Source organism: Puma concolor, chromosome A1 (assembly GCF_028749965.1).
Source record: "Puma concolor isolate L17-30 chromosome A1, mPumCon1.1.hap2, whole genome shotgun sequence".
Classification (NCBI taxonomy): Eukaryota; Metazoa; Chordata; class Mammalia; order Carnivora; family Felidae; genus Puma; species Puma concolor.
Genome location: NC_141667.1, coordinates 168,348,214 through 169,228,783, shown reverse-complemented (window position 1 = coordinate 169,228,783; position 880,570 = coordinate 168,348,214). Strand labels below are relative to the sequence as shown.

The window sequence follows — 880,570 nt, the reverse complement described above, 5'->3', positions numbered from 1 at the left end:
TATTATCCTGAATGGTAGTTTGGGTATCACTTAAGCAACTTTAGGATATCCCGATGCAACTAAAACTTATTTAGTAGCATCTGGGGAGCAATCTTGTGAATTCTACACTGTCAGGATCTTACAAGTTGAATTGTAGCACTATGCTGCGATTCCAGAGGCAAACGATATGATAAGATAATGTGGGGTGACTGTAGGAAGGGTGAAGAAAATAAACTTAATAAAATCTGGCAGACTGAGAGAACTCCAGCAGCACAGCTTTGTGTTAATTGTTGAAAAGCAACAGCAGCTGAGGTCAGCCTTACGTTTCACATACAAGACACAGAGGAAATGGCTCATCTTGAGCAAAAGGTGTCACGAAGTCCACCTGGGAGAGCTGGGTACAGAGACAAAGACAAGCCAACCAGTGATCTGATTACTTGCTTACCCTGGGAAGGTAGTTCTGTGAAAACGTTGCTATGTCATGGAGAATAAGGCTGGCCTCAGCAGCATCTTCAACAAAAAGAAAACATGTGTGACTGCTAAGAAGGACAATGAAGTTGTCTTAGCATCACACTTATTTAATTCCTCTTGGTTCCTCCAACCCCAAAGGGAAAATGGAGAGGAGGCAGTACAGCTGTAGAGCAGGACAAAGCTGGGACTAGATGAGTGACTAGAGCCAATGGCTTTACTTTTCCAGGCCTCAGTTTTCCCATTTGTGGAATGGAAATAATCTGTTGTGTTCATATTTACCAAGCCATGGGTGTAATGGATCTTTGTAACTAAATTTGTGGACTCGAGCAATGGTTATCAAAAGACTTCCCAAAATCCAGTGACCAAGCCATGGGTGTAATGGATCTTTGTAACTAAATTTGTGGGCTCAAGCAATGGTTATCAAAAGACTTCCCAAAATCCAGTGATCCAAGAGTGTATCCATTTTTCCAAATAAGTCATCAGAAATCATCTTCTTTGATTCAAATCTGTTTCTTCTCATAGTGGATATAAAATGGTTGCTCAACATGAATTCTGCCATGCATTTGTGTATATGCCTATATATTATTATTATTGTGTGTATATGATTTTTTTTAATGTACAGAGGCATTTGCTGAAGTTAGCCTAATCTACTTTTTCTCCAAATTAAGTAATTCATTTCTTCTTGATCAATCATTCAATATGGAACCACAATTCTTAAATCACTGGAAATGACTATTCTTATTGGTCCATAAACAATTGAATAACAGTAACTGTTTATGGTTTAAACTAATATATTCCACATAAAGTTAGGTGCTACATGTAGTGCACAGAAAATATATATGTTATTTTAGTTTGAATTTCTCAGAAGCAGACACAGGAATGAATATTTATGTGCCATTAATTTTAAAACAAGTGCTCCCAGAGGAAATTAACTTGGAAGTAGAGGAAGCAGGACAGGGAGAGGAAGAAGATACAGGCAACTGTGTAATTTTAGACACAAGACCCACAGAGAATAAGGTTTATCATGATTATGCAGAGGAATGCAGGATTTTAACTTTTGCCTCACTGTTGTCTAAATCTAGGCAAATTTGCTGGGCTTTCACCCAACAGTCAATCAACAGATTGTTTAATGGTTTCAGGAAGGTAAGCAAGGTTGTGGCAAGGGACATGCTCAGGGAATGAAACTAAACATCCACGCCCTTCTGACTGTCTGCACCTGTTGACAAGGTGGCTCCAACAGTCTGACAAGGTGGCCAGAAGAAGATATGCAAGTGCTGGTCTTTGAAAGTACACTAAATGGGCTCCATCCACCCAAAGAGAAATTTTGAATCTGAGGGGACCTAGGCAGGGAAGGTCTGCTACCTATGGTAGCCACCTTTAAGATGTTGAGAAAATACAACCAACGTATATAAGACGGTTAAAGTACAATGTAAAAATTAGTTCAATAACTGTCACTATTTTTTACATGGGCTGAAGGAGACTGAACAGACTTGTTTATAGAAGGCATTGAACGCAAGTGTAGGTTTCCTAAAAGGGAGAAGATTTAACTGCATGGAGGAGAAGAGAGGGCCTTTTCAAGTGGATGTAAAAGCAAAATTTTGCAGATTAGAAAGCACATGGTGAGAAGGCAGGCAAAGTACAGAAGTTTTTGGGGGGAGTAACACCTGGGAAAAGGGAAGGCAGGAAGCCATCAGACTACTCTGTTGACCTGACATTGCTCCGTGCTCGTCCATAGGAAGCTCTTGTGTAGTGATTGCCCCCCGGAGCAGACTGTGAGGGGCAGAAATAGCTGGGCTTCATAATCTGGCCTTATCCAGTCAGTGATGGGATATTCCAACAAAAGCATGACCTTCGCTAGAAAGCTGAGGTCATCTCTGAAGAGGCCAACAGCTGGTGGCTTTCAGCTGACCATACTCCTCCCAGTGGGTTAACTAGTCCTTCCTTGAAGAGAGTTCTAAGCAACATTTCTGCATTTCTGCACTCATGACTAAATGCAAAGTGTGAGAAATTATGGAGGTCTGTGACACAATGTCCTTGACTGTAGGAATGGAATAGGAACCGCTTTTGTAATCATGCAAAATATTAGAAATTGTGAGAAATATTCCTTGGGTCTGTCCTCCTTGTGGATACATGCTCTTGTATCTCAACCCTGGTTTCATTCTTGTGCACTTATTAGATGCACACTTTATGTTTTTTAAATGAACAACTGAATGATTGCAAGCAGTAAATGTTGCTAAAACAAGGGTATGGAATGATCTAATGTTCAAGGTGGATCAAAGAATACTGAGTTACCTATGGACAAGTGGCAGGGAAAGAGGAGTAGCTGAAATGGAGAATGGAGGACTATGGGACAAATCTCACCTTCTTCGTCATTTGACCTAAGACCAATTCTGTTCCAAAAGAAGCAACTGACTTTATGCACATATTCCTTATCCATCATTTACTAACATTATCATCTTGGTTTATTTGCCTGACTTTTGTGAGCAACATGTTTCTACCTCATGAAGTTGTTGTAAGAATTAAGTAAGATAAAATATCAATCTTGTCAATTCTCAGAGGCAAAAGTTTTTTTCACATTAAAAAGAAAATCTGAAATCAGATCAATGGTAACTGACGGAATCTTGCAATTGATGTTGGCCAAGACAATCATGATGATGCATGCATGTTCAAAGCTCTAATCTCAAAGTTTGCAAATGTGGTGTCAGCCTCTTGGAATAAAATCCCAGAGATAGTAGCAGAGCAATCTTGGAAACCAGATGGGTGTGGTGACCAGGTGTAGACCATGGGGATTCAGATGAGCTTAGCAAGATTCTAGACGTTGCAACCAAAATTTGGCTAGCTGTACAAATATGCTAATAACTCAGCACCAAAGGGGTTTGATTTCTTTTATAGATTGTTTTAAGTAGAACTGCATAGTCAACACTTAATGACACAGAGGATGATATGGTATGAAAAATAGTCATAAAATTCTAAGTTGAATAGTGAATAGTTAGATTTTGCAGAGAAGTTTTAGGAATAAATATCTCAACCAATTTGTTTCACTTGTGTTTTCCCTTTTATTTATAGAATACAGAGATATGATAAAAATAAATGCACTTCTACATAATCCTAAAAGATCTCTTTCAATAAGTATAAAATAAAACAGCTAACTGATAAGAACACATGTCACAGTATAGTTGGCCATATTTTTTTCTTTCTGAATTGCACATGAAACAATGATGAATCCTAAATGGATGGCATAAAACGTGATTGATACATCATAGGCTCTCAGTGCAAGTGAGCGGACTTGAGATTTCAATTATTTGTTACGTCGCCAATCTTAAAGAACTTAGTTTTTTAAGCCATTGCAATAATGCTTTGGAAGAACCAACACAATGAAAAATACACAAGCCAAATCATTTAATTAAGACTTTCTTGCTCCATTTTATAGTTTTATCATTAACTGAAAGAAGTCTATGCTACCTCTCTTTCTATCCACAGTTATACCCAATCAATAGTAAATAGTCTTAGGAAGAGAGTTAATTAATAATATGATAATTATAAAACCATGAACTCAATTTTCCCATTGTGTTCAATATTCTTTCAGTACACCAGAAACTATTAAAGACATCTAGGTTTTCAGTTGTTGAATATCAAGCTTCATTTGACTGTACAATGCCAAAGCAACTGATGTAGGGGCAGAATTAACTAAAGGAATAAGTTGCTTGACCATTTCAGCCAGAGCTTGAAAGGCAAGTGTAATTTATAGTGTTGCTGTAGACAAGGGGAAAGCAGAAAGTGGGAGGAAAAATGGTAACTGAGTTACTCAGACAAGATAATGAGCTGCTCTCTTTTCAAAAACTGCCTTTATCGTTCTAGTTCTTACTCAGCTGCTCAGTTTTTCTTCTTTTTAGTTACTGGCCTCATTTACCCCCTCTCCTTTTTCCTGAAGCAATTTAATTGGTATTTACAGGAATTTATCTGCATTGATTACCAGGCTTATATCAAATGAAATGTATAATATTGAAATTCTTCATTGTTCATGAGACTACAAAGTTTTGCTGACAATTGTCTTCACAATGAGAAAATGTTTGCAAGTTTCTTAGTCAAACAAATTACATCCGAGTCCACATAGTGCTTTTTTGACCCCTATAATTTCAGTTTATAAGTTGCATGTTATTGGGGGAAAATACTCAGCTCTGGTATGGGATCTTGTATCGCTGTTATAATTGCCACAGTGCTTATCATTCTCTCAGATGATACACTCAAGACAAGACTTTCTACCCAGCCTCCAGCATGCAACCAGCCAGGCATCTCTCTCCACCTAGATAATCTCCTCGATGATGTCCCTTCAGTCTGTTTATTTTTTCTGGATTTATGTAGAATGGGTCCTACTGATGTTGGAATGATAGTGCAAATAATGGAAGCAGTAGTATAATAAAATTAAAAAAAATTTTTTTTAACCATTTATTTATTTTTGAGAAACAGAGGAAGACAGAGCATGAACAGGGGAGGGGCAGAGAGAGAGGGAGGCACAAAATCCAAAACAGGTTCCAGGCTCAGAGCTGTCAGCACAGAGCCCGACACGGGGCTTGAACTCACAAACCAAGAGATCATGACCTGAGCCAAAGTAGGACTGTTAACCGACTGAGCCACCCATGCGTCCCTGGATAAAAATTTTAAAACGGGGCAACCTGTGGTATACACTGCAGAAAACCCCTGAGTAGTTCTGCAGCGAGGAGGAAACCGGGTGGTTCTCGCTACTGAGCAGCTTTGTAAAACAGTCCACGGAGTGCAAAAAGTCTCTGGTACAGAGTGCAAATAAAACTACACATAAATGAACTACTTTTAACTTCTGGAAACTTATGCTGTATAAACCAGCTCTATATAAAACCCCATTTACCAGAAAACTAAGTACTAATTTCCATCATTTCCATCTCTAAGATATGTATATATGTAAGCAGATATATAAATATAATGTATAAATATTCATATAATACTATGCAGAATTTGTATTATTTATATTTTATTTATAGAATATATTATTATATTATGTAAATATAAAATTTATATAATAACATATATTTGCTTATATGTATATATACATACATACATATCCCTAGTCCTCTTTATACCTGGAAGGTTTTGGACAAATATAGAAAGAAAATACAGTCACAGAAATTTAGAATTGAAGAAAACCAACATTCCCTTCAACCATGACATTTTGGAAACTGAAATTCACCTGGCTAAGGAAACCAGCCAAGATCAGGAACCTTTGGATGAAAATGTCAGCATCAGAAACCTTCTCTGAACAAAATAGTCCAGTGTTCTACTTGTCCACTCCCGATTATAACCTTCTAGTTATTATTAATTGATTAACAGCTAAGCATGGCTTGAAGAATTAAGAGTTTATTCATTGGGATTAAATACTATTGAAGAGAGAAATCCCTTTTCCCCTGAAGTCAATGAAAACAACTTTCTAGATGTTTATCTTTCCCCTGAAATTTCCCTTCAGCATCAACTAGAACTGCAAAAATACTCAGAAGACTGAAAGATTATTTCTTATCCCAAAGTTTCCTAATATTTCCAGGTGTTTTTACTACGTGGGAGGAAAAAAAAAATGCCTCTGGTTCTGCACTAATGTCTGGAAAAGATGTTAACTAAACACCTTTTTGTTCCACAGCTCTGCCCTGGCTGAAAAGTTCTTTTTTCTTGGAAATTTAAACTTATTTTTATTGCTGCCCGGGAATACTTAGCCTTCCTGAAAGCTCTGGTGTGCCTTTTACCATTCGAAAACCTGGAAGACTCCTTTTGGCTGAAAACACTATCCAAGTGGGTTTTGAGTAAAAATAATTATTTTTCACTTCAAATTTGACTCTAAGGGATTGAACTATTAGCTTGCCACACATGTATGGAGAGCTCAGTAGGAGCTGTTCATTTTCTGACTCTAGATTAGCATTCTTGATTTTTTTCATGACACATATAATTTTCTTGCTGATTTTTATATTTTAGTTGCCTAAACTCATCTCTTAACATATTAATTCTTTCCTTTCGTTAAACTTGAAATTCTCTCCTTTAGTTCAAATTGTTGAATTTAATCAAGGTGTATTAAACTTTTAAAACTCACTAATTCATGGGGTGACTGGGTGGCTCGGTTAGGCATCCAATTCTTGATTTCAGCTCAGATCATGATCTCACGGTTCATGAGTTCAAGCCCCACATGGAGCTCTGCACTGACATTGTGGAGCCTTCTTGGGATTCTCTCTCTCCCTCTCTCTCTGCCCCTCCCCAGTTTGTGCTCTTTCTCTCTCTCTCAAAATAAATAAATAACTCTAAAATAATAAAATAAAATATAAAATAAAATAAAATAAAATGAAATAAAACAAAACTTATTCATTCATTCAATCATTTTCTAAGCAAATATTTGTTAAGATTCTACTCTGTACCAGGAACTGGAGTTATAGCAAAGGACAAGAGAGCAAAGATCCTCATTCTTATGGAAATTGCATTTAAACAAGGAGCAGTAGGGGTGCCTGGGTGGCTCAGTTAGTTAAGCATCTGACTTTGGATCAGGTCACAATCTCACGGTTCATGGGTTCAAGCCCCACGTGGGAATCTTTGCTGACAGCTCAGAGCCTGGAGCTTGCTTCAGATTATATATCTCTCTCTCTGCCCCTCCCCTGCTCACACACACTCTCTCTCACAAAAATAAATAAACATTAAAAAAAGTTTTAATGGGGGTGTAGTAGCTTTTACATGGTGGATAAATAAATGGAAAAGCATAATGTTAGACTCTGCCAAGAAAATAAAACAGAACAGAGTGCTTGGTCAGGGAGAGCAGGTGTAAGGGTACCAAGATTGTTGCAAGTGGGAATTAGGAGACTGTCTTGTATCTGAGTGATCAGCCTGAGTGAAGGCTGTTCCGGAAGCATCCGGCAACTCCCAGTGAGGGGGGCAGCTGTGAACTATCAGCTGAGGATACTGAATCAGCGAGGGATGGGTGCATGGATCCTGGAGAGGGCATCTGGGTTGAGCATCCACTATGGAGATAGTCAGAGTCCAAACATAAAGTGTCTTGTGTGAAATTATTGAGTGCTTAAGCTTTGTGCTGTAAACAATGGAGAACCATTGAAATATTTTTCAATAAGAAATAGAGGTGATAAAATTTTTATGTTAGAAGAATCTCCTAAGGGCATTGGCTAAGGGTAGACACAAAAGGATGAGACTGGAGAGGCCAGCTGGGAGGCTATGGCCACGTTATACAAGATAAAAGCAAAAATAAAGGTAAAGATGTTGAAGGAGGAGGTTAGATTACTAAGAAGCAGAATCAACACGATTCAGGGGCTTACTGGATAATCCACATGAATTGTAGAGAGGAATCAAAGTAACTCTCTGAACTATGGCTATAGGAATTAGGTAAAAACTGGTATAATTAATAAACCTAGGCACATATGAAAAGGACCTGGTGTTATTCAGATTCATGTTGTACCTGTCTGATGGCAGGAGTTCACAAATGTCATCTGACAGCTGATCCAGAGTCCACTATATCCCCAGCATCATTGCTGACTCATAGATCTAGTTCACATATTTTGCGTCTTTTAATTTGTGTATACCTCCCATAGGTATTGAGTGTATAACATGTCTTGGGCACAGTTTTCGGTGCTGGCAGAAAAGGTATGGAAAACCCCAGTTTTCCCTAGTAAACTAACTGATGGGATCTGTCATAATATTTTTGTGAACAAAACAAAGACATGGGCTGATTCCAGACAACTCAGTACAGTAACAAGAGGTTAGATTGCCTGTCCAAATATATGTCAGTTAGGGCACTGCTATCGTCTTGAAGAAAGGTCTCACCTACGTTTGGTCCTTCACCCATTTTTTTCAACTACGTTAGTAATTATGTGGATGAAGATGGGGGAAGTATGCTCATCATACTTACTTTTAAAAGGGTGAGAGAAATATGAAAACAGCAGCCATAATGACTTTGGATAAAATCTCCATGAAAGAGCTAAGCCCAGGTAAAATTTAATAAAGTAAACATCAACTTATATTTGGAAGAAAATACACTTATACAAGCACATGATTGGAATGATGAGATAGTGAAGAAGTTAATCTTCAGTTCATTAGTAGAAATATAGCATATGAAGTAAGGATGTTGAAAGCACCAATCTGTTCCTGTTGGAAAAGGTCATGGAGAGGACATGACTGCCGGTAGACCCACAAGCTGGGTGCATAAAATCAAATGCTTGTCACCCCCTCTCCTGTCCTTGGAATGTACGTTTTGTCCACTGTTCCCACAGTAGGAATCGTTTTCAAGGACACAGACTCGAGAGAGCAATGTGTTGGTGAGACCATCTGGATGGCATACGTGACTGAACACAGTTAAGGCCTCTGTATAAACACTTAAGATTGTGGCAGGTGGGTGTGGAGTTCTACTTGTCCCATGGCTCCCCAAGATAAGCCTTGAAAGTAAGTTCTTTTGCTTATCACACTTGCCACCTGCCAACATGGAGTGGCCTTCTTCTCTGTCGGTCTCTCCTTGCTCTCTGTGTTTGGGGGCCGTTTTATGAAACAGAAGTTCCGTACACGTCAGACTACACCTACTTTATGGTCACACTTTACAGAAGCATCCACACCAGATACAGTAAAAGCACTCAGGAAATCAGGCTATGGAGGGTTTGAAGTTGTAACATGCGAGCAAGAGGTGAATGGAAGTGAGAATGTTGATCTTGAGAAGGGTAGAATTATTTGGGGTGTATGTAGATAGGTGGTGGGACTTCAGAACACACACATTAGATCTTAAACTGTTTTGTAGCAAGGCTTATGGCCAGGATGTTATTTTGTAGAAAAATTTTTAATGTTTATGTATTTTTGAAAGAGACAGAGCATTAGCAGGCGTGGGGGGAGCTGGCAGAGAGAGAGAGGGAGACACAGAATCTGAAACAGGCTCCAGGCTCTAAGCTGTCAGCACAGAGCCCAACTTGGGGCTCAAACCCACAAACCGTGAGCTCATGACCCGAGCCAAACTCAGACGCTTAACAGACCGAGCCATATAGGCACCCCCAGGATATTATTTTAAATGACCTCTTGGAGTAGATTTGAAAGCAAAGGTTGAGAACTTCAGAGCTGAAATCAGAGGGAGATGCGTTCTCTTTAACTTCTGTTTTCTTCTGAGTCTATCCAATCATTTGCCACGTGTTGTACATCATCAAAAAATTAATTTTGAACCATCCTGTCTTCAAAAAAAATGCTTGAACCCTGAGATTCTATGATTTTGTGACCTGAGGACTCAAGGACTCTGTTCAAAAACTAATACATTTTCAGTCCCTTTGCAATGGGTTCCAGGTGCAGGGAGTTCTCCTCCCAGCATCCAACTCAGGCACCCTCCACTGTGCATCCAAACCACTGCTTTTCCCCTAGCACTGCCCCAAGGTCTGCAAGGTCAGAGAGAAACTCAAGGCGCTGCAGGCAGGAATTGGGCAATACATCTGCCCTCATTAGGATGAATGTTGTTGAGGTTTCTGCAAACAGGGAGAAGGGAGAAGTAGACATTTCCAAGGCATTTATAACTTCAGCAGAAAAAAAAACACAAGTTTACTAGAGGGAGAAATTTTTAAGTTATTCTTTTTATTTTGCCAGAGTTTCTGTGGGCCCAAGGCTTTCTACTGAGTCACTAAGGCAGCCACGATGCAACTATTTCAACTTGCTGGGAGTATTATTTCTGAGTCACAGTAATATAATGATCTGAACATGTAAATGCTTTCTGTCACCTAGCACCTCCGATCTTCATGGCTGCACACTCTTAAGGATGATATTCCTCACTGCATACCACACTGTATGAAAATACCACAGGGTAAAAGAATTGCCCTAATTCATGAACGAAATGTTCAAACATCAGGTCCGTATTTCACAGTGATTCTTCTTTTCCCTCTCAGAAAAGACGCAGAAAGTAACACATGACTCATTTGTTACAAGTTCCATGTTTTCCCTGCAAATTCCTAGTCAGGCTTTGGAATTGATGCTTCTCTTCTACTCTTCCCATATTCTCTGAGTCACCAAGGTTTTTAGATGTTGGCAGGAGAGCCTGTTCCTACATCCTCTTAGTGTTCCACGTGGCTGAGAGGGGATACAGTTCTGGAAGTGGAACCAGGAGTGAGTGTAAATCCACCCTTAGATCTAGGCATCCGTGGCCCCAGCCCTGGGCCCTGAGCTTTGCAAGCCTTCTCAGATAAATTTCTCAGAATATTTTTAAAGGCACCCTGTGATCCAGTAGGTCTGGGGTTGGGCCTGAGAACTTGCATTTCTAACAAGTTCCCAGGTGCTGCCGATGCTGCTGGTTCACAGATCATACTTTGAGAATGGCTTGTTTAGTGACTCCTTCCAAAGGAAGGATTTTAGTGTCTCTTGTTTAGTGTCTCTCCTCCAAATGCAACCCTTCACCCCCCACCCCCAGGATGAGTAGTTCATGTGACCCAGGGAACTTACCAACCTATAGCCTATGTCACTCCCTCTCAACCACACTCTTAGTACCCAGGACTCCAGAATTCCCTGTCTAGACCACTTTCTGACCCATGTACACCCTTCCGCAGTGCGTCCTCCTGATGGCAGATCCCCTCACCAGTGTGCACGTGCCTGGGCTTAAGGGTTGACAAAGGGTCAGCCATTTGGAGAAGGCTTAGCTGTGTGGGTTACTGTTGTGGCCCAGACCCCTCCTGGTGAGAGAGAGATTGGGGAGACAGGAGAAAAGGGGTAAGCTCTCAATGGAGGAACTTCTTTGCCTTCTTGCCTCAGAAAGCAAATGCTGGGGGTAGTCTTATGTCTGTTCATGTAAATAACAGGGAGATATCCCATCCTGTTACAGCTTATCTGGATGTTGAGGCCACACAACAGTAGCTTGGATGGTTCTAGTTTGTGAGGAGCCACTGCCTCTGAAGTGCTCTGCTTAGACCTAAGAAAGAACATTTTCTACCCTTTCATGCCACCCTCCACTACATTCCCCAGGTGACCACACAGTGTAGAGGACAGTGTATGGGCTTTGAGTTCCCAGATTTCAGCTGGAGCCCCCACTATAACTTCCTTCAGGAATCTGAGCAAGTCAGTCACTTTTGAGCAAGGGGTCATTTTTTGCTCTCGGTTTCTTGAGCTTGATTATGGTGATAAGAACGCTTCTCCCCCTCTTCCACCCCTTCCCCATTCCCACCCAATTTTCTTCTCTTCAGCCCTCATCTTTTAGCTCAAATGCCACCATCTTGATTAGGTCAGGCACCTCCAGCCACTCGGGAGAGAACTGCACTCTTTTTTCATTGCACTTTGTCTTTTATATTTGCTTTTGTTTGATTAATGTCCACTGGCCCACTGGATTCCAAGCACAGGGATCATGCCTCTTTAATTCTCTAGTTGTGTCCGTTCCATCTGGCACGGAGCCTGGTACCTGATAGATGCTGAACCTGGGCTTGCCAAATGAATATACCAATGAGTGGTTATTGTTGACATTGGAGATAAAATATACTAAGGGACTGGCACACAGTAGGTGCTTCATAAGTGACACTGATGATATTTCAGTGCAGTTGATGCCAGAATCTCACATTTTATTTTGTTTCTTCCTACTTGGTGCAAGGGGGGGGGGGAAATGGGGTGAATTTGGGACGACTAAGATCTGAACCGTCCAAGACAAGAAAAAATGTGGTGTGATAAGCTACTGGCCCAAACACCCAGAATCATGACATACTTGTTAAAGGCTTAAGAAATGAAAAACCCATCACTTAAAACAAAGAGTAAAAAGTACAAGAAAAAGTTATATTCGTCCATTGCGCTGACCCCCTAGAACTCATACCCCAAATAACACACCTTCTGAAAAAGCCCTTGGGGGAAATAATTCCCTACTAAGTGCTCACGCTGACGTCACTAGCCCTCCCCTTCCCCCCTTTCACATCTAAGGGACTATTTTATCTGTCCCTTGAATACCAACCAGCCCAAATACTCCGCATCTCTGGGGCCTGCACTGAAGAAAGAAATGATTTTCCTAAATCTGTGAACAGGACAGTTTTTTTTTTTTTTAATGTCAAAATAAACCATCTGCTTGTACAACTGTTTCTAATTACTCCTCTGCCTAGACTCCGCACTTGAGGGGTTTGGTACCAGCACCCCGCCCAGAGCGGTGCCGCTGCCCAAATCCTCACAGGCAGGCAGCTCATCAAGGCACTCGCCCCTCCTGGTAGAGGCCCGACCCGCGCGTCCCGGTGTCTGGTGTCTGTGTGTCCGTCTACGGGACGGTCTGCGCCGGTGGCACCTCTCCCCACCCCCCGCCCCGAGCGCCCCCCCCCCCCCAACCCCCCACACACCGGGAGCCCCACCCTGCAGGAGCGCAGCTCGCCCCGCACAGCCCCGGAGCTCAGCATGCGTCCTGCAGCCATCAGGAACTTCTTGCTGCTGGCCTCCTCCCTTCTCTTCGCGGGGCTGTCAGCTGTTCCTCAGAGCTTCTCGCCATCTCTGAGGTAAGTTTGGTTTGTTGTTCTTTGAGACCGACCTGCCTTGCTTTGTGTGGCAGGGCTTCGAGTTTGCAGGATGGCTGCCCAAAGCCAAGAGCAGTTAGAAAGTTGGCCACGGGGTAAACTCTTTCCAACCTGTTCTTATTCCTTATATGTCTGCACTGTGTGTTGCTTCGCGTCTGTCCTTTTACTTTTCCTTCGGAAAAATACAGTGAATAAATATAGATATATAATCTCCTCCTAGTTTAATACATAGCAGGAGGAACTTCTGCCATGAGATTGAGGAAATCCTGTGTACCTACCTGTGTGTGCTAGCTATAGCCTATAAGGCAGAATTATTTCACAGGGTCTGCATTACATTATTGTATTGCCTTTTGAAAGAGTCTTTGAGGCACATGATAATAACTAAACTTTTTTAAAGTTTATAAGCACTGCTTAATGCAACTAGGAAAATATTATGTCCTACACTATCATAACATCTATAGCTCTTCCTACATATCCCTCTCTTCTTTTTCATAAAAGGCTGCTCCTGGCCATCAGATAGCAATGGGACTTTTTCTTTTATTTATTTATTACAATTTCTTTTAATGTTTATGTATTTTTGAGAGAGAGAGAGAGAGAGAGAGAGCAAGTGGGGAGGGGCAGAGAGAGCCAGAGACACAGAATCTGAAGCCGGCTCCAGGCTCTGAACTGTCAGCACAGAGCTGGGCGAGGGTTCCAACCCACAAGCGGTGAGATCATGACCTGAGCTGAAGTCTGACACTTAACCCACTGCGCCACCCAGGTGTCCCAGCAATGGGACTTTTTAAAGTGTACTGAAAAGTCAGCCAAATGTCATGCTTTGCATTCATTTGCATTTAATCAAAATGTGCATATAAGATTCTGTGCCAAGCCATCAAGAGGCAGGGCTGGACCACCTCTGTCCACTTGGAAGGCGGTCGGTCCTATTCCTAGGTGTGCAGGTTACCCCTCAACGTTTGGGTCATTCTCTTGTGATGGCCCATGGCTGGGGCTCGCTTGGCCCCGGAGAAATGTGGAACCTCAGACTTCCTTTCTGTGAAGTTGAACTTCGCCAAAAGGGTGGTTGGCGGGAACGTGGGCTCAGAGCAGAAGGGGCTGTGTCTGCTCTTGACCATGGCCCTGCTGTGGTTTGTCGCCCTTGCAGAATTGGGCCGGGTGCCGCGTGCAGGCTGTCCCGGGCCGAATCGGAGCGCCGGTGCCGCGCGCCCGGGCAGCCCCCAGGGGGCGCTCTGTGCCATGGCCGCGGCCGGTGCGACTGCGGGGTCTGCATCTGTCACGTGAGCGAGCCCGGCGTGTTCTTCGGGCCCCTTTGCGAGTGCCACGAGTGGGTGTGCGAGACGTACGACGGGAGCACTTGCGCAGGTAAGGGGGGGGGGGGCTTACCTCGGGCGCCGGGGGCGCACTCCCCGCAGGGGTTTCTGCCACTTTTCGGGGAGAGCCGGCGGGAGGGGGCCCTTAAGACAGCTCTCCAGGAGGTGACTGACTTCGCGCGCGGGTCCGCCTAATGCTCCTCCACTCTGGAATCACGTGTCCCAATACTTTCCTCCGCCTCAGGGTCCAAAATTAAGTAGAACTAATATTGGTAAGATTCACTCACTTGATTATAACTCTAGCTTGCCTCTATTTTAGTTCCTTATTACACACTTAAATCTCCAAACTTCCTCACCAACGGAGTTAAGCTGGTGGGTTCCTCTACCCCAATCGCGTATGTTAATCATATTTGCAGAACATAAACCGGTATTTTATTTTTACCAAGGAAACGCAGGGGGAATATTACCTTCCTAAAATCCAGCCGCGGTAGGTTGTGTCTTTGAACTCCGATTTGCCTTCTTCCTCTTAGGGTATAGTTCCCAGAGGGAAGTGCATATCAGAAGACTGTAACAAGGGAAAAAATAAGCAGACCCAAATCTACTTAAAAGCGATTGCTTTTGTGTTGTTTTAGCCGCTTGGGTTTTTCAGCTGCAGTGAAGCTTGGTATTTTGGAAGGAGTGGAGTCAAAATAAATTCATTGCTCTTGTACATTTTTAAGGAGTGATTCAGGTTGTGATATTGGAATGGGTCAAGCTATCTCTTCATAGAGAACCCCCCCCCCACCCCCCCAGCCTATACCACTTTCACATTTACTTAGGGCCATTCGTTGACTTAGGACCAGAACTTCTGTTGGGTGGCTGTGAATGATACAGATGCTCCTCTGTTAGTAAAAGGACAACACAATGGATTCTAACCAGGGTTTGGCAAGTTTGTGGGGGAAAAAAATCACAACGTATTTTACCCACAATGTAGTGAAGAGTCCAACACTAACAGTGATGAAGAGTGAGTTTATAGCAAAATGGTTTTTTTGCTTGGCACCTGGGCCCTGAAGTGCATAGTGAGAATACTTAAGACGCACAATGGAAAAGTAGTCATGTAAGTCATTTGGAGGGGAACAGGTGCTTCTATGTGGCTTTGTTTACCCTGTGAAGGCTGTGGCTCAGCCCTTCAAAGGTACTGAATGCCACAGGTTGTTACTCTAACTTTGTCAGTTCCACAAGCTGCTGTATTACTGAGGACAGCCCTTTGGAATGAAAGCTAAGTATTGTCTAATATTTCGTTCCAATTCCACTGTTACCTGACTTCTCTGGCTTGTATTGCCTCTGGCAAGGCCTCTTCAATATCACGGGTTCTGAACACATTTTTTCATTGGAAATGTAAGAAGAAAGATGCAGTCTTGAACGGGTGAAACTAGTTACAGGTGTCGTCAGATAAAAGTTCCCTATTGAAGAAGCTTATCTGGGTCCTTTCTGCAAAACTATGCAGAGGGAATGCTATGGTATGTAGTGTTCTTGTTGATCTCCCGTGGAAAGTGATGTGTTGTTTCCTTATAACATCTCACTGCATTCTTTCCTCCCTGATAGGAACAGCACTGAATCATGCGTGGTTTTGTTTGCATACGTGTGTGTTCCCCTGGAGGCAAAATGCTTCTCTTTATTTCAAGGCTGAATGAGATAACTGTGTTCATTTGCAGTTCTCACCTTTGTGACTGATGCCCATTGAGGCCTGCTCTCCTGGGCCTGGTGAGAATCTGTGCCCACAAATGCTCTGAATACATCTCCCAGGCGAATGAGATCTTTACACACAGCACCTTCGAGGTGCTCACCAGCTTGCGTCCCTTGTTCTGTGCTTCAAATTGAGCTTTTCAATTCCGTCTTCAAGAACAAGTTCCTATATTATAGCGAGTAAGATAGAAACATAGCAAGTTGCCTTTTATGTTTTTATGTGCACCTGGGCCTTTACCTCTATGGTGCTTTCCAGAAATAGAGTAGCTTTCAGAGACCTCCCCCAACCCCTTTGAAGAAAAGAAAATCCTGCTCCTGGTAGTGTATCACTGAGTCATTAATACTCTGGGCTCTGGGGGAAAGAGTTCAGGAGGCCGATCCCAGCCCCACCACTTAATAGCTGTGTGAACTTTGGCAATTCCTTACACTTTCTGAGCTTTGATTTCTTCATCTGCGAAATGAGAGTGATAACATTACCTATTTTACAGGATTGTTGTGAGCATTAACACATGTAAAATACTTAGAATAGTGTTTTGCACAAAGTGCTCAGTACATATAAATGTGTGTGGATGTCTATAACGTAATATTATTATAGTGACGCACAACATGTGAACTCGTATGGATAGATAGATGCATAGGTAGATGGGTAGCTAGATAGCCTGGCTTTGTCTTTGTTGGACATTTGATGCAGTGAGAGCAGTTTGGTTTTTGTCATGTAGCCTGGGCCTGTTATTGATCCAAAGCTCAAAAGGTCAAGCAAGGATAGCTATTTTGGCCAAGCCTCAGAGCAGCTGTATTAGATACACCATGCCCTTTGAAAGTGAAGTCCTTTGGGATTTTTATACTGTGAATCATAAGAAAGATACTTATTTTAGTTTGAGCCTGCTTGAAAGTGATTATGTGTATACTGTCATAAGTGGTTTATTTCTTCCAGTTTCCACTTGTTCGTGGCCCATGAATCTTCCTTGGACTTCTGTAGTGTAAAGGTCTGGCTCAGAAGTTGTTCCTGTGTGTGTCACAGTCAAATGAGAAGTAAACTAATTTGGGTGGGCTATTTCTTTGAGAAGAGTAAAATGTTTGATTTTATAAAAACAAACTTTCAGCTAGTATTTGAGAGCATCTCTGAATAATCCCCTGAACAAGTATGATTACACTTAAATAAAATATTGTTTTTTTTTTAAGTTTATTTATTTATTTTGAGAGAGAGAGAGAGAGAGAGAGAGAGAGCAAGCAGGGGAGGGGCAGAGAGAGAGGGAAAGGGAGAATCTCAAGCAGGCTCTGTGCTGTCTGTATGGAGCTCAGTCTCAGGAACTATAAGATCATGACCTGTGCCCAAATCAGGAGTTGGAAGCTTAACCAACTGAGCCACCCAGACAGACCTAAAATATTGTTGTTGGTTTTTTTTAATCTATTCGAATCATTTTTTGAAATGTATCACTTAAATGAGTTTCAGTTTTAGTAACTGGGAAGAACTAATTGAACTGAATTTAGCAAATACTTATGGAGTGCTGTATATTTACTAGATCCTCTGCTGTTGAAGGGGGTATAAAGATGTGGAAAAGAGGGGCTCGGTTGGTTAAGCGTCTGACTTTGGCTCAAGTCATGATCTCGCAGTCTGTGAGTTGGAGCCCCGCATTGGGCTCTGTGCTGACAGCTCAGAGCTGGAGCTGCTTCGGATTCGGTGTCTCCCTCTCTCTCTCTGCCCCTCCCCCAGTCACACTGTGTCTGTCTCTTAAAAATAAATAAACATTAAAAAAAAAGTTGACACAAATGCTTAGAACAGCGTTATTTATCGTAGCAAAAAAAAAAAAAAAAAGATGTGGAAAATATGACAACTTCCCATTGAATAGGGAGGTGAAAAGAAATACCAAATACCTGTAATGCAATGCAGAATATACTTTCTATAAATTTCTGTGAGAGTTCTATTGAGACAGGAATTAAATATTGTGGTTAAAACACTTGAGAAAGAGGTAGCTTTTGACATAAATCTTTGTGTACAGGGAGGTTTTTAGTCCAAAAGGTGGACTATTGGAATTCTTGGGGAAGAAAAATTCAAGCAGTGGTTTAGAGGCATAAAAGCATGTGGGTGTGCTTGGGAACTAGTGAGGTATCTAGGTTTGGCTTTGGCTGGATATTAGGGCTGTGGGGAAACTACTGGAAGATATTTTGAGTTACACTAGGACATACTGTTTGAGAGCTCTGAACCTGAATGTGAAGTCTGTGCTTAATTAAGCTGCATATAGGAGCCATGATGTGGTTTGAACATGGGAGCAATGGTTAGTACTCTGACCCATGAAAATTAACAGGCTGTCTGAGGGCACGGCAAGTTGGGGTAGACACTTGATGGGGAGGAACTCCATTTAGATACTGTTTAAACTGTAGCCCAAAGGAGTGAGAATAAGAACTATGATGATTTTTAAAAAATTTTTCTTATTAAATTAAAAAAAATTTTTTTTAACCTTTATTTATTATTGAAAGACAGAGAGAGACAGAGAGTGAGCAGGGGAGGGGCAAAGAGAGAGGGAGACACAGAATCTGAAGCAGGCTCCAGGCTCTGAGCTGTCAGCACAGAGCCCGACGCGGGGCTTGAACTCACAAACTGCGAGATCATGATCTAAGCCGAAGTCGAATGCTTCACTGACCGAGCCACCCAGATGCCCCAAAACTATGATGAATTTTAAAGACTATTGAAGGTACAGTCAACATGCTTTAGTACCCACGGATGAGTAAAATGATAAATCAGTGACTGGAAGTGTGATAGAACTGGTCAGGAAAAAGAACCAGATGACTCCTAATCAATAGCTAAAAATCTTTATTAGAGAAAAAACACTTCTTTGAAATCTGAAATTGCTGTAAAAATGAAGAATTATAGCTAGCCGAATGAATTTGGACTTTATTGGTGGTGGAGCTAGAACTAGATGGATCATGTCTGAATTGTTAACTTAGGTTAAATTGTTTGTATCCTTAACCTTGAGCCAGCCATCTGATTTCTCTGAAATTTAGATTCTTTTTTTGGAACATCTTTATGGATATAAAGAACCTTGCATCCTGCATTGTATTATTCAGAATAATTTTTATATTTATGTATAAATATATTTAATACCCACATAATTATGCATTTATACACTAATTCATACTATGTATAAAACATTCTTATAAACATTGATTCATGTATATAAACTGAATATAAAAGTAATTAAAATACATGGAAATACCCCTATTATATAAATAGTAGCATTTTTTTTCTCGCAGATATTTCTTTTACATTGCTAAATAAATGGTATGAGATTTTTTTTTAGTTGATTTATTTATTTTGGGAGAGAGACAGAAAGAGAGAACAAGCATCTCAGGCAGGCTTTGCACTGTCTGGGGCTCGAACTCATGAGCTGTGAGATCATGACCTGAGCCGAAATCAAGAGTCAGACACTCAACCGACTGAGCCACCCGAGTGCCCCAAATAGTGTGAGAATTGTATATGATTATTCATGAGAACTGGACTTCCTGGCTCTTTAGAGTCAGTCTTAGGACTCTTTGATCTGCTTTTCCTCACAGTTGTGTTTTTCTTGGATAGTTGTGTAATTCCCTCCAAGCCTATTTTGTGGAATAGGCTCTTTGGTTTTTCCTTTCTTAGTCATTTTCCATTTTCCACCTTCTCTTCCTTTCTTCAAACCACATTCTGTCTTCCTTGCCCACTCCTTTGACTGTGTCTGCGTCTCCACCTTGGTATTTGCCATCATGGTTGCTTCTTTATATTCCCTCTGTGCCCCCGCATGGGGCACCAAGCGCGTAAGACCATTGCCTCTTCTTTACCACCCCATTGAGTAAACGATTGTGTTGAACAGACAGACCCCACTTTCCGCATCACTTCCTTTCTTGTGTTTTCATCATGGTCTTAACATGTCCTTAGTTTTGGAGAACACATTCAGGAGTTCCCCACCACTAGCTCACTCCATGCAAGCCTCTTGGTTTTTTTTAGTTCTACTCTCTTAGGTTCATCCATGTTGGATAAGTACATCCTGTCTTGCCTCAAGAGACACATAAAAATGAAAGATTTTCATCTTCACTTTCTCCCATCTGTACTGCTTTATTTGTAGAGTACTCTGCAATTCAATGATAGAGACTGAAATACCTTGTCGTGGGACCAGGTCATCCCCACACCTTGATAATCTAGAAGAGTGTATTTATGACATGATGGTGTTTAGATCAAGTAGTGTCAATGTGAGAAGTTCCATGGCTATTTTTCAAGTAGAATTTCCCCAGAAAGAGAAGGGGACATACGGGAGTGAGTTTATTTATATTACAAAATTTAAATTTTCAAAGTAAAAACCTCCTTCATAGGGTTCTCATAAGCCTCCCATATACTTTGAGACATGATGCTAAAATGGACAGCTCATGTCTCTTAATATCTTAATCCCTAAAGCTTCTCAGCTCTCTGGGACTCAGACATAGATTGTCGAATCTGACCTTGTGATTCCTGATGCTCAAGGTTTGGAGGCACGTGATTAATTCCACAGCAGCAGAGATTTTGGATAGTGTTCTCTGTCCTAAGAATTTTGAGGAGTTATGAAGTAAGACATTTTCCTCAATTCCATCTCCTGCCATTGTATTCATTTTCTGTTGCCCTTATAACAAATTACCACAAACCTTGTGGCTTAAACGACACACACGTATTTTCTTATAGTTTTGTATGTCAGAAGTCCTACAGGGTCTCCAGGGCTAAGTTGGTGGCAAGTCTGTTACCCTCTGGAGACTCTTAGAAAGAATCCATTTCTTGGTCATTTGACATTGAAAGAGTTTAGTTTTATGTGGTTGTAGGACTGAGGTTGCGTCTCTTTGCTGGCTGTCAGCTGGGGGTCTTTCTGAACTCCTAGAGGCCTCTCTTGGGTCTTTGCATGTACACTTCTACATCTCAGAACCAGCAACGAGGTGTCAGATCCTTCTCGTGATGTCGTCTTTCTGAGTTTCTTCCATTGTCACATCCTCAAGATCCATAATTTTAATCACATTGGCAAGATCCTTTTTGCCATGTAAGCTATTGAGGGGTTCCAGCAACAAGGATGTGAGCATCTCTGGGGGTCCTGGGACGTGCACGAGGAGGAATGCTGTAATGTGTGGATGGCAAGAGAGAGAAGTTCCAACTCCATTAGTACCTGGCTGTTCTTGTGCTGCATCTAGGATGCCAGTGCTGCATCTTTTCCTTCCTTTCAGTGCTTATCTTCATGATTTAATTTCCCTGGCCCCAGTCTTTCCCACACCACTGCTGATAAGAAACACCACGCTTCTGGTCCAGATCATAAAAAGTGACTTATAGCTCAGCAATTACCTACATTCGATGCCTGACACTATCACTTGCCAACTGTGGGCAAGTTACTCAAACGTTTGCAACTTCTGTTTCCTTATCTAGAAACGGGGACAATAATATTATCAATGGGGGATAATAATATTATTTGCCTAGCTAAATGCAGGAGTGATTAGTGAGTCAATGGAGTTAGGATGCTTACTTATGTCAGATGTCCCTCTTCTACCCTCGCTTGATACTCAAACGGTATTGACTCCCAAAGAAGTGATTTTCCTCCCATGTTGTATCTTCTTCCAGATTTAAGTCTATGTTCACCTTTCCTCCTTTGACTGTCAGTGAGTTTTTGGAACTATCTCAGCTCAGTCAGCATGCCTTCTCCATCGTGTCCAGGCTAGGTTGAGCACTCAGCCCTGGCCATCTCCAGCCTGAGACTTACTGGGTAACATTCCAGCTCACTGGATGTCTAAGTTTTTGACCCTGGTTTCTATCTTTGTCCCAGGAGGTTGACTTTTGTGTTCCTGTCCCTGCAAACTTCACCCTGATTTATGGTTCTGGAACTTTCCTGTCCCTGCAGTCTTCACCCTGATTTATGGTTCTAGAGCCATGCCCTAAATAGTGTATGGTTAGTCTTTGAATCTGGAATTTTTTTTTTTTTTGTCATTTTCTTTACTGGAAACCCTAAGATTTCTGCAAATTTGCAGAGTTTACACTCAGTGCATTGCTGCTTCTGACCCTCACCTCCACTGAGATTTCTGAGTTTCCTGGCCGTTCCTTCATCTCCTCTGAAGCATTGATCTCAGGTGGGTTGAACCCAGAACCCATTCCTTTATCTTACAAAAATGGGAGAAACAACACAATACAAAACAAAGTCAAAACAACTTACTTTCACAGAGTTTTTGAGTATTTAGTGAACATCGCTGAATGTTCTGGAGACACTGGAGCTGGGCTTGTTGAATCCGAGGAACATAAATAACTTAAGATTCAATAGTAATCACTCTGGTTCTTAAAACTTCCACTTTTTCAACGAATCCCCTTTCTGAAAGCTAAGTGTGGATGTGTGATGGAATTCTGGTCGAAGAGATGTAAACAGAGACGTTGTGGGGGCTCCCAAAGGGAGCCGACTTGCAGGGAGGTGTTTGTTTTGCTCATATACCCTCCTTCCTGCCTCGAATGCACCTAGTCGCAGTGGCCCCCTTGCATCGAGAGATGAATATGGCGGCCACCTATGAGGATGGCTCACCCCCAAGATAGGAGTCCTGACTTTTGGAGACAATGTGGAGCTGCCACACTAGTCCTGAACTGCCTGCCTCTGCACTGTGTTTTACACATAAAAATAATTAATTTTGTTTCAGCCCCTGTCATTTTGGGGTTTTCTGGCAGCTAAAAAATATGATCCTATCAGAAGCAGTGGTTTTATTCAAAAAGCTCAAGACTGTTAAAACAGGGCCATGGGGGCATTTGTATAGTGGTTGAGAACTTGTACTGGTGACAATGGTAGGGCTGGGTTCCACCCCAGTTTACCTGCTGTGTGGATTCCAGAAGTTTGGGTGAATTCTGTAAGACTCAGTTTGCTCATCTCTGAAATGGGATATTGTTAATACTCTGTGGAGAGTTATTGCAAAATTTAAGTGAGAAAATACACATGAAGTATCTAATAAAACAGCTGATGTAATTGTCATTCTAAATGGGAGCTATTATTATCATTATTAAACCTAGAATCTCTAAGGAGATTATGCTAAGGCAAAAGGGAGTATGTCTTTGCTTTAAGTGTATTTACTAGTAATCGAGTGGCCAGTTATGAATGTATATTCCCTGTACCTGTTTATATATTCAATATATACTGCTTTTTTTGCCTAGCTATTTTTATGGGGTTATTATTTCTATGCAAAGATGTAATTTTTCAAAATCTGGTTGCCAGAAATTAAATTACCAGAGAGAATACAAGCATTGTTTATGTATTTAAATGTTTTTTTAAGTTTCCCATCTATTTAGTTATCTCTGTATTTAAAATTGATTAAAACACAACACATGTCTGCTACAAAAAGTCAAACAATACATAAATGCATGGATAAAACTCAGTGCAGTGGGGTTGAATTTTATTCAGGGAACAGATTCTACATCAGCACAAAATCAGACAGTTGAAGTTTAAACATTCCCCTGACAAATCTCCAAGGAAGGCCCTGTGTTTGAGTTGATTACACCGTCTCTCAGTCTAGCACAGTAAACACTAGTAAATGAGTGTTTACTCCATGGCTGTTTCTGTGTTTACTCCATTTTTGGTTTCTGGCTGGATATCAGAGGAGTATTAGCTGGATTGTTCATTTGGGGACCCTTAGCTGGGTGGGATGCTCACAGTAGAGACATATACCAAGGACATCAGCCCAGGGAAACACCATCTCTTTCACACTCCCCTCTTGTCCCCACTTGGGACCTCCACTCACTGGATGGAATAACAGAATCTCTATACTATTTAAGTTATGATTTCACTTTCCTTTACTGCCAAGTATTTACCTCAACACTGAAACACATACAACTGATGTCAGGTAAGCTAAATATGTGTGTGTTGTGACTCCTCTTTAGTCTGTTCTTCAGCATAACCTCTGGCGTTAATCAGTATTAAATTTAGGGCATATACTTCCCTGTTTTCCCATGCTTATATACACGCCCATGTTATAAATGTGCATACACACTCACAGCCCTGTTTCTCTCCCTCTCTCTTGTTTTTTTCTCCTTAAGAATATATCACAGCTCTGATTCTAGCTTAATAATATATGTGGTGGAGAATTGGAGTGCCTGGCGTGCCTGGGTGGCTCCGTGGGTTAAGTGTCTGACTCTTGATTTCAGCACAGGTCATAATCTCATGGTTTGTGGGATCAAGCCCCATGTTGGACTCTGAGCTGAGCATGGAGCTTGCTTGGGATTCTCTCTCTCTCCCTCTCTCTCTGCCCCTCTTCCCCCTGCCTCTCTCTCAAATTAAAAAAAAAGAATTTTAATAGGTGTATAATATCCTATGGTAGGGATATATTGCTTTATTAATAAACAATTTGCCTATTAGTGAAAATTCTGGTTGCTTCTAGTTTTTGTTATTGTTTTATTCGTTGATGTAGGAAGATGTTTTATTTGTTGATGTTTTATTTGTTGATGTATGTACACATACGTGCGCACAGCTCCCTAGCTCCCTTATTCTTGCATGTACACACAGACATTTCCACCAGGATGACTGAGTCCCAAGACACATGTGAGGGAGTGGTCAGCCAAGAGAACTGTTAATGGAAGTGTCTTCACACATTGCTGATCTTGGCGGAGGGGAACTTCAAATCAGGTGGAACTAGGAGATCCGAAACCTTTGTCCTGAGGGAAATTTAGATTCCAAGCCTGGTGTGGGATTCAAGGTCAAGAGACATATCTGAAGGGGAGAAATATCATACAGCAGTGACCGAGAGTACCAGGGGGATTTACCAGGGCATTTTTAGGCCCCCTGCATGGGTACATTCTCAAGCTATTTCCCATTAACTCTTAAATTGGTAAAGACAGAGAGCTGCAAGGTGGTTGCAAATCTCATTTTCTTTGGAAAAGGTGCTTTGTCTTTTCAAGGATCACATTTCCTGGCAAATAAGAAACTATATTTTGTAATAAAACTCATTCTTCTGTCTACTCTAAATCATCTTACTTAAGGCTGGGTGGAAGAATGATAGCTTTATAAAGGGAAAAGAAAAATAAGACCTTTAGAAGGATGCTCATTGGCTTGACCTTGAGTCACCTCACTGCTGACTTATGCCGGAAGACAAGTTTCTCTGCCAAGAGCCCTAGCCTCCTAATTGTATATAGTCACTAGTTCAAGCATCAAATTATTCCAAGTGAATAGTAACCCACTCCAGTTTTGTGTTTTACTATTTTATCTGGATACTTTCTGATGAAGGCAGGCCAAAAAAAGTTGTTGTTGTTGTTGTTGTTTTTTAAAGAGGTCGATGAGTTTTGGTATTGCTTAGAAACTTCTCCTATGGCAGGGCCTTAACGGCAAATTTATGATTTAGTCAATGGGAGAGAGTAAGGAGGCAAAATCAGAAAATCAAAACATGGTAAATGTATTTCCTAATTGGCCATTACTGCTCTTTGAAAGCTATCATTTTCTGCTGTGCAAAATACTTAGACGAAACTAGTTATTTTTCTAAACAAAATGACTTGGCCACTTAAGCCTTTTCCTCTCCAAAATACAAAAGGCAAGTTATGGACTTTTTTTTTCTTTCTTGGTCAACATCATTAGTTATATAAGCTCCAAGAGTCGTCCTGACATGAAATAATTCATTTGTTTTAAGAAGAAAAATATTTGATTTCTAGCTGTGTCCTGGATAGACTTCAATTGCCTGCTTGGATGGGTTTGAGCCTTAAAATTAATGCTGTGTTAGTAATACAAAGGAGTAATGGGAAAATATCTATTTCTATTTGAGTATGCTTTGCTGGAAAATATTTTCATACATTTGAACTCTCATTCAATTCTCATATAACTTTTAAGAGGTAGTCAAAATTGTTGTTTTCCTGCTATCATATTAAGGAACCCTAAGAAAAATTTGCCCCCCAAATCCATAGGTGGCTTCTTGAACATACTACAGTTGTTCTGAAACCACATATTTAGGGTAAATATTTTCATGAACTTGGAGTCCTGAAATAACATAATTTTGAAGTACCTCATTTTTGTATTTAAAAATATATCTTCTGTTGATTTTTTTTTCTTGGAAGAGCAGATTTTCATTCTCATTTCTGTCTTATGCCAGAGGTAGCAGGTGTAAAAGTTCCAATACTGGGCAGAAGAACACCTTATTCATTTAGTATCAAAAGAAGTCTGGGTAGCAGAAAGCATTGGGACTAAATGTCACACCAACAAAGAGCATTTCTCTCAGCTGTAATTGATATTCTCAGAGAGATTGCGTTTAGCACCGACTCTTATCAAAATAAAGGTTCTCCAGAATCAGCAACGAGAGAAACTTTTCTATAACCTTTGATTTTCAGGGTCTATAAGACTGAAAGAAAACATAGGAGAGTTGAATATATATTTGTTACTTTCATGGACATTAACTAGTTTTATTTTGACTAAGAAGAATAAATCACATTCGAGAGAATCTTTTGCTCTTATAAAATTATTCATAATGTGAAATCCAGATATTAAAATACATGCCATTTTTTTTTTTTTTTAATTTTTTTTTTTTCAACATTTATTTATTTTTGGGACAGAGAGAGACAGAGCATGAACGGGGGAGGGGCAGAGAGAGAGGGAGACACAGAATCGGAAACAGGCTCCAGGCTCTGAGCCATCAGCCCAGAGCCCGACGCGGGGCTCGAACTCACGGACCGCGAGATCGTGACCTGGCTGAAGTCGGACGCTTAACCGACTGCGCCACCCAGGCGCCCCAATACATGCCATTTTTAATATATGTATAGCCTTTTTGAGAACAAAGCAATGGGAATCAGCAGAAATGCACAGTGAGAGAAGATAAGTGTCTATAGAAAAGTGAACAATTTTGACTGGGTCATCATGAGGGTGTACTTTACTCTTTGGAGGTGGGTATGTCACTCCTCAAACTGCCTAGGATTCTTGAAATTCTAATCCTTCTATATTTCATCCCTGCTAATATGCCAGGTATAGAATTTTAAGAGTTAGGAGTGGCAGTGCACTAATCTGTTGTTAATATAGTCTCTAGTGAAGTTAGTAATCTTTCCTTTGGGAAAGCTAAGGGAGCAGGTTTGGATAGGATGGAAATGTAGAAGCACACTGCTCTGGAAAGTGCCTGCGAATTGGAATTAAAAAGCAAAACAAACAGTTCGTTTTCCACTCTTGTTACTTCCTGTGTGACCTTGCTTGAGTCACTTGCTTTCTCTCAGCTTCAGTTAGGTTAAATTCAACAAGCATTTATTAAACACCTACAAAGAGGTGACTAGCAGAGGACAGAACATGGGTGGGTGGGAGATTGGAGCCATCAGAAAGCAGCAGGTGCTGAAATCCAGTGACCGCTGGTTCAGGAAAGGGGTGGAAAGATTTTCATGTCGGACAGTTGACCACTGCAGAGAGAAGGCCTATTGCCTTCAGCTTGCCTTGAAAGCTTTACTTTCTGAGAATTTTTAGAATTCTCATAATTTAATAGTTAATGAGTGCCCAATGGCATACCTGCATGGCATTCTACTACAGACATTAACATTCTATAAAGTAGACTTGGCATTTGTTAAATTCCCAACTGTCAGCACACAGCCTATGAGAATACAATAAAAGAATATCTGTGCACATCTTGAAATTTGCCCACAAAATAGATATCAAAAGCCATATCAGAATCATAATAGTCACATCAAAAACCACAACAGCCTCTGCTGCCCTCTACATGGAAGAGAACTAGTCAACCTGGGGAGAGTGCCTAGCATGAGTTAGAAGAACATGCGGTGAGTGATGTGTGCGGGATTATTTGCAGGAAATAGCGACAGTATAGCAAACAATTCCTTTCAAAAAGGGCAACGTTTTATGGGATACACTCTAGAGAGGGAGAGACAGGGAGGGAAGGAGAGTCCCAAGCAGGCTCCATGCTATCAGCACAGAGCCGGATGCAGGGCTTGATCTCATGAACCTGTGAGGTCATGCATGACCTGAGCTGAAATCAAGAGTCAGATGCTTAACCGATCAAGCCACCCAGCCACCTCTGTATGGGATATACTTTAAAAAACATCTGTTTAATTATAATAACGTATCTTACAGTGTTATTATGGAATTGAAATAAGGTAATGATGATAGTTAATATTTATTTAGGATTTGCTCTATGCCTCTTGTGTTAAATTCTCACAGTAAACCTACTGGGTGGGTCATCTTGCCATTCTAAAGAGAAAGAGCTGGGCCTGAGAAAGATTAAATGGAATGTTCAAGATCATATTTCATCTGACACCAAAAGCTGTGCAGTCACTCTTGTGTTGACTTACCCTGTTTTACATAATGCCACCAGGTAACAGATGCCCAAGAATGTTTAAATTCCTTTTATGCAATTTCCAGGGCAGGAGTAAATGTTCTCTAACATTCTCTCTTAGGACTTTATTGCTATTGCTTCAAGAATTGCTGCAGGGGTGCCTGGGTGGCTCAGTTGGTTAAGCATCTGGCTCTTGACTTTGGCTCAGGTCATGATCTCATGGTTTGTGAATTCGGGCCGTACATTGGGCTCTGCGCTGACAGCATGGAGCCTGCTTGGGATTCTCTCTCTCCCTCCCTCTCTCTCTGCCCCTCCCCTGCTCCTTCTGTCTCTCTCTCTCTCTCTCTCTCTCTCAAAATAAGTAAATAAACATTAAAAACAAAAGAATTGCTGCATTAAAAACTACCCCAAAATTCAGTGGCTTACCAAAAACCACCAAAAACAAATCTATTTCCCACTCTTGGGTGGGTAGTTCAGCCATGACTCAGCTGCGCCGGACTGGATTCCGGAGAGTGGGCTGAGCTCCCTGTCGGGGTGTGCTTTTGTCATGGTGGGTCACAGGAGGGCTAGAGGGTAAGAGGAAATGCTCAGTGGTCCTTAACGCTTTGAGTCACCTGCCCATCGTGTCCACGTACTGTTGGGCAAAAAGAGTCACATGGTCAAGCCCCATATCTGTGCTCTGCTTTCTCCTCCACATGGCAATGTGACATGGCAGGAGAGAGCCGAGCTGTTGACAGCAATTATTCTATCAGCCACAAGATTTAACATAGGTATTCCAATATCGTGGCTCCTCAGTGAAATTAGTTGATTGATGTGATTATAAATATCTGATATTTAAATTTAATTTGGAGGTAAATATGTTTCAGCTTTAAATGTAACCATATTAATTATACAGTAAATTATATTGATTTTTATGAAGGGGTAAGAAAATTAAAAAGAGAAGAGCAAAAATATATACAGAAGCTAGTATTTGATGAGGGAATTCATCCCAATCTCATAAAAATGCGTTCTCTAAATATAGACTTAATGTCCTGTGAGTCAAAGGGGAAGTGTTTCTTTCCACTGTACCTAAATATACCCAGTCTGTCATTTTTCTGACATCTTTCAATGGGTCTTTGCAGAAATGCGTGCTCCAAATGCTATAAAATACGGTGGTTTGATGAAAACCAGAATACTGACATATGTCATGAGGCAGATTCAATGGTTGTCTGTTTTCATGTGCACATTTAGTACGCCATTGATCTACTTTTTGCTAAATTACACGTTTTAATTTTCACACATTTTCCACCTCAAAAGAATATTTTATGTAGGATAATGTGTTAGGTGACTTGAATTAGCTATTTTTGGAATTTTTTTTATCTTCTGAGAACTTCAAAAAGGCAATGGAATCAGTCAACATATTTGGTAGTATTTAGATTTCTCATTTTCAGATTTTAAACAACAGCAGAATTCAATTTATTTAAGACTCAAGAACTGGGGTACCTGGGTGGCTCCGTCAGTTGGGCGTCTGGCTTCGGCTCAGGTCATGATCTCCCAGTTTGTGGGTTCGGGCCCTGCGTTGGCCTCTGTGCTGCAGCTTAGAGCCTGGAGCCTGCTTCGGATTCTGTGTCTCCCTCTCTCTCTCTCTGCCCTTCCCCCGCTCATGCTCTGTCTCTTTCTCAAAAATAAATGAACATTAAAGAAAAAAAAAAGGACTCAAGAACCTAAACAGTTTTAAATTGTGTGAGCTGTCCCACAACCATTGATTGGTCAGGCAGACGTTGTAAACTGCAACACTGTTAGGTAGGTCATTAACTTAATAGAGAACGTATTTCTTATTTCTAATGAGGAGCCGTAGGTCCCTTAGGGACTAATTTTCCATAAACCTTGATTTTGAAACTCAAATTACTTAGAGTTTTATTGGAAGTCCATATGAGTACAAATGTTTTTGAGGAAAATATGTGTGTAATTATGAAAAACTGTGCCCGTGTAAGTTAATCACTATCTTTAAGAGTTGAAACTCTGAAAATGGACTGCTTTATCATATATAAAGATCCAAGAATTTATATAAAGATAGATATAAAACAGAAGAAATACATATTGGTGTTGTATGTATATAATTATCAGATGTTTTTTAAGCAACTACTATGAATTAGACTCTACATTGGTAGCTGTATGGGGCTATAAAGATTAAAAGATATGAGTCTTGGGGCAGCCTGAATGGCTCAGTTGGTTGAGTGTCTGACTCCTGACTTTGGCTCCGGTCGTGATCCCAGGATCCTGAGATCCAGCCCAGTCTCAGGCTCCGTGCTGAGTGTGGAGCCTGCTTAAGAGTCTCTCTCTCTCCTTGCCCCTCCCCCACTCACATGCTCGCTCTGTCTCTCTCTCTCTCTCTCAAAAATAAATAAAAAAGATATGATTCTTTTTTCTTAGGAAATGTAGTGGTAGGTTTGAAATATAGGACAATGCAGTATTAATTGCAAAGTGCCTTGCATAGGAGGAGTTTGAGCTGTTTTGAAAATAAGTAAGAGATTAACTAGTGGGTATGTAAGGAACTGGGTTCTAGCCGGAGGGAGGAAATAAGCAAAATCTGGAGATGGGACATCATGGACACTAGTCCTGCTCTCTGAGGTCAGTGGGTGCTTTCCGAGGGGTTCTCAGGGAGAAGTCTGCAGAGAACTGTGAGCAGCTCATAGGCAGTCTTTCAATACCAAAAAGAAAGGAAAAAGGACTGTGGACAGCCCTTGGCAGGCAATGGTGAGCAGAGAATTGGATTTTCCAGATAGAAATTTCGGGACGTAGATCTTGGGATAAATGGAAAGAGAAAAGCCTTTAAATGGACAGAACAATGAGAAAGCTATTTTAACAGCCAATAGTGAAAACTAACACTATTCTGAGTGTGGTGGTGGCCATGGAAAGAAAAGGGAAAGGAGGATGCTGGGTACATTGTTATATGCATGATGGAATTGGCAGGAATCAAGGATGGGGCTGGGGAGGTAGGGGCCAGACTTATTTGCTAAATATAAATTGTTGTGGTCACACTGGTTTTTAGATACTCCAAGTCCTGGAATCTCCAGGGACACCTGGCCTCTTCATAATTGGAAATTAAAGGCTTAAGTCTCTGCCAACTAGGGAACGACTGCCTGGCTTTGGTGCTAAGCAGTGGTACTTCTTCCTCCTTGCTGGTTAGATACCTTACCTATATGCCACCTGGGAGGGTAGAAGGGGCGACTTTGGGGCCGTAAACAGGAAGTTGAGAAGATAATGGTTTTGAGGGCAAAGGGAGCAGGATCCATTGTTCCTAAAACAGCCATCTGAGGGTGGTGAGTGGTGGCCAAGGGACACATTGGCTCCCAAAGACTGCAGTTCATCCCATAATGAATGGGTACCAGAACCGAGACGACTAAAAATTCAGTGACTCCTGCACAAAATGTCACATCCAGATAAGTTTCTAAAAAATTTTTTTAACGTTTATTCATTTTTGAGAGATGGAGATAGTGCACAAGCAGGGGAGGGGCAGGGAGAGAGGGAGACACAGATCCGAAGCAGACTCCAGGCTCTGAGCTGTCAGCACAGAGCCCAATGCTGGGCTCGAACTCACGAACCGCAAGATCATGACCTGAGCCAAAGTTGGATGCTTAACTGGACTGAGCCACCCAGGCGCCCCTATAAGTTTCTAGTTACTTAAACACGTATTTTTATTTTGGGTGTCTGGGGCACTTTGACTCTTTAGAAATAGATAACTATTTCTCATTAGAATTGCCAAAGATGAAGGAGAAATGAAACTACAGGTTGTATGTTAAACACTAGTTGCGACTCTTAAGTATAGTGTTTTTTACTATATCCAAAGTAAAACAAGATCTGTGTTGGTAATTACATTCATTATGTAAAAATAGCTTCAATTTCAGTCCATCGAAATAAAATTCCATGTGAAAATATCAGAAACTTTCTGCTATACAGAAAAGAAGTCTAAGTATTAATTTTTTGTGTGTGTACCTCTAGTATTTGATTACAAGATGCTGAAATTTAACTGAAGTAGGTAAAACCCTTAAATATACTATGAAATGTATGTTATTCTGTGTAATAATTGCCTCGTGAGTTTCCTTCATATGCTTTTCATGTATGAACTCCAACATGGAATAATTCAGGCTTATTTGGGGGCCAGCTGTCTTCCATATACTCATAGGTATTTCAGGTAGGACATCTTTTTGGGGTCCAAGTAATTGAAAACCCAACCCAAACATGCATAAGAAAAAAATTACAGGGGTATCTAGGTGGCTCAGGTGGTTAAGCGTCCGATTCTTGGTTTCAGCTCAGGTCGTGATCTCACGGTTTTGTGAGTTCAAGTCCTGCATTAGGCTCCCTGCTGACAGTGCAGAGCCTTCTTGGAATTCTTGGTCTCTATCTCTCTTTCTGCCCCTCTCCTACTTGTGCTGTCTCTTCTCTTTCGAAATAAATAAATAAACTTAATTTTTAAAATTACAATTTATCAGCCCACTTAAATGAAATACTTAGGACAGTGTTTCTCAAGGTGTGTTCTTGAGAACAGCATCAACTAGGTACTTTTTAGAAATGTGAATTCTGAGTCCCCCTCCCCTACAGTTTACTGAATCAGAAACTCTCGAAGGATACCACCAGGATCTACCTGTGGGCTTTGCCTCCCCTGGGACCCATTTCCAGACTCCACATTGTGGCCAGTAACAGCTTTAACTACCAATCATCACAACACCTTGTCCAGTAGACAAGAGAAATGGTTTCACCTCGAACTGAGTCTTTAATACCAGATAGAAATCTGGATAGTAACTACATGGATCAATATATATGGTATATTTTTATTTTATTCAGATCTCTTTAAAAGAGATAGTCAGAGGGGTAAGCATTTGACTACAGAGAATACCAGACAAAAAGGGACGAGACATTAGAGAAAAGCAGGAGATTAGGTGACTGGGATGATAAAGACTATGTGAGAAATGAGAGAAAATGGTAAATAGTATATAGATCGGCAACATGGGTTTTAATATTTTAAAAATCTAGACCCCTTGCAGCTTTAAAACTTCATAAGCTATTTAAATATCATGTTTAATATCATAATCGTAATCATTCATGCTAATTGCTGTTCTCTATGGCTATATTACTGTTCATTTATTTAATCAGTGCATGTGTAGCACTGTAAGGGACATACGCACATAGCCAGTATTCACATCTTATTTTGGTGAATTTTACACAAAAAATGGTCAGCTTTTTAGTTTTTTTTTAATGCTTTTTAAATTGCATCAACCAAAAGGGGAAGACTATATAAAAATACATAAAGAACTACCTAAATGCATTCTTAAGGTCAATATTTTACAAGAAAATACTCTTTATAATATCTTTTCATAATATTTCTTGCTTCAAGGTACTCCCACTGATTTTGGTAACCCATCTTATTTTTTGTGACTGTATCGACTATATCATTAATAGATAAAAATGTGCAGGTTTACCTGAACACATTAAATTTCAAAAGAGAAATGTGTAGTTATAGCTCGAGGGCAGGTGTTGTGATCCTGTCAGATTGCTCAAGCTAATTTTGAGCCATGTCAGGTCAGTTGCTGGGAGACGTTTGAGGAGCACAGGAAATTATATGGAGCCTGTTGATAACAGCTTGTCCTTATACTGTGACCTAAAATAATACCAAACCTGCCACATTACCAACACTTTTGTTAAAACAGAAGTCCCGTATTGGTGGTTTGCACCAACCTCACTAAAAAAAGAGGAAACTAGAAGGATTTAAAAATACGGTTGCAATTGTTGACATGTTGACAGGGAAAATAAAGTTGGCAATTATCATTATGTTGGCAAGAAATTCCTTTAAAAATATACTTGATGTATAGTTAAATGATTTCAGTTGTGTTTTCCAAGCTTGGGTGACCCTAAGTATTCGCTGTGGTGTTTTTCTGTTGTCGGTTCCTAAATCCTTCTTCTGGAGAAGTGCATTTCGTAAATGTGTCTGTCTAGCCAGTGTTCCAAGTAACGGTCATGCTCAGATGTAGCCGCAAAGCACTGGCCTAAAGTATGGGATTTGTATAGTTTTCAAGGAAGTGAATGTGGGGAACTTTTAGAAATATTTCCAACCTCAGCTTATATGTTTTATTTCCTTCCAGTTCATTCCGTTTGGAAAGAAGGGTTAACCTCCCTAACTCAAATGGTGCCTGGGAAGAAAGAGGAGTGGTCAGCTCGGTTTATGGTCTGTGTGCAGTTGACGTAGGAGGGGCCGCATATAGCCACGCAGAAAGCTGGAGGCCAAGGAGGTGGTGACAATAGACCTCTTGGGTTTGGCTGGGATAGGAGAGGGTTTACCGAGGAGGAAATTGGTGGGGGTCCCCAGTAAATGGAGATACTGATATTTTCCAAAGGATGTTTGGGTGACACAAGCCAGGTCTGTCAGACCTGGGAGCCAGCCTTGCGTTTAACACTCAGGGGAGTGTGTAATTCCAAATGAGGCTGAAGTCAAACGAGCAATAGCTTTCTGTATTAGAAGGCATGGTCTTTTCAGAGCAATCTGCTCTCTCTCTCTCTCTCTTTTTTTTTTTTTTTTTTGGTAATTTTAAAAGGAGTATAGGTTTTAGTCTGATATATACTCAACAGACTCTATATCTTAATTTAAAAGAGCAGATGGCATTTCAGAGTTCATCCCTTTACTTTAAGTGGGTTAAGGACATATACCTGCTTAGTTTTCCCATGTCCGTTGTAAAATTGAGATGCCTTCAGGAACTGACACTGAAAATTCCAGGTTATAGGCTTTGTAACCAGGAAGACTTAAGTTGACTCTTACCTCTACCTTGTAAGAGCTGTGTCAGGATGTAAAAGTTTCTGAACCTGCCCCATGGCTGTCCTTGTCTTTAGAAGAGTAGGAAATTTTTTAAAATGTTTATTTATTTTTGAGAGAGAGAGAGAGAGAGAGAGTGTGCAAGTGAGTGTGTGTGGGGGAGGGGCAGAGAGAGAGGGAGACACAATCTGCAGCAGGGTCCAGGCTCTGAGCTGTTAGCCCAGAGCCTGACACAGGGCTCGAACTCACGAATTGCGAGGTCATGACCTGAGCTGAAGTCAGACACTTAACCAGCTGAGCCACCCAGACACGCTGAGTAGGACTTTTTTTTTTACTAAAATTTTTAAAATTTATTTATTTATTCTGAGAGAGACAGAGACAGCATGAGTGGGGCAAGGGGCAGAGAGAGGAAGAAAGAGAGAATTCCAAGCAGGCTCAGCCACAAAGTCTAGTGTGGGGCTCGAACCCACAAACCATGAGATCATGATCTGAGCCGAAAGCAGGAGTCAACACTTAACCAACTGAGCCACCCAGGCGCCATAAGGCATTTTTGAAAAAAAAAAATTTTTTTTTTTTTTTGAGAGAGGAGTATGAGCAGGGGAGGGGCAGAGAGAGAGAGGGGGACAAAGGATTGGAAGCGGGCTCCTAACTGATAGCAGCGAGCCCAGAGGGGGCTGGAACTCACAAACTATGAGATTCTGACCTGAGCTGAAGTTGAACGCTCAACCAATTGAGCCACCCAGGCGCCTGAAGAATAGGACATTTAAAATTTTTTTTTTCAACGTTTATTTATTTTTGGGACAGAGAGAGACAGAGCATGAACGGGGGAGGGGCAGAGAGAGAGGGAGACACAGAATCGGAAACAGGCTCCAGGCTGTGAGCCATCAGCCCAGAGCCCGACGCGGGGCTCGAACTCACGGACCGCGAGATCGTGACCTGGCTGAAGTCGGACGCTTAACCGACTGCGCCACCCAGGCGCCCCAAGAAGAGGACATTTTAATTGAAAGTGCTATTCACTGAGCATATACCGTGTGCCCAGACATCATGCTGGGCATCCTATATACTGTTCATGAAACTCCCAGTCAGCCTTGTGAGAGAAGCATTCTTGTGTCCTGACAACAGCAATAACAGTATTCCTTACAGGATTTTTGGCAATCATTAATGTCACTAACGCAAACAAACAAAAATCACGGTCCAAAAAAGGGATCAAATTCTACTTCTTTTTGACATAAACTGTGTACAGCTTTGAAATGACAGGGCTTCTCCCGCCCCAACTTCCACCCATTAAATTTTTATGGAACTGTTCCTCATCTATTAACACATGGCATATAAGAGGTGCTCAGTATATTTCAGTCCCCTTTCGATGTTTTGGTGTGTGACTTGGAAAACCCAGATGGTGTCGTTGAATATTTATGGGCTTCAGGGTTAGAAGAATACTGGGTACATAGAATCTTATCGATCTTGGATTGGCTGGGCGACACTGAGGGGTTCTTTTACCTCTTGTAAGCCTATTTCTCTTGGGAAGAATGGAAATCATCTCACAGTGTCCTTAGGAAGATTCAGTGAAATAATGTAAGCTCACCTATCACAGGGATTGACAAATAATGGATAATATTTTAAATGTAATACACTTGAATGACAACGTGCAGAATAATTGTTTATAAATGCAAGTCTACATCCTGTAGCAGGAAGATTAGTTTTCTGAAAGGTGTGAATGTAAATAATGTTAGAGGACTATGCTTTTGAGTGATATTTGGTAAGATCCATTTTTTAAATGTTTATTTATTTATTTTTGAGAGTGAAAGAGAAAGAGATCGTGAGGGAGGGAGGGGCAGAGAGAGAAGGAGACAGAGAATCACATGCATGTTCTGCATTGTCAGCACAGAGTCCGATGCGGGGCTTGACCTCATGACCTCGAGATCATGACCTGAGCTGAAATCAAGGGTCAAACACTCAACCGATTGAGCCACCCAGGAGCCCCTGGTAAGATCCAATTTGAACCGAGGGAGCTGGTGAAGTTTTGTTTTATTTTTTCACACTAAAGGAAGAAAGCCTGACTGTACTGCTGGGACTGAGGTCAGTGGCATGAAAGAACACTGAAATACTGATGCACACTGCTAAAATAACATTCAGTTTGTCTGACTCTGGTGAAGAAAGAGAAACCAGTGAGAGGTAGACTAAAGATCTTGGTGTATGGATTGCTAGCTTTTAGAACAGGTGAAAAACCAATGTTTTCATTTTTGATTTTTGTCTCAAGCCCTTATTTAAGGTGATACCAGCATTTAATGAGGTAACTGTGTCTCATTCAATTTAGTTAGCTTTCTGTTATGGCTTGAAAGTTTGAAATTCATGTTGAAACCCTAACCCCCTGTATGATGGTATTAGGAGGTGAGGCCTTTGGAAGGTGAGTAGGTGATGAGGGGGCATCCCCCATGATGGCATTGGTGTTCTTGTAAGAAGGGGAAGAGATGCCAGAGCTCTCTTTCTCTACCATCTGAGGATATGGTGAGAAGTGAGTTATTGCCAAGCCAGGAAGAGGCCCTTCCCTAAAAGCCAAAGCTGCCAAATCCTTGATCTTGGACTTGCCAGCCTCTGAACTGTGGGAAATAAATTTCTTTTGTTTAAGCTGCCCAGGCTATCATATTTTGGTATACCAGCCCAAGCTGACTAAGACACACTTAAGGAGCTGCTGTTAGGCACAGAGTCCTCTTACGCAAGAGGCAACAGTCCAACCTTAAAGCTGGTGAAACCAAGATGGATTAAAATGATGCTGTAAATAGAGGTGTGAGGAATTTGCTGTTCATGTATTGATTCTGCCTGGGATTATCGTGCAAGAGTACCATTTGGGTAGATCTTGAAGAATGAGAGGGATTTGTATCTCTGGGATGTGATAGCTTCAGAGGGGTAGGAACTTGCAAATGAGTGCAGAGAAGAGGCTCCCCTACAAACAAATGCATTGACAAAACACGACGAACCTAGAACTGTAGGGCAAGTCAAATGCCGTAGCTCTGGCTCTGTATTATCTTCTTGCTTCAGCTTTTAGTCTGACAGATTTACAGAGAAAGGAAGCAGCGTTTCTCGGTCATCAGAGAAATCATCGAATAACATGTTTTTGTGTTGATAAGCCGGAATCCCCTAGTGTTCCCAGCATCAGCATTGCCCAAAAGCCAAAGACATTTATTGACATTTAGTAAAGACCTTTCTAGTTTCTTTTCATACTGACTCCATTGTTCGTATGTGGTATAGTAGCATATCGCACGTGTAGGATCTTTCTCGGTTTGGGGCTGAAAAGTCTGTAGGAATGATTTTTTCTAAAGTTCTAATGACTTTTCTTGCTCATTTGTATGCGCTCATATATCTTCAACTTCCAACTATGTAAATCGCTGTGAGTTAAATGTGTTTGCATTTTGTCGTTAATAAATCTCTGTCTGATTCTCTGTCTTTAATGAAACAATGTAAATAAAACGCACTGGGCTCCTTCACAGCCTTCTCCTCTTCCAGGAGAGCAGGATGGTGGAGGTCTTTGGGGCCAACTTGAGCATCATCTCTCGTCTTCTTAGACCATTTTACCTTCCTTGTCACAGCAACTACTTACCTTATAAAGCTGAGAGTCCAATTGACTCACTCTTTGTTTTGTTTTTGCTTTTTCATCATGAGGAGTTTTATATAAGCAGATTATAAACTGTGAAGTTTTGTTCAGATCGTTGCATTTGAAGGGATCTTAACCTTAGACAAACTAGTAGGGGGTCCTGTCTGGACACTCATTCTAACTTCCCCCCATTGTCCATTGCCATTTCCTTAGGCCACATGTGCCTTTGATGCTTTTCAGTATTTCACTTTGTTTTACACTGATTTATAAGATGACAAATTCTGAGTCACCTGAATGAATGGTTTTCTTATAGAAGAATCTGGAATGTATACATTGCCTTCTTTTTGAAGCTCAGCTGCTTCAAGTGCATGACTGTATTTGTGGTCATGCCTAGCAGTTATTCATTTAGGAGATGATTTTGCTATTTTTGGAGCAAAGGGAAATGGAATAAATGGAGTTGCTTGGAAAGTCTAGAAATCCACTTGACTTGATGGAGCTGACACACTTTACTGCAGTTTTTAGGGCCTCTTTGTAATTTACAGTGGATACTAATTTTCTTGCTCAGGTTTCCTTCAGCAGTGTCTGCTGAGTCTGAGAGGAGACTGGCAGGTTTATGTGGAACAACATCCTGAGAAGGGTGCTCAGGATTTGCTCTGTGGTTCTACTTCCTCTACCTTCCCTTCTCTGGTCTCCCTTTTCTGTGCCTTTCTTTTCCCAGAATTCCTCAGAGCTTGAAAGGATGAGATTGTCTTTTACTTCCCCTTCCTGTGCTTCTGGGAAATCCATTATCTAAAACACTAGGATTAAATCACCAGCCTTAGACGTTGATAGGTTAAAAAGTGACCACCAAGAGAATGTAGAAAATTCTTCAGAGCTCGGCTCTCAAGTATGTTGTCTAACCATGTAGTTTTCTTTTGAATTCCGGAAGCTAAATATTAATTCCTTCTTTTCTCTTCTCTAATAATCCTAAAATTCCTTACTTTCACCCTCCAAATTCAAATGTAGAAGCCTTAGGCTGCCTAATGATAAATGCAATGATGAAGAAAACAATAATGCCTCTCTACACAGGCCTTCGCTGGGAGTAAATCCCAGGGTTTCTGGGAGTAAAACCTTTGTTAAGCACATAGTAGGTGACCTATAAAGTTTATTGCACAAATAAGTGGATAAATAAATATGTGAATGAATGAGTGGTGGGAGAGGTGGAAATGATGGATTTTGTGGAATGAACAGGTTTCAAACCGTCCTTGGAATTTTCAAAATTTGGCTCACAGGAGTTGATATTGTGAGCTAAGAAAACAACTAGTGGTTTTTAAATAAAGGGCCATTTGAATTCTCTTCCTTACCGGGTAAAAATGGAGCTCCTGCCATTTGATATTTTTCCCACTGTCCAATGATTTGATAAAGGGTGGTGAACCTAATGAAGGCTGGGAAACTTTAAGAAGATGCCGAGTTTCACCTCCTTTTTGGGAAAAACAACAAAAAAACCAAAACTTTAAGTTATATCCCATTAAATCATTTGACTACACCTTGTGTCATGTGCTCTGTCATGATTCCTGACGCTGCAGTCAGTTGTGTTTGGAGAGTGACTAAAACTTCCATTTTGCGTTCGCTTATGTAGTGTGGAGTGGTTCTGACGTGGGTGGGGATGTGACGTCAGCCGCCCTCCTCTGTCCAGGACAGGCTTCAACTGCACAGCACTCTTGCTGAGTGATATGTGAGCTGGGCCTTCATCACCTACTTCTCCTGCCAATATATTTTCCACTTCTGTCCTCTTAGTCACTTGAAGATTTATACTACATGCCTGATGGCAAAATGTCCTTGCACCTGGGGGACAGAAACCCGTAGAACATCGATCTCATCTTCTTCCTTTGACACAAGTCCATTAGCGTCATCTGTCTTGAGGACAATCCCGGCTCAGAGCCTATCTGATTTTACTTCTTTGGGGACCTTTCAAAATTTCAAGGTTATAGAGAAATTGGCTTTGTGTGAAGCATGTTGCCATCTGTTGCTGGTTTCTAATCTCAGATCCATTTAAGAGATTTGCCAGGCTCGATTTATATAGATGTTTTAACTAATTATGTTTCTTTCTATTTAACCCAAGAGCACATATTTAGATTTGTCTTTTCAGTATCATTTACCTAGATATATCACCATTCAGCTCTTTTGGGAGGGGGGATGCAGTGTTTATGTGCCATTTGTGGTGAGAAGATGTAACATACAACCTGTGTGTATTTGGTAGTTATAAAATAAGAATGCACATGAATAGAGAGCCAGAAAGCAAACAGGGGATTTAGAGATTCCTCTTTCATTTTGTTTGGCTTGTTCTGTTTCAAATGAGAAAATTGAAACCCAGAGATCTTATGTGGCTTCCCATCAAAGTCTTACATGAAGTTTGCCTTCAATTTCTAAATCAGCTATAGCACTGTAGTGTTGGTGACTGTTCATTTATTCCTCAAATTTTGTATATTCCTTGATGTATTCCTTATGTATGTATTCCTTGGTGTATAAGTGATTATTTAAAAAGTTGTGAACATTATTTTTTAGTAAAGAGGGGCCAAAATATAATGCTGTAGTCAGAATGTATAACTATGTAATTATGTAACTGTATAACCATATAACTATATAACTATAACTCTCCATATTCACATCTCTATATAGATATACACATGCCACTATACAAATAAATATATTTACATGTTTGTATTTTGCTTTGTGTTATTATATTATATATGCTTCATATATACTGTCCCACATACAAAGTTCTAACCTTAGAGCCAAACAAAACAAAACAAAACAAAACAAAACACAACAAAAAACCACCTCTCTTCTGGGAATTTATCCTAAGGAAATAATCCAGAGGAGGGAAAATGCTGATACATGAAGACACTTAATGAATCGATGCCTATAATAGTGAAAGTTGTGGGCAAATTGTTTATCCAATAATATAAAATAAATTATAGCAATTACCTTAGTGTGATAATTTATAGTCATTAAAATGATATGTGTAAGATTTTGTATGTGTACATATGAAATCAAGTTTAAAAAACTCAAACCACTATTGTAAATCCACTCTGCTCTCAACTATGGGAAAGGTATGTATGCATACATACAAATGTAGAAAGTTCTGTGAAATACTAACTGGATGGGGTTGGTCAAATTATAAGTGGCTTCTTGCTACTTTTAAATTTTTCTGCAACTTAATATTGGTTTATAATGAAGCACGATTACAACAGTATGATGCGTACCCTCAGGAAATGGGAACATGTTCGTTGAAGAGGGATAACAATGACAGAAGACAAGTGCTGTACTTCTCTAGCATCCATGACAACATTCCTAGCTGGTCAGGGAGGGTTTTGAACCCTCAGTTGAGCCTTTGGGTCCATACATTGATCAAGGAAGCATGGAAGGTTCTGACTATTTTAAATTCTCAACTATATATTTGAAATATATTAAGTTTTTAGGAAGACTGTTGACTTTAAAGGGACTCCAAAATATGTAAGTAGCAGGAATGATGGCTGAGATAAAACCCCCTGCTGGTGTCCATTCCCTAGAAGTGTGTGATATTGAAGTGATGGGCCTGGTGGGGACTGAGTAAACTATCGGCATCACCGTGGAATAGCCCACATTTGTTTCTAGTCCCCACACAGGTAATGCCCTATGTCTATGCTCAGAGAGGCGAGTACCAGAGGGAAGATCTTTTTCAAGCAAATGACTTTTACTACTTCTCACATCAGGGAGGTGGAAGAGGCTTAGAAGGGTCTTTACTTGGAGTTACCAGAGATTGTGGGACTTCATGGTCTCTTTTGGGACATGATTGGGAAGAAGATTTCCTATTGGGGTAGTAAAACTTATATAGTTTCCATAACTGGCATAATTTTCCTTTATCTTTAGACAGTGACTCTAGGTAAAACGAATTCATTGAGCTAACGGTTAATATACTTTATCTTACAGTGTGTATTTTGTAACAGAGGAGGACATTTTCAAAAGCTTTATTTTTTTTATGGTGTTTTTCTTAATGCTCTTTAATTTTCCCACCAGACTGTTTCCCGAACTTACCTACATGCAGATACCCTTGTCCTAAATCTATTATTTCCCAGTCTGTATTACTCCAGAGTTACTATTTCTCCCAGAACATTTCTACTGGAATGATTTACTAATATCTGAAAATTAACGTGTTGGAGTCAGGGGTCAAAACCTATTTCTGTTACGAAATAACAGTACTCGTTATGAAATTACACACTCTCAACAAATCCCATTTGCTTCAAAGGTAGGGTGGTGGCCAACATGGGATGGATTTTAGGCCGGGGTTCCTTCTGCCTGAGCACTGCTATAGGAGCCAGCAAATCATTTAACCCTTCACACTTCAAACTCCCTGTCTGGGAAAGGAGTGGCTTGACCTATGTGATGTCAAAAGCTTCTTCACGCTTAAAAATCATGTTTCTATGATTTTAATATTGAACAATACACATAATTGTGCTTATGCTGCATGATAATTAGCCATGAATGATAATCACCATGAATGGCGATGATTAGTTATAACCTACAGAGTGGAAATGTACTTTTAAGTCTCTCCTTTTCTTATTTTATTGGGTTTTCCAATGTCAATAATCAGTGTCAGTGTCAATTTCCCTTGACATCTTACATCCTCAACTTCTTTCCCTCCATCGTTTTCTGAGTCTATGTTAGGCGGTCCTCTCCTATGCCCTTACTCCCCTCCCATGAAGATACTTTAGTGGAAGCTTCCTGCCCTGTCCTGAACAAAGGTTTCCTTAAAAAACTGGAGAGGAACATGGAGGAATTAAGGAAACAGGATCTATGCAATGAGAGTGGACACTCTCAGGGGGTTGGAGCCTTGAGCATGTGGGTCACATGGCCACAGGGGTCCAGAAAGCCGAGGCAGCCTCCAGCAGCATGACAGAAGGTAACGGCCACAGTAGGAAAGAGTCTGGAACCTGCCTTCCCAATGGGAGTTCTGATGCAGTGGGAAAAGAGAGGAAAACAGCCTTATAGGATAGAAGAATCTAGGAGTGAGGCCATCAACAGTAAATTTACCTGACAAGATCATATTCATTATTATAACTAACATTAATTGGCCACCACAAAGATGCAGGGGACTAAGGTAAGTACGTTAAAGGATTATTTTATTTCTCACAGTATTCCTTTTAGGTAAAGTCTTTTTAAAAATTTTTTTTGATGTTTATTTATTTGTGAGGGAGAGAGAGACAGAGTGCAAGCAGGTGAGGTGCAGAGAGAGAGAGGGAGACACAGAATCTGAAGCAGGATCCAGGCTCTAAGCTGTCAGCACAGAGCTCGACTTGGGGTTCAAACCCACAAACCACGAGATCATGATCTGAGCCAAAGTTGGATGCCCAACCAACTGAGCCACCCAGGTGTCCCTTAGGTAAAGTCTTTTTTAACTCCTGAATCGTAGGTCAAGAATCTAAGGACTAGAGTGTTTAGGAAACTAAGTTATGGGCTCCTAGGTAGCAGGTGACAGAGCCAGCTTTAGGAAATGCATGTTTTTGGCACAAGGAGAAGACAGTTTGTTTCCCCTTCTGCTTTCCTCACATTACCTACTCCATCCCCAAAGGGTATAACTGCCATGTCAATTTTTCCTAATGAGGTGGGCCAGAACCTTAAACCAGGAAGGCACTGAGACTCTGAAAGTTCTGTGTAGTTGAGAAAACTAGTCCTAGAGCGAAGCTGGAAATGAAAGAAAAGCTTTGATTCTGCTTGGTGCATTTTCAGTGAAATTGGCCACATGGAAGTCCTGTGCAAAGGTACTCTGTGTGCCACATGGCCGTGCCTTTGTCTTCCTGAGCTGGGAGCACGCCATGTCCCTGTTTACCCTTGTGACCATGTAGCTCCCCTTAAGGGCAGTCCCTCGGATGATGACTGAGTGGTCTCTAAAGAAATTATCTGGAAATTGATTCTGATGTTAAGGAGTCCTTGAGAGAAATAGCGTTCCTCTCTTTTTTCAAAGTAATTCAGCTGAGATGGATTTTCCTTTCAGGCTGCTGCAAAATTCCACGCCATTGGCCCCAGAGATGAGGGTTCCTGATGTAGGGTTTAATACTTGGACAGTTTCGGTAGAGATGGGGGCAATTTTGATGCCAACCTCAGATTGGAATGTTTTTCCAACAGTAGCATCTGGTTCTGTTGTAGGATTTCTCATCCGTAAGGTTTTCCGTTTAGTCATACGATCTGGTACTGCTGATATTCACATCCTAATTTAATTTATCGGACCCATCGCTTAAAATTTTTGTTGTACTTCTTGTCATTTAGTACCAAAAGAAAAACGTTCTCTACCTGAAACCTCATATGACTTCTATTGGGAACGGTCTCCACTTTCAACTTAAATTTCCTTTGAAATTCCACTGGCTGGCCTTAGTTTCCACATGTGCCGATGAGAATTCTCTTGTATAAAGGTGGCATTATATTTGCTTTGCAGATGTAAGCATGCTTTTTTTTTTTTTTTAAAATTTTTTTTTCAACGTTTATTTATTTTTGGGACAGAGAGAGACAGAGCATGAACGGGGGAGGGGCAGAGAGAGAGGGAGACACAGAATCGGAAACAGGCTCCAGGCTCCGAGCCATCAGCCCGGAGCCCGACGCGGGGCTCGAACTCACGGACCGCGAGATCGTGACCTGGCTGAAGTCGGACGCTCAACCGACTGCGCCACCCAGGCGCCCCATAAGCGTGCTTTTTTTAAACGTCTCAAATAGGATGCATAGCCAAAACTGTTAAAATATGATGTAAAGTGTGTCTTAGGGTGGAAATATAGGGTATATCTTTATATAAAGATAAACATTACAGCTATTCTTTTGCATATCATGTAAGACTTGTGAAATGCTTTACTACATTGGTTTGCTTCCCCAGGACATTTGGGATGTGGTACTATTTGTGTTGGTTTATGTCTAGAGATCTGCAGTGAAGTATTCAGTGAGATTCATTTAGGATTCAAGTAATTTGGTTCACTAAGAATTTAGGATTTTACAAAACTAAAGAAATGAATTAAGAAGAGGTGAAACGTCATCCTCTTTAGAAATATACAGGTGATCTAAAATATTCATATGTGTACATGTCTGCATGGCTATGATATATGAGTCAGCTTTCTAAACTACCAATCCTACCTCCTTGAGCCCCAGATGGGGGTTCGCCTAGGTTCCCAAATGTCCATTGCTGGCTATGGCACCTTTGGTTCCTACTGTTTTCTTAACCCTCTCCCATGTCTTTACATCAGCAATTACACAGAGGCACCTGATGCAAAATTTATTGTACCGACAGCATAGATGGGGCCATAATAAGTGCTTTACAGTGGAAGGCTGCCCAGTGTTTTTGTTTTGTTTTGTTTTGTTTTTTGTTTTATCTGGGGAAAGAAAGAAGACTGTTTACTAGCACTGAAATATTCTTCTCTTTATGTTCTTTATGTTCCTATTTTCCCCTTTGCTTTCATTATAGAATGCTTTGACCAAATTTTGGAATTAAATCAGAGGGAACAAGGGCAGTCATCTAGAGTTGCCACTCCTGGCTTGGACAGGAGATTTCTGATGTTGTCCCCATCCCCTTAATGTGAATCATACATAAATGAACAGTCTTTGGTAGTTGATTTTTCTGCTTATAATCAGATGCTCCCATAGGGATCATTAATGGATGATCCTAAAAAAAAAACTCTGTGTGCTTGGAATTTTTCATAAGAGTGATTGGGGAAAAGAGAGGTGGATCAGGGTTTGGGTGTCTGTGTTTTAATTTGCTTCTCAGATGGAGCTTTGTGCCTGGTACACACTCCCACTTTCTGCTGTTTCAGCCATTGTCTCTGAGACCTCCTTCCCCTCACTTTGGCTATCCCAGTGACCTCCTTGTCACTACTCTCTACCCCTGATGCCATCTCTGGGCTACAGCAGCACCCAATTTCACTCAGCAGAAGTGACCCACTAGGCACTCAAATTCTCTGTGGTCTCTCAGGATATAACCAGTAGGATAAAGACAGTAGTAAATTCAAAATAGCCTTTATTTGATTTGTCATGGTTAGCATAATTTTTCACCATTGCCTGCAGGCTTGCACTGACTAGCATAAAGTTCAATAAAATGTATCATGAAGTATCTCTTTATAAATTGTTTCCTTGAATAGTTATGAACAGAGCTCTTTGGATTCTTATTTATAACAGTGTGTTTAATGTAGCAAATTTCCTGCTGACCAATATTGGAAATGAAAGTTTCACTTATAAGGATGCAATTAAATAAAACATTGCCAAGTTAAAAATGTCACGTTGCTCTTTGTCAATCAGATTCATTATGCTGTATTATTATATTTGTATGAATCCTTTCTTCTAGGGACCTTAATGTTCCCTGAATATTAATTGCCATGAAATTCTTGTGAGGTTATTATTATTCCAGATTACATAAAATTTACAAATCATTTACTAATTAATCCTTCGGCATCTCTCACAAGTAGAGAGAACTCAAGCAGATTTACCCACTGGAAAAGGAGGTCCCCTTTCCAATGTTGAGTTAGACAGAACCTCCCCCACACTTACCTTTCATTTCAATCAGTTGTAGATGCAGAAGAGGCGTCCTGATGGGGAATAGCATTTTACAGTCTTAAACAGCCTTTTCCAAACAAATAATAATCAGAACTACTTGGGCACATGTATATAGGTTGTCTAAGAGAGGGATTTGAATAGACTCCAATATCTAGCCTGGAAATGCCTTAGAATTGTTTAAGATAAAAGCAAATAAAGCTTGGAATCCTACCCCAGGTCATTACCCAGTTGAAATCCCTCACAATTTAACTTAATTGCTCTTCCTGCTTCCTTTTGACAGTAAGTTATTTTTAAACACCAAAGTGGTATATACCTCAGTGGTTATACTGTGATTATTACCAGGTGCCTCTGGTTCTGTTTCATGGAAGAGATGGAGTTTGGTTTGACTTGAGTTCACCTCTTGGCTCCTGCCATTTGGCTTGATGTCTTCAGCCTGTCCTGCCTCGCTTACATGGTAAGTCCTGGAATCTGTTCCAGGCAGGATTCAAGTAGCCTGGATCCGATTACTCTTCTGGAGGGAAAGTGGGTGAAACAGGGAGATGGTAGGAAGTCCTTCCAGAATGCCTGGTCTTTTGTGGCAGCCCAGCCTTCTGTAAACTCCTTCATGCATTTCTTTACTGAGCACTCACAGCAGGGGTTGACCATGGTGTAGTGAGTGGTCAGGCTGCCCCTGCCATCTACTGTTAGCCCTGCCAACTATACTTGGCCACCTCACCCTTTGGATCTCAGGGTCCTGATGGATGTGACTCTGTGGCATGCAGTGCCCTTCCATTCTTCTAGTGACTTAGTTTCTAGGCAGAACCAAGGAAGAGCTTTCCCACTGGGGGTCCAGCTGTCTGACAGTGACAATCTCACTTGAAATACATTGATCTTAGGAGACTAAAATGAAATCTTGTGCAAAGACAAATGACAGATACTACCTAGCAATAAAACCACATTGGTACGGAGAATCGTAACACCCCACAATGGCCCCTAAAGTCATTCCCCACTTAGTTTCTGGTTGAAAGATCTGTAAGTGCTGTATGTCCTTAGGCCCTACCTTCCAGTGGGATCTGTTCCATTCATAAAATATGTTGTACTGTTCACTGTTGGGCCTCCATGAGGTCAAGATTTCTCCAGGGTCTGTCCCATGGACAAGTTTTTGGGCCAGTGGTCAGCGGACTGCAGCTCAAGGAGATGTATATTGCCTAATCAGCTTCCCGAAGTGGCTCATGATCTAATTTTTGGAAATCCTTTATCATAAAGATGAAAAAACTGAGGACCTAGGATCACATATAAACCAGTTACATTCTGCTTACTCTGCATATATCCCTTTTCTCAAGGGCTCCAGTGATCTGCCTGAACAGAAAGGACTACTTGGATTAGTCCCATTAGTGGAATCAAGTGGATGAGGGCAAAATAAAGTGACATTGTGGACTGGGCCCCAAGAGGACACCTTAATGTAAGGATTGATTGGATTTCATAAATACACACTTAAAAAACATCGCTGCTCTTTGACAGATGGCCTTATGTAAAATAAGTACTTAAAGCTTTTAACAGTCTTTAATTTTTATGTAAATTAGTATTTTTATTCTCCAATTTAAAACATTGTGTTGTTAAATAAAACAAAGATTAAGAAAATCACAAAAAACCATGTATGACATAATGCGATATCAGAAGATTCAACTCTTGGAGCATCCAGGTGGCTCAGGTGGTTAAGTGTCTGACTCTTGGTTTCAGCTTAGGTCATGATCCCACAGTTTGTGAGTTCAAGCCCTGTGTCAGGCTCTGTGCTGACAGCATGGAGCCTGCTTGGGACTCTCTCTCGCTCTCTCTCACTCTTGCTCTCTCTCTCTGGCCCTCCCCCATTCACTCTCTCTCTCTCTCTCTCAAAATAAGTAAACTTGCAAAAAAAAATAGTATAAAGCTAAAAAGAAGGTTCAACTCTTAGGCTAAGAAAATGAAGTCTGAAGCCACACCAGAAGCTATGTGCCCCATCCCAAATTTGACCTCATGCTCTTGCTTCAAAAGTAATCAATGTCTTGGTAGCCCATTCCTTCATTCATTTATTCATGATCTGGCAAGCATTTGTAGGGTACCTGGCATTCATCAGCTTTTTATCTTCCATTTGAAACATTTGGAATGGCATTTTAGGTTTCCAAGACGTAGTTGTAAATATATTTGATTCTCCTGACCTAGAAACTCCTTCTTAAGAACTGCTACTTATTATTCTGGCATAGATAGGGTAGTTAATATATTTACTAATTAAATATATTTTTATTGGTAACTTTTAATATTCAATGCCTTGTGTTGGCATTTATGAGGGACAAATATGAATAAATCAAATTTTTTCCCCACAGTACTTATACTGTAAGGCCAGAAGACATAATGCAAAGGGAATGTTACTAGTAAAAATGTCACAGGCTTTTTCCCCCCCAAATTCTCATATGCATGGTTATAGCATTTGAGACAGAAGGAAAAACAAAAATGATTTGGGATGTTTCTTTTCTCCACCAGCCATTCCCTGGGAGAGAAGAGAGAATGAGGTAAAATGAATTGGATTGTTCCTCAGTCTTTTTCCATTATACCTCTCCATCTACAGATTATATTCTTTAACAATTTCCTTCCTCTGATTTAAATGCAGTGCTCCTGGGAACTTATTTTATGTGTACCCAATAAAACAGCATTAATCTGATAGTAGTTTGTTCAAACTGGCACAAAATTTGCAGCAAGTGCTATTTTCAATGTGCCAGATGTCATATTTGGTCAAAGAAATATGGGAGAGTCAATTTTAAAGTCTCTAGGGTTTGACTATATTGTAAAATTTAGGGAAGTAAAAATCAGGATACAGGCAGAAGGATCCAGAACACCAGAGGAAATAAAGTAGTGTTCTTAATGGAGCTAAGAGCACTTTTCCCCCCTAAATACGTGAACCCACTATTTTTAGGACTTTGTAGTGAGGGTTGGGGGGTAGGCTTTCATCTGTATGACCACTTCAGACACTGGGATATAATAGCGATTCACCAGCTACCTGCTTCCTAGAAGGGGCTCTTGGACCTGTGAGAAAATGGTGACAGGAATTTGAGCTGAGAGGCTACCCTCAAGGGATGGGAAGTAATATTCTGAAATAATGAAGGGAAATAAACCATGTTCGTACCATGGGGTCTGGGACCAAGAAAAAACTCAAAGTGAGTTGGGAACCCACCCTTTACCTGGATGGAGGCACCATGTCTATTCATGATGAGCAGAGAGCATGTCTTTGTGACACAGTTGGGCAGCTCTGAAATGACTTCTAACATGGCCCCAGGGGGATGCACCTCAAATTTACCAAAATTTGAGGAACCACTAGAAACAGAGAACTGGTATCTTTTGGGGTGCTTAGTTCCTGGTGGGGAAAAGTCTTCCCTTACCTTATATAGCTAAAACCATGGGAAGGTGACCAATGACAGTGCTGAGACTTTTGCTGTTAAAGGTGACAGAATAGAGTCTTTGGGTATCAGAACAACCAGTAATTAAAAAGCAGCACGTGGTGGATGGTCACTGGGAAGAGGGAGAAGTATTCAAGTCTGGCTCTCTGTAAATCTTGAACTTATTGTTCTAACCTTGATGGCCATCTTAGCCTCATGTGACATGGAAAAGCAAGGATTTTGTGAAGAAACTTAGATTGTAGCTAAAATATGGGCATGCCTTCAATCTTTAAAAGATACAGCCAATTAAAAAAATTATTGTAAAAGAAAACATTCTTTGACGAATGTTGGAATAATCCTTAAAAATATTTTGCTTTATAAATACGTATTCCCAGGACAGCTGTCAAAAGCACTATGGTTAGGATAGATCCATTAAAAAAATGAAAAGATCTATTTTTGTTATAAAACTTTTCATCCCTTCAGTACTTGACGTGAGCTGCTGGAGACATAAAGCAGATGGAAAGGAATCATTGCTTCTCATAGAGTAAGTCAAATCTCAGTGAGGGGTTTGAACGTGACAGTCTGACTCCCAAGCCCAGTCTCTTAACTACTATTTTTATATTAAGTCTCAGGGTTGTTTCAAGATTAAATAAGGTAACAAGAGTGCATTGTAACGTCATACGCAAGTAAAATACCATGAACTAATAAAGTGAATGTTTTGTGCATTTCCTTGAAAAGTATATTAAAGTATTCATCCAGAACATCAGACTGCTAATCACTAGTGTTTACAAATCAACATTTTCACAAATTTGTTTTAGAAATGCAAATCTCAGCATGTCCTGCATATACATTTTACGTGAGAGGAGAGTTTTAACAAAACACTGAAATCACAAATGGTGCTTGATCATTCCACCTTTGCCAGAAGCCTCTTCTACCTATTTTGCAGGAAGAGAATTTGAAGAAGCCCAAGTGGTATATGGCAAATAAGAGCTGGCTGGCTGACTCATTGCTTTAACTTGTTTGGTACGTGCTGCTCCTATCTTGTCTGTGTTTAAGGGGAAAATATACCCAGCACATTGCTCTAATGTGCACTTTGCTATACTTGTAGAAAATCACATATTCACAAAATGTCAAAGAGAAAACAGCATCACACAGCATTTTTGTACAATTAGGGATAATTCCACGTAAGTGGAAGAAGGTGAGGGCAAAACAGAACGTTCAGCGGGGCACCTCTCCATGCAGTGTTTAATACTGAGACATTCTGGGTTTCCATGCTGTGCCTTACGCTGTTACCAACTCGCAAGCCTGCCTACTTATTTATTATAAACATTCAGAGCTGAGACCTTCACAAAAGGCCACAATTAACAGTGAGTGCATTCACACAAAGAAAATGTATTTGAATGAGATGTCTCTACTGTTAGATAGACTGTCGGTAGAATTGTCTAAAAGCGTATTTATACTTCCTTCCCCAGTCATTTGTCTTTGACAGTCAAGAACATGAAGATTCCTGTGGTGGAAACATGCACATAAATGGCATTTTTATCAGTTTAGTGAATAATTTTTGAGTGCCTACTATGTACTAAGTGTGTATGTCTTTGAAGAGCTCATAGTCTAGCAGAAGATATAAACAAGAGAACAGATGTTTAGGGTACAATGTGATGAAACATTTGAGAGAAAGAAATACTCTTTGGGCCTTGGGGACCTTATGTGAGTTGTAGCTAACTCTGCCTGGAGGATTTAGAGGAATAATAATGATTAAAATAATGCATATTAAAAATATTCTAATATCATTATTTTATTCAGTCTTTACTGAGTGCTTTACTATATGTCAGGCACTGTATTTAGTACTGGAAACACACTGGTGACAAATGTAACAGTGTCAAGAATGGAAAGGACCTGAGGTTTTTGCTTCCTTGAAAGTTAACAAGTTAGCCTGGCAGTGTCATGGGTGCTGACAGAAGATAGGAGTTTCCTGGGTCTGAGACAAAGGATTTTTTTTTTAATAAGAAATTTATTGTCAAATTGGTTTCCATACAACACACAGTGCTCATCCCCAAAAGTGCCCTCCTCAATACCCATCACCCACCCTCCCCTCCCTCCCATCCCCCATCAACCCTCAGTCTGTTCTCAGTTTTTAAGAGTCTCTTATGCTTGAGACAAAGGATTTTTATTATTACTTATGTCAAAGCAGGCAGGCATAAATTCCATGTTGATATAAGTTCCTCTTGCTCCCCAGATCTTATGGGGAATTGCAGTGTGGGTCCAGGTTGATACTGAGCACGCTCAAGTATGAATTCAGTATTTTCTGCTTCCTAAGTAAATCCTATGAATTTATACTTTATCTCAAAATTACTTGTTACATTGAAATATTCAAATTGCATTACCACTGAATTACTGTATAGCTCTTTATTACCAGTAAAAATGTTTTGATCTGCATTTACTTTTTTCTTTTCAACAATAATTTTATTTCATATGATCTTAGTTGTTTTTTCATCATAAATATCTGAGTCTTACTTTTCCTTTGGTTAGATTTTAAATAACATGTTATTGAACGTATTGATAAATTTTACTAACTTTAACCAACTTATTTTCTTTCTATTTATATTTTCTTCTGCTTTTATTAAGCCTTTGTGTTATCTTTTTATTTTAAAATTTAGAGCTTAGTTGTTTCTATTCTTTTAATTCATAATTGTTTAACACCACGGATCTCATTATATACTGATTTGTTAGCATGTATATTAGGCCACAAGGTTTATATAAAACATCTTGCAGACATTTATGTACTCAAATAGAGACATATAAACCTCTGAGTGCTTAGAATGGCATTTCTGTCTTGCCTTTTGCCCTGATGAGTAGGCTTTTGTGATCAGGGAAATGGCCTGTTTCTTTGGATATAATAAATTGAAAAATATGTACCGAATGAAATAAATTTATTTTTGTACAGATCTTCCTCAACTTATGATGGAGTTACGTCCTGATAAATCCATCATAAGTTGAAAATTCATTTAATACCAAACATCATAGCTGAGTCTGGCCTACCTCACAGCAGACAGGCATAAATTTCAGTTTCTCTTGCTCCCCAGATCTTATGGGGAATTGCAGTGTAAGTCCAGGTTGATTCTGAGCACACACAACTATGAATTCAATGTTACATATTAAATGCATTTAATACCAGACATCATAGCTGAGCCTACCTCAGAAGGTCTGAAGAACTGTCCTAGCTAGCTTTACCATCCTCTCCCTGCTTGCTGACACTCGAAGAAGCCAGGATACCACTGTTCTGTTCCACAGCGGAGCATGTGGACAAGGGCACTTTCAGGAGGCAGCAGTTCAGTTCTTCAGAAATGATTAAATTGATGGCAGAAGAAACTGGGCTTGCTGAGACTCGGTCTGCTGATTTCAAAGTTGTTTCTGTGGGCCAGTGTCTGAGTTCCCTTCCCTGGCTGCTGCCAGCCCCAGGATGACAGTACAGCAGGAACATGAGAGAGATATGTTGCCAAAAGGCTCAGTGACTTCTGAAGAGGTGGGTTTTCCTACCAAGTGAATATTCTTTTGATGATGGGCCTACTGCAATGTGCTCGATGTGGAACTAACCAAAGGACATCTGAGAATACTTCAGATGTCCTGAAATGTGATAATGCACTGCTGAGCTAAACAAGACATTCCTGATGTGTTGCATTCTACTCCTCAGTTTGGTTCAGGACAAAATAACAGGAGGCATGTCTTTCTACTTTTATATAACGTCTGTGACATTGAAGATAGAAAAAAAAAGTTGATTGTTAAAGACAAACTAAAAAAGGTCGACTACAATGCCCTATTTTCTTCATTTTGCTTATTTTGGGATAAATTTCTGGAGTTATATGTGTCCGAATAGCAATGAGATTTTCATGGTAGGCCTTTTTTACCATAGCAACTGTGAAGGACCACAGGCAGCAGGGTATTGCTATACTTGGAAGATGTGCCAAATATTCAGAGTGAAGTAGCAGGTGCGTAAGCAGGCAAACAGGGCACATTCACATAGGCAGTGCTGATGTGTCCCTGTTCCATCTCCACTGTCTGTCTCAGGCTTCACAGAACATCTCCAAACCAGAAAACACAAGACACTCTTTTACTATGACACAGTTTGCCTCGGGTTCAAGGTCTCCTTTTTTTTGGCCTATGACTTGCTTTTGGTTTCTGATTCCCTTTGACTTGTGTGACATGTAGGATTCTTGTCTCCTGAGACCTCTCATGACTCTGAACTGATCACCTGTGTGACATGAAAAAACCAAGGACTGTGGATTTTAAAGAGAGTCGTTGGTTTGCTCGGTAGACATCATGGGTTTGAACGTGTAACTGGGAGAACGAAGCTTTTCTTTATGAGGAAAGGAAGTATAAAAACAGTGGAGGAGGTCTGGGAGAGGAAAGGACTGCCTGGTTTGGAGAAGAGGGAGTGAAGGAAGCCTGGTGGCTAAAGAAGACATTTGAAGTCTCTGCCCTCTTTGTACCCTGGTTGGCTTTCCACATAGTGGACAGAGTAAACCCTTCTCCTCCTCCTGATTTCATGAAATCTTTAGGAAGACACTGGTTTCTCATCAATCTGATATGAAGTCAGGGCTATTTGTTTTCTGCTGGCCCCACCAGAAGTTCAACGAAGGGAGGCCAGTTTATTCTGGTCTCTGCTTCAACCCCAACACCAAGCACTGTGCTTGGCACAGAGTGGACACCCAGAAAATACTTGTTGAACAAATAAATGACTTATTTATTTAGAACTGTAGTTATTTATATGATCATATGGAACAGATAAACTATTTTTTTCCTGATTTATCATCCCACTTCAAATAATATGTTTCTAGTACATGCACTTTTCAAGCCTTTGCTTAGGATAAAAAATATAAAAATCCTTTAATATTTTTAAAATACAGAAAAAAATGTGAGGCAGGGAAAGCACAATTTACATCTTGGGAAACCACTAGTTCTTTGGCCTGTGTCTTTCTAGTCATCTTTGTGTATGTTTTTATACAGATGATGTTAACTATAGCATCATTCTCACACTTAACTCCAGTGCTTTAAGCAGATATGGATATAGAAAGCTCACAGAAGCATTGACACAACTAAGCTTTCAGAAGAAAGCTTCCTCTTGATCCTATTGTTTTTCTAATCTGCTTCATAACAGGTTCATGTGTGAAGCATTGCTTGCAAGGGAGTCTGGGAAGTGTAGTTTTTAACACACCAAACTCTTACCTGTCTATTGGTCCTTGTAATTCTATTTCATTTGTCTAAAACACTCTTCCTACTACTATTCACAAAACTGACCCATATTGACATATTTCAAGTCTTGGTTCAAAATCACCCTTACAGAGAGACCTCATCTGCCCAGTGAATCAATCACATGGGATCCCACCACCCAGTTCATTTTCTTTGTAGCATTTCTGACAATCTAATTATTCACTTGTGTCTCTTGGCTTTCTCCTCCAACAGAATGTGATCTTTGTGAGGGCAGGGACTTTGTTTCATTCATTATTGTATCCACAGTACCTAGCACTCTGTCAGGGTTTTAACACATTAAAAAAATTTTTTTGGGGGGGGCGCCTGGGTGGCTCAGTCGGTTAAGCGTCCGACTTCGGCTCAGGTCATGATCTCGCGGTCCGTGGGTTCAAGCCCCGCGTCGGGCTCTGTACTGACAGCTCAGAGCCTGGAGCCTGTTTCAGATTCTGTGTCTCCCTCTTCTCTGACCCTCCCCTGTTCATGCTCTCTCTCTCTCTCTCTCTCTCTGTCTCAAAAATAAACATTAAAAATTTTTTTTTAACAAAAAAAATTTTTAATGTTTATTTATTTTTGAGAAAAAGAGAGAGAGGGGGAGGGAGAGAGGAGTGGGGAAGGTGTGGGGCAGGACATAAAATCCGAAGCAGGCTCCAGGCTCTGAGATGTCAGTGCAGAGCCTGATGTGGGGCTCAAACCCACAAACTGTGAGATCATGACCTGAGCCGAAGTCAGATGCTTAACTGACTGAGCCCTCCAGGTGCCCCAGGGCTTTAACATATTTTATATGTCTATTATATTATATAACATATTATATATATATACTATAAATTATGTAATATATAATATACATTATATATTATATAATAAAACAATATATAATATATAACTTATAATTTATATATTATATATATTATTATGTTAACATTTTATATGTCTATTACATAACATTTGTTATGTAATAGATTCACCCAAAGTTGTACCTTTAGTTTCTTTCCAGTTTACTACCATATGAACTGCAATGATACATGTCTTTGCACAAAACCTTTGTCTAGCTTTCTGACAATTTTCTTGGGTCAATTAATAAAAAGGAGAGATAGGATGGTCAAGTCTGGAACATTGTACATTTGCCAAACTACTTTATAGGAGTACTAGTTCAGTTCACTTTCCGGTCAACGATGTGTAAGAACTTGCATTTTATCACATCACCACTGGAGCTGGGTATTTTCATGTTTAAACCTTTTCTAGTCTTTTACCACTGAATTTTAGAGTTTTTTTCCTTATAACTATTTATCAAGTCTTAGTATATTTTGGATATTCCTTATTGGTCATATTTTTTGTAATAAAATTTACATTGTTGTATTCTATGCTAGAGGTTTTTAATGTCTGTGTAGTTGAACTGATTGATTCTTTAGTGATTTCTTCCATTGTTACAGTTTTTGTCCAGAGACAGGATGAACATTTCTATTTTTAATTCATTGATGTCTTCAATATTTCAATTCTTTCCGATACTTCCTTTTTTTTTTTTTTTTTTTTACAAACTACATTTTGGGGGCTTTTAAAATTATCTTCTTTATCAAATTTGAAAGTGACTCATATTAGTAGGTAAGAGAAAACATTACAGGCAAAAAGAAAGACCATTAAATATGGTTATTATCTTATGTATTTATCTATTTTTGTACCTGTAGAAAACAAGTACAAAAATCACATTCAAGTACTCATCTCTTGTTTTAACTCTGTTCACATATATAATTGTGCTCTTGTTTTAAATGGAATGATGCCATCAAACCTGGTTTGTTTAGCACGATGTTGTGATTTTTTTCAATATTAATTATTATTAAATAATAATATTATTATCGGTTGGTAAAGTTTGTACATGGACCTGATTGTAGGTTTGAAACTGATCATTTGACTTCCCATAAGCTAGGAGGGATGGAGGGGAATTTGATTTTCATGATGCAGGAAGCCAGTCGTCCTTAGTGTCTGACTGACTCCAGAGTGGATAGAAGTAACATGCAGTTCTGTATTTCCTTCAAAATACAAACATATCCCTTAGCTGAAGCCCTTAGACTAATCTCTTTGAAAAGTACTCTTCTCAAATTTCCTGTTCAGGTGACAATTAAATGACCAATGTTTTGTAACTGTGATTTGTTACTATAATAATTGAATTTAACAATATGCCTGCCTAGACATAGATGATGCAGTGACCTGGAAAGAACAAAGAATACTAGAGAAATTGAATCTGCCCTATTCTGATTTCTTAGTCTTCCTCATTTTTTGCCCCTTCCTTTTTTTTTTTAATAGTCATTCTCTTCTACTTTAATTTGAAAAACAACAACAACAACAAACAAAAAACAAAACAAAACTCCAGGAATACAATGAATGGGAGATTATTTTAATTTTCAGAAACTATGGGTTTACATCTTTGGGTATTACAAATGAGAACTCTGGAGGAAAGTGTAAAGGAAGAGTAAGTGAGTGTAAAGTAGTGTGGCAGACAAACCCTGAGGGATCCTGATGATTCACACCTTTGCACAATCCATTTCCCTTGAATGGAGCCTGGGAGTTGCCTTTAACTGGTAGAATATTGCAAAGGTGATGTCACTTTAATGATTATGTTAATGTATGTGGCAAAGATTCTGTTGATGTATTTGTTCCCATTCTGTTGTCTTTGAGATTGTACTAAGGAAGATTGTACTAAATAGAACTGAATTAATCAAGTTAGTCCTTTAAAAGAAGGTCCAGGCCTTCTAGGAAGTTAGAGTTTTGAAGCAGCAAAACTTTCCTCCTCCTTTGCTGGCTTTGAAGAAGCAGCTGTTATAAATCCAACAGCCACAGTAGAATAAATTTCACCAACAACCTGAGGGAGCTTGAGGGTGGACTCTTCCCTATCTGAGTCACCAGATGAGAACACAGCCTTCTTGCCAGCCTTCTGAAATTGGAATAGGAGAATTCCGCTTAGCTCCCTCCACTCTGATCTATAGAAACTGGAGAAATGGGTGTTGTGGGTTTTTTTTTTAATGTTTATTTATTTTGAGAGGGAGAGCAGGGGAGGGGCAAGGAGTGGGGGAGAGAAAGAGAATCCCAAGCAGGCCCTGTGCTGGCAGCACAGAGCCTGATTCAGGGGTTGAACTCACAAACTGTGAGATCATCACCTGAGCTGACATCAAGAGTCAGATGCTTAACTGTTGGAGCCACCCAGGCTCCCCGAAATGGGTGTTGTTTTAAGTCTCTCTGTGCAAATTTGTTATGCTGTAACAGAAAATTAAGGCAAAGAGACTCCTTGATGGCATTAGCCAAAGGAAGGAGAATTCCTTCTCTCAGACACAAAAATGGGCAATTCCTGTCTCAGTTTGCAGGTTAATTTGAAATTTTGTCCATGCCTGAAGAACTGGTCTGGTACTACTTCTTTCTTTGTAGACTCTTTTTTATTAAGGGATGCTGATGAAAACACCAAAGAGTATTCTTGACTTAATCCCCCTCTGATTAATGCCAGCACTTATTCCTCTGAGTTTTGAGTTTCCCTACAGTTTAATTTAATTTAATTTTGAACTAGATGACTTTTAAGCCCTTGAGCCCTGAGGTTCTATGATTTTGTGACCTCAGATTCAAGGACCTACATTTAAGGATGAAGATGTTTTCAGTTTTGTGCTCAACGAGTGATTCTGCATCTCCCCACTTCTCCCCACTTCTACCTGGTCAGCATGGTCATTTCAGCCACCCTGTGTTCCTCTTTCCATTCCTGTTCTGGATCCACTCCAGATCTCTGTGTCTTCCCTATGCCACTCAACATCCAAGACATTTTTGTCTCTTTTTCTCCTTAAGATTTACCTCCATTTAAGAATTTCTATTTTCTGCTTGACAGGTTTCAAATTTGTAAATGTGGAGCTAGGCCCATTCCTTTGTGAAATTCATGGTTTCCTGTTTATTTTCCTCGAGAAGAGGTGAACAAATGCGCACGCAGCTTTGAGTGACTGTGAAGTTTGCCTCCTTATTGGATGTGGATCTTGGAAACATCCTGCCTGAGCTCTAGAACTGTGGGACAATTATTCAAAGGCTGTGAGTGAGCGGGAAGACCATTCCTAGTGGATGTGCCATCTTTTAAGAGCCACCAGCATTGCAGGGAGAGGTGGTTATTCTTTGACCAGAGGACATCTGCTATAGACTGAATGTCTGTGTCCCCCCCAGATTCACATGTTGAAAGCCTAAACCCCAACATGATAGTATTTGGAGGGAGGGCCCTTGGGAGGTGATTATGTCATGAGGGTAGAGCCCCCATGATGGGGTTAGTGCCCCTAAAAGAGATCCTGGAGGGGCGCCTGGGTGGCTCAGTTGGTTAAGCATCTGACTTCGGCTCAATCATGATCTCATGTTCTGTGAGTTTGAGCCCCATGTTGGGCTCTGTGCTGACAGCTCAGAGCCTGGAGCCTGCTTTGGATTCTGTGTCTCCCTCTCTCTCTGCCTCTCCCCAGTTTGTGCTCTCTCTCTCTCTCAAAAAGTAAATAAACATTAAAAAATTAAAAAATGAAAGTGATCCCAGAAGGCAAGCTTGCTCTGTCTACCACATGAGGACACAGCAAAATGACAGCCATGTATGAACCAGGAAGTGGGCCCTTATTAGATACCAAATATGCTGGCACATTGATCTCAGAATTTCCAACCTCTAGAACTAAAAAAAATAAAAAAAATAATTAATTTTTGTTATTTATAAGCTACTCAGTCTGTAGCTACTCAGTGGTATTCTGTTATAGCAGCCTAAATAGACTAAGACAACCTCCTTTCTGCTGCGAATGCTCTGGATATGTGGCTTCTCATCTATGATGACCTTCCCTTAAGTTGATCTGCATGCCAAGGTCTCTCCTAGTCCCCGCATCTGTGCCTCATTGTCTGAAGCTAAGATTCAGAATATATTATAACTGAATATATTATAAGAATTGCTTGGGTGTTTCCTGCACCAGGATATAGCAGTGGCTTGGTGCTCTGCCCATTGGTGTGGCAGGAAATACTTTCATTTGTGCTGGTGAATTCATTTTGTCTGGGATTTCTTCCTTCACTAAAAATCTTGCATTCTTTGACTTAACAAACAAGTAGTGAGTAATTACAGTATTCCAGGGAGTGTTCAGAGGGCTATGGAAGGTATAAAGATTAAAAAGAGCTGCCTTTCTCCTGCCAGCTGTAACAAATGTGAAATATATTGGGAAGGTGACACTGATGTCTGGTGGGTATACATCTGCTGCGGCAGAAGGCTGGTGCATTGTAAGACTCGCTAAATGAGAGCTTCTGGGTATGGAGTCTGGAGACCCCAAAAGCCTCCAGTGTGATTCTTGTGTATACTAAATTGTAAGACCCTTATTACCTGGTATCCAAATAATGTCATTGTTGATGATGATAAGATAAAATACCAAAAAGTCCCCCAAGTTTTTATTATGTCTTTAAGAAAATATTATCATTTCAATTAAAGGGACATCATATACTTCTTAAAATTATTTTTATTAACCAAAATTAACATTTGGTTGAGGGCTAGAATTCCTGTGTCTTTCTAATTCTCTTGTACTTGTAAGCCTAAGGCTTTTAAAATGGTCTTTCACAATTATACTTCAGCTTAATGGAGAACCATTGACCCTGTGAAATCAAGTTCTGAAATTGACCTACAAGTAATGAATTTTTATCAGGATATATTATTCACATCTGCAGTAATTATTTTGGACTAATAATATTCTAGATTAAAATTATCTTGGAAAATGTCTCACATGCGATACTTCCTGATCTCAAAGCACAACTTTCTAATGAATAATGTACAGTTACCTTTATTTTCCTGCAGTGCCTGGGGATGAGGTACTGCTCTGAGCATATGTAGAAGTACATTTTCAACATTCATTTGTTTGTTTGAATTGAATCAAATGAAATTAATACCCTAAACTGTAATACTGTCTGCATCATTACTTATTGCTCTGTATCATGAGATTTTAAACATGTCTAATGCTTAATAGATGTCCTGTGTTTTCATGTGCTGGTATATAAAAGAGGACCCTTCTAAAATTAGAAGCAAAATAGCCTGTATCTAAATTTTCCTTCCTACATACCTCCATCTTTCTGCATTATATACAGCAACGTGCTGATTGCTTTATGTAAGTTTAATAATTAAGTATACATTTATTTCTGGATTGAAGATAGAGGGAAATATGTGCATCTGAAGGTGGCCAAAACATTGTTGACATCTCTTAAAAACTTGCTAAGTTTCATCATTGAAATGACTTAATATGCTCCAGTGTATAAACGTCTCCTCTGGAAAAAAGTAATCACTTTTGGAAGTGCATTAATTCTTCCAGGTCACCAAGGTGCTTCTTATTGAATCACCTCTAATCATTAGTATTATCTTTTTAGTTATGAGCCATTTTTAAGAGTTAATTTCTTAAAGACTCTCATTTCTTCTTTTGGTGTCATTTGTGCAGTGAGAGATAAATATTTACAAGTTATGATAAATATAAATTAATTATAACTATTAATATTATGATATCCTCAATTTTTTCTTTGTAGCTGTCATCGAAATCACCTGCATTCAATATTTGAAGTTCAGTTTTTCCGATATCCTTTTCATATGAAAGTCTAACTCTGAGTCTGAAACAACCACTGAAAATACTGTCTTCAAAACATGAAGATGTGAGCACACTCTTACTTACCTGAACTTGGGTGACTTCAGTTCCTTGCACCCAACTTTGCTCCAAATGCCCCAGGCTAGAGGAATCTGGGTTGTACTAAGGAGCCCATTAATATTGGCCACCAGAGGGCTCCCATATTCCTTCCAAGTATAAAAATACAAAATGCAACTAACATAAAGTTCATCATCAAATAAAAAGTCTTGCAGGAATTTGTGATATAGTATCTATAGAGGAGAAATGTCCCCAAACCACTGTGTACTTATGCAAAATTATGCTAATGAGCAAACTTGAGAAACTAAGCACTTTCTGTAGAACAAAGTGATTAAATTGTGTGGTTGATGTTGGTTTTGTTTCTGGAGACCGTGGTGCAGACTTAAAATACTTAATATTGACAATAGGAAAATTGGGTACAAACCTATTATGTGTTTATGAATGATGTAAAGTGTAGCTGATTCTAGTTACCGGAGTACAGTTTTTGATCACACACTAGCTATATAGATTATCCTGTTTTTTGTTAGCCCAGTTTTTGACATTACACAAAACTTTATAGAACCAATGGTTGGGTTTTTTTGGGTGGGCATTGGTGGTAAGAGGAATAATGTCATGAACTATGGACATTTCCACTGGGGAGGGAGAAAAGGATTGCTTCTCCTGAGGGCTCTTCCACTAGTTCTTGTTGAGTTGTGTCAGCTGAGAACCAGTCCCGGGAGCTGAAGCTCCACAGGATAAGTCTCTGGGTTTCTGGAAGCAGCAGAAGCATTTGTCGTGTGTCTCTTTTGCTATGGTCGTTTCTGGCTCTGACAACCCAGGTGTTGTCCATAGAGTTTATGCAGGCAGGTGCATTGCTGCATTAAATACAGAGTAGAGTGAGCAGTTAATGGCAAAGTTATAATCCACAGCAGAACAAACTTTGAAAACAGCATCTTTAGGAACTCTTTGAATGCCGCTGAAGCACTTCAAATGAGTCATCAGATTGGTCTTCTCTGTGATGTTTTTAAACCACAATTCATTTATCATCAGTAGCTGAAGATGCTGTTTAGCCATATTCTACCTCTTTCAATTCCTTTTTTTTCTAGAATACATTAGTTACTGCTGCACTTAAATGTGCATCAAAGAGAATAGCAACGTGGAAGGCCTGATTAGCTCAATTATACACCCACACCTAGATGCTGTCTTTTTGACTGTAAGACTGAAATATTGTTGCAGAAGAAAATAAAACAATCTGTTCCCCCCTTTATTTTCCATTATGTTCTTCTGGTCTAAGAATTATTTTGTGTTTTCTTTAGAGAAAGAGAATTAAAAAATAGAGCTAATTTTGGTTTATCTTGTATTTCTTGAAATAGTTTAGAGCAGTTTTATGAATTCTGTTTCAATCTGGGATTTTTGATGCTATTTCTCCAAGCAAGCTTTCGCTGAATCCCCCTCTCTTATCCGTTGCTTTCCCTCCATAAGACCATGGTGATTAAAAAAAAACCACTCTACTCCTCAGGCTTAGATTACCATGTCTAAATGAGACATAGATATGAAATTATCAGAGTGTAGAGTCTATTTTAGAAATTCAAGTGGAGTTGGTGTTATTTACAACCACGTAGTAACCAATCTAGTCCAGCACTTCTCCGTGATTCACCGGATTTGGATTTGACTCCATTTATGTTCCAGGAAACCCACAATATTGCAGCTGGTAATTAACTTCATTTTAAGACCATTGCTAATCTTGAAGATCAGTTGCTAAGTTCAGACTATGCATGAGCAAAAGAAAAGATGAAATTTTTTTTGATAGTGACTGGGTATCACAATAACCCATGAGCTAATTATACTATATTTCATGTTTGTCATGGAAGTCTTTGAATTAAAAATCAAGGACATTTTTCTGGGTCAGATACATAGATTTTGTTCAGTAAGGTCTTTGCTAATTGCCATACTACTTCTAAGTTTCTATTTTTTTAGGAATAAAAATATCTGGAAACATTTTAATTAAAATGTCTAAACTATTTCACATACATCAACTGGTTCCTAGGTTTCTTGAATAACCACTTAAATTATGAAATTCAGCATGTATAGATACTACTCCAATTATAGGTATTTACCTTTTAGAAAGAGAGTTTGTTCCTATCTAGACTTTGTGAAGTCGAATTGGCATAAAATGAACTTTGGCTCAAAAGCTTCTCCTGACATTTATTTGCAAAAGTTTCTATGGCCAGTATTCCTGTAGCTGAGGTGACATTAAGCCTTGTTGGTCACCAGGGAGGAATGTGGCTTTTCTCTTCACTCATTCTGGGTGTGAGAAGAAAGGAACTACTAGTGGATATGCCAATCTCGATATGCCTCTTTCTGCCCCTAGCAATACTTGATATTTACATTTCAGGCAAAAGATGAGAAAACTGAATTCCCAGCATAGGGACACAGTGATCAGAGAGAGAACCTGCCTTGCCCAGCTCTTAAAACCTGCATAAGCAGCTCTTTTTAAAGCCACTAATGATACCTAGAGGCCTTCTAATCTCAAGATGTTGATATATGTACTTATTTTCCCAAGATTTGGTGATGTCTTTAACAAAAAAAAAAAAATATATAAACATTACCTTAAGACACTGGTGCTCAGTCTTGTCTGCTCATGACAGTCATCTGGGAGTGCTTCTAATTCCTAAGGCTCAGGCTGCATCACAGACCAGCTAAATGATAATGTCTGTGGTTAGAACGAGGCATCAAGTTTGTAAACCTTCCCCAGGTGACTACAGTATGGAGCCAAGTTCGAGAATCACTGCCTTACAAACCAGTATCCCTAAATGATATTGTAATCGTACATCTGAACATGTGTAGTGGACAAGGATCTCAGTCTCCAAGCTCAGATGTTCCAGAAACACTCATTATTTTCTTACAGCCTAATTGAATTTTGATTATGAGTTGCATGCCAACTTCTATAATTCAACCAGTGTGGTGGAGGATTGATATTGGCCCATTTAGGATTCTTTCTTTCCCTGGGATTGCAAGTGGCTTACATGGTACTGAAATGCTTGTGGGCAGGACTGGAGAGGGCTGTGTTCTGCATTGCTACTGAAACGCACACCAGCACTGTCCCACAGTGGATCGGTGGTCCACCAAGTTTCCACAGCATGGCCCCTCCACCCTGTTCCAACCCTTTCCTTCTCCCGTGTCACATCCTGGTGTGAGGCACTGAGGTGAGCTGACTCCAGTCTGCCTTAAAACACCATCAACACTTTCTCCTTCCCCATCTCCCCACCCTTGGGGAAAAGGCTAAGCATTTGCTGTTTCTAAGAGACTGAGTGTGATGTTGAGGGAAGATGTTAAGAAAGGAACCAGTATTAAACTGCAGCTTCTGGTCGACAAAACCAGTGTCTCCTCTTCTTTAGGCAAAAGCCTATAAATTTCTTTTTAGTTTATCAAGAACCATGAAATGATGCTTCTTGTCTTGAAGCAACTTTTTAAACATGGATTGTTTGGTTAAAAATTATCATTAACAAGTATATTCACATAAACATTCAACTCCAAGTTATTTTGCCAGATAAATCTAATTTGTCTCTGTCTTCCTCAGGTAATTTTGTCATCTGTCTACACAGTATGAATCACCTTTAAAATTGTATCAATTGGTGCCACCGCCCTAGCACAGGGCAAACTTGTCTTAATCCTATCAGTGCTACCTCTCTTGTCATTCAGAACCTCTCCTTAATTATTGGTTTATATTAATTACTTCAATGTACTGAACACTTGAAGCCAATTCAAGGGGAGAAGGACAGGTTATTGATGGGTACATGACTGAGTACATATTCTCAGTTTGTCTGATTTAGGAAACCTCCAGATGTGTATCACCTTGGTCCTAAGAAAATATGATTCTTGGAGTGCCTGGGTGGCTCAATGGGTTAAGTATCTGACTCTTGTTTTTGGCTCAGCTTATGATCTTGCAGTTCCTGAGATAGAGTCCCACATCGGGCTCTGTGCTGACAGAATCCCCCTTCTTGGGATTCTGTCTTCATCTCTCTTGGTCTCTCCCCTTCCTCAAAATAAATAAATAAACTTAAAAAAAAAAAGAAAATATGATTGTCCCTTACAAAGTCCAAGTCAAATACTCATAGATAGAATTTGTATTACCATCACTATAACGACAACATCCATACCATGTTTATACCTAATAGAAATTGTCTTGTCTAATTTGACAGTCTTCATTTTACAGATTAGGAAACTGCTCAACCCACTTGTTCAGGTTCACTCAGCTAGTTAATTGTAGTTATGACTTGCTTCATTCACCCTCTTAACAAGTATACTTAGACATACAAATTGAAGACAATTCTTTTTTTTTTAGCTTTTAAGTATTAATTCCAGTATAGTCAACATAGAGTGTTATAGTAGTTTCAGTTGTACAATATAGTGATTCAGCAATTCTATACATTATGAAGACAGTTCTTGGTGTCCAGAACTGACTATTATAGTCTCCTCTCTCATGCACATATGATAAAACACTCCTTTTTCCTAGAAGGTAATAAACTTAGAAAATAAAATTAGTGACATCCACTAAAAATAAATATGTTCAAATTCATGATGGAATATCAGGAGAAGCTTGGAAATATTTTGGGAGTAAACCTTTCGAAGGGAATATGATAGATGCTATCCAGGCCACCACAAAAGTATCTTGATACCCGCATATCAGATAGAGGGTACTGTCCTCAGGGGACCGTGGCCTAACCCAATGCTGCCTAATAAAAAATATATGCAGTGATGGTTATTTATTAGCACTGTCCAATATGGTATCCAGTTAACCTCTCTCTCTCTTTCACGCTTTTCTTTCTTTTTATTTCCTTTCTTCTCTTCTCTTCTCTTCTTTTCTTTTTTTCCTTCCTTCCTTCCTTCTTTCAAATAAAGGGAATAAACACAAGCTTTGGAGTAGACAAATGAAAGTTTAATTTCTAGTAAGAATATGAGCAAATAACTGATTCTTTCCTTCCTAAGTATGCACAGTAAGTAATAGCATTTACTAATATGGTTATTTTATGATTAATGGGATGATCCATGTAAAGTTTCTAATGGTGATCCTGTTGTAAATCATCTCTTAATGATTTGGTTATGATGATGGTCGTACTGATGCTAATAGTGTGTCCATTTAGCAAAAGGGATGAAAGTGTCATCTGTGTCTCTTGTGCTACGCTGTATATTTCCTCATTAATATAGGAATATCTCACGTGCTGTTAATAATGTCATGTGTGTAAACAGTGGCTTGTGAACATGGAGGAGTTTGTCATCCATCAACATGTACATGTGCATTTTGAGGTAAGAGTTGAAATATTACGCATATTAGCAAGAGAAGGATTTGCTGCAGATCACATGGGACCTGCTCTCAAATTTCCATCTTCTGTTTTCATCTGCTTTCCTCTCTGCATTATCATATTGCCTCTTAACACATAATATGGAAGAGTCTAATGCTCACTGAAAAATAGAAATGTTTGTGGGACTTCACTAAAACTCTCTGATATGAAAGAAGGGCAATAATTTGTTAGAATCAGTGCTTCAGTGTGATCAAAAATTTCAGATGAAGTGATTTTTCAGAAACATCTTCTGTGTTTTGAACAGACCATTAGCAGTGTTTTTCAGAGGGAAGCTTTATTTTGTTTTGATCTTACAATTGGAAAGTTTCAGGCCAAGCCCTTGAAATGAGCAAAATAGTGGCAAATGGTAGAGAAAACCCAGTGTTCTTCAGGGATAAAAATTAAAGACGCAGTCTTTGGGCCAGGAAACACGCCAAGTCACGGGTCCACTTCCATCTTGCACCATTGTCATAGCTCCGTGGATGAGACAGTGTCTAATCGTGTTCTTAAAGGGTAATCACTGTCCTGTTCAGGATGTCCTGCTGACTCCATGGGGATGCTAGCAGGATGTGAGAGACATCACAAGGCTGACTCACTGAAACCGAGGGATTTAGCAAATGCAGGAAAGGAAAGCAAGTTTAAGCTGAGAATGTAAGTGATTTGTTGAGAAGCCAGAGCAACAGAGAAAACCTTTCTTCACAAGGGTGCCCGGCGCATTTAAAACAGCTCTAGCTATTAGAATTTTTTTTTCTTTTATTAAGCTGAAATATGTTCATGTGGCAGGGCTCTTAGGTGGTTCACTGATGGGGGTTTATTCGGTCAGCAAATATTGAGTGTCTACTCTGTGCTAGTATCTACTGTATCCTGTCTGCACAGTTCTGGGTCTCAGGAGCAAGTCGGGGGTCTTTGTGCTCATGATAGTTACATTTAGTGAAAATAACAAAAAAAGTCAGATTTGAGAAGCTTTAAATTTTTTTTTTCAACGTTTTTTATTTATTTTTGGGACAGAGAGAGACAGAGCATGTACGGGGGAGGGGCAGAGAGAGAGGGAAACACAGAATCGGAAACAGGCTCCAGGCTCCGAGCCATCAGCCCAGAGCCTGACGCGGGGCTCGAACTCACGGACCGCGAGATCGTGACCCGGCTGAAGTCGGACGCTTAACCAACTGTGACACCCAGGTGCCCCTAATTTGAGAAGCTTTAAATGCAGACACAGGAAGACATTGTTTGATCTAGGCAGACAGGTGGCAAAGAACAGAAGCAAAGAGGAGCAGGAACATAAGGTCTTAGGAAAATGAAGCAACATCTTCAAAGGAAAAGAAAGCATTTGGTTGTCCAGCTGCAGGCAAAATAATGCTAATGGACAGACATCTCGATACACGTTCATTTCTCATCCAAAGATTTCATGCAGAGCTTCCCCCCCACTTTTGTGTAAACTAAATGGAAATAATGCTGCTTTATGAAAATCGACTCTTTAACTACCTTTCCCAGAGCATAACTGTTCTGTGAAACAAAAGCAATTGCTCACCCTAGATCCTTTGTCTTTGAAATAAATATTTGGTCCTACATCCAAGATTTTTTAGGAAATTGATTTAAGTGCTGGAACTGTTTCAGTAATCTGTGAATGACCCTAAATTACCTATTCATAGGAAGAGAAGGCCAGGGCTGGATGGCAAACAAAGTAGTCTTTTCATTCCTCCCATGACTTCCTTTCCTTGGCAAACCATCCCATTCTCTTCGCAGGAGCCCGGCTCCCTGCCTCTCTGGCCCACGACGCTGGTTCAGAAGATGGCCTGGAGCGCATGGCATGCCACCCACTATATTGGAAGCTGAAAGTGTTTTTGCTAGCTGAATGTCAAATTAATGAGGTTTTACTATCTAGATAGCATGTATTGACAAAAATACCATGTACCTTTACTGACAGTGAACCTCCTGTTCTGGATTAATGCTAATCCAAGGTTGCTTGTTTTTCATATTAGAAAACCATGGCCTTGTCATTAGCGCAGGTGACTTCTCAAATGTCAGAAATGAAACGCTTTGCTTATTCACGGAAGGAGTGTGCGTTGTTCATGTTCAGGGTCACTTATTTTTATTTTCTTAACGGCACTTTGAACTTAAAACAGATGTGCACCAGGCAGCTCTTAGAGCATCTGTGGCTGTAAAAGAAAATAATGCCATGCGCTCCTGGGTTGCTCCATTATAGAGATCCTCAGTTTTGTCCCTGCACCCGTCTGTGTCACTCGCAGTGATTCAGGACCAGCTTGTGGGAGGGACAGCCATTCCACACTGCCGTGAGCAATTGCTGCAGACTATGATGGCTTTCCCCAGAGCTTTCTTCACTGCTTCTCAGACTGGTCTGCGTGGTGGAGGCAAAACTCGAGGGCTGAGAATTACAGACTGTGGCCAAATGAGTTGTCACTCCCTGGTCCAATGTGGGCGAGAGCGGGGAGAAGGTGACAGAACCATTTTTACTGCAGTTAAGTGTGATTAATCGATGCCTTTCTAATGAGATTAAGGGGGGAAAATCTTTTTTTCTTTCTTTCTTTCTTTTTTTTTTTTTTTTTGCCAGCTCTCCTCTACTCTGGGAGTTAATTTAATTCATTCAGCAGAAGCTATATGGCAGGGAACAATTGCTCCCTTGCTGGAAATTCTCCCAATTAAGCATAGACTATCTTAAACAACAACAACAACAACAATACTATTGATGATATGCTTTAAATCATATATAAATATGATCATTTCACATTGCCTCATCATGATTTACTTTTTTAAAGAGGAAATAATTCCATTTTTTTATTGGTGAGAGACTGAGATAGATTGTAAGAGTCAGTGTTTTCTCATTCATTCCTTTTGTAATTATTGTTCAATCAAAACTTAAAATATGACACTAGAGCTTGATACCCAGAGTAGGGAATGTCAAAAAAATGAAGACATCTCATGTCTGGGAAAGATATTGATGGTCGTTAGACAAACTGATTATTTGTATAGTTATCACCATTGATGTAATTTTACATGTGTTTGTGTAATTACTTGATTGCTAATTGTCTTCTCTAGTAAAGTATGAGGTCTATGAAGACAGGACTCATAGATGTATGGGCTCATCACCTCTTTCAGAGCATCGAACACAGCCCTTGGTATAGAGTTGGCACTCTGCTTTAATGTCTGTTGAATTAAAAGAATGAATGAATGAACCTAATACCTATGATTAGAGTTTTACAGAGTTTCTTTTAAAAATGCTTGTCTAGGGGCGCCTGGGTGGCGCAGTCGGTTAAGCCTCCGACTTCAGCCAGGTCACGATCTCGCGGTCTCCGGGAGTTCGAGCCCCGCGTCGGGCTCTGGGCTGATGGCTCAGAGCCTGGAGCCTGTTTCCAATTCTGTGTCTCCCTCTCTCTCTGCTCCTCCCCCGTTCATGCTCTGTCTCTCTCTGTCCCTAAAATAAATAAATGTTGAAAAAAAAAATTAAAAAAAAAAAAATGCTTGTCTAAACTTTTTTGAACACCTCTAGCAACAGAGAAGACCTTTGTTCACAAGGGGACCCAATGCATTTTAAACAGTTTTGGCTGTTAGAAAGTTTTTTTCTTTGGTTAAACTGAAATATATTCATGTATAGACTTTACTATTTAAAAGTAGAATCTGATATTGTGTAGAGTAGCATGAGTAGTCATCAGAGACCATCTTCTTTATGTCATTTATGTCCAGATCCATTTGCTTTTACTGTTTGTTATTCCTTCACGTCATTTAAGCACTGTTCACAAAGCTCGTTTAGTTATTAATTACAATTAGCTAAAACTGTTTTTTTAATTTTTTTTTTACATTTTATTTATTTTTGATACACAGAGAGACAGAGGACAAGTGGGGGAGGGGCAGAGAGAGACAGAGACACAGAATCCGAAGCAGGCTCCAGGCCTGAGCTGTCAGCACAGAGCCCAACGCCGGACTTGAACTCACAAACCGTGAAATCATGACCCGAGCCGGATGCTCAACCGACTGAGCCATCCAGACGACCCAGCTAAAACTGTTTTAAGACAGGATTTTGTTGGGGAAAAAATATGGGTACTATATGAAAGTCATTCGTAATTAAAATGAAATTGGCTCAAAGCTACGTTTTCTTAAGCTCTTTTTCCTACCTGTTTTCCTGGCCACCTTATTTTGTCCATAGGCTACTCTGCCAATACAGTGGTTCCTATTTTAATATCTGGGAAAAAATTAGGTCTCTTACTCTTCCATCATTCCAAGTGTATTTAAGTTCTGTTTTATTTTCAAAGCATTAAGTATTCTGAAGAATATATGTCAGTTCTTTAGAAGGCAGAAATGGCTGCAATTTTATTATTTCTGTTTGCTGTTTATTAAGACAGGTGATATGTGCACATATGAAAACATTCTCACTATCTGACATTAAAACTTTACAGATAAAGCTAAAGACCTCTTTAAACAGTAATACCTCATTCTGTTTTCCATCCCAGAAATAAACTAGTATCAATTTCATGTTTAGTCTTCCAGTTATTTATATATAATTTACGTATATAATTTATAGAAATTAAAGATGTTATATATAAATTATAAATGACATATAAATTATATAAATATAGTATATAAAATATATATACTATATAATTGATTTATGGATTATTTTATATTATATATATATTTCACATGCATACATGCCCACACATATACATATGTACATATATACACACAAACACACGCACACCTACTTGTAAGCAATAGAAACCAACTCTTGTTTTCTTTTAATTTTTTTAAAATCTTTTTATTTTTGAGAGATGGAGAGGGAGAGACAGAGTATGAGCAGGGGAGGAATAGAGAGAGAGGGAGACACAGAATCTGAAGCAGGCTTCAGGCTGTCATCACAGAGCCTGATGCGGGGCTCAAACTCATGAACTGTGAGATCATGACCTGAGCCAAAATTGGACACTTAACTGACTGAGCCACTCAGGTGCCCCAGAAACCAACTTTTTCTAATGAAATTCACTAATCAACTAAATTTATTCAGGCATATCATGTACTAGGCACTGTTGTAGGGACAAGAATATGGCAATGAATCAAGTGCCTGCTCTCATCAAGCTTATATTTTAGATTAGGAAGGCAAAGACATAAGCAAATAAAGTAATTTCAGAGAATGACTCTTCAGAGAGTGATACCTATGAGAAATTTCACGACAGAGATGTGACCGTGGCAAGAAGAGCTACTTCCGAGTGGCTGATCAGGGCAGGTTTCTCTGAAGTGACACTATTTTTATTGGGAAGTAAATTGTGACAATGAGCTGGGCCTGCTAATGTCTGTGGAAGGAATAGTTCAGGCAAAAAGAACAGCAAAATAGGAGACCCTGATGCACGCATAACTTGGGATGCTGAAGGCATAGAAAGGACAGTAGGACAGGAGCAAAGGAGAGTTAGGATAGGGAATCAGAGAATCCATCAGAGTCTGTTTGCCTCCATCTAGACAGGAAATTTTTGTCACAAGAGTAATGGGAGGCTATTAAAGGATTTTAAGCAAGAGTGTGTTGTTACAGGATCTGATTTGCTTTAAATTTATCACTCTGGCTTTAGTGTAGAGATAAGAATGAATTTTTCTTGCTTATTTGTCAGAAATCAATTGACCATGTATTTGTGGGTTTATTTCAGGACTTTATTCTCTTCCACTGATCTGTGTTTCTTTCTTTTTGCCAACCCCACACTGTTTTGGTTAAGGTAACTTTATAGTAAACACTGAAATTATATTATGTAATTTCTCCTGGTGGTATTTTGCAATTTTTACTGTACATGCATTTAGTATTTGGATACTATTCTAAATGGATTGTATTATTGATTTCATTTTTCAGTACATTGTTGGTAGTATATGGAAATATATTCAATTTCTGTGCATTGGCCATTATCCTGCATATGTGCTACATTCACTTAGTTTTAGGAGCTTTTTTTTTTTTTTTTGAATTGAAGATTCCTTAGGCTGTGACAACCTGAACAATCACGTTGTTTGCAGAAAAACAGTTTTCATTTTTACTTTCTTATCTGGATGCTTTTTAATCCTTTTTCTTGCCTCATTACATTGGCTAGGACCCCAGCATAATGTTGAACTGAAGTGGTGAATAGATATCCTTGCCTTGTTCTCTATCTTAGGAACTCTTCACCATGATGCATAATGTTAGCTTCAGGTTTTTGTAGGTGACCTTTATCAGGTTTAGGAAGTTCCCTTCTGTTACTGTGACCTTGAGAGTTTTTGTCATGATTAAGTGTTGAATTTTTGTCAAATGATCTTTCTGCATGTTTTGTGTTGGTATGTGGCTTCTTTATTCTGACAACTTGGTAAATTATCTAGTTTTATTTTTGAATTTTAAGGCCAGTTGAATTCCTGGGATAAACCTCAGTTTATCATGATGTATTATTCTTTAAAAATATGTATGGATTCAATCTGGTAATCTTTTTTCATGAAAAATCAGTCTGCAGTTTTTTGTTCTTGTATCTTTGGTATTTTTATCAGTGTTGCTGGCCTCATGAAATCAGTTGGTAAGTATATCTTCCTTCTCTATAAATCAGAGAGTTTACATAGGAGTCATATTTCTTAAACTTTTGATAGAATTCACCAGTGAAGCCATTTGGTCTGGTGTTTTCTTCATGCAAAATACTTCATTATAAATTTGTGTTTTTACCAGGGCTATTAAGATTTTTCCTCTTTTGTCAGATTTTGTTGTTTCTATCTTTCAATGAACTTATCCATTTCATCTGCTTTTTAATTTATTGACATCAAGCTGTTCATAATATTGTCTTATTTTCCTTTTTGGTATTCAAAGAATCTCTAATCGTGTCCACTCTAATTCCTGAGATTCTAATTTGGGTATTCTTTGTGGTTTTTTTTTTCTTAATGTTTATTAATTTTTAGAGAGAGAGAGAGAAAGAGACAGAAAGTGAGTGGGGAGGGGCAGAGAGAGAGAGGATGACAGAGGATCTGAAGCAGTGTCCAGGCTCTGAGCTGTCGGCCCCGATGTGGGGCTCAAACCCATGAACTGTGAGATCATGACCAAAGCTGAAACCAAAACCATGACCAAGCTTAACCATCTGAGACACCAGGTACCTCTTCTTCAAGTTGTTAACAGTGTACATTGTTACTTAACTTCATTGATCTTTCCAAAAAACTCACTTTTGGTTTCATTAATTTTCCCTATAGTTTTTTATTTCATTTATTTTAGTTCTTATATTTATTAATTTCTCTGTGCTACTTTGCACTCTTCCTAGCTTCCTAAGGGAAACATCTATTATATCATTGATTTTAGAATTTTCTTATTCTGTTTTGTTATTATTATTTTACTTCATATATTTCTAATTTGGTTTCTTTAGAATGCTTATTTTCTAGATATTAAATTTATATCATGAACATTTTCTGATATCATTAAGTAGTTTTTAAAATGAAAACCACAGGGGCGCCTGGGTGGCGCAGTCGGTTAAGCGTCCGACTTCAGCCAGGTCACGATCTCGCGGTCCGGGAGTTCGAGCCCCGCGTCGGGCTCTGGGCTGATGGCTCAGAGCCTGGAGCCTGTTTCCGATTCTGTGTCTCCCTCTCTCTCTGCCCCTCGCCCGTTCATGCTCTGTCTCTCTCTGTCCCAAAAATAAATAAACGTTGAAAAAAAAATTAAAAAAAAAATAAATAAAATGAAAACCACAGAAGAGGGATCTCTGTGAAGGTAGCAAAGATATTCTGAACTTAAAAGTTATGTAAAGAGTAATTTTCTATTAAAATTGAGACCGAATTTCCTCATAAGATATTGTAGGACAAAGGAGAATAAAGAGAAAAATAACATCCTTAGATGTAATTAAGAACAGGTCAGTTGGACCAGACAAAAATTGTAACTTTGTATTTCAAGGTTAAGACATTAAGAAAATAATGCAAGACATGGAATGACATCATAAAACAATTAGGAAACCAAGAAATTAGGTACTAGGACATGGAAAAATAGAAATGAAAAAATATATTTCAGAAATGAAGACTAAGTTAGTAGTACCACAGGAGCAAATAAAAACTTAGACAATGCCTTAAGAGAAACTGAAGGTGAAAATTAGGAAAATTTTGAAAATGAGAAATAAATGAAGAGAGATAGAAGAATTTGAGAGAAAGTAATATGTACTGAATAAAGGTAAATAAGTTCTGAAATATGGGTAACAGGAATCCCTAAAGAAGAAAATGAAAGCAAAGGACAGAACAGATTGTAAAAAGTATAATTTGAGGAGAAGTTCCTGCATTGAAAAAAAGAAAGAAAAGATTTAAAATACATATTGAAAGAACATACCAAGTATCTGAGATTATTGAACCAAATGAACCAAGACCAAGATATGTTTTAATATAATTACTGAACTGCTGAAGAAAAAGAAACTTCTTTGGGTGTCTAGGAAAAACAGTGACATAAGGAAATGAAAATATGATTATCATCAGGATTTTGACAGCTGTGTCTTATTCTAGAAGAGAATAAGGTAATATATTAAGATAATCAAAAAGAGAACATGTCAACCAAGAATTTTATACTTAGCAAAACTGACTTTCAAATATCAAAGACACAAATTGTTCTTTATATGCGAGAACACAGAGAATAATGTTCTCATGAATACTTCTTGAGTAATCTAATAAAGAATGAATCTCAGGGGCGCCTGGGTGGTGCAGTCGGTTGAGCCTCCGACTTCAGCCAGGTCACGATCTCGCGGTCCGTGAGTTCGAGCCCCGCGTCGGGCTCTGGGCTGATGGCTCAGAGCCTGGAGCCTGTTTCCGATTCTGTGTCTCCCTCTCTCTCTGCCCCTCCCCCGTTCATGCTCTGTCTCTCTCTGTCCCAAAAATAAATAAACGTTGAAAAAAAAAATTAAAAAAAAAAAAAAAGAATGAATCTCAGACAACCAAAATGACAAGAAAGAAAATTGATAGGTGGTAAGCTTTAAATTTATTGTTACCTATGTTGAATAAGTCTTATTGCCATACTAAGACTAGATTAGAATGAGCCCTAGTATAGAAGTATGAATAAATGAGGTTCGAAGGAAAAGGGTATGGTGTGTAATGGCTATATATTTATACAATGCATTACTAGAGAATCAAATGACATTTGTAATTCCTTTTGTGTATGTGTTTGTGTGTGTGTGTGTGTGTGTGTGTGTGTGTGTGTGTGTAATATTATATAGTAATGACTACAAGTAGATCTTATACTTCTTAAAGAGCAATTTCAACGATACTGGTAATTATATTCTTGCTTTTGCTTTTTGGAATTACCTTCCAAGCATAAAGGAATTCCAGGTATCAGGGTGATCTTTCTTTCCACATCCCTATTTCTGCACAGGTTTTCATTTAGATAGTTTCTCCCCTAAGATTGTTTTTGCCATTATTTCTTAGCTCCAAGAACCTTCCCTTTTGATGGTGGACCTCCAAAACCAGCCTGAAAGTAAAATTTGTTTATACTAGTGTGTATTCCTAGGGCCTTTTCATTGTAATAGAAATTAATATTATTTTTGTTTCACATGCTGATATTTTTAATATTTTATCTAACATTGTTTGTATATGTTTGGTAATTTCATATATAGCTCTCAGTTTCCAAAAAGTTAACACAAGAATGGAATCTAATTTACTTTCTAAATTTCATATAATCTGTAACTCAGCATATATGGTGGATATTCATGACAAACTGGATGATTTCACTAATGCTGTTGAGCAGTTCTTCAGAAAGTTAGGCATGGATCTGTGGAATATACTGATGAGATTTTGACCCATTATGGTGGTTATTGATCTAAAAACACATTTCTGGGACATGTTGTATGTGAGTAACAATAGTTTCCAGTGAGCTGGTTTTGGGCTGACCATCTGTTCCAAGTTCTTACAGGGCAAACCACACATATGGTGGTGTTTGGTTGGGCCTGGGCTCATGTCAAAATAATGACTAAGAAAAGTCAAATCGCATGTTTGAAAGCATCCTGAAGATTGTTTTTTCCCTTCCCTCTCTCTCACTCTTTCTTTGTCTCATTTTTTTTCAGTATTGAAACTGCTAGAGGAGTTCCAATTCATTCTATAAAGATATATTATAGGAAAATTATGTTGATTTTCAAAACTTTTGGATGTATATGAGATAAAATATAAATGATAGCCAAGTTCATGAAATTCAACTGAAATATCTAAATTATATACTTAGCTTCAATTGTTAATTAAAAAAAATCTTATAGTAGTTTGTTTAAATCAGAGCTCTTCAATATTACTTCATATCATTAAAAATTGACTAAAAACCTCAGTATCACTTCATGAAATTAAAAAGTGACTAAAAGAGTTTAGAAAACAAATAATTGTTTACATGGTAAGACTTCAGGGCTTGCTATTTCTACTAGGCCACTACTGGACTGAAATTCCTTCTTGTATCTTACTTTCAGTGTTAGCTTTCCACAGTAATTACCTGTTCATTCACTTATTCAGTTGCCAAGTATGTATCCAGGTCTTCCTATTTTTGGGGGGGTAGATACCATGTTTCTTTTTTCATTTTATTGAGCTATAATTGACATATAATGTGATTATCAGTTTCAGGTGTGAAACGTGATTCAGTATATGTATATATTGAAAAATGATGTCCATAATCAGTTTAGTTAACAGATACTGTGCTGTTTTAAAGTATATTGAAAGGGATAAACATTAACCATCAACATTATCTTGGGAAGGCAAGCTCCTCGGGTGGGTTTGCACGGAATTGGAAGGGTGATGTGTACTGAAAACAGGGATCGTTGGTGTCTGCAATTTACTTCATAGTTTTGTTGAGAATGTACCTTAATATATTAAGTAATTTAGGCACTTCATTAGTGATTTGGACTTTTCTTGAAAGTTTTATACTTTTTAATTTGCTCTCAAAGATTCAAGACATGTAAAGTGTACATCTGAAAATAAGGTATACACCTCTATTTAAAGAACTAATCTTTTCAAATTATCCCCTGGAAGTAAGCTGTTTATTTGAAGAGATGTTAATTTTTAAAAAAGGATTTGAGTACCGTTAAGTACAGTTTTAAAAACCAAAGGTAAATAAGTACAAAAAATCACTTGCAATAATTCTCTACTTATCTAAGAAGCTAATTTCTATTTTAAGAACATACAGAGTAAATATTCCATGTGTTATTTGACAAGTGGTGTGTTTATTCATGGCAAATTAAAAATCATCAAGTTCACAATTGTTCTGCTTAATAGATACTTAAGTATATTTTAACAGATTCCAAATATAGGTTAATGTACATTTTTGGAATTCTGTGTCAGTATATTTTATGCTAATTGCATATTAACCTTCCTTTCTTTCTAAATTGTCAGCTCCATAGATTACAGACAGCATTCCTGTTGCAGATTTTCTAACTAGTGTTCTCCTTAGAAAGTCCTCTTCACTCCCTGGCACTTAAGATTGGAAAGAGGAAAAGAAAGTTGTTGAATGTATGAAATTCTTCCCTGAATATGAAGTTATAAAGTGAGAATGTATTGATGCAGAACAATTTTAAACTGTTACCTTGCAAAATGCTTTGTTTTCTATCACACTGTTTTAATAAGGTGGAAAGATTGATCAAAGTAATGAATCTAAAATAATAGTGTTATCATAAAGATGATTATAGTTATTGGTGGGAATCTAGAAATATTAGGTCCTAACTCCTAGCATTAGGTCCAATTTTTATTGCATGGTTATTTGAAGACATATAATTAAAATAACCTACAATAATTTGGAACAGAAAATAATAAAAAAAAAACTCCTCTTAAAAGCAGTGTTAACAATACAAAATTGAGGTACCATATTCAATGGATATGTGTTACTGTCAACATTCAGCTGAGTTTAACCCAAAGTTGAATACCGTCATCACTGAACAAGCTTCTAGAATGACAAGAATCAATCTGAAAATTGACTAATTAAAATCAAAATGATATTAATTTTAATTATTAAAAGTTTTAGTGGTCAAATTTGAAAAGACTTCCTGTTCACATTAGTTTAGTTTGAACTTTTAGCCCCTTTCCAAACATCCTTGAACCCCTATGAAAATCATGACTGGAGAAAGTTTTCTCTACTTCTTTGACTGCCAGAATCTAGGCTAACTCAGTGTGTGTCTCTGTGGAAACCATTTACACTCTGTCTGGGTCTAGACTCATTCCTTAAGGATATGACAGTTCTCCTGAGTACATGAGATCTATCCAGAACTAAAACAAGTTGACACACATTGCCATAATCTTCACAAACAACAGCAACTACAACAACAATAAAAACAAAATATGTCTCAGGATGTCCTTAATCTCTTTGGAGACAATTTGGTTTCTCAAAACTTAAGTAGAGAGAATTACAAAAACATTTTCCTTGCAACATTTCTCAATTCAAAGCCCTTCTTCACAATCATGCTACTAAAAGTTCAAGCTGAATCGTTTTATATGAGTCTTAGGAGCTATAAATCAAATATCGACAGTAGGCATAATTTGTGTTGGGACAGAGTTTCTGGAGTATGTTTTTCCTGGTGAGTTCTGTGTTTTAGCTTCTTGACATAGATTTTGCATTTGGCCTTCAGTTTATTCCCTTGTAGTTAAATGTGGATACCTGGGGAAGGTTGGTGATCCTAAATTTATAAAGATTCTGCCTTAGCAAATAATTGGAAGATAAAGCTATAATTTTTTCCTCTAAGTTCAATGTTAACTGCCCTTCTTTTCCCAAAGTCAGGATTACTACTAGAACAAGGTTGCATTTTTTTTAAATATCTAGAACCATGCAGTTTCCAGAAAAAGAAATACATAAAATGATGTCCATTTTCTCTAAAAAAGCAATCAAGGTAAGATTAAATAAAACAATTTCTCAACAGACATAATTTTAAGTACCCAGCCATGGCAGTGTGTGCATTCCTGAAAGTTATGTTGGAAAGAGACAAAATTGATAGTGATTGTTGAAGGAAGTGTGGTAGGAAAGACAAGATAATGGATATTGGGTTTGAATCAAATTTTATGAGTTGAGACAAGCCATTTGCTCTCCCTGAGCCTGCATGTTTGCGTTCTCTTTCTCAACTCATAAGGTTGTAAATAATTCATTGTGCTGACCAATGGGTAGGATCTAGTATAGCCCCTGGCATATAATAGGTACTCAGTGAAAGTTAGCTTCCTCCTTTCTTCCTTTCTTACCCTTGTTTTTTTTACCTTATCTGCCTCATGAAAATTTCTAAATAAATTGATGGAAGCCCTGTATTATTTTCCTATATGGTCATTCACTAGCTAATATCATCTTAAACACAGAGGGTGATTTCTGGTCAAATTAACTTATTTTAATCCCTTGTTAATCATTGTTCCCTGAAAAACGTTTAGGACAGATGATATTTGTGCATAGTCAAGAAACGAATGACACTTAATAAACTTGTAATATATAAGCCTTTCTTTATTTATTGCTACCACCTATGAACATAAGTGGATATTGTTATCTATGATTCACATAATCTGCATTTTCAATAAATTATTTCCTAAACCTATTCTAGTATCCAGTGTTTCTCTCCCTAACTGTGATCATACATATTACTAGGGTGGTGTGTATATAGAGGTAACAATGTTAAAGTGGTACCTCCTTGTTGCATTCCATGATCAGTTTCCTGAAACATGTGACATTCGTAATATTCTTTTTTTTTTTTTTTTTAATTTATTTTTGGGACAGAGAGAGACAGAGCATGAATGGGGGAGGGGCAGAGAGAGAGGGAGACACAGAATCGGAAACAGGCTCCAGGCTCTGAGCCATCAGCCCAGAGCCCGACGCGGGGCTCGAACTCACGGACCGCAAGATCATGACCTGGCTGAACTCGGACGCTCAACCGACTGCGCCACCCAGGTGCCCCAACATTCGTAATATTCTAATAAACTTGACTACAAACAGCCCTGACTATAGAAAAATTGTATCAGCTCTGACCATTGGAAAGCACATTTTGGAAGTCAAAGACTTGCTATCTGGGATATTCTATTTGAAAACAATAAGAATTAAAATTTTGGCAAAGTAACTTAGCTAATATTTAAAATATTTAAAACCAGGAATAGAACTATATTAGATTAAAATAATTTTGTATACAACTTAGTCTTTGGAGATCTATAACATTTCAAAGAAAAGCTTTGAGTTCAACCATTAGGACTAACAATATATGGCAGTTTGGGGTGTTGTTGCCCATGGTGTGACTTTGGCAAAAATTATGTTGAAATGGAAGTATAAATTTTGACAACTGGGCAGTTTACTTCATTCAACATGCAGTAATATGATAATCTCACTGAATTTCCTGGATTCAAGGTTGATTCAATGATACTAATTAGATAGTAAAATTAAATTTTACTCATATTTATCTATAGTTGCCTAGTTGGCTAGATAAAACTATTGATTTTAAAATACTCATAACTTTTCATATAAAGCAGTAACATTCTTCTGCTTTCTGAGAGAATTAAAGTTGTCCTATGGATCACCAACTATTAACTTAGTATAACCAATCCCAGGCATTTTATCATAGAATTGACTCTAAATGTAGTCTGTATCTTCATTTGAAGAAGAAATAAGAGGTTCTATAAGATTGTTTGCATGAGGAGCAATTGAATTTTACTCAAAATTATCTAGACTTGGCTAGTTGCAGCTTAATCAAAAAAGAATTATGCAGTACTTTCTCGAGGGTTTATTAATTCCATGTCAAACTTTGGTTACACAGGTAGAAACTATATTTGAACCAAGCTGTAAAATCTCATAAATTAAAGCTTATTATTAATATCTATGCAAACCATATACCATAATTTTATCAGTGTTTGGATGAATAAGGGTCATTTGCAAGAGTCATGTGAAAGATAATTATGCTTTCAAGTATGTAAAACAGATTTTGACCTAGACTCGCGTCCTTTAATTTCTATTGATATAACGTAGGAAAGTTATAGTGAAAAAGAACATGATTTGTATGGGAAAAACTGGATTCAGATTCTACTTTTACTGTTTACAAGTGGTGTGAACCTGGACAGTAATTTTATGCAACCTTTGCCATTTATGTATTTATCAAGTATTTTGTAGGGGCAATTACTATATTCCAGAAAATTGGGTGGGAACCAAGGATATAAAATTAAGATGACAGAGTCCAAGTTCTAAAGAAGATAATAGTTTAGTGGGGAGAGAGCCACGTAAAGAGATAATTATGGGTTAGTGAAGTAATAGATATGTAGTTGGTATAATGGGAGCCTGGAACAGGTTCCTCTCCCACTTGAGATTCACAGATCTTTTCCAGCAGAAGGAAACCATGCACAATGCAGGGCAAGAAGAAACACTGAGTTAGAACTGTTGGCAGAAACAAAAGTCATGTACACCATTTTAGAAAACATGGCCATATCTATTCAACTTACATATTCACGTAACATCTAGTTCATCAAATTTATCTTTAGAAATTAATAATCAAATATTTACACACAGGTGCAAAGAAATATTCATAGAAAAAGTTCACTTATCCGGTTCCTTTCCACATTATCCTTCCAAAAATGAATGTTCCAGAAGAAATCTCTCTCAGTGATGAATAATAATTGAGAAATGAGCATGAGAATTGTGAAAAAGATAATGCAAGAAAGAAATACAGAACATGAATATAACAAACAAAACAGATAGTCAATACCTGAAAGATGATCATACTATGGAGCTGATAAAAAATATGAACAATTTTCATGTTATGAAATTAAAAAGAAAGAGTTCTGTATAAAAGTAGCTAATGTCTATATTGCTTCTAGGCAACAGGAGCTCAGAGGGAAGATGCAAGTATTCAAGGATAAAATTACAATAAAACAGAGAATTGTAAGGATTTAACAAATACTCATATAGTGTTTTATTATGTGACAGGCACTGTCTTTAGCACTTTACAATTGTCTACCGAGTTATTCTGTATAATAACCCTATGTGGCAATTATTGTTATTGTTCCCATTTTACAGCTGAATATTCTGAGATACATGGAAAGATTTAGTAACTGGTTCAAGTTCACACAGTAGTTACTTGTACACCAGCAATACAATTACAGAGTTTGTGACTTTAAGTTTTCTGCCCTGCTACCTCTGAAGAAGTAAAAGGAGCTGATGGTGTGTGTATGTGGGAGGATACAGGAAGAAGAAACAACACAGGAAGGAATACAGAGAAAAAAAGAAGAGACGCTTTTCAGGCCAATCAGGAACAAAGAAAATTAAGAAAAAAATGAAAAATAACCAAGTATTATACCAATGATCAGAGAGGAAATAGCATATTAAAAGGGTGAAAGGGGATCCAGCATAATTGATGTACCTATAGAAGAGAAAAAACATGAAATTGAATGATTTTCAATAATATAATTCAGGATTACTTTGTTGAGACTATGGGTGTGCATGTTAATCTGAGGTAAGAGAACAACATATCCTAGAAAGAAATACAGATCAACCAGCAGCAAAATATAATATTGGTGAAGTTGTTGAGTTGAAAGATAAAGAATCCTGGGGGAGAACCAGGCTAAATACAAATAAGCAAACAAAAATCAACTTGTTCAGGGACATTTATGTAATCAAAATTGTTCAGATATGTATACAAAAGACAGATATTTTCAAACACGTAAGAAATGAGAGAATATATGCTCATAGCATTTTTTGAAGAAACCATCAGAGGGAAAAATTCTGTCAAGGAGTAGACAAGAATCTTTAAGAAACACCTTTCCTCAGCACTGTAGATACAGCAGTGAACAAGATAAAACTTTCTTGGTTTTCATTGAGCCACCATTTTAGTATATGATGGTATAGAGAAAAATAATCAAAGAAGAGGAATTCTACAGTATATTCAAGAATGTTTGTAGTCAGGGCGATATTCAACTAATCCGTGCTGATGAGATTATAACAATTGTTAATATTGAAATACTTCTCTAGCAGTTGATAAAAAGATGTGGCCCCGAGTTTCCTAAAATCCTCTGCCTTTTTGTCCACTGCAGGCCTTCCCCTGGAATTTCTCTATGATCTCAGATCTGTCTGTGCTCCAACAACTGAGGTGTTAAGGCAGAAGCTAGCAGGGAGCTTTTGGGTTGGCCTGTGTTCTGATGGGTTATTCTAGTGGTTAAAAATTTCAAATATTTCACCTGTTTTAGTCACATTATTGGGATTGACAACCACTGGAAACAAACCCAAAGTCCAAAAGCATATGAAAGCATAATTTAAAAAATAATCATGTAATGAAGTATATTAAATGAAAAGAGTGAAACACAGTCACATATGACAACATGGATGACTCTTACAAACATAATATTGAGTAAAAAGTATGTTATAAAATTAAATATAACATTAAGTGACAAAATTGATACAGTATTCTTTTATAAAAATCAGAAAATATTTGAAGTTAAACCCTTGTTTATGCATGTATACAATGCAATAAAATTACAAAGAAAAGCAATCATAAACAAAATTCAAAGTAGTTGGTGCAATTGTAGTAGGGCATAAGAGGTTCAGTACTCACTATCATCTTATTCTTCTTTATCTGGGTGGTGGGTAAAAAACTTTTATTTCATTGATAGATGTTAAACCCTATGTAAGTCTTATACCCTTTTTTGTTTATGAGATTGCTTAACAAAACCATTCACATAGCAAAAAATGAAACCAACAGAAACAAGCTGAGAACATTTTAAGTGCCCAAAGTTAAAGTAAGAAATACAACAAAAGAATAAAATAAAAAAAGCAAAAGAAAAAGGTAATGAAATAGAAAACAAAAATAGAATAAGGGTGCCTGGGTAGCTCAGTTGGTTAAGCATCCAACTCTTGATACCTGGTCAGGTCACTATCCCGCAGGTTCGTGGGTGTGAGCCCTGCATTAGGCTCTACACTGACAGTATGGAGCCTGCTTGGGATTCTCTCTCTCCCTGTCTCTTTGCCCCTCCCCTCTTGCATGCATGCCCATGTGTGCTCTCTCTCTCTCCCTCTCAAAATAAATAAATAAACTTAAGAAATTAAAAAAAAATAGTAGAATAAAGAAAGCCCAATATTAAGTTTTTGAAACTAGACAATCCTTTTTTTTAAAGTTTATTTATTTATTTTGAGAGACAGATCATGAATAGGGTAGGGGCAGAGAGAGAGGGAGAAAGAATTTCAAGCAGGCTCTGTGCTGTCAGTGCAGAGCCTGATGCAGGGCCTGAACTCAGGAACCGTGTGATCATGACCTGAGCTGGTATCAACAGTTGGACACTTAACAGACTGAGCCTTCCAGGTACCCTGAAAACTAGACAGTCTTACTTATTGCACACCTGATCAGGGAAAAAAAAAAAGCCGAACTAGTAACGAAACAAACAAAATGAAAAACAACAAAGAAACAAAACACAAAAAAGAAAAATATGTTATGGATGAAAATGCATACGTTAAGTATAGAATTAACATAGTTTTAAAAACATAGTGAACAATGTTTTTCCAGTAAGATTGCAAATTTAGATGAATCTATCAATTTCTAGAAATAAAGTTTATCAATCTGATTAAAAAAAATAGGAAATTGATCTCTATCAGGAATGAGAGGAGGATGTTCACAACATAACTCTAATCAGTATTTTAAGGTGCCAGCAAGTGATATAAAAAAAATAGTATTCAAATTTGAAACGGGGCACCTGGGCGGCTCAGTCAATTAAACGTTCTACACTTGATTTCAACTCAGGTCATTATCTCATGCTTGTGAGATTGAGCCCTGCTTTAGACTCTGCACTAGTGTGGAGCCTGCTTGGGATTCTCTCTCTCCCTGTCTGCCCCTCACCCGCTCGTGCTCCCTCTCTCAAAATAAAGAAATAAACTTAAAAAATTTTTGAAAGAAAAATAATTCAGAAATATTATAGTCAGTTCTCTATAATTTTAAAAATAAAAATCAATCTAAAGCAAATAAAACACAAAGCAAGACCTTACTGACTATAAGTGCTAAAAATCTCTCTTGAAAATTTTTCAAAACAGGAAAATAAACCCAAACTTTAGACTACCAAGACTAATAATCAAAATACTCAACATTAGAATTTTGCATATATATAACCTATCTATGTATCTTTTATGTACTAATTCAGTGATTTATTTACTTTTCTCAGAATTTGTTGCTAATTTTTCCTTTTTCCTTATGTATTTTGTGAGCATCTATCTTGCATATTTTTGTATTTATCATGATGGCTAATGGCTTTGCCTTTTTACCAGCTATTAATTAGCTCACTTGTTTGTGTGACTATTTTCTAATTTATTAATTCTGCTTTCGTCTTAATGGTCCCTTCCTTATTCTTTCCTAAGGATTGTTATTTTATGACTTACTTTTTTTTTCAACGTTTTTTTTTTTTTTTATTTTTATTTTTGGGACAGAGAGAGACAGAGCATGAACGGGGGAGGGGCAGAGAGAGAGGGAGACACAGAATCGGAAACAGGTTCCAGGCTCTGAGCCATCAGCCCAGAGCCTGACGCGGGGCTCGAACCCACGGACCGCGAGATCGTGACCTGGTTGAAGTCGGACGCTTAACCGACTGCGCCACCCAGGCGCCCCGTGACTTACTTTTTAAAGTAAAAGCTTGATTTGTTTGTGTTTTTTGTTGCTTAGTATTAAAGATATTCAAGGAGTTAAGTTTCCCCCTTAACATTTCTTTACATATATACAAAAGGATCTGATAATGTAAAACAAAATAATATCTGTCCATATAAATTTTAAAGCCTAGATGAACAAAATAACTAAATACATGAAAAATAGTTATTTTTATTTAATTTAATTCAAATCTTATATATCTAAAACAAAACAAGACAAAATAACCATCTGAAAAAAATAATTCTTGTAAGTAATGAGTAATAATAAGTAATCAATTACCTGAAATTGGCATTCCTTTTTTATATTATATATTAGTGTATATCTGTGAATTTATCCTAAGTTGACCTTAAGTGTAATTAGCTCCTCTCTCCAAAAAAATAATTTTGTTTATAAAAAAAAATAATTTATAAACCAACAAAAAGGTTGAACTTCATCCACAGTTAACACATACCAACAAAAATGTCCATTATAATTTTTAATGCTCAGATTGATACAGGTTATTTGATAATATTCTGTGTTATGTGTTGGCAAGTGTATCCTCACACATTGTTAGTGATAATGTATTTAATATAGTTTGGAAACAAATCTTTCCATATCTATTAAAATTTTAATGGTATGCAATACTATTTCATCTATAAACTCCACCTATAATGATTTATCCTATGATATATTCATACTTCTGCACAAAGATACATGCGTAAGGAAAAATGCTTATGATGACTTTGTTTATAGTGCCAAATGATCAAAACTAGCTGAATGCACACCAATAAAGGATAGCTAAATTATTGTGGCTACATACAATCGAACATTATGCAAAGAGTAAAGAGTTAGAAAGAGTAAAGTAGATTTATATGGGCTAAGATACTAATATCAATAGCTGTTGGGAGATAATTCTCCATGGATCTCTTCTATTTCTGTACTTTTTAGCAACAGAGGCACGGATTATTTTTATTATAAAGTGTCTTTTCATGGATATTTGTACAGAGAGCAGGCTTGGAAGATAGACTTAGTGTCTCCCTCTGGAGCAAAGAAAACTTTGTAGCTTAGTATAATAAAATAATGTCTCCTTCTGGGGCAAGTTCAGGTGTACTTATGGCCCATTATAAAAGAGTCATGGTCCCTGTGTCTTCCATTGTTCGCCTCCTGTAACAGAACCCACTGAATGTGCAAGCATCATATGACCCTCACTGTGTTGTCCTGTGGGAACTGGCATTTGATAAGTGACTCAAACTGATATTTAAGTTACTGCTATTGATGTGAGTAATAAAGTCCTTTGACTCTGACCCAAGAGTCTCATGTCTTCTGCCAGAAACTGTGAAACTCTAGGAGGTTAATTTGTTAGTTTCAAATAGAGTAAAATTGAATCTAGCCCCACTTCAAATTTCTTGACAGAAATTCTCCAAGATGTGTTTTAGACTTAAAAAGAATTAAGACTTAGAACAATGTAAATGTTTTATTGCTAATTTTAAGAAAACTGATAAGTGTGTATATGTGGCGGATTTAACTTTACACTATTTATCTTGCACCTTGGGTATATGGATATGCAAAAGAAATATTGCTTGTAATTCCTTTTTAATTTTCTCTGTTATTCCTTATGAGCCTTCCTCCTATTTTCCAACTGCTCCCTGAATGACAGGGAAAAAAAAATAAAACATAGTTCAAGCTTGCTTAAAACCTAGTATGATTCAGAAATGTAAAGACTATCAGGTTTAATGAAGTCTTTTCAGAATAAATGTGCCAGAGTTTTTTATTCCTCTTATTTACCTTATCTTTTCTCAGATGCATTGGGGAATATGGATTTTACTGATGCTATATCTTTAGGCATGATGGAGGGGGACAAGGAGGCAGAGAAGGACATGGCAAAGAATACATCAAAGAATAGAGAAGGAACAGATAAGATAAAGACTTAAATGTCAATTGATTTAAGGAATAAAAAGCTTAGTAGTCATCTTAGACAAATGTCAGTGTGATGGTGGGATTGAAATCTGATTGTGGAGAAAAAGTGAGACTGGGAGAGAAAACTACCTTTTTGGAGATTGGAATCAGAAAGGAAAAATGAACAGGAATAGAGATTAAAATTAGAGACACACGTTTAATAGAGGCAGTCTTGATTACATTTTGTAAAGAAAGAATAGGACACACTTGCTCAGTTTTATGGTATAAAGGGAAGGCGCTAATTAATGAAGCTGAGGCTGAAATAAAGGAGAGAGAGGAACTATGCCTCCAAAGAACCAGAAGGCAAAGCAGTCAAGGCTTCTTGAAAGGAATGGACAGACCTTAATGTGGCCTCCGGGGCTGGAGAGAAGGAGACGAAGTGGATGAGGCAGGTGGGAGGAGGGAGGACAGGAAGTCTGGGGATTTCACTCTTGCTCCTGAGTCTCAGGGTACATGAGCTGAGTGGGAGACTTGAATGCTCATTAAAAATTTGGAGGAATCATTTACAGACATGAACCAAAGATTTCCTCTTCTGTAAGTGAGGTTGGTAATACTTGTTTTCTATTTTTTCATGCCATTTTGATAATCAAATAAAATAATATGAAGTAAAGTGATATGTCACTCAGGAGTTTAGTATATATTTGTTATTTTATGCGTCATAGTATACTTTGGTAAAGCTATTTTCCAAAGTAAATAAATATCTGTTTGCCAGTCCCAAAAGGAAGACGAGACACATTATCTAGAATGATTAAAAAGGAGACACTTTGTAAATTTAATGATAGGTGAAGCTTATCTATCATACATTATGATAGCTGTAGACTTTCAGAATGGGGAATGACATAGCTCATGAGTCAAGAACAGGGAGGGCATTCTGGACTGGAGTAGGTCAGTTTTGAACTGATCATATTTTCACATGAAGATATTCCCTTTGTTTGGAGCCATGGCCACCACTGTTGTCACACTGTTTTTCTACTTCTCCAGATGGTTTGGCTTTAAAGGTTTCAAAATAAACTGAGTGAACTGGCTGTTATAGCTACCTTGCCTTTCCTTTTGATCACCAAAATGCACACCTCAGTACAATCTGCCTTTCCTCCTCCAGGATACATGATTTCTAGAAGAGTTCTACTTGTCAGATGAGCTATGTCTAGTTTTTACTCCTAAGGAAATGAGGTAGGGGTATCCCAACAGAGCAACAGAGTATAATATCCTAAAAAATAAAAAAAAAAATTCTTACCCACTGGCTTTATTCACAAATTAATTTTTTTGTCTACTGATCTAGATTTTTAAAAAATTTTTTAAAGGAAATGTAAAATGACAACTCATTTTTAAGTATTCGTACCTTGTCCATCAATTGCTTTTTAAATTTTATAAAATACTTCTTGAGTTACTGAAGAGTTTTAAAAATGAATAGTAATGAGCTCAATTTAGTCTCCATGCCAGCTACTGATAAATATTTTTCTGGTGACTGATCTTTATATTGTAGAAAATGCATGATTTAATGTCCTTTACCTGCTTGAAGAGAAAGTTTTCGTTTTTTTTCCCAATCAAGTCAACCAAATTGTCAACAACTTTTATTAACTACCTACTTTATAACAGCTTAGAGCAGAGGTATTGTACCCTAGGGAGTTACTGAGTTAATAGAAAAGGAAATCATTGCAATTAGCAGATTTATAATAAAGTTAACTGAACATACAATGTTTGTTAATTTTTGAACTGAGAAGGAAATAAAAAAATAAATTGTTGCCATCTGCTCCTTTTTAGTTGTATGAGGAAAAAATAACATTCCAGAGAATTGCTTGATCATAACATTTGAGGATTATGAGGTGATCATAGATAATCTGTGATTTTAGCCCTGGCACTGACTTATTTAAGGAGCAATAAAAGAGTTCTTTATTAAAAAATAGATTTTATAAAAAGTAGACTTTACAAAAACTCTTTATAAAAGTTCAGACTTTTTATAAAAAGTCTACTTCTTGGGCATAGCTTGGAACCTTTATATGGGGGACAGTTTGCACAGCCCACAGGAATTTAGTAATGCAGTTGGGCCAGAAGGAGAGGTGTGGTATTCTTTTCACGTGAAGGAAGTGGTTTTATTTTCTAGGAAACATGATTTGGGGAATGGAGGAATTTTAAGTAGAATGAACAGAGATATACACCATAAAGAATCATTTGGCCTGTTTCTCAGTGATTGCCTAGGGAGTGTGTTTCATTAGAGGGGGGATTTCTACTAAATTGTTTTCCTATCTCCTTTGGACACAAGTTAATGGAGAGCAATATATACTGTTGTTCAGAGATTTTTGCCTGGAAGGTTCAGAGATGGCCTTGGCCTCAGCCATTATTTATGGAGTCATCTCTGAAGCATATGGATTAAAATTACTTTTCCAAGCCACAAACTCAGACGTGTAAAATGATAAGCCTTTATTTTTCTGTAATTCTTTGAAATCATTCCTTGAGCTCTCCTATATTACTCTGTTAGGACTGCTATAACCAAGTACCAAAACCAGATGGTTTAAATTACAGACATTTTTGTCCCTCATTTCTGGGGGCTAAAAGTCTCAGATCAAGGTATCAGCAGGGTTATGTTATGAAGGAAATTTTGTTTTATGTCTCTCTCCTGGGCTTCTGGTGGTTTGTGGTGAGCACTGAGGTCTAGAGAAGTTAGGTGACTAGGGCCTGAATTCTTTTATCTACCAACTTTAGCATTATCTAATTTTAAAGAGTAAAGTCTGATAACCTTACTGTTAGGACTTCTTTCATCAAGGATTATCAATAATCCAGTTTGGGGCCTGTGAGTTCCAAAAGGAAACGGCAATAAGTAGACCAGTGCTGTCAAGCCACCAATCCATGGCTTTTACGGACACCACCTTTGCTAGAACAAAAAGGGTCCTTTCAAGTCTGTTGCGATGAAACTAAACAGATAATGTTGGCTGTAATGGAAAAAACACAGCTTTTCAGCTTGTAAACTATGTGACCTTCAGCAAGCCAATTATACTTTAGTCCTCTTCTTTGTAAAACTGGGAAACAAAATCTCACTGGCTCCTTATGAAAATAAAGCAGACTAGCCTGTATAAAGTACTTATGGTACCTGGAAGCTAATAATTACTGTTGTTCTTTTCCTCTCTTCTAATTTCCTGATCAGGGTCACGTGTCTGATTAATGTCAAGGCAGGACTAGAGCCCAGGCCTTTTATTTTCTAGGGCAAAACTCTCTGTTACACAGAATTTTTCCCTTGTTCTCTGGAATGGGAAGCAGAAGTATCTAAGAAGTCATGTTTTGTTGGCCTGAGAAGCAAGTCAGGGACTGGTGCCCCTGTCCTGAAAAGGGTCAAGATTCTATCGCAAACCATGAAATAATTATAATATTCGATAAGGGATCCTTTCACAATCTTTTGTTAAATTCTAGGTGTGGCATAGTAAGTTCTTTTGTTTCTTATACCTAGAGAAGGCTGGGGAACGTATAGTGGCTCCGAAAGAATAGAAGAAAATTTGAGCCTATTAAGTGAGCTTGTTTGAATATTCTGGAAAGTAGGACACAGTGCAGGTCATGGGAATTTGCCTATTTGACCAACACAAATAGATTTGCAGGGCCAACTGAGTGCCTAAATTAAGATAATCTCTTTTGAGGTTACCATGAGGTTCTAGAGTGGTATACCTAGCTTATTTGACCCCCAGAGAGAGTCAGTTTTTAACATCTAAATGTTAAAATCTAAATGATAAAGTTTTTGTTAGTAGTATTCATGAGATAATAATTAATAATCAGGATTTTCCCAGTTTTGTTGCAATGTAATTGATAGGTGACACTGTGCAAGTTTCAGGTGCATGATGACATGACTTACGCGGGTTGGGAAATGATGACCACAGCAAATGTAATTAACATCCATCGTCTCATACAGGTACACAGACAATGCTTCCTTGTATCCTAGTCCTCGTGTTGTACATTGTATACCGAGTACTCCTTCTAACTAAATTGGTACCTTTTGACCACCTTCCTCCAACTTTCCTCCCTGACCCCCTGCCTCTGGAAACCACACACCAGATCTCTTTTTTCCATGTGCTTGGGTTTTCTTGCTTGTTGGTTGGTTGGTTGGGTTTTTGTTTTTTGTTTTTTGCTTTTTTTAGATTTCTCCATATAAGTGAGATCATACAGTGATTGTCTTTCTCTTTTGGATTTAGCATAATGCCCTCAAGAACCATGCTTGTTGTCCTAAACAATAGGATGTCCTTCTTTCCCATGACTGAGTAACATTTCATGTATGTATTTTTATCCATTCATCTTATACCTATACCTACCTATATGTACATCGATGTATGTATGTATCATCTATCTATCTATCTATCTATCTATCTATCTATCTATCTATTTTTCCCCTTTTGAGACTTGAAACCAGACATATGGCTAATCTGATAGGCACATTAGTTTCAGCAGTTTATTTTTACCCAAAATATCAGTAGACTTGAAAGAGAGTTCATTGCTATCTTCTTTGTCTCTATTATTATTTTTTAATTTGGAAAAGGTAGGTACAATTCTTTTTCATTGGTATATACAAATGGCTAATAGATTTTTTTTTTAAGTTCTTCAATCCTGGCAAAGTCTTTATTTCCATTTGCAGTTTGTTTTAATTTAAAAATCAAAAGCAACCACTTCTGCATTGCTCACTAATGTAACCAATTCGTCACCACTGCCCCTGGCATAAGTTAGGCTTCCCAAGGTAAAAGTGATCCAGAAGTAATGGTGGAGCTGCTGATGCGTGTTAGAGAATCACAAAAACAACTTTATTCTGTCTTTGCTGGGGTGGTTTCCTTTATCAGTGGAGATCAAGGCAAGGCTCACCTCAGGGAAGCACTGGAGAAAGCAGGCCAGGCCTCCACATTCTTACCCGAATACGATGCTAAACTACTGGATTTTACCTTCCACTATGGCTTGTCTGTCCTTTCCAGCAACTGGCTACTCGACTGCCAACCTGGAAACAGCAAGAATGGCCTTTTACTTTTTCTTCCTTGTTACTTTGGCAGGAGCTGTTTTGGCATTTCTGTGACATACTTGTTTTGTGTGCGTGTTTTCTCCTGACTCCTTGGGAACTTATTTGAAGGGCAACATACATACTGCCAAGCATCTTGGATTGTTCATTTTAAGACCACATTTTCTAAGGGTTCTCTGGAGAAGAAACAGACCTGGAGAGGCCTACACAGCCAGAACGGTGAATGCTCTGGTGGTTAGGATTTCAGATGGCTGGCAAAGACCACTCTTCAACCTTGGACAATAGGAGCCCTCTTCTGGGCCTTAAGATACAGGGGTTTTTCTTTGGTTCTCCTGGGCCATCATTCCCAGCGGATAAATTATTTTGAAAAATGGAATGTTTTTGAAGCCATATTGTTGATGCTGTAATGGAGATGACCTATAATATAAGTACAATAAGATAGCAACCCTATTCCCTGGGGTCTGCTCAAGAAATTATTAACCAGAGAGAAAGAGTAAAAATGGTCTGAAGATTTTCTGTCTTAAAGAAATTATATATTTACCTCCAAATTAGGTCATGCAGGGTATTACTTGATAATTCTCGACAGTGAAAAAAATTGATTTCTACTCACTTTCCTAAAAAGGAAAAAGTGAATCAAGGACACCTTTACTGGGTATAAAGTTTAGAAACAATATAAAGGCATATGACCCTGTCCTACATTGACTATCTTCTTCACCTCTGATCAGATGCTAAATGAAAAGTTGAAAGCACATTATCTAATAGAGTGTTGCTCTAAGTGTGGTCTAGGAAATTTATGTGCTTTATGAGAAAAAGAGGCATCTTAGTAAAAAAATATTATGTACTCTGAGTGAAAGTTAAATAGCTTTTTTATGACAGGACATTAAGAAGCTTCAGTGTGCTGATTTATATCATGATACACTAAATATATAGTGGGACTCTTTCCCATGTTTATTTTATCACAGAACCTTTTATGGAAGAAATTTCTGAACCTGGGCCTCCATGAGCTAACTTTGGGGTGTAAGCACCCTAGAATATTGCTCCCCCTAATGCTTCTTTGGGTCAGTTTGAGATGGAGGGTCCTTTCCTATCATCTGTACATTTTCCTTAGTTTCCCTATATTTTTAAAATCTCCCACCTTTAAAAAATCTGTAACCTTTGGCCTACCCACCACCACCCATCTCTATACCATTGGTTAGGATCTGAAATGTCCCATCCCAAAGAAACATTGAGTATTCTTTTATTCCAGATTCAGCAAATCATTGCTACTGCATTTCATTATCTTCTAAATCATTTCTATTTTCTTTGCTGTTTAGATAAAGCCGTTTTATTGAGATGAACCATTAGAAATAGCTGGTATTAAACTAATAATAGTGGTGATCTCATGTGGTTCAACCTAATACGCTAATATTATAAAAGAGTAATTACAGTTACCGAGATACTTCTTTGCAAAAAGAGACTTAGCCACTTCAAGAATTTGGCTTAATACTTTTATAAATAGACTGGATGGTTGGCAGGAGAGATCACTTATGCTTGTAAATGATACCAAGTTGGCCGAGATTGACAATATCGTGTAGGGCCAGACAGGAATGCAAAATGATACAATCAATTTGACAGTAATGTGCACTGGATAAAATGAATTACAATTAGGGTGCATGCAAGGTTTTGTTTGCAAAATAGAATAATTAATTTGAAAAATGCAACAGGAATAGAAACATTTACATGGACTGGGCAACATTCAGAGGAGTTTTAAAGTCACAACCAATCATAGATTCAGGCTCTGCTGAACATGCCCAAATGGGACACCTCCGAGTCATTCATTCTGACTGGCCATCTGGACCTCATCATGTGGATTTTGGCTGCCACACTGAATGACTGCTGGCACTAGATCAATGATTCCATTCCACTCTGGTATATGAATTTCAGGCATTGGGACATAGCATTATTATTTTGAGTAATGTAAGAATATTCTCCCTGCAGTCCATTCAAACTCTGCTCACCTTTCAAGGCTCATTTAAAGGTCAAGGAAGTTCACAGAATCTCTCTCCTGTTATTTCTATAGGAGACTATATTGCTCAACTTAACACAAGGTCTGACGAATATTTCTGGCTGAAGATAACCCCATCTTTGGTTTTTTTTTTTTAAGTTACTCTTTAAGTTACTTGAGGACAAGAGCCACGTATTGTACATGTATTACACTTGGATCTGACTAGTGTGTAGTCAATATAAACATTGGTAGGATTCATTAACCAAGACTTAATAAAGTTAATTATCATAAGAATAAAAATAGCACAATGTTGACTCAAGAACATGAAAAGTTGAGAAACTTCTGTGGAGGTAGATGACTATGGCTCTTAACCCTTTTGATTCTTGAACCATATTTTCTTATTAAGAAACAAAGTATGTGCTTCTTTTTCATGTCAGTCTTATCCCAAGGTGGTATTTAATATGTCCATTAAACTTTATTACATGCTAAATGCCAATAAATCAAAGGCCAGTGTTTAGTTTAGTGGAGTTTCATGTAAGACTTGTTACTCAGAGTGGTGGCTTTAAGTGTTATAAAATGCAGTTAAATGGAAATAATTTTTATTGGGCTTTTTTGTCTTAAATGTGGAGGTACTAGATGTATCTTTGTTTTTTAGTGTTAAATTTTCTGACAGAAATTATACACTAGAAGTGTATAATTAAACTTCTAGTTTATGATCTAGTGTCTCTACAAATTAATTAATGGTTTAAGAGTGATTTCTCAACTTTGGTTATTGAAATAAAATCCACATATTCCATTATACTGTATGCATTAGCATTACCCCTCGGCCTCCATAATGTACATGTTTTTGAATTCATTGTAACTCAGTCTTGAACCAACATCACCCTTAAGACTTTCAGTTACAATAATGGGTTTCTCTGAAAAACAATTTGAGTCTGACTGGATGTTGTTAAATCCTCAGGCCATGGTAAGTGTGACTGTGGCAAGTGCAAATGTGACGAAGGATGGTTTGGGGATGCCTGCCAATACCCAGCTCACTGTGACCTGACAAAGAAAAAGAGTAACCAAATGTGCAAGAATTCTCAAGATGTCATCTGCTCTAACGCAGGTAAGAAATCTATGAAAATCCTTAAATAATCAAATTTGGGTTTTAATGGAAATATGTAGGCGTCAAGAAATGTGGAACCTCTGAGAGAGAATGCTTTTGAGTATATATTTTTGAAATGAAATTCAGATAAATCAATAGGGAAAAATGTCATCTTGCTGAGACTGGCAAGTTTGATGCTCTCCAGCTGTTCCAAATGCCTTCTTCAAGCAGGATATTCACAGGAAACAACACCCCAACAACATTTTATGTAAATTGTGAGCTATGATTTTGAATGCTGGATTAAATCTTTTTAAAAGGATTTATATAAACTGATTTAATTATTTTCTATTACAGGTCAAGAGTGCTTTGAATTTATACCTTAGTATCAAATAGAAGCAAATCTTTTTAATTTGATAGAAGCTTTAGATGCACATAGAAGGATAGAGTGACGTCATGATTTTACATTTGGCTAAAATATTTTTGCATCTCACAGAAGTCATTTAAAAACAGTTTTTAGAAAGTAATAGTGAAGCTGTTAAAATTAATTACGAAAACCATATAAAACAAAACAACTGGTTTTGGTTTCAAGAATACTAGGATGGTATTACTATAATTTAATACTCTTTTCATACTTGGGCGCATGGAGCCTCAAAAGTCAGCTTTTCTCAAAGCTGGCTGAACTTGAGAATGCTCCCTTACAATGCTAGAGGCTTTATTTCAGTTGTTTTGGTGGGTATGGTCCGGCCTGAGGTGGGTTTTTAAAGCTCTCCAGGTAATTCTTATGGAGATCAATGGGCATGAGCCATTGTTTTGTGTGCTAAAGACAAGTATTTGACTAGAGAATCTTCCCTCCTGAAGTTCCTCCCCTTGTTGGTAGAGTCCTTCTATATTCAGAGCTAGAATCTTTCTACAGTCTTAGATTGCAGTGAATTGCTCTGTGTAGATTAAATGCAGTAAGAGGGTTTTGCTAGTAGAAATCAAGGCCATACCCAAAGCAAGGTGTGAGTGGATCAGTCAAGGACCATGATTAATGTCCTTAACAGTCAGGTCACTTTTTGTGTTCACTGATATTCTCCTTCTCTCCAGCACATCAGTCTTTTCTGTCTTCTCAGGAGGATTTTTCTACCTCCAGTTCCTAACATCCACCCCTCCCAACACACACACACACTTACCACGGAACCTCTTCATTTGAAAACGTCCAGCTTTCCAAACTTCTTTCAGTAGTAAGACTTGAATTCTGTTTGTCCTTTATTTTTGGATTTATTTATTTTTTATTGTTTATTTTTCAAATAAAATCTAGGTTTTTTTCTTTGTGATAATACATTATAACTGAATAGGGGTTAGACTAGGAATCCCAGTGTTTCAACATTATGGGAAAAAACATGTGATTTGCTACATTAGCATACCTTACAGGAGAAAATTTACAGAATTGTTTCAGTAGATGATCAAACATATTTGGTAAGATATAGAATGCAGTTTTAAGATATCTGAGTCTATCTTTTTTTTTTTTTTTTTGTAAAAGTGATGAAATTCTTTTATGTAATCTACCGTCCATATTCCAGTTTCGTTTATTGTCCCAACAATGTCCTTTACAGCATTTCCCTGCCTCTGTAGGATCCAGTCTAGGGCAGAGTTATCTTTAGCTGTTATCTCTTGTTAGCCTCCTTTAATCTGGACCATTTCCACAGACGATGGTATTATAGCATTGAAAATTTTGAAGAAAATTGTCTCCATCCTTTTTTTTTTTTTTTAAAAGAATGTTACTCATTTTGGCTTTGTCTGATGTGTCCTCATGATTAGATTCATGTCATACATTCTTAGCTGAATTGAAAGATAGATTATTTTGTGTTCTCAGGATGTGTCATCTGGAAATCTATGTTACCCATCTGCTCTCAGTGGTGAGGTTAATTTTGATCACCCGGTCAAGGTGTTGTCTGATGTCTCAGCTCTGTAATTACTGATTTTGCCTTTGTAACAAATTAGCAGTCTGTGGGGAAACACTTAGAAATTATAAGATATCACATCCTTGTCAAAATTACCCCTGATTTACCATCCATTGATGACTTTCACCTAACCCAGTATTTACACTGGTGATTGAAATATGATGATTGCCAAACTCCAACATTCCTTCCATATTTACCAGTTGGTACTGAACATTCTACCACAATTAAGAGTCTTCTCTCATCAACCAGTTATTTGGTATTTCATTTACTTAGTGATTTATTATCACTCCAGTATCATAATTCCCAGTATTTCAATGGTTTATTATTCATTATTGCACTCAATTATTCTGGTGCTCAGATTGTCTCAGATTAGGCAATTGGAACCCCTTCAAGATAGCTTCTCAGTCTTTGTGATGTGCCTCCGTTGTTGTGTTTTATTTTGTTTCAGCAAATCTTTCCTTTCTGACATAACAAGATATTCCAGAATCATATTGTATCTGGCTTGCCACAGCTTTGGAATCAACCATTTCTCTAAAGAACCTTGGTTTCTTTAGGTTAAGAATGGTATTAGAATAAAAATTGTGAGCACTAGGGTGTTTATTTCTACTGGGGTGAATTTGCTTGTTGGCCCTTTCTGCAAACAGGCTAGTAAACATGCATGAACATATATATATATATATATATATATATATATATATATATATGTGTGTGTGTGTGTGTGTACACATTCATATGTACATGCACATGTATATGCATATACATACACATACATATTTTAGAAATCATGAATTCACACCAATACATCCAACTTCAGTCCACCCCCCAACAGGGTTACTTCCTATTTTTTCCCCTTCCATATTTGCATGTCTCATTTTTCATGGTGAGAGGACTCTGGCTTCCAACATCATGGCTATATTTGGTCATTTGTTCAGTCTTATGCTACACCTAAAATTGTTTTTAAAATTGCTTCATGCATACCACTGTACAAAGCAAATCTACAAAAAATTTTAGGATTTGTTGGCAATTGATCTCCTCTCACACCTCCACCCCACGCCAGTCATGCTCCAGATTGGGATACTTAGTTAATTGCTGTGTTCATAAGGTACTTGGATTTCTTTCTTTTTCTCTCCCTTTAGTGTAGTGATTGTACTCGTTTGAAATACATTGAGCTTGTTTACTTCAGATGGCTTTCAGTTTTAGAGTTTTTCCCCCTTCCTTCCGTCCTCACTGATTTTGTTTTGCGATATGTAGAAGATGAACATGCTTCCAAAAGTCAAAACTATATTTAAAAAGCCTTCTTGGGGCGCCTGGGTGGCGCAGTTGGTTAAGCGTCCGACTTCAGCCAGGTCACGATCTCGCGCTCCGTGAGTTCGAGCCCCGCGTCGGGCTCTGTGCTGATGGCTCGGAGCCTGGAGCCTGTTTCCGATTCTGTGTCTCCCTCTCTCTCTGCCCCTCCCCCGTTCATGCTCTGTCTCTCTCTGTCCCAAAAATAAATAAAAACGTTGAAAAAAAAATTAAAAAAAAATAAATAAATAAAAAGCCTTCTTAATTAATCATCACTCTCTTGCTAAACCTTCCCTCCTGCTTATTTTCGTACCTGATAGGTAACCAGCTTTACTGTGTTCTGCTTTATCTGTGTATGTGTTTATTTTTTCTAAAGATAAATAGATGTATTTGTTATTATATTTTTAGTTTTTCATTCATTCTCTACACAAAAAAATAGCATGCCATATATGTTCTTTTGCACTCTGGCTTTGCCACTCAGCATCTCCTAGAATTCACTCCACATCAGTACACAGAAATCTTCCTCATTCTTTTTTTGGATGTATAGGACTCAGCTCTATACAGGTGACATAATTTATTCACTCAATCTCCTATGGTTGGGCATTTAGACACTTTCCAATATATTGAAATTACAAATATTAATGCAGAGAATAAATTGGTATGTGTGTGTTTTCATATTTTTAGAGGCATACCTTCAGGATAAACAACTAGATGTGAGATTCTACACCAAAAGGTTATTCATATTCAGTGTTACATTTAATCTTTTCTCTCTTACTGTCTATTCAGTATAGAAGCCTTTCAAGTTGACTTTAGCAGCCTGTGTCGTACATGGCTTCTTTTTTTAATGTCTATTTCTACCAGCCTAGTTCTGGACCACTCCCCTACAACTGCATTAGGCTCTGAGTTCTCTCTACTAATATTTTCCCTTATATTATGATGTGGTTTCTGGAAGCAGCTTGGAGCAGAAGGGGAAGAGGAGGCACCTGACTGGCTGGAAGACTGCAGGGCAGGATGAGATGGAACTGGGTCTAAAGGCATTCCAGAAGCTGACTCTATAGGGGTGTGGAAGGCAAGGCACAGTCTGCAAAGTGGGGCTCCAGCACCATCGCACAGGAGTATGGATGGTGGTCAAGAGAGGGAAGTCCTCCTAGAGAGAGTTCAGCTGTATTAGTCAGAATAGTCAGAATGAAAAGTCAGAGCGAAAATAATCTAGCATAAATCAGAAGACCAATCCCAGAGCCCGAGCTCACTGGCAACCAAGAAAAAGAAGCAGTATGACATAACATGAACACAGGAGTCTGTCACTTTTGCCTGGGCTTCCATATGCCATATCTTGGAGCCTCAGTTGTGAATTCTACTTGGTGGGTGAGAGAGGAAGTCTCTGAGCTGTTGTAAACGTCCCACATTAGCCAGGAATGGTTCAGATGTGTGGATGGGAGGGAGTCTGCCTGTTGGGGTGTCAGTGAGATATAGAATTCAGAGGTAGAGGCTGTTCCTTCCTGTCTTTCCTGAAAACAGCTTACTGTGTACGCTGTCCTGACAAGGTCACACCTTGCTCCCAAACCATGAGGGGCTCCTGGTATTCCAACAGAGAAATTCTAAAATCCTTAGCCAATATTCTTGATCCTCTACTCTCTGCCTTAAACTGACCCTCTTCTCCAAACTCAAGCCAGACTCTGCCCTGTTCTTAAATTCCACATCCTTTTTCCTTAGCCGAGCCTCCTTCCTCAATATCACAAGCCGTTTCTCCATCTCCACGTGTTGAAATTCTATCCATACATCAAGTGTCAACTCAAGAACTTGCTCCTTTACTGTGCCTTTCCTCCTTTGCAGAGCCAGACTGAGGTTTATACTTTCTATATAGCATCTGTCACAAATCTGTTGCAAAGGCCCTTGTGTCATCTGGTCCCATATGTATGTGTAAAAATTATTGGTCTTCTAATTCTATCTTCCTGCTCTATGATTTACTTAGTTTCAACTTTATGCATCTTAATATCTCCTATAGCACCTGGTACTTTGCTAACAATATAATCGGCTGCAAGAAAATTTAATGAATGGATATGTGGATGGTTGAAAGATAGGATGAATAAACGTGAAAATGAAAAGGAAGGGTGATAATTAGAGAGAAAATGCGATGAGACAATATCATGCATTACAGAATTTGATTTGAAATGAACTCTTATAAATTAGTTTTCAGGGAAAAAAACCAAAGAAAGTGAAATTTAATAAATGTAAAATTCATATGAGTATTCTCGGGGAAGAAAAATAATTAGCTCAAATTCTGCAAAATCACTGTTTCTATGTAGCTGTGAGAGAAAAATCTCTTAAATATAATATCTAATTGCAAGTGACCCAGGTGACAGAATCATGCAGAGCATATGGAGACAGGACGTTGTGGGGCCCATCAATATAAAGTGAGTCTGGAGGAAATGTTTGGGAACACGACTCTTATACTCAGTATCTTCATGGAAGAAGATGAAGATCTCAAAGTTTTCTGGAAGCCCATGGCATAACTGGACACAATATTGTTTTCAGAAAGATGGCTGGGTGATTCAGTTACCACTGGGTTCTCATAACTGCTCTATGGAGCAGATGTTATTTGCAGATAAGGAATTTGAGAGTTAAAGATGAACATAACAGCCTCAGAAATGTATACCTATTGATTATTAAAACCTGGATTTGGATACAAATCCCCCTTATCCATGTGTTTTGGGTCACACCACATACAGACTTGCGAATACCCAGTAGCTCAGTTCAAATATCAGCATCGTCTTTGGTTCCTCCTGATTCTTCACCACATACACTCAATCACTGAGTCATCTGTTCTTTCCCCTGAAGATACCTGCAAGAGTATTTGCCTCTTTCTAACTCACTGCTGTCACCCTCTTCTGCCTCTGTCTTCTTTCCTGCAGACAAATGTAATAACATGTCCTCATGTCCACTGTGCCTCATTTCAGTTCATTCCTCATGTATTAACTAGAGTAATCTGGTAAAAATGCATGCCTGATCACATGACCCCCTGGTAGAGAATATTTCTGTGGCTTCTCATTCTTCCTGGATTAAGGTTGGAAATCTTTAACATGACCTTATAATAAGACTTCCATAAATGGCACCTTTAGTCACCTTATTCATTTTATGCTTCTTTCCACATCATTTTCTATGTTCCAGCCATCTTTGACTTTTTCTTCTTATTTCCTCTTTTATCACAGAGCCTTTGCTATAGTCTCTTGTGGGAAGTGGGCCTCTCCACCATCTCACTTCTCTTGCCTACTGAGAACTTTGCTCTCAGTTCCTTATTTAGGAGCTACTTGCCCAGGGACTCTGTCTGACCACCATGTCAGTCAAATCCCCTGCTAAGCTCTTCTGCAACATTTTGCACTTTTCCATTTATTTTATCATATTGGTTTACTCATATAAAACTCTGAGAGGAGGATTATGACTGAGTTGGTCTCCCATTGCATTTCCAAAGTCTAGGAGACTATCTGGTGAGTGGTCAGGTCTCAATGCATGTATGTTGATGGCTATGATTATAAATTACAGATGGAAAAATAAGTATTAAAAAGGAAGTTCCTTAAATGGAAATTCTATTTTTCAATATCATTTTAATGCTGTTTTACTGTCAGTGAAATCACTCTCGAGGGTTGTAGTCAAATCCACATACACACACACACCACACACACACACACACACACACACATATGGCATATATATATATATATATATATATATATATATATATATATGATAAGCGGTAGACCAGATGATTCCAGAGCCTCTGTGTCATCCTGAGCTGCCCTGAGGTTTTGGTGAGGTTCCAGAACTCTATACCTACGAAAACTTGCCCTGGTCCTATTGTCATAAGGATGTATGTATCAGTTTTAACACTGTGCAAGTGAAATTACTAGGAGATTCTAAGTTTTTAATTTATGCATTTGTTAATGAATTCCACAAATATTTATTAATAAATGTTATGCTCAAATATTGTGCAAAGCATTGAATAAATACTGGTGAGGAAGATAAGCGATGCTACTTCCCTTACAATGCTTAGAATTTTCTGCTTTAGTTCACTTCAGACCCAGGTGTAATCAGAAGATAGTCATTCATGCATTGATTGGATGGCCATGTATAAAGTAGCTCTGCACTTGGGAAGGTCATATTTACATTAATGAATAAATACATCATACATTAATGAAACTATTAGAGGTCAATCATAATAGTTATGTGTCATAAAATATAATTGCTGTACTATAATCACCAAGAAAGAACTTTGTTATCTATCTCATCATAACCACAGTAATACACAATTGAAAATTAAATTGATTTGAATTGTCTCTGTCTTTGAAAGAGATAGATTAAAAAAAAAACCATTGGTTATCAGGGTGCCTGGGTGGCTCAGTGTGTTGAACATACGACTCCTGATCTCAGCTCAGGTCTTGATCCCAGGATCATGAGTTCAAGCCCCGCGTTGGGCTCGGCACTGGGCGTGAAGCCTACTTAAAAAAAATTCATTATCATTTATATGCACCTAACAAATAACTTTTGTTTTGTTTTCATGGTTTAGGTACATGTCACTGTGGCAGGTGTAAGTGTGATAATCCAGATGGAAATGGCCTTGTTTATGGTAAATTTTGTGAGTGTGATGATAGAGAATGCATAGATGATGAAACGGAAGAAATATGTGGAGGTAGGTACACTATGCAGAAATTAGTAAAAGTAACTTGATTTTTGATCTGTTTTCTTATACTTTTATCTCTCTATAAAGGTTCTGCACTAAGTTTACTCATTTAATCTGAATTTGTGTTTATTTGGAAAACACTTCATATGAGGCATTTAGGGTAGACTAGTACTTCATAAATGCAAAATCAGACTGCTTCCAGGGGAGAGCCAGATCATTATGACAATAGGCAACTGTGTGGTCCTGAAGTGGTCCTACTGGTACTTTATCTTCTCTGCTTACCACGGCCACTTTTATTCTGTCTCTGCTCTCCCAGTCTCTCAATTGTGTGTTTTAACTTCATTCCATTTCCCTTTCTAAATCATCAGCCTTTGAGTAGTCTCATGTCCTATTGGAGACATTGGAGGCCAATAGAATTATTAGCCTAGAATCTCTCCCTCCCCACCACATACCTAGATAATATTTTTCATGATCTTTTCTATGTTCCTATGGCATTTCTACGAACAGCACTCAATCCAGTTTTCTGTTGTACCAGTTATTATATGTGCCACGCTTGCTAGTGCCCAGCACTGTAATAAGCTCTTCCCATTCACTAGGTAAGGTACCTAGGGTCATTCCAGCAATTGTATAGACTCTTATGTGTCTGATACCGAAGACTGTGCTCTTGACCCCTCCCCATGGAGAATTGCATCAGGGCCCTGGAGTTTGGAGCTCCATGAGAAGAGCCCCTCCTTATCACCCAAAGTGTCTTCTGCTTACCTGTCTGCCTGCCTGTTCCCAGAGTTTACATTTGCAACTATGGGTAGCACAGGAGAGGAGAGGAGAGAGCAATGAGCATCCCTTCAGTTTACATAAACTCATCTCTGCTGTTTGTTAAAAGTTTTAGCCTGGTTACCCCTGGCCTCATCTCTTCATTAATAAGCAATTATTTATTTCATTTATCTCTGGCAAGATTCCAATCCATGGCATCCTATTCTGTCTACAGAATGAGTGATTTCAGAAGAGCATTTTCTGTGGAAGGATCAGGGGCCAGTGGGGCAGGGGGAACTAGAGAGCCATAGGGAAAGTGTCACTGACTTAGGACAAGCCGTCCCTCTGTGTGTAAAAAAAAAAATGCAGCTTCAATTCTTGTGATCATTCAGATATTCTTATTTTAGGTCTGTTTGGCTCTCTCTGGCTTCCTTGCTGTACAACCCACCAAAATAAAACAGACAAACACAAAAATTTACATTTTTCAAGGCAGTGACCTAAGCTAGGTGCTGCTCAGACAATTCTGCTAATGGACTCAATCCAAAATAATTAGAACAATTAGGTAAATCCACCCACAAATATTATGCATTTATCCTCCTCCTGATGTTTCATTTCCAATTATTATGGACCAAAAACAAAGAGGAAGGGAACATGCTTGGGGCCATTGTGTTCTGATACACATCACCAGAGCAAAGTCTATTTGCATGTGTAAATATAAACATTTAACATGAAGTCACGCAACAGGAAATGTTTAACTCCCAACCTTGCCATTTACTATTTCCATTTGTTTGAGGCTTAAGCAATTTCATGGCGCAAAGTTTCAGACCATAGACACCAGCACTTCGGTAAATATCCTCTGGGAGTGACTTTGACTGGGATTGTAGATCTTTCCACATGTCATTCATTCGCATGAAACCAATCTGTTAAGAGGTGATTCTACAGCCCATCGGTAAAACAATTTAAAAGGAGATTTTCTTGCTCCATCAGTTTACAGAAAGCAAAGAATGATATTTATTGTCAGGAATGTGTGTTGCCCAAAGCTTGTATTTTATCTCCATTATCCAAATGTGTCCTGTTAACAGTATTTTCATTTGGGTTGTGAGGATATCTGCTTAATTTTTCTGATCTACATCCAAGTGTAATTTCACATGATTCTTCTCTCCTTATTCACCTATATCTCAATGATTTTTTAGTAAGACCCTGATTCAATTATGAATTTTATAAATATACAAATAATTTGGATGTAAAGAACATAGATTTGGGATTATTTGTTAATGTCATGGTAATCCTTACATATGTGGCACCTTATATAAATTTCCTGAAATTACAGAGGAAATAAATTCTAGTTTAAGAGTTAATCAAGTCTTGGGGCGCCTGGGTGGCGCAGTCGGTTAAGCGTCCGACTTCAGCCAGGTCACGATCTCGCGGTCCGGGAGTTCGAGCCCCGCGTCGGGCTCTGGGCTGATGGCTCGGAGCCTGGAGCCTGTTTCCGATTCTGTGTCTCCCTCTCTCTCTGCCCCTCCCCCGTTCATGCTCTGTCTCTCTCTGTCCCAAAAATAAATAAACGTTGGAAAAAAAAAAAAAAGAGTTAATCAAGTCTTGAAAAAACCAACTTATAGAAAAGCTTTTAGCACACAGTTGTCTTGCTGTTTTCCAGTGTAATCTTCAAGTTCCTGAGGACATAGCACTGGGATGTGATATTTTGTGTGGGTACCTGAGAGATAGATACTGTTGAGTTCATAAATAAAAGGTATAGCTTTTATATTTTATCACTGATGAAATAATTTAATATCCTTTACATTTGCTTAAGTGAACAAATTAAAATTTGTTGTAGAAATGATCATTGACTATTCAGTTAATAAGAGGTTTTCCATGGACATCCAAATTACAGCTCACTTAGGTAGAAAACATGGCATCGTGTGCTTGGTTCCCCGTGTCTTTCTTATATCTCACTGTAGCACTCTTTCTCTCGCTCTCTCCCTTTGTCTCTCTGATGTGTGTCTGCTTTTTTTCATCGACAAGAATAGGGTAAGAGACAAGAATATTCTATTGTACATTCCCCTTTCTTATGTGAGTTCTGCAGGCCCTACTGACACTTTTGCCATGAGCCAGAAATGTCATAGTGTTTAGGAAGAAAAAATAGCCTCACGTTCAGTTTCCCATGGGCCCTGTGAAATTATGGCTGCAGGAGAAGAGAGAGGGAAGAACGATGACTTTAGCTACAGACTCTGATAAAACATAATTCTATGAAATGGAAAAAATAGACTAAGCAAAATCCAGCGTGACCCTCGTTTTCATCATATTTACAAGAACAAACACACATTCATGGTTGGGTGAATACATAACTATACTCCTAGGAATTTATATAACCACAAAAAGGGAGGATCTAAGAAGTAACTTGAGGTAAATAGAATTACCATCTTTTGGGAACTTGTAGGATTGCTAGATATGGATGCAGAAAGTGAAGATGTGACAGTTCAATAGGGGTTGCTTGGATGTAAGGACAAACAAGCCGGGTAAAATTTAAAACAAGGCAGGAGTTGAAGGGATGTGGTGGCATCAGAACAGAAAATGATGGGTCATCCTGTCCCCTTGACGAATAGTAGGGGCTTTGATTGTGAGGCCAGGGGTCCATGCTATTTTATTGGCCTAAAGGAGTAATAAACACTGGTTTAACTGAAAACCTCTTTTCTACGTGGTGGAACACAACAGCTTGTGGGACACAGTTGAACGAAAAGGTGAAATATCTCCTCTGGTTTAGGAAGCGTTCAGTCATTAATGATGTGCTTCCAAGTAAATATGTACCACTGGTTTCTCAATGGTTGATTTCAAATGAAATCCTTGGATGACTAATTCAAGAAATGCCCTTAGCATGAATGCTTACATACATTTGACTCTGATGCGTGCATTTGAGACTGGAGGGTAGTAGACCAGCCTGTCTCGTTCTTTCATGTCATTTCTTCAAATTTCTTTCATTTTCACCAGCTACCTGGCTAGGACAAGTTACAAGACACTTGCTCTTGCTTTTTGTGTACGATTATGGAGGTACATGCACAACCATGGTGTGCGGGGGACAGATCTATAACTTGATTGTTTTAAGCAGGGATTGTAGAGCTGGTATATTATTTCAAAAGGCAAAAATGATCACAAAGAGGTAGAAAGTTAATTTTGCTTTTAAAAGTTGCTCCCCCCCCCTCACTCTATAAAATTCATTTTGGGTAAAGGCCATGGAAAGTGTTACTGTGGAAACTGTTACTGCGAGGCTGGTTGGCATGGCGATAAATGTGAATTCCAGTGTGATATCACCCCCTGGGAGAGCAAGCGAAGATGCACATCTCCAGATGGCCAAATCTGCAGTAACAGAGGTGGGTCATTCATCCACATTACTATGAATTGGGATGAAAACAAAGCTCCTCATCATTAACCCTCCTTTTCCTTGTATTTCCTTGGGTGTGGGGGTAGGTTGTCTTTTATAGTGTTTGACTTCGATGTAAGTCAACATTTACAATGCCAACAGTCTTCTCTTTCTTATTTTTTATTGAGTAACAAAGCAGAAAGATAAGAAAGTTGCTGTAGTTATTTAAGCTTCACTGAACAAATAGTTAACATAGGGACTGTAATTTCTTTGGCGGCCATCCAGAAATAGCATAGTACAGCTAAAAGGCAATTCTTGTAGATACTTCTGTTAAATGTCTCTTGACTAACAGAACCATCTACAGCATGAGCATCTAATTATCTAGAGAACATTCAAGAAACCCTTTTGTCTTAATTATGAGTAAATCGAAGGCTTGGTTGTAATACTGAATTGATCTGGAGTCACTTTTATCTGCAATAATAAAAATGATATAGAACAGGTATAGAAACTATGTGTCAGACAACCAGATAAAATTTAGATTGACTTTCGATATGAATTTTAAGAATATGTTGGTATTGCTAAAATGTCCCTTAAAGTGAGTTAACTAACTGTTGATATCAAATCAAATTAGTTTTATTTAAATGCTTTTTAAAACTCCTTGAAAACACATGGGGTCTGGGTGACTCAGTTAGTTAAGCATCTGACTCTTGATTTTGGCTCAGGTCATGAGCTCACAGTTCATGGGTTTGAGCCCCACGTCGGGCTCTGCACTGACAGCATGAAGCCTTCTTGGGAGTCTTTCTCTCCCTGTCTCTCTCTGCCCCTCCTCTGCTCTCTCTTTCAAAAATAAATAAATAAACATTTTTTTTTTTTTTTAGAAATCCTTGAAATTACTTGTCATTTTCCCCTTATTAGCTGTACTGGCAGATAAAAGAGAACTATGCTGGACCATTTGTTGCCTGCCTGAAGGTATATATAAGTGACCATATTTCCTTCTTCTTTTTTTTTTAATTTTTTTTTTTTAGTGTTTTTATTTATTTTTGAAGGAGAGAGAGAGAGAGAGAGAGAGCGAGCATGAGCAGGGGAGGAGCAGAGAGAGGGAGACACAGAATTGGAAGCAGGCTCCAGGCTCTGAGCTGTCAGCACAGAGCCCGACGCGAGGCTCGAACTCACAAACTGTGAGATCGTGATCTGAGCCGAAGCCGGATGCTCAACTGACTGAGCCACCCAGGCGCCCCCATATTTCCTTCTTTTAATATTACAAAAGTCTGGAAAGTTGGAAAATTATATTTTTTAATTTCTGTAGATGAATGGTGCTTTTTATCAGGTCATGCTTATGTGGGAAACCTTAACATACAACCAATTTTCCCTTTTCAAAAAATGGCGTAAGAAATTAATGCAGAAGAGTAAAGTGGGCCAAATTTCTATACATAGGGAAAGGAAAGCAAAAGGCCTGAAGTTGGAAGAAAAATTATAAAGAAAAGTCCTCTTTTTAATGTATGCACAATAGGTCTGACTCTATAGCTCACTAATTCATGTTATGTTTTCCTTTTCTATGTAAGGACATGTTTCTGTCCGCGTCCTTCTTATTCAGTAGGTCCAGTCATCACTGTCATGATGTCAGTATAGGAATCTTGGGCTGTGTTCCCGTGAGATGTTGAAAGGAAAGAGGAGAAAAATGGCAATGATTGGGCTGTGGATCAGGGCCGGTTCTGCAGCAGGGATGTGTGGGCTCTGAGAGAGACACACACTACTCGCCAACCCCTGAGGTCTCACCTTCTGCCTGTCCTTTCCTGCACTTGGAGCTGTCTGATTTGGAGATCTGGCAGAGCAGACTGGGAGGCAGCATGCTCAAATGAGGCTGGGTAGCAGTGAGATTTCGGGGGTTCCTGAAGGCAAGTCTGGAGGAGGCACAGCAATATGTCTTTTTTTTTTTCTCAGAAGGAACCATCCGCGTCTCCCCTGGCACTCTTCCTCATTATTGTTTCCGGGGTGGGGGGATGGTGGGGGGCGGGAGAGAGACACCAATCCCTGCACAGGCTTACCTCCTTTTCCTTGTTAGCCCATCTCCAAGGACCAGAAAACCTTTGTTGTAGACACAGCTAATCAGGGATAGAACAAGTGTCCTGTATCGCCTAAATCGTTTATTCAGTGTCAGGTTGGACTCACCTTAGCATATACCTATCCTTATCCCCTGCACCCACATCAGCTATACTATTATGAAAGCCAAGGGTATTCATTTTTTAAAACATAGATACAGATATTTATTTATTTTTATTTTTTTAAATGTTTATTTTATTTTTGAGAGAAAGAGAGAGTATTTGAGCATGGGAGGAGCAGAGAGAGGGAGACAAAGGGTCTGAAGCAGGCTTTGCACTGACAGCAGAGAGCCCGATGCAGGGCTCAAGCTCATGAACTGTGAGATTGCGACCTGAGCCGAAGTCAGACGTTCCACCAACTGAGCCACCCAGGTGCCCCCAGATACAGATACTTTAAAAATCCAGGCACAACCACCTTTTACATTTTAGTACATGACCCTACAGTCATCCAGTAGCTTTCTTTTGTCAGATAGGTTGCAGATTTCTTGAGGGCTGGGATTCTAACTCGTATTCATTGTTTTGATGCTGTTTTGGAAAGAAACCACTACTGTGCTAAGGGCACATCCCACAACCCACTCAATAATAGACACAGAAAATAACTTCTATTAAAGAATCTCTGCTGTCCACATTAGCTGGTGTTTTTCCTTTGTAGAATGTTTTTATCCAATGTATGTATTTTCCAAATACACAGTAAACAAAAGATTTTAAAAAGCAACATGCAAGATGCTTTCTTTCATGGTGTTTCTTCGCTAAAACCGTATACAATTGTTTTCTCATCTAGGGACTTGTGTGTGTGGTGAATGTTCTTGCCACGATGTTGACCCAACTGGAGACTGGGGAGATATTCACGGGGACACCTGTGAGTGTGACGAAAGGGACTGTAGGGCCGTCTATGACAGATACTCTGATGACTTCTGTTCAGGTATGTGCTCTCCTCGCTCCCTTTTTTAAATTAAAAAAAAATTCATTTCCCTATTTTCAAGCTTCTTTCTGATTCTCACAGAAACTGTAAGAGAACTGAATCTGTGCATGGAGAGCGTTTGATATTCACAGTGCTCCTATTGGTGCCTTGGAAAGTCTTCAGAGAATTTACACATTGGGCCAAGACAAGGGATGAAAGGGCTCACTTTCCTAAAATTAGTCTAACTCCTCCCCCCAAGGAGAACCATCTGCCACAGATATGGGTTGCTCATCTCTAGGCCTACGAAACCAGCAGTCCAGGTGACAGTGTCCAGGATGGAGACCATGAGAACAGCTACAGTCATATATTACAAAACTTCAGATAATATGGTTCTCATGGGTATTTTATTTTATTTTTTAATGTTTATTTATTTTTGAGAGAGAGACAGACAGAGTGTGAGTGCGGGAGGGCAGAGAGAGAGGGAGACACAAAATCTGAAGCAGGCTCCAGGCTCTGAGCTGTCAGCACAGAGCCCGATGCAGGGCTTGAACCCATGAACCATGAGATCATGACCTGAGCCGAAGTCGGACACTCCACCGATGGAGCCACCCAGGCGCCCCTCTCAAGGATATTTTAATGAATTAATTCCTTAGTATAATTTATATATTAAAATTATTCCGCAGATTAGTGTAGGATTAAATATCAATAATTGGATTCCAAAATTTTATTCTATAAACATTTATAGAGCAGACACTGTTTACCAGGGTCTGGACTGCATCTGGGCTCCTGGCTCTGGCAGTGAAGGAGACAAACATGACCTCTGACTTTACAGAGCTTGCAGCCTGAGTGCAAAGGCCAAAACACACTCTGCCAGAACTTCTAACGGTGCAAAGGAAAAAAAGAAAGCGGTTGGATTTGTTTGAAAAAGTGTCACTGAGCAAAAATGGGAGTTATGGATTTTCAGTCCGGTCATATTTGACAATCCAGAAGACAGAGACATATATACATACATCTTTTTAAGCCTGACTGCTTGATTGGTGTGTAAGTAGATAGGAAACTCCACTGTCTCCTGAAAGTTTGCCAGCAAAAGGGAAATGAAAGAGCTGCCCTATTTAATCACGATTCCACAGCCGCAGAGGCTTGTCTGGCCTGGCTGAGGGGAGCCTGCTGCTAACACTGTGCTCCCAGAAGGGTTTCCCTGTTCTGATGATCCCTGATGCTCGGGAGAGTCTCCTGAACATTTTGTCAACACTATTCTTTGGGGCAAATGCCCTTTTCAGATTTTTCTGTTATTCATTGTATACGAGTGTTCTTTATTATCCCCATCATCTGCACGATGGAAATGAGACAGCTGGCATCTCTTGGGTAGGTCTCTATGCCAGACACTGTGCTAAGCACTTTCCAGGTCGTTGCACTTATTTTTCTTAAAAGTCGATGAGGTGGGGATATTTTCTCATTTTACTATTGGGGTTATGGAGGTTCGAGGAAGTTCCATAACTTGCGGAAGGCCTCACAGTTAAGAGACAGAATCAAAATGTTAAAGAGGTCTGTGAATCTGAAGAAATGTAAAGGTTCTTTCCTTACTGAAAAAAGTCTTCGTTTAAACTTGAATTTAATATGACAAACATTTATGGAGAGCCAACTATGCTGGAGGCACTATGTGAGATATTATGGTACAAAAATGCAAACACAAAAAATCGTAGCTTCTACCTTCAAGAAATTTACTGTTTAGCAAAATACGAAGCAAAAAAAAAATAAACAATAATGACACGGGGTGCCTGGGTGGCTCAGTCGGTTAAGGATCCAACTTCGGCTCAGGTCATGATCTCATGGTTCATGGGTTCAAGCCCCACGTCAGGCTCTGTGCCGACAGCTCAGAGCCTGGAGCCTGCTTTGGATTCTGTGTCTCCCCCTCTCTCTGTCTCTCCCCCACTCACGCTCTGTCTCTCTCTCAAAAATAAACATTAAAATTTTTTAAAAAAATAATAATGACAAAACTGCCACATAAACATGTAATTTAATACATGGTGCTATGGGAGATTTGCTTAGGCATGCATTTGTTACTCATTTGGCCATAATGCTGGGGATATAGCAACAAACACAACTGATAAAATCCCCCCTCTCATGGAATTTACATCCCAGTGGGCTGGAGATGCAAGAAATAAACTGAATAAGTGAGATATGTAGAGAAAGTTGGGCGTGGGCTTATTTGACACTTTACTTAGGGTGATGAGGCTCTTCGCAGAGGTGGTGACATATGACTCATGCGTTGCTGACATTTTTGTATCCCCATGCACATGTCTACCCCTACCCTACCTCAAAGGTAAGCTTGCAGGTAAAAAGAAATGAGAGAAACATGTCCTAGGCAAAGAGAGTAGAGGTGTGTGATCTGTGCAGGGGACTAGAATCATTTTATTTACTCCCAGAATGCCCAAGTGACAGAAGGGAAAGCTGGCGAGACACAGAACTGGTGGTCTTTTTACCTTGCTGTGGAACTGGACCCTATTCCAAAGGAAGTTTGGGACTTTCTGATAGAATGTTTTTGTTTTTGTTTTTGCATAGGGGACGTTCATCCTTGATCAACCCATGAGCTTGCTTTTGGAGTGGGGTTGAAAAATTCAGAATTGCTACATTATAGTGACTGCTCAGGGTCCCATGTGCTGTTCTGTTTCACTGTGAGGGAGGGGGCTCACAAGGTGAAGATGGACAATGACACTTCAGTGGACACTTCAGTCCTTTTATAAAAGCACGATTCCCTACTGCGTGTCATTTGGGCTCAGTTACTCCAGTAGGTTGGGCAGGTGAAGGTCATCAAGAGGCCTCCTTGGAACCTGAAATTTTCCCCTTCGTTTCTTCCTTCCCTCCTTATTCTGCCCGATTTTCCTCTTTCTCACATTTTCCAATCCTCCCTATCCGTGGAGATTTCAGGGACAGTGAAGCAGTTGGGCAGTGATGGCTGTGGTTGGTCAGGTTTGTCATGGGAGGAGCTGAGGAGGAGTGCTTAGCCCTTTACACTTTACACGGGGTCTCCATGCTGCAGGGGTAGACCCCTGGGTGTGGGAAGGGGGGCTGGTTCAGACATCAGTCTGCAATCGTGACTTTATCATTCTTTTGTTGAAGTGAACTGAGCATGGCCAATGCCCACAGCCAGCCTCCCACATTTAAAAGGAGGAATTTGGATGGGGTGCCTGGGTGGCTCAGTCAGTTGGGTGTCTGAAGTCGGTTGACTTCGAGCTCTGCGTTGGGCTCTGTGCTGACAGCTCAGAGCCTGGAGCCTGCTTCACATTCTGTCTCCATCTCTCTGCCCTTCCCCTGCTCACGCTCTGTCTCTCTCTCTCTCTCTCAAATAAAAAAAAAAAAAAAAAAAAAAAAAAACTTTAAAAAATTTTAAAAAACAAAGGAGGAATTTGGGGCTCCTGGATGACTCAGTGGGTTGAGCATCTGACTCTTGCTCTCGGTTGGTGAGGTGGAGCCCCGAGTCTGGCTCAGCGCTGATAGCGTGGAGTCTTCTTGGGATTCTCTCTCTCCACACCTCCCCCTGCCCCTCCCCCATTCTTGCTCACTCTCCCTCTCTCTCAAAATAAATAAATAAACGTTTTTGTAAAAAAGGAATTTAGGGAAGAAGAAATTTGCTTTGAGACTCCACACTTTTAGTACATTTCACACACCTTATTCCATTTTACCTTCACCCTAATTCAGAGGGGGAGACATTGTTATCTGCATTTTAACAGGAGAGGAAACAGGTTCAGAAAGATTAACTTGACAGAGTTCATGTGGCCATTAAGTGTCATCGGGAAACACATTCAGAGCCTAAGTATTCATGTAATTTAATCTCCAAGTGATGCAAACAAAATTCTTCAATTTTACTCCTGATGCTCAAATTCTTATAAAACTAAGCTTCTCTGCATGTCATTATGATGTGAGGCAGGTATCCACCCCCAGTATTTTTTCATTCTCATTAAATCTGTTGAATTCTGTACATTCTGTTTAGCGAATTATTAGTCTCCACAATTTTCCTAATTGCCCGTCTGAGTTGCACCACAGGAAGGGTGCCACGTTGGTGCCTCTGTGTTAGGAGACAGAAGTAACCCAACTATGTCAATGTTCTCTAGTGATTTATGTAAGGCTGGAAGGTAATAAGGCTCAGCTGAAATGCAGCTTTATTTTTAGCTCCCATTGTTACCATCCTGACAGTGTTCGTCTTATTTAAGTCCCAGGGATTCTCCTGGTGGGTTGCTCTTTTAATTGACATTCTCATTGTATTCATTCATTTCCACCTGTCCATTCATCTATTCAGTAATACAATGAAATGTGAATATTTTGTGCCTACTACATCTGCTACATCATGGATACAGAAGATAGTATTTTAAAACCTGCTCCCTGCTCCAAATAAATCAGTTTTATTTATTTCTTCTTTCTGTCTTTCTTTTTTAATGCGTATTTATTCTTGACGGTTATGGGGTGGGACAGAATCCAAGGCAGGCTCCAGGCTCTGAGCTGTCAGCACAGAGCCTGATGCAGGGCTCAAACCCATGAACTGCAAGATCATGACCTGAGTCAAAGTTGGACGCTTAACCCACTGAGCCACCCAGGCGCCCCTCTTCTTTCATTCCTATTTGTTGCTCATCATCCACATAGTGTGTGTGTGTGTGTGTGTGTGTGTGTGTGTGTGTACGTGTGTGTGTGTGTGTACCAATTCCTTCATACACAGATATAATTCATGCACACACTCGTGTACACACACATCCACAACAACTCAAAGATGTTACTGTTAACAGGATTTGAGTGTCACTAAAATGACCAGGGCATGACCAGCCATCCTGAAGTGTGCCAACAGTTTATTTTGTTAGTTATATAAGCTGCTGCCCCCCGGAATTTACTTCCTGATTCTGAAATAACTTTTATTCCCAATAGCTGTTTACACTCTGGTCTATTTCCCCAAATCCCATAATTGTTAAAATATGTTGCTGTGTGACCTTAAACTTGATCTTTCAACTTGTCTTCTCTACCCGAAAAAGTGCTGGCTTAGAGTTCCATTAATTTGGAAAGTGGAATCATTTGAAAGAACTGTATTATGTGAGGAAATTTATCATTGTGGATTACCAAAGCATTATGGAAAGAAACTGAAGGAAATGATTAAGTATATTCAGTTTGCATTATCTTGAAAGAAAAATCAAATATATCAAATGTAGCAAGTACTAGTTAGATCTAATTTATTCCCCCAAACTTTTCCGATTGATGGTCCTCATATTGCTTTGTAAGAAGCTACTTGAAAAAGTCAGATTCCAGTTCACGAGCAGTCTTGATCATTATAAAAGAAAGAAATGTCCTGTACAGCAAAAGAACATTTGTCTGGAATGGATGCAACTACATTTGCCGTGGATTGATATTTCTGAAATGGCTTCACTCAAAAGAGCACAGTGATTACAAAGGAAAAAACAAGTTTCAGTGTCAACACCCTCTCCTGTAATGGCCTGAGAGCCTTTCCAGCTCCTACACGCTCAACGTGGCCATGGTGCCACGTAGCGTCTAGCCATGCTGCCCACTGCCTGACCATGTGGTACAGATGGGGCTACCATCCCATTTACCAATGCTAGGCACCGTGTTGTTCTTCCATTGCTGTGTGTGTGTGTGTGTGTGTGTGTGTGTGTGTGTGTGTGTGTTTAATGCAGGTCATAGGTCTTCTGAGAGCTATTCCCTAATGTGAATTCTTCACATGTTTTGTATCAAGGATAAACAACAACATTCTGTATTTGTTGATCCTCTGTTTACAGAGTTTCAGAGTTTAGAGGAATATTGTTTAGAAGCCATGAAATTAACTCCTGGAAGCCATATCTATCTACCTATCGATCGATCAATCAACCTATATATTTAAAAAACTAACACAGAAGTATGAAATTTCAGTTTGGTAAAATTCACTTCTAATTTTTTCATTTGAAAGATAAAAGGAGATAAGGGCCAGGAGGTGGACTAGTGACATATTTAGATTAAAAACACAGATATAATTTTTTCTTTTATGCATCTTTTACTATTTATTTAGAAAAGATTTGTTGTATATATTATGGCAGTCTAAAGGATTTTCATGCTAAACAAATAATCATTTCTAAACTCTTTTTTATATGTCAAAACCAAGCATTTTCATCTTTTTCATTTTTATCCTATAAAATAATTCATTCTCTCCATCTTTGGCATAAGTTTTTTTTTTTTTTTTCCAACGTTTATTTTATTTTTGGGATAGAGAGAGACAGAGCATGAACGGGGGAGGGGCAGAGAGAGAGGGAGACACAGAATCGGAAACAGGCTCCAGGCTGTGAGCCATCAGCCCAGAGCCTGACGCGGGGCTCGAACTCACGGACCGCGAGATCGTGACCTGGCTGAAGTCGGACGCTTAACCGACTGCGCCACCCAGGCGCCCCTGGCATAAGTTTTATACTGCACTTGAGAAACTAGTAACTCCAGGAGAGAAATTACTATTTCATTTTACAATTTCCTGTCTCCTCTGAAAGGCTCAATACCGGCTTCAGAATCTGATATCAATACCATGCATTTTTAAGTGATTTCCTAATTCCACTGATGAAATATCATAAAGGATTTTATAGAAAAGGTACAATTTCATTTAAAGTGAGATCCATAATATTCTGAAATATATTTGGACAGCACATGATTTGGAATTGTTGAAAGATGTAGGACATAATCTTCATTACTGTGAAAGTAAAAGTTAGGTTGATGCTTTAACTTAATCACTAATAAACATTTAGATTCACAATACTGCTGTCAATACTATTTTTCATCATATTAGACTAGAATTATTTAAACCTTGCTTTATTACTTCCACATTTGCTTCTCTGTGATCCTCACTGGGATATTTGATTTAGGTGTTTCTACTTTCCCCAAACAATGGAAACTTTAAGAAACGGTCTATATCCCTGCTATCACCATTTAGAGCCATTGCCGTACATTTTCTGACTCTCAGTAATTTCATTCATTATGGATGGTTGAAATATGAAAAATATTTAAATATGAAATATGATTCATATTTTAATAATTCTTATTTCCTCAGCCCAAACTTGTTCAATTGATATTGACTTCAGATGGCATAGTGTAGAGAAGACTCATAAGTGGGTGATTTGGGGAGGAGCTATGGCCATCCTGAACTGGATAATATTCCCCACTGTGATACTTTCCTATTTAAAGGCAAAAGCTTTCCGTCTGCAACCAATCACAGTAGTGATACTGTCTCATTAATTCATTCCAGTGCATAAGCAATAGACTACAGCGGGGTTCCTGAGGGTCAATAACCCTCAATAACACTCGATGACTGGGTGAAGGCTGAGGCTGGGGAAGCCTCCAGAAGTTAGGTAGGGCTCATCACACAAGTGGCAAAAGTGAGGACACATTGTATGTGTTCTTCCCAGTTTTGCTTGGAGTTGGTGATGCCTGGGGGTGATGCATAAATTTATAGGACTCATTCTTGAGAATGTTCATGATGCTGCTTTAAATGCACAGGAAATAGAGATATAGGACCACATAGGCTGCTCACCCACCCACCCCCACCCCCACCCCCAGTAATTGTATTAGAGCACAGAGATAGCAAAGGGATAGAAAAATCGCATAACATTAGGGAGGAAAGTGTAGAGATTAAACACTGAGTGAGGAAAACAATACGAGAACAAAAGTGAATTTGGAGCATAAAGGTGAAAGAGTTTCAGAGATTTCGTCTTCTAGGTCTAGAGCAGCCGTGTTGTTTGTTTTTTTTTTTTTTTTCAAACTGTGTCACTGCATTCATAGTTCATCTGACTTCTTTTGATCTTCATTGGACCAGATCTTAACTCTAAAAACCTCTTATTCATAACTTCTGACCGTCTTCATGAATTTTTTATTCCGCCACCAATTTTGTTTGAAATGTTGACATGTGAACAAACCTGAGATAGAAAACAGTGGCTGCTCTGAAGGCTGTATTCCAGCTACAGAACTTGAGAAGGGTCTGTCCTCGGTCACTGCTTTCCCTCCACACAGGCTCCTGCTTCGTTCCACGCCTGGGGACCAGGCCTGCCCACCAGGTGTGTGAGGGCATTCTCCTGGGTAGTTAGGGATTGCCTGGCATCCTTGCCTACTGGGTGTTTTTTTCTAACATTCCCAGCTACTTCAGACTTTTAAGAGTAAAGCTTTTTTCCCCTTTCACCATAACCCTGTTGTTCACTGTTATTGTTAAAGTGTCAGCTCGTCTCTCACAAATGGCAGCGTGTTCTGTTCTTTGTTCAATATCCTCATGACAGATCTGACTGTCCTCAAAATGAGACCTCTTGTCTCCAAGAATTTGGCTTCTATAAAAAGCAGGATTTGTTGTACTTCAAATGTTGAAATCTGTTTTAACATTGTTATTTATCTATGTTTTTGCAATGTGGCTCTGTTTAGAAATTTGGCTTTAAATTACATGAGGGTTGTTGGGGCGCCTGGGTGGCGCAGTCAGTTAAGCGTCCGACTTCAGCCAGGTCACGGTCTCACGGTCCGTGAGTTCGAGCCCCGCGTCAGGCTCTGGGCTGATGGCTCAGAGCCTGGAGCCTGTTTCTGATTCTGTGTCTCCCTCTGTCTCTGCCCCTCCCCCATTCATGCTCTGTGTCTCTCTGTCCCAAAAAATAAATAAACGTTGAAAAAAAAATTTTTTTAAAAATTACATGAGGGTTGAGAAGAAGGGTAAGGACTTCTAGGATAATAACAAAGAGCCACAAAGTCCAACAACCTCTGGAATATAACTGCCAATAAGTTAAACTAATACAATAGAAACTCTGATATTTGAAGGTTTAAGTGATCCCATTGACATGTGATACATATTTATTAGCAATCTTAATTTTCGTTTCCTTTAAAATGATGATCTCAAAGGCAGAGTACTAAGGACAACAGCAATTTGTTGTTTAGAGTCTGTTACATAGTGAGTGATCAATAAATGTATGTTGAATTGGATGTAGCATTGAATGCAAAATTTGGATTCAGTGATCCCTAAGATCTCATTCCACTTTGACCTATGATTTTATGATTCGTTCCATGACGAACCAGGTTAATAGGTGGTGAAAAGCTTCCAGATATGTGGATTGTCCAATTCTTCCAACTCAAATGATAGATATCTGCCCACACACCTCACAGACTATTGAGAAAACACACTAGTCTTCACTGAAGGGCAGTTTCCTTATTGTATGGTTTATATTAATATCAGATGCCAAAAACGAAAGAGCATGGAATTTCATTCATTAGTATTATCTTTGATTTACTTAAAAAAAAGTACAATTCCACTTCCTTTAAAATCTTTCATGCATTTTTTGCAGCAATTATAGAAATCCACAGTGTTCTGCATCTGTAATAATGAATATCTGAATGCTGATTAGGAGTTAAGGAAAGCTCAACTCTGTTGCTTTCCTTTCTATTCCTACTTGTTTACATATGTGGACTCAAATGAATAAAAATAACAATAGCTCATTTTTATGTAGCATTTTAGGATATACTATGTACTTCCTGATAAATGTGGATAATGTATTATTATCTTCTTTAAAAATGAAGAAACTAGGGTCGCCTCGGCAGCTCCATTGGTTAAGAGTCCAGTTTCGGCTCAGGTTATGATCTCACACACGATTCATGAGTTTGAGCCCTGCAGTGCAGAGCCTGCCTAGAATTCTCTCTTTGCCTTTCCTCTGCTCATGCGCAGTCTCTCAACATAAATAAATAAACTTCAAAAAAATATGAAGAAGCTAAATGTCAGAGAAGTTGACATTTGACCAGCCCTACTCTATAGATAGCAGGACCAGGATTTAGATCCACTTATTTGATTGATAACGTAGGCCATTTTTTGTTTGTTTGTTTTTTTGCTTTACCACGCCACTGCTCATCACAATTCTTTACAGGCTCTGTGACCGTGTGTAAAGAACTTTAATATCTTTCCTGACCTCTTTTGTGTATACTACATTGATCTTCAGGGAATGTGAACTCCACAGACGTTACTTGTTTTAGACTAAGCGTCTCTAGGCTAAGCATGTCGTGTATAGAAAAATGGTAATGAAAATAAAGTGTGGGGGCCTCTACAAGATAAGACCTATTTCAAAAGCAAATTGTTTTCAATTTCCAATGGCTCTCCTCCACATGAATTAATTACCAAATCCATCACATACTCCATTTAGGCCCCAGCAGACCAATGCAATCGCAAGCACCTGGATTTTGATGGATTCAAGTTTATGGCCCTACAAACCCATCTATCTTATAGGGAATTGTTGCTTTTCTTTACTCCTCATGATCAATCAATGTAAACCAGGTATTAAAGAACTTGAGAAAAATGTGCCTTTGCTTTAATGTTTAATATGGTGTTAACGAAGATCCTGGCTATTTGTGATATTTACTGTTGAAAAGAAACCATTCATTTCTGACTTCTGACTTCATTGTCTATTTTTTCTTATTTTTTATACTCTCATTGTGAAGGTCACGGACAGTGTAATTGTGGAAGATGTGACTGCAAAGTAGGCTGGTATGGGAAAAAGTGTGAGCACCCACGTTCCTGCCCACTGTCAGCAGAGGAGAGCATCAGAAGGTGCCAAGGAAGCTCGGATCTACCTTGCTCTGGAAGGGGTAAGTGAGGGCTCTCAGGCCTGTTACCACCTCCTATGAGTCAAATGCACTCAATTCATATATATCTTATTTAAGAGATAGCTGAGATCCCTGAATATGGAAAGGTTAGTCTTTTCAGAACTAATAATACATCCAGTTTTCATGACTGAAAGTACATGGAGAAATATAATCTCTCTCTTTTTCCCTCTCTGTTGTATGCGTGCAGGTGTACACACATGCCCACACCTACGTGCTCTTACATGATCAGTTTAGCTTTGAGGTCTGTTCAATTTCAGTTCAGTTTAGTTCAATGCTACATTAAAAACAACAACAACAACGACAATAACAAAAAACCAGTTTTTCCCAGGAAACAAAACAAGCAAAACAGAAAAGTAACCTACTGAAAGGAAGAGGAAGAAGATATTTGCAAATGATCTATCCATGAGTATCCTTAGTATCCAAAGTATATAAAGAACTTGCACTCTCAACACCAAAAAAAAAAAAAAAAAAAAACCAAACAAATAATTTGACTTGAAAATGGCCAGAGTATCTGAACAGACATTTTTCCAAAAAGACATACAGATGGCCAACAGACACATGAAAAGATGTTCAACATCCCTCGTCATCAGGGAAATACAAATCAAAACCACAATGAGATATCATCTCACACCTAGCTGAATGGCTACAATAAAAAAGACAAGAAATAACAAGTGTAGGTGAGAATGTGGGAAAAAAAGGGAACCTTTGTGCACTGTTGATGGGAATGCAGATTGGTACAGCCACTGTGGAAAATAGAAATTTAATTAAAAATGTAAAAAATTAAAAATGAAATTATCATATGATACAGTATTTCCATTACTGTATATTTACCCAAAGGAAATGAAAACTCTAATTCAAAAAGATATATGCACCACTGTGTTTATTGTGGCATTATTTACAATAGCCAACAACCTATCAATGGATGAATGGATAAAGAAATGGTATATATGTATGTATGTATGTATGTATGTATATAATGGAATTTTACTCAGCCATAAAAAAGAATGAGATCTTGCCATTTGCAACAACAGGGATGGACCTATAGAGTATTATACTAAATGAAATAAGGCAGACAGATAAAGACAAATAGCATATGATTTCACTCATGTGGAATTTAAGAAACAAAACAAATGAGCAAATTAAAAAAGAGAGAGAGAGAGAGAGAGAGAGAAATACTAACTCTTACAGAGAATAAACTGATGATTGCCAGAGGGGTGGGGTCAGGGATGAGCAAAATAGATAAACGAGATTAAGAGTACACTTCCTAAAAAAAAAAGTTTGGATATTTGCTCAAAACTTTCTGAATGAGACATTTAATTGTCCACTGACATTTCTGAAACTCATTAACATTACACTGAGGAAGTTGTTGACTTTTGAGAAAGCATTGTGTAAATAGATGGCTGAATAAGCTGATGCTGTTTTAGAAGGCACGTAGCCTCAGGTGTGGTCTTGGTTCCAGATCGGGGCACACTGGAAGAGGAGAAAAGCAGCTAGAGGAAAGCTGGTTCCATTATTTTCATTTATCAAAATAAGAAATAACAATTTCACCTCTCACATGAACATGGCAAAGTTAATATGCAATATGCCTTTGGAGGAACTAGTCATTGAGATTATTACAGATTTTATTCATGAAAGAGGAAAATGAGAAATACTTTCTTTTACCTGAACGCTAGACCAGAAATTTCATTTTGTTTTGCAGTTTTGTTTTTGGAGAAATGAATTTTTTTATTGAGATATAATTCAAATACCATAAAATCCACTCTTTTAAAGCATACAACTTAGTGGGTTTTAGTATATTTGTTTATTTATTTTAAGTTTGTTTATTTTGAGAGAGAGAGAGAGAGAGCCAGTAATCCTGAGCAGAAACCAAGGGTTGGCCGCTTAACCAACTGAGCCCCCCAGGTACCCCTGTTTTCAGTATATTTATAAAATTATGCAATCCTCACCACTACCTCGTTCCAGAGCATTTTCATCACCACTAAAAGAAATCCCGTCCTGTGCCTCCTCACCAGTCACTCCCCATTCTCCTTTTGTTCAATCCCTAGAAACCAGGGATCTACTTCCTGTCCCGAGGGATTTGCCTAATCTGGGTATTTCAAAATATGTGATCTGTTTGTCTTTGGTTTTCTTTGACTTAGCATAATGTTGTCAGGGTTTATCCATGTACGTCATTTCTTTTGCTGGCTGGATAATATTCATTTGCGTGGATTTCCACGTTTATTTATCCATCCATCTCTTAGTGGACATTTGGGTCATTTCTACTTTTTGACCATCACGAATACTGTTCTATGAACATTCACAAATAAATTTTTGTGCGGGTATGTGTTTAAATTTCTCTTGGACATACAGGTCAAAGTGGAATTGCTGAGTCATATGGTAGCTCTGTTTAACTTTTTGAGGTACAGCTAAACTGTCTTTCAAGTGGTGACACCATTTTACATTTCCACCAGCAGTGCCTGAGGGTTGCAGTTTCCTTACATCCTTCCCATTCTTTATAATCGTTTGTCTTTTTGACTACTTAGAGTTTTCTTTATGTAGAAGACAAAGTCCTTAAGATTATTTGCTCTGTAGGTATTTTCCCATACTCTGATATGTATCCCTAACGGTTATAAGTAGAAGGTTAGGGCATGGGTAGAAGGAAATTTTCATTTCAGAGATTTTATTTCTGACTTGCCCCATTTTCACCAGTAACCCCAGAGGGGAACTACTGTTCTGTCTGCATTAATAAAATATTATCAGGGTGCCTGAGTGACTCAGTTGATTGAGCATCCAGACTCTTGATGTCAGCTTGGGTCATGATCTAACGGTTCATGGGTTCAAGCCCTACATTGGGCTCTGTGCTGACAGTGCAGAGCCTGCTTGGGATTCTCTCTCTTTCCCTCTCTCTCTGCCCTCCCCCACACTCTCTCTCTTTCTCACAAAACAACAACAACAACAACAACAACAACACACTTTAAAATATTGTCATTAGAAAGCTTGAGGAAGCCTGTCATGCTTTTAAAGGAACAACGATTAAAAATTAATGTCCCTCACACTACTGTCATCCATTCATTCATTGTTAAAAGTAACAAATTATATGATAGAAAAATAAGAAAAGCATATAAGGTATATCTCAAACATAGAACATCACTTGTTTTTCATTTGTCTCTAAATTTTTTAATGCAGTGTTAGTGCAAGAAAAGTCCTGTGGATTTTAATTATTGTGGATGTCAGTCTTCGATAACTCTGACAAACATGTATTTGTCTCTTACCTTCCTAGACAGTCACTAATGTATCAGTTACATATTTATAGCACATATTTAAAGTTTATTTTATTAAAAAGGAGTTGAATAAATGTATAGAATTATGATACTTTTTATTTCATTTAAGCTTTTTAGAGTACTTTAGAGATCAATAATAAGCTTCCCTAGTGTCCTTGCAGGGAAAAGAAGGTATTGATGAGTGGAGTGATTTCCCAGGGAACCATCACAAAATATGAGGATTCTGAGAATGAAGACCAAGGATTTAGGAGAGCCAGTCCAATGCTCAGACCAGTGATCAGAGACCCTTCTTTTCTCACAGCTGCATCTGCAAACTCATTGGCATTGGATGCTGTAAAGCAAATGGCCAATCTGAAAACTTTTAAAGGATTAGTTTTGCCATTTATGAATGACAACTGCAGCTGTGGTTACATGAGTGAAGAAAGCAATTACAGGGCCCAGCAGTTCTCAAGACGGAGAGCCTCAGCAGCTTGCTTGCTGGGGCCAAGGAAAAAAAAATTCTCCCAGCAGAATGTATTGATGCTCCTCAGTGTAGTCCACCTGAGGGGCTAGGTGAAGGCATTTGTGCACCAGAAATTAAATTAGATCACTTGCTTCTGCTGGGGATGACTAAGTGTGATCATTACATCTTGAAAATAGGGGAATAATTTAGATAATCTCTTAAACTCTCTATTAATCCTGTTACTCCTTGATTGCTTTTTTTAAAGTGTATTTATTTTTGAGAGAGACAGAGTGCAAGCGGGGGAGGGGCAGAGAGGGAGGGAAAGAGACAATCCCAGGCAGACTCCGCAGAGCCAGATGTGAGATCATGACCTGAGCTGAAATGAAGAGTCAGACACTCAACTGACTGAGCCACCCAGGCACCCTTATTACTCCTTGATTTCGATTCCTTATTGCCTATATATATCTTTGTTTAGAGGACTCTCATCTAGTCGATTTGGATACACAGTTACTCATCCTAATTTCTGCTCCCAGGGACTGGAGCTAGGAGATAACTTTCTCTAGTCTTCTACCAGTGTTCTGCTCAAAAACTTGAAATGGCTTCTGATAGGCTACACATTACTTTTAAATTCTCCTTGACCTAAGAATAAATTTTTATTTTTATTGAGGTTCTCCTTCTGAGTAGGTGTCTGGCTTTGGCCAAAACGTGTGAGCAAAATTGATGTGTGTCACTCCAGAGCAGAAGTTTGAGAGGCAGTGAGAGATTTGCCATCCCTCCTGTCCCCGTGTGGGGACTTGCAGTGTTTGAGATGGTCGCTGATCCAGGAGGTGGGGTCTCTGAATGAGGATTGAAGAGACCTCTGCTGACCCCTGAAGAACTGTACCACAAATGCTGTCTTAAGCAGCTGAGATATTACAGTTTTTTGTTACTGCAACAGAACTCCTGACTCATACTCTTGCACATCCAAAATTTAGCGAATGAAGTTAAAACAAACAAGCAAACACAAAAAATCATGCTTAAACTCCAAGAGATCAGGAGAAAAAACAGTTGAGGTTTATAACCATAGGCATATCTTATCACTATCAATATTCATGTGTATATTTTACAAATGATGTATTTATGCTATTCTGTGAACAGCATTTATGTGTACTTCTTCAACAGGGAAAATGGTAAGAACATTGAATATATTGTCATTTGTTAATATCCCCCAAACACAATGAAGTAGGATGTATAATTATTCTTCTTTTTACAGAAAAAGAAACTGGAAATTTGAATAGTTTGCCATCTTACATAGTAAGTGCTAGAGTTGCAAGTTTTTATACAAACTTTTATTACAAGCCGTCCAACTCCAGAACTGTTGTTTTAGATCATGTATTCGTTCTTTTAACATGCCAATTGGTTGAGCAATATGTAATGACTACATTTCCTTGTTGAAAACATTTTTATGCAAAATCGTTGATGTTGCTGCATCGTATTCCCTAGCATAGTTGTAGTATAGTATCTATAGCATAGTATAAGATAGGATAGTATATAGTAGTAATATAGTATAGCATTTATACTATAGATTTATACTATAGATTCCCTAATATAGTTTAGTGTAGTATCTGTAGTATAGTATCTACAGTATAGATACCCTAGTATAGTTGTGGTATATATAGTATATATATATAGTATATAGTATATATAGTATCGTATAGTATAATCAATTCCTTAGTATAGTTGCAGTATAGTAGCTATAGCATATTATACTATGGTATCTACAGTATAGTATAGTATCGTATGCTATCTATAGATTCTCTAGTATAGTACAAGTATAGTATCTACAGCATAGTAAAATATAATATAGTATAGTATAGATTCCCTTGTATAGTTGTAGTATAGTATCTATAGCATAGTAAGATATAGTATAGTACAGTATAGCATAGCATAGTATAGTATAGTATACTATCTATAGTATAGATTCCCTAGTATAGTTGTAGTATAGTACCTATAGCATAGTATGGTATAGAATAGTATAGCAGTATAATATAGTATAGTGTAGTATTTATAGTATAGATTACCTAGTATAGTTCCCTAGTATAGTTGTAGTATAGTATCTATGGTATAGTAAGGTATGGTCTGGTCTGGTATGGTCTGGTATGGTATGGTATGGTATAGTATCTATAGTATAGATTGCCTAGTATAGTTGTAGCAAACAAATCTAATCATTCCTCCTCTATTAGATAATCTAAATCATCTCTTACTTTGTTCAAGTTCTAAATGCTGTAATTTACATTCTTGTAGCAGAAAATTTGCACAATTTTTTCTTAGATGTAGAATGTACATCTAAATGTATACCAATATAATAAATATTTTCAATAAAAAAATTACCCAAACAAATAATTTTCTCTAGAAAAAGTGGACTAGTATACCCTCCTACCAGGAACATAGCAAAGGTTCCCTTCACTCACCAATGGTGACAACTGCAATACTAAGCTGTTCTTGATACATTTTGCTCTTAGTTTTATGAGCCCACCATTTATTAAACTCCTTTCATTGACTTCTGTAATCATCAAACAAATGATGTATCTACAGACATTATTATTCAGAAGCTTGTGTTTGCTGTATTTGCCTTTTTGGATCGTCATTTGTCCTTGTGTCTAAGTCATCTTTTTGTTTGGTCTGTTCTCACATGTTTTTACTTGTCCTCTCTGCCCTTTGGTTTTCTTTCATCAGACTTGTTCTAAGAGGTTTTGCGTATGTTTTAGTCCTTAAACACACATAAGCATTTACTCCCACAAGGGAAAGTGGGAAGTGGAGGAAGAATGATAAATTAAAGCTAATTATTTAATATTGTAGCTTTTAGAAAATAGAAACTATGTCCTCATTTTTATCAATTAGTACATTTTAATTAATGAATTAAGCAAGTTGGTTCAATTCCCTTAGCTAGAAACATACTTTCAAAGAATAATAGCATGCCAAATTCCCACCATCTGGAGATTTTTCAATTTGAGAGATAATTTATCTCTTTTACTGGCAAAAGACATCTTTAAATTTTCTTTTTATTTTTTCAGAGAAGTTTCCCTTTAGGCATGTATTTTTTTTAACCTATGTGATTTTTACTCTGATTTTTTGACAACTGAATCATAATTTTTCTCATTCATGTGCGCAGAGATGTTTTTTGGAACAGACAAGGAAAGTCCTCCAACGAATGTATTTTAAAGACTTTGTTTGGGAGGGTGGATCTTTGTAATTTTTACTAAATTATTTTGTAGATTTATTGAAGTATAAATGATAAACCAAAAGATAGCACATATTTTATGTAAACAATTTATTGAGTTTGGACGTATGTATACACCCATGATGTCATCACCACAATCAAGGTCATAAATATATCTATGCCTCCAAATACAGTAAAACCTTGGTTTGTGAGCATAATTCGTTCTGGAAACATGCTTTTAATCCAAATCACTTATATATCAAAATGAATTCCAAGAACTATTGGCTCAGTTGTGATCATGTGATGTTGGGCATCACATACTACTGGTATTTGCAAGTCATCGCTCGTTGGTCAAGTTAAAATTTATGAGAAATGTTTGTTCATCTTGTGGAATACTCACAGATTAAATTGCTCACAATCCAAGATTATGTCCTTGTGTCCCTTTGTATTTGTGTATTTGTATTGTGGGTACATGCTTGTGTGTGTGTGTGTGTGTGTGTGTGTGTGTGTGTGTGTGCATTCGGGATACTTAACATGAGAGAGATGTCTACAATAGTCAAACTTATAGGAGCAGAAAATAGAGTGGTTGTTGCCAGAGGGGGAAATGGGGACTTGTTTAATGGGTATAAAATTACAGCAACACAAGACGAGTAAGTTCTAGAGATTTGCTGTACTGCATAGTGCCTATAGCAAACAATACAGTATTATGGACTTACAAATTTGTTAAGAGAGTAGACCTCCAAACATTTAAAATTTTTTTTTTTCAACATTTATTTATTTTTGGGACAGAGAGAGACAGAGCATGAATGGGGGAGGGGCAGAGAGAGAGGGAGACACAGAATCGGAAACAGGCTCCAGGCTCTGAGCCATCAGCCCAGAGCCCGACGCGGGGCTCGAACTCACGGACCGCGAGATCGTGACCTGGCTGAAGTCGGACGCTTAACCGACTGCGCCACCCAGGCGCCCCATCCAAACATTTAAATTAAGCACCACACCACCTATTGTGATTTTTGATTCTATTTTAAAAATTCTCAGTGGCGTAATTAAGTACCTTATTATAAGTTAGCTGCAGTGAGAAATGCCCGGTTTTCAAGAGACAAGGGAACCCAGTGTGTTCTTCCCCTAGTATTTCAAGACAGCATGCAGGATTCAGATTTACTCTAAGTGTTTAGATGGATTGATCACTACATCATCTGGTGCTCGAGGAATAGTCATGGTAAATTATAGCATTTCAAACATAGTTGTTAAGGACCGCAGCCAAAGGAGAAGAAGAAATAACCCTGTAACATTAACGTCTTACTCTTTCTTATCCAGAAGGAAAGGAGCTGCTTTTAGAGATGTACCAAATGGGGAAAATATCAGTGAATTGGTAAATCATGCCAGAAACAAGGCTGTATTTTGTCATATTAAATGATGACAAATCATTCTGTGGATCCTCAGGCAGTCTTCCGTGGATCTCTGAGCACGTTGTGCTGTCTACTATGGCTTTTAGTTCTATTGTCATGGAATGACCCATAATAGTAGGATGGTACCTAGGAGGAGAAAAGCATGTTTATTATTTGCTTTTTTTGTACTTAGGCACACTTACTGGAATGTCTGAAATTGTATATGCATCCTATATTTCACAAAACCTCAGGAATGTAAATGTTATTTATATGACTTTTTATAAGATAGTGCAGAGACAGAAAGTTTGGGATACAGAGAGAAGTAACAATGATGCTTCCAGCATTCTTTCTCTGTGTTCCCATGAGGTGCCGGGACTTCTGTGTGTTGGGTCATTTTCTATCCTCAAGGAGGCCAAAGATGCAGGTGACCAGAACTGGTGGCTTCCTGAAAGGCCCTGATTAAATCTAGTGTTAAATCTCTCATTTATATGAAAAAGCAGTGTTCACTAAAGGCATAATTTGCATATATTGAAGTGAATTGCTAAAAAGAATTTAAAAGAACCAAATTGCATAGAAATGACAATCTCATACAAGGTGATTGTTTAAGGACTCCTTTTTCCAGTGGGTAAATAATTATCCTTGTTCCTTATTCCCCCTTCTTTATTTTATTGCCTTTCTTCTTGCTATTGTTATATTCAACATAACCTAGAGGAGAGGAAGAAATTCAGAAGTTGAAGTTAATAATTTTGAGTTTTTAAAAGATGGTAGAAGATATTTCAATGGAAAATTACATAGTATTTTTTTACTTACCTGAGATTTTTCTAATCTGTAGTCCAGAATACTGTATCACTTCCAAGATAGAATGAATATTTTTTGTGTGTTCCAGTCAACGATCTTGTTTAAATGTTTTATCTATGGCAACAGAGCATATTGTGTCAAAGATAGGAATCGATCCAAATAAATAGACAATTTTTATTACATTTTGCATAATTTTTATGTGATAAATTGAAAACCAGTGAAATTCTTTGGCAAAGAAAACTTCCTCATAAGGCCTGCAACAAATATTGTCAAAATCTATTTGAAATGAAAATAGAAAATTGAACATGAATTCAATCCCAATTTCTTTAAGTGAGCTTGAAATGTGTGACAACTATGACTATTTTGTTACTACAGTTATTTATTTGTTTCTATTAAAACACTAAACACATAGTGAAAGAGGTAGTGTGGTGCTCTAGCAATTATTTACTTAATTTTATTCAATATAAAAATGCAAACCAGATAGTTTTAATAAGAAACAATCTGGTCTGGCTATCAGCCATAATCTTCACGGAACCATATACTCTACAGATTTTCTTTTTAAATGTTTTTTTTAATGTTTATTTTTGAGAGAGAGAGAGAGAGACAGAGAATGAGCGGGGGAGGGCCAGAGAGTGAGAGAGACACAGAATCTGAAACAAGCTCAAGGCTCTAAGCTGTCAGCACAGAGTCCGACGTGGGGCTCGAACTCACGAACTGCGATATCATGACCTGAGCCGAAGTCGGATGCTTAGCCGAGTGAGCCACCCAGGTGCCCCTAGATTTTCTTTTTAATAGAAAGCCAATGAGCCAGAATTTCATCATTTTGTCTAGGCTTTAAGATCATATAGCTGATCAGAACCCTATGATTTTCCTCTTGGACACATAAGATATTATTAAAAATTGATAGGACTGGCCCTTGTGCAATATTTGCATAATGGATGTATTCAATATATAATCATATGATAGCACATAGCTAACCCATGCATCCTATTTTCATTAGTGATGTTGTTTACAAGATTTAATCAACCTGATTTTTACTGACCACCCTACATTGTATTTCTATGCTAACCCAGAGGTCAGGAAACTAGGACCAGGAGGCCTACATTCTGTGTTTACAGATAAAGTTTTATTAGAACACAGACAAGCTCATTTGTATGCATATGGCTGCTTTCTTGTTACAATGGCAGAGTTAAATAGCTGCCACAGAGAATGTATGGCACACATAGCCTAAAATGTTCACTATTTAGCCCTTTGTAGAAAAAGTTTGCTGCTCCCTACACCAAGTATTTGTGGTAAACGTGACAAAATGTGGTGGGAAAGGGGATTGAGTATCTTGAGAGTAAGAGGAGGAAGATACTCTTTTCTAAATAAATTTGGGTGCAGATATGGTTCATGAAGTGAGTGAAGCTGGAATTGAGTCTGTAGGGATGAGTAGCCTTAGACAGATAATGATTTTGAAAAAAGTGTGTCCCAGGTAGAGGGAACCACATGAAGAGAAACACTGAAACACTGAGTTAGCAAGACAGTAAATTTTGCAGGGAACAAGAAGAAAATTCACTTTTGATGATAAATAAAGAAAAAGAAAATAGTGGGTGACAGCCTTGGGGCAAATGTCATCCTCCCTCCCCCACTTCTCCCCATGTTGTGATAGGTTTGAGACAGAAAAATCAACTTCTTTGCAGAGCTCTTGTTCTCATAATTTTCTTAGGAGGTTAACTGTTAGTAAGAAAGACACACATTGTAAACACAGATTGTAAATATGCTAAAATGATGTCATAGAAATGCCAGGTTAACCTTGCTTAGTGCCCACTCCACCGTGTCATTGCTGAAATGCCAAGTTTAACATAACTACAGTTACCAAGATTCGGATCTTTCCGTGAATGAGACAAATATGTTAGTGTCTCTCATGTATCTTTCTCTCTCCTTCCTGCCTCTCAAATCAGGTTTACTTATTTACTGACAGAATAGGAAAACACAAGCACAAATCAAAAGTGGATGTTTTATTAAAAGTCATTCATGATAGCAAAGTAGTAACATGACAGGATTTTAGCGACCAGATTAGTATCTTGAGGGACACATTACCTGTACTGGATATTTATACACATACCCATGTGTTTTATTTTTAAAATATTTTTTTCTTGAGTTTTTATTTAAATTCCAGTTAGTTAACATACAGTATAATATTAGTTTCAGGTGTAGAGCTTAGTGATTCCACACTTGCATGCAACACCCAGTGCTCATCAGGACAAGTTCACTCCTTAATCCCCATCACATATTCCACCCATCTTCCCTTCCTCTCCCCTCTGATAACCATCAGTGTGTTCTCTATAGTTCTCTCTGAGTCTGTTGTCTCTCGGCGTCTTTGTTTTTTTCCCCCATGCTTGTTTATTTTGTTTCTTAAATTCCACGTATGAGTGAAATCATATGGTATTTGTCTTTCTCTGACTGACTTATTTTGCTTAGCATAATACCTTCTAGTTCCATCCACGTTGTTGCAAATGGTGATATATCATTCTTTTTTATGGCTAAGTAATATTCCATTGGAGATAGCTATATATAGGAGATATCTATCTATCTATCTATCATCTATCTAGATATATCACATCTTCTTTAGCTATTCGTCACACCCATGTGTTTTAAATGGCAAAGGGTCATCATGTCATGAAGCAAGATAGTAGGTTATTGGTATGGAGGTAGGTGACTCTAAGTGTGGGCCCTGCCACCAGCTAGGTATCTGAGCTAGCAAGTCACAGGCTAAAGTGGCAGCAAAACCCTGATGGTGACTGTGGACTTAACTTCTTTAGGCTACTTTCCCTCTCCTTTCTTTTCTGTCCACAGTAAGTGAACTTGACTGTCTTCTGACTCATTTGGATGCTTACATTTTCTGTCTGTTCTCATGGGCTCCATGCCTTTATTTTCTGAATCACCTTCACAACAGACTCTCTGGTTTTGCATAGCTAACTGGATAGACAGAGCTGACTATTCCTCACGAGAATCAGGTGACTAGCCAAGTATTCTTCTAGGCTCTGCTTTCTGCAGAGTGACTGTTTGGGGTACAAAGTAATGTATTCTTCACTTATGGCATCCTTTCATTTGGAATATAACAGTTAAGATGGATTAGGGGCGCCTGGGTGGCGCAGTCGGTTAAGCGTCCGACTTCAGCCAGGTCACGATCTCGCAGTCCGTGAGTTCGAGCCCCGCGTCAGGCTCTGGGCTGATGGCTCGGAGCCTGGAGCCTGTTTCCGATTCTGTGTCTCCCTCTCTCTCTGCCCCTCCCCCGTTCATGCTCTGTCTCTCTCTGTCCCAAAAATATAAATAAACGTTGAAAAAAAAAATTTTTTTTAAAAAAAAAGATGGATGAGATATTGGTTCTCCATAAATATTTTTTTCTCATGTGATGCCTTTTATTTGGATAAAGGAGGAAAGGCGAGATTCTTTGGCTTCTTATTTAAGTTTCTAAATAATTCTGGCCTCTATGCTGCTGAAAATATCCATGCCATGTGGATGCTTGTAAATAGTACCAAATGGTCTGGCATAGTACAGTTGTGAGCCATTTAAGGTTTGAATGGTCTCAAGGATGAAATAGCAAATATTTGAGGTCATATGTAAAGTGCTTTTTAAGGACATTAAATTCTTTGCTAGGATGTATTTCTCTGGATTTCTTCCTAAGGCCCTATATTGTACAATAGTTAACCGAAGGAGTTTAAAAGAAATATGAGTTATATATATACATATATATATATATATATATATGTATGAGTCACATATATATGAGTCATATATATACATATTACATATATGTATATGTAATATGTATATATAACAGACTCTTAGCTTAAAAAATGCAAGCAGATATGAAGTATATGGTGACTGGAAAGTCTCTTATACTGCTTCATTTGATTAATTTGCCAGAAGTCTGGGTATGATTAATGTTACTATTCAATTATAGTCACAGTGGTGAGACAGACTTGCATAACTTTATGCTCTTGAGTGTAGTTTAATTATGAAAGAGTCAGTAGCAAAACCCAAGTGGCATAATTCATGTTTGAGTCTAGATGCACTCTTCTGGATGCTCCTACTACATAAAGAGAAAAATCCAGAGGGATCGCTGGTAAATGAGATCTTAGTTTTGCTGGGAAGCCTGAGGTCTTGTGACTACACAAGGGTGGGAAGAGGGTTGCTACAAGCTGACATTGTTCCACCCTGTTCCCAAACGTTACTAGGAACAGGCATCGGTTTCTACTTGTTTGGGTAGAGAGGCTCACACACACTGCCACCGTTGTGCTTCCTCTCTGTATCTATAACCTTACGCAGCCGGCCACCTTCCTTGTGAGGACATGTGCCTCTGTAGGGGCAACAATTAGGGAGATGGCCTTCTGGCTCATGATACCTTCACAGTGAAGATGTGTTTGTGCCATTTGTTGTTTGTATGCCCCTGGAACATTTTTTTTATAGCTTTATGGACGCTCAGTTATGTTAGCTATAAAATTAGTGTTATAACTTCTCTGTTTCCTCTAAAATGTTGTTGCGAGGAGCAATTAAGATAGTGCATATGAGATTGTTTTGTTAACTTTAATATGCCATTGTAAGGGATTACAAGGGTTTAACTAGACATAGTAGATGAACTCAAGGACACAGAATTTAATAGAGAAAACAAGATCAATATTTACTCACTCATTCATTCATTAATTCATTCACGCATTCAACATATACTTATTGGCATCCTGTTATGTGCCTAGAACCAGTCTAGGTGCTGAGGAAAGAATAATAAATAAGACAATTAATGTCAGGGCCCTCAGCATTTCCAGTGAGTTTGGCTGGAGAAGTTAAATAAGAAAACAATTTCCATTAGAGCCAGAAGAAGGAAGTCAAGATAATACATTGAGTATCTGATGTAGAGTTTGGGATAAGGTGGTCAGGGACCTTCTCTGAGGGGGTCCTATGTGGCCAGATCTGAGTATTGAAAGGGAGCCAAATGAGAACAGAGGGAAGGTGGCCGGAAAACAGGAAAACAATGGTTTATACAACATTTCAGATGCCGATGATGGTCTCCTGGAAGAGATCCAAGTCAGGTGGGCTTTGTCCTTAAAGAATCCACAGAAGAGACTGAGAGCTTGTTGAAGAAGAATTTTTAAAATGCCACTGCGAGCTCCTACCTAATTTAATTTGTTCGTGATGTACCCCAGACATCAGGGATTTTAAAAGCTCCCTGGTGATTCTACTATGCAGTCACATTAAGAATCGCAGTTCTGCAGAGTGTATAATGGACAGTCCTGCAGCAAAGGATGGGCTCTTTTGCTTTTGCCCTACTTCCCACAGAGCAAACAGGGCTTCAGGGAGTGCTAGGAATTGCAGAAAAATTACTGTCATGTGTGGTCTTTTCCTGATTTCTGTTGAATAGGTGGGAAGGCAATGAGGCAGAGGTAGAGGGGTATGCTCTCGGAGAAGGGGGGAAAATACTGGAAATCACCTCAGGAGGCACAGAAAGATGAAAGAATATGGTATGTTTGTTCAAGGACTTGCTCCATCCCAGATTTTGAATATCTGCATTTTTAAATAGATCTCCAGTGTAATTTTGAAGCACTTGGGTATGAATGCTGGGTTATATCTTTTTTCACAAAAATGTCCTTCTGTGGTCCTCAATTACTCAGAACCCTTAGAGCTGCTTTCAAACTTCATAGATTGTTTTCTGAGAACTAATCTGTGGTGCTTCCCTGACCTGAATAATTTGTATTGTGATGAAGGATTTTTGCAATTCTCTATCAAGGGATTCTTAAGCTGGGATTCATGCAACTCTGGAGGTTTATGGCTGAGTATCAGGGCAATACGAACCTCTTAAAATAACACAAATATGTTGTGTGTACCTTTTTATATTTTTATGAAGAGAGGGTCCACAGTTTCTTTTACCAGATTCTAGACGGACTGCCTACTGTCAGTAAGGGTGGCAGTGATTTAGAAACCACTGGGTACAACCAAACAAACCCTTTTAGAGAGAGATCACAGATTATTGAGGAACATATTTTGAGCTGGCTGTGCCTTAGCTATACACTTATAGCTTAATAATTAAATCAGTAAATTATATTTCTAGCAATCAAATATAGAAATGCTTTGTGGTATCTAGTTGTATATGGAACTTATGATTTGTCTTATTTAAAAAAATGTGTTCATAAGATTTAAATTTGGAATAAAAAGTGGACCAAACCCAAAACCATTTTATTCTACGTCATGAGAATTTATCCACTGAAGCTTCTCATTAGGATAACTGGGAACACAGCCAGAAGTTCAAGCAGAGAAAAAAAACTTCCATTGCTGTTTTTCTCTCAGAACAGAATGTCATTGCTTCGATAATGCTTTAGATTTTAATCTCTACCCATGAGAGATGCCCATTCTGATTAGTAAATGTTTTAAGTATTGGATGCTTATAAGAGTACAACCTGGCATTCTAGGAATAACAGGAGTATGTGAATAAGAACAGAAGGAAATTTAATTTATATGCTAATCAGTTTCATTAGGAATTGTTTTATGGAGACCCATCTCATTATGTAAAAATAAAGTCTTTTATTAACAAATATAAAAATTTAATAAAGAAATATAATTGGTGTTTTCCTACATGACTCCAAAGGAAGACTTAATGAGTCTATAAACTTATTTCCAGTTAACATTCAGCCATATTATTATTGCTTTAACTTCGGCTAGTTAATGTGTATGAATGTCTGTGAATCTTGGGAACGTGCAGGATAGAGCTAAATTATCAGAGAAAATTCCAAGCAGTGTGACAGAGCATATAACCTGAGGAAAGAGTAGAGCAGACAGATGGATAGGTCATAAAACAGCAAGAACCATTGGTTGTTAATATTGAATGATCCAGGGCTTACTTCCTGGGCTTATAACTATTCATCTTATATCCATTCATATATTCATTTATTCATTCAATGCGCTTAATTACAGTGGCAATATAAAATGACAAGGAAGGTTTCCCTAATATTTACCTTGATGACGTAATTTGGGTAGCTGTCATTTTACTTCTAATGTTGCTTTTAGCTTCTGGTTGAATCCGAAGGCTTTATTTTTATGTTATAAACTGGCTACACTAGGGAAAAGATGTTTAATGAGAATATTTGCTGTTTGTTTAATGTAAGCGATAAATGTGGAAGGTGTTCAAGAAACTGTAGCTGATACCGTAGATCAAAGATTGTCAGTAACACAAAGGTGTGTAGCATTGTTGCCTCCAGATCAAGTGCCAGTTTTAAATATCTTAAGAGTTGTTTGGGTTTTGCATCCTAAAAGAAGTCTAGATTTCCTGATTATGTTTTTAATTCCTTTGTCATTAATTACAGCGCTGAAGATACAACAAAATTACACAGCACCTATTTTGATTAAGAGTCTTTTGCGTACAAAGGACAGAATCTTAATTCCGTCAGCAACAAACAAATGAGTTATGTGCTCACATAACCAAGAAGGACAGGGATAAAGATGACCCTCAGGATGGATGGAAATGGGACTCAGACAACCTCACATCGGCCTCTCTTTCTCTCTCTTTCTGCCCCCTCACCCACCAGTCCACACATTTCTGCTTCTGCCAGGTGTTTGGTTTTAATCTTGCCTACTGCAGATAGATTTTCTCTGTGTAGGAGGACATGGATTTTAACCTCACCTAAGGTTATGTTTTGACTGTGGCCTGATCAAGGAAGATGAGAGGCTCTTCCCTGGAAATCCAAGGGATGGGGAAAAAATCTCAGGGAAAAACTCCCGATTGGCTTAGGTTGGAACCACAATCAATTGTGAACCGATACCCATGTCCAAACAGAAGGATGATGGAATATTAAACTTGGCCCTCCTTGGAGCAAATCTGAGGTGGTGATATGGAAGATTTTAAGACTTCAAAGAGCCCTTCTGAGCAGACAAAAATAATTTTTACTGGCTACAACTGCATCTGAGATTGCTATTGGCCTTGAGAATCTGTGATTACATGTAGAACCTTCTTGATGTAGCAAGGATGATATATAGCATGTTTTCAGATTTCAAAGGATAGCACCACATTACGAGGCAATTCATTAATGGTTGTGGTACACAGAAGAAGGGTCCACAGAGACATTCATGTCCTGGTCTGTGGGACCTGTGTATATGTTATATTACACGGCTGAGGAAGAAAGCTGCATTTGGAACTAAGATTGCTAATCTGGAGATTGTAGTGGATTATCTGGGTAGGCCCAGGATAATAACAAGGGTCCTTACACATGGCAAAGCAGACAGAAAAAGACTCAGAGTCAGAGTGATTCAACCTGAGAAGGACCTAACCTTCTATTGCTGACTTGGAAGATAGGAGAATGGGGCCAAGAGCCAGGGACTGTGGTCAGCCTCTAGGAGTGAAAACACAGGGGAATATTTGCCCCTAGAGCCTTCAGAAGGAATGCAATTCCTTGATTTCAGCTTAGTGAAATCCATTTAGACTTCCAATCTCCAGAGCTATCAGATAACAACTTGGTGTCATTTTGAGCCACAAAGTTTGTGGTAATTTGTTATAGCAGCAGTGGAAATAATACAGTGATCTGTGGAAATATTCTTTGCTATAGTTAATAGAATATACATCAGAATCTTTTCTGAGTGAAGTATTCCTGTGAATTGTTTTAAACTTTTTATAGACAATCCGAGAAAGAATAATATTAAAAATATTATTTCTTTTACTGCTAGTACTTCATCTGTCAGCATAAACATAAAAAGATTAGCTAAGATATAATTTCCTTGTTGAATTTTCTCTTGCATTATTTTAAAATAATGGAAATTAGTTTTAAAGTAATGGAAATTAGTTTTAAAATAATGGAAATTAAATACAACTTTTCTGCACTTGATGAGAGCTTACAGATTACTCCTTGTTGTAATATAATGTGGATACATTGTTCTAATTGCTGTATACTGTGTTAAGGTATTTTGAGCAAGCATAATATACATCTTTATTCCCTTATTTAATCCATTATTCTACTTAAATGGCCCATGAAGACAATTATAAGATTTTAATATTATGGCCTGAAATTTTTTTCTATTTCTGCATTGTAATTCAACGTTGTAATTCTGGATGTACATCATTATCCAGAATAAATAAGTAGATCCAAGTTTTGCAGGGCCTAAATTTTGGGAGCCTTTCATAATAAAATGAATGCAAACTTACAAGTACAAAATTAGTTAAGGTGGGTATTTATTTAGGATGAAAAGGAAATCAATATACACTTTTTTTTAAGAGAGAGAGAGAGTCTGTTCGCTCATGCAGGAGAGTAAGGGGGGGTTGGAGGGAGAGGGAGAGGGAGAATCTTAAACAGTGTCCACACCCAGTACAGAGACCATCTCAGGGCTCGATCTCACAATAGTGAGATCATGTGTCCAATGCTTAACCTACTGAGCCACCCAGGTGCCCTCAACATACACTTTTAAAAGCAGATAAATACCACAAACGTTATGAAATCCAGAATATTATGTAATTAGAATTTTATGTGTCTGTTGTAAATGGCTCTGTGTATTTCAAAACCTGTTTCTTTTCAACTTCCCAAGTGTGGGATGGGCTTCATAGAAAACATTCAATATTATGACTTGGTTTCTGGTCTCACATTGTCATGAGCCAGTATTTACTTCAGGAGTATTCCTAGAAGCTATTCCTATACGGCCAAAAAGCCATAAAAGTGGCTATACCCCACTAATCCAAAAGTAAACATATCCTCAATTCAACTTCTGTCTGGCCAGATCCCCAAGATGCCCAGAGCTATTCCAGTGTCACTTGACATGAGCAGAAGTATGGCTAAGTGGAGGTTGGAACAGAGAGTGTCGTCTTCATTAAGTTAAAATTTCTTATTTTGGGAAATTTTCCAAAATATCTATCACCTATTGCCAGGGTGCTCCCTAGCACTGTGGAAGGGACCCCCACAAATAAAAAAATTTGTGGATTAATTGCCACTCAACTCCATGGTCAACGTGCCTCTGACTCTTGATGGTCGACACTGAAGAACTGTACTTGGGGTTGTAGCCAAAGTAGAAAACAAACATTGAGTTTCTACATCCTCTCATTGATTTTGTGTGCTTTCCTCTCCAAAAGAATGATAAGCAGATCATTTGCTAAGGTGGCACACTGGCTGTGGCTTCAGCCTTTCTCCAGATCACTATCAAGGCAAAGTCTGTCATAACTATTTATGATGCTCCCCCCAAGGATGCTTGGCACTTTGTGGCCTGGCAGCTGTCCGTTTCATGGTGTTGATACGAACATTCTTCTGAACTATCAGCAGGGAAGTATCTGCTTAGATAGACAGTTCTGTGTATGTGAGTGCCTCCAGCCCAGGCATCTTTCCATTCCCTGGGCATGTGTGGAATTAGAAGTATTTGTCACATTATCAGCTTCCAAATACATTAAAAAAAAAAAACAACAAAAAAACAAAAAACAAAAACCTGGAAGTGGATAGCCTGGGGCCTCAGTGTTTCTATTTCTGTTTGTCATCCAGAATACGTCACTTCTCACCTGAACCCCTTGCACACATCAAATGCAAAATGTAATAATTTAATCATGACCTTGAGTCCTAGTTTCATACTCCATAAAGAGCTAGATTTTGTGTGATAGAAATTCAGAGTCAGAGCCCTCCTGACTATTTTTTCCTCACTTAAAAAGAGATAAGGAAGCCAATCCACCCCAGATTGATGCTAAGCCTAAAATGAGCTTTGCATACTCATTGAAAAGTGTTCCCACACTGTACAGTCTTTATTCCATCCTTTTAAATGCGCTTGTACATCTCTTCACAAGACTTTGGAGACAGGGGATTTTCAGAGTCTTAATGGTGATATGAAGATGAACAAAAAGAAAGCTTTCTCAGAACTTTTTTTACCCTCTGCGACATCTCTCCGGGAAAAAGCAGACCTTTAGTTTAGTCAAAAGGGAATAAGACTGTTGGCAATGACAAATTAAGGTTTCAGGGGATAATTGAAACAAGGAAGTGGGAAAGTTGGGTGGACTATCCCTAAAGCTAGAATCAGACAAGGAAATAAAGCAGAGACAGCACAGATTTAAGTGAAGATGTGCACTCTCAGGTCAAGCGCCTACGCCGGTTGGGAGCAAAGAGAGAGAACAAAAAGAAATGAGAGGAAATGCTTTAATAGATAGAAGACAGTGGTGTGTATATATATGCAGGGCTTTTGCAAGCTGAGGATATGCTTTTTATTTCTTTTGCCGGCACAGAGCCCAGGAGTGTACTAGAGGCTTATGTGTTGAGTGAATTAACCTTTCCCCATATGAGAAAATCTGTATGATTAAGCTTTGGTTCTTATGCAGTGCTTCTAACACTAGATTGGAGATTTAGTGGGCGTTAGTAGTTAACATTTAATAAATATTTTCTATGTGTGAGGTACTGTGCTAAGTGATATATCTCATTTAATATTCTCATGACCTCGTGTGTAACGGTGGTATTATGATTATCCCTACACCGCTAAACAGCATCTGTCTCTCTTTCTCTGTCTATATAAATTCTCTTGTTTCTGTTCGCATGGATACTATTCTAGTCCAAGTTCTTGGGTGTGTCCTCTCTGCAGAGGACATCCACCGACACATTGTAAGCTAGGGTAAATCAAACCTCACATGTAAATGTAGTTACATTTTTCGTGTCACATCTACACCTGTGTACACATTCATTTCTGCATTTACACTACCGTAATATAATTTTTTGTTTATGTTCTCTTCTGTTGTTGGCTCCAGGAGTAGTGGTGTTTTTCTTTGTATTTCTAGAATCTAGCATCAATCAAATACCTGACTGAGCATAAAGAGCAGTGATTAACTGTGCAGTACATGACTAAATGAGTGCCCCAGATGAATCCACTGTTTCTTCTAAGTAAATGATCATGTGCAACCAATTAAAGAACTGATTCTTAGCATGGTTCCTAGGTACCTATAGACCTAGGAGGGGAAAACCTTTATTTCAGTGGATAGAGAACCTCATTCCCATGGGTCTAGTTCTGAATTCTGTCACAGTGATCTGGAAGGGAAAAGGAAAACTGAGTCCAGAATGAGGTTGGGGTGTGTGTATATGTGTGTGTATTTTCCTGTACTGGTGATCAGTTGGTGATCATACGGGAATCAGTTAGTGATAATATGGGAATTTTCCACTACTTATGCTTTTTATTCTCTAATTGGGAGATCATATTTTTACAGAGAGATGAACAAAATTTTAATTCATTAATAATATGTAATTTCCATAAATCACTGACATTTGATAACATTGATGAAGATGGGATTTTATTCTCCATTTAAATTGTGCGTTTTAATCTTTTCTGTTAAAAATAATTCACCACAAATTTGAAGAAAACTTTAAATATGAAAACAGTAATGCAACCTATTATTTATTACTTTAGCTTGATCCTGTGATAGAGTGATCCAATATTTAGTATATGATCAGCAACCTGTAAGAAATTTTTAGAGGTTACATCTTCTGTTTTTCTAGGGAGATAACTTTTCTCTATAAGGCAAAAAGTTTGTTAAATGAATCAAGTCTCATATTTTCTTATTCTGAAATGATTTTCTTATTTCAATGCAAATCCCTAATATGTAATTCTTTTTTATTTCTCATTCCACATAGAGAAACACTATGTCATTATCTTAAGAAGAGGCATATAAATACATTTAGTTACTCCTACGTGTATGGTTCTGTATAAATTCCTGACAAAATTATAAAACCCAGGTCTCCAGCTGACTTTCATCTGAGGACAGATAATGAAGTTCATCCATGAGTCACCGTAGTTCCAAAGATGTAAAGAAATCTCTTGCAATCACATGTAACCTTCATATAGTATGGACTTAAGGGGAAATGCAAGATTTAAAAATGGACAGTTAACAGAAGAACCTTCTCTTTCACCTTGGATGAGATCATCAGGGCAGTCTGGCTAATAGTCTTTTGATAGAGCATTTTAAAAGAATGAAATAGTGTTTTCTGAATATACACTTTAGCCTTTTGAGCCTGCTTTAAATCTCATTTCAAAATACCCCATAAAATAAAGGAACAAATTTATAACTATTCCATTAGACTGGTTAAACATGACCCTCTGCAGTCTGTTTAGAAGAGCAATGTATACAGGCCCTTGCTTTCATTCAGAGTAGTGATTTGTGCAGGGTGTCCTGGGACCCCAGGGTTCTTAGGTCACTTTGGAGAGAGAAAAATCCGGGTCTGTTGCACTTTGCTCACTGCTACCCCTTGCTTCTGCCAGACAGATTTCACTTTTTTAAAAAAAAAATTAACGTTTATTTATTATTGAGAGACTGAGACACACAGAGTGTGAGCAGGGGAGGGTAGAGAGAGAGGGGGAGACACAGAATCTGAAGCAGGCTTCAGGCTCTGAGCTGTCAGCACAGAGCCTGACGCGGGGCTCGAACTCAGACCGCGAGATCGTGACCTGAGCCGAAGTCGGACGCTCAACCAACTGAGCCACCCAGGTGCCCCCACGTTTCACTTATTTATGTTTTATTTAGCAAGGATCTTTTCATGATTTCATTTGGAATACAATGTTTCTGCTGGTTGCTTGTTGTTATTGTGGTTCAAATGTGAAAACCTTTGCTTTCGTGAAAAGCAAGCACCATTGCTTCCAGAGTCACATCTTCCCTCTGAGCAAACATTTATATTCTATGCTCCAATAACTACAACACTTTTAATTTTTCCTGCTCTGAGACTTTAAGCGTCCACCTGAAAGCATTTAAAAATAGCCTGTCACTCCAAAAGGAAGTAAGTGTCCGAGGCAGGGAGGTGGGTTCAGGCAGGGTTCAGGATCCCAGGTTTACCTGTGGTTGGTCATAGATGGAGAACAACAGAAAAGCCGAGGTAGAATAACACCAAAGGGAGAAGAATCAGCAGTTATACCTTCTCTTTGTCCAGTGCTGACACCTGGCTCACAGACACTCTGCATTTTATTCCTGTTACATCATTGACTTCACTGAGAACTAGGCGGGAGAGCTGAGCATCAAGGATTTCCTCTCGCCTCAGATCCTGGTTGCTACTAAGAGCTGGAACCACCCACAGATTCCCTTTGTTGATAAGTGGTTCAGGAAGGTAAGGGAAACCCTCCCCATCAGTAGGCTGCAAATGAACGGAACTGCAGCCCCGTTTACAATGTGTCTAACATTTACCCTCGCTTTTGCAGGGGGTGGAAAAGGTATTTTTTCTAGTAATAAAGTGCAATCTGTGAATCCTGCCATGTACCAAATTAAAAGAGCTTCTGCCGGTACAGCAGTCCGGGGAGAGAAGAAGCAGGTAATTATTCAGAGATAACGCTTCTGCAACAGAATATTGTCACCGCATAATGGTCCCCTGCTGATAGATAAATGTAGAGGCAAAGGCAGTGTACTTATTTTTTAAAGCAAGAGACATTTTTTCGGTGACACAATTGCAGCCTTTGTGATTACCTTTCCTGTTTTACTAAATGAATAGTTGTAGGGTTTAATCATCATGCTTCACGGTGGGCTGGTGTCACAAAGTGACAGTGGTGAGCCCAGTGACAATAACCTGCTGTGTGCAGATTGACTTGGTAAACACTCTTGGCACAGACTTTAGCTGCCGAAGAGCTACTTTGTTATAAATGGGTAGATTCCTGATTATTAGTTATATTCCTGCCAGTTAAGACTTAATATGTTTTCCTTTGTCAATGAAAAGTCAGCTAGCCTGTAACATACAAGATGATAGTTTTAATTTGATTTTAGGGAATGACTTTGTTTCACCTGTAGGTTGAAGGTTCCATGTAGTGGCTAGATAGTTCTAAAACTGCCCCGTAATGTTCAACTGTGTATTTTATATCCAGTGATAGTAATAGCCAGTTTTTATTGAGAGGTTCAACTATGTTAGACACTATCCTAGGAATTTCACATAATTTTTACATTACTCCTGTAACATTTACAAATCTGTGAAGTATTTTTTTTAAGTTTGTTTATTTTGAGAGAGAGAGAGAGAGCGCCTGTGTGAGCACATGAGCAGAGGGGGTGGAGAGAGGGAGAAAGAGAGAATCCCAAGCAGGCTCTGTGTTGTCAGCTCAGAGCTGACATGGGGCTCGAGCCCACAAACCATGAGATCATGACCTGAGCCCAAACCAACAGTCAGATGCTTAACCAGCCAAGCCACCCAAGCACCCCCAAATCTGTGCTGTATTTTATTCAGGTCAGACATAGGAGAAGGTTGGTGATGTGGTCAGAGATGGGATAGGAAGTAGGTGCTGCTAGGTCTTGTTAAGGATTTTGCGCTTTTACTTTGAGTTACCTGAGAAGTCATTTAAAGGTTGAGAGCGTAAGTGCTGTGAATAATTAGTTCTAGCAGACCGTTCTGGCGATTGTGTAGACAAAACACAAAAGTGGTCAAGGGAGGAGAAAGGTGTAAATTAGGAATCATGCAGTATTCCAGGCCACAGATGACTGTGGCCTGAACTAAGTTTGTGGCATTTTGGGTGAAGAGAGTGTGTCGGGTTCTAGATTTTTCTTCTGAAAATAATAGGATTTCCTGACAGAACATATAGGGAATATGAAATAAAGAAAGAGATCACAAATGGATCAATATTTCAATCTAAGGCCTTAAGCAAATGGAAAATGGAGTTGTAATTAACTGAAAAAACAAGAAACCCCCAAAACATGCAGTAATTATTCTCGATTTACCCAGGAAGAAATTAGAACTCAGGGGAATCCGTTTTCCATTGCGGGGATAGTATTTCAACTCATCCTTTTGAACAGACCGTGAAGAAACATAATATTGCATGGTTTCAGATATCATACACTGAAAGCAGCGAGTGCAAAGCCTGTAAAATAAGCCTAATTATTTTTGTATTTCTTAATATTACTTTTATTGTTAACTTTAATTATTTGAACACTCGGTAGAAATGAAACTGATCTATCAGGCTCTATGACGCTTGTCAACTTTAATATCACTATCCTAACAAAGTAAATCTGAGCTGGAGTATTCAGTGAAATAACCACAAACTGAAACTTTGAAAACAGGTAGAAATGAATGGATATCAATTTCTGATGACAGTTGTCTAGAAAGGGAGTGTGGAGGTCATAGCGTGCCCCCATGCCTGGCATAAGCAGTTTCCTAGAATTGAGACATTCAGTGATGATTGGCAGTAGTTGAATGACAGGTTCCAGGTAAAAACACTATATAAAATGTCCACATTAAAAAAAATTCAAAATAGCAAATATCTATCAATTTATTATATGCAAAAAAATAAATTTCATCTAAACCTTCTTCATAAACAGTGTCCACAAATTGTTCAGAAACTTTTTTTTTGCTGTTTTAAAATATGCCTCACTATGACCCATACAATTTTATGACCTTTCCCATAATCCTTAATCTATTAAGCATTTGGAAAATGGCACTATAATTTCATGGCCCAAGAAAAGATTAGCAGAGTTCTGGGGGCATTTCAATAAAAAAAAATGTAATTATAAATGAATAACAATTTTCTCCAAAATAAGCAGCTTACCATAAAAGTTAATTCACATTGATTGGTGTTAGTACCTGCGTCACAGTCCTTTTGAAGAATCAGTCACTTCTCTCACCCAGCTTAAAAAGTACCATCTACTCCAGGAAACTTGGAACTTTTCTCCTGACTTTGACTGCATTGAGTTTTGCTTCGCCTGATAGTCTTTTGCAGGTACCATAACTTTCTTGTGTTTCATTGCTTCGTAGAGACATTTTAAACACAAATGAAGGATTTGAATTTAAATTAAAATCCAACTGCACACATTCTTAATAAAGTTACTAATTCAGTTAGGAAGATCTTAATCAGTAGGCATGTTCCATTGATGTCCTTTTGCCGATTCTCCAGCAATGAAAATACATCATTTTTCTTTTAAGAAACCATTTTAAGACTCATCCTACATCCTAATTTCAGAAACCTTAAAATATGAAAAAAAATTTTTTTAGAATCAAGTAGGGCTTGGCTACTTAAATGCTTTCCAATTATCATCTCAGTTATTCGATAGAAATCACATGGAGTATCTTGAAAATCATCCTGGAATAGGAGACAAGATCTGGGTTGAGGCCCTGCTTCGGCCATGTTTAGGCTGTGTGACTTTGCAGAGGTCACTGAACCTTTCTGAATCTCCTTTATCTTGTCTCCAAATAAGGATAAAAGTCTTACTAGGATTAAATGAAGCTGAAGTGGTGGAGTTTTCTCTTCTGTTTCACTAATCTCTCTGACAGGTTGTATGTTTTACTTTCTCGAGCTTCTCAAAGTCTAGTCTGAATTGTAGGAATTCTCTTTCATTTCCATTTGGCTTTGTTCATTTCTTCTAGCTTTATGGTATTATGATCACAGAATAGAGCTTATAGAAACCCTGTTTGGGAATATTCCACTGATTTTTATGTGATGTAGTATAATGAGATATATATAACCAGTTTGGGTAAACATTCTATGGATAGTTTAAATTCTATTTAATGTTTATTTATTTTTGAGAGAGAGGCAGAGACAGAGCACAAGCAGGGGAGGGGCAGAGAGAGAGGGAGGACCAGAATCTGAAACAGGCTCCAGGCTCTGAGCTGTCAGCACAGAGCCTGACGCGGGGCTCAAACCCATGGATCATGAGATCATGACCTGAGCCTAAGTCAGACACTCAGGTGGTTGAGCCACCCAGGCACCCCCTATGGATACTTTAAAGAAAAGTAAGATATTTAATAAATTAGCCCTATTGATTATTTTGTCCAGATCTTATTTGATCCTAATCTACCCAACATGGAAATAAAAATACTAAAAGTTCCCATGCCAATAATCAATTTCTCGTTTTGTTTCTAGCAGCTTTTATGTCACATGTATTGGTAATGAATGACATGGACCCAAAATTCATGGCTTTACAGTAATCATGAACGTTGAAACGTTAAAAGAAGAAAATCATGGTCTTCTTGTTTAGTTGTTTTGTATTAAATTCTACTGGGTCTGAATTATATTTTACCATCTGCCATTTTTCCTATGTACTTGGTAAATGTTTGCCAATGCTTTTCCTTATATTCTTCATTCTTTTGAGTCAGATTTGCCCCTTGCTAGCATCACACTCTTGGATTAATTATTTTGTTTTTTTAAATCTAATATGTAAGTCTCCTCAATAGGAGAGTGGAATTAAGCTGAGTTAATTATCCTCACTGGTACATTTGATTTGAATCCTGTCAACTTGTTTTATCTTTTCTTCATGTCAGTTTTTAGTTTCTGTGTTTTGTTTCCATTCCTGTATGAAACACACTTTATAGGTTTCAGTTTCAATGCTTTGCAAGTAGCTAGATTTGTTTTTATTTCTCCTAATGGTTATTTTCTATTAATTTAGAAACATTGTCAGTGTTAATTCTGATAAGGGTCTCAAATTAAATGGCATCATTTGTCCATCTATTTAAAATGGAAAATTTAGAATCTTTTTATTTTCCTCTTGTCTTTACTCTCTAGAAATTATTAATGTACCTTTGGATTTTAGAACTAAGTAAATAAAATTAAATTATTAGCATATAGAAATGCAACTGATTTCTCCATACTGATTTTGTACCCTATGACTACTGAGTTCATTTAGCAGTTCTAGTAGTTTTTCGGTAGAGTCTTTAGGGTTTTCTATATATAGTATCAGGTCATCTGCAAATAGTGAAAGTTTTACTTCTTCCTTATCAATTTGGATACCCTTCCTTCCTTCCTTCCTTCCTTCCTTCCTTCCTTCCTTCCTTTGTCTGATTGCTGTGGCTAGGACTTCCAGTACGATGTTGAATAAAAGTGATGAGAAAGGACAACCTTGTCTTGTTCCTGATCTTAGGGGGAAAGCTTCCAATTTTTCATGACTGAGTGTGATGTTAGCTATGGGTTTTTCATATATGGCCTTTATTATATTCAGGTATGTTGCCTCTCAACCTACTTTGTTGAGGATTTTTATCATGAATGGATGTTGTACTTTGTTAAATGCTTTCTCTGCATCTATTGAAATGACCACATGGTTTTTATCCTTTCTCTTGTTGATGTGATGTATCATGTTGATTAATTTGCGAATGTTGAACCACCTTTGCATCCCAGGAATAAATCCCACTTGATTTGTTTGCTAATATTTTGTTGAGGATTTTTGCATCTGTGTTCATCAGATATTGGCCTGTAGTTCCTTCTTCTTTTTTTTTTTTTTTTTTTTTTTTTTTTTTTTTTTTTGTATCTGTCTCTATCTGTTTTTTGATATCAGGGTAATGTTGGCCTCTTGGAATGAATTAGGTTTCCTTCCTCATCTATTTTTGGGAATAGTTTGATGAGAATAGGTACTAAATATTCTTTAAATGTGTGGTAGAATTCACCTGTGAAGCCATCTGGTCCTGGACTTTTGTTTGTTGGGCGTTTTTTTGATTACTGATTCAATTTCATTGCCAATCTAAGATTATTTTTTCTGTTGCCCCAAACCTGAAGATTAGTTTACCTTTGTTAATCAATATCTTGAATGATAATATTTCATCTCTAAATATATTATTTTATTTTCATGTATTAGTTGTAAAATACCTGATCCTTTGTAGGTGATCTTCATTTATTTCCCATCTATATATTTAAATTCTTCCATTATGTGAATCTTTTTTAAGTGGTCTTTTCGTGGATCATGGTAAATGGGTCTTAGCTTCATCTTGAGATCCAGTCCATTGGAAAAGGCATGCTCTATTCTATGACCCAACAATGACACTCAGGTGTTATCTCAAGAGAAATGTCTGCAAAAAAATACTAATAGGTACATAAATGATGGTAATGTATAAAATGAAATGTAACTAAGCAGTAAAAGGGAATACACAATACACCCCAAAACGTGGATCCCGTGGAAGATGAACACAAGTAATATGCATCCATGTACACAGCTTTTATTTCATCTCTCCTCATCAAAAATAATTTTGGGAGGAAGAGATATTTTTTTTCTTTATCTGAGATTTTCTTAATAGACACTATCAGGCTTTCAAGTTTGGAGGTAAGAATGCTGCTGTTGGAAAATCATCGATTCAGAAGAGGGGAATTCCTGAATCACAAAGTTCAGCCTTTAGTTTAATTTCACCTGGTAGTACAGTGTTTTTATCTGATAATTGCTGTTAATGACAAACCAGTGGTTCTCAAATTATACTGTACCTCAGAATCACCTAGAGTTTCAGATTCAGCAGGTCTGAGGAGGGGCCTGAGAATTTTTTCTTTTTTTAAGTTTATTTATTTATTTTGAGAGAGAGCCTGAATTGGGGAGGGGTGGAGAGACAGGGAGAAAGAGAATCCCAAGCAGGCTCTGTGCTCTCAGCACAGAGCATGACACGGGGCTCGATCTCACAAACCATGAGATCATGACCTAGGCAGAAACCAAGAGACGGTCACAACCAACTGAGCCACCCATGTGCCCCAAGAATTTTAATTTCTAACAAGTTCCCAGATGAGGCTGATACTGCTGGTCTCAGAACTGCTGGATAACGGGCTCTGGGGATAATGGGTGAAGAACTCAGAATTGTTAACTTTCAACTTTGTATTTCAAAGAAGACACAAATACCAGAGTATGGTGGGGGCATCTGCTGAGTCCTGGCCTTTAAGATGTATCACTGATCTGGGGCGCCTGGGTGGCGCAGTCGGTTAAGCGTCCGACTTCAGCCAGGTCACGATCTCGCAGTCCATGAGTTCGAGCCCCGCGTCAGGCTCTGGGCTGATGGCTCGGAGCCTGGAGCCTGTTTCCGATTCTGTGTCTCCCTCTCTCTCTGCCCCTCCCCCGTTCATGCTCTGTCTCTCTCTGTCCCAAAAATATAAATAAATGTTGAAAAAAAAAAATTAAAAAAAAAAAAAGATGTATCACTGATCTGACTACTGAGTCAGTTCTTAGAAACTGCTTAAGGCACACTCATAATGAACGTATCTGCTTTTGGTCAAAATTTACTTTTTTCATCTCTACTTGATCTGAGAAGAAGCAATTGTGAAATGTTATTAAGCCATGTCATTGATTTATTGAAGGGGGTGGGATGGTGTGGTAGATTTCATTACTGTATCCAAGTCTTCCTTCCATGCTTGCTGCTTTGTGACTTACACATTGCTGGATGAGGGGGAGGTACCTGGGAAAGGAAATTTTCTCACCTGAAAAGCTTAGTCATGTGAGTTGTCTTGGCCAACGAAAAGCGAGTGGAATGTCCAGTCCTGAGTATGTTTGAGAATCCTCCTGTGATCTTTCAACTGTCCCCCCACACCTGCCAAAAGAATGGCATATCATCACAGATAGTGTCTGCTCCTTTGGCCAGAGTGAGAAAAATACACGCAGGAGAGTTGCAGCCAACATGGAACCTGAGCAAGAAATAGATAGGAGCAAGAGATAAATATCTGTTAGTGTATGTAAGTGAGATTTGGGAGCTATTATTATAGCAAAATCTAGAGAAAATCATTGAATACTCCATACCTCATACTTGATGTCAGGTGTTGTCATCAAGTATGTTATTTTAGTTTTAGTTACCACAATAATCCTATTAGTTAGATGTTCTTCCTCAAATTGTAGGGAAGAAATTAAAGTTTACAGAGACTATTCTAATTCTGGTAAGAGATTTCTTTCAGTTATACCATGGTGTGGTAATGCTCAAAATGGTGAAATAGAAGTAAATAAGATGATGTACAAAGACAGTAAAGTTTAGAGAGTATTAAGAAATATTATTTAACCTTTCTCATCCCAATATCTTAGTCAATGGGCAGCATTAATGCAGCTACATAAAATAACAGAACTGGGGCACCTGGGTTGCTCAGTCAGTTAAGCGGCCAACTTCGGCTCAGGTCATGATCTCACGGTCCGTGAGTTGAGCCCCGCGTCGGGCTCTGTGCTGACAGCTCAGAGCCTGGAGCCTGTTTCGGATTCTGTGTCGCCCTCTCTCTGACCCTCCCCTGTTCATGCTCTGTCTCTCCCTGTCTCAAAAATAAATAAAACGTTAAAAAAAAATTAAAAAAAAGAAAATGACAGAACCTCATCCATTGGAATTGGTTTTTCCATTCAAAGTTGTTGAAATATGTTTTTAACCCCTCAAATCGAAACCTCCAGTTAAAAATATTCACTCTTCAAAATTCTGACTATAATTTAATTGTTTTTTTTGGGGAAAGTAGAGCAGCTAAGATTTTGATGTTTGAAAATGGAAGGTAGACCCCAAAAAGGTGAATGAATGGAGAGACATTAGCCTATTAAAGACACATTTATTTGAAAAAATAAATGTAACTTGATAGACCATTGAAAGGTTGATTGTTAGTGAGGTAATAAATGAGAAATGCAAAGGAGAGATGATAAAGACCCTGGAAAAATCCGAGTTTGTGCTTAGTAGGTCTGTGTAAACAAAGAGTCTAAGCTTAAAGATATACAAGGCATTTCACCCTAAGATGGGAAAGACTGCAATAAAGATGTTTTATGAGGAAAGATTAAAGAATCGACTGGATAGTCATATGGGACTAGCTTTCTCAAATGTTTCATTTATTCATTCTTTAAATAGTGTTTATGGTGCACCTGCTCTTTACCAAATGTGCTAGGTGTGGATTGTACACAGTAAACAGGAAATAAACCTGCTCTCACAGATCTCTTACATTCCAGTAAAGGAAACAAAGAAACAGAAGGACTAATCTTTTGGAAATCATAAATTCAGTGGGGAAAATGATAAAGGAAGAGAAGACTGAGTGCGAATATTTGCAGGAGGAAGAGAGGCAGTTGGGGTGAGGAGAAAAGGACTTTGATGAGAACCTGATGCTTGAAGTTCCGCTAGACAAAGGTCTAGGGGAAGAGTGATCCTGGGTGGTACCAGAAGGGACATGCCTAAAGGCAGCAACCAGGTCCTCAGTTTCTATAGCACGAAGGCCAATGTTTTCTACATTGAAAAGCATATATAGATGTAGTATCTATATATATAGATATAGAATCTCTATATAGATATAGATTGGTTTTTTTTTAATTTTTTAACGTTTTAATTTTATTTTTGAGACAGAGAGAGACAGAGCACGAACGGGGGAGGGTCAGAGAGAGGGAGACACAGAATTTGAAGAATCTGAATCAGAATCTGAATCAGCACAGAGCCCGACACGGGGCTCGAACTCACAGACCGCGAAATCATGACCCGAGCCGAAGTCGGCCGCCCAACCGACTGAGCCTCCCAGGCGCCCCATAGATTGTTTTGAATACAAGGATGTGTGTGTATCTGTTGTTGGGCTCCTTTAAAATAACTAGTTTTATAAGCAAGTATGCTCAATTTCTATTTTAATTTCCTTTTTTTCTTTTTCTTTTTTAGCTTCATGGGCATGTCTTCACTCTTACAGCTATATTGGGAACATGTTAAATAGTATATTATATAGTCAAAAAGAAAATGAGAATGTACAATTATCTGGGAAGTTTCATATCACTCATATAAACTTTTGAAAAATAATTTTAGTTGCCTAAATTATCTGTGCTGCCTCTGCAAATAAGAGTTTCTCAAGCTTTTATGGCACAAAATATTCTATCGAGCAAAAGATTTAGTCACTGGGCTATTTCTACCCTTGATCCCCTTAAAAAAAAAACCAAACTTCCCCAAAAAACAAAACAAAAAACCTCCCTAAACCAAAGAAAATAAAACACATGTTAAATATCTATATAAATAAGCCAATAAAAGAACAAAATTAATGTCTGTTTCAATAGACTGAATATGAATATTGTCTCTTTGAAATAAAGTCCAATTTAGTCCTAAGCAAATTATATTAGTCACAACAATATTATTCCATGTCATATAGTTGTATGCAGAAAAAAAACATCTGTCTCAAAGCTTATTAAAGGAAGTGTAATTGTGTTATATGTTTAAAGGGTTAGAAATACATAAAGCCTGGCCCCATTTCAATTAGTGCCATTGTATAAATACTTTGCTAGTGCCTGTGGTATGGACAGAAGACACATTCCTTAATCGAAATGCACTCAGGTAGAGAAAATTAAATGTGCAGCTCTTTGTGTATTTGGATTAGCTCCAATAACTAATGTAAACCTGAACTATATAGAATATAGTGATTGTATATGAATGAAGATGAGCATATTAAGGTTTTCCAAATACTTTAAATAGTCCCTGGGTTAATTTTCCATTTTGATATGAGGATATGAACTGAAGACAATCCAGACTATAAAATGCTTCACTATTTTTATTTATCATAGCTTAATTTTGGCATAATTCAGTCAGTATCAAAAAAATTGAGGAAATAATTATTGTTGATCTAACCGCCAACACCAAAAAGAAAAAACCATGAAGATATTAAGTGACATATTTTCCAATGAACTATTAGAAAATATAGAGTATATAGAACTCTAAAAATTTACTTACTCAATGATGAGATTGAACATTTTTTTCCAATGGTTAAGAGAGTGCATTTTTGATGCTTTTCCTTCCATTTTATTCTTTTCTGTAATACATTTAAAACTTTCAAACTGTGTTTCCTCTTCAGTTTGCCCCCAGTGTTAGCCAAGAGATTCTCAATAGCAATTCAAAACAGAATAACATTTAAATCTAGACATAGTTTGGGCATCAGAACATTTTGCAGATGCTTTTTGGGAAGAAAGGCTATTTTCTAATTAGCCAGTGGCAAGTTCACCTGCTCTTCTATCATCTGACATATATGTTTAGTGGGAAAGTTATCTTGGGTTTATTATCATCTGATCTTATGACTCATTTTCAAGCTGAATGCGTCAGAAACTTGTGTGACCTGTTGTTTAATGAAGGACTAACCAGAGAAACCATAGTACCCTCCATAAATAGATTTTCTATATTTGATTAGAAGCCTCTTCAAACATTTATAGAGCACAGGCTTGTAAATATATTACTTATATCTCCTCAGTATTTTTTATAACAAGAAACTCTTTAAAAATTAATTGGAACCTTTTCATTGACTTTCTTTGGAGACACTGAGTTCTAATCCTAGATTAGCAGAGTATTTTTAAGTGCATTGAGCTACTTAAAAATAACTTCAGCTTGTGCTCTGCAGAGGTGGGAAGGAGAGGCTATAGCAGATCATTATTCCTCCCTTTCAGTGTGTAATAAATGGTCATGATGGTTTTTAATACCTCAGAGTGCTCTAGGACTTCAGAAGGTACTGGAAATATCATGCCATAGTATTTGTTTGGATGCCAAAGGTTCAGTCTACTGCTTTGCTAAATTTTGTCCTAGCTCATTACATCAAATATGTTTTATGAGGGAATTTAATTGGAGTAATTTTATATGTGATGTGATTAAATAATCATATCCAACTTAATTCTGAAATTAACTCCTTACTGAGGCTAAGGTTTGAATCTGCTAAAATTTAGACAATTCCATGGGCACTAATGAGAAGATTTCCTTTTCACAGTCATAAAGAGTTTTTTTCTATTGATTACTAAAAATAACAACACGAGAAAATGCATCAGAAGTGGTTCAGAGCAGCCTTTACTAAACCTGGCTTCTCAGTACACGCTGGCATTATCAGTGACTTACCGATGATGTTTTCAAGTAAAATCAATTTAGACCTTCAATTCAATATGTATTGTATGCATACATAAATATATGTATATATGTATATATATGTGTGGGGGCATACATTTGGCTTTGAAGTCAACTCAATGATGGGGGAAGCAAAGTCAAAATGACTGGGACAGTTTTAAGACCATCAATTATTGTTATAGGGGCTGCATCACGCAAACAGAAATACTCCCAGTAGTATATGCCAAGTACTTCTCTTATCCTTAATTTACACGGAAATCCCATATCTAAGTATGCAGAAATACATTTCCTAGGAACTGGTAGTACACTTTCCCATTGTCCAACACCACTAGCACTTAAATTAATCTGATACCATTTAGCAGTTCGTGGCTGAGCTGAGTTGATTTTGTTCAGTAAAGCTTAGTTCCATAACAACAACAAATCTTCGATTACTTGTCCCATTTAATTATTATTGAATGAAAACTTATTTAAATTGCTATTTAAATAATTTATTTAAATAAATCCCATTAAAAGGAATATTTCTTGGGTGCTTGGGTGGCTCAGTTGGTTAAGTGTCCGACTCTTGATTGTGGCCCCGGTCATTATCTCACAGTTTGTGAGATCGAGCCCTGCATCAGGCTCTGCTGACAATTTGGAGCCTGCTTGGGATGCACGCACCTGCTCTCTCTCTCTCTCTGCCCCTCCTCTGCTCTCTCTCTCTCTGCCGCTCCCCTGCTCTCTCTCTCTCTTTCAAAATAAATATTTATAAATAAATAAATAAATAGGATATTCCCAGTATAGCAAAATATATTACCAAATACTAATGTAGATTTAGAAGAAAGGAAAGATCTATAATGAAACAATATATCAGAAAAGGTTTTCACCTGTCATTGTACACAATTTCAGGGTGTTTTGAGAGGTTCTGATGAAAGTGTATTGCTCATCTTTGGAAGCTCAACTCCCTCTCTTCAAAGAAAGTCAGTGGCATTATTTTATAGGTTATTTGATAGGAATGAAATGTAATTTAAAGCCACATAAAAGCAAAAGCATAATATTTGCAATTACTCCATAGTGTGTATATTACAGCTGCTGCTGCCCTTAAAGGAAAGCATTTGAATTACAAAGGGAAGAGAACACTGTGTTACATCTTAGTGTGATGTGAGGATTCAGTGAACTAGCACACAGCTTGCGTGCATTTAGTTTTCAATATCTGCAATTGCACAATAATATTTTCTCTAAAAAGTCCGCCATGGTTTGGAATAATTATCATGAAATGCAAAATGAGCCAAACTGAAAATCTTTCACAATAATTTCTTTTGGAGTAAAAAAGTAATTTTGTGTTTTAATAATGAACAGTCCTCGTATGGCGTGTTTTACTTAATTGTTTGCACACATTAACAGTTTTTGAAGCATTACGAAGACTAACCGACTAGGAAAAGAGAGAAGGGAAGTGAACGCGGTACTATATGCAAGTAGATGATTCGGTTCACAGCGTATGGCTCTCACTCTGAGGGTCCAGCCTGTGTCCCATCTGGGAGACCCACCACTGGGAGCCCACATCTCAAGATCAAGCCCTCCTTCCCTAAGTCAATACCTAAAATAGCTGTTCACACTTGGAAGATAGTCTTCTAAGTATCTGTTACACCTGATCCTGAAATGAAAAAAAGCAACTTTTTTTTTTAAGTTCAGACATCTCATAAATTTTTATACCACGTTTTCCACTGATGGCCAGTGTGTCCCCCTAAGACAAAATTTTCTTTTGTTCTGCGATTCATAGGGTAAAATTGCTTGAACAAGTGCTAATTTGAAGGTACTGATTAATGTTTCACAAGAAGCAAAAATGCACGTATTTCATTGTCACTGGGAGTTGGATGAGTCATCTTCACATTATTTAATATGAAATATGATCAAGTCAGTTACTTCAACTACAGCCTACAGACGTTCCTGAAATTTCTATCCTATCTTTTAACAGGAATTAAATCTTTACTTTTAATATTTATTCTAAAACAAAATTTTACTACATTGAAGACATGCAAGATTTCAATTTGGATTTTTAGGTGTGAGGAGGGTTTTTTCTCCCTGGATTTTTAAGTTCTATATAGTATATCTTAGAATATTCGTCTGCATTTCATGCACAGTCTTTGTGCATTTCTGATTATGAGACATCGTTTTGTTGGATTCTTTCAGTCTTTTACAGCATTTTGTTTTTGTTTTTGTGTTTGAAATATGTTGTGGTTGCCTCTCCTCTAAAATGCATTAATGCAATTTCACTTAAACTTCAGATCATCCAATTATCAGAATAGCACTATGTAGACAACACATGAAGAAATGAGTCATTCACCCATTTCCCGTCTTTTGTTTCCTTTCCTGATTGAGGGGCTCAATAAATTGCTTCGGCTCATAATGACTGTGAAAGTTACATACTATTTTTATCCATTCAGCTGGATTTTAAATGCAGCATTTGGACCCATCATTCTGTCATGGGCAGAAGCTCTAGAAATTCTTGACAGCTTGTAATCTTCCTTGTTCATATTCACAAGTGAAAATGATTATACTTAAAAGCAGGAACTTTACACATTAATTTCTGAATCAACTTTCAGAAAAGCAACCACCCTATAAAGATCAGTGCTCTCTACTGCTTTGGGGAAAGTTCTTAATCGTGGAGAACAAAGCATTCAGGATTTAGGAATTAAGTTTATTACTTGTTTGTTATAATTTAAAGAACAAAATATATGAAATCTAATTATCTCTGATAACGCTTGCTTAACTTATGTGTAAATGTTCTAAGATTAAAGCTGAGTCAAACATTTGGGAGTCTATTTGGTAGCAGACATTGTTTCCACATTAGGAGAAGAATAAAAAATCCCCGCCCACTCAACCTAACTTGCACCAGGCCCTCTCACTGTTTATTCTCTACCCTGGTGTGTGTGTGTGTGTGTGTGTGTGTGTGTGTGTGTAATTTTTTTAATGTTTATTTATTTTAGAGAGAGACAGACAGAACATGACCAGGGGAGGGGCAGAGAAAGAGGGAGACACAGAATCCTAAGCAGGCTCCAGGCTCTGAGCTGTCAGCACAGAGCCCAACATGGGGCTTGAACCCACAAACCTTGAGATCATGACCTGAAGTAGGACACTTAACTCACTGAGCCACCCACGTTCCCCACTGTCTTGAAATTCTTATACTTTTTGAAGTATTTCATTGGGCTTCATATTTCCATTTTGCACCAGGGCCTGCAAATTATGCAGTCTGTCCTTTGGCAGGGTGTTTTAAAGATTAATTTTAATGAATTTTAATAATATCACAAAGTATTTAGAATAATATTTCATTAACAATGAATTCTCTTTTCACTTATTTCCCTCTTCATTTCCTAAAATGTATAGATTTGTGTATTTCTATAGAATATTCAATAATTCAATGACCAATAGTTGTGTAAAATAATAATCATGGACTATATATAATACTTTCCTCAATGATTTGGAAAGCTTTCAATGTGGGAAGACAGCAGTCTTCTACAATTCAGTTAGGCACTTAGAGTTTTGCAAAGGGCTGATTATTTCCTATTGTTTATTATTGAAGGAATTGCAGAGAAACAGTATTCAAATTTCCTTTCTTAGGATGATGGCTAGTCTTAACCTTTCTCATTGAACCATTTCTTTCTGTTTTCTATTTCTGTATTCATATCCTGTATTAAACAAAGTTATATAATTATATATTATATATTTAAAAATGCATATAAAATAAATGGCTGATATAATATGATACTACAAAAACAACCAATAATACCCAAGTGTCTCTTTTTCATGTTAAAATAACATAAAATGGAAATAAATATAAATAATATAGTTTAAATTAAGCAAACCTAGACAAAGTCTTAAAAGAGCATAATTACAAAATAAGTGATAAGTATAAAGAAATAAAACCAAAACTTTCAACTCTATACTAGTGTGTAATGAATAAAATAGAACAAACAAATATAATAAAAATAAATCCAAACTAAGGAATATGAAGTGTCAATAACATAAGTAAGTAATTTGAAATCTGTTAAAATCCCGGAGAGCTTTGCTCTTGTAGTGTAGTGAACAACAACTTCTGTCGGAGCCGAGCAAATTCCACGGCTTCACACACTCTGTTCAGGACATCTGAGCCCAGGGCTTCAGTTGTCTTGTGGACTTTGGACTTGATCGGCTGCTCCTGCCTTCAGAGTCTGGCCAATGGTTCCTAAGAACCTCACTCTTCCCTGTGTGTGGGATGTTAGTGACCCTTGCGTTCTCCCTCAGGAATCAGTGAAAAGTGTGGCAGTGAAAGGGTGTAATTTCTTGGTAAACACCAACTTTTTTTGTCTCCTCTTCCTGAGGTTGTAATCCAGTGATCATCCAGATAGGCCCATGCAATGTAAGCTTGATTTCAAAATTGGGATCATCATCTAGACTTCTGGGAACTCTCGAAAAAGCAGATCTGGCACAGTTGGCTCAGATCCCTGACTGGCCACATCACTTCAGCCAAGAATGGCTGTATGGAAGGTTACGTGCCTTCTCCTCTGGCCCTGATCGTCCATGCTGCTTCCTCACCTTGATGGCAGCTGCCCTTTGTCTTCATACTTGCTTACAGTTGAGAGGATGAGGAGCTCCGGGGCGGCTCAGTCGGCTAAGCGTCCGACTTCAGTTCAGGTCACAGTCTCACATGTCGGTGAGTTCAAGCCCCACATCGGGCTCTCTGCTCTCAGAATAAAACACACACACATTTAATAAGTTAAAAAAAAAAAGAGTAAAATATTTACTGTGCACATTCACTTAATTCATAGGCTTGGTCATTGTAGATATCTGAGTTTGTCCTTTCCTCACCACAGTGCAAAATAGTGGAATTTTATGTGTAAACTAGAGGGAGATGGTTAGGTTTAATTCTATTCATTTTGTAGCATTTGGAGGCTGAATGATGTTCATGGAGAGAACAAGGAGATTAAATAATAGAAGTAGTGTCTAATAATTACTACAGTCAATAGTAATAGCAAACACTTGTGATATATATAGATACTGATGTAGCATTAAAGTATTAAGTAAAATATTCTCAGATTTCTAACTACCCTATACTATAATGAGATTACATCTGAAAAATAAAATTTACCAGCTTGCACTGAAAAGACCATTTTAACCTCAAATCTGACATACAAAGATTCAAATTTGTCTTTTAGGGATTCAGCAGTCACTTAGAAATCAAAGCCATGTTTGTATGTAAATCGGTCATAGTGGGGAAATACAACCTTATAGTTTATGAAGGACTCAGTTACTATTATATCTTCTGGATATCTTCCCGATTATAACACCAATTTATTCTCCATGTTTTTTCCCCATTCCTGAAATAACCATGCCTCAGATTTTCTGTTTAATAAAAATCCAGTAACCATTTTCAGATGAGTAGTCAGTATTTACTCATTTATGTAAATAAGCAATTGACAATAAAGGAACAAATTAGGTGAAATAAAGTACCTGATGAAAATATTAGACAGCACAAGTAAGAAGGATTTCTGAATTATGTGATACCTTAAGCACTAGATTCTAGGAGAGAATATTTGAATATTAAATAGAACAAAAACATAATCAAGATGGAGAAGATGCAGAGAAAAACAGAGATGAGGTTGTTAAGTGAGTATTTGGAAAATTGCATCGGTCAGGAATAACGTTTGGCTGTGATTAACAATGTCCTTCCTCCCAATCAAGTGGTAGTTTAACCAGATGTGGGAGAGGTCTCATTTTAAAGAAGTCTGGGAACACCTGGATGGCTCAGTTGGTTAAGTGTCCATCTTCGGCTCAGGTCATGATCTTGCCGTTCGTGAGCTGGAGCCCCATGTTGGGCTCTGTGCTGACAGCTCAGAGCCTGGAGCCTGCTTTGAATTCTGTGTCTCCCTATGTTTCTGCCCCTCCCCCACCTGTGTTCTGTTTCTCTCTCTCAAAAATATAAAAATATTAAAAAATAAATTAAAAAAATGAAGGAGTCCGAAGGTAGGCAGTTTGGGACAGTATGACAACTCTACAATGTCATCAGAGGCCCCAGGCTTGCTTTGGTTCTGAGATTCTTAGGGTAGCACCACCCTTGCCCTTGTGCTCTTAGGGTATCTATTGAAACTCCGGAAATCATGTCTGTGTCTCAGGATGGAGTCTAAATGCCAAGGGAAACAAAGTTGCTTGCCAACTTAACTTCTTTAAAGGAGCTATCTCAGGAGCCTACCCAGCTTGTTTTGCTTGTGTATCATTCTGTTATATCTCATTGGCTTGTATCTCTTTAGAAAGGATGTTAGCCTTGCTTAGCCACGGGTGAGCCTTGGAATAGAGCTTTTTATTTAGACATCTTGCAAATATGAATAAAATAGGAGTTTTGTCAATAAGAAATGTTTAGAGCCTCATGTCACATTTCTCTCAGGGTGATTATATAGTACCTTGATGCATAGGTCGAGTCGGCAGGCTCTTTGCAAGAACTTTATCCGGTTTGAGCCTGGTGGGAGCCGTGGGAATGACTCAGAACATTGAGACACAGGCCCTTTAAAGAGAAAGCTCAGGAATGGGCTGTAGCATGGCCACCACATGATACAGACCCTGGGACTGCCTCACACAGGAGGGACACATGATCTTTTCTGACACTTGTGTAAGGATGTTGAATTTTGAAAAGTGAGTTTTGCTAGTGGATCTTTCATTTTTCATATTTTGTTTTCTGGAAGAGTTTCATTTTTTTTTTTTTTTGAAATTTACATGGGAGAAAAGTTTATTATGTAGCTTTTGATGGTAAGGTTTTCTCTTTTCCTCCGACTGAACCTCTCTTCCACCTGACTCCAGGGGCAGAATCTCATTTTGCTGTAGGAGCAACATAATGCTGTTCTCTCCTAATGAAAGCAGGTAATCATGATTAATGCCTGTGAGTGTGTGCTCAGTGGGAAGAACAGAACTGCTGGATACTGTCCTCAGCTGTCCATTAGATTGATGTGTTTCCATTGGCTTTATTTTTTTTTTTCAACGTTTATTTATTTTTGGGACAGAGAGAGACAGAGCATGAACGGGGGAGGGGCAGAGAGAGAGGGAGACACAGAATCGGAAACAGGCTCCAGGCTCTGAGCCATCAGCCCAGAGCCTGACGTGGGGCTCGAACTCACGGACCGCGAGATCGTGACCTGGTTGAAGTCGGACGCTTAACCCACTGCGCCACCCAGGCGCCCCTCCATTGGCTTTAACCCTCCACTTCCTTACGTCCACAGCAGTGTAAACTTTAAACACTGTATTGACAATAACTTGCCTTTTGTTGGAAGGCACCAAGTAACATGTATTCTACCACTCCACTGAGTTTTTTGATGAACAAAACACTCTTAGGGTAATTGGTATAATTACTTTCCTGGTGGGAGTTGAGTAGAAAAAAAATGTTATTCTTAATATGAAAAAAAACCTAAATTTTCTGTGAAAAATACAAATTACATGAAAAAGTGTGGTCAAAGAGCTTAAACAACTTACCTAAAGGAAAACGTAAACTTAATTAAAAGTGTATGAGTCAAAGTTCTTTTGAATTGGTAATTTGAACTTTTTGACATGTAAATTAGGAGTGTTTTTTCATGATATCCAGTGTTGCTAAGGCTTCACTATGAGAACATGCCTTGGCTTAAAGGCTCTTAGGGTAATTTGCCAATGTGCATTAAAGAGCCTTAAAAATCTATACCTAGTTTTATTCAAAGTATTTACCCTTGACCCTAGTTTTATTTCAAAGTATTTACCTACGCAAATACCCCCAAATGCAAAGATGCGTATATGTGGAAATACTCTTTAGAGTTTTATTTCAATGGTGGAAAAAAGAAAACCTAAATATCGAATAATAGAATTAAATGGTCAAATGCAGTAGAATTCAGAGCCACAGTAAAAAATTAGTTTTCAAAGAATACTTGAAAGACATGAACAATGGTCATGTTATAAATAAAATAAGCAAGATTTAAAATACATTCTTAAGTTTTATAATATATATTAAATATAATCTGTTTAAAAGAATGGAAACAAATAAAAGAATAGAAACAAATAGACCAAAAATTTCAAAGGGATCCATTCTGAGTGGTAGACTTATAAGTTATTATTTTTGGTGGGGGAGGGAGAGAGAGAGAGAGAGAGAGAGAGAGAGAGAGAGAGAGAGAGAGAGAGAGAGATATTAAGCAAGTTCTGTGTTTAGCGCACAGTCTGATTTGGGGGTCTATCTCACAACCCTGGGATCATGACCTGAGCCAAAATCAAGAGACAGATGCTTAACAGACTGAGCCACGCAGGCACCCCCATTATTACTATTTTTATTTTTCAAATTTATATTCATTTAGTAATTAGAATATGATGAAATATCTTGGTTAGCATGATGTTTATTATTCATTGAAATATTACAAGGCAATTTCTAGAATTGATAGCAAAAATATCACACGATTTTTGATAGCAAAAATATCACACGATTATGAGAACTAGGAGGGGTTTTAAACCTCTGTTTGCCAAAGTTATGGAAATCAATGAATGCCAAGCTTGTGTTTCAGTAGCAATAGAAATTGTTACCTCTTTTAATATTTTTCATTTTCAAAATCTTCTGTGATGAAACAAAGTCATGTTTGCCTACAATTAACTTGTAATGAAGTATAAGATTTCATGTGGCAAAAATTCACTATAAATATTTTAAAAATTAATAGTTTTATTTCTCACTGTGATGGAATCATTTTAATAGACCAATGCCATGGCCAAAGATAACAGGAAAAGCTGGATAAATCTGTCTGCAGGAATTGGGATGCTATTGAGACAACCAGGGTTCAAGGAGTTGAGATCTCAAAGAGAAGAAAAGCTAATTTAGATGTGAACCTGGTATTCTTTTTTGCTGATTTTTGCCTTGTACAGGGAAGGAGGGTGAGAAGCCAGCAGACTGTATAAAAACACAGAACTTCCTGGAATCTTAAAAGCGTGGATACACAATACTTAATGTTGAAGCTGCTGAGACCACCAGGACCTGAGGGGTCAAATCTTGGAGATAAGGGAGGTGCAGAGAAGTGAGCCAAGTACTCCACCCTAGTTTTCTTTCCAAGGCACTTGCCAGTTTATGGGCAGTAAAAGATTAGAGACTAAGAAGCCAAGAAGAAAGTGACTAACAAGCTGACTGACAGCTTTAGGGAATCATGGTGCTTAGGAGACAAACATTGAAATTTCAGGACCCACTGGGAACATGGATCCCACATCCTCATAGAAACCTGGAGAAGGGGAGCGCCTGGGTGGCTCAGTTGGTTAAGCATCTGACTTTGGCTCGGGTCATGATCTTGCAGTTCGTGGCTTTGAGCCCCACATCAGGCTCTGTGCTGACAGTGTAGAGCTTGCTTGGGATTCTGTCTCTCTCTCCTTCTCTCTCTGGTCCTCCCTGACTTGTGCTTTCTCTCTCTCTTTCTCTCAAAATAAATAAGTAGAAAGAAAGAAAGAAAGAAAGAAAGAAAGAAAGAAAGAAAGACCCAGAGAACTGTTTGTGAATCAGAGACAGATCAACAAATCGAACTTGCGAAGATTACAATTAATTGGACTCAGCTGAGTTGGTGAATTGGGTGGGATCTATCTCTAACATTGATACCTGCTAGAGAATAAGATAATTTATCTCAGGAGAAATATTACACTGTTCAGAGCCTCTTTAGCATCCTGCACACTCAGTAAAAATGTGTCCACACAAACAACACAGACAAACAACAACCAGCTGGGAACATTTGGGAACATAGACAATAGAAACAGACCCATAGGGGACACTGGAATATAAGGTATATGTGATCTGTGTTTGCAAAAAGAAAGGACAAGATGTAGAATTTCAACATATATTTAGAATCAGTATGGGAATATAGTTACTGACAGCAAGAGCTCAAATGGACTTAACAGCAAATTGGGCATAAAGAGAGAGAATTGGTCAAAAAGAATGAAAAACATGTATTTAATGGTGAAATGTTGAAAGCTTACCCCCCAAGATTAGGAACAAGACAAAGATGCCTGATCATACTACTGCTATTCATCATTGCTGTTTTGTTTTTTTTTTTATAAAAAAGCATAAGGGATGGAAAAAAAAAATAAAGCCATCATTGTTCACCATGAAATGAATATGAATGTATGCGGCTGTATCTGTATATATCCAAAGGAATTTCAGGCAAACCATTAAAACTATTAAATTTGGAAAGTTCTGAGAAAACAAGAATATTAGAAAAAACATCAAGTGTATAAGTTTATTCCAGCCACAGTGCTAGACACAAAAGAATATATCCCATATGATCCATTTACACAAATCTCAAAAAATTGATCGATAGTAATGGACGCTAGATTAGTGGATGTGTTTGGGGGCCGATGAGGGAGGCAGAAGAGGGATGTCTGGAAGCGTAGGTGATGTTTTATTGCTTCATTTGGGTATGACATGGATATGTTCACCTCATTTATTGGGTCACACATTGATGATTTGTGCACCTCCCTGTATGTGTATTATAATGATTCTGGGATTAATATGCCACAAATATGAGACACCTACATGAAATCTTAAAGTTTGAAAAGAAGAGCCATAATTAAAATTATGCTTAACACATTTTCCCCTCTTAATAAAAAGGAGTATCCATTAGAATCAAAAAAAGGATAATTTTAGTTTTAGAATCTTATTGGCTTTTGAACATCTGCTCACTTTTGTCGTTCACAGGTTTTTAATGTTTATTGAAATTCAAATGTGAAAACACATCTGTTTCTCTGATTCATATTTTTATGGTGAATTCTGAAATGAGGCAATTGTTGTGAACCAAGAAACCATTCAAAACACAAGTACATGTCTTCATATTATTTATGGGAAAGAAGTGTACGATAAAGTCCTGAAATCAGCAACTTGTATGTTGGCTTGTTTACATGAGAATTTATATTAAATATGTACTTTTCTACTCACATATTTATTTTTCATTTAGAGTATAAGACCAATGTAAGTAGGGTCCCTAAATAAAACTGAAAAAAAAAAGGAAGCATCAAGAGCTGGGTTATCTTTTGAATTAGAAGTAGATTTTTTAATAGTGTAATGTATTGGCCTTGTGGATGATAATATTGCTTGTGGGAATTTTATACTTCTTTGTACATTCTCCTTTCGAGTCAAATGAAGAAATGTCCGATCCCCTGCACACTGCTGTCATAACCTTAACGTGGACCTTAACATAACCTTAACATCATCTCTCAGTGTGTTGCTCTAAGAACCTGTCACCCCGGGGGGCACCTGGGTGGCTCAGTAGGTTAAGTGCTGTCCAACTTCGGCTCAGGTCGTGATCTCACAGTTCATGAGTTTGAGCCCCACGTTGGGCTCTGTGCTGACAGCTCAGAGCCTGGATCCTGCTTCAGATTCTGTCTCTGTCTCTGGGTCTCTGTCTGTGTCTGTCTCTGTTTCCTTCCCCTCCCCCACTCATACTCTGTTTGTTTCTCCAAAACTAAATACACATTAAAAACAAATAAAAAAAAGAAAAAGAACCTGTCACCTGGTTCCTCTGTTACTTGTCTTGTGCACTTTGATTTATGTGTTCTCCATACTGCTGTCAAGGCATTCTTGCCAGAATCCAAGTTTAATTTTCGAATTTTCCAGCTCAAAGTGCATTAAGCCTTCAGGAAAAGTCTAGACTCCTTTCCTCTCCCACACCCACTTAGGTGGGCTCCAGGACTCACTACAGGTGCCACCTTTTCCAAGAAACTGGCCAGATCCCTGTTCCCCCAGCTGCTTTTGCCACATTCTTACCATATTTTGCTGTAACAAGTAGGCTTCTTTGTCTGCTTAGCCCAATAAAGTGGGAGATGCCTGAGAAGTAGAGAGAGGAGAATGGGAAAGAGAGAGACTGGGAGACACAGTTGGCAGTTTTCCAAAAAATGCATGACTCTCTTGGGTTCACAGTGCTAGTGGAACTCAGTTTTGTCATCAGATCCTCAAATGCCCAGGAGATTTGTGACTAAGGTAAATACAATTGATACCCCATGCCATGGTTTTATATTTTGTCAGATATATACTCATAACATTAGAGGTGTGCCTCATTTTCCTTCCTTTAAGAAGAAGCAATAGTGTTGGTAGAAGGATGGGTGAAATAGGTAAAGGGAATTAAGAGGCACAAACTTCCGGTTATAAAATAAATAAGTCTTGGAGATAAATACAGTGTAGAGAATATAGTCACGAATAATGTAATAACATTGTGTAGTGACAGATGGTGACTGCACTTAATGTGCTGAGCAGTAAATAGTGCAAAGAATTGTCGAGTCAGTGTGTTGTATACCTGAAACTAATACCACATCTCATGCTCTTAGACTTCAATAATAATAATAATAATAATAATAATAATAATAAAAGTGTAGGGGCAATAGGTTAGTTTGTGTGTAAAATTAGCAAACTGGTTTGTGAATATGTTTGTAAGGACAATGGAATAAAGTTTATTTCTCCTATACTTGATAGTAGATACTTGGATGTTTCATTAGATATTTCCCCAGTCCCTCCCTTTGCATTGAGAGTGACTTTTATAGCATGACCCTTATTTCATTTTGAAAAGCAAGAAATACATTTTATGCTGTTACTATTAATTACTTATTTGGTGGATGAAGGACTTAATGTGAGACAGGAAACCATCAAAACCCTAGAGGAGAAAGCAGGAAAAAACCTCTCTGACCTCAGCCACAGCAATTTCATACTCGACACATCTCCAAAGACAAGGGAATTAAAAGCAAAAATGAACTATTGGGACCTCATCAAGATAAAAAGCTTCTGCACTGCAAAGGAAACAATCAACAAAACTAAAAGGCAACTGACAGAATGGGAAAAGATATTTACAAATGACATATCAGATAAAGGGCTAGTATCCAAAATCTATAAAGATCTCACCAAACTCCACACCTGAAAAACAAATAATCCAGTGAAGAAATGGGCAGAAGACATGAATAGACACTTCTCTAAAGAAGACATCCAGATGGCCAACAGACACATGAAACGATGCTCAACATCACTCATCATCAGGGAAATACAAATCAAAACCACACTGAGATACCACCTCATGCCAGTCAGAGTGGCTAAAATGAACAAATCAGGAGACTGTAGATGCTGGCGAGGATGTGGAGAGGCGGGAACCCTCTTGCACTATTAGTGGGAATGCAAACTGGTGTAGCTGCTCTGGAAAACAGTGTGGAGATTCCTCAAAAAATTAAAAATAGATCTACCCTATGACCCAGCAATAGCACTGCCAGGAATTTACCCAAGGGATACAGGAGTGTTGATGCATAGGGGCACTTGTACCCCAATGTTTACAGCAGCACTTTCAAAAATAGCCAAATTATGGAAAGAGCCTAAATGTCCATCAACTGATGAATGGATAAAGAAATTGTGGTTTATATACACAATGGAATACTACTTGGCAATAAGAAAGAATGAAATATGGCCTTTGTAGCAACGTGGATGGAACTGGAGAGTGTTATGCTAAGTGAAATAAGTCATACAGAGAAAGACAGATACCATATGTTTTCACTCATATGTGGATCCTGAGAAACTTAACAGAAGACCATGGGGGAGGGAAAAAGGGAAAAAAAAGTTACAAAGAAGGAGGGAGGCAAACCATAAGAGACTCTTAAATACTGAGAACAAACTGAGGGTTGATGGGGGGTGGGGAGAGAGGAAAGTGGGTGATGGGCATTGAGGAGGGCACCTTTTGGGATGAGCACTGGGTGTTGTATGGAAACCAATTTGACAATAAATTATATTTAATATAAAAAATAAACTTAAAAAATTACTTATTTGGGGCATTTGTCCAAAATAAAGAATAGGTGTAATCTAGTTCTTTAAAATATACATTTTAAAATATACATATATAAAATGTACATTAAGCCAGATAGTTGATTGAATCCTGGCTCCACTATTTACTGACTGAATGACTGAGTAAATTACCTAAACTTTATAAGTCATGTGTCTCATCTGCAAAAAAGGGACAGAATCAAGGCCTTATTCCATGAGGTCTTGGTGGAAGAGAAACAGCAGCATAGAGTATTTAGTTCAACGCCAGGAAACTGGTCAAATGGGCATAGTCACATCACTCCCTCAGTGTAGAACTATTTTCTTACAGACAGTTAACTTCAGGACATTTTCAGCAATTTCAGTCCCAGCCACTGATATGTGGAAAACATGTGGAAAAAAATAAACCATTTGTTTAACATCAGTGAAGGTCTCAGTGAATGTCCACTCCCTTACAAGTGCTTTGTTATAGTTATTTAAACATATTGGCTTCTAGAATGGAAAAAAAGTGAGAGAAGGTTCAGGAAGTGTTCCCTCGGAAACACAAAATGTATAAGAAGGAAATGGGCTTTCCAAAATTGCCACTTTGATAACATAGATAGGTGTTTGGTTTATCTAATCTGTTTTCTTATGTGGGAGGAATGGACATATTGCAAAAAGCAGTTGTTAGACATGCATATTTAAATGTAATAAAAAGCGAGGTGGTAGACGAGATAAATTTAGTCAAATTAATGCACTAATAATTTATCCTCAGAAAATGCAAATCCTCTTTATAGTTCTCCTCCTGCTCTACAAATGTGATTAAAGCATTGATAAAGCAGAAAAGTCACAGAACTGGAATTGAGAGAAATCTGATGTATAAGAGAAAGAAGCATTGACAATTTTAAGTTCCTCTCTTCTCTGTTTCTTAATTAATATCTCTTTATCTGTAGACCCAATTTTCACTTTCCCTTTCTGTGAAATGAATCAGTAGATCTTATCTCTGTCCCTACATTTAAAACATCCAGTATTACTTCTAAATTCATTTGCTTCTCCTTTGTCAAATCAGATGGTCACATCTTACAACTGATGGGCCACAATGTGATGCATGAGCTGACTGGTTTAGTGGCAGTTTTGTTACCATGGCCACGCCTTTCCCCATGGATTGCCACAAGTGGTAATTGGTAATGCCCTTAAAATAAGCAGTTGGAAACCTTATTATCCAGCAAATGTGACGCATCTTCATAGAGGAGCTTAAGGATCACCTTACTTAAAAAAAATGTTTATTTATTTTGAGGGGGTGGGGAAGGGCAGAGAGAGACTCCCAAGCAGGCTCCACACTGTCGGTACAGAACCCAATGCAGGGCTCAATCTCACAAACCATTAGATCATGACCTGAGCTGAAATCAAGTGTAGGACGCTTAACTGACTGAGCCAACCAGTTGTCCCAATACTCCACTTTTTAAAAGGTACTCATATTCTAATTTGTCTGCAATAGTTGACATTATTTTCCTCTCCTTTATGGAGAACTAGCCCTCGACCTTACTGACCTTATACTCGACCTTATACTACTCTTTGAGTAGTATAATATTTTTATTGCAGTTCCAAGTCTATGTAATATATTTTCACATCCTCCTCTTTTACTCCCCCCTTTTTGTCACTAAAATACATCTTAAACATATATTCCAGCTACTTTTTAGCTCAAATAGTGTTATGTTTATTAAAATATGTTTCTAGTATCACCACTGATAGAAAACCACCCCAAATGCAGAAAGGAAAGCACCTTGTCCTGGCTGTACACATAACGAAGCTGATATAGTGCCCATTGAATTTGAACTTTGCATATGAATATAATTGCTGTATTTTTATTGTTTGAAACCAGTGAGATTTTAAAATTATGGGGGCGCCTGGGTGGCTCAGTCGGTTGGGCGTCCGACTTTGGCTCAGGTCGTGATCTCGCAGTCTGTGAGTTTGAGCCCCGCATGGGGCTCTGTGCTGATAGCTCAGAGCCTGGAGCCTGCTTTCGATTCTGTGTCTCCCTTTCTCTGTGCCCCTCCCCCGCTCATGCTCTGTCTCTCTCACTCTCAAAAATGAATAAATGTTAAAAATTTTTTAAAATTATGCTTAGCCTGGTTTGTCTTCAGTTTTTAATTCAAATTGCATGAAAATTTATCATTTTGTCTCTTAATAAAATTATTATTAACATTTCATTTAATTCATTGTTTTAGGCCATTATCAAGTGTGACCCCTGTCTGCTGATCTGATGATATACTGACCCTGGGTAAACAGTCTAGTTGAACACATATACCAAGTCTACAAACAAAGTCTAACACATACACCAAGAGTATGATTCTACCTTTGTTCTGAACTGCTCTTCACACAAAAAATAAACATTGTAAAAAAGCATCTTATGATACATTCTTATCCCCATTCTGCATGTTACTATGGGTCCCTTTCTTTGACTTTGATGTATTTTATCATATGGAACTCCCCTTACACATTCGCTAAGTTTACCCAAACTATAGTAGTGGTTTCCTTTACAGTTAATAATATTTTCAGGTCCATTTAGTTTCTGCAAAAATTGGAATTCATACCGGAGTGTCTCTTTCGCCTCCTTGAGGCCATCAGTCTTTGTAGACTCGTTGGTTTGATTTAGAATTTGGACATTTTCTCCCCATGTTCTGTATGGTACCTAGAATGCTTTCCACATGTTTGAATATTAATGATTGCCTTTACAGATAATAAAGCAGAGTTCTCTATTAACTAATCTACATTAGAACAGTCCTGAGTGAAGGGAGTGTAGAGTTCCTCCAGATCCCTACATCTCTTCTTATCCCTTGGGTAGCACCAAGACAAAGCTCATTTATGAGAGTCCATGGGCAATTTTAAAAAAGTAATGTAGAAAGATGATTTTCTTTTTTCTTAGAGATGGCCTACTTACTGATTTAAGCGACTAAATCAGCGGTATCTCTCCACTGGGAGTAAATGCCCAATTAGTTAAGCTTTAAGTAAATTAATCTACACTTGAAATTCTGTCAGGGGGAATTCAAATGTGTGCAGCAGAAACTTTGGCTGGTACTAGGTATATCTGCTCCTTTAAAAAAAATACCATATTTTGGGATTAAGTCCAAGCACAGCTTAGGTCGTGAAACGGCTCCTGGAAGAATGAGCTTAATTAAAATGAATAACTTTCAAAGTGTTTCTAACTAAAATATTTATGTTATAATTTAAGATAAAATTATGTTGCATTGTTTACTCACATATGTAAAAAGAGGTGTAGACGAGAGACTGGAAGGAAATTCATTGCAGCATTAAGTGTAATCACCCCCGAGTTTAAAGGGAATTTTACTGCCTTCTATGTAGGTATTTTCTCTTCATTTACATTGACCCTGTATTGACTTATGATTATGTATTGTTTTGATAATAATATGTTTTATATCATTTGAATTCTAACTTATAAAATAAAAGGCACTCAGTATTCTAGTGCATTTATATGTGTGTATATATAATATTTTCAAAATCTTGATTTGAAACTAGGGAAGAGATTTTTTTAATAGATGGATAAGGGGAGTATACATTAAATAACATAATGAATGGGAGTCTTATTAGGGGCATAGAAGTGATAATGACTTGCAAAAGCCCTGCATTCAAGATGCAAATAAGCAGCTGAGATTAAAAATTATAAAACAGACTTTAACACCATGCAGCACATTTTAGAACCATATCTGTTAGACTAGAGCCCTGCCAAGGTTCTATTTTAAACATTTTAGTGATACCTAAGTCAAGCCTAAAGTAGTGATCAAATGCAGTGTTGAGGGAATGGCAGGCAGTGCTTCTTAGAGGAGGTAAAAACCATTGGTCATAAAGGATAAGTGTAGACTTGGGTGAAGTAATTTTCAGGTGAGATATGACATATCTGTCATATGTATGTGTGTGCATGATGCCAGTGTGTTTGCACTTCTTGGAGGGGAGCAGTAAACAAGGAATAATGAACCCAGCCTTAGGTGAGCTCTGTTGCTAACTAAATTAAGGAGATGTGTCCTCACTTTTTGTAGCAGCCCAGCGAACATTTTGAACTGGACAGTTCTTTGTTATGGGGGCTGTCCTGTGCTTTGTAGGATGTTTAACAGCATCCCTGGCCTCTACCCGCTAAGATGCCAGTGGCACCTCCAACCCGTTGTCATACCCAAAAAATGTCTCCAGACGCTTGTTGCCTGGGATGAGAGGCTGTGCTCTGTCTGGTTATCAGAGGTTAACTATTTCTAGGAAAAGACTATCACCCAGAAGCTCTGTAATCTTTTCATATATAGTTTATGACATTCAACCGAAGAAATAGGAAACAGGACTAAGGAAATGAACAACAGGCAACAGAAACGGATGCATAAATGTCTCCTAGTTATTGGGATTATCAGATACAGATATTGGAATAACTATAACAAATATATTCACAAAGAATATGTCAAGATGAGTAGTTGACAATATCCAGTTTGTAGCAGAGAGCTAAAAAAGGTTAGTTTTTATTTACTTTCACTCATGGTGGTTTGTTTCCTTGTGCATGCTTGTATTTCAGTCATGTGTTTATACATATTTAATCTTAGTTTCTGGAAAATCTTGAAGCCTAATTTCAGGACACCTTTCTTCTGCAAAGATTTGTGTTTGTTTCTCACAGGATACAACTGATCTTGGGTCTCTTTATTCCTCTTTATCCCTCTTTTCATGGTCCCCAGATAACTCGAGGAATCTCAGGTTCAACTTCTCTACTTTTACTGCTTAAAGTGCTCATACTTGCTTTGGGGTTTCTTAGAGAATTATATATCTTGTGTACTTCATTGTAATATATCCTTTGTAATGCTATTTCGAAAAGTGAAAATTAATTTTAAAAAATCACATTTAAAATCACATGTCCCCACCAAAACAATAAATAAAGTTGAAAATAAGTGGAGCAAAAAGAAGAAACTAGATTTGGAAAAAATTTAGTTTAGAATGTTTTGTTTTTTAAGTTTATTTATTTGGGGGGGGGGGCGCAGAGAGAGTTTATTTATTTATTTTGAGAGAGAGTGGGAGAGAGAAATTCCCAAGCAGGCTACACACTGTCAGCACAGAGCCAACATGGGCTTACAAACCGTGAGAGCAGGACCTGAGCTGAAATCAAGAGTTGAATGCTTAACAGACTGTGCCACCCAGGCACCCCAAGTTTTAGTTTAGAATGTTTATTAACTATACTTCCCACAAAGCAGTTGTCATTTTCTTGCCGAAAAAAAAAGGGAATGTGCAAATTAAAATTGCCAGTGGAATTAATGCAATATCTCTTTACATAACACATCATGAGCAAACAATCAATCCCTTGGACTCTCAGGCAATCAGATATATTTAAGCCAAAGATGATTCAAGATAAAAGTAATCAGGGTTCCTCCAACACTGCTTTTTGTGTGATGTATTATTGTTTAAAACATCTAATCACTTAGCCTTTATTTGTTTTCTTTTATTACCTCATTTCATTCCCTGAATAGCTTTAGCAGTAGTGATGTTAACTATTATTGCTGGGACTGATTGAATAGTCTCTTTCTTTTGATACATCAGGTGAAAGCAAAAGTCATTTCACTGTCGAGCTGATACTGCAATTTCCTGTTACTTCAAAGAAGACGTTGCTTTCAAACAATGGCATGAATGTTTTTGACAATTAGCAATTACATGTGATTTTGTTTTGTTTTGTTTTTATTATCCCGTATTCACTTCTTTGATTTTATTGAAGATTTGGATGAGAGACACTTATAAGCACAGTTTAACTCATAATATAAAGGGACTCAAAGTAAGCTTAGTTTCTATTTCAAACAAATGATATTTATCCTACATTTTCTATAGTCAGGGAGATGTGAAGGCTTGCATGAAGGACCAGCATCGCAAATGCCTTTATTTCCTGACATTTTTTCAATTGCCAATATAGACATGTAGTCCCATGTAATTTGAGTGTTCTTTTTTTTTCCCAACACTCTCCTTCTCTTCCTCTTCTCTTAATTGAAAGAATATTTCCCTCTCTCCCTCCACTCCTATCTGTAAAGTACCCTTTTGATATTCTTATCAAAATTGAATGTTTCCACTTATTTGGTAGAATCCCAGGAATGTAGAACACCCTGATTTATCTGGTCATCATGCAGGTTTTCTAGGCAGCCAAGTTTAGCTGTGGACGTCTTTGTGGTCTCTCCTCTAAGTATTTAATTATCTTGAAAGTGAAAAAGACGCCAAGCAGTTTTGTTCTCATGTCTTCCCACAGTCTCTGAACTGTTTCCATGATTTTTAGCCACGGTTTTTGTTTTTGTTTTTTGTTTTTTGCCATTACTGGCAATAATCATTAGGACATAATTTGAGAATTTGTATATTTCCATAAATGTGGATCACTTATGGCCCCAGTAAGTTCCATCGTTTGGAATTGTATTTCTGTTTAACTACTTTTACTTCATAGCCAATGGCAGTAAGTCTTTCTCTTAGTTTATCTAGAAAAGAAATTGGGAATCACAAGCAGTTGGCTTTCTATTCGTGATGAAAGGCAACAATTTTAATATCTAAATATAGGTTGAATAAATTCATATGATTTTTATATGTGCATTGCATAGTAATATTCTTAGAGGAGAATATTGCAAGTAATACCATAGTAGCTGCCATTAGAGTCTAACAAATTATCCAACCTGGTCAGACATATTTGGAACATTTAACTAGAAAACAGAACTGGTAGCTATAACTGATGCAGGTTTGTGAATGAAATGCTATAACTACACTTGAGACACTTTAGAGATCATTTAGTCTAATGACTAAAGGTCATTAGTCATTAGACTAATGACTAAATTAGACTAGACTAGAGATCATTTAGTCTTTGCATAGAGAACAAGAAACTGAATCTGTGAAAAGCGAAAGTGACTAGTCCAGGCGAGATAAAACCATTTATTGAAAAATAAACCTTTCTCAACTGTAATGTGATGTCACCTCTGTCATAAGTCAACTGGCCTTATACTGTATAGGTCTTCTTCCAGTGTTTTCATTTTGTTCCATTTGTCTATTTGTCTGGTATTTTATCAGTAATATATTCTTAAATACTGTAGCTTTATAGGAAGTCTAGTATTGTAATCTCTTCACCCATTTGTCTTCCATAAGAATACTCTGGCTATTTTCATCCCTTTGCATTTACATACTATTAATAACTGAATACTTAGGGATGCATTAAATCTATACAACAATTGTTGGAGAATTAACACTATTAAGGTCCTAATTAATTAACATAGCATACCCTTGCTCCTATTTATATGTTCTTTAATTTCACTTAGTAGTTTATAGCTTTCTACATAGGAGACTTAACATCTTTCACAAGTATTCCCATTTTATGTTTTTTATGCTATTAAAAATTAAACTTTTAAAGAAATTTCATGTTTATGCTATGTTAAAATGCAACTAAATTTTAAAATATTAACCACTTGTGTCTTATGACCTTGCGAAATTTACTTCTTAATTTTAATGGTTTATATGTAGTTTTTTTTTCCTACTAGTATAGTCACTCCATAGGTGAATAATGACAGTATTATTTTGTCCTTTTTTATGCTTTTTAGTTCTTTTTCTTGCCTTAGAATACTCTATAAGACATCTGTATGATATTGATTAGAAATAGAGATAGTGGACATTCTTGTCTTGCTCCCAATCTTTGGTAAAATGTTTTCAGTATTTTGCTTCTAACTATGATGTTTGCTATAGATTTATTTTAGACCATAATCAAAATAAGGAAGATAAGAAAGTTATCTTTTATTCTTTAATTTTTTTGCATGAAGGAGCTTTGAATATTGTCAAATATATAATATGCACCTATTTAGATGACGATATTTTTTCTGTTAATGTGATGAAATATTTTGATTGATTTTTAAATGCTAAACCAGCTCTTTAATCCTGGACTAAACCCTTTTGGATATGAGTCTTTTTAAAAATGGCCGGATTCCATTCTTCACAGAGCTAGAATGAACAATCCTAAAATTTGTATGGAACTGAAAAAGACCCCGAACAGCCAAAGCAATCTTGAAAAAGGAAACCAAAGCTGGAGACATCACAATCCTAGACGTCAAACTATACTACAAAAGCTGTAATCATTAAGACAGTATAGTACTGGCACAAAAATAGACACTCAGATCAACGGAACAGAATAGAGAAACCAGAAATGGACCCACAAATATATGGCCAACTAATCTTTGACAAAGCAGGAAGGAATATCCAATGGAATAAAGACAGTCTCTTCAGCAAATGGTGCTGGGAAAACTGGACAGCGACATGCAGAAGAATGAACCTGGACCACTTGCTTACACCATACACAAAAATAAACTCAAAATGGATGAAAGACCTAAACGTACAACAAAAAGTCACCAAAATCCTGGAGGAGAAAACAAGCAACAACCTCTTTGACCTCAGCCACAGCAACTTCTTAATTGACATGTCTCCAGAAGCAAGGGAAACAAAAGCAAAAATGAACTGTTGGGACCTCATCAAGATAAAAATCTTCTGCACAATGAAGAAACAATCAGCAAAACTAAAAGGCAACTGACAGAATAGGAGAAAATATTTGCAAATGACATATCAGATAAAGAGTTAGTATACAAAATCTATAAAGAACTTATCAAACTCAACACCCCCAAACAAATAATCCAATGAAGAAATGAGCAAAAGACATGAATAGACACTTTTCCAAAGAAGACATCCAGATGGCTAACAGGCACATGAAAAAATGTTCAACATCACTCATGATCAGGGAAATATAAATCAAAACCACAGTGAGATACCAGCTCACACCTGTCAGAATGGCTGAAATTAACAACTCAGGAAACAATAGATGTTGGTGAGGATGCAGAGAAAGAGGAACCCTTCTGCACTGCTGGTAGGAATGCAAACTAGTGCAGCCACTCTGGAAAACAGTATGGAGATCCCTCAAAAAATTAAAAATAGAGCTATCCTAAGACCCAGCAATTGCAATACTAGGTATGTATCCAAAGGATACGGAGTGCTGATTCAAAGGGGCACATGCACCCCAATGTTAATAGTCACACTATCAACAATAGTCAAAGTATGAAAAGAGCCCAATGTCCATTGAATGATGAAAGGATAAAGAAGATGTGGTAGATTTATACACACACACACACACACACACACACACACACACACACACAATGGAATATTACACAGTGATCAAAAATAATGAAATCTTGCCATTTGCCACAATGTGGATGGAGTTAGAGTGTATTATGCTAAGCAAAATAAGTCAGAGAAAGACAAATTTCATATGATTTCACTCATATGTGGAATTTAAGATACAAAACAGATAAACATAAGGGAAGGGAAGCAAAAATAATATAAAAACAGACAGAGAGAGAGAGAGGGAAACCATAAGAGACTCTTAAATACAGAGAACAAACTGAAGGTTGCTAGAGGGGTGTTTGGTGGGGGGATGGGCTAAATGGACAAGGGGCATTAAGGAGGACACTTGTTGGCATGAGTAAGTGATGAATCACTGGGTTCCACTCGTGAAATCATTATTACACCATATATTAACTAACTTGGATTTATTTTTTAAAATAAATAAATAAGTAAAAGAAAATGGCTGGATTCAAAGTTTGTGAGAGATTGATTTGGAACATTTGTTTTCTATGATGTCCTTGTGTGATTTTGTTGTCAAGGTTATTATACCATCATGAAATTTAAATTCTAGCCTTTGACTTTTATAAGAAATTATTTTGATTCTATAGACATTTTTCATTTATATTTTCCCCTATATTTTGGGTTTTATGTTTCATTATTTTAGTGTTTATATTTTGGATCATTTTCATAGTGTGTGAGAAACTTTTCTTTAGTATTTTTTCTGATAAGGCTCTTCTGGTCATCACTTCTTTTAGTTTTTGTTTGTCTGGGGGTGTTTTCATTTTGTAATCAAATTGGAAGGATATTTTTGTTAGGTATAGAACTGTAATTTGACAGTTTCTTTCAGAATTTTAAATGTCATTCCATTGCTGTCTGGCATAAGCATTTTTTTGATTATTCAGTTGTCAGTGTTCTTGATTTTTTTCTTTGAAGGTAATGCATCTTTTTATCTCTGACTACTTTTAAGGCTTTCTCTTTGTCTTTCAGCAATTGACTATGCTGTGTCTCACCTAAGATTTGTGGTTTTCTATATATTTATTCTCCTTAAGCTTCATGAAGCTTCTCGAATCTATAGTTCAAATTTTTTGGCACTTGTTTTAGTTTACTAGGGCTGCCATACTAAACTACTACCAAGTGCGTGGCTTAAATAATAGAAATTTATTTCCTCACAGTCCTAGAGGCTGTAAGTCCAAGATCAAATGTGATCAAGGTTGATTTTTTCTGAGGGTCTCTCTCCTTGGTTTGTACATGACCATATTCTCTCTGTGTCTTCACATGATCTTCCCTTGATGTGTCTATGTTTTAATCTTCTCTTTTATAAAATCACCAGGTTTAAGTCTCCCTTGAATGGCCTATTTTAACCTTAATTACCTCTTTAGAGATCCTATCTCCAGATATAGTCACATTCTGAGGTACTGGGCATTAGGAATTCAACAGATGATTTTTTTTGGGGGGAGGGCACAATTCAGCCCATATTAGAAATGTTTTCTCCATTATCTCTTAAAATATTACTTCTGCCTCATTCTATCTTTTATTTCTCGGAACAATGCATGACATATTATTTCATGTCCAGTAGGTCTTTTATGCTCTCTTCCCCTCATTCTTTTTGTTTTCTATGCTTCATTCTAGGTATTTTCTACCAACCTACTTCCACTTTACTGATCGTCTCTTCTGTGTCTAATCTACCATTGTATCTCTTATTCAGTTTTAATTTCATTTACTGTATTTTTTAACTCAGAATTTCCATTTAATTTTTTTACATATAATTCTCCGGTGAATTTCTCCATTTAGTAACATAGTTTCTTGAATATATTAATCATAGTTATTCTAAAATCCATTACTGATAATTCCAGTTTAGTCATCTGTATCATTTTTGGATCTCTTTATTGTCTATTTTTTCTTTTTCATTTTTGGTCACTCTATCCTATCTTTTGACATATGTGGGGTTTTTTTTTATTAAGCATAAATACAGTTTAATAAAATTTGTAGAATTTTGTAAGTTATGCTATCTTTCTTGAAGAGATTTTTTTTTTCTAGAAGACATGTGCGAAAGAAGATAGATAATATTAATACAATTAGGATTTGAAATGATTTCTAAAGTGAAAACCTGGGATGTTTATATGATGTCTGTCAATGCCCTCTTTTTCAAAGTTTCCTGAATTCCAATTGCTATTTTTCTAGTTAGATGAAGTCAAAGCTCTGTTTAGTTTATTCACCTGTTAGATGTTGCTTTTTCCTTGCCCTAAAAAGTTTCAGATTTCACAATACAGGAAGAGGATTATTTGCAGAGAAGGTGGAACTTACATCCCTCTGGTTTCTTTTTCTTTAGGTTGTTGGCCACTTAAATCCAGGCTGCCTTGGGAGCCTTTGACTTAATCTTATAGCTGGATTTTTGCTAGTCAAAAATGATTATTGAAGCTAGAGACAAAATGGAGACAGGAATTTCAGGTGCAATAGGATTTTGTTGAAAAGTAATGCCATTATAAAATCCCTTTTAAAGAAATAGCATTATTTAATATAGAGACCATGAGTTATTTGAAAGATATTGTTGGCAGAGGAAAAAAAAAAGAAATTGGAAGTTCATACAGAGGTAGAAGCATATTAGGCTCTGAAAAATGGAATACTACTTCCAATTATATAAGAAATATAAAAAATTATTATATATGTGGATCTATTTAGGGAAGCTTTTTACTCTTTAAGTTACATGTTTATTTAATTTTGAAATGTTAAATACTGTGCCACAAACCAACATCATAGTGGTACTTAAGAAACCCAAATGAATACTTAAAAATAGATTTTTATTTCGGTATTTTTAGAGGTACTTATTAAGTAGGTATTCCCAATTTTGAAATTTTTTAAATTGATAGGTTAAGTTATTCCCTAGGTTATTAAGCCTATAAGTAGTCAGTATTAAATTCTGTCTTGGGTCTTCCTGAGTTAAGAACACAAACTCAACTCTTATCAAAGATTCCCTTCTTAGGGAGCTAACCCCTGTCATGGCAGTGCCTTCCATTAGGGCACTGTAGTAGGATGACTGACAAGTAGGATGTTATTTATTACAGTATACTAAGCTCTGCTTCCTTATTACTCTAACCTATTAATTCTGAATATGCTAACCGTGCTGTAAAATACCGAAGTTCAATAAGTTTTCTATATTTATAAATTTTAAGTTTATTGAATTTCTAACGTTTTTGGCTGTGCAATTCCCAGGCTCTGCATATGTTTGACACTGCATTATTGAAAAAATTGGCCTAAATCCTGAATATGATGTTAAAGAATATTTCCCAAAACTGAATGTAAAATGAGTGGGCCGGTATATGCATAATTATTGATAAGACTTTATTTTTTAAGAAAATTTAGTTACTTAGATACATTATGTCTAGAGTTTTACTTACATATGTTTAAATTTTAAAATATTTTTATTTTTAAACAATTTCAAACTTAGAAGACCTAAGAATAGTGTAAAGAGCTTTTTTACATGAACCATTTGAGGATAAATTGCTCACATGGGGTTCTGTCACCTTCAAATTTAAATGTACTTGTATATATACATTCTCATATTATGTATACACTTATATATATATACACAATGTTTTTTCTAATGTTTTATGATTTGGTGAAATCAGTATTAGGAACTAAAAAATAGTACAAAAAAAGGCTATCATTAGGAAATATTGCTTTTTGGTTAATTTTTTCTAATTTTAAAAGCCTACCTTGTCATTCATGGAAAATGTATTATTTATTGTGACATAGATTTCATTGTTAAATTTGTTAAATAAATTTCCTAATTATCTCTGATGTGGGGAGAAAGTTCACAATTATTTCAAATCAATTTAATTACCACTGAAATGTGTATTAAGGAAGTGATATATTCACTCACACTTTGGAATTTTTTTTTAAGTGACAAAACCCAAGGATTTAATAGTGACTAGGGCCTGATTCCACACTACCCTTCCATTGCCCAAATAAAGTTTATTTTCAAGAAACTTTCTGTAAAAACATTTCTTTGATTCTATCAAACACAGCACTCTCACTGGTGAATGGCAGTTGTTGCCTATGACTACCCTATGGCATTTGTCCCATAGAGTCTTTCATGGTGAATTACAGTTGTATGTGTTTATTTATGACCTAGAATGGGATAATTAAAGTCAATACCAAGAAAAGGCCCAGATATGATAGGATTTATGTTTGCAGAATCTCCAGATCTTGTTTCTGAAACAAGGTACTATTCATTGTCCAGCTAATGGGTTCACCCACTAGGAAGAAGGATATTCTTATTTTAACTGATACTGGGCACTTCATGATGGGCCACACTCATCAATTACTTAAGCTCCATATTTTTTAACCTCAGTCATTCACTGACTTTTCAAACCTTCGACCTGCTGCAGAAGGTTTCTGACTTACGTTGACAAATGAGTGTGATATTTCTCCCTAATTTATAAATGTCTTTGTTAGAAAAAAAAATGAATCTTGAGTAATGGTTATTTTAGAAACTATCTTAAGGTTGAAATAGTGCCATAATCTAATTTAGAAGCCTAATGGATGTCCTCAGTGATGCTTTGTTTGATACATTGGAAAATATTTAGGGGAAAGTGAGACCTGGTACACCAATTTCCCATTTTCAGTTATAGGCACTTTAGGGCAGGCAACAGAAAATTATATTAGTTCTACATTTGCTTAAATGTCTCATTTCCTCACATATTCCATGATTGATTACTCTAATCCTCGTGTACTAAGACAGTACAAACAGAAGAATTGACATTTATCCATATTTTTAAAAGTCATGAGCAACTCTTCCTTGGCTGATAATTGTGATGTCAATGTGGCTTGAATTATGAGAAGTCTCACCTCCCATTTTGGGAGGTGAAACGTTCTTCTTCCCTTTCAAATGTCTGATGGGAGATTACTTCATTCTCACACACAAAATATTTGTACTCAGATGAAATGGTACAGAATATTATAGTTCTCAAGTGTTTAATTCCATCTCATAGAAATTTCAGGAGAACTTAGGATGCATTTGGCAGGAGTTTTTCTAGTGCAATCAGGTTGCTATGGTAAACCTATTATTTTAGGCAAAGGAGGACTGTGTTAGTAAAGTGCTAATCTCTTTTCTGTTTTATGTGAGCCTCTAATTACTATCTAGCTATTGAGCGTGTACTGCAAGTGTGGTTTTTACCATTTTAAAAAGTGAAAGAAAATAAGGTCATAGAGAGTGTGCCTGCTGTTACTGCACTAACAGGTGCATTTGAGAATATAGTGCTCTTCCTAGTTAATCTCATTCTGGATCAGGAAATACAGGTGTTTGTTTGTTTGTTTGTTTGTTTGTTTAGAGAAATGGAATAGGAAAGGAATGGATTTTATGTGAGTAATTGAGATGCAAGCCTCCCAACATGTTTTCTATTGTAAAAATGTAAGTAACATCTATTGTTTATTGAGCACTTACCTTGTGTCAGGCCTTGTCTTATGTACTTTATATGCACTACAACGTTTAGCATTTACAATAACATTGTTACCAGTTTTATTATTATTCCCATCACACGACCACAATAAATTAGGTTTAACTGATTCTTCCAAGGAATTACATTTAATGGTGGACATGCCAAGATTAGAATCTAAATTTATTTAATGTCGGATCCCATGCTTTTAGTTGTATCTGGGCAACAAAATGTATCTCCCTTTCTCTTTACCTTACTGACATTTAACAAACACTTTAAGACTTATTGCCACATCCAGGTCACCTTTATCAGAAACTTTTTCTAACCTTGTCAGGTGTGTGTGCTTGTATATTTCACCTTTAGTCCCTCCACTAATGAAAGTTTTTAAATGGTCTCCTTTATTTTGTATCTTCCGTATCTAGCATAATACTTAACCCATAGTTGATATTCAAAATGTGTTTGTTGAATGAATGAATGAGGGAGTGATCAAATTGGTACAGATACTCAAGGTTGATGAGCCCAGTTGAATCTATTCTTGAGCACGAACATGTTTTTTATGCGGTATAGTTTGAAGGAAGTGAGAATCATTCTCCACCTAAACACCTCAAATGTCAGCATATAAGGTAGAAGTGATTTGTGTGTTTGGTTGTGTGTTGTGTTTTCAGTTATGGTCTCTGCAGATGTTTTCAGTCTTTGTTATTCAGGTCCATATATCTAACATGCGGTGTCTGAAAATTCCAGATTATAATCCTGCACAAATGCACAAGCATATTATTGGCAGTAGTGGAGAAGATTCAGTTGGTCATTAGCATCTAAAGCAGTGTGGGTTTACCCAATTAGTTTATGAAGGGACTCTTCCTTAACTGTTAATACGTGAGATGAGGGATTAGTGTCTATCTTGTTTATCTTTGTATCTCCTCATCTAGCATATAGTAACTAGTCACTGATGGTTTGAAAGCTGCGCCCTGTGGAGATGAGGCCTTAAAAAGAAAAGTTTGAAAAGAGTGAAGGTTAGGAGAAGGCAGAGTCTAAAGATTTAGAGATTTGTCATGGTTAAGATTGTATAAGAAGAGGAATCCAAGAAGAAAAGAAATTCCCGGAAGAAAGAGGGAGGGAACAAACGTGTGTGTGTGTGTGTGTGTGTGTGTGTGTGTGTGTGGAGAGAGAGACAGAGAGAGAGATGGAAGAGGTTCGTTGGGGGACAAAGAAGGGAGTGGATGAAGAGGAGGAATAGGAGGTAAAGGAAGAAGAGATATATAGTCTAAAAAATAAATGTCACCTTCACAGTTTCACATTGTTAGCTTTATATCAGTTTTGGGAAATCAGCTTCTAGCAGAGATAAACACCTTTTCTTCAGACAATGCTTGTAGATCTCTCTCCATTCTCATTTGGAAAGAGTCACCCAAACATCCCTAACTATTAAAAAGGACAACTTGGGGCGCCTGGGTGGCGCAGTCGGTTAAGCGTCCGACTTCAGCCAGGTCATGATCTCGCGGTCCGTGAGTTCGAGCCCCGCGTCGGGCTCTGGGCTGATGGCTCGGAGCCTGGAGCCTGTTTCCGATTCTGTGTCTCCCTCTCTCTCTGCCCCTCCCCCGTTCATGCTCTGTCTTTCTCTGTCCCAAAAATAAATAAACGTTGAAAAAAAAAATTAAAAAAAAAAATAAAAAGGACAACCAACAATAGTTCTATAAACAATTGAGGAATAAGAGTTGACCTTTCCATCCTTCACACACTCTGTGACCTTGAGAGATAACCTTTTCACCCTGTGTCCTTGAGAAAGTAACGTATTATCTCATTCTCAGAGACTCATTTTCCTTATCTGTAAATTGTAGGGCTAGTTGGACTTGATCATCCTCCATGATTTTCTATCTCTAACAATCTCCAATTTTATGAAATAATTAAACGAATATTTCTCCCATAGCTGTGCTCTGGTAGTTAATAAGGATGAAAACTAGTGAGATTAATAAATAAGGAGTATTTTTTAGTTTTAAATTTTTATTTAAATTCTTGTTAGTTAACATATAGTATAATATTAGTTTCAGGTATAGAATTTAGGGATTCATCACTTACATACAACACCCAGTGCTCATCACAACAAGTGCCCTCCTTAATACCCATCACCCAGTTAGCCCATCTCCCGCCCACCTTCTCCCTGGTAACCATCAGTTTGTTCTCTATAGATAAGAGTCTATTCCTTGACTTGTCTCTCTCTTTTTTTCCCCATGTTCATTTGTTTTGTTTCTTAAATTCTGCATAGGAGTGAAATCCTAAGGTATCTTTCTCTGACTGACTTATTTCGTTTAGCATAATACACTCTAGCTCCATCCACATCATCGCATATGGCAAGATTTCATTCTTTTTGCTGGCTGAGTAACATCCATTGTGTGTGTGTGTGTGTGTGTGTGTACTCACACCAATTCTTCTTTATCCATTCTTCGGTAGATGGACACTTGGACTCTTTCCGTAATTTGGCTATTGTTGATAATGCTGCTATAAACATATTTATAAATAAATAAAGTTTTAATCTTTTAATTTCTAAAAATGTAAATGAGGCAATCTACCTTTTATAAAGGTATCAAGCTGCTCTTTTATTTCATCTTATAATTTAATGGTACGTAGTTATCCTATAGGTAGAAAGAAAGTCCTATTTTCTCTTTCTACTTCGGTATTAAAATAAAGGTATTTTATTTGTCTATTCCTTGAAGCATCTTGTGGGTAAAATCTAAAACACTGTAAATTAGGGTTTCTCCAGGCTATATCAGGTAAAATCTTATTAACTTGAAACTTTTGGAGCTTTCAAATATTTTAATGAACCAGGTGACTTCCCTTCAAAGTATAATTATTTTAAATTTGCAGTTTATTTCCATGAGATTCACTAAGAGATATAAATAATTTATGTTCATACTGATCATCATGTAGTATTTCTATTTTGAATGATCCATTTTGTCTTTAGTCTATTTTTCTCATGGGTGTGCATTATTGGTAATTTATATATGAGCTCATATGTATGGTCATTTTTTTTGAGAGAGATAGAGAGAGCATGCGCTTGGGGGAGGAGCAGAGAGAGAAAGGTAGAAAGAGAAATCCCAAGCAGGCTCCACACTGCCACCACAGAGCCCAACACAGGACTCAAACCCACAAACCATGAGATCATGACCTGAACTGAAACCAAGAGTCAGACGCTTAACCAACTGAGCCACCCAGGTGCCCCATACAGTTATTTTTTATTATGTTTTATTTGTGCAAATATTTTGTCTCTGTTTATTGTTTATATGTCAGTCTTATGTTATTGTTGTTTTAAATATTGTTTATGGTAAAACTTGTCAGTTTTTTAGCGTTTCTGGTTTGTTGTCATGTTTTGGATAGTCTTTCCCACCCGAGGGTTATGAAAACTCCCACCTATATTCCTGTCCAGGATTTTATGTGTTAAATTTCTACATTTAAATGTTGAATACGTTGGGAATTTATTTAGTTGCAATGAATGAGTTAAGTAAAGGGTCTGATCTTTTTGCAACATAGCTCACTGGTTGTAGGAGACTTGTTTGGTAAATAATCCATGATGCCCAAGAAAATATATAGCATATTAACTTATAACATTATGAATCGTTACAAAGTAGTAACATACAAAACCTTGACCTGGGTGCAAAAATAGAATAATTCCAGGATCCCAAGAGCTCCCACCCACCCTTCCTCAATTACTACCAACACCCTCCTCTGCAAAGATGACCATTATTCTCACTTTTAAGGTGTTCTTGCCTTTCTTTAAAAAAATATTTTAGAGAGAGTTGGGGAGAGGAGCAGAGGGAGAGAGAGAGAAACAGAGAGACAGAGAGACAGAGAATCTTAAGCAAGCTCCACGTGGAGCCTGACATGGGGCTTGATCCCAGGACCCTGGGATCATGACTTGAGCTGAAATCAAGAATCAGACACTCAACTGACTGAGCCCCCCAGGAGACCCTCTATGCCTTTCTTTAAAGTTTGCCTCCTAAATATATATCCCCAAACACTATGAAGTTTAGTGTTGTGTTGTGAAATATTTCAAACAATAAATGTCATTTCGCGGCTGACTTCTTGCACTCTACATTATGTGTTGAAGATTCAAGCATGATGTGGCAAGTAGCAGTGTCTCCTTCACTCTAATTGTACAGTGATCCCCTTAGGAATATAACTGACACTTATATATTCTGTCACTGATGGATATTTGAGTCTCCTTTGAGACTATTAGGAATAGTGTTGCTATGATTGTTCTGGAACATCTCCTGGTACAAATGAGTATAATTTTCTCCAGTGAATATGACCAAGAATTGAGTTGCTGGTTCATAGATTATGCATATTGACTTTACTAGATAATGCTAAGCAGTATTCCAGAATATTCTGCCAATTTATAACTGTACCAGCAGTAAAAATATGCCCTGTGTTTCCACGCCATTTTCAAAACTTGTTACAGTCAGTTCTTAAATGTTTACTCATGTGGTTGGTTTGGGATAGAATTTCAATATGGTTTTACTTTGCATTTCCCATATGATTTAGAAGGGAGTATCTTTTCAAATGTCTACAGATCGTACGAATTTTCTATTAAAACAAATATTAAAAATGTTGCCCATTCAGTTTTGTAATTATAATAGTAAATTTTGTCAATAATACTCAAAACAAGTGTGTAATATTTGGAAATATCATTCTCCAACACTGTTATTTGGAGTTAATGCCTTGTGAAATGAAATAGGATATAGAAGGATAGCAGAAATTACAGACTTACATATCCCTTGTTTAGAATTATACTCCCATATCTGATTAGGTGCTTCACACAGAACAGATCCTTCATATTTGCTGAATTTCAGATGTGAAACAGTTTGGAATCTGTCAGTTTGGAATAAGTGCATGAGGGTTTTAAATTTTTTTTTTATTTTTTTTTTTAATTTTTTTTTCAACGTTTTTATTTATTTTTGGGACAGAGAGAGACAGAGCATGAACGGGGGAGGGGCAGAGAGAGAGGGAGACACAGAATCGGAAACAGGCTCCAGGCTCCGAGCCATCAGCCCAGAGCCTGACGCGGGGCTCGAACTCACGGACCGCGAGATCGTGACCTGGCTGAAGTCGGACGCTTAACCGACTGCGCCACCCAGGCGCCCCGAGGGTTTTAAATTTTAACATGGTACTTACAGAAAAGTATACTCCAAGGCCAACATATGCACGTGTTTAGCTCTCTTAGTGAGTGTAAGAAAACTTAAAGATGATATTAAAGTGAGGTGTATTTTATTTCTTAAAATGACTAGTTGTGCATAGCAGTATGAACTGCATTTTGTCAGTCTTGGAGTGTTTCTTTATTGCATGGAAGTGTCAAATTAGAAATGTTTAAGTAAAATCTTTTTAAATCAGAACTTCTAGATACCTGCATTAGGTCATTACTCTATGCTAATGTATAAGCCTTAAAATACAGTACATAAGGATTGCCATACCATGTATCATTGGACTGACTTTTTGTGTGCTCTTAAAGGTTATCTGCTTTTTTAAAATGTAATAGGAATGGACAGACTCAGTGTAAAGTTCACGTAAGTTTTGGTTGGATGATATTGATGATGTTGGCTGAATTAGTTTCTTCTCAGATGGTTATTTCTGTCCTTTCCATCTGTTCTTGAATTATCTTTTCAAAAATTACTCGGCTTATTTGTATTTCTTTGAGTGTATCTTTCTTTAGATTCTCATCCCAATTTGTTATACAAAATGGCACTTATTAGTGCTAGACGTACAAACTTCCACTATCCTTCATTCTTACTTATGTGAATACTGGTAGTCATTGGAGAAGCTACATTTATATCTCCACAACACTAAAACAGCCATTGAAATAATAATATCATTTAGCAAATAAAGGAAGGAGATTGGATTCAGTCTCTTATTGAAAAAGTGAAAGACAATAAACCTGTCAGTGTTTCCTACTCCATCAACAGAGAACTTTGCTGGCTGCCAATAGGTTATTAATCTCACTGTCAGCCTGGACCACAGAGAGTTCAGTATTTGTGGTCGATTCAAGCATACGCTTATCTAGTATAAAGTTTACATGCAGTGATCCCTAGTAAGGGATGTGTACACCCCTAGTAAGGGGTGTGTACAAATTACTGTGGGATCAGAGAGAAAGAACAACTCATTGAGGTAACCCAACAGGGATGGAGAGGAAAGTTTCATAGAGGAGAGGAGATCTGAGTTGGCTGTTGAACATTGGATTGGAAGGTATAGAGAAAGTGGTAGAGTGCACAACAGAGAGAATAAGTGGAGCAAAAATCAGTCTCTGAACATGAGTGTACTGTGAACACTGGATGTGTACTGGGAAAGGTGAGTTGGACCAGGGGTGGAGAGCTCTGTTGAGGAATTTGATCTCTGCCCTGAAGGTCCCGTGGGACCATTAATTGAAAAAAGGTTACATAATCATAGACATGTTTTAAGAAAGTGGATCTGGGGCGCCTGGGTGGCTCAGTAGGTTGATCCTTGATTTGGGCTCAGGTCATGATCTCATGATCCATGAGATCAAGTCCCACATCGGGCTCCACACTGACAGCATGGAGCCTACTTGGGAATCTCTCTCTCCCTCTCTCTTTGCCCCTTCCCTGCTCATACTCTTTCTTCCATTCCCTTGCTCTTGCTCTCTCTCACAATAAACAAATGAACTTAAAAAAAAAAAGTGGATCTTATGAAATTTCAAACTGGAAGGAGAAGAATAGTTTATTAAAAGAAAAAAGGAATCAAATATATCAAATATATATATATATATATATTTGATATATATATTTGATATATATATATCAAATATATAAGATTTGGTGACAGATCAAATGATGGTGACCTTCTCCTGATAACAGGATACAGGAAGAGAAGTAGGTTTGTGAATAAAGGTGATGGGCTTGCTGTGGGACATATTTCATTGATGTAACTGTGGGAAGCACAAATGAAGTTTTTCTGGCCAATTGGAAAGGCATATTTATTCTGGAGGAGACATTCTAAATTTAAGTTCTATCATTAAAGCTCATGTGTTGTGGGAATATTAGTAAACTATTTACATGCAGTGATTGTTTAGTGCATCTGTTCAATAAGTATCGATTCAAACATCATAAGGACACACAAGAAGGCAGTTGATTCTGCTGTATTTGTGAAGGTACATGAGTAGCAGGGTGCAAGTATCGTGGATTTGGTGACATTGGATATTGAAAGATGAGCAGAAATTTAACTGGCAAGTATATGTCTTGGTTGGGACTGGACTGAAGCTGTGAACTAAGACAGCAAAATAAGGCACTTTAATATGTGGACTGTATGAACAACTGACTCTTCATTAATTTTCTGTAATAAATTAGCCTGTCTTGATTTATGATGTTTTGCCTTTCCATATGAAGTTTCTATAGCCTATGAACTGTATTACAGCTGTAGCTATAAAGTAAGTCAGCTAACAGTTGGCTTAATATAGCTTTTTAAAACCCCAACAGATTCATGACCCAAAAAAAAACCCAAAAAACAAAAAAACACACCAAGAAATGCAGAGTGGCTAATTATTCTCCAATATTTGAAAAAGGATACCTGAATTATAATCTGCTAGGGAAAAAATGAACCTAGGGCTGAGTATGAACACTTTTCAGTGTAACTTTATAGAAGAAATACAAGACAGAAACTGTCCATAATGAAATAAATGAAACGTTGATATCCGAATCCATATGCCAGCATTTCTATCATCCTTTCCAGAGAGGCACAGAAGCCAATAATGCATATCCGGGAAACTTCCAGAATGCCTTAAAATGTTAATAAATTATCACCACAAATACATATGCCCTCAAACTTAAAAATTGATGTTGATGTGATAACTGGACTGCATTCCCTCTCAGGAATAATGTGGTGGAAGGTTCCCATATCTGTCCATGCAGGACTAGTTAACAGTATGTGGTTGTGCTGCTGATGGTTCTGTGGTTAGTCTCTTTGTCTCCACAGTCAAAAAAATGGAATTTTTTGTCATTCACACACACACCCACACACACATACACACACACACACACACACACACACACCCATGATGAGGGCAGATGTGTTTATGTACACCAGAAGGTAACTGGGGCTCAGGAAATCTGGGTTCCGGTACCAACCTTGCTAATGTCTACTTTGCTGGCCTTACATAAATCATTTAGCCTCTGCTTGCATGGGCTTCCTCATCTATTAAGTACACTGCAGAAAGTCATGGATCCTCTTGACACTTTATAAAAAAATAAATGAGTGCTGGTGTATTTTTCCAAGGAGAGATCTGGGGTCTACCAGTTAAGAGTTCTTGTCTGTGGACAACAGGAACCAACCTCATTAAGTAGGATGGAAAAGGATTTTATTAGAAGGGTTTAGGTGCAGAGTGCAAGCTTGGACTACCAGTTCATGCAACAGCCCAGGGAATCAAGGCCCTGCCAAGAACTAGCCCCTGCTGCCATCACTTTGGAACTGGGTGCCGAGTTCCTCCACTTGTGGACACTCATTTCTGTGCTGTTGCTCTTGCAAACTCTGCCACAGACCCTGTGCCTTTTCTTCCACCCTCAAGAACCAAAGCCCTGGCCAAGACTGTCTGGTGTGTCCCTCTTCTGTCCACCAGTGCGTAGGAAGAGGGAGTATCCCTGGGGAAGGGGAAGAGCTCTGCCTCCTGCTGAACCTGGACCCATCTCTAAGTAGGAAGAGAGACAGGTTGAAGGGCAGCCAGAACAACACTATCTCTTGCAATATCTTCCACCAGATTCTCAAAGGGACAGTGACCCCCACCTCTGCTGCCAGAAAAGATTATGAATCACTGCATTAGATTATCTTTAATTACAGCTCTGAAATTATATGATTCGAAATACTAATTTTCCTTTCTTCCATCATCTACCAACTCAGAATTTCTTTAACAAGATACAAACGCAGCAACAGAATGACTAACAACATTGCAGGGTCAGCCCCGAAGCATCTTATGATCATTTCAGTGGGTGTGTAATTATGATGGTTGGGCTAATGACAGAGAGGAACAGATGTCTTGGAGTAGTCACCCAGCTGAATTTCTGCCAAACCAGCACCGATTCCTCAGACAAAGGGAAATTTTCTTTCTCGTATAGCCTCCCGGTGCTGCGTTGAGTATATTAAAATGCAGTCTGGCTTCATGGCTAAGTGCGCAAATTTTAAGGTTAATAAGAATTGATATAAATTTTGAATCTCTTCCTTATGAGCTGGTTCACCGGGGAAGGGAACTTGGCGTCAGTACGTGTCTGTTTCCTGTTTAGTAAAATGATAGTAATAATGCTGGTCAGTGTGTGGTATGGTGAAAACAAAATGATGGAATTCAAAGAATTGCAGTGTTTGACACGTAGTTACAGCTCAATAAATAATGATGAAAGCCATAACGATAGTAGTTAAGGAATTCCCAAACTTTGAATCCAACTCATTGCAAAGACCGCTTATACTTTAACATTTCAAGTCAAGAATAATACTGGTATTAAGGTCGTGCACTTTGATACGTGGTCCCTGTTAAAATGAGTTCTATGAATTACAAAATTGATGCCCAATTGTCAAAAAACATCACCTCGAAATGTACCTATGAACATCGTTTGCTTATGTGGCCGATAGAGCCCCAGTAACAATACATAAAATATTTTTTTTAAATGACAACGTTATCCTAAGTTATGTCAAAATATGTATGATTTGGTATCATCAGACTAAGTGGAAGATGAAACGCCCAGAGGGTTTAATAAGACGAATTCTCATTCGTCTTGAAAACCGAACGAAACAAAAGCGTCACTCCAGCTCCCGGCCTCCTTGGCACTTGGTCTTGGTCTTGCCCGAGGCGGGTAAGAAAATTATCTGTGGAACTATTTCCAGGCGCAGCAGGAACAGGCTTCATGGTGTGTTAGTTGTTTGTATCCTTTGGAAGCCTGGCCGATTCCGTGACCCTCCTAACAAGTGTGCCCTCCCTGTGCGTTTTGCAGGTAAATGCGAATGTGGCAAGTGCACCTGCTACCCTCCGGGAGACCCCAGGGTGTACGGCAAGACGTGTGAATGCGACGGCCGCCGCTGTGAAGGCCTGGACGGCACGGTCTGTGGGGGTAAGCGTTTCTCACAGCTTCGCGGCCAGCTTTGCCTGCCTTTCTTACCCTACTTCTTCTTCTTCTTCTTTTTTTTTTTTTAACAAAAGGAAACTCTGTTAAAAAAGAAGATAACCTGAAGGCAATATACAAGTAGACCTAAAAGCATTACACAATTTGATTTGTAATGATCTTTATTTTCTTGGACTCTTGACTTAGGGATATGTGAAAATACGCAGCCCGCTGGTCACAAAAGGTCGTTGAGATTATGCTAAATCTTGTGAAGATAGTGACAGGTTTTGCTGCACCTGCTCAGTTAGAAATGACGTTTCTTGCTCTGCCAATAAAAACTGGTAGGGGAAGCATGTATTACCTGCAAACTTGGGGGTAAAATCACACTCTACTTACAAAAGCACAGAAGATAGACATTCCATTTCCATGATGGCTGGGAGACCCAACAGGAGCTCACCAAAGGTAATAATCTTCAGAGCAAGGGGGACCCAGGGAGAGGCCAGGCAACAGAGGGAGTGCAGCACAAATGAGGTCCTTGAGGGCGAACGTGACAGTGTCTACCCAAGCTTCATGCAGCCAAGGGGATGGGGCCAACCCTCAATGTCCTGTTTCAGTCTTGCAAAACTTCATGTTGTAGAGATGATGCCTGCAGACTGCAGCTCCGTGCAGGTGTCCAGAACCAGCAGATAATGATTGTAATGTGATTGGGTGCTATTATCAGGGAAAAACCAAAATGCACAGACAGCTCACTGAAGGCGGGGACGCCATCTACCTGGCATCCCTGTGTGTCTTTCTCTCTGTTCTCTCGCTGACCAACTATAACACACTGGCGATTTGAACAAACATCCTTTGTTCTTTCCTTTCTCTGTGAGCCAAGGGAAGAGGCCCTTGCACAGCCCCAAGAGATTGCTCCTGCTTTCTGCAATTCACAGATGCGACAGGGAGTGAGGTTAGAGGTGTCAGTGTCCCAAAACTACAAAGTGGCAGAACCCAGGATGTGGGCTCTGACGTTCAGTTCACAGATCTTTCCGATACCACAGTTTTCCCCAGGGTGACATCAAACTGTTTGGACTTTTTGGCAATATTATTTTTAGTTTAGATTTTTTTTTCTTCATTGGTATCAGTTACCAGAAATATCTAAATTGATTATAGTCTTTTTATTTTTCTGGTAAGTGCTCTATGTTTACTAACTCATTTAATTATTTTTTTAAGAATCTTTATTTATTTTTGAGAGAGAGGGAGACAGGATTCCAACCAGGCTCTGAACTGTCAGAGAAGGGCCCGACATGGGGCTTGGAACTCATGAACTGTGAGGTCATGACCTGAACCGAAATCGGGAGTTGGACACTTAACCGATTGAGCCACCCAAGTGCTCCCTAACTCATGTAGTTCTTACAATGGTATCTAAAGCCCCTACAAAGAACCACATACACATCTTTGCTCTTATTATTAGCATTGTCATTATCTCTGACATGGAGCGTCTATCTCACATGGGTCTCCCTGCCCATCTGCCTCAGTAACTTGGTTGAAATGGTTGATATTGTAGAAACCTATTACATCTACATACCCATAAATTATAGGCCCCCTCCCCCCAGTGCATCTCTCTCTACAACTTTGGGGAGGAAATCAAAGATGGCAACAAATCTGTATAACTCCCTGCTAGATGAAATCAAACATGTGTTAGGTAAGTGAGAGAACATCTCACAAAGTAATTTTTTACACTAATACTTGACTCTGCTTGTCTATACTCTCTGTATTTTGTCCATCTACCCAGAGTTATCTGTACCCCCGGGAAAACTGATTTTCACTAGCTAAACTAGTAAAACACCAATGTATAAACCAGGATACCAGTTACTTGACATCCAACGAGAAATATAATTATGCTGGAGACTAGAACACTTTGTAGGGGAACTCTGTGGGAAGATTCAGAGATAAGGATTTGAATGCAAGGGATGTATTGAAAAGGTGAAGGATACATTGTAGGAGAGTGGGTAAAGGAAGGCAGTCAGTTACGATGGTGTTATCAATCCACGGCAGTCAACTGTAGCTTCATCCAAGGACAGGAGATGAACCTCTGGGAGCCCAAATGAAGCACACAACTCTGATTTTTCCATCAGTCATTGGTCGAGGACTGCTTCTAGGAGCCATGAGCTCGCCTGCCACATCCAGCATGCCTCAAAGGTACACGCATGATCTCAGAGCAGTCTTCTCTAGCTAGAGACACCCTTGGGGCCGAGAACCCTAGGTGGCACCGGGTGGAAATCCCCAGAACAGTAAGGATGATATTGGTGGGCCCAGCTGCGGCTGCCAAAATATATCTGCCAAAGGAACAGACCACTCATGCCGGGTGGCCTGAGTGTTTTCTCTGGATAGTGCAGTAGACAAACCAGCACAGTCTTATTCTTCAATACTGGTTAGATTCTGCCAACCATCCGATCCAGCCTTTCTTGATACAGGATGTAACGCAGTAGATTAGACAATAGCTGTAGACATGCTAACACCCCTTATCTTCCTGCTATAGCCTTGGTTACAACTTGGAAGATCCTTACTCACACAGTGAGAAATTAATTCTTAGGTGGTTGATCTCACCGAATAGAGATGGTATCATGGAACTTAATTATCAGAGGACAAAGGCATTTTTGAGTTTGGACAGAACTTTGCTGCTGCTCCCGTGTGCTCAAAAGAAGAGCACAGCCCAGCCAGCAGCAGGCACGTAGCAGCCAGATATGCATAGTATCTTTGATCACTATAATCTATAATTGGATGCATCGTCTCAGTGCTTTTTTCTTAAATTGTAAAAACCAGATCTAAAAAAAATCACCTATGCATTTAATTTCATATTTTAAATCTTATTAAAGACACTTTATTGACCAAAGATTTCCAACTACCTTTCAAGTATGTAAAGGAAAATAATTCTTGGACATTTTCCTTGAAAATATTGTATGTTATTCATAATTTCACTTTCATAGGTGAATAATGTCCTTGAGAGATTTAGGGTTGGGTAATACTGGTATTTTAAAATATTGTCTTTAGGTAACAATGACTTGTTTTTCCTTCCTTCTTCTGCTTCATCAAAGCTCCTTGAGCTGACCAGCCCAGGTGACAGTGTGGGACATTAAATTCTGCCACCATTTCTTCACTAGGACTTCTGCATGCATCTTTATACATACAAGTCAGTGTGTTTTCTGCTTTTCTTGTCATTTACTTGAGTCTTTACTCTGGATGGTCAACTCTATTGTTCGGAGAGGGATAGTTCCAGGACGGAGAGGGAGAGATTTCCCCATCAATGGCCTACTCATGTTTATCCTAAGTAACATACAGCTAGAAAAGCTACATATAACTCACAGCCCACACACACACACTCTGTTTAGTATTCCCCAACAAGGCACTGTCTGGTCTTCTCATTCATGGTAGCTATAGTCTATCAAGTTTCCGTAAACACTGAATTAGCAAATACTGAATCATTGCTCCTAAGAAAAATACGGGGCCAACTTCCTGCCTCTGGTCAGAGGATTTTTCATCAACAGATCAATACATACCGTTGTATTATGTTTATTTCTGTTTAAAGACCTTGTATAATGCATACTTGATTTGTTAATATGGAACTCATGGCCAACAGCCCTATGACTCACGTCTGAGTGGAGATTATGTGACAGGTGTTTTCTCCATAAGGCACATTACAGCCTTTTTGCCCTTAGGTACACGAGGCATTTCAGCACTATACTTAGGGGCCATCTCAAACATCAAAATTATCAACAAAAAGCATGAAAATGTGAAAAGCATAGCCCTAAATACACTGCAGAAAGGACACTTCTTTACAGTGTAAGAGTTAACACAAGAGGCAGAGCGTGATCTTCTTTGGCCTTAGCTGAGAACGTGAACCATTCTGCCTGTGTGTTCAAATGACCTGGAAAACTTTAATGAGTATTGATTTCAGGGATACAAATACATTTCAGTGAGTAAGCAAATTCTCAAATGCAGAATTTTCAAATAATGAGAATCAGCTGTAATTCATGTTCTCACTGGGAATATTACCTCCCACCGCAGCTTTGCGCGTGGGCTCAAAGTGGGATTTCTTTAGGACAGCTAATAAAGGTACTGTGATTTTAATTCTTTTATTTTCAGAGCACTGCTTTAGGGAAGGAATTACTTGAGCCTTGGTTATCATAGTCTTGAATTTCATCTCTGTCTCTGCTCTTCTCTGGAAAGAAAATACAAGAGACAAGACATTAATTGACATGTTTGAACCTATGGTAACTTTGGTACTGAAGTATACAGCATACTAAACCAGTTGATGAGGCGATCACAAGTTCCTGTGTTTTTCATGCAAATGCAAATGTACTTGAATATTAAGAAATATAAATGGCAATACGGTGAAGCAGTCAAGACTACAGATGGGAGCATTTTTTCCCCAGCCCTGGCTCTGCCACTTACAAACAATATTACTTGAGACGGTTTACATAACCTCTACTTCTCACCTATAAAGTGATCATCATAATATACCTCTTTTGTAGAGTTACGATAAGATTAGTAGAGTTAATGCAGATAAAGTAGCCAGCATATAAGTGTATATATGTATGGCATACACTTACATATGCACACATCATGTATTATTATTACTGGTATTAGATACATATAAAGAGAATGGCACACATAACAAACTCAGGCAGAAGTTTCTGCTGTGGACTACAGTTAACCCTAAGGGATGTGTAACAGGGCTCCATGTTTGCTTATTAATGCCTTTTGTAAGAACAGTTTATTATTCAGAACTGTGACTTTCTGGTGTTCCGTTTTAGACAGAATGAATGTTTTCTCCTGTTTACTTTTTGCATAAAGCCGTCTTTCTCCTCACACTTGACACTGAGCTACCAAATCAAAGTGGCCGCCATATTTTTAGTGGCTCTCACTCAGCAGTGCAGCTTCTGTGGGGGAACTTCTCATAGATTTTCCCAAGCATGGAAGAGCATAATTAACGAGACACTGGCCATTGGGGTTCCTCGGGTCACAGTATGCATTACCAAAGTTTCTGTATTTCTCAGTCTATCTAAAAATATCCATTATCCTAGTGAAACCCCTCTTATCATGTATATAGCACATCACAGTAATTGAGTCAGCAAATACTCATTGCTTATTCCCTGTAAAGCCCTGCTCTGCCCTTCAAACCCACACATGCCCTTAAATAATTTTATCTCCTTGATACCATTCCCTCTGGCCTCTAAACTTATAGCATTCCTCTTGGTTCAGTGTTAAACCCATGTAAACTTGGTCTATCCTCAACGATTCCACATAACTGACTCTCCCTAAGGTTATGATAAGTCCTAGTCACGCACATCCTTGGTGATTTTCAGTTCTCCCAGCATGTGACCAAGTTTAAACACAGAGTTGTGGGTACTCTAAAGCCCCTATGAAATGGTCTCCCCTCTGAGCCTTGGAGACCCCTGTCCTACCCATTTCTTCTCCCACTTCTCTTATAACCACTTTATTTCTTTCCCTTGTTCTTCTCCCAGAGCCTACCAATAAATCTTATATTTCCCTTGAAATGGCTCCTGGATGTCTTTCTACTTGCTGTGTGTTGCCCTTGAGCGATCTCAGCATCTCCCACGTTCCTGTTCAGGACAGTCTCTCCAGGTGATTTCTTAGCTCCATTCTCCTCAGCTTCAGACTCTTCTTTTCAAATTCTAATTAAATGTTTTCATATGGAAATTCTTCCAACCTCTGCCTGGTTGAAGCTGAAGTTATCATTTATTTCTTCATTAAATCATCAAATATTTATTGAGCCTCCACTATTTGCCAGCACTGGAGATTCGGTGGTGAGTCTGCTGGGGCTTACAATTAAATTTGAAGGGCAGACATTGACAAAGGAATGACAATGAATTGGGTCCTGCTGAAAGGAGAGCCATGGGTTCAGTGGGAATATACATAATCGGGGGGTGTAACATAGACTCTAATGCCTCCATATCTGGGTAACACTATATGGTGCACAGTATGTGCTTCACATGTATTAATCAGCTGAATGTGACAACCACCATACTTATAATAGGCTGCATACAACTTAGCCAGGTGCTGGCGGCAGATGTGACACAAACAGTCACAGAGAACAGCACATGCGGGCATCTGTGGATAAAGCGAGAGTGACGTATTCCAGGAACATTTGAGAACCAGACAGAAACCCTGGGTAGTTGGAGATTGGAATGCAAAGGTGGGAAGGGGGCGACATGTTTTGAAAACCATATTAATGATTTGAGGCTTCCGTGAAAGGATGATAGGAAGCCATCGAAGAGGTTTAAACAAGGCAGTAACATGACTCCTTCAGTGAAAAAGTACCTCTAGCTGCGGGGTGAAGTGTGGATCACTGGGAGGAGTTTGTTCGCAAAAGCTGGTGGGTGTAGATGTTTCTGAGAGGAGACCTGGAGAGAGGTGAAGGCGGTTCAGCCAGGCAGGGGACAGTACAGATGGAAAAACTTGCTAGTACTGGCGACAGTATTAGATGTGGACAGCAGGCTGCCGAAACCCTTACTTTGCTACAAGAGACGCTGACCCTCAAGCTCCTGTCTTGGGTTCCCTGGAAACAGATGAAAATGGTGTGTGCCAGGGTTACCAGAAAACACTTCTCATGGCAATAGTGAGCTACGATTAATAAATTTCAACCAATTTGGGAGGGATTATGACTCAACTATGAATGTCTGATGGGGATGTCGTGCCTTCGTGGGATTTCTGGGAGCTTATGCCCAAGGAATCATTAGGAGAGGTTTTGGCTCCTCTGGGACATAAGGCTTCCTCTAAGTCAGGGAAGCTTCAGCACCTGTGCAGTATGGATCTCGTCTCTGGGCGTCTGGGCTGTGTTATCCGAAGAGAAGGAAATCCCCACACCACTATATTGAGCTGTCACCCTCATGAATTGCTCAAGGACTGGCATGGAGAGGAAAGCCTGGTACCGTCCTGCTGCCAGGATGGGGTTCCTGACCTGTTTCCTTCCCGGGAGATTGGTGCTGAGTGTCAGCCAAATGCTTAGACGGACCTCCACTGCCCCAGGAGTCTGAGCAGCATTTACAGAAACCCATGATTAAAGGATGTGAGTGAGAGCGGGGTAGGTTCAAGGATGAATCCCAAGTATGAATCCCAAGTTTCTGATTCGAGTAATTGGGTGGGGGGAAGGAGACAACACTTTTGTGGCACCAATTGTCTCCATCTGGTTTTAAAACAATGATTTCTTCATGGAGGTCCATGGAGATGGAGAAATTTGGATGTGTTATGACTTTGTCCCTTTTACCTGACATCATATTCCTTATCTTTGCTTCTTCTGGAACAACTCCTCATCATTTTTCTATTCTTCCATCAGTCTTCCAAATTATTTCCTTTAGAGAACCTTTCTGAAATTATTCTAGACTTCCTCCATACTGCAATACCTTCATTATTATAACATCGTGACATGTCATTGTAAGTGTGCTTATGTGTCTTTTCTTCAAATGTGTACACTTCCCATGGGTGTAATGAAAGTCTCTCTCTCTCTCTCTCTCTCTCTGTCTCTGTCTCTAATTATTGTACCCTCAAGCTTAGGATTAACATCTCAAAAAGTTTTTTTTTCTTTGAATAAATTAGAAATTAAGAGAACCACAAATAAGGGAGGGAGCAGGGAGAGGGAGAGAGAGAAAGACAGAGAGAGAGACAGAGAGATCTCAGTTTGAAATCAGAGAATTCTTCAAGTTGGAATGCACATCTGACTGGGGCCTTGAACAGCAAATATTTAGATGTATGAAGCTTGGGTGTGAAGAACACTTTGGGTCTGGGAAAGCTAAGTGAAGGCACAGAGATGGAAAAATATTTGACATGTGGAAGAAATATACTGTTTAATTTTCTTACATCAGAACTCTTTCTCTGCTGCTCTTTAATCCATCCTTGGGATGGATTTTTTTCAAACTACTCATTTATCATTTATGGTATAAATTACTTCACTTTGTTTATTTTATTTTGCTCATCTTTAGATGTTAAGACATTATTAAATATTTCACTTTGCTTTTTTTATTTTTCAACCTTTAAAAAAGACTAAAATATAAAGGACAAAATAAAAATCACTCATAAATCCATCCTTCGAAAATGATATCTGGGAATCTTTTGTTGTATTTCTACATTTTTTTGGAGGAATAGAACTTTTTAAAAAAATCTTGGTTTATGAATCTTCTGTGGGTATTTTGATATTTTGTCTGGAGAAAGTCCACAATCTATGGTGTGTGTGCATGCACTCAGCTGCATTTTTTCAAGGAAAATTTAAGTGAAAGAGGTCACTATTTTCTTGGAAGCTAAGTGAGCAGTGCCACACAGCAAGCTGAATGTGAACTTCATACTCGACTGACCAGGAATTGGATTCTGGCTCCATTTCCTACTAGTTGTAGTAACTTGGACAGGTTATTTGGTCTCTCTGTCTTGGTACACTCATGTGTATGGTAAGGATTATAATGCCCACCTATTGGCTTTATGATGAGAAGGGGACATAAAGAATGAAACGTGACTGGTATTACATGCCAGGAAGGCATCAATGCACGCCCTGGGTACTAGGTGGAGAGTGAAAGATTGAAACGTCCATCTTCAGAACAGGAGAAAACAATATGTCTGTCTTGGCTATCGTAAAGCATTAGCTACGGAGGTTTTGGAAGGAAGTTGGCATCATATGAATCAGCAGTCCTGTGCCTCAGAGGAGTGAAGGCTATGTGTTCAAAGCTTTAACTTCCCCATGCTGTGGCAGCCAGTGGTTGACAAATATTACTACCATGAGTACGTGAAACTCCTTAACATCATCCCTCTGGTGTGGCTTCAGAGGAGAATGAAGCAGAATCACTAATTCAGGTCATTTTCTCAGTGCACTACCAGACACAGACAGGGTCTTTCACGGGGAGGAATGAACTAGAACCCTGTGCAGCCAGTGTGTGGCCAGAGAGCAAAGCAGGGACTGCCTGAGTATTTTAGCAAACAAGGAATAAGTAAAATCAAACACATCCGTAAACCTACCTAATCAGCATGCACCTGAGAAATAATAACTAACACTGTTTATCCCCTCCTAACAATAACGCTGGAGATGATTAAACCAGTTCTGGTAGGCTGGGGTAAATTAGCAATTGTACCTGAAGGTGAATGTAAGTAATTACATAATTTTAAGCGGTTCCGTTTTGATTACACCAAAATCACGACCTGAAAATGACTGGCAAGCAGAAAATCAGTATGAAGTAAGACCATTCTTCATTTAACTAAATTATTGGTTAGTCATGTTCAATGATCATAGGCCACATGTGGACCTTCTCAAAACATCTTTATTAACAATAAAAATTGTGTGTGATCTGTAAATGCATGGATTTTTTTTTAATCAAATAAGTCACTACTGAAAACAAAAACAAAAATGCTGAGTCCAGGGTGATAGTCCCTAAGTATTGCTCACTTTTTAGTGGATTATGATTTTAGGATTTCATAAACAAAATATAGCCACGCGTTGGCTCAGGTGTGTCTAATTGTCTTAGCCGAGCATAAGCTTAATCAGAGACCTCCCTCCTGTCCTCCATTTACCCAGGATGAGAATAAGAAATGGACTGCTTATTGCTTTCCTTCTTTGCTCTGTGCTCCTGGAATAAATGCTGCCCATGAGTCCAGTTGAAGAACAAGAAGGGGTAATGAAGAGCCACCTCTTAATTACACAATCAGTTCACATTTCTCCTGGGAGTTGTTTAGTTCCGAGCTGCAAATTAGAGAGCATACCGCCGAGAATATGAACGTGGCGACCCCCAGGCGCTGCTGGGTTGCTCACATTGTTAAAGGCCTCCACCCACTGACTCAAGCCAAGCCTTTCGTAGCTAGGGTCGCAGTGCGATTGCCTCCAGTTTGCATCTTAAGTTACTGCAGAGATAGATAAGGAGGTGACTACCCAAAAGCCATCAATGTCCCACACACCTTCTGTATTCACTTCTGCCCTTCCAGTGTGACTTTTATTGTCATTCTCAGAGAAAGCCTCCGGTGTGTCTATCAACTAGGGAAAGAAAAAGGGGAGAGAGAAAAGGGCAAAGAGCAAAGGACACATACATGCTGGCTGTGTCCCATCTGGTTTTCTTTGGAGGACAGCAGCTATCCTAGAAACTAGGAAGAGATTTTCTCTTGTATCTCACTTATTAGAGGTAGGTCCTAGGTCAAAAGGAGCCTGGGTAATCAAACATTTTCAGATGGGCATATTATCACCTCCCTGAAAAAAAAATGAGTGTCCTCTTAATATTAACAAGGGGAAAAGAATATGGGGCAGGCAATATGTAGTATTTGATGCAAAGAGATCCACTCCTGGGTCCATTTCCTAATTGAGAAACATCCTTGCCGTGGTTTAAGGAAATGTATCTCAGAGCCAATGAATTTCACTGAGAACGGTCTTTGTCTAGAGCAGCACTGTCCGATAGAATTTTCAAAGCTAATGGGAATGTTCTGTATCTGTGTCATTCAACACAGGAGCCACTGGCCACATGTGGCTACCAAGCACTTGAAATGTGACTTATGCACCTGTGAAACTGAATTTTAAATTTTACTTTAATAAACTCAGTCATGTGTGACTAGTGACTACTATACTGGGCGACACAGGTCTAGAGCATCCTTGGTGAGAGAAGGGAAGAGAATAGGAAGAAGAAGCAAGGATGAGGATACCAGCTGCAAGGAGGTAAGCATCTGGGAGAGGTGAATGGCTCTCAAAGTGAAAGTCCAATGGAAAATTACTCACCTATGTGAAGACTTGAGAAGTCAAGTGGAGGCCAATTTAGTGTACTTCATATGGTTTATTAGGCTGGATCTTTCTAAGGTTCATTCTAGAATGACCCACAATACATTTATTATACGAAGATACCTTACCACTATCGATTCTGCTACCCGGCAGGCATGTTCTTACTGAAAGGTATGCACGATACTCCAGTACATCTGCCACCGCTAGGTGTTTCATTCACAGGCCTAAGCAACAGCGTGGTACAGTTGGTCCGGCAAAATCTGACTGAAACTACTATTACGGTCTTTTTTTTTTTAACTCTCAGTTTTCAGGAACATTGCACTCAGTAGGCCTCCTTTATGGAATACTTTCCTTTGTCAGTTTATAAAATCATCTCGTTTTCCTCCTTCTTTCCTAGATGTTCCTACTTGTCTGACTTCACCTCCTCTACCCTAGCCCTAAATATGGGAGTTTCCCAAGATTTATTTCTTCCTAGATGGGTTCATGAACTTTCAGAGCTTTAAGTGCCATCTACGTTTGGCAGGTCCAGAATGTATAAGCTTAGCCCTAACCTGTCCTCTGAGTACCAGATTGGCGCCATCTGATTACTTGACCTCTCTACATGGTTGTCTTCAGAGTATCTCAGACACACAAGATTCAAAACAGAACGGATTTTCTGCTCCCAACCTCTCCGTCCTGCAGTTTCCATTTCTAACAAATAGCATCATTGTTTATAATATTTCTCTAGCTAGAAAACTAGTTCTTTTTTTCTCACCTGCCACGTCCAATCCAATAGACACCTGCCACCGAAGTGAATCTCTGTCTACCTCTCTCCATTAGTACTGACACCACCTCTGTCACCTTTCACTTGGACCACTGCAACATCCTCTCGCTTTCCCCACACTCCGTGCCTCCCAACACACCTTAATCTCTCCCACACAGCTGTCAAATTGAATTTGCAGATCGTGAGTTATATCATATCACTCTCTCGCACAGCATCCTTCTATGATTTCTCATCCCTCTTAGAATTGAAACTTTTTACCAAGAACAAATAATTTCCTATGCTCTCATTCCTGAACATTTCTCCAGCTTTGCTATTTATTCCATTTTTTCTTACTCAATTTTCTTTGAACACGTTGACCTTTTTTTCACTGCCTATAACATGCCAAGCTCTTTCTTATTCCAAGAACTTTCCATTAGCTTTCCTAGAACATTAGCTTTCCTCTCTGGCTTTGTGTCATCCCTTGGGTGTCACAGAGCTCTTCTCTGACTACTCCAGTTAACAGTGTTCTCACTATTGAATACAGTAGTGTCCTTTTTAGTTGTCCCATAGCTCCAATGCATTTGTTTGTTGGTCCTTGTTTTCTACCCTTGTGGACTATAGGAACCATGAGAGTGGAGCTAGTATGATGCCTGGTACCCAGTAGTTTCTTGAATGGATGCCTATGTTATTAAAGCTTATTAAAAATTTTTTTATTGAAAGGTTTTTAAAATTTTTAAGTAAAGAGAAACCATGTAAATGGCAAAGCAAAACATTTGAATACCAATGCATTCTGACCATTGTCTGGGCTAGATGCCAACTTAATTTTGCAGAAGGATGTGATGAATGGGCTAATAAATGAAAAACAATCTCCTATTTCCTTGAATATAAATTTTACATCAAATTACTTGCTGTGAGGAGCCATTTAGTTATTCTCAGTGATATCCTAAGTTAAAGGGAAAATGGCTTTCTCTGCAATAGGGATTAAATGATTCCAATTATGTCCAATTGATGGTAATTCCTACTAGCCCAGGGACAGTAAGAAACAAGAGCATTTGGAAAGTCCATAGCTTGATGTCCGTGGTCCACAGAAGCTCTTTCTCAATTTTTTGTATCCCAGGTTATCTGCCTCCAAAGATGGACAATTTTTTTGAACATCTTAAATAGATCTCACTTTAAGCGGACTTTTGTTTTATTGGTGAAGTCAAGATATAATCAATTTAGTAACTATTTTTTGTGTATGTAGCCCCTAAGGGGCACCAATTCTCTAACTTCACTCCACCCTACTGAACACAAAAGTAGAACAGCCATCCAAAAACTGTCCATTGTCCTTCAGTGGCCTATAATCATGTCCTGGATTCAGTTTATAGTTCTAAGTTGGGATTTGGGGGTGGAGGTGAGGGAATGGGAAGGAGATTAAAAAAAAAAAACAAATTATTTCAGTCTAGAAGGTCTTTTTGTTGGTTGGTTGGTTGGTTGGTTTGTTTTTTGAGGATCCACTATGTCTAAGGCAGTGTGCTTGGACTCTGAAGGATTGCAGTGATGAATCAGAAGTGATTCCTATTCTCAAGGAATTCACAGTCAAGTAATGAGTTTATTTGATACATAACTGGGTATCGCAAAGTGGAAGACACTGTTCCACAATAGAAGCGAAAAATAAAGTAGTATAGAAAGTCAGAGGAGAAGATGAACTTTACCTGGTGACATTAGAAAAATCTTCACAAAGGTGTAGTCACCTTCCCTGAGCTTTGAAATTTATCAGGAGCAGGCTGTGTCAGGTGGGAAGAATGGATTCCCATCTCGACAAATGCAAGAAGTCAGAAAAGCCCGGGAAATGTACAGGGACAATGAGCAGACCAGTTCAAATGGTGAAGTGCATGAAAGGGGAGAAGAGGAGAGAGAGAGTGAGGTTGGAAAAGTTGCGTGTGTTTCAGGAACCTCGAACATAAGCAAGACTAAAGTAGGTGACCTTCATCCCACAAGCATTAGGAAGCTGCATGGGGCTGGTTCTCAAGGCTGTATGTGAGTAGAGTCGTGCTGTGGGGAGCGGGGAGCACAAATGTTGGAGAGTGACCTGATAGAAGGTACTCTCAAAGGTTGATGATGGTGACATGGTGGACATTTTGGAAGGTAGTTTCAACAGGTTCTGGCAACTCTTTAGAAGAGGGGAGTAAGAGAGATTCAAATGTGATTCAAAACGTTTCGAACTGGGTAACTGGAAGCAGGGTTGTGCCACTGAAAGAAATAGGCAAAACAGAAGAGCAGGTGTGGGAAAGAAAATTCCATATGCAAGTCTAGAAGTGTCAGTTTGGATACTAGTGGAATACAGAGTAAGAATCACGGGAGTGGCCTTTAGGAGGAATTTAGAGGCTGGAGATATAGCCCAGTAATTATCGCAGTTATCTGACAGCCTGTGATTTATGACTTTTTCAAAAGAGAGATCAGAGAGAGAGAAAAGAAGGTTAAGAATAGACAGTGGGGTGCCTGGGTGGCTCGGTTAAGCATCCGACTCTTGGTTTTGGCTCCAGTCGTGATCTCACAATTCGTCAGTTCAAGCCCCATGTCGGGCTCTACACAGGTGGCGTGGAGCCTGCTTGGGATACTGTCTCCCTCTTTCTCTGCCCTCCTCCACTCACTTTGTCTCTGTGTCTCAAAAAGTAAATAAATGAAAATAAAAATTTAATTTAATTTAATTTAATAAAATTAAAATAAATAGACAATCAGGGAACACCCACATCAATGGGATTAGGGGAAAAAATGTGGGAAAATGGGCAAAAGAGAAGTGTTGGGAGGAGAAGGGGCGTCCAATGTCATGAAAACCACTCTAGGAGAGACTTTTTAAGAAGAAAGTGCCCATGAATGCCAAGTGTATACCTTAAACTGTGTAGCAGTTCAAACTGTCATCACTGCCATGCTTGATTTGGTATGCCCTGGTACCTAGCAAAATGCTCTGTTCATAATCAGTACAATTTTGCCAGACAGATAGTTTTTTGGTGGTTCTGTTTGGAGATCTGGCTGTAAGGTGCTGTGCATATAGGTAAAAGAATAAAGCATTGGTTGGAAATAAGAAATTAAAAGGGGACGATGTGACAGTGTAATGGGGGTGTTGGCGGCCATTAGACAGACTTCTATGCCGGTGTATGACTGTCATAAATACGGTGTTGTATACACAGCCAAAGACAAACATCCCCAGAACTGGGAGCCAATGACAAAAACAAGTGGAAAAAAATTCCCAGACAGGAGTCAAAGCCTCAGGCTGTTTTTAACATCTGTACCATAAATCTACTTACACTAACATCTGTTCTTCTTAGTAAGGGGAGAGGTACACAAAGTAATATGATGGCCATAAGCCATTCCCCTGGAAGTTAACCTTTTGTTTTTTATTAGTAAACAATAGGAGAGCAGTCAATAAATGCAGCAAGCGATGGTGACGTGACCAGCCTTGCAAACTGGTCTGGACATCCCTGGTGTGTACAATTAGGAAACGCACCGAGACGTCGTACTGACAAAAATGCAAATGAGGAAGCATTTGGTACCAAGAAAGGTTGATGAAACTCCATTTTAAATTGTCTCAAGGTTTCTTTCTTTCTTGGTCCATTTCCTATGCTGCATTCAAATGTAGTATGTTAATCCGGAACTCCATTGTGGAGTTCTTTTCAACAATGACATGCCAAATTGAGTCTGTATAAAGGAAAGCACGTTGGCTTGACAGGAAATGAGGTCCTATGGTTTGCATATTTCTTAAAAACTGTGATTCAGCTGGATATTTACCCACCTCCCCCTCTCGCCGCCCCTCCCCCACCCCACGATTGCTTCGCAGGCCACGGCACGTGTTCCTGTGGTCGCTGCGTGTGTGACAGAGGCTGGTTCGGGACGCTCTGCCAGCACCCGCGGAAGTGTAACATGACGGAGGAACAAAGCAAGAGTTTGTGTGAATCAGCAGATGGCATATTGTGCTCGGGGAAGGGTGAGTATCTCCTGCCGGAGCTTGGACTGGGTCCCTGTTCTGACACATGGTCTGTACAGCGGCACGTACAACCTTTTACACGCCTGCGTTTTGCAGGAATGAAAACCACTCTTGCTTGTACCAGACTTCAGACTTGAAAGGTAACCGCAGGAAGTTTGGGATCTAAGAAAATGAAACGCGTGGGAAGGTTTTCCTGCAAAAAGGGCCTCAGCCGCTTGTATATATCCTCATTGCTGAGTGACACAGAACTAATAATTGCATAAAGAAGAAAAGGCAACAAGATACAATGAGCAATGAATGGAGTGAAAAAAAGGCAAAAGGGTAATTGTTGAGTTCACCTGCGAAGTAGCACAGCCCAGAACTCTGAAAAGGGATCACAAGTATCTGAACTGCCAACAAGCACGACTTTGGGAACTTCAGAAGCTAGATTAGGTAGATGGGTGTGTGGAGGAGGGGACACTTGAGGGTGGGAGAAAGACAAAAAGAGAAATAAATATTTTGTTTCATGAAAAAAAGGAAAAGAAGCGTATATGTATCCCCAAATTCTGGTGTCATTTTCTTTGGCCTAAAAATCATTAATATTCCAACCAAACATGTATGTGTGTGTGTGTGTGTGTGTGTGTATACATATATATATATGTATAGTATATATATATATGTATAGTATATTTATATGTATAGTATATATTATAATATATACGTGTATATATGTATATACACATATGTGTATATATATGTATATATGTATAGTATGTATATATATATTTATATATGTGTGTGTGTGTATATATATATGTATATATCAAATTAAGCTTGCATGGAAGTTGTAATTTGCAAGTCAATTGAAAAGGAGCCACCAGCTCAAACATTTATCAGAGAAACAAATTCGAGAAGAAGAGTCTCACCCATTGCCCCCACCCCACCCACCCCACTGCCTGAGAAAAGCAGAACAGATTTTTTTTCTGAGACAGAATATGAATAAATTACATTTCAGATACCTTGATGTTGATGTTTCTGTATAAATTCTGGAAAGGACTTTAAAAATCCTCCTCTCATGGTGCATATGGGCCCGTCTAGGAGGCTGTCACGTTCCTCCCTGCCAGTGCCTAGAAAAACACCAGGAAGGCTCTGGAAGCTTGCCTGATTCTCAGTAATGTTCCGGAGCTGCCCTCCGTGGAACTAGATGGCATGGAGCGGACCAGCTTCTTCAATGCAGTGGCCTCCTCGCAGAACAGACAGCCCTCTCCCTCTCCTTTTCAGACAAGGCGCTACTGGACATGAAACGCCTACCCTGAGTCTGGATTAGCACGTAAATATCTTTCTGAAGGAGACAGAGTCAAGCAAAGAGAATGGCTGAATAAGAGGTAGGGGTTTCTGAAGCAGGAGGTGCTGTGGGGCTGTGCCCCTGGACAGTGGCTGTTCCTTTACCCATCGCCAAAGGCCAACGCTATCGGGTGCAAAGAGGCTTTTTGGCATAACTCCAGAGATAAAATCAGATGGAATGCTGTGACCACATGTGGTTCCTGGAGGAAGGCTGAAAATTGGAACAGGCTCAATTTTAATAGACAGCCGTGCTTGCCCTTGGTTCCCAGGAACGCTGTGTTTGAGACCTTGTGCTTGCCGTGGTCTGCCAAGGAGGCCATGCCTTCAACCTAATGCAGTGACAGCCGTCAGGTGACAACCCAATGGGTTTAAAGCAACCTCTTTGTTCCCTGGTTATTCTCTTAACAAATTCATTCTCATTCCAACTCCCTGAGGAATCTAGCACCAGTTTGGCTCTCGGGGGAGGAGGGGTTTTCAGCTCCTGGAAACACTTGCTTTAGGTTCGAGCTCTGTTGGGAAAAGCAAAAGTGAGGGAAGGAATGGTGGAGAAGGAGATTGACAAAGAAAACAGGAAAGGAGGTGGGATGGAATTAGCCTTCGAGGTTGGAAGCAGGAGGGAAGAAAAGAAATGTTACCAGATCAGAAGGTAGTGTCCTGCATATAACAAAGCAGTGAGAATGATTAACCTGAGTTAGATTTCTTCTTTCTTTTTTTTTAATGTTTATTCATTTTTTTTGAGAGAGAGAAACACACACACACAGTGTGAGTGGGGGAGAGGCAGGGAGAGAAGAAGACAGAGACTCTGAAGCAAGCTCTAGGCTCCAAGCTCTGAGCTGTCAGCACAGAGCCGGACACGGGGCTCAAATTCACAGACAGTGAGATCAGGACCTGAGCCGAAATTGGATGCTTAACCAACTGAGCCATCCAGGCGCCCCTAAATTTCTTCTTTCTGAGTACAGCTCCAAACACAGAGCCCTAAAGCTTAGAATTTTTTAGTTGGTCTTCCATAATGGCATTATCATTGGAATACAGATATTAATTTTTTATAGAAATTGTACAGAATGAGGATGCCCATCTGCTTTGAAACATTCATATGCTTGGGGCACCTGGGGGGCTCAGTCAGTTCAGTGTCTGACTTCAGCTCAGGTCATAATCTCACGGTTTGTGAGTTCGAGCCCCACGTCAGGCTGTGTGCTGACAGCTCAGAGCCTGGAGCCTGCTTCAGATTCTGTGTCTCCCTGTCTCTCTGCCCCTCCCCCGCACACGCTCTCTCTCGCAAAAATAAACATTAAAAAAATTAAAAAAGAAAACATTAGTATGCTTGTTTATATTTGTTGACTTCAAAAATCAGCGACTTTGTGTGTGTCTGTGTGTGTCTGTGTGTGTTTTACTAGATACGCTATTGAATCATCAACATTGTCCACGAGCAGGCCTTGGCTAAGTCATATCCAGCTACAGGTACAGGAAGAAAACACAAAGCCAAACATCAGTAGCAGTCTGTCATTCCTAAACTGCATTTCATACAAAGAGGAGTAGTTTCTTTTGAAGAAATGAACATCCTTTTTAAAGCCATTACTTTCTGAGCAGGGTCTTACTTTCCAATATCATAAATGTAGAAAGTGCAAAACAAACAAACAAACAAACAAAAAACGTTGACTAAATATTGACCCAAAGGCATCTCCTTGAAACAAAACACAACAAAACAATACAAGGAAATCTCTCTGTGCTTGATGCCTTTTCAAATTGTTTGCTTTGGGTGATGGAAATATATCCAGAGATCAATGAAGGGTTGAAAGTATATTTGTCTAAACTGTTTATCCTTCAGTGAGTGGAGAGGTTTAGAGTCATTAAACTCGAAGGGGAATGTACAAGCTGCCTGGAGGGTGTACTTTTTGAGGCTGGTGTTAGTGTTGATGGTGGACGTGCGTACTGTAGGCAGCAGCTGACTGTGGGCTTCTTTCTCTCCTCCTGTTCTGGAACCATCAGATTATAGAGGAAGGGTTATGGAGGAAGAGGGGTCAAAACCAAGATCATGAAACCATAGGCACAGAGGAGAGTGGGGCTACAGGAGTTTTTCCTGTCCCCACGAAGGATGCCATCCCATCTCCACCCCAACAACCACAGGAGAAGTAGTGTAGGAGATAGACTAACATAACAGCCTTCTAACATGGTGGCGAAAATGAGAAGACTGTTCCAAGGTACTTGACTAGGGCCATGTATTTCTCAATCTCATGGACTTACCAGAAATGTGTGTACTTTTTCTCAAATTTGTAAATGAAACCCCCTCACCCTGATTATCACAGAGGAAATTGGAGCCCTTCTTTTTGTCCGCTTATGATGGGACAGAGGCACGGGGTAAGCCTAAGGTCACAAGGCTGCCAGCTCACAGCCCAGAGCCAGCCGGGTGTGTCCACCAGAAAGACAAGTCCAGAACGTGCGCTTCCCGTGAGCTGTGAATAAAGTTGTCACCCCCGGAGACGATGAAGAAATAGCGTTTATTTCTTTACAAATTGATAGCCAAGACAATAAATCACTCCATAGAAAAATTTAAAATAAGATACATTGTTGTGACCTTCATAACAGATGGAGTAGTTAGTACAATAGTGAAAACTGCCTGCGGGGATGTCTGGTTGCAGCATTTTGTCAGGCTTGATGAACGGAAAAGAAAATCCAACTTTATTAATGGGGCAGCTAACAAAGGTGCCTTGCCCTTAGACTCAAGTTGTTTCTGTGAATGACCGAGGGATGAGCTTAGAGCCAGGTCTCCCCTGAGTTTAGCCACCTTTGCAGAATATGTGACATAATTCATAGGCTCTTTGGGGATTTATTTATTTGGATCCAGGAGTAAACAGTAACCTTTTTATGTTCATAACTTCAAGCTAGATACAGGCTGTCGCCTGTAGTACCCTTAAAGATGCTGTTGTGTGACAATGAGTGTAATTGCAGATCATCGACTGTCTCCCCCAGCTCTCCAGGGGTACATGCTGAGTCCCACATCAGCCCTGGAAGTCCACGGTGCTCACGCCCACCAACCTGTCCCACCATCTACCCCACCCCTGCTCATCCTCCACCACCAGGAAAGGGAAAGGGTACCAGTGGCGCTTCAAAACCCACCTTGGGCTTGTTGCCTCACCCAATGTGGCTGTCTCGTCAGAGCCGAGAACACACAACTCGTTTTCATGAAATGACATGAAAGTTTTTCCTGTGAGAGGCATTACGGATAGATAGGTAGATGGGTACAAAAAAAGACGGCATCAGATTGAAATCTTGGGATAACTATTGTTTCTGGGCCATGTGGTCATGAGAAATCCTTTTCTCCTTCCTGTACTTCCATTTTCTCATCTTTGAAGAAGGCAGAAGAATTTGATTTCCTTCTCCTTCTTAAGTCCTAAGGATGTTATGAACACAAATGAGAAAATGTGGCTGGTTACCCAGGAATGGAAGCCAGTAAGAAGCACAGAAGGGAGATTGGAGCTTTCTTGGGGGCCTTACACGGAGAAGGAAAATAAATGGGTTAGTGATGTTGTGGTCCTGAGGTAACTACCTGAGAGTCCTACCAAAATGGGCCGGCTGCACCCTGTGGCTGGACTGGTCTCATGCGTGTGAGTGGGTGCTGGCCAGCTGAGCTCAACACTTGATCACCTCTTGGCAGTCAGGTGGCTTATGTCCGTCTGACAGAATCTTCTCCCTAAGTTTTTCCCTTTGCAAAGACAGGCAATTTGACCTCTAGCTATTGGTGAAACCAGCCAGAGCACTCCACAGCAAAGGCTATAAGAGGTCCTGATAACTATCCCACTGCGTATTTATTATTACATGCTAGGTTATGCCTAGTCTCACCAGCCGTAGAAGAAATTTCCAGCCTCTAAGTTGCACTGAGAATTGATAAACGGGAAGGAACAGCACAGCTGGGGATGATGCTGACTGAGAAAAGCTAGTTTTCAGAGAACACAGAAATCAATGCCCATTTTTCATTCTAAGTATTTCAGTAACTAGTAGACGTTGGGAACTGAAATTTATTTGTCAAACAATCTATCAATGTCTACTATATTGACTTTAGCTGAGCTTTCCAGTTAGGAAAATACTTTGATATGTCTGGAAGCTAAGTATTTCAGCAGCTATAGCAGTAATTAGAAGAGTTCCAGAATCAAGGGAAAAGTTTGAAAATGAAATGTGAGATCTTCTCATGAATTGTGACCATAAAAAAAAAAAAAAGATATACTAGGTGTGATACATGAATATCATGGACATACAAAGTCATTTGCTTCTGCTGGTTTGTAGAAATAATTTTGCAATGTAAAGGAAGCACTATTTTAGAAACAACTAAAAACAGTCAAATTCTTCAAATAATTGAGCTTCCTCTACTCGTGGAAGTAAGGCACTAAATATGGTGCCTTTCTGAAGAAATTTCAATGAAAAGTCAATGGCATACCCCAAGTTTTCTTTGTTGCAGATAGATCGCTAACCATGTGCTAAATGAGCAGTCGAATGTTGAACATTTCCGTGCCTAAGAAAATTGAAAAAACGTCTTTAAAATGAAAATAAATAGATTTCTAAAGTAAGGAAACACTGTACCTTGACATGACCAGGAAGGAGCCACCCTCCCTCACAGATGGACCAGCAGGCTCAGTGACTGGCAGCAGTCTGCCAGTCACTCATCAGAAGTGACAGGTGTCTGGATTGTACTGAAGACTGTATAGATCAACCCAGACCCTCAGGAAAACAGTCTAGACTAAATGAAATCATGCTGTGGTTAGGCAAGAAGTTAATCAGTGTAAACACAGTTGTCAGCGTATCACTAATTCTGACTACTCCCTTACCTTGAGAAGTGTGACAGGGAATGTCACACATTTAATTTGGCCATTGGGGATTCTTGTAGCTAAATGCATATGCCAGTTTCCACGTGAAATATCACAAAGTGCCTAAGGCCTGGGACACGTTTATACAAATCCTTTGATGATATCTGTGACAAATGCAAATTCTTTTCTGTAACCGCTTTATCCTCCAGCTTGCTAACTCATTTTGCAATCACTAATGTTTCACGGAGGCACTAATTCGTGATTGGTCCCAGTACATTTTGAACTGAGCAATATGGAATTTTGTTAAATACGTCAAAATACTTCTTCTCCTTCACATTTTCCTAAGTTGATTTTTGATCTGAAAAATTTAGTGATACCCTTCATTTAGTAAAAGGAAATCACACTGGGAAAGAAAAACCAATCCAAGGAAACAGAAGAAAAGGGGAGGTCCTTTTTATATGTGCTTCTGTTTTAATTTTAAAGTTCTTTACTGCTGCTATGGAAGTAATTTTGCCGTGTGAGGGTTTTTTAGCCTGTCGTGTAAAGACGTGCAGACCAAGAGAGCTTTCTTCTCTTTGTGACATCATTTAATTCATGTATATTCTTTTCTTTTAAATAACCGTTCATAAAACTGTTTTCCAGGAGGTCAAAATAGTTTTAATAACAGAAGAGTATGTTTTTCATTAGGGAGGAAGGACAAAGGGGAAATGGGTGAAGTAATGAGAAAGTTGGTTAGACCCAGAGCCTCGGAGGAGATGAACATTCTGGGAGGATCATATGTCTCCTCGATCATGGCGGGAGGCCCCGAGGGTGAGATCCGATAAGTCACATGAACACAAGTGAGCGTGTGTACGTTTTGAGCACTTTTATGAGCCACCCTGTGCAGCACTTTTACGAGCCACCCTAAGAAAAGCATGCAGGCAAAAATCCAAAAGGAACAGCACAATAATTTAGTGGTACTTTTAATTATAAAATGCATCCTTATTTAATGGACCTTAGCATTCAGTTCCTTTGAAGAGCAGACACTTTTAAAACATGATTCAATTAAGGGGGGAAAAAAAGAAGAAAAGAGGGAAAAAATCATCTATTTTTGAACACCTTTACGGAAGGCCATCTCTAAGAATCAGCACATTCTGCTCTTATTGACATTTCAACCAGCCCAGGCCATGGAACATTTGCTCAAGGCTAATTGCAACTGTCTAGATCCATAGATCCATAATGAAGCCTTTCCCGGATGACCTTTATGAATGACGGTAAGTAAAGCTCCCCTCTGAGCAACAGGCTCTTCGATAAACTTTTACCTTTGGAAGGTGGGTTATTAGAAGCCCGTTGTCCGTGTGTTGCCGATGTTCTATTCTAGTCAGAAACCCTTAGTGATGATGCCCTTTGTGATTTCAGGTTCTTGCCACTGTGGGAAGTGCATCTGCTCTGCTGAAGAGTGGTACATTTCTGGAGAGCTCTGTGACTGTGACGACAGGGACTGTGACAAGCACGACGGCCTCATTTGCACAGGTGCAGTGTGACCTGCTTGGTTTGCTCCACATTCCCGGTTTGTGAGAAAGACAAACGGCCCCCCACCCCACGGTGCTGTGTGTGTGGTAGATACTGCTGTCCCAATTACCAAGTCCTGATAGATGGTTAGATACGTGTGCTAGATAAGTTAAAAGCGAAGTGGGGACGTAGAGACAGTTCAGCTGGAGTGATACAAGATGGTCACTGCTGAATGGATACTGCATAGTTGGTGCTACCAAGTAGGTGCTGTTAATCGTTTGAAGGATCAGAGGTCCCATAGCTGTTTAATAAGTTAATAGCAACATGGCCATGCAGTAAAATCTGCAGAGGATGAATGAAATTGTTTTGGTTAGGAATGGTTATGGTTTATAGTAACATACTTGAACTTGGTGCATGGTTTATAGTAACACACTGGAACTTGGTGCCTTTCAGTCATGATGATGACCCCCCGCCCCGTGTATTTTATTGCAGGGAATGGAATATGTAGCTGTGGAAATTGTGAATGCTGGCGCGGATGGAATGGAAATGCGTGTGAGATCTGGCTCGGCACAGACTATCCTTAACGACCCCGTGGGACAGGACTGCATTCTTATGTTTGTAGACCATTAGGACACATAAACGCAAAGGAAACCATGTATAATCACCACTAGGACAGGTCAAATAGACTATTGCATGTTTTTCTATTTCTGAATGCCTGAGTGAAGGCTGGGCACCCATTAAAAAACAAGTTAGGCAAAAATCTGATGTAAATAAGGCCAGAAAGAATTTTTCCTCCAGAATTTACACCTGTGGTTCTCAACAAGGGTGACTCTGCCACCCCAGAAAACATTTGGTGACGTCTGCAGATAATTTCGATTGTCACACTGGGTGGGCTGGCAGGGCATGCTACCGGCCTCTAGTGCATGGAGGACACAGATGCTTCTACGAACATCCCACAGGGCACAGGACAGCCCCATGACAAAAAGTTCTCTGACTCCAAATGTCAATAGTGCCGGAGTTGAGAAACACTGAATTACATGGTTGTTACAAAGGCCACAAAAAAAAGTGGTCACAAAAAAAACCACATTTGAATCTAAGGAAAAGATATATCCTCACATAAATCCATCCATCATATTTTTTCAGATTCCTTATCACTCAGCATTTCCATTTGGAGTCAGTAAAGACAAACGGGCACAAGGGCTAGTGTCGGGGGGGCTAAAGGCTGGATCACCAGTGCTTTTTAAAGAAAAAGACTGGTCAGGTTGAGCCAGTAAGTCATGCATCTGATCTCACTTTAAATTCACAAAAGAAGATTCCCTTATGAAGGAAGTATGAAAAGTGTACAATTTAACATTTTTAATAAATAGTGACGTTAAGTTGCTTACAATCTGTGTCAATATATATTTACCTACTGATGATTAACAACAACAACAAAAAAATGAATTGGCATTCAGGGGCACCTTCTGTTACTAGATCATTTTGTAAACTGGGCAGGGAGGGGTTAGGTGTAAAAGGAATTTGATTTCTCACTATTGTAAATTGTGCCATGGTAACTTGCCTTTTAGAAAGAATATTTAATCGGACATAGGATGGGCCTGAAATATGCATTCATTTCCCTTAAAATATTCTTATTTCTAAGCATAGATTATTTACTGAAAAAGCATCATGCAAAGAAGTCAAGAAGAGATACTGTGATCAAATGGCACCAGTCTCAAAGCTCAGAAGATAAAAAAAAAAAAAAAATCTAGAAATGTCTTAAGTAGAAATTACAAATATTCACTCAGCGATAGGAACAAAATGTTTATTTTCTTAATGGTGAAATTTTGCTCTGTATGAAATTCACATTGAATTATGAAAATGTACAATAATTAGGACTTCCCTTACATATTTACAGTTAAATCTACTTACACACATTAGTTTAGGCAACCTTTAATTATTTGGAGCTAAAAAAACCCACTTTTTTTTCTAAATGTGAATTATATTTTGTAAAATCCTAGAGTAATGTAACAAAATCATTTCCGCATTGTTTAAGATGAAAATTTTTACTTGGAAATTTTACTTGATGATGTAAATATCCTAGAGTCATGGCTTGGACTTTATTAAGTCAAATCACCAAAAAATAAGGAAAATATGCATTTGCCGAGTTACTTAAAAATTTAATATTGAAAGTTATTTAAGAGAAAATTTATCTGATGCTGACTTTGATAGTACTAATAGTGTTCTCATACTTTAATAGATTTATAAAATTGTTATCTCTATCCTGAGATGATGGAAGTGCAACCATATTAGTTGTATCTCTATTATTGAGTATGTCCGTTGATATATCAGTTTTGTAAAACGAGGGAAATATAAGCAGTTCAGAAATCATATAGATGATATTCTTTCCTCCTCTCTATCTAATCATTTTTAGCCTCAAACAAACATATTGTAATTATTCAGTAGCAGTTTTGATGACCGGACGATGTGCAATCATCAGAATTCACTACATCATGCAGCTTCCCACACTGCAGAACTCTGCTTTCCATAAAGGACCAGTTAGTCAAGACTTTAGATTCTGTGGGCCACTGACCTCTCTGTTGCGTGTTCTTCTCTGTTTGTTTGTTTTTAACACTTTAGAACTATAAAAGGAAAAACAGAACACTCATTCTGAGCTCCTGGGCCATACAAAAACAGACCGCATGTTGGATGTGGCTCCCAGCTGAGCAGTTAGTTTGCCAGCCATGTTCTACTGGAGATGCCCTTAATTCATTCCCTTTGTCTTATCCTGTATTCCTGGGTGCGTCTTAGTTTTCTCCTAACTCCCTCTGTTTGTTATCCCTTTGTATTAACTAAAATGAAAGGGCTTCAATTTTTATGTTTTCATATAAGGAAAATGTCCTCAGCATGTATGGGTTTTTTTTTTTTTTTTGAGAAAAGGTTTCAATATGGAGAAATTATTATACTATGAAGATTGAAATGTGATTTGTCCAAATTTTTTGACAAGGCTGGAAATACAGTCAGCTATATTCTGGGTTCATTTAGCTACAAATTATTGAACCAAAACTGAGTGATAGCCTAAGTCACATGGTACCTAATCTCTAAGGAATATTTTTCTTTTAAAACAGAAATATTTTCTTTTTACTTCTTTCTGTCTGCTATATTTCATATGTGTGTATGTGATTTTGACTCTAGCAATGCAAACATCAATAGATAAGAAGTTATTTAATTTACATGTTTAAATTGGAAAAAATAAAATATAGTTACATGTAAAGACGTAAATCCTACCCTTCTTCAATGTGATTTTGTATTTTGACTTTCAATCCTGTTACTAAGATAAAAACTCCCTCTTTCAAACAAAGGCAGGGCAGGAACCAACTTGTAACAGGTGAAAGGGGAAATGTGCGAATCTCTTCGGCTTGTTCGAGTTCCTGTGACAGGGAGATTAACGTCAGTTGGGAAGGGATGTGACAGGACACGTTTGCTGCTGCTGTTGGCACGCGCCATGCTTGTTGGCAAACCATCACCGAGGAATTCTTCCCCAAGGACTTTTCAATATAATTCGAATTGGGTCCTAAGACCCAAGAGGACATTTTACCCCATTTTCTCCCTGCACCTTTCAGCTAATCCAAATGCCTGCAGCACCTTGAAAGGAATGGCCTCCACCACGTCAAATACAAACACAATCTCTGCCAGCAAACATTGGGATTAGACCGAATGATACAGAAAACTGAGAACAAATCAAAACAAATCACAACTCAGCCTTTGTTTGCAGACTCCCTGTCAAAACTTTGAAGCCCTACTCAGTATCCAAGGGTCCACGGGCCCTGTGTAATCCCCTTATAAGCTAAGAAACTTAAGCTGGGAATTGTATTTTTCTCCAAAGCGATACAGTTCTCATCTGGATGTTGGTATATCGGCATTTAGCCAATTGCTTTCCCTGGAAATAGTCTTGTTCTGAAATAAAATTGGAAATAGTTTTCAATTATTTTCTTTCTTTCTAAAACGGAACTCTTAGTCAATCTGGTCTCTCCCTGAAGCATTAGTTCTCTCTGTAATATTAGGACTAAAACCTTAAGTGAAGCAATACGCACGTTCTAACTTCAGGAACAAGAAGTTTTCGTTGTTTGTTTTGGTTTGGTTTGTAAAAGAAAACCAAATCTAACATTGGTCATCTCGAAAACATCTGACTGTTTTTAATGCTTTAGGCATTAATTGAGCAACTGGGCAGGTGTGCTAAAACTACTCTGCTCACTCTCCAGGAGGTAAATAACGAGAAGGATTCACCAGGAGGTAAATAATGAGAAGGACTGCAGCAGGAGTCTCGCAGGCCCCGTGTGGAGCTCCTAACGCCACCTCCTACCCCAAAACCCTCCGGGCGAGCACACATTTAGAGCAAGGATCTCTAATGTCTGCAGGATTTGTAAGGACATGGTGCTCGGTACCATTTTACTCTTTACATAGGGTGCACCACCTGCATCGCTTCTGCAGTTTTTCCAAGTAAGGTGGTAGCAAAACATTGTAGAAAGCAAACTTAAAATAAAACCGGTGTCGCCTGGAATATCAAAACAATTAACATTCCCGAGCATTGCTGAGGGATGGGTGAAGCCATCAGCTACCATAACAGATCAGTAGAAATAACCCTCCCCTACCAGATATGCATGCAAAAGGAATGTGACATTAGAGAGACTCGATGCAATTGACATATGTACATGGAGGTACAAAACACACAGTCTGTAGATACAAATGAATTCCATCGGATTTACTATACAGAACATTGATAATGACAGACTGCACTTACTTAATAACAGCAAACTTAATTTTTGAGGGGAAAACTGGTGGAGTCTTATCCCAGAAAAATAGCAAGAGAGGTATCATCAAAGAGCTAAAATTTTCTTTGGCATGGTAAAGGGGGAAATTGAGTGTACCAACTTATTTACATGATATTTCTCTATATTTGTGGGTGAAGCGATGCCATTTTGTTACATAAAGTTGTTTGATGTTTTGTAATATGCCTTCATATCAATATTTTATTCAGTATGTTGTATGTGTGAATACAACAAATGGTATTAAACACAGAAACTGTACAATGCAGACAAACTCTTTGTATGTAAATTGAATAATACATACCACAGTTCTTGATACGTAGGTCCTACTACATGCAGTTCACCAGTGCTGTCCTTGTCCCATGCAACAGGTGAGACCAGACACAGAGGAAACGGTCTAATTTACAAATAACAAGGACCCGTCTGCAATATGTCTAAACATATATTAGAAGAAAGTATTTGACATCCATTCATAGGGATAAATGCCCTTAGAGACAACTCATATAAAAAACAAAACAGAGATGCACATTTACATAAGTCTCAGTCATTTACAAAAATAAATCTTGTCTTAATTTTAACCAATTAACAGGCTTGCAGTGGGAAAAAACCAGCAAGTAGGGCTGATTACCAAAAACAAATAGGTGGGGTTGTTTGGTGTGTGTGTGTGTGTGTGTGTGTGTGTGTGTGTGTGTGTGAGTTGGGGCGAGCGGTGTGTATAAGCCCATCTAATTGGAATGTCAAGTTAATTCATAGTTTGCCACATATTATAGAATATATGTCTTCCCTAAATAGTTGGTTCATGAAACTCATCTAACATATTTTAACTCATCCTGTTGAAAACGATAGGCCTTAAGATGGTGTAACAGGAAATCAAGAATGGTCAAAGGAATGATTTTGTTATGTTCGTACTTTAGCATTATTGACAATAAATCTACCCAAACGTTATGCTAACTTTTTATTTATTAAAATGAAATCCAATATGAAAATGAAGTAAGCATAAACAGTTAAATTTATACTAAATGTTTAATCAGCTAAGCAGGCCAAAATTTTTAAATGCCGGGCAAGGGCTGTCATGGAGACTTAGGAAAGCAGTGACAAAATAATTTCCAAGAAAATACAATGCAGATGGGGGGAAATGGCGACTGGGTCAGCCTTCCACGTGGAAATAATAACAAGAGGCCAGTACATAATCCCACATAGAGTTTTCTATAAATGAGGTTCAGTTTGGTCTCAGTTAACTCTTCGGAGGAGAAAACATTGAATTTTATTAAGTATACACAGAGCTAACAAATATATTTCCAAACAGTTTCGTATCAGACATTTTGAAACTCTTTATATCCAATACCGAACGTTTTGCTTGGTTTCTTCCTTGTGCGGTCAACTATATTCATGGCCTTTCTTAGCAGTTGTCTTCCCTAAGCTCAGAATTATGCAAAAGGAAATTAAGAAAGCAAGATAAAACAAATGCAAATCAACTGAATGGAGCGAAAACCTGATGTGTGAACGTGTTGGTTTGCCTTGAATTTTATCCAGAATAGTTCAACAGACTGCATTCTGAGATCATGGCAAGGCACCTCTACCCCAGCCACTGGGCAACTGGGGCCCCAAGAAGCTGAGTTACAGGTTTGGAGTGGCGAAATACACAGTACCTGACTCAGCATGCTGAGCTAAAAAAAATATTTTTTCCTAATAATATGTCCAGTTTTAAAAACTTGTCATTAAACACCAAAAATATTAAAGTCTAATTTATAACTAACGTTTGCATTGCTGCTGCAGAAAAAGAACACAACAGCCGCCTTGCCCATGCTCTGCTGAGTATGAGTGGAACGCAGCCAAAACTGGGGATGGCATTCAGTTCGGTTCATTAAAAACAGGTAGGATTATATCTGAAATGGATTTAGGTAGCGCAATTCTTGTAGGTTGTAATTATTGAATTTTCTTTTTTTTTCTTTTTTTTTTTCCCAAATAATGAGGATTAGTAGATGAAAAAATGAACCTTAATCAGGCCTACAAGGCCTACAGAGTTCTTTGGACCCACTTTCTCAAAAACCAGTGGGTCTTGCTCGCTGGGCAAGGCAAATGTTACCATTAACCAGTAAGCTTGTGATATGTATAAAACACACACACACACAAAGGAACTATAGGGGGGTGTCAAACACATATCTTCAGAGAGCTTCCCCTGGACTGTGTTTGACCCATTTCTCACCCCGGCCACGCCGACCAGAGGAGCACAGTATCTGCTACTGGACAGAGCATATATGTGTGTTTAATTGAGAGTGGGAGCCGGAGACAACACTCTTAATCTTTATAGATGCAATTTGTACTAATAGGTTGAGAAGGCTTCCTGATTCCCTGATCGCTCTCCGAACTAAGCCAACTGCAACATTTAAGATTTAGAGGAATACAATCCCCGCAAAAGGTCACGGACAGTGGAGCGGGCAGCCCTGTAAAAACGGGGGGAAGAGAAATCCATAATAGCACAGGTTTACAGCGTCTAACTAGAAATTACTCAATAGTATTTGTGTGCTACAAAATTGAACTTAAACACATGGATTTCGCTGAAACAGGACTCAAAAAGGATTATGGGTAGCTGTCAGCAGGCAAGGTATCGAGTGTACTTGTGAAGTATGTCATTCACATGAAGTGTCACAGTCACAGAAAAGATATTAAAAAGGCATTCCATATCTGGTAGGGCATTCCATGGTCTGAGTTGAGCTGGTTGTCCAGGTGTCTTCTTGTTCTGGGGGTGCAACAGGTTGAAGATTTATCCACTTGCAATCAAGAAGTTCGAGACAGCAAAGAGCAAGCATTGGCTTACTTCCGGCCGCTCCTCAGCCGCGGGAGCAGGAATGTCTGGCAAGGATAAATCACTCAACTGTGCTCAGGACGAATAAGTCACAACACCTGTGAGGATCTGGCTATGTTGTCTTACTTTTGTTGACTGGTTTGCCTCCATTCATTATTGCCGACGCACTTGTGCTTTTACTTGGCGTCACCCCGGCCTTCGGGACCGTTTCTCCCACGTCGTGCAAAGATGGTTCTCGGTACATGGCAACTGGGGATGGGCGGCGGGGCGTGAAGAAAGGAGGAAAGGAGACATTAGGGCGGTTAGGTTCAAGAGTGGCCAGGCCTGACACACCGGAAGTAATGCAACCCCTCATTGCATTACTGTGTTAAAGCAGTAATTTCCTGCCCCAGAACGGAAGACAGTACTTCCTCCACATTCTCCAGCTTGTGTAACTAATATGTGCACTTGAGTGAGTGTGGGTTTTTGTCTAGGAGAGAGGGTTTAAATAGGAGCAGTGGCCTCTTTGTGGGGCTCAGATATAAAGTACACACACACACACACACCAATGGCAAGCACTTAGATAACATATCTGCATATCTCCTTTAGGGGGGGCACAAACCTGGTTCTCTTTGTCCAGTCAGGAAGACTCACACTTCCCTTCCACTGCACCCTGATGTCAACACTGAAACCCCTCACTCCCATTCATCTTTTCGAGTCCTGGTATTTACCCTCTAGATCATCACATTATTTTCCACTCAAGTGGTTCAAAAGCAACATAATCACACTTGCGTCAACTTCAAAAGCTATCCAAAGCAATAATAACTCACTTTCCTTACGCCAGGGACTGTGGGAGATCATTCTTTAGATTTCCTCTCCCACCATCATGGAAAGAGACCCTTAAAAATCTGAAGGCATGTGTGGGGCATTTTGTATTTTTATGTCTCATTCTGATATGTTATTAAAAACCTAATAATTGATGTCATATAAGGCAGAAGCACAGAATGGCAAGAGTGCATGTGGGATGGATGCCCGAGTAAGTCCTGAGCAATTGCTTGAATAGTGTCCAGTGGCTCAGTTAATCACAGCAGTTCATGTGGGTTTTTGGAAAATAGTTCTAGGGAATCCTGCAGAAGGACATTTCAGGGGGACTGATGCTTGGGGGAAATTAGCTGAGTTAAAATCATCTGCCATCAGAAATACTCAGGAATTAGAGCTGTCTAACCTGCTTTTTAGGCTTTGGAAAGGGTCTGATATTTTATGAAGAGACTCTATGTTTGGTCAGGATGGACCACCATATGCGTTCTCCATGCTCAAGGTGGTACAACCTCTTTTGCATCAGTGCAGCATGTGGATTTTCAGCAGCACACACATTTCAGACCTGCCTGAAATGACTTGGCAAGGTAGTAAAAGGGATTAATCCATATCCTTGAAGCAGTGTCTGATTTCTCCTCTCTCACTACTAATTCAATTAGGAGACAATAACGGCAGAGCATTAACCTTGATTGTCTATGTGGTGAAGTTATGTAAGAGATAGGAATGCCCCAGAGCATCAATAATTAATCAAGTACCTAATTTGCCATAAACATTTCCAATCATATAATTTACATCCTGTAGGGGTTTTGAAATTAATTCTCCTCTATAACTTACACTACGTGATAACCTCTGTCATTATAATTAATACCCCCTTAATTGTTCTTAGAGTACCTCTGTCTGCTAATTATTTGAAAATACTGTTCCTCTTTGCCTGAAAAATACATAAATGCACAACACACACACACGCGCGCGCACACACACACACACACACACACACTCAACTCTTCAGTGTATGATTCAAATACCAAGTGATATTATTACACCTCATCTCAGTCTCTGATATTTCCTGCTAGATATACAAAAATAGCAGGTCTCCAGATTTTGCTTCAGTTAAGAGACATAAAGTCCCTTTTGATTTTCATTACATTTATGTAGCTAAAAGATAAGATTTTAGAAATTTGGTTAATTCTCATCTGTTCATATTCAACACGAAAGTTAATATAAAGAGACAAAGCGAGGTGGCCAATAAACCAAGATTTTTCTAGAACGGCTACAGACTTAGTTTTTTAATTTTTCACTTGCATTTGAATATTGGTGAGTCTGATGGTCTCAAAATTCATCAACAAACATAAGGCCAAATCATAGAGGTGTTACTCTGGAAGAATAGCCAAACTCTCTCATTTCTTATTTCTACTCTAATTGCCTTATGATCTATCATATAATGAGAATAATTCACTCATATTTCAGATTCTGGCATAATTCTTCCTTTCCTAGATGGGCCATGGTGGCTAACCAGTTAGGTTTCAATGGCTTGTTCTGTAGGCAAATTGAGTTAAGGGGACAGTAAGTCATTATTGATGAAATCTTACAGATGGTATTAACCAGTAAGAGTGGTTTTCCAAACTTAGGTGAACTGAAAGCTGAATTATGCATTCACAGATAATTAATAATTAACCTTTAATATTCAAAATTATCTCATTCCTATATAAGGAATATGGATTATAAAAAACCAGTGTACATTTTCTCTTGATGGCTAAACCTTTCTTCTGGGAACAAAAAAACAAAAGGAAAATCAAACTAAGTTAGATGAAAGTGTTTATTTAGTTACTGTAGATCTTCTTTTTTGTCAAAGGTAAGCAAAAGTATTTGAATAGACAACACTTTTGAAATGCCTCCATGTCAATTTTTTTTTGTAGTTCTCAAAAATTATGTAGATAAGGTAAATGGAACTTTTGGCAGAATCCTTAATAAGAAAGGCACAGATGCTTCTGATTAATTATCAACACTTCGTGGTCTGCTCTCTGTGAATCTGATCAAAGTAAATGCCAAGGCTTCATTGTTTTCAAGTGAATATATAAGAAGGTGGTACCAAAGTTTACTAAACAATTTCATAGTTGGAAGGGAGATCTGTGATATCAACACTCTCTCAAGGCCAAGTGATTAACCCTTCATTTTCTGTAATTACAATAATTCACAAGTATGTGATTACTTTCAGCTAAATACCATCAAAATGGGCAAATACTTGTATTCCATAATTTTCAAAACTTAACTGTGTATGTATATATGTACATATATATGCATATATTTTTTTTTAATTTTTTTTTCAACGTTTATTTATTTTTGGGACAGAGAGAGACAGAGCATGAATGGGGGAGGGGCAGAGAGAGAGAGGGAGACACAGAATCGGAAACAGGCTCCAGGCTCTGAGCCATCAGCCCAGAGCCCGACGCGGGGCTCGAACTCATGGACCGCGAGATCGTGACCTGGCTGAAGTCGGACGCTTAACCGACTGCGCCACCCAGGCGCCCCTATATGCATATATTTTTATAAACCCCATAGATATTTATATCTATGTTTATGATCTATGTGTATGTGTATATATATACATCATACACGCACATATGTACAGTAAAGTGTACAAACCTTAGATTCATGGCTAAAGTAGATATCTGTGTGATTACCACCCAGATCCAGGTACAGAAAATCTCCAGCATTCCATGAAGTTCCTTGCAGCCAAGTAGAGTTAGCAATGGGGAAAATAAATGTGTGGTAAACTGAGAAGGATAATGTACACAGAACACTCACCTTCCAATGGCTTGGGTAGAAAATGAGCTGCTGGTTTGGTTTTCTTTACTCTGTTTCCTTTCATGACTTGCCCTTCCTTATTCAATCCCAAAAACCAGGCTCTACCAGATTCCTGTTGTCTATACAGCATAGATGAGTAGATGACATAATAGTTTTCAAAAACAGATTCTTTAAACTTGCATTCAGGGGTAAACAGTTCCTGTTGAGACAAGAGGAAGAAAAGACAGTTAGAGGCAGGAATGGAAGCCTCCCCAAAATTTGTCTTTATTCCTCCAGAAATTTGTGTGCCTGGGATGAATGAGCCAACCCTTGGGCAGAGATGACCAGCCTCACCTCGTCCTCACGTACTATTTGCACACTTTTTAAATATGCAATGAATAGAGAAGAATCTGCTACTATTGGGAACATATGCAGAGGCAAGAGTATGGATGTCCTTTTGTGAGAAAATAGGAGACACGCACAAACTCAGAACAGTCTCAGTGAAACAGTGTACAATTCAGCCAGAGTACAACCAGAAAAAGCACAATACTCACAATATGCTAAATAAAAATAAGATTTATACTTATGGAATTTGTTCATCTATTTTCACTATTTCCATAGGAATAATTATATGCTCCCCTAGTAGCTGCTAGCCATGCATTAGATCACTGATATGATAGGGTGTTATGTTTTACCTACAAAGAGACCCAAAACTCAAAGGAAAACCATGACAATCAGCTGGCACACAAGCCAGCCACGGGAGTTGAGGATGGGTGTTGTGTCAGCTGCTCATAGAGATGGGAGCTGGAAATAATGACCTAATTCCATGCTTTGGAGCCCCACTGGATTTATTATTTTTAAAAAAATTTTTAAAAATGTTTATTTATTTTTGAGAGAAAGAGACAGAGCACGAGTCAGGGAGGGGCAGAGAGAGAGGGAGACACAGAATCCGAAGCAGGCTCCAGGCTCTGAGCTGTCAGCACACAGCCCGATGCGGGGCTCAAACTTGTGAACTGTAAGATCACAACCTGAGCCAAAGTCAGACGCTCAACCAAATGAGCCAACCAGGCGCTGCACACCAGCTAGAATTTTTGAAGAGAAACATTAAAAGCTGCCCTGACTGCAATCCACCTGGCTTTTCTGGAAAGGGTAAAGTCAATCAAGTGCCCTGAGTCTCACTGCCATGATCTCCACCAATGACCAGCCCAAAGCTCCCTACTATATGATTATCATTAATGACATAAATAATCATAGATGACTTTTACACATTTCTTTTTTTTAAATTTTTTAAAAAAGTTTATTTTTGAGAGAGAGAGAGAGAGTGTGTGTGTGTGAGCTGAAGAGGGGCAGAGAGAGAGGGAGACACAGAATCCAAAACAGGCTCCAGGCTCTGAGCTGTCAGCACAGAGCCCAACGCAGGGCTTGAACCCAAGGACTCTGAGATCATGACCTGAGCCGAAGTCGGATGTTTAACCAACTGAGCCACCCAGGGGCCCCATACACACTTCTAAACTTTAATCAAGAAAGGCATTTCTGACAGACTTCTATTAAAAGTAATTTAAAACTTCAAGCTTCCTAGTTATACACACAGAAATGACTTAACTAGTCTTTGTGGCTATTTTAAATAGTTCAACACTGTGCTATTCTATATATATATATATATATATATATATATATATATATATATGAAATATAGATGCAAAATAGAGGTTTCTTGTCATTGACCTTTTAAAAAATATCACTGTACTTGAAAAAATTTTCACCTGAATAGATTTTTATGACTGCAGAAAATAACTTGTTTCTTTTTTTATACATTGTTTTCTTTATGCATTCTGAAAAACACGTCCTTTAGGGACCAAAAATTAAACCTGTAAGAGTTAAAGTTATGCCAGCTATAATAAGGAATGTGACATTACTGCCTGTGGAAAGGTTCTTTCAATATTTCCCACGAGAGTGTGAATTATCAAATGGTGCCCCTTGCAGGATACAATTAATTCAGAGTGCCCCATAACTTTAATTCGCTGAAAGCTAATAGTTTTCCAAGGGGAACAGGTTTTGTTAATGGCAGACCTTTTTCATGACAAAGATAACAGATCCAAAAGGTGATTAATTTGATGAGATGAAAGTAGCCAAAAGGTGGGCTTGGCCCCTCCCAAAGGAATTTCGGTAGGTCTTCATTTCTTCTGTATGATGCCAGCTCAGGTTTGAATGAGATCCCACCCAAATAAATATTCTGGCCTTCTACAATATCTTATTTTTCCAAATATCCTCCCATTAGTTCTCTTGCTAATAAATGACAGTCTCTGAGTTAATCAGGCCATGCTGTAGAGAGAGGACTGACTAAAGGATGCATGCTCACACATTTGTGGTGGGGAAAAATAAAGTGGAATGCTGTAAATCTGGCTTGCCCTCAAAAGACTAATGAATATAACATACTATTTGAATGTGCACCTTCTATGACAAACAAATTAGACTCTGTGTGTCGCTGGCCTTTTATTGAGACAGGCCAAGGCATCTGGTTTTACCTGTTAAAACCTGTCTCAAAACCAGCTGGGAGGGGGGTGGAGAAGAGCTGACCCAGGAGGCCACTCCGGGGTCACAGGAACTGGCACCTGCCATCTGGGATAGCCGGTCTCTGCCCAGAGCCTGGCTCACCTTATTGACAGGATTACTGACTGGCCTTTCCCTAGAGACACCGGGGCCTCCAGTGTTGGAAAAGCAGTTACACAGAGTAGTCAACCCCTATCCCCATCTGATCCCCACTGCTCAGAGGACATTACCAATAGCAAATTAGGAACGTGTCACATGGTCTCTACCCTAAATTATATATGAAAGAGAATGAAGATCCTAGATGTGGAAGAAATCATTTGTTCTTAGAGTATACTTCAGGACCTTGGACACTAGGTCTTTTTCTTTTTTTACTTTAAAAAAATTAATTAATTAATTAATTATTTTTAACATTTATTCATTTTGAGAGAGAGAGAACAAGTGGGGGAGGGCAGAGAGAGGGAGACAGAGGATCCAAATCAGGCTCTGCTCTGTAATCACAGAGCCCAGTGTGGGACTCGAACCCAGGAACTGTGAGATCATAACCTGAGCTGAAATCAAGAGTCGGCTGCTTAACCAACTGAGCCACCCGGGTGCCCCTGACACTAAGTTTTTTAGATAAAATGTTTGCCTCTGGCGACTCTGAGGAAGTCATTCCACATCCCCCTTCTGTGAGGTGGGCCAGTGACTTCACAGATATGTGGATAGGAAGGTAGGTTAGGGAAATGTGAAGGGTTTTGGACACTTTGATAATTACTTAGATTCCTTATGAGCAAGAGGTAGATATGCAGACAGCCCTTCCTGAATAAGCAAGGGAATAATGATTTAGTCTGGTATTTTGCAGACACATATCTGTTGTCAGTGTGGAGGATGGTTCTGAGACATTAGTAACACTTATACTCTGATGTGTTGAAGCCCAGTCTCTTGCAAAATGGACTTGAAGATTGTACATGCATATATGTGCGTTCACCTTAGTAATCAGTGTTGATATCATTATCAGAGACACACAAGTAAGAGAAATAGCACCGGAATTGTGACACATTGTTAAATTGAGTTATGAACTTCCTTGCAGCCCAGACAAACAGAGAAAGACTCTATGTTCTAAAAATTATTGAAGACAGAAACCCTTTTCTTTTTCTTGGTCCTACCTTCTAAAAGGTATTTCCTTGCAAGGGAAAACTGGCATTGACCAAATGAATAAAACATAACCCATAAACATACCTACTCTTGATAACAACTATGCAATTAACATGGCCACAGTGTTGTGTCTGAGTCCCACAACATGCTTTAGGAGGACAGATGGAGTGAATAGTCCCACAGGTGGACATTGTTGCTGATGAGATCCCTAGGGGACATGTAGCCAGCAGGGGTCACAAACTCAGTGCCTCTACTGACCAGGTAGACACAAGAGTGAAGCTGGCTGTTGGAACCCTGGCACCATTATGAGGCTAAATGTCCCCCAAATCAGGCTCAGTGTTGAAGAGACAGAGTGGTGGAAAGAATGATAAAAAAGAACAGCTGTTCCTCACACGGTTCTCATGTGAAAATAGAAACCTTAGAGCTTTAGTAAGCCCGGTTTTCCAAAGGAAATAAGACATCAGGTTTCTAGATACAATTTCCTTTTAATAGTAGCAACTATTTCTTAATTCTTGTTTTTGTTTTTCAGTATCAGATAGACCCAGGGTCAGAGATGGGCCCATGAGCCTGTAGTTTGAGACCTCCAATGTAGAGGAGCAGAAACACTAAATGAAGAAGGGAGCCCAGGTGGCTTAGCAGCACAGCCCTAACCTATCGTATGGTTTTTATATGTTTGAGTAATACGATGATTGTGCCAGTGAACTAACTGCTCTAAAACCGGCAGTGATAAAATGAGAATGCTTATTTAGATGTAAGCTTAAATAGGAACTCTCCGAAACTGCCAAAATGAAACAGATAAGGAGTTTGATGTGTCTTTTTCTCATCTTGCTTGCCTATATTTAGAACCACCGATACCATAACAACATCAACAATGGTTGAGTTCCAGCAGAGGCTTAAATATTAATTTGTATCATTGCCAAACTAAATCGTCAACTCATAGAATAGAAAAACAGAACAATTAGACAAAAACTTCCTATCTCCTTTTATGCTGTGGTTGTTCTGAATTGAAAGCACCATCTGTGGTGCACTTATTATCTTAACAGTAGGGGCAGAATCCCTCTTCTCAGGGAAATGCCTTTGTTTAGGAAAATACCCCGATAAGCCATTTGCATATACTAAGGGAGGCTTCTGGGTTCTGGATGAAAGAAGAGGGTGGAGGGAAGGGAAGGCCCATGTTCTGTATTTCATAACTAATGAAGAGCTACGAACCCAGATAATTAAGGAAAACCATAACCAAAGTGCTGAAAGTGACCATGAGGCTCTAAGTCAGTGGTCCAGCAAGCTATAGCCCAAGGGACAAATGCAGCTATCATCTCTTCTTGTAGCCCACATTCCGAAGTTCAGGAGTCAATTGTTGAGACAGATTGTATGGACCGCGAAGCCTACAATGTTTACCGTATGGTGATTTGCCAAAAAGTTTTACCAACTCTGATCTAAGGACTTCCCAACCTAGATAAATATGGAGGGGTTGTTCATTAAAATTCAAATTACTAAGGAGCTAAGTATTGCCAAATTGAACTTGGATTCTACCTATTTTCACATATACAAGTGTAAACAATTTCAATCAGTTTCATGAGTTTGTCCCTGGAAAAGCCCATACGGTGTGTTGTGAGCTTGGGTTTCTGGTTAGGAGACGCAAGTAGTTAGCTCACAAATTCCTTCAGTCGCTGCATTAACTAGGAGAAACGCAAATTTGCATTTGGTTAATATCTACAGGTTTGCCTACCACCAGCATCACCATCACCTCTGCTGTTTCAAAGGAAAATATATAAACAGGCATTCCAGATAAATGTACAGCATCTATTACAAGATAAGGCAAATCTAAAATAGATTAAAAAGAGAGGGTAGAGAAATGATATTAGACACTAGCACATAGCACATGATCAATGCACAATAAATAATACCTGTTAATATTATGTTAACTTCCATATTTTCAGAGTCATCAAAAAGCCCAGTCTTCTCTCATCAATATCTCAGTAATGACCCTGACCCTGAACTTTGGAGTGTTTCTCCCCAGACTTAAACAGAGAAGGAGGGAGCCAGATTCCAAGTTCTTCCTCGGAGAACAGTAACAAATCTTAAAGGTTTCTTGCAAACCTCAAATAAGATAATAGAAGTGCAAAATAATTGGTAAAGTGTACATTGAGCTGTAAACTATAGGCATATTTATATTTATATGGGTAATTATATAATATATAGAACTCCAATGTTCACTGTTACTATGGCCAGGGAAGTAGTGACTTAATTATTCTTCACAGCTTTCAGTACAATAGACATTTCTACATACAGGAATCCCAAAGATCCACGTGACCTGAATTCTCAGGGGTTTTTTTCTTCCTTTTCTACTCCTCAGAGATATCACATACTAGAATTTATCCTGAGATCAGTAGAGATCTACCTGTTCTCCTTCACCTTCTATGGTTTCAAAATCCATGGTTTGCATTAATGATACTGTTCTGATGCTACTCAGCTCTTTAAAAAGAAATTGTGGGTACCCTGAAGACTACATTTAAGGAAAGAATATTCTGACCTTTTAGAAGAGTTTACAGTTGTGAATCTGGGGACAAGACAGAACTTGTAGTTAACACTCAAAAACAGACAGCTGAGGTGACTAATGTAGTTATCTGAAACTCTACATAATCAAATATTCATAATATTAGACCATGACTAATACCCACAGGAAGAAAAAAAAATATTCAATTGTTTGTGCATGTACTTCAGAATAAAGCATAATTACATTTGTGTTTAGGAGACAGCTTTTATTTGATTGTAAGACCCAGGGGTTTGAAGTATATTGTTCCCAACAAAGCAGGCTCTCTGGTACTCATATTTATACATCCAAAAGCTCTTCCTGAAGTAGTTTCTAGAGAAAAAAATTGCAAATGAAGACCCTTTCTTTCTTTCTGTCTTTCTTCTTTCTTTTGCCAGGAAAGACACTATTTGACATTTAGAGATGTTATTATATAAACACAGATTTATCTTTAGACATATTGATTTATTTATTAAATATATTTTTAACTTATTATATTGAATAAATATTTTCTTTTTATGACTTATTGACATATTTGTTTGGAACTGTGGCAAGAATGTAATTTATTATACTAAATAATTGATTTAGTTTATTTATTTATACAACTATGTACTTTTATGTATGTTCACGCATGTTATATATACACATATATAAAATCTTTAACTATCCATAGGAGAATATATATATCTGCTTGCTATTCAGGGACAAAATAGCAACTTCTTCACCTGGGAACTTGTCAGAGATGCCAAATCCTGGGCTCCACTGCAGATCTACCAAGTCAGAATTTGCATTTTAACAAGACTCCAGATGATCTGTATGACTATTAGAGCTTGGTAAATATTGGAATATGTTCCTATTACCATTAGTAAATTAATAAATGATCAGAAAATTTTAGGAAATATCAATTAAACTGGTATTATTCATAAGCTTACTACTATTTCTTAACATTAGTATAACATTTATTGAAGCAAGAAAATGGAAACAAATAAGAAAGTAAAGTTTAAGATTAAATAAAAATATATGCCACTGGTTCTAGAATGTTAAATCTGTTTTCTCTAGAATATAGACATGGATAAATCCCTAAAATAATAATGCTTGTAACATGAACAGATGGTATCAGTGCTATAAATATTAGCAAAAAAATTACAAAATAAATATGCTTAAGAAACTGCGGATCCAACTGTACACCATCCTCACACATTTTTCAGTGCTCAACAGTGAAATCTTTACCACAATAATGATGATAATAATACTAATGTTAACAACTTTTACTCTTACTTAAATTATGTATACTCTGCATCAGGCACTGTGTTAAGCACTTTACATAATCAATGATTTTAATCTTCACTATCATTCTACAGGATTGGTGCTATTATCTCCATTTTAGAATGGAAGATACTGATCATGGAGAGTTTAGTAACTTGCCCAAATACATTTATTTTCATCAAGATAAATACATTTAACTATTCCTACTCATTTATCATAGCATTTAGCTGAAAATATCTCTTCTTTTAGGTATGCAATCAATTGCCAAAATGGCCCAAATGCTTCACCCTCCCCTGAACAATGCTCTTAGCACGTAATTTGACATGTCCTCCCACCGTGAGTCAAGGTGAAGAAAGTAGAGGTCTGATGACCTCCTGCACAGTCTCTCCTCCTCCTGCACAGTCATGATAGCATGCCTGGCTAGCCTGCTTGAGGAGAGACATCGGTGGAGTAGAGCCAGCTGTTCCAACCTAGGCTGGCCCATTCCCAGACACACAGTCAAGTCCTGCCCGAGATCTACAGAGTTGCTTAGCCAAGCTCCACCTGACCCCCACGTGTACAAGCTGTATGCACTTAACAGTTACATGCCACATCAGCTCTTGTGGTTGTACGTGGTGTCATAAAGGCGATTGATAACTGATACAGATAATTACTTTATCCTTCAGCTAAAACACAGAAAATATGTATCTTATCTGCTGATCTTTATATCTATACCTGCATGCAAAAGAAAATATAGATGGAAAACAGTAATGAGTGATACATGCTATTATACTGACAGAGGTGACTCATCTCTCTATGTTATTGTACAGAGGGAAAGAAAGCAAATTCTTAAGAGAGTGTAAAAAAAAAAAAAAAAAAGAAACAAGAAAACATACGGGTACTCAAAATGAATCCCTTCTCCCCTTCGCCCAACCTGTATACAACATTTCTCCCCATTGATCAGTTAAAGAAACATTGAACAAAACAGAAATTGGGTTGGCTGTCATCTGTTGCCAACCATCCCCCCAGAAAAACACAGTCCATGGCTGTCATAAATTCCCGAGGAAAGGGCTGGAATCGGATGAGGGTGTCATAGTGGATGATGTTGTGAGTAAAAACTGAGCTCTCAGATCAAATGTGTTCTGGTGTTTTATCACACATCAGCTTCCCAACGGTATACTTCTCCAACATATGTAGGGTCATATGCTAACTGTACTGAACTTTGCTAAAAGAGAAATGTAAAACCGACAGTGCATTATGTGAAGGGAATCACACTGAATATATGTAAGCAAATCCAGAAAAAGTGCTGCTACGAGTTTTAAAATCTTTTCTGGACGATCTAAGTGAATGATGTCAACAGATAACATATGCACACAGTGATATGCAAGCTTCTTGGTCTGACAAATACAGGCTTCATCAAAGCAGAGATTCGTGGCGTCTCAATGTCAGATTATCAGCATTGCCTCATCCTCCATTTTAAGGATTTTACAGATTCAGTTAGTGATCGGTACTTTTGTTACAGCAGAAATATCAAGTGAAGTCGAAGTTGTAGATAAACCAATCATGATAACGTCAGGGAATATTTTAGAACATTTTAGAAATAGGGTCATCTCATTCAAAAGGTAAATGACAGAATATATTACATAGTCTCCATCATAGGACTACTTAAAGTTTGGTTCAGGGACCTGTGCCCGGCTACAAATTATTTATTCCCTGTCTGCAATGAAACAAGTACAGAAATTGAGCAAAAGCATTTATAAACTTCTGTAGCAATTTAAGAGTATTTGTTGAATGTAAAATTAAAAATCCTGCCCTTTTATTTGTATTTTTAAAAATAATTTTTTAGTGATTTAAAGTTCTTATATTTTATGGAAATACCTCTCTGCAAAAGATTAAAAATTAAAAAGATAAATACTGCTGTCTACCACAGATGTCTAGGGAACACTGCTCTATTATAGACTGGGTTAAATGTGAGTGTAAATCTATAATTAAAGGAGAACTAAAACACATCTTAGTAATAATTAACACATTTTAATTTATCAGTATAAGTTGGTCACAAAGCTAAATGCTTTACATGTATGATCTCATTTTATTCCTTTTAGCAAACTATGGCATTAAAGTTAAGCATCTGAGTAAGAGTTTCTGCAGAGCAGGGTTTGATCCTCAGCTGTCTGACTCTATAATCTGGGCTCTAAATCACTAGTTATATCATTGGTCAACCCAGTGTAGTTCTAAAAGGGAATCTAAGAGAGGAATGTGACTTGATAACAACTAGGGCGACCACAAACCCAAGTTAAGAGAGTTCCAGAACAAATGTTCTCCTTCAATTGAATGACCCTCAGGAAAGGACTGGAAAAGATTATTAAGTAAATTTGGATAAAGTATTTAAAAATTATCAGCCTTGGGGTACCTGGGTGGCTCAGTCAGTTAAACATCATCAGACTCTTGATTTCGGCTCAGGTCATGATCTCATGGTTTGTGGGATTGAGCCCCACTTGGGGCTTTGCGCTGAATGTGAAGCCTGCTTGGGATTCTGTCTCTCTCTCTCTCTCTCTTTCTCCCTCTGCCCCTCCCAAGATTGTGAACACATGCACTCTCTTTCTCTCTCTCAAAAATACATAAATAAATAAATAAATAAATAAATAAATAAATAAATAAATTAAAAAAAAATTATCAGCCTTAGCACTTGTTTTATTCTTAATTTATTACTCGTCCCTAATGTCTCAGGAGTGCTGGGTTTGGAAAGGAACTTGTATCTGCTCTGGGCCTGTCAGGTGTCATATTTACCTGAGAGAGAATAAAGAAATATAGGGAGTTAGCATTTAAGAAATAAGATGACACAATTAAGGGCTTCCAAAATAACTGGAGGGGAAAACAACAACAAAAGCCTGTGTTCCCAGAGTCTGGTGCCTCTGGCCATGGTGAGGGTGTGGGTGGGGGAGGGGTACAGCAGAGACATTCCTGAATGGGACAAAGGCTGCTGCGGAAGATAATCATCTCTTTTACACCCAACAAGACAAAGGCATTACCACTGACGGTAGCAAACATTTTCAAATCATTGCACTAGAATTTTTGTTAGCCAAAACAAGCAAAATTTGCTTTGCAAAAAATAAAAAATAAAAAAAAAAAATAATTAATTTTTAAGTTAACATAGTTAGAATAGAGGTATTCAGTATCTAGTCATGCCCTAGCAAACCCAGTCCAGTTGCTTATTCTTTCTTTATTGTGTTCTTTCAAAAGGTACTTTTGAATGTACTTGCTAGCCCATTCTGTCTTGACTGAGTATAAAATGTCAAATACTTAGCTGTGACTGTTATTCTGCCGAATTCTATGAGTGAGTATGTCCTTGTTTTCTTCCACTTACCTCCTTGAACTGCATTTTAATACTATTTCTATGACTGTTCATGTTTCTTTCTTTAGACTAATTTCAACACTCCCTGCAAGCTTTTTCTTTTTCCTTTTTTCTTTTTCTACTTTCCTTTCTTTAAACCCCATTTAAACTTTTTTTATTAATTTTTAAAAATGTTTATTTATTTTTGAGAGAGAGAGACAGAGTGCTAGCAGGGGAGGGTGAGAGAGAGAGAGAGAGAGAATCCAAAACAGGCTCCAGGCTCTGAGCTGTCAGCAGAGAGCCCCATGCGGGGCTTGAACTCATGAACCATGAGATCATGACCAGAGCTGAAGTCGGATGCTTAACCCACTAAGCCACCCAGGTGCCCCTAAACTCTAAATTAGACCTTTCCATTAAACTTCTATTTGGTATTAAGTGCATGTGTTGTCGATGTTTCCTCATAATACATACCTAGTCAGAACCACTTACCTGTATAAATAAAAAGCAAACGAAAGCAAACAATCAAAAGTACCAGTTTATCCAACCTTTAAAATGCAAGCTTCCATAGAAAAATGAATGAACTATAAGCAGGTTCTACAATACTTCTAAAATGCTGTATTTACTGAATAACATTAATTTATATTGAGCCCTAGGACTTTCAAAGATTATTCACACATATTTTGTTTGAACCAAACAAATGGAAAAGATGTTCTTATTTCTATCCATTTGACATTTTACATATATCATACTGCTACTTAGCAAATATTTGTTCGTAATAACAATGTTAAAAGTATGGAGTAATTTGAAGGGGCTTAATTTTTTCCCAGAGTATCCAATAAATCACCTTGCTGGACTAAGAAGTCAGGGTCTGATAAGAATGACCAACAGTGAATGTGTGAAATACAGAGGAAGCCCACATCACACTAAGATGAAAACCTGAGGATTATCTTCTCTTGATTTTGCTTTATTAGCTAGTAAGACATTGGGCATGATTTCCCAGATTCTGAAACAACTTGTTTGATGATTCCAAAGGTTAACACACAAGGACAGAGTCCAGACAAGTATGAAGAGAGATAATACCTTCCAGGGAAGCAGAACAACCAAGGAGAGAAAAATGTCAACCTATGGCTAACTCTTAACTAGGTGAAGCCAAGGCCACTGAAGCTGGCCTCCTATGGATTCGATTCTGTCTAAATTTGCACTGAATTATTTTCATATAATATCATGAAATTTTGTAGGCATTAATGAGTTGCATTATCTTACTTTCCAGGTTGTTGGTTGAGAATATGACACTACGAAATGGAAAGAATTATACATGGAAAGAAAGAAAGAAAGAAAGAAAGAAAGAAAGAAAGAAAGAAAGAAGGAAGTCTACCATGACAAAATACTAAGTTTCCTGTTTCAGATATGATATAATACATTTGAAAATCTGAGTACTTTGACCACATGGAAACAAATTTGCAAAATTCTATACTTAATGATATGTAAAAGTCATGCATTCATTGATCCATAAAAAAAAAAAAATCAGTGAGTTTCTAGTACCTGCCAATCACCTTTTAGCTCTTGAGACATTACAATGAGCAAAAATTGATACAGGCTGTCCTCTTTTGGAGTATACAGTCTAGTGGACAACAGATATTTACACTAATGATTATATCATCATAAAATAAGTTCTTACAAGAAAAGGAATGATTTGTCTGAGAACATACAACAAACAAATCTGATCTAGACTGGGTTGGTAAGGAAAAACATTAAACTCTGAGCTGAAATCTGAAACATCATCAGGAGTTAACTAGGTTTAGAACGAGGTGAAGAATATTCCTGGGAAGGGCAATATCATGTGCACAGCCCTGGGGCAGGAGCAGAGACAGATCATTTGAGGGATAAAATGAAAACAGTGAAGGAGGCAGCAGGGAAAGTTATGATGTGGAGGCTAGACATGAGCCGAAGCAGGTGGTCATGTTCAAGGTTTTAGTCTTTCCCCCAAACAAGGGGAAGATTTTCCCCCAAACGAGTTTAATGCAAGAGCATGCCGCAGTCGGTTAGGCATTTGAAAAGACCACTCTGGCTGAAGTGTGAAGGGAAAGAAGTGAGTCGCTTTGGATACAAGAATGCTGATTTGTCTACTGCAGTGCCAGAACAGACTATTGGCAGTGGCTGGACAGAAAAGGTCAGGCTTGAGAAGTTTTTAGGGGTCAAATAGCCCGTACTCTGTGATCCTACGTGGTAATGAAGGGTGAGGGAGTGTCAAACACAATGTGCATGCTTCTTGCTTGTGGAAATGGCTGACATTTGGCGTGTGTTCCTTGCTGTTTCCGAAAGGTCAGACATCCCAGTTTTGTATTCTTGAGCAAAATTAAGTTTACGTGTGTAACAGAAGTTTACATAGTACTTTCTGTCCTTTTATAGACTATTAATTCTAATATCTATAGAGTACATTTCCACAATGTTGTGTTTTTTCATTTTTTTCTTAAGTTGTGTGTGTGTGTGTGTGTGTGTGTGTGTGTGTGTGTGTTTTCAATTCCCAATTACTTGATAAAACTGAATGCATTCCTAAAACAAAGACAAATCGCAGTTGAGGAACTATTAATAGTTGCAGAGCAAATGGAATTGGAAGAGAAAGGACTGGAATTTAGTGGGGGGCGGTTCCTTTAATTTCTTATAGTTGTACTTCTTTTAAAAGAAGTCTCAGTCAACAAGCAAAATGACTCCCCAATCACCACTAAAACATAAAAGCATGACGGCCATTATAGACTTCTGGGTTGAGGGCAGAAACGTTTGTGAAAGGTTTGCCTCATAAGTTTACTATGGCAGGAAACTATTCTATTCCCAGTCTGTGAATTAGTTAAATACATAAGAATGACCCCAAAATTGTCAAAGGAAGTTACATTTGTGACTTTTTCAGAATACTACAAAACACAATTATTCTTACTAATGTCAGGGCAAGAGGTTAGCAGTAGGCTCCAAGATACTTGTTTCTTTAATAGTTGTTATTTATCATTACTCATGAACTCACCTAACTCTTTTAAAAATGATTTTCATTTTTATGTGGTAATACAGTAAAACAACAACACAAATTCCATCAGTACATCCCTCTGCCTCCATTAATCTATACATTTGAGCCTACACTTGCCACATTTATCTTTCCAGATTGAACTGCGTAAGCTTTTAGGTCTCATTTCATAGATCAGTTCTTCCATTCACTCTCTCAGTCCAATTTGCTGTCACAACTAAAAAGGGCGAGCAAACAGTAGGCCCTCTGAGGAGGCAAATTGAAAATAAATTAACAAGTATCACTACACCTTGTTACAAAGCTCTCATGAGCCTGTCCCTGAGGGACAGTGTGCTCTCAGAGTCAGTACACTTTTAAGGACAATATAAACATGCAAAGAAAGACAACTCAATCAGTTGAGAGGTTGAGAAGTGGTTCGAAACAGATCAATAAATTTGAATGAGACGCATTGAAGTCATCAGGAGAGAAAAGTACAGATGACAGTCCAGTGATCATTGTGTATCTCCCCATTCCCAAGCACAGTGCAGGGGTTAAGTTTGAATATTTGGAAACTAAATAGATCTTTGTACTTACTCTGGCCTCTTAATTAAGAATGATCTTGGAGAAGTCACTGAACCTGCAAAACAAAATACCTCTCTAGAGGCCAGTGTTTCAGTGCAGATGGCTGGAGACACCGAGGAGAACCACATATGAGGTGCCTCCCCTGTCTCATGGTAGCCATGTGTCAAAGAAGCTCGGCTTCTTGTTGCCAAGCATTCTAACAGAGTTCTGTCCAGAGGGTATCCTTTCTTGCTGCCCTCTAATTATTAGCGTTTTTAATGCTTTGGAGCCACATAGAGTACACCTTTAATAAAGATTAAAATTAAGTTGCCTTAAAAAAAATCTGACATTGCCCATGATTTCCACTTTATAAATGGAGAAACTGACAATCCCAAATGCCACTAATAATGATAAAGAGGAAGATGATAGCTCTTGCACCTGGTGAAAAATCAGTAACTAGTTCTCCTCACTGAACTATAAAGTAGACTTAAGATATGCAGTGGGATGCACTTGCCCAGACAAATGGACGTGAAGGTAAAGTATATAGACAGGAAGATGGATACGCCACATCAGCACTGTTGGAAGAAAACCTGGAAAAATGAATGTCTAAGTATATACATATAAACCTACACAAATACCACAGAAACATCACTACTTACAGAAATCATAAAAATGCCTGGAAGCAGAAGTGGTTGAAATTATTTCTGAGTTTTGTCCATAAAGAATGCAGAGGAGGGGTGCCTGGGTGGCTCAGTCGGTTAAAAGTCCGACTCTTGGTTTCCGCTCAGGTCGTGATCTCACGGTGTGTGAGTTTGAGCCCCGCAGCGGGCTCTGTGCTGACAGCGCAGAGCCTGCTTGGGATTCTCTCTCTCTCCCTCTCTCTCTGCCCCTCCCCCACTCACTCTCTCTGTCTCTCTCTCAAAAATAAATAAATAAAACTTAAAAAAAAATTTTAAAAAAAGAATGCAGAGGAGACATTTCAGTAAATATTTGGAAAAGCTGTCATTTCTGGGGCGCTTGGGTGGCTCAGTCGGTTGGGCAGCCGACTTCGGCTCAGGTCATGGTCTCGCGGTCCCTGAGTTGGAGCCCTGAGTCGGGCTCTGTGCTGACAGCTCGGAGCCTGGAGCCTGCTTCTGTTTCTGTGTCTCCCTCTCTCTCTGCCCCTCCCCCATTCACGCTCTGTCTCTCTCTGCCTTTCAAAAATGAATAAATGTTAAAAAATTAAAAAAAAAAAGAAAAGCTGTCATTTCTACGTTTTCTCACAATGATGAATGAGGCAAAAACTAAACGAGATAATCACCCACACTATCCATCCACCCTGCTTACCCTCACATAGTCTCTTCCAGTAGCTTTCTGTATGCCTGCCAGCCCCTTAAACTTCACCTTAAAAAGGAAGAGTCCAAACAGTTGGCTGAAAATAAATAAATGAACCCCTAAACTTTCAAGGAGTTCAGAAAAAGTTGGGGCAATCTCATCTTCAAGTGGGGAGAGAATTGAAGACCCTCTCTGATTGGTTGCTCTCCGTGTGCACAGGATACGTCAGATCTTAGCAGGGGACAACAGACAGGGGTGTGTGTTAGTCATACAGTTCAGCCACAGTTCACCATTGGAAGGAATGTTTGAGGCGACCATCATGAAGTGATTCAATGACATGTTCCTTTTCCAATTCTAATTTGCAAAGGAGAGTTTAACTCCCCATCATCCGTAAGCTGGCGCAGTTGCAAGACTGCACACTTATGCATAACCCCACAAAGCTGTCAGGAGTGTTTTCTATTGTTTGAAAATGGAAGTTGTTTAATTAATGGAAAAATACCTGATCTTAGACATAGCAGTAAATGTTCACAGGTTAAAAAATGCATTAACTGGAGAGAATTGTAAAAGTTATTGGAATAGTTCACACCCATTCTGTATGAAAACACAGGCAATTGTACATGGATACTATTTTAGTATGAAAGGACAGCAGGCTTATTTTTCTGGAATAAAGGTTTCAATTCAGGCTGTGATCTGTTCCCAGAAGAATATAATAATGATAAAACCACCCATCCTTCAAAGAAAGACTACCTTCTTTCCAAAGGCAATCTCTCCTTGTGACCTTAGATGAAAGTTAAGAATTAATTGAGACTAACTCATGCCACAGAAAAACTTTCTTCGTATTTTAGTAGTTATGCATTTCATACGACAGTGTTTTTCTGGTTTATAGAGGTGGATAAAAATGAAAACCATTTGTATCTAAAAGCCCTGGCTAATTACTGTGGTCTTCTTTTACATGAGGTTAATTGATTTTCTTGTTGGTAAAACAGCTATCCAGTGTTCTAGAAACATTCTTTACAATAATCTGAAAAAAGAGGAAAAGAGTACAACCGACGTGTTTTAATTCAGTTGGCACTATCCCATGACAAGCTTTTTTTTCCTGTTAAAATTATTAAAAATCAAGGTAGAAAAAATCACGTTAGTAAATCAAGCATCCAGAATACATAAATATCATTTGAATTCACAGTGTTGAAAGTTTTGAGTTAATTTTACATGCTACAAAGAGATATTTATTAAGATGGTTTTTAAAATCACATTGAACTCTGGTGTCTAATTGAGAGATTTTTTAGCAGAGTTACTAGTATAACATTTGCAAATATATTACTTCCTAAATCTAAACTGTGGAAGGGAACCTAAATCTGGTGTTCAATATTAACCTCTTAGGGTTGGATCTGAACTGCACTCCTTGATCATGGCCTGAACATTCTGATTGTGCCTTTCCTTGTTCTTTGGTATCTAGAGAAAATACTGGTCTCATTTTTAAATTGCTACATGGAACTTAACAAAATCCTCTGGCCTTTTTTGTTCTATTTTGTTTCTAAAAAACAAAGACATGGTTGTCTTTTCTCACATGTTCATTTATGTTTTTGTTTTTGTTTTTTTCTGAGGGTGGGGAAGAGAGGGTATTTGAGAAGCAGAATTAAAACAGATAAGAATTTTAAAATTGAGGCATGCATTTATGAGTAAAGAATTTGCCCTGCGATCCAAACCGAATGTAAGCAATGGCTCAGTTCTAAATGTTCCCAGCAAACTACTGGGTTGTTTAGAAATGGGCAGCTATTCAGGTCTGAGTCAGCCTGAAGTGGTGCCTTGGGCCTCTCTCTCACTTTGAATAAACAGCAGCACAAATCTAATGCTGAGGAAGCTGCTGAGGACACCCTGCGTTTATCTGCGCCCTGCCTTAGATAAAGGTCACCCTCTAGTGGGGTTGACACGTATTTCAATCTCAGTCCTCACTCTTGGAAATGTCACTTGCCATGAATTTGAGTCACAAAATGAGGCATTTTGAAAATCGAATGCAAGTCCAGAATCAGGGATTTTTATCTGGGTGAAATAGATAAAGAGGTAGAGATTATGGTATTTAGCCCTAAGAAACCCTGGGATTAAGAAATTGAAAGACCCACTAAGCCTTGTCAATGCCATGTTGAAGTCATCTGTGAAGAAGTCTTGAAATGGCTTTAAATGACAGTAGAAAAATGGACAGGCTGGTCCTCATTTTAAAAATGGGAAATAAAAAAACCCTCATTTTTCTTGTCAAGTGCTACAGCTTTACAACATCCGGATCCCTTCATAACCTTTACATGTGACTTCTAACGTGACTGCTTATATAGGCCACCTATGGATTCACTGGAAATCAAGCGATTAGAACCTTGGAGCAACATCAAAAAATTAAATATAGACTCTTGGATACTTTTCCTGTGTATCAAATCCTTTCTTTAGGCAAAGTGATTTTTTGCACATTAGCTTAGTTTTACAACAATAGAAAATAATGTAGGATATTATTATTAAAGGATAACAATGACATAAATTATTATTTTTATAGCATGGATAAGGAAGCTTAGAGGAGCCACTCTCAAACTTTGGTGTGCGTCAGAATCACTTAGAAAGCTAGCTGAAACAGAAGTCTGGGGAGAATTTACATCACATCAGGGGATGCTGCTGATGCTTGCCTGGGGACCATACTTTGCAAATCTAAAGTCGTGACAGCTAAATAACATAATAAACTCTTAAGAGCCAAGTTGGCATGCACGTGTGACTTTTGGCATAGAAATTTCTTCTGCACAGATGTATGATGAGTGCATAGTGAGAACTTAATATACTTTATATTTTAAGTTTTTCTGTCCTTGCAAAGCAGAAAGACATAGTTGCTATAAGGAGATAGTAATTACAAAGACAGTAACTAATCACAGGGACTTGGCACCCAGGAATCCAAAGCTAAAACTTTCCCCCATTTCTGGAACTAGTTACAGAACTTTCTAGTTCTCTATGTGATTGACAAGTCAGAGGAGTTAGTGAAAGGATGTAACACCTTACCAACACATAGATATTGGGCCCTGAGTAAATCAATGGTTCTCAAAATTCAGTATTTAGACCCCACAGATTTTTATTCTATAGTTCTAGGTTGGGATAAGGTATTTGCTTTAATAAGTATGCAGATGATTCTTATGCAGGCAGTATCTTCTAACACGCTTTGAGAAACTCTAGCTTATAGGCTTAACAGGTGTCTGGTTGCTTCTGAATGAGAAAAACAATAACAGTGACAATAGTCATGAAAGCACCGTTCCTGTCAGGGCTGCACTTCTGAGCCAGTCTTGGTTCAGGCTGCCCGGGCACGCCCTTCCCACGCCCCGTGACTACTTTCCATGTCTAGTGCAAAACAGAGGTACTTGCAGAAGTCTACAGAGCTTCACTGTGTCCTTGTTGTTGTAACTACTCCAGATTTGAAGAGAATCTCAAGATAGGCGAGGGGAAGGGACTCACCTTCTCACGACTCCACCCACCTCCCTGTCCCCTTCTCCCTGCCCTCGCCACTAAGTCATGGCATATGAGCTATGGTGGCCAGTTGGATACTCTCACATAGAATTCTGAATACGGAGGGAATGAAGCACAGGCCCAGTGTACTGGGAGGCAGGGTGGAGTAGAGACCGTGGTGGTGAGTCAGAGAGTGATCGCGGTGGCTAAGGACCATCATGGCATCAGTGCACAGTCAATGGTCAGTGGAAATAGCATCAATGGCACATCCTTATATGCAGACTGCTCCTGGTTGGACTCAGGGCTTGGTTATCTCAAGGTGTTCGACACCCTGCCAAACCTCTGATCCCTAGGCTGTGAGGCAGGTGTTCTTCATTTAGTGAACAATTTGTCTGACTTATTTTAATTTTACAAGAGCCCTTTCTACGTGCGTTACTTTCAGGGAAATAATTTAATCTTTTACTCGGCTGTAAACTTGAGAGGAAGGACTCGATGATGTCTAAGACACTTCCCAATCCTCAAGATCCCATCCTATTTGGTCTTAGAATAAATTCCCTTGGGTGGGAGCTATCACCGTGGAGGAGAGAGGATCAGATTTATTATCTGGCTCTTTTCTGTAGAAGCAGAAATGGAATTTAGATAAGTGGAAGGATCAGCCTAGAACTTTCAGAGGCTGCTTCCACCTCTTCTTTTGGGCTAAACTTAGTGGCTGCTAAATAACCTAATAAAATCCTAATGGGGAAAAGGATTTCCCAACTGCCAGGGAAATCTCATGTCTCTTCACCTAATACCAAAATAGGGGTGATGTGAATGGTTCTTTTTGCACAGACTATGGCACCAGCAGCTCAGAGGAAAATCTACTTCTTTAGTCAAGGTAGGGTGATGTCCTTGGATGAAACTATTTTTGACAGAGATAAATCTGAGTGAAATATGAACCAGTACCTAGAATGAAAGGCAAGACTATGCCAATTAAATTCTTTGGAACCATTTCAGTCCCTGGAGTCTGGAAAATAAAATACATCTCTTTGGGGCTTATTCTATGTTCACTGCTCGTCTCTCTTCTACCTTTGCTTAAAAAGGCTTTTGTCTAAGACTTCGGATTGTCTGGTGACTTAATATTCTCTCTATCAACACCTATTGTCAAAGGTTGCCTATTCACATGATAATTTTCATAAACGGTATCACAGGAAGATTTAAAGTGCTAAGAAAATCTATGAGAAGTAAGCATAAAGTGTATCTTTAAAATGGCTTCCCAATGCTTTGGGTGCTCAAAGCACTGTTCCTGCTGTTCCCTTGATCAAAAGCCATCAGTGGCTCCCGCACCTTAAAGCACAAACTCTAAATTTCTTTTGACATACAATACACAGAAACTGCCTTAACCAACCATCTCATCCATCCGTGTAGTCATTAAAATGCTAACAGGTACTTATGGAGCATCTATTGTATGCTAATTGCCTGCTAAGATTATTTTTCTTTGATTTCTTCTACCTCACCCCTGCCAGGACATGGCACTTTCTCATTACCATGTTTCCTTCCACCAAAAGTTCTTACCTTCAACAACCACAATGTTTCAAGCCTCACATCATGCCACCTGCTCCACAAATCCCTCTACAATGTCCCAACTATATTGAAAAATTCTCTGAGTTTTCCTGATAATGGTCTTATAATTGTATTATAATAATAATGGCCATGTTCTGAGTTCTGTCATATTTATTACTACATATGTTTTATCTCTAAACCTGAATTACACACTCTTGGTTTACAAAAAGAATATCTAGTACCTGTAAATGGTAGTTTGCAAAATCAATTTCACTGCTGGGTATCTTGAAAAATCATTTTATTGAGGCTAAGGTAGGAATTACGTAAATTGTAGCCCTATAACCAATTTTATAATATTTCTCTATCTTAATTTCCTCGATGTGTACAATAAAGCCTTATCTTCTGATTTTTCATCTTCTATTAAAATGAAGGGATGGAGCCTCTGGGTGACTAAGTCAGTTAAGCATCCAACTCTTGGTTTCAGCTCAGGTCATGATCTCAGGGTTCGTGGTTTTGAGCCCCGCATTGGACTCTGCACTGACAGCATGGAGCTTGCTTGGGATTCTCTCTCTCCCTCTCTCTGCCCTTCCCCTGCTCACTCTCTCTCTCTCAAAATAAATAAATAAACATTAAAAAATAATAAAGAGGGTGTTGGAATTATAGTCCCAATTCCAAAAAATTTATGTTAAAAAGTTATGACTGCCCTCTAGAAAATGACCAATCACACTCACTGTTCAAAAGGAAGTCTAAAAAAATCAGGGCCATAGAAAGCCAAGGCCCTACTACTTTAATTTTTTCTTAAAACAATTGCTTGAACAAACTCTAGGACTTCCCTGAAAAATTCTAATACCGTTAAATGGCAAGTGACAATATTATGTTAAGTTTCATTTACTATTTTAATGACAAGATTTCTAGTTTCCTATTGTTAAATTTTGAAGTCACCTGGGGAACAAAATGAATTCCAACAAATACTAGTGTTTAACTATTAATAGTTTTCTGTTTTATCGGAAAAACAACTCACACACCATCCCTGGTCTTTGTAGATCTGTGGAAATCAATAGTAACACTGGAAAATCAAGACAGTTCTACATTTCAAAATAAGAAAAAATGGATCCTTTAACTATATGCTAGTTATGTCATTGTATGGTCTGAACAAAAAATCTAGAATTGATTATCGAAAGGTATGGTTTGTGAATAAATGAAAACTGTCAATATCCATAAAACCTAGAAATGTACAACAGAAGAAATTACTTCAGACGCTCCTAATTTCTTTCTTTTTTTTTTTTTCAACGTTTATTTATTTTGGGGACAGAGAGAGACAGAGCATGAACGGGGGAGGGGCAGAGAGAGAGGGAGACACAGAATCGGAAACAGGCTCCAGGCTCTGAGCCATCAGCCCAGAGCCCGACGCGGGGCTCGAACTCACGGAGCGCGAGATCGTGACCTGGCTGAAGTCGGACGCTTAACCGACTGCGCCACCCAGGCGCCCCTGCTCCTAATTTCTTTCAAGAGGATTGCCAGACTGTGGCATATGAAGGCATCCATGAGGCATATGAAGTACAGCACATGAGACCTGTGACTAGGGAATTTACCTGCTGGAAGTGAACAATAGCTTGCATGATCTCATCTAAAGATCTTGAATCTGTATCAACGTGAGCAGGGCTGATAGTAGCCAGACATAAAGTTCCATCTTGTATCCAATCCACTTTAACACTTTTCCTAGTGAACATGAGATATTAAGCAAATTGAAGATATCATGAGGCTAAGAGTCTTGGTAAATATATTGAACGATAGAATCTAGATCTAAAAAGATTCTAAGAAGTTGGAGTGATAGGTTAGATACAATGAGATTCACAGAGAATAAAAATGAAGTCCTGGCCCTGGGTCCAAGTTCACTCTTCACAAGTACCTGTTGGGATACTCATAGAGAAGAGAATCTGAAACACATCAGAGGTGTGTAGCTGATGGTAGGCTCAGTGACTCAACAGAGGGATATAAAACTGCCCAGCCTAGAATATACAACCTTAGTTAGGCTCTACTTGTAACAACTACTGTTAAGACAGCACTTCTCTGAGCACTCACTAACTAGATGGCCTATTTGGGAAGTAGGTTGGCAGTTGTAATGTTTACTGAGCCTGCCTATCTGAGAAATTTCTTCTAAATAACACCTAAAGTTGTTTTTAACTCAACTCATGACTTCATAAGGATATGACACAGGTCAATGACAAGAATGAAACATGTATTTGTAATTAAGACTCTTTGTGTCCTAATGGATAATTTAATCTCCATGTATCTTACCTGCCTTTCAGCCTATGTGAAAAGGATAACTCCATTTATTCTTCACAAATCAATCCAGTCTACATCTATCCTTAAACCTTCAGGTCTTGGTTCCTCACTCTGAGATGTTAGATGATGTGAAAATAACACAGGTATTAGAGAGAAGATAACATTCTCAGTTTATATAGTTCCATACAGCTTCAACAGCAAGGGCCAGCAAATAAAACTTACATAAGAAAGTATTTTCTGTCAGCTGTCTGAGATGTAACATAGAAGTTCATGATCAGAAGGGAGAAAACCATGTGTCATTAATGTGGTAGGAAAGAGAGGTCAAGCATTTGATGAATGGTCATTGTAGGTGGTATATGGACTGGATGTTCATGCCTCCTCCAGTTAATATGTTGAAGCCCTAATTTCCAGTGTTATGTGACTTGGAGATGAAGCCTTTGGAAGGTAATGGGGTTTAGGTGAGCACATCCCCTCAGGATGGGATTGGTGTCCTTCAAAGAGGAGGAAGAGACCTGAGAACATGCTCCATGCACTCGTACTGAGGAAAGGTCATGGGAGAACACCATGAAAAGGGAGCCATCTGCCAGCCAGGAAGAGAGGTCTCACCAGAAACTGACCATGCTGGCACCCTGGTTTTGGAATTCCAAGCCTCAAGAACTCTGAGAAATAAATATCTGTAGTTTAAACCACATAGTCTGTGATGTTTTATTATAGTAGCCTGAGCTAAGATGGGTGGCTCTCTTCTGACTATTGTATCATTTTAATACTTCTCTATGGGCCTTTGTATTTGCTATTTCCTTTATATATAGCATTACTCTGAATGCTCTTCCACTCATACCCACAAGACCCACCCTACTCCATGTTCTTCATGTCTCTGCTCAAATATCTCCTGCTTAGTCTTTCAGAATCACCCTTTATAAAATATACCCCTCCTGTCATCCCTCACATGCCCTATCTTGTTTACATTGCTTTCTTTTTCTCTTGTCAATCCTCACTGTGTGTGTTTCTTTCAACTTGTTTGTTGTTTGCCTCTTTTCACTAGAATTTCAACTTTAGGATAGCAGTGATTTTATTTATTCACTGGTATCCTAAGCATCTACAATGGTCTTTAACTAGTATTTGAAGAGCATTTGTTGAATAAATTAAAAGGCGTTACAAAAAATTCAAAGTCAGCACATTTGGTACTTTGTAGAATTAATTATTGTCTTGAAAGAGAAAAAATTGCATTACTTCACTCAACCCTCTATTGAGAATCTATGCCTTACAATTCTAATATAGTAATCTTACCTCTCAGACCAAAATATAAATTAGGTACATTCCTTTTCTAATATTATTTATTAACAAAGACTTTTAAAGCCAGAGGCCTTAAATCAGTGGCATTTGTTATTTAAAAACAACAAAATAATGCTGTATATTTGTGTGTTTAATTTGTACTAAAAATAAATTAATTTTTTTTGTAACGTTTTATTTGTTTTTCAGAGAGAGAGACAGAATATGAATGGGGGAGGGGCAGACAGAGGGAGACACAGAATCTGAGGCAGGCTCCAGGCTCTGAGCTGTCAGCACAGAGCCCAAGGTGGGGCTCAAACTCACAAACCGTAAGATCATGACCTGAGCCGAAGTCAGATGCCCAACTGACTGAGCCACTCAGGCACTATCAAAAATAACGTTTAACTGAAATAAATACATTTTGTGAATCTCCAAATAAATCACAGAACTTGTAGGGGGAAAACATAAACCAAACTCTCCATTCTAGTTTATATAATGTTTAAAAATGAGGGGGAAAAAAACAACACAAGATAATGACATATACAGAAATTTTCTAGCTAGCTGAAAAAAGATAAAGAGATATTCATACCACAATCTCTGTTGTACTTTGGCATATTTTAAAGACCCAAGTGACTACTGTCTGTCACTTGGCCAGCCAAGGAAAAGATCAAGGTTTGGAACCTACCTGACCATGTGTTCCTTCTATCAAGAGCTGTTCAGTGTTCTGAGTGCTACAGGAAAGCCAATGGCAGACACATGCTTATTTAGGTTTCTTGGTCAAGTACACAGCAATGAAGAGTCTTTCTATTCTAATAGAATAGAATTCTATTTCTCTGCATTTCTCTGCAAATATTTAATTCACAACCCAATGGCTTGAAATCACAGTTAAAATCTCCCATCTCTGGGGAAATACCCCAACAGAAGAGTCACTGAGACAAACTGACAAAGAGCATTGGGAAGAAATCTACTAACTCTTGTCATTTTGACTCTGCTGATTGCAGGTGACAATGAGCACAAAATGGTATGTATTCTTGATCTGTGTAGGAAGCAATATGACGTACCGTATCGTACTGTAGATAAAGCATTCTAGGTTGTTCCATAGCTACGAGACTTGAATAAACTCAAGGAAGCTGAAACCCAAATGGTAGGGTCATTTTGTCTGATTCCTAATAGCACTCTTAAAAAGGTTTTGAAAAAGCTTAGAGATGTGTGTTTACCTTGAGAGGGTCAAGTTACAGAGTACTGCATTAAATCTCACCCAGTAATAACAATGTTTTGAAATAGCATGCCTTAAATAGGAAATTAGTGATATTTGCCTTCAGCTGGGTAAAATCTTCAATGAACTCTTCAAATCCCATTGTGTAAAGTCTAGACTTTCTGAGTGAGTTTGAGATTGCAAACAATAAATTCACTAATTTGTCATAACAAAATAGCTTTTGGTAGAAGCATTATACTCAAGTAAAGTATAAGGCAGACATCATTGTGCTTTTCACTCCACACGTTTTAATCTAACCATTCAAAGACTAACAAGAAATACAACTTTAGGTAACACGTATAAATAGAATGCCAACTGAGTCAGCTGGTGTTCATCTGTGTGGTTACGGGTAACATGGCTGAAGACATCTTATTCATGTTTGTTTGTTTGTTTGTTTGTTTGTTTTGAGTGAGGGGGGAGAAAGGGAGGGTCGGGGAGGCACACACACACACACACACACACACACACACACACACACAGTTTCAGAGAAAGAGAGAAAATCCCAAGCAGGCTCTAGGCTGTCAGCACAGAGCCCGACAAATCCCGATCCCATGAACCGTGAGATCATAACCTGAGCCGTGTTCAAGAGTCAACTTGTGCTTGAACAACTGAGTTCAGTGCTTAACCAACTGAGCCACCCAGGTGCCCCTGAAGACATTCTGGAAATGGCAAGATCTAAACAACTTGACCCATAAGACACTATTGTAAATGCTCTCCTAGTTAGATGGAGTTAATCATAGTGTAATCAACACAACTGAACGCTTTTTTTACACTTCAATACCTGTTGGGAGTCTGCAATGTGCCAGTTTCCATTGAACTGCACAGCATTAGCAATTGTCACATTTCATTTTCCCAAATCTGTATCACATCAAATCCTACCTCCTGCCTTGTCATATTTTTCCTCTTTCCCTGAGGAATATTTTCATGCTAGTCAACGAGTTGTACTTTGGCAGGCTGCTGACACAGCCATGGGGAATATCTCTTAGAGCTGCACCAAACGCACAGCCTGAATCCAGCCGCTAGCCTTCTGTCCCTTCGTGAAAAGGTCAGAGGTTGTCTCTGAGACTACCAACTGCCATTTCTCCTTCTCATCACAAGGGGAGTCAACATAGGACAATGGGGTCTGGTGGAAGTTTGTAAAATGCACAGAAGTGAGAACACTTGGCCTAGAGAGCTTGGTGGAGCTGGAATGTGAAAAAGCAATGATCAGGGACATGAAAGGCACAGCACAGGGACCTGTGATCATAGTTATAACACACTATTTTACCTGTGACAAAACAGAAGACCTGTAATGTTTCCCAGCCAGTCGTCCCCAGCTGTGGCAAAGCCACAGAAAGTCAGGAAGAGATTTCGGTATCACTGATTGGAGTAAAAAAGATTGGTTGACTCAATTGGACCCGATGTACCACTATTAATATGTAATCTGCCCAACCTATTGGATTTTAAGGACCTACTTCTTTCCCTAAAATAGCATAATACTTCAGTTATAAGCTTTAGACTGGAATAGTGCAGGAGCTTGTGTGTAGAGACTTGAGATGTGAGATTTGGTCCTACATCAATGGATTCCTAATGCCTCTCCAGTTTCATTTAGGGTTGACATACTTACCTTCCTAAAGCAGTGATGGACCAAGGTAGGAGGGCTGGTAAGAGGTCTGTCTCATTGGAAAAAGTGTTTCCTCCCTGACATTGTTTAGAATGGTAATAAAAAGCAGAGAAAATTTTAGTTGGTTTTATTATTATTTCTTACATTTCTACAGACAAGGCTCTCTGCTGTTGCCAGAGCCCAGGGACTACTTCCACTGACCTGCTTCCTCCCTTTAGCGGGTCTCAAAGCTGTTCCAAGCTTCAGTGTTCCAATTTGCATGTGGCAATTTTAGTACCTGTCCCCACAACCTCCCAGAATCGTGAAGATGAATGTATAATGGCGAGAAAGTGTTTGTTAATTGTCAAGCAAATTGGAGCAGTTAAGCTCTTGATTATCTCGAGGTGTGGAGCAGAGTGAAAGAGAAGGAAAATGGTAGCTCACCAGTGAGGTCCCAACCCTATCTTTGCCCCTGGTCTAGAAGAGTTCCCCAAACCGTGAGTAACAATGCATGAGATTGACAAGCCTGGGGGCCAGCTTCCTCACTCTCTGTGCTTATTCTAAAGCAGAGGATCTCAGCCTTGGCACCACTGACATTTTGGACCAGATAATTCTTTGCTGTGGGGCTTGTCCTCTGCACTGAAAGATGTTTAGCAGCATTCCTGGCCTCTACCCATGAGATGCCATCTGTATCTCTGTCCTGAGTTGTGTTAATCAAAGGTGTCTCCAAATATTGCCTAAGGTCCCCCGGGGGCCGTGCCAGAAGCCTAGCTATCCAACCAGCCTGATGGCAGGGCCCGGGTGGTGGACGATCGGGACTACAGGGCGGCCAACCGACAGTGAAGCTTCTTGTACTCCCGCTTTTATGTAATTTGGCCTTAATAAAAGTACCTGGGGAGTTGTCTATTGGGGAATTGCCCTCGACAGGCCCCCTGGGAAAAGAACTAGTGGGGAAAGAAAATAAGGTTCTGCAAGGAAATTGTGCGGCCCTACATTTAGCCCTTGCCACCCCTTATAAAGACTCCTCTACCTAAAGGAAGGATAGCCTCATACATTTGCCAGCAAAGGAGGAATAAATGGATTTAAAAGCCCCACTCCGGCAACAAAGGAGTGTATCTATGGGCACAAGTTACTCCAACCCCTAGGCCCACTTGGCCCCCAGGAGGCATTCCAGATGATGATTGAACCTAGTCGGTTAAAGTACAGAATGGTTCATTAGTTCCTAGATGCATTGTCTCTCTGAGAATGTATAAGGCGTGGGCTCCTAAAGCCCTCTTGGCTCCCTTCTAGCACCTCCGGCCGAGGCGAACACTTTTGTTCCTCAAGCCACAAGTGGTTCAGGGAAACAACTAAGAGGTCATGTCCCTGTAACTGTTCCATTTGAGGTGTTGAGGGATAGGTGACCTTTCATGAAAACAGCAAAGCAAATGCTTTATAGATTATAGATAAATGTAGATACATAATGAAAATAATGAAAATAATATGAAGAAATTAATCAATAAGCAAAAGGCAGGAGGGAACGTTATGAGAAAATAACCATGTTATTCCTTAAAGGGTGTTTACACATAGGAACATTTTTAGAATTAGGTAATGCCAGAAAACATAGATGACGTACACTTCAAGGAAATTGCTAACAAATATAATGCCACGTTTGCCACAATAAAGCGGCCAGTTCAACACACTGCTGTTGTCTGTATCCATTTTTATTTATTTATTTATTTACTTATTTATTTATTTATTTATTTATTTATTTATTTATTTATTTTTCCACTTTTTCACTGACACCGTTCATCAGGAACCCCTGGACCTGCTAGAGCTGGACTCCGGCAGGGTGGGGGTTGCAAAATCATCCCAGGTTAATAACTGCTCTAAAGTAATGTCACTGTTTAGAAACAAGATGGACAAAATTGAACTAAGAGAATCTGGAAAATTTTCAAAGTATTTATTTCCAAATAACCTCAAATGTACTTTTTTTAGGTGAATAATTCCAAATTTTTAAACTGCTTATGTGGAGTGTAATTTGACCTTGAGTGAGAATTAGCATTTTAATATGCCAAAGTGATAGCCATACCCCAGGGTTCAATATAAGCACTCCTAGACAGTAATTTCCCCCATCTAGATTCTCCCTGTATCTGCCATAAAGTGATGCTTCGTCCACACAATATATAATTGGCATTTTGTGAGTCAACAGCTCTCATTGTTCCATTTTGGTTTGGTTCATACATTTTACAATATATATGAAAGCAGTGGCTACCAGAAAACTCAGACAAAAGAAAAAACCCAGAAAAATAGCTTGAAAACCTCCTGTATATGGCAATTATGTGCAAAATCCTACTTGGCCAAAGGCTGTAAATCCATGAAGCCTCTAAATGGCATGATCCAACAACTGAAGATGTTAGTCACTTATACCATTGCCATAGATTAGGATAATAGTAGTAAAATGATGCTTTGCTCTCAACCCTCAAAATGTTTTAGAAGATAAGGGAAGCTTCTATTACCTGCTATATGTTCCCACTCTTTCCCTGATAGAATCTCTATCTGCCAAGTCAATGTTTTACCCTACAGATTCCTAAGTTATGGAATGGACAATCACATAGATGGATCACCATATAAAACAAAGCTTACTGAACACACATAGAAGCCTTTTACTTCTTAAATAAATCTATGGAGAATATGTTTCCAAAAGTCATGAGGTTCAGTAATTTGAAAAACAGGTCTCACTAGCCATTGACTTGAATCTACATTTGTATAACTAGACACTGTACTAGATAGCACACTATATTTCAAGTATAAGATATTTGACATGGGTAACGAATACCAAAATCAAAAAAAATATTTGCAAGAGGCTCACCAAGGGAAGGTACGCTGATGTTTCCTGATGATGTTCCCTGTGGGGCAGGCTTATACCTTGTGCTGTATGCAAGTGAGTGACCACGCATTCTTCTCTCTCTCTCTCTTTCTCTCTCCCTCTCCCTTTCTTCCAGTGCTTACCAAAAACTTGCATGAACCAGCACAGGTGCTAGATGTTCACAGACAAACCTGAATAAGCCATTCCCACCTGCTCTCAAGGATTTCACAAACCATGGGAGAAAAAGGTATATAACGGACTTTTGCAGTGTGTTGTTAGTGGCATTATGACAGAAGTAAGCAAAAGATGCAAAATATACACAGAAGACATGTGTGGGAGAATTAGGAAAAGTGTTGAACAATATCAAAAGCTACAGAGAAGGCAAGTAATATGAGGGCTCAACAGCGTCCTCCCAAAATTCATGTCCACTTGGAATTTCACAATGGGACGTGATTTGGATGCAGGGTCTTTGCAGATGTAATTAATTAAGTTGAATTCAGGTCACACTGGATTAGGGTGGGCCCCCAATACAACTGACATCCTTATAAGGGAAGGACACATGAAGACACAGACACACACAGAGGGGAAGCCATGTGAAGATGGAGACAGAGATTGGGAAGCTGGATCCACAAGCCAACGAATGCCCAGGATGGCCAGCAATCACTAGAAGCCAGGAGAAAGGCATGAGGCCGATTCTTCCTAAAGCCTCCAGAAAGAACCAAGCACACAGACAGCTGGATTTCAGATATCTGGCCACCAGAACTGTGAGGAAATAAATTCCGGGTGCTTTAAGCTCTTCCATGTGTGTGGTATTATTTTACAGCAGCCTAAGGAAACCAACACCAGGACTGAGGGGAGCATGCTCTCTAGTAGCCTATGTTAGGCATATCCTCAATAAAAAAGGAGAATTTTCCTATCTCCAACATGACAGTCCTTACTTTACTGAGCTAGAAATGCAATTTATCACTCTGCTGGAATTTTTGTCTGTTTATCCTCTCCATTTACATCGACAAGGGATAAAACGAGAGCTCTTCCCAAGTGCCCTAAATCATTGCAGGCTTTACATCTCTCTCCTGTTGTTCTAAATTTTTTTCTGGACACCTATGTGATGATGAATTAATAGAGACTATGATTAATACTTGTAAGGAAGCCGCCTGTTCTATTGTATGGTGCCACGGTTGGCCACCATCACTGCATTTGAGAATCACCCGGAGAACTGTTTTAAATACTGAGACCAGAATGCTGGCACCTGGAGATTCCGATTTAATTGGTCTGGTGTGATACTAGGTCATACTTGTTTTCTTTTTTTTTTTTAAGGCTCCCCAGGGTTTCTGAAGTGCAGCCCCCAGTTAAGAACTACCAATATAAAGCAAGGCTTTCTATATTAGAAGCAGATAGGCTGAAGCAAAGATTGTTAAATGATTGTCTGAAGGCACTAAATTGAAAATACAAATCATATCCAAGAATAAGCTCTAAATTCACTGAATCTCTGTTACAAACTCATGCAGTATGATTGCATTGTTTTACCCCAATATGACTTCAATCCAAATGGGGGGAAATAGAAGATCATGGAATGAGATCTGGATCAAAGTTAGCAATATCATTGATTTGGGGCCACAGTTGGGGGTAGAGAGACTTGTCTTTCCAGACTAGTGGAAATAAGGGGGTGAGGGTTTAAAGACAATAATAAAATCACTATCATCATGCTACCCTTTGGAGACCCTTTGAGGACAAGCCTCTCCAGATTAGCCAACCAAACAGAAAAGGAAAATAGTCACTTTTGTTACCAAATGCATTCTTCTAGAAAAGATTATATTGCCTTTTTTACATTTTTAAGTGTGGATTTAAATTTAAGTATCTTGTTATACAAATGAGGTACTTTTACATACAAAATTGAGAATATATCCTCATGGTCTAAAATATCTTTCTCATTTCCTCTTTGATGCCCACATTTATATTTTATTGCTTTTGCAATTTAGAAGAAAAACACTGTTGTTTCTAAAATGAACATAAAAGGAAACCATAAAAGTCAACAATATGTAGACATTTTGGTGTGAGCAGGGAGGTCTCTAACTGCACATAAGATAAAATATCTGTTATTTTTAGAACCATGCATCCTTAAAAAACATTTTACTCCAAATAGAGTGCATCAAGCATTTAAAAATGTGACAAATATCCACATAGAAAGAAAATGTTTTTTTAAAGTACATTTTTAAAGATTATTTATTTATTTATTGAGAGAGAGAGAGGGTGGGGGGACAGAGAGAGAGAATGTGAGTGAGGGAAGGTCAGAGAGAGAGGGAGACACAGAATCCCAAATAGGCTTTGCGCCCAACTGAGGGCCCAAACCCATGAACCATGAGAACATGACCTGAGCTGAAATCAAGAGCTGGATGCTTAACCAACTGAGTCACTCAGGCGCCTCTAAGAGTACATTTGTATTGAGGTTTTTATTCCTGTGAATTTTCCTACATTCAAGATGGTAGAATCCTTTATGAATGGTTGAATCTGACCAGAACTTTTGTCCAAACTATTCACTAGTTGGCCTATGTGTGTTGATATATTCAGAATACGTGATATCAGTAATTTTGTCATCTTTGCCATTTATTTGTTTAATTTCTTCTTTTTTAATGTTTATTTTTGAGAGAAAGAGAGAGAGAGAGAGCAGGGCAAAGAGAGAGGGACAGGACCGAAGCAGGCTCTGAGCTGACAGCAGCAAGCCCGATGTGGGGCTCGAACTCACAACCATGAGTTCATGACCTTAGCTGAAGTTGGATGCTCAACCGACGGAGCCATCCAGGTGCCCCAGCCATATGTTTGCATATCCATCTCATCACAGTGCATATTAGTAAAACTTAAAGGTATTCAAGTATTTTAACTGGAATATTAAGTATTATCTTATAAGTGGGTCTTATTGAAACAAACATTTGAATAGTATGTGACAAGTTAAATTGTGTTCGATCATTAAAAAGTTAAATACTACACTGTAAAAAGAAATAGCCTGAAATATTTGTGTTAGTACTATTGTCTAACCTCAGAGTTGAAAAGAGTTAAATTATTAATTAGACAAAACATTCCCCTCTAATTATTTTCTTGTATGAAGTTTCTGTAACTACAAGAAAGCATGTATATTCTATACTGGTAAGTAATTACTATTAAATTGCATAGTCTAAAATACCAAGTAAGAAGCTTAAAAAACCTACAATGACTTAATGTGATGATTAGATATCAACCATGATACTTTAGAATCTTTTTTGTTGATTTGAAAAATGTGGATAGAATACACTGCATTTCTAAACAACCCATTTGATAGTACTCAAATATTGCACTATGCCAGGAACATTATTTGAAATCAGATACTGACATAGAACTGACTATCAAGGAACTTACTGGGGAAATACACAACAAACAATAAGAAATAGAAACATATCTGAAACCAAATGAAAATAAAAGCAATGCACCAAAAGCATTTTTAAACTGCCAATATACAGGTTTCCCCTAGTATCTGAAAGTAGAGCGTTTTTATGAAAACTTTTGTATGTTGAAATGGTGTAAAGTGAAGAAACAATTACCATTAACGTATACGGAAAATTTTTTGAGCATTCCCAGACCCAAAATGTCACCTCTCTTAGGTTTTCTGATACCTTAGAATACATCTTGCTAACAGATGCACAAAATAAATCGACATAAAGCCCAGACGCTCACAGACACAGTAAAAGCTCTGGTGGTCTGATCTTGAGATGCGGAGTGTGGTTCTTGGAGAAGAAACTTGGCGGGGCTACTCTTGCTGCTTGGGATGCCCGCTGCCTCTACAATGGCTTGCTGTGAAACCAACGCTGAATGCTATTTCCATTTTTTGCCGTTTTTTCATGAAAGTGAAAATTCTCCTCGTATTTGTTTCAGTTAGAAAAAACATGTACTAAGTTAAGTCTTCCATAAAAGTGAAGCTGTGTAACAAGAACTTTTGAAAAGTGGGGGATATTACAATACATGTTGGGTCTAAGGAATTTTAGAGGATGCTTAGAAGTGCATAAACATCTTAACATGGCTGTAGTGCTGAAAGATGTTTTGGTGCAATCGTTGTGGATCTACATATTTCCCCAACAGGTTGAAAGAGTTTTCACAATAGGCTCATCTTCAGTTGGTATGTCATTAGTATCATGTTAGCATTCTATTGCCACATGCACATTTCACAAAGAGGGTTTAAGGAAGCCTCAGCAAATACATTGAGTGTAGTAAGACACACGACGAAAGGTTAATGCCATGTGCTGCAAAGTTTTAATTATTTAATATGATAAATAGCCCTTTATTTTTTTCAAGTATTGACCGGAGAGAAAAGATTTCTTCTCATTATGGCTAGGCTAAAAATCAACACAAGAGCATTAGCAGATAATTACTGTTTATGTAGAGCAATGTTACTAAACAAGAAGTCCGTTCACGGGAGCCAAATGAAAACTTTGAACACGACATAGAGAACTTCAGTGAAATTATATTCACTCTGAATTGTGGACATTAGACACACATCTTTTTACTCAATCGGGGATGTTGCAATACTGAATATTTACTTGGTACCCCATATATAACATATAGTCATGTTCTTTGATCTATGAAGTTAAGGCATGGCTTGACCAACTTTTTCAGGTAAAACTCTCAAGTTTTCATCTTGAGTTTTGTAAACTCTAGGTTTTGCACATATTTGGTCTTTACTTCTTTTTTTAAAACATATTGTTATGACTTTCAAGATAAAAATATAAAAAATTAGGGTGCTGGGTGGCTCAGTTGGTTAAGCGTCCGAGTCTTGGCTTTGGCTCAGGTCATGATCTCATGGATTGTGAGTTTGGGCCCTACATCGGGTTCCGTGCTGGCAGCGGGCTCCAAGCTAGCAGCTTGGGATTCTCTCTACTTCTCTGTTCCTCCCCTGCTCTCTCTCTCTCTCTCTCTCTCTCTCTCAAAACAAATAAATAAATAATTTTAAAATATATATAAAATAACTTAAAGGTAACCAACTTTTAAGAAATTCTTAAATTGTTAAGTATTTGTACCATTTTGATTTGCATATACATTAAAAAATAATGCTATCAAAAAGATGTTATTTGATGCCTGCCTTTGATTGATTTCAATAGAATAAATAAAGAGATAACATATTAAAATATGGCAGCACAGCATCTACATTCACAGGAAAAGAGGTGTTGTTGAAAGAGGGAAGGATTATTGTGTCGATGAGGACATGGGTTGCTCCCCAGACCAGACAGTTGACTGCATCATGGGAAACCTTCATAGAACTAAGAACTGTAGAGTGACAGAAGAAGGTTTTAACCGCAAAATCTAAAAGCTGATTCACTGTTATTTGTTAATTAATCCACCACAGTTTCATATAATTAACACGAACTCATCTTTGAATGGAGATATAAAAGTTTTCCAATACTGTTCTCACAGATGTGCCTTCTGAACAGGCTGTCTTTAAACCACTGTATCAGGACAGAACTTTCCATGCAGAGAAGAGTGGGGTGAGTGTTTTCTTTTCTCTTCTCTCAGGATAGAAAGGCTTTGGTTGCTATAATTACTTCCCATTTATCCTTAGTTGAAAGTGGGTGAAATTGCCTATTAATTAAATTTGAATTCTCTCAAATTGGCAAGTTTAAGACAATGACAGGAATAAATTGTACCACATATTGCAATCAAAACAAGGTTGATGTAGAACAGATACATTATGTGACTTAATGAAGCAATATTAAGAAAAGAGAATCCACAAATTACTCAAGTTAAAAGCATAAATAAATTGTAGCATTAGATAAGTTAGAAAACAAGAATTCCCTTTTATTGGGCACATTTTTGAAAGGAGCCTGGCAAGGGTGCCGCTTGTAGAATCAAAGATAATTTTCTTGTATAGAAGAAGAAAAGGAGACTCACTAAAGACCCAAGTGACAGACTATTCCTAAATAAAGAATTTGGCTTAGTTCTTTATAACCAGTCTAGTCATTGTTGGTGTCTAAACATTAAAAAAAATACATAGCAGAAGGGTCTACTGGCGCATCATGAAGTCCTTGTCTTAGATTAAGGCACATTCTGACAACTGTTCCACTTTCACTGGCCATTTTGTATGGCTTTTGGACCAGTATTTATTGATTCGCTTCTTTCCATTAGTGTAGGGGGAGGTGATGCCCATTGGTTTATACCAGTGTATGTCCTGCATTTCCTTCTCTCCACATCCCGAAGAAAAGGATTTTCAAACTCAGCATAATCCTTTAAAACATATTGGATCATAAAACTTTCAATGTATGGAAATCCCTTTGAAATTCTCTAGCCCTGTTTCTTCATTTCACAGATATGCAGTCAGATGCTCTGGAAGAGGATGATATCTGCCCATGGTCACTTAGCTAAGATATTGAAAAACAAATTCACAACCAGTGACAAACGTATGCTCTTCTGTTCACGCGAAACACTTGTGGACATCCTTTGCCAGTGATATAGGTGAACAAATTTCATAAAACTTGCAGATGAATGAGAGGAAGAACAAATATGTTAGAGATGATCAAATAAGAGTTTGAGGGAATGTTGGCAGGTTGGAGCAACGGGAGAAAATGGTAAAAAAAAAAAAATTGAGGAACTCGGATGTGCCATTTTCCTCTAAGTTGACTGTACACATGTGGACTATGCACCGTTCTACAGCTGCAGAATGGAGAAGGTCAAGCTTAAGAAAAGCTCATGCCAGAACAACTGATTTCCAGAAAGACTAGTTTAATTGGACATCAATACAAGTGAATGTCTACTTGGTGACAGGAGTGGTTCCTAACACATTTGTTTTGAAGGCAGAAGACTTGTGCTAAAGTTCTAACTCTGTCACACTTATGACTATTATCTGAGCATCATCTCTAATGATTTTTTAATCATTTGCTATCTCCACTAGATTATAAGAGCCACAGGGGCAACATTGTATTTGTTTTATTCCCTCCAGCATTCCAGAATTTTGCACTGTGCCTGGCACATAGTAGACACTCAATCAGTCTCTGCTGAGTCAATTAGTAAGGTATGTGACTTACCCACTCTGTGCCTGGGCTTCTCATGTAAATTTAAGAACCTATAGTTGTTTCTGTGAGTGTAAAATAAGAAAGTATGTGGAAGGGCTTTGGAAACTCCAAAGAAATGACTACTATTGTCAATAAATACTACCAGTGAGGCATAAGTAAACAAACAATTTTAAAAACCTGAGATTAGTGAAATATTATAGTTGTCTCTAATAATTTGCAGAAGTATTGTACTAACCAGAGATTGGACCCACTTTGTGTACTGCTCCAGAGGGGCAGGCCAGGGGTCAACTGGCCAGGCAGATATGTCTTAATGTAAGGGCAATCTGTAATTAGAATGCAGTCTATAATTCTGTGTCAGCAAAAATCAGTTGAGACTCCAGAGTTTCTCAATATAGGGACTTAAAGGTAGAGCAACCTGATGGTAGGGTGGAGTAGGGGGTGACAGATCCATCTGGAAGCAAGCCCAGTACATCATGTCATAAGTACAATCTTTTACTTAGCTTTGTATGTATTTATCATGGCCAGAGGGGCTGAAGGAAATTATGTTGGTTCTGAAGTCCTGCCTACCCACTGTTTCCACTCCTGTCTCTGGCCTCACTTTGACATCATTATGGGTGAAAATGTTTAAACAGAGGCCAATATGGATGACAGAGTGAATCTTGCATGGGACAAGCATAGACCTTTGAACTTCAAGCTCACGTCCAACTGTAAGTCTCTGGATACAAGCCAGAGAACCTAAAAAATTTGTATTTGGTAGGAATAAAAGAGTCTTAAAAGAACTGGAAAATAAGGGATATAAACTCCTTTTTTTGCTTCCTTGTAATAGAGAAAACAGGGTTTAAGCAACAATTTATATTGGTTACACCTCCCACCTTCCTGCAAAAAATCACTGTATAAAATTCTATATAAGAAATAATGTAATTTTGTATTAATATATAAACATGATTCTTTGTACATATAATACATAAACATGTAAAACCAAACACATATAACTCAATAACATAGACAGTTCTCTAATTCACATATTTACTTTTGGCATTTATGTGAATCTTTGTACATATAATACATATACATGCAAAACCAAACACATATAACACAATAACATAGACGGTTCTCTGATTCACATATTTACTTTTGGCATTTATGTGAACTTAGTTGTCAAGTATATTAACACACAGAAAACTCTTGAGCAATTTGATGAGCCTTGAATCCACTGAGAATCTGTCTTCTCAAAAAAAAAAGTAAAAAAGAAGAGTGTATGTTTTTAGAAAACCATTTGGCCCAAAGATAATATAAGGGGAAGCTTTTTCCCATTTAAATAGCTGCTATTTTTATAAATGGAACCAAATCAACTTCTCCATAAGGAAAAAACACATTCTTATGAAGAGCTGAGAAATTCTGAGATGTGGGGAGAGGGGGTGTTAGAGTTGCCAAGGAGTTTTCTCTTACGTTTCAGCAACGTATCTTAGGGGAAAAGAGAGGCACTTAGACTTATTTCCTTGTCCCTGTGTAGATTAGTGTAGCAAAGAGTGAAGTCTTAAGGGAGGAAGGGGATACTGGGGAAAGTGCCTGAAGGGTCTCACCAAAGTTGGCCAGTAATGTGAAATGAAATTGAAAAGGTCATTCCCCTCGATGCCAGCATACGCTTTCCTTTGATATTAATAGTCACTGAGCCAGGGAGGAAAAGCATCTTTACCCTTTACAATTATTAATTGCTACCAATGGTAGGCACCAGCTAGAATGCTCAAGCCACATACACACACATCTCCATTGGAAACACTGTTATTTCCTTTAAAAAAATTTTTTTTAATGTTGTATTTATTTTTGAGAGAGAGACAGAGAGAGAGAGAGAGAGAGAGAGAGAGAGAGAGAGAGAACACAAGTGGGGGAGGGGCAGAGAGAGAGGGAGACACAGAATCTGAAGCAAGCTCCAGGCTCTGAGCTGTCAGCACAGAGCCCGATGCGACGCTGAACCCATGAACCATGAGATCATGACCAGCGCTGAAGTCGGACACTCAGCCGACTGAGCCACCCAGGTGCCCCTGAAACACTGTTATTTCTAAGAGTAATTCTAGAATATGTCACATGACAACATTTTTCCAGGACAAAGAAATTCATGAAAGCATTATACAACTCTCCCAGTTTAAAAAACCAGCCCAGTCAACAGGGACTGCTTGCTGAAGTTCCATTCTCATATTCACATGACACATTAAGTAGGCACATTAACATAGATGGAAATTACACACAGGTATCGGAGGAAAAGATGTCTCAGCCCTCAGCGCTTCCCGTGATTATCAATGGGAGTGTCGAGGGCAGTTTTCCCTCTGCATTATTTCTCTTCCTGAGTGAAAGCTTGTTATTTAACTGTATCTGTCAGTCAGTCAGTCAGAACGTGAAGATATTAACATTCAGGCCTGGGCTCCAGAAAGGTAGCTGTTCCGTGAAACACCAAAATGAAATTTGCCTGGTGTAATTACGGCCATCTTAACTTGAAACCATAATTATCAGGATGTGTTTCTCAAGGGCAGTGTCCAGAGAGCGCATAGATAATAATGAGAGTTGATTTTCTCCTGAAACTTGCCGTTCAGGGACTCCGATTTCAGTTCAGGGATATTACACTAAATCCCCTCCCAATTTCTACAGATCAGTGTCAGATCTCAACTGGCAAAAGGCGGCTTTCAAGCTGACCTCTTCAAAATGCAGAAGGCCACCGCTCCAGACACAGTCACTGAAAGCTGAGAAGCGCTGAAGGAAATCCTAGCCACGGAACAAAACGCACACTTCAAAGCACAAGCCCATGCTGAGTTCTGCTCACCCTCGACGTGTTCTAAAGCGATGATTCTGGGTCCCCCCAATACTTCCTGTGCTATAGAAAGCCTTGAAACCTGCAACACTCCTCCTATTGAAACTTCCGTAATTAGAGGCCAAAGAACAAGGGCTACTGGCTACCGACAAAACAGCAGGCTCCAATTTCTTTCCCGGCCAGCTCAATGTCCAGGCCATTGCAGACTTTAAACAACATTTCCATGAGTCCAACTGCTGCCCAGAGGAGGTGTGAGAGCAAACGCAGCTTTTCCTATCTACAGACGGACATGTGAGGTTAGCTACACATGGAAAAAAAGTGACGGAAAGAATGAGAAAAGCATGCTTTGGTTCATGAGTTCCTATACTCCACAGTTTATTTAAAACAAGCAGGGGGCACCTGGGTGTCTCAGTCGGCTAAGCGTCTGATTTTGGCTCAGGTCACGATCTCACCATTCTCGGGTTTGAGCCCTTGGGCTCACAGCGTCGGGTTCTGTGCTGACAGCTCAGAGCCTGGAGCCTGCTTCGGATTCTGGGTCTCCCTCTCTCTCTGCCCCTTCCCACCTCACACTGTCTCTCTCTCTCTCTCTCTCTCAAAAATTAAGTAAACATTAACAAAATTAAAAAAAAATAAAACAACAAGCTAGAAAGGTGATTCTGATGATCTACAGCAGAATAAAGCAAACAGCTTTATTTCTGAAAGGAGAGTCCTGATGTGGTGAGCTCTTTGGATGTCACACTTACACCACAAACTCTCTTTTTCCTGGTATTTGTCTTATCTCCTCATCTAATGTCTAACTTCCTGGAGCCGAGCCTCCCTGTCCTGTGGCCCCTCTTCCACTGAGATGTCTCTAAATGAGAGTCAGTGGAAACCTGCTTTGTTACCAAAAGGATTTGTTCTGTCCTCGTGAACCAAGGAGGAATGGTCGTGAAGGCTGGTCATTTGTTAAGCTGCTGGTCTTTGTTACGCGTTCTTTGTAATATCGTAATCGGCAAAACTCAGAAATTGATGTGAGACCTAGCGTAACCATGTTACACTCCAGGGCTGTCACCCAAGAACCAGGTTGACATCTGAATTTAACTGACACCGTTTGCTGGCTCTGAGGCTGCCCTTCCCATTGTGTCTGTGGCTGCAGATGACAACGGCTCCCTGGGAGAAACCTTTGGGATCACAAACGCGTAAACATCTGGGATTCAAATCTCTTTCAATTACATGAATGATCTACTATGTGCAGGAGAAAGTTTTGAGTCTAAAATAACATTAATTCAATCTCAAGGTTAGAGGGAGAGATTTTAAACTTCTTCTAAGCCCCAAATGCCCTTTGAAGCCCCAGAGGGGAAACATCTACATGCACTCCTGTAATGAAACTGTGATTAGGCCCTGTGAAGGGAAGCGTATCCTCGAGCTTCTCGGTGACAGTAGCTGATAAATCAAACGGCTGTGACTCCGGTTTCCATAAATCAGTCAAAGGACAGTCTAGGCTGCCAAATTATTTACTTAAGAGGCGGTTATAATATGTCATTCAACCCTATAGCAATTGTTTGTCTACCCTGGCCTTGTGCTCCAATACAGTTCAATTCTGCTGCCTTTTTTTTTGAAATTTTTTTGAGCAAACGATGTCCATTGCCATCAGCCAAGCCAACCTCTTGCCCACCTTTTGCCAATACCTCCCACACCATGTGACTCTCATGGTACCACTTCCAGTAGTCCCTTCTTAAGTAAACGGTCCACCTATCAGAGCAAGCTTAGACCTTACTCAACCAGCCTCATCCTGCAGCCAACGCTCCTTCACACCACCGTGCAGGCAGCCAGCCCTCCTTGCTGACCCCTTGACGCTGACATGCAATAAACTCATTGATTCGTGTCTCTGCACCTACCTACGCCCCAGCTCACCGACCACCATGCCCTTCTTGTTCTCCCCGGGTCCCCATTATCCGATGCTCGTCCTTCTCAAAGCCTCCTTCATGCTCTACTCCATCGATGATCCCAGGCTTTTGTGATTCACACAAACTCTCCCCTTCTCTGTAAAGTGTTTACAGAGTTAACGTAGGGTTTAAGTGTGGTTGTACATGTTTGTGAACATGTGTAAACATATGCATATTAATAGAGACACAGCTTGTCATTTCTGAAAGGACACAACTTCTTTTGTTTCTTCCTGAATATCTAGAACCAATGTGTGAACTCCTCTGTCTTCATAAAATAAGCCTGACAACCATGGGTTATATTCTACTACGAATTAGCAGAAATAAATGACTACAAAGGTCATAGAAGAAGTCAAAGCACCATCCCTTCTTCCCCTGGCCTCCTATTCCTGCCGCCTGCCTTAGTTTCCTTACCCCTTTATATGATAGTAAAGGATCCTTTCATAAATCCAGTGATGGAAGCTCGGGCCAAAATGTCAGGTAGACAACAGCATCATTTGTACAGAGCTTCCTTCCCAATTTAGAAGCCAGAACATGGGCTCACTACAATAAAAAAAAAAAAAATAACAAAACTAACTGAAAAAAAGTTTCAAACTGTCAGTGTTTTAATCTGTTTCAGGGACTAATACAACTTTCTTTTTTTTTTTTTTTTTTTTTTTATTTATTTTTGGGACAGAGACAGAGCATGAACGGGGGAGGGGCAGAGAGAGAGAGGGAGACACAGAATCAGAAACAGGCTCTAGGCTCTGAGCCATCAGCCCAGAGCCTGATGCGGGGCTCGAACTCCCAGACCGCGAGATCGTGACCTGGCTGAAGTCGGACGCTTAACCGACTGCGCCACCCAGGCGCCCCAATACAACTTTCAAAGAAATAACAATCGAGGGGAAACTGTGCCTTGCAATATCCTTAGACAGCAAACTGTGCTTAAATTAATATTAATTCCATTTTTAAATATTCTCCAAGTGTTTCTTATATAATGTAAAAAACCCTGAACATAAAAGGCATGCAAATCAGAGAATTTGCATGTGTCTAATACAAAGTTATTAAATATTTGGGTTTAAACTTTGATCTGAATATTCTATGGAAAAAACTCCTGTCATTATTAGTTTAATATGCTAATTTAATATTTATTTTAATATGGTGTTCAGCTTATTTAATATGCTTTTATGGTAGTTTGATTTGACTACTATATTTACAGAAAGAAAAACTAGCACCTTCTTCTCTAGGAAATAATAATGCTATGGAGGAGAAATGAGATAAACTATATGGGCCATGTGCTTCTCCAATAAAATATTTGGAGGGGGGAATTTAAAGTAACATCTCTTTATTTTCAATAAGTATATTACCCTGGATGGGGTGCCTGGTTGGCTCAGATGGTTGAGCATCCAACTCTTAATTTCTGCTCAGGTCATGATCCCACGGTTGTGGGATTGAGCCCCATGTCAGGCTCCAACATGAGCGTGGAGCCTGCTTGAGACTGTCTCTCTCTTTCCCTCTGCCCCTCTCCTTTACTTGCTCTCTCTCTCTCTCTCTCTCTCTCTAAAAGATAAATAAATAAATAAGTATAATCCCCTGGAAAACCTCCCCACCTACTATTCTGTGTGAAATATCAAGGAAACGGACTCTGGATGAGCTTGAATTCAAGTTTTGGTTCAGCTCCTTACTAACTGATTGGCATTGGACAATTCACTTAATATCCCAGAGCATCTGTTTTCATATCTGGAATAAATAAGGTGGCAGTGTTTCCAGACTTACTATTTAAAGTTAAGATAAACCTAAGATAAGTGATCACTAAGAAGTTGTCCTAGTCAATTGATGTATAGAATTACCATTAGTAGCTAAAGGGATACCACTGCCAAATTCCCCCAACTGTGTGCAGCTATAAAGGCATCCTCGTTTCCTTTGTTATCCTGTATCTTTTAAAAGTTGTTGTCACAGTATCTCAGCAGCCAGAAATATTGCTGCTGATTTTGTGGTTTTCCAGCAGGCACTTGTGAAGCAACATATGCTCTAATTTTTTCTAAGAATTTCCTGCAACATTAAAAAAAAAAAATAGATTTGTTATGTGAACACCAATCTACAACTTAAAGTCTTTGCTACTTTTGTTCTTAAACATGAAGCCAAATTCTTTTTATTCATCATTAAATTAATTCTAATGACTGGTGTCTTCGTCTAAATAGTAAAGCTGTGTGTAGTGATGTAGAGTGGGCTTTTTTTTTTTTTCTGTTATAATTGTATATTTGAAGTAGGGTAAGGAAAAGGTGTGGCACCCTGGAAATTTGTTTGTTTGTTTTTTATAGAAAAAAACAAGCCTTCCTAAAGCCTTTAAAATAGCGTTTTTTTCCCCCTCCCTTCAGACTTGGAAGGATCTTGGCTGCAGTTCAGCAAGAACAGAACTCACAGCATAGCACTGATACACAGGCTCCAGGGTAGGGAAAGAAATAAGAGGTTTAGAGAAGCACATCATAGAGGTTTATTAAGTATTTCTTTAACTGAATTTAGAAACTCTAACTTCCCTCCAAGGCAGATGGTGTTATTCCCTTGCCCTAAAATCCCTAATGGCTTCCTATCACTCTTAGCAAAAATGCAAACTCCTTCGGGCTCAGAGAGCCTACATGATCTTCCCCTGCTGACAGGTCTGACCTCCACCCCTTGGCCATGCCATCCCAGCCACAAGGACCTGCACTCTTGCTATTTCTCACACCTGCCACCCAGCACAACCTCATGGACCACGCTTCTCTCCCCAGTCATCTTGCCATAGACGGTGTTCTCTCTCATTTCAATCTTGTGTCCCTTAAGCATCGCATCAAAAATACAGACACCCCACGCAAATCTCATCATTCTCTTAGGCTGTCTCATTTTACTTCAGAGAGTTTATCACTGCCTGAAGTTACAGTATACATTTTTTTTCCAGTTTACTTGTTTATTTTTTCTTTCTTCCACTAGTCTATGAACCTCAAGAAGACTACACTCTGTTTCTTTCTCTGATGGATCCTCCACATCTGGACCATGCCTGATCAAGATAAGAACTCAAAGACTAACTGAATAAATGCATGGATGGGTGTTATACACAAATATCAACCACTGGCCTTGTAATGCTGCATTTCCTAAGAAAGTAGTAAAGAATCAGAAAGTAACACTGCATTACCACATTTAATTTCTTGTATTAAAAAGAAAACATTGTGTTGAAAAAAAAAAAAAATTAAAAGGGCGCCTGGGTGGCGCAGTCGGTTAGGCGTCCGACTTCAGCCAGGTCATGATCTCGCGGTCCGTGAGTTCGAGCCCCTCGTCAGGCTCTGGGCTGATGGCTCGGAGCCTGGAGCCTGTTTCCGATTCTGTGTCTCCCTCTCTCTCTGCCCCTCCCCCGTTCATGCTCTGTCTCTCTCTGTCCCAAAAATAAATAAACGTTGAAAAAAAAAAAAAAAAGAAAACATTGTGGAGTATCTTTTGTCCTCATTTTATAGCTGAAGCCTCATATTTTAGAATTTACAAAACTTGCCCAAGTACATATACTTAGCAAATTACTGTCATGATTTGAATCTTAGTTTATAGATTCCAAACAATTTTGGAATTATTCCAGATAATTTGGTCTATATGTGACACAGATGTAAAAATAAGTTCTAAAGATGCTTAAAGAGCTTGATAGAATTCATTAATTTTTAGTTTAATGGTTAGTATAAAAGGAAACTCTAATTTGGAAGCTGGGATGAGAAAGAAAGAAGTAAATGAATGTTTATATAAGCAAAAAAACAAGCAGCAAGGGAATTAATAAAACCTAGTATTTTTCATTCTTCTCTGGGTCTCCTTTCCAATTTCCCTTGAATATCTGTATCTTTTAAAATTTAACATGTGTTCTTTTACATCTATAGTCTTCCCTTAGAGAACTCATCCTTTTTATGGCTTCATAACCTTAATTCTGCATTTCTAAGACTGACCTTCCATTTAAACTCCAGCTCTGTCTCCTAATATCTAGTGAACATTTTCACTTGTGGTTCTACCATCATGTCCCCAAAGCCAGTATTTCTACATGTCCCCAGCTGGCTCAATGCTCTGAATTTTATCTACCAATGGTATCATAGTCTAGTCACTAAGGATTAGCCTTATTTAACTACTTAACCAAAAAGTGATCATACTTTATCAATTCTTATTTAAATCATGTCTATGCCTTGTGTTCATCTCATCTTTACTATTCTCACTGATGATATCATATTTCAAAGTCACGTGTATTCATTGGGATTATTAGTTTCTTAATTGATCTCTGTTTCCTGTGTCTCCTTATTAGAGTTTATCTTGTACATCACTGCCAAATTATATCCCTTAAAGTTTTCTCAAAAAGTCATTGCTTTCAGTTCAAAGTTTGTATTGTGTGGCTTAGAAGTAGCCATCAACTATGTGGTCTGTGGGGGATAAGCTTAGGAATCCCCCAGGTTTACACCAATGGGTTAACAAGGCATAAAGAAATACAGAGACATAAAATGCTCACATTCGAGTTTGGGTACACCAGATTGGCACCCTAAGAATAGGGGGGTGCAAAGGCACCCAGAGAATAGGGAGGCACAATGGTGCCAGGAATAGGGAGGTGCAAAAGCACCCCAAAATAGAGAGGGGGTGCAGAGGTCCCAGAATAGAGAGGGAGAGGCAAAGGCCTAAAATAGGATTAGCGCAAAGATGCCCAATACATAGATATATGAAATAAACAAGATTAGATATTCAGAGTGGAAGCACCTCCAATTTAGTACTATAGCAGAAAAGCTGCTTTCACAGAAGGATAGGGCCAGGTTAGGTAAATTGGTGAATTGGACTTTGGACCACTATGCTGCAGGCAAAGCAGCCCAGAGTGGAGATGGTCAACAAAAGAAAAGGTGCCTTGTTAACTGTGAGATTATTTCCTCTATCTGCCTTATCCCCTAGGTAAGATAAACAGAGGTGCTGCCTCATGTCTGCCTTTAACAACCATCTACCCATCTGCCCGGGGCCAGGATTTTGTTTTATACTGACCCAAACCCCAAACACTCTATATCTTCAAAACCCCCTTTCTCACTCATGTCCCCAAGTTAATGTTCACAGTTTCTTTGTCTCTTTATACATGCCTATCACGTTTGTAAGCCTTCTGATCTGAATAAATATGGGGCAAGGACCCTTATTTGGGACTCTTGCATTTTCCTGGACATTAGCCATCTCTCACTTTAATCCTGTGTCTACTCTTTTGCTGGCCAAAAAAGAACTTTAGACTTAGAGTCTATGACAGTGGTCGCAATATGCCTTTTCTCCCTATTTCTTACTATTTCTTAATATCTTCCCAGTTAAAAAGGTCTTACAAATATTGTCTGTTCATATTTGTTGTCCAGAATTTTCCCACACTCTGGCCACTTCTAGGAGTAGAGTCCCTTCTTCTCTCCATTTATTCAGCTCCCTCAGGAGCACCTATGACCCATCATCATGAAGACTTTTCTGATTGGGTTGCCATATGACTTGACTCCGGGAGATACATTAACATATATGTGTCCTAGGATGCTCATTTCTTTTTCACTGTTGGATATTAGCACCTCTTCCTTTTAGCCTTTAATCTTATGGAATGCTTCACTGATGTCATTCTGACAATTCTTAAATCATTTCAGTGTTTTTATTATACCACATCCTGAACAGATCTCCCCAGTCCCCATCTCTTTGTTCAGTCTATCCAATCTTTCTCTTCTTCTATTTGTCAATTCCTGCCCTCACTTTTGGGATGGGTACATATTTATTAAACACCTGCTGCTTACCTTGGATTGTTTAAGGCAATGGATATACAGCATTGAACAAATCAGACTGATCGTTGCTTTGAAGTGGAAAAAAAAGCATCACTCATATCATTATTCATTAGTACACTATTCATTAGCAGTCTACAGGACCAGGTGATGAGAGGGAGAAGTACCCAAAGCTAGAGAAGCTGAGCAGTAAGCTGACAGGGTCATGAAAGCTTTAGGCTGGGTTTTAGCCATCTATTTCAGGAATAGCTCTCAGGATCACCTCTGGCTTTCTTCATACCGTTCCCTGTAAAGAGGGAACAGTAAACTACACATTTGCAAAACATATCCATTTTCCCTAATTGCCCCCTAGATTCTCTTTCTATTTGAGCAGATAAGAAGTACAATCATTACACCCTCCACATAAAATTACACCTCTCTCCAATATACAAATGGAATGTGCACATGGATGTAACCTTGACATATCCTTAGTTTTCAATTTTTTGAATTATATATAGATCTGTAAACTACTGAAAGGCAAGGAGCATAACTTCTTTCTGCTTTGGAAGACACATTTGCAATGGGGGTCAGCAACCCCAGCTGATGGGGACAGCCTCTGTTTAAATATCCAAAGTTTCAAAGGCCAGCTTCCCTTGCAGGCTAAAAGAGAGAAAAATAAGTCAGTCAAAAATGTAAAGTAAAACAATACTATTTCTGAGTGGTGAGCAACTTGACTTATAGGTTTTTGTGGCTTTAAATGTCATTTTAAGCCATTCTTAGCATTAGCTTAGTAATTAGGCACTGTGATTAGACACATCTATCTTTAAACTAAAATGTATTGTATACTACAGCCTTATCCCATTACCAAGGCACCTGGCTTGATAGCAATATATATGTAGAATTCCTTCTTCCTTTTTTTCTTAAATTGTTTCTGGGTCTTTTCTGGTGGTAGAAACAATCAAGTATAAGTGGTATTAAAGATTAAGTTAATTTATAGTGTTTTTTGGGGGGTTTTTTGGCTATCAACATATTCCTAATGTTCTAAATAGTAACACCATGAGAATTCTACTGCCCATGCTTGAGAATATAGACCATTCACAACGCTTTGCTGAAGGTTCACTATTACCGACCATAGAACTCTAATGGACATAAAATTAATCAGTGCTTCCAAAGACCCTGGCTGTTTGTACCATCTGGCAGACTCCATGAGCCAGTTTCCAGGAGCCTAGCTGATACAACCAGCTGCTGGATTACACCCACTAGACAGGACTGGCTGATGTTACATGCCCATCACTGTCCTGATATTCCAGTACCAAGGCCTTGGCTCCTGGCCCAAATATGCATTTTACCCCAATTCACAGAATTATGAAAGCACTATTATTCACTAAGTCTCATGAACTGTCTATCCATGTTTGGTTTATCCATTTATCTACAAGAATAGGGATTTTACTTAGTCATTGACTATTTGAATGTGAAGGGTTCCATTGATTCTAACTATGAAGAGAAAATACTTCCTGTATTAGTTTGGTAGAACTACCTTAACACAGTACCACAGAGTAGGTGGCTTAACCAACAGAAATTTATTTACCCACAGTCCTGGAAGCTTGAAGGGTAGATGAGGTTGATTTTGTTTGAAACTTCTGTCCTTGGCTCTCTTCTCCCTATGTCTTCCTATAATCTTCCCTCTTGTGTTCCTATGTCTTAATCTTCTCTTTTTATAAAGATACCTATTGTATTGGATTAGGGCTTTTCTCAGTGACCTCATTTTAACTTAAATACTTCTTTAAAGGCCATGTCTTGAGATATAGTCACATTCTGAGGTAGTGGGGGTTAGGGTTTCAACATATGAATTTAAGTGAAGACAAAATTCAACATAACACTTTTCTTTTTCCAGTTTATCTGATTCTTGGGTTTCCTACTATGGTTGCTAACTATTAAGCCAAATAGCATTTATATACGTTGTTAGAAGGTTAATGGTATGCCTTTTAAGAAACTTAAAAAACATCAACTGTCTCCATCATGGATTTTATGACATACCTGCCAGGGAGGACAACACTGATAACTCAAGTCACGTTGCCATTTAATCCTGACCCAATGACTGCCAATGTGCAATCTGTTTTATCTTTCCAATTATACTATGTTATGTGCTATCTAAAAGCCAGAATCCAAGACTAATTCTGGATTTTATCCTCTAAGTGGATATTCCAAACATAGAATAAACACTGAACTATAATTCAGAAAATGTGACATCATCCACATTACTAATTAATGGTGTATCCTTCAACATATTGTTCAAGAGTATACTGCAGGGGTGCCTTAGTAGCTCAGTCAGCTGAGGGTCTGTTGACTCTGTTTCCACTCAGGTCATGATTCCAGGATCGTGGAATCAAGTCCCATGTTGGGGGCTCAATGGGGAGCCTACTTAAGATTCTCTCTCCTCCCATGCATCCCCCGTCAGATTCTCTCTCTCCCTCTGTTCCTTTCCTAAACCAGCTCTCTCTGTGTCAAAAAATTAATTAATTTTTAAAAAGAGTATATTGCAAAACTAAGCCAATAGTACTTTCCTTAGCTTTCTAATACAGTTTTAAAAAAGAAAATTAGAATCTATAGGAAAGTCTCTTAAAAGCCATAACATATTGGATAGCTATTATTATCCCTTTTTGTGATTCTTACTGTGAGTGAATGGATGACCCACTATTTTTATGCATCAAACTCAGTCATTTCCCACCCCCCCATGTATTTCCATAACACTCTCCCTTAACTTTATTATAATTTTCATTATCCTATGGGTTTTTTGTTTTGTTTTGTTTTTTTTAAGTAGGCTGCATGCCCAGTATGGAACCAAATGTGGGGCTTGAACTCATGACCCCAAGATCAAGACTTGAACTGAGATCAAGAATCTGATGCTCAACTGATTGAGACACCCAGAAGCCCCTCATTATATTATGTTTTAATTGTGAATTCACTCATCTTTTTTCCCACTGGATTATAAACCCTTGAGGAAAAGGATCATGTGTATGTTAAGTTCTGCTTCCTCAATGCATAACCCTACATGGTTTCCAGTAGAAACTCGCTGTGTTTTCTGGTTACTGACTGCATCTCCTCAGAGCACGTCAGCTGGATTTTCATTCTGGATGGCAAACATCCTGTCCTCTTTCCATCCTCCTCCCCAGACAGCTCACAGCCTCCATCCATGAGCAGTGGCTGTCTAGGCACACTTCCAACCCTCTTATACTGTCACCTCAAAGCGTGTAGGATTGTAATTGGGCTTGGTGTTTGTTTTCACCCCGTGCTCACCTCTGCCCACTGAGAAGATTAAATCACACATAAATGCCTGTGTGTTTCCAATTACCTTTGTTTTTCTTTTTTCTAAAATCACCAGGGCAGTTCTGCTGGTATGCAGAACATGCAGAATGCAGGCGCACTAGCGTTGGGTGCCTCAATGATTTGGGAAAACCACACAGCTAATTTGAGGTTGCTGAGATGTCTGCCTTCTGATTTCCCTATCCAGGCTGCCACTGTCAATTTAGAGCAATTAACTGGTAATTACGATTCTGAACAGGAAAATTAATTTGGGGGACTGTAATCACCGTCCTCCCTCCAGGAAATCTACACGTGTGTGTACGCACTGAAAAAAATTCTGAAATATTTGTCAGTGTAATGAAAAGCAGTAGCCTTGAGAGAGAATACTTGGTTAATGAATTTATCATGAATCCAAAGCCTGTAATTATCAGAGAGACCTAATCGATTCTTTTAATGTGACTTGGACATTACATGCTTGCCTTCTTTGCTCACTTTGAATGTGATCAAGTTCAAAACCAAATGCAAGAAGGAGAAGATGCCGACATTTAATTGGATTTTTCAGAGTGTGTTTTCCAAGTAATTCCCCATTTTGGGGTTAGTAATATCAACCATAAGGATTTTCTTTTCAGTTCTATAAGTATCAATAGCCTCACCTGTCTAAGGTTTTGGATATTTCTTCACCTTTTTTTGACCTCCAGGATGCTCCCTAATTTAAGGGAAATCCTACCCTTTCATTATTCTTTGTGCCTTTTTTGTCTATACATTTTTAATGAAAAAAATTAAGGTTTGTTTATTTTTGAGAGACAGAGAGAGAGACAGAGAGAGAGACATAGAGTGACCAGGGGAGGGGCAAAGAGAGAGGGAGACATGGAATTCAAAGCAGGCTCCAGGCTCTGAGTTGTCAGCACAGAGCCCGACACGGGGCTCAACTCACAAACCGTAAGATCATGACCTGAGCTGAGCTTGGACCCTTAACCAACTGAGCCACCCAAGGCCCCTGTCTATACATTTTTAAAATCTACATATTCATTGTAGGATCTTCTTTCCCCCATAGAAGGACCCATGATTTGGTTTGCTCTCTCCACTATACATACACTGCTTTAGGGGTTTATTCACTAGCACCTTTCCAGTCACATGACTCACAAATTATCTCTGATTTCAGACCTTCCTACCTCTCCTTCCCTGTGCTGAACATATCCAGAACTTTTTCCATTTCAGTGTTTCAGTGGCCAGGATTGTTTCTGGAGTGGAATTCTCTCCTTTAAGATATCACTTCTCCTATTTTTTATGCTTCCCATCCCTCACATTGTTCTTTTATGTCCCCAAGCTTAGACTTCTGGAATCCACTGGGAATTCTTTCTCCCTGGCTTACTCTTGACCCTCAACAGGCACCAACTACCAAATATTATTTTCTTTCAATTTCCAACATTATCAGCTTTTTAGAGTTTTGCAAGTGCCTTCATGCCCCAGTTTCTGATCTCTGTGTTGGTTTTGTAAAGACTGTCTTCACTTCCCACCTCAAATTGTAACTTGCGACCCACTTAGAACATCACATTCTTTACTCTCCATCCAATCGGATCTGTTCTTCAAATCTTCCACAGATTTCCTGGACATCATGAAATCTCTTCATATATGTATTCTGAACTCTTCTCTAGTCATTTGGATAACTACAAAATTTAAGCATCGACTCCTATTCATTTGAGATTCTTGTGTTCTCCAATTTTAGAAGATTCCAGTAAAATTCTGAGGATCATAGGAGCCCAAGATACTATGGAAAACTGGAGTGAAAAGAATACTTTTTCGGAATAAACATATAAAATCCCTTTTAGATATTATTAGTTTCATAGGATGGAACAATAAAGAGTACATTAAATTAAAATAATATGTGACATTTTATACACTTCAAATTAACAATGCAATTGCTCTGTATTAAAAGGCACTCACCATTCTTTGATTCCTGTCTTTAATGTTTCAATGATTTTTTTTTTTGCTCTATTGCAAATAACACACTTCTAGGGGCTCACCTTCCCTGCTTTTAGCCTTCAAGCAGATGTTAAATGTCATTCTGATGCCATGACCCTTACATTTTGCCTCCTGGCCCCATTTCTTCATCTAAAGTATTTCAGCTTCCATGGATGAAGGTCTAATTCTAACATTTTCCCAATCATTTCCCTTTTTAGGTTTACCTCTCATTTTTACAGAGCTTTGTTTTATTTTTCACAATAACCTCTTTTCACAATAAACTCTGCTGTCTGCTCTATCTCTCTTGTTTTCTTTGTAATTCAGGAGTCCCCTCCTTTTTCTCATTATATCCTGCAGAAGTTCCAGCAATAAATGTGTAAGCACTAATCTCCTCATGTCTAGATAGGACAGTCAATTGCATTTGGGTGAGGTGGACCAGAACATGGGTAGTGTTATCAGCTGACTTTATTTGTTCTCTTGTAAATATCTACATTTGTTCCAGAATTTATTCCAGTACAAATTCCTCCTAACACATGAAACACCTAAACGCCAGAAGCTAGCTGTATTTCTCAGGCCTCGGTGTGCTTCACTGTACCTTTTGGATAATTGGACCCACCACATGGATGGTGGTTAAATAGTTTTGGGCTTATGCTCGTGAATAAATATATTAAATAAGGATCCAAAGTGATTTTGATGCAACTTGACTTTGGATCATATTACGATGAACACCAATGGAGGACAGAAAAGAACAACTAGTTGTACATCTTAAGAATATTGGCAACCTGTCATACTTGTATCATTATATTTATATATCATTTCATTACACAGCTATATTGTGGATTTTGGTATGGATGTTTTGTACCCCAAATTCCCAAGTTCTTTGCATCTGAGAGCACTTGCTCAGTCAATAAGCCAAATGAAGTGAGGGTTAGTCGTGTTGATGGAAAATATTTTCTGTGACTAACACACAGGTTAGCTATTCCAGAGGGTGGCTGTGAAGGAACCTCAGGTAGCAAAGAAATCCTGTCCTCTTTCCTGGCCTTCTTCCCAGTTGGGTGACCTTTGATAAACATAGAATCTGTCAAAACTTGCTTCCCCTATGAGTGTAATATGGGAATGTCACCATTTACTTCAAAGTGTTGTTTTAAGGATTAAATGAGAATGTGCTATGAGGTGCTGTGAACAGAAAACAAGCCTTGGGGAGCATTAATATGTCAGGTGTGAAGCATCGGAAGATGCAATATAGTATGAGATGCTCTGGCTTTCTGAAACTGATGATTTTACCCTCGTCTTCATACAATTCCTCTCCCCCTTTAAATTATATATTTTTTGTAAGTTCAGAAAACTCATCTTACTCCTCAGGAGCTCTCCGAAAAATAGAAGTCTGTAGAGAATAAATGTTTCAAGTGAGTAATTTTACAAGCATACCTACTCTTCAGTAAATATCGTTTGCTAATGGTAATGTTATATTCAACTCCTTTATCCAATATCTCCTTACCAGAAGGGGGATTCTTTTTAATGAGTCTATCACAACCTCTTGCAATAGCTCAGACACAATAAGATGGCAGATTTCTAGAAGCCTAGGCTCCAGTCAAAAGCCTTGATGTTGCTATCCTACATTATACCCATTTATGTAAAATTTTAACATTTTCATGGCCAGTTTCATGTGAAAGTTAATAAATGTGCACTGAAACCCACAGCGTAAAAAGGTGTCCAAAATTTAGGATTTACTTGCTTTAAGGAAATATTCAACTGAATATAACTCAGCCATTTGGAAAGTAAAGTTCCCTGGATGTCCAAGAACAAGCTGGATATGTTTATAAATTGGCATTTAAAAATAAAATTAACACAATATTAACTCTTCCTGAGGAATGAGTGTAATTCATTACAGCACCCAATAAAGGTAAATAGAAAATATTTTTTAAGCTTTGCTTGGTTTTTTCTTATCTGGCCTTTATAATAAATGAGAAAATAAACAGTCAATTGAAATGGTTACTGAAAAAGATCTGGAATTGTCACAGGGAATAGTATTGAAACCAAAAGCCATCTTACTAACAATGCAGAGTTTAAGAAGAATTCAGGTAGAATAAGTAAAAAGAAAGAAAAACAGAAAAGAGAATCGGCAAGGGTTATCTAAAAATGAACAATTAGAGTGAACGTAAGCTACTTTCCTGTTGTCAGAGGAAATCTTTACATCAGATGTAAAGAGCCCTGATTCACACATAGATACCACCATCACTTTGGATCTCTGAAACAACAGGAAATAAAGGAAAGAGGTTTCTGCTAAAAAATGACAGCTTTTCATTTTAGTGTCATCTGGGTTGACAATTGTTACACAGGACACATGTCAAAACTCATCATTGCTTATCTTGCAGATATGGGCCTTGGAAGTTTCCAGCAAAAAATGAAAACTCTGAACAACACAGTGAAATCCTATTTCATGAGATGAGCTCAGACCAAGGTGATTTTAGTGAAGGAAAAAAATTATAGAAAATAGTTATTGATTTATGGCTCGGACTGCCATCATAAAAGGTCCATCAAAATTCAGGCTTGTTGTTAGTTGTAAATCCAACATCCTAAAACAAAGCTCATGCACAAATATTTTCTTTGCCCCATATTGTTTTTTTAACCAATAGACTCATGTTTGAAAAGCAGAACTCACATAAAATTGAGTTTTCTAACTAACTTTGAAAAATCTGATTTAGCAACACAAGCCCCTATACATATGCACCTTTGACACACAATCAGAAGAAGCTGAACAGGAAGCTGCGTCTCTCTCTTGCCACCAATGCCTATTGCTTCCTCCTCCAAGACTGATTTTCTCATTTGCCTGCCTGAGCTCTTAGACACTTGAGTGTGAGATCCTTTGCTAAACCCTAAATAGGGATGTTTTGTGATTAATGGCCTCTACATTTTATTATGAAAATGATCAATTAGCTATACTTATTAGTGGAACTCTAATGTTAGCAGCTCTGTTGATTTCAGGTAATCAAGCTTATTGCAAGGACACATGGAGATACAGGATAGGTAAACACACTGAGAACCATATGACTCCCTCTGTCACACACACACACACACACACACACACACACACACACACACACCCCTCCAATGTTGTATCAGCAATTGGAAATGTGTGTAGTCTGCCTCTGACCACCTTTACCATCATTCTTGTGACTTAACCTCTTTCTTTGCTTTACTGTTTCTACTTTATTTGCTCTTCTTTCCCATCCTTTATCCAGCTCTCCCCCCGCCCCCACCCCGTATTTCCCTTTTCTGCTAACAACACCCAGGACTCTCTATAAGTCTCTGGTCATTCCTGACACTTTGTAGTCTGTCCTTTTTCCCTCTAGCTTTCAACTCTCCAGGGGAAGTACTGCTTTGGCCAGCAGTCAGATGGGATGCAGTGTAGAATGCTCCCATGGGCAGAGTTTTCATAGATGCTGCTGGGGAGCCTGAGATGCTATTAAGTAGCTCAGCTACCAATTCCTGGTCCCAATCAGAAGTGACTAAGATAGATGGCCACACAGTGCAAAGCATGCAAATTTAGGCACAAGGAACTGCCTGTGGCTCCTTTCTCCTTATTCCAAGTAGCAAGCATTTTGACACATGTCCATTTAATATATGGATAATGTTTCTCTGTTTTATCAGCAGCTCAAAGCTTCAAATTTCTTTTATTGTTACCATGTTTGAGCCCCTGGGAACTTCCTAGCAGCAGGAGAGTAAAAAGTAAAACAAAACTATGATTCATTTAACTGGATATTGTTTTTTTTTTTTTTTAAATTTCAGCTTTACTGAGGTATAATGGACAAATAAAATTGCACGATAATTTAAAGTGCACATTGGTGATGTGATATACGTCTACACTGAAAAGATTCTTTCCCATCTGGTTAATTCACAATCTATTACCCCTCTTATCTATTTATTTAATTAGTTATTTAGTTAGTTACTTGGTGAGGACATTTTATTTCTATTTTCATAGATTTCAGTGATATAATACAACATCATCAACTATAGTCACCAAGTTTTACATTAGATCCTCAGACCTTATTCATCTTATTTATGAAAATTTGTACCCTTTTACCAACCTTTCCATATTTTCTGCACCCCCCAAGCCCCTGGCAACCACTTTTCTACTCTGTTAATTTTTTCAAGATATCACATATAAGTGATACCATAAAGTGGTTTTGCCTTTTCTCTCTCTGCCTTATCTCACTCAGCATAATGCCCTCAAGGTCCATCATGTTGTCACAAATGGCAGGATTTCCTTCTTTTTCATGGCTGAATAAAGTTCCATTGTATGTATATACCACATATTCTTTATCCATTCCTTCATCCACGGACATTTAGGTTGTTTCCACCTCTTGATTAATGTTTGTTATTTCACTCCTCAGCAAATGGTGTGGAAGTGTTTCCTGGGAATTGGAATAACAAACATAAACAAAGGGCAGGTTTCTAGTACAATCTCTACAAAATATACTGTGAGGCTGGGGAGTGGGAAATGGATGCAACAAAAGCTGATTGCACAAATATTTATTGATCGATGACTCATGAAGATGGAGCCCATCACATCTGCAGGCTGACCAAGCTTGCATTTCAGCCTTTGCTTTTTAACGTTGTGCACCTGCTTTGAGAATAAATTACACTCCACTTCTTCACTGTAAAACTTTGTTATCTGACCAAACACAATGATGATTATCAACCTCAGGGATAAGCTGAAGTAATTGTTATGAGTTGGTGTGTGTGTGTGTGTGTGTGTGTGTGTGTGTGTGTGTTCACACTCAGTAGAAATACAGATGTTTAAAGTCAGTAAGGAAAAAATATCTTGGAAATGATAAGTCTCAAAAAAAACACAAAGTAATCTTTTCATTGTCTTGAAGTTGTTTCAAAAAGCAGTCTTTTCTTCAAAGACAAAATAACTATAAGGAAAGGCTGAATTAAGAAAATTCATAATGGTTATCAGTAGATGGTAAGATTTTCTAAAACTATGAAAGTATGTGCTAACGGCATTTCCTATCCTTAGATAATCTCTGGTGTGCAATTTCTTCACTTCTATTTCCTCTCAGTGCTTTGGAAAGTTTTCCTTCCTTCCTCCCTCCCTTCTTTCTTTTCTTTCTTTCTTTCTTTCTTTCTTTCTTTCTTTCTTTCTTTGGTTAGTTACTTGGTGAGGACGATTTGGTTGTTAAGGATCTCTAGACTGTCATGAAAAGGAAGCCTTGACTTGAATAGCTATTTTTCCCTAGAGCAATAATTTAAAAAAAACATACTAAGAAAATGAAGCACACAGTTTAATTCCACACAGATGTTTTGTTGTGTTGTAAAATCAACAAATAGGGGAATAGGGGAATAAGATAAGTTTAATGATGTATGCTCTAGAACAGCTCTGGTAAATTTTTTGGTTTTTATCTGAAAAAAATATCCCATGATAAATCATTTGACATAAAAAGAACTCAATTGGGGCACCTGGCTGGCTGTTAGTAGAGTGTGCAAATCTTGATCTTGGGGTCATGAGTTTGAGCCCCCGTGCTGGTTGTAGAGATTACTTAATAAAACTCTTTTTTAAAAAGAACACAATTATGTTGATTCATAAACGACTGATTTTATTGACATTGTAAGTCATATGACAACTTGTTCAGAAAATAATAGGTGATAAATAATCTAAGCTGAAGTTTGAATAACACTATTCCACATCTCAGGTGTCTAACTGGTCTCTGGAGAGGAAATGGTGGTCAAAATTGAAAATGCCGATGCAGGGCATATGGGTGGCTCAGTCGGTTAAACGTTCAGCTTTTGGTTTCGGCTCAGGTCATGGTCTTGTGGTCCATGAGTTTGAGCCCCCCATTGAGCCCCGCATTGAGCCCCACATCGAGCCCCACATCATGCTCCATACCGGCAGTGCAGAGCCTGCTTGGGTTTCTCTGTCTGCCTCTCACTCTCTCTGCCCCTCCCTTGCTTGTGCGTACCCTCTCTCTCAAAACAAATACAAATTTTTAAAAATTTAATATGCCTATAGACCAATGAACAATCTTGCTATGAATAGGCTAATACAAATTTTAAGTCATACACATCCTGCAAGTTGTCATTTTAAGTGCTGTGTGGGAACATAGGTTCTGTTCCTCTGTATCTAAGGGAAGGCAGTTCAGCTATGTATCTAATATAAATAACTAAAATATGGGATTAGATAGAGGTGTGTGTGTGTGCATTACATTTATGATTGTGTGGTTTGGAGTGGATGGAGAGAAAGTCAGCATAAGCAATGACACTGGCATGACATTTGTAAAATTTTGAGTTAACTTCACTTTCAAAGTATTGTTTCCTAAAACTAGTTACAGTATTCTGCTATTAGATAGAGGTATAGTTAATTAGAACATTAATCACTTGGCAATGAGTTGATCTGAGGTAAAGATCATCTTGTATGGATAGGGTAAACACAAAATAACTATTTTCTGCATATGAAAGACACCAGTCAATTTTAAATGCAACGTGAGTGTGCAGAATTGGTACGCATCTACTCAAATCTCAATGTTATTTGGCTTTTTACTGAACTCAAGTCCATTTGGGGATGGAAAGTTGGAGACATTTTTTCCCTGTCTGATCCTTCTCATTTCACATTCAAGCTGTTCCCTCTGATATCCCTTTTGTCTTTCAAATCTGAAGTTTCTTAGAATATATAAGCCCAAAGGATAGAGAAGTCACGTCAATGCCTTGGTGTGACATTGACGTGATGTCTTATAAGCCTTTCTTCTCTCCTTTCCAGACTCAGCTGTTCTCTTGATAAGCAAGGGAGTGCCTGCAAGCAGTGAAGGAAAATGCACTGCTGAGGCAATTTGCTATAGCAAAGATCTCTTTTCATAGTTAGTGCTGGGGAAAAAAAAGATTTAGAGCAGAGAAACATGGCTTAAGGTCAATCTGAATAATATGTGGCACTGCCAGACACACTAAGCAGTCAAATGTTTGTGGGGGAAATTAATACATATATGGTGTGTATGTATTATTTTGTAATTGTCATTACTGTTTCTCACCATGTTTATTTCAGAATTTTGATTCTGTTCTACCTGGGAGACACTCATTTCCCACTCCCTTCCCAAAGTGAGCTATTCTTTTTTTTTAAGTTTATTTATTTATTTTGGGAGAGAGAGAGAGAGAGAGAGAGAGAGCGCAGGGGGAGGGCCAGAGAGAGAAGAGGGAGAGAATTGCAAGCAGGCTCTGCATTGTCACAGCTCAGCCTGACATGGGGTTTGAGCGCACAAATGGTGAGATCATGACCTGAGCCGAAATCAAGAGTCAGATGCTTAACCAATTGAGCCACCCAGGTACCCCATATTCTTAAGCTAATAGAAAGACTATGTAAGAACAGTGAGAGAACAGTAGTATAATAAAGCATTAAAAATAAGGCCTTTATGAAAATGCTTAAAGAGAATAATTCAAGGAGAAGACAACTAAACATTGTTTTCAGAATTGTCAACAGTAATCATTTCATAGAAGCTACATGGGGATTATAAGATAGCATATATAGGAAACATGCATATGGGCACTATCAGCCTTAGCAGCTAGTGGGGGCAAGGAAATTGCCTTTAGGTAAACTTTAAATAGAATTTCTATTTTTTAGGACATTCTCTGCCTAGTCCTCCACAAAGACTTTGAAACAGTGCCATGACATAATAAGCTTTTACTTTAATGAGGTAGTACTTTAGAATTTTCAGACACAAAGGTGTCTTGAATAAAAATTGAGTATCTCAAAAATCACCATTAGCTGCATGTCAGCTACAAATGTCTTTTACTTTCCTACAAGATGGCCTTCTCTTTTACTATTACATGGTTTTCAAAATGATTTATAACTCAAAGATTATTTCAACTCCCCCAAAGTGATTCAGAAGTATGAAATGTAAACACTAATGACAATTGCTACCTATTCTTCAAATTTAACTGCTTAATATAATAATCATAAATTTATATATATAATATACATCAGCATATATTATAATAATCATAAAGTATATCCAAACCTAAAGACACTTATTCAACTGTTGGTTAAAACAGTGTAAATACTAGTGTAAAAATCTGGTCCTCAGTTGTCCCTGAAATTATAAAAAGTGTTTCCATCTATAAAATAGATGCCTGCTTCACCAAAATGAAATAAAATTTATTGGCAATTTTTATATTCTGTGTGCCTGTGCACTTCCAACTGGCATATTTTGGTGAAGTAGCTGGCAAGATAATTTGACAAAGTACAGCTTAGCTGTATCATGTGTAAGCTTCTACCTCCTTCTAGAGAGCTTTATTCAGAATTAGCATCTTAGTAGAACATCTCTTACAACTTTAATCAAAAGATAGAACATGTTGGATCTTTACAAATATTTACTTAATGACAAAACTGCCTGGAGGATGGTCCATTAAACTGCTTTAGAAAATCTGACATAATACCCTGGCTTAATTCCCTTAAAAGGAACATCAAAACTGGGTGTCAATGCACTTCTGAGTGAGGGACTGTGTCTCAGTCCTTTAGGGTTGCTGTAACAGAATCCCATAGCCTGGGTGGCTTATTAACAACAGACATTTATTTCTCTCACTTTTGGAGGCTGGGAAGTCCAAGGTGAAGGCACTGGCATATTTGGTCTCTACTGAGTGCCTGCTCCCTGGTTCACAGATGGCCATCTTCTTGCTGTGTCCTCACATAGCAGAGGGGTGAGGGGACTCTCTGGTGTCTTTTCTATAAGGGCACTGATCCTTATTCATGAGCTCTCCACCTAATGACCTAATCACCTCCCAAAGACCATAACTCTAAATATCATCACATTGTGCATTAGGATGTAACATGAATTTCTTTTGTGGGGGTTGGGGGAATGTAAACATTCAGTCTACAGCAAACAGAAGTTGTCCCCAAAAGAGCACACATCTGAAAGCTACTTCAAATAACTCTTTTGGGGGCTCTGTTATCACTGATGCTAAATGCATAATAGTTTTCCTTGCATGATTGAGTTTTGAACAGAACAAAAAGTCTGAACTGAACACGAGGTCTTTGTCTAAGAAAAATTATAAAGACCATGTAGAATCCAGGCAGCAGGGAGGCCTATGTTGTCTTCAGAGCACAGAACACACAATAATTCATTAAATATTTATTGTATATTTAATATTTACTGAATGTAGAGGTCAGCAAGCTATTTTTTTTACTAAAGAGATGGTAAATATTTTAGGCTTTGCAGGACATATAGTCTCTTTTACAACTGCTCAATTCTGATGCTGTAACATGAAAGCAGCCATGGATAATACATAAACAAATGAGTGAGGTTGTTTTCTATTATTTCTTTATTTATAAAACCTGGGGACTTTCTAAATTTGGCCCAAGGGTCGTATCTTACAGACCTTGCTCTAATGTATCAAAGAAATAGGAAGGACAATATTATGAGATTTGAATGTCTTGCAAGCTTGCTCTGACTAACCTGTTTAGAGCACCTGAGAAAACAGTTGAGGATTAATTTGCAGTAGAGACTCCATCAAGGGCAGAGGCTGATTTGGACAGGCTACCTTGTTGATGGTGGAAATGGAGAAGAGTTGATAGATTTAAGAGCTTTGTAGGTGGTAAAATATACAGAACTTGGTTACCAGTAGACTATATGATCTGGGAGAAGTGTTCTGGATGGCACCCAGGCTTCTGGCACGAGGAATTGGGCAGATGTTGCTGCATTTACTGAGCCAGGAAACACTGGAAGAAGCCAGGTTTGGGGCAGAAGAACATGAATTCGGTCTAAGGCATACTGCATTTCAGATGCAGATGAGGCATTGGTGTGGAACTTTAGAGTAGGCAGTTGAATTAATATACAAGTTTGGAGCTCAGAAGAGAGGTCTAAACTATAAATGTAAGTATAGAAGCCAATGACATTGAGATGGAAATTTCAACTATGGAGGTAGATGAATAATATTGGAAGGAGCCTAAGATTAAGCCCTAAGGAACCACAATAGCTGAAGTTTAACTGGAAGACGAGCCAGCAAAAAAGTCAGAAATGAGGGAGGAGCATAGAGAGGTATGATGCTGTGGGGGTCATCAAAGTGGCTCAGGTGGAGAATGAATGATCTTGTGTCTCAGGCAGTTGAAAAGTCAAAGATGATGAACACTCAGCAACTTGCAGTCTGCAGGAAGCTTTGTGAGAATAGTTTCCAAACTGCTCTTTGCATTCAAGCTGGGTAGGCGAGTAGACAGTGGAAGTCAGATTCAAGTGGGTGGTGGAGTAGATAGAAGGTGATAAAATTAAGTAGAGGAAGAAACATTCATGACAGCGGTAATTCAGGAGGAGTGCAATGCATCCCAGAGGCATTTTGGAAATTTATTGGTGCACAGAGGTTAAGTGCTACTTGCATTTAGCATGTAGGAGTCACGAATGCTGTGCCCCACAGTGGGTGAGGTGGTTCCACACGACAAGAGGGATTAGTCTGCATCCTACACAACCGTTCAATGTCTTACAGGACATCCGTGCAGATGAAAACCTATTTATAAATACCTGTCTATAAATCACAGCTCCATTTCACACACACATACTCACACATATTCACCTCTTCAGAGTGATTTATTTTCCTTTTTCTAGAATAAAATACCAGTTATAGCTTCCATGAGAGCTTCTATCCAGCCTAACATAGCCTCCTAAATTCAGAAGGAGCAAGAGGCAGAGAAGATTACAAAGAAAAGAATAATAGGAGGAATGGCACAAGGAAAAGAGTTGAGGAAGGGCCTTACTCTAAGTTCACTCCACACAGCACATCACTTTTAGTGGAGTGGCCTCTAATGCTGAACATACAATTATATTTTTCATCAGTCCCTGGGACATAACCACTACTCATTCCCATTGCAATTATTGAGGAAACTAGCAATGCATTTTACCTTATTTCTTGAGCAAACCCATAAACTGATAAATGCCCCCCAGCTGTGAACCCTGCTGAGCAGAATCACTTTCTATGTTAGTAAAGAAAGTTAGTAGGCTCCATGGCTTCATAACATTCCGATTTTTCTTAGAATTAGATGACGATTACTCGCTTTAAATGTTCTCTCTGAAAGCTAACAGGTGTCAAAGCAATAGAATTCACATACTCACGTACTACCTTCTAATAAGTAGGCTTCTTTTTTTTTCTTTTTGGTTCTAGCATTTTTCTGTGTGGGCTTTGAACTAAAGCATCGTATATTTCCTCTAGTATTTTATAATTTGGAACAAAATACAAGAAGAAGAATGTGCTGTGAGTAGGCACATAAGACTAATGGGCTAGAGAAAATAATTGCTGAAAACCCATAATCTTTGAAACTGGAAAAGTATACTTATTTTACATCACCTGCAAACAAAAGAGCAGAAAGGTAGTAGTTGGGATCACAGATTTAAATGTGTGTGTGTGTGTGTGTGTGTGTGTGTGTGTGTGTGTGTGGTGGGGGACTTGGAGAGATTGTTACTTGTTGCCAAGTAAAGGGGATATTTCAATTATTTTGAGCTCACCATTTTGTCTTTTGTAACTTTCACAGTAATATATCATGGAAGTAAGAAAAATGGTAGACTCCTAGGCCCTGAGCTGGGTGTTATCTGGTACAGTAATAATATTATTCTGCACAATGCTGGTAGAGCCCAGGAAAAATATATGTCTGGTAATCTATTCTTAGTGGGGAATATAATGGTTTAAAGGTGGGAGCAATTAAAAAGCTGCAAATAGTCCCTTATGCTTAAAAGCTGAGAACAAACAGGGTTGATGGAGGGTGGGGGTGGGTGGGTGATGGGTATTGAGGAGAGCACCTTTTGGGATTAGCACTGGGTGTTGTATGGAAACCAATTTGACAATAAATTTCATATTTAAAAATAAATAAATGAATAAATAAATAAATAAATAAATAAATAAATAAATAAAATACTATTTGAAATTTCTCAAAAAAATAAACGTTAAAAAATAATAAAAAGCTGCAAATAATGGATAATGAGCAAGAAATATGCTTTGTATTGTTCTCCACAGAGTTTACTGCTGTGCTTTCCATCTAGCAGGTACAATATATATTAATGGAATAAGTGAAATAAATTAACGAATAAGGTTTTCAAAATAGCAACTCATAGCTCAAATGATTTGCGATGTATTATAAGTAATTAAATAAGAGAACACCATTTATTGTAACTTGCAGGTATGTGTGAATCTCTAAATATATTTCTGTCTATCTTTCTTTACCTCTCATCTCTAGTCCTTCCATTGTTCTCTTTTCCTTTTCTTCTGTATTTTTCTTTTTATGTGCTTCTTTACTTATAACACTTCTACTTTAATTAATCATTATTTGGAAACAAGGTGGTTCATTAACTATTTTTAATCTAATAAAAACTTTGCAAACTCACACTTAATTTTACAAAACTATTAATTTAATGTTTCCTATATCTTTAAAATTACAGTGAAAATTCATTTGAGATTCCTTAATATATTATAAAAAGTATTATCTTCACTACTGTCCCACGTGAGCAGGGGAGAGAGGCAGAGGGAGGGAGAGAGAGAATCTGAAGCAAGCTCCATGCTCTGTGCAGAGTCCCACAAAGGGCTCAATCCCATGACCCTGGAATCATGAGCTGAGCCAAAATCAAGAGCTGGATGTTCAACAGAACGAGCCTCCCAGGGGCCCCTTATTACTCCATTATTAATATGGGGAAACCACACTGATAAGATAGAGTAATTTCGTCTATGATATAATTCACAATTTCTTCTTTTCCGATATCATGTGAAAATTACATTTTGGGTCCTTGCATACAATCTTGGATAGTCTGCTATCAATTCATCTTACTCTCTTCTACTCTTAGTAATTACGAGAATGGACACAACATTTGAATGCAAGTTTTACAACCCTCTGGAATTCTTGACTTTGGTAAATGGGGGAACTGGTCCAGTGCTATTTCACTTGCGTACTTGTCCTATATTAAAAGTATGACAGTGACACCTATATTTTCACAATTTAGGTAAAAATTTTCACCCATTTCATGTTATAGTGAAATTATATGTTAAGATGAATTGATGATAGTATACACAATTAGAAAAACACTTCATGTAGAAAATAGAGCTTAGTGTAGATTTCAGGATTTTATTTTTATTTTCAGAAAATATGATTAAAAATCCTTAACCATGTACTTTTTGACTGATGGCCAATAACCATCACAGCAGTCAATGGCCCTGTCACACAGACACCTAGCTGTCCCAGGTCCAGGCTCTGAAGGGCTTCTCACAAAATCTAAGAGCACAATAAAACCCACAACAGTGAAACAGGATTTCATTTGCCTTCTCTAATTCACAGTTATATTATCTTACAAATGAACACAGAAGGCTGTCCTCAGTTGGAATGACCCAAACTGGTAAAATTAAACAGGTTAAAGGGACTTATAGCAAAGCAGCAACAACACATGACAATTTCACACTCTGGATCTAGGGTAAAAGATTCATCTAAGGTGCATGATAGACTAAGGGATTTTTTTTTAATTTTTTTAACTTTTATTTATTTTTGAGACAGAGAGAGACAGAGCATGAACGGGGGAGGGTCAGAGAGAGAGGGAGACACAGAATCGGAAGCAGGCTCCAGGCTCTGGGCCATCATCAGCCCAGAGCCCGACGCGGGGCTTGATCCCACGGACCGCGAGATCGTGACCTGAGCTGAAGTCGGAGGCTTAACCGACTGAGCCACCCAGGCGCCCCTAAGGGATTTTAATACAAGAGCGTGAAAAGTTCATTCAGCGTTCTAGGACTCTAAGCTTTGCAGTTCCTTAAATGCAGACTAACTCTTGGCTAAATGGGTCATGGTGTCCATCAAGAGCTGCAATCCAACAAATGGGGCTTGCTGTCCAATAACTCATGTCGGCCTTATCAAAGCCTTGTAGGCTGTTTCCATTATAATCCATATTTTGTAGAGGAAGAGACTCCCTAGGGCCACACACTAGTTTATCATCTAGTGAATTGGCAGAGTCTGTATTTGTTTTGTTTTTTTTTTTTTTTTAATTTTTTTTTTCAACGTTTATTTATTTTTGGGACAGAGAGAGACAGAGCATGAACAGGCGAGGGGCAGAGAGAGAGGGAGACACAGAATCGGAAACAGGCTCCAGGCTCTGAGCCATCAGCCCAGAGCCCGACGCGGGGCTCGAACTCACGGACCGCGAGATCGTGACCTGGCTGAAGTCGGAAGCTTAACCGACTGCGCCACCCAGGCGCCCCAGGCAGAGTCTGTATTTGAATCAAGAGTTTGACCTCTTAACTAGTTTAGATTGTAAGTTTCTTGAAAACAGAATCCATATGCGATTCATTTTTTTATTTCTATAGTATTTACAAATTATTAGGCCCCTGGTCATTGTATATACATTGGCAATTGTAATAAGATACAACTTCAAAAATACCACTTTGTCACTGCCTCCCAAATGTCCATATTATGACAGTCACAGCTTCATCCCTCCCCAAATTTATTTCAGGTGCACGACACCGTCATTCGCATTACATGCTGAGCAATCTAAGGACACAGAGGCGCGCACTGTTCCTACCCTACCCTGTGGCTTAGGAACCTCCGCTCTGCCAGGCAGGGTCACTCTCTTCTTACCAGGTGTCCACACCACTGCAGCTCTCTCATCCTGACTTGATTCAGGCTCTGCCTTACAGATTCCTCCCTCCCATTCCAAACCTGCTCAGACTTCATGTACATCACTAACCAACCCTCAAGGGGGCTCCTTCTTTAGGTTAGTTCACAATCTGTTCCTACAGACATTGGGCTTATTTTATAGTTGCCAAACTGTCCTGTTCTCAAATATTTCTGTTTATAGAGACATCTCTGAATCTTGTCCTTTCTGTGATGATATGATGATGGACAAAATCAGAAGAGCCTGGGCCATCTTCTAACTATGTGACCTTGGGCATGACACTTTATAAATCTCACTTTTTCAGCCACAAAATGAAAGGCGTGGCCTAAATATTTCTGCTTATCTTTCGGGTCTACAGTTTGAAGGTCTCTAACAAGTAATTTTTTTAATATTTGAATAATACAGAGAAAGATAACAAATTCCAGTTATTTAATTTCCTAAATTGAAAAATGATATAAAAAAGAGTTCCAGAGATGTTCAGGTCTAGTTCCAAAGGATTTATCACTAACCAGCTATAGGACTTCTGCTACACTGCTTCAGGTTTATCTAAATTCCCTCATCTACAGTAAAAGAGATGAAAAGACATTCTATTTTCCCAGTAGGCTTGTTCTCTGGAAAATATGTGAAAGCATTCTAAATTATTTAACCATGTTACATGGTTGGAAACTCTTTAAATTATTACTCAAATCATCATCAGTCAATTGCTACATTTTAGATGCTGGAGAGCTTCCAGGGAAAATGTTCTTAATCCAGGACCACAGACTCCCAAGCAGTGAGCAAGCAGAATTCAGAGGATTCACAAACCAAAGTGCAAAATAATGCATCTTTGTTTCCATTAGCTTTTTACTGAGTTTTAGCATTTTCTTCCACTGTAAACACAAGCAGTAAACCACAGTGGTATTGTCAATACCTAACATTTTTTTATTAATAGAAATTACAGGTGTTTTATTTTTATATTTAGTTGCAGAGATTTCAAAGTATGTATGTTCATCACTACTTAGGCTTCCTAATAGATCTTATTTAATATGTTATTTTGAAAAATCACACGTATTGCTACATCATTTTTTTATACTTTGAAAACTGTATTTCAATTTAATTGTTTTCCTTACCAATCCTATTGACTTTTATTTTGTGCATTTAAAAATGCTTTTCTTAGGAGGGGCTTAAAGACTTCGGCAGAGTGCCAAAGGGGAGAGGTCCAGGGCAGAAACATTTCTAGTGTACAGGTAAAGACAGATGTGATGCCATCCTCACCGTAGCACATACAGAAAACAGCATAACCTCTACCTGCACCCAGATCTCCTGAATCAGAGTGGTGCTCTTTGTGCCATGCCAAGCCTTTCCTCTAAGTCCCCATTACAATGCCCTGGGTCTATGAACCCTAAATACTATTTGGTCAAGAAAAAAAGAATTTCAAATTGACTCTGTATAAAGTTCCTAGAAGCAGATGTGTTTAAAGTTAAAATCAAGGTTTCAGGTACTTGAATTATATTACCTCTAATGGAAAAGTGTAGTAGGTGAACTTCTCCTTCAGAACTGTGTTCTCAGAGACACTTGTTCCTAAAAGTCTTAACAACAGGTTTTTGATGAGGAATCGGAGGAACTAAAATGATCTTCAGTTTAATTTCAATGGCCAAGGAAAGCAGTACAAGGCTGCAACAAATATTTTAAAGGTCAAAGGACCTAGTACTAATATAGCTAAAGAACTTAGTCATCAGATAGGTTCTTCCCATCTGGTAAGTTGTCATTCTGCTATCATGGAAATCGAGTAACCCCTACAGGCCAAGCAAGTGGAGAAACAACTAAACGCTCCCTCTGAAAATGTGGTCCCCAGACCACAAGCATGGCCATCTCCTGGGAGCTTGTAGAAAGGCAGAATCTCAGCTTCCACCCCAGAACCCTGAACCGGATTTGCATTTTAGCAAGATCCTCAGGTGAGTTGTGTGCACATGAAAGTTCAGGAAAGATTGTCCAAGGAACACTGGACTGAGGGGGAAAAAAAAGGTGGGGGGCGATATTTAAGTGAAAAAAAATATAAAATGCAACTATGCAGAAGCATAGTTTTGAAGGACTTCAAAGAATGTATCTCCACAATTTTAACTGCTTTATTGAAGCAGAATTGATAGGATAGAGTTTACCCTTTAAGAGTGCAATTCAATGAATGTTAGTAAATTTAAACAATCATGCAATGATAACCACAATTTAGTTTTAGAATACCTTCCATCATCCCCATAAGTTCCTCATACCTCTTTGCAATTAATCCTCTCTGCCTCTGGATAACTTCTGATCTGCTTTCAGTGGCTATCAATTTGTCTTTTGTAGAAATTTCATATAAGTGGAATCATATATTACTTAGAAGTTTTTTGTCTGACTTCTTTCACCTAGCATGATATTGTCACAGTTCACCTAGGAATCAGTAATATGTTCCTTTTTATTGTATATCCTTGCATGAATATACCACATCCATTCACCAGTTGGTGGTTGTTTTCAGTTCAGGGCTTGCTATGAATAATAATAATGCAATGAACATTTGCACGTGAGTCTTTATGTCTCCACAGTGTTTTTTATAACTATCAATGAGCAATCCAATATACAAGTGATGAGCAAGTAAAAAAGATGATAGATAGATAGATAGATATCCAGACTTGTTAGTCTCTGACAGTTATTCTTACAATACCCATTTGGGCAGCAAAGTGGACATCTCCTAATCTAGAGAGAGCCGATGATGTCAAGTGAAGAAAAGAATAATGTCATGTTGTGTAATTCTAGAAAAGGATTAGAGAAAGGTTGCCTTTACTACCAGATATGGAAACTAATATTTGGGCTGGTGTAAAGGAGGCAAAAATAGTCTATATTAAGAAGCCATATTTGTGGGAAAGTCCATAATTGGATTGATGTGTTAAGGAGGTGAAAGGGTGAAGTGATCACAAGTCTGGGAAACAAATGACAGATATTTGTGAAAGGCAGCAAAAGAAAGGTTTCAGGAGGTCATTGTGAGATGAAAGGTAGGTTTACTAAGAGTGTCCAAGCCCTGTGTCTTTAAAGAATGCTCATTGAGTGAACAATATCGCACCCCCAAGAAGCTAATCATGGAGAACCTCCATTGGTTCACTGATGCTCACCTGGGATTCTTTTGGGACACTGCAGCTACCAGGGATGTGACTCGAGGTACTCGAGGCTTCCATTAATATTTTCAGAAGCACTGGACACAGGGGAAGAACCAATTGGAGATAATGGCAGAAGCAGATGATGAAGCCAATGAAGGACATCACATTGTTAGTTCCCTCCCCTACTGACTTAAAAAGGATGTGTCTGTTAGGCAGCTCACCCAAGATGCTAACCAGTTGCAGCTTGAGGAAGAGGATAATGGAGTCATTGGGGTAGTACTCCTTTATATAGCTTTCCCCTAAGCACTTTTCCAAGAAAAACTAGGTGTTAGCTGGGATGAGAAGGTTGCTGGTGCCTGCGTGTTAAAGTCAAGGAAGACATGAGAAACTAGTGTAGTGCTAACAGGCGGGTGGTGGGTTATCAGCCTGGAGAAGGGATAAACTCTCTCAGCCACAAACAAAAACAATTGCTTCAAATTTTACACAGGTGAATTCAAATCCTGATTATTCTGTCACGAATGTGAAGACTATTAAAAAGTTGGCTTACCTGAAACATAATAGGAGGTTTAGAGTTTACAAGTTTTGTTTGATATTTGCCTCTTTGACTTTTAGAACTTCTTGCTCTCCCTTCCCTTCCTGACGTGGTGAAAGAGAGGCATTAAAAATCCACATAAGAGAGAAATAACATAATTGACCAGCAAATAACATAATATCAATTTGTTCCCTGAGATATAATTACCTGGGTCACCGTTTTGATCTAAGCCATGTACTAAAACAAAATTATGTAAAAGCCCTACAGCTACAGAGATCTGCAAAAAATTACAGAGCATACACAGTACTTTAGTTTGACTGGATTGAAAAAATCAGTTTATCTCAGCATGATTTTTGCATATTTTAATAAGGAAAAATATGCTATTTTTGTTCTTCATTAACCTTCTTATACCCTCATGCATAAGTGTCATTCTATTATATAGATGTCTCATTACAAAACTCTGGGTTAGAACATAGGGGAAACCAACGTGGTGTTAGAAAATAAGTCATACCTATTCAAACACACACACACACACACACACACACACACACACACACATATATATTTTTTAATGTTTATTTTTTTGAGAGAGAGAGAGAGAGAGAGAGAGAGAGCGAGCAGGGAAGGGGCAGAGAGAAGGAGACACAGAATCTGAAGCAGGCTCCAGCTCTGAGCTGTCAGTACAGAGCTCAAACCCAAGCAGAGCTCAAACCCATGAACCACGAGATCATGACCTGAGCTGAAGTCAGACTCTCAACTGACTGAGCCATCCAGGCACCCCTAGAAAGCATATTTTTAAATGATACTTATTCCTACAACATAAAGATAACCACTTTTAACAAGTGGTAAAATTCCTCCACTGTGATGTTAAGCACAGTTAAGTTGCTAAACTTAACTTCTTTATCAATTTTGACTAAATGGGCCAGTTTTAGAAACAATCTAAGGTCATTTTATCTTCTTTCAAAAGAAACATGTTTAAGGCCACATCTCACCTGCCTCTTCCTCTCATCTCTAAAGAATTTTGTAAGAGGATGAACAGAACTTTCTTGTTAGATTTTTTGGAGAATTTAAATAAATGGCTATTTCCAAAAATGTACGTGGGTTAGCCTGTGGTAGTAATCTTCTCTCAGGATCACAGGGCCTGGATTCTGTGAACATCTGGAATACCAACAACATTCAGGCCACATTCACTTCATGTAATGATGAAGTTCCTCTGCCTCCACCAGCCTATCTTTCTAGTTTCTTGCCTTTGATAAATGGATGTGAAGTTTGTCTGCCAATTAATTAATTAACAAAAGAATAAAGTGCTTGAAACATAAAGAAGGAAAAAACACTAAATAAACTTTAAATACAAAATGTTCTCTCAAATATAAGTCTTGGCTATTTATTTGGGTTTCCTTGAAACATAAAAAGACAAATGACATGTTATCAGAAGAGCAAGTCACAGTCAGTCAGTCTGTGCTCACACCTTCTGTCCATTGTATCTTTTGAGTACACAATTTCATCATTACAAATGCTACTACTTGGTTTGGCAGTATCTTCTTTGAAGAGGCCCTGAAATTAATATTTTATTTTTCATTTTAATTCATTTTTTCCCCTTTTACTGGCAGGGAATTGGAGAAATAAGTGGTTCAGTCCAACCTCTGAAGTTCTGGGTAAAGGTATTCTATGAAGTTCCACTGCCTGCCTTTCTTCCTGGGAACATCACCAGCATCCTGGATGCTATCAGGATCCAGCTGCTGCGTGAGCAGGAGTTTATATAAAATAGAGAAAATGAGTAAAATTTGCCTCGCAAACCTAATAGTCTGAGAAACATCTTTTCTCTCTGATCTAATAGAGTACTGTCAGCTATGGTTTTGGTGATGAAAGCAACAAGACAGAGAACCAGACATTGTAAAGATATTAGTCCCCACACACAAGCGTACAAAACGTAGATGACCTAAATGTAGTCATCCTCCTCACTCTTCACTCACTTGCTCATTCATTCACCCAGTCAAGATGCATTTACTAAGTGCTTGTTATACATTAGGAACCATATGCAAAGCTCTTGGAAAGTCAAGGTTACCAAGACATGAACCATGAATTGAAGATGCTCTTGCTTTTAGCTTCAAGCAAAAGCCTTTTGTCTTGGGGAACATACTTGCTGACACATGAAACCTTCAAAAACTCAATGAAGCCTGAATCCACTAAGAATACTGTCAGTCTATCAGGAGTGAAATCTTAGTTTTTTTCTTCTTTTGTTATTAAAAAAAAAAAAACTTCTTTAGATTTAAAGATTCTTGGACCAAACCCAAACTCAGCAATTCTGATAAAGAAATCATTCTCAACCAAACTATTCATTTCTCCATCAGCTTTGGCTCCTTCAAAGGACTTGAGCTTAGAAGCCTGCCAAGGCAGATCCTCCCTCTGTTTTACAGGATATTTTGGATAATGCACTACATTCTAGATTCTATTAATCCTCCAGCTTTCTTATAATGGTAAGTTCATTGAAAAAAATGTATGTGTGTGTGCTACTGTCAACTCAAGTAAAAAGGAAACCAATGTGGAATCCCTGCTACAACCATAACATAAATTTAGAATTCTCTTGGATTTTTGGAGGGTATTATAACTATACTCATGAATGCTTGGTTTGGAGAGTTTAATCAATACTTACTAATGAGTGTCTTAGGCAGAATTATAATCCACCAATAGCATTTCCCAATAAATTATATTGCTAACCATTCCAGAACAGTTTATAAACTTTGAGAGAATAACACAACTTAATCAATTTAAGAAAAACAAAGGTCTATTTTATCAGAGGAAGCACAACATGAACCTTTAAAATATAAGGATGCCTATGAAGAGCTAAGCCTACCAATTTGTTCTTATTTAATAGGATTTCCAATCTACCTATCTTTCCTAGCCCTGGCTTGTCTGGGCACTACCCTTCTATTACTCCAAAAATAACTTCTTTATTCATTTCTCCAGCTCCCTTCCTGTGAGGCTTACCCCAAGTCCTCTTGAGCAGCTATCAATTAAAAAAATATGATATAGTCATTTATTGAGCACTTACCTCATGCCAAGTATTTTGTACCCATTTATTCCTCCTAATAAGCCTATAAGGTTGAAAGTATTTATCCCAAATTGAGAGGAGAGAAAACCAAAGCTCAGATAGCTTAAGAAACTCTTCTAGTACTACAGAGCCCTTACATTAATTGAGGTCTTAAATTAATAGGAGACAAATTAAAATTTAGAGAAGAACAAGAAAAAGGTGGAGGGAAATAACGGAGAGAGAGACAGCCAAGACCCTTCATTTATAGTCAGTTTTCTTATGAAAAATAAAATAAACTTAATCAAAAGACCCAGAAGTGGCATAAACTAATGCAGAAGTCTGCTATGAAAGCCATGTACAGCAGTGGGAAGGCTCACATCAAAACTGGGTTCAAAGATTATAGGTGAAGAGGAGAGAAATCCATGTTTTGTAAGGAAATAACTATCTTCCTATCATTATATTCTACCTACAAATAACTTGAAAGGTGATCTAAATTGCAGGTAAATAGGAAAAGAATATTATGGTATAATTCTGATGCTCAAAATAAGAATGTGAAATTGAATCTTTCAAGTAATAACTGCACCACCCATGATCAGCTGAATTTAAATTCTCGCACCAAAAACGATGCTGGCATCTGTATCTTTTCTAGTATTGCCCCCCACTCATTCCCCCAAATCATCATAATAATGAATTTTTAGAATTTTCATGAAGATACATGATAGATCAACCACAGGTCTTATGACTAGACAGAAAACATGCCAGGGCGCCTGGGTGGCTCTGTGGGTTGAGCGACGGACTTTAACTCAGGTCATGATCTCGCGGTCTGTGAGTTTGAGCCCCGCGTCGGGCTCTGCGCTGACAGATCATGGCCTGGAGCCTGCTTTGGATTCTGTGTCTCCCTCTCTCTCTGCCCCTTCCCCACTCATGCTCTGTCTCTCTCTCTCTCTCTGTCAAAAATAAATAAGCATTAAAAAAATTTAAAAGAAAACATGCCTTTACGTCTTCTATTTTGGGACGTGAACCCCTCACTTTGGTAACATTCCCCTCTCCCTCTGATGCGGAGGCCCTCATTGATGTGAGTGACTGACAGTGATGCTGGGCAGGGCACGGGCTGTATAATTAGAAAAAAAGGACACTACTTGAGTCTCAAGTGTACACTCATCATTTTTGTCATCAAAGAACCACAAGCTTTGGAGAAATCAGCTTTTCCTATCTAGTTCTTGGCTGACAGCAGGTGAAAAGATTTACAATGAGAATTAATTACACTGATGCAAAGCTACCGAGGGACATGCCAATGAGAGATGCTCATTGGCCCCAAAGGATATCAATGTCAGAGAAACAGCAGTGGCAATATATCAGCAAACGGATGTTTCTGATGCTTGACAAAACACATTATATCAATAAAAGATGTGTGTTCTGTAATGAGATTGTATAAGAAAAGAAACCAGCACCACTTTTTTAACAGATATACTATTTAAGACAAAAAGGTTTCTTCATGGATAGGACAATGGTGAATAGATGAGTCCTATATAATTTTAATATTTTTGCTATTAGAAATGAGGGAAAATAGATTAAAATTTAAAAAGCATTGAATAATAACAAAGTTAAGATTATAAAACATAAGCAAAATTAATATGTCCAAGGGGAAGGTTAAGACTTCAGGTTTAGTTGGTGCTTCTGAGTTGGCCTATTACAACAAAGTCCCAGTTAACACATAAGAAGAAAGCTTAAAGCTGAATTTTGAAAAAATAAACTGTATCCCATACCAAAAGCTTATCAAAATACAGTCATGCCATTTTTTTTCCATGTAACTGGGAAAATAATTTATGGCAATGCAAGAATGATTGTGAAAAGAAGCACTGAAGATGATTTGGAAGCCACACTTATGCGCTCTTTTCTCTGTTCTATTGAGGTATGCCTGCATGTATTAGAGCATCCAAATATGAAATTTGCATCTACAGCTATGTTATACACATACACACATGCAACACACACACACACAGGTGTCCGATCAAGATATAAGGCACTTATAGCACCTCACTTGTACTCCTCCTAATTAATAATCTCTCCTCAAAGGTAACCACCATGCTGACCTCTATCATCAGACTGGATTTGCCTGTTTTTGAATTTCATATATATTAAATCATTCAGCATGTACCCTTGAGTACCCAGCTTCTTTTTCTCCTTTTACATCTATAAAATCACACATATTTTAGTGTGTTGAGTTTCATTGCTGTGTGGTATTCTATGACATAAATATATGGCACTTTATCCATTCTACTATCAATGGACGTTTTGGTTGTACCAGATTGAGGCTATTATTAATAATGCTATTAACATTCTCATACATGATTTTTTTACTAGAAATAAACATACATTTTTCTTGCTATATAGCCAGAAGTGTCAATGCTATTCTTTAAGATATATTTATACATATTTATTTAACATGAGTAGACCTTCTCAAAAAGTTTTCCTAACTGGTTGTACCAATTGGCACACCAGAAGCAATATACGAAAGTTTGTTTTGTTCTGTTCTACATAATTGCCAACACTGGATATTCTCAATAATGTTCATTTTATCCATTCTGATCAGAACCTAGAGGCGCCTCTTTGTCATTTTAATTTACATTGTTCTGATGAGCAATGATGCTGAGAGCCTATTCATAAACTTTTTGGCTATTTCAATACCCTCTTTCATGAAATGCTCTTCGTTTCATTTGCCCATTTTTAAGTAAAAGATGGCATCTTTTAAAGAGAGGTTTTGTATAGCACTAGAAAATGTCCTTCTTTACATTTAAAATGCACATGGTTTGGTATTGATGACAAAACAGTCACCAGAGGTAATACAAACAACAAAAATTCAACTCTTAATTAATGAAGAGTAATAAAAAGTTATATCAACCTCCAACTGTGCCAGTAATTTGGCATTCCAACTTAAACATTTTTACATTTTAAAATATATTGTATAATTCTTATTAATAGCCATCTAAGACCTGCTTTCTATAAAGTCTCTTATAAGTGCTTTCTATACTTTTATTCATCTCCAGAAAGAGTAAAGATCTTTATAAGACATATATATATATATATATATATATATATATATATATGAAATCCATAATTCCAATTATGTTTGTGTAGTTTATTTATAAAAACAGGTAGGACACTGAAAACAGTATAATTTAGCCTAGGCTGTTTTATAATCCAGATTGCCTATCAGTTTAAGACCATTCATGGTAACCATAATTATGAAATACAAAAAACGATCACTGCTCACTTACTGGTAGTAAAACCAAGGTACAATGTTTCACTTTATTTTCATTGCCTGAATCAAGCCAATATAGATCTTTACTACTATAAGCACCTTCAACTGCTTAGAGACATGACTTGAAGCATTGTAGGTAAACTTAAGTCATTCTACTGCTACTCAGGGTAATTACTAAAAACAAAGAAACAAACAAACAAACACGTGGCACTGTGGCATGTTGACTCTAGGAATGTCGAGTTACATATTTTAGTGTCATGTCTGAATTATTATGCAGTCAACTCTTTTATTTTCCTATCCCAAGTATAACTCATTCAAATAAATTATTTATACATTAAAAATTAGAGCCATACACAGATATACATCAGCATGTGCACGTAGATCCCATATGTGTATATTTATCCTGACTACGTTTACAAGGATAAAAGCTGCGATGAGATGATATGCGGTTGTTTTAATGCAGTAGATGCATTCCCTACTACATGCCCATTTGCAAACCTCAATGTGTCCAAAATGCCAATAGTTTCGTTTCTACGTGGCTGACTCCCACACAGCACAGTAAATAATGTCCATCAGACTGACTTGGAAGTGGTTCACTGAGAATGCGATATCCTCACTGGACCCTCCAAGCCGTTTAACACGAACATACTCATCGCTGATAGCTGCTTCTGTCACCACACGCTCATTAACTGTGGAACAATTCCTAGAGCTAATTCAAAGACTTTTAAAAATAAAACAGACAGTTTTGGGGGCGGCGAGGATCTGAGGGAAAGCACTCTTCGTAATAACCATTCCTGAGTTCACCTGGTGATCAGTGTTATCATGAAGTTTCCACATGGAGGGCTAAGAGGATGGCTCATATCTTTAGTATTCAGCATAGCACGCTGAGTTCCACATGGCCAACACTGATGTTTAGATTGGATCCATAATAACCGGCTATCCCAAATGGATGGGTTTAATCCATGGATTAATTCAATTCCTTACATGCTCTAATTTTATTCCAATTATGCTTGCTGGGTTGAAATAAAAATATCTCTGATTTCAAAAAAGGAGGAACACACTTTAAAGAAATTGCTACTGATTGGCTTTTGATGTGTTTATTTTTATATACACACTCAGAAAGGGAAAGCAGTGTGGGATCTCATGCTGGTTCTCTCACACCTTTCCTGCCCTCCCACTAGAAACCAGTGTCACACTGGCCAGTGGAAACTCCTGATGACAAACTAAGTCAAGGGGAAGGAAACCCGTTGGTGGTCTCTGCCCATCAGGGTCTACAATGCTGTGTTCCTGGTGTTTCCACATTCAAACCTTTGCTATTTATCCCTGGGCTGAGACAGATCTAATCGCAGGTGAGCATTGACAACCAGGGAAAAGAAGGAGAATCAAGGAATAATATTATTCCCATACAAAGTCTTCACAGAAAGTTCAAATGAAGTAAGTTTCAAAACAAACAAACCAACAAACAAACAACAACGACAACAACAACAAAAACAGCTAGCTCATAGCCAGCCTGGTCTTTAAACATCCCTGTGAGGGAAGCACGTGTAAAATGCAGGTGAGGTATTACAGAGCAGAGAGATATCAACTTTGACTGAATCTGTGTGAAATCACTTCTACACAATGCTGTAAGCTGTCATCACACGGTTCTCCTGTGTTCAATTTATAATGAAATGTCAGCCACAATAAAGGAAAGAATAGAAATTATATAATTACAAATAACAAAAGCCTGAAAACAAAGGTTTATATATAGTGGTTTAAGAGGTAGTGAATCACATTCCTTGGACCAATTCAGAGGACATTAACCAGTCGCATTGCCAAACAGTTGTCAAACTGTTCTATTCTTCAATTGTTCTGGAGGTATTAGGACCAAATGAACATCTGTCTTATTTAAACCCATTTCCAGCATCATTAAAAAAAAAAAATCCATGGTTCATTACAGGAACTGATGACACAAGGCTGAAGCAAACACCAGGATTGCTTTTGGTTGGGAGAATTTCATAAATAACTGAACGACCCCATCACTAACCCACAGTAGACTCATCCTCTAGAGTATAAGATTTCAAAAGTTATTAACATCCAGTGAACTTCTAATATGAGGCAAGATTTTTTAGCACATTATCCTATATAATTCTTATAACAAACATGTGAGGTGGGATCTTTATTTCCAGTCTGTCTTTAAATGAGGCTTTAAAAAGATGATGTGATGTTTCCATGATCTTTTGCTAATAAGTACTATGACTTAGAATCAAACCAGCCTACAGACTTCAAAACCTTTGTCATTTTTATTGTATCCCAAGGCGCTGGATGAGGAAAACAGGTGTCCCTGTGACCGCCTCACACTCCTGGAGGATCTGAGGCAAGCTACTGAGTCTCCCTGAGCCTCAGTTCTCTCCCATGTAGTCTATAAATTAAGGACCATCTCTGCCTACTGCATAGAGTCATGGTGCCTGAAATAAAATACTGGCTGTAGTTGAAACTTGAGAAAGCAAAAATGAGCTTCTAAGAAATATAGTCTTACCATTTAATTTTTCTTCCACATCATTACAATAATTTTGGAAGAGGCTCTTATAGGTATTTAGGGAGTAGGGAGAAGCAAGCAGTAAGAATGAAACCACCATGGTGAAGGATAGAAGGGGAAGAGGAGCAGAGATTTTATGTCAGAATCACCAGCTAGAGGTAGATGCCCTATCATTTGCCAGGTTCCCTGGGAGGTCAAGGTCTGTGGTGTGCCTCAATCTTTCCTGGATCACAGCTTCTAAAACTCTTGGGATTTCCTAAGTGCTGAGAGTGATAACGGGTCTTTTGCTGTATTAATGAAGGTGATTGTCAGGTTCCACACAAGGGTGGGTGCCAGTGGCCAGAAAACCCAACTGTACTTGTAGAGGTTTGGAACGCTTAGTCCCACCTCCTCCCAACACCCAACTCCAGGGAGAAGAGAGGGCTGGAGGCTGAATCACCTGGTGATTTAATCATAACTGTGTCAATAAGCCTCCATAAAAATCCAAAAGGATTGAGTTCAGAGAACTCATGGGTTGGTGAACACGTGGAGGTGCCATGACAGCAGTGGCCCAGAGAAGTCCTGGAAGCCTGGGCCCTTTCCTCATGCTTCACCGTATGTTATTCTTCATTTGGTTGTTGATTTGGATCCTTTACCATCTCCCTTAGTAAACTAGCAAGTGTTCCCCTGAGTTCTGTGAGCCGCTCTAGCAAATTAAAGGAACCTAAGGAGGAGGTCATTGAAATCTGTAGCTGGTGAGTCAGAAGCACAGGTAACAGTCTGGGACATGTGTCTGGGGTCTGAATTGGAGGGTGGAGGGGCAGTCTTGAAGGATTGGGCCCTTAACCTAAGGAATCTAACGCCATCTCCAGGTGCCTAGTATCAGAATTGCTTGGCCTTGTGGTGGGTGTGTGGGGGGAACCCTCACAAGAGTGCAATTTAGGGTGCAAGAACCCTAAAGAGTTGGTATCAGTAGAGAGCCACAATTGTTCCCGAGGGAAGATTGTAAAAGTAGTGGGATGAGTTTATATCACAAAAATTAAGATGAGGAAAGGCTGTGACCATGAAAGGGTTTGGAATTTATATGAAAACTTCTCAATGTTGCTGTTATCCTGAGGTTTTCTCACAAATTCTGGTCAGTTATATGTAAGTAAATGAATTATCACTTTGCCTGATCTCATTGACACCACTGCCAGAAAGCACCAGAAAAGCAGTCGTTCACTGTCCTGGAAGTAGAGGTTTAGCCTGGAAACCTGGGTTCACTCTCCTGGGAATAGGGGTCTAGCCCGGTAACCTGGCCTCACTGTCCTGGTAGTAGGGGTCTAGCTTGGTAACCCAGAGCTGAGGTTGTTTTCCAATCCTTGCTATCACTGAGGATGGCTGTGTCAGGCCAGTTTGGGGAAGAGGTAGAATGCTTACACGTAGTATACAAACCCCTTTTACATCTTTCCAAAGAGGCATGGCATTAAAAGCTTATTTGCTTTTAAAGTATAAAGGCAATCATGATTCTAAACTACTTTTATATGAAAATACTTTTCAGAACTGCAAGCTTTTGTGTGGTAAGTGGCTATAAAAGACAGATATTTAGTAAGTACATTGCTCTTTTATATCCAGTTTTCCTTTTAACTTGTGAGGGAAATGAAGCAGGATTCCCACTTAAGAAACATTTTCAACTGTATTGACTGAATAGTTACAATGGGCATAAACTACCCAATGCTTTGGGGATATAGAGATGAGGAGGTTAGGGTTCTTACTCTCCTGAAAGAAAAAAAAAAATTACAGAGATGTAAATTTAATTAATTTATAACTTGAAGACTGGAAGACAGTCTCTTGCAAGTTGCTCAAGTTGCAAGTTGTTGCATTTTTAAAAGTACTTGCATTTTTAGAAGGACTATATAGAAATTATAGCTATGTATCTATACAGGGAGAGATATCTCAGTAGAGAAAACCATAGACTATTTGCTTTATGTTGGTTAGTCCGCACACAATTTAACTCTGTAAGTAATTCATCAACTCTGCTGGTTTAATTACAATTCAGCATCCTGCCAATTGCCATTAAAATTCAAAGCCTGTTGTTGTGTCTTGTTGCTTAATTGTAGACCTCGGCTAACTAAACTTAATGCTGAAGGCAGAAGTTAGCAAACCTCCTAAGCTGATAAATGCACTTTGTTATAGCCTGACATATATCCAAGAAATCAAAGGATTGTTCTACCCATACAAGATCATAGTCCTAATTCATACATAGTGCTATTCAAAAGAGAACACCATAGCTACTTTATTTCTTAAACCAATAATATATTCCCCTAGTGATCAAACAATTGCTTCCAAGTGAGAGTATGGAATAGGTAGAAAGATGTAAAACATTAGAAGTTGAGCTGAAACGCTAGAGTGTTCCTAGAAAATTTTGATCTGTGGGTAGCATATCTTTTTTTTTTTTAATTTTTTTTTTCAATGTTTATTTATTTTTGGGACAGAGAGAGACAGAGCATGAACGGGGGAGGAGCAGAGAGAGAGGGAGACACAGAATCGGACACAGGCTCCAGGCTCTGAGCCATCAGCCCAGAGCCTGACGCGGGGCTCGAACTCACAGACCGCGAGATCGTGACCTGGCTGAAGTCGGACGCTTAACCGACTGCGCCACCCAGGCGCCCCTGTGGGTAGCATATCTTTACTTGATACCCAATCTCTCTGATTTTACAAAATTCATTCATCCTATTTAGCAATGGTCTGTTAACATATCACAGCGTTTAATCTCCAGGTACTTGCCACATTCTCATGAAAGCATTGTTATAGTCTAGGCATTTGGGAATGTGGGTACCCGGAAGATGTCTCCTTTCACAGAAAGTGAGACATTCCAAATCAGTAAGCAAAGAAATGGCAAATATGTGGTGGTCCATGGCTATACATAGGCACTACTTGAAAAAAGATCCACGCTTTTCATTAATTCAGGATTGCTTCATTAAATGAAGTCAAAAGTTTTCCAAACACCCATTTATATGTACTAAGTGGCAAGTAGTATGCATTGTTATTTTCAGCACTCACATAATAATACTGACTATCCTTCATGTTAAAGTAGGACTTCAAAGAAAGATCCAAGAAAAGAACTGAGTACTTTTCATTCTCTATTCTCAACAGAACACATGGGATATAGTTCTTTCTTTTCATTACAGACAATTCAAGACAAAACAGGAAACATTGTAGAAGGCAGTCAGTCACTGACAACATCCTAGAGGTCAATGATGGTAAGCCCCAAAATGATTTATATATTTTTACAAAGCACAAGAGTCATATATGAAGACTGCGTTAGGCACCTAAATATATTGGTTAAGATATCATGGCACCATAACTTTCTTGCTAATCTTGATCAAGCCCAAGTAAATATGTAACATTTCCATAACTAGTTCTCATATTTATAAGCCATACATGGACTATAGAGAAAAAAATATTTGTTGCTGCCTCCACAGGGAGATTTAAAGTTGAACTACAATGCATATAGACATTTGAATAGAGAAAGAATAGGCATAGAGAAAGCATTTCGTTAATTGTGACAAAGAATTACACTTGAAATCATGATAAATCTACATTCAGTTTCTCTTACTTATTTCAAAATAAGAAAGCCTCAAATCTGTTTTTCAAGTGGATGCACAGGGATGAGCAATAAACTTTTCTGAAGATTAATGGAGAACATTGAATCTATTCAGCTTTCCTGGGTGTGTGTGTGTGTGCGCGCGAGCGCGGGCGAGTGCACGCGTGATTTGATTTTTTCTTTTTCAATATCCTCAGTGTTTAAACAAACTACTTCTAAATTAACCCAGTCAGATCAGTTTAGATAACAAAGTTTTTGGCTCCAAGAGAATCATAAAGCATTGTGAAACCAAATATGACTTCATAGAGACCATATAAAGTTTTCCAAATTTGTTTAAAAAAAAAAGATAGAATTAAACTATAAAAGGACTAAAAAAATGTAGAACATTATTCCAGCATGTCATAAATCAGCTGCATTGGTGATAAACTGTACAACTTCAATTCCAACCTTCCTTTGGATTGGTATCTCTCCCCCTCCCTGTATGCACACACAACACTACACATACCTATGGGGTCATGAGGATAATGATGTATCCCTATTCTGGTCACCACTGGAACTAGGAAAAGTGTCCTAGGAAACTAGGAAAAACTAGGAAAAGTGTCTGACACATAGTAATTATATAAGTATATAAAATATAAGTAAGTATTTGGTGAATAAATGAGGGAATACATTTCTCTGTATAAAGTCATAAATTTAAACATGCAAATTACACATGTTGATTGTTAGAGATAAAGGTTTCATTTGTGTTGACTCCATAAAAGAGGCAATAACTTATCTGGACTTGTTTAACTCCCTGTGACATAGGAGAATCCTGAAAGTTTTTATATTTTTCTTTTTTTTCCCTTTGATATACAATTAATGGTATACGTTTGACTTTTTAAAAACTATATTCAAGTGAATGTTGACTGTCTAAATAGCCATTTATGAACATAATGGATTAATCCTAATCATGCAGCCATTAGGCAAGATATTTAAAATCTATTTCTCCCTCTTCTCTTTCTGTCCTTCTCTCCCTCTCTCCCTCCCTCCGTTCCTCTTTCTCCCTCTCTGGCTTTCTCTGTCATCTTAATGCAGGCAATTCTGAAGATACTCACCCAGTCCTGTCCTCTGTCTGAACTTCCATTCCACATTCTCACTGCTTATGGGAGAAAGTAGTGCTAAGCTACTGCATTCTAAATATAAGCATTACCAAAATAAAATGTATTGTGGAAATCCTATGAATACTTATGGTTAGTCAAATACAGGTTATTCACAAACTGAACTCAGTCTTAATTATCAACTAAGTTAAAATTTCTACAGCAGGTAACCAAGTTCTTACTCTATTTATTCTCTTTCTATATATCTATATGTTTGTTCTGATTGAATAGATCAAGTATATCAGATACGTCTTATGTAAAATACTGAAAGATTGCTCTCATGGGGACTATATGAACTTTTACATGTTTCATAACAGAGGAATCTTCTTGAACAGGAAGACCCCGTAAAGCTCCAACAAACCTTCTATTGTTGGTTCATCAATTTCTTTAAGCTAAGATAAAACATCTGAGCTTACATTCTTTATCAATAAAAAAATCACACCACATATGAAAAAAACATGCAGTGAAAGTCAATCCAGGCCTCGATGAGCATACTATAAACCACCACAGTAATTAGTGATCTGAGGAATATTCCCCAGTTATTGCCAGCTGGGACCAAAAACATCTTTTAGGTTCCAAACATGTAACAGCCTTACATTTCGGAAAAAATTGCAGCAAAATGTTAAGCTATAGTCTGCCAGAATTCTTTGTGAAAATAAAGCACTTTTGCTCTTTACCATATCTTAAAAGAAAAAGAGATTATTTCATCATTACATGATTCAAAACAAACAGTAAAACTATATAAAACCTAACACAAACTATTGCACTTAACCATCCTTCCTCCCCCCCCATAATATGTATTTTAATAGGAATTGTTTTAAAACACCAGGTGCTTCCAAAATATTCTTCTAACCGTTTTCTCAACTATAACAATAACCAATTGCAGAAAGGTAGATGAAGAAGGAATAAAAAAAAATTTCCTCTTACTCAAAGAACCACACATACACACACACACACACACACACACACACACACACACACACACACTACTTAAAAAAAAAAAAAAAGGAAACATGGAAAGAAATGCAAAATTCCTAATGCTGGATCAAGGATTCATACTAAATTCTCTCAACTGCCAAATTTCTTCATTTTCCTGAATTATTTAATTACTGTAAACTAGAGAATCAAGGAACACACTTTGGGTGCCTTCTACATATAAATTCTGTGTTGGGACACAAATAACATGTTGGACATACCTAAGTGAAAAACCACAGATTCTGAAATGGAAATGACCTTGTAAATGAAAGTTCTTAATTTTGTAAGCATACAACCATACCTAAACTTTGCATAGTACTTTACAAAGTACACAGTACTAGCATGTATTTATTGCCTTACTCAAATCACAACTCTAAGAGACAGATATTAAAAACCACCATTTCACATATGAAGAAAGCTCAGGTGAGAAGCCTACCCAAGGCTAGACAGTAGTTGTTTGACTTGGACTTTCTGAGATCGTTTAAGGAAACTACCTCTACATCACAGAAGTTGATTAAATACTGCCAAGCTATTTAGTGGCATATGTAAAATTTCAAAACACGTATGCTCTATCATATTACCTTAAGCCAAATTGAAAGGTAAGCAGCAAAAATAATGCCTGCTATATGCCTGAACCTACACATACTGAATAAACACAGATGGTGGTTAAATAAGAAAAAAAATAGCACCATAAGTATTTATACCCAAAATATAGGAATCATGGAAGCAAGGACAAAATAGTCTAAAACTAGAGTCAAATTTTTCACAGGAAAACCAGTGGTTACCAACTTTTTGTGTGTATTTGTATCTGACATGCTTCCTAAAATGCAAACTACAGGGGCGCCTGGGTGGCTCAGTTGGTTGAGCCCCCAACTTCGCCTCAGGTCATGATGTCGTGGTTAGTGGGTTCAAGCCCTGCATCAGGCTCTCTGCTGTCAGGGCAACAGCCTGGTTTGGATTCTCTGTTTCACTCTGTTTGCACTTCCCCCACTCATGCTCTCATCACTCTCTCAAGAATAAATAAACATTAAAAAAATACAATCTACAGGATTACACACTCATCTGGGAAATCTGATTTAATAAATTGGGTAAGACATAACTCAGTGGTCCCCAAGTTTTGTTGTATGTGAGAATTACTTGGTTGCTTTCTTTTTTAAAAAAAATTTTTTTTTTAATGTGTATTTATTTTTGAGAGAGAGACAGAGCGTGAGTCGGGGAGGGTCAGAGAGAGAAGGAGACACAGAATCCGAAGCAGGCTCCAGGCTCTGAGCTGTCAGCACAGAGCCTGACACGGGGCTCGAACTCACAAACTGCGAGATCATGACCTGAGCCGAAGTCAGATGCTTAACTGACTGAACCACGCAGGCACCCCAAGAAGTACCTGGTTGCTTTTAAAGATCCAACGCCCAGACTGTACTCCAGGGTGACTAAATCAGAATGTCAAGGGGTAGGAACCACACATCGGTATTTTGAAAGTATTTTTCTCAGGGGTTAACTGAGCGTTAGTATTTAAATGTTTCAATTTGAACAAAAATGGGAAAACTTTATTCCAAAATATATTCTAATTGTCCTCAACGGGAATTTCACCCTAACCCTGTTGTTCACATTCCCCCGCATGAGGCATCTTTGTGACATCACAGCTTTTCTCAATGCTCGGGAGTTTTGTTCGATTATGTTCTACTTCTCTGAAGAGACCTGGAGCCGGAGGGCTCCCCAGTGATTCCTGTCACTCCTCTCATTGCTCTGTTCCATCCTTGACAAAGATTCTGCTCCAGGCACAGTGATTCATCCTGAAGCCTGAAGCCAAAATGTGCATGGAAATCACTTTCCGAAGATTAAAATTCATATTTGAAAGAGAAATGGCGGTAGAAATGACGAGCGCTTATGCAAAGAATTTTGGTTGCTTGGCAATCACAGCACCTTCAAAAGAACCCTTCAGAGGTCAAAGAACTTTTTACCCTTTGCTCTTGTAAGGATCTAAAGTAAACAAACAAAAGGTTGTGGTGCTATGCAAAGCAGACCCCAAATAAAGTCCTGTCATAAATACACTTTGCTACAACATGTGCTTTCTTTTTTTTTTTTTAAATATAATTTATTGTCAAATTGGCTTCCACACAGCATCCAGTGCTCATCCCAACAAGTGCCCTCCTCAATGCCCACCACCCATTTTTGCCTCTCCCCCACTCCCCCATCCACCCTCAGTTTGCTCTCTGTATTTAAGAGTCTTTTGGGGTTTGCTGCCCTCTCTCTCTGTTTGTATCTATTTTTCCCCCTCCCTTCCCCCATGGTCTTCTGTTAAGTTCCTCAAGATCCACATATGAGTGAAAACATATGATATCTGTCCTTCTCTGACTTATTTCACTCAGCCTAATACCTTCCAGTTCCATCCACGTTGCTGCAAATGGCATGCTTTCATTCTTTCTCATCGCCGAGTAGTATTCCATTGTATATATAAACCCAGCAATAGCACCACTAGGAATTTACCCAAGGGATACAGGAGTGCTAATGCATAGGGGCACATGTACTCCAATGTGTATAGCAGCACTTTCAACATGAGCTTTAACGAAGCAAGCAACTCAAGGACAACACAGTTACTCAGAAGGAGAAGTAGCAGCAGGTTGCAAATGATTTCTGCCTCGTTAGCACCCCCACAGCATTCCCCCCCAAAATGAAGAAGTTGATAAAGAATGTGCAGGCAAAAGTTCCAACGGACATGTATGATTGATGGGTCACAAACTTCTGTTTTCCAACTGTTCTCAAAGAAGTGTTTTGGGTTTTGTTTTGTGTTTTAACTTGTCTACTCTTAGAGCCAGAGGCAGACACTATTAGGATACCTACGGAGCTTTTGAAATGATCAGCACAGATGTTCATACCCCTTCTCAGACCAGTTATATCATATTCTCAGGTGATGCAACCAGACAATGATATATTTTTAAAGTTACCCGAGGGACACCAAGGCTGAAATTCAGTTTTATATTAACCTGAAAGATATAATACTAATAATGGTATATATCCAGAAGATGTTAACACTTATCTGTTTATCTGTCCTGTGCATTGTCTGAGGAAATATACAATTTTAAAACAGTATTTCAAAAGCTTTTTACGAACTTTAAATTGAATGCAAAGTTAGGTTCTCTTTGGTTCATTCTAGCAATAATGGCCTTTGAAATACTATGTGAAATTTAATTTGTATCCTATATACAAATGTGATCCTGAGAAAAGCTTAGGGTTTTCAATTTAAAGGAAAAATTTCAGGGGCACCTGGGTGGCTTAGTCACTTAAGCACCCAACTCTTGATCTCCGCTCAGGTCATGGTTTCACAGTTCATGGGTACGAGCTCCACATCAGGGTCTGTGCTGATGGTGCAGAACCTGCTTGGGATTCTGTCTCTCCTTCTCTCAGCTGCTCCCCTGCTTGCGCTCTCTCTCTCTTTCTCTCAAAATATATGAATAAACTTAAAAAAAAATAAAAAGCTTCAGTATATGGAGAGGATATTTAGAAACAAAGAGAAAGATCAAATTAAGACTCTCATAAAAAGGTAAGATTAAAGTAAAATGCAACTATCAGTGCTAGCTACCAGCTGGATAAAGGCCACCGCAAACTGAAAGGTGAGTTCAGGATAGTCTCGAGAAAGAAAATATGAATTCAAAGCTGCATCATAGGTTTTGTCTACTGTGTCTTCCCATTGGCTCTCTTCTTGTTTAAACTGAATTCTAGATCCTGCAGTATTAAAGAAAGCCCTAAGTAAATGACACATCATTTAGAATATCACTCCCTGTGTACAAACTCAAAATGAAGAAATGTATATATTCACTGTAGGGATGCGTTTACATAGAGGAGTAAGACAAGAACCTGTTTTCCTGGACAGGGCCGGGAGAAGTCAATTCTACTCAGGAACAACGGCTGATAATGCTTTTCTATCCCCTTAACACTAGTAGTTTAATAAGTACTTGTGATTCAGTAAAGACATTTTTGAACGAAGCCCACACCTCAGTCTCTCTGGCTAATGAGAAATAAATGTTTGGAAATGTAAATACCAGCTGAATTAACACCCGTGTAAAGTGGGTACCTGCTATTGCAAATCTGCTTTTATAGAAGAAATAATTACTATATCTGTTTTTAAAATATGCTAAATTTTTTTTTAAATTGTGGAATAATTTACAGTTCCTCTAGCTTATTCTTCAATTCATAAAACTTAATGTGGTCATTTTATATATGTCTTTTAAAAGACATATGGAAGGTATTATGCTGAGTGAAAGAAGTCAGAGAAGGACAGATATCATATGTTTTCACTCACATGTGGATCTTGAGAAACTTAACAGAAGACCATGGGGGAAGGGAGGGGGGAAACAGATACAAACAGAGAGGGAGGGAGGCAAACCATAAGAGACTCTTAAATACAGAGAGCAAACTGAGGGTGGACGGGGCAGGGGTGGGGGAGAGGGGAAAATGGGTGATGGGCATTGAGGATGGCATTTGTTGGGAAGAGCACTGGGTGTTGTATGTAAACGATGAACCACAGGAATCTACCCCAAAAACCAAGAGCACATTTTCCACACTGTATGTTACCGATTTGACAATAAATTATATTTAAAAAAAAATACAAAAAATACATATGGAGAAGCAATTCCTAATTTCTGATATCTTATTTTTGTACTTGAAAGCAACTTTTCCTTATTTCTTAGTTACTTAAAAGAGGTATCCTAAGTGTCAATTATTTAATTTCTGTCACAATGTACAAGTATTTGTGAGTGTCTGTTCAGTGACGTGCAATAACCCCTATCCACTGATACAATGACGTAACTCCTAGTAAGGTGACCAGATCCCTGATGTAAATAAAGATGTACATTCATAAATTTGTAGTTAAAAGATGCACAGAAGGATATTACTGAAGTAATACTGAAAGAAATCACGGGTTTAAGTCAAAGAATTTGACACTTATATTTAAATATTTCATGCAAAGTAGCAAACTCAGTGTTTTATACATGTGTAGCAACCAAATAGATAAAACACACAGGTAATAACATACATACAACAGATAATTTTTTTCTTTTTTTAAAAAATGTTTATTTATTTATTTTGAGAGAGAGAAATAGATAACGAGCGGGGAAGGAGCAGAGAGAGAGGAAAACAGAGAATTCCCAAGCAGGCTCTGAGCTGTCAGTGCAAGGGCCCAACGTGGGGCTTGAACTCACAAACCGTGAGACCATGACCTGAGTGAAACCACGAGTCAGACACTTAACCGACTAAGCAACCCAGGTGCCCCAATAGAGCATTTCTTTTTCTAAAGTGTCTTCTACATTTTTGTTGTTGTTGTTGTAACCTTAACTATTCAAACCTATCTATATCCAGAAACAATCAAGAATGTGTGCTTTTATGCTTTAATACACATTTTAACCATAGTTTAGTAGTTTAAAGTTTTTTATCTCTAGATAAAAGATGGACTGACACAAAGATATCATTAACAGGGCAACTGTCACCTGGATCTCCTTGTAATAAGGAGTTTATGCTTGCAAGTGTGGAACTGTTTACAATTTCAAGTGTGGGGCTCAAACAGAAAAGTCCTCCTGGGTAAATATAATGAATTAACTACATTTTCCAGTATGGACACAATGCATCCCATTGGTGTTTGCTATTTCTGCCTTAGTAATAGTTATCCTTTGATTTAAAACAAAACAGAACAGGGGCACCTGGGTGGCTCAGTTGGTTAAGTGTCTGACTCTTGATTTTGGCTCAGGTCATGCCCTGAATTGGGTTCCACACTCACAGTGTGGAGCCTGCTTAGGATACTCTCTCTCTCTCTCTCTCTCCCTCTCTCTCTTTCTCTCTCTCTGCCCCTCCTCTGCTCTTGCATGCATGCACGTGCACTCTCTCTCTCTCTCTCTCAAAATAAATAAGTAAACATTAAAACAAAACAAAAGTCTTATATGGCATATACAATAAGCACTGTTAACAAAATAACCTTTATGTTATTTTATTTTATTTTTGTCCCTTTGCATGATGTCATTCACTCAAAATACAATGGGAGCATGGGCCACGGGGATAGTGGTTTACCAGGAAATACCCCAACAGGCTATTGATTGAACTGAATAAGATAATCTCATATATTCTTATACTACTTTCAAATAATCAAAGCTCTGTGTGGATTTTGTTTTCAGAATCTAAGGTGCTTCCCAACTCAAAGAGATTATAAGTAAGCCCACGTTAAGTTACATTTTTAGCTGGTAGATTTGTTTTCCAATGTGACTTACTATTAAATGTACATACTATTTACTTTTAAGCATACACAATGCAAAATCCCATCACGTTAAACTCAAACAAATAAGAGTGTCTTCCCACGAAGTTACGAAACCTAGGACTAGTAGCAAGATGAGTATTCAGAGAGGGAAAGCTGGGTCCAGTGTTCATTGAGCCTTGGAATGGTAAACTATGTTCCTAGAATTAGTAGGTGGAAAATCAATAGTGACCCTGTAGAAACCGCAGGGGGGCCAGCTTCTCAGGACTCCTGCTCCTGTAGGACACACAAACTGCCATTTCTGCCAATTCTCTGAATCATGCCTCATACCTTCTCTTGGACCAGTGAATATTTTGATCATCTGAGGGCCCCTGAATCACAAATGCAAGAATTCCTGCTCCTTCCGGAACAACTCTGCCTCTCCTACAACAGACTCCAGAAATGTACTTTTTTGCAGGGGGAAAGAATATTCACTGTAGCCATTTATGTGAACCACCTGATTACTAGCTAGGATATAGCCAAGTGTGCATATAACTAAATATATACCAATTTTTAAATATTTCAAGTTTTCTTACATGACGTTAGGATGTGCCTGTGGCAACACAGCTACAGTTTATTGCTTATGTCGTGTAGTTTAGGTTTATATCTAAACTTCCCTAGGAACCTCAGATGCAAAGGGGAAAAAAGCAAGCAAGCTCTGTAGGGCGCCAAATTTCCCCTGCCCTCCCTTCCCATATTCCTCTCTGCCCTCAGCAAACAGGCCTCCGTGATTATCCCACCATTCTCCTCTCATCTTTGTGTATCCTCTTTCTACTCTCCATCTTAATAACATATCCGGGACTTCGTCTCCCTTCTTGCTTATCAGTGCATTATTACCTATTCTTTTATAAGGGATCCTTTTATAAGGTTAAGCTTCACTTGCCAATGTTATTACCTGTGAAATATTAGTTTTACAAATGGCAAATGGAGCTATAAAGATGCTTCTGGACACAGAACCCCGCAGGGAAGGAATACCGATAGCCCCAGTAGGTCATGCAGGCCCAGAATTGATGGTGGGCGAATAAATGTCAGAACACATCCAGGAAGCCCCAGGGTAAGTGCTACTGGTTGACTGGGTAGGAGATGTCCAAAGTGCTTAAAGTGGAAAGAAAAGTGCTGTAAAGGAGTGTTATCTCAGCAGGAACAGTAATGGTGCTCATCTCTACACCATGTAAGGAAAAGGAGGGAGCTGACAAGAGGGAGAGGATGGCAGGCAAGTGGGCACGTCTTGACCGATGTGGCTTGAAGTGCAATGAGCTTCACTAGGCAGGTCCTACCACATCTTTTGACCAAAGTTTTACTTATCCCTATTGCATCATGTGTGCCAATACTCAAGTTAATTACAGAAACAATTTGAAATATAATCATACTGAGGCTGACTGCATAATATCCTCTAAACTGGGACACCTTTAAGAATGAAAGTGGCGCTATTCATGTTTACACCAAAACCACATGTGTGAACCAGAGCTGTCCCACTCAGACTAAGACAAATGGCTCTCCTAATTACTATTCTTCACTATGGATGCGTACAATTGAGGCTTTTAATAACACATCTGTATTCCATGCCTCTCATATGCTGGATGTGCAACAGAGTTGAATCTAAAATGAGAAGTGTTCAGGTTTTAAAATTAGCAAGTAAGGCAGAACTTAAATTTAATCAAAATTATTCTTAAGCACTTTTTAGGGCTATACCAATTTTGGAGATTAATATAGCATTTCTATATATTCAACAGAGGCAGTTTTCCTCCAGCATTAGAACCAGTCACTCTAGGGCACCTGGGTGGCTCAGTCGGTTAAGAGGCCAACTCTTGATTTCGGCTCAGGTCATGATCACACAGTTCATGATATTGAGCCCTGCATCGGGCTCTGCGCTGACAGCATGGAGCCTGCTTGGGATTCTCTCCTCCCTCTCTCTTAGCCCCTCCCCTGCTCATTTTCAATCTCTCTCTCTCTCTGTCTCTGAAATAAATAAACATTTAAAAAATAAAATAAAGCCAGTCACTCTGGTTTTACCTCCTCATTGGGCATCAGGAGGCTTGCATTTGGGGGCCAAAGTATATTAAAGTTTCCCATTGTTACATATATTGTACAGGGAATTAGAGTCACTGGACAGATACTCACAGAGCATGAGTGCTCACAGAGCTGAATCTGACAAAAGGAAAGCAGACAAATGTCTCCCATCTACATTCAGTCTGGGCACATGCTCAAATGTCCCCATGCCACTTGTTAGGATTCCAAGTCCACATGTATGGTGGCCTTTGCTTAAGTTATGTCTAACATGGTACTACTCACAAAGTTCAATAACATGTACTTGAGTAGTGCAGCTCTAGTTTTAGGAGGAGATAGCACGGTTAAACAAATCCTCATGATAAAATATAATAAGAAACAAAAGGATTATGTGTCTCGATATAGGGAAAAACTAATTACTTGCTTCTGCAAGTTCAGGGAAGAGGCCCTTTGTCCTAGTCCATGACCAACGAATGGAAGTCTTCCTGACAGAGAGAATGAATGGCAGCTTGGGGAGGGGAAGGGGTGATATTGAAAGAGTAAATTTATATAAACTCTGTGAGACTTAAAATAAAAGCATGGGACATAAAAATGAAACAAATAATGTCAGTTGTCAACATAATTTTATTTTATTTTATTTTATTTTTAATTTTTTTTTCAATGTTTATTTATTTTTGGGACAGAGAGAGACAGAGCATGAATGGGGGAGGGGCAGAGAGAGAGAGGGAGACACAGAATTGGAAACAGGCTCCAGGCTCTGAGCCATCAGCCCAGAGCCCAACGCGGGGCTCGAACTCACGGACCGTGAGATCGTGACCTGGCTGAAGTCGGACGCTTAACCAACTGCGCCACCCAGGCGCCCCAACATAATTTTAAAATTATGAGAAAGAAAGAGCCTTCATATGAGACTTAAAAAATTAACATATAGTGTCCTATTGTAAAAGCCTGTAATGGATGAGATAGGAAAATAATTTAAAATAAATGAGTGTATAGGGACAGTGAATTTCAGAGGTATAGACATTTCAATTATGAAAAACACTCTGTATGTCCCTTTAAGTCAATCCACTACCACAGATATCTGGACACAAATTGAAGTCATTAAAATAAAACATTTTTGTTTTTCTTTCCTTTTCATTTCTTTTCTTCTTTCTTTCTTTCTTTCTTCTTTTTTTAGAGAGAGAGAAAACTTGGCACATGTGCAGAGGAGAGGCAGAGGAAGAGAAAGAATCTTAAGCAGGCTTTATGCTCAGGGCAGAGCCTGACACAGGGCTCGATCTCACAACTGTGAGGTCACAACCTAAGCCAAAATCAAGAGTCAGAAGTCCTACCAACTGAGCCACCCAGGCGCCCCTAAAATAAAACATTCTTAAAATCATGACAAATAAGCGATAGAAAGAAGATTCTTGCATGGCTGATGATTATAGATATTTGCTAAAACCAGCAAGACTAGATACATAGAAAGACTGATGTCATCAGTGATTTTGACGTTACATCTACATAGACTGTCTCCAAAATAGTGTCCTCTGCATTCTCATTCTCACTAAGACATCATTCCTTGAAACTGGCTTGAAGAATATGCATGAGAACACTGTCTTCTCTAAGAACCTTTTTTGCTTTAGAAGCCTAGTGAATAAAGGACATATATTTAAAGCCCATTTTATCATTGTAGCCACATATTCACAGGCTTTAAGCCTTTTGTTCAACACATTTCACAGTTCTCTTACCATATGGTTAAGTTACTTTTGTTTTTGAATCTTTGCCTTTGACAGAACAGAATTGCCCATTTAAAAATGTATGGTACTCTAGACTTAGCATAGGTAGCGCCATTAGGAGTCTCCTCTTTTATAATTTCCAAACATTCAGTGATAAAATGCAATCACTGCATACATTCTCAATGTACATTCTCATTGACTTTTGCTCTAGGAAGAATGTAGTTTCCCTAAATCGCATGCAGCTATTTGCTTGGGAGATATTTCCACGGAGTTGTACAAGTGTACTTGAACACACCTTGGCAAGTCCAACAATGAACTCCGAGCATGGAGTTATGATGTTGGAAATTTGCAAGATTGTGCTGTAAGTGCCAGGAGACCAATTCTCCAACTCCACTGACATTGCAGAAATTAACGGGAATGGATTTAGATCCAGAAGATCTTTCATTTGGGTTGGTTCTCTCTGCATTTGGTACAATAATGGCAAATCCCCATGATCTACTTAAAATGCGAACTTCTAGCCTGGAAGGACTTGTCAGATGAGGTACTTATCACCATACATCATCTAGTACTTTGTAAATGCCATGTAAGGACAGCAATGAAGAAAACAGTCAGCAAACGAAGAAGTGCATTTACAAAGAAAATCCTTATGCAATAACAAATATGATATTTTAGAGTTTAGTGATATTTTTAAATATCTGTGATATGAAAATTCACTATGGCACTTGGAACTAACACAACCTTAACTGGTGAAAGCAAAGTATCTTTAAAAATGTAATGTTGGTCAAAACTTAGACGTGTGTGAGATTTTTCAATAATCATCTTTTCTGGCTTTTTGCATGTAGGAAGCATTTTTAATCCAAGACCTTAAATGTTTGCTGAATAAATAGTTATGCGCATACAACTTGCAAAACAACAAATAATGGCTCTAATGTGATATAAAAACTTGGGGAGCCAGGGGCACCTGGTTGGCTCAGTTGGATAAGTGTCCAGTTTGGCCCAGGTCATGATCCCATGATTCATGAGTTTGAGCCTCACATCAGGCTCTCTGCTGTCAGCACAGAGCCTCCTTCGGATCCTCTCTCTCTCACTCTCTCTGCTTGTCCCCTGCTCACTCTCACAAAAATAATAAATAATTTTTTTAACTTGGGGAGCCATTCCTCAAATTATAATAGCTGGGTAGGGTGAATTGTTCCTGGTGTGGAAGAAAATAGACTTCTAACGTGACCATTTATAAAGATACATGTAAAGGGGAATGGTTAACTTGAAAATATCCAGTGGCAGAAACTAATTATAACTTGAAGGTAGTGGTGAAGGTCACACTGTAGAGACAGGGAGACAGGAACTACAGTGCAGGCATCCTGAGAGAGACAGGGACAAATCAAGGATGAGAAAGAAAGAGGTGATTATGGAAAAGGGTAACAAGGAAGAATCTGAGGCTTATAAACAAATGTCTACAAGCAAAGGAAGAATGGCATCAGAACTATTAATGAGGTATGAGTCACATACCTCTGGGATGCTTCCTCTGGGATGTGGTAGGGATAAGGGCAATAGATCAGGGAAGACTTCACAGGGTATGTTGGCAGAAAGCTTTGTGTTCTTGGGAAGGAATCCTGAGTGTGGCAGAGATCTGAGTATAATTATAATAGTATGACTAGTGAATATATCTGGTCAACGCGCCAACAATCTGGTCAGCATGCAACTATGTGCATAATTCCGACATTTCCTCCTACTGCTCTGTGCCGGTCCTTTGAAATCCTGTGGACAGTAGCTTTACCTAATAGGACTTGTGTCTAACTTATTTGCCAAGTGTACACAATTCATTAGCAATGCTATCATGATATCTAAGATAGACGTACAAGCTTAAAAAAAGAATACTAGAAACAAACTAGGTGGTCCAAGAAGAATGATATAAAACTATACAATCTGAAGTAGTGCCTCATTTCCCCTGTGAATACCATATTATGTTGACCATGTATCAGCAAGTGAAAAATCACTAATAGAAGATTATAAGTAAAAATCTGCACAAAGACTAAGTGCATACCAAGTACTAACCTCATGAAGGGTCTTGGAAGGAAGGAAAATGGAAATGGACTAAAATGTTATTATCTGGGTTCCATCCCCTTTTAACTTGTAGGAAGTTTAGCTGAACTAACTAGGAAATTTTCCCCTTAATATTTTTCCATGTCTTTTACACACACAAAAAAACTAACACTTCATTGATTCCGACATTCTGAATATCCAGAAAATTTCCTGATTATTTCATATGCTGAATAGGCTGAAAGTAATTATACACTCCTTCATTATGACAGAATTACAAGTTTTAAATGGGAAATATACTGAAACCCTGAGCACAGCTAAATATGGATAAAGTACTTTTCTCATAATACATATATCAGTGACTTGAATACTAGTATATTCTTCGCAACATCATTATTTCTTTTATGCAAATATAAATAGAAATGTGGTAAACTTTTTAGTAGATGATCACTGTCAGGGAGACCCAGAGATGTATCATAATTAAGAATCATATTTTCAAAATCAATGTCATAAAAATACATTTATCTCTCTAAGATAAATTGGTTGTTTCCAAATGACATAAGATACCTATTGCCACAAGTTGAAATAAAAGTTTTACTGAAATTACCATCAAAATGAAGTCAAAGTCTATCTTTAAAATATTAAAAGCCACAGAATAAATGGATTTAATTGGTTTTAAAGTCAAGAAACTTAAAAGCAATAACAAGTTCCCTTTAGAATCATGAACATGCTTTTTAGCTTTTTCATGTATTTATTTCTACTATCTTGACATTTTATCTGGCTTCAGGACATAAATTCATGGCAAGGAATGTTATTTTATGGGATCTACTTTCACAGGAATTTTTCTAGGTCACTTCAGTGACAGAGGGAAAGCCATCTGACATTCACAGAAAGGTAGTAATAACAGTTGCAGGCACGAGATAAAGAAACCCTGAGGTCTACTACTGAAGGGAACTGAGTTGTAAATCTTACCAAAAAAAAAGAAAAAAAAAATAAAGATTTTGACCCCAAAGCTCCAGAATTTCTTTCTTATGGGCTAATTGCTTTAACGATGGGAATACTACACAAGCAAGGCTATTTCATTTCTCTTGAAAACTCATTAGACTTTTATGAAACTTAGAAAATGTAGAAAACCATTACATCTGCAGCTCTCTTACAAGTATTCAAACCTATGTGATCATTCATGTGAAGGACCACGTATTTGAACGTAATCTTTATTCTGTTGGAGACTATAACAAGTATGTATATATGCTCACAGATAAATATAAATACGCTTTGCAATTATCATAATTTTAGTCTTCCTAAATTCTGAGGAGGGATCTTAGGATAGACAAATAGTGGACAAATAGAATCCACTCATTTCCTGCTGCCCCAGTGTTTCAACTCTGGGCTTGCTCTGTGGCAGAAGAAGTGTCAGAGAGATTACCGCCACTGGCACTGTGCCCACCAGGCCAACTGCACAGCTGGGAAAATTCTGACTTGTTCTTAATGTGTATATGATAGGCATGGCGATGTTTGCTGACCTAATGTAATTAATTGCCATCATTCTGCCAGAACATAATCATAATATCAGAAGATTAAAGAAAACATAATTGAGTGTTTCATCTATTCCTTGGAAAGCATTTCAAATGTCATCATCACGTTATAAAAAGTCATTCAGAATCCTCAAGGTCACTCCGAGTGTCCAAATGCTTAAATTAGTGCTGGTGGCATTGCCAGACTTCATCTAGTCTTCTGAGCTGGCTATTTTCCCCTCGCACTGTACTTGTCCACTTCTCAATCCCACTCTTGTCCATCTAAGAAACAGACTGTATAAAGCATTTTCCTTTGGAGAATTAAAAATAACAGGAGCTGGGAATTATAGATCTTATACAATGTCCCTAAAGGTGGATTTTATTTTCATAGTACTTCACAAATGAATAGGCAGAAAAAAAATGCCTAGGCGATAATGAAGAGAAAAACAGGTGCATGTACATATCAGGATACTAGTTTCTATCTTTGTGCCATTTTCATTGGGTGGGAAAGAGTACGTCATAGTAGTTATGATTATAGAATAATCATACATGAATACACACACCACACAGAGCACCTAGTAAAATAACTATTTTTTTCCCAGTGGTAACATAATTCAGATTACTCAATTACCCTCAACAAACTCACTTGGAAGTGGGAATGCCCAAGAATAACTCATTAGTACCTTAAAATGACTCAGCTTTGCATACCCTACATTCACAAACTTCAGCATTATGTTTCTTCGCCATTGTATTGCTATTATCACCACTGTCTCTTAAATGTAAAATCACAAGTAGCCGATTTCACAATTTACCACTTTTTCCACAGTAAAAAGTTATTTTCAAGCACCAATTGCTTCTTGGTAGAACACTGACATCAATAGAAAATGCAATTAGGTATTGAACAGAATGGTTAAGGTAATTTTAACATGCTACTATTGGATCAATTAGTAGCCAGTAATTTCCAAGATATGCAGAGCTTTAGCAGACCCTAAGGCAAGTCTCTTGTTAAGAAAATGATTGGGATATTAGATAATTGAAATTAACTACTGCAACGTGCCACATTTCATAGTGAAATTAACTACTGCAACTTGCCACATTTCATAGTTTTCTCCAGTCATATTAGAGACACAATGTATAATGAAGTTGTTATACATAAAAAATTTAAATAAATGATAGTTAGGTCCTGCTAGTTAATGGTGTAATGAGTCTGAGGAATTTCCAACTGGTCCCAAAGACTGACCATCAGGAATAAAATAAAGTTGAGGCTGGATTTTGTGACTCAGAAAATGAAAGTATTATTGAACATCCTGTGCTTCTTAAACAATGAGCTATTGCTGACACGGTTTCTTTCTTTCCTTCTTTTTTTGGTTATTGTTTTTCCATGAATGATGCATAAAAATTAATAAGAATTTTGTCTGCATTCAAATTCCTACAAGGTGTTATTTGATTTTTTTTACATAAACACAAGGGAACTATTGCCCAAGGCCATTCTTCCCATTTCAATGTACGAGCCTTCTCATGTAATGTAATTTTAAATTAAATAAAGGTTCACTGCTATTTCTCCTGGGTATATATTTGGCTTTGCTTCGTCTATAAAACAGTCTTTCAAAAGCCTCACACTGCATTAGGAAAATAGCTAACCCATTGATGGTACCTGTGGACCAATTTCTTCCTACTTTCCTCCTTTATTTTAATATGATATTGCACATTAGAGTTTATTTCTCCATGGACATTAAGAGAATGCCTCTTACCTTGTCTCTAAGTAAAAGTTGTCTAGAGAATTTCTGAACAGTTTAAAAGTTGAGTCTTCTGTTACTGATATTGCTAGTAATATAGAATTCTAACTGATATTGGAATAAAAACAATGTAGGAGTTAGGTATACTGGCCACCATTCAATGGTATGTAAAGTTATCCAAGTTGCAAATTCTTGATAAAAAAATAATTTCCTATTGTTTCTGTTGATAACCTTAACTGATGGTTAGAGGATAGAAAGCAAAATGTTACATGAAAATATTTAAAAAATAATGCAGTAGATGCTCTGATTTCTTCCAAAGTTACTTAACTTTTTAATCATCATTTTACCATTTAACACAATAGCAAAAATAATATGAGTAATACGTCTTGATTATAGAGGAGGTGCTTGTAAATTAATTTGCATCATTGCCTTGTGGGCATTTAATGTCATTTTTAAGAAAAAACAATGTTTCCCATACCTCAATAAATAGGCAACTCTCAAAGTAACATATCTTCATGTCATAATTTTACTCTTTATTACCTACGAGTAAGAAAGAAAATTGGTTTTTTTCAAAGCTGTGTCTGCGTACAGCCCAGGAAACCAAAACTCTTGAACCATAGCAGAGGATTGCTCACCATAGAAAATAAGTTGCCATGACAAGGATCTCGGGTACTGAGTCTAAGGTTTATATAGTAGAAACAAAGCTTTAAAGGGCTCATGACTGAGAGACAGATGAGTTAATTGGAGAAGTTTACGTTAATGGGGAGTCATTGAGAATCAACCCCTTTTCCTTATCACCTGGTGAAGGGCATTCAGAGTTAATTTATTAAATAGCATGAGTAAACGCTTCTCTCATGACATAAATCAATACTCATCATTTGTCTGATTAGTACCGTTATGTATTATTTGTACCAGCTTAAAAGTAGAATGTTTCCTGCTTACCCACATAACCATTTCTACTAAACAGTGGCCTAGATCTAGGATTAATAACCAAATAAAATATTTCCACCTTGTTAAACATGCAGCACTTCCAAAAATATCTTGTTCCCATTCAGTCTCTACCTCTATAAGGACAGCAAACAGCACCCAATCATGATGCTTTTGTATGGCTAGGACATGTCAATAAAAGTGACTTATGTCTCTTCATTTCATATAGTCATTAGACCTTAAAAGCAATAAATATCTAACTCCAAGCGAAACTCTTAAGATCTACTAAGTCCTTGCTCAAGAAGTGCATCATGTACCTTTCCATAAACTTGCATTCCAAACTGAATACATTACTTTAGGACAAACAGACAATGTTCAGTGAAACCCTAAGTAGCTCAGAGCACGTAACACACTTCCAGAATCTAAACAAATCATTCAAAGTGAAAATGGACTGTGTATGGACCTTACATTTATAGAGACTGTAAGTTCCATGAGGCCAGGGGTTGTGTCTGCCTTTTTCATTAGGTTCAGGAATGTGTTGCATCAATATTGGTCAACAGGTAATATCAGAATGGAAATATGGCCCATATTTTCAGTCAAATAACTGGTCATCAATCTTTCAATAAAACTATAAGTCTAAAACCAGTGGAAACAAAAGACATAAAGAAGAGGTAACAAGGAAAATTATCACCAAAGGAGTGATTCTTATCAGTTGTTTGCATATAACATGTGGGGAGGAACAGCCAGTTAGGCTTTTCAAAAAAAGTTGCTTTAGTTCTTTCTCAATAGAAAAGAAAAAGAGAGTAGTTTTCATATTGTTGTGAATTATTTCATAAATTATTTTTCATTTTTATTCCCAAGTGAATAAAAACTTGGATGTAAATGATTGGAGCTGCATTGAGGAAACTTAAAGAAACACCCAACTCATGGTCATGAATTCTCAGAGTCCCCGGCAGGTAGCTCACACGCAAGAAGTAGGAAGAGTAAGAATCCTCCAAAGGTAAAAAAATCAGAAAGAAAACTCATCCACTCAACTTGGATGGGTGATGTGTATCAATTTCAATCACGAGTCTCCCACATATGCAAACAATTTTTTTTTTTGCAAACAATTTTTAAGGAAGCAGAATTTGGCCCCAAATTTTAATAGCTATTAACTATTGCTTTACTATTAGAGCTGGTTTGCCATTCACTGTATGGTATATTGGCCTTGGTGTGTGTATAGTTTTTGTGTAATTTTTTTTTCATGATGTGGAAAATGAAAGCAAAGAGATAGTTCATTCTCAAATATTGTTTATCTATCATTTTAGGTAGGTATTGTTTATCTATCATTTTGAGGTAGTCTTTAAAACTCCTTACATGCAAATATTTCTTTCATTATCTCCCACCTATCATCTACCCTCTACAAATACAAATTTTGAAAAAGTAAAACATTTCAATCAAACATAAATTTTGTTACTCTTTACAGTATTTCATTTTGCTCTAGAGAAGAATCAAGATAAAATGGCAAACTTCAATGGTATTTTTTTCTTTGACACTAAAAGGAAATAAAAAACCAAAGTATTTGATGTCATTTCATGGACATCTGTAAATAATAAAATCCTTTCTCTAATTATGATTATTCCTGTGCTTGCTTTAGAATTATTTTTAATATTTGTTTATTTTTGAAGGAGAGAGAGGCAGAACGTGAGCAGGGGAGTAGCAGAGAGAAAGGGAGACATAGAATCCAAAGCAGGCTCCAGGCTCTGAGCTGTCAGCACAGAGCCTGACGTGGGGCTCGAACTCACAAACTGTCAGATCATGACCTGAGCTGAAGTCAGACGCCTAACCGATTGAGCCACCTAGGTGCCCCCCATGTGCTTGCTTTAAAATGTTCAAGTTCGGGGCGCCTGGGTGGCGCAGTCGGTTAAGCGTCCGACTTCAGCCAGGTCACGATCTCGCGGTCCGTGGGTTCGAGCCCCGCGTCGGGCTCTGGGCTGATGGCTCAGAGCCTGGAGCCTGTTTCAATTCTGTGTCTCCCTCTCTCTCTGCCCCTCCTCCGTTCATGCTCTGTCTCTCTCTGTCCCAAAAATAAAAAAAATTAAAAAAAAAAAATGTTCAAGTTCAAGTGCTAGCAAGATTTACCAAGAGTCAGGTTTTATTTTCTTGCTCCAAGATTCTCTCATAAGGTGAAGACATTACCATTCACTTTATTAATGCAAATATAACCATGTTAGAGTGCAGACATAGTATATCCAGTTCTGTCTCTGTGGGTTTGTCATGCTCTTTCAGGAAAAGAATGGGTAAATAGTGCTTTTCTGCAATTCTAGCTTGAGAAATAAACAGGCTCCTATATTCTTTGCTGATGCTTAATGTTTTCCAGTGGGGAAAAAGATAAATGACATTCATAATAAATATCATGAATAGGAAGGCACTTGAGGAATAAATTAATAAAATCTACCGGTGACATTTATTCCACCTTAGCAATAATCAGTCAAAAGACACAAATTAAAGACCTCCTACATATCTATCACTATTGAAAGAGTGATAAGAAATGTACAGATACAATCATTGAATCATAGAGTCTGAAAAAAGATAGGAGTCTTAAAATTCACCTCATCAAGATGTATATCCTATCCATTGGATGCTCAGGGGGTTTTTGTTGTTTCTAATTCAGCCCCATCTGATTATCTCTGAAGCTCCAGCACATACAGCGCATTAGCTGTCAGTGGAAGGCATCCGAAAGTGTTTCTTGAATGAGTGAATAAATAAATTCATGATTATAGACATCCCCACCAAGTGCTTGATTCTTCAGCCCATATTTAAGTGCTAAGTAATTATATTGAGTAGAAGTAGTTTTCCATATATTTCTTGCAGACCCTTTTGTAATTAGACATATGTGTTTAATTTTTGTGAGGTAGGTATTATGGGCTTTGTGTAGTTAAGAAATCTGTATAATGATGGGTCCACACGGGATTAACTCGCTCTCTGGACTGGACCTGGAAAAGGAGTTCAAAGGTAGATCAAGCACAGGGACCTGCCGCTCACCTAAGAGGGAGGAGGAAGTCTCTCTAGTCCAGAAATGAGACTTGTGTGGAAAGACCCTGCTTAGAGGAAAAAAAAAATGTCTCGGAGGAAATAGGGGTTTAGGAAAAATAAACAGTTTATTAAATAAAAATATTTACTTCATTAGTAATTTTTTTTAATCTTAAAAGAGTTCATTTCTGAAGGAACCTAGGTTTGTTGTCTTTAGCAGCCTGCTCTGACAGGATGCCCTTGGCCTGAATTGGCCCTCCAATTCAACAGGTGCCCTGTGGCCCCCAGCTGACTGTCTCAGGCTGATTTCTCCCCTGAGCTTTAGGTGATGAAGACCACTTCTCCTTTTCAGGACTATAAACTAGCTGCCATTGGTTTGAAATTCAGTGTCTTTGTTTCTATTTTCTCAAGTCTCAGCAAAATAACACCTGTCCTTCCACATATTATCTTGATGCTCAAGGACACATTTCTTGTCCTATTCTTCCCCAAACTGAGTGGAGCAATCACAGACAAGGCTTTTCTCTTTGTGTATCCTCACAGGCCAGCTCACCTGGTCAACAGGAAAGGTGAGCACTACTTATGGTCATGTGTTTCTGCTTACTGCAGGGGCCTGAACCAGGCCATGAACTTGTAAACATCATCATCATCATCATCATCATCATCATCATCATCATCAATGGTAAATATAAAATCATTTCATCTCAATGCCCTGGTTCCTGAGACACTGATGTAGACCCATGTTTATCAAAGTGTGCTCCTTCAGACATCTGCACTAGAAATGCCTGGGATACATATTCAAAATTCTGATTCTGGAGACGCACTGGATTCACTGAATTGGAATCTTTCAGGCTAATGTTCTGGGATCTGGTTATCTGCACTGCTCTCTGAGTAAGTCTTAGGTATCTTATGTTGAGGGTTGTGAACCACTGTGAGAATATCTGAAGGCCTGATATTTCCCTCCCATATCTTTAGCATCATTTTTGTACAGGTTAGGAATTTAACTCAGTTAGTCCTCTGCTTTACTATCCACTGTCCAAAATTGCCTGTACAGATGCTGTATACTTGGGAATTAATTAAAATACATTAGTAAGCTTTCACAAGAAGTGCGTTATTTTATAAAGTTCTTTCTAACATCTAACTTCACTTATGCTGATGTCATTCACCTCATCTCTTCATTTTCTGTCTCACATTTGGGAGGAAAAGGAAAATTATCACCATCCATCATAGAACATTCTTTCTCTATCTGCATGGCATTCTTAAAGACAGACCTGAGACATGATTATTCCAGAATAAAGAAGCTTTGTCATCATCCAGTAGTCAACCAATAGGATTATAACCCACCTGCATATTCCGGGGACAAACCGAACACATCCCAAACTGAATGCAGCAGGTTCGCCACCCAAGTTTCCCCCTCCTTCTGGTTTTGTCCTCAATGAGGAATACCACCGAGCACCAGGTTCTAAGCCAGTCCTCCCAGAGCGAGCCCACCCCGATATCCAGACCACCACAGACTTCTTTCCATATCTCCTCAGAAAACACTCCAAATATCTCTCATCCGTTCCAATCCCTTAATCCAGAGGTTGCCAACACCACCATCTCCAGGTCCAGAAACAAAGTCAACATGTGCAGCATCTTCCTTTATAAAATTAAGGAGAAGTTGTCACTGTGGCTAAATAGTAGACTGAAGAGTGCATTCCCCGCCCCAGATCGTGTGTGCACTTAATGCTGTCCAAACAGAACAAACATTTGTAGTTTGCAAGCTCTATTTGGTTTCTATCTTTTTTTTATCTCTTTCCCCCCCTGTTCCCCCACCTCCCTGACCCTGGTAACCACTGCTCAAGTCTTATTTAGATTCCACAAGTAACATCATGCAAGCGTTTTCTTTATGTGTCTGGCATATTTTACTTCTCCGTGTTGTTGCAAATGACAGGATCTCCCTTCTTAAGGCTGAGTATTATCCCTCTGTATGTCCTCAGCATCCCTCACCTGGCCTGTTGCAGTGCTTGTCACACCATCACTAACCTCTTTCCACTAATCCTCACCATCACAGGCATAATCCTGTGGAAGCCAAGTATGGCCACACTGTTTCCTTGCCTAGAGAATAACCAAGCACAGCCAGCATTCTGGAAAGGGGGCTGAGGGAAGGGAAATAGGTAAAAGTGGTCATGGGGCTGGAGCAGACAAGGTATTTTGGGTGTGGTCTGAAAGCCTAGACTAGGCTTCACCAGGGAGGGTCTTGTTTTCTCCACCCCAGAGTGGTGGGAGTCAGGGAGTCCCAGAAAGGTGATGGAGTGAGCACAAGACATGGTCCTCCCTCTCTCCTTTCCTTGTAACATGACTTCCCTGCTTCCTTCCCTTTGCTATCTGCTCCTCTTTCTTTTCTCCACTCTTTCCCTAATGCTGCCTAGTGTATCTCCCCACTGCTGGTTTGTGATCTCCTTTCCATTTTCCTTTTCCCCCTCTTCTTCCTCTTAAGCTTCAGTGTCTTCTCTTCCTCAACCCCAGCTCCTGCCTTCACACTCCTTAAAATGGCACTGGAACTTGGATAGCCTAAAAATACATTTAATTCTTTGTATAGCCTACTATCAACCTAACATAGGGTGTTTCGTATCTTTCTTTTGCCCAAAAGGCTGCTTAAAATTAGTTACATGTAGTTACCATTTGCATTTGTTCCTCAATTGCTTTTTCCTTCTGGCAAGTGACCCTAAGTAGAATGACAGCATCCTTGCCTTTGTCATAATCAATTACTCTGTGCATCAGTGTTCAGTGTCGTGGGAATTACATGAGCACTGGAGTGAAATTAACTAATGTGCCATACTTGATTCCTTGTTACTATAAATTATCTTAGCCAAAATACCAAGAAAGGATAATAGCCATTTTCAAATTGGGCAATATATCCAACTGAGTCATAATGCAACAGGAACCATAGGGAAACTTAATGAAAAAAGAAATATTTTTTAAGCATAGCAAGTAAAGCTTTAAAATATGTGCAAATTTGAAAACTATTATTTAACATTTCATAAAAAGAAATAAAAACACTCTGACCAAAAGTATAATCATGTGAATAAATGTGTGCATAATTTAAGCACAATACCTAATTCCAATGAAACACACAAATATATATGTATGTGTGTATATATATATGTATATATATTTATATATACATATATATATTTATGTATAGTCTCAAAAGGTGTTAGATATTGTTTGTGCAGAAGAACATGCATATCAAGTCAGAGATTGTTTGAAAATCAGAGATATTAATAATCATTTCAAATTTAATACACTTTTTAAAATAAAGAAACTGACCCATTCAGAGAGATCAACACTGAAGGATGAAAGGTGGAAACACTTCCATTCTGAAAAGGGCATCTCTGTGTATCCTGATGAACTTAGACTCCTGCTTGGTTTAGTTTTGCCTCCCTACTCCCAGGGGGCAGATATGAAAGGCTGGTCCCCAAGGTGAGCAGTTTTCAGATGCTACTGAGGCCCTTGGTTTAGGGACAAAGGATATTGATGGCCATTGATGGTAGATGTAGCTCAGATTACTTGATTAACCCCCTGCCTAGAGCCTAAATTAAAAAAAAAAAAAAAAAAAAAAAAAAAAGCCAGGAGGCAGGGACAAAGTACCTTAGCAACACTGGGATATGTAGTGAGCCATTTTCTGAGAACGGATGTCCATAGATGCTAGAGACAGGATGGGTATCAAGGATGGCCAAAAAACTCACACAACACCCCAAAGCATAGAAATATGGGTGAATGATTGTGTGTACCGTATATGAGTAACTCTCAGGAAAGAATAGAGAAGCTGGAGGGAAACTGGGCACCACACTGTGAAAAAACAAGTCAGTTCCATTTCTAAACCCCAAACCTGAGTGATGAACAGAAGAACAATGTCAAGAGGAAAATAACGTTGTTCCATCCAATTTTATGAGAGCGATGGACTCTGCAGGAAGATGTATGATTGATGGGAAATGAGGCAGGGACTCTGAGGCTTTCCTGTCTGGGATGCTTTGGGACATTGAAGCAACACAAATCACCATATGTAAGAGACGCCTGCTGGCACAGAGGTAGGGAAGCAAAACCACCTTCTCAGAAGAGGCTCATGAAAATATTTCTGAAGGATGGGAGTACAATATTAGAAAACTACCTCATGTATAATAGATAAGATTTTGAGGTCCTTAAACATGTTTTTGCAGAATATATGGCGTTTACCTTATTTTCCTGAATTAAGGACCATTTCATACCCCCTTCTTCCACATTCATTGTCTATCGATAGTTGGGTTGCTAATTTAGTGAAGAAGAGGACAGAACTGCTTCACATTTCTGCAAACTTCAAATTAGAGGCAAAGGAAGTTAGGAAAACCAAATATTTTATTCTACTCAGTGTCGGGCTCTGCACCTGGGTACCTGCCTACCAACTCTACTCTTACTACCTTAACCTAAATCTACCATCATCTCCCCCACCAGCCATTTCAAAAATAATTGCTATATGGTTGTTGATGGTTGAGCTACCAGCTTTTGACTCACCCACTAGTGGGTGGACGGGGGATCCTTATTAATATAGATTCCTGGGACTCCTACTAAACCCACTGAATTGAAACATTGGGAGTCTGACGCAAAGAATCTACCTTTTCTCCCTCTTTCCAGGTGATTCTTATGAGCCCAAATATTTACAAATCACAGTAGCAGTGTTACTTTTTTTGATTCATTTAACAAATCTACATGAAAAAGGATTGTCTTCCTCTCCAGTTGTATCACTTGGTTAAGAAACTCAGAGCAAATATTAATCTCAGGAGAGCCCCAGGGCTTACTGCCTCCCCAGATGCCTGCATTTGGGTAACAGAAATATTTATATCACCCTTTGGAATATGATATTCTCATAAATGTCAGCCTGTGATAAGATAGCAATAATGAGTCTTTATACATTTTATGTATGTCGCTTATGTCATCATTCAGAAAAATAAAACAGACTAAAACCAGAATTTTAAAACCCCCAAATTAACTTAAGTATCCAGGGAAACATTTTAATTGTATAGATGAGAAGCCTGAGAGGCAAAGACTGGGGCATGAATGACAACATGGGCCTTGGCTGGATCCGGGGTCTAGGTGTCCTGAGAAAGCCCATGGTTCTACTCACCATCAGTGTCTTTTCCTTCTTCCCCCCTCCCCTTTTTCCTCTTCTCATATCAGAAACACATTCTGACTTCCACTCTTCTCTATCTGTGCCCCAATGATGAACAATCCTTTCCTTCATTCTGAGTTCTTCAGTATTCAGAATTTACCTTCAAACCATGTCTCTCTACAGAGGATTTTCTTAGTCTTTTAAAGCTACAGATTGCTTGAAAAAAAATTGTTCCTCATGGTGCTATAGACAGTTTATAGTTGTTCAAAATACATGTATTTCCCAAAATCATATTAAACTAATTCTTTAATGTAAATATTCCCTTGTCAGTTTCTGTTCTACCATTTTGCAGCTTGTCTTCTACCTTTGAGAAAATTCTTCACATCTGACATTAAATCTCTTGATATACATCTCTGAGGAACATATTATAATCATCATGACCACAAAAGAGACGACTATTGTCATATAAAAGGAAAGATTCCACAGGGAACATGTGCCTTCAGCATCAGAAATGTGTTTATTTTCATTTAGTACTTTTTTTTTGTCCCACCTCCCCCACCGGAGGTGAAATTATCTGACAAATTGAATATCTTTATTTGGATGGCGGGGGCTTATGAGAGTTACTTCCTGAAATGCAAATAGAGAAATATGCATCTCAAATCAAAACTCTAATGTGATTTTCATTCAACAGAATTTATTTTGAATGATCTGTGTGTTTTATTGCCTAGCTTCTAAATCTATGGATCCTCAGTAAAATTGGTCCCATATTGGGCACTAGTTTTCACTGTGCAAACATTAAGTTGATCTTTTTTTTTTTTTTAATTTTTTTTTTCCAACGTTTATTCATTTTTGGGACAGAGAGAGACAGAGCATGAATGGGGTAGGGGCAGAGAGAGAGGGAGACACAGAATCGGAAACAGGCTCCAGGCTCTGAGCCATCAGCCCAGAGCCTGACGCAGGGCTCGAACTCACGGACCGCGAGATCGTGACCTGGCTGAAGTCAGACGCTTAACCGACTGCGCCACCCAGGCGCCCCAAGTTGATCTTTTTAAAGTGGGCACAAGCTTAAAACAGATTCCTTCATTTCCAAGACTTTAATCTTTATTACTTTTTTTCTTTAAACCTGAGGTTGACTGGAGTTTTCCTTTTAAAGCATTTACTCAACTTAACTTCAAAACCTCTTAGCTGAGTTAGCCATGTGTGGCATGGCTTTTTAAAAAACTTTTTTTAATGTTTATTTTTGAAAGAGAGACAGAGACAGAGTGTGAGTGGGGGAGGGTCAGAGAGAGAGGGAGACACAGAATCTGAAGCAGGCTCCAGACTCCAAGCTGTCAGCACAGAACCGGATTCGGGGCTCGAACCCATGGACCATGAGATCATGACCAACTGGGGCTGAAGTTGGAGGCTTACCTGACTGAGCCAACCAGGCGCCCCTGGTATAGTTTTTTTTTTTTATTTAAATTTCAAAAGTTATATGTAATAAATTTTAAGAATATTAAATGCTTAGTACATAATATCAACTTTTTCCCAGAGAGATGCAATTTTCTATGATTTCTTTTTTAAGTTTGAGAATCTCCAAAGGAAAAGGATCATGTTTCAAATTACACTTCTTAATAATTGAAATGAAATCTGTTCTCTAGGTAGCAAATCCCTAAAGGTTTTCCTTACATCATCATGTGTTTATAACTTCTTGTTAGATAGAATAGGTGCCAGACCATATGATGAAAAATGTCTGGCACATAGAAGCATTATAGTGAAACAGTTAAAATGTAAGCTAATGAGTCAGACTATTAATGCTCAAATCCTGTCTTCTCTATTTACTACCTGGGTGACTGCACAGATTCTTAAACTCTCTGTGCATCAGTATCACCATTTTAAAAGCATTTGCTCAATAGGATTAGATGAGCTAATACTGGCCAGTGCTTAGAACACTGTTGGGCAGAGTTTACTATATAAATACTAGCCATTATTATTACTATAGAAGTAGATCTATTGTTATTATATAGTATAGCAATTGTTATATTGTGTTGTGCTATATTATTAACCTAGTGATTACTCACTACTTATGAAATAGATGACTATGGAAATATATTCTTTTAATATTTTTGAATGTTTATTTATTTTTGAGAAAGAGAGAGACAGAGTGCGAGCAGGGGAGGGACAGAAAGAGAGGGAGATACAGAATCCAAAGCAGGCTCCAGGCTCCGAGCTGTCAGCACAGGGCCCGACGCAGGGCTCGAACTCACAAACCATGAGATAACGACCTGAGTCAAAGCCAGCCGCCCACTGACTGAGCCACCCATGTGCCCTGGAAATATATTCTTTTTACTGAAATATTTTAAGTTCACATTTCATTACATTGAAATAAATAGCACTTTAACTATGGAGTAATAGTAAAGATTGGAAGTTGCATTTGATTTGCATTGGAGTCCTTTTCCTGAAAGACGGCTGAGGATTATAAGGGCCTGGCCTATGCAGTGGGGATCTCACAGGGTGGGGGATGGACAGATAGAATATCTTTTACCAGATCCTGGATTCAAAGCAAAGAGTCAAGATAGGAAGAGAAGAAAGGCAACATCTGTAAGTCAAGAATCAAGGCACCAAAAGGAAGGCACAGATGCCAAGGAACTGGAGAACCAGGGACATTGAGAACAGAAAATAACGGGTCAACAATAAACCTGAAGTTGTCACTGAAACAGATTGGGGCAGATTCTGTCACCCATAGCTAGCCTTATGAGACCTGATTCCTGGGCAGGAGGCCGTATGGACCAGCCATTAGTCCCTTCATCACTTCTATTACTGGTGCACTGCTTTCCACCAAACACAACCTGAACTTGCATTTTCGGCAAAGACACACACTCAAGATGATATTTGTTACCTTAAAAATTGGTATTCGTGTGCAACTTCATCACAAAAGAAATAGAAAGCACCTCCCTCAGTAGCAAAAAAATAAAATAAACATTCACGTGTCCCTCTGACATCAACACATGTATCAGAGCACAACAAACAACATGATAAAATCATCAACAGAAACAGAGACCTATAAGTTATGGCAGATACTGCAACTAATAATTTTTAGGTATGTCAAAGATTACCTGGGGAGAAAGAAAGAAACAAAAATAACAGAACACATGTCAAATTCATAAAATTGACTTGTATCTGAAAGAAGGCATCTCCAGAAAGTGATCTTTATCTGAATCATACTTCTCTGAAAGGGGAGGATAGGGAATTCTAGCTTGATCTTGCTCTCAGTCTGTTGAATATTCATTTTGGGCAACAGAACGCAATTTACATCATGTGAGGCCCAGGTCTGTGTGCAGGAACACCCTTTAGGGAACTCAGATGAAGCTTCTAAAATAACAAGAACATTTTCCAGTTCACCACAGAGGGAATCCGCAGCTCGAATTTCATTTTCTTTGACAGGTTTTTCCAGATTTGCTCAAGAAAATGCCCCAGAGAATGATTCTGCTTAAGTTTTATGTGCGTGTGTGTGTGTGTGTGTGTGTGCGTGCGGGCGTGTGCGTGGGTAATGTCTGTATACATGTTTACATGTAGTTTTTTGATGATAATATTTAGCAATAACAGAGTTTTAAAGAATTTAAATGAACATGACATGCAAACCCAAATAAGAGCATTTTTCTTTGAGGTACCATGAATTTAACCTGTCAACTTTTGCTCAAAGGAGAAAAGAAATACTTTCATCTAAGTCTCTATTGTTTGGTCCTATGGCAGAAATTAATTCTGACTCCACTATAATGTATGGATACAGCACATCTGAATGAGATTTATGTGTAAATAATAAATATTGCAGAAGAAGTCATATGGCTAAAAAGGTGCTCAACTTCTAGGATACGTTAACACAAAACAGAAAGACTTGCTTAGATTTAAATTCGATACATGTTTTATAAGTATTTTTGCCTGCAAAACATTGACACAATTTGAATTCCTGGTTTCAAAAGTCTACTCTTTTTAAATTTTATTTTTTAGAATTCATAATAATTCTGTTTCTCTTTATAAAATAATCTTTTACAGGAAATTCTCTAAGACAAGTACATTTCTAAATAGAAATAAAAGATTATATTAACCTCAACCCTTTCAAAATTATTCCATTTTCTACAAACTAGCTCATTTTTTTAAAATACGCAAACGCACAATTTTAAGAGGTAATATTACTCTTCCACTTGACATATATACTGATATTATCAGACAGTGATGAATAATAAAGAAACAGCCCTTACAGCACTGTAGTAAAGATCAAATATTAAAGCAAAGATGGCAGAGTCAATAGACACAGATCCTTCTCATTTTTGTTGTTGCTACTACCGTTTTGGGTTTTTTTTTTGCAAACATTGAATGAATGGCCAACACCTTTGGCATGTTACTTACTGATGGGTAGAGGTAACCTTCTCCATTCATGGCTATATACAATCCTGTCTTCACTCCCTGGATGGCAACAACGCGCAGTCCCACTGGTATGAGGTTGAACAGTGCTGTAAAGATAAACATGGCCTGTCACAAATGGGCAGGGGAAGCAAACCTTTGCCATCACTTTTCTGTCTTTCGTTTCTTTTATTGAAAAAAAAATCATCTATGTTACAACCTTCTGAGAAGTTCCAATTAAGTTTTATTTCTCTTTCTAATGAAGACGTATCTTCAATGGGTAAAATCAGCCCTTGAGCTTCAACGTATAGATATCAGCAGTCCACCTATAGCATTGCAAAGAATTGGTGGACCAATACACAGACTCAAGCCTGTAATCATGATTCCAGTATCACAGTCTCTGACATCGTTTGATGCCAAAAGAAATCAGCTGTGAAGATTCTCAAAGAGTGGAATCAAAAAGTCCAAGTTGAATGCTTAGTCTGGTCTTTCAAGCAGAAAGCATGTTTTATCACTGCAGTGTAGGACAGGCTAGAAGTTTAAAAGGTAATTTCAAAACTAAATTAGTCTTGCTGAACCAACATGAGATGCCAGCAGAGCCCAGAAAAGGTGTGTAGATGTCAATGTGCTCAATTTAGAAAGAACGAATCATACTGAACGGCATGCACATTTTAAAGAGAGACATTTTTTTTACTAATATCTCATAAAACTGTGAGTGATAACTACAATAAAAGAGGGGAAAGTGTTCAATTTTACCCATCTGTGAGATAAAAACTCATTTATGTTTCCATGTATCATTTCTTCCCTTATTGACCAGTAAAGTATTTTTCTATTATTTTACATAGTACAGATAGCAATGTTATCACTGAGTTTTAAAAAAAAGTCTTAACATTCCTTTAACACATTGTGATCCTGGGGTTACATGTTGACTCTTTTGTGGGTATTCTAGCACCATCCTCAGTATTAACTGCTTCATGATTTGGGGGACCTTAACGTAAATACATTTTTAAGAGAGCTATTAATTATCCACAGTGCGGTTATCTGCTCCCACTCAAGGTCTTAATTCAAGAGTAGTTCCAACTAACTGGATCAGGCCAGAACAGGCAATGACAACCCTGAAATGTTGAAGTAAACATGTAAACAAAATACCTGAGGTTTAGGTTCTCAAATATATTCCACAAAAGACAAATAATTTGAAAAGTGTGGGTAATTTTGGCTTCAATCTATGGGTCTACTCAGTATATAATTAAAAATGTACTTTATAAATTAATTTCTATTTAATTCTGAGGCATCACATTTTTTCTCTGAAGGGTGGGGGAAATTTATACCTTCTTTTCCAAGTATTACATGTTACTGATCCCAAGATGTCAAGATGCCTGCGATGAAAGGAACATGGCAGGCCATGGTCATAGATAATCATCCCTAAAGGAATACTCAGGGGCAAAATGATTAAATGGATACTAGCTTTCATGATTCAAGCTATCTTTGGACTCTTTTCCATAGGATTCTAGAGGCTTATGTTATAAAAGAATGAGGCTTATGCTTGCTCACTTCTATTACTTAATAGTAAACATGAGTGGGAGTCATTGAACAGTACATGGTACTTGTGTCTTTGTAACTCAGTATTTCTTCTTTGTGGGACAGGACCATTGGCTAATTTCACTCTTAGCCAGAACACCTAAACTCTCCTATTTCCCTTATATTTTGAAAGGATGGGTACCATAGAACAATTCCTGATTTAGGTGTAAAAGTTCTGAAGAAAAAAAAACATAGTTGGATGCCTGTCCTTGAAAACTATTCTAACTTAACCCATTCAAACTTAATCATTCTAATCTTTATACACTCCTAATGGTATTTGTAGGTGCCATATATTTGATAGAGGCCAGATGGTATAATTCTAGAAAGTAAGTACATCATGAACTCATCAAAATAATATGGTATAGGAAAGAGAAAAATTATAGATGATAGCCTAAAATGACCTTACCAAAAAATAGGTATTTCCCTAGGATTTTGGTTGGGACCTGAATTCCAAAATGTCAGTTATTATCATTTACAGAAAGACAAATCAAAGTTAATCCATGTAACCACTGTCATGTGGAAGCCCATTCAGAGCTGATCATGATGAATCCATGGTACTAATTAAAACTACAGATACCCATGTTAATTGAGACATCATTATATTTTCCATTCCTTTTGTATTTTATATAATTATAAAGCAATGTCACAAAGCCTAGGGGAGTTCAGAATAATAAGATGTTCATGCTACCCTATTTATTCTGTGGAACACTCTAGTTTTCCGTACAGTAGTGATTTTCAACTCCGGCTATACTTTAAAATCAGCTGTATTCATAAAGCAGGATATCCATGCCCAACCACAGACTAATTAAATTAAATAAGAATCTCTGGAAGTGGGTTTAGGGTTTAGGACATAAGGAAATTTTTTAAAAAGCTCCTCAAATGACGCTAAAGTACAGCCAAGATGGGAACAGCCATCCCAAGGCCTGTAGCATGGTGGTAGCTGTGAGTGATGGGCAATTTTTACACATCAAATTATCAGGTCGGGAATTTCTAAGATGAGAGGGGTGCTTGTAGCATTTATTAAATCTGGTGATGGGAGCAATTAAGTTTAAGAGCACAGGAAAACCTCAGGACATCCCCAAAAGCAAACTAGGGGAAAAGAAAACTACACCCTAATCAAATGCCATAGTTCATGGTAAGGCTAATGTTTAGTAGATAGATGGGCACCTCTAAGAATTTTAAATGAATATACCCTGAAAATGAGTGTGTGATGAAGTAACCTGTGTACTCATTTCTTTCTGTGAAAGATCTCTCCAGGGCACATAGATGACAATAGTAAGCAGTCAAGTTGCTACAGTATCTTCTCTATTAGGACCAATCACCCATCATCAATCACTGTCATGCCACTTTCCTTCCCAGAGATTTCTAGATCTTGGGCTGGAAAACCCGGGGAGGATGTTAGGATCAGGCTCACCTGTCTGCTGGCCTTTCTCTCTCTTCTCAACTCACCTAAAAATCTTGACAAAGGCAGCTTAGTAGGGTCGTTCTGACTGTACCTAGTTCTAAATAAGCTCATGTTCAGTTGTGGGGATATGTGTCCAACTCAAATCATGAAGATTTGAAGGCTCAAGCCTCAGTTTTGTCATATAGTAACTTTCAAGGTGGCAGCATGGTGACCTTTAGATTATTTCTCCTTATTTTTCCTACTTACAGATTACTAGTCTTTGGTTTGGATTCAGAGGATTATCAAAAATCTGGAATGCATTTGTGAATTCTTACATCACACCCTTCGTCAAACCAAAAGGGCAGTGCTGCCAGGACCCGCCTGCCAGCATCTCTAGTGCTCACCCTCATGTTTATAGAATACTTTTCATGGCTTATGATTTTCTGAAGATTCATAAGACTACTGTAATGAACCAGAGAAAAGAAAATAATCTTAAAATTCCATCTAAAAAAATGTGCTTTTCAACTACAAAAGTGATGACACACAAAAGTAGAGTGAATCAGTAATTCCCACGGCTTTTATAAAACTACCGCAGTCCTGCCATGTTTTATTAAGTTTTATGGTCGTATAATTTTTAATGGCCTTTTGAGGAGAGAACCTGTATCTCACCCTGTTTCTCTCTATTCTGCTATGTTTTGGAAAATGTTGAAATGGTAACAAAACTAACCCAACTGGCGAAAAGGGCACATAAAATGGAACAGAAGGTGTGGGACAGCTCTTTGCACAGGAATGCAAGCCCCTTGAGTGTGGGCACTAGAACTTGGTTCTGTGGCTTCTCTACAGGAGATCCTGTCCCCTCTTTATTGTTTAAATTGTTCCTCGACAGTATTAGGGGGGTTAGAGAGGACTGCAAGTGCTGCCAGACTCTTGTTTCTTCAAGTGTGGTTACACAGTAGGAGAAAACAAGCCCCACACATTTAGAGAACAGAAGGTTGTGTGTCTTTTGGTGTCTAGTCTCAGATTTCCAGTTTGGTGTTTAATACTGTTTGCGTAACCAGATACAATTGTGTGTGTGTGTGTGTGTGTGTGTGTGTGTGTGTGTGTGCAGATAATGTATAAATCTGCACTTTCACAGTTTAGAAAATATTGTGCTCCTTATTCAATTCTGAAGCAATACGCTTTTAAAAGATAGTGTCTACCTAACACACCTTAATTTGATATTGATTCCCATCGTTAAAAATAACCAACTTGTTTGGCATTACAAAAACCAAAGAAGAAGGTAGGGGAAAAATGCATAAAACCTGTGAAGAGAATTATTTTTCTGAGAAATTAAGCAGCATTTTCATATAGCTATGGTTTATTTCCTTTCTTAAAAACTTTGGCATAAGGGATGGCCTCAAACTCTAAGTCAGAATGTCATAGTTTTTGCAGTAATCAGAGTTATGGAAAACTATTCCTCATGCTCCACTGGATTTTGGTCAAAGGAAATCAGAAAACATTGAAGACATCAGAACTTAACAAATCTTGAGAGTCCATGACTCCCATAAGTATAAGACATAAGAAAAAGAGAATGCCTTTTGTCAAAGAATGGGTAAGGAGATAAAGATAGGGAGAAGAAAATGAACAGACACACATGTATTAGTTTGAACCAGAAGAAACTGGCATCTTTCATAGGTCAAAGATGGTCAAGTCCTTACAATTTTAAAAAGTTCAATCCAATATCAAAATCCCAACAAGTAAACAATGGTTGACATCAGTCTTAAGAATAAAAATGTTTTCTCTTTCTTCCTTGTGTTTGAATTGCTTTACCTTCTCTTTTCTCTAAATCAAAGAAGGAAATAAACCACTTGACAAAATAATCAATGAACAAATACAATAGGGAAAAGTTTAAAAGGACAAAAGGACAACATAATAGACACAAAGAGAGAAAAAGATTAGAGATTGAAAAGGAAGAAAATGCAGATAAACAGAACATTTTTAGGTTGAAAAAAAATTTAAATGATGCAAGGTCCAAATTCTAAAAGGTAAACACAATGGCTAGAAAAATATTGACACTTCACATAGTGACATCAAATGCAAAAACAATCTGCTTTATATTATTAGATGATCTTGGGGCTACTAAAAATTGGATTACTAGAACTTAAAACAGAAAGTGCCTATAATTTGGTTATATGTATTCAAATCCTCCCTTCTCCTCATGGAATGATGTTCTATAAATGAAGGGCTAATGTTAAATGGAGGTAAAGATTCATATGCACTCCTGATCCACTGTTAATATGTGAATAAATATTTCCAATAAAATCAGTTTTTGCTTTTCATTCATTCTCCCGAGCATTGGAAAGGGTCTATTTTAAAACTGATGTGCCAAATTAAAAGGACTTTTATGCCAGAATAAACAGAAAATGGGAAGGGAAAACACAGACAATTGAGTAAGAGACACCAGAATGAAAACACAAAAAAGAATTATATATTAAAAAATAGTAAAGTGAAGGCAGACACTCATACAATGGAGGGTCAATGGCTGTTCAACTAAAGAAAAATCATCACAGACCCAAATATATAATGTAAACATTTTGTACAATGTATTTAAAGGTACAGAACTTTCGCATCCTCTCTACAAGAAAAGATACTATCTTTTCTGGTTGAATGCAAAGAATTTGAAAAATTTCATTTCCATTATTTGAAACAACTAATCCTTACAGCTCTTGAATTTCCACAATTATCATTAAAAAGCTACAAGCCTGATAAAAACAGTATTTCCAAAGTAAACATGGATTCAACTTTCATCTGGATGCACTGGTGTCCTTATTTCACTTTTAGGATAATGAAGATTAAAAGTAACAATAATGCTGGATGTAACAATCATTTTGAAAAAAAGAGAAAGAGAGAAAATAACCTCTAATTATCTTAAAATGATAGCTTTCTTTTGTTGCTGTTAATGTTTTCATCCATGTGGTCCAAGTACAATGGTAAATGGCATTCTAGTGTGTAACATTTGTAAAAATGAACCAACACAACAAGTATTTGTAAATGTATTTTAAGAAGTCATTTAAGCAGCAGCGTAGCTTCTACCAACTGTGTTAACGGGTGGCCTGAGGTTGTCACTTACTAGAATTAGTGCTGTCATCCTTGGTTCCATCGAGAGCTCCATCGGGATGCATTTGCAAGTAGTAGCCTTGCCTGCAATATAACCTGGTCACTATACCCTTGAGCTGGGGATCTGAAAGGCAAACATAGTTATCATAAGCCTCACAATGTGTCAGAATAGAGTTTCTTTTTTTCTTTTTCTGATTCTTTTCTTTCTTTTTCAGAAGAGGGCATTGGATAGAAGTAGCACCTTTCACTCTCTATCTCCCAGATTCCTCTGTCTGAATCAAACTTAGAGCATATTGATCAGTAAAGGTGAGGAAAAAGCAGTCATACGTTGCATGTGTCAGCAGCAGAAAATAGGTCCTTTTATGAAACTAATGTGTGGATTTAAATTATTAATTAACACAGTTGAGCTACTTAATAATCTATTCGTTTAATTATTAGCTAAGTCCTAAACTAATTAGTCTAATAGTCTAATATCATTCAGGATGGTAGTACAAGAGTTGTGCAAACTTCTGCTTCTAAGAAACCTTATTAAAGGCTTTTTAATGGATTTTTCTTTTTACTTAATTTGACAGGTAATCCCAAAAGGTGAAAAACCTATAATTAAAAAAATCATACTAACATTTTGATATGCATTCTTAGAAAAAGCCCCATTATGGAGAATGCCTCTTTGATGTCTAAAGGGTCAGCCTGACTGGCATGGAAGCATCTAGTGTTCATGCATGACCCATAGAAAAATGGGAGAGTCGATTTCTGAGCTCAGGGTGAGGCACCATAACAAACCTATGCTGTCAGGTCAGCTCTGTGGCCATAATCTGGACGAATTAGACAGTTTACACACATTTATAACTAAAAAATAGAGTGAAATTATATAACGTGGATTTTGATTCTTAGCCAAAAGGGCCAAGGATAGAGGACAGTGGAAGTTTATTAAAGCAAAACGGGAAATCATATGGTAACAGACTTCTCATTTGATGATTCATTGAAAAGAAAACCATTCAAGTGACCCAGGCTTCACAAAGAGCCAGCTGTACCTTTGAAAATAAATATTTACATGTGGCTTTTCAAAGGCCATCCTTGTTTTATGACTAGATATGATGTTGGACATCATATTCATCACCATGGCAACTGGCAACTCTCCACAATCGCTGAATGGGACATGCAAATACGATCATGCTATCAAACAGTAGAATGGCACAGAACAATGAAGGCTACCATCTTGTAATTGACAGAAAATTTGTGGATTTGCCAACAGGTGAACACAAACAAAAAAACACACATGTCAAAAAAAAAAAAAAAAAAGGCTCTTCCAAACCAGAATACCCTTAGTCTTTTGTTTAGTCCTCAAGAAACTAAAGACAATGTCAATATATATTATTATGGACACATAATATAACTAATAATTTGAGAAATGACTTTTTGGTACTTAGATTTTCTTCAAAGATCATATGATAGTGAAGAAAATCTGGGGGGAATACTGCATGAACACCACAGCATCACATCAGTGTAACTAAATATAATAGATGCTTCTAGAAGACTAGGATTAAAAAACAATCTAAGTGATTATTGGGATTGTGTGACATATGTTCCTTGTTCTGTAGTATATACCTTTAAAAATCACACAATTCTAAGAAGTGCATTAGTGGGAAAAATTACTCTTGCACCTTAGTCTGCCATTCGCTCAGTAAAATTTGACTGGGTTATTGACCCTCTACGTATTGAGGACTTCTTTTCTTATTTATGCTGCATTGTATTTATGCTCATCACTGCAAATAAATGGCATGGAAAAGAAGAGAACAAAGGTAAAAAGTCAGGTTTTTAATTGCCATGAGGACATACAAGGAATTTCAGAGATTGATAATCCTCTGTAAAAGCTTTATGTTTTGAATCACTTAGTGTTAATAATTCTACATTTTAGCTACTACTTGAATTAAGTAGGTCAGGCAAGGCAGTAAAAGACACATAACCCCCACAAGCTCCCTCACACTTAAAGAGAACACTTCTTCCTCTTCTTTTTTTGTTGCTTTTCCTATTATCAAAAAGACAAGAGATAACAAGTATTGGTGAGAATGTGGAGAAAGTGGAATCCTTGTGTACTGTTGGTGGGAATACAAACTGATGCAGCCACTGTGGAATACAGTATGGAGGTTCCTTAAAAAATTAAAAATTAAACAACCAATCCGCTTGATACCGCAAACCCACTTCTGGGTACACAGCCACAGGAAATGAAACCGGGTCTTAAAGAGATCTACAGCTCCATGTCCACTACAGCATTATTCACAATAGCCAAGATATGGAAACAACCTAAGTGTGCATCAGCAAGTGAATGGATAAAGAAAATGTGGTATATGTGCACAACAGATTATTATTCAGCCTTTAAAAAGAAGGAAATTGTGCCATTTGTGACAACATGGATGGGACTGGAGGACATAAGTCTGAGCAAAGTGTGAGCAAAGAACGAAACCATAGTTTTGAGTTCTCACTCAATTTCAAAGAAACGAAACAAAATTGATTTCTATGCATCTAGTCTCACATTATTTGATGTTCTCTTTTTGAGGAACCATAATAACACTGACTGTGCTCTTCCCAGGCGCCAGGCACTGTGGTAAGTACGTTACAGGATTAACTCATTGAACAAACCAAAACTTACTTATTAGAAAGCCCACTTTGAAGACGAGAAGGTGGAGTCAGAATGATGGAGTAATTGACAAAGAACACAAAACTGACAAGTGCTCCACTGGGGTTTGAACATGATCTACATTTTAACCACTAAACTGTGTGGCCTCTGGAAGTTGAACAATTGGCCCGAACCATCTTAAGAATCTAAACTAAAATGCAAACCAATCTTGTTTTCTTTTTTTTAACTAGATTTTAAAGATTAACCACAGCTGTATATAAACCCAAACCCTGCATACCTAGGGCCAAATCAGTGATTAGAACAATCACATGAAGTTAGAAAGAATCAAAGTGCTTGAAAATCTCTTCTATGATCCACCCCACTTTGCCATTGGCCACATTCCCAATAAATTTCCACTCATGAAACCCTCACCAAAGTTGCAGATTTAACACTGTAGGTTTAAACTCATCTGTGTCATTCTCCCTCCTCCACCAACACCAGTCGGAAGGTACTTGTATCGCTGACTCATCAACTCATGTGAAAGGTCTCAACACTGTGCCTGCCTTTGTCATTCCGGCTAAAGAATTGCTCGGTTTTTGCAGATGCTGTCTTCAAGATCTCCCTCACTTGCTCCTTGTTCTATTTGCACTGCCAGCAGTTCTTCAGGTCCCTCATTGCCTTCCTGGGTGGTCTTTGCACCTGCAGTGGGCCCATTCCATCCAGCAGATCAGTAAACATGCAGGGGCTCTGGCCACTCACTGAACTACTCACATGCCCTGCATTGTCTTCTACTACTCCACTCCATCCCCTGTATAGCTCAGCCCAGGTCACTGTGGGCTGCCTACAAATACCCCATAATGTTCCACATTTATCCTGCCCCCTTAACCTTCCCTGTCTCTACATAAAGATGCCCCCTTGCACATCTGTGTGCACATACCCACATGCACACATCTTTGAGTATTTAACTTCTTTTTCTCCTTCTGAAGTTCAGCTCCATCAATTCTTCTTCTGGGGCACTTTCCTGATACCTCAAGTGAGTTCAGATTCCTTCTTTAAACACTTTCATGGCAGCATTCTTCATGGGCATTACTTATTTTTAAAAAAACTACAGCATTATTCACATTAGCCAAACATCAAAACTACTTCATTTTGAAATGTTTTTAATATATTAAAAGGTACAGGAAATAATACAACCTAAATCTGTGTTAACCATGGAGGTTAATAAATGTTACTATTTTGCTTTATAATTCGTTATTTGAATTTCACATTTATTTGTGCAATTATGTGATTGATGTCTATCTCCAAACTGTACTCTAAGTTTCACGAAGAAAACTGAGATATATGATATGCTCACTGTTACATTTCTAGGGTCTAGACAAATAGGAACTGGGCAATATAGATTTCTTAAATGAATGCTGACTGGGTAATTATCTAGTCATTTCATATATTGCTAATAAGAGTGAAAATTGTAATAACATGAAATCCAGGATGGCAGTAAAGCCTAAAAAATGACTAAAAGTTTTGACCAGGCAATTTTATTTTCCAGACTTCTAACTTAAAACTAAATCCCCAGTATTATAAACTTTTGTGTAATGACATATGTGTATATAATATGGGCATGACCACATAAGAAATACTATCCATAGGGAAAATACATGGGAAACAACACACAAAAATGTGAAATATAAATATATTTTGCTGGTTCCTATATGTTTTTCAACACTTTATTATTTAAAAAATCTCCTATAATTTTATAATGAAAATGGAGATTTTTTAATAAAACATATTAATGCCTTTTGACAAAGGATGTGTAACGATAACATTTCATACATGCTTGCAAATAATACTGAAATACATGCATGCAAATAACCTAAATGCATATTACTGTTGTAGATTAACTGGTTGCCCCAAAATTTCTGGAGTCCACTTATTAGTTTCTCTTTGTGCTTAGCCACATGTCCATAAAACACTCACTATGATCCTCACTAATAAAACTAGCCATAGTGCAATATCACCGTTTATAGCATGAGGTCACTCTTTCAAATAATTAAAACAGAAGGAAACAAGCTCTTTCCTCAAAGGCCAAAAGTATGAAGCCAAATATCCATGACAAACACAAAAGAAAACAAAACAATTTTCCTGAGAAAGCAAATCACAGCAGCTATATGTGGTCCGGCAACAGCATGACTAAATTTCTCGATCTACCATGTAGAGGACAACATAACCCTCCATATGAGTCTCTATAGCAAGACTCAACTTCAGCCTAATACGTGCTGGACAGCTCACTTATACGTATTATTTCATGATTCTGTGAGGGAAACATTGACAGGAAAGACCAAAAGTATCTCACATGACTTCCAGAATGGCCAAGAACCAGTCTGGGCAGCTGCAACAGGAGTACAAGTCTCTAAAAAAGAGCATCCATCACGGGCTGCCTCCCTCCCAAAAAGAAAGGAAAGGCAATGCAATGTAGCGTGTGAAGACCCAGTATTAGAACTTCCTGTTTGATTGTCATCCCCAAAACTGAGAAAGAAATTAAGCTTTGCTAAGAGTTTACATGGATTGACTTTGGAGTCTTCAGGTTCACATGTCATATGAGGTCCTTGAAGTACCTGAGGCAGGTTCAGGGCATTCTCTAGTTCTGAGGGACTGGCACAGTGTCCTGGCTGTCAGTCATTGTTCCCAATAAGTGCTCTGCAAAATGCAGAAGTTTATGTCTTCTTGGTTAAGAAGACTTATAAGTTCTATTATCTAGTTTAACTGAAGTTAAGATATTTTAGGGAAAAAATCTGACAGAGATAATATGGATTAATAGTGATACTCAAAGAGAAAAAATCTAATGCCAAGAAAACAGCAAAGATGACAATTCCTTCACAAGGATTATGTGGTTGAAAACAAGTCCACAAATGAGTAACGGAGCAATGACGACCTACCTATTCATATCTAACATGAAGTCAGTCAAAAGTATTTGAAAACATTAAGAATACATCTACTATGATAAAAACAGAACATCACCCCAAATTAATAGTATGCTTGAATATAAAACAGTGAAAATATTACATGTGTTAAACAAGCTTATATTGATGAACATTCTCATTTTTTTTTTCATAAAAATAATAGGATAAGAAGGTTTGGTGACATTCTTCTAGTGAATGTTAAAAATAATCCCTACAAGAATGAGGATTTTGTTTTCAGTACTGATATATCTGAAACCCCTACAAACTCGACTCTCAAGTAATAATTGAAGGAAAATAAATATCTGAAATCCCACACTTACATTTTAGCTAGCCATGTAAAAAATGCAAAAATAGTTTTCAATTCATAAGACTGTTAGAGTTCTTTATTGTCTTCTAAGATACACATTCAGAATATTTACTCTGCTTAGGAAAATATGAAAACTTTGTTTTAATTATCCTTTTACCTTCTGTTTTCTTTTTTAAATACTGACTGTGCTTGCACATCTTACTAAAAATGTTTTCAGGATACTCCTTGTTTGAAACTCTGTACTAACTATGCTCTCTGACATTAATTAAAGTAGAAATAATGAAAGCTAATGTGCATATATTTCAAAAAAATGTTTCATAATATATTAGCCTCAATACTCAGAACTGAGAGAAATGCAAAGCAGTTCAAGTGCCTTCAGATACAGGAAAAAAAAAATACCCAACATTTTAAATGAAAACAATCACTCTCTCAGAAGTGAGTTCATTTAAATCAATCACTGTCACAAAAATTGTTTTCACGCAATGTGCAGACTGACAAAAGAGAAATCAGGATAATCCTTAGAATGATGGATATATTTGTAATCATTATTTAAATTGAAAAATGCACAATATGGCATGTGTTTTTACATAGAAAATGTAAAAATGTATATACATCACACATACCATGTTTGTTTACACATAAATTTCGGTACTAGTTGGTTATCAGTGCAGGTTCTCAAATGTCACTTCTCTATTAGCTATGGAAAAATCACATGTTTTTTATAGGGTAAAAAGCAACTTTTGGAATAGACATTTTTGTGGCAGATCTAATTAGGTTTTGGCACTCTTAGCAGCAGAAAATAGCATTGTGAATAATTTACCCAAAGCCATAAATTATCATATAATTCAGCCATAAAAATAAACCATGTTCAAGAGCTTTTCCAAAGGGCTGAGGGAAAAAGGTGCGGTAGGGACATTAGGAAAGTGATAAATAAACTAAAGGTATGTGAAAACCTGCTATGCTTTTGATAATTCCTTAGGATGGCATTCAATCAATTTCCTCTGGAAATTGCCCCCATGCTACCCCCGGGGCCCAGCCTCTAAGAATCCTGTGTCAGCTACTTCCGAATGGTTGCCTGATCACCACCCCAATTCAATGCATTACTATGTCTGTTCAATTTTAACTGCTGATTCTACAGCCTATAACAGGCTCTCCACCTCTGCCTACCAGAATCTTATGCCTGCAGGCACTAGAGATAGAACCTTGCATAAAAAAAAAATAGTTCTTGCCCTCAAAGAGCTTGCTGTCTACTGAGGGGGGTAAGGGAAATGTATAATATGGTTCCATGCCAATTAGTCATGTGTGAAATTATTGGGTTTATATGTCTTCCTGTCCTGCAAGTACATTATAAACCCCTGGATAATTTGTATCATCTGTTATTCAAAGTAGCCTATCACTATTCTTTGCACAGAGTAGCTGTTCAACAAATATTTAATGACTGAATTTATTTCATTCGTCTTTAAAAAGAATCTATATATAAACCCTAAATGGCATTCGAGGCAAGATGCATTTTTTATATCTTAGTTAAGAATTGAAGGAGCAGAGCATGCTTGAGATAAATGTGGGTTTTGAAATGGAAATTCTAATAATTAAAAAAAAAAAAATTCCAAAACAATTTGAGCCAAAAAAAAAAAAAAAAATCCCTCTTAGTAGTGTACATTAAGGAAACAACAGTGGGTAGAGCATCTTCTTGGGGAAAACACTTGAGAAGATGACTAAAGGGAAGGCAGGCCATAATATCTTGCTTAATATGTGACCCTCAACTCCAAGGAGCATACAGAAATAAGAGTAATTCTTGGGATTCCTAATGCAGGGTTGAACTATCACTAGCTTTGTGAATATCCAGTGTCTACAAGCTCCAAAAGGGAACACATCTCTGGATCTCAGTTAAAAGTATCCTCTTCCAATACTATTTTCCATTGAGGTTCTCTAATTACAAGATTCTAACATATTAGAAACACACTGGAGGTCCTATGACCCCAACATAATTTGGAATTGAACAATAAAATGGCCAAACATTGAATCTACTGTTTCCCTTTATTTATTCATCATTTACAAAGATAAATAATGATAAAATACGTGTGTTTTGGTTTGCTAACATATTCCTTATAAATTTTAATTATATATTTAAAAATAAATTACAAATGTTAATTATGTAATTGCAAAAGATAATATAAAAAATTCTTGTACATATTTAAGAACGAAAAATGTGTGTCCTTCAGTGACAACAATTAGGGTTCAAGTCAATCATTATTATTGTTACATCTAAAGAAAGCTTTGCTGATAATATATTCTGTCAAGGATTCCTAATTTATCAATTATTTCATTTCCTCCTGGCCAGAAAACATACACACAAACGCAAAGAAGTGGTATGCTCTGTCTCGTTCAGTGTTGATGTGTCACTCTGTGTGGAGTCTGAAACACTTACAAATATGAACACATCATTCATGTTCAAATTCTTCATCAATGACATCAAATACTAAAAGAAACTTAACAATATTTTGACGATATTTTATAGCAATTTCCTTACATTAGCCTAGGTATCAGAAATGACCATGCTGCTGGCTTACTGAGGAGATAATATTTCCTAGATCGCCAAGCAAATAACTAAGCATTTTACTTAAAATTTCAAATGCTATTGTCATAGGAAGAGTGGAATCTGAGATATTTAAGGTTAGTTGCTACCTAAATAATATTTATTTTTTTAACTCTATACATTTTGGTATTTGTGTTCTTACTGCTGCTTTCAGACAAGTATCTCAAAGGAGTGTTCAAAATCTTAGCAATATATTTTCAATAAGCACACAATACTATGTATTTCTAGTTAAATTACTAGAATATTCCATGCTTATTCAACCAGCCTCTAAATGTTCAATGATAACTCTTCTTTCGATTTCTTCATTACAGGATTTTTTAAATTAAGAAAACCACTATTGGCAATAACTACTACAAACCTCTTTGAAATTCTGAAAGGAAGCTGTGCCATCTTGAAATACTCACAATTTGGAAATTAAACTTGTGATACTTTTTTTTCACAGTGTGGCATGCACACACACACACACACACACACACACACACACAAGTAGCAAAGTGTGGGACCACTTTGCCACTTAAGTGATCAAAACGACATTCTTTGACTTTGATAATCTTTTCACTTCTTGCAGCTCATCCAAAAAGCCTTTTTATACTTATTATAAGATAAAACATAATCACATATTATAAATATTAATCATGCCTCTCTTTATGTCCTTCATAAAGTTTGAGGTTAATCAAATATAACTGAATGGCTTGAGTAACAAGAGTAGTATTAACACTTGCTAATATTTTGTATTCAAATACTATTACAATAAACAAATTTTGGTGCTGGAAATATGAGTGAAAAAGAATGTGAATGTTACATGAACTATATGGCATAATCTGAAAGAGTTTCATAATTATGCAGACTTTCTTTAAAAAGTGATTTCTACATCTAACCAAGATAGAGTAACAGGGACCAGAAGTACTCTTTCACAGGAAACAATAAAAAAATCACAAATTGAATTTTGCAAGACACTGGACATCAGGAAATGAAAAACAGTAGTCCCTGAGTGATGGTAAAGAAATAAGGTGAGTCCTACTATTTCCTGAGAGAGATTCCAGGGCATAGAGAAGGGCAGGGAGCCCAGTGGACTTCCTAAATTGAGGAAATTGAACTTAAAGTCCAGAGAGACCAAAGTAGATGGCATACAGTAGATTGGGAAAGAGAGAGCTGCTGAAAGAGAGAACATCTAAGATCTGCAGAGGGTTCCTGTGAGTATTCAGCTTTGCACTGATCTACAGTTTATGTGGGGAAACCATCCCTAATTGGGGAAAATCATCTGAGAGGATTAGAGGTAACACTGCCTCAAAAACACACAGGACTGTAAACACTACCTGTTCCCACTAGTCAGACCGGAAAAATTCATAATTCATGGGGATTGAGCAGAGTATAAATAGGGTCTTACTTCAATAGGGAGAAAAATTAACCGTAGTCTGAGTCCTGCATTAGTCTCACCTAAAAAATCCTAAAAACAAGTACGAAAGAGTATACCATTTCAAAGGAAATTAACTGCATCCCAGAATAAGCTCAAGAATATTTATAGGAATACAAAAATTTTGAGCACTCAATAAAGTAAAATTAAAAATATTTGGAATCCAATAAAAAATTACCAAGCATGCAAAGAAACAGAGATTTCACCTGTAACAAGGGGAAAAATCAATATATCAAACTGAACTAGAACATCCTCAGATGTTAGAATATTAGAAAAGGACATGAGGTCATTATAACTGTATTGCACAATTCAAAAATTAAGTAGAGACACAGAAGACACAAAAAGGGCCCCAAATGAACTTCTATAGATGAAAGGCACAAGTTGTGAAATGAAAAACAAAAACATTGGTTGTGTTTAATTGTGGATTTGGAATTGCAGAAATAAAAGGGTAAACTTGAAGACATAACAATAAAAATGGTTCCAAATGAAACCCACAGAGAAAAAATAATTAAACAAATAAACAGAGCCTTAGTTGTGTGATAACTTGAAGCGACAAGAGGCATGTCTAACTGAAGTCTCCAGAAGAGATTATCAACAGGACAAGAAGGAAAAAGATTTGAAGAAATAATGGCTGAAAAAGTTCCAAATTGGTAAAATGTATCCAATATCCAAATAGCTTAACAAATTCTAAAGACAGGAAATATGACAAAAACTACATCAAGACACATCTTACTGGCAGTACTCAAAACCAGTGATAGAGAAACAATCTCTTCCCCCCTCCCCCGTAAGGAAAAACACATTACATAGAGAAATAAAGACAAGAAAGGCAGCGGATATTTTGTTTGTAAAAATTCAAGCAAGAAAACAATGTAGCAACATCTTTAATGCACTGAGAGAAATATTTTAAAACTCTAAAATAGTGAACATATCTTTAAAAAACAAAGGTAAAATAAAGAAATTTTTAGACACACAGAAAAGAGAGAGTATACCATCAGAAGGATTCCATTATGAGAAATGTTGAGGGAAGGTACTCAGAGACAAAGAAAATGATATCAGAGAGCAATATGTATCTAATCTAGGATAATGAGCACTGGTGATAGTAAATACACAGGTCAAGACATACATTTTTTGTTATGTATATCTCTTTAAATGATAATTGACCATTTAGGCAAAAATCATAATGCAATGTGGGGTTTATAACGTGTAAAAGTGAAACATAAGATGGCAATAGTATAAATACCAGGAAAGGAGAAATGGAAATATGCTACACACACTTAAATATATACCATATATGCTATTAGAAAGGCCCCACATTTGGTTTAATGTTCTGCTGATACCATCTTGAAATTATTAATAGTTTTTTTTTTTTTTTTTTTAACAATAGGCCTTGCATTTTCATTTCGCCCTGAGCTCCTTGAATGATATACCCTGTATATCCTTAGATAGCCTTAGATACAACACCAAAAGCATGATCCACTGAAGAAAACATTGATAAGCTGAACTGTATAAAAATTCAAAAACTTCCACTCCAAAATAAACTGCTAAAAGACTTTAGGACAAGTCACAGACTGGGTGAAAATATTTACATGGTTTGTACCTCAATAAAGGCTTGTATCCACTAATACATAAAGACTTAAAACTCAATAATAAGAAAACAAGATTCCAATAAATCAAATGCACAAAACTATAGAGAATTTTATCAGAATATTTGTAGATGAAAACAAAGTTCATGAAAAGATGCACAACATCAGTAGTCATTGGGGAAATGAAAATTAAAGCCATAGCGGGTTACAGTTACACATATTACAAGATTAAAATTAAAAAGAGTACCAGACAAATTGTTGGCAAGGATGTGGATAAGCTGGAACTCACCTACACTAATGGGAGGAATAGAAATTACTCCACTGACTTTAGAAAGCTGTTTGCAGATTCTTAAAATGTTCAACATAAACCTGCCTACATAATTCAGTCATTGCACTTGTAGATATTCATTCAATAGCAATAAAAGCTTATGTCCATTCAAACCATGTATGTGAATAGTTATTTGTAATTATTTGTAATAGCCCCAAACTGGAAACAACCCAAATGTCTATTTAACAGATGAATGGATTAAAAAAAAACAACACCAAAAAACAAACAAACAAAAAAAAAAACCCTGTGGAATAGCCATACAATGGAATACCACTCAGCAAAAAAAAAAAAAAAAAAAAAAAAAAAAAAAAAAAAAAAAAAAAGGAATGAGCTATTGATAAATGCAACAAAATGGATGGATGCCAAATAATTGTGTTGAATAAAAGTCATATAATAATAATAAAAAAAATGGGGGCGCCTGGGTGGCTCAGTTGGTTGAGTGCCCAACTGTTGATTTTGGCTCAGGTTATGATTCCAGGCTCATGGGGTCACCACGGGCTGCGAGCCGGGCATGGAGCCTGCTTAAGATTCTCAGTCTCTCTCCCTCTGCCCCTCTTCTGCCTGTGCTATCTCTCTTTCTCTGAAAAAAAAAATTAGGAGCACAAAGAGGCATAAGGAAATTTTGGGGTGATGGACATATTCATAATGTTGAGTGTGATTGTGGTTTCTTTTTTTTTCTTTTAAGTTTATTTATTTATTTTGAGAGAGACAGAGCATGAGCAGGGGAGGGGCTGAGAGAGAGGGAGAGAGGAAGAGAGGGAATCTCAAGCAGGTTCAGCACTGTCAGTTCAAAGCCTGACCTGGGACTCGAACTCACAAACGGTGAGGTCATAACCTGAGCCAAAACTAAGAGTCAGACACTCAACTGACTGAGCCACCCAGGTGCCCCATGATTATAGTTTCTTATGTCAAACTCATAGAATTGTACACTTTAAATACGGAGAGATTATTTTACAATTACACCTTAGTAGAGTGATTAAAACAAAAAACGAAAAGATAAAAATATATATTAATAAGGATGAAAGAGATCTCAGGGTAAAGAATCTTACAGTGGATAAAGAGGGATTATTTCATAATGATTAAGGAGTCAGTTCATTAAGAATACATTAAAAATCCTGAATGTTTATGCACGTACTGACAGTTTCAACTACATGAAGCAAAAATCAATGTAACTTCAAGGAGAAACAAAAAAGTATAAAATTATAGTCAGAAATTTCAACTCTGTTCTCAAAAAATTATGCAACAAATACACAGAAAATCAGTAAGGATATAGAGGAAAAAAGCTTAAGGCTTAGAGTGTTATCTGTGAAATTTAATATACTCTGTTAAATCACTACAAGGTATGATCCACTTCTCTGAGAAACTAGAAATGGGATTTCCTAAATGTAAGAAACCTGAAAACTAGTATTTGATTCATTCATAGAATTTTCACAGCCAGTCAGACCTATAGCAGGTTGTATGAATTTGCTTCCCAGCTGTGATCACATTATCTAAAATTGAGGATTAACAGGACAAAAAGTATGGTGTTTAAGAATCAAGAGCATCTGTCAAAATTAAAGTATCTAAAGGCTTCCAGTGTTATGTTGCAAACAATATAAAGTGTTGCATTAACCATGTAAACAAGATTCACGTTAGATGCATAATTTTCTTAGCTTTCTTAAGAGAAATTGTGGAGGAAGAAACTGGGAACTTTACATGAAAAAAAGTGTTTTTGTCTTTTGAGCACACATTTGCTTCAGGGTCTGGACGCACTTTCCTAAGTGTACTATGCCAAGAAAATAATCAGGACCATAGGTGAATTTAAGAAAATAACCACATAACAAGGGCTGATCAATGCCTTCTCCAGAGCTGAGGCTCACACATTTGAGAAATAATATTTCAAAGCAGGTATAATCTCATTTTGCCTGTTCACTTCTAGGGCTACAGAGAGATCTCCACCCAATGATCAGAGCTGGCTGTAATGAACTTGTTGAAAGTGGTACTGATAATCCCATAAGGCTGCTTCCGTTTAGGGAAGGTACAGACATCTGAGCCCTCTTCCCTTCAAAGTTTCTGCTTCAGGAGCCTCTGGGTGGCTCAATCAGTTGAGCGTCCAACTTCGGCTCAGGTCCTGATCTCATGGTTTGTGGGTTGAGCCCCGTGTCAGGCTCTGTGCTGACAGCTCAGAGCCTGGAGCCTACTTCAGAATCTGTGTCTCTCTCTTTCTTCCCTTCTGCTCATGCTCTCTCTCTCTCTGTCTCTGTCTCAAAAATAAATAAACATAAAATTTTTTTTTTAAAAAGTGTCTGCTTCAGACATTTGTCTTCCAGCTGCTTCTAGGAGGAGATGAGAGTCATAAACTCTTTTGTGAACCAAGGCTACTCCCTCCAGAACCTCTAAAGCAGCAGGGGAGGGAGGAGGAAGGAGAAGGTATTGAAAGGTACCTATTCATCACAATTGACATGGACACTTCCAACTAGAGAGGTAAAACATTTAAACCAAAGGTCATGAAAACAAAACAAAACAAAACAAAACTGGAAATCAATGTGGAAGTTTCATAAAGGATGATGCAGAATTTAGTCTTGGTTTTAGAGTTCAGTTGTGATGAGGTATGTGTATGTTGAAAGCCGAAAACTTCTGCATAATTTATCAGGAAGTGGTGCCTCTTATCATTTTTATTTATTACACTTAAATGACATTTCATAACAATTTCTTCAAAGAATCCTTAATGGTGCATCCATCACTGAAACTCCATATAGTATAGCTCCAGGAATAGATCGATTCATCTTGGAAAACAAGAGAAGAAATCCTCACCATGTTCTGTTTAAGTGCATTGCAAAAAGCCAAGGTATTTAACTGGCTCACTCAAACAACTACTCGTTCCAGGCTCTCTGTTAGGAGCTGAGAGGAATTTACAGTCAAAGCAGATTGCCGTCCATTATTCCCAGCATCAGCAAGCCAACATATGATGTGGGTCCTGAAATAATGAGGCTGGGCAAACAGAAAGTTTCAACGCTAAATGTAACAGTAGGAAGAATGACAGCTGTCATCTCCTGAGCCCATACTCTGGGCTGGAAACTACTCTAAGTGCTTCTTCCATATTGAGTCATGAATCCTACAGCAAACTTTTGAAGTAGGTGGCATTATTATCCTCACGTTACACATAAGCAGACTGAGGCTAAGAGGGGTATGTGCCTTGCCCAAGATAACACAAGAAGGGAATGATGGAGCTGGCATCAGAGCCTCTGGGGTCTGGCCTCCTGCCTATCCGCATTCCATTGAGCCGGGCTTTGGCTGAGGACCCTAGTGTATTCGGAGCACCCAGAGGTCACAGTGATTCACTGAAAGCACACAATGAGAGCACTGACAGATTAGAGGACAATGACTGACATGGCGGGCCCTGGCAAAACTGTATTAGAGAACGTTTAATCTGAAGAAGGTGGAATTTCATTTTTTTCCAAAATTTATGGGGTTGTCACGGAGACAGTGGATTATTTAGTCTTGCCCTGGATGACAGAAATAAGACATAAGTAGAGTGACATCAAGATTGAACTTATGTGAAGGTGGTGGTGTTATCTCTGTGATAACTACTATGTTCCAGGGACCTAGAAGGGTGTCTGTCATATACTAGGTGCTCAATAAATAATGACTAACTGAATAAATGAATTAATAAGGGGGGAGAAATGCAGCTGTCCAGTGAAAGAAAGAGTGAACTCTCCCACGAGGTCACGGCTTCCTCTGCACTGAAGCGTTCAAGAAGTGATTAGATGGTTATCTATCCAGGGAACTGGGGAAAGCATTGCTACTTCGCATGCCCTAATTTCAGGCCTGCTTTAAAAAAAAAAAAATTTATCTGAAGATACAAGACAAATATGAGAAAAGGACAACTTTATTTTAAAATGTGGAAGCCATCATCATGGGCAAAGGACCACTGTAGGACCATGGTCCCTCCCCTCGCACACAGGCACAAGAATGGCAAGCTTCACCCCTTTCCTCTCCTAGGGGGTTGGACTGCTCACAATTAGGAAGTGAGGCAGAGTGGACACCAGTGAGGAGACTGGAGTGAGGGGGGCTGGGGGGCAATTTCTTACTAAGCTCTTAAAGGAAAACAGACAGATCTTGCTTATTAGAGCAAAGTTTAGAAGATGGAAATCTATAGCAGGTGAAAGATTGAGAATATGTTGATATGTCATAAGGTGAACCATGGGGTGCTGAGCTGTAGGCGAGCCAGGCATATTTCTACAGGAGCGAGACCTTCTCAAGTCTGGGAGGAAATGTGCAGGAGATTTTGTATTCAATTTAACTTTTTTTTTTTTTTTTTTAGTATTTCAAGTTTCTTTAACTTTTACTTTAGTTCACAAATATAGTTTCATGGTTACAGCATGTTTACTCAATAACCAGTCCCATGATTTGGATACATTTTCAGGGTGCAGTGTAGGCAGGAGGAAGAGAAGTGGCGGCTGGGTGAGGATCTGATCCTCCTGCCCTCCCTACCCCTCCCCTCCTGAATGTACACTGAAGTCCTAAGCCTCAATTTTAAGTCTTTTGCTTAAATTGGATTTATGGTTTGTAGCTTTGGCATCAGATCCATATGTTTAACATCTAAAAGAGAAAAACAATGCTGAGAAAGGCACCACTCAGGGAGCCCTGCTCCTTTCAGTGTGTGAAGTTCCTCTTTGCCCAAAAGCCTTTCTGACCTGTAACTGAGCCGGAATGGGCCCCTGAAAAAAGTCACAGTGTCCTAGAGAAGAGCCAGAGAGGCTGGCGTAGCTGAAGCCTCAAAGGAGAACAAGATCTGGAAGGTTTGCAGTCACGCCTCAGTGAGGCTAGTTTCAGATGACAAATAGCACGAGCAAAAAAAAAGGAAAAGCAAAACTTTAAAACACTACAGTCAGAAACACCACTTAACCACGTCCATGCTCATGTCTGTTATTTGCTCTTTTCTTTGACAATATAACTTCTTAGGGAACAGAAATCCCAACATTTTTACTAATTTTTAAATCCTGGTTCAGTCCTTGAACACAGATGTATGAAAGCAGATTTAAAACTCCTCCTTCAATTCTAACTCCATACAAAAGCCTGAAATCCTAGTGGATTTTGGTTTGAAGGTGTTTTATTTTTTAAGGAATTTACAACTTTATGTGGTCTTCAAGTTGGATAGGATAGAAAACAGATCAACAATAATAAAAGACTTAAGTGTTCATTCAGAGAATACCACAAACCAAAGAAGAGGGACATCTTTTGTAATGAACTGAAACGTGTGGTATAGACATAACTACTAAGGGCTGGTTATTCTAGCCTAGGTGGTTAGTGGAAGGCCTTGGAGAGAGTGTGAGGTGTGAACAGAGTCACAGATGGCCAGGGTGTGGAAGGTGGATTGAGAAAAGGGTTTTCCAGGTAATGGGAATATCCTCTTGGGGAAAATTATTTCTGAAGACATGTTGTTGGACAGGATGGGGTTAGAGGACTTTGGGATAATGGCACACCAGGGTGACCACAGTCTGCAGGCAGCTCTGGGACATATGAAACACAACCTGAACAGTTGGCACGTTAAACAGTGCAGAGATAAGAAAGTGTTGTGTCTGGTTTTGCTTAATTGAGAAATGATCTATGTTGTGACATTTTAGAGAACATATTCAACTATAGACTACTACTCTACACACAATGAATCCTCAGTAAAATAAATTTTAAAAATGTAATGTGAGAAGTGCATTTGGTTTGGTTCTAAATTTCCAAATTCAAAATTCTAAGCTTTGCTGTAGAGAATGTTAGCAGTGTGTGTGTGTGTGTGTGTGTGTGTGTGTGTGTGTGCGCACGCGCGTGCGTGTGCGCACATGTAATAAAATTTAAAGACTGGTTTTGTTAAATGCTATGACTTTGGGTCTTTAGGTCATTTAAGATTGTTCCCAATGGGGCGCCTGGGTGGCGCAGTCGGTTAAGCGTCCGACTTCAGCCAGGTCACGATCTCGCGGTCCGTGAGTTCGAGCCCCGCGTCAGGCTCTGGGCTGATGGCTCAGAGCCTGGAGCCTGTTTCCGATTCTGTGTCTCCCTCTCTCTCTGCCCCTCCCCCGTTCATGCTCTGTCTCTCTCTGTCCCAAAAATAAATAAACGTTGAAAAAAAAAAAAAAAATTTAAAAAAAAAAAAAAAAAAAAAAAAAAAAAAAAAAAAGATTGTTCCCAATGACATTTCCGCAGGGGATTAATTTAAATAATACTTTAAGCAAGAATGCTCTTGCTTCATGAAGACAGGCTATGTAATAAGATCATTAATAGAAAAGCAACAACAAAAAAGCCTTAAATTCTTATCAGTATTTCTCTGAAATACTTGTAGCTAAACAAATTGCTGTAGTATCTCCCTAATCAACTCAAAAGCAGACAACTTTAAAAGGCCACATATTCTTTTTGAGATAACCTTCTGATGAAAGACAACAACAAAATACTTCTAAAAAGATATATTTCTACTTATGTACAATCATGAGAAAGCTTCAAAGGGAATATCAATTAAAAACAAAGTTTAAGTATCATGATAATTGATTTAGTGTAAATACAGATGAGAAAAATCTGAGCTGCAATTTTCACCTCCCTGGATAGCTGTTGTCTTTATTCATGTACTAAAATATTTGAAGAAATGAATTTGCTGTAAACTTTGTGCCACAACATCAGGACTGTAATATATCTTCTAGAGCTTAATATTTAAAGAAATTATAAAATTATTCTATGTGACCAAATCTAATCATGGGATGCAGAAATAAAGAGACAAGACACAAAACTGAATACGTTTACAAAACCACACTTGGAGAAATTCCTCCATTTCCATGCTGGGAAACAAACCATAAACACTGATCAAAAGCAAAATGTCAAAATGATGTTTCATCAGATAAAAGGGTAATAGAGCTTTACTATATGCTTATCTGACCTAGAAATTTGAATGCACATTATCTATTTCAATCTTTAGCCCATAGTTTTTGGGGTACAGTGTATAACATGTATTACCCACGTTATATATGAAGAAAACTTGGATCTGAGAACATACATCATTTGCCTATTATTGTTCAGTTAGTAAGAGATGGCATTGGTTCTTTTTTTTAAGTTTTATTTACTTATTTTCAGAGAGAGAGAGAGAGAGAGAGAGAGAGAGAGAGAGAGAGAGAGATCCAAGCAGGCTCCATGCTCAGCACAGAGCCCAAGATGGGGTTCGATCCCATGACCCTGGAAAATGACCTGAGCCAAATCAAAAGTCAGATGCTCGACTGACTGAGCCACCCAGGTGCCCCAAGATGGCATTGGTTCTAAATCTGACATGTGTTGGGCTTTGAAAGTGCCTTTGCTTTGTGGGGCTCTTATGCTTACACATCCAAATGTTCATTATACACACATATATTCAAACTAGCTCCAGTGCCTCTGCACCTGTCAAAATACTGCCCTGTATTAAGGCCTTGTCTGGACATCCCATTATGAAAGGGTCTCTTTTCCTCCAAGGTGAGAAACAGTCTTTCCTTCCTTGGTTTGGATATTTTATGAAACCATCCTTGTTGAGTTTTAAAACTCAATTTATTTATACAAGACAAAACATAGTTTCTCTATAGTGAAAGTGTTACAGTTAAGTTCTTTTTTTTATTATTTACTTATTTTCCCAGTTAACTTCTGATATAAATCTTGACTTATGCCAAAGCCTGAACAAGGTAAGAAGTGTTTATGTGCAGATCCAAGCCTTTCTTGGGAGGAAGTTTTGGTGTTCTCGTTTCTGTCCTCACCAGCTCACATCTGTAGAATACCAAGAAGTTCCATTTGCAAAGATCACTTCCTGCTCACCTGAGAAAACATTGATCTTGTGAAACAGACTAATTCCAACTTCTCCGGACTCCTTTATGAAAGCTTTATGTCTGCTTTGCTCTGCAGTGTACCAGGGAGAGCCATTTGGTGACTGCTGTTCATTTAAATCCCTCCATTAAAATGAGATCTGTAGTTCATAAGGTCATCCCAGAAAGACAAAGCTTTAAATAAAATTGGAACTAAAAAAAGAACCCTCAAATCTCAGAGAGGACAGAATAAAATAGGTTTATAACAATATGGGTTGTAACAATGCTCTACTCCCACACAGCCTACGTGCCGGAACAAAATGTTTCCCAGGCGGAGAAGAGGATTTATGCCTCTGTACATTCATGAAAGCAGACAAGATCAATGGGAACCCTGTAACCACCCTAGTGATGCCACACACAGCAAAACATCCAGCCAGAAAGGCGCATGTGCTGCCGACAGCCCTCTGCTCAGACGTCTGCAGGACTGACTCCAGATAGTATGGGATTTGGGGTGGAGGGTAAAGCCTGGATTTGGGGCAAAGGTGGAGCCAGTTACCCTCTCTCCAGATTGGTGAGTTGGATAAGTGCCTAACCTTTCAAAGCCCATTTTCTCACCTGCATGGACATGAGTGAGATCACGTCTACCCATCACAGTAGGACCACTAATGAGATCAGGTATATATAGATTTGAGAACTATAGCTGGCATTTAGGAGAGATTAAATGGGGTTAAATTTCCCCCATCTTCTACCATTTATTGTCATTGCTCCTGTTATAGGAATTTAAATTGGAATACCTAATATCCAAGTCTTTGGTGAAATTGGAAACAATAATACAGCAAGATAGGTAGTTCGTAGAGAGACCATCTACCATCTCCTCTGCTCCTTTTCCCCCCACAGGACTCCTACCCCCCAGTCACCATACTCTTGATGCCTAGACCCTCACAATACCCTTGTCCATCCCTCTGCTCCGCAGTATGAAAAGTCACGTGATTCTAGATGCTCCCCAAATGGTGCCCTGTCTCTGCATTCAGATAAGATCATCCCAGAGGAACTTTTCAGAGCTGCCTCTTTCCAGAAAGCTCCCTCCTGCTTAGAGATACCAGGATGCACCCTTGTCCCTCCCCACTCTCTGTGTTTCCACACAGAGGGCAAGTCTCATGTTCTGCTCCGTATCTGCCGACAGGGAATAGTAGTGGTGATGGTAATGGTAGTAACTATAATAATGATAACCATCATTTAGTCATTACTCAGTATGTGCCAAGCACAATACTCAGAATTGGATAAACATTACTTAACTACTTAACATGATCCTTAGAAAACCATACAAATCAATTATTATCACTCAAATTTTATTTACTTAAATACATATGTATAATGTGAGACTTAAGCAGATAAGGAATTTGACAATGTTCAGATAGTACTTTGTAAATCTAGGTTTTGATCCCTGTTTGCAAAGCTATTGGATGTAGTAGTAAATAATTATAGAGTTTTCATGTATTCCATGCCAGTCACAGAGCAATCTTATGATCTAGACTTCCGGTGGAGGCAAAGGAGAGATGAGGGAGAAGATTCAGATGAGAGCTTTACATGTAAGCAAAGAGCACGAGAATGTGTATGTCATAGGTAGAGACTGAGCCATAGACAAAGAAAAGTCATCCAATCATTTGATAGAAGTTATAATGTCATTGTTAATTGTATCAATGGCTAAGATTTAAGATATCTAGAGTTTACAGAGCAGGCCAAAGAAAAGAAGGAAATGGACATCTCATCTGTCAATACAAAGATGCAAAAGAAACAGCTTCTGTTTTAGATTTATTTGCTTTTTAAAAAAATGTATCCTTATTCAAACTCATCACTTACCCCTAAAAGCACCATGTATTACAGAAATACTTTTGATATGAAGATTTCTATATCAGTTCTCTTCATATATTCTTTAAAAAGTGTTTTAGAAACAAAGGAAAGTGGTCCTCACCCTAATTGTTTACCATTTACCCACATATATTATTTGGGCATCAGAATAGGCTTAGTAAAAGCTAATTAAGATCAAGACATTCTTAACTTGATAATTCCCTTAACAGCAGAGAGGAAGTGCTATGCTTTGCAATTACGTGGGCCATTGAACACATGAAGTAAAAGGGATTAAACTTGTTATGACTCATGAACATGCCCCCAAATTACCCCAATCCCAGTGTTATCTGGTTTAAGGGAAAATGAATTTGCAGAAAACAAAGAGGTACTTTGTCCTCAAATCCCTGAGATCTTCAACAACAAAATCTGCAGTTTGACAGTGCACTGGCCTGACCACAGTGCAGTGGGAAGAACTCTGGGGGCTCAGCCATTTGTTGCCTGTCTGGTGAAGTCATAAGTCATAGGCTCCCAAATCTCTCTGTGAAGTGGACATAAAAGTACTTGGCCAACCAACGTCACAGGATGCTATATGAATCTCACACATTATTTTAAAGAAGTAAGAAGCAAAATCACGAACTGAGGCTGAAATGGTGGGTAAGTGTCCAAATCCTGAGAGGTGTAGCTAATTATGCCAAAAATGAGTTTTGTTCTGAGAATATGTAGTTCAATAAATTAAAGCAGGCAAGTGACAAGATCCTATGGAGATGCTTAAAGTATTGCTCTGGTCACTAGACTGTTGGATGTGAGGCATGCAGTTAAAATACCATCCCTGTGGACCATGCCATAGGTGGGAGGGCCTTTTTCTGAAATGGCAGCAGCAGGACGGTGACAAATGCACAGATGTGAGAACTGTGGAGGAGGAAGAAATGATAGGATGAATTCTAACAGTGGCTTACTTTCTGCACTGGCTGCCTGCGGCTTAAAGCTGGCCTCTGCATCTTTTCCAATGTCTGTTTCCTGTTCACCGTCATCACCTCTCCATCCAGAACGTACTTTCACAGGTGTTTCCTGGCCCCTGCACCCAGAGCCGCATGACGTCAGCTCGCCTTATCCTCTCACAATACCTTTTGGCCAAGTGCTGCATTGGCCAGTGTTACATTACATTGTTGCATTAACAGTGTTGCATTGACAGTGTTGCATTTTGCCTACCTGTCCATGGGATTGTCTTGCTCTGACTGACAGCGTAACAGTTCCCCAAAGATGTCCACATTCTATTCCCTGAAACTTGTGAACATGTTACCTTATATGGCAGAAGGCCCTTTGCATGAAGGGTTAAATTAAAAACCTTACCATAGTGAGATTACCCTGGATAATATAGGTGGGTCCAGTGTAATTACAAGGGTGTTTGTAAGAAAAGTAAAAGGGCGATATGACTATGGAATAATCATCAGACAGATGTAGTGTTGAGGACTTTGAGGCTGGAGGAATGGCCATATGCCAAGGAACCCAGATAGCCTCTAGATGTTGGAAAAGGCAAAGAAATGGATCCTTCTCTAGAACATCCAGAAAGGAATGTAGCTCTACCGACACCTGGATGTTAGCCCTGTGAGACCCAGGTCAGAATTCTAACCTACAGAATCATCATGTAATACATTTGTGTTGTTTTAAGCCACAGAATTTGTGCTAATTTGTTACGGTAGTAATACTAAGTGATGATACTTGCACCAGACCGTTAGCATCTCAAGGGGAAGGACTACATCTTTGATCTCCTGAAGCATCCCATACATAGGCTCTTTGTGTTTGTGATATCACTTTCATAGAATACCGCAGCCTCCCCCTACCTTTCCTGCCCTTTTAAACATCATTTTCTCCCTTGTGGAGATATGGAAAAATAATTAAGGAAGTGTGTTGATAAACACAGTCTTTGGTTTCCTTTGCATTTGGAATGGCCTTGCAGCATTTTAAAGGTGCTTTCACCTTTAAATCCTCAATGGAAGATTAATTAATTAATTAAATCCTCAATGGAGATTTACTATCTCCAGCTAAGAGTGGACTTTATCCACATTATGATTAAAATAATGTACAAATAGGGGCACCTGGGTGACTCAGCATCTGATTTTGGCTCAGGTCATTCTCTCCTGATTCTTGAGTTTGGGCTTGCTGCTGTCAGTCTGTCAGCACAGAGCCTGCTTCAGATCCTCTGTCCCCCTCTTTCTGCTCCTCCCCTGCTTGTGCTCTCCCAAAAATAAATAAATAAATAAATAAATAAATAAATAAATAAATAAATAAATAAATAAATAAAATAATGTACAAATAGGGCAGAGAATGTAAAAAATGAAAACAGTTGTGTTGCATGAGAAAGTAAAGCTTTAAATTTGTTTTTGTGTGGGGGCCACCTGGGTGGCTCATTGGTTGAGCATCCAACTCCTGATTTCCGCTCAGGTCATGGTACCACTGGTCATGAGACTGAGCCCTAAGTAGGGCTCTGTGCTGACTGTGTGGAGCCTGCTTAGGATTCTTTCTCTCCCTCTCTCTCAAAATAAATAAATAAACATTAAAAAAAATAAATTTGCTTTTGTGTGGTTATTGTAACAATACTTTGTCTTGTAGCCAGTACTGCTGCTGAAGGAACACCACCTTCATGGGCCCTTGGTTTAAAAAAATTTTTTTTTTCAACGCTTTTTTTTATTTATTTTTGGGACAGAGAGAGACAGAGCATGAACGGGGGAGGGGCAGAGAGAGAGGGAGACACAGAATCGGAAACAGGCTCCAGGCTCCGAGCCATCAGCCCAGAGCCTGACGCGGGGCTCGAACTCACGGACCGCGAGATCGTGACCTGGCTGAAGTCGGACGCTTAACCGACTGCGCCACCCAGGCGCCCCTGGGCCCTTGGTTTATAAAACACTTGCAGTGGACAGTATCTTAGGGGTTATCTACTACTGCAGTGAACCTCCCAACTTTAAGAGGAACTGAGACCCATCTTTGTCTGCAGTAAAAGAAAGCAGGATCAGAAAGTCCTGCCTCACACCCAAGGCTAGTGGTCTGAAGCTACAAGTAGGAAATGTCAACTCTCATTTACTGCCTGTGCCAAGACGCTGTTTATAACTTTATACGGCCTGCCATATACCTGTTGACAGATGCTGCCATTAGTTAACTTAGAGTGGGTATTGGTTGGGAAATTGAGCTTCTCAAACTTCCTATAATGGTTTTGGATATTTAGTAAGTTCTCCCTTCACTTTAAGATAAAAAAAAAAAAAAAAGGAAGACGAGGAGGGATTCTACTCAGTAACAATGGGGGCAGTCACAAAGACTCAAATACATTTGCATTTTTAATCTTGCCTTTTGGCACAATTCACATTTGCCTCATTGAGACCCCCTTCTGGAAAAAGAAAAAACATATAATTTCTAATGTAACCTAAGACAACAAAGTAAAAGAGATGACAAAACATTTTTTTCCCATTTAAGGGCCTCATAAAGAATATTCATTTATCCACCATATAATTTTTTTCCAAATCACTAAATCTGAGACCTTTAAAATGAATTATATTTTAAAATACACTTTTGATATTTTGACGTTAGAGACTCAGTTAATATTAATATCCATCTCTGGATTTCCTTAGATTAAGGTCTATGCATACTTCCTTTTGTCAGAGATTTGATGTGGGTATACACTTCAGAGATTTTACACACCATTCATCTTCTAATGACTGCTTTTGAAGGATAATTTTATTTTTTCCAGTGTATATTAAGTCATATTTTTAAAGAAGCCATTGGATTTTCAATGATTTTTGAGGTCTGATAATTTCCTTTCCTTTCCAGTGCCTTGAATCCTTTATAAATACAAAGTGAAGGTCATCAATTTCAGTACATAATTCCATCAGGTGAAGGGCTTCATACACTTCTCTACTTCCCCCTTTATTTTCTCCCCCTGTTTATTCATTCAAAGTTAGTTTTTCATAGTACAAATGCTTGTTCTTATCCTGGATATGAATATCATGCATTCTTTCACATTAGGCAAAGAACCATTCAAATATATGAAACCTTTTAAAGGCAGATGAAAAATAATTATGCTCATTTGAAGGGGCACTGAGGTACAAACACAGTTGTCCAAGAGAAGTAACTTCAGCAAATTAAAATGTAGAAGGTAAGAATGCATCAATATGCAAAGAAGCAACTTTCTATACTTTGTATTGGGAATTAGAAAGGGCAACATCTGATGTTTGATAGTCAAAAGGCCAAAAAGTAAAGGGAGGGATTTGTGAGAATTATCTAAGGTGCCTAGGCATATTTTACACCACAAATTCTCCAGTGATTCTCAAATATTAAGTACTTTCAGTGGTAGAGGAAAGTAAGTAATCATGTTTACTGGTGAGTCTGCGGGATATCGTCTCAAATAGCACCTCATTAGTAGGAGTTCCTTTGGAATCTTGATTCTACACAAATTCGTTAAAATTTGAATTTTGAAATTTTTATTCTAAATTTTAATTTGATATAAAATATTTTAAAATACTTACCACAGTTAAAATTGATATTGCACAAAGATATACTTATGGTTTCTCATACCCCCATATACTGCTCTGTTTCCAAGGGTATCCATACACATTTGCAAAGGATGCTTGCCTCCAGAAAACACTTGTCTGCTATTGAGACAGAAAAATAATGTCCTCTGAACATTTTTATCATTTTGAGTTCATGTCACCAGGTCAGTCTCATCTACATATTTTGCCTTCTATTTTCTAAATCAATCCTCCCTCCACACCCAATGCAAAATTTAAACCTATCACTCACACTAAGGTGTTGAATCTTTTCTTTTCATACTTACCTACATTGTAGAGTTCCCTTTTCATTTTCAATGTCCTATGCATTTCGCCTCTGCTTATCTAGCATCACTCTCCAGGCATTACATCATTCCTTAAATCTGTACAGACCCTATTCACAAACTTTGAGTTCTGTCAGATTTTCCTCATAATGTGACTCCACCATGGAGAAAAATAGGTTAGCTGAGAGGCAACAAAAAATTCCAACAAGAAGATACTAATGCCTCACCAGAGAGACATATGAATGCAAAAGAAATCCACATTGAAGTAGAGAAAGGGATGAGAAATGAAGTCAGATCTTTTAACACAGCTTGAGGAAAGTTATTTTTTTTTCATGTGTGTATGTGGGTGCACACAGGCAGACATATGTGTGTATCTCTGCATGTTTTATCCAAAATGGTACGATGTTGTGCCATATTCATAGCACATCAACACTATGAATTAGGAGAATCCTTTCTCCTATGGCTCTGGTCATGATGAACAATGAGACCATAATAGGAGAATTCATATGCTGAGGTATTTGTGGTTTAGCTATAAAATAAGATGACTGAACTGGATGACTTTTAAAATTTCTTCTAGGCAAGACAGAAAAATACACTAAAGCACAAATAAAGATAAGAAATAATGAAGTAAATAACCAAAAACCTTTCTTTACCTTTTCCTCCCACTCTAGATGTTCAAACTGACTTCTGTTGATATTCCTAAAAATAAAATTAGAAACATGGTATGCTGGGAGATGTGTTGTTATGTGTGTAGAAGAGAAGGGCTCTAATCAAATAGATATGCTGAACGTTTTTACCCAGGTCCAGGGTTTGCCCCTCATTGTGTGCATGGAGTGTGGTAATTTACAAAGCATTGTCATATGCATTATCTCATTTGAGGCCAGCAAAATAGACATAGTGACATTAATTTATATGACCAATAAGGACTAAAGATTAGAATGACCAAGTCATTGATTCAGAAGTACACAACTCTAAGCCAAAGGAGCTCTGCAAGACTAAGGCAGTTTGGATGGGGCCTCTGTTAATGCTGGCATCAAAATGTGCCATAGAATTCATTAGGAGTACTCTGATTTCTTGTCAAGACTATCCTAGCCTCTCCAGAGTATTTGTTAATAAGAATAAACCTGTTGCAGAGTATTTATAGCAGCATGGAGCATGGGATTCTCCATTTCATCTTTCTCATAGACTTTTAGAGCTAAGCCAAAAATAGGACACATACAAATCTTTATTACTCTTTGTGAGGTAAACCTTCATGTTTTTAATATTATAGCAGGTGTTTTGATAATCTACAATTTGTTGCTGTTAGCAACTGTCAGGGAATGAATAGGGAGAATGAAAGAATAACCCAATTTTTACAATAGAATACAAAAGGCTTAAAATAATCCCAGCTGGCAGTATTAGCAGTATAATACCATGGCACATATAATATACAAAGATGTATATCTAGAAACAACTATTGATAAAAATATCCATCTTTGTCCCAGATTTTATTAGAAATTGGAACTTAAAATGAGTTTTAGTCAGTAATGTTTCAAAAAATCAAATCAGATCAAATCAAATCAAATCAAAACTGGTCAAGAATTTTCTCTTAACAGGGGTACCAGGGTGGTTCCAGCGGCACCTGAGTTAAGCATCTGGCTCTTGATTTGGTCCCAGGTCATGATCTCAGGGTTCATGAAATCAAGCCCTGCATCGGGCTCCATGTGTTGACAATGCAGAGCCTGCTTGGGATTCTCTCTCTCCTTCTCTCTCTGCCCCTCCACTGCTCCTGTTGCCTTCTCTCTCATAATAAATACATAAAATTTAAAAATTAAAAAAAAAGAATTTTTTTCAAATAATTTCTTCCAAAAGACAAAAAAGTTGGGAAAAAATGGTTGGAACTGATGATTTGATCATACTTATAAATCATAAAAGTTCTCTCAAATTTGGTCAAGATACTGATTTCTTTCTCTATATTCAGGATATGTTGATTTAAAAAGAATATAATATTTTCTAATTGCCAGTTTCTCTGAGAGCTGGGATTTAAAATTTGGAAAGCAATTTCACTGCTAGTTATGACCAACTAACCAGTATAAAATCAACTCTCTTACCAAATATGAAAGCTAGGTACTTTAAAAAAGAAAAGAAATGAATTTGATTATAAGTACTATAAAGCTTCCTACACAATTAGGACTTGAGGGGTCAACATCTCAAAGAAAAGGAAAACACATGGAGGTGAGCACATTATTATATATCATTCATCCTCTTAAGAATTTGCTGTTTCAGAAGTAGAGAAAGGCAAATGGCTGAAAATCAGAGCAAAGCTTTTGGCAGTCCAAAATGCTGAAGATAAAAATTGGAGACAAAATTGGAGATTAAATTGGAACTCTAGTGTGCCAATGAGTAGTGCCCTTGGTAAACATCCAGGATTTCAACTGGAACCCCTAGAAAGCTATCCCTTAGCCAAAAAGCAAGCTAGAAATAGACACGCTAACACACACACACACACACACACACAAATACAGGAAAAACAACTTCAAATATATTTCATGCTAGGATAAATTGGGATTTTCTGTCTCTACTGTAATTACCTACACACACACACACACACACACACACACACACACATACATCTCCTCTCCAAGGAAGATACAATCATAGACAATCTCTATGGATTTCTACCTAAAATGTTCAATACTCAAAAGTTGCCAAAATTTTTTTACATGCCAAAATTACAAAAAGAAATACAAAAAGATCCAAGAGAAAAACAGAAAATAGAAACAGATGCTTAAGTCATCCAGATAGACATTAAAAAGCATTAATATGTTTAAGAAAATAGAAGACATGATGGAGATCTAAACAGGGAACTAAAATAATCAAATGTAACTTTCAAGATTAAAAAATATATAATAAAAAGGAAAAAAATCAGCAGATGAGTTAACAGCAAAAGGAGAGAGGACTAAATAACTGGAAAATATCTCATTTGAAAATATCTAGACTAAAGCACAAATACATAAAATCTAGAAAATAGAGTAAGGATATGGGAGACATAATGAAAATTACTGACATAAATGTAATTGAAGTCCCAGAAAGACAAATGATAATGGTGAGGAAATATTTGAAATATGTTAATATAATAAAAAGATTCTGAAGCTGCCATAAAACCCCACATCCCAGACTCAGAACATGCTGCAAACCTCTTGAAAGATAAATACAAACAAAGCAACACCTTGGCAAATCATGATAAAATTACTGACATAAAAAACAAGAGAAAAATCTTAGAAGCAGCCAGAGGGAAATGAGTACATATGCCTTTCAAATGAGAAATGATAAGATTACCATGGAATTTTCAATAGGAAATAATGGAAGCCAAGAGACAATAGAATGATGGGGGGGAAAAAACCCTCCAATCTAGAATTCCACACCCAGTAAGTATGCCACTCAAAGACGAACTACGAAATGTTCACTCAAACAAAACTGACAGAATTCATAAATAGTGGACTGCACTAAAATAATAACCATTATAATAATAAAAGAGATGTTGGGGCGCCTGGGTGGCGCAGTCGGTTAAGCATCTGACTTCAGCCAGGTCACGATCTCGCAGTCCGTGAGTTCGAGCCCCGCGTCAGGCTCTGGGCTGATGGCTCGGAGTCTGGAGCCTGTTTCCGATTCTGTGTCTCCCTCTCTCTCTGCCCCTCCCCCGTTCATGCTCTGTCTCTCTCTGTCCCAAAAATAAATAAACGTTGGAAAAAAAAATAAAAAAAAATAATAATAAAAGAAATGTTTAGGTTGCAAAGAAAAGTGTTTCCCAGGTAGAACCCTAAAAATGTAGAAAAGAATAAAGAGCAAGGACCAATACTGTAATACATACTGAGTCTATTACATAATAGAAATAATTTTATTATGTTTTATATACACATGGAAATAAAAGCATGACAATAAGAAATAAATAAACAACAAAAACTAGAGAGATTAAGTGATAAACCATTGTATTAAATGTGGTAGGTATTCAAATGTGTATCATACTCTATTAAGTCAACATTAAATGTGGTAATATCCAAGGTAATCACTAAAATATATTGTAATGGATTTATAAGCCTCAGACTAATAATGGTGGAAAATTCAACAATAAATAATATTCCTGACATATTAAAAGAATGTAAGAAAATGAAGAAACAGGTAAATAGAATAGACTGGATGCTAGAGAAGATGTGGAGAAACGGGAACCTTCTTGCACTGTTGGTGTGAATGCAAACTGGTGCAGCTGCTCTGGAAAACAGTGTGGAGGTTCCTCAAAAAGTTAAAAATAGACCTACCCTATGACCCAGCATAGCACTGCTAGGAATTTACCCAAGGGATAGAGGAGTGCAGATGCATAGGGGCACTTGTACCCCAATGTCTACAGCAGCACTTTCAACAATAGCCAAATTGTGGAAAGAGCCTAAATGTCCATCGACTGATGAATGGATAAAGAAATTGTGGTTTATATACACAATGGAATACTATGTGGCAATGAGAAAGAATGAAATATGGCCTTTTGTAGCAACGTGGATGGAACTGGAAAGTGTGATGCTAAGTGAAATAAGTCATACAGAGAAAGACAGATACCAGATACCATATGTTTTCACTCTTATGTGGATCCTGAGAAACTTAACAGAAGACCATGGGGGAGGGGAAGGAAAAGAAAATGTTAGAGAGGGAGGGAGGCAAACCACAAGAGATTCTTAAAAACTGAGAACAAACTGAGGGTTGATGGGTGGTGGGAGGGAGGGGAAAGTGGGTGATGGGCATTGAGGAGGGCACCTGTTGGGAAGAGCACTGGGTGTTGTATGGAAACCAATTTGACAATAAATTTCATATTAAAAAAATTAAAATAAAAAATAAAAAAATAAAAAATAGATCAAATAGAAAACAAATGGTAAAACTGGTATACCATTAATTTCATTAAATGTAAATAGACTGGATATTCTAATTAAAAGGCAGAGATTGTCAGAGTGTAACTAAAGCAAAAATTAAATCAAAATAAAAATAAAGTCATGCTTACAAGGTGCTCACCTTAATTATAAGGATATAGACAAGTTAAAGGTATGAAAAATAGCCCCTACACAAACACTAAACTAGATAAAGCTGATGTAGTTATACTAATAGCAAACGAAGTAAATATTAGAGCAAAAAGCAAGATGTTATGATAAAAGGGAATGTCCACCAGTGAGATATAATCATTTCCTATTAGCCTATAAAGAAGGCAAAAACTGACATATCTAAAGTAGATACAGAAAAATTCATATTCATAATGGGAGATTTTTAACATAGCTGTCTCAGTAACTGACAAAAGTGGAGACATACATGAAAATCAATTTTTAAAAGAAAATTTGAACTACACTGTTAACAAATTTAATATAGTTGGGTGTGCATAAATTGTTTCATCTGGCTACTGAAAAAAATTTATTTTCAATCTTCATATGTCACTTGTTCTCAGATTATGGTGGGTTTAGCCTACAGATCTAGTAATTTATTTTTATGAAAAAAGATAACTAGACAATTCCTAAATATTTGAAAATTAAGTGAGAGCTTCTAAGTAATCATGAGTAAAAGAATAAGTCACAATGGGGATTAGAAAATATTTATCAAATGCAAATTAAAACATAACACAACACAACTCATGCAATGCAGCTAAAGGGAAATGCTTGGGGTGTCATGATTACAGATAAATTTACAGCATAAAATCAGATGTATGCTTAATGGTCTACAATTAATAAGCTTGCAATTTGTACACTCAAGAAGTTAAAACAAACCAGTAAATTTAATCTAAATAAAATAGAATGAAATAATAGTTAAGAACAGAATTAATAATGTGGTGTATCACATTGATTGATTTGTGAATATTGAACCAGTTCTGCAGCCCAGGAATGAACTCCACTTGAACATGGTGAATAATTCTTTTAATGTACTGTTGAATTCGATTTTCTAGCATCTTGTTGAGAATTCTTGCATGCAAATTCAGGGATACTGGCCTGTAATTCTCCTTTTTAGTGGCTTCTTGGATAGAGAAGATGTGAAATACTCAGTGATGAAAAAGAATGAAATCTTGCCATTTACAACAATGTGAATGGAACTAGAGGGTATTATGCTAAGTGAAATAAGTCAGAGAAAGACAGATTTCATATGATTTCACTCATGTGGAATTTGAGAAACTCAACAGATGAACATAGGGAAGGGAAGGAAAAATAAGATAAAAACAGAGAGGGAGGCAAACCATAAGAGACTCTTAAATACAGAGAACAAACTGAGGTTTTCCAGGCGGCGGGGACAGGGGGTTAAAAGGGGATGGCCATCAAGGATGGCATTTTCAGGATGAGCACTGGGTGTTTTATGTAAGTGATGAATCACTGGGTTCTACTCCTGAAGCCAAGACTATACTGTATGTTAACTAACTTGAATTTAAATTAAAAAAAAAAAAGGAATAGAATTAATAAAACACAAAAACAGAAAATAGAAAAAAAGCTGAGCCAAAAGCAGCTTCTTAAAGAAAGGTGAATAAAATTTAATACATGTTAACGAAACTGTTCGAGAAAAAAAAGGAAAAAGGAAAAAATTATCAATATCAGGAAAAAGGGAGGATATCACTATAGATGTGATGAAAAATTCCCAGAGATAACAGTCATGAATCTCCAAACACTGTTAAGTTAAAGAAGCCGGACTCAAAAAGCACATGCTAAATGGTATCATATACGAAGTTCTGAAACGAACAAAACTAATATATTGTGTTAGTAGTCAAAACAGCAGCCACCTGTAAGGTTCATTGTTTGGAAAGCCCTGGGAGTGGGATTTCCGGGGCACTGTTCTGCTCCTGTTCCAGGTAGTCTCTATGTCAGTGTATTCTGCTTGTGAAAATTCATTAAGTTGTATGTGATGTGTGCACTTTTCAATGTGTGTGTTATAGTTCAATGAAGTACCTATTTTAAAATAGAGATTGTGTTGTGAACTTAATAAAACTAATATAAAGTTTATGAAATAGACACACGTCATCTTCAAGATATGGGTCACTGATAAACCTGCTGAGTGTTCGTGCCAGGAATGTTTTATTCCTTCAGCTGTAGTCTTGCATGAGAAACACTAGATGATTTTCTGATCAACAGAAAAACAGTGTCTTAAAAAAGGAAAGCTAGGGACAGACAAAAAGAAGAATGATAACGTCTCCCAAAAGCTGGGGAAGAACAATTAATCTGTTAGATTGTCTCCTGGATTTTATAGTCTTGCAAATTTTATGAACAATAAACATGAACAAAGTCCTTTTAAAAAAATGGAGTGAAATTGTTTGTAATTAAATTGAAGCATGTATAGGAAAGAGGACGTGGGACCAGATAAACTAAAACTGTAATTCTTAGCATCTCCCTCCCACTTCCCAGGGTGACTTCCAACCCTGATTGGAAAGAATGTTCTCAAAACTTGCAGCTTGTTCCCTACCTGGAAAGAGTGTTCTCTACACATTTTTCTTATTCATTATCAAGAAGACTTCAAGGAAGATGGTAGTTGTATCATAAAGGAACAGCCCTCATGCTAGATATCCAAAAATATAGGGTTGTAATCTTATTACGTACCCTGATCATACAGACTATAAGACCCAGGAAAAATTACTAATATCTGTAAGTTTCCATTCTTTTATTTATAAAATAGGCATAATGTTGCCTATATTAAAGAGTTTTTGTGAAGCTCAATGTGGATGACGACGGTCAAGTTTGATGAGCCAAGAAATGTGCTGCCTTATATTTACTCGCAACAATAGGAATATCTCAGGTTTATCAGTTTAGCAACCCCTTTAGATTATTCAAGGTAACAGATACTTAAACAGAAGCAGATACATACAACCACTTTGCCAGGGGAATACCTACAAAGTCTCAGCATTAAGACTTCTGCTTGTTGGGCACCTGCATGGCTCAGTCAGCTAAGTGTCCGGCTTTGGCTCAGGTCATGATCTCATGGTTCATGGGTTCAAGCTCCACATCGGGCTCTGTGCTGACAGCTCAGAGCCTGGAGCCTGCTTCAGATTCTGTGTCTCCCTCTCCCTCTGCCCCATCCCCTACTTGCGCTCTGTCTCGCTCTGTCTCTTTCTCTCTCACTCACTCTCTCAAAAAAAAAAACATTTAAAAAAAAAAGAATAGGGGCGCCTGGGTGGCGCAGTCGGTTAAGCGTCCGACTTCAGCCAGGTCACGATCTCGCGGTCCGTGAGTTCGAGCCCTGCGTCGGGCTCTGGGCTGATGGCTCAGAGCCTGGAGCCTGTTTCCGATTCTGTGTCTCCCTCTCTCTCTGCCCCTCCCCCGTTCATGCTCTGTCTCTCTCTGTCCCAAAAATAAATAAAACATTGAAAAAAAAAATTTAAAAAAAATAAAAAAAAAAGAATAAACCCAACATACAAGTATCAAAAATTCCTTTTTGTGTTATATAGTTTCTTAACTGCAGTTTGAAATCCCATATCAGGATACACAGTATATGGTTCATCCACATTTTCCCTCATGAAACAAGATGCTTGCCGCCAATATTGATACCACAGCCATGAAACCAGAATGTTTAATCAAATCACTTGTGTGTAATGCACTCTTTAAATGGAATCACCTTGGATACAGTACCAATAACCACAGAATAACCAACTCCCTGAAGCATAAAGGAATCCTCTTGGCTTATAATTATTTCCTTCACTAGGAAAATTACTATTTGCTGAGATTTTAACAAACGAATGTTTTTCCTGTTCCAAACTTTGTCATAGTTTTTGAGGCTCTGAAGTTTCATTAGCTCGTCACTAATTAGAAGCACCTCAGCCTGGCCTACTTTCAAAACCAGCACTTTTGATACACATCCGATTGCTTTATTCCTATGTTTGATAAATTCAACCTCTTAAAATTGAGAACCTCATTTCTTTAGTGCTTTTCTTTCTCTTCCAAAGCGAACTTGCTGTTGCTGTCAATTCTAATTGGTTAATATCCAACGGTTTTATTTTTCTTGTCCATCCAATGCTGCCACCTAGATTACTTCCTATTTTTTTGTTTGATTTCCTTTCCTTTATTGCTCTCTTTAAATACATGCTGATGGCTATTTAGGGGCATGAGATGCTGTTCTTTAAGAATATGTTCAATATTACTTAACAGAACTTAAAATGGAAGATTGAAATTCCTATGCACACCTTAACATTTGTTCGTGTCGCAGATCATGTTTGTGGAGATGATGATTGTGGCAAGTACATATATATTTGTGTGTGTGTGTGTGTGTGTGTGTTCATTTTGTTATACCTTTCTTTCTAGACTTGTCACTGTTTCTATATTTCCTCATTGAAGCTTTAATTCCTTTCAAATGGGTTTTAGCTTACTTGTTAGTACGACTGGGTCTTATGTGTTAAAGCTGTAAAAAAAAAAAAAAAAATTCTGTGCAGATGCCAACTCCAGAAAAGTTAATGAGGTTTGTTAAGATAAAACAAATCAAGTTATCTGAAAGAACTGAGTTCTAGATGTACTGGGAGGCATTAAACTGACATTTACTAGAGACCTGATCAGTTTTCTTTTTTTTTTATTTCCTGTCTTAGTATTCACACCAGTGCATCTAGGAGAATAGTAGCTTTTATCTGCCAAAGGACAGAGTGAAATAATTACAGGGGTGGGGGATGGGAAGCTGAGCCACCAATTTTTAAAAATATATATATTTGGAATTAAACATACTTAGTTCTTTGTTTTTATGCTTCAGGTTGTATCTGTATCACACAGCATTTTTCACGCTAATTTTCTTATTTACACACATGTACAACATACTTTTTCACTCGCAAACACACACACACAGTGAGAGAGGATTCTCAAATGCGATTGTTTCAAACTTAACAACAGACAAGATTGTTGGATTGTAAATCTTAAGAGGCAGAATAAATATAGTATACAGAAATAATTAGCCAACTGTTTTCAGGCTGTAATTAGTAAACAGCCAAGAGGAAGCATGGAACCAAAGTAAATCAGAAGGCACAGGGCTGAAGAAGAACTGAGGAGATGGGATTCTGGGGCAGGGGAATAGGGCAGCAGACACAGAACAGACCATTGAGAGGATTGGTTCTGTTCCATAGATGCCTTTTAATGTAAGCACAAACCCGTGCAAAGGAACCTGTCTCTGCCTTGATTTTTTAAGGCTCAGCCCATGTGGGCTTCTAAACAAGGGAGAAAAAGAATTTAAAGCTAAATGATATCTCCCAAATCATCTTGTCTGACCTGCTGGTTGCATAGAAGTCCCTGTACATTCACAGACTCCTCTGAGTTGCTCAGCCAGTAGAAGGCAGAGGGAGGCCTTCTGTCTGGTGCCAGAGTCCACCCTCTTCCCATTAAGACCAGGGCATCACAGAGCCACTGTGTGTAGGGAGGGCTGGGCTGTACAGGGATCGTGGGAAATAATAGTGGCTAGAGGCAGTGCAGGTGAGATTGGGGTATATTTCGTTGCATTCACTTTTTAAGAAAAAAATCAACGAGCCTACCTCAGAAGACAATGACAGGCATCGTGTAGGGGGAGAAAACGAGGAAGAACAAACAGGATGAAGCCAGACAAGAACGATAACATTTCAGTTCATGTTAAACAGCTGTGATGTCACAAAGTGCTGTGTTTCCTTTTTCAAAAAGTGAACAAATAGGAATATTTATGCTCTAAACTAATGAATGTAGGGAGATGGTGCTAAAGTAATCTCTTGCTACTGTCATGGGGCAAAAGAAAAACCCACACAGATATGAAAATTTTACCTTTAGGCTGATTTAGTGGCATAGACCTTGCAAAAAAGTGCTTAATATTGTACCATGAGTCTGTTTCACTTGACCACACAACAATAAAGCATCCGGAAAGTAAAATGAAAACAGTCATGGGAGCATTTGGATACCAGGGACATTTCTAATGATTAAAAATTGTGTTAGCTCAGCAGCAGTAGCAGAGGAAGAGGAAAACTTTGCTTATTAATTCCATATTCTCGAAACTTCAGCAGCTTTTATTACTTTCACAATTTTCCAAAATGCAAAGGCCTGGGGATGAAGAATATCAAAATTGACAAACATAAAATATTCCAAACCTTATAGGAAAACTTCAGCATTGCCACGCAGTCTGTGGTGGCTCACTCCAAAAAGAAAATCTAAGAGACTACAGACTACGGAATGAATGTGTCTGAGCTCTGCTGTTCTCTACAATGTGTTGACCTGGTGTCCCAAGCATCATATGGAAATGAAAAGTAGAGGCAGAGCCAAAGACACACTTCTGTGGGAGGTGGTTATCATGGGTGTGACAACACTGGCCCTCACAGCCACTGGAGCACCCATGTTCCCCCATCTGGAACCTATAAGAACGAACAGAGGAAAACCTTGTGGTTGACATTCTAGCCCATCCGGGGGATAAATCTAGGAAGACACTGGGATATAATGCTGAAAACTATTATCATCTAAGATCCGCTGGGTCAATTCTAAAAATATACACCCTATATCAGTTAGACCTGAACTGCATTCAAATACTACTTCTGCCAAATACAAGTCTCTGGAAAAATTACTTCATTTCCTCTCATCCATGAACATGAAAATAATACCACCTATTTCCTATCACTGGGAGAAGTAAGAGATGTGGGATATAATGCTTCTAATCCTAGCAGATGCAGGAAAGATGTTTGATTACTTTCCCTGCTTTTTCCTTTAATTGGTCAGGCATGAAGCCAAGACAAATACTTCTGTCTTGTGTAGACTTGTCCAATTTCCTCATCCCTCCATTCAAGGCAGAACCCGGCCCCAGAGAGAAGGGAAACGGAAGATGCCATCTTCTCCTCACCAAGGCTGGCCTCAGCATGAAATTCTCTTCATGAAAACAGCTTCCATGTCATTTGCTGGCATAAGGATGAGGTAATTATTGAACAATGTAAGCCACAGAAATGATTAAGGTGCTCGTGGCATTTACTTATGCAGAGAGATTAATAGAGTTAAACAATTGTAAGTTGGCCAAATGGTAAGGAGGATAAAAAGCCATGAACAAATATTTAAAGGGCATAATGTAGCTAGGGCTAGGCAGAAATTATTTACATAAATTTAAAGAGATAAAATGAGGCATGTGAAGGAATAAAAAGACATCAAGCGATGAAATTCTGACTATTTTAAAGATGTTTTCAAAAAGGAGAAAATCATTGGATTCTGAAGAAAATGAACAATTGCCCATCAGACATTCAAGAGTTTCCTGAGAAAAGACACTGTATTCACATCGTAGTTACTGAACTCGGTGGTACATCTTGCCTTGGATAATCTAACAAGAGGAAATAATAGAACTCTATGAATTTACTCCCTGGTTCTAATTGCCAGCACTTTGCACTTCTCCTATCTCAAAAGCTGTTTGTCATTCCAACAGGGGATTTTTTTTTAATCAAAAATGCAAATGTAACAAAGTAACCTTAACTTTGTCACCAGATCACATAACTGTGTATCTACATACAATAGGTAGATACGTAAGAGAACCCATTAACATTACTTAAAACTGAATATATCAGTGAAAGCATTTCATACACAGAAAATGAACTGTTAAATGGCCCTTCTTACATTTATAACTATTTCTTTCTGTATAATGCTTGAATATGAGTGATGTTTATCATTAAGCAAATTAACCAAATATTTTAATTTTCCAATCACTACTGGCTATGCTAGTAATTCAAGATTTTGTAAAACAGTGGTTACTTAATCACAAATCTATTATATTTGAATGCAAAGACAAAAAAGGAAAGACTAACTCTTAGACGATTCAAATTCTCTGTTTTATGAAGACAGGTCGCTCGGACCCAATACAAATATATGTGATGAAAATAATGTTCTTCCCAAGTAAGGAAACATTAAGCATTGCCTTCTAATGAATGTACCTGAGTGCCAACTGAGTACTAATAGGGTTTGGCAGGCTGTCATGTTGTATGATCGCAATAGTTAACATGTTATCATAATTGTAAATACAGACCTATCATAACTGGGAAGAGATGATCAGCACGAATGGTTTTCATGGGGTAAATGATATGTTAAAAGTATTTTGATGCTGACTTTACCTAATTGTAGTAAAAACTACAAGTTTATTATGAAAAGTTGAATTTCAAGTGCTGTACAAATAGGATTAAGGGCTAAAAGATTAAACCTTTGGGTCTGACCACTTGTAGGTTGTTGGAGACCTTAAGAAGAACAGCTTATCGGTGGGAGCAAAAACCTGATTTAGAAAGGGTTCAAGAGAGAACAGGAGAAGAGAAATTGGAGATCTATTTTTCAAGGAGTTTTGCTGACAAAAGACAATTGGTTTAATAGCTAGAGAAGAATGCATAATCATGAGGAGATTACTTTTTAAGATGGGATAGGTCACAGCATATTTATATTCTGATGAGAATTATACTGTAAGATATGAAGATTATATGATGCAGAAGAGAGAGGGGCACTATTGCACTGGTGTCCCTGAGAAGGAGAAAGGATCTATCCCTCAATTTGACAAGGTCTTAATTTTAAATAGGAGTATTAAGAATTCATCTCTAAGTTCAGGAAGAAAAAGGAGTAAATGGTTAGATACGCAGATAGGCAGTAGTGAAGTGTGTGAAAATTTATTTTTCATTATTTCTATTTTCTCAGAGCAATATAGAAGTAAGAGCATAGTTGAGAGGGGTATGGGGGAGGAAGTACAAGAGACAGGGAAGAGAGAAGGTATGAAAATCATCTGGTTAAGTAGAAAGTGATTTTTTGTTAAATGTACCAAGGGCCCACTTGATGTAATTGACTACGAACTTAAAGTAGGAACAACCCATGTGTATGCATGTTTTCTCTTCAGCTGAAACCATCTGTGTATGTGCAGACACAAAGTAGGTTGACAGTTGGATTAACCAATTCATTTCACCATTAAGTAAGGTAAACAAGAAAATAAAAGCCATATAAGTCAATAAAATATCCAAATAACATATGACTAGATTTGTAAGTTTGTTTCAGAGATAAATATTCACCCATGTGCAATTTTTATAAAGCGAATAATACAATTTACACACAAATTAGACTTGACTACCTTATGTTCTTCTGGCATCAGTATTAAGAACAAGATCTGAGAACTCATTAGAAAATACATATGAACCATTGTGTTAATTCAAAAGCAGCATACAACACACAGTATCTAGGTTTCTAACAGTCTGAAATTTTCATGATTAATTTGTGACTCTGTAATCTTAGTGGTTTGCTTTAGTTTATCATGTACAATGAGGCCAATAAGGAATGTAACCAATAAACATCTCATTAGAAATGAGAAATGTCTAAAATATATAATCTAGGAAAATTAATAAAAAATTAATGAAAGACTTAACATGAAATTCATTATATGCTAATGAAAGCACTCCAAATTAATCCTTTTCAGAGTTTCAGGTCAATGTTATAATTCACCAAGGAGACAACATCAACGAGTGTCTCATCCAAGCACTTGTTGGGAAATCAAAGCTACATCCCTATGTGAAAAACATCATGGCAAAATTGCCAAAACCCACAAATGTCTCCACTTCCAGGCAAGCTTTCTTACATCCTCAATTTTAAAAAGTTAATAATACACTATTCCTTGAATCCAATCAACAGATATATACATTGAATGTCTACTACATGCCTTAAAGTTAGGTGTCTTTCATTAATTATGAGTTCACAACATTATGAAGAATGGGAAGGGTAAAGTAGGGGGAGAATAGAGGATTTAGGGACAGGCAGATTTGTTTTTGAAATCTGTTTGTGTTATTTGCTCGGTGTTAAGTCTTTTGGCAAAATGCAAATTCCTTGAGCCTCAGTTTCCTTTGTGCTGCAAAATGGTGAAGTATCTCACCTAATTGAGATAAGAAATAAAGTATGTGACAATTGAGAACTGGGATTTGTTAGGAGCAGGGACTCTGGTGTCAGCCTGGCAACCTGGGTTTCAATCTCAGCTCCACTCTTTGAAGACATATGAACTTGGGCAATTTACTCAAACATTTTTTGTTTGTTTCAGATTCCTCATTTATAAAATGGATGGGTAGATAGTATTAGTGTATCATCCATTAATAGGTAATTTAGGGTATCAATGGATAGATAATGTAATGTACCTACCATATAGATTTGTTGTAAGGATGAGATAGTACTCAGTGTGAGAGTGCCTGACACAGAGTGCCATACAGGCAGGTGATAAATGTATTAATAAATGTCCAGTCAATGATAACCATTGCTATGTGGCAGTGATTTCAACAGTCACTCTATGTTACATGTATATCTTGAGAAATAATACAATTTTTCATTCATTCAATGAATTCTTGTGCAATGTTATTTATGTGCCAGGCACTGGTAAGACACTGACTTTTAAGTGGCTATACCCCATCATACATATGATCCTGTCATACCATAAGGGTCCCCATTAAACCTGATAGCCAGGAACCATGAGAGTGAAGGTTGAAACACACACAAAAATATTTCACACAATACAGCTTTATGAAAAGAGTCTTTTGTCTGAATGACAAAGTAATAACTATCATAAAATGTTTTTATAAGGTGTCTAGATTCCTACTACCACTCCCTACTGCTATCCTTCCAGTAAACACTAAATAGTAACATAGCCACATAATCTGAGTTTCTTAAAATGAACATTGGAATCTTTATAGGTAAAATTTCTAAATTAGTTGTTTCTAGTCATGCTAACACACTGTGATTGACTTTAAATTGCATCAGTCTTGCTAAAATTGTCTTTTATATATTTGAGTTTACCATTATGCTTTTGTTTTTGTGTTTTTCCACTTGAATGCTAGTGACAACATTTAAAACATCATATACAAATTTTTCTTATTGAAATATCATAGTCTGTTTTGGCTAAAGTTTCTCACTATTGGGGGAGAAATTAATACAAAATATACCTAGAAAGAAACCTAGATTCACAAAACTAAATAGATTAATCAGACTGAAAAATGTCATCTACCTTTTCCTTTGAATTCCTGCCATTATTTTGAAGCTAAGCAAATAAAATCTAAAAGACATCATTTTACACTGAAGAGAGGGGAGGAGAGGTTCATGTCTACCTGAAAACAATTTTCTTATGGTAACATTATATAGATTAAAATCATCATGAAAATAATTAAATTTGTGGGCTAAACGTAGAACTACACTAATAATTCTAGTAATTTGAAATGTAAAGTGAAACCGGTAATTAATAATGGCAACCTGGTGGGGAATTTAGGGGGACTGGTGCTCCTGAAATCTTTTATGACAAAATGTCAAAGGATTTCTTCACTACTAAACAGTATTATTTTCTCAATACACATAAACTCAATCTATGAATCTAACTCAACCCAAAGCAAATCATCTTACCTAAACTTACTCACATCTTACGTAAGCTACTATGCTATCTTACACTTCACTCACTGCATCATTTCTTAATTTATTGCACCACTATGGTATTGACCATTTTCAGACACCTAGTGAAAATGTGCAAGGTTGAAATTACAACAATTAAGAAGAAATGCATAAGCAAGCAAGGTCAACTTTTTAAAAAATCTCAAACATTGTTTTGTTTATCAATTCAGCAACATTCCCATAAGGTCTCTCATTTAGGAAATGTAGAGAAAACTCTACATTTGACAAAATATCCTTGTTAAAAAATTAGACGTCTCAATTTAGAAAAAAATCTATGATTTTGTCTTACCTTAATGCAGCTAACAAATAATAAAATTCTGATTGTCAACAAGTTAGCAACAGGTATTAGCAAAAGACAAGTAGGAAGACTCCCATGTACATGACCTTAGAAAACTAAAAAAATACACTTCCCAAAGAAAAGAAGGATGATACGTAGGGGGGAAAATATTCTCTTGTTTTATTTTGACCTAAACAGCCGACGTAAGCAGGTGGTCTGTACTTTCACAGGGTAATGGCTCTGAAGCAGTAGCACAAAGAACAATGGTCTTTTGATTGATTACTCTTTGCTATTGATTATTTCCTGAGAAGGTGGTCACACCTTCCCTTACATAACATTTGGCAAGAAGACCACTTTTATAACTGATGGGTTTCACTATCCCACTAGAGCAAAGCAGGTTTGTTGATGTAGGTGTACAAATATCTCTGCTTTTTACATTACAGAATAACTTGAAAACAAATTTTAAGTAGCTCCTTTTCACTTCTTGTTTCTTAAGACATCCTGTAATTTATTTTAGGTAAAATGTGTTAGTAAGAAACCCACACAACTACTGATTAAACCATACATGACACATGATACCATGGCTCCTATGACGGTAGCCAAAAAAAAAGTAGATTTCAAGAAACAATTGTATTAGCCACACTAAAAAATTTGAAAGGGTATTGCCTTACAAGAATAAAGTTTCTTGTTTTGGTTTAAAAATTAAAAACAAAAATATAGAACTTTTAGGATAAAGTGTTCATTATATATCATTGCTTGTAGTTTCTATTTGAATTTTCACTTTCAATAAAAAAAAAGTTAAGATTCTAAAAAAAACTATTTACAAATTATTGGTTTCCTTGTGTCCTCTTCTTTCTTTAGCTAAATTAATAGATATCATAAATATCTATTTTCATAAATTAGTTAAGCCTTAAAGTGAGGTTGGTCATATTCTTGGATTTTTGAGAATAACTCACAAATATGTAATCACCCTAGTCCCTTAAAAAAGGAGATAAGTTGTGTGTGTGTGTGTGTGTGTGTGTGTGTGTATACGTGTATACACATATATACATGTGTATATATATATATATATATATAGAGAGAGAGAGAGAGAGAGAGAGAGAGAAGAGAGGGAGAGAGAAAGTGAAATATATACTTGAAAATATATACTTTCAAAATGGTCTATTTAGAGCACTGTGGTTCAGTGACATTCTTTTATCTTTGGACCTGGTACCTTCCTTATTTCACTTCAATTCAAGGGCAATGCCAAGTACCTAGGACATGGCAGACACTCGATCAAGATTTGAGAGTCTATGAAAGTGCAGAAAACACAGACTTTGCTCTGAATGACAATCAATCACATCTTGGGATGTGGCACAATTAATTATTTTCAGGCATAAACAATGGCAGTGAGGTATAAAATGCCACAAGAGGAGTATTCTTACTTCACCACAATGAGGGAAGACTTCTTAGAGGTGATGGCATTTTCTCTAAGCTTTAAGAAATGGAGACAATTTCAACAGGTGAAAATAGAAGACAGACGATTCTATACACAGAGTAAAGCACAAACAAAAGAACAGGGATTTGAAAGCATGTGGCTAATTTTGGGAACTTTGAAAGGTGTTTGGAGTCTATGGAGGTAAGGAAGGTAGAGAGATAAATTTGGAAAGGTGGGGTACTCAGGGTTCCCACACAATCACCAAAGCCATCTTGTAAATTCCTGTCCTTTACAAGAGGACAAAATGGTACAACAGGTACTCAATTGGTACAAAAATGACCCTTCCATGGTGGGGGGGCGGGCGGGGGGGGGGAGATGATCAGAGTGGGGGATAGAGCTAAAATAAAAACACATAAGTAAATATAAGCCATATCATTATATTAAATAAATTCCTAATTTAAAAAGCATGAAAAGGGAAAAAAGGCCCTACATTTAAGATATATATGTCTATTACTCTTCTCAAAACACAAAATGTGGAGCAATTTTTTATTCTGTTTGCCAACATGTCAAATGTATTTGAATTTACCTGTTGAAATGTAAACTTCAGCCAAAATGGCCTACAATACAAGATGACAGTGTACTTAGTGTCTATACCTCCTCTGCCTCTCTCGAAGCCCCAACTCAGTGGCTTCCATTGTTCTTCTCAGATGTCAGCTCTCAACCTGGAGTTCTCAGGGTGGCGCACCCTGCATACTTGATCTAATCAAGTTTCTCTCCACCTCCCTTGCCCCTGAAGCCTCCACCTCAGCCCTCTTTGTTCTTTATAGGACAATCGGTTTCCTAATTTCTTATTAATTTGTTCCTTTCCATATGCAATGACTTTCTACCCCATATTTGTAACCTCCATGATGGAAGGGACTTCATTTGTTCTACTCATTGCTCTATACAGAACACCTAGAACAGAACCTGACATATTAAGAAGATTCAATAACTCTTTGTCAGATCAATGACATTTCAGTATGAAGATATATGAAATTGTTGTACCTAAAAGTGGTATCTTTAAATGAACAAATCAGATTTTTAAAATTTCCTGAGGGCAATTCTTACTCAAAGAGTGAGTTTGGAGGTAAAGGTAACTTTGCTTAAAAATATTTTCTTAAAGATCATTTAATTAAATAATGAAACAAATATATATATATATATTTATAGTTATGGTTATATGTAATATATATAGTTATGGTTATATATAGTTATGGTTATATGTAATATAACACATACACATATATAGTTATGGTTATATGTAATATAAAATCATATAATTATATATCAATATATAATTTATATAATATAAAGTTTTAATATTGATTTGGCTTCAATTAGTAATAACAAATTAATGTTTGATGTTCCAGGGATATATCTATATTTTTCTTCACAAGAGAATATATTTCTTTATATATGAGAAATATAAAGAGAATAAAAGGAAAGGTCTTGATCACATTTCTTTTTAGCCTATCTTCTGTTCCATTTTCCCATGGAAAATAAGAGAGCAAAAGTGACCTCAAATATGTTTTTCTTACAGATCATTGATGCACGCATATCATTTTGAATCATGAATACCAAGAGAGCAGTCAGGGTTGAAATGGTATAACAGACCATTAGGAAACTCAGATATCTTCCCATACCTGGAAAAAAAGTATATCCCCATCTTATAATACAGAAGCGTAAAGCACACCCTCCTTCATACTATGACAAAACATGTATTGTCCATATTTATAAAATTATCTGCTGGTTGTGTATTTAAAGAAGACACAGTAAGTTTTAATCATTGTTTATATCAGAGTAATCTTATTTAGAAGAGAATAGGTTTATTTACTTCAAGTAGATGGCATATTTGGAGCTCTACCTGGTGAAAACTGTGTTCTAAAACATAATCTGATTTAAAAAGGGGGGCAAAGCAAACACTCTAAGTCATGATAATGTGACCCTTCATGGATCAACAATGTTTAGAACAACTGAGTTGCTCTTATAATACAAAGGTTTGCTGGATAAGGCTCTAGGCTAAAGTGGAAAATTAAAACCCATTTTTCTTAATAGCTTTTACACTCATTTGAAAATATTGTCCCCAAATACTTCATTAAGTCATATTATATTTATGCAATTAGGTATTATATCTGTATAATTTTATCTCCCTTAGAACTGCCATTCTAATTTTCCTCCAATGTTTGCCTTTTAAGTTTGATTCTAAGAGCAAATAATCTCCAATTTCCAATGTCATGATAAGCTCTTGTCCTTTAAAAGCATATAGCTATGGCCTTAAAAAAAAAAAAAAAAAGAAAAACAAACAAGCATTAAAACTTTTGGTCATAAATTTGCAAATGTGTAGAACACACACACTCACATGGATACACATGTAAAACATATGCTTCTGTCCCCTGTGTTTGGAACAACAGGGTATTTAAAACAAATACAGCTGGGCACCAAGAATATAACGTGCTGGGCAAACATATACTCCTATTAATGTAAATATATTCTTCGATGTTTCCTGCCAAGCCCCCTTAGTTATGAAAAGCAAGCAAGCCCCATTTCTCCCACAGAACACCCCACATAGTCTCAAAACAATCGCCCTTAGCAACTGGATGTGGAAGCAAGCAGAGATGAACAAAAGCCGCGGGGCTCCGGCTCCTAAGTTGCCTTCTCAGACCCTGACATTTTACAGCAGCAAAAGCAGGTCATGCTGGGCACTAGTTGTTTCTCGGAAAAAAAAAAAAAAAAAAAAAAAAAAGATGTATAGTAAGGCAACTATTCTAGTCATCTGCATGTAGTAACTGCTTGTTTTGCCTCATGTAATTCGTGAGTCCTTGAACTTAAACTGAAACATGTTAGGGATGTGTGTACCTCGCCAACCCCCCTCCCCAATTCGGGCTCATTCTTCCTCACGCTGCGCCCCTCTCCGCATCCCAAGATGTGACCTCAGGCTTCAGCGCGCTCAGTGCTGCCCGCTTAGCAGCGTTTGGGTAAATCTCAATTGAACCAGCCCTTAGTTCACACACACCCTCTACTCACTTCTCAGATACCGGCCCCTGCGGAGGGCGTGGTGGAGATCGCCACATTTCGCCAAGGTCTGGGACCCTAGGATGTTTCCAGGAGAGCTGGGAGGCCAAGTGAGGCCAGACACACAAATTCATGACCCCTCGGATCAGACTGGAAGCAGCCAGCGAGACCCCGAGGTGCTGCGGGGATCTTTCCCTAGCATTCTAGACTCAGACGCTATATCCCCGGGGGAAGCCAAGACCCCCCAGAGTAGAAAGATTTTCCCTGGAAGCCAGCCCACATGAGACTCGGGGAGCAAGAGGCAGCCGGCGAAGAGCGGGCCAACTTGCCGGCTCCTGGCGGGGTTTTCAGTGGCTACAGGTTGCCTGAGAGCAGGTTCCCAGCTCCCTCGGCCAGGCGGAAGGCGCTCGGAGCGCTCGGAAGGGGACTTAGGGGGTGTGGGGCACTGAGAGACGGAGGGAGGTAAGGGGGAGCCCGAAGAGGCACCGGGCAGGTGGGGAGATGGGAGAGATCCGGGGGCGCACCTCCCAACAGTGACCCACACAGACCTTGGCGCCGCAACCTGCGCTTCTTGAGGCCGAAGATGCGCACTTTGGAGAAGATATCCACCAGGTTGCCGTTGCAGAGCCCGCGGTTCTTGCTGGGGCTGCTCCGCCTCCTGCTGGCAGACGGCCGGTCCCAGTGCTGCTCCCGCGCCTGCCGCTTCTGGCGGATCAAGCCGCTGGCGATGGCCGCGGCCATGGTGGCCCCGGGAATGGGTCTGGGGAGGGAGGGGACCGAGGGAAGGGGAGCTGGGGACACGGGAGAGGGAAAGGGCGGCGCAGACGGCGGCTCGCCCTGGACGAGGCGGGGGGAAGAGGCCCGAGGGGCTGGGGAGAGGGGTAGGGGCGCTCAGTCCCGACTCGGACCCATCGCCCTCTCCGCGGAGCGCCGGGCCGGGCGCGCAGGTGCTCCCGGGACGCGGCGGGGCGAGCCCCGGGAGCCGAGGTCGTGTCGGCCGCCTCCCGGCCGCGTCGGAGCCGGGAGTGGGGCCGGGGCTGCGGGCACCGCCTCTCACCGCGCGCCGCCGGAGCCCTCTCGGGGGCCGCCACTGCCACTCGCACTGCCTTCTTGCCTCGCCCCCCTCCCGGGCTGGAGGTAGAGCCCGCTGCCTTCTTCCAGGGCACGGGATGGAGGGCAGGTCCCGGCCGGGTCTCGGCGCGTGCGTCCGTCTAGGGCAGGCTAGGCAGGACTCAGCGCCGGGCTTGCGCTGCCCCCCGGCCGGTGCCGCCGGTGCCGCCGCCGCCGCCCGCTCTCGGGTTCTGCCGGTGATTGTCAAGTGCTTTGGAAATCAGCATCTGGGGAGAGCAATCTTCTCCCCGGAGATCTCTAATCAAAGCGCTTCGTTCCCACCCCACTACACCTCCCTCCCGTTCCCCTCCTATGTCTTTCTTCAGAAAGAAAAAAAAAAAATATATATATATATAGTAATGATTTAAAATAATAATAATAATAATAATAATAATAATAATAGAAAGCTAAAATGGATTCCAGGGGGGTGGGGTGCTAAGAGGCTGAGCCAGAGCAGGTGGGGTTGAAGGAATATCGGTGCGCTTTTTCTTAGATGAAACTCGCAGGTTTCCGAGGCTTCCGCGGCTTGGCCAGGGCTTCTGAATCTTAACGTGTCTCCTGGTCCCCAGAAACTCTGGGCTGCGGTTGGAGGGCGAGGTGGTTTCCGCCCTCCCTGCTAATCCCTTCAGCGCCGAAACCCCTCCACCCCAGGAAGGAGGAGGAGGAAGCAGGGAGGAGAGTGTGTCCCGAGGAGGGAGGCGCCTCCACTCCTTATTCAGTCTACCCAAACTTGCTGGACTCTCCCTCTTGCTGTCATTTTGAGACCATAACACCGAGCAAAAAGGAGGGGGGTGGGGAAGGTGAGAAGCTATGCTAAGGTTGTACGTATGGAAAGACCCCTTTCCCAAATTTGCTCTCTAGCACTCAGAGATGCCAGCCGCTGTAGCTGCTACAAAGCAGCAGCTGGAGAGGATAATTGCCCGATAGCACACTGAAGAAGTCACCGCAGAAATATTAAGGGTGGGGGACGGTGTCACAGTATTCCAGGGACAACAAAAAGCAGCCAGACTGAGGAACACTCCAATTTGAGCTGTTGTCTTTGGCGTCCCCGGGTAGAGAAGCTCTGTCAGGGAGGGAAGCCATATGAACTGTGTCTGAAATTCAAATACAACAGCTGCTGCCTCCTCCCCTTGACTTCCTGTCTGTGTCCTGGCAGTGTTCTGTCTTGGATAACTGAAAATATAAAGGTCCAAGAGGAAGGGAGCAAGTGGAGGGCACCCTAGGAAGGAAGGTTGAGAGAGAAACACTTCATGCTTGGATGAATACAGATCTGTGGTTTCTAGGATACACTCGGAGTGACAGAGCCAAGTGTAGAATTTGCTCCTGTGGTTTAGTACCTTTTCCTCTTCCCTTTAAGCTGTTTGGCTTTGTCATTACAGGAAGGTAAAGAAAAGAAATGCAAAAACTAGACTTCTCACAATCCAGTGTTAGGAAGGATGGAAGAAAGAAGATTCATCTGGTAATCAAGAGACTTTTAACAATCACTTCGGTGGTGACTGTTTAGAGCTGGAGAGAGGAGAGGCACACTCTGGAAGCAGTCCTAGGAACAGTTCTGGACCAACACACACGTTCTCTTTGTCTCAGGAATAGGCAGTTAAGTCCCACAAAGACTTGCAACCAGGCAAGTGGGAGAAGCTCATCCAAGGGTTGATTACAGACTAGACACCTTCTGCTCTATAGAACTTATCCACAGCCTCTCCATGTAAGCAATTAGTTCTCATCTGTTACTCATTGCATTTACTCCACATTAACTAGTAAATTTCTTTGGTGGGAGAAAATTTAAACGAAGTGTGTAGATTTGGGTCCAATGCAATTATCATTGGCTTTAGGATGATGTATATTACATTTAACATTTAAGAACATACTCTGTAAGCTCATTTTCAAAACCTTGCTGTGTTATATCTACAAAACAACCACAATTATTAAAAGGAATATGCAGAAGTAATTTTGCCAGAAATTTGTAAACCGTAATAACCCATGAGATAGTAAAAGTAAAGAGGTGTTTTAACTATTTTGCTCTGTCTCTACCACTTTGTTTTCTGTTTTAGTGTCTGCGTTCTTATATTTTCACTAAGTGTGTATTTATGTTGTTTTGCCACGTTCCTGCTAAAAAAGGAAGGGTCATTCTGCAAAGAATGGCTATTTAAGTGTGTCTTTTTAAAAATTCACTGAAATAAATATCAATGAACATAAAGAGTAGGTACTCCTGCCTTACATTATTGAAGAAAGGTCATTTGGACATTTCAGACTTTATAGATTGGAATTTCCAAATGACTTTACAATTAAAATAAACATATTTATCTAAAGCAAGTGGTGAGTTTTTCAAAGAAGCAAAACGTTAAGTACAGTGACCTCTTACATCTAGTACAACATAATCTAGTTTGCCTTGAAAGGTTTTTTTACCCTATGACATATGTGTCTGCTATATTAATTTGGACAGATTAAGATTAAGCTTCTTCTTATTATATCTGTGTTAATGATTTCCTTTCCAGGCATTTTCTTATAATGCAGTCTTTTCCCCAGCTCTTTGGATTGGGTAATTAATTGGGAGGTCGGTTTTTTGGCTCCTTCAGACCCCTCCTTTCACTGTTCAGTACCCTCCGGATAAGGCTGCGATTCAGCACCGCGGACAGAGATCCTGACCCGGCCCTGGGGTAGCTCTCTTAGCAAAAGCAAGTTCCCCTGAGTGAGGAGCGCTGGCTGGCTAGGAGAGTCTCTGATACTCTCCTCTCTTAAAAGCAGCTTTCCACCTTTTTTTTTTTTTTTTTTTTCAAGGTGGAAAGGAAATTAATCCTCACAGCTTCCACTAACATTAATAACACTCCTCGTAGCATCAAGCCTTTCAGCTCTTTGATAACGAGAAATACTCTTTCTTTCATGATGCTTTCCGCCCTGACACAGCGTGGGGGACCGCAGGGTTCTCAGACTCAGGGCGTCTATGCAGACTGTGAATTTCACAAGCCTTTGTGTGTGTGTGTGTGTGGTTTCCTGTTTTAAGGGAGCTTGGGGTGGAGGCAACATTGGGATAATCAAGGTCCTTTAGCTTCATCCCTGTGTTTTTCTTTTACCTCCCCAAAACGCTGTTTAGTTGTTTACAGATCAAGGAAGTAAGGGAAAGAAAACGCAAGAGAGCCATCTGCTGTTTTAAGCTGTGATAAAAGTGTGTGCAAAGCTAGGGTGAAAACCCTTTCTGGGAGGGTGAATACAAATTCATATCTTGCTCTAATTCAGGAAGTGATTTCTCATTCATGAGAACCACCCTTCCCCCCCCCCGAGTTATTAATTTCACCTTTGACTTTGTAAAAACAAACAAAAGTACCTTCTAGGTAGAGTGGCTTCTGACCAGGCTGTCAGTAGTCTAAAGTCTGATTTCACAGTCTTGGTTCATTTCCTAACTCTGCTACTTCCCGGCTGTATAATGACCTCTAGCATGTTGCCTCAGTCTGTCTCAGCCTCAGTTTCGTCATCTCGAAAATTGAAATGATAATAGAATCTCCTTTTAAACTCTTGTGAGATCAAAGTTAGTAAATGAATGTAAAGATCCTAGTACAGTGTCTGACACTGTTAAGGTGCTCAAAAATGATAGCTCTTTTTATCATTATTATTTTCCAGATCACTCATTCCTATCTTGTAAATTATTTTCCAATTTCCATGCTTTTTTCAATATAAAATTATATGTATTTTCGATTGTATTTCTTCATGTCCTAAATGGGTTCATAATAAGATTTAACGTATTCAGTGTATATATATATATATATATATATATATATATATATACACTGTATATATATATATATATATATATACACACTGTATATATATATATATATATATATACACACTGTATATATATATATATATATATATATATATATATATATATATATATATAAGTTTTGGAGAGAGAAGTGTGAGTTCAAATCTTAGTGTGTAATTGACTAAATTTGTGAGCTTGGCCCTATAAAGCCATTTCCCCACCCAATGAATACTGATAATAAAATCATTTCCCGTCCTCATAGAGATTAATGTGTGGCTATGAGAACACAATTCCAAAGCTGTAAAGAATTATGAAGCAGTCATTCATGAGAAGGTAATTATTCAAATATCTTCCCTGTGATTGGAGGTCTCCTGAAGATCTCATGCTCCCTTTGACCTCTCTACATTGCATACATTGTTCCCTCTACCTAGAATATAATATGAAACAGTTGCTAAAATCACAGTTGGAATAAGGCAATCATAGGCTTGACTGTGTGTCCTTGAGCAACTCATTTAAGCCTCTCTAAGTGTCACTTCCCTCTTCTGTCATAATAACACAATAAGGTTATTATGAGAATTCAATGGCAACATTATGTAAGACACTTAGAGTGTGCCTGTCACACAGGAAAGTCAACATATAGTAGCTATTGGTAATAACTCTTCATCACTCCCTTCTTCACTTTTTCCATCTTTAATAAGAGGTCTCACAGGCATCTCATGCTTAATGAGGCCAAGATTAAACTCTTAGTCTTCCTTCTCAAACGTGTTCTTCTCCAATCTTCCCCATCTGTGGAATGACAACTCCATTCTTCTTGTTCCACAAGTCAAAAATGTTGGCATCATACCAATATAATTTCTTTCTTTCATATGCCATATGTAATTGCTCAGAAAAATCTACTCAGTCTATTTTCAAAATACATTCAAAATATCGTCACTTCTCCTTTCCTACCACTGTCTCCACTACTACCTACCACCATCATCTTTTGGATTATTATAAAAGCAACCTAACTGGTCTCCTAGGATCCACTTTTGCTCTTCTTTGATATGCCCTTAACACTGTGGCCAAAGTGTTGAAAATATAAGTAAGATTTTATCACATCGTTGTTCAAAATCTTACACCTCAACAGAAACCAAAGACCTCATGGTGCCTACAATATCCCATATGATTTGTTTCCACATCTGCCTTCACTTGTTCTCTGACATAATTTCTTCTTCACTTTCTTCATTCACCAGTTCCTGTTCCTCACACCACCTGGCATGCTCCTATCCTATAGCAGGACTTTTATACTTTTTCTTCCATCTGACTTTTTCAACCCCCTCAATTCTTTGCTCACATAGTATCTTTTCACATGAACTCTTCTCTTACAAATCTATGTAAAATAACACAGTCCATCTCTTCCTTTCTCCGAGTTATGGCCTACACAGCATTTATACCTTTTTAAAATTCTATATATTTCCTTGTTAATTTGGACTGTCTTGCTACTTTGAAATATATGAGGGAATATATTTTGTTTCTTTTGTCTACTGTCACATTATCTAGCGCTTAAGATGGTACCAGAGTAGGCACTCAGTAAATATTTGTTTATTGAAAGAATTAAGGAGTTGGATACATAGATAGGTATTACCAAATAAGAGGAATAGGAATCATGCTTATCCTAGGCTGTCAGGGATGAATTACTCTGCAGTACTTGATCTCTTTAAGCACCAAGGTATCTAAAATTCTATCTGGATTACACATAATCTCAACACCATAAAAAGGATACACAGTGAGTACTTTAGCTTTTGCTTGATGACTTAGACTCAATCTATGATGACATGTAGTTTGAATTCTGAATTCTAACAGGGATACCCTTGTGCTTTACTGAAAGATTTGAGACTGATTCTACTTGAACTGGAGAGAACTGTTCTAGTGATCTTTTTTTAAATCCAGTATTATTAACATAGAGTGTTATCTTTCAGGTGTACAATATAGTGATTTAACAATTCTGTAAATCACAGTAAGTATACTCTTCATCCCCTTCATCGATTTCACTTATCCTTCCACCCACCTCCTTTCTGACAGTCACCATTTTGTTCCCTATGTTTAAGAGTCTGTTTTTTTTTGTGTGTCTTTCTTTTTTCTTTGTTTTTTTTTTCTTAAATTCCACATATGAGTGAAATCATATGGCATTTGTCTTTCTCTGACTGACTTATTTCAGTTGGCATATTACCCTCTAGATCCAGCTATGTTACCCCAAATGACAAACACACTAATTTGAAAAAATACATGCACTCCTGTTTTTATTTCAGCATTATTTACAATAGCTAATATATGGAAGCAACCCAAGTGCCCATCCAGAGAGGAATAGATAAAGAAGATGTGGTATATATACACAATGGAATATTACTCAGCCATAAATAAGAATGTGCTACTGATCTTTGTGACTCATCCTCCCATACCCAATTTTCTTCCTCACTTTCACATTGCCAGTTGACAATATGCACCTTTTCAAACTTGACACATGTAATCCATTGTAAATTAGAAACATTTATGGATGTATTTATCAGAAGTATCTGTAAATATAAAAGTAAATGAATTTTAATGGAGGAAAGTATATAAACAAGAAAATAAACAAGAAATTAGTCTTATTAATATTAATTTCATTAGCAATGGTGCTTTTTCCTCCTGACTTCCGAGTTTTTGCTAAGCTCTAGGTGACTTTGTTGCATAGGCTGCTTATGTTCCAATGGTTTACTTAAAAAACGGTAATTTTTGAGTTTGTTTCAACTTTAAATAAACAGAAAAGGCCAAAGAATATATTTTGTGACCTTGATATCTATATTAGATGCTATTTTTCACGAAGTAAAATTTTTGTTAATTAAGATTGAATACCTACCCACTAATTAAAGTTCAAATTCAAAATCATATTTTTTTCTGTGACAGTATTATTGACTTTTATTTTAGATTCAAAGAATAATCTAAGTGGTTATTAAAGTATCTTAAATTAATTTTCAAGAAATAACTGATTGCATTAATGTTAGAACAATCTTACTGATGCATTTTGCTGGATACATTTATTTCTAGTAAGCAACAGATTTTCATCTTCTAAAAAAACCTGGAAGGAATTTTATTGTCACTTAATATTTTGATTCAATAAAGAAAAAGTGAAAACTATTGGTACCAAAAACTTGTGAACATTCTTTCCTATAGAAGCAATACCAGATTGATACTAGCAGATGGTTTAACTTTACAAATCTAGCGTATTTTTTTAAATCTGACTAATACATTGGAAAAATGTTCTCAGTGGTTTCCAGCCTTCTATATTAAATTAAACCCAAAATGTGCATAGCATTCATTTCAGAGTTGTGAATATGGACATATCTTTCCTTACTCTAAATAAGTAGTGGGAGATGATAATAACACTAATTTTAGTAATATATCGGTTAATTAGTTTTTTTTTTTTTTAATTTTTTATTTTTGGGACAGAGAGAGACAGAGCATGAACAGGGGAGGGGCAGAGAGAGAGGGAGACACAGAATTGGAAACAGGCTCCAGGCTCTGAGCCATCAGCCCAGAGCCCGACGCGGGGCTGGAACTCACGGACCGCGAGATCGTGACCTGGCTGAAGTCGGACGCTTAACCGACTGTGCCACCCAGGCGCCCCAATTAGTTTTTTTAAAAGACAAATATCTTAAAAGAAAAAAATATGTCCAAAAAATTGAGAAATAAACATGAATTTATAATCTCAGTGCAAAGATTCTGTGTGCACATATATATAATCTTACCTATAGTTGACATGGTAAACAATATCTGTGCAATGATTCTTAGAATGGCCACTTTGACAGCAATTAATTGCTCTAGACTGATTTTGTTCTTTGTATTTAGTATATACAGGCTAAACACATACATAAGCATGTGTGTCTGCACACACATGTATACATGTACACACACATGCACACAAGCATGTGTTCAAAAACACATAACTCGATTCCTCACTCTGGCAAAAAGAATTATGAAGCAATTATTTTCCAAAGGAAAATGACTTGCAAACTCTAAGAATCAACTTCAAGACTCTTAGAAAACTAGTTTCATTACCATGTTAAGAGTGGGCAATATCTCTCTAAATTTACTTTTGAATTATTTTCGATAATGGTTGAGTGGAAATTAAGGATATATTTATAGATTTTAGTCATAATCCTTTAAATGTAAATTAAGACTACATCTCTCTCAATTCTTAAAACACCGAAATAATATTTGCAGTATAGTCTGTGAAGAGCTTTACCATGTATTGAAGTAGGTATCCTGATCTCCATTTAGTAGAAGAGGAAGGTAAGCCCCTGACGTGTTAAATGAGTCCTGTGTTTACGCTGGTAGGAAGTGGAGGAGTCAGATCTTAAGCTCCTGCTTTTCCTACCACACTATGTCCACCCAGCACTCAGCTATTGACAGCGTAGGTCTCTGTCACAGCACCAAGTCTAGTAATGGGGACTCATATGGGATCTGAGGACTTTCAGCAGTTTCATGCATGGATTTTGTATTATCTGTGATTCCCCTGAATTTATACTAAAAGGAAAATGATGGTATGCAAGTGGACTTTATGCCGACTGGCTCACAGTGTTCATCCAATTCTTTTTTAAAAATATTTTTAATGTTTATTTATTTTTGAGAGAAAGAGAGGGGGGCGGGTAGGGGCAGAGATAGAGGGAGACACAGAATCTGAAGCAGGCTCCAGGCTCTGAGCTGTCAGCACAGAACCCGATGCAGGGCTCGAATCCACGAATGGCGAGATCATGACCTGAGCTGAAGTTGGACACTTAACCGACTGAGCCACCCAGGAGCCCCAGTGTTCATCCAGTTCTTAAGGAGACCTCGTCGAAAGCAAGAATAAGAACCACAAGTGTAGAAGGAGGCAATAATAATAGTAATAATAATATAACAGAATGGGCACATAATACCCATTAATAGGTTTTCTGACTATAAAAGTTATACATGCTCATTGAGAAATAATTGCAACATAAAAACAAATGATAAATAAAAACCAACTCTGATCCCAACATGAAAACTTTTAAGTGTATTTTTTTCTGTTTGTTTTTTTTTTTAAATCATTACATGAAAATGTGCTACCCTATTTTTGGCACAGTTTAGTGACTGAGAAGACATAATTGAGTAAAAGCCAGTGTATCAAAGCATACATTTTAACTTTTAAAAAAAATGTTTTTATTTTATTTTTGAGAGAGAGAGAGACAGAGCACAAGCAGGGGAGGGGCAGAGAGAGAGGAAGACACAGAATTCGAATAAGGCTCCAGGCTCTGAGCTTTCAGCACAGAGCCTGAAGGGGCGCAAACATGAACTGTGAGATCATGACCTGAGCTGAAGTCGGCCACTTAATCGACTGATCCACCCAGGCGCCCCTCAAAGCATACACTTTAATCATATGACCTGGAAGTCCATCAGAAACTACCATACTCTAAACACCGGCAAAAACCTCTTACAACTCAGAAATCACTTTCTTCTAAGTTTTGCTGTACATGTTCTGAACTCTGGGACCAGTTCTCATCTTAGTGTTCAGAGTTTTAGAAAGTCTAGCTAAATATCTTAAGCCTTAGGTTTCTGGAAAAGTTTACATGAATCCTCTTCTGATCTTATAATCTACCTCCTAAGATGACACATGTGAAAATAATTTCCAAAGTACAATGCACCTACAAAATGTTATAAATCGATGCCATATTCTTGAGCCTCATCCTATTTAGTATGTAAGAACTAAAAATTTAGATCCTTAAATTATTCCCTTGAATCTTCCTCAATAACCTATACGTTTCCTATTGTTTCCGTAACAAATTACCATAAAGTCAGTTACTCAAAACAACACACATTTATTCTCTCCCAGTTCTAGAGTTAGGAAGTCTTTAATCAGTCTCATTGGGTTTAAGATGTCTACAGAACTGGTTCCTTATGGAAGCTCTGAGAAAAGAGTCTGACTGCTGGCTTTTTTTTGTTTTGTTTTGTTTTCTAGAGGTGAACTTCATTCCACTGTTCACAGTCCTTCCTTGTTTCTGCTGTCACATCTCCTACTATTGATTCTGATCCCCCTGCCTCCCTCTCACGAAGATGACGTTAGGCCCACCCAGGTGATTTGGGATAATCTGTCTCAAAATCTTTAGTTTAACAACATTGCAAAGTCCCTTTTACTATATAAATTAGCATAACCACCAGTTACATAAATTAGGACTTAGACACATTTGGGGGCTATTATTCAGTCTACCAAACCTACCCTGTATCTAAAGCACATGGAAATAGAGCCCTGCCTACCACTTGACAATCACCCACCCAGCCCCAGTACCACAGACAGGATAACTGCTCCAGAATGACAGATTTTAAATTACAGTCCTGTAAAGACATATATATATATATACATATATACATATATATATTTCATATATATATATACACATATATATTTCATATATATTCATATATATATTCATATATATATTTCATATATATATGAATATATATATGTATATATATACACTTAATATCAACTGTTTGCTTGATTGAATCTCTGACTACCGTCTGCTTCTGTATCTCAGTTGCTTTATTCCCTGCTCAGGACGATGTCTTGTCATTGGCCACGCCTCTCTGATACCACCTGCTTACCTGAATTTCTTATGACTTTAATTATTGCATCTCTCAGGGAAAAAAAAATGTTGTTGAAACAGAGCCACTGTGCTCCCCCGTGGGTTATGAGGATGCATTTTCTGAGTCCCACATAAATCCATGAAAAATTTAATTTCTTGAGTTTAAATCATGCCTTTCATGAGATTTAGGGCCATGGAATCGAGCTAAATAAAACTAAGGCCAGACATGTGATGCTCTGCAGGATGAGGTTTGGAGCCTAAGGCTATCACCAAATGAAGGAAATAGATTCTGAAAGCCTTTTTTTTCCCTATTCCATTTTCATTTTTATGTGGCTGTAGGGGTAATAGATAATTGCTGTTTCCTTGTAGAAATTTAGACTGGCTCCTTAGGTAAGAATTTGCTTTAACTGTAGATTTGACACTAACTACAAACGAAAGGTATCCTTCAAGTCAAAGATTTTTAAAGGAATCAAATATTTCCCTGAGCTTGATGTGGACAGGGAAAAAGGAATCTCAGAAGAAGAACTCAGGCAGAACACAATGGAGAATTTTGCATAAGCAAAATTTTGGGCCCTGGTCTCTAAATTTCTCTCTGCCTGCTCCTTCATCCCTGTTGCCCTTTCTGTGAGTCTCTCTGAGCTTTGAAACTGGTTTCCAGAGATGAGGTGCACAATGGTTGCAAGAAGTTTTTGGCTGTGAGTCAAAACCAGTAGATACACTGCTTTGCAGGTTTCATATTTTTATGCCTAATTGGCAACACCAAGACATATCAGCAAATTGATCTCTCCCCGATGGGCAGGGATGAACCGTTCAAACAATTATTTTTTCCCTGGATGCAGTCAGCTGGGCTAAGGAGAAGACAGTTCAGGCCACACTCACAGGCCAGTGCTCATCCCTCCATAAAATAGGCTTAGAGATCCTCTCAAGAGATTTTGTTCTAGCAGGAAAAGCCACAGCTTAGTTCGTGCCAGACATCTTGGACTATAGACAGGAGACAGCAATTTAACAATGTTTATACTACAAAATTTCCATTTTAGCCCTTGGTGCCTTACTGAAAGAGTCAGACAGATATTCAAATGCTGCTTTCTGCTTTTTAGGTATGCTTTGGCAGAAATAAACCAGGTATCCTCACTCTCTGACATTTGTTGTAGCTTCTGTTTCATGACTGTAAAGTGCCCCTTGACATGCCCCTTTGAAAGGGGCATTTGACCTTCCCTCAGTGAATTCATGCCCCTGGTCATGGGGATAAAAGGTAGAGAATCTGGTGAAGGGTACTGTGATAGCGTTGTCTGGAGACAGATGGTGGCTACACTTGTGGGCACAGCATAGCATTTAAACTTGTCAAATTACTGTGCTCTGCACTTGAAACTACCATAACACTGTGTGTCAAATATACTTCAATAGGAAAAACAAAAGTTTCTGCCCACCGACTCCAAGCTTCTCAACCTCCAGGGATGATCTCTTGGATCCTTAGCACTCCCAGCCATCCCAATGCAGAGTTCCTGACTTCAGAGCCTCGAACATGCCCACACAACACAGGTACTGGATCAGTGTTAGTCAAAGGGAGGAAGAGAATGAGAAAGGAATAGCCTTGGGTTCTAGGCTTTTGCTCTCATTTCCCCACTCCCACCATCTCATGGCAGGTGACATGGAAACTTTCTAGAAACAATATCTTCTCTAAAGGAAGCTACTCTTACTCTTGGAGCATGAAAAGAAGAATGAGGCATGGAGACGTCCTCAGATCTCTGAATTTTTGCTAATCTCAACAGACATGGAAAATCACTATATGTGCATCAGAATTACATCCTGTTTCTCAGTGCTAATTATTTATGGATTTGAACTAAAATCTTAATTTGTTATGTTATATCCCTCTTTTCCATCTTTAAAAGTTAGAATAAGGAGTAACACTAGAGATGATTGAATTTAATAACCCCATTTTACTAATCAATAAACTCAGGCCAAAGGAAATTAATTAATTTAGTAAGTTAAATAAGAGTTAATTAGGAAGCTAACTGGCCTGGACGCCATAGCTCCTGATGTCTTGTGCAAGGGCCTTTCTTTGCACCCTGCTACTTCTTCCAAGAGCTTGGCTTCACTGGAGAAAAGTACCCACCACACTGTCTCCCTTGCACTTCTGGAACACAACTACCCTCTCTCCGTTCCTGCTAAGAAACAGGACATTATTTTTTTCTGCCTAGATCCTCATGTGATTCTTAAATAACCTGAGTTGTCTATGAATTACAGTTGATCCTTGCACAGCATGGGGGTTATGGCTGTTAACTCCTCACACAGACAAAAATCTGTATTTAACTTTTGACTCTCCCCAAACCTTACTAATAGCCTATTATTGATGGGAAGCCTTACCAATAACACAGTCAATTAACACACACTTTGTATGTCATATGTATTATATACTGTATTCTTATAATAGCATAAGCTGGAGGAAAGAAAATGTTATTAGTAACATCGTAAAGAAGAAATACATTTACAGTTCTGCATTGTATGTATCAAAAAAAAATCTACTTATAGGTGGACACATGTACTTCGAATTCATGTCGTTCAAGGGTCAATGCACTGTTATTTGACATTTGCACATAAGCTCCTGTAGGTCAATATATTCTTAAAAGAGATAATTTTTATAAAAATATATATTTGTTTACACGATCAATCTACATTTGTGCATCCATTCATTAATTCACTCAATTAACAAATCTATTGAGTACTAATTTTCCACCACTATGCTTGACCCTGTATTCTAGATATTAGTAAAAAGTGCATCTACACTCGAGCAGCTCAGAATATAGGGGAAGATGGCTGCATATGTGTGTGAGACCAAGTGTTACAGACGCTGTGTGTAAGGTCTTTGCAAGAAGAGTGGAGAGAAAAGTCAATTCTACCTGTGTGGGCCAGGAAGGGTCTCCTGAAAACAGTAACACTTCAAGCTGAGTTTTAAAATATGGGAGGGGCTCCTAGGTGGTTCAGTGGGTCGAGTGGCTTCAGCTCAGGTCATGATCTCGCAGGTGATGAGTTCAAGCCCTATGTTGGGATCTGTGCTGACAGCTCAGAGCCTGGAGCCTACTTCAGATTCTGTGTCTCCATATCTCTCTGTCTTTCTCTGTCTGTCTCTGTCTCTCTCAATCTCAAAAGTAAACAAACATTAAAATATGGGATGAAGGGGACATAGGGATTCCAGAGAAAAGATGTCAAATGAAGGAAATGTCAAGTTAAGACACCTTAATGTGTGAAGGCAGGTGAAAAAGCTCTGTGCACCCTAACCATCTAGTCTGTGTTGGGAGAGGGGTACAAAGAACCTCAGCTGGTGGCCAAATTGGGAGTCATCCGTCATTTGGAGAAATTTCCACCAGCTGTAGAACCAGCTGAACAAATAAATATTATAGACTGAGTCACAGAGAAATGTTCTTCCATATGGATTTGTAACATGACCCATGAATTTACCTGTGTATTTTCATGTCATCTTGCTATATTCACCCTGTGCTTTCCCCATACTTTCCTGTTAATCTGAGCGGCAGGGTCGTTGGAGTTAAAATGTGCACAACATGGGATATATGTGTGATATGTGTCGCTCAACACATATATAAACACACATAAAAATAGACTGAAATGTTTATCAATGTGTGGTGGGTTAGCACTATTTATTGATTTTTATTCTTTGTACTTCCTCCCCAGCTTTTCACAAGGAGCCTGTGCTACCTTCATAATCATAAAATGTTAACATTTTTTTTTTAATTTTTTTTTTCAACGTTTATTTATTTTTGGGACAGAGAGAGACAGAGCATGAACAGGGGAGGGGCAGAGAGAGAGGGAGACACAGAATCAGAAACAGGCTCCAGGCTCCGAGCCATCAGCCCAGAGCCTGACGCAGGGCTCGAACTCCCGGACCGCGAGATCGTGACCTGGCTGAAGTCGGACGCTTAACCGACTGCGCCACCCAGGCGCCCCAAAGGTTAACATTTTTAACAGAGATGTTTGTTTAGAATAAATAGGAGGACAACACATACATAAAGAAGAAAACCTTTACATTGAGCTGAGGAACTAGCTGTGGACAGCCATCATATGATTAGATTATTCTTCTCAATTTCATACAAACTTATAAATCCTTTCAACATGAAAGCATCTTCTATTTTTGTGGTATCTAAAGCCTTGCATTTAGAATTCTTAAACGTCAACATTCTTCCCTTTCCTTTCCTGCTTTCAAAGATGTAAAATATTATTGTTCCAATAAGATTTTTTGAAACAAATAAAAAACCAAGAAAAACAATAACATATTTTTCCTTGAAAAATCAAGATTGGAATCTGTAAGACAGCCTTCAATATGGCTTTTTAGAATCTGAGTAACATTATTTATGGGTTGAGAGTATTTACAAGGTCTGGTGTCATAAACAGCAAATTTAATTTCCTGTAATAAAGTATTACTCTCTTTAGGGCCACACCTTGGCTCCTTGATAAACAGACCTGATTTTATTTATAGCACACTCATGTCCCCGTATTCCAGTGTTAACATATACTGATAAACACAAATATAATCTCTGTCACTGGGACACTCGGTTCTCATGATGCCTTCTGTATGGTTATACAATCACACAGGTTCTTTTTATTTTACGTAAGAGGGATGTAGTCACTTGCAAACTTTTCTCTGCCAACTTTCCTGGTTAGTTGGTATCAACAGTTTAATTTTATTTTCTTTACAGAAGTAAAATATTCTATACTGTGACAGTCCTTGCACATTCAGTTTAGATTCACGTGCGTGCGCGTGTGCACACACACACACACACACACACACACGTAAATAAATATTGTTAAACACTCTGGGTCTGTCAAGAAAAATAAAAATAACTTCTTCCACATAGAGTTCCAGAGACTGGATTGTTAAATTCATATTTACTCTTCTGCTCAGAATTGCCTAGGAAGAAACCTTATAATCATCTAGTCCTATTTTGTTCTCACAATCCTTTAAAGAGGTCATCTGATTTCCATTTGAACTCTCCAATGACTTAGGATCCAACAGTTCAAGAATCCTCTCCTTTTTCACATGACTTGAATTTTAGAAAGCTCCTCTCAGGATTGAGCCCAAAGCCCGATTTTGTATTGCCCATTGGAATGAAATACGATTCCTTCTTCTACATGACCGTCTTTAAGCATTTTATCACAACACAAACCATCTGTATTTCTGTCCCTCTAGTTTTAGTGCATACATTGAAATAACACTGACCCACCCATGAGAGCTATCGCCAAGGTCACACAAACCTACAGATGTTTTTCTGCTGGTCTCTAGAGTTCAAACAAACCCTTTCACTCTTGCCTTCTCTTCTTCCTTGTGTTTGGCTTCCTAAGTCCTTATACCTCCCCCAACATTGTCTCAGTTTCAAGACTTAACACGCATTTTTTTCTCTAGGCCTTTCAGGGACATTTTAGTTAGTAGTATACAGTCACTTTCCTTGGCACTTCAGAATATACATTTGGATTTTCTCTTTAGTTGCAAACACTGAGACCTCAAAATGAAGCTGCATACATCTTAATTTTCTTAAAAACACTGAACTGGCTGTTCACCTCTCTCCTCCTCCATTATGTTTGAAAGATGAGGGAGATTCTTAGCTTCCCTCAGTCTTGTCTGTTTTGTTCACTGCTCATACAATGTGCCCCCAGAGCCTGGCATCATGCTTGGCTCACAATGACTCAGTGACTGGTTGTTGCATAATTTTGGAACATTTATTTCCTCTGGGTGAGCTGGACAGGGTGCTGATGGCCACAGTAAACCCTCAGGTCAGAGACAAGTGGGGTAAAGACTGCAGTGGGTATGCACCCATCACTGTGTCCAGTGGCTGAAGGAAATGGTTGATCCACCTTGAACCTTCCCAATGCATCCATAGTCTTTTTCATATCACTTCCTGTTACACATTTATTATTTTAGTCCAATAGAGCTTACAGCTGCTGTTTGTGAGAACAACATAAGAAACTCATCAAACTAACCTCTGGGGATGGGTGGTCCCCAAGCATAAAAACCTTCTCTAAAAGCTCTCTGAGATCAATATTAAATTCTATGATATTATGTAAATGATCAGAACATTTCATTCAAATTAAGGGCACATTTATTTCGAAGGTTTTGTGAAAACATATTTCTTTCATGTGCTGACCTGTAACCTTGCTCTGTAATTTTTTCTCTTAGCATATGGAAAACAAAGTTCTTTAATGGAAGACAGTCTGACACTTATGTTGAACCCACTGGAAATGTGCACGCTGTTCTTTTCATCATTTTTTATATAGGAGATCATAATGTAAAATAAAAAATATCAAACATAATTTCATCAGAATAGTTCTGGGGAAACTTTGATTCTTGGGTCTCACGTAATGAGTGGCTGAGTTGAATTAATTCAAGCTATGGGCAAACTTCCTAGAATAAAGCATTTTTTTTTAAATAATAAAGTTTTTGTCAGTCAGTTGTCCTTACCAACTTTTGCTAAGTCTCTCCATTTTTTTTTATTTACAGGATGTTAAATTAAAAAAAATAAAGCACTTAGGAAAATTTCTAAGGGCAAGAAGCAGGTTCTAAAATTCTAGGCCTAGACATTTTTGTCTCAGTTTTTAACACAAGGGACAAATTTAGAGGGAAGATAAGACTCCAAACAGATGATTTTTGTGGTCAAATTTGGTGAAGTGGATGTTAAAATCCAAGGGTGAAACAGGACCAGCTAACCAGCTATAAGTGACAACCTGAAGTACTGTTTTCTGTCATGTGTTTATTTTTCCTTTCTTAAAACAATGTTTTTTTTAACCTTAATTTTTCAGTCCATCCATCTCTCTCTCTCCTAATTGGTTCTTCAAAACACAACAGAAGGAAACAGCACAAATGTCCATCAATAGGAAAATGGAAAAGAAACTGTGATATATTCATAGAATATAGTACATTTAAAAAAATACCAAATCACTGCAGTACACAATAACAGAATAAGTCTCCAAAAAAAAAAAAAAAAAACCACATTATTTTGAGAAGTTAAAGAAGGTAGACAGAAACAAGTAAAATTGTGACTCCATTGAAAAAGTGCACCTGCTATCTGTAGACATTAAGAGTCTCTGAGGTAGGGGGGCCCCTAGGGGGCTCAGTCGGTTGAGCGTCCCACTTCAGCTCAGGTCATGATCACACAGCTCGTGGGTTCGAGCCCCACGTCGGGCTCTGTGCTGATAGCTCAGAGCCTGGAACCTGCTTCAGATTCTGTGTCTGCCTCTCTCTCTGCCCCTAACCCACTTGCATTCTGTCTCTGTCTCTCTCAAAAATAAATAAAACATTAAAAAAAATTTAAGAGTCTTTGAGGTAGGGATTGGCTGGAAAGGGGTAGGGGGCTTTCTGGGCCACTAGAAATACTCTCTCTTAATTTGGGTAATGGTTATAGGGATGCATACATTTGCCAAAATTCATTCAGCTGTATACCTAAAATATTAGCATTTTTATTTGTGTATGTTATACTTCTATAAAGTCTTATTAGAAGAAAATTTAAAAAAAGCAGCAAAAGCAACCACTCAAAGGAACTGGTAGCTCTGAGCACAATTACAGCACATGGAGTCTGTCTGAAAGTCCACATTGCCTCACTCTACACCATTATCTCCATTCAAGATCCTCTGACTGTGGGCAGAGATGGGGGGTGGGGAAGGTGCAATGCCCCCCTGCCACAGACAGACCCCAGGTGGTTGGGTAATTCCATAGTCCAAACAGTTACAGAGGAAGCCCAAATCTAGCTTTTGTATTAGACTCATGAAGCTACAAAAGCACATTATAGAACTGTAGATCCAGTACATTGAAATCAAAGAGAAGGAAAGAAAAGGCAATTATTCCCAAGAATACATTTTAATAAAACATTTCCTGCTGAAGTTGAAAGCAAGAAGCTCATCACTTTCTATAAGTGGGTTTAGGCAAATTGTGACTGAGTTGATATAAGACAATTATGCTCCTTCCAACCCCTTCAGGGCTGCCTCCAGCAGCTCCTTGGTCTCCCGACATCCACTTTTGAGTGCCTACTGTCCAGGCAAAGTTGACCCCTCACATCCCACTAAGGGACTGGCCAGGTGCTTTCTGGTCTTCATGCCCGAACTGCCTCCAATCACAACCCCAGCATGCACACATTTACACAAAACCCAAAATGCACACCGATGTTGATCCAGCAAATTGTTCCTTTTCCCCAAAGGGCTTCTTAGTTATCATCTAGTTATTGTGGTTGGTTCATCTGAGAATGCATGAAATGCATTCCCTTTTCCTGCTCAGGTAACGTGTTTTAATTTTTTAAAAAAGATCTTTAAAAAATTTTTTCAACGTTTATTTATTTTTGGGACAGAGAGAGACAGAGCATGAATGGGGGAGGGGCAGAGAGAGAGGGAGACACAGAATCGGAAACAGGCTCCAGGCTCTGAGCCATCAGCCCAGAGCCTGACGCGGGGCTCGAACTCAGGGACTGCAAGATCGTGACCTGGCTGAAGTCGGATGCTTAACCGACTGCGCCACCCAGGCGCCCCAAAAAAGATCTTTAAATGGTGCATAAAATCTCAAAAGAGTAACATATTGGTAGTCAATGAAGGAAAAGATTTTGAAGGCTGGAGGGTGAGGATTGAAAGAGTCCTGCCATGATCCCAAGTATCCTGCACAAACTAATATTTATTGAGTGCCAGGCACCAACAGGAGCGGACCCTTAACATATATCATCTCTTTTAATCCTTGAGACAACCTTAAAAGGAATGATCCTCCCTTCCACTCCCTAAATGGGGAAGCAAGGATACTGCAAGGTCACAGCATCTGTACTTTCTTGAGGCCAGATCAAAACTGCTTTGTAATGCCCAAACCATGAAGGTTATGGGCATTTATGTGGCAAAGGAATAAAAAGAACTTCACAGTATATTTGCTTGGAAGGATACTTCTAGTAGGGATTATTGAGAAGAACTGAGTTTTGAGGGATGCACTAATCTGCCACTTGCCCCCAGGGGTTCCTAAAGTCATGTTTGAGGCCATATCTGTTCCCAGACACAGCTGTCACCCAGGTCAGGGACACAAATCACCCACCTCATCCTTCTAAATATGAGGGGCAGATCACTGTGGATAGCCAAACATTGGCATCTCAGGGGCATGTTAACTGTTTGTGGAAACCATGGGGTAGATTATTTTAGTGTCTGACACAAAAGATCTAGAATCTAGGGCCACATGCCCAGAAATCAGCATCAGAAATCTATCCTCAGGAGCTTAGCTGCTCTCTTCCTATAGTTCCATTTCTCCTGTTTTTCAAAGCAGAATGAGTCATGTTGTCTGCCACTGTCTCCCCAATGCCCAGTACATACAGAGTGTCCATAGTATTTGTTGGAAGAATAAATGAAAGATTGAATGAATGAGAGAACACACCCATAACCCTGATCTAATCAGTTGCTCGAAAGCCTTAATCTATGCTCCATGAGATGTTTGCAAATGCATGTTCTTTCTCTAGACATGACAATTAGTGAGTATACAGGGGTAAATCAGCTCAGCAAAGTTAGATAAAAGGGGTTTTATCTAACAAATAAGGGTTACTGGAACCAGCAGAATGAAGGCTGTTTTTATACAACTCATATCTCTGTGAAACACACATAAACACAGCAGCTCCAAGCCTGCCTCAGCCCTGAATAATGTGGTTTTAGAATATTTTAAATCCGCTGTCACTGTGGATAAGATTCTCTCTCTGCATCTATCTCCTTGTATGGGTTAATGGAACTAATTAGAGATTATGAATATATTAGAATAACTTCCCATTTATACGACATTAACATGCAAGCTGTTTGTTACAGCTGGAATTTATATGTTGAAGTCCTCACCCCCACTACTCCCAAATGAGGCTATATTTGGAGCTAGGACTTTTAAAGAGGTGATTAAGTTAAAATAAGGCCCTTAGTGTGGACTTTAATCCAATCTGACTGGATATTTAGACACAAAGAGAGACACCAAATGCACACACAGAAGTAAGGCCACTTGAGGACACAGGGAGAAGGTGGCCATCTGCAAGCCGAGGGGAGAAAGCTCCAAAGAAATCAACCTGGCAGACATCTTGGCATTGGACTCCCCACCTCCAGAACTGTAAGAAAACTACTTTCTGTGATTGCAGACACCCAGTCTGTGGTGCTGTGTTAAGGAAGCCCTAGCAAACTAATATACTATGTGAAAACAAACTCACTCTTGGCAAAGGAAAACTCTGAAGTCAGGAAGGCCAGCTTTCACTGCTTAGATCCGTGATTGCTTTTTACAGGCTCTCCTCCAAGGTGCCCCTGAGGCTGGGCCCCGCACGGGGCCTAGCAATGCACTGCTGTGCCGATATCCATGGCTGCAAGAACATGCAACTAACTCATCAAGTTTTCATTTGTGACGTCACAGTTCGGTCTTGGAATATAAATCTGTTTGTGGCTATAAAGCACCACCCCCATGCATCCAGAGACCACTTTCAGCTATTTGCTGAATGCGCAATAATGAATTTCATTGGCATACAGTGTATTTACCAGAAATGATTTTTCTTAATCAAGCACTGCAACAACTAATTATGATGAACATCTGATGAAGAATGTCTTTATGAAATTAATGTTTACCATGATTCCTTCTGCTCTTATCTCTTGGGTTGATACTAGATATAAACAGAGGAAGAACATTTATTTAGTCCCTAATAAAAATTGCTACTAAAAATGACACCATGGCATGTTTCTCCTGATTTAACCCAGGCAGAAAAGAAAACCTCACCAAAATAAAACTAGCATAGTTTTCTCTGTTATCAGTCAATACGAATTACATAACTTGTTTCCCTTCTAAATGTGTGTCCTTGGAATCTCAAAGTTAAACTTATTCTTTGACTATACTTGCTACCTTCAGCCTTACACATCTAGGATGGAGTGCAGAAGACTAGTTGAAAAGCATGGTTGGGAGGTGAGACGAGGTCACCTGTCCCTCTGGCAGTAAGGAGGGAAGCCATGTTTAAGGAGAGAGGAAAGGAGGCACAGGCATTTAGGGAAGCCATGATTCTCCACTGGGAGATAAATGAGAACAGTGCTCCCTGCACTCACCAGTCCCTTCAAGGTGAAAAGGAAAACAGTACAGGGAGATAGAGTGGCCTACTTTCTATTCTTTCAACACACAAAGCTTGAGGCTTTGGCACAAATTTCTCTTTTCTTTCTGAAATACTTGGTAGAACCCATCTTTTCCTGTCATTTAGGCTTCCACTCCGGTATCGCCTCCTCACAGAGATCTTCCCTGCCCAGCCAATCTAAGTAACTGTCTGCCCTCTATAGATGTCATCTTACTTTCCTTGTCTGCAGAGATCTTTTCTCAGAGTGATAGCTTGTCTCAAATTTTTGTCTTTATGCACTCGTGATTTTTCTCCCTCCATGAGAACAGAGGCCTTGTAGGTCTTGTTCGTTGCTCTGTTCCCAGGCCCTGGCACAGAGAAAATTTCAATAAATATTTGTTGAATGAATAAATGCTTCAGAGATGCTGCAAATAAAATGTGCTTGTGGGAAGATCTGGAAGATAGAAAAGGGAAACAGAATATGGTAAGAATAGATAAAGTTCCTAGGGAGATAATACTCCCAGTGGGTGATGCCTGTAGGATGTAGAAAGGGGATGAAGTTTGATTTTGCTGGTCAAGTGACACCTGAAGAGTCAAGAAAGAAGAGCCTCATGAATTGAAAGCAGCAAAATCGTGCAGAGATTGATATTATTAGCCTGCTCAGTTCTGGTGCCTACAGGCCAACAGCTTCAAATCTCAAAAACTGAGATTTACCACAGTTTTTGGTACACAGTTTTGGTACCACAGTTTTTGAACAGAGGAACAGGGACTGAGTTGCAACATTTCCATATAATTTAACAATCTTCATCAATGTGCATCGTCTTCACCTAAGGCTTTATGGTCCCTTTTATAGCTGTAGCTACCCAATCTTGAAGCTGATAAATACTTAAATTCTATAGTAGTTGTTAACTAGCTAAATGAGATTTCTTTCACTAGAATAAACGGCTATTTGTTGATTTCCATAAACTATACCAGCATAAGACTGTTTATCCGTGCATCCCAATGCTTTTTCTTCCTACAGCAAAATAAAAGCAAAAACAAAAACAAAACAAAAACAAAAACCCACCTCTAGCTTTCACTATATACAAGTACACATTTTAAGAAGAAATTTAAAAGAAGAGCAAACGTCTGTCCTCGGTTTCAGCAAGTCTCCTGATAGGTAAAATTTGCTGGGCCCTCTGCTGCCTGTTTTTGGCATTGAAACCCATGAAGCCTCTCTAAAACTAGAAATCTTGGAAGAGAAGCCATCTCTAGTTAGGCTTTTATCCAACTGCCCAGTTAAATAGATTATATTCTTAGATTACAAAATGTGCTTCAGAGATTTAACAAGCTAAATTGTCCTTTAATATTTTGAACAAATTAATGGGAAAAAATCTCATTTCAGTAGTCTTCTCCTCCTCCTCTTCCAAATCTACGATGAATGTACTAAAAAGGATAAATCCAGGTACATTTTTGGTGAATTATTGTTTGAAATGATCAAAAAAAATCCACCATAAAATTTTAGTTGACTCTGCTTATTGAACAACACTATGTGTAATCTTTCTTGGATAAAATTATATTTTCTACTTTCTTAATACATTAAACTTCAATTATCTTAAAATAATGGTTACTCTGTCGTATTCTTAGATTTATAGAGTCAAGTCATTAATTGATTATTGAACTAATATAATGCTAACCAAAAAAAACACCACAGAGGTATCCTTTCAGAATATATGCCTTGAAGCTCTTATGTGAAATTGCATCCTGGTAAAGGTAAAATATTCCTTACCTATAGGAACTGTACAAAGTGCAAAGTGTACAAAGTGTGGTGCAATTATCTGATTTGCCAGTAGTGGGCAGTGTTACTCTAGTTATCACCACAGAGTGACTAGGGAAAACCCTGCTAAAATCTCAGAAAGTGCCTACTCTATTTCTTTAAATAGATCAGAGTCTGTAACATCGGTGACTATTCTGAAAAAATAATAAAATAAATTTGAGAAAAAGATGTCAGTGTTGTTCTTGGACACCTGAAGACTATTAAGAAATAAATATTTACATTTAAAAATAAAGTTCTCATTTGATTTTGTCTTTTAATTTATAGGATATATCTATTAGCTGCCGATAACCCAGTAATTATCATTCCCAAGTATGCCTCATGCATCTAGAAAAGATTTCCATCCAAGAAAATGTTGACGATAGGGAAGAAACACACTTAACTGGCCCCAGCCAAAGCTTCAGTTCTGGGCTCCCGCAAACTAGTTTTGAAACCCTAAACAGATCGTCAGGCTCTCTGATCCCTGTCATCTCCTGTCTATAAAGGAAGTGCTAAACTAGGAAATCACCAAAAACTCCTACCCCAACGTCTGTGTTTCTGTGAGTCTCAGGAGAGACTCAAGCAAAAAGCTTTTGCTACAATTGTGCAATTGGGTAAGGTGTTATGTATTTAATTCCCATCCCCCCCCCCCACAATATTCTTATAGAGCAGCTATTCCTTCTGCAGTGAGCCTAGAAACATAAACTCCAGCCCTCAGGGCGAGTATAATGAAAATCAAACTGCAGAGCTAATGAAAATCAAGCAATGGGCTCAAAATAGAAGCCACTTTCTACCTTGCAAGGCAGAAGAGTATAATTTGCCATGATCAGGGAATTTACCTTGTGCCAAACAGGTATTATTAGTATGCCCATTTTATAGATGAGGAAACTGAGGCACAGAAAATTAATATCTAGTCCATGGAGAATAGCTAATAAGTGCTGGCTCTGAATTTTGAATCTAGACAATCTAGTTGTAAAACCTATGCTTCTAAAACCACTGCGTTGTGCTCTTTTTAAGTTCCATACTGACTCTTGGCACAATACATACGTCTTCTGCCGCGTGCTAGATTGGGAATCGCTTGAGGATAGGAAAGAGAGCAGCACGGTGGAAAGACACAGACCAGGGGTTCTCAACTCTGTGTGACATCACCCTCCCCTCAAGGGACATTGGTGATATCTGGAGACATTTTTGGTTGTTGCAATGCAGGGAGAAGTGTTACTGGCATCCAGTGGGTAGGAGTTAGAGATGCTGCTACACATTGTATAATGTTCAGGACAGCCCCCGCAACAAGAATTGCCCAAATTGTCAAGGATACTGAGGTTGGGAAACACTGCTTTGTAAGAGAAGCTGGGTTTGAATCCTGGCTCTGTCACTTACCAGTTGAGTGAACTTGGCTCTTTATGAACTTGATCCCTGAACCTCTCAGTCTCTTCCCTTAAAAATGGATATAAAACAAAACAAAATAAAATAAACAATAAAATAAATCTATATCTATATTATCTGTCTGACAACTATTGTTGTGGGAAGGACTGATCGCTTTTTTTTAAATGTTTATTTATTTTGAGAGAGAGCGTGGGTAAGGGGCAGAGGGAGAGGGAGAGAGAGAGAGAATCCTAAGCAGGCCCCGCGCTGTTAGCACAGAGCCCCCGATGAGGGGCTCAGTCTCACAAACTGTGAGATCATGACCTGAGCCAAAATCAAGAGCCTGGACGCTTACCCAACTGAGCCACTCAGGTGCCCTGGACTGAGTGCTTCTTAACTATGAAGTTATTTATATGATTTTTTCAAAGATAGTGCCACAGAGTCTGAAGAGCAGAGGTTTTGGGGTCAAAGAGGCATGAGTTCTCAAACCTTCCAAGCCAGTTTCCTTCATCTGCTAAAAAAAAAAAAAAAAAAAAAAAAAAGGTGGATTTCTCCTGACAGTTTTCTCAGCATTAAATGAGCTGATGCAAAGAGCCTTCATAGTTTAACTCTACTCTCCACAGACCGCAGGCCTACCTTCCCAAACCCAATCCAGTTTTGTTTACGTATCGACCTTAGCTCAGGCAACCAAGTGCCTCAGGAAAAAAAAAAACCACCCCTAAAATTCAGAAATCAACCTCCATTGAACTGATGCAATATCAATCCAGTGCAGTTCTTAAGTGACAGAATCAGTATCAGTCATGTGACCTAGTTCTGGCCAATGAACTCAGGGGACTAGAGAAAGTGGTTTTCATTCCTAGGAAGTAGGCCCAGAAAGAGACAACCTCACTTTCCCCCTAGATGTTACTTCTGTTTACGGTGCCAAGAACTGCTGTAGTCACTCTGCTACCAGGCTGAGGAGGAAACCAAGCCCACCGATGGCAGGAAAGGGAAATGGGCAGATCTGCCCGATGCACTTTGAGAGTAGAGTTGAAGTACGTGCCAGCCACATAAACCGGGTTCCCTTTGGACTTGCTGCAATGTTTAAGAATAAATGTCCTTGTTGTTGAAGCCAATTTGATTCAGAGTTTTTGTTAGCCGAAGTCAAAAACATCCAAACTGGTACGGGGGAGCCTAGGACCTCGCCTCTGTCCAAGTCACCTGCATTACTCTTGGGGAATAGGTTTCCCTCCATTTCCTGCGACAAATGTGTACGCCCAACTAGCCTAACAGTCATAATAAAACAGAATTGGAATAGAGCAGTAGTGAGGGGCCTTTTGCCCTTTTATTCAATATTTTAAAAATTATGGTAAAATATACATAAGATAAAATTTACCACTTAACCATTTTTAAGTGTACAGTTCAAGGGCATTCAGTACATTCACACAGTCCAAACATCACTACAATCCATCTCTAGAATTTTTTCTACTAGCAAGACTGACACTCTGTGCCTATTAAGCATTACCTCCATATTCCTCCTCCCCCAGTCCCTGGCAACCACCTGTCTGCTTTCGGTCTCTGTGAATCTGACCACCCTAGGCACCTCGTTTAAGTGGAATTATACAGTATTGTCCTTTTGTGACTGGCTTTTCTCACTTAGCATAATGTTGTCAAGGTTCATTCATGGTGTAGGATGTCACAGTCTCCTTCCTTTTTAAGACTGAATAATATTCCATCGTATGTATACACTACTTTTGTGCATCCACTGATGGACACTTGAGTTGTTTCCACTCTTTGGTTATTGTGAGTACCGCTGCTATACCCGTAGGTACAAACAGCAAGTTTTGATATGGCAATCAATTTTTAATCTTTAATGCATAGTTAACAGTCTAAATCTGGGGTTGTCAAACCATGACCCTTAAATGAAATCTGGCCTGATAATTGTTTTTATAAATAAAGTTTTATTGGAACACAATCAAGCCCATTTGTTTACATATCATCTAAGGTAGCTTTCCCCCTTACAGCACAAAATGGAATAGTTATGACAGAGACTGCATGGACCGTGAAGTCTAACATATTTACTATGAGCACTTTTACACAAAACTTTGCTGACCCCTGGTCTAAATGGTATTTGATGAACCAGACTTCTAGCTGATCCTCTGCCTCCTGTATTGCTCACCTATCCCTCCTACCCCCAGTTCTCCACCTGTAAGACTATCAGAGTAAGTTTTCTAAAATGCAAATTCTACTCTATTAATCTGCTTTAAGAACTTCACTCAGGTCCAGCCATTGGCAAAGCTGGAGCCACAGCTCCTTGGGACACCATCTGTAACGCCCATGAGCCCACCCTAGCCACTTCTCTCTGCGTCAGTGCGACTTAACTCCATCTCGAGTGTATCATTCCCTCTAAAAAAGATTTTCCTTACTCCTCAAGAACCTCGCCTTGCACAAAGTATTTGTGCAGCCAATGTTTATTGAATAAACGAGTGGATTCATAATTTTTACCATAAGATAGCTGATTCTTGGAGAGGCTGGTGTTTTGTTTTTACCTTTTTATTACTTTGGTATTTTTTAAGTTTATTTATTCTGACAGAGAGAGAGAGAGAGAGAGAGAGAGAGAGAGAGAGAGAAAGCGAGTGCATGCAAGTTGGGGAAGGGCAGAGAGATGGAGAGAGACAATCCCAGGCAGGCTCCATGCTGTCAGCACAGAGTCCATTGCAGGGCTCAAACTCACAAGCCATGACTGATCAGAAGTCGGACGCTTACCCGACTGAGCCACCCAGGCTCCCCTTACTTTGGGGTTTGAATGATTGTCCAAGCCTGCTGAACATGCCAAACAGAAAGTGCACGAAAAAGACCAGGGGCACTGCTAATGGGCTTCATCATCCTTAAGGTCCTTAAAAATCAGAGTGGTCACTTAGAATGAATCTTTCAGAGATGGTTGGATGATATATGTTTGATAATTATCTTACACTTTTTTTTTAATTTTTTTTTTCAACGTTTATTTATTTTTGGGACAGAGAGAGACAGAGCATGAACGGGGGAGGGGCAGAGAGAGAGGGAGACACAGAATCGGAAACAGGCTCCAGGCTCTGAGCCATCAGCCCAGAGCCTGACGCGGGGCTCGAACCCACGGACCGCGAGATCGTGACCTGGCTGAAGTCGGACGCTTAACCGACTGCGCCACCCAGGCACCCCGATAATTATCTTACATTTAAATGTTTGTGTTTTAGGGGCGCCTGGGTGGCTCAGTCGGTTAAGCATCCGATTTTGGCTCAGGCCATTATCTCATGGTTCGTGAGTTCCAGCCCCACATCTGCCTCTGTGCTGACAACCCAGAGCCTGGAACTTACTTCATATTCTGTGTTTCCCTCTCTCTCTCTGACCCTCCCCCACTCACGCTCTGTGTCTCTCTTTCTCTCAAGAATAAATGAACATTAAAAAAAATTTAAAAAATAAATGTTTGTGTTTTAAAATTATATTTTCTCAATACAAGTAATAAGTATTACTCAAGTGTTTGTTCTACTTTGAATTCCATTCTTTGCCCTGAAAAGCAAACTGCTGCATAATATTAGGATTTAATACCATATCATGTCAACATAGCTGCACACCCATGAAATGCACCTGATAAAAATCTATGTTGTGCATCACTTCAAACTATAACATATTGTTTGTTATTTATGGCTGTTAAAATACTATTATATTATCCAGAGAGTTAACTTTTTAAAATTTTTTTTTAATGTTTCTATTTTTGAGAGAGAGAGAGAGAGAGCACAAGCAGGGGAGGGGCAGAGAGAGAGGGAGACACAGAATCTGAAGCAGGCTCCAGGCTCTGAGCTGTCAGCGCAGAGCCCGACGCATGGCTCAAACTCATGAACCGTGAGATCATGCCCTGAGCCAAAGTCAGAAGCTTAACCGAATGAGCCACCCAGGTGCCCCCAGAGAGTTAACTTTTACAAGTTTTTAACATTTATTTATTATTTTTGAAAGAGAGAGAACACGGGGAAGGGATGAGAGAGAGGGAGGGACAGAGGATCTGAAGCAAACTCTGTGCTGACAGCAGAGAGCCCAATGCGGGGGTTGAACTCAGATCATGACCTGAGCCAAAGTCCAATGCTTAACTGACTAAGCCACCCCGGTGCCTGACAAATATTTTTTTATGTTGAACCTAGTAATGTTATTATCTGTTATTTCTAGAGTAAGAACTCTTTAGTTCCCAGAATTTTTAATCACTTAATGCTGAGATTTTGTTTAAGAAAGTAGGTTTTCTTTAGCATGAGTTGTCTCCAAATACATAAAAGGAATAATCCAAGGGCGCCTGGGTGGCTCAGTCAGTTGAGTGTCCAACTCTTGATTTCAACTCAGGTCATGATCCCAGGGTTGTGGGATCAAGTCCCACATTGGGCTTTACACTGAGCATGGAGCCTGCTTGGAATTCCTCTTCCTCCCTCTGCCTCTTGCCCCTTCTCTCTCTCTCTTTCTAAATTAAAAAGAAAAAAAAAGCAATAATCCAACAATTTAATGGTGGGAAAAAAAGACAGTTTAAAATAGGACAGTTCTTTCAGGGCAATTAAAGAGTATTAATTCAAATAAAACTTTAAAACTTTTGGAGTGTCTGGGGGGCTCAATTGGTTAAGCATCTGACTCTTGATTTTGGCTCAGGTCATGATCTCACAGTTTGTGGGTTCAAGCCCTGTGTCAGGCTCTGCACTGACAGTGTGGAGTCTGCTTGGAATTCTCTCTCTCCCTCTCTTTCTGCCCCTCTCCTACTCTTATGTGCTATCAATCAATCAATCAATCAATCATCAATCTTCACTTTTAAGGAAAGGAAAAGTTTGTTGAGAAGCATTTATGTCCAAGTAGGCCATTTGCATGCATTTCCAATACAATTTTGTCTTTTGTCAACTCTGAGAGTTGTATTCAAGAGTTCCTTCCAACTTTGCTAAAATTGAGCAATGACTTATAGTAAAAGTCGAGATGAAGCAAAGACATATGGTCATATATGGAGAAGGCATATTATGAAACAGTGTTGGAGTAGTTAATTTATTAGTCATCAAAATGACTACATTGCCCAAGGTATAGCATAACAAATGCACATTGAGAATTAGTGTTGTCAAACAAGTATATAGGGATGATTGAGAGAGAAAAAAAGGAGAGAGAGAAAGCTGCACTGTCAAAGGGGCAGACTTCTAGATTCTTCTAATGATGTCACCTTAATTACAAATACTGATATTAAAATGACTTCTTTAACGATATTAACTAAGTCCCCAACAAACAAGCCTTGTTAATGACAAAGAAGCAAGAGTTACAGAGATTTTCTTTTTTAAAAAAAGAAGAAATTAAAGGAGTTTGACACACAGATTTCACATTTGCATAAGTTTTTATAATTAATACAATCACGAAACACTCATAGAATAGGACACATACCAGCTCTAATTTTCCCTGAAATTTTAAGATACAAACATCATCTTTCTCCAACTTTGCAACAGGTTTTTTGTTTTTTGACTCAGTGTTCCATGCATTAAATCCAATTCAAGTGACTACGATGATCTCATTTGCAAGAATTTGAAGACATGTAAAAAAGATTAAAATTGATTTCCTTTCTCTTTTCATTGTGTGTGGGGGAGGGTAGTGGGGGGGAAGTTACAAGAATTATGTGATGGACTAGAAAATAAGAACACTGTTCCTACCTCATCAGTGGTTTTATTAGCTTACATTTAAATTAAGATTTCAGTGCCTCAGTTTCTCCTCTTTGAAATGATCCATGGACTTTCTGTGGAGGAGATTGAATTTTGGCCATCAATTGAGAACACAGGCCAACATTTCTCTCTGCCAGGAAACTTCTGTCCTAATCCTGAATGCAATCACTGCACAGTGTGTATGTCCATGATGTTATGGTCTGATGAGTTGGCAATCTTACGTATCTACAGTTTCTTTAATATTCTTCCCCAGTGCTCAACTGTAGGCCAGCAGAAACCTGAGGGACCTTGCTCATAGCTCTATGGGGCCCCTGGGGTACTATTTAGCAAATGAATGCCATTTACAGATACTATTAATTTGGTAAGTGCTGAAAAGTAAACAGAAAACAAATCCAATAAAGTCACATTGGTGCTTAGAAATGCATGCCCTTTTGTTATTGCACCATGGGGATTTAATTCATGCACTTCCCCAAACGCCTCAATTTTCCCCCAGAAAGATGTTAATTTCAAAAGGTTTTGAATTGCTTGGTGTGGGAGACACAAAGTTTTCACCCAAGAGTATCCCACCCATTTTTGTTAAAAGAATCCTGATTTTATTCACTGTACAATATGCTCAGCCCCAAAGAATGAAACAGAGTGGCTCTAAGCCAGCTATGGCCAGCCCACTTCTTTCTTTGGAGAAGTGAGCAGCTATGGGACCCAATTCATTTTTAGATGCATGTTGTAGAACATAGTTACACTAGTAAAGAGGTATTGTTACCAATATGGAGCGCAAGTTAAGAGGCTTTACCAGTTTGAGGAGAGACAATGAAAGTCCAAGCATAGACCATAGCAGTGGATATAGAAAGAGAGAAAATTTAAGCTTCTTTGCTCAGTTTTCTCAGTACCTAATTGTAATCTATAAATTGAACAATTTCAGAAATCATTTTAATAAACAAATCATTGTGTGTTAAATGGAGTCTCAGAGCTTGGAAACATTAAGGAATCGAATAGCAGAATTAGACTCAACATATATTTCCCAAGAAAATGAATATCCTGTTTCTTTAAAAGAGATGAATTTCAACATTTAAAGATCCTCTTAAGAATGCTCACACTTGGTGGTTTTCAAACTAGCCAATTCTGAGCCTTCAGATTTCACCAATATACAATTTGACATCATCCTCAAAAAAATCAGGATTTTAATAAGAACTTTCTGATTTGGAATTTAGCTGATAACTATGTGACCTTGTTCTCACAGCAGTTTGGTGAGTCATCATCATTATTCATTTATCATTATTGTTGTTACTAATAACATTAATAACCCAGACTATTTTAATGCTTTCAATTATTCTTAAAGTCTTTAATATCTGAAGGAGAATAATATATCGTATTAAATTTTTTAAATCATCTATTTAATATTTGACAATGGCCAATATATCAGATCTACTATGAGTTTTCCGATTATATCAATAAAACTGCTCTAACTTTGTTTGATATAACTTGTGTTTCATAAAGTTGGTACAACTTATTTATTTAAATCCAGCCAACATTTATGAGATGCCTACAATGTTAAACAATGGATGATATTTTGTGTATATTTTTTCTTTTCCTTAAAATAAGCATACAAACTCTGTATTATTACTCTACTTCATAGATAAGAAAATTACAATAACTTATCCATAATCTTATAATAATCAAGAGCTGGCTTCCTAGTCATTTCACTGCAAATTCAATGTTAGTTTATTTGCCATACTACATGGTCATCAAATGTTTCCCTTTGTGTTACCCCATGAAGCCAGCTTTGAATGACAGGGCTTCTCTACATCCATCTATAATGCATTTTTCCCCCTGTCCTCATAACTTCTCCTTTATCCCTTTTATCATTTTCCATTCTTCTCTGCCTCCATTGTCTGAAAAGAAAAAGTGCCAAGCAAAAAATAAACTACATTCTAGATTCATTTAATCTATGGTATGAGAACAATAAATTTGAAGGATGAAGTGACATAATTGCCAAAAATAATTCCCATGGTTCTTTCTACAGATAGTTAAGGGCATTATACTGAGAACCTGCCTCCACGTAGCTCTGGCTGTCTTTTATTTTCTGACATGTGATAGAACACTCCAGTTCCTGGGAGCAGTCAGAAGAACACAGCCTCCCCTAGATTTTTAGTCCCTGTACTTCATATAATATAAGGAGTAGGTAGAATAACTTAATTAACACATGCAGGAAAGTCATGTAAAGGAAAGTCATTGTAAAGGTATTTGATCATGGTTTAGAATTCAACAAAACAGCCACCATTTTTATTTACCTCATTATTTGTATATTCTATAACATTGACCCTATAACATGTCCATATTTAAAAATCTATCCTTTTTAAAAAGAAAAAAGCATAGTTCTATATACATCACCCATGACTGTGTATGGAGTGTGTATATTCCCTCTCAGCCACCAAGCCTGGAGTAGTGTGACTAAACAGTAAGCCTTCCCGGCTCACCCAGAGATTAGTGTTCACCAGGGAATGGCCCCCTGCATCACTGTCATCAAAGGGAATAAGCACCTCTCCATAAATCCAATCTTATTAAATGATGGCAAATGACTACCACCAAGGAAACCTGGCACTGAAATAAACTGTACCTAGACTATTCATGAACTGATTTCTGATGAATGGGGCAAAATAAAATTTTAAAAAATATCTTGGAAACTTGTGCAGATAATCCATTTATAATCTTCTGGTATGACTTGGCCAGTGTCAATAGCCTTCTATATCATTTTGAGAAGTTTGTCATCATCTCAGACTTCCTTTTCTTATCTTTATCTGTTATGTTTCTGTAGATGGAAAATTATCATTCTTCAGATTCATATGTGCACAGTTTTATATTCTCTTGACTTTTTACTTTTTGATTCATTCCACTACTTACACATCTCTCTATTCAAGCAGGATGGTGAACTCAGCGTCCTGAGTGTCTCCAGGGTTGTCCTGATCCAGCAGAGATGAATGAACTTGATAGCAAAGTGACAGATGACCCCACTCTTGAATTTCAACTAGGTAATCTCACATTCACTTCTGGATCCCCCCTTGTCTAAAGGCTCCACTCACTACTCTAGATGCCATGAGATGTTGCTTGGCCAACTGCTATCTTGATAGATTTCATCTATATATTACTATGCATTTCAGTTCACGACATCCATCATCCTCCATCTGTGTCTCAACCAGAAAAGACTAATTGAATTTGGGTGAATAACTAAAGATTGCTCTGATAGTTTTTACTTGTTAGAAGACAGACATCCTCTAACTTCTTGAATAAGCAGGTAAAAGCAATACTGGATTAGGTTTTACTGCTAAGTATTTAGAGTGGAGAGCCTTCCTATAGAACTGAATGTGTCATCTAATCATTAGAAAAGCAGATAGTGTCAGATACAATCTACTCATATCAAGGAAAACCTGACCTGGCTTGACCTTGAGTTGTTCAGCTCAGTAAAATTAGTTGCTCTATAAATATTTATTGGAAGTAGGAACAATTTGAAGTTATAATTTATGCTTTCAAGAAATTGTAAATGAGGATATGAAACACGTTAATGGTATCAATACTTATCTATAGACCACTTTCTTCAATAAAAGGTTAGGGGAGCTCCCAATATATAAACAGAGATAAACTGAGCTATGTTCCCATGGCCCCTCTAGGGGACTAAGCAGAACAGTTTAGAATTCACTGCAAGTGTGCATGTACATATGCACGGGTATATTTGTACATGCATAGTCCATAAGATAAGCACATATTACATGTAACAAAACAGTGGTACAAATGCTAATGGCTGTAGAAGCTCAGAGGATAAAGAAAAATTATTGTATTGAAAGCAACTAGGGGCACCCAGGTGACTCAATTGGTTAAGCATTGGACTTTGCCTCAGGTTAGGATCTCATGGCTCATGAATTCAAGCCCTGCATAGGGCTCTGTGCTGACAGCTCAGAGCCTGGCGTCTACTTCAGATTCTGTGTTTCCCTCTTTCTCTCTGTCCTTTCCCCACTCGTACTCTGTCTGTCTGTCCGTCTCTCTCTCAAAAATAAATGAAACATTAAAAAAAATAAAAGAAAAGAAAGTGACTATCAGGCTTCTCAGCTTCATGACATTTGGCCTGAGTCTGGAAATTCATTCAGGATTTGAATAGATTTAGCTTTGGAGGAGAGTGTTTTAGGTAGGAGGAACAGAGTTAGATACTTTGGTCTCTATTGACTAATCACCCAACTCCCCAAATTAAATGTGAAATGAGGACTGTTTCCAAAATAAACATATTACAGACAATCTTGCTGTGGCTTTTACCAACTGTTGGCTAACATTCCTCATTTCCTTCCTTTGAACAAAACTGAGCTCTTGAATAGTGTTGGTTGAGGCAACCCCAGTGGGAAGCCAGAATTAGCAATCTCAGATATGATGGCGTCCTATCACTCTTGTTTTAGATATCTGAAATTGCAGCAACACTCTAAAGTTGTTCTCCTCATGGAACTCACTTTTTTGGGGAAATTCTTGAGCCAGTAAGAAACCTCCAAGAAATTAGTCTACACTGCAGATGGTTTGGCTTCTAAAAGGAGAACCTAACATGGCTTCAGTGATCCTCATAGCCACTGGGTCCACAGCCTTCAAGGCTGTGGCTAGGCTCGATGGCTTGCTGTCTCAGCCATAGATAGCTGGCTCTTTGTGAAACTACAAAGGGATACAAATCTCGAGGCAAGGAAACAAATCCATTCAGACATAGGAATTAGCTTTCAAAAGGATTCATTCTACTGCTTCAGGTCAATAAAATGGGAAAGGACTTAAAATAGCATAAAATGCATATGTATTTAGATGTCAAAGTTGTATGGGCTTTAATGATGGACAGTGTTGAAAGTGCATTACACACCACCCTCAAATTCAAGACCCTTGAAAAGAAGGATGAGACATAGTGGCCAATATTGAGCAGAAATTATGTGGACAACCCATTTTATGGTATTTTCTATAGTAAAAATTCTTACAATGGCATAGGCATTTCTGATATGATTTCTTCAAAATCAAGATTTTTTTTTTTTGCTCCAAAATAATAGGAAGCCACATTTGATTTATAAACACTTGTATGGATATTTGATAGAGCTATTTGCCATCAAAGTTAACTTCTATCCAAAAACTGAATTTTTACACAAAATTAAACCTCACATTAACACATTTAAACCAAAGCTAGCTACTGCCTAGCACGACTCATACAAAGCATAAAGTAAAGAAGCAACTCTCATATTTTTATTTTTATTTTTCATTCAGATACCTGGCAAATAGATTCATTGGTGAAGATACAGGGAAAATATATGGAAGAAATTAAGTATAGCCTGTAATAATATTATAACTTCATCACCTCAAACCACCTCATCTGTCCTTTGTAACACCTGCAACTCCCTAAGAAAACAAGTCAATTTTACTAGTCTCCCACACAAAAAAGAACTATGGCATGAAAAGTCTCTACCCAGGTAAAGCAAGTGGTCCATTGGTTCACAAATTCACATGATATATTATATTGTTAACATGGATATTGAATCTCCGATAGATACAGATCTTATTATCTCTTAACATCTCTCTTTATACACACACACACACACACACACACACACACACACACACACATTTCTATGGCATTTCATAATATTATGTAACTCCTGGGGCACCTGGGGGTTCAGCTGGTTAAGCATCCAACTCTTGATTTCAGCTGAGATCATGATCTCACCATCATGAAATCGAGCCCTACATCTGGCTTTGCATTGACAGCATGGAGCCTGCTTGGGATTGTCTCTCTCCCTCTCTTTCTTCCCCTTCCCTGCTCATGCTATCTCTGTCTCTCTCAATAAATGAATAAACATTTAAAAAATATTATGTAGCTCCTCTCCAAGTTTAGATTATAAAATTATATTATAGTAGTAATGTTGTTTTAGAGTAGTGAATACTTTTTAAAGCAAATAGAGGAAATTTGAATTTGTCCAATAGTTTTATTAGCAAACAATCACGCCATGCGGCAGAATGTATGAGGCTTGAGATTTATTGGGAGACTAGCAGTTTATTGCTGGTTTCCCCACTCACCAGCTAGATTATCTCAAGGAATTTACCTTAGTTTTGAGCTTCAGTTCTCTATAAAACATAAACAACAATGAGGTCCAACCTATATATCTCCTAGAGTTGATGAGATAAAAAACATAACAACCACATGCTACTGAAATAGTGAAATCTCCTGTAGTGAAATCTCTACTCCTGTAGAGTAACAATTGTGACTATTATTTGATTTGCAAATGGAGCGACAGTGGGTGGTCTTTAAATGAAAAGATCCCTGATACACTTCACTAATTATTCAGTTTGTAAGAATGAAAGAGAGAGAGAGAGAGAGAGAGAGAGAGAGAAAGGAAAGGCCAAGTATTTTTAACGCCAATCTTCAAGACTATAAAGAAACAGGCGGCTGAGAGGCTCTCACAAAAGAAGAAAAAGAGATAAAATATTCTTCCTCTGTTCTTATTCTTTCTCTCTCTGTGTTATAGATTTCATTATTTCATTTTAGACATAGAAAAATTAAAGTCTTGCTACAATGGCATACTTGATTGTGAGACTAATGAGACCATAGCTAAATGTAATAAATATTCAAGAGAAGCAAGATAATATGTAGGAATATAATAAACAATCTGCTTCATGAATGCAGATGGGTTCCAAGCCAGAAAGAAGATATGAACCTCAAGAAGCACCTATATGCCCAGTGTTTCTTTCCAGGTATTCAAATTTGCAATTAGATGTGAGAATTGGAATACAAAACAAAATATAAAGAAAAGAGATATGAATCGATATACCTTGAATGCTGTATTTGTCTTGTCTAATTTTAAAACCTAGGTCTGCTTTTTAGATGAAATACAAAAGTCACTGGGTTCACTAAGGTTATCCTTTGTGAGCAAAGAAAGCAGAGGTGAGAGTGGAAGAAGGGAGAAAAGAGAGACCACATGTGTCACACAAGCAGGGGAAACGAAAAACAAAATATAGAACCTTAGGAAAAACTGAATGAGAGCTAATAAGGTATTTGACAGTCAACAAATTAAGTAAGTGCAAAGACAAACTGAGCCTTGCCACTCTTAGTGTGGTCTCCAGACTGGCAGTGTCCCATCACTAACAAGTTAGAAACACAGCAGCTCACCTTATAAAATGTATCTAATCAGAATTCACATTTTGAGATCTCCAGAGGACTCATATGCAGGTTCACATTCGAGAAGCTCTAGATCAGAGCATCTTTTTTGCCTGTTATGATTTAGAACCCAACCTTTCCCTCTTTCCCATTGTTTCATAACCAGATAATCATTCCCCATAGACAATCTTTATGCATTTACACAGGCCTATGATTGTTTATATGCAAGTGCATATGAGGCTCCATTCTAAAGTAGGATGTGTGGCATGGCTTAAGGAAATTATTTTCACTCCTTGATCCATATCATCTATGAGTACTTTTATGTTCACAGAGGGTCATTTCCTCCACCCATCTGACCATGACAAGAAAAAAAAAATTGTCAAGAACATAGACTGGACATAGACTAGAAGTTCCAACTTCTCCAAAACCCAATGAGCCAATGAGTTAAAACATAATAAGTAAAACCATGCCTGTGGCAAACCTGTTAACATCCCCAAACAACTCTCACCTGACTACGTATTAATTGGGAGCGTTGCCTTCTTCCTACCAGTTTTAGGGAAATTAAAACTTCTCTAAAACATGTTCTTCATCTGTGAAGATTGGCAGTCTTTTAAATAAGGTGTTTCTATCGCTTCAGAATCAATGTTCAGAATGAACTTCGAAGAGAGGGGTTAACCAAAAGTGAGTCAGGATCAGCAGCTCCTAGTGTTTGTGGGGATTTTAGGATGTCAAGTGTGTAGGAGTGCTGCAAGTCACTGGCCCAATTGTGAATTATTCCATCACACTCTTTGCCTCTCCTTCTTCCTGTCCTGCTTCAGAGTCCAAGGCCCTGTGATCTTCCTAGACTCCAATGGGCTTGTACATTTGGTCTGACTTGGCCTTATTTCCTAGGTGGACTATTGCTACATTCTCTCCATACCTCACTGGGAGCTCTCCAAGGCAAAATGCAGTCAGGAGGTACTAATCCTTAGCTCTCAAGTTTTCCATCATCCTCTCTACCTGCAGAATGTTGTTTTAAGTATGGACAAAGGAAAAAAGAGGACCACCAACACTTAGAAGCTAGCCTGGCACTTAGAGCAAGGCCATGGTAGTCCCTCGTGCATAAGGAATCTTACAGAAAAACCACCTCAGATAAAGGTTACTCTGGGACCATAATACAGTGAGACAAAGCAAGTGTACTTCATAGTTTTGTCTAAGAACTGACAAAAACAAGGCCACTGTTCTGCCCAAAAAAATACCAAACAGCACCTGTTGTGGTCAAAATGAGCACCTGCTGCTGCTTTCCCAGTTGCATTCCCATCTCCATTCAAGATTCCCCTCCCTAATTGATAAGACTTAGTGAGCAGCCAGCCATAGACCTGCCCCCACTTCCTGACAGCATCCAACCCACATCACATCCTCAATGGCTTACACTTTGCCTCACGTCACCCAACCAAAGCCCAAATCCTATAATGGTTTCCTTCCTATGGAGATGCTCCCATAGTCCCGCATGGAGTATGTCCTTCCTCAATGCCACATGCAATAATACAACTTTTTCATCTATAGGTGTGTTTCTGGGCATCTTTGGCTGAAGGACATCGATGATGAATGATTCCCTGGCTTAGTTTTACAGTGCTCTTCGGTCTCACATCCATCTTATTAGACTACTTGTGTTTCCCTCAACATGCGCTATATTTTTGCATCTCTCTTTGTGCTGAGCTCTTATTTCAACTTGGAGTTTCCTTTCCCTAACTATCAAAATCTTGTTTAGTTGTCAAAGCTCAGGTTAAACTCTACAAGCAAGTTTCTCTACGTTTCCAGTCAAAACCTATCACTTTCTCCTCAGTGTTTCGTGCATATTTCATTTTTGACATTTACTCTATCTTGCACTTTAGTTATTTATCTACTTTTTTTTCTCCTTCACTAGGTTTGGAAGCTCCTGGAGAATTCCAATCATGCCTTATCCATCTCTCTTTTCCCTAGGGATTTCCCATCTCTCCACCTGGTGTATAATACAATCATAATAAGTATTTGCTGAACTGGATTTGTAATTGAAGTTTTAGATATCTGAGTTAAAGTTGAGAATTCTGAAAGATAGATATGAATTCATGTAAGATTCTCAGCTGCTATCCTTATAAGAAAGGGAAATTGGAGCACAGAGACAGATGTGCACTCAAGCAGAACATTATATGTAGATGAAGGCAGAGATTGGGTGGTGATTTACAAGACAAGGGATGCCAAAGGTTTCCAGTGATCAACTGTTACCTCCAGAAACTACCTCCCAAAGAGGAAGGGGTTCTTCCATTCAGGAAGGAGAATAGACCTACAAATGCCTTGATTTGGGATTTCTGGCCCCTTGAACTGTGAGAGAATAAGTTTTTGTTGTTTAAACCACCAATCTGTGATACTTTGTTAGGGAAGCCCTAGAAAATGCATACACAAAGATTATGAGACAGTTGGTTATTATTTGCAAATTGCATCAGGAATCCTGGTCAGATAAGGGACTTAAGAACTCAAAGACATAAAGAGAAGAATGGTGGTTGCCAGGGGCTCAGGGGTAGGAGAAATGGGGAGATACTGGGTACAAACTTCTAGCTATAAGGTGAATAAGTTCTGTGGATCTAATGCATATCTTGGTGACTATAATAAATAATATTGTATTTTATACTGAGGTTGTGTAGAGACTAGATCTCTTCTTTCCTCCAGCTTTACTGAGGTATGATTGACAAAGTTGTAAGATATGCAAAGTGTACAACATGGATGCACATATACATTGTGAAAGGATTCTCTCCATGGAGTTAATTAGACATTCATCACCTCACATATTTACCTTTTTATGTGTGTTTTTGGTGAGAACATTTAAGCTTTATTCTCTTAGCAAATTTCAATTACACAATACAGTTTTTATCAACTATAATCACCATGTTTTACATTAGATCCTCAGACCTTATTTTTCATATAATTGAAAATTTATACCCTTTTACCAACCTCTTTATATTCCCCCCCCCACCTTCTAAACCCTGACAGTCACTTGTTTACTCTGTTTCTATGAGTTTGATTTTTTTTTTTTTTTTTAGATTCTCTATACAAGTGATATCACGCAGTATTTGTATTTCTGTGTCTGGCTTATTTCACTTAGCATAGTGACCTCCAGATCCATCTGTGCTATTGCAAATGGCAGGATTTCTTTCTTTTTAAAAGGCTGAATACTATTCCATTATATATATCACATTTATCAGTGGGTACTTAGGCTATTACTATATATTGGCTATTGTGAATAATACTTCAATGAACGTAAGAATACAGATAATCTCTTTGAGACAATGGTTTCATTTTCTTTGGATGTACACCCAGAAGTGGAATTGATTATTCAAGAGATTATATCACCACCTCTCCCCACAATGGTAATTATATGAAGGGCTGGAGGTGTTAACTAACCTTACTGTGGTAATCACTTAGCAACACATACATGTACCCAATCATCATATTGTACACCTTAAGCTTACATATGTTATATGCCAATAATGAAGCCAGAAAAAAGAATACAATAAAATTTTAAAAAGGAAAAGAGGCTCGAAGGGATGCTTAAGAAAATTATTCTAGGGGCGCCTCGGTGGCTTGATCGGTTAAGCGTCCGACTATGGCTTAGGTCATGATCTCACGGTCCGTGAGTTTGAGCCCCGCGTTGGGCTCTGTGCTGACAGCTCAGAGCCTGGAGCCTGTTTCAGATTCTGTGTCTCCCTCACTCTCTGAGCCTCCCCCATTCATGCTCTGTCTCTCTCTGTCTCAAAAATAAATAAACGTTAAAAAAATTTAAAAAAAGAAAATTATTCTAGAAATGTAAGTTTGCCCAATCAGTTTAAACTCACATCAATAGTTAATTAACCCAGTCATAATAAGAACCAAGCATCAACAAAATACTATAATGTTTAGTTATTCAAAAAATAGCACCAAGCTAGCATTTCCATGACATTCATTAGGTTTTTCTATAGCAGAACATCTCTGCCTGTGGCCAGTTGGCTTCCTGCATCAAAGTCACATGGAATGAAGCTTAACATTCATATTTCCAAAGTGATTCCAAGACCTACTGAATCATAAAGAAAACCTGAGAGTGGGGTGTCCTCTTCTATTGAATAAAAATTTATGGGGTGGGGTATTCTATTGAATCAGAACGTCTGAAGATATGTTTAATTACTGTTAGGTAATCATTGTGCACATTAAGTTTGAGAACCACTTTTCTATATTTTTCTTGACTGTTTCTATGTTTCCCTTCTTACGACACTAAAGCTTAATTGTGTGCCAGTATCAGTTTCTGAAGAACAGGCAAAGCATGATCATTTCAAGGTCATAAGATGGGAAATTTTATGTTGTGTGGGAGGAACCTCCTATTCTTTCTCACAATTAACTCAAACTGCAAGAAAAACAATGGAAACACTAGAAATTATAAGCAAGCAAATACATTCTTTAAATACATTTTTCTTTCATAGCTTCTTCTAAATTGTAGCTTTTCTTCTTCAAAGACTCTGCACATGCACCTGTGTTTTCCCTTCTCTAGGATACTGTCTTCATGAGTGGGGACCATGTCTTGGCTTGTGATGCCTTCACATCACTTTTGAATCCTTCACAAAATCTATCACATGCCTTAGACACACACATTAAGAGCCCAATAAATACCTGCTGCCTAACTGGCAGGAGGAAATCTGATAAACTAATACTATTGGGGCAAAGTGGGGTGATGGCTCAGACACACTGGTGACAGAAGATGACACTATTGTTTTCCGAATTTAAAGCTCACCTATGACTGTAGCGAAGATGAGTCACTGGGTCAATGGTTATATTGTGAATTTTCAGCTCTCTGCCAACATTTCCAGATGATTTGTACAACAATCTTCTGCATTTTATTAGCTCAGATTGATGACTTAAAAGGGAAACTATAATTGATGACATACCACAGCCAACCTCTGTTACTCAATCAAGTGAAAGTGCAGCAATAAGTAGATAAATATTATCTCAGAAATGAAGATAAGTGAATAGAAATGAATGAAGGTGAAATTGTGATGTAATGGTGATGCCTCATTTATTAAGAGAATTGTCATAAATCCAACAAGAAGTCTGAAAAATATTACCAAAAGGTAACATATCATTCCGACTGTTGGCTGTAGAAAATCCTGTTTTCTTATAACAGCTATTGGACACATTTTATTTTTAAGATTAAAAAAAATAAAGAAAACATTTAGCAAGATTGGAAGACCTCACTTCTCAAGATTTCTAATATTTACTATTTCAGAATACCCCATTGGCAGAAGAGTCAGAGCACATAGCTGTTAACCTAAGTTTTCCTTACTGCTCCTTTGCTTCTCTCTTCATTCATTCTTGAACCATTCATTCATTCCATCAACAGACTTTTTTTTTAATCTGGGCATTTCTTGAGTTGAACAGAGCTGGGAGTTTGAAAGTCAAGAGGGTACTTTCAGTGAAATGGATTTCTATAACTAGGTTGCTTTCCATCCAAAATTTCAACTTAGGAGCCCCTAAGAAGAGAAGGACATGCCTGGAGTGAAGCTATCAAAGAACTCATCAGTTGACAGATACAAAAACTGCTCAGGGAAGAAAGGGTGGGCAACATTTGGCTCATGAGCTACATGTTTGGAGACATTCATGGAGCTTCCTTTGCAAAGGGATACACTTCCCAGGTCTTCTTAGCTACCTTTCCAAATACCTAGTGTATAGCTGACACTTATACTATGTTGGTAAGTTGCTAAATTAAGCTGGATGACATACAAAAACTCATCTGGTCTTATGACTCTGGCTGAAGGGGAAGACATAGAATAGCCTACTGCTTCTGGCTGCCCTCATTGGGACAGTCCTAGGTAAATCTCCTGCCATTGAAGTTCCCTGGTTCCTTGTACACATTCTGTTTCAAGGCAGCCAAAGGATGAGAGTTCAAATCAATTATGTGTGGAATGCAACAGGCTTCAGTTAGCCCCCTTTATTCCTTACATCACTATCTGCACAAAGCCCACATGACTGTTTTATTATGATTTTTCACTCCAGATTAAACTCAAAACTGGCATATTTCCACCTATTTAAAATTTTGGCTTATGTTAATTTTTATATGAAAGATTTGCTGCCTAAAGTAGAAAAGCAGTATCCAATTTGGCACACAGGAAAAAAAAAAAAGGATTCCTTACTTGATAGGGCACTGGGTGTGGTGACTGGCAATGAGTAGGAGTTGGGCAGAGGTTGTTCTTTGTTCTAGTGCACAAAACATACTACATCCCAACAAAGCCTCACCTCAAAGGGCCACAATGGAGTGTTCTTTTTTTCCCATTATTCATGCATGCAACAAACATTTATTGTTTATGGGTCAGGACATTTGGATGCTTTTTGTCTGGTTTTATCATTAGTTTGCTTCATAACAATCTCTTACTCGCTCTTGACTCTCTTTTATTCTACTCAAAATGAATACCATAGAGCTTTCTAATTGGTTGCATTGGCTGTCAGTTATGGGGGACCACATTTGGGTCTCATATGTTGAAGATGAGGGCACTGAGGTTCACAGAAGATACTTATTTGTCAATGCTTATGAAGACAATATATGGGAGACCTAGACCTTGAAATCACATCCTTTCTTTCTTGTTTCTATGTTCAGTACAGCCAGGAAACATTTCTTGAACTCAATTTATTCTCAGTATGTGTTTGAAAGTACATCTCCCTACACACCATATACTTAACTCTTTGCATATGGCCCCTTGTACAAAAACACTTTTATATTCTCTTGTAATTTGCCTGCTTAGAGGATCTGAGTGACATTTAAGGACTTCAGAGTAATCAAATATGCAGATACTGGAATCCTGGATGAGAGAATTGCAAAACATTGATTTTATAGCTTTCTGTGGCAATGTCTCCACTTATCCAATGGGGCACACAGAAATTGTCTATGCAAAATTAAAGTTTAGTTCAGTTAAGTGTTTTTTTTTTTAACTGCATAGCACTTTTAGGCTGGGAGGAAATGTTTTATCAAGTAATTCTAACACAAAATCATAGTTCAATTATAGTGGCTTCTCTAGTGAAAGCATGTAAGTGATAATATATTGCAGCAAATACATAGCCTTTGAAATTTTATAGTGCAAGCAAATAGATAAACATGTGTATTCTATACAGCAGGGGCAAGGGCCACATATCCTACCTTTGCATTTTCCGTGGAGATGGGGATCCTATATGGGAGTTTGAGCTGAGGAACCTAAGGGGTTGGGAAGCGAGTGCTATTCTCCCAGCAACGTTAATCGGCAAATTCCCTGATGAATCAATCAGACTCAATACATAACAGGTGAGTATGATTATTCACTTCAAATATAAGCAAGTGTGTTTCAGTAGTGCTCTGTTCTTTCATGGGTGCGGTGCATAGATTTCCTCCATCTGGTCTCACTCACACTCCAAACATCAAGGCAAGTTGGTGGCACAGTAGCAGCTATGCATGGGGCCCCATGAACACCTACCTGACTCAGGCTGTTTCAAAGCCACCAACTGGAAACATTAAAGCAAACTCAAAGGTCTCGTTATCTAGTTATGTGAGGATTGGCAACCAATTTCACGCCATTGTTTTTGCCTGGGGCTGAAATATTTTGACATAAAGAAGGCAGAACTTGGAAGCCAGGATGTAACTGCCTCACCTCTAGGATTGACTCCCTTCAAAATTTTAATTTCAGGATGTTTCAGAGTGAAAATGCCCTGAGAGGTCACAAAATCCAGCTTTCTCTTTTCACAATCCCAAAAGAAAAAAAAAAGAGATTCTTCTTTCACCCTTATCACTCATTGCAATCTTCTTGACAGAGTCTTTCTTTCAAGGTATTTTGGGGTTGTTTTTTGGAGGGAGGGGTAAGCCAAGCCCAAGAATGATGGCGTAAGAATTCCTTTGCTGGAGGAGAGGTTCAGTTGTGATTAGAAAGAGTAGATGTGTCGGATAAGCTTTGGCAAAGAAAATAACAAAGAGGAAATCTGGGATTTATATTCAGAAATACCGGTGATGTGCTCGGTGGGTGGGACAAATAACCCTTTAGCATTGCAGTTTTTCTCCCTGTAAAAAGGGAAAACTTTCTCCACCTTCCTCATACACACTTTTCCTAGCTGACAGAACACTTCAGAAAGCACACTTCATTTTACTTTATTTCTGTTTTGAAAGTTCTTGAGAAAGCATTTAACCAGCTGGTTTGGTACATAATGTGAACTGAATGATACACATGCATGTTTAAAAAAAGTTATACCCGTCCTCTGAAGGTCATTGTCATAGAAACCTTGTAATACCTTTAAATAAAATACAGCCATTCTTTGAAAGGAAAACTTTAACATCATTTACAAAGATAAATACTTTTTGAAATAATGCAGGTTGGCTTGAAGATATTCTTTGTCACAGTAACTATTTTGCCTTCCATTGTAAACTTGGTAAAGGAGTCTCATTTTGGTGGTGGTCGTTGTTCAGTTTGGCTAATTACTCTTCTAGTTGCTTCCTTAGATATTCCTTTCAAGGTCTGAATTTTTATTATCAGCATAAAAAATCGCATTCAATATCATTCATTATAACCACTGAATGCTGTACTCTAGATGACCCTGAAGTATAGTTTATAAATGATATGTGTCTTATTTGCCCATTTTGATATGTTATAGCATCCATGGTCTAGTTGGGAGAGAATGTGTCTATCCCAGGACTCTATAGGAATACTCTCAGGACTCAGATATGGTTCCTAATCTTCATAAGAACTTTCAGAATTATGTATTACTTTCTCCATTTTTCAGAAGAGGATGTTGAGGCTCAGAAAGGTTAAGTAACTTGTTCAAGGTCACACAGCTAGCAAGTGGCAGAGCAGAACTACCCAGGACTGACTCCAAGGTTTACTACGCAGCATGTTTCTCATAGTAGATTGCAATCAAATACACCAAGCATTTAAAGTGTATTAGTATAAACTAGCTTCAGTGACTGGGGAATTCACATAAGAAAATACAATGCTGGGGTACCTGGGTGGCTCAGTCAGTTAAGTGACTGACTATTGATTTCAGCTCAGGTCATGATCTCATGGTTTGTGAGTTTGAGTCCGCATCAGGCTCTGCCCTGACAATGCAGAACCTGCTTGGGATTTTCTCTCTCCCTCTCTCTCTCTACCCCTCTCCTGCTCACACTCTGTCTCTCTCAAAACAAATACATAAACATTAAAAAAAAGAGAGAGAGAAAAGAAGAAAATGAAATGCTGCATACAATATTTGTAAGTATCAATTACCCTAAAACAATATAGCTCAGGTATCTGAAATAGAGCCACCACACCGCACAATTCTGGGGCATCATTTACATCATATTCCATAGGAATGACCCCTCTTGGAGTCATGGACTCTAGACCCTGCATAACCCCCATGACCATCCTGATGATAAAGTCTTCCTGACTAACTGGTTAAAAAATAGTCCCATGAGCATCAGGGGAAAAAAGAGAATAACAAATAGTACCACAAAAATCATTTATTTTTGATAATTCTTAAGTCAAAGACCCAAACAATGTATTTTACAGATGTTCAATAAATTCCTGTTGAATGAATGTGTATGTCCAGGCTCTGACCAGAAATAAGAGATTTCTCACTGAAGGTGATGGATAAATAGGCCAAATTTCTTGCAGTAAAAGCAGTGAAATGTAAGAGAAGGTGTCAGGGACACAAGCCCAGGTGCAGAAAAAGCGAGAGCAAGATCAGGCAGGAAAGGAAACGGACATAATGAAAAGCATAAAGTTTGAGAGAGGACAAAGTGACGAGTTCTTTAATATGTCCCCGGTTTCCTGTATGCCTTTTCTGGGTATTCCCTCCACAAGACTGAAACCTCCCCAGCTCTGTTGAAAATCCTCAACTACAAAATTAAACCCAACCTCCAGAAAATAATAATTAACATCTACCCCATCTGGCTCTGGTCGTATTAACAGCCTCAGGTCAAGTTACTCTGTTCCGCCTTCCCACCGCCTTCCAGCATCAACGATGCACACCTGGGCTGCTTCCTCCATGTGGGCCTGGCTTGCCTGTCATATCTGCCCTTCCTCAGCTGTGAGCCCTTGCTAAGTCTCTTCCCTTCCCCTCAAGAGGCTTCAACTCCACCTTTGCCTGGTGAGGTCCACTCCCACCTCAAACCCCACCATGGGCACCATCTATCCCAAGGAGGGTTCTCTGTTGGGGTCAGTCATCCTTTTTCTCTCTGTTCTCATCACACTTAAAATCTGCATACAACCACCCTCCACTTACAGCCTTAATTATTTAACGAGGCCCCAGCTCCCTTTATTGCATCTTTTTAGCATCTTAAAGACAGATTCAAACCATTTGAGTCATGGTTTTAGCTTCCACAGGATTGAGCATAGATCAGACACAGGGTAGCTATATTATAAATACTTGCACTGACAGTGTCTTAAGTGTCTGTCCCATGCCAGGCTTCTTGCAAAGTCACATTGAAACATGGGCCTTCTTGGCCTCCTTCTACCATAAAGATGCTGAGTTTCAGAGAGGTAACTTAGTAAAACCAAAAGGTGAGTGCTAGAACTGGAATCCTAGTATAAGCCTATCAAAAGCCCATGACCCTCCCATTCTATATCCTGTTTTTCTGACAAAGGGAAACAAAAGCTTAATATCAGCCTAAAATATATACATGTCAACAGCCCCCCAAAGCCATTTTGGGGTCCTCAGAGCTACAATGTCTAGCCTGGTTCCATGGTGAAGCATCTGCAACTTGTGCTAAAGTCAGAAGTAAGGTTTGGTATTAGAATGATGAACCTGGGTTAGTATAAAAAATATTTCATCTGTTAAATATGTTCTACTTTACAAGGCTGGGAATTTTATATCACAGATCTTAGTTCATTAATTTCTTGACCGGATTGGAGAGCAGTCAAACAGTGGAAGCCAGTCTCCCAATCCAAAAATAGCATAATCCAGTGATTCCCAAACTCCCAAATGTCTTAGGTAGGTATCTTGGTAGCCTTTTCACTATACTCTAGGCCTAAAGAAAAACCTAACAGTCACGTTTATTAACAGCACATAATTAGGTCCAAACATCTTAATTAGCATTGATGTCCTAATAATTTCATATCAAAGTAAAAAAATAATAATAAAATCATATTTTTATTTTATTCTTTGATAGTCATAACTACTAACAGGATATGTGTCTCCTATTAGGCACTGCACGACTTCATAAACCTTGGAATCAGACTGTACACCATGTCCCCTCCATTTCCTATATCTCATTGATTTTTCATGCAGTGTTTGCTTTTTATCAAAGCAACTTTCAACAAACCAGACTTTCAAAGACAGCATATCATCACAATGAAGATAGCATGTTCTGCAAAAGTTCTAGACTACTCCAAGTTGGTAGTTTACAGTGTTCAGTAGATGTGGCATTTTCTGGGTATCATTCAAAATTTTTAAATTTCCCATGGCAACAAACAAACAAACAAACAAAACAAAATAAAATAGTCCATGGCATCACTATGGATTTGCTGTGGCATACTGGGGTGTCTCAGTGCATTTAGAACTTTGGTATAGTCATTGTATTTTATGTAAGTTATTTTATATAAGTAACTTTACAATCTGTTCTATTCCAAGTTAATGTTTCTATTTAATCTATTTACAAAAACCTAGTTAATACAGCAAGGTATAAAAATCATAAACATACAGCTAAATGAACTTTCAAAAATGAGTATATCCATGTAACCTCTACTCAGAGGAAGGGATAGGATTTAACAACACTCCATGAGAGTCCCTCATGCCCATATCCTGCCCCTTCTCCCTAAAGGTTATCACTATCCTGACTTGTAACAATGTAACTGAGATTTGCCTATTTATGAATACAAAGTACTTTTTTGAAATATAGCCATTTTTGAATCTCAGCCAAGAATACGGTTACTTCTCAATAGTTTTCCCCACCCTTTCCCCATGGCAAAGCAGCTATGAAGATTAATCCCAAATTGGTCTAATGGCTCAGGAATAGACTTTTTATCTAAACCAAAACCAATGACCTAATCTCACTGGGTGGCTGACCAAGGTGAGCGGTCTAAGATGACCCAATCAAAGAAAGGTCCCAGAATTTCCCTCCCTTCTTCTTCCTTCCTTTCCTTTTCTTTCTTTTTTTTTCTTTAATATGACACTTTCTCTGTTAAGCTGAACAAGAAAGTAGGTGACCTCAGGAAATTTTAACAGAAATCTTACAATTGGAAACCAAGCTTGCCTTTAAACAGAGTCAAAATCACAGAAGGCAGATTGGAGAAACAAACAAACAAACAAACCCACAAAAACAAAACACCTTCCCTGGTATGATTTTAGAGTCAGTGGGTCACAACTGGACTTTACATGTATGTGAGCCAATAGATTCTCATGTTGTATAAGTCCATTTGAGTTTGTGTTTTCTTTAACTTACATGCTTAACAAATCATAACATCAGCTAGATATCAGCTAATTGGAAATTTCATTAATGTTAAAACAACCCAGTTCCCAATGTAGACAACTTAGAATATAATTTTTTTCAACAGGAAAAAAAATGTTAGTGAACTAAATTTCTCATTTGAGACAAAAATCAGCTTAGGAGGTTTTTGCTATAATTACTTTATCTTTCTAGGGCTCAGTGATTAACCCTCATCCCTCTTGCAAAGGAGGGAGATTTAAAATGGTCCACAAAAATTAGGGTACTTTTTGATGGGTTTAATTATTCTGTTTAGGACAACCTTCTGGCTGAAATAAACAAATCTCCTCTTTTACCAGAGTTACATTTTCAGAGCAAAAACCCCTCGCTGTATTTATCTTGCTAATGAAGTTTTCCATTTACCTATAATCTGTATAGAATGAGGATATTTGATGTGGCATTTTCTTGACATTCCTATCCTATTGCAATCACACTCTTTAATTGTGTCTGCCTCGTCTGCATAGTAGAAATGACACCTCATCCTAGTTTCTGATTTTAATCATAACTCCATGGAGCCAGAACTGTCACCAATAACATTCAGAAACCACTGTTATCGGGGCACCTGGGTGGCGCAGTCGGTTAAGCGTCCGACTTCAGCCAGGTCACGATCTCACGGTCCGGGAGTTCGAGCCCCGCGTCGGGCTCTGGGCTGATGGCTCAGAGCCTGGAGCCTGTTTCCGATTCTGTGTCTCCCTCTCTCTCTGCCCCTCCCCCATTCATGCTCTGTCTCTCTCTGTCCCAAAAATAAATAAACGTTGAAAAAAAAAAAAAAAAGAAACCACTGTTATCAAGGACATTTTCCCAGTGCTTTACAAGGTCAAAGCAAACTATAATTTTCTAAAAAAAAAAAAATGCCATTTGCATATGTGGCAAAAGAATAATGGCTCTTAAATTAAATACCATATAGGCTTGCTAAGCATTAAAATAGGTACCTGTCAAAACAGGCTAGGATGCATCTCTTAAATTATGGGGCTGGTAACATCATCTGAATTCATTAGGTATTTGTGACAACAATGATAATTCTAGTAAATGCCAGATCTACTTTAAGAATATCTCTGTTGAATAGATAACTTCTGTCAGGCCACTAAGAAATACTATGATCCTAAGCAAAACGATACCTCTAATGGACGAGCCCTCCCTTGAGGAGGACAATTCATTTCCTTTCACTCTCCAAAGGCCAGCTGTTGCTAGACTTCACAGCACACCGGCCACAAAATTATGCAAAGACTTCCTGGGAGAAATGGTCAATATGTGATAGAATTCTAAACGGAAGAAACAGAGCCAAATGATGCAGGACAGGACTACTGGTCAAGTAAGTGGCCATGGGAAGAAATACGTACAAGAAAACATGTCACCTTAAACCCAGTTCTCTTGATCAGGGAATAAAGAAAAGGCATGAGCCTCAAGGAGGGGGTCATGATGTGATTGGGACTATGACCTTGGAGGCCAGGATCTTCTACCCCAAATCCCACTTGGGGCCATCACTAGCTTCAACATGATGTTTAACTGCTGTGTGGTTCAGTTTTCTCAAGCATAAAAATAGGAAAATTGACAGAGCCTATTTCTTAAAGGAGCTATAAGAATTGAATAAGCTAATATTTAGAAAGTACTTCTAACACAATTAAGTTTTATGTATGTGTTTGGTAAATACATAAATTGGGAAGTAGGACTAACATTTCTGTGGCTCTTTTTAACGTTTATTTATTTTTGAGACAGAGCATGAATGGGGGAGGGTCAGAGAGAGGGAGACACAGAATCTGAAATAGGCTCCAGGCTCTGAGGTGTCAGCACAGAGCCGGACGCGGGGCTGGAACTCACGGACCACGAGATCATGACCTGAGCCGAAGTCGGCCGCTCAACTGACTGAGCCACCCTGGCGCCCCTTCTGTGGCTTTTTATGGCAGCTTTACCCTTTTAATTGCCCCCACAAAGGGCAAAGAATGAATATGTGTTGAATTTATTCAGTAAAACATATTTTACTTCCTCTGTCTGATTAAATTCCTCTTAACACATTTCAAAATAGGTATTAGTATTCTTATTTTACAGAAGAGAAAAATGAGGAATAGAGAGTTTAAGCAACTCTCTCCAGCGCAGTATGATTTCCATCCAAGACTCCATGGCTCTAAAACCTGACGTGTTGTTTTCCACTGCAGAACCTTAATTCTGGAAGCTAGGGTAGCATGGGGAAGGCCTGAAACTGAAATACAAAAAAAGGGTAAACAAAGTGAAGCAGATTAAGACAAATACTAAATAGGCTGAAGACAAAAGAGGATGGTCTGTCGATTCTATTGCCACGATCCACACTAGCATGCCCCATGGAAGAACGAAGAAAACACCTTTTTGTAGAATGGCTTAATGATGAAAAGAAGATGCCAAAAAGAAATCGAGGCAAGAACAATATGGGAATTCACGTTAAAGACAGTGCAGAACCATGTGCTACAAGCAAAAGGCAAAGTAGAACCAGTGAAACATCAGAAGTACAGAGACCTTCAGATTCTCATCTAAACTGTCAGTCAACATTGAATTGTTGACTGAAGAGAAAGCAGCTGACCACCATCAATAGTAAGTCAATGCCATTTTAAAGGACTTCACACTACAGAGAAGTGCCAAGACTCATGGTGTTCTTGCTACTATTTATAAAGAATAAAAGGATTAATTATCTACAAGTAATGCCAGCTTATTACTTCTGGCATCCTGTAAGGGGAAAAAACACCTTGATGTTTCATAAACAGATAAATGTGCAATAAAGTTTGATTTAATTAAGGAAAATTGCAAAAGGACAGATAGGTATTTCCAATAATTTCAGTTACCTAAACAAAAAGTATAGATAAAATAAAAGGTAGGATATTCATTCTGACTTATGGGGGTTTAGGAGTTAGTTTTATAATGTTACTCGTTAGAACAAAAATGACAAAGAGAAGCAAGATATTTTAAGGTTTCCTACTATGGGAATGATTTGAAAGTCTCTGCATATATGAGAATGTAAAGTCTACCAAAAGTGGGAAATGATAATATTGAAACTAGAGCATCCTAATGATTTTTGATAAACTTTGCCATTAGAAAGCGTTGGGAAGGGAATAACTTCCAAGTGTGGATCTATATTTGATTTGTTTAAAAAATTTCAGGGTCTTAGAAGAAAAGGCTATCTTCTCAAATATATCTCTCTTCCAGACTCTAAAATATTCAAATACATTTGTGGCAGTGGATCACATCAGTATCTACAAAAAACATCCCTCCCCTATCAAATGCCACCATACCACCAGGGAGCATTACCACACTCTTGTGTAAGCCCTAATGTCACACCTAAGTTCCACAGCACCAGGCAGGACTCAGAATGAATGGGAATCAAGACAAAGATGCTTTGGGAACAAATTTATTCAGGACATGGGACAGATACAGAAAATTCAGGTGAAGTCTAACCAACAGCCTAGTAAAGCAAACACTGCAAGGACTTTAGTTTATAAAAGATGAGAGGATAAAAGCCACAGGAAAGAAAGTAATGAAAAAGATAAACTCAAAATTCTGTTAGGGTGGGGAGAGGAAACATAAACCACTGATTCTCAAGTTTAATTCAAGTTAAGGTCTTCAGGGGTCCACTGAAGATTAGGAAGACTCCTCAAAAAGAAACAGACTCCTCAGACCCTCGGCCAAATGGATAAGAGATGGAACAAATCAGCCCCTCCACCTGCCATAGTAGGGAGAGGGATGCTGGTGAAATGCATCAGGCCAAGTTAGCAAGGTCAACCTTTGCAGGAGCCCATCTTGAGTTCCACAGACTTAGTGACCATGGTTAAGTCCCATTTGCGGGATCTCAGGGAAGAAAAATGGTCAGGAAGGAGGCAGAGGGGCTTCAGAAATGGACAAGCCTCCTCATTGCCCGATGTAGTCATTGGATAACATATGGGTGGCAACCAGTGAATTCCTCTAATTTTACCAGTTAGTAGGATGATCGTCAAACTTGACATTCAGAGAGAACCCTTTTGAGAAGTGTTGCTGATACACTTATGGTGGGAATCAGGGGTATTAAACAAACTGGACTCACTTCTAATTCCAAAGCTTATTTGATCCAGTTTGCTCCATTGTAGTTACAGAACACATAAATACATATTTCTAATTGACAAGTAGTTTTCAATTATGTCTTTCCCTTTTACACAGCAGGTTTTGATGTAAAAGTATTTGTTCTCAAAATTAAATTCATCCTAAAAATATTAGGATCTCTTTAAAAATGTGCTATAACCTAAGACACAATCACAAAAGATATCTCCAACGAGGCTTTGAATACTGGAATACTCTGGAATAATGGTGTACGCATACTGCTATTGCAAAGTGATGGGTTAAGAGACAATATCTTTTATATGGATGTCTACCTTGTAGAATACTCTCTAAAAAAGTAGATCACAACAATTCATATATTATCTAAAGTGCAAATTTTCATTTTAAATATGGGAGCTAGACATGCTGAATCTCACAGAAACGTAAGGAATATGTTATAGAGACAAAACATCCTATTATTCATGTTATTTGAGATACTCTGTGAATATAGGTGACCTTCCCTGTCCTGGAAAACAGAAAGAAAAATGACAAAATGAAACCTATTTATTGTCTGATCTAATTTCCTATCTTTGTAAGTCTGCAGACATTTCTCTTAAGTTATTTTACCCAAGCCAATCCCCGGTAAGCAGATGGAAAAGCTGGAAAGAATATTTTCCTGTTTAAACCCATGTTACTTAAGAGACATGAGATACCTGAGCTGTTCAGATGCAGTAATACTGTGGAGTAGCCCCTCTATGAACGTTCTACCTAAAAGTTATGGGCATAATCAAGCCAGATGCCCATGCAAAAGCATACCAATTGATTACCATCAACTAGTGATAGTTATTGTTTGTATTACAGTGTCTCTTCAGAGTTATAAATAAATGAATTGATAAAAAGCCTTTCAGATCTAACTTGTTAGGATGCAAATAAACTTTGTATAGCTACTTATTACACAGAATCATTCATAGTCCCATTTCCCCCAAAACCAGCACTATTATTCCAGTATTCTCGACAAAGGAATTAACATATATAGGATAATTCCTTTTCTGTAATTCCTTCTACATTTCCTACTTCTATATCTCTATACCAGAATTATAAAAGATTCCACTAAATATTGAACTATCTGTGGGATTCATTACATTCTTTTACCATTAAAATATTTCCCATGCTGTGTCATTGTAATTCAAGACTCGGGCTAGTTTTCAAAAACTAGTTGAAAGCTAATATTAATAAAAAGTAAATATGGTATCCTTATTAGGAATAGGATAAAATAATCAGTAATAAATTCAAACCAAAAAAAAAAAAGAAAAATATTTTCATGTCTTTGACTATTAGCCCTGGATCCACTCAATAAGGTAGAAATTCGGACCCCATTAACTGCATTTTCTGTGGGCAATTTATAGTTTTCCTGGCCTTAGATTCCTCTTTGGTTAGAACACATTATTTCTGTGACCCCAGGAGTTAACCCCCATATTTTCCCCAAGTGGCCATGAGGAAGCATTGACAGAAGAAATATTTCAAAAAACTTGAACCCAGAGGGGTACTAAGCCATTTCTGGGTAGACATCAATTACGGACTTGGATAAGAATTGGGCCCTCCATTGTCCACCTGTCACACACTCTTGTGAAGCAACTCACAGGCTGAGTTGTCCATAAGAGGAGAGTTTGACAGCAAGTGGCCATACAGGTGATGGTGTTTCCCCATGATCTGGGTCCACTGCTTGTTCATGACTGTCCGTCTATACTTTGGAGTCAGTGACATCTGAATTCATTTATTATTATCACGTCTTATTCTTGCGAACTCAGATAAATTACTTAGCTTCTCTTTTAGCCTGTTTATCCATCCAAATAATGGAGATAATATCTTCCTCCTGAAGGCATTGTGTGGGAATCAAACAAGATAATGCATGTAAAGTAACAGGCCCTCAAAAATATGACGGTCTTTTATACTGATTTCACAAAAGTCCCAGTAAATAAATCCCAAGATTGGCATTGTGATGCTTTTCAGTTTTGTATTTTTCCCGTAAGCATTTCACACCCAAAGGGTGGGGGAAAATATTACATCTAAAAGCCATTTTTGCAGTCATACATTTTCTAAGAACCGAGCTGAATACAATTTATCATCTGTCACCATGAACTTGAAAAACTATAGATAAATCAAGTTAAAAAACTCCTTCTCTTTATCTATCTAGTACCTGCTTTATATAGTATCCTCAATCAGATAGGGGCAAGCTCATGGAATTATATTCTTTGAAATACATTCAAATGTAAATTAATAAAATGGATTCAGTTGAAGTCATTTTCAACTGTAAGTTTTAAGAATACTTGAAAAAGAGATTCATTCAAATCTACGTTATTCAACTAATGCTAACCAAAGTTATATTTTTAGGCTATCAAAAATCACCAACTCCTCTAAAATGTAGTACTGTCATAGGCGGGAGCCCCGCTTTAGGGACAATCAGAATCTCTATTCCCCAAAGACACACAGAAATTGAAAAACAGCTCATGACAACTACATTACATTAAAAACGTGTTCATAAAAATCTAAGAAAAAATAGCATCTTGGGGAAACAGGCCTGAGTTGTTATAATTAAATATTATAATTAAATTAAATTAAATTCAAATTAAATATTATAATTAAACATATGCAGACAGCATCATAGACTCTGGAAAATCTATAATAAGAAAAGCATAAAAATATTTTTAAAAATATGAAATTTTATAAAAATCATTTGAGCTATGGATCAGACTCTGTCACTTTACTATTAGGAAAGATAAACATTTAAAATGTTTATAAAAAATAAATGTTATAAAATATAACTATATCAATCAGCCTTTTCAATAGTTCTGTGTGTCTAAGAACTAATCATGAATTCAAGATTTTCAGCACAACAAAATTATCTCAGAAATATGTTTTAGTAAACAGTTTTTCTAGTTTCTATACAAGCAGACCATCACCTCTAAAAGGACTTACCCATGAATGGATGCCTAGCCTATGGAGGGAGTTCCCAATATACTAGCAATTTTTAAGTTAGCTTAAGTAAAATGGTTGAATTCCCATATGTGTGTGTGGTTTCTGTTTAGAAAAAGAGGAGTTAAATTTCTTTGTGTTTTATTATTTTAATAGAATTCATTCTCATGTTAAATAACTTCTAGAAATAAAAAAAATTAACACACCCATAAAAATATCCCATGGACCATGTGTTAAGATGATTGCATTTCTAAAATGCAGAAAAATCCCATTATTTCAGTATCTTGCTGTGTTTCCTGAATCATCAGCATTAATCATAGATGACACATTCCTAATGCATTAGTGCTGTCCTTCATGGTGTGAGAACATCTTCCATGGAAATAGCTTTTTCTTTTTGAAAAAAAAAAAAAATCTATGGTTCAAATGAAGGAACCTGAAAATATGTGTTTTTCATCTTTATCTCTGGCTCTTTTTGTAGCTCCAAATGGCATTCTGTAAAATGCTATGCATAGATTTTTGAAGTTATTACTATTCAGTTCACAATAAAAATTACTCAAAGTATAAACTGAATAAGCACAGAGACTTTGATGCAGCTTAAATATTTTAAATTAGAATAAAATGGTATGCCAAGTTCCCATTTCCTCCCAAATTTTGTCCAAATAGCTACTTCTTAAGATCTGTAATGTTCAACATTCCTGCCACATCTGCAAGGTTTCAGAAGACCTTCAACTTCCACCCAAGCCTGGGGTTACATCCATGATTCTTATGCACACAGAAGACTGATGAAGCAGAGAAAATCCAATTTCAAGGTTAAGAAATTAATTTTGCATCCCCCTCCCTTCCCTGACTCCAATCTGTCAGGAAATTCTGTGAGCTCTACCTTCGTAATATATCTAGGATTTAAGAATTTCCCATTACTTCAACTGCTACCACCGTACTCCAAGACCTTACCATGTCTGGTTTGGATGATTGTGAAAGACCCCTAACTGGTGACCCTAATTCCACTCTTGTCACCTACAGGCTGCAACCTGATCTCCACATACTATCTTTAAGAACATAATTCAGATGGCACACTCCTCTATGAAAGATCCTTTCCTATTCACCCATTCCACTCAGGGTAAAATCCCACATTCTTGCCCTGAGTACCATTTTGACCCTGTCTCCTACCTGCCTTCTAGTTACAGCTTGTCACCTCTTGCCCTTCAACTCCCCGGAGGATCCGACTCAAACGTCACCTTGTCAGAGACAGTATGGCTGACCACTATATATTTTATTTCTTCTTATTTTTAAAGTGTGTGTATGTATGTATGTATGTATGTATGTATATATGTATGTATTTATTTAGAGAGTGTGTGCACACGTGAGGGAGAGGCAGAGAAAGGGAGAGGCAGAGACAGAGAGAGAATCCCAAGCAGGCTCCGCACTCTCAGCACAGAGCCTGTCACGGGACTCGATTTCACAAACCGCGGGATCATGACCTGAGCCAAAATCAAGAGCCATATATTTTAAAAGTCTTTATCTCTTCACTCTCTTCCTCCTTCCCTGCTTTAATTTTCATTCACGGCAACATTTATCCCTTAATTTTACAGATTTATCTTTTTATTAGTTATTATTTTCATTTTTCCTCTATAGAAACGTTAGATCCATGAAAGCATGATTTCATCTCCTTTTTCTTTTTCAGTTATCCTCAGTACGTAGAACAACACTTAGCATGTGGATGCTGAATTACCCACTGTGAACGCAATATTTAACATATTTTTGTAAAGAAGTATCTAGGGAGTCTTTTAAATCTGTTTCATTAGGATTTTTAAAGGCAAAGTCACAGTAAACCTTACCTGAGTCACTGATTAAATGATCATCTCTCTCCATTAGAGTACAAGATCCACAAGGACGGGAATAGATTTTATCCTGCTTGTTGATATATCACCAGTGACTACAACTGATTGTGGCACATTTGTTAAATGTTGAGTGAACAGCTGTGATTTATTTTCATTCTTATCCTAGAGTCATCAATGAAATGCTTACAAAACAATATTTTTTTGCAAAAAAAGCCATAAGTAAATCTCTCAGAGATGCTTCCATTTAAATGGGAAACGACAATAATTCAGATTTGGGAAGATGAGACAAATCCTGAGTCATTAGCAAAGAAAGAGGATGAATCAGGGTCTTAGACGGTTGTAGCAGAAATGGAAACAAATGGTGATCAGATCAGCAAAAGTTAACCTGGTGTTGAATAACAAAACAAGAAGACAGTTTAACTGCAGAGATGGTGACCACAGCCCAGGAGACTTGCGTAGAAGCTGGCCAGTGGGAACACAAGCTAGAGGCTGGGCAGTAAAAATAGCCCAGAAAGAAGAAATGAAGACAGGGTAACTAACTAATGTCATGGATAGTGCTAAACAAACCGAACTTATCCAATATGTTCAATCCCACACAAATAAATGCTTTTTATCAGCAGAGAGACAGCGTGTACCTGAAGACTATCCCCTGAGATAAAGTTTCATTGCTTTCAAAGCATCTGAGTGTATCACATCGAGTCTGACTCCCCAATGTCAGGAAAAGCCTGAATTTCACTGATTGCTTGAGAAATGCCTTGTAGATCACACTTACCAGTCTTCCTCAGTCCTACAAGTCTTCTGATGCTACAGTGATTTAAAAAGAATCTTTTGATAATCGCTTACTTCACTTCAAATGTACTTTTTCCAAAACAGCTATATATGCTTACAGAGTTAACAGGCTTTACAGTAATCAGGAAATTTAGTATTATCTCTGGTTGTTTGTAAATTTCACTGTGTTAAATGTATGCGAAGTTGAAAATTTTAGTTTATAATTATTAAAAGCTCCAACTCACAAATAAAATCTGTCAGGTGGATTTTTGTGCCTTTCATCTTCACCTCCTACCTACAAAACAATTACCCATGAGTTTTTGCTTTTCTGAAAGACTATAGGAAATTCCCTACAGATTATAAAGAAGGGTGTTGTACTTTTGGCTTCCTACATCACAACATGTTTCCTTCTACTTCATCAATACTGGATGATTCTTAGTCAATTTCATAATGGCTATTTTCTAAAGCCACTAGACAGGAATAATTAACTGATTGGTGATCTTCTACAGCTAATCCTTCAATAAATGAAGCTTGCATAGACCATGCAATATATGCTTGCATATGTATTTTTGTGTATGTAAATATATAATTATTGGTTTGACTTACAGACACGTCACTTTGGATCATTTTTCATAGGTTCAGTGATATTTTTTAATTAATAGATATGTTTTAGTCTTAAACTGTTTGGTAAACAAGTAAGCATAAAAATTTCCCCCTACAACCATTTATGAGGTTTTTTTTTTAATTTTTTTTTCAACGTTTTTATTTATTTTTGGGACAGAGAGAGACAGAGCATGAACAGGGGAGGGGCAGAGAGAGAGGGAGACACAGAATCGGAAACAGGCTCCAGGCTCTGAGCCATCAGCCCAGAGCCTGACGCGGGGCTCGAACTCACGGACCGCGAGATCGTGACCTGGCTGAAGTCGGATGCTTAACCGACTGCGCCACCCAGGCGCCCCCATTTATGAGTTTTAAATGGGTTTTCTAGCATGGAGCTTCCTGTAAAAGGTAATCAGACATCTCACTGCACCTATTGTTTTTCATCCTTTTGGACATCATCCAGAAGTTCTTTCACTAAGAAATTCTAACTATAATCTCTTGCCAACTTCTATTACTCATTCTAAACATAAGCCAGATTTATCAGAAGATTAATAAATTAGCTCTAAGAAAGCTCTGTCTCACAGTTTCTTCCAAGTATTTTTTGTCGATTTTTTTATTTGAGAGTAACTTTTCAAAATCACATGAGCTGTAGTGCCCATAAATATTATGAGCCCAAGCTCAGAACACAAACAAGAAACACTCCAGTTGAATCTATGTCTACATTTCACAATTGGTGGTCTCGCTCAGAGTTAGGGCTGGCACATATAGGGTTTGAGTGCTGCCTCTTCCTAATCGGCAGACATGGTCCATGAATGGTAAACCTCTTCTGGCCTCACATTCCTTCTTCACACAGAACCACCGGCAGCTGTTAGAGATTGATTGGATGGATTTGCACACGAGGTGACTCCCTCTCGCTCTCCCTGAGCTAGCACCTTGATTCAGAGCTTAGTGATATTACCCTATGTGGTTAAGAGAAGACATGCTTTTCAACAATAATTTAGGATAGGTGGGTATCAAAACTCTTTTATATGTGTACTCTAGATTTTGTTCTAATTAAATGTCTGTTCAGATTTACGCCAAATTCTGTACTTATGTCTCAGTTTATTGCCCACCTCAAAGCCATTTTGTACTTAGGAGTGATTGTAGTTCAGGTATGACATGATTATGAGTCCAAAAGGTGCCAGTCCTTGGCACTGCCTTATTGTGGGGCTGTGGGTGCCTCTACTGGACTGGCTGTGCATAGGTCTCAGGGGATGCTGACTTAGACAAGTAGGATTGCAGCAGTGGGAGAGAGACAGCACCATAAATTAACAACAAATAACATTATAATCTGAGAAAATGGTTAAAATCAATCCCAGCTCATCAGGAGACACACGATCTTAATTATACTATTTTTAGCATCTCAGTTTTTCACATGTAGCATTAAGATAATAAAACACTTCACAAAGTAGTTATAATAATCAAGAAAGATAGCGTAAGTAAAATCAGCAGAGATCCTAGCACAAGTGAATCTAAATTTGAGCGAAAAGAAGTGATAGTAATGCACGTATATTAATGCTAATGCACTTCTTTATGCAATCACAATACTTTGTTTTGTATCTTTCATAGAAGGTTAATTTATCAAGATTAATCACATACCATCAATACATACCTTTCTAAAAAATTATTTATGTTTATTTTTCAGAGAGAGAGAGAGAGAGAGAGACAGAGTATGAGTGGGCGAGGGGCAGACAGAGCGGGAGAACACAGAATCTGAGGCAGGCTCCAGGCTCTGAGCTCTCAGCACAGAGCCCGATGCAGGGCTCAAACTCACAAACTGTGAGATCATGACCTGAGCTTATATCGGACACTCAACCAACTGAGCCACCCAGGCAGCCCTCCAATACATACTTTATGAAAGAACTTTATTGAGACACAATCTACTCACCATAAAATTCACCCAAAGTGTACAAATCAATGGCTATTAGCAAGTCACAGACTTGTATAACCATCGCTACCCAAAATGCAATATATTCTTGAATTTCCTTTGCAATATCACTAAAGGATGTCCTTACCATGAGGAAACAATCTGAGAAAATCATAATGTAAAACTTGTACAATGCAATTGGCGATGACATTTTTAAAGAACTTTGAGTTCAATTGAATAGTTTCTAGATTAAGGTGGCTACATGGGCATAATAACACTGATTGGTTCCTGGGTCACACATAGAAAAGTTTCTAATCTGACATACAATATACTTAAAAAAAATGTCATTCCCACCCTCACAATAAGAAAAAGTTGAAGAAACTGATAATCAACAACCCTTCATAGATTCATCCAAGAATTGAGATCACAAGGCAAACTGCTTCCCTGAGAAGTGGAAAAAACAGGTGTGTACAGAGAATCATATGTTTTGAGAAGCAGAAGCCCAGGACCAGAAGTCCATAGATGGGGCCAGTATGGATAGGAACACTTAAACTGTAGTTGATGAATTCCTGGAGGCTCTGTGTGGACTAGTGTAAGACTTAAACACTCTAGGAAGTAGGGGACATAATTTCCTGAGTTTTACCTCCAGAAGTTGCACCTGGTTCTCAGAGAAAAAAAATTCACTTGGACTTTAAGGAGTTACAGGGGAAGTAACAATTCTGAAATATATCCAGAACTCTCTGTGCTCCTTTACAATGTCTGCCCTCAAAGTAAATTATTTTACCAGAGGCTAACCAATTTTGGTTTTACCAAATAACCCAAGTGGAGAAAGGGAAATACCCAACTCCTGTCCCTTCAACCCTTCCCGTGTCACCTATGTGGGAAGGGGAGTTGAAAAGTACTTATAAAGATGATAAGCCAAGGGAACAGGTTCACTAAACACAAAGTTCTAACCATAAGACTGTATAGAATGCTTCTCCTCCCTCTATACCTTACCACCACATTAATAGGGCTCCTACATAGAAAGAAGGGATTAAAGCTGAAAGAACCACAACCTACATAAGAAGAAGTCTCTAGGGAAGTGCAATGACATCAGGGGAGAGAGGACAGTAGAAGAAAAGTTAATCCCTGACACCATAGCTATAGCAAAAAGGACACACAGCCTAAATCCTAGGCAGATAAATAGAAAAACCCACACCAAAGGGCCCTCTAATTAAGTTCCTTCCACTTGATGCATCATGTCTGGTTTCAACAAAAAAATTACAAAGCATGCTAAAAGGCAGTCTGAAGAGACAAAGCATCAGAATAAGACTCAGATGTGGCAGAGAATTTTAAATGACCAGATGGCACACCTGGGTGGCTCAGTTGGTTGAGCATCTGACCCTTGATTTTGATTTTTTTTTAATTTTTTTTAACGTTTATTTATTTTTGAGACAGAGAGAGACATAGCATGAATGGGGGAGGGTCAGAGAGAGGGAGACACAGAATCTGAAACAGGCTCCAGGCTCTGAGGTGTCAGCACAGAGCCCAACAAGGGGCTCGAACTCACGGACTGCGAGATCATGACCTGAGCCGAAGTTGGCGGCTTAACTGACTGAGCCACCCAGGCGCCCCCTGACCCTTGATTTTGGCTGAGGTCACAGTCCCAGGGTGGTAGGATTGAGCCCTGTATTGAGCTGCAGACTCACCATGGAACCTGCTGAAGACTCTCTCTCTCCCTCTGCCCCTATCCCCACTCATGCTCTCTCTTTCTCTCTCAAAATAAATAAATACATAAAATAGAATGACCAGAAGAGAAATTTAAAATATCTGATTAATATTCAGGGCATCTGGGTGGCTCAGTCAGTTAAGTACCTGATTCTTGATCTCAGCTCAGGTCATTGTCTAACGATTTGTGAGTCCAAGCCCCATATTGGGCTCTGTGATGATGGCATGGACTGCTTGAGATTCTGTCTCTCCTTCTCTCTGCCCCTGTCTTCCTTGTGCACTCTCTCTCTCTCTCTCTCTCAAAATAAATAAATAAACATCAAAAAATTAAAAAAAAATGCATTAACTATAAATGTATATTACAAACTGTGGGCAACCACAAACATTTGTAAAACAAAAGTCTAATTGATAATCAAAGAGAAGAGAGAAGCTGGGATCATATACAATGCTCAGTTAAAACCTGAGAAGGCAGTAAGAGTCAAAGAAGAAAAAATATAAAGAAAAGAAAATCTCTGAAAGAAATGTTTGGAACAGTTGGGGAAATATGAGTATGGGCTGGGTATTGTTTTATGCCATTTCTTACATGTGATATGGTATTGTGGTTACATGGGAATGAGGTCTTATTCTGAGAAGATGCACAGTGATGTATTTAGAAATGAAATGCCATCATGATGTCTGAAACTCACTCTCAAATGACTCACAAGTGTGTGTGTGTGTTTATACACAAAGAAAGAGATAAAGAAAAAGAAAATTCTGATAATTATTGAATATAGGTAATGGTTAGGTAGTAGTTCCTTCAACTTTCCTTTGCATTCAAAATGACTAAAAATCATTTAATAAATTAAAAAATGAATGAAGGAAATAATACCAATATATACCTCTTGTTTTTGTTCTAGGGTTGGCTGTACAGCAAAGATCTTGATAAAAATCTACATTTTAACTTTTATGATATCCTTGAAGAATCTAAGGCAGAGAGAATTTATTGTTAGTGAGCTTGATGAATTCTGTTCTTTAAATTTACAAATAACAAGATCTTTTGTGTGTGATGCTGTGGCTCATTTTTACTCTTAATTTCCAGAGAAATTGGTTTGGGCCACAAGAGATTATCAAATCATTAGCTACAGGTCACTTAAGCCCATAAATCACAAGTTGTGCAATTTTTATTTTACTTCCTAAGTAATATAATATAATTGTATAATGAGAAGTGATCTGAGGTTTATAGGAACTGCAGGAAATAAAATTAGTAGCATGTGAAATTAAAAATGAGCTAATAAACATATTTTGCTAAATTTACAATTATATCATGCTACTCCTTATGGAAAAACTTAGTGTCTCCTGAGTCAATTGCCTAGTTATTTGAAAGATGCTTTGCAATTCTATAGTACATTCTCACCATGATTAAAAGACCAGTAACAGCACCATTATGAATTGTTATGTAATTAGGCATGACACATTAATATATGGCTAATACAACTACAAGACCATTATAAACAACTATCTTTCTCCTTTAAATTCTTTGTACTAGTATCTTAACCACAAGATGAAAAATAATCATAGCAATTTGAAGAGAACATCTGCTAGTTAAAGGAACATAATATCTGTTATCAACTGTCATGTATAAGTGGTCAAAAAATCTGAAGGGCGGTAATTTTCTAAAAAATGCATTGAAAGCTTCATTTAGTTTTTTGCTTTTCCATCATTTTTGAAAGAAATTCATTGCATGCATGTTTTGTGTATATGCTATTCAATATAAAATGGATATGTGAGGAATTTCTCTAAGCAGCATGACCCTAAACCAAGAAGAATCATATTTTAAGAGAAAGAAAAAAGTTCTTGGTAAATAGAACTTCAGAAACATGAACATAATGTTCAGGAAAAAGAAAATTGTTTTCCAGCCTCAGTGGAATAAAAGTGTGGCAGTACATCAAATATTCTGCTACAGGAAGAGCTAAATCATGTTTTTATTTTATAACATATAGCACACCAACTTCTAATACTTAATTAAATTCAAGTTAACAAGTACTTACATGTGTAACACTGTGCTAAGATTTGGAGTGATAGAAAAATGACTAAAACTAGTTGTTCACTCTAAAATAAGTCATAATGTAATTAGGATAACATATAAATCAACACCGAACTGTACTACAAAACTAAATACTAAATAGAAGAAAAACCAACTTGCCTCAGTAGAACAGAGAATACCCTCTTTTAGTTGGGAAATCAGGGAATCCTGCATGGAGGAGCTGGCATTTGAAACATACCCTGAATTTAAAAAGGAATTTTGAAAACTGGGTGAGAAAAGGATGGCTTATTTGGGTTTTGAACTGGTATAAGTTGTAGAACAGATGGGAAATGAGAGTGAAAATTAGTTTGAGGCCAATTATAGAAGGTCTTGACTTTGGGGGTGAAAAGATTGGACCTCAGCATTGTGTCAATGGAGAAACTTTCTGAAGAGGATTGTGACTAACACCCATGTTTTTGGACTCCAACTGTAGTGGGTGATGAGCTGGAGTGGACAGAGACTGGAGGCAGGGACATGAGTTAGGGGGCTATTAGAACAACACAGGTGAAAATGATGAGAGAAAAAAGAGAGGACATAGTCATAGAAACATCCAGGGGATACAGCTGATGAACTTGGGTGTCAGACTGGAGGGGAAAAGAGAAAGAAAAGAAACAAGATCAAAGATAACTCAGGGTTTTGGTGTGATGGAACTCTTGCCCTGAAATGGAACACAGAGATCTGAGAATAGAGAACTGGGCTTTATGAATTCATGCTACAGCCAGCAGCCACCCCCCAAATCCAGTTTGCAAATACCTTAGGGATCAGCCGCTAGTAAATAAAAGGCACTCCTGATGCTCTACACTGTCTCTTCCTGGGTTTCTTTTGTTCTTATTTCCAAAATTATGAGTGTCCCCCCCCCCCTAAAAAAAAGCTGTTTTTACAAAATAACTGTTGCATGGGTCTATCTTTTCCACCTTGCAAACACAGACCTACCTACAGAACCCACCTGCATCTAATTGCAAAACAATGCAGGAAGAGCCTGATGCTTCCAGGCCTTTGTATCTGCAGTGCCCTCTGCCAGGGACACCAGCAGGACTGAAGGGTTGACATGGGGCATCTGTAAGCCAGCTGAATCAGCAGTCATCCCCCACCCCAGCCACTCTGCATCCTCTGACCCAGCTTCACAGAGCCTGATAGGACCTCACAGCACTGGTCTTGACACTATATGCTACTAAACATGGATGTATTTGATCTGCGTTTGTTGCCTGTTTTCCCCCAATAGGAAAAAAAAAATAAGAAGAAAAAAACACCCCTGCTCTATGAGTGTAGGGCCTTTGGTTTGGCCCACAACTGTATCATCTTCTAGAATGGGGCCCGCTATGCAGTAGGTCCCAAATAGAAATTAATTGAAGAAATGTTGCTTTTATTATGGTCTTGGAGCTATCAGACCTCCTAGTATCAAGAGTCCTCAAGATGATTAATTACCACTTGTGCAAGTCTCAGTCACCTGCACATATCATAAGGCAGCTATGTTCTTTTTTATTTACTCAATTTAAATACAATTATGTTGCATGCATAATACTATTTTTCTCCCAGAGACTGCCAATTTGACAGTTTCTTGGCATTACAGCAGTGGCTTTCAGACCTGAGCGTGCTTCATGGTCCCAGTCCTAGAGATTGTGATTAAGTGGGTCTGGGATGGGTCCAACAAGCTCCCAAGGGATGTTGATGTTGCTGGCTGGGGGACCACTCTTTAACAACCACTGCCATTACCAACTGTAACATAATTTCAGCAGAAGCAAAGTCTGGGAGTTGAGATGTTTCAGTATTTTGGGAATGGAAGAGTGGGTCACAAAGGGGAAGAGATCACTGCTCCCCTGTTTGCAAGGCTTGCAGCTTTCTAACCTACTTTAAAAATACCTCGAAAGCCTTTTGGTTTTCCTAACTGGATTAAAATGTTACACTCCATTTCATTCAATTGTATTACACTGCTCAAAAGAACTAAATTCACATTAAAAGGCATTGAGGGTGTAGCAGAAACTAATGAAAGTCATTGTTAGAAGGAGAATGCCCCATATGACTTCTAGTTACTATCAAGACAAGAAGGACAACATCAAAGCCTGTCAGAAGTCCTGATGCAATTATGCCTTGGGATTTAATGTCATCTCTTGGGCCTTTGTTGATTTCTGACCTAGGACCATACAGATTTTCATAATTGATGACCAGTATAAATAGAAAAATCACATTATTTATCACAGAAACCAGGGCACTTTGGAGAAAATAGTGAGCTATTAATTTCACTGGGTTCATAGCTATCAAACAGGACTATGGCAGGGGATACAATCATCCTAAATACAAAAGGAAATTATACTAGAGGAAAATTGGATCATAAAAATTCATTTGTTGTTTACTGGTTGGTTTTTGTTTTATCATTCTGAAGGATTTTTGAAATTCATTTACAACTGCTGTGTAAGACTTTCAGAAACTCTTCTCCTCCACCCTCACACACTGCAAATCTTCAGACATGCATAAAAGTTGGACCATCCCATTGCCATATGCATATGATCATGGTGCAACAGAAAGAACTTTGGAGTAAAGTAAAACATAGTTTACATCCCAGCTCTGCCGTATGGCCTTGAACCTCTCTCCACCAGGGTTTAAGTGATGGACAATGATACCTACCCCACAGAATTACTTATGTCAACAAGCATGAATCACCTAGATTCGTGGCTGTTTATACATCATGCTTAGCAAACATTCATTTCTTTTTTTTCCCCAAGATGTACATAAGGCAAAATTTAATCTTACTATCCTAAGAGATGCATATAATTTCTTAACTCCAGGGTGACATTTCAACTGTGCATCTGAGGATATCTGAGCACAAGGGATAGGACAGGGTGAGGTAGATAGAGGCATAATTTAGAAAGTAGCAAATGAGAAAACCTCAACTTTGTTATCTAATCATCTGCAGTATTTATTTTCTAATTTGAGATTTTATTAATGGAGAATATAAGTTTTTAAAAATCAAAACCCATTTTTTATTGAAGTATAATTAGCATACAATATTATATTAGTTTCAGGTATGCAACAACTGAGTTTCTGGATATGTTTCATAAAAGATGAAGAGAATCTACAAATGTGTACAGTCATTTATTTTTTTTTTAATTTAAAAAAAAATTTTTTTTCAACGTTTATTTTATTTTTGGGACAGAGAGAGACAGAGCATGAACGGGGGAGGGGCAGAGAGAGAGGGAGACACAGAATTGGAAACAGGCTCCAGGCTCTGAGCCATCAGCCCAGAGCCTGACACGGGGCTCCAACTCACGGACCGCGAGATCGTGACCTGGCTGAAGTCGGACGCTTAACCGACTGCGCCACCCAGGCGCCCCTACAGAGTCATTTAGAGGCCAAGGAGCCACAGTGTGATAAGCAGGTCACCTACAGTATCATGTAACATAAGCTGGTTCTGATTTTTATATCTTCTCTATTCCATTATCATCTTGCCATTCTCTAAAATCACCAAACTAATGTTCAAAGTGGATTCTTTTGGTAGGAACACCTGCCTGCCAAAGATGAGGGTTGGGAGGACAGCAGAATTCATTAATGGGTGGGGTTTTGTAATTTTTATCCTCATTCCAGGACCTTCGCCTCAAGTTTCATATCTCTGGGCTTCCATAAGAATTCCAAATATTCTTTATGCATTATCCTCAGTCACAAAGAATTTAAAAGGCCAGAACTGAAAGCATCTAACAGGTAAACTAACCCAAGATTCTAATTTTATAGATAAAGAAAACCAGTCCAGAGATGTACAGTCCCTTATCCAAAGTCATATAGATGATGAGTAAAGTGCCAGGCTTGGAAGCCCATATCTGGTTCTTTTCAGTGGCTCACACTCCCTCTCTACCTTAGCCATTAAAGACCAACTCAAAAGGGCTCTCTCCGTGGGTCACTCAAATGGGTGCTTGGATTTCATGAAAGTCTCTCTTAAATGACCTAGACTTCCAACAATAAGAAATGTGCTAACTAAATCATGTAAACCTATATGCTGAACCAGTTTACACACAAAAAATTATATTCTACACTATTTCATAGCATGTGAAGACATTTATGATATATTGTTTAAGAACGTTACAAAAGGCAGTTAGTTATGTTATGATTCAAATATTTGTAAACATAAGAGAGGAAGTATGATAGGTTACACACAAAAATACTAACAACCATTAATTCTAGATGTTCATATTGCAGGTAAATTTGTAGTTTGCTATGATTTCCATATGTTTTTCAAAAGTATGTATTATTTTTGTAACTATAAGGGAGGAAATAACAACTGGATGGCAAGTAAATACATCTTCAAGTAAATATTCTGAGGCTTTATTGATCCTTTGTTATTGGCTTTCTCCCTTTTTCCATGACCCTGATCTCTCCCCAGATTTTCATCCCTGAGACCTCTTATAACTGCTTTCCATATTTCTGAATACAAATGCTTATACCAACCTTCAGTTTAGCTATATACTACACTTGTAATCTCAGAGGAGCACAGCGCTCCATTATGTATTCTTATAATCTGACTATGCTAGGACATTTCAATGGAAATGTCCCGGAATAAAGTGAAACTATGAGTGAGAAGCTAGGGCTGAAGATGAAGACTGGAAGGTCACCTATATGCAGAGAAGAAGAAGTCAAGAGAGAAAAGCCAAGGAATTCCTTAGAAGGCTAAGAGACTAGAACAGATATTCAAGGCTGGACTTTAGGGAGAGAGACACCATTGGGGTTGAGAAGAAGAATTAAATCAGGAAACAAAGAGAAAAACAGCAAAAAGTGTTCTTATGGAAACCAAGAAGAAAGATGAACAGTACTGAAAACTGTTTATTTACATATAGTGGCAGAATAGGGACAATTAAAAATTAATTTGAAAACATTTAAAAGGAATGATGGCCCAAACATTGTTTTGATCATTTAAGAACATAGAAAAAAAAAAAACTCCAAAGAAAATAAAACACTGAAAAAATTCTTTATGTTGTCTTTTATGATTAGAAATGAGGAACATTACCCTAAACATAATACCTGATTCCAGAAAACAGAAAAAGGATAAAATCCAGGAAAGAAATTCTGTCTGTCATGGGTGCTCATCAAGGAAGCCTTATGACAGGAAAACCAGCAAGCATTAGGCTTGGAGATTCTACTGACAATCATTTCATTGTAAAGGAGAGTCTTAAGGGTAATAGGAGACTATGGAAATACAATGCTAAGCTAAGAACATTCATATTTTGAGATCATGGACCACAATGACATCAAAGATGTCATAACCAAGTGGCTGCAAAAAAAGTTGGCTTGTTGTTGTTGTTGTTGTTAATGTGGGCATAGGAACAATTGGAAGCATGGTTACTATTAGAACCTGGAAAACACTCTAGCACTAAGAAACACCTTAAGGAGAAATGCATGACCTTTCCTGTGCCAGCTCTCTTTCTTCTGATTTCAAAAATGGTAACCTCTAGCTGAGACCAATGGATTTGTCAAACGTTTCTAATGCCCACTTGTAGGGGCAAAATAGACATTAAACTCAACAAAGAAACTGAAGTCACCATCCTGTTAATGATCATAGTGGAGTACAGAGCTCAGCCCTTCAATTCACTGTCTGGTGTTTTTGTTGTCCCCTCTGCTTCACTGTTCCTCTCCCTAGAGAGGTAAACTGTGTGTTACCCCACTGACAGAAAACCACCAAGTTGAATCAAGCAGCATGAGTCTCAGATCTCATCAGGGGATTTGGAGCCCCTACTTCTGCATTGACTGGCATTATTCGAGCAAAGGTGTATATGTAACATATTTGCTCATCAGGTTGGGAGGTAAGGCATCCAGTGCCTTCAGCAAGGGGAAAAGGAATTCCGTATAGGCTTATACTTGAAAAGGAACTACATCTATTCCAGACATTTCCTATGAGTCTGGTTATGTTTGGGGAAAGAAAAGAGATGAGTCACTTTAGAATGTTATGTTTATGTGATTCAACACAGGAGTAAAAAAAAGTTGCTTCATCAGGTCAGATGTGAATACATCAAGTTTGCTAATGTATAGACTAAGTCCGGGCATAAACAGATGTTTGACCTGGAACCTCCTTTTGGAAGCAGTGAGCCTTTGGTCAAAGCACACCCTAATCTCTATCTGAAGGCCTGTCAACTACAGCAGTGTTCTCCCTCCTTGACAAAGTATCTATCTGTGTTCATGGCCCTTCCAGGCATTGATCTGCCTTTGGAGAAACAAGCATTTATGTAGAAGCATCAATTCCTTTCCAGAGAAGATACTGCATTAGAACGTCAGGCAATGAATGGTGTTTTGGTATTTTGGACATTTGATTTCATTTATTCCTGGGATTTATTCTAAGGAAGCAATCCAAAATTAAATGCAAATGGTGCTCGTTTTGCTTTACAATCTATTTTCCACGGAGAGGACTTCTTTTTAGTTCTTATATCCATTTAGGGACTCTGTTATAAAAATCTCCACATAGATACATAATCAAATGCAAATAAGCCTAAGAAATGATGACTTTGCTTTTGAATTACAGCGTTCTCTATGCAAATAGTAGCATTTAAACTCACACAGAGCTTTCTCTGTTCAATGCTGATACCATACAAAATACCTTAATGTGGCCTCGGCTTCAAGATTTCTTTCTTTTCATCTTTTTCTTTACACACAACAGGAACAATATCAGCCTGCTGATCCTTCCAATATGCTATGTGTGTTTTTTCTGATTGGTTTTTGAAGGGCAGTGCACATCAGCATATGCTCTATCCTGGTGACGTGGCTAATGACAATATTTACAAAGATGATTCCTAAATAAGAGTTCTAAAGCCCGCTGAAAAAAGACATTAGGTGGCACACATTCAATGGCTTCTCATTACTAACCAAACTTGAAAAAATTTTATGATGTGAATTAATCTTAAAAACTAACTTGTAAAATGTGTTATGCAGATATCACATACGAGATAAATGTCAATCTTTCCTGACAGATTATTCCTGCTATAACTTGTATGTAATCAATTTGGAGAAATGAACCAACTTCTAGCTCTCTCAAAGTTTTAGGTAAAACCTTTGCATACTAAAGCCACCATTATAATCACCTAGAAAATAAATGATAGCGTGTTCCTGGACTTGCCATTCTATTAAGTAGGTGCTGTGTTGTATTTGTAATAATTACAACAACCACTCTTGTTTATTTATAAAATACGAATCAGCTAAAATGTGCTTCTCCGATTGTCCATCTACCCTCCATTACTGAAATCCAATGAGTAAGTAAAAGGTACAAGTACTTAGTGCTAAGAGGGGTTTGAGAAATGAATGAGGCATATTCTATCGACAGAACTGGGGACAATGCAATGAGAAACGCTAAAGAACGGGCACACATGAGCTCTCTGCACTGTCTCTGCAACTTTTGGGTAAAACTGAACTTATTCTTAAATAAGAAGTTTATTAAAAAACATCTTACTGGGGAGGGGCACTTGGGTGGCTCAGTTGGTTGAGCGTCTGATCTTTGGTTTTGGCTCAGGTCATGATCTCACGTTTCATGGGTTCGAGTCCCACATCAGGCTTCACACTGATAGTGTGGAGCCTGCTTGGGAGTCTCTCTCTCTCTCTTTCTCTCTCTCTCTCTCTCTTTCTCTCTCTCTCTACCTCTCCCCTGCTTTCCCTCTCTTTCAAAATAAGTAAATAAACTTAAAAAAAAACTAATTGGTCAAATAAAATACTGATTTTACCACTCCCTGAAAGTAGAGCATTCCTATGAAACATTTTGTAAGCCAAAGTCGTGTGAAGCGAAGAAGCAATTACCATTTTGGAAAAGCAAAAATCCTCTTTGGATTTATTCTGGTTAACCAAGACCAGTACCAGTGTAGGTCTTTCATAAAAGCAAAGTGGCCTAATGTGAACTTTCGAAAAGAAAATTATTACATGCAGTTATAACGAGTTAGGATATAAAGACCGATGAGGAAGTAAATAGAAGGTGGCTGTATTTCACTGATTAATCAAGAACATCAGCAGTGAGTGATTTGTATTGTTAGATTAGATTATTTTATTACTAGATTTTAATGATAACTTTTTATTTAACAATAAGTTCAGGTTTACAGAAAAGTTTCAAAACTTCACCACGCGAGGGCATCTATTTTTAATCCATTATAATTACGCCGTGAAACTCTGATAGAAAAACGATTTTATAAATACCACAAGTTGTTATAAAAATCTGATAGGAAATTCTCCACCTTTTATAAAAGGTGGTTCCCCCTTATCCTACCTAAGTGCAGAAACAAACCAACCAAAAGTAACCAAGTTGAATTTTGCAATTTATAGGCCTTTTGATATCTGATATCAGGCCAAATAAACAACCAAAAACCTTGGAAAATACCAAGGTCTGAAATATGAGTCACAAAATCGTACTTCTAAGAGGTGGACAAATACCATTAGGTTAAATAGAAATTAAATTCCTAAAAAACTTAGGATATGACACTTAAAGAGTTTTTAACTGATATCCCCAGTGCAGTTATTTCAGCTAGCAAAACTGTGTGAATTTGTTTTAGAGGAAATAAAAAACAGAAAAGGAAGAAGGGCTCTCATGAATAATGATGAACTCAGGTTTCACTCTCTCTGAATCCCAAAATGGCGAAAACTGGTTAAAATGCACAGGGTCCAGTGTATGTGTTCAAGTACCTCTGAGGCAAATGTGCCCACTGATCCAAGAGTCATGAATGTGTTTGTAACACAATATAGATGTAAGAAATGGGATGAAGATAAGGGCGGGCCAACTGCAAAACTGTGAGCATGTTTCTGAACTGGTAGTGAGTGAACAATAAGGCACCTATCACAGCTGGATGGGGAGAGGTGAGTCCCATCACTACTCTAATGCTATCCAACAGATAGGGACATTCAATGACTCAGTGAATCTATTTCTTTATCTGTCAAACAGGGTTGATCACACTCTTCCCATCAATCAAGCTGTGCAGCAGTGAAATGCCAAAGAGTTCACCTCTGTGAGGGTGTGGGGGGCACACCCTACAGAGACAGGACGTTGAAAAATGCCTATGATTTTGTGATTCTTTTCATAATAACAACAGGTGGTTATTGATCTTTTACTCTGTATTGTTATATTCCAAGGACGTGATCCTCCTGGTGATGTATCTAAGTTAATGTAATACTGAGAGAGCTATAATGAGATCCTATTGTACTTCTAAGACATCTTGTTATCTGTTAGAATAAACTGGGGCAGAAGAAGAAAGAAGTGAGAGAAGCAGGATATAAAGTGATGATGAGCCTTGGATCCCACTGAGGGTCAAGTTAGAGAGGAGACCAGACTATAGACCACAAGTGAGTCATCCTATCTCACTGCATCTGTGCTTGTAATTTATGTGAAAATTACCACAAAAATAAAGAAATCAATTGTATAGAAGTTTAGACATCCTCTAATTCTGTCTTATGAGACAATATTTTCATGATCACCAATAGAAAATTACAAGAAAATTGTATTACCAATTATCATCTAATTGGTAGTAATTGGTTCGTGCTGGGTATATACCAGCTCCTGGGGACTCTAGTGAAAATCAGTTAAAGCTATGGAATGGTCTTCTGATCTATTTCTCTTGAAAACATGTTGATCCATTCTTCACTGCCCACAGTTTCTGAACTTCTTCTTATTTCTCAAGTTAGGGTAGGGCTCTCTAAATCATTCTATCATTATTAAAATCATTTCTGTGAATGTCCATTTAATGAACAGACTTCAGTGCTTAATGGTGCTATTTATGCACTTCCTAAAGTATTTTTTAATTTTATTTTGCCATTAAAGAAGTCTTACCATTAATCAATACATATTTTAGGAAAGGGGTAATAGAAAGACCTGCCATATTACACTGGGAAAATACAACAATGCTGATGACGCTTAATCATGTAAATGTCCTATTGCCTTTAGGTCACATACTAGGACAACAGACTGCCTTTAAGTAGCAAGACGATTGGTATATTTCTCAGTCCTTTCCATATGATGGATGATTCAATTGCTCTGTTGACCAAAGAAAGTATGTATCTGGATACATAGTAAGTATGTATCTGGATGTAAATGTTAGTGTTTGGTAGAATGTGGACAAATGTTCTCTTGAACTTGTTATGGGAACTCACCTATATAACATAATTTAAACACGTGTTCAGTAGGGAGATTTGAGACCAGTGAAACTGATATGCAACATCACAACCTAATTCATTTATGGAATTAGGTGGAAAAGATTGAGAGTCATTTGTCAGTTATCTCTGGTCTAGGACTTAATTTTATAAATTCTAGATCTATATTATATCATCAATGAGTATCAGATATATCCACCCTGATTTACAGAAAAGTAATTGAAAATTTAGACAAATTTGAATATTTATTGGTTCTGAGGGTAAAACTACAAAAAAAAGTCCTCCCTTAATTAAAAAAAAAAACAAACCTCCCTTAATACAAATGCCATATGTGTTCTTTGAAATAAAAATGGAAAGGAAAAAAAATGGAAAGGAAAGTTTAATGAGAAAGAAACCATAGTTCCACATATATTACATTTTTAACACCTGATATATTCTTTCATACCCTTACCACATATAGTTGCATTTGTATAAATAAGATCATATTGAATATTATATGCTAACTCCCCTTTAATAATATATTGTAAGTATCTTTCCATGTAAAAGACTCAGCTAGCTAGCTAGCTAGCTAAATAGATAGATAGATGATAGATAGATAGATAGATAGATAGATAGATAGATAGATACAACATCATTTTTTGTTGGCTAAATAGCATACTATTCTATTGGTTAATTTTCTTTTTTTTTTTTTTTTAATTTTTTTTTCAACGTTTTTTATTTATTTTTGGGACAGAGAGAGACAAAGCATGAACGGGGGAGGGGCAGAGAGAGAGGGAGACACAGAATCGGAAACAGGCTCCAGGCTCTGAGCCATCAGTCCAGAGCCCGACGCGGGGCTCGAACTCACGGACCGCGAGATCGTGACCTGGCTGAAGTCGGACACTTAACCGACTGCGCCACCCAGGCGCCCCTCTATTGGTTAATTTTCTAACCAATTTCCTTTTGTCAATTGAAGTTTATTCTTTGAGTTTAATGTTCATGAGTTTGTGGTTTCATTGAGCATTGCAGTAAACATTTGTACTTATAACTGTATACATGTTTCAAGTTATTTCTTTAGGATATGATTTAGAAATATACTTTGGTCAAAATAGATGTTCTTTTAAATATTTTTATAGAGACCTTCAAAATTTTCCACCAATTTTACACATATATTATTAGGATAAGAGCTTTAAAAATGAGTTATATCTTGCTTTAACATTCTGATGCATTAATAATTTTAATAAAAGATTCAACTTATTTATAATTAAGTGTACTGTAGACTGATAATCAGATTCCTAAGGGGAGTGATCTAAACAAATAAGTACCTTGTCTTCTCTTTTCCCCTCCTTCCCTGAATACATACACTACAGTAAGATAAAGCTTATGAGTTAAGTTTTCCAAAGCTAGACAGAGAAGATACAAAGAACATGGTCCTTTCCAATTCTGTATAGAAATGCTGCCAAAGTTGAGCACAAAATTTCATAATCTAAAAGCTCTCAAATTTTGAGTGATTAAAAAATATACCTGGATTGAAGTGGAAGAAAGAGTCAAGTCATTCTAAAAAATTAAGTGGCATTAGAGTAGAGAAAAAGAAAACGGTGTGGCTGCTACCTCAGGGCCCTATTTAGTTACTTTCACACTTTAAACGAACCATCTCTCTTTACTAAATACATTGTTGAAATAGCATAACTCCTCACTTCAGTTTAGAAACAGAACATTCTCTCACAGTGGGTTTATATTATATAACAGGTTTGAAACAAAATAAAATTGATGTGAAGCCATTAAACCAAACAGTGAAAATGGCAGCAGATGGCACCAGGCATGAAGGCAGGGGCCATTTCTCCAAAGAGAGAAGGAGTTTCAAAGACAACTTCAGCCTGGTAACGTCTACATTTCAGCACACACAGATGTACCTATTGCCGCAGAGAGAACACAGCTGGGTCTAATCAACAAGTGTTCTGTCCAGAATTTACTTCTTCTCAGGTGTAAATTCAGAGAAGAAAAGAAGCTTGTGCTTATCTTTTACAAAAAAAAAAGGGGGGTTAATTCATTTATTTATGCATGCAACAAGCATTTACTAAACACTTTTTAATGTTTGCAGTGAAGAAGGAGATCCTGAGGAAGCAACACATCTCAGTATGTGGAAGAAGCTGGGTTTTAAAATTAAGAGACTTAAGGAGGAGAGGGAAGATGGCGGCGTAGGAGGACGCTGGGCTCACCGCGCGTCCTGCTGATCACTTAGATTCCACCTACACCTGCCTAAATAACCCAGAAAACCACCAGAGGATTAGCAGAACGGAGTCGCCGGAGCCAAGCGCAGACCAGAGGCCCACGGAAGAGGGTAGGAAGGGCGGCGAGGCGGTGCGCGCTCCACGGACTGGCGGGAGGGAGCCAGGGCGGAGGGGCGGCTCGCGGCCAAGCAGAGCCCCCGAGTCTGGCTTGCAAAAAGCGGAGGGGCCTGACGGACTGTGTTCCGGCAGCAAGCGCGACTTAGCGTCTGGGAGGTCATAAGTTAACAGCTCTGCTCAGAAAGCGGGAAGGCTGGAGGACAAAGGGAAGGAGAGCTGCTGAGCCCCCGGACGACAGAGCTCAGTTTGGTGGGGAACAAAGGCGCTCGCCAGCGCCATCTCCCCCGCCCATCCCCCAGCCAAAATCCCAAAGAGAACCAGTTCCTGCCAGGGAACTTGCTCGCTCCGCGCAAACACCCAACTCTGCGCTTCTGCGGAGCCAAACCTCCGGCAGCGGATCTGACTCCCTCCTGCTGCCACAGGGCCCCTCCTGAAGAGGATCACCTAAGGAGAAGCAAGCTAAGCCTGCCCCTCCTGCCCCTGTGCACCTTGCCTACCCACCCCAGCTAAGACGCCAGATCCCCAGCATCACAAGCCTGGCAGTGTGCAAGTAGCCCAGACAGGCCACCCCACCCCACAGTGAATCCCGCCCGTAGGAGAGGGGAAGAGAAGGCACGCACCAGTCTGACTGTGGACACAGTGGTGGGCTGGGGGCAGACATCAGGTCTGACTGCGGCTCCGCCCACCAACTCCAGTTATACACCACAGCACAGGGGAAGTGCCCTACAGGTCCTCACCACGCCAGGGACTATCCAAAATGACCAAGCGGAAGAATTCCCCTCAGAAGAATCTCCAGGAAATAACAACAGCTAATGAGCTGATCAAAAAGGATTTAAATAATATAACAGAAAGTGAATTTAGAATAATAGTCATAAAATTAATCGCTGGGCTTGAAAACAGTATAGCGGACAGCAGAGAATCTCTTGCTACAGAGATCAAGGGACTAAGGAACAGTCACGAGGAGCTGAAAAACGCTTTAAACGAAATGCATAACAAAATGGAAACCACCACGGCTCGGATTGAAGAGGCAGAGGAGAGAATAGGTGAACTAGAAGATAAAGTTATGGAAAAAGAGGAAGCTGAGAAAAAGAGAGATAAAAAAATCCAGGAGTATGAGCGGAAAATTAGAGAACTAAGTGATACACTAAAAAGAAATAATATACGCATAATTGGTATCCCAGAGGAGGAAGAGAGAGGGAAAGGTGCTGAAGGGGTACTTGAAGAAATCATAGCTGAGAACTTCCCTGAACTGGGGAAGGAAAAAGGCATTGAAATCCAAGAGGCACAGAGAACTCCCTTCAGACGTAACTTGAATCGATCTTCTGCACGACATATCATAGTGAAACTGGCAAAATACAAGGATAAAGAGAAAATTCTGAAAGCAGCAAGGGGTAAACGTGCCCTCACATATAAAGGGAGACCTATAAGACTCGTGACTGATCTCTCTTTTGAAACTTGGCAGGCCAGAAAGAATTGGCACGAGATTTTCAGTGTGCTAGACAGAAAAAATATGCAGCCGAGAATCCTTTATCCAGCAAGTCTGTCATTTAGAATCGAAGGAGAGATAAAGGTCTTCCCAAACAAACAAAAACTGAAGGAATTTGTCACCACTAAACCAGCCCTACAAGAGATCCTAAGGGGGACCCTGTGAGACAAAGTACCAGAGACATCACTACAAGCATAAAACATACAGACATCACAATGACTCTAAACCCATACCTTTCTATAATAACACTGAATGTAAATGGATTAAATGCGCCAACCAAAAGACATAGGGTATCAGAATGGATAAAAAAACAAGACCCATCTATTTGCTGTCTACAAGAGACTCATTTTAGACATGAGGACACCTTTAGATTGAGAGTGAGGGGATGGAGATCTATTTATCATGCTACTGGAAGCCAAAAGAAAGCTGGAGTAGCCATCCTTATATCAGACAAACTAGACTTTAAATTAAAGGCTGTAACAAGAGATGAAGAAGGACATTATATAATAGTGACAGGGTTTATCCATCAGGAAGAGCTAACAATTATAAATGTCTATGCGCCGAATACCGGAGCGCCCAAATATATAAAACAATTACTCATAAACATAAGCAACCTTATTGATAAGAATGTGGTAATTGCAGGGGACTTTAACACCCCACTTACAGAAATGGATAGATCATCTAGACACACGGTCAATAAAGAAACAAGGGCCCTGAATGAGACATTGGATCAGATGGACTTGACAGATATATTTAGAACTCTGCATCCCAAAGCAACAGAATATACTTTCTTCTCGAGTGCACATGGAACATTCTCCAAGATAGATCATATACTGGGTCACAAAACAGCCCTTCATAAGTTTACAAGAATTGAAATCATACCATGCATCCTTTCAGACCACAATGCTATGAAGCTTGAAATCAACCACAGAAAAAAGTCTGGAAAACCTCCAAAAGCATGGAGGTTAAAGAACACCCTACTAACGAATGAGTGGGTCAACCAGGCAATTCGAGAAGAAATTAAAAAATATATGGAAACAAACGAAAATGAAAATACAACAATCCAAATGCTTTGGGACGCAGCAAAGGCAGTCCTGAGAGGAAAATACATTGCAATCCAGGCCTATCTCAAGAAACAAGAAAAATCCCAAATACAAAATCTAACAGCACACCTAAAGGAAATAGAAGCAGAACAGCAATGGCAGCCTAAACCCAGCAGAAGAAGAGAAATAATAAAGATCAGAGCAGAAATAAACAATATAGAATCTAAAAAAACTGTAGAGCAGATCAACGAAACCAAGAGTTGGTTTTTTGAAAAAATCAACAAAATTGACAAACCTCTAGCCAGGCTTCTCAAAAAGAAAAGGGAGATGACCCAAATAGATAAAATCATGAATGAAAATGGAATGATTACAACCAATCCCTCAGAGATACAAACAATTATCAGGGAATACTATGAAAAATTATATGCCAACAAATTGGACAACCTGGAAGAAATGGACAAATTCCTGAACACCCACACTCTTCCAAAACTCAATCAGGAGGAAATAGAAAGCTTGAACAGACCCATCACCAGCGAAGAAATTGAATCGGTTATCAAAAATCTCCCAAAAAATAAGACTCCAGGACCAGATGGCTTCCCAGGGGAGTTCTACCAGACGTTTAAAGCAGAAATAATACCTATCCTTCTCAAGCTATTCCAAGAAATAGAAAGGGAAGGAAAACTTCCAGACTCATTCTATGAAGCCAGTATTACTTTGATTCCTAAACCAGACAGAGACCCAGTAAAAAAAGAGAACTACAGGCCAATATCCCTGATGAATATGGATGCCAAAATTCTCAATAAGATACTAGCAAATCGAATTCAACAGCATATAAAAAGAATTATTCACCATGATCAAGTGGGATTCATTCCTGGGATGCAGGGCTGGTTCAACATTCGCAAATCAATCAACGTGATACATCACATTAACAAAAAAAAAGAGAAAAACCATATGATCCTGTCAATCGATGCAGAAAAGGCCTTTGACAAAATCCAGCACCCTTTCTTAATAAAAACTCTTGAGAAAGTCGGGATAGAAGGAACATACTTAAAGATCATAAAAGCCATTTATGAAAAGCCCACAGCTAACATCATCCTCAACGGGGAAAAACTGAGAGCTTTTTCCCTGAGATCAGGAACACGACAGGGATGCCCACTCTCACCGCTGTTGTTTAACATAGTGCTGGAAGTTCTAGCATCAGCAATCAGACAACAAAAGGAAATCAAAGGCGTCAAAATTGGCAAAGATGAAGTCAAGCTTTCGCTCTTTGCAGATGACATGATATTATACATGGAAAATCCGATAGACTCCACCAAAAGTCTGCTAGAACTGATACATGAATTCAGCAAAGTTGCAGGATACAGAATCAATGTACAGAAATCAGTTGCATTCTTATACACTAACAATGAAGCAACAGAAAGACAAATAAAGAAACTGATCCCATTCACAATTGCACCAAGAAGCATAAAATACCTAGGAATAAATCTAACCAAAGATGTAAAGGATCTGTATGCTGAAAACTATAGAAAGCTTATGAAGGTAATTGAAGAAGATATAAAGAAATGGAAAGACATTCCCTGCTCATGGATTGGAAGAATAAATATTGTCAAAATGTCAATACTACCCAAAGCTATCTACACATTCAATGCAATCCCAATCAAAATTGCACCAGCATTCTTCTCGAAACTAGAACAAGCAATCCTAAAATTCATATGGAACCACAAAAGGCCCCGAATAGCCAAAGTAATTTTGAAGAAGAAGACCAAAGCAGGAGGCATCACAATCCCAGACTTTAGCCTCTACTACAAAGCTGTCATCATCAAGACAGCATGGTATTGGCAGAAAAACAGACACATAGACCAATGGAATAGAATAGAAACCCCAGAACTAGACCCACAAACGTATGGCCAACTCATCTTTGACAAAGCGGGAAAGAACATCCAATGGAAAAAAGACAGTCTCTTTAACAAATGGTGCTGGGAGAACTGGACAGCAACATGCAGAAGGTTGAAACTAGACCACTTTCTCACACCATTCACAAAAATAAACTCAAAATGGATAAAGGACCTGAATGTGAGACAGGAAACCATCAAAACCTTAGAGGAGAAAGCAGGAAAAGACCTCTCTGACCTCAGCCGTAGCAATCTCTTACTTGACACATCCCCAAAGGCAAGGGAATTAAAAGCAAAAGTGAATTACTGGGACCTTATGAAGATAAAAAGCTTCTGCACAGCAAAGGAAACAACCAACAAAACTAAAAGGCAACCAACGGAATGGGAAAAGATATTTGCAAATGACATATCGGACAAAGGGCTAGTCTCCAAAATCTATAAAGAGCTCACCAAACTCCACACCCGAAAAGCAAATAACCCAGTGAAGAAATGGGCAGAAAACATGAATAGACACTTCTCTAAAGAAGACATCCGGATGGCCAACAGGCACATGAAAAGATGTTCAGCGTCGCTCCTTATCAGGGAAATACAAATCAAAACCACACTCAGGTATCACCTCACGCCAGTCAGAGTGGCCAAAATGAACAAATCAGGAGACTATAGATGCTGGAGAGGATGTGGAGAAACGGGAACCCTCTTGCACTGTTGGTGGGAATGCAAATTGGTGCAGCCGCTCTGGAAAGCAGTGTGGAGGTTCCTCAGAAAATTAAAAATAGACCTACCCTATGACCCAGCAATAGCACTGCTAGGAATTTATCCAAGGGACACAGGAGTACTGATGCATAGGGGCACTTGTACCCCAATGTTCATAGCAGCACTCTCAACAATAGCCAAAGTATGGAAAGAGCCTAAATGTCCATCAACTGATGAATGGATAAAGAAATTGTGGTTTATATACACAATGGAGTACTACGTGGCAATGAGAAAAAATGAAATATGGCCTTTTGTAGCAACGTGGATGGAACTGGAGAGTGTGATGCTAAGTGAAATAAGCCATACAGAGAAAGACAGATACCATATGGTTTCACTCTTATGTGGATCCTGAGAAACTTAAGAGAAACCCATGGGGGAGGGGAACAAAAAAAAAAAAAAAGAGGTTAGAGTGGGAGAGAGCCAAAGCATAAGAGACTGTTGAGAACTGAGAACAAACTAAGGGTTGATGGGGGGTGGGAGGGAGGAGAGGGTGGGTGATGGGTACTGAGGAGGGCACCTTTTGGGATGAGCACTGGGTGTTGTATGGAAACCAATTTGACAATAAATTTCATATATAAAAAAAATAAAAAAAAATAAAAAATAAAATTAAGAGACTTAAGTCCCAAACTTGATTCTACCACTTACCAACCAGTGCTTGCATATGTTAACTTCTCTCAATTTCAGCTTTCTCTTTTGCAAAATAAAGATGATAATAACATTGCTTTCCTTGCAGAGTCACTGTATTAAAAATAATGCATCCAACACAGGGTATAATAGTGAAAGGAAATAATGAGATGGTGTATCAGAGTGACAACCATTTGCTGAATTTCCATCATCTGTGGGCAGGGAGGAAGGATAAGAAAATGTGGAGAAAAGCACACTTAAGAAAATCAAAGTGGGTTTTTGTTCTCTTAACATTGCATATATAAATCAGAATATGCTAAATTTAAGAAATGAATATACTTAGACTAGGTTTTCTATTTTAATAATGTCATTCTTCATTTTCGTGTATTATTTTGGTGATGTGCCCTTTACAAGAAGCTGAAAGTCCCATCTCCATGGGAACACAGTTTAAAAACTTGAAGACATCATCTTAATTACAGTGCATTCTTTTGGAAATCACTTAGAATGGCATTATTATAAAAATATTTTATTAATTGCTTAATTGTTCATTATATTCTCTAAATACTATATGGCTATACTATATTAGCTTAGACACAGAACTTAAGGAACAGCCCAAACACGGGCAAGAATTCTGCAGAATGCTTAAAAGATGTTTCGCTCTCCAGATAGTGGGAATCATAAAACAATGTTTCTGGAAAGACCATAGGAGTGCAAAGTCTTCAATTTCCCAGCTTACAGAGCATTTTCTGAGGTGATATGGTGGGGCACACTGATCCTATAAGTAATCACCTCCAGTCCACCATCTGCTAAGGAAGTATATATTTCCTGCACCTGAGTTAAATGGAGAACAGCCTCCCTAAGAAATGGATGGAGCAAATCATCTATCTTCAGCTGTCACTCACAACTTTGTTCCATTGAATGGTAATTCATGGCAATGTATTTACTTCTTTTTTGCCACCAAAAATAAATATTGTTTGTTGAGATTTTTCTGGGTTTAACTTGGAGATGAAATCAGGAACAGAGGTAAAATAGTAATGATAGCTTATGCTGCTATAGGGGAGCAAAATTTGTCACCCCGTAACATGTCTTTTTGGCATGTGGATTATTTTAAGCTAATTATTTTTAATCAAGAACTTTTTCTTTTTGACTCCCCCACAACTGCCTAAAAGAATTTAGATTTAGACCTGTTTCAGGAAGGGAGCTATAACCATAGATAACTATAGCATAATATGAATGAGGTGTGGTAGACAGGGAGGAATTTAGCAAAGTCTCTGTGTTAAAATTCCCGTCTATGTCCTGTTGGTTTTGGATGGCCCAGAAAACATTCGTTTACCAAACATTTACTTTTCCCATTCTTCCTATAAATTGCCTTCCTTCCCATTGTAGCCCCAGACCCCTACCCCCTTCTCCTTAGTCCAGAAGGGCATATATACCTCATTCTGCCTGTCTTTGGAATCTCTCTTCTTTATCTGGACTCCTTACACATATGTAATTAAATGTGATTTTCTGTTGTTAATCTATCTCATGTCAGTTAAATTCTTCAATGAGCCACAAGAACCTTAAAGGGAAAACAAAAAATTCTCCTCCACAACACTGCCACTATAAGAAATATTACATTAAGCCTTGAACAATTTCTAACCATTTAATGTAAATCAAACTCATCAGTTTGCCTATCTAGTGATCTGACAATGCCCTATGGAACTAGATAAAAGACAGGGATGGAAAGATAAAGAAAAGACCATGGCCTCAGCTACACAGTGCCATGAATATTATCAAAATTAAAATGTTACTATAATCATATTATTTCTCACTCTTTGTATTTGAGTGTGGAAAGAGAAACTGAGGTCTTTGATGTTAATGAGACAAGTAGCTACTCTCATAATAATTTAGATCTCTTTGTAGGGCATTGCTATTTCTGGGATGCTGGGAAACTTTTTTCTAGATTATTTTATCTGCACGTGGAAGGTTCATACACACCCTTCTGCCAAAGCTAGTGATCCAGAGAAGCAGCTGTGGTCATCAGGATATAATAAGACAAATAGGAAATAGTTGATTAAAGACAGACAAGACATAATATCACATTGTTTCACAGTATATCGGTATTCGCAGTGAAATAAAATGTCTTAAGAGCAAAGAAAATAAAACAAGTTAAATAGATTAAAAACAAAGTCATGTGGTAACATAATAGCCTGGGCTTGCAGAACTGAACAAAGTTAAGATGGTAAGAGAAAAAAGAGGAAGGGGTTTGTGAAGACGAAGAGAAGCTTATCTGTGCCACCATCTCCCTTTCAATTTCCAGCCTCTCCATCCAGGGCCCCTGTTCTGTCTCCTGCATGAAACCTGCCTCTTCTGGGTGCCCCATCCCACGCAGTAACCCCTCTCTGCTTATTCTCTCAGGGTGATGCCAAGTAATTAACTACTGATGTCATAGAAGTTGACGTGCCAATGGTGTGATGAATCACTCTTTCAAAGTATCTTATCATCCCCTTCAGAGGAAGAATACAGATATTAAAACAGAATCACTTGAAAACACATCCACCCCAAAACCTGCATGTGGATCTGTAGCAACTTTATTCATAACTGCCATAACCTGGAAGCAACTAAGATGTCCTTCACTAGGGAAATGGATAAACTATGGTACATTCAGACAATGGGATATTATTCAATGTTAAGATTAAATGAGCTATTGTGGAAGGAACCTTAAATGCAGATTACTAAGTGAAAGAAGCCAATTATAAAAGCCTACATACTATACAATTCCAACTATACGAAAATATGAAAGACAAAATTATGGATATAGTAAAAAGATCAGTGGTTTCCAGGGATTCCCAGGGAGGGAAGAAGAATCGATGGAGCAGAGGATTTTTAGGGCAGTGAAAATACTCCGTACAATACCATAATGATGAATACATGTCATTAAACATTCATTCAAATTCACAGGATATGGAACACCAAGAGTGAACCCTAATGCAAATTATGGACTTTGGATGATTATATGTGTCAATGTGGGCTCATCAATTGTAACAAATGTACTATTGCAGTGAGTGATGCTGATAATGAAGGAAGCGATACATATATGGGGGCAGAGGATGTATGAGAAATCTTTGTACGTTCTGCTCAATTTTGCTGTGAACCTAAAACTGCTCCAAAAAAAGAAAAAATCTTAATAAAAACTTAAAAATAAAAACAGAATCATAAGCATGGAGAAGAAGGAGGAGGAGGACAAGGAAAGAAAAGCAAGAAGAAGAAGAAAATATTGAAAGTTTTATTAGCCCTACATTCCTAGAATTTCCAACTTAGCTGTGCTAAACTTTAATCTTTACAGATTGGCTAATCATAAGCTTTTCTGAGAAAACTATTGGAAAAAATGTCAAAAATACAGATACTTCAATAACGATTGCTAATTGGACCTATTGATGTTTTTCTAAGGATCATCTTCTTGGAAAGAAATGCTCTCAAATGGTACTTTAAGTTTCTATCATAAATTTTGACTTGCTCACAAATTCTCTGCTATTCTGCTATGGAGCTGTTTGAAATTTTCCATTGAAACATGAATTTATAAATAAACAGATTCTTAAACCCAAAGGAATTGTGCAATTCTTGAATTACAGATTCCACCAACTACATAATTTGACAACTTAAATGCAATGAGCTTAGATTTAGCCATCTTCCCTCTTAATCCTACAGGAGAAATGCAAATTTGCTTGGAAGGATTTATTTTTGACATTTTTTTGTTTCATACATTTCTTCACCTTTTATTCCCTACTACATACCAAGCACTGTTGTATATTCCATTTTATTTTGTCCTTAAAACAATTGTATCTGGTCAAAATGTGACAAGACTTGCTTAGAGTCTAATAGCTTAATCAGGTTTACAGAAAATGTCTCCCAACAAAAAGAACAAAAAGGAAGATCAATAGCTAATATTTATTCAGTGTCTTCTATATGTCAAGTACTTTTAATGTAATAATAATTTTAATCTTCACAACAATTTTATTAAGCTCTATAAAAGTTCCATTGCAGGGGCGCCTGGGTGGCTCCGCCGGTTGAGTGTCCGACTTCAGCTCAAGTCATGATCTCGCGGTTTGTGGATTTGAGCCCCACATTGGGCTCTGTGCTGACAGCTCAGAGCTTGGAGCCTGCTTCAGATTCAGTGTTTCTCCATCTCTCAGCCCCTCCCCTGCTCATGCTCTGTGTCTGTCTGTCTCTTAATAATAAATAAACATTAAAAAAAGTTTTTAAAGTTCCATTGTAAATGTGAATAAATGTGGCACAGAGTAGTTAAGAATGTATCTAAGGTCAAAGAGCTAGATGGTGGAGCCTGGATTTGAACTGTGGCAGTGTGACTCCAGAATCACCACACATACTACACATGCTGTCCGAACACATGAATGGAGAAAAAAAAAACACAAGTCAATAGCAAACATTTAAATAAACTGTGCTGATTTCAAAGCTTTCTCGTAATCTTTTCTTCTCTAACTTTTTTTGGGGGGTGGGGGGTGTTGTTGACTGACATAAGTAGAATGCAAAAGGCAACTTTTAATTTTTCAAATGAAACATTTATTTTCACGAGTTTAACAACTTTATAAACTGTACTGTAATCTTACTTAGGTATACATTGATAATCCAAATAATGCATGTAAAAAATTTGAAACTCCTAGGAAAGAGTCCTTTCTAGCACTGCAAGGAATCAAGAGGAGAGGAGTTGTCCAATTCAGTGGCAAGACATGCTCTTCGTAAATATGTCTTGTGAGCTGGAAAGTGCTGTGTTCCAGTACAAGGGCCTGTAAGCTGGATGCCCTTATAAACCCTATGTTCTTCTCTAAGCATGCATGTTACAGTCTACAAAGTGGGAATAATAATTTCATAAGACTGTTCAGAGAACAAAATGAGAACATACACTCAAATGCACTTCAAAAACTGTTGTATACAACAAAAATATGAAGCGTTGCTATATACATTAAGGTGTTCTCCTAAAATATCTTCAGTATTCTCACCAGCCCTAACAGAGAAGCTCAAAATATAACTATTCTCTCCATCAAAGTTGTTCTGTTAGACCAGAAATTCAGATTAGACGTTGTAAATATGGTTACATTGTCTATTCCAGGTACTAAACTCTAAATAAATAATGGATTAAGGAGAAAAGGTATGAACAGAAATATGTATAATTTATACAAAAAATATGTAACACTTAATCACTGAAAATGTGATCAGATAATGCTTTAAACAAAAATAGGTCAACCTCTATAAATTACAAGAGTTTTCAAACTCTTTAGTATGTGAATATGCATTGTTAGTCAGAATGGAGTGAGAAGAGAAAGAAGGAATGAGAGGAGGAGAAGAGAAAAGGAGTGGGGTGGCAAGATAAGAGAAACTGATAAGGTGTACAGATTTTCCCAAACTTTAACATCATGGTCCCTCAAAAAACCACGTCCCTTCATTAGCAATGAACATTCTGAAGGAGCATTATATCTAAGTGGCTAAGTATAAAAAGTAACCAAAAAGTCATGAAGAATGTGTCTATATATCTATATCTATATCTATATCTATATCTATATCTATATCTATATCTATATCTATATATCTGTATCTATATCTATATCTATATCTATATCTATATCTATATCTATATCTATATCTATATCTATATCTATCTATCTACACACACTTACAGAGAGAGAGAGAGAGAGAGAGAGAGAGAGCTTGACAGATAGATATCATGGCAAATGCATTGACCTGAATCCCAGGTCAACTAAACCAAACAAAAATAATGAACAGTTCAGAGGGGCTGGTCATCAAAACCAAACAAAAATAATGAACAATTCAGAGGGGCTGGTCATACAGTAATTTGTATATAGTTAAACCAAAAGCTACATTCTTCATCTCTTTGCTCAGTCCATAAATTAGTAATTTGAATTTTAAAAATACATACAATGCCTATTGATGATTCAAAAATGTAAGCCTTCATTTTCTCTTGTATGATAATTCATTTTACAAGGTTATGATTATATCATAATAAAGAACAGGCAAAGAACACAATAAATAAAATATCACAATCTTGGGGTTTTTATTGCAATTGCCATGATTCTTTGTAGCAAAATATGGAAACAAGTCAGAATTAAGAAAAGTCATCATGTGTAAAATATGGTTGAAGTGTAGATCCACTAAAAAAAATAATAATAACTACTTTTTTCATACTAAACTTCACAGTGAGGAACACCAGCAAAATTTGGTCTTTGTTTACATTTCAAACCACTTTTATTCATCAAATATTTATTCATTCCCTACATTGTGCTAAACAGTAAGGATTTCTTCCTTGGTATTATTATAAGAATTTTTGTAACGCATAAATTTACATCAATCATCACAGGCCCCATAATTACAAACACTTGGATTCTAGAAGACTCACAGTGGAATAGGAATAAGTTTAAAAAATTATCTTTAAGCCTAGCAATAAAAATATGTTCTATCAATTATATATGAATAGGTCTTCTTTGTCATGGTTCTCATGCATAGAAAGTCTTCAAAATACATTATTTTGAAGGGGATTTGTGATAGGCTGTTTCTAAGTGTTTTGTCCCTGGATATGGCATATAGGCTGGTTATCTCAAATTTCTTCATGCACATCAAACATGGAAGCAATCTACGTCCAGACTGTAAACATCCTGTGAGGTCAGGGCATGGAGGATGATGTGATAGGAATACCACCACCTACTTCTGTGCTATTTTCCAAAGAATGTGAAGCAGCATTCTTAATAAAATTAAAGCTCACTGCATGCTGTTATCCGAATGAAAACAAATTTGGCTAAGAAACACAATTTGCATTTCTCCCCACAAAGACTCTGAAAATAGTCTTAGTTCAAGTTTATTTTTTTCAGCTTCAATAGAAATCTCAGCAAGAAATGTACTATATTTTCAAAAAATCCACCAAAACAAATAGAAATATTCTTTCAAATTTGATACTTCATTAGTGCTCAACACTGAGCTGTTAGCATATAGTCCATCATTCCAAAGCTCCCTCTGGAAGACAGGTATAAGGATTTTGGCATAAATAATATCTTTTTCTCAATAAAAAAAATGAAATCCATTACTGTCATGAATAACAACTAGCATTTGAGTGGCCTAGATAGTCAAGGCAGCATTTTAAGTATTTAAATGGGTGAGCTCATTTAATCATAAAAATGACACTATGAGGTAGTTCAGTTTTAATCTCCATGGTTCCCAGTTTACAGGTGACAAAAGTGAGGTATAGGGAGGATAAGAAAAACTCTGTATTTTTTCCTCCCACATTGTAATGTGTATGACAACACCTACTCAGAAATTTTAACTAACCTACTCTTAGGATAATTTGAAAAGGCTTTGAAATTTTGAACATAATGCAGAATAAACACTTTAAAACTGATAAATTGAACAAGGCCACCAAAAAACAGAGAACCATGTCAGAAAACTGAGATTAGTTATTGCCACAGCTGGTTTTCCTAGGAGTTTCATTGTTCTCAACATCTGTACAAATACATAGGCCTAAATAACAGCATGATCTGTAGTGCACAGGTTCTAGAACCAGATAAAATATGGCAAATATGGCAGCTCTTTGTAAAGGTGGTACATCTGAATCAGTTGTAGAATACACAGAATTACAGACTCCCAAGTTACTATTCTAGATGTACTGAATCAGAACTGCCAAGTATGGGACTTAAGCATGTACATTTTACAAATATCCAAAATGACCTTTATCTTCAAAGCAGAGAACATGTATCATTATAATTGCCACATTCCAGTGCTTCCTTATGTACCAATCCTCTATAAATGCAAGATGCTAAGAGAATAGCACTAGGTTCTGGCTCAATGAAGACATTTTGCAGGGCATTGTAACAATATGCTTAGCTCTGGGGTGAGCCAACCTGACACAGCCATGACTTCAAGAATATAATTAGTGGGGTCAAGCTCTCTCCTCATATTCTAACCCCTCCCAGGTCTTCATCTTGAGCTTCAAGTGAATTAGAGGCAACCCAACTTTCCTCAGGAGAGAACATCAGTAATTCTTGCCCTACCACCCAGTAGGGTTTATGAATCATTTCTGTTGCTCCATAATCTTGAAAAATATGGTTCTGCCCATACTACTTCCAGGCATGACCACTGCATTCCATGTGCCTAACCATCTGCCTTCTTCTGATGTTCAAGTCTTTCAGGATCCTGGGTTCCTTTTCATAGAGTCCTTCATGCCAGCCTTGTGCCCGTCTCCCTGATTCCCATGAGAGATAAGCTTTCCATCTTTCCCTGATGGTCCTGCCTCTCCACTGGAGAAGTTCTAACATGCTTAAAGTCTTGTAAGGAATAAATTATAGAGCAGGTATGCAAACTCAGGTCTCTGATTCTCAAGGTCGTACTCTTTTAACTTTTATACCATTCTGATTAGATATTTATCTCAAAAATGAGATGTTTTAATAAAGCCTTTGACAGGTGGTGAATCTTAGGACATTTATAATTAAATTTTCTCTATGTTGTGCTTCTATTTCAGGTATGCTTTTTTGTTTGTTTATGTAAGAACTGCACACTTTAAATGCCAGAGCTGGGAGAGGCAGAATTGTCCTTCTGTTATAAGAGGATAAGACCTGGATTTGTATTCTTCCCCAGAATAAGGGTCATCTCATTTTAGCACAGGTCTTGATATTGCAGATATCTTCAGTTAAAGATGATATTTAGCTTAAAAAGGAAGAATAATTTTATTTTTGCCAGGTATTGCTTACAGCAAAACAAATAAAAGCATGAAAGACTATACTATGTAAAAATATTTAGAGAAGACATATATTTTAATCTTATTAATTTATAGAAAGTGTCTCTGATGATCATAATGCTAGTGATGATGAACAATATAAAATACACAGTAGTGTAAGTTTTTTGAGAAAAGGATGGAATTTGGAGGATGTATAGAGGGAATGGCCTTGTTGGAGGGAATATATTCAGTGGTAAAAAGTTGAGAGCACTTATTTTTTGAGTTTTCTCTAGGAACCAGGAGAGTTTAACAGAGAATAGTGGAAATGCCAGACATTTAAATAGTAGAAAATTATAATAACTAGATAAATGAAGCAGGATTTTGGGTATTGATGAGGTGCAGTCAAGGTTGGTCATAATGAATTTATATTTTCCAGTGTTCATGACTTTCTCTACTAGCATTTGGCATTTAGTTCCTGGAATGCAGCAACACTGAAAATGGACCATTGGGGTGTTCCACTGTTGCGAGTGTTGCCTGAGAAGGACAACAAGTATTCAGTAGCAAGTGTGTTTAGGGCATTGCACCAGAATCACTGAAATGGTATATAGGAGAAGTATAAGAAGATGAGGTGTCAATGAACATGGAAATTCTAATAAGGTGGAAGAATGGTCTCAGGGGAGAATATAAACAAAAACTGGAGGGAGAGTATTGTGGTCAGAACCCATGATATTTGAAGTAGTGGTTTTGGAAGTGGGTAGTCTTAATGATCATAATGCTTGGTTATGACCACTGGGTGTGTGTAGTTTAAGTGGAATGAAAAAGATACTAGGAATGAGGGATTTGAAGAACTGAAGGCCAAGAGTATTATATATTATTTACCATTAAAGATGAAGAACTTTGAATTAAGAAGACCATGAGTCTGATGCCAAAGTATTGGGTAATTGAAAAGCAGAAAATGGATAGTCTGTAGGTCTGGGGAAAGAGGAGGAGAATAATGACATGTTTATACTGCAACGATCTTGAAGGAGAAGAGGGTTTTAAAAGAGAATGAAGTGGTAATGGTCTCGTGACAGAACGTTCAAAGTGGATATCAATTCACCTCCTGATTTGGAAAGAATGTGATGGGGAGAGAAAGAGCCCTTGAGAGATCTGCAGAGGAACTCAGCTTTTCTAAATCTCATCCTTCTGTGATTCAGTCCTTTTGTGAATAGCTCTACACTGTGTTTCACTCAACAGCAACCCTGAGTCACAGAACACAGACACCAGACACCCTGGCATAATTGAAGCCAAGGGAGGGACAATCCATAGAAAAGGTAGAAAACTGGTGTGCTCTAGACCAAGCAGGGGAAACTGTTGATCAATCAAATTCAACAGATATTTACCAAAAAATTACCCTGGCAAAGAATCTGCAGATGGGACAATTCATATCCACTTCCCAAAATGCTGAAGTGTTTCCCTGAGTCTACCGTCCTCAGAGTCCAATGCAATCATCTGATATACAAGGCAGTGTGTTTTCTTAGATTCTACAGAGGGAGGGACCAGGAGCTGTGACTCCCATCATTGGTTCTTCTACTAACAGATCTTGAGCACTTAGATTTCCTGAACCCCTGACTCCCCACCTACAAAATGAGTGATAATTGACTAGATAATCACTAATTACCTTTCGAGTTCTCAGAACCAATGACACCATTCATAATTCACTGGGAATCCCAAGATTGACCAGCCACATGTACTTGACTTCCACTTTGGCAACTACCCTGGCTGACTTCTACCCCAGTCCACAGTTCCCTTCCTACAAACATTCAGAGTCCCATTGGCTGGGGCCGTCCTCACTTAGTGGTCTTTCTGCACAGTCCAGTAGAGCCTGCCTTTGTGTTATGGGCTAGGGAAACCCCTCTATTATTTAGAGGACAAAGCAGGCTACTGCTCATGGCACTCTAAAAATTGACAAACGTGCAACACACATTTCTAGTGTCAGAAATAATCTCCTCAAATAAAAAGAAGAGGAGAAGGGAGAAAAGTCAAGCAGTTGGGAGATTTCCCAATAGGCCTTAAAAATCCCACAAAAATAGGTGGTCTTTTCAGATCATAAGAGCAAGTAGGCCCCCCAAACCAAGAAGAGGAGCTAAACTCTCTCAAATAGGTTGTTAATAATATCAATATTTTTTTGTTGCTGTTTTTCCCCCCTGACTCCATCGGCTCAGAGGAACCATATCTTCCTCTTGGATTGACATGGAGATGCTAAATAATTAAAAATAAATGGGAGGGAATTCAGGGGAGATAAATAGGTGAACAACATGGTCTAGGATAGCCAATAATTTTGCCTTTACTCAATGTAACCCCCAAAGGGAAGGCAAAGAAGTCTTTCATTTAATATGTCTGAAATGCCACAGAATGCTAAGAAGTATAACATAGTAGGGGTGCCTGCGTGGCTCATTTGGTTGAGCATCTGACTTCACTCAGGTCATGATCTCGCAGTTTGTGAGTTTGAGCCCTGCATCAGGCTCAGTGCTGATAGCGCAAAGCTTGCTTCGGATCCTCTGTCCTCCTCTCTCTGCCCCTCCCCACTTGTGCTCTCCTTTTCTCTCAAAAATAAAAATAAAACATTTTTTAAAAAGTATATCATAGTAAAATAGTATTAAAATAAAATATATTCTAAACTCCATTTTAAAATAGAAAAAAAAATCTTTGGATAAAAATTTGGATATTAACTCTGGATTCTATATAAGTGCTTTAAATATCACTTTTCACAATGTTCATTCAAAATGTCCTTGTTTCCATCACAGGATTTTAAGCAAATTTCTCATCTGTTGACAAATCAGAGCAACCATCTTATGTGAAACCCTGTGCTGGTCCCCCTAGAGAATAGGAAAGAGCACAAGGTAGGGCTTCTGATCTAAAGTAATTTACACTCCAGTAAGAAAACTGTGCATATGTAGTAAAATGTTTTCAAACATGCACACATACACATGCCCATGCAAAATCAAGTAACAGGTTGCCAGGTAGTGCTTAACTGATTGCCGGATGGTTAGTAAAGAAAGCAATAGTGATATTTCAGAGATGGGATAGAGCAAATTGGTGTGAAAAGGTCTCAGAGAAAGATTTGAAATAATTATACAAATTAACCAATTACCTTTTTTATTTAGTAGCCACTATGTACCAAGAACTAAAATAGATAATAGATAATAGATAGATAGATAGATAGATAGATAGATAATAGACAGGCAGGTTGATATATAGATGAATTCTAATTTACTCTAAATATTAGCCTTCCAAAACTCATTTGATTGAATAAGTAAATTAATTCTCCAGGTTGTATACTTGGTAAGAAGCAAACCAATATTTGAACTTAAAGTCAAATTTGATCTTCTTTTCACTGTACTGTGTTTCCAACCTAACTTTGTACAATGAAAAGGACTTGCTTTTCATTACTAATATATATATTAGTATTAGGATATAGGGTTCTTAATAAAATATTATAATTTTTATAATATTTTTTGATATATAACTCACATTTTTAAAAATTGCCTTTTTAAAGTACAATTCAGTGACCTTGAGTCTATTCAGAGCTGTGAAACCATGACCACTCTCTGATTTTACATAATTTGCATCACTACAAAAAGAAACCTCATACTCATTAGCAGTCACTCCCTACACCATGCTTTCCTCAGTCCCTGAGAGGCACTCATCCACCTCCTTTCTCTATGAATTTGCCAATAAACTAATATGCATGATATTCAAAGAAGGTTGTATCTTTGGTCTGCTTCCCTTGTCAATTCCAAAATCAAGATTGGGTCTAAAGTCACACTTTCAAATAAGAGTAACCCAGTAAATCAACTCTGTAATTCATGTTAATTCATTCTTATTAATATAAGAAATAAAATGAATACTCACACAGATACACTTATGACATACGTATATTACATACATACACATACATGTTTATAAAATAGGATAAATTATGACATACATATAGCTATTAGAGTCCAGCAGGGGAATATGTTTTCCTTTTTAAGCTTAAACCACAAACATTCTTTTTCTTTTAGAATAAATGGAGAGTAAATGAGGAGAAAAGGAGATATGTAAGCAAATTTCCTCTAATCTATGTCTTTGCTAATATCCTAAGTAGCTAGCAGGAAAGATCATTCTAATGATACTTTGCACATTCACCATCTTCCAAAGGCTACAAGGATCTTGAATGTCCCCAATTTTCCTATTCTATACATGAAAAGTAAAAATGGCAGGTGAAATGTCCTAAATCTATGAGAAATGTCAAGTCTATATTAGAAGCTTAGATACTCTTTAGCATACAGCTATCTCATGTTTTGAACTATCCATCCTTGGGGCACCTGGGTGACTCAGTCGATTAAGCATCCAACTTTGGCCCAGGTCATGATCTCATGGTCCATGGGCCTGAGCACCTGTGCTGACAGCTCAGAGCCTGGAGCCCGCTTCAGATTCTGTGTCTCCCTCTCTCTCTGCCCCTCCCCTGCTCCCCACCCCCCCCCTCAAAAATAAACATTAAACAAATAAAAATAAATAAAAATAAACTATCCATGCTTGCTTGACTTAGTATAACCTGATTTACCAGTTACAGCTTTTTAGAGAAGAGTTTAGATACACATAGAATTCAGGTGTGTGTGTGCACATGTGTTTGAGTTAGGGTATTGGGTCACTCCTTCAAAACTCACATTTATTTATCATAGGCCAAGCTATAGATATTTCTATAGTAATATCTTTCGATGGTTATCATATTTTGTGTCACCAAAGAAGGTGACAATCTTAGGTAGAGAAACCAATAGAAGCAGTTATGTTTTCTGATTATTCATCACTCTTTATTTGGAAAAAAAGTTCTGGGTTTTTATTTAGTATCACTTGATCCTAGGCATACCTACATTTCTCTCCTACTTATTCACAACTCACAACTCACTACAATACACTACTTACAAGACAATTCTGTCAACTGTTACTAGTTGGTCATTCTCAGAAGAGGAAGGATAAAGGAGGAAGGAAAGTGAAGTGTATCTTTCAAAACAGCTATGTCAATGCTTTTTCTTTCTTCCTTCCTTCCTTCCTTCCTTCCTTCCTTCCTTCCTTCCTTCCTTCCTTCCTTCCTTCCTTCCTTCCTTCTTTTCTCCCTCAAGTATTTATCAGATGCTTACTATGTAAAAGTAAATGCTCCGTGCATTGAGGAAAGCATGAGAAAAATAGCCATTTCCCTGACCATTGAGTCTTGACAGTAGGGTTTTCTCTTTTTTAAGCTTTAAATAAAACAGAAGTCCTTATTTTAGAATAATTGCAGATTGAATGAGGAGAAATATGAAGATGTAAACAAATCTCATCTAATGAACCATTTTACCTAAAACCCTCTCAGACTGTTAATCCTGTGCACAGCATCCAGGTCTCCCAGGCTTTGTGAGTCTCTTGCTTTGTTGGATCTAGGTTCTATGAGACAAGAAGGAGCTTTCTCTCCCCACAGGAGAAGGAGCACTCAGCTGGAGACAAGCCTCAGCAGAATGCACTCCCTGAACATGCTAGAAATCCACAGCTCATCAGTGCAGAAATCAAACATGTCTGATTTATATACAAACAATGGTGACATGATTGTCACAGCACACATGGTGACTTCACTGGCTTGGGAAATTATCCAAAAATCAACTAACAAGCACTTCAAAGAGAGGGGCAGAGTAGGATTCTTTTGTTGTCTGCCATTAGTGTCTTTCTTCAAAGTCAAGTAGCTAGATCTAATCAGAACAGATGTTCTTATGTCTAAAAAGGTATATTTGCTTAATTCAGTGCTATTATGCACATCAGATATACTTCTTTTTATAATAGTATGACTTAGGATACAAAATTCCCTTAATCTCATCCTCATTAACTAGATCCTCTATCTAGTTCCCTCTGTCCATGGTCAATATGTTGCAGAATAAATCTGTAAAATGACACAAACATTCATTATGAGGTCTTGTAGAGCCCAATTGATTTTTGAAACATTTGGATCCAGCAGATATAGAGTTTGGTTGCTATGTATTCTGAAAAGCTCTGGGGCATAGGAGGAAGGTAATCAGTTTAAAACATTAACTTCATCCAATCTTATGATCATTATAAATTTCTGGAAATTAAAAAGAAATATTGTCTATTTTAAAATTTATCTTGAAAAACTGAGTAAAGAAGCAACACAGAAAGAAGACCTCATCTATTGATCAAATAGTTATGTCATAAATATTTTATTTTACACTAGATAAGATAAAATCTAGTGTACTTGACACAATATCTCTTTCTTGCCTCTAACAAGAACATTGTGTGTGTGTGTGTGTGTGTGTGTGTGTGTGTGTGTGTGTAGTTTGATCTAATCAAATGAACAAACTATTTCAAAATAATTACATTTGATAAATGAAGCAACCAGAGTCATTATAACATCATGTATGTAGACTGACACAAATTGTGTCATTACAAATAACTCTGAGCTCAGCAACATTAGTCATCTCTAATGCCCATTGAAGCACTTCATTCTATGATATAAAAAACCTAGTCCAGAGTAGAAACCTACAGAAACATTTGACTTTGAGATTTTATAAGAGGAAAAGAATTATAAATCTTTTTTTAATTTTTTTTATTTTTTAAAGTTTTTATTTAAACTCCAGTTAACCTACAATGTAATATTAATTTTAGGTGTACAATTTAGTGACTCAACACTTCCATACAACACCCAATGTTCATCACAAGTGCACTCCTTTTCCAAACAACATCTGGTATACGAGTAGTGACTTTTCTTTCAAACTAATAACAAGACTGCATCTATATAAATCTTTCAAATAGTGTGATGAGTCAGTCACTCTATTTCTCTTTCCACTCTCATCAATTATCCACATAGAACAATGGCCAAAATGGAAATAGCACAACTATTTAATAGTAATGATGGGAAAAGGCTCTAGATTGTTTAGTTCATTAGATTATTTACCATATATTAAGCCTCCACTATGTCCTAGGCTCGATGATATATTCTAGGAATATAGGAGTAAACAAAAGAAAAATGATGTTTTTTTTGGTTCCCATAGACCTTATATAAGATCTTGTGTGGGAGAGTCAATAAACAAGGTAACTAAGAAATATATTCATCATGAACTCTCTTCCTGTTAGAAGGCATAAAGAGGTTATTATGTGCTAAGTACACAGTACAATTGTTTAAATATTTTTTACATTTATTTATTTTTGAGAGACAGAGTGAGACAGAACACAGGGGAGGAGGGGCAGAGACAGAAGGAGACACAGAATCTGAAGCAAGCTCCAGGCTCTGAGCTGTCAGCACAGAGCACAATGCGGGGCTCAAACCCATGAACCATGAGATCATGGCCTGAGCCAAAGTCGGACACTTAACCACTGAGCCACCCAGGCATCCCCACAGTATAATTGTTTAAAACACTATATCAACTATGTTAGAGATTTCCATTCATATTACCATTAATTATCGAGGCCCCAAAGAAGAATAAGAATAAATAATACACTTTAATAAAAGGAATATATCTTTGTCTACAGGTAATTTGTTTTCAGACAAACTTATTAGAAGTGAAAACAAAAGGTATACCCTGACTTTGTAAAGTCTACTCGATGGTAAAAGTTAATGTGCTAATTTAATTGATCCGCCCAGTTTCCAAAGATCAATGTTCCAAGCAGGACATACCACCACATCTCTTCAAAGATGAAGCAAGGAGAACAGGGGATGGTTTGTGCAGACACAACATTGTTGAGAAACAGCTGTAACCAAGCAACCAATCTTCAACAGAAAGGGCTGCCAAGACCCAGGGAGAGAGGTTAGCTAGGGAAGGTCACCAGGCAGCGAGAGAGGGCTGAAGTAAAGGTATTCAGGGGAAAGGTTAATATAAACGTTGTGGTTCCAGACCAGAAAGGGTCTTTGGGGTAGTTTCTGACCCTTTTCTATGTAAAATTTTGAACTGTAAGAATCCATTTCAAGAAGAGCTCATTCTCTGTCTTGCCAATGTCACAGGTCAGCCTGAGTACTGTGTCAGGACTCTGGAGCAGCCTGGAGGAAAAGTGACCAGGTGGAAGCAGATACAAAAGTCCCCACAGCTCCCCTACCCATTTCCCTCCTGTCCCAGTAACGGTCTTGCCCCTGCTCCCATAACAATCCAGGCTCCTGAAGTGATTCTCAGTTGAAAATATGTTTTAAATGAATACCCAGTGTGAATTTCAATGGGATCACATCACAATTCTGTTCTTACAGGGGAAAATTAAGATCCTCATTGCACAGAAATGCACTAGACATTACTATCTCCATGTGAAGCATGACTTAAGCTCAGGGTGTTTGGCAACAGCTTTATAACAGAAGTCAAAATAAAATTGGTTTCCATGCCTCCCATATAGTTACATAAAAATCATAAGTAGCAAAAATGTTCATGCTTTACATTTATGGCTTACCAAGCCTTTGTGCATTGTCTTATTATGTAACCACCCACAAAGAATATATAAACTGGTTAATTTTCTCCCCTTCTATATACTTCTTTGCATCTTTTATAACTGGGACCGGATTGTGATAAAGAACCAAGCATAGAATATTTTCTGTAGTGAAAAATGAAATTTAAGCTGTGCTTTGTTGGAATGAGGTAGATTTTGACTTAGTTAACAATGCATTGCACACCCTTTACTGCTCACAATGAGATAGGTATTATTCACTGATGATACTTGAGGCTCAGAAATGCTAAATAATTAGCCCACATTTGTATAACTAGTTCTGGGATTAGAATTCAGATCTGAGTCACCATGAAACCTCTTCACTAAAAGTTAGTTCTTATTCCTAATTTATTAATAGTTTTCCAAGTTTGGCGTGTTCATCTCTTGTTATGAAATTAGAAATGTAAATACTCCTCCAGATGAAAGACTGGAAAAAAAATCTGTATTGTCTTATTTGATTGGATTATGGCTAAAATTCCAATAGAGATACAAGAAAGCATAAAACAGCCAAAGAAAAGTACAACAATATCAACATTCTCCATTTGGGACCTTTGAACGGCTTTGAGTCCATAAATGAGTACCAAAAGACCTTAAGAATTCCTTAAGCCTAAAAGAGTGTGTAGAGCCCATAACAAATATCTATGGCTAAAATCTATTCACATAAATATTTTTTTTTAAATTTTTTTTTCAACGTTTATTTATTTTTGGGACAGAGAGAGATAGAGCATGAACGGGGGAGGGGCAGAGAGAGAGGGAGACACAGAATCGGAAACAGGCTCCAGGCTCTGAGCCATCAGCCCAGAGCCCGACGCGGGGCTCGAACTCACGGACCGCAAGATCGTGACCTGGCTGAAGTCGGACGCTTAACCGACTGCGCCACCCAGGCGCCCCAATTCACATAAATATTTAATAAAACATTTTATAATGAAATGAAACATTAATTTAAAGAATCATGATGGTGAGGTTTCCATTTATTCATCAAGGTTTTTTAAGGGTAACAATAAAATTAACATAGTTTGCTGTATGTTTCTAAAATTACAAATCTGTTAATTAGCTTCCTAAAAACAGAATCATGAAAATGATGCGGGATGGGAGCTTGAATTCATAACATCAGTATAAACGTATTATACATCTGCTACTTTTGATAATCTATACAAAGACAATGAGCACGGGACTCCACAGCTCCCTCCACATTCCCTTCACGCCAAGTAGCTCGCAACACAATTTTCCTGCCCACCGGGAGCTCATATTAAAATGGAATAAAAATGCCATCAGCCTTTCCTGTCCCCTGCCCACTAGATAAGATTTCTGTGTAGCTCTATTCAGTTTCTTCCTTTTCTTCCCTTTCAAGAAGGGTCCTGGCTCGTGTGCCTGGTTGCTGCGCTCTGTGACTGAATCACAAAGAAACAGGAAGAAAATGGAGAACAGGATGGGTAAAAGGATGCGGCTGGTGGAATTTTACAGAAAAAGAAAAAAAAAAACCTGGAAAAAAAAAAAAGAGAGCAGCCACAGTGCATGAAGGCAGTTGATGGGAGAGAAAAGGGAATAGACCTTAAGATATTTTGAGAAACTATGCATTCATTCCCTTTATAGTATTTGAGAGATTCCAGTATAGATCTTGAGTCATTTTGGAATACGTTTTGTTTGCATCTGCTGTATTCTTTAATGCTTATACCCCCCTAAAGCTGCACTACATGAGTCGCTGGTACATGTGTTGTGCAGGTTGAGCTGTGGGGAACCAGGAGTGGGGACAGACACTGTATGATGTTCTGCTTCTCTCCAGGAGCGGCACTGCCCCTCAGAGTTGCTTTGTCACAGCCATATCATGACGACATCATAGTGAGCCATCATCGACTAGGAAAGTCCTAAGGGAAGACATCAGCACTCCCGGATGTGCCCTATTCATGCCCCTCCTGCATATTCCACTCCCACCAGACAGGGTTAATTTCCTGAGTGCGTCCTTTATGAAATCTCCCTGAGAAGGAACAGTGACTAATTGCTTAGCCGGCAACTTTGGTCCAAGACTCTTCAGAAGAATAAACCTAGGGACAACATTCAAGACCTCACTTGACCCAAACTATGGATTTACTTTCTGGAATTTCCTCCTACCATTAAAAATGCCTTGCAATAAAAAAAAAATCCTTGATTACTCTACTCACAGACTTTAAAATTTGGACTCTCTTTCCATGAAAACACACACTATTAGTCTCATGGCATGTTCATGATCAATGTTACATTTTCATTGCATGTCAAACATTCTCTGATTTATGGTACATTTGAATCATGTGTGATGATAGCTAACCATATAAAACCATAAGGTGTGCAAGGTCACATAACAGAAGCAAGAGTAGCAAGGTCACATAACAGAACACAAGTGAAATAAAATAGTTCTATAATAGGATCATCAAGAAGAAGTGACTGGTTGGTGGAGCACTTAACAAGAAAAGGTTTAGGTTGGACCAAATCCTGGGAGAAAAGGTTGCTTTATATATTTTAACAGAATACTCAGTTTAACAGACTCATCCAAATCAATGTTTCAGCCTATCTACACACACACACACACACACACACACACACACACACACACACACACGCACAAAGCCACCATACCATTCAAAGGGGACTTAAAAGGCTTATGCACTTAGGCTTGTCACATTGCCATTACTCCCTCTTAGTAAAGCCCCTTTCAAAACAAGATCTGAGCTACCCATGCTGAAATACATGCTCAAGAAAGGGGAGGAGGTATGTGGGCTGTATTAAGATGCAGTGTCTATTCAACAAGAATCTTCACTGGTTTTAAGGCATTTATACCAGTGTTAAGGTTTATATGCAAAGAATCATTTGGTTTCAGCAAAAACACAGACTGAAACAATCTCACAATTGCAATTCAATGCACTTGAAACCAACACATCCTATTGACTGTTCACCCATGTGGAGATGTACCTTATGGAGATGTGGGGCCCATATATTGCAGACTATCAGTACGCTGTCTGCTTGGAAAGCAAGATGTTGCATCTCTGGAGAGTGAGTCTATGACAATGAGGCCCCACATCAGAGGAAAATGCAAACTTTGTTTTTGCCTTGATTTCAACAGCTGCTCCTCCCTTCATTCTGGGATCGATGCACTCTTTTATCTAACAGCAGGAAAGGAGACGATCGTGTAACATGGCAGCTGATACAAAAAAAGAGAATGTTAATGCAAGGCTACAACTCAACTCCCCTAGAGACTGTACCTTCCAGGAGCCCAGGACTCCAGCATCCGACAGAATGAGATAGAGCTGGCTCAATCGAGCATGACAAGTCATTGCATTACAAGTCAGCTGGAGCCCCTAATGGAGTGACAGTATTTTCTGGTTGCTAGGGAGAGGACAGTGAATGAGAAAGCTCTTCAGAGTTAGAAGTGTAGCTATAAGGCCGGTGATTTGTACAGACAACTCCTTCATAATGCTGGCTGTTGAGGCAATCAAAGGGCGACGGCAGCAGCATTAGTCACTGCATCGGAACTTTCCGTCTGAAATAAGGAAAACACCCTTTCTTTTGTCTATCCCTCTGACCAGGGCAGGATGAGGCTGAGGCAAGTGAGGTATTAGGCTTGGGCACAACATTTAAGGATAACCAGAACACTCAGGATCAAGGTAATATTCCAGTACAATGTTTTAAATGTAAATTAATGCAGAAATATCCATGATGAACAAAATATGACAACTTTAATTAAAAACAGGCTACAACCAAAGAAGAAGGAGGAGGAGGAGGAGGAGGAAGAGAAGGAGGAGGAGAAGGAGAGGGGGAGGAGGGGGAGGAGGGGGAGGAGGGAGAGGAGGGCAAGGAGGAGAGAAGGAGGAATAGGAGCACCTGGGTGGCTCAGTTGGTTGTGTCTGACTTCAGCTCAGGTCATGATCTCATGGTTTGTGGGTTTGAGCCCCGCACCAGGCTCTGTGCTGACAGCTCAGAGCCTAGAGCCTGTTTCAGATTCTGTGTCTCCCTCTGTCCCTCCCCTGCTTAACTCTGTCTATCTCTCTCTCAAAAATAAATAAACATTAAAAAAAAACAGGCTACAACTCTGTTTGTGTACCCTTCAGCTCACCTGGCCCACCATCGACCTGGTTGTGTTCTTCGGAGAGATGTTGGGAGTATTAAACGAAGGGTATGCCAGAAAGTTCTGTAGGAAAGATTACTATTACCCTTGAGCACTTATTAAGGTCTGTGCAGGAGACTACTAGGCTCTTTATAAAAAAGTATCCCATTTCATCCTTGTAAACTTTTGAAGTCACCTTTATTTTTCCATTTGACAGGTGGTGATAATAAGGTTGTCATAAGTCAAGTATCTGAGCGAGCGCTTCACCCTGGGTGTCAAACTCCATCTCCTGTGCTCTTTCCACCCATCATGCATTATCCACCAATAATGAAACTTGTATTGAAACTTATTTGATGCATTCTAAATCCTTGAAATATTCCAGAGAGGCCAGGTGGGAGTTCTCTGATACATGAGCTGATAGTTAAACAATTGAGTGCTCTCCACCTTCCTCCAAAAGAGTCCGTGTGCCATTAAATGAGCCTGTCAGCAAAATCCTGGTCAGAAATAAGACTCTAAGGAGACTTAAGGGTGAAACCTGATTTGGGTACAGGTAAAGAAGGTAGAAAAGAACATGGGGCTCCTTTTTCATGTTTGTTTACTTATATTTTTTTCTTTTGCAACAATGTGTCTGGATGAAGATTGGTACAAAGAAAGAAGGTAGAATTTATGTAAATGTGAATCTTCCAGGAAGGCGCTCTCATCCCTTGCCCCATCTGTCCTGTCCTGAAATGCTTTCTAATACATTCAGCAATTTCTGATCTAGTTCTCCACTGGGCTAGCTTTGGGTTTTAGACTACATGTGGGTAAAGAGGCCCCCGTAGCTGTGTAACATCTGTGAGCACTGCTACCCAAGAGGTGGCCGGTCTTATTGCCAGTGTTCTGAGGGCCACTGTGCTAGGTCCTGCAGCTGACTCAGGGCAGTCAGTAAATCAGAAAGCTGACCCTGGATCTGTGCCTAACATTTTCATATGCATGGCATTGCTAGCTTTCATTTCTCACTGCCAGAACTATTCTTAGCCTCTCCTAGTCTCACGGAGAAAGAAGCTAGGTTTTTTGCGATAACATTTTAACATTTTTTAGCACTTTATAATCATTTAAATTCTTTCAGTCCACTATCTTTCTGTTGAGTCAGAGAATGAATATTCCTCACCCCATCTGTGTCCTAGGTGAAAAGACAGTTGCTCTACACGTGGAAATTTGTGACGTCTGACCTGAGAGTCACCAATGGTCTTTCTAGCTCTGAAGTTCTGTATCTATATATCTAGGAAGATATACAGAGGACAAAGACAGCAGAAGCAAAAACTGGAGCACATAAAGGGGAAATGAATCAGAAATAACAGCCTGGCGGGGGAGGGGGGGAGGGAGAAATCACTCCCTATGTCATAAATTAAGGGAAGAAGGATTAATTTTTAACAGGAGAAGAATAGCCAGCTGCCCCGTAACCTGGGCTGGGGTGGGGGTGGTGGCAGTTAGGTAGATGAAGGAGAGAGACTATTTTAGATATTACAGACACAAGGAACATGTTTTAACAAGCCCTTCAGATGAGTATCATGCCTGCTGAAGTTTGAAAAACACTGGGCTAAAGCATAGAGCCCATGCCTTCTTAGAAGACATTTCCATAAAAGTATATGTGCCAATATCAAAGCGGTTATCGGGGAAGTCAGGGGGCTCTATGAAAAGGTAAGAGTATGGTTAGAGTTCTTGGCAAATGGGGATGTGACAGCTGGTCTGCATACCCGTTTCACAGATATCTCTAGGAATGTGGTAAGCATGATACTCCTCCCACCATCTTGAGGTTAGATGAGCAACTACTGATCTGTCCCAAGATGGTGACTCTGTAACCAATAGAAAGGATAAAGTTGACCTCTCACTGCCTAGAGGCATCTCTAAAAGTCAGAGGAAGGAAAGCAGCTCAGGCTCAGTCTAGGTTGGCTGTGATGAGGAAAAGCAATTTTGAAAACAACATCGTCCAATGCTACCACTGGCACCGACTGATGTATTTGTTGTAACTTATGAATTTATCTTAAATTCCTGAAGAGATGAAGAAACAATAACAAATTAAAAGTTTGGATTAAATAAAAGAAAGAAAATGAGAAGTAAACTATGTTCTCCTGATTCCCTACTGAACAAGTATAAAAGCATATCATGCCTTGAATCAAAGTTATGAACTTCTACATTCAGCTTCTGAGAAACACAAAATGCCATGTCGCAAACACGTTTGAAAGCAATGAAGAATGTTAATTTGAAAAAAAGGAAAAAGAATGCCAATGTTTGCTCTTATTTTTTAATAATCTTGGGAAGATGAGATTGAGAAAGAAAGGAGACACCCTTCCCTCTTACTAATCAGAAAATCTGAGAGCGGCCACATGAAAATACACAGAGAAGCAATTTTCCAGAAGGGCTTCTGGTCTGAATTCTGTATGCTCTTCATTCTAATGAGTAACTATGTTGATCAGGTAGGCATTTTGGAAAAACCATCTCTTGAGTCCGTGCGAGTTTATTAGTAATTTATTATTATTATGGATCAAAACAAAAACTATAACTTTCTACTAGTTTTCATTATTAAACTATGTCCTGCAGCCTTACTCTATTGCATTCATTTCCTGTTGTTGCTGTAAGAAATTACCACAAACTTAGTGTCTTGAAACAACATGAATTTTTTTAGCTCATAGTTCTGTATGTCCAAATCCTGATGGAGGTCTCACTGAGCTTAAATCAAGATGTGGGAAGGTCTATGCTACTTTCTGGAAGCTTAACAGGAGATTCTGTCTCCTTGTGCTTTTCAGCTTCTTACGTCTGCCCACATTCTTTGACTCATGTCTGCTTCCTCTATCTTCAAAGACAGATACATTGCATCTTTCTGTGCCTTTCTTCCAAAGTCACACCTCCCTCTCTGACCCTTCTTGGGAAAGGTCATCCACTTGTAAGGACCCATATGATTAGACTGAGCCACCTGAATAATCCAGGATAATCTCTTTATATCAAAGTTCTCAACTTAATTACATCTGTAAAATCCTCTTTGCCTTGGGAAGTATCATATTCAGAGGTTATTGGGTCCCAGGTATTAGGACATGGATATCTTTGCAGATGGGGCAGGGAGGAAGAAGCACATTATTCAGCTGACCACATAGGCCTGCTTTTATTTGTAATAGATGACATATTTAGTTAACTACTATTTCTAATGAGTATAATGTTTTAAAACCCTATCTCCAAATGCTTAAAATTATGAGTTCCTAAATAATTCTACCCTGAAATAAAATATTGAAAGATTGAAGACAGAACATTCATCAAGCGGTAGGAGAAAATAAGAGAATGGGGAAAAGATCATAATTAACTACAACTACCAACACTGAATAAGTAGTTAGTGTATGCTAGATTGTCTGTGAGTCAAAAGTCAGTGTTTTGATTCAGTCAGTGATTTAGAAAAAAGACATGTTCTAAACTGGTTACATAAAAACCTACTAAAGATCAGTGGCATGTTGTAAACCAGCATCCAATGAATTGTGCTTCCCAATGAATTCATGTCCTTGAATCAGTGCTTGATTTGCATTCATGGTCATCCCCACAGAGTGAGTAACTCCATGACTAAGAGAAGGATCTCTTATATCAAACACTTACTGTTCCTCCATGTTTTACCTCCAATATGAACAAGTAAGCAACAAAGGAGAGATAATGCAAATGAGGCAGAAACATGAGTAAACCTGACTTCCTGCACCAGTCAAAGACAAGTGAGGGGTAGAGGGACATAATCCAGAATCGGAGATGACTGAGAAGCCACCTGAAGCTTTCTAGGCTGGGGACCCACAGCACACTGTCATCATTTTGCATGAAATGTTGCAATATTCAAGTTCAGGAATGCCCCTATTGAACTGCATGCTCACAAATTCATATGAAAGCCAAATACCAATGGTTTTGGGTTGGTCACCATTGAAAGTATCCCAACTTCTTTGATTCCAAAATGGAAAAGTAGTAATACTACTCGATGTTGTAAAGTTTGTTTCAGAATACATGTGATTAGTAAGCACAGCCATTTCAAGAAATCATTACATTGCTCTACACTAGAATCATGCAATCAAAACTAGAGCATCTTGATGGAAGCTCCATTCCTAGCTCATGAAAACCTGGAAAAATCAACATAAAGGGCATTTTTCACGAGCAGTTGAAACATGAACAGTTATATTAGCTCTTTAGTTTTCTTAATGCTTTAAGTTCCCAATTATTACAATGGGAACCATAAATATACATTTCATTCATCACAGATAACATGTGTTCAACAAATTTATTGAGTTGGGACTTGTGTTCCCAGGAACGCAAGTGATTTCTTCTTATTTTTGCTTTATTCTTTATCCTACTAATCTTTAGCTGATTATGTTTGATATGTGCACTAGTTTTTTACCCCTGCATAGGAGTGACTGAAAGACAGGCAGATCCACAGGCCTTCCTGTGTTATACAGAGAATAAAGGCACTATCTGTTAACACAGTATGAAATTTCCAATATTATATCTCCAAATGATTAAGAGAGATGTACATTTTATTACAATTTTATCTATTAATACTTTTTCTTAGGAAACGAAGTGCTTTTTAAAAATATTACCTTAGGGGAGCCTGGGTGGCTCAGTTGGTTAAGCATCCAACTCTTGATTTCAGTTCAGGTCATGATCTCACAGTTGGTGAGTTCAAGTCCCATGTTGGGCTCTGTGCTCAGTGTGGATCCTGCTTGGGATTCTCTGTGTTTCCCTCACTCTCTGCCCCTTCCCACCCTCTCTCTCTCTCTCTGTCTCTCAAAATAAATAAATAAGCTTTAAAAAAATTACTACATTAGCAGAAGCCTGATTATAATGTCTTTATAAACAGTGCTTTAAATTTTAAAGTCATTTCTCTTTCTGTCAGTATAATGTATCTTACACAGAACATTCAAATGAACTAATTCATGTTCATGTAAACCCTTTCCCCCTGGTATTTACAGCATTAAAACAAACAAACCAGCAAGGATAGACTAAATAGTTATCTTTCTCAAAGAGTGATCACCCGACCAGAAGCAAGATCTCCTGGGAGATGTGAGAACGTAAACTTCCAGTCCTTGAGGCATCTCTATTAAATCAGTGATCAGTCACTAAGGCCAACTCCTAGCGCTTCATTATTTTATTCATACTTTTGGGACTAACTTATCTTTTTTTAATATTTATTTATTTTTGGGAGAGTGCAAGCAGGGAAGGGGCAGAGAGGGGGACAGAGAGGCGGACAGAAGATCCAAAGCGAGCTCTGCACTCACAGGCTGACAGCAGTGACCCCAATGTGGGGCTTGAACCCACAAACTGCAAGATCATGCCTGAGCTGAAGTCGGACACTCAGCCAACTGAGCCACCCAGGTACCCTTAACTTATCTTTATCTGATAGTGTGTGTGTCAGTGATCCGTGAACCTATGGTAACATCAGAGTCACCAGGTGGTTTTGTGCAGACACAGAGTGTGGGGCCAACCTCCAGAGTTCCTTCCGGATTAGGCAGGGAGCTCTAGGTCAAGTAGGTTCTGTGTGTACAGTAAGTGACAGGTCCCCTCTTCTAGATCCTTCCCCCTCTTCTTCTCACTGCGGGATCCCAAACCATCATGACATTACTATTACTATCTTATCACTGTGGTCTTAGAAATTGCTTTAGAAGCTTCTCCTGCAGCTTGGACCTGGTACCCTGTTTGGCTGTATGTGCCTGCAGGGCTTTTTAGCCTAAAGGCAGAAACCATAGAGAATCTGAAGTCACTACGCTTTTCTACGCCTTTCTGTAGATGGAAATGATTAAAGGCAGAGAAAACTTCCTTACAATGTGGCTCAAACTCCCAGAATGTAGCTAGATGTGAAGTAAGTTTCACAGAAGTGACCCATGCAACTCAAAAAATCAAAAAGTGTGTGCACACCAGGACAAACTCAAGCACAGCCAGCATGATTGAGGAGGATCATACTACGGGCAGAGGGACAGAACCAAAAGTAGTTATTTTTCCCCAAAGAACAGGTTTACCAAAACTGTTTGGAGCCTCTGATGAACACTTCCATATAAAGAATTTCTCGTCTCCAAACTGCCCCATATAAAGAATTACTTACTCATCCCCAAACTGCCCATCTACACTTGAAGAAACACATCCAATTAGGAATAGTTTCACACACAAAGCCACAGGACTGAGGAGGCTGAGCTCAGATTTGGGCTCCTGAGTTCCAGGTACAGTGGAGAAGGGGAGGCCTGACCCAGGACCTAACCGTGCACAAATCCTGCTCACTATAAAGAGTGTATCTCCTCTAATAGCATACTTTTATTTACGCATTACCAATGGTGGGTGTGGACCAGGAGGAGTGACTGGCAACAGATGGGAACCCTCATAAGGGGGTGAAAGACAGAATTCCGTCAACAACGGAAACTCATCACCTGCCCTTGCCACTGCCAGAACCACAATGGACTGTGACCAGGTAGAAAAGGAAACATAAGGTGACAGAGAACTAGAGCAGTTCCTCGTAAGAGGCGATGCCTCACCCTGGTGTTCAGACTTCATATATATATTTTAATGTTTATTTATTTTTGACAGAGACAGAACAAGCAGGGGAGGGGCAGAGACAGGGAGACAGAATCTGAAGCCGGCTCCAGGCTCTGAGCTGTCAGCCCAGAGCCATACCTGGGGTTTGAACTCTTGAACTGTGAGATCATGACCTGAGCCGAAGTCTACTGTTTAGCTGCCTGGGCCACCCAGGCGCCCCCAGACTTTAAATCAAACCTGCCAGAATTTGTATGTCTGTCTCCTAGCTAGTCTTTCAAGGCCCTGTACCTTTCACGGGGGCTTCTAGGAGATCCTTTCTTGTCTATTTATAAATAGTGCTTCTGCTCAAGAAATGCTACCATAAGCACTGCTGGGTCACAACTGTTGTGTACCCCACATCAGGTGCTGTGCTTCTATTTACGTGGACCACCTGCTTTTGTGCGCACAGCGGCAACTGAGACAGGGCCAATTATCTTTACTATTCAACAGGGAAGGGACCGGAGACAGGGTAAAGGACACAGATGGGTCTCTTACATGGTACGGTAGCAAAGCTGGAACTTGAATTCAAGTCCATCCGATTTCAAAGTCCATCCTCTGACCCTCACACTATGATACTTTCACTGTTTTGGGTGCTCTCATTAAGGAAGCAAAGCTTTCTGAGTCACTCTGATTCTTCCTCCAGTTCTCCTGTTTCAAAGAAATGTGCCTTTCCTTTCACAAGGCAGAAAAAAAGACCAAACTCATGGAAGTTTGGGACCAAACCCAGTAGTTTAACCTGGGAAGAGAAGATGCCCATGAGTACCATTTTGGTCTCCTAGGACTGCTGTAGGGAAGTGTCACTGACTGCGTGGCTTAGAACAAACGAAACTTAGCCCATGGTTCTGGCAGTTGGAAGCTTGAAATCAGGGCCTCAGCCAGGCTGGTTGCTCCTAGAGGCTCTGAGGGAAGATCAGCCCCATCCCTCTCTCCTGGCTTCAGGTACTTCCTCAGTGTGTGGAACCTCACTCCAGTCTCTGCCTCTGCCCCCATGCTGTTCTCAGTGTCTGTGTACAATTTCCCCTCTTCTTTTAAGGACACTGGTCATATCGCTTTAGGGCCCACCAGTACAACTTCATCTTAGCCTGACGACATCTGCAAAGACCTGATATCCTAAGGTCACTTTCATAGGCACCAAAGGTTAGGATGTCAACACATCTTTTGAAGGGACAAAATTCAACCCATAACATTTTCTTACTCCCTGGAAAGAGAATGAAGTTCTATTCGGTTTTACTACTTTTGGTGGCTTCACCAGCCACAGAAAAGCATCCTTTGCATAGACTCTAGAATTCTAGACGTCACTCTGCCGTTCAAAGACTTCATCCGTGATCTTTTCTGTTTCTGGAAAATCTCTTATTCTAGGATTTCCAAAGTCAAACCAAACTACTGCCCTCTCTGAAAGTTTCATGTGTGATTTGTTTCCTCAGTCTTGTCAAAATCCTGTGCATGTTTACAGCTCTTTTAAAATTGTGATCTTTTCTTATCCTAAAATTTTCTCTCTTGCCTCTCCACTTCCTGGTGTATTGTTTTCTCTGGGAGGTTGAGCTTTTTCTGTTCTGCCCTACAATTTCTGTGATCAAGTCTTTCTTCCTTATCAGCATGTTTTTCTTAAACTCATAACAGAGATGAGCATTCACATCTGTCTTTGTATCTTTTACAATTCCTAATGCACAATACCTTTCCCGTAGTGGGTGCTGATTAACTGTTGGACAAGTTGACAGATATACTGTCGAGAATTTCAGAAAATTTTCCATTTCCACAAAGATAGTTGCTATTGAGAGAATAATGAAGAATCTAATGTCACAGTATGGCTTTGAACCCTGACTTTCAAATCCTTAAAATATAGATAACAAAATCTACTCCATACTGAGGTGACAAATATCAAGTGAAATACCAGTAAAATTTCCTCCTAGAATACATTGCACGTGGTAGGTATTGAACAAATATTCGTTAGCTGTCAATGTGTTGGTTCCTGATTCTGTTACAGTTTATTAAAGCCCTGAAAATTCTTTAAAAAATTTTTTAATGTTTATTTATATCTGAGAGAGAGGGAAAGAAACAGAGAATGATGAGTGGGGGAGGGACAGAGAGAGGGAGACACAGAACCCGAAGCAGGCTCCATGCTCTCAGCTGCCAGCACAGAGCCTGACGCAGGGGTCGAACCCACCAACCGTGAGATCATGACCTGAGCCAAAGTCAGACACCTAACTGACTGAGCCATCCAGGCACCCCAAGCTCTGAAAATTCTTGAGTCTTGACAGAGGCATATCAATGAAAGGTACAGAATGCATTGTGACTACTTTATCTTCTTTCTAGGCAATCAGGCCAGTTGGACTTAGAAAAAAAAATCATAATTCTCGCCCATTGTTTCTGTAGGATTAAATGGCTTTTCATTTTATTATCCATGATATCCAGATAAAGTCACTTTCATAGGCACCAGAGGTTAGGTTGACTATCTGATTCATTTCATAAAGTCTGTGAGGTGGCTGGCTACCCATTGAGATTTAAGGCCAGCCACCACCCTTTATCTCCTATTAGGAGGTAATATAACTTCCCATGCCAGACCAGGTTGCTTGCTGAGGGCAGAGGTAGTGTTTATTTAGCCATACTACTGCACCCAGCAGACACTCAGTAAGTGATGGACGGAACTGAATCTGTGGTTCCTCTCTAGCAGCCCCAGTACCTTGTTTTAAAAAACAAATATTGGGGCACATGGGTGGCTCGGTCGGTTGAGCAGCTGACTTCGGCTCAGGTCATGATCCCGTGGTCGGTGAGTTCGAGCCCCCGCGTCGGGCTCTGTGCTGACAGCTCGGAGCCTGGAGCCTGCTTCGGATTCTGTGTCTCCCTCTCTCTCTGCCCCTCCCCTGCTCATGCTCTGTCTCTCTCTGTCTCAAAAATAAATAAATGTTTAAAAAAATTTTGGGGCGCCTGGGTGGCTCGGTCGGTTAAGCCTCCGACTTCAACTCAGGTCATGATCTCATGGTTCCTGAATTCGAAAGGAGCATCGGGCTCTGTGCTGACAGCTCAGAGCCTGGAGCCTGCTTCGGATTCTGTGTCTCCCTCTCTCTCTCTCTGCTCCTCCCCTGCTTGTGCTCTGTCTCTCTCTCTCAAAAATAAAAATAAAGATTAAAAAAAAATTTAATGAAAAACCAAATATTTTATATTGTATCTATTTGCTGACCTGAAGTAAAATTCATAGAACTTTCCCTCACACACAATTTTTCTAATGCAATATAATGCTATAAATAGAATATAAAGGAGCAAGAGAAGGATAATTACTTTAAATGAAGCCAGATGTATCTCAGTATATAAATGATTAAGTATGACTATTCTAGAAGAAATAATAAAGAATCTGATACCTCTTAAACTACACGTTCTGAAGTCACAGAATTGAATTTAGAAACTTGGGGGGGAGGGAGTCACATTGGAGGCCTCAGATCTATGTGGAGAATCCCTGTGATGGTGACAGTCATGAATTCAAGCTGCTACACTTATCTTTAATGAGCGCTGCCATTCATAGTATGATTTTCCAAAGTGGTGAACAACTCTTCATAAAGTTCTCAACAAAAAGATAATGATCTTTGGGGTGCCTGGGTGGCTCAGTCAGTTAAGTGTCTGATTCCTGATTTCAGCTCAGGTCATGATCTCAAGGTCATGAGATTGAGCTCCGCATTGGGCTCTGCACTGGGCATGGAGCCTGCTTGGGATTCTCTCTCCCTCCCCCTCTCCCTCTCCCCTGCTTACAATCTCTGTCTTTAAAATAAAATAAAATAAAATAAAATAAAATAAAATAAAATAAAAATAAAAATAAAAATAAAATAAAATAGGTATGATCTTCTGATGTACATGGCAGGGTGTTCCTGAAAATTTCAGCTACTGTTAAAACCATCAAAAAATTACTAGTGTTTATAGTTTGTTTAAAAAAAAAGAGTTAGGCACAGACAACCCGATTTTAAAAATGGGCTGAAGACCTTAACAAATACCTCACCCAAGGAGATGTGTGGATGGCAAATCAGCACATGAAAAGATGCTCTATCTCATATGCCATCAGGGTAATGCCAACTAAAACAACAATAAGATACCACCAACCACCTACTAGAATGACAAAAATCCAGAACACCAACAACACCAAGTGCTGGTGAGGATATGGGGCAACAGCAACCCTCTTTCACTGCAGGTGGGAATGCCAAATAGTACATGCACTTTGGAAGACAGGCAAGTTCTTATAAAACCAAAATCATCTTACCATGATCCAGCAATCTTGTTCCTTGGTATTTACCCAAAGGGGTTAAAAATTTACATGTATACAAAAACCTGCCCAAAGATGTTTATAAAAGCTTTCTTCATAATTGCCAAAACTTGGAAGCAACTAAGATATTCTTTAGTAGGTGAATGGATCAATAACTGTGGTACATCCAGACAATGGAGTATCATTCATCAATAAAAAGAAACAAGTTATCAAGACATGAAAAGACAGGGAGGAACCCTAACTGCATATCTGGAAAAGGTAAAGCTATAGAGACAGTAGAAAGAGCAGTGGTTTCCAGAGGTGAGGGAGGAGGAAAGGGTGAACAGGATGAGTGCAAAGGGTGTTGAGGGCAGTGAAGCTACTCTGTATGAGACCACAATGGTGAATACATTTGTTTAAATTCATAGAATGTACAACACCAAGAGTGAACCCCAATTTAAACTATGGGCTTTGAAGGTTATGACATGTCAATGGAGGTTCATACATTGTGACAAATATACTACTTTGGTGGTGATGCTCATAGTGGTGGAGGCTAGCCATGCATGGGGACAGGGGATATTTGGGAAATCTCTGGACCTCCCTCTTATTTTTCCTGTGAACCTAAAACTGCTCTAAAAAAGCAGAGTATAGGGGCACCTGGGTGGCTCAGTTGGTTGAGTGTCCGACTTCAGCTCAGGTCACGATCTCACAGTTCGTGAGTTTGAGCCCCGCGTCGGGCTCTGTGCTGACAGCTTGGAGCCTGGAGCCTGGAGCCTGCTTCAGATTCTGTGTCTCCCTCTCTCTGACCCTTCCCCGCTCATGTTCTCTCTTTGTCTCTCAAAAATGAATAAACATTTAAAAAAATGTAAAAAAAAATTAAAAAACAAAGTATATTTTTAAAAAGAGTTGGGTTTATTACTATTAACAAGTGTTTTCCCCTATTTGAAGTACAATAGGAAACTTGACAGTCAGAATATGCAGAGCAATTAATTCTTCAGTGTGTAGGATTGTCCTCCACTTTAAAGACAGTTTGGTGGGGAAGCTCTTAACATTGTCAGAAGTCCTTCTCATGCTTCCTCTCAAGTGTCCAGCCCTCCCCTGGGCCGGTAGTGCCCCCATAGAGAATCACTGGCCAAGTTCCTTCTGACACTTGCTCTCTGCATGATTTCCCAACCTTTCATCCCTATCCAAGTGCAAATGACTTATTTCCTTCTCATTTCTTCCAAAGTCCTATTACTTGAGGATACATATCCTAACACCCTCACAGGCCAACCAAAGCTCAACAAGGAAACTTATCTTGATATCCAACACAAGAAAATTTATGACCAAAAATTGGACATACTTAAGAAGAGAAAACTTCTCTTCTTGAGTCATTTCCTTTTGCATAAAATAATTTTCCAAACCACGGAATCAATTTTCACATATGAGAGCTGGCTCACACACTATCTAGCACATGGTAGGACCCATATGTAAAATAAAGGATGACAGTGAGTTTGTTCACATTTGCATGACAGCTGTTTTATGGTATGCAAATAAAAATATGATATCAGTAAGACAGGTGCATCCATGTGTGATGCAAAACTACTAAATGTGTGGTAATTAATCTCACTACCAATGAATTAGTGCAATGTACTATTTTTCTCTTACTCGTTAGTCACTGTGGTCTATCTAGCTCAGTGAATTGAGAACATCAAAATTATTGTTTGTGACCTTGTCTATTCTCACCCCTTGGTATTCACTCCAAGAGGCATAGTAAAAACACTCCATCCACTGGAATAAATTCCAATAGGACAAAGTTTTTGGTCATTTCATTACGTTCCAGAATCTAGAAGGAATCTGACATATGATAGATGCTCAAAAAATTGTTTTGGATGAATGATGAATGAAGAAGTGGATATTGTGACTAGCATGTGTGAGGTACTGCGATAAAGTACAAAAACACAACAAAAAGTCTCTGCCCTCATGGAACCACCTGTCACCTGGGGAGATAGATGCTAATACTAGTGATGTACATGCTGATATGTATTGTGTATATTCCTAGGATAATATCAAGAACAGAGAACTGATACTTCCTATGGGTCAAGAGACAACTAACAAAAATTTATTTATACTAAAGCAGGCTATCTTACGCTCAGCATGATTTATATTTGGGGCTGGATAATCTTTGTTGCAGGAGGCTATTTTGTGGACTAAAGAATGTTTTGTGTCATCTCTTGCCTCTACCCAGCAGACGCCAGTAGTGGGTCCCCCAAAATATCCGGAAACCAGAGAAGAAACACTGCTTTAAAGAGTATGAGTTTAAAAAAAAAAAAAAAAAAAGAGTATGAGTTTACCTCACAGAGAAAAGGAAGAGGAGAAAAATCATGAGCTTCTGGATGACAAGGCCTGCACTGTATGTATCTTTGCCTTCTTCCAAATAGCTTTGGGTTGATAATAAAAAGAAATAATAAATGCCTTGTACTTATATTGCTTTTATAGTATGTGAACTCCATTCATGTACATGTGATTCTTACAAACAACCTGGTAAGAAAACAGGGTGGATCTTTCTTTCTTTATAAAATGAAAACACAGTCCAGATAAGTCAAATGAGGCACCCAAGGTCAATCTTAGACTTTAGTGGTCTTTGTCCTTTTCAAAATTTTCCTTCAATATTTATTGCATTTTGAGCCACACTGACCACTCAGATTACTTATTCTTCCAGGCTGTGTCTGTCTGCGTTAAATCACAATTGTTTAATAACTTCAACCAATAGACTGCTTCTATCCCACATGTTGACTCTATGCCAGACACTTTGCTACATGCTGCAGCTAAAACTCTGAGCACTAGGTTCCTGTTAGAATGGCAAATCTTTGATGTTGTGTTGAAAATGGGGGCATTTTCCCCGCAAGGACACAGCATAGGGAATATAGTCAATGTTATCGTAGTATTGTTGCAAGGTGGCAGACCATAGCTACACTTGTGGTGAAGCACAGCATCTACACACAGACTTATGGAATCACTATATTGTATGCCTGAAACTACCGTAACATTGTTATGTCAACTATGCTTAAAAAAATTGTGACCCAAAAGAGGAAGGTCTTACAACTCTAAAATCAGGTTTGGAGGAGAAATAAAAAAGAGAAGAAATGTAGTCTGGCACATGAAAACTGAGCTACTTCTCAAATCTGGCCAGAGAGTACAAAGCAGGATAGAAACAAGTACCTGACCAAGAATGACCCATGTAAGAGATGGGGGGCTTGATGAGGGACCCAGAAACCTGGCTTCTCCTCCAGCTGCTTCACTGTTGTTGATCTTAAGCAAGTCATTTGTCCTTTTCAGGTGTCATTCCAGATTATCTAGACCCTTACCTCTCAGGCAGTTTAACTGACATGGGATTGTCATTTCAGTGCAATTTCCACATGCTACCTGGCTGCTGGGCTGTTGTCACTGCTGCTGCATTGTCCTTGTCCAGTGAGGCAACTGGAAGGAACTCCAAGCTCACAGTTTCAAGTTCTGTTTAGCTTTGACTCGGGGATGTTAGAAATGGGTTGCACAGAAATGACACTGTAATGTGAAAGCCGACATTCAACACAGAGTGGCTCCAGCCAGCTGTGCTAATTGATCTTGAAACCTATTTGCACAGGCTACACCTCCAGAACAATTGTGCTTCCCTGACTGAGTCTCACCTGGGGTCAAGATCAGGATGGCCAACTGATATCCTTGTGACTCTACAGGGAGTATTTTCTAATTGGATTCTCCACTTACACAGCCACTCTCCTCTTCCTGGCAGGCTCTGCCTTAATTGCCAATTATCCAAGAGAAGATTTCCTTCTTTTTGCTGCCTCCCCATCCCAACTGCAAAAAGAGATTGAAACTCTGAAAGCTGCTTTTATTAATTACATGAATGTTCTATTTTGGGGAAGAAGGAAATATGTAAATAAACTAATATGTCCATAAAAACATACTCTATGTATTTATTGCAGAATGGAAATTATTTTTTAGATCATTGATCCTGTTGAGAAATGGATAAAACAAAGACACCTCTTCCCCCCCCCACACCCAAAAAAGGCATATGCATCACTATGTGTTACTTCAAGGTGATATAGCTATACTCTGAAACTTTGATTTAATCCAGTTTTGAAAGTGCTGCCTTGGCTATTGTAAAGAATGCTGCCAAGATATGGAAGCAATTCAAGTGTCCATGGATAGATAAATGGATATAAAGTATGTATATATATATATATATATATATATATATATATATATATATATACCATATATACTATTTCATTATATATACTATATACATACATTGTAATATATGTAAATGTCACATTGTATATCCTATATATATATATATATATACTATGTGGACACATAGTCATGAAAAATTATTAGATCTTGCCATTTATGACAACATGGATGGACCTTGAGGGTATTATGGTAAGTGAAATAAGTGAGACAGAGAAAGAGAAATACCATATGATTATACAGTTTTTTGGAACCTAAAAAATAAAGCAAATGGACAAACAAAATAGAAACTGACTCCTAGATAAAGGAAACAAACTGTTGGTTACCAGAGTGGGAGGGATTGTGAGGGGGGCAGGCAAAATATTTGATGGGTATTAGGAAGTAAACATTGCCAGTTATGAAATAAATAAATCATGGAGATGTAATGTATAGCATGGGGACTATAGCCAATAACATTGTAATAACCTTGTATGGTGATGGTAACAGGACTTACCATGGGGATCATTTTATAGGGTATAAAAATATCAAATCAGTATGATGTACACCTGTAACTAATAGGATATTGTATGTCAATTATACTTCAATATAAGTAAATAAATAGAAACAAAAGGAGAAGTGCTGTCTTGAAGTGACTACAATGTTCATTATTTCTAAACTCACGCTCCCTCAAAGCTGTTTCACTGTTGCACAAGTCACCTCAGACTACTCTCCACTGTTCAGGAGCAGACAAATATATTGTTAGTCCTCTACAACTCTCCCACATCAAATCGCAAACACACTATCTGACCAGATACATGCAGATCACTTTTAGTTTAATGAAAATATGGATAAAATGTGTCAAGCAAAACGTTCCAGATTTATTGGAGACACACTACTGATGCACTCTGACTCCCCACAGTGGCCTGCAAATCGGGATATTTTCTTATCATCATGCTTCACAAGAACAGAATAGCAATGGTGACGAAAACATGTGGCGGTACCTCACTGACATTCCACATCCGTGTCAGTGAAGAAGCTGTCTTCAGAGTCTGAGGTTATCAATGGCTTTTGCTCATCTGATCATTGTTCTGTTCCATTTGAGTAGTTGAAATGTCCTCTGGGGGCGGGGGGTGGTGGTGGTGAAGCTCCAAGAACTGTCTCAGATGCTTCAAAGCACCCAGGTGAGGACATAGGTAGACTAAGAACATCACAACATCAGCTAAATATGCATCCTTCAGGAATGATTTACAGGGAAATTCCTGTGCAGATAAAGGAAAGCTGTAACCCAGACCAGAATACATGTCAATACACACAGAAGTTTTAATCTCGCAGAACTCCTGTAACAGGAATGTTTGATCTCTTCCACAAACATCAAGTTTTTAGAACTTCACAGTGATGAAAATATGCAAAGTGGTACAAGGCTGAGATAGGAGGACTCCATTAAGATAAAAAGAGACCTTTAGCATAACTCATTTTCCTGATTACTATGCAGCATTGTAGTATCTATCATGTTACCCATCACGCAAATTTCTTAACAAGTTGGAAAATAATAGAAAGGAGCATGCAGGTGCAGGATAATGGGGCTTAGCACACAATACTGTATATTGTTCATAGGGAACTCCTAAAAGGAAGAACCACACATTTCATGTATCTGATTAGCAAGCACACTGATCCCTGATATAATTCGGAGAAGTGCAGTGTGTATGTACATCTTTTTCCCCTTGAATCTGGTTGTATGTTTTAAATTGGACAAATAAATCGCATGATTCAAGTATCTTAATGCAGTCTGAAAAATCTTGCTCCTTGAACTCTAGATAACCTCGCTGGTAGCCACATGGAGGCTACTGGAGCATGAAGACAGTCATTCAGGCAGAGGGGTCCAGAGTCTGACAATCACGTGGAATAAGGGTAAAAAGAGCTGAACACCATGGTTCCTCGCCAATGTGTCCTCACAAGTGTGATCGCTTAATAATCACTAAGTAATTACTGTCTTCTCCCTTCCCACTGAGGGACTCTGTTGATATGTCTACATCACCTCTGTAACCTCCACGCAACCTACAAGAATGAAAAAGGTGCCTTCTACCCTTGAACCGATCAAGACACCCTGATTGTCCAGCCATCCACCCCCTGACCCCTTTTTCCAAAGCCTGTCTGTGGTCTCTAGCTGATTGCTAGAATGATATTCAGAATAAAATTATCATAAAAAAGATACATCCATATAATATGATTACAAACACAAATGGATTGTGTTTAGCTGTATCCACAAACAAACTTTATTAATGTTAAAATTTGTCCACAATGACTAGGAAAAGTTAATGCATATATCCAGGAAATATATTTGAGTTTCATTAATACAAAGAACACCAATATAACAGCTTTCACAGTTATTAGTATTTTATAGGAAAATGAATTAAATATGAAGAACTACAAGGGTAGTAGTATGATAATACAGCAGATATGAAAAGTAAGCATAGATGCTCAGGCCTAAATTTAGGGACTTAGTCATCAAGCTTTATTTGACAGTTTAACTCATTGTTGTGTCCAACTACCATTTCACTCAAATGGCACAGTGAACAAATTGTGAGTACTCTCTTTGATAACCAAAGAGAGTTGCAAAGCACAAGATAGCGTTGTTAGATTGAAAGACTTAATTTATTTTCTACCATCAGAAAGCAAGAAATAAAAAAAAAAAATAAACATAAATGCACGGATTTGCTTGAATGGAAGCATGATTTTCACATTGATAAATTAGTTCAGAATAAATGTTGCTATCCCACTAATTCAGTTCTCTCCATGACCACCACTGCCTGCCATATTTAATTTGGAAAAAAAAATCAATTGGGCCACCAAACCATCTTATCAGATGGATCTTTTTGGGTAGGTATCAGGTTAGTGTTACATTTTAGCATTAAACTATTAAGAGTATGTTACTTTATAGCATCCAAAGAACCAAACCCATGCAACTGTAGAGATGAATTAGAGAACTATATTCAGAATGCAAAATTTGCATATCAAAATAGATAAATATTACATATATTATTCTTTTGTTTGTAGTCTCCATAAGAAGTTAATGCTAAGACATTTAAAGGAGAAATTTAAAAGTGAAATGCATCCGGATAGCACGAAAGACCATCCAAAGGCTATTTTCGCTTTTATTAAACAAAATTAGCCAGTTCACGCCCCTCCACTCCTCTCTCTCTCTCTCTCTCTCTGACACACACACACACACACACACACACACACACACACACACACACACGTGTCTTGGCAGTTTTTAACTTGTGGTTTATTTTAGGAATATTGTAGGTGACAGTGCAAGCCTGAAAGCTTTTCATTGTAATCATTTCTTCTCTTGAGAGATTTGTCAAGATACCCACTTTTTATCACTGCCTTCTTGAGGGCAAGAAGAATAAGGATTGGAATGTTTTAAACATCTGCATCTTTACAAGTATTTTTTTGTTAACATTATAAAGAAAGATAAACCCATTCTCTTTATGCCTTCTATTTAGAAGTGAAAAAATATTTTCATAAGAAAAGAGAATGGGGGCACCTGTGTGGCTCAGTTGGTTGAGCATCTGACTTCAACTCAGGTCGTGGTCTCATGGTTCGTGGCTTTGAGCCCTGTGTGGGGCTCTGTGGGGACAGCTCAGAACCTGGAGCCTGATTCCGATTCTATGTCTCCCTCTCTCCCTGCCCCTCCCCTGCTCACACTCTGTCTTTCTCTCCCAAGAATAAATAAACATTTAAAAAATTAAGAAGAAAAAAAGAAAAGAGAATGGATGTCTGTAGTTTGTATGATGACATTCCTTTGAGATGAGATTTTCTTAAGGCCGGTTTATCATTTTGTCAGTTAAAAGAAGTGGTAACTGATATAAAGTTTTTCTTTTTTTAATTTATCTATCTATCTATCTATCTATCTATCTATCTATCTATCTATCTATCTAAATTCAAGTCAGTTAACATACTGTGGAGTATTGGTTCCAGGAGTAGAGCCTAGTGCTTCATCACTTACACACAACACCCAGTGCTCCTCCCAATAAGTACACACCCCACACCCACCTCCCCTCCAGCAGTCCTCAGTTTATTCTCTGTATTTAAGAATCTCTTATGGTTTGCCTCCCTCTCTGTTTTTATTCTATTTTTTCCTTTCCTTCCCCTGTGTTCATCTGTTTTGTTTCTTAAATTCCACATTTTGACTGATGAATGGATAAAAAAAGATGGCGATCAACAAAAAGGAAATCTTGCCATTTGCAACAACATGGACGGAACTAGACTATCGGAGGCTAAGCGAAATAAGTCAGTGAGAGAAAGGCAAATGTCATATGATTGCATTCCTATGTGGAATTTAAGAAATAGTTTTTCTTCTTTAAGTGTTTTTTAAATGTTTATTTGTTTATTTTGAGAGAGACAGAGAGAGAGTGAGTGGGGAAGGGGCAGAGAGAGGGAGAGAGAGAATCCCAAGCAGGCTTCATGCTGTCTGCACAGAGTCAGATCTGGGGCAAGAACACATGAACTATGAGATCATGACCTGGGCCAAAACTTCGAGTTGGACACTTAACCAACTAAGCCACCCAGACTCCCCTAAAGTTTTTCTTTTTAACCAAAGTTTACCTTAAAGAGATTAGGAAAGCTTCTAGTCTATGAAATGACTTACTCTCGGCTCATATAAACAGATTTTTTTTTTCCCCAGAATGGCCTAGAACACGCTGTTTAATGATATGTAATAGTGGGAAAAAACAAGGCTTTAATAACAAACTCTGGCCATGCCACTTATAAGCTGTTGTGACCTTAGGAAAACTATTCAGTCTCATTTTTCTCTTCTGAAAAATGGGGTAATAATAAATATCTACACTGCATGGTCACTGTGAAATCTTATGGGATAATGAGTATGTGTAAAATAAGTATCAGAATGCCTGATGTATTGTAGATTACTATATGGTAACTGTTAGGACGTCCTTGGAACCACAGTAGAGGGGACGGCCGTCTTGCCAGCGCAACCCAACGAAAAGCCCCTAGTGGCTGCCAGAACGAATTGGAGGTCAACCAATCACCGAGCGACAGCACGACCTGACGCAAAAAAGGCCCACCCGGGCCTAAACCCCGAACCGCTGCAGCTTAAAAACCCCACCCCACCACCCCTGGGGGACTTCCCTGACTCCTCTCTCTCTCTCCCGGAGTCACCAACCTCGCCGGAGACCTTAGTTCCCAAATAAAGCCTTTGACTGCTAAAATTTTTTAGCCTCTGACTCCTATCTTTACCCTGCCTTACGCCTGACCCTAACAGTAACTACCACTGTTTTATCCCAGTATGGTTTCCCATGTTTTATGCTCACAGCATCACTAGGAGATTGATTATAATCTCCATTTTAAAACTCAGAGCTTAGAGGTTCAGTGACTTTCCTATTGTCTCATAAAATTCCTCTGCAAGTCTTTGTATTCTAAATCCAGAATCTATTTTCCCTGACTCATCCTGCATGGACTATGCCTTATACCAGGTATGTGTTAGCCAGGGACAATGATGTGCCTCTGTGTGACAAAGAAGCTGGCCCATGTTATTTGGCAACTAATTTCATGGAAAGACACCAATGAGGCATTGGCCATTGGGAACCCACAGTAGCCAGAGCTGAAGTCCAACTACAGACCTAGGTTGTCCTTGCTAGGCACATTTATAATATTAAGTGGTCTTTGCTTTACTAGCTATGGAGGAAAAGCAGGTTCATTACTCTGGATTCCAACTTTTATTCTTCAGATGCTGTCACACTAATCATTTAAATCTGAATAACTTGCTGCCCTAAAACAGCAGTGTTTGGCATTTTTGTCTCTCTGCTGATAATGAGAGAAAAAACTTGGATTTGAAGGAAAGGCAAAAAAAAAATTATGATACAAAATTTAAAAAATAAACCTGTGTCTCCTGAGAAAACAACATGAAGAGCAACTCCAGTCAATCACACAAGAATATTTTAGGAGACAAACACAATCCATACAAATCTGAGAAAATATTAATCTTGAAATTGCCAGAAAATCGTTACAGGCCATAAATAATTTATAACAAAAGGCACAAACATTGACTTGCACAATCCAATGCTCTTTCCTTTACCTCCACATTCTTGAGTTTAATGAATCAATAAATGTGTTCTTTCTCCATCTAAACAAATCACAAAATCCAATTCCTTTTTACTCTAAAATCACTGTTCCAGGACAGAGCACCCAGACTAGACACATTGTCATGGAACTTTGCTGTCACTGTGAGCCCTTCTTATTTCTTTGGATGGGCTTCATAATTTTGAGTCTTCTAACAATTTGTTCAGTTCCAAACAAAAGGCTATTTAGAGACATAAATCAGTTTTTAAATAGTCCAATCCTCATAAACAACTGTTGTTTGCCTGCCTGCGTGTTGGGGTTGGAATTGTGTCCCCACCAAGATTCATGCATGTATGGAAGTCCTAATCTGCAACTCCAGAATGTGACCTTAATTGGAAACTGGAGTGCTGCACATGGATATTGGAGGCTGGTAGACCCCTCATCCAGTATGACTGGTGTCCTTGTAGAAGGGAGAAATTTGGATGCACATACACAGGTAGAAAGAAGGAATACCATGTGAACATGCATTCAGAGATCTTGGAGAGGCATCTGTAAGTCAAAGGACATGGAAAATTGACAGAAATCCACCAGAAGCTTGGGGAAAAGCATAAAACATATTCTCCTTCACAGCCTCAGACAGAGACAACCCCTCTGACGCATTGGTCTTGGACTTCCAGCCTCCAGCACTATGAGACAACAGGTTTCTGTTGTTTAAAACCCCAATCTATGGTACTTTGTATATGACAGCCCTCCTTGTAAACTAATATATGAAAAGTTGTCTTGGTCACAGGCTGTTGGGACTTGGTGTTCTGTTTTCCAGTTTAAAAAACTTAGGATATACATGGAAAACCAAGACAAAGTCCAATGTAGTTTATTTCCTTTCAGGTCTACGTAGATGAGACAAATGTGTTAAGAGGAAAATCAATGGGAAATTCCTGGGTTGTATTTATTCTTCCTCTGTATCAGGAGCCAGTATAAGTCAATAGATTAATAAACTCATATACTAAACACTTTCTGGATCATATGCATCAAATCATCTTGCAAGTTGAGGGAAGCTCTCATAGCAAAGAAACAAAACAATGCAATTTGAGAACCATACTTCACTTGATTATACTGCAATCGTATAACCACTGACTTTTACAGATCACTGTAAACCTTGTAAAAATGCACCCACATCTAGCACACTATAGACACTCAACAAACTGATATCCATTAGTGTACCTATATCTATTTTAGAAATAGATTGATATTTTTACTGATAATGGGGATTGGAAAATAAAACTGGTTGATAAATCCACTTAGTCTGTATCTTAAGAGGCAATATATTATACAGATCATGAAATTAAATGAAAATGAATTAATCTGTAAGCAACATATCATATTTTTTCAAAAAGGTATCATATGAAAGGTTAATTATAGAGTATTTTGAAAATTTTCTAGTCAAAAATTGGTTCAAATATTTTATCAATAGGTATCTGGTTCTCTTAAAAGTGAATAATTATTGGGGCGCCTGGGTGGCGCAGTCGGTTAAGCGTCCGACTTCAGCCAGGTCATGATCTCGCGGTCCGTGAGTTCGAGCCCCGCGTCGGGCTCTGGGCTGACAGCTCAGAGCCTGGAGCCTGTTTCGGATTCTGTGTCTCCCTCTCTCTCTGCCCCTCCCCCATTCATGCTCTGTCTCTCTCTGTCCCAAAAATAAATAAATGTTGAAAAAAAAATTAAAAAAAAAAGTGAATAATTATTTAAAAATGAAATTTAGTGAATGATTAAAAATCAAGTATACTCAAAGATGAAGCCATATGTTGTGATAGTTTAGATGACAGATCATCCCACAACCTGTGACATTAACTATTTTCCAATCAACCCTTATTTTTTTTTTAAGTTTATTTGGAGAGAGAGAGAGAGAGAGAGAGCACATGAGCAGGTGAGGGACAGAGAGAGGGAGAGAGAGACTCCCAAGCAGGTTCAGTGCTGTCAGCACAGAGCCTGATGCAGGGCTCGATCCTACCAACTGTAAGATCAGAACCTGAGCCAAAATCAAGAGTCAGAAGCTTGATCGACTGAGCTACCCAGGTGCCCTGCAGCCCTTACTTTGATTGACAATGCTTTCAAGGAAACTTAGCACCTTGATGCTTCCTTTTTTACTTTCTATTAAACTATGGATGGTAGGACTCCAGTCTCATATTAGAAATTTTAACCTCCATTTGCTTTTGTACAACATAAGACTAAACAAACAAAAAACAGCTTTCAAAATTCATTTGTTTGGAAGGGTTATTTGTGGTACATAAATATGTAACTGCCAGAATAGTACTTGTCAGGATCACCCTACATCTTTCTAAAAGTTTCACAATCCTATATCTGCAATCAAAATCCTAAAATATCTGAAAACGAAAAGTTTTTTATTTTTTTAAACTTATATTCCAGTTAGTTAACATACAGTGTAGTCTTGGCCTCAGGAATAGAACTCAGTGATTCATCTCTTACATATGACATCCAGTGCTCATCCAGAAAAGTGCCCTCCTTAATGCCCGTCACCCATTTTGCCCATTCCCCACATACCCCCACCTCCAACAACCCTCAGTTTGTTCTCTGTATTTAAGAGCCTCTTCTGGTTTGCCTCCCTCTCTGTCTGGTGGCAAAATCTGACCTGAACAGATGTGTTGCTCTTTACAGATCTTACTTATTCCACTTGGCACGAGCAATTATAGTTTTCCTGCGCATATATTAAAGTGTTGGGTTTGGGGGCGCTGACCAGATCCCACTAGTTATATTTGGTCTATGGTACACTATCCGTAGTATATGGCAATATTTAGATACGATATGACAGGTACATATTTTTTTAATCTTAATTTTAAAACATACCTTTCTGCCCCCACGGTTTTTGGATAAGAGACTATGAATTTCATATTCTTTTAACACTGTCCTCCTCCCCCCAATAAAATAATCAAATTCTTATTGGGTATCTATTTTGTACTAGATTCTTCAAATAAGACAGTCTTAATTTATTAACAGTTTACAATGTAATTGAGGTAATAAGACATAAAACCACTAAAAGAAAAGCTATGCTATAACAAATGTCATAGATTGTCCTCGACTAACTACCAAACCAGAGATGTAAAATCTGTTTTTCTGTTCCTCGTCCCTGGCAGCCATCATTCTTCCCTCTGAGAGACAATTGCCAGAAAATACTCCTAAACTAGGCAATCTCACTTTGCACATAAGAAGAACCTATCTGTCACCCTTAGACAAATAAATGTAGAAAATAAGTTTATCAATTCAAAACACAATAAATGTATTAGGCTGACCTAAGTTTAACCAAGACCCATAAAGGTCCTATAATGCTCAGCACAAGCTTCCCCCACTCTGCCTCTCTCCCCGTGAAGCAATATTTATTCTAACATTTTCTAAGTGCCAGATACTTGCTCAGTGCTTTATAAATGTTATATCATTTTAATCATAGATATAAATTATATTCATTTCCCAGAGGATAAATTTCAGAGAAATTAAACATCACATGCAAATGGCCTACAACTTGTTATCTGTAGAGTTGGGATTTGGAAATGGATTGATACATCTGGCTGAGAAGTTTATACTCTGTCTGCCAATTTCCTCCATAGATGACAGTCAAAGTGTATTACAGGGAAAAAGATGGAAAAGGTCCACCTTACATAATTATACTTTGAAACTCAGATCTTAAATTTACCCAACTTTACAACATCTCCCCTGCTGTGACTTTACTCAATAATTGTATCTTTACCTACATAAGTGAATAGAATTTCAGTTCTGTTTTTTGGTGCGTTCCATTTCCTTTGTTTTTACTAGATTGCAAATCACATGAGAACAGAGGCTCCCCAACACTGAGCACAGTGCCTGGCACACAGTACTCATTCAGCAAGTTTTAAATGAATGAATGAAGGAGGTTTCAGAGCTCAGGACCACAGACATGTGGACAACATGAACTTAGTGGCTGACGCCTATGTATCCACAGCTATGGACATTTACTCATGCTTTTTGCAGCATCCTTGGGAACAAGGCAAGACAAAATGAACTAAATTTAAAGCAGAAAAAGCCAATCTGTTGTCACTTATGCAAGAGAATACTGAGTTTCTTTTTTAAAATGTTAACTTGAAGTGTAAGATTTTGAGAAATAACAGTTAACCGTATTAGAGGTCTGCCAACCTTGACCACACGTTCATGGTATGAGCCATCATACTAGTAAGAATAATGCTTATTCTTACAAAAATAAAGTTTTAAAGATCGGTATACTTAGAGATTTTCCCCTCCTGGGATTTTAGCATCCCGTTTATAATGGGCATCATTTGTAGACTATACATTTAAACTACACTTAACTAAACACCAGCCATTTTGTAATGTACGGGAGAGGCTGATGTATCTGTGCTTGACCGACTCCCCTGTCACATAAAGGATGAGACAAAGTGAGCTGCAAAATTACTCCCAGGATTAGAAAGGGTTCAGTTGCTTAATCTCCTCCCCTCAGATCATCCCTCATTGGTTAGTTTTAACCAGACAACTGTTCTTTGTCCTCTTCTTCATCTTCTATCTTTGCCTGGATTTTCTCAGCCTCTTTGACGACATTAGCTGCTATCACTTCTGATGATTCCCCCAGATTTCTACATCCTTATCTTCAGTATCCTTCAGGACACTGCACCTGCAAGACAGCCACCACTATCACCAGATGCCACGTCTGGTATCCAAACCATTAGCTGCCATATTTCTCTCCACTTCCCACCACGGAACAAGGTGTCGCTCCTTCTACATTCCCTACATAGTTATCGGAGCCATGCCTCCTTTTAACACATGCCCAGCATGAAACCAGCCAAATAATAAACCGAAAAATGAGACCTGGCCTTAACCACTGAAAGGCACTGCCAGTCCTGATTTGCTTCTCACAGTCCAGTGCACACAGACGTAGCATAGACCAGAGGGTTTTCTCATCTGATCTCCTCCCTTGCACACATTGAAGGTTATTCTAGCCATTTTGAATTTTTTTAATCACCTCTAATATTTGCTAGGCCTTTGCACATACTTTTCCCTGTGCCTGCAACACCTCTCCCTGTGTCAATGTCTGGCAAAATCCAACATATCCTTTGTGACCCAGATCACGTGTCATCTACTCTGAAAAGCTTATTGATTTCCCCTGGAAGAGCTAATCTCTATTCTTTTTTTTTTCGTTCTGTGCTTTCACAGGGCTTCATTTATTCCCTGAACAGCAGTCAGTGGGATCACTCTGAAACATAACTAAGATTATAACACATTCCTGTTGACACTCTGCAATGGCTCTTTAGCCTACCTAGAATCAAATCTAAACTCCTTTCCTTGCCCTACTGGAGAGCCTCCCTTAGAACTAGGCAGTGGGGCCTCTGCCCTGGCTCCACCATTCAGCGCATCAAAAACATGCCCGTGGTTCATTTATCAAGGGACACATGGGTGCCTCTGTCACTTGGATCTGGAGTCAGTGATGGCATAGCAGCCAATCCATTCATTTACATATTGTCAAAGCTGCTTTTGTACTACAACCACAGCAGTAACTAACTGGTACAAATTGTATGGCTCAAAAAGCCAAAAATATTTGGCACTTTACAGAAAAATTTGTCACCACCTGGTGCGGTCTGTAACCCTGTGACTACCAACCTGCAGGCCCACAGAAACACTTCTCAGCTTCTGTTTACCTTTGCCCTCAAACGAAGGCTACTTTTTGTCCAAGTGGTGCAAAGAGCTGTAGGCTATGCGGCCACCATCATCAGCGATGAGCACTTCTTTGGGGACCAGAGAGGATTTGAGTGCTTTGGAGAGAAGCCTCATTCATTATACTATCAGATCCTTCCTCTAAGAGAATACAGATACAATAGATACTATTATATTATTTCCCCAAAGTGCTAAGTGTCCATTTACTTAACTTCTCTTCATGTTCTCATTTGTGATTCCAGAGGCACTCACGATTTGGCACATCATATGCAGCAGTCATACATGGCAGCCAAGAAATGTTTTGTAATATTGAAGCATTCATTTTTGTCTTAAATTTATATATAAGTTGGCTCAGATATAACATGCATGAAACATGATCCTGATTCTTACTCTCACAGCCTTTCAACAGTGCACACCAGCATTGTATTATAATTATAAAAAATTATAAACATATTATAAAACTAAAATGAACATAATTTATATTTGTATAAAATATAATTACATTTTAAATAAATAATTTTGCTACACATGTATCATTATAATTAGTATTTTCCCTTTTCTTATAATAGGTAATTCTGAATATTTTAGAAAAACATTTTTGAAAATATATATAAACATTTTTCAACTTTTTAAATTTTCCTCGACTTGTATTTTTGGTGACATATTTAAATTTTGTACAGTTTGAATACAATTATATTTTATTTTTAATTCTTCAGATGATTGCTGCCAATAAAATGTTATGTGACTGTTTTTTGTCTAAGCTTGCTTAATCAGTGATTCTGCTAAAATGAAAGCAAGAAAGATAAAATCTAAGGAACAACAATATAATTGCTTAGAAATTAAGAATGTTTTTATTATCTTATGAAAACAAGATCACTGACTCATTTACAGAACATCCAAAAATAATTAATAGTAATGAAATTTCATCATCTTGAATCTTTTGCTAATACTTAGTCTTATGAATCTTATAGTTTTAGGAATATTTTAAAATTTGTCTTTGTGAAGGCATATATGCTAAGGTAGAAGAGGAGAACAGTTCAGTCAACAGTTTGTGAGTCTGACCTGTAACATTGGCTCTTCAGACCTACAGCATGTGGGTCTCCATTTGTGCTCCTGGGCTGAACCCCATAGTTAGATGGGACTGGCCTGACTCTGGGGCTCAGTGTGGCCCCTGATCACCTTTCACCCTTCTTCCTAGGTTCCTGTCACACTCCTAGCAGTTTCCACCTTGGAGCATTTGCACCACTGTCCCCTCTACTGGAGGGGTAGATATTCAGGAGGCTGGCCTTGTTTGATATTCAGACTCCAGGTTAAGAGTCAGCCTCAGTTTTCTGGAACAAAAGGGAGTTCCCTAGACTCCTTATCATATGTCTGTCTTATTTTCCTCACAGCACCCATGGCAATCTGATATTTCCTTATTAATTTGTTAACTTAAAGTCTGCCTCCTCCAGATAGAACACAACAGGTATGAGAACAGGGATCTTATCTGTCTTGCCAAACTGTATTACAGTAACCAATGCAGTATTTGAAATATACAAAGCATGTAATAAATATTTGTTGAGTAAATACTATTTATAGCATGAAAACATAATTATCTGCGTCCATGAATTTCTCTTGATCGACACCAACTTCTGTCACTGACAACAACTCAGCATAATGCAGTGATGACTCAGAAATATGTCTTGAATGAATAAAGGAGTAAATAAATGGACTAATTATTGAATGGATTCATGAATTTTAAGGAGTATATTCCCAATTCAATTAAAGGAGCATTTTAGACTTGGGTTAATTCTTTCAGCACCATACTTTCTCCATGTGTTGAATCTCGGAATCATTCTCTCCAATCACCAAACATGTTTTTAACTTCATTTGTGCAAGCCCATGAAACTCCTCCACTGATAATCATATAACTTTATTATTGTTGTGTCTCAGCCACCAGCTCAGAACATGTCATTTGCCAAGAACATGTTCAAAGCAGATGGACGTGAAATCTGTGAAGCTTCTATTATTTTTATTCACACTTGTTATAAAGGACACGAGCCGCTGTAATCAAACATTGCTACAGAGAGGCTGTGGCTCCCTGACAGACGCAGCCACACCAACCCCCTGCCTGACTTTGGTTGCTACTCTCACAAGCAGAGAGTTTAGTTGAGTGCAGAAAAATAAGGACTATTCTATGAACAATTTCTTGGCTTTCTAAGAACTTCCTTGCCACGCATGTGGAAATTGTATAACATGAAAATAAAATCTAGACACACTTAGAGTTCATTGGTACTGATTTTCTCAGTAACTCTGATTCCTTTTCTTTTTTTTTTTTTTTTTTTTTTTTTTAAATTTTTTTTTTTTTTCAACGTTTTTTTATTTATTTTTGGGACAGAGAGAGACAGAGCATGGACGGGGGAGGGGCAGAGAGAGAGGGAGACACAGAATCGGAAACAGGCTCCAGGCTCCGAGCCATCAGCCCAGAGCCTGACGCGGGGCTCGAACTCACGGACCGCGAGATCGTGACCTGGCTGAAGTCGGACGCTTAACCGACTGCGCCACCCAGGCGCCCCTCTGATTCCTTTTCTATCAGATAATAGACCAAAGGTTTACACATCCTTCATCCTTCTTAGAGGAAAATTAGCTACTTAACTTTGCATCAAGAGGTTTCACATAATCCCACAAAGCTAAGAAAATAAATTCTTTCTTTTAAAAAATAACATCAATAGCTTATTATTTAAAAAGTAGTATATGTGCAATATAGAAGATGGACAGATATGGAAAACGTACAAACTGAAATTAACACCTTCTCTCCATTTGGAGATTGCCACTATCACGTCTCAGGGTACGATTCCCCATAAACACACAAGGGTGTATGTAGTTTTCTTTTTTTTTTTTCAAAATAAGATAATACAGTACATTGATTTTGTAATTTTTTTTCAGTTAAGGAAGTTGATATCTCCTTTTCATAAATTCTCACATCATCTAATACTGAGCCTTTTTTAAACTTTCAATTTACTCCTAAATTTCTGCTAGTGCTCATTTGTTTGAATCAGGATCCAATGCAGGAACACGCTTCCTTTCTAGTTGTCATGTCTGTTAAGTGCTTTTAAATCTACAATAGTCACATTTCTTATGCTATTGAATTGCTAAGGAGACCAGAAATTTTTCCTCTCTTAACTCAGAAGAAAGTAGGGGATTATTAAGATAGATAACTATTTGACCACAAGCAGATAACTCCATCCCATCAAATTCCTGATGAAACAATCAACAGGATTTCCCAAAATGGAGATGAGGGCTCTATCTGTTCTGAAAACTTAATGATGAATGCTACGTTCCATGCAAGAACCAATAAAGAAGGTCTTCTAGACATAATGTGGATTGAATGGGATCAAAAGAAGGCATGCCTGGCAAAAGTCTAGTATGTCTAGGAGGTAAACAGAAGATACTGTGGCCCCATAACCCTTTGGAGCTAGACACGGGAACAGTCCTCAGGATAGTAGGGCTCCCTGTTTGGCATCTCTTTTGTCTCTGTAGACCAGTAGCCTGTAGAGTACACTCGTCCCACTGGAGAACAGAGGACTCACTTCTGCTGTGAGTGCCCACATCAGGCAGAGGACAAGCCATGAATCTCTAAAAGGAAAATACCATGGCTCAAAAGCTACCCCAAAACTCAGTTATTGTAGAGCAATGCAGAGAGCAACAATAAACACTCATGCAACACTTAGAAAATGCACCACCTAGGAATACTTCCTAAATAATCCAAGTGATGATCCATGCCAGAATAATAAGAAATAAAGTCAAGTCAGTAAAGGAAGAAAGAAGAAATAAAGCTATTGAGGAGTCATAGGGAGCATGAAACAGTTTAGTGTAAAGAAACAAATCCTAACAAATGTCCTAAATGGTGTTACAAAATAATGTTTCACAATGTTTTGACAGAGATCATTATTTTTTAAAAAGTTTCTATCACTCTATATTAAATTAATGCAAAATGAGAAATGAGCAAAAAAATCAGGGAAAACCCCTAATCTTCCAAACAGGAGACAAAAAATTTAGTGGGTTTTAGTCACTTTTATAGATGGGTAATATATGTTTAAGAACTTTTCTTTAACCATTAGTTATTATGTAATGCCTATCATGGCAGATAACATTTTCCAAAAATGGTCACAACAATATATTTCCTATCCCACATGCGCTTCTAGAACCTGGTGGGCCTTTTTGATTGCCTCAGCTAAAAGAATAAGATGAAAGTGACCCTAAGTGACTTCCAATGCTAGGTCACAAAAGGCAACACTCCCTCGTTCGTCCTGCACTTGTTCTTGGACCCAGGCACCGTTCTGTGAAAAAGCCCAGAGCACAAAGGGAGGTCAGGCAGGTGTCTGGGCTGAAAGCCCTGATGTGGCCCAGCTAACATCCAGTATCAACTGCCAGAGAATGAGAGAAGAAACACTTGAGAACTCTCTAGCCTCAGCCACTATCTGACTGCAGCCTCCTGAATACCCAGAACAATAGCCACCTGGCTGAGAGAGTCAGCCCCTAGGATCATGAGGCATAACGATAATCAGCAACTGCTTTGTTTCATTCCACTCTGTTTGTAGTGGTTTGTTATGTGGCAATAAATAATTGTATAACAGCTAACAAAGAGTCTGTGTATAAAATAAAATGGATAAGAAGCAACAGAGAATCTAAAGTACAGAAAGCATAAAAACTATAACCCAAGACCCAACTAAATACAGTTTTTGCAATAAATGCAAATAGTATAAATATTCTTATCAATCAGAAAAGATACTCAGACTGAGTTAAAACAGGAAATCCACTTATCAGATGCTGTTAACCTGCCTCCCCTAAATTACAAAAAGATAAAAATAATAAAATAAGGGCATTTGGCTGGCTCAGTCAGTAGAGCATGCAAATCTTGATCTCAGTCATGAATTCAAGCCCTATGTTGAGGGTAGAATTTACTTAAAATACTACTACTACTACTACTACTACTACTACTAAAATATGTATTAAACTCAAGAAGAAATAATTTGGGCTTTTGTTATCGAACTGAAGAACTTCTGAGTCTATAATAAAATAATGTACATTATGAATGTATAGAAACCTGTGTCTTCCAAAACTTACTATAAAATGCTTTGCTCGCAGAATATCATCAATGTGTTATAAAACAGTGGAATGAAGGACCGTAGGGCACAGTTTAGAAAATACTACTATAAACCAATTTTACTTTGATTTATATACTTTGAACTTAGATACAAAATATGTCAAATTCAAGAAGTTAACATTAAGGGCCGCCTGGGTGGCTCAATCAGTTAAGTGACCAACTTCGGCTCAGGTCATGATCTCGTGATTCCTGGGTTCGAGCCCCGCCTTGGGCTCTGCACTGACGGTGTGGAGCCTGCTTGGGATTCTCTCTCTTCCTCTCTCTCTCTCTGACCCTCCCCTACTTGCTCTCTCTCAAAATAAATAAATAAATTAAAAAAAAATTTAATGTTGATACATCCCTATTCATAACATCTAAAAATTATACCAGAAATAGATACTTCTCTTTTAAACTGGCAACATCACTCTTAGTGCTAAAACATTACACACAATACCATTACAATCATAAACAAAATAAGGATGTCTATTATCACTAACATTTTATTTTGATCTAGAGATCAAGGTAATGTAAGATTAGTAGATTATTAGAAAAGAGGGATAAACTGAACAGAATTTGCAGGTGATACATCTATATACTTCCCCCAAAGCAAGAAAATCAACTGAAAAATAGGGTAACGATATCGTGCCAATGATGAAGTTGGCATATCCATGTGACAGGCTACTATGCAGCCACTAGAAATAATGTTTTTGACATTCTCATTTAAGTGGGAAAAAAAGATTAGGAAACTATAATTGCTTAATTACAAGTTTCTTTTGTTTCTTTTTCAAAGACAAATTAAAAAATCAAGGAAAATAAAATAGTGATGCCAAGTTCATGAAGTTATAGGTGATTTTAATTTTATTATTTATACTTTTCTGTATTTTTCATATTTTCTAAAGAATACACTACTAGTATAATCCATTTCTTAATTTTTATTAAAATAAATATTTTAACTTGGCTCTTTATTATATCCAGTAACCCCTTACGTGTAGTGTCATCTATGGATCTTTTCTTGATGTTCTATTTATCTCACTGTATGTATTAGGTGGCCTTTTTCAAATCCATAACTTCAACTACCCCTATCTACTGATGATCTACATCCAAATATACTTAACTACTTTTCAAACATCTTCACTTAGTTAATGTGGATATAAAAATAATGTATGTCCAAAATTGAAATAATTTTTCTTCTAGAAGCCATTCTTCTTTTCTAAAGTTAACTATTTCAGCAAAGGACATTTAGTTTACCTAGACACCCAGGCTAGCAAAAGGATGTTGGGAAATCACTATATTATCTGAATGAAAGATGGCTTTATTTTTTTTTATTTTTTTTTATTTAAAAAAAAATTTTTTTTTCAACGTTTATTTATTTTTGGGACAGAGAGAGACAGAGCATGAACGGGGGAGGGGCAGAGAGAGAGGGAGACACAGAATGGGAAACAGGCTCCAGGCTCTGAGCCATCAGCCCAGAGCCTGACGCGGGGCTCGAACTCACGGACCGCGAGATCGTGACCTGGCTGAAGTCGGACGCTTAACCGACTGCGCCACCCAGGCGCCCCTGAAAGATGGCTTTAGAGAAGAAACGACAGATCTGAAAAAATGACTAAGGTACCACCAGGTATAAAAGTGGGACATGATTTGCTCATGAAAAAAAAATGCTACACCTCATCAGAGGCCAAAGTAAAAACTGAAGTGAGGCATGAAGATAAAGCATCTTTAATTTGCGGTATCTAGAAGCAGAGGTGATTGGCTTCAGATGAGTTGCTACTTAGAGTATATTAAGCCAATCACCAACATCACTGAAAAATTACTGCTTATGCTCTTGAAACACAGTGCAAAGTGAGCTCCTGCTGAGAGTGACCTGAAGACATCCTAAGCCTCACCTTTTCTTTCAGAGGTCTGAAGACCATGTGCTCCATGCAAAGACTGAGAAGGGGCTTAAATATCCCTTGAAATCTCAAAGGAGATTTATTGCTTAGGCTGATTTCAAGACGATTATACATGAACACTTGGATTCTGATATCAGAAAATATTCATCTTATATTGCCTTTGCTTGTATCACATTTAATACAAATTGAGGACCCTCTTCCAGACAGTTTTTAAGCAGGTCAAAAGAAAAAAATCTATTACCTCTATTATGCAAATTTCAAGAAACAAATATCATTATTATTGAAACAATTAATCAGTTTCAGCTCAGTCTACAGATTCATCATCACCTATTAGGCCTGGACAGACTTCATGTGAAGGAGAAAGAAGATTGGATTTCTAGATGTTTCTGGCATAGAAATACCCTTTCTTCTATCATCTATCTATCTATCTATCTATCTATCTATCTATCTATCTATCTATCTATCTGTCACTGTGAAGGTTTACAGTGTCCAACCCACAGGTCAAGGGAAATCATTGGTATTTAACAGATAATGTTCTGTCACTAGAAACTGAAGTCAAATGCAGCCCAGTACCCTTGGCTCCTCCTATCGTAACCTATTTCTTTTTTTGTTTTTTTATAAATGTTTATTTATTTTGAGAGAGAGAGAGAGAGCAAGCGGGGAAGGAGCAGAGAGAGAGAGGGAGGGAGAGAATCCCAAGCAGGCTCCATACTGTCTAGGCAGAACCTGATGAGGGGGCTTGGCCCCAAGAATCCTGAGATCATGACCTGAGCTGGAATCAAGAGCCAGTCACTTAACAGACTGAGCCATCCAGGTGCCCCCATAACTTATTTCAATCAACAGGGAGTTCTGAATATGTAGCAGCATAGCTTAAAACACTCCTCCAAAAGATTTCTTCTACATTAGCTTCTCTACAATTATAAAAATTCATTACAAAGATAACATAGCTTATTTTAAAACACATGAAAGAGCAATAAATAACACATTCCTGGATAAAAATAAATATACATAATAAAAGGGCCACTCTGATTTGACCAGGAATTTACCAAATCATCAAGTAACTTAATAACAAACTATCAATCATCTTAAATACTTATGTATGGATATCTAATCTAATAAAAGAGTACTCAGGTGGTTCTGTGTTCAACACATTAAAAATCATTTTCCTGATGAAGATTTTGAGTAGAGGAATGTAGCTCTTGGCTCTATCTAACTATATATTAGATGTAGCTAGTTAGGAAAGCCAGTGCACAAGAATAGACTTAAATAATACATTAATAATAACATTTGGCTTAAAATATACTCTAATTTTAAGCAGGGGATTATTAATGTATTATGAATCCATACTAATTATCATGGTAGAATGCCTAGAATTTTAAATAGGAGGCCAATTCATAATAGTAATTTTTATTTTTTTTTAAATTAAGCTTAGTTCAATGTCTAATAAGTACCTCACCATATACTTAATGTTCATTATCATTGTTACTGTAGCACATGATTTGAGAACATCTTAAGAAGCTACTGCTTATTCTGACATCTAATTTGCATCAGGTTCTTAATATTCAACTGGAAACCAATTAGGCACTCAAAAACAGAAGAACCAGTGAAATTATCAGCAATGATGCTATTTTACCAAAGACAGTAAGCAGTAGACACCAATAGGCATGAGTTTTCCACCATCAAATACATTTTACTCTTATAAGTTTGTGTTTACAAATCTCCCACCAAAAAGCTTATGGAGCCAAAAAAAAAAAAAAAAACCAAACAAACAAACAAACAAAAATGCTTATTCCCTCCAATATGCTTCTGAATTTCAAGAAGAAACATTCAAACTGTGTTTCCAAAGTTTCCAGAGGGAAATATTTCTCTTCACACACATTTTTCTCCATATTCTATGAGTCCTAAGTCTCAGTGTCTTTCTCTAATTATAGTCTAATAATTATTGAATCCTAACTGTGCTGCCATTAAAATCTCTCTTGAATCTGCAGAAAACCTTGCAGAAAGCACTTGGTCCAAGCTCCTATTACTTTGTACCTAGGCTATTGCAGGAACCTCCAGACCCCTGCTCCTGTCTTGTTCCTCCTCAACCACACCATCCCTTGGTTCATGCCTGGATCATGAAATACGCCTGCTCAAACTCTGCATGGATCCCCATGGCTTTCAGGGAGAATATGTACACTCAACGCTGTCCGTGGTCTGACATATATTTGCCTTCTGACCATATCTCCTACTGACTCCCTCTTCAATCTTTGGAGCCATGCCTCCAGAACCTATCTTGGCTTCTTCTGAAGCCACAGGCTTCTTCGGGCCTCTAACAGAAATTTGCTCAATATGTATGTGAAGTTTGGTTTTATTCCAAGTCATAGGATCATCACATTTCCACCTTGAAAAGCCCATATGAAATTGTCTGGTTCAATTCTCTCATTTTATAAATATGAAGACTGAACTGCAGTGTAAGATATGAAGTAACTTGTATATGGACACCCAGCCAGATATTGATAAATCAGACTCAGAATTCTGCCTTCCAGATAACTACCTTTTTTGGTTATTACATATCATGCGAAAGATTTAGAAACATTGCTAATGATGATGGTTAAGACGTAATGACATGCTTTCACTGCCCATAGGAAAGTTGTTAAGACATTCTTATCTCAACTCTCAATCACTATATTTGAGCTATTACACAGAAAATGTTTCCACTTACACTGTAGGAACAATATTTTGACAGAGGAATTGTATTATACCAGTGAGTTTTCATGGAATATAAGACAACTATAAGGTATAAATTTAAACACAACATGTTTTTTAAACAGGATTTAATTTTTGCTCTGTGGTGCATGATACAAAGACCTATTTTCATACCCTGTCTTCATGAATAATGCTATAAAGTCAAAACCTCATACAAATGTTAACTACAGTTGGCAACTGATTCTCTAAGAACTGCAAACTTGTTAGCCTTGGGGTGGGCGGGGGGTGGTTGGAGATCAATGGAAAATTCTTTCAGCAAATCTGAGGAGAAAAGCACATGGATCAAATAACTTCCAACTGTAATGCCAAAATTAGTAAGAGATCACACTAACAACAAAAACAGTCAGCCTCATTCCTACCTAAGTCATAGGGAAACAATCACAGGAGGAGAAAAAGAAATCAAAAGGCAGGAGTTATTTCCTGCCCTTGGAAGCTTTTGTGTGTAGACACTAAGTGGCAAAATAACAGCAAAACAACAGCAAGGAAACAAAACAAAACAAAATAAAATAAGAGAGAGAATAGGATCAAGATGGTAGGGGTAGGTTTAAATATAGTGTCTTTGTAGATAAGTGAAGAAAAACTACCAAAGCAATTCTTCCATGACTCACATAAATCATAGTAAAATGTGTTTCAGGGAAGTTTGGGGTTGATGATCTGGTGCTCCAGTTATCTTCAGGAGATACTCAGTTTTAAATTAATGGCAGTAATTTATCTGATATATGACTTGCCTCCTTTTTACTTTCTCCTGGTCTCCCTCCGCTTACTATGCATCCCACTTTTCCTCTGTCTTTGTAATATTTTGTAGAAGCATCATGTCAAGAGTCAACTGCAAAGCACTCTCTCAAAAGCAACAGTAAACTGAGATTCATCATTGTCTTCCTTGTGTCGATCTGTATGCACAGTTTTCTCAGATGTAATAAAAAAGGATCAATTTATTTTTCCCCTCTCTGCATCCCATCTTTGCATACCAATGGTAGGTCACTAGTTACAGATCCACCCTATGCACCCCTATTCTTTATCCCTCCTTAGACAGTACCTACTGGTATAATACAGTGGTGATAGTTTCCATTTTTTATCATTGAAGAACAACTGGAATTCAAGAGATAGAAACAATAGGGAGAGAAAGAAGTCCAAGTTAGTCCTGAAAAATAACAATAAATGAAGGAGGTGTGGGAATGGCATGCTTGTAACAGACTTACTATTGGAAAAACATAATGGGGCTAAATCTACTCCCCTCTACATACACAATGGAAATAGAAAATATAAATACAATGGTCACCATGCAAGCTAGGAGAAAATCCTGAAAACTGAGAGACAGAGCCCACTGCTGTGATACAGCCCTCTCATAAGGATGCTAGTAAATATAGTCTTTTGGAAAGAAGAACAGAAATCCATAAAGCAGGCAAAGGTGTACAATAAAGGCATTATAATAAGAAGCAGAGATCAGTGGTGAAGAGAGGGTTGAATTTCATGACACAGAATTGCCATCCTCGTTGAAGGCAGAAAAGAGTAGCATTAACCCTTGGGGCAAATTGAATCACTGATATAGAGGACAACCCACAGAACTATTCCTAGAAGTTACAGAAAAGAGAAATTGATTTGTGAACAATACAGCAGAAGGGGTTGAAAAAATAAAGGATGGAGAGCAGAATCTCACCTTCAGGATTTTAGGATTACTCAGTATCATCAAGAACAGAAGCAATAAGTGAAAGCCTAATGAAAGAAGTGTTTCCTAACTGATAGAAGTCCTTTGTATACAGGATTCTACGAGTTCTGAACAGAATTAATAACACTCCCCTCCCCAAATCCTTCCAGCTTTGTCAACCAACTAATATGGAACAATGGAGCTTCGAGGCAAAGCTTTTACAACTCGGTAATCTTACACACAGTTGAGTTGCTTTACTGTGTGAGGAAAACAGAAAGACATTTTTAGATAAGCAAGAACTGGACAGAATATCACTCATTTACACTTCTGGAAAAGATTACCTGAAACCTCACTCTGATGATAGAAATATAGAAACAAGACACTTAAGGAATAGGGAAATAAAGTTGTAAATTGAGGTTTCAAAAGCAAATGTCTTACTGGAAGAGGGCCAGTAATATAAATGTGCAAATTGGCTGTTGCAAAGCCGAAGAAGTAGTGATATTTAGGCACACTGGAAATCTCATGCCCCACCTAAAGTCATGAAATGCTAATGCTGAAAATACACCCACTGCGTTTTTCTAGTCAGAAGGGCATCATTGTTTGACCTCTGGTATGAAGACACAATGGAGTTTTCCCTCTGTGGGTCCCATTACTGAATGCAGCAGTCATCCTGGATCATCTGGAGGATGTTTAAGGTCACCAGCAACCTTTGGCCCTGAAGCATTTCCTGTTTGCCCCAGTTCACCATCCACCCCTCACTCACCATCTGGTGTGCAGTTGAAGAAGACTTTAGTACCACCTTTGATGATGGTTAAAATAATCACAGGTTTTGCTCTATTCCAGTACTAGCTAATAAAGCCCACCATTTATACATGATTGGGACACTCGGTCAGGAAATTTAAAGATACCTGACAAAACATATTGCCCCCTTTTAAAGCTGCATAGAGAGACACTATTGCCAATAACTGCAGAAAATTTTTGCAATACATTTAAAATCGGTGATTCATTGGTTCCTTAAAGCTGATATTGATTGGCTAATTCTTTTATGCTAATTGGGACAAGCAGTAATGACCAAGCAGAAGATCTCTCTGGTTGTATAATATCTTATACCAAAGGCCTGACTGTACCTGCATTAATCATGTTTAAAAACCTATATTAACAATTAAACTCGAGCTATGTAAAAATTAATGGAAAAAGAAAGACTAAGAAAATATAGCAAAGTATCTATTTTATAAGATTCTGGGTTATTTTCTATATTAGTATTTCTGTGTTCAAAATTTCCCACATATGTGTTTTATGTATAAGACAAATTAACATTTTTAAGTTAATCTTAATTAACAGTCAACGTGTGACTGTTCAAAATTCTTTTCTTTTTTTTTTAACAATTATTTATTTTTGACAATGAAAGAGAATGAGCAGGGTAGGGGCAAAGAGAGGAGAAGAGAGAATCCCAATCAGGCTCCAGATTTCCAGCACAGAGCCCGATGCGGGGCCAAAACCCACAAAACGTGAAATCATGACCTGAGCCAAAATCAAGAGTCGGTGCTTCAACTGAACCACCTAGACACCCCTCAAAATTATTTTCTGAAACACCACCAGTGGAAAAGAAATGGTGAGGCATTGCCTCAAGCCTTTTGTGAAAATAAATTCTTAATTGTGAAAAAGTTAAGTGTTAAAATAAATTAATGTATGTAAGAAAAGGTGAATTGGTAAATATATGTATGTGACCACATTACACATTCTAAGTGTAAACCAAAGGAAAAAGACAGAGAGTGAAATATCAACATCAGATGTGACAAATTTTGCTATCATTGTTAGATAAAAGTCTTTAAAGATCCTTAAGATACATATCACAATAGGAAAGCATACAAAAGACATAAAAACAAATTCAGATAGGCACCAGCTCAAGATTCAAATTAAACATCAATACAATGCCCTTTTAAACATTGTTTTGCCTAGAATATTGGCAAAAGAATTTTAAAATCTTAATATTTTATTCTGGTAAGTACACAGGGAGTTTGATCAGTGTCTATTCTACTGATACAGAGTAAATTGTTATTTTATGAAAGCAACCTGGTGTGAAGAGTCTCAGATTCTCTTTATAGCTTTGGACGAGTAATTCTATATCAGGGAACTCATACTAAGGATACAGTCAGATCTGTACCTCTATTGCTATCTCTATCTCTCTCTCTATGAAAGAATGTTTATTGCAGCTTTTCATTTTGATATTTTAAAACAGTATATAGGCATCCAAATGTTTTCAAAATAATTGACTAATGATCATGGGAAAATCTTCATAATAAAATGTTAAGAAAAGAGGTGTATGTTTTTAATTACATAAGCAAATACACCAAAATTTCCATCATGGTTATCTCTAGGGAATGATTTGCTAGGAAATTTTTATTGTTTTTTTTATATCCTTAAATATTCTATGATGAGCATCCCCAAGTTCTATAATTGTAGGCTTTGTGTGTGTGTGTGTGTAGGGTAGATCTTTCATTCATTCATTCATTCATTCATTCATTCACTTTATAAATAGTGTCTGAATGCTGGGTAGAATTTAACACCAAGTTCCAGGTTATAAAGTTCATTATTCTGTGTCTCTAAATTAAACATCACTAAAAGCAAACTCAACTATGACAGAATTAGTCCAAATTTAAAAGCATCAAACCTTTGTTATTATGATCCACTCATACAATCGAATACCACTCAACGATAAAGGTGAGAGAGCACACCACTGGAACGTGCAACAACATGCATGAATCTAGCTCTGTGCATTTTTTAAAAAAATTTTTTAAACGTTTATTTATTATTGAGAGACAGAGAGACACAGAATGTGAGCAGGGGAGGGGTAGAGAGAGGGGGAGACACAGAATCTGAAGCAGGCTCCAGGCTCTGAGCTGTCAGCACAGAGCCCGACGTGGAGCTTGAACTCACAAACTGTAAGATCATGACCTCAGCCGAAGTCAGTCACCCAACCAACTGAGCCACCCAGGTGCCCCTAGCTCTGTGCATTTTTAATATTTATTTCAATCAAAATTATCCTGACAGTAATATTAACACCATGAGAAAAACATATTTGGAATGAGCTGATTGTTAAAAAATAATGGATTACAGGAACTTTAAGTTTTAGTAGTTTTAAATTTTAAAATTTGTGCTTAGCCATGGAAGATGCTTACTAACAGAATACCAGAGCTCATAAAAATGACCAGGAAAACAGTTCCAGAGGATCTGGAAGTAGATGAATCACATAGCTCTCCTCCTAGTCTTTTCTTCCATTAGATAAACTATCGTAAAATACATGAAATACTGCAGAGAGGTGAGAACATCTTTTCCAAATGCAGATTTGCTGGCTTTGCCTTGGTGAACCTTCAGGACACGGGGAAGCAATGCCTTAGGCCCTTGCCCTGCTCGTCGTCCAGATGTGCTGACCCAGATCAGGGCTTAGAAAGTAAACAGTGGTGGGCATATGGGAAGCCACAGGAGAAACTTTGGGTCTACTTCCCAGAGTGAGAATTTTACTCAGATATAAATAATTTTAGGGTATTTTAGAGTCATACCAAAATGGATATATTATAAAGTATAATTCAAAATCCATGCATGTTATTAGAATAGAATATAAGTTTTCAGGTACCACTTGGACCCTCTATCCTGATCCTGAAAAAATGAACAAACATTTCTTTCCTTTGCATCAGCCACTGGGGACCTTTGCAGAGGAAAAGGTATGAATCATACCCTCCGCAAGAAGGTGTCATCTATGATATGAGGGAACCCAAAGCCTTACCCACTACCATGTGATGTTCTGAATGGGGTACAGGGTCACTCTGGGGAAGCTACATGGGGCTGGCTCTGGTGCCCAAGCCAGCTGCAGGTCTCAGACTTTGTATGTGTGCAGGTGGTTTCAGACTTTGTGTATGTGTGTGTGTGTGTGTGTGTGTGCACGCGCGCGCACGCACATGCATGTTAATGTGCTGTGTGTGTGCCACATAGAAGCACTTTAACCAACAGCCTTTGCCAGTGGCAGTTTAGAGACTGCCAAATGATAAGGTTAGAGATCTTCCCAGGCACAACCCATTTCCCTTCTCCTTGATACTTGGCTTTCTGGAAACAAAAGGTCTGCCTGCTAGGGTTCAACAATGTGGCACACAAATGTAGCATGACTAAGACTGCTTTTGGGAGTGGGCACCAATTTATTAGACATGGTAGCACTTAGCACTTAAGAGTGTTTCAATGGATTTATTTTCCTCCTTGAAAAAATTACCATTTTTTTAAATCTCTCTTGAAATTTATTTCTTTTTTTTTGATAGAAAGAGAGTAAGAGAAAGAAAGGGGGGGTGGTCAAGGGCAGAGAGAGGGAGAGAGAATCCCAAGTGGGCTCCCCAATGTCAGAGCAGAGCCCAATGCAGGGCTTGAACTCACGAATCAGGAGATCATGACCTGAACTGATATCAAGAGTCAGATGCTTAAAGGACTGAGCCACCCAGGCACCCCAAATTACAATGTTTTACCTTATTAGAGAACATCAAAATTGCAACATATTTCAAAATTTAGGCAGCTGATTTTATGTAATTTTGACAAGTCAGTCACAACTCTGACAACTACAACCTTCTTACTGGAAGTTGCGTATTAGGGAGTTTTGGTGAAGTATCAGCAGTGCAGCAGAAGGAAGACACGAGGTCCTTCTTGTGCACCCCTCATTCTTGTGGGTGTGTGGCCTACATGTGAGTCAGGAACTTTGAAGCCTTACACAGCGTCACCCAAGGGACTGGTGTGACTTCATCTTTTGGGTCTCTCTTGACTGCTCCAGGCCAGTGCCTGTATGCACTCACATTGTAAGTTGTGTCTACCCCAGTAAGATGGCTAGATAAAATACAGGATGCCGGGGAAGATTTGGATAACAGATAAACAATGAATCATTCTCAGTGTCAGTATATCTCAAATGGTGTCCTGGTAACCCTATCAAGTGGCATCATCAAGACTGTAGAGGCATCACCAAGACTTCTCTTGCTGGTGAGAAGAATCACTGGTCCTCAGATCTGCAGGAAGAAGCCCACGTCTGAATTCTACCAGGTAGAATGTAGATGGAGTGCTTGGTATTGCAGGAAGCCGCCGTGGGTAGTGGATCCAGGACTATACCAACTCCTTGCTCACCTCCAGCCCCTGTAAAAATATAAATGGCCCAGAGGATAGGCAGAGGACCCAGCCTCTCTGAACACTGCCATTGGTCAGTGGGGCACAGGACCAACCTCTTTGCACATGAATCAGCTGTACCTTGCCAGTAGAGCTAGATGCTGACACACTGAAGAAATTGGGACGATGCTGTGGCTCTGAACAGGAATGGGGCAATATTCAGGGCAGTTAGCAAGGAGAGGCAAAGACGTTGGGAATGGGAAACTCAGAAAATGATAATCAAGTTGTTCTCTTGGTGTCCATTCAAGCCTGTGAATCTTCCCTGTGGGCTGCAGAGCAGGGAGCTAAGAGTTTTGAATAAAAAGCCAAGTGACTCTCCACTTGCCCACCCTCAACCTCATCCACTGTCCATCTCTGTTCTTCCTGCTCTTCCCTCTGCCCACATAATATATGCAGAGATCCCTGTGGATTGCAGCACCTGGGCTTCCTTGGCCTCTGACTTCTAGCTTGGCTTGGCCATTGGCAGGCAGTTGAAGAAGACCAGAGTACAACAGGAGGGAAGACTAGGCTATTTCCTGCTCTGCTTTCTCCTGGCCATGGTCTTGGTCGAGGATGCTTTCCTCCAAGGCCTTTGCTTCTACAAATGGGCCCTCTGCACAGCTCAGGCTCTCACCAGCCCCTGGTCATGGGGCTGAACTCAGAGACAGAGGCTCTTTACTTTGCTGATTCCAGGGTGTTGGTCATCCCCTGCATGGAAGTTCCCTCAGCACCTCCACACCTCTGCAGACAGGATCTTCATCAGTGAACTTTGAAGTCAGCTGAGTGGGCTTCTGTTCCCTGTTCGGGGCATGAGCGATACACCATCCTGGTTGAGGCCTTGATCTGAAGGGGATGGAAGGTCTTCCAGAGTCAAGGAAAGACCCTGGTGAGAACTGTCTCCAAGGAAGGATGAATATTTGTATCCCTGTTTCATTTATCCTCCTTTCTGTTCCCCCAACAAGATTCAGGACAAAATTTCCCCAGAGAAGAGTCATTCTTTATTGGCCCCAAGTCTACAAATTTGTTTCCAACAGGGGGAAGTCTTATTTTTTTCACCCATCTCCCAACCTGGTGATATTCTCCTAGACTGTGAATTGCAGATATTGACACAAAATCATTCATTCAAGTCTTGAACACTTAATATGTGGCAAGCATTGTATTAAGCACTGGAAACAACTGTAAATAAGGCAAATTGAGTCCACACCTTCAAGAAACAGAGTACAGAGGAAACACCAAAATGTAAACATGCAATTATAATACCGGGTGATCTGTGCCCTCTGCATTGTAATGTATGATGCTAATGGACTCATAAAGACATCCACCTCAGCTGAGTTTGTATTATGGAAGGTGTCTGATAACTTCAGATCAATGTTCTGAGAGAATATGGCTCACCTGAAGAATGTGAAAGGCTCGAAGGACAGTGAGCCATGAAATTAGAAACCCCTGTAAAATGTATTAAGAACTTGAACTTTATTCTCAGGTTACAGGGGGAGCTCTGAGTTGTAACCAAGGACATGATCTCATCACATTCACATTTTAGGAAGAGTTCTTCAGCCCTGGTAAGAAGGAAGTGAAGCAAATTTGAAATTTTGGAAATCTGGTGGTGAGAACCTAGACAAGAGATCTCATGGACAATGAGAAGTAACAGGGAGGACAAAAAAAAAAAAAAAATGAGAAAGGCCACAGAGAAGTAAACCTGACAGACTCAGAGCTTCTCATGACATCACTGGATCTGAATGGTGGTCAGAGCTGTCCCTGCCCTTCTCCTGATCTGAGGCATTTGCTGACAGTTGCCGGGAGTGCTCTTGGGTAGCTCATCTCAGTGTTCTTTCCCCAAAGACAGACAGGGACTCCGCCACTGGCTCTTGTCTGTCATGCTCCCTTTTCTGTTAAAATTTCCCTTCATCAGCACTTATGGTCTCTCAAAAGTCACTGTTTATCATTTATGTTTTTTTGGCAGAATAAAATACAATTCAGTCTGAAACTTTCAAGGATCAATAGAAAGAGGGAATTAACATGTTTTCATTCCCAGAGAGAATCATATTAAAGATGAAAGTAAGTTATTTATTGATCTATTCAATAAATAATTATTAAGAGTCTATCGTATGCCAGGCTCTGTTCTCAGTGCTGGAGCACAGCAGTGAACAAAACAGAAAGAATTTGCTCCCATGGAGCTTCCATTCTCTAGAGGAGAAACAGACAATATAAATATGTGTGCATATGTAATATGTATACATGTATAATTGTGTATATGTAATATGCCAATATATAATGTGCCAGGTGGTGATAAGACAGGAGGTGTTGCTATAGAGAGCCAGAGAAAACCTGACTGTGAAGGTGACCTTTGAACAGAGACCTGAAGGAAGTGACAGCAGAAACACACAGATATCTGGGAGAAAAATAGTCTAGAAGCAGGATCAATAAAAGGTAGCCTGCCTGGCATGTGTGAAAAATGACCAGAGGATCATTACAGCTGGAGCTGAGTGAGCAAGAGGGACAAGGCCAGGAGATGAATTTAGCAAGGCGGTGGATAGGGTGGAGACAGAGTTGATCATAAGGACTTTGGCTCTTGTTCTTATGGACTTGGGAAGCCATTGGAATGTTTTGAACAGAGACGTGATGCCATCTGAATTGGGTTTTAACAGGCTCCATCTGCTTTCTGGACAGAGAATAGATTATGGAAAGACAAGGGTGGAGGCAGAAAGACCAGCTGGGAAGCTTTTGCAATAATCCAGGGGAAGATGGTGGCTTGAGCAAGAGTTCTCATGATGGTGGCAGTCAGAAATTGTCACAATCTGAATATGTTCTGAAGTGTTCACAGATGTTGCTGAAAAAGCCAAGGTGGGATATAAGAGAGGGGAGTCAGGGATGATACCAAAGCTTGGTGCTGTAGTCATCTCACATAAGTCTTTATACAAGTATGCTAGGGCCTTCCTCATGTCCTCCAAACCTGCTTTCTCATCCTGTGACTGCTGGTCCCCTACTCACCATTTTTCCCCCTCTTTTAAGACTAGCAAATTTGAACACCATTCTCTCAATTATCTATCCCATCTTCTTCCAAAAATCAATGTCTACCATTCCAAATGCATACAATGTTTGGGAAGGCTAAGCTATCTTTAAAAGTATTATAATTGACGGGGCGCCTGGGTGGCGCAGTCGGTTAAGCGTCCGACTTCAGCCAGGTCACGATCTCGCGGTCCGTGAGTTCGAGCCCCGCGTCAGGCTCTGGGCTGATGGCTCAGAGCCTGGAGCCTGTTTCCCATTCTGTGTCTCCCTCTCTCTCTGCCCCTCCCCCGTTCATGCTCTGTCTCTCTCTGTCCCAAAAAAATAAATAAACGTTGAAACAAATTTTTTTTAAAAAAAGTATTATAATTGAATAAGACCTAAAAGGATAAACGTTGATGTTTCATCTGAAACGTCATCTGAACAAACATCTGAAATGTTTCCTCCCTCCAGAACTAATTCTCACTGTAGAGACAACAGAATAAGGAATAGCTTGGCTCCAGAGGAGTTTATCATGTTCTAAAGGTAAGGATCTAATTTACCCACATTTTTTTAAAAGTTCATTTATTAGATACATCATATTGTGCCATCAAATCAAAGACCAGATCAAATCAAACTTGCCTCCCAGCAAAAATCTAGGAAAGCAGAAAGCATCAGAAGACCACCTGAGGGAACGCACTAAGCAATCAAAGTCAGAGAGGACCTGGTTGTCCTTCCATCTCAGAGGCAATGACCCATTCCTTTGGATGAGGATGCTCTGATGAATTTGTTCTGCCTGAAACCTTCTTCTCTCCAGGACCATTAAAAACATTTTAAAGAGCAGACTAAAGTAGCAGGAGGGAAAATGGTAAAAAACAAACCATTGAAACAAAACCCTGAATTAATGTACATGAGGATGAGAAAGATCCCTCATGCTATTTAGCCAAAATTCAGGTGTTCTTTCTCTCTCATCATTCAGCCAAACATAACCCTTCAACTAGGCAAAAAAGAGAATTGATTTTTGGTACCTTTAGAGGTCCACAGATTCCTTGAAGCTCTTAGTAGAGGCCTTATATGCTTTAAATATGTATCAAAGGCTTCAGAGAAAGCAATGAAACTCTGATTACAGAATTTAGTCATCAACCAATATGGGAGATTTCTAGGGGGTCCCAAGGAATGTCCAAGACATTTTACATTTTACTTTGCTTTCACTCAGATTGCAATGTTTCACTCAGATCAACTCAACATTATTCAGCTCTGTGCAACTGCTCATCCCAGTGACCCCACTAACATTTGCTGAAATATTCCCATTGATATTTCCTACCACCTTTCACAACCTTTGATCAAATGCAACCTTGCATCCTTTTAATCCTTCTCCATTACAACCTAATTATTAATTTGAATAGATGCTCATGTTCCAACATTTAAGATTATAGCAGCGTCACACAGTTATCATTTAAGTATCATACAAATTTTTTCTTACTTAAATTACTATGAATAGAGTCCTTGACTTCCTTGTGAAGCCACAAATTTTTTATATGTAGGGACAATATCTGATTGCTAATATGTGTCAAAACTGAGGTAGTGTTATATAGATCTACATATTAATTGCAAACAGGAATGGTAAAAATTGCAAAAGCAAAAACTAGAATGAGTCTCCAAGTGTAAAATTATAATGTTTTGGACTTAGTATCTATAAATGTAATCCTATAGCAATGCTGTGTTTCAACTGAAATCTCTAAAATAACAATTGCTTTTTAAATTAGCTATAATTGTTCAGGCAAACAAAACAAACAAGGAAACCAGATATTCCATTGAAAAGGTTTGAATTTACTCATTCTGTTATTACTATACAGGGACCACAATTAAAATTACGGTATGAATCTAAAATGGAAAAAGGAAGAAACAAAATTAAGACCATCACATCTTGTCAACAGCATTCTAAAGAGATCATGATACAGATAAATGTGAAAAATTATTGTGAAATGCTATTGTCTGATAGCAGGGACTTAAAAAAAAAACACTAATAAAGTATACTTCAGTTCAGTTGGAATTCAGCAAGTCGTGATACAAAGCTAACCCTTAGTGTTATTAAAAACAACAAAACAAAACAAAAACCACACACACAAAACCCAGAACCCACATCTTCTCTTGTTGGCTTGTGTTCACTGCAGAAGAGAAAGCTGTGATAAGAGACAAAATAGAACTGGAATTTGCCAAATGACTGTTATCCATCTTCCCAAAGAACAGTTCCCGTTCATTTGAGGAATGGAATCACAACCAGAATATCAACAACAGAATCAAAACTCAATAAACAGCTACTTAAATGATGGGCTCCGAACCCTGTTCAATCCAAAACTGAGAGATAGGGAAACATTAAATACAAAAACTTACGTGTAAATTCTTGTGTCTTGATAAGTAAAATATTCTAAACTCAAATTACTAGTTAATTTCTTGGAATACTCCCCAGCAATTTAGGTAATAATTTAAGTGAACACATTTTCCTATAAATTCACTGGATGCATCAGTTCCTTTATCCGGTTTCAATAACCTTCCATGTATGGAAGCCAAGAAACCTGGATTCAACCTTGATGACTTCTTATCTCTCAACGCTTACACCTAATGCATGAACAATTTTGTCTACTCTACCCTCGAATATATCAGAACTACTTAATCATCACCCTCGTGGCTACCCGTCTGGTCCTAACTTCCACCGTCTTTGATCTGGATTGCTAAAGAAGGTTCCTATTTTCACCTTATTCTCCTTTAGTCTTTTTTCCACCCTGCCGCCTTTCAACAGCTGAGAAGATTGCGAGTCTTTTGTTGGAAACCATGAAATGGACAAAATAGTTTTCTATTTCACTCAGTGTAAAAGCCAGTTCCTATAATGGCCTTAAAGGCTTCTTAAGATCAGTGTGTCCTACTCTCATAGTTCAAATCCTACTTTTCTACCTCTCTTTTCTCCAGTAACGGTACTCATTGTTTATATAACTCATATCACATCTTGAAGCCATTGCTCAGAACATTCTCTCATTCAAGACTGTTCCTTCCACTTACCCACAAGGTGAACTCCTTCATGACTTTCAAACGTTCACTCAAATATCATCTTCCCAGTGAGGCTTACCATATTGAAAACCACAACTTTCCCGCACATTCCCCAACTGCTTGCTCTGTTCCATTCTTTTCCCTTTCCACTCATCATCTTCAAATATATTCTATACTTTTCTTATTTATTGTGAGTGTTCTTGCCCCATTAGACTATAAACTCCATGTTGATAGGATTTTTTGGTCTACTTGGGTTCACAGATATATCTTTAGCACCAAGAATTATTTGTCAGGAAGTGTTTGCTGACAAAAAAATTAGTAAGTGAAGGAATATCGTTTTTCTTTCTTTTTTCCATTTAACTTTCCTACTAACAGGCATTTTTAGTTTCATACTTTCATGTTCTAATAGGCATTCAGGAAGAAAAAAATTATAGACTAGTAATTAAAATGACTTGTGTTACCTGCTGATTATTTCAAGAGAGGGCATGAAATTAAGGCTGGCTCAAACACGGAGTGGAAAATATCATCATAATAATGGTGTGAGTTATATATAGTCAAAAGAAGCAGGAAGTTTTTGAGGCAATCACAGAAAGAAAAATGGCACAGGAAGGGCTTTGAAGATGTATTCCCCAGATAGCCTACAATCAAAATCAGCACAAGAGAAATGCATTCTGAAGGAGAGCCTCCTTGCCCAGGTGTGAATTCTCTCATTAGCATGTTAGTTGGATTGCTTTTTAAGTGAAATGATTATGACAGTCCTTACTACATACAAAGAGCTGGGCTTTCAGAAATGGCTTCCCAAAACATTCATTCACATTGATTCCCGATGCCTCCTACTATAACAATTTCTGGCCTTAATTCTTTAAGTGGGAAGTTCCCACAAATCTCCCAACATTTATCCTTTAACTGCATTTGAAATTCTTACAGGAAATACCACTGACCGAATATGAGACAAAAACAAAGTTAAACATAAGAAGTAGTGTGATTGGCCTTGTTTAACCTCCCCTGCCTTTTCCTCAGCACACTTCGTCATGCACTCTCTATACATTTTTTAATCAGGTAAATGCATTCTATTTGAATTAAAGCTAAGTTTCTCTCTCTCTTCCCCCCCCATCCTCCCCACCCCACACACGTGTTTGTGTATGCTTGTGTGTGTGAGTCTGTGTGTGTGTGTGTGTGTGTGTTTGTGTGTTTGTGTGTTTAGTGTATGTGATCTAGCAAGGTAGACCTGAGCTACCATTTGTCAACCTCTTTGTATGTATAGGAATCATACTTAATCCACGTTTACTTCATCTGAAAATAATCCTAAAACAGAGGTTCCTTTGGCCATAATCCTTCAACTGATAAGTGCTGGAGAAGTTGTTTGGTCTGTTTTCCAATTTACAATTTTATGTGATTTTTCTAAACCACCTTACTGTTTTGTTTAAAACAAAAGGGGTGATACGAATCTATTTGCTTGTTAATTATTAAGAAGAGAACTCTGAGGGAATAAACAGTGACTATGACAATATGTAGGGATGGAAAACATAGGCAGAATAATTGATCTCCAGGACAATAAAAGTGAGTTCACTAGTTTCCTTGACAATGTATATTCCTAGGGAGCTAACTTATATTTATTAAGGTGAGAGTAAATGTCATCAGGTGGGTAGAACAGCTTGGGCATCCAGTGTGTAATGAAACCAACAACCTAACTTCTTTGGCCATTGGAAGACCAGAGGTGCTACAATAGACTTTTTTCAACTGAACCTTAAGATAGTTGTAGGTTGAAATTTTTGAATGAAAAATCACTCTACCTCATATAGAGGGGAGAAGCCAAAGACACGGTAAAAACAGAGATAAGAAAGCACTTTTAATTTCTAGTCCCGGAATTCTATTTTAGGACCTGTCTCCATAATTGAGCCTCTGATATTTTCACAGCTCTGTTAACTCAAAGCTAAAAACAAATGGTAGTTTCATATGCGTTTACTATCCAAGGTCCCTCGAGCAGTTAGGACAGGCTACTGTTTGGAAACCCCACATAGAGATTAATCGATAGTCAGAAGGGCTCTGACTACTGAGCTGTGCTGAATGATAAGTCTTGATTAAAAGTTAAAGAAAATGCTTTTCTTAAACTTAATTTTCATAGGCTGTGGTTGATCTTAACTTTAAATGCAATTTGCTAGTTAACTTCAACTCAAATTAAATATAGTGTCTTAGGAGTTGAGAGGTACCTCAGGCCTTATTTTATCAAATCTCTTTATTTTACAATGAGGATGTAAATAATTTTTTAAAGAAAATTACAAAACAACAACAAAAAATAAGCAAATATGTATTTTTCAAAATCAGACTTGGAAGATCACAAATGCTAGGATTTTTGGATATTAGATAAAGAATTGGTTCCTTTATTTCTTCCTTTTCTGGTTCCAGGTCAAATAATCTACCCAATTTGGTTGAAATTCAACAAGTACAACTGTAACCATCTTTGAAGATGGGTTGACATACATAATTCTGTGCATTATGTTTTTTTTTAATTTTTTATTGTTTTTTAGTTTTTATTTTTGAGAGAGAGAGAGAGAGAGAGAGAGAGAGAGAACATGAGCAGGGGAAGAGAAGAGAGAGAGGGAGACACAGAATTTTAAAAAGGTTCCAGACTCTGAGCTATCAGCACAGAGCCTGATGCAGGGCTCAAACTCGTGAACCATAAGATCATGACCTCAGTCGAAGTCAGACACTCAACCAACTGAACCACCCAAGCAGCCCTCTGTGCATTAAGTTTTTAAGACTTTCCAGAGTTATGTAGGCTGAACAAAGGCCTAGACAGGAGGTAGTCTAATGATGTGGGGTGAGTTGTCAGCCAGAGCAACCCCAGAGGTTACTGCTGCTGACCTTCTGCATTACCTGGAAGCTCCTCTACACGCCAGACTTATAACATCTAAGGCAGAAGGAACCAGTCTTTAGGAAACAGATGTGTCATTTGTCAGGAGCACATGCATTCAAAAATAGCCCTGCCATAATTTAGTTCATGGGAGTAGCTGGATCAGGAAATAGGACACAGGACCAGCAAAAGTTAACAGGATTGGAATTACAGAAGGTCAGGGTGCATTTCTAGCAATGATTTACTGGGTGGGTCCTGAAGTGTAAAGATGGGTGCAACCCAGGGGCACCAGGGTGGCTCAGTCAGTTAAGCCTCCGACTTCGGCTCATGTCATGATCCCCGGTTCACAAGTTTGAGCTCTGCATTGGGCTCTGTGCTGACAGCTCAGAACCTGGAGCCTGCTTAAAATTCTGTGTTTCCCTCTCTCTCTGCCCCTTCCCCACTCTCTCTCTCTCTTTCTCTCTCTCTCAAAACTAATTTAAAAAAAAAGGATAGATGCAACCCAAAGTAGATGCAGTGCTGAGAAGGTGACACTCCAAAGGAAGAAAAGAACTCAAACAAGGAGGGCTTCCCAGCAGCGTGAACTGGGGCGAGTCTCCACATGTTGACCTTGCCCAAATGTAGTGAGAATTAAAGATTGTAAAGGTTGTAACTCTCAGCACAGGGCCTGGCACAAAGCAGGCAGGTTGTGAAAACCACATTAGAAGGTGTCGGGTTTTTGCACCTTCTCTGCTCCAGACACAACACTAAACATTTTGCACACAACTCATTTACGACAACAACCATCTTACAGATGGAAATGTAAATTTCAGAAACAAGTATAGAAGACAATATTTATACAGATGTTTGCCTGATTCAAAACCCCATGGCTTTACTACTTCTCCATATGTGTGTACAAATAGTATTGAGAATTAACTTACACTATGCACTTACTTTGCCTTAGATCTCTCTAACACCTCTAACGATAACTTTGAAACTATTACTTCCATTTTACATAGGAGAAACTAAGGTGTGCAGAGGCTGGGTCACATGCCCAAAGTCACACTTTAGTGAGTGGGTTAGTTTTCCATTCTTGTTTGGGTTCATTTCTCTGTAACATTCAGCTAACACAGGTATCAAACTGTCAACCTGAAATGAGCCAGACACCAAGTTTCTCCTCATATTTTGTCAAGTTTTAGAAATGCTATATTTTAATAAAAGCTCCTTTAAGAACAATCACCTCTGAGTGGGGAGATTTAATGGTAAACATTAAACACACATGGTAAATTTAATAATCAGAGAGATTCCTTTATTTAGTATTAATAAAAATGGATGTCAAGTGTAGCATATATGTGTACCATGAATTAAAAAAAAGTTGGTGGTAAAATGTACAACGTACAATACTAAGAAGTTTAATGAAATTAAGTCACCAATGGAGTGTTCTTTTATTCCTCAAAGTACAAAGCGCCACTTGTAAGTGTTGTATATTGTCAAGCTTTATGATAAAGATGCTCTACTGTAATATCTCCTTCTTGAGAAATCAGTCCATAAGATAGTTTATATATACAAATTGGAAAATATAAATATGGCTTAATCGGACACATCTAAAGATTTGAAATCCTGAAGCCTAACATTTAGAAACACACATATCTTAATTAAAATGATTGTTTTCATATTTGAACCCTTAATATTAAAAGACAAACTTGTTTATGTCATAAAACTCTTATCATAGCAGACATGGTAGAAAAATGCTTACCATAGGTCAAGTACAAAGATAAACACTTCATGCATATATTCATTTAATCCTCATAATTACCATTTAAAGTAGATAAGGTTTTTTATTTATATTTCCAGCCTAAGAAACTAAGATCCTAAACCAGAATTTGGATCCAAGTCAGTATGATGTGAAAGGTTGTGCTTCCATAAAAAGCCAATGGTCAAACCTCTTTTGATTCAACGCTGGCTATGTATATTTGAAACATTTGTTCACATTTGTTTGAGCATAATGGGTAGAGTGTACCTTGTATGCTCACAACAAAACCAAATTATATTCTCTTATCAAGTATTTCCACTTTCAGAGGTGAAGAAGAAATTGTTTAGTCCATATGTAAAAACAGCAGATAATTTCTGTAAATGTATTATATTCTATCCAGAAGAGGGCACTGGCAGACATTCAACCCAATATCTGATATTTCAGAGAGAGGAAAGCAAAGCTCAAATAAAGTAAGTGCCTATTTCAGCAAGATGTGCATACTTTTATGCCCTGCAATGCGACTGTAAGGAACATTAATACATCTGGGTAAAATGATGTTTTGAAAACCGACGCTAGTATTTTTAGCGGCAAGTTAATTTTAACAGCCAGCAAAACAGTGTGATTCTAGCCAGTGTTAGTGCCTAAGGGTTCCACATTTTCCCCAAGCTTTACTTTCCAGGAAGTTTACATTTAGCATTCAGTTACAAAAGTCCTTTCTATTCATAACAACACAGTATTATGTAAGGTAGCTATAATAAAATATTCATCATGATATCAAGGCTTCAGAAATGATTCTGCTTCATCAAAGCTTAGAAGACACAGAAACAGAAAACAATGGTAGTTTTCATAGGTCTGATTTCCTGAGTGGCTGAGACAAGTGATTTATCAATCACATAATTGCCTCAGTTCATTTTAATTAATGCCTTTGTCTTCTAAGTAATTCTTTTCTGTGCCGTATAGAGATGAAAGAACTCATTATTTTATGTCCAAGGTTTATACTTGGAAACTCTCTGGGAATAACTGTCATTTTTAGGGCCTTGTCTCTTTTTCTCTTGCATTGCAAAATTCCACTTGCCATATGTGAGGTTCATATGAGGGGAGACCATATTAGAAGTGTCTTCTAGTGTTGGGTGGTTAGCTTTACTAGGTATGTCTGGCCTTTTAGAAAAGTTAGAGAGCTAATTCACTGAAGGTCAAAATGGATCAACTTGAAAACTATCATCATGACAAACATTTTTATCAATATATTAATATATATTCAACATAAAATAAAACCTTGGATTGCAAGTAACTTGTTCTGTGAGTGTTCTGCAAGACAAGCAAACATTTCTAATAAATTTTAACTTGATAAACGAGTGAGGTCTTGCAATGTGAGTAGTATGTGATGCCAAATGTCACATGATCACAACTGAGCCAATGGTTCTTCTCCCTCTCTCTCTCTCTCTTTTTCTCTGAGGGATTGTGGGTGATCACCTCCCGTGCTCGGATGCTTGGTCTCAGGCTGCAGTGTTTGGCAGAAAGCAGTGATTTTTCAGAACATTGGAAGGTGCCCACAACTGGCCCACATAGTGTATTTTTTGTCCCTTCAAAGCACCTATGGACAGTCCTTTGCTTTTCAGTACAAGAGTGGGCTTAGGAATGCTTTGCTTCATTCTAGGTCAGGCTGCCTGCAGATACAGACCCTTTCTTCTGCCTTATTGTCAGTTACATTCAATACAGTCTATGACTAGAGTTTATTAATACTGTAGACAACATCCACTTCAGTGTAAACAATGGCTCCCATGCAGGGAAGATTCCACTGAGCCAAGAGACAGCAGTGATTCCATTAGTGATAGTGAAAGTTGTCCTATACAATAACCCTCTTCTCTCCTGTCTCCCTCACGACAGCCATGAAGGATTTCAAAGGTAAGTGCAGGTTAATTTGTTTATTTTTCTTTATATTTTGTATTTTATTACTTTATATTATATGACAGTATTGTAATCATTTTTATATGAATTTTTGGGGGTTGTGGAATGAATTATCGGAGTTTCCATTATTTCTTATGGGGAAATTCACTTTGATATATAAGTGCTTTGGATTATAAGTGTGTTTCCAGAATGAATTATGCTCGCAAACTAAGGTTTTACTGTATATCTACTGAGATTCTTATATGTACCAGGCATTTATATTATGGGTTTACTGCATCTTTCAGTTGAATAGTGTCAACTAATCTGTCAAATAATTATACTGTTTGCAAAAATAACCCCTCGCATATAGCTAGTTTGTGTCTTGTGTTAGACTCGGGAGGCAGAGTGGAAAGGGGTTATAAGTTCTAGGAAACAGTCAGAGTGGAGCTGGGTTCTCTCACTTACTAGCTGTGCAGTCTTAGGCAAGCCCCAAGGCCTCTGCAGTCAATTACCACATCTATAAAATGGACATGATATTTCTTTCTTAGAAATTGTTGTGGGTAAACATGCTGTGTGTGTGACCCCTACCATAGTATTAACCGCTGTCGAAGCTCAACAATTGTTAGCTATTGTTATTAGATACAGTTTTCCTAAGAAGCCCAGGCCCTGACTTCAATGAGCACTCAGAATACTGTCACTGAAATAGCAGAGGTGGGAGCAGTGGAGAATGTCACTTCCCCCACGTGCCCTCATAGCATTGAAAAGTAGCACTGAAAAGCTAAGGACAGCCAGGATGATGGCTAGGATTCCCATTCCCGTTAACACATGCCCACTCCAAAAAACAAAAGAAAAAGAAAAAGAAAAAGATCAGTGTATGGGAACTGGGAGCTAGTGTGTTCAGTGTGATGAGAATCTAAAAGCATGTGAAGTCCTTCTCATATCCAAGCCTTGTAGCTGAGATCAGATGGCACCGTCACTCTGAGTTGGTGAGGAGCCAACAGTCTAAACTCTAAATGTGTATTATACCATCTGAACCAAGATGAGGGGGTGTCAATACTGCCAGAGTCAATAGCCATTTTTTCCAACAAATAGTTATAATGTCTCCTTTGTTACCTGAAATGAAATTATTAACTCACTCTAAACATAAATTTAAATCAAGTTAATGGGCTTATTGTAATATAAAAGAATAAGAAACTGGGGCGCCTAGATGGCTCAGTCAGTTAAGCATTCGGCTTCGGCTCAGGTCATGATCTGACGGTTCGAGCCCCACATCGGGCTCTGTGCTGACAGCTCAGAGACTGGAACCTACTTCAGATTCTGTGTCTCCCTCTCTCTCTGACCCTCCCCTGCTCTCTCTCTGTCTCTCTGTCTCTCTCTCTCTCTCTCAAGAATAAATAAACATTTAAAAAAAAAAGAAACTAACACATGAAAGTTTAGTATATATGTAATATGCAAATGCCTAGCTACAATGATACTAGGTGATGGGGTTATGAGTAAGTCTGGATTTAGGAAATGTATGCCAATAGCCATACGTGCCAAATGCTCACTCGTCTCTCAGCTCGGATGTTCCTCTCCCGTCTTCTGCTTCCCGAGGCACAGCCTGGAACCCTGCAAACCACGTTTCTGCCTTTGCCCAGTGTTTCCCTGCCAGGATCTGCCACTAGAGGCGCTGCCGGAGGACGAAGCAGCCGGCTCCTTCCCATCTACCTCCGGAGCCTCTTGGCCTCTCGCGGCTCCTGTGAGCATCACCCCACGATGCTTCATCACCCCAGAAGCAGCGGATCCTTCTCGTGGCAGCTCCTGAGCACAGTTCCGGGTTTTGTGCGACACTTGGAGAAGCAGTTTCATCGGCCCCGCCTCCCTCAGACACCAGGGCGCCTCTGCTCAGCCATCTGGATCCCAGCTCTGAGGCCCCTCCTTTGAGCTCAGACACACCAGCACCAGCCCAGCAGCCCTACCCCCGAGGGGTCTGTGTTTAAGATTCAGGAGGTCATGCTTCCAAGTTTCTAAGTTTTTCCCTTTCCCCCTCAACTTTAGTAGTGGTAGCTGCTTCCTGAAACTGCTACTTGCATGATACCTTCGAGTTTCTTTTTTACCTTTTAAATTACCAGCTGACAGCTTTTTAGCAATTAAGAATTCTTTGTATTACATTTCATCTGTTCAAATAACTGGTGTCATTTCTCTCTCCTGGCCAGACCGTGACTGCCACATCTACTGAAGACTATCAAGATTATTTCTTTCTACTTGAACATTTGAAATAAACACCAACAAGTATGTTTATACATACACATAAAATGATCGGAAATACCAAGTGCAACCCACGTGGACTGATACGGGGGTGACACGCTGGCGATTGATAAGCCACTGGCAGCACTGGCATTGACACTGCCTCTTTCAAAGGTGACGAAGGGCTCTTGACAATGTACTGAAACAATCTCCCCGATCACAGTGAACTTTCATTCCGGGGAAATTGAGCACATTTATTAAAACAGTGAAAAAATGCTTTGTATTTATATGTAAAACACAGTCATGTGAGATACGGGCAAATTCGTTGTGCGGGACAGTCATGAACTGCTCTGCATCTGTAAGGATTCTGACTCTGGGACACTGAGCGCCGGAGTACTCCCAGCCGTGAGCGACCATCGTGGTCCCCACAACCTCTGGAAACACCCCTAGGAGTAAGACCACATCTGCTGAGAATCCAAATGGCAATAAGAGGCAGGTGAGAAAATCCCCTTTATGAACTGACTTGCGGGGCAACTCACCCCAAAGTCCCTCCACAAGGACAGATGCCCTCTTATGTTTCTTTCCATGTGACAAGAGTCTGAAAGTGTGACTTAAAATGAAGTTGTTTTTCTAGGAGGGATAACATACTAAAATAAATCATTAGCTATCTATAAACAATTTAAAAATCATTTCTCACGTGTTAATTTCAATAGGAGAGAAATGAAACTACTACCAAAATACAATATTAATAATATTGTGTTAATATTATTATGAATGTAGTATTGGTAATATGAATGAATATTTGTGTTAAAGCATAATAATAGTATAATATGCAAATACTCCGGCACAACTACATCCGATCCTGAGAGTGAATATGCGGATCAATGTAGCTGTCCTGGAGGGCAGGTCACAGGACACCAGAACAGTACTGATGGTTTGAGAAGGGAAAGGAAAAAGACAAATAATAATACTTTACAACCATGGCAAAAACTATGATTACACAGCCAAAGTGTTATGCATAGGAGGCAACATGGAAGCATACAGTTGGGTTAGGGGGCCCTAAAAATGAAGGTCGAGTTGAGTGAGAGCACATACATGCGTGTGTATATCAATATATGTGTGTAGTTTAACTCTGGAAATCTAATGCGGACACAGATATATACATGTCGAATACATATTGCACACATACCTTTACTTCTCTGGCATACACAGGATTTCAGTTTTTGTATCTTATTCAAAATTGTCAGAGTTGGGATATAACACTTTGTATATCCAGTATATTAAATACATGAAAGAGGAGTTATTAGGGCAGAATAGAAATAAAGATGGGTTTTAGCAAAGCCCAAATCATGAAATATTTGTAAAATCAGGAATAAATGACAAGTTATAGATGAATGGTAGTGAAATGAAAAGAAACAAAATTGTGAATGCTGAGGTTCGAGTCAAACTGCTGTGCCCAGATGATCAGCAAGAGATAGTTAATGGTGAAGCGCTAATCTCACTTAGACACTAGAATTGGAGTTTAGACTCCATGAAGAATGGTGACCAATCTTCTGGTATGCCAAGGACAATGCTGATTTATGCCTGTCCTCCTGATATCTATTATTTTTTTTCTAAAACAAAACAATACAAAACCAAAAAAACCCTGAAAGATGGTCTCCCTTGCTTGAAAACTTAAGTTTAACACAAACAAGTAACATTCACTGAAAACCTAAGATGAGCTAGGGACTATACTTTCAGGTTTTCACCTGTGATCTTATTTACTCATTGGCACAACCAAGCCAGGAGGGGTGTTTTACCCTGTTTTACATCTCAGGACCCTGAGAGACTCAGAGAGGGTAGCCGACTTTTCCAAGGAGTAGTTTCCAACTATGAGAGGCAGGGTTCCAACCCACAGCCATTGGACTCCAAGCTGCCACTTGATGTGCCTGGATTATTCTTTCTGCACAAAGGGTGGGTGCCAAAGACAACTGACTAAGAAATGCAGACTTTTAGGTGGGCAGAAAGGCAAGAAACTGAACCTCAAGAGTGAATGTGCTTATTAATCTAGTTGTCTTGCAGGGCTTACCATAGGACACCAGAAAGGTAGTTACGATTTGAGAAGATAAAGAGAAAAACCAAGACCTTGTTTGAATAATGACAAATTAAAAAAAAAATTAGGAAATCATCCATGAGATACATTTTAAGCCAGGCTACTTTATGCCACTGCCAGCACCCGTATCCCCTATTTATATTCATAGCTCCCCCTCATCCGTGGAAGATACGTTCCAAGACCCAGTGAATGCCTGAAACCCCAGATAGTACCAAACCCTATACAGACATTTTCCTATACATACATACCTATGATAACACTTAATTTATAAATTAGGTACAGTGGGAGATTAACAATAACAATAAAATAGAATAATTATAAAAACATACTGTAATAAAAGTTCTGGGAATGCAGTCTCTTTCTCTCTCTCAAAATATCTAATTGTAGGATACTCACCCTTCTCCCTGTGATGACGTGAGATGATAAAATGCCTATGTGAGGAGCTGAAGTGGGGGAATGATGTCAGCACTGTGACCCACCTTCCGGCTACAATTCACATTCCAGGATTGGCCAGGAGGATCATCTGCTTCTGACCCCTGCTGAGGGCAGGCAACTGAACCCCAGAAAGGGGAACCAGGCAGGGGACTCCAGTACAGGCAACTGCATATGAGTACAGGAGTACCTAGAGTACATACTTGTAGTAAAACGGCTTCTGTCTGCCTCAGGCAAACAACCAGAGAGCATAATGTTTTCACCTTCATGGGATTGGGTCATAAAAACAAAAAAAGCTATGTTCTTGAATGTTCTTCCCAGGTAGAACTCCAAAATCCCAGAAAGTTGCAGCAAAATGCCTATGACAAACTTCCATTGCTTTGCAGTTTTGACTCTGTCAAACTCATAGGTGGTCGGCATGTTCCTTTCAAAATACAGTCATGCATTGCCTGTTCTAAAATGGCCAATGCTTTTCGAGCAGAAAGATTCAGAATCAAGCATTTTCCCAAATCTCCATATAGTAACAGACAAGTGTTGGAAATCTACTATCATTTAGTGAATCTGTTTAGGAGAAATAGTTTTCCAATAAGCTTCTGGACAAATTTATGGTGAGTTTAATGAATGCTTTTGTCTACTTGATCAAAGTAACAAATCAGATATATTTACCATGTCTCCTTTTAGTAAGCAGCAAAACAAACGTGGCTGACACTGGGCCATATTCTTTATGATACAAGTTACTCCAAGCCCAATATCTTAGACCAAACCAATAGCACTCAGATGCACAGAAGCAACTTTGGAGCCTAGGGCCAAACTGTTGACATCAAAAACTCCCTGGGATATAAAATGATTGAAAGAGCTGGCCACCTTCCCCTTTCCAAATTACCAACCTCACCTCCTTCACAGGAGAACTGTTTCTGTCCCAGAGCACATCTGTCAAACATTTCCCCACGGAATGTTTGAAGCCACTCGGTGTGAGACGAGCAGAAGCCAGTGGAAAAGATGGACTGCTGGTGTGTAAAGCTCACTACTGACTGAAGTCAGTGTCCAAACCGTGAGCTAAGAGCCCTGCCTCCACTCGTCACCATGAGCAACCAACCGAAAGAAAGCCCAAGTCTGGGAGACCAGCCGCTTACTGGAAAGCTTTACGGTTCCCAACGCAGCCCAAGCTGCATCTTTAGAGTCATGTGTTGCTCTCTCCCTTTTCAGGTGAGGACTGAGTCCCATCCCCAGCATGACCTGGGCTTTTCTGCACATTTTTAAAAAATTCTTATTACTTTTATTTTTGAGAAAGAGAGAACACAAGCAGGGGAGAGACAGAGAGAGAGAGGGAGACACAGAATCTGAAGTGGGCTCTAGGCTCGGAGCTGTCAGCACAGAGCCTGATGTGGGGCTCACGCTCATGAACCATGAGATCGTGACCTGAACCGAAGTGCGACGCTTAGCCAACTGAGCCACCCAGGTGCCCCCCTGACTCTGCACATTTAATGAAAGTGCCTTGAAACCTAACTAGCTAGCTCTGTGTACCATCATCAGGAACAAGTAAGAACTTCCTTCTTTCTGCCTCACACACCTTGAGTATGCAGAAAACAAGCAGGCAGTCTGTCACCAGTTTGCTTTTTTTTATTTAATATCCTATTTCCAAAAAGGCATGTCCTTGGACATTCATAATTAGCATGAAAATATGGTTGATATCTAGGTAACACCTGGATAATCTTCTAAGATTTGTTTCTCACAAAGGAGATACTGGGTTTTTTTCTGAGCAAATTGCAGAATTATGTGTGGACTTTTTCAGCAATTTACATATAACTTTCATGTTCTTATGCTGAAGAGGTATGTGACAGTTTAGAAATATGTTCTATTTATAGTAATTAATAATTTACCCTTGCTACATTTATTGCAATATTTATACAAATACATTATGCATAATTATTTTGATTAGGTTTAGATATTGAACTGTGAAACAAGCAAGAATGTATTCAGAAAGCAGGAGATGTTAAAAATGTTGCTGTTATTAAAAATGATTCAAACTGGTAGAGGTCAGAAGCAGCATATGAGCTGAATGCTGTGGTCTGAGTGCTCAAGGCAGGCCCTTCGCCCCTGCATTAGAGCTGACCTATCATTGGACATCAATTAGCATGCTTTTAGGACAGAAAAGACTACCTTGATGCCCAGGTGACCTCCAATGGACCAGATGTGCCTAAAATTATTTCACCAAGGGCAAGGCCTTTTATACCAAATTAAACTCGACTTCAAAATATAAATAACCTGAGAAGAAGAAACATACTGACTTGAATCCACATTAAGATGTAAAGGGCAAAAAACAAAAATCGTTTCCTTCAGTTCTTTTTAATATTTTTTAAAGTTTATGAATTTTTTTTTTGAGACAGAGGAACAGAGACAGAGGGAGAGAGAGAATCCTAAGCAGGCTCCACACCACCATCAGCACAGAGCCTGATGTGGGGCTTGATCTCAGAAACCCGTGAGATCATGACCTGGGCCAAAGCAAAGAATCTGTTGCTTAACTCACTGAGCCACCCAGGTGCCCCATCTTCTCCCTCAGTTTTGATTGAATTGGGGTGGGAAGTATAAGCTACCGACTATAAACCTGGTAGAAAGGGGACCTCTAGAAAAAGATAAGAACACGACCCTAAGGGGCAAGACTCCTCAGAGCAGAGAAGCAGCCACCTCAGAGTTTAGCCAAGGAGTAAGGGATTCAAACTCACCTTTCTCTAGCTCCAAAGCCAAAGTTCTTTCCCATCTGTCATACATACTTCCATGATCCAATCTCTTATTTGTTAATAAAATGTCCTATTTGCTATTAAATCATTTGTTAAATACAGTGGGCTATTACTCAGCCATCAAAAAGAATGAAATCTTGCCATTTGCAATGACGTGGATGAATCATACACTGATGATTTCACTCATGTGTGGAATTTAAGAAACAGAACAAACCAGTAAAGGGGAAAAGAGAGAGGGAGTCAAATCAAGAAACAGACTCAACTACAGAGAACAAACTGATGGTTACCAGAGGGAAGGGTGGGCGGGGGGGGGGGGGGGGTGGGAATGGGCAAAATAGGTGATGGGGACTCAGGAGGGCACTTGCCATGATCAGCACCAGGTGTTGTGTGGATGTGTTGAATCACTACATTGTACACCTGAAACTAATATAACACTGTATATTAACTGGAATTAAAATAAAAAGTTTAAAAAAAGATTTAAAAAATTATTTGTTAATAAATGCATGTGTTTATTAGTATTTCATTTGCTGATAAGTTGTTTAATAAATAATATTTGTTTATAAAAGTATCAACAAAATAATGATGATGATGATGATAATGACGATGATGACAATACATGTAATTATTTGTCATAGGATCCTACTGGTGTGAGATTTGATATTCAGATATGTGCAGGTAAATTCCTCTGCCTAGAATATTTATTCATATCCACAGATTTATATGGAAGCTGAGGAGCCTTTTGAATAAAGAAAAACTGTAACTCATATCTTTAATTGAAGCTTAGGTGTACATAGACATGCTTGATGTATTGAGATGAGCAAGGTTTTACATATCCTGGGGAAAATAATTCATCCTAAGAGAAAAGCGTGGTATGATAAGTCAGATGCAACACCAGAGCCTAAGAATCAAAGGAAGTGGTGAGTCAGGTAGAAAATGGCAGATGCCATGCACCACCCATGACCAAGTCATGAAGGCAAGTTTGTATCCCAGGAGACAAAGGATTCTATGTGCAAACTAAAAGCCTGTCTTTCTAAAATCTGCATATTGGGTCACAAGCAATGCTGCTGTGGGACCCTCCCTTCAACAGGGTAATACAAGGGTAGAGCCATTTCTTTCCCAACCTTCAACACACTGCCAAGCCACCCCCTTCGCCCACCATGTTGTAGAAAAGATGCTTGATTGCTCTAGGCCACAGCAGATCTCTGGCTTTGTAGAGCTGAAGGTGGTGCTTCCAAACTTACCATCCAGCTAACATTGTCAAGTGGAGAGATGGCTTATCAGTGGTAGCAATGATATCAGAGACCCAAGACGAGCCCTAAGTGTCTGAGCACAAGGAGCTCACTACTCAGGAAGTCCAATATTTTGGACTCAACAAGAGACAAATTGGGTCTTGGAGCCCCAACAATTTAGCTTCCAGTTTAGAGAGTCTTCCTCTATACCTCACAGGAGGTGCTACACTGGATTATGTACGTACATTAGCTCATTAAATTATGCAACAATATTTTAATGACATCAGATCATCCATATCTTGAGTAAGCTGCAGCTGAAGAAGATAAATTGACTTGCCTGAATTCACACAGCTTGTCCTCTTATTGCTGTATCATATGACCTCCCATGACCCTTCCACTTAGACCCTGACCTTCTAGCAATAACCTTTTATACAGAAAACGATTATTTGGGATCATGTCCTTTCCCTATAATTATATTTGAAATCAATAGAATATAATATGGTAAATAGAAAACCAAAGGTCAAGATGAGCAAACAGACACATCATGGATACACTGACAAAAGGGAATGGAGCACAAACTCACTATTTACATCCTTTTTAACTGCCAAATATGAGAATGGTGGCATAGTTTTCGGGCGCCTGGATGGCTCAGTTGGTTAAGTGCCTGACTCTTGCTTTTGGCTCAGGTCATGATCTCACAATTTTGTGGGTTCAAACCCTGAGTCTCTCCCTCTCTCTCTATGCCCCTCCCCTACTCACCCTGTCTCTGTTTCTCTCAAAATAAATAAGTAAACTTAAAAATTTTTTAAATAATTTTTTTAAGGTTTTTAAACATTTTTTTAAAAATCATCTTTGAGAGACAGAGAGACAGCACGAGTTGGGGAGGGACAGAAAGCGAGGGAGACACAGAATTCGAAGCAGGCTCCAGGCTCTGAGCTGTCAGCACAGAGCCCAACATGGGACTGGGACACATGAACCCTGAGATCATGACCTGAGCTGAAGTCGGATGTTTTAATGACTGAGCCACCCAGGCACTCAAAAAAAATTTTCAAAAACAGGATTACGGTAGAGTTTTAGAAAGACAATAGGGCATGCTCACTCTTAATCTCAGACAAGCTTTGTGTTTTTTCCAAAGAAAAGTGCACTTCCAGGGGCACCCAGGTGGCTCAGTTGGTTGAGCATCTGACTTCGGCTCAGGTCATGATCTCATGGTTTGTGAGTTCAAGCTCCACGTCGGGCTCTGTGCTGACAGCTCAGAGCCTAGAGCCTGCTTCGGATTCTGTGTCTCCCTCCCTCTGCCCCTAACCCACTCACATTCTGTCTCTGTCTCTCTCCAAGATAAATAAACATTAAAAAAATTTTAAAGAAAAGTGCACTTCCAGACAGTATGAAAATTGTAGATGAATAAGAATCAGGTGTACAAAACACATTCGTTAGGAACAGTAACTATGACATTCTTCCAGTTTCCTTTGTGAAAGACAACCGCCAACAGAATTAAGTTGTCAAATACTTATTGTACAGAGAGCATTCTTTCAAAGGACAAAAGACAAACTCTACTGAAAACTGAGCTCATAAACTGGGCGGGAGTGATTGATTTTGCACAAACGATAACATATGTTTCAGCTACTTCCTAAGTGCTCCCAGTTAAACCATTTTAAGGGAACTCTAGACCAATAGTAGCAGAACAAGTGTTAAGAAGAAATGGCATGAAAGTGTTTTCTTGCCCAAAGCCTTCAAGACATTTAATGGAGTTAGAAGTGTCCTCCTTACCTTCTGGATGGCTGCCGGGCTGACGCCTGACAAACTACCCACGGTATCTGACAAGCACTGGTAATGGAGGTGCTCTTTGTCAGGAGCCAGATCAGCTTGGTCCTCAAGGTAGGGAAACGTTGTGCTTATTTGCGTGAAGAAGCACGGTTAGGGGGAGCTTTTTTCTCAGAGGTTGGGGACAGAGGCCAGCTTGCAACCTCGCAAGTCCTCATTCTAGTGCACTGGCAGGAGGAAAGAGATGCAGGAAAAGAGCTAAATCACAGGGGACTCGCTTTGAAGTCTTGCCAGGCAAACTGTCATTTCTGCAAAAAGTCCATTTTTCAGAGATGATACTGAAGGTCTATTTGCCATCTTTAAAAATCAGGTGCACTTTGCTGAGGGGGGGAAGGAACAGTGAGGCGGTAGCAGTTAAAGAGTCCCCGATTCCACTCTCTGTAAAGGATCCATGCGAGAGACTGAACAGCGATGGTGAATCATGGGCTCACAGTTCAAGAACTGCTAAAAATATCTCTTCTCTGAAAGAAAATGAAAGTTCTTGAAGCAAAGAAACGTCAACTTTCTCACGGCGTAATGCAAATAACCGCATCATCTTAGATCACAAGCCTCACAGGGTAGAAGGGAAAAGCTTACCCGATGACAGACTCATAAGTATTTTGACTATTTACATGAGACCAACATGCTGGCACTCTAACGCTCTGTGAGGACATTTGTAAGGTTTTATTTGTTACGAACTGAATCCATACTCTTTTTGACTCAAGAGCCTCCATTTACGAGTAAAAACATGTTTCTGTACCCTCCCAGATTTGATTGGCTTCTGTTAACAAATCATCAGTGTTTTAGGGGTGGCTGCCACTCAGAGTGTGGTCCTCATCAGCATCACCTAGGAACTGGCTAGAAATGCCAATCATAGGCCCCCACCCAGACCTGCTCAATGAGAATTTGCATGTTAAACATCTTCAGGTGGTCTGGATGCACCTTACATTGGAAACACACTGTTTCAGAGAGCCTTTACCTGGGTAGGCAGGTCCTCACCTGCCTTGCTGGAGACTTCCCCATTGTCAGTCATGGAATAATGCAGAAGTCACCACCCATCTAGGAATCAAGGATTACTAGCTATGCAAAAGTCCTTCTGCATTTTCAGGGTCCAGGGACATTTACCCTGACCATACAGAAAGTTAGTGATAGAGGCGGAAGTTCACTCTTAGTTCTCTAGCTCCCTAATTCAGGGATCTTCCCATTTATCACTTCATTGTTTGCCCTTTCTGTAATACCCATCCCCCCACTACTGTTTCATAGCCCAAACTGTAAAACAGTACATTTATTTTCAATATACTCAAGGGCTAAGGATCCTTCTGGTACCATTCTTTCCCTAAACCAGTCATCAGCGCCATTGTCACGATCCTGCTCACCAACAAGATTCTATCAAGCTGTGAAGAAGTTCCAGTAAGAATGAAAGTAAGAGCAACCATCATCTAGTAAACACAGTGTTCCTCCTGGCACTCACTGAGTTAAGCTCCTTCCTGACTTAATCCTCATGATATCTCCATTAATGAGTGCTCACAATAACAGTTAATTATCTCATTATATTTTATAGGTGGGAAAACTGAAGGTAAAAAACTAAAGTTACTTGCACTAGGTCACACAATCAGTGACATTTATTCATTTATCCCTAGCTGGAAGTGACCGGTAATTTAGGTGCTCTCTCCCAAAGGCATTTGCATTTTAACAACATTAAAAACCTTAACAGAAATGTTGAGACTCCAGCAGCTACCAGCACGAGGGCCTTCTTTTACCACTGACGTCACAAGCCCTACAACAGGGCCTGAAGTACAAACACAAAGGGAATAAATCAAGAATAAAACCCATTTCCCAGCAAGGATTGTGTCCAAAACCCACCTCCAGGGTGTATGGCAAGAGAGAACGTATGCAGGGAAAATATCAATTTTCCAATCTAAGGAGGTACTGCTCTACCACAACACCATTGCCACGTGGCTTTGCTTGAGAGGACATTTGCTAAGGAGCTCAGAAAAAACAAGGCAAGTGGCTCATTTCTCATTGTCGGTAAACTAATGATTATGTCCTGAAGGCAGTCCGTGTATGATGACCTGCTGCTAGAAGTGAGAATTCTACATTTTGACTGAGAAAGGAGTATTTTTCCATTGTTTCAGGCAGTCTTTATTCTTTTTCCAAGAGAAAAGAAGAAAATTGCTGCCAGTATTAAGTAGGTCTAGAGGAATAATTAGGTATTTCCCCTGATCATTTAATTGACCATGGTTGACCTCTATTGGAGCCAATTAAATTTCTTTCATGAGGAACCACTGACCTATTTTATTCCATTTTCATGTATCCCAATATTTGACAAGATGGTGAAAAAGTCTGATTTGTTTCTAAATGTTTATTAATCTTTAATTGCTAGAAATTCTAATACATCTCTAGGCATTTTTATCATTGATAATCACTAGCTTCGATGGAGAGTTTTCTGCATTATTGGAGAGTAGGTTTCTAAAAGCATGAAATATTACAATGTTAAATATAGCTAACTGGGACATTTATTTTGTTTTTCCAACAGGGCTTGGCTGACACATTGTTCTTACAGTACACACGGCGATCCAGAACCAGTAGTTTTTTAAGTGGAAAAAATTAAATGGGAAGTGCTCATCATTTTGCAAACTCAATTTTCAGAGCATTTCAGTGCACTCAACCAGATGTGTTAGGTGGTCAGAATATCATGGGCTATTGGATTAAACACAGAATGTGTTTAATTTGAAATGATCAATGTCATCATTTATTAAGAATGCTCAAGTGCCAACATATATTGCCATATATGATAATTAATATTTTGCATATTCAATGAACATTCCCTGAAGATGGTGATGAATCCCAGATTGTAGTAAATACATTGATTACAGGGCCTATACCGATATCATGTTACATTCAAACAGATCAGTGGCTTTTTGCATTGGATCACAGAACTACTGCTGAGAAGCACTTTAAAAAATGGTTCCACTTCAAAAAACTTTTCTAGAGAAATAAAAACCTCCTTTACATAAAAACACTTAACCTGAATATTTTTATTCAGTGAACCCATGTAGTACAGAGTGTTTGATGCCAAGATACACAAACAGCTAAGAATTAAAAAAAAAGATCTAATGTTAAGTCACTCTTAATAACTGAAAAAGCTTTATCCCTAAAGAAAATGATCACAAGGTAAATAGCTGTGTGCAAACATTTCTATTTGTGTTTATAAATAGAAGCCTTACATATTTCCAACAGGGCTGGCTTAAGAGAAAATATGCTTACATGCTTTCTAAAAACATAGGGGAAATACATTATGCTTTTGGTTAATAAATAAAATAGTTACTTGCATGTTCAGTTTATCTTTATTGATACAAAAATCATATACCATTAAAGTACATATTAGTTGTGAGTCAGAAAAATAATTCAGGTGGTCCATGCCTATACTGAAGATGATCTGAATAGCTTGTAGAACCATTTTTAAAAAATGCATCCATGGTGTGGACTGTTCCAGAATATAAGCAAGACAACAACAACAAAAGAATATAAGGAAGACACAATATTCTGTTCCTTTCTCTCTTGATTAGGCCTTGTAACAAATAATTTGAAACTTTGGCAGATTTTACCCTCTCTTGAACTTCATTTTGATAACTACTAGTTGTATTTTGCATAAGAGACACAATTTAGGGACAACATTCATAAAAATTGGTCTGAAACAAAGTTGGATATAGAACTTTGTCAAAGTCCTAGGTGCTGACCCTTTTGAAATCTGATTCCCTGGTATTGTTGAAAAGTTGTCATAAAATTTACGTAAATGGCACAATATTTAAGTTTCAGGCCAAAACTGATAAAATCATGATGAAAAAGTAGGCTTGAATTCTACGGAAAAATAGCTGGAAATTTGCCAACTCTCTTTTGGTTTGATTTACGCAATTGCATCTTGACAGGAACATTTTTAATGGTGAGCAAATTCAATTCAATACACATTTTAAGCACTGTGGGGTATTCAAAGATGAGGAAAGCACAATGATCTCTAAGAAAGAGAATAAGAGAATGAAGCTAAGGAAAATGCTATATTTATTGAACACTTACTATGCCTTAGACACTTCCAAGCACGTGTTCTGATTTAATGTATAAAGAGAGATGTAATGAGTGCCTGGGTGGCTCAGTGAGTTAAGTGTCTGACTCCTGATCATGGCTCACATCATGATCTCACGGTTTGTGGGATCAAGCACCAAGTCAGGATCTGCACTGACAGTGCAGAACCTGCTTGGGATTCTCGCTCTCCCTCCCTCTCTCTCTGCTCCTCCCTTCCTTGTTCTCTCTCTCCCTCTCTTTCTCCATCCCCCCAAAATAAATAAACAAACTTTAAAAAAGAGAGAAGTAACTGTTGACGAATGTTTGTATATAGTTGGTGCAAAAGGAAAGGAACACTGATGTCTTACGAAGTAGCTAATATTTAGACTTACTTTAAAGATGAGGTGTGATTTCAGAAGTAGAGAAAGGGATGGCATTCCAGGAGACTAAAAGTACATAAGTAAAGGCATATACACAGCAAAAATTACAGAACATACTTAGGAAACAGTCTTCTGGTTTGACTGTGTGTTTGGCATGCTGGGGCAAAGAGAGAATTTTTGCCTTCCTTACCACCATAGAGTTATGGTGTGTACTAAACAAAAAGATATCTCATTTGGGAATTCAGTATATATAAAATATTCCCAATGACTTTAATAGATTAAGTGAATATATTTTTATAGCATTTCTTTGGGACATGTATAAGTTATTTAGACTAAATAATGATAAAAAGTTGAATTACATTAATAGTAATGCATTATTCAAAATGAATTCATTAAATATGAATTACAGTTTATGTGATGATCTCTGAAAATGATCAAAATGGTTTTTGTGCTCTAAATTGATTTTCTTTTTAATTTTACCTATCGCATCAATTTGGGGGAAAGCCAATATGCTTTTCCCTATTTTCTTTCCATACCCTAAACTTTGTGTTACGCATGTAATTTCCTTCTTTATGAACCACCCAAATGTTCCTGCTTTCATACAACAGGAGATGTGGTTTGTCTACTATTCAGTTGTCATCTGTTTGCTTCTGAGTAGTTTGCCCCAGAAAACTGTGTCTCACACATATTTGTATTCTTAATACTGTATCTGGAAGACACAGACCTTTGTAGTAGTAGATCCTGGCCAAAAGAGCAAAAGATTAGAAATATTTGCCGGATAGGAAATATTTGCTAAGAAGAGAATTGTGTTCAAAAAGCCAAATCTGGGATCAGATTGGCTGAACCATGCTAAGACACCATATCAGCTCAGCACATACATGTCTATTCTGTTCTCTCGTCCACCATGTTTAAGTTTCTCAGAGCAGAAATTGCATCGTATGCCACTTCACATCCTCAAATCTTAGCACAGTGCTTTGGGCAGAGTTAAGTGGGAAATATATATTTTACTTGTGGTGAATATTAACAATAATAATAGCAATTATTGAATACTTAACTATACACCAAGACTGTATAATAGAGAATGGATTTCATAGGCTCAACAAAAAAACAATTAAAACAAAACCAAACAAACAGAAAAAGACCCAAATCTCCAGAAGCTTATCGTCAGTCAGTTGGGAACATAAAAGTAACCATAAATTAAATTGAAACCAGTATGAAGAAATATATCAACAGGCTCAAAATGCTTTGGACTTCATGTTTTGAGAAGAAAGAATGAGCGATCAGAGTGAGATGAATTTAGTCAGCACAGATTTCTGTGGAAAAAGCAAAAAGGGTGAGCAACATGGATTGGGGAGAAATTAAATGAAAACATCCTTAGTAAAAAGGGGAGGGTGGATTCCAATGAACCCCCATATCAAGAAGGAATGGTCAACCGCTAATTGCATCAGTCAGTGTGTCCTTACCAAAACCTTACCTCTGCATAAACCAAAATGTGTAAAATCACAATGTATTATGCATTTTATCATCTACTTCATCTCCCAGGTCTACAGAGCCCTGCCTTACCCCAAACAATGGCTTGGACCATTTCCCTTGGAATCATCACCTCAGCCCCCAGGCAACACCTCATGGTTCCAAGCGCCTAAATTTGATACCAGGAATGTTCAACCCAGCTTTGCAATAGAATCCTTGGGGAGCTTTTAAACATACTGATACTAAGGGTAGAAATCTACTTCGCAGATATAGTTCTAAAAGCAATGTGAAGAACAGTATACGTCATTTTTTGTAAAAATGGAGAATTTTGACTTTAAGTCATGTAGAGGTATTATACATCTTCAAGATATAAATTGTAATAAATGACAATAACCCAAATTGGTAACTAATCACAAGAGAAAATAATTATTTCAAGTGACTTTTTAACACAGAAGTCTGAACATATATTCAAGACAAAAGAAAACCTAGTGTGAAATTTTAACGTTTTTATTGTTAGTAGTAACACTGAAATTGCAATTTTGAAATTACAGTATTTATACTTATATAAAGAATATATATATATTTATATATGGAATAATTATGTAAGTATCTTGTTATTAGGAACCAAGATTATAAATATTAAAAAGAGAGAAAGTTAAGGAAAAAACTTGTAGTATTAAAGTATCAACTTTTTATTTAAAAATAAAGTTTTCTAACCTGACAACTAAACGGGCCTAGATGATTAGGATTTAAACATGTCCATATCATGAGTAGTTTTATGGGGAGGAGATCTATCAGAGGAATTCAGGAGCTGGAATTCAGGGGAACGGAGAGAAAAAGTGGATATACTTAGTCCAATAACAGTGCTTTCACCAGAAGAAGAAATAATTTTGGAAGTAGCACAGATGCATGGTGTGTGTTTCCAGATAATCTTCTGCCTCAACCACATCCCACAAAGGCTTCGTCCAGAACCCTGGTGAAATGGGGCTTCTCAAATAATTGGTTAATAGCTCAAAACCCATAAAAGATTGGACAGTGCAACATGGTGTTGCCTTATGGCTTATGTACCATAGAGAAGTGATCTTTAAATTATGGGATGTGTACCCCGGGGCATACACAAACACTTCTTAAGTTACTCCGGGCATGGATGGTATAAGGAAATCAGATTCTGAATCCTTAGCCGCCACAGGAACGCTTTTCTAAAATTCTCTGCCTGAGACAGCACCTGCCTTAGAGGTCTCACACTATTCTTCAACTGCTTGCCCACTGCCCCCTCCCACGAATGGGCTTCCCCCACTGCACAGAGGAGAAGCACATCTTTCCCTGACCAGGAGCCTTCTGTGGTACATCACCTAGAGGTAAAACTCTGGTCAAGGTGCAATTCAACATAGTGGTATCCTCCAAGTTTCTTTCACCATGTCCACACCCTCCATCCTAGGAAGATCCGCATACCTAAAACTTTCAGGTTTTCTATTTAGTAATTACCAATTTTTAAAATTAAAAAAAAGACTCAATTTTGAGTCATTATTTATTATTAATAATTGTAATGGGAACTCAGTACAGATGATTTAATCTGTGGAACATTATTTCCCAAGAAAATGTTTAAATTCAGTTGTCATTCGTAATCATATTTTGTTGCTCAGAACTGTATGCTATAGGGTGTTAAGTATTTGGGTGGGAATGTTTGCTTACATTAATCTATACACCCTTGTATTTTACCCTGAAAATATTCTTAATTAAGTGTATAAATTGTGCATACCCAAATACTCCTCAGAATTTGTTAGATTCAGAAATGCCTTTGATTTGACAGTGGGAATGTAATGGGACCACTTTTGCTTTATAAAGCGTATTGAGAACATAGCTAATGGGGTGTCAGTATCATTGAGGTCCTAATCAAAGGTCTGTCTTGTCTGGCTTAAAGACAACTAAATATCAAATTGGAGACATCTAACGTAAGCAAAACTATCAGTACAGCTTGCTTGGTGGGGGCAGGGGGGGAGGGGGATGTGGGGGGGCAAAGAAAATTGTTCTCTGCCAAGGGAAACTTATTTTGGCATTTTAGAGTTATGTTTCAATTGGGAGAAGTGAAATGTAAATTGACCAGGACAGAATGAGAAGTCACTAATGACTGAAATATTGTTCGTAGTCACAACAAATCCGCAGGCTGTATTAGAGTCACCGGTTTTGTTCTGCTGGGCTGTTTTTTTTGCATTTAAAAACAACAGATTAAAAAGCAACTTATTTTATTCACAAGCTTACCAGAGCAAAATGTCATCCAACACGGTGAGGATGTCTAAATATTCTGGAATTTTTTTTAGTTTTCCAGTATTCTATCAGCCTGCTATTTCTGTATCAGCTCACACTGACATGTGTAGTAGGATTTCTTTTTTTTTTTTTTTATGTTCATTTATTTATTTTTGAGAGAAAGAGAGAGAGAGAGTGAGAGAGCACAAGTAGGGGAGGGACAGAGAGAGAGGGAGACAGAGAATCCCAAGCAGGTTCTGGGCTGTCAGCACAGAGCCTTATGTGGAGTTCGAACTCACAAAGGGTGAGATTATGACCTGAGCCAAAATCAAGAGTCAGATGCTTAACCGACTGAGCCAGCCACGTGACCCTAGGATTTCTGATCTTTGCTGGCATCACTCTTATTATCCTTTACGCCTCTTCCACCTTTCCTCCCCTCACCACCCGGACCTTCAGACTCTCAACAGGCACCTTCACCTTCTACCTCATGACTTCCTGATATTAAACCCCCAGAATTCATTTGTCCACATCTACCACTTCCTCATCTACAGATACAATGATTGCACGAGCCCCTCACTATAAACGGTGATTCTTTTCCTAGGTTTCCTGGGAAAACCCCTTTTAACCTCTTAAGAGACCACCCCTCCAAGGTTTGCAGTCTTTACCTTAGTGTGAAATCCAGTGGATATTTCTCAGTCTTTATGAACCCTGATTATTTGGTAGCATCTCATACTGCTAAAAATAAAAATGCAACTTCTTATAAGCATTCTGATCATTATGGAAAGGTTTAGTTATTTCCCCTAGATTGTATCTATTCTGGCAGGAAAGTGAACAATTTGGTTTTTGAAAGATTATTGAAAATAATTTTGCAATAAATATTTTCAACAAAATAATAATAATAATAATAATAATGATAATGACAAATATTAAGGACTTAAATGTCCCAAGGCACATTTTTTAAAAATATTTATGTATTTATTTGGAGAGAAAGAGAGAGTAGGGGAGGGGCAGGGAGAGAGAGAATCCCAAGCAGGCTCCATGTTGTCGGCACAGAACCTGATGCAGGGCTCGATCTCACGATGGTGAGATTATGACCTGAGCAGAAATCAAGAGTCAGACACTTAACCAATTGAGCCACCCAGGTGCCCCTCAAGGCCTATTTTAAATGCTTCATATTTAATAATGCATTTGATCCCAGAATAACTCTATGAGATAGGTCCTCATATTTTCTCCATTTCACAGGAGCTAAAGAGAAATCTTAATTAAATTGCTCAAGGCCATAGAAGTGGCATGTATATGAACTCAAACTGCCTGACTCCAGAACCTGCTCTCCCACCCACCAAATGATGTTGTAACCAATAAAATTCCCTTGACCAGATGCCTCATGCCCAAGAAAGCACATTAATTGGGATTTGGTTATAAGGTATAGCATCTAAAAAACTGACATAAAGACGATGATGAAGAGAAAGGAGGAGGAGGAGGAGAGGAGGAAAAACAGAGAAGGGAGGAAGGAAGGAAGGAAGGAAGGAAGGAAGGAAGGAAGGAAGGAAGGAAGGAAGGAAGGAAGGAAGGAAGGAAGCTTGGTAACAATGAGCTAATAAAGAAGCACCTCCATGTCAGGTAGCTTCCAGTAAGTAGAGCAAAACCAAAGCACAGAAAGAGTAAAGAATTTGTTCAAGGTCATAAAATTAAGTCTGCAACAGAGTTTTCTAGGTCATATGCAGCCAACCATGCCTGCTACCTAGATTGAGAAGAACCAACATTTTCTTTTAAGCACGTTGCTAAGAAAAATTACAAAGATGGTAGAAGGAAAAATGAAAAGTTAATCAATAATTTGATTAAGTTAGAAAATGAACTTTTGCTTAAGAATAAGATGCTTGAGAAAAGCATTAGGGCAATTAATTAAAATGCATATAATGTTGCTGCTATAGGAATTTAGCTCAGAGAGGAGGATTAAGTAAAAATAGATTTTTCTTCACAGACAGAACATCGAGGGGGTACACAACAAAGAAATGGTAATAATTTTTTTAAAACCAGATGATCAAAGTTTTGCTCAATTTTCCAAATTCAAACAATGGGCAGGTTTCAAAGTCCCTACGCAAGGTCCTTCCATTTTCACATGGTCCCCATTACTTTTCTTTCATATTACTCTACATCTTTAAAGCAGCTTTTGCATCATGTGGCTGATGTCACCAACTGTTTTAAAGGTGAATGATCTTTGTTGAATCTCATTCTCCTACCCCCACCCCCAACCAGATTTTAAGCTCTTTACATGCTGAGATTCGGTTTGGATTCATTTTCAAAGACCTACTGCAAGGCTCTGCACCAAATAGGCAAGAAACAAGAAGGGCAACAGTCCTTTGTATGAATTTAATATTTTATTTTATTTTTTAATTTTTTTTTCAACGTTTATTTATTTTTGGGACAGAGAGAGACAGAGCATGAACGGGGGAGGGGCAGAGAGAGAGGGAGACACAGAATCGGAAACAGGCTCCAGGCTCTGAGCCATCAGCCCAGAGCCCGACGCGGGGCTCGAACTCACGGACCGCGAGATCGTGACCTGGCTGAAGTCGGACGCCTAACCGACTGCGCCACCCAGGCGCCCCCTGAATTTAATATTTTAAAGTGGAAGTGTTTGGACCTAGAAATAAGTGACCTTAGTTCATGGAAACACTGCCATGCTTCAGATCATTCATCATTTCTCTAGAATGCAAAGTACATTTTAGACACAGATAGTACCAATGAGACACAGCTTTACATAGGGATAAAGGATACTCTCCAGCCTATTCTCTAAAACCCAGGGAGTAACAGTAGGGCAGGGATAAGAAAGAATGGTGACCAAAAAAGGATTTGAAGGTAAAAAGCAAGAATGAAAACTGTTCATGGCCAGGTAAATTCTGGGGAACAAGGTCTGTGCTATAAAAGGAGAGAAAAATAGAAAGTAGTATTAATTAACAGCGACTAAAAATTAAAAAGCTGCCCCATTTGAAAGTATTAACTGGGTTACTAAAAGAAACCTGGAAAAATTACTGTGGGCTGTGAAGTGTGGATCTGGGACAACAGAGAGTATAGGAAAATGCAATTTATAGAGTGGAAAGTTAGATGGGATTTTTTAAAAAGAACATTCAGTTTGACCACCATGATGGAGATATTTATGCTCTCAAAAAGAGAGAAATGCTGAGGTATAGCCATGTTGGGGTTCTGTCACAGCAAAAGTAGAAGACAATGGAATATTCAGCAGTTAAATTAGGGGAGAAAGGCCCATTTTCTTTACCAACAGATTTATTTGATATTTAATGAAATTAAAGAGATTTAAAGCAAAAGGGAAATCAGGCTCCTCTTACACTTAAACATGGAATCAGATCTAGAGATACTCTGTACTGCTCATCTGCTCAAACCTCTAATATGCTGGGCAGATTTTGCTTCTTCTCACCCAAGAGCAGGAGGGCTGGTACCTTCCTTACTTATACTAATCTGATGTTTCCAGTATTTCCTTTTGTTTTTTCTACCACGACTAGCTTTCTCTTGAGTCTACTTCCTTTTGCTCCATTTTCTATGTTTATGTCTGTTCATCAAAAAGTCCTTTTTAAGAATGAAAAGCTTATGCTGGTAAATAATAATGTTATCTTTAGCTTCCTTTTCTCTATATTTAAAAATAATAATTCCTTTACCCTTTACACTTATAAATAGTACTTTACTACTTTAATGTCGAGAACATGTCTCAATTTCTCCACATTGTTTCTGAAGGTCAGCAAACCATATGAAATTCCAATAATTCAATGTAAAATGTAATAACCATATAGTTCCATAGATGTTGTTATTGTTTTTAGTTTATCTCTTTATTGGAATTATAAAACACTGCCTACTTCTTTTACTAAATAAAACCTTCAGATATTACTGTTTAACATGTAAACTTGATCAAATTTGCCCCATATTATTGCATCTCATCGATAACTTTTTTTTCCCTAAGTTTGTCAAGCTAGTTCTCCAATTCACTAGTCAATTAGAATTCTTTGTTGTTGCCAAATTGGAAAGTTTTATCAACTTTTCTTATTATGTATGTGTTTATGTTATAAAACAAAACATACTCATAGATATAAAAGTATTAAAAAGTCACTTATAGTGCCTTAACCTATAGATAGCCAGTGTTGATATTCTGCTGGGCATCACGTAGAATCATAGCGTTACTTCACAAAGACTAATAAACAAAACACTTACTGATATACGAAGACCAGTCCATGAATTAGGAAGATGTTGGTTCATGGTAACTGTTGATGCAAGTGTATCTTGACCAGCCATTGGATACTAGCCACTCTGGCTTGGGATATCTTCCCTCAGGAAGATGGCAAGACGAGAAAGCCATTTTGCAGTTGGCTGTTTTGACCAATAAAGCAATAAACACTTGAAAAACTATTTGTGGGGCGCCTGGGTGGCTCAGTCGGTCAAGTGTCCGACTTCAGCACTGGTCATGATCTCATGGTTCATGGGTTCGAGCCCTGTGTCAGGGCCTGTGTTGACAGCTCAGAGTCTAGAGCCTGCTTCGGATTCTGTGTCTCCCTCTCTCTCTACCCCTTCCCTGCCTGTGTGTGTCTCTCTCTCCTTCTCTCGAAAATAGATAAACATTTAAGAAAAATTAAAAAAAAAAGAAAAACTATTTGCTTGTTTGCTCTTAGTTTTTATTATAGATCGCAATGGATTGGAATTATTTCTTTTTAGAATAGATTTTGCATAATATAACATGGTTTAATACACCCAAAAGTATTTCAACAGCTATTTATTGTCTAACTTTCCTTTGGGCAACTGTTGATGTGGCTATGAAATGCGTTAATATAAAAGTTTTACCTTATTATCAAGAGCTTAGAAGTTATGAGATTTCATTACTGTTCTCAGCTCTCTGGGGAAAGCTTGTGTGGGGATTAGGCTGTTGGTTTCTCACCCAAACTTGCTCTTCTCCCTCAATTCCCACCTGGATTGTTAGCACCACCATTCAGATGGTGACCCAAGCCAGAGAGGTCTTGACATTTTCTTCTCCCTCATTCTGACATCTGTCTCATGCACTTGCTTCACATCTTTAGATCATATCCACTTCTCTCTTACAATGTCTGGGCACTGTGTTTGAGTGACAATCATCTCTCACCCAAAAGTCCTCACTGCTGCCTCGCTGTCTCACTCTGTTCTTTCTCCAAAAAAGCATCCAGAAACAGATTTTATGATCTGCACCCACTCTGATCATGTCACTGTGGCTTAATGCTTGTCACTGATTCCTCATTCTTTGCTCTGTTCAAGATAAATTCCCAACTCCTTAGCAAGACACCCTGGGCCTTTTAATATGTGACCTCTGTTCACCCCCCACATTTTTCTCCTTCTACCCTCTAGCCTTGCCTGTCATGCTCCAGCCTTACTAAACAAGCTTGGGTCCTTGGAATGCAGGCTTTTGTTCATGATGTTGCCTCTGCCTTAAGCACTTCGCCTTTCTTCATGGCCCCCCTCTCTCCATGTGTGTCCTGCTTTGCTTTGCTTTGCTAATTCAGTATCAACCTCAAGCTCTGTATTTAGACATCATTCCTCTGGGAAGGCTGCTCTGATTCCCCACCACCACCACCACCACTGTAACCTGGAGACCTGTGCCCTCATAGTCCCCTGACTCTGTCCCTACTGCTATTTACCTGACCATCTCCTCCCAGAAGGAGCTCCCTGGAAACACAGAGAGAAATGTTACCTCCCTGTGTCCTTTCACCCAGCACGATGTTGTGCTAATAGTAAGAGCTTAATACATATAAATAAGTTAATTAAAATTATTGCATTTCAATCCAATACCACTTTCATTATTAATCAGGATCACAATCCCATATCCTGATTCGTATCAACCAGCAGTCATTTCAGGGGGATGCAAAAGAGATGGGTTTTGTGGTCAAAAACACAGCTCTTCCATCACCATGCTGAGTGATTAATGGCTCATTACTCAACCTCTCCAAATTGCACTTTCTGTAAAATGGAGGAAACTAATACCTACCTCATAGGACCAGCTGGCAAATCAGACAGTGAAGTAGAGCCCCCACTTCTGGTCTGGATTATTATTTAGACACAAACTATATTGTCCACAGCACCCCCACCCCCACCCTCACCCCTACCCCAGTCATGTGCATCCATGGGATGAAAATCTGCCATTTCTTCAGTCAAATGCTCTACCCCCGGGCTATACCCCCAAGAATCTGCTGCTTCTGAGTGTTAGATGGTTGGTGTTTATTATTCTACTTTCTATAGTTTTCTGTATATTTGAAGTTTTCAATAAATAAAATAAATGGTTTTTTTAAACCGAAAAATTGAAATGGTAACAATTCTTCCTTTCTGTTGATGAGATTGAAAATAAAACCACCAACACTGAGCCTGTTAGGTCAAACATACAGTTGAAATCTCTGTCCTATCATGTTAAGTGTAGTTTCTGTGCCCTTCATGCACTAATATTTTTCAGAGATTAAAATAGAATAAACAAGCAGCTGGATTAATATATTTTATATTTGTATCAATTTAAATAAAATAGGTATTGAAAGTTCTAGTACATGCTAGGTAGTGGTATAGGAATAACTTGTGTTATATACCTTTATATTTCACATATTGTATATTTCATGATATATTGTCATGATTTCATTTAAATCAAAGATAAATGTCTTAGAATATTCATATATCTTAATATAATCCATTTTTAATATATTATCACTCTTATTTTATTGTAGTAAGATACATAGAATATAAAAGTTGCCACTTAAACCATTTTTAAGTGTACAATTCAGTGGTATTAATTACATCTAAATATTATGCAATTATCACCACTATCTATTTTCTTTTTTTTTTATTTTTTTTTTTTAAATTTTTTTTTTTCAATGTTTATTTATTTTTGGGACAGAGAGAGACAGAGCATGAACGGGGGAGGGGCAGAGAGAGAGGGAGACACAGAATCCGAAACAGGCTCCAGGCTCTGAGCCATCAGCCCAGAGCCCGATGCGGGGCTCGAACTCACAGACCGCGAGATCGTGACCTGGCTGAAGTCGGACGCTTAACCGACTGCGCCACCCAGGCGCCCCGCCACTATCTATTTTCAAAATGTTTTCATCATCTCAAATATAAACTCTGTACCCATTAAACTCCCAATCCCTCTCTCCTGTCTGGCCCTGGTAACTAACCTCTCATCTGCTTGAGGTCTCTATGACTCTCCTATGCTAGTGACCTCATCTATGTATGGAATCATAAAATATTCGCCCTTTTGTGTCTGGCTATGGTTTATGCATGTTGTAGCCTGTGTATTTTTACTTCATATATTTTTACTTTACCTCACTTTTTTACAACTTGGATAAAATTCCATTGTACATACATAACACATTTTCTTTGTCCACTCATCTGCTGGTGGACACTTGTTTCCATCTTTTGGCTGTTGTGAACAATTCTGCAGTGAACTCTGGCATACCAGTATCTGCTCAAGTCTTTGGGTATACACCTCAGAGTGGAATTGCAGATCGTATGGTAATTCTATACTTAATTTCTTGAGGAACTGTCAAACTGTTATCAAGCATATTCACAACCATATTCCAATTTTATGTGATAACAAATTTAATAATAGTAGTAGCAACACAAATCATGTTACTAAAAATGCCAAACTTTTATAGAGCACCTCCTCTATGCCACCATTGCATCTAATTTTTTCAACAACTCTGTATTATAGTTATTAGGAATAACCCCATTTTACCATAGTTACTAGGATTAAGCCCATTTTACCTAAGAGGGAACGGGGTTAACAAATGAAGCCATTTGTTTACATGGTGCTGAAGATGGAATGAAATCTCCTTCTCTATGAAACCCCTAAAGAAGATCTGACCATTGATATCGTGTGGGTAGACTCAGAGCCCTAGTGACTAGAACAACCTGCTCAAGGTCACAAGCTGAGTACTGCAGGGTCTACACTATGACTCACCGATCGATGACCTGTCCAGTGTTTTTCATTGCACCTGGCTGCCTGCCCCAAACTCCTCAAATGTATAACATTATCATCCTTTTATATCTATAAATTTATATTCTCTTTTAAATGAAGCTCTGTGTATCTCATCAGGAGAAAATAAGGACCAAATTTAATAAAATAACAAATACCTATTTATTGAGCAATGTCTTTGTACTAAGCATTAGACCAAGTTTTTCACACCTATTATCTCATTTTAACTTCACAACAAACCTATGAGCGATGTATCATCAATACTTACTTTTCAGGTAACGTGTAAACTAAGTCTCAGAAAAGTCAAAGAACTTGCCCAAGGTCACACAGCTACTAAACTGTAAAGCAAGACTTTGACTCCTGGTTTGCTTAAATTCGAAGTCCATTATGTTAACTCTTATTCTGTAATACCTCTCCATCATAAAGAAAATCAAGTCAAGCATCATGAGTATAAATCTTTACATTCAGAACAAGAAACCATGAATCAGAACCACCAATGCTTATGGCTTTATTATTAAAAATCACTTGATTTCTTAAAGTTCTACTCTTTTTGTTACAATTGTCAAATTCGTGGAATGTTGGTTGATCCTAGATTCCTTCTGGGCAAGGCAAAATGGGAGAAATTTCCACATCACTGAGCAGTGCCAATGACTTGCATGAAGGACAGACTAAAGAAACAAACGAATGAGGTTTACAATAAGATTGTTAACAGAGCTACAGGTAAATAGTAATAACTATTTTCCTGTCCTGTTATATTAAATGGTCTCTGTTTTCAGCTGTCATGTGTCTCTCACTGTAAGTGACAGAACAAACAAGCATGACTAAGCTGTTAGCTGTTCTAGTGCTTTATTCTTCTATCCCCCCTCTTGCAATGAACTTGCTTCCCTCACCAAGACAGAAGGACCATTTTGGGAACACTGCCCACCTTAGCTGTCCTAGAGAGGCCATGTAGTGATCAATAATGTGGTTGTTACTTCACACTGCCCAATATCAAATCCTGGCTCCATTGCTTACTAACAAGTGAAACTAGACAAGTTGCTTGACTTCTCTGTGCCTTGGTTTTCTCATCTGTAAAAAGGATAATTATAGGATTGGTTAACTCATCTAGTTGTTAAGAGGGAGATCTTTGGGGGGATGCCTCGGTGGCCCACTCTGTTTAGTGTCTGACTTTAGCTCAGGTCATGATCTCACGGTTCATGAGTTTGAGCCCAGCATTGGGCTCTGTGCTGACAGCAGAGAGCCAGCTCGGGATTCTCTGTCTCTGTCTCTGTCTCTGTCTCTCTCTGTCCCTCCCTTGCTCGTGCTCTTTCTCTCTCTATATCCCATAAATTAAATAAATAAATAAATAAATAAATAAATAAACAAACAAACATTAAAAATAAAGAGGGAGATCCTTGAAAGAGTAGCCTATATTAGGAGCTCAATAGTTGTAAGCTATTATTACTATTACTATTATTATTATTATTATTATTATTACTATTACTATTATCCCTTACTACCTTACATAGAAAAATCAGTCTTTCCTGAACTCTGGCTTCTGTGAGAAGCTGGCCAAATATGACCATGTCTGACAAGAAGGTTGGCCAAGTAGGAGGCAGAAGGCCCCTTAGTCCCCAGAGCTTGCTGTTAACAGAAAACTAAGCAGGAATTTTATAATCCCCATTTGACTCTGAACATAAGTTCCACAGAAAGGAAGTCTGAATTATTTCTAGTAAGTCAAACTTACTAGATGTATTAACAAAGATGGGCCACATGGCTCACTCTAATGTGACTGTTGATTTGGTAAAAGCCCATTCTCACCCTCCCATAAACATTTGTTAACACCTTCATGTCACAGAGCTGAAGGCAAAAACAGAAAATTTGAATCTCATTCTCAGGATCACTGGTCAATGTGTGGTCAATAGGTGCTTATTTCTAAAGAGAAGTGGCTTAGGGTGGGAGATATTAATGGCATTCTCCCCGGCCATAGGCAGGCTTTTATTAATGCTGAGTTCTCTTACAGTTTGAAAATTACAACTCTCCTTTAAGGAATCTGTTCAATCTGTATTGAACCAATTTCTGAATACTGAGGTTCATTAATAATGTCATTGTGATATAGTTTTGTAACTACTTAGAAGAACTCCACAGAGTTGGGAAACTATTGACCAGGTGTAAATTCGTCTAATTTTACCAAAACATGGAGGAATCCCATCACAAGTAGAATAGGTTTCTATTTGTTACCAATCAAGAATTGTATATTACATGAATATTTCCATTCCCCAATTCCTTATAATATGTACATGCTAACCGTTCTTTTTGGGAAGACAACAGCACAATGAGTATAGCAACACATTACTCTTACTATGAGTTCTTACTAACAAAGGATTAAAGGACAAACTGGCAAACTGAAGTTTCCCATTTCAGATCTATTCTATTGGGTTATAACACATGATTTCTTTGACCTCCCCAAAAGCAATAAAGTATTATATTAGTTTTCTGTTCCTCCTGTACCAAATTACCACAAACACAGCAGCTTGAAACCACACAAATTTATTACCTTATAGTTCTGGAGGGAAGAAATACAAAATAGGTCTCATTGAATATTGTCAAGGTATCAGTAGAGCTGTGTTCATTTTGGTGCTCTAGAAAAGAATGGGTGTCCTTGGCTTTTCAAGCTTCTAGAAGCTGCCTGAATTCTTTGGCTTTTAGCCCCTCCTCTATCTTAATCAGAAATGATGAGCTGAATTGTGTATACATCACATCACTCTGACCTCCTCCTCTGCCAATGTCTCCCACTTTCAGGACACTTGTGATTACTTCAGGCCCACCTAGATAACCCAGAATAATTTCCCTATTTTAACGTCAGCAGGTTAGCAACTTTAATTCTATCTGCATATTTAATCCCCCTTTTGCCATGTAGTATTACATAGTTATAGGTTTGGGGGAATTAGGATGAGGACATATTTGGAAACATTACTCTACGTACTACCAATATAAAGGAAATTGGAAGTGAATACAGGGGAAAATCAAATGCCCTTAAATGACACTTGCAAACATCCCATCCACCTGTCTTGATCTAAACTGTTAAAGCACACAAAAAGCTGAGTGCATGATATGCTCCTAAACTTCTTAAGGGAAGGTCAGGCTCTGGTTAGCCTCAAGGATGAAATCCACTATACCTGCAAACTATAATTACAGAGCAAATGCTTAGGGACTTTACTCGGAAAGGTTGTGGAAAAGGTCAATGTTGTCCCAGAACAATGAAACATGTTCGCCCTGCTTCCTGCTTGCTTAGATAGAATTTACACAAAATGAATACATGCATAACAATAGTAGGTGCATTCTTGCATTGTGGAGAGTCAACACATTCAAAGAGAGCAATTTAGAAATAATTTAAATTAAAAGCAAAAATCTCTAACTGATGTGTTTCTGATGGCCTCATTTAGACATGCATTCCTTCCTTTGCCCTCTTATGTTTCTGCCTAGAAGGCTAAGTCCTCTCTGCAAGTGAGCAGTTGACAAATTGGTATATGTTTCTGGTGTCCTTGCCACTTGTAAAACATCCCCCCTTGTCTTTGCAAACCATGGAGGAAAAGCTAATTTTTATTAAATCAATGCCCTCACGTGAAGAAACCACGATAGCTTCCACCGTTTAACAAACGTAGTTGAAAACAAAGCTTTCAGTTCCCTCAATCACATGGCCTCTTCCTTCCTGCTTCAGGTTCTCTCCTGCTGCCTTCCACCCTAGTCCTTTTCTCTCCCTGGTCTGTCCGCTCACCTTTCCACACACACTCACCTCACCCTCACCTCCTTGATCTCGCTCATGTTATCTGGCCTGTAATTGGTTCCTTTTCTCAAAACCATTGCAACATCCAGACTCCAATTACTTTAATCAAATAATACAACACAGATTAATCTCATATTCTGAAACCCAAAGTAGTTAAAGACATCGAGATTCCTAATTTGTTTCTATGTATTTTCGTTGATTTTCAAGCATGTCCTAGGTTTAATTACATTACATCCCACATCTTGTTTTATATTTCTCCCAGTACTTAAGACAGAACTAAATGCTCTAACTCATTACTAGTCACAGAACCACAAATTACAACAGTGAAAAATAATGACACATTAGATTCATCAAAATAATAGAAGTTAGAAAAGTTGATAGTATCAACTATAGATATGAAGAGTCTAGAACGCTTATGCCTGTGTGGATATAAAGTTGCACAGCCATTTGGGCAACCAAATTGGCAGGATGTATGAAATTAAGAATTTGTTTGCTTTAAGGTACGTCAATCTTACTCCTGGGTGTGTAATCCAGAGATCCCACAAATGTCATCAGGGACACAGATGAAAATATATGCCATGGACTTTAAAGTGGGAATGGGGAGCTGCAGGTGGCCCTGAGGTCCATCGTGAGGGGGCTGAACAGTAGGCTGTACTGAAAACATACTTTATAATAGTATGTAGCATAGAGAAGCAATATGGCAAGATAGTAAACACATAACGTTGCGGCAGAGGGGGTGGCAAAACCTTACAGCATAATGTGGTAGAGCCCCTCCCTAATGAATATGGTGGAGGCCTTCTCAGAACAAAGGAAGGCAACGAGCAACGTGGCCCAATCAACTCCTATACACGTATGTATAGTAACTGTGACACAACTCTGTAACTTGGACCGTGTCCAATCAGACTATATGTGTCACATATGTGGGAGACAAAGAAGTAGAAATTGCATAAAGGGCTATACCCCGCTGCACTTGGGGCTCAGCCTTTTGGGGTCATAGCCTGCTGAGCCCGTGTGGGCACGAATAGAGCTGCTTCCTGGATAGAAGAGCTTCAGTGTCCTGTCTCTCTGTGCGAGAATCCTGCTATAATAACATTACTCCTTTAAATTTAAAACATATACACACTTATGCTAGGCAAAATAAGTTAGAGAAAGACAAATATCATATGATTTCACTCATATGTAGAATTGAAGAAACAAAACAAACGTAGATGAAGGGAAGGAAACATAAGATAAAAACAGAGAGGGAGGCAAACCATAAGAGACTCTTAAATACAGAGAACAAACCGAGGGTTGCTGGAGGGGAGGTAGGTGGGGGGATGGGTTAGATGGGTGAGTGGCATTAAGGAGGGCACTTGTGATGAGCACTGGGTGTTGTATGTAAGTGATGGATCACTGGGTTCTACTCTTGAAACCAATGCTACACTGTATGTTAACGAACTTAAATTTAAATAAATAGTTTTTAAAAAATCAGAAAAAAAACATATACACACCAAAACATTACATATTGGTATATTTAAAGACAATGAATGTGTACATTAGGAGAAAATAATAAGTAAGCAGATAGATGGTGCTGGATCAGATAAATAAGATAGATGAGTGACCTTGCAAAGACAATTTTTAATATACAGCTATCAAGCTCGGGCATGATTAACTAAATCTGAGGTCAGAACTAAAAAAGCAGATGAGACACAGACAGGTGCAGATACACAGACTCCAGAAATCCTTTATTTAAAAGTTACAAGCGGTTTTCTGTCTTTTAGAGGGTTTATTTTTGGCCAAAGGTACCATTATTTACCCTTCATATAAATCTAAAAGTGACCAATGAAACATTTTGTAGAACTGTTAAAAAAAAAGGCTTTCAGGTGTTTTGTTGACCTAAATATATTTCCATTTGAGCAGCTGCATTAACTTCTGAAAACATAGCCAGCAGGGAGCTTTGAAGCATCTGCTATCAAAACCATCAGAACAGAAGGCCTTTCTCTTCTATCTCCTACAATTACATTGAAATGAATTCCTGACCATTATTTCCTACCCTCAACACATTTAAGTTTCATCAATAGTCTCCCGCAAGTATAACGCTATAATATTTTAATGGAAGTGTTATTTTAAAATAATTATTTTTAACTGCAATTCTATGTCTGCACTGCTTTTAATCCAACAAACTGTTACAAATAGCTCCTTGTTCGTAGTTATTATGCAAAACTTAGAGTAACATGACCAGTATGGAATTGCTTCTCTTAATTAAACAAGTGTGCAGAGAAAAGGGGCATAGGAAGGTTTGCTTATACTTTAATAAAAAAGAATCATGGACTTACAAAAGTTTTATCAAAATGGACTATATATATATATCTCAGTTCTCTATAATATTTATATGTATTATATATATTTTTTCTCCCAATGCAGTGTTGATTACATTAATATATATTATTTATATATATTATATATTATACTCCTAAAATATATATATATAGCACTATATATCTATATGCCTACATTTACTATAGAAGACTATGTATATGTTAGAAGACTTCTCTATAGAATAATATATAAATTAAAAGAAAAACAAGAAATGGAAATTGAGAAGGCAGCATTTCCCAAGGAAAATTCATTCTAATCTACCAATCATGATTCACTGATTTGAAAATCTCATGACAACAGTCCTGACATTTTTTGAGGAGTTAACTGACAACTGATGTAAACAGGAGGCAGGGTTAACTAGTTAAAAGTTTGACTTGGTTTCACTGAAAGTACATTTTTAGTTCTGTTTGTCACACAGCAGTGTTGGCCAGGGGCTGCCTTGTTTGGAACTCCCTGATTTCTGCATGTGGGGGTTATATCCACATCATGTGCATGGGGAATAGGCTGTGTACATGTTTCTTAACTAGTATGAGAAATCGGACACACTTCACTTTCCTTGATTTCTTTCTGAAAAAAAGCACAAATTGAGCAAATGTCTGAAGCTTCAAAAAACAAAAGCCACGAACAATAAATTTCAGTTTCTTTTGTCAACTTTTTTCTCCCAATGCAATGTTGATTACATTAAAATACTCCATTGTCTGTGCTCTTGAACAAGGCACTGGGCTAGACATTGTGTATCAAACACAAATAAGATACAGCCCTGCCTGGGGAAGATTAAAATCTCATCAGAAAAATGCAAATCTGATGCATTCCAGAGAGGGCCATGCAGAGAAGAGGCTGTATACAGGAAGGGCGTTAAGTCAAGCTCTGGATTGTTTCAGTCTTGTCTTGCATGCCTCCTTAGTCTTTCCAGTGCTTAGGAAAGAAGATCCCCAACCAGCATCATCTGACCAGATCTGTAAGCGTTTCCTGAATGTGCTCAATGGCACAGGCATACATCTGCCACTTCAAGAAAATCAAGTCTAATGGGTGGAAAACAGTACTTATGACTGGCATCTCCATAAGGCACACATCTATGCTCCATAGTACTCAGTGATTAAAGTAATTATGGGCATCAGATATTATTTAGCCTGTTTAGGACTTATGCCTTTGCACAGAGCATAGTTAATAATCTTAATCACTTTAGAGTAGAAATTGTGAGAACCCACTAACAGTATAAGCTGGCAAAGAGGTCTCTCCTCCAGGGACAAGTGGGCTAATTGGTGGTGGCTGTTTGGAGCACCATGCTGAAAATCAACAATATAAAGTCATGAATGTTCCTTAATAATGATTGAAATGGCATCTGAAATGGAGTAACTCAAAATCAACAATTTGTGGTTAGCCTTTACGAAGTTGCTTCAATTAAGAATTTTTAACATTAGAGGCACCTGAGTGGCCCAGTCAGTTAAGTGTCCAACTCTTGATTTCGGTTCCAGTCATGATCTCACAGTTTGTGAGATTGAGCCCTGCATTGATCGAGCCCTAACAGAGCGGAGCCTGCTTGGAATTCTCTCTCTCTCTCTCTCTCTCTCCCTCTCTCTCTCTGCCCTTCCCATGTCTCTCTCTTTCTCTCAGAATAAACTTTTTAAAAAAGTATTTTTAACATAAGTAAAACAAATGTCTCTGTTGGTACAAATGTTTCCTGGACATATCTAAATCCTTAAACTCAAACCTCTTCAATGTATCCTTAGGCCAGTTTCTCTGAACTAACAAATCACAGAAGAAAATTCCTAGAAACTGAACATATGCTAAAAACAACAACAACAACAACAACAACAACAACAACAACAACAAAACGATAGTTGTCTCCTCTTAGATTCCTCGTTCCCATCTGACCCAAGTGAGATCTGGTATTAAGTCACTCATTTAAAACTAAGTCCACTTGCACCACGAAAAAGCTCAACAACATTTAGTTTCTACATGTCACATGGACACAGATCACATTTGAAGGGAAGTGATTACAAGAACACTTTATCTGAGCTATATTCTGAATTCTCTTAAAAAAACCCTTTAACTGGCTGTTTTTATTACAAGCAGCATAAAGAGAAATAAAAATGAGTAAGATACTAGGACTTTGGATGGCAGCTCTATAATGGAGTCTAGGATATTTGGAAAACTGCCTGTAAACAGTACTTTTCTAATGTGGGATTTGAAGCTCAATTTCAGTGGAATTTTAAATAAGACTAGCTATAATTCTTTTCTCTTATTTCACATGTCTCAATGCATTTGCATTGCAGAGCTGTGTTCCTCCCAAAAAATAGGATCTCCAAAAGTGAAATAGATCTTAACCAAGAACTCTTTAGTCAATGATAGTCTTTTTTTTTTTAATTCAACACTCCATCCCATATCATTTTACATCTTAACAACAAATATTACTCATCTGGAATGCAAACACTGGTAACTGATATTTATCATGTATTGATTAGACTTGAAACATTGCATTAACCATTATATGTCTTTCATAACATGCAATCCTCACAGCAATCCTATGAAGTAGGTATTACCATCACTATCATGATGTCTATTTTATAGATGAGGAAACTGAGAAACAGAAAGTTCAAGTAGCATGTCCGCAGTCATTATGTGGCAGGACTGAAGGCTGAATTCAGGTAGTCTCATTACAAGTTTGAGCTTGTGACTGTTACATATTAATCACAATGACAAAAATTCACAAAAATAATCGGTTCCAATACACCCACAGCATTGCTTTGAAAACAGGCCCCCCTCCCTTATTCAAAAAGCTTTAATTGCTAAAAGCACTATAGCAACCAGAGTGGTCCCACAGGAAGAATTAGTTCTCCCAGGATCAATATAGTCAGCAAGTCTAACTCTAAGGCAGCCCACAGATTAAATAAATAAATTCTAAGAAAATAAGCTGAGATTCATAAAGTGAGTTCACAGGCTTGAACACATGAAATAATCCCAAGAAGGATGACTGATATTAATATGAAAATTTACTGTGTCCAGTGAGCGATTCCCCCATACATAAAAAATACCCAAAAAGTAACTTAGTTTTCTCCATGATTGTTATCTTAACTAGCTCATATATATTTGATTTATTCTAGATAAAAATAAAGTAATGATCCAATGACATTCTCTTCTTGTCTCCCATACTTGGCAAATAGACCGGCGGCTGTGGAGTCTTTATCAAGGCAAGGATAAATGCATGGACATTAGATTCCAGTGGTGCCCCCCCATTCCCTCACCAATGGGGATATGTTCCAAGACCCCCAGGGGATGCCCAAAACTGCAACCAGTAGTGCACCCTACATATGCTCTTTGTTCCTGTACACACACACGTCTGCTAAAGTTTCTTTTAAAGAGATTAATAACTAATAATAAAATAGGGCAATTATAACAATATACCATAATAAAAGTTATGTGAATGTGATCTCCCACTCTCGAAATACCTTATTGCACTGTACTCTCCATCTTCTTGTGATGAGGTGAGATGATCAAATGCCTATGTGAGGAGATGAAGTAAAGTGAATAATGTAGACATTGTGACATAGCGGTAGCTTACTATTGACTTTCTGATAGGTCAGAAGGAGGATCATCTGATTCCAGACCATGAAAAGTGAAACCACAGATAAGAGGAAGTACTATACCTATGCAGACAATATTTATGAAATTTGTGACAATGAGAAGAATCTGAAACTAGGCCACTCTCCCCATTATATTTTAGAAACAGCAATGAGGTCACTTCTAAACTCTGCTAGGTTTTGGATGCTAATATGGTGCCCTTGCTTCACTGTGTGGTTTATACAGCCATACAATCATTCCTTCAGTATCTGCTCTCTGTCTGCCACTTTTTAATAAACTTAATTTTTAATTGTTTTTCCAGTGGTTGCCATGTATTTGTGTTGAAGGCAACTCATCTCAGACATCTATTTCTCTTAACAACCAAATCAAAATAATTGACAAAGGTTAAAAGCCAAATTTTACAACCAAGTAATGCTTACTATCTTCACAAATTAACTAAACTTTATCCTCTGAAAATATAGTCTGCATAAATAAAATTATTTGAGCAAGAGAATCTGGAGGCTGCAATTAGACTTTGGATTATTCCATCATAATAAAATAATATGCAGCCAAAATATTTGTTCATATGTTTGATGTGTCCTGGATAAGACTGGACTCCAGTATTTTTTAACACTGGATGAGGAGTTCTTCGGAAGGAACTGCTTTAGGCTTGGTGCAACCCAGTTTTCTGGACTGGCACCCCAAATCTGTAGGCTGATGCATACATTCCAGTTTTTGTTTGCTGTCCTGGCATAGCTAGTAATATCCCTCATTTCACTCTCAAACATCTTGATTTGGGGGATAAATTGTGTAGTCATCATACATCAGTACCCTACAGATCTGATAACCAAACTTTGACAATTGTACAGATGTTGTACTATTGTTTTTTGTCTTAGTAAAGCCAGAGGTCAGGTCCCATCCATCAGATGGAGTGAGACTGTTTGAAAGGAATGGACGGTCTCATTGTCCATCAATGAAAGGTGTGAGTCCTGGGATAAGATGGGGTGGCACAGGAGGTGGGTCTTAGGCTAGGGTGACAAGGGAGAAAAGTACCAGACCTAGAATTGAGACTTCAGCCTGGCTGGACACCAAAGTACTGGAAACCTCTTATGGTAGAAAGTGGACTACCATGTGGAAAAGTCCCAAGTTGAGAATGGAGGCATGGCAAGACAAAAGCTGTGCATTATTCCTTTGGTGATCCTTCTGTCCCTATTATCAAGAGACTCTTCCATAATTTCTCATTGTTGGTTTCAATGTGGGAATTCAGGAAAAGAGCCTAGATATTTACGTGGAAAACCATGTTAAGGTGGATGCCTGCCACCCACGGCTAGAGCAGCAACGGTGGGAATGGTCACCAATTCTGGGTACATCAATGCCTCCAGCAGCTCATTAACTGAGGCAGCCCTCCAGTGGCAGGACACAGGAGAAGGATGCCAGACATTAGTTCCTGAATACAGTGGCAGGCACACTTCAAATGCAGCTAATTTCTAGCAATAAATCCAAGTCTCTTGCTCCCTTAATCAGTTCTACTTTCAGAAACTCCAGGGGAGGATTCCAGTTGGTTTGGCTTGGTTTAGATAAAAAGCCCATTTATGCACCAGTCAACTTTGGCCATGTAAGAAAATGGACATCTCCAATGAAGGCAGTGGAATTTCAGGAAGAGAAAAAAGAACTGGGCATTAATCCAGTAGAAGTCTACGAGAGCCATGAGGCCAGGATCTACTGCTATCTGGGTATTTTCTATCAGAGTCAATTCTTGCTATGTTAAACAAGACCGTTTCTTTTTTCATCTAGTTCTTTAAGGGTACTCTGGGTATTTTCTATCAGAGTCAATTCTTGCTATGTTAAACAAGACCGTTTCTTTTTTCATCTAGTTCTTTAAGGGTACTCTGGGTATTTTCTATCAGAGTCAATTCTTGCTATGTTAAACAAGACCGTTTCTTTTTTCATCTAGTTCTTTAAGGGTACTCATCAATACAAAAATAAGAAACAATTTATGGCCTAATGCATCAATTTAAAGAGTTTTCATAAAGTGGATTTTAAAACAAGAAAATGCATTTGTGAAAAATGTGCTTGATTTTTTTTCAAAGAATCACAGCATTTTGCTGGACAAATGGATCATAAAAATCATAAGGAAATAGACTTTTGTGATCTAAGAACTTCCTCTGGCCAGACGAGTGGTGGGTTTATTTTTTAAATATGTACTTTTGATACATTTTAAAAACATATCAAGCTCAGTCACATAAGATTTTTCTCTAAGTATGTGTATGGGTTAACATTATTATTTAGCTGTTTGGATGCTGAATCATTATGCACCGAAAGGAAGAAAAAAAAGCTTTCTCTAACTTCTTGCATAAATTCGTGTATCCACCACTAGAGGGCACAAATAAGGCTGCTTTCTGGGGAAAAAAAGGTTTTGAAAATGACAAAATTCCAAATTTGGAACAGTGACTGAGTAAGATATAAAGATATTGCATGTTTTCTTTAAATCTGAGAAGAAAAATCAAAACATACTCACATTTAAACATAGACCATTTAGTTCTGTTCTCTCTCTCTCTTTCTCAGAAAAAAAAGTATTTATATGTGAGGAGAGTAAGAAATATCAATGGCTCACAAAAATATAGACATCCATAAAATTATTGAATTGAAATGGCTACCAAAAAATAGACTAAGATATAAAATTACTGCTACATCAATATGGCAAAATGCCACAAATTGACAAAAGTACTCATATTTGTCTAAATCACACTTTGAACCTTTGGGGTAATTCTCTCCTAAAATCATCAAGCACAATACAGTTCACAAAACTGATTCTAAACCTTATAAATATCAGGTATACATTGCATGTCTTCTTAGCAAACATGATACGGTGGTAAAAATAGGGTATGATTTGCTTGCTGTCTTCACACAATAATGTGCTTGAGTCACGCTTGTAGAATACCTCCATCTTCAACAGCTGTTTTACTCCTTTAAAAAAAAGGAGGAAAAGAAACAAACAAAAAACAAAACCCAGCCTCACCAGAAAAAAGCAAACGCTCCCTAATCTTGTCACCCTAGATGTTTGATAAGTACTAATCACTATGGTTAGATATGATGTCTCTCTTGATTTGTTTTCAGGTATTTTGAAGAAAATCTTTCTAGAACCAGTGATTCTACTGGAAATAAAAGCAAAGGAAAGTTTGCTGAGATGCCTTTAGGTGGAGAGAGGGTGGTGAGGTGAATGGCACAATGATTTGACCTTAGTGACAAAAGTGAAAATGCTCCAGTGTTTTGGATAAAAGTGATGGGTGGGCAGTTTCTATGCCTTTTACATCTTGAATTTCCACCTGATACATTTCAAATCACTAATTTTCAGATAGCATCAAGAATGTATCAAAATACAGGTTACCTTCGCTTGATTGAAATTTCTCTAAAACACAAAATTTTAAACATTATAAACAATGACTTATTGATTTTCATGAAATTGCTCAGCTTAGTCTCTCCCAATGTCCTTTTTAAAAAACACACTTTTAATTATTTTTTAAAGGTCCCATTCCACAAGCAACAAATCCAATACCTTCTTCAAATGTTTTCCTCTGCTCAAACCCTGCTTCCTTTCCTATAGGAGGACACAAACTAAATACACACACACACACACACGTATACATACACACTAGAAGACACATTTTATATATATATATATATACACACACACACACACACACACACACACACACAATAATGTTAATAATAATGTGTTATATGTACATGACATATATGTTAGCATATATTAGTAAGTTATATATAAGTAGGTGTGTGTATATATATGTATATATATACACACGTACAAAGGCAGTGGTGCAGCATGGTTTCCTCTAGACCCTTAAGTATCTAGCCTGAAGGATGTTTGTACTTCCTGTCTTTATTGTCAAACCTGGAGTATCTAAGTTTATGTATCCCATAGGATTACCTAGGTCTTACAAGATAACTATAATTATTATTAAATAGTTTCCTACAAAGTAGTAGTAGGTCAGATTATCAGGAAAATGCCCTCAAGTCTTAAAACCAAGACATTATGCATCATGCATTTTATGATTAAGGAACAAAATAATCATATGTTACAATTTAGTTTCTGATAGGGTCTATTGTATCCATCATTACCCATGATTTTGTTCCTAAAACACACTTGGTTAAATCACTATATATAAATATAAGTGTAAGTATAAGTATAAATATAAATATAAATATACAATCACTATATATATATAAAATCACTATATATGTGTGTATATGTATATGTATGTATATATATGTATATATATGTATACATATGTATATATGTGTGTGTATACACACACACACACACACACACACACATATATATAGTGTTTATTCAAAGGAAAACATAAGTAGAGATCCAGGAAATAAAATTATTAAAGGGGTGTTTGATTAATATAAATTAATTTTGTGTATACATACTTATGATGTCTCTTTACAGAATAAGTAAATTAAAACAGGATCCATATTTACAAGAAAATTTTAAATACCTACAGTTTTCCTTATGTCTATTCCTCTAGTTTATTTCTGGATTGTACCTTAGTCGTAGAGAGTCAGAAAAAAACCCTGAATTATTCAAGTAAGTGCTTGTAAATGGCAATAGTTTTTTTTTTTTAGCAGTTTGCCTTATAATTGGAAAATTCTTCAATTATACTGATCCAGGGGCCTCTCAGAAGAATATTGAGAAATGTTCTGTCTAAAAATTGAATCATTACAGTGTCTATCATCTAGTGTAATTCCGTATCATCTGCTATGGCGTGAATGTTTGTGTCACCACAAAAGTTATGTTGAAGCCCTAACCTCTGACACAATGGTATTTCAAGGCTTTGGGGAAGCAATTAGGATTAGGTGAAGTCATGAGGGTGAGGCTCTCATGATGGGATTAGTGACCTTATAAGAAGAGGCACCAGAAGCTCTTGCTCCCATGCTCACTCTCTCTTTCTCCCTCTCTTCCTCTTTCTCTCTCCTCACCATGTGAGCACACAGCAAGAAGTCGGCCATGTACAAGCAGGAAAAGAGCCCTCACCAGAACCCAACCACACTGGTTCCCTGACATCAGACTTCCAGCCTCCAAAAGTGTGAGAAAATAAGTTTCTGGTGTTGAAGCCACTCAGTCTATGGTATTTTGTCATAGAAGCCCCAGGAGACTACTACATCACCATTAACACAAAAGACTACTAGTACTCAACACCTTAAATAAGCACATAGCCACCAAAATTACAACAGTTCCATGATGTATTCATGGGTATGTGCATGGGCTATGACACAGAGTGCCTAAGGCTTGCCTGGCATCCGATTAAGCAAGGTATGCATAAATTGTACTAGCAAACTGTACCATTTTACACACATTACAAGGGGAAGCCCAAATGAAGAAAAGTGAGACCAGTGTAAACTCACAACTTTTGCAATTAATACCAGTACAAGAAAATCAATTATATGCAGTTATGTCTGAAGTCATGTATTAATAGGTTTGCTCACCAAAATAATTTAACCGGCAGCATGAGCTGATGGTCTCCAGCATGTTACCATTTGATATATTATACATTACTGTGTGGCATTTATTATGGTTTTAAATACATTTTAAGATGTGCTTCAAAATAAGTTCAAATACAGTGTTAGCAGAATCTCTGAAGCATTTCTTCAGAATTGTATTATTTTTTGAAGTACAATTTGAAAACCCCTCAGTGAGATGATAAGTGTGGCCTTTCATGGCCATCGGATGGTCAACATGGAATGATACCAATTTCTATTTCCATTATTCTCTGTCCACACAGGCCCCCTAGGTGAACCACATGTATTCATAAGTACAGTATTCATCAGTAAGTCCCAATAACACTTTCTAACTTAAGTGCCTTACCCAATCCAGCGTACTTTGTCCTCTACTCTCGATCTTATGCAACTCAAAGCTTAAGTCACCAATACCAAAGATACAGGTGCTTTAAACACTTTTCATCTGAATGAGCATCATGCAAACAAAGAAGGAAAAAGGATTCTAAAATTATGACCTAAATCAGAAAAAGTTAAATCATTTGAGCAATGAATATCTATCATCTACCTGTCTATTCAAATGAATACTGACTACAAAGTAATTTTCCAGTAATATCTTATACAAAAATTCCAAAATAAACATTTCTGGATTTTGTTATGCTATTTGACCAGTGAGACAGATGATCTTGATTGCCAAGAGCTACTGTGACCTTTTTTCAGTTCTAACAGAACCTCAATTTTGTTCCAGATATTGTGAATAAAGATATGAATTATGCCACTCAGAGGAAACTGAACCCCTTTTTAATGCTATTATGTGAATTATGACTAAGTTAAGGCAATGACTGATTTAGGAATTGGCTTAGGACCCACTTCTGATGAATGAGCTATGTGAGAAGCTCTACTGGGGATGGAGGGTGTTAGGTGATGACATCAGGAGATGCTGCATCCATCCTGCAGTCATGAGGGGAGAAGCCAACCCACCCATGTAACCGAGCAGCAAGATGGAAAAAATAGATCCTAGTGAATGTCATTTTGCTGCTGAATTAACTAATTCCAGAACTTCCCTACCTCCTGACTTCTTATTTATATTTAAGCACATTTTAATTGGGTTTTCTAATTTTTCATTTTGAAAATACATTAAGTCATATGACCCACATCTATTGTACATATGTACTCCCTTCAATGGACAGTTAAAATGGCTACTAACAGTCTTTGCTCCAAAGTTACTGTAGTGTGTATGGTACTCATGAATAGCAGATATGATAAACTTCTCCCCAGAGCTACATAGGCCCCAAAATCACCTCAGGAATTACTGCCACATTAATAAAATTAACCATTATGCTTTTACCCTAATACATTTTTGGAACAGAAAATCCTGCCAAAAGGGAGAAAGAGTATTTAGAGAAGTATATAAACATTATTTTATTTGAGTACAAGAGATATGAAATCCATTTATTGCAAAAGAAACACACCAGAAAACATCCTTGCAAAATCATTCCTATTTATTTTTCAGAAATGTTCTACTTAGGCTCCAAAGATTGTGCATCAGGGAAAAACAGCAAGTATGTCATAAAAGACCAAGTCCAACCTAACACTTCCGAAGCAAAGCAAATTACTGAATTCAATTACACCAGAGCTTTTATATTCTGCAAGCCTTGTTCTTGTGAGTCATAAAAGTCTTCCTGGTTGCATATCCAAAGTCATTTCATGTTGACTATCAATGTCAATGGGGGAAAGTGGGTTCTGTTCTATTTTATCCTTTACAGTGCAACATGTAATTTATATGCAGCACATGGTAGTTTAGATTGATTCTAGTAGCTCTTGATGGGGCCTTGAAGCATTAACTAGCTAATGAAGGGGATTTTGGTGGTTAACAAGGCATTTTGTGGGATGGCCACCAAAGTCATATTAGTTCTAACAGAAGCATGAATAGGGCATGAGAGCACTATTTTCCCACTAGCACATTTTAAAAGGTGACCCTTTGTCTCTGTTTGACATGTGCTAGAGAACCCAAATACAGAATGTTTCATTAATTCCCTAATTCATTCAATGAATATTTTGAAATTGCCTCTATGACAGGACTATAGAGGGAAAAAATATGATAGTTAGAAAATACTCTTTTCCAAGTCCATTATAAGCGGGAAAATGGAGGCCCAATGAGGTGAAGTAATTTACATCAGTAACATCAATACAGCTATTTAGTGGCAGCATCAGGACTGGATTCTAGATCTCTTACCTCCCAGGCCACTGTTCTTTCAACCACACCATGCTGCTTAATCAATAATAAAAATCCTTCAAATGGTGGTCTATGCTCAACTACATTGAAGAAAAACATGAGCTTCGAAGAAAAAGAATAAAATATTTTTTTTTCAAACTGGTCCTAATGACCTGACTCATTCATTAAGAATGTTAATGAAAATGAATTGTAGAAGGCACAGAGAAGACCATCGCATAAAATAACAGTGGCCAGAAGGGAAAAGAGCAATATCCAAAGTGCTGATGGAAACTTAATTCTCACTCCTTACTTCCATTTTCACTTCTGCCAATGGGTTGTGGCTTAATCTCTGACACCACAAGAGTTACCAATGATGCTCATTGACCAAAGCCGAGTGATGAATAAATAGCATCCATCGCGACCCCCAAGAACGAATTACCTAAGCTATAAAGTATTTTGTTGAATTATTTTAGATCACATTTAGACAAATATTTATTGTAAAGCATCTTCCTCATGTCTAGTCAAGACTCTTTATTAGCAGATGGAGAAAATGAGAATCAGAGTGAAGCAACTGACCCAAAGTGAGCCAAGAAGTAGACTATAGAATTCCAGTTTGGGTTTTCTGAATTCCAAGTTCACATTTCCTTCTGTCCTGTGTTTGAACAGGTAAGATTCATGGGCTTATTGCAAAGGCAGGCCAGGCCTTATCAAAATATGCAGGGATGTACATTTACAGCGCAAACCATTTATCCAGCATTTCCATGTGCCAGACATTCACTCCTCAGGGCATGTGATATAAGGAGGAATAAAGCACAGTCTACTTTCAAGGAGCTTATGTGACAGAAAGGAAAAGAGACATATAAACAGGCACTTCATTATCATGTGATAAACATTACAACAGTGGAGCTAAAAGATTATCGAAAGGACAACTTTTAAAAGCCACCTGTCTTGCACATGTCAAAAATATTATCATCAAAAATATCACTCTTTTGTACTAATCATTGGCATACACATTGAGACCTTTAAAATGCAAATAGTCCTGGGGCATCTGGGTGGCTTAGTCAGTTAAGCCTCTAACTTCACTCAGGTCAGGATCTTACAATTCTCATGAGTTCGAGCCCCGCTTTGGGCTCTCTGCTGTCAGCACAGAGCCTGCTTCAGATCCTTTGTCCCCCTCTTCCTCTGCCCCTCCCTTTGTCACGGATTCTCTCTCTCTCTCTCAAAAATAACTAAACATTAAAAATAAAATAAAATAAAATAAAATAAAATAAAATAAAATAAAATAAAATAAAATAAAAACAATACAAAATAAAATAAAATGTAAATAGTCCTGCATAGAGCCCAGAGTCTTTGGGGCTGAGGGTAGCTGGTCTGCCTGGCTCCCTGGAAAGGCAGGAGTCAGGAAAAGGCAGAAAGGAATAAGGGAGTCAAAGGTCACTTAATTCACCTTTCTGTCTGATATCACACTTTCCCTGTGGAAAAGCTGTACATGTCAAAACTGGTTCTCTTGTTTAATTTTAGAGGGAAAAAACATGTGGGTTTTAGTCTACTTTGTATGCCACACCATGCTTTTCAAGAATTGCTGTGCTCACACACAATGTAAGTAAAAATCACTCTTCAAAATTTGGCAAATGCCCAAAACATAACAATTCTCACAGACTGGAAGGTGTGTGATTGTTAGCAAAATCTTTATCTAATAAATTGGAAATAAAATGTTTTGCCAAACGTAGCACCTCCAAGGCTATGATGGATAATGTGTCAATGGTCCCTGCATCGAAAATGTAAGTTTCACCGTACATAAAAATGTTCATTTATCTTCCATTCAGTTACTTTCTAAAATCTTATGTTAAGATTCAACATAATTTCTGGAGAAGAGCAAGTTATTTCAGAACTTCCAAATGAGAATTTGGTTGAATGATCATAATTATTTTTAAAAAAAATACATACATATATATATACATATATATATATATATATACACACACATACACACATATATATATATAATCACATTAGTTCTCTTATTGACTTGCACACAAGAATTTTTGAATCTGATTTTTTCAATTATACTTTCTTATGTGTTTTTAATTTGATTATAATTTGGGCCAATATTGCTCTTTATAAAAAATAATGAAAAAATTATAATGACATGTAGAGTGGGGACTCAAGTATGTGTTAGGAATAGAGTTTTTAAGAAAAGTGTCACAAGACACAATTTGCTTATACAAAGCCCTCCATTCCATTTTCATGATAATATTTTGAACAAATAAATATTTACTGGTTATCTGGACTAGATTCTAAATCGAAATCTAGATGGCGATGTTCTTTGTGGCACTAACCAGCATATACCTTGAATATGTGGTTGGTATTGCACAATCACAAGCAAAGTGAGCGTGCGCACACACGCACATACACACACACACACACACACACACACACACATTAGGATGTGATAAATTGATCATGGAAATAGAGAAAGCTGCAGTATTATAAGTAATATTTCACATTCTTCAAGTACCAACTCCATGTCAGGTTGGGTGCTAAGTCCTTGTCCTGGATTATCTCATTCCTTATAAGAATGTAATTTGGTCAAAATAAAAGTTCTAAGGCCACATGTCACTAATAAAAATAATTGATTTCCAAATGGATGTTTGAAACATTTATTGACATAAAGTGATGTCTCCTCGGCTAGATCCTGTGAAACACTAGTTTCTTTGACTACTACTAAATGTGACTTAAAAAAAATGTTGTGATGGTTAATTTTATGTGTCAACTTGACTGGGCTAAGAGAAGCCCACATAGCTGGTAAAACATTATTTCTGGGGGTGTCTGTGAGGGTGTTTCTGGAAGAGATTAGCATTCAAATCAGTAGATTGAATAAAGAAGATCCACCCTCACCAATGTGAGCAAGCATTATCCAAAACCCATTGAGGGCCCAAATAGAAGAAATAAACAGAAGGATGAATTCTCTCTCTCTCTCTCTCTCTCTCTCTCTCTCTCTCTTTCTTGGGTTGGGCCTTGCTTCTTCTCACGTTTTTGGACATCAGATTTCCTAGTTCCCAGATCTTTGGACTCCAGGACTTAAACCAGGGGTCACCTCCCTCCCCATGCCACACCATCCACACCCCTGGTTCTCAAGTCTTCTGACTCAGATTAAATTACACCACCAGCTTTCCTGGTTCTTCAGCTTGTAGACAGCATATGGTAAAATCTCTCAGCGTCCATAATCACATGGGCCAATTCCCATAAAAAGTCTGGTCCCCTATATATCTATATATTTACAGATATACCTATTATATATATACATATATATAGTATATATATTGTATATCTTCATATCTATATCTATAGATATAGAGAGATATCCTAATGGTTCCATTCCTCTGAAGAACTCTGGCTAATACAGATGGCAAATAAGTTTGACAAAAAAAAAAGGTAAAGCAAGTCAGAGACTGCTCTGTACCATAGCACTTCTTAAAGCCTTTATTATACAACTGCATATGGAATTCTATGGGGGAGAGGGACTGCACACTCTGATGTGCACACTCACGCCAAGGTACACACTCCATCCCAGAGCATATCTCCAACCTAGCGCCACAGAGCACACTTTTGGGAAACATTAATACACAAACTCAAAATGTAATATCGTGTCAGTGTCCAGTGGGCAGGGCATGTTCAGGAAGGAGATTAAATATGCAATCTGTTTGAAAGGAGACATTCAGTCTGATTGATGGAAGGAAAGGGGAATGACAAGGACAAAGGTACAATGGCGGGCAGGACAAGGCAGATAAATGGAGGTAAGACAGCAAAAGCAGACCAGGTCAGATCCAGCAAGCCCTTATAAATCAAATTAAGGAGTGAAGTAATAAAGAAATCCTATTCTTATACACTCCTTCAAATCATCTCCTTTCCTTTACTGGAGACAACAGAAAATTACAGGACCCTGTTCAGCGGTCTCTATTCAGTTGTGATAAAAAGCACAGGACTTTTAATCGAAAAGTTTATAAACCAACTCAGAGACAAAAATCACCATTGATTTATACACTTACAGAAGAACCAGTGTTGTTGAATTGCAGGTGCTGCCATTACCTTAGAATGGGAATTGAAGGGAAAGGCTAACTTAGTTTAAACAGTATAAGACGGCAGAAAGAGCATCGACCAGGAATGGAGAAATTTGCTGTGGTCCTGGTTCAATTATCTGGGTGACCCCCCAGCAAGTCCCTTCATCACTGAACCTCACAGGCCTCACCAAAAAAGGCAGAGATTGTGGCTGGATGGTCTACAGTTTGATGGTGTCCAAATAATCTATGCTTCCTAGAGCTTGTTTTGTTTATTTTTTAAATAGCAGCAGTGTTATGATATGAAATGAGAAAGATAATACCTACCTGGAAGAAGTGCTACAAGTGCTATTTAATGTAGAAGATGAAAACCATCATGTAATTTGCTCCATTATTTCTTTAAGGCAGTCAACTTTTGCTTTGGCTTTTCCATGTACCTGCCACATGCCACTTACAGACTTCCAAGTCACAACTCTCCCTCCATGCCCTGGGGTCACACCTACCCCATCTGTCCCCATTCCTCTTGCCTCCTTTAAACATGACAAGTTGAGGAATAAGGAATTAGGGAAGAGAGACAGCACTGGATGGAGAGGACAACTAAAGGGGCAAATACAGAGTGTTTCTCATCTTGGAATTAGCCTGTTCTTCTCTAGGATTCCTGAAAGCATCATTTCCTTGATCGAGCCCAAAGTTTCTCAATTGTGGGTGATTTTTTCCCTCCAGGGGACATTCGGCAATGTCTGCAGACATTTTTGGTTGTCACAGCATGGGGGGGGGGAGGGGGCGGGTGTTCTAGTACCTTGTGGGTGGAGACAAGGGATGCTGCTAAACACCCTGCAAAACACAGAACCACCCCCACACCTGGGCACCTGGGTGGCTCAGTAAGTTAAGCATCCAACCCTTGGTTTCAGCTCAGGTCATGATCTCACAGGTCATGAGTTTGAGCCCCATGTTGGGCTCTGTGCTGACAGCGCAGAGCCTGCTTAGGATTCTCTCTCTTCCCCTGTTTTTCTCTCCTCTCTCTCCCTCTCTCTCTGCCCCTCCCCCTCCCATGCTCTCTTGCGCGCACGCTCTCTCTCTCTCAAAGAATAAATAAATAAACTTTAAAAAACAAAAACAAAAAAGGAACTGTCCAGCCCCAAAAGCAGCAAAGCCAAAGCTGAGAAATTCTGCCTAGTTGAAGTGAGTTCAGCAAAGCAAAGACTGTGTTGAGGATGTAAAGGAAACGGAAACACTAGCAGTAGGTAGCAGACTTGTGAGGAGGATACCTTTTTTATCCTACTTAGCTCTTTTACACTTTAAAAAGTTTTTTCATGAGCTCATTTTAATTTTTTCCCCTCCTATATGGTGGAGCAGAGAAAGAAATACTGTTCAAAAGTTTCATGCCTTTTGTGATTTTTATGTTCGAGCACCAGGAGACAGATCACCAGACACTGATTTTCAAACTCTTTCATTCTTTTCCACTGTAATGAGCTATAATCCATGGAATAACCTCTAAATCCAAATGGAAGTGGTAGCTGCAGGCCATGTTGATTATGTGATGTGGAGGGGGGAAGCCCAGCACATCTGGAGCGAGGTTGTGAACCCCATGTTCTCTCACATTTGCTGGGACCTTCCCACCATCTTAAGCCTTTCTTAAAAAGTTAAAAAAAAAAAAAAAGATGAGAGAATGTAACATCCATACTAACGTTAAATCATATGCTGAAGATAAGCTGAGTTTCAGATGCCTCCAGTTCTACTTTCACTGTAAAGCAAAGGGTCCACGTGAAATAATGACTCACATTATTATATAACACTTATATAACATTTACATTTATATAACTTTATCATTTACATGGTGCAGTTTTCATAGCCATTAGCTCACTTATTTCTCACAACAGCCTTACAATACATTATTAGCCCATATTCCTAAGGAGAAAACATCTAGGAAGTTCAAGCTCACACAGCTCACAGGGTCTTTAAGCAAATCCTGATTCCCAAGGAAGTGGCTACTTTTTCACACTGCCCAACATAAAGCACAGACGGGCTGATACATATGATATTCTATCACACTCCACACTCAGGGACACAAATTGGTTTTCTACCCTGGAAAATGGGTAGAAATTCTGATTTTCTACCCTTGAAAATGAAAATGGTGGTTTTCTTCACCAAAGCTAGGTGAGTGCTACTGCTAACAAGCTTTCATCTCACGTCACTGAAATTCAAGACCTAGAAAAACTCCTAAACACCATGACCAAGGCTTCTGGTCATTAGCTGCCTTAGTTTGCTGGGACTCCCATAACAAAGTATCACAACTAGGGGCCTTAAAGAACAGAAATTTATTTCTCACAGTTCCCGAGGCTGGAAATCCAAGATCAAGGTGTTGGCAGATTTGGTTTCTCCTAAGACCTCCCTCCTTGGCTTGTAAATGGCCGTATTCTTCCTATGTCTTTACATCATCTTCCCTCTGTGTGTGCCTGTGTCTTCTTCTCTTCTTAGAAGGACACCAATCATATTGGATTAGGGTTGAAGCAATGACCTCATTTTAACTCAATTATCTTTTTAAAAATTCTCTCTCCAATACAGTCACACTCTGAGTCACTGGGGGTTAGGACTTCAACATATGAATGTGCCAGGGACACAAATCTTCCTGTAACACTGGTGTCAGAAGATTTTTTAGAGCTCAGATCTGGGTCCCATGCATGAATAGCTAAAACCTCAATTCCAAAATAGAAAGATCTTTTTAGAATTATGCCATGTTCTGCTTTCACCTATAATTTTTTTAATCTGTTAAAAAATACCTAAACAGTGCATTTTATTCTTAGAGCTTAGCTTTGTGCAGTGATGTAGAAAATGTATTGACATGTTAATCTACTAATGTTTCAAGTTCTGCTGAACATTTAATTTTAAAAGATGTGAGGGGGTTGTTCAAGAGGTCTGTTTTTGGCTGGTGGGAAACCACTTTTGACTTTCTATGTGACTTCTCTCTCCCTCCTACATCTATCTACACCGTGGCAGCCCTGGGTCCTTGCTAAAGTCAGGCAGTGCATAGCTTCAGTGGGAGCTGCTGGAAGCAGAGAGGTTCCTGCTCTCCTTTCTTCTAGGTACATTAACCGAGGTTCTCCTACATAATTCAGAATTATCTCAAATAAAACAAAGCTTTTCTAAACACACCTGACATTTTCCCAAATTTTGGGAGGCTGGAGGAGAGAGAAAGAACATCACAGAAAAGGGTACAGCTGAGGTTAGGGCTGCTCTGTTGATGAAGAATGAAAAAGAACTAGAATTTTATATGTATATATCTCCTGATATACACATGAATGTTTCTATGAACTAAAGATGGTAATTGATCTATAGAATAACTGTAGAATAACAGCATAGAATAACAGTAATTGTAGAAATAGAAGGAACTTAATTTGTGGATCATAAAGTCTGAATTATATCCCCAAATCTGCCATTTGTTTCTTTCATGCCCTTGGGCAAATTACTATCCCTCTTTGAGGTTTGCTTTTTCATATACAATTGAGTGGGTAATAATCTCAGTACTGCCTATTTTATTGGTTTCATATGGATCAAATGAGGTACAGTATGTGAAATGCTAATGCAAACTATCACCACTTTAAGAATGTTAGTTAGCAATGTATTTCTGGAAAGAGTAAATTCATTTTCTACAGCTTTTTCTCATTTTCTTGAAGACAAATTCTGTCTTAAGTAGCTAAACATAAACCGTAAGATTTTAAGCATAAGCTCAACCCCAAATGTAGGGTAGAGTTTAAATGAAGCTTGTGTTTTCAAAATAGAATGGTAGGAATATTTGGTGCTCTTTTAAGGAACAAATTTACCACCACGGAGATTAGGGTTTTCAATCTTGCAATGGCTTCCATTTTTCTTTTCAACTGCGGGTACTGGGAGTGTGGCAGAGGGGGAAGGGCATTAACACAAGGTTGCACACCAAGCACACCAATGAACTTACTTCTTCTTCCTCTAGTTGGAAATCCATAAAATCTCAAAGAATGAGAGAAAAGAAGGAATTATATATACTCTTAAAAGAGATTATAACAACTGATACTTAATAACTTCTTACTATGTCCAAGCACTGTATTAAGCAATTTATAAACATTGTCTTATCTAATCCTCACAAAAATCTTTTGAGGTAGGCATTGCTCTTCTTTTCTAGCTCTGAGGAAACTAAACTGATGTTTAAAGAGGTAACAAACACAGGATCTGTCGACCTCAGCATCCCTGCCCCTGCTTTTAGATCCTACTAAAAGTAGATGTCCATGAAGAATGACACCTTTGAGAATGTAAACATAGTTAAACCTTTGAAATCAAACAGTGACTCTATTTTAAGGATTCCAATATGGATGTGAGGATCTACAAATTGATTTATAACTTTATATTCTGAGTCAGAGTGAATACAAATGGAAACTACAATAAATTATTTAATACTAATCAAAATTGTATTTTTCCCATTATTAACAAAATTCAAACTCACATTTGTTTCCATATGACATGTAAAACACTAGCCACAATAGAATGTGGCAAATTTAATAATTAGTGATATGAACAAAATATTATAAAGGCAAAGAGAAGGCATTAATTGAACCTGACACTGTCAAGAAAAAATTCACAGTAGTGGCATTTTGAGGCCCTCAAAGGAGAAATAGGTCTTCTCCAAATGGGGAAAGGGTACAGTAGCAAGAAATTAACATCAGTTCAGAGTACAGAACTAAGAGATGGATTGCATAATTCCTTATTAATTATAGCTTAAATTGTTCCCCAAAGAAGATAACAGCTATTCTCCATTATTCTTCAGTGGGTTTGCAGGAAATCATGTCTACAATGGAATCTTAGATCTTCTATCAGCAATAAAATCAGGGATACATCTCATTGTTCACTTGTTATAGCACCCATCAAACTGTAGCATAATTATGTGCTTACTGCTTTATGAGATCCTGTCCTATTTATATTTGTATGCCAAGCACCCTGCATGGTACCTGACCCACAGTGGAATTTAACATACATTTGATTAATTAAGTGCCAATTGCAATCTACAGTCAATATTGGCTGAATTTCTCTTCAGGCTTTACTTTCTCTTTTGAATTTTTACTGTAAAACATCTTACAATTAAAAGCTTTCTCTGTCAGATACCAAGAAAATTAGCATCTGCCACCAGTTTACTGAAGTGCCTCATCTCAATGAGGTATACCCTTGAGTTTTGTATTTTCCTAATTAATATTACTAGAAATGCAGTGTCAACCCTCCTTCTGTGCTGGGCAGAGTATTCAGTTATTAAAACTTCATCCAGGTAAGTTTAAAATTTCAGTGTCCTTGATTCAGAGTTTTCCCTCCCCCTGAGCAGGACCACTGTGCTCTTGGCATACCTACTTCCTCTTCAGTTTTCTAGGCTTCACTGCTGAGACTCCAAAAAGGGAAGGAAGAATGGCACACATTGGGTCCTTTTTTTGTTGGTCCTTGCAGGCAAGGGAAGGCAATGCATGTGCAAGCTCTTCTGAGAGGCCCCCCTGTACAGTTCCTGGATGTGGGAGGTGTGATGTATCCCCACTCTGAAGCCTCCACCATGTAGGGTCCACCCACTGTTTCTTGATATTAAAGTCTCTCCTCCCAGGGAGAGTTCCCTAGATAGTCTCATAGTGAGATTGTTCTAGCCCAGCTACAGTGCACACCATCCAGCTCACGCCCAGGAGACTCAGCATCCTTGCCGTGCCACATGTAGCAGGAGAGAGCTGGCTTCACCATACAGCCTATGCCTGTGCTCCTCCCATCCAGCTTTCTTCCCACCACTCCCTACTTCAGGGAGATATAGGGCTACATGAACTGGTCTCTGCTTGAGCTGATGTCCAACTAGGGAAAGAGATATCTCTCCTTTCTGGCAGATGTCCTATACTTCACAAGGGCTTCTCTTGGAACCCCTCTTACCTAGCTTTGGGAAGATGAAAACATGCCCCTCCAAGGATGGGAGTTACTTCCCTTTCTTTAGAAACACAAACAATCCCCTCAAGATCAACAACCCCAAAGTCACTAGAATAGAAGAAAGGAGAATTCTAGAGAGCGCGGGGATTGGAGAAGAATCCTAAGGCTCACTGTCAGGCATGGCGAGGATGTGATTTAGAGCACACGAACGCCACAGTGCGTATCTATTTTTGGTGTCAAAAAAAGTGGTTATAAGGTGGTAAAACAGCTGGTGAAGAGCCTCTTCCAACCTTTACATCCAGCTGTAGCTCAAAGTGTGTTGTTAAATTATGACTCAACAGAGGAACTTAAAACTAAGCTTCAGTGCTTCAGCTGGACGATCTTCAAAACCACATCAGATCATGTATGCATTCTGCTCAGAGGACATTAAAAGTAATACTGATAATTACAATTATCATTGAAAAATTAAGAGAGGAAGATAAACAGAGGGTATTCCTTAGAGAGAGAGAGAGAGAGAGAGGAAAGCAGAATGTAAAGGAGAAACTGTTCCTCAAAATTCAAGTGCATAATTAATACAAGAATGTCTTCTACAACTTACTAGGCATTAGGTAAATGTTTTGAAGAAATAAATGCATGAGTAAAATAAAAATAAACATAGAAAGGATGAAAGAAGGGAGGAAAAGAAGAGCCATTGCCAGAATTCCACATCTAGTTTTCCACGGAAGATTCTCCTCACTCTAAATGAGGAAGTACTACCATTCTCAGGGGAAAATTGAGCCTGTTTCCACTCGTGTAACTGACTGTCTTGTCACCACTGTATCCCTGGTGTCCATCTAGCTAAACATATGGGAGAGCAGCAAATATACCCTTCCGGGGAGAAATGCTACAGTGACACAGTCAATATCGTCGTGTCTTCACGAATGAAGGAAAACCATCAGGGGGAAGCTTTTCAGGAAGTCCTTTATATTTAATAATATTTTAGCTGTAAATATCAATATGTATGCAACCAACTTTCTGTTAGTCATATCATCCCAAGGAAAAGAATACGGATAATAGAAAATTGTTTAAGAATTCCTCAGCAAAGCTGTAAGCTCCGTGATAGCAGGGACTGTTTAATTAACCCCTATATTACTAGCATGGTGCACCTAGGAGATACTAAAAAATATATGTTTGGAGAGTTAATGAATTCATGAATGATATTGCTCACTCTAGACATTGACTTTAATCTTCTTATTAGACAAATCATAATTTTGCATTTTCCTTCATCCTGAAGGTAAATTTTGGTGGTTCAAAGCATGCCTCTATGAGCATTTCTGCTTTCTATGCCTCTACAACGTAATCTAAATGTAAAAACTAAATGGAACAACAAAAACCCAACACAAGGAAGACATCTTCATTATAAGCATTTTTAAGTATGCTTATTTCTCGTTTTTTTAAGAGATACTAAGAGAAGGAATTAGAATGAGTTGCAGGTTTCTTCACGTGGAACTAAGTGAAAGCTAGTTAGTAGCTTTCAAACAATGCTGTTTTAAATGGCAACTAAAGTTTCAGCGAACACAGAATCTCTGGGTGAGAGGAGGAACAAGGCTTCTATTTTAGGCATTTTGTGATAAATTATAAGAATGGATCACATGAATAAATTTACTGGAAAGCAATTGAAGAGAAAGCTTTTAGAAAAACAGATTTTTGGCAAAAGCAGCCATGAGCTATTCTGGTCTTTGGCATTATGAAGCCCATAGAGCAAATTTCCAAAGTAATTAATATAAGTGAACATTACATTTTAAGAAATCAATGCTTTTATATGAAATCCAAGGATATAGAGCCTATAATCTAGACTTACAAATGAGCACTTTGCATCATTAAAAGTATCACAAAGATTTGAACCAAAGGAGCCAATCAAGTTTATAATATTAGTAATACTGCAAGCATTACTGGACAGATGCCCTAATTTTCAAAAATAACCAGTAAAGTTTCTGGCATTTCCCAATGTAACATGAGACTCTGTTATGTGTTAATTGAGAGTGAACTTTGATTTAAAGATGGAAATAATAGAGACAGTAAATTATCCGGGGAGCCAGATATGGTTCCCTGGATCTCTCTTATGAGAAAGAGAAGGCTGTCAAAAATGTGCCCCCATATGAACTATGTTTGTGCTCCAGCTTTGTGCGTGAGAAGGTGTCCAGCTTCTTTCTATTGTAAGTTCAGTAAAGACTTTTCTGGGGAGATGTTTTAAGTCTGTAACTCTATCTCTGGTCAGTCACAGTGGCTAGTGGTGTCTCTCTCATTTGTATGTAGGTTGGTGGTAAAGACAATAAAGGATAATGTGAGTGGCATTTACAATTCTTAATTTTTTTAACATTTTTTTTATTTTTGAGACACAGAGAGAGGCAGAGCATGAGCAGGGGAGGGGGGAGACAGAGACAGATCAGAATCTGAAGCAGGCTCCAGGCTCTGAGCTGTTTGTCAGCACAGAGCTCGATGAGGGGTTCAAACTCACAAACTGCGAGACCATGACCCGATCTGAAGTCAGACGCTCAACCGACTGAGCCACCCAGGTGCCCCGTGACATTTCCAGTTCTTAGAGAAACACACTTGCTTTGAAAATGTCTCTAAGTAAATAACTATGCTGTAAACATACATCCACATATTTCTTATGGAGGGATTCATAAAAATTTCCTGGAATATGTGAAACATTTGATTTCCCTTTTCAAAAAAGTTCATCATGTTGCCAAAGTGCATAGCCTGGACTTCCAGTAAATGTAAATACTTTGAAAAACTTTCCCCCCAGTTCTATTAATGACCTTTCACAGCTAAGTTATATCTGTGGTGACAAATAAAGGCATGCTGGATAGTTTATGGGTATCATACCAATTTTGCTTTAATTTTATAAATTATCCTCTTGCAAAGAGATGTTATACACCAGGTGCATAATCTTGCGTAATATGTCATGTTTTACCAGATAAGAAATTTTTGCCATCCATCTTCCAGAGAGGAAGTATATATGAAGCATCTGCTGTGACACACACCATACTAGGCGCTAAGCTTACAATATGAGTAAATTAGTGTCAAGGCTATGTGGTTAAGGGGCTTTAGAGCAATTGGAAGAACAGCTATGTAAACACATGAAGAAATGCTATCGTTTCAGAAATGCTGTAACAAGAGATAGGTACTGTGTCTTACAGAAACAGCAGTGAGGGTTCAATTCTCTCTGCAGGGCTGCTGGCAGTAATTCCCAAGAAGTCATTTTGGGATAGGTCTCTGCAGGATGGTTATTGGGCATTGGTATTCTAGTAGGTGATCTGGCCCATTCCAAAGTCAGGCGATCCAGGGACATAAAACTATGGGGTATACAGGTGCAAACATGACCAAGGGGAAGCTGGATTATGAAGATTCAAAATTACTATGCTTAGGAGTTTAGAGTTTTCATAGAGGAAATGGGGAACCTTCCAAGGCTTTTATGCAGGGTGATGAAATGATCAGATTTGCATCCCTGCAAAACATTCTGGAGGCTACTTAAAGAAGAGTCTGGAGCAGGGAGAGATTAAGAGAGATGGATTAATGAAGCTATTCAGAATTAAAGGGGAAATAGTGAAAGCTTAATTTAAAAATCTGATTTTTGTTGTAGATTATGTTATTTTTCACCAACTCTTCTAATGTTCTCCATGCAGGAGGGTCATACATTCCCTCTCTGTTAACCCAGCAGTGGAATGTCACAGGCACAGCTTTTATGAGGCTGATCAATCAGCAAAGACACTGGATAGAGTTATAGCCAGGTCACAATGAGGGTAGGGCATTAGCAAGAAATGAATCTTTGCACACTGCTGAGATCTGGGGGTGTTTATGTTCCTAGCCTACCCTGACTTCCACAAACCCCAAATAGCATACATTTTATTTTTATTTTCTTATGCTGCAAAGCATTGCTGACAATCATTCAGTAAATATCTGTTGGATATCTACTTGGTGTTAGACAACATTTTTACTGCTGACCATTTTTCACCTTTAGAGACTTTGCAGTCATGTTAGGAAGAGACGACATTAAATAAACCAGTATCTGTGGGAATCCGAAAGCATACAAATCCCTTCCATCTGGATGGGGTGGGCCATGGGTGGTTTCCCTCATGGTGGAATGTGAACAGGGAGAAATAAAAATGGTAGGCAGTAAAGACCAAGATGGGGAACAGAGAGACAATGAAGTTATAGAGGTAAAGGCAAGAAAGAAGAAATGTGTGAGTCACCTTTGGGATAGAACGGACAGTCCATTCTTAGTAAGCAGTTAATGTCTGTGCAAACAATATGTTGGCTGGTGCCAGAGTCCAACTTAGTGATTCCTCAGTCACACTAGCATGGTTCAAGTGCTCAACAGTCTGAGGTAGCTAGTGCAGGCAGATACAGAACATTTCCATCATCACAAAAAGTTCTAGTGGACAGCACTGGTCTGTAGGAGAATAGAGCTATTGGATATTCTTTCCTGCTTTGTCAAAGATTAGTTGGCCATACTTTTGTGGGTCCAATTCTGAAGTCTCTAGCCTATTCCATTGGTCTATGTGTCTGGTTTTGTGCCAATACCATGCTGTCTTGAGGATTACAGCTTTGTAGTAGAGGCTAAAGTCTGGGATTGTGATGCCTCCCGCTTTGGTCTTCTTCTTCAATATTACTTTGGCTATTCAGGATCTTGAAATAAGTCATACAGAGACAGACAGATACCGTATGTTTTCACTCTTGTGTGGATCCTGAAAAACTTAACAGAAGACCATGGGGAAGGGGAAGGAAGGAAAAAAACCAGTTAGAGAGGGAGGGAGCCAAACCATAAGAGACTCTTAAAAACTGAGAATAAACTGAGGGTTGATGGGGGGTGGCAGGGAGGGGAAAGTGGGTGATGGGCATTGAGGAGGGCACCTGTTGGGATGAGCACTGGGTGTTGTATGGAAACCAATTTGACAATAAATTTCATATTATAAATAAATAAATAAATAAATAAATAAATAAATAAATAAATAGAAAAAAACAGAAAAAATACATAAATAAAAGTAATTGAAAAGATTAGTGATAGTGAGAAGGGGGAATAAACAAGAGACAAGGCTGTTGAGGGAGAAGAATGAGACTTTTTTTTGCAGTGAAACTGGAACTGAGTGACAGGGATCTAAATCAGAATGGTGATGGTAAGAATAGGAAAAAAAAAAAAGGAATACAGTCGATTCTCATTATTTGAAGATCTTGTGTTTGCAGATTTACCCAGTGACTGAAATTTATGTGTAACCACCAAATCAATACTTGATTGAAATTTATTTGTAACCAGCAAATCAATACTTGCTATACTTGCATGGCAAGCATACACCAACTGGTGCAGAGTGGAGAAAAATTAAATCGCTCGGTGGCTGTGCACATTTCCAGCTGAGGTTGAACAAAGTGATGTTCTGCCTTCTCGTTTCAGCTCATACTGTAAACAAGTGTCCTTTTTGTGGCCTATTTAGTGGCATATTTTCCACATTTTTGTGCTTTTTGATGGTGATTTCACTGTTCAAAATGGCTCCCAAGTATGGTGCTGCAGTGCTGTCGGGGGTCCCTAAGCACAAGAAGGCTGTGATGTCCCTTATAAAGAAAATACATGTGTTGGATAAGCTCCAGCCAGGCTGTTGGTCATGAGTTCAATGTTAATTAACCTACATATTGGAAATAAGGCATCTTTGAACAGAAATACAAGTAACACCAGGTTATATATTGATCGGTTGATGAAAATGTTGAGACCAGAGGCTCACAGGAACCTACGCTTGTATTTCCCCTAGAAACAATGGTTCCATGTTCATGAATTCCATGTTCACAGTGACTCTGTAGACACTGTGAATACTGGGAACTGTGTGGAAGGGGTTGTGACAGAAGCTGGGCACTAGGAGGCTGACAAAGAGCAAATGAATGGACACCTCAGGTTGTACCCATTGAAGCAACATGGCACCATGTCCAGACCAGAATTTTCTTTCAAGTAAAGTGTAAGATATTCTCACACTCACTGGAAAGAAGCCACTCATGACCAACTTTTTTGGTATGCATACTCAGACTATTCTTTAAATTTACTACTACTGACAATGCAAACAATACTTTTAATAGTTCACCTTTTAAACTTAAATAAAAATTGGATTGGGGACTTCTAATTTCTAAGTCTCTATGTGAATCATTCAACCTGTCTTAATTTTTACACTATTTCTCTATCTGAGTAGTTAGCAAATAAAAAGTTCGAAAAGTAAATGAAACATTGAACCCACTGAGCTAACAAGAATATACATGTGGGACTTTAGTTCCAAAAAGCTTTGAAAAATCTATAAGAGAATCCTCATTAAAATATTAGAAAATATCTGAAATACCAGATCTTTTTTTTTCAAAATATGGTTTGGAAAATGCTGAACATATTTAAGGAGGAATCAATTTGTAAGAGAAACAAAGGCCATAAATTGTAATCCTTCAGGTGATGAATCAATAAAATTAAATAAATGTTAAGAGCTGGGTTATTCTGCACCAAAAATAATCTGTAATTCAATTTTCTTGCCTTTATTCCATAGCTTGTTAGTGTATATGGCCACTGAATCCCTTTCAATAAAATTATAGTTTCAAAAACCCTGAACCAAAATTTAAGTTTCTTTGCAGACCGTGAGTAAAAATATGAAGCAAATCACTGCCTACCCTTAAACATCCCCACTGCTTTTCATTAAAGATGAAAGTTTATGTTTGCATAGTGTTGCTAATTTGCATATCAATAGAAATATATGCTTCTACAGTGTAAACAATTCCTGGAGAATGAAGAAAAAAAAGCATGGGGTACAGAGGGGCAGAGGTTACAAATCCCCAGTGTCTCATCAAACTCCAATCATTCTTCAATATTTGTGTGAGTCCCAACACCTTGTCAACTGGCCCATCACAATGTCATTCATAGCTCCCTGGGATCACCCTTCAAGATTCTCATGACTACTTGAAATTTTACAGTTGTGCACCTGTGTAATTAGTGATTCTCTCCCCAGTAGACTCCCAGGAGAGCTGTTTTGCTCACCACTGCGTTCTCAGCATTGAGCTGAATATCTGCACACAGTAGGTGCTTGCTCAAGGAAATTTTGTTCAGTGAATGAATGAGTCCATGAATCAGTGAATCTCTGTACTCTTTATGTAATCTCTGCTCCTCCCGTAGGCTCTCATATGGGAAACAAAATAACACAGAAGGAAAGACCATGCCTCATACGATCAGCCTTACAAAAAAGCAGGGTTGAAATGTATGCTTGCTTTGTGTGACCTCTTCTGCCCAACTCGGAGCTAAGTGCTCAGATCTCAGTAAATGGTGCAGACATTCTTATGTATAATAGTTGTTTCCTGGAACTCTGATGAACACGCATATTCAAAACTGCCCTAACTTTCTGAGCTTGGCTTCCATCCCTCACACCCAAGAATAGACTTTTTAGTTAAAGCTTGCTTTTTTTTAATGTTTATTTATTTATTTTGAAAGAGAGATAGAGAGTGAGCAGGGGAGGGGCAGAGAGAGAGGAGAGAGTGAATCCCAAGCAGGCTCCACACTGTCAGCATGGAGCCCAACGAAGGGCTCGAACCCACGAACCATGAGATAATGACTTGACCTGAAAGCAAGAGTAGGATGCTTAACCGACTGAGCCACCCAGGTGCCCCTTCCCTCTTTTCCCCTGAAAAGAAAATATGGTTTTTAATTACTCGGGAGCATGAAGCTAACTAATGTGGCAAAAGAGTCAAGCAAAATTGGGAAAATGATGCATTGTAGTCACTTAGAGCTAAGAGGCTTGTTCCTCTGTCAGGCTGGAAGTACTCAAGGTTGGCGTTTGGGTCTCAACAGAGAAAAGTCAACATAGATCATGAGGTCACACTCAAAATGCACAGCAGCCACACATTTAATTCCTCAAATGCCAACAGTCTTCTATACATCGTATTTTTTTTTTTTTTTTGAGAGAGAGAAACAGTGCTAGGAGAGGGGCAAAGAAAGAGAGAGAGAATTTTAAGCAGGCTCCACACTCAACAAAGAGCCTGATGTGGGGCTAATCCCACAACTCTGGGATCATGACCTGAGCCAAAATCCAGAGTTGGATGCTCAACTGCCAGAGCAACCCAGACACCCCTCTACACATCATCTTAAAAGGAAAATTATCTGTCACTTATTCTAGAAATGGTCTTGTGAATTTAACGACAAATGCCACATTTCCAAGTGCACGGGACCAGATAATTTGAGATATAAATAGCATTGACCTCTTACTCAGCTATTAGCACGCACAATGAGGATTATGCTCGTCCTTTTCTTCCTCCATTGAAATTCTCAAGGAATTGCCGTTCGTATGTCCTTACCTTTGACATTTTTGCTCATTCTGACACAGTTTGGATATGCTGGGAGGAGAGATAAGGCTTTTCTCTTGCTCTCTCTCTCTCTTTTTAATGTGACCCAAATTTCCACAGCCTACTATTTTTCCTTTTGTGGAACCGTGCCTTTAAATGTTGAATTAGAGGCTTCAGCTCTGCTAATCAATATTGTTCTCTCCTTCGTGAATAGCGCTGCCAACGAAGGACTGTGCACCCAGAGGAACTTGTGCAAAAAGGACTCTGAAAATCTGCGTGTTTAATGTGGCAGCGGAAACATTCATAACCGAAAATCAACCTGAATAATAAACAGTTATTGCCCCACTGCTGAACTAAGATAGGCCAGATGAGTGACAGAAACAAAGGAAAATGAGATATATTTTGTTTCATGAGAAAAAGCAGCTGCCTTCTTTATCATGCTAAAAAAAAAGAAAGAAAGAAAAGAGAAACAAAAATTGTGGAAAGGGAGCCAGACGCTGCTTTCATTTTATTATTTTTAGAAGTAATGAGCACAGTTGTGATAAGTCCTGTGAAGTGGGGGGGGGGGGGGGACATGGCATCAATGCCATTAATTCTTTCCGTGGGGCTGCATCAGTACAGACTACGAAGCAGAGCTCCCCTTTGGTTAATGTGGTGAAACAGTCTGTACGAACTGGAAAACACTTTAAGAAAGCTTTGTGCGAATCCAGTGCGCAGAGCGTGGTAATCGTTTTGGATTTCTTACAGAGGATCTTGAGCTCTTTTTCCCAGGGACCTGAAGCTTTCAGGATATGCTCTCTTGACTTCTCACTGTGGCTGATGGCATCAACAAGACGCACATTTGCTGAAGGCAGGCCCTTGCTACCCACAGCTGAGCCAGGGTATCAGGGCTTCTGGATGAGCAGAGGGAGGCTGACCAAACCCAGTGAATATGCTGCAGAGATTCTCAGGGGTGGGGGGTGGGGGGGGGCGGTGGGAATTGTGGCGATTCCTAGGAGAGAATAACCCCTGGACCGATGTCTACTCCCTTTCTGAACTGCTTCAGTCAACAAACACACACTTGAAGATCAGGCCTGTGCTAAGTATAAGCTGCTGATTTTTAGCTTAAGATACCACATTATAGTGAAGAAAATAACAGAATTAGAGGCAGATGCTCAACTGCATCTGGAACAATACAGAGAGTGAAGAAAAATACACGCCCACAGCCTACTCCTTCCCTTCTCTGAGACAGAGATACTGCTCTGTCATTCATCCTGGTTCCTCCCTTTGGGTTTAGTCTGTAATGTGCAATCTTTAGACAACAAGATTATGCCAAGGGGTCTCTGCCTTTAAGCCAGCAAGTCTGCTCTCGCTCACAGCCTCGGCTCTTTCACAGACTCGCTGATGGAGCTATTTTGCCCTCAGTTTTGCTTCACCACATTTTCCTGACATCCTCAGTCCAAGAGCTCTCGCTTCCTGCTGCCTCCAATCTCCCACCCAACACCTGTCGTCCCTCCCAGCCTCCCTGAGACACTTGTCCTTAGCGCCGATGCCAGTGTCACTGAGGCCCCTGAGGACGGGATGCAGATCCAATCATCAGACCAAGTTTTGCGTGTTTCTTAACTGAACCGAGTGCAAAGGAATTAAGCCCCAAATGGGAAGTTATAAAAGGAGAGGCAATCATTATTAAGCATCATCCCCGTAAGATATCCCAGAAAGCAAAACTAATGACAAAGGCCTCTCTGCAGGGAAAAGAAATCACCCAGTTCTCTCAGTTTATATGACCATATTTGCAAATTTACACTGCTGCTTAAAGATGTGCAAATTAAAAAAATAGTTTTCCTGTTTCTTATTATGGATCTAACCCTGCTTAAAAGCCTCAACCGAAAGTAATCTAATTGGATGACCTTTCAGGAACTCAGCTTCCCCATGAAAGCTTGAGACCAGCAGAGTCCAATAGACCTTCTGTGATGAAGGAAATGTGATGATAGATCTGCAGCATCCAACAGAGAAACCACCAGCCACACATGGCTACTGATCACTTGAGAAGTGGCTAGTGAGACTGAATTCCTAAAATTAATTTAAATTTTTAGAGCCACATGGGACAGGGATACACATTTTAGAGTCATCAGGATATAGACGATATTAAAACAATGAAGAAAAACCCACAGGTTTGATTTAGTCAAGGGGTTCTGTGAAAAGTTAGGTGCTTTGAGAGACCCCTTCACTATCCTGTTGATCTGACACCACAATAATGGAGCATTTGTTCAGGAAAACAAAAATCAATGAATTAATTAATATAGCCATGTGTGGCTACCGGCTGCCAAATGACCAACATGGCTGTAGAACATAAATGCGGTGCTATGGGTGTGTGGCCGACACAATGTCATGGAGCCTTGTCCTAGAACAGTGGGCTGGACCAGAGCAGGCAGCTAGGGCCTTCCATCCCTCCTTGGCATATCCTGTCTCACTGAGAATTGGGTAAAACTGTGTGATAGAGTTGTCTATATCACACAGGAGGTATGGTTACAGGAAGAGGTAAAGTAATTGAGATCATACTTTTTTTTTTAATGTTTATTTATTTTTGAGAGAGAGAGAGACAGAGTGTGGTGGGGGAGGGGCAGAGAGAGAGCGACACACAGAATCCGAAGCAGGCTCCAGGCTCTGAGGTGTCAGCACAGACCCCGACATGGGGCTCGAACCCACGAACCATGAGATCATGACCTGAGCCGAAGTTGGATGCTTAACTGACTGAGTCACCCAGGTGCCCCTAGATTATACTTTTCTTTTTTGATAGATCCTGCTATCATGTCTGTTATCTTGACAAGAACACAAAACTCCTATTATAGGATATCAGCTCTTCTTTTAATCTCTCTTATTTTTTTTATTGAGGCCTAATTAACATTTAACACATTAGTTTCTTTTTTTTTTAACGTTTATTTATCTTTGAGACAGAGAGAGACAGAGCATGAAAGGGGAAGGGTCAGAGAGAGGGAGACACAGGATCTGAAACAGGCTCCAGGCTCTGAGCTGTCAGCACAGAACCCGACGCGGGGCTCGAACTCAGGGACCGCGAGATCACAGCCTGAGCCGAAGTCGGATGCTTAACTGACTGAGCCACCCAGGCGCCCCAACACATTAGTTTCAAGTGTACAACATAGTGATTCGATATTTGTACACACTGTGAAGTGATCATTATAGCAAGTCTAGTTACCATCCATTACCATATGAAGTTACAGGGTTTTTTTTTTTTTTTCTTTTGAGGAAACTTTTAAGATTACTCCCAGCAATTTTTAAATATGCACACAATACTATTGACTCCCCACGTATCTACCACTCTCCCCTCCTCCATCTCTTTCTCCTCCCTTCCCTCTCCTTCCCCATGCTCCTTTCCTGCTCCTCCCACTTTTAGAGCAAAGATACTACTTCTGTCCTCAGCCCAAGCAGATGGCTGTCCTGGTCTAACTTACGGAGAGAGCCATTTATAGACACAAATTCGGCAGAAGACGCAAGATATGGTATCTCTGAACACATCTTCTGCCACAATAGCATCTATTCTACAACCGGTTCATTGTTGCATTTCGGTGAAAGACCTCTGACGACCAAGACTAACAAAGCAGATTTTGTTATCATAAAACAATATGGGTAAGTCAGAATGTTCCTTGGCAATTGTTTGTTTTTAAAACAAAACAAAGCAAGAAGGCTTCAGTGAAATTCTGCTACCCAGCATTATATTCTCTCAGACTATACAAACCAAACAAAGGTAAACCTTTGTCATGGCAAAGGGTATGGACTGTTGAGCTTAAAGCACTAAAATTATTCAGAAATGACAAGTGGTAACATTGCTTTTAACATCAGACTCTTCATCAGAGTGCAGAAGGAAGTTTCTTCCTTTGACTTAATGTTTCCTTGATTGGAAAATCTTTTCAGGAAGAGACAAAGAGTCTATCCTTTTTAAGTATATGAATAAACAAAATAAAAATTGCAAGTCTTAATGTCTCTTATTTCTCATTTTAATCTTGCTTAAAATATTTAATTTGTATAAAAAAGAGTGAATAAAATCATTGCAAGTGGCAAATAGTTCTTCAAAAGAAAGTTTCTTTTCTTTAATTCAAAAAATAATTATATGTGTTACTGAGTTTAAAGAAATCCATATTGGAAAAGGCTTACATTGCCCATCAATAAAACATTTTTAATACCACTTTTTAAATAAGATTTACTATTCTCTTAAGAAGCACATCAAGATAGCCCCCATGTATTGATGACTGGACATGCCCACCCTCAAATTATTCTTCAGTAAATAAAATTTTAAAAATCTTTCAGTTTTCTGTTTTGTTGCTACACTGTATATTTTAAGAGATTTAAAAATAAATTTTGAAAAAATGTATAAGTGCATTTACCTTTTAAAGTTAAATGTATGTGTTTCTAAGTCATTATCATAAAATATTTCTATTTAACTTTAGGAAGAAGAACATGTTAATATTAAATCAATTCCTACCAGTTATTTAAAATAAGCATTTCTACTCAAATAACCCAGCCTCTCCCCTACACTAGTTTGGAATGATCTTCCTTTACTACTGTATTTTTAGACTGCCCTGGTACCTGAATTGGAATCAGCTAGAGAAATTTGGTCAGTCATTCTGGAAAAATGTTCCAAAGTCTCCTAATATGACTTTGCTTAGTCTTTTGGACACTTGTCCCCCTGAATGAACTCATCCTTTCGGGATGGCCTGTAGCTGCTGCCCTGCCCACTTGTCACAGTTCTCTGCAAATTGTTCAGCCTATAATTAAAGAGTGTGAGTCTGAAAGGCCCTTGTTTGTTCACATAAGATAGACATTTTCTCCATCAATACCACTTGTAATTTTTGCCTGAAGATCATCTTGCTAACAGGAGGCAAAGTTAGAGAGGCTCTGAAACCCAGGTGCACGCCCAGGTACCTAGCAGGTAATCTGGGAGTACGATTCAGCAAGCATCGTCAAGTATCACTGGCGGGGCACTTGTGTGGCTCAGTCGGTTAAGTGTCCAACTTTGGCTCAGGTCATGATCTCATGATCCATGAGTTGGAGCCCTGCATAGGGCTCTGTGCTGACAGCTCAGAGCCTGGAGCCTGCTTTGGATTCTGTGTCTCCCTCTCTCTCTGCCCTTCCCTCACTTGTTCTCTCTCTCTCTCTCTCTCTCTCTCTCTCTCTCTCTCTCTTTCTCTCTCTCTCTCTCTCTCTCTGTCTCAAAAATAAATATATCAATCAACATTAAAAAAATGGTTTAAAGTACCCTTGGCCTTTGTTATGTCAGTTACCAAGCACAAGGGACACTCAATACGCTCACCAGCACATAGACACAGAAACCAGTCAGTTTTTGCTGCTGTGAGTGGCCAAACTGGGGCATATCAGCTACAGACCAACATTGGACAATACTTTCTCTACTTGGATTTCCCTATTCCAAAGCATCCTATAGCTTAAAAACAAGCATAAACTGGAATAAAAAAAATGTATCATATTTGAGGCATTGTGGACATGAATATTTTTTAAAATACTTCCACAAATCTAAATGTATTCGTTGTCCCCACATTTTGCATGCTCACCATGTGCTGTTGCTGTGTCAGTTTTAAAAAAGGAAAAGTCATCTGTGAGCAAAGTGTTCACTGCTGCATCAGAACAGCACTGAATTGATGGATGAATGACTATGTGGCAAAGCATGCACAAGTACTTGGAGCTACTTAGCTCAAATCCAAAGCACACCATTGATTCTTAGCAAGGGACTGGTCCAGTGGGAACTCTGTCCTTCTGGAGCTTAGAGTTCAACAGTAAAAACAAACTGGTTTGAAAGATTAAAACTTTCTAGAAAATTGATATTCTTTTTTTATTCATTTATAGGGTACAGAAGATAGCCAGACCTTGAGTCTACAGCTGGATCCCTCAAGAAATCTGATTGGAATCAAGCTAAATTCAAATGATGCCCAATGGTTACGATCCTAGTGTCCTTTCTACTGGTTCATGATGTGTCTGACATTCTCCGGAGTGCAGGCTCCTTGTTTTACTGAAAGAATAATGGTCAGTGCTCCTTTCCTTTTTTCAAGGAAAATCATTAGCTTTTTTAGTCAATATGGGACACGGTGACTATTACTTTTCAGAAATACCATCCTTTTCTGCATTGCCTCTTCTTCCCGATTTTGCATCTGCTGATGTCTGTGTACTGAATCTATCCTAAACTGTTTTGTCAGCAAGTTATTTCCAGAAAAAAAAATTGCAAAACTCTCAAAGGGTATTTGAGTGATTTCTCAGGAACCTATGGCTCATTGAAATCCTATATTCATGCAAAGGGGAGTCTATTACTAAGAGCTATTCAAAGGCAAGTGTGACACTGAAGAATGTATAAAGAAAATGAACTCCCATCTTAGAACAAAAGTGCCCTTCATTTCATAATTTCATAATGCCTGATACCACCACACTCCTTTAAATCTATTATTAAAGAAAATAGACAAATTTTAAATCATATCCCCAATTAGCATAAATGACAATAACACAAGCCATGGTATTGGCTCATCACTTCCAACACATAGCACCTGTGTCTCTCAGCTCATGCCCCATGCCTCCCCTGAGGTGAAACATAGGATGCTGAGCATCCTAAACCAGCAATCTCCAAACACCACACCCTCATCCCCAGCACAAATATAGGGCCAAAGTCTCCTTGACCATCTTCCCCAGCACCTTGACTGACCTATCCCCTTTCCTTGTCCAGAGTCTTGACTTCCAGAATGCCTAAAGTCCAGTGCCCCTGCTCTGCTTCAGTAGCTTGACAAAAGATAAAGTAAGGACTGTGGAAAGCTAAGAAATTGCCATTGGGGGTTGAAGAAACACCATTATGGCCGATAAGGTTGGAAAATGAAAACTCTGCAAACTGAATCATAATCCTCCCATTGTGTAAAACAAGGACCCGACAGCTGCTAAAAATCAGCTGTTGATTTAAGTCACCAATTTTACTCAAATTCCCCAGTTCTCCAATATAACTATGAATACTCATGCATTTGTTATTTAACTTTAATTATGGAAGGACAGAAAAAAGAAAAAAGAGGAGGAATTAAAGCTGAAAGAAACCCAAGGGTTACCTGCAGGATGGAATTCAGTAGGGCAGCCTATGGCAATAGTGTAACCACATATCAAATAGGATAAAAGTGTGTCTATAACATGACGTCCTCACTCTCTCTTGAGCGTCCTACAGCATGTGGTGAAGAAATGGAGATGCCATGGAGAAATAGCCAGTTTAACCCAATAATCAGTGCCGTCCGTGTAACTGCAGAGGATGGCCCAATCTCTGCCTCCTCCACCATCCAGAATTTCTGGTCCCCATAACGGTCCTAGCAACCACTTGATGTGATTAAGGTTACGGACTGTTATGGGGTTGAATCATGTCTCCAAAAAGAGACATTGAAGTCCTCATCCCCATTATCTGTCAATGTGACATTACTTGGACATAGAGTCTTTGCAGGTGTAATCAAGTTAAGATGAGGCCTTTAAGATGGGCTCTTAATCCAAGATGACTAATATCCTTATACGAAGCCCGAAGAGACAGAGACACAGGAGGGGAGAAGGCCATGTGATGACAGAAGTAGAGAGTGTAGTGATGCACCTGCAAGCCAAGAAACTCCATGGATTGACAGCCCCCACCAGAAGCTAGTAAGAGGCCAGGGAGAATTCCACCTAAAGTCTTAGAGGGAGCATGGCCTGCTAACATCTTCATTTTACATTTACAGTTTCAAGAGCTGAGAGAGTAAATTTTTGTTGTTTAAAGCCACCCACCTTGTGGCACTTTGTTAGGTCAGCCCTAGGAAACTAAGTCACTGGGCTTCAGATGGGAAGATTGTCCTGGATCATCTAAGTGGGCCCAACATAATCACGTGGACCCCTTAAAGGTGGAGAACCTTTCCAGGCCATGGTAAGAAGGAGAAATGTGATGGTGAAAGCAGAATTAGAGAGACGGCACATTGCTGGCCTTGGAGATGGAAGAAGGTGGCCATGAGCGAGGAACACAGGAGGCTTCCCAACTGGGAAAGGCAAGGAGGCACACTCTATACCAGGGTCTCCAGGAGGAACGTGGCCCTGCCAGCACCTCAGTCTTAGCCCTAAAGAGATCCATGTTGGACTTCTGCTCTCCAGAACAGTAAGATAATACATTTGCATTGTTGAAGCCACCAAGTGTGTGATAGTTTTTATGTTTTGTGACAGAAAACTAATACAATGGCCTATATTACAAAACAGTGTACTCAGTGATCATTATTATTGTTATTATTTGAATTTCATCACGTTTTGTGGAAATCTGTCTTCTCTCTTGTTATGTAAGTACCTATTTAATGGCCTCAATTTTCCATCTTGGCCCACAAAGCCTAAAATGTTCTCCAGCTGGCTCTTTACACACAAAGTTTGATGACCCCCCATTTTTTATTGTTAGCAAATTTCAGGTTAGTTAAAAGGAAAATACTTAAAAAATATAAATTTTTCATTTCTCAATATTTCTTGCTGAATAGTTTCCTGAAGTTCAGATTTGAGAAGCAGATTTATTGTAAAGAGCTGTATAATTATAGCTTCCAGAAAAATCAAAACAAATGTATTCACTCTTACTATAACTATATTTATTCATTTTTTAAAGCCACTGGGGCTGTTTGTGATGTGCCACCACGGTGCCCTTGGAATGGCAAACATGTGAGTCAAGAGTCAGAAGAAGGTTCTAGACAACATGCAATGAAGATGAGGACCGACTTCTATTTCCAGAGACCCGTGCAAGCCCACTCATGCCAGACAGATGGAGAAGATGCCATTTCTACCCACAGGTGGCTTTGTAGCACTGGGCGTAGGCTAGCTCTACATAAAAGCCAAGTATTTGATAAGAGTGTGCAAGACTGAGGAAATAATAAAAACTTTCCAACTTGAAAAATGAGATCTACCTATAATATGTTCAGAGTTCATTCCCCTAAGGATTCTTCAGAACTCAGAAATTCCAAATGAGACAATAAGTAAGTTAAATACAACGCTGTTCTCACTTATTAATCATCTGTTCAAAGGGTTCAAAACTTATTCATCTTAATCACACCATTTGGAGTTTGGTAGCCTCATTTGGAAGAACTGGAATTTAAGAAGGTGTAAATGGATTGCTGAAGACAGACTGGGTCATTCATTAAGAAAAGTGATTAGCATTGCCAGATTGTCTCTGCCCCACAGACCAGTTAACCCTGTTCTTGTTTGAGAGAAGACGGTAGCTTAATGAAAAGCATCTTTTATTCAGTAATAACAAATAGCTGTTTAGTGTCTACCATGTGCTGAGAACAGGAAAGCCAGACTTGCCCCTGCTCCTCAGTGAACTCTGTCTTCTGCTGTCAGAACAGAGGATGTGTTTAACATTTGCCTCCCTCACACCTCACCACACCTGACCCCTCCTCACATGCGTCAGTCTGTGTGCCACATTAGCAGACAACAGGCACAAGCAGAAATATCTCCACCCATGGCCAGAGAGCTCAATAAATCCAACAGAGAGGCCATACATGTTCTTCAGAGTCAGACTTCAGTTCAAATCCACTCTCTCTATTGGCAAGGTGACAGTGGGAAAATAGTCTAACGGGTAGGCAGCAGTTTTCAGAACTCACACATAAAAGAAAGAGAATAGCATGTCTTTCATGGTGAGCTATGAAAACACAGAAGTTCACCCAGCTGGCTACCATAGAAGGTCATCAGTAAAATTTAGCCACCATGAATGATTTTGAAAGAGATAAAGTAAATGTAAAGAACACTTAGACTTCTTTGAATAGTTCCGTAGGACTCTTGTTTACTAACTAGGTTTCTGTCTCAAAGGCGACTCAGTAAAGGAGCCCCTGATATATGCATAGGCATCTCCCACATAGACATGACAGAAACATCCTGGGACAGTGAAAATGTGCCAAGAAAGGGCAGAATGGCACATTAGACAACTCAGAACAAAGGCAATGTGTTGACCATTATCTCCAGAGACACACATAAGCCTACCAATCCCAGTACAATACAAGCATGTCAACAACTTTAAATTGAGAAGAAACCAAAATAGTGAAAGATGCATGGAAGGAAGGGAGAGAAAAGCAACAGGGTGAAAGGGCCACACAGGGACACAGGAGGCAGGCAGGTACACATCTCTAATTATGTAGAGCACACGGTACGATACCTCCATCCATCTGCACTCACGTGTATAGTGAATGGGCAACAGTCACATGTTTGGGGAGTGGGCGACCACACTCACTCTGCCTCTGAAGCTCTGTGATTGAGAAGATTCTATTCTTTGGAACTAGAGAAGTGATAAATGATGATGGAGAGGTAAGAAGGCAATTTAGACAGTTTTCAAAATAAGATAGATGGCTAGTAAATGTGAGCAAAACAAATGATCCATATTTTTTTAATAATGCAGATTCAGTCAGTGTGATGCAATGTTCACCTATCAAATGAACCAAGAATTAAAAAGCAGATGAGGGCAGAGTGAAACAGAGGCATTGAGACATTGCTGGAGGAAATGTAAATTGATGTTAAGAGTTTGAAAAGTAATTTGGTGATATTTACCAAAATAATTTGGAATGTTCATACCTTTGACTTATTAATTCTTCTTAGAAACAATCATAACATAGTTATAAGGAGATACACCAAAATGCTCACAAAAAGTTCTGTACAGAAGTGCCATACAACCGAGAAAATTGGAAATCCCCCAAAGTGTTCAATACTAACAGGATGCTTTAAAAAGCCAGAGCATATCCATATGTAGCTATTAAAAATAAGGGCTTTTCAATAACACAGGGAAATTTAATAACATTAAAAATGTCAAGTAAAGAAAGCATATGTTCTCACATAAGCTAAAATGTATTGAGAAAAATACACCAAGAAATTAATATTGCTAGAATTATAAACACACATTTCCTGATTCCTCATATTGTTTTTCAAATTTTCTAAAAGCACATGTCGTTATCCTTAAGTTCAGGAAGGACATAAAGCTAAAATAATTACCATAATAAGAAAAAAGATCAAAGGAAACTGTTCTTGTCTGTTTTCTTTCATAGTTCTGAGGTCTTGTGTCCATTGGAAAATAAGAAAATGACTATCGGGAAAAGAATTTTATTTATTGGCTTCAGAAAGGCCATGAGACAGTAAGAAGAGAAGTGAACAGGTGGCCACATAAATTCTTAAAGAGGGAGCTGCTCCTAAGAGAGCAAATTTTCTAAACCTCTCTTCAAAATATATGCTAACGGGGCGCCTGGGTGGCGCAGTCGGTTAAGCGTCCGACTTCAGCCAGGTCACGATCTTGCGGTCCGCGAGTTCGAGCCCCGCGTCAGGCTCTGGGCTGATGGCTCGGAGCCTGGTGCCTGTTTCCGATTCTGTGTCTCCCTCTCTCTCTGCCCCTCCCCCGTTCATGCTCTGTCTCTGTCTGTCCCATAAATAAATAAAAACGTTGAAAAAAAAAATTTAAAAAAAAAAAATATATGCTATGTAATGTGGCATTTTTCATTTCCATTTTCCAGACTTCTTTTGATTGAAAAGTTATGCAATAGAATGGTACAGTGTTTTTCATACTTAAGTAATGAAAAGATCTTTAAAGGAAAAGATCTTCTCACTAACTGCAAATGTTGACAAATCATGTTCATAACAATATTAATATATAAAACTTGGTATAATCTGTCTGCCCTATCCATATGACTTGTTTACAACTATAAAACTAAAAATTGATAAATGGAAAGCAAACAAAACTACAAAAAACTGTATGAAAAACAATAGCATTAATGTGAAATACTATATTGTTTGCTAAAACTAAACAACCATTCTCAATGTGAGTATAATAATACACACACACACACACACACATTCACACACACATTTAAAGTCTGACATGTCTCTATATGCAATGTTCCTAACATTTTTCTCTGTTCAAACTTCTATGACATCTCCACTGGGACAGTACATGCCTGAGTTACACATGCAGTGTCCAGATGGGCACACACCTGGGTTGCTCATGTGAGGTGCATGGGAAGCACATAGAGGCACACACTTGAATCACACATGCAGTATACATAAGAAGCATGTGCAGACACATGACTGAGCTACACGTGGAGGACAACTCCAGTCTTTCCCCATTAACCTAGGATAAATAAGTAGCACTCCTCAAGCTATAGTCATATGATCAACCCAACTGAAAATATGGGTAATAAAATTGCATGACCAAACTCCATTAGGAGTAATCTGACACATGTTCATACTATTTTTTTTAGACTATAATCCACATGAAAGTATAAAATTAGTCACTTTCTTGAGAAACACGCAAGCACTGGGAAAACATTTATACATTCCTGTTTGAGGAACTCTAGTATCTATATCATAACTTAAATCTAAATATTTTGAAAAGTTTTTTATTAAATAGAATCACAGAATTACTGACTTGAATAGAATTGCCGAGGTGCCAAAATCTGCCAGATCTGACATTGATTTTTGTTGCTGACTCAGACCAACGACATCAGCAACAGCATCCCTGGGTTGGGAGCTAATTGAGTCTAGTCTCCATCCTTGCCAACTATCTTCTTTCTTAGTTTCTCTCTTTGCCACCTTAGTGTCCTATCCTTGCTCTTTGTAAATAACACTCATTTGGGACAAGCACAACAGACACACCATTGAAACAGATTTGTTTTCTTACTGACAGCCCATAAAATAACTCCTCTGTGGAAGAAAAGCCACTGTTACAGTCAGTTGCATACCTAGAGATTCCAAATTCTTCTGTAAATATTTAAGACTGAGGCCTTTTCTCTGTTAACCACAAAACAATAGACTTCCAGGCCTGCTCAGCTGCATAAGTTAACACAAAAAGTAATGGACATTCCTCATAAGTAGATGCTTACATAGCCTGCTCTTACTCACATAGCTATGGTCTCATAAGAGAAGCACAAAGAGAAATAGACACCCAACAAGCTGATCTACTGAATTTTCAGCAGTTCATTCAATTTAACAAATTGTTAGGTGCCTATTATCTGAAAAATACTATGCAGCTTTGAGTTTTCTCTTTATATCAATGATGAAATAAAAGAACAAGATACCTAGGCTCCAAGTTTTATTCATCCATCTCCTTTATTTAAAACATATATTGATCATTTATCATGATGTACTAGGCATTGTGTTGGATTCAGCAAGAGATTAAAGAGGGGAGAGATTTCTCAACTGAAGGACTGGGACACATGTTATAGATGAACTGGCATATAACTTTAAACTAGAAAACATCAGAACTGCAGCAGAGAGAAATGAAGAGGGAAAATAAAGGGGAGCAAAGAGAAAACAATGTAGTATTGTGGTTAAGAACAAGAATATGGTCAACTGCAAAGATCCAAGTTCATGTTCCAGTGTTTTCAATTACTATATGTATAAGTTGGAGAAATTATTTAACCTCTTCAAGTCATAATGTCCTTTATGTGCCAGAAGGTGAAACAGAAGGACTTAACAAATTCATTTTGTTGACATTTCATTTTGTTTTTGTTTTGAAGAATTAAATGAGATTAAGTACAATATCTGGCACAGGATTAGTGCTCAATTAAGGCTACCTTTTTGCATTATAATTATTATTTTAAATATTCTGGTGTCAAAAATAGCATAACAAACTTCACAGAGCCAGAAAATGTAGAACCTGCTGTGGAAATGATGAACATTCTCCTTTGGTTAAAGTTTAGAACTTAGAAGAAAAGCAGAGGCTGATAGATTTGAAAAGTTAATTCTGGTCACACTGAAAAAAAGGCTGAGAAGTTGGGTTTAATGTGTAGATAGTACAGAGACTTTGAAACTTCTTCAGCAGAGTAGTAATATAATAAGAGGGGTGCTTTGGGAAGAAGCTGGTAAGTGAGCTGAAGTGGAGAGAGGTGAGAAAGAGAGAAAAAGAGAGAGAACATTTCATAAAAAGTATTTCAATTAACCAATTAAAACTCACAAGTAACTAAAGATTTGAAGTGATGAAAAGGAGGGATTGGATGTGGGAGAGCCATTATGAAGGTAGAATCTCTTCCAGCTTTTAGTGATGTCTTTAAGTTAAGAAAGTTTAACCTAAACAGTTCTTAAATGAAAACCAAAGGTCATAGCATTGACCCAATTGGTGTTGTAATAAAAACTCTAAATATTGGCTGTATGTCAACTGTGTGCCAGGAACACACATTAGGTACCATTTTAGCTTCATGCTAAGGCTGGATACCCAATGGATTTCACATGCTCACACAATCCAACATAGAAGGAAAAAAGGAAACTTTTCCTCTGGTTGTTTCCAGCAATCTTCCTTCATACCTCCTTGGCTTGAATTGGTTATATCTCCATTCCTGAACCACTAACTGTGATCATGGGATCACCATGTTCTTTGAGATAAGTCCTGTTTGCCTGAATCAACTGTTTTGTCTAAAAGAATGAGACTATGTTATTGTGGTGATAATGGTGGTTTTCAACCAGGGGCAAGTTTGCCCTGCAATGGACATTAGACAATGTCTGTTGTCAAACAAATACTAACTGGGAAGGTGTTACTGGTATCTACTGGGAAGAGTACAAGAATGATGTTAAAGATCCTACAAAGCACAGGACAACCCCACAATACAATTATTGGACCCAAAATATCAATAGTGTCAAGGTTGGAATGCCAGATTAGGGGAATCAGGGATTACCTCCGGATCTGATCATGGGATTGACTTCAAATCCAACTTCACATTCATAGAGAAGGGTAAAGTCAATGTTAGAAAGACAACCATTAAGTCCATTAAATTCATATACTAATCAAAAATTAATTGGATGGGAGAGCACTGCAAGAATATTAAATAAAGACTTCCAAAACTATGCACCTTTGTAAAGGCAATGAGAATGAGACAACAAGCAATGTTGGCAAAATCAACTTTTTAAGAACTTTGGAAATATGCCACAAGAGGAACCCAAGTAATGTTTATTTAAGAGAATAAATTGAATCTCAACTGGAATAGTGAGTTTTGTGGTTTTTTAACTTGCCCTATTCCCATTCTCTCTCCCCAGATCCACAGCTGCCATTGAAAACAATAGCTTTGCAAATATGATAACCATGAAAATGAGCAGCCTACCAGCTACTGGAGAGGGCAGAACAGGTTTGAAGCTCCCAAAAGCATCATTACCAGGTATTGTTATAATTTGACCTATGGCAGTTTCCTGAAAGCATCCATTAGCAGGGCTTGCTTTCAGTTGACCTGACTCACATATCACTCACTGTAAACAATCTTTCTCCAGGGCTTTTTCCAAAACAATCAAGGGTAACTGTTTAACATCAGAGCTGCCTCAGAAAGTGGAGCAAACAAGAAGCTGACCAAAAAAACTAAAAAGAAAATTTGGTGAATGAGTCATCCACTGGGTCTGTCTTAGTCTGTGTATAACCGCCATTGAAAAATAGCATAGAGAGGTCTTTGAAAAGTTCCAACATATTTCTGGGAATCTAGAAGGCCACACATGTGTAGGAAGCAGAAAGACCAGAGGATCTGAGAAGGCCCTAGTCTCTCAATTCTTTCTGAACTGGAGGCTCTGAGCAAGCAGGAAGTGAAAGCTATTGAAGGAATTGAAGGCATTCTCCAACCAGAAACACTCAGGAAACACTCAAATATCAAAGGAAATATCTTGCCAACCATTAGCTGACTATAAGCTAAGCTGCCACACATTACAACACATAGAAATCATTATGCCTTTACTACAGGAAAGTCACAAAACAAACAACAACAGCAACAAATAAGAACAGCAAACATAGACAAATCGAACTGTGGGTGTAGGGCAATCTGATTTCCAGGGTTGCCACATTATTTTATTTAACATATCCAGTTTTCAACAAAGATCATGGGACATGCAAAGAAATAGGAAAGTATGGCCCCAAAATAGTAAGAGGAGGAATAGCCAATAGAAATTCCCTGAGAAAGCACACATTGGAATGCTTAGATGGAAGATTTTAAATCAGCTAATATAATTATGTGCAAAGAACAAAAGGAAGCCATGAATAAAGATCTAAAGAAAAATATGAGCATGATGTCTCAGCAAACAGTATCAATAAAAGCATATCTATTTTAAAAAATAGAGATTCTATAGTTAAACAGTATAATAACTAAAACAAAAATCCATTAGAGGGGTTTAACAATAGATTTGACTTCAAAAAATAAAGAATTAGTGAGCTTGAAGATAAGTAATTGAGACTGTCTAGCCTAAGGAATAGAAAGAATGAAGAAGAACAAACAGAACCTAAGAGGTCTCTGTGACATCATCAAGCATAACAGCACACACATCATGAGAGTCCTAGAGGAGAGGTGAAAGAAAGGGACAGAAAAAATATTTGAAGAAATAATGGCCAAAAACTTACATCCAAGAAGCTCAAAAGATGTATGTTGGATAAACTTAAAAAAGATCCACATCTAGACACATCATAATCAAATTGTCAAAAGTCAATGGTAAAGAGACAATCTTGAAAGCAGCAATACAGAAGTGGCTCATCATATAAAGGAGATTTTTGATCAGATTAATAGCTGATTTCTCATCAGAAATAATGAGGACAAAAGACAAGCAGATAACATAATCAAAATACTGAATGAAAAAATACTGTCCATCAATAATTCTATATCTACTTGCAATTTCACTTATATGAGGAATTTAAGAAACAAAACAGATGAACATGGGGTGGGGAGGGCAAACCAGGAAACAGACTCTTAACTACAGATAAAAAACTGAGGGTTGTTGGAGAGGAGGCGGGTGGGGTAATGGATTAAATGAGTGATGAGTATTAAGGAGGACACTTGTAATGAACACAAGGTCGTTAAGGGATGAATCGCTAAATTCTAAACTTGAAACTAATACATGGTATGTTAACTAACTGGAATTTAAATAAAAGCTTGGAGGAAAAAAAAGAATTCTATATCTAGCAAAACTATTCATTGAAAATGAAGGATATATTATTGCCAGATAAACAGATAATTCATTGTTCATAGAGCTATGAAAGAAAGGGACAGAAAAAATATTTGAAGAAATAATGGCCAAAAACTTACATCCAAGAAGCTCAAAAGATGTATGTATCCTGTAAGAAATACTAAGAAGTCCTCCAGACTAAGATAAAAGGATACTATACAACAAATAGAATCCACATGTAGAAATATTAAAAGTACCAGTAAAGGCAACAATATAGGTAAATATAAAAGATAATATAAATGTACTTTTGGTTTGCAACTCTTTTCTAACTGAAAGATAACTGCATAAACAAACAATTATAAAACTGTGTTGCTGGACTTAAATAAATATTTGTACTTAAAATGCACCAGAGGACAAAGAAGGGGGAGGAATGGAGCTGTGTAGCAGCAAAGTTTTTATATTACTGACCCAAACTAGATCTTTAAGTTAAGATGTTAATTGTAATCCTCAGAGTAAACATTAAGAAAATAACTCTAAAATATAATTAAAAAACAATAGAGGAGTTAAAATGATATGCTAGGAAACATTAACACAAAAGAAGACAGTAATGGAGAAATAAAGTGAAAGATAAAACATATAGAATACAAGTAGAAAAATGGCAGATATAAAATCTACCTTATTAATTTTATTAAATGTAAATAGAATAAACACTCCAATCAAAGGCAGAGATTGACAGAAAAAACAAATATCACCCAATTATATACTGTAGTAGAGATACGTTTTATATTTAAGTCACACATCGTTTAAAAATAAAAAGACTTAAAAAGATATATCATGTAAACTATAACAAAAAGACAGCTAAGTTGACTATATTACTATCAGAAAAAATATACTTTAAGGCAAAAATTGCTATTAGAGACAAAGAACATTTTATAAGAATAAAACTTTCAATCCATCAAGAAGACATAAAAATAATAGGTACATATGCACCTAATAATAGAGCCTGAAAAAAAAAAATGAAGCAAAACCTTACAGAATTGAAGGGAGGAATAGACAATTCAATAATAATAGTTGCACACTTACATAATAGAACAATTTGGCAAAAAAGCAACAAGGAAATAAAAGACTTGAATAACACCATAAAACAGCTAGATCCAACAGACATACATAGAGCAGTCCTTTTAAAAACATCAAAGTACAAAATTTTCTTAAGTGCACATAGAATATTCCCCAGTATAGGTCACATATTAGCTCACATATGCAGTATATGACCATAATGTAGTATTAGGCCATACATGTAGTACATCCATATGTGGACAACTACTCAACCATAAAAAGGAATGAAATATATACGTGCTACAACATGGGTGAACCTTAAAAACGTTATGCTAAATGGAAGAAGTCAGACAGAAAAAGACCACATACTGCATGCTTTCATTTATATTCAATGGCTACTGCAGGCAAATCCAGACAGAAAGTAGATTTGTGATTTGCCAGGACTGGGAAAATGAGTAGGAGAATAGTGACTGCTGATGTGGAAAACATTTCTTTTTGCAAAGATGAACACTTTCTGGAATTAGGATGTTCACATAGCTTCATGAAAATAGTAAATGCTTCTGAATTACAGACTTTTGAAAGGGTGAATTTTATGGTATGAAAATTATATCTCAATTAAAAAATATATGGGGGGAACTGAAAGGTTGGTTGATAAAAGAAAACATTGAAGTAATTTATTGAAAAACAAACTAACTGTGTGTTTTATAATGGCAAAAAGGACATGAATATGATGATGATGATGATGATGATGGTGATGATAGCTAAGATTAATTAACCTATACAAAAATTTTATGCAGCAGATATTTTTTTACTCCCATTTTTTTTCAATGTTTATTTTTATTTTGAGACAGAGAGAGACAGAGCACGAATGGGGGAGGGGCAGAGAGAGAGGGAGACATAGAACCGGAAGCAGGCTCCAGGCTCTGAGCCATCAGCCCAGAGCCCGACGCGGGGCTCAAACTCACGGACCGTGAGATCGTGACCTGAGCTGAAGTCGGACGCTTAAACAACTGAGCCACCCAGGCGCCCCTACTCCCATTTTTTAAATTAAGAAAATCTATCAAGGAAGGCTGCTAAAGTCATCCAGCTAGGGAAAAATGTAGCGAAAATGAAATTCAATCCCAGATCATTAGCCACTAGCAATGATGATGTCCCTACTCTTGAGATCACATTTTACTGGTAGAAAGAGACAAGTAGACAAATAATAATAGACAAATGAAAAGAAATTTGTAATGGAGAAAAAAATAAATGGGGACAACACAAAGGATGAGCCCAAGCTTCTCAGGCAGAAAGGTCAAGAACATTCCTGGCAGATAACGGGAGAAGCTAAAGTCCTACAACAAGGATTTCAGACATTTTCTTGATGAATTTTGGCATCTGTTCTCCCTCCCTACTGCCTTAACCCACTGCACTCCCCCTACACCACACACACACACACACACACACACACACACACACACACACAGGAGCATGGCATAGGCAGTTTAGATATTAGCTGAGCCTATAACTATATAGTTAGCTGACACACGCATTATAAGGTGAACTGGTTTCTTAGCTTGGTTTAAAGGCTGTGCTCACATACTTTGTAGACAAGCCTTTAGGTACAGAGGCCTATCTCCTGAACATTTGGAACTCTTTCAAGTTCTTGTTTGAAGAGTTAATTGAAACTCACTTTTCACACAATTATTAGTAGCCTGTGCAATAAACTACCATCCCTACCCTGAACAAAATGTATGTAAACAGCTATTAACCACATAAAAAGAATAGCACCAAAAGTCTACAGAGACAATAGTCACTGTCTCAAACACAGAAAGAACATCACATTTGGATAATGATTTTTCTGATTAAATTTGTTGTAGACAGACAGAAGACAGAATTAGATCAGTGGTGAGTTTAGAGGGTAGCATTAACAATGAGAAAGGAATTGAATCCACAAATATCACTTTGGAGAGAGGAAGCAGGATGTATACATCCTCTCTTAATAGATTAATTAAGATAAACTAAACAGCATGTTCAGAAAGTTTATAGGATTGGCAAATAATGTTTTGGTAAGGTCATTATAAACCATTCAATGGCTATTATGATGGTAATTTACAGCCATGACAATTGTCTAGACAAGAAAATTAAGACATTACTGGTTCCAATTTTAATTTGAAACAAAGCTAACCATATCGTATTAAGTGTCCTGATCTTGTGGCCTCCAGCCACTGGCTGCAAATGTTAAACTCATTTGCTGTTTTTCCCAGAACTGCTAACAGGACTGGGCAGAGACAGGAGAAAGAAATGAGTCAATTGTAAAGATATCTGGATTGAAGAAAAAAGACTCAGGGAAGAAGAAAAATTCTTCCTGCACAGCAGTGTTATCCAAACAGCAGGGTTCTCAGATTGTCTGGTGGTGGAGGACATCCCATAAACAGCCTCCGGTAAAGAGAAGGGTAGGTGTTTCTCTTTGAAAAGAGTCCATAGCTGGGCACAGCCTCTGTTTCTCCTGCCCTTACAACTTAACCTTAAAGCAAAGTGGAGGGCAGTGATCTCCATGAATAGGAGAGAAAATAGAAGGGAAAGACCCATTACTGTGAGTGGGATCTGGTAGGACAGTTCCATAGGATCACGGTTACGGGTATGTGATTGTTAGACCTGGTATTCATTTGCATTTGATAGCAAGTTACTGTCACGTAGGCCTCCAGTTGAAGTTCTATGGCACTCTCTAAAGGCAATTAGAGAAATTCTTAACATTTCTCTCTTGGGCCTTCTACAGCGGGTATCAGGTCAGAGTTAGAGGTGGAACATTTCGGAATCACCCTTAGGGTGTGCTATCAAGATCCACCACAGCCTCACCCCTCTACTGTGCCAGACTCAGGGGTAGAGTGGGGGCGTCCTGGCCTGGAAAGAGCAATGTGAGGTTTAGATAGGGTCGTGCCTTCTCCTAAGACTCTGCTGGCCCTCAGTTTCTTTATCTGTAAAAGGAGGAAGGTGAACTTATACCTTCAAAATTCTGCAGCTTTAGATGCCCATTCCATATGAAATAAATTCTTCAATTCCTTTTAAATAAATAAAATATAAATATGTATTTATAGATATGTGTATACTTACTTATAAATATATGATGTAATAGTTAAGTTTACATACAATAAAATAATACCAATTTATACGTAATTATATTACAGAGCAGAACACACACACATATACCATATACACAAAATATATTATCATAAGGGTGTTTTCAGTCTCTAGCCCATACAAAATAGTTTTAGGTCAGTACAAAATTATTTTCCGTTGCTCAGAAATCATAAGACAGAAAAGCCTCACAGCACACAGTAGCCCGCTCCTGCCTCAAGCTGGTAGTTAGCCATGGGAAACCTCTAGCTGAGCAGGAACCAATGTTTGAAACATGCTGTCCCAGTAGGAATGGTCTCAAACATGGCGGTGAGATAGACCACGTTTTTTCCCACTTATCCACTTTAGCCCTCTCTTTATTGGGCACCAGCTCCTTCCTGCTTCCCCGGCTTTCCTCACCACCCACATGCCCTGACTGGGAATTGCCATCTTCTGTTTCTCAGTCACACTCCCTTCCTCTCCCTCACCCTTTGAAGTCGACTATGGCAGCAGCCGCCGCCGCAGCAAACCACCATGCTTCCATGAGACACCAACAGGAGCCAAGGCACATGCTAGACAAGAATCAAAGGAATTAACAATCTTCTGAGCCCGAGGGTCTGTTATCCCAGCTGGAGGAGGAAGTGACACTACTATGGTAGGTAAGTTCTCTTCCAACTATATAATTCCAGAAAAACTCAGTCCACACCGACGCCAAAATAGAACACACATAAATTTTAGTCGGAGCCTTCTAGAGAATATTACCCAGCCACTGTTAATAATTCGAGGAGTGGATATTTAGGGCGCGTGGGCTTCTCTGCTTCCACTAACATTATATTCTGTTGGCAGCAGCCTATTCCTCTGATTGCCTTTAGGAAGCCATAGGAGACTGAACTGCAGTAGGCAGCCAGGCTATTCATGCTGAAATTGAACAGAGCGTTCTTCTGAGTGGGGACAGGGGGCAGGGGGGTAAGTTCAGTTCCTCCTTCCAAAGACCAGAGACTATTTCCATTCCACCTGGTAAATTCCATCTCCTTTTGGACTTTTTAAATATTGCTCCTGGAACAGACTGTTATTTATATATTGAGAGGAAAATCTGCCAGAGTGATGTGATTATTGAAACGCTTTAAAGAATCACTAAAACACTGATCCTGTGAGATGAGAGGAGCCTCCCTACCCTTACTTGAGGCCTTCCTCCTGCAGTCTTTGACAGAGCTAACAGACATCCTCAGCCTGTCCATGGGGATCACATGTTTGAACTCACAGTGCAAATGGAGAGCACTTACTCTTCACTCTTTGCCAAACTCTAAATCTAAAGTTACCTCATTGAAGCCCCAAATTACCCTCTTCTGTCTAAATGTCGCAAGAGTGACAAAGGTCTTGTGATATACAAGGAACCGGCTCAAGAACACAAACACTATTATTCCACTATTACCTATCTCTTAAGATTTGTAAACATGTGTAGGCAGTTGTTTACTTTATTACCTTGGCACCCATTCAAATTGAAATAAACATTATCCACAGAGATGGCAGGTATTGGTTGCTTATTAGAACAGTCTAGCACCATCGTTATTAAGAGCATTGTTCCTTCAAAAAATTAAAACACTCATAATCATGTGTCATTTTTTTAAATCTTACCTCTGCAATTTTACCTTTAATAATAGTTACAAATACATATCTAACAGTTAATGAGGGTTTTCTAAATGCTAGGTCTGAGTTAAGATTAGCTTTGTGTGTATTATTTCATTTATCTTCAAAAGAGCCTGATAAAGCAAGAACTATTATGACTTGGTGAAGATAAAACAAGTTGTCCAGGTCACAATACTAGTTAGGTAGAGGTAGAATCCCAATATTTTTTTTAATGTTTATTTATTTTTGAAAGAGAGAGAAAAAAACTTTGAGTGGGGGAGGGGCAGAGAGAGAGGGAGACACAGAATCCAAAGCAGGCTCCAGGCTCTGAGCTGTGAGCACAGAGCCTGATGCGGGGCTTGAACTCATGAAACAGGAGATCATGACCTGAGCCAAAGTCAGACATTCAACTGACTGAGCCACCCAGGCGTCCCTAGAATCCCAATCCTTAACACCAGACTAGCTGATGGATTACCAAGTCCTTCAAAAGGGAGGTAATGTATTTATCCACCTTTGCCCATTGGCATTTCATGCCTGGAGGATGCAGAAGTCCTAGAACTCATCTCTCAGGCTCCATGCTGTAACCTATTCCACAACCTCCCCCAATCCTCCTAAAGTGCCAATTTCATCCTGCACCATATTACACTAGCTCATGTAACCCAATCCTTTAGAAAAGATCCAAACTCACACACTCTTCGCATTCACACCCCAAGTACCAAAACACTAGATCTTACTAGTTCCATGTAAAAACATTGAGTAAGTGTCTTTCTTCTTTCCGTAAATCACATTCAAACCCTATTGCATGCTCTTCTCCTTGCCTGCGATCCCCTTCCTTCTACACTGGCCAAATCCTCAAGCCACACTTCCTCCAAGAAGCTTTCCACATAACTTAGCAGTTATATGGCACTTTGGGGACTCATCTTTACACTGGCTTAGGACAATAATTTCTGCTTCAACAGAAAGAGCATGGGGCTTGGAATGCAGAGACCTGTGCTGAAATCCTAGTTTTTGTGATTTTATTTAATATCCTTGTAGCCTCAGGGTTTGCATTTCTGATGTGGAGTCATTACTCTCTGTGTCACAAGGTTGCTATAAGGATTAAATGAAATTATAAATACACACATGTATATGTGTGTCAGCATATATATATATATATATATATACATGACATATACATGAATATATGTACATATGCTTTTGTACACATACAAATAATAGCTTTGAAAGCTATGAAATCCTCTAAAGAAGTAAAGAAGCATTACTGTGTTTTAACTGATATATAGAGGTAGAAAGAGATAGATCAATCTTAGAGTCCTAGAGGGTAGCAAACTTTTTTGTTGATATCCTTCTCAGTTTCTAGCATAATGCTATATGTAATAAAGAATACTCAGAAGAAAGGCTTGAATAGGAATTTTTCTAAGACTCTAGGGAGAAATCACTATTCCTGTATTATACATTAGAAATATTGCAAGGCTAGACAAACACATGAGCGACCAGCCAACTAGTCGGTGGCAAACATAAATCTTTGAATTCTCACTTGAGATTTTTTTTTTTTCAACCAGGCTCTTCTGTCAGCTTTTTCCTTGATGAATCGGACTTCATGTTTACTAATGACATTCAGAGTGTGTACTCACTGTTTGTGGATAGCACCAAGTGGGTGGACTGTCAACCACATTTGGAGAGTGTCACTGCAATTCAAAACAATCCTGACAACTTGAAGATGTGGGCAGATATAAACAACGGCATTGAGAAGACCAAACATCAAAAAAAAAAAAAAAAGACTAATGTCTTCTTTATTGAGTCTCCTCAAAAGTGTTTAAAGTGCAAACACTGAAATTTCAGATCTAGCAGACAATCTCTCTATGCTAATAAATATTACTTAGGAACCTTTGAACCTGTGTCTATTTTAAGTCTTCCAAACTGACAAACAGAGAGAATATGGAGAGGGTTGGAAAGAGAATAATAGCCAGACCTAATGGGTTAGTAAATTATGTTGGCAAACATACAGCTCATGGGAAAAGCAGAGGAAATGGTCTAATTGTACAAAAAAAGAAAAACAGCTACTGTCTTTTTCATATCCTTCCAGAAGGGTCTCTGAGGTGTTAATTCCACGATCTCAAATCTTCTGTTGTATCATCAAACATCCCTTCCAGGTCAGACCATGAAATCTCTTTTGAACACATGTATCTAATTGTTTTGCAAGAGTTTAGAGGACTCTGCATGGATGGTCCAGAGGTTGAATGATGAGTGATTGAGTATATTCATAAGAAAAAGTAAGAAAAAGTAGAGAAGATAGTGGGGGAAAGTATTTTTAAAAACATTAAACTGACATGGCTGTGATCCTGAAGCTGAAGACATGGGGGACAAGTACCCAGAAAGAGGTAAGGACTGTACACTCAAAAGTAGCACCTCTCTATTTTGGTCACTGGTGACATAGTAACAGCTGTGCCTCCTCTAAGCCAGTGCACCAGAAAAAGCTATCACGGTCCCTGTTGTACTCAGCCGGGCCAAGGAGCCTACAAGTCTGCCGATATTGACTAGCAGGGGCCTGCGGATGCTGATAAGACTTGTTCTCACTCACCTATGGGGAAAGGAGTCTCATTAGCAAGAAGCAAGGTTATGATATTCCATAGAGGTTCTGGGAATGTGGTGTGTGAGGGTGATGGCCAGGCGACAGGAGGAATCACAAGACTTCTAGAATCATCACTAACCTGTTGTTATAATTACATAAAAATAATCTTTTTTATGACACATTATATTTTGCTGTATTAGTGAAAAAAATCTTTTTTAGCTGTTTTCCCAGAATGAAACTCTATCATCCCAGCGGTATGACTGTTGCTGACTTCACAACCTTCCTGGTAAGGGCAAACTCATCTTGGAAAAGGTCTGATCCCAGTGGTTTTAGAGTTCTTGTTTTTTGCTTATAATGCCAATGCTATCCTTAAGCAATAGACAATTTGGCAAAATCTCCATTTCCAAATTCATGGCATTACTCTGACCACTGGCAACAAAAGGACTCTTGAGCCAAAATACTGCAATGCTGATATTTTTTTTTCCTTGCTCTGTCCAAAATTATCTGAGAGGTGGAGAATGAGGAAAAGAGCCAGTGGGCCTCTTTGTCAGAGCATCGGAGGTAGTACTCACCCAGACATTGCCTCAAGCCTCCCTGAAATCCCTTCAATCTCAGTATAGCTATCTCATAACCAGATAAGGATTTCCCTATGTGTATCCAGGCTGAGACAGAGCAGGTAAGATAGGAGGCCCCAGTCCAGCATGCTTCTGAAGAGCTGCAGCTAAAATAATCCAAAGCACAGAGCAAATTCTACTTTGGTTTGACACTGTGAAATAATTCACGTTTTCCTTTCCTTTAATAGCAGTATATTTGCCTTCTCGATTCTGTTTTGGGTAAGTGAGCACTGTAAAAAATTGGTTTGCGTTGCCCAAGAATGTGTCAACTACGAATGAAACGAGGCAGCCCCCAAAAGGTCTGTATGGTGACCAAAAAATATCTGCTTTTTGCGTACATATCTATAAATCCAAAATTGAATGATGTATATGCAAATTTTTGGTATAATTTTCATAAGAAAAAATAAAAATAACTTTGGGAAGGTATCAAAGCAACTATGGAGTCCTCACCCCAGGAAAAAGGCACTGGGTGACTCTTTCTTCTCACATACTCAAGTTTTAATTTAGTGGCATGCATCTATTACCTCTGAAAAGATATGACATAATTCACTTATTTGCATGAAGAATGAGCCCAATGAGAGAACATTAGTGGAGTTAAATCATATTTATTATATTTCTCAAATCTGAGATGCTTATATTAAGACATACAATTCTATTGAAATAATGGATTTTAAATATTCTTCCACTTTGCTTTTAAGTACATTTCATGGAGGCTAATTTTTTTTTCCTTGTGGAATTGGGTTACAATTTCTTATTTTTTTCCTCCCCATTAACACAGTTTTGACACCAATTTGCAAATACAAGTTAACTCAATGCGACCTTTTGCCCCTCCCCCATTAAGTTTTGTGCAATTGGAAATAACTGCTAATTTAAAGCTTAATTGTTACCTACAGTGCACTTTTCACTTAATTAGATAGGTGGCTTCTGTCAGAACAACCAGCTTAACTGTGCTCAGTGGGAAAGGCCATATAGTCAGGTACTACAGATGAGTGAGTCTTGCAGGGTTTTGATTGTGTGCTCCAATTAAAACTTTTCAATTAGAACAAGGCAAATTGAATCAATGGCAACAAGAACCACAAATGTGATTGGACTCAGCTTTCAAATTCAGGTGCCATAGGACCAACGTAAAGTGGGGAGGTAGGTACTTTCTGTTCTTAGCACTCTGCCCCCTGACTCACTTGAGCCAATCTTGTCACACTATGATCGTCCCCAAAGAGCTTTTTCTTGGCCAACATAGTTCTATTTTCTGGGGAGACACACAGCTCCCCCCCCCAACCCTTCATCTCAGATATCTCAGTTAAGATTTGGCCTGGATGAACGGAACATCCTTACTTTCCACCCAGCAAAACTACCACCTCCCTGGGCCATGCCTCATTTTAGTGGCCAGGAAAGCATAGGGATATAGAACACGAAGAGAACAAGTTGGGCATGACACCATCCATTTGGTTGGTGTAGACTCAAGTATTGTTTTTATTCATCTGGGGGACAGGTGTCTTTCTAATAAAACTGAGGGCAGGAAGGAACAAATTTGTTTTTAGCACAACAAAGCCACTGGTTGTATCACAAGGTGTAAAGTTAAAGTCACATTAACATGAGGCAATAAATTAGGTAATATAAGCATGTCCTACAGAAAAAAAATCAAATGTCTAAGTGCAAGATAGGTTGATTTTGCACTTCAGGATAAACTGATACAAATCAGATTGGAAGTATTCACCTTCTCTGCATACACTCACTCCAGCTCCACTGTGAAGACAGTAACAGAATAGTTTTCTTCCCTTCTGCTTATGGAGCTGGCAGAAACCGAGAGAAGGTCTTTGGCTTGCAGTATTGGTCTATGTGTACGTGTGTGTGCACAAGTGCATGTGTGCTAACTGGAGTTATTTAACCTCCATCTATAAAGTGGGGGTTATTTCTCTTTTTTTAATGTTTATTTATTTATTTTTTAGTGAGTGTGAGAGAGGAGGGGAAGGGCAGAGAGAGAGGGAGACAGAGAATCTCAAGCAGACTCCACACTGTCAGCACAGAGCCTGACATGGTGCTCAAACTCACAAACCAGGAGATCATGACCTGAGCCAAGATCAAGAGTCAGATGCTTAACTGACTGAGCCACCCAGGCCAAATGGGGATAATTTCTATTAGCGACCTTACAGAACTGATGGAATGACTACATGAGATGATGCATGTGAAATGCCTGGCAGAAAACAAGGTATAAAAAATAAAAATTCTCAATAGTACCTGTTACTATTATCATAGTTAATGAAAAGTGCCTAGAGATATTATACAAAGACATTAGACATTATATTTGTATACTATATTATTTGTGAGAGAGACAAAGTATAATACACGGTCTGTGACCTCAATTTGCCTTCAAATAGGGAGGAATTTATAAGACCTAGGAAGAAACTGATGATCTGAACTAAATTTTCCATATGGAAAGTGTCCTCCCCACATGGGTGATACTGGATTAGAAAATGATCTTCAGAAAGAAAGAGAAACAGGACAGCATATTGCCATCTCTTCCCCAAGAAGCCTTCAGAAAAAATCCACCTAAAGTTCTTCCGTGATCCAGTGAGTCTATAAAAATGTTTAAAGTGGAAAGTGAGTATCTGGCAAGCTGAGACTGCCACACTCCTGTTGGAGGCAGTGAGGATTACCGCCCCCCCCCAACCCCACGGGGCTAACTTGCTGGAGATCCATGAACAGCGCCCTTAGACTTTGCTGTGGCTGCTACAAAGGTTACAGCACAAACCCACTTAGTTGTTAAGATGAAAACAAGTTGTTTAATTCACAGTAGTAAAAATTCAAAATAACACACACACACATACGATTATAAGGCGTTTAACTGACTCACACCAGTAAAAATTCAAGATACACACACACACACACACACACACACACACACACACACACACACACACACACATGCTCGGGTGTTTACTTTTTCCAAGAGGAAGTTGCTAGACCAAAAGAATTAGTATTTTCTGTCATTTCAAGGCAGTATAGAAGAATTATGTGGGGCATTGTGTCATCCTAAATTGCCCCACCAGCTACCTAAATGCCAATAATTTATTAAAGCTGTACTCGACATGGGGCGCCTGGTTGGCGCAGTCGGTTAAGCGTCCGACTTCAGCCAGGTCACAATCTTGCGGTCCGTGAGTTCGAGCCCCGCGTCGGGCTCTGGGCTGATGGCTCAGAGCCTGGAGCCTGTTTCCGATTCTGTGTCTCCCTCTCTCTCTGCCCCTCCCCCGTTCATGCTCTGTCTCTCTCTGTCCCAAAAATAAATAAACGTTGAAAAAAAAAAAAAAAGCTGTACTCGACAAAATGTTCAGAAACAAACCTTCACCACAATTTTGGATTCATGTTTTCCAAATTCAGACTCCTAAGAAGCCCTCTTATACCTCTTAAACCTCTAAACCCAGGAAAATTGTCAGAAGACAATCATCAAAGAAAACAAGCAAACTGACCTCTTTCCAGACTGCTGTGATTATCCAAAAGATGAGGGAAGGCAGGCTTCAAATTATTTTAGTAACCTTCTCCAAAAGAAACAGAGAACCAAAATAACCAAAAAACATCTGGGCTGGAAAAAAATAACAGGGACAACAATTTGGACAATATTCTTCCTTAAGAAAGAAAAGAGGGGCTGGGTGGCTCAGTTGGTTAAGCATGTGACTCTTGGTTTTGGCTCAGGTCAGGATCTCACGGTTTGTGAGTTCAAGCCCCACATTGGGCTCTGTGCTAACAGTGCAGAGCTGCTTGGGATTCTCTCTCTCTCTCTCTCTCTCTCTCTCTCTCTCTCTCCCCCTCTTTCTCTCTCAAAATAAATAAATAAACTTTAAAAAGAAAGAAAAGAGAGTCTAGTTTTTTTTTAATTAGATAATGTTCATCTAGAACACAATTCTCTTTGGTAGGATACTGCCTTTACTTTATGGAAAAGAAAAATGTGTTTTCATGTTGTTTCCACTAAGGACACTCACTTCACTAAGACTTTAATTTCTAAGGTAAGTTCCAAGGTTAGTACATCATTTGAACAACATAAAAGCAATCCCTCCTGGGGCACCTGGGTGGCTCAGTCGGTTAAGTGTCCTACTTTGGCTCAGATCATGATCTCACAGTTCGTGAGTTCGAGCCCCGCATCGGGCTCTGTGCTGACAGCTTACAGCCTGCAACCTGCTTCGGATTCTGTGTCTCCCTCTCTCTCTGCCCCTCCCCTGCTCATGCTCTCTCTCTCTCTCAAAGATAAATAAACATTAAAAAAGTGAAAAGCAATCCCTCCTCATTCAGCTGAGTCAACACATAGTCACTGAGAAGCAGTGCTGGTCAGCAGTGAACAGGAGAAAGAATCACAGTACTCCAATCCATTCTTGTTGTTTGCCATCAGAAACCAATGCTGGCAAGCAGTCTGAGATCCTGGAACTGGTAAGGCACGAATCAAGTTATCGCTCACTTAAAAATAAAATGCCTGGATGCGCACAAGTGTCTTTATTTTTTGTGTTGCTATTTTCTTTTCTAATCTTCCCCATCCCTGGAGTCAGTACATGACATCATTCTTCCATAGAAACAGTCATTAAAGCTCTTAAAAATATACATATTAGCAGATCACACACTCCTATCAGTTTATCTTGTGAATATCATAAATATCATGCACACAACAGATGGAAATGGCATAAACAGCAAAATTCTGCATTATTCATGAACTATAGTTAGCTTTTCCCTAGACTCCATGCTACTGAGGAATACGTGTACTTGTATATATGTTCCCTGTTAGGAACCAAGTCTTCAACAACAACAAAGCTTTTATTGGGGCAATTAACATTTGAGGTTTATTAAATTATTAATTTTGAGTATACAACACACTCCAGTTCAACCTACCTCTCACATCAGAATGAAAACAGATAATCCGAAACATAACCAAAATATTTTCGGTCATTAGGAAAATATCAAGGAGCATATTTGTTAAGGATGGGTCATTTTTTCAATAGTTTTCCTCCTGTTAAATATAGATATTTCATACCACCAATACCACAAAAAAAGATGCTACCAGAAATAACCACAATAAGTGAAAGAAGCCCACTGTATTATTTCCACCCAAAATAGAGTGATTTTTTTTACTTCCTTCTGCAGAATCACACTCCTGAGGTGCAAGTTAACGAACGCATGTTGTAGGGTGGGTTTCCTGGGGATGGATTTGAAGATGGAGAGAGACAAGTGGAGTAGGAGAGTTGTTCCCAGGAATGCACCTGCAAAGTGAGGGAGGCAGGATCCAGCAGAACAGAAAGTAAGCCCTCCGTACAGTAACTCCGAATGCCTCAGGTCACTTCCACAGGGAGCTCTGGAGCTGGGATGACCCTGCAGATCTGTCCCCAAGTGAAGCAAGACTTTGTACCTCTGCACCAGCCAGATATTGGCTGCAGCTCTGCATGCTTAACCTGGGGCCAGCCAGGTCCCAGTAGCTGAGGACAATTCCCACCAAAGGGTACGGCCATGAGCCATCAGTGGCCCATGTTGCCAGCAGCTGAGAATGGTCCTTCTGACCTGAAGGAGTGATCTACAAAGAACAGGACAGTATCACCTACAAAGGGGGTTTTTCATTGTAATAAGAACCACCACATCAGAATTCAAACTTATGGCAATCTTGATTCAAACTTGGAAGACCTACAATGCTTTTTAAGGATGCCTAGCCAATGCACACGAGTCTACTAAACAGGAAACAATAACAATTTTTTAACTAAATACAAGGCAGAAAGGGAGGGTAAATAAACTTTTATTTATTAACAAGTGTTCCTCAGCACCTAAAACTATAAAAATTAGAACTGACACTGAAACTTTTCTTGTTGTAGCAATAAGTAATATTCACCCCAGACACATGAAATGATTCAGATTTTTTTAATTGTGTTTATTTATTTTGAGAGAGAAAGAGAGAGTGTGCACAAGCTGGGGAGGGGCAGAGAGACAGGAAGAGAGAATCCCCCAGCAGGCTCTGTGCTATGAGCACAGAGCCCGACATGGGGCTCCAACTCATGAACTGGGAGATCATGACCTGAGCCAAAATCAGGAGTCAGATGCTCAACAGACTGAGCCACCCAGGTGCCTCTGACTGAGATTTTTTAAAGTCCCATCCATTTCATTAAGACATGCATTTTAATATAACTTTAGTTTTCATGTTCATTAATCATTGAATACATAAATTATGTTGTTTTGATCAATAATTCTAATGAGAACCCAATTTAGAAAAAAATATTTTTAAGTGATAAAGATTGTCATTACAGAAAGTTATGAAAGGCTAAAGAATAGAAGAGTTTCAAGCATGGATATGTGGCTTGAAGTTCTGTGCAAAAAGTTAAATAGAAATAGGAGTTCATGGAGGAAAAAAAAGCTATGGAAAGTCTCTATATGTCAAAGCAGATATTTTTTAAATGGAAACTGGTGATTAACAAATTGCTGTAGTTTCCAGGTATGATTGTTACTCTAAAAGGAGTGTGATTATACTTTTATCTTAAAATGAAAATATTTAAAATATGCCAAAAATCATATACTTTACAACTATGTTATAGAATTTAGGCCTCATTGTAAAATGGGCAAGGAATGGACAGATTTTCAAAACTTTTGGGGTGAGTGGTATGGAAGCAAAAGAATTTAAAGAGTCTCTCCCCACTTTTGGCCGCTTGTAATTATGTCCCCACAGACCTGGAAATCCTACTTAGGTAGCACCTCAGAACTACCAAACAGAAACATGTTTCACTAAATGTCGAGGAAGCATTTTAAGAATCCTACTCAGAACAGTAAAGGAGTGAAAATTGATCGCATCAGAAACAATGGAAGAGAGATGGTCACTGAAAACTAAAGGCTTTGAAGGTAGACAAAAATCCCACTGGTCTAAAACAAGAAGGCCAAATGGTGCACTGTACTGAGTGAAAAGAATCATCCTCAGCTTCCCAACCATGTTGGAAGCCCAATTCGGTGTTTTTTATTGTAATCAGGCAAGTCTTGCTTTAGAAGCTGAAGGACCTCTCGGGGGGGGAAAAGGGTGGAACCCCCGAGTGACTTTGCCGTGGGTAAATGCAACCTCCTATCACAGCTACCTTGTTTATTTACTTCTCTTGTTGTCCTTCCTCCCATAATTTTCTCCTTTTCTTTCTAATTATCCTATTTCCTCCTCCTCTTCCTCTTCCTTCTCTTGTGCTCTCTAAAGACCCTGATCTCTTTAAAAAAAGAAAAGGTTATGATTATAATGTAAAATGAGCAAATAAAAATCACTCATTATTTTGCCAATGCGAGAGACAGATTGGCCAACATAATTTTACGGGAAGAAAGGATATATTAACCACCGACCTTGATACGTCTCTTAGATCCTCACACATACCGATTCCTCAAAGCACTAATTCCATATAAACAATATGTATGTGATTTACCCCCAGCCTTATCTAGCAAAACATTTAAAAATGTCTTGCCTTATTGCATATCTGTGTGTTCCTCTCATTCTGATCAGAATTTATATGTTGATGTCACTCCTTTATTTTCTAAGATTATTTTGGTGCCTGCCATTTTAGCTTGAAACTGATCAGATTTGTAATGCAATGACTTCTAAAATTTTTTGAAATTAGAATTAGGGGAAAACCCACAATGTCGGCAGATTTGCCTGGCTTAGTACCTCTTTTGCTACTTGGATGCAGCAAGCCCATCCTGATTTCCCATGTGCCAGGCACCCGCTAGCCCAGAGGAAGCATGGCTTGCAAATCTACTCTAAAATTTAATTTTGTTTAATAATTTTTCAATGAAATTTGTTTCCTCTTTTAAACTTTAATGCCCAAAGAGTTCAAGATTATTGATGTTACAGGACTCTGTTCTTAACCCAGAACAATTTACCAGATGGAGCCAAGCTGGAAGAGAAGCATCTCAGGTGGTCACCAGCTGAGGGTGTGTTTCAGACTAGCTTTCATAAACAGGCCTTTGATTTTGAGACTTACTGTTGTTATGAATGCTTCTTAGTTCAATTTTGTGTGCATGCAGTTTTGTCCTATTTTCCTATTTCAGTCCTAAATTCCTGTTCTGTTAACTCTGATTTTGCTTAGATTTCCTTTTCACCATTGCTTGGATGTTTTCTGAGTGAGCATTTAGGGCCCCTTAATTTACAGGTTTTCTCTTATTAGAGGACATCAGGGGTGAACAGATGGCACAACTCTAATTCCCTAACTGGTTCTGTAATGCGCCTTCCCAAAGATCAGCCTTTGTGAATTTTATTCCACACCAGTTCCCAATGACTTTCTTCTCTGCACTTCCAGGCCACCTCCAAAACTGTGGTTGTTTATTTATTATCACGTGCTTTCCTGACACCGCTAGTGGAGGTCAATCTGTTTCCCAAGCCAGAGGCAAATGGAAAGAGAGTCTCTGGATGACACATATTTCTTGCACACTGTCAAGTCTAAAATGCAATAGCTCTGAAATTTGCCAAAAGGAGCTCAAAGCATCCCTCAGCCTGGATCCCCCGCTCAGAGCTGGATGGTGCTGCCCTCCCTCAGTGGTGCTCTCCACCTGACATTGGGCTTACATCAGCATTAAGACTTTCTCTATCACCAGACCTTTAACCTTCTTGAAGTGACACTATATCTTTAACCTTCTTGAAGTGACACTATATCTTCCGTCCTTCTCTTGACTACTTTGTAGCTACACATGAAATACTCTGCACACACCTTTGAAATATACATTGAATGAAGAAAACAGCAAATTATGATTCTGACATTATTATCAGATGAACAAGAATGAATTACAGGACAGACCATTCGGAGAAAAAGAAACCCTGTCTTCCTCTTCAGAATGAACAGGTACTCTGAAAAGTTTAGGAATTGCAATACGTGTTAGTGTAGTTGAAGCCAGACAGACTTTCGCCAGTACTGCGGGGCAAGGCTTCCAAAAAGCTCTGCCCAGGTAGAAGTCTTTGTTCTAAGCAGGTAGTACGCCACAACTAAATCCAAATAAAGTCTGAACCTCCACTTCCCCCCACAGTGCAAACCACTCTTAGCTTTCCATGAAAGGGACAAAAAAGCAAGCTGAATACTGCCAGCCGTCAGCTTTTTTTTTTTTTTTTTTTTTTACATATTATTGCAACTGCCACTTCCAAAATTATTTAACACCTTGAAGGAAATAGAGACAAAGATGGGAGATTTCTTGGAAAAGATCTCTGAAGCAGTCCGCTAAGCAGGAGGTACAGGCCTGAGAGCCAGCGTTCACCCAGCCTGCTTTGCAATTTAAGGATCAGTATACATTAAATGAAGTGAAGTGCCTGGGGAATTCAGCCATTACCGTTTTTCACAAACAGCATAAATATTAACAGAGCTTTACTTCATTTCCATTCAAGAGTACTGCATGTTAATACAGAAATCACACCGGGGAAAATATGCACGGAAATGTTTAGAAACTTGTGCTTAGAATAACATCATTCCTTCTAGAACATTCCTTTCACTTGCGTTCTTTTCACTTTGCGTTCCCCAGCTACTGGTAGGGCTGGGAATAGGATCAAAGTAGCATTTACATGCTAGGGGAAAGAAATGTCATGGAGCATACATGTCAAGTTGATTTTTAGGTGTCTGTGAATAGATTCATTCAGTGACTTTAAAGTTAAGAATCTGCTGGAGTAACCACCAATAAATCAGGGACCAAAGGAGAAAGGCCTTTGGAAACCCTGAAATACTGTTCATACCTAATAATCATTATTGTCATCAATGTTAATGAAAAAAGCATAAAGGACAGCATTAATGAGTGAGAATACACTCAACAATTTAAATGGAATCATTCTATTCACCTTCCCAAATAAGCAACCTCAGCAGCATCTGCTTCTGCCTGTCAGACAACCAAGCCAGCTCCGAGAACGCTGCTGTCTCTAAATAAATTCGCAGGTAGTTGAGCTTCTTTAGACTGTACTAATGAAGAACAGCCAATAGTCTTCCCATCTCCTTGAATTAGAAAGCATTTCAGTCTATGGAACCAATCAATAGGCTTTGTTTAGAATGTCCCAGCCTCAGAAAGGAGGGAAGTCTTTCACCTAAGAAAGCCTGCAGGTAAGAATTTATTACTCAGAGTCAGGTCCTATAGATAAGATGCCCCTTTCCTGAAATGACTGACAAACTGGGAAATAAGCATGGAGTCCATAATGGCAGAATGGTCTTTAGACTTGACCTAGCCTTTGCCTTCACTGTCTTGAATTGCATTGGGTAACTTCTACATTTTTATTTAGTTGCACTTGGCAAGATTACCAACGTTGCCCTATTGTTGTCTCCTTGGACAGACCCTTCCACTTTCTACACTTGCTCATTAGTTCCCTTCTTTTGCCATTAATTAGTTATAATCTAATGAAGAAGTATTTTCATTAGAAAAGGTTGGGTTTATTCTGAAGTCATGATTAAGAGTCATTTCATTGTCTCTTTTTATTCTTAATTTGAGGATCTGATCTACCATTCAAGATTCAGAAGCTTGGGGCGCCTGGGTGGCTCAGTGGGTTAAGCATCCGACTTCAGCTCAGGTCACGATCTCACGGTTCTTGAGTTCAAGCCCTGTGTCGGGCTCTGTGTCGGCCTCTGTGCTGACAACTCAGAGCCTGGAACCTGCTTCAGATTCTGTGTCTTCCTCTCTCTCTGCCCCTCCCCTGCTCATGCTCTGTCTCTTTCTCTCTCTCAAAATAAACACTGAAAAAAAATGATTCAGAAGTTTTAAAAAGTTAGCTTTCTTTTCCTATAGTTAAGTCATTGGGTAGCCCCAAGAAGGGTCCACAATCTTCCATGAAATTAGGAGAACAAGTTGGTCATTACACAGTAACCATGAAAAAACACCCATTCTGTTCATTGAGTTCATCCGTCATACTCTCTTACTATCCTTTAGTGTGAGTCCTCATCACTCCCTGGTGAAGTCAGGTAACCATCTGGAATGGCCTCCCCCCACTAAGTTGTTACTAAGTTCGTTATTTATAATGTATTATTTCCAGATCAGGAATTCTCAACTGGGTGTGTCTTTGTTCCTTTTACCCCAGGGAACGTTTGGCTACTGCTGAAGACACTTTGGATGGTCACAACTTGGGGACTGCTCCTGGCATCTAGTGAGTAGAAGCCAGCAATGCCACTCAATATCCTACAGTGAACAAGATGGCCCCCAAACAAAGAATTCTCCAGCCCAAAATGTCAATAGCATCAAGCTTAAGAAAGCCTATTGTAGATATTATGTCTTGCCTGCCTTGTTCATATTTGTTGTGAAAAGACTATTTTACTCATCAGCCTGAAGAGTTCCCATAAATCCTGAAAGAATGACTCACTTATAAATAAAGGAGTGGGAAAAAGATACACTCTTTGGTGGGAACTGAATGTCACCACCCACATTCTCTGAAGGAGAGGCATTTCACTATTCACTCTTCTAGGAAAATTAAGTTTAAAATTTCACAATTTCCTTCTTTTCAGTTCACATGCAAATTATAATGTGCGAAAGATGGGAGGCACTGACAGGTTAATTGCTCCCACTCCTCTGGTCCAGCTGCACAGAGGAATCACAGAGCAGGAAAAGGGCATCTGAGAGGGTCAGCGTGCTTGGTGCATCAGTGGCACCTGGAGTGCTGAGTTAGAATGACTGGTAACATAAGACACGTACTTAACCTTCACCGGTTTGATTCCAGCTCTTTAAAATGGTCTTTTAAGAAGCTGGTGTTGGGGCGCCTGGGTGGCACAGTCGGTTAAGCGTCCAACTTCAGCCAGGTCACGATCTCGCGGTCCGTGGGTTCGAGCCCCGCGTCGGGCTCTGGGCTGATGGCTCAGAGCCTGGAGCCTGTTTCCGATTCTGTGTCTCCCTCTCTCTCTGCCCCTCCCCCGTTCATGCTCTGTCTCTCTCTGTCCCAAAATAAATAAAAAACGTTGAAAAAAAAAATTAAAAAAAAAAAAAAAAAGAAGCTGGTGCTGCTTTTACTCCTTTATTTTTTCCCTGTGATTCTTAAAGATAAAATATAAATGCAACATATGTTTCAGGCAAATTGGCTCAGAACTCCAAAAAAGGTAAAAAGAACTCTCCCAGACAGCCAGTGCTCTCAAATAAAAATCATCTCCAGTCCCCATGCCTGCATTGAGCCTTTCTAGTTACACAATACTTGGTCTCAATATCAAGATTAAACCATCACACATTTATCTTAGTCCCTAGTCCCTCCCTCATAGCCAACAATCAACATCTTTATCATCCATGCTGCCATGTATGTTTAGGCTATTTATATAATTCTGATTAGAACATTTTGTATACTTCTTGAAGTGATGAGCTTTTCAAAAGAAAACTGAGTTTTTGAATCATCTCAAACCTTCCTTTTGCAAGCACAGGGTTATGTATACAATACTCAACACAAGTCGGTTGATCATTTTTATTTCTGAGTGGAAAGGCAATAGGGATGCTGTGTACATTACTTTAGCCACATGCCTCCTCCTCGTAAAGCACTGTTCTTATTCAGGACTGGGTCTGAGTTGATATGGTAATATGCAACCGCTTGGTATAACTGGAAAGAAAAGTAAAAGTCAGAGAGGGTGGTGTGGGTTCCAGATCAATCCAGACATGTGAACTGAGAGCACAAGAGAAGCTGGGCTGAGCAGTAGAATATTCACAGAAAAGAGCCAAGACACTAGATAGTCCATAAAGTTAAGGGGTGGGAAGAACAGAAACCATAAAACCTACACAAGTTGGCCGGAGAGAAAAGAGGTATTTGCATGGCTTGGAGATACCCAGTATTCTCAGGTGTTATGTCAATCTCTCCAGACAGACCCCAGATCTACAATGTGCCCCATTCTAGGCACTCTCAGTATAGCTTGGAGATAAAGCAGAATAAAGTTGAAGAAAATGATAACCACTGAACCAGGGAGAACAGATGCCAATGGCTGCACCACCTGCGAGCTGGGTAACGTCAAACAAGCCACTCAAATCTCCCCAAACACCATTTCCTCATCTTTAAAATTGGGACAATCATGATTACATAACAGGGCTGAGGTGACATGTGTAAGCGATTGGGTGCATTAGCAAATGTTCTGTGAAATATTTTATCATCACAGCACACAGTTCTCTAAGTACCTAAACCAAAACATATTAGTGATAGCAAAGGAAAATTTTGGATTATAAACATTCTTAATCCAATGGCAATTTAAAACTTCATGGGCTAACCCCTAAGTCCCAAAGAAGAAAACATTTTCTGAAGACTTTAAAGCACTACTATTATATATATGTAAATAATAGTTATGTATAAATAATATTTCTATTACATAGATATATGAGAAAAACTGTTTTCCTGCTATTTCCTTCCAGGAATGAAAAACAAGGCACTCTTAAAACCATCATAGCAGGACATTTCTGTTTTAAAGAGAACAGAAGTCCTTTACAGAAATCTCCAAGCCCAACATCAGTGCTATATCCACTGTGCAGAGAATACTTCAATTTATTACTAGCCACAAAATTATTTGTGTATCTTAAGAAATCATGTGTTAAAAATGAGATGAGTAGACATTTCAAACCTCAGGAAATAATATTTCATTCTATCAATGAGTATCAAATAAAAGCCTACTCTGTGTAGGGTTTTTTAAATGTTTTATTTATTTTTGAGAGAGCACAAGCAGGGGAAGGGCAGAGAGAGAGGGCAGAGGATCTGAAGTGGGTTCTGCACTGACAGCAGCGAGCCTGATGCGAGTTCAAACCCACGAATGGCAAGATCATGACCTGAGTTGAAGTAGGACACTCAACCAACTGAGCCACCCAGGTGCCCCACCTACTCTGTTGTTGACATTAGAATTTAAGTTCCCAGAATAATGGCAAACATGAAACTCAGGGAAAGAAAATATTGACTCACAAAAATAAAGATAATTCATAAACAAAAGTCACCCCGCCCCACCACCACCAACACAGCTCCACGGACAAAGCAACCTGCAGCCAGCCCCAGCAGATTCAAGGCCCTACTGTCAAAGCCTTACAAGTTTGGACAAACCCTGATGAAGTGCCACAATTAGCCGCCTGCGGTTGGCAGGGATAGAGAACCACACCCACTGGAGGAGGGAGTGAAAGCCTGAAGGACTGAAGATAAGGTTCAGAACCAGCTCAACCCAATCATGGAAGAGCAAGTCAATATTGCAGAGTCAAAAATAATGTTTAAAAATTAGCACTTAGAGGCACCTGGGTGGCTCAGTCGGTTAAGCGTCTGACTCAGATTTCAGCTCGGGTCATGGTCTCACGGTTCATGAGTTCAAGCCCTCCATCAGGTTCTAGGCTGACAGGGTGGAGCCTGCTTATGATTCTCTCCCTCCCTCTCTCTCTGCCCCTTCCCTGCTTGTTCTCTCCCTCTCTCTCTGTCTCAAAATAAATAAACATTAAAAAAATAGCACTTAAAACAGCTTAGCAAATTCTCCTCAGAAACAAAATTCTGATCCTTTGTCATGAGAGCCCGTTATAACATTCATGTGTTCCAGTTTTCAGTAGCTCTATCAGCTTTGGGGCCCTTATCAACCCCACCTTCACCCAACTCTGCAAATGCGGCATCGATTCTGGAGGAAATCAATTGCAGCTTGAAGTAAGATCTCTCATCAGATCCCCATTTTTCTCCTTCATGCTAGAGCCCTACTTGAATGAAAATCAGGGGCCACAAAGCAGGATTTCATTCCATCTGATTTTCTCAGCAGATATGACTGAGAGCTTAAGCTCTGACCGCATCAGAATGGCCCTTGGCCAAGGGACAGGGGGCCAGCACACCCACACCTGACGTGCAGCATGTGGTAGAGCCTGTTTGGGCACATGAAATTGGAATTGCAAGTTAGAGAGGAATTTTTGGTTTGGAAATTCTAACTGGGATGTGTAGAATTCTTAGCTGAATTTCAGAGAGCTCAGAATGTTCTGGGTAGTGCAAGAAAATTTAAAAGAAAGAAAATATTATACATTAAGGGGAAAAAACTCAGAGCTTATGCTTAGTTTGTGTGAAAAAGGCATCAGGTTAAGGGGGAGAGCTAATGACGCTCAGCCTTCTTTATCTTTTCTTTCCCCTCGCACCCGTAGCTGCCAGTACCTGCTCTCCTCCCGTCCCACATTACCGTCTTGTATGCTCTCATCCACACCTTTACACTTGCTCATAAAATAATATGCTGGCATATGAGTGTGTACAAATACACACATGTAGAATGTTTTTTCTCTTTACAAACCTGAGGTTATAAATAGATCTTGTCAATCAAGAGCACATTTGTGAGTAACTCATTATTTCATTCCCACCTAATATTCCAGTCACTCTTTTTTTCAAGAGTCTCTCTTACTTCAGAGGAACTGTACTGAACCTTACCTCAGAGGAACCGAATATTATCGTGTGGTTTATGAGCTCAAGCCCCACATCAGGCTCTGCGCTCATGGTGCAAAGCCTGCTTGGGATTCTGTCTCTCCTCCTTTCTGCCCCTCACCTACTTGTGCTCCCTCTCTCTCTCAAAATAAATAAATAAAGTTTATAAGCAAATAAATTATATATACGTATATAATATACATGTACAACATATACATACACACGTGTATATATACACATATATAAAATATATATATATATATATATATATATATATATATATATATATATCGCCATTGTCCATTGTCCTTGTCGTTAAGTGTTGCTTTATAGATAGTCCATGCCCAGCACCTCAAGAGTCTGCCCACTGCCTCGAGACATGGAGACAGATTCCTTCATAGTGATTCCTGGCATCATTCCCTCCATGCAACCAATGGCCCAGAGACAAAAAAAAGGAATTCTTAGGTCCAGATGCTAATCATGTTCTCCTAGGTTGCCACCATCAAGTGAGATTGCTCCGTGCCAAGTCTTGTTACAATTGGTTGTTGACTTGAACCCTCTGAACTTGTTGTGAGGTTGATTTAGAACTTGGATGCATGATGTCCTTAATCATGAAAGAAAAAGTAATTTACTTCAGGTAAGAATTTATAATGTTTACCTTTTAACTTCTTCCTAGAACTAGAAGTCTGGATTGCCATTTAGGTGGGTGCTACTCAGCTGTTGCAATTGATATTAAAATGCATTCACTGTATAAATCTCAGGCCCCAATTCACAAATTGGAGGATTTGATAAAATACCTCCAGCACAGTGCTCAGAACAGAGTCAAAAATGGCAATTAAAAAAAAGAAGATTTCCTTTTAGTTAAACCTGAGCCATATTCAGAGGTTCTCAAGAAATATTTATTCGTGTTGGGATGAGCACTGGGCGTTATATGTAAGTGATGAATCACTCAATTCTATTCCTGAAACAATTATTACACTATATGTTAACAATTTGGATTTAAATTTTAAAAAATGGGGCGCCTGGGTGGCTCGGTCGGTTAAGCATCTGACTTCAGCTCAGGTCACAATCGATCTCACAGTTCATGAGTTTGAGCCCCGCATCAGGCTCTGTGTTGACAGCTCAGAGCCTGGAGCCTGCTTCTGATTCTGTGTCTCCCTCTCCCTCTGCCTTTCCTCTGTTCTCTCTCTCTCTCTCAAAAATAAATAAACATTTTTAAAAATTTAATTAATTAATTAATTTAAAAATATATTTATTCATCGAACCTAATCCTGGGACATTACTTGTACTTTATAGCTTGGATATAGCTTAATTTATTTAACAGTTGTATTACTATAAATAATAATCATATGAAAACTACAAATGCATAACTTCTGGCAAGTGACCTTACATTATAGGTTTTAATTTTTCCCTTCCATAAAATCTAAAAGTTGGATGAGAATCAACTTTCTAAAATTTCTTCGTATTTTGCCTTTTTGAATTCTAAATTTCTAATATCCTATGACCCAGCACTGTACAGAGAAAGATACTTTTATCTGAGGGGTAATTGTAGTACTTCTCCTAACAAAAGTATGTGGCTACCATTGTCATTTAAGAAGATAAATAAAGTATTATTCAAACAATTCAGAATCCAGATAGAGTTCAAAGAAAAAACTCACTTTCAGTCATCAGCAGGATAAACTCTAGATCTACACATGAAATCTAACATTGGATATTTCATGTAGTCTTTACTAAAAACACAGATGCAGAAATATAAGGAAGAGAGTAAATATCTAGAAGTTTCAAGACATTAAATGTATTTTTACTTATGATATTTGTCAAAATACAGTTCAAGTCGCTAGAAATGGTTAACATATTGCTTGCTATATTCTCCTCCGTAGGCTTCCCAGCCTAACGCACAAAAGTAAAACATCAGGTCATGTTCTTGTTGTAAAACACAGCAGAATTTTTCAAGGTATTAGATACATTTTTCAAAAACACATTTTGTAGGTTGCTGTAACTTGGCATCAAGAGGCACTTCCCACAATGTTCTCAGCTCCCATTTACTAATGTGCTTCCTTACCAAATTCATGGCATGAGCACATCCCACAGCATGAGGGTATACACACTAACATCACTATTTATGGATGGCATTAGAGGGAGCTCAGAGCTGAACCCCGCTTGCTGGTCTTTCAGCTCAACCCCTCGTTAGCCATAGAATCTCAGACAAATCACTTTATCTCTCTGACATTTCTACCCCTTCTGTAAAATCAGGAAATGCACAGGCATGTGGGTATTGAGAAACAGCAGTAAAAGTGAAGGCAGTTTAAGAACTCTCTATAAATGGGTTACGGTAGCATTAACATTCACCATGCTAGAAAGATAGCATACATGCTGCGGATCCTGTGGAAGAAGTTTTCCTATGCATCCTTAGTTTTTCATGACCACCTAACTCTAGATAATCCAGCAGTGCAAGTAAATAAAGAATGGATTTCTACAAACACATCCATATGACTTTAAGCAAAATTGCATCACAGAGGCAATTATTATCAGAAGAGAACTAGGCTTGGAGGTAAAAATGATGTTTTCCAGATGGAAATTTTATAAAATAAATCCAAACTGCCCATCACCTAATGAACCCAACCCACCAATAACAAAGGAGGAATGTTAAACTTTTTAAAATATAGTTCTTACAGGTAAAAGAACAAGTAAGTTTGTTGAGAGGCTAACTCTAAACCCATTGCCTGCCACTGCTCTGAGCAACAATCCCAAAGAAACAAGCTAGAGCCCCATCCTCAAGAAGCTGAGAATCTAAACAGGAGGCACAAAATCCATCAATGAGTAAAAAGAAGACTGTACATCCCAGAAACTTATGCATGACCATTTCAGCCTTTCCGAATCTATATACTTCAGTTCTGGGGTAATGGGGATGATATCTTGTGGAGATACTGCGTGGAGAAAAATGGATCATCAATGAAAATGTGACCACACATTCTTTGAATTAACACATAATTTGTAAAGATGTGGGATGGAAGTCAGAATGGAAGTTCAAATGTACAATTGTGGTGCAATAAATGATTGTTAAACTTTTCAGTGATTATTTATCTCCTATAATTACTGACTTTGCCAACTAAGACCATAAGTTTCTTGAAGGTACATGTTTGTCCCTTGTGTTTTGTATCCCCACTACCAACTAGAAAATATTTGGCATCTAATAAGTAATGGTTGGCTGACTGTCTATCCTAATCACTTAGTTGTGCAGGCAGTAGGAATTTTTATCACGGGTTCAGAGATGATTAGGAGGCAGAAACACCTTGTTTTTCTCTTCAGCAATAATGCTTTTGCACGTTCAATCACAAGCAGGAAAATTATGGAGTTGATTGTGGATTTCCAAAGCCCTCCCACCCCACACCAACAGTCACTGGGACCAGAAGGCTCAATTACACTCTGAGCACAGGACATAGTGAAAATCCCTGTCACTAACACGATAGGTGTGTAATAAATACTTGATGACTTCACTAACTGCCATTCCCTGGGTCCCCCTGGGACTTCGTTTATACTGTTATTACACCACTTCTACCATTTCATACTTAGTCTTATATATGTCATTTCCTCCAGTTAGATTTCTAAACCTTTTGCCAGGTCCATTTTTTATTCAGCACTTTATTTTATAGCACTAGTACAGGGTCTGGCATCCCCAGGTCAGCAAATAGTTGTTCAGCAAATTACACAGTTTTGAAAAGGGGAAAGTATTGTTTAAAAGACATGCATTGCCCCCTGCTACCCAATTAAGAAACTCAGGCCAATAGTTTGCCAGCCCCGATTTAAGCACCTCCAGCAGCCATAACCCCCTGAGACAGCCCTGGTCATTGCAGAATTCTCTTCTGAGCTGAAATCGTTCTCCTTGTACTGCGTGCCCTACTGGCTCTCTTTGTTAAGAGAAAGGCTGAATAGCTTCTTCTACTACTTCTAGAGGATGTTCTGTTGAAATATAGGTCAGCAAGACATTTCTTCCCCCAGAGTAAGTGCTCATTTTCCTTGAGTAGTCCTTGTGCTATATGGTCTCTGGATCAACGGCCAACCCAGTCATTTCTCCAAACACTCCTCGAACGAATATCCTCCCTGAAATGCAACATCAGAAAGGGACACGGTCCTCTTCTAGGTACTGATTACATACCAAAACCCAGACATAAGTCCTTCATTAACACAGCCCAAGACTGCACTTAAGAGAAAGAGAAGACATCAGTTTAAACCATATTTGAGGAGGCTATTTGGAAATTGGCTTTCAATAGATGTCTTTCATCATCTATTGGGATGCTATCTGGGTCAGTTAAACTATCCTGGAATACGCTAGCTTTCACTTTGTTTAAAATCTCATTTTCTACAGTTCTAAATATAGGTTTCAAATTATCTAGAGAAAAACCACCCTAGAAAAATGCTAAAGCCACACATGACACCTTTACCAAAATTTGGCACAGGTGAGAGTTAGGGTATATGTAAGACCACTTTACTAAAAGGTGACTGACTCAGTGCAAGCAACATCAGTGATTAGCCACAGAGATGGGTATTTGGCTGGGGGCAGAGGGCAGTGCCTGGAGACAGGGGCTTGTCAGTGCAAGAATGACAACTGTCACAGTTCCTGGAGATGCAGAAGGAACCAGAATCATCAACAGTTTTTATAGCTTCCAAATTTAATCTGCTTTCAGTGCTGACCCTCAGACTATAGTAAGTTCTCTTGACAGTTTTGTGGTTTAAATACTTTTAAGAAGGACTAGCATTTGTTAGGACCCCTCATCTAAATAGGATATGATCATTTTACTCTGCTTTCTTCCTCTGTACTGTGGCACTCGTCTATAATGGTGATGGCTTTCTAAAGAGTTTTCCCCTATTTTTAAAATACTTTTAAATCATCCAGGTCTTGCCCTATCTCTTTAACATACTGTCATAATTAACATTTATACTGTTTCAGTCTCTATCAACATCTATCCCACATTTTGCTTTTGTGGTTTCCCAGCAGAACATATAAAATGTTCTACTTTTGAATATGTTACAATATTTTTTTTTATTTTTCATTATGTTGTAAAGACAGAATAATATAATGGTAATGAGAACTTGCACTGAGTTGCAGGTTAATCAGGATTGTGACAGGTGAGGTCCAGTCTTGAAAGGACACTTTAATTTTATCATCTGGCTTCTCTTTTCATACATAAACACATTGAAATTATATTGAAAGAATAAAAACATTTGTTTGTAAAATGTTATGAAAATTATTTTTCATCCTGAACTTCACCCCATTATTATTAACATAAAAAAAAACGAAAAGATATAAAATATATCTCCAAAAATGTTTTCATGCATTAGTGTGCATTCAAATAGACTTCAAATTGAAAGAGGCTCTCTCCTGGGTCATACTAATGGGCTCTAGACAAGCTTGCAAGGAAATTCCAGATTAAAGGCTTTTCGTATAATGGAAATATGATTTCAGAAACACTTCTTCAATGGTATCTCTATAGGAAAACTTATTTTCTAAATAAGAAATTCCTTTAATTGTACTGTGTTATGGGGTCTTGGGGTATTGCACCATTATAGGATACTCGATTGTTGCTATGGTGAGTTAATAGATTCCATTTATCATTTCCACAGGTTGTCCTAGGACAAAGAGAAAGCAACATTCAGGGTCCTTTCCAACTGAAATGGAGACAAAAATGATAACTTTTAAAAGCACCAAGAATTGCAGAAGGGAGTATTTCTAGATGGTAACTTGTGTTATGTCTACCAAATAAACTTGAAGCTAGTAGGTAAGCGGCTTTATGTACTCACACCTCAGAGTCGAGCCAAATGGTACTACGCAATATATTTCCATCAAATATAAGACATAATACAACTACTCAAAAATTAACTACAGTTTCATCCCTTTGAGTAAATACTTTGACGATCAATAATTATGGCTATCTTAAAAGATGCTTTGGAGAGGAAGTGTTTTGGCCTGTTCTCCATCTCCCAGTGACGACTTTTTATACTATGTTCTATGTGTTTTGTTACTAATAAGTGAACATTTATAGTTTCCATTGTTTCCCACTCCCCAATGTCCGTAGAGAAAAGTAACATTCTCTTTAACCCATTCCCATCTAAGTTGATGTTTTAGATCTACAACTTGGTCCTTAATGCTGAACAGAAAACATTTCACTGTCTAATTGATTCCCTTTATTCACAGAAATTTTCTCAATCTCTTTCTGCTTCCCAGTCCAAATTTGGCCCCAATTCCCAGCAGAAGAGTCAGTTCTTTCCTCCCTGGGAAGAAAGAAGCCCTTCTGAGGGTAACAGCGGCAGCATCCTCAAGCATGCACTGCCCAACATCTGTTGACTTTCCTCTCGCCTCGAGAAGCCTTCCTCAGCCCACGGACAAGACACTTCACCATCCACCTCTTCAATGTCACATTTCTAGACACAGTAACTATCACCTCCGTTTTTCACTGCACACTCCTGGTGTGAGCACCCCGGACCAGCTAACAATTTCAATGCCCTTTAGTTCATAATTTCCAGAGGAGACAAATTCCATTCATGCAAGCTGCATGCCTCTCTGTCAGTTCAAAATATAGGAGATTTATTTCACACACTCAACTTATGCAACTGTTAACTGATTTAGAATCGCCTTTCATCTGGCACTTTCTCAATCACCTCTGATTAATATGAGTCTCTTAGAGTACACACTAAGGATAGAGGTAAATTACTGATTAAAAGACTGATTCAAAAAAAGTCTAAAATTTCTTCTTTTTTTTTAACTTTGAGGTTAGCAAAATATGTCCTTCCTTTGTTTTTCTCTTCTTTTAACAAACCAGACTACTTCTTGGAGGCATACTAAAGAAATTAACATTCAGATAATAAAGTATATCATGCTTTCCTTGCAAACAGCATTCTGCCATGCATTTGTTGGGTTACAGAATTGTGACCAACAGCTCACACCAACTGTCCCAACTGGGACAGTCCCTGAGTTGGAGCTAGGGCCCCATATTTACACCTTTCTGCTTGGGGTAGCAGCCCCAGAAGAGTGTTGTCATACAGCCACTTGAAACCCCTGTGGACAGATTCTGTCCAATTGGCCTTGTGTCAATTACACAACAGTTCACGTGCACATCAATCTCCCCCAAATTGGCCCATCCTTTGCCACACCATCACACACGGCGTCACATCCTAACTTGCCACAGTCAGTCGGTAAAAGTTGGGCTCTGCAGCCAGACAGCATGGGTTTTCATTATAACTTAGTCATTTATTAGCTTTATGATTTGATGAAGCTGTTCAACTTCTCCATGTTTCAATTGGCTCAACTGAGAAAAAAATGGGTACATAAGGAATCCTATTTCTTTGGGACCTTATAAGGATTCAAGTCAATACCCCAGATGCCAAGGAAGGGCTCAATGAATAGTTATGTTACTTTTAAATTCATTATCCTGCTTATCTGTGAAAACTATTATTATTATTGTCTGTGGGATGACCAATCCAGTATTCTCTTATTTCTTATTTTTCCTATTCAATTTGTTTTATAACATGTAGTATTTTGGAAAGTGGTATTTTTGAAATGTTCTTTGACATTTCAGCTTCAATACTTCATCAATAATACTTCCTCCTGGTTTTTCTCCTTTGGTAAGCTCTATCTTCATCCCTGAAATGTACTTATTCCTTAAGTTTTTGTTCTTGGCCTTTTTCTTCTATTTGTACCTGAGCTGATCCCTTTAGGCAAAATCATCTACTCTCAGGCCTATAATTACTGCTGGGATTCAGATAATTCTCAAACCTATGTCTGCCAGCCCACTTAAACCAAGTCTTTATTTCTAACACTTGGAGCACATTTCCTCATAAATGGCTACCAGAATTAAATTTATACTTTTAACCAAATGTTTGACCTTCAATCCTCTAGCCCCTGCTCAAACCTTCCCTCCTTCTGAATTACCTGTCTTGGTTAATGGCACCGAGTTTGTCCTACATGTCTAAGCCAGGGACAAGAGGGTCCTATTTGACTCCATACTGTCACTGATGTTCACATCCCCAGTATGCCCTTCACAGCCAATGCTCTCTCTACATTCCCAAATTCTACCATTTCAAGCTCCTGGGGGTTGCTTCCCAGCCTTACAGTCTGTGTCTTCCTGTAAGTGAGCCCTGGTCATTTTCTACACTTCAGTTTAATAACATTGAACAGATTCCCATTTCCCTCAAAATAAAGTCTACATAATTATAATGCCTTTCGAGGCCCACCACTATCACCTTTTATCCCCTGTTGCATCCACCATGCAACCCACATGGGGGCCCCTCTAGGCTACTCCTTCAAGATTATCACACACTCTCTTGCCTCGTGGAATTTTGCTTTTTTTGTTGTTGTTGTTAGCTTGGCATGTTCTGCTCTGTCCATCTGTGAAGGGAGACCTGCCTATTCATTTCTCAATGCACAGGTCAAATGTCTAGTTTCCAGCAAAATTAATGACACAGATTTGAGGTGTTTGCAATATTTTGTATTTTTAATATGGTGTCTTCTTCCACTACCTTGCAATCTCTTTGAGGGCAAAAATATACATACCTTGTATGTTTTTGTCTCCCCCCCCCCCCCCCCCGCAGCTATTCCCTTCCCAGATATCATCACAATGTCTGACAGGTAGTCGGTATCCATGTTTGGCAAACAGAATCACAAATTCATGTCACCACAATTACTGGTCTATATCACACAAATCTATCCATGTCAGTCATTCATCTGCTTCCAACCAGAAAGTTTTACTGATCCATGTCTATTTATAAAATTGTATTCTTTATCTTCTGCCTTCCCAAAAGGACTTGTTGCAACATAGAATGATACAGGTAATATAGAAACTTTAAGTATTAAAAATAAGAGTAACCAATGAAGGGGATGTGAAAATCTAGGATTCTGCCCATTGTGTTCCCAGAGTAACAGGTGGGTGCTGTCTCATCTTGGGTGCCATTCAATCAAGCACACATACCATCTGGCGTCTTGTCTGCTGAGCTACGTAAACCACCCGCCCTTGTTTTACATCATATATTGCATGCACCGCAATTTTGACTCCTAGACACTTGCAGATTTCTTTATTTGAAATATGCTCACAAAGGGAAACTTTGCATATGACACTCTCCATTGCTCATTGAGTAACAGCCAACTTTTACTGAGTGTTTATGTTGACCAATATTCTCGTTCATGTTTACTAACTGTAAAATGAAAAAAAATGGAAACATACTTTTTTTGTTGCTTCCTCATGGCAGTTTTTCCTATTTCAAAGGTGTGTTTTCATCAAAAATAAGTAATGCTAACTGTATCCTACTGTAGTTATCCTCAGGTAAGTTAGGTGATTTTACTTCTTTACCAACACAAATATGTTTTCTAGTTGTTCAACAGGAGCTTTAAAAAAATTAAGATTCATTACCACGTGGCAGAGGTGCCACTTAGGAGATGGCAAAGTGGCGAAACCAACAGAGATGGTGAAACCAACAGAGTTCTAAGTCATTCAAAGTCTCAGTCCCTTCCTTTCTATTCTGACACTGCGAACGGTTAATTTACTCAGAATGGTTAATTTAATCAGATGTATGTGATTAAGAAAGGTTAAGACTAGAATTGCCTAGTTAACACTTAATATCTATTTTCCTGGGATTGAAAACAATCTCTGTCTATCTAACTATTGGTCTATCTATCCATCTATCATATTCTATTATCCTAACAATATCAATACTGATTAATCCTTTCTTATGCACCAGGACCCTCTGTTAAGTTTTCTGCTAATATTATTTGATTTCATTCTTATAGTAGCCCAGTAAGTTACCTATCATAACTCTCACTTTACACATAAGAAAACTGAGGCTTGGCTAAGTTAAGAAACCTCCCATGATCACACAGTCAATATGTGCGAGCACAGGGATTTTTTATCTCAGGTTTACTGACTCTAAAAATGTGCTCTGAACAGCTCCGTTCTACTGCCTTCTAAACATAGCACACCTCTGTCCTGTGCATGCTGAATATTAAAATACAAAACCTCCTCCTCCATCATTAAGTGTATTTTTAAGAACAGTCTCAAATATATTTTGGGTTCATTTAAAAATGCTATTCTCAAGAATTTGATACTGAATTTGATCTTCACTGACTTCCTCCCCGTATCTCTTTATTTTCTACCCTTCTTCTCTTTGGAGGTAAAAAAACAAAAACAAAATCAAGAACAGCATTAGTAACTAGTGCTGATTTCACACTGACAATGTGGAGGGCCCCATGCAGGAAATTTCAGAGGACTTCTCTACTTTCATCCCAATGACAAGCTAATGGCTTAGGAATGACTATTAACTCTGTTTCACACATGAAGTGAGGCTGACAGAAGACATGTCTAACGAGGACATACGCTCGTACTCTGTGGTCCCTGCCCAGTATTCCTTCCAGCTAATGATAGGTACAAAAGATTCTAAAGTTGTGATTAATCAGGATTTACTGACAAGCCATGGGTCTTTTCCTGAAAACATGCTGCTCTCTTGGTGCTGGAGACCCCACTCCCCCAGCTGTCTTCCTCTCTTCCCAGTCGCACCTTTTCAACCTCCTCTTCTGTATTCTCTTCCTTTTTGCAACCTCAGGTCCCCTAACGTCACAAGCTCTGCACTTCCCACACCTAATGGCCCTGATGGGAGACTCGGGGCCAAATAAAGAATAGGAGCCTAATTCCCAAATGGCCAGATGAACTGTGCGTTTTGACAGTAGATAGATGAGATGTAAACTTGGGTGAATGTCTGTATATACTGTGAATGGCTCAATCATGTGAGAAAAATGCTGAGTAGCCCTCAGTTATTCAAAGAGTATTTACTTATTTGTTCTAGACATTGTACTGATCATGATCAGTACTAATTACCAATAAACCAAGATTATTGAGATATAACTTTTGTCTTTAAAACACTCAAAGTCTTGGGGCACCTGGGTGGCTCAGTCTATTGAGCGTCAGACTTTGGTTCAGGACATGATCTCGTGGTTCATGAGTTCGAGTCCCAGACCAGGCTCACTGCTGTCAGTGTGGAGCCTGCTTGGGATTCTCTCTCTCTCCCTCTCTCTCCCTCTTTCTCTGCCTCTCCCCCAACTTGCACTCTCTCTCTCTCTCTCAAAAATAAATATTTAAAAATCAATAGTGGTTCCTGGGTGGCTCAGTAGGTTAGGTGTCCAACTTTTGTTCAGGTCATGATCTCATGGTTCGTGAGTTTGAGCCCCATGTCAAGCTCTGTGCTGACAGATCACAGCCTAGAGCCTGCTTCAGATTCTGTGTGTGTGTGTGTCTCTCTCTCTGCCCCTCCCCCACTCACACTCTGTCTCTGTCTCTGTCTGTCTCAAAAATAAATAAACATTTAAATAAATTAATTAAATAAATAACTCACAGTCTATCAAGTAAACATATAAGTATAAATCAAAACAGAAAGAGTCTAATAATCGAGTTCTAATAAAGGTATTTTGGGAGCACAATCTTAACAAAACTTTGGATATTCCCTCTCATACCTGTTCTTCCACAGTTTTCCCCATTTTAGTATGTGAAAGTTCCACCCTTCCAGTGGCTCAGGCCAAAACTGCAAACTCAGCTTTCTAAGATTTAGGCAAATTCTGTAGGTCTTTACCTTCAAACTATGGTTCACCCCCTTTATCACTACCAGCCTGATCCAAGCCACTGAACATAGATCAACTGAATCTCTGAAGCAGTCTCCTGACCTCCACTCTTGCCTCCTTCAGCAGCAGACTGACTCTTCTGAAACTTAAGCCAGATGGAGTCACTACTCTGCTAAGAACCCTTCAGAAGCTCCTGTCTCATTTCAAGTAGTGGCCAAAGTTCCATAAAATTGACTACAAGGTGCTACCTGCTCTAGCCTTCTGTTACTTCTCCAACCTTACCACCTTCTCCTCTCCCCTCACTCTTGACTATGGCTCCAGCATTGTCTTTGCTGGTCTGGGCATGTGCCAGGCTCCCCCACCTCAGAGTTTTTGAACCTGCTCTTTCCTCCATGGGAGACATCCCACACAGCCTCTGTCCTCCTCTCCCTGAATTCTTACCTCTCTCACCTTCCCTTATCCCACCTCACACCATCCCCTTTCCCTTTCCTTCTTTGTTTACTGAAGCATTCCTCACTGTCTAATACATGATATCATTTTTTTTTAATTTGGCTGAATTTTGTCTAGCTTCCAGACTCTAGAATGAAAGTTCCCTGAGGACAAGGATCTTTATTTGTTCTTTTCACAGCTGTCTCGCCGGCACCTATAACAAAGCCTGGCCAAATGAAGAGCTCAAATTAAATTGCTGGACAAATGAATAAACTTAGAAGATCATCTCTGGTTCAACCCCCTAGTTTTGTAGATGAAATATCTGATCCTCCTACCTGAAAACAAAGTCAGATGTGAGAGTCTCCCGTGTCATTCTGCTTCCATGATTTCACAGAAAGCCTAGAAACTTCAACACAACACTTATCGTTGTTGACATGCAAAAGAATAAAGTCTGTGATAAACTGGGTTCTTGGACCTTTGTCTTGCATCATGCTGACTTTTAATCTGTTTTTTAATTGGTTTCCTGTCAAGTTTTTCAAAATTTATACTCCAACCATTAAATAAACTATGTATTTCCATTCTTGACTACAAAAGTAGTAGACAAATTTTCCACTTGTATGAGATACCTAGAAGAGTCAAATTCATAAAGACAAAAAAGTAGAATGGTGGTTTTCAGGGGCCGGGGGGTGGGGAGGGATAGGCATTTGTTGTTTAGTAGGGACAGACTTTCAGTTTGCAAGATTTGGAAAGAGTTCTGGAGAGAGATGGTAGTAATGGCTGCACAACAATGTGACTGTACATGTAAAAATTATTAAGATGGTAAATTTTATGTTACGTGTGTTTTAACACAATTAAAAGTAAACAAAAAAAATTAGAAGGTCATTTTCAGCACTTTTTTTTTTTTAATTTTTTTTCAACGTTTTATTTATTTGTGGGACAGAGAGAGACAGAGCATGAACGGGGGAGGGGCAGAGAGAGAGGGAGACACAGAATCGGAAACAGGCTCCAGGCTCTGAGCCATCAGCCCAGAGCCCGACGCGGGGCTCAAACTCACGGACCGCGAGATCGTGACCTGGCTGAAGTCGGACGCTTAACCGACTGCGCCACCCAGGCGCCCCGCATTTTCAGCACTTTTTAAATGGCTAGGTATTAAAGAGTTCAGAATTATTCTCTCAAGTTCTATATATATTATATTTATACATACATATATATGTGTCATATATATGTATGTCAGACATATTAAATGCATATTGCCCATAAATTATATCTGGGATTACAAAAGTTAATGGCTTGGTATCTCCCCAGTGGAGTACATGAGTTATAATATATTGAAATTTGGAATCACACTTAATTTTCTGTAGCTAAAGAGTGTATACAAAATACCCTGAGAGTCAGTGAAGATTTAAAACATTGTTGAGTAAGAGAAATCAAAATCTTCTGTGATTCTGACCAAAATGAAATAAAAAATATCAAAATTTTTTATTCTCTTTTTTCATGTGTATGTATGTCAACAATTTAAACATACAAGATACTGTCCACATTCATACTGAGAGAGCCCCAAAGAGGGAGATCTCTCCTGTCTACTCAAAACCATGTATCATGTAACCATGTAATTTGATAATTATCTGATCCATAAATTTAGTTTATTCACAAATTCTATTGCATATATACACAGCAAATTTCTGAAACAGAAGTCAAAAAAACATTTGGCAGCATTTATTCATTTGGAAATTATATTTTTGGATTTATTTATATTTCTTGTAATATTTAATCATGCCAAATAATAACATTTATTAATCATGTAAAATAATATTAAAATTCCAACATGTCATTAAAGTTTTACAAATGAATAAATTAAAAATCATGAATAATTCATACATCTAATCTCCAATGAGCTAGGAATTTAACCAAATAAAATTATTCACTGATCACCATTGTTACTCAAAGCTTGGTCTGGGGGTCAGCAACACCCAGGTGACGTGGAATATTTGTTAGATGTAGAGAATCTCAGGATCCCCCAGACCTCATTTAGCAAGAGTCCCCATGAGATTTGTGTGACTCTAAAGTTTCAGAAGGACCACCCCAGGGATATATAAAGATATATAATGAAATTTTTATTTTTTTAAGTGGTTTTCTTACCAAATTTATGGCCATAGGGGATATGAATCAAAAAAGGACATTTGTTTATTTTTTTGATATCTTGATCCCTTATTTCTTAGCTAGTAAAACAAACTTTCTGGAGAAAAGTGTGTCTGTTTAGCACAACTGGATATTTCGACGTAGGATCCTTGTCCTTGAACTTTGGGATAGTCAGGTTGGAGATGAGAATAGGGAGAAGTAATTAGGAAGGGCCTAAAATAAAGTTTTCTCCAGAAAGAAAATGCTTCAAGAGACTCAGGAAGAATTCTGCATATAGCAATTAACCCATCAATACTTACTGACCATTTTCTTTTCCTATCCTTGTTGTAAGCATACAAATCGATTCAAAGAGTAAAAATCCTGGCAGGAATAGGTCAAAGTGCATTGCCCTGGGAAACCGGACAGTACTCTGAGGGCTTCAAAGTAAGTAGAGCTCTCCTAAGGAGTGGGAAGAAGAGCCTCAATTCTGGACTGTTTGCCACCCCTTCCCCAGCATGGACCATGGCATCCACAGTGACCACATCACAGGCTTACCCCATGACCATCCCCCTCTAGGAAAAAAGTCCTGTGAGATAGAGTTAGAAGTGTGCCTGGTGCCCAGGACAGACTCTGAATAAAAAGAAAGAGGGCAAGAGCATTTTCTTTCTGCTGGTATCAATGGCTGTGTAGCATGTCAGCATGGAGAGAGTTCCAGAATTCTCCGTGTGCTGCCCAGTCTGCAGCAGGCAATGGGGACACTTAGTTCACTCGTGCTCAACTGAGTTCATCAGACACCAGAGAAAACTGGGCTGGTGTACACTGTGAACTCAGAGGGCCCCCACTCGCTATGCCTCCCTACTGGAGGGACATGGGAGGGGCAGTGGAGGAGTACAGGTGCGCAGGGCTGCGGAAGCTTGGGGCAGTGGCCCATCCTCCGTCTCCTGTGTTGCTCCCATGACTCCAGTTCTCCTGTGTGTCCTCATTTGGCAGTTCTCTTCCCAAATAAGACCTAGAGGAGGAAGTGCTGCAGGCTGCACTCTTGTTGCCTGTCGGTGCTCAGCCTCCCATGAGGAAGACTTTTCTCACACTTGGTAGCTCCTCAGAGACCTTCCTGCACACGTTTACCCATAATTAGGGACCCTAGACACTCATGTTCTTTCCCTGAGCACATATGAAAAAATTACTCCACACAAGCCATGGGTTTGTGGGCACGGGTTTCCTGCAGAGGGCATTGGGCCCCCAGTGCCTTTCTCCAGTGCCAGGGAAAGTCCTGGAGAGATTCTGCAAGGGAGTAAGTCCAATGGCATAGTGGCCATTCCTCATCAGTGCAAGCAGGGCACTACCACCCCTTTGAGAAGTGGTGAGTGTCACACTCTAACTTATTTTGAAAGGGAGGGACAACCAGCTGGAGCTAACTGTATTTCTTCCCTCCTTCCTTCCTTCCTTCCTTCCTTCCTTCCTTCCTTCCTTCCCTCCTCCCTTTCTTTCTTTTTCTTTCTTTCTTTCTTTCTTTCTTTCTTTCTTTCTTTCTTCTTTCTTTCTTTCTTTCTTTCTTTCTTTCTTTCTTGTGCTAACTGTATTTCAACAGAACCAGTATTTGCACCTATTTCTAAACCATCTGGGATTTTTCCCTTTTAGAAGGAAAGAATTCCAAATCTGATTCAAATCAAGCAAGAAAATTTTTTAAAAAGGTAATATTACCAACAATATTTAAGTCATCTAAGCCATAAATGAAATATATTTTTAAATTGCTTTCAGTCTTTCAAGGTAAAAATTTCACAGTGTAGAATTAACACCCAAAAACTCTAATCTTCTACAAATTCACAAACAACAATTACAAATATAAAACATCTCTTAAAAGTAAAGTGTTGAATTCAAGAGCAAAGTGATTTGATTTACAATTAGAGATTGTTATTTGGATCACATATAGTGAGAAATCAGTGTGTTGGCATCCACTCTGAACTAGTATTAGGGACACATATTACCTGAATAATCATGTTTCCAAGATCTACTTAAATTTTAATTATGCAGCTATTTATACTCCTCCCAGATCTAGTTAATCACCACTTATGTGCCCAGCTTGTGTATTAATGGGCGACACTTTCTGTATCATCATTAAATTGTCTCTTAACTAAATTGACGTGCTTTACTAAATGAAATAATTGGGACATAAGAAATTCATATTGTAAAACTGCACCAGGTCAAAATACTGTGAATTATACTAAAGACATTATTTAACAAGAAAATATGACTGCTTTGGGGCACCTGAGTGGTTTAGTCAGTTAAGTGTCGGATTCACGGCTCATGGGTTCAACCCCAACATCGGGCTCTGTGCTGACAGCTCAGAGCCCGGAGCCTGCTTCAGATTCTGTGTCTCCCTCTCTCTCTGTCCCTCCCCTGCTCGTGCTCTCAAAAATAAATAAATGTTAAAAAAAACCAAAAAGACAATATGACAGCTTTAAGAGAATGAAATAAAGGTTAAACCAATGATTAACAAATACCAAACTTCAAGCTAAAACAGGTTGCAGGCACTTTTCTAGAGACAATTAAAAATGTGTTTAATATAAAGAATGTTTCCATCATCTGTACTATCTTGTGTATCCTGTCTTTCTCCGTCCATGTAAGGTACAGAGATATTTTCTTTCTGGGATGTTATTCTAAATTACAAAAGATGCACATTTCATCGACATGCCTGGCAAGAGATATTTTCCAGTGAAAATTCATTTACATATCTCCTATCTAAATCAGGTATCTTTCTGATATTTCAGAAAAAAGCTAAAATTCCCTTTGCCTTTCTTGAAGACATATTTATGGACATAGTTTATAATAATGTAAATACTTAGAATGTGTCATACTCATACCTTCACCAGAAGTTTCCCCATATTGTTGTTATAGCCGGAAGTGAGGTTAGAAATAGACACAGGTGACCCAGCCAACAGCCGGGGTCATTGATCCATTTTTAGAGAAAATTGGCAAAATATTTCTTTGGAAACTTGTTAATGTAATTTAAACTATGAAAAGAGCTTATGAATGCTTTTACACGGATTTTCCCTTAGCTCAGATACATGTCTGTGTGGCTGGTTTATGTCTGTACTTAGAAAGGGAGTACACAGAGAATAAAATGTAAGTAAGCTATTGAAAAGAATAGCTGACTGAATATAATTTGTACACACATGAACTATTTTGCTCATCAGCGTGGCATCATGGAAGACAGGGTGGGGTCAAAAGACTATGGAGCTGAGAGAACACTTCATTTCAGCTGAAGGTGGGGAAAAGGATAAATCACTTGCTGGTAATGAAACTGGTAAGTCATAACACCAAGATTCCAGCCCAGGTTTGCCAGGGTGCAAAGCCCTGGGTCAGCAATTGCAATGAATAAATTTCTATTAACTGGTTACTGTAGATTCTTCCCATTCATCATATTCTGGGAAGCAGGGCTTTTTTTTTTCTTTTAATACATCGATACATATTTGATGTGTTATTTTTCAAATGAGCTAAAGACAATAGACATTAAGATTCAAGTTATGTCTGGTCTACTCGTGCGGCAGAACAGTGTTTCTCAAACCTTAATCCTGTTTAAATGATCTAGAATGTTGATCCACTAGGTCTAGGGAGGAGCCTTCCTAGCAAGCTCGCAGGTGATGCTGACGCTGCTGGTCCAAGAGCCACACAGAGCAGCAAAGCTATGGAAGACTACAACCAATTTTCCGCTTTGGGATTTGAATGAGGTTGACTTTAATTGCTAAATTGGGTGTATGCACTTGTAGCATTAGCTGCACATCCAACACAGTGACCACCTACAAGCTGAAAAAGAGATGGAGTTAATGAAATAAGGCTCTTATCTAAGAGAGCTTCCTTTGGCTTCCAGAACTACTCCAAACAAATGGAGCTGCTAAATGGCCAAGAAAATCTGGACACGGTTTTACTGGCATCTAAAACGCATTATTTACTTTTCTTACCGCAATCCCTCCAACATTTTCTTAATTATTTTTTATTCTTCACCCACTCCATTAGGCCACCTTCCAAAAGGGGAAAAAGAAACTCCTCTCCTCCAACAAAAATTTTAAGAAAATACACCTTTGAAAAAATGTCAGTGGAAGCAGGAAAGTCTTCCCAAAACACATCATTAGGACTGAATAATCTAGAATATAATTTCACAGGGAGGGGCGCCTGGGTGGCTCAGTTTGTTGGGCATCTGACTTTGGCTCATGTCATGATCCAGGCCATGATCTCGTGGTTCGTGGATTCCAGCCCTGCGTCAGGCTCTGTGCTGACAGCTCAGAGCTTGGAGCCTGCTTTGGATTCTGTGGCCCTCTCTCTGCCCCTCCCCTGCTTGTGCTCTCTCTCTGTCTCTTTCTCTCTCTCAAAAATGAATAAACTTTGAAAATTAAAAAAAAATCACAGGGAAAACACAAAGGATATATTAGTATTTTACTCTGATTAGAAAAAAGACCCTTTCTTTCAAAAGAACACTCCCAAAATGTGCTATTTTACAATGGAAACTTTAACACAATGCATCTACCACTTCAACAGCATCAGCCAGCCCATCTCAAGGATATTACCAGAAATGCTGGTGTCTTTCTTGTACCTGCGTTATCATGTTTTTATCAGCCTCCTGGGGAGAAAATCCTTCTTACAGATAACATACATAACTTTCAGCAAGATTGTGAACAGGAGCTCAGAGGTTACAGATAAAATATCTCTATGTATAGCAATCTTAACTCAAGACAGAATATAAAGCATATGGCCAACCAAATGCAGTCATTCTGTTATCCTTGCTACTCCGTGCTCCATAAAATCATGCTTTCCTTGGCTCACACGTTATATAATAGAGGCTTGTCTTCACTCTGAAAAACACGTCTTCCCTTCCTACCTGTCCTATATAACATTGCCCAGCTAAAATAAACATATTCAGCAAATCTGAGAGTGGATATTTGCATCTTTTAGAAACAACAGACCACTGTTGTGTGTTTCCCACTACATCCAGTCCCAGTCTCTTCTGTCACAAAGTAGCATCATAGGACATGCACAGCCTTTAAGTCCAGTGATGGCAGCCCCAGGTCTCCCCAGCTAGAGACCATTCTTTAGGTGCTTCTGGGTGAATGGCTACAGGGAAGGAAGATGAGGAAGGCAAGTAAACCCCTACCACAGGATAACACATGTAAATTCCAGAAGGCCTGAAGATCCTAACATCAATAAAATTAGGAGAAATAATATATTAGAATAATTTTTACCCTCTTACTGGGGAAAGTGTTATCAAAATATATAGAAGTCAAATGTTTAAGGTCTACAACAGGAAAAGCACTCACTTCTCCACAAATAATTAAGAGAATGGTAAACAACGCAACATAAAAATGGGCAAAATTTCTGAAAAGATAATTCCCAGAAAAAAAAAAAGAAATGAAAAGGTCCAGTATAAAGAAGTAAGATTTTCAGTACCACAAATGTGGAAAATATGAATTAAAAGAATTGAAGGCCGTATTTCCCACCAGATTGACAATAACCTATGTTGGATGGTTCTAGAGAAAGAGGCATTCTCACACATCCTGGCTACAGGACTGTCTCTCTCAGGCAACACAATGCCCATTTTATTCTTTGCATAGAAAGAACAGCCTACACATGTGTGTGAACCACCCTGCAATAAAGGGAGGACAGTTCCAAACTCCATATCCCTTTACCCTACAAATAAGGAATTCTAGGGGTCGCTGGATACCTTCACTTTCCCAGGATTGTCCTGGAATTGCACCCTATATGATCCATGCAGCCAAATATGGCAACCCTCTTCTTTCCTCATCATAAAAGTCCTCTTTAGAAGAAACAACAATAAAGTTAAAAGATGCAGATTTCTTTGTTGAGTATCAGTCAAAAGGAACTGGGACAAGCAACAAAGACAGCTCAGAATCTCCCTGGAGTTAGGCTAGAGAGAAAATATCTGTCCACCTGCTTTGCTAATTTGAGCTCAAGAACTTCAACATGGAGATAGTCTATTTTTTTCAATTATTAAAAAAGTTCTTTCCATGAGTAGCAGCCAACCTGTCCTCCCATTACCTACAGAACAATCCACTTAATGAAGAAGGAAAGTGTTTGTTTGGAGTACAATGAGGATAGACAAACCACTGGAGACAAGCCTTTGCCAATGAGAAGCCCTAAAGCTCTGATCCAGCAAATAGCTCCTGCCAGGGAGTCTTATTTTTAGGTAGGAAATAATTTTCTACAAGCCGTGCAAGTTTTGCTTGCTTCGTATTTAAGATTTAAAGAATCTTTATTCCTGGCAATCTGAAAATGGAAAATAAACTAAATGCTCTCTTCAGGCCCTGAGACCCCGAAGTGGTATTTGTAGCTTTTGATGACAGGAAACCAAGCCCTTCCTCCTTCCATTCATTGGCCTTAATTTCAAGTCTAAAGCATTTGTATAATGAGCATTATCAGAATAACCTAATTTGAGAGCCTAAACTAAAATGAAATACATGTAAAAGATTTGTAAACTGAATAAGTAAGTTTTGAGCTCACAGAGGTCTTAGCCAGCCCCACATCCACTACCTCCTCTTTCTCTTTTTCCTCCTCACTCTTCAGGCAATAGTGGAAATATTACATTTAAATGTCATATTTAAATGTTTATTTGTATGTTAAATATATTTAACATTTAATATTGAAAGGTGCTTAAATCTGTGACATTGACAAAAAGAACCTGATAAGCAGGAAGAGCCAAGCCCTGGCCATGCCACAAAGTGACATGATGGTGTTTCCTCTGGTCATATCCACTTTGCATATTTAGCCTTTGCCCTTTCTCCCTTTCTCTTTGCTTGGAAACATATTTGTTACACCAACCCTATCTTTTTAGAGTAACATTCCTTCCATTGTGTGGCAGATTGCTAGCTTTGCATCGGAATCAATTCTTTGCTCTTGCCCTGGGCACATGGCTGCACGGCTAGATTGTATTTCCTAGGCTCCTTTGCTGTTGGGCACATTATGACTAATTTCCTATCAGTGGAAGGGAGTGGCAATGCATGCCACTTCCACATCTTGGCCATAAGACCATGGGCATGCAATCCACCATTCTTTCTTTCCCATTTCCCACAAACTAGAACAGGGATATAACAATGACCCAACTATAACCGTGAATATCACGACAAACCCCAGAAGAGATAGAGTAACAATATGGAAAGAACCTGGGCCTATGGATAACCTCCCCAAGCAGAGCTACAGAATCACAGGAAATTGGTTGGACTATTTATTACAGAAGAAGAAGTAAACTTCTGTGGTCAAGTGACTGTCGTTTGGAGTCTTTCTGCCATAGCAGCTTCTCCTTTACCTTAACCCAAAGTGTGGTAAAATGGTAAGGAGGCAGGCTAGCCACGGTTTAAATTCAAGCTCTCACAAATACTAGGCATGCTACTTAATTTCGCTGTCATGCATGTAACACAAGGATGAGACCACCCAGCAGAGGATGCTGCCATAAGTGTTTAGTCTGGAAACCAGTGGACACTAGGCATTCAGCAAGGGTGGAGCTACTAGAAGCTACTAGTTAGTTCATTAACCTTAATGAACACATTCACATACAACAGCTTTAAACAAACAACAGTCCTTCTCACTACAACACTAGTACAATCCTTTGACAACTATGTTGATGAGAAATCCTTCATTTCAAATCCCACTGTGGCTCCTACTTTTGAGTCATCTAGACTCCACTGATGCTACTGAGTGCTTTTCTTACTCTCATCCATACCTCCACACCATCTGCACTGGGATGTTTTCTTCCCCATAGAAGCCCCTCGCCATTATATTTAGAAAGTGCCAATTCTTTATCTGCAATGGCCTCAAAGTTTCCCCTATGTTCTGGGTGTTTAGTGAGAGTTCTGCTAAAGGACACTTACATCTTCCATGTGTCCTGTGAAATCTAAACTGGTACTTGTTACTCTGGGGCCATATTTTCTCAGAATTTGTAGAGCACTGAAGATCTGCACTGGGTCTGAATTCTGCTGCATTTTGGATTCTGTATTTGGTCCCGAGTTCTTCCTCCGTATGAAAAGTGTAATATGCAGGTTGGGTGTGAAATAAAAATCTCATCCACCGTGCGCAGGAATCGGGAGGCAATGGCCCCTTCAAGGCAGCTCCCATATCTGGTTTCTCAGAACTTTACTCTTTGGCCAATTCACACACACACAATTACATGATGTTAAAAAAAAAGCTCAGCATTTTAAAGTAAAAAAGAAAAAAGTTGATCTTAAAATTATATTATCAAATTAAAAAGTTTTGAAGCTTTTTGCATAAACAACAGATGAAAGAGCTGAACGTAAATACATCAGGGGAATCTATGAATTACCTTGAGTCCTTCAGGCTTTTCATACTATGGCACACAAGAAGATGACTCTTTTAATTACGTACAAATTAGGGGTGTCATTTGATCATTCATTGGTTACTTGACTACCCATGGCTTTGGGAAGCAAATATATCTTCTTGTAAAATAAAAGATATTGAAAATAACAGTGAAATGTGCCTGATCCCATGCAGTGAAGAAAACTATGCCCAGTCCTGGCAGAAGCTGTGTGGACAAGTCCCTTCCTGTGAATATCCTAGGATAGAAAAATACCCTTTCTGAGGAAAAAACATATATGTGTCTATATGAACACACGTAAGTGCACAAGGGAAAAAAATGGTTAAATGCATCTGAATCAGGGAATGAAATAACTTCACAGTAATAGCCCTTCAAACACATGGCAGAAAAACCACCAATTTATTCTTATTACATGAAATGTGGAAACTACCGACTACGTCTAATCAACGTCAAAAGGAAAGAAAAGAAAAGCAGTTGCTCCCCACTTAAGGAATGGCACAGAGATATTTATTTCATCTTTTCTTCAGAAACCCCAACCAGTAGGCAAATCAAGCTTGCATGCTCCCCTTCTTTAATTGATCACAGTGCTTTCCCCTGCCTGCCTGAACTTAGGTGAGTTATTTAGTCATATCTAAAAAACAGACATGATCCGACTTGAACCACCTCTCCCAAAGGTTACTATAGGAATTACTCCAGAAGAGTCAACAGAGGTATGTCTTGGCAAACTTAAGGCACATTAAGTATTCTTAACACAACAAAAATAATAATAATAATAAAAGACAATCTTTAGTTAGAAAGCACAGAGAACAATTATTGAAACTTTTCTTTAAAGTATTTCTAGTGAGTCTTCACAAAATGCAGACTCTTTCACTAGGGAAGGGACCATATTGGTCTTATCTACATTTGGATGACTAGGGCTTAGCAAAGGGCCTGATATAGAGCAGGATTTGATAGAATGGTTCCTAACTGAAGGAATGAATTGATTAAATAAGTCATGACCTTGCAAATAGAAAAAAATTACTCATAATGTCTAATTCAACTATTCTTAACATTTTTGTATCATTTCTTCTAGCTTCTATTACTATAGGGCCCTTATGAAAAAAAAATACAGAATATGATAACAATAATAACACTTACTGAACACACATTATCCACTAGAGTAAATCAACAGCTGACAGCATTATCTCATTTTATAAACATGTGTTTAATAAACTGCACGTGTTAGAGCCTTCTTTTATCCTCAAAAAAAATGGAATTGATATATGGATTTAAGGTGTCATTGATGCCCCAAATCTCATCTTTGTTCAATATTCAAGGTCAGAGCCATGTGCAGGAGAGATCCACTGCATCCAATTCAAAAGTGTAATAAGGAAAACATTAACTTAGCAACTTAAAATCAATTAAAATTTCATACCTTCATTTTTTCCTACTTACTACTTGAAAAATACCTGCAACTGAATATAGTAGTAGTATATAAAACATTACAAATGTTTTATTTTCTTCCTTTCTTTTTAAAACAGATTATGTAATAGGTGAACATTATCATTTTACTTCATCTTAGAAAAGAAGTGGGACACAGAAAGGTCAAGGTATCTTGCCAAGATATCCAGCAGGCTGATGGGAGATTTATTCCCAGAATCCATCTCTCCTTAATTTCTAAACTACTGCTTTCGTTGCATGACCTCTCAAAAAAGCTAACAACAATCATAATAAAAATGAGCACTGAAAAAGCCAATGTTTATCCATGTTGTAAAGTTGCAGTGAAGATAATGTTGTTGAGATTTCCAAATATCAATTGGTCCTCAAATGTTGAACTGACAAAGGAAAGCAAACAGTACTTCACAAATGTATGTGTCAACTTTTTAAATCAAAATGAGTTGGGAAACACTCATGTTACTCCACACATGTGCAGAAGCACTTGAAAGACGTGGAGGTGGCTCTGGTAGAGAAGGCAGAGCAAAAATGGAGACAGAGAAACATGAACCCCAGTTACCCTTGGGGAAAAGTGAGGACACTTCCCACCCAGGTTTGTTAGACCAATTATGATCAGCTCTATTACGTTTCAATCAATCAACATTAAATAAGCATATACTCCATTTGCAGGGAACTGCATTCAGCATTATGGGATGTATATAGAGAAGTAGAAAACATTTTCCTGTCTTCTAGACTCTTAGAAGTTACTAATGTGCACTTCTTTACCAACGAAAATAAAATGAGGAAACAGACAAAATGAGGAAATGCTATAGACAGTCACAGTTATAGAAGTTTAGAGTTCTTGTACACTCTTTAAGATATTCAAGATTCAATACTCAAGAGGAGAGTGCTGGGAAACAGACTTCATGTGTTCTGTATGAAAATGTGGAGGCCCGTGTGACTCCAGCACAGTGTCTGCATTAAAGAATAAGTGAGCGGAGCTTTGGAAAGGAGAGGAAGGTGGGGCCAGATTACAGAGTTTTGCTTTCCAGGCTAGGTTTCGACTTAATTTGAAAGGAAATTGTGAGATATGTTTTGAACCAAGGATGAACAGAATCAAAGTTATGTTTTAGGTTGATTTCAAGTAAAACAATGCAAAACATCTTAGGTGCAGGAAGAAAACTGGAAGCAGAGAAAAATGTGCAGACCAGTCCCTCGGGATATCAAAAAATGACTGAACAAGATATGGAAAGAAAGAAAAAAGCCAAGAACTGTTGAGACTTCATGACTGATCATATATCAAGCAAAGAAACAAAAGAAGTCCAAACACTAACATCTCAAGCCGAGATGAGCAAGAGAGAAACAGTGCCACGGACAGACTAAGTAGCCCTGGAAGGAATGTCCTGGGAAGGAAATAATTTGGTCTAGGATATATGGAGTTCTAGGAACAGCAGGGCATCTATTCAGAAACATGTATTGTCCATGGGACATATTTATCTAGGGCCTTGTAAGTGGAAACCAGAAGGGCCTTCAAGCCCTGAGGTGAGAATTAAGAGCATCTATTACAACAGGTGAGATTTCCAGGAAAAGCAAAAAGACTAGCAAAGGACTGAGAGATTATGCTTGTATTATTCCCTTACTGGAGAACAAAAAAGAGAAGACAAAGTGAAGTGGTTAGAAAAGTAGAGAGAAAACTTGACAGTATACAATGTCACAATTGAAAGGGAAAATTTTGAGATAAGTACTGAAGATAAATACACAGACCAGAAAGAAACTGGTGATCTTGCAAATAGCAGTTTTGCAGAACAATGGTAGAAGTCGTTGAGGACTGAGGACAAAATAGATGGAGAGAAATGGAGGCTATGTGTGGAAATCACAATCTATTCAGAAAATTCCAGTATGGTACTAAGAACAACATGCATGCGTGTGTCTTTCAGGAGGTATCTTCTGTGGGGAGATACATGACACTGGATGTTGGAATAGGACCTCACCTGTGTCATCAACCTGGCAGTGCTCAGATAACCAAGTGAGCGAGAGGGAGAGGGTGCCCTCTCCCTGTCCCCCAATCCCTAAGCAGAATTTAGGGAGAGAACCATCCTAGAATGCTCGTCCACATCTCTTAAGCTGCTTGGTGAGAGTAAAGATACAAAAAGGATCTTTTCAGAGTTAGAATGTAGTAGCATTTCCCTCTTCTTCCCCATGAAACACCTGAAATGGGACCTAGAAATGGTCATTGTGGGCTGGGAGAATGGCTCACCATCTCCTATGAAGGCATACCCAGGGTGACCCAAGCTCCCAGACTCATTGGGGAAGGGAGGCATGGGTGCTACCTCCAGACCAGATATGAGCCAGGCAGGAGAGCAAGCAGGCCTTGGTCCCATCCACATAGGCCTCCTGATTGAAGTTTGCCCAAAGTTTGGGAAGAAATCACCTCCAGGCAGAAAGAAGAGTGTGTTCCGTGTCAGTGGAACAGAGGGAGAGGAAGCCTATGAAAGTACCATCAGGGAAGAAGATGAGCTTTAATATAGGCCAAGATGAGAGAGAGCAAAGCAAAGAGCCAGGCCACACCTGCCTTACCTACCCCCTCACCTACACCTCACCCTGTCAGGAAGTTCAGTGGCAGCTGCCAAAGGGAGCTGCTGAGCAATAAGGACAGCCACCACTTTCCTGGGACCGAGGCATCCAACCTGAACCACACCTCCTGAGCGAAGTCCAGGACTGAGTTACTGTACTTGTTTTGAAGTATGTTGCACATATGCTTTCTGAAATAAGTCTGTTTTCAATGCAACGAGAATTTTGTCACCTAAGAGTGATCAAACATCACGGCATCCAGTACCATCTGGATCTCCACCCAGAGGAGGAGGAGATCACCCCCACTAAATTTGGAAAGGGATGAGTAGGCAAAGTAGAGATGAGTTTTAATCGTGAGTTTTTACATGTGGCGGATGTTCATATTACATTCTCTCCCAGGGAGCCACGATGCATGTTAACATATTACAAGCCCTAAAAAGTCCTACAACAAAGAAGTGTGTTTACTTTGTTGATCTTAGTATCTTCCAAATTCATTTATCCAAGGAATATGTTTTTTCAGAGAACTCTGATTAATGTCCTCATAATCTAATATGTCACTGAACAGATTTTGAGAAACATTGTTTGGGACATGTAGTGTGTTACTACATCTCTATCTCCAAAATGTATTTTGGAATATTTAATTATTTAATGGTTCATTCTGAAGGATGAGCTATACAATGCTATTCCTTTACTTACAAATGTTATAACAAAATGATAATTATACTACTTTACCCTGAAATTCTTTGTGTATCAAATCTCATCAAGAAATTAAACATCCTAAGTAAAAGAATGTTCAAGATAACTAGAACTTACTCCTATACGTGTTAATATTTTTAAATGCCAACCATTAAAAAATAAAACCTCTGAAAATAGTTCAGTGCTTTCATATACTTGGGGTAGTCATTATAAATATGAATGTTGTATACAGTCATTATTTGTTGGTGTAGTATCTGTGCCCCATGACTGTGGAGGTAAAATAAAGGTAAAAAGCTCCCTCAGGCTGCTGACTTTTGAAGACTTGAGTATCTGTCATAAATTTTCTTTTGCCTCCTCTCTTGCAATCAATCGGTCAGCTGTTACTTGCAGTCAGTAGGTCCTGAATGGGACTGTTGGCATTTATGGCCCTCTAAGAGCCTGGCCTTTGTGAAAGCTTTGTTGGTTATCCAAGAACCTTTTCTGTTGGCTTGTTGGTTTTTGCTTTTACTCACTTCAAGATTCAATCTTTTTAAAATGTTGGGATATAGAATCTCATGATGAAACTCTTTCTTTAGCCCTCAGGCTACTGCATACAATACACAGTTCGTGCACTGTGTAAAGGACTGAGGCCAGGAAGTGAGTGAGACGAATATCTACCAGGGGGCCAGCCATGGAGTCCTGAGCTTGTGGGACTTCTTTTTTCCGGATTGAGCCCTGCACTCACAGGACTGCACTCGCAAAGGGGTATTTTGTCCAATTCACCCAGAGGCAGTTCACAGACTGGAGGCAGGCACACAGAGTGGATTGGGGAAAAAAACCCAGAAGTGCTGGGGTTTCAGTCCATATTAGCTGCCACTCCCTTTACATGAGTGTTTTTAGACTTGTCTTCCAAATTCCCCCAAATGAGGTTGCCAAAATTTCCTTCTGCCAAACCTCATTTAATCCTCAAACAGTGTCCCCTTTATTGGCAGAAGTACACCATTATCTAAGTACTGCTGATAAACTACAGCTGAAATATACCCATCCACAAAACTAATTTTCCTTGTTCTTCTGTACCAGCCTACGCAGGTTATGACCAACAAATGGATAAAATTAAGTCAACATAATGCTAGACTGGCCCAGTCACAACTTCATACTGATCCAGACACCTGAATATCTACAAGGCTAATCTAATCTGCCTGGACCATGTTAAAAAAGAAGGGAGCTAGCATTATGCACAGTTGCAACCAAATAGAAAAGATGAAGCACTTGCAAAATGCAGGTCGCATTGAGGCACTGAAGCAGGACAGATCCTAAGGGTTGACATGCACTTCTATGGAGGATCCACTGAGGTGAGGTCTAGCTCTGCTATAGTAGGAAATTCTCTGGTTTCAGAAGGAAAAGAAACCAGTGATTAGGTTCTCATTCTGCCACTCAACTACTGTATAACTTTGCTGAGTTTTAGTTCCCTCCTCAATAAATTGGGGATGATAGTGATACCTGTTTCCTAAGGTGAAGAATACCAGAGGTGAAAGCTTTGTAAACTATATAATAAATACAGTAAGACTCTTAAGCCTGGAACCTTGGTAATTAGAAGTAACCTGGACCAGGGGTGCCTAGGTGGCTCAGTCAGTTAAGTATCTGACTTTGGCTCAGGTCATGATCTCACAGTTTGTGAGTTTGAGCTCTACTCGGGCTCTTGTGCTGAGAGCTCAGAGCCTGGAGCCTGCTTCAGATTCTGTGTCTCCCTCTCTCTCTGCCCCTCCCCGACTCATACTTGCTCACTCTCTCTTTCTCAAAAATAAATAATCATTAAAAATTTTTCTGAAAAAAGAAGTAACCTGGACTAGAAGGGCTTCCATTCATTGTGACAGATCTCTATCCCCAGAGGTAAATATGATGCAGATTCTTTTCTCCCACCTCATGTTTTGACATAATGAAGGTCAGGCAAGGGTAGATGAAACACAGCAAGTGTTGATACCACCTGAGAGCAAGAAAGATTTCTACCCCCAGCAATAGAGGCCAAGGGTGATCATGTTGGTGATGGTGAATTTCTCCATTATTTGGAAAAAATTATTATTATGTTAATGGCCCCCAAATAACCCAAAAACTTTCAAAAATATATTATGACTTTATAAAGCTAATCCAATTAATACTGTTGTTAGTTAATCTGATGGTGAGTGCCCATGGCACAAACCCAGAATCCAAGGTGTGTGAAAGGGTCTCGAAATTGCTCCAAATTCAGGAGAAAGGCAAAGTCATTTGGGGGTGGGGGGGATCTGCCAGTGTTCTGAATCAGTTCTGAGGTAACTGGAACATGAGTCACAGGTAGTCTCAGGGACTGAACAAGGATCCTAAAACTCCTCAGCACTGGGTTTACAGGAGATTCCAGGGGAATGTGGGAACCCCAAATAACAAATCACTCCCCAAACTCCAAACCCCAGAAGCAGTTTTCTATCTTATTAAGATTCCTAAAAAGCAGTGATGGCCACAACTCTCCAGAAGATCTCTATCTGAGCCAAGAGAGACCCAACATCTTTTCAGAGCTGTTGATACCACTCAGGGCTTCTCAAGAGCAGCACTATTGATATCCGGGGCCAGATAATTCTCTCTGGTGGGGGGCTCTCCTGTGCACAGTAGGATGTTTAGCAGCATCTCTGGCCTCTAACTACTAGATGCCTGTAGCAGCATCCTCCAATTATGAGAACTAAAAATGTCTCCAGACATTGCCATATGTCCCCAAAGGAGCGTAATGACTCCAGTTGAGAACCATCAGTGTAGCTGAAGTCCTAGAGAAAACACAGTAAAGAGTCCATGCCACTGACCAACCTGCTGTATTTTGTAATTCATTGTTAATAGGCCATTTCAGGAAATGGCTGGGTGACACCTCCAAACCACTGATCATCTGAGATAGTTCCATTTAAATTGACCAAAATAGCTCTAGCTTTGGAACAAGAGTTCAAATTCTAACCCCTTTTATTCTGGCCATTGTTCTCTGTGCTCTGTTTCCATCAATTAGAACAGAATCATTTTGTTCTTGTCAATCAGAAATACAGTGTAGGCCACCCAGAATTTCCCTCTTTCAGTGCTGCCTTCCTGAAACAGCAAATGATTGTCCTATAATCTGCAACTCTTTTAGCCATTTATTCTGATTAAGTTTGAGCAAAATTTGAACTTGAAATGGACTGAATGAAAAACCAAGACCAAGAGCAAATACAAATGTTCAGCCATCTTGCATTAATAAATACAATGATAGGAAAACTCTACTGAGCTATTTTCAGGCAATTAAATACATACATGCACACACACACACACACACACAGAGAGAGAGAAACACACACACACAACAGAGACAAAAGAAATAAAGCAGAGTCAACAAAGAATCAATCCTTTTAAGGAAGTAAATTAGAATTATAAAACAGAAAGGAAAACAGACTACTGTGTACAGTCAGTTGTCTTACTAACCCGCAGGTAAGGACATCATGAGAAAGATGCTCTGATGGGAGCTGATTTACCATTGCCTGTAAATGAGGCAAGATTACAAAGTAATGTAATTTCCTAGATAAGTTGTAAGCAATTATCTCATCAAGGAATTCTGTTCCTGGAGGGCAATTAGATGAAGAAATACAGCCTTTTCTCTGTCTCAAAACTTCTACTGGGAGCCCAAAGGCTACCACCTGATACACCGTGTGTCTACTTAGGTTAAAACCAGATGACTGCAGAGAGAAAAAACACCACCCACCATCACCCAATCTCTAAAGGGCTTATCTTGTGACTCAGCATATTCATCTGGGATGGTAACTCTTGGTCCATCAATGCATACCTCCTCTAAATTTTCCCACATCAGGACGCCTTTACGAAGCATATTTGTTGTGCAACATATTCTGGCAGAGTAGGTAGGTTTTAGAAAAAAAATATGGAATTTGACAATGAAAAGAAAATATATTCATTGATTAGAAAAGTATCCAAGACCAATTGTTCTGCCACCTGAGATGAAAACTCAGGTTGGGCATGGCATTCACTCAAACTCCAAGTTATTACTGAGTGGTATTTTGATTTGAGAACATCACAGGATGGTACAAGTTGATGGAAGAGAGGTAGAAATGAAAAGACTGCGAACCTAGTCACACACATCCAAGGGGTCTTTAAAGAGTAACTGAAGTAGAAGCCAAAACAGAGGTGCAACTCATCACATTTTATTGGAATGGTATCCAAACTTCTCTTGGGAACCACTGTACTGGACGCTCTAAAGAGTTATCACATCTCCTGGAATTTCCCACGTCTTAAGCAGAACTTATGGCCTCCCCATGATCTGGTATAAATGACTATATAAATTACTAGCAATTGCTCATACTAGAGCATAAGAGAAGCTTAATAAATGGGTGGTACTGTTTGATTTAAAATAAAGAGCTGACACTGATAATAGAATAATATTAGTTGTTATAGAATATAGTTTGACTTTAAGTTATGTTCATGCAGTATCAAGGTTTTAAATTAAATTTAGGTAGTCTGAAATAAAATAGAACATGAACTGAAAATTTCTTGGAAAGATAAATGGTATTTTTTCCCAGTGAAATAACATTTAGTTGCCTTCATTTTTTAAATGGAATTAATACATTTCTATCTAAATTTAATGGTTTGTTTTGAACTTGTTTTCTGGTATATAAAAAAAGAAAGACTGGCTTGCATACTAATTGGCATAATAAAGACAGTAAGATTATTGTACAATTAAGCATTGGCTGGCTTAAAATTGACATTTTTTTCAAGACAATAGCATCAGACTAAACGATGGTGGATATATGCAGTTTAATCACTACCAAAAAAAAAAAAAATACCCATCAACAGATAGAAACTGAATCTTCAGAATAAAACCATTTTTCTACAAGTAGATTCTTTCAATAGTTACTAGAAGTAGATTCGTTTAATAGTTTACTTACTGATGAGTGAGTAAACACTGTCTGTTTTTTTTTTCTTTTTTCCTTTTCTTAGGCATGTGCATTTCGAATCAATAGAGTCCCCAAGTACCTATCTTGGGCTGAATGAGTACTCTTTCCATCTGTACTTCCATTTCTCATAACTGCTTCCTCTAGGCCACAAGGAAAGGGTAGAGCTTGCTGCAAGAAATACAGGATTTTGCCAACACCACCAGTCTGCAGTGTTTCTAGAGGGACCCCTTTCAGTCTTCCCATTTCTTTTCTTCCTCCCTGTTCTTCAAGGGGAGTTAACTGATGTCTCCCCACTCCTGCTCCAATCCCTCAGCCAGTTATCCTTATAACTAAGAGCACAGACACAACTTCGGCCCACGTACACACCAGGGGTGGTAATACATTACTTCTGTACCCTCCCCAGAGGTAGAGCCAGGAAGCAGGGAAGCCATGAACCCTGCTTGCTTTTCACACCCCACCATCTATCTACCACCCCATCTCATACCCCACCCCTGTTTGCCCAGTGTGCTGCTTCCTTTAATGATGCTCTCAGCTCACTCCATATTACTCCTTTGTATGACGGCACCCTTACCCTAAACACTGGTCTGCTTGCCTAGGATGCTAAAAGCTTGCCTACTGCTTGCCAAACCCTTACTTTAGTGGACACATCTCCAGCCGCCTTGTACCTTCCTTCAGTCTAGGGAGTGGGAGCATATGGAAGGAATATGGCAGCATATGGCAGTAGATTGATGACTCCAGCAAGCCCTGAGCCTGAGCCCCTAGAGTGACGGCTGTCTCAATGAATTATTTATTCCACCTATTTTATGCTGTGGATAATGTCAGAGGGACTACACATGAACTTGTGAGAGATGTGCTCTTGGTTTCATTAACTGAATAGAGAATATGAAAGATAACAGAAAATTTCAGGATCCATTAAGTAGGTTCAGGACAAACCCCGCTGAAGTAAAACTAATAAGGAAACTAAATATAGAATGTTAGCACTGAGAGTTCATCTACTGTGATCAATGGATGGGCTTCAGGGGCTCTCTGTGAACCCCGCAACTGTATTCAGGTATAATTTTACCTGTAGATGCACTTTTTATGGAGATAATTTTAATATTTAAAATTTTAGTATTCTCAGAAGACAACATGATCTGAAAAAGTTGGAAGTCATTCTCTTCATTCATCTATCTTCTCATTTTATAAACGTTGCCTCCAATGCACAAAGAGATTGTCCCAAAATGAAAATATAATTATCCCACTCCCTATTGAAAAGATTTCAGTAGGTCCCTACACTCTCCAGATAAAATCCAAAGCATGACACACTTGGCCTGTGTGGGGATCTGGCCTCAGACACCCCTCCACATTCACACCAACCATTCACCAACATGCCTGCCTTTTGCAGACAGACTGAATATTCACAGTTCAACCTCTTTGTGAGCAGCTTCCCCCTTCTCCTACATGACTTCAACGGGTCCCTGTAGGCTCACCAAGCATCCTTTCCTTTGTAAAACCTTCCTATGGCCTCGAAGCTCCAGTGTCCATTAGGTAACTGTCTCCTTGTTTTCAGCCTGTGAATACCTCTCTCATAGCATGTATCTTATCCCACTATTAACATGTATTTTCTTAACTCTGGATTTATCACTCCTGTGGAAGCCCTCATCCCCACCCAGCTCTTTGAAGGTAGAAGTTTTGTGCTTTCATGTTCCCCAGACCTAACACAGCTCCTGGAACCTTCTAGGTTCTTCACAAATTTTTATTAAACAAATAAACAAACAAATGAATAAAAATTGAATGATAGGATATTAAAGATAGAGCACTGAATATTTTATACAGTCCAAATATTGTATCTTACAAATAAACCAGTTCACCCAAGATGCAATGTAGCTAGACAGAGCCAGAACAAGGAACCTACTTCTGAGTCCAGTGATATTCCTCTTTGGTGTCCTGGTGCTTTATGCCTTTATTCTGAAGAAAACATCAGGAGCATTTTTTCTGCATCTTTTAAAAACATAAAATGTAACTGCTGCCTCTGCAGACCTCACCAGACATTGACAGCTCTTTCTCACCTTCTCTACAAGGCTTACTCCCTGCCTGACCCCTTTTCATGGGATCTCTAATTTGAAAATTGGTTAAGAGTGAGCACATCAGTAGAAAAGCCCTTGATCTTCAGTGGAGAGAGAAAGAGAGGGAAAAGGAGGAGGAGGAGGAGGAGGAGGAGGAGGAGGAGGAGGAAAGGAAGGGGAAGCAGAGGAAGGAGAAGCAGAGGAAGAAGACAGGAGAAGAAGAAAAAGAAGGAGAAGAAGAAGAAGAAGAAAGGAAGGAAAAGGAAGAAGGAGGAGGAGGAGGAGAAGGGGAGGGGGGAAGGAAGAAGAAGAGGCAGAGGAAGAAGCAGCAGAGGAGGAGGAAGAAGAAGAAGCAGAGGAGGAGGAGGAGGAGAAGGAGTTGGGGGAGCAGGAGAAGGGGAAGGAAAGGGGAGGGAGGAAAGGGAGGAAGAAGAAGGAGGAGGAGGAGAGAAGAAAAAGGGAAGAGGAGAGGAAACAAAAGAAGAAAGGAAAGAAGAGGAGAGAATAATTTTAGGCAAATTTTCTTAAGATACCAGTTGAAGCCTAATTACCTTTTATATGGAAATTTATAGGCAAATCCTCAGTTATTTATATCTCAAGTCAAAAACAAATCTCAAGTTATCTCAAGTACAAAGTAAGTTGGGTCACCATTGATCATGGTAATCCAACCATACTTTCTGAAGAACAGTGTTTCAGTATCAAATGAAGATTGAGCAAGTGTAGAGCAAAGCGATACCCTACAGACACCGTGATGGCCATATGCCAGTGTGCTGGGCTGTCCTGGGCTACTCTGCACTGAGCTTTAATGGCAGTTCCAAGGGGAGTATCACCAATCCTGCTATGTTTTCATTCCCTCTGCAAACTTTCAGTTGCTTCTCTTCTCCAATTCACTACAACATACAAATCGGACAAGTAAAGATCGAAATGCATCTTCTCTCTCTGTCATGTTAGTCTGACTATGGTTCATTGCACTACAAGATGCCAAGAAGTAGAATGGACACCAGCATCGAGAGGAATATAACTGGCCAGATTTGAAGACATTCCATGAGTGCACTGAATCTTAGTCAGAATTTAGAGTGTCCCCAAGGCAGCCTGTCCTTTCTCAACCCCCGTGTGGTTCGATGCACAGATCCCTCTGCCTCCAGTGCTCTTCGCTGCCCCATGTCCCTTCTCTGAATAACACTGATTTGACCTCATGTCTCCACAGAGAAGTTACTTCCCCAGGAAGGCTCTTCTAACTCCTCAGGAGAGCTAGAGACCCCCACCCCCACCCCAAGCTGGGTGCTTCCATAATGCCTCCTGTAGCACTTGCCCCTTCCCAAGCTTCCCTCCCAATACATTGTCAGCTACTCAGGAGCAGAGACTATGTGCACAGGAGACTTTCAGAAACATCTGAAAAGTAGATCATTTAAACTGTTTGACCAATAAAATTCACGCAATTTTATTCTGGATGAGTATCTAGGTAAATGGCATCCCCTCTCAGGAAAAGGGCAGAGATATCCTAGTAATATCAGTCAGGACTATCTTACAAGTGGACACAACTAAGCACCAAAATCAAAGCAAACATTCTTCAAGAGGCCAATTAGAAGATTTTGAGAAGTATTTAAGGAGCTTTACCTTTAGCTTCTTTGCTGGTTTAACAAGTTTTAATTCAGCTGACTGCAGGTTGTAGAGAAAAATCCTTGAGATATTTAAACTCATAGCAGTGCTCCCAGTTATAAAGAAATAGGAAAAAAAAATGAAAGTAAATGAAAACTGATATGAATGTAGCATCTTTAAAGAATAATAAATTAGCTGGGAACAGCGTCCAAATAGCAGTTCCCAAGATGTCACTATGTAATTATAGCTCATCAGCGTATGTCTTGCATATTCCAAAATAACCCGTTACACTACCCTCTTTTCTCCCCAATTGGGGAAGGGAAGGTGACAGCAGGCCTCAAAAATAATAACTAAATGGTTTCTTACTAACAAGGGAGGCTATCAACTTTGAATGTCCAATATTTTCTATAAATACATCACACGCAAAGAAATCTGAAAGCATATTCCTAGAATTCAAATTACCCTTCGATGATTTTCAAGGATTTTCATAATGCTTTAGAGACAAAATGATTTTTCCTGTTGAATTTCAAATAAAGGAAGAGGTTATTACCCTAAAAATAGAGGGTAACTAACAGGAGTTGGGGATACGGAGGAGTCTTTCTGCCTGTCACCTCTTTGATGTGATTATCCAAAGTGATTCTCAGATTATCCAAAATGAATGGCTTCATTAGCAAGCAATACCAGGAACCATAGAGAGTTGATGTCCACTTCAGTTCCCTGGTGTTTGACAGCCTGATTATCCCTAGAAGCAGTGGGCTCATGAGTTCACTCAGTGGCAGCTGTGGTGGAGTCCTTGGTAAATTCCAGTGGACAAACAGAGCAAAATGTTATAAAGCAGATGCTGATCTTCAGTATCAGATAGTTGGGAAACACTGCTCATCATGGATAGTACAAGGAATATTGCACTGTTTTTAGTATTTTAAATGCTTAGGAAAAAACATTTTAAGGTTTTTACATTTAAAAAGTGAAAATTGTAAATGCTTAGGATGAAATATTTATGTTATACATGCTAAAACTTTTCAGAAGTAATCATTTACCAGCTAAAATGGAAAAAAAAATCCAAAATCATTATTTTCTATTTATTATTGCTTGGATCTCTCTCTCTCTCTCAAATGATGAAACTCAAAAAAAAAAAATCTTACTTTGTTCCAAAGACACCCAGATGGCCTAACAGACACATGAAAAAATGCTAAACATCATTCATCATCAGGGAAATACAAATCAAAACCATGATGAGGTACCACCTTACACGTGTCAAAATGGCTAAAATTAACAACTCAGGCAACAACAGATGTTGGTGAGGATGCGGAGAAAGAGGATCTCTTTTGCACTGCTGGTGGGAATGCAAGCTGGTGCAGCCACTCTGGAAAACAGCATGGAGGTTCCTCAAAAAATTAAAAATAGAATTACCCGATGACCCAGCAATTGCACTACTAGGTATTTATCCAAAGGATACAGGTGTGCTGTTTCAAAGGGATACATGAACCCCAATGTTTATGGCAGCCCTACTGACAATAGCCAAAGTGTATGGAAAGAGCCCAAATGCCCATCTACTAATGAATGGATAAAGAAGATGTGATATATATATATATATATATATATATATATATATATATATATATATATATACACACATAATGGAGTATTACTCAGCGATCAAAAAGAATGAAATCTTGCCATTTGCAACAACATGGATAGAACTGGAGAGTATTATGCTAAGCAAAACTAGTCAGAGAAAGACAAATATCATATGACTTCACTCATATGTGGAATTTAACATACAAAACAGATGAACATAAAGGAAGGGAGGCAAAAATAATATAAAAACAGACAGGGAGGGGGCGCCTGGGTGGCGCAGTCGGTTAAGCGTCCGACTTCAGCCAGGTCACGATCTCGCGCTCCGTGAGTTCGAGCCCCGCGTCAGGCTCTGGGCTGATGGCTCAGAGCCTGGAGCCTGTTTCCGATTCTGTGTCTCCCTCTCTCTCTGCCCCTCCCCCGTTCATGCTCTGTCTCTCTCTGTCCCACAAATAAATAAACGTTGAAAAAAAAAAAATTAAAAAAAAAAAAAAAAACAGGGAGACAAACGAGAAGAGACTCTTAAATACAGAGAACAAACTGGGGGTTGCTGGAGGGGTTTTGGGTGGGGGGATGGGCTAAAGGGGTGAGGGGCATTAAGAAGGGCACTTGTTGGAATGATCTCTGGGTGTTATATGTAAGTGGTGAATCATTAAATTCTATTCCCGAAATCATTATTACACTATATGTTAACTAATTTGGATGTAAATGTAAAAAAATTAATAAATTTAAAAAGAAAGAAAGTGAAAGAGAGAGGGAAGGGAGGAAGGGAGGGAGGGAGGGAGGGAAGGAGGGAGGGAGGGAGGGAGGGAGGGAGGGAGGGAGGAAGGAAGGAAGGAAGGAAGGAAGGAAGGAAGGAAGGAAGGAAGGAAGGAAGGAAAAGGTAGTTCTATGATACTGGGGCGAGATGTAAACTGGAGCCGTCCCAAGCAGACCAAGACAAATGGTCATCCTTTCTACAAGGGATTAAAAATAAAAATAAAATTTAAAAAAGTCTTACTTTGTATCCCATGTTCCTTCTGTCCCTGTAAGGAGCTATATAAAAGGAAATGGTGCCATGATCCCTATCTCTGAGAACCTTCCAGTCTTATTGTTTCTGCATGGGCAATTGTTTTAGATAGTCTTCCTGAAACTCCCAACAGGAGTGATTACTTGCAATGGATTTTTTATGCAAATGTAGCACTAAGAAAGCTTCATGTGCTCTTTTATTAAAGCATGTAATAATGACCCAATATAGCCAAGTATAGCTAAAAAATTAGCATCTACCATACGTTAGGCACTGGGTACTCAGAAATAACACATTTTCATTGGTATTGGGACTTTTTAAAAACTCTTGATGGCTCATTTTTCCCTATATTGTATTGATGTTTTCATTCCATACAATCTTAGGAATCAGTGATTTATTTTTTAACAGGAGATTTGATAGATACTCCTGTGAGATTGGGTGGGGTAGACTTATCTTCATTTTAAAGATGGAGAGATGGAGCATGAGCAGTGAGGGATTACATGGTATTATGATTTGATGTGCATAACTAATATTCAGTCCCAAGTGCTTCTGTAATATCATATTCTCTTCCTCACTCTTCAAAAATCATGAGGCACTCACAATAGCAATATTTTTGTGCATGAAGGTTAGAGAGAGATTATAAGATTAATGAATGTCAATATTCTCATTTTATGCCAATTTTTATTCAAACATACAACTGACAGCTTTTTTTTACTTTATCAGTATTGATAATTTAAACTCAGTGTATTTTCATGGACTCTGAAATGATATTCTATTTTTAGACAACAAATATTAGTAGAGATAAAAATATTCCTAGTACAGTGCTTCAGAACATAATATTGCCTTGAATTCATGAACTATCACTAAAACTCCGAGTTTTTAAAAAAGTAGCCTAGGGGCGCCTGGGTGGCGCAGTCGGTTAAGCGTCCGACTTCAGCCAGGTCACGATCTCGTGGTCCGTGAGTTCGAGCCCCGCGTCAGGCTCTGGGCTGATGGCTCAGAGCCTGGAGCCTGTTTCAGATTCTGTGTCTCCCTCTCTCTCTGCCCCCCCCCCCATTCATGCTCTGTCTCTCTCTGTCCCAAAAATAAATAAATGTTGAAAAAAAAAATTTAAAAAAAAAAAAAAAAAAAAGTAGCCTAGAGGGAAAATCACAATTAACACTCCCACAGAGTGAAATAATGTACTCCCTCATATATGTCTCTGTTTAAAGTTATAGCAGAATGTTCAAACTAAAAGACTGGAAAAGAAAAGTGTACTGTCATTTAAGAGCTGAACCAATAGGAAGCTTTAGCTCAGGTTTTCCAAATTTGGCTGCATGTCAGAAATGCTTGGCATGTGGGGAAGAGGGCTAATAAAAACATACCCACAGGCTACACATCCAGAGATTTTTTTCATCAGATCTGAGGTGGTCCTGGCCATCTGGATTTTTAGAGCTCCCTACATCCTTCTTAGGTACAGCCGGTCTGGGGAACCAGCTTTTGGTAGACTGAGATCAGAAGAGTTCAAGTCATAGCTTTGCCATTTACCAGTTCTGAAACATTGGGACAGGCAACTTAAGACTGTCTAACCTTCATGATACTCATCTATAAAATGAAGGAAAAAATACTATCCTTGCAAAGGTCTTACTAGGATTACATAGGATAATGTAATGTTGAGCACTGATACCAACATAAAATTGATGCTCAAAAGAGGTTTATGTCCTTCCCTCTTTTTCCTTAAAATTGGCATCTACTATTGACATTGAGCCATACTTCCTGTTCTATAACCTGTGAAGTAATATTGTATAGACTCCCATTTAAAGCATGGAACTCGACCAGAAACAAATGCTTTGCCCATTTCCGTGGGTTGAGTTATATGGCCACCAGGCCATATGTGTTTGCTGTAGGCAAATTCCAGACACTATAAAAATACTTACACAAACTAAAATCCAAGGGCCTCTCACATGGCCCAGTATCATTCAGCATTCCAGCAGAACACGATACACCTAAACTGGGTAACTTGAGACAAGGGGGTTTATAAAAGAACCGTTTACAAGAGTCTGGGCAAAGTACACAGAAACCACAAGGGACAGTGACAGTACCCTGGAACTAAAGATGGGGGTCAAAGGGCTACAACCACACCTAAGCCAAAGGGGTGAGGCAGGGCATGGTTGTTCAGACCTGGAGTCACAGTTGCCCCACAGGAACATGGATCAAGGGACACGGCTGGCCCACAGTGACCCTTCAGGATGACAATATGAGGCATAGGTCCCTGGCCTCACTCTTCTCCCTCCTCTTAGCTGCTTGGTAATGCTCCCCAAAGGTCAGAAGTCAGGACCAGCCTCCCAGGGATGGGGTGAAGAAGAGTTAAGAGTGGACTTGAGCAGAAAAGGGAATTCATCCCACATAAATCCTAAGTCATTCATTTAGTATCACAACGAAACACGTTCTCTCACCCCAAGTAATTAAAAATAGTTCTAATATTTACTTGTAGCTTTTGAAAGCATTAAAAGAAATCCAATTCATAACCAAAAACACAAATTAAAATGCCTTTTCTCTCTTCCTCTGCCATTCACACCTTCCTCAAAATCTCCCTCCAGAATGCCGCCCTCACCGCCCTTTATGTGTGGATTACTTTTTCCTGTAAGTAAAACTGGCTCCTTCTGGTACAAACTCCCCAACCCCACTTCGGTTCCCTCCATCCCCAGCTCTGCTTTGCAAATGTGCAGAAACAGAACTGGCAGGCTCATTATCTCTTTCAGCAAGCACAGAGGAAGGTGAGCTTAAAGGGAGGGCAACTGCAAGCAGGGACACGTTGGCATGTACTTTGTTTATCTCGGACTTAGAAAAAAATAGGAGCTCTTCTGTGGACAACACAGCAAAAAGCAAATCTGGGAAGGTCCTCTCTGTGAGCCACTCCTGGCCGTTATTCCCAAGTAACTCGTGGTAATATAACTATCAACTATATCTGGTACTTGCACTGGAACCAGCACCATTCAATATTTTCACGGGTTTTATTCTCCTTGATTGTCACAAAATAGTCCTGTGAGGTAAGTAGGAGTTTTTATTCCCTTAAGACTGAGGAATGCTAAATTACTAGATAGAAGAATCACAGTGAAAAGTGTGAAAGGGAAAATGCTAGACAGAATTCAGTTAAAAAAAAAAGGGTTTAGGGTGCTTACCATGTTTTTGTTTGTTTTTTAGAGAGAGACAGAGCATGAGTCGGGGAGAGGGGCAGAAGGAAAGAGGAATTTTAACCAGGGTCCATGCTTAGCATGGAGCTCAATGCAGGGCTCGATCCCATGACACTCAATGGACTGAGCTACACCACCCAGGTACCTCAAAAAAGGTTTTATATATATATATATACATATACATATATATATATATATATATATATATTTGTCTCTAAGAATTGAAAACTCTCATACATATATACATATATATGAAAACGTTTATTTTTATTTTGCTTTATTTTTATTTAAAACATATACATATATTGATTTAAAACATATATATAGTTTTAATTCAAATTATTTTGATTTATTAAATAATCAATCAAAATAATTTGAGTTAAAACACATATGCAATTTTTTTTAATATTGACTCATTTTTGAGAGAGAGAGAGAGAGAGAGAGAGAGAGCAAGTGGGGGAGAGGCAGAGAGAGAAGGAAACACAGAATCTGAAGCAGGATCGAGGCTATCAGCACAGAGCCCAATGTGGGGCTAGAACCCACACACCGTGAGGTCATGACCTGAGCCAAAGTCAGATGCTCAACCAACTGAGCCACCCCGGCACCCAACATATATAGTTTTCAATCAATATAAATTCTCATTTCACCTGTTTTAGAGCATACAAATGGAGATTTCTGAGAAATATAAGAACAAAAATATTTGTTTCCTTCCTGCATTGCCACTCACAAACATTAGCGGAAGTAATTTAAAAATAAAATAAAATTGCAATGACAACAATATCAGGAAGCTATGAGAACTCCGTTAGAAAAACTAAGAAGACTAGTGAAAATACAATAGAATTGGAACAAAATGAGAGAACTCATGGGCAATTTATATTTCTCTAGATCTTGACCAAAATGGAGATCTAATTAGTGATCCTTTAATTAGAGTGAGAAAGACTGGGGTCAACTTCTGCTTCCCTGAACAGCACAGGAGGCTGGACTAAAGGTACACGTTGGCCATTTAGATTTTTCCCACTAAGACTCTTAATGCCAAGAAATGTCCCAAAAGGGAATTGGAAGGGCAGAAGGGAGAGGATCTTCCCCTCTGAAGGCATTGCCCAGACACATCAGATGAATTATAAACACTAAATTACAAAATTTTTAAAAAATGTGATTTATATGTTCAATAACAACAAGCCTAATCTTTTGAGTGGGTGATCTGCTCACCCTAAAGAGAAAATATAGGACATAAAAGAGAGAAAGAGAGACGGAGAAAGAGACAGACAGAGGCAAAGATCAAAGTAAATACTACATTTCAGGAAAGAATTGCCCCCAATAAACAAAAGCAAATTTAAATCAAATGATACTCTTCAAGAATCTAAAGGGAATGTGGATTCTGGGCAAAGAATTTAAGAAAGATATGAAAGAGATAAAAGAAGATAAAAGGTAACAAACAAAGATAAGAAGGGAAATGACCAATTTCAGGAAAGAAATGGAAAACAGCACAGGCAATTTTCATATGAAATTTATATTTGAAACAGCAAAGAGTAGAATATATACTATTGAAACCATTAAGAAACACAAAGGGCAATCTTCAAAAGCAAATTACGTAAAACAAAAATAAAATAGTGAAGGTACAAATTCATTGTAGAGAAAATAATAGACAAGAAAAAACAAGTTTAAATGTGCAAAACTGATATTCCTGAAGAAAAATAATGGAACAGAAAAATTCAGAGATTTAGTGCGAAAAATCTTTCTTAAATAAAGGATAACTTAAAATTAAACAGTCATACTATATTTACAAAGAAATTATGCAGAAATACTGAGATTGAATATTCTGGTGAAATTTCTTGACCTCAAAGCAAAAGGTGAAATTTCTATTCAAAACTAATGGTTAGAATGATGTCCATAAGCCAGACAATTGATTTGGAACTTGACCACTCCTATCCTAGGAGCTTTGCAACGAAACAGTCTGAGATATTTTTCTATCCTCCAGCACCTAATATGTCCTTGGCATAGTGTAATGTAGGAAAAAAATTAGCATTTCAGACAAGTCTTAGATATTTCCACTTCAACTATCAATGACTAACTCAGTGGAGAAATACCTTCAAAATTCTAACAGAAAAAAATATATGACTCCCAAACTTTATACTCAGCCATGTCTTTGAGTCAAATATATAGATAAGAGAAATTAATTTTTAAGCATTCATGGGCATGAGTAATCAATTGGTGATTCTTTAAATTTATATAAATACTGTGTGTGTGTGTGTGTGTGTGTGTGTGTGTGTGTGTGTATACATCCAAGTGATAAATCAAAATAATGTGTACTATATGAAGGATCAGTGCTAGATCAATATAAATTAAAAACTAGATCTAAATGCATATGGTAATTATGGCTATAGAACAGAATGTGAATGTTATAAACCTTGAAATGCAAAAATAATAATGTATAACACTTAGGAAGTAAAGGAAAATGTAAACATAGCAATTCTCTCATTTTCCAAGGCAGGCAGAAATTGTATAAAGTTAATAATCAAGAAAGAGTTATTCAAATTTATTATTTAAGAATATTTTAAAAACCACTAAAAGAAATAGGTTAGTTCAGCTGATACTTTTTTTGCCCCCAGAAGTGCAAAGAAAAATATAGGCAATTTAGCTAAAACTACGTAAGAAAGGAAGCAATAAATTATGAAATACAGCATTCTAAGACATCAAAAGACCAAATACACTTGTGAAGTCAATAAGTGTAAATGGAATAAAATCAATTCTTTTCAAAAACGTTGTAATAGTGAAAAAGTGAGAGCAATATAATGCTCATCCTTAAGGGCACAAAAATGTGAACACTGGGAACAGAGATTTTGTCTGTCTTATTAATTATTGCATCCCTAGCACCTAGCATACATCCAGACACATCACAGGAAACCAACATCATCAACTAATGTACTGATTTCATAATAAACCATACAAAAGAATAATGTGTAGCTGTGAAAACGCTCTAAAGAACTAAGGAAGGTCTAAAAGTGACTGATGTGAAAAGTTTTGCGTGATGTTGTAGTAAGTGGAAAGAGAATACTGCAACACAATATTACACTATGATCTCCTTTTTATTAAAACAAGATATATAGATATTATGTAAAAGTTATATAAGTAATAATACATTATGCATACATAGAATGTTTACACAGGAAAATGTCTAGAATATAAAAATATATCTGAAAATCTCAACAGAGGTGCTGATGGAATAATAGGAGGAGAGAAGCAGAATTTCATGTTTCATTTCTGACTAGTCTGTTATGTTTTAACTATTTACAATGAACATATTAATTTTATAATTTCAATCATTTAGATTAAAAATAAATAAAAATGACAATGTCATCTGGAAATGTCTATCACTAATCCTTAGATCATAAAACATATGGGGAAAAACGCATTGCATTATTTAAATAGAGACAAATTAAGAAAAATATTTACATCCAAAGCCTAATGATAAGTCTATTGATAAACCCACTATGGCAACCAATTTCATCTACTTCCATAACAAGAAGATGGTTCTTTGGTCCCTGAGAAGATAGAGATGTCATTTATGCTGGTGAGATAAGCTCTAGATTTTATTTTTTTTTTAATTTTTTTTTCAACGTTTATTTATTTTTGGGACAGAGAGAGACAGAGCATGAACGGGGGAGGGGCAGAGAGAGAGGGAGACACAGAATCGGAAACAGGCTCCAGGCTCTGAGCCATCAGCCCAGAGCCCGACGCGGGGCTCGAACTCACGGACCGCGAGATCGTGACCTGGCTGAAGTCGGACACTTAACCGACTGCGCCACCCAGGCGCCCCAGATAAGCTCTAGATTTTAAACCATATTACCTAATAGAACAATCTGGAGAAACATAACCTAAGTGTCCAACTCATACTCATATTCTATACTCATATTCTATACATATTCTCATACTCATTCTATATTCTGAAAAGAATATAATCAGAGCCTAATGTTTGGTTCATACAGAAAAAGTGGACTGAAACAGGCAATAAAAGATTTTTCAGGCACAAATATGCATAAAAATCAAAAAGAATTCAAGAAAAGCAAAAGCCCTATGGTACAAGATGAAGTCCAGCTGGACGTATGTGAAGTCGAGAGTGGGACAATTTCCATAAATACATCACAAACTGCATGGATCAGCAATTGACTGCAAAGGTAAAACTAAGTCCTTCTTGTTAGCTCCAAAAATGTCTCTCAATATGGATAGCATGGGATGGGCAGGTTATGTGGAGAATGTAATCCTACTCTTTACAGCAGGTAGGTTACTATATAAAGAATGGTAATCAACTTTTCATCATCTCTTATGAAGATAGTATCAGGAACAATGTGTTTGAACTATGTAGTAGAGGATTTTATTCAGATATAAATAGGGAGGTGCTGAGTTTCTTGGATAAGTCAAATGATCATCCTGGCAATCTTTGAAAAATGGATGAATATCATCTGTTTAGCGCTCCTAGGTTATAATGATGTCCATGAGCTAGACGCCTTACCAGGGGCTTTGTACCTGACCACAACAGAACCTGGGAGCTCCTCAAGGACAAGGACCAGGTTTTTTTCCATCATTGGCCACCGGCACCTAGTACTGTGCCTGAACAAGTACAGAAACAAGCCTCTGGTGTTAAATTCCTACAATAACAGGATTATTGTAATTATCAATAATTATGATTTAAATAAATCATTTAAATATTAATTAAATATTAATAGGATTTAAAATCCTATTAATCATCTGACAAGAGAGATGTAAATACCAGATAAAACTATATGTTATAAAATTATTTCTTATTCGAAGAAAACATGGAACACTCAGAGGGGAAAAAATGATCCATATCTCCTCACCTTAAAACAACCAATATAAATCTTTCATTTTAGTCTCTCTGCCTAACATATTTCATATATTTTAAGCCTAAACATAATTTGTACCTGATTTTACATCAGAAACATTTCCCATGTTATTACATTCTTTCCACAAATCTTATTTGAAAATCTGTATCATAATACATGAAGTGACTTTACCATTGATTCCTAAAACGTTTTCTTATAGTTGGAAGTTTAAGTCCTTCCCAATTCTTTACAGTTTACTAGGTTTGTTAACTTAGAATACATCCCAGAAACAGAATTACTTAGCAAATACATAAAAACTTTTAAGGATCTTTATACATATCATCAAATTGTTTTCTAAGAAGTTAATTTGATAAATAATACAAGTTGAATTTTACTTTACACACTTTCAACTAAAAGTTAGATATATAGGCATATAGAAGTATAGACCTATATGTAAATATTCTATATCATATATGTAATATATTACATTGCATTATAGGTTTTAGCCTTTTATTTTCCCTTCTTTCTAAATTGTCTGCTCAAATTCTTTGTTCATTTTTTTGTGTCTTAATGGTTTTGATCATGTATTGTTGTGAATTCATGATACAATAAATATTAGTCATTTGTAACAATATATAATGTTTGCATATATACTTTGTATAAAAAGCTTTCAAATATTTTTCATGTTCAATAAATTTCATATAATGTCAGTATCATTGCTGTTATCATTGAATGAATACACGAAAGTATTACTTCCATGCTTAATCTATTTTTTTAAAAAAAATGAGTAAATAAACTTTTGTACAAGTAGTCAGCATAACTATAATGGACAAATTTTATGTACTCATAAACTCTGCATGCCCTACAAAGAGATACTATTGGTTTTACCCTGTTCCATAGAGGAGTGATTTGGTCAATTGCCCTTGGCTGTGTAGTAAATTCTTATCAGAATTAAAATGAAGATAATAGCTATTGACTCGGTATTTGGTGAACTTTTTTTCTCGATAAAATTCTAAATCTTTGTCACAGTTATATATATAACTATATATGTGTAACTATATATACAAGATTTAGAATATAGTTACATATACATATATATAAATGATAAATATAATATTTGTTTGCCAATTCCTCAACACTTTCTTTCCTGCAAAATAAAACCCTATCACAGACAACCTTCTCTTCATAATTCTCTCTTTTGTCCATCTGGTACATTTTAGTCCTATCAGTTGATGTCCTTCTCCCCAAATACACCATAAATGTTCACAATTCTGGGTCATGCTCTTCCTCCATTCTCTACCTACTGTGCATTTCTTCATTCCTCAACATAGCAAACCCCAAGCTATCATTTGAGCTACAATCAAATATCATCCCTTCAGTGAATTCCTGTGGATAGCCCCAGACAAGTGAGTTACTGTGAGTACTAGTGCCTTTTATTCATACACACTAAAAACATTATCACATTGTATCATATTAATTTTAATGTGTCTATTTTCCCTACCAGACTAAAACTTTAAATCTCAAATAATGACTACAGTGTCTGGGTGTTCCATAAACATGTGATGGATTGTAAGTGCTTTAAGCAAGTACTTTTTGGTCCCTGTCCGATAGGTGGCCGAGTAGAGGGCATGGCATAAAAATAATCCAAAACTATCATTGTAATCTTTCTTTTTCTTTCTATCTCTACTCGGAACTCCTTAGACGTGGCCGCCATCATTTCTCACCTAGCACACGTTGGTAGCATCCTACCAGTCTCTGCTTCCTTGTTTGCTCCATCCAAATAGTCCTCTCCACTCAAAACTCAGAAAAATCATTTTAAAATATAAACATGGTCAGTCTTTTCTCCTCAATGGCTTCCAGCTACATTTAAGTAAAATCCAATTTCTTATCCTGGTGCCATGTCTCTCAACAAGCTGATCCTGGCCAACTTTTTGACTCTCTACCTTTTGCCCACTCCTTCAAGCCATTCCCTCCCCCTGTAATGCTCTTCCCTCTGACATTTTCTTGGGTTGGCTTTTTATTCCTATAAAGATTTGAGTTTAAATGTCACAGGCTCAGAAACTAAAGTATCCCCATTTTTTCAGTCTTAATACTTTATGTTAATTTATGCATTTCTCATTGTTTGTTTTTTTTTTTTTTTTTTGCTTATATATTCTCGCTTATTACTTGTCTCCTACCAGTAGAATATAAGCCCTAGGAGAGCAGAGACCTTGTCTATGTGTTTTTCATCACTGTAAGCCCAGTGCTTGACACAAACTAGGTACATAGTAGATAGGCCTCACTGAGTACATAGGAATAGTGGTGGCAGTAGTAATAACATAATACTTATTAAATGGTTACACACAAAGTTGTGTTCTAAATGCTTCATACATGCTAACCCATTTATTTCGCACACAAACACATACACCCACGAAACTACGCACTAGGAAAGGCAGTCATTGTCCTCACCCCATTTTAGAGATGTGAAAACTGAAAAACAGAACTGTTAAGAAACTAACCCAAAGTCACACAGCTATTACTGAAGGACACAGCCAGAATTTGAATTATGTCACACTGACAGGGAACCTACTCTCTCAACCACTGCACTATTATATACATATCATTTTAAAAAACAAAAGTGGCAAACTCATTAGAAAGATTTTTATATCCTAGTTTTAAATCTAACTTGATTTAATTACAATATGTTATCTGTTGGGATGCCTGGGTGGCTCAGTCGGTTGACCGTCTGACTTTGGCTTGGGTCGTGATCTAGCAATTCACAGGTTCTAGTCCCACCTCGGGGTCTATATTGACAGCTCAGAGCCTGGAGCCTGTTTTGGATTCTGTGTCTCCCTCTCTCTCCGCCCCTCCCCCAATCACACTCGGGTGTCTCTCTCTCTGCCCCCGCCAAAAAAAATAAACATTAAAAATTTTTTTTAATATGTATCTGATGAGTTCAAAGAAGAACATTTTAAAAAATAAAGCAGATTAGGTTATCACTGCTGAAATCATGTCTTAGGACCTGCCATGAGATGAATAAAAACCAGTGACAAAAGAGCTAAATCCAATGTCTGTCCCTAGAAAAAAGGCAGACTTTCTTTCCCCGAAAGAAAGCTGCAGGGAATGCATGGGACTCCGCTGCACTGCATTATCTTGACAAAAATGTAGCAACCTGGACATATGGTGTGGCTCAAACCCGTGCTGAGTAACTTTTGGACAGGGACACTGAAGAATATACCTAGCCTGGTTAATAATAGCAAACCACTGATCCGTCAACTAATGGTGTTTATAGGAAATAGAATTCACGAGAAAAAGAAATAGCAGCATGAGACAATTAATCCACAACATGTAATTTCCTTCTCTGTGCATAGCCTTCACCAAGAGGAAATCTGAAGATTCACCACCTGTTCAGATGTGCCTTTTCTAAGATTTAGAATGGCCTCCCGCCAAAATGACTAAAGGCATTCATTTATACCACATAATAAACACGGTGTTCACTGCAAGGTAAGTTTTGTGGTCTAAGAGAGAATGAAGTGAAAAATAGCAACATTCTCAACCCTCAATCTCCTAATTTTAGTAACAGATATTTTATGTGTACTAATTTAGAACACCTGAAATTTAACACACAAAAAGTAGTGACTTCGAATGCATTTGTTATGACCAAGCTGTATTCCCAATTCATGGCAAACACTCATCTTAAAATTTTTCAGCTTTCCTTTCTTTTTGTACAGGTCCAATTTTAATTCCTCCTTCAACTAAATGTTTCTTCTCTCCTATTTTCCTCCCTCTTGGTTCTCTCATGTATTCCTAATAACTGTCTACTCTGCATGAAACTGAATCCAGTCAAGGGGCAATGTAAATCAGATCCAAATCCAGTCATCACCACTTCTAACCACATAACCATAAGCAAATTGCCCAATTCCTCAGGCTTCATTTTCTCATATGAACAATAGTGAAAATTATACTTACTCCATGGGGTTTTGTGAAGACTAGCACATACTTTGTAAAAAGCATCTGGCACACAGTGAATGCTCAGTACTGTATCTGTCCCTGCTGCCACTGACCGCACCTGTCTACATGGTGGGCATCCCACTTCATGTTATAATCTTCGTTATCATATAGTCTACCTAAACATTCTTTTTGGGTAGTTGTTACAATAACACCTCCAAATGTATAATGGCTTTAACACAGTGAATCTCATATTGGGGTACCTGTTCCTCTGAGAGGTAGAAATATTTGTTTTAGTTCTAAAAAAAAAGTTACATATATTTGTGAAACCTTGCAGAAGCCAACTAAAATCTCAAGGTTCCTTCCTAGTAAGTCTAGAATTTTATCAGTTGAACATTTATTTGACACACACACACACACACACACACACACACCAACGATAATATTCATTGAAGCAAGGATGCTCTAGTAAAATGTAGGTGATCAATAAGTAAAAAGAATAGGGGCGCCTGGGTGGCGCAGTCGGTTAAGCGTCCGACTTCGGCCAGGTCACGATCTCGCGGTCCGTGAGTTCGAGCCCCGCGTCGGGCTCTGGGCTGATGGCTCAGAGCCTGGAGCCTGTTTCCGATTCTGTGTCTCCCTCTCTCTCTGCCCCTCCCCCGTTCATGCTCTGTTTCTCTCTGTCCCACAAATAAATAAACGTTGAAAAAAAAATTTAAAAAAAAAAAAAAAAAAGAATAAAATGCCAATTTTCTAATGTTGCTCAGAAGCTCTGATTAACACCTGTATAGAATACATTATTTTAAGAATGCAACTTGTTTAGAGGTTAAAAATCTATCAGACAAAGGATGCAAACACACACACACACACACACACACACACACACACACACACACACACACTAAAAGGACCACTTAGTAGAAGAAGTATTGAAAACCACTTAACCCATTTAACCCATACTCTAGTTATATCTGACTTGACACACTATATCTTTAATTCTCAGCTACAGAGAATGATGCCTATACACTTTGTACCCTATGTGGAGTTTTTTGTTTTGTTGTTACTCATCATAATTTAATAAATTATTTTGATAATGGTAATAATAGCTTTCAACTCATAAATAACTGTGAAATCCACAATAATTAAATGCATATTGATTTTCCATAAGCACATCAAGATTATATGTCACCTATAACAGAATCTTAGCATACATTTGAGTATTTCCTCCAGAATGATTTTTGTTATGTCCTTGTATCTTTGTATCAAATGACAAAGATTAACTATTTCTCTTCATGGGTAATACTTTCTGTAATATCCTGCAGAAACCATTCATCTGCTTCTTGAGACATCTCTTGTTTGCACTCAAAAATTACAAACGGTTCATCCTTGGTCTTTTGTATAAATTAAAAGATATGCAAAAATATACTGTCTAATGAAGAATTTAAGTCATGATGTCTGGACTAGAAGCATTCTTTTTTTTATAATCTCTGAAAAAATTCTTGCATTTTCATTTAAAACATGAGGAATCTCTCTCCTAATCCTTAAAGTAAAAACAGCTTTTGAAATATTTGAAAAGTAAAAAAGGTAAAAATGAATTTGAGAGCAATGAGCTAAGGATTCAAACATGAAGTCACTCCATTGAGAAACACCTTGTTGATAATCCCAATGGTTTATGGATACAGAATTTGGGTCTCAGACTTTTGTGATTGATTAACTCCTAGGTTTAGAACAGAAATGGTACTCACTGCCCTGTGACGTGAGTCCAAAGACTAGATCCTCAAAGGAAATTCCCTTCCCAATGGTCACCTCTGCTTAGCCCAATAAAGTGTGCCTTCAGTTGAACTCCCTCACAATCTTCTCAAAACTAGTAAAAAGGCAGGGATATTTTAAGTGATTTTTAGCATATTACATTTCAGGTGTTCTACATTCACTTTGCAAAGTGAAATGAACAGATACGATCCTAGGTGTGTATCATTTGCAGTATCAACCCAGATGATAATGACCAGGATGGACACAGTAAGGATGACATAAGGACACCACTGAATGGTCATGAGTAAAAACAACACATTCTCAAATTGAAGAGCAATAAAACAGTAAAAACAAACAAAAATCTTGCAGCATACCCACTTCTTGAGCTACCATTGTGCTACTGTGCAGATGGAGGGGATATGAAACAACTAGGAACTTCCAAGTCAGACTCAGACTGGTTTGCAACAAATTACTCAATCTGAGATTGAGTTTTTGTTACTAACTTGGAGAGTCCAGGTTGTCTTCAGGCTTGCACCAGACGATAGAAGTGAACACCAATGCACAGTGAGGGCTCATTAACTGTGCTTTTCCCTTAACCACTGAGTTATACTAACTAGGGCTTTTTGGGAATTTCTGGCTGCCTACCTTGGAAATTGATACATACATGTAAAACATATCATTATTATATTGTGTTTAATTCTAGCCACTGTACCAAACAGTATTCAAATTACTATGCAATACAGGTTTACACAAGGAAAAGTGTGCCTTTTGTTATTTTATTTTTTTAGCATAGAAGTGCTAGCGTCTTATTTAAATAAAATTATTAATGGGGCACCTGGGTGGCACAGTTGGTTAAGCATCTGACTTCGGACCAGGTCATGATATCACAGCTCATGAGTTCAAGCCCCATGTAGGGCTCTGTGCTGACAGCTCAGAGCCTGAAGCCTGCTTCAGATTTTGCACGCACACGTTTGTGTGTGTGTGTGTGTGTGTGTGTGTGTGTGTGTGTGTTTGCCCCTCCCCTGCTCATGTTCTGTCTCTCTGCCTCTCAAAAATAAACATTAAAAAAATTCAAAAATAAAAATAAAATTATCAGCAAAAGAAAAAATATATAAATTATAAATCTGTAAAATTATAAATTCACAGAATTATGAATTTGTAAATTATATTAAACAATACCTATATATTTCTAACAGTGTATATACACATATATAACATATATAATATTATACATATTGTTAATTCATGATCACTAAATCAAAAGCATTGCAGCGAAGATCTCAATCTTCTCTAAACTACTGACATATTTAGAATGGAGCCTTTCTTATAGATTACATTTACTGCAGGCCATCAAACAAAAATTCTGCAGCTCTGAAAAGACTGTTCACTGTCAGTTCAAAGAATTCTTTATCCTTTTAAGAGTTTTGAAGCCTTTGGTGCATTATTCAAGTTGCCTGAAAAACACATAACTGTCATAGCACACACAGTCTTCTTTCTGGAACAATGAAGAAAGATGTACATGTTTGGCCCTTCATATTTCTGGAGAATTTTTTATTTAAGCAGTATCTTATATAAGCAACTAGAAACACATGAATGATGTGTTTAGTTACTAACATGACATTTTCAACTTGACAGTAAATGATGCAAAAAATCAGAGGCTGCAAGGTCTTAGTGTTGCCATTAATAACAGAAGAATGTGACTTTGACTAATTTGGTAGTGTGTCTGTGGTATCTGTGCTGATAGTCACCCTTATAAAATTAATGGAGGCCAAGATGTATACATTGTGAAGTCAGGGATGCTTGCTAAAGGTACATCAGAAATGACACAAGGGTTAATACTTCGCCTGACTTTTTTTTCAGTTTTAATTTCAACTATTTTATTTGCAGATTCATTTTATCAACTGCCACATTAGTAGAATATGGCCAATTTTACCAACCTTATTTTTAAACAGATGCTAGACAACAGAGAGATTGTGCTTGATGAAAGTTTATTTTGGAATGCCTGTCAAGAAAATCTATTTTCGAAATCATTATTGACTTTATATTCCTATTTTAAACAACCGCAATGTGACTTTGCCTTAAATTCATATATCCCTGTTTAATTCTAAAGTTGTGTTTAAGCTGAAAGTTAATGCAAAACTTGGACGAGCCACCACTCCCTGTCATATATAGGAAAGACTGTATCAATCTACTTTCTGTGTCAGACTCCCCTCCCTCCCCTGGGAGCATGCCATGCACTTAATCCCTCCAGATACACGTGGGAACAGCACTGGGGCCCATACCGTGCCTATGGGGGTCACTTAGAAGCTTTCTAATCAGCTTAACTCACCAGTCAGCTTGTGCCCTGCAGACTCACTCTTCCATTTCCCAGAGGAGGGACTGGGAAGGGCTCCAGGCAGGATCAGGAGGCCAGCCCCAGGCTCTGCTCTGTTGCTCTCTATTATCCTTCTGTAAAGCATCCCATGCTAGGAGGATCCCAGGAGAGAAAGGACCTTCCATAGCCTCAGTCATTTACCAAATCTCACCGAGGGGAAAAGGGAATAAAGTCGAATGCTAAATACCCTTTTTTGTGAATTTTACAACTGTTCAAACTCTTCCTTGATGCGAGTTCTCATCTGCTAAAGTGAGCCCACGGAGGTGCTCCTGCACTCGGTGACTTCTTAGCTTGCTTATGTAACCGATCTAATTTAAGGCATGTATTTTTAAAATTTACATCCTTCCTGTCCCTGTCCGGGTCATTATTATCTGAGTTAGACTGGAAATGATAACACGGCTGGGATCCTATCTGTTCAGTTCACTTTACAAAATGATTGGCCCAGAACCAGATGTGACCCTTAGAGTAAAATGCTTCTGTCGGGCTGACAGTGGTTTTTGAACATCCCCTTCGAGAAATGCTTTCCAGGTGGGGGCCACTCATCACTGAGCTTAAGTGTCTGTGCTACCAGGTTCCATAACTGAATTCTGATGAAATCGCACACGAGCAACTCAAGTCCTGTCGGCAACCCCACTAATGCCTGCAGCCCATTAAAAAGAGGCTTCCTGGTCACAGGCTAAGATTTCTGAAGTGTCCCTTTGTTCACGGAAGAAGAAACAGAGGCCCCGGAGGTAAACTGGTTTGTGCGGAATTGCAAAGCTAATTGGCGACTGTCTCCTGAGGCTCAAGGGTTTGCCCACCAGGGAATAAACAGTGGACAAGTTAAAAATTCTATAAAGGTAGCTTCTAAGATAAGAGAGAACAAAACAACAATATATACTGACATCAGCTCCTAGCCATCCCTAAAGTTACTCTTTTATGAGCTAAAGCATTTAATCAGCATGCTGGGTAGTTAACTGAGTGGCTGGGAATGGATTTAAAATGCATTGTTCCTTCAAAAAATAAAAACCAAGATGCTCTAAAATGTAGAGTTTTCAACCCCCAAAAGTAAGCTTCACTCTGCATGTACTTTGTGTGCAAAAAGAATATATTTCATTAAACTCCAGGGTATGTGTTAGTCTACAAAATTCCTCTCTGCTGCTATCATAATGTGCCTTTGTTAATTTTCAAGATAAATGATTGAAAGCAAACAGCAATTGCAAAAGAGGGAATCACATGCCACCAAATCCATCTGCTCTACGGTTTAAAGATGAAGTGCACCGTGAACCCACCTGTAAACTGAGTGTGTCTGAAGCCCCTTCTGCAAGTGGTCTGCATAACGTGTCCAAGGAAGGAAGATGGAGTGACAATCTATGTTATAGACTTTGTGACTTATACACCAACTGGGCTTATTTTTTATTTTCTTTTAATTCGGGGGTTTTTCATAACTTTAAAAGTATTAAGAACTTATGAAAAACATTAGAAAAAAATTACCTGGAATCGCTTAATGACCATTGTTAACATACAGCTATATTTCCTCCAAGTATTTTATATGCGTATGTATAGACAGACACATAAAGACAGATAGATGGATAGATAAGATTTATTATGGTTTATACAATGTTTTAATCCTTTTCCACACAATACATTTATTTTACTAGCTACTGTCATATATAAGCTTATGTATTTCTTTATTGTTAGAGGTTTGGCTTATTTCCACTTTTTGGCTATTAAAAGAACACTACCATTAGCAATATTCCAACAAAATTTACATGTTATATTTAACCAATTCATTTGCTAGAGTGTTCTTTTTTTTTTTTTTTTTGAAGTTTATTCATTTTGAGAGAGAGAGAACATAAGTAGGGGAGGCACAGAGAAAGAATGAGAGAGAGAGAATCCCAAGCAGGCTCTGCCTTACCAGCGCAGAGCGTGATGTGGGGTTCAAACTCATGAACCAGGAGAGCATGACCTGAGCTGAAATCAAGAGTCGAATGCTGAACCAGCTGAGCCACCCAGTCACCCTGCCAAGGCGTTTTTCCTATTCCAACTGAGAGTTCTGTGTTATATGACTGTCTTTATTACTATTGTCTATTGTCCCTCATCAACTTATAACACTAATAAACTTATTGATCTCTTACTCTATGCCAAACACTGTTCTAAGCACTTTTCATACATTTGTACATTTTAATCTTCGCAATAACTTTATGAGACAGAACTAGTATTATCTTTTATCATCTTTAAAGAGAAGAAGAAACTAAACCACAAAGAGAGCCCTCTGTAACTTCCCTAAGGTCACATGGTTAACACAGGATGATCGGGTATTCGAACCCATGAGTCTGGGTCCCAGGCCCTGCTTGGAATTGTGAAACCGTACCATGTCTCTAAAGGATAAGATTGCGTGTTTATTAAGCATGCTCTTTTAATATATTTCCCATTTTTAAAAGTACCATGTAAGAACAGGAATATTCATGTGTTGGGATAACAACTAATTTTTGAAGAAAATAAAGCATAGGAAGGAAATTGTCCTAGTGACTCAACCTGCTTCATTAAAACAGCTTCTTTCTGAACCTAAATGTCCATCAACTGATGGATAAAGAAGTTGTGATTTATATATACAATGGAATACTACTTGGCAATGAGAAAAAATGAAATCTGGCCATTTGCAGCAACATGGATGGAACTGGAGAGTATTATGCTAAGTGAAATAAGTCAGGCAGAGAAAGACAGATACCATGTGTTTTCACTTATATGTGGATCCTGAGAAACTCAACAGAAGACCAGCAGGGAGGGGAAGGGGGGAAAAAAAAGTTACAGAGGGAAGGAGGCAAACCATAAGAGACTCTTAAATACTGAGAACTGAGGGTTCGTGGGGGTTGGTGGGGAGGGGAAAGTGGGTGATGAGCATTGAGGAGGGCACCTATTGGGATGAACATGGGGTGTTGCATGGAAACCAATTTGACAATAAATTTCATATAAAAAATAAAAATAAAATAAAATAAAATAAAATAAAATAAAATAAAATAAAATAAATAAAATGAAATGAAATAAATAAAATAAAATAAAATAAAATAAAATAAAATAAAATAAAATAGCTTCTTTCTCAGTACAATTGACATTTGTCTTACTTCTCCTCTTGCAGAATCACAATCCACAATGTCTCATATTTTTATGAGAGAAAGACTATAAAGTATAGTTCAAGAAGTTTTAAGTTTATAATATAAAGTTTTAAGTTCAAGAAGTGAATAATGGAGCATTGTGATTCCCTTATTTGGGACTATCCTGGCAAGTTGCAGCTGAGATGAATTCTAACTTGACCCTTTTCTAGACACAACCATAGAGGAGATGCTTATCTCTCTACATGCCACATTTCTAATCTGAAAATAGGGCCGTTAACCTCTCCCTTGGCGCTATGGTGAAGATGAAATCAAACACCACAGATAAAACCACTGGCACAGTGGCTAATGTATACTAAATGATATTTTTTTTCATCTTCTGCCTTGTTCCCTGAAACAAAGCAAATAAAAATAAAACCCAGTTTTAAACAATACAGTTTAAAGTCTAAGCTTTTATAACATAACAAGTACTGTCTCCTTGAGAATAAATCCTTCAGGAACTCCATTTGAAATGTCCTTAGCCCCGCCCCCGAAGAATATGCAAGCACCCCTTCTCCTTCTCCCAGTGAATACACAGTATGCCTTCAGAGTCTGCTCCCAAATGTTACACTGTTTACAGAGTTTACATCTTACTGGAAACAGATGGACTCAGGACGTGATGCTCAGGGACCAGGCCTAAAACTGTATTGGGTGCGTGACCTAACATATCAGGGAGGAAGCTCTCTACATGGTAAATACCCATTACAAGCATCATTTGAGTCTATTGTGGCTGCAGCTGTATATGTATTAAATAATTGTTATTTCCTTCATTCAGTCTGTTCAAATAATAGTCCCTCCTTAGGCCACATGCTGCAGGAAAAATAGGCAATGATTTCAGCAGTCTCCAGGCATGTCAGCCTCTGAAGAATAAATAACATATTTATCTTTAAAAAATTATGTAGCCGGTTGAAAAAAACATCATTTTTAACAGCCGGCACCAGAGCTCCCCTAAGGGAGAGAACTGTCTTTAAGAAAATACCTGGATAGACTGCTTTAAGCAGGGAGGAATGACCTGAGGGAATGCTCTATGTGAAGACAGCAAATCCAAGACTGCTCCATGAGACGTTAACAGAATCTGGGGGGGTGAAGGAGGCATCTAGGGAGGAGAGTGGGCGAGGCATCTGGAAGAGTGGAGGGGACGGTGGACAGCAGCAGGACAGAAAGGTTTGATCATGCAGAAAAAAGTGGGTAAAAAAAAAAAAACAAAACTCCAAGTGACAAGGAAGTCAGGGCATTGAGTTATTCACTAAGTCAGAGTTTGGTTCTGCAACATAAACCGCCTTCATCACTGCGAACCTTCAGTAAAGCTGTCATACACACCAATGTCTCGTTTGAATGGTGGTTTTGGTTTCACTTCTGAGCATGCGAGTGACAGAAAAGGAAGAAGCTCCAGTGACTGAGATAAAAATCAGATGGAGAACTCAGCGGAAATATGAAAACACATCTAGGGTGAACATGAGAACATGAGCCCCTAGGAAATAAGAGACACTGGGGGGAGTTGGGAGTTTAAGTCAACTTTCTGTAAACTTCAAAGGGACCTAACATAAAGTCTACATGAATGAGAAGAAGCACTCTCCAGTTGACAAGCATAAAAAGAACAGGACAAAGAGGCACTTTCCAAGGGACTTGGGGAAATGAATTTAGACTTCATCTATTTCTGTTGCAGCCTTGTATTTTTTTCCAGATGCTTGAGCTTTCAAGAGTATGACTTATTATAAAATCATTTTATATGCATTCTAAATGAACTTAAGTCACTGTTTTGGTGAAAAGTAAGGCATTCTTTCTATAAGCTATGAACAGAGTGGTGTCAAAACTGAACTTCCTGGATGCAGGCTCTGAGTGTGCTCAGAAGGCAGTAAGTGTGGCCCATGGTGCCTCCACTGTTTCTTGAACACTTGTATGGAATTAGAAATGGCCACTGAAGGGTGGCTCCCTCTCTGAAAACCCGACTCAACAGCCCAGCGAAGTATGCATGTGTCACACACACAGTATAGCATTTCTGGCCTCACCTCATCTCTCTCTTCACAGTTATCCATCCTTCAAAGCAAAGCAACCAAATCCTCACCCCCTCCGCCATTCCTCTGACCTACTCCACCATGCTCACCAACAACCTCCTAATTATGCACTTACAATCTGTCCTTTGTCCCCATCCCTTTCCTTGTTCCCTTAGTCCCAGAATATTAACAGTAGCGCTGTCATTAAACTAGTCACCCCAGCTGGGAATCCTTGACTTTGTTTTCGCTATGCATCCCATTATTACTCTGATCCTAACTTCTCCATCATTATGTAGTTCTTCTTCCTCCACAAGTATCTGAAATGCTTTGTGTTTCCAGATCCGGTCCTGCATTCTGTTTGCTTACTCCATATGCATGCCATGCTTCACCTGTCACTGAATACCTCTCCAGATATCTCATCTCTCCCAGATCCTAACCTCTACTTCCAATCTCTACTTCCCAAAAGCATGTTGCACAGGTCCCTCTAGGTATCTCATCAGATAACTCAGTATCTCCATGTCTGGACCAATGGAGACAACAAGGGGCACCCTGCCAGGATTTAGCCTTCCTCCAACCAGGTGCATCTCACAGCTATACCAAGGAAACAAAATCAGATATTTGCAAGGTAAAAACAGTATCTTCCACTAGCCATATAATAATGGATAAATTCCACCCATATGTGAATTAAGAAGATGCCAGAGATTCCAATCTTGCTGCCCCACTTGTCCCTATCTCATTATAAGTCATCACTTAAGCAACCATCTGAGCCACCTCTGTTTTTTAAATTTGCATTTAAATTCCATTTAGTTAACGTACAATGTAATATTAGTTTCAGGTGTACAATATAGTGATTCAGCATGTCAACACCCCCTGGCGCTCATCACAAGTGCTCTCCGTAATCCTTATCACCCATGTAACCCCTCCCCTCACCCCCTCCCTTCTGGTAACTTATGCAGTTATGGGGGCTGGCTAGCCAAGTCCAGTTCCTTTTTTATAGTTAGGAGTCTGTTTCTTGGTTTCTCTCCTTCCCTCTCCCCCCTTTTTCTCATTTGTTTTGTTTCTTAAATTTCACATATGAGTGAAATCATATAGTATTTGTCTTTCTCTGACTGACTTATTTTGCTTAGCATACTATACTCTAGCTCCATCCAGGTCTTTGCAAATGGCAAGATTTTATTCTTTTTTATGGCTGAGTAACATTCCATTGTGTATATATACCACATCTTCTTTATCCATTCATCAGTTGATGGACATTTGGGCTGTTTCCATAGTTCAGCTATTGTAGATAATGCTCTTACAAACATGGGGGTGCAAGCGTACCTTTGAATTAGTATTTTTGTATTCTTTGAGTAAATACCTAGTAGTGCAATTTCTGGATTGTAGGACCATGTCTTATTTAGAAATTATTTCATCTATCTTAATTATAAAATCATAATTAACTGAGCAACTGTAACAATAATTGATTTCCCTTTCCTTCTAGAAAAATATATCTTTATCTCCACTACATTTGGTGCGTCCTAACAATATGTTTAATAGAATGGCTCTGTAGACCAAAACTTCCTCATACCCACTCTACTCTCAATGTACTACCCTCAACATTTATCTTAAGCTCAGCCACTAAGAGCTTCCCAAAGTTGTGGTTCCTAAAATTGCAGTTCTCAAAATGCATTCTACATACACAAGTCCTCATGAGGTGCTCCATTTTTAAAATGATATTCATAATAAAAAAAAAACCAGATGAACATAGGGGAAGGGAAGGAAAAATAAGATAAAAACAGAGAGGGAGGCAAACCAAAGAGACTCTTAAATACAGAGAACAAACTGAGGGTTGCTGGAGGGGATGTAGGTGGGGGATGGGCTAAATGGGTGATGGGCATTAAACAGGGCACTTGTTGGGATGAGTACTGACCACACAGAGCCTGCTTGGGATTCTCTGTCTCCCTGTCTCTACTTCTCCCCTGTTTGTGTGCTCTCTCTCTCTCTCTCTGTCTCTCTCAAAAATAAATAAATTTTAACAAGGCAAAGGAGAGTCACCAAAGGCATAAAAGAAAGAAAAAAGAAAGAATAAATTCTGGACAACCATATAATTGGACTTGTTTATTCATTTAGAAATGACAGCTACAGGGGCACCTGGGTGGTTCACCTGGTTGAGCGTCCGACTGCAGCTCAGGTCATGATCTTACAGTCAGTGAGCTCGAGCCCTGCATCGGGCTCTCTGCTGTCAGCTCAGAGCCTGGAGCCTGCTTCGGAATATGTGTCTCGCTTCTTTCTGTCCCTCCCCCCGCTCACACTCTGTGTGTCTCTCTCTCAAAAATAAATAAACACTAAAAAAATTAATATTAAAAAAAGAAGAAATGACAGCTACAAACTTGTATCCTCCTGATGTCAGATAAAATTTTTCATAGAGCAAAGAATAATATTCATAGCCCTGTAATAGTCTCTTTAGTGATTTGATGAATGTTCTTGGTACACAGAATAAAACCATTCTTTTGGTTGTGAATGTTGCTTCAAGGGCTATTTCACTACTTCATTAAGAAGAATTTCCAGATTGTGCATGTGTGTGTTATATGAAATACATTCATGGTAGCTGTTTTTCTAGAGATGATAAAAAATCTAGAAAAGTAACTTTTGTTGGAATTCTTTACACATGTGTATTTCCAGAAGCAGGGTGAGCTAATGATTGGTGTGATAAATGCTTGTTCATATTTTTATCAGATCAATAATAAGCTTGGTTTCTGAGTAACTTGGAAAGTTACACAAAGAATTCATATCGCACCATCTTTGCACGGAATTTTTCTCTATTTTGTTATTAGACTGAGAGTACACTATATTCCAACATTTCTAAGGATCTTCTTCATAAACTCTCCACTCTTTTAGGCCTGTGTTTAGTCAGGGAATAGATAAGCCAGAACCTTATAAACCAGCCAAGGGGCGCCTGGGTGGCTCAGTCAGTTAAGCATCAACTCTTGGTTTCTGCTCAGGTCATAATCTCATGGTTCATGAGTTTCAGCCCCATAGCAGGCTCTGTACTGACAACATGGAAGCTGCTTGGGATTCTTTCTCTCCCTCTCTCTCTGGCCCCCCCCCTCTCTCTCTCTCTCTCTAAATAAAATAAACATACGTACATACATACATAAGCCAAAATAATACTTTGATAATTTTTTGTACTTTCATAGTGCTTAGTAAGTTCCAGGCACTGTTCTATATGTTCTTAACACTTACAACTCCCAATGAGGTAGGAACTATTGTTATTCCCATTTACAAATGATAAAATGGAAGCACAGAGAGGGTAAGTAATTTGCCCAGAGTTACAACAGCCAGTAACTCAGGGCATGAAGCCAAGGTAGAGGCTTCAAAGCAAACAATGGTAGTTGCAGAACCATGATCCAAGGTAGGGAGTCGGTTGAAGGATCAAGGAGAGGGAATGCTTCATGGACCAGGGTTCAACAGCAAAGCAGCAGCAGAAGGAAAACAAAAAACAAACAAAAAAAAAAAAAACTAGACTGTATGTCTCTGAGCCATGGCTTAAAGATTCTTAGAACATTCTCTGACTGAGGGCAAAATTGGTCTCATTGTTTAGGGCAGGCTCCAACCTTATAGATGGTATTTAGTAAACTCACTTGGGGATGTTTTACTTTAAGGGGCTAAGGATCCTAGACAATCACTGTGTATCTCCTAACCAAACATGTCTATATCCTCTCTTCTGACTGCATGATGAGCATTTCCTCCCCTCAATTTTAAGAATGAGCTGTTCCATTTTCTCCACTATTGCTCATCTGTCCACCTTGAAAGAAATTCCCTACTCCTCAAAGGATCCCCATCACACAGAATCTGATCAAGTTACTCTTCTTCCATAAAATCCCTCTTTTCCTTTTAAAGGAGGAAATAGCCACAATATTTATTATCTGCATATTGCACACAGTCATGTATTTCATTGAAATGTTTTGTTTTTCTGCATGAGCATCTCGCCTGGCAAATCTCTGTGGCCAAAGACCATTTAGGATTACTTACCTCTATGACTGACTCATAATGCTCATTAGTGTGGACAGCTTGTACAAAATGCCTAATGGGCATTTGTTAAATGAACATATCAATGGAAAGCATAATTTATGTGTTACCCTGCTTCTTCCATAAACCCGTTCATGTGTGGTCCACAAAAAGTGCCCCATAAATCTTAATTGATTAATTCCTTCGCTGTCGAGTCAGAAATTGTGGAATTAACAACAAATACTATTATTACAATCTAGTATGTGTTATTTTAAGTGAATAACAGTTAACAATATGAAGTGCCTCAACTGCTTTGTTTAATTGCACAGAACCCATGCTACAAACACTACCCCAGGGATTCATTTCTAAAGAAGGCAAACACTTTCTTCCTTCTTTCACGCCAGGGAGGACACACGGCATATGTTTTGGTCCTAGTTGGTCTTCTCTGTCTCTGACACATGGCTGACAACAGTTCATAAATTTGAGTTTTCATGGTGATAGCAATTAGAAAGAAGGCTTGTAACTCAAGGCTACCAAGTCCCTTTGCATCAATATATTCTGGGTTTGCTTTGACCTTTTTGAAAACGTTCCATATGTATGCTGCATGTTTGCATGTATTCTTTCTGGCATTACACTGAGACTGTGAAGTTAAATGTCATTGCAGCCTAGATATCCAAGCCACCTTATCATATGACATTATTTGGGATATAATCACAATGAGCAAATCTGTTCCATAGGAACTGTTTAAAAGGTAGACATGTACCTTTAAAGGTAGACATGTACCTTTTTTGGTAATTCTTTGTGAAAACATCTCTACTGATGCCATGTCCTTTTTATTCTTCTCCCCCTCAAATACTTTTTTACTTTATTTATTTAAATTTCAGACCAGAACTATAGGGCAGGTCACATAACAATTTATATCTCTATAATGAGAAAAGATCTCAGTTGATCACATGTCTAATACTGAACGCTTAATTTTAAGAATGCTCTTACTTTTTAATACAAACGGACAAGATGACACAAAAATACACCAAATAGGATTTTAAAAATGAGACACTTCTAAAATTATTGTTACTATGCATAAAATATTAGTCTTTTTACTTCCCCCATTAGACCACTCACCCTCCTCAAAAAATTTTATCTCTGAGAGAATAATTCTTTGGTTGCTAGAAGTTCCACTTTTTACCCCTCTGTCTTTCCACTGCTCAAGCATGCTTGAAACTCTCTTTAATCATCCTCTATGCCAAGCATCAGGCACAGTGCCTGGCACACTGTAGCACTCAGTAATTGTTTGATCAGTGAATAAGGGAGAATCTTTTGAAGTTACACAAATGAACCAAAATCTTTCTTTTGAGGATGGATGATAAAAAAACATTTGCCTCAAAGGATAAAGTACTCTTTCAAGTTGAATCTGTCTACGAATCTAAAAATTCAAAGGCTCTAGTACATTACCTCGGCATTTTATTTTTTTTCCATACCACTTTGAAATAATAATTTTGTTTTATCTAGCTTTTTAATTTCCTTCAATCACAATCATGAAAAACTGAGAAAGTAGTCTGTGTTCATGTTAGCCTGCAAAATATAGCGTGTTGCAAACTCACGAAAACAATCTGCCATAAATAGGACAGTGATAGTCTCACGTATCTTCATATTCTCAGTAATTAAGAGGAAAACCGATTCGAAGTCCAAAGCTGAATTCACACTGATTCAGTTTTGTATTAATTCTAAATGCAGACGAAGATATTTACTTCCTTTTTTATATAAGATTTTTTTTAATGTTTTTTTTTTTATTTATTTTTGACAGAGAGAGAGAGACAGAGCATGAGCAGGGGAGGGGCAGAAAGAGAGGGAGACACAGAATCCAAAGCAGGCTCCAGGCTCTGAGATGTCAGCACAGAGCCTGACGTGGGGCTCGAACTCACAGACTGTGAGATCATGACCTGAGCCGAAGTCGGTGGCTTAACCGACTGAGCCACCCAGACACCCCTACTTCCTTTTTTTTTACTACACCATAATAACATTTTTTAAAGTTTACTTATTTATTTTGAGAGAGAGACAGAGTGAGGGAGGAGCAGAAAGAGGGAGAGAGAGAATCCCAAGCACGCCCTGCACTGTCAGCCCAACACGGGGCTTGAGCTCACAAACTAAGAGATCATGACCTAAGCTGAAATCAAGAGTCAGCAGTTAACTGATTGAGCCACCCAGGCACCCCGCCCCCCCCCCACAATAACATTTAGAGAATCAAAAGTACTTCAAAACCCTCAGAAGAAAAGTATTATCTAACTTGTAAATAGTCACCTCCTCACACTGTAGCGACCACTTTTTGCTTATTGATGGAGTAAAATATATTTCTTTCATTTCATATATGTGAATGGGTGGTGTCTTCTCATTTTTATAAGTGTGTCCCCTTGGACATTTTTCCCTATAGTCTGAATTTGGCAGTTCTCTTTTCCCGTTGCAGTGCCCGTAAGTGCCAAGGTCATCCCCATGGCATGGTACTAACACCACCACACCTGCTCCCCTACCAGCCCAGCCTCTGGACGCAGGAGTCCCCAGCCCTGAGGTCCAGAGCAACAGCTCATCTTTGGCTCTCTGGACCCAATCAACTTTGGTTTTGTGCCAGCTACCAATTTTCCCATTAAATTCTAGTGCTGTCCCTGAATCCAACCCGAACACAGCACCGTGTTTCTCTGCATACGCAAGTCTTGGCTGTGGTCGTGAACTTACGTCTGGAGTGAGTGATAGGGGACAACCTTGAGCTAGGTCCAAGGCCACGTCACCCTTCCCTAGCAGTTTCACTGCCTTGTCCCTCCCCATCCTCCCTTTAAATCACATCATTGCTCTACCCTACACAGTTGTCACCAGCCCTAGAGACAACCTAGCAGTGGCAGAAAGCCACCCTGCCAGTGAGTACTGCTCGGTGGGCCAATCCAGACCTATATAGTTGGTAATTGTCCTTTAGTGGAACGTATACTGTTGCAGAAATCAAATAGAAGTCATCTAACCAATAACATTCTAGAAAACAACATCATTCTTTTCTACTCTGTATCGCTTTCACATAAAAATTTTGCCTGTCATCCTTGGGCCATGCTAATCTTCTCAAATTGTTACAATTTTAGTAAATGTGCTGCAGAAGCAAGTGCTCACAGGAAAAAAATTTTTAACTTTTTTTTTTTTTTTGGAGAGAGAGAGAGAGAGAGATGTGGAGCATGAGCAGAGGAGGGGCAGAGAGAGAGGGAGACACAGAATCTCAGGCTCCAGGCTCTGAGCTGTCAGCACAGAGCCCGACATGGGGTTCAAACTCATGGACCGCGAGACTAGGACCTGAGCTGAAGTCAGACGCTTAACCGACCAAGCCACCCAGGCACCCCTTACATAAACATTTTTAAAAATCAAAACAAAGAGAGGGTTGAAATTGAACAGTATTATTTTTTAGTAAGCTGCATGTTTTCTTGGGTCTGATTCTAAAAGCAGAAAAACATATGCTCTTGCTAAAAAAGGTGATTGATACAGATTCTCTAACTTTTTGGCTACAAACTATGGGAAAGTACTTACCGACTCACTAACTCAAAATAGCCTTATGAATTCCCTACATTCTTATGTGAACTATCATTTAAAAGGTAAACTAGGCATTTTTCTTCTTTTGAAATTTATAAATTTCAGGGCATTTTATACACTGGGCTTGATCTTTTCTTCATAGCAGAGAAACCTTCTGAACCTTCTGAATATGCTAGCAAGTTCTTCTGTGTTCCACTGTGTCCCAGAAGGTCTGGGAGAAGCAAAGTGGGGAAGTTTGCATGGTGTTGCTAAGAGAAACCTAGTGGAGTTTATTACTTCCCTGTCTCAAGCATCTGTTATCTGTTCACCAAAATATATAAATATAAATTAAAATAGATGGATTGATAAATAAAACTTTCTAACACAAGTTAATTATCAACCACAAGCTAAGGGGCTGCACATGACATTAAGCTACGCTGGAGAAACTGAGGCCAAAATTTCAAGAATATGATGTGAATATAGTGGGATCCTAAGAATGAGGCTGCAAAAAAAGATAGCACTCAGAAGCCGATGGCTACAGTGCGCCTGGAAGGATTCACGTTCCCAAGCAGGTGTCTGCCCCCTCACTCTCGTTCTGACCACCATGATCGGCCACCCCTCCTGCTGTCCACTCGGGCTTTTCTGGCCACAACCTGGAAGCACTTGAAAGAGGAGAGAAATGCTTCAGAGTCGCTGCAATGACTCAGCACATTAATGCTGACTCTACGGTTATCTGATTTGGAGCCAGCCTGGCTTGTGACCCCGGGTCACCCAATCCCACCCACTGCAGACTGACCAGCTGGCCATACCTGGTGTAAAACTTGTTCTTTGGGCTTGCGTCTCATGAGTTCACATGAATCAGTGCTCAATACTAAACTAGCCTTCCTGGTTTTTTTAAGCCTTTTGTCACACCAGAGATTCATGGATAGGTTTTGAAAATGGCTTGATGATATTTCACTAATGGCTCTACATTTTGTGGGGCTGTGCTGTTGTTAATAAAAGGTCTGTTTTCCATGAGTTCAAATTAACTGACAACAACTAAGGGAGTTTAAAAGAAGTCAAATTTTACCTGCCAAACATTTCCTACTATATGCTCCAGAGCAAAATAAATATGGAAATTTCTATGTGTTTTCAAAGCAGAAGATTCAAACATATTATTCTTCTCGAGGGTAAATCTTTCACCCTATTATCTTCCAGAATTTCAAATGTAACAGGAAAATGTGAGATCAGTATCCTAAACCACTTCCACAGGTAAGATCATATTACTATTTTTTTTTAAGGATTAGCACGTCAGCTTGTTCTGGGTTTTCATATATAGAGTATTCACTACAGTGTCAACTACATGCTAAGTACTCAATAGACAAGAATTCTGAGCTTTTCCTTTAAGGCGTGGGTCAGACTTTGTGATTTCCAAGACAAAAGTTAGCAAAACGGGGGCTCCTGGGTGGCTCAGCTGGTTGAGACTTCGGCTCAGGTCATGATCTCGCTGTTCCTGAGCTCGAGCCCTGCATCAGGCTCTGTGCTGACGGCTCGGAGCCTGGATCCTGTTTCGCATTCTGGGTCTCCTTCTCTTTCTCTGTCCCTCCTCAACTCACACTTTGTCTCTCCCTCTCAAAAATAAATAAACATTAAAAAAAAGTTAGCAAAACATACACCAGATAGAAGAGATCACTGTAGCTACAGCAGTGGCTTGAGACTCAGCAGGATAAGAAACATCTCTATAAGAACACATTTTTTAAAGCATAGCGTCAGCCCATACAATGAATGGCAGGGCAGGTAGAGTGCAAGACCACAGTGAAAACCCAGTGTGGTTCTGGCATCTCTTAGGAACACAGCAGGCCACAGCAATGGATCTGGTTTCTTTGGAGGACACGTGTGACTTTGGCCCTCTCTGGGAGATTGAGCTCACAGCGCTTTGAGCAGGAGTCACACACATCAGCGGCACATGGAATGTACCCATCAGGCTGAGATGAAAATGACCTTTGCCCAGGGCCAGCCCTTTGCTCATGGTCTTTCCGGGGTCAGCAAATAAGAGAGGCAGTTTTTCAGGCAATAGGAAAAGAATCCACACATTGCTGTCCCCTGCCAACCCCACTTTTCCATCCACAAACCCCTGTCAACAGGCTCCATGTTTCTTCCTCCAGAAGACGCTGCAGGTGGGAGGTCAGGTGTTCAAAACCACTTCAGAAGGCTCCCTTTTCTCTGCTGTGACATTTTCTGGCATCCTGTCAGCTGGCTACTGAGTCTTCGGCGTTCACTTTGTACAATGAATTAACGTATAAGAAACTTGCTGATGTTTGCAGGCTCAGCACTCTTAATATTAGAAAATGACAAAACTTACTTATCGAATTTGTTTTTTTTTAATTGTCCTTCTTTGGAGAAGGGAACCTTCCATGCCTTCCATGCGCCTTGTTACTACCGCAAGGACTAAATTCATCCCGACTGGCTTCCCATAAAGGGCCAGATCAGAAGCAAATGTACGTGCGCGTATCATATTATGATTCTCCGGGAATCTTACTCCCGTATCATATCATGATTCTCCGGGGCTGCTTACTTCCAGGGGTGTAGATGGCTGGCACGTGAATGAAATCAAACACTGAAGAAAAATGCCACTTGAGGCAAGAGAAGAGAAGGGGCACAAGGCCTCTGGGGTGGTATCTATAATGTGCTGCTGGATTTCACGTGACTTTCATGAACCACGAACTGCATGCTTTACAATATTTTACCAAGGCATTCTTTTCTAACAAGCCTCATTTTGTTTTGCATCCTTTTTGCTGTACAATATGCAAAAGAAAGAAAAGCACAATCGCTGGAAGTTCCGTCCCTGGGATTTGAAGTGCCCTCACTTGCATGCTGAGAAGGGTTATAATGAATATTTTTGGCATCAGCTGCTGAGAGCAGCTTGGTACTAGCAGCACTTGATTCAAAATGTCATATGATACAATAATACACAAATTGAGTGCACAGAGGGGGGAAAAACATCATGCAACCTGTCATAGGTACAGCAATTTCTCGTGAGTATTCAAGGAGACAGAGGTAGAAGTAGAAACTTGAAATCTGAAAAAAATAAACAGTCAACATCCACAAATGCTAGAAAAACATTGTTAACAAATGGAACATAGCAATTTTTGCGTAATTGTAATACCAGTGGTTTCTTTAGTCAAAACCGTAGAATTCATTTATGAATGATCTGGTACAATTCAAGTGCTAAAGTCAGGGGCGCCTGGGTGGCTCAGTCAGTTAGGCATCTGACTCTTGATTTTGGCTCAGGTCATGATCTCACGGTTTGTGGGTTCAAGCCCCTGTTTGGGATCCTCTTCCTCCCTCTCTGACACTCCACTGCTCATTCTCCTCTCTCTCTGTCTGTCTCTCTCTCTCTCTGTCTCTCTCTCTCTCTCTCACACACACACACACACACACACACACACACACACACACACTAAACTTAAAAAAAATTACTGAAGTCAATGAGAAAGCATATCTACTTAATATAATCAAATACATTTCCTATTAATTTTTAATAACTGATTTTCTTAAAATAGCAGCCCTTTTCTCCACTGCTTAATTTTTGTTTTCAACTGGTCTTTCTTCAGAGGCAGATTTAAAAAACAAACAAAAACAGCAAAAAACCCTACCTATTCCTGAATACAATTTGGGTAACTATTAGAACTGCCTTATCTAAAAAATGCCTAAATATTGGCTATGAATTATCTAATAGCAACTTTAAAAACAAGTACATTCCAAATATTAATTTCAAAGACATCCCTTGAACACCATGGTGTCCCCTTGTCTTGTACTTTCTCATTTGTGTTTGGACATTTGGATAGTTACCATGTTAGCCGTTCCTCTCTTTATTTCCAGTGTTTTTCTAATTGTTCGGCTACTTCTGTTCCTTGCGTCAATTAGTGACATCTTCCCAAATTAATTTTTGTTTCATATTTATTATATCGACTACCTTTGTCCAAGTGCTGGCTCCCCAAACCAGTTGTTTTATTCAGTGTAGTTACTTCCTCCCTCTGTGCCTCAGTCCCCTTGTCTTCGTAAGGCTTCGGTGAGGACTGATGAGTTAGGGGGGCTCTTAGGACTGCATCTCGTGCATAGGGAGCTCTGTGCTCCTATTCCCATCTTGAAAGTGGAATTTTTTTTAATGTGAATACATATTATTAAAAGTATTTTAATATATCATTTTTTATTTGTTTCTTCCCCATGGGTCTACAGATTACTTCCGTTTAGGTCATTGGTTCGATTATTTTAAGTTGGCCATCTGTAGAATTTTAAAACAAGGAAGAATCCTAAAAATCATGTTTTCCAACTTTCGTTTACTATAGTACGTTCCTAGTCATCATGATTATTGTCATCAGGCTTTTGTTAAACAACTAATTACACTACTCAGGGACTCTGATGCCACTAAAGTGCATTTGTCATCTAAGCTTTGGGCCTGGAGATGTCCTTGAGAGTATCAACTAATTCAATCTGTCCTTCTGATTCATTGTTTTCATAGCATAAATCTTCACCACATACTGCACTGGGATAACTAGTCATGGTATAGGTAGGAAGGATTCCTGTAGGCTTTCCTCACCCCTATGCAGACTTCATTCATTCTTTTCCTTTGACTGTCCAGCCCAGCGTGGCTTATAACCCGTTCGCACGATTACCATGCACTGGATCCTGGAACCACCTTTCTGAAGGTAGGGGCAAGGCAGCTATAACTGCCTTTTCCTCCTCTCGCAGGAAACTGGGAGTCAAAGGTTAGGATCATGCCCAGGGGCAGAGAATTAGATGTGCCACAGGGATCTGTAAAACCCAGGCCTTAGGATTTCCCTTCGTAACATGTTTTTACAGTGCATGCTATTTCTCCCCAGATGTGTCACTACCACGTCAGCAGAAGCAAATATCCTAGTGAGGGGCAGAGAACCAAAACAACGTAGAAACGGAAAAATAATGCCTGATTGGGCAGTAAGCCATTCACTCATTCAGCGGTTTAAGGTTAAGTTCACACTGGGGCTGTCTATACGATGTAGATATTGGGGCAACAGATGATTGAGTTCCATATTCAGCCAAGATGCGATTGAAAAAGAAAGTCCTTTGGGGTTATAGAAGAGAAAACCTACAAAGAATTGGCCTCGACCTCATCTGCCTATAGACAACGTAGGTGTTAAGTTTAAACTGTTGGGACTATGCTTTTTGTTCTTTACTGAGGGTTAGGAAAAGATTATTGCGTAAATAAGGTAAATGAGTGTCATTTCTAAAATGAAATGTTTTCACATTCTTATCACAAAAATTTCAGTAAAAGGAAGTCTGTGTAATATCCTCATGATATCTCCAGGCCCACAAAGGCAACAGATGGTCTCTGGGTTTTAGAGATCTCTTTGTGTTCTATATTAAAATGTTTCCAAAAGATTGACATAGTGTAAGAGTCTGATTCCTTATTAAAAGATTTATTCTCAGGTTTTGTATGACTTCTACAAAGTATGAGATATGAGCCATTGTGGTTTGTGGCTTAGGTTGATGGCACAAACCTTTTCCCTACACCATACCGGAATTACTTTCCATCTCCCTACACCATATTGGAATTATTTGGTCTGCAAATAGGGCAGTGATTAGTTGCCAGGTCAATGATTAGTTGGCCTGGTCATCCACTGATATGCTGCAAGGTGATTATCAAGTACATTTTTGCTAAAAGGAGTCAAGAGCAGAAAAATGTTTAACTGCCATAAATTCTAACCGCAGGATGAAACAAAACTGAACAAAGGAATGGTAAATTTAGTCTCGAGCTTAGAACCCTGAAGCATACAACTGCAGAAGCACAAGTGTGTGACCGTGGCACGCCATTTTCCTTCCAAACCACTGCCAAAAACAGCCTTGGAGCCTGTGTTTCCTTCAGTCAGATACTAATACTAAAGCTCAAGAAATGTAAAACAAGACAGCAAAATGGGAATTCAGTAGGAGTGCTGAGATGTCAGGAGTGCTGACATTAAGTGTATTTCTTTGGCTAGTCACAAAATCCTCATCAAGAGGCCAAACTGTCTAATTCTATCATGAGGAGAACATGGATGAAAGAACTTAACTACTGCACATATTCCCATTTCAATATGGTAAACCATCTGAGTATAACAATCACCAGACGCAATGGGGAGAAGTCTGACTACTAACTGGGCCAGGTGATGAAGGTCAACATTGACAGCATTACTTCATATTGGTAAGTATTGATAGGTACCCTGCATACGATGTGATGAAAATGACACCTTACATCTGAAACCTTCCTCCCCAAAACCCATAATCCTAGGCTAAACATGAGGAAAATGTCAGATAAACCCAAATTAAGGAACACGCTACAAAACATTTGACCAGTGTCCCTCAAAACTGTCAAGGCTATCAAAAATGAGGAAAGTTTCCCAAACTGCCCCAGTGTAGACAAGTCTGAGGGGACATGATTAGCAAATGCGATGTGGTATCCTGGATGGGATCCAATTACAGAAAAAGAGCCATAGGTAAAAACTAATAATATCCTAATAAAATACAGACTTGTATTAATAATAATGTATCAGTATTAATTAATTGTCACAAAGGTACCACACTGATAAGATTCTAATAGGGAAAACGAGGGTATGGGGAACCCCCTGTATTATCTTTGTGACTCTTCTGTAAATCTAAAACTATTCTGAAATAAAAGTTTTCTTAAAAATAAAAAAGTCTCTCCTTCAATTCAACTGATATCTGTGGATCGGAATAATTCAAGTAAGCAACTATTTTTGTATTTCTTCTGCTTTACAGAGGAATGTGATGGGAGCCATGGGAAACTGCCCTGCAGCCGGGATGCCCTCACAGACTGCCCATGCAATGGATATCTGCTCCCCCCCATACAGGCCCCCCGTTTTATTTATGCAAGTTGGCCTTGTTATTCTAATTATGTAATTTAATTATTTTTGAAATCACAAGCATAATTGCAAAAGAGAGAGTTGCTATTTCTGTGAAAAAAAAATAGATTGAATGATTTGAAAAAACTTGATAAAGGCAAATGGCTAAAAATACTCCTTTGAATATGGGTGTTCTTGTACCATAAAAGATTGGAAGAAAATGTCATGAAAATCAAGAAAGATTCTGCACTCAGATTGCTTACATCCTTCAAGTTCTGCTCCACTTAAAGACACCAAAATTAGAAATCAGAGATCATGGGTGTGATTTCTACAAGAACTCAAATCAGTTCAAACCACAATCAAAGAAACCCCATGGGGGTCAAAGTACTGGTGAATGAGCATTAACATAAAGTGAAATGTGGAAGGCACATGTGTATCATTTTTAATAATTGCCCTGTTTTATTGCTTTTTTCATTAACTTATCTTTTCAATTAACCAATTACTCCTGATCCCAACTGACTATCCAAGCCATTCTACTGAAGATGATTTTTACTTTCATCTTTTATGCCTTAATATTTTACAGCACATTTTCAGCTTTCCTTTAACTGGTAAGTTCAGGTTTTTATTTTGCACTGTTTTATAATGAGCCCATTGCACAATTCTGTCACCTTCCCCCCCTCCCACCCGTGGACTCCAGACACAAGGGCAATTGCCTAATTATGCTGTGCTGCTCTAAGAAGCACAGTCGTTAAAGCACCTTCTTAGGGGAATGATGTAAAAGTGGCAAGGGAAAACTAAAGACAAAATCCCCAAGAAAAAAGAAGCTTATTTTTTTAATATAAATTCAGTGTCTGGGAAAACAATATCATTTCCTCTAAGTGAGTCTGTTTTCAAAGAACTCTAAGTAAGAGTCGAGCAGAGTACTGATTAAATGTGACATGCTTCTCTCTTGGCTTCTAGATGATAAATTCTGCACCAGATGATGACACTGGATGTGAATCTGTTTCTCATATCGTGCTGAGAACAAGATCACTAAGACATACTTTACCTTTCCCAACAGAATCCATCTTTTCAACGATGGTGACAAAGCTATTTCTTCCTACGTCAGTAGAAAACTCATTCTGATCAAAGTTGAATAGTACCAAGGGGTTAGAATTTTCTAAGTAAAAGAACAGCAAGATGCCCTAAGGACACAAAGAATGGAATTAAATGGTTATTTTCAAATTCAGCTATTCACCAAGTACATATTAAAAATTAGTGTGGTCCTGTCTGGAATATGCTTCAGAGGAGTAATTTTAAAAATAGGACGTTTGTAAGAATACAGTTGAGAAAGAAATTGAGGAGTTGAGATGGATGCGAACTATCCCTTAGGAATATAAAGCAGTGCCAAACATCCAGAAATCAATGCTTCTTGGGATTAAGAATTGTGCAAGTTTAAAGGTTAGGATTTTCAGCACGCACATAGGTTCGGTTGGACTTTTTATATTTCCATTATGAGCACTGTTGCCATAAATACCTACAGGCAAGTAGACAAGAGATCAAGAGGAAAATCAAACAGGAAAAGGACTATTGAGGCTTTCTGGACTTCAACCCATGACCTCCTGTCTCTCCCAGTTTAGAGGAGGGGATGGACAGGGGAGCAGAAACTCAGTGGTAAAGACGCTGGGTGGGGGAGGGGGTTCTCCAGGAAGCAGAGCGGCAGGAAGGCCAAGGTTCCTCAATTCTTTCCTCTTCTTTGCCTCCCACAAGAACTAACCTTGAGACTCAAAGCACAACACAAAAGGGAAAGAAGCCAATGAGATGAGCTGGGCAACATAGCAGAAGCTCCCAAAGACCGAGGGAGGTCAGATTTTGAGAACTCATGTGCTAGAGTAACACACAATGTGAGCACCCCCCAATAACATTGTAGAACACCAGAGGGAAAACGAATCCATAAGCCAAACACAAAAATCCAATAAACTTTAAAAGCTCGCGAATCTGATCCCCAAACAAACTGCTGTTTGCCTAGGTATTCCATCTTTCAAGTGCCTGAAATTAAAATTTATTAACGGATATTGTTAAGGTTACCTATTCTACCTTTAGAACATACGTCTATCTCCTGCTACATTCTCATAGAATTTCAAATCTGCCATGTGAGGAAAACACAAACTTTTAATCAAAAGCAGAATCATACACGTAAAGGAGACCGCGCTGTTTTAAATTTTTTTTTTCAACGTTTTTTTTATTTATTTTTGGGACAGAGAGAGACAGAGCATGAACGGGGGAGGGGCAGAGAGAGAGGGAGACACAGAATCGGAAACAGGCTCCAGGCTCTGAGCCATCAGCCCAGAGCCTGACGCGGGGCTCGAACTCACGGACCACGAGATCGTGACCTGGCTGAAGTCGGACGCCCAACCGACTGCACCACCCAGGCGCCCCTCCGCGCTGTTTTATAAATGCAGCAACGAAGAGCAGCCTTCGCTTCACAGCCTGGCTCATAACTCAACTCTCCCCCCAAGCTTCTTTGTTGGTTCCTCACATCCTTCTTCCCTGCACCTAAACTTACAGCAGCAGCATGTATATTCTCTGCCTTCTCACCTAATTGCCACAGGATGCTTCCGTACAGGTGTCTGCATGGCATGCATCATCTAAACCAGCATCTTTCCCCAGACTCTGTAGTCCTCTTGTTTTCCCTAAATGAGGGAAGTCAGCATCATCTGCTCAGGATCAAAACTTCCATATGATCTTCCATCACCCTCCCGCCCTGATCTCCCACACATGGTCAGCCACAAAAATCTGCCCACTCTGTCTCCACACCAATTCTAGCTCACAGCCCCATTTGATTTTGAACCTCATGAAAATAAAAGTTTTATTTTTTTATCTGTTTTCCATTGCCGTAGCCCCAGCACCTAGTACAGCACCACACACCTGAAGATACACGTTACATATTTGTTAACTAAAGTTATATAGTACTAGACCTCAAGACAATACTTTTAGTTCAGTTTTAGTCTTTTATGCTGGCCATAGTCACATACAGGATATTTTTTAAGAGATCCTTTGCCAATCACTCTGACGTAACAGCTTTTATATTCTATATTCTCCTCCTGACTCCACCAATCCCCTACCAACGTGCACACACATGCAAACACATAAACACATAACTGTAACAAACACATAATTTAACTGTAACAAAATTTCAAATTGATAACCATTGTCAATACATTATTTTCAAAAGAAAAAGGTGACTGCCTTTCCTTTTTTATCTTCTAGGCTTTCCTCAAAATAAAATAGAAAACTGGCAAGCATTAGGTCACTTTGACTAAATGTACACAGGTCAAATCAAACAGTTCTAGCCAAATACCTTATTGAAATATTTCGTCTCTTCCATCTACTTAATGGACAAAATAACCATGTTGTCAAAAGTTTAATTTACCTCAGCCATGCTGATACATCTATAATCTAAAGTAGCACTTTGGAGCAGAATAGTTCCTTATACATATTTATATGGAGCTGGCTTTTCAAAAAGAATTCTCAATAAAATTTCACATGATGTAACTGATATATAATGACTAGGAAAAATATGCAAACACAGTCCAATTGACAGTTATGGATTTCCTACCTTGGACAAGAAAACTGCTACAGAGTAGACTGAAAACATCAAAGAATGAGACAGGGGCCCACAAGGAAACGGGGGAGGCAGCGATAAATAGAAATTCATAGGGAAGGTAGGTTAGAGTCAATGGCAAATGGAAACAGGGAAGGCTCTGATTTCTAAGCTTCCCTCTTCCGTCCTCCTGCCCGACACCTTGCCTTTCCCACTTCGATTCCATAGTGGGTTGTCAGAGTTTCCCTTCCCTACCTTACCCACTCTTGCTTTGACTTTTGAGCCAAAACCCACTCCACACCTGTGCCCGTGGAGCTGCACATAATGGAGAGACACATGCACTTACCCCGACACACTCCCGTTATAGCCCATGACTGCTGACCTCGAGTGGGTTGCTAGTGCAATCTTACAATAGTCCCAGGAGATTCTTTCATACTTCTTTTCTTCTCAAAATTCCGGCACTCTTCCCCCCCCCCACCTTTCCCCTCAGCAAATGGCTTTACTTGTGATGTCACAGAGAAACCATCGGGAAGAGGACTACACGTTCCCGACACCGTGTCTTCCAACCACCTGCACATGTGCCCAGACAGCCTGTCCTCCTTCCTGCTACTTTTGTTGAAATGTCCAACCTTTGACACAAACGCTGCCACCGACATCCCAGACCCTTTCTCATAGTGCCTGTTCAAGAGCATTGCCGTTGCAAGTTTTCTCCTGGAGTACCCTCTACTTCCTTGCCAGCTCATAGAGAATTAAAAAAAACTTTGAAAATATGATATCTAGCACTTTTCATTGTTTTCTGCAGAAGATCTAAGGGAGTGCCTGGCTCACCATTTGCAGATATGTTGATGGTTAATTCTCAGTCATCATCTCACCTGATGTAACAGCCCTCAATATAATTGATCTCTGTCTCTTCCTCCATGTGGCCTCAGGAATCCAGCTTTCTTAGTTCTCCTTCCTATCAGAGGCTCTTCCTCAAATGTGTGTTTTACAAACATAGGCTCTTGGGGCGCCTGGGTGGCGCAGTCGGTTAAGCGTCCGACTTCAGCCAGGTCACGATCTCGCGGTCAGGGAGTTCGAGCCCCGCGTCGGGCTCTGGGCTGATGGCTCGGAGCCTGGAGCCTGTTTCCGATTCTGTGTCTCCCTCTCTCTCTGCCCCTCCCCCGTTCATGCTCTGTCTCTCTCTGTCCCAAAAATAAAAATAAACGTTGAAAGAAAAAAAAAAAATTTTTTAAAAAAATTTAAAAAAAAAAAAAAACAAAAAAACAAAAAAAAAACAAAAAAAAACAAACATAGGCTCATCCTCACTGCCTTCCTCTTCCCCTTCTACACAGATTCCCCAGCTGTGAATTCAATCAGCTACTTACAACCCCCAAACAGAAGCCCCCCCCGCCAACACTGCCCCCTGAATTCCAGACTCAGAGATGCAATTCTACTCACCACCTCCCCTTAAATGTCTCCCAAAAGCTTTTCAAACTACGCAGGTCTGAAACCACACTGGTGATCCCAGCCGCCAGGCAATCCTTCCACAAACTTCCCCATCCCAGTAAATAGCCCCATCCCTCCAGTTGCTTAGTACAAAAAACTTGAGTTCTCCCCAACTCCTGTCAACTCTACTTTCGATACACTTCCAGAATCTGCTCTCTTTTCTACACCTTCCACCAAAACCTCCCTCATTCAAGCAACCATTATTTTGTACCTAAGCCATCTTATTAATACACATCATATTTAAACACTGGCCCCCAGTCAATTCCAACACAGCAGCTAGAGTGATCCTTATAAAATGTAGATCAGATCATGTTACTCCTTTATTTAAAATCCTCCAATTTCTTCCTTTCCCCCTAGGATTTAAAGGCAAACTCTTCACTATGACCTACAGAACCCTAAATGAGTTGATCACCAGCTGCCTCTCTGACATCATCCTCACCACTGATTTACCTGCTCTGCTTCATCTGAAGCGGACCCCTATGTTTACCAATGTGCCAAGCATGCTTCTGCCTCAGGACCTTTGCACTTGCTTCTCTCTGCTTAGAATGTCTTCCCAGATACCTGCACAAACTCTTTTGTTCACTCTTTCAGCTCTCTGGGTAAATGTCATTGAGGATGTCTGTGACGATCCTGTATAAAATAGAATTCCCCAACCCCCGCCCCCCAGACATAGCACTTGCTTTCATCCTTCTCTGATTTTCATTATAGAGTTTTTCACAATCTTACATACTTCATATTTATATTTTTGTGCTTACTTTATAGCTCTAAGCACCACACCGTAAGGATAGGGATCTCAGCCATTTAATTCACTTGTGTTCCCCAGAATCCAAAAACATACCTGGCAGATAAAAGTCAATAAATAGTTATTGAATAAGTGCATGAATTGAATTTTAAGAAGGATATTTATATGAATAATAGGAGCTAACATTTAGTAAGTGTCTCCTAGCAGGCATACTGAGTGCTTTACATGTACGGCCTTACTAAATCCTCACAACAGTCTTTGAGGCAGATTCTTTAAATCCCCAATTCCAATTTTACAGATGAGGAAATAGAGGCTTAGAGAGGTCAAATAACTCACTCAAACTCCCAGAGCCACTACGTGGTAGACTCGAGACTGTTTCTTGAGCCTGATTGACTCCACAGCCCATTGCGTTTCTAAATTGACTCCACACATCTCATAGCTGTGTTGCTGGGATGAATCTCAATAATGACCTGAGTGTGCTATAAACACAATAAATGTCAGCACTTAGTGTCACCAAAAAATCAAACACTACACAGTAGGTAAAACACTAAATGATAACTTACCAGATTCAAATAGCTATGTAGATTGCACCACGTTTTCCAACAGAGATTTTAGACATTTAGTATAACTTCACTGCCTTGTTAAATGGAGAGACGCCGCCACTGTAACTTTGGAATTAGCATAGCTTCGCTTTAGCTCCCAAAAGCTACTTGCTTTTTGTTGATGCTAACATTTAAGTTGTTAAACTCTATTTGCCAAGGTGCTGCTGAACCCAATTCTCCAGCATCACATGCACAAACCAGGGAAAACAATTAGATTAAATACCTTCGCTGGGATAAAGAGCAAAGGGTACCTCTTGCCCTCCTCTCCAGGACCCATTCCCCCCAGGACCTGTCTTCTCACCTAACCCCACAAATCCTCTTGCTCAAAGGAGGCAGTTGCCCTGAGATGTGCTTGGTTCAACACCTACACTTTTCTGGACTTATCTCCATGACCCAGATTCCTGCTGCTACTCTGATTCTGAATCCAGTCCTACTATCTCCAGTACCATTAAACCTACGTTCTCTTAACTCCTGATGTTTACCTTAGCTGGGTTCTCAATTCAAGCCTAAATAAACAGAAACTATTTTTTCTAAGGATGCAGAATCAGCAGTTACACATCCAGATAGGCTTAGGGAATGAGAAAGAAGAATAAGTGTGTGAGAGCTGGCCTCCACGAGGACCCCAGTGATCTCGCCTCTGCATATTCATTCTTTTAAAGCTCCTTCCCATTTTTAATATGGCAGACCTGTGTGGCTGGGGCTAGGTCCTGAAGGAAATTATAGGGTCTGCCTTATACTCGTAGATCATTCTTTCTGGAGGACACCCAGCAATAGTGTCAGGAAGACACTAAGGCAGCCCTGAGAAGTCAAGGTAGGAAGGGCTTATCAACGGCCAGCACCAGCTTGTCATCCACATGCATGAGCCATCTTGAAAGAGGATTCTTGGGGCGCCTGGGTGGCGCAGTCGGTTAAGCGTCCGACTTCAGCCAGGTCACGATCTCGCGGTCCGTGAGTTCGAGCCCCGCGTCGGGCTCTGGGCTGATGGCTCAGAGCCTGGAGCCTGTTTCCGATTCTGTGTCTCCCTCTCTCTCTGCCCCTCCCCCGTTCATGCTCTGTCTCTCTCTGTCCCAAAAATAAATAAAACGTTGAAAAAAAAAATTTTAAAAAAAAAAAAGAAAGAGGATTCTTCAGACCCAGTCAGCTTTCAGATCACGGCATCTGCAGCCAATATCTCCACTGCAACCCCTCGAAAGACCCTGAGCGACTACTACCCAGCCAAGACACTCCTGAGCTCTTGACCCACAGAACCTGTGTGAAATGACAAATGTTCATTCTTCTTTCAAGTCGCGGAGTTGTAGGTAATTTGTTATACAAGAAACTATGACTGAAACAACATGCATGCAAAATCTATTTGTAAGAAAGTAAGCCTAGAAAGTCATGAGCTGTATACAAAGAAAAACTGTGTATAAATTCAACCCACCATTCAAATATATGTGGTATATCAGACAGATATAATGTCTTTTTACAAAGCTTAGAGTTTTGATTATGGGTTATTTTTTTTACAAAAAAAAAGCTATTAGCTGACTTTTCCTGACCTTTAGTATAGTCTTAAATGTCAGAATTTCAATAAATGTGCGTAATAACACAAATATCTTCAACTATAGAAAATAGAGCTCTAAAGACTTTGAACTTTGAACTCTGAGAAACATTAAGAACCATTATTTTCTGATATTAATGCAATGACTCTTTTTAAAAATATAATAATAATCAACTGAATTTAGATGGTCTAGGACAGAAACAGAAGATTAAAGACAATGCCAGGCCATAACTATGAAGAAAATACCAATATCAGGACCAAGAGAGAAACATGCACCCTAAGGCTGAAAATTTGGTGTTAATACCAGAATTGCATTGTAATTAATTAATTGTAATGGCTTACTTATACTTTTTATATAAATATATTTGTTTTGGGAAACTAATTAGAAATCTAAACATAAGTCATTCTGTATATGATATCAGTCATTCTCAACTAACCCTTCTGTTGCCTGAGTTACAAGACTGATGCTCCTTGGACTAATGTTAAAAAGAGTGACCTCAACCAGGTGAACTCAAATTGCCAACTGCAGACAATATTAAGATATTCAAGTAAGCGGGGTGCCTGGGTGGCTCAGTCAGTTGAATGTTCAACTTTGGCTCAGGTCATGATCTCATGGCTCATGGGTTCAAGCCCCGCATCGGGCTCTGTGCTAACAGCTCAGAGCCTGGAGCCTACTTTGTATTCTGTGTCTCCCTCTCTCTCTGCCCCTTCCTGCTCATGCTCTCTCTGTTTCTCAAAAATAAATAAATGTTTAAAAATTTAAAAAAAATGATATTCAAATAAACAGATGAAATGATGTACATATAGAGGCACCTAATATTGCCAGTATTTACTCTGACCATGATACATCACACATTACAGGAAAAAAATCTGTTATAACTCTGAAATTGAAGACAGAAGACCTGAAACAATATTTGGCTCCATTTTGAAGTTCTGGAAAAGCATTTCATAGGTAAGAGTTAAATCATTTCAATGGCTTCTCTTGCCCTCAAATAAAGCACTTAGCATTCATCTCTTCATGGGAATATACCACTCATTTTGTTAGATGTATCACTTGATGCTTCCTTAGAAATTAGGCTGCAGACCCCTGGGGTGCCAGAACTGTGTCTATTAATGTCTCTGCCTCTGGTCCCAAGTTTTACATCCTGTGTTTGGTCAATAGATAATGGTTATGTGACAGATTAGAGAAATCCTACTCTTCTAACCAGCTCACAGAATATGACCCACACATTTTCCCTACTTACCTTCTGCCAGCCACTGTATTTGGCACCAAGGACACAAAGGAGTTTAAGGAACCATCCTGGGGATGAAGGTGCTCAGAGCGCAGCAGGAGACCCAGACATGTACATAGACCACTGCCAGGGAAAACATGTCACAACTGAGGCAACACAGATGATGGAAGCTAAGACAGAGAAGAATCCTAAATGCTCAAGAGAAATAAGGAATAGACAGGCTGAACAGAGCACTGCAAAAAAGGACATGATGGAACAATGACCTTTGATCTTGACCTTTAAGCAGAAGGGCTCCTGATGGATAGTTGACTTTTGACAAGGCAAGAGTAGACAGTATGCCACAAACCTGAAGCTTCTATGAAATTAGACTATGTGCTAGAAATGTCTCTAAAAGAGTAAGCATCAGGGGCGCCTGGGTGGCGCAGTCGGTTAAGCGTCCGACTTCAGCCAGGTCACGATCTCGCGGTTCGTGAGTTCGAGCCCCGCGTCAGGCTCTGGGCTGATGGCTCGGAGCCTGGAGCCTGTTTCAAATTCTGTGTCTCCCTCTCTCTCTGCCCCTCCCCCGTTCATGCTCTGTCTCTCTCTGTCCCAAAAATAAATAAATGTTGAAAAAAAAAATTTAAAAATAAAAGAGTAAGCATCAGATAAATGTGTCTCTAAGGGCCCATGAGACCAAAAGAATGAAGAAAGAAATTAGCATGTTTTCTGGCAAGTTACTAAACAATGAAATTTGGAGCTCATGCTATACTTACTTTGAACTCTGCACAATTAATGAGGTCTTTTTTTTTTTTATGTGTTTTAACTGTAGTATCCAGAATAATGCCTCCCCACCCCAAAGATGCCTACATCCTAATCCTTGGAATTTATGCATATGTTATCATACTTTGCAAAAAAAGACTTTGAAGATGGGATCAAGGTTAAGGACCTTGAGGAAAGGAGAATAGCCTGTATGATCCAGGTGGGCACAATCTAATTACATGTGTCCTTTAAAGTGGAGAATGTGGAGCGCCTGGGTGGCTCAGTCAGTTAACATCTGACTTCGGCTCAGGTCATGATCTCGCGGTTTGTGAGTTCAAGCCCCGCTTCGGGCTCTGTGCTGACAGCTCGGAGCCTGGAGCCTGCTTCGGATTCTGTGTCTCTCCATCTCTTGGCCCCTCCCCTGCTCATGCTCTGCGTCTCTCTGTCTCTCAGTAATAAATAAATATTTTAAATAAATAAATAAATAAATAAGGTGGAGAATGTAACCTGGCTGTGGTCAGAGAAATGGCAGCACAAAATGGCATCTGGTACTCTGCCTCTAGATGTGAGATATAACCAGCTCCACGCAAGGAGGGAGAGAGGCCCTCACTTTGCAAGAACCCAAGTCCACAAAATTTAAAAACAAAAACAAAAACAAAAACAAAACCCACACAAGCCACCACACGCACTGAGCCTTTAGACAACACCATCTATAAGAATCTCCAACATCATGACTAAGAGCCAACAAGCAAGCGAAGACCCAGCTCCCACAACCTCATGGAACTGAATCCTGCCAACACGTGAGTGACCTCTGGGAAGGAATGCAGACCACCGCCTCCTTGATTTTAGCTAGATGAGACCTTAGTCAGTAGGACTTCCAACCTACTGACTTGTAAGATATTAAACTTACATTGTTTTATACAACTAAGCTTGTGGTAATGTGTTACAGCAATAATAGAAAGCTAATACACCAACACATTCTCTTTTTGTCTTAAAGAGGGAGTAACAAATACAGACCTATAACCTGTCCCACTAAAAACAAATACTGTTCAAGATACAGAAATGTTCATACAGTGATACCACTTAGTTTTATGGACCAGTTCTTCTAAAAGGAAAGAACAGATTAAAAAAAATAAGAAGAGCTACTATTTATTGAGTTAATATCAGGCACTAATTATTGTACAAAATGCTCTATATAGCAAGAATAATCACTGATATTTTTTAATATGTGTGTATGTATGTCAGTAGGTGATAAGCATTGTCCTAAGCATTGTACATGTATTGATTCGTTTAATCTTCAATGAGGCAAATTCCATTATCATCCCCATTTTACAGATGAGGGAATTGAGACACAAAGGATGTGAGTAATATGTTAAATTCATGCAGATGGTCATCACTTAATCCCCAGAGCAGCTCTCTAATATCAGTGAGTATTTATCAGGAGCATGCTGGGTTCAGGCACCAGGCCATGCAGCTCCCATTCATTCGCACACGGCTGCACCAACAGCACCCTGTTTGGCAGATGAGTAACCCGCAACTTAACAAAGGCTCAATAACCCACTAGGCATCTTACAATGAACAAACAGCTGAGGTTGGAACTGACCCCGGAACAGAGCCTCTTAACCATCCAGTGTGTGTTAGAGAAGCCCAGTAAGTCTGGGCCAGCAGCATAAATGTACGGCTGGCTGCTCAAGGATGTCCTTTTCTGAACAATCTTCAGAAGAGTGTTTTAGTTAAAGCCTTTCCAAACACTTGAATCAATCCAGATCTCTCCTGAAGGACACTCGAGATCCTCTCCGATGGCAGATGGTGGGCTTCATGTATGCCAAGTCAACAACTGGGAATATTTGTATTTAACAACAATAACAAAAAGCTTCAGTCATTTTCCCACTTGTCATTCAATCCTGAATACAAAACTGATTCAATAAACATTTATTGAGTACCTACTATGTGAAAATCAGTATGATGAGCATTAAGAAACACCTGAACAGGTATAATTTATCTGAGTGTATTGATTCAACCTTATAATTTTGAAGAGAAGTTAAAGGAGCTTCAGTGATCTGTTGGGTGACAGCCGGGGCCCCAAAGAAACTTACAGGATATATCAGGGGAAATTCAACCAACTTCTCATTATCTTCTAGAAAAGGCCAATGCAGTTATGTCAGAAAAAGAATCGGACTGAAAGTCAGCTGAGCCAGGTCTTAAATGAATGACCTTGAACAAGTCATTTCTCTTATCCACCTCCGACTGTAAAATAAGAGGACTGGTCTATGAAATATCGAATATCTTCTTCGTTCTGACTTCTATTCTGGCACCAGAAGAACGTCTAGATTCAGGCAAGGTGCTGGACAGCAGGACAGGAGCAGACCTTGTACCTGGTGCCAGAGCCACTCACATACAAACTAGGAGGGTTTCCTATGTATATATTAAAAAAAAAAAAAAAGACCCTGGAAAAAGAGCACTCCAAAGTATCAGCAAAAATGTAGTGAATTTTCCAAGACCTGAATAAAAATGGGACACCAGAAATAGTAACCCTGCTAAGTAAGTAACCTCAGATGTACTTGACATTTGGTTAATGGGATTTAAAGAAAAGTAAACAGGCACCCACACAAATGTATGCATGCATATAATACACACACATCCCCTCGCACATAAATGAGTGAGTGCTTCCCACTCTCTCGAGTGGAGCCATGAGCAGATCCGAGCATGGCCACAGAGCTATTACACAAGCGTGCTGCACTGCACCAAACTCCCTGAACACACAGCACGCCTAGAAATGCCACCACGTTTTCCTACGAGCACAAAGGAGGCCCTGGAACTCTTCCAAACCCGATGCTGTCGTCAGCTAGGTAAAGACATTTATTTAACCGGTTGAAATGACAGGACTACCGGCTGGGACTCAGCAGCTCAGGGAAAGGCAGCTTTTCAGCCCACTCTGCAGTACGGGAGAGCAAAGGGGGATTCTGCCTGGATCCTGCTAGCAATCCAATGATGGAGAAAGTTGAATTTTACTGCCCATAGGTGATATTTCTTTACACCAAAGCATCGTGCAGTTTGGGGACAAAGCATGAATCACAAGAAGGTAAATTCAATAGTAAATGGCAGAAATGGGGAAGAGCAGTGAATGTTTAGCAAACAGAATGCTGAAACCAGTGTTTCTATTGCAGAATTGCAGAAGTTGCAATAAAACTGTATATTTGCCCATTAAAGGGATGATATGAATGAAAATTCTACAGAATTAAATAATCATAAGCTTCTTAGAGCACAGATCTCAGTTCATTCCCCACTAAATGATGCCAGAGGCCTCTCTGAACCTTCATCATGCATTTGGCTTAGTCTTTGAATCTCAGTTACTGTTGAACCGGTTAAATGTGAATCCAGCATTCAATGGAAACCATCAATAAGGTCTTGACAACCTTCAATTTTTTCACCCACACATAGATCTCTCTCACTAAATATACAGGGTGCTCTCTGCCTGCAACACCTCTGTGCGACCCTAAGTTTTCACTTCCCCAATTTAGAACTCATTTTCTTACCCTATAAAATGAAAAGTTTGTTTCCTTCGAGTTCTATGATGATTATATTTAAATGGCATGGCTTTCAAGTGGGGAAACCATGGAAGGTTCAAATCTAATGAGTCCAGAAGATGAAAAGAAGGGGAAATGAGAGCATAGTTTTATTCTTGCCTGATTTAGTCCTGGCTAAAGTGAAACACACACACACACACACACACACACACACACACACACACACACACACACACAAATATACACCCTTTTCCCTTTCCTTACTTAGAGTCTTTTTGTTTTCTATTCTTTATTTGGATTGTCAGCTATTTAAAGTTAAGAATCCTAACAGACAGAATCCTAGAATTTGAACATCAGGAGTAACCTTGAAGAGTGCAAGAAATGAATTGAGCTGATAAATATTAGAGAAGAGAATTTACTTTTTAAAATTAGAACCGAGTCTTTCCCCTTTGAGTCTGAGCCATGCTTCCCTATGTGTCTTTGTTGCCGCTGTCCTCAGAGTGTGTGCACATGAGGCACAGGAGAGTGTCTTTCTGGGCCAGGAGATAGAGGGAGGCAAGGAATAAAACCTCCTGTCTTTCTCTGTTGTTCTCTTCAACTGCCAAGAAATACCTGCTTCCTCTGCCTTTGAGGTTACAAGCCCCCAAGTCCTGGTGAAGGAAGGCTGGTCTCCATCAGGCCTGAGGTTCCTTCTTTTAGGAGTTAACCAATCATTTGGGTCCAGATGCGAGACCAGATTGTTCCCCCTTGGGGGTGGGAAGTGACTGCCAGGGTTTCATCTTCAGGAGCTGAGAACTGCATCCAGGGCATGACCTAATTCAAGCCTATGTCCTTCTACTATGCCAGCATTACCTCTGTTGATATTACCAGCTGTGTCCCATATGGCCCACTTCCGTTCGTTTATACACACACACACACACACACACACACACACACACACACACACACAGACTTCAGAAAAGATTTGGTCAGCCATCTGAATAGACTAGCTGCATCTCTATTCATTCTGTTCTGTGTGGTCCAAGGCAAGAGGTTAGTTCTTAAGGGTATGAGGACAGATGCATCTGAAAATGCATTCCTTAGGGAGAACGGAGACGTTCTTTTCTAAGAAGGTCATAAACAGATCACATTGCATTAGGAGTTTCTCTTGCCCTGGTTTCTGGACCCTGGAGAGCTGAGCTTTATGAACTACAAGGTACAGTTATCTGATTAGTACTGAAGAAAACATCTTTTCTATGAGTTCTTAAAGCAAAACTAAGTTTCGTCAATGATTCTCCCCAGAAAAGTCCGGTATCATTCATTTGAGCTATCAGGCCTCTGCTGGCAAACATCCATACTTTCCCATAGCTGCTTCTGGCCGATTTAAAAGTCACCTCATGAATTGGGGACAGGACAGGTTGGAGGTATGGAAAAACACCACCATTGCAATTCAGAAGTACTGTCATACTACCAATAACCAAAAATAAAGCTGTAGAAAGGAGAGGAGAAGGGAGGTAGGCAGAGATCAAGGGACTGGCAAAGCAGAGCATTAAAAAAAAAAACATGTGTATAAAACAGGATGTTTTAAATGAACACAGCACTGAGCTATTCTAAAACACAACAAACACACACTCTTCTGGAACATCTAGGAGCAAAGATGAGAGAAAGTTATGGCCTTTCTCTTCCTATTTCTTAGAAATACAGATGATGGATCACAACATTTACCAAATAAAACATAAGAATAAGTAGAAAACCTACCAACGTGCTTAAAAGTTTCTTTTGTCTAATGAAGCAAGCCAAACAGAAACAAGTATTTGAGTATTATCAGGGTCTCATACTTTCCAACATTTATTTAATATAACTCACACAAGAGAGCTTACACCCAAAAAAAGTGGGGGATGGAGATCCTCATTCCTATTTTCCAAGGTATTAACTACATTTCCCTCTTTCACGTTTATGGGTTCATAAAAGTTGCATTTAGGAAACAAGCAATTCGAGGGGCGCCTGGGTGGCTCAGTTGGTTAAGCGGCCAACTTCGGCTCAGGTCATGATCTCATGGTTCATGGGTTTGAGCCCTGCGTCAGGTTCTGTGCTGACAGCTCGGAGCCTGGAGCCTGTTTCGGATTCTGTGTCTCCCTCTCTCTGACCCTCCCCCATTCATGCTCTCTGTCTCAAAAATAAATAAATGTTAAAAAAAAATTTTTTTAATAAAAAAAAGAAACAAGCAATTCGACTTTTAGTTTAGTTATGCTGCGAAGGACTGCTTGGCTTTTTATAAGTTTCAGTTCGCCATCTGCTGAGTAAGGACTCCAGTCTTGGTGAGGTCCCCCCATCATTTACAGAAACATCATTGTCCTCCTTTTAGTACTCACCACATCTCCACCAGATTACATAACGAACCATGCACTAGACCTAGACAAAGAAAGGTAAGCCTGGCTTCTTAAAGCACATGCAAGCAAGAAAAGGATACCTTAAGTGGGAGAGAATTTAGAACAGTATACATCTGGACAATACTAATATTTTGTTTTCAGAGTCTTCACTGACATAATGTCATTCGATTCTTACAAGAGATTCTGGAGCCTAAAGGTCATCAATGTTTCTGGGGCGGGGGGGGGGGGGAGGAGGAGGGAGGGAATTCAGCAATTACCAAAGGTCAGCAAAAACAAAAATCTTTTATAAAAAATAAATAAATAAGACTGAACCTTGGGCGGATGGTTTGAAATGTCTGTATATTCTTTAACAAATCAAATCCACCAGAAATTGTATTTCCCACAGACACTGATTGCTAGCAGTAAGTCAGTTCACTATCAATCCAGTACTGTTAGGTATTCCAACTACATCCTGGATAGTTTAAAACTAAAGACACTCAGTGCTAGCCTTAGGAAAAATATAACAGTGGTTATATATACTTGGAAGAGTTTATTTTTCTTTTCAGGGCACACAGGTTTGAGAGCTGCCTACAGCAGGAAGCTATTGCTGATTATTTTTGGTACCAACAATGTCCCCAGAAACATATAGAGAATAAAGAAACTAGATCTTACACCAAAGCACTGTTCCTGTCCCCATGCATGGCGTCCCTGGGCTGTGCGGAAAGAAGGTAGGTGAGTAGAGACGCAAAACCTGAGAAAAACGAGGGGGTCCTCTCCTTGGCCATACGACTGCATGCAGATCAGCCCTTCCCTTCCTGGGCCACAGCCACAGGAGCAAATTTAGATTTAGTTCAAGGACAAAGGAGAATCTGCAAAACATTGATAGCTTTAGGTTTCTCCAAGGAGAAAAGAAGTAGCAAGCAAGGCTCTATAACAAGCTTCTCACTAATCTAGCCAACAGTAAGTTCAACAGCGTATTAAAGCTCAGCTGTGAAGGGCACTTTGCCTTGAAGGTACAACCCACCATAAAACACAATCAGCACCAGAAAGAACTCACAGGCAGGGAAGGCCAGCAAGTAGTCAAATTACAAGCATGTGCTTGGTTTCTTTGTAAATTACAACAGCAACAGCTCAGAAACTGTCTGAGACCTGGAAGGTAACATTTGAGCTTCATCTTGAAAGATGAGTGGGAGTCTATCATCTGATCTGTGACAAAAGCATTGTACCTACAGGGAAAGGCATATAAGAATGAATATCAGCATTTAGGAAAGAGCCTAGATTTTGTAGGAAATGGTGAGAGGTTTAGTGTGGGAATTGCAGAGTGATCCAAAGGAGAGATTCTTCAGGGGTTCTTTCAGCAATGCACTGGCTACATTGTTGGGTCAGGGTGGGGGGTGAAAACACTTATAATTTTTGGTTTTAGCTGATTTTTTTAATGTTTATTTATTTTTGAGAGACAGAGAGAAAGAGAGAGAGAAGAGGAGGGGCAGAGAGAGAGGGAGACACAGAATCTGAAGAAGGCTCCAGGCTCTGAACTGTCAGCACAGAGCCTGACATGGGGCTTGAACCCACGAACCGTGAGACCATGACCTGAGCTGAAGTCGGACCCTTAACTGACTGAGCCACCCAGGTACCCTGGTTTTAGGTGATTTTTAAATTAATCACATAATGACATTTAAAATGTCTATTTCTTTTTTTTTTAATTTTTTTAATGTTTTATTTATTGACAGAGAGAGAGAGATAGAGCATGAGCAGGGGAGGGGCAGAGAGAGAGGGAGACACAGAACCCGAAGCAGGCTCCAGGCTCTGAACTGTCAGCACAGAGCCCAACGCGGGGCTCGAATTCAGGAACAGTGAGATCATGACCTGAGCCAAAGTTGGATGCTCAACCTACTGAGCCACCCAAGCGCCCCTAAAATGTCTATTTCTATCTCCAACTCAAATATATTCTTTTCTTTTAATGAAAGGAGATATTCACTAAAAGCTTCAGATTAAATCCTGTGAAAAATCATCCATAGTCATCAATCCTTATGATTTCTTCAACTATTCAAATTAAAGAGTGAAAATATAACACAAACACTTCCCAAATCGCCCCACAAAATAATGCATGGCTATTCAAGACAGGGAAAAAATATGCTTTAAAAGGAAATAATTAAACATGGATTTACTGAATATCAGTTCTTATGTCTGAAACTACCAAATCTGGTTTCTCTCATCACTCAGGCAGGAAATGCAACAATTAAACAACAGCTTTGCCAGACTGAGGCAGAAAGACACAGGTGCCATGCAAATACCAAGATGTTTATTCCATTTAAGAAAACGCTCCATGTGCCATGTAAGCCATAGTCACGAAGCACTACGCATTGAAGAGAAATGGCTCATTTTACAAGAGGTCAATTGGGAAAAAAAAGAGTGAAATGTCTTTTTTGCTGCTTATACAACAATGGAAAATGTATCTTGAGTTAAACTCAATTAGCAGCATGTGGTTTGCCTGACACGGTGATACTACAATTGAAATTATTGATAAAGTTACCAGTATCTCTACAACCAATCGACATGTATGATCACGTTTTAATCAAATGAAATAGTCCTTCTTCCCATGGATTTTCCAAGAGGTTTATTATGTGCAAAATCAAGCAGCACACATCTTATTCTAACAATTTATTACTTCCTTCTGAGTATGACCTCAATGGATGCCATATCCATTTCCCGAAGTGAAGGGGCCATGTCCACACGTCTTCACAGCACAGGTCACTTCAACCAACCAAACACATCTTGAATGTCTATGTTTTTCCAAATACCGTACAAGGTACGAGGACCCAGCAATTCATCAGAAACCATTTCTGCCTGAGAGAGCTGGCAGCCTCGTTTTATTATAACAGTTACTCACAAAGCAATTATTCATAGTTAGCACCAAGAAATACTGGCTGAATAAATGGGTGAATATACATGTAAGTAAATAAATGCCAACTGCTATTTCAAAAATGTTTAGAACAACAGAGTTGCTGCTTTTATTTTGAAAGTTCATTTCCATTGTCAGAAAAAAAAAATCATCTCATGTGTATTGACTCTTGGGAATTTCCCACCAAGCTCTGATCAAGCACTTGCTCATGCCCTGCTAGGAGGGTTTGGTGTTTGTGGTTTCAGGAGTGAGTATAATGTTTCATTGATCTCACTTCTATTAGCGTTAGCTACAAAATTACTCGTATATATAATGTATATATTAATATATATAATATATAGTATCCAAATAAGGCACATACATGCATACATATACAAACATATATACGCATACATACACATACCTTTCCTAATAAAGAGGTCAAAGAAATCAATGGTAGTGGTAAAAAGAAAATATAAAACCTGCTCTTCCCCCTTATTACAAACTTTCAGGATGTTTGCTAAAGAAAACACACATTGCTCTAAAAGTCAGTCACATTTACATGGACATAAGAGACCTCTTTCAAGGTGCCTCCCAGACTGCACCCTGGTCTAAGCAGAGAAGGCCACGGTGATCCTTTAAAATCCTACTGCAAGTTCAAGAACTGTCATTTGCACAATCCCTCTCCTATAGGCAGAACTTTTAACATTTCGCTGCATTCTTTGATGGTCTTTTAACTTGACTAAAGTCCCTGAGGGCTGGTACTATGAACCACTCATCTTTAAATGCTTGCTACTCAGCATAGTCCAGGTCAGACCCCACCAGTGCAGGAAAGGAGACTCAGTGATGAGTTTTTGTGTATTAAATTAAATTTAAAAGGCATTTTCTTTGGAGATATTTTGTAATCCCCCTTGAAATAGCTGAGGATCCCCTAGCATATCACAATATGAGAGTTGGAAATTTCTGTCCCAAATATCATGCTTCTAAAATGTATTAGCTTGTTCCTATGTACCTTAGGGAGAATCCCAGGCCTGAAATAAACTAGTAAGACCTCAAATACAGCAAGGCAATGAGCCTAACACAGATTTATTAAAGCCTTAATTCCCTTCTCTTACCTTTCTAGCAAATTACTCCCCTTTACAATATCCCAGGATATTAAGAAAAAAAACTGTTATATATTACATTACACTCTTTCATGAATATACCAGTACTGTGAAAGAGCAGAAACTAGGACATAACTAGTTTGATACATAGTAAGTACTGTGCGATCCCACAGCTACAAGGTTCAGGGAAGAATAAAACATTTGCCCAGTGCAATCTAATTAAGTGGAAATATGCCCTTCCAGACACAGGGTTCCAAACCAGAAGTCCCCCTGAAGTTCCATATCAAACCCCAGGGATTACAACATAGTGGAAATTGGCACAAAGGTTAGCCTTGTACCTGGGGAAAAAATTTAACTTTCTTAAATCCTAAATTCCTGATGCTTCAGCCATGGTACCCAACCAAGTTTTCATGACACACTACAATGGACATGCTACTATAGGTGGGGGGAGGGTGTCGAAAACAAAGCTACCAATAATACTTAAAATATTAAAAGTCATTAATAATGTATTTTTGATAAATTATGGCAGGTTCAAAATTATCTCTTCAACATCGTTACTGCCACTTGCATCCCAATAGGTTTTCTTGAGTGCAGAGAAGAGAGAAGAGTTATAAGCACATCAAGGATGGACCATGCAAAAGAGAATTCTTGCAAGAGGGTTCCTGTTTCTACTACTCGGCAATGAGAAAGAATGAAATCCTGCCATTTGCAACAACGTGGATGGAACTGGAGGGTATTATGCTAAGTGAAATAAATCAGTCAGAGAAAGACAGATATCATATGTTTTCATGTATATGTGGAATTTGAGAAACTTAACAGAAGACTATGGGAGAAGGGAAGGGGAAAAATTGTTATAAACAGAGAGGGAGGCAAACCATAGGAGACTCAAATACAGAGAATAAACTGAGGGTTGATTGGGGGGGGGGGAGGCAGGGGAGAGGAGAAATGGGTGATGGGCATTGAGGAGGGCACTTGTTGGGATGCACACTGGGTGTTGTATGTAAGTGATGAACCACGGGAATCTACCCCCAAAACCAAGAGCACACTGTATAAACTGTATGTTAGCCAACTTGACAATAAACTATATTTAGAAAAAAAATATATTAAAAAATAAAAATAAGAGAATTCTTGCACATATGGTTGCCATGCATCATGGAAGTTCACTGTGAAATTAAATACATTAAAACATTGAGAAACACTTAGAAAAATTAAACAAAATATACTTACAGATTGTCTGAAGTAATTCTCTTGGACTGTGTGTGTGTGTGTGTGTGTGTGTGTGTGTGTGTGTGTGTGTGTAAACATGGCTGAAAAACAGGGTGTTAGCATTTATAATATTTTTATATGCTTTGTGTTCAGATATCTGAGGCAGACCCCTTAAAGAATCATAATGTGTTAGAATTTTAATTACTTTTTTTCTAAGGCTGATCCTATAACCTCTGAGACACTGAAAAATTACAGTAAAAACAGTGTAGCCCTCTCTCAAAGCAAACATAATGATCATCAGTTTTAAACACTGACTTCTTCTGGAATGGCTGAGATGTGGAAGGCAGTTCATCTGTATGAAGTGAGTCCAGAACATTGTACTTCTTTCGGTTTTATGGCTGCTTCTCATTGTTTTTGTGGGTCATTCCACATTCATTAATTCAATTCATGCAATCATTTTTCAGACACGTGATATAGAGAGAGCAGCTTGCTGTCGGTATACATGCCTCCAGTCATAGAAAATTCATTCTTCCTCAATATGGATGCATTCTTACTTTCTCTGTAGCTTGGAGATGTGATTTCTAAACCTCCTGGAGTGCCTGGGTAGCTCAGTCAGTTAAGTGTCTCGCTCTTGGTTTCAGCTCAGATCATGATCTCGCGGTTTCATAAGTTCACCTCGCATGGGCTCTGAGCTGGCAGCATGGAGCCTGTTTGGGATTCCTTCTCTCTCTCTCTCTCTCTCTCTCTCTCTCTCTCTCTCTCTCTCTCTGCCCCTCCCCCACTCATGATGTCTCGTCTCTCTCGAAATACATAAACTTAATTTAAAAAATTAAACCTTCTTGATTTCTTCTACAAAGTCCCCAAAATGTAGGAACAAATTCTCAACATGCTTGGGAGGCTTGGACAAGCACAGGAAGAAGAGAATGAGAGCTGCTGACCACTTCCCTCCCAGGCAGGACCCACTCCCACTGTCTGTTGAGGAAGGTGCATCCCACCCATCTGACTTCTATTTCGTGCCTGGACTTACCTGAAGAGCCTCGCTTACCTGAACAGCCTCTTCCCAGCACCTGATTTCTCATCTCACACCCACGCCCCTTGGCTGCCACCCAGGCTCCAAAGTCCAGTTTGTCCATGAGAAACCCTTGTTTCATTCCTTCCAGGTCCTTTCAGTAAATCCCTCTATTTACAAGTGTCTTTCCTCAACTCAGGTAAACCCTCCCCTGCCCAATCTAGCCTCCTACAATTTTTTTGCAAGATTGCAAACTCCTGCAACAAGGAAGTCTAATGCTGTAACTGAGCCCTGCCTTTCACTCTGGATCCTTTAAAATCAAAATTGGCCCCAATCATACTTGATTTTTTTTTTATGTTTGGCTTCTTAGACTGGTGTTTCTCCATTCTTTCACCATCACATAAAAATTGATTATAGTATTTGGCATTCTCTGTAAATGGAAGAAGCAGGAGGCTCCAGGAGTTCTGTGGTCCCTCCCAGTTACCTTGAAGGGATAAATACCTCACAGTCCTATGGGCCATTCAAGGCACAGAGGTGGGAAGATCTAAATTGCTAGAAGAAGCCAGAGTTCAGCTTGGACTGTATCTACAGAAGAAGCCCCCTGGACACTATATTAGCTGCCAGGCCTGAGGGTAAATCCCGAAACTTCAAGTGCCCTTCCCAGCCCAAATTAGGCCTCCAGCTATATTCATCTTCTAGGGTTCTCATAACAAAGTACTATAAACTGAAGAATTTAACCACCAGAAATATATTGCCTCACAGTTTTGGAGGCCAGAAGCCAAGGTCACGGCATCAGCACTGCCAGTTCCTTCTTGGGTTATGAGGGAGAATGTTTCATGACTCCCTCTCCAGCTTCTTCTGGTGGTTTGCTAGCAATTTCTAGTGCTCCTTGGCTTATAGAAGCATCACCCCAATCTCTGCCTTCATCTTCACATGTGTCTCTGTGCCTAAATGTCCTCTTTGTATAAGGACTCCAGTCATTTTGGATTGAGGACCCACCCTACTCCAATATGACTAATTGCATCTGCAATGACCCTATTTCCATCTACGGTCATATTCTGAGGTGCTGGGTGATTGGACATCAACATATGAATTTGGGAAGAATACAATTCAACTTATGACACCACGGATGACATTAACCAACACCTGTGGATTGCCTGAGACAGGGCCTGGCATACCGCAGGCGGTGTCCACTACACCCGGAATAAATGAAGACATGAACACATAACCCTTACTGCAAGAACTCACTCAGCAAGAGCTGATTATCTGGTTTGGGGCAATGTGGTTTTCTTGATCACTACTGATCGCTGATTCCTACTGAAGAGAGAAGTACTTCAGTGGAAAGTTGCTAAGACTGTTTCCTGAAAACTAGAGGCACTCCTTGCTATCTGATCACAGCAGAAGGCTCTGAATTTGAAGTTCCAGTGCTATAAATAGCAGTTAATCTTATCCTTCAAAATGTCATATATACTTATAAAAAAGATCTTAGTGTCATAGAAGAGTCTCTGAGTAATTCAATTTATAGGAAAAGAAGGCCAGAGAGAACAAACTATATTATAATTAATTACACATGCAAATGGCAGACTAAATTTAGATGCACAATTACATGTCTAATCACAGCTGGCAAAGGCTGGAAATCGCACGCTTGGACTAAGAAGCGTGCCTCCTGCTCCGCTCAGGTGCTCAGACACCATCAGTCGCCTCGCTGAAGACCACTCTGGCTCTGGATGCTAAGGGGAAAACCTGGGAAGGTAGTCCCGGAAGCGCCCGCCCTCCTGCCATGGTGACGTCACTTGGTCTCTCCTCAACTCACCTGCCCCAGCACACGTGCAAATATTGCACAGCATGGCAGTTCTGCAGTGAGGACTTACCCCCGACTGCAGCCACTGGGAAACGAGGGGAGATAACAACTTTGTTATCACTGCTACTGGCCAAACAGCTGTGATTGTGTGCAACTGCTACTTAAGTGCAAGAAATGTCAGGAAAGACCTTCTGGATCCAAGAAAGAGAGTTTTCCGTGTACTCAAGTCATATAGCAGGTGGCCTTGTGTCCTTCCCCCAACTCTGAAACAATTAGCTCTGTGGGATTATGCTGATGGCCACAGTGCAGTCTGTGGAGGACAATTGCTAAAAATAGTGATTGATACACAGATATAAATATGTATGTGCTAAGCACTGTGTGTGTGGGTGCACATACACAGAGACAGAGAGAGAGAGAGAGAGAGAGAGAGACAGGCTGATGAAAGCCACTTTGCTGATATCCCCAAATCATTGTGCTATAGCTTCCAAGTTTACAAACCAAATTGTTGGCGATTTTTCTGAGGGTACCTACCAAAGTGTATCTGTGAACAGATACACACCTGTATGGTTTCCACATTCAAAATGTATGCATGTGCCCGTGTGCGTGGACGTGTGTGTGTGTGTGTGTGTGTGTGTGTGTGTGTGTGTGTGTGTGTTCTCCCAAAACAGCTGTAAGGTACTGCAAAGAATAATAGTTCGGGAGTTAATCAGGAGTCCTGATTTGAGTCCCAGTCCTGTCACTAATGAAAAATGGAAAGAATGATTTCTACCACCCCAACTGTGAGCGTGAAATGAAAGAGATCGTGTGAGAGCCTGTGATAAATTGCAAAAAACAAAATGACACTCCTGAGTCTCACAGGTAAGGTAAGAATCATGTGAAAGTTTCAGGACATTTTGTGCTCTTCCAGGTGGTGACATGATTGACCCTTCCGGACCCTGCAGACACTTTGGGCACATCCCCAGCTTGCACCCAGTTGGTGCCACACTGGATTATCCTATCCTGAGACTTTGCTGTGGGACTGGAGTTATTCTAGAGAAAATGGTGAAGAGGCCAAGTTTCTTTTCAATGTTTTATACCTTGCCTTTTCATGCCCCTTCCCTCTTTTTTTGGAGGCTCATTCTCTCATGCAACCAGAGAAGAGAGGGACACAATGTATCCCCCACCTACTGGCAAGGGATACCTCCCAAGACCCTCAGGGGACGCCTGAAACTGCAGCTAGCACCGAACCCTATACATACTGTTCTCCCTGCACACACATACCTATGATAACATTAATTTATAAAGAAGGCACAGTAAGAGATTAAAAACAACTAATAATAAAATAGAACGACACACTGTAATATACAACATAGAAATAATTGTTAGATACAATAATATCATTATATAACAATATACTGCGATAAAAGTTACGTGACTGGTCTCTCTCTCTCTCTCTCTCTCTCTCTCAAAATATGTAATTGTACTGAACTCATTCTTCTTGTGGTGGTGTGAGATGATAAAGTGACCACGTGATGAGATGGTGTGAGGTGAGTGAGGTAGGCGTTGTGACCTAGCATTAGGCTACGGGAGGATCATCCACTTCCTGATAGCAGTTGACTGCACATAAGTAAAACTGTGGAAAGCAAAATGGTGGATAAGTGGGGTGGGGGGCTACTGTAAGAGGCTGCAGGCAAGATGGCATCCCTATTCAGAGCATGTGTTCTTTGAACGGGTGTCTGCCAGGACAAGCCAGGGAGCACAGGAGTCATGCTTACCAGCATTTAGTGACTCACCTTCATGCCCCACACCCGTGTAACCCCCACACCTACGTAATCCTTGAATGGGGCTAAAATCTGGAAAAGAGCAATGCAAGATTTGATGAGGCCATGTTGATTATGCATGTTGATTATGAACCCTTTAGATAGTAAGACATCATTTCCTATTCCCTTTGTTCCCTCTACCAAATTCTTACCGAACTCTACATAAGAGACTCCCCATGAAAATGAGTAGGGTTGTATTCTAAAAAGCTTTTATCAAATATGGGCTCAATTCATAACCTGGGTGGTTTATACAGTTCAAACATACAGAAATTTGGGGCCATTCAAAAGTGTTAAAATTTTTTATTTTAATTTTTTTCAATTTTATTTTTTTAATTTAATTTTTTATTTTCTGCTTGCCACACTATAGATAGAAAGGGCACCAATGTGCAAGCCAGAAGGGCAGAGTGCCCTTCTCTCCTTGTCTGCAAACAGCTGGATGACCTTGGGAAAACCTACCCATGCTATGAATTGCATCTGTCTTCAATTAAATCACTGAATTGAAATCTATCATTCTCATATTCTTTGATTCAGTATTAATCAGATAAAGCAAATTCCTGTTGATTGCTAGAAAATTAAGTTATATAGACTATTTTAATTTCCCTAGCATAGATAAATAAGATGGTAAGGTATTTTAATTAACTTGGAGTTACCATATAATAATGATCAATTTTCAAGGAATTATAATACAAAAAAATAATGTTTTTAACAATGCAACTACATCAACATATAATTTTTAATGAATTTGAAGTTTAATAGCCTCCAGGGTCATTATAAGTATAGGTTTTCATTTACTGGTGAATCTTGAAGTTAGTGGACAATTTTTGATAATTTCATGTACATGTGCATATGAGATTATGACAGGTAAAGGTCATTTGGACTACTGTCAAAGTGTGCTTACATTTTACTAATTTTGATTAGGCCTCAATGTGTTTCCTAAAGCTGGGCAGGACATACTAAATACAAAATTATATTCCACATCTGATTCATAACCAGGAACATTCCAGTAGTTTGTGATTCTGTAACTAATAAAAAAATCATGGTTCGTCCTTATTAATTGGTTCAGAATAATTTATACCCCCTCCTCATCTCACATTTTAATTGTCTTCAAACCCAAGCGTTCAAACTGACCTGAAATTTCTAAAACTTTTTTCAACCCAAACCATACCAGGAACAGACCAAATTTCCTAAGGCAGATCCGGGCCAGAGTGGTCTGATCCAGACAGGGTTAGATGGAGCCCAGGAACGTTGGGATCCAAAAGAAGCACCTAGGACACTAGGTGGCTCACCAAACACTTTCCCTTCCAGCATTCACTGGGATGAAAAGCTAATGGGCTGGAGTTATGCCTTCTAGGAAGAGCTTGAGTGTAACTTTCCTAAACACACCTACATACTGCTTTCTAAATGTCATGCCAACACGCACAGAGTATTGCCATGAAACTCCTTGAGCAGTTAACTCAGTGGCTTCATACTCACAATTTAGCAACTTTAAACTGTAATTGCTTATAATATGCTTTACCTCCAAGACTGAGTCCTCACCACAGTAATGGAGGAAATCAATAAAATATGCCCGGGCATGGAGTACAGGAACACATTTATTACAAATAGGAAAGACCTATCAGGCCTGTCTGTCACAATGCCAATATATAATGTATCCCTGCGGCTTTGGGGATCCCATAACTGCCACGATTTTAATGGTGGTGAGTCATGGGCATTTATGAAGATGTAATACTTCAGGGACTATGACTGGACCCTTGAGATGCACACACTCTTTAATTTTTTTTTTTTTAATTTTGAGAGAGACAGAGACAGAGTGTGAGTGGGGGAGGAGCAGAGAGAGAGAGAGAGAGACATAGAATCTGAAGCAGGCTCCAGGCTCCAAGATGTCAGCACAGAGTCTAATGTGGGGCTTGAACTTACAAACCACAAGATCATGACCTGAGCCAAAGTTGGATGCTTAACCCACTAAGCCACCCAGGTCCCCCAGAACACACACACACTTTAAAAAATTATCCACTTTGCCTAACATTTTAAGTCTACTCCTATTTATAAATAAAGGTTTGATTTAACATCTCCTTCCCTGCCCCCTGCATGATTTCCCTTAGGTGCAATTATCATGATTAACTTTGCAAAAATAATGTAAAACAGAAGGCCACATGGAATTTCCAGAGTTTCAGAAGATTAATGCACTTGTTGTGTCATACTAAAACGTGCATGAATCATTCCTAAAACAGACAGTAAAACATGGGTTCTAACCCCAGATAGCTATTAAAGAAATGAATACACATCCATTCTCTTTCTGTTCAGTCTCTAACTCTTCCCAATTCATCTTCAAGCAAACAAACAAAACAAACAAACAAAGCCCTCAATATGGGATATTAAAAACAAAACAAAATAAAAGCTGGGGAAATGTTTTACTTTGACCTCTTCAGTCCTTGCTTTTCTCACAGATGGATCCTTATGCCAGCATTTCTTAACCAGGTAGGCAGCAGAGATGTGAAATACGACCCCTGTGGTCTCTGCCCATAACATCAATTTGGTTCGCATTGACTCCATTGATTTTTTCTATTTTTTTCCCAAGTATAGGGTTAAAAAAGTTGCTGCAATGTCAATTTATGAATTATTGTTAATACCACGTCAGCATTTGACATATTCCACTATATGAGAAATACTGAGAAAACTGCTACACGCCAGTCTGAGACCTTTTGAGCTGCATTAGTCACAGATTTCCCTAAGAATACCTGGAATTCTGAGTCTTCAAACGAGAACAGGATCACAGGTAGTTACAAAGGAGTTATAAAATCGTGTTTTCTATACTTCATTAACCTGCTCCTTTTTATTTTGTTTCCTGTCTTTATTGCTGATGAATAAGCTAACTGAGTACACTTAAAGGGTCTGTTTCATAATTTACATATGAATTATCTAATTAAAAATACATTAAAAGCTGGTTTAATATTCATAAAGTATTGATATGACATTGGTAAGGACAAAAACCTTATCTTTGAGTCAAGTTGATATCATATTATTTGTACCGTAATCTAGATTAAATTTACCATGAGTCTTTTCTTTTTAAAAAATTCTATCAATATAAGCAGTAAGTCCTTACCAGACATCTATTTTTTTTTTAACTTCGAGCATTAAAAAAGATACATGGCCGGGGCGCCTGGGTGGCGCAGTCGGTTAAGCGTCCGACTTCAGCCAGGTCACGATCTCGCGGCCCGTGGGTTCAAGCCCCGCGTCAGGCTCTGGGCTGATGGCTCAGAGCCTGGAGCCTGTTTCCGATTCTGTGTCTCCCTCTCTCTCTGCCCCTCCCCCGTTCATGCTCTGTCTCTCTCTGTCCCAAAAATAAATAAACGTTGAAAAAAAAAAAATTTTTAAAAGATACATGGCCTACCATAACCGATATTTTATCAATAATCAAGGGAAAAAATACTGGAATAAAACTAACCTCCTTGTAGCAACAAAATGTTTTACCTATGGGGGATTTAAATTCAGGTTCTGATGTTAATTTGCCACTCTTTCACGTGTTACATACAACTGAAGGAAACAAATTTAGTCCAGATCAGTGATTACTTCACGGAGCCTTCAAACTACCACTCAGCAGGACCTTAAGTGAGTTACACAGTATAAGAATCTTCAAAGGATCCCAATGCACAGCCCGTGCATGTGTGCTATGTGTGTGTGTTGCTGTACGGGAGCATATGCATATGTTCAAAGGCATTACCATATTTACCATCGGCTGATGTTATGGGCCAAACAGAGACATGATAATATTTTTACACCCAAGGACTATACACATAGCTATTAAATTCACTGTGCCCAATGCTATATCTCACTCTGAGATAAAGGTAGAAAGGAGCGGTATACCTAAGAGAATGGAGGTTGAGAGCCGTGTCTCTATTGCCCCACATACAACACTTATAAGAGCCTGCTGGTGTCATCATTAGGAACTTGGGCTCTGGGGCCAGTCTGTCTGAGTTCAAAATTGGGCTCCACCATTTACTCAGTGTGTCCCCTTGAGTCACTTATATGACATTTATAAAAATCTCACCAAACCCCAGTTTGTTCATCTGTAAAACGGGCTTTCTTTTCACTCATTCAAAAAATACGTATTCAGTGATTTATATGTGCCAAGCACTATTCTCCATGCTGGGTGTAGTCCAGTGAACCATACAGATGCTATTTCTTCTCTCAAGAAGCTTTCATGAGGATGGGAGCAAACCATGGATGCAAAGTCTTTAGCACAGTGGCTGGAACAGAGCAGGCCCTCGATAAACGTCACTTAATAGGATTATTATTTGGCCAGGTACCAGATACCATGCAAGACACTCGCGCACATGATCTCCAGTCTGCAAAATTAACCCAGTTTCATGTGTGAGGAAACTGAGGTTAAATGAGGTGTGGCGTTTGCCCATTCCAGCTCTTTCTTTTTTCTCCATAAAAGACAGATACTACTCTTCTATATGAGAAACCCTGTGTGTTCTAAGAACATTACAAATATTAACACATTTCAATAATAGCTCATTAAAATCCACCATTTTTTCACTCTACCACATTATTTGGTGATCATTAATTGATATTTATCAATTTCTAATTTGATATATATAATTGTCATATGTGTTATTTCTGCTGATAATTTTAGAAATAGTAAAGGTAAATTTTTTAAAACTTTACTGATTCTCAACCCAATATCATAAATACACAGACACCCAGCACAGTCATAAATTTAAAAAAAAAAAATAACAAAGAAAAAAAACAGGAAATATCTTTGAAATCAAAGTACATCAAAGAGAAAATGCTTAAAGGAAATGGAAGGAACCTGAAAAAAGGAAACAGGGCCAGATTTCCACAAACAGCTCTCAAATATCACCAGCAGAAACAAGGAACAAAGGACGCCAGAGAAAGATGAAAGGGTTATACTGGTTTTTTTTTTTTAATGTTTATTTATTTTTGAGACAGAGAGAGAGCACAAGCAAGGGAGGGGCAGAGAGGGAGAGGGAGACACAGAACCTGAAACAGGCAGGGCTCGAACTCCCGAACTGCGAGATCATGACCTGAGCCGAAGTCGGACACTTAACCGACTGAGCCACCCAGGTGCCCCAGGTTATACTGGTTTTTAATCATACCTGGAATTATTTTTTTCCAAAGAATTTTGAAAAGGAGCAAAAAGTGTCCAATCAGATCAAGATTACCAACAGAAGAAAGTGTATGTGTATATATATATATATATATATATATATATATATGTGTGTGTGTGTGTGTGTGTGTGTATGTATGTATGTATATACGTATATATGTGTACGTATGTATGCACGTATATACGTATATGTATATGTATATACGTATGTATATACGTGCATACATACGTACATATACATACATACATACGTATATATGTATATGTATACATGTATACACGTATATACATGTTTTTTTAAGAAAAATATTACAAGGAAATAATTTTTATCTCTTGTTGACAAGAAACGCTATTGACAGTCCACACAGGACCACTTTGGGCCATTCCCAGACAGATGCCTCGCTTGGATAAGATCTTCCTTCTGAGGCTGTCTCCATCACACTCTCTTCCATTCTGCCCCTCAGCTATCCTGGCAGCCCTGGTACTTATCTGAATGTGCAGCCAGCTGCTCTCTGGCTGTTACCCCCACCCGGAATCTGTTTTCCAGATCCTGTCCTGGTGAATGCCCTTACCTTCTTGGAGAGACATACCCCAACATTACCATTTAAAATCTAAAATCTGCGGAGTGCCTGGGTGGCTCAGTTGGTTGAGTGTCCTGACTCTTGATTTCAGCTCAGGTCACGATCTCATGGTTCATGAGATAGAGCCATGCATTGGGCTCTGCTCTGAGAGCACGGAGCCTGCTTGGGATTCTCTCTCTCTCTCTCTCTGCCTCTCACCTGCTCTCTTTCTCTCTCTGTCTCTCAAAATAAACAAACTTTGTGGGGCGCAGTTGGTTAAGCGTCAACTTTGGCTCAGGTCACGATCTCGCAGTTCATGAGTTCAGGTCTGCGTCGGGCTCTGGGCTGACAGTGTGGAGCCTGCTTGAGATTCTCTCTCCCTCTCTCCCTGCCCCTCTCCTGCTCTCACTCGAACTCTCTCAAAAATAAACAAGCATTAAAATTTAAGCAAATAAATGAACTTTTTAAAAAATTAAAAATTTACAACCTCATCCTCACTCAGCACTCCTAATCCTACCTACCCTGCTTTCCTTTGTTTCATAACTCTGCCATCCTCTATCACACCAGATACTATACTTTACTATGTTTGCTTTTCATTTTGCCTATCCCCACCTCCCCCCACCAGATGCCTACTCCAAATTGAATATAGGCTCAATGGAGCAGATTTTTTTTTTTTTTTGCTTTTGTCCACCTGTTCATTGGTGCACGCTGAGTGTATATAAACAGTACTTAGTGTAAACAAACAAAGAGTATTCAATAAATCTAAAATGCCAATTTTTTTTCATACTTGCTCCAACGGCCACAGGTGATGCTTCAAAGCAAAAACAAAATAAAACAAAATAAAAAAATAGTCCTTGTACTTTTGGTTGGGCTTTCTTGAGAGAAAAGGAAACTTATACTCACTGTTGTTAATGGGATTGAAATGTGAAATGATCCGCAGCCACTCAGAGTATTGTTTAATTCAAGTTTTAGAGCATAATCTCAAATAACAAATGCAAAACGTAAAGAATAAGCCCAGAGGCTCGGAGCAAATAATCAACATATCAAATGCAAATGATTGAAGAATAGAAACTTCACTGAAATTAGGGCAATGAAAATATTTTTTAATGTCATTTAAGATGCTAGAGCTACAAACTTCACAATGCCAAAGCAAAAACAAAAACAAAACAAAACAAAACAAAAACTCAGTATAATCAGGCCAAACTTAGGAGAGAATTACTGCATAGTCTAAGTTACAGGGAAATAAATAAAAACTTAAAGAAGAATATTGACCCCCTTCTAATGATTTCTTTAGACTTGTAAGTTATTGTCCGGGGACAAGTTAATGATTAGCCAACAGGTGGGGAATAGGCATACCTAGCACCGTCTTCTCATCGCCGACAGGAGGCAAAAGTACTCAACTCTCATCACATTGGTTATGAAGCAGGGTTGGGTAACAGGAGGGACAGGCACACAAGAAAACCACTCAAAGTGACTATAAAGTATTTTAAATTCGATATGCTACATAAATCCTACATTTTAAATAAAAACGGGAAGGGAGAAAACACTAAGGGAATGAATGGTCCTGGGTCCTAGAGATTGTGACAAGAAAAGAAGTCTAAAGTAAAGACTTTAGTAAGACTAAAAAGATAAACTACACACCCGTAGAAGGTGAATGGAACAAAAAGTCAGGGTAATAATCCCAATCATTCCTCCACACACGGTGGACCTCAAGTTTCTGTTAAACCATAATAATAGGTCAACCTAGCCTAGGATAAACACAGCAAAATCTAAAGGCTCCAACTAAAGAAAGTTAAGTAGATAATTAGCCTCCCAGCATCTGTGCTCACATTTCAAGGAATCTTCAACAAAATAAAGTCGAAGAATGCCAGGCAATCCGCATGTCAGCTTAGGAAGGCTTCCGGGTCCTCCAAAATCACATAAATTATTTCTTTGCCTTCAGTAACATTGATGTTAATACAAAATTGTGCACACAACCCCTCACATTTGGCTGCTTTGTGATATGTCTGTTACAATCCAAAGGTTTAGACTATTTGGGAGGAGAGGGGTAAGGAGGGGAGCTGCTGAGAACAACATGAAGGCACTTCAAAATCAACACTAGTAATTATGGTTATCTCATAGAAGCTCTTGTATCAATCTATAATGTATGGCAAAGTGTCCGTGAAATTACTAAGAGATGTCTCCAAAGAAAATGATTCTCTTAATTTAAATAAATATGTCCAGGTAGCCAAGTCACTTCTATGAATGTCTTTTATATGGTCTTTTATCTGATAGTACAACGGTACTTACCCTGAGAACAGAGATTGGGCTGATTTCCAAATAAATAAATAAATAAATTATAAGCAAAAGGCAGCATAAAGGCAACTGGAAGGATCAACAAAAAAATCTAGAACAGCCACCAGGATGTGATCCAAGGATCTATGACCCAGGAAGAGCCTCTCTTCACCAACATGGGTAAAAAGTTAAGAGAACATTTCATGAGCTTCCTCCCTATTTTCACCAATCAGAGAGTCTCCTGTCTCCTGTTGTCCATTCCCCCTTCTAGAGTTGAAGGCAATGAAGTTCAACTGCTTCATTCTATACTTGAATTGTAACATCAAGAAATGTTTGCCATTCATTCAAGTTAATAATCTTAAAAGTTGAAGACTTTCACAAGGACTTTATCAATCCATTCATCTATTCATTTATTGATCAAAAGTATTTTGATACTTTGGGGGCACCTGGGTGGCTCAGTCAGTTAAGCATCAGACCAGCTTAGGTCATGATCTCACAGTTCTTGAGTTCAAGCCCCACACTGGATGAGATCGAGTGCCCCTTTGGGCTCCACGCTGACAGTGCAGAGCCTCTCTCTCTCTCTCTCCCTCTCTCTCTGCCCCTCGCTCACTTGCACCCTCTCTCTCGAAAGAAAGAAAGAAAGAAAGAAAGAAAGAAAGAAAGAGAAAAAGAAAAAAACAAAAAATGAAAACAATAACAAGTGTTTTGAACATGTACCATATGTGAACATTGTGAAAAGTGCTACAGAGCTTCCCCAAAATCATTCTTTGCAGGTGGCTGTAAAATTCTGTTAATGGTCTGACAAAAATGGGTGAAATCTGTCCCCCAGATTGAATGTTCTGTCTTCCATATTTCTAGGTAAACTGACCTCTAAATATGTTGTTATCTCTCCCCTCCCCCGTGCCCCCCTCCCCTTATAGATAATAGGTTTGCAGTTAATTGTCGTACGTTTGTTATCCTTTGTGATTTTCTTCCTTTGTGAGCACAGACTGCTACAGGGGAGAGATCTGCAGTTGCACAGCTGGGCGTCCTCACAAATGAAGAAAACAAGGTCCTTGGTATAAATGCCTAGTATAAATTAAGAGTGCTAACACTGCTCATGTTCTAGGAGTTAGAAGAGCATTCCAGATATCCTGGTGCTCCAAGTGAAACTGATTTTCAACAAGCCTTAACACCCTTGCTTGCAGTAACAGAAAAACCCCAAAGCCTATATGCTCTTGACAGACCTCCCTCCCTCCTCTCATCACACCCAGCCTCACCACTGCCATCTGCCTGGAGCCATGGCACCTAATTTGATTTTCCACGTTTAGGAAGCCCAGGACTTCCAGTTCATTCCGTCTCTGGGACTGCCGTCCCACCCGGCTCTCCACCTGGTGGCCCTACCCACCATGCCCCAACTCCAGAAACCCTTCCACTGTGTCCACCCTAGCTCAGTATCCGTGCTGATGAGCACAACCCCTTCTTGCTCAAACCCTTCTCTGACTCTTCCCACTTAGCTTTTTGCTCCAGACTGAGAGCTGGCTCTCCTCTGAGGGCTCCACTCCTTCTTAGCCCTGGGAGTGAAGGCCGCTTCCTTTTACGCACCATCCAAAGGAAGGTGCAAAAGCAAGGTTGGTGTTCTCCTCTCTGCCAGATGATTCTACCTTCCCTCCCTTCCCAAAAGACCCACAGTTCCTCAGGATGGCTTGTGAGCAAGACTCAGTGTAAGCAGACTGTTCTCCCTTAAAATGTATTGACAACCTGCTCCTTATAATCATTGCTGACCCGTGGCCATGACTCCTCTGTTGTTGGAGTTCTTTAACTTTTTAACTTGCCATCAATCTCAAGAAAACCTGAAATCGGGGCACCTTTTCAGGTGGCTGATTTAGAGATTTAAGCATCAGTGCTTTAAGCATCCAACTCTTGATCTTGGCTCAGCTCATGATCTCACAGTTTGTGAGATCAAGCCCCCAATCACTCTGTGCTGACAGTGAGGACCCTGCTTGGGATTCTCTCTCTCCCTCTCACTCTGCCCCTCCCCTACTCACTCTCTCTCTCTCTCTCTCTCTCTCTCTCTCTCTCTCTCTCTCTCAGAATAAATAAACTTAAAAAATAAAATATTTTTAAAAAAAGAAAATTTGAAATAATTATTGGTGACTTCCCTTCCCAGGTAACTGTGGTCTTTCAGGCCCTTGCACCTTTTCCCCCAATGACTCTGCTCCCCACCCCACCTCAGTTGCTCAGACCTATGTTTCTAGCCAGGAAGACTTCACCATCAAGCATCCCACTGCCAGCTCCTTTTTCCCACCTCAGTCCCTCACCCTCAGGCCCTCCCAGGGCTTACATTCCATGGATCTCATCACCCACCCTCCACATCCTCACTTCCTACCTTTCCAGCTTCAATTTCATAATTATTACCTCTTTTTTTTTTCTTTAAGTGTATACTTTATTGAACTGGTCTCAAGTCAGTGTACAGGTGAGCCCTGACTGCCTCTACACCTCAACCCCACTCCCAGGGAGTTGAGGTGACCAACTCCCAAAAGCCTTTCATTTCAAGTTGGGGAAACTAAAAGAAGGACCACGATGGCAGACCATTCAAAATAAAACAAAAAGAACAAGTATTCAAGTGAAGATTTAAAAAAGTTTGGACTACATAATTTATACAAAAACAGCGCTCTGGCCCTTCCCTATGTGGACTTAGGCAAAGACTGGCCCTTCTCCTCAGGGAGAAATGGCTGCTTTGGGGAAGGCAAGGGATTTCCTGTAATAATGCATCTCAGAACATTCAGAATGACTGCTAAAAAAAAAAAAAAAAAAAGAAGAAGACCAATTTACCATCAGAGTTCTCGGCCACATTGTAGACCTCTTTATTACACTCTTCCAGCAAAACCCTGACCACATTTAAACCCAACTTCCCATCTGCTCTGTGCATCCTGATCCGGTGAGATGCATGCTTGCCCCCCAGAAATAACACTCTAAATGCACGACCGCAAACCCCAAGGGGACCCTTAAAGCTGGCAGGCAATGAAACTGTGGAGATGTGCTCTGGTCACTCTCCCACTCTTCCAGAGGACAGCTCTCACTGTTCCCTCCTCGGGCTTCCAACATAGCCTCCCCGTCCGCACCCTCAGCTCAAGATCTGACTTTGCCATTTCCATGAGGAAACAGGAGCAATCAGAAGAGAAGGCCCTCGACCCCTACACGTTCATCCCTCGGTCGGCCAGCACCATGCTTCCCTCCTATTTTCCACGTTCCGGTCTGAGATCAAGATGCCCCCTTCCGGACTAGGCCCCATCCCATCTCCTCTGCTCTGGAACACTGGGGGGATCAATTCTCACATCTCACTCCTGCATCAGCAACCAACTTCCCTTCTCTACTACACTGCCACATTTAGCGACTGATCACACACTGATAAAAAATAAAATCTTCACAAATAAAAGATCTCACACCCTTCCTGACCCAAGACCAATTTGTTGGCCCGTGACTCCAAGTAGTTGTCTCTACTGCTGCTCCCTCTGGTTCCGGTCTCTCCCTGGTTTCTCATGCCTCTGCTCCAGTGTGACCTTCTCAGCAAGGCCTTCCCAACTGCCTTACTCAAAAGTACCTAGCCCATGTGCAGGCCCATCACTTCCGACTCCCTCCTCTGCTTCTCTGTTCTCTGAGCTCCTGTCACCATGCCTTCTCATGTGGCATCCTCAACATTCCACCCACTTCTTCACTCACCTTCTCACCTGTAAGAACAACAGTCCCATAAGATCAGGATTGTCTACTTTATTCTCTGCTTTCCTGGCATCCCAAGCAGTAATGTGCCAATAAACATGTGGTGAATAAATGAGTGGGTTGGGGAGAATTACAGCAAAGTGATTAAGAGTGAGGATTTGGAAGCACACAGTCCTCAATTTAAAACAGCAGCATCGAGTGCTTGGACACGTCGTTTCACCTTGCTGCAGCTCGGTGTTATTTTCTGTAAAATGTGGATAATCAACTGTGCCACAGCATCATTAAAACGAGTAAACAAAATGTTCTATGTAAAACAGTCAGCAAAATCCTCGGAACACAGCAAACAACCTACAGACAAACGGCCACCTTTGAACATTATCCCCGATCAGAAGATACAAAGCAGTTCGAATGATTATATTCTGAACTGGTCTGTTTTCTAATACTTTAATATCCCAAGGCCCCAAAAAGACATAGTTCCAGTTTATGCAATTTAACAGAGATGTTGGCATAATCCCAGTACCTTGGGCCCTGAATACAAATGTCATTCTACTCCATCACATATGTGCCTCATCAGCTTGTATTTATTAGCTAAACTTTTGCCTCATTATTATACATTCACATTTCACTAGGCCCTGAGGACAATGGCTCATGATGCTGCTGATGTGTGCCTGCACACACACCCGAAATGGCACAGAAAATCAGGACAGTGATACGAAGCCTGGCTTGTTCGCAACATGGGACCCAAAGCAAAACGCAATCAACTGTTTAAAATAACTGAACCCTTCCTTTGATCACTGCATCAGAGAGGGACGTTGCAGCATTATTTCTCATGCCATCTTCAAGAACAAGGTGAAGCAGAAATAAGCAAAACACAGTGTGATCAACATAGCTACATGAAATGCACAATGAAGGATTTTCAGGGTTGAAATGTGTTTTTCATGTATAATTGATTAAAGGGTGATGGAGAGCATCAAGAAAGTCTGGAGCTGGTAGCACAACATCCTCGATTTATGAACGAGGAAACCGAGGAGGTCCGCTGAGCTTATGTGAGGAGAAGGGGCACTAAGAAAATGCTTCCCTGTGGAAAGAAGAGTAACTTCCACAGATCAAATCCCCCAGAGGAAACAGGCAGGCAGCATAATGGAATAGAAAGGTCACAGAAATAGCAACGAGTGCAGCATCCGGTATAATAAATATTTGTGCGAGAACTGAACTAAGTGACCTGAATTCTGGTCACGGTTCTGCCCAAATACTCCTTGAATGAGCTCCTTCACCTCTTTGGTCTCATTTTCCTCATCTTTGTACTTACATCACAATCGGGAGGCTCCACCAACTTACAGGCATGTGAGGTGGCTGACTGTCATTTGGAGGGTAGGAAAAAATAGAAGAGAGATTTTCTAAGTTTTTTGCACTAAGACTCACAGGGATGTTCTGAGATATCAAAGCCTAAAGGGCACATTCTATTTCCATAAATAGAAAATAAATAGGGACACCTGGCTGGCTCATTTGGAAGAGCATGTGACTCTGGATATCAGGATTGTAAGTTCAAGCCCCACATTGGGTGTAGAGATTACTTAAAAATACAATACTTAAAAAGAAAAAGGAAAAGAAAAAATAAATATTTGAAAAAAGAGCCCAGTACCCCAAAGAAAATGCATATGTGAAGCAGAAGTGAAACAACCATTATTCTGAGATGCCATTGTATGCTAATATTTTTTAAATGTGTCTTAAATCTGAGGTAACATTTTTAATTATCACAGATTTTATTCACTTGTGTATGTGTGTGCGTGCGTGCGTGTGTGTATGTGGCATTAATGAGAGTCCAAAAATGCAAAACAGTGAGGATCCCTTCTGCCACATTTGTAAAGCTAAGGGAAAATTCCATTTTCCCAGAATTTAAGGCTGCAATCCACGACTTCTCCAAAAGAGCTTTACCAACATTTTTTTTTATAAATTCAACTGCTGTGCATCATGTCCTCAAATACATCATCCACAGATGATGACTAACTCACAGCAGACCTGTCTCTTCTCGAGCACTGGTAGAAATGTTGCCATCCTACTTGACAGTTCTAAGTATTTCAGTCATTAATAATAATTTTTACATATAAGCTCCTTACCTTTTATAAAGAACCCCCCCAAAGCCTCCCAAGTTAGAGAGTTTTACTTTGCATATATATTTTAAGCATTAGTGAAGAGACGTTATAAGTGATATTTCTCAAGAAACAACTCAGTTATAACCAAATCAGAAATGAGGCCAGAAGACCCACTTTGAAATCTCTGACCTGACTGTCCCATAATGCTTCTAGCTAAATAGTGAGACAACTTAAAGCAGATTACAACACAAAGGTCTTATGAAGATATTTCTATTTATGGTATTTCTAGAAACATTACCAGTTCTATGTGTCAAGCTATGTAAAATTTAGGAACTAGATTATCATACTGCACTAAGTAAGTCTTGGGATATCCAACATGCCACCCACGGGCCATATGAAGCTTTCAAATTTGAGAAGCCATATATATATCAGATTCATTCCAAAAAGTTAAACTTCCCTTCTACCTTAACCCAACATGGCTCTCGCATATGTGAAATGTTTATTGTTTGAAAACACATCAAGGTCCATGATTTATAGCTAGAAAATCAATTTGCATCTGTGAGAATATGAGGCATAGATTCGTAAACAAGGTAGGTGGGTCTTTATTCCAAATGAAGGGAAACTAAGCCTTAGAAACTGTCTAGTTCAGGGTCAACTTGTTAATATATCAATGATTAGCATTTAATCATGCAATGATTCTCAAAGTTTAAAAAATGAAAGATCCCACACTCTCCTGATCCAGGACCAACTTTTTGATGTGTGATTCTAAAAAGTTGCCAGGCTCAGGGTCAATTTGTTAATATTTGAAGATTACACAGGAGCTGAAGTTTACATCGTTGGCCTTAAACTGAGTCCCTTGCTATACAGTTTCCTTTGAACTCAATGAGAATCAGAAAGATGGAAGTTACACAAGAAAAGGCCTCAGTACAGTAGGAACACAAAGGCACTGCCAGAGATATTCAGCATGATTCCTGTTGATGATTTCCTGTGTTCTAATGATGGGAGATGTAAACAGTTACCAACCAGTTACCAAAAATACTGAACCCAGTCACAAAGGACACAAAGAGTCTGGGAGTGAATAAACAATGCTCCCTCCAAACCTGCTGTTGTCCATTCAGTGCCAACATTTGGTCCCTGACAAAAAAAAAAATGTCCTTTCTGAGACACAATTTGGCCATTTGTTATGTTAATCTCCAGTGTGTGAAGGGCTCTTCCTATCAGAGAAATCACCCAACAGCCACCACAGGATGTTTCTTATTTTGATGACTGAAAGGTACACGCTGGGTCTGGAGGAGGGAGCCATTGATTTATTTTCACCACTTTTCCCTGGCTGACAGCAATTTAAAAGAGAAGGAACAAGCCAGATCACTCATCTGCCTGCTTGGCATGCCTGGTAGTCATGGGAGCCCACATCGAGGCCATCTGTTCAGGTCCCAGCCTCTCCAAACACACACAGAAAGATGATGTCGAAAGGGGTGTGCTCCAGCCCTGCTAATGAGCCACCTGAGGTAAACCAGAAGACCCAGCCTGCGCAATGCACCCACTCAGCTTCTCCCTCAGCAGTCCAGTCCAATCAAGTCACAGATTTGAACTGGCACAATTATCTTTAAGTTGATTTGCCTGAACAAGTGTTAAGTTGATTCAAACATTTCTGGCTTAGTCCTATCTCCTAGATACATACATAGGCAGGTAGATCCGGCGAATCAATTGAAATTCACCTTGCACACAACCTACAAAATGAAACCAGCCTCAGAAGACGTCATGTTCGGCACTTGCCTGATGGTGTATTAGTACACTTTCAAACTCAGCTCTCAGATGCCCCTAAATCACTGCAGCCAGAAAGGCTGTCTGCAACAAAGCACGCAGAAGATGGCCACTCTTTGGAAATAGCAACGTCACGTAGCTCTACTCAGTGAAATAAAACCAAACAGGATGTTCTCTCTCGCCTCTAACATCACCCTGTTGCATGAAGATTCATGATCTGTTACAAAGAACTGCCAATCACTACAGATTAAGTTGGGATGAAAGAATGCATTTCTATAAGGTTTTTGTGATCAGAATTCTAACTTCATATGTCATGCACAGTATTTGTAAACTCTACTGGAAATAATTTATCTTTCAAACATATTTTGATGTTTGCTTTTTTGTACCCTAAAATGTGTCTTGCTTTTTAAATTATCTTTGGGCTGATCATGGGAAGGATGTCCTAGATTTTTCACAATAGCCCGCTATGACAACAAGCACACTTCTGGGATCTGGGGCCATTTTAGGAATCGTGTTGGTGGCACCCCTCCATCCCCAAGAAAGCACCATTTTTCACTCACACTGACACCTGGAGCCACCAGGCAGCACCCTGTCTAGCTAGAAACCACAGTGTTACAGCCATCATCACATCCCCCCCCCCCCAACACCACCTACTTTCCCATCTATGCCCATCATGATCCCATTCCTTCAGGGGTCTTCCTATATAACTCACTACAGAAAAAAGCATTCATCATGACATGTGAATAGTGTACATCTCTCAGTGTATATATCTGTGTTTCCAGTTAGGTTGCCTGTTTACATAGCCCTATCTCTGAAGATACAGGAGACACAGAGAACAACTCCATCATAAATACACTAAAGCACCATAATGCTAACCTTCATTTCATTATCCTGTGATAATTTCCATACAGACTTTTTTGTTTAATCCTCCCTGCTGAAACTCCAATTGGTCGGATTTTGAACCTCATGGATTTTGTTCTGTTTTGTTTTGTTTTGTTTTGTTTTGGAGAGAGGGAGGGAGGGAGGGAGGGAGGGAGGGAGGGAGGGAGGGAGGGAGAGAGAGAGAGAGGGAGAGAATGTGCAGGAGAGAAAGAATCCCACACAGCCTCCATGCTCAGTGTGAAGCCCAACATGGGGCTTGATCCCACAACCCTGGGATCATGACCTGAGCTAAAATCAACAGTCAGATACTCAACCAACTGAGCCAACCAGACACCTTGAACCTCATGGATTTTCTAAATTACTTCTAGTTGAGGTATCTACATATCTATACACCGATCTATTCCATATATAACCATAAGGCTTCTCAGTAAGAACAATCTTTTTTTAAGGTCAAATAGTTTCAGTAGACATACCCCAAGCCTTATTCCCAAAAAGAAATGAGATGCAGCCAAAAATCTTCATAGAAGAGGAAAGCGAAACCCAAATACTACTAAAGGAGGGCACCTATGGGCTCCAGTTTCCCCTGCAGAGCCTAGAAAAAGCTCAGCAGTTGGAAGCACCAGATAGAATGTAAGGAAACTGTATACTGGAGTAAGAAGGTTGAAAACAGGGGGATATTTTGAAAGTCTCTATAAGGAATATTTATTCTTCTGCATCCCAACCTCCAAACCAACCTATTCATGATTACCCATCCCTCATTCCCACAGGAGTGTTGAGAAACATTCTATGGAAAAATGTAGTCTGAGAATCTCAAGACTCCAGGACATCGGGGACCACAGAAGGTGGGAGTGAGAAAACACTGAGACATCCATGCCTTCCTCCTGCCAGCTCTGTGATGTCAACAGCCAGGTTTATGCTTCCTTGAAGGGAGACTGGAGGATCCTGCTCTAAAGAAATGAGGAAAAGATGTGCATGTAGTGACTTGGTTCCCAGCCAAGAATAATGTGGCTGGTCACAGAAAAGCTGGGCAATCAACAAACCCACTTTTCCCACAAAGCTTCTCATCAGTGTTGAAGCATGAACATGAGGGGACAAGCAAGAATTACCAAGCATTTGAGAAGTCTCCAACTGAGAAAGAACAAAATTGAGGGTTAAAAAAAGGTAACAAAAATGAACATTTCAAACAATCGATCATTGATATCATTGTACATATAAGACATTATTGATCCATGAATTAAGAACAAAGTGTCATAAAAGAAAAATCATAAAAGAATAAAACAGAGTTCTTTACAATCAAAAATATGAAAGTAAATTTTTTTAATCAAATAAGGGAATAAGAAGATTAAAAACAAGGAAATTTGTCCCAAAAAGGTACAAAAAGACAAAGAAAGGGCTTATAAACAAACAAAAAAAGAGATGGGTAATTTAGAAAATCCATGGTTCAAAACCTGACTAATAGGGGGGTGCCTGGGTGGCTCAGTCAGTTAAGCGACAGACTTTCTTTCTGCTCAGGTCATGATCTCACAGTTTGTGGGATGGAGCCCGTGTAGAGCTCTGCACTGACAGCACAGAGCCTGCTTGGGATTCTTTCTCTCCCTTTCTCTCCCTGCCCCTCCCCAGTGCTCTCACTCTCCCTCTCTTTTTCACAAAATAAATAAATAAACTTAAAAACACTAACAGGAGTTTTAGTAAAAAAGACCAAATAGCAGTCTATCTGGAAATTATCAAAGAAATACTATTTTATTTTATTTTTTTTAATTTTTTTTTCAACATTTATTTATTTTTCGGACAGAGAGAGACAGAGCATGAACGGGGGAGGGGCAGAGAGAGAGGGAGACACAGAATCGGAAACAGGCTCCAGGCTCTGAGCCATCAGCCCAGAGCCTGATGCGGGGCTCGAACTCACGGAGCGCGAGATCGTGACCTGGCTGAAGTCGGACGCTCAACCGACTGCGCCACCCAGGCGCCCCAAGAAATACTATTTTAAAAAACAGTTCTCAGAACTGAATGATGTGAGTCTCCAAATTGAAAAGTCCTTGAAAATGTGTCAAAAAACCAATGAAGATCCACACCATATACTTAAAAATTCCAGGAGGTAGAACAAGAAAGAAGTCCCCATACAAAGAATTAGGAAAACTGACATCACATTCTCAACATTAACTTTGGAAGCTAGAAGATAATGGAGTGATGCCTTCAAATTTCTAATGAAAAATAATTTTCATCCTAAAAGTCTGGACCTGGTAATTCATGATGGCAAAATTATCAGCCCAGCATAAGGGTAGAATAAAGACACGCACGGTCACACATTTTTCATTTCTCAAGGAGTCACCATTGTAAGGGGTGGTATGAGATCCCAGAGATAGAGGGTCCCTATCATAACATAAAAAAAGGTTAAGGAAGCTTCCGGCATGATAACATGGACTACATAACTCATAGTAAAAAAGAATAAAAAAAAGAACACACCACGTGAAAGGTGTTGAGTGTCTAGCACGAGCCGTGTTCCATTTTTACTAGTTTGGTAGAAGGCAACCTCAAATTTGAGGTAAAAGGCTCACTGAAGAAGGAGGTTGTCTACTTAGATTTGGATAAAAGCTTAATAGAATTTCACAGGCACGTTGACCAGTTTACTTTAAGAAAACATGTGACAGAACAAGAGTGAGCATCTTTAGATCCTGGTAATCACGCAAAAATTCAACCAAATTCAGTTTGTTTGCAATTCTACCCACAGAGGCATGGCTCTGAATTGCTTTCGGATTTTTACTGTTTTTATATTCAAATTGTCCCCAGCCCAACCTTTTGTTGTTATTGTTGTCATTTTGACAAATCCCTTGAGGGAGTCATGTAATTTGGAATTGAAAGCAATTGTACTTCATATGAAAAAAAATTTTTGAAAGAGAGAAACCAAAGAGGAAAGCATCATGGTAATAGTTTTAACCTTGCTTCTGCTTCTAGTTACATGTAGGATTATTAGCAAGCCTGGCCTCAGTGCAAACACACACACACACACACACACACACACACACACACACACTCCAAAGATGAATGTTAATGAGTTCTAAAAGGTCGACAAAATACGCAAGCCTTTTACCCTGAATTTTTGGTATGCTTCCCACAATATCTTTCAGAGACGCTCTGTTACCTAGTCAGTCCTTTTGTCTATCCATCATGTTTCCTGATTCTGAAACAGTAACTCACAATGAGGATGGTCTTCTTTATACGGTAAGGAATATAGTGATGTGTCCAACAAACAAACCTTAAAATCAATATATGGATCAAAAAGGCAGTCATAAAGATGCAAAGGGCCTCTTATTGTAATAGCTAAATCTCCTGTGGGAAGAAAAGGTAGTCAAGTAAATTAGCATGATGAATGTCCTATTGTGGGCATTCAGAGTCCTTAATAAAATGACAATCAGACTTAGTCAAAAGAGTTAGAGTCCCTCATATGTCTGTAATAGTTTAGTCAATTGAGTATTTATTAATTACCTACTGTGTGCCCAGCCGTGAATTAGATGCTAAGTATTTTTTTAATGTTTATTTATTTTGAGGGAGAGCACCAGAGGGGGAAGGGCAGAGAGAGAATCCCAGGCAGGCCCCACACTGTCAGCACACAGCCCAGCTCGGGGATTCATCTCACAAACCTTGAGATGGTGACCTGGGCCAAAATCAAGAGTCTGACACTTAACCGACTGAGCCACCCAGGCGCCCCATAGATGCTGAGATTTTTTTTAAGGTAAAACATGTGCTACCAAGTTGCCTTCTGTAATTGTAGTAAGAAAATTAAACAAGCATCAAGGGAAACAGGAGTAAAGTAGAATAACCTTCATGGAGGAGGTGCTGTGGGGGCTGAATGTAAGAGGCAAAATTAAGAAAAGTGAAGGGGAAGAGAAGGGTTCCTCAAGCCTGGAGAGAAAGAAGACTTTTGTCTGTGACAGTTGTCAAGTCCAAATCATCATAATTAGAGAAACCACTTCTCAGTTATATCCCTACAATAAGCAAATATTAGAAACCCCCTTGCCAGGGAGTATTCTTTTTCCCTTTGAAAGAGCTCAGATATTCATCCTCAATGAGTTTCAGCCAAACTTAGCAGAATTAACAGGTCACTGGGAGGGATGGTGGCAGGCGTGTACCACACTTTTAAGGAGCTGAGTACTGAACAAGGAGAAATGGTATGTCAGGGGGTCTGGCCTGTCAGGGGGTCTGGGGTGCCCTGAAGGGGCCAATATTAGGACAGCTAGAGAGGTACTTGAAGGGTTGGGTCGCACAGAAGTAGGATGGAAGGTAACCCCCCCCCCCCAAAAAAAGTAGATAGCTTTACAGAGAATTTTTTTATATGAGACTAGAGAAGAACAAAGAAGATAATTCTTGGGGTGCCTGGGTGGCTCAGTCGGTTAAGCGTCCGACTTCAGTCAGGTCATGATCTCGTAGTTTGTCCGTGTCAGGCTCCGTGCTGACAGCTCAGAGCCTGGAGCCTGCTACAGATTCTGTGTCTGCCCCTCCTCTGCTCACACTCTGTGTCTCTCTGTCTCTCAATAATAAATAAATATTTTAAAAAAATTTTTTAAATAAAGAGGATAATTCTTTTATTGGTGCAAATAAAAAAAGAAAAGTGTCCCATTATTAGGAGACAAATTTATTTTAGAAACCCTGTGCCACTCAAAATGACAAAAAGTAGATAGATACAAAATATCCATCCATCAGCTATCCAATCCACCCCTTCCTCATTTAGCAAACAAAGTGCAGATTGGGTGTTTAGTTTAGCACTATCGTTAAAAGGATACAAAAAGGGGGTGCCTGGGTGGTTCAGTCAGTTAAGCCTCACGCTTCAGCTCAGGTCATGATCTCGCAGTTTGTAGGTTCCAGCCCCACGTGGTGCTCTGTGCTGACAGCTCAGAGCCTGGAGCCTGCTTGGGATTCTGTGTCTCCCTTGCTCTCTGACCTTCCCCCACTCATACTCTGTGTCTCTCAAGGATGGATGGATGGATGGATGGATAGATAGATAGATAGATAGATAGATAGATAGATAGATAGATAAAACAAAAATGTATAGTTCCTTCCCTTGAAGTGTTCTGGATGTATAATTAAAGGCTGTTCTTTTCCCCTCCCCCAACCCTATCCATTGTCTGCTCATAGCAAGAAGGCTGACAAAGCTGCTATTTGAAATACTTTCATGATTGAAAGGACTACCTTCCTGCAAGGTTTTCCAAGGCTGGGCATTTTTCAAGAACATTTTATGTCCTTCCAGCTATGAATAAAAGGCAGGAAGCTGACACAAAGCTACCGTATTACTTTTTTTTTTTTTTACTTGAAATTGCAAAATGATTAAAGCCACCTAGCAACAATAGTTGACCTATTGAAGAAGAATGCCAGCTAGGTGCCAGGCAGAGATTGGTGTGGAGATATATTTGGAAAGGACTCCCAGGACTATTTGCATCTGTCTCTGAGGTTGTTTTCCCTCCCTGGTCTATTGTGAACCTATCTGTAGCTCCATGTTGCTACCCACGCTGACCCTGCTCAATATGGAGTCTCAAAAGCCATAGGGGGACACAACAGGCGCACCTGCCAACAGAAGTAATTACAGATTTCACTCACTCACGAAAGTTTCTGGTAATTCATGTAGGAAAACAGCATTTGGGACACTTTTAAGTCATCCCCTTAAAGTGTATAGACACTTTGATAAAGCTAGAACTTTTTTTTAAGTTTATTTTTTTATATATTTTATTTTTTACATATTTTATGTATTTATTTAGAGAGAGAGAGCGCGCATGAGCACATGGGGGAGGAGCGGAGAGAAACGAGGAGAGAGAGAGAATCTCAAGCAGACTCCATGCTGTCAGCACAGAGCCCAACACAGGGCTTGAACCCACAAATCATGAGATCATGACCTGAGCCTAAACTAAATCAAGAGTCGGATGCTTAACTGACTGAGCCACCGAGGTGCCCCAAAGCCAGAACTTAATAAAGCAGTTTTGTGCTTCAATCTCTTAGTTGATTGAGGCCTAATTACTCATGTGGCACTGTTGTACAGGGGACAATAAAAAAATCAACGGAAAGCAAGCTGCAGTGTAACTCCCAGCTCCAAGCTGGAACCTCCTGAATAGTCCCTGCCCTGTGGTGCCAAGGGAAGATCTTCAAATACAAAAGGAAGGGGAGTCATTTGGAAATGCTTTGCATGGGACTCAGTGTTTCTCTGGATTTGCCATGAAATCCTAGATAAGTGACTTAAGATTCTGGACTTCAGCTTTCTCAACTTTAAAAATAAAAGTGAGATGGGGCACCTGCATGGCTCCGTCAGTTAAGCATCTTGACTTCAGCTCAGGTCATGATCTCGGTTTGTGAGTCTGAGCCCTGCATCAGGTTCTCTGCTGTCAGCCCAGAGTCCGCTTTGGATCTTCTCTCCACCCCCCACCCCAACCCCCCTCTGCTCCTCCCCAGCTCATTCTCTCTCAAAAATAAACATTAAAAAATAAAAATAATAATAATGATGAATAAATAAAAGGAAGATAAGCAAAATTAACTCAACCCTTTAAGATCTATGCCCAGGGATGGTATCCATTCTTAAGCCTGTAGACAATAGCAATGACTGATTCTATAACTATACATGATACCCAACATGCTAATCTATGACTTTGTCATTGAAGTAACTCAGATACAACAATCATCCCGTAATCAAGATTAGTGACAGCTCAAGGAACAAAATAACACTGAAGCACTGTAAATCGTTAGCTAAAAATGGTGATACCTTTCCTATCATATTTCATCTCCCCCAAATCCTAAACCCATCCCAAAACACCAGTGGAGGGCAAAATGGGTGAATGGGCACATTTTGGAAGTGTGAAAATTAATAAGGGGAAACCTCATTAAAATGGAGTCAGAGGCTAGAGCAGGGGGAGATCCCCCCCTCGTACCCCCACCACTCTTAGTCAATTGCAGACCCACCAGGAAGGAATGGATTTGATCTTACAGAAACTTGACCTTGCATGTGGATACTACTATACTATCCCAGTGGAAGGAAGAAATGCTTTCCTTATCCCCACCCCGCCATAGCTCAGCCAATGACAGGCCACTGTATTTCAAACTCCCAGTTTACTCCAATAGGCTTTTAATTTCTAACAGCCTTCCCAACTTTTGTTCTCCAGACTCACCTACCATTTGCCACAGCTTATTTGTTCTGGATTGCACTTCTCTTTTATTCCTGAATAAACCCATTTTTGCTGGGAAAATAACTAGCAGGTTTTTTTTTAAGGTTAACAGAGGACACATTCCATGGGGGAAAATAAGGTCAAAATTGAGAATTTTGCTGACCACCTTGGTTTTCTTAGCCTAAAGTATTTTCTTCTGAAAGAATGTAAGTATTTGAGTAAGAATTGAAATTAGAAACCAAAGCTACAGCTCTCCAGTGTTTTCAGCTACAACATTAAAACAAAATCAGTAAGTGTAATAAATAAAAGCTCAGGAAAACATCCCAAGCTGGAGGACATTTACGTCACAATTGTTGGCAAAACTTCCATGAAGGATACTGTTTTTAAGAGTAGGTATGTTCAATTTGTCTCTCAGGTATCAGCGAATCCATTAATAAATCTATTCAACCAGGTGCCATGCAGAGATAATAAGTGCTTAGAGTCTAAGGAGGAAGGGTTATTGCACACACAAAAAGATTAGGAGTAGCTTGGAGGAACAGTGCTGTAGAGGTAGATTACGGTTGCAAAGGAGGCACTGGTCAATTCCCCTGGGGGCTGCAAGGAGACCAGGCCTTCCAGGCTGCAGGGATGGTTGCATAATAATAATAAGTAGCCAATGGCTGAGGGGTTCTGGGCACTGGGAAGGGCTCCTTAGAGCTCAAGCATGGATTTTAAGGGCAGTTATTACAAGATCTTTTTAGGGAGGACATATTCTGCCAGGCTAAGATGTCTAGATTTCACTACTAATGGGCTTTAAATGATGAATCACATAATCAGATTTGCCTTTAGAAAGATAACTGTACCAGCTGTATGGTGAATGGACTGGAAGAGTGTGATATTAGAGACAGTCAAATGCAAAAGTGGTGGCTTTCAAACCAAATTTAAGTGACCCCTTTCTACACATTCTGTGGGTCAAACCTTCGGCTAAACATAGCTCTCATATTCTCATATTGCCTCTTTTAGAAGCGTAGCAAAATCTAAACATATTTGGTAGGTTAATATGTTTTTTAATATCCTGTTAGATTTCCTTAGCTGGAAAAAGAAAAGCCACGCAAGACTGACATTAAGATACATTCTGTGAGCAGCTGTTTTGATCATTCTAACCCAATCTTTCTCTGACTATACTACTGAATACAACGTGGTTAAGCTTTTGCAGGGAAAAATTCAAATAACCATATTCTCTGCCTTGTGTTTTTCATACTCTGTCACAGAAAGAATATGGAGTGCTTTTTAAGCTGATTATATAATTCACAGCAAGATCTGTTCCATTCTTAGTTATCAGTAAAATTATTAAGTTAGCAGCTGCAATCCACATTTTTTTCTATTTCTACCAGAAAAGAAGGAATGAAATTCATCACTCATAAAATGATCTTCCATGAATAAATTATCCTGTGGGTATAATATTTTTAAATTCCCTCATACCTACTAAAATCTAAATTAATCAAATCACTTGGATGTCAGAATGTTTTAAAAGATAGATATTGTCAAAATGCTACGATTTCTGGTAGATTCCTCCAACCTCTTAAGTTTTCTGAATTCAAACAGAACTGCTTCCTCAAAGAACCTTACTAAACCCATTAGCCATTGAAATTGTAACCCATGTTGCTTCTGGATAAAAAATACTCATGTTTGCCCACCTGGGCAAAGTGCTCATTAGATGTATAACAGCACAAACAGTGGCTATTGCTAAAGTAATCTTTGGAAAATTGTATTTTCAAAAATCAAACCAAATTTCTTTCTAAAGAGAATATGCTCTAAAAGTGTTTATTTGTCCGTTGATTTAGACTGACCCTCACCTCCTGTTTGGTACAGACAACCTGTCAGTTTAGCCCACTTAAACAATATGGGAGCCCTCACTCTAGGTAACATTCTGGATGAACAGAGAATTTATAGCAGGGGAGAGGCAGAGAAAGAGAGAATTGGAACATCAAGTGCCTTGCGATGCCAAAGTGCTAGGACAACCATGTATAAGCCCTATCTAGAGGTTCAAAGAGGGCTTCCTGGAAGAGTTTGATACAGGTAAGAATCTTCCAGGTAAATAAAGGTGTGAAGGTCTCTTTACTTGGATGGACATACACAGACATTTACTTGGATGGACATATACACACAGGCATGGAGCAGCATTGGCATGGGGAAAACTACTGGCAGCTTAGTGTTCCTGAACATGAGCTAAAGTATGGAGAGTAGTGGGAAAAGGAGGCTATGGAAGTAGGTGGGAACTGGATCCTGGATGTTCTAGAACCAGCTACTTGGGCCTGGCTCACTCTCCCAGAATAGAAGGTGAGGAACTTCTACTAAATTCCAGGTGAGGATCCTGCTAATATAACCTCTGATTTATGGTCTTAATTCCACTAATAACACGCTCTGAACCTCTGGGGAAAAATCAGCCTATGCCTCTTTTCCCTTTTGAGAGGTACCCTACGAACTCACTGAGGTCTATTAAAGAACTAAAAATGATAATGAGTGAGTGCTTTGGAGAGCATAACCACAATATTATTTAAAAGTCTTATGTTATTCTAATAATAATTATTATGCATAGAGTGAACCACCCCAGGTAAACATGAAATAGTAAACACATACAATTTATAAGATGTGTGGGCAGCATTCATTATGTGCATCCAGTTCTATAATGACTTTATCGAACATGGCACTACCATGGCATGTCCTTTCCTACAGTTTTTGAGATACAGTGCTGTCCCCAGGGAAAAATAATGAAGCAAATAAAAACTCTCCCCATCCTCCAACCTATCTTTTTTCTCCTTTTTTTCCTTTCTCCTTCCAAAGCGTACCTTCCCTCAACCCCCCATCCCTTTCTAAACAAAAAGGCTGCAATGGATCTCTCATATTTTTATGTTGGTATGGATTTTTGCTATAGATTTTCCTTTTCCAGAGGAAATTCATGTTTTTAATCACAGAGCCATAACTTCTATATTATTAATAAAAATGTCAAAATTTCAAGGAGCCAGTATGAGGCCACTGGAAATTCATCAGACTAATCTAACTTTATCTACTTTTATGAAACTCTTACTGGACATGCTGAGAAAGCCGCAAAGATAACATATAGCTGACCCTTGAACAACATGGGTTTGAACTGTGTAGGTCCACCTACATGCAGGTGTTTTTTTCAATAAATACAGAACAGTACTATACAATGTATTTTCTCTTATGATTTCCTTAGTTACATTTTCCTTTCTCCAGCTCACTTTCTTATAAGAATATAATACATATAACATACAAAATATGTGGTAATTGGCTGTTTCCCTTATCAGTAAGGCTTCCTTCCAGTAGGCTATTCATAGTTAACTTTTGGGGAAGTCAAAAGCTATGCTCAGATTTTGGATGGGGCAGTGGTTGGTGCCCTTAACATCTGCACTGTTCAAGGGTCAACTGTTTTCTTATTCCATCAGGGCTTCTGGCAGGATTTCTCTTGCCCTTGCTTGGAACCAGAGAAAAGAGACTGATCAAGAATATACCAGAGGTGCCTGAGTGGCTCAGTTGGTTGAGCCTCCTGCTCTTGGTTTTGGCTCAGGTCCTGATCTTGCAGTTCGTGGGATTGAGCCCCATGTTGGGCTCTGTGCTGACAGTGTGGAGCCTGCATGGGTTTCTCACTCTCCCTCTCTCTCTGCCCCTCCCCTGCTCGCTCTCTCTCTCCCTCTCTCTCTCTCTCAAAATAAATAAACTTAAAAAAACAAATAAAAATATATCAGTCAGTTGGATTGATTCAACACTCAGTAACCTTAACCAAATCTGTTGGTTAGTGGATTAACATCCCCAAGACAGAAGCACCTGGGTGGCTCAGTTGGTTAAGCATACAACTTCAGCTCAGGTCATGATCTCAGTGTGTGGGTTTGAGCCCCACTTCAGATGCTGTGCTGACAGCTCACAGCCTGGAGCCTGCTTCGGATTCTGTGTCTCCCTCTCTCACTGCCCTCCCCCACTCGTGCTCTGCTCTGTCTCTCAAAACTGGTAAACTTTCAAAAAAAATTTTTTTTTATTTTTTTATTATTTTTTTTTAATTTTTTTTTCAACGTTTATGTATTTTTGCGACAGAGAGAGACAGAGCATGAACGGGGGAGGGGCAGAGAGAGAGGGAGACACAGAATCGGAAACAGGCTCCAGGCTCTGAGCCATCAGCCCAGAGCCTGACGCGGGGCTCGAACTCACGGACCGCGAGATCGTGACCTGGCTGAAGTCGGACGCTTAACCGACTGCGCCACCCAGGCGCCCCAAAAAAAAAAAAAATTTTTTTAAAGAAAACATCCCCAGGACAATGCAGCGAGGGTGTGCTACTGCAATGATAACAATGATAAAGCATGTAATTCTCTATTACATTTACTATGTTCAACGCTTTTATCTGTAAATTGGATTAAATGTCTAATTATTAAATTTGTATATGACACATAGATTCAAGAGATAAATATTGAAAAGTATTTTTAAATTATCCCAAAGCCTGAAATATTGGGTCGATATCAACAAGATAAAATTTAACAAATATAAAAAGATGAAATCCAGCTTTAGAGTTCAAAAGTTAAATTGTAGGATGGGGAGACAATCTAAAGATGCCATAAGTTGACACAGCCATAAAATGAAATGCTATATGCTCTATAAACTATATAGCTATTAAAACTTATTACATGATATAACTACATAACAGAAATTCAGAATAGATAAGTAACCTACCCAGGGTCATATACCTTAGTAAGTCATAGTGGAACATAGGGCCCAGGCCCATCTGGATTCAAATCCTAGATTCGTAATGACTATACACATTGCTTCCCAAGGCAGAACTGAATTATATTTACTAACATGAAGAGACTTTGAAATAGATAACAGAGTACAGACGTATATATATAAAATGAACACATGAACTCATGACACACATATACAAACACATACACACACAGACACACACACACACACACACACACACACACACACACAACAGCTCCTGGGAAAAGTCTTTAAGGTTATAAAATTTTAATACTGGATATTTCTGGATGATGGCATTATTTGGTGATTTTAAATTATCTTTTTTCATCTGAACTTTCTAGTTTTGTATAATGATCATATATTGCTTGTATTGTTAAAATACATCATGCAAATAGCTAAGGCACTGCAGTGATCAGAGTTTTAGTATTAGTCAGCAGTGTGACTCACATGGTAAAATCATTAAAGCAGTTCTGATGTGTATTACAGAAAGACCGTGCTCAAATAGAGGAAGAGAGAACTTCCACGTGTTTTGTGCTGATACCCAGAATTCTGTTAACTGAACATCCAAAGTGGGTAGTCAGGACAGTAGGAAGTCTAGAGACCATATCTTATGAAGAAAAGCTAAGGAACTGAGCAGAGTTAGGAAATGAAAACAAAGGAGAAAACGCAGAGCAAAAGTGATCACGGACAGTCAAATGGGAAAGTTTAGAAGCAAAATTCTATTTTTTTAAAGTGTTATTCCAGAGAGCACACAGGATGAATAGACTTACCAGTCATTAAACATGGAAGTCCCTCTAGACACCAGGCCCTATGATTGACACCAGACATTTACAGTGACCCAAAAAACAGACACTGCCCCTAGAGAATTCACAGGTGAGTGAGTTATTCATCATATTACTACAAATAGTTACATAAGTACAGTGTGCAAAGTGTCCTGAAAGAGAAGTACAGGTGCTCCAGGAGCAAATGGCAGAGCAGCTTGGCCTGGGTGTCATGGAGGGTCTCTCTGTGGTGAAAAGGTGGTCATGTACAAGCTGACACTTGAAGGATGACCAGAAGTTGGCTTGGTAGAAGGGGGCAATCCAAGTTGCCCTAGCAATGAAACACACCTGAACAAACATGCTGCAAGATCCAGAGTGACAGAACTGTCAGTTTTTGGTGATTCACTGGGGTCAGCTACAGAGGTGAAATCTGGTCTATGAAAATCAGGTGGAGCTCAGGAGGAAATAGTCTACTTTTGACCCAAAATTGGAATGAGATTGAAGGGTAGCAGAATATGCCATCCCAAAATATGCCACTTTGGTATAATGATTATTTTTAGCTATAGACACTTGAAAAATAACAAATGCAGGGAGAAGTTTTCTCCAAATTCCTCTTATCTCCTTGAAGAGAGATTTTCCAAAGGAACTCAATTGTCACAAATCCCCTTCCCTGCAGTTTTACCAACTAGAGAGGATTGATTCTTACCATGGAATGGAGACTAACCTCAACATTACAGCCAGGCAAACTTTGTCACAAACCATCATACCTCCCATCTATTCTTCTGAGGGCCATTCATCTTTCCTAAAAATCATTTAGTGTCTCCTAAGATACCTACATCCTCACCCCCTTTCCCTATTAAGATGGTATTGAAGTCTAAATTCAGGTCCACCTCTGGGAGTTACTCATTTCTCCCTGTCTCCCATGTACACGTGAGTTACACCTATTAATAAACTTGATTGTTTTTCTCTTGTTAATCTGTCTTTTATTACAGGGGTCTCAGCTAACAACTCTGAAGAGTACAGGGAAAATTTTTCTTCTCCTATTGGATCATTTGATTCTGATTTGTCATAGATAGGGAGTCCATTATCAACATAAGCAAAGGGAATGGATACTTAAAAACATAAACAGTTATGATCTCCTGAGGGCTAACCTATATCTATTTAAAACTGCAAAACATTTTAGTGATCGAGAAAGGATAGGATACAGTAGTATCTCTAAGAATGCAGATAACCCTAAGTAATCTTTACTCGGTAAAAAAATGCAATCTGATAGGGACATCTCAAGAGGATATGTAAATGAGCAGGAAATTCACAGATAAGCTCTGATGTGGGCAACTATAAAATTATACATTTATGCAAAATAATTCAAATGTCCCTTATAGAAAGATGAGTTCCAAGAAATCAGTTAGAGCTCAGAAAAGGATCTAAAAGTCAGATATTCCCTAAAAATGCGTTACTACAATCCAAAGAGCATATCAAATGCTAAGTGACCCTGGATTTTTGACAGCTGTGGCATATGTAAGTAACCTATGCTTAAGGCACAGATGTCCTGAAAGAAGGGAACCTTGAGAGATGGCATGAGATGAAGCATGAGGGAAACCGAGTCTCACGTGGTTTGAAACAAAGAAAAAAATGCCCAGGAAGAGAAGTAAAAGAAAGAGGAGGTATTTTCCCTTCATCCATCAGTGCAGAATGTGAATTAAGGAAGACAAGGTAGGACCATGAGAAGTAAACAATGCAAAAATTAAATAGAAAGAGCAAATGCAAACAAACAAAAAAGAATATCTAAAGGAAGCAAGCCTGAGCATGAAAAAAATTACAGAGGTAATCAAGAAAGATCTACCACCAGATAATGCCAAAGATAGTTTATTCTAGAAAATTGGTTCTCAAAATATGGTCTCTTTGTGATGTAACAACATCATCTAGGAACTTTTAGAAATGCAAAACCTCTCTCAAAGCCTCACATATATTGCATGAGATCTACTGAATCAGAAACTCTGCAGCCCAATAACCTGTGATTTAGTAAGCCCTCTGGATGATTCTGATGCACACTCAAATTTGGGAACCACTACTCTAGAAACCAACAGCTATGAAGACACCATGAAACTTAAGAAGAGCACCCCCACCTCCCAGGTCTGGGTAGTAACCAAGGAAGTTGGGTTTATAGGCATCCTCATCAGTCAAAGGGCCTTTGATATTACTTTAGCAAAAAGATACTTCTTCCTCATCAATCTCTTCTTACTGCAACCTTAAATACAAGTTTCTATCCTAACACAATGCTTCCCACAGGCTATGTCTAGACCAGTGGTTCTGAACTTGGGCCATTTTGCCTCTCAGGAAATGTATCACATAATGAGAGATATTTTTAGTTGTCAAAACTGGGGAATGGAGGGGTGCTACTGGCATGTACTGGGTAAAGACAAAGGATGCTGCTAAACATTCTACAATACACAGGAAAGCCCCCCACAATAAGGAGCTATTCAGCCCAAAATGTCAGTAGTTCTGCAACTGAGAAACTCTGATGTAGATCAATTGCCCTGGGAACCAAATTCACACCAAAACTCATCTATTTTCTCCTCCATTCCTCCAACATAAATTGGTTTCACTACAATTTGTGAGCTCCTGGTTCCATTGATATAGTCAAACCCCACTTTTATACTCAGACTTCTCCATATCTGCCCTCCATCTATTCACCTTAATTATATATGGCTTTTCTCAGGTGATACAACCTTCCATGTCAACATTCATTCTGTCATTTAAAGATCCCGAAAGAGAATTGATGTCATGTTATTAGCACTTCATCTTTTCTGACTTGAACATGTTCTATCAACATAGAAAGATAGTTTCCATAATAATGCCACTTGGTAGGGAGTTGTAAAACTCTGCAAATTTCCACTCCACAGAGATAATACAAAATGTATACTTCCACAGAATTTTTTTTTTCCTTTTCATCAACAGAAATTTCAAAGCCAGGAAGCTGAGAGTTGAACTTTTCCAGGAATAAGGTTAAAAACCCTGAACACATCTGGTTCCTTGGTTTTACCTAAACATAACATAATATGAACCCACAGATTTGGGTTAAAGTGGGATACATTCTGAGTACTCTATGGGAATTTGGGTGCAACAAACCTGTGAAGTATCTTAAAAATAGTACTTCCACTAATCAGCAGTCCCATAGAAATAATAAACCCTATTTTTCTCCTTCAGAGTGAATACTAAGTGATACTAAGGAGATATATATATATAAATTATGTATATATGTCTAAATTATATATATATATATAAACTAGATATATATATATACACACACATATGTGTGTGTGTGTGTGTGTGTGTGTGTATATATATATATATATATATATATATATATATATATATATATACACATCTAAATTAGATATATATATCTAAATTATGACCTGCTATTTTCAGATAGAAGCCTGAGAAGGGAATGGAGGCAAGAGTGAATATAGACTATGGGTGACCTATTAAAACCACATGCTTGTGAAAATATTCATTAGCAGTGAATTAATACCATATTTACCAAAGCCCCTTGTGATAGCACGCAGCAGGAAATTTAACTTGTCAGTAATCATTTTCATCTGAGCATAGAGGCTGCCCCCAAATGCTACCAGAACCATCTGCAAAAATTTACCTCTTCAAAGGGCTTAAAGAAAGAAGCTATCAGAGCATTACAGAAATTATCCCTTGAGCCCATTTGGAGCAAGACAGATTCATCTCTCTACATGCCAGCCTGGGTAGAAATTTCTGATGCCTCTCATTTTTAACCAACTCTGCATTCCTATATCATATAATATAACTTCTACATCTTCCCTGGCAAATGGTAGAACTTACTGGGACAAGAAGTTCCTCTTTGTATTTAGAAAAGCCAAGTGCTCACTTCAGCAGCACATATACTAGAAAAGTCAAGCTGGGCTTTATACAGAACACACAAAGGGGCAAATCAGTCCATTGACAACCATTTTCTAACACTCCATGTATTTAGGTATACAACAATGACATGAGAATTTAAAGGAAGCTAGGTGGGAATAACAAAGTAAAGAGTGGTATAACATTCAGCCATATTTCATAAGTTAGTTTTCTACACATGTATGGTCATGACCACTGCCTCTCTCTCACCAACTTAAACTCAAGGTCATTCCAACCTAACTTGCCTCAGGGAGCAATGATTCTTCCCATATTTTCAGCATCAACATCACCTTTGTCCTTTTTCAAATGGACTTGCATTCACGCTGTTCTCCTTTCTTCTGTTTGTCCTCCTGCAGCCATATGGCTTCCACTCCTTCCTTATACTTCTCTTCAGCCCCTTCTTCCTTCCTACCCCTCTTCCAACCATCGCCTCAGGAAAAGTGTTCTTCCTCTCCCACTTCTCAATATCTTGCTATAATTCTTCATTATGTGAGTCAAAGATAAAGACCAGGATTTTGGTAAAATGTTGTAAAAATACAGTCGTAAGTACAATTATACACAATTTTAAAAATTGGAAAAAGTCACTGAAAATCCCCCCAATTCCCCTTTGGAATCTTAAAACAAAGCAAAATAAAAGTCCCATCTTCTTCCTAGTCTTTCTCTAGTTAGATGTGCTTTTTTCTCCTTAAAAATATGTTCAAATCATATTCTTTACACAATTCTACAATGTCTACTTTGCTTAAAATCATATTTTTAAATAGTGTTTCATGAGAAATTTTCAGAGAGCATTCCAGCTGATTAAACAGGGTTTGGGGGGGGTGTATTAGTTATAGGTAATAAATTACTACAAAATTTAGTGGTTTCACAAGAAACAGACTCTTTCACTATAGAGAACAAACTGATGGTTACCAGAAGTGGGGGATGGGTAAAATAGGTGATGGCGATTAAGGAATACACTTATCATGATGAGTAGTAGTAATACATTGAAACTAATATAACACTGTATGTTCACCACACTGGAATTAAAATTAAAAACTTAATAAAATTACTACAAAATTTAGTGGCTTAAAATAACAAACCTTTATTATGTGACATGTTCTGTTGGTCAGGAGTTCAGGAGCAGCTTATCCAGGTGGTTCTGGCTCAGTCTCTCGTGAGGTTGCAGTCAGGATATCAACCAGCATATGACTCGATGGGAACGGAATAGTCCACTTCCAAGATGGCACACTCAGAAGCTATTTGCAAGAGGCCTCCATTCTCCATCATGTGGGCCCCTCCACAGGCCACCTAAGTGTCCACAGGCAGCAGGCTTCCCTCAGTATGAGGAAACCAGGACCAAAGGAGAAAAGGGAGTCAGGTTGCCTTTTATAACCTAGTCTCTGAAGTCACATTCAGTCACTTCTGCTTTTTTTTCCCCATTCCTTAGAAGTCACCAAATCCAGCCAGCACTGAAGGGAGAGGAATTAGGCTCCACCATTCAAAAGAAGTGTCAAAGAATCTCTGGATGTATTTCAAACCACCTCAGTGGGCAAGGCTTGAATCCAAGTCCCACTTCTGATATTATTTTCCCAGGGGAAAAACATGTACTGTAATCTACCTACAAGCATGTTTAAAACTCAACTTTTCCACAAGGGGGATACACCCCATAATGGCAAATATGGCTAGGAAGTTGCCAAATATTACAATGTGGTATTGAGACTTTTAAACTTGAAAGCTACAAGTTTATAGCTTTCACATTACAAAATAATCAATATTTATATCTATATATACACATACATCTCCAACACTTTAATTCAACAAGTTAATTTGAAAATTAAAATGACTATAGAACACCAGTTGGGTTCTAGAGAAAATAACGATCAGATGACTTGTGGGTAAAAATAAGGGGAAATTTTAAGTACCAAGGAGACAAGTTTTTTGTTTTTTTTTTTTTGTTTGTTTGTTTTTTTTAAATTTTTTTAACGTTTATTTATTTTTGAGACAGAGAGAGACAGAGCATGAACGGGGGAGGGGCAGAGAGAGAGGAAGACACAGAATCGGAAGCAGGCTCCAGGCTCTGAGCCATCAGCCCAGAGCCTGACGCGGGGCTCGAACTCACGGACAGCGAGATCGTGACCGGAGCTGAAGTCAGACGCTTAACCGACTGAGCCACCCAGGTGCCCCGAGACAAGTTGTTTTAATAGTTCATAAACCTTGTCTACATTTACTCTAGGACAAGTCCATCATTAGCCATCAGTGATCACATAATCACATAATCAGGGGCTTCTTTTAAGATACAAGTGAATAAAATAATGTGACTCTTGGAGATTAAAGTTTTCCTCTCAACATATCCTCTCTTACAATATATTGTTCTAATGCCCACTTCCTTCCCATTCTCTTTTTCTATCTTTCCTGTCCTGGAGGAAAGAAGGTGCCTTGAAACAGAAGAGCTTGGAGTTACTTTCCTCCTCTAAAAATACCACATGAAAGTCTGGTCTGAATTCTAAAATGTCTTGCCTAAAACAATTGGAGTCCAGTGTCCTGCTCACAATGAATCAAAAACTATTCTATCTAAAAATAAAAGCAATATACCTGGTAAGAAGGTATATTTTACTTATTAAAAAATATCATACAAAGCCCATGAAAGCATGAACATTTAGGGTGCTAATAAATTTTTTCTGTCTTTCCATATATTCTCTCTCAATCTCTTTTGGGGGCTTTTTTTCACCATCCAGGTCTTCACTGTTGGTGTTACTTAGGGTTCTGTGTATGGTCCCTTCTCTTCTTATTTAAAATGCTTTCCTTGGTATCTTGTCAACTTCCATGGCTTCAATCTCAGCTAAATGTGACCATTCCCAATGCTGAACCCCAGCTTCAGTCCCTCCTCTAAGCTTCTGACACAGATATCCAACTGCCTATTGAAAAGCTTCACTTAGAAGCCCCAGAGGTCCTTCAAACTCAAAATATCCTAACCTGAATGTTATCTTCTCCACAAAAACTCTTCCTCAGGTACCAACTGGTACAATTACCCTGGATTCAAGCTTCCCTCTCACACCTCCACGCTCCCCCTATTCAATCAATCACCAATACTTCCTCACTCTACTTTCTGTCCAAGTAGATAGATCAGATGGATCTTTTCAATCTACTCCCATCTCCAGGACCCCCATCACCCTCCACTTGGACTGCATATTACAGTAGCCTTTTAACTAACGGTCCCTTCTTACAGTCTTGACTCCTCAAATCCATTCTTCACATTGCAGCTAGAGTGCTTTTCCTAATTTTACTAGTTGTCTACTTAAAATCCTCTGTGGCTTCCACATTGCTATAGACTGACTGTTTGCATCCCCCTCAAAAAAATTCATATGTTTAAGACCTACTCTCCAAAGTGATGGTATTTGGAGGTGAGACTTTGGGAGCTAATTGGGTCATGAGGGTAGAGCCCTCATGAGTGGCATTAACGCCCTTATAAGAAGAGACAAAAGGGAAAAGATCTCCGTGTCTCTCTCCCTCCGTGCCCCCCCCCCACCCTCAGCCATGTGAGGATACAGCAAAAAAGCAGCTGCCTACAAGTCTGGAAGCAGGCTCTGACCAGACATCAGACCTGCCAGGACCTTGATTCTTGAACATCCCAGCCTCCAAAACTGTGAGAAATAAATGTTCATTGGCTAAGCCATTCAGTCTATGGTATTTTGTCATAGCAGCCCAAACTGACTTCAACCATCAGACAGAGTCCAAATTCGTTTTCCTAGTTGTACAAGGCTTGGTTTGGCCTCATTCTAATTTCTCCTCTATGTTCCCTTCCAGCAGCTTCCTGCCCTTACCTCTCCACTGGTGTCACAATTGGTAGACACACTCAAATCAATATTGTTGAAAGAATTAAATACACACCTCTGTGTGCATTCCCCCTTTGGAGATGAAGCCTTTTCCCTCTCACTCATTTGGTACAATCTGCTCCCCCTTTGAGACTGAAGAGTTACCTTCTTTGTAAAAACGTCCTCGACCTCTCCTCACAACCCAGCACAACTGACCATGCCCTTCTCCATTTCATCATTGACCCATACCCCTAAACATATTCTCACCTTTTTCTCACTGTAATGTAACTTTTTTGCCACTTTGCCAGCCTTGAAGAAAAGAAGCATGTCTTTTTCAGCAGTATCCCAGTATCAAAACCTATTACTTACAAGATCCCCAGTAAATCTGGGGTTGAAGGAAGGAAGTAGCAAAACCAATAAGAACAGAGCAACAGACTAGCATGTTTTCTAACAGAGATGCTGACAAAACATACACTTAAATAGATGGTGGGAAAGGAACAAACGTATTTGGCTTTTAAAGTCCCATTAGCATAATTTGCAATGAAATTTGCATGACAACTATATTTCACAGGTATTACAACACTGAAGTCTTCTGTACAAGTTTGCTTGGGTTCTGGTGACATGTTCCAAAGGATAAGTCAGTGGGGTGAGTGCAAATGTAATAATAGGGTTTGCTGTGTAACAGGATGTTGCTGTGCTGCTATTGCCTCCACCAGATGGTGAGTCCTGCAAAGTATACACCATTGGCTGGAAGTTGAGAGTGCTGATACAGTGGGAATGTTTGCTTACGGCCAATTTAAAAGCCCCCCTCTCGTATGAGACAGGATGTGTGGAACTGCTACGTGAATTAACGCAGTCTGCACATCCTCCCCAATTTAGACAAACATGAATATTCTACAGAAGGAGTAGAATTTTAAGGAGTTCTACTCTCTAGTGTTACAAAATTATTATTTATTTACAGTATATTCCCCAGTGTGTGACTTGTCTTCAGAATCTAATACACTTTGAATACAATGTATTTATAGAATTATTTGTAAGAATTCTTCCTTAAAATTAATTTTTTAAAAAAATCACAGGAAAAGCTCATAGCAATTTGACAAAATGCAATAATAAATTACCTTACGACTAATTCAGTCCTAAGATTTTCGTTCCATCTCATGCCACTTTGCAGAGAGAGCACGTAACAGGGCCACATCCCCATCCCTCCTGGACATCCATTTTATTGCCCCTTAGAAGTCACTTGCTCAGGATATAATTTATAGAGCTTTTCACAAAATGGTGTTACTACCTGAAGTGAGGTCAAAGCAGACTTTTAAGTAGATAATTGGAAAAAAAAGAAAGTGATGAATATTTCAACAAAGGATGGAGACTTTTATGAATCCTTGCTGGGAAGCAATTGAAATGTCACAGCCATCTCAGCTGAAGGTAAAGGCAGACCCAGAAAGCATCACCTCTTCCTTAACACAACTTTCTGCTACTTACAACAGGTGATGCTACTTGCAACAATGATGCAATGTTCAACAAGATTGCCAAGTTCCTTCCAAGAATAACTGAAGCAATTAGACATAAACTTGGAACTTCAGGTTTGAAATCCTTTTATTTGTCTGATCTTTACCAAACACAGTATTCAAAAAGCTCCTATCCACCTCTCACCTGACAAAAGAAAAGTGAGAATTAATGAGTCTAACATGGAGACTCCCCTAAGTTGTGTGTTACATAGAATCTATCATTAATAACGAGAAACCTTAAAAATTTTTCCATGTGGATAAAGATCTAGCAGTCCAAAGGACAAAAATATACCAGCCTCAACACTTGAAAGTAAGATTATGCCCCTTTACCCTAAATGTCACGTATCCCACTGTCCACTGTCTCACTGAATCACACAACTGAAACGCAACTCCATTTCCATTAGTAGGGGACTGGTTAAATAAAGTATCCTATTACTTTAAATACTATTTATTTTTATATTTATTTCATCTCTTCTAAGTAGATTCCTACAGTGGAAAATTGGCAGCTATTTTAAAAAATGATCCAATTCTCAATATACTGATATGGATTTCTGAAATTGAAATACAATTATAACTTACTAATTGAAAAAAGAAAATTTCATAATTTATAAAGTATGATTTGATTCTATAAAATACTAATATATATGTTTGTATATTCATTATAAAGTATATAGAAAGAGAGGGAGATTCATTTGTGTAGATACTTATAAATATCTGCAAAATTGCATTTCAAACTGTCTCTACCAGTTGCAGAGGAACAGGGACCAATGTATGTTCTACATTGTAAATCTCAACTATTCCATTTTAACAAACTTGGACTACTTTTATTATAGTGTTTTTCTAATAAAAGTGTCCTAACTCCTGAGCAAGGTAAATTCCTCACACACCATCAAAGCCAGCAGGTTGCGTTCCTCCAGAGCACAGCTCACCACGTGCATTGTATTTATGTCCATGTCATTCACAGTGTACCATGTAAGATCCCCTCCAGGAAGACAGGAGAGGCACCTGCACACACACTCCAGAGATTTCTGGAGTGGGGACACAGAGGTCTACTGAGAGGGCCATTATGCTGTATGAGGTCACTGATCCCATGATACAGAGAAAACCCACCAATAGAACAGCCAAAGGTCCAGACATAAAAGAATACACTGTTTACTTCTGGAATTCTTATTCTTGCTGTAAAGAAAGCAAGTCAGTGTAGCAGTTAAAACAGCCTGTTTGAATCCTGAACCTGGGGGCTGAGCAAACTGCTTCCCTGTGCCTTCTTTCACAGCCTGTAAGCTGAGGACATTAACGAGGACATTGTGAGGCGGAAGTGAGTTAGTGCAGAGAAAGTGCTTAGAACAGTTCCCAAAACATATTAAGTGTTCAATAAACATCACTTTTTGATAGTGTTCTTGTCTCTATGTCAATAGATGGGGGGAAGGGGTTTAAAATGGGGCTCCCCGAGTGCAGCTACTTTATAAATGTCTCAGACTAGCCAACTTCAGAAAGAAACATTCACATGAGCCCACAAGATCTGGCTTATCATTCTCTAGAGCTAGATGTGTATATCTGTAGGCATATATTAAATATATCAGCAATGACATGCCAAAGAATTGTATGATCAGAGATGTCAGAATGGAAAGGCTTTTCATCAACAGCACCCTGATCATTTCTATTTTGATAGGAATATCTCACATCAGGAAAATCTTATTTCTAATGGGCAAAGGCTGAACTTGGTACAAAGAAAATTAGAGAGTGGCATTTGCTTTTGAAAATGATCATTTAAATTAACCGTAAATACCTTTGGTTTCTTCTACATAGTGATTGCCCATAAAACAGTTGACATATGAATCATTAACAAAAATCTGACCTGTGAATATATTTTCAGTAATACATCAATTATACGAAACAAAGAATTCCTCCATCATGACTGTCTATGAACTTCACTAAGGCTCAATTTAAATAAGTTTTTGATAGTGGGGTGCCTGGGTGGCACAGCCAGTTGAGCACCCAACTATTGATTTCAGCTCGGGTCATGATCTCACAGGTGGAGAGATGAAGCCCCACATCAGGCTCTGTGCTCACAGTGCAGAGCCTGCTTGGGATTCTCTCTCTCCCTCTCTCCCTGCCTCTCCCCATGTGCTCATGTCCTCTGTCTCTCAGAATGAAAAATTTAAAAACTTAAAAAAGTTAGTTTTTGATACTTAGTAGGCCAAAATTATAAGAATTTTCTAAAATATATTATTCTCTGGCGAACTTAGTGGATTTCCTTACGTATAGGCTCTTTACCATATACTGTCTTGCTAGGAGGCTTGATTATAAGCTAATGTTAACAAAGATTCAAGGGGTGCAGTGGAGAGAGTGCACAAGCTGTCAGGGCTCAGTTCAGCCTATGATTCGAGCACCTTCATGAAGGTTAACATACAGTGTGTGTCTATGTGTGTGTGTGTGTACATGTGCAGGTATGTGTGCACACGTGTGTGTTCTTACCTGTCCACGTGAAAACACAGTAGGTGTGTTTTGGTACACATTTGCTTCTACTTCCATGACATGGCATTCTCCACATGGGCCACAACACAAAAATAGATTCCCTTCTTGAAAAAAAAAATTTTTTTGTTAATGTTTACTTTTTTAAAGGCAGAGAGAGACAGAGCATGAGCCTCACTCACCAGGGAGGGGAAGAGAGAGAGGGTGACAGAGAATCCAAAACAGCCTCCGAGCTCTGAGCTACAGGCACAGAGCCCAACAGGGAGTTCAAACCCACAAACAGTGAGATCATGGCCTAAGCTGAAGTCAGATGCTTAACCGACTGAGCCACCCAGGTGCCCCCAAAATAGATTCCTTAACCCAAATTAGAGCTCTATAATGAAGGCATTGAAAATAAGGACTCAGATGACAAAGTTTCCTTATTCAAATTCTATAAATGCTTATCTGTACACAACAATGAAAACTAGTTAAACCCTAGAAAAACATCTGTTAATCAGATTCAGATAAGATTTATAACCACCTAATATGTGCCAGGCATAATGCAGAAAATATACTTGTACACACTGCAGAAAAGCATATAAACTACAGTTACACCTTAATATTCCTCTCCATAGTCTTATCATTTTTTTTCAAAAATTTTTAATGTTTATTTATTTTTGAGAGAGAGATAGACAGATCATGAAAAGAAGAGGGGCAGAGAGAGAGAGAGAGAGAGAGAACAGAACCCAAAGCAGGCTCCAGGCTCTGAGCTGTCAGCACAGAGCCCGACTTGGAGCTTGAACTCACAAACGAGATCATGACCTGAGCCGAAGTGGGACACTCAACCAACTGAGCCACCAGGTGCCCCATAGTCTTATCATTTTTTTTTTAACACTTATTTATTATTGAGAGACAGAGAGACACAGAGTGCGAGCAGGGGAGGGGTAGAGAGAGGAGGAGACACAGAATCTGAAGCAGGCTCCAGGCTCTGAGCTGTCAGCACAGAGCCCGACACAGGGCTCAAACTCACAAACTGCAAGATCATGACCTGAGCCGAAGTCGGTCGCCTAACCAACGGAGCCACCCAGGTGCCCCAGTCTTATCATTTTTAAGACATAAAGTTCTTTCCACATTTGATGATTTACTCAAAATACCATAGAAACCTGTGTTCCTATATACCTTGCTAGTCTTCAGAATACACAAACTGGATTTTGAATAAAAATGTCATTTCAACCCAAAATACAATGATGTTTTCTAAAACAAAGCTAAAAAGCTATGAATCCTAGAAACAGCTATAACACACAAAAGAACGGATTTATAAGCCACTTGCAACTTCAGCCATCCGAACTCCGCTTCTATGCAGCAATAATTACTACTACATAACGCAATAACTTAGCATACGTGAAAAAGGGAAGTGTTGTGTTTAAAAACCTGGTGTGAAGGGGAATTAAAGCCACGACGTATCATGTTCTTTATATGAAATTATAGACTACATGTAGATACAATTACAAGAAGACTTTCTTAGGAACATTCTACAGATTTAAAAACTAATCTATAAAATAATTAAAGTATTGACCCCCAAATGGGCACTGCTTGTACTACTTGAAGGCAAATAAACCCAAGCATTTTGGCCTAGATGTAAATACCTTGATTCAAAATTTTTAATGTCATGGAAGAGGTGGAGTGGGTTAAAAAGGAATAATAGAGCTTGTCTACAGCCTTTAAAGAGTGGGGAGATAATTTTAAGATAAACTGGTATTCCATGAAGTGCCAGTTACTTAGTGAACTTACTGCCCCAGGAGGTAGAACCCCCAGATGAAAATATAAATACTCAATTGTAAATGATAAAAGTGCAAACATCTCTGGAAGTCAATGTCAAGGAGGAAAATGGTCACTCGCCTTGGCTAACCATTCATATCTGTATGAGAAGACCTCCAGAGACGGACAGTGTTCTCCCTTGAAATATGATTCTGTTCTCATGCTTAGCCAACCCAGTTCCCCCCATACTCCATCCTAAATGTTGCACAGTCTACACACACATACACAACTGCACCAGCTGCAGACATGTTCCTTCTGATGTGCACAAAGCCCATCTGTCGTATAAGTGATGAAATGGACCATGAACACCAAGACGTAAGCTATGGTCTCCACACCTGGGTCATAAACTGCAAAGCAAAGGAGATATTGGATTTCTTCTACATTTGAAGGTGAGTCTAAAATGTCTCCTAGTCAAATTGTATCATTAGTCTAATTTATAGAATTTATAATGGAAATAAAAGGAGAGTGGGTGAAGACCTCCATTCAAAATTGCAGAAAAATCATATCTCAGTGTCTTAATAAATTAAGGGATAACTTCTAACATACTACAGCAGTAGTTCATTCGCTCTTTTCAGAACATCCTATTTCATGATAGACAGGTCAGAGCAATTCCCAAAGAAAAATAAATTTGTCAACAGCATGTCAAATACTCAGCATTCTTGTCCTGCAATTATCTGTGACCCAGGAGGAGCATAAGCTTAAACATGATGGATTTTTTTTCTCTCAAGTAACAGTCCAAGCGTAAGCCATCCAGGGTTGACATGGCAATTTCATAGTGTCAGGAACCCAGGCCCCTTGGGCTTCTTTGTCCTTTGAATTCATGTTCTCTCCTCTATTCCCATGACTACTGTCTTAGTTCAGGACTTCATCTTCTCTTATTTGGACTATTGTCATGGCCTTTTTTTCTGGGATCATTGCTTCATGGCAGCTTCCTTACTACTTCCAGAAACTGGTCTAATCTGATTATTTCCAGAAGAGTCTAAATTCATTACCAGGAGAGTGAAAGCCCTTCAAAATGATGGCCTGAGTTCACCATTTCTTCTCCATTTCCAGCCATTCTCTCCCACTGGAAGTATCACCATTTTCCAAACACTTCACAAACTTTTGCTCCTTCCTCATTTTGCTAAATGGGAACTTCCCTCTTCACCTCTATTCTGTCCTTCTTCTGCTCCCTCGTTCTTCAAGGCACATGCTGAATGTTATCTCATTTGCTAAATGTTATCTCCTCTATGAGCGCTTCTGACTTCCGCCCACCAAAACTGAATTCAATAAATATTTAATGAGCATAAAGTAATGTAAGGCTGAGAGATCCTGAGATAAAAAACAGTGCTTCCGCCCTAGAGGTTAAATATTTAGCAGATGAGATGGAAACTTTACTCATCATAATAAAACATTATCAACAGGATAGCTGCAATATGAATGGAATAATGTGGGCGCACTTAATCTTGCCCACAGGCAAAATCAACTGTTCTATGTACAATAGCACTTTGTTCACTTAGTACTTGTATGTTCAATAAACATGTTTGGATCTCTCTTCCCTGCCGAATTACGAGCTTGTTGAAAACAGAAACAATGCTACCCACACCATTATTGTATTAGTTGCCAAAATAAATAAAATGGATTTCATTTTGACACTCACTTATAAACTCTGTACAATTACAGGGAAAAGGTTCAAACTTTAACCATACTGTAATGTAAAAATTTTAAAACCAGATTAAAATAATACTGAGTTATCTTTAGTCACATCATGAAGGGAAAAAAAAAAATTACCAGTTAATTAAATACAAGTGGAAAAGATTTCTTTTCTGAGGTATTGAAAGAGAAAAAGAATTTACCTTCCATAGGAAAAATAGTTAAAAATAATGAACATGTTAGGAAAACTAAACCTTTACACACAATGCTTTTCAAGCTACTATAGATTGATTTGACTTTATCATCACATGAAACACAATACAAATTGGTTGCTTGAAGAAATATATACATGTTAAAGAAAAACATTTAAAAATCAGAGATATTTATGGGCTGCCTGGGTGGCTCAGTCGGGTAAGCGTCCGAGTTCGGCTCACGTCATGATCTCAAGGTTTGTGAGTTCGAGCCCTGCGGAGGGCTCTGTACTAACAATTCAGAGCCTGGAGCCTGCTTCAGATTCCGCGTCCCCTCCTCTCTGTGCCCCTCCCAAGCTCATGCTCTGTCTCTCTCTGTCTCAATAATAAATAAACGTTAAAAATTTTTTTACATAAATAAAAAATAATAAAAATCAGAGAGATTGAGATGTAATTCAAGCTCTTCTAATCATATGCAAAACTAATGTAATCCAACACTCAAATAGTTAACTGACTTAGCATTTAGATGAGTAGATTGTGGACTTCCATTATTGTTGTTGCTAATTTATTTCTAGAGGAAACATACTCTTATTCATTTATTTAAAAAAAAAAACACTCATTTAGGTTGGCATTAATTTCCTCATTTTGTAAGAAAAAGAAAGTGACTCTGGGAGAGGTTCAGCAGTTTTCTGCATTTCATATGGTAGGTCAACTGGGAAATCAGAAATAGGACTCCAGCTTATTCCACGAGACAATAAATGTTCAAAGAGCTTTGTAAACTATAAAGAGCTATAAAAATGTGGGTTCTGTACAAGCTCGATTAGAATACCATGTGTTCAAATATACTTCAACTAAATTATTACAAGAGACTCCTTTTCCCATAGCATGATACTGCCATTAAGATGACTGTGTATTGTTACTCCAAAAGGAAAAGCAAAAGGCATTCCCTTGAACTGAAGAAAATACGTGATTTTTTTTTTTAATGTGATGTTTCTATCATCCACTTGTGACAGCTGCTGGAAGCTCTTTATTTGTCCTATTGCCATTTTGAATGGTTTGATTGATTTCCTTTCCATCCACCCCCACAAGCTGATAGCCAAGATTCCTTATCCTCATATTTAACATTAAACAAGGAGATAATTCCATTTTTCAGGGGAATGGAACTCAGTGCCCTGCAGCATTCTGACAAGAGTCTCTCAGTGTATTTGCTTTGAAGGAAGGTCTTACTGTGATTTAACTGCATCTGAATGTCTTAGCCCCAAAATACACTCTCAGCTGAGGTGGAGGTAGCACCAAACAAGTGATTTTAGATCCTTTGGAGACCCTGGTTCCTGGTAGTGAATCTGAGGGAAAGAATGTCATTGTTACTTTTTTATTACAGAGCAGTTGCTTAAGCACCCCTGGAGTTTGTTCTCAGCTTTTGAAACTAGTTGCCGAAAGCACGAATGTGCCCATCCATATTGATGTGATAGCACTGATTTCCTTAGGAAACACTCAAATGGTCAAGAACAATTGTTGTTGCAAAATACATTTCAGGGGACCATGCTTGAGGTTAAGGGCAATCAGAGAGGCTTTGCCCTGACACTACTTTCACACTGATTTGTTCTTATGGTTTCAAAAATTTTCTAGCAGGCCAAAACCTCACAGCAGACTCCATTTAACCTTAGAAAGTTGCTAGCACATTCACAGTAACTCCGACTGAAGGATTCTTCTGTAGGCTCCATCGGTTCAGCAGTTTCAGATCGTAGCCCCTCTTTAGTTCTTCAATGTTTCATGCTTCAGTATGTCTACTATTTACTACTGCTGAGAAAAAAGGAATTGTGGCAAATGAAGGACTTAATAGGCATTTCCGTATTTGCCACTTAAACCTAATAATATTTCACTTTTGTGAAAATGAATCTTTGGATTTTGGATTATAAATGGCACAATTGGGCCCTTGATAACAAACTCTAAGCTTGCTTTCAATAAGAGGCACCCAGCCCTCACTGAAACCATCCCTAGCCCCACACTGACAGTGGCCCGGAAACCAGTCTCCAGAACGCCCCTGTTCAGCTCCCCCACCGTTGGTCAGCAGCACACAGCAGATGCAGACCCCAGTGTCTATGGGAGAACAGCCAGAAGGGACCAGAAACCCCATGCTATGAGCAAGCTGCAAGCCTTATGTTTAGTCACAAAATCCACGTGGCCTAAGTTTTTAGGTCTGACCTGTTTTCCCAACTGGGGTGTGAGCTTGTCCAGCCCCAAGGAAAAGTTCTCTGTTAAAAATTCACTCAATTCCCACACTCTTGCTCTGTTTTCTTCCTTCCTTCACACCGCCGGTGCCTCCACTCTGGGAACCCATGTTTCCATGATCTAATTATTAAGCAGGACTGGCCCTCGTACTACGTCATCCTCTACTCACACCGGCTAGACATTCACTCGGAAAAAACAGATTTCTTAAGCTCTGTTCAGTCATGACTCCTTGCCATCTTAGTATTCCAGGGATACCCAGAAGGCCATCCAAGGACCCCGAGCTGAGGCCTTGGAAATGGAAAGATCCGTAAGTTTATCTGGAGACAGAACCCCCAGACTCAAAGTCCAGTTTTGTCCCTTACAAACTATAAGGCTCTAAGCAATCAGTTAAAAACCTTTGCGGTTTTCTCATTTACAAAATTCTTGCTATCACCACCTCCCTGGGTTCTAACAACAAAAATTGTTACATACATCAAAATTTTATAATTATGTATACCTACGTAGCATAAAGTATGTCTTTTATTTAGAAACCTTGGAGTTATCTTTGAGTCATTTTCATTTATGTCCCCAAATCTGTTTATGCTCCTTCAACGCATCTAACTTTGACTTACCCATCTTGCTCCAGTCCTTATCTCTGAACCTCATTCTCTGCTTCCCAGCTATGCAATGTTATATATGAAAAAATAAACATAAATGCACACATACAAAGTCTCTATGCCTCTGTATGTAAACATATGTGAATAAGTATATGTGAACTTATATTCGTATATCCCCCTGAATTGGCTATGTTTCTGGTAGATAACCTTGTTTCCAACAATAATGCATTGTTTGATCTAAATGATGTTCTCTCTCTTATCATTTGCCCAAATGGCACAAGTAAGCCAAGAGAGAAAATTCAGAGCATGTATATAAAGAGAACATATGCTAATAGGTGGAGGGGGGAAATGGGCATGAATAAACAATGAAGAGGCTTTTGTTAGGAAAATCTCCTCTCATCCAACAGAACTAAGATTTTGAAACAAAGATATTAAGGAAACGTTAAACAGAATAGTACCCTGTTGCCTTTAACAAGGGTTCACAGACTACTGACTCTGGCAAGAGCTGACCCACAACCCAACTGTCTTCTTTGCAGTACCTTGGGAAACACGGGGATCCCCAGCTTCAAGCCCACTTCTAAAAGACTGTGCAACATTCAAGAGTAAAATATGAGCAGTTAAAAGACTTAAAGGCAAAATAATATTATACATCCCATACCAGCGTTCAGAATTCTGAATTGCAATATTTCTGAAATACACTTATAAATATGCCATCTTCGTTGATTAATAATCTAACCATCAACAAACAACAATATACAATCACATAAAAATGCCAAGGCATGGCATCTAGGACATAATTTAATCTGTGACCCACGCATAGATTTGGCGAATATTTTGTTGCATCAGTGGCGCCGGAATAATAGAGCTGACACGTGGCTGCCTGCCATCCACTGCAACATTACCCTTTTTACAAACCCCGCCTTTCTTCTGCCCAGCAATGCCGCACTGACTGAAACACTGAAAGTACTGAAAACTTGTCCTCGCCAAGAAGCCAGCACCTCTCTCTCTATCCTACAATAAACTGTTAATAAAAACATCCTGGCTTGTTCCTCCTCAGAACTTCAACATGTGACTTAAAACATAATCTCAAGCAGGTAATACCTTAAAGCAGAAAAATACATGCGTTGGAAAGTAAATTACAAAACTTGTCTCTTCTGAACTTAGCATGGGGTTATCATTTTTTAGTACAGACCTTTACATTGAAGCTCCTTGAAACCTACTAGACTGAATAATGAGGCTTATTCAATTACATTTCCTTAAGATACTATTATGTGACCATCACTGTGAAATGTACTCCTTTATAATTCGGCCAATTTTAAAACTCACTGTCAGAAATAGGAAGAATCCTAGAGTTGAAAGAAAAATATAATGAAAGGAAGCAATCCAAAAAGGCCTGTAGTGTCTATTTCTGCATGACAGACCACCCCAAAGCTCGGCAGCTTACACTAGCAGTAAACATTGATGGTCTTACACAGTTTCTGTGGGTCAAGAATTATGTCGGAGTATCTTTAGCCCAGTGGTTCTAGATCACGGTCTCTCACGGGGTTGCTGCCAAGCTGTTGGTCTGGCTGGCCTCAGTCATCCCAAGGCTGGTGGACTGACTCTTCTTTAAAGATGGCTCACACTCATGGATGGCAAGTTCTAGGTGTAGGCAGGAGGCTTCAGCTCCTGACTCTATGGAAACTCCGTAGAGCTGCTTTAATGTCCTTACATTATGGCAGCTGGCTTTCCCCAGAGCAGGTGATCCAAGAGAACAAGAAGGAATCACTAGGTCTTTTATGACCTAGTCTCCAAAGTCATACTTTGTCATTTCCGCAAGACTGTTATTTGTTACACAGGTTAGCTCTGTTGACTGAGGAAGGAAAATGTGTAAGGGTATGATTACCAGCTCGGCACACCTCAGCTTGGAGGTTGGCTACCACAGATCCACACGTACCTCCAAACCACCAAAATATGCAGTACGTGTGGGAAGGTGGAGATAGAGGGTATAGAAATGTTCTTTGGGCTGGAAGAGACCTCATTTCAGGAAATAAGTGAGTTATGCCAATTACTAAGTGAGCAATTGGGGAACATGATCTAACTCCTTTGAACATCAGTCTTCTCTGTTTTACAATGAGGTCATAAGATTGTAGCAGACCCAGTACCGTTCACCACTGCCTATGTGCTTTCTTACATGCCCATCCTCCTGACTACGAGGTGGAACCATGTGACTAGCTCCTGCCAATGGGTTTTGACGTAGAGTGATATGTGTCACTTCCAGGCTGAGGCCTTATAACCCATGCCTGAGTCTCTTGTGACTTTTCCCCACCTCAACAACCGCTAACTGCAGACAGCAGAACTGCAACATGGTGGTGTTTTCCCTTGACCCTGACTGGTAACAACCACAAGGAGAGACCATCTTGGAAAGCCAACCTGGCACCATAGTAAATTTGGTCTGAGTGAAAAACAAACCTTTATATTATCTGGCCACTGAGATTTTGGATCTGTTTGATACCATACATATCTAATTCGTATACCTAAAATAATGAAATTAATTTTGAGAATTAAATGAGAAAATACATAAACTCCTAACACAGTATCTAACACATGATAGGCATTTTACCATGTCAATTCCAAAAAAAAAAAGAAGTAATATTTACCTCACAAGATTAAAAGAAATAAAATAACTGAAAAATACCTGAATTTTACCACAAATGAGGTAATGTAATAATAGTTTAAAATATAATAACTTATACTACACTATATAGTAATAATATAATAAGTTTATAATATAATAAAAATACCTGAAAATGTTTACCACAAATGAGGTAATAAACTTTAGGGAGGTTTTTTTTTTTTCCTTCTTTCTTCTCACTTGTGATCAGAGGGGATTCACAAGGTCTTTTTGCTCTACATTCAAAGCTTCAGAGTTCCTGGAAAGCTAACATACCATGCTTATTTGATAGTTGCAGCAAAATATCATGTTTTCTATTAGAACAAAAAACGCATGAGAGAAATGATCATAGTTTCAAAGATTTTACCAATGTTGACAATAATGCAAAGGCTTCATTTCAGAATGGCTCTAAATTAGTCATTATTTCCTTCCATATAAAGAAAACGTCATTCACTCTCTTTCTAATGTTGGTAAGTGCCACCCTTCAGGGCTTTTGTCCCAGGAGAACTACGTAGAAAGTGACTTGACCTATGGCACTTCTAAACTCAATAACATAAAAAGGTGAAGTGTAATTGGATCCTCGGGACCTAAATGAATATAAGACAATAATGAGAGTTGTTTTCTTTAAGAGAATCCAGCCATTTGTATGCCAACAGTCATTACACCATTTCACAGGATTTTTTGCGGAGAAATTTCACCGAGAATGTATTGTGAGCTCTCAGGCAACACACTAGTACAACTCATCTGCTTCCTCACTGAAACACCAGTCACACGTATCTTTGCGATATAAGCCATGGGATGGTGAGCCCATCTGTCATGTGCCCAGACCACACAGCCTACCAATGGAGCATTGGTGTCAGTGGGGTGTGGCTTCTCAGCCACATGGAGGCTCAGGACGCTTCGGTGTTCTTCTGTCACAGTGCTTCACGGAAAGCTGCAGGCCATAGCCAACATGCCCACTGCAGCACAGAGACAGACTCTCCTCAGCTCAAGTGAAAAGATAAATTGCCCAGTCCCTTCTGCTTTCCCCTGTGGTAGCCCAAGATCAAGGGAAATGAGAGGTGACTGTTGAGAATGCAGGTGCAGCATCTCAAACTCTCGGTGATCTGACAGACCAGCATTGCTCTTTTCTGTGTGTTCCTTGTGCTGTGAATTCAGTGTGCAAGTGGTGCTGAGTCATGGTGACAGCATCTTACTGCAGACATCATCAAATGGGATGTTACAAGGTCGTGCTCTCGCCCTACTCTGTGGCCATGTGGCTCTTTACCTGTTCAAGGTTAAGCATTCCCGCCTGAGGGCCTGGGTGTTTGAGGCCCTATTCAACACCTTCTCCACTGGTGTGCTTACCTTAATCACCAATGTCAAATGAAACTTACAATCAAAAAGCATTAGGAGGCATCTCAGTGAAAAAACTTGTACAGAAAAATTGAGTATAAGAATGCATGTGTAATGGTATTTAAATAGTGCATTGTCTGTGTATAAAGTAATACACTTCTTGGAACATGAAAGGCTTTCTATTAGCATCACTGTTTGTTGCTTCTTTGTCTCAGGTTTTACAATTTAAGCATTGAACCATGAACTCAAAGTCCACAATTTGGTCTGTCTCAAACTTCCCTAGCACTGAATTCTTTTCATTGCAAAATGGAAAGAACAATTGTATTGGCCCATCAAATAATTAAAAGGACTGTAGACAATCACATTTTAAGGTAAATGGTAATAATTACAAAGAATGAAACATTATTAAACACAAAGATTAATTTTAATGAAATCATTATATTATCAGACACCTGGATTATTCTATTTAACATCAAATGGGGTGAAGAATGAATTTCCCATCATGCATCCTAGGTTATTCCTGTAATACTCAATACATTTATCAAAATAATAATAAAGTACTGATATACAAATATGCCCTATCTTAGGCATTTTGTGTTTCTTGTTTAAATTTAACAAGAATTTACTGGGCATTGTTTAATGTGTTGTGGGGAAACAAACAAAGTGTTAGGAAACGATTCCTATCTCTAATGATGTTAAGGGCTTGGAGAAATAATACACACACACACACACACACACACACACACACAACTTATCTCTACCTTTTGTCCTCAAAACTTCTATCCCTATGCCCCCCCCAAAAAAAATAACCAAAAAATTGTTCAAATCCTAATAATTCTTAGAAATGTTTCCTACCCAAAATCCCTCAATTCTTACTACAACTGCTCTATTCCTACGTCTTCATATCATTGCCTGTAAACTATTGCAACAACTGGCCACCTGTCTTTCTATATTCCAGGTATGTTCCTGAAACATAAGCAATTAGGTCTTGCTGACTTAAAACAGCGTAATTCCCCATTGACTACACAATAAAATCATCAAAACTTAGAACCTGATATAAAATGTCTCTGTGGGCTCATCTTACCTGTCTTTAAACCTACTATTAACTCCACATTCTATGCTGTTTCTAGAATGCTCCCTCCTCCTCCCCATCTTCTGACTATTAACCAGTTACACCAGGTTCTTTCATAGCATGGGTTGTTGGGTTATTTTTTTAACTCTATCTCTCTCTCTTTCTCCCCTCCCTACTCCCCCCAAATGGCTTTAATTATCTTCTTGTCCAGCAAACTTTTATTCATCCTTGAAAACCAAGTTTAGACATCACATATTTAGTGAAGCCTCCATCAAGCTACTTTTTGTGGATCTGGAAGCAATTCATGCCATTTGTTATAACAGTTGCCACATGTTATTATAATGTCAATTTCACCTCTCTCTTTCTAGAGCTATACTATGAGTTCCATGTGGACAATAATTCTGTCTTACTTATTTTTATATCCCCAGCACTAAGCACAGTTCTTGGCATAGGGAAGATGCTTAGTCATGTTAAATGAATGAATAAATAAATGAATATCAAAGTAAGGACTTCAAAGGTTTACAGAAAGGTAAAAAAATAAAAGTTTAAAAAGTTTAAACATTAAAAATAAATAAATGCTTACAGAAGTGAGAATTCCGTATGTTCTGCAGTGTTCAGGAATTGCTACATTAAAATAGATGTAAATAAAATGTTTGTCCATAGCATGTTTTAAATACACTAATAAATTATTCAGAGCATGAATAATCATACTTTAACACTTTTTAACTTCAGACTTTCTCAAAATAGGTTATACTTCTGCTACGATACATGCTCTGTAATGTGCTAGAAGTATATGGTCAAAAGAGTGTTAGGTTTTGGATTCACTTAAATCCTTGAGATTAGAGAAGTAAGAAGATGTTCTACTTGCACCATCATTGTCTAATTTTATTTATTATTATTAAACTGTAATAATTATATTTATAGTATTTTAACAAATTAAGCCATTTTAATGCTATACTTTACCCTTTTCACTTATGTAAACAGTATTTCTATTTCATTCAGAAATACTCCCATTTTACTTTAAAAAGCTACCAAACATCTAACCCAAAGTATTCTTATAGCGTGTAGGTAGCATTGCCAGATTTAAAAAGGAAAACAAAAATAAGAAAACTACAGAATGCCCAGTTAAGTTTGAATTTCAGATAAATAATGAATACTCCTTTTACCACAAATATATCCCATGAAAAATTTAAGACATATTTATACTAAAAATAAAATTAGTTAGGGGCGCCTGGGTGGCGCAGTCGGTTAAGCGTCCGACTTCAGCCAGGTCACGATCTCGCGGTCCGGGAGTTCGAGCCCCGCATCAGGCTCTGGGCTGATGGCTCAGAGCCTGGAGCCTGTTTCCGATTCTGTGTCTCCCTCTCTCTCTGCTCCTCCCCCGTTCATGCTCTGTCTCTCTCTGTCCCAAAAATAAATAAACGTTGAAAAAAAAAAATTTAAAAAAAAATAAAAATAAAAATAAAAAATAAAAATAAAATTAGTTATTTATCTGCAAGTAAAATTTAAGTGGATGCCCTTTATTTTATCTGACAACTCTACATGTAACATACAAGAAGACTAGCAATAAATAGATGCTGGGAGGGTCTTAGTTGACCAAAGAGTGCTACCTGTAAGGCTAGCTTTCCTGGTATCCCTAGGAAAACCTAAGGACCTCAACCATCACCTATGCTCTGTGACCTTAAAGAAACCCATCCCTACCATGAGCCTCTCATGGGGCTCTCATGAGGGCTCTCAATAAAAAATTCAGTTTGGTGGAGGCATAATCCAAGATCATGTCTGAGGGTAGTTTTTTTTATAAAGAAGTGCAAAGGTGATGTTCTCAACAGAACTAGTCTCAGGATTTTTTCTATTATTGTCTTAAAAGATCATATTTTACAACCATTGTAATCTACCAAGTAATAGTGATTACATACAAAAAGCCAACAGGTATATGAAAAGGTACCCAGCATCACCAACCAAGGAAATGCAAATGAAACCACAACGAGGGGTGTCTGGGTGGCTCAGTTAGTTGAGCATCCGACTTTGGCTTAGGTCGTGATCTCAGGGTCAGTCTCGCTGCTGTCAGCGTGAGGGCCCGCTTCAGTTCTTCTGTCCTCGTCTCTCTCTGCCCCTCCTCTGCTCTCTCTCAAAAATAAATAAATATTAAAAAGAAAAGAAAGGAAACCACAATGAAATATCACCTCACACCTGTTAGGATGGCTATTAATAAAAAACAAAAGCTATGGGGCGCCTGGGTGGCGCAGTCGGTTGAGTGTCCGACTTCAACCAGGTCACGATCTCGCGGTCCGTGAGTTCGAGCCCCGCGTCGGGCTCTGGGCTGATGGCTCAGAGCCTGGCGCCTGTTTCCAATTCTGTGTCTCCCTCTCTCTCTGCCCCTCCCCCGTTCATGCTCTGTCTCTCTCTGTCCCAAAAATAAATAAACGTTGAAAAAAAAAATTAAAAAAAAAAAAACAACAAAAGCTAACAACTGTTGATGAGGATATGAAGAAAGGGGAACCCTGGAAATAATGTTGGTGGGAATATAAATTAATGTGAACATTATGGAAAACAGTGTGGAGGTTCCTCAGAAAATTAAAAATAGAACTGCCATATGATCCAGCAATCTCATTTCTGGGTATTTGTCCAAAGGAACTGAAATCAAGATTTCAAAGAGAAATCTGAGTTCCCACAGGATATGGCAGTATTATTATTCACAATAACCAAGGTATGAAAACAACCTAAATATCCATTAGTGGATGAATGGATAAAGAAAATGTAGTCTGTACATACACAATGGAGTATCATCCAGCCTTAGAAAAGAAGGAAATTCTGCCATTTGTGACAATATGGATAGACCTGGAGGGCATTAGCTAAATAAAGTAAACCAGACACAGAAAGGCAAACGCTGTACAATCTCATTTATATACGGAATCTTAAAAAGTCATAACCATAGAAGCAGAGAATAGAATGGTGATTTCCAGGGGCTGGGGAGAGGGGGAAATGGAGAGGTGATGGTCAAAGGGTACAAAGTTTCACTTATGCAAAATAAGTAATTTCTGGGGATCAACTGCATAGCACAGTGCCTATAGCTAACAATGCTCAATTGTATACTTAAATTTTTCTAAGAGGACAGGTTTTAGGTTAAGTATTCTTACTGCTACTACTACTAATAATAATGGGGGCAAAAGGAAACTTTAGGAGGTGATAGATAGGTCTCTGGCCTCAGTGATGGTGATAACAAGTGTGTTATTTATCCCCAGATTCATCCAGTTGTGTATAATATTTACAGCCTTTTACATTTCAATCACGCCTCAATAAAGTGGTACAAAAATAATTGAAGTTAACAAGCACTTCCTATAACCAAGGGGAGACTCATTACTTTGAGGCTTTTTCTATGCATTATTACTCTTAATCTTCACAACATCCCTATAAGACATGTGCCAGTATCTCTACTTTATAGAGAGACCGAGGCTGAGGTGAAGTAATAATCTGCTATAGGCCAGATAGTGAGGAGGGATGGAAATGAGACTGAAATCCAGGTTTGTCTGGCTCTACAACCACTTGAATATTTGATAATGATATCATATACTGACCTTTAGTGCCCTGATTCTACTAAAAACTAAAGGAAATGCAAAAGTGTTTAAATAAGTTGACACAGAGGTAAATGGTCTCCATATAAGCAAGCTTCTAAGCAAGAATATACGTGTGTGTGTGTGTGTGTGTGTGTGTGTGTGTGGTCAAATACAGCTTTCTCTAAAAATTCTTCTCTAAAGGTGTTTTACAAAGCCAACTATCACTATTCCCCTAAGTTCTTTCATTATGTTTGAAGTTTCCTGAATGGCACATTACTGTCCTAAGAAGCGAGCACACTTCCAAAAGGGCCTACCCAACTTTTCGCTAGAAACGTTGTACAACAGTAAGGCACAGGCAGATAAATACAAAAACAATCTGCTCAGGTACCAGAAAATGAAATGAACATAATACTCTAAGAGCGGAATGTTCATCTGAGTCACACCAAGTAACCTGATTACTGCTAAAGTAAAATTTGAAAATGATTGAAGTGATTTTTACGATCAGCCCTTTGGAAGTCATTCAATAGTGTTGCAAAACTACTTCAAAGTAGATAATTCAAATTTAAATGCCACTCTCTCCTTGGTGTTGTTTACCAACAGTTAAGCATTAAATTGGTGAGCTTGATTTGTTATGTAATTCAACCAGTATATAATTCAAACATTCTTATAATTAAGTCAATATTTGAATAAATGTAATAAACACAAAATCAGACTCGAAAACTATTTGGGAGGGATTTTATAAAAACAATGGCTTTTAACCTTGAGTGCACATTAGAATCACCAAAGGAGATTTAAAAAACACTGATGCCTTGGTCACCTGTGGAGTCACCTGTGGAGATTCTTATACAATTGGACTGAAGTGGGCCCAAGCACTGGGATTTTTAAAGCTTCTCAAATCATTCTAGTACATGGCCAAGGCTGACAGCCAATGCTTCAGCAGGAACCCAAGCATTGGGTGGAAAGTTGGGATGCACATTTCAGGACCCTTCCAACCCTGAAGTAAGCCTGATTGTTATGACCTATGCTATAATATTGCACTAGACTAGACCTGAAGTTTGTGTAAAGTAGGAATAAATTGTTGCAGTAATATTTTTTTGCCACAGGTACTTTCAAAGTACAAATAGGATGCTACATTATTTACACTTCCTTCTCAAAGGTATCCTATCTTCTCCAGGTTCTGAAGAATTGCACATTGAAGAAATATTAAAACAAAGTTATTCAATGAATTAAATTTTTAAATATCTATTGAACATCTACTACCTGCAAAACACTCTTCTAGGTATCAGACATTCCATAATGAGCTAGCCAGAGTCTCAGATTGGGTTGGAACTTACAATTTAATAGGCACATATGGCTGTAATACAAAGGTAAGGTAAATGTGTTTGACATCTAAGCCCAGGATGGTTCAATTTAAGAGATTACATCCAGCTGTGAAGAAGGGGGAATGCAGGGAGGATTATGTTTTTAAGAGTATAAAAGTCCATACCTTATACATTTGATTGAAGGAAAATAAATAGTAAAGTAACATCTTAAAGTTGTAGATCAGATTTCATGAATATCCATAAACAGAGGGGTCAGGCTCCTCTCTAACGGCACCAAACATTTGCTGACAGGAATTTTGTCACCCCAAATCAAACCAATCCCTTCTAGAGATTCTTTCAATCAAAGGCTAAAGTGAACTTTTCTAAAGTGACCCAAGATATATTGGCAATCTGTGCAATCTAACCAAATTCCCAATACCTTGAAGCAATTTCGTAAAAATACAAGCTTGTTGGTGAATTATGCTGATACCACAGTAGAAAGAACACTTGAGAAATGAAAAAATGTCAGTTAATAAACAGATGTTTGCAAACCTCCATTTCAGACAACTAACCTTACACAAACCAGAGTTTAGGAAGGCAAAGCAATACATCAGATCTAGAGTTTAAGGAAGACTTGGACAAAATAGCCTATAACATCTGGCCAGGCATTTCAGCCGACTCTACCCCAATAGAACTGGAAATTTGGAGAGTGATAGGAAAAGTCATCCACTCAGATAAAAAGTAATACCTCTGCAGCCATAATTACACCCCACACACAAAATCCACATCCATACACAATCTTAATCCTCATTACTAGTTAGGATCAATCAAGGGGCAGGTGCTCAGCGGGAACCAGAAGTACGTTGTATTCCTCCTGCTCTAATAGCAGCAAGGTGTGCAAATCACAGCAGTGATCAAACCACAGCCAGCAGAGAGTGTGATTCAAATAAAATGTTTTGGCTGAAGGTATAAGATGTTGGAGTGTACTAATGACCAGTAAGTCAAGTCTTTGACACAAATTATAATTCTATAATGATAATGATGCAGAAGACTGAGAAAGGTTTTTTCACTTAAAAAATCAAATTAAATCTATCATATAAATCTACCTTCTAAGTGAAGTAAATTAAAGACCTGACGTTCAGAAGATAAGACTGCGTATATGAGAAGCAACATTCTGAAGTATAAAATTGAGTCTGTAATTGAGAGCTGTGTCCTCCAAATTCCATTAATGGAAAACATTCACATGAGTTTCTTTCCACACAAGATAACCAATCCTTAGTCTTAAGAAAACCCAACCTCGGGGCGCCTGGGTGGCACAGTCGGTTAAGCGTCCGACTTCAGCCAGGTCACGATCTCGCGGTCCGTGAGTTCGAGCCCCACGTCAGGCTCTGGGCTGATGGCTCAGAGCCTGGAGCCTGCTTCCGATTCTGTGTCTCCCTCTCTCTCTGCCCCTCCCCCGTTCATGCTCTGTCTCTCTCCGTCCCCAAAATAAATAAACGTTGAAAAAAAAAATTAAAAAAAAAAAAAAAAAGAAAACCCAACCTCAAATAAAATGTCAATAAAAAATTCACTGCCTTCTTTTTTATTTTTCAAATCTGCTCCTTAAAAAGATCAACAACAGGGGCACCTGGGTGGCTTAGTTGGTTGGACGTCTGACTTGGGCTCAGGTTATGATCTCATGGTTTGTGGGTTCAACCCCACATCGGGCTCTGTGCTGACAGCTCAGAGCCTGGAGCCTGCTTTGGATTCTGTGTCTCCTTCCCCCTCTGCCCCTCCCCTGTTCATGCTCTGTCTCTCAAAAATAAATAAACATTAAAAAAAATGATCAACAATAGATTAAAAACTACATGCATAAAGGCACAAATCATAACCAAAAGAATAGGGTAGCCTAATGTACCTCCTTTTTTAAAATGTATCTTCTCTCTTTATTGAGTTCAAACCTAACTGAAATTTAAAAAGTCTGTTAATTCTGAAGCTGTAGTATCTAGAGTCCATTTCTCACGTTGATATTCAGATTTTAAGGAATAAGTCAGGGACGCCTTGGGCAACTCAGTTGTTTAAGCATCCAACTTTGGCTCAGTTCATGATCTTGCAGTTTGTGAGTCTGAGCCCCGTGTGGGGCTCGGTGCCTACAGCTCAGAGCCTGGAGGCTGCTTCGGATTCTCTCTGCCCCTTCCCCCAACTTGTGCACTCTCTTGCACACTCTCTCTCTCTCAAAAGTAAATAAACATTAAAAATGTTTTTAAAAATGAATAAGTCAGTGACTTCTCTTGTCAATAAAAAATACCTGACTGATTTCTATGGCTTAAACACTGGAGTCTGTAAGGGGCTCTGTTCTAAGATGTCTTCTCACTGTCTCTCCTCTATGCCCTCTTCATTCCTAAGCTTTCTGTTATTGGCCACACACAGGTGATGTCACCATGTCTTTATGTAGCCCAGGCCTCTGTTCTGACTAGCAGATACAATTGCTTAGTCTGTAATGCTCTCAAAACATGTTTTTCCTCACACACAGCCTTAGAAAGAACTCCCACTACTATCAAGTTCTAAATAAATAGCAAAGGAAGTACAAAATAACTTTAAAAGAAACTTCATCATCTTGGTGTTATGTAAAATATTCAATAGAAAATCACTTACTGTAGTTAGTTGACTGACATTTTGAATCAGGCCATTCACCTTCACTTGCTAGGTTCCCAAGTATACTTTCTCAGCACATTGAAGTGTGTTTTCCCATGGCATTCTCAACAAAAAGAAAAGTCTGGTATTCCTTGCAGCTCCGGAATGATAAGTAGCCATCACAAGCCCAGTGGTGCAAGGACTTAGAAACAGCCTCAGTCACCTGATTTCTGCAGTGGCAGGTGTGTTCGCTGGGTCCAAACTCTTCTCCCACCCAACACAGGATTCTCATGAGGCAGGGCATTTCCTAAAAGCCCTTGAAAGAGGCAAAATCAAACTAGACTTTAAATCTCTAGGTTATTTTTTTTTTCCTAAGGAAAAAAATGGAACGACAGAGCCCAAAGTCGTTAGGTAGGAACAAAGAAAGGGCTATGATTTTCATGAATAATACAAAATTGACAACACAGCTATTTATAGTGTTTGGGTGTGAGCAGCATCACCAACAGCAAAACAAAGAATTAAATACACAATAGAAGGGGAAGTGTTGAAAAAAAACTAACAAAAGCCCAGTAGCAAAAATGAGAAGTTCAAAGCTACAAATGAGACTTTTACAATGGAAGAAGTAAAAGTAAAGAATAGTCGGGAGGCAAATCTCTTAGATAGCAAAACAAAGGCACACAAAGTTCATTTTAAAATGTGCTTTATTCATTCAGAACCAGGGTAAAAAGCATTAGAGAATGAGAACAACCCATAAAATTCACTTCAAAGTTTTTGAGCTAATTATTGTTAGATATAAGCAGTTAAGGAAGATAATAAGAAGAATGAAGTAAAATATACAGAAGTTTAAAAATATTTTAAAATATTCATTTCACTCTATAGAGATGATGAAGGCTCATCTCTACAATACACACAGGAAAAAGCAGGTACTGTAAAATTCTAGCACAGATATTGGACAACATTCTTTAGCTCAAGAACAATATAAGGACTTCATTCGGAACTGTTTGCAGTCAGTCCCACTCTGGGCAAAATACAAAATGTTCTAGGCTCCTTTAGGCCCTGGAGGCTTAGGAGCAAAGATCTGGTTGGGCCCTTTGTACAAAGGAGGCTTAGTGAGTAAACACCTTCTACTAGAGCCTCTAAGTCTGTCTTCCTTCAACCTTTATTTGGACACTTATAAAAAATTTATTTATGAACCCTATAGCATTAGCTACGGGTAAAAGCTTGATAACATTATATTAATTAAAAAATAATAGTTATTTTAGCATAGGTCACCCACTGGAAAATCTAGGAAAGAAACTTTCTGACTGAGACGTGAGGGGCAAGGAACAAATAGGTAAGTGTGTGTGTGCTGGGTATTGGGTCAGGTACTTTACTTATTTATTCTCTTGTAGTCAGCACCAATATGTAAAGGAGATATTCTCCCTCCACGACCAAACACAAAACAAACCTAACAAATAAAAACAGCTCTGAGGTCCAGAGAAATCACAGCTAGGATATCAATCTTTATCTAAATCCAAAGTTCACACACTTTTACTGCGGTCTTTATCAGGAAAAAAAAAGGCAACAAAAAAATTTTTTTTGAATATACAACTATCTAGCGGTCATTGTCAAAGGAAAACAATAACCACACAGAAGAACTGAGTGGCCTTTAGACAGAGTAACCCAAAACCAGCCCACCAGACTGATAGGACTGGGGACATCCTGGCTAGCACGAGCCAGAAGAAGAGAAAATCAGCTGGTTTGGACTTGCTTGTGTCAGAAGATCCTTCTCTAACATGGAGGAAGGCATAAAGGACTGAAGTTTTCTATGCTTCCTTTAAGTAAAATGCCCAGGCAAATAAAAATCCAGATTTTTAAGTATTTCCTTTTTTATTTTTATTTTCTTTAATTTTTTTTAACATTTACTTTAATTTTTGAGAGACAGAGAGTGATGGAGCATGAGCCAGGGAGGGGCAGAAAGCGAGGGAGTCACAGAATCCAAAGCAGGCTCCAGGCTCTGAACTGTCAGCACTGAGCCCCACGCAGGGCTCAAACTCAGGAACCACGAGATCATGACCTGAGCAAAGTCAGATGTTTAACCAACTGAGCCACCCAGGCGCCCCAAGTATTTCCTTTTTTAAATATTATAATAACACCATCAAAAACCACTACTAAAGCGGTTATTTGTACCTAGAGCTTCACTCCCAAATTTAGGTTAGAGATATCTTAATTAAGAACCTTAAGAAAAATATCACCATTACTTTCAAGGAAATCAAACTTATTCTAACCTGCATCCATACAGCAAACCTACTAGGTGAAGCAGTATGTCTGACACCGGAGATGAAGAAATAGCAGCGATATCACTGTGGTATTCATTTGTATATCACCCGTACACATAGGTAATGTGCATACACACACACACCATTTATTATATGTTTCTAGATGTTAAATATGCATATAGATTAGGCAAAAGAACATCAGCATGCTCATATACTGACGTGAACAATCCTACCCTGTTCTCAAGTCTGGGGACCGTACTCTAGCTAGAAAGGTGAAACAAAATCATCTCACATAACTGCACTCTTCTCTGGCAATGCACTTGAAAATAAAATATTTTTTTGATATCATCAAACAAAAAAATTAGCTTTGGAGAGGAAAACTATTATGTTCCTTAGAAAATAACACCAGGAACTTCCAAAGCTTTCACTGGAAAGCCAGCCAGGCCTTTTATAGCCTCAGTCGTGCCTCCTGAGATTCATCTCCCCTTTGGGTACCTCACTAATGATGGCCTCAAGGGAGAGAATACTAAAATTTCTCTGAGTTTCATACTCTGGTTGAAGCAAAAGTAAACGGCCCTTCTCCTAATTTCCTAGCACACAGTCAAGGCAAGGCCATAATACTTAAATATAAGTTTATTAAATACTTGGACATAACACAAAGAGAATCAACCTAGAATGTCATGGAACCAGATAATCTAGCATATAGTTTACCTGTTTTCAGTTTAGACTTCAATACACGAACACCTCCCTACTAAGCTTCCAACCTGCCCCAAATGCCTCATTACTAGTAACCTAATAACCAAACCCAAGAGAAGCATTAGGGAGACTATGAAGTTTCTTTTCCTATGTAGTTTACTCCCACTCTCAAGGCTCAGGTTCATGCCAGAACCTTTCCTCAGATCATTGGACCTGAGAACATCCACCTGCTATGGGAGAAGCTCTATTCACACATGATGACAGGGCTTTGCTTTACTTTACTAGAAAATAGGGTGATTTTTTTAATGCAAAGCCACAGTAAGCTGTAGCAGCAGGATTGTTCTGTTACAACTCTAGATGACATTCATATCAAGGAATGTTTAGGTTTTGCAAGAGATATTTAAGAAGTGAACCAGAATACGTTTAAATAAAAGAAGTATAATTTATATCTCACAGTGACTTCTCACCTTCATTGCATTAAGTAAGCTAAATAGACAAATTAAATGTAAATATAGTATCATATTGTCAATATATTAATGAAATGCCCATGCTTTGAAAATAAACAGATGAGAATAGTCAGAGCAATATTTCAATCAAAGATAAATATATAAAAGTTGTTCACTCTATATATCTATAGCTAGTCTGTGTTCTATTTTCACAAGGACATGAATATCTTAAAAGTGTTTATAGGGATGCCTGGGTGGCTCAGTCAGTTAAGCATCCAACTTCAGCTCAGGACATGATCTCGCAGTTCGTGAGTTCAAGTCCCATGTTGGTCTCTGTGCTGACAGCTCAGAGCCTGAAGCCTGCTTAGAGTTCTGTGTCTCCCTCTCTCTCTGCCTCTCCCTGTCACGTACTCTGTCTCTCTCTCTCTCTCTCTCAAATAATAAACATTAAAAAAAGTTTATGTTTCACAGGATATTAATTTTTTAAGTGTTTATAAGCTAAACTACAGTAAAAGTAGGCATGTATTGCTACTAAAAATTTTCACAGTACCCCATTATAGTTTCATGTAACATACAACAAAATTCAATTCTTTGAAATATCAAGACATTTTAGTTTGTTTTTTAGTAAAACAAATTAAGCAGAGTAAAAAGTTCTTTTGGTTATATATTAATTTAAAATAAGATTTATAAGTCTCATGAGATTTTCAACAAATACTACTTGGACAGTTGAATGTCCACAAGCAAAGGAATGAAGCTGGGCCCCTACCTTACACAAAATATGAAAATTAACTCAAAATGGACCAAAGACTCAAATGTAAAAGGGTTAAAAGTCTCAGAAGAAAACTTAGGAATAAATATTTAGTTAGGAAATGGTTTCTTAGAGATGACACCAAATACACAAATGACAAAAAAAAAAAAAATAGATAAATTGAACTTCATCAAAATTTAAAATTTTGTACATCAGAGGACACCATCAAGAAAGAAACAGTTCGTAAAAGAAAATCATTTGTAATTTGTAAATCATATACTTAATAAGAAACATATCCAGAATATATAAAGAACTCTTACAAATCAAAAATTAAAAAACGAATAATCCAGTTAAAAATGGGGGAAAAAGCTTGAAAACACATTTCTCCAAGGAAGATATACAAATAGCCAATAAGCACATGAAAAGAAGTTCAATGTCATTAGTCATTAGAGAAATGCAAATCAAAACCACAATGACATACTACTTCACACTCACTGGGATGACTGTAATCAAAACAACTGACAATAACAAAAGTTGGCAAGAATGTGGAGAAGCTGAAACCCTCAGCTGTTGCAGGAGGAAATGCAAAATTGTGCAGCTGCTTTAAGAAACAATTTGGTGGCCTCTAAAAGTATTAACATACAATTATCATCTGACCAGCAATTCTGCTTGGTATATACCCAAGAGAACTGAAATTTTTGGGTAAAACTTATACACAAATGCTCATAGCAACACTGTATCTAGTAACAAAAAAAAAAAAAAAAAATGGAAACAACCCAAATGTGCATCATGTGAAGAATGAATAAACAAAATGTGGCATATCTACTACACAATGGAACGCTACTGGATAATAAAACAGAATGAAGAACTGATATGTTCCACAACATAGATGAACCTCGAAAACATTATGTTAATCAAATGAACTCATATATTGTATGATTACGTTCATATGAAATATCCAGAATGAGCAAACCCCACAGAAACAGCGTATGAGGGGAGGCAGAAACAGGGAGTGACTGCTGTATGGAGCTTCTCCGTAAGTCAATGAAAATGTTCTTAAGTTAGATAGTGGCAATGGTTGCAGTTGCACGATACCTGAATATACCTAACAGTTATTGAAATGTACACTTTAAAAGAGTAAATTTTAAAGTGTATGAACTATATCTCAATAAAGCTCTCATAAAAATGAGATAGGAGAAATACATTCACAACTATATTATAGTTGTATTACAAATTACTTTAGATTTCTTCTACTACAGAAAATGTTCTTCAGTTTTATTAGTCATTAGACAAGTATGCCTACTGATAGCCAAGTAAACATATTAAGAAGAAGAAAAAATGCACAAAGACCCCCAATGGCATTTCTGGCGGGCCTTGTGGGCAGAAAACAATTTCCAGTCATAACATATTTTAGTTGTTACGATTTTTCATTGTATTTTTCAACTTAAAAATGTACCCTGCCTAACACGAAATGCTATGTAAGAACAGCCATGGACTCTGCATTCTGTCTGGAATACTGTAGCCCAAATCTATCCCTCATTTGGTCCAACACACAGAATCTCATGACACAACTGGCAGTGGCAAAGGGAAAAGGAAACAGGAGAAGAGGGGAAGGAGGATGATCAGTTCATTCCTCCACCTCTAGCAATATTGCTCCTTTAGCTCCAGGACTGACCATACCCAGCATCCTTTCTCTACCCAACCTTTCAATCCCCTCTATCCCCCTAGAAACACTAAGACCCCGTCTTCATGAATCATCCTCTGGGCCAAGCACACCATTCTTCATATAGAAGGAATTCAGTACGTCTTAGGTGTTGAATTGGCTGCCTGAAATGGGACTTCATGCTTTGAAAATGTTACCAAAAATTGCAATAGCTTCTTTTGAAAAAGGAAACCAATCCTCAGACATTAAAATCTAAAATATCAGTTCTCAATCATGGTGTCTAAATCACTCATATACCATGATCAGCTGTACAGTGTTGCTCAAGTAATTTGTTACTAACAATAAAGTAACAATATTTGTCAATGATTGACTTTTTTAAATGTTTTATTAAGTAATCTTTACACCCTACGCGGGGGTCAAATTCACGACCCCCAGATTGTGTCACAGGCTCCTCTGACTGAGCCAGCCAGGTGCCCTGACATTTTTATATAATTAAAATATATTCAAAGTTATTGTTCTAATAATGTCCCTGTTCTATTACTTCTAATATCATTTCTTAAATAGAGAAAGGAGTAAATGACAACTAGTGGGCAGAGACAGTTATTCAGAGAAGTGTATTAGACATGAGGATATTATCTATGGTGACTCAGACAGAGTTTGATTCTTTCCAGAAAGCCCTCTGTGCCCTCTTGTTAGCCCCATAGCATCAGAGCCAGGGAAATGAAAGATCACACTGTCATATGACTACACCCTACAATATTAATCAAAATAAATTACTTAGATGTTATACCCTATAGATACATACTAGAAGCCTACATATTTTATTTGTTTAATTAAACTATAACTTTGAATCCAAATGGGGGTCAGTCCCAAAGTGAACACAGGTAATTAAAGGAAGTCTTAGAATCAGGGCTATTATCTCCTCCTTCCTTATCAAATGAAGTAGTCAAAGGAAAACAAAACAACAAACAAACACAATAAACAAAAAAATAATGTGTGAGAGCATCTAAAATAACCAGAGTTTCCCCATTTTATTTCTTTAGATGGATGTTTAATAAGGCGATATGGAAGAGTCATAGCAGCCTTTAGGAGATCATAAAGTAAAAAAGTATTGGCAACTACTGGCAAATACAGTAGCCCCCCCTCCACCTTACATGTAGGGTATAAGTTGTTGCAACACGTCCAGTGGGTGCCTGACAGCCTGGACCCTACCAAACACCTACAGGTGATTCTTCTTATACACACAGACGTAATTATAAACTAGGTACAGTGAGAAATTAACAACAATAATAAAATAGAGCAATTATCTCACTGCTTCCGGTCCACAGCTGAAACCTTGGGAAGCAAAACCAGGGATACTCAGGGACTACTGACCGGCTCACCATGGACAACGGGAATCAGCGATGATGGATATCTTAAAACTCCTGCATTAGCCATATGAAGACAACAGCCACAGAAGTCAGAGTGTTTTTCATTTCCTATTAGTAAGTTTTTTTTAAATAGCCTAAAGTCCTATTCATTATATATATTTTTTTCTTTCGTGTCTTATTTTCTGCTTTTCATCTAATACCTGTCCATACACAGGGAAATCATGATAGAAAACAACACTGAAACCTATAAAAAACCTACAGTGGTAATTTAATATACCATATATTTGGAGGTAGCAACTCTACCTACATGGTCTACTTATTGGAAAGCAGTTTAAAGTGTATCAATCCTTAACTACCCAATACCAAGATGACTGACTAGCCAGCCTGATTTAGGAAGCAGATATGCTTTAAAATGTCTTGTTCAATCATTACATCCTATGCTGCAGATCTTGGTATCTAATTTTAATTGCAAATCATCTCAACAACAGCTACTTGAAAGCCATGAAATGAACTGGTGAAAATATGAAACATTTTGTTTTTTAATTTCAAAATCACAAGTTTAAAAACACAAAATATATCATCTATTATTTTTATATTTGAGTTTCGTATTCGCATTTTGTATCCTACCTCCTAGCTATTTTTTTTCCTGCTTTCAAATTGCTTTTAAAATGAACCCTTCTTGGGGCGCCTGGGTGGCGCAGTCGGTTAAGCGTCCGACTTCAGCCAGGTCACGATCTCGAGGTCCATGAGTTCGAGCCCCGCGTCAGGCTCTGGGCTGATGGCTCAGAGCCTGGAGCCTGTTTCCGATTCTGTGTCTCCCTCTCTCTCTGCCCCTCCCCCGTTCATGCTCTGTCTCTCTGTGTCCCAAAAATAAATAAACGTTGAAAAAAAAAAAAAAAAAATTTAAAATGAACCCTTCTCTAATGGCTCTCTTGGGTGAAAGATTGTATCAGCCTACAGATTGGGTAAGTGTAAAAACATCCAGGATTTAGTGATAAACTAAAATACCTAGCATACCTTCCATAAATACATTCAACACACTTAGTGTTTACCCTTCAAACTTAAAAAATTCAAACCACAATTTAGTTAAAATAGTGTATCACTATTCAGCAGCTCAAAATATGGATATTTTGCCATAATGTAAGATAGCAATTAGGAAATAAATATAATGTGTATTACCCGAAAATTACTTTCATGCAATTTTTTGAAATTCCTTGTACCAGTATTGCCATATTTATTAGCAGTACCAACTTCTATCATTTTCCTTAATTTTCTTATAATTCTGAAGTGTAGATAAGAACTCCTAACGAGGGCCACCTGGGTGGCTCAGTCAGTTGAGCATCCGACTCTTGGTTTTGGCTCAGATCGTGATCCCAGGGTTGTGGAATCGAGCCCCACATCAGGCTCCATACTGAGTGTGGAGCCTGCTTAAGATTCTCCCTCTCTCTCTCTCTCTCTCTCTCTCACTCTCATTCTCACTCTCTCACTCTCACCCCCCCCCGCCCCTCTCCCTTGCTTACTCTCTCTGTCTCTCTCATAAAAAAAAAGAATAGCTCATAATGAAATATATGATATTAAAAAGTATTTCTAGCAATTATAAATTTAAAAGAATACAAGAAAGAAAGGGTCAAGGATCTGCCTTACATTTAAACTGTTACTGCAAAAGGAAAAGCATGGACAGGCAAAAACCATTACCAACAGTCACAGAGATAACACCTCCTTCTGTTTGGGATAATACAAATAAGAGAGGAAGGTTATGATTCACAGAGTGCGTTCAGTGGCTCTAATGACCTTTCTCAAGGCTCTCACAAACACATGTTATTGAGCACCAGAAAGACTGGATAAGAAAGTGTGCACATACCTGTGCTAATCCATAGGATGCAGTGTGGATTCTGGAGTAGCATCTTTATATGCAAAGGGTGTACATTTTAATTTTTTATTCAGAGCTATGCTAATACAACATTCAGGCCCTTTACTTAACTCTGCAGTATTCTGACCTTTCGCATGGTACAACCATTACGTTTACCCTAATTTGCTAAAGGTTTGATTAATTCAATTATGTGCGAATCCAGAGAAATGACAGAATTCAGGTTTATGCTTCCAATTTGCTCCCAGTGCAGGGCATTTACTACTACTATCACCACCTAAAATGAACCCATTCCCCTTCTTGTATGAATTATGCTTGTGATCCTGTAAGCACCACGCTTACAAACTATGACCTTTAATAAGGATCCCAGCTCTAAATCAAAGAAGCTGAACCTGCTGCTTTTAAGGCATCATTAGGTATGTTTTTATAAAGTTTGAATAGCCATTAATAATTTAATTAATACTCTTATTTTAACAAAAGTTATCTTCCTTAAAACATCAAGTTTATAAAGACATGCAAGAAAGAGATATTGACCCCGAAAACACAATTCAAATTTCACAACATAAAGTGGAAAAATAAAATTTATTTCTAGCAGTTGTGCTTTTAAAAACTATTCCTTAATGCACGTCCCCAGTAACCCTTGATCCACTAATGGTCACTAAGGATTGCCAAGACACATGTCCACTACCAGAGCTTGAACAGCACACTGTATCAGGACTCTTATAGAAAAAAATGTGGTCCTAGTTCTTGAAACATCCAAATAGCCTTATATCCAAATAGCCCATGACATTTGTAGTCCTTCCCAGCATGGTGTTTCACTGGAAAACATCATCATGCAGAGAAATAAACTGCTGTGATGAATACTTAAGTACTACAAAGTTGTTCGGCACTCACCTTGAAAGAACTGAAGGTCATTCATTCTCACCTTATTTGGAAAGGCAATAAAGCTACCAGAGCTAGAGAATTTAAACTGGGAGTTGGCCTTAAATTACGTAAAACATGTGTTTGTCTATGTATCAGCAACATGCAACCTTCAAAGGTATATTAGCTACATTTCCTGTCTCACATTCTCAGCAAATCATCGACTTCAGGGAATACATTGAAGCCACCTAGAGCCTCCCCAATGACATCTCTTTGGCCCATTCACGCCTTTTATTTCAGCCATCCCTCATTTTTTTTTTTTAATTTGTTTATGTTTATTTACTTGGAGAGAAAGAGAGAGAAAGAGGGTTGGGGTGGAGCAAGAGGGACAGAGAGAGAATCCCAAGCAGGCGCTGTGCTTGCTGTCATCACAGAGCCCAACACGGGGCTCGATCCCACAAACTGTGAGATCATGACTTGAGCCAAAATTGAGAATCGGGCACTTAACCGACTGAGCTGCCCAGGTGCCCCTTTCAGCCATGCTTCAAAGCTCAGAGGACGCAGTGGCCTTCCTGTTCCAGAGTGTCTAGATGTGCCTTTGGTTTATCCCTTCCCAAGCACTGAGACCTAGTGCTCACTGCGGCAGCACATATACAAGCAGAGACCTATTTCAGCAGCCCACATGCAGTCATACTCAGAACCACACCTTAATCCGAGCTTTGTTTCCCATATCCAAGTAAGAAAGGACATTTCACTTGACTGCTTTTTACTATGAAAGGCCTCCCTCTTCCTAGTGCTACCCTCCCACAGCCAGCTCCACCAGTCACACTTTCCAGCTGTATTGGAGCAATTCTCAAGAACGTCACTCCCCCTGCAGAGACATTCTCTAGTTCACGCATTTTTACCACATCCAATCTAAACTCCTCTGCCAGGCTTTTGGACTCCAAACTATGAATCCTCTAATCCTTGAAAATATGGTTTTATTAACATTCCCATAAATTCCCAGACATGTACCTTTCCCCCAGCCTTTGACTTTCACTCACATTACTCCCCCTGCCAGGAATACACTTCTTTCTCTCTCCTGCCAACTGAAACGTGCATTCAAGAGTCAGCTCAGGTCACACTTCTCTAAAAGATTTCCCTTTCCTCGCCTTACATCCCATATGGGTCTCCTATAGCATCCCAGGTAGCCTTTGGTTGTTTAGGACTCTCTCATTTCTGGTATTCTCCCTACATTTAGCTTAAGTACTCATCGGCCAAAGACCAAATCCTTACAAGATGCTTTAAATCTCTCCCAGTAACTAACATAGAACTTAACACACGCTATTTAGTAAATACCGGTAAGTTCATTGTATAGGATGATACATTGTCTATCTTCTCAAAACCTCAGGATCACTTTTGAATTTCCAAATAACAGATATCCTTCTATAGACTAACTGCATCTTTGGAACAAAAAAAATAGCAGTCCTGAGAGAAAGAGAGGGAAAGAAAGTGCTGCTTTTCAGACACAGATTTAAATGACAACTTATCCATGAGATTTCTGCACGTCTCATAACAGCTTTTGTCTCAGACTCTTTGCAAGGATGTTACAGCCTTGGAATCCAGGGATAGCGCCTCCTTCCAGGTTACAAGACAGATTTATTTCCTGACCAGGAAAATGAAGATAATGCCTCCCCACGGGGCAAAGGTTGGACAGCTTTGCAAAGCACTTCTTAAAAGACAGGGGATTGCCTAACCTTGCAGTTCCTAAGCTGTGACACAAACCCTGTGTGCAAGCATCCACCTGGGTCACTCAGCATTGCCCCTGGAGAATCTGGGGCCAAGGGGAATCGATTAGAACATGAAGCTCATGCTGCCTGCTGTGCCCTAAGTAATAAAGTCCTTTATCTCTGACCCAGGAGTCTCCTGTCTTCAGCCAGCATCTATATAACTGGGGCAGACTAACTTGGTAGCCTGCAAACTGGGTCAACTCTCAAACCCTTTGTAGTTTTTGACAACTTCTGGCTGTTAGCCAAAAGCAAGTCTGTTCAATTAGGAGTTTCTAGTTTACAAAAGAAAACAGAAGCTACCACATCAGTCTACACATCTAACACACAATGACATGGGTGAATCTCCAAAACAACATGCTGAGCAAAAGAAGCAAACTCAAAAGTGTGAAGACACCATGATGTAATGATATGAGGGTCTACAGCGGCTAACGTAAAGCGGGAGACATCAGAATGTGGTTGCTTCTTAGGGGAGTCACTTGTGGATAGAACAGGGAAGGAGTTTTCTAGGGTGATGGGAATGTTCTATGTTTTGACTGGGGTGGTGGTTACAAGGATACAATAGTCAAAAGACATCAAACACTACAGTTAAGAACTGTGTGCTTTAATGCATGGAAATCATGCTCAATAAAAAAGCATTACAAGTTCTAAATATCCAAACACTGAATACATTGAAGTCTGTTTTAGTTTCAGGATATAATGATTCACAGACCCACTAAGACAATACTGGTCACATTCTTTGAACATTGTCTTTAGAGAGGCAGTTACAACACAGGGATTTAACAGTCTGCACTCTGGAGTCATACTGCTCAGGTTTTTTGTTAGCCAAGTACTGTCAGGCATCTTCCTTAGCCTCTTCATGCCTGAGTTCTCTCCTGTTAAATACAGTTTGACCTTGGCACAACACCTGGCTTGCAGGCACAGACCCCCTGCACAGCCAGAACTCCACGTTCAACTTTCGACTCCCCAAAAACCTACCTACCAATAGCCTGCTGTTGACTGGAAGTCTTACCAAGAAGGTAAACAGTTGATTAACACATATTTTGTATGTTATACTGTATTCTTATAATAATACCTAACTTTTTCTTAAAATTTTTCAGTCTTTCTAAGCTACACAGTTTGTCTGCCGTTTTTTTTTTCCAATTGTCACAAACCTCAAAAAAATTTCCAATAGATTTATTGAAAAAAGTCCACGTAAGAGTAGACCCACACAGTTCAAGCCCATGTTGTTCAAGGGTCAGCTGTATAAAAAAAAGTTCCTACCTGTGGTTATGAGAACTAACTAGGTAATATAGATAAATTGCCTTGTATGTAGAAAGCATTTACTAAAAAATTGGTTGTAATTATTATTTATTTAAAGATCATGATAACACAAGATTCAAAGTAATTCAGAAAAGGAATTCAGGATATTTATGTTAAAGCAGAGGAGCAATATGCTTTTAAAAATCTGGTAAGTTTAATGTACATTCACTAGTGGGAGTATGAGGTAGAATATTTACTAATAACACCACCCAAAAGTCATTTTTATTATATAATCTAATAAAGCAATAGATCCAAATCATTTTTTTACATGCTACTGAAAGCACAGAAAGAAGAAATTAAGCCAAATAAATTTCACTTCTAGCAAATATCTCAAGTCCAGATAGAGGTGTCTCATTTGCTTTCTGACAGCTGTATTGTTAGCCTTTTTTCCCCTAACGCAATACATGTAAAAGTAGAAGATCCAGTTGAATCCTAATCCAAACCTTGCCTAAAGAGTAAATTGAGGACAAAACTTGTGAAAAACAGGCCTAAAGGAAATATATGAAAGGATCAAATCCTGGGTATCATCGTACAAAGACAGGGAGAGTGGGACAAAGGGGTGAATTCGCAGCGATGGGAAAGCACTTTGGTAAAGGACAAAGCAAATAGGGATCAAACTTCATGGCTCTGCAGATCAGGCCACACTCTATCTTTAGTATATATGCCACTGGTTAATGTCCCCATCAAAAGGCACGTGTGCCACAGAATCACCTCAGCACTTGTGCTCTTTAAGATTATTCCCAAGCTTTTAAAAGGACGTATAATTAGAAAAGAGAAAGTAAACAATAAGCAATACTGATGTAAAATTTCTATCCTTTTAAAATTCATTTTTTACATTGCTTGTTACTGCATCATTAAAATAGTTCTAACATTTAGTATCTACTCCATTAAAAGTCTTTCCAATATTTCATATCCATTATTATATGTATGACATGTGAGGAATTTTATGTCATTGAATTGGCATATGAGTAGAAAATTTCAGTGTAAAAGAAAATATAATGAAGTTAATGAAAAATGCAAATTCCTAGGAAACAAGTCAAATCTTTGGATAATAAAGGAGGAACGAGCATATTGGGTTAGTGTTTTCAACCTGCCCCGCCAGGAAAATGTTGAGGCAGAATGGTGATTACTGAGTATTTAATTATGGAACTGACTCAGGCCTCCTGGCAAACAGAATCATTTCTCTGCTTAAGAATTACAATACCTGGGGTACAGCAGTAACACAACTGAAGATGAGTTTCAGACTTTGAAATAGGTAGCTACTAAAAAAAAAATAAAAACCTACGATTATTTTCATCTTTAAGCCTTATTACATGTTTCTTCTTTTTTTAAAGTACAACAGTAGCGTGCCATGAGCTTCACCCAGGAAGTGGAAAGAATAGAAATTACAATCCCTCCCCAACCACGATTTTTCTAAGAGGCAGCATTACAGAAGAAGTTACCACATACTTCAGTGATCCACTGTGATCATGCAGACAGCAAAATGTTACAGGGGGAAAGGCATTTTAATTATGACTACATTCATTTCTATCTAAAAAGCAGGTGCACACACTTAACGTATGCAAAGTCCATAAAGTTCACACTTCCTTTTCTTGCCAGACCTGAAGAGTTCATCTGAAAAAGTGGCATTTAATTGCACTCCTTGACTCCTCAAACCGAACAAAGTATTGTGTACAAAAACATCTACTCTCGACAAAGAATTGTACATAATCATAAAAAAAAAAAAACTTCTTGGCTTTTCTTCATTGTAAAGAGCTTTTTTCCATCCCTGAGGACTTCCAGCTTTGAAGTGAAGAAAATGAACTTTTTATCATAGAGTGACCCTCCTACAACTGCCTATTTACGTTTTGATCTAAAAAGAGAAACTTGTCAGTTTTCTACCTGCTAATCACCGCTACCACAGCCCTCCTAATGTGGACAGTCTGGAGAGAGCCAAGTTTTTACCCCATGTTTCAAGGAGATGGAAGCATTCTATCTGGCCAATGGTCAGTGGATCCGGATCCACAGGCGTTGTCCAAATCAAAAACCTGTGGTCAAAACATTCTAGACTCCTCCCTCTCCTGCCTTCCCCAGTTCACATTGGCCACTGAAGTTGACAGACTGCCCTTTCTCTCCAGCCCCTGTCACTGTGTTATTTTGGACCTTACCACTTCCACTTCAGTTGCTTCCTTTGTGGCCTTTCTACCTTCAGTCTTGCCCCACTCAAAGCTATTTTCCACGCTGTCACCATAGCAATTGCCTAAAGAATAAATCTGACCATGTCACATAACACATGATCTGTTCCTGACTACTGATAAAGTTTATTTGTATATCAGGACCCACAAAACGGAGGCAGGCCCAGCCACCTGGTCCAAATCACAAATCCAAAACTTAAGGCATCCTGCACGTAATGGGAAACACCTGTCAAGGAAATCTAACATTCACTAATCACAATCCTCCAGCTGGGCTTTAGCTAGCTTACTTTACCTTAGAAAATGGGACCTCCTAGCCTTGTAAGGGAATCCCTAGCCTCCCAGTCAATCATGCTTGTTTCCTTGTTGCCTCTTCCAACGCCTCTTTAAAACTCACACTTGCCCAAAATCCCTTGGGAAGAATGATCCAACTACTTGTGAGGCACTGTACTCCCCCAGTCGAGGATTGTTCTCCCTTGAAGAAAGGACATCAAACTGATTACTAAATTGTTTCAGTTTTGTAAATTGACAGCTTGGCAATGAGATGGGTCCTGAAGACAGCTGCTAAAGATTCTGGGGATGGCTTCTAGAAGCAGGTGATTGTACCCACAGAGCCATTTTATTTGCTGCCTCTCCAGCTGCTCTGGTAAGCCTCTCTCTGATCAAGCTCTGCTTATTTTGCATTCTGAACTCCTCAAGTTTGTTCATCTTAATCCTTCCAGGTGGAAAACTGGGGTGTGAGACTCCAGGGGTTTTTCTTCACAAGGTGGAAAACTGGGGTGTGAGAGACTCCAGATTTTCATGGTTAGACTTAGTAGGCCACATATTTAGGTTTGTAGCCAAACTCATCTATGATTAAGCACGTTGTGGGGGGTGGGGGGCTTTCAAGTCTCAGGAACAGTGCACACAGGCAGTCAGAAACAGTAAGTCTGGCTGAATTATGATGGCTTATTTCAAGGGAAAATAATGGTTACCCTTCAATCTAAGGAAAGCAAGTTGGCAGCCATTGGGGGTGCAGGACTCACAAAACTCAAGGCAAGTCCACAGCACAAAGTGCTAGGAAGGTTGGGGAAATAAATTAACACAAGAAATTCAGACTTTTCTGATGAATGGCACATCAGAATCTAAGTAGGCACAAGTTGGACCATTAAAAGCCATTAGACTATCCACCACTACAAAGAAATAACATATCTAGGGGTGCCTGGGTGGCTCAGTGGTTAAGCATCCAACTTCAGCTCCAGTCATGATCTCACAGTTCGTGGGTTCAAGCCCCACAGCAGGCTCTGTGCTGACAGCTCAGAGCCTGGAGCCTGCTTTGGATTCTCTCTGTCTCTCTTCTCTCAAAAATAAATAAACATTAAAAAAAGAAGAAAGAAATGCCTCCTACTACTCCCTTCTACCCTCCTTTACCTCAGTACTCAGTCTACTAATCCTCCGTCTGCACTGCCTTTCCACTCTAAACACACTGCAAGATGGTAAACAAAAACCTTCCAAATTAATGGCCTATGTCCAGAGGCCCTTATATCTACCCCCAAAGGAGGGTCGCCACATGGGCCCCTCTCGGGGTTGATGGGACTCCAAGGGATTCTCCAGTAAATCTCCACCAGTATTCCCTTAAACAACCAAGGGGAGACTAAAATAAAATTAATTTTAAAAGCTTTGCCAAATTCTGGTAGATGCCCAACTTCACTCTCTACTTTAAACCCCACTCACTCTGGAGACTTGGAGAAAACTGATCAGGGAAACCTGAGAGAAGCCAGCAAAGGGTGGAAATTCTTACCAGAATCAGCTCTCCTGGATCTCTGTCTGTAGTGCCTGGTCAAGAGAGGAAGGTAAAATTTCATGTTATCTCTTCCTTTTCAAGATGCATTGGTTATTGATCCTTTCTCTCCCAAGGACAACTATCGCCTTCTTACTTATCTCATTTTGTGTTCTGAGAACTGGGCTTGGCAACCATCAGGTTGGGGGCCCTCAAAAGATAGCCAGACAGAAATAGAAGTTGCATTACATGTGTGGCTAGTGCCCTACAGATTATTGCCAGCTTTCAAGGGAAGTGGGTCTTTGTTTCAGCTATCTTTGGGAGTGGCTCTGGATCTTGGGAGAGAGGTATCTTTTGCACCTTCTTTGGGAATGCCTCTTGTGTTCAATAGATTGTTCAATACTGCCAGGAATAGTTACTGCTTGTCCTGGCCTAAACCTAACAAGATATTTAAAAGGATGATTTTTTTTTTTAACTAGTTCTATGGTTAGAGCTTTGCTGATATTGGAGGCTGATATTCAGAACCTCATAGGAAATTTTTTAGGCTTTCTGTCCTAAGTCAAATGAAACTATGTACCCAAAAGGAAATAAAAACATTCCAAAGACAAATAGCTCTAAATCTAGAACACAGGAATCTTTTGATTTCCACCTTAGTTGAAGAGCTTCTCCCTGACCTGAAGAAGCAAAGAGAAGATATATAGTTGGATGGGTGGTCAGCCCTTTGAGATCATACAGGTTGCAATACCAATTGTTTGAGGAATTACAAAGAACTGTCCTTATCTTGTAAATTCAGTCTTTACAAGAACAGAATTGCAGCTCTAGAAGCAATTCAAGACCCATCTATCATTTTTAATCAATCCCCAACTCTCCCCCACCCCCCTGCCCTGGCTAATCTATTAAAGTTTGTAGGTATTGTGAAATTTTGGTTTAGGGGGCACTTGGGTGGTTCAGTCAGTTAGGTGACCGACTTCAGCTCAGGTCATGACCTCACAGTCCGTGATTTCGAGCCCCATGTCAGGCTCTGTGCTGACAGCGTGGAGCCTGGACCCTGTTTCAGATTCTGTGTCTCCCTCTCTTCCCCTCCCCCACTCACGCTCTGTCTCTGTCTCTCTCAAAAATAAATAAACATTAAAAAAATTTTTTTGGATTTAGGAAACATGTCCTTGTTGGAGGAGCTGGCATTCTTTCCTTGTGCCTTTGCAATGTAAATGTTCTACCCACTCTTCTCTGGGACCTGAAGGCCACCTCTTTGAAAAGCTAACTTCAGGGAGGTAATTCTTATCAGAAAGAAGGAAGAAAAGATAGAAAGGGACGGGAGGCTATCTGGAAACTAGGCCAATGAAAAATCTTTAAAACGTGTCAAGCCATCTGAACAAGTAACCTTAACTTATTCCATCAATTTGGATCCAGCCGTTCTTTTATAATCTAGCAAGTTTTGCATTACTGTACCCTGGAAATCATCTTTTTCGATTTCTAAATTTACAGTGAAGTTTTTTCTTTTTTTTTAATCCAAAATGCCTGTCACCTGTGATTCTCCCCCAATAGCCCAAAGATAATAGAAGCCAATAGAGAGAGCCTCCTCCCTCCCCCAAAACGTTTAGAGCCTGCAGGAAAGGCATCTGGAGAATATAATGGTTATAATGGAAGGCCATCTATCTGTTCCAGCACCAACCACACAACTCTGTGCAATGCATGAAGAGCTCTTGGTGGTGTCACCGGTCAAATACGACGTGTTTCTCCTTCCAAGGCTCAGAGCGGTGGTGCCTCTACAATTCAAACCCGGCTCTGGGCACAGTCTCTTCCTGCACTGGGAAGGAGTCGCCACACCTCTAAGAGGCGCGGGTCACTGAGGATCCAGACGGGGCCCCTCCCTCTCTGACAGTCTCCGATTTTAGAATGCAATTTAAATATACTCAACAGAGTCCCGGAGAGACACAGGGGAAAGGGGAGAGTTCACTTGGAGCCCGGGTCAGGTGGAGGATTACGAATCCTAGAACCGGAGAGCTGACCTGAGATCATTCTCACATTGCAGCTGAGGGAACTTCAGGAGCCAGCCCGGGTCCTTCCAGTAGCTAGTGCGGAAGCTGAGAGCCCGGCTCCGCTCATCTGCTCCTCGTCCTGAGCCAGGGTGCGAGCCCAGTCCCTTTGCCTCTGGGCCCGGCAGCGCGTTGAGGGGACCGCGGGTGCAGGCGGCCACCTGTGGGCACAGAACTCACTCCTTCGCGGCCCTTGGGCCGGCGCTCCGAGGCGCCGCTGCGCGGACGCCGGCAGACTGGCCCGCAAACCTGCCGCCTCAGGGGCCTGGCCCTGCCCCCATTCCGGGTCGCGCGAGCACCCGCCACAGGCCGCCCTGGTTTCCATAGCAACAGATGCACGAGTTCCCCAGAGGCGCCCCCAGGGTCAGAGGTCATCTCTGTGACAACGGAAGCTTTCCGCGCTACGGCGGCTCGGGCGGGCCGCTTCCGCCGCATTGCGCTGCGACGCGCCGGGCGCTCCTAGGAAGGGAGCGCGCGGTGGCGGGTCCCGGAGCCTCGGGCCGCGGATCACACCCGGAGGAGGACCGTGTCTGGCCCGCGTGCCCCGTCTCTTCGGACTCAATTAGGCAGACTCACAACCCGACTTCGGCCAGGTCACCCAGGGGCCCGACTCCTGGAAGCGGATCGGAGCCGCAGAGTGGCCGGCCCCGGCTTGCAGGGAACAGTGACACGCCGCTCCGGAAAGCAGGGACTCTGCCCCCGCCCGTGCGGCCGGCCAGACCTCGTCCCTGACACACTTAGCGCCTGCCAGCCCGCGGCCAGTGGCCCAGCGCCCTCCGCCTTGACAGTAGCTCCAGAAAGGAGAAGCTACCTGGATCAGCGTGGTTGTGGGATGTGCAGGGAGCTAGCGAGTTTGAAGATGACTGCTTTAAAACTGGAAAGAACAAAATATTAAGGGAGGGGGGCACCTCCTTTCCAAGCAACTGAACTAGAGGCTGTTTAGGTGCTGCCCCTCAAGAGCAAAAATATGCCACCAGGGAGGGTCCCAGTTACCACCTTCAGATAAAGAAGTTCGATAAAGAAAATAGGAACAATTCATTGAGCTGTTTTTGCGGAACGTCTTCCTTTTTAAAGAGAGGCAAATTGAAGATTAGAAAAGAAAATGAACGGGGCTCTTGCAGAGGGCACCTGATGGCACCCTACCATTCGCTATTTAAAGGCTGAGAGTGCCAGATGGGGAGACTGTGATTGGTTCCGTGAGCTTGTATCCTTGAGTAAGGCCTCAAGTTTTGAGATTTAGGAAGAGGGTATTATAAAATGTGGGCCTAGGGAATGTTTGCAATTGGCGTTTCAGGATGCTTTATCATGGCGGGATGAAGCGCTGAGAAGTCCACTAAGGACTTTTCTTCTCTTTGTTTTATCATTAAGAAACCAAATTCTTGGTTGGCACTGTTGGGAAGGAGTAAGCATTAAGTGACCTTAACCAAGCTAATTTATGATACCCGCTGTTACATTCCCACAGTTAACTTTCTCAGAGAATCCTGTTTTCACTATTAATTCATTGACTAAAAATGCATTGAAAACCTGCTCCGTATCATAAGTAGAGTTTATGTCAGGGAACAATAATTAAGGCAACAGTGCCCAACAATTGTTGGGTGACTTTCTTAGATAGTGTTAGTAGGTTAAATAAACAAAAACCTCAGTTTCCCTGCAAAACATGTCCGCATCATGCCTCCCTTTGCCTTCATGTTTATTCCTTCTCTGAACCTCCCTTCCTTTTGTCACCCTGCCTTTTTCATTCTGAACAAAGCAGAAAGTCAGTTTGTAGCAACTAGAGAAATACACAGGGGAAAACATCAGGAAATACTTGGTCCTTAAAGAGCAGAAGAGCAAAGACATTAGTGCATCTCTAGAGGAATATGGAGGAACTCAGAAGTCTCCCTCAGAAAATTCTCTACCCTTCAGTGCTCAGGTTCAAGTCTTATAAGGAAATATGGAATGTGGTACACAAAATGAAACCCTAAACAACACAGACTATGGCACTGGGCAGGAAGAAGTGTCCGTTGTATTTCCCTGACCCACAGTCCCTCCTGGAGATGATCCTAAGGCTACACTCAAAGGTTTTATTACAAATATAGACACCACGATGTAATGTCTGGTTTAAAACTTAATAGAGGGGGAAAAAATAGAGGAGCTTCAAATATACTGTTAAATCCCAACTGTCTCGCCTTAAGGCATAAAAAACTATTTTGAATAAATGCTTCCATTTTGAGACATCTACATGGTATTTATAGGAAGATTATGAGTCAATTGACTGAGTTATGATGCCAAAATGTACAAAGAAGCGAAAATTTTGATTGTTGTCCTTGTTGCCATATGTATTTTAAAAAACCAGAGAAGTCCCCAGTGTTTGTGTTGCTAAAACATGGAAGACTGGGTTTGAACGTTAAAGAAATGGTTTCACGTGGGAAATGTTAAATACAGTCTAGAATTACCTTTGGCACCTTCTGAAAGCGATGCATCGTTTGAAAAAATATTCTCAGTTTTAGATGCTGTGGAAGATGAGACTAGGCTGGATAGGAGTACACCCCGTCATCCTTGTGGTTAAAACCGAGTTTAGATTATCATGCATCGGATTTCACACTTGTTAACTTGGATTTCATGTCAAAAAAGAAAAATCCACTCTCCCAGAAAGTCAATACTTGGAAGCCAGTCTAAAATACTGTCCTTTGGTTCCTGAAGTGCCCCTGCTCTGCAAACTCATTTTGCTACTTCAGTAACTAAAGCTTCTTGGATGGAGTCCAAGGCCAACTCCGATTACACGGAATCCCACTCTAAAGGCAAGCATGTCAGAAAGAGAAGGGCCTCACACCTGTTTGGTGTTGCAGCCATGCAGTCTGAATTTGATGTCTCCATTTGGTACATGCTCAGTGTTTAGAAATGCAGAGGTTATGGCCAATTTGTGGCTTACCCAGCTCTACAGGCACCCAGGATGAGTCGGCAGGCTGAGAAGGGGAAGGAGTAAAAAAATGCTTACTTTCTTTTTTCGCCCGTCTCTCCCTATTTTCCCACTTCTAAATGCCATGACAGCCCTACATGTAAAGCAAGTCGTTTCAAAAGAATAACATATATTTAAATGAGTAACAGAGGCGTACCAGATGTTTTTGGCACCTAAAACAGCTTTAGCGAAAGGCAAAAGCAGAGCTGAAAGACACCAGAACAAGTAGGAAATAGCAAGTGACAATGCGTTCTACCAAGCCTTGCTTGTATGATCTCCAAGTTACCTGGCAGAGAGAATCTAGACTGCGTTCAGGAAAGGAGATGCTCGGGGTCATAAGTTTGTGAGATCTAAATGTGCTCTGCGGAACTAGGTCCAGGACATCTGCTTCATACCCTCCTTGCCACTGTCACTGGTACTTAATAAAATTATCTTTGATTACAACTTACCTTAAATTCTATGCTTTCCAAAAACCCTATCAAGCCATGGAAGTTTGGGCATCTCATGAGTGTGGTTCAATAAGTGTATCTATTTAAGGGTCTGGGCTTCCTCTGCTTGTTGTACATTATGTGTCTTGAAGAGATATCCATGACATGACCTTAGTATTTACCTTTGTTGTGGATTTTTTTTTCCAACCACTATCCTTAGCAGCTGTCACTCAAAGTCTAGCGACCTAGATTAGTACCCAACTGGCCTGTGATACACATTGGTCAGTCCAATCTATCATTGCTGGTTTAACGAAACATATCAAGCCCTCCTCCAGGCTAACTAAGTGCCTTGGACTTAGTATTCCCTATTTAATGATTTGCCTAAAACACAATCACCTTGCATGACTCACAGTGAAAGTTGAAGCAGGTAACATTTATTCTAAACATACAGCCATTGCTCAACTAGGAGAATAGGGGACAGCAGGACATTTAAGCGTGAGTGTGCATGTGTGTGTGTGCTCTCTGTTAATAGTTGTATTGTGAGACACTGGACGTTTCTATGAAGACGGTAGATTTACATTATATGCAGGATTTCCAAGCTATTACAATTTATTTTAACAAGCATATATTGTGTAAGTATAATCTTCATGTTCTTTTCCAGTTAAATCTTACATAAAAGCAACTACAAAAAGCCTTTTAAATTAACACCTCTTATTTAAAAGCTAATAACTTTGGGATAGATAAATAACTTTGTCCTTAAGTGCATGACTCTAATTTCACATCAACATGAGTATATAGCAGAGTTTTAAAAGTCCTCCAACGAGCCTTGACCAAACTACCTATACTTCTTGACAATTTAAAAATTGGGAATAATCAGTAATTTGTTCTATAATTTGCAAAAGTTGGGAAGAATTATTAATCTACACAGTCTTCACACTGAATTCCTGATCCTAGTACTGGTACTTGGAGGGATTCTGCCAATCTTCTTAGTTTGAAACCTGTTAATTGTCCTTATTTTAGTTTTAAGATAACATAATAGGTAGTAGTCAATCTGTTCTCTTTGGTTTTAACAGTTAAGAGGATGTTAGTCTTTGTTTTATTTTAATTACCCAATTAACTTCTTGGTTATACTGCTATCTTGGGATCAAAAACCTGCAAACGATTTTAGGCTTCATGTTAATAGCAGAAGGAGAATGGAATCTACCAGTTACAATCCTGAAAGGGAATGGTTAAGCATGGATTTGAGTCAAGTTCAAAAAGCAAAACTTTTAGAAGATGAGATAGTGTGACACATTAATGTCACATTTTTAAAACAGCTTACAAAATGCTCCAGTTCCCAGGTTGGAACTCTAACTTCTAGCAATGTAAGACTACACTGTCCTATCAGAATAGTTGGTGATGTCGTTAGACACTCTTTGAATTAACCTATCAATTCACACCCAAGTACTTTAGCATTCATAAGCTGCAAAATAAATTACTCTAAAAATAATGTGTCATTTGACACCTTCCAAAATGTCTTGGAAAGAAAAAAAAAATCTTCTTTATTCAGAGAGAGGAAAGTGGGTGGGGTGGGGGAGGTGTAATAAAAATATCTTGAATCATGTATGGGGGGAGGGGAATTAGTGTTTCCAGTAAAATTGTTTACAAAAAAAAATTATAAAGGCCAGTAAGGAAACTTAGTGTCCCCAGTCCACCCTCCAGTACTATGGAGGGAGTGACTTTATGGTCCCTAGACTAATGGCCGAATCCAAAAAAAAAAAAAAAAATGCTTTTACAGTATTCCTTTCTCAAAAGGGGGCTAAATCTTGTCACAGGACAGGAAAAGGCTTCAAAACCAACTATTTTCACTGCGTGAAGGAACAATCCCTCTCTCCCAACGGCAGCCCTTGACTTGTCCCACTTGGGTAAGTCTCGCAAAAAAGGTCTTCACATTAACTTGTGATACAGTAGTGCTGCGGATCTAGGCATCACCGAAACATCAGCGAGTGTTGGGCCGGACGCGGGCTTGGGGTACACCTCACAGCTGAATTAGAAATGCGGGTGGTAAGGTGACAACACGGCTTTCTCCTTGGGCAATGCTCAGGATGGTGGTATCAGCTCAGAGTTGCTAAACGCTGAGGAGTTGGGGGAGAGAAGGGTAAAAGGACAGGGGACTGAGGGAGCGGGAGGAGGGGGAAGGAGGGGGAGGACGCCACAGAAGGGGCCGGTGAGTAAGGGGCAGAGCCACAGCACAGGGATGAGAATTCCAGGGCAGAGGCACAGAGCCCACTGCAGCACGGCGCCCGCGGGCAGCCAGAGACTTCCCCCAGAGCCTCCCCAGCCACCCAAACGTCCCAGCTGGGGCAACTGCCCAGGTGTCCTCCGTCCGCAGGAGGGCATCTGCCCTTTCGGACGGTCTAACAACTCGCGGTGTCCCTTCTCCTGAAGCGGTGGGGGCCTCACAGGGTGCTCAGCCTCCACACCCACCGCCTCCATCCCCGCCCACCCCCTCCTCCCCCTCCACTCCCTCCTTCCCCTCCTCCTCCTCCTGTTCGCCCTCCTCCCGCTCCTCCTCCTCCCCCTCCTCCTCCTGCTCTCACTCCAGGCACCCGCAGAAGGCAGCCCCCTCGGAGCGAGCCGCCCCAGCTACGCTGCATTTGCAAGGTTCGGAAGCAGGGAGGCAGCAGCCACTTGCTGCCCGACCCCGGCGGAGCTTGGGGTGTCAGGGCGGCCGCGGGGAGCCATGATCGACTACACCGCAGTGCCAGCGTCAGGAGCCTCCAGCGCCCCGGCTACCACTGCAGGACGGCCGGTGCCCCGTCCCCGCCCCCCAGCGCAGCCCCAGACACAAACACAGGGCCCCCGGGCCCTCCCCAGCCTGAACTGAACCGGGGACGCCACACACCCCCGCTGCCTACGCGCGCGGCTCCCAGACTGGCTGCGCCCAACCTCCTCGTCGGCGCGCCGCCGCCACCACGCAGCCCTCCGGCCCGGCCTCCCTGGCGGACTCGCCCACAGCTTCGCGGCCGCCCCCAAACGCCTCAGATGGGGATACCGGGAAGTGAACCCCGGGGACTCGACTCCCCGAATCACCTGCATTTGCATTTCTTATGTAATGCACTGCAAGTTGCCCGCTTGGAGCCTTTGGAATAGGGGCGCATGATCACCAGAGCCTGAAGCTGGGACCCACGGTCCGGTTCATCCGCACTCGTGGGACTCAGGCGCAGGGTTTTGATACTGTTTGGGGAGGGGGGGGGAGCGTTAAATTACATATATTAGAGGGGCTGAGTTTGTCTCTTCGGTCTGGGGTTCCCCCAGGCATAAGCCCAGCTCAAGCATCCCCAGCAGCAGGAGGTGTCAGAGGCAGACGGGGGAATGAGTTAATACTCGTGCACGGAGAGCTAGACGGGGGAGGGAGGCGGGGGCTGACGGAGGAGCGGGGCCGCGAGGGAGAGGGCCTCTTTTACTTCGGTAAAGGTGATGGGGTGGCGAACATTGTGCAAGCTAATCAGAAAGTCTAGAGCAGGCTCTCGGCACCGAGCTACGTCCCTGAACCTGCAGCCCAAGTACGAAGAGCTCGCGGTTCCTTCTCCTGGCAACTACCGAAGCTTCAGCCGCCTCGGGCAAAACCTTAAACCACAGCCCTTCAAATATTCCACCAAACATAGGCAACCAAATACATTAAAAAAAGAAAAAAAAAAGTTTCCTCCTCCCTCCTAGTGATGGATGTGTCACAGCCAAGAGATGCTGACCGTGGTTTTCGGGCTCAGAGACGCCGATCCAGCTGTTACTTGTTTATTCATGCAACACCTCTATATGCAACACTGTCCTGGTTCCTTCTCTGTTCCCCTGCCTTCCTGCATAGCAGGACTGCATATCTAGCTCAATGAGCAACAGACAGGTTATTATGAGGAAAAACATAACATGATGCATGTTTTGCTTACCAGTTGGGTTCTTGTTTTTCTTAAGACTCTTGCCACAAAGACACTGCAGCATATGCGTTCCTTTGCTGAAAATGTTCCAAAGAAACCACATTGATTTGGGCGAAAAGCAATCCAGCAGCTTAGACACCCTGAGAAAGAAGAGATCCTTGTGGTTGCATAATAATAATTTGAAATCAGTTCTCCTGAAGAGGGGCACCGGTTTTACCATAGGAAAAACGATAATATTCCGGATCTTCTCCCAGTTTTTTCCCCTCACGTGGTATATTTCTTTGAGACTTCTCAGTGATTGTTTTTTTTCGGCCAGGGTGAATGATTTATCCCCCTCGATCACCACTGGATTATTACCGAAGGGTTGGAAAAAAATCCTTTTTCAGCATGAAGCCAAACAAAAAAGCAAAGAAATCCCAACAGAGACCAGAACTAATCAGAGAGAACAGTAATGCACAAAAGATCCCCAAAGAGAAAACCATAGCCTTTTACTTGATCGCTATGAGGATGGGTGGGTCTGCAGAAGGCAAAGCAGGATTCATCTCACTGAGAGAAGACTGCCATTGTGTAGCCCCTAGGAGAGAAGGAAAAAAAAAAAAAAAAAAAAAAGGAAAGAAAGAAAGAAAGAAGAAAAAAAAAAAGAAAAAAAAAAAAAAACCAGCACACGCACACACACCAAATACCACCTCCGAGATCGAGTCTGACAGCCGAAGACAGAGCCTCCCTTCTCCCGGTGTCGGGTTTTTTTTTTTTTTTTTTTTTTGGTTTTTTTTTTTTTTTGGTTTTTGTTTTTTTTTTTGGTTTTTTTTTTAATAATCAATCGCCAGTGCTCAGTGGGATCGGATTGAACCTGCCGTTCTCAATCACCACGAAGAAAAGATGCAAATCCAGGTGCCCCCTCCCCTTGTCAGGCTTGTAGTAGGTAGAGAGCGCCACGGATCCCCTTCCTCCTTCCTGTCACTCTCCCAGTTTCCAACAACGGTGAGCATGAGGAAAATCTCCCCTCCGGATTCCTCGCCCAGCCTCGGATGTGAGTTACAGGCATTAGAGGGAGGAGGAGGAGGAGTTGAAGTTTGCATTGAAAAGACTGGCTTTCCATGACGTAGCCACGTGCTTTCAGACCCGTCACCAGTGAGATGCTTCAACCCGCCCGGGGAGGGCAGTGTCACTGCAGTCCTCCGCTACTTTCCCCCTTGGAAGTCCCCCACGGCCGGCACCCAGCCCCAACCCCAGCCCCAGCCCCAGCCCCAGCCCTGGACCCTTTCCCTCCTCTGCCCAGCATGAGTCGGCTGGCAGCTCGCTCCAGGAGCCATCTAACAGAGCCTTCGGTTAAAAGTGAATTCTGAAAAGGAAAATTAACAATTATAATTAGCAAACCTCAGAAAATACAACAGAGGGAAGGGGTTTAAAGACAAACAGTAGTTTGGTACCACTCCTCACAGCCAGAATGAGCTCCACCTTACTTAACATTCGCAAAAACAGCACCTAAAGTATCTAAAACATTAAGGAAAACTCAAGCTCCTTTAGCTCTTATTATTTGAATTCTACTTAAACTGCCGTTTGAAAAAATATAGTCTAGGTGTATGCCAAATATGTACTTGCAGAAATAGCCTGTTAAAGGAACAACTACTAAAATCTAGGTGGCAGAATATATTTTGGTGGAGAGGGTCATATGTACATGAGAAAAGTTATGCCTTTTCTAGATAGACAATCCATTATCTTCAAATAATGTTTTTGAACAGAAAGCACTCTGCTTACATTACACACTAATTCATTGCTTGTTTCTGCACCCATTAATTGAGCAAACATTAAATTCACCCTCATTCCATTCTCATCCACACTAATATACAACCTTGTCACCCGCCATCACCATCTAACCTAAAAAAAAAACGGACAGATTTTCTATTTCACCACGATATAACCCGCTTCCTACTTTCTCAGAAAATCAAGACTTAGGGTACAACTAAAGATTTTGTCTTATTTGGGAAAAAAATACAATGCATAAAATAATACAAACTATTACAAAGAATAGTATCACAAGCTCCAATGTGCTCACTACTCAAATTAATAAATGTTAGCATTTCAACATACTTGTGATGTGAGCATTAAAAAGTAAAATTGACCACTCTCACTCTTGTTAAGAAATTATGGCCACTTATTTCCAGCTTATGGAAAATTGACATAAAAAGTTTAATTTAAAAATATATTTTAGAAGCGCCATTTCAATTCCAAAAAATTAAAACTGCCTTTACTGTGTGGGATATCAAACTATCTTATAAACAAAGAGCTATAGATTTATGTTGTTGGGGAATGAGAGATGAACTGACTTTAAAGAAAATTAACTCCTTGATTATTAGTTATCAAAAAATTAAAAAATAGAATAACTTTCCCACTGCTACAGTTTTCTAATATCTAGGAGGCATTTTCAGATGTCAAAATTTGCATCCAATATCCAGAACCTTTTTGGGAAACATTAGTCCATTTTAGTTAAGATAGAAAAAGAATGTAAAACAAGTAAATTCTATTAAAGCTAAGAAACTGGAAAGTTAAATAGCGATGCCCTCAATGTGCCAAAAGCATCATGTCATAAAGCTCAAAGAAATTACCAAGATTAAACTGCAGTCTAAATAAAGTTTGGGAAGTAAAGAAAGAGGGAATACCAAGAGTCCATGAATTTAGTGCCAAATGACTTAGGAGAAGCAGTCTGAAAAAAAGCAATGAAGAGCAGAATTCTTTTTTGAAAGAGGAAAAATGAGATAGCACAGCCAAGTAATTAGGAAAGCATTTTTGATATTATCAGAGACAAACACCTCATGCTGCTACTATCACATTCTGGTGTCCTGTCATGGGTTCCAGAACATCCCAATATACTAACCCTGGACAGGCCCCAGAGAAACAGTTGAATAAAAAATATTCTCCAAAGAGTTCTTCTGAACTCACATGGCTCTAAGGTTCTGTAAAAGCTTGTCGAGTTCCCCGAGGTCTTTCACAAGCAGAGTAAAGTCTGGGGAGATGTTCTGTAATTATTGGAACTTTTCAAATGCTCAGTTTGTGTAAAGAGAACATTTCTCATACTGGTTCTCCGTGCATTTCCAAATGGGACGCTCTTCTTTACATTACGACAGTGAATTTGATCCCTCCTAAAATAAAGAATTACTGCGAGAAAGCTATGGTGTGTTTTGCTAGATGCTGGTGGAAAACTTATTGCATCTTTGTCCTATAACCTAAGGAACAACATAAAAGGTAATTAACTGTGACTACTATTTATTGAGAATCTATTATGCCAGGCACCGTGTTAGTCGCTTTTCATCTTTTATGCTACTTAAAGGAAAGAGAAATCTTTTAGCACAATGTATGTGCAAATCTTTTAGTACAATGTTTTCTATATTTATTGATACATTATTTACTTACGTTGCATAGGCTTTTATTAACATGACTAAGCAAACAAACAAATGAAAAATACCAAATATTTTTATCTGGAAAAGATGGCCTACCTGATTCAGGTTACTTTCGGTCCAAAGGACTTGCAATTTCTGATGACCTCGAAGTCATCCAATTCAATTACTCAACCAATATTTATTGAGCATTGACCCTATGAAAGTAACTGTACAGGAGTCCATGTTGCATGCTAACTCATAAAATTAAACCAGCTCTCCAGTTACACAATAAAGAAGACCAAGAGGCAACAGAGGTTTCTGGGGGCCTTCAGTTTAGAGATGATCCGAAGATCCTTGCACTGGCTTGAGTTCAGACTATTATTTAAGTTCCATTTTGGAAGACATCAAAATTGTTAGTTACCCTTTGCCATGCTACAAATCAATATTAGTTGACAAAAACTAAAAGTGTTAGAAAATGAATGCAAGCTTTGGAACACATGTGAGTAAAGATAAAATGAGAAAAGCCTCATCATAACTATAAGAATTAACAGCAAAAGCCGTAGTGTATTTAGGCAGAAAAGACTGCATTTTTCATTAGACTGAGGTCAAATAAACCCATTACTCATAACCAAGTACATTTAAAAATTAAACTTACCTTCAGCATATCATAGTTAACTAACCTAAAGGTAAGTCTAATGACTAGAATTTCAGAACACAATAAAGTACACATTTTATTATAATACAGAACATGTGAACGTTCATGAAATTAGTCATCAAATGTCTTTGTAACGGTCTTAGCATGCTTTTTCTAATTGTTCCCACTAGTTACTTTTCTAATCATTCTTTCTTTCAGTAATAAAACCCCACTCGCCACCACAGTTTGAGAAGGGCACACTGATACCCAGGTGGAGAAGGGAATTCCCAGCCTCAGTTCCAGAGAAGTTATGGTCATGTGACTGGATTCTGACCAACGAGATGTGAGCAGAAGTGACGGTTTCAACTTCCTGGTCACATTCTTCAGAGGAAGTTGCCTATCTTCACTTCTCCGTCTTGTCTTCCCTGTGAGCTGAAAGTAATGGTGTGAGCAGCTCTGGCAGCACAGACAGGAACACACCCCAGGAATAAAGTACCGAGATAGAAGTAACTTGGTCAGAACAGCCAACCTGTCCTTGACTGCTGCACTTTGGATGACAGAGAAAGAAACCTTTGTTTGAGCCACTGTACTTCGTGTGAATTCCTCACAGCTTAGTCTCTCTACTAGCTTATGGACTGGTCTACAATTAATAACAACACATTTATATTTGAGGTACTTACGTTAAAAGGATAAAGAACACAAGTACATCACTTATAACCTATCACTTTATTCACAGCCTGTGATTTGATTCTCCTTTCCATTCACTGAAGCGGCTACTGATCTCTTAGCTGCTTTTTATAAACTCTCTTGCTTATCTCATTGTCAGATCTTACTCCCTTTGTCTCCTTCTCTGTCCTGCTCCCTGCCCATCAGATGTAACCCATGACAGTTTAGAGCTTAGGACCATGACAATAAAGCTTTGATCACTGAAAGGAGAAGAAAGACAGAGTGCAAAGTGTTGGGAAGAAAGAGTAGGTCAGAAAGAGGAAAAGAAGACCAATGTGTACACCGGGACCTCCGTGTCTATATTTACCTTGTAAACTTTTTTCAGAAAGATGGTGCCTTTTGTCGTTTGCACACTTACTCCTTCTCTATTTTCCTGTTAACAATTATTATCACTTTTTAAGGAATAATTCTAAATTTCACACGATGGTACTACACATTAGTACCATTTTCTTCCTCTCCCCATGTTCCCACACTGGCTGGTGGCACAGAAAACCTCTGCTCCCCTCCCCTGGAGGGAACAGTCTGGAAAGGTAACCCCAGTCCTTCTCTCTGCCTCCTCCCAATTTCTTAATGAAGAAAAGAATGACCTAAGTGGCCCAGCCCCTTCTCTCTTTTTATTTGGATCTGCCTGCCTGCAAAAGGTTTGCAGACTCCTGGGGCCCCTGGGTGGCTCAGTCGGTTGAGCTTCCAACTTCAGCTCAGGTCATGACCTTGCAGTTCGTGAGTTGGAGCTCTACATCAGGCTGGCTGCTGTCAGTGCAGAACCCACTTCAGATCCTCTTTCCTCCTCTCTCTGCCCCTCCCCCATGCGCACCCACTTTCTCTCTCTCTCTCTCTCTCTCTCTCTCTTGCTCTCTCTCTCTCTCTAAAATGAATAAACATTTTTTAAAAAATTTTTTCAGACTCCTGTCCTTCAGCTCCTCTCTGTGGAAAGCATTGTCTTCTAGAAGCAGGTCTGGAGCTCAGACTCTCTCTGTACTCCTTAGGGGGCTTGGAGCAGACATCATCAGTGCCCCATATAGATCCCTTTCATCCTGCCATATCAGTGTGTTCTGTTTGATTTCCAGCGTCCGGTATCTCCATCTCTGACCCTGAGGAATTTTTGTCCACATGGAAGTCCCCTCTGTCCAGGTACTCATAGAAAAGCTTGGGCATTAACGCTCCCTAGGAGAATTTCTCTGTGTTCTCCATGATGAAACACCCCAGCTCTCTTACCTCTTAGGAGGGTTAATGATGAGGCATGTGTTTTCCATCCTTTCCCAGAGCTTCCCTGTGGGATTAAGACAGTCTCCCACTGAGATTGTTGGCTTATCAACATACTATTGGCCCTCTCCCCTTCCCTGTATCCATTCCTCATTCATCTGCTGTATTCTTTCCCCAATAAACTACTTCTACTACAACCTCTGTAAAAACTCAACTCTATACAGGTTGAAGAGAGAAAACAGGGGTTCTGGATACATGTGCCTCACTTACAGAATCAAACTCTTCCTTGAGTGCTCATTGAAGTTTCCAGATGTGAAGGTAATATTCAGTGAGACCAATTATTGTCCACAGGTTATGTTTTGCTCCCCAAAACAACCTCATCAGTAATGAAACTAATATTTATTTCTATCTTTCTAGTTTGTGTGGCCATATTCCCTGATTGAATCTGAACTCAGAAGTGGAGAAAAGAGGCAGGATTAATTCCTACCTTGTAGGACCCCCAAATACTAGAAAATAATATATGAGAAAAATCCCCATCTTTGTTCCTATCATGTTCAGAGAGTATAATGATAAAACAGTGAAGAACCTGCCAAGAGATACAGGAAAAGCAGATGAATTCCCCTGAGTTCTCAGAAATATGAGCTTCTCTTGGCAAAATGCCACAAAGCTTCATTTCTCACCTAAAGGAACTTTATCTCAGCCCATATGGATTAAATATGCCTTGCAGTAAAACCCCAATTTCCTCCACAACCTCAGTAAGAAAACAGGAGACCCTTCTCTGCATCCTCCGAGGCAGGTGGAAGTTGACCTTAAACAAGCAGGATTGGCCTTGAATAATTGGAAGGGCTCTACAGATGGTCTATCATATCAATGTCTCTAGACCCTTACAACCATCCCCCCTATTTAAAAACATACCAAACCTTCTTTAGCATGATTTACATTAATATGAATTAAATATATTGACTAAAACCAAATCAAAGCAATGGCAACTTTTTTAGACTACTTCAAACTACACTCCGCTTTCTCCCCATTAACCCAAAATTCTCTTATGCCTTACCCTGAGGAAGTGTACCCCAGTTGAAAACCATTGCTGTCTATGGTTTGAAGTGTTCTCAAGGGAAACTGTCTTTTCTGTAAATAGGATCCTGTTCCTTAATCCCTAGAACTCTTAAATATGACAACACTGGATATACCATTTTTTAATTTACCAGGAGAAATTTGTCACTGAACTTTCTCAACTTAGGAAGAGACTTCTATAGTCAAAAATTCAGAATATTATTTATCCCAGACAACAGTTCACTTTCTAAAATTTGTATAAATGGGGAATAAGAATTAACATGATCAAATACATGCCTAGTGAGAAGAGGTGCATCCCTCTGCACAATGAGTTGTGTATGGTCAGTTCAGCAACCGCCAATGCCCCATTCCAAACTTACCTGGAGAAGCCAGGAACCCACTTCCCAAAACACCTTCTCTGTGTGGCTTCAGGTTAGTTCTCTCTAATGAGAGGCCCTCAAATGAACTTGGAAGCAGAAGAGGAAAGGCCAATTCTCTGAAGACAATTGCTGGCCAGTGCAAGATTCACGGTGGTTTCTTGGTGCCTCTGTGAGAACCATGCCTCTACTAAGAATCCTAGTCAACTCTTGAGAGTGCCCACTTCAGTACTTCAGGCTAGGATAATGGGTAAGAGTTTACCTGACTTTGAGTTCCAGCTTTTCCAACAGCCTTAAATCCCCAATTCCCATTTTAAGACACTTGGTTTTTGTTTTTCAGGCTTTTTATTATTATTATTATTTATTTATTTTTGATAGAGAGAGTGTGACAGAGGGGCAGAGAGAGAGGGAGACAGATCATCAGAAGCAGGAGCTTGAACTCACAAACCGTGAGATCATGACCTAAACGAAAACCAAGAGTCAAGTGTTCAACCTACTGAGCCCTAAAACACTTTGAAATCTGGGGCACCTGGGTGTCTCAGTCAGTTGAGTGTCCAACTTCAATTCAGGTTATGATCTCAGGATTCACTCACTGCTATCATCAGGGAGCCCACTTCAGATCCTGTCTCCCCCTCTGACTGTCCCTCCCCTGCTCATTCTCTCAAAAATAAATAAACCTTTAAATCACTTTGAAATCAGAATGCATCAAATGGCTTCAGTTTTCCTGATTTATTTTCTCTGCCTAGGATCTAAGCCTTTACAGGTAATTGGTATCTGTTGATAAAGAATTTTCATTGAGTTTGTGATGGTTTATTTGATATCGAAATATCTAGTATGACAATGAGACCTTCAATCCAGGATCCACATGTTTTATTACACACTGTGGAATATAAACTCGGGGCACCTGGGTGTCTCAGTTGATTGAGACTCTGACTCTTGATTTTGGCTCAGGTCACAGTCTCTTGGTTCATGGGATCCAGGCCCGTGTTGGGCTCTGCACTGACAGCACAGAGCCTGCTTGGGATTCTCTCTCTCTCTCTCTCTCTCTCTCTCTCTCTCTCTCTCTCTTTGTCCCTCCCCTGCTCACACACTCTCTCTCTCTCAAAATAAATATTTTTTAAAATAAATAAAATTATAAACTATATGAACAGAGATTATTTCTTCCTATAAGTATTCGCTGAGCAACCTACCCAAAACGGACTTCCGACAGGCACTTTGAATTGATAAAAACTACTTAGTTGGGCTTATTTCTTATATTTCCTCAAAAAAGATGTTCATAAAATCAAATTCAATTCTTATATAAGAAAATTCATGGGATTATTTTACTTGTAAACCAAAATTTCCTGTCATTAACTTATAATGTGTCTTTTGTAAAGCAATTTATCAAAATTAATGTAAAAATTGCAATTCAAAAAAATGTGTCATATATACAAACATTTAGATAACAAAGTAAATGAAGAAAAGTGCCGACTCAGAGAATTTACACTCCAACAAATAAATAACACAAGTTTGTTGGGCCATAAATTTCTAGAGGTCAAAAATCGAAGCTACTTAACTTGCTTAATACAGCACCCTAATAATCTCGATGTATACATGTTTAATTATTTATGTCCTGAATATGTGATTTCCACAAAAATTTAGATTCCGAAGATTACACTATGAGAAAAATATACCATTTCTTTGTCCACATCAATAGACATTCTCATGAACATTTTACAATTTTGTAGATTTAAGTGCACATAATTGAATTGCTGTCCATGCAGGTGTGAAAAATGTTTAAAATACTGTGTTTGAACATTAATTTGGTTTAATGTACTATTGGCATCTGGACAATAATGCACTTATACTTTATTACTTGTCTGAGTGACATAAATAATAGAATATATACACATATGTATAATGGCTCAAGATAACTATTACTTAGCATTAACTGTGTTTTTTTTTAAGATAACCATAGCAATAAACAATACATAAGTACTTAATCAAGCATACCCAGGCCAATATTTTAGGTTATATTGAAGGAATGTATAACCTGGATAAAATTGGAATAAAAATATGCAAAAATCATATTTTAACCTCAATATCAACCACTTTCCTTCGATCAGGATATTGTTCAAGCTCTGATACACATTAGGTTATTTTTTTTTAGCTTTTTAAATAAGCACATACTTTAGGTAACCATTTCCAAGTTTGGGGATGTGTTTGTTTTGAAGCTCCATTAGTAAATTGAGTATGATATTATTCCATTAAAGCAATATTTTAACATAAGATTTTAAAATATGTTCAGATAGTGGAAAGGGGGAAGTCTTGATGCATAGTACAGAGACACATGATAAACTGTTATAGCAAACTTAGGTCACTAAACACAATACTGATACAATCTTTATTAGGTTACAGTATGAACATTGGCAGTAGCAGGCACCAAAATCTCAAGTTGAATTTAGGAGAAAAAATAAAATTCAAAACAAAATCCATCAACAATATTTTAGTTTTATTTCCTACACAATGGGGAAAAAACACCACTAGTTACAGAAAATGTGATCATTTGTTCCTTGAACACTGAAACTAAAATGGCAGCTAAACAAGGGAGCATGAGACTACTAAAATGCAAGCTATATTCTATGTACCAAGCCAGTGCCCTAGGCATCAGCCTACATCTCTTCTAATTGGTTCATTCTGGGGCTGACTTTTCATCATTGGTCCTCCAAAGGCAGTTCATTTTTCTGATTGGTCAGCCCAGAGGGTATGCTTTTTCTGACTGGTCAGCCTAAAGGGGGTGCCTTTTTGCTAAGTGGTCCATCTACAGGAGATTTTTTTTTTCTGATTTGCACAGAGCACTGGACTCTTGGCCTTCCTGACTAGTACATGTAAGACGAAGGAGACCCATGAGAAGTTCCCACGAGAGCAAGGAGACTCTTCTCTAGAGAAAAGAATGTTGAGACACATACAATTGATTGAAGATCAGATTCAGAAGGAATGGTTAAGTTTTGAATACAGTATGGAGTTTGAAATTTAGACTATGGGTCATTTTCCACCCTGTTCTAATTGGTTAGCCCAGAGGATAATGTGCCTGATGATATTCTAAATAAATTATTTGCCTTTTCTTAAAACCTGAGTGCTAATCACTGGATATATTAAAATCTTTGTACCAGAGTCCATTCTCAAGCACACATCTCTCCAACCTGTTATATGTTGATTTCTGCACATGCAAACATGCAAAGTCAGCATTGAATGGCAGTCAACCAAAAGCAGAGTAGACCGCTGGTCTGTATCTAATGTATTTGAGGATTAATAGTTCTATTTATTTTCAAAATATTTGCAAATCTGTATCATGCATGCCTTGATTTTACCTCCAGCATGTAACCATCTAATTCATTAGAAATTAGGCCAATCTCTATGTGTGTTAGAAAATCTGCATCCCTAGAAAATTTCGGCTGTGTCTACGTGAAACTAACCAATGAAAGTTTAAAACTTCCAACTATCTCAATTCTCTCTCTCTCTCTCTCTCTCTCTCTCTCTCTCTCTAACATGTAACTTGCATATGAACACACACATACACAAAACTATTGGAGCTTAATTTTTCCTTATGACCATTTTTGTCATGTCTAAAAAGTAACTAAGGGACACAGTGCTGCCTGCAGAAAGGGATTTCATGGTTTTTTGGAAATACTGGCTTCAAGAAAGTAAGGATGTGGTGCGGTCTGGACCATTTCCACAAAATGGGGCTGAGTAAAATCCTATCAAGTTGGGTTTTTAAATAGTTTTTCCAAGGCCAACACAACATTTCTCATACTCCTCTCCACTACCTCCACCCACATTGGAATTATGGAAAATGAGCAAGTTAACCAGCAAGTCATGAGTTCAATGCTTCGTTAACCCTTTGCACTCAACAATGTTATATTTGTATGTTGAAAATTAGGTTCTTATGGAAAAACATCATAAATTATATTGTTATCTTAAGCTATTCATTTATTTGCTGTTCAATTATCCCAACAATTTTTAAGCTCTGTCTTTTAATCATCCATCTATTAAAATTCCTATTGTTTTTATTATCTTTATGTCCTTGGTTTCTGTATTATTTTCTTTTTATGATTATTATCCACATTTAAAAGTAATGTTCTAGACTATGGTGTGTTGAAACTTCCATATGGCCTGGTACATGGTTCATTTTTTACTCTCTGATAACTCTTAAGATTTTCTCTTTCTCTTATGATCTGTAGTTTCTCTGTAACGTGTTTATGGGTAGATTTATTTTTATTGAGCCTTCTTTATATAGTGCATGATCTTCTTCAATTCCCAAATTCTTCATATTTACTTCTTCAGATATTTATTCTTTGCATTGTCTCCTTTCTGTTTTTCCTGGAAATTCTAACATGGAAAATATTGATCCCTTCTTACTTTATGTGCTTGGTTCACGATTTCTTGCAAGTGTTTAATGTGAGTTATGGTTTTATTTCTCTATTTAAGCATCTTAAACATACTCACATTGAAATCTCTGTCAGATTACCCTATGAAATAAATGTTGTATGGATTATATTCACATTCTGATTGGTGATTTTGTTAGTGGTCTTTCTCAGCATATGATTCAAATGTGTGTTGGAATTCAGGCTTTCAGAAGGTGGGCAGGACGATTTTTGTTTAGATTTTTGTTTCTCCTCTCTGTTTTCCCTCATTCTGCCTAATGGCTACCTCCTTGCAGCACTTGCCAGGACCGCTGTCCAAACCAGAACCAATGGCATTGCTGGTCCTCACAAGCTGCAGTGATACATAGGATACTGTACATTAAATCCCCAATGCACTACTTGACCATGAAAACTTACCTGGTATGGCAGCGTAGTTGCTATCTGGAATATTTCCAGTAACTGTGGCAGGAAGAGAAAGAGCTTGGAAAAGCACCCTGGCTTTAAAAGCTTCATCTTAAGGGTGCCTGGGTGGCTCAGTCAGTCAAGCATCTGACTTCAGCTCAGGTCATGATCTCCTGGTTCATTGGTTCAAGCCCCACATCGGGCTCTGCACTGACAATGCAGAGCCTGATTGGGATTCTCTCTCTCCTTCTCTTTGCCCCTCCTCCACTTGCTTTCTCTCTCTTTCTCTCTCTCAAAATAAATAAATGAACTTAAAAAAGAAATAAAAATCTTCTTCTTAGAAGTGACACACACCATTTCTGCTCACATTGCCTGTTGTGATTCTTATGACCACACCTGGGTCTGACAATGTGGTATAGTACAACCCTCTCACAAGATGGAAAACCAGAGATTGGCCACTAGTAATACAACAAACATATCAGGTTTGTCCACTGGACACCAAATATCTGTTTTCCTCTTCTTTCTCATGGCAGAGTACCTTCAATCCCTCTCCAAGGGAGATATTCAAAACCTTTGTCCAATCACTGCTCAAAGCCAGGATGTCTGAGTGATATACAATAGTTTCTACATCAGATCTAGATGTGGCTTTTCTTGATCTGGAGACTCAGGAACTAGAGAGACACAGGTTTGTTTCTCACACTCGCAAAAGATAGTGGGAAAGGATAATACTGGTACACTCTCTTACACTGAAAGAGGGAAAAGAGAGAGAGACATTCACACACACACACACACACACACACACACACACACACACAGAAAGTCACCAGTAAATAGCAAATTCAAAATCCTGCTGAGGAGAGGCCACGAGGGCCTCATATTCTGGGGGTGGGTTATGCTCTGCTCTCTGGGAGTACCTCCCAGCCCACCACTCTCCATGTCCCTTGGCTCAACTCAACACAAGTCCCCTTTTTTTCCTTTTTCTTTCTTCATTTTATGTTTATTCATTTTGAGAGAGAGAGAGAAAGAAAGAGAGAATGAGTGGGGAAGGGGCACAGAGAGAGGGAGAGAGAGAATCCCAAGCAGTCTCCACACTGTCAGCACAGAGCCCAATGCAGGGCTCGAACCCATGACCATGGGATCATGACCTGAGCCAATATCAAGAGTCAAATGCTCAACTAACTGGGCTGCCCAGGAGCCCCAGAAGCTCCCCCCTCTTTATTTTCCTATTACCACCCTTGACTATTACTTGACAGAGCACTGAAGAATACACTTTCCATGAGAACTGAGCTTCTCAGCGTGCTTCCTTCTGGTGGAAATACAGGTGCTGTTCCAGTCTGCTCAGGCTGCTATGACAGAACACCATAGACTGGATGGCCTATAACATAAATTTATTTCTCACAGTTGTGGAGGTTAGAAATCAAAGGTCAAGGTGCTGGCAGTTTCAGTGTCTGGGGAGGGCCTTCTTCCTTATTCATAGACAGCTGTCTTCTCATCGTGTCTTCACATGGCAGAAGGAGGAAGGGATCTCTCAGGGGTCTCTCTCATAAGGGCATCGATCTCATTCATGAGATCTCTGTTCTCATGGCATAATCACTTTCCAAAAGCCCACCTCTAGATACCATCACATTGGGGATTAGGTTTCAAAATATGAATAAATGGCAAGAGTCTAAGTAGTTTATTAAGTACCAATGGTAGTCTCTTTAAGTCCAAGCTGGTGGCTCTTTGTGTAGCATAATTCCCTCAAAACTTAAGCAGCTTATTGTCTATTTTCTTCCAATCAGTTTTCTTGTCCCACACCAACTCACCAGTATAAATGCAGCTACCTTGTGTTCATAAGGCATCAGTGGGAGAGCCACACACAGTTTCTTTTTCTTGAGCCATTTGTCCAACTAAAAGTATTTGCTGGGAGAATGTTAATCTATCCAGAAATTTTAACAACCAGTGTGACAAACATAGTCTTTATTTGATCCTTACCTTAAGATGGAGTCTTAATTAGTCTTTGACATTCAATGAATTTTCTCAATTTTATCTTTTGATGTTTTAGTTTGGGAAGTATTTATCTTTTTAACTACAAGTCCCTGATTATACTGACTCTCTCTATTCTTTTCCATTCTTGCTTGCAAATCAGCCGATATTGTTCTGATTTTGTCTCTTTCCTATAATAAACTTTCTAACGCAGTCAACAGCAGCCAACACATGCTACTAAAAGTGTGTTTTCCCATAAAGCTACAAATTTATTAGGTATATAATTTGCCTTCTAAGTTAACACAGGCAACCATTTCACTAAGTAATTGGCCACTACATAACATGGATTACCATGCTTTTAACCTCTGTTATTAGTTTCCTTGTAAACTAATGCCTAGCCCATGAACCAAAACCACATATTTAAAGTTGTTCCAATGTTGATTCCAATTTCTTTTTCAATTATATTGATCTGATTACACTGAAGTAATAAATAGCCCTAGGATCCCAGTGCCTTAAAACAACAAATGTTTCTTTCTGTGCCACATTTACATGTCCATCAAAAGTAGGATGATGGCACTGATCCCCATCATTATTGTCCTCACTCTGGGTTGCAGGCTGATAAGAAGAGTCACTCTCTGAAACATTACCAATACCCAAACCAAAAGGAAAGAAGAGAATGATGAAGCATGTACTGATTCTAAAATATTCTACCTAAAAGTGACACACATCACTTCTGTTCCCATGGTCACACATGATAGGTAAGTATAATCCTATGTCAGGAAGCAGAGCTAGATATTGGTGGAAAATGTTAGAATCTATCATTAAAATCTATCAAGGAAAAGAAATATTATTATTAAAAGAGATAAAAGCCAAACTTGAAAATTTTAGTAGGGAACTGAAAAATATGAAATGATATATGAGAAGTAGAAGTAAAAGTAAATATGCAGGATTCTAGAATTTAAACATGCAAGTGAAATTAAGAACTAGAGGTACAGGTTTAAGAGCAGATCAAGCCAGGCTTAAGACTTTGAACAGGAAAAAATAACTACATAGCATGTTACATACACAGACAAAGATGTGGCTAAGAATCATTGAGGGTGTAGTAAATTCTCCATTCACAACCATTGTTAAAGAAAGCAACAAATATCATCCTCCAGGAAGAAAGAAAATACTCACATAATGGAAAGACAGAGATACTGGAAGAAATGAAGAACAAATAAAGTGATAAGTAAAATATTTAATCTAAGCAAATACTCTGAAACAAGTAAGAATAATGTCTTATGGGGTTTATTTTCTATACAAAGAAAAATAAAAATACATGATGGCCATAGTTTTGGGCAGGTAGGGGACACATAGAGAAAACGTCTTCTCAGATCCTTATGTTTCCTGAGAGGAGAGGAAAAATATCAATTGCCATTAGACCTCGATAAGTTAAGTATGCAGGTTACAACTTCCAGAGTAATAATTAAGTAACAAAAATAGTGTCACTTCAAATAATGGGAAAATATGATCATGAAAATTATCAATACAAAAGAGGTAAAAAGGAAACAACAGAAGACATAAAATAGATTCAACAAATAGAATATACATAATAAGGGAGAATTTTAACCCAAATATTTTGCTAATTATATTAAGTATAAATGGATGAAAAGATTCAGATAAAGACAGAGACATTCTGGTTGGATAAAAAACAATGATAACAACTATAAGTTACTTATAAGAGACATGCAATGTAAGAAATCAGATAGAAAAAGTAGTGACAATAAAAAAGATGTACAATGTAGACATCAAGCAAGAAAAAGTTTTCCTTCATAATGATAAAAAATACAGTTTATCAGAAACACAAAACAAATTTTACATTTGTGTGTATATGTTAATGTGGTTTCATAAAAATTTTTAAATATACACATACACAAGGAAAAGCAAGAAATACACAATCATATGGGAGATTTTAATACTTTCAACAAAACAAGCAGACAAAATATCAATATGCATACATAAGATTTAAACAGCATAATTAATATTAACTAATGCAGACAGATCTATAAATATATAATCCTGCACCCAATAATGATACCTATATCTTCTTTTCAAGCAAATTTGAAGCCTTTTATAAAATTTGGTCATATGTGGAGGCACAAATAATGTCTTAACAAATATCAAAAATATGAAACAAGATGTTTTCTAATCACAATGTAATCAATTGAGAAATAAATCACCAAAAAGTGAATATAATCCCCATATATTAGAATTCAGATATACACATTTAAGTGACCCATGTGAAAGAAGATATTGCAAAGGAAATTTAAAATATTTAACTAACTATAATGAAAAACAAAAGCAAATTTATAATCTAAAGTGTTTATATTGGAAAAAAAGAAAGGCTGATATTTTAATGAGCTAAGAGTCAATCACAAAAATTCAGTAAAAGGATAACAAATTGCCCAGATAACTTGAGAGGGGGGAAAAAAGAAATGAAATCATTAAGATGGAATATAAAAAGAAACTAAAAAAATAAAATAAAGTAAGATCAACAAAATTCTGAAAAACTGTTAAGACTGATAAATTATGCCCCCCCAAAATAAATGGAGAATCACACATACACACACACACACACACACACACACACACCTGCACCCATACACTGTTAGAAATGAAGAAGGGGCTATCACCACAAATTTTGCAGACATTAAAAGGAAACAAAGAGAAAATAATGAGCAAATGTGTATGAATAAGTTTTTAATGTTACTTAATTGGCATAGCTTTGTGAATGATTACAAGGCACACATCCTTGCACTAACTTTACAGAACAAGAAAAAGAACCCTGCATCCCCATGTTTATAGCAGCACTATCAACAATAGCCAAAGTATGGAAAGATCCCAAATGTCCATCGATGGATGAATGGATAAAGAAGATGTGGTATATATACAATGGAGTATTACTTGGCAATCAAAAAGAATGAAATCTTGCCATTTGCAACTACGTGGATGGAACTGGAGGGTATTATGCTAAGTGAAATTAGTCAGAGAAAGACAAAAATCTATGACTTCACTCATATGAGGACTTTAGGAGACAAAACAGATGGACATAAGGGAAGGGAAGCAAAAGTAATATGAAAACAGGGAGAGGGACAAAACAGAAGAGACTCATAAATATGGAGAACAAGCTGAGGGTTACTGGAGGGGTTGTGGAAGGGGGGATGGGCTAAACGGGTAAGGGGCATTAAGGAATCTACTCCTGAAATCATTGTTGCACTATATGCTAACTAATTTGGATGTAAATTTTAAAAAATTAAAATTAAAATTAAAAAAATAAAATACATATAATCAGAAAAAATAAAAAGAAAAAAAAGAAAGAAAAAGAACCCTAACAGTGCCCAGAAGCCCCCATTGTGTCTGATACCAACCACAGTTCTCTTCCTCAAAAAGTAACCACTCTCCTGGCTTTTATAGCCTCACTTCCTTGCAGGAAACACCAGGAAAGGAGCTTGAGGAAAGTCTACCAATTAGGTAGAAGGGAATCATAGAGTGGCATGTCAGGAGCCAAGACAAAAATAAAAGGGAGGGGGGGGAGGTAGGGAAATAAGTGAGAGTAGGAGGAAGGGGAAAGTCAGAAGAGTGTACCCTCAGATGGGAGCTACCAAAGTTGGCTAATATTCCTGTGGGGTGGTCCAGCTGAAAGAGAAAGAAGCAAGCAAAGCTAGAAGTTGAGTATGAGAATCAAAGAATCCAAGAGTATGAGAGAGCTAAAAGAGATGGGGTGCAGAGCCCAAATGAAGGATCAGAGTGTTTCTGGACTTAGAAGTGAAAAGATGGAGAAATTCCTAGCGATTTCAATATTTAAGTGAAATATGAGTCAAAGTTAAAGGTGGGGATGAAAGTATAGGAAGGAGGAATGAGAAATTTGTGGAGAAAAGAAAAGGAACAAAACACTAACTCGAGAAGTGAGAAAGCAATTTACAAGACAAATCCAGTTGAGATGTCAGTCAGAGTGAAGTGTCCCCTTGTGCAGTTTTGTATGATTTCTTTAAAGGGAAACCAGTTGGCCCGACTGGATCTCCTTCCTCCTGCAACGTGCATCTGTCTGTATGTAAGCACAGAGCTCATGGTTGGATGGTTGAGTCATCAGAGTGGGGTTTTGCCAGGCAGAAATGACAGAAGGAGCAAAAAGAAGGTTATGGAGATTGAATAAAGCAATAATAATGATGAGCCGTGGGCTCTGAGTTGTGCAAGGAAGAACATGAAGACAGGAGGGGGATGTTAGATAGTAAGAAAGTATTGGGGTAGATTAATTGGAGAGAATTAGTTGATCAGAATTTGTACCCTGTGATTATTTGAGCCCATGCACTGTTAGGAAGGGAAGGGGTTGCAGAATTGGGATAAATTGAGGATTTCAAAGGCAGTGCAGTTTCTATCAATGACAAGTTCCAGGTTGGACTGTGGGAAGGGAAGCCTGAGGGGGAGGGAAAGAAAGGGTGATTGGAGAAATATTACACAAGGAACTGAGGGGCCAGCATGCCACATGGGATATATCCCAGAATGTCAGAGTCACTGAGGGATGGTATGAGAGGGGAAGATGGGGAAAGCTCTAATGAGGAAGCTCTCAGTGAATGAAGAAGAGAGGCTAGGAGGTTGATAGCAAAGAGGGAGAGAAGAGGATGATTATACCGGTTAAAGGCCTTGTGCCCATCAGATCATCTCTGCACTTGCTCTGTGCCCCAGAGACCCCCATATGCAATCCTTCAAAGGGATCCCTTACCCTCTGGTTTCTGATTCAGTCACTGGAGAGCCTCTCAGGAGCTTGGAGGCAGGGAGGCCTGAATACCTACTCTCCAGGTTGTACCAGGCCTACTGTCCCTTGGCTTCAGGTCACCCAAGAGTCTCCCATTCTGGGTTTTGATAATAACTCCCTCCTTCCTCCTTTTAGATGACCTCTTTTTTTAACTTCAATTTCCTGCACTATTCTGTGTGGTTTCTGTACACCCTATTTGTATTTTTCTGAATGGTCCCTTCCTTTTTAAAGCCCTTCTTGAATTTTCCTTCTTTGAGTGTGCCATTTGTCTCTTTGCTGGGACTCTGACTAATAGCATGATAGAATCCAACAGTGTGAGCATAGGGTTTTGAAGAAAGAAAGAAAGAAAGAAAGAAAGAAAGAAAGAAAGAAAGAAAGAAAGAAAGAAAGAAAGAAAGAAAGAAAGAAAGAAAGAAAGAAAGAAAAGAAAGAAGAGAAGGAAGGAAGGAGGCAGGGAGGGAGGGAAGAAAGAAAGGGAGAGAGGGGGAGAGAGAGGGAAGGAGAAGAAGAGAGGAAGAAAGAGAGAAAGAGCAAAAGGAAGGAGGAAGGAAGGAAGGAAGGAAGGAAGGAAGGAAGGAAGGAAGGAAGGAAGGAAGGAAGGAGAAAAGGCCTAATGACCCAGAAGTGGTAATGAGAATTAAGAGGACACCTGCCCCACCACATGACTCAGAAGTATGTAGTGCCTGAGAGAAAAACACTGCCTCAGATAGGAGGGCTCTAGGGGAAGAAATTTCCTCAGTGACCTGCCAGACATCTGGTAGAGGCCACAAGTTGAAAGAATGGCAAAAAAAAAAAAAAAAAAAAAAAGATTTGACAATGTTTGACAGTGGAGAGGAACATGGGACAAAATGAAGGAAGGCTGTCAGATTTCTTAGCTCCTATAGATATATGACCATTAAGCTATGAATGTACATTATACACTATTCTTCAAGACAAGGGAATAAGGACCCAGAAGGCAATTCAGACACCATCAGAGCTGCTTCCTCAGTTTCAGAGAAGAGGGCCATTGTCTCAGTTTCAACAGGCAAGGTGGCAGCCACCTGGAACCTTGAGGCAGTGACCCTTGCCTAGTAGAGCAGCAGAGGCAGGACCTCCACCCAGGGGGTCCAGAAGGCAGAGCACTGAAACAAAGAGTATCTTGAGCCTTAAGATCTAATGACATTTATGTGCTTAGGACCTATTTCTCCTTTTGAAATGGAACGTCTATCCCATGCCTGTCCCACCATTGTATTTTGGAAGTACATGATTTAACCTGGTTTCACAGTTTCACAGCTGGAGAGAAATTTGCCTCAGGATGAATTATACCTTGGGTCTAACCCGTTCCGATTTAGATAATATTTAGATAATAACATAATATTTAGATAATATTTAGATAATATTTGGACTTTATACTTTATAGTTGATGCTGGAATAAGTTAAGATCGGAAAGCAGGTGCTGTTGGGACGGAATTAATGTATTTTTCATAGGGGAAGGAGTGAATTGGGGACAGAGGACAAGGAACAGAATGGTATGGCTGAATGTTTGCCTCCCTCCAAAATTCATGTTGAAGTCCTGATTTGGAGGTGTGAACTTTGGGGTGTGATTAGGTTTAGGTGAGGTTATGAGAGTGGGACCCCCACAATGGAATTGGTACCTTTCAGTGACGGGACCTCATTCTCTCTTCTATGTGAGGACACAGTGAGAAGGCATCTGTCCACAAGCCGGGAAGAAAGTTCCTACCAGGAACAGAATCTACCAGCACCTTGATCTTGGACTTCCCAGCCTCCAGAACTGTGAGATATAAATGCCTATTGTTTAAGTACTCAGTCTATGGTAATTTGTTATATCACCTGAGCTGAATAAGATAGAGGGGGAGATGGCCAATCACAGGGCAGTGACAGGAATGGAAGGGATGGTTGCAGACTGGGACAGATTAGGGGCATACAAAGAACATAAAAGAAATTTCAGGTGGTAATGAATGTCTGCAGAGGTTAGACCTCTGAGGATGATCAAAACAAACAGGGAATCAAAGCAAATAGGATTAGAGGCAAATGGACTTTAGGATCTAGTGTTGCATTATGTCCCCAAACATTTCAATTATTTATATTGCAATTGGGCATTCAGGTCATAGACAGGTTTTTTTGGCAAGCACCAGGGCAAGGTCACTCTTATAGGCTTTGTTCAGTGGTCTAACTACAGATAAAGGGCACTACTCTCAGGATGCAAACGTTATTCTGCAAGTGATAGAAAGCTTTTTAAAATGGAAGAGACTGGGATGTGTTAAGAGCTGATGGGAAAGAAAGAGGTCGAAGACAGAGAAGAGAGGGCAATCAGTCATGAGAAGTCCCAGAGGCAACTGGATCCCGAGTGTGGGTGATGGGATTGTCTTTCATTCTGACAGGAAGGAAATACTTTGCTAAGATGTCACAGGATCTGTTGAGAATGGCATGTAATTTACTCTGCACACTAATTACTCACAATGAATTCATGATGACACATTAAGGTAACAAGTTCTGGGCTGGACAGGTCTGTATTCTTCTCAGTGTATTTCTTGTTTCCAGTTTGACTGCCCTGGGATGTCTGCTTCTTTCTTTTTGGCCACTATGAATGTTACCAGTGGTTCTTATCTGTGAGTAGAGCCACGCAAGACTGCGTGTCTTCTGTGTATCTGAATTCTCAAGTCAAAAAATAAGGATTTCTTCTCTGCCCTCTTATGGTCCAGCAGAAACATTCTCTGTGTTGTGAGGATGCTAAAATCCTAAAAGTCCTGTCATGGGAGGAGTCCTTAACTGTTTTGAGTCCAAACATGGTACTATGATGTTTCCTATAGAACATCATCACACATGTTCAGACATTATCAACTAGGGATGTCACTGGTTACAGTAGGTCCGCTAAAGCAGTAACTATCTACACCCTGAGAACAGAGACAGGTGGATCAAAATCAAAAGATCAGAAGGTTGAACAAAATCAAATGAGGAAAGTCGTGGTATTTTCCTAAAAGATATGAAAATAAGATACCAAGTCCAAGGTAAATCCAGACAGATCCCATATCCAAGTCTAAGCTCCAAAGGAGGCAGAGTTCAAGCTAAAGGGAATATGGACTGAGCAAGTCTCTAACACACAGGACTGGAGACCAGCCCAGGGTTGTATTACAAAATAAGAGAGTGAAACACAAATGGGGAAGGGACCAGTGAAGCTTTCTCAGCTGGTCTACAAAGAACTTCTGCAGGCATGGCTCCATGAGGATTAAAGAGTAACTCCCCAAATGCCCAGGAGAAAGGGAAAAGAAATATTCACACTAGTTTAGGAAGGAAGAGTAGAATGGGAGAGGTCTGAGAGCTGATGGCATAGGAAAGTTCCTGGCACGCCCTCTTGAGCACAGATCAGTGGCAATATCCAAGTGATTTCTAGGACAAGATTATTAATATTCTACCATTGATTAGAAGGAAACATTGAGTAGAAGCTCAGGGGTGGGTGTGCTATTCCACAGGAACAGTTATGTTCCCCTAACACCATCACCTGCACACAGCAAACACATATAGTGCAACCTTGATATAACTTGATTAACGTACATAACCAGGTGTATATTTCTTCTGAAGTAAACACCTCCCACCCAGGAGACTGAAGGTGAAGCTGATCTGAGAGAGGAAAAAGTTTCTTTTATTCCTGAGCCTCAAAGATGCTGAGGTTGAGCAAAGATGCTGACTGTATGAAACTTCCAGGTCACCAGGTCAGTTATGGAGGGAATGTTGAGGTTGGGAGGTCCACACCCAGTTCCAGGACAAAGGAGACAGCGCCCTGGCAGCTGGTCGGCCTGTGTTTCAACAGTGACACCATGTGGCAGCAACGGCTACAGGGACAGCAGAAGACCATTAGACTTCTGTTTTTCTCTCTGACACAACTGACTATTGACTAAGACTATTGACACTCCGATGACAAAGCTCCTCAGATTCCTGCACCTACTCGCCACTCCTGTGTGCTCTGGATGTGGGCGTTAGTAGGGGGAAAATGCTCAGGCAAGGAAGGAAGATCTTCAAAGGTTGGGAGAGGAGGACCAGACTCACTTTGAAGAAAGAAACAGAACTGCCTAGTACCACTGGAAAAACAAGTGACTACAGCCCTAAGACAGGTCTTACTTTGCAATACTCATGATACTCAGGACCTGTCTGGAGTTACACAGTAAAATCATACAAGTCAGAACAAGTAGGAACCCCGTACAATTTTGAAACAGTGTGGATTTGGCATGAGGCCAAGGGGGTGAAAATCACAGTTCTTGCAGTGATCAGCAGTGTGACCTTGGACATATTCCTCAAACCATCTGAGCTTTGATTCCCACACCCACCAATGGAGACGAGGTACAGGATCAATGTGATCATTATAGCCATGGTGTTTCCACACTGTGAAATCTCACATCCTCTCTCTGCTTCTCAGGACACGTTGCAATGATGCTTTTGCCATCAGCATGAGAATAACGAGCCAAGATTGGAATTGGCTACATCTCTGACTTGTTTATAATGGTGACAAATTTATATTAAACTGTATGAGAGGGAAATGATTAAATCAGTATGGCGAATTCATATTAGGAAATATTAAGCAGTTATTAAAATGAAGCCTTTGGTGAATTCCAATGACATTAGAGATTGCTGACAGACCAATATGAAGTGGGAAAGGAAGTACATAAAGCCTCATATGTAATGTAACCAAGATCACATTTCATATATAGTACTCACATATGCATAGATGCATCAGTACAGAATTCACAGAGGCTTAACAGAGACGGAAAAATCTTAATAATGCATCTCTCGTAGTTTTTAAAGTGGTTTTGGTGGGGGGGCATATTCCGATTTTATCTTCATTAAGTAAAACACTTTAAAAATGAACTTAGAAAAACAAACAAACAAACAAACAAACAAATGAACTTCGAGGTGCCTGGGCAGCTCAGTAGATAAAGCGTCCGACTCTTGATTTCAGCTCAGGTCATGATCTCACGGTTTGCGGGATCAAGCCCTGTGTTGGGCTCTGCGCTGACAGCACAGAGCCTGCCTGGGATTCTCTCCCTCCCTCTCTCTCTTCCCCTCCCCTGCTCTCTCTCTCTCTCTCTCTCTTTCTCTCTCTCTCAAAATAAACTTTAACAATATATTTTAAATGAAATTAAATAGTAGCACTGCTTGATAGCTTTCTCAGTGTAATGTCAGCTACCATCCTAAGAGACAAGGGCTTCATCTTCTCTTTTGTATGCCCCCACTCTAGATTAATGTATGGGAGACGTTTCATACATCCTCCAAATGTATTTCCACTTGGTCTAGGCCACACTCTAGTGGATACCCACTCTAGGTTCAGAAGTGGATCCTAGTATCTTGCCAGACAGCTGATTTGCAAATACTTTCTTCCACTGCATGGATTCTGTTTTCACCTTCTGGGAAGTGTCCTTTGCAGCAGAAAGTTTAAAATTTCATCATTTTTGCTTCTGTCACTTGTGCTTTGGGGTCCTATCTAAAAGGTTTTATCCACCAAATCTTTTAAAAGGAGTCAGAAGCAACAAAATGCTATATACTGGAGTGTTTCCCTTCTTGGCTACTTGTTTCCTTTTTCCTGGTTTCTCACAAAATTCCTGATGAGGATCCTAATTTTGCAGCACCTGGTTTGAATCTCCCCTGGTGTCATCATCATTCTCCCCTCCCTGCTTGTCATCACACTGTTAGAACCTCGCCGTGTCTTCTCTTGCCAAGTCCAGTCTCCAGCAAGCCTTCCCTCAGTTTTATTGGCTTCTGGCCAACAGAAGATAAACCAGTTGATCTGCAATAGTCATCTCACCAAAATGCCACCTTGACCACGAGCAAGACAACCCTTTCTATTGTCATGCAAAACCATTGGACTCTTCTTGATTCCAAATTCCACATTCTGCACCAGGTTCTGGACATTCCTCTGCATAACAAAAATTTTACTAAATCACTGGCCACGTTCCCAAACTCTCCAGAATGTGAGCTTCTACTGAACATTAACTCTGCCCCCACTCTTGGAATAGGAAAAGTATTGCAATTTTAAAAACAGGACCCTATTACTTTTACAGTCATGAGTCTTTTGTTCGGGTAAAGGCAGGGTGATGGCTCACAGCAAAAAGGGAAGTAATTTCATCCCGTGTCAGTGAAGGAGTCCTCAGTGCAGGACAGCTATGTGCAGTGACTCATCTTAGAGGAGGGAGTCCCCTAAAAGTCCCCTGAGGATGGTAACTGACACTCACGTGGGCCCTTGCAGGCATCACAAAAATACTTACAAGACATTTTTAACTTTTATCTGGATATAAGGGGCATAACAGAAATATATTAAAATATATAATATATAAGTAATTATACAAAATGTAATTCCCTGGGGCCCCTGGGTGGCTCAGTCGGTTAAGCGGCCGACTTCAGCCAGGTCACGATCTCGCGGTCCGTGAGTTCAAGCCCCACGTCCGGCTCTGTGCTGACAGCTCAGAGCCTGGAGCCTGTTTCAGATTCTGTATCTCCCTCTCTCTGACCCTCCCCTGTTCATGCTCTGTCTCTCTCTGTCTCAAAAATAAATAAACATTTAAAAAAATGTAATTCCCTGTTTGGGAATGCACTTTAAGACACCCTATTGCAATTTGCAGAGGCAGAACTTCAGATCCTAGATATGTGGGGTTAGATTAAGGGAAAAAGGAAAATTTCAACACCACTTCAGAGCTTGCAAATGGATGGTCTCATACAAAATGAAGTCCCTCAGTGAGATTCAGAGGCCGATTTTGGTCATTTCTAATTTAAAGAAATAATGACGTGTAAATTTTAACTTTTTATGATGACTTCCTGTAAAACCCAGAAGGAAACTTGATAAATTCCAGGCACAATAATTCATCAACTAAACCTGACAGTAGTATTCTGGAGATCGTATGTATCGATTTCTTAATTTATTGAAGTACAATTACATTTAGTACGATGCCTCCAAAGCTAGGCAAAACATTAAAGACTGACAACAGAGAGGTTTATATAAAATTAAATAAATCAGTATGGCCTATCATGTTATTGAAAACAGTAAAAAGAAAATCAGTTGGCATTAAAAGCATCCTGTCATTTCATAATATCTTGAGGAAGCTATATTCTAAAATATTTTTGTGGAAAAATATAAAAATCATAGATACAGACATTCCTATGCATAAACTCAAGAATAAATATGGGCCAGTGTAAGCATCAGGAGTGATTAGAAGCATTACTGTTTAAAATGAGCAAAGGGGAAAAAAGAAGAGAGAGAGAGGCAAACCAAGAAACAGACCATTAACCATAGAGAACAAACTGATAGTTTCTAGATAGGAGGTGAGGGGAGGTGGGTTAAATATGTGATGGGGATTAAGGAGGGCACTTCTTGGGATGAGCACTGGATGATGTATGGAAGACTGTGTCACTATATTGAGCACTTGAAACTAACATTACACTGTATGTAAACTAACTGGGATTTAAACAAAAGCTTAAAAAAAAATAAATGGGTTAGAACACTGAAAAAAAGAAAGTGTTGGCGTTTATCCTTTTATGGTAAAAAGCAAAGTTTTGAGTCATATTACCTGTCTTACTATCATTCCATGAAATATTATGTAAAACGTAATGATTTCAAGGCATCTGAATAAAGACCCCTGACCTATGTCACACAATTCAGTAGCCAGTCACATGTGGCTACTGTATGCTTGAAATGTGGCTAATTCAAAGTGGGATGGGCTGTAAGTATGAAATACCCACTAGGCTTCAAGGACATAGTACAAAGAGGGAATATAAAATATCTCAATAATCATATTTTTTAAGTTTATTTATTTAGAGAGAGAGAGAGAGAGTGAGAGCGAGTGGGGGAGGGGCAGAGAGACAGGGAGAGAGAGAGAATCCCAAGCAGGCTCCATGCTGTTAGCAACATGGGGCTCGAGCTCACAAAAAGTGAGATCATGACCTGAGCTGAAATCGAGAGTGGGACACTTAACTGACTGAGCCACCCAGGCATCCCTCAATAATCATACTGATTATTGATTTTATTTTTTATTAGGTAACAAATTGAATATTATTTAACTTTTTTTAATTATAGGTTGAAAATATCTTTGGATATATGAGGTTAAATAAGTTATATTATTAAATCACCTTTTTCTTTTTAGTTTTGTTAATGTGGCTGCTAGATAAGCACTTTAGTGGCTTGCTTTATACTTGCTGGATAGAGCTGCCTAGAAGAATACCAGAGGAAACATTTTCAACGTCATCAGAAATAGGAAGGCGCAGGCCTCTGCGGGCAGAGCAGGCAGGCCGCACGAAGGAGGCAGCTGGTGCGGCCCAAGCATCACGGCATCACAACAAATGGGGGAACTTCTGCCTCTGTTTCTCAGTGGAGAGTGCCTGCCTGCCATATTATATCTGCCCAAGCTCTAGACCTGGTTTTATACAAGACCTTCCAGAAGGAACCAGGAATTCATTGATCCCGCCTCAGCCCAGCCGCCACGGGCCAGAGCCAGCAACCGTTTGAGGACTTAGATCAGCATTTGCTCAGGTTGCTTTCACATCTTTGGCAATGGCCTCAAGATGCCCACTTTCATGTCTGGACTGCACCCCAAGATGGCAGGGACCCAGAGGAGTGGTGTGGGAGGCAGCCAAAGTCCTGGCTCCCACCACCCTCTCCAAACTCGGCTGGATGCAGTAGCTTCCTGAGGGTTCCTGCATCGGCAGTTCCCCTCTTCTTTGGAATCTATCCTGTCTTCACAATCTTAACAACTGTCTAAAAATCTTTATTGCCCCTCCCTCTCAGTATACAGTGTATGGAGCACAATAACACAAAAGCCACATGGTAAATAGTCTGTTGGGAAATCTTCTGTATGGACGAAACTGGCTAAGACTTGAGACTTGGAACAGCAAGTGCTGGAGGAAGGGTAGATTCTAGAGCAATTTAGAGTTAGTGTTGACCATAACCACTAAGAAGTAATAAATTGTAGTTTTTGTCACCACAGGATTTACCAACCCACCCCCATCACACACACACACACACACACACACACACACACACACACACACACACACTATTGTCATAAAAGCTGTGCATGCAGGATAAATTAGTTATGCTTTGTCTGCCTTTGTAGTCTGTGAAATCTTTGAGAGTATAATCCATACTTTATACATCTTTTTATCTCCAGAGTTTAGCACGATGTCAATGCCAATGCACGTACTCAAAAATGTTTCCGTAGCAAACTGATGAGTGAGTGAATAAATGAATGAATGAATGAATGAATGAGTCATTCATTTAATATTTTCTTAGCTATCACTTGGGAGAGAAGGTGGGATAATGTAGAGGAGGAGGACTCCAAGGAAAGCACCATGTTGCCACCCACAAACGCGGTTACTATTTGCAGAGAAATGGATGGAAATGGCCAAGAGATGAGATCCAGAAACGCATTTCATTTTGCAAGCTGGTTCTGACTCGATGCATTCAGCCTTATCTCACTAAGGGCATCCTCAAGATCCCCTGGAATAATCCTGCTTACATTTTCACAAATTACACCAGAAGCATGCATGCCTGGAAATTTACATTCTTCCCTTGTACCCCACCAATAGTTTACACTTGAAAATTTGATCAAGACACCTGTGAGAGTCAGCAGTGCCACTCACAAAGCATTTCCAGTTCTTCCCATTTTCTGAGCACCTGATTATGTGACTTGCTTTAGACAATTATGGGCATGAGTTGTAGTCAGAACCTTTAAATAATTGACACAACTCTTTGCCCTCTGGCACAGTGACCTGCGATGTTGCATATAGTGCCCGAGACCTGGCATAGACATGATGCAGGACAGAGCTCCCAACCAACCCGTGGTGGACATATAGGTGAAAAATAAACCTTATCTTTTTTAAGCTGCTGATATTTTGCAATTATTTGAGGGTAGCACAACTTCAACTCTCTTGATGAATACCATACTAAGGAAAATGATAGATATTTTACAAGTAAACAGCTGGATTTTTTTTCCTCTGGATAGGTTGACATTTCTGAGTCTGATACCCCTTACTGGAGTCAAATCCAAGTTTCACTAGTTACTAGCTGGCTGATCTGGGATAAGTCACTTAACACTCTGTGCCTAAGTCCACAAAAATAGTAGCTAACTTCTAGGCTTATCATAAGAATTAAACGAGTTTAATGACTGTAGCACTTTGAGCAATGCCTTGCACAGCATGAGTGATATATATGTGAAAGTGATGATTATATTTTGTATTATTGGCCTAGACATTCCCCTGAAGCTTCACCATTCCGATTCATTTCAGAACTATGTAGTCAAAGACAATATCTCAGGACAGAGCCCTGTAAATGGCCTGGCAATTCAGAGAGACAGGTAACAGAAGTATAAAAGCAAACTAGCAAACAAACAACAATAACAATACAACAAAAACAATGCTTGGGAGGCACAGAGAGATGGCTTGAGAATTCACCAAGTAGTGACACTAGCCTTACAAATATGATAAGCAAGAAGCGTACAGTTTGTGGCATGTTAGACTCACACACTTCAACACTGAACAAAATGTCTTAAGAATTATTTAATATATTGAACTTAACATTTCATACTCCCTTGGCAGTCTAGGCTTTTCTACAGCTAAGGCATTAATGAATACCTCTTTGTAGGGGAAGAGAATGAAGTAAATGGAGCAGTAAACGGTCATATCATAGCTTCTGGGTGTCTGAAAGTTGCAGAACAATATGTCAACACTGAGATATGAGGGACTCTGTAGAGCTTTGCACAGGACTATCAGTCTGCATAAGAAGTACCCAAACTCCTGAACTTCACATTCTTTTTCCGTGGGGATGACCTCACAATAAGACATTCGGAGGGACAGGAAGGGAAGAGTATACCCAACTACATTCATCAGAAATGGAGGGTTAAGTTCATAAGTGGAATGAGAATTAACAATGAATTCATAACCATTTATTTGGAAGCATTCTTGTATTACTCACTGCCTTTGAAAGCTAAGTAGCCTTACTAGTTTAGACCACCAACAGCTACTCTAGAAAAAGTCATTGTGAAATTGGGATCTCTAACAATTCCAACTGGTGTTATCAACTCTTATCAGTATTTAAAAACTCCTTGGGGCGCCTGGGTGGCGCAGTCGGTTAAGCGTCCGACTTCAGCCAGGTCACGATCTCGCGGTCCGTGGGTTCGAGCCCCGCGTCAGGCTCTGGGCTGATGGCTCAGAGCCTGGAGCCTGTTTCCGATTCTGTGTCTCCCTCTCTCTCTGCCCCTCCCCCGTTCATGCTCTGTCTCTCTCTGTCGCAAAAATAAATAAATGTTGAAAAAAAAATTAAAAAAAAAAAAACTCCTAATATCAATCATATATATGCTCATGATTAAGACTTTCCGTCTGAGCAAGACAAATTGTTCCTTTACTTTGAGTTGAAATTATTATGAGGATATATGGTAACGGAGTGGCCCCAAGGCTTTAGACTGAGAAAGCTCTGGTTTCAGAACCCAGTTCCACAATTCTGTGTGACTTTGGGCAAGTTATATAACTTTTGTCTTCGCTTGTTAAATGGGTGCATTTGTACCTACCTAATTAAGGTTTTTGAAAAGATTAAAAGAAATAACTATAGGTAATTCACTTATGATGACATAGTAGCACGTTTTAGAACCTGGGGGGAAAATAATAATAAGGGATCCTGGGTGGCAAAAATACTGGGAACCATTCAGTTAATTAAGGGGTACCCATCTGTACTGTGTGCAGCCTTGCACACAGAGTACTGGTAGCTGCCTCAAGAATTCTAGACTCTTGACATTGAGAATGTGGGCCATATCTATGCCAGGCCAGTGCCCCCCAAGAAAGCTGTGCTTTTATCTGCTTTATATATTCATGCAATGCATGTGGTTTATAGGATTTCACTGAATATCAGCAAAAGAGTTCTGCTGCTATTGAAAATCGTTTGAGGGGCACCTGGGTGGTTCAGTTGGTTAAGCGCCTGACTCTTGCTTTCAGCTCAGGTCATGATCTCGTGGCTCATGGGTTAGAGCCCCGCATCACGGTCTGCACTGACATCGTGGAGACTACTTGGGATTCTCTCTCCTTCTCTCTGCACCTCCCTGCTGTCTCTTTCTCTCTCTTTCTCTCTCTCCCAAAGTAAATAAATAAGAATTAAAAAAAAATTTTAAGTTTGAAAGCTATTCAATCAGAGAAGGTAAAAAGTGTACCTGATATAACTGAGTTTTTCATCTAATGATGTCACTTTAGCCTGGCATCACTCCATCCCTTTCTTAATCTCCAGGTGGAAATCATTATTTGGGGATGCTGAAATCTTGCATTAGAAGTCAAAAAACAAATGTTTATACCATGACAAGAAGGTAATTTTATTAATTCAGTATCACATTTGCCTTTCCTCAAAGCCTTGTCACCATCCATTATTGAGTTCCCAACCTATTCCACTGAAGTTAATCAAATGACAGTTCAATCCCGGCCATAATATGGTGATGGAGGAACAAAGAGGAAGCCTTTGCCACTGACATTTCTGTAACAAAGAAGAATTATCAGCATGTGTATAAGGAACCTGATTCATTCTCAGCAAATCATTCTATACATCAATACTGAGGTCTTGAGCCGAAACCACATACTTTTATTTTCTCACTGTTCATCCATTCAAGCCAAACATCAGTCTTCACCAAGAATGAGCCCAGATTTACCCCAAAGGAGCGGCGAATAGAGACACTGATTGGCTATGGTCTCTAGAACTGGAGCTTTACCAACAAAGTACACACAAGACTGTCCAGGAAACAACATCTGTTCTCCTGGCGTAGTTGATGCTGTTTTGTTTTGTTTTGTTTTCTGACCCTTGCTGACTTCCTGTGACTTAAAAACTCTTATGAGAAGTTCCCACACTCAACAATAATTGTAATACCCACCGCTCTTTTAA

At 38.7% G+C, this 880,570-nt stretch overlaps 2 protein-coding genes and 1 pseudogene across 7 annotated transcripts; 1 reads left to right on the top strand and 2 right to left on the bottom strand.

Annotated features, from left to right (window-relative positions):
* The first annotated feature begins 12,567 nt into the window (after window positions 1-12,567).
* Window positions 12,568-222,832, top strand: ITGBL1 (integrin subunit beta like 1). 2 transcript variants are annotated; one of them, XM_025924365.2, is made up of 11 exons: window positions 12,580-12,923; window positions 14,083-14,300; window positions 97,122-97,268; window positions 105,036-105,158; window positions 109,124-109,264; window positions 112,135-112,275; window positions 122,716-122,862; window positions 195,710-195,826; window positions 211,115-211,261; window positions 218,779-218,892; window positions 219,364-222,832. In XM_025924365.2, the coding sequence occupies exons 1-11, from the start codon at window positions 12,826-12,828 to the stop codon at window positions 219,453-219,455; spliced, it is 1,485 nt and encodes a 494-aa protein (XP_025780150.1). In that variant the 5' UTR covers window positions 12,580-12,825; the 3' UTR covers window positions 219,456-222,832. The 2 variants fall into 2 exon arrangements, with proteins under 2 accessions (XP_086564633.1, XP_025780150.1); XM_086708507.1 differs by lacking the exons at window positions 195,710-195,826; window positions 211,115-211,261; window positions 218,779-218,892; window positions 219,364-222,832 and adding an exon at window positions 127,835-128,056 and having other exon boundaries at window positions 12,568-12,923.
* FGF14 (fibroblast growth factor 14) lies at window positions 220,659-849,354 on the bottom strand. 5 transcript variants are annotated; one of them, XM_086708520.1, is made up of 6 exons: window positions 841,443-841,566; window positions 839,455-839,489; window positions 350,237-350,347; window positions 344,172-344,275; window positions 230,080-230,278; window positions 220,659-226,728 (listed from the first exon to the last, which is right to left on the bottom strand). In XM_086708520.1, the coding sequence occupies exons 3-6, from the start codon at window positions 350,286-350,288 to the stop codon at window positions 226,592-226,594; spliced, it is 492 nt and encodes a 163-aa protein (XP_086564646.1). In that variant the 5' UTR covers window positions 350,289-350,347; window positions 839,455-839,489; window positions 841,443-841,566; the 3' UTR covers window positions 220,659-226,591. The 5 variants fall into 5 exon arrangements, with proteins under 5 accessions (XP_086564646.1, XP_025780040.1, XP_086564645.1 ...); XM_025924255.2 differs by lacking the exons at window positions 839,455-839,489; window positions 841,443-841,566 and adding an exon at window positions 848,759-849,354; XM_086708519.1 differs by lacking the exons at window positions 839,455-839,489; window positions 841,443-841,566 and adding an exon at window positions 423,314-423,334.
* On the bottom strand, window positions 729,851-729,946 carry LOC112861856 (U6 spliceosomal RNA; annotated as a pseudogene).
* Window positions 849,355-880,570: the final 31,216 nt, after the last annotated feature.

Coding starts and splice junctions, on each gene's coding strand:
- ITGBL1 (XM_025924365.2), top strand. CDS start 12,826: ATGCGTCCTGCAGCCATCAGGAACTTCTTGCTGCTGGCCTCCTCCCTT. Junction 112,276..122,715: donor CTCTGATGACTTCTGTTCAG/GTATGTGCTCTC, acceptor CTCATTGTGAAG/GTCACGGACAGTGTAATTGT. Junction 211,262..218,778: donor CATATTGTGCTCGGGGAAGG/GTGAGTATCTCC, acceptor TTGTGATTTCAG/GTTCTTGCCACTGTGGGAAG.
- FGF14 (XM_025924255.2), bottom strand. CDS start 848,966: ATGGTAAAACCGGTGCCCCTCTTCAGGAGAACTGATTTCAAATTATTA. Junction 350,348..848,758: donor GAAAAACAAGAACCCAACTG/GTAAGCAAAACA, acceptor TTTGCCTTTCAG/ATCCCCAGCTCAAGGGTATA. Junction 344,276..350,236: donor GGATGACAGCACTAATTCTA/GTAAGTGACAAC, acceptor TTATCTTTACAG/CACTGTTCAACCTCATACCA.